At 42.8% G+C, this 1,153,433-nt stretch overlaps 4 protein-coding genes and 2 long non-coding RNA genes across 7 annotated transcripts in view; 2 read left to right on the top strand and 4 right to left on the bottom strand.

Moving 5' to 3' along the window:
- ZNF711 (zinc finger protein 711) overlaps positions 1-39,288 on the bottom strand; it is a gene marked incomplete in the record, with an annotated part of 150,928 nt that extends 111,640 nt beyond the window's left edge. The window contains 3 exon segments of the mRNA XM_030210925.1: positions 10,250-10,354; positions 38,131-38,202; positions 39,032-39,288. Of these exon segments, the coding sequence (XP_030066785.1) occupies positions 10,250-10,328 (79 nt within the window).
- A 918-nt stretch (positions 39,289-40,206) lies between these two features.
- LOC115475170 lies at positions 40,207-92,066 on the top strand. Its single transcript, XR_003942960.1, has 3 exons — positions 40,207-40,323; positions 42,654-42,851; positions 91,581-92,066. It is a non-coding gene; the product is annotated as an uncharacterized LOC115475170 (long non-coding RNA).
- On the bottom strand, positions 80,874-142,361 carry LOC115475169. The gene is made up of 7 exons (XM_030210926.1): positions 142,316-142,361; positions 97,908-98,013; positions 94,849-95,052; positions 93,134-93,254; positions 91,761-91,867; positions 85,993-86,119; positions 80,874-81,719 (listed from the first exon to the last, which is right to left on the bottom strand). The coding sequence occupies exons 1-7, from the start codon at positions 142,344-142,346 to the stop codon at positions 81,588-81,590; spliced, it is 828 nt and encodes a 275-aa protein (XP_030066786.1). The 5' UTR covers positions 142,347-142,361; the 3' UTR covers positions 80,874-81,587.
- Positions 142,362-164,611: 22,250 nt separating this feature from the next.
- Positions 164,612-165,193, top strand: LOC115474592. Its single transcript, XR_003942876.1, has 2 exons — positions 164,612-165,012; positions 165,045-165,193. It is a non-coding gene; the product is annotated as an uncharacterized LOC115474592 (long non-coding RNA).
- Positions 165,194-166,090: 897 nt separating this feature from the next.
- Positions 166,091-279,357, bottom strand: APOOL (apolipoprotein O like). 2 transcript variants are annotated; one of them, XM_030209126.1, is made up of 9 exons: positions 276,955-277,229; positions 232,646-232,753; positions 226,628-226,747; positions 221,125-221,179; positions 203,776-203,874; positions 198,146-198,237; positions 189,921-190,037; positions 177,939-178,134; positions 166,091-166,817 (listed from the first exon to the last, which is right to left on the bottom strand). In XM_030209126.1, the coding sequence occupies exons 1-9, from the start codon at positions 277,066-277,068 to the stop codon at positions 166,720-166,722; spliced, it is 999 nt and encodes a 332-aa protein (XP_030064986.1). In that variant the 5' UTR covers positions 277,069-277,229; the 3' UTR covers positions 166,091-166,719. The 2 variants fall into 2 exon arrangements, with proteins under 2 accessions (XP_030064986.1, XP_030064987.1); XM_030209127.1 differs by lacking the exon at positions 276,955-277,229 and adding an exon at positions 279,285-279,357 and having other exon boundaries at positions 166,092-166,817.
- A 38,867-nt stretch (positions 279,358-318,224) lies between these two features.
- On the bottom strand, positions 318,225-1,086,713 carry LOC115474248 (connector enhancer of kinase suppressor of ras 2-like). The gene is made up of 23 exons (XM_030209634.1): positions 1,086,650-1,086,713; positions 840,685-840,848; positions 761,347-761,549; positions 739,264-739,351; positions 709,885-709,926; positions 679,117-679,236; positions 649,325-649,384; positions 606,944-607,012; positions 575,157-575,303; positions 558,622-558,746; positions 556,457-556,465; positions 551,085-551,293; positions 527,202-527,286; positions 513,730-513,976; positions 398,905-398,962; positions 397,181-397,356; positions 390,007-390,080; positions 375,198-375,269; positions 356,217-356,287; positions 348,363-348,463; positions 341,748-342,252; positions 339,565-339,764; positions 318,225-318,548 (listed from the first exon to the last, which is right to left on the bottom strand). Exons 1-23 carry the CDS (start codon positions 1,086,711-1,086,713, stop codon positions 318,333-318,335), a joined length of 3,105 nt encoding a protein of 1,034 aa, XP_030065494.1. The 3' UTR covers positions 318,225-318,332.
- Between the last annotated feature and the right edge of the window lie 66,720 nt (positions 1,086,714-1,153,433).

Genomic DNA, 1,153,433 nt, shown 5'->3' with positions numbered 1-1,153,433 from the left:
AAGCACCCCTCTAAGAAACCGTGTCACATCCGGACAAGCAGCCAGAGAGAGGCCAGCGACCTTCTCTCGAAAACATACTAAGGCTGCCACTTGAACACGCAGGGAATTATAGGCCAAGCCTTTTTGTAAACCATTTATTTATTTATTTTATTTATTGCATTTGTATCCCACATTCCTCCACCCATTTGCAGGCTCAATGTGGCTTACATAGGTTTGTTGATATTGTCATAACAAGATAACAGATACAATTAGTAATGTGAAGCGATCAGGTAGGGAGGAGGAAAGAAGGAAGTGAATGATTAGGATAGTTGTATAAGGTGAGCTTTCATAATTGAGTGGGTTGGTGAGGTGACTTAGTGAGATTATAGGTGTTCATTGTAGGCCTTGTTGAAGAAGAATGTTTTCAGAGATTTTCGAAACATGTTTCGTTGATTGCTTTCAAGTCTGCGGGTAATGCATTCCATAACTGCGTGCTCGTGTACAAGAAGGTAGTGGCATGCATCAGTTTGTACTTCAGTCCTTTGCAGCTGAGGTAGTGCAGGTTGAGAAATTTACGAGATGATCTTGTGGCGTTTCTGGGAGGTAGGTCCACGAGGTTTAGCATGTAGACTGGGCATCTGCATGAATGATTTTATGTACAATCGTGCAGATCTTGAACGCAATGCGTTCCTTAATTGGGAGCCAGTGAAGTTTCTCTCTTAGTGGTTTTGCACTTTCATATTTAGTTTTTCCAAATATGAGTCTGGCGGCCGTATTCTGGGCAGTTTGGAGTTTTTTGATTGTCTATTCTTTGCACCCGGCGTACAGTGCATTGCAGTAGTCCAGATGGCTTATTACCATTGACTGTACCAGGGTACAGAAGATGTGTCTCGGGAAGTAAGGTTTTACTCTTTTAAGTTTCCACGTGGTGTAGAACATCTTTTTGGTCGTGTTTTTCACATGGGTGTCGAGAGTGAGGTTTCGATCAATGGTGACTCCAAGCAGTTTCAAGTTTTGTGAGATCGGAAGGGAACAATATGGTGTGGTTATGGTGTTGAAGTTTTTTGTGTTATGTTGTGAGTACCAGGCATTGTGTTTTTTCTGCGTTTAAGTTTTAATTGGAATGCATCTGCCCAGGTGTGCATTATTTGGCGGCTTTGGTTGATCTCGTTGGTGATTTCATTTAGATCATGTTTGAATGGAATGTAAATTGTGACGTCATCTGCATAAATGTAGGGGTTGAGGTTTTGATAGGCTAGTAGCTTGGCTAGAGGTATCATCATTAGGTTGAATAGTGTTGGTGAGAGAGGGGATCCCTGGGGGACTCCACACTCAGGTATACATGGTGGTGATCTGTCCTCGTTCGTTGTTACTTGGTATGATCTTGTGGTCAGGAATCCTTTGAACCATTTGAGAACATTGCCTCCTACTCCGAAGTACTCTAGTATATGTATTAGTATAACATGGTTAACCATGTCAAAGGCACTGGACATGTCGAATTGCAGGAGGAGGATGTTGTTACCAGTCGCAATTGCCTGTTTGAATGAGTTCATTACGGACACTAGTACAGTTTCGGTCCTGTGATTCGTCCGAAATCCTGATTGGGCTTCGTGCAGAATTGAGTGTTTATTTAGGTATTCAGTCAGTTGTTTCGTCACTATACCTTCTAAGAGTTTGGTCATGAGTGGAATAGATGCTACTGGTCGGTAGCTGGTTAGGTCCATTGTGCTTTTTTTCGTATCTTTCGGCAACGGAGTGAGTAAGATGTTTCCTTTATCAGTGGGAAAGAGTCCATTTTGAAGCCTGTAATTTATATGCTTCGTGAGGTCTGTTTTGAGTTGTTTGGGTGCGGATCTTATTAGACTGCTAGGGCAGATGTCTAATTTGCATTGTGATTTGGCGTATTTTCCTAGCCAATATGAGATTTCTTTTGGTGAGAGCGTGTCAAAGTCGGTCCATGATCGATCTGCTGGGCATTCTCCGGGTTTTGGGTCTAGACATTCGAGGATATTTGTGTAGTCCATTGTGGTAATGGGTATCATGAGTCGGAGCTTTATGATTTTTTCATTGAAATAGTTCACAAGGTTGGTTGCTGATGGGGTATCTGAGTTGTTGGAGGTGACCTTGGTAGTATTAGGAGATTGTTTACTAGTGTGAAGAGTTTGTGTGTATCCTTATAGTTTGGTCCTATTTTGGTTTGGTAGTAGGTTCTTTTAGTTTGTCTGATAGTGTATTTGTATTTTCTTTGTAGTTGTTTCCAGTCTTTGTGTGTGTTTTCATCTTTTTTTCTTGCACCATGCTCTTTCCAATCTTCTGACTTGTGTTTTTAGTTCTTTTAATTCTTCGTTAAACCATGGTATTGAGTTTTTTCTATGTGAGGTTCTGGTTTGAAGTGGTGCTATATTGTTTAGTATTATTCTGCGTCTGTTATCCCATTCTTGGAGAAATTGGGGTGAGTCTGTAGGTATAGTCCATTCGTCAGTGTAGAATTGTTGCCAGAATGTTAGTGGGTCTATTTTGCCTCTCGTAGTGTAGGTTTGTTGTATCTTTTTTGCTCTCCAGTGGAGGGAGAGGTTTGCACTGTAGTGGTCGGACCATGGTCTGGCTGTCCATTTTGTGTCTGTTAGTGTGATAATTGGTTCTGGTGAGAATTTGTGGGTGATGATGTCTAGTGTGTGTCCTTTGTTATGGGTAGGTTGTGTGTTTGGCCAGTGGAGTTCCCATAGTTGCAAGAAGTCTTTGCATTCGTGTACATTGCTTGAGTTATTGTCTTCAAGGTGAAGATTGATGTCTCCTGCTATTAGGAGGTTTTGGGTGGTAAAGGTGTTTGATATAAAGTCCAGAAAGTGTATTTGTCAACTGCCAGGGGTCTGTAGAATACGATTAGGTTTAGGTGATCTCTTAGGTTGGGGTGGTTGATTCTGACTGAAGCTATTTCGAGTTGGGGAAGAATAGACTCTGCTGTTGTTGTAACTGTGAATTGAGATTTGTAGATTATTGCTATTCCTCCTCCTCTTTTTCCTTCTCTTGTCCAGTGGGTAATTTTGTATCCTGGGGGGCAGAGCTCTAGTATTATTGGATCTTTGGGTTCATGGATCCAAGTTTCCCTGATAAGTAGGAAGTCGAGGTGATCAGTTGTAATCCAGTCGGTTAGTATCATGGTTTTATTGACTGCTGATCTGGCATTGATGTATCCCAATTGTATTTGTTGGTAGTGGTGTTCAGTTGAGCTTGAGGTAGTGTTAATTTTTATCAGCTGTCTGTCTTCTTGGTGTGTAAGTTTGTTGTGTCTTTTCGTTTCTTTCTGTTGATGGTGATCATGACTGGCAGGTTTTCCTTGCCATTATTTAGTTTTTTGAATATTCATATTGTGTATTGTTTGTGTAATTAGTTTGTGTGTTTTAGGAGTTGTGTTGTCTGTATTGGGGGTTGTGAATGAGTAGTACGTTAGGGCGAGCCAGTAGGTAATTAAGAATAATTTGCTGGGGTTCATATCAGTGTTAGTGTGTTGATATGTGTTTGAAGGGTTAGGGGATTCTGTTAGTAGACTGTGATATTGTTAAGAGTGTTAAACTTGATAGTTATGTAGATGGTGTTTAATGCATTTTAGAGCATTTAGAGCAATTAAGGCAGCCTTTAACATTCAGCATGCTACCACGTTGCTAGTCAAGCAAAGCACTAGAACACATGAGAGCATTTAAATGAAAGGAGCATTTAGATGAGAAAATTTAGTCTGCTACAACGTTGCTAGTTAAGGAAAGCGCTGCTAAACATTAGAGCATTTAAAAGAAATGAGCATTTAAATGAGAACATTGAACATGCTACAACATTGCTAGTTAAGCAAAGCGCTACTAAACATTAGCGCATTTAAATCATTCGAAGGGATCATTTAAATGAAAACATTCAGCATGCTACAATGTTGCTTATCATGCAACGCATTCGAATCTTTTAGAGAAAGAAGGCGTATGCCGGTAGTCTTTCAATATTTTCCTAAAGTGCTCAGAAGTTCAGTATTTATCATCTAAATTATTTAAATTTAGTATCGCTCACGATCAGTGTCTGGGTCTGCTGTTCCGCTGGGTCGCGTCTCCTGGGCTGGTCTAGACGGGTGCTCCGGTCCGAGCTACCGCCGGTTGGGTCCACGTGCGTCGGTTGGCCTCTGCCGCTTCGCTGGCCTGGGATTTCAAGTGTAAAAGTTTTTTCGAGCGTAAAAGTTTTTTTTTCTCTCAATCTCCCATGCTGCGCCGGCCACCAGGCAGCGGAACGATCAGGCTGATCAGCCACTACGTGCTGCCGCTGATTCCTCCGAGGCCGGTGTGGTGGTGCGGCCAGATCGGCCAGTCTCCCGCTGCTTTCCACTGCAGGCAGAGCACGCCAAGTAAGGGCGAGACAGAAGCTCGCATGGGTGTAATTTTTATTTTAGTTACATTTGTACCCCGCGCTTTCCCACTCATGGCAGGCTCAATGCGGCTTACATGGGGCAATGGAGGGTTAAGTGACTTGCCCAGAGTCACAAGGAGCTGCCTGTGCCTGAAGTGGGAATCGAACTCAGTTCCTCAGTTCCCCAGGACCAAAGTCCACCACCCTAACCACTAGGCCACTCCTCCACCGCCGCCGCCCGTTTGAAGCACACCAAGCCTCAAATTGGCGCCAAATCCTGGCAAAAGCCACGGAAGTGGAACACTTGTGGGCCTGTAGGAGAGTGGAAATGACTTTTACTGGAATATCCCTTGTCTCTCAATTGCGCCCTCTCAATAGCCATGCCGTAAGACCAAAGTGGCAGGCGTCCTCCATGGTCACCGGGCCCTGTGACAACAGGTTCAGTACCAGAGGTAACGGCAGGGGATACTCTACCAGCATCCGCTGGAGGTCCACATACCACGGCCTCCTGGGCCAATCCGGGGCAATGAGAACCACCTCTCCTTGGTGGAGCCGAATCCGCAGGAGTACTCGCCCTATCAAGGGACACGGGGGGAACACATACAGGAGGCCCTGAGGCCAGGGTTGAGCCAAGGCATCCAACCCTGCCGAGCGAGGATCTCTCCATCTGCTGTAGAAGCACGGGACTTTGGCATTTGTGCTTGACGCCATAAGATCCATTACGGGCTTTCCCCATTTGGCACATATCTGCAGGAATACTTCGTCTGCAAGTTCCCAGTCCGCTGGGTCGATTTGATTCCTGCTCAGATAATCAGCTTGCACATTGCTTTGACCTGCAATATGAGCTGCTGACAGAAACTGCAGATGAAGCTCGGCCCAGTGGCAAATCTGTGCTGCTAGTGCTAAGCACTGAGTGCCTCCTTGGCGATTTATGTAGGCCACTGCTGTCGCGTTGTCAGACAGAACTCTGACAGCCAATCCTTCCAGGGTCAATTGAAAGGCCAGAAGCGCCTGGAAAATCGCTTTCAACTCCAAGCGATTGATGGACCACTCCGACTCCTCGGGTGTCCAAAGACCCTGGGCATGCCTTCCCCGGCAATGTGCACCCCAGCCCTTCAGGCTGGCATCTGTTACCACCAGGCACCAATCGGGGAGCGCTAGCGGCATTCCTCGCCGCAGCATGCTGTCTGAGAGCCACCACTCCATACTGAGCCGGGCCGCAGGGAGCCACTTGAGTCTGCATTGATAATCCTGAGATATTGGAGACCATCGTTGAAGCAGGGAACACTGCAGAGGTCTCACGTGCGCTCTCGCCCATGGCACCCGTTCCAAAGTGGCCGTCATCGACCCCAACAGCTGGACAATGTCCCAAGCTTGCGGGCGAGGCATCCTCAGGAGCAGACGGACCTGGTTCTGAAGCTTGCACCGCCTTTGCTCGGGTAGGAAGACCATCCCCGAGGCTGTGTCGAACCGGACCCTCAAATATTCTAGAGATTGAGAGGGGGTCAGGTGACTTTTGGCTATGTTGACAACCCAACCCAGAGATTGCAGTACTGAAACCACTCTGGCTGTAACCTGATGACTCTCTTCTACAGAGTCTGCTCTGATGTGCCAGTTGTCTAGGTACAGGTGAACCCGGATACCCTCTCGCCTGAGAAAAGCAGCTACTACCACCATTACCTTGGAAAAGGTTCGGGGAGCTGTGGCGAGGCCAAAAGGCAAGGCCCGAAACTGGAAATGTTTTCCCATCACCGCAAAACGCAGAAACCTCTGGTGCGGGGGCCAAATTGGTATGTGCAAGTAAGCTTCTTTCAGGTCCAGAGACGTGAGAAACTCTCCTGGCTGTACCGCTGCTATGACGGAGCGCAGGGTTTCCATGTGAAAATGCCGAACGTTCAGAGACTTGTTGACTTATTTTAAGTCTAGGATAGGCCGAAAAGACCTTCCTTTTCTCCGCACCACGAAGTAAATGGAGTAACGGCCACAGCCGCATTTGGCGGGAGGCATGGGGGAAACCGCCCCAATGTGAATCAAGCATTGCAAGGTCTCCTCTACCGCCGCCCGTTTGGCGGCAGAACCGCATCGGGACTCCACAAACACATCTCTTATCAGGGCATTGAATTCTATTCTGTAGCCTTCTCTGATCAGGTCCAAGACCCACTGATCTGAGGTAATCTTGGCCCACTCCTCGAGAAAGAGGGAAAGTCGTCCTCCTATCACAGGAAACGAGGAGGGGGCCGGCGCACCATCATTGAGAGGGTCGCCCTTGAACTCCAGGACTTGAGCCTGCTGCTGCGGAACGTTTGTCCGAGCGAAAGGAGTTCCTCGGCTGAAAACAGGCATGCGAAATGAACCCAGCAGAATGCCCCTGGCGATACCTTCGAGCTTCACGGAAGCGAGATCTGTAAGAGGAGGGAACCGCCTGACCCTTGGAAGAAGGCCGCGGCCTATCCTCGGGTAAGCGCTGGGGTTTGGCATCCCCCAAGCCTTTCACAATTTTCTCCAACTCCTCACCAAACAGGAGAAGGCCTTGAAAGGGCAACTTCACCAACCTTTGCTTAGAGGCCATGTCAGCTGCCCAATGCCGTAGCCACAGAAGACGGCGAGCCGCCACCGCTACAGCCATGTGTTTAGCCGAAGCTCTGACCAGATCATAAAGGGATTCAGCCAAAAATGACAAGGCCGACTCCATCCGCGGTGCCACCTCCGTAAGGGGCTCCGCTCCATCTCCGGGCTGTTCCACTGCCTGTTGTAACCAAGCGAGGCAGGCTCGGGCAGCGTAGCAGCTGCATGCAGACGCCCGTAAGGATAGGCCTGAAATTTCAAAGGACCGTTTCATAGCTGCCTCCAGGCGACGGTCCTGCATGTCCTTCAGGGCAACTCCTCCTTCCACTGGGAGGGTAGTTTTCTTTGCCACAGCCGTGACTAGGGCATCCACTTTAGGCACTGCAAGGCGCGCCAAATGCTCCTCACTTAGAGGGTATAATCGCCCCATAGCCCTGGCAACTTTCAAAGGCCCCTCGGGGTCAGCCCATTGAGCCGTGATAAGCTCTTGGATGGAGTCACGCAAAGGAAAGGCTCGAGCAGGCTTCTTAGTACCTGTCATCCTCAGATTACCAGAGGAGGTCTCAGTACTCCCAGGGTCTTCTATACAGAAGACCTGCAAGGCATCAGTAATAAGCGCTGGCAGCTCATCGCGGTGGAAAATCCTCACTGCGGAAGGATCATCTGGATCCGGTGGCAATCCTGCACCATCTTCTGGCTCTCCAGACCACGAAGGCCTGCCAGACCCCTCAGAGTCCTCACATCCAGACCACGGGGAGGGGGGGGGGGTGCGCGCCACTCTCTGAAGGGGAATCCACCCTTCTGCGCTTGTCTTGTGGCCATCTGTCAGGGGTAAACGCGCCTGACAGTAATCCAAGGCCAGACTCCCCTGGAGGGGATACAGAAAGCAGGGCCACAGAGGACCCCTGCGGAAGAGCTCTTTTTAACATGTATACATTATGCAGCAATAAAACAAATTCAGGGGAAAATGGCTCAACCTGGCCTCCCGGTTCCATGAGGCACTCCTCCAGGCTTAAACCCCTCCGCCTCAGCGGGGGTCGCGCCATGCTGTTCCAAAATGGCGCCCGCTGCCAGCTCCATGGAGCAGGAAGGAACATCGCTCACCATGCTCGGGCCAGCTCTACCGTATGAAAAGCACGCCTTACAGAGCCCCGCTGCAGATTTGCACTTGCCACAAACGGAACAGCGCTTTACTTTCTCAGCAGCCATCGCCGAAAGCGGTGGAAATTCAAAATGGCAGATTTGCGCCAAAATCGTCCCAAACACGGGCCCTCCCCGGAGGAGCTACAAAATGCTTTTACATCACCAGACCGAGTCTCCAAGCTCCGGTCACGCTGCACAATCAGAAGAAAACCTCTTTTCTGGATTTTTTTTTTTTAACGCTGTGAGGAAAGTTTGAGGCAACAGCGAAAGAGGCAAATTTCCAACTCCGGAGGATCAGTAGCGTGGGAAAGACAAGGAAAGGGCGAACCTATGTGCCTGCATCCACAGCGTGGGCAAAGACAGGGACAGGGCTTGCATATTTGTCTACTTCTACATCGGGGGCTGGGTAAGGCAGGGAAAGGGTTAACCTATTTGCCTTTAAAGTGGGCACCATCAGCCACAATACCCCTGCTACAACTGGCAAAAGCACAGGAGCCACCCCAGGCAGATTTTCTGAAGGACCTTGAACAAGCTGCAACCACCCTGCTGGGGAGATAGAGAATACTGAAGAGGCAGATGGAGCTAGCTAGCCAAGAGGCACTATGGTTTTTCAGTGCTCTCTATCTCCCCCTGCTGGTTGATGGACACAACCCACTCGTAATGGATTCATCTGCTTGATGACAAGGAACCACTATTTCTGGGATAAGCAGTATAAAATGTTTTGTACTTTTTTGGGATCTTGCCAGGTATTTGTGATCTGAATTTGCCACTGTTGGAAACAGAATGCTGGGCTTGATGGACTTTTGGTCTTTCCCAGTATGGCAATACTTATGTATTTATATGTACTAATGGGTAAACGTGAATCGCTTGTTTATTCTTTCCAACTATACTAGGACTAGGGTGCAAGCAATGACGCTACAAAGTAGTAAATTTAAAATGAATCTGAGAAACATTTTCTTTATTCAACGTGTAATTATAGTAACATAGAAAATGACAACAGATAAAGACCTGAACGGTGTATCCAGTCTGCCCAACAAGATAAACTCATTTTACATGGTATGTGATACTTTATATGTATACCCAAGTTTGATTTGCCCCTGCCTTTCTCAGAGCACAGACCGTAAAAGTGTGCCCAGCACTGTTTCTGTACTAAAAGTTCTGAAGCTTATGTCGAAGCCCCTTAAAATTTACACTCCAGCCCATTCATATTTATTTAGCCACAATCAGGGCGCAGACCATAGAAGTACGCCCAGTACTGGTTTTACTCTATTTACCAGCGTTTCCACCCAGTCTCTGCTAAGTTTCTATAGAGCCATTCCTTCTAAACAGGATTCATTTGCGTCTATCCCACGCTTGTTTGAATTCCATTACCGTATTCATCTCCATCACCTCCCATGGGAGGGCATTCCACGTATCTACCAAAACCCCCCGATGCAGAAGCGAAACGCTGGCCACTGTCGGCTTGGGGCAAGAGGGTACAGATTGCTGTATGAGTGAGCAGAGGAGCCGCTGAACACAGACTCAACGCATGTGCATGAGCACAGCATAAATCGACTGGCTCTTGAATGAAGGTAAGTGCCTTTTGACTACTTAACGCTCACCCGATGGTAGCAGAGTCTGCATTGAGCCTGTAAATCAATTTAGTATAGAGAGACTGCAGAATTGATATAGTGTGGACTATATACCACATTTCTTGTAAAAAAAAATATATTGTGTAGGCAGTACTCTTTCATTGAACGTTTTTCACGGCCAGTGATGAAGAGAGGATCAGTTAGATCTGATTAAGCTCTATAGATACAAGACATCCTTGAGCTCTTTGAGGCCGTTTTCCTTCTGTAGAAATTCCAATAGGAGACAATTTACAGGTAGCAATACTCAGATTCTACCATCACGCAGTGGGATTCAGTGCTATACTTTGTAGACAAGGCATCACATGGGAAAAGTAGTATGATTATTATGGGAAATATTCATGGTGTTTAAAAAAATAGGTGTACACCAATTAAAAGACATCCTAACCAAAAATGTTCACAATTATTTCCAATTTAATAAAAACTGATCACGGAAATTAATGTTTATGATCATGTGCATACAGGTATTGATCCACTAGTGTACTGTATACACACAAAAATAGCTCTCCAAAATTTAGCCAGACTATCATGTATCACTACTGCAATTAAATTACCAAAATCTTGCATAATCATTGTGTGAGGCATTTTGGACTCTTGTGTCTGCAATTCAAGATCTCCACCAACAGGATCCATAATCAGCCAACTTCATTCACAAATAACTGTAAGAATAAAATCGGATTTTATTTAGAAAACAAACATTAGATATATTCAAGCATTCTCTTAATTCTCCTTCACAGCTATATTAAATAAAAAAAAATAAAGAGAGAAGAAGCAGGGAAAATACGTGTTAAAAAACAAACAGCAAAAATTGTTCATAGAATGGGTATAGAGAAATGTAATCATGCCTGCTAATTTTCTTTCCTGGAGTCCTACTAGACCAGCCCAGATTGTGTTATGTCCCTCCCCGACCAGCAGATGGCGGTAGACACACTGAACCCTTCCAGTGACATCACCGGTTTAAGAACCTGATGCAGGCTGTATGCGGATGCCAAAGCAAGATCGATAGTAGGTATTTTCTCCCTGTGACAATTTTTTTAAATTATTTATTTTTACCCCTTAAGACTAAGCAAAATGTTCCTTTGCCACCCCAGGGGAGCAGAATAAGGACCAGTATCTCCTATACTGCAGTCTTCCAGGGTAGGCCCTTGACTGGTCTACTAGGACTTAAGGAAAGGAAAAGTAACAAACATGAATACACTTCTCCTTCCTTACTGGCAGGGCCAGTGCTAGGGTTTCTGGTGCCCCCCCCCCCCCAGCATATCCTCTCTCTTCTCTCCTCCCAACCTCCCTTGTTTATCATTCCCTTCCCAATGGGGTAGAGCAGCACTTTTTGTTTGGGGGAACTCAAGCTCCACCCGAGCTCCATCTCCAGTTCGTACATCAATTTACATTTACTTAACTTATACCCCCTAATTCTATAACAGTGCTCCTAAAGTTGTGCACCATTTGTGCATATTTGATATCAAATACTAGAACTTGTCTTATGCATATATAATACACATATAAGTGCTAGAATGTTGTTCTATTACCTACTGTAAGTTACTCACTAAAGTGCCAAATTTAGGCATGAATGGCTATGCCTGCCATAGACCTGGCATAAGTGTCCATACCTACGTTTAGGCACATCAATGCCAACTTACTCTAGTATTCTACAATGGTGTTGTGGAATACAGATGCCACTGCAGAATTGGTGCCTCAGTGCATGGTACTGGAATACCTAAATTTTGGCACCTAGTTATAGAATTGTTCCCATATAATTATTCATTCACATGGGACATTCCCAAATCAACCAATAAAATGCCAGCAACAGATACAGAAGCAGAATTCTAAAAACATTCCATTCAAACTCTGATATCACATCAGTGAAAGCCAATAGAAACTCCATTTACAACCAGACACTGAGAAGAAATGCAAAACCTTGCAAATACACTCTCAAACTGCACTAACCCTACCTATGAAAAGTTAGCAGTGCAAAAATTCTAGACCACCACCACCAGTACACCTCAAGTTGGAAAAAGAGATCAAACACAGAATCTACATGTTACAAGAATCCTCCTCTGTGGTTCCAAAATGAAAACACAAACCGTCATCTAGTAAAAAGACTACAGATTAGAAAAATATCTAGACAAAAAATGAAACTGAACCCCCAAGAAACCAGACTGTGAGCAGCAGAACACTGAGAAAGAGAACTAGAAAGACATTTCCTCCTGAACAGAACAAAAGACAACAAATCCACATTTCCACAGCTTACATCTTATTCTCTGATTAACCAGTCAGACTGATGCTGACTGGTTAATAATTTATCCCTTTAGTGTCCAATGTTCCCGTAATAAACCATATGGGAACAAATTGATGGGAACATTGGACACTAAAGGGTTAAATAGCGCTGAACCGTATATCCACTGATATTCATCGGGCGATAACCGGCTCTCCTCTGCTGAATATCCGCGGTTAGAGGATAACCGGTTATATCATGCCATATAACCAGCTATCCACGGATTTTTAAACTGGGGTTGGTGGTCATATTTGGCTGCGTCAAACCCTGGTATATCTTTAGCCGGTTTAAAGATAACCAGCTATGTCTGAATATCGACTTAGCCGGTTATATTCAAACCAGCCAAAAAATACCCCCAATATTCAATGCCGGTCACCAAAAAACATCCGACACTGAATATCCAGGTTCAGCGCAGACCACGGGAGACAGTCATGCTAACTCCTGCAGTCTGAATTTCGGGGCCTAAATATTTAAAATCACATTTTTTTTTAATACCTTTGTGGTCTGACCGTTTTCCATGTGGATTGGTCCTTCCAGTCTCTTAATTAGCACCCAACTCCCATCTGTCCCTTGTCAGACCCCAGCCCCTTTTCTCAGGCCTAGCTGTAGATCCCTTCACCCATCCCATTGCCATCCCCAGTCTGATAGCTCTTATTCCCCCATCTCCCTGCCCTAGTATTATTCCCCTTCTGGCATCTGCCCCCTGCGTCAGTCCATTCCTATCCTCAGCCACCTTCTCCTAACCCCTAAATCAGGGCCATTTCCAAACCCTAGCCCCCTTCTCCCCAGAAGTGGGAGGGGGTGCTACCAGCACTAGCTCCCATTCTCCAACCTGCCCCCCTCCCCCCACATTGGCACCCAGGTCCAGTCTCAGTTCTCTCACCTGACCCCTACATCAGCCCTCAGTTCCAGCCTCGGTTCTCTCACCTTCCCTCAGTTCATCTCTCCCTTCTCTCACCTGCCCCTTCAGCCCCAGCTCCACCCCCCTTCTTTTACCTGCCTTCTGCATCAACCCCCCCCCCCAGCTCCCTTTCCCTTACAAGCCCTCCGCATTAGCCCCTTCTCTCAGCTGCTCCCTGCATCAATCCTCAGCTCCAGAGTCCAACTCCAGCCCCCTTTCTCTTACCTGACCCCTACATCAAGTTCCAGCTCTAGCCCTCCTTCTCACACCTTTCCCCTGCTTCTGTCCTTGCATCAGTGCATGTCTGAATCCAAGCCCCTCCTTCCCCCCATCCTCAGTATCATATTTGACAGTAACCCCTCTTCTCCCACCTGCCCTATAGTTAAGAATCATTTGCAGTGCCACAGCAGCGTCTCTCCATGCTGCCACCACTCTGCCTGTCCTCAAACTGGTCTAGCGAATGCACCACATGTTCCTTAGAGTCAGAGATTAACTATTTCCGCAATCTCAGATTCCGAGGGCGCTAGACCGGTTTGAAGATAGCAGAGCAACAGCATTAAGAAGAGACGCTGCTGTTGCTTTGCAAATGCTTCTTAACTGAAGGGCTGGTAGAAGAGGTAGCTGGAGAGGCTTAAAGCCAGTGATTGTGTGTTGCTGGGTCGGCACACCAAGTAAGCAGTGGCAGCTGTCAGCGCTCCCCTGCCATGCTTACTCCGCTTACCGGCTCACTAATCAAGTCTAGACTAATGAGATGTACATAGCGAGGAGACAGAGGACGAAGAGGCATCAGTAGTCCAAGTCACTCCAAAATGCACAAAGGTGTGTGGAGGAAACCGAGAAGGGAGATCCTGCAAAAAGATATGCCTGACCAAAGTGTATCATGAAGGACGGCCTGACAAAGCAGCCAAATGTACGTTATCATAATTGAGCAGAGCAACAGGTCCCTCGCAAGATCAGAGTTCTACGACCTGTTTGACATCCATCAAGGCTACTCCTCATATAGTATCAAAACTTGTGCAGGGGTTGTACAAGTGTCCGGGTGAATACCAAGCGGCTATGTGATAGAGAAAATGGGTGCCAGCACCATGTTATGGTTGCCCACACTAGTCGAATATGACCAGATTCATCCTAAGGATGAGATTCCCACACTAGAGGTTGACTGGAATCACCCCCACCTGAGGCCCATAGCTAAGCAACTCACTCCTTTGGATCCAGACGCTGAGATCGTGCTCTTCCTAGGCAGGAACGCACCTGAATTGCTGGACATTCACAAATCATGCAAGGGCCTGCACGGTGCTCCCTATGCATACCAACTCGACTTGGGTTGGGCAATAGTGGAAGATGTCTGTCTCAATTGAACAAGAAGGTCGTCAGTGTATTTTCCACCAATGTCCTAGAAAGCGGGTGCGCCTCCCTTTTCGAGCTATGTACCAACCACTTAACCACCAAGGAGGCTCCCGTTTACAAAGAACGGAGCACCGACCTGACCCCCTCCAACTGATTCAGAATGCTGCAGCAAGACTAATAGAAGGTTGTAAACGACGTGACTACATCAGACCATTTTTGCATAAACTTCACTGGCTACCAGTACAATACAGAGCCAAATTTAAAATATGTTTGACCTTCAAAGCCCTTAAAGGAAATGGCCTAGAGTACTTGAAGAAAAGGATCTCCCTCTACACACCTTCAAGGTCACTAAATTCCTCCCAAGGAGTTGCCCTAAGCATACCTTCTCCAAAGCAAATCACACGGTGTGATACTCGCAAGCGTAGCCCCCACGCTCTGGAATGCAGTCCCTGAAAGGCTTCGCTTAAACACAAGACTATCTCTACTTCAGGAAGCACGTGAAAGCTTGGCTCTTCAACCAGGCCTTTAACGGAAGAAGTAAATGACGCCGGCTGCACATACTATAGCAACTTGTTGTTGTTCAAGCGACTTTCTTTAAATTAGTCTCTTATTTTCTTATTCATGTTACTCTATTTTATCTATATGTTCCGCCCCTGACCGCTACATAGTAGACCTCAAATCCCACCTAAATTACATGCTACAGCAAGGTCTCTTCCCTAAGGAAAATGGCAATATCCTACTCACCCTGATACCAAAAGACACCAAGAAAAAAACAAACGAAATCACTAACTACCGTCCAGTAGCATCCATCCCGTTGTCAGTCAAACTGATGGAAAACATGGTAGCCAAACAACTTACAGATTATATAAACAAATTCTCAATATTACACGGATCACAGTCAGGTTTTCGCCCCCTCCACAGCACAGAAACAGTACTACTCACTCTCCTAGCCAAATTCAAGCAGGAAACAGCAATAGGCAAAAACATCCTCCTCCTCCAATTCGACATGTATAGTGCATTAGACACGGTAAACCATAATATATTAATAAGATTACTAGTAAGTTTGGGATCAGTGGAAACATACTAAGCTGGCTCAAGGGTTTCCTAACCACAAGAGCATATCAAGTAAAATCATGGAAAGCAGACTGCGGAGTACAACAAGGATCACCGCTATCACCTATCCTCTTCAACCTAATGATGGCCCCACTAGCCAAGTCCTTATCCAACCAAGGCCTTAACCCCTTCATCTATGCAGACGATGTCACAATACACATTCCGTACAAATCTAAACTGACAGAAATCACCAACGAAATCAAGATCAGCTTGAACATCATGGACTCTTGGGCAAATGCATTTCAACTAAAACTCAACAAAGAAAAAACTCACTGTCTTATCCTCTCATCCCAACACAGCACGAACAACCCCACAATTATCAACACCCCAGATTACACCCTCCCTATCTCAGACAGCCTGAAAATCCTTGGCATTACACTGGACCGCAACCTAACACTAGAGAGCCAAATGAACTCCACAACAAAGAAAAAGTTCCACTCAATGTGGAAACAAATGCATGAAACAATTCTTCCCGAAATATTTCGCAACCTGATACAATCAATGGTACTAAGCCAGGTAGACTACTGCAATGGAACTTATGCGGGATGCAAAGAACAAACATTAAAGAAACTTCAGACCACCCAAAACACGGCAGCTAGGCTTATCTTCGGAAAAACGCAATTTGAAAGCACAAAACCCCTCCGTGAAAAACTACACTGGCTCCCAATCAAAGAACGCAAAGCTTTCAAAATCTGCACTCTGGTTCACAGAGGCATATTTTCAAAGCACTTAGCCTTCCAAAGTTCCATAGAAACCTATGAAATTTTGGAAAGGTAAGTGCTTTGAAAATGAGCCCCAAAATTATCTACGGTGAAGCCCTGGGATACATGACAGAATTGATCGACCTACCAACTAGAAACACAACCAAATTAACACGAACGTACCTAAATCTGAAATACCCAAGCTGCAAAGGACTCAAATACAAATCAACCTATGCATCCAGTTTCTCCTACATAAGCACACAACTGTGGAACGCATTACCAAAAGCCGTGAAAACTACGTACAACCACCTAAACTTCCAGAAAAAACTAAGAAAATAACCTGTTTAAAAAGGCATACCCTACCAATTCAACATAAATGCCTGATCTCTGCAACACAGCAAATCTAAAGTACGTAATGGACATAACACAACTCTTCCATTGTACGATTCCATAATATGGCTGTGCCACATGAACTTTATCTAAACACAATGAGGGGCATAATCGAACGCAAACGCCCATTTGTAAAAACGTCCATCTCCGAGAACGGGTCCGTGAAGGGGCGGGCCGAACTGTATTTTCGAAAAAAATGGACGTCCATCTTTTTTTTCGAAAATACATTGGATTAGGGCGTTTTTTGAGCTGGGCATTTTTGTTTTTTAGCGATAATCGAAACCGAAGCGTCCCAGCTCAAAAACGACCAAATCCAAGGCATTTGGTCGTGGGAGGGGCCAGCATTCATAGTGCACTGGTCCCCCTGAGATGCCTCTATGCCAGCCTCAAATATCATACCTAGCTCCATGACAGTAGTATGCAGAGAGGAAAAATCGGAAGAAAAAAAAAAAGCAAGCAAGTGCAGTCAGGGACGTCCAAATCAAAAGATAGTAAAAGGGGGGAATTGAACCAGCAACCTTTTGATTACAAGCTCAGTGCTCTAGCCAGTGCACCACTGATTAGACATCCTTCCCTTTCCATTAAGTCCCTCCAAGTTTCTGTCAGCCAATCACAGTTCATTTAGCTGACATCTGTATCAGCTAAACAGCGGTGATTGGCTGACAGAAACTTGGAGGGACTTAATGGAAAGGGAAAGACATCTAAGCACCTGAATAATGTGGTTCACTGGCTAGAGCACTGAGCTTGTAATCAGAAGGTTGCTGGTTCGATTCCCCCTTTTACTATCCTGGTAATTTAGACGTCCCTGACTGCACTTGCTTGTTTTTTTTTTTCTTCCGATTTTTCCTCTCTGCATGGGTCCCGCACAGCACTAACTAAACTAAAATTACTTCGGGGACCTGCATACTGCTGTCATGGAGCTGGGGATGACATTTGAGGCTGGCTTACAAGTTGGGAAAAAAGTGTTTAACATTCATTTTTTTTTGGTGGGAGGGGGTTAGTGACCACTGGGGGAGTCAGGGGAGGTCATCCCCGGTTCCCTCCGGTGGTCATCTGGTCATTTAGGGCACTTTTTGGGACCTGTTCGTGAAAAAAACGGGTCCAACAAAAGTGACCTAAATTCTCTCTGAAAACGCCCTTCTTTTTTCCATTATCGGCCGAGCACGCACATCTCTGCTCAGTCGATAACCACGCCTCAGTCCCGCCTTCACCATGCCTCCGACACGCCCCCGTCAACTTTATGCGTTCCCGCGACGGAGTGCAGTTGGAAACTCCCAAAATCGGCTTTCGATTATACCGATTTGGGCACCCACAAGAGAAAGACGTCCATCTCCCGATTTAGGTCGGAATTTGGGCGTTTTTCTCTTTCGAAAATAAGCCTCAATATCACTTTGTGTTTACACCGGAGTCTGCAAACGCCTCTCCGGTATTATGTAAGCCACATTGAGCCTACAAATAGGTGGGAAAATGTGCGATACAAATGTAACAAATAAATAAATATTTGCTTACATCCTATGCTGTCTATTAAAATGTTTTATTGTATATTGTGTTGACATTCTAATGTAGCATACTGTGCCATACTCTGTATTGCTGTTTGAATATTTTACTGCTGTAATTGTCTATGGAAAAATTAGGTTCTTACCTTGGTAATTTTCTTTCCTTTAGTCATAGCAGATGAATCCATTACGAGTGGGTTGTGTCCATCAACCAGCAGGGGGAGATAGAGAGCACTGAAAAACCATAGTGCCTCATGGCCAGCTAGCTCCATCTGCCTCTTCAGTATATGAAGCTTCCAAAGCAGTGTTACATCGCAAAGCATAATAACATGAACTTTCCTCACAGCGGATGAACGCCCCAAAACTGGAGCTATAATTCAAAGGAGGGAATGAACTCATCCTCCTGTAACTGAACAGAAATCCTGAAGACTGTTTTCCAACTTTTCCCAATGAGGGAACATATCTACAGGAAAAACTGAACATAAAAGTAACATAAATCACATAATGAACCACTGCGGGAGGGCTCATGGATTCATCTGCTATGACTAAAGGAAAGAAAATTACCAAGGTAAGAACCTAATTTTCCCTTCCTTGTCATCAAGCAGATGAATCCATTACGAGTGGGATGTATCAAAGCAATCCCTAGATAGGGTGCTCCAAAATGCGCGTCTCTCCTGGCAGCCACATCCAGCCTGTAATGTCAGGCAAACGAGAGCTTAGAAGCCCAAGTAGCTGCACTACTTATCTCTTGAAGAGAGAGTGCTCCAGTTTCAGCCCAAGAACAGGAAATTGCTCTTGTGGAATGTGCCTTAAAGGCTTCAGGCGGAGGCTGGCCAGATAGCAGATATGCTGAAAAGATAGCTTCTTTGAGCCAACGGGCTATAGTGATCTTAAGACGCTGGAGACCCTCTGCGCGGACCTGACAAAAAAAACAAAAAGATGGTCAGAGGTCCTGAAGGCATTTGACACGCGCAGATATTGCAACAGAGCCCTTCACACATCCAGAAGGTGCAACTGCCCATAGGCTTCTGGAAACTCCTCTTTAGAAAAGGAGGGCAGGAAAATAGGAGAAACGCTGAAACCACCTTAGGCATGAAGGAAGGCACCGTACGTACCATTACTCCGGACTCTGAGAACTACAGAAATGGTTCTCGACAGGACAGCGCCTGGAGCTCAGATACCCGTCTCGCCGATGTCATGACCACCAAAAATATCGTCTTTAAGGTCACATCCTTCTCCGAAGCTCGCCTAAGCGGCTCGAAGGGCGAACACTGAAGAGCCTTTAAAACTAACCCCAGGTTCCAGGCCGGACACGGAGCCTGCACGGGAGGCGAATTTTGCTGATGTTAAAGAGGACGAAGCGATAGGTCTTGGCTATCTGCTGGATATGCGCAGAGAAGGAGAGGGAGGAGTCAAAGATGACTCCGAGGTTGCGGGCAGATGAGACGGGGAGGATCAGGGTGTTATCAACTGAGATAGAAAGTGGAGGAAGAGGAGAAGTGGGTTTTGGTGGAAAGACGATGAGCTCGGTCTTGAACATGTTCAGTTTCAGGTGGCGGTTGGACATCCAGGCAGCAATGTTGGATAAGCAGGCTGATACCTTAGCCTGGGTCTCAGCGGTGATGTCTGGTGTGGAGAGATACAACTGGGTGTCATCAGCATAGATACTGGAAACCGTGAGAAGAGATCAGGGAGCCCAGGGAAGAGATGTAGATTGAGAAGAGAAGAGGTCCAAGGACAGATCCCTGGGGAACACCAACAGATAGCGGGATGGGGGTGGAGGAGGATCCATGAGAGTGAACTCTGAAGGTGCGGTGGGAGAGATAGGAGGAGAACCAGGAGAGGACAGAGCCCTGGAACCCAAATGAGGACAGTGTGGCAAGAAGTAAATCATGATTGACAGTGTCAAAAGCGGCGGATAGATCGAGGAGGATGAGGATGGAGTAGTGGCCTCTGGATTTGGCAAGGAACAGGTCATTACAGACTTTAGAGAGTGCTGTTTCTGTCGAGTGTAGAGGGCGAAAACCGGATTGAAGTGGATCGAGGGTGGCATGAGAGGAGAGGAAATCGGGGCAGCGGCTGTGAATGCGCTCATGTATTTTGGAGAGGAAGGGTAGGAGGGAGATGGGGCGGTAGTTGGAGGGACAGGTGGGGTCAAGTGATGGTTTTTTTGAGGAGAGGTGTGACTACGGCGTGCTTGAAGGTGTCAGGGACAGTTGCAGTGGAGAGAGAGAGGTTGAGGATATGACAGATGGAGGGGGTGACAGTATGAGAGATGATGTTAAGTAAGTTGGTGGGGATGGGATCAGAAGAACAGGTGGTGCAGTTCGAGGAGGAAAGAAGGTGAGCAGTTTCCTCCTCGGTGATGTCAGGAAAGGAGGAGAAGGAGGCCTGGGTTGATTGGTTGAGGGAGAGGGTTGAAGGGTGAGGAGGAGGAGATGGCTTGGTAGTGAACTCAAGGTTGATCTTTTGCACCTTGTCGCGGAAGTAATCGGCCAGTGATTGAGGAGAGAGCGAGGGGGGTGGAAGCGGAGGGCACTTTAAGGAGGGAGTTAAGGGTGGCGAAGAGACGATGGGGGTTGGAGCTGAAAGAATTGGTCAATTGGGTGTAATAATCCTGTTTGGCAAGGAATAGGGAGGATTGGAAGGAGGATAGCATGAATTTGTAGTGAAGGAAATCTGAGTGGGTGCGGGATTTCCTCCAGAGGCGTTCAGCAGATCGGGCGCAGGAGCGAAGGTAACGGATGCAAGGGGTCAGCCATGGCTGGGGAATAGTACTCTTAGTGGGATGGGAGGTGGATGGTGCGAGGGTGTCCAGAGCAGAGGAGAGAGTGGCATTGTAGGCGGAGACAGCCTTGTCGAGACTCGGAGGACATGATGGAGGGGAGGAGATTAGAAATACTAGGGTGGGAGGGTCAATAGCCTGGAGATTCCTGGAGGTAGTGGTTAAAGTTGGACGGGGCTGGGGGGGGGGGGGTGAAGAAGTGTGAAGGTGATCAGGTGATGATCGGACAGAGGAAGAGCTGACGTGTGGAAATTGGAGGGAGAGCCAGAAGAGGAGAGGACGAGGTCAAGACAATTGCCGTCTCGGTGAGTAGGGGTGGTGGAGCATAGCTGGAGGTTGAAGGAGGATGTTAGAGTGAGGAACCGAGAAGCGTGAGGGTCGGATTGGTCATCAACGTGTATGTTAAAGTCTCCGAGAATGAGGGACGGAGATGAGAGTTCGAGAAAAACGGAAAGCCAGGCATCAAAGTCGGTAAGGAAGGAAGAGAGGGATTTATTAGGGGGGCGGTAAATGACTGCCACTCTGAGTGGCAATGGATAGAATAGCCGGATGGAGTGTGCTTCAAAGGATGAGAAGCAGTGAGACTGTGGTAGGAGGAGGGGTTGGAAACTACAGGAGGGCAAGAGTAGAAGCCCGACGCCTCCACCGCGACCAGCTGGGCGGGGAGTGTGGGAGAAGAGATAACCTCCATGGCAAAGGGCCGCGACTGAGGCAGAGTCATCAGGGGAGAGCCAGGTTTCAGTTAGGGCGAGCATTTGAAGGGAACGAGAGATGAAGAGATCGTGGGTGAAGGGCAGTTTGTTGCAGACCGAGTGGGCATTCCACAGGGCACATGAGAAGGGGAGGGGAAGAGGGGGGAAGGAGGGGAATAGGGACGAGATTGGAGACCTCACGGAATCGTTTGCATGGATAGGGGGAGGACAGGTGAGGGGGGCCTGGGTTAGGATTAATGTCTCCCGCGGATAGTAAGAGGAGGAGCAAGAGAGTGCGGAGGAGAGTGGGGAGGTTGCGCGACGAAGACAGGATGCACGTAGGAGGAATGGTGATGGGTTAATGGCAGGAAGGAGGTGTTGAAGGTTAAGAGCTAGGAAGGAGGAGGGGGACAAGAGAGATGGTGAGGTGGTGAGGGATGGGGGTGAATAGGGTATTGCCGTAGCGAGTAGGACGGGAGGGGGCATGGGGGGGGGCAATGATTTCCAGCGGTAGACAACGGTAGGGGGATGGGAAAAAGATTAGGAAGGGACAGGGCAAGGAAGAGAATGTGGACAGGGGCCATAAGTAGTGATTGAGGGGTGACAGGTGTATGTGTAGTGACAGGGGTGTGAAGCAGATAGGTAGAGAAGAAAAGCTGGATTGGAGGCTTGGAATTGGTGGAAATGATGGGCTGGAGAGCAGGTAAGTCAGTGGCTGACAAGTTAGTAGGCAAGTAAGTCAATGGCTGACAAGCTAGCAGGCGGGCTGGAACAAGCTGGTGCAGATGGACAGAAACGAGCAGGGGGAATTGATGGAATTGATGGACTGGAGAGCAGGTAAGTCAGTGGCTGACAAGTTAGCAGGCAAGTAAGTCAATGGCTGACAAGCTATTTGACAAGCAATTGATGGAATTGATGGACTGGAGAGCAGGTAAGTCAATGGCTGACAAGTTAGTAGGCAAGTAAGTCAATGGCTGACAAGCTAGCAGGCGGGCTGGAACAAGCTGGTGCAGATGGACAGGAACGAGCAGGGAGAAGCTGGATCAGACGGACTGCGGCAAGCTGGAGTAGGTAGCTGATCAAGCGGGCTGGAGCAAGCTGGTGCAGATGGACTGGAGCGAGCAGGGAGAAGCTGGGAGACGCTGAATCTGATGTACTGCAGCAGGCTGGAGCAGTTAGCTGATCAGGCGGGCTGGAACAAGCTGGTGCAGATGGACTGGAACGAGCAGGGAGGAGCTGGGAAAAGCTGGATCCAACGGACTGCGGCAAGCTGGGGCAGGTAGCTGATCAGGCGGGGTGGAGCATGCTGGTGCAGATGGACTGGAACGATCAGGGAGAAGGTGGGAGAGGCTGGATTCGATGGACTGCGGTGAGCTGGAGCAGGTAACAGGCAGGGAGAGGCTGAACGAGCTGGATCAGGCGGGCTGGAACAAGCTGGAGCAGATGATTGGGACAGGCAGGGATAAGCTGGATCCAACGGGCTGGGACAAGCCGGAGCAGATAGCTGGAACAAGCTGGATCCGACGGACTGGGACAAGCCAGAGCAGGTAGCTGGAACAAGCTGGAACCGACGGACTGGGACAAGCCAGAGCAGGTAGCTGGAACAAGCAGGGAGAGGCTGGATTAGGTGGACAGGAACAAGCTGGATCAGGCGGGCTGGCACTGCTGAAGCAGAAGGACTGGAGCAAACAGGGGGAAGCTGAGCAGGCGGGTTGGAATAAGCTGGATCTAGCGGGCTGGAAGAAGCTGGAGCGGATGGACTGGGACGAGCTGGATGAGCTGGGTCAGGCGGGCTGGAACAGTCTGGAGCAGATGGCTGGAACAAACAGGGAGAAGCTGGATCCGACGAACTGCGGCTGGAAGAAGCAGGGAGAAGCTGGATCCGACGGACTGCGGCAAGCTGGAGCAGGTAGCTGGAACAAGCAGGGAGAGGCAGGAGCAGGTAGCTGGAACAAACGAGAAGCTGGATCCGACGGACTGCGGCTGGGCGAGCTGGGCGGCAGGACTGGAGCGAGCTGGAGCTGGCTGGATCAGGTGGACTGGAACAAGATGGGCAGAGGACAGCTGGGCAGCAGGGCTGAAACACGCTGGAACAAGCTGGATCAGGTGGGCTGGAACAGAGGGGAGCTGAGTGGCAGGACCGGAACACGCAGGAAAAGACGGACTGGAGCGATCTGGAGCAGGGTTTGCTGATGAAGAGCATCCTTTAAGTCCAGAGAGCATAGCCAATCGTTTTCCTAAATCATGGGAAGAAGGGTGCCCAGGGAAAGCATCCTGAACTTTTCTCGGACCAGATATTTGTTCAGGGCCCTTAGGTCTAGGATGGGATGCATCCCCCTTGTTTTCTTTTGCACAAGAAGTACCTGGAATAGAATCCCAGCCCTTCCTGCCCCGGTGACACGGGCTCGACCGCATTGGCGCTGAGAAGGGTGGAGAGTTCCTCTGCAAGTACCTGCCTGTGCTGGGAGTTGAAAGACTGAGCTCCCGGAGGGCAATTTGGAAATTTTGGTATCAAATTGAGGGAGTATCCTAGCCGGACTATTTGAAGAACCCACCAGTTGGAGGTTACAAGAGGCCACCTCTGGTGAAAAAATTGTAACCTCCCCCCAACTGGTAGATCGTCCGGCACAGACATTTATGTTGACTATGCTCGCCTGGAGCCAGTCAAAAGCCCATCCGTTGCTTTTGCTGGGGAGCTGCAGGGGCCTGTTGAGGCGCATGCTATTGACGTGAACGAGCGTGCTGGGGCTTAGCCTGAGCAGGCTGGCGAGAAGGTGGATTGTACCTACGCCTATTAGAAGCATAGGGAACATTCCTCCTTCCCCCATAAAAACATCTACCTGATGAGGTAGATGCTGAAGGCGTTCGGTGGGAGAGTTTGTCGAATGCGGTGTCCTGCTGGTGGAGCTGCTCGACCACTTGTTCGACCTTCTCACCGAAAATGTTATCCCCCAGGCAAGGAGCATCCGCAATCCGCTGCTGGACTCGATTCTCCAGGTCAGAGGCACGCAGCCATGAGAGTCTGTGCATCACTATCCCTTGAGCAGTGGCCCTGGACACAACATCAAAAGTGTCGTAGGCACCCCTGGACAGGAATTTCCTACACGCCTTCAGCTGCCTGACCACCTCCTGAAAAGGCTTGGCCTGCTCTGACGGGAGCTTCTCAACCAAGTCCGCCAGCTGCCGCACATTGTTCCGCAAGTGGATGCTCGTGTAGAGCTGGTAGGACTGAATCTTGGACACGAGCATAGCAGAATGATAGGCCTTCCTCCCAAAAGAGTCTAGGTTTCTCGACTCGCGCCCCGGGGACGCCAAGGCATAATCCCGAGAACTCCTGGCTTTCTTGAGAGCAGAATCCACAACACCAATGTAATGAGGCAACAGGGTCTTCATCAACTCTGGGTCCCCATGGATCCTATACTGGGACTTTTTGGGAATGTGGGGATTAGTTAACAGTTTTGCCCAGTTCGTCAGCAATGTCTAAGGACATTATGCAGAGGAACAGTGGACGATTTCTTAGGTGGCGAAGGATAGTCCAGGACCTCGAACATCTCAGCCCTGGGCTCATCCTCAGTAACCACTGGGAAGGGAATGGCCGTAGACATTTCCCGGACAAAAGAGGAGAAGGACAAGCTCTCAGGAGGAGAAAGCGTCCTCTCTGGTGAAGGAGTGGGATCAGAGGGAAGACCACAAAACTCGTCAAAGAAATATCTGGGGTCTTCCTCTGCTTCCCACAAGTCCTCCCCCACGGTATCGGACACCAGCTCCCTGACTGCAGTCCGAATCTGAGCCCGTCTCAACACCAAGGCACTATGTCCTTGATAGCGAGGTCGAGAAGAAGACTCCAGCACCAGCGGCGATGAAGCTCCCTCCATTGACGATGCTGGGGAGTCAACTCGGGTGGTCGCCGAAGCAGACACCGCACGCGGCACCGATACAGGCGAAGCCGATACCGCACGTGGCACCGGCATCGGAGACCTCACCACGGGTGGGGAGCCAGCCAGCGCAAGCACCCCCAGTAACGAAGCTGACGATTGCAGCAGCCCTTCCATGATCCCAGGAAGGATGGCTCAGAGGCACTCGTCAAGAGCATCTGTCTATAGAAGCTGAGAGGCCGGTGCAGGAGAGGATGCCAGAACCTGCCTGGGGTGGGGAGGCGGTACCGGGCTGTCCAAGAAGCGCATCGACACCTCCTGGATAGAGGGGGAGTGGTCCTCTCGGCGTCGACGTTTAGCGGGTGCCAAATCCTTCGCTCGAAGCACATCACCGGAAGCCCCCGGTACCAACGAGGAGGACGTGGAATCCACAGGCCTCCTCGGGGACGGGTCCGAAAGAGGACAGTTCCGATGGCTCTGTACCACAGGAGCCCTCGAGGCAGGTGGAGACCCACTCGATGGCTCACTGCTACCAGCACTCTCCGACGCCGACATCGATACCGCCGTCGATGATCTCGGTACCGTACGGGCGGCCAAAAAGGCTGCGCACGAAAGCGAAAGGAAACTTAGAGGCCAAACACTAAGCAGTAAAGGAAATCTTTTTTTAAACTAAACAAACAAGAAAGAAACTTGACAGAAAAAATCCCAAAGAGCAAACGAAGGGACGAACAGCGAAAACAAGCTGTTAGGGCTCTTTTCGGGGGCGCAAACCTCGGAAAAAAAAGGCACGTTCGCGTTTCGGACAGGAAGACGGATGCGCACGCGCGAGGGTTCTGCAAACTTTGTTGCTAGGAAGATTCCGTTCCTGGGGCTGCCGTCGGACGTCATCCATATGTGAGAACAAGCAGTCTGCTTGTCCTCGGAGAAGAAAAAGTACGGATCCCTACAGAACAAGATGTGGAGCTCCAAAGCATGTCTCACTGAACAAATGGCTACCAGGTATTCTGTCTTGAGGACAGGATGCCTGCTTCAAGGATGCAAACCCCACAGCATGTTGAGAACTACATTAAGGTCCCACTGGAGCAGGACTGCCAGGAGCAGATGAATGTGCCTGACCCTCTCACAAGAACCTCACTGTACCAGTGTGCGCAGCCAGGGAGACCCCTCTGGAGGTGAACCTTTAGATAACTGAAGGCCAATCCCTGTTCCAAATCCCTGTGCAGGCCAAAATGGAATAGAACCTGGCCATTCAAGGGGAAAGCTGATGCTCCACACACCATGCTCAGAGGGCCCCAACACCCTGATATACTCCAGTGACATGGACTTCTGTTAAGCCTACAGTAAAGTAAGTAGAGATGACTTGAGGAGAATAAACTTCAGACTTCAGGCGATACCTCTCAAAAGGCAGAAGGTATCAAATAAACCAGAAGGGATCCAGGTCTTCTATTTGGACCATATCCTGAAAAGAGGAGCCCATTTTAAGTAGGTTGCGCAACTTGTGGCGTCTCTCTCACCTCTCACATCCAGTACCCCCAGATTCCTTGGTTCCTTAGGCAAATTCCTAGACTGGTTTGGCAGAACTCTAGGAATGCTAATATATCTCAGGGTTTTTTTCACTGGTACGCCGCGGGTGAGTCAGGCGATCCATCCATTAGAGAATATCATTAAGTGCAAGCATGGTTCCGGTTCGATAAGACTAGTTCTCCTGAAGACGCTATAAAAACGAAACATAAATTGTGTCGGGAACAGAACAGAAGTTGAAAAGGGGATATATATATTGAACTGTTGATCCAGTAAAGTATTTTACTGCACCTTTCACATGAGCACGGATTGTTACTGGAGGCTACTACTGAGAGTTCATTCAATCACCTGAACACCCAGCCCTGAAGCTAAGTGTTTGTTATTATCATCATTAACAGGTTCTTTGAACCTCTAAGTTTATTGCTTCTTGACATCTCAAATAACTAGCTTTGTGTAAGGAGGTAGGGAGAGCTGAGAGTGAGGTGATGTTGGTTATATGTTGCTTCTCAGTAGACCAGCCTTAGCAAGGTATGTTTTACTGAGCACTCACAAAAATATAGGTATATATTGTCACGTTGATCACTGGTGTCACAGCATATTAAAATAAATAAATAAAAATATGACAATAACGGTTTCTAAGTATAATGTAGAACTCTAGGAATGACAGTTATCAGTTAAGGCCTTATATTTGCACACAGGAAGTGAGGATTATGTAAACAGATAAAGCAAATACAGCTATAAATGCTCATGCTTTTAATTACTCAACTGTTTTTGTTTTCCTAAGTCAACAATGGTTATAGTTAGTTGGAAGAATTTTGACATACTCTGACATGAAGAACAGTATAAACAGTTACAAGTTTATAGAAATGCTAATATCACTGAACAAAGGGGGTGGAGATAAAGGTTTTCATTAATTAATTTTTATTTGGATTTTGCTCACACTTTTTCAGTAGTAGCGCAAGGTAAGCTACACTCAGGTACACTAAGGGGCTCATTTTCAAAGCACTTATACTTACAAAGTTCCATAGCTTCCTATGTAACTTTGTAAGTCTAAGTGCTTTGAAAATACTCCTCTAAGGGGCCCTTTTACTAAGATGCGCCGAAAAATGAGCTGCGCAAGTGTAGGCACGTATTTTGGGTGCACGCAGATCCATTTTTAAGTGTGCCTATAAAAAAGGCCTTTTTAAAATTTTTGCCAAAAATGGACATGCGGCAAAATAAAAATTGGCGCACTTCCATTTTGGGTCTGAGACCTTACCGCCAGCCATTGACTTAGCGGTAAGGTCTCAAATGTTAACAGTGCGGTAATCGTCTACCCGCACAGAATGATGATTACCGCCCGGTTTCTGCCACGCACTAGAAAATAAAAATTATTTTCCGGCTCACGTATATATAAGTACATAAGTAATGCCACACTGGGAAAAGAACAAGGGTCCATCGAGCCCAGCATCCTGTCCACGACAGCAGCCAATCCAGGCCAAGGGCACCTGGCAAGCTTCCCAAACGTACAAACATTCTATACATGTTATTCCAGGAATTGTGGATTTTTCCCAAGTCCATTTAGTAGTGGTTTACGGACTTATCCTTTAGGAAATCGTCTAATCCCTTTTTAAACTCTGCTAAGTTAACCGCCTTCACCACGTTCTCCAGTAACGAATTCCAGAGTTTAATTACGTGTTGGGTGAAGAAAAATTTTCTCCAATTTGTTTTAAATTTACTACACTGTAGTTTCATCGCATGCCCCCTAGTCCTAGTATTTTTGGAAAGCGTGAACAGACGCTTCACATCCACCTGTTCCACTCCACTCATTATTTTATATACCTCTATCACGTCTCTTCGCCAAGCTGAAAAGCCCTAGCCTCCTTAGTCTTTCTTCATAGTGAAGTCGTCCCATCCCCGCTATCATCTTAGTCGCCCTTCGCTGCACCTTTTCCAATTCTACTATATCTTTCTTGAGATGCGGCGACCAGAATTGAACACAATACTCAAGGTGCGGTCGCACCATGGAGCGTTACAACGGTATTATAACATCCTCACACCTGTTTTCCATACCTTTCCTAATAATACCCAACATTCTATTCGCTTTCCGAGCCGCAGCAGCACACTGAGCAGAAGGTTTCAGTGTTATTATCGAAGACGACACCCAGATCCCTTTCTTGGTCCGTAATTCCTAATGTGGAACCTTGCATGACATAGCTATAATTTGGGTTCTTTTTTCCCACATGCATCACCTTGCACGTGTTCACATTAAACGTCATCTGCCATTTAGCCGCCCAGTCTCCCAGTCTCATAAGGTCCTTCTGTAATTTTTCACAATCCTGTCGCGAGTTAACGACTTTGAAAAACTTTGTGTCATCAGCAAATTTAATTACCACGCTAGTTACTCCCATCTCTAAATCATTTATAAATATATTAAAAAGCAGCAGTCCTAGCACTGACCCCTGAGGAACCCGACCAACTACCCTTCTCCATTGTGAATACTGCCCATTTAACCCCACTCTCTGTTTCCTATCCTTTAACCAGTTTTTAATCCACAATAGGACATTTCCTCCTATCCCATGACCCTCCAATTTCCTCTGTAGCCTTTCATGAGGTACCTTGTCAAACGCCTTTTGAAAGTCCAGATACACAATATCAACCGGCTCCCCTTTGTCCACATGTTTGTTTACTCCTTCAAAGAATTGAAGTAAATTGGTAGGCAAGATTTCCCCACACAAAAGCCGTGCTGACTTGGTCTCAGTAATCCATGTCCTTGGATGTGCTCTGTAATTTTGTTTTTGATAATACCCTCTACCATTTTCCCCGGCACCGACGTCAGACTCACCGGTCTATAATTTCCCGGATCTCCCCTGGAACCTTTTTTAAAAATCGGCATTACATTGGTCACCCTCCAATCTTCCGGTACCACGCTCGATTTTAAGGATAAATTGCATATCACTAACAGTAGCTCCGCAAGCTCATTTTTCAGTTCTATCAGTACTCTAGGATGAATACCATCCAGTCCAGGAGATTTGCTACTCTTCAGTTTGCTGAACTGCCCCATTACGTCCTCCAGGTTTACAGTGAAGTCAGTAAGTTTCTCCGACTCGTCCGCTTGAAATACCATTTCCGACACAAGTATCCCACCCAAATTTTCCTCGGTGAAGACCAAAACAAAGAATTCATTCAATGTCTCCGCTACATCTTTATCTTTCTTGATCGCCTCTTTTACCCCTCGGTCATCCAGCGGCCCAACCGATTCTTTTGCCGGCTTCCTGCTTTTAATATACCGAAAAAAATGTTTGCTATATTTTTTTGCCTCTAATGCTATCTTTTTTTCGTAATCCCTCTTGGCTTTCTTTATCTGCACCTTGCATTTGCTTTGACACTCCTTATGCTGCTTCTTGTTATTTTCAGACGGTTCCTTCTTCCATTTTCTGATAACCAACTATAACACAACACCTATCCACCTTTACTCAGAATGTATCGCTCTATAACCGCTTGACCAAATCTTCTTGTTTTCCTTGTCTTCTTTGTAACACTAATTGTACTCTCTACCCTGGCATAGCTATGCCATAACAGGTCTTTGTAAGCCACATTGAGCCTGCAAATAGGTGGGAAAATGCGGGATACAAGTGCAATAAATAAATAAATAAATAATAGCTTCCTTCACCTCACTTATCAACCATGCCGGCTGTCTTTTGGACTTCCGTCTTTCTTTTCTAATTCGCGGAATATGTTTGGCCTGGGCCTCCAGAATGGTATTTTTGAACAGCGTCCATGCCTGTTGTACAGTTTTTACCCTCTCAGTTGCCCCCCTAAGTTTTTTTTTTTTAACCGTTCTTCTTATTTTATCATAGTCTCCCTTTTTAAAGTTAAACGCTAACGTATTTGACTTCCTGTGTATAGTTACTTCAAGGTTGATATCAAAACTGATCATATTATGATCACTGTTATCAAGCGGCCCCAGTACCATAACGTCCCTCACCAGATCATGACCAAGTCTAGAATTTTTTATCATATTGCCCATTTTGTTTGCGTCTCTGATTTATTTTATCATTTCTGCGTCTACCTGCTCATCCTGGCGAGGTGGACGGTAGCACACTCCTATCACCGTCCTTTTCCCTTTTATACATGGAATTTCAACCCACAATGATTCAAAGGTGTGATTTGTGTCCTGCTGAATTTGTAAACATAAAAATGTATATTTATACATTTTTTTTAATCACTTTTACAGTTTAAATCAAGTACAATCTTGAGATCAGTAAAGATGACTATTAGTCATAACAATATACAGGAAATACAGAAAACAATCTAAATTCAATCACATCATGATCTATTGCTCATCTTTAGTCCACAATGTGGAGGCAATACAAAACTATACCACAGGAAATTATCTTAATATTTGCTAAGAAAAAAGGTGGCAAAGCAGACGATCCAAGTGTAAAATTTTTACGGCGTAGAAGTTATCACAGGTCTTGGTAGCGAAACGGATGAGCCAGCTAACTTGGATTCCAAAAAGGAGGTCAGTTGTTTAGAATAAAAAAATATATATTTAACAGAATTTAATTTTATAACACATTTGCATGGAAAATTTAACCAAAACAACGCACCCAATTGCAATGCTTTTGGGCGAAGTTTAAGAAATTCTTGTCTTTTCTTCTGCGTTGCCTTCGAGACATCTGGATACATTCTTATTTTATAACCTAGGAAATCCTGTTCTCTATGTAGAAAATATTGCTTTAGTATCCAATCTCTGTCAGGCTGCAGAATAAATGTAACTTTGAGTGTTGCTGCTGTAAGGCCTGCCGTATCATCCTCTATCATTTGTGTCAGATTTATATCTCCAGTCTCTACTGGGGGTATTACTCTTTCTCCTTGCTCAGAGTCTCTCTTCAAGAAAGGTGTTATGTAAAATATCTTTGAGATAGGAGGATATGACTGTTCAGGTACTTTCAATACTTCTGTAAGATACTTTTTAAAGGTAATGAGAGGTGATATTAAAGGCTGCTTTGGAAAATTCAACAGTCTAAGCGTGTTTGAACGTTGATAATTTTCAAGCATTTCAACCTTATTTTGTAAATACAAATTTTCCTTGATCAAATTAATTTGTAGCTGTTGGCAGCTTTGTATAGCTTTAGAATTATTTTCACTATCTTTACTCAAAGTTTCCATCTTTTGGTCTAAAGAAGGTAGTTTTCCAGACAAGGATTCAATCTGCTGATTAACAAATGTGAATTTCAAGCCAAAAGAAGCTTCTAGACAAACTAGAGCTTCCCAGATTGATTCTAAAGTTATCTCCTTCGGTTTTTGGGGTAATAAAGACTTACTTGGTAAGCCAAATTCAGTTGGATTCTTCGGTAGTTGGCTCCCTCCTATCGCCAGATTTTCTCCAAAGGCACTCTCCCCCTGTTCTCCCGCCAATACAATCGCGGGGACCATCGGCGTCTGCAATCCTGTAGCAGCGCCCGTGCCAGGAGACCCCATTGACGATCAAGCGTCCCGAGTCTCGTGAGTTGCTTCCGGGATTTCCGCCGGCATCAGGGGAGGATTACGCTCCTTGGGACTCCATGATGTTTCAGCTTCAAGCCGCGGAAATGGGAGACCTCCCTCCATATTCAGCGGCAGCGAAGACAATGCTCCCAAAATCACACTCGGCACCATGAAGCGATCCAAAGTTCCAGCAGAGGGTATAGACTGCACCGCCGGGCAGGTGCGTTGTCTACCTCTTCTTTTAGGTATCAGGAACTCGATTACGAGGTAATTCAAAATACAGAACTGGAGCTGCTTCACTTGCGACTTACTCGGCCGCCATATTGCCTCCCCATATTTATACATTTTTATATCACTTAAGTCCATATGGGATATCACTTGTTGAGGACATCTAAATACTAATCATAAAATTGTCAGCCATAAGTAACTCCCACTCCTCCTCCCAAAATAATCCTATGCAGACAAAACACCTGTAAATAAGCCAAATGCAGCTAATATCTGTAAATAGATTGCTTGCCATATGTTTTCTAAAATATAACTAAACAAAATGCAATCAAAGTTTGAAGTTGTAAATGTTTATCTTGATGTGGGTACCTAAGTGGTACTCACTGTCAATTCCACCAGCACTCAAGCTACACCACATCTGACTGAAGAGATGAAACCCAATTCATGTTTGGCAGGCTATGGCACCTAAACTTAAAAACATTTGTTAACACTGATTTCTAGCAGGGTGGTTTCCTACTCTCTGTTTCTTATTTTAGACGTACCCATGCCTAAATGGCAACATTTAAATATCTGGAAAGGCCCAGACATCTTAAAGGCCATTTCAGAACAGGGGCTATTCGGGCATGGGGAACATAAGCACATCTAGATGGCAAGGGGGCATGGGAAGGACAGAAAGAGGGAGTGGTCTGAGTGGGACAATACAGATGTGTATTCCCTATTTTGCAGAGGGGATTTACAGCTGTATTGAGAAACTTGCAAGTTGGTATTTATACCTGCTCCAAGGCATGTCTAAGTACCAACATACCTGATCTCTGTAATGCCAGAAGTCTCAATGGTCATTTTTGAGACTCGATGGACAAGAGGCAGGAGCAAGTGGATTTTGCTCTCAATCCCTATATACTAGGCCATGGAGGGGTTTGAACACACAGCCCTGATCCTGTTTTAGAAGAGGTTTTACATTTGGCAGAGTCTCTTGTAATAGTATGGGAATTCAACACGTCCTGAATTAGATATCTGAATACCTCTCTAAGGGGGTCTTTTACTAAAGCTTAGTTCGAATGATCTGCAGCAGGGTCCATAGGAATAAAATTGGCCCTGCTGAAGATAACTGAGGCTAAACTTTAGTAAAAGAACCCTAAATGTCCTTCCTAAAATCTGCCTTTAAGTATTGTATGCCTTTCTGGACAAGAATCTAAGGGCTCCTTTTACAAAGCAGTACGCTGAACGTGAAGCCCATTCAATTCCCATGGGTTTCTTCATATTCAGCACATGCTAATCGGTAAAAAGAGCCCTAAGTGTGATTATGCCAATATTTAAAATTATAGTTATTAATGTCAATGTATCACATTTGTATTATCTTATACGTAAACTGTATATTTGTAAAATGTTATCTGCTTCAAGCTTATGCTTAAGTAGATTATAAATGAAAAATAAAAGGTATATTACCAATATTGCTAAATGTAACTTTTACAACTGTTGATATTTATACGTACAACTGTGGAAAAATATTACTGCTATATAACCTCAAGAATGACTGGCACAGCCTACTAGAGCTGTGCTGAAACATGCTTCAATTTCCATCTTTGTTGCTACCAATAAGTTTTTTGAGGAAGTGTTTGGACCTAGTTTTAAAGTAATAGTTAGGCTTGCTCAGCATCCTCAGAACTATTTTAAAGTTGTCTATGATAAGCTTTCTGGGCTTTGGGAACTGGAGGAAATATATTTATGCTCATGATATGCAGATTGTTTGGAGCTTGGAAATAGGAGGGAATAGTTTTATGCTGCTGATGTATGTATGTCATTTAAGTATTTAGTTTTAAACATTTTTAATGAACAACAATAAAATATTACAAACAGATTTTATAGCTCTTGTTCATTTTCTTTTGTCCCCCCCTCCACTAATACCCACCCCCAGCCCTCTTTTACAAAATCAGTATCCATTCTACATAGCCAGAAACATGCCTTGACAATTTTCACTTCAAGTCCAGATATTGAGTACATTAATGAGCGATTCCTGGTTTTATACTTTCCCCCAACCGTCCCTATCATTCTCCCTTAGCATTAAGTAGATTGAGTTTATGATTTATAACATACTATGTTTTACCGTGTGACTACCTCTTATCAACAAAGAATTTACATTTCTTCAGTGAATCATCTCCCCCCCCCCCCCCCCCCCGCCTCCCCTCCTCCTTCCCCAGTCTCACCCTTGCCGGTACCCTCCAGACCTTTACCTTAGCTACAGCACCTTACGTATTAAGTTCCTACTCCTAGGTGTCAAAGAATCCAGGTATCCGCCCCAGATCTTCAGAAATTTAATACGTTTTTTGGGGCCACTTCTGGCTTCTTTTGCCTCCCACATCACCAATTGGTGGACCAGATTCCGCCAGTGCCAAAATTCAGGTCCTGTTTCTGTCGTCCAGTATAGCAGAATGCATTTTTTCGCCAGCAGCGTCAGTTTACCAAATAGTATATTGCCCCTTGATATCATTCCTCTACCTGATCCTGGGAGGTTCAACAGCAACTGCTCTGGTGTGCATGCTACCCGTTGTCCCATAATTGTAGTCAAATACTGGGCTATTTTCCCCCAGAATGCTTTAAGTTTCCTGCAACTCCAAAATCCATGATAAAAGGTATTTTCTGCTCCCCCACACCTCCTACAAAGTGCTGACTGGGTCCCCCTGAGCCTCGCCAGCTGTGCTTGAGTCATGTAAGCTCTATGAATGAATCGGAATGCGCATTCCCTATATTGTGCTCCATTTAACCATTTAAGTATTTTAAAAAATTTTATGTTTTGCTGTACACTGCAGGGAACTGGACAGGATAGGCAGTTTATAAATACTTAAAACAAATAAGTCTCAGCAATATAATGAATACTTATAAGTTTTAGATGAGCATATGAGGTTTTTTTCTTTCAACTGTATTAAGTAAATCCTATATAAATTTCCTTATACATACTTCATTTTCTGTTTCAATCATGCTCCTGATAAGCAACATTGAAAATTTCCAAAGTAATAAAGGGTATTTTTTTTGAAAAATTACATAATGGACTCCTTTTACAAAGCTGCAATAGTGATTACTGCGCGCCAAATTTGATGCAGCCCATCCTATGGGCTTGATCGCATTTGGCATGCAACTAATCACTAGAGTGGCTTTGTAAAAGGAGCCCAAAAAGTTGAAGTATAACAAAATACTCGGTAACAAGTAGCACAAAAATGACAAGAATAGAAGTTTTAAAGATTTTTTAAATTTTCATATATTCAACTGTCAATTGTGTTTCTAATAGGAATGGAGGCGTAACCTAATAGAGTACCAGACTGACAATCAGGGAAGCCCATTCAAATCCCACTGCTCCTTGTGACCTTGGGCAAATCATTTAACCCTCCACTCTCTCAGGTACAAACTTAGGGGCCCTTTTTCTAAACTACCTTTTGTTCTAATGCACATTTTAATGCAGGAAAAAAAGGCTTACTGTAAATGTGTTAAAGTATTTTGCAGTAAATTGCCTATCAGTGCACGCTAACTGTGCATTTTCTTTTTTTTGGGAGGGGGGGTGTCATGGGTGGGGAAATGTTAGCATGCACTAATACGAATGTGCTAGCTGGGTAATTCGATATTTTGACATAACATGGCGGCAATAAGTGCTCCTGGGTTATTTCTTTTATAAGTCTGCATGCTAAAAGAAAAATTAGCACAGGATCTGCAAAAAAATGTATTTTTAAAATGGCCTCAATACTGCTGCATTAAAAATGAGCTTAGCAGATCCCACGTTAGCATGCGCTAAGCCTAGATTTTGCCACAGCATAGTAAAAGGGCCCCTTAGATTGTAAGCCCTCTCGGGACAGAGAAATACTTAGTGTACCCTTTAGATTGTAAACTCCTCTGAGCAGGGACCGTCCTTCTTTGTTAATTTGTATAGCGCTGCATAACCCTAGTAGCACTCTAGAAATGTTAAGTAGTAGTAGTTGTACCCGAATTTAACTTAAATTGAGCTAGTACTGAAAAAAAGGTGCCAGTAAGACCAAATAAATAAATATTTCAAACTAAGCTACCCTTATATTACAAGACACTTTGCATCTATATATGTAGTAAATGTTCAAAAAGAACTTAGCATTAGTTATACAAATATGAAAACATTCGTGGAAGAGCTTCATCAAGATGATGTTGTGTGGAGTTCAAGACACCGAGACTGTTTTATCTTTCGCTTTCAATAGTGAAATGAAGATCAAACCCCTGGGTCTATCCACAGGACCCAGGTAATGTTTCCAACTGCATCAGAGCCAATGAATTCCTTTGTGGTTCGTGGTGCCGGACCTGCTTCAGTGAGCATTTCGGCTGGGGGTAGCCCTTTGGAAGGGAGTCAGCTAAACCCCCACCCCCTTAAGATATTTTTCTGTCTCCCAAAGAGAGGAGTGCCTCAGAGCAGCTGCTACCACCAGCATCTCTGGAGTGCGACGTTGGATGGGGTGGCGTGCACTGGATGGGGTAGCGTGCAGGAGTCGACAAGAAACATAAACCGAGCAAAAGGGAGATCTTGATCGTGCTGGGAACTGTGCCCAAGGAAACTGGGGTGTTGGCATCTGAGATGCTGTCAAGGACTGCACAAGATTCAGAGGTCGGAATGGCTGCGAGAATTGCCATCAATGTTGGAGCTAAGGGGATTCCCTTGATGCAACCCCAGGTATTTACTTTAGAGTCTATTTGGGAAGCGATAACTGCTTTTCAAATGAATTTGGGCACCCAAATTCAAAACCTTTCCTCTAATATGGAATCTGTGATATCTGAGTCATTGACCTTGAAGACAAAAGCCTCTGATTTAGAGAAAAAAAAAATCAGAAACTTTCAAAGGAAAATTGCAAACTTTAGAACAGTGTTAATTTAAGAAGCACAGTGAAGATGTTGGAAAATATGGTCATGTGATCGAATTTACGATTAATCAACTTTAAGAGATACCTTCTTGAATCTTTAAAGGTTCCAGAAACTTCCATTCCTCCACCTTCCAAGTGCTAATAAGAAAACTCTCCTCTTCACCACGACTATCTGGAGTGACTATGGACAGTTTGGATTTAACAAATTTTCTTGAGATCAGATGTGGAGGTTATGACTCCTGCAATGCTACTGGTTCAATTAACACTGGATTCTAATGGGGACTGGCTCATAAAACTATTTTTCAAAAAATAGGTGTGATATTTATGAACTATAAGATTTGAATGTCTTCCAGGTAACCTAAAAAAAAGACAATTTCTATTGTTAAGAACTCAGGCGCTGCAATTGGGAGCTACTTTTATTCTCTCGTATCCGTGTAAATGTGTTCTTACTCTGCAAGAAGTTCAATATGTTTTCATTGACCCAGTACAGCTTCCGGCTTTTGTCTCAAGTGGGCCCAGAACAGAGCACAATTACTCTCCGATATAAGACCTCACCAACTCAACCTCATCTTTACTTATCCTTTGAACGAATTTCCTACTGGCTTTATCCTATGTACTTGTTTTTTTTCTTCTTTAGTTAAAGAATTTCTGGGGGGGGGGGTTTCTGATATGATGTGATTGTAATACTGTATAGTTTAAAGCGTATAATATATATATATATATATATATATGTCACACACACATATACACGAACTGTATTCACATACCCAAACTTACCCCTGTATTTGAACATTGGAAGGCTATATTGCTTCTGTAGGACAGGTATCCCTTTTACAACTGGTGAATACCCTATTTAAAGTAAAAACAAAGAAGGCCATTTAAAACCACATCAAATCAAATATATAATACATGTCACAGAACGACACAAATTTAATCTAGCTATTAACCCTGTGGGTCTTTTACAAAGGCGCACTATTGCTTACGGGCGAGTGCTAAATGCTAGAGATACCCATATATTCCTATGGGTGTCTCTAGCATTTAGTGCATGCTTATTTTTAGTGTGCGCTAAAAACACTAGCATGCCTTTGTAAAAGGACCCCTCTGTGTTTTAGTGGTTGATTTTAAACATAAACAACAAACAGTAACTTGTAAATATAGCATACACATTTTTGAATGAACATATAACCAGATTTACAACAAAGTTTTTTTTAACTATCAATCATTCATTTCATTTTATTGTCTAGTATCAAGAAGCAAGAGAGGACAAAGAGCAACTTTAAAATTTGTTTGCATAATTGTCATAATGGTCCACCAAGTAAGTGAAATCTATAGTCTTTCCCACTCATTGTAATGATGGTCATGGTGATAATTCAGATTGACTAAAAGGAAATTACCAATACAGAAAAAAATAAGGTAATACCTTTTAATTGGAATAAGGTAATATATTTTGACTATTTTTGTGGGCTAATGAAAACCCTTCCTCAGGTCTGGACGTAATGCATTAATATGAGAAATCCACAGGCATAGTAAGTATTTAGTACATGTAAATAAAATGCATCAAAATAGCCTATCCCATAATCTTCAACCATGTCAACTGCTTCAGCACAGGATAGCTTTTCTCATTTCCCAAGTATCATCTTCCATGTCAGATCACTGATACCAATAAAAAGCGAAACACCTCATATTTCCTCGGAATGTTATCATTGCACTAGAACCGGACACAACCTAGCTTTTAATTGACAAAAAGGGATAAAGGAATCCGGCTGTCGAGACAAAAGATCTCGAGCAGCAAAATCTTCATCGCTGGAAAGCCATAGTTCCAGAGAGAGCCGCAAGAAGCGTCTCTCTCCCCCACTCAGCAACATAATCCACGCGCGCATACCGCCCAAGTAAGGCGCGGAGCAGAGGACGCAGCTGTTCGCCATTGGGAGACCCCATCCAGCTCATCCTCGTCCTGTCAATCTCCCAGCCCCCCTCCCCCCCCAGCAGCAACAGCAGCAATACATACATACAGCGCCTCCACTCAATATGGCGACTGTGATGGCTGTGGGAGCAGCAGTAGCCGCCTCAGTTATCCCGTTTGCGATAAGTGTTTATCCGACGGCGCAAGATCTTTCTCCAGATTCCATGCACACTAGCTCCAGGACTGCTTCACTCCGTACCCACCATTTGCTGAAGAAATGCACAGAGATATAAGAGAGAAAGCCCCAGGCCCCCTTCCTCCTCTTCCCTTACAGCAACCCGACATTTTGTTTTCCGCCATTTTCTCCCTCTTCGGCTGTAAACGCCTAGAACGCTGAGCCTGTACTCCCCTCCTTCCGCTCGCCTCTCCAAGAAACTTCCTGAATTTCTCCCTTACACCGAAATAATGCCATCTTGCCTTCTCTTGCATGCACGGTTAGGTACCAGGACGTAAAGGCCACAAAGGCCTAAGCCTACCGGTGTAATAGGCCCAGCCAGCCGCGGCCTTCGCAGAGGCCTAGCGCCTCCTCCATTGTCTTCCTTTGTGTCTCGCTGCAGCCTGCAAGAGCTGGGCCCTGTTCATCGCTGCTTACGTTCCCCCACCTCGGCTGCCCTCCCCCATCCCCAAGCACAGGCTGCCTCACCTGGCTGTGCTCCGTCGGGGCCGTTAGTGCACGCGCCGCCGTTTCTCTTTGTGGCGGGCGCAGGATTCCAGTCGTGGAACGCTCCGAGGCCTGCAGCCGGGTTTCTCCAGGTTCCCGCGGCCTGGACCAATCAGGGCTGCGGGATCGGAGCGCGCGGCCTCCTCCTCCTCCTTTGCTGCCGAACCCCGGCTGCGTTACGTCACTTCGCTGAGAGCTACTCGCGCTGGCTACAGAAGCAGGGAAGCGGCGTTCTGCAAGGAGGCATTGTTGGCAACGGGGAGTCCAGTGCAGACAGGGCGCCAGGCGCGACTTGCCCCAGCATGTAGTCAGCGGTGCCAGCCGAGGAGAAAGGGGGAAGAGAACGGTGGGGGTTTAAAAAAAACAACCCAAAACTCCCCCCCCCCCCCGTCCTGTATTCCGCTGCAGAACTGCTTGGAAATTTCACTTAACGCGGCCCATAGATTTCCCCGCTGAAAGCAGCGGGCCGGCAATGAGCATAAAAGTTGTTTTTCGAAACTTTGTGTTTTAAAAATTGTATGTAAATATATGAAAACCGAAGCGTTTAAACGCTGGGCTCTTACAGTCGTAGATCTCTATGCGTACGTACTCTGATCGTATCTCTAGCAGACCGTACCACGAAAGTTTAGATAAAAGTGAAGGAGCATTGTTAAGAATTATGTGCTGTTTTTTTTTTTAACATCCTTTTGACTATAATCTGAACGTTGTTTTCTACCGTTTCGCTTTTTGAATTGTTTCGATGTTTCGAAGTATAAGGTTAAAGTTAGAAAAGTAAAATAATTATTCAATAACTGGTTAAAAAAAACTCATGTAATTACGTTATAGGTTCTCATTTTAAACAATATATTATTCTCATCTTTAACTTGTAGCGTAAAAATAATTGTATTGTGGAAACAGGACTTGCTAGATGACAGAACCAGGGGAAACTCCATCACTAGTACTGAGGAAGATCTGTTGATTGTGGACCAGGGCATATAGATAACTGGGAGAATTAAGTTTTTGGTAATTTACAGTTCAAACAATGCTTGAATGTGACTGGTACTTCTAAGTCTACGACCTATTGCCAATGCTAAAGTAAACTGACATGCAAACTGCAATCTGAATGTAAACTAACTTTCCGTTTGTTAAGTATATGTCATGTGATAGATTTTGAAGCGGCTTATCAGTGAGCAATCAGAAATTACATTTTTGCTGAGCAAATTAAAAATGTATATGTCCATAAATGTATCCGAAACAGAATTTATCACCAAAGAACCTAAGAAACATGCATACAGTCATTTTTGGATTGGATTATGTTGCAACACACAGTGGCTGACTAGACATCAGCTTTATCTGTCAGCAGCTAAATTTTGAATGTTATTTAAATGAGAATAGCTAAATGCATTGCAGGAGGGTTTTTTCATTCAAAATGAATTGAGAAACAAGAGTTGTGTTTTGCATGTCTGTGTTTAGAAAAATTAAAGGCATGCTTGGGTTTAAACATTTAGGGTTTCTTTTATCAAACCATGCTAGTGGTCTTTACGGGTGGATAATCAGAAGCTCCACACTGTTCCAAATAGCACTGGAACAGTACGACGCTTTAATCGCGCCTATGATCAAGATGCCAATTTAAGCACGCTATTATCGCAGAACATGGAATAGAAGTGTGAGAGAATTGTGTCTGAGTGCAACTGCAAGGCTCTGGTGGCCTAGTGCCCCCCACCCCACCCGGCTCTGGTGGCCTAGTGCCCCCCCCCCCCCCCCCCCAAAACAATAAGGCCCAGTGGGCCGCAAGCCCAAACTCCCCCACCTGGTGGTCTAGCTGACCCCTCTTTGCCCCCCCCCCCCCCCCCCCCGGCACCTTTGTGGTGGAGGAGGGAGTGGCACACTCCTTCCATTCCCAGTGCATCCTTATATGGTAGGGAAGTCCTGCCTAGCGCATCCCAGGATGCACTGGGCAGGGCTGCGCTCCACCATTTTGAAGGTGGTGCTAAAGAAGAGAGAGTGTGCTACTCCCTCCTCCACAGCAAAGGTACGGGGGATAGAGAGGGGCCACTAGACCACCATGTGAGGGGGTGGTATGGGCTTGGGGCTCCCTGGGCCCCCAGGGCATTGTTTTGTTTGGGTGTAAGCAGGAGTTAGTGGGGCTGGAGATCCACCGGATCTCCAGCCCCCCCCCCCCAAGCCCCTGTGTTGGGGTGGGAGGTCGGAGGTACTGGAGGGCCACTGGCTTGGGGTGGGGCGGGGGGGGGAGCTTGGGTTCTGGTCCTGTTGGGGGGATGGGGGAGCCTGCTAGCATGCAAATGCATGCTGGGCAGGGCTCTCCAGTGCTCTAAATCCAAGCTGAATATGTTGTAAATCAGATAGAATAGATATTTTCCTGCCTGAAGGATTTAAGATTGAAAAGGCTAATCTAGTGTTGTAGAATATTTCATAAAAGAGTTTCACACAATAAATTGTGCAAATAATACCCTGAAACTTGCAAGCATGCTGAAGTTTTGGTCTTCTGGACAGTTTTGCAAAAAAAAAAAAAAAAAACAGACTGGTAGTAAGTTTCCATTCACAGTCCACTGTGCACAAACGGTTATTAAAATTCAATGTTAAAGAGCTTCTATGATGCTGAATTTAGTAAGGCTGCATGTCAAGCGCTATTAAAAAAAATTAATTAATTTGATCGCTTTTGGTTCTCCTTATCAGCTTTATCCTTTGCCTGCGGCTGCCATTGCTTCTGCTTCCCGCAGCCCGTATTTCGTCATGATTGGCCAACCAAGCAGCCTCCTGATTGGCTGTTCCCCCAGGAAGCAAATGAGTGCTGCTGCTGGATATGAGCTGTGTTTCCACTGCCGCATATGTCAGCTGCTGCTGCCTGCCCACCTAAACGTGCTGCCTGAGCTGGTGAGTATTGCTCCTCTCCTCGAGGACCTGCACTCTATCCCCTGCCCCCCCCCCCCCCCCCCCCCCCCCGCGGTCTGTCATCTCCTTTAGCCTCCCCAAGGTTTGGCATCTCCTTCAACCTCCCCACCCCCCAGAGGTTTGCTATCTCCTCCAGCAGGCCCCCTCCCCCACTGTGCTTCCTGCCTGTCCTTTGAGTCACAGAGCATCCTCACATCCAGTCGTTTCTAGACTGGCTATAAGGAACACCAGCTACAGCTGTCTCTTGTGATTTTTGTTTTCCTGATCAGGACATATAGTCAATATTCACCAGACAATGTAGAAAAACTTGTGTGCCTCAGCAGGTGGGTGAAACACTAAAATAATGTATGGGGTGTTTAATGCATATGCTGAATGCTGTCGTTGTGTACTTATGCTGAATGCATTTTTCTACGAGGCTGCTTGTTCTCACATGTGGGTTGATGTCTGCGTCGGCCTGGGAATCGGGCGGCATTTTGCAAGCAAAATATAAAAAAAGTTTTGCCAGAGTCTTCTGGCGTGCGTGCAGCACAGAGCATGCCTCCCAGTTTTCTTTTCTCCGTGTTGAGGTACGGTAGAGTTTTTTCTGCGCTCCTCTCAGGCCCGGGAAGAGTCTTCGTCTGTTTAGTGGCTTTTTTGCCTTATTTTTCTTATTTTCTCTTAACAATTTACTGTTTAAAAAAAAAAAGGTACCCGTAGTTTCCTTTTATTTATTTATTTTTGTCCCCTTTTAAAGTTTCCTTTGTTTTTCAACACGACCAGCTTGTTCCCTTCTTTTGTGCCTTTTTTTTCTTTTAACAGGCAGAATCGCGTCTTTTGATTTCACCGAAGCTGTTTGTCCTTCCATGTCATCGAAGACACCCAGCGACTTCAAACGTTGTACTCAGTGCAACCGGACCATCTCAGGTACTGATAACCATGCTTGGTGTATCCAGTGCCTTGGGCCCGACCATAGGCCTGCTTCTTGTAGTCTGCGTTTGTGTATGAAGAAACGGACCCAAGCGTCTCGAGAAGCCCAACGAGAAAAGCTTTTTTGGGCTTGGTCCGGTCCTTCAACATCGACTTAGAGGGAAGCATCGACGTCGGGAGGAGAGGTAATGGCTGCTGAAAGACCTATTTGTGCTGGGAGCAGTGAGGCATTGAGTGGGTCTCCACCTGCTTCGAGGCCTCCTGTTATGCAAGCCCCCCGGGACCGACCTTCGTCGGACCCGGCCCCGAGGAGGCGTGAGGATTCCACGTCCTCATCAGTACCGAGGAGTCTCGACGGGCTTTGAGCGAAGGCGAAGAAGCACCGTCATCGTTCTCCTTCGACACACAGTGCTGGGAGCTCCGGGGCATCGAGGGAATCGGCACCTGAGAAGCGTCGGCGCCGAAAGGATCGCTCTTCCTCTATTCAGGAGGTGCTGATGCGTCGGTCTTCTGGCAGCCCGGTACCTGTTCCCGAGCCTCAACTGATTCTGCCACCAGCTCCTGTACTGACCCCACAGCCTTGTCCGATGGCGGCTCTCGACGAGCGCATCAGGGCCCTGCTTCAGAGCTTGTGGAAGGATTGCTGCGCCAGTCTGCTTCGGTGTCGGGGGTGCTTGCGCCTTCCTTACCATCTGCTGCAGCGGCATCTGGCCCTTTGCCTGTGGTGAGGTCCCCGACCTCAGTGCCGCCTGCGGAATCGGTGTCGGCTGCCACCCAGGTTGACTCCCCTTCGACGTTGGTGGAGGAAGCCTCACCGGAGTCCAGGCGGGCGTCAACTTCTCAGCACTGCCATAGAGGACATCGTTCCTCGGCGTTGAGGCAGGCTCAGTTTCAGACTACTCTGAGAGATTTCTTGTCCGATACTGAAGAGACTTTCTCCACCGGAGAGTCTATCCTTCACCTCCTTTGTCCGGGGAAATGGCTGCGGCTATTCCCTTCCCTATGGAGGTTGAGGATGAGCCCAGGGCTGAGATGCTCGACGTCCTGGATTATCCTTCTCCACCTAGAGAGGCTGCAACGGCTCCTTTGCATAATGTACTGAAGGAAGTCCTTATGCGAAGCTGGTCATTCCTTCTAATCCCGTGATCCCGAAAAAGACTGAATCCCAATATTGGATCCTCGGGGACCCTGGATTGATGAGGTCTCAGCTACCTCACAATTCCATGGTGGTGGACTCCGCTCTCAATAGAGCCAAGAGTACTAGGGACTATGCTTTGGTGCCCCCAAGCAGAGAATCTAGGACCTTGGGCTCTTTTGGGAGGAAGGCATATCAGGCCGCTATGCTCGCTTCCAAAATTCAGACATACCAGCTCTTCACGAACATCCACTTGCGGAACTCTGTGAGGCAACTGTCTAACTTGGTTGATGTACCCTCCGGAGCAGGCTGAGCCTTTTTGCATTGTGGTCAGGCAGTAGAAGGCGTGTCAAAAATTCCTGGCCATGGGTACGTTCGACACTTTTGATGTAGCATCCAGGATCGCTGCCCACGGTATAGTGATGCGCAGACTCTCATGGTTGCGTGTCTCTGACCTGGATCATTCGGTCCAGCAGTGAGAAAGTAGAGGATCTGGTTGACCAGCTCAAGAAACACAATGATGCTATGGATTCTCTCTCCTGCCGGGCGTCTTCAGCTACTACCTCCTCATCTAAGAGGTTTTTTGGAGGGAAGAGGAGTGCTCCCTATTCCTATGCTAGGCGTAGGTACACTCCTGCTTCTCGGCAGCCTGCCCAGGCTCAGTCCCAGCGCGCTCGTTCTCGTCAACAGCGTGCACCTAAGGCCACTGCGGCTCCCTAGCAAAAGCAAGGGATGGTGTTTTGACTGGCTCCAGTTCAGCATAGCCTCAGAAAACGTCTCCATACCGGACGACTTGCCAGTTGGGGGGAGATTAATGTTTTTTCACCAAAGGTGGCCTCTTATAACCTTCGACTGGTGGGTTCTTCAAATTGTCCGGTTAGGATACACCCTCAATCTGGAATCCAAGCCTCCAAATTGCCCTCCGGGAGCTCAGTCCTACAGCTCCCAGCACAAGCAGGTACTTGCAGAGGAACTCTCCGCCCTTCTACAAGCCCAAGCCGTCGAACCCGTTCCACCAGAGGAAGAAGGGCTGGGATTCTATTCCAGGTACTTCCTTATGCAAAAGAAAACGGGGGATGCGTCCCATCCTAGACCTAAGGGCCCTGAACAAATTTCTTGTCAGAGAAAAGTTCAGGATGGTATCCCTAGGCACCCTTCTTCCCATGATTCAGGAAAACGATTGGCTATGCTCTCTGGACTTAATGGATGCTTACACACACATCTCGATACTTCCAGCTCACAGGAAGTATCTTCGATTTTGGCTGGGAACACAGCACTTTCAGTACCTTCTACTGCCTTTTGGCTTGGCGTCTGCGCCCAGAGTATTTACCAAATACCTAGCTGTAGTCGCAGCATTGCTACGCAGACTGGGAGTGTATGTGTTTCCTTATCTCAACGGTTGGCTGGTGAAGAACACCTCGAAGGAGGGTGCTCTGGAGTCCATGCGAATGACTATTCAGGTGCTAGAGCTACTGGGGTTCGTCATAAATTATCCCAAGTCCCATCTCACCCCAGTCCAAAAATTGGAATTCATTGGAGCCCTGTTGAACACTCAGGCAACTCGAGCTTATCTTCCCGAGACAAGGGCAGACAATCTTCTGTCTCTGGTGTCCATGGTTCAAGCGTCTCTGCAGATTACAGCTCGGCAGATGTTGAGACTTCTGGGGCACATGGCCTCCACAGTTCATGTCACGCCCATTGCACGTCTACATATGAGATCAGCTCAATGGACCCTAGCTTCCAAGTGGTTTCAAACTGCGGGGGATCTAGAGGATGTAATCCAACTGTCCACCGACTTTCGGAGTTCTCTTCAGTGGTGGACAATTTGATTCAATTTGACCATGGGGCGACCATTCCAAGTTCCTCAGCCACGAAAAGTGCTTACAGATGCATCTCTCCTGGGGTGGGGAGATCATGTAGATGGGCTCCACACTCAGGGAGCCTGGTCCTTTTAGGAAAGAGGTCTGCAGATCAACCTCCTGGAATTAAGAGCGATCTGGAACGCTCTAAAGGCTTTCAGAGATCGGCTGTCCAACCAAGTGATCTTAATTCAGACGGACAATCAGGTTGCCATGTTTTACACCAACAAGCAGGGGGGGCACCGGATCTCACCCTCTGTGTCAGGAAGCCGTCCAGATGTGGCTTTGAGCTTGTCGTCATGGCATATTTCTCCAAGCCACTTATCTGGCAGGCCGAAACAACAGTCTGGCCAACAGGTTGAGCAGGATTATGCAACCTCACGAGTGGTCACTGAACATGGGCGTAGTCCACAAGATCTTCCGAGCGTGGGGCACCCCTTCGGTGATCCTTTTGCCACTCAGATCAATCACAAGGTCCCTCAGTTCTGTTCTAGGCTTCAGGCCCATGACAGACTAGCGTCAGATGCCTTTCTCCTACATTGGGGTACAGGCCCTTCTGTATGCGTATCCTCACATACCTCTAGTAGGGAAGACTTTGCTGAAACTCAAGCAAGACTGCGGGACCATGATCCTGATTGCACCCTTCTGGCCGCGTCACATCTCGTTCCCTCTTCTTCTGGAGTTGTCCTCCGAAGAACCGTGGAGATTGGACTGTTTTCCAACCCTCAGAACGAGGGGTCGCTTCTACAGCCCAACCTCCAGTCTCTGGCTCTCACAGCCTGGATGTTGAGAGCTTAGAATTCGCCTCCTTGGGTCTTTCAGAGGGTGTCTCCCGAGTCTTGCTTGCTTCCAGAAAAGATTCCACGAAGAAGTGTTACTTTTTCAAATGCAGGAGGTTTGCTGTCTGGTGTGACAGCAAGGCCCTAGATCCTCTTTCTTGTCCTACACGGACCCTGCTTGAATACCTTCTACACTTATCAGAGTCTGGTCTCAAAACCAACTCAGTAAGGGTTCATCTTAGTGCGATTAGTGCTTATCGCTGTGTAGAGGGTAAGCCTATATCTGGATAGCCGTTGTTCGTTTCATGAGATGTTTGTTTTTGTCAAAGCCCCCTGTCAAACCTCCACCAGTGTCATGGGATTTCAATGTCGTTCTCTCCCAGCTGATGAAAGCTCATTTTGAGCCACTGAATTCCTGCCATCTGAAGTACTTGACCTGGAAGGTCATTTTCTTGGTGGCTGTTACTTCAGCTCGTAGGGTCAGTAAGCTTCAGGCCTTGGTAGTGCATGCACCTTATAGCAAATTTCATCACAACAGAGTATTCCTCCGCACGGACCCTAAGTTCCTGCCAAAGGTGGTGTTGGAGTTCCATCTTAACCAGTCAGTTGTCTTGCCAACATTCTTTCCCCGTCCTCATACCCGCCTTGGCGAAAACACTTTCCACACCTTGGACTGCAAGAGAGCATTGGCCTTTTATGTGTAGCGGACAAAGCCCTTTAGCCTGTCTTCCCAGTTGTTTGTTTCTTTTGATCCCAACAGGAGGGAAGTTGCCATCGGAAAACGCACAATTTCAAATTGGCTAGCAGATTGCATTTCCTTCACTTACGCCCAAGCTGGGCTGACTCTGGAGGACCATGTCACGGCTCACAATGTTAGAGCCATGGCTGCATCAGTGGCTCACTTAAAGTCAGCCTCCATTGAAGAGATTTGCAAGGCTGCAACGTGGTCATCAGTTCACACATTCACATCTCACTACTGCCTCCCACAGGATACCCGATGTGACAGTCGGTTTGGGCAGTCAGTGCTGCAGAATCTGTTCGGGATTTAGAATCCAACTCCACCCCCCTAGACCCATTTTTGTTCTGTTCCAGGCTGCACTCTCAGTTAGTTGTTTGTTTTCAGGTCAATCTCTGTTATGTCCTCGCCGTTGCGAGGCCCAGTCGACCAATGTTCATTGTTTTGAGTGAGCCTGGTTGCTAGGGATACCCCACATGTGAGAACAAGCAGCCTGCTTGTCCTCGGAGAAAGTGAAGATACATACCTGTAGCAAGTATTCTCCTAGGACAGCAGGCTGATTGTTCTCACAAACCCGTCCACCTCCCCACTAGTTTGTTATGCTTTTTTGATTTAACTGAGAGGCAAGCTCACGCGATGGGTGGGAAATTAGTCTGCACATGCGCGCTGCACGCACGCCAGAAGACTCTGCCAAAACTTTTTTTTAAATATTTTACTTGCAAAATGCCATCCAATCCCCGGGCCGACGCGGACGTCGACCCACATACGAGAACAATCAGCCTGCTGTCCTCAGAGAATACCTGCTACCTGTATGTATCTTCGCTTTTTGACTGTTCTTGTTCTTATGGATATTTATTAATAAATATTGTTATCACTTTGGTAGTATTCATAAGGATGATGATGCCATAATGTTAATAAATTATTCTCCGAGGACAAGCAGGCTGCTTGTTCTCACTGATGGGTGACGTCCACGGCAGCCCCTCCAATCGGAAACTTCACTAGCAAAGGCCTTTGCTAGTCCTCGCGCGCCCATGCGTCGTGTTGTTTCAAAAAAAAAAAAAAAACCATTCTGTGTGGAAAAAGACCCTTTGGTCTTTTTTCCCCCCGCTATTTTCAGCTTTTTCGCCCCGGTAAGTTTTCTTTCGTCGTCGGGGTAGGCCGCTTTTAGGCCTCGGGTCGAAGTTTTCTTCCCCTTGTTTTTCAGATGCCTTTTCCGCCATTTCGACTTTTGATCTCGCCGGCGTGATTTTTCCGCCCATGACATCGAAGTCTCCCAGCGGCTTCAAGAAGTGCACCCAGTGCGCCCGGGTCATCTCGCTCACTGACAGGCACGCGTCGTGTCTTCAGTGCTTGGGGGCTGGGCACCGCCCGCAGGCCTGTAGTCTGTGTTCCCTTTTGCAAAAGCGGACTCAGGTAGCGAGATTGGCCCAGTGGAACGTTTTGTTCTCGGGCTCTTCGTCGGTATCGGCACCGGGGGTATCGAGTGCATCGACGTCTTCAGCGTCCAGAACTTCATCCTCGGCCGCCAGTGCATCGAGTGCATCGAGGCATCGGCCCTCTGCATCGGCGCTGAGACATCGGACAGCTGCATCGACGTCGGTGGTACCGGGACCTCGTCGGCTGATGTCGTCGGACGGTGGTGCTTCGTCTGGAGTGCAGGTGAGGGCTGTCCATTCCCCTGCTGGTGGCGGTGAGCCTTCGGGTGGGTCTCCCCCTACCCTGAGGGCTCCTGCGGTACAGCCCCCCCGAGACCGACCTCCTTCGGCCTCGGCCCCGAGGAAGCGACGGCTGGATTCTACGTCCTCCTCGTCGGTGCCGGGAAGCTCCGGTGACATGCTTCGTTCCAAGAAGTCGAAGAAGCATCGTCATCGGTCTCCTTCCCGTGTCGGCACCGAGAGCTCTGGGTCGCCGAGGGGGTCGGCACCCAGCAGGCATCGGCACCGAGAGGACCGCTCACCCTCTGTTCAGGAGGTGTCGATGCGCTCCACTCTGGACAGCCCGGAACAGCCTCCACGCCCGGAACAGGTTCTGACGTCGACGCCTGCATCGACCTCCATGCCTTTCTCTGCAGCCGCTCTGAATGAGAGCCTCCGGGTCGTTCTCCCAGAGATTCTGGGAGAGCTGTTGCGCCCTAATCCTCCGGTACCGGCGGTGCTTGCGCCACCGGTACCGTCGAGCGTGGCGCCGGCTGGCCCATCGCCCGAGGTGAGGTCTCCGGCGTCGGTGCTGCGTGCGGTACCGACTGCCGCCGCCTCCCAGGAGGGCTCCCCGACTACGTCGGCGGAGGGAGCTTCGCCGATGCGGGCGAGGGAGTCTACCTCTCGACGCCCCCATCGTGGACGTGGCTCCACGGAGTCGAGTCGGGCACGGTTGCAGACACAGGTCCGTGAACTTGTGTCTGACACCGAGGGTGAGGCCTCGTGGGAAGAGGAGGAAGACCCCAGATATTTCTCTGACGAGGAGTCTGAAGGTCTTCCCTCCGATCCCACTCCCTCTCCTGAGAGACAGCTTTCTCCCCCCCGAGAGTCTGTCTTTTGCTTCCTTTGTCCAGGAGATGTCTACGGCCATCCCCTTCCCGGTGGTTGTGGAGGACGAGCCCAGGGCTGAAATGTTTGAGCTCCTGGACTATCCTTCTCCACCTAAGGAAGCGTCCACTGTACCCATGCACCATGTCCTAAAAAAGACATTGCTGGCGAACTGGACCAAGCCTTTAACTAATCCCCACATCCCCAAGAAGATCGAGTCCCAGTACCGGATCCATGGGGACCCAGAACTGATGCGCACTCAGTTGCCTCATGATTCTGGAGTTGTGGATCTGGCCCTAAAGAAGGCTAAGAGTTCTAGGGAGCATGCTTCGGCGCCCCCGGGCAAGGACTCTAGAACCTCCTACCAGCTCTACACGAGCATACACATGCGGAACAATGTGCGGCAGTTGGCGGGCTTGGTTGATGCGCTCCCCCCTGAGCAAGCCAAGCCTTTTCAGGAGGTGGTCAGGCAGCTGAAGGCGTGCAGAAAATTCCTGGCCAGAGGGGTGTATGACACCTTTGATGTTGCGTCCAGGGCCGCTGCTCAAGGTGTGGTGATGCGCAGGCTCTCATGGCTGCGTGCCTCCGACCTGGAGAATAGAATCCAGCAGCGGATTGCGGACTCGCCTTGCCGTGCGGATAATATTTTTGGAGAGAAAGTCGAACAGGTGGTAGAGCAGCTCCACCAGCGGGACACCGCATTCGACAAGTTCTCCCGCCGGCAGCCTTCAGCCTCTACCTCTACAGGTAGAAGATTTTTTGGGGGAAGGAAGACTGTTCCCTACTCTTCTGGCAAGCGTAGGTACAATCCTCCTTCTCGACAGCCTGCGGCCCAGGCTAAGCCCCAGCGCGCGCGCTCTCGTCAGCAGCGTGCGCCTCAGCAAGGCCCCTCGGCTCCCCAGCAAAAGCAAGGGACGAGCTTTTGACTGGCTCCAGCAGAGCATAGCCGACATCCAAGTGTCAGTGCCGGGCGACCTGCCAGTCGGAGGGAGGTTGAAAGCTTTTCACCAAAGGTGGCCTCTCATAACCTCCGATCAGTGGGTTCTCCAAATAGTCCGGCAAGGATACACCCTCAATTTGGCCTCAAAACCTCCAAATTGTCCACCGGGAGCTCAGTCTTACAGCTTCCAGCATAAGCAGGTACTTGCAGAGGAACTCTCCGCCCTTCTCAGCGCCAATGCGGTCGAGCCCGTGCCATCCGGGCAAGAAGGGCTGGGATTCTATTCCAGGTACTTCCTTGTGGAAAAGAAAACAGGGGGGATGCGTCCCATCCTAGACCTAAGGGCCCTGAACAAATATCTGGTCAAAGAAAAGTTCAGGATGCTTTCCCTGGGCACCCTTCTTCCCATGATTCAGGAAAACGATTGGCTATGCTCTCTGGACTTGAAGGACGCCTACACACACATCCCGATACTGCCAGCTCACAGGCAGTATCTGCGATTTCAGCTGGGCACACGTCACTTCCAGTACTGTGTGCTACCCTTTGGGCTCGCCTCTGCGCCCAGGGTGTTCACAAAGTGCTTGGCTGTAGTAGCAGCGGCACTTCGCAGGCTGGGGGTGCACGTGTTCCCATATCTCGACGATTGGCTGGTGAAGAACACATCCGAGGCAGGAGCCCTGCAGTCCATGCAGATGACTATTCGCCTCCTGGAGCTACTGGGGTTTGTGATAAATTATCCAAAGCCCCATCTTCTCCCAGTGCAGAAACTCGAATTCATAGGAGCTCTGCTGGATTCTCGGACGGCTCGCGCCTATCTCCCAGAGGCGAGAGCCAACAACTTGTTGTCCCTCATCTCGCGGGTGCAAGCGTCACAGCAGATCACAGCTCGGCAGATGTTGAGATTGCTGGGCCACATGGCCTCCACAGTTCATGTGACTCCCATGGCCCGCCTTCACATGAGATCTGCCCAATGGACCCTAGCTTCCCAGTGGTTTCAGGCTGCTGGGGATCTAGAAGACGTGATCCACCTGTCTACAAGTTTTCTCAAATCCCTGTATTGGTGGACGATTTGGTCCAATTTGACTCTGGGACGTCCTTTCCAAATTCCTCAGCCACAAAAAGTGCTGACCACGGATGCGTCTCTCCTGGGATGGGGAGCTCATGTCGATGGGCTTCACACCCAAGGAAGCTGGTCCCTCCAGGAACGCGATCTGCAGATCAATCTTCTGGAGTTGCGAGCGATCTGGAACGCTCTGAAGGCTTTCAGAGATCGGCTGTCCCACCAAATTATCCAAATTCAGACAGACAACCAGGTTGCCATGTACTACATCAACAAGCAGGGGGGCACCGGATCTCGCCCCCTGTGTCAGGAAGCCGTCAGCATGTGGCTCTGGGCTCGCCGTCACGGCATGGTGCTCCAAGCCACATATCTGGCAGGCGTAAACAACAGTCTGGCCGACAGGTTGAGCAGGATTATGCAACCTCACGAGTGGTCGCTCAATTCCCGTGTAGTGCGACAGATCTTCCAGGTGTGGGGCACCCCCTTGGTAGACCTCTTCGCATCTCGAGCCAACCACAAAGTCCCTCAATTCTGTTCCAGGCTTCAGGCCCACGGCAGACTGGCATCGGATGCCTTCCTCCTGGATTGGGGGGAGGGTCTGCTGTATGCTTATCCTCCCATACCTCTGGTGGGGAAGACTTTGTTGAAACTCAAGCAAGACCGAGGCACCATGATTCTGATTGCTCCTTTTTGGCCGCGTCAGATCTGGTTCCCTCTTCTTCTGGAGTTGTCCTCCGAAGAACCGTGGAGATTGGAGTGTTTTCCGACCCTCATCACACAGGACGAAGGGGCGCTTCTGCATCCCAACCTCCGGTCCCTGGCTCTCACGGCCTGGATGTTGAGAGCGTAGACTTTGCCTCTTTGGGTCTGTCAGAGGGTGTCTCCCGTATCTTGCTTGCTTCCAGCAAAGATTCCACTAAGAGGAGTTACTTCTTTCTATGGAGGAGGTTTGCCGTCTGGTGTGACAGCAAGGCCCTAGATCCTCGCTCTTGTCCTACACAGACCCTGCTTGAATACCTTCTGCACTTGTCTGAGTCTGGTCTCGAGACCAACTCTGTAAGGGTTCACCTTAGTGCAATCAGTGCATACCATTACCGTGTGGAAGGTAAGCCGTTCTCAGGACAGCCTTTAGTTGTTCGCTTCATGAGAGGTTTGCTTTTGTCAAAGCCCCCTGTCAAGCCTCCTACAGTGTCATGGGATCTCAATGTCGTTCTCACCCAGCTGATGAAACCTCCTTTTGAGCCACTGAATTCCTGCCATCTGAAGTACTTGACCTGGAAGGTCATTTTCTTGGTGGCAGTTACTTCAGCTCGTAGAGTCAGTGAGCTTCAGGCCCTGGTAGCCCAGGCCCCTTACACCAAATTTCATCATAACAGAGTAGTCCTCCGCACTCACCCTAAGTTCTTGCCAAAGGTTGTGTCGGAGTTCCATCTGAACCAGTCAATTGTCTTGCCAACATTCTTTCCCCGTCCTCATTCCTGCCCTGCTGAACGTCAGCTGCACACATTGGACTGCAAGAGAGCATTGGCCTTCTACCTGGAGCGGACACAGCCCAACAGACAGTCCGCCCAATTGTTTGTTTCTTTTGATCCCAATAGGAGGGGAGTGGCTGTGGGGAAACGCACCATATCCAATTGGCTAGCAGATTGCATTTCCTTCACTTACGCCCAGGCTGGGCTGGCTCTTGAGGGTCATGTCACGGCTCATAATGTTAGAGCCATGGCAGCGTCGGTAGCCCACTTGAAGTCAGCCTCTATTGAAGAAATTTGCAAAGCTGCAACGTGGTCATCTGTCCACACATTCACATCTCATTACTGCCTGCAGCAGGATACCCGACACGACAGTCGGTTCGGGCAGTCAGTTCTTCAGAACCTGTTTGGGCTTTAGGATCCAACTCCACCCCCCGAGGGCCCTGTTTGTTCTGTTCCAGGCTGCACTCTCAGTTAGTTGGTAAATTTTTTAGGTCAATCTCAGTTATGTCCTCGCCGTTGCGAGGCCCAATTGACCATGGTTGTTTTGAGTGAGCCTGGGGGCTAGAGATACCCCATCAGTGAGAACAAGCAGCCTGCTTGTCCTCGGAGAAAGCGAATGCTACATACCTGTAGAAGGTATTCTCCGAGGACAGCAGGCTGATTGTTCTCACAAATCCGCCCGCCTCCCCTTTGGAGTTGTGTCTTCCCTTGTCTTTGTCTTGCTACATACGGGACTGACGAACACGAGCCGGTTCGGGCGGGAAGACGGCCGCGCATGCGCGGTGCGCATGGGCGCGCGAGGACTAGCAAAGGCCTTTGCTAGTGAAGTTTCCGATTGGAGGGGCTGCCGTGGACGTCACCTATCAGTGAGAACAATCAGCCTGCTGTCCTCGGAGAATACCTTCTACAGGTATGTAGCATTCGCTTTCACTTCAATGTGCTATAAAACAAATTCCTGCCTCAGTTTCCTCAGCCTATTTGTGATTCTTCAATTGTTAATTTAGAAATACAAATAAAAAAGCAAAATGCAGCCATAGAATTTAGTGTAAAAAAAAAATCACATGAAAAGGTGTATTTATATAAATACACAAGCCCTCAATGCTTAAGAAATGTGCCCTGTAGCTCAGTCCCCTCTGCATACAAAACGCAAATGCAACCATGCGGCTGTGTAGCCCCTCTCCCAGCTTCTTCCCCCAATGGTACAATTCTATGTAGGGAACAGAAGTTATCCTTGCTTGCTTCTCTGCTGGCATCATCTTGCAAAATGGTGCAAGATTCACAGTCTTGCAGCCTTTGTTGAGGAGCACTACTGTTGAGCAGTGAACTGTATTCAGGATTTCGGTGTCCTCTGTCCCCTGAAGAAGCCCTACGGTGAAACGGGTCCGTTGGGTCTGGATGCCTGCTTGGGATGTTGTATGCAGTTAAGCTCATTCATCTAAGTTGAATTTACAACACTGATTACAGCAATGTGGTGGGGAATGTTTATTTTGCAATCAAATGTTATTTTTGTACACTGAAGCAAATAAGAAAAACAAGATAAATTCAATTCGACATGTCCAGTGCATTCGATATGGTTGACCACGATATCCTATTACATCTTTTGGATTATTTCGGGATTGGTGGAAATGTACATAATTGGTTTAAAGGTTTTCTTTCACTCAGATCCTATCGAGTGAAATTGAATTCAACTTTATCTTCTTCATGGAAAGCAGTTTGCGGAGTCCCTCAAGGTTCGCCACTTTCCCCTACATTGTTTAACATAATGATGACCCCACTGGTCAAAGCCCTATCCAAATTAGGTTTAAACCCTTTTATATACGCAGATGATGTTACAATATATATACCTTTTAGACAGAGCTTGGAAGAAATTACCAATCATATTATTCTTGGATTGAACACAATGGACAAATGGGCTAATTCATTCCATCTGAAGCTGAATGCTGAAAAGACTCGCATCATTTTATCGTCATATAATCCTACCACTTTAATTACCCCCAACCTCTCCCTACCTATTTCGGACAGTCTGAAACTTTTAGGAATTACAATCGATAGACATTTAACACTGGAGACCCAAGTAACTCACACCACAAAGAAAATGTTTTATTCAATGTGGAGACAAGCGAATAAAACCTTTTTTTCCCCGTGATGTGATACAATCCATGGTTCTAAGTCAATTGGACTACTGCAACGTTATATATGCAGGCTGCAAAGAACATCTACTCAAGAAATTATAAACTGTGCGGAATACTGCGGCAAGACTGATCTTTTGAAAATCTAAATTCGAATCTGCCAAGCTCCTTCGTGAGATGCTGCACTGGCTTCCCATCAGAGAACGAGTTGCCTTTAAGGTCTGCACATTAATCCACAGAATAATCTACGGGGAAGTTCCAGAATATATGCTTAATCAGGTTGACTTACCGCCTAGAAATAGATCCAGTCACTCAAGATCCTACCTGAATCTACACTACCCAGATTATAGTGGTGTTAAGTACAAATGTATTTATGCCTCCAACTTCACTTTTATAGGCACACAACTCTGGAATGCTTTACCCAAATCAGTAAAATCTACCCAGATCTAGCTAAATTTCAGAAAATTACTGAAATCCGTACTATTTAAGAAAGCTTATTCTCCAGGTTCAACACAATTTTGATTAACTACTAGTTTTAACAAGATTTAAGGACATTAATTATCTTTATTATCTTTTTGCATATTGTTGTTTTAAATGATATTTACTACCTTATTGTATAATTGTACTTCATGCACTGTAGCCTTACTACAGTTTTCTGTAAGCCACATTGAGCCTGCAATTAATGGGAAAATGTGGGATATAAATGTATTAAATAAATAGAGTGTTACCAAAATACATGCAGGTTGGATCAGGGGTTTTTCTGACTGATGATTAAAGAAAAAGAATTGACCATTAAGATTTGAATTTTCCAGCTTTGTTGCTGGGGAACACAACTTTCTGAGGTCTTTTCCCCCGTTTTTCAAATTTTTACATGTTGAACCCATACAGATATCAGGCTCACTTTTCTTGACATTGTTTGTGAACACATATTCACTAACACTTGTGGTGGTAAATGTGAGCCCTCCAAAACCCACCAGAAACCCACTGTACCCACATCTAGGTGCCCCCCTTCACCCGTAAGGGCTATGGTAGTGGTGGGTAGTGGGTTTTGGGGGGCTCAGCACACAAGGTAAGGGAGCTACTATGTTCCTGGGAGCGATTTCTGAAGTCCACTGCAGTCGTAAGGGCTATGGTAGTAGTGTGTTTTGGGGGGCTCAGCACACAAGGTAAGGGAGCTATGTTCCTGGGAGCGATTTCTGAAGTTCACTGTAGTGCTCCCTAGGGTGCCCGGTTGGTGTCCTGGCATGTCAGGGGGACCAGTGCACTATGAATGCTGGCTCCTCCCACGACCAAAGGGCTTGCATTTGGTCGTTTCTGAGATGGGTGTTCTTAGTTTCCATTATCGCCGAAAATCAGAAACGACCAAGTCTAAGTACGACCTAAATTTCAAGATTTGGGCGTCCCCGACCATATTATCGAAACAAATGGACGTCCATCTTGTTTTGATAATACGTGTTTCCCCGCCCCTCCACCAGGACGTCCTCAGCAAAACTTGGGTGTCCCTTTCGATTGTGCCCCTCTATGCGTTAGCCAGCTCCACAAACCCAGAAATTTAGTGCTGGTGCTGAGCCATGGCCCAGTGGCCCAGCATTGAATTTCTGGGTTTAACAGCTGCAGCGGTCAGCAAACCTTTGATCACCGCTGGCTGAATATCCACCCATGGTTTCTAAGGAGAACATTTTAAAAAAGCACTACCCAACATCAGGAGTCAGGACCAGAAGAGAACAGTATTGAATTAACCTTTTTGTTGTATCTGCTGTCATATGAATAGAACTTTGGTAAGAAAAGAATAATCCTTTTCTTTGTGGATTTTGGAAGCAATTTTGGTTTTAACAATCATGATTATACAAAATAAAAGATGTGTACACTTGTAATTTCTTTTTTGTCTGGTTTTTATTGATTGGGAGTACTTTCTTGTATTGGGATACAATTCATGGGGACTAAGATCCCTAAGTAGTTTTGGAAAAGGCTAGTTTTGATACCCAGAAAGATGAGAGAACCATTATATTCTTCTCTGAAAGCACCCATTGGTCTGTAACTTTCCTTTTTTGGCATAGATGTTGAGCTGATATCAAAGAAGATTCCTAAAACTAGGAACAAAGTGCATATATCCAGTGTCTAGAGCAAAATGTTAGGCTTGTTTACCAGGAATGTTCTTTTATACACCATACATCTAGGGGGTCTTTTACAAAGGCACGCTGTAAACGCTAGAGATGCTCATAGGAATTTATGGGCATCTCTAACGTTTAGCACATGCTAAAAAATTACTATCATGCCTTTGTAAAAGGACCCCCCTAGTCCCCAAACTTGTATTTTTCTTTTAAACAAAATAAAGTTGTTGTTTTTTTTAATACAGATTTTACAAACCACTGTACAGAAAATTGAGGGAGATGCATGAAATTTATTTTGTAGCCTTGTGATATGATTTTCAAGATCTATTTGTCTATGATAATTTTGCACAGTGCTTTCTGAAAGAAGTGAGAGCATCCTCCAGCTGGATAATTGTTAAAAACTAGGAATGTGCTTAGTAGACATTGCAGAAGTGGATGTTTAAAACTTTTGCTGTCTTGGTCTTTGATGTTAAAGAGATTTGACAAGAATTGTGAAACTGGGAAGGTCAAGAGTAAGGCTGGTATCTCCTTTTGTAATTTTATTTATTTGTTACACTTGTATCCCATAATGTGGCTTACATAGTACCATAGAGGCAATCGCCAATATCGGTATGAACAAATACAGAATGAGGTTGTGGTAGAGTAAAGTTCATGTGTGACAGATTTAGGAATCATGAGGAGTAAGAGTTTATTTATGTCCAATGCGAGCTTTGGTTTTGTTGTGTTGCAGAGTTGAGGCATTTAAGTTGGATCGTTCGGGTATGCCTTTTTGAACAGGTGAGTTTTTAGTAGTTTCAAGGAAGTTTAAATGGTCATATGTTGTTTTCACGGCGTTTGGTAGTGCGTTCCATAGTTGTGTGCTTATATAGGAGAAGCTGGATGCGTAGGTTGATTTGTATTTGAGTCCTTTGCAGCTTCTGTAGTGGAGATTTAGGTATGTTCGTGTTGGTCTTGATGTGTTTCTGAATGGGAGGTCTATCAGGTCATAAGTACATAAGTATTGCCATACTGGGAAAGACCAAACGTCCATCAAGCCCAACATCCTGTTTCCAACAGTGGCCAATCCAGATCACAAATACCTGGCAAGATCCCAAAAAAGTACAAAACATTTTATACTGCTTATCCCAGAAATAGTGGATTTTCTCCAAGTCCATTTAATAACGGTCTATGGACTTTTACTTTAGGAAGCCGTCCAAACCTTTTTTAAACTCTGCTAAGCTAACTGCCTTTACCACATTCTCTGACAACGAATTCCAGAGTTTAATTACACGTTGTGAAGAAAAGTTTTCTCCGATTCGTTTTAATTTTTTTTTTTTTTTTTTTATTTGTACCCCGCGCTTTCCCACTCATGGCAGGCTCAATGCAGCTTAGGTACTTATTTGTACCTGGGGCAATGGAGGGTTAAGTGACTTGCCCAGAGTCACAAGGCGCTGCCTGTGCCTGCAGTGAGAATCGAACCCAGAACTAAAGTCCACCACTCTAACCACTGGGCCACTCCTCCATTTACTACATTGTAGCTTCATCGCATGCCCCCTAGTCCTAGTATTTTTGGAAAGCATGAACAGACGCTTCACATCTACCCGTTCCACTCCACTCATTATTTTATAGATCTCTATCATATCTCCCCTCAGCTGCCTTTTCTCCAAGCTGAAGAGCCCTAGCCGCTTTAGCCTTTCCCCATAGGGAGGTCTTCCCATCCCCTTTATCATTTTCGTCACCCTTCTCTGCACCTTTTCTAATTCCACTATATCTTTTTTGAGATATGGCGACCAGAATTGAACACAGTATTCAAGGTGCGGTTGCACCATGGAGCGATACAAAGGCATTATAACATCCTCCTTTTTGTTTTCCATTCCTTTCCTAATAATACCTAACATTCTATTTGCTTTCTTAGCCGCAGCAGCACATTGAGCAGAAGGTTTCAACGTATCATCAACGACGACACCTAGATCCCTTTCTTGTGTGACTCCTAACATGGAACCTGGCATGACGTAGCTATAATTTTGGTTCCTCTTTCCCACACGCATCACTTTGCACTTGCTCACATTAAATGTCATCAGCCATTTAGATGCCCAGTCTCCAAGTCTCGTAAGGTCCTCTTGTAATTTTTCACAATCCTCCCGCGATTTAACGACTTTGAATAACTTTGTATCATCAGCAAATTTAATTACCTCACTAGTTACTCCCATCTCTAGGTCATTTATAAATGTGTTAAAAAGCAGCGGTCCCAACACAGACCCCTGGAGAACGCCACTAACTACCCTTCTCCATTGAAAATAATGACCATTTAACCCTACTCTCTGTTTTCTATCTTTTAACCAGTTTTTAATCCACAATAGAACACTACCTCCTATCCCGTGACGCTCCAATTTCCTCTGGAGTCTTTCATGAGGTACTTTGTCAAACGCCTTCTGAAAATCCAGATACACAATATCAACCGGCTCACCTTTATCCACATGTTTGTTCACGCCTTCGAAGAAATGTAGTAGGTCTGTCATGTATCCAGGGGCTTCAGCGTTGATGATTTTGTGAACGCGGGTGCAGATTTTGAACGCAATACGTTCTTTGATTGGGAGCCAGTGTAGTTTTTCTCATAAGGGTTTTGCGCTTTCGAATCTCATTTTTCCATATATGAGTCTGGCTGCTGTGTTTTGGGCAGTTTGGAGTTTCTTTATGATTTGTTCTTTGCATCCCGCATAAATTCCATTGCAATAGTCTAGATGGCTTAGTACCATTGATTGTACCAAGTTGCGAAATATTTCCCTCAGGAGGAATGGTTTCACTCGTTTGAGTTTCCACATAGAGTGGAACATTTTCTTTGTTGTAGCTTTCGCATGGCTCTCGAGTGTGAGATTTCGGTCGATTGTAACTCCGAGAATTTTCAGGCTATCTGAGATAGGGAGGGTGTAGTCTTTGGTGGTTATGTTGGTAGGTTTGTTCGCGTTATATTGAGATGAGAGGATTAGACAGTGTGTTTTTTCTGTGTTTAGTTTTAGTTGAAATGCGTTCGCCCATGAGTTCATGATGTTCAAGCTGAGTACGATTTCTTTGGTGATTTCTGTTAGGTCATGTCTGTAAGGGATGTATAATGTGACATCGTGTGCGTATATGAAAGAGTTAAGGCCTTGATTGGCTAAGAACTTGGCTAGTGGGATCATCAGGTTGAAAAGGAGTGATGAAAGTGGTGATCCTTGAGGTACTCCACAGTCTGTTTTCCATGGTGATGATATGTTCGAGTTTGATTTCACTTGATATGTTCTAGTTGTTAGGAAACCCTTGATCCAGCTAAGTACACTTCTACCAATCCCGAAATATTCTAGTGTGTTTAGTAATATATTGTGGTTTACCATGTTGAACACACTAGACATGTCGAATTGTAGGAGAAGTATGCTTTTGCCTGTTGCTATTTGTTGTTTTAATTTGGCTAGGAGAATGATTAGTACTGTTTCGGTACTGTGGTTGGTGTGGAATCCTGATTGTGATTCGTGTAGTATTGTGAATTTATTGATGTAGTCCAGTAAGTTGTTTGGTTACCATGCTTTCCATCAGTTTTGATTACCAGTGGAATTGATGCTACTGGTTGGTAATTGGTGATATCGTCTGTTTTTTTTCTTGGTATCTTGTTGGGGTGAGTAGGATGTTGCCGTTTTCCTTTGGGAAGAGACCATGTTGAAGCCTGTAGTTAGGTGGGATATGAGGTCTACTATGAAGCGGTGTGGGGCGGATTTTAATAGGTAACTGGGACAGGCGTCCAGCTTTTCATACATGGGCACACAGATGTGGAATTCACTACCACGTAACTTAAAAACAGTCTACGAACTAACGAACTTCCGTAAATTTCTGAAGACGTATCTCTTCAACAAAGCATACGACAAAGTCTAATAACTGTAACCACAACACTTCCATTTTGATTGATTTCTTTCTATGCCTGTATGCTTAATCTTATCATGTCAACCTACTCTCTATGTAACAACTATTGTAACTTCTACTCTGGAATGACGAATGCCATAACGGAGCATTGTAAGCCACATTGAGCCTGCAAATAGGTGAGAAAATGTGGGATACGAATGCAACAAATAAAATAAAATTTACAGTGAGTCTTGGAGAACCTATTAGTTGCTTGGTTGACTGTTTCAGTGGTGAGGGGAGTGAAGGTTGTCCAGAGTCTGTCCACTGGGTATTCGCCGGGGATTGGGTCCATACACTCAAAGAAGTTATCGACGTCGGTGATGTTCTGAGGGTAGTGTGTTGCGTAGATTTACAATTTTTTCGTTGAAGTATTTGGCAAGTGCGTCCGCAGATGGAGTATTTGTGTTAGTTGTGGTGACCACGGTGGTGTCTAGTATAATTTGTTCACAAGTTGGTATAGTTTTTTCGTGTCATTGTAGTCAGGCCCTATTTTGGATTTGCAATATGATCTTTTAGCTTGTATTGTTGCATATTTGTATTTTCTTTGAGTTTGTTTCCATGCGTTGAGTGTTTGTGCATCTTTTAATTTTTTCCATGCTCGTTCGAGCTTCCTGGATTGTGTTTTTAGTTTTTTTAGTTCTTCGTTGTACCATGGTATTAAATTTTGCCTATGTGATGTTCTTGTTTGTAAGGGTGCTATTTCATCTAATATGTTTTTGCATCTTTTGTCCCAATCTGAGAGGTAGTATGTAGAGTCCATTTGTGCTGTCCATTCGTCGTTGTACATCTGGTGCCAGAATGTTTCCGGGTCTATTTGGCCTCTTGTGTTGTATGTTGTGTGTTCTTGTATATGGTGTGAACCCTTTTTCCGCCATAGTAGAGAGAGGTTTAATTTGTAATGGTCTGACCATGGTGTGTTTGTCCATTTGATATCTGATATTATTAGGTTCTGGATAGTTTGTGTGAGATAAGGTCGAGTGTGTGCCATTTGATATGGGTTGCCTGGATGTGTGGCAATTTAAGGTCCCATAAATGGAGGAATTCCTTGCATTTGCGTGCGTTGGTAGAGTTTGGGTCTTCTAGGTGAAGGTTGATGTCTCCCAGTACTAGTATATTGGGGTTGGTTACACAGGTGTTTGATATGAAGTCCATAAAGTGCGATTGGCATTCGTTCCAATTGCCTGGAGGTCTGTAAAACAGAACACAGTTTAGATGGTCAAGTAGTGTGGGTGTGGTGGATTCTAATTGAGGCTATTTCGAGTTGGGAATTTATGGACTCAGCAGTGGTTACGGCGATGAAGTGTGATTGATGGATTAGTGCTATACCTCCGCATCTCTTTTCCTTTCTGATCCATTGAGTGATTTTGTATCCTGAGGGGACAAAGGTCTAGGATTATCAGGTCTTTTTGATCATGGATCCAAGTTTCATTGATGAAAAGCAGGTCGAGGTTTTCTGATGTGATCCAGTCTGTTGTTATTGTTGCTTTATTTACTACGGATCTGGCATTAATGTAGTCTACTTGAATTTTTTGGTAGGGGTCTTCTGTGTTCGGTGTTATGTGGATTTTTGTCAGTTGTCGCTAAGGCTGAGGTTAGAATAGAGATAGATCAGGTTCTTCTTATCATCATAGACATTAACTTTTGTAAGGTGTAGTGGAATCAGAGATAGGAGCACTGAGTTCCTTGATTGTGAAGCTGTCCTCTTTAGCTTGACAAACAATATCTTTACTTTGACTCCAAATAAGTTATCACCTTGGTATGGGACATCAACAAGGTGATCATGTAACTCTTCATGGAGCCTAGAAGCATGCAGCCAGGCTGTTCTCCAAGTTGCTGTAAAGGCTGCTCTGATTCGTGAGGAAGTGTCATATATAAGTATTTTTGATGAGATGAAGTGTACATTTTTCAATATTGGAAAGATGTTCAGATATAAATCCTGAAGAATTACTAGCTAGTAAATCATGTGCTTTGTTTAATTGAGAGTATTGATACTGCAGGATCTGTAGGTGATGAGCAGCTATTTTGTCACTTAACACTGCCCCTGAATAAAATTTTACTGTATCCAAAATTATGGGGTTCTTCACCAGGGGAGTACTGAAAAAAAAATCTATTGGATGTATTCTGTCTCCAAGACTACTGAATAGTGTGGCAACTGAGGCTTCCTTGTCATCAGCAGCAGATGAATCCATTAACTGATGGGTTGTGTCCGCCTACCAGCAGGTGGAGATAGAGAACACTGAAAAACCATAGTGCTCTAAGGACGGCTAGTTCCATCTGCCTTCAGTATTTCTCTATCTCCTAGCAGGTGTGGACGTAGCTTGATCAGCTCCTGGAAAAATTCTGCCTGGGGTGGCTCCTGTGCTTTGCCAGTTGAAGCTGGGGTGATGTGGCTGGTGGTGCTCACTTTGAAGGCATATAGGTTCGCCCTTTCCCTGCCTTACCCATCCCCCCTGCCTACCGGAGTACCTCTGTTGCCTGCCTCCAACTTTCGTTACACAGCGTTAAAAAAAAAAAAAAGTACGCTTTGGTTCTGCGTAGCTATTCTGAGGTTATTTTCAACATGCAGCTTGACCGGAGCTCGTTTGACTCGGTCTTTTGAGGTGAAAGTGGTGCCCAGCTCCTCCGGGGAGATCCCACGGACACTTCTGAACGGGGTAGGTTTTGGTGCGAAGCCGCCATTTTACTTATATAATTCCGTCTGGTTGGACGATGGCTGCTGAAGCAGTTAAACGCTGCTCCCATTGTGGTAAACGCAGATCAGCAGCGGGGCTCTGTAAGAGGTGCTCTTTAGGCGCTAGAGCTAGTTCGAGCATGGCGAGCGATGATTCTTCCCGCTCAATGGAGCTGGCAGCGGGCGCCATTTTGGAAGCGCCGCAAATCTTGACCCTCGCTGTTGGGGAGGAGTCTGAGGGCAGGGGGACGCCTTGGTTAGAGGCTACCAGAGGAGCTCCTATTCCCGTTACTCCTAATTCGGAGATGGAGGGTCAGAGTGAGTTTTTCTCCCTGGAGTTTGTGCTTCTAATGCATAAAGCCTTCATGCTGGAAAGAGCTCTGCCGCAGGTGTCTGACACTGCGCTGCTACCTGGTTTCCCCCCGGGTGTTGATGGCCTGGGGTTGGCTACTTCCCCCGAGCATTGGAAGGATGCCAAACATAGACAAGTAAATTCCCCGTCGGAGAGTGGCGCACTCCCCCCCCCACCCTGTGGTCGGGCGGTGTGGACTCTGAGGGTTCTGGCAGGGCCTCATGGTCTGAGGAGCCAGAGGAAGGGGCCGGTTTGCCATCGGATCTGGATGATCCCAGTGCGGTGAGGATTTTCCACCACAATGAGCTGCCAGCGCTCATTGCTGACGCCTTGCAGGCCCTCTCAATTGATGATCCTGCCAAGGGCAAGGCCTCCTCTGGTAATCCGAGGATGGCGAGTACTAAGAAGCCTGTTCGAGCCTTTCTTGTGCATGACTCCATCCAAGAGCTTATTTCAGCTCAATGGTCTGAACCCGATGGGCCTTTGAAAGTGGCCAGGGCTATGGGTCAGCTTTACCTTCTAAGTGAGGAGCACTTGGCCCCTTTGGGGGATGCCTAAAGTGGACGCTTTGCTCACGGCGGTGACTAAGAGGACCACCCTCCCCATAGAGGGAGGGGTTGCCCTGAAAGATGCAGGACCAGCGGCTTGAATCCGCACTGAAACGGTCTTTTGAAATATTGGGCATCGCCTTAAGGGCATCTATTTGCAGTTCCTATACTGCCCGGGCCTGCCTTTTCTTGGGTACAACAGGCAGTGGAAAAGCCCACGGACGGTGCGGAGTCCCTCGCTGAGGTTGCACCGCGGATGGAGTCGGCCCTGTCATTTTGGGCTGACGCCCTCTATGATCTGGTCAGAGCTTCAGCTAAACAGATATCTGTGGTGGTTGCGGCCCGCCGCCTTCTATGGCTACGGCATTGGGCGGCTGACATGGCCTCTAAGCACAGGCTGGTGAAGCTTCCCTTTCGGGGTCACCTGTTATTTGGAGAGGAGCTGGAAAAAATTAAAGACCTGGGGGACCCTAAACCCCAGCGGTTACCCGAGGATAGGCCGAGGCCTTCTTCCAAGGGTTCTGTATGACCCTCCTCTTCCAGACCTCGCTTCCGTGAAGCTCGAAGGTATCGCTCGGGGGCACTCTGCTGGGTTTTCTCAACATGCCCGTTTTCAGCGAGGAATGTTCACTCAGACAAGCGTTCCGCAGCGGCCGTTCAAGGCCTGGAGTTCAAGGGTGGCCCCCTCAATAACGGGGCGCCGGTCCATTCCTCGATTCCTGCAGTAGGAGGACGCCTTTCCTTCTAGAGGAATGGACTAAGATTACCTCCGATCAGTGGGTATTGGACCTGATCAGAAAGGGTTACCGATTGGAATTCAGCGCCCCGGTGAGAGACGTGTTTGTGGAGTCCCGATGCGGTACTGCCGTCAAACGGGCGGCGGTAGAGGAGACCTTATAAGTCTTGTTGCACCTCAGAGCGGTTATCCCTGTGCCTCCCGCCGAACGAAGCTGCTGTCACTATTCCATTTACTTTGTGGTGCCTCGAAAAGGCGGGTCTTTCCGACCGCTCCTCGACTTAAGATCAGTCAACGAGGCACTAAAAGTGCGGCATTTTCGCATGGAAACCCTGCGCTCCGTCATTGCGGCGGTACCGCCAGGAGAGTTTCTCACGTCTCTGGACCTAAAAGAAGCTTACTTGCACATTCCTATTTGGCCCACGCATCAACGGTTTCTCCGGTTTGCGGGCCTTGCCTTTTGGCCTCGCCACAGCTCCCCACACCTTTTCCAAGGTAATGATGGTAGTAGCTGCCTTTCTCACGCGAGAGGGTATCCGGGTTCACCCATACCTCGACGACTGGCTCATCAGAGCAGATTCGGCAGACGAAAGTCATCTGGTCACAGCCAGAGTGGTCTCAGTACTGCAATCTCTAGGCTGGGTCATCAATATACCCAAAAGTCACCTGACCCTCTCTGTCTCTTGAATATTTGGGGGTCCGGTTCGACACGGCCTCGGGGTTTATCTTTCTACCTGACCAAAGGCGGTGCAAGCTTCAGAATCAGGTCCGTCTGCTCCTGCGGATGCCTCGCCCGCGAGCTTGGGACTTTGTCCAGCTGCTGGGGTCGATGACGGCCACTTTGGAGGTAGTGCCCTGGGCGAGAGCACACTTGAGACCACTGCAGATTGCCCTGCTTCAACGTTGGTCTCCAATGTCCCAGGATTATCAACGCAGACTAACGTGGCTCCCTGCAGCCCTGCTCAGTATGGAGGAATGCCGCTGGCGCTTCCCTCTTGGTGCCTGGTGATAACCGATGCCAGCCTGGTCGGCTGGGGAGCACATTGCCAGGGAAGCTGTGCCCAGGGTCTGTGGACACCCGCGGAATCGGGGTGGTCCATCAATCACTTGGAACTGAGAGCGATATTCCAGGCTCTTCTGGCCTTTCACAAGACTCTGGAGGGGCTGGCTGTCAGAGTTCTGTCGGACAACACGACAGCGGTGGCCTACATAAATCATCAGGGCAGCACTCAGTGCAGAGCACTGGCTGCGGAGGCCACTCAGATTTGCCACTGGGCTGAGCTACACCTGCAGCTTCTTTCTGCAGCGCATATAGCAGGTCAGAGCAACATGCAAGCCTATTTTCTAAGCAGGCATCAAATCGACCCAGCGGAGTGGGAACTGGCGGATGAAGTGTTTCTTCAGATCTGTGCCAAATGGGGATCTAATGGCGTCAAGCGCAAATACCAAAGTCCCTTGCTTTTTCAGCGGATGGAGAGATCCTCGCCCAGCGGGGTTGGATGCGTTGGCTCACCCTGGCCCCCCGGGCCTCCTGTATGTGTTCCCTCCTTGGCCCTTGATAGGGTGAGTCCTCCTGCGAATTCGGTTACATCAAGGAGTGGTGATTCTTATTGCCCCGGATTGGCCCAGGCATCCGTGGTATGTGGACCTCCAGCGGATGCTGATGGAGGCCCCTCTCCCTTTGCCTCTGGTTCTGAACCTACTGATGCAGGGCCCGGTGACCATGGAGGATCCCTGCCGCTCATGGCTCTTGAGAGGGCGCGAGAAACAAAGGCTATTCTAGCAAAGTTATCTCCACTCTCTTGCAGGCCCACAAGCGGTCCACTTCCGTCGCTTATGCTCGGATCTGGCGCCAGTTTGAGGCGTGGTGTGTTTCAAAGGCGATCACACCCACGCAGGCTTCAGTCTCGCCGATACTGGACTTTTTGCAGGATGGCTTACAAAAAGACTTGGCCTACAATTCCCTGCGAGTCCATGTGGCAGCATTGGCATGCTTTTGAGGGAAGGTCTCTGCCTTGTCCCTAGCCGCTCATCCGGACATTGCCCGATTTTCTAAGTGGGGCACTCCGGCTCCGCCCGCCGGTGCGGCTGCTGTGTCCGGCTTGGAACCTGGGGCTGGTGTTGAAGGCTCTCCAGTGTTTGCCCTTTGAGCCGCTGAGGCGAGCTTTGGAGAAGGATGTGACTCTAAAGACAGTCTTTTGGTGGCCATGACCTCGGCGAGACATGTGTCTGAGCTCCAGGCGCTGTCCTGTCGAGACCCCTTTCTGCAATTTTCAGAGTCCGGAGTAACGGTACGTACTGTGCCTTCCTTCCTGCCTAAAGTGGTTTCAGCGTTTCACCTAAACCAGCCCATTTATCTGCCCTCCTTTTCTAGGGAGGAGTTTCCGGAATCCTTTGGGCAGTTACGTTTTTTGGATGTTCGCAGGCTCTCTTGCAGTATCTGCAAATGTCAAATGACTTCAGGACCTCTGGTCACCTTTTTGTCTTGTTGTCAGGACCTCGAAGAGGGTCTCCAGCGTCTAAGGCCCCTATAGCCCGTTGGCTCAAATAAGTAATTTTTTCTGCGTATCTGCTGTCATGGCAGTCTCCGCCTGATGCGTTTAATGCGCATTCCACGAGAGCGATTTCCTCCTCGTGGGCCGAAACAGGAGCACTTTCTCTTCATGAGATCTGTAGTGCGGCCACTTGGGCTTCTCAGCTCTCCTTTGTCCGGCATTACAGGCTGGACGTTGCAGCGAAGCGGGACATGGAGTGGCATATTTCCGCCCTAACTAGGGAGTGCTTTTGTACATCCCATCAGTTAATGGATTCATCTGCTGCTGATGACAAGGAAGGGAAGATTAGGTTCTTACCTTGGTAATTTTCTTTCCTTTAGTCACAGCAGATGAATCCATGATCCCTCCCTGTCTGACTCTGTTTTGTGTTCAGTTTTTCCTGCAGATATGTTCCCTCATTGGGAGAAGTTGGAAAACAGTCTTCAGGATTTCTGTTTACTGTTCTGTTACAGGAGGCTGAGATTGGCCCTCCTTTGTATGGTTATTGCTTCTGTTCTGGGGCATTTGTTCGCTGTGAGGAAAGTTCATGTTATTCTACTTTGAGGATACACTCTGCTTTGTAAGTTTCAAATACTGAAGGCAGATGGAGCTAGCCGTCCTTAGAGCACTATGGTTTTTCAGTGTTCTCTATCTCCACCTACTGGTAGGCGGACACAACCCATCAGTTAATGGATTCATCTGCTATGACTAAAGGAAAGAAAATTACCAAGGTAAGAACCTAATTTTCCCTTGTCATGTTCTAATGCATACTAGACTTTATATTTAACGCTTAGATACTGTTCGGCTGGAGTAAGGGGTTTGCCATATTTTGGACTGCAAACCCTGAAGAACTGAATCAGTAGTTACTGCAATTATGGCCTTAGGGACATCAAAGGATTGCATAATTGTTTCAAAGTATTTCTTTTCAATGAAGCTATCCTAAGATGCTAAGGTAAGGTCTTTGAGAATATTTTTTATAAACATCATATAATTATCATCCACTAGAGATACATCTTTTTGATATGAAGTGGGTTCTTGCTGTGCTATCTGAGAAGGAGCTGAAGCACAGAGCAGGAAGGGTGACAACTTTGTCATGATGAGATGGACTCAGAATCCTGTGGAGAATCTTGTCACTGTGAAGGAGGCAACTGTGGTAAAAAGCAGTGGAGTGGATGATGAACTACACAGCTGAGGGTAAGACCTTGTCCTACAGGGTTGGACGAGCATACCTGGTGAGGTGATATTTGGAGGGAAGGTTGTAGTACCTTTTGAGTAAAAGGCACAGTGAGAGCAGACTGCAACATTAGAGAAGGAGATTGTTCTTTTGAAGTTTGAGTTTGAGGGGGCTGTAATGCAGGGGAGAGCTGAGGCAAAATTTTCTTATTCTTTAAAGGGGGGGAGACAACAGAGTGGGTGTCTGGACTGACAATGGATGGTGTAGAATAGTGGGACTCCAAACGTACTGATAGCACCACACTGGTTGAAGCAGTAGACGCTAATGATTGTGTTACAGCTGCAGCTTTAAGTAACTTAGCTTTCGGTTGAGGAAGTGCAGCCTCAACTGAATGCTTAAACTTTGAATGCTTTTCTGTATGAGTGCCCATTTCCTTTTGTGGTTTGACCCCCATAGGGGAATCGTTACGAGCCATTAAGTTGGTGTCTGTTCCCATTGGTGCTCTGAGAGAGCCCAAAAGGAGTGTGCTGAACACTCATAGATGGCGAGCCCTCCAGTGCTTGTGAAAGGTCCTTCAATTTGGAACATTCTGCTTTGTGAGACAAGAAAGTGCTGAAGAAACAGAATTGTTCCCAGAACTATGAGAGAGAGATTTACACTTCCAAACAGTGGAAGAAAAAAGATTGGCTGACTAAAGTTGTGATGTCATCAAGCCGGGAAGATGATGAAGCATTGCATTGATCAGACAAAGCTAATCAAACTAGAGAGGGCTGTTCTGCAATCAAGGCTAACAAAAGACGACTACCAAGTGTGGCTGCATTATCTTGTTTATGCATGGAGAAAAAGAAGTTACTTACCTGTAATGGTAGTTTTCCTTGGACAGTTGATCATCTAGCCACACAGCTGGGTGACGTTACTGACCCAGCCTTCCAATAGCACAGAAAACTATAAGCGCGCTCTGCCCTTCCTGCCACTGGTCTATGATATAAACACCATATATACTCCCTGTCAACTCAGTTAATACTAAAGCTGGCAGCAACTCAGGGTGGAAGGGTGGGTCAGTGTGGCTAGATGATCAACTGTCCAAGAAGAACTACTGTTACAAGTAAGCAACTTCTTTTTCTCTATGGACAGTGTGATCATCTAACCCAGGGGTAGGCAACTCCGGTCCTCGAGAGCCGCAGGCAGGTCAGGTTTTCAGGATATCCACAATGAATATGTAGGAGATAGATTTGCAAGCACTGCCTCCGTGGTATGCAAATCTATCTCCTGCATATTCATTGTGGATATCCTGAAAACCTGACCTGCCTGCGGCTCTTGAGGACCGGAGTTGCCTACCCCTGATCTAACCACACAGCTGAAGACTCCCAAGCTAAAGAAAGAAACAGAGTAATAGTTAAAATACAACCAAATATGTAAGGTATTAAACTGTTACCTGAGATGAAGAGAGAACCAATTTTCCAAAAAAAACAAGTCAGCCATTGGTTCATCATCTATGCAATAATGTTTTGTAAAAGTGTGCATGGATGACCATGTAGCAGCTTGACAGATAGTCAAAGGAATTACATGTTGAAAAAGTGCTGTGGATGCTGACACGGCCCTCAGGCGGTGTGCTGTGACAAGTGGAATGGTATCCATCATGATAATGTGGATTTAGTTACTGATCTTGGCTGGTGAAGGGATTGCAAGGAGAGGAAAAGCTGTGAAAGATGATTCTGAAATTTAGTCCTTTGCAAATATATGCTCAAAGCTCTAGCACAATGAAGTGTGTGAAATCTCTTGTCTTGGTCAGAACAGCGTGGGGGAGGATAAAAAACAGGTAGCACAATAGTTTGATTGAGGTGGAAAGGCGACACCACCTTTAGGAAAACTTAGGGTGAGACCATTGCAGGACTTTATCATGAAGTGCCTGCAAGTATGGAGAGTAATGCACTAGGGCTTGTATCTCCCCTATGTGCAGACATGATTGTGATCAAAAACAATGTCTTCCAAGAAAGATACTTAAAAGTAGCTGACTCCAGAGGCTCAAACAGTGGTTTCAAAAGAATTTGCAAAAACAAGGTTAATATCCCAAGCAGCTATTGGAAGTTGTATCGTCGGTCTACAAGCAATCCTTTCATAAATCTCTTTGATGTGGGATGTCTAATAAGTATAAAATCATCCACTGGATCATGTAGGACTGATAATGCTGCTAGATGAACTTTGATGGAATAATATGATAATCCTGTGTCTGAAAGATGTAGGAAGTGGTCGAGAATTCGAGATACTGAACATGTATGTGGTTGATAAGACTTCTTCATACACCAGAAGACAAAACAGTGCCATTTAGAAGCATATGACCGTCGAGTAGAGTCTTTGAGCCTCCATAAGTATTTGAAGAACAGCTGGAGAAAATATTATGTAAGCCACATTGAGCCTGCAAATATGTGGGAAAATGTGGGATACAAATGTAACAAATAATAATATATTTGAGCAGTCTACTTGTTCTGGATAAGATATGCAGTGAGATGCAAGGAATGCAGATTAGGATTATAAAGACTGCTGCTGTTTAGAGCAATGAGGTCTGGTACAAGTGGTAAAGTGATTGGGGGACCTTGGACCAGAGACAGAAGTATCAGGAACCATAATTGTCTCGGCCAGTGAGGAGCAATAAGAATCATTCAAGCAGAGTCAACTATCACTTTTTGCAAAGTTCTTGAAATGAGAGGAAGTGGAGGATAGTTGTAAAGGAGTTCCTGATCCCATCTGATGAGGAAAGCATCTGTCACCAGCCTGCTGGGACTGGGCCACTTTGAGCAATATCTTTGATACTTCTTGTTCTGAGGGGACGGAAATAAGTCTATCGCAGGGAAGCTCCATTTGTTGAACAGGTCTTGTGTAATTTTGATCTTTAAAGACCATTCGTGTGGCTGAGTGAATCCGCCAGCAAATTCAGATGGCCCAGCAGATAAGACACTTAGAGATGATCCCATGCTTAGAACCAGACATCAGAGGTAAATCACTGAAGTGCAATCCTGGCCTGCAGCATAGTGTTTTGATAAGATTACATAAAATACATAAAAAAGTAAAAAATGAAAAGGACGACACTTGTTCATGAAAAAATTAAAACACTTTATTAGCCAAAGGATAGCAGGGAGAAAGGGACTCGACACAGCTGTGTTTCGGCCATACAGGCCTGCGTCAGGAGTCTTCTCACCGTGTGTTGATTTTTAACTCTATCCAATTGTAAAGGGAATATCTGTGTCTCTTTTTGAACTTTAGCGTTAAATAATCCTTGAAAACAAAGTCAAGCATAAATTAATCAGAGCAGCGTCTCGTCTCTTCATAACAGATCCATACATTTGATATCTTTATTTGGAGGCTGGGATGTACTTTCTTTACCAGTCTTATGCTTCCTCATTGCTGACTTAATTACCACAGATTGGTGTGGAAGTTGTTGGTTGCCATGCCCTAAAATGCTCTGGACTCTGTACTTATTGTCCAACAAGCAATTACTGGGTGTATAGTATAAGGAGCAGACCAAATTTGTTTCTGTTGATCTTGCAAAATTCCCTCAATGGGAAGTACAATTTCTTTATTAATATTTAGGTATCTCAACACAAGACTGTTTTTCAGGCGCTGTAAATGAAGCTTGAGACACATTTGGTAACTGAAGTACTTTAGCCATCTTTAGCAGAAATCGAGGATATGCACAGTCTTCCTTATGTTGTTATGTAGAAGAATCCTCAGGAAGATCATTGTTTAAGTCAATAATACATGATCTTTTCCCTGGAGATTCGTGAGAAATAGGAGATGAATTCCTAGAGGGTGATCAGACATGGAATGTGGCTCCATCTGCTGAGAAGTTGATAGAGAGATCGACCATGTTCTCTTTCTAGATGCAGGAGTTGAAAGATATAATCTGAGAGAAGTCTGTTGAGGCATAGATCTCTGAGCAATTAAAGGTGACAATGAATTTTCTGAAGCAGTTGGAATATGCTGCTTAAATTGCCTATGTCTTCCGTGTGAGACAGATGTACTGCTTCTAGAGTAAGAAGAGCGGAACTGTTTGTATTTTTTATGAGAAGAAGGTGATCGGCTTTGAGAAGTAAATGAGGAGGTCGACAATGTTGACAAACTTCCACTTACTTGACTTCGGGCCGATGTCAAGGAGTGGGTGTTAAGCTGTCTCGATACCTCCATTGATTTGAGTCTGGCTGTGCCCAAATCAGCTGTCAGATCATCTGTTGGCTGACAGACATCCTGCAGGGTCCCGGCAGTACTGACAGCGACTCCGTGAGAAGCATCTGATGCCCACTGTTGTTCAGGGATACCTTGATCTTGTCTCCTGGGCATAGAAGCAAGGGGGAAAACAGAATTTGCAGGTGCAGCATGTTTTGGAATAGATGAAATCTCCATTTGTTTTATTTATTTGTAGCATTTGTATCCCACATTTTCCCACAAATTTGTAGGCTCAATGTGGCTTACATTCACTATGTTTAGTTTTTGCCTTTTTCTTTAACAAACTAGCGACTCCTGAAGAAGGCTGAGATCGGCATAAGTCTTTGAGCTTAAGCAGATGAATCTTTAAAGACTTTGCCGACATTTTTTTACAGTCAGCAGAGTCTTCTGCTGTATGTTGAATGACTTGGATAGGGGTTTCAGTGAGACATTAATAGAGAAAATTATTGACAATATTGGTATTAAGATGTGCAAAACAAACCCATTTGGAGATATTGCCCCTGAGATTGAACTCCTTATTTATAACATTTATATCATTACATTTTTCATATATCCTATTTTATACTGTTTTTCTAATAAAAAAAAAAAAACCTCAAGTTGGTATGCAATAAAACACCTCCATAGAACTCTGCAGGAAACATGACACAAACACAAAAGACATATCCTGCAGTAAACAGTGCTGTGCGCCAACTCCTTAAAAAGTAGTTTAATTTTAGTTACTTTACTAAAAAAAAATGTGAGAATGTTTACACCTTTGAACAGCCAAAGCATGAAAATGGCGTAGTTGTGTCTCCTTGTTTATGTAATGAATGGTCATTCCAAGAAAACTGCCGCTTGTGGCTGCCCCAAAGATCTGCTGTTATAGAAACATATTCCACATGTTATAATTCTGTATAAGCAAGTTCTTGTGAATGTCATACAGTTTGTTTAAGCTTTGTGTTAGATTGCATCTACTTGGAAGTTGGACAGCAGGCATACATCACTGCAGAACTTTCTGAAGCCACTTCAGTAAACTGTTGCAAGCAGCATCATATCTTTTGCAATCATCAACAAGACTTTGAGATCAAACTGTTTCTGTGAACTAGTTCCTTGTCTGGGCAGAGAGCTGGTGAATGGAATTTGGATATATTTTTTCGCAGGTGGCTCTGGTTGCTTGGATTGATCACCTCCTTCATTACTCCACTTCTTGCCGTTCTTTGTTGCCATTGTTGACTGCATGGATTTGAATCTTGTATGATGACTAGGATGTTGTTCCTGTTCTAATTCCATGTTTTGCACTTTGTTAATTTATAGAGGTTAAACTAAACATCCTTGATCTTACTGAAGAGAATATAATGCATAAATGAGGAATGCAATTGAGAGATTAAGTGATTTTAAATTTAATTTTTACATAACTGAATTGCAACAGGATTAGACTTAGATTTTAAAAAATCATTTGTCCGATAGTTATAAATCACAACAGTATTTTAACAAGTTGTAGTTGGTGAAATGTTTGTTGCTACATTTTAACCTGCCAAACCAGCACCATATAAATGAAAATTAACACTAACATGCAATCAGTGCAGCAGTAGCCTACAATAATCACCTTGAGATTCTTGATGGTGCTTGAAATGATATTGCCACTCATCTCATGTTGCACACAGAATTTACAGTTGACTACAAAATGTTTCTCATCTGGTTTACTACTTTTCAATCTCGGTTTCTTATAAAATTCCCTTACTACTATTAATTCTGGCTTATTAAAACAATAATTGATTCCTAAGTGAACAACAAACACCAGTTATGTCATAACACAAAAGAAAAGAAACGTTCACAATTCAGTTTCTCATTTTATCCAATTACAGACTAGTGCTTCATTTATCCAATCACAATGCTTCCTTCCTATCCATCCAGTCCCAGTGCAGTTTCTCATTTTATCCAATCACTTGTTCCAGAACAAAAGATATTATGACCCACATGCACAAAGGTCCCCATAAGAAATCGCTCTGTATTTCCACCTCGGTAAAACTTACCAATTTGGAAATAGAGTGATTCCCAAAGCAAATCTCATACAAATGAGATGCTTGCTGCTTTTGCGAACAGTTCATTTGCATACGATGAGGGGGGGGAGCCAGTCAGCCAGATGAGAATGTGAAGAACAGCCAATCGCTAAGTGTGGCTGCTCTGTTCATGCTCAGCGGTGCTTGTATATGGCTTTCATACAGGTTTTTTTTGCGTGTGTGTTTGGGGGGGTGCTTTCTTTCCTGCGGGCTGGAGCAATGGATGATGGGATGACCCGGGTTGGGGCTCTGGCGTCCTCCCTGCTGCCAGGAAAAAGTGGCACCCGCCTCCAGGGTTAAAGAAACAGATCGGGGATTCGCATAGCCCATGTGGAAAAGCTCTGGCACGTCTTGTTTCTTCCCTTCTCCTACTTAGAATAGTGAAAAACTGTCAGGACCGACAGCTCCAAACCTCCTGCTAAATTTTCCACGGTAAAAGCAGGGGCTGCTTGTGTGTATCACTTGGAAAATGGCTGTGCATCACTTTGCATTCACATTTGTATATTAGCTCATTATAATGATTTTGTATACAGTTTTTAACTGGTACTGTGACAGCAAAAGAGCTCGGAGAACCTTTTTGTGCATGTCACGCTGTACTCCTTGCTATCTAAACTGGCTAGAACCAGTGTAAAAAGGATGTTGCTGGCTAATTAGGTTTTGTGCATCTGGGCCTGTATCACAAAAGCATTGCACTAGCTGGGGTGTTAATAAGTCAAACAGTGCAGAAGAACTTAAAAACACAACAGATTTTTTGCTGTTAACTACTTAAAATATAGTTTAACTACTGGGCAATTGCCAACTATTTGTGAGTAGTTAAAGGTTTTGGATTAACTACTGAAAAGTAGTTAACTATGTAGTTAACTACTGCCCAGCATTGGCGTTACAGAAAGAGCCTGATATTGAGCAACATGTCTAATCTAGAAGTTTCAAATTATTCACATAGCAGCATATATATATATGTCTGAGACTTTTTGTGATGGTGCAATAGAGCTACTGCATGGGTAGCGCATGCCAAAATAGCACTACCGCCAGGTGTTTCCAGCTGCCTAGCAGTAGTTCTGCTTTTGGCCTGCACTGTTTCTCATGGTGGGAAATAATTTTCTATTTACTACCATGTGCGCATTCCCAGCAGTAAGCGGCAGCGCTGCCACATTGCCGTGGATTACTGCTGGATTAGCGCATGAGCCCTTACTGCCTGCTAAATAGGTGGCGGTAAGGGCTCAGGCAGTAAATATCCATGCAATAATTTTAATATTAGCATGTGACCATTTATTGCTCTATTGGGGAAAAAAAGCCCTTATTCTCACCACGGTAAAAAGTGGCCTAGCACATGGCATTTTCAGATGCCTAAACTAGCGCAGGCCACTTTTTACTGTGGCTTAGTAAAAGGATCCCATAATGAGCACTGCTGACCCGTTAATTTATACATGGAACTATATGTATACATTATACATAAGGTGCTGATTATGGGCACTTCCACATGTAAGCTACATCATTTGCATTATGGAACAATTTTATAAAGGTCACCAAAAATCAGGTGCCAAAATGCAGCACCCTAAGCACTAATTCTACAACAGCATCTGGGCACTCAGATTCCATTATAGAATAGTAGTGTAAGTTGGCATTTACATGCATATATTTAGGTGCACCCATTTATGCCATGTCAATAACAGGCATAAACTTGCATGCCTAAATGTGGCACTTTAGCATATAACCTACAGTATTTTGTAAGTTATGCACATAAATTTAGGGTTCGCTCATGCCTTGTCCATGTGCCTCCTGTGCATGCCCCCTTACTGCTGTGCACTATGGGACCCTTTTACAAAGTGGTGGTAAGTCCAACACGGGCTTACTGTACACTAATCTGGAGCTACCACCAGCCCAACTCAGGTGCTGGCGGTAGTTCCAGCACGTGCCATTTCCCATGCTGGGGAAAATAGGGTTGTAATTTTTAGCGCGCTGCTAGCCCAACAGTAATCAGGCAGCACTGCATGCTACCTGGTTAGTGCAGGAGCCCTTACCACCACCTCAAAGGGTGGCGGTAAGTGCTCCCCCTGGCGTGGGCCATGTGGTAAGAACAATCTTACCGCATGGCCATGGCTATTTTCAACCTTTTTTTTTAACCCGCTGTGGTAAAAAGGGCTGCAGCGTGCAGCAAAAACAGCCCCCACCGCTAGCACAGGGCCCTTTTTTTTACTGCAGCTTGGTAAAAGGATTCCTAAATGAGTTGCCCACTAAAGTTACAGAATACTGCTTAGCGCCCAACTAGCACATATGTGTGTAACTGTAACATTCTCCTGTGTAAGTACTAGTATTCTATAAGTAATGCGTGCTATTGGTACCTAACTCTAGGCGGCCTCTTATAGAATGAGTGGGTAAATGTACAGCTTACACATTTGGCTCAGGTGCCTAAGTTATCTGCTTTTTCTCTGAGACAAATGTGTAATCTATACTATAGAGGCCAAAATCTGTGCCTATATATCTACCATATACATATCCAAATTATTTCTTGTACATTCTAATATCCCCTTTCCAGGGTTCAGTGCGGTTTACTGCCCCTAAAATGTCTTAATCATACCCCCTCCACTCTTATGTATAGCACTTTGCATGTAGGAAACTACACATATAGTGTTATACATATAATACCATCCAATAAGTTTAACAAAAGCATGTACAAGTTCAGCACGTTCCTAAACATCTAAGTGCTCTTTGAATATCAGCTCAAAGTATATATGTGTGTATTTATAATTTAAGATACAATTAGTGTATCCTATATAATAATTCTCACCATCAACGTTCTAAAGTAGCTGCCTGTGTCCGTGGCTCCTGAGCTAGGCTCCGTAGCCAGGCTGACGTCACTCACAGCTGATTCCCAGGCAGGGGGAGGAGTACCCTCCCCCTGCCTGGGAATCAGCTGTGAATGCGCCGCTCCCTGCAACAAGACAAGCGTGGCACCGCAAACACCCCCCCTCGGCGCATCACCCAAGCCCCTCCCCCCCGGCGCATCACCACAAACACATCAACACCCCCCCCCCCCCGGGCACCAACCAAGCCCCTCCCCCCAAGCACTTCAACCCCCTCGCCACCCGCAGCTGCCAGTTCAAGACCCCAACTCCCTCCGATTTCTAGACCCCCCACCTCGGAGTTCCTGACCCCTGGACCCCCCCTGCCGCGACCCTCTTGAGCCCCCCTTTCCGCCGTCAACCCTCCTCCTCCACCGTCGCATACCTGTGCTGGTGGGGGACCCCAACCCCCGCCAGCCGAAGTCCTCTTCTCGGCTGCGCGGCGTGGACGAATGACGTGATCAAGTTGGAATCTGTGTGTGTGTGTCTGATGTCAGATGCACGAACACAAACTGATTCAAACACTCACATCATTCGTCCACGCCGCGTGGCCGAGAAGAGGACGTAGGCTGGTGGGGGTTGGGGTCCCCCGCCAGCACAGGTACGCGATGGCAGCGGGGTAAGGTTGGTGGCAGGAAGGGGGGCTCGAGAGGGTCACAGCAGGGGGGTCCAGGGGTCAGGAACTCCGAGGGGGTCTGTAAATCGGAGGGAGGAAGGCAGGGATGTGGGGTCTGGAACTCGGAGAGAGGCAGGGGGTCTGCAAATCGAAGGGAGGCAGGGAGGTGGGGTCTGGAACTCGGAGAGCGGGAGGGAGGGGTCTGGAACTCTGAGGGAGGGGGGTCGAACTGGGGGGGAGGGAGGGGTCTGAAATTCGGAGGAGGGGACGAGAGGGGAGGAATGCACCACCTATACAAAACGGGGGGACGACCCTAAAACTCGGAGGGAGGGAGGGACAACGACCCTGGAACACGGTGGAAGGGGGGACACTGGAACTGGGTGAGAGGGAGGGGTCCCAGGCACACACTCTCACAGACACACACTCGCACACAATCTCACTCACTCTGTCACGCACACACACTCACAAATTCACTCTCTCACAGTCACTCTCACACACACTCTCTTAAACATACACACCGAGGAAAATCTTGTTAGTGCCCGTTTCATTTGTGTCTGAAGCGGGCCTTTTCTACTAGTTAGTAAATAAAAGTGACACACACAGTGGAATAAAATATTATCATTAAACAGAGGCTGGAAGATCAGTGTAAAATTAAATTTTTCCAATACAACAGTCAGATACTAATTCATTATATATTAATAGTCTCTATTCCTGTACTTAACAAGAAGTTATATACAGAAGACAGCCCGCTTTCCAGAACAAACATCAGTACACATATCCTTTCCAAAAATATATGAGCAACGTATACACAAGGTAGATCACCAAATAGAAGACCTGATTGGTGAGACTAGGAGCACAACCTGCTGGCTATTTTTCCAATTTCCTTGATTAGAGGCAAGCAAGTGTGGTTTTATTCCCCTCTAGCTGCCCCTGATGCAGCCATATAGGCAAAATATGACCATGTCAGGCTGTGGTTGTATTTGTGCATTAAAGTTCTGAAATTGACTTCCACTATGCCTATGTCTTCTATTTGGTGATCTACCCTGTGTATACATTGCTTATTGCCTTGTAAATCCCTGCATCTCACTGTTCTTCCAAAATATAACCTCTCAGGATCCACGTGCACCCCCTGACGTCTGCAAAAAAATCTAGTCCCAATGGGACACTGTACAATGCTAACAATTGGTCTTGGAGTGCTATTAAAACAATAATCATTGCAGAGATTGCTGGAAGATGGGTTTACTATGGTTATTTCAGTCTACAACAATCAATGGAGGGGATTTAATTTTACAGTGTAAATACTATAGGAAATAAGAATCAAGTGCTATTTTCAGAAATATTCCTAAATTCATCAGAATGTTCCAGTTTTTATTAGTTTCCATAGTGTATTTTCTGACATTTTTGTCTACTGTGTCTGAAGCTTTTAATGGCCATATGGATATGGCTGCTGTGAACGTTCAATTCCATATGGTTTGGCTGACCACTGGGATTCTGTAGGTCCAGCTGATTGGTTAATGCTTTGTCTGTAGTCTACCCTTGGAAATAGTCCAAATTTCTGTAGAGAAAGGAAAGGCATGGAATTTATTTTGATCTACTACAAACTCCAAATTTTGCTATTTCTTTTGTAACCATGAATAATGATTAGGCAACCTTTTTTGTCAAGTTCAGTTTTTAATTTAGTACACATCAGCTTATGCACAAATTCCATAATCCTACACATGAAATGAATGCAACGTTCCTGAAATATATAGAAAAGTCCACAGACTCATCCAATTGACATTTTCTTTCTGTTGTAGTCGGAAGAGCAAAGGAACAGATTTTTATGTTGGAACCTATTCCCAAATACTAGGAAGCTATGGGGTGGAACTATTTTCAATTGTGATACCTAGATTTTTTGTGGATATTGTAACACAGAGATTTAACAAAAGAAAAGAAGATACCTTTTTATTGGACTAACTTAATACATTTTTTATTATCTTTTGAAGGCAATACCACTTTCTTCAGATCAGAAAACATTTCTGATCTAAAGAGGGTATTGCCTTCAAAAAATTGGGGGTCTTTTACTAAGGTGCATTAACGTTTTTAGCTCACGCTAAAAATCAGCTGGCACTAAGCGCAGAGATGCACATTATATTCCTATAGTCCAATAAAAAAAGGTATTGTCTTATTTTTTTCTTTTTGTTTTATCTTTATTTATTACTTTTACAAACGGGCTAACATGGCTACAAACCACTTTATCCATGTGGATATTGATAATTATTCACACCTGAGTAAAGGAAATATCACTTTTATGTACTTATTTCACTGAGTAATTATTTTAGTATCTATGCATTACTAAAATCACTATAAAAATAGGGAGACTTGACCATTTGATTGGTATGACATATAGAAAATACGTTTGGAAGGAAAGAAGGGACTGTTTGAACAGAGACCCCTGCCTATAAATTGTTTAAAAAAAGAAAAAGGCTCTCAACTAAAAGCACTCTGAACTCCAAAATTCTCCTGGCTGAACAAATGACCACAAGGAATGTCATTTTAGAGCCAGATCTCTCAACCAGATGTACCAGAGAACAAAGGTATGTGACTTCCTAAAAAAAAAAAAAATAACATTGTGTTGGGGTGTGAGGCCAACAGGGCACTATCTAGCTGCCCCTAATAACATGCTGGTGCCACCACCTGGGTCTTCAGAGCTGATAGCCAGGACCTTCTTGAGGCCTTCCTGTAGAGAGTCTACATGTGCCACTGACACTTGCAACAGACAGAAACCTCTCACCACATATCAGGCTTCAAAGACCCTCCAACTTTCATATATGCAACAGAGGTAGTCCCCATATTTGCCAGCAAAGTATCATAAAGACCTTCGCTAAGTACCCCTTTCAATGCATCTGGTCATCTCAAGAGCCAGGCTGTAAGACAGAATCATAATTTCTACCTCAGGGAGCCAGGCCTAAGGAGAAAGTGTAATCCTGCTGATCCCTGAGTCAGGAGACCTCTCCTTTGTGTGAACCTGAGACCTCCCCCTTTAGGCCTAAGTCCATATACCATAGGTGCCTTGGCTAATCTGGCGTTTACCAAAATTACAAAGTCAGATTGTATGGAAATCTACTAGAAGACTCAGCCTTGAAGAGGTCACAGGGAAACTCATAAGTCACTTCCATCAACAGCCCGTTAAAGTAGTTTACCCACCCCAGTCAAAGTCCACTCTTGCTGAGGGGACTTTGTACTCTGCCTTATTGAGGAGAAGGCATCATCAGAAAATGCCCATTCCCAGGATTCAGGGAGTGCATGCTCTATAAATGTGCCTGCACCATTTTTTGTGCCTGCAATGTACCCTATGACAATGCAAGAAGGGCTACTGCCTACCAGAACAAGATAGGCCTCCTGAACCTCCTCTGCGTTCTTTGTGATCTGATAGCTGAGATATGCCACTGCTGTGGCACTGTCAGGACTCTGATGGCTTTGCCTTGAATTTTTGTCTCATAAGCTTGTAACACCCTTCAGATGGCCCACATCTCCAACTGGTTTAATGACTAACTAGCCTTGGATGGCATCCATCAGCCCTGAGCTACCTGATCTTGACAGTAGGCTCCCTGATTGGACAAGCTGGCATCTGTTGCCACCACTGTACTACTGGGACTGTCTAGGTCCACTCCTTTCCTCAATTCCCTCAGCTTCACCCACACAGCTGACTAGCCTGTGACATCCACAGGAGATAAGATTCATTGCTCTGTATCTGCACTGACCAGTGCTCTAAACACAACTTCCACAAAAGTCACATATGCACCTGAGCCCACAGATCCAGCAAGTTCTTCGGTGCAGTGGCACCTACGAACTGCCTGCAATCCCATTCCTACAATCTGTCCAAGTTGGGAGCATCACAGCCTCAACTGAGCAAAGACTTGCAGACATCCCCGAGAGCTACCACAAGGCCACTAGGACTCAACCTTGAGGTGGCAGATCATAATTTCTACTTCAGGAAGCCAGGCCTAAGGAGAAAGTGTAATCCTGCTGCCATAGGCCAAGCTTCAACTATCAACTGGAGGTAAAGAATACTGACAAGTTCCAGGGCTGCACCATGCCTTATACAGATAATGTCTTCACTGGAAATTCCATGTTCTCTGCTGTCTGCTGGACTGGTCTAGCAGGATGATAAGGAAACCATAGTTTCATGAGCATAAATGACTTTTAAATGAGCAGTATGCAAAATATCTTTTAGTCACATGCATTATGAACACACTAGTAAAAGAGGCCTGTTTCTGTGTGAAATGAAACTGGTGCTAGCAAGGGCTCCCTCCCCCTCACCCCCCCAACCACCCCTCACCCGCCCCCAACCCCCCTCACCCTCCCCCCAACCCCCCTCAACCTCCCCCTGGGAGTTCCCTGCACCCCTGTCTTTCGAGTTCCACACCCCCGTTCGTCGGTCCCTCTCTGTCCTCCGAGTTTGAGCCCCCTTCCCCTCGGAGTTCCATGCCCCCTACCTGCATCCCTTCCTGTCCTCTTTTTTCTAGGTGCCCCTCCCTTCCCTTACAGTTGCAGGACCCCACCTCCTGTTGGAGTTACAGGCCCCCGCCTCTCCCCTTCCAGGTCCCGCCCCTCCCCCCTCTGTCGTCCCAAGACCCCCTCCCCCCTCTCTCATCCCAGGACCCCCTTCCCCCCCTCTCTCATCCCAGGATCCCCTTCCCCCCCCTCTCTCATCCCAGGACTCCCCTCTCTCGTCCCGTGCCGTCCAAGTTCCATGCCCCCCCCCCCTCCACCAATTTCCAGCGCCTCCCTCCCTCTCTCTCTCTGTGGCCTCCGAGTGCAAGCAGGACATGTGCTGCTGCCCCTGCTCTTCATAAGTGCCGGCTGTTCTTTAAAATTTTTACCTCCTGCTCGGCAGGCAACAGTGAAATCCAGCACGCACGGACACCGCTTCAGACTGCCTTCGTTCTTGCTTCTGTTTCAGTTGTGCCTCTGGTCCCGCCCTCATTTCCTGTTTGCAGAAGGGCGGGACCAGAGGCACAGCTGAAACAGAAGCAAAAGCGAAGGCAGTCTGAAGCGGCATCCATCCATGCTGGACTTCACTGTTGCCGGCTGAGCAGGAGGTAAAAAGTTTTAAAGAACAGCCAGCACTCACGAAGGGCAGGAGTGGTGGCAGCAGCAGCACACGTCCTGCTTAAACTCGGAGGCCACAGAGAGAGAGGGAGGGAGGCACTAGGCGGTGGAAATCGGAGGAGAGGGGGGGCGTGGAACTCGGAGGGGATTGGGGCCGTGGAACTCGGATGGACTGGAGTGGAAGGAGGGAGGGAGGTAGGGGGTCATGGAACTCGGGGGGGGGGGGATTCTTTACTCACCTCCGGTGGCTGGTGCTGGGTTCCTTTGCCTCTCACTTCCCATTGGTCCGCCCTGTGACGTCATCCCCAGGGCGGGCCAATGGGAACTGTGTTACGAACCCAGGCATCCAGACAGAGGTGCAAATTATTATATAGGATTTGTGTATGCTTTTTGCATACTTTAATAAATATATGTCTTGCTGTAGGATCAATTTATTTCATTATTGCTTGATATCAAGTCTGGACAGTGTCAGCCTTATATAAAGATTCTTTTTGTAATGAATGCAATTAACTAGACATTCATGCAAATATGGAGTGAGCTATATTTTTCACTAAAGAATTATAAACATGCAGAAATACCTGTACAGTTCTTGGTACATTTTGATCTGGGGCTGTACCAGCCTATATAAAGCTTTCTTCCAGTTAAAAGCAACATCCCAGCAGCAAACTTATATGATGACAGAATGAAGCATGTGGCACTATTTGTTAAAAATTAGAGAAGTGAATATTACATACAGGAATGGGGGTTTCTTCCTCGTAATCCTCATCGGGTGTAGCTGGGCTTCTGCTGTCCTGCACATAGGGACTGAAGGCAGCATTGGGTTTTCTTGGTGGAACTGTTTTCAACTGAGGTACCAGATGGCTATTAAAATAAAATACTTGTTACCTTCTTTAATTTGCAGAATTTAGTATAGAGAAACAATTATAAATGCAGTAAGGTTATTCTAATTTCTTGTTAAAGTCATTAAAATTCATATTCAGTAGGCCACTCTTCACTTAAAGATAATTGGATAATTTATCCAGTTACCTTGCAGCAGGTTTTCAGCTGACTTACTTGCATAGGTTAGACTGTTAAATATATATTCCAAAACATATATGAGCATATGATATAGTAAATGACAGCAGGTAAAGAAATGCTAGGACAGCTATTTATGTGATGATACTTACCCAGAAAAGTTAACCAAATAGCACTGAATATCAGTCACATCTGGTTATTTTATAGTATCACCACACCAATACCCCTGATCCCTCCCACACTTAACCATAACAGAAATTATCTGGTTAATATTCAAAAGCCTGGTGAGTGACAACATATCCAGATTTGAACAACCATACAAAAATGGGCTAGAAATGGGCCGCCCAACAGTGTACTATGTCAAAATAGCAAGGGTGTGTGTCTTGGAAGGGACTATGTACCGAACATCTACAAAGAAGGCTGTCCTAAGTCACACCTGATTCAGTCATGTCCAGGCTACAAAATGATGCTCTGACTGAGCAGCAGACCACTGTAGAGATTAAGGAGATGTCCTGCCTTTAAAGGCAGGACATCTCCTTAATCCCTCAGTGTTTGCTGTCCTCCCTCTCCTCTGAAAGTGAAACTGAAAGGGGATATCAGGCTCTATGACAGCTTCAGGTATTATGGACATTCTTAGCAAAGCAGAGAGCAAGTCTGAGAAGTAGCCTAGGGGTTAGCGCAATGGACTTTAAAACCAAAGGGCTCAGGTTTATATCCCACTTTTAAGTCTTTTTTTTATTGCAAGCCCTCCAGAAATAGAAAAATACCTACTGTACCTAAATATATAAGCCACCTGCAAGCCTGAAGCATGGGCGTAGCTTGTTTCATTTGGGGGGGCAAAGGATGGGGCAGGGCATATTAGCATATTCATTTGCATGAATATATATACACTAATATGGAGGAATGAAGGAAGGGAGAAAGAACTGGCTTTTTTGGGAATAACCATAATGAATATGTATGAGATATCTCATACATATATATTATGGTTATTCCCAAAAAATCCAGCTCTTTCTCCCTTCCTTCCTCCTTACCCAGCACTCCCTTTTCCTCTCTAGTAGTATTTCCCCACCCCCTTTTCCCATACCATGCTAGTGTAGACCTTAGAAATGCATAAGCTCTATATGTAGATCCTTCAAGAGGTAGTGTGTCATGATTTAGGCTCTATACCCTTTCTAATGTTTTGGTGCCATCTCAGTAAGGCCAACACACAATCTCTCCACTGCAAAACACTATACACAAACTTGTGCAAAAACCCACTCATAACCTTACCAAACCATAACAGAACTAATTCCAAGGACACGACGAGCTACAACCTGATGCGTGGAAAGGCAGCACTGTAATTACACCGGGCTCTAAAACACCAGTACACTACCTAATGAAAAAAAAAACAAACCAAAAAGGGCTGCAAATACTACACACTAGCAGAATACTGCACCTTGATCAATCATGAAAAAAACATGACAACAGATATGACAAGGAACAAGAAATAAAAAAATATGAAGGCAAAATACTGAACTGGAAAGTTACCTCAAGAAGTTAGACTCGGCATGCAGCAATACTAGAAAAATTGAAACTTACATGCAAAATATCACAGATGCAAATTTCCAAAAGCTGACATATTCCAATTAATACATTCTGAATAAAATACTTTTTTCTACCTTTGTTGTCTGAGCATTTGTTTTTTCTATTTGCTTTGGTCCCAGTGTCTTCTGTTTTATGCAGTGTCTTCTTTCCATTTGATATTTTTCACTCACCATGTCCACCATCCTCCTGTGTCCATATGCGTCCTGTCTACCACCTGTAGCCCTGTCCCTATCCTTCCTCGAGTTTCAGTATCTGCCCTCAAAATGTTCCAAGCCAGCCCTTAAATTCAGCAGTTTTCCTTCCATCCATATCTAGCATTTCTTCTCACTGCCCTCCCCTCCATCCATCCATCTATCTATGTGCATCTACTTCATCTCTCTTCCCTCCCCTCCATCCATGTCCAGCATTTATCCTCTCTTCCTTCCCCTCCATGTGCATCTCCTTCCTTTGTCTTTCCTTCCCTCCATCCATCCTTGTCCAACATTTCTCCTCTCTTAACTGCCCTCCACTCCATCCATGTCCAGCATTTCTCCTCTCTTCCCTCCCCTCCATCCATGTGCATCTCCTTCCTGACTTCCCTCCCCTCCATCCATCCATGTTCAGCAACTCTCCATTCTCCCCTGCCCTCTCCTCCATCCACCCATATCCAGTAAATTTCCTCTCCCCTGCCTCCTCCATTCATCCATCCATGTCCAGCAATTCTCCTCTCTCCCCAGCCCTCTCCTCCATCCACCCATATCCAACAAAATTCCTCACTCCCCTGCCCCAATTCATCCATCCATGTCCAGCAATTCTCCTCTCCCCTGCCCTCTCCTCCATCCATCCATGTCCAGCAACTCTCCATTCTCCCCTGCCCTCTCCTCCATCCATCCATGACCAGCAACTCTCCATTCTTCCCTGCCCTCTCCTCCATCCATCCATGTCCAGCAACTCTCCATTCTTCCCTGCCCTCTCCTCCATCCATCCATATCCAGCAAATTTCCTCTGTCACCTGCCCCCTCCATCCATCCATGTCCAGCAACTCTCCATTCTCCCCTGCCCTCTCCTCCATCCACCCATATCCAGCAAAATTGTTCTTTCCCCTGCCCCCATTCATCCATCCATGTCCAGCAACTTTCCATTCTCCCCTGCCCTCTCCTCCATCCACCCATATCCAACAAAATTCCTCACTCCCCTGCCCCAATTCATCCATCCATGTCCAGCAATTCTCCTCTCCCCTGCCCTCTCCTCCATCCATCCATGTCCAGCAACTCTCCATTCTCCCCTGCCCTCTCCTCCATCCATCCATGACCAGCAACTCTCCATTCTTCCCTGCCCTCTCCTCCATCCATCCATATCCAGCAAATTTCCTCTGTCACCTGCCCCCTCCATCCATCCATGTCCAGCAACTCTCCATTCTCCCCTGCCCTCTCCTCCATCCACCCATATCCAGCAAAATTGTTCTTTCCCCTGCCCCCATTCATCCATCCATGTCCAGCAACTTTCCATTCTCCCCTGCCCTCTCCTCCATCCACCCATATCCAGCAAAATTCCTCTCTCCCCTGCCCCCATTCATCCATCCATGTCCAGCAATTCTCCTCTCTCCCCTGCCCTCCTCTCCATATCCAGCAATCTCTTCTCTCCCCCTGCCCTCCCCTCCTCTCCTTGTCCAGCGATCTCTTCTCTCCCCCTGTCATCCTCTCCTCTCCATGTCCAGCGATCTCTTATCTCTCCCCCTGTCATCCTCCCATCCATGTCCAGCAATTTTCCCTGCCCTCCCTCAGCTCTCCGTCAGCCCTCCTCTTCGTCCCCCCCCCCCCCCCCCGGCGTGTTTATCCTTTTTATTTTCAGTGGCAGTGAAGAAGAAAGCACTGGGGGCTCACCTCCAGCTTCTCCCTTCCCTTACAGTGTCCCACCTTCTGCGATGATGCATTTCCTGTTTCCGCGAGGGCGGGACACTGTGTGAGGGAAGGGAGAAGCTGGAGGCGAGCCCGCAGTGCTTTCTTCTTTACTGCCGTCGCTACCACTGCAAATAAAAGGTTAAACGCGCCGGGGGGAAGGAACGGAGAGGAGGGCTGACAGTCGCGGAGCTGAGAGCTGAGGGCGGGATGGAGGGAGAGCTGCCTTCAGCGCTGCGCCGGCCTTGCATTTGGGGGGGCAATGCCCCCCTCGTCCCCCCCAAACTACGCCCATGGCCTGAAGGCTATTGAGGTGGTGTATATTCAGGTATAGTACATATTTTTCTGTTCCTAGAGGGCTCACAATTACAGAAGCAAAGAGTAGGAAGAGTTGGCTCTTCTCAAAAACCAGAGGAGACGTGATGATGGAAATCAAATCGTTATTGCAAGAAACGACTCAAAACAGCAGTCATGTTTCGGCATTCATGTGCCTTCCTCAGTGAAGAAATGTGATTTTGACAGTCCAGTGTTACTATCTTGCTTAACTTTGGATTATATTTATATTGTTCGTCAATATATATTAAAAAAAATAAAGACATTGTTTTACATAATCAGCTATACATCATAAGACTCCTGAGGAAGGTGCGTGGATGGTGCTATATGTATTCTGTAAACCACATCTAAAGGCACAGTTTATAGAATACGCGTAGACACTTTCTCCATCGGCACTAATTATTTTGGTGACAAATATAGAATCTGGCGCATAGTGTGTAACTGCAAGGGGGGCATTCAAGTGGGTAGGACATGGGCCGATCGTAGTCTGTCACCAAGTGACGTGCACAACTTATAGAATACTATCAATTTACATGGCGTACCAAAGCAGCTTTATGCTGGTATTCTATAATTTATTTATTTATTACATTTGTATCCCGCACTTTCCCACTAAAAGCAGGCTCAATGCGGCTTACATAGTAATAGGTAACACAGAATTTTGTTATGTAAAGTATGAAATTAAGTATAACATAGTAATAGGATGGATGGGTAGTAATAGGATGGATGGGTAGGTAGAGACAGGTGATAGGAAGGTAAGGTGGGAGATAGAGTTTGGGTCAATGTCATTTCTCTTCAGTATATGTAAGGTAGATGGGTTCATAAGATTAATCTGGGTCCTTTGGGTAGGCTTGCTTGAATAAATAATGGCTTAGGCATTGCACAAATGTTGTTATAGAACTGGTGCTCAGTGTAACCATTTTGGCAACTAAATCGAGACACCAAGTTATAGAATTGTCCCCTAATTGCTTAGTGCACATTAGTAAAAGAACCTCTCCCCCTGATTCTGTAAAGGTTGCCAAAACTTGCGCCCACAAATTTAGTCACTTTCCTGTCTTTGCACACACAATTTAATTGAATAACAAGCCAATTAGTGCCAACATTTGGCTTTTTAACAAGCAATTATTGGCACTAATTAGATTTAATTGGGGCAAATGCGCGTAAATTTAGGTGTGGGATCAACACCTAAAATTTCCATTTGTTCCAAAAATGAGGATGCAGAAATAGGAGGGCCATGGGCGTTTCAGGGTGGAATTGGGATGTGGCTTTGAGTTACACACATAATTATAGAATAATGGTGTTCCACGCATAAAATTTAGGTGCGGGCATTTGCACCACATTTTCGTTGGTGCAAATGACCATGCCTACATTTATGTGTGACTTTCCACTTGTGTGTATTCTATAAACCACCCCGAACTCTAAGTGTGGCTTATAGAATACCGCTTAAGCAGATTTTTTTCTGTGCTGATTTTTTAGGCACCGTTTATAGAATGTAACCTTCTATGTCTTTATTACAGGTTTCTAATGTTGCTTAGTCCTCTAACCAGGAGACCGAAAAGTAAAACCTCAAACATGTATTTCACCCTAGAAATAAAGCAGTCATCTTAATGATCCTACAGTTTCTGAATGGAACAGTGATAGGACTGTGGCTTTCAAGCCTCACAAGTTCAGAGGACCTTGAGGAAAACATAACTTACTTGAAGCCTTTCAAATGATCTGGGTAATGTGGTGACTGATGACGTTCAGTCTCTGGATTTTGTGGTAGAGGTCTCTGTAGTGGTAAAATCGGCCGAGACCAATCATCCTGTGTACATAAGGAAACAGAAAATGCTCTTTATGTATTTATACAGTAGAATTTAATAGAACTTTAGCAAAGATGCAAGAAAACCAGACACAGTGGTAAAGAAGAAAAACACAAGAATGACATTGCAAATACAAGAGTCAGTAACCAGCAACTATTATGTACAATGTATGAGAAAAATAAGTTCCTCAAGCACTTTAAAATATGTAATACTTTGTATTGTTTGAATATTTTTACTGCTGTAATTGTCTATTGCTTATGTTTGAGTTATTCTTGCTGTACACCGCCTTGAGTGAATTCCTTCAAAAAGGCAGTAAATAAATCCTAATAAATAAATAAAGAGCCCAAGAAAATGTGCATACAGATAAAAAAATATATATTCCCAACTGTAATTGGTGCAATTGACCTGATTAAAAAGAATTTCCAAGCATGCCTGGATATGTTGTCCGAACATATGAACTTTCAGAGTGGCTTTGAAAACATACTTCTTGTATATGGTGATGGGTAATTGTTTTGGTTACAGTATTACCAGAGGACATGACTCTCTCCTCTCTTCTTTCTTTTCTTTTCTTCTCTTTCCTATCCATTTATTGTAGTTTTTTTCTTTCTCACAATTGTAAACCATTTTGTTATGTCCTTACTTAAGGTTAAAAGGTAATATACTAAGACTTTCAACAAACTAACCTACTAAGATGTTTTAATCTGATGAGATGTTATTTTATTTTATTGATTATGTCCATTATATTTTGTATATGTTTATTGTATGTACATTTTGTTATCCTCATAGGATTTATAACAGTGGTTCCCAAACCTGATCCTGGAGGCACTCAGGTTTTCAGAATATCCACAATGAATATTCATGAGAGAGATTTGCATGCAGTGGAGGTAATGCATGCAAATCTCTCTCATGAATCTTTATTGTGGATATCCCGAAAACCTGACTGGCTGGGGTGCTTCCAGGTCCAGGTTTGGGAACCACTGATTTATGAGATTTGCGGGCTATGAGTTTTTACAAAAAAAAACAATAAACAATGACCACTCACGTTTGACAAATACTTGCAAGTTAAGGCAACATTTTTAGCAGAATGAGGGCATAAAATAAATATAAATGCTTTAATCCTGCGTGACAGGACTCTGACATAACCAATAAACAACATAAAGAAAAGATATTTGCCTTTTCATTTGAAGTAGAAAGGAATGATCTTTGATCGTCTGCAAAAAAATATGGAGGATGCACCGTGCAACACACAGAGCACATTCCCTTATTACCGTTCTCTGCTGAGGTCGAAGGACATTCTGCAAAACACCACTGTCCTCAGGTATATATGCCAAGTTATTATGCTGTGAATAGCCTAGTGCAGAGTTGTACGCATTTATGGTTCTTTGGTTCCTGGAAAAGAAGAAATAATAAAATGTTTCTAGAACTAAGTGCTTACAGGAAAACATTTTTGTTTCATTTTGAAATGTAGCCATGTGTAGGGCAATTTTTAAAACATTTGGATGTGCACAGAGGCCTGCAAGTACATTATACCCACGGGCCTGCTGGCATATTTTCAACAGTAAACCCTGCACAAGGTTTCTCTCTGAAAATCCAGCTGGCAGAGGCATAGTAGGTCCAATACAGCCATGGAAATTGTGTAAGGGACTCGCTAAATAAAAGCCCTGTATATGGTTGATATGTTATAAAATCTAACCCTGCTCCTCTCCTGCCTCATTTTGAATGTGGGTAAAATAAGGGGGCAATTTCCAGTGGGACTTTACCCAGGGGAACAACTTTGAAAACTGCCATCTCTATGGAAAGACATGAACAAATGGGTCACATGGGGATCTATGTGGTCTCCAAAAAGATCATGTATAAATCTGTCTTTTAATATTCCTTTTGTTGGCACCCTGCTAGGAATGTTACCTTGGCGTAATGCAGTATATACATAAAGGAAAAAGATGCCACATGTTAGTTTTTATTTGGTGTAATTTATTGTGACCTCAGTCACAAAGGATCTTGGAAGTTGCCGTGAGTCTCAGTATTAATTCCACTGCTGATAGCCTGCTATGTGTTGCAGTAATGCAGGGGTACCATATACCTTAGCATTTACATTGGTATATGAGGAAGTGATTTTTGTAGCTGGCTTTCCCCACTGGGAAAAGGCAAGGAAGGAACTAGTGATGTTACAGAAGTTATAAACTGAGAGGGATAATTGTCTTTGCCTCATTTCTACCATGTTGACAAGAGGGAGCACTATTCTCCTGAGTCAGTATGGCCCTAAGTTCTGAGTGTGAAACAAAGGCCTTGGACAAAGAAAAAGTGAGGGGCTATTGGATTTGCCTCTTTGTGCTTGAAGAAAGTCAAGGGGCTGGCTGAAAACCTGTGAGCACTGTAGCAGTACACTGGGAGAGAATCTTTGAGATTATTGGCCTGAAGCCCATGACCAGTGGTAGAGATACCCTGGGGAACAGACACTCAGACTTTGAGTGGGAAGCCTATGACCAGTAGGGAAGCTTCTTGGGAAAGAGGATGTACAGTAAGTGTTTCACCTGAGAAGAATAGTATACGTTTTTGAAAAATTACCAAAGCAGAGTACTCCTGGGTTCAGGAAACCCAAGGAGAAAGAGAGGTGTATTTGCAGAAGAACAGCCTGCAGTAGAGAAAGTGAACTATAAAAAAGGAATTGTGACAGAGGATCCACCAGAGCTAGAAGAAGAGATTAGAGAAGAAAAAGTTAGCAGAAGTAACCCACTATTATTTTTGTGTGTTTCTATAGGTTTTGATTATTTTTATGTCTGTGAAGTCTAACAAAATCACGTGAACAGATGTAGGGCTTTGAAGAGAAATCTTCCTTCTGCTCTTCAAAACCCACCAAAAGAAGGTAAGGAGAGGTTTCTACCTTCAGCACTCTAGTCTTAGAACTGCCAGATTACACAGTCCACCAAACCCACTACAATTGGAAGCCTAAGGCCATTCTTTAAAATATGAATAAATGACTCACCTGTTACTTTTGTCACGTTTAACTTTTTTGTTTGATTTCTTGCTCTTACAGTAGTGGATTGCCTGTGCTATCACTGCAACAACAAAAGCAAGTGCCACCCCAGGAAGCGTCACCATTACAATAAGGTCCAGTGTATTCCATAGTTGGTCGCATTTAGAGCCTATGTACCAGTAGGTTCCCCACTGGCCCCTATAGTATGGGCACCTGAATAGACAAAAATAACATTAAAAAATCCAATGCTTTTGAAAAGATTCAATTCTGTGGAACAACTTTTTAAAACATTAAACATGATTAAAAATAATGAGATATTTTGAGAAGATGTAAGTGTCCAACAAAGTTGGACAACAAATTACTATATATTTATTGATCAATATATAAAGAAGGCAGCAAGCATGTTTTTTTTTAACACAGCTGCATCATAAAAAAAATACATATATTCAGCACTGCTGTCTGGATAGGTGGTGGTACTGAATATACATGGAGGGTGATCGCCAACAGAAGCTATACATATGTCAGGAATAGACTTCCTGAGCCGGTACGTCAAGCTCCATCTCTAGCCGTCTTCAAATCTAGGCTAAAAGTCCACCTTTTTGATGCTGCTTTTAACTCTTAACCCTTACTCACTTGCTCAGTACTCTTATTTTATCATCCCCACCTTAGTAATTCCCTTATCTCTTATTTGTCCTGTTTGTCCTAATTAGATTGTAAGCTCTGTCGAGCAGGGACTGTCTCTTCATGTACAAGTGTACAGCGCTGCGTACATCTAGTAGCGCTATGGAAATGATAAGTAGTAGTATATATGTAATCAGTGGCGTAGCAAGGGCGGGGCGGTGGGGGCGGTCCGTCCCGGGTGCACGCTGCTGGAGGGGTGCAGAGAGCAGCCGCATGCCTGTCGGCTCCGCTGGTTCCCTGCTCCCTCTGCCCCGGAACAGGTTACTCCCAGCAGCTAGGAATGCACTCCGGGGGGGGGGGGGGCTGGGGGGGGGGGGTTGATGCGCCGGGGGGGGGTGTCATTGCACCGGTGGTGGTTGTCATGCTCTACTTGGGGGACGGACGCCGCTGCACCCGGGGAGGGGGTGCGCAGCGGCGATCCGCCCCGGGTGGCAGCCAACCTAGGCACGCCACTGCATGTAATGGGTAGTTCTATAAACTGGATGCTAACATTTACATGCCCACTGTGCATGTAAATGTTTAGAAAACTACATAGGTAGGTGTACACTTCAGCATTTTGCCTAAGCACTATTCTTTAAATACTTGACTATCTTGCATAGCGAGTATTTACAATGGGGGTGTACACATGGGTATAGCAAGGGCAAGACATAGACGGTGCTCCGTGTAACTTACAGAATACTGTAAGTTATGTGCATCTTTGCAGCATTTAGGCATCCTGTAAGTGCAGATTCCTAAATGTTAGGTGCACTGATACCACAGAGACAATAGTGCAAGGTCTCTGCTACACATTTTGTCTGTTCTTACTTGGCAATGTATCCTCTACCATCAATTTCATTAGGTCTTTTCAGCCAGTCTGGGGCCACCAACAGCATCAGACCTTGAAATTTTGCAGTAGAAGCCATGCAACTTGCTGCATTGGCCCCTAGGTTAGCTGAATTGTGGGTAGGCATACTGAACAGCACTATACAATACTAACACCTGATACCTCCTTTCAGTTATTTATTCACAGAACTATTAAGTGAAGGGGATTACTTTTTTCTTACCTTTGGGCTTTTGTGGAATAAGGGGAGAATTCTTCAGCTTCAGAGCCCACCCGCCCTATCTCCCTATCTATCTATCTACTCATACAAATAAATGAGAAATCCAATCCTGAATAAAAAGGAAAGGTTTTACTGTGTGATAACTGAATAGAAAACAAACTTTTCACTTCAGACAGCAGGACCATCTTAACCATTGGTCAAGGTGAGGCACTGGCTCAGTGAAAATGATGCCAAAATCCCCAGCATCTGATGTCACTGCCAGTGCCTCACTTGGTCCAATGGTTAAGCATTCCCTCCCCTGCCTTCCTGGTGGGTCTGGCATCTCTCGCCCCCTCTTTCCACCTCTCTTCTCACCACCCAAGTCTAGTTCTCTCTCCCATGGGTCTGGCATTGCTCCCTCTCCTCCCCACCCCTTATGGTTCTTCAAACTTGCTGTGGGTTGCCAGCAGTAGCAGAAGCATGAAAACAGGCTGCCTCTGGCCAGTTCTGGGTCTTCTCTCTGCTGCACCCTGCCCACAGGAAATTGTAAGACCCAGGGGCTGGCTGGAGGCTACCTGTTTTCATGTTTTTGGTGCTGGCAACCCATGACAAGTTTGCAGGACCTCAGGCAGAGGGAAGAGGAGAAGGAGAGGGTGCAATGCCAGACACAGGGAGGGGGAGAGTGGAGTAGAGAGGGAGAGAGAAGACTGGGGGTGGGGTTAGGAGAAATAGGGAGACACACTAGACCAACAGATGGAGGGCAAAGAGGAAGAGATGCTGGATCTATGGGAAGGGGAAGGGAAGGGGCATTGAGAGAGAGTGAAAAAATACTGAACTACAGGGAGGCACCTCCTCTCCTACACACACACACACACACACACACTCGACTCCTACTATAAAGAAAATCTTTCCTTGGTGTCTAGTTCACCCCTTCTCTAGGCCCTCCATACTCCCATGCCTTGAGACAGGAGCGATGCCCACTTGCTCCTGCCTCGGTGCTTGATCCCGCTCCGCCCACTCTATCAAATAAGGAAAATCCCAGGATTTACCGAGTGGAATCAAGTGCCGCCATTTTCAAAGATGGTGGCACTGAGGCAAGATCAAGGAATGCAAATGGCTCAAAAGTTTTGCAATGTCTAGATACAATATGTAATACTAATACAATGAGGAACCTGTCTCTTGATCTTACCTCATTTGTAAAATGTAGGATGCACTGAACTAATGCTCTTATCAAGACATCACCTTGCATGGATGAAATCAGAAAGCAAATTCTGTTATTAAGTCACCCTACAACATTCATCTTTTGGCATCATTGAGGGTCATATTTTAGCACAGATTTTGAACAAGGTTCTATATGCCAAGACTTACTTGCAAAATGGTTTTCCATCTTTACAACTACATTCTATACCTTTTGGACAGAAATAGGCTGTATCCCCCACACAACTTGCAAAATCTGTATCACTTGTGCAGTTGGCTGTAAATAAAAAATAAAAAAACATACATTTAGAAAGCAATTGTAAGCATTAACATTCCTCAGTACACACACTGTGGCAACCAACAAACTAAACTAAAATGCAGTATTAACATAATTTTAAAATAGTTGTCTTTCCATGTACTTTATTCAGACCAATGACTTCTAATTAAGAATTTAGTGGCCCTTTTATTAAAGTATGGTAAAATCTGGGCTTAACACATTAATAAAGTGCTACGCCTAGATTCAACGTGGCACTCTTTTAGGACTTTTTATTATTATTATTATTATTATTATATTCCAGATTCAAATTAAGAAAATAATGTGGTCTTATTCTACTAATAAACCCTCTAGGAAAGCCATTTATTGAGTGCTAGACCCTGACACTGGACCAGATGTGCTAAGCATTCTTGCCACTGATGCAAACAGCTAGATTGACTAAAGTGTGCATAAGTACATAAGTACATAAGTAGTGCCATACTGGGAAAGACCAAAGGTCCATCTAGCCCAGCATCCTGTCACCGACAGTGGCCAATCCAGGTCAAGGGCACCTGGCACGCTCCCCAAACGTAAAAACATTCCAGACAAGTTGTACCTAAAAATGAGGAATTTTTCCAGTCCATTTAATAGCGGTCTATGGACTTGTCCTTTAGGAATCTATCTAACCCCTTTTTAAACTCCGTCAAGCTAACCGCCCGTACCACGTTCTCCGGCAATGAATTCCAGAGTCTAATTACACGTTGGGTGAAGAAAAATTTTCTCCGATTCGTTTTAAATTTACCACACTGTAGCTTCAACTCATGCCCTCTAGTCCTAGTATTTTTGGATAGCGTGAACAGTCGCTTCACCTCCACCCGATCCATTCCACTCATTATTTTATACACTTCTATCATATCTCCCCTCAGCCGTCTCTTCTCCAAGCTGAAAAGCCCTAGCCTTCTCAGCCTCTCTTCATAGGAAAGTCGTCCCATCCCCACTATCATTTTCGTCGCCCTTCGCTGTACCTTTTCCAATTCTACTATATCTTTTTTGAGATACGGAGACCAGTACTGAACACAATACTCCAGGTGCGGTCGCACCATGGAGCGATACAACGGCATTATAACATCCGCACACCTGGACTCCATACCCTTCTTAATAACACCCAACATTCTATTCGCTTTCCTAGCCGCAGCAGCACACTGAGCAGAAGGTTTCAGCGTATCATCGACGACGACACCCAGATCCCTTTCTTGATCCGTAACTCCTAACGCGGAACCTTGCAAGACGTAGCTATAATTCGGGTTCCTCTTACCCACATGCATCACTTTGCACTTGTCAACATTGAACTTCATCTGCCACTTGCACGCCCATTCTCCCAGTCTCGCAAGGTCCTCCTGTAATCGTTCACATTCCTCCTGCGACTTGACGACCCTGAATAATTTTGTGTCATCGGCGAATTTAATTACCTCACTAGTTATTCCCATCTCTAGGTCATTTATAAATACATTAAAAAGCAACGGACCCAGCACAGACCCCTGCGGGACCCCACTAACTACCCTCCTCCACTGAGAATACTGGCCACGCAATCCTACTCTCTGCTTCCTATCTTTCAACCAGTTCTTAATCCATAATAATACCCTACCTCCGATTCCATGACTCTGCAATTTCTTCAGGAGTCTTTCGTGCGGCACTTTGTCAAACGCCTTCTGAAAATCCAGATATACAATATCAACCGGCTCCCCATTGTCCACATGTTTGCTTACCCCCTCAAAAAAATGCATTAGATTGGTGAGGCAAGACTTCCCTTCACTAAATCCGTGCTGACTTTGTCTCACACAATATTGCTACCACAATAACATACATTCCCCCACTCTTACAAAGCCACACTAGCGGCTGCCACGCAGAAATGCCGACATGCAATTAAGGCAGCGCATGCAAATCTATCTCATGCATATTAATTGTGGATATCATGAAAACCCGATGGGACTAGGTGTGCCCTGAGGACTGGATTGGGAACAGCTGGCCTATGAGTTGGCTCAAAATGAGGCAGAAGTGATCCCTGTTGCTCCCACCCTGCCACTATTTTTGCTGGCTGACCTGCGGCAGAGGCCATTTTGAAAAATAGAAGCAGTAGGGTAGGAACAACAGGGTTCATTCCTGCTCCATTTTGAACCAATGAATGAGGTAAAATACTAGAGACAGATGATTTTGTACCATGAGCTAAAAACGCTAGCACGGCTTTGTAAAAGCCCCTAAATTATCATACTGAGGGGGTCCTTTTACTAAGGTGCACTAATGGATTTAGCCAGTGCTTTTTTTTTGTAGGAAAAAAGGTACCAGTACTCATACAGGGCAACTTTAGGGATGGGGTCACTATGGCTTCACCCCTATAATAGCCACACCCCTTTTACCAGCCAAGGAGTATATAAAAAGGCATCACTGAAAAAATTACACCAGTATAATTAATCTCTGTAAGCTGTTACAGCTCCAGTACACCCAAATGACACAAACCAAATCAGCACATAGACCAGAAATTAGGAGAACAGTCTTGCCAATCTGAAACACAACAGGCTCCTTTTACTATGCTACACTAGCGATTCTTCTGCAGCAAATGCAACGAAGCCCATAGGAATTGAATGAACTTTGTCACATTTTCAATGCAGGAATCATTAGTGTAGCTTAGTAAAAGGAGCCCAATGTGTTATCAAAATCTTAGAACCTAAGAAAAGGATCCCTATTCAGACACTGGCCTTACAGTCATACATGCAGAACAGCGATAGCCCCTCTTCACATACAGGCAAAAATTAACCTGAGATCCCAAGAAGCCTGACTGCATGCAGCACAATGCTAGGAAAACAGAAAGAAACATGTTTCCTCCTATTCAGTGCAAAATAAGACAGCAGATGTAAATTCTCAGATTGGACATATTCCAAACACTAAAATGAAAATAAAATGATTTTTTTCTACCTTTGTTTTCCGGTGACTTTGTTTTTCTGAACATGTTGGTCCCAGTCTATGGTTCAGCTGCTCTCTATCTGTCCTCTTAACTCCATTTCCAGGTCCTCCTGTCCATTTATTTCTTTACGCTCCTCCTTTCTTCTCCACTTCCTGCCCTACATCCATAAGTAAAAGCTGGGTCCTCTGTGGACTTGACTGGAGGAGGTATAGAGTGGCTCCAGCTTTTGCCTATTTTCTCCATCCATGTGCAGTTTTTTCCTGTCTTCCCTTTACCTCCTCTCCATCTATGTACATCTCCTCTCTCTCTTTCCTTCCATTCCCCTCCAACCACATGCATCTCCTTCCTCTATCTTCCTTCCCCTCCATCCATGTCCATCATTTCTCCTCTCTCCCCTGCATCCATGACCAGCATTTCCCTTTGTTCCTCCCCCTTCCGTTTCCAGCATCATTTCTCCTCTCTTCCCTGCATCCATGACCAGCATTTCCTTTTTTCCTCCCCCTTCCATGTCCAGCATTTCTCCTCTCTCCCCTCCTCTCCATTCATGTCCAGCATTCTCCTCTATCCCCTCCCCTCCTTGTTCAGCATTTTTCCTCTCTTTCCTCTCCTCCCCTCCATCCATGTCCAGCATTTCCAGCATTTCTTTTTCCTCCCCTCCATGTCCAGCATTTCTCCTCTCTCTCCTCCCCTCCATCCATGTCCAGCATTTCTTCTTGCTCCCCTCCCCTCCATGTCTAGCATTTCTCCTCTCCCCTCCCCTCCATCCATGCCCAGCTTTTCTCCTTTTCTCCTCCTCTCCATCAATGTCCAGCATTTCTCTTCTCTCCCCTCCATCTATGTCTGGAATTTCTCCTCTCTCCCCTTCCCTCCATCCATGTCCAGCATTTCTCCTCTTCTCTCCTCTCTTCCCTTCCTCCCACCTACCCATCCATCCCTACCCACTTTCTCTATTTCCTTATCTCCCTCGGTCCAACACCATCTCCCTCCCCACCCAGTATTTCTCCTCGAACCTTCCTTTCTCTCCTGCTGCCTGCCTCTGATAGTCCAGGTCCCCAACAATAATCAGACAGTAGTAGGTCTGGCACCAGCGCCAACTTCAGCAGTAAGGAGCCTTCACATCCACGAGCTCAAGAAGGCCCTGTTGGTTCCACCCTCACTGACACAAAGGCATAGAGATTGCTTATGGAACTCTTCTGGTTCACTTTATGAAGGATTTTTGCTAATAGTATGCTGTTTTGATTTTCTAATATAAACATTATTCAATTTGTATTGAACTCATAAACATTATTCAATTTGTATTGAGCTCATTAAGATTGGAATTTTTTTTAGACCAATGATAGTGTATTTCTCACTCCATGTTGTTGTTTTGAAGCTTGAGTTGTGATTCTGAGATCTTTTTTTCTCTACTTTTATGTATACCATTAAAGAAAAAGCAACTATTAGTAGGTCCTTCATAATTTTGTATGAAACGGTTTCATTTTGATTCTTGGAACCTATAAAATCCTATGTAGCAGATCTCACGGGACATGTCTTAAGCAATAGATCAATCTTCAGTGTGAATAAGGCAGGAAAACTATATGTCTTCAAATAACTCAATAAGTTTTGTCTCTGGCCGTTACTGCTTTCTCTAATTATTTTGTTTTTCTTAATCTCCTTAATAGTGGCAGGTAGATCTTCATATGGTGTCAAGGTAACTGCCTTGCTTCTTAACTTTTAACTTTTGTCCAACTCCTTCTAATCTTCTTAATTCCTTTTTATTCTTTCCAACCCAATGGAAGCTGGAAAGAATTTAAAAAGAGGTCAAGAATTTCTATCTGTCTGAGGAGCAAAGTAAACTCTCTGAAAATTTAATTGAATATGATGAAATTTTGCTTGGGAGAAAAACTGAAGAAGACATATCAAGTCTGAAAATGGGCCAGATTGGACCAGTGATTCCAGAGTGTAATAGAGTGAATGAGGATTCAGCACTGAGCTTTCACAGAACAGCTGGACTAGGAATGAAATTTAAATGAGACTTCTTTATTTCTTAAACCAAAATATACTGAAGTCTTTGACTGCACAGGCAAGCAGTCTTGCACATAAAGTTGTTTATAATGTTAGTGAAAAGTCCTACCTAGGTTACTTTCTTGCCCAACCCCAAACACAAGATGCAGAGTTTAAAAACAGCTTTACTGTAAACCAGGCCTACCCCTAGTCTGGCCACACAGGTTCAAATTCTCCAGGAAAAAGATTTCCTAACCTTGGCAGTCTTGGAGGCATATGTGGAGCAGTGGCTTAGCCAGACCAATCATTTTGGGTGGGCCCACAGTTAAGATGGGTGGGCCTTCCTCTCCTCCACCCCCGGATCCAAAATATGCCCCCCTCCCCCGCTCCCAGGCGCAGCAGTGACACACCTTCACTGCCAGCCTCACAGGCTTCCCTCTGCCATGTCCTGCTAGAGAGAAAACAGAGGTACAGAGAAGGGTGACCAAAATTGTAATGGAGATGGAATGACTCTCTTATAAGGAAAGGCTAGGGAAGCTGGGGCTCTTCAGTTTGGAGAAGAGACAGCTGAGAGGAGAAGATACAATAGAGGTCTATAAAATCCTGAATGAAGTAGAACTTTTTCAAAAAGTGCAAAGACTAGAGATTGTGCCATGATGTAGTATATTTAAAACCAATTGGAGAAAATTTATCACTCAAAGCATAGTTAAGCTCTGGAACTTGATGCCAGAGGATGTGGTAAAAGCAGTTAGAATAGATGGATTTAAAAAAAGGTTTTGACAAATTCCTGAAAGAAAAGTCTATAAACCATTACTAAGATTGATCTGGGAAAAGCCACTGCTTATTTCTGGAGATAAATAGTATGGAATCTTGCTACTTTTGGGGATTGCTGTTATTGTGACCTGGATTGGCCATTGTTGGAAACAGGACGCATGGCTAAATGAACCTTTGATCTAACTCAGCATGGCTATTCTTAGGTTCTTATGCAACCCAAGAACTACTTTGCACAGCTAGCCCACCACCATCCAAACCACTTCAACTCTATAAATTACCCCATGCAACTGTCCCATTACCCCCCAAAAACTTTCCCTGCAGCTGCTGTACCATTTCATACATGGCCCCACCCCCAAACTGCCTGCACCCCAAAAGCAACCCTCAGCAACTGCCACCTAATCCCCAAAGTACCCCACCTCCTCAAAACTACTACCAAAAACTATCTCCCATCCCCCCTACTATCTTCACATAGCACATGCACATCACATACATACAGAAAACATATAACCCCCCCCCCCCCCACCCTGATATTCAACCAGAGGCGGGCAACTGATCGTTGCTGGCTAAATTATCCCCTGATATACAGTGCCATGCCATGTCCGAGCACCGGCACTGAATATTAGGGGCTAATTTCAGGCAGGCTGAGCATCGGAGCTTATGCCAGCCTGAGCAATAATCATCTGGGGCCCGCATAAGAGTTATGTGGCCCTGGCTGAATATCCAAATAAACAGTCTTCAAAGATGGAATATCAAGTGCATTAGAAGATGCTGACCTTAAGGACCGAGAAGGCTGATGTAAATGCAAACTTGCTGAAATCACTAGGGAAATTTTATTAGTTATCACTTTAAATACCAACAACAAAATCTTATATTGCACTCTGTACTCAATTGGCAGCCAATGTAAGAAAACAAAAAAGTACATGGGCTGCAGTGTTCTGTGCAATATGTAATGACCATAAAGCATATTTTGGTAAACTAAGAAACAAAGCAGAGAGAGAGGTTCTGGGGATCTTGGGGGCAGCACTGAGAGAGAAGAAATGGAGATATTACCAGGGGTATTCATTTTATTATGTTTTATTTATTACACTCAACAATTTGATTTTAATGCACATAAAATCACTTGACACACAAAAAGTTAACTTACAGGCATAACCAAACTAAATGCAAGAATGCATTTTTTTAAAGCAAAATGATCCAAACAAATTTGCCACTGCACACTCCTAATGTCCATCTCTATTGCTCCTCACATCCCTACCTCTGTCTCCCCAGGACTTGTCTCTACCCCTTCTTTCCCCATTTCTACCCCTTTCTCTTCTTTCCTCTTATCCTTTTCTGCCCCATCTCAGGTGACCATACACACATACACATATACTATCTGTTATCTAATCAACTTCCCTAGCTGCTTCATCACATTTTACCTCATTTACAACAGCCCTCATCTCCCAGCAACTCTTTCACATAACCCCTTCACTCCTCCAATCTCTATCCTCAATCTTATTCTCCCCCTCCCTCCAATTACATGGCAAGAGGAAGAGAAGCTGCCCATTGGACCATGTTGTTATACTCTGCCTCCTGGGACAAAATTGTTGATTTGAACCATATGGCTATATGATGCCCTGTACAATTCCAATCAGCAGTCAAGTTCAGGGAGGCAGAGGACAAGGATAAAGTCTGATGGGCTGCCTCTCTCCTCCTCTTCTTCTTGCAAAATTATCAGTGTGGAGGGAAAGTGAGATGAGGAAATGTATGGGGACAGGGAGTTGAAATGCACCATCACTGTGGTACAACTGGTCCTTCAATTGCCAGACTCAACTTTGCCCCATGGTGATTCAATAAGGACCAGCCAATTCCACAAAAAAGGCAAATTTTGCAACTGTCCTCATACAAGGATTAGTGCAAAAGTATAAGATGCCTTAGGTAATCTCTCCTCATGACCCCTCACCCCTCCCCACAACAGTTTGATAATTAAACAATCATGATCACCTCAACACTACCCCAACCAGAACAATCCTGTGAAAACATATAACCTATGCTCTGTGTTTAGAATCTCCTAATCGTCTAGATATTGTGCTAACCCTATAGGAGATCACGTCTAATATTGTTTATAGTTTGAAAACATATAACTGGACATCATTCTTTTGTGTAAATGGCTTTTGGTAATTGCCCTCTTTTTATATATATGTGTAAAACTGTCTACCACTTGTGGGTAATAGTATGCCCTAATGGTTCATTGCATTTGTATGGCTGTCAGGACCTATTGTTTTTTTTACTTTAGTTGCTCTTTACCAACATCCCCCATTCCCAGAAGCTGCTCCCCTAGGCAACTATCTAGTTTGCCTAATGGATAAGCCAGCCTTGCCCATGACTGTGGAACTGCAGGAGACCAGGGCCCTGGGTATAGTCCTTGTAAATTAAACCATATTGGCAAGTTAAGAAATAAAAGCATTTGTAAAATTGTCTTACGTTCTGCAGCCTGTGTAACCATCAAATAGGTGGTGATCAGGAAAACCAAAGGGAGCAGATTATCCAAGGAAGACATTTCCCAGCAGTTTGCAGTTCACAAAGCTCCAAAGAAATCCTTTAAGTTCAGCTGGTGTTGAATATTGTTTTATACTGGAACAGCTCAAAGATCATAGAATCTGAACATGTTTAATGACACCTTTCTGATAAAAGCTACTAATTAACTTCAAGTAAGCTTTATGGAACTTGTCCTCAATAGTTTTACAGTATCTTTTTATTGACAAGTGAAAAATGAGGGTGTAGTCTTAAACTCCTTGCATGAAAAACACCAATCAAAGAATTTCCAGGATGGACAAAGCCAAAGTGGCATATCTACAGCCCTGTAAAGAAAAATCTTGCTTGTAAGGAGGAAGAGTTGGCAATTGACAGCCTTATACTGGCACAAAGCAGAATACATTGATCTCAGTCTAAATTGGGTTTTCTTAACCCAGTCCTTGAGACACACCTGGCCAGTTTTCAGGATATTCACAATGAATATGCATGACTATCTCCATTGCATGCAAATCTATCTCATGCATATTACTTGTGGCAATTCTGAAAACCTGACTGTCTGGGTGTGTCCCGACAGGGTCCTGAACCCCTGCTCTAAAGGTATCTGTTGTATACTTAAATTGAGAGTTCACATGTTCAGGCAAACTAGACCATGCTATGAATCATTAGTAATGATTAAGAATGTGTATTTGTTAGCATGCTTTAAAATTAGTACATGATTTAATTTATTTTTATTTATTTGTTACATTTGTACCCCACATTTTCCCACCTGTCTGCAGGCTCAATGTGACTTACATTCTCCGAGGACAAGCAGGCTGCTTGTTCTCACTGATGGGTGACGTCCACGGCAGCCCCTCCAATCGGAATCTTCACTAGCAAAGTCCTTTGCTAGTCCTCGCGCGCCCGCGCGCACCGCGCATGCGCGGCCGTCTTCCCGCCCGAAACCGGCTCGAGCCGGCCAGTCTTCTTTTGTCCGCACTCGGTACGGTCGTGTTTTCGCCGTGTCGAGCCCCGGAAAGTCGACCTCGCGCGTCCTTTTTTCGTTGACGTGTGTTTTCTTCGGAAAATCTTTAAAAAATTGTTGGGAAGTGCTCCGGAAGCCCCCCGGGCTTCGTTTGTCCCTTCCCGTATTTTTCAGTCTTTGCCCCGGTAAGTTTTCTTTCGTCGTCGGGGTAGGCCTCTTTCGGCCTCGGTCGAGATTTTCTCCCTAAAACTTTTTGGTGCTCAAATTCGCCATTTCGGATTTTGATTTCGCCGGCGTGATTTTTCCGCCCATGACATCGAAGCCTTCCAGCGGCTTCAAGAAGTGCACCCAGTGCGCCCGGGTAATCTCGCTCACTGATAGGCACTCGTCGTGTCTTCAGTGTCTGGGGGCCGAGCACCGTCCTCAGAACTGTAGTCTGTGTTCCCTGTTACAAAGGCGGACTCAGGTAGCGAGATTGGCCCAGTGGAACGTTTTGTTCTCGGGCTCCTCGTCGGCATCGACACCAAGGTCATCGAGTGCATCGACGTCGTCAGCGTCCAGACCTTCATCCTCGGCCGCCAGTGCATCGAGTGCATCGAGGCATCGGCCCTCTGCATCGGCGCCGAGACATCGGATAGCTGCATCGACGTCGGTGGTACCGGGACCTCGTCTGCTGATGTCGTCGGACGGTGGTGCATCGTCAGGAGTGCAGGTGAGGGCTGTCCATTCCCCTGCTGGTGGCGGTGAGCCTTCGGGTGGGTCTCCCCCTACCCTGAGGGCTCCTGCGGTACAGCCCCCCCGAGATCGACCTCCTTCGACCTCGGCCCCGAGGAAGCGACGGCTGGATTCTACGTCCTCCTCGTCGGTGCCGGGGAGCTCCGGTGACATGCTTCGGAAGAAGTCGAAGAAGCATCGACACCGGTCTCCTCCCCGCGTCGGCACCGAGAGCTCTGGGTCGCCGAGGGAGTCGGCACCCAGCAGGCATCGGCACCGAGAGGACCGCTCACCCTCTGTTCAGGAGGTGTCGATGCGCTCCACTCTGGACAGCCCGGAACAGCCTCCACGCCCGGAACAGGTTCTGACGTCGACGCCTGCATCGACCTCCATGCCTTTCTCTGCAGCCGCTCTGAACGAGAGCCTCCGGGCCGTTCTCCCAGAGATTCTGGGAGAGCTGTTGCGCCCTACCCCTCCGGTACCGGCGGTGCTTGCGCCTCCGGTACCGTCGAGCGTGGCGCCGGCTGGCCCATCGCCCGGGGTTCTGGTCCCCGACGTCGGTACCGCGTGCGGTGCCGACTGCGGCCACCTCCCAGGAAGGCTCCCCGACTACGTCGGCGGAGGGAGCTTCGCCGATGCGGGCGAGGGAGTCTACCTCTTGACGCCCCCATCGTGGACGTGGCTCCACTGAGTCGAGCCGGGCGAGGTTGCAGACACAGGTTCGTGAACTTGTGTCTGACACCGAAGCTGAGGCCTCGTGGGAAGAAGAGGAAGACCCCAGATATTTCTCTGACGAGGAGTCTGAGGGTCTTCCTTCTGATCCCACTCCCTCCCCTGAAAGACAGCTTTCTCCTCCTGAGAGTCTGTCTTTCGCTTCCTTTGTCCGGGAGATGTCTACGGCCATCCCCTTCCCGGTGGTTGTGGAGGACGAGCCCAGGGCTGAAATGTTTGAGCTCCTGGACTATCCTTCTCCACCTAAGGAAGCGTCCACTGTTCCCTTGCACCATGTCCTGAAAAAGACATTGCTTGCGAACTGGACCAAGCCATTAAGTAATCCCCACATTCCCAAGAAGATCGAGTCCCAGTACCGGATCCATGGGGACCCAGAGCTGATGCGCACCCAGTTGCCTCACGACTCTGGAGTTGTGGATCTGGCCCTAAAGAAGGCTAAGAGTTCTAGGGAGCATGCTTCGGCGCCCCCGGGCAAAGACTCTAGAACCTTAGACTCCTTTGGGAGGAAGGCCTACCATTCCTCTATGCTCGTGGCCAAAATCCAGTCTTACCAGCTCTACACGAGCATACACATGCGGAACAATGTGCGGCAGTTGGCGGGCTTGGTTGATGCGCTCCCCCCTGAGCAAGCCAAGCCTTTTCAGGAGGTGGTCAGGCAGCTGAAGGCGTGCAGAAAATTCCTGGCCAGAGGGGTGTATGACACCTTTGATGTTGCGTCCAGGGCCGCTGCTCAAGGTGTGGTGATGCGCAGGCTCTCATGGCTGCGTGCCTCCGACCTGGAGAATAGACTCCAGCAGCGGATTGCGGACTCGCCTTGCCGTGCGGACAATATTTTTGGAGAGAAGGTCGAGCAGGTGGTAGAGCATCTCCACCAGCGGGACACCGCATTCGACAAGTTCTCCCGCCGGCAGCCTTCAGCCTCTACCTCTACAGGTAGAAGATTTTTTTGGGGAAGGAGGACTGTTCCCTACTCTTCTGGCAAGCGTACGTAGGTACAATCCCCCTTCTCGACAGCCTGCGGCCCAGGCTAAGCCCCAGCGCGCTCGCTCTCGTCAGCAGCGTACGCCTCAGCAAGGCCCCGCGGCTCCCCAGCAAAAGCAAGGGGCGAGCTTTTGACTGGCTCCAGCAGAGCATAGCCGACATCCAAGTGTCCGTGCCGGGCAACCTGCCGGTCGGGGGGAGGTTGAAAGCTTTTCACCAAAGGTGGCCTCTCATAACCTTCGATCAGTGGGTTCTGCAAATAGTCCGGCAAGGATACACCCTCAATTTGGCCTCAAAACCTCCAAATTGTCCACCGGGAGCTCAGTCTTACAGCTTCCAGCACAAGCAGGTACTTGCAGAGGAACTCTCCGCCCTTCTCAGCGCCAATGCGGTCGAGCCCGTGCCATCCGGGCAAGAAGGGCTGGGATTCTATTCCAGGTACTTCCTTGTAGAAAAGAAAACAGGGGGGATGCGTCCCATCCTAGACCTAAGGGCCCTGAACAAATATCTCGTAAAAGAAAAGTTCAGGATGCTTTCCCTGGGCACCCTCCTTCCCATGATTCAGGAAAACGATTGGCTATGCTCTCTGGACTTGAAGGATGCCTACACACACATCCCGATACTGCCAGCTCACAGACAGTATCTGCGATTTCAGCTGGGCACACGTCACTTCCAGTACTGTGTGCTACCCTTTGGGCTCGCCTCTGCGCCCAGGGTGTTCACAAAGTGCTTGGCTGTAGTAGCAGCAGCACTTCGCAGGCTGGGGGTGCACGTCTTCCCATATCTCGACGATTGGCTGGTGAAGAACACGTCCGAGGCAGGAGCCCTGCAGTCCATGCAGATGACTATTCGCCTCCTGGAGCTACTGGGGTTTGTGATAAATTACCCAAAGTCCCATCTTCTCCAAGCACAGAGACTCGAATTCATAGGAGCTCTGCTGGATTCTCGGACGGCTCGCGCCTATCTCCCAGAGACGAGAGCCAACAACTTGTTGTCCCTCGTCTCGCGGGTGCGAACGTCCCAGCAGATCACAGCTCGGCAGATGTTGAGATTGCTGGGCCACATGGCCTCCACAGTTCATGTGACTCCCATGGCCCGCCTTCACATGAGATCTGCTCAATGGACCCTAGCTTCTCAGTGGTTTCAGGCTGCTGGGGATCTAGAAGACGTGATCCACCTGTCCACGAGTTTTCTTGAATCCCTGTATTGGTGGATGATTTGGTCCAATTTGACTCTGGGACGTCCTTTCCAAATTCCTCAGCCACAAAAAGTGCTGACCACGGATGCGTCTCTCCTGGGATGGGGAGCTCATGTCGATGGGCTTCACACCCAAGGAAGCTGGTCCCTCCAGGAACGCGGTCTACAGATCAATCTCCTGGAGTTGCGAGCGATCTGGAACGCTCTGAAGGCTTTCAGAGATCGGCTGTCCCACCAAATTATCCAAATTCAGACAGACAACCAGGTTGCCATGTACTATGTCAACAAGCAGGGGGGCACCGGATCTCGCCCCCTGTGTCAGGAAGCCGTCAGCATGTGGCTCTGGGCTCGCCGTCACGGCATGGGGCTCCAAGCCACATAACTGGCAGGCGTAAACAACAGTCTGGCCGACAGACTGAGCAGGATTATGCAACCTCACGAGTGGTCGCTCAACTCCCGAGTGGTGCGCCAGATCTTCCAAGCGTGGGGCACCCCCTTGGTGGATCTCTTCGCATCTCGAGCGAACCACAAAGTCCCTCAGTTCTGTTCCAGGCTTCAGGCCCCCGGCAGACTGGCATCGGATGCCTTCCTCCTGGATTGGGGGGAGGGCCTGCTGTATGCTTATCCTCCCATTCCTCTGGTAGGGAAGACTTTGTTGAAACTCAAGCAAGACCGAGGCACCATGATTCTGATTGCTCCTTTTTGGCCGCGTCAGATCTGGTTCCCTCTTCTTCTGGAGTTATCCTCCGAAGAACCATGGAGATTGGAGTGTTTTCTGACCCTCATCACGCAGGACGAAGGGGCTCTTCTGCATCCCAGCCTCCGGTCCCTGGCTCTCACGGCCTGGATGTTGAGAGCGTAGACTTTGCCTCTTTGGGTCTGTCAGAGGGTGTCTCCCGCATCTTGCTTGCTTCCAGGAAAGAGTCCACTAAGAGGAGTTACTTCTTTTTATGGAGGAGGTTTGCCATCTGGTGTGACAGCAAGGCCCTAGATCCTCGCTCTTGTCCTACACAGACCCTGCTTGAATACCTTCTGCACTTGTCTGAGTCTGGTCTCAAGACCAACTCTGTAAGGGTTCACCTTAGTGCAATCAGTGCATACCATTACCGTGTGGAAGGTAAGCCGATCTCAAGACAGCCTTTAGTTGTTCGCTTCATGAGAGGTTTGCTTTTGTCAAAGCCCCCTGTCAAGCCTCCTACAGTGTCATGGGATCTCAATGTCGTTCTCACCCAGCTGATGAAACCTCCTTTTGAGCCACTGAATTCCTGCCATCTGAAGTACTTGACCTGGAAGGTCATTTTCTTGGTGGCAGTTACTTCAGCTCGTAGAGTCAGTGAGCTTCAGGCCCTGGTAGCCCAGGCCCCTTACACCAAATTTCATCATAACAGAGTAGTCCTCCGCACTCACCCTAAGTTCTTGCCAAAGGTCGTGTCGGAGTTCCATCTGAACCAGTCAATTGTCTTGCCAACATTCTTTCCCCGTCCTCATTCCTGCCCTGCTGAACGTCAGCTGCACACATTGGACTGCAAGAGAGCATTGGCCTTCTACCTGGAGCGGACACAGCCCAACAGACAGTCCGCCCAATTGTTTGTTTCTTTTGATCCCAATAGGAGGGGAGTGGCTGTGGGGAAACGCACTATATCCAATTGGCTAGCAGATTGCATTTCCTTCACTTACGCCCAGGCGGGGCTGGCTCTTGAGGGTCATGTCACGGCTCATAATGTTAGAGCCATGGCTGCGTCGGTAGCCCACTTGAAGTCAGCCTCTATTGAAGAAATTTGCAAAGCTGCGACGTGGTCATCTGTCCACACATTCACATCTCATTACTGCCTGCAGCAGGATACCCAACGCGACAGTTGGTTCGGGCAGTCAGTTCTTCAGAACCTGTTTGGGCTTTAGGATCCAACTCCACCCCCCGAGGGCCCTGTTTGTTCTGTTCCAGGCTGCACTCTCAGTTAGTTGGTAAATTTTTTAGGTCAATCTCAGTTATGTCCTCGCCGTTGCGAGGCCCAATTGACCATGGTTGTTGTTTTGAGTGAGCCTGGGGGCTAGGGATACCCCATCAGTGAGAACAAGCAGCCTGCTTGTCCTCGGAGAAAGCGAATGCTACATACCTGTAGAAGGTATTCTCCGAGGACAGCAGGCTGATTGTTCTCACAAACCCGCCCGCCTCCCCTTTGGAGTTGTGTCTTCCCTTGTATTGTCTTGCTACATACTGGACTGGCCGGCTCGAGCCGGTTTCGGGTGGGAAGACGGCCGCGCATGCGCGGTGCGCGCGGGCGCGCGAGGACTAGCAAAGGACTTTGCTAGTGAAGATTCCGATTGGAGGGGCTGCCGTGGACGTCACCCATCAGTGAGAACAATCAGCCTGCTGTCCTCAGAGAATACCTTCTACAGGTATGTAGCATTCGCTTAATACCGTAAAGGCGTTTGCCAGTCGGTTGATAACAAATACAAGGTTGTATTGTGGTCGAATGAGGTAGGTGTGTGTCAGGCACCATGAAGGTCGAAGGGAATGAAGATTGTATATGGGGACGCTCCAGCTTATATGTACAGCCTGGTTGACCTCTCTCCCAGAAATTCCGAGAAGTTGTCCCTTACCTATCTCAATCTTCACTTTCCTAACTGCAGGAACTTAAGATACAAACTACTCTTTGCCTCCTCTTTTAGCTTTATGTGTCCCCGTTACTGGAATGCTCTACCATGAACGTTAAGAGAGTCAGCCGATCACAGTCTGTTCAAGAAGTCCCTAAAGACCTACCTCTGTGATCGTTCATACTCCTCTGCTGCTTGATCTCCTGCAATTCCGCATTCCTTTCTCCCGCTGTTTCCCTCCCTCACCCTCATTTGCCTTATTCTCAGTTTTGTACTAGAGTTATTATGTAGTTCTGTTCATCAAATGTTGTAAGCCATATAAAGCCTGCCTTAGTGAGATTATGTGGGATATAAATGTTCACAATAAATAAATAAATAAATAAATATTGTCCAGTACGATCATTGGTTGTGCTGTGTTGCTGGGTGTGGGGATTTACGTTGGATCGGTGTGGTAAGCCTTTTTGAAGTGGTTGGTTTTAGGGATTTTCTGAAGTTTAGATGGTCATGGATTATTTTTACAGCTTTTGGGAGTCCATTCCATAGTTGTGCGCTTACGTAGGAGAAGCTGGATGCATAGGTTGTTTTCTATTTAAGTTCTTTGCAATTTGGGTAATGTAGGTTTAGGTATGATCGTGATAATCCGATTCTGTTTCCGGTTGGTAGATCTATGAGGTCTTTCATGTATCCTGGGACTACGCTGTAGATAATTTTGTGGACAAAGGTGCAGATTTTGAAGATGATCTGTTCTTTGATTGGGAGCCAGTGCAGCTTTTCTTGGAGGGGTTTAGCACTTTCAAAGCGTGATTTACCAAATATCAGCCTGGCAGCTGTGTTTTAGGCGGTCTGGAGTTTTTTTGCGAGTTGTTCTTTACATCCCGTATAGATGGCGTTGCAGTAATCTGCGTGGCTTAGGACCATTGATTGTATTAGGTTTCAAAAGATTTCCCTCAGGGAAGAAAGGTTTTATTCGTTTAAGTTTCCACATCGAATAGAACATTTTCTTTATTACGGAGTTTACTTGGCTCTCAAGGGTAAGGTTGCGGTCAATTGTGACGCCGAGTATTTTTAGGCTGTCTGAGGTAGGGAGGGTGTGTTCTAGGGTTTTTATGGTTGTGGGTTTGTACTTGTTATGTTGAGATGAGAGGATGAGGCAGTGTGTTTTTTCAGTGTTCAGTTTCAGTTGGAATGAATTTGCCCAGGAGTTCATGATGTTCAGGCCGTCATTGATTTCATTGGTTATTTCTGTCAGTTCATGACTGAAGGGAATGTAGATTGTGACGTCATCTGCATAGATGTGTACAAATGATTTGTATGCATTAAAAAGTTCCAGTGCACATGAAAAATGTTAGAAATAAAACAAAAAATGCCTGAAAACTGGGAAAAATGTGAAACATCCAAAAATGAACCAAACTTTTTTTTTTTAACCTGTGCAGATATGACAGTGCTTTTTACCTAGAAATAAACTTTGGGCCCTATGTTCAAAAAAGCTATTTTCAGCAAAATTAGGAGCCTAGGTTTTCAGCTGAAAATTCATCTTAATTTAGGAGTTTAACAGTTATAAATGGAAGCCGGTCATTCATTTGACTAGATTTATTAGCCTAATTTATAAGCCTAGTGCTGCAAATCAGTGCTAAGCTCCTAACTTTTTTCCCCGCCCTAAATCCATATTATTGTTATTTGTACTGTTTTCTGTTTATTTTTTAATGTTCCCTCCTGTTTACAAAGCCGCATTAACTGCTACCGCGTGGCAATACCAACACAGCCCAGTCGGCATTACTGCACAGGCAGCTGTTAGCATGGCTTTGTAAACAGGAGGGTTTATAAATAAAAAGTGAAAAAAAAAATCTGGTCTTAGAGAAGATGTACATGAGCAAATAGCAGTTGTCCCTTACATAGGTGAGACTCTCTTTGGTGAAAAAATGAAAGAGAGAATATCCTTGATTAAAGACAATTGTTCTCCTGTTCAGTCTGTGGAGAACATTGATCAATGGAGGCCTTCTTTTCCTTGACAATGGTATCCCAGCTATAGTAGACCCTACTATCCTTACAAACAATACCAACTATTCAATTATGGCAGAGGCCTTATCAACAGTATCAGCAGCCTGAGGCAAATTGACGATGCAGAAATCAGCAGAGCAGCTGTTTTTGTTTATGCACAGGCCTCAGGCATTCTAATATAAGCATATCTTTCCCTTTTTCTGGACAGTTGGAAATGTATCACCACAGACAAATGTTAACTATTATTAAAAAATATATACAGGTTATGTCTAAAATAAATCCCCCCTGATAGATCAAGTCATCGTCTACCTGCTCTGAGCCAGCACAATATTCATCAGCAAGAAATCAAGGCTCTACTGCTGGCCAATACTACAGGAAAAGTACTGTGCTTTAAAAGAATCAAGGCTTTTATTCCAAATTTATTTTCTGATTCTGAAGACGACGAGGGAGTGAATCCCAAATTGGATCTTCGAGGTCTGAACAAATACATTAAGAAAGAGAAATTCAACATGAATTTTCTAGCCACCATTCTGCCATTAATACAAAGGAATGATTGTTTAGTATCCTTGGACTTGAAAGCAAAGTTATTCACCTGTAGCAGATGTTCTGCAAGGAAAGCAGGATATGTGATCTCACATATGGATGATGCCATCCAACAGATCTCAGTGCGAATGCTACACAGCATTTTATTACTTTAAAAAGCTTTTGGCAGCATTGCACTATGCATGCATGAGGGGTCCTTTTACAAAGGCGCGCTAAGTAGCTTTGGGCAGGGGCGTAGCCAGACTTTGGTGGGAGGGGGGTTTAGAGCCTGAAGTAGGGGGCACATTTTAGCCCCCCCTGGCGCCGCCGAACCCCCCACGCCATTTTTAACCCCATCACCATTTTGACCCCCCCCCCACCGCTGCCATCGCCACCTTTGACCCCCCCCCGGCCCCAACCTTTTCGACCCCCTCTTCCCGCCACCGCCAACGACCCCCTCTTCCCGCCACCGCCAACCCTCCCCCACCGCCGCCTTCGGATACTTTTGCTGGCGGGGGTCCCCAACCCCCGCCAGCCGAAGTCCTCTTCAGTGCGGCCGCATTGCTGATCTGCAAGGGTAGGCTTCTGTTTCTGTGAGTCTGACGTCCTGCATGTACAAATTTGTGCTTTGTCCTGTCTGTCTCCCTTCCTCCCCCTCCCTTCCAAACAGGAGTTGCCTCTCCCTCTGCTCACCTGTAGATGCCTATCTTACAATCCCTTGAAGACTAGTGGTATAGTCAGGACAGGAGTGGTCCCCAGTTGCTCCTGCCCAAGGAGGTTTAATAAGACAGGAGCCGGCATGATGTCAAAAGGCTGAAGCTGGTTTCCCCTAGCAGCTGCCATCTTGGTACTTAAAAAAAAACCAAACTAAGAGTGCTGCATCCACATTGTCATTGTTCATTGTTATTTTATCTCAGTTATAGTTAGAAACATGCTGACTTGTGCAGCATACGGGTGTACACAGAAAAAGTATCACAATGGAATAACCTTTTACGGTTAGAGTAGTAGTTTGTTCTAAATCATAAACGTGTGCCATTTCGAGGGTCTGGTTATAGGGACACCCTAGCAGGTGCTGAGATTTTTCATCTAGTAAAGGGCCACCAAAGCAGACATCACATTATAGAATCATATTCAGTTTTTATTTTAACTACAAAGGTATTTTTAAACCTTAATTAGGTAGAAACCTGGGAGCATTTAAAATCTTTTTTTTTCCTGTGCCTAGATCAAATGAGAAAGATGGTATGTGGGAGCATGCTCCTTTTGTTTTGTGGAATGCATTGGTATATTATAAAAATGAACTTGATATTTTTATTACTATTTATAAGAGAGGTATTGAATAATGAGGGAAAAACTACCTTCATGCAGAAGTTCAGTCAGTCTAAATGTGTCAGTTCTGTTGTATATATTTATTTCTTCCTAAAGTCTGTTTGGATGTAAAAGCAAGCAGCACACTACTAGCCACAAAGTTCATACAAAGTTAATTATTTTCAGAGGAAAATAAATCTGTTGGCTTCCTGCTATATATTCAATCACTGTTTAATTATTGCTGCCAAGTATTATATATTTGGGGCATTTGCTAAAAACGTTGATGGTTTTATTTAATTTATCCAGACCTTACATGTATGTACATGGTATTGCTTTTTAAACCCAAAGGCAAAACCAAAGTGTGGTTGAACAATTAGGTATAAACTGTGTTTTTTCTGACTTTACTTGTTTTGGACTGCTGTGGATCCTACTGATCTGTAATGTATCAATCACCTCATGGAGAGATACAATCCTGTGTCGAAAAGAACAAGTCTAGTATAGAAAAAACGAAATATGCAGATAATAAACGATAGAAGAATCCAGCACTTAGTATTCAAACTTATAAATTTTATAAAACACAAGGAAATTACCTCAAAACACCCAAACACTTACTAATTATTCCACGCCTTTCACTGAGGTAGTGTTTTTCATCATTGGTCAAAAAACCTTGTGAAAATGTTTAAAAATTTGTAATGTTATTTTAATTTTATAATTTGTCATTAATTAATTCCATAAAACATCATATCTTTTAAACAGCAATCAATGTAACATTGCTAATACGCCTGAATTCTTTATAGAAGTTGAGTACTTAACTGACAGCTGATGGTGGCCAGACCCGTTTAACTAAGATATGAACAGCGATGTTATTTGTTTCATTAGAATGAATGGATCCTAAAGTTATGACCAGATTGTCGAGATACAACCACTGAAGAAGCTATTAGAGTGAAACGGGTCTGACCACTTAAACTTAATAGAGACAGAGGTAACAAATAGGAGAGAACAAAAAAGGAAAATAAGTTTGAAGAAAATTAAATATAGGGCTAATAAAGCAGACATAACATTACACCAAAGCAGACAAAGTCTGAACCAAACAGTTTGAGTCTATGATGGATTGTCAACAGAGGTAGTAGCAGGACATTTATCACTCAAAAACTAAACTATAGGGCCCTGTTTACTAAAGTTCGCTAGCGTTTTTAGTACGTGATAAATATTAGCGTGCGCTGTGTAGATGCCCATTGGAATATTATGGGCATCTACATAGCACACGCTAATGCTTAGCGCACGCTAAAATTGCTAACGCACCTCTAGTGTGGCTTAGTAAACAAGTCCCTAATTGTGATGGCTCAAAACATATACTTCACAGCATTATACCACACAGTACACTTGCAAGGAAATTTCAAAAGAAATTGAGCCCTGATTTGTTGGACTCTAGACTTTAAAAATAAAAATAGTTTCCTCTTTTTCTGTCTAGATGTAGCCATATCTGGAAACCATCCAAAATGCTGCTTTCTATTCTTAACTTTTTGCAATGGATTAGGGCTTATATACATCTCCTAAAGCTTGAGTTATGGTAAATGGATGGTACTCAGAAAATGTCTGCTTGTATTATGGGACGAAATAAGGGTGCATATTGTCACCTCTCTTCTTCACAATTGCCATTAACCATTAGCTGTTGCAGTAAGGCAGTGTATAAATATTCATGGAATACTGGCTAATAAAAATTAACATTCAGTTTCCTTATATGCAGATGATACTGTAATTTTTCTTACTCATTTTAGAGAGTCACTTATCTCTATAATGTGCTTGACTGAATACTTTGGTTCAATGTCAGGACATACAGCACGTTTCAAAATCTACATTGATGTTGTGTAATGGTGCTGCTAATCATCAGCTCCAATCTCCATATACATTGGGTTTTCAAGCTTGACTCAAGTATGTGGAGGGGATCAAATATCAAAATAAAATAAATAAAATACAACTCTGGAACGCACTGCCACGCGGCCTGAGAGCGGTCTATGAGTTGACAGACTTCCGCAAACAATTAAAGACCTATCTCTTTGAAAAAACATACCGCAAGGATTAAAACATATAAATCCCATATACATCATAATAATGCCTCAAGACATTACCTCACGTACTCTCTCCCACTCAACAATCTATCCACAGATAAAAACTGTCTACCCATCACTCTCTTGTTATTATTCGATCACCGTAGTAATTCCCCAACGTCATATCCTATAGTTTCTACGCCCCTAAGGTGACCGATATAACTCTGTCTTCCTTAACTATTCACAATGTAACCATAATCATAATGTAACAAACTGTATTTCCATTATTTACAATGTATTGTAAGCCACACTGAGCCCGCAAATAGGTGGGAAAATGTGGGATACAAATGCAACTAAATAAATAAATAAAATAAATAAAAAAAAACCTAGGGGCCCTTTTACTAAGCTGCAGTAAAAAGTGACTTGCAGTAGTGTGGGCATGTATTTTGTCACGCACCGGACCATTTTTTACCATGCCTGGGAAAAAGGGCATTTTTTTTTATGGGCCAGGGAATGGGCAAGTGCTAAAATTAAAACTGGCGTGAGCCTATTTACGGCCTGAGCCCTTACTGCCACCCATTGTTTTAGTGGTAAGGGCTCACGTGCTACATGTGCAGTAATCATTTGGTGCATGCCAACTGCCGATTACTGCCGGAAATTCCGTGTGCGGTAGAAAATAAAAAAAATGAATTTATACCGTCAGAATGAGCAAACGCCAAATCTGAAATTACCACCAGGGGGCGCACTAGCCTGGCGGTAGCCTCATTTTGGCGCACGCTGCACGTGCATAGGCCCTACCGCAGCTTAGTAAAAGGGCCCCTTAAAGAATTTATTTCATCTAAATTATGGATCCCTCCTTTCAAAAATGTATGCAGATAAAAATATTTCTTGGTTAGGAAGAATTAGTACTATCAAATGATTATCGGTTTTGTTTACTCAGCTTCCTATTAGGATTCCAGTCTATTTCTTTTTTGAATTAAAGAAGCATATGATTAAATTCATATAAAGAATTAAATATCTAAAATCAGTTATGAAACCTTGATTGTGCATTAAGCGGAAGGAAGTTTAGGTTTCCCAAATTTCAAATATTGTTATTAGTTTGCTGTATTGAGATCTTTACTTTTTTGGAGGAATACAAAGTCTGAAATCCACTGGGTTGGGTTAGCAGTGTATTGGGCTTTCTCAACTCTTCTGGATGCATTAATTTTCTCAAAAATACAAAAGAGGCAGGGTGTATTGAAACAGCATCCTTTTATTTCTAATGTCGTAACAATTTGGAATCAAGTTTGCAAAATAGCAAGGGTGTCTTTATACTTTATTCCTTATATACCACTTCTGGCACAAAAATTCATGAGAAATATGGGAAGAGCTCTCTTCCAATATTCAGAAAGCTGAAAATCCTGTCCGCTTTTTGCACAGTTATTAAATGGTCATAGAAATATAATTTGTCCCTTAGTCTGTACAGATATTTTAGTTACAACATTTTTCTTTACAACCTCTTCATTTGAATTACCTTTTGTAAAATTATTTTGGGGGGATTCAGTCTTAAGAGATTAATTTCAAAATTATATAACTTTTTGCATATATCGCTCCTATTAACCTCACACTCTTATCAGGATAAATGGCAGAGAGATCTAGGACCATTAGACGGAAACATTTTGGATCCCTTTTATGGAGTCTTTGTTTAAATGCTTAATCTCTAAATCTTTGTTAACTACACAGGATTAATATTTTAAACCTGATTCTGTCTGGGTGAGCGGAGGCGTAGCCTAGTGATTAGTGCAGTGGACTTTGATCCTGGGGAACTGAGTTCAATTCCCACTGCAGCTCCTTGTGACTCTGGGCAAGCCACTTAACCCTCCATTGCCCCTGGTACAAAATAAGTACCTGAACATACTATATAAACCACTTTGAATGTAGTTGCAAAAACCACAGAAAGGCAGTATATCAAGTCCCATTTCCCTTTCCCCCTAACACACAAAGTTAGTGTTCCTCTATGAATAATGCTGAGACATGATCCCATTTCTTGGCACCTTTTATAAGTATTATTGCAGTATTTTGTAAAAGTTATAGTTGTTGAAGTTCTGTACATTGAATCCCTGCCAATTGAGTTGCAGTAGTCTATGTTAATAATTACCATGGAAAGAACCATAAATCTCAATGCTTCAAAAGAGAATAATGAGGTTTCACTGAGCAAATCATGTGCATCTTATAGAAAGGTAATTGATTGTATAAGATTAGTCCTAATATTTTCAAGGATGTGACCCGATGTATTGGGGCATTCACCATTTATATAGTGGACAATAATGTATCAGGTTTCTTTTTATTAAAAAGAATACCTTTGGATTTCTCTGGGTTAAACTTTATTTCAAGATCAATTAACCAGTTTGTGATCTTCTCTAAGGGGCCTGTTTACTAAAGGGTTGCTATGTGGCAACCTGGAACTACTGCCAGACCCATGGGTACTGGCGGTAGTTCCATTCCCAGAGCCATCAATTCCGGTGCTAGTGGAAATATTGAAAAAATATTTCTGCAGGGGGTTACCTGGCAGTAATTGGGCAGTATCCAACACTGCCCGGTTACTGCCAGGTTAGCATGGGAGCCCTTACTGCCACCTCAATGGGTGGTGGTAAGTGTCCCCCCCCCCTGAAATGGCTGCATGGCAAGTGCAAACTTATCACGCGGCCATTTCATTTTTGGTTATTTTCACCCGCTGCAGTAAAAGGGGCCTGCCCACGGCAAAAACATCCATCACCGCTAGCGCATGGCCCCCTTTACCGCAGCTTAGTAAAAGGGCTCCTAATATTTTATTGAATAAATTGATGTATAAGTAGCAGTGTTGAAGAGAAATAGTGAACACTGGCTGTTTAGTTTAGGCCTGCTACTGAGATAACATCCTATATAATAATTCTCACCTCCAACAGGATGTGCTTGGGACCCTGCCTGCCGGAAGTGGTCTGCTAGGCAGGCATGCACTGACCTCAGTGACATCAGTGACAGACAATTTGGCAAAGCAAAACAATCTGAGTGCTGGCCATTAGGACACAGGGTTGATAGGAGAGTTTTAAAAGACTGAAGGAACCGAAAGTGTTAAATGGGGGGAAGGGGGGAGTTCTGAACGACTGAAAGACATGAACATTTGGGAAAGAAAAACAATCTGAATGCTGGCCATTAGGACACAGGGTAGATAGGAGAGTTTTAAAAGACTGAAGGAAACGAAAGTGTTAAACTGGAGAAGGGGGGGGGGGGGGGAGTTGTGAATGACTGAAAGACATGCAAATTTGGGACAGGAAAACAATCTCAATGCTGGCCATTAGCACACAGGGTACATAGGAGAGTTTTAAAAGACTGAAGGAACCAAAAGTGTTCGGGGGGGGGGGGGGGGCAAGTTCTGAATGAATGAAAGAAATGAAAATTTACGAGAGGAACACAATCTGAATGCCGGGCATTTGTACACAGGGTAGATAGGACACTTTTTTTAAAAAATGAAGGACGTGGAAGTATTACATCTTGGCGGAGGGGTGAGGAGGAATATCCGGATACTGGGCGTTAGGGCCACGGGGGTACATAGACTTTTGAAAGCCTTAAGGAACCCAAAGTGTGGGAAGGAGGAGGAAAAGGAGGGGAGGGAACGGGGTGAGGGGCATTAGGAACAGGGGATAAAGATAGGAGCACTGAATATCCTTAATTAACCTAAATACTACTAAATACCATAGCTACCATTTAAAACAAACGCTGACTGGTTTTTATTAAATACTGACCCATATGACTGTATGTTGGAAACTAGACTAAAAATAATAGTTCTAAGTAGCTATTAACTGGATTTGCATATAATACCACATTTACTACAAATCAGAATTTATAGAGTGAGTTTAGTTGCAGATACCTGGCATATGAAGTCACAGTAAGTATTAGAGGAAGATTTCAAAAATATACACCTTTCCTTTGGGAATTCTCTGAAGAGAAAAAGATAAGTGTAGATAAAGGTATTATTAAATCAATATCTTAGAATTGGACTATGTTCTCAGAAAGTATTCAAATGAGGGACTTCCACTCAGCTCAGTCAAACAGATAAAGTGAAAATGCTCACTTCCTTGAGGGTGTATGGCAAAATACAGTGTTATATATACTCAAAAGGAAAAACAGTAGTTCATAATTTTTTTCTCCAGAATTCAGAAGTTTTTTCACTAGCTACCAAGTACCCTGTTGACAGGCTTTATAGGTTTTGAAGAATCACTAAAGAGAGAACAAAGCCTGTCAAAAATAACCCATAATTTAATAATTATTTTCTCCTACTGAAGATTGTGCTTACTACTATTCCTCTGGATTCTATGTAATGTGACTTAAGTTCCATGCGCAAATCCAGTTGTATTCTGGATTTGCATGCGCAACTTAAACAATTATTGCCACTAATTGGCATTAATTATAATTTACATGCAGAACTAAGCGTATTTTATAATGTGATGCGCTAAATTCTATGTCGCATAGTTGAAAAGGGGGCATGGCCATGGGCATGCCAAGGGCATTTCTAAAATCTATGCACATTCTTATAGAATACACCCGGTCCATGCATTATTTAGGTATTGGCGTATACACCAAGTTTTACTTGGTGTAACTGCCCACAACTAAATCTAGTGGACAGGCACTTGGCGTATTCTATAAACCGCAAGGAAATTTAGGCTTATTCTATAAAGTACACCTACATTTAGGTGTACTTTATAGAATACGCTTAGGCATATTTCATTTTGGCACTGATTTTTTTAGGCATGATATATAGAATCTAGTCCTATATGAAATTGTGTGTAAACTCTATTTGAATGCTATAAAACTTTGAGAAATGTTTCAGCTTTATGAGCCAGTGAAGATAATATACTTCTTTAAAACAATATTGAAATCTTGGATGGCAAAACTAAACTAGTCATCACATTTTTAATAACTAATGGAGCCTTTTTAGGGACCTTTTAAGGGCAATTCTATAAATGGGCATCTGCATTTAGGTGACCCCTTGAGCATGAAGGGCAAGTTGAAATCTCCCAGCAACAGCGCCTCCCCTTTCATTCCAGGTTTATGGTATCTTCGATCAGATCCCTGTCCAGTGTCTCCATTTGTGCCGGAGGTCTGTATATAACACCCGGGTACATACAGGATCCATCTCCTCTTTCGAGAATGATCAATATTGCTACTTCCTTTCCCATGGTTCCCTGCATTTCAGCCGCTCTGATATTTTTCACAAACAGTGCCACTCCTCCACCTCTTTGGCCCTCCCTATCCTTCCTAAAAAGATTATAGTCCAGTATGGTCACATCATTGAACCATGTCTCTGTAATAATAACAATATCCAAGTCTTCCTCAAACATCAGAGCTTGCAAATCTTGAACCTTTTTACTTATATTACGAACATTTGTGCTCATTGTTTTCCATGTGTTAAGTGATTTTAATTGATTTATTTATTTGTTGCATTTGTACCCCACATTTTCCCACCTATTTGCAGGCTCAATGTGGCTTACATAGTACCGTCAAAGGCGTTTGCCCAGTCGGTTGATAACAAATACAAACATTACCTTCCCACTGCCGCCTTTTTCTTCGGAGTGACTTTCTGAATTCCCTTGCTTTCTTTTGTCACCTCCACCCTCTAGTTTAAATGTCTAGAAACATACTATCTGAATTTCTCCCCAAGAATCCTTTTTCCTGTCACACAAATATGTAGCCCGTCATTACAGTACAGCCTGTTATTTTTCCATGTACTGCCCCATCCTCCTACATAAGTACATACGTGTTGCCACACTGCGACAGACTGAAGGTTCATCAAGCCTAGTATCCTGTTTGCAACAGTGACCAATCCAGGTCACAAGTACCTGGCAAGATCCCAAAACAGTACATTTTATGCTGCTTATCCTAGAAATAAAAACTGTGCCAACACTCTGACGAGCGTGAAATATATAACAAAATATTTAAACACACATGAATACAAGTATGTTTTTAACTTCTTTTGGTTTTATCTTACTTTTTCAGTATATAAAGTGGAGTAGTCTCATATGTATCACACGAAAAAAAGTGGTTTTTTCACCCAATAACTGGGTGTATCACCCGTGTGTATGCTCTAATCATTGACTTAACCTCCACCAACCTTTACTATTCACTTGCTTTTGTATTAATTCATCTCTCTTTAACAAAACGTGATAAGCAAAATTTGTGCAACACTTAACTTGAGCAGGTTGGTGCACTCGAAACCCCGACAGGTCCCCGTTTCGTGCTAACTTTGTCAAGGGGGAGTCACTAATTCTAAAGTACAAGGAAGAGATGCACCTAGTGATTACTTCCAACAAAACTGTACAAAACATATTAATTATATTCTTACTTGCATTCATTTAAAATCGCTGATGGCTTACCGGGTAACTGCCTCAAGTGCATATAAAGTGTTGCTTTATCTGACTCAAGATGGCGTTGGCGTCTTTTTATTGATGAGCAGCCGCGCCATCTGGTTGAAACACGTCATAAGACAACACTTCAAGATAAAAGTCTTCAACGGCAACTTCTATCTACGCCAATAGCCAATGACAGATCTATAAATGTCATGAGCATATTGGGTGAAACACTATTTGTATCCGTAATGTATTCAAAAAACAAAACCGTGGGAAAATTGTAGAAAAAATTAGAAGAAAAAATTAAACTATTAAAACAAGTTATTTCTTTAGAAAACAAGTTATTTCATTGGGAAAAGGTTATTTCCTTAGAAAAAACAACTCCACTGGATGTAAGTATTTAAGCCCCTTGGTTCTATGGTGTCCAATGTAAAAATCCAGAAAGTTTCACGTTGTAAGATCTTCCTATTTAAATCACCACCTCTGGTAGAAGGGATCACTTGTTCAATTACCATACATTTCAGGTCTTCAATAGTGTGTTTTTCGGACATCCAATGTTGAACCATGGGTGCTCCCAAATTTTGGGCTAGAATCCGTGACCGATGTTCAATGAGTCTCTCATGTAAGGACCTGGTCGATTTGCCAATGTAGTATTTCTCACAGGGGCATTTGATGTAATAAATAATGCCCACAGAACGGCATGTAGTTCTGTGCTTTAATGTGTATGTCCTGCCGTTACAGACAAAATCTGCGCCCTCAATGGTCGTGGGGCATGTTTTGCAACGGGATTTCATGCACTTAAAATGGCCTGGATTTACAATGTTGTCAGTTGGAACAGTAGGTAAAGCCGCAGGACTTAGAATTTCTTTGAGATTTTTAGAGCGTGAAAACGCGGTCCTGATGTTAAAATTTGAAAACACTGGATGTGCTTTGATAATATCCCAATGGCGTCGGATGATGGCTGCAGTGGCCTCCCCACCAGGAGTATATCTTGTGACAAAGGTCATAATTTGTTCATCATGTTGTGTACGTGGTGAGGGTTGAAGCAGCCAATCTCTGTTGTTGTGCTTCGCCCTGGTGTATGCTCTCTTTATTATTTTAAGTGGATAATTTCTCTGTAATAATTTAGCACCAAAAGTCTCTGAATGTGCTTTGTAGTCAACGTCTGTGGTGCAAATCCGTTTGAATCGAAGAAACTGTGAAAAAGGAAGGCTTTGCCTTAGTGCCTTGGGATGGCAACTTCTATATTCCAAAAAAGTATTGCGGTCAGTGCTCTTAACAAATACTTTCGTAATGAATTGTTTCTCAAATAGAAGGATCTCTACGTCCAAAAAATGAATCTTGGATTCCGACCAGGTTAAAGTAAATTGAATCCTAGAATGACATTGGTTCAACCAGCGATGAAATGACTGTAATTGCTCAACACTACCATACCAGACAATGAATATATCGTCGATGAAACGTCTCCATGTCCCTAACTGATCTTTGTAAGGGGATCTGGTCAACCATTTCTCTTCGAACTGTGCCATAAATAAGTTGGCTAAAGTGGGGGTGAATGTCGCTCCCACAGCCACTCCAGATTTTTGTTTATATAGATCCTCTTGAAAGCAAAAAAAGTTGTTGCATAATGCTATTTCTGCCAGTTTACACAGAAAATCAGTGGGGACCTGATGTGGACTAGGACGATTTTTCAAGGTTTCCCCAATGACTTCCAACAGTTCGTTTTGAGGAATCATAGTATATAAAGATTTTATATCAAAGGTTGCCATTATAATAGGAGAATCTGGTAGCTGTATATTCTGTAAAATATTGAGAAAATGTGTAGTATCCTTAATGTATGTGGGAGTCTTTTTCACAAAATCTTGTAAGAACGTGTCTACATATTCGGATAATGGTTCGAGGAGAGATCCTCGGGAAGACATGATAGGTCTCCCCGGGGGATTACGTATGTCTTTGTGGACTTTCGGTAGTGTGTATAAAACCGGAACGATGGGAGACGTTGACTACAAAGCACATTCAGAGACTTTTGGTGCTAAATTATTACAGAGAAATTATCCACATAAAATAATAAAGAGAGCATACACCAGGGCGAAGCACAACAACAGAGATTGGCTGCTTCAACCCTCACCACGTACACAACATGATGAACAAATTATGACCTTTGTCACAAGATATACTCCTGGTGGGGAGGCCACTGCAGCCATCATCCGACGCCATTGGGATATTATCAAAGCACATCCAGTGTTTTCAAATTTTAACATCAGGACCGCGTTTTCACGCTCTAAAAATCTCAAAGAAATTCTAAGTCCTGCGGCTTTACCTACTGTTCCAACTGATAACATTGTAAATCCAGGCCATTTTAAGTGCATGAAATCCCGTTGCAAAACATGCCCCACGACCATTGAGGGCGCAGATTTTGTCTGTAACGGCAGGACATACACATTAAAGCACAGAACTACATGCCGTTCTGTGGGCATTATTTATTACATCAAATGCCCCTGTGAGAAATACTACATTGGCAAATCGACCAGGTCCTTACATTAGAGACTCATTGAACATCGGTCACGGATTCTAGCCCAAAATTTGGGAGCACCCATGGTTCAACATTGGATGTCCGAAAAACACACTACTGAAGACCTGAAATGTATGGTAATTGAACAAGTGATCCCTTCTACCAGAGGTGGTGATTTAAATAGGAAGATCTTACAACGTGAAACTTTCTGGATTTTTACATTGGACACCATAGAACCAAGGGGCTTAAATACTTACATCCAGTGGAGTTGTTTTTTCTAAGGAAATAACCTTTTCCCAATGAAATAACTTGTTTTCTAAAGAAATAACTTGTTTTAATAGTTTAATTTTTTCTTCTAATTTTTTCTACAATTTTCCCACGGTTTTGTTTTTTGAATACATTACGGATACAAATAGTGTTTCACCCAATATGCTCATGACATTTATAGATCTGTCATTGGCTATTGGCGTAGATAGAAGTTGCCATTGAAGACTTTTATCTTGAAGTGTTGTCTTATGACGTGTTTCAACCAGATGGCGTGGCTGCTCATCAATAAAAAGACGCCAACGCCATCTTGAGTCAGATAAAGCAACACTTTATATGCACTTGAGGCAGTTACCCGGTAAGCCATCAGCGATTTTAAATGAATGCAAGTAAGAATATAATTAATATGTTTTGTACAGTTTTGTTGGAAGTAATCACTAGGTGCATCTCTTCCTTGTACTTTAGAATTGGTGACTCCCCCTTGACAAAGTTAGCACGAAACGGGGACCTGTCGGGGTTTCGAGTGCACCAACCTGCTCAAGTTAAGTGTTGCACAAATTTTGCTTATCACGTTTTGTTAAAGAGAGATGAATTAATACAAAAGCAAGTGAATAGTAAAGGTTGGTGGAGGTTAAGTCAATGATTAGAGCATACACACGGGTGATACACCCAGTTATTGGGTGAAAAAACCACTTTTTTTTCTTGTGATACATATGAGACTACTCCACTTTATATACTGAAAAAGTAAGATAAAACCAAAAGAAGTTAAAAACATACTTGTATTCATGTGTGTTTAAATATTTTGTTATATTCTAGAAATAAGCAGTGGATTTTCCCAAGTCCATTTTAATAATGGCTTATGGACTTTTCTTTTAGGAAGCTATCCAAACCTTTTTTAAACCCCACTAAGCTAACTGCTTTTACCACATTCTCTGGCAACAAATTCCAGAGTTTAATTTTACATTGAGTGAAGGAATATTTTCTCTGATTCCTTTTAAATCTACTACTTTGTAGCTTCATTGCGTTCCATTAGTATTAGTATTTTTGGAAAGAGTAAACAGGCGATTCACGTCTATCCATTCCACTCCACTCATTATTTACATACCTCTATCATATCTCTCCTCAGCTATCTTTTCTCCAAGTTGAAGAGCCCTAGCCATTTCAGTCTTTCTTCATAGGGAAGTCGTCCCATACCCTTTATCATTTTCGTCGCCCTTCTCTGTACCTTTTCTAATTCCACTATATCTTTTTTGAGATGCGTGACCAGAATTGCACATAGTATTCAAGGTGTGGTCGCACCATGGAGCGATTCAAAGGCATTCCTCATTTTTATTTTCCATTCCTTTCCTAATAATACCTAACATTCTATTTGCTATCTTTGTAACATAGTAGATGACGGCAGAAAAAGACCTGCATGGTCCATCCAGTCTGCCCAAGAAACGTGCCACTTTTTGTGTATACCTTACCTTGATTTGTACCTGTCTTTTTCAGGACACAGACCGTACAAGTCTGCCCAGCACTATCCCCGCCTTCCAGCATCGGCTCTGGCACAGACCGTATAAGTCTGCCCAGCACTATCCCCGCCTCCTAACCACCAGCCCCGCCTCCCACTACCGGCTCTGTTAGCCAATCTCGGCTAAGCTCCTGAGGATCCATTTCTTCTGAACAGGATTCCTTTATGTTTATCCCACGCATGTTTGAATTCCGTTACCATTTTCATCTCCACCACCTCCCGCGGGAGGGCATTCCAAGCATCCACTACTCTCTCCGTGAAAAAATACTTCCTGACATTTTTCTTGAGTCTGCCCCCCTTCAATCTCATTTCATGTCCTCTCGTTCTACCGCCTTCGTATCTCTGGAAAAGGTTCGTTTGCGGATTAATACCTTTCAAATATTTGAACATCTGCATCATATCACCCCTGTTTCTCCTTTCCTCCAGGGTATACATGTTCAGGTCAGCAAGTCTCTTCTCATACGTCTTGTAACGCAAATCCCATAGCATTCTCGTAGCTTTTCTTTGCACCGCTTCGATTCTTTTTACATCCTTAACAAGATACGGCCTCCAAAACTGAACACAATACTCCGGATGGGGCCTCACCAACGACTTATACAGGGGCATCAACACTCTCTTTCTTCTGCTGGTCACACCTCTCTCTATACAGCCCAACAACCTTCTAGATACAGCCACCGCCTTGTCACACTGTTTCGTCGCCTTCAAATCCTCAGATACTATCACCCCAAGATCCCTCTCCCCGTCCGTACCTATCAGACTCTCGCCGCCTATCACATACGTGTCCCGTGGAGTTCTATTCCCTAAATGCATCACTTTGCATTTCTTGGCATTGAATTTTAATTCCCAATCCAAACGATAGGGGATAATAAATTAAAACCAGAGTAAATACTATACTAAAACTCTAAAAAAAACTCCAGTAGTGTAACAAAAACTTCTCTCATGACGTGTTGTCAGAAGGGCAGAAGGAGGTTCTGTCTAGGGGTCTTTCATTCGTACCCTCTAGAGGGTATGATGCATTTGAGGCTAGAAGAGGGTTATACAGGTTTTTTAGGGACCTTAGATTGCGGCTGCATTTTGGTAGTCCCACTGAGCAGGAGGACGAGCCTATATTAGTTCGGCCAGGACAGAGATCTAGATGGGTTCCCCCTGGGTTGGTGGATCCTTCTATTATGGCTTATCAAAGGTTAGTCCTGGCGGAAGTGAGTCGGTTGGAAACTCAATCTTTGGTGGCGGCAGTAACGTGACTCGGGCACAGAGACAAGGTATATTGGAGTTAGCCAATAATGACCATATTATGATTCAGAGGGCCGATAAAGGCAGGTCCACGGTGATCATGGATAGGAACAAATATATGCAGGAAGGCCTTTCTCAACTGTGCCAAATTCAATATTATAGACAAATCGATCATGAACCCATGACTCGGTTAAAAAACGAGATTCAGGAGTATGTTAACAGAGCAGTGGTGGATGGGATCTTGACTAAACAAGAATGTCGTTTTTTATGTCATCCGCACCCTAAGGTGCCTTACATTTATTTTGTTCCTAAAATCCATAAATCCCCGATGGACCAGCCCGGGCGGCCCATTGTCTCGACCCGTGATTCGGTTTTAGAACCTTTGTCCAAATATGTGGACATGCTGCTGAATCTGCTTGTAAAGAAGTCCTATATTCAGGTCACTATGCACTTCATACAAATATTAGATCAGATGGAGCCTCAGATAGGGCATGACTTCTACATGGTGGGACTCGATGTAGCTGCGCTCTACACAAACATTCCTCAGGATAAGGCCATAGACTTGGCATGTAAACACTTTGACGACATGTGTATACCCGGGTCTAAAATTGAGGTGTTAAAAAGTTTATGACATGGGTTCTTTGTCATAATTATTTTGAGTTTTGTGATCAATTTTATGTGCAGACGCAAGGGGTGGCCATGGGGGCGACGGTTGCGCCCTCATTGGCCTGCCTCTATATGTCGCAATTTGAAAGGGCGTATGTATATACATCCCTGGGGTATAAGCATGTCGTCATGTGGAAAAGATACATTGACGATGTTCTTTTATTTTGGAAGGGCCCGTTAAGCAGTCTGCGGTCTTTCTTGGATACCCTCAATAGGGCAGATCCCCACATTAAGTTCACTTCAAGAATACATCAGGTGGAGATGGATTTTTTGGATATAAAGATTATTAGATCAACGGAGGGGGAGTTTGCCACTACTATTTACCGAAAGCCTACCAACAGGAACACCCTATTGCATTATCAGAGTTTCCATCATAAGAGTTTAAAGAAGGGTGTTCCTGTTGGTCAGTTTCTGCGGTTAGGCGGTTATGTACCTGTATTACAGAATTTAAAACACAAGCAAAAACTATGACAGCGAGGTTTTTAGAACGAGGGTATCCCAGGGGAGTCCTTAGATTAGCTTATAAAAGAGCCCTTTATGCCCATCGTCCATGGTTATTTTCACCCCGTCAGAAACCTCCCAATAGCACTCTGGCATGTGTCATCCCATATTCTCATAGGGCTAATGGTATTAGTGCCATTATACACAAATATTGGCATGTGCTAACGGTTCACCCAGAGTTCAGCGAGCACCCTAAAGTGGCCTACAAACGACAAGCTAATATAGGGGAGCTTCTTAAGAGACCTAGTAGTAATGGTGGTAGGGGTAGACACTCCCCTTGTGGGGGCTGTGTATATTGTCAGTACTCTTGTGACACTAATGAGGTCATCATTCCCCACATAAATAATCAAAAGAAATTTGTTTTGAAAAGTATCACCACATGTACCAGTGAGCGAGTGGTTTATTGCATTATGTGTCCATGCAATTTGTATTATATAGGCCACACTAAACGGCAGTTGAAAAGCAGATTAGCTGAACATATCAGCAATCTGCGTCATGATAAGCAGGAAAATCCTATAGTGGTACATTGGCAACAATATAAGCATCAAATAGATCAGTTGTGCTGCGTGGTCTTAATGCAAATGTCCCCCCCCCCCCCGGTACATGGGGTGACATTAGTGCTCACTTACTGGTGCAGGAACAGCGATTTATTTTTATGTGGAGAACGGTGGCCCCCTCTGGCCTCAATCGTGAGGTGGAGTGGGTCTGATTTGGTGTGGAGCCCCTTTAATTTAATTCAATTGAATGCGGGGGGGGGGGGCCTGTCCTCCCGCTTTGGTCATTAAAAATGGGCGTGTTTGGCCCTAGCAGATCAGTGCTGTATCCTCTGACCCCGGCTGGGGCGAGTATCCTTCCAGCAAGCAGCCGTACACAAGCGAAATAGTAAGTGATGAGGTAGTTGATTTAGATTGTGTTAAGATGAATTGCACTGGATTCACATTCAGAATGATATTTTTATGATATTGTAGATGATATGTTGGTTCCTCCTGAGGAAGAGTTGAAATGCAGTCCTGCATCGGGGAACCGCTAATGGAATGAACAGCAGAAAGAGCTAGCTGTGAGGGTGGATGTTGTAGTCCCTCGCCATTGCCTAACAGTTATTGGATCTATTAACAGCCCACAGCGCGCTGGTGACTTTGGATGAAGCAGATGGACTTTGCTACTTACGGACGCAGTAGGGACTTAGTCCTAGTGTAAGTCTTTTTGAATTGGAACAGCTGCGTGAATATAAATGCAGCTCATTTAATTGAGTTGACTTTAAGAGCAAAGAGTCCGGGAATACACCGGTGGCGCTGTGAAGGCAATATTGATGTATAGTGTTATGCATATCATGTGACATATTGTATTACATCATGCTGAGATATATGTGAAGCTTATACTAGGCAGTAAAGGCGAGTGGTGGATGAATGTTGATGAATGTGAGTGTAGTTAGATGATGTATGTCATCTGTTTTTGAATAATGAAATTGTTGAAAATAAAAAGTTAAAGTTTTTGTTACACTACTGGAGTTTTTTTTAGTGTTTTAGTACTGAATTTTAATTGCCAAACCTTAGACCATTCTTCTAGCTTCTTCAGACCTTTTTTCATGATTCCACTCCCTCTGGGGTGTCCACTCTGTTACAGACCTTAGTATCATCCGCAAATAGGCAAACTTTACCTTCTAACCCTTTGGCAAGGTCACTCACAAATATATTGAACAGAATCGGCCCCAGCACCGATCCTTGAGGCACTCCACTACTCACCCAATCAAAGAACTCAATGAGATTCGTTTGGCACGATTTCCCTTTGGTAAAACCATGTTGTCTTATTGGCTTCCAGGAAATTCACTATCCTTTCCTTCAGCATCGCTTCCATTACTTTTCCAATAACCGAAGTGAGGCTTACCAGCCTGTAGTTTCCAGCTTCTTCCCTATCACCACTTTTGTGAAGAGGGACCACATCCGCCATTCTCCAATCCCTCGGAACCTCTCCCGTCTGCAAGGATATATTAAACAAATCTTTAAGAGGACCAGCCAGAACCTCTCTGAGCTCCCTCAATATCCTAGGGTGGATCCCTTCTGGTCCCATGGCTTTGTCCACCTTTAGCTTTTCAAGTTGTTCATACACACTCTCTTCCGCGAACGGTGCTCTTCTCTCTGCTATAAAAAAAAATGAAATTTCATTTTATTATACACTATTTCTTAAAAGCCTTTCTCAATTAATGGGGGATGGGGTGGGGCAGATTATGTGGTGTTCTGAATAAGCCATAAGTGATAAAAATGCAGATATTATTGAAGAAAATGTCTTTATTTCAACGAGCCTATTCGCGAGGCCTTGATTTTACAGTTGGTAATGTAATGTTATGTGGTATCTGTTTAATTTTTTAAATGATGTCTATGTTGTTATAAGCCACTCAGATTGTAAGATGGGCGGGTTAGAAATTTTTTTAAAATAAATAAATAGATATATTTTCATGGCATTTTGTGGCAGTATATAAGGGCTTCAATTTATATCTTTATTTCTTTTTGGAGTATGTGATCACTCTGACCAACCATAAAAAAAAGTTCAGTGAAAGGGATTCTAGGGTATATCCTGAACATTACCCTGAAATTTAGAGAGTCTTGAGACTGGAATTGATTCCAAGGCTTGTAATTGTTTGTGCATTTATAGCTGAAGAAGATTTTTTTTTAATGCTTTTATAACAATAAGAGAAAAAAAGTGGTTAAGATAATAATAATTGATTTTACGTAGAATGGTTAACATGGTGAGCAGTTTTGAATAGGATTCAAAGTGTTTAGTCCAGGCCCTTTAGCACAGCAAATGGAGGTGGTATGCTGAAAGATATAGTACGTGTTTCGGGGTAATGGGTTTGATATATAGCCGTTCTGTGGGTACAACAAAAGCAGTTTATATATATTATATAAAGGTATTTTTCTGACCCTAGTGGGCTCAAAATCTAAGGGGACCTTTTAGAAAGCAACGGTAGGGCTATTTGCACAGGTGGCACATGCAGAATCAGCGCTACTGTGGGGCATCCTGAGGCATCCCAGGGCATTTCTGAAATGAGTGTACACTGGTTCCCGTGCTAGAAAAAAATGATTTCCTAGCGTGGAGGGAGAGGAGTAGGCATTCCCAGCGGTAACTGGCCAATGTGGGCAGATTGCCGCACACTGCTCGATTACTACGTGAGTAGTGCGTGAGCCCGTACCGCATGCTAAATAGGAGGCGGTAAGGTCTCGGGCAGTAATGGCCAAGCACTAATTTGGAAATTAGCACGTGGCTATTCATGGCAGAAGTAAAAATTCAGCCATTTTAGAACCAAAATGTGGCCGGAGCATGCAGGAAACCCATGCACTATAACTACCGCCTGCCACTTTTTAGCGCGGCTTAGTATAATGACCTCTAAGTATTGTACCTGGAGCAATGGAGGGTTAAGTGACTTGCTCAGGGTCACAGGGAGCAGCAGTGGGAATTGAACCCAGTTCTCCACTCACTGAGCTATTAGGCTACCCCTCCACTTCAAATATGCTATTGGAAGAGCAACAACTGAGCACTTCTAAGAGACCATCAAAGTTTTTTTCTGACAGTTTTCTGGGAAATAAATTTAGACTGTCATTTGCTTGACTAGACAATATGGTATAAGCACTCTGTTGTTATAAAGTGAGGGTTGCAAATTGCTTTTTTTTAGCTGAATTTTAAATTTGATTTTGTCTCTTAAGTGGGTCACATCACTTTACGTTTGGAGTTTTTCCATCCTGTTAATTCCCCCGTGATAATTCATCTTGTAGATCAGAGTTTCAGAGCCTTTGCACAGCAAGGCTACAGAAAGTGTGTCAAATATTAGTGAAATGTAAAAAGGAGTGGACTGTGGCCTGTATAATGACACTATTACCTTTTAACCATTGTATGCATTCAACTTATATCTATTCTAATTACAAAAATATATATCCCATAGAAGACAAACAGCTTTCTTGTGATAATAGCAGGTAGGCAAAAGGGCATATACTGTAAGCAACAGACTATTCCAGAGACAAAGAACTTAGGGCTCCTTTTATAAAGCCATGCTAGCGATTCCTGCACAGCAAATGCCATGAAGCCCATAGGACTTGAATGGGCTTTGTCGCAATTGCTGTGCCAGAATCACTAGTGTGGCATTGTAAAAAGAGCCCCTAGTAATCATTTGCACAATATTTGTGGAATTACAGATACTGTATAAGTAAAATTGTGGTTTGCTTATTTTCTAGCCACTAGCTGCTTATGAAAACATGGCCCAGGCTGTAAAACTGACAGAAAAAGGTGAGAACAGAAATTTTAATGGTAGAGGAGGAGTAATAAAGCATGCACAGATCCACAAATTCATGAACATGCAGGATTTCACAAAGATGATTAGGTTTTATGTGTGTATTTTCACCTAGTAAACATTACAATTAATTTAACAGTTATTGACATATCTTATTCACAGTCAAATTGGAGACCTCTCGTAGGGATCCTTTTACTAAGGTGCGCCAAAAATGGGCTGTGCTAGTGTAGATGCATGTTTTGGGAGCGTGCAAATCCATTTTTCAGCACGCCTGTAAAAAGGCCTTTTTTAAATTTTTGCTGGAAATGGACGTGCGGCAAAATTAAAAAATTGGGGCACGTCCATTTTGGGTCTAAGACCTTACTGCCAGCCATTGACTTAGCGGTAAGGTCTCACGCAGTAACAGTGCGGTAATTGTCTACGCACGTAGAATGACGATTACCGCCCAGTTTCTGGTGCGCGCAGGAAAATAAAAATTATTTTCCGGCGTGCATAGTGGATGCATGTAAAAAATGAAATTACTGCCCGGGCCTTGTGGTAGCCGGGTGGTAACTTCAAATTGATGTGCATAGGACGCATGTACGCATCTACATAGCTTAGTAAAAGGGCCCTTAAATCTTTATAATATTTTAATTTTGTATAAATTTCATGCCTTGAATTCTTATGATTATCAAAAGCTTAAAGCAACATTTAGTCTGAAGAGATGTTCCATTCAGTTGCTTAATGCTGAACTATAGCACAATACCTTTTTGACTGGAAAAAATTAGTTTCAGGGTGTTAGCAATTGTTGTCTAGGTGTGGTCCCGGGTCCAGTTCACAGAGGCAGTGGGTTCCCAAAGAATACACAATCCACACAGGTTTGTATATATATAGAGAAAGTATATTGTATTTACATATATAGGCTCACAGCACTTAGTAAATATTATAATGCTGTATCAGTGTGTGGGTTTAGAGGGGAATGAATGAGAGAAAGGTAAGAATGGGGGGTGCAGAGGAAGAAAGAAAGAAAAAGTCTTAAGAAAGCAGAGCAATGTGCTCTAAGTAGGGCTGAAGGAGAAAGGGGGGCCAGAGCCAGGGAGGAGGGCTCTGGTGGCTGGAGATGTGTGTGTGTGTGTAAAGAAAGAAAGAGAAAAGCTGAGCAGAGCCATGTGCTCCTGCTTTATATACCTCAGGAACAGAAAGGGATCAAATAACCTCTTTCCTTCCCAGCCAAACTCCAGTTTAATTTCCTTTACAAAGACGGTGACCATTTTCACAGGTTTTCCTCTTTGAAGTCCCTAGTTCTGGAGCCTATCTGTCTTGGTTTGGTTGTTCTCAAGCCCTGCATTAATCAGGGGTAATTGAGAAACAAAAAGGCTATCAGGCTGCTGGGCAGCATTTGGTCCATTTGCCATCCTTAGTGATTCCTGAGGGAGCGGGGAGTTCTCAGAAGTCAGAAAAGCTGGTTTCATCAATCCTGACATGCAGCCAGACATCTCCACCGCTTTTTTTTCTTCTCATGGAGGCAAGATGGAAGCAAACCTGGATACCTGATCTGTCACTGTAGTGTTCCCTTACCTCCAGTTATATTGTTCCTGCTAGTTCTAGCAGGTCCCCTGTCCTGCTTATTCATATCCCAGAAAGCAACAAGGCAAACGATCTGCAAAATCCAACGTGGAAAACAAACCAGCAGATCGGTATAATATCCAAAAAGACTTTATTGAGGATACCGTGTATGAAACAAATGCCCGACACATGCCGTGTTTCGCCCAACAATAGAGTTGGAAAATAATGCATTTAGATTGCATTTTCAAATCTATGCATGTTTTTTTCCAATAAAAATTACATATGCAAGTGCAACAAGCAAGTGCCCATGGCATTTTTCAAAGGGAAAGCATATATGTTCTTACCAAGCATCTCTCATTTTGAGAGAAGCCAACTTACTGTCTAAGGCCATTTCATTCTTATCTATACTATTTGGTCTTACACAGGCATTGACTTCAATGCTTTTTATGCGTAAATAAGTTGTATGTAAGATGATTATTGTTTTGAAATACTCTTGATTTAAAGCTAGGATTCATAATTCAATACATATATTTTCACAGTTCATTGTGAGACTCGTTTTCAAAGCACATAGACTTAAAAAATTACATATATTACTATGGGGCTCATTTTTTAAAGACAAAAATGTGCAAAAAGTGTCATAACCACCATTTGTACGGATTTCTTCTCAAAACGTCCAAATTGGTATTTTCAAAACCTGTTTTGCAGATGTCCGTCTATGCATTTTGTCTGCAGTGCCTCCAAATCACAAGGAGGCGTGTTGGGGGCATTTCAAAGGCAGGATTAGGGCAGGCTTAAAGCAAGCCTAACACTTGGAAGTTTTACAGCCATAAGGGAACAAAACACAAACGTCTAGGGGGAAAACTTCAACATTTTGGTGTAGACCTGCTTTCAGAAAGAATAAGGCACAAAAAGTTACCCTAAATGACCAGATGACCACTGGAGGGAATCAGGGATGACCCCCCTTACTCTCCCAGTGGTCAGTGACCCCCCTCCCACCCCCCAAAAATGTGAATAAAAATAGTACCAGCTTCTACAACAGCCTCGGATGTTATAGCAAGGTCCATTAGAGCAGCATGCAGGTCTGCGGAGTAGTATAGTGGTGGGTGCAGTGCACTGTAGACAGGTGGATCCAGGTTCATACCGTCACCCCTACCTGTTACAATTGTGGTCGAAACTGTGAGCTGTCCAAAACTCACCAGAAACCCACTGTACCTATATATAGGTGCCCCCTTCACCCATAAGGTCTATTGTAGTGGTGTACAATTGGGGGTAGTGGATTTTTGTTTGGTTTTGGAGTGCACAGCAGACAAGATAAGGGAGCAACGGTGAGACGTATATCTGGGATCATTTATATGAAGTCCACTGCTCCATTGCTCTTCTAGGATGTCTGGGGTACCAATCTGCTAAAAATGCTGGCTCTTCCTACATCCCAGTGACTCGATTTTCTATGATTTTAACTTTACAGGGTTTTTTTTTTTCTGAAAATGGCCTGAAAAGATAGATGCACAGATCACAAAACATTATTACAAATGGTATTTTCGAAAATAAAAGATTATAAAGCCTTTATGGTTTTGAAAATAGTCACGTTTTGTATTCGGATTGTGGACATTTAGCGCAAAATGTCCAAAGTCCGACTTAGTAGTCATATTGAAAATGCCCCTCTACGTAACTTTGAAAGTCTTATGTGCTTTGAAAATGAGAATCTATATATACTAGTGAAGAATAAGATGTGAGGAGATATAATAAAGGATTTTAATAAATATGATTTGCTATTTTCTTATTTTAACAGGTTTAGGTATTGGTTCTGAAATTCTCAAGAAGCTAAGTCAGGTATGCAAGGTTTAATTTTATTAATATGTCACTGTCCTCACAGTGGTACCTTTGTTGTGTTTTGAAGTGGATTCAGGAAATATTGAAGGTGCAAAAATATCTATATAAATAATTCTCACCTCCAACGTTCAGTGAAGCACTGAATATATTGTTCCTAGGGTAGGCTGTCAGGACCACTCACCCTCCTAGGCTGTGACCACCACTCACCCTCACTCATAGACCCGCCCTCAGCCATGCCCCTTCCGGATATAATTCACAACCCCAACGTTCTAATGAAGCCACATCGCAAATCTCTAACTTCTGTCATGGTATAGATCGCAGTTGCACCATGACTGTCTGCCCCGCCCTCGCGTGAAGCATCATGATGTCGAGGGCGGAGCCACGGAGGACCAATCAAACAGCATGAACAATGCTGGCCAACCGGACAACACGGACCGATACGTAACACGCACGAACAACCAATCTTTGGCACATCTTCTCTCGCTGTCTCGCTCTCCCCTGGCACTTGCTAAGTCCTCCGGTATCGCAGGCAGCCGGCTGTCACGCTGCAGGTGGAGGGGTGAGTATGAGACGCGGCAAAGGTCCTGCTGGGTCCGGCATGCTGACCTCACTGCGCCCCCATCACTGCACCATTTCTGTGGTTTTCCCGCGGCTGCCCAATTTACCCAATGCACCACTTGCTTCTGACTTCTCAAGCCTTTCAGCTCTCACTACGTACATTTGGGAGGGGGGGAACCCCTAACGAAGTCCACTTTTATGAATGCCCATCTATACCCCCAACTAATTGTCACATATAGAGGTCATCGGTAGAGCCATAAAAGACAGACAGGCAATTTTGGAGAATGAGTGCTTCTCTAATTTCATTTCTGCACACACAACTTGTGTCTTGCGGGTCCTGAGACCTAGGAAGGGAAGGTCCTGAGACAAGAGAGGGGAGGAAGGAGGGGGGAAGGGGGGTCCCTAAGAACACAGAGAGGGGGGGAAGGGGGGGTCATCAGACCACAGGGGAGGGGGTCCTGAGACCTGAGAAGGGGGAGAGGGGAGGACACTCACTGTCTCACATACACACTCGCACACACTCATTCTCACATACACACACTCTCTCACAGACACACTTGCACCCACTTCCACTCTGTCACACACACACTTGCACATTCACTCTCTCTCTCTCTCACACAGTCACTCTCACAGACACTCTCTCAAACATACACACTCTGCGGAAAACCTTGCTAGCGCCCATTTCCTCAGCAATCCTCCAGACCGTTCAAGACGCTTGGGTTATGCACTCCTACCAGCAGAGGGAGACTGAGAACACTAAAACTTCTTATACAAGTAGCCTGTGCAGACCTTCTACGAATCAGTATTGTCTCAGCAAAGGGTAGAAGTGTGCAGCCTGTGAAGTGTACTCAGTCTGGTAGGCCCGTTTGGGGTTTCTAGGTTGGGTTGTAAATGTTACAGAACCCACACTTGGATGTCTATTACAGGGTGTAAATCCTAAGGGGCTTCTTATTCCCTGTGGGGTGTCACACCCGGGTGGCCGGGTCCCTCCCCCTGTGCTCTTCCTCTGGAGGACTGCTTGACCTCGGCTACAGACCTCATTCTGTACCCTTGAGGCGTTTAGGCATCAGCAACGAGGTTTTAAAAATAAATAAATAAATGTTTTTAAAAGGCTATTTTGGCCGTTCTTGTGGCAGTCCATAGATAAAACGTCTTCAAGGGCGTTCTTGCCTTAGGCGGTTTTGCCTATTAGTCTGTCAGAGCACAAAGCAACTGTTTGTTTTTATTGTGTTCGCGACCATTATGTCTAAGCCGGTGAGGTGTCGGTTTTGCACGAAGCGCGGCGTTGAAGTGAAAGGTGGCCAATGTAAATTTTGTGGGAAGCCTACATTGTCAGCGCTCTTGCTCCCCGTGCTTTCCCCTGAGTCGGCGGAGGTGTTGGGCGGCGATTTGACCGCACATTCCGGGCTGGCAATGGTGGGGCCGGTTTTGGCAGGAAACGCGGCCATTTGGGCTGTGCGTCCCGGGTCCGCGTTTCATTTGTGCCAGAAATGGGCCTTTTTTACTAGTTTGTAAATATTTTGTTCAAAGTGCTTCTGCCATGTCTCCTTCTTGCTTGCAAACCACTGGAAAGGGAGCTACCTGGGGACAAGAGTAAGCCTTTCTGGAACCATTTTCCACAACAACCCTCACTCTAATCCTATAAAAAAATTGTGCTTATATAATACTCTTTGATTCAATTTGCAGATAATGTTGTTTCATAAAATTAGTTGCTTTGTGAACTAAGCATACAAACAATCCAAATATTTGGAGGTTTGTCATTTTGATATATACTACTTACCAAGGTCATAAATTTCAGTGCACGATGACATACTGAAGAAGTTTGATGCCATATTCTCAAGTTTACTTCTGTGAAAACAATTGTTGAAAAGGTTTCTAATGTTGGATTGTTATTATCAGACTTAGGAATTCGTACAAGTTAAAAACGTAGAAAATCAAGCCACTGGGATAGGATATTTCTAGATTAGATTTTATGTTATTATTATACCTTATTTATTAGAGTGTGACACGGTAATGGGGAAAGCAGTAATAGTGTAGTAACCACGGTAATTCCAGCAGGGACCATCTGCAGGGTATTACCTTGGGAATGGGGATGATCTGCACTGTATTACCATCATAATAATAATGATCCCAATTTTACCATGAATATGGGGAGCGTTAAAGCACATTGATTTGGAAGAACAGCTACTTACCTAACTCAGAAACTTTGAGAATGCTTATCATTTTGGCAGAGCAAGGAAATGGTTTGGCCTAAGCTAAATCAATTTGCAAAGTATTTTTTAGCTGCTTGCTTGCTGGATTTACCATAGATAATCAAAGAACACAGCTGAAACGATTGATGGACTTTTATTTTTACATGGTCTTAGAAAATGCTGAGTTATATAGTCAGCATTTTTGTTGATGGTTTAATAGATTTTCTTGAGGAAGAGGGTGGTAGTGTAGAGCACAAGCAGCAGGTGTAGGCGGACCTGAGCTGTGCGGGGGATAGACCCGCTAAGTAGCCGCAGGGTTAGCCCCAGGCGGGCGGCTAGGTGTTCCATGACAGTAGTCATGACACAAATGCAAAGAAAACAGTTTTATAGGTGTAGTATAATTTGATTTACTTAGAAGTTTTCTCCACAGTCCACTTGACTGAACTCAAACAAAACATTTTTGACAATCATCATAAGGATCCAGAATCTCTCATACATAAAAATTTACATAATGATACTAAAACATAAACTTAAATAAACACTTTGAATCCAACCATCCATACAGAGGAAGAGTTAAAGAAATACCTTGGATTCAGAATACCAGCCTTCTGATCACCAGAGTGAAACACAGTTTCTGTATACACAAGCATCTCTACTCTGCTGCTTTTAAATGCCAACTTTTTCCTGTGGGTCTGGTGATTGACATCTGAACTGGGTTAAATTACAAAAATAGAATGCATTTGCCACTCTTTGTCTCACGTAGAACTTAGTTCAGTGTTGAACAGTCAGAATCTTGGAGATGGCAGGGCAGGCTGTAATCCAATGCATGAACACAGCTGACTATTTTGGCAGAGGCCCCAAAAATAAAAACAAAGCACTCTCCATCTATTTTGCTTCCATCAAGTTGGTAACTCTTCATGCGCATTAACATATCCAAATTATCAACCTGCATAGGATTCCATATTTCCATTTAAGTCATCCATAGAGTGGAGGAGTAGTCTACTAGTTAGAGCACCAGTCTTGACATCCAGAGATTGCCAGTTCAAATCCCACTGCTACTCCTTGTGATCTTGGGCAAGTCACTTAACCCTCCATTACTTCAGGTACAAAGTTAGATTGTGAGCCCTCCAGGGCCAGATCCTGGAACTTGTTCATTCTCAGGTACAAATGTTACCAAAACTGGCAAATAATTTATTTTTGATTTTTTTTTTCTCATACTTCAAACCTGAAGTCACTGTACTGGCTGAGAATAACTGTTTTTTTTGGCAAGAAACTCTTGGTAGTGCAATTATAGCAAGTTGACCTGTTCTGTTCCAAAGGTAAAGCCACACTGTGCAATTGCAGCACAGTCAGACACAGACGACTTCTCAACCTCGTTCTTTGGGAACCTCTCTTTTGAATGGACTCACAAAATATTTATGAATTTAATTACAGAAGTAGTATCCACTTCAATATTTTATTGAATTCTGACATCAAGAAGTGCCTAAACATTGGCACCCCACAAAAATGGATCACTCCAAAAGATCATTTAGAACTTCAAATGACACTCGATATTCCAGTGAGTTTAGCTTCTTGTAACGATATTTAGAAATTGGCCACTTTCTTTCTCTTGTCCAAAATAATTTGAGATGCTTATAGTTGTGAATGATTGTTTGAAGTGAAAAATGTCTAGACTACCAACTGACTGCGTAACCCTAGTAGCACTCTAAAAATGTTAAGTAGTAGTAGTAAGTTACAGATTCACAGTCTGAGGCACTTGCAGTCTCTTCAAATTTGTATTTCTTTACAGAAGAGCAACAGAAGACTGTTTATACAGTTCTAATTAAGTTTCAATATCTCTAATGAACTTGATGTCTTTCCATGCATCACATATCCCCAGATCTTCTTGACAATCAAAGCAGTATTGTTGGATGAGATGTGGAAAGTTGTGCTTAAACTGCACTGCAGCACCATTGAATCTAACATCACACAAGCAGCACTGGATGTAAACATTACCATTTTCATGAGGTCAATCTGGTGTTTTTTTTAATACAAATATTTGAGTGCGTAGACTATAGCATCAGTGTCATATCCTTGCAACTTTAAAATTCCACTAAGCAATATTTTATATTCCAAGTTCATGGATCTGAACTTGAAGGAAAATATAAGATATTTGGTAACTGGTAAAGTATGAAACATTGATGATGTGATTTCCTCTACTATATGATTTTAAACAATGCTGTAAATGATTTATAAGAACTTGTAAGCATAATTTTGCTTCTCCATTTATTGACATTTTTGCCATGTTTTCATTTATACCCTGAACTGATAACACAAGTCTTCATGTTAATGGCCAACAATACACTGCTAGTGATAACCTTGACTTCTTCTACATTTGAACACTGATGTTCAAGTCACAGTCTCCTTTTCTCCTTCTCATCAGCGTTTGAAGCAGCAAACCAAGCACTCCTCCACAAAGTGAGAGGTTTTTGTTTCTCAAATGCGTTACACCATCCAGATGCAACTTATTTAGAGACTAGTAAAAAAGGCCCGTTTCTGACACAAATGAAACGGGCGCTAGCAAGGTTTTCCTCGGAGTGTGTATGTTTGGGAGAGTGTATGTGAGAGTGACTGTGTGAGAGACAGAGTGAAAGTGTGTGTGTGTGAGAGCGAGAGTGAGTCTGGGTGTGAGTGTGTGTGTGAGAATGAGAGTGTGTGCAAGTGTGAATGTGAGACACAGTGTGAGAGAGTGTGTGTGTGTGTGCGAGAGAGAGAGTGTGTGTGAGACACAGATTCTCTGTGAGAGTGAGTGTGTGAGTGACTGTGTGGCACATAGAGAGTGAATGTGATGCAGTGTGAGACAGAGTGTGTGAGAGTGTGAGTCAGAAAGACATTGTATATGAGAGAGAGAGTGTGAGCCCTGCCCTCCCAATCCATGCCCATCTGTCCCCTGCCCCCTCCATTCATCCTTTTCCAGCAATTCCCCTCTCTCCCTGAGCCCTGCCCTCCCAATCCATGCCCATCCATGCTCCTCTGTCACCTGCCCCCTCCATTCATCCCTATCCAGCAATTCCCCTCTCTCCCTGGGCCCTGCCCTGCAATCCATATCCATCCATGCCCATCTGTCCCCTCCATTCATCCCTATCCAGCAATTCCCCTCTCTCCCTGAGCCCTGCCCTCCCAATCCATGCCCATCCATGCTCCTCTGTCACCTGCCCCCTCCATTCATCCCTATCCAGCAATTCCCTTCTCTCCCTGAGCCCTGTCCTGCAATCCATATCCATCCATGCCCATCTGTCCCCTCCATTCATCCCTATCCAGCAATTCCCCTCTCTCCCTGAGCCCTGCCCTCCCAATCCATGCCCATCCATGCTCCTCTGTCCCCTGCCCCCTCCATTCATCCCTTTCCAGCAATTCCCCTCTCTCCCTGAGCCCTGCCCTCCCAATCCATGCCCATCCATGCTCCTCTGTCCCCTGCCCCCTCCATTCATCCCTTTCCAGCAATTCCCCTCTCTCCCTGAGCCTTGCCCTCCCAATCCATGCCCATCCATGCTCTTCTGTCCCCTGCCCCCTCCATTCATCCTTTTCCAGCAATTCCCCTCTCTCCCTTCCATGACCCCCCTCGCATCCATGCTCCTCTCTCTCCCATGTCCCAGCCTGGCCCACCCTCTTCCCCCCCCCCTTCGCATCCATGCTGTCGTTTCTCCCCTGCCCTTCCGCTCCCATTGTTCAACTTTACTGCCCACCCTCTTCTCTCCCCCCAACATCCCTTTTTTTTTTTTTTTTTTAATTTACCTCCGTGGCGGTTCCGGCAGCGCAGCGTCAGGGAAGGAGGCGGCGCTCCCGACGTCTAGCCTTCCCTTCGCTGTGTTCCGCCTTCTTGACGTCAGAAGAAGGCGGAACACAGCGAAGGGAAGGCTAGAGACGTCGGGAGCGCCGCCTCCTTCCCTGACGCTGCGCTGCCAGAACCGCGTGCGTGGGTGCGATCCATTTTTTTCCCGCCCTCGACGTCATGACGTTTGACACGAGGGCGGGTCAGAGACGGCTGGCTGGCTTCACACCATGAATCCACGAACCCTACAGCCAGGGAGTGTTTGAGTGACTTCAGAACGTTGTCTTCAGAACGTTCACGGTGCGTTTTATTATATTAGATGTGACGTTTGAAGAAATTAAGCATCCATACATCCTCCAAGACCTTTGCTGTAGAAAAATAAACTTAATAGAAATGAATGGGCTAGCCTAACATACAGAGAGCAGATGCACACATTCAGTCACTAAACTGTAGCCTCATGTGACAAATTTTCCAAAATGGTGGCAATGCTGATACAGAGATCTTTGATATACGAGTGAAAACACAAAATATAATTGTGGCGTCATAAAGGCAACAATGCCATAACACATCTTGGATTGGATTGATTGACAGTGACTGTCTGTGGTGTGAAAGTGGAGTTTTATGTGTGCTCAAGAGTTTTGCCATGTGTTCTTGGTTGAAGAACTATGTGCACACACAAGTGCACAGCTTAGAGGGGTGGCGGTAAGTGCAGCTGCGCTATTGGCAGTTGTGACAGCGTGCAGTATTGCTCTGTGTGCTGTCACTGCTGGTCATAACCACGCTATCCGGTTAGTGTCAGGGCAGCTCGGTGGTGGAGGCTGGGCAGAGCTGTGATAGCCGATCACTGCGATTCTCAGCTCACTAACCAGGTAAGTGCCCAGATAAAGCTAGGATAGCAAAAAGGCTGGGTACCGTTCTTAATATTGGCTGGCACCTGGATAACTTTCTGCAGCCAGGCAAAACCTGGATATTTAGTGCTGGTAACCAGTGTAGGTCCCTGCCAGTTGGTTCCTTAAAAATCATTGACTGCCACAAGCTGAATATCAGGCCTAAAACGTCTTACAAGACATCAAAGCTAATAACTGTGACACTGGGCCTTACTTGCATTCCAGCTACTAGTCAATTTATCAGTGCTCAACTATCTAATATGATCTTTTATAATTAGTTGCAATTGCTTTACAGATTTTTAATTTACTACTAAGAATATAGATTATTTACTGGGTTTATCCGGTTTTGTTTAAAATGTAAAAGAAAAAGAAAATATAAGTACAATCTAAGTGGTATGTTTACTTTTCACCAGGTAGCAATTCAGACCAACTGCAGCTGTATGCATTTCCTTGTAGCTGTTTGGAACAAGCCATCTATAGAGTTCTACAAGCACCGAGGGGCAATAGACCTTTCTGCTGAGGAGGGCTGGCATCTCTTCAGGTTTACCAAAGACTGTCTCATCCGAATGGCAGCTGAAGAGTAAAGGAGAATCCAACAATCTTCCCAAAGATTTGTTCAAGATTGGAACATGAGTGTGGATCTACATGTTGTACAGCTTTCATTTGCTCAATACAATATTACTTGATTTACAAACTATTTCTAGTTTAAATGGAGAACATGTATTTACTGATTATAGAAGCAGTTTGCATAATCTTCTTAGTTCACATATTGTGTCTCCCTTTGACTTGGAAACTAGAAATGCTTTTACAATTACTCAGCAGCCACACAGAACAGGGTTGACCAATAGACAAAGGAAAGGAAGCCAAATGCACAAGGCCTCTTTTATTAGGGCATAGACAGTCAATCTCAGAACATCAAGTTGGTAAGGACTTGATACAGGCTAAGTTTTGGCACTACTGCCTGCATCAGCAGTCCGTTAATTCTAAGAAATTAGAATGAGACCATCAGTTACAAATAATGCAATTAAAGATTGAAAACATTAAAGTATATATACAAAATATTAAACATGAAGAGACTATCCTGCTTATAATCGAAAGAGAAAAATGCCTATATTTCGACCCAAATCGGGAGATGGGCGTTTTTCTCGCAAAGGCGCCCAAATCGGTATAATCGAAAGCCGATTTTGGGCGTTTCCAACTGCACTCCGTCGTGGAAACGAATAAAGTTGATGGGGCATGTCGGAGGCATGGTGGAGGTGGGACTGGGGCGTGGTTATCAGCTGAGGAGAGATGGGTGTCTTTAGCTGATAATCGGAAAAAAAAAGGCGTTTTGACCGCGATTTTGGGTCACTTTTTTTGGACCCTTTTTTCTCATGAACAAGTCCCAAAAAAGTGCCTCAACTGCCCAGATGACCACTGGAGGGAATCGGGGATGATCTCCCCGGACTCCCCCAGTGGTCACTAACTCCCTCCCACCAAAAAAAAACCCACTTTAAAAACTTTTTTCCAGCCTGTATGCCAGCCTCAAATGCCGTTCCCACCTCCATGACAACAGAATGTGTCCGATCCTGTCACAGCCTTTCCCTGGGTCAGATGTGGCTCTCGGGTGCAGTACAGGGTCACATCAGCATTGCATTGTGGTGGGTGTAGGGTATTGGGCTCCGTGATTTCATTAGCTTGTGTTACAGTCTCACGATGTTGGTAGGCTCTTCTCCCATGGTGCTTTTCCCCCTGCCTACTGGGTCAGAGTGTGCCCTGTTGTGTTTCCTGTTGTAGTCCATGTGGTAGTGGCCATTTTTGTAAGCCAGTTTTAGTTCCCTTTCCTGTGTTAGCCACATTAGAGAACTTAGTTCTTACCTTGAATGTGGCTGAAAGAGGGCATTGTACAGCATTCTGCCAGCTCTGACCTACTGCTAATCTCAGTACCAGGGACACTCGTTGCCAGTGGGGCACAACCTCTGATCTGCAGTTAACTGTGAGTAAACGCGGTTATTCCAATAAAGGACGTTTTTGGAGAGATTAGTCTTCAGGTGTCAACTGGTGTACCAATGTTATACAGCAGCAACAAGTCCTAGAGGCCTGCGTGTATGCAGGTCCCTGGAGCACTTTTAGTGGGTACCGCAGAGCACTTCAGCCAGGTGGCTCCAGGCCCATCCCCCCCCCCACCTGTAACACTTGTGCTGGTAAATGGGAGGCCTCCAAAACCCACTGTACCCACATGTAGGTGCCCCCTTCACCCCTAAGAGCTATGGTAGTGTTGTACATTTGTGGGTAGTGGGTTTTGGGGGAGGGGGTTGGGTGCTCAGTACCCGTGGTAAGGGAGCTATGCATGTGGGAGCATTGTCTGAAGTCCACCGTACTGACCTCTAGGGTGCCCAGTTGGTGTCCTGGCATATCAGGGGGGCCAGTGTACTACGAATCCTGGCCCCTCCCACGACCAAATGGCTCGGATTAGGACATTTTTGAGCTGGGCGTTTTTAGTTTCCATTGTCGCTAAAAAAAAAACAAACGCCCAGCTCAAAAACATCCATTTTTTTGAAAATACGGTTCTGCCCACCCCTTCATGGACCCGTTCTCAGAGATAAACGCCCATGGAGATAGGCGTTTGCGTTCGATTATGCCCCTCCACATATATATGCTTCTAAAAATAATAAACCATTAACAAATTATAATCCACCTCTTAAGAACCTCCCCCTGTTTACTGAGCCGCTGCCATGCGGCAATGCCAACACAGCTGTCAGCATTGCCGTGCAGCTTAGTAAAAGGGGGGGGGGGCAATGGATGTATGGATATAAAATCATAATATGAGTCATATGAAAAGTTTCTCTTGTCTTATGCTGTTCAATGCCTTCTCTTGTTATGTTACTTTTTCATTTTGATGCATTGTACTTGATCTGTTGCCAAATCTTAATTGTTCAGGAGATTGTTGTGTGGTTTTACTGATCCTGAATAAAATCCGTTTAAACAAAATACAGGATTACATTTTTATACTTTACAACCAATAAAGTATAGAAAAGTATTATACGAGAAGGGGTTCATATCTGCCTATCTGCTTAGCAGTCAGTGCGGAGGGGTAGGGAATGAGGTGAAAGGACTGACCATCACCAAATTTAGGGGCCCATTTACAAAGCAGCAGAAGAGCTACCGCTGTTTTGTGTGCCAATCCGGCACTACTGCTGGCTCACCGTGAGAGCCAATGGTAGTGCCGCTCCCACGACGTGACATTTCCGGCAGACCAGAAATTTTAATTTGTGCTGATGGGCTTATCTGGCGGTAATATGGCTGCGCCATGCGCTGCCCAGTTACTACCAGGTTAGCGCAAGAGCCCTTACTACCTCCTAAATAGGAGGCACTAAGGGCTCCCCCCCAGGAAATGGCCACGTGGCAAGTATATACTTACCGCATAGCCATTTCCTTTTTTTTTTTTTTTCACAAAAATCCCTCTGCAGTAAAAGGGGCCCTCAGCGCATAGCAAATCCATGTGCCGAGGACACCACAGGACCCCTTAGTACATTGGAAGGAACACTGAACTATTGGGACATCAGACTTTGGGAAAATAGAATCTCACAAAAAATTCACATTGTTTAATATGGGAATCAGTTAAAAGCTGCAGGATGTTGGTAAAAGCTCAGTTTCTAAAGCGACCTCTCCTACCATAAACACATAGGAGTACAAGCTTAAATTTCAGAAAACAGGCAAGGAAGAATGAGCCACACACAACACACACATGTACTTAAATTGCAACAAATGTAAAAAAAATTGCAGCATCGCACACGCTCAGTACATATGTACATAGGAGCCAACTTTTCAAAATTATTGGGAGTGCTAAGCCCAATGGAAATAACCCCTCCCTGGACACATACAACCAAATTTTCTCAATATTGGGGGTGATCAAGCACCCACAGAGTCGGCTCCTATGCATACGTATACTACTGCACATTTACGCAAATTTGTGTTATGAAGCATTCCCAAAGCAATGCCTCTGCACACTTTCCTCATGTTCAATATACTGTTGGTTTTGTGATTCTAAGTACTTTCTGTAGCATCTACTACATTTATTATGCACCAACATAAGGCACTTAACAGCTTAAAATGGTGTAACTTGGGGCGTGCTCGTGTGTCCTGCAGTAGCTGCCAACTGTGCATGCGCTAACTGCATGCTAATTTTTTTGGGGTGGGGGGTGGAGGGAGTGTGTCGGGGCTGAGAGTGGGGCATTCCTGTGCTAACCAGTTAGTGCAGCTACAATTAGATTGTAAGCTTTGTCAAGCAGGGCCTGTCTATGTTCAAATGTATAGCGCTGCGTATGTCTAGTAGTGCTTTAGAAATGATAAGTAGTAGTAGTAGTAGTGCACAGATAACGTGTGAGCTCTTACCACCTACAAAATAAATGGCGGTAAGTGCACAAGTGATAATATGACAAAATGGTCAAATTCTAATGAATATTATTACACAAAATAGGAAAAAGCCATTTTAATGGCTGTGGTAAAAATCCGCATAAGGGAGCACTACAGACACTTTTTACCTTAGCATAGAAAAATGGCACCTACAATTATAAGGGCCCAATATTAAAAAAAAAGCTCAGCTTCTAAAATTTAAAAAAAATTGTGCCCTAGTTTTAGCCAAATTGAAGAACCTAAGGGGCTCTATTACTACCAAGCGGTAGGGTTGCGCATGGGAAATCAGCCCTACTGCCAGGCTCGCTCAGGAGTCTGGTAGTAGTTATGGCTTCTGGCACACGTTTACTAGGAAAAATATTTCATTTTCTGGCACCGGGAGTGTGCCTGGTGATAAGCGGGCAGTGTGCACCGCTGGGTTAGCTCGGGAGCATCTCGCCGCCTCCTACATAGGAGGCGGTAAGGACTCCCCCAGCAATTGGCCGTGCACCAGTGTGTTTGATTAGCGCATGACCATAGACTGGCCCTTTAAAGAAAATTACCTTTTACCCACTGAATACCTAGATAATCAGTGCCAGAAGGTTTTTGAATGTTGCCACAGGCTAGTCTGCTAGCCAGATAATTTAGAACAGCCTGTTATCTGCTCTAAGTTATCCAGATGGCAGACTGAATACTGCCACTATCTGGATAAGTTCCTGAACCATTCCGTCTCCACCCACACTCTGCCCAATACAACTCTTTAAAGATATGCAGAAGCACTATTTGGATATTGCCTCTGCATATCCTGGTCAGCAGCACTTACTTGGATTAGAGAATGATGCGTGGATAATCTCCGTCCCCAGGCACTCTATCCCCATCCTCGTGAACTCTGTCTCCGTCCACAGAAGCCGCAAACAGTTGATTTTATATTTAAATCTTTTATTACAGTATAAAAATGAACAATATTCTAAATTGTCATTAATAAAGCAAAAATAGAACAAGGAAAGCCCTGTTCCATAGGGTCATTTTTGGGCATTCTAAAAAGGTATGCAAAAAAGTGCCAAGCTCTATCTGACATTTATGACACAAGTCTGAGTCCCACATCTTCATTTTTTTCCCTTTCTCACAGGTGATATAAGTTCTATGTAGCAGTTTATATTGGGTTTCTTGCAGTTCTGCAGACTTAACCATTTCATATAGAGTTGTGAACAGTGTGTAAAACTGGGGACGTGAGTAATGTGTTCCCATCTCCTCATTCCACCAGAAGAGAACGCCCTCTCTCCTTCCCTTCGGAATGGTCATTTTTACCACCTTATACCAGGTAGACAATCTATTCCCAGAGGGTGGTATGTTCTGAACCGCCCAGTCCAAGCTACCTTATGTCCAAGTCTCCCCATGTTTTGCCCTCATCTGCTGCCAATAATGCCGGGCCTACAGGTAGTGTAGCATGTGATTATTGGGGATCTGCCAACGCTCTTTTGCCTGGGAGAAAGACGTGAAGTTATCCTCACCTGGGAGGAGCATGTGTTCTATTGTACTGCAACCTTTCCCTGCCCACTGCTGAAAGACCGAAGGGCCCATACCTGCTGGAAAATCCACACGTCCCACAAAACGCAAAAAAGGAGATACATAGGAGCTGTGTGCCTGTCGACTCCGCCACCAATTCCAGGCAGCATGCAGTGGCCTAAGATAGCTAAACTGCCAGTTTAACTTTGTGCCTAAACCAGGAAGTGTATGCAATAAGTTCATAAATGCATTAGGTGAACACCATCTCTCCCACTAGTTCGCTGGATTAAACTTCGACTGGCCTATAACCCCTTCAAAAATAATTCTCATCAATGCTGCCACGTTATACATATGGAGATCCGGTAGATTAAGTCCTCCTCGCTCCCTACCAAGTACTAATGTTTGGTATCCTATTCGCGATCCCTTTTGCCTCCATATAAAAGAACGCAATAGGGAACGAAATAATCGTTCATCTTGTCTTTTGATCCAGATGGGCATGGTTTGCAAGGGATATAACAACTTAGGGAGTAAGATCATCTTGGCCAGTGCTACTCGGCCCAGCAGGGAGATCGGGAGGTCCCTCCATCTTAAACATAAGTGCTTGATCTTATCTATCTGATCCAATATGTTCCACACCACAGCCGGATTAGTGCTGAGATATATACCAACATAGCACATCGGGTGTTGTACCGGCAGGATGGACAGGCTCACAAAGTGGAGGTTTTGATGGCTGCCCGAGAGGGGAAGAAGTTCAGACTTGTTGCAATTAACTCTTAAATCTGATATAGCCCCAAACTCTTTAACCAAAGTTAATGCTTTTTCTAGATGCAGAGGGGCATCTGCAAGGTAGAGCAAGATGTCATCAGCAAAGAGATTGATACGGATCTCCTGCCCTCCCACCTGAAGACCTCAAATCTTATTTATTTATTTATTTATCACTTTGGCATATCTTAATCGCCAAAGTTTCTAAAGCTAATAAAAACAGCAGATACATCACCCCCATCTAGCGGACTGGTTATTTAAATTGTTCTTCAAGAATTATGATAAATTGCTTTTAAATCTTAAGATCTGTATGTTTCTAGGCATAGCAAGGGAAACCCAGGAAATACAAGAGTAGTTTCTTTCAATGAGTTTGGGAGTTCTTCAGCTAGGAGCAGCCTTTTCCTTAAGTTTCCAGTCTCTGAAATATATTTTTGAACTTTGCTGGCATTTTAAAAGATTGGTAGATGGATTCTGTCCCCCCTCCCCCCAATATTTTAAATTCAGGTGAAACTTGGGTATAAGCTCTATTTGAAAAATTATGGGTCCCTGCTTTAAGCAGTCTTACATAGAGGAAAACATTTTCTGCTTCCTTATCCTTCCCATTAACCCTGTCCCCTACCAAGAAGTAAACACATTACCTCATCGTCTAGCCAGGAGCGGCAGTGGAAGGAGAAGCGCCAAGCAGTCCATCGGGATCCCAGTTTGCAATCGCTGGGAAGTGAGAAGATGCCAGCTGCTGCTGCCTGCCTGCTGCACTCTTCCCTTTGACTGCACGTCTGGGCTGGCTAATCACGTTCTTCTGCTTCCAGCTCACTTTTGAGCTGCTCACAGCGCATACATCAAGCGTCTTGCCGCTCTAGGATTTTTTTAAATAATAGCTTCGGGCTGGGGTCGGGCCAAGCAGGGATACTCAGCGCCTACGGTCACTACTGCAGCCGACAGGAGGAGGTGGAGCGAGCAGCCGAGAGCCCTCAGCCAATCAACTTGACCGTAAAGGTAGGCTTCAGTTGTACAGCGGGTGCTGGGGTTATGACCGCTCCCATGAGGTGGGGAAATAGTCTCTGTTTGCACTTGCAGTAAAACTTTAAAATTTATTTCCATTCCTGCGGTTTTACTGTGGATTACCGCTCCCATGTCATTCTCTAATCTAGATAACAGGTGCTATTATCTGGATAAGTGCTTTTGAATATTGACCCAGAAGGTTTTTGGCCAAGTCAACAATCTTCCATTCAGCATTATTCATTTGGGAGGTATTCCACCGTAGCCAAAGCATGTGGTGTGTGATTTGTGTGTTTTTGGACTCCAAACTGATTATAGCAACACACATATCCTCTGTGATCCACGCAGCTTTCCTATACTTACATAAAGTTAGGCAGCTTTAGCTTTATTTATAATCAACTGATTTGCAGTTTGTTGTACAAGCATGTCTTTAAGGAGAGATTACTATTATGGCACATTTTTTAGACCTTCTAAAATATACATTACATCGAGTTCAGCTTTTGCACAATACAGGTGCTAAAATATTGGTGAAAACTAAGCTCAAGAATCCCAATACCTCAGTTCTTTTTATATTACTTTGGTTGCCCATTGGCTGGAAGGTCACATATAAGATCTTCATGTTGGCTTTTAAATGTCTCCATCAAATGGCCCCATTTTATTTATCTAATCTTTCCTCTTTTTATGTGCCTGGGCATATTTTGTGCTCTTTGCAGTAGAGTCTATTAGAAGTTTCTTCTGCTTGGCTGGCTACCAAGTTATTACCTGTGGCAGATGTTCTACACATGGACAGCTGGATACAAGTCCCCACAGTGTGGGTGAGATCGTTGATGGATCTGGCACAAGGAAACGTCTCCAGCTTAGTAATTACTAGAAGCTTTTGAGTTGCTTCACTGCACATGCATGCTGCTTCCCACCTGCCACTGTCATGTGGGATTACCTCAGTCTAAAAAGTTTATTCGTTTATTCACCTAGAGTAAAATAACTGGATAGTGGAAGTCACCACAAGTGGGTTCTAAAAAAGACCAATGTTGAATAGTCTAGATAACATAAGGTTTATTCTCAAAATCCAGCAAACAATATTCACCAAATGCACCATACAGGTAATACCCAACATGGCCGTGTTTCAGCACTAGGGCCTTTGTCAGGGGTCCTGTAGAGCATTAAACAGAGTCTTGCATAAGCTGTTAAAAACGCATGAATTAAAAGCACCGCTGTAATAAAACTTTGATCAAACTGCAACCGAAGTTGCTCATAAAGCGCAGCATCTAATCCCAACAGCCTGATGAAAGTAGCCACGTGAGACTGTTATTGTGACGTGGACACTACTGAATATGTATGGATGTCTCCGACAATAAGCAGGATGACAAGGATTTAGAGGAGACTCTAGATAAGGGAAAATGGGACGGCGAAAGTACATCAAAAGACAAATAGCATCTCGATCTCAGCTAATGTAGCAGAGAACAGGCTTTAAACCCGGTTATAGGTGGTATTGAACTCCCAGCAGACTGTACAAAGTCTCTGATATATTTTCAAACTTATGCTGGCAGCAATGTGGACAAGAGGGCACCTTGTTAAGCTTTCACTTTAGATGCACAAATGGATTATTCTGTTGTCTGAGCATGTTTCAGGGACAAGTGGTTTTATAAGTCAAAATAATAAAAATAAATATTTTCATACATCTCTCTCATTTGTTGAAACATAACTAAATGGATTTTGTTCTTGTGATGGCTTATACAATGAGACAGAATAATAGAATTCAGTAACATCCAAAACTTTTTTTTAAGTTGTAATCATCTTTATTAAAACAAAACATGTTGGTTGATAAGTTGCATACAGAACAAGAAAAAACTGAACCATCCAACATGGCACAATATACACTTTTACAGAGAACATACCCCCAAGAACCCTTCCCCTCCTGTACTTCCCTCCCTCCCTCCCTTATAAGCCCACCTGACTGGTTCCACCCACCAAAATAACACAACAGATGTACAGATCAATAGGACTCAAAGCAGTACAAAACAAGTAAAGCCAAAAACAACATTGTTTACACCAAATAGTTTAACCACCCTTAGGTTTTGCCTTTGGGTTTAACAAGTAATACCATATGCATGTGAGGTCTATATAAACAAATTTAAACAATCAATGTTTAAGGCATATGCTCTAAATATGTAATACTTGGTAGCAATAATGAAACAGTGATGGAATATTCACATAGCAGGCAACCAACATATTTGTTTTCCATTGAAAATAATTAACTTTGTATGAACTTGGTGGTTAATACTGTGCTGCTTGCTATTTTGTATTTTGGCGGTGTATTTGCCTGCATAATAAAACTGGACTTCCAAATATTTTTCTGCCACAGCTTTAATTATCAAAAACACATGATTTCCTACTGGGTCATATTTATACATGCCACCTGACAAAACTGGGAAGATTGTGTTGAAGCTTGTTAACACAGACTGCACTGTTTCAAAACAATCTCGAGAAAGGGAAACTGCTGGGTTAGCTGGATTGGAGACATAGCATCTAAAATAATTTTCACACTTCATACAAATTTCAGTTACATCTGTTGAGGGATAAATAAGGCCACCTTTACTATTCTGTGTTAACAACGAACACAGTTCACTGCCACTATCATCACTCAAAGCGTATGCAGGGCTCACAATTTAGAGATGTTTGCAACTTAAAACCAACAAATCCAGCAATGTATACAACAATGTTTTTTGAACACATGGCCAGAGATGGTCAAGTCTTGGGATATAGGTATAATCATGGTCTGGTATTACAATTTAAACAGGATCAATGAGACTGTGTCTACTGGTAGAATTGTTAAGGATTGATGCTGAGCTTGTTACTTTGACTATGTAATTGCTGGATACAGTTACAATGGGAACAGTTTCCAGAGGCAGGCAATTACCTTGGAGAATATCTTGCAGATAATTATGCACAAGCATTTTTCTATAAGCAGCAATGGGTTGTTGTTACTGCCCCCGAGACACCGAATTTTTCCAAAAAATAACTCCAAATGATCTTGGCTTACTTTAAAGGCAAAGTATACACAGAACAACAAATCTCCACAGTTGCTTAGTATAACTCTCAAAATATTCCCACTTATGATACAGTTGTATCTTGTCTTGCATCAAGGAACTTTGCACATGTTTCATCTGTTAAACTTGAGTGCCAAAGCCTTCCAACTTAATAAAATTAGAAGCCACTTCTGTCTCCACCTTTTACAGCTGAGCTGAAGTCAGTGCAAGCTTTATATAATACATCCAAAGCCTGCCAAACTGCATCCAGTGTGATTTCCGGTGGATTGACCAAGGGAGGCAGTGAACAAAGTGGACTCCTTGACCATCTTCTTTATCCTCCGTTGTTAAGGTTTGCCCCAGCAAGGTCAGAGCAGACCCCCTCCTGCACATCCAGCAGAGGACTGTCTTCTACCACTTTGGTTGGTGTTACTTGTGCCATCAAGGGTTGTCTCCCCCCACCCCGCCCACACTGGTATTGCAAAGAGGTAGTGGGGAGAGACAAGGAGGTTATATTGAGAACAGGAGATAGTATGAGCCTATTAAGCCCATTATGAGGGCTGAAGCCAGTAGGCGGATCTTGCTGCCATTTTAGTTCATCCAAAACAATAGCAAATGCTATTGAAAACAATAGCAAAAGATATTGAAAACAATAGCAAAAGATTATTAGAAATAACAGACTGACAATGTGTGGTCCATCTGTAAAAAGTCTAAAGCTGTTCCAGTGGGATAGGCTGTGCCTTAACAGTGGAGGATAATAGATATTTTTTTTTTTACTTGACATTTTATTTGAAAGCTTCCCATATCTAGATATATATCATGAAATAAAATTGAATATCACTAAAACAGCTTAAAACATTATTGTGTCTGTTAGAAACAGCAGTAATACACTATTTTGTGCTCATTTTTCTACACTGTTCTATAGAATACAGTAAATACATGGCCAAATTTCAGTGATGATATCCTGTTTCTTGATAGGCTCATCTTTACTGTCTGTGATCTGCCTTGGGAAGCCTGGTGTTATAAAGATGGAATATATTGTATTTAAATAGAAGTAAAATTAAACTCTTCTTTCACTGGGGCACATGGAATCACATCTTCACCTTACCTGTTTTGTAGAAGTTTACATTTTAAATTCACAAATGGGTTATTCTGTTTTCAGCGTGTTTCAAGGACAATTGGTTTTATAAGTCAAAATAATAAAAATAAATTTTGTTTCATGCAGATCTTTCATTTGTTTAAACATAACTAAATGGGCTATAAGCCGCTAATGTAGTCCATTGGTTTTCTTATATGTGTTCTTGTGTTGACTTATACTGTGCTAAAACTGAAAACTCTTATATCTCTTCTATCTGGTTGATAATAAAAGGAGCTCATTGTGAAAATCATCCACCCTAAAAGGTTGTTTTATGGCTGTACATAAGGAACTGTGACATTGAATAAATGTTTTTGTTCTTAGTCATGCATCCAAAGGTTATACAATCCTTTCAAGAAAGCCAGTTATCATTTAACTTATTAGTGGAACATAATCACACAGGCATAGTATGATCACATTTTCAATATGGTATTACTGTCTTCACTGGCCAAACTTGCTTTCCTTGTGCTATCACCATCCAGCTGGGTAGGCAGTGCCTTAAAAGGTGGAGGATAAAGGATTTTTCTTTCACATTTATATCCCACATTATCTCAAGCAAACTCAGATTCAATGTGGCTTACATTTGAAAATACAGTGAGACAGAATAATAAAATTCAGTAACTTCGTGGGAGCAAGTAGATGGATATATGTCTAAAACATTAACAAAGTTGAGACTAGCATATATATGCAACTGGGCATTTAAAAGTCTGTCTTTTATACTTGCTTTCTGAACATGGGGCATCATTAAACAGTTATTCAAACCTTTTCACATGCACACAGACATCCATACACACATTGCAAAAGTAAACAACTTCTACAGAGTACATCCAAAACTTAATTTTTATTTCATTTCCATCTTCCAAAATTTCCTCATTTCCATCTTCCAAAATTATTGACAGCAGATGTACAGATTAGTAAGATCCTAAGCAGTCCAAAACAAGTAAAGTCAGAAACAACATAGTTTATACCTAATTGTTTAACCACCCTTAGGATTTGCCTTTCGGTTTAAAAAGCAATACTATGTGCATGTAAGGTCTGGATAAATGAATTAAAACAATCAACGTTTACTGCAAATGCCCATATGTAATACTTGGTAGCAATAATAAAACAGTGATGGAATATTCACATAGCAGGCAGCCTGAGCCACCAGATTTTTTTTCCACTGAACACAATTAAGGGGCTCTTTTTACTAAAGCTTAGCATGCTCTAAATGCTAAGAAGCCCGGTTTAGAAAAGGGTCCCTAAAAGTCTATTTAGAAATTTCTGCATGTGGGTGTATGTTTTAAAGATCTGTGTGGTAATTTTACACTTGAATGCAAAATAATGAAACATGGCCATCTTGGATTTTTAATTTAATGCTTATTTTTGGTCTTTTGTGTATATGTTGGTTTCTGTATACAATTTACAGTTTTACTCAATTATGTTTATTATTGCTGCTTTGTTCTCAAACACAGTTTCTTTTGGTTCCATTTTTGTAAGCACAATGGATACGTGTCTAACTAGGGTTGGAAGGCTTACGTGCCCTTTTAATGAAGTGTACTAAGCATTTGACATGCAAACTAATGCATGTTAACTGCTTTCACACATGTATGTCATAGTAACATAGTAGATGACGGCAGAAAAAGACCTGCACGGTCCATCCAGTCTGCCCAACAAGATAAACTCATATGTGCTACTTTTTGTGTATACCTTACCTTGATTTGTATCTGTCATTTTCAGGGCACAGACCGTATAAGTCTGCCCAGCACTATCCCTGCCTCCCAACCACCGGCTCTGGCACAGACTGTATAAGTCTGCCCAGCACTATCCCCACCTCCCACCACCCAATCTCGGCTAAGCTTCTGAGGATCCATTCCCTCGGAACAGGTTTCCCTTTATGTTTATCCCATGCATGTTTGAATTCCGTTACTGTTTTCCTCGCCACCATCTCCTGCGGGAGAGCATTCCAAGCATCCACCACCCTCTCCATGAAAAAATACTTCCTGACATTTTTCTTGAGTCTGCCCCCTTCAATCTCATATCATGCCCTCTAGTTCTACCGCCTTCCCATCTCCTGAAAAGGTTCATTTGCAGATTAATACCTTTCAGATATTTGAACGTCTGTATCATATCACCCCTGTTTCTCCTTTCCTCCAGGGTATACATGTTCAGGTCTGCAAGTCTCTCCTCATACATATTGTAACGCAAACCCCATACCATTCTCATAGCTTTTCTTTGCACCGCTTCAAATTCTTTTTACATCCTTAGTGAGATACGGCCTCCAGAATTGAACACAATACTCCAGGTGGGGCCTCACCAATGACTTATACAGGGGCATTAAAACCTCTTTTCTTCTGCTGGTCACTCCCCTCTCTATACAGCCTAGCAACCTTCTACTTACGGCCACCGCCTTGCCACACTGTTTCGTCGCCTTCAGATCCTCAGATACTATCACCCCAAGATCCCTCTCTCTGTCAGTACCTATCAGACTCTCACCATCTAACATACGTCTCCTGTGGATTTCTACTCCCTAACTGCATCACTTTGCATTTCTTCACATTGAATTTTAATTGCCAAAGCTTAGACCATTCTTCTAGCTTCCGCAGATCCTTTTTCATGTTTTCCACTCCCTCCTGGGTGTCCACTCTGTTACAAATCTTAGTATCATCTGCAAAAAGGCAAACTTTACCTTCTAACCCTTCAGCAATGTCACTCACAAATATATTGAACAGAATCGGTCCAAGCACCGATCCCTGAGGCACTCCACTACTCACCTTTCCCTCCTCCGAGCGAATTCCATTTACCACCACCCTCTGGCGTCTGCCCGTCAACCAGTTCCTAATCCAGTTCACCTCTTTGGGTCCTATCTTCAGCCCGTCCAGTTTGTTCAAGAGCCTCCTGTGGGGAACCGTGTCAAAAGCTTTACTGAAATCTAGGTAGATTACGTCTATAGCACATCCCTGATTTAATTCTCCAGTCACCTAGTCAAAGAATTCAATGAGATTCGTTTGGCACGATTTACCTTTGGTAAAAACCATGTTGTCTCGGATCTTGCAACTTATTGTTTTCCAGTAAATTCACTATCCTTTCCTTCAGCATCGCTTCCATTACTTTTCCAATAATTGAAGTGAGGCTTACGAGCCTGTAGTTTCCAGCTTGTTCCCTATCACCACTTTTGTGAAGAGGGACCACATCCGCCGTTCTCCAATCCCATGGAACCTCTCCCGTTTTCAATGATTTATTAAACACATCTTTAAGAGGACCCGCCAGAACCTCTCTGAGCTCCCTCAATATCCTGGGGTGGATCCCATCTGGTCCCACGACTTTGTCCACCTTTAGTTTTTCAAGTTCATACACACTCTCTTCTGTGAACGGTGCTATATCTACTCCATTTTCATTTGTACTTTTGCCAGTCCCTAGCAGTCTTTCTCCAGGGAATCACTTCAAAACAAAAAATAGTAGACAGATCCTACTCCAATATACAACTAGTGTGTTTTAAGGGGAAAGTCTCATACTGTCACAGGGATATTCTGTAATTTACACCAACATTGTGGGTGAAACCCTTTTCGTGACTGTTATAATCACAGACAAAACTCCCTTCCTTCCAAATGTGTTGCTTCTATGAGCGTGTATTCATCTAGTGTCAATGTTTAAATATTTTTTTAATATATTTTTTCAAATTTTCACTGTTTTGTAAACATAATTTCTAGCTATACCTATGCTGGAAATCACAGGCTGAAAGTGGTACACTGTACTTACCATGCGCTAACCGTCACTTTTGTAGTTAGAGCAGGCTCACTTAGCGCCTACTCAATAGGAGGTGCTAAGTTCACCTGCACTAACTGCAACCAGGTTTATGTAAGCTAGGGCAGTTTTCAGTATGGTAATTGCTGAGGACAGGCTGGGCAAGCTACCAACAATTACCACACCTTTGCACTTAGTGCGCTTTAATTTTTGCTGTTAAGTGATGGAAAGTGCAAAAACATAGTGCAGTTTAGTAGAAGACCCCCTAAGATAACAACTGCCCAGAGCTAGCTTAAGAAAATGAACTTAATGTAACTAATTAGGGTGCAGAAATAAATATTTAATTATAGGTCCTGGACTGCAGAATTCTAATATCTATATTGGTCTAGGAGGAAATATTGAGCCCAATATGCAAAAAGCAATTAATGTTCAGTGAAGTGTTGAATATACAGCTGCTGTTTTAGATATAAATATTTGCTGGTTTTATACAAACATCAAAAGGAGCATGTTATGAGCATTTTAGGGGCAGCACTCACTACATGTATAAGCTATAGATTCTGCTGATTTTAAACCATCATACTTATCTATATATTTATTTTTTATTATAAAGTTTGCTTTACCATCTTTCCAACCCTAATCAATCAAAGTGGTTTACAAGACTATAAAAGAGAAATAAAACATAGTTAAGATTCTATGGCTCAGCCACAGAAAAGGTATAAACCAGACAGCCAAATATCTGTGCTTCTAGGCCTATAGTGGGATGTCAACATACACCTAATATTCAGCAGTGCTTACTATGCATATATTGCTGAAGTGTGTGTGTGGGGGGGGGGGAAATTCAAGTAGCGTTAGGGCTTTGTCACATTAATTGGACCTTAATGCAACTTAAACAGCCCTAACACTACTTTTCTAAAAAAAACCCACAGCAATATTTAAGTCATGTATGTTTTGCACCTCATTACTATGCAAACACTAACATGATTTACTGGGGTTGTTTTGCCATCTGGGAGCATCGGGCCACAAAACAGCAGCCCCATGCTCCCAGGCCACTAGTTGAGGGTCCCCCCAGACTTCGACCCCCCTCAAGCAACCCTCCATCTAAGCACTCCCAGACTTCCGGCTCCCTCCAAGCACCCCCCCCACCCCCAAGTGTTGAAGCCTCCCTCCTCCCCCACCTGAAATGTTTGTGGTCAAGGGTGGGGGGGTCTTCAGGGGTCCTCTTTGGACAGAAGCAATACCCAGTCGCTCCTGCCTTATCCAGCACCACCTTCAAAATGGCACCCTTAGTGGTAGTATTGTGCTACTACCGCTAGAGGGTCATATTCCATATAAGGAAATATTTTCTTATATGGAATATGACCCCTACCGGTAATAACATAGTAAGTGACATCAGATAAAGACCTGAACGATCCATCCAGTCTGCTCAACAGTCACACTCATTATCAAGTTATGATTAAACAAACAATGAATGTGATATAAAATACATGATCATTACTTGATCTCTTTGGCATTCGGGAACATAGATCGTAGAAGTCTGCCCAGCCTAGTTCTTAGGTTTCAACTACTGAAGTTGCCATCAAAGCTCACTCCAGCCTATCCAAATTCATCTTGTCATTCGCTGGACAAAGACCATAAAAGTCTGCCCAGCACTGTCCTCACGTTCCAAATTATTTTAGTTTTCGTCAAAGCCCTCTCCAGTACATCCTAAAATGGACTGCCATATAAGAAATTCAGACCATACAAGCTTGCCCAGCACCGGCCTTAGTTCTTCACTGCCAGAGTCACCATCTAAGCGCCACTCAACATTCAAACATACATGCAACCATTTAAGATTTTTTAAAACTACCATTTTCTATTTAGATTTCCTGTGTTCGTCCCACGCCTTTTTGAATTCCATCACCATTTTCTACGCCACCTCACGTGGGAGGGCATTCCAGGTATCAACCACCCTCTCCGTGAAAAAGAATTTCCTGACATTACTTCTATGTCTACCACACCACAATCACGAAACTACTGTTATTCCAAGACTCTGAAATGAGATGAGAAAACAAAGCTGCATAAAGTGGACATGCTAGCATGATGGTTATATGAAAGAGGAGCTCTGTTGAGCGAACCTGTGAGAACTCTCAATTCTAAGGTAAGTGTCCTAGCTGCTTCATACTTCTAGCTGGAAAAGTGGATGCACAATTGAATTATGAACATATTTTGAAACTGATATAAAAATATTAAATTCCTTAAACATTTTTAAAAAATAATGTAATATTAAAGAAGTGAATGGGATGTTTTTTGAGACTAATGAGGAAGTTCGCTCAGCAGAAAAGTTGTCTTTAACTAGAAACAGTAGCATGAGCCTCTGAAGTCTTTTTCCTCCCCTCTTTTTTAACAAAGGACTTGGTTATTCAGTAACTTTATGATAGTGTTTGGAATATTCTTATTAGCAAGTTCATTGCCTGCTTACATAGCCTACACATATTTTATAAATTGTGATACCTTTTATTGGACCAACATGAATATTATTCAAATATGGTGATATTATACATGAGTTTTCAAGAATACACAAGTCCATTTTTTCATGTGACCTATCAAACTACTGATAATCTCAAACTTATGTTTATAACTGTATTTGTACAGTTTTAATGATGCATCAACTCACAAAAAAATATGACCTTAGATTTTGGGGCCCTTTTGATAAAGTGCATTAAGCAGTTAACAGGCAAATTAGAGTGCATTAACTGCTACTGCACAAGTGTTCCTGCAGTGGTTTAATGTGCGCTAATTTATTAAAAAGTCTTTTGGTATACTGCCATTCACAATGGCATTAGTTTACAAAAATCCAGAAAGAATAGCAGAGACACTACACAATTTACACATTAAGAGGTGAATTCTATATATGGTGCCAAAAAAATTCTATAAGCTGCTCTTAAAATTAAGCATGGTTTATAGAATAGTGCCTATGCCCAGAAATTACGCCTAACTTTAGGCATGGCCATTTGTACCAACTGTATGTGCCTACATTAGGTGTGTATCCCCCCCCTCATTCTATACCATGCATGTTAGGAATGCCCCCGTTCTGCCCATGACCCTCCCATTTCTGTGCCCCCTTTTTGAACTTGTATGTAAAATTTAGGCGCGGATCCCATGCCTAAATTTACATGCGTATATCCCAATTTAATCTAATCATTGCCAATAATTGCTTGTTAAAAGCCAATTAGAGGTGCTAATTAGCTCATTATTCAATTACATTTGGCACTCAAATTGGGCATGCACACACAATTATTAGTAACTTTTATAAAATTAGGGGGTAAGTGCATATAGAGTTAGAGAGTAGACACTAGGCAGGGCATGGGTGGAGAATGTGTGTGGATGGAATACTACAGTTAGCATGGGGTATGTATTATGTACTGTCACTTGTTCAGTTAGCATGGGTTCACTTAGTGGCTCTGTACTAATGGCGACCAGTGTTTCTGCATGCTAATGAACATTTCTGCATGCCCTCAATAGTTGCCATGCTATCTCTGCTCTTACCACGTGCTAAGTGTTTGCTGTTAAGGTGCTGTAAGTGCAAAACAATGCATTTTAGTAAAAGGGTCCTTTTATAACCTAGTTATCAATCACATATGCAACAAAGTAAAAGTAATATTCATTTCTTTATTCATTTCCTAACAAGATGCTAGCAGAAACATTAACACATGTTGTAGAATCCTTCCAACCAGCTTAGTCATCTTCAATATTTTCCTACTTCAGTCCAAAAATTATTCATCACCAGTGTTCAACTTCTAGTGCTATACATATCTATATCCTCAGGGTGGGACTGTCCATGATCCATCATTTCAGGGTCATGCTTAAATTGCTTCTCTTTGGTATCATCTGTTAAAAAACAAAAATAATACATATCAATTTTGAAATGAATAGCTGAATACTTACTTTCAATAGTTACAGGCTTCTGAATATTTTTAAGTTGACACAAAACGCAATATAGGGATCCCAATCTCTCTTTTGTTACAATCTGGGAAACATATAAAGCATGGTTGAGAGGTGAGCTCTTTAGTTTTGCATCTTTTCAATGTAAAAGCTAGAGGAGTGTAGTAGCCGTGTTAGTCCACTCTTAAGGTTATCAATAGAAATCAAACAAAATAAAACATGGAAAAGAAAATAAGATGATACCTTTTTTATTGGACATAACTTAATACATTTCTTGATTAGCTTTCGAAGGTTGCTCTTCTTCGTCAGATCTGACGAAGGTTGCCCTTCCGATCTGACGAAGAAGGGCAACCTTCGAAAGCTAATCAAGAAATGTATTAAGTTATGTCCAATAAAAAAGGTATCATCTTATTTTCTTTTCCATATTTTATTTTGTTTGATTTCTATTGATAACCAATGTAAAAGCTTAACTCTCCAATTTTGCAATTAGAGAAAAATATATTCAAAAATTATGACTCCTTAAATTTCAACACAATTCTCTTTTGTCTACCTGCAATCTCCTTCAAACAGAGTTCTATTTATTACTCTGAAGCTAATAAGGTTGGCAAACATTTGGTCTCATATATTAAAGGCAGAAATCAAACAACTTATTGCCAGCAGCAAATCTGGTTCTGGAGAAACCTACACTACTAAGCCCCTTATACCTAAAGCCTTTAAAGACTTCTACACTGCTTTATATACCTCTGAAAGCACTGCTACTGATATATCTACATTTTTGTCTCTTATAAAGTTGTTGCACCTCTATCCTCAACATATTCACAAATTGAATCAACCTATTATGATCAGTGAGATACTGCAAGCCATCAAATCTTTAGCTTCTTCCAAAGCTCCAGGCCCTGATAAAATACCAACAGAATTTTATAAAACATTTTCTAAATTTCCTTACACCTAAGCTACAGCTATATTATCATGCTCTTTTGTCAAACTCAAGCTACATGAGTCGGTTTTTGTAAACTAATATTGTAATTTTGCCCAAGTCTAACAGAGATTCGCAATTAGTTCAAAACTATCGCCCTCTCTCTCTCTTGAACATTGATTACAAAATTTATACAAAAACACTACGTACTAGACTACAGCAAGTTATACATCCTCTTATTCATAAAGGCTGCCCAATTTCACCTTTACTATTTAACCTGGCTCTTGAGCTTCTTTTGGCTGTAATTCTCCAAAATTCCAATATAAATGGTATTCAGGAAACACTGAATTCAAATTTTTGGCTATGCCAATGATGATCCCATCCTCAATCATCACTATCTGAACTCATTACAATGATTTCTCATTTTTCTACTCTGTCTGCTTACAAAGTTAATTGGGACAAGACCAAATTAATGCCATTAAATGATCACTGTATTCCATTCTTCATTACTGGGTTTCCCTTAAAATGGGTATCATCTTCAATTAAAAATGTTTAGGAATTCAATTTGATAGAGACATAGCCTGTTTTTTTCTTTTTAATACTTAGATACAATCTCTTCTATGTTAATTTTTGAGGAAGACAGTAGTATCTCCCCTTGGTTGCCCCTACACCTGTCATGGTGGGGTAGGTTGGAATCTCTGAAAATGATGATTGTTCCAAAAATTATGTACGTTGTAAGCGTGTTTCCCATCTTATTTCCTGATTCTTTTTACAAATCTTTAGAGAAACTACTTGTCAACTTTCTCTAGGAAAACAAACCTCCTAGAATCTTTCTAGCTAAATTGAAAACTCCTAAAAATCAAAGAAGTGTAAACTTCCCAGATTTTTTACTATATCACAAAGCCTTCCTATTATGACAAGGTACAGAATGGCTTTCTGTATCAGCCCCTGTCTCCTCCTCGATGGATGCTGTTTGAGACCTCCATTCTTAGTCAAATTCCCTTATCTAGACTGAATGGAATGGCTCTCCCCACCTGAGGACGTGAAAACCCTATTATTCAAACCATCTATAATTCACTTGAAAATTAGATAATACTTTGTAAACACCTTGGTCCAAAATATTCTTTTATTCTATTTGGAACACACTTCACATTCTCATAAACAAAAATTAAGTCTCATGGTCCAAATGGAAGGAGCAGGGTGTTTGAGATACTGGAGCCTTTATTAATTCCAAGACCAATACCTGACATTTACAGAAATGCAATTCATATTTCACTTTCAATTTTTTAAATAGTTCCTACTAAGATCTGCAATCTTCCCCTTATAGGTTTTCAGGAGCTGCCATATTTATATAACCTCTGTGTTAAGTTTCACAGTGCTGGACATGGTGCATCTCAATCTAAATCCTTCTAAATGCACTAGGCTGCGAAAGAGTTGGGAAGAAGATATCGCTCAATTTTTTACAGATACCAATTGGGAGATATTCTGGAACTTCACCTTTAAGTCATCTAGATCATCCTCTATAGTTCAATCAATGTATTTCCTTGTCCATAGATCCTCTAAAATCCAACTATACTGACCCTTCTGTTTTAAATAATTGTTGGTCCCAGAAAACAGCAAGGCAAACGATCTGCAAAATTCAACGTGGAAAATGAGCCAGCAGATCAATATAATATCCAAAATATTTTATTAAAGATATCGTATGTTAGACAGTTGCCCGACACAGGCCTGTGTCGGGCAACTGTCTAACATACGGTATCTTTAATAAAATATTTTGGATATTATACTGATTAAATAATTGTTGGTCATGTAAACAATTTCTTGGTATGTATAAACACTTTTTTTTATTCAGACATTTTAGAATAATTACAAAATAATTACAAGATAAATGCAAAAGAATTACATCAAGAAAAACAATATATATCTCAAAGCACACTAGTCTACATCAAGGGGAATTGCAAGTGCCCAATGAAATTAAAATAAAAGCAACATAACCCATCTAAAAAACGACAAGGATATTGTAGCAGAGGCAATAGATTAATAAAACCCTTTATGTAAAACCTGCCATTAACTAGAAGGAACAATACTAAGATCTTCCTTTGAAATTATATAATTTTCCAAGTGTAGTGGGCCCAGAAATATATAAGAATTGACAGCATTGACAGGGAAACTTCAAGAAAAAAATCCCACCCAAAGCCATGACTGTAGGTCTCAGCTGTTGGAAGGTTTTACATTTCATTTGAGTAGGCCTGGCAACATCAGGAAGCAACAGCACAGTTTGTACACAAAAAGGTACCAATATATTTAGGAAAATATGCTTTAAGAATTTTAAAATTCTGTTCCAGAGAGCCCAAAACTACCAATAAAGTTGCTCCCTTAGTTATATTATCTTGAGCAGACTTGAGAAAAATTGTCAGACCTAGACTATTGGAGAGTTCAATGTATCAAATTCTCCTTCCTGGTTACACCCCCAGATATTCCAAGGCAAATAATATAGCAGCTTAATCTCAAAGGCATCCAGACTAAGCTGCAGAACATCCTTAAGAACATCTTAAACAGTTCTATAGCTGATAAGTAATGGTTTTTTTTATTGTATTTTTGTGCAGATATATTCGATAGTAGTATGGAACTCCATTACTACTATTCTTAACATTTCAGGCCCTATTTGTTATAAATATCTTTTCTTGAAAGCTGTCTACTTTAGATCTTCAATGAAAGAACATGACTGTTTATTGCTTAACACTTTCTATTGCACTAAAAATTGTATTATCTAATTGTATTATCTTTTTATGCCAAATGGTGGAACTTAACATACATCACTTTTAGATAAGAAATGTATATAGCTAACAAAAAAAAGGTTTCAAAAATTTTTACCCTAAAGTGGTATGTTTAAAAAAATAGAAGCCAGAGCAGGAGTAGAGGATGACACAATAACCAAATTCACCAGGGATATGTAATTCAACCACATCTCCATGGTAGAGTTGGTCATTGTGTCATCCTCTACTCCTGCTTTGGCTTCTGTGTTTGGATTTCCACAGAGGATGTCTTCCTGCTTCTGCTTTGGACTGCTTTAAAGAACTACATATCATCTATCTGACTTCATTCAACCATTTACATCTAAATCTTTTTGTAAAGCAAAGATACTTATCTGTAGCTGGGGTTCTCCGAGGACACCAGGATGCTTATTCTCATATGTGGGTGTCATCATCCGACAGATTCCCGGTGCGGACGTTGAATTGCTAGCACTAAAGGAAGTTCTAGCAGTGTCCCACTGAGCATGCCCTGGTGCCTTCATGCCCGATGCTTGAGCGTGGATCCCTCAAGTCAGCATAAAGCATAAAGAGTACAACCAAAAACAACTCCTAGGGGAGGAGGGAGGGTATGTGAGAATAAGCGGCCTGCTGTCCTCAGAGAACACCAGCTACAGGTAAGTATCTTTCTTTTCTCAAAGGACAAGCAGGCTGTGTTATTTTCACATGTGGAAGGTCCCTAGCTACCAGGCTCACCGAAAACAAGAAAGCTAGGATAATTGAGTCTTAAAACGTTGAGACTAAAACTCCAATCAATTTGAAACTATATACATACTAGCTGTGTAGGTGCAGCCTGGAACAGAATAAAACAGGGCCTAGGATGGTGGAGTTGGATTCTAGACATTGAACAAATTCTGCAGAACTGCCTGTCCAGACTGTCGCGTCGGGTGTCCTGATCCAAACAGTAGTGGGATGTGAATGTGTGGACTAAAGACCACTTTGCAGTCTTACAAATCTCCTTTATGGAGGCTGATCTCAAGTGGGCTACCGACTCGGCCATGGCTCTGACACTGTGAGCCGTGACATGTACCTCAAGAGTCAGCCCAGCCTGGGCATAAGCAAAGGAGATGCAGTCTGCTATCCAATTTGAAAGTGTGCGTTTGCCGATGGCCACCCCCAACCTGTTGGTGTCAAAAGAAACAAACACCTTGGTGGAACTGACTATGGGCTTTAGTCCACTCCAGATAAAAGGCTAAGGCTCACTTGCAGTCTAAAGTATGTAGTACACTTTTGCCAGGATGTGCATGAGGTTTGGGGAAAAATACTGGAAGAACAATTGAACGACACGACCTTAGGAAGGAACTTAGGGTGCTTGCAGAAGACTACTCTGTTGTAATGAAATTTAATATATGGTGGATGAGCCACCAGGGCTTGGAGTTCATTAACTCTGTGAGTTGAAGTGACTGGTACCAGAAATACAACTTTGCAGGTCAAAAATTGGCAGGTATCCAGAAGCTCAAAAGGAGCTTTCATCAGCTGGGTGAGGATTATGTTGAGATCCCATAACACAACTAGAGGTTTGGTAAGGGGCTTTTGTCAACAACAAACCTCTCATGAAGCGAATATCTAAACATTGTACAGAGAGACTCACCTCCTTCAAGTTGATGATAAGCACCAATTGCACTAAGATGAACCCTTACAGAGTTGGTTTTCAAACCAGACTCAGAGAAGTAAAGGAGGTACTCAAGTAGTTTTTGTGTAGGGCAACAGAAAGGATCTAAGGCCTTGCCCTCACACCAGAGGGCAAACCTTCTCCATTTAAAAGAGTAACACCTCTTAGTAGAGCCCTTCCTGAAAACCTGCAAGATACGGGAGACATCCTCAGGCAATCTGGAGGGATTTGAGTTCTACGCTCTCAACATCCAAGCTGTGGGGGCCAGAAATTGGAGGTTGGGATGCAGAAGGGACCCCTTGTTCTACATGATGAGGGTCAGAAAACAGCGTATTGTAAAACTTAGGGACCTTGTTGTTGAGATGAGTGTCGAAAAGATCCGCCGAGGGGGTGCCCCACTGTCGAAAGATATTTCGGGCTATGCTCTTGTTGAGACCACTCATGCAGTTGCAATATCCTGCTCAGTCTGTCCGCCAGGCAGTTGTTCTTGCTGGGAAGGTATGTGGCACACAGGCTCATCCCATGAAGAGAGCCCATTGCCACATACCTACCGCTTCCTGACAAAGGGGGTAGGATCCTGTACCCCCTTGCTTGTTCACATAAAACAACGCAACCTGGTTGTCTGTCTGAATTTGGATAATGTGATTTTGGAGTCGATCTCTGAAAGCCTTTAGAGTATTGGCCCATAGCTCAAAGAGATTGATTTGAAGATGAGCCTCTTGAGTGGACCACTGACCTTGAGTGTGAAGCACACCCACATGAGCTCTCCAACCTAGGCTGGATGCATCTGTTGTCAACACCTTTTGATGAAATGGAATTTGGAATGGAAGTCCCAGAGCCAAATTGGACTGGATAGTCCAACAGAGAAGGGCGTGAGCCAACTAGATGCAAATGACATTCATTAGGTTCCCTATTGCTTGAGACTACTGGGAGGCTAAGGTCCACTGGACCGCTCCCAAATGCAGCCATGCCATGGGAGTGACATACACTGTGGAGGCCACGTGGACCATCAGTCTCAACATTTGCCAAAATGAAACCAGTGGCTGTAAGGAAAGCGCTACCAAGGTATCCGCTCTTGTTAGAGGAAGGAAGGCCCGAGCTTGCGCTGTGTCTAGCAAGGCTCCTATGTACTCCAATTGTCACAATGGATGGAGTTGGGACTTGGGATAATTTATGACAAACCCCAGTAGCTCTAGCACCTGAACAGTCAACAACATTGCTCCCTCTGAGATGTGTTCTTGACCAGCCAATCGTACAGGTAAGGAAACACATACACTCCCAGTCTGTGTAGATATGTTGCGACTATCACCAGGCACTTGGTGAATACTCTGGGGTAGATGCTAGGCTAAATGGCAGAACATGATACTCGAAATCCGAGACACCTCCTGTGACTGGGAATTATCGAAATGTGGGTACAGGCATCCTTTAAGTCCAGAAAACATAGCCAATCATTTTCCTGAACTTTTCCTTCACCAGAAATTTGTTCAGGGCCCTTAGGTCTAGGATGGGCTGGAATCCCCCCATTTTCTTGATCACAAGACAGTACCTGGAATAGAATCACTGACCCTCCTCTCCTGGTGGTATGGGTTTGGCTGCTTGGGTCAGCAGACAGGCAGAGATTTCCTATACAAGTACTTGCTTGTGCTGAGCGTTGATGTAAGATGCTCTCTGTGGGCAATTTGGAGGTCACTGACACCAAGTTAGAGCGTACCTGTGACAGACTATTTGAAGCACCCACTGGTTGGAGGTTATAAGGGGCCATCTGTGAGCCTTCCTCCGACCAGTAAGTCATCCGGAATGGATACTCTTTGCATGGCTATGCTCAGCTGGAGCCAGTCAAAAGCCCATGTCCTGCTTTGGCTGGGATTTTTGGGGACAGGGCTAGCGAAGCATGGGATGGGGGCCCTGAGTCACCTGAGTAGACCAAGAAGAAGGCTGTTACCTCCACCTTTGAGAGTAGTAGGACCTGAACCTCTGCCCAGTTGAAAATCTTTTGATGAAGACGCAGATGGAGGCTGCTGAGAAATCCAGGCCAAAAGTATCAGTCTGCCTGACCTTGCTGCCTGGATGTCTCAGTGCCATCTGAAACTAAACATGACCAAGACTGAGCTTCTTATCTTTTCCCCTAAACCAACCTCTCCTCCTCCCCCATTCTCTATTTCTGTGGATAACACTCTCATCCTTCCTGTCTCATCAGCTCGTAACCTTGGGGTCATCTTCGACTCCTCCCTCGCCTTCTCTGCACATATTCAGCAGACTGCTAAAATCTGTCGTTTCTTTCTCTATAATATCACCAAAATTCACCCTTTCCTTTCTGAGCACACTACCAGAACCCTCATCCACACTCTTAATACCTCTCGCTTAGACTATTGCAACTTGCTTCTCACAGGTCTCCCACTTAGCCATCTCTCTTCTCTTCAATCTGTTCAAAATTCTGCTGCACGACTAACATTCCGCCAGTGTCGTTATGCTCATATTAGCCCTCTCCTCAAGTCACTTCACTGGTTTCCTATCCGTTTCTGCATACAGTTCAAACTCCTCTTATTGACCTATAAGTGCATTCACTCTGCAGCTCCTCAGTACCTCTCCACTCTCATCTCTTCCTACATTCCTCCCCAGGAACTCCGTTCACTGGGTAAATCTCTCTTATCTGCACCCTTCTCCTCCACCGCTAACTCCAGACTCCATTCCTTTTATCTTGCTGCACCATATGCCTGGAATAGACTTCCTGAGCCGGTACGTCAAGCTTCATCTCTGGCTATCTTCAAATCTAAGCTAAAAGCCCACCTTTTTGATGCTGCTTTTAACTCATAACCCTTATTCACTTGTTCAGAACCCTTATTTTATCATCCTCACTTTAATATTCCCTTATCTCTTGTTTGTCCTGTTTTTCTGTCCTAATTAGATTGTAAGCTCTGTCGAGCAGGAACTGTCTCTTCATGTTCAAATGTATAGCGCTGCGTACATCTAGTAGCGCTATAGAAATGATAAGTACTAGTAGTAATAGTATGAGTGTGCTTTTTAATAAGGTCAGCGACCTTTTCCACTCTCTCTCCAAAGAAGTTGTCACCTTGACAGGGCACGTCTGACAACCTCTCCTGAACAGCCTGTTCCAGGTCAGACACACGTAGCCATGAGAGTCTATGCATCCCCATACTCATTCCAGAGAGTCTGGATGCAATACCAAAAGTGTCATAAGCGCCCCTGGCCAAATAATGCTGACATTCCATTTGCTTTTTGGCCAGCTGGTGAAGCTCAGCAGTCTGCTCCATGGGAAGAGAATCCACAAGATTAAGTGTACTATTAACTAGAGACTCCAAGTAAAGCTCGTGTACAGCTGGTAGGACTGGAAATAGGCAATGCACATCAAGGCCTGAAAAGGTTTCCTCCCAAACGAGTCTAAGGTTCTGGCCTCTTGCACCAGGGGCACAGAGGCATGAGACCAAGAACTCTTAGCTCGTTTGAGAGCGGATTCGATTATCAAAGAATGGTGAAGCCAGTGAGCCCTCTCGAATCCGGGAGCCTTCTGGATATGATATTACGTATCCACCTTCTTGGGTGCTACCTGCACTGAGAAGGGATATTCCCAACTCCTCATCAGTACATCTTTAAGGATGGGGTGCAATGGCAAAGTGATCACTTCCTTGGGATGAGATTTATAGCCCAAGACAGATAACATGTGTCCTGGGCTCCTCCTCCTCCAACTTAAATGGGATGGCTGCAGCAATTTTCCTGACAAAACCCGTAAAAGAGAGTGCCTCTGGAGGAGATTTTCACCTCTCTTGAGGAGGTGAATGATCAGAAGGGATACCATATGACTCCTCCTCCAAGAAGTAATGTGGATCTTCATCTGATACACATGAGAAGTTCCAGTTGACTCCTCTTCCTTTTGAGAATCAGAAGACTGAGTCTGCACCGGCCTCAATCTAATGGAACAACATCCACGCTCTGAGGAGCGTCGAGGTGCAGCCTTTCTCTCAGACTGTGGGAAGCTTCCTCTCCCAATGTCAGAAGGGGTACTGCCTGAGAGGTGCCAGTGTCGATGTTCTGGGCACCGGCATCAGTGGAGCCTCAGAGAGGGCCTGGGGTGTTCCACTGAGGGTGTAAGCACCCTTGATGTCAAAGCAGAAGCTCCCTGCACCAACTACGCCAGCTCTTCTTTGAGCATGCTCCGGAACCTTTCATTGAGGGCGGGCATCAGCAAAGCATAGGAGCCGAGGTGGAGGCAGTCAGCCAAGTCATCAGTGCAAAACCGGTAACAGGGACCTGACCACTCGATGATGCTGGTGCTTCTCAGGTATTGGAGAATCCGATGTCCTGGTGGTCCTTGCACCGTGCATCACGGACCGATGCTTATGCTTCCTGGGCTTCTCCAGATGCATAGCTCGATCCCCTGGTGCCAATGATTTCGCCGAATCCGAGCATCTCCCCGGTGTCAGGTCAGATGTTGACCGGACCTGGGGCCTGCTAACAGTGCGCAGTATCAAACCACTCTATGCTGGTGCACTCTCAGTGGTTACCGGTGTCAGAGAAGCCTTTGTGGTTGATGCCACTGGTGCTGAAGACAATGGTCTGGCCTTTGAAGAGCCAAAAAGCTTCTTCTGTTGAGCCAATCACACTCTCTGTGTCTTGGCCTGCATATGAAGACAAAGATCACAAACAGACGGGTCATGATCTGTGCAGATCCGTGAGTGAAATAATGCAGCAACATTTGATGCAGCGCTAAGGCACTGGGCGCCTTTTGGGATATTAAAAAAAGAATTTTGGCTAAATTAAACTCCTCAATCTTGAACAATTAAAAAGGGGGAGTGTTCAAATTGAGGTCAGGGATGCGGTCTAAGCGTGCAGCCTCTCGCAAAAAATAAAGGAAACCAACAAAAGCCGAAAAAACTGGAGAAAAATACGAGGAAGGGAGAAAAACATTATAAAAAAAGATGATGATTACCTGCAAGAGAAGGCATTCATACTGAGGGACCAAAAAAAATAGAACTTTGCTTTCTGAGAATACCAATCAACTGCTCTGTCTAAAAGAATGGCTCAATGGATAATTAGTTTGTACTCTCTGTGTATGCTTTTTAAGGAAACTGGAATCAATAAGTTTTTTAAATACAATTTTTAGAAGCAATAAAATTAAACATTGCGTACACACTAAATTTATTTCAGCTCTGTACATCTCATTGGATGAAAGTCAGTTTATATGATTAATCTTGCAATTAAAAATTTTATTCATGATTGATCGAGTGATTACAATTTTTAATTGATATGCAGCCCTAATATATGTGCGTGTGTGTATATTGCACATACTTACATATATATATATATATATATAATTAAACACATATACACACACACACCCTCTATATATGCTTTACATAGTTTATGATATGGGATACTGGAATTACCAGACCAGAATTAATTTATTTACAGATTGACGTCCATCACAGTACTCTCGCCATGGTTGCACCATAGTAAAGTATATGATAGCTCACAGAAGTACTTTGCACACATTTCAAGCATTAGCTAGGACAATAATATGTTACATTAATCCATTCAGAGTGATGTTCTCAAATGTGACCAAGTCCGAATTTTTCCCTGTTACAAATTCCTAATTATATTAAACTTTTATAAAACAAAAGGCACAACATAAATGTGATTTAAGGTCAGTTAGATCAGTTTTATCAGTAAACATAACACCAAAATGGAAAGAAATGCAATGTTTCAGTACATACCTACAGTTACTGCTTGTTTGGCATTAGTGTCTGGCTCTCCTGTTTCTGCTGATGAAGACACAGGTTCGATCTGAGTCAATTCTGATGTTATTAGTGGCTCAGGTTTTACTTCAGAGTCAGGGGCAGATGTACAACTCTCATCACTGTGTTCTTGGTTTACTATAGATGTTAGCTTTCCCTGCTGGTCTGAGCTAAGCTAGAAGAGATAAATAGATAATGAGAGTTAGACATGTTTAACATAATATCCTTGTTTAACTGATACCAGTTTTATGCAATAAAACATGTATAAAGTAAGGTGTAAATTAAGCATTTCCATCTCCTGAGATACAACAGAGGACAATATTCTTAAGTATTTATGCAGCTGGTGGTGGTGGCAATCTCAGACATGCTTTAAAATAATATCTGGATGAATGATCTTAAGATTTCTATTTACTCTCAATAGACTGAACTGATGAGGGTGGAGGAGAGAACAGACATGCAGAGGGGCTAACAAATATATAATGTAGGTTTGCTTAGGGCCCAATGTAGTATTAAGCCAGCCCTGGCTTTCCCTAAAGATACTTCTGGTACCCGTCACAGCATCAGCTGCCCCCCAAATGGATGGTCTCTCATATACCCTAACCCATACTCATTGTATTTACCATTGTCAGCTCCCAACTGCCCCCTATGGAAACTCCCACCTATGTGTACATTTCCCTTCCCCCCCCGGGCACCCCCAAAGTATGACATGAGTCATGGGGTGATGTACAGCCACCACCATCAGTGAGGGCCCTAAAACAGCTAGCATCAGTACTCCACAGATAGATGCCCCCAAACCTAGGTTTCCCACCTTGACATCTGGAAAATGCCTTTCTCCTGGGGTTCCAGCAGAGGTGGTCAGAAGGATGAGCGACTCCAACAGGGTCCCCTGCAGCTGTAGGACACATAGGCATGGGAACGCTCGCATACACCCACATGCCTCACAAAAACAGTAACAATGGCCCCATCCATGGAACAGTCCAATGCCATACTACCTCTCAGCCAGTGCCTGCTCACCCAGGGGCCTCTAGCAGGGCCAGCACCCATCCTGTGTGCCATCATAGCCAGATCACCCTCTCAGGGGACATAAAGCTCTGAAATCATTGCATCTGCAGTTCTCTGCTATGTGATCTCTTTGGTGGTACACCTCAGACATATCCCCCAGGTAACAAAAACTGCCCCCAGTAGTCCCTGTCCCTGCCTCCCGAAAGCCAGCTGCACCACTATGCACTCCATGAGGATATGCTGATCTCAACTGCAAACCATTTACACACACAGGGCACAAACAATTCTGATGCCAGTGCAGATGCCGAGGCCAATGCGGACATCGATGATGTGGACCTGGCTCCAAACATCTTTTCTTTTTGAGCCTTTCTGGATTTCTGGGTTCTTTTCTGCATAAGCAAACAAAGAACAGTAGATGGATATGGTCTGGCCCCAAACACTGAATACACCAGGAACGTGTGTCAGCCCCATCAGCCCCAGAGACGGTCCAATTGTACTGGGAATCTTAGATGACATGGAAGGAAAATGGTCAAAGCAAAATCGAACAACTCAATAGTGAAGAAAACAAGGGGCACAGCTCATCTGAAAAACAAGGCAATACTACCTGGCCGACGCTCAGGCCTAAGAAGGCCTTGAGACCCAAAAAAATAAAGAAAACTTCAAAGTGGGCCAAAACACACTATGTAAAAAAAACTAGGAAGGTCACTCAAAAAAAAAAAAAAGAAAACACTAAAGAACACTGAAAACAACCCATGAGGGAAGGCACAAAAAAGGCAAAAACAATACTATTTTGAGGTTGGAAGAAGATACAGATTTTTATATTGAAAAATGGATGACCGTTATGATGTACTTGGCCTTGGTGGTGGTTTTCTTTGTTGTATTCCACTGTCATCTATAAAATGTTTAAACTAAAAAAAAAGGCAAGAATAAACTTGCTGAAGAGACTGCAAAGAAAACACATCATCTCCTCACCGCAGATGGAAAAAGACTGCTGGTGCCTTGCTCGCGAGTTGGGCGGGAAGGCACCTGTGCATTTGTGCGAGCGCTGTCTCAAGCTTTTAAAGAAATAGCACACTGGGCAGCATTTCAGCACCGGGATCCATGGATGATGTCACTCACATGTGTTAAGCAGATCTTTTAGATTTTAACTGAAACTCTGAGCACAACGGTTCATAAGGGATCAGGTGTGCATTTAACAAAAATATGGTTAATTCTGTTTAGACTTTGATCCAATTTTAGCAAAAAGACATTTCAGAAAATTGCAGTCAAGTAGTTGAAAACCTCTACTATAATGCATCTAGTATGTGTATGTGCTTTTACAGTTTATTCACTGATGTTTTCCAGGAATTTGCTTTTGCTTAGGCAAAGCTTGGTAATTTATGCTTGGGAAATGCAAGGAAGGCCAGCAGTCAAATAAAATAATGAAGTTCTATAGTGTATGACAAACTGTACAGAAGCAGAACTCCTCTTATTTTTCTAAAGGGAAAGCTCTAAACAGAAAGAGATCTATGACTGCAGTATCTAAAGAGTATCAAAGTCTATGTATGATAATAGAGACATACCATATAATCCACAATTATGTGCAAACGTATCTTTGCTTGTATATTGAAGTAGTACATAACATTTGAAAATGGAAATATATTTACACTCCTGTGGTGCCTGAAAAGTCTAAATAAGCAAGCCATTTAAATAAAATTTCCTCTGCTTTCTGTAATGCATGAAATTTCAGCTCATTAAATATAAATAGATTACTGTACTGCATGATAGAATAGCGCTTACAGGATAATATAACTGAAAAGTTTTGCTCACAAAGTAAAATGTTTGTCCATGTGAACTGAGTCCTTAGAACATTAGTCTCAAGGAAAAGATAATGGCCAATGCACCTCTTAACATCCTGGAGGAAACACATTACATCAGGGTGAGCAGCCAGCAGACATACTTGACTCTACCACAGAAGCAGGCTATGGCTGCAACTTGCACCTCTCAAGAATTCAGGGTCAGTGCTTTCTTTAGACTATACTACATGAAGACCAAAACTTGAGGAATTGTAGCCATACACAGGGAACACATTCTGCTCCAGGCACCACACCTTAAACAACCTTCACACTCTAATATAAGCTAAAGACATTTATTTATTTATTGGGATTTATTAACCGTCTTTATGAAGAGATTGAATTCTTCCTGGCCTACAACAGAGTGGCCACTACCTCCTGAGAGTGCTCCCTGGCCCTGAGCCTTGCCCTTTCAAGGGTCAGGCCATGAAGCAAGGATGGAACTGTGTCTTCGATCACTGTTGGTCCTGATTAAAAAAAAAAAAGAAGCCCTTTTCAAAACTGTGGCTCAATGTTCCAGCCTCGAATCATTTGCTTGCTACCACAGGTCACATATCACACATCTCCTTGAAAGCTCTCTTGTTGACATCAGGCCCTTATGACTTACTACTCCCACCTGCCTGATATGTCCTGGTGCTGCAGCTGCTGCGAAAACACCTCTTCTGTGTTTTCTCTTATTTTTGTCTCATTCTCCCCCATTTTTCAAAATAAATTTAATGTCCCCTGCAGACCAAGCCCTTAGGATGGGGCTTCAAACACCCCGAAGAAAGGGCCCATGGCTGGGGAGGGGAAAAGGGCCAGAGACAGTGAGCTGCCTGTTGCTCTAACAAATCCCTTAAATTAAATTAGGCAGATGTCTTGGAAGGGATTACAGCGTCTAGAAAGAGATCAGGAAGGGGATGAGAAAGCGTGCGAATTGCCTGTGACCCCAGACAAAAAAGGATCCCTAACTTAAATTAGGTGTCTACCTGCCAGAGAGAGAGGAACCTTGGAGGACTGCCACCATAGAGGCCTCTGAACAATCTTCTTTGGCCTAACCAGCTCTCACAGCTGCATGGGTCTGCCACAGTGGCGTTCCTAGGGGGGCGGACACCCGGGGTGGCGCCCCGCCCCCCCGGGTGCAGCGCCCCCTCCCGATGCAGCGCGGACCCCCCCCCCCCGGCGAAAGAGTCCCCCCCCCCGGGGGCATGCCGCTGGGGGGGGGGGGGGGGGGTGCCGCAGCGCCCGCCTGCTGCGAGTTTACTAATTTTGCTCGTTTGCTGCAGTTCCCTCTGCCCCAGAACAGGAAGTAACCTGTTCCGGGGCAGAGAGCGCTGCAGCGAACAAGAGAAGTTAGCGAACTCTCTCTCACAGCAGGTGCGCGCCGCGGCACCCCCCAGCGGCGTGCACCCGGGGCAGACCGCCCCCACCTTGGTACGCCATTGGTCTGCCATCTAATCATTTTCTGGTAACAAAGAATGCTAGATGCTGGTAGAGACAGAGTTCCCCTATATGGGGTGATGCCAGCACTTTGTGTTCTCTGCCTCCATCTGCTACTGGTGGAGAAGAGCCCATGCTTTTAGGCTTGTATGGTAGGGACGAAGAGGAAAGTGCACGTTTTGCTCATTCTTTCTTGCAGAACAGCTCAAACTCAGTTGGCTAGGGATCATCTGTAGACTGCAGCCTTAAAATCTTGCTACATATTTGCTACTGGATTCATGTATGACTGGATCACTCAATGACATTTGCTTTCTTCTGGCAGAGGCAATCCATTGTTGCTTTTACTTTGTGTTAAGGATTGTTGCTCTGCTGAAAGGTGAATCTTCTCTCCTGTACAAGCCTTTGGCAGACTGGAAAAGGATTAGCTTCAGAACTGTCTTCACCAGGCACCATCCTTCTTCCCTGCAGTCTTCATAAACCTTGTCTACCTGCTGCTGCTGCCACCCACCATGCTTTACTGTAAGGATAGTGTTAGCAAAGTAATGTGCTATGTATTTTTTATACCACATATTACTTAGCACTGTGATCAAAATGTTTCACAGAACCATTTTTCACAGATGTGCAGTGTCCCCTGTTTCTTTGCAAATACTGCATGGCACATCATCTGGCTTTTCTTCAGCAGTGGCTTCATTCTCTCCATCCTCTCAAACAGGCTGTGATCATGGAATAACCTTCCTCAGCAATTTTCTTAACTCACAGCTACTGACTTTGGAGGGATGACCTGATGGAGGCAGTGTCCTGCTGGTGCCAAACTGTTTCCAATTTACTTGATAGACCTGACAATGCTCCAAGGACATCCAAACATATTGAAAATTTAACAACAAGTAACATTTTACAAAGTAAGGCAATACCGGAGCTCACATGAAAGAATCATCAATCTACATTCAGAATCAAATTAAGTGAAAACAAGAGAGAGGGAGGAAAGAGGAAAAGAAGAGGGAAAAGGGAGGGGGGGGGGGCTGGAGAATGCAAATCAAAGTATAAAGCATGCACATGCCAAAAAACACATCAAATTTAGTACTTATCATTGTACCGTATCAAAATAAGCAACAAGTGGTAGCCATTTTTCCCTATATGAAGCAAAACGAGAAGATTTCTTTGCAAGGCGTGATTTGAATTTGTAAATTTGGAGCACTAAGTTCCACCATTCCTGGTAGGTAGCCTGATGTAAAGACTTTCAATGGGAGAAGATTACCTTCAATGCTAAAGAAACCAGGGTGCTAACAAGAGCCCCTTCACTAGGAGTCAGCAGACTCTTGTAATACTGATCCCTGAGAATCACAAATTGATAAGTGAGTGAGCCAGGAAGGTGAAAAATGTCTACCAGCTGCGACCAGACAAACAAACATATTGAAACTATGTGTGAGGTATGTTGTACAGATCAGCGTTACATGGATCCCCAGGGACAAAATGAGAGGAGTTTCAGAAATTCAATAAAACAGTATTTTTTGATGATTGAAGATACTTATTGATGGTTGGAGACTCAACACAGCACTGTGTTTTTGCCAAAGGCCTGCTTCAGGAGTCTAAAGTAACACATAAAACAAACTTATAATGTACCAAAAAATAGTAATAGAGGTCATCCTGTTTCAGGCGATTATAGACAAGATATATTGGGGGCGATTTTATAACTTGATACCTCAATACAGACCACAACAATGAGGATACTTAGTGCCAATTCTATAATGATTTCACAGCAAAGGTATTATATATAAAAAGGTAATCATGCACTTTTTATGCCAAGTAGAATATATATAGAAATATATCTATAAACACAAACAAACAGGACAGCTTGTTGCTGGTTCTCAAGAGAAAAATCATCCAATTGATCAATATTCCAATAGATCCAAAGGTATTGGAAAATGGTCTAAAGAAATGTACAAGTAATGCAATCAGCATGAACAGCAAAATGGACAAAGGTTAACAGGGGTTATAGACCTTATAGTACTACTCTACATGTGTGTATTTTTTGAAACATTTTGGACCCTATGGTGCTATAGAAACACATATATGGATCAGAATGAATCTAACCATTCAAAAACATTGAAAGTGCAGAGGAATAGTGAAAGCACATTATTGATAATATGCACACCAAAGTGTAGTGATCTTAATTACCACAGTAAAAACTGGAGCTACAAACACTGTAATAAACTGTGTAACGTACACATTGTAAAAACACGTTAATCTATATAAATAATTCCCACCTCCAACATTCTGAAGCTCACTCCGTGGCAGGGAAGCACTGAAGCCCTGTACTGTTCGTAGGCTAGGCTGTCAGCACCACTCACCCTCACTCATAGACCCGCCCTCAGCCACGCCCCATCCAGACATAATTCGCAACTCCAATGTTCTAATGAAGCCAACTTCCGTAGTTGTGTAGATCGCTGTTCCCCCATGAGTGTCTGCCCTGCCCTAGTGTCACAACGTTATGACGTCGAGGGCGGTGCACTGACACTCGTCCAATCGCATCGCTCACCCGACTGAGAGGAGGCAGACGAATGGAACGCCACGCCAGGAGCAGCCCCCTACGACTGACGTCACCATCTCTAGCAGGCACACCGGGACAAGTCACAGGCTCAGAGAACCGAGGTGTCGACGCCAGTGTGTGCTAACTGCGGAGTATGCCAGCTCCTCTGAAATCGGTGCACAGCGCAATTCCTGCGTGCCTCAACACACAGCCTCAACCTCTCCGCCAGCAACATCATACACATCAGGCCTCCAACACCCTCCCCGACAAAGATCAGACGCTGTTCTCCACCTCCCACAGCGGCAGCAATGCTTTACCAATTCTGCCAACATTAAAAAAACAAACAAACAAACACGGACGCTGCAATGGAGTAAGAAGGGAAACAACAAAAACAAAAACCCCGGAAGGAGCAAAGGCAAAGAGGCAGAAGCTGGAGCCGGCTCACTCTCCCACAAAGGTTAACACACACTGAGAAACTGGAAGTCCACCACAGCAAAGCCCAGTATTGGTTTATTTATTTATTTTTTTGTAATAACTCAAATTTCTGAGGAAGGTCAGGCAGCTGCAAAAGGTAGGGAGAACAGAACAGTTGGGGGAGGGGACTGGGGTGAATATCAAAAGTAAACAGGTATACCCCCTAAACTTGCCACCGCACTGCCACACACCCACGGCCAAACCACAACACACACACGCCCACCCAGTCTCACTCTCTGACACACACACACACGCACTCGCACATTCACTCTCTCTCACATACTCACTCTGACACACACTCTCTCAAACATACACACTCCGAGGAAATCCTAGCTAGCGCCCTGTCACGTCTGTGGCCGTGACCACCCTCAGACTTACCTTATTCCTGGGGGTCAGCTTCCTAGCTGGCTCCTGTTTCTTCTGTCTGTCCTTTCTGAGCTAGCTCTGGCTCACTGTGCTGTCTGCATCCAGCAGCATGACACTAATTGCTTCACTATACTGCACCTGTGGGTGTTGCCTGGGTTAGCTCTCTCTCTTTCTCTGTGTGCTGGCTGCTTCCAGCATGACTCTAATTGCTTCACTACACTACACCTGGGTGTGGGAAGCCTCTCTTTGTTTCACTGTGCTTTCTGCCTGCTCTGTGGTTTGTGCCTGAACAGCCTCCGTAGTTATTTAGAGATTGCTGCAGCTGCACCTCTGGTGTTGAAGGGCTTTATTAAGCACTTAGAGACTGCAGCCTTTGCCTTTGCATCGTCTAAGGTCCCTGGTATGTTAGAGTGCTCTGTGCACTGCTACATTGTCCAGTTCAGTGTGAGTTCCTAGTGTATGACTAGTTAGCTTGGGCACAGCTTAGCTTGATAGCCTGTGTACTGCTTTACTAGTTCTCCTGTGTTTGCTCAGTGTAAGTTCCTAGCGTATGACTAGTTAGCTTGGGCACAGCTTTGCTTGTTAGCCTGTGTACAGCTTTACTAGTTCTCCTGTGTTTGCTCAGTGTAAGTTCCTAGCGTATGACTAGTTAGCTTGGGCACAACTTTGCTTGTTAGCCTGTGTACAGCTTTACTAGTTCTCCTGTGTTTACTTTGTGTGTGTTCCTAGTGTATGACTGGTTAGCTTGGGCATAGCTTTCCTGTTAGCTTGTGTACAGCTTACTAGTCTTCTTGTGTTTAGCATTCTGGTTTTTCTGTGTGTGTTTTCTTTTGCTTCTGGAGCTTCAACTCTAGTTCTGTCTGTTGCCAGTACTCCTTGTTACTGGAGCTCCAGCCATAGTCTTGCTCCTTGACCTGACCATTGCCTGAATCTGACTACTCTCTGCCCGCTGTCTGATCTGCCTACTGCCTGAACCCGGACATTCCCTGCCTGTCTGCCTTGCTTTCGCCTAGGTGCCTGGGGGCACTTCTGTATCCTGACTCCTGTTGTTCCTGCCTGCTAGTTCCAGTTCCGGTTTTCCTGTAAGCCCTGCCGGCCGCCCGAACCTGAGGGCTCAACCCTCGGGGAACGGTGGCTAAGCGTAGGTGAAGCCTAGGTCCACTGTGTTCCTGTCCAGCAGGTTCCGGTCCCGTGGGTTCCAGTCCAGTGGGCTCCATTCCAGTGTGTTCCAGTCCAGCGGGCTCCACTCCAGTGTGTTCCAGTCCAGTGGGCCCCACTCCAGTGTGTTCCAATCCAGTGGGCTCCACTCCAGTGCGCACCCGTCCGGTGCGTTCCAGTCCTGTGTATTCCTGTGCAGAACTCCAGTCCGGCCAGTCCGGGGTTCCAGTTCAGTCTTGTCTCGTCTCTACCTTGAAGGTGACCTTGCCTGCCACTGCCGCTCCACGGTAGTGGCCCAAGGACTCACAAACCCAGTGCTCCCGGGGAAGAAGCCTGACAGAATGCCAAAGTCCTCGAGAACGCGACACGACCGTTTCATTTGTGTCAGAAATGGGCCTTTTTTACTAGTAATATAATACGCACCAACGTTTAGAGATCTTAAAGACCACAGTAAAAACCGAAGCCACAAAAGCTGTTATAAAATGTGTAATGTAGATATTCAATAAAGTCATGAAATACTGAACCAGCACATCTATAATATAGGATATGTGAATGAATTATGTAACTTAAAATAAAACTAACCACATTGTAAAATAAAGATGTGATGAATCTCTATGAGACTCTAAGGAGAACACAGATGTAATATCATAAAAAAGCCATAAAAAGGATCACTAGTGAATCATCTGCTGATGCTACATTTTTTCCACACAGTCTGCGTTTCACATTCCTCATGGTATTTAGTAGTTTTGAATATAAGGACCTGCTCGGTTTCTGTTCCTATGTAAGCCTATGTTTCTATAGTTTACAATCATTGTTTACATCTCATGATTTCCATGGTGTTCAGTATAGTGACACTTAGGTGGTGGCTCTTCCGCTTTCCTTTTCATTCCACTTTTTCAACTCTCAGTCTTTTTGCTGCATTTTTTACACACGACATCACGTTTTGAATACGGTAGTTTAGATCGCTAGACTATTGGTGTGTTTCCTATCAGAGACTGGTTTGCTTAATGATTATTCTGTACATTTACACTTTTATAGTTTGTTAATTCGGTTTGTATTTCATGCAACCCATGGCATTTAGTATCATTGTATTTCGGTGGTGTTTATTTTTACTTTTCCAATTTCATTTTCTCTGTTGCATTTTTTCCACATGGCATCTGTTCCTAATCAGAGATTTTAGCAGCATTAATGGATAATTCACCAACGATCCTGTTTATTGTATAATATCTGTGCTCTCCTTAGATACCTCTGCTAATCTATGGGCATGTAAAAGTCTTCCTTTACTACCCATGGACTATGGTATACATTAAGCTCTTTTACTCTTAAGGTCATACTCTATATGGATAGTTCTACATGTTTCACTTCTTAATATTAGTGTCCCATAGAGATTCATCACATCTTTATCTTACAATGTGGTTAGTTTTATTTTAAGTTAGATAAATCGTTCACATATTCTGTATTATAGATGTGCTGGTTCAGTATTTCATGACTTTACTGAATGTCTACATTACACAGTTTATAACAGAATTTGTGGCTCCGGTTTTTACTGTGGTCTTTAAGATCACTAAACTTTGGTGCACATTATATCATTAACATGTTTTTACGATGTCTACATTACACAATTTATTACAGTGTTTGTGGCTATGGTATTTACTGTGGTAATTGCATAACATAGTAAATGACGGCAAATAAAGACCTGTACGTTCCATCCAGTCTGCCCAACAAGATGGTCTGTGATATGTATACCCGAGTTTGATGTGTCCTTGCCTTTCTCAGGGCACAGACCGTAGAAGTCTACCCAGCATTGTTCTTGTACTAAGTTCTGGAGCCAACGTCGAAGCCCCTTAAAATTTACACTCCAGCCCATCCCTATCTATTCAGTCACAATCCGGGCATAGACCATAGAAATTTGCCCAGCTCCCATTTTGTTTCCTAATTACCGGCGTCGCCACCCAATCGCCACTAAGATTCCGCGGAACCATTCCTTCAAAACAGGATTCCTTTGTGTTTATCCCACGCATGTTTGAATTCCATTACCGTTTTCATCTCCACCACCTCCCGTGGGAGGGCATTCCACATATCCACCACCCTCTCCGTGAAAAAATACTTCCTGACATTAGTCCTGAGTCTGCCCCCCCTTCAACCTCAATTCATGTCCTCTAGTTCTACCGCCTTCCCGTCTCTGAAAAAGGTTCATTTGCGGATTAATATCTTTCAAATATTTGAACGTCTGTATCATGTCACCCCTGTTTCTCCTTTCCCCTAAGGTATACTTAAGATCACTACACTTTGGTGTGCATATCATCATCAATGTGCTCTCATGATCCCTCTGCACTTTCAATGTTTTTGCATGGTTAGGTTCATTCTGATCCTTATATGCGTTTCTATAGCACCATAGGGTCCAAAATCATTCAAAAAAATACACACATGTACAGTAGTACTATAGGGCCCATAACCTTTGTCCATTTTGCTGTTCATTCATGCTGATTACATTACTTGTTGTATGTTTCTTTAGACCATTCTAATACCTTCAGATCTACTGGTACATTGATCCACTGGATATTTCTTTCATGTTTGTTTATGTTTACAGATATATTTCTACACATATTCTTCTTGGCAAATGTTTATGTACTTATTTGTGGGCTTGTTTATTACTTTATTTGGATATCGTTTTTAACTTTTTGTTTTTAACATTTTAAATATTTTGCTCTTAAGTCATATTTCATAGCTTTAATTTTGATTTTAACATGTATGGATTTTAAATGTACAAGTTTACCTTTTTATATATAATACCTTTGCTGTTTAATTTTTTTTTTTTTTTGGTACATTGTATGTTTGTTTTATGTGTTACTTTAGACTCCTGAGGCAGGCCTCTGGCCAAAATACAGTGCTGTGTCGAGTCTCCAAACATCAATAAGTATTGTTTTATTGAATTTCTAAAATTTCTCTTGTTTGTCCCTGAGGAGCCAGAGTCCACTTCCCACTTCCTTTATCCTTGCATTCTCCGTGGGACTCCAGTATTTCTCCACTATGGTGGATTTTCCTTTGGCGTACAGATCAGTGTAACAAACTTCTACTCTAATGCTATCTGAATTGTAGTTTTTTAGACAGCAGATTGTGAAAAATATGTGTGTGAAAACGTTTGCAAGGCAACGTGTTTGTGTGTTAGTTTTAAGACATTACCTTGCCATCAATTTTCTGTGGCGGTTCTAATTCATTCTTGGAAGTATCGGTAGTCCAAAATGATTCAATTGTTTCATAGGTCCAGTGGCTTGCACCATATACTTTCCTCCCCGTTGCCTGATTTAAAAAAAAAAATTCACAGCTTCAATAAGAATACACCTCCTTCAAAAAGATTATACTGAAATTTTCAGACAGGTTAAGGGCATACTGATGATGGGTGCTACTGACACTCAATGTCGAGGCAGGGGGAGACCTCCTCGATGCCTACACATCTCCAGTGTCAGATGCAGATTCAGGAGCCATAGGGACCAATGCAGTAAAAAGAGCTTTGAACTGCTATCCTTAACTTTTAATACTTCTTGTTGAAAGCTGCAAACACAATGCACTTGGATTTTCAGAAAGCACTTGGTAGTCCCTCTTGAGTATCAACTAAGTGAATTAAAAAAATCCTGGGACAGGAAGTAACGTCTTACTGTGACTTTGTAACTGGGTAAAAGATAACAAACTAAGATTAAATGGTCAGTTTTTACCAATGGAAGGAAATAATTAATGGAATGACTTTGGGATCTATACTGGGATCATTGTTTTACTTTTTCATTAACAATAAGGAAAAAGAAGCAATAAGTAAGATTATCAAAATTTGCAAATGAGACAAAAACATTCAAAGCAGATAAAACACAAGCAAACTGCTGAAGGATTCTGCCAGAGAGGTCAAATGAGCACCTAGATGACAAGTGAAATTTAATGTGGAGAAGTGCAAAGTAATGCACATAAGAAAAAAAAATAATCCTAACAATGGGGGTAATTAAAGTGAAGTTACTCATGAACATATGTAATCTGGACAGATGGTTTGTGATTGGTCCATGATGGTCACCTGTGGACCCGGAGGGCAGTGCCAATGCTGGGCATGAGAGAGAGAGAGAGAGAAGGGAGAACAAGAGAGACAAGAAGAAGATCTCATGATGTGTGCATCTCTCTGAGAAGAGACTGATTTGTCCAAACACCTGTGAACTGTAATTCCTTGTGCTAAGTGTAGCCCAAGGCCAAATTCTTGGCAGCACTGTGGCTTTCTACACAAAGAGTAACCAGCTGCACACAGCAGGGATCTTAGATTAAATCCTGATCAGAAGGGGCTTGCAGGGGAATCCTGCTAAAGGAAGAGCCGATTAATCACCCCATCTGGACTCCGAAGCTACAGACCATGAGGGTGAGAGAAACAGGAATTTTCTTCTTATGCTCAGGTTTAGTTTTGGTTTTTGCAGTGGAAGACAGGTTTGCTCAGGTATATGGCCATTAGCCTACTTTTGCTGCTAAGTTGGTGTTCTCTTCTCAGGATATATTGTAGTTGTGTAGTTACATATATACATTCATATACCTATTGGTGTAATCCTTAGTATATTTTGTGCAAAGCATTTTATTTTTGTATATTGCTTTGCCATATTGCTATTTTTGTATCTATAATAAATAATATGTTTCCATTTTGGCATTATTCCTTTCATTGTGTACAGCCTAGCAAGAACCTAAGGCTAATTTAGGCACTGGTAATATCCTTAGCAATACGACTCCAGAGTAATTGCTGTCTAAATGATTTTCTGTATACAAACAGTGACTACAGGATTTAGGTTGGGGAAGCAGAGAAAGCTGAGTGCCATTGGGGTGGGGGGAAATTAAGTTTGTGGTTGTGCCATGGAAGGGTGGAAGAGACTGGGAAGAAGAGGAGAAATAATGACAGGTAGGATGTATGCCTGGGGGAGAGCAAATGAGACGTGGGTGTAACGTATAGGGAGAAGTCTCTGGGGATAGAATGATGGGGTCTTGCTGGGAGTTAGGAGGGAGAGAGAACTACAGTTGAGAGAAATAGAACAGGAGAAGCTGGAGCCTGAGGAGAGAAAAAGCAAGCGAGACATTCAAGCTTTATGATGGGGAAATTCCCCCAGGAGTAATATATGTTGCCATTATAAAACAACCATACTATTTTGAAGTATGCTATGAAACTGAATGGACTGCTTCCCTGAAGAAGCTTGCTAAACTTGGCCATGTCGGCAGTGAGCCCATCTGTTGAAACTAAGTACTACTATTAAAATTTAATTTGAAATGATTAAAACTGGGACTTCAGTTATGATCTGCAACTGGAGAAATGCCGGTCTCTGATGGTTCTCAAAAATATTAAAAAAAAAACTATTACATTTCAATTACTGGTTGCTATGATTATATGAGTGACAGTATTTAAGCTTACATGTTGCTGGGAACATTTTTTTTTTTAATGCTTGAATATTTTTATTAAGCATCATTACCATACAACAATGTAAACGTATTCATTTTTCCCCCTCCCTCCCCCCCACCCCAGCTCCATTTCAACTGTCCTTATTGGGTTAATCGCTGAAATCGAGACCACAGTTCAGAAGATGGGTTGTACCCATTCTTTTGTCCGTTAGTTGCTCCAATTCCCCGACCAGGGAAAGTTTCAGAGTCCAGTCCAGCTCTGAGGGAGCCATCTGTTTCTTCCAGTGCATTGCAATGACACTCTTAGCCGCTGTTAAACAAATCCTCTTAAGGCGTCTTTGCCATTTAGTTCCTCTTCTGTTACCGAGACCCAAAAGACACCAGTGCAGCGTGCATTGAAACGGCTTATTCGTGCTTTCTGAAATTTTTGTCGTTACTGTCTTCCAAAATGGTTGTAAAGTCCGGCACGACCACCAAACATGCAAGAAAGTCCCCTCCTCATCTCCACACCTCCAACACAGTGAGGATGCCGAGGAGAACATAGCATGTAATCGATGCGGGGTATAATACCACCGCGACAATATCTTAAAGGCATTTTCTTTTAACAACACACAATTCGAAGCTTTTTTGACTTCGACTACTATAGCCTTCCACTCATTTACTGTAAACTCCCGTTGCAGATCTTGTTCCCATTTTATCATATAAGCACATTTCTCAAAAGATCTACCTCTAATCAATTTGTACAACATAGATATAACTCTTCTCATTTTCCCCAATGATCCCCACAAATTTTCAAGTTCCTCATATTCTTCCGGGTCCCTCCTCAACCACCCTTGTTGGCTCATATAATGCTTGACTTGTATATAAAAATAAGTATCTTCCGCACCTCCCCCACACTGTTCCCGGATCTCCTCTAAGGGTCTTAACTCCTCATCATCCAGGAGATCCCTGAAACAAGTCAACCCCTCCTCTTCCCACCACCCTGCAACCTGGTGACCCATTCCCACTTGAAAAGCCGGTTCCCAACCTATACCTGCCATTGTGGAAGTTTTCCTCTTTAGCCAGAACCTGGTTCTGAAAGAGGCCCACAAGGTCAACAGATGGTTCACAAATGGGTTTGTTGTCATTTGACCGTATACCCTCGGTTCTATTGAAGCCCATATAACAGACTTCAACTTATAACCCCGCACCATCTCTTGGTCTAAACTAGCCACCACCGATGGAGCCTCCTGACTCCATGCCACTACAAACTTTACCTGTGCAGCCCAAAAGTACCATTCCAAATTGGGCACCCCCCTTCCCCCCAAGTCTACCGACTTCCACATCAATTTCCTATGTATTCTCGGAGCTTTACCCCCCCATATAAATTTCATAATCTCCCCCTGAAGCTTATTTATTTCCCTTTTAGGTACCTGCACAGGCAAAGTCTGGAACAGGAACAAAATCCGGGGTAAGATATTCATTCGTACTGTAGCTATTCTCCCCCACCAGGATAGCCATTTACCCTGCCATCCCGCCATATCTCTATGTACTTGTTGAAACAACGGTCCATAATTTAGTGACTATAGCTGATTCAACTCAGAGGGTATCTGGACCCCTAAGTATTTGATATTGCCCTTCTTTAGTCGAAATGAGAACCCCAGGAGCATTTCTACCAGTCGACCCTGTGGGATAGACACCCCCAGAACTTCAGACTTGTCATAGTTTATCTTAAAACCTGAAATTCTACCAAATTGATTGAGCTCTTTCACCAAGTTTGGCAAAGTCGTCAGGGGACTCGTGACAAAAAACAGAATATCGCCAGCTTGTGTTCCCTGCCCGCTACTACCATCTCTTTTATGTCACCCATCTCCCTTATCCTCTGTGCCAGCGGTTCAATCGATATCGCAAATAACAAGGGAGATAGTGGGCAGCCTTGCCTCGTACCTCTCCCTATCTTAAATGCATTAGAATACCCCCCGTTTACCTTGATCCTCGCCGAGGGTCCTTCATATAACCTTTGCAACCATCCTATCAACCCCTCTCCAAAACCTAGATGCCTCAATACCTCCCATAGTTAGGGCCACTCCACCCTGTCAAAGGCTTTTTCAGCATCTGTGCTTAGCAAAGCCATAGGTCGACCCTTCTGTTGAGCCTCCCAAATAATATGCAGTGTACGACGTATATTATTGGCTACTTGTCTCCCCGCCACAAACCCTGATTGATCTGGGTGGATTAATTTGGGCAATATCCCCCCTAATCTGTTCGCAAGGACCTTGGAGAGAATCTTAACATCCAAATTAATTAGTGAAATTGGTCTATAGGACCCACATGCGGAAGGGTCTTTGCCTGGTTTCAGTATGAGCGATATACCAGCTTCATGCATACTAGATGGGAGGGAGCTGCCCTGAAAACAAGCATTGCCCACCCTTACCAACAACGGCCCTACCTCCCCAGCAAAGATTTTATAAAACTTTGCAGAGTATCCATCTACTCCTGGGGCCTTCCCACCTTTAAGTCCTTTTATAACCTGCCTAATTTCCTCCAAATGAAAGGGGGCCTCTAGCTTTTCACAATCCTCACGAGATAACTTGGGCAACCTAAGAGAGCACAATTCCTTTCTAATTTCACCTCCCTCCACCCCAATAGTGCTAGTATATAATGTACTATAAAATCTCAAAAATTGATCCCTAATATCTCTATCCTTATAAAGGATCTGATCCCCCTGCCCTTTAATTTTGGTAATCAGCGAGTCCCGTTGACGGTGTCTCAAACAGTTAGCCAGCATCCTCCCTGACTTATTGCCAAATTCAAAAAACTTATGCTGGAGACGTTTCCTCAGGAACTCCACTCGTTCAACCTGTATTTGATCCAAGGCCGCCCTCCATTTACGTACCTCCCGCAACTCCTCTCCTAACCCCCCTTCCTGATGCTTACACTCCCAGTAGGCCAACCTCTCCCTGGCTTCCAGTTCTTTCGCCTCCCGTTTCCGTTTTTTCCTGGCGCCCCATTTAATTAGGTGACCCCGTACCACCGCCTTTAAAGCATCCCAGAGTGTGCCCTCCGACACCAACCCCATGTCATTCATACTACAGTAATCTTGAATTACCTTGCGTAAGTCCTCACATACCTGTTTATCGCCCAAAATTCCCTCATTAAGCCTCCAAAATCTCTGTTTATCCTCTTCTCCCAACCCCTTCAAGTCAAGTTCTACTGGGGCATGGTCAGAGACTGAGATAGACCCCACATCTGCATCCACAACGTGTTCCCATAAGACCCAGCTACACCAAATCATATCAATACGTGTATATGAGTTCTGAGAGTGAGAAAAAAATGTATATGCCTTCTGGGACGGATGTTTAAGTCTCCAAACCTCTAGGAGATCTAATCTTGAGGCCAGTGCCCTCAAACTCCGAGTATAAGGCTTGTGTACTGTAATGTGTCCCTTAGAGTGATCCATAGATGTATTCCATAAATTAAAATCTCCCCCCATAATCATCCCACCTCTTTGAAATTGAAGAAGCTCCTCCCTTATATGCTCAAAAAACTCTCCCTGACCTGAATTAGGTGCATAGATATTCACAATTGTCACAGATTTCCCATATAAGAGCCCTCTGACCGCTAAACAGCGCCCCAATTCATCTCTATAAATGTCATCAGTTACAAATGGAATCCCTTTCCGAATATAAATGACTAAACCGCCCACCTTTCCCCCTCTTTTATCAAAGTGTGCAATACATTCACTGTAAGCCCTCTGATGTAATAAATGTGCCTCTCGGCGTCTAATGTGTGTCTCCTGCAGCAAGACTATATCCCATCTACTCCTCTGTAACTCCCGATATACCAAATTTCTCTTCCTCTGCGAATTTAACCCATTCACATTCCAAGTTCCCACCCTCAACCCTTTCCCTCCCTGTACCCCTCTCCCGCCCCCGTTGCTGAGCGGTACCATTTGCCGCCAGCCTAATACTGTAAGGAAATAACCCCTCGCCAGAGCTGGCTCCCCCTTCTCCCCCTCTGTTTTCCCCCCCTCCCCCAAATTCGTATTTCCTCTCCCTCCGCTCCACCTTTCCCAAACTCATTACATTATAACAGTGTAATAGACATCCATTCTCTGAACTCATAACAGTAGAAAACTATTGCAAACCCTGTCTGGCAACCCTCCAGGGCTACTCAACAACCTATAACTGTGGTGAACTGAAACCAGTAGTCTCTCATACTTTCCATCAGGGTACTCTGTCCATTTCTGGCCTGTGGGAGCCCGGCCCTTTGCCACGACGATCCTCTCTTCTCGGTTGCTGCTTTTCCTGGTTTTCCTGTATCTCCTTCGGGAGGCAAATTTTTACAGCCTAGCTCCTTCAGCACTTTCCACGCTTCAACCAGCGAGGTCACCCGCCTCGTTTGGCCCTCTACTGTAAGCTGCAAGCCAAACGGGAAAACCCATCTGTACCTGTAATTAGCCTGTTGAAGAAACTTAGTCAAGTCCCGAAACTCTCGTCTTCGTTGCAGCGTGCCCAGGGCCAGGTCTTGAAATACTAGCACTGTTTGATTGTCCCAGGGAATTTCACCCATCAATCGTGCCTTACGCCAGACCAGATCTTTAGTCTAATAATCCTTAAAGCATGCCACTATATCTCTGGGCTGCTTATCTCTTCGGGGTCCCAGGCTTCTGTGTACCCTATCAAATTGTATCTCAGTCCCGTCTCCAAGCATGTGCTCGTCTCCTTCAGATGCCAGGATAAAGGCACAAATTGCTTTTACCACCTTAGTGCAGTCCATATTTTGATCCGTTTCTGGGACCCCCTTGAATCTTAAATTATTTCTTCTGGATCTATTTTCTAAGTCCTCAAGATCCAGCTGCATTTTATCTTTCTCTGCACGCAGAGAGCCAATCTCATTTTTCAACTCCAAGATGTCTCCCTCCACGTGCTCCAGTGCTTCCTCAGCTTGTTCCACCCTGCTGCCAATTTCCCTCACCTCTTTCTGGATGTCCACCACTGCATCCTTGATTGTTTTCCTCACTGCTGCCATTTCAGCTTTAAGCGCTTTAAACCAGCGCGTTACCTCCTGCTTTGTGAGTTCAGTATCGCTTTCTTGCTGCTCCATCAGCCTCTCCGTATCAGAGCCCGAGTCCGCCATTTTGTCTCGCGCCTTGCGCGGGGTGCGACTCGATGCTGCCGCTCCGTCCCGCTGATCAGCGCTATATTTAAATTTCTCCAGGCGCTTTCGGGTCGCCATCGATCTCCGGACTCTGACCGCCTAAATTCGCGATCGCGGTTTCGCTGGGGGAGAATCGCTGTTTTCACTGCTGCCCCGACGGAGCTCAAACATCAAGCAGCCATCTCTGACGGTGACGTCACTTCCTCAGTTGCTGGGAACATTTTTGCTATTCTGATTATTGTTGCTTCCCTGCACATTTATAAGATTTGAGCCTTTTTAAGTGATGAAAGGCCTTTATAAAACAAGTACAACATATATGCTTTTTATAACATAACATAGTCTACCTGAAAGCTCTTGCAGAGTTTAAACTTGTTCCAAAGGAGGTGTAAATTTGGAGAAAGCCACCACTTATAAGTGGGAGTGAGCAACAAAGATGCTTCTTCTCCTTGGGATCTGCCAGGCATGTTGGGCTCAATGAACCTCAAATCTGACTCAGCATAACATGTTTTACAGTTTTGCATTACCTGGTCCTTTGAAGACTGTGCTATTTTATTGAATTCCATGGTTGTTGTGTCATTTTTCTTCATTAACAATTCTATTTTACTGCATCTGAAATTCACAAACTCCCTTTCCCTTTAGAAAAACTAAATAAATGTATTCCTACTAGCCATCACATCCAGATTTGGTAATTAACAATTGATATTTCTTTAATAACAACATTACGGTATTATTTTCCTGTAACAGCTATCAACTATATTTTTTAATGTAAAGATGAAAACCTCCTGTGAAAAATATTCTTACATAATAAATACAATGTTAAATATTTTAATATTGATAAATAATGATCTACAGAGAAGACTTACCTTAGCTAATATTACTGTTTGAGCTGGGTAGCAAATGGATAGTCCTACGGTAGTAAATCCCAAAGGATAAGCAATTTTCTTAAACTGAGATCCTACAGAGATCAAACAAAATGAGATATGACGTACAAATTATATCATTGCAGAAAAAGCTGTTAGAAGATTTATGCCTGAGAATTCTGAATAGCCATTCTATGTCCTCCTCTGTTCATCTAGTGTTATGAAACTTCTGTAAGAGTCTCTTGTAGCTTACAGGTGATATAATTCATGTTGTAGATACCAAACAGACTTTCTCTTTTTATTTGACAATCTTTTTTCAACTCACCAAAATCAGTTTCATTCTCACATTCACATATTAAAATACTAACCCTCCTGTTTACTAAGCTGCGCTAGTGGTGCCGTGCGCGAATGCTGAAATAGTCCATTCACTTTGAATGGACTGTGTCGGCATTGCTATGTAACTCAGTACACCGGGGGGAGGGGGGGGGGGCAAGTATGAAACCATGCTTCTGTATATAGCGAAGTACAAAGAGTTCTATGAATTTATCACTGATCATGAAAGGCATCAGCCAGTCAAATATCATCACCATAGCATGTTATAGAAAACCAAGTTACGTACCTGTTCTCTGGGTAGAAATTCTCAAATGATATGCACCAGCAAAACTATGGTGAACCCTAATAAAACTGTTTTTTTTAATGGGACTGAGGGATACAAAACGTATTCAAGTTTTGCGTGGGACAGGAAAAGGGATCTAGACCCCTTCCCTCACACTAGATGTCAAACTTAATCTACTTAAAATCAAAAGACCATCTAATTGAGCCTTTCCAAGAAGCTAGAAGGATCTGCAATATGCTATCAGACTGGTTTAGGGCAGCCAAGGTTATCCTTTCAATATCTAAGTTATAAGAAAGAGTCCCAATGTTGGGATGCAACACTGTTCCCCCGGGACTGCGTGATCAGAGTTGGAGACTTCCCAGTATAATGGGTGCTCTTATGAAGAAATCCAGGAGAGAAAACCAGACCTGTCTTGGCCAATAGGGGCTGCAAGAATCAGTCCCCATAATCCTGTTCAATTTTAGAAGAGCATTTCTTTTGAGTAGAATGTGAGGATATGCATACAGAAGATCCTCCCCCCAATCCAGGAGGAAGGCATCCAAAACTAGCCAGCCATGAACCCTGTCCTGGTACTGAAGAGATAAATAGAGATCCATTCTGAGTGTACCCCACTCACAAAATATCATGCTCATTATACCTGAATCCAGACAATACAGCTTAGCTAGTCTGCCAGGCCTGGTTCTGAGAGTCATCCAGTGAGAGATGAACCACTTCTACAGAAGATAGACTAGAATTAATTTATTTGCCAACCAATCTCAAAGCCTTAAGAGTGTACCATATAGCCCTTAACTCTAGAAGATTTATCTGATGACTTTTCTCCCTGAATGAACCAAAGGTCTTGAGTGTAAAACCCATCTATATGGGTTCCCCTTCCCAGTCTGGATACATCTATGGCAAAAGACAGTTTTTAAAAAAGAAATCTGAAAACAGATTATTATTATTAGCATTTGTATAGCGCTACCAGATGCACGCAGTGCTGAACACCTGATACAAAGAGACAGTCCATCAATGAAGACCCCTTCAGAGGTCTGGTTATTCAGATGACATCTCAATTCTCTGCCCAAATCCACTGAGATCATAAAGTCCGTTGGGCCTGTTTAATTCTGAAACATGCCAAGTTAATTACATGCATAGTCAAAGTCATGCAGACCAACAACTTCAACATGCTCATGCTGTTGTCTGTTAATAACTCAATACAATCTCCCAAATCACAGACACCAAGGTGGTGATCCTTTCTGCAGGAGAAAGCCCTCTGCCTAAGCTGTGTCTACCAGAGCTCTTAAGAATTCTAATTCAGGTAACTGGCACAAATGTGACTTTGGATAGTAAACCCTATGACTCCAAATGTTGAATTTATATGCACACATGAATCTTTGGGCCCCTTCCTAAAATGGACTTCTGACCAGCCAGTCATCTAGAAGGGAAATACGCACACTCAGTCTACATAGGTGGCTAGTCATTTCATAAACACACAGAGCTGATGCAAGACCAAAGGGCAAAACAAAACTGAAAGTGGTATTTCCTTATTATAAATCTGAGACACTTCCAGTGGCTTTCTAATTGGCTGGAAGACTACACTTCCTTTACTTACGCCCAGAGAGATTTGATTCTTGACACATTGTCTTACGTTTTAGGAGAGTTCTTGCTATGGAAGATATGGAGATACACGTATAAAAGACCCTCTCCCAAATCTAAAAGGAAGGCATCTGAAGTAGTTTGCTGTGTGTCGCTATCCTGGAGCAGAATTGAGAGACTTTCCTGTTGTAAGGCATGGCAAAAAGATCTATTGAAGGGGGAACTCCACACCCAAAAATCCTCGAGAGCCCCCTCCTCATCCAGGACCACTCAAGTGATGGTAAAAAAAACAATTCAGTTTGTCTGCCTGACAGGTGTCCTTGCCTGCCAGGTATGTAGCCTTGAGAGTCATCCTATAAGAAACAGTCCACTTCTACATCCTGACAGTCTCCCAACACAGGAGATAGGATCCCATTCCTCTCTATCCAAAAAATGTATTTGTGCTGCTTCTTGTGCATGTATCCTCCTCTTGGACATTTGTGAACATAATTTACAATGTGAGGGATCATGATCAGGCTCCAGGCATTGCAAGCATCAATTATAAATATCTATGACAGATATGGTTCTTGAATATGCTGGGGGATTTCTTGTGGACATGTCATCATGAAAAATAGACACAGTAAAATCAAATAACTCGATGATGAACATACCTAACCAGAAGCTCAAGTACTGAATAAGATCTACCTAAAGCCGAACACAAAAAAGGAAACTTCAATATGGTTGAAAAACATAATGGCACTACTAGGAAAGTACTGCATGACAGTGATAGAACTCGAGTGAAAACTTGCAAAAGTTGTCAAAAAATGTAAGAAAAATGTATGTCTCTTGAACTGAGAGCTCCATGGAAAATGATATGGTCCTGCACGACAGCTCAAAAATTCCAAAAAAACTAGGCTGGAGTGGTTTTGCTGCACTGCCTATCAATGACATCATCCCATGTTGTGAGCTCAGCATCTTGCTTGTCCTTGGAAGGAGCACATGATACCTTTGCTGTTTAAGAGGAACACAATCCCCCCAATATTCAAAATCATTTAACTAGCCAGGAGCATGGCACTTAACTAGATATCTGGTGATATTATGCAGTGGATAGTGGGTTATCCCCCGCTGAACATTCCAGGTTAGTGGCTAGGAGATAACTGGCTATAGTGTGCGATTTAGCCAGCTATCCCCAATATTCACCGCATAGACGGCTATTGTAAGCGGTCACATTAGGCTGTTTAAATAGCTGGAATATCTTTGGCCAGTTTAAACTTAACTGGCTATCTTCAAATAGCAACTTCGCCAGTTAAATTTAAACTGGCCAAAAATAAAACAGATATTCAATGCTGGTTACCGTATATGGGCTCCCTCCCATGGTCTAAATTCACAATGTAAAGTTGTGATAGTAAGGTTTTTATATTAGAAGCTCTATTCATGATTTACAAGCATATATAGCATACACATGTATGCCTCAATATTTCAGCATCAAGATTTAGAGCTGCTTTTTTCCACAGCCAAGGTTTCAAAAGTGCTCAATTTGGCTAGTCCTTTACAGGAATGGTTAAGGGTAGTTACCCTCCCTAAACTTACACTGCCTATTATCTCACCTAATTAGGAAAAAAAGAAAGAAAGAAAGAAAGAAAGAAAGAAAGAGTGCAGCCTCCGTATTTAATTGGCAACGTTCACACATGTAGTTTTTCAAAATGCTGACACAGGTGCAAGTTCTGAAACAAATATAAATTAAGTTCAATAATAACAAAATAGTTACAGGTAAAGAGATTTCTTTAGTAGACTGAATTATGCTCTTAGAGAAATCAGTTCTTTAAGTCTGATCAAACAATACATTGCCAATTCACTAAATCTGGTTAGTACATAGATAATAGTTGGGATTTAAAAACCCAATTTAGACAGAACACAGAAATCAGAACTGAGACATCCAGGTAGGGACATTTACAATTCTGGCAGAAGTAGCCATGGGGGTGGGGGGCTAGGGGCTAGGGGCTAGGGGCTAGGGGCTAGGGTCTGCCCCCCCCCCCCCCCCCAGTCTCAGCGCCGGATGCCTGGTTGGAGGGGTTGCTCAAACCCCGCCAGCTGAACAGATTCTCTGCCGGAGCCCCTGACCATGCTGCCTGAGTAATAGGAAGTCGGCGGGGTGCTCCAACTGCCGATGCTGAAGCTTCTGCACATGCTCAGAACAATGTATGAACTGAGCATGCGTGGAAGTGCCAGTGAGAGGCTGGAGCATCCTGCCAGCTTTCTTGCTGCTCAGGCAGCAAGGGTGGGGGCTCCAACAGAGAATCTCTTCAACTTGCGACCTTGAACATCCCCTCCAGCAAACATGCAATCCCCCATTCCACCCTGACCCCCCCCCCCCCCAAAAAAAAAAAAAAAATCAAGTTCTGGCTGTGTCCATGAATTCTGGTATTATAGAAAGGGTCTGCCTTTCCTAAAATACATGCAGGACTGCAGATATATGTGGCAACACATGCAGTGGGGGCATTCATTTTATAATTATAAACATGGCAAAAATCAGAGGAAACTTGACAACCTACACATGTAACATGGTGTTCTCTGCCAGTAGTAGATAAAATGAATTGAACCTCCTGCACTGGGCCATAAATGGATTTCTTAATGCTACATTCTGGAAAATCTTAAGCTTTCTACAGGAAAGCTGTTCTGCAGTACTAGAAAGAGAAATATATTTGTTCTATGAAGTATGTTTGCAGCAGTCTCAAACCAGTATAGAGATGATGGATCCTCATTTTTTGTCTCTAAACCGCCTTCTATCCACAAGCATGTTTTTATGCTCTGTTACTATAACCTGTGGTAACGTTAATGCATGTTAGTTATTTCAAGCATGAGCTCCTCAGGATGAAACAATGGCCTACCAATATAACTCACAGATAAAGTGAGAGTTTAGCCAATATGAACATTAATCGTCTGGATTTTTCAGCTACTGTTCACATTATCTCAATGCCTCTATTCACCTGTGATTTAAGCTAAAATACCACTTAAAAAATAAATAGCATATTTTACAATTCGAAGCACATGAAAGAGCCTATTTAACACACATTTTTCTCACAGACATGAAACAGGAAAAAAGTCTTGGTAAAATAGACCCAAAATATTTTGAGTTTTTAAAAAGATAAAAAAATAAATAAAATGCAACCCAGCACAATTGTAAGCAAAATTATTGATAAAAAGCATTCCTACTATCTACAGTGGAAAACTCTTTTTTGTTGACAGTTGGATGTTGTTCATATCTTTCCTGAAGCATTCAGAATATATAAAATGGACTGTCCACTACTTCCACATGGCATAGAAAATGTCACAAAATGTTTCAAATTTATTTGTCAATAAATCAAAACAAAATTAGCCATAAACTGTGAACTGCTTCTTTTTAAGAAATGATATTCAACTTAATATCATTTACTACAAATAGAGAAAATAATACAATTCTCACCTTTTCTTGCTAAAAGCAGACCAGTTAACCCAGACATAGTAATCAAAGTTACTTTTGGGAGGAATTCTGGAGGAGGATGCTTTAGGTATACATATATATCTAAAGAAGATTGAGACAGTAATGGCAATTATTAACTGAACATTGTTTCAACCACTTACTTTTCTGTGAAAAAAAGAGGATATACTTATTCCAAATAGAAGCACTAAACAAGGCAGATATAAACAGTTCAGAAACAAATTACATGTACTAGCACCGACTACACTATATACAATATCATAATAATGGCAGAAAAGGAAGACACTTTCCCCAAAATTTTACATATGGTGCCTTAAGTTGTTAATTTGGTTGCATTGCCAAACTGCGTGCACAACTTAGATGAATGAGCTAATCAGCGCTTTTAATTGGTACTTAACAATTAGCAGCACTAATTGGCTTAAATTAGAATTTAAACACACAGCCTTCTAGGTGTATTCTACAACACAGTTTACATAAATTCTAATGCACACTGCCAAAAAGGGGGCATGGCAATGGGTGTGAAATGAGCAGATCGTGGGCATTTCAAAAAACTGTGTGTACTATTATAGAATACAGCTAATCTACACCTAACTTAGTCGCAGGTATTTAGGTTTGGTTTTCGGTGGTCTAAATGTATGCACCTACATTTTAGGTGCAAGCACGGTACGTGAGCATATTCTGTAAACTATACCTAAACCTTTAGGTATAGTTTATAGAATCACACTAATCGTGTGGTTTTTCGGCACGGATTGTAAGACACCATTTATAGAATTTACCCCTTAGTGTACACAAACCATTAGTAAACAACCCCCTTACTGTTAAACCTGCAAATAGAGATATGGGACTGAGCTATTCTAAACAATGAGTTTAGTAAGAATTCTGGTTTTACTTCAATTTTTAAACATTTTAGATGTTTATTTTCGCATGGATTTCAACTTAATTTCTTGTTAACATGTTTAAATTTGTGTTTTTATGATATTAAGCAGTGGTATAACTAGCTTTTAACACCCCCCCCCCCCCATTAGAACAACAAAAGATTTCCCTCTGCTTTCCCCCCCCCCCCCCCCCATATGTTAAAATGCCTTGGCTGGTGGGAATGCCCAAGCCTCACCAACAGAAGATATTTTTGTTGAGCACACCCTCCCCCCTCCACTGTGCCATCTTAGCAGAGGGGAAGTCAGCTACATGTTTTTAACCGCCAACACCAGCACTCCATGCACATGATCAGTGATTATAATATTATAATAGCTCAGGAGACATGATAGAAGTATATAAAGTAATGAGTGGAGTGGAACAGGTGGATGTGAAGCGTCTGTTCACGCTTTCCAAAAATACTAGGACTAGGGGGCATGCGATGAAACTAGTGTAGTAAATTTAAAACAAATCGGAGAAAATTTTTCTTCACCCAACACATAATTAAACTCTGGAATTCATTGCCGGAGAACGTGGTGAAGGCGGTTAGCTTAGCAGAGTTTTAAAAGGGGTTAGACGGTTTCCTAAAGAACAAGTCCATAAACCACTACTAAATGGACTTAGGAAAAATCCACAATTCCAGGAATAACATGTATAGAATGTTTGTACGTTTGGGAAGCTCGCCAGGTGCCTTGGCCTGGATTGGTCGCTGTCGTGACAGGATGCTGGGCTCGATGGACCCTTGGTCTTTTCCCAGTGTGGCATTATTTATGTACTTATGGCACACACTCCTTCCACTGTCAAACACTTTGTTTAAATCAGATGGATTTTTGTTTGTATGGTGACTCGACAGACTATGGAGACCACTAGTCCTGTACTTAAAGATGACTTATGACCACACACCAATGCATATTTATTTTGGATGTGAAGGGCCTGCTTTCAAATAGGGACATACACTTTACAAAATAACACAAAACCCTGCAAAAATACACTCAAAACATATATAGCAAGTTTACTAAACCATAACAGCCCTAGCCTACCTATGAAAAGGCAGTGCCTTAAATATTACACTGGGCCCTAGAGCACCAACATTACTGCTACGGTGAAACTGGAACAAGCTGGACTGTTACAGATTCCTACACTGACACTACATACTAGCAGAATCCTTTACCTCAGTTGCACATACAAAACATGGACAGACCCTCACCTGATACAAAATAAGGGACCACAAAAAACATGCAGACAAAAACTGAATACTGGTAAAAGAGAAAGAGCAATGCATTTTCTCATCAACCTCTCCAGAAATCTCATTGCCACCTCTTTCTTCTTTCCCAGTCTCCCATCCCCCCCTTCTATCCCTCATCCATTCTCTTAGTCCCCCCCATTCCCTTCTTCTGTACTCACTCTTTCCAGTCCTCATCTACCCTCCACTGCCTCTCATCTCCTCACCAGCCCCAGCTCTACCCTGCCTCTCCTTCCTTGTATCTAGACCATTCTATCTTTTCAAAGAGGGGGGGCTAAGTCCAAAGTGGAACGCAACCCCTTCTTGCCTGCACCCAGGACGAATCACTCCTATTGCCCCACTGATATAAACTGATCCATTTTTACTGGGTCAAGTTGCCTTGCTTCAGAGGTTCAGAGGCTGGATTAGCCCCTTTGAAAACTGAGCGGGGATAAGTTAAAACTTATCCCCCTGGTTTCACTAGGAAACTAAAGTTAGTGATTCACAAAATTGAAGGCCTAGCAAGCACTCCCATAATCAGGGCAGAAAGGACTAAGTTCAGCTGCTACATGAAGGCACACAAATTGCTGCCCTGAAATTTATCTGGATATGTGTGGAACCCACAGTTCCAATGTCTTTCCCTCTCTCATAACCTGTGAGCCAAAAACAACCCCACATTTGAACCATGATTTTTCATTTCTCCCCTCCCCAAGCCAGCACTACCCTCCCTCCTACCATAAACCATGAACACCAACTCACTGGACAACCAATTAGCATTTTTAAAAAAAGGTTCCAGAGGAGATCCGGAAAATTATAGACCGGTGAGTCTGACGTCGGTGCCGGGCAAAATGGTAGAGACTATTATTAAGAACAAAATTACAGAGCATATTCAAAAGCTTGGATTAATGAGACAAAGTCAACATGGCTTTAGTGAAGGGAAATCTTGCCTCACCAATCTACTACATTTCTTTGAAGGGGTGAACAAACATGTGGATAAAGGTGAGCCGGTTGATATTGTGTATCTGGATTTTCAGAAGGCGTTTGACAAAGTACCTCATGAAAGACCACAGAGGAAATTGCAGAGTCATGGGATAGGAGGTAGTGTCCTATTGTGGATTAAAAACTGGTTAAAAGATAGAAAACAGAGAGTAGGGCTAAATGGTCAGTATTCTCAATGGAGAAGGGTAGTTAGTGGGGTTCCCCAGGGCTCTGTGCTGGGACCGCTGCTTTTTAACATATTTATAAATGACCTAGAGATGGGAGGAACTAGTGAGGTAATTAAATTTGCTGATGACACAAAGTTATTCAAAGTCATTAAATCGCGGGAGGATTGTGAAAAATTACAAGAGGACCTTACGAGACTGGGAGACTGGGCGTCTAAATTGCAGATGACGTTTAATGTGAGCAAGTGCAAAGTGATGCATGTGGGAAAAAGGAACCCAAATTATAGTTACGCCATGCAAGGTTCCACGTTAGGAGTCACGGACCAAGAAAGGGATCTAGGTGTTGTCGTTGATGATACGTTGAAACCTTCTGCTCAGTGTGCTGCTGCGGCTAAGAAAGCAAGGAATGGAAAACAAAAATGAGGATGTTATAATGCCTTTGTATTGCTCCATGGTGTGACCGCACCTCGAATATTGTGTTCAATTCTGGTCGCCACATCTCAAAAAAGATATAGTGGAATTAGAAAAGGTGCAGAGAAGGACGATGAAAATGATAAAGGGGATGGGACGACTTCCCTATGAGGAAAGGCTAAAGCGGCTAGGGCTCTTCAGCTTGGAGAAAAGGCGGCTGAGGGGAAATATGATAGAGGTCTATAAAATAATGAGTGGAGTTGAACGGGTAGATGTGAAGCGTCTGTTCACACTTTCCAAAAATACTAGGACTAGGAGGCATGCGATGAAGCTACAATGTAGTAAATTTAAAACGAATCGGAGAAAATGTTTCTTCACTCAACGTGTAATTAAACTCTGGAATTTGTTGCCAGAGAATGTGGTAAAGGCAGTTAGCTTAACGGAGTTTAAAAAAGGTTTGGACGGCTTCCTAAAGGAAAAGTCCATAGACCGTTATTAAATGGACTTGGGGAAAATCCACTATTTCTGTGATAAGCAGTATAAAATGTTTTGTACTTTTTGGGATCTTGCCAGGTATTTGTGACCAGGATTGGCCACTGTTGGAAACAGGATGCTGGGCTTGATGGACCTTTGGTCTTTCTCAGTATGGCAATACTTATGTACTTATATAATTTTGAACTCAATACTGGGACTGCCTACTGGTGGGAGCATGTAGGTTGGTGGGGAAGTACGAGTCTGCGAAGGGTCTACTGAAATCACAGTTCAGGGAGAGGCAAGGAATGAGTCTGGGTTTGTTTTTGTTAGGTATTTTGAAAATGACGACCCAGAAACAAATAAAAACAAATCAGCCTAATTTAGGGGGTAAATCCTTGGGTAAATCTTCAATGAGCCACTCACAGCAGCCAACTGTTTTAATTAATCTGGACTAATTTTCAGCTATAATCTAGCTGTTTATTTGTGGCTGAAAATTACATCGAAGACAGTTGCCTAAAAATAGCTAATTTGTCTAGGATGATAAATGCATGACTGAATCCTTCCTAGAAGCAGGAGAATGGATGAGATCAGGGATTTTCAACAGATCTGGTTTTCAGGGTTTACAAACTATGGAAATTAGCCTTGATCTCAGACCAAAATGTTCATAAATACATCTGGTGAATATTATTTTTGGTTATTATATCTAGAACAGAGGCACAAAAGGAATCCTACACTGCAGGTATGGGCAGAACTAAAACAAGTGAGAGGGGAACTAGCACAACTACAGATGGCAGAGGTGGATTTTATGAGAATTAAGCTCAAGCACCAATATTTTGAATTTGCCAACAAATCTAGTGCAATGCTGGCCCATTATCTGCGTGCGAGAAGAGGATGCTCCCTTATTCAGAAGTTGAGGGATGAGAGTGGAGGATGGCATTATACTGATTTAGATATAGGAAATTGCTTTGTGGAATATTATCACAAACGTCTGGAGAACCACAGATGGCAGATATGACTCGGTTTTTGGATGAATCTGAAAGGGCTCAGCTGGGGGAGCCCATCACATTAGGGGAAGTTCAAGGGGTGATAAAAAGACTCCCTAATGGTAAGGCGCCTGGCCTAGATGGATATTCGGCAAGGTTTTATAAATGCTTTGTGGGGGAGATGGGTGAGCTCTTGGTGAGAGTGGGGAATGGGGCTTTGGAGGGTAAGGGGCTCCCGGTATTTATGTCTGAGGCTGGGATAACGGTGTTGCCTAAGCCTGGGAAAGATCCGGTAGTTTGTGGTGCCTATAGACCTATTTCACTCCTGAATATGGATGCAAAGATAGTGGCTAAGGTCCTGGCTAGGGTGTTGCCAAAATTGGTCCATATCGACCAATCAGGATTTATTCCGAAGAGACAAGTAGGGGATAATATTAGGCAAACTCTTCATTTGATATGGGAGGTACAAAGATCCCGGGCTAGACGGCATTGTTGGCTATAGACGCAGAGAAGGCTTTTGACCGGGTGAGTTGGGGGTTTTTGTGTGCAGTGATGGGTTGCATGGGCTTGGGAGATAATTTTGGGGTGAGGCTGACAGCTTTGTATGCAGCACCGAGGGCGCGTCTTAACATCAATGGGGGATATACTTCCTTCTTCCCAATAGGTAGAGGGACAAGGCAGGGATGTCCCTTGTCGCCAGTCCTTTTTGCCCTGTACATGGAGCCATTGGCAGTATTGATATGGCAGCATCCAGATTTTTAGGGTATTAAAGTTGGGGGGATAGAACATCGGATCGCGTTATTTGCGGATGATGTATTACTTTATGTGGTGGATCCTGCACGGACACTACCTGTGGTCTTGGAGGTTTTTAAGGAATTTGAACGGTACATGGGCTTAAGAGTTAATATGGACAAGAACTCTGCAACACAATAACACTAGAATTCAAAATGCGCAAAACACAACTCTCCCACTGTTCAACGAACTTATGTGGCTGTCCCACATGAACTTTATCTCATCTCAACATCACTCTGTATTTGTAAACACCGGAGACTGCAAACGCACCTCCGGTACGATGTAAGCCACACTGAGCCTGCAAATAGGTGGGAAAATATGGGATACAAATGCAACAAATAAATAAGAGTGAATTATTGGGGATTTCTTTGCAACAAGGGGAAACCAGTAGATTGAGAGAACTGTTTGCGTTTAAGTGGGCCAAGGATCATATTAGGTACCTGGGGATTCAGATTCCTAGGGACTTGGGTAGGGTGTATAGTCTTAATTATGGGAAGATAACAGATCAAATTCGGGGAGAGTTGTCTCGATGGAAGGGATTGTGGCTGTCGTGGTGGGGGCGTATGGCAGTGGTGAAAATGAATGTACTGCCTAGATTGTTATTTTTGTTTCAGGCGCTACCAGTAGTGGTTCCGAAACGGATATTCAAGCAATTGCAGGGTCTGGTGACACAGTTTATATGGGGGGGTAGGCATCCATGTTTGGCTGGGCGTGTGCTATGGGGTGCCCCTGAGACGGGGGGAAGAGCAGTACCCAATTTTGAGTGGTACTATATAGCAGTCCAATTGAGGATGATTATGGATTGGGAGAGGGGGATAACTAAACCTGCTAGTCAGTTGCAGCAATCATTTAGCCTGCACAGGCCGATGAGCTCTTATTTATGGACTACTGAAGGAGTGGGAGTGATCTTGGCTGGGATACAGAATCCATATGTGAGGCATCTGATCGAGGAGTGAGGAGGAAATGGGGGCAGTTTGATGGGGTGTTGACATTGGCGCCCTTGAGATGGGAGCCAAGGTTTGGGGCAGGGAGAGAAAATGCTAGTTTTGTGCGGTGGGAGCAAGTGGGCATTGTGAATTTCCGGGCGGTGTTGCAAGGAGGGAGGGTGATGAGTTTTGAAAAGTTGTGTTTCATGTATAGTTTATCAGGGGGAGACAATTTTCCCTATATACAGATTCAACACTTTGTGGGGAAATTGGGTTGGGGTGGGGGAGTCCACAGGAGAGGGAGAGTTTGGAAAATCTGTGGCTTTTGTTGAAGATGGTTCCCAGACCAATATCAGTGATATATAAATTTTTGAGGGGGCATGATCCTAGGACATTTGGGTTTCAGGGAGCTTGGGAGGAGGATTTAAGTTACCGCTTTTCTGATCAGGAGTGGGACGTTATTTGTGGGGAGGTGCGGAAAGCTTCGGTATGTGTGTTGGTGCAGGAAAATGCATGTAAAATTTTATTCCGATAGTATTACACACCAGAGAGATTGAAGAGGATATACCCCGGTGCTTCGGATTTGTGTTGGAGGTGTGGTTCACAAAGAGGTTCATTTATGCATATATGGTGGTCATGCCCCAGGGTGGTCCCTTTTTGGCAAGATGTTATGAAAGCATTAGTGAAGTTAATTGGATCATCCCTGGTGTGCAGTCCTTTGGCGTGTCTGTTGGGTTTATACAATGAGAGGGAAACTTGGGAGGAAAGGAAATTGTTGCGCTGGGGGCTGGCAGCAGCTAAGTGCCTCATAGCACAGTATTGGAAGAGGATAGATTCTCCGACATTGACTGACTGGAAATGTAAATTGGGTTAGTTAATACAAATGGAGAGACCAACGGCCTACCACAGGGAGGGGTTAGGGCGACATAAGGGAAAGCGAATGCTACATACCTGTAGAAGGTATTCTCCGAGGACAGCAGGCTGATTGTTCTCACTGATGGGTGACGTCCACGGCAGCCCCTCCAATCGGAAACTTCACTAGCAAAGTCCTTTGCTAGTCCTCGCGCGCACCGCGCATGCGCGGCCGTCTTCCCGCCCGAAACCGGCTCGAGCCGGCCAGTCCAGTATGTAGCAAGACAATACACTTCAAGGGAAGACACAACTCCAAAGGGGAGGCGGGCGGGTTTGTGAGAACAATCAGCCTGCTGTCCTCGGAGAATACCTTCTACAGGTATGTAGCATTCGCTTTCTCCGAGGACAAGCAGGCTGCTTGTTCTCACTGATGGGGTATCCCTAGCCCCCAGGCTCACTCAAAACAACAACCATGGTCAATTGGGCCTCGCAACGGCGAGGACATAACTGAGATTGACCTAAAAAATTTACCAACTAACTGAGAGTGTAGCCTGGAACAGAACAAACAGGGCCCTCGGGGGGTGGAGTTGGATCCTAAAGCCCAAACAGGTTCTGAAGAACTGACTGCCCGAACCGACTGTCGCGTCGGGTATCCTGCTGCAGGCAGTAATGAGATGTGAATGTGTGGACAGATGACCACGTCGCAGCTTTGCAAATTTCTTCAATGGAGGCTGACTTCAAGTGGGCTACCGACGCAGCCATGGCTCGAACATTATGAGCCGTGACATGACCCTCAAGAGCCAGCCCCGCCTGGGCGTAAGTGAAGGAAATGCAATCTGCTAGCCAATTGGATATGGTGCGTTTTCCTACAGCCACTCCCCTCCTATTGGGATCAAAAGAAACAAACAATTGGGCGGACTGTCTGTGGGGCTGTGTCCGCTCCAGATAGAAGGCCAATGCTCTCTTACAGTCCAATGTGTGCAGCTGACGCTCAGCAGGGCAGGAATGAGGACGGGGAAAGAATGTTGGCAAGACAATTGACTGGTTCAGATGGAACTCCGACACGACCTTTGGCAGAAACTTAGGGTGAGTGCGGAGGACTACTCTGTTGTGATGAAATTTGGTGTAAGGGGCCTGGGCTACCAGGGCCTGAAGCTCACTGACTCTACGAGCCGAAGTAACTGCCACCAAGAAAATGACCTTCCAGGTCAAGTACTTCGGATGGCAGGAATTCAGTGGCTCAAAAGGAGGTTTCATCAGCTGGGTGAGAACGACATTGAGATCCCATGACACTGTAGGAGGCTTGACAGGGGGCTTTGACAAAAGCAAACCTCTCATGAAGCGAACAACTAAAGGCTGTCCTGAGATCGGCTTACCTTCCACACGGTAATGGTATGCACTAATCGCACTAAGGTGAACCCTTACGGAGTTGGTCTTGAGACCAGACTCAGACAAGTGCAGAAGGTAATCAAGCAGGGTCTGTGTAGGACAAGAGCGAGGATCTAAGGCCTTGCTGTCACACCAGACGGCAAACCTCCTCCAATGGAAGAAGTAACTCCTCTTAGTGGAATCTTTCCTGGAAGCAAGCAAGATGCGGGAGACACCCTCTGACAGACCCAAAGAGGCAAAGTCTACGCCCTCAACATCCAGGCCGTAAGAGCCAGCGACTGGAGGTTGGGATGCAGAAGCGCCCCTTCGTCCTGTGTGATGAGGGTCGGAAAACACTCCAATCTCCACGGTTCTTCGGAGGACAACTCCAGAAGAAGAGGGAACCAGATCTGACGCGGCCAAAAGGGAGCAATCAGAATCATGGTGCCTCGGTCTTGCTTGAGTTTCAACAAAGTCTTCCCCACCAGAGGGATAGGAGGATAAGCATACAGCAGGCCCTCCCCCCAATCCAGGAGGAAGGCATCCGATGCCAGTCTGCCGTGGGCCTGAAGCCTGGAACAGAACTGAGGGACTTTGTGGTTCACTCGAGATGCGAAGAGATCTACCAAGGGGGTGCCCCACGCTTGGAAGACCTGACGCACCACTCGGGAGTTGAGCGACCACTCGTGAGGTTGCATAATCCTGCTCAACCTGTCGGCCAGACTGTTGTTTACGCCTGCCAGATATGTGGCTTGGAGCACCATGCCTTGACGGCGAGCCCAGAGCCACATGCTGACGGCTTCCTGACACAGGGGGCGAGATCCGGTGCCCCCCTGCTTGTTGACATAGTACATGGCAACCTGGTTGTCTGTCTGAATTTGGATAATTTGGTGGGACAGCCGATCTCTGAAAGCCTTCAGAGCGTTCCAGATCGCTCGTAACTCCAGAAGATTGATCTGCAGATCGCGTTCCTGGAGGGACCAGCTTCCTTGGGTGTGGAGCCCATCGACATGAGCTCCCCATCCCAGGAGGGACGCATCCGTGGTCAGCACTTTTTGTGGCTGAGGAATTTGGAAGGGACGTCCCAGAGTCAAATTGGAGCAAATCGTCCACCAATACAGGGAGTCGAGAAAACTTGTGGACAGGTGGATCACGTCCTCTAGACCTCCTGCGGCCTGATACCACTGAGAGGCCAGGGTCCATTGAGCAGATCTCATGTGAAGGCGGGCCATGGGAGTCACATGAACTGTGGAGGCCATGTGGCCCAGCAATCTCAACATCTGCCGAGCTGTGATCTGCTGGGACGCTCGCACCCGCGAGACGAGGGACAACAAGTTGTTGGCTCTCGTCTCTGGGAGATAGGCGCGAGCCGTCCGAGAATCCAGCAGAGCTCCTATGAATTCGAGTCTCTGCGCTGGGAGAAGGTGGGACTTTGGATAATTTATCACAAACCCCAGTAGTTCCAGTAGGCGAATAGTCATCCGCATGGACTGCAGGGCTCCTGCCTCTGATGTGTTCTTTACCAGCCAATCGTCGAGATATGGGAACACGTGCACTCCCAGCCTGCGGAGTGCCGCTGCTACCACAGCTAGGCACTTTGTGAACACCCTGGGCGCAGAGGCGAGCCCAAAGGGTAGCACACAGTACTGGAAGTGGCGTGTGCCCACCTGAAATCGCAGATACTGTCTGTGAGCTGGCAGTATCGGGATGTGTGTGTAGGCATCCTTCAAGTCCAGAGAGCATAGCCAATCGTTTTGCTGAATCATGGGGAGAAGGGTGCCCAGGGAAAGCATCCTGAACTTTTCTTTTTCGAGATATTTGTTCAGGGCCCTTAGGTCTAGGATGGGACGCATCCCCCCTGTTTTCTTTTCCACAAGGAAGTACCTGGAATAGAATCCCAGCCCTTCTTGCCCGGATGGCACGGGCTCGACCGCATTGGCGCCGAGAAGGGCGGAGAGTTCCTCTGCAAGTACCTGCTTGTGTTGGAAGCTGTAAGACTGAGCTCCCGGTGGACAATTTGGAGGTTTTGATGTCAAATTGAGGGTGTATCCCTGCCGGACTATTTGCTGAACCCACTGATCGGAGGTTATGAGAGGCCACCTTTGGTGAAAAGCTTTCAACCTCCCTCCGACTGGCAGGTCGCCCGGCACGGACACTTGGATGTCGGCTATGCTCTGCTGGAGCCAGTCAAAAGCTCGCCCCTTGCTTTTGCTGGGGAGCCGCGGGGCCTTGCTGAGTCGCACGCTGCTGACGAGAGCGAGCGCGCTGGGGCTTAGCCTGGGCCGCAGGCTGTCGGGAAGGAGGATTGTACCTACGCTTGCCAGAAGAGTAGGGAACAGTCTTCCTTCCCCCGAAAAATCGTCTACCTGTAGAGGTAGAGGCTGAAGGCTGCCGGCGGGCGAATTTGTCGAATGCGGTGTCCCGCTGGTGGACAGACTCTACCACCTGTTCGACTTTTTCGCCAAAAATATTGTCCGCACGGCAAGGCGAGTCCGCAATCCGCTGCTGGAGTCTATTCTCCAGGTCGGCGGCACGCAGCCATGAGAGCCTGCGCATCACCACACCTTGAGCAGCGGCCCTGGACGCAACATCAAAAGTGTCATAAACTCCTCTGGCCAGGAATTTTCTGCACGCCTTCAGCTGCCTGACCACCTCCTGAAAAGGCTTGGCTTGCTCGGGGGGAAGAGCATCAACCAAGCCCGCCAACTGCCGCACATTGTTCCGCATGTGTATGCTCGTGTAGAGCTGGTAAGACTGGATCTTGGACACGAGCATAGAGGAATGGTAGGCCTTCCTCCCAAAGGAGTCTAAGGTTCTAGCGTCCTTGCCCGGGGGCGCCGAAGCATGTTCCCTAGAACTCTTAGCCTTCTTTAGGGCCAAATCCACAACTCCAGAGTCATGAGGCAACTGAGTGCGCATCAGCTCTGGGTCCCCATGGATCCGGTACTGGGACTCGATCTTCTTGGGAATGTGGGGATTAGTTAAGGGTTTTGTCCAGTTCGCAAGCAATGTCTTTTTTAGGACATGGTGCAAGGGAACAGTGGACGCTTCCTTAGGTGGAGAAGGATAGTCCAGGAGCTCAAACATTTCAGCCCTGGGCTCGTCCTCCACAACCACCGGGAAGGGGATGGCCGTAGACATCTCCCGGACAAAGGAAGCGAAAGACAGGCTCTCAGGAGGAGAAAGCTGCCTTTCAGGAGAGGGAGTGGGATCAGACGGAAGACCCTCAGACTCCTCGTCAGAGAAATATCTGGGGTCTTCCTCTTCCTCCCACGAGGCCTCACCCTCGGTGTCAGACACAAGTTCCCGAACCTGTGTCTGCAACCTCGCCCTGCTCGACTCAGTGGAACCACGTCCACGACGGGGGCGTCGAGAGGAAGACTCCCTCGCCCGCATCGGCGAAGCTCCCTCCGCCGACGTAGTCGGGGAGCCCTCCTGGGAGGTGGCCGCGGTCGGCACCGCACGCGGTACCGACGTCGGGGACCTCAACCTGGGCGATGGGCCAGCCGGCACCACGCTCGACGGTACCGGAGGCGCAAGCACCGCCGGTACCGGAGGGGTAGGGCGCAACAGCTCTCCCAGAATCTCTGGGAGAACGGCCCGGAGGCTCTCGTTCAGAGTGGCTGCAGAAAAAGGCTGAGAGGTCGATGCAGGCGTCGACGTCAGAACCTGTTCCGGGCGAGGAGGCTGTTCCGGGCTGTCCAGAGTGGAGCGCATCGACACCTCTTGAACAGAGGGTGAGCGGTCCTCTCGGTGCCGATGCCTGCTGGGTGCCGAATCCCTCGGCGACCCAGAGCTCTCGGTGCCGACATGGGGAGGAGACCGGTGTCGATGCTTCTTCGATTTCTTCCGAAGCATGTCACCGGAGCTCCCCGGCACCGACGAGGAGGACGTAGAATCCATCCGTCGCTTCCTCGGGGCCGAGACCGAAGAGGGTCGATCTCGGGGGGGCTGTACCGCAGGAGCCCTCAGGGTAGGAGGAGACCCACCCGAGGGCTCACCGCCACCAGCAGGGGAATGGACAGCCCTCACCTGCACTCCACTCGATGCACCACCGTCCGACGACATCAGGAGACGAGGGCCCGGTACCACCGACGTCGATGCAGCTATCCGATGTCTCGGCGCCGATGCAGAGGCCCGATGCCTCGATGCAAGGGCGGCCGAGGAAGATGGTCTGGACGCTGACGACGTCGATGCACTCGAAGATCCCGGTGCCGATGCCGACGAAGAGCCCGAGAACAACACGTTCCACTGGGCTAGTCTCGCTACCTGAGTCCGCCTTTGAAGCAGGGAACACAGACTGCAGTTCTGAGGGCGGTGCTCAGCCCCCAGACACTGAAGACACGACGAGTGTCGATCAGTGAGCGAGATAACCCGGGCGCACTGGGTGCACTTCTTGAAGCCGCTGGAAGGCTTCGATGTCATGGGCGGAAAAATCACGCCGGCGAAATCAAAAGCCGAAATGGCGAAAATTGAAGCACCAAAATTTAGAGGGAGAAAAATCTCGACCGAGGCCGAAAGAGGCCTACCCCGACGACGAAAGAAAACTTATCGGGGCAAAAAGCTGGAAGTACGGGGAGGATTGACACGAAACCCGGGGAGGGTTTCCGGAGCACTTCCCGCACTAGAAGAAAGCTTTTCCGAAGAAAAAACACGCTCAAAAAAACTTTGGACGCGCGAGGTCGACTTTCCGGGGCTCGACACGGCGAAAAAACGACCGTACCGAGTGCGGACAAAAGAAGACTGGCCGGCTCGAGCCGGTTTCGGGCGGGAAGACGGCCGCGCATGCGCGGTGCGCGCGGTGCGCGCGAGGACTAGCAAAGGACTTTGCTAGTGAAGTTTCCGATTGGAGGGGCTGCCGTGGACGTCACCCATCAGTGAGAACAAGCAGCCTGCTTGTCCTCGGAGAAGATGGGTTCACTTACAACAGAACTGACAAGTATTTAGGTTAATGGGATCTTATAGGAGGGGGGAGGGTTAGGGGGGAGGGAGGGGGAGCGAGAGTGTCCCAAAGAACCATGGGGTGCTCTGAAGCCGAGTACGGGCTGGTGATGGTTAGAGTGAAGGGGGTTGATGTATTTTAGGAGTATAAGGTTTAAATGGGCAGTGGTTGTTGTTTTTGGGATGCACTTGTTATTTGCTGTAGTGGGTACAGTGATGAGATGGGTTTTTTCGATGTAGTAGCATAGTAGTTAAGTATTTATGAGCCCCTGTGTGGGCAAATGTGAGCGAGATGTGCTCTTGTTACGGAGTTATGCAAAATAAAAAATATTTTAAAGTGAAAAAAAAACAAAAAACAGTTTTGATCTGATGGAATCTTGGGTGCCCAGTTTCAAACTCAAATTAAACTGGGAAAAGACTAAATTCCTCATACTTACCAACCCCTAACCTATTTCCTTAAAAAAACTTCATTATTGACAACACATTATGGGGGAGATTCTATACATATGATGCCAAAAAAAAAGCAGCTCTGAGATCAGTGCCAATTAAGCATATTCTATAATCTGCGCCTAGATTTAGGCATCGATTATAGATTACATTTAGTTGATATCTTAGCGCCTAAAATTACACGCATCCATTTACACCAATGAAAATGTGGCGTAAATCCCGGCATGTAGATTTAGGTGCACTGGGCCATATTCACTAGGTGCGTAAATTTCAGAATGCTCACAAAATGCCCATTTCCCCACCCATAAACACACTCCTTTTGAACTGCATGTTAGAACTTTGGTGCATTTTGTTACAGAATATGCTTAGCGAGTTGTGCGCACAAATTCTAATCAGTTCCAATTAGTGCTCATTATTGCTTGTTAAGTGCTGTTATCAGTGCTCATTAGCATGTTAAGTTACACGCCTTGTTATAGAATCCACGCTGATTTTGGCGCAGCTCTCTAGGCTCGCTATGAGAATCCAGAAGGATATGCCTTAGATCAATCGATGAAAATCCTGGGCATCACCATCGACCAGCATTTATCATTCGAAGCTCAAGTTTCAAAGGTGGTCTCAAGTGTCTTCTTTACAGTATGGAAGTTAAAAAGGTTGTGTCCTTTCTTCCCAAGCACCACACTTCATACTATCACCCAATCTCTGGTACTATCCAAATTTGATTATTGTAATGCCATATATGCTGGTATTAAACTCTCACTCCTTAAAAAACTACAAACAGCACAAAATACTGCTGCCCGTCTTTTATGCAGTGCTTCTCACTTTGAGAAGGCTTCCCCTTTCTTGTTAAACTTAACTGGCTTCCCATAAACACCAGGATCACCTTTAAAATATGCATGACTACTTACCAAATCAACCTAATGATGATACCGTTAGCCAAATTACTAGCCAATTAAAACCTCAACCCTTATATATATGCAGATGATGTCAAGATTTATATCCCGTTTAAACACGACCTAAATGAAATCACCAACGAGATCAACCAAAGCCTCCAAATCATGCACTCCTGGGCGGATGCATTCCAACTAAAACTCAACGCAGAAAAAACAAAATGTCTTGTACTCGCATCACAACATAACACAAACAACTTCACCACCATAACCACACCATACTGCTGCCTTTCCATCTCATAAAATCTGAAAATTCTTGGAGTTACCATCGATCAAAACCTAACACTCGATGCCCACGTGAAGAACACAACGAAAAAGATGTTCCAATCCATGTGGAAACTCAAAAGAGTAAAACCTTTCTTCCCGAGATACGTCTTCCGTTCCCTAGTACAATCATTGGTACTGAGTCACCTGGACTACTGCAATGCACTGTACGCTGGATGCAAAGAACAGAACATCAAAAAACTTCAAACAGCCCAAAATACCGCTGCCAGACTCATATTTGGAAAAACTAAATATGAAAGTGCAAAACCCCTAAGAGAGAAACTTCATTGGCTCCCACATAAGGAACGCATCACGTTCAAGGTCTACACGATTGTCCACAAAATCATCCACGCAGACGTCCCAACCTATATGCTAAACCTTGTGGACTTACCGCCCAGAAATGCCAAAAGATCATCACGCAAATTTCTGAATCTACACTTCCCCAACTGCAAAGGACTAAAATACAAGCTGATGCATGCATGCACCTACCTTCTCTTACATGAGCACGCAGTTGTGGAATGCACTACCTACTACTTTGAAAACCATCAAAGAAATAACCAACTTTCGAAAATCTCTGAAGACACATCTCTTCAACAAGGCTTACAATGAAAACCCATAACCTTACTAAATCACTTCAACAAGGTTCACAAAGCAAACCCATAACTTACTAAATCACCTCGCCAACTCGCCCAGCAACGACAGTCTAATTTCTTTAACGTTTTTATTTATCCACCTAAACCTTTTCTTCTTTCCCTATTTAACACTTTTACATCACTAATCATATCTAATATCCTTGAATGGCAAAGCCATAACAAGACTATGTAAGCCTGCAAATGCAGAAGCGAGCTGAGTGCCGATTGAAATACAGTCGATTGACCCACGGACCCTGAGGAAGAAGGCGAAACTTGGGCCGAGTTGGGCCGTGGACGGGGTTTATATGACTGTATTCTGTTTGTGAGACTGCCCAGAATTTTTCTAGCAGCAAGCTAAGTACCCATGAAATTTAATTTGATTAAAATAAGAAAATAGAAGTGGGTTACTTAATAGAGGTTTTTGAGCCAGTGATGATCGGGCGGTGCTCCCTAACGTTGTTATACAACACAAGGAGTACACGCCAGGATTGAGGCTTTTCCTCTATAATTTAAATAGAATTCATATTTGACGCTATCAATATCTATTTAGGAGTCTAAAATTATATGTGTCTTGACTATAAGCCACATTGAACCTGAGTTTGTTCAGAATAATGTGAGATACAAATGTATCAAACAAATACATCAGATACAACACATCTATTTGTACAATGTTGTGTCCTTAAATTATTTTTCCTTTTTATGTATCAAATCCCCTCCTCTAATTCCACTGTATGAGTGCACATATGGAAGTCAAGTAGTATGTCAACCTAGCTAAATTTTTGAATTAGCCAAGGTGACATGTCTGCATAAACCTAAATCTAGTTTTCTATATTGTCATTAGATCTTCAGGGAAAATTAAATTTTTAATTAAACTATTTTAAACCCAGGCCAGTGAGGATGGTTGTGAAGACCTACAAAAGGTAAATTTTTAAATATTTATTTACAACGTATCCTACCATATTCTTCTTACCCAATCTGTCTCAGAGGACAAATATCCTACCTTTTCCAAACTGGACTGTATTCCTTACTCCATCTTTAACAGAGATACAAACATTCTAAATAAAAGAAGACATTAGTCAGAAATGACAATAATAGAAAACAGTGAATCATGAACTTGCTATTTGCCTTTTTAAATTACCACTACACTCAAATAAATATTCCCAGTTAAAAATCATACAGCACATGTACTATAGATCGGTTGCATTTATTCCTGTTTGCAAAGCTTATGGAAGGATTAGTTACTCTGCAATTGACAAGGTTTCTTGATTTCATAATATTTTATATTTATTTCAATCAGGTTTTCATTCAACCTTCAGCACAGAAACAGTGATTAGTTCTATATTAGATCACACTAAGTCAATTATTAGTAAATGTTATAAAGCACTTTTACTTCAATTCGATGTCCCTAGTGCTTTTGTGCTAGTGAAGCATATCTTATTGCAGGAATCTTTAGGAATAGTAGGTAATGTGCTGAAGTTGAAGTAACCTTGGGGTCATCTTCAACTCCTCTCTCTCGTTCTCTGAACATATTCAGCAGACTGCTAAAACCTGTCATTTCTTTCTCTATAATATCACCAAAATTCACCCTTTTCTTTCTGAGCAAATTACCAGAACCCTTATCCAAACTCTTATCACCTCTTGCTTAGACTATTGCAACTTGCTTCTCACAGGTCTCCCACTTAGCTATCTCTCTCCTCTTCAATCTGTTCATAATTCTGCTGCACGACTTATATTCCGCCAGTGTCGCTATGCTCATATTAGCCCTCTCCTCAAGTCACTTCACTGACTCCCTATCCGTTTCTGCATACAGTTCAAACTCCTCTTATTGACCTATAAGTGCATTCACTTTGCAACTCCTCAGTACTTCTCCACTCTCATCTCTCCCTACACTCCTCCCTGGGAACTCCGTTCACTGGGTAAATCTCTCTTATCTGCACTCTTCTCCTCCACTGCTAACTTCAGACTCCGTTCCTTTTATCTTGCTGCACCATATGCCTGGAATAGACTTCCTGAGCCGGTATGTCAAGCTCCATCTCTGGCCATCTTCAAATCTCGGCTAAAAGCCCACCTTTTTGATGCTGCTTTTAACTCCTAACCATTACTCACTTGTTCAATACCCTTATTTTATCCCCACCTTAGTAATTCTCTTATCTCTTATTTGTCCTGTTTGTCTGTCCTATTTAGATTGTAAGCTCTGTCAAGCAGGGACTGTCTCTTTATGTTCAAGTGTATGTCTAGTAGCACTATAGAAATGATAAGTAGTAGTAAGTGGTTTCAGGGTTTTTTGAAATTTAGATCTTACAGGGTTAAAATGAACAACAAACTATCTGATGCTTGTCGAAACCCATGTGGGGTCTATTGCTCACGTTGTTTAACATTTTTGTAAGCTCTTTGGGAGTCAAACTGGAAAAACATGGCTTTAGAGCCTATATATATGCTGATACTACAGTTTTTATCCCAATGGAACTACCTAATATACAGAAAAGCGTAATCACAAACTAAAATAAAACAGATAAAACAAAATGTTTATTGATTAGCAACAAATTAGATTTGCTGGTCTCAATTGGATCAATCGGATTGAATATAAACTTTCTCCAACCATTAAAATTTTGAGAGTTTCGATAGACTGTACTCTATCCCTACAGCCTCAAAATCAATGCCTTAATGAGGAAATCATTCCTATTGTTAAGAAAACTAAGGAGGATCCGAAAATTGTTTGCAGTAGAACATTTTCGACAGTGCAGGCTCTGTTGCTCTCCCAGTTGGACTACTGTATTAGTTATATAGGTTGTACTAAATTTTTGTTAAAAAAATTGCAAACAACACAGAACAAAGCAGTTCGACTGATCTTCTCCTCGGGTTCATTTGATAGGATCTCACATTGCTGTAAGAAATTACATTGGGTTTTATTTAAACTCTCATGTTATTTTACACAAAATTCTATATGGTGAGTTAACATTGTATATATATGAACACTTTATTTTTGTTGATTCGTCTAAATCAAGAAGAACGTGTACAGCTGGTGAAGCACACTGCTGTAAAAACCCCGCCAAGAGCTTGACCTGGATGCACTTATTGAGAGAGGTCATCGGGAAAAGCTGGGATGCCGGTTTAAAGATAGACTGCTGAACTACTGAGGTCAAGATGGGTGCCTGGTTTTGGGTGTGAGAGACCTGCGCACTGGAACTTTTTATGGAGGGGAAGCGGTCCTCCCGGCACCATGCATTGAGGGGAATCAATGCCAATGCTTCTTGGCCTTTGCTTGATGCCGAGGACAATGCCAAATCCCCATATTGCCTCGGTGTCGGGTCAGATTGTAACCGGTCCCAGGGGCCATGCACAGCAGCTGGAGTCAAGGCTTCTCAGCCATACGGGCCAATGCAACTCCCAACGTGGATGCTGATACCAACGCCAAGGTTTCAGACTGGGCTCCAAAAATCTTTTCCCTTTGAGCCTCTCTGGCCAGATGGGTTCTTTTCCTCATACAAAGGCAAAGAACACAGCTGGTAAGGGTATGTTCAACACTGAAGACACCTTCTTTTTCTAGTGTTTATGTGCATTATGGTACCTTCACGCTTTTTTTGAATGTTGGATTTATTTATAGATTTTTGCATGTGCTTGTACCTTATTCTGTTAAGTGTTGGGGAAGGAGTTTTTTGAGCCAGCAATTTTTCTCCCTTTGTAGGGGAGTTTTTTGTGCTCGTTCTTTTTTCTCCTCTTACCCCGTTTCTGACCAATGATAGTACTGGACTCCCATGTTTGACAGTGGCATATTTATCACTTTACTACTATAAAAGGCCCGTTTCGGTAGGCAATGAAACGGGCGCTAGCAAGGTAATCCCCCCCCCTGCAGCATCCCTCCTGTCTCCCCTGCCCTCCCCTGCAGCCACCCATCTGGTCTCAGGACCCCCTCCCCACCAACCCTCCTCTGCCCCTGCAGCTGCGCATGTGCAGCGGCCCTCCTCTCTCTCCTGCTCCCCCTGCAGCCACCCATGTCCAGCGACTCTCCTCTCTCCCTGCCCCCCTGCAGCCACCCATGTCCAGCAACCCTCCTCTCCCCCTGCAGCTACCAATGTCCAGCGACCCTCTTCTCCCCTGCCCCCCTGCAGCGACCCATGTCCAACAACCCTCCTCTCCTTTCCCCTTACCCCCCCTATAGCCACCCATGTCCAGCGACCACCTCTCTCCCCTGCCCCCCCTGCAGCCACCCATGTCCAGCGACCCTCCTCTCCCCCGCCCCCGTGCAGCGTCCCTTCTGTCTCCCCTGCCCTCTCCTACAGCCACCCATCTGGTCTCAGGACCTCCTCCATACCTCCCTCTTCCCTGCCCCCCCTGTAGCCATCCATGTCCAGCGACCCTCCTCTCCCCCTGCAGCCACCCATGTCCAGCGACCCTCCCCTCCCCCTTCGGCGCATCACCCAAGCCCCTACCCCCCCAGCGCATCACCCAAGCCCCTACCCCCCCTCGGGCACATCAACCCCCTCGCCACCCGCAGCCGCCAATACTAACGCTGTCCGGCCGCTGCTGCGTCTCCTGTTGAGCAGCAGCGGCCGGTACAAAAAGAAAAAAGCCAAAAAAAGATTTTAAACCTGAAACACGGCTCTGTAGACAGCCATCTGGCATTGGCTGTCATCCCTGCAGTCGCTCCTCCTCTGCCCTCTGACATCGCTACGCTGCTCCAGGGTCTTCCTGCAGGGGCATTGACGTGGAGGGGAGAGGAGGAGCGGCTGCAGTGACGACAGCCAATGCCAGATGGCTGTCTACAGAGCCGTGTTTCAGGTTTAAAATCTTTTTTTGGCTTTTTTCGTTTTGTACCGGCCGCTGCTGCTCCTTAGGAGAAGCAGCAGCGGCCGGACAGCATTAGTATTGGCAGCTGCGCGTGGCGAGGGAGTTGATGTGCCCGAGGGGGGGGGGGGGGTAGAGGCTTTGGTGATGCGCCGGGGGGAGGGTCTTGGGTGATGCGTCGAGGTGGGGGGTAGGGGCTTGGGTGCTGTGCCGGGGCGGAGGGGCTTGGGTGTTGCGCCGAGGGGGGGCACTGACAGCTGATTGGTAGGCAGGGGGAGGAGTAGGGAAACTGCTCCTCCCCATGCCTGGCTCGCGGTTTTGCAGGGCAGGGGCTTGGGTGTTGCGCCGAGGGGGGGGCACTGACAGCTGTTTCCCAGGCAGGGGGAGGAGTAGGGAAACACGCTCCGTGTGTTTCCCTACTCCTCCCCTTGCCTTGGAAACACCTGTCAGTGACATCACTGACGTCAGTGCATTCTAAGCTGCCTAGCAGACCACCTCCGAGGGAGCCACTGTCCCAGGCATATTAGAACGTTGGAGGTGAGAATTATTATATAGGATGTGTTGGTCTTATCGGGAGATTTGAGGTCATGTTTATTTAATAATTCATTTAAGGGTAGTTTTCTTGTGAATTAGGTGCTAGCACTGTAAAAATTATTTTCAAACTACAATTTTTTTGGATTTTCTTGGGTTTTTGTAGTTTGGTCCCTGTATTTTGTACAACTTGAAAATGTAACCATATGTCAAAGCAATTTTTGTTCTTTTCTATAAGCAATTTTACTTTGCAAATAGTTTAGAGTTTTTCACCACCAGAGGTCACTACTACACAATATTAAAGTTACTGTATTGGAAGTTATATGACTGAAAACAGCTTTGCCCAGAATAAAAATAGAAAAGCAGTTCTATCTTTTTCTAGTGACCATGATACAGGTCTAGCAGATTCAAGATTAAAAAAAAATACTTTTCAAACTTTCCTACTGATTACAAAGTTACTATCTCCGATCCTTTTAGAGGCCTCCTATTGTCTTTAATATCAGGTCACAATTTTTGCTATGTATTTGCGGTAGAAAAGGATCCAAATATGGCCAGCCAACACACAGACTTTTTTTAAAGACCAGTTTAACAATAGTGCTGGTTAGCCACAAGCCAAATACTTTGGGCTGAAGAGCACCTCAAATGACAGCCACTATCTTCTCCTTGGAGTCCAAACCTCCATCACCTGCTGTTGGCCGTTTTTTTTTACTGCAGGATTCATCACCCACAGTAGAGATTGGGAGAGCAGAAAGAGCCATTTGCACAGTGACCACCAGAAGGCTGAACACTGTACATGAGACAGAATGGGAGAAGTATAGGCCCATTTGCACACTGCAGGGAAATGTAAAGGACATGATATGTGATGGTAAAGTGAAGGTGTTGGAAAGAAGGTGGTTATAGAAGGGGAAGCTGTAGGCAAGGGTTTGGGACCTGATACAATGCTGTGAGCTCAGAAATCCTTTATACTAATCACTCAATACTGTTTGTTCAGAAGGGCAGAAAAATGTACTTGGACCAGGAAGCAATTTATATTGGTTGGTAAGCAGTCTGTGCAGGACTTGACAAAGCACAGACTTAGCAGTAAAATTTTGAAGACTAAAATTGATCACTATTTGTTTTGAATATGGAAATTCCACCCTTATGGCTGCACTAACAAACAAACAAAATAAAACAAAAAACCAACAGACCTTGCACCATTCCACATAAGGATGTACTGTATTTCGTATTGCTGACATCCCCAACTGCAGATGACTAGGCTGTTCTTCAACATATTTAGAATGTTGCACAGGTACAGAGTAAATAGACAACTGGAAGTTGAAAAACAGTTACATATTAGAGTCATAAGAGAGAAAGTTTCAGTGTTAAATCATCACATACTAAAAATTCTTTATGTAAGGGTAAATTAGGCCGTACCTGCTAATTTGCTTTCCTTAGTCCCTCCGGACCGGCCCAGAATGTGACTGATGGGTTGTGCACGCCTTCCAGCAGGTGGAGACTGAGAAAAAAAGCTGTGACTCTAGTGAGCCAATAAGAGCCCTTGCTAGCTAAAGATCAGTAATAAAGTACCAAAGCGGAAGCAAAGCCACAGAAGAAAGACATAACCAGTGCATCCCCAAAACCCAAGCAGCCACTGGCACATTGCCAGCATAGGATGAGTGCCTCCAAATATATAAATGCTCCTGCATAACAGGGCGTTCACTAAACCAGAAAAATTATTTTTTATTTTATAAACTACCAACTAGCAACACAGCTCCAAACAAAGAAATCTCAAAACACAGATATCTGAAGGGAGGGATCTGGGCCGGTCCGGAGGGACTAAAGGAAAGCAAATTAGTAGGTAAGCCCTAATTTACCCTTCCTTAGCGTCCCTCCGGACCGGCCCAGAATGTGACTGATGGGAAGTAACAAAGCAGTGAAATTATGGGAGGGACCCTAGTAGCCCCGCCGACAAAACGCGCGCTCCGAAAGCAACCTGCCGACGACTGAGGACATCCAAACGGTAGTGCTTAGAAAAAGAATGCAAAGACGACCAGGTCGCCGCCCTATAAATGTCTTCCGGAGGCACCAGATAATGCTCTGCCCAAGAGGCTGCCTGATCCCTTGTAGAGTGAGCCTTAACATGCTCTGGAACAGGTTTCCCAGAAAGAAGATAAGCTGAGGCAATCATTTCTTTAAGCCATCGAGAAATAGTGGGCTTAGAGGCCATGAACCCTTTTGCGTGAACCTCCAATCAGAACAAACAAACAATCAGATCGCCGAATGAAATCAGTAGACTTGATATAGTGTTTTAACACCCGTTTGACATCCAAACACTTCAAATGCCACTGCTCCTCGGAACCAGAGAACAAACCTAACACAGGCAATACCATTGGCTGAGAAACATGAAACCAAGTCACAACCTTGGGGAGAAAAGAAGGAACTGGCCGCAAAACTACGCGATCGGAAAAGAACTCCAAAATGGCGATCTACACGACAACGCCTGCAACTCCGAAACTCGCCTAGCCGAAGCAACGGCCACCAAAAATACTGTCTTCAGAGTCAAGTCCTTCAGAGTACAGGACGACAAAGGCTCAAAGGGAGGCTTAGCAAGAACCGAAAGCACCAAATTCAGATCCCAACGAGGAAAGGAACATTGAGACGGGGGATGAAAGAGATTAACCCTCCTCAAAAAACGCACCACATCTGGATGACTAGCTAGAGATCTCCCTTGAACATGACCACGAAACCATGTCAAAGCCGCAATCTGCACCTTAAGAGAAACCAAAGCAAGGCCTTTGTCAAAACCCCACTGCAAAAAATCTAAAATTTGCGGAACCGAAGCACAAAAAGAAGATAGACCAAACTCCTTACACCATCCCTCAAATATCCTCCAGGTGTGCACATAATTCAACGAGGTAGAACGGCGACGAGAGCAAAGCATAGTAGCAATGACCTGAGCGGAGTAACCTTTCTTAGTCAGTTTAGCCCTCTCAAGAGCCAGGCCGTAAGACAAAAATTGATCCGGATCCGGATGAACGACCGGACCCTGCAACAACAGATCTTGCGTGACTAGAAGCCTGAAGGGAACATCCATGAGAAGATGTCGAAGGTCTGCGTACCACGGCCTGCGAGGCTAATCCGGTGCCACTAATATCAGACGTCCCCTGTGAGTCTCTACCTTCTGAACCAGACGCCCTATCAGAGGCCATGGAGGAAAAGCATACATTAGACCGGTTGGCCAGGATTGAAAAGAGCGTCCATGCCCTGCGCTTTGGGATCCTTGCGACGACTGAAGAACAGAGGAAGTTTTGCATTGGCGGCAGAGGTGAACAAGATCCATCCTGGGAGACCCCCAACGATTGACCAGAAGACGAAACGCCACTTTGCTTAGCGACCATTCCCTGAGATTGAGCCAGTGACTGAGAAAATCTGCCTGAACATTTAGAGCCCCTGCCACGTGAACCGCTGACAGAGCTACCAGATGAACCTCCACCCACTGAAGCAGCAGCGACGCCTCTCGTTCCAACGGCAGGCTCCTCGTCCCTCCTTGCCGATTGACATGTGCTACCGCGGTGGCATTGTCCGACATCACGCGGACTGCCCGGCCTTTCAGAAGATGCAAAACCTCTGGAGCGCCAGACGAATCGCTCTGGGCTCTAACAGGTTGACTGAAAAACACGTCTCCTGATGAGACCAGAGGCCCTGAGCAAACTGCCCCTGACAGTGAGCTCCCCAACCGTGGAGACTGGCATCTGTCGTCCCCACCGTCCAGCTGGGCTGATCTAGAGGCACACCTTTGGACACAGTGGCTTCTTGAAGCCACCATCGCAGACTGGTCTTCACTTGGAGAGAAAGTGGCAATCTTTGAAGAGAATCCGACTGGGACGACCACCTCGACAGAAGTGACCTCTGAAGGAGCCTCATAGGAGCCCTGGCCCAGGGCACCGCTTCGATTGTTGCCGCCATGGATCCCAGAACCTGAAGATAGTCCCTTGCTGACAGACTGGACTTCTGCAAGAACTGACAAATCTGAGTCTGTAACTTGATGACACGGGCCGGCGGAAAAAACACGTGACCCTGTTTTGTGTCGAACAGGACCCCCAGATACTCCAACGACTGAGAAGGCTGAAGACGGCTCTTCTGTGTATAGACTACCCAACCTAGGGACTGCAAAACTTCCACCACTCGAACCGTCACTCGAACACTCTCGAGGTAAGACTTTGCCCAGATCAACCAATCGTCTAAGGATGGACTAGAATACCTTCCGTTCTGAGAGCCGCAGCTACAACTACCATGACCTTGGTAAACGTACGAGGAGCAGTCGCAAGACCGAAAGGAAGAGCCTGAAACTGAAAATGGTGACCCAACACTGCAAAACGAAGGAAACGTTGATGTGCAGGATGAATAGGAATGTGGAAACAGGCTTCTGTAAGATCAAGAAATATCAGAAACACCCTGGACCGGTTCGCAACAATGACGGACCTCAAAGTCTCCATACGAAACGAGGGCACCTTGAGAGCTCGATTGACCACCTTGAGATCTAAAATTGGTCGAAAGGACCCCTCCTTCTTGGGTACCAGAAAATAAATGGAGTAACGGCCTTGACACTGCTCCGCCAGAGGGACCGGACAAATTGCTCGAAGGTCCAGAAGTCTGCTGAGAGTATCTCTGATGGCATCGGCCTTGAGGCGAGAACGGCAAGGGGATTCCAGAAAAGCATCTGACAAAGGATGAGCAAACTCTAATGCATACCCGTCTTGAATAACCTCTAATACCCACTGGTCCGAAGTAATCTGGGTCCACCTCTCTTGAAATTGTGCCAACCGAGCACCCACTTGGACTAGAGGCTGGGCCCGCAAACCTTCATTGTTGCGTAGGGGAGGAGGAGGAAAGAGAACCCCCGGCCTCTCGACCCCCTCTACAACCTCCACGAAAGGACTGAGTCCTTTGGAAAAATCTAGAGCGTTGCCCTTGAAAAACTTTGCCAGACCGAAAACGACGAAAATCCCGGCCTCTACCATGATCTGAGAAACTGCCACAACCAGACCCTCTTGGACGATCCTTCGGCAACCTAGGAACTTTAGCCTCACCCAGGCTATGCACGAGCTTGTCTAATTCTTCTCCAAACAGAAAAGAACTCTTAAAGGGAAATTTAATAAGCTTGGACTTAGAAGCCGCATCCGCCAACCAACCACGCAGCCAAAGCGTATGACGGGTCATGACAGAGAGAGCCATGGACTTAGAAGAAGCCCGAAGCAAATCATAAAGAGCATCTGCTAAAAAGGCCAAACCCATTTCCAGCTTTGCCACTTCATTATCAATAACTGAAAGATCATCTGAAGAACGGTCCAACACTCTTTTGGACCAGCGGAATCAAGCTCTCGCTACCAAGAACCCACAGATAGCAGCCTGCACTGCCAGAGCAGAAACATCAAAGGAATTCTTTAACAAGGATTCAATACGGTGATCCTGACGATCTCTCAGAGCCGTACCACCATCTAAAGGGACAGTGTTTCGCTTGGTAACCGCGGACACTACCGCATCTATCACTGGGGAATGCAAAAGATCTTTATCCAAGTCAGGGACCGGATAAAGTCTGACCATACATCTCGCAAGCCTAAAAGCAGAATCAGGAACTTCCAACTGAGCCTGAATAATATCCCTAATATCTTGATGCACAGGAAAAGACTTACCTGCTCTGCGAATTCCCTTAACCAGCAAATCCACCTTTCTAGGCTTGGACACCTGGACATCCTAGTCATCAAAATGCAAACTAGAAGAAACCTGAGAAATAAGCTCCTGAAGGTCATCTTTATGAAAAATCCGTACCACCGAAGGATCTTCTCCCACAGGAAGAGATTCCTCACCATCTGATGTCTGTTCCAGCTCCTCAGCAAAGTGCTCTTCAAGAAACCATGCCTCCTCCTCCAAGGATGGCATTTCCTGATCAGGGGAAAATAGAAAATTCCTGCTCTGCCTCTTCAGGGAGTCTAACCCGCTTTTTAGGCCTAGAGGCCCCCTCCAGAGACCTTTTCCCTGGAGAATCCACAGGAGCAGCTTTGTGCAGCAGAAAAGCTTGGTACATCTGTACCACGAACTCAGGAGGAAAACCTCCTTCATCTGATGCCAAAATGGGCGCTTGAACAGCAGACATGGACACAGCAGCCAGGGGGGGCCTGAGGTGCCGCCGGAAACGAGATATCCAAAATGGCGGCGTTTCCCGCCGAAATTGGGACTGGGAGTGAGGGAGACGCGACCGCCACTAAACAGCCCGAATTGGACCCCCCCCCCCCCCCCACCAACGGCGCCGATGATTTCCCGGCTCCTGCACCCAGCTCCTCTGCAGCGGTGCAGTATTTACACACCCCACTTGCGCCCAGACCCCGCCGCTGACAGACAGAACAACGGTGGAGTTTCTCCGACATCGCTAAACAAAAAACAGCTGATTACAAAATGAAAGCAAAGGCGCGATTAACCAAGAAGCTGCACTGCTCGTTTAAAGGAACAGACCACAACCCAGCACTGATTAGCAACAGCAGACCGGTTGGCCCCTTTATTTAATCATTTATTTTTTCAAAGTGGCTGCCTCTCCCCACCTCAAAAAACTCTTCCCCTGAAGAGCTTGAGGAATCGTTCCTTTATTTATTTATTTAATTTTTTAAATAAGTAAAGCAGCCAACACCAACAATCATCAGGAAGGGAATGGGGGGGGAGGGACTCGGCCTCCCGAGTGTAACACCCCCGAGGCACCAAGAGACCCCACGGGCCTCAGCCTCAAACCAGGTTTGTTTGCCTTTTTTTTTTTTTTTTACAGATGCACAGGAATCAAACAAGAATCACAGAAAGAAAGGACAGAGACTGAAGAGCTCACCACCTTCCACTTGCTGGAGACTGAGATTACTGCATCTTTCTCTAGCTGGCAAGGGCTCTTATTGGCTGCCGGAAGGCATGTACAACCCATCAGTCACATTCTGGGCCGGTCCGGAGGGACGTTGAGGAAGTATAATTTATCTTGACAAAAGAAATCACATTACATGTTAGATCAGGATTTATTCTAGAAACTAAGGGTAAATCTAATACTCATCCTACTACATATGCAAATCTCAGTTTGAGAAAAACACATAGAAACAGCATTGAACTTGATCCAAAAAGGCATAAGAAGTTAATTTAGGAAAATGACGCTAGTAGCATATTTATTCATTTCAACCAATCGCAAGCTATCTTACCTGACTTGGTCTTAACAGCAGACTTCCTTCTGGTTCCCTTTGTCGTACAGCATACAAAGTGAAAGAAGTCAGAGCCAAGCCTGTAGGCACAGCCGCCAGTTTTAATAACTGTAATGAGGGAGTTGAAAAAAAGAAATCAGGTTTATTCAAATATTAAGGAATTTTAAAAGACAGAAACCTCTCCATCAGGACCATCAATTAAAGTTTCTAGGTAATTAAAATATGTAAATCAGTTTTTTGTTTTAACCAATTTGCCTGCACATAGTTCACAAATAATCAATGTAGATACTCTGAAAAAAAAAATCAAACCTGTCTCAAGGACCACGTCTGAAAAACAAAGAGCTACAGCGGTTTCAGTCTTCCTCCTTTGCCTTCTGAAACAGCATAAAATTAGTGGTCTGGAGACTAATGTTAAGAAAAGTCAAGAGGGAAGGGAGACAAAGCCTCCATCCCATTTTCTTGATTCCAAGTTAATTCCTTGAAAATGCCTTTTTTTTCCTGATTTTAGATTATAAAAGTTTCCTGGTTGTTCCTCTTCTTTACCTACATAAGGTCCCAATTTTTATTCAAGGAAAACGATAACATTTTCTCTGCTTTTAACAAGACTTGTTTATGGCCATGTTAAATTTGTTGTAGTAATCCCTTGGTAGCCAATATTTACTTGTACTATAAGCAAAAAGGTGAAATTATTCCTATTAATTTCTTTTCCTCGAGTCTTGCTAAACCAGTCCAAACAAGCAGGTTGTGTCCCTTCTCAACCAGCAGATGGAAGCATTCAAGTGACATCATCAGTATAAGGGCTGGTGCAAGATGGAATCCCTCAATATGCTATTGCCAGAAGTAGAAGCTTAGAAATACCAAACTAAATCCCATGGGAAACCTTTGCAATGGCCACTGACCAAACTATGTACACCGACTCATTCATCACATATTCCCCTAAAAGAAGGAGAAATGAACAGAGACAAATTACAGTGCCAAAGTCTTCCAGATTGGGTCCTGGACTGGTCTAGCAGGACTCAAAAGGAGAAATTAACAGGTTGGAATAATTTCAACTTCCTTATCATCTCTGCTAGACCAAATAAGAAGAATGTACAAAAGCAATACTATGTTGGGTGGGGCCAAGCCCCATGAAAGACAGCCCTGCAAAGGCAGCATCTCCTTGGGCTAGAATGTCTAACTTATACTGCTTTTTCCAGGTGGTTGATGGACCCTGCCGCTTCCCAAATCGACCACAGACCCTGCACCAGGCAGCCCTCACAATGCATGCTCCACCCAGGATGCTGCCACCTGTGGTGACCACCACTACCCAGTTGGGGAGGAGGTCCAACAGTACTCCCCTAAGGAATGTGCTGGGTTTGTTCCACCATGCCCCAGGAACTTGGGCAATAGAAGATGAGCCCTGAATTCCTGGAAGAAGGGAGTCCAACAAGTTCATAATGCACTCTGCAGTAGCCACAAGTGTGCCCTCGTCCATGGAACCACCTCCAATTGTCATCATTGACCCTAGGAATTGAAGACAGTACCACATTCACAGGGGCTTTCTGCACATGGAGCTCCCCCTTCTCAGCCTGCAGTTTGTGCATCCGGTCCACAGGAGAAATACCATCCTTGTTTGGTGTGAAAACACACCTCAGGTATTCTATGTTCTGAGACAGCACCAGCTGGTTCTTGGAATAATTCACAACTCTCCAGAAACACAATTAATATTGCCACAGCCCTCTTTGAGATGGCTTCGAAATCCACTCTGATGAGTCAATTGTCCATTTCGGGTTGACTCAAATGCCCTGCTTCCAAAAACAATACAGCTACCACCATGACATTCTAAATGGGCTAGGGAGTAATAGCTAGCCTGAAGGGTAGGATTCTGAATTGGAAATGCCTACTAAGACAAAGATGCAAAGAAACCACTTGTGGGTTCCTGGACAGCAATATGCAGATATGCCTCTGTGAGGTCCAATGAAGGAACTCACCTATCTAGACTGAGGCAATTACTGGACAGCAAAATCTCCATATGGAAGTGTGGGATTCAGAAGCAGGTGCTAACCCCCTTCAAGTCTAGGATGGGCTGAAAAAAGCCTCCTCTGCCAACTTCAGCCGGTGGTGGTCCGTTTCTTTGTATTGCTGCTTTAACCACTTATCTAGTGGATACTGCTCTTAATCCCTCTAAAGGCTTATTATGATCTTGGCAAGGTATGAAACAAATATGTGGCTAGAAAAAGATGGAAGACTCTAAAACAGATTCAGAGTTTCAGTTAACAAATACACTGAGTTTGAAACCTGCAAAACTAGTGACCAACAAAATACAAAAAAAACCTGCTTACAAGAAGTGAGTATGAGAGGAGATATGATAAAGATGTTTACCTCAGTGTGTTAATGCACAGGAGGTGAGTCTTTTTGCAAATGAAGGAAAACTCTGGAAAGGGAGGGCACAGGATGAAATTAATAGGAAATATATTTAGGAGGAATCTAAGAAAATACTTTTTCACGGAAAGGTGGTAGATGCATGGAATGGCTCCTGGTGGAGGTCGTGGAGACAAAGGTTTTGTCAGAATTTAAGAAAGCTTGGGAGAAGCGTGAGGGATCCCTTAGGAAAAGAAGGAGTTAGTGGTTACTGAGGAAGGGCAGACTGGATGGGCCATTTGGCCCTTATCTGCTATCATGTTTCCATGCAATACACTGGGCCCAAAATTCAGCCCATGGGTCAATGGTTTGAATTAAAAATTCAATGCCAGGCCATGTCCAAGCTCTGGCATTGAATATCTGGGTAAGCACGGACATGTGGAAGTTAACTGGGCACCTGCCAATAATCAGACCAGTGCCGTTAGCTCAGCGGATAAAATTAGGAAAGGCTTTTTCCTATCCTAACTTTATGCACTTACCTAACCTGTTAGCAGACGTGGAGGGGCATTTTCGAACGGGGCCGGCCATCTCTAAGGGCGCCCATCTCCGAGGACGGTGCCGTGAAGGGGCGGGGCCAACTGTATTTTCGAACGAGATGGCCAGCCATCTTTCGTTTCGAGAATACAGTTGGGGCCGGCCAAATGCCTTGGATTTGGCCAGGTTTGAGATGGCCGGCCTTGGTTTTTGCCGCTAATGGAAACCGAGGCCGGCCATCTCAAAGCCGGCCAAATCCAAGGCACTTGGTCGTGGGAGGGGCTAGCATTTGTAGTGCACTGGTCCCCCTGACATGCCAGGACACCAACCGGGCACCCTAGAGGGCACTTCTAAAAAATAAAAAAAAACAATAGCTCCCAGGTGCTGAGCCCCCCCAAATCCCATTACCCACAGCTATACACCACTACCATAGCCTTAAGGGGTGAAGGGGGGCACCTACATATGGGTACAGTGGGTTTCGGGTGTGTTTGAAAGGGCTCCCATTTTCCACCAAAAGTGTAACAGGTAGGGGGGGGGATGGGCCTGGGTCCGCCTGCCTTTAGTCCTCTGCACCCACTAAAACTGCTCCAGGGACCTGTATACTGCTGCAATGGACCTGAGTATAACATTTGAGGCTGGCAAAAAGTTTTTAAAGTTGTTTTTTTGAGGGTGGGAGGGGGTTAGTGACCATTGGGGGGAGTCAAGGGAGGTGATCCTCGATTCCCTCCGGTGGTCATCTGGTCAGTTCGGGCACTTTTTTGGGACTTGGGCCTGAAAAAAAAGGGACCAAGTTGGCCAAATGCTCGTCAGGGCTGGCTTTCTTTTTTCTATTATCGGGCGAAGCCAGCCATCTCTTAAGCACGCCCCGGCACACCCCTGTCCCGCCTTCGCTACCCTTCAGACACGCCCCCTTGAAGTTTGGCCGGCTCTGCGACGGACTGCAGTTGAGGCTGGCCAAAATCGGCTTTCGATTATGCTGATTTCACTGGCCTTGAGAGATGGCCGGCCATCTCCCGATTTGTGTTGGAAGATGGCCGGCCTTCTCTTTCGAAAATAAGCTGGTGAATATCACTGCTGACTGGTTAAGAGGTAGCTCTAACCAAGCTCCACCCTTGGATCGCCCCAGCACTAGCCAGACAGTGCTGAGTTGGTTACAGACAATAAGCAAGTAGTGCCACTGAATAAGGGCTTCTGAATATTGGTGAATTTCCAGCTCAGTGGAATTTAACTGGGCAGAAGCCTCTCCTGCCTGGTTAAACCCTATTGAATATTGGGCTCATTGTCTTCTTGAACTAATATAGGTGCTATGCAAAAAAAGTCTATGATACCCAGAATTGGCTCTATGTTTAACATAGTTAGACACATTGTTGATGCAGATGCTTATTTTAAAAGTTTCATTTGTTTACATAAATGCAAGACAATCTTTCAAAGATCATCACAAATAACGATTAACAGATTGCAAAACAATACTTTTGAAACAGGAAACAAGCCAATGATCAGTACTTCAGAAATCTAGACGAAGATACTTTTAGGGGGTCTTTTACTAAACTGCATTTAAGCAGCTAGCTTCAGTTTTACTGCAAGGTAAACATTAGCACAGACCTGCAATAACCTCTACAGTGTGTTGATCCACACTAGCTGCTAACACTGGAGGAAACTGGGTGTGACTTGGAGAGATCTGAAGAGTGGCTGGCTAGTGTGCTCATCGGTACTGATAGTATGAATGTACTTACCACCAACTCAAAACGTATTGGTGCATGTCCTCCCCCCATCCTTTGCTAGTAACACTAGGGGTCATGGCAGTCATTTTGATTCTTAAAGCAGGATGGGGTAGGAATGAGGGGGGCTGCTCCCATCCCAGCTCAAAAGTCCTGGTGGATGGTAAGGGGCAGGTTCACATGCCAACATATGGGAAGGCCTTGAGTTGGGGGAGGCACCGTTGGAAACATACAGGGAGTTGGGGGGGGGGGGGGAGAGATCAGAAAGGGTGAAGTGGGGGGGGGGGGGGGGGGGGGGGGAACGTTGCAGCAGCTCTATGCAACTCTATTTATTTGTGAGTGGAACCGTACACCAAACCTGCTGTATCAGCACCTGCGCTATCTAGCACTGCAGGTAACATGATGCCATGTGGAGCACACCCCCTGCATTTACCACAGGCTTTGCATTTACTGTGCACTAGTTTTTGCAACTAATGCATAGTAAGTGCAAAAAAAAAAAAAAAAAAAAAAAACAACTTACCACACTTTAGTAAAGACCCCCTCAGTTAGCTCAAAGATGTTTTGACAGCCCAGTTTCAAATGAGAATACAATACTAATGAAAAGATTTTCACACCGTCATTGAATACTACTGTGTGTTTCTATGGGAATAGAAAGCAATAACGCAATCATCCCACTGAGACCATTTCTAAAAAACCGACACCAAGCACCACAGGAGTCAGAAACCATGAGGGGAAATGGGGAAAGGGAAATGGGACTTGATACAACGCCTTTCTGAGGCTTTTGCAACTACATTCAAAGAGGTTTACATATATTCAGGTACTTATTTTGTACCAGGGGCAATGGAGGGTTAAGTGACTTGCCCAGAGGCACAAGGAGCTGCAGTGGGAATCGAACACAGGTAAACTTTAGAAAGACTCCTTGTATGCTAATATTCTTGCATATAATGTAAAGCGAATGCCGAGGACAGCAGGCTGATTGTTCTCACTGATGGGTGACGTCCACGGCAGCCCCTCCAATCGGAAACTTCACTAGCAAAGGCATTTGCTAGCTCTCACGCGCCCATGTGCACCACGCATGCGTGGCCGTCTTCCCGCCCGAACCGGCTCGTGTTCGTCAGTCTCATATGTAGCAAGACAAAGACAAGGGAAGACACAACTCCAAAGGGGAGGCGGGCGGGTTTGTGAGAACAATCAGCTTGCTGTCCTCGGAGAATACCTTATACAGGTATGTAGCATTCGCTTTCTCCGAGGACAAGCAGGCTGCTTGTTCTCACTGATGGGGTATCCCTAGCCCCCAGGCTCACTCAAAACAACAAACATGGTCAATTGGGCCTCGCAACGGCGAGGACATAACTGAGATTGACCTAAAAACTTATCCAACTAACAGAGAGTATAGCCTGGAACAGAATAAAACATGGGCCTAGGGGGGTGGAGTTGGATTCTAAACCCCGAACCGACTGTCGCGTTGGGTATCCTGCTGCAGGCAGTAATGAGATGTGAATGTGTGGACAGATGACCACGTCGCAGCTTTGCAGATCTCTTCAATAGTGGCTGACTTCAAGTGGGCCACTGACGCAGCCATGGCTGACATTGTGAGCCGTGACATGACCCTCAAGAGCCAGCCCAGCCTGGGCGTAAGTGAAGGAAATGCAATCTGCTAGCCAATTGGATATGGTGCGTTTCCCCACAGCCACTCCCCTCCTATTGGGATCAAAAGAAACAAACAATTGGGCGGACTGTCTGTTGGGCTGTGTCCGCTCCAGATAGAAGGCCAATGCTCTTTTGCAGTCCAATGTGTGCAGCTGACGTTCAGCAGGGCAGGAATGAGGATGGGGAAAAAATGTTGGCAAGACAATTGACTGGTTCAGATGGAACTCCGACACTACCTTCGGCAAGAACTTAGGGTGAGTGCGGAGGACTACTCTATTATGATGAAATTTGGTGTAAGGGGCTTGGGCTACCAGGGCCTGAAGCTCACTGACTCTACGAGCTGAAGTAACTGCCACCAAGAAAATTACCTTCCAGGTCAAGTACTTCAGATGGCAGGAGTTCAGTGGCTCAAAAGGAGGTTTCATCAGCTGGGTGAGAATGACATTGAGATCCCATGACACTGTAGGAGGTTTGACGGGGGGCTTTGACAAAAGCAAACCTCTCATGAAGCGAACAACTAAAGGCTGTCCTGAGATCGGCTTACCTTCCACACGGTAATGGTATGCACTGATTGCGCTAAGGTGAACCCTTACAGAGTTGGTCTTGAGACCAGACTCAGACAAGTGCAGAAGGTAGTCAAGCAGGGTCCGTGTAGGACAAGAGCGAGGATCTAAGGCCTTGCTGTCACACCAGACGGCAAACCTCCTCCATAAAAAGAAGTAACTCCTCTTAGTGGAATCTTTTCTGGAAGCAAGCAAGATGCGGGAGACACCCTCTGACAGACCCAAAGAGGCAAAGTCTACGCTCTCAACATCCAGGCCGTGAGAGCCAGAGACTGGAGGTTGGGATGCAGAAGCGCCCCTTCGTCCTGTGTGATGAGGGTCGGAAAACACTCCAATCTCCACGGTTCTTCGGAGGACAACTCCAGAAGAAGAGGGAACCAGATCTGAAGCGGCCAAAAGGGAGCAATCAGAATCATGGTACCCCGGTCTTGTTTGAGTTTCAACAAAGTCTTCCCCACCAGAGGTATGGGAGGATAAGCATACAGCAGACCTTCCCCCCAATCCAGGAGGAAGGCATCCGATGCCAGTCGACCGTGGGCCTGAAGTCTGGAACAGAACTGAGGGACCTTGTGGTTGGCTCGAGATGCGAAGAGATCTACCGAGGGGGTGCCCCACACTTGGAAGATCTGGCACACTACTCCGGAATTTAGTGACCACTCGTGAGGTTGCATAATCCTGCTCAACCTGTCGGCCAGACTGTTGTTTACGCCTGCCAGATATGTGGCTTGGAGCACCATGCCGTAACGGCGAGCCCAGAGCCACATGCTGACGGCTTCCTGACACAGGGGGCGAGATCCAGTGCCTCCCTGCTTGTTGATGTAATACATGGCAACCTGGTTGTCTGTCTGAATTTGGATAATTTTGTGGGACAGCCGATCTCTGAAAGCCTTCAGAGCATTCCAGACCGCTCGTAACTCCAGGAGATTGATCTGCAGATCGCGTTCCTGGAGGGACCAGCTTCCTTGGGTGTGAAGTCCATCGACATGAGCTCCCCACCCCAGGAGAGACGCATCCGTAGTCAGCACCTTTTGTGGCTGAGGAATTTGGAAGGGGCGTCCCAGAGTCAAATTGGCCCAAATCGTCCACCAGTACAGGGATTTGAGAAAACTTGTGGACAGGTGGATCACGTCCTCTAGATCCCCAGCAGCCTGAAACCACTGGGAAGCTAGGGTCCATTGAGCAGATCACATGTGAAGACGAGCCATGGGAGTCACATGGACTGTGGAGACCATGTGGCCAAGCAATCTCAACATCTGCTGAGCTGTGATCTGCTGGGACGCTCGTACCTGGGAGACGAGGGACAGCAGATTGCTGGCCCTCGTCTCCGGGAGATAGGCACGAGCCGTCCGAGAATCCAGCAGAGCTCCTATGAATTCGAGTCTCTGTACTGGGAGAAGGTGGGACTTTGGGTAATTTATCACAAACCCTAGTAGCTCCAGGAGTCGAATAGTCATCTGCATGGACTGTAGAGCTCCTGCCTCGGAAGTGTTCTTCACCAGCCAATCGTCGAGATAAGAAAACACGAGCACTCCGAGCCTGCGAAGCGCTGCTGCTACCACAGCTAGGCACTTCGTGAACACTCTGGGTGCAGAGGCGAACCCAAAGGGTAGCACACAGTACTGGAAGTGACGTGATCCCAGACGAAATCGAAGATACTGTGTATAAGCATCCTTTAAGTCCAGAGAGCATAGTCAATCATTTTGCTGAATCATGGGAAGAAGGGTGCCCAGGGAAAGCATCCTGAACTTTTCCTTGACCAGATATTTGTTCAGGGCCCTTAGGTCTAGGATGGAACGCAACCCCCCTGTTTTCTTTTCCACAAGGAAGTACCTGGAATAGAATCCCAGCCCTTCTTGCCCCGGTGGCACGGGCTCGACCGCATTGGCGCTGAGAAGGGCGGAGAGTTCCTCTGCAAGTACCTGCTTGTGCTGGAAGCTGAAGGACTGAGCTCCCGGTGGGGAATTTGGAGGCTTCGAGGCCAAATTGAGGGTGTATCCTTGTCGGACTATTTGGAGAACTCACTGGTCGGAGGTTATGAGAGGCCACCTTTGGTGAAAAACTTTCAACCTCCCCCCGACCGGCAGATCGCCCGGCACGGACACCTTGACATCGGCTATGCTCTTCTGGAGCCAGTCAAAAGCTCGCCCCCTGCTTTTGCTGGGGAGCTGTGGGGCCTTGCTGAGGCGCACGCTGCTGACGAGAGCGAGCGCGCTGGGGCTTAGCCTGGGCCGCAGGCTGTTGAGAGGGAGGATTGTACCTACGCTTACCAGAAGAGTAGGGAACAGTCCTCCTTCCCCCATAAAAACGTCTACCTGAAGAGGTAGATGCTGAAGGCTGCCGACGGGAGAATTTGTCGAAAGCGTTATCCCGCTGGTGGAACTGTTCCACCACCTGTTCGACTTTTTCTCCAAAAATGTTGTCCACTCGGCAAGGGGAGTCCGCAATCCGCTGCTCGATTCTATTCTCCAGGTCGGAGGCACGCAGCCATGAGAGTCTGCGCATCACCACACCTTGAGCAGCGGCCCTGGACGCAACATCAAAGGTATCATATACCCTCTGGCCAGGAATTTTCTGCACGCCTTCAGCTGCCTGACCACCTCCTGAAACGGCTTGGCTTGCTCAGAAGGGAGCTTGTCCACCAAGCCCGCCAACTGCCGCACATTGTTCCGCATGTGGATGCTCGTGTAGAGCTCGTAGGACTGAATCTTGGCCACGAGCATAGAAGAATGGTAGGCCTTCCTCCCAAAGGAGTCTAAGGTTCTAGAGTCCTTGCCCGGGGGCGCCGAAGCATGCTCCCTAGAACTCTTAGCCTTCTTTAGGGCCAGATCCACCACACCAAAGTCGTGAGGCAACTGAGTGCGCATCAGCTCTAGGTCCCCATGGATCCGGTACTGGGATTCGATCTTCTTAGGAATGTGGGGATTAGTTAGAGGCTTGGTCCAGTTCGCCAGCAATGTCTTTTTTAGGACATGATGCGTGGGTACTGTGGACGCTTCCTTAGGTGGAGAAGGATAGTCCAAGAGCTCAAACATCTCAGCCCTGGGCTCATCCTCCACGACCACCGGGAAGGGGATGGCCGTAGACATCTCCCGGACAAAGGCCGCGAAAGACAGACTCTCGGGAGGAGAAAGCTGCCTTTCAGGGGAGGGAGTGGGATCAGAAGGAAGGCCATCAGACTCCTCGTCAGAGAAATATCTGATGTCCTCCTCCCACGAGGCCTCACCATCGGTATCAGACACAAGTTCATGAACCTGCGTCTGAAGCCGTGCCCGACTCGACTCCGTGGAAACACGGCCACGGTGGGAGCGCCGAGTAGTAGACTCCCTCGCCAGCACCGGCGAAGCTCCCTCCACCGATGTTGTCGGGGAGTCTTCCTGGGAGGCGGCCGCAAGCGGTACCGATGCCGGAGACCTCACCCCGGGCAAAGGGCCAGCCGTCGCCTCGCTCGACGGTACCTGTGGCGCAAGCACCCCCGGTACCGGAGGAGAAGGGCGCAACAGCTCTCCCAGAATCTCTGGAAGAACGGCCCGGAGACTCTCGTGCAGAGCGGCTGTGGAGAAAGACTGGGAAGCCGATGCAGGCGTCGAGGTCAGAGTCTGTTCCGGGCGTGGAGGCGGTTCCGAGCTGTCCAAGGTGGAGCGCATCGACAGCTCCTGAACAGAGGGTGAGCGATCCTCCCGGTGCCGATGCCTATTGGGTGCCGACTCCCTCGGCGACCCAGAGCTCTCGGTACCGAGGCGGGAAGGAGACCGGTGTCGATGCTTCTTTGATTTTTTCAAACGAAGCATGTCACCGGAGCTTCCAGGTACCGACGAGGAGGACGTAGAATCCAACCGTCTCTTCCTCGGGGCCGAGGCCGAAGAAGGTCGGTCTCGGGGGGGCTGTACCGCAGGAGCCCTCAGGGCAGGAGGAGACCCACCCGAAGGCTGACCGCCACCAGCAGGGGAATGGATAGCTCTCACCTGCACTCCAGTCGAAGCACCACCGTCCGACGATATCAGCAACAGCGGAGGTCCCGATACCACCGACGACGACGCAGCCTTCCGATGTCTCGGTACCGACGATGCAGAGGGTCGAAGCCTCGATCGAAGACTTCGATGCTGTCAACGTCGATGCACTCGATGCGTCCTGTGCTGTTGTCGACGAAGAGCCCGAGAACAACACGTTCCACTGGGCCAATCTCGCTACCTGAGTCCTCTTTTGTAAAAGAGCACAAAGACTGCAGGCCTGCGGGCGGTGCCCAGCCCCCAGACACTGAAGACACGAAGTATGCCTATCAGTGAGCGAGATTACCCGGGCGCACTGGGTGCACTTTTTGAAGCCGCTGGGAGACTTCGATGACATGGGCGGAAAAATCACGCCGGCGAAATCAAAATTCGCGATGATGACGAAAGGCACCAAAAATAAGGGAGAGAAAACCCGTACCGAGGCCAAAAAGGCCTATCCCGAAAGCGAAAGGAAACTTACGCTGGGGGAAAAGCTGGACACACGGGAAGGAACAAAGACCGAAGGTCTCTCTCTCTCTTTTTTTTTTTTTTTGGCGAAATCGCGAAGACGCGCGAGGGTCAACTTGAGGGGCATGAAACGGTGGCAAAACACGACTGTCCCGAGCGCGGACAAAAGAAGACTGATGAACACAAGCCGGTTCGGGCGGGAAGACGGCCGCGCATGCGCGGTGCGCATGGGCGCGTGAGAGCTAGCAAAGGCCTTTGCTAGTGAAGTTTCCGATTGGAGGGGCTGCCGTGGACGTCACCCATCAGTGAGAACAAGCAGCCTGCTTGTCCTCGGAGAACCACTTTTATGCTGAGTTTGTATTGTCCCACAGCAACAGCTAACATTTTTTTTTGCAGATTTAAAGTCTTATTCAATTAAGATTTTTTTACAGTTGCAATAAAGAACTTTTTGAATAAGGCCCTTAAGATATCTAGTGGAGTTATGCTAGCTGCATGAATCCAGTCAATTCAATTTAAATATTTTTGCTGCTGCATCATGGAAGACAGCAAAGTTACCTGTAGCAGGTGTTCTCCAAGTACAGCAGGACATGTATTCTCATGACATCATCCAACGGAGCCTGGTGTGGACGCTGCCAAGCATAATATTTCTTTAAGAGGCCTTTGAGTGCCCCACCATGCATGCATGGGTGCTTTCTTACCCAACGGGTGAGCAGAGGACCAGCAGTACAATACTAAAGCTGAAGGAATACAACTCTAAGGGGAGGTGCGAGGGGATATGAGAACAGATGTCCTGCTGTCCTCAGAGAACACTGCTACAGGTAACTTTGCTTTGTCTGAGGACACGCAGGACATTGTTTCGCACATATGGGAGCCCTTAGCTACCAGGCTCACTGAAAACAACATTAGGCCAAGAGAGACTCACAATTGGACATAAGAAAGCAGGCCTAGAGGGCTGGAGTTGGATTCTAGACACAAAACAAATTCTGCAGAACCATCTGTCCAAATCAGGTGTTATGCCGGGAATTCTGCGCAAGGCAGTAGTGAGATGTGAATGCATGGACAGAAAAAGATCACCAGAAAAGCTCAGGAGAGACCTGGTGTTGGCTCAAACCTGCACTAAAACAATGAAGAAAATATCTAAGAGCAGCAGAGAGAATATGGGGAAAAATCCCCCCAAAATAATAACTTGGAGACATATAAGATTAAAATGGCTGAATATAAACAATCATGGGAAGAAGAAAGGAGTACATACTTCCAGGATAAGATTAAAGCTTCCCTAAATAAACTCAGAGAACTGTTCCACACAGTGAACTATCTAATCGAGGGAAGGAAAGAACAGTCGGCACAATATGTTGATCCTCAAGATTATGCAATGAGGCTACATCAGAAACTTAACACAAAATATTCAAACTCAGAATCTGTTGCTCTAGTTCTGCCCACATTAAGGGTAGAAGCAGCGGATAATGCTTGGAATTCATTCCAAACAGTAGATAGATGACAACATGATAGAGAAATTGGTGAACAGCCTATCGCCCATCAGAGCTCAAGTAGACCCCTGCTCTTTGACAATATTTAGATCAATGTTGGAGATAATTGTGCTGCTTTAAAAAAAAATCTTGTGAATAAATCGCTGCATTAAGGTGTATTGGTAGACTCGCTTAAAGAAGCAACTGTATGAAGCAACTGTTAAACCATTACTAAAAAATCATCACTTGATGGAAGGATAATGAATAACTATAGACCAATTTCAGTCATACCGTTCCTAGCAAAAATTGAGAAAACTGTGTTGCACCAACTAATGGAGTCTGTAGAAGAAAATCATCTAATAATGATTTCAATATGGTTTTAGACCAAACCATAGCGTGGAACTTCTGCTGCTATCAATACTAGATGAATTAAGGATTAGAAAAGACCAGAACACCAACTTCTGCGTTATCACACTTGATATCGTATCAGCATTTGACACTATTGACCACAAACTCCTGCTCAACAAGCTGTCAGACTTTGGCACTGGTGGGAAAATCCATTCCTGGTTTCTCTCATACTTACAGAGAAGAAAGTTCCATGTTAAAATACTAGACACAGTTTCCACTTTCTTCCTGTTTTAATTTCCCCCTCTTGGACCTCTTTCTGACTCCAGATCACACGGGGGACTAAAGATACCTATTTTACATAACAGGTTCTGCATGGTTTCTCCAACCTCCATTGTCACCCAATCACAAGGAGGTCTGCTCTGGGTTTGCATTAGGGGCTGTAATAGAATTCTAATTCCCATAACTACTGCTTTCTGTCTTCCTGGATCTAGGTATACTCTGTGCCATTTATGTTCCCAGATAATGCTCATTAAAATTCTGTCTAAGTTTCTCCAGAAACTGAGTGTATGTGATCTGCCTTGTAAACTAAATGTAAGGTAAAGAGAAGATAGAATAAAGACAGAGATAGGTTTAAATAGATAGATACATTTTATTTCTTACCCAAAGACAAGTCTTCAAGTTGGTACAAATACAGACATCAGACTTTAATCAGGTACATTCAGCAGACAGATTCTTGGTACAATCGGACAGAGCTTCGCCGTCTGAGATAAGCGTTGGGGCAGACACCAAAGCTATGGCAGATTGTCCCCTCTTTTATACACAACCTCTCCATAGAAGTCAATGGTGGGAAACCTAGCTCTCAATTTCTGAGATGATACGTTCCCACGCGGGCTTATCAGTATGTTTTGGGAACAAGTTCTTTTTTTCACATCTCATTTCTGAGACACCTGTTCCCTGTTGCAATAGTTTTCACATACTTTTCACACCATCTTAAGAACTCTGTATAACCCTGTATAACCTCTGTTGCCTTTTATACAAAACTCATAGACTCCATTTTGTTCATCTGATTTAAAGTGACAGCTGTACCAGTTTGTGTCAGAACTCATGGTTCAGACCTGCTTTTTACAGATATTTGGCCTAGTCAGTACTTTAGTTATCTTAGGCTTCATAGCCTTGGCCCTCACTATTCCAGTGGTAGATCCAAAGCTAGGCCATATATTAACATTCCCCTCTTCACCCTATCCCATAGGGTGACACCAGGGTTAACATACCGTGGTACCATCCATTCCAGAAGGTATTCTATGAGGCCATAAAATTATCTGAGTCTTAAGGTCAACTGGCACAATGTGGTTTGTTTGTGGTGTGAAATTATCATCTTGGCAGTACTTCTATTATGCTAATCCTACTAAAACTTATAGTTACTACAACAATATTTTTCTTCAACCTTTTAATATGCAGGTTCTATTTTATTGTTATCTATGTGATTGTAAATACATTGCTATAAATCAAAAATCTTTGGTTATATACTGATTATATCTTAATTAATCATTTGCATACATTTGCACAATTTATCACTTATAAAGCTTTATATAGTTATATTATTTCCCTATGCGCTATTATCTGATTATACAGTTGTAGACATCTCTCCAGTGTCTCTAACAATTGCATAGGGATTGGTCCTTCTCAGAGGGAGATAGTCCACTTTGTTAGCTCCTGTGGTGTTAGGAAGGAGATTCTCGTACAGGGCATATTGTCCTGCTGTTGTCTTTTTCATTATTGCGGTTTCAATTAAGTGTTCTACTAAACCTCTAGCACAAGGGATTATGCAACATCCTACTAAAACAAAAATTGCTACCACTATGAGTATAGTCGTGGCTGCTGAAATGATAAATGTCTTCCATGTACCAAAAGCTCTGTCCATCCAACCTGTCCAGGATGTATCGACACCAGAGTTTTCTGCCAACTCTTGTGACAGTGAGGTTAAGCCTTCCAAAGCTCTGGTAATTGATCCATCCGGAGCGGTATTGTTGGGGATAAAGGTGCAACACTGGGTACCTATCTTGTGGCACACCCCTCCATCGGCTGCTAGAAGTTGGTCAAGAACTAATCTATTTTCCAACGTCATCCGGCTAGTAGCATCTAATTGTGTTGCAATGCCTCGAACTGCATCCCTAGTATAGTTCACAAATCTCTGCTGGTTGTAATATATATAGTTGATCCAGTCAAGATTCTTATTGATAGTCGCCCACCAAAAGAAAACTGATTCAAATCCTGCAGCTATTTGGTTTCTGGCTTTAAACTCATCGGGAACCCCTCTTGGAACCCCAATAGCATCTATATAGACCCGATCATCAAAAGAGCCAGGCATTGCATTTCTCTTCACTCGTGAGGAAGAGCTGCTGTGAGGGGGAAGCAAGGATGCTATAATAATTGGAATGACCAATTTGACTAGGGCACATCTGCCTGTCCAATTGTTAGGAAGTGTATGGAGGATAGTACGAGTTCCACAGTACCACCATATGTCTGCTCTAGCTTGTGAGAACCGAGTTAGGTTCATGTTATGCAGAGTCCCCTTTCCTAAGGTTGTGTTACAATTGGTTAAGTTACCTAAAAACCGTGTCTTTTTAACCCCATGGCGCTCCAGACATGTATGATATTTGGTAGCAGGATTTGGAACCCTGAATGCAGGTGGAACCCTCATCCGTGGGGGTAAGTAGGGGTGGTGCTCGTCAAGATGTTGACAAGACTGATTTATGTCTTCTTTAACCTGCAATAACTGTAACATACACCAAAATCCATCTGGATCATTGTGGAGATCTAAAGGGAAGGGAACTACTGTTGGTTCTGCTCTGGCATGGGAACAAAAATAACAATTAGAGACGTTCAAACTCTTGGTAGTATAATGTGCCCATTCAAGCCATAAGTTTGTCTCTCCAAATCCTGTTTCCAGTGCCACCAAATCTTTAGCATTATTAATTGGTACAATCTGGTAAGGAATTTTTATTTCTGGGATCTTTGTTGGTACCAAGGGATTAGTCGCTGTGGGTTGGGCTGGGGGAACAATTTTGAATTTTCCAATAGGGTCTCTACCTGTGGCATCTATTCCTATGGAATAGGTTCTGTATGTAACAATCGTTACTCCTCTGAAAGTGATAGCCACTTGATTACATTTGGTCATATGGCAAAGGCCAGTGACTCGCAATTTCATGATGGAAATACTCTTTTTGAGATCTGGAATCTCACTACCGGAGTAGGGAACCCATGAACCTGTGTACCACCATACCTGAGCCCAACTTCCGCAATTGGGGAAGGGACACAGGTATACTTCATAAGCAGACAAATATTGCTGCACAGGTTGTTCCCCACACACTGTGTAAGCACACACATCAAGGATGATTGTGGTTGTGTCCTTAGTTGTGGGTAATGTTATTTCATAAGTGTTTGTAAATTGGGGTAGAGAATTTGCTAGGTACTGTGTTCCAGGTAGCATGGGTGTGGTGAGCACACATAACAGGAGGGCTAAGCACTTCATGTTGGTAGGTGACATCCCTAGTGTTTTAGCGAGAGATGTATGAGTATGGGGGGTAAATTCTAATAGCCCCTCTTTCAGTAGGATCTGGGATTTCGAAAAGACCATATATTTCCAAGGGTTCCAATCCAACCTCTCTGATGAACAGGATGGGAATCTCAGCAGTGCCCAATACGGTGTATGTAATTACCCAAAAATCTACGACGTCACCAGTCTGTGGTCTTATTAGGAGGTCGTCTGTTTGTTCAAGGTGTAAGCCTAAGGTGCCTCCAAACAGTACCTGAGTGTGTATTACCGTACGGCTAGGACCTAATGTCCAACTGTCAAACAAAGGCTCACACAGTATGTGGTATCGGGTGAAGGGGTCCCAATTGGGATCGTCTTCTGGAGCAGGGTCCCAATGAGGATGAAGTAATTCTCTTAGATATTCTGGGGGTTCAGGGATCAAGTGTGCACTTAAATTTAAAGGCGACGGTGGGGGAGAATCTGGGGGAGAAGGCGGGGTGTCTGGAAAAATCTGGGACATATATGGATGGTCAGTTAGGCGTGTTGAGCTGTGTATGAGGACGAGTGACTGGGACGATGATGTGTGGCGTAACTACAGTAGTATTCGTGGGAGGAGGAGTGTCAGTAGTATGAACCAAAGAATAAGGAGGAGGGGTGGGTCGTAAATCAAACAAGGTAATATTATCCTCAAAAGTACTTGTACGATTGGGGACAATATAGACCGAGCTACTAATAGGAGTGGGAACACTTGTAAAATACAAAACAGGAGGATCAGTGAGGCAAGGAGTAGTTGCAGTGGTTTCTGAAGGATAGCGTTTCCGGCAGGCAAGGTAACGTTGCCAGTGGGAAAGGCGGTAAATGTGATCCAAAGATCAAAAAGGTAACTGTCAGCAGTATAGATAAACAAGACAGTAAGAAACAAAACCAAACCCATACACAGTAGAATCATGCACAAGAGTCCATCAGCAAACAGTCTAAGCGATGGGAAGCAGAAGAAAAGGGTGTAGTGATGTAACACCTTAGCTGAAGAGTGTCAATTTTCACAGTTGTAGTACAGCGAAATTAGCTGGCTTGATTCGGAAAGTACAAATGTAGAATGTCGAGCAGCTCACAGGCGTTACTGTGCAAAATGGTTACTGTTGAAAACACAATGGACTCCTGGTGTACTGGATTTAACTGGCCTGCTAAGTTGCGGACTTGGAGGAGATCTTCTGCCAGATTACGGATTCTGATGAGACGGATGCGAAGATCCACGTAGGGAAGTGGAAGAGCAGGAACTGTGGGAGGTGGAGGTGAGGATGGCAACTCACGTACGGGTTCGGATATGGGTGGTTGTTCAGAGGGTGAGTCTGGAGAATCTGTGAAGGTTTGGAGGACTATATCAGCCAGATCAAGGAGTTGTGATGCAGGAGATTGGATAATGTGGTTAAGTCTTTGGTCAAGTTGATCCAAAAGTGTTGGGTGCGGGGTCGGTGGTCTCGGGCTCAGTGGCGGAGGTGACCGGGTTCGTGGTGAGACTGGTCTCTCCAGTGGCTGCTGTGCTGGAAACAGTGGCGGTGGAGATGGGGTTCGTGGGAACATCAATGGAAACATCCAGGAGACCTGATGGGATATTCGGATAAGCACGTATATCTTTCAGATGGACCCAGGATGTGTGGTCCTCCAGCTTTGCTGCTGTGGCTGACAAGGCTTCTATCTTGAAGGGCCCAACATAGATGGGATCTCGCCAGGTCTTGTGCGTATAATAACGCCGGTGCACTAGATCACCCACTTTGTAAGGGGGGGATCTAGTGTCATCACAATCCCCTCTTCTGTCCGAAATAGCCTGTGGAATTGAGGACAGAGAACTTACAATAGTCTGCAAGATATCCCAATATACAGAGTATTGATCGGGTACTTGAGTGTCTGGATTGCCGGGTAGCAGTCGCATCTGACGACCTGTACATAATTGGAACGGCGTCAGTTTAAGGGAAGAGGATGGAGTGGCACGGAGAGATAACAGTGCCAAAGGAAGGGCATCAAGCCAATTTTTTATCCCATTTGCCATAAGCTGACGCATTTTCGTTTTAAGCAATCCATTATACCGTTCAACCAAACCATTACTTGTGGGTTTGTAAACACAGACAGTTCTGTGAGTAATGCCAAGTGCAGGAAGAAAGTTTTGCAGAAGCTCATTTACAAAGTGAGTACCATTATCCGTGGTAATTTTGCCAGGAATACCAAATCGAGGAATAATTTCAGTGCACAGTAAGTGTGCCATAGTTTGGGCGGTTTCTCTAGGGCAAGGAAAAGCTTCCACCCACTTCGAGAAAGCGTCCACGCAGACAAGCAGATACCGTTTAGCACGAACGGGCGTCTGCATATCTGTGAAATCCATGTACCAATGTTGGCCAGGTCCCTGGACAACAGGCAAATGACCTGAAGGAATGACAGGTCCTCGTTTAGGTGTGTACAGAAAACATTTGTAACAGTTATGCACTACAGTGTGACACATGGGCATCATTTGGGGAGCCCACAATCTGGAAGACAATTGATCATACAGTGTAGTAGCACTTAGGTGTAGAGGGTAATGGAGGGCATGCAAAAGAAGAGATAAAACATGCTGTGATACACACAATTGCCCATTAGGATGGGTCCAAATGCCATTCGGATTTAGGAAACATCCAGCTTGTTTCCACAAAGTGAGTTCTGCTTGTGAAAGGGAGGACGTGAGGGCAGTGGAGAAGTCTGAGATTAAGGATTCTGAGGGAGGGGGTATTACAGGGGGCTCGGATGCAGGAGATAGTAAGGAGGGAATGACAGGAGGGGTATTGAAAATAGGTGGGATGTCAGGAGAGGGGGACGCAGAGGTTGGTGATTCTGAAGGGGTTGAAGGGGGCGTATCAAAGGGAGGTGGTTCGGACGCGAGCACAGGAAGTGTAACATCGGAAGTGGATACGGTCGGAAGACTGGAAAAAGAAGTGACTTCACGGGCTAGTTCATCTGCAGCATGGTTACCATTAATGGCGAAAGAGAAAAATGTCTCCTGATGTGCTTTAATCCAGGAGATACTGGTGCGAAGGCCTTTTTGATGGCGCTTCTCCAGTGCTTCAAAAAGAGCAGTCCACAAAGGTAAGTGACTGAGAGGTTGTCCAGTAGAGGAAATCATACCCCTCTGGTTCCATTTACGAATATGGGAATGTAAGGAAGCAAAAACATAGTCCGAATCGGTGACAATGCTTAAATCTGAGTGAAGTGCTTTAAACAGTAAAACATACAAAACCGCTGTAAGTTCTGCGGTTTGTGCTGTGAATGAATCAGGTAACCTGAATTGTACGGGATCCAGAATATCTTCTTCTGGTGTATAACGGAGGGCGGCAAAGCCGGCAATTCCGTTTTGCTGAGAACCATCTGTAAACCAGACCTCGCCACTCTGCAAGATTTCTGAATGCAGATGGAGAGATGCGGGTACAGACAATTGGGTAGTGCACTCATGGGGAAAAATAGCACTCTGTGCTGTTTCTGTTACAGTGAGTAGTGGATCTAAGCGCTGGAGGTCAGTTAAAGTTAATGGGTGGATAGAGTGCACCACGCTGAACAAAAGCACTTGATACTTTTGTAAGCGGCAGACAGTCATGTGACTAATCTGTTTATCTAACAGATATTTAACATCATGGGATGTGTGAAGAATCACCGGAAGGTGAGGAATGTAGCTGTATAATTTTGTCACAGCTGTGCTGGCGGCAACAAGGCCTTTCTCACAAGTAGCAAAAGCTCGTTCAACAGGTGAAAAAGTACCTGAAAGATAACCACAGGCAAGATCATCATGTTCTTGAGTGATCAGGCAAGACCAGGTATTCTCAGTATGCACAACCCAAAGGTGCACATCCTGAGAAACATCAATAGTCGCTAATGGTGTGGAGAGCATAACATCCTTCACAAGGGCCATTAAATCAGCTGTTTCTTGGGGTGTGAAGAGGACGGGTTCATGTTTTTCTTTTTGTTTGCCTTGTAGTTTCATATAAAAGGGCTGAGTCCGGGCAGAATAATTTGGTATCCACAGGCGACAAAAATTTAACATGCCAAGGACACCTCTGAGATCCGAAATGGTGGTGGGCATACGCAAGGAGGAGACATGTTGGAGAGTATCAGGACCTAGGCCCTTCTGACGGGGGCCAATGTGATGGCCAAGGAAGGTAACATGTGTCTGAGCAACTTTTAATTTTTTTCTGTTGACCTTGTAACCTTTCGTAGCAAGAAAGGCAAGAAAGTCACAGGTGACTTGCACACACATGTTGAAGTCAGGGCAGGTGATGAGCATGTCATCCACATATTGAACAATGGAAGTTTGGGGTGGGAGATCATATCTGTACTGTTTGAATTCCTGTATGTGTCCTGCTAAAGTCTGAGAAAAGACTGTAGGACTGTCAGTAAATCCCTGAGGGAGACGGGTCCACTGATATGTGGTATTATTGAATTGGAAAGCCGTTAGCGGGCGGCTTACGGGGTCAAGGGTGATGGAAAAGAAGGCGTTGGATAAATCAATGGTGGAATGATATGTCTGCAAGGAGATACTATTGAGGAGTGTAGTTGGGTTTTCCACATTCGGGAATACCGCGTAAGTAAGGTCATTTAGCGCGCGTAAATCCTGTACTATACGGAAGGCGCCAGGTTCCTTCTTTGGAACAGGGAATAATGGAGTATTGTATGGTGAATTACATTTTTCAATGATACCTTGCTGTAATAGGGAATCAATTTGTTTTTGAGCTCCAGCAATGACTTCAGGTTTCAAAGGGTACTGGGCAATTTTAGGACCTGTACAACTAGGTAACAGCTGGATACGATGGGGAGGGCCTGCAACTTCACCATAGGGTTTTTCTGGTGTGGCCCATAGAAAACCCGGTAAAGTATTCAAAGCTTCCTCTATTTGTTTTTCAACCATAGAGGTGACAGCCATCAAGAGTGAAGTGGTTTCAGTAGGGGAAGGATCAAAATGAATTTCAAAATGAAACAATGTCAATAGATCTCTTCCAAGTAAATTAACAGGGCACAGCGGAGCATACAAAAAGGGAGCAGATAGTTGTTGATCGGCATATTTAATTGGCAGGGGCTCAAGCAGTGGTGTGTCCGTAGGAACACCATCAAATCCTGTGGTGGTAACATTGTCTGGGGAAACTTTAAGAAGTTTCTGTAGTTTGTGTGGGACGTGGGCTAACACAGAGCGAGAAGCGCCTGTGTCAATCAAGAAGGGGACAGGAACCTCACAGATAAGCAGGGTGATCATTGGATCATCCAATCCTGCAGCAGTTCGGACTACGCCTAGTCACTGTGGGCGGCGTTGATCTGGGTTCCATAGAGGGAAAGACTGGCGTTTTGGAGGATTTTGCCGGAGCTGTCTTATAGCTCTATGGGATGGCGGTTGAGGACACTGAGCAGCATAATGACCAAATTGTTGGCAACGATAACATTGAACATCTATATAACGATCTGGACTAGGCCGGGAATAATCGTTTCGAAATCGTCTGTTATCACCGGGAGGGCCCCGTATGGGACCTCGCTGCGGTTGCCCTCGCCGACCTCTTTCTTCTGGGTAAAGAGGTCTACGGTCTGGGCGGTATGGCCGTGGGCCCTGATTGCGGGTGTCATTGTCATATCGTTGGTCTGCATACATGACAATAACAGGGGGAGAGGTTTCAGGGGCATTAGGATCTGTGTCAGAGCTTTTAGGAGCTCTTTTCTCTTTGAGATCTTCAGTCTGTAGCACTTCCAAGTTAGTGTGTACTGTCTTACGGTGTTGGGCTTCATTTTGCTTGCTTTTAATGAGCCGTCTGCAATGATGAAGGATGTGTTCACGAATTTTAGGCCATTTTTCCAGGTGGAGACCCACGGTGTTCTCCAACTTTAGTTTAATTTCTGAAGGTAAGGTTCCCTTCAGTAAATGATAGAATACTGGAAGAGCATTATCAGAGTCAAATTTTTCCTCAGTCTCTTCCTTATAAAGATCTTGGAGTCTGAGTAAATAAGCCTCAATAGCCTCTGAATCCATTTCCCATCTTTGGGAAGTGATAACTGAAAAATCTTTCAGGGTCGGATACATGGTCCGAATTTCCTGAAATATTTTGGTCTGAATCTCTGTTAAAGGATTGCCATCATATTGAGTATCTGTGACAAATTTTGCATAGCCTGATTGAGTGAATATGTCAGTGACACTAGCGTGTGGGGTTCTGCCAAGGAGCGCTTTCATGTCGCCGACTGACAGAGTGGTCCCCAGGGTTATGTCTTGTAATTTCTTCAACCATCGGTTACCTCCCTGTGCAATATCTGGGAGCTGTAGTATGAGGGTATTCAATTCTACAGCTGAAAGTGGAGTGTATTCCGTATGAGGGACACCTCCGGACATTTTATTTAACAGGGGAAGAAGGTTTACTTTCTCCAATGGCTTCGTGGCGGTTGGGGGAAATTGATTCTCATACTTTTTCCAAACCTGAAAGCCCTGGATTAGATAAAGTGTTGTTTTCTGATCCCAATGAGGGTCAGGGTGATCATAAATGAGATCTCTCACTAATGAGAGCTTGTCTGATCGTAGGGATCCTTCACGTGGGAAAAGAGCGGACTGGGGCTGGAGTGCCTCAGACCATCCTGCAAGGTTATCAACCCATGGTTGAACATAATGCCATGAATTCTCATGTAATGCCACATATTGAGCAGGTGTGCTAGGTGTGGTAGGGTGTGGGGAACTGTCAATAACTGCAAGGCAGCGGTTAGATCCTTCATCAGTAAGATAACTGTGAGGATGACGCTGTCTGGTATGATGAGAAATAACATCCTGTTGTTGGGGTTTTGTAGATTTTGATACAGCAGATGCAATAGTGTCAGGGAGTGCCGAAATGGACTTGCGTAGGGAACGAAGTCCTTCTGAAACAAATGCGAGATCATCTCCCATACTGGCCAGTGCGAGGCCAGGTGGCGGTATACAGCCTGCACCTGAAGGAATCGGGGTGTCCAGGGGAAGGGTCTTAGGCAGATCAAGGTGAGATGAATCTCCTTCCATAGAGGAGGAGAGACTTAATAGTGGGGGAGGTTCTTTTCGAATATCCATTTGAATTGGAAGTTGTTGTTTTAAAATTTCCCATTCTTTTTCTAATGGGGAAGATATTACTTTTGGTAGACCCCCAGTACCTGGTTTGGCTGGAGGTATGAGAGGACGGCGGAGAAGAGCCAGATCCTCTGCTAATTGGGGTATTTTACCCTTAGGGCGTGCACCCAATTGATCCCAGCCAGGAGGGGTAGAACACTCAGGTTCTAGAATAGGCATAGAAGAGCTCACTGGAATAGGGGGTGCTTTAAGGAAACCCCGATCATGGAGTTCCTGACAAATAGCCCGCGCTTGTGTGGCAGGACTACATGGAATGAAACCCATCTGTCGTAATTGGGACAGGATAGACTGTAGGGATTCAGTTGGCAAGGGACCAGTTTGGACATGGGAGTCTGAATGTGGTGGTGGAGGTAATGTTTGAGTTGTGTGCTCCATATGTGGGTAGGGAGTTGTTTGGGTGTTCATGTGTGAAGTGAATTCTGATCCTAGCTCAGGATAAGTAGAGGTCTGGGCAGCCGCATCAATTTGACTGATGGCAGGGTGCTGGACAGTGACCGGAACCAATGGGTGCGGGACACAAGGATATTGCTCAATAATGGGTGGGGGTATCTCAATTTCATAGCCTCCGATAGTACGATATACATGAGGCGGTAGTGGGGTTAGCGTCTGGGTAGTTGCTTGCATCATTGGAGCAGCAGTAATAGTAGGCAATTGGGCGGTGATTGAAGGGGTTAAGGGCGTCTGGGTTTGTACTGACCCTTGAGATATTGGAATTGGGTCTTTTTGTGATGAAGGAAGAGATAGATCAACTACGCCGGCAATGTGCACGGTAGTAGGTGGGTCAAATCTTATAGGAGTGGGAGATACCGTAGGCAGCGAAGGTATCGCTGTCTGTGATCCTTGAGATGAGGGGGTCTGCGTCTGAGATCCCTGAGAAATCTGTAGCTGAGGTTTATCACAATATCCCGGGGGTATTGGTGTATATCCCACTGCGCATGGTAGAAGCTTGGTAGTACCTGCAGCATTATAAGGTGGTGGGGCCGTAGGTATTACTGGATCTTGGTAAGGGGCTTGATCGGTATCGGATTTAGCTAGACTCCTATCGTGCTGATTTTGAGCAATAAGTATGAATTTATTAATAGCAGCTAAGTGCTTATCCCTAGATTTTCCTGTTTTGTTGGATTCATTGTAGCAGATCAAAGCTTGGAGCTTACCCTGATCAAATGAACCCTTTGTTGGCCATTCTAGTCCTGGGTCTTTAGCGGACCAAACGGTGTGCCAGGTCTGACATAAACGAGAAAGTTCTTTTTTATCAGCGGGGAAAAAGTTAAGAACTCTTTCCAGGGGGCTAGTAGAGGACTGAGCGGACATAATGGATTTAGGAGTAAGGGGAAAGCAATCCACATAGGTGAAGGTGTGCAGTGTAAAATGGCAAATTAAGTCTCAAGGTGGATCCTAGTTCAAAGAATTATAATAGGTACCTCTATAAATATATCTATAAAACGTGCAAGGGTAGATCATTCAAAGGAAAACATGCATCATGCGTATGGAAAACACCTTTATACTCACGTGTCTTCAAGAGCGTCCCAGTAACAGAACCTAGAATATAAATTACCAATTGGCGGAAAGCCCTATGCTTTTGCCGCACATTAGAATCATAGACGAACAATAGTAGCAAAGGTGAAGGGAATACGTAAGAAATTAGATAGGAACAAGTGGTGTTTATTATTATGTGTATAATGTAGTCCAATATATGCTTCAGAAAGGTATATAAATAAATAAATGTCTAGTATCTGCTTATTTATGTTTCTTATGTTAAAATCAAAAAAACTGTTTCCCCAGGGTAGGCTTCCTACAACTAGGATTCTGCTCTACCAGCCGCCAAGAGTCAGCTCCATTGGCCATGATTCGCTCCAATGGTGGAACCCTCAAAGGAGGGGAGACTACTACCCCTGAAAGTGCTCAGGAAACTGCGAAATTAGTTCCCTGAACTGGGAGAACAGATACCCTTTGGATTTTCGCTGGATAGGAAGATTCTGCTCTATTCAAATGAAGATTCCGCTCAATTCGACTAACCTCCATCGGATATTTTAAATATACAGGTAAAAATTTAGACTGAAGATTCTGCTCTATTCAACTGAAGATTCTACTCAATTCAAACAACCAAAATACCTTTAAGAATTTAGATACGCCCGAATCACCTTGTACACAATCGCAACGAAAGTCGTTAGACGTCTCTTTATTAACCCTGCGCTCATCTATACAAGTAACTCATAGGTGGGCAATAATGCCGAATCCGCAGGCCACTCCGACAATGGAATGGAAATCTGCTTAAAATCTAATAAATAAGATACCGTCATCCATTGAAGGAGCACCTTCGATGGATGTGAGTCCCAGACATCGGTATCGAAGTTAATGGCGTGACACTAGTAGAAGGAAATTAAATAAATAAAAAAAATTAAGAAATAAAGAGAAAAAGGAAAAAGCAAATAAGAACCTCAGAAATCTAATCCAGTGAAAAGAAAGACCGATTTCAACAAAAGGCAAGAAAGACACTCAGAAAAGGAACAAAGTAAACAAAATAAACAAAATAAACAAAATAAACCCCAATGCAATGGCAGAAAGCTTTTGTAGAAACTGATGGGCATAGCGCCTAGCTTATAACGGGAGCAAGATATAATCCATATAGCGTCTAAGCAAATTTCAAATAGGAGAATAAATAACAAACCTTAAGCATTAATTAAGAGTATAACATTATCCCAAAATAAATTGTAAATTAAAAGGGTGTGATAACAACTGCTAGGACAAGTACAAATTTAATAAAACAACTGAAAATAGTAGCCAAGAGACTATCAAAATTAAAAAGAAATATATTTGGATGAGTGGCAGAAAAGAGAACGTAACCTTACAGACAGACAGGTTGTATGTAAGAGCAGGAAACATAGTCAGGAGAAAAGAAGGGTGCCGTTGCCGTACAGGGCGAAAGGTTATTACCGGAGATTATTAGAAACAGGATAATACATTCCAAAGCTAGAGATTAACAGATACGAGAGACAAAGAGGGCAGAGAATGGAGGGAAAGTTATTTATAAAACAGCCATGGAAAAAGAGGAAAATAGACAGCTATGCACTTGTAAATGGGGAAAGCAAAAATACAGAGAAATGAGACTGCAGTTATAGGGCGAGAAGTCTCAGTCATAAAAAGCTGAGAACTTGAAAACAGCCGTAGAGAGGAAACAGACCTTTCCTTTATTAGAGAGAAGTAAAACAAAAGTGGCTAGAGAGCTGAACGCCGTAATCGGTGCATCCAGCTAACGGTGAAGGAAAGTTATAAATAAATAACAAGAGGAAACCAAGGTAGCTGTGCAGTTTTAAATAGAATGCAGAAAGTGTGGTTCACAGCTAGAAAGGTAGCAAGAAAGAATTTTGTTTTAAAGGGAGAAAAACATGTAAGCTTTTCGGGTAAGGAACCTTAGTTTACAGTGTATACAAAGGTTGCCACACAGCAAATTATGAAAGGAAAGCTTGAGGGTAATAGAGCAGAACAGAAAGGAAGCTAGGGCAAGCGGTACAAACTTAGTCATGCAAGGCGAACAAAGCTGAAAAAGACTGAGAAATACTAAACCTTGTAGGACAGTTTTGACATACGTAGCTTAGTGTTAAAGATTATAGATGGGCAGCGGACCAGCACTGCCATCATAGAAGTAAAAGTCATGAACATTTGAGCACAAATATTTTTACAAGAAAAAGTCTGTAGCTAGCATGCTCTGGAAATCACACTATATTCCTGTATTATAGAGCACAAGCACAATAGGATAGCATTTAAATGTAACAAAAACAGTTGCTTCTCAACAATATAACCAAAATATGCAACAGTCTTCCTAAAACACTACCGGTTGAACATCCAACAAGAAATACATGCGTATTAATCATACTAAGATAAATGTGACATGATAGTGGAACATTAAGACATATATCTATGCAGGGCAAAAGAAAGTAACATCTGTAGGAATAGAATAATACCATTTAAAGTGCAAAAACCAGGATCATGAAGCATAAATCATGGGGGGCCACGTAAATGGACAATCAGCATACTACCAAAAACATATTAAAGAAACACTGTAATGTAATCACCGGAAGCCACACTAGGACAGGGAAAAGAAGGAGAAAGCCGGTTATCAAAGGGGTAAGTTATGTATGTTTAAAAGAAAGATACCTTTTTAACACTTTGTAAGCATATAGTGTAGCACCATGAAATCTATCAGGCTGTCACTAGCAGTACAAAAATAAAGAAACCTGTCTCGGGTTTAAAATCATGACTCAGAGACAGAGTGAGAAAGCATTAGTTTAAGGGAGATGAAATGAAATAGAGGGCAACGGCCAAAAGTCAAAGCAGTATGAGCATAAATTTTAGATGCAGTGCCATAATCTTAAAAGTGAAAGAAAAAGAATACATCCGTACATTGTTACATCCTCAGAGGTGCCCTTATAACGGACTTGGCAGCATGAGGCATGAAAAGATAAGTCATTTAACAATTATGATATCTGCTAAGGAAATATACCAGAGAATCAGATATAGTTAGATAAATTTAGGAGCAATACAGTTGACGGAGGATAGACAGCAAAAGGTTCACAATATCCCTGTGTAAATGATTGGTTAACTTGTACCACTTCAGCATAGAACAGAAAAAAACGGACGGAGAAGGGGAAAAAAAATTACTTTCTGAGCTTTTAAAAGTGAACTGTAGCCTCTACCAAAGCAGTGCTGGACTGACTGATAAGGCAGCTAAAATGGGCAAGCTTCCCAGATTCTCATGTCCTTGAGATAGTGAACTACAGCGCTTGTTAGGGAAAACTCTTAAAAGTTACAGAAAGAAATGGCAGTTTCGGAAGCCTGGATAAGGATATGTGAGGGAAAAAGAAAAGGGTTTAGAACTTCAGCTCTTCGGGCAAGTTTAAATAGATTTACAAAAGCAGGATGTTCCGGAAAGAAATGCACAAGAGGCCAAAAAGGTGTATGTAAGGGGTTAAGTTACCCCAATTGGTATCGTCCATAGCCTTATAAATTTTACACAAACCAGGAGTCGGTAGAGCATCAGAGAGGAGGGCAGGGAAGATTGTTATGGCAAGGAAAAAGGTGGGGGTGAGAGCAATCAGTTGAACTACGCAGCAAATAAATCAGACGGAGTGCAGAAACATACAGAAAGAATGCAAAAGAAAAGGAGCGGACACTACGCAGTTATTTATAAAAGAGCAGGAAATGTGTGTAACATGTGAAACGATAGCACTAAATCAGAGGGTGTAATACAGCGCTAAGAAAAATATAAGAAGAAAGGGCCTGGGGCTGTTAAAGGTTAAAATGGGGGTATTCTGGGAAGTGTAGTGCACAAAGGTTTGGATACGGATGGCAAAGAACTGAAGGAATATACAATTCTTGCACTTATCAGCTGGACAAATAGAGTGACAAATCAAAGTCATGAGAAGCAGGGAAGTTTAAGACAACCGCAGATAAGAGACATACAAAAGGATGCAAAAGAAAAAAGGGACGGAATAAGAGATACTACGCAGTCATTCATAACAGCTGAAAAGATAGCACCGGAGCACCGGAGTATAAGATAGAAACTATATATCTGTAAGGAGAAACGGAAATCAGAGGTTATAATGCAGCGTAAGGAAGAATAGGCGAGAGAAATGTAGACAGGAGGGGGGCTCTGGGCTGAATAATCAGAGAAAAAGCATAGTTCAGAGGACTGAAGGAACTGATTTATACTTAGAGAGATAAGGAAAAAGCAGCAGTTAGACAGCGGTAAGCAGCTACAAAGCTGAGCATAAAGAAAGTTGTAGGAAGTCCAATAGGAAGATACCCTCCTAAAGGCATAGAGTAAAAGGAACAGTCCCGAGACATAAAAAAAAAACTCAAGGATAACTGTGTCAGCATAAGCAAAAGTATGTGCCGCACACACAGAGTGAAGGTAATAGCAGATGTGGAAAGGTGGGGGCTGTAAGTACTAGGAAGATTTTAGAAGGGAGCAATCTGAGAGCGTGCTGTTCTCCCAGAATAAAGACAATTCCCCCGATCCGGGAGTATACAGAGAAGAACAGAGCAGGATTAGAGCCAGGGGATTAATAGGAAGAGGTAGGCAGAGGAAGTTAGGATGCAGGAGAGCAGGGAAAGGGATTGGGGGGGACGACAGAAGAAGAAAAAACAGAATACATAGTAAGAACAGGGGGACAGGGATTTGAAAAGGGGGGATTAAGACAGAACACAAGATGGAATGGGAAACAGAAAATGCCCAATTTCTAAGGATTGTTAAGCGAGAATGCTAGCATAGAGACCAATCCAAAAATTTTGAACATTGAAATAAACTTACAGCAAACCCCAAATCGCAGTCGCCTGGATTCGGTGTTATGCCCCATTCACACAACAAGCACAGTCTTGCGTACATCACGCAAATCAAAGAAATGGACAGAATAGGAGAAAGAAAAGGGGGTGAGAAAGAACAGAACAGAATATAGAAAAACAGAAATGAGAGTCTGAACTCCCCACTGGGTTAACAATTAGGGAAAGAGATCAGCACAGAAAAGGGCAGAGAAGCAGGTGTGTTAGTTCAGCGCAGGGCATGGAGACATTCAGGGAAGAAAGTAAAAAGACAGAAGAATAGAAGAGTATTTAAAGTAGGGGTGAAAACGGACAGAACATTGGTGCCCAATACCCCTGAAGTGGGCAGTGTCCGTGATAGGGGAAAAATGAAGGAATAACAGCAGGGAGATAAGAGAAAAAGAGAAAAAGAGATGGACAGATGACATAGAACATTTGAACGCACAACGATATAAGTATCCCCTCTTGCGTTCAAAAAAACAAGAGAAAGAAGGATAGAGTGAACGGTCAGCATACGGCTGGTCACCACTGTTTTAATTTCCCCCTCTTGGACCTCTTTCTGACTCCAGATCACACGGGGGACTAAAGATACCTATTTTACATAACAGGTTCTGCATGGTTTCTCCAACCTCCATTGTCACCCAATCACAAGGAGGTCTGCTCTGGGTTTGCATTAGGGGCTGTAATAGAATTCTAATTCCCATAACTACTGCTTTCTGTCTTCCTGGATCTAGGTATACTCTGTGCCATTTATGTTCCCAGATAATGCTCATTAAAATTCTGTCTAAGTTTCTCCAGAAACTGAGTGTATGTGATCTGCCTTGTAAACTAAATGTAAGGTAAAGAGAAGATAGAATAAAGACAGAGATAGGTTTAAATAGATAGATACATTTTATTTCTTACCCAAAGACAAGTCTTCAAGTTGGTACAAATACAGACATCAGACTTTAATCAGGTACATTCAGCAGACAGATTCTTGGTACAATCGGACAGAGCTTCGCCGTCTGAGATAAGCGTTGGGGCAGACACCAAAGCTATGGCAGATTGTCCCCTCTTTTATACACAACCTCTCCATAGAAGTCAATGGTGGGAAACCTAGCTCTCAATTTCTGAGATGATACGTTCCCACGCGGGCTTATCAGTATGTTTTGGGAACAAGTTCTTTTTTTCACATCTCATTTCTGAGACACCTGTTCCCTGTTGCAATAGTTTTCACATACTTTTCACACCATCTTAAGAACTCTGTATAACCCTGTATAACCTCTGTTGCCTTTTATACAAAACTCATAGACTCCATTTTGTTCATCTGATTTAAAGTGACAGCTGTACCAGTTTGTGTCAGAACTCATGGTTCAGACCTGCTTTTTACAGATATTTGGCCTAGTCAGTACTTTAGTTATCTTAGGCTTCATAGCCTTGGCCCTCACTATTCCAGTGGTAGATCCAAAGCTAGGCCATATATTAACATTCCCAATCACACGCGGTGTACTGCAAGGTTCAGCCTTCTCAGAAGTACTATTTAACTTATTTATGGCATCCCTAGGAGATACTTTCCAACACTTACATATATTGTATAGAATATACACAGACGATGTAGAATTCATTATCCCCGTTAACAAAAATGACCAGGATCTATCTGTACAACTAAAGAATGTATTTGACAAAATTGTTGAATGGATGAGACAGGCCAAAATGTCATTAAATGTTGCAAAGACAGGAATAATGTATGTAAATAAGACTCTGGACTCATCCCTACCAGCAATGTTTGAATATCAGGGTGAAAAAAATGACTGTGAAACCCTGTATCTATAGTTTAAGTGTCTTCCTAGATACCAATCTAACAATGCAAAAAAGACCGCGTGATTTCTGCTTCCTTCTTTCAACTGCGTGTGTTGAGGAAGCTGAAAGATATGGTAACCCATATAATTTTCAGACAATTGTACAGAGCCTGATACTGACAAAGACTGATTATTGCAAACCCCTATTTCTGGGAATATCATCAGCCTGAATCCAAGCTCTGCAGGTCATCCAAAATGCAGCTGCATGACTAATCACTGGAATCTCAAGGTCGGAACACATTACTCCAACATTACAAAAATTATACTGGCTCCCTGTGACATACAGAGTTCAATTCAAGACCCTTGTTCTGACTCATCAACTTATATTTGGAAATATACAAACCAAAACGAGCACTAAGATCCGAGACATCCCATCAGCTCTGTTTACCTCCCACGAAATCATATAATTACGTAGAGACAAAACTGTAAGCCTTCTCAATCATTGTCCCATCTTTGTGGAATGCTCTACCTGGATACCTGAGATCATGTGAAGACATTCATAAATTCAAGCGGCTGCTAAAAACTTATTGGATTGACTACTACTACATGATTTTCTTTTCTTTCCCTTTCCTCTTGCACCACCTTTTGTTTGTTTGTTGTATGCTAAGACCAGGTTAATGGTCTCATTTTAACTTAATATACCTTGCGACTGTTAAACATTCAAGATTATGTACATGGATACTGCTAATATACTCGACTGTTATGTGTTCAAGACTATGCATGTGGATATTGTGAACGTAGTAAATAAATAAATGTTGCAGCTCTGTAAATGTGTTCAGTGAAGGCTGACCTCAAGTGGGTTACTGATGCAGCCATGGGTCTGATACTATGAGCCGTGACATGACCCTCCAGAGTCAGCCCAGTCTGGGCATAAGTAAAAGAGATGAAGTCCGCAAACCAATTGTATAGCTTGCGTTTACCGATTGCTGCCCCTGAGCTGTTCAGATGAAAAGAGACAAAATGCTGCGGGGACTGCCAATGACCCTTAGTCCTCACCAGATGGGCACAAAGTTTGAATTTTGGTAGGACAATTGAATGGTTAAGATGGAAATTCAACACTACCTTAGGAAGGAACTTGGAGTGAGTACAAAGAACTACTCTGTTGTGATGAAAGTTCATGTAAGGTGGATCTGCCACTAGGGTATGACGCTCACTGACCCTGTGAGTAGGTGACTGCTACCCAAAACAAGACCTTTCAGATCAGGTACTTCAGATGACAGGAACTTAGCGGCTTTTATCAGCTGTATCAGCTATATGAGTTCAACGTTGAGGTCCCAGGACATAGTAAGAGGTTTGACAGGGGGTCTTTGTCAACAGCAAACCTTGCATGAAGCCAACAAATAAAATGCAGTACACACATGGGCTTACCTCCAACATGGTGATAAGCACTGAGAGCACTAAGGTGAACCTTTACAGAATTGGTCTTCAAACCACACTCAGAAAAGTGCATGAGGTATTCAAACAGTTTTAGTGCAGGGCAAGTGAGAGAGCCTAGGGCCTTGTCCTTGCAGCAGACAGCAAACCTCTTCCATATGAAATTATAACACCTCTTGGCGGAATTCTTCCTTGAAGCCAGCAAGACCTTGGAGACACCCTCCAGCAACTGCAAGGAAGCAAAGTCTATGCTCTTAACATTCCAGCCTGAGGGCCCATGACTGAAAGCTGGGATGCAGAACAGATCCCTCGTTCTGAGGTTGGAAAAAGCTTAATCTCCATGGTACCTCAAAGGACAATTCCAGAAGTAGAGGGAACCAGATATGTTTTGGCCAGTATGGAGTGATAAAAATCATGGTTCCCTGGTCCTGTCTTGAGTGTCAGCAAGGTCTTCCCTATTAGAGGGATCACAGGAAATAAGTACTGAAGTCCCAATGCAGAAGAAAAGCATCCGACACTTGTCTGCCATGTGAGCTGAGCATGGAGCGCAACTGAGACACCCTGCTTATTTATTTATTGCATTTGTATCCCACATTTTCCCACCTCTTTGCTGGCTCAATGTGGCTTACAATACATCATGAATGATGGAAATGTATAGGAGAATATACATTTAGTATAACATAAGGATCTTGGGTACTATGATAGTGATGAAACATGATAGTAGAGTAACAAGCAAATGTTGTAAGATGTTGTAAAATGTTGAAGAGATGAGTGGCAAAAAGATCCGTTGAAGGGGTGCCCCGTTCTCAGAAGACTGATAAGCAATGCTCACATTGAGGTCACCCTGCTCAGTCTGTCCACCAGTCTGTCACCAGCTGCTCTCATTTCCTTTCAGGTACGTGGCTCAGAGCACCATTTTGTGGTTGGTGGCCTAGCTCCATATCCTGACAGCTTCCTGACACAAGGGGTGGGATCCCGTACCCCCGCTTGTTCACATAGTGCATGGCTACTTCTGTGTTAGACTAAGCACAATTAGATTGGCTAATCAAATCTCTAAGCCTTCAAAACGAGCTCCAGGAGATTGATTTGGTATTCTGTCTCCTGGGCGAACCAAGTCCCGTGGGTGTGGTTGCATGCATTCGTGGACAACTCCTTGTGGTGTGGAAGAATTTGGAATGGTAGTCCCAGGATCAAATTGGTCTGGCCACTGGGAAGCTATGAGTCCTTTATCACCTTAAGAAATTCAACCACATTACTTTGCACCTCAGATCTTCACACTGGCTTCCCATTTCTCATTGCATTACTTATAAAATCTTCCTGCTAGTTTACAAAACCCTTGCGGCCTCTGAACTTGTTTTTCTTTTGAAAAACCTTACTGTATATCTACAAACTTGTGCTCTAGGATCATCACAACTCAATCTCCTCTCCACTCCATCACACAGAGAAATTATTCCTGAATATAGTAGATACACAATGTTTGCCTTCCAAGGTCCTAAGCTATGGAATTCCTTGCCATCTCGCTTTCGCCAAATAACTTTGCTATCTCTCTTTAAAACCAAACAAGACTTTTTTTTTTATTTCATGATGCATATACCTAATTTTTACTTCAGATAAGGTCACTTTACCTGGTTAAGTTTTTTTCTCTCCATATTGTTTTTCTCCATCTTTCCTATTACTATTGTAGTTCTACACAGATTCCTTTTGTTTCAAGTCAGTCATGTATGTTAGTTTTTCTCTTCTCCTTTTTCCTGTTTTTAGACTGTACGCCACCTAGATAGGTTGCTCTGTTAGGCAGGATAGAAAGTTTTTAATAAACTTGAAACTTCATTGGGTGCCTCTCAAGTATTGCCATGTCATGGGCATAACATGTACTGTGGAGGCAACGTGGCCTAGCAACCTCAAAATCTGCTGAACTATGACCCGTTAGGACTTGAGTGGCAGTGGCAATGAGGGCATCTATCTGAGTTTGAGACAAGAAGGTCCGAGAATGCACCATGCGTAGTAGGTCTCCAATGTACTCCAACTGTTGAATCGGTAGTTGATGAAAAATCTCAAGAACTCCAGCACTCGAATAGTCCTTTGCATGGACACCTGTGCTCCTTCCCTTGATGTGTTCTTGACTAGCCTATCATCCAGGAAGGGAAACATGTACTCCCAGTCTGTGTAGCGATGCTGCAACTACTGCTAGACACTTTGTGAATACCCTGGGAGCTGACAAGAGGACAAACGGAAGAACAGGGCACTGGTAGTGATGTTTTCTCACTTCAAATCTGAGATACTTCCTCTGGCTTGGAAAAATCTGAATGTGGGTATTGGCATCCTTAAAGTCTAGGGAGCATAGCCAATTGTTCAACTGAATCATGGCAAGAAGGGTGTCCAGGGAAATCATTCTGAAGCTTTTTTGACTAGATGTGGATAGGACCCTGAGGTCCAGAATGGGATGAAATTCTCTTGTCTTCTTTGGAACAAAGAATCCCTTTCCTTCTTGCCCTGGAGGAACACGTTCAACTGCATTTGCCTGGAGAAGGGTAGAGAATTCCTCTGGAAGCACTTCTTTATGTAGAGAGCTTAGGTATGACACACTTGACGGGCAAGCTGGTGGTTTTGCCAATTCAGAGTGTAATCAAGCTGGACTATTTGAAGAACCCACCTGTCGGAGGTTACAATGGGTCACCTTTCCTGGGAAAAACTCAGCTTCCCCCCTACTGGCAGGCAGGTTGATCAGGACTGTTACTTCCATAGCAGCTATGCTCTCCCACAGCAAATCAAAAATTCACTCCTTGCTGCAATCAACTGGGCCTCCTGGGTACGCTGTCGACATGGGCGGAAGTGCTGGGACTAGGTCTGCTAAGGAGTACAGGATGGTAAATCTATGCCTGTGAGAGTAGCACTTCTTCTAGGCCCCCACAAAATCTCCTAGAAAAGGAAGATGCAACTGGAAGCAGCCAAAAGAGTCTCTATGGTGTCTATGTGCTTCTTAAGAAGGGCAATAACCTCTTCTATCTTGTCCCCAAAAAACTGTCTCCTCAGCAGGAAACATCCACCAAGCTCTCTTGTACAGCAGGTTCCATATCCGAGACGTGCAGCCAGGAAAGTTCACGCACATGTCCAAACCTAAAGCAGAGGGTTTGGATGTGATGTCAAAAGCATTAAATGTGCCTGTGACCAGTTATTGCCACAAACAACTGCTTCTTGTTCAGCTTGCGGAATCAGCAGCCTTATCCACAGGGAGATAATATGCAAACAAGAGTGCACTTTGCACAGAGGACCTCACATAGATAGTGGTTTAGCACCAGTAAGTCTGGATGTGGACGACAAGCATCGAGGCCTGATAAATCTGCCTCCCAAAGGCGGAATCTGAACTGGCAACCTTAGTGTTTCTGCTTTGGTTCAGAGGCAGCTGCTCTAACCATTAGGCTACAGCGTCAGGTAGACCAGGGTTCGGGCCTCCCTTCCTGGAAGAGCAGAGACATGAGACGTCAAACTCTGCACTCTTTCGAGGACAGACAATACCAAGGAGTGTTGTGGTTACTACACCTTGCCAAAACCTGGGGCTTTCTGGATCCTGTACAAAGTGTCTATTTTCTTAGGTGCCACTTGGACAGACAGAGGTGCCTAGGCGGAGATACATAGTCTAGTACAGTGAGCAACTTAGCTGTAGGCTTGTTCTCAGTCCCCAATTTAAAAGGAATGGCCTTCGCCATTTCCTGCACAAAGCTCATGAAAGATAACGTAAGAACATAAGAGTAGCCATACTGGGTCAGCCCAATGGTCCATCTAGCCCAGTATCCTGTTTTCCAAACAGTGGCCAAGCCAGGTCACAAGTACTTGGCAGAAATGCAAATCATGGCAATAGTCTATACTACAAATCCCAGGGCAAGCAGTTGCTTCCCCATGTCTGTCTCAATAGCAGATTATGGACTTTTCCTCCAGGAATTTGTCCCAACCTTTTCTAAACCCAGATACGCTAACTGTTGTTACCATATCCTCCAGCAACGAGTTCCAGAGCTTAACTATTTGTTCAGTGAAAAAATATTTCCTCTTGTTTTTCAAGTATTTCCATGTAACTTCTTCAAGTGTCCCCTAGTCTTTGTACTTTTGGAACAAGTAAAAAATCAATTCACTTCTATTCACTCTACATCACTCAGGATTTTGTAGACCTCAATCATACCTCCGCTCATTCATCTCTTTTCCAAGCTGAAGAGCCCTAACCTCTTTAGCCTTTCCTCATACAACAGGAGTTCCATCCCCTTTATCATTTTGGTCGTTCTTCTTTGAACCTTTTCTAATTCTGCTATATCTTTTTATATATATATATATATTTATATATTTATTGTATTTGTACCCCACATTTTCCCACCTTTTTGCAGGCTCAATGTGGCTTACAGAGTACAGATATGAGAACGTCATTACATGTTTTACAAAAATAGTTGATAATAAGCTGAAGTGAAAGAGGATTAAGATGGAAAGGTGTTAGGTAAGGTCGTGAGAGAGGTGTTCTTTGGTGTATTTGGGTGGTTTAGGAATGATTTGTTTCATTGAGGATGACTTTTGTAGGCTCTGTTGAAGAGATGTGTTTTCAGAGCTTTGGAAAGCTGGTTAGATTAGTCAAGGTTTTCAGGGCCATGGGTAATGCGTTCCAAGAGATTCAGCGACCAGAACTGAATGCAATACTCAAGATGCAGATGCACCACAGAGTGATACAAAGGCATTATAGTATTTTTGGTCTTATTCACCATCCCTTTCCTAGTAATTCTTAGCATCGGGCTTTTTTGGATGCCACCGCACACTGAGCAGATTTCAGCATATTATCTACACCACCACCTAGATCTTTTTCTTGAGCGCTGACCTCCTAGCATCAGGAAACTATGATTTGAATTATTCTTTCCAATGTGCAACACCTTGAATTTGTCCACATTAATTTTCATCTGCCATTTGGATGCCCAGTCTTCCAATTTCCTAAGGTCTTCCTGCAATATTTCACAGTCCGCACATGTTTTAACAACCTTGAATAGTTTTGTATCATCAGCAAATTTAATCACCTCACTCGTAAGTCTGATTTCCATATCATTTAAAAATATGTTAAACAGCACTAGTCCCAGTACAGATCCCTGCAGCACTCCACTGTTCACTCTCCTCCATTGAAAGAAATGACCATTTAACCCTATCCTGTTTTCGTTCCAATAACCAATTCCTAATCCACACCAGAACCTTGCCTCCTATCCCATGACTTTTTAATTTTCTCAGAGTCTCTCATGAGGAACTATCAAAAGCTTTCTAAAAATCTAGATACACTACATTAACCGGTTCACCTTTATCCACATGTTTATTCACGCCTTCAAAGAAATGAAACAAATTGGTAAGGAATGACTTCCCTTGGCTGAACTCAAGTTGACTCTGTCCCATTAAACCATGTTTGTCTATGTGTTCTGTAATTTTATTCTATGTAATAGTTTCCACTATTTTGCCTGGCGCTGACATCAGGCTTACCAGTCTGTAATTACCCGGATCACCCCTAGAACCCTTTTTAAAAATCGGTGTCACATTGGCCACCCTCCAATCTTCAGGTATTGCGGACGATTTTAACAACAGGTTACATATTACTAACAGCAGATCAGCAATTTCATGCTTGAGTTCTTTGAGTACCCTTGGATGTATGCCATCCGGTCCAGGTGATTTACTACTCTTAAATTTGTCAATTTGGCTCAGTACATCTTCCAGGTTCACCGAGATTTCTTTCAGTTCCTCTGCATTATCACCCTTGAAAACCATTTCCGGTACAGGCAGATCTCTTATATCTTCTTCCGTAAAGACAGAAGAAAAGAATTCATTCAGTTTCTCCGCTATGGCCTTGTCCTCCCTGAGCGCCTCTTTTGCTCCTTCGGGATCTAATAGTCCCACAGATTCCCTCGCAGGCTTTCTGCTTCTGATGTACCTGAAAAAGTTGTTAATGTGAGTTTTAGCCTCTGCAGCAAGTTTCTCTTCATATTCTCTTTTAGGCTTCTTTATTGAGGTTTTGCATCTGACTTGCCAGTGCTTGTGTTGCTTCTTATTTTCTTCATTTGGGTCCTTTTTCCATTCTTTGAAGGTCAATCTTTTGACTGTAATGGCCTCGTTTACTTCACCTTTTAGCCATGCTGGCTGTCATTTTCTCTTCTTTCCACCTTTGCAAATATGTGGAATGCATCTGGACTGGGCTTCCAAGACGGTAGGAGACTTATGTCTTTTTTTGGCAGGGTGGGTTCAGATGATATACCACAGGACTCCTCTGCCGAGAAGTACTGTGGATCTCCCTCTGACCCAGGAAAGGTCTGAATCAGACTCTGCACAATACTCATCACGGGAGGTACGAGTCTCCATTTTCCTGTCAGACCTACGGCCATTCGTCAAATAGCATCAAGGAGCAGGTCTGCCTTTAGACCCCGTAGAGATATCTTTCCACAACATCAAGGACTCCACTGGATGGGTGCATGCCAACCCAGACACTCAATGCGGGATCAGTGTCTGGGACCTCTCCTTAGACTGAGCCTCCTTGGGAACCTGGAGCTGGTGCACATGCCCTCAATGCCTAAACACTCTGCATCTGCAGAAGTCCTTTCAGCTCCTCTTTGAGCATGGCCCGGATTTTCTCATGAAGGGCAGGCAACAAGTAAAGGCTGGGAAGCTGGTGCAGAGATAGCCTGCAGATTGGTTGGTGCTGAAGAAGGGGCTGGGTTACGGTGGAGGACATCAGTTGGGCTGGCATCACCACCACGGAAGGATAGCGATCCTCTCAGCGCCAATGCTTTTCGGGGATAGGCAATGGGGATGCTTCAGATTTCCCAGTGCCATATATTGAGGGAAGTGATGCCTTTGCACAATTCTGGTCCCTTTGTACCGAGAAGGATAATGTGGAATCCATACGCCCTTTGGTCTCAGAGTGCCGGTTCAGCGGTCGATACCGGCACAGTCCCCATGTCTGGAAAAGACTTTACTGCCCTCGGGCCCCAATGTCACTGTCGCCAATGTTGAAGGGCCAGACTGAGCACCAAAAAGTTTTTCATGCTAAGCTTCCCAGGCTTTTTGAAACAGAACATAATTAAGATCTCTATAGTACTAGATACACCAGTTATGGGAGTCAGTGCCCAAAATAACTCTGTTGCACAACACAAAGCCGCTCGGTACCTTCTAGGACATATAGGGGAAAACAGCCCAAAACAAAAGGCTGAACGGTTGAGGGGAGTAAAGACCAAAACCCATTGAATCGACTCAGTCCAATCCAGGTCCAAGAGGGCTTTATGGCTGAAAATATTTAAAAGGGTCAGAAACGCACAAAATCTAATAGGGCACACACTGAAGTAGAGAAAATAAAAAAGATGTGAAGAAGGAGCACAAAAACCTGCAAGGGAAACCACCATAAAAAGAAACATTTGACAAGCTGAGGAGAAATCACAGATGTGACATCTCTGCTCCGTGGAAAACAAAAGACTGCTGATCCCATGCTCACATGTTGGGTAGAATGCTACCAAAGGCTTCTTAAAGAAACATTATGCTGGACAGCGTCCACATCGGGCTCCATCAGATGACGTCACCCATATGTGAAAAAAAACATCCTGCTTGTCCTCGGAGAAAAATGAAAACAAAAAGCTTGCTGCATCAGGTTTGAAATATAAATTATACATAATTGTCTCTGTATAGTCTGTAAGGCAGGAAGTTATTTTACAGCTTTTGATTTCCCGGTGATGCTTAGTTTGCTCTGGTACACTGGCAAAGATATGCAAACGAAGCAACAGAACTGGCCTACCTTGCAAGAGTATCTGCTGATTCAATTTGCATATCCTTGTCAATTATATACATTTTATTAATGGAGACTGCTATTATTTTAATCAGAAGGGCACCAATATTGGGCATTTTGCTGACGCAGAATATTCTAGTTTGGTTAATTTTCAAGGAAATCTGTTAAGTGCACAATTTTGTAACAGCACTGTAAGCATTAATAAGACTGTCAGAGAGAACACCTGGATATTCTGAGCTTGAATCTCTTTCAATGCTACTTAATGCTAAAACAGAAATTTCAAAGACTAAAAATAATGACTGAGATGAATAATAAAGTATAAAGGTGTAAGTGTACTACTACTACTACTATTAAGCATTTCTATAGCGCTACAAGACTTACGCAGCACTGTACAAATTACAACTGTGGGACCATAAAGCTTTCATCATCTTTCTAGTAACATAGTTAGGATTCTTTTTTCATTAAATATTTAACAATTTATTTCTTTTCATAGAGATACTTGTTCAACATAAGTGCCTTATTCAGCACTGAAACCAGTATTCTTTCTTCAAATTTGGTGGAAATGAATAGGTTCAAAATAAAACTATTCAAAGTGGACATATCGCATTCATAAATAAGAGTGGCTATAACTTGACATATTGAGAAACTGTATCAAATGTTAAATCATGGCTAGATAGCTCTTTTTGAGCTGGTAGTGCCATCCTACTCATTTGGACTTTCAACTCAGTCAAAACCAGGGCTGGGATCTGATGTCATGAGCCTTCATTTACAATTAGATAAACATGAAAATAGAATAGTTACCAAAACTGATTACACTGAAATATTATATTTTTATAATTTACTATACCACCTTTCAAGTTTGAAGACACATAACAGAATCTTATAAACTGGATCAAAGAATCTCTCTCTGTTGAAACTTCCCTTGCTCAAATACACTCCTCTCAATTGACTTCAAAAGAAAAAAGTGGTGTCCAGCAACATTCCTTAGGGGCCAATGCTCAAACGCTAATGCCGATGCTAGAGGCGATTAGCACCAACTTTAGGGTGCGTAGATGTTCAGAGGGCACCAATGCTGGAGATGTGTGAGCCAAAGATGGCTGCAAATATTGTGTAAAAATGTAGGTGAATGGATCTTAATGAGGTCATTAGCTATTCCCTCCAATGCTCAGAGAACAGTGCACAAAACAGACCCTGCCCTAATGCTAGAAACCTACGGTGAGCAGCGAGGTGATGCTGGGGGGGGGGGGGGGGGGGGGGGGGGGTGAAGAGAACTTCTAATACTTTTCGGTTTAAAATCTACCAGTCTGGGATGAGAGCTCATTGAGTGCTCAGAATGGCTTAGTGGGAAAACTTAGTCACAGTTACAGCCACACAGGTGGTCCCATGAGCAGGGAGTAGGACCAACCAAGCTCACTCTCTCCAGCTAGTTAGCTGACTGAATTGCGCATTGCTAGCACACCAATAGCGTTCACCTACAGTACTCCACAAAAGGCTCACTTGGAGTTACAAAATATGTGGTTGATTTCATCCCGCTTGTTGACAGAAGAAGCAGAGTTGCTTACCTCTAATAGGGGTTTCTCCACTGACAGCAGAGTAAATCAACCACACCATCCCACTTTTCTGGAGAGTTGAAATCAAGCTTTTGAAGTGGTGCCAGTATCTTGGGGGCAGCCACATGTATGTATACTCTGAAGACTGTTGTTCTTCTTGGTCTAAGCTCTGAGAGACCAGGGATTATATCTGCACTATTGGATGTTATCACCAACAAGTGTGGCTGATTTATCCTCCTGTCTATGGAGTACTTCCATTTTTGTTAAGCAACTCCATTTATACTAATGAATACTACTGTATAAAAAAGCTTGATCATGGTTAATAAAACATACTCTTGTCTGAAGTTTTGCATATCAGCGCCTGGTATCCTTGGACTATTGTACTACTAATACCTGAGGTAAACCTGAGGGAAACAGGAGGCTATCAAACACCTGAATCCAGAGATACGACTTGGCTCCTCACAAAATAATTTTTACTGCTCTATTTTGCAACAGTCGGAGCCCACACAAGGTTCTATTAGGCCAAGAAAAAGAATATTACTATGAAGTACTTCAGCAAGATTCTTTATTTAAAAAAAAAATTCACAGGGCTATTCCTGCTTTATTCACTTACACTGCTTTTCTTTGCAAGTCCGCATTAACTTTAAGCTAGGATATATGACCTACAAAATGTTTGAAGGGACTAGTCCACAATATTTAGTCAGCTTATTTTCATTTCCCAAGTGTTAGATCATCTAGAGCTGGCAGGTCTTGTTTCATTATTTCCCTTCAAGGTGGTTCTAGAGAACTGTCATCAGGCTACTCATGTCTGGTCCTCTTTACTAGAGAATGATATGGGGACGGGGACTCACAGTAACCATGAGGATGGAGACTGGGACAAATTTTGTCCCTGTGTCATTTTCTACTTTGAAGCTTGTTAATGAACTGGACCGTTATTTATGTTTGATTGATGAGATGTCAATATTTTGATTTTTTGGAAAAACAAGCAAACATGCAGGCCACAGCTATCAAAATTTGCATAGGGGATCCTGTACATCCTGCTATCAGCACATCTTCTAAGAAGACATCTTCTACTGCAGAAAGGACTGTGGAAGACAGGAGTGCTAGACTGAATCCTGAGATTGTTGATGACTTCTTATTCAACCACAGATTAAAAAAATTATAAAAGTGCTTCATAGGGCATATTTCTCCCCTCTAGGGCATACAGAACGGGTTGTATTCTGCACCCCTGGACATTTTAACAGGGTGGATTAGGATTCCTTGGGGTAGAAGTCAGCTATTGTTGGGGTTGAAAGGGTAGAATGTGGGGGGGGGGGGGGGGGAGTGTTATACCTGCTTGTTGTTATTGTTTTCTATTTGTAATTTACATACAACAGTTGCATAGCATTTTTTCCTTTTTATACTTTAATAAAAAGATTTAAATACAAAATCTTAAGTGTTCAAAGCTTAGGCAGATGAGAACAGTCCACGGGGATGGGGACAGAATCTGCGAGGATGGGGCGGGGACGGAGACAAACTCTGTCCCCATGTCATTCTCTACTCTTTTGTTTAAGAAATACTTGATGTAAAATTTTCTTCTTTTTATACTCCTATATTTTGTTATCCACTCCTATTTTTTGTTATCCACTTTGAACCGTTTAGGGAATTGGCAGAATATAAGTGACACATTACACTGTGCAAGCAACCTAAAATAATAGCCTGAACTATCTTACCAAGGGAAACCTAACTGGGGTAGAAGAGGACCCTTCAGTGTCCATATTAGATGTTGCCGAACCTCCTGAAGAAAGCATGGGTAAGACATGAGATGGCAGTAAAATGGCCCCCATTCCTTAATCATAACTGAACCGGGCCCCACTGACAAATGCTCCAACTGAGAGTTGCTTGTGGACTTGCCTGAAATCAGCACCCAACACTCTTCCACAGTCCTTCTCGCGACAGAAAATGTCCCCTCAGAAGATGTGCAGGTAGCTGGAATGCACAGGATACCCTTTAGCTTGTTTTCCCCCAAAATCAAAACATCGTCAACTGCATCACTCAAACATAAATAGCCGTCCAGTTCATGAACAAAAGCCTTCAAAGGAGACAATGTTCCACGAAAGTCGCTCAGAAAACTGCTAACATCCATTCTCATTTGTTTGGAAGGGGGGCTCTTCCACAGATGTGACACTTTCTTGGAATGTAGATTGTGAAGAATCCTGAGTTGCTGATGGGTTGAGCTTTCCATTTCGATCTTGTTTTGTTACAGCATTCTCAAACGTTCAGTTACCTGTGTTTTTACATCATCTGGGAAGATAATTGGATTGTCTCAGAAATGGGTGTAGAAGAGCACCAATACCATGTAGTGGATGAACAGAAAAATAAGTGTCAATTATGTGTTAGAAGTGCTCCTTGATGCCAGCAAGAATAGATGAATTTGTTGTAGTCACAGTAAGATGCTTGAACAACACATGATGGAAGGACATTGCAGATGGTAGGAGTCTGATCAGCAGACAAGACTCTTGTTGCCACATCAAAGGCAGACAAGATACAAATGTCATTTAACTGTGCTGCATTTTAATCCCAAAACAGATTCTGCAGTTTTTTTTAATCTTTGAATTCAATTGCCCGATGTCTAAGATGAATTAAGTATTAAGTATATATTGATACCAGCATTTTATAGACGCTGTTCCATCTAGTTGGAACAGCCTGTTTAGGGCTAGTCTCAAGCTTTTAGCGAATGCCATAGGGACAAACTTTGTCCCCATCCTTGTGGTTAAACTCATGTCCCCATTCCCGTGTCATTCACTAGTAACAACTCCCTTCAAACTGCCTCTTTCAGTTCCCTACACTCCCTTCCCTCATACTATCCCCACAACAGCCCTGCCTCCACCAAAATGTTCCACTCTCAAAAACTACTGCCCTGCAGGTGGGCCCACCACTCAAAAATTGCCCCATCCTTAAAAACTCTCCAGCAAACTACCCCCCCCCCCCCAAAACTATCCCTCTGTAAGAACCCCACCACCTCCAAAAACTACCCCAATTTCCCCATCCCTATACACGTCCCTACAAATGCCACCCACCCTGCAAACTGCCCCACCTCTTTATAAGCATAACACATTTTGGACCCATAGCTATTTATTTTAGATTATTGTGTTGTAGCTTTTACATGTCCTTAGATGATCTTGTGAAAACTCTAATAGTTTATTATACACCATGTATGATTTTACTTTATAAAATGCTTCAGTATATTGAGTTCCAAAAATTTTTTCCCACCACCCTGCACAACCATTTCAACACACATGCTGAGGGGCTAGAAATAAATCCATAAGCCATGCCTCGCATGCTTTCCCCGCTTGTCTTTAATTTTCATTTACTGAAAAAGAAAATTATCACCATCTCTTTAAAATAATTCCTAAACACCTTAATGGTACATAAAGTCCTTCCCTGTGAAATGCATACTCTCTCTGTGCTAAAGGATGCATGAGGAAAAGCAACAGAAATGATGAGCGAGAAGAACTCAAGAACGATGGCAAGTGGAATTTAGAAAGGAACTATCAACCGTTAAATTTAAGAAACGACCGTCTTGGAAAATAACTTCGCTTCACGCGGCGCGCTCCTGCTCTATAGAAGAGGGTGCCCCCCCCCCCCTTAGTCTAGATTTTAAAAGAAATTACGATATTCGCTTCTATCCCCTAAAAAATCAATCTTCAAAATAACTGCTCTTCGGTATAAGATTAAAGCACAACCTTATTCAATTATTCGTTTTCAGAGTTTTAGAGACATTGTTCTTTCCTGACGCTGTCCTTTCTATGTTTTTTTCACGACTCCATTTAACTTTTCCCCCCCTTCCCGCTCTGTCTGGTTCCTGCAGTCTCTTTCATTCTTTTTCTTTCTCCCTTATTACTCTCCTTCCTGACTTAGTACTTTGGCTCAGTGTTGTCGAGTCGTTTCTTTCCTGTTCATCTTTTTTGCCCTAGTGCTGGGCTGGCCCAACTACTACACTACCGCCATCACAGTCAACTAAGCAGCACCTTGTTCCACTACCCAACCGTCCGTCACCCACCTTAGCCGCCATGTCCCCGCCTCCTTAGCCACCAGACAATCGAACAGGAACTACGGCGCTTCGTAAGGGACAAACAGTTCGACGTTCGCACGCGTCAGGTGGTTCCTTTCCGGAACGTATAGTAAGGCCAGCGGGATCCAGTGGGTCTTGTCATGTAAAAGATGGTAATCTGGTAATTTTACACTGGCTGCGTCCAGCAGAACGAGAAGAAAAAAGTGATAATTCGGGAAAACGTCCCCCTCCCCCATGAAATTATAAATGGATCTGCCTGTTTTTACTGTTAAAGGAATGTCGTATGGGTGCTTTTTACAAATTTGTAAACAACATGGAAACGTCAAAAAGCACAACTATACTTTAAAGCCGGTTTGATGTTTTATCTGTTTAAAAAAGTTCAACAATGTACATTTATGTACTTGAGTGTTTTAAAGACTTTTGTATTTGAACAGTGCATTATTTAATAAGAGATATATAACCTCGTTTACTAAACTGCATTAACGATTCCTGGTGCTGCAAATGAGAGGAAACCCATAGGCATTGAGGGCCTCGTTTACAAAGCTGTGCTACTGAATCTTGGTGTGGCAAATGAGAGAAAGCCAATTCAATTCATATAGGATTCCTCATTCGCCATGCAGGAATTGCTAGCTGTGGCTTTGTAAAAGAAGCCTGCTTCTGCTCATTTGCTGTGTGGGAGTGGCTAGTGTGGCTTTGTAAAAGAAGCCCAAAATCCTTTGGGAGTAATAAAAGTCAGATCCAGAGTGCTCCTAGCACTGCCCCACTCCATTCCTCCCTCACCCACTCTACCTTTTAGTTCAACCTCTTGCCCCACTTCAATCCAGGGTCATTCCTGAAAATACCTTAATAGCATCAGTCAGGGGCAGCCCGACCATTAGGCCACCTGAGGTGGAGGCCTCAGGCAGCACTCTTTCAAGGGTGACATCTCCCCCTTCCTCCACCTCGTTCCCCTAGTTTAACGTCTTTCTTCATGTTACAAAAGCTGGCGGCAGCAGGCACAGTTCCTATATGCTATTTGCGTTCCGGGACATATGGGGAGAGACTTGCTGACCTGAACATGTGTGCCCTGGAGGAGGGGGGGAACAGGGGTGGTGTGATGCAGACGTTCATGTGTTTGGAGGGTGTTGGTCCGCAGGCGGATCTTTTCCGGAGATGGGAGGGCGGTAGAGCGAGAGGACATGAAATGAGGTTGAAGGGGGGCAGCCTCAGGAAAGATGTGAGGAAGTATTTTTTCACGGAGAGGGTGGTGGATGCTTGGAATGCCCTCACGCGGGAGGTGGTGGAGATGAAAATGGTAACGGAATTCAAACATGCGTGGGATATGCATAAAGGAATCCTGTGCAGAAGGAATGGATCCTCAGAAGCCTAGCCGAAATTGGGTGGCGGAGCAGGTGGGGGGGAAGAGGGGTTGGTGGTTGGGAAGCGAGGATAGTGGAGAGCAGACTTATACGGTCTGTGCCAAAGCCGGTGATGGGAGGTGGGACTGGTGGTTGGGAGGCGGGAAGTACTGCTGCACAGACTTGTACGGTCTGTGCCCTGAATAAGGCAGGTACAAATCAAGGTACAAATCAAGGTAAGGTTTACACATATGTTGTCTTGTTGGGCAGACTGGATGGACCATGCAGGTCTTTTTCTGCCGTCATCTACTATGTTACTATGCTACCCTGCTGCCAGCACCCACCTCTTCTCTTTACTGCGGCTGCTTCTCTGATGTAACTAGTTTACCTTGACAGCTGTCTGAGATAAGCTGGGCATTTTCAGACATGGTTTGATTGTAGACTGATAAACTGCTGACTTTACCTCCTATTCTATTAAAAAAAAATAGACCTGTCTTTTCACTTGCCTCTGGCCTCTAAAAGTTTCTAATCTTTCTTCATCCTATTGCCTATAACTTAAAATTGTTGTTGCATTGTGAGTTTATACTTTTATGCTGGTATTGTCTTAAAAGTGCGTTTATTGAACTGTGTTTTGAACTTCTGTGCCAGTGATTTCATATTTTTATGCTGGAATTGTCTTAAAGGTGCTCTCATTAGAACTGTGTTTTGAACCTGTGCCAAGTGACTTAATCTAATCAATTTGGTTACACAGAATCTGGTGAATCTGATGTCTGTCTTAAAGATGTGTTTATTAGAATTGTGTTTTGAATCTTCAGTGCCAGATATATTTTTTACTGTTGTGAATTTAATCTGAGATCTGGGGTGGAATAAAGTTGTTAATGTTAGTACAGGTTGCTGTGTGCCAGCATGATACCTGTGATTCTTCTTGCACACCTCCCTCTCCTAGGTGAGGTACAGTAGGTGAGCAGGAAATGACTTCTGCTCCCCAGACTAACAAAACTGTAGTTGTGAGCAGAACATCAACCCCCAATAAATGTAAAAACATGCAGCAGTTAAGTGGATCCTTCATCCCTGATTCCCAATAAAAAGGTTGTAGGGCAAATACCCAATCTTACCAGAACCCCCAAATATCCACACCCTTGAACCCCATGTGTGCCTAGCTGAAGGATCAGAAGCCCCTTGCCTTCTCTGAATGCTGAATATTAACCGTCGCTACAGCTAGCACTTAATATTCATTTATTACTTCATCTCAGCAGTGATTCATCTCTTCACTAACTGTATCCTTATTCTGTTTTGTACAGGGATTGGTCAACCAGTGGGTTGATGAAGGGATTGATCACTGGTGAGCTGCAGAGAATAAATTAAAGAGTTCTTTTACTAAGCTGCAGTAAAAATTAGCCTTAGAATGCCCTTAAGTGGGTCTTTCCCACACGCTAAGGCCATTTTTACCTTCGAAAGCTAATCAAGAAATGTATTAAGTTATGTCCAATAAAAAAGGTATCATCTTATTTTCTTTTCCATGTTTTATTTTGTTTGATTTCTATTGATTCCATGGCTATAAAAGTCCCAATTTTCTATTTATTTCATTAATGGCTGGGCGTTATTGTTTCTATTAGCACGTGGCCATTTTTAAAAATTACCACGAGAGCACTTACTGCCACTTATTTTATAGGCATTAAGGGCTCCCATGTTATCTGTGTGCTAAACAGTTAAGCGTGCAGTAATGTAGTTGCGCTGACTGGTTCGTGCAAGAACACCCACTTTCCACCCCTCCCAGACCCCATAAAAAATCCCAAAAAAATAATTAGCATGTGGTTAGCCCTCGTACATTCCAAAACTAATGTGGAACACATTAACACATCCCACATTAGGCTTTTTTTTTTGTTACACTAGGCACGCATTAGTGCGTAACACAGATTAGAAAAAGGACCCCTAAGATTTGTGTGCAGCTTGGGCCTCTATGCAGAAAACTGTGCACCTTTTCATGACTTTATATGTACATTTTAGTGTGTATACACATTAATTATGCCACAATAATTTCTATTGCATTAGTTTATTGCATCAGGAGTTAGAGGAATTTTTAAAAAAATGTTTGTATTAAAAAATCTGCTGGAATTCAGTGCACAGCTTATTACATTGGCCTCATTATGTGGAAACAGAACTAGGTCCTGTGCTAGAGCTTTTATCACCACTGGTGATAGCTCAAGTTTTATTCTAAAGCAGTTGTTCTCAAACCTGCCCTGGAGGACCCTCAGCCAGACTGTTTTCAGGTTATCCTTAATGAATATGTATGTTTTTTTATTTTTGTTGATAGACTTCAATATTCTATAAACATATCCCTATAAGTACTATAAAAAAACTAACACCTCTACTAAATATATGTGAATTGTGCTCACTACACCCCCATCATTCCAAACCTGGAACAAGATGGTAGTCGGTTGAAAATCATAGCACCTTCAGCAATTGCTATAAAGTTTTCAAATAAAATATAAAGTTTGTTACTTATCTTAATAATTAGTAGTAAAACGGATGATATGAAGATAATTTAATTGTTGTTAGTGCTCCCTTAAATGTTTTCAAATATTGTTCCAGGATGTATCCAGTTCAAATGCAAAACTCCTCACGGGCAGGTCCAGAAATTCCACATTTTCATGTTAAAATTTTTTTTAAAAACACCTCATGCCTCCATTCCCGAAGCAACAAAAAACCAAACATTGTTCATTCACAAAAAATTGTGTCAGTCTCCAAGTTGATTTTCCCACTACTTTGAATCTTCAACTGTCAGTTGCATAATCAAGAATCCAATCACATTTGGTGACGCCCCAGCCTACATGTCAGACCTAATAGAACTACCACCCAGGAACGCAAGAAAATCTTCTCGCACATTCCTCAATCTTCATCCTCCCAAGTGTAAAGGTCTGAAATACAAATTAATGCACGCATCTACCTTTTCCTATATGAGTATGCAGCTATGGAACGCGTTGCCACGTAACCTAAAAACGGTCCATGAATTGACCAATTTCCGTAAACTATTGAAAACCTATCTCTTCGACAAGATATATCACAAAGATCAACACGTGTAACTGTACAATCTTTAATATATTCAGAAATGTCTTATAATGTCTCTTGCTTTAACACAATCATGTATTTCACCACCATGTAACCCCAAACCCTCTGTCAAACTCAAATGTATATTCTCTTCTATTTCCAGTATCCATTTTTTTAAATTATTTGTTTATTGAATTTTACAACTTATACAGACATAAGAACTGCTAAGTGAAATACAGCTTTAGAAACAAAAAATAAACGAAACAGGAATTACTTTCCTCAAAATCATAACATTTAGCTTCATTAGACCACAATAAAAGAGGGAGGTAGGAATTTGTGAAGATTATACTATATTATTTCTAAATTATTAAAGAATTGATGGCCCCATCATTCTCGTGTGTTCCTACAAATTCTCTATTGTTGTTTAGAGTCTAGGAAAGATTTAAGCTGATCTGGGTTAAAGAACACATATTTTGTTTGATTTAACCTTACAAGACATTTACATGGGTATACGAGAAGGAAGGATCCTCCTAATTCTATTATTTTAGACCTCATAGAAAGAAACAATTTTCTTTTTTGTTGAGTGGTCTTAGTCACATCTGGATAAATCCAGATATTTTGTCCTCCAAATGTACGATTTGTAGATTTAAAGTAAAGTCTCATCACTGAATTCAAATCTTGCTGGAAGACGAAAGAAACAAGCAACGTTGCTCTTTCCGTAGCCTCTTCTAAGGTTTGTTCCAAAATGGCTGTAATATTATCTAAGTCCATTGATCTCTCTCCTTCTACTTTTTTAACTGTATTAGGTATAAAATATATTTTATTCAGTGGTGGAATTGCCTCATGTGGAAAATTTAAGTTTTCTCTCAAAAATCTTGTAAAAATTTCTAATGGAGGGATCCCTACTAGTTTAGGAAAATTAAGTAGACGGAGGTTTAGTCTTCTATTAAAATTCTCCATTTGCTCCACTTTTCTTCTTAACTCCATATTGTCTTTTATTACAGCCACTTTAAATTCTGTAGTTTGATTCATCTCTTTCTGTAAGGTCTCTATCTTAGAGGAAAAATCTTGTTTAACAATTTCTATAGAATCCTTCAATTCCTGTACAATAGTATTTAAAGTTTTTACCTCCATTGAGGACTGCTGCAAGGTTTTATCCATATCCACCAATTTCAGCCATATCTGACCTAGGCAGACCTCCGGTTCTCTCCCCGCTGCAGTTGTTAACTTCACAGGGTCGGTTACCCCACAGGGTCCTCCAGCTTCAGCCTTTCTGGCTTGCAATGGATTCCCCTCTCGACTCGCTGTGTGCGCGGGGCACGGAGGGATCATAGAGACCGTTGGAGGAGATAGAGATGTTTCCACTTCCCGCGAGGCAGCCGCTTCACCGGCTCTTCCCTCTATGGACTCCAATCCGCTAACTTCACGAGCGAGAGCAGGGAAGAAACGCTCCAGCCCCGACCTCATCGGCGTGGAGGTGCCGGTAGGTGTGGGTACTGTCCGGACTACCCCTTTACGTTTTGAATGAGGCATTTTAGTAGAAGGAAAAAGAAAAGTTGTCGAGGCAAAGCTGGAGCAAGTTACTGAACCTCCGCTCTCGGCGCCATCTTGTCACGCCCCCTATTTCCAGTATCCATGACGTATTGTAAGCCACATTGAGCCTGCAAAGAGGTGGGATAATGTGGGATATAAATGCAATAAATAAATAAATTTGGAAACTTTCTGTATCTCAATCTCTCTCAGTTCCAGCTCGTGCAGAGAAAACGTCTATAAAATCACACAGCTCCATTAACTTAATCCCATTTACTGATAATAATGAATATGTATGAGATAGGGTTGGATGTGATGGAGGCAGAGGATGCAGCTGTTGCTCATAAATATTCATTGTGAATACCAGAATACCTGACTGGCTGGGCGTACCCAAGGACAAGTTTAGCAGACTATTAAAGAGAATACTGTCTGTTCTGCTGCCCATCATGGAGGCAGGGAATTGAGCTGTGCCCTTGAACTGCAAATCCCTGTTAATCCTGTAGTTCCCTGTAATAAGCTCTTTTAGAGCCCATGTCCATTTCCCCATGTTTTATAGGACTCTTTCTGTTGGCTTGCCTGCCCTTGTTCTCTGTGCTTGCTGGGCAATTTGCCCCTCTTTCTCTCTCCATCATGTCTAGAGAGTTAGTCTGGCTGCAGCATGTCTCTGCAGCATGAACTGAAACTGCCTATGCTGTATTCGGTTGTATGATCTTTTCAAGCTATTGTGATTCTATTAAGATTTTCACCAGTATAAAAATAACAGCATTACTCTTAGTGTGTTGTTGAATTACTCCCAGCTTCTCCCTTGCATGGAGAGAGAGCTGGTGGAGAACAGAATCTCAGTTTGCAAAGCAAAAACCCTTGTACAGCACATCTGAACTGTAAGTTACTCTTCCTGTTTGATTGCTGCATTAAAGAAGATTTTGGGTCAAGAGTTCTGAGTCTTCTCATAGTGATGTTCTATACTCTGGTTTAAACTGCATGCCAATCACCCAGTGAGAGGGTAGAACACTTGTCTCACTTTGAGCAGTCACCCGAGATCTAGTTCAATTACTGAGTAGTCTTAAGCACTGCTTCTTAGCCCTTTCCTGGAGGCAAACGTAGCCAGGGCTGCCGAGAGACACAGCTGGGCCCGGGGCAGGACTGCTGCCCACCCTCCCCCCCACTAGGGCTGGCCCCTCCTCCCCCCGCCTGCCCCCTTACCTTCCTGTGTCTGACTGTTCCTCCCTCGGTCTGTTGTTTCCTGCTCCTGTGTGCCGGGACCGGATGATTGTATTAAAGCGATAACCTGGGTCTTCCTGGCACACAGGAGCAGGAGAGAGACAGACCCAGAAGCAGACAGGTAGGAAGAAGTTTGCCAGTGCTGGGTCCCCCCTTGGAGGCCGGGCCCAGGAATTTTGTCTCCCTGCCCCCCCCCCCCCCCCCCCAGCAGCCCTGCACCTAGCCAGTCCTGTTTTCAGGGTACCATAACAAATATTAATGACATAAATTTGCATATAGCTAAGATCCATTATATGCAAATTTATCTCATGCTTATTCACTGTGGTAATCCTGCAAATCTGACTGGCAAGTTATATATCCAGGAAAGGGTTGAGAAGCACTGGTCTAAAGGTTAGAGCCATGGGCTGATAACCAATGAAACCAGGTTCAAATTTCATTGCCACTCCTTGTGAATTTATTAGATTTAGTTCACACCTTTTTCAGTTGCCACTCAAGGTGAGTTACAGTGGGGGAAATAAGTATTTGATCCCTTGCTGATTTTGTAAGTTTGCCCACTGACAAAGACATGAGCAGCCCATAATTGAAGGGTAGGTTATTGGTAACAGTGAGAGATAGCACATCACAAATTAAATCCGGAAAATCACATTGTGGAAAGTATATGAATTTATTTGCATTCTGCAGAGGGAAATAAGTATTTGATCCCCCACCAACCAGTAAGAGATCTGGCCCCTACAGACCAGGTAGATGCTCCAAATCAACTCGTTACCTGCATGACAGACAGCTGTCGGCAATGGTCACCTGTATGAAAGACACCTGTCCACAGACTCAGTGAATCAGTCAGACTCTAACCTCTACAAAATGGCCAAGAGCAAGGAGCTGTCCCATTTTAAGGACTATATTATAACGTTATCTCTTGCATTGTGATTTTCGTCCTGGCTTATTTTAAACACTTGTAATAATGAGCTAGGTTATAATATTTCTTGATGAATATTTCCACGTTCTAAGAATGACAATCACTTTTAAATAATATGGTTCTATAATGTATTAAATTGTGTAAGTCTTTATAAAAAGTTTTCTGTTTTTACTCGACAGCATTGTAAACCGGGATCCAACACAGAAAGTCACATAAAATTACAGTGGTTTATTGTTACATTAAGAGCTAGATAATCCCTTGTATAACTTATATGATAGTAGAAGTATTATGTACTATATAGAAGCATTTCTTTACTTTTACTTTTACTTATACAATGATACAGAGGTAATACAGAGTTCATGAAATGGTATGAAAGGTATGAAAAGTATGAAAAGTATTGCAGCCGGAAGATGTGAAACTGTTATCTCAACGCTTCCCAAAACATGTTGATAATTAGCAGTAGCTGAGAACGGAAGGAGGTGGGCACATCAGATAGCAGATCGCGTGGGAAAGTATGATCTCAGAAAGTGAGAAAGATTAGGAGCAAGGTTTCTCACCATTCACTTCTATGGAGAGGATAGAGTATAAAAGATGGCAGATTTTGGCTTAGTTTGAGAGTCCTCTCCAAAGCTTCTGTCAGACGGCGAAGCCCTGTGCGGCTGAAACCAGAATCTGATGTCTGTATTTGTATCAACTTGAAGACCTGTGTTTGGGTAAGAAATAAAATGTATCTATCTATCTAAACCTATCTCTGTCTTTATTTTTATTGATTCTATCTTCTCTTTACCTTACATTTAGCCTACAAGGTAGATCATATACAAGTGACACTCAGTCTTTGCAGAAACTTAGACAGATGTTTAATAAGATTTATGTGGGAACATAAATGGCCCAGAGTATATCTAGATCCAGAAAACAAACAGAAAGCAGTAATTATGGGAATTAGTTTTCAATTACAGCTCCTAATGCCACCCCCTTATGTTTGGGTGACAATGGAGGTCAGAGAAACTATACAGAATCTGTTATATGAAATAAGTACCTTTAGTCCCCCGTATGACAGAGTCAGAAAGAGGTCTATAAGAAGATATAATTAAAAACAGTGGTGAGCCCCGAACGCTGACAGTACTCGCTATCCTTCTTTATCTTCTTTTGAACGCAAGAGGGGATACTTAATTTTGTGCGTTCAAAGGTTCTATGTTTTCTTTCTCTTATCTTTCCCTGCTGTTATTCCTTCATTTTGTTCCTCTTCCTTTTTCTCCTTCTCCCTATCACGGACACTGCCCACTTTAGGGGTATTGGGCACTATTGTTCTGTCCAATTTTCTTGTTCTTACCCCTGTCTTTCTATTTTTTCTGTCTTCTCCCTTTGTTCTTTGCAGGTTCCCTTCTTTAGCACTACACTTGCACACTTTTTCTGACCCCTATCTTACATATTCTTTTACTTTCTTGCTGTCTTCATGCCCTACGCTGACTCTAGTTTTACCTTTTTGGTTGAGAAGATGATGGCTGCGTGCCATGATAATACAGCGTTACTTCACTTCTTCAGTTATTTCCTGTTGGTTCTTTATAACCCTGCCTTATCTTTCCTTCTAATGCTGCAGCTGTTCTGTTTGTCATCATTTAGACATACCATTTCAGTCACTGACTAGTATGTATGTTTTATGCCGTATCATTGGAAGTTCTTGGTGTAAGAATCACATGTTTTAATTTATTTTTTTTTTCCCTTTTACCTGTTTATCCACAAAAGCTTCCTCCTTTTCTGAGTGTATGGGTATTAATTTGTCATATTTATGGGTATTAACTTGTCATATTTACACCACGATTCTAGTGTCCTGTTTCAAAATTTATTGAATTATATGCTTCTCTTATATTTTCCTGTTTAGATGCTACTTCCAACCTATCCGGTACCCGCCCCAAAAGCATTTAATATGTATTTAACTTTATTTCATTTATTCTAGGGCTATAGCTCCGGACTACACATGTTATAATGTCTTTGTTAATATACATTTTCTTGCCTTTTGTTGAAATCGGTGTTCCAGTTATATATATGGTTCTCCCCTGTTCCTCTTATTATAGTATGTAGTAGTTTCATGTCTTGTTTAAAGTCTATATTTAGATGCCATATACAGCTCCCAACCTACCCTTACAGCTTATTTTGGCCTTACATTACAAATTAGGTAGGCCCAGTTTTTTCCATATAATATGTACACTTTATTTTTATTTCGTGGCTGGATCCTTAAAGTCTTCTGGATCGGCCGCCGCCCATAAGGTGCCCAAAAGTTTTTTTCCTGTTACAGGCTAAACTCCTTTTAATGATCCACACCCACCCCTCTTTTCCTTTTCTGAAGTATATTTTAGGGACTCTTCCCTGATACATACTATACCCTTACTCTCATTCCTATTTGTGTTACGCTAGAACCATTGGCTTACGTACCGATGCCCGGCGAAAGGTAAGGGGAAGGGCTTACACCCCTCTACGGGGCAAAATTTTTGTCCCTTGGATGGATGACGGTACCTAAATTGTTAGGGATTGGGCCATTAATACCACCCAGTTTTCAGGGTGTGCCCGGCCCCCCAGTCTATAACACTTGCCTCTTTTCCAATTAGGCTAGAACCTGTAGCACCGGTACTCCTGAGGGACGCCTCTGTACCGTTTCCTACTAGCTAGTCTAATCAGAGGTCGTAAATTTATAGTTTGATTAATTGAAAACCCAGTGGGAGCTGGTTGAAGCGTTTAGGGTTCTTGTCACAGTTGATGCGTTTTTGATGCGTTTAAGGCTCCTAGCACGTGAAAACTCATTGGGTTACTGCCTTCCGGATTCACTGTACCTTTTTCACGGGTACTTGAATCCCTTGATGGGTGCACTCCCTGATTTAGGGCTCTACCAGTGAGCGTGTATTGTGGCTCCTGGCACCGGGGATGCGTGTATTTTGGCTCCTGGTGGTTGATGAAGCGTTTAGTGGGCTCTTGACTAGAGTGGTTGATGAGGCGCTTATTTGGCTCTTGACCAGAGGCTTACCCTGGAAGGCAGTATTTATACAGTGGGGGAAATAAGTATTTGATCCCTTGCTGATTTTGTAAGTTTGCCCACTGACAAAGACATGAGCAGCCCATAATTGAAGGGTAGGTTATTGGTAACAGTGAGAGATAGCACATCACAAATTAAATCCGGAAAATCACATTGTGGAAAGTATATGAATTTATTTGCATTCTGCAGAGGGAAATAAGTATTTGATCCCCCACCAACCAGTAAGAGATCTGGCCCCTACAGACCAGGTAGATGCTCTAAATCAACTCGTTACCTACATGACAGACAGCTGTCGGCAATGGTCACCTGTATGAAAGACACCTGTCCACAGACTCAGTGAATCAGTCAGACTCTAACCTCTACAAAATGGCCAAGAGCAAGGAGCTGTCTAAGGATGTCAGGGACAAGATCATACACCTGCACAAGGCTGGAATGGGCTACAAAACCATCAGTAAGACGCTGGGCGAGAAGGAGACAACTGTTGGTGCCATAGTAAGAAAATGGAAGAAGTACAAAATGACTGTCAATCGACAAAAATCTGGGGCTCCACGCAAAATCTCACCTCGTGGGGTATCCTTGATCATGAGGAAAGTTAGAAATCAGCCTACAACTACAAGGGGGGAACTTGTCAATGATCTCAAGGCAGCTGGGACCACTGTCACCACGAAAACCATTGGTAACACATTACGACATAACGGATTGCAATCCTGCAGTGCCCGCAAGGTCCCCCTGCTCTGGAAGGCACATGTGACGGCCCGTCTGAAGTTTGCCAGTGAACACCTGGATGATGCCGAGAGTGATTGGGAGACGGTGCTGTGGTCAGATGAGACAAAAATTGAGCTCTTTGGCATGAACTCAACTCGCCGTGTTTGGAGGAAGAGAAATGCTGCCTATGACCCAAAGAACACCGTCCCCACTGTCAAGCATGGAGGTGGAAATGTTATGTTTTGGGGGTGTTTCTCTGCTAAGGGCACAGGACTACTTCACCGCATCAATGGGAGAATGGATGGGGCCATGTACCGTACAATTCTGAGTGACAACCTCCTTCCCTCCGCCAGGGCCTTAAAAATGGGTCGTGGCTGGGTCTTCCAGCACGACAATGACCCAAAACATACAGCCAAGGCAACAAAGGAGTGGCTCAGGAAGAAGCACATTAGGGTCATGGAGTGGCCTAGCCAGTCACCAGACCTTAATCCCATTGAAAACTTATGGAGGGAGCTGAAGCTGCGAGTTGCCAAGCGACAGCCCAGAACTCTTAATGATTTAGAGATGATCTGCAAAGAGGAGTGGACCAAAATTCCTCCTGACATGTGTGCAAACCTCATCATCAACTACAGAAGACGTCTGACCGCTGTGCTTGCCAACAAGGGTTTTGCCACCAAGTATTAGGTCTTCTTTGCCAGAGGGATTAAATACTTATTTCCCTCTGCAGAATGCAAATAAATTCATATACTTTCCACAATGTGATTTTCCGGATTTAATTTGTGATGTGCTATCTCTCACTGTTACCAATAACCTACCCTTCAATTATGGGCTGCTCATGTCTTTGTCAGTGGGCAAACTTACAAAATCAGCAAGGGATCAAATACTTATTTCCCCCACTGTACATAGTTGCATACACACTAGCGTATATTCTTATCTTTACCTTTATCTTAATATGAATTATCTATACCTCTCCTCTGCATGTCGACTAGTATGTAGATCTTTATGCCGACTGATCATTTATATTTTAGACCTCCTACACAGAATTTGAGTATAATAGAAGACACGTGAGTATCGCATGCTCTTGTAAACTATTGGCGTACCGCCCCTAGCTCTTTTCATAATTCTACTGTATTCTCTGAAACCTTGGTCCTAGGACTGTGTTCAAAATCGGGTTCTATAGCGGCTCTGAAAAAAATTATTATATAATTTATTTTCACTATTATACAACTATACAACTATCACTGATACTTATTTTGTCCCGTCCTTAACTTATGGCTTCAAACCACTGGTTCTAGGCCTGGGTTTCATGTATATTTGCTCTAGCCCACAGTTATCTACCTACGTTCTAGATCATTGCTGAAATTCCACCATTGGATATTTTAATCAATATGATCACCCTCACACCACCCCCTCCTGGGGAGAGGGTGCTAAACTTTTCCCGAGCTGCAAATCTTTTCCCCCTGCTGAATAGAATGTCAGCTGGTCTTCCTCATACAGAGTATATTACTACTCCCCTGTCTGCAACTGAGCTGAATGACCTTGTTCTGCGACTCCCGAATATTACTAAAGGAGGGAACAAGTGGCTACTAAAACTACAACAGGCCACTCTAGGGACAGCTCTTTCAGTAGGAAATATGAAGGCCATATTGGGCAGGACCGCCCATGCTAGCATCACTGATTTGTTCACACAAGCAGGCTATGCTGAACTTGTGACTGAGAATCAGTATGATAGTGCCCCCTTGACAGTGATTAAAGAAAAATTGTTTCAAGAAATACGTACTTCCTTCCCTGCCCAGAAAGATTTCTCCGTCATCACTTCACAACGATGGGAGGTGGGGTCAGAACTGATTGAAGCTTACCTAATTAGGATGCAGCAGTTGTTTCATGATGAGATTGAGGAAAGATTTGACTCAGACAATGCTCTCCCTGTATTCTATTACTTACTTAAACAGACCTTACCCTCTAAGGTCAGGAAGAACCTAGATAAGACGATAGGTTTACAACACATGGAATGGCCACAGGTTCGGGAACATGTCCTTCACTATTGTAGGCAACAAATTGAGAATAGGCAAAGAGAGGTCCGCCGGGACCAGGTTTTGCACAGGAATCTCACAATGTTGCAGATTGCTGATTTGAAGGCTAAGATGTCCTCTAAGATCAGCCCCTCCACACCTTCTAGTTCTAGCACCCCGTCCACCCTATATTTGCTTTCCTCTCCTCATGGCACTAGGTACCCTGTTATCCTTAGTTCCAGTTCACCTACTACTTGCCCTCGTGTTTACCCTGATTTGCCAGATTATGAAAAACATAACCCCCAATTCAGGTATGCTGACAATCGCAGAGGCCTTAAAGCTGGAAACCAGGATTCCCAATCTAGTCCCTATCGCCGTGCTAGTGTGACATGTTTCCGTTGCCGTCAAATTGGACATTATGCATCTAAATGTCTTCTGCCAGTTCAACATTGGCCCAGAAATCAAAATCGCCCACCCCACCCGTCCATAATGACTAGGCGTATTCCGAACCCGATCTGATTTTGTAGTTCACAGTTACTCATAGTACTCAGCTCCTCATTTAGTATCCAGAAACCATTTCTCTGTATATGTGTTGGTGTGATGTTTCTGTTTCTATTGCAGGTAACATGTTTTTATTTTATATTTCTCCTGGTTTAATTTCAAGTGTATATTTATGGTACCATACAAATGACCTAACTGAGTCAGCAAGTTATTTAGTTGTTTCTATGCATACCTTCCCTGGGGAGTCCTTATCAACTGCAGGGGTGAGCGATCCCCAGAGGATATTCATTTTATGTCTATTTATATATATATACCTGAACTGACTTATTTATGCCATTTTACTTTATACGAGATCCCTTTTAAATAAAAGCTGTATATTGCTCATTGTTAAAATGTTTTCTGCTTTAACTATTAAGCTGTTTAAATTGATGTGACATTTACTTCTTTAGTTTTTTATGAATATAAAGCCTTCATTTTTGAAATCTCTCTATGATATGTGTGACATCTGAAAGCTTTTCATTATTTCCTTGTCTAAGAAAGAAGAAATATTTAATAACCATTATCTGTTATATGGAATGAATGCGAGAAATATTCCCTTGAACTGGCCATTTGGGGGAGCATTTTGCGCTGATCATACAATTTGTAGTATTCTTGAACAGAGAATTGGTGAAGCTTTCGGACATGAATAAGGAAAATTATGCACTCCACTTTTTAATTCCTTTCTATTTACAACAGGTAATCACAATAACCCCAACTATTGCTTTTTTTATCTGTCTGTCTTTCACTGCGAGTGATTGTGAGACAAACTGGTGTAGATTATTTGGGTGCAACGGTCCTGGAATTCATGCTTTGTGTATTTAACTAACACCTTGCTTCAACTAACTCTTGCCGCGTGGTGGATTTGTCTTGAAGCGATATGCTTCTTCCTACTTCTTTGTCTGATTGAAAAGGGTTACTTAAACTCTATGTGAAGGTCAATCACTGGTGTCTGCACTTTTGAATGTTTTTTTCATTTGTCTTTTTCAAGGAACCTTTTTCTGGCATTGCCTTCTGAATATGCCTTGCTGCAATTCAGATGTATCATATTTTGTTTTTTTATTATTAAGCCTATTTTTATCTTACACCCTTCAGGGTGCTTTTTTAATTTTTTTAATTTTTTTAATTTTTTTAATTTTTTTAATTTTTTTAATTTTTTCCATTCTCAATGCTTTGTTTTTTTCCATGCCTCCTTCCTGGACCCCATTTATACCCACGACCCGCCTCCTAGCATTCTGACTTCTTTCAATAACTTAACCACATAAATTGCACTACTGGTCTGTTTAAGTTTTGCCTTTCCCCAGATGGAGGAGACGACTGCTAGCAAAGAAGAGCTACCCGATAATGTATCTGATCTGAAGGCTATGTTGCAGCAAAGAATCGCTTAATTAAAAGACAGATGCACAGACCCCAACATTACCTGGTGTGAGAAACGAGACATTATTCAGCGTGAGTTTCGACAGATGCATCAATTGGTCCATGAGCAAAAGAGATAGGCTCTCCACTTGCTGGAGTTACACAAAGCTTTGGCCTCTACCCTTCTTTCTGAATCATCTAACTCGTAAGTCCTGCTGGCCTCCTGCAGCTGAGGGCTCAACCCTTGGTGAATGGTAGTCATCGTAGGTGAAGATTCCATATCTATTGGCGATAAATGGCGACGCATTGCCCTCCATACATCAATAATTGAACATTTACCATCATCTCTAAATTTTAATTGTTTTTCTCTTTTGTTCCATATACTTTACCATTGTTATTTGATCATGTCTTTCTAAAAATTACCAATCTGTCTCGCACATTATGCAAGCCAGAAGTGGGGATATATTATGCAAATCCCAATTCCAAATCCCAATTCCAAATCCCAATTCCAATTTTTTTTATTTAATTTTAAGTTGATGGTAGAATAAAGACATGGAAAGATCCCAATTTGTACACCATAAGTACGTCTTTAAGGTCCAAATGATGTTAGATCCCCCAAGGTTGTGGCAATAATCTTTACACCTTGCAAACTACTGGACCACATGTGAAAGATATACGTGTTTACTCAGCCGCAGAACCAGATGTTACCAGCCTAACCATCTCAAGACCGGCCACTTCCCAGCCCTGTTGGATCTTCCAGAACTCCGTCCAGATTCTTCAACGCTTCCACCGTCTCGACCATGTTCGATGAAAGAAACTTTTGAACTGATACTTAATTTGAGAACTACTGTTGCTGTTTATGGACATTATAGATTCATATTATGTTTTATTTTCAGTTTAGCAATAATCCTGTCTAGATATTGAAAAGGTTTTATTTTTATTTTCCTATTATTTCCTTTAATTGTTCTAATTGTTTTTCCACGAGTTTCTCCGTCATTTCTGTTTATGTAATTTAAATTGAAGTCGATATTGTTCAGATACAAGGGTAACATTATACTGGCTAAGATATCATAATGTAGATGTAAACTCTGTTAGTATCAACCTGTTATGCAATTGTTTAACTTTGGTGTAGGCTTACTTGAGCTGCATGTCTTTCTGTAGGTTTGACTAAGCTCCAAGAGGGGTAACGGATATATACAATGCTTCCCATACTTCCAGGTCATTATGCATATGTCAAGATCCATGCATGACCTTGGTTAATATAAATTTTCCTAGGATTGACCATTTTTGCTGTATGAGGCAACCTCATACTTGCTATCCACTTATTAGTGCTCATGATTGGATACCAATGATGAGTACTAGTAAGGTCCAGGAATCCCGACCTGTTTAAGGATTCTGAATACCTACAACCTTAAACAGCCTGCAATCAGAGTACTATTTGTTGAGCCCATAACAATGCTTAATCAAACCATTATTCCTTCCAAGGACCACTGAGACAGATACATTGGATTATCTCCCCATGCACTATGCTACAGATACAATAGAAGCCATAGAAAGACCTGAAAGTGTTTATTAGTATGATCCACCTGAAATTGCTATTACCCGCATACCTATATTTTATGGGATTTTGTAGATGAACTCATGGTTTTGTTCCAATCATAAAACCTCTCTCACTACAGGTTTGAGTACGCCTCAAGAGGGGTAACATCAAGATTAAGCCCAAGGGTTTGGGTAATATAAAGGAAATTCCATATGCCCAAAAATATACCACCTACGAATGAAGTTTTCTGTCTGGCATAATATCTGCTAGCAATGCATAAGAGCAAAACTCCCCCTCTCGTTTGATAGCTTGCCACCTTCTGGAATGGATGATGACGAGCTTGACGAGCTTTGTGTCACCCCTCTCCAGAGGGGGTGACAAGTGGGGAATGTATAATTATACTACAGCAAGAGGCCCTCACTGGATGCCCACCGGAAGGGTGGAAGGCCAGATTTTAGGACTCAGGCTGTAAAAATACCAGCTAGGTTTAAAAATCTATGACTGGCTGAGCAAGGACTTGCATTTCCTGTAAGTTAATATGTGTCCCCGCTTGGGATCCATCCACTGGAATAGTGGTGGGTCAATTTACATACCTTAAACAGCCTAAACTGCTAAAAAGTACTGAAATGATTTAATATTTGAGAATCTGCAAAAAGCAGGTCTGAACAATGAGTCCTGCCACAAATTGGTACAACTTTTAAATCAAATATAGCACCTGTAATGAAAGATCAGATGAATAAAATGGAGCTTATTAGTTTTGGTATACAATGATACAGAGGTAATACAGAGTTCATGAAATGGTATGAAAGGTATGAAAAGTATGAAAAGTATTGCAGCCGGAAGATGTGAAACTGTTATCTCAACGCTTCCCAAAACATGTTGATAATTAGCAGTAGCTGAGAACGGAAGGAGGTGGGCACATCAGATAGCAGATCGCGTGGGAAAGTATGATCTCAGAAAGTGAGAAAGATTAGGAGCAAGGTTTCTCACCATTCACTTCTATGGAGAGGATAGAGTATAAAAGATGGCAGATTTTGGCTTAGTTTGAGAGTCCTCTCCAAAGCTTCTGTCAGACGGCGAAGCCCTGTGCGGCTGAAACCAGAATCTGATGTCTGTATTTGTATCAACTTGAAGACCTGTGTTTGGGTAAGAAATAAAATGTATCTATCTATCTAAACCTATCTCTGTCTTTATTTTTATTGATTCTATCTTCTCTTTACCTTACATTTAGCCTACAAGGTAGATCATATACAAGTGACACTCAGTCTTTGCAGAAACTTAGACAGATGTTTAATAAGATTTCTGTGGGAACATAAATGGCCCAGAGTATATCTAGATCCAGAAAACAAACAGAAAGCAGTAATTATGGGAATTAGTTTTCAATTACAGCTCCTAATGCCACCCCCTTATGATTGGGTGACAATGGAGGTCAGAGAAACTATACAGAATCTGTTATATGAAATAAGTACCTTTAGTCCCCCGTATGACAGAGTCAGAAAGAGGTCTATAAGAAGATATAATTAAAAACAGATGTCAGGGACAAGATCATACACCTGCACAAGGCTGGAATGGGCTACAAAACCATCAGTAAGACGCTGGGCGAGAAGGAGACAACTGTTGGTGCCATAGTAAGAAAATGGAAGAAGTACAAAATGACTGTCAATCGACAAAGATCTGGGGCTCCACGCAAAATCTCACCTCGTGGGGTATCCTTGATCATGAGGAAGGTTAGAAATCAGCCTACAACTACAAGGGGGGAACTTGTCAATGATCTCAAGGCAGCTGGGACCACTGTCACCACGAAAACCATTGGTAACACATTACGACATAACGGATTGCAATCCTGCAGTGCCCGCAAGGTCCCCCTGCTCCGGAAGGCACAAGTGACGGCCCGTCTGAAGTTTGCCAGTGAACACCTGGATGATGCCGAGAGTGATTGGGAGAAGGTGCTGTGGTCAGATGAGACAAAATTGAGCTCTTTGGCATGAACTCAACTCGCCGTGTTTGGAGGAAGAGAAATGCTGCCTATGACCCAAAGAACACCGTCCCCACTGTCAAGCATGGAGGTGGAAATGTTATGTTTTGGGGGTGTTTCTCTGCTAAGGGCACAGGACTACTTCACCGCATCAATGGGAGAATGAATGGGGCCATGTACCGTACAATTCTGAGTGACAACCTCCTTCCCTCCGCCAGGGCCTTAAAAATGGGTCGTGGCTGGGTCTTCCAGCACGACAATGACCCAAAACATACAGCCAAGGCAATAAAGGAGTGGCTCAGGAAGAAGCACATTAGGGTCATGGAGTGGCCTAGCCAGTCACCAGACCTTAATCCCATTGAAAACTTATGGAGGGAGCTGAAGCTGCGAGTTGCCAAGCGACAGCCCAGAACTCTTAATGATTTAGAGATGATCTGCAAAGAGGAGTGGACCAAAATTCCTCCTGACGTGTGCAAACCTCATCATCAACTACAGAAGACGTCTGACCGCTGTGCTTGCCAACAAGGGTTTTGCCACCAAGTATTAGGTCTTGTTTGCCAGAGGGATTAAATACTTATTTCCCTCTGCAGAATGCAAATAAATTCATATACTTTCCACAATGTGATTTTCCGGATTTAATTTGTGATGTGCTATCTCTCACTGTTACCAATAACCTACCCTTCAATTATGGGCTGCTCATGTCTTTGTCAGTGGGCAAACTTACAAAATCAGCAAGGGATCAAATACTTATTTCCCCCACTGTACATTCAGATATACTAGATATTTCCCTGTTCCTGAAGTGCTCAGAATCTAATTTTTGTGCCTGAGGTAACAGAGGGTTCAGTGACTTCCCAAGATCACAAGAAGCAGCAGCAGTGGGATTAGAACCCTGGCTTTTCTGGTTATCAGCCCAGTGCTCTATCCACTAGGCTACTCCACCAAGAAAGGTATGAGATATACTCAAATCCTGAAAAATTGCAAACTCCAAGCAGTTCAGATCCCTCCTACACAACAGATTACAATTATTTCATGAGACAATGCTAATTTATATTAGGAATACTTTAAAAAGGTTTTCTGTTGCTTCAGTCATGCAAGATTTTACAGATGCACAAACCTAAACCCTAAAAAGAGTTACTAAGGAACAGAAAAATGAAAAATCCATTATTAATGTATACACAGAAAAATATAAATTAGGATCAGAAACGCAAAATTAAGTGCAGCGAATTCAGTTTATTGAAGTCCATGTTTTACAACTGAAGTTTGCAGCTTATTTTTTTCCTAAAACAAAAGCGGCTTTTGAATTTAGGAAGAATATACATCCTTTGCAGTAATGTACAGATTATACCTTTAAATAAGTTAATATCTTTGAAAAAAGAGCAATATGTTCCTTTTTTAAATGTTGCAGTGCAACTTACAACTTACATGTCTGCGCAATGTACCATGAGGTATATGCCCAGTGAGCAACACACAGTGAAGTTTTCCCATTCATAAGTTTTCTTGTTGTAGACACACATAATTTAAAAGGTTAATCCATGATAAAGAAAATGCAGTCAGTTACAATAAAATTATATAGAAATCATCCAAAGAAAGAAAATGTAACTTTCGCTGCCTGGAAAACAGTGAATCACATTCCAACGCTGGACAAGCATAGAAAGGAAACTGCTTTTGTGAAACTGAAGACATGTTATCCAGGGGTTGAAATGTGTTCTAACCCAGTGGTACTCAAGCTTTCTCTGTCTCTGAGCCCCTTGAGGAGCACATGGAAGTCTGAATAACCACACAAACTACCACAGTTTTATAGGTTTACAATTTAAGCATTGATTCCATGTGACATGCTGAGAATTCTGTGGTATGAAAGAACCACAGAGAGCACCCTAAAAAGGCCATAGATGACTCAGCTAACTAGGGGCCCTGTTTACTAAGGTGCGCAAGCATTTTTAGCATGCACAAAAATTTAGCATATGCTAATGCTAGAGACACTCATATTCCTTTGGGTGTCTCTAGCATTAGTGAATGCTAATTTTTAGCATGCACTAAAAACGCTAGCATGCCTATAGCACGGTTTAGTAAATAGGCCCTAGATGCTTTAAACTATCTGAGACAAGGTTTATCCACTCACCTATCTATATGGTCTGTACTTCAAAATTCAATTCATTATATAATTAAATTCTATTTTGCTAAGTAAGGAAATCTACATTTAGACAATGGACAAAACTTTTATTTGAATTTTGAGCTTCTTACTTGGTAAAATATGAATAAATTTAATGTGAGGCTTCCCAAACTTGTTCCAGGGACCACACAGCCAATCAGATTTTCAAGTTATGCTCAATGAATATGCATAAAATCAATTTGCATGTGGTTGATCTCCAAGGTATGTCAATTGATCTCATGCATATTCATTGTGGTTATCCTTAAAACTGGGGGATTCCCAGAACAAGTTTGAGAAGTTCTGATTTAAAGTCTATGAACTGACCTAAAGGGACCAAATTCAAACATAAATTTTCAGAACCACGGGGGTCTTATGTCTCTTATTTGTGGTGGTGAGCATGAGAAGCATTGCGTGCATGTGTGTGTGTGTGTGTGTGTGTGTGGGGGGGGGGGGGGGGGGGGGGCGTAAACCAACCTATACAGTTAAAAATCCCAATCTCACCAGACTGGCATTTGAATTTTGTTTTAACAGGTACACTAAAGTGTGAGGAATCCCTTTCTAAGTAGTGGCCTTAGGAATTTTTGCCATAAGCATTAAAGAATTGAAGCCCCTTAGTTATTTTGTCCCATGGACAAAGGTGGCTATCTGGCTTTTGGTCACATAGGATGGGTGAATCAGCCTGGTCTTTCAACTCATATATTAACGTATTCTGTATTGGTATAACTCTTAGAATACATTGAAACAGGAATTGAGAACTGTGGTGGTCACCTGCCATCTCAGATTTCTTTCACAATTCATACAAGTCACACGTAACTGGAGAGGAGATAGAATACAGAACATTCACCGCTTAGTGACAAAAAAATCTACTGTGATTTCTTTAAGAAATAATCATCCCACAGACTCACAACCACAGACAAAATAACAGTTCTGGCTCTAATATATATAGGAATGCAATGTACCCACAGTTGGTGGGAGTCTCCGTGACATACAGTACAAGGTACTAGCAAATATTTCTATTTTCTTGTTGAGAACAGTCCTAGTGAAAGTTTGGTTTATGCCTCCTATTGCTGCAGAAATAGTACGATTTGTTAATATATTTATTTAAAAAAACATGAAACAAAAACAGACCATGGGGACAACATAATATTACTTGCTAGTGGTCTTATGATTCATCATTCCTACAGAATGGGAGGAGCACTTTGAGTCTTCATGACTGATGTGAGACTAATTAGCAGTGCAGGTTGAATGCCAGCAGTGTAATACTGCAGTACTTTGGTATTTCAACCCCTGAATAAACTGAGAGAATGCTTCATAGTTTGTATGCAAGTAAAGTGCAAGCCATAGTACAAGGGTGTTCCATACAGTTTTGAACATATAACATCAGCTATAAAAGGCTTTCTCTGTGCGTACAAATCTCATTATGTCCATAAACTAGAGAGAAGTCACCCATGGTGTTTTAATACAGCATCAATATTGAATTAGCAAGATCTCTGTATGTCAGTGCCCTTGGAAACACCTCCTTGACCTGTGGGTATAATTGTATAAACACAGGTTATATTTGCTAAATTTATCTACAAATCTATTTAAAACATGTATAATCTGCTAATTGAATAATAATAGTTCATCTGTATAGATTTTAGAGCTGATAAAAAATAATTAGAATAAATATGAACAGAGAGCTACAGTTGAATAAACTCAGGGAGGAAGTTATCAACATGGGTACCATTAAGACGTCTTATTTTACCACAAGTTGTGCTATTTTAGCACAGGTTCCATTTTATGCAATGAGATCTAGTTACTAATAACTGGGATTAGCCAATAAAATAACCTTAACGGTAGCTCACATTGCTAACTTCCACCCTAAATAACAATAGGGCCACATGGGGGCCTTTTACTTAACCGCTTTAAGCACTTAGGAATCAATTTTATAAATGGCACCCAAATTTCGGCAGATAAAAATTTGTGCTAAGCACTATTCTATAAACATTGCTCAGAGTTGGGTGCAGTTTATACAATAGCATTTGGTGCTGGGATCCGTGTCCAATTTTGGGTGCGAGGATTTACACCAAGTAAAACCTGGTGTAAATTCTTGCACCTAAATTAGGCATGGATCACCCTTCTACTATAATAAAAAGCACCTCCAACGTTCTGAAGCTGACTCCGTGGCTTCAGTGAACGGTTTGTAACGGTGTCACATCTCTCTCTGCCCCGCCCTCGCGTCAAAACATGATGACATCGACGGCGGATAATCAGAAGGCAGGACTTAGGGAAAGAACTCACCTCCAACTTTCTGAAGCTGACTCTGTGGACGGCCAGGGCTTTCAATAACGCTGCCGCTTCGACGGAGCTAACCTGGGGACATAGTACAATCGCTGGGTGGCTGAAGGGGGGGGGGCAGGGGACAGAGGAGAATGGCAGGGTGGCTGGAGGGGGGGGCAGGGGACCCAGGACAATCGCTTGGTGGCTGGAGGGGGCAGGGGAGACAGCATAATCGCTGGGTGGCTGGGGGGGTGCAGGGGAGAGAGGAGAATCGCTGCATGGCTCGAGGGGGGGGCAGGGGATACAGGAGAATCGCAGGGTGGCTGGAGGGGGGGCAGGGGACACAGGACAATTGCTGGTGGCTCGGGGGGGCAGGGATACAGGAGAATAGCTGGGTGGCTGGAGGGGGGGCAGGGGAGATGAGAATTGCTGAGTGGCTGGAGGGGGGCAGGGGAGAGAGGACAATCACACACACTCTCTCTCTCACAGACACACTCGCACCCAGTCTCACTCTCTGTCACACACACACACACACACACTCGCACAGTGCTGCCAACCACGCAGAGGGGGGGGGGGGGGGAGGCGGGGGTCCTGAGACCACAGGGGGGGGGAGGGGAATGCAGAGGGGGGGGTAGGGGTCTTCAGACCTGAGAGGGAGGGAGGGGATCCTGAGACCAGAGGGGAGGGGATCCTGAGACCATGGAGGGGGAGGGGGTCCTCAGACCAGAGGGGGGAGGGGGTCCTGAGACCACAGAGGGAGGGGGAGGTATCTCTGTCACACACACACTCTCTCACACGCACTCTCTCATACGTTAGCGTTTAACTTTAAAAAAGGAGACTATGATAAAATGAGAAGAACGGTAAAAAAAAAACTTAGGGGGGCAACTGAGAGAGTAAAAACTGTACAACAGGCGTGGACGCTGTTCAAAAATACCATCCTGGAGGCCCAGGCCATACATATTCCGCGAATTAGAAAAGAAAGACGGAAGTCCAAAAGACACCCGGCCTGGTTGAAAAGTGAGGTGAAGGAAGCTATTAGGGCTAAAAGAAACGCCTTCAGAAAATGGAAGAAGGAACCATCTGAAAATAACAAGAAACAGCATAAGGAGTGTCAAAGCAAATGCAAGGCGCAGATTAAGAAGGCCAAGAGGGAGTATGAAAAAAAGATAGCATTAGAGGCAAAAAAACATAGTAAAAATTTTTTTCGGTATATTAAAAGCAGGAAGCCGGCAAAAGAATTGGTTGGGCCGCTGGATGACCGAGGGGTAAAAGGGGCGATCAAGGAAGACAAAGACGTAGCGGAGAGACTGAATGAATTCTTTGCTTCGGTCTTCACCGAGGAAGATTTGGGTGGGATACCGGTGTCGGAAATGGTATTTCAAGCAGACGAGTCGGAGAAACTTACTGACTTCACGGTAAACCTGGAGGACGTAATGGGGCAGTTCGGCAAACTGAAGAGTAGCAAATCTCCTGGACCGGATGGTATTCATCCTAGAGTACTGATAGAACTGAAAAACGAGCTTGCGGAGCTACTGCTAGTGATATGCAACTTATCCTTAAAATCGAGCGTGGTACCGGAAGATTGGAGGGTGGCCAATGTAACGCCCATTTTTAAAAAAGGCTCCAGGGGAGATCCGGGAAATTATAGACCGGTGAGTCTGACGTCGGTGCCTGGGAAAATGGTAGAGGCTATTATTAAAAACAAAATTACAGAGCACATCCGAGGACATGGATTACTGAGACCAAGTCAGCATGGCTTTTGTGTGGGGAAATCTTGCCTGACCAATTTACTTCAATTCTTTGAAGGAGTGAACAACATGTGGACAAAGGGGAGTCGGTTGATATTGTGTATCTGGATTTTCAAAAGGCGTTTGACAAGGTACCTCATGAAAAGGCTACAGAGGAAATTGGAGGGTCATGGGATAGGAGGAAATGTCCTATTGTGGATTAAAAACTGGTTGAAGGATAGGAAACAGAGAGTGGGGTTAAATGGGCAGTATTCACAATGGAGAAGGGTAGTTAGTGGGGTTCCTCAGGGGTCTGTGCTAGGACCGCTGCTTTTTAATATATTTATAAATGATCTAGAGATGGGAGTAACTAGCGAGGTAATTAAATTTGCTGATGACACAAAGTTATTCAAAGTCGTTAAATCGCGACAGGATTGTGAAAAATTACAAGAAGACCTTACGAGACTGGGAGACTGGGCGGCTAAATGGCAGATGATGTTTAATGTGAGCAAGTGCAAGGTGATGCATGTGGGAAAAAAGAACCCGAATTATAGCTACGTCATGCAAGGTTCCACGTTAGGAGTTACGGACCAAGAAAGGGATCTGGGTGTCGTCGTCGATAACACACTGAAACCTTCTGCTCAGTGTGCTTCTGCGGCTAAGAAGCAAATAGAATGTTGGGTATTATTAGGAAAGGTATGGAAAACAGGTGTGAGGATGTTATAATGCCGTTGTATCGCTCCATGGTGCGACCGCACCTTGAGTATTATGTTCAATTCTGGTCGCCGCATCTCAAGAAAGATATAGTAGAATTGGAAAAGGTGCAGCGAAGGGCGACTAAAATGATAGCGGGGATGGGACGACTTCCCTATGAAGAAAGACTAAGGAGGCTAGGGCTATACAGCTTGGAGAAGAGACGGCTGAGGGGAGACATGATAGAGGTATATAAAATAATGAGTGGAGTGGAACAGGTGGATGTGAAGCGTCTGTTCACGCTTTCCAAAAATACTAGGACTAGGGGGCATGCGATGAAACTACAGTGTAGTAAATTTAAAACAAATCGGAGAAAATTTTTCTTCACCCAACGTGTAATTAAACTCTGGAATTCATTGCCGGAGAAAGTGGTGAAGGCGGTTAGCTTAGCAGAGTTTAAAAAGGGTTGGACGGTTTTCCTAAAGGACAAGTCCATAAACCGCTACTAAACGGACTTGGAAAAATCCAAAATTCCAGGAATAACATGTATAGAATGTTTGTACGTTTGGGAAGCTTGCCAGGTGCCCATGGCCTGGATTGGCCGCTGTCGTGGACAGGATGCTGGGCTCGATGGACCCTTGGTCTTTTCCCAGTATGGCATTACTTATGTACTTATGTACTTATAGTGTCTTTCTCTCACTCTCACACAGTCTCTCACACTGTATCACTTTCACTCTCTATGTGTCAAACAGTCACTCTCACACAGTCTCAGTCTCACACACACACTCGGTCTCATACACTCTCTCGGTCTCACAGAGAGTCTGTGTATCGCACACATACTCTCTCACACTCTGTCTCACACACACCCTCTCGCACAAAGTGTATCTGTGTGAAACACACTCTCTCTCAGTCACTGTGTCTCACATACGCACTCGCACACACTCTCATTCAAACACACACACGCACACACACTCTCTCACAGACACACTCGCACCCAGACTCACTCTCTCTGTCACACACACATTTGCACATTCACTCTCTCTCACACAGTCACTCTCACACACACTCTATCAAACATACACACTCCAAGGAAAACCTTGCTAGCGCCCGTTTCATTTGTGTCAGAAACAGGCCTTATTTACTAGTATTCTATAAAACTGCATGCAAATTCTTGGAATGCCCCTGGTCCGCCCATGCCCCTCCCATGGCTACGCCCACTTTTTTGGATTTGTATATAAATTTTACACGTGGATCCTGGCGCCTAACGATGTATGCACAAATTTTAAGTAATGCCTATTTGCACCAATAATTATTGGTGCTAATTAGATCATTAATCAATTAAATTACATGCACAAATTGGGTACATGCCCATATTTGTGCAAGCAATTTTGAATGCCATATATAGAATTTGAGGCATATTTTCAAAGCACTTAGCCTCCCAAAGTTCTATAGAAACCTATGGAACTTAGCCTCCCAAAGTGCTTTGAAAATATGCCTCTTTGGGTGTTAGTGCATGGTTTACTGTACGGTAACCACTAACACAGATCTGCATTAAGAGGCTTTGCGGTATTTTTGCAGTTACCATGTGGTAAACCCATGTTAAGTACTTCTTGTGTTGGGGGCAGAGAATTGGTGTGGAAGGCATTTTGTGATTAGTGTGCTGCAAATAATGTGCACTAATTGGCACTTTTGCAGTTAGGGGTTCTTTTACGATGCTGCAGTAAAAAGAGCCCGTGGTAGCAGCGGTGTGGGGGGGGGGGGGGGGGGGGGCATTTTTGCCGCACTCCAGGGCCCTTTTTATCACAGTGGGAGAAAAGCCCCTAAAAAAGACATGGCCGTGTAGCCATGTGGGGAGTGGGGGAGCACTTACTGCCACCCATTGAGGTGGCGGTAAGGGATCCCACAGTAACCCACGGTAACTGGCCAGCATGCAACGCTGCCCGATTACCGCTGGGTTAGTGCCATGCTAGAAATTATAGAATTATGTTTCGCAGTGCTAGAAATGGTGCACGCTCGAGGCATAACTACCCCTTAGTGAGGTCCCACATACCATCTCCTAAATAGGAGGCACTATTCCCCAGGTTCTATATAGGTGATCCAAATTTGGATGCCCAGGACAGGTGCACATGCAAATTAATTAGATAATGAGGCATCAACAATCAATAATTGGAATTAATTAGCATCAATTTGTATTTGCATGCCCATCTGCCCTAGTCATTATTCTATAACATCTGCACCTAAATTTCATAGTGCACAACTCGAGAAGGGGCATAGCTATAGGAGGAGTATGGGTGGATGAGGGGGGTGTTCCCAGATGTTAGGTGCAATGTTATAGAATAATATCATATCCACTTTACACCAAGTTTCGCAGGCGTAAATCCAGCACCCAACATTAATTGTCAGAACCATGCCCCTTGCAGAATATTATCTTAGTATAGATCTTTTCGGCGCATAACTTTGGGCGCTATTTATTGAATCTGGCCCTATATGCTTCTGTACTAACTTAAAGCACAGTACCGTGTGGTATTTGCAAATTTAACACAGTACCTGGAATAGCAAATGCTGGGAACACAGTACCGTATCTTAGTGAAAGGGCCCCATAGGGAGTGTTATGGAAAAATGAGTAAATGGAAAACTGGGAGATGCAAATTTCACACCATAACCAGTTTTTGAAACTATAGTGCACAAAAGTAATCTTTTTAATCATTAAGGTTAGTTCAGGCCATACATTCCTCTGTGGTCAAACCCATTATTTAGGGATAATGTAACAGTGGACTGAAGTCAACAATCATCAGCAGTGGCGTTGCGCACATGAGAAGTAATGAAACCTAAAGATATTTAGATGTCTACCACATGAGGGCAACCCCATGTTTTCATTGCTGCCTGTTAAGGCTGGTTGGGGTCAGAAGTGCCATGGAAGTGACATGTACAGTACTGAGAAGGAAAGAAGATGTGTATCAGTATTGTGTCAGTCCTTCTCAGCTGTAAAGAGTGGCCCTGAGCAACTGTTTCGTTGTCGGAGATTTCCCTCCAGCCTTTGAGACCAATAAAAGTTCCTAGTGCCACCCAGGCATGCCGTCTGAAGCAGGGTATGGGAATGGAGTGGACTAAGAAATATTTTAACTGGTTTATCACCACATCTGTAGTGGACCCATGTTTAAATGCTTCTTAGGTGAACAAGTAATCAGAAAGTTAACACATGTTAAGGGTTCAATTTCGATATCCCTAGCACAGATCTAAGAATATGAACATTTAGCTTCATTTTTCGCATCTAGTAATGTCAAATTTGCATCACCGCTGCTTGGGACCTAGAAATATTCATGCCGAAAATGTGCTCTCCACTTTGGGCAAATAAATTCAACATTGAACAATGTTTGGAGGAGGCCTCGTGGATCTCACAAAAGCTAAATAAACTCTTCAGGAGTTTACGCTGATTGCAGCTCTCTGGCCAGTAATAGCTTATCAGCTTCACTACATTATGCTCAGAACTCGTTATCCTCTTCTAAACATCCCAAATTACTCTGCTGACAAGAGCAACATCTGGAATACCATACAGAAAGCATATGCAGCAGCATGAGCATTACGAGATGTCAGTGCAGTCTAAAGACAAGAAGCAAAAAATGCTTGGCAATGGTTCAGTCCCTCTCAGCTCATTTAAATATGCTCTTTAACACTTATAGAGACATGCTCCATTGGAAATAATGGAGGACATTCAGTATGATGAAGACCATAACAAAAAGCCATACCAGAGTCTAGCACCACCCATATCATCAAGAGGCTCTTTTACAAAGCTGCGGTAATCACCAACTCGTACTTACCGTAGCAAAAAAATGGCATACTGTGGGTTGCGCTGAGGAGTCCTGCGGTAATTTTGCCACATGAGCACGCTACCCACATGCTAAAAAAATAATGTATTTTTTGGTGCAGGGTGTGTGTCTGGGGTGGAGAGTAGGCATGTTTTGCGCTAATGTTAGTGCAGTTACATTGCCGCGCACTAACTGATTAATTCATTCTTAGCACATGAGCCCTTACTGCCTACATAATGGGTTGCAGTAAGGACACATGCACTACTCTGTTTTAATGGCCATGCTCTAATGGAAAAATTAGAGTATACTCTTTTTGTCAACACTACATGCAAGTCTGCTTACATGATTTATTGTATCATCTGTCCCTGTGGTAAGCTCTATGTGGGGCAAACATCCTGCCAGTTGTATACACATCTGGTGGAACATAAGAGTGCCATTAAGACCCATAAGGTTACTTCACCTTTGGCAACCCATTGTGTTGAACATCACCATACATTTGAAACATTACGTTGTCTGGTACTTCAACAGATTATATCATCTACTAGGGACGGTGATAGACCGCCTATTACTACAGAAAGAACAACAATTGATTTTCAGATTGAATTCCTTAACTCCGTATGGTTTAAATTCTAAACTAGAATGGTGTCATTTTTTTTTTAACTCTTTTTTGACTTTTTTTTTTTTTTTGGCCTTTTACAGAACAGTGCTTAGCATGGATTCCTGCACCTGAGGACTTACACCTGCTGAAACTTGAAATCTTGGCACGCAAGCTGGGTGTGCAACCCCAGTATTTTAGAACACTGCGCTTACCCTCCCCCCTGTTTACTAAGCTGTGCTAACGGCTGCTGTGTGGCAATACAGGCACAGCCCATTAGCGCATTGCAACCGCTAGGGTGGCTTAGTAAACAGGGGAGTTACATTTTTGGAATACTCGTGACTCACCTATGCCCCTTCCATGGCCATACCCCCTTTTGGATTGCGTGAGACACTTTGAGCCCACAGCATTATAGAATAGCATGTAGGCAGATGTGTGTGTAAGTCCAAATTAATGCCAATTAATGCCAATAATTGATTGTTAATGGCTCATTAACTAATTAATTTGCACACACACCTGCTCTGGATGCCTAAATTTGGGCGTCCTGAATAGAATCCGGAGGTAATTGCCCCATTGCTTATTCTGTTTTGCACTGCTAAGGATATATCCCAGCTGTTGGCCATAGAGAAGCTTGGTTGTTTGTTGGATAACAGTCTTTCTCCGAGACAGTTTTGTTGTCTTTCTCTTTGATTCTCTACTATACCGGGTAATGAGCATATAATTATTCCAACATGAATGCTGTATGTGAAACTGGTATTTTTCAGACAAAAAGACAAAAGAATGGATTGTATAGCTTCTTGATGTGGAGCTGTGGCATAAGACAGAAATTTTGCTGATGTGATGCTGTCTTGGCAGAAATTTATAAGAAAGACTCAGATGGTTTTCAGGACATTAATATAGGATGAAGAATGTCCCAAGAAATGTGTACAACTTGAAAGATCTTTGTTTCAAGTGCAGTATACATGATATTGACATTGAGGATTAATGGGACAATTTGCAGAAAATGAGAACAAAGATATTAAAGTGACAAAGTTTCCTGCAGAGAAAGCAATACTATCTCTGTTTCACAAAACAGCCTATGCCATAAAAAGTGCAGTTAGTGGTTTGTATTGACATAAAGATTTTTCTTTAAATAGATTCCTATCATAGAATGGTATAAACTACTTTTCCCATTTTTGGCGTGAGAGAAAAAGAAAATAATGGAGGGCACAATCATTCTTGTGGCCTGTAAAGCAGGGGTGCTCAGTGTTGGTCCTCGAGGTCCGCAACCCAGTTGGGTTTTCAGGAATTCTCCAATGAATATGCATGCACTGCCTCCACTGTATGCAAATAGATTTCATGCATGTTCATTGGGGAAATCCTGAAAATCTGACTTGGCTGTGGACCTCGAGGACTGACATTGAGCACCCCTGTCATAAAGGGAGCTACATAGCTGTAGCAAGGCACCTTCCAAAGAGGGTCCCAGGTAGCAGTAAATTTATTTGAGTCTGAGAGGTATAAATAAAAATCACATGGTGCTAATGGAATATCTGTGGCAGTTCTACCTTCTATGAACCCTAAATATCTTTTTTATCATCACAGTTATATCCCAGGTGTCCCCCTCTCCCACAGTTCCTCTTCAGCAGAAATAAAGTATACCCTATACAATGATTATTTGTAGCAATATGCTGCAGGCGTGATGGAAACAGCCCTTCCCAAACCTCAGTATCACACTCCAACTGTTAGCTAAGAGCTTGTTCCCATTTTGCATTGGTAGGAAACGTTTTGTTATACTACTCCTGAATTTTGGAATGAGAGTTCCTATTGTTATGGGGATAATTTTACAACTGTGTGCATGGGTAGAAAGTATACACAGAGGAAGGAAATTCTATAAATAGCGCCTAAAATATAAGTGTCAAAGAAAGGCACATAGTGGTATTCTATCAACCACGCCTAAAGTTAGGTGCAGTTTATGGACTAGCACTTAAGCCCAGGGATCGTGTCTACATTTAGGCGCCATTTGCACCAACGAAAATGTGGTGCAAATGCGCACACCTATGTTTAGACGCGGAGCCCTCTTATTCTATAATTACGCATGAAACTAAAAGTCATGCCCCCGATCCACCAATGGCCCTCCCAATTGTGCACCCCCTTTTTTGACCCATGTGTAAATGTAATTGAATCTAATTAGAGCCAATGCTTGTTAAAAAGCCATTATCGGTGCTAATGAACTCATTATTCAATTAAAACATATGCGCAAATTGCATCTGCACTTTTAGTGTTTTAAAAAAAAATAGAATTAGGGGGATGGGGTAAATTCTCAAAATATTGCTGAAATTTAGGGCCAAGGTGATGTGCACTAAGCACAAATTTGACAATGGCAGTTGTGTACACAACTACCGTTATGGAATACTAGCGTAAGTCTGCATTTATGTGCTTAATTTTGGGCGCGTGCTTACACCTGCTCAATGGCTGGCATAAATGCTCATGCATAACTGTAGACAGATGTGTAAATGCTAGTACAGTATGGTGCTGACTATCCGAATGCCGATCAACCGGATGTCCAATGATCCGGATCCGCGGTCTGTGTGTGTCTGTCAGTGTTGGAGATCTTGCCAGTGAGTCAGCTGGTGTGGTGAAGGCTTCAGTGCCCCTGCAGTGATTGTGTCCTTTCACGTCAGGAGGTGAATAGGTTGATCTGGTAGTATGGAGCATGGGAGTTTGTGGGAGAGAGTGCAGCAAAAAAAACAAAAAATAGTACAAAGGGCCTTTAAAAACAAAAGGGAACACAGTTCTTTCATTAAAATATCCTTTAATAATAGACTTTGATTGAAGAAAGACCCGACAAGGGCCGTGTTTCGGTGCTACCGCACCTGCGTCAGGGGTCAAACCAATGACAAAGGAGGCTTCAACAAACTAATTTCAAAAGGGTGAGTCTTTCCAAAGGTTGGTGATATGTTCCTGCAAATGGAACGCAGTTCAAAGCGCACACACACAAACAGTGTGAACCTCGCATTTTTTGAGAGGTTAATTAATTTATTAATTTTCAAGTTTTTGATGCATTGGGTATAGGTTTGTCCAATCATCCGGATTTATGATTATCTAGACCACTCCCTGCCAAGGATGGTCTGGATAACTGGAATCGTACTGTATTCCCAAGTCCATTCCTCCTATGAAGTTGTGCGCTCTGGAGTTTGAGCACGCAACTTACAGAATAGTGACTAAGGGCAGTTATGTGCGTAACTGCTAATTGGTGCTAATTACAGCCAATAATTGGCTGAGAACTCCAATTAACAGTCAATTATTTAATTAAGTGATATGTGCAACTGACCTTATTCTATAAATTGCACATGCAAAATTTATGCACTAGTTGGAAATTTCAGTGTGTAAGTTTATAGAATTAGGGGGATATTTTTCTCTATGGGAACTTTGCTGTATTTTCAAAGTGATAGCATGAGTGTTTTTCTGCATTGAAAATCATCCCAAGAAAACTATGCAGTTACACATACCTGCTATTTGGGATGCAAAAACTGCTGGGTTAAATTACATGCATACAGGCAAATTTGCAAATGTATGCGCATAAGTGCAAACCCTTTCCTAGCCCTGCCCTTGGGAACTGCTCCTTATATAGTGGGTAAAGTTACAGGTTGTGGGTGCTTTGGTTTACCTACATATTGAGAGAACAATTTTGTAAGATGAAACTGCTTTACCCATGGAAATGGTTTCAAAGCTGATCATATTGAGGAGCAAATGGTGCAGAGTCCTAGGAAAAATGACCATTGGGACAGGGAAATGGTGAACTGTGATGGAGCAGCATTATACTTCTATACCAGAGACTGATTGGAATGTAAAAATTGTGGACCCTGAGACTGGGTTAAGTTTCAAAGCCATCTTTGTGGATAAATAGTGATCTATATGCATGAATTGACAGCACAAAAATTGTCCCCCTTTTATTGAGGGGAGGTGTTCCCAAGGGGCGTATTGTAAAATTGTAAAATAAAGCAAGTAGATTAGATTTCCTGGAGAAAATCCAACAGCAGAAAAACAGATGCAAAATTCTCTGTGGGAATGTTATATCTGCATCAAGTTTCAAAGGCACAGTATATGTGTATGTTTTCTTTGAAAGTCAATGCAAACTCATGGAATCTTGAACTTACAGATTCTTGAACGTGGGGGTTGTCTACTTGAGGTACCTGCTATGACTGTTCCTGATGCAAGCATGACTAACGGGAAGCACACAGGTAGCTGATTTTGCTTGTTTTTTTTAAGAAGTTATGTTTTTCATGTGAGTGAAATTGTAATGTTTCTTATTCTTTGCAATAAAAAAATGTCAACAAAAAAAGTACCCATGAACTTTATCCTAGAGCAGACAATTTGAAAATTGCTCCCTAAAACCTTCTGTACTGATTGTGGTTGTAAGTACCATGTGGCTCTGAAGCTTCAAAACCTTAGGTGTCTTAGTGGTCCTTTTACTAAGCCGCAGTAGCGTTTTAAGCTCGCGGTAGAAATCAGCTGGCAGTGAATGCTGAGATGCCAATAGGAATATAATTGTAACCCTTTTCTAGAGAAGGGTTTATTGGTATTAAAAACTCCCAAATGTTTTTGTATTCAAATCAAAGCTTGCAGCAGAAATAAATTATAGGAACAGTGAACCCCCCCCCCCCCAAACCCCTGTGTTTTAGAAGGACACTATTTCTAGTAGGTGAAGAAATGTTGATTGCCAATACATCAATTTCAGTGCGATGAAGTTTACCAGCGAGCCAAACAGAGCAAGGACAATTTTAAATTACCCACCCTTAATGCAGCTAAAAGTATACACGCTGTTCTGCAATACCTATACCAGGACTCCTCAAAGCCAGTCCTCAAGGTCCACAATCCAGCCTGGTTTTCAGGATATCCGCAATGAATATATATATGAGATCTATTTGCATTCACTATTTCCATTGCATGCAAATAGATCTCATATATATTCATTGTGGAAATCCTGACATGGGACAGTGTTTCAGTGGGGAAAACCACCTGCCACATGCACTGTGACCCCTGAGGCAGACGGTTTTCCCCGCCGAAACATGATCCTGTGTCAGGTCCTTGATATGTGGTGCTTTATAAATAAAGTTTTATTTTCCACTTATTTGGCTGATGGAGGTCATGTGGTCCACCCCGCCTCTTGCATTTTGTTGTCTTGGTCTACACATATTGGGTTTGTCTCCTGACTTTTTTGGTGTGGACTGGAGCATGAGTGTATCATCAAGTGATTCACGCAACTTCTAGAATACCATCAGTTGCAGGTATTGCATGGGGGCACTTAGACACGCCCACTTATGCCAGCTATTGACTTGTTGTTAAGTAGGTGCACCTAACTTTTGGCACACCAATGTGGCTTTGTGCTAATATTGTATAATAGCTTAGGCACGCCCTTAAGCTGTTATAGAACTGGGATTAAGTGCACCCATTTGTGGTGCGTAAAATGAGGTGTCAATTTATAGAATTGCCACCATATTTTTCATTTAAAAAGTACCTTAACAAAAAGCAGATGTAATCTTGCTTTGTAGCTTGGAGGAAAGGCCATAGGTATAAAGTGCCTGGGGTCTTTGTCCCAGTGTGGACAGTTTCAAAATGCCCTCTTCATGGTCCGCATTCCATGATGTCAACCTAACACCTTTCATCTAAACTGGTGCCTGGTTCCTAATAGTTTGGAGATGTATGTGCAGCTACTTCTAGGGTGAATGACTACACTATGGACTTGCCCACTGCATGAAAGTTTCCCAAGGAGAAAGCCAAGAAGAGTTAACCTTATAATTATTTACTACCCAAAGAACAACTGGATGAGTCTTCCCTAAGGTTTTTTCTGCAGTAAGCAGGCAAAACTATGTCCTGGAACCTGATGTCAATTCTTGAGTCTTTCTATATATATAATTCTACATTTCAAGGTTTTTACCATTTCAATTTTTTAAAGTAATATATTTTCATATAGAAAAAGAGATGTGACTCTACTCTGGCGTCGCTGAGCTTCTTTTGCACTTTGAAGCAGAAATGAGTTTTATGAGTCACAGGCTTCTGGCACTAAATTCACAGTGGACATATTCTAAACACTGCATTAACTACCATCCTGTAAAATATTTTGTTGTTGTTCTTTTTCTTCTTGTTTATTTCAGCATTAAATTACTGACACTTATGTATAAAAAAAAGTTAATATTTCCATCTGGTGATAATAGGGATTGTATGAGAACTTCAGGCTGTGTATCTGCAACATCTATTTGGATTTCAATTTCCCATAAAATCCCTTTGTAACATCTACTGTTTATGGAGGATACATTACTAAGTGCAGGTCACTACAGCATCTGCTGTAACAGACACCATGGGGTAATTAGATGGCCTAGTGAGATCAGTAGTAGAGTAATTTAAGCTAATAGGCCTCTGGCAAACTATTCTCATCAAGCAGCAAATGGGTGCATACAATAGGGACCTGGCCTACTGAAACTGAGCAGATATGAGGTGGAAATTATAAAGCAAATAAGAGAGAAGCACTCCAGAAGTGCTATTTTTTTCTGTGGGGTCTAATGACTTTTATCATCAGCAAAATACTTAACATCACCTGGTAAACACAGCAGTTATGTCAGGAACTGTCTGTCAATTTTGTCTGTGTCCCATAGGCACATGTGCTGTCAGAGCCACTCCCTTTCTCCACAGGCCTCCAGATTGAACCCATGTTTAATCAGAATGATAAGATGTACAGTATAGGCCCTATAGGGCTGTATGTATTAAGGGTCCCTTTTACTAAAGGGTTGCTGCTTGGCAATCGGGAACTACAGCTGGCCTACCATGGCTGCTGGCAGTAGTTCCACCCTCAGCGTGTGGCATTTTCATCACTGCTGGAAGTTTTCAAAAATTATCACTGTAGGGGGTTACCCAATGGTAATTGCTGCACGGTTACCACTGGGGTAGTGCGGAAGACCTTACCGCCAACTCAGTGGGCGACGATAAGTGCTCCCCCCGAAATGGCTGCATGGCAAGTGTGAACTTACCGCATGGCCATTTTTTTGTTGCCTTTTTACCCACTGAAGTAAAAGGGGACTCTGCGCATGGGAAATCTCACGCTGCCGCTAGCGCAGGGCCCCTTTTTACCGCAACTTAGTAAAAGGGGCCCTAAATGTTGGTTTGCAGGAGACATATAAATGTTACTTCTTAAGGCACAACAGGGGTTAAGATTTCATTTTGTTTGGCTTATTCAGACTCTTTCTAAAGACGGTAGTCACTGCAACTTGGAAATACAAAAAAAGGCAGAGGTAAGTATGAAACCCTAATAACAGATAAAGTAAATGATTTGAATCCTGATTTAGGCAAGGAGACTAAACTGAAGATCAAATCTTGGTGTTCTTCTAAAGTAACTTTCAACTGCCATATTATATTTTAAATAAGTAGATACACTGGGCCCCATTTCCAGCCAGTGTTGTTGCATCCTTGTCTATGGTCAGATATATACTGTATACTTGTAGGGGTTATTCTATAACAGGACAGCTATGTTTAAAGTCAAAGTAGATGCCTACTTTATAAAGGAAAGGCAACATAGGTGCTTATGTGCCTTTATACAATAACCTCCCAGAACCAACCCCAACAGTACGCAAATGCTAATGCACACATTTACACCTGTCCTGAAGCACGTGCAAATGTATTTTATAAACTATATTACAACAACCATCCCAATCCACCCAAACTACGCCCCGGGATTGCCTACATGGAGACCATATAAAATAGCTGCAGTCTTTCTATGTTTTATGCCTGTACGTGGTTGTATGATTTTATAAAAACCCTTTGCTAAGTGTAAAACAAGTTTTGCATGTGGACAAAGTTTTATGGAATTACTCTCACACAGTGTGCACACAAAATTGTTCTTTTTCGAGAGCAAAACACTGCATTTTGGTGAATGTAGTAAAGTTTTTCTTTGCTGTCCTCCTCGGTACATGTTTATTTTGCTAAGGGCTGAAACTTGATTCTTAGTGATCTGTTTTCTTTTTCAGAATTCTTGCTAGTGAATGGGTATTTCACCTAGTCTTCCAACCTTATTCACTGAAATTATCCAAATACTAGCCAATGTTCTTTTTCCATCATTCCTGTCTCACAAAGCTCCTCATATTTTGATGCCTCTGTGGAAAAGCAAAGAAGGGCACATTGGTTCATCCTGTGCACTAGAATGGAAAGTGAATGTAACTGAATGAATCGCATACATCCATGTGAGAAAAGGGCCCTGTATATCTGCAGACACTGGTTCTAAATATGTAAAATGTTTTTGGGAGCTTTTTTTTTACTGTTAGTACAGTAGTTAATTGTACAGTAGTTTTAGTTACTCTTCTGCACAGCTTCTCTTTTCTGATGCAGATCATGATACACATGTTTGATAACCGCAAACAAAAATAATTTGGAACAGAATAATACTGTCTTGGTTTTTTTTGTTTTAAATCATGCAATGTAGTAGGCATCCTGTGGCACTATTCTCTTAACCAACCTATTTACAAAGCTGAGGGATACTATTTACAAAGTACAGCAGAATACTATTTACAAATGCTACAGTGCTTGTCACCTTGGATTTCTCCTGGCACCCAGCAAGCATTTGTGGTACTGGATCCAGCAGTCAGACGTGTGTTTCAATGAACGAGTGCGTGTGCGTCAGCAGTGGTGCCAGTGTTGCAAGTTCTGAGGCCCCATTCTGAGGCTTGGGGGCAGCACTGTACTCACAAATGTCCAGGAAAAACTCAAAGTTCTTTTGCTTCCATTCTTTGAACTTCTTTGACGTCAGGTTGGGGTAATCTAGAAGGTTGTTGATAATTATTAAGTCCCCTTCCTTGGCCTGCAATGTGAATAAAAAGAGAGAGAGATCACCAACCAATGTTATACAGAAAGCCTTTGTTCTGTCATTAATCTGGCCTTCTTTCTGGTTTAACACTTCCCTTGCTGAAATAGTGGCAGGATCATCATAATGTGCCTCTGGAGAAACAAGTGAAAACTCCCCAGGAGTTTTAGGGAGATGAAGGATTATTTTGCTGGAATAAAGTATTGAGGAAGTAAAGGAAAGGGTTATTACTGAAAATTGGAATAAACTGTCAGTACAGGAGAGCAGAAGACACAAACTAATACAATACATTAGTGGGTAACTGGGCAAATAGAGGGAAGAGAAGGGCAAAAATACAAACTGCTGACTTTCATTGATAGCAGGAAATCATACACCACTAATATTTACACACATAATTCCATATCATCAAGCTGATCAATCCATAGACTGGTGGGTTGTGTCCATCTACCAGCAGGTGGAGATAGAGAGCAAACTTTTGCCTCCCTATATGTGGTCATGTGCTGCCGGAAACTCCTCAGTATGTTCTCTATCTCAGCAGGTGGTGGTCACACACAGCAGCAGCTCTGGCTAGGCCTCCAAGCCTAATTTTTAGGTTTTGTTGAGTGCCTGGGGTTGAGGGCTCTTTTGAGCAAGTGCAAACCTGGTGGTGCCAGGTCCCTCCTTTTCTCCCCCCCCTCCCGCTGGCTCCGTTAAAAAAAAAAAAAAAAAAAAAAAAAAAAAATTTTGAACGTCTTTAAAGGCGTTTATTTCGACGTTTATTTAAACGTTTATTGCAGCTACTCACTGGGACACCAGGTCGTTACAGCTCGGAGCGGCAAGCAGGTAATTTTTACCTTTTTATAGCGGGCAGGGGGTTCCCCGATTCTTCTCCTCGTGGTATATGGCGTCGGAGGGCGAGGGCGCAGAGGGTCGCTCCCCGGATCGCTTGAACGCTTCTAGAGGGGATGCGGGGGTCTTAAAGCCTGATTCGCCCTTGTTGGGTGACAGTTTCGTGACCGATGAATGTCCCGGTCCTTCCTCCGGCGTGGCGGTTTTTCCCGCCATAAACGCCCATCCCCCGCTCCTCGCCTCCGCCATCTTGGCCGGCCACACGGCTCGGACGGCTTCTTCGTGGGCCGCCCTTGAGGTTGGAGACATTAATGCCATGAACGCCCTTAATTTGGGCGACGGCACAAAAGCGGCTAAAGTTAAGCGCCGTTCTTCCCGCGCGGCTCCTTCGCGGAGTGTTGCGCCGGACGCCATTTTGGATGTGCAGCATGTCTCTCCCCCGCTCTTGCGAGCGCCGGTTGAGGGTGCATCTAGGGCTGTTGCCCAGGCTGCGGAAGTGCACAGTCTGGGGGGTTTCTCCCCCGAGTTTGTTTTGCTGCTGCATCAGGCCTTCCTCATGCAAAACGCTGCCCCTGCTCCCTCGTCTGGTAAAGAGGTTGAGGTTCCCAGAGGTAAACGCCCTCGGGTTGATTCCCAGGCCTTGGAGGACTTTGTCTCCTCCGATGTAGATGAGGGCAGCGTGTCTGAGGTCTCCCAACGGTCCTTTGCGGATTCCTTGGAGGAGACGGATCCCCGCTCGGATGGAGCGGATGACCCCTCTGCAGCGCAGCTTTTTAGCCCAGAGGATTTGCCCAACCTGTTGTTACAGGCCATGGACACTTTGAAGATTTCCTCTCCGGAGGACGTCTCTCCCTCAGCCCCTGTTGGCTCTGCCATTATGCTGGGGACGAAGCGCCCGCCTAGAACCTTCCACGTGCATGATGCCATGCACACCTTAATTTCGGCTCAATGGGATGTCCCGGAAGCGAGCCTTAAAGTGGCTAGGGCTATGTCCCGCCTCTATCCTTTGGCTGTGAGTGAACGTGAGGCCTATCTGTGGCCTACCGTGGATTCTTTAATCACTGCGGTGACTAAGAAAACGGCGTTGCCGGTGGAAGGTGGCACGGCCCTAAAGGACGCCCAAGACAGAAGATTGGAGGCGGCCTTAAGGTCGTCCTTTGAGGCGGCTGCTTTAAGTTTGCAGGCCTCAGTTTGCGGCTCCTATGTGGCCAGGGCGTGCCTGACTATGGTGCAGCGGGCTTCCCCCTCGGATCATTCCTTGAGGGCTGATTGGCCGGCCCTGGAATCGGGCTTAGCCTATTTGGCAGACTTGCTGTATGATGTCTTGAGGGCCTCAGCGAAAGGCATGGCTCAGACAATCTCTGCGCGGCGGTGGCTTTGGCTGAAACATTGGTCTGCTGACCACGCCTCTAAATCCCGCCTGGCTAGGTTGCCTTTTAAAGGCAAGCTGCTCTTTGGGGTCGAGCTGGACAAAATCGTGACCGATCTCGGCACGTCTAAGGGCAAGAAATTACCAGAGGTCAGGGCTCGGGCTAGTACTCATCCCGGTACCTCCAGAGGACGGTTGCAGGAAGCCCGTCGGTACCGCCCGGGCAAGTCGGGTTCCTCTGCCCCCTCTTCCTTCAAGAGGAATTTCTCCCCCAAGCAGCATTCCTTTCGCAGAGACCGCCGTCCCGGAGGTGCTTCCTCCGGTCCTCCCCCAGGGTCGCGTACCCAATGACGGGGCCTTGGTCCACGCCCCAGTGCAGATTGGAGGACGGCTGTCCTCGTTTCTGGGCGAGTGGACCACAATAACTTCAGACGCGTGGGTGCTGGAAGTCATCAGAGACGGCTACAAGCTAGAGTTCTGCCGACCCTTAAAAGACGGGTTTGTACTCTCTCCCTGCAAGTCTCCGGTCAAAGCTGTGGCAGTGCAGCAGACCTTGGACAATCTGATCCGCCTGGGCGCGGTCGTTCCGGTGCCAGAAAGTCAGCTTGGCAAGGGACGTTACTCCATTTACTTTGTGGTACCAAAGAAAGGAGGTTCTGTCCGGCCTATCCTCGACCTCAAAGGGGTCAATCGGGCCTTGAAAGTGCGGCACTTTCGCATGGAGACTCTCCGCTCTGTTATAGCGGCAGTGAAGGCAGGAGAGTTCTTGGCTTCCTTGGACATCAAGGAAGCGTACCTGCATATTCCCATCTGGCCTCCTCATCAACGCTTTCTGCGTTTTGCAGTCCTGGGACGACACTTCCAGTTCAGAGCCCTCCCATTCGGGTTGGCTACTGCTCCGCGGACCTTTTCCAAAGTAATGGTGGTCATCGCGGCCTTCCTACGAAAGGAAGGGGTACAAGTCCATCCTTATCTGGACGACTGGTTGATCCGAGCCCCCTCTTATGCAGAGTGCGGCAAAGCTGTGGACCGGGTAGTTGCTCTTTTGAGCTCCCTGGGATGGATCATCAACTGGGAGAAGAGCCAGCTGCGCCCGACTCAGTCCCTGGAGTACCTGGGAGTTCGATTCGACACCCAAGTGGGCAGAGTGTTCCTGCCAGACAATCGGATTGTCAAACTTCAGGCTCAGGTGGACCAGTTCCTAGTAGCCTCTCCTCTTCGGGCTTGGGACTATGTGCAGCTGTTGGGCTCTATGACGGCCACGATGGAAGTAGTGCCCTGGGCCAGGGCTCATATGAGACCACTTCAACACTCTTTGCTGCAGCGCTGGACTCCGATGTCGGAGGATTATGCTGTGCGCCTTCCCTTGGACCCAGCAGTGCGCAAGGCGCTGAGCTGGTGGATGCAGACAGACAAGTTGTCTGCGGGAATGCCTCTGGTGACCCCAGAGTGGATTGTCGTCACGACGGACGCCTCTTTGTCGGGCTGGGGAGCCCACTGCTTGGGAAGGACAGCGCAGGGGCTCTGGTCTCCTGCAGAGGCAAAGTGGTCTATCAACCTCCTGGAACTCAGAGCCATTCGGTTGGCGCTTTTGGAGTTCATCCCGGTACTGGTGTTGAAGCCTGTACGGGTCCTGTTGGACAATGCCACGGCTGTGGCCTATGTCAACCGCCAGGGAGGTACCAAGAGCGCCCCTCTAGCCAAGGAGGCTATGAATCTTTGCCAGTGGGCGGAAGCGAACCTGGAGCAGCTTTCAGCGGCCCACATTGCCGGAGTCATGAATGTCAAGGCGGACTTTCTCAGTCGCCATACCTTGGAGCCCGGAGAGTTGCAGCTATCTGCTCAGGCGTTCTTGGACATCACGAAGCGCTGGGGCCAGCCGAGCCTAGATCTGATGGTGTCATCGGCCAATTGCCAAGTGCCCGCGCTTTTTCAGCAGAGGACGGGACCCTCGATCCCTGGGAGTAGATGCTCTTCTCCAACAGTGGCCGACACAAGAGCTTCTCTATGTGTTCCCGCCCTGGCCCATGTTGGGCAGGGTGCTAGACCGGGTGGCAAAGCATCCCGGCAGGGTAATCCTGGTGGGTCCGGATTGGCCCAGACGTCCCTGGTATGCGGACTTGATCAGGCTCTCAGTCGACGATCCTCTGCGGCTGCCAGTGGAGCAGGGCCTGTTACATCAGGGTCCCGTGGTGATGGAGGATCCCTCCCCCTTTGGTCTTACGGCCTGGCTATTGAGCGGCAGCGTCTGAGGAAGAAGGGCTTCTCAGACAAGGTCATTGCCACTATGCTGAGAGCGAGGAAGCGCTCTACTTCTACTGCTTACGCAAGGGTTTGGCGTATCTTTGCAGCGTGGTGTGAAGCAGGCTCACTTTCTCCCTTCACTGCTCCAATTTCTTCAGTGTTGGCGTTCCTGCAAGAAGGTCTGGAGAAAGGCCTGTCGCTCAGTTCCCTTAAAGTCCAGGTAGCGGCTCTGGCTTGCTTCAGGGGCCGCCTGAAGGGTGCTTCCCTGGCTTCGCAGCCAGATGTGGTGCGCTTTCTCTTTTTTTTTTTTTTTTTATTTAATTAAACTTTTTAACAAACATAAATTTACAATTATGAGTGATAATACACTATATGGAAATTATACATATTATAACACAAATATTTCTTAAATTCAAGTTTCATTAAACTATAGACCACAAATTAAAGAAATAATCCAAGATGCAAGATTATATATTAATCTAAAAGGAAATTTTTAAAGGTAATTCAAATAAATGATGCGCTATCCCGGGTGTTCCCTCCAAATCTGTTAAACAGTGAACATATGGGGCTATACCACTACATTTACTTCTTCCTTACTTAGTAAATATTCCTCCAGTTGTTTAGGGTCAAAGAATTGAAACTGTTTAGATTGAAATACAATTCTGCAGATACAAGGAAATTTCAATAGGAAGTTGGCTCCTATTGCCAAAGTTCTTGTGCGCAAAGCCAAAAAGGCTTTACGCCTTTTTTGAGTCTCTCTTGATAAATCAGGATAAATTCTTATTCTTGTCCCCAAAAAATTTGAATCCAAATGTCTTAGAGATAACCTTAATACTGCATCTCTATCCATTTCTAAAGCAAAAGTGGCCAATAAAGTTGCCCGCTTTGTTACAACCTCAAGAGATGACTCCAAAAAAGATGTCAGATTCAACTCCCTACCATCCTGGAAAAGTTCCCCTGATTCTTTACATGGACCAGATTGTAAGTAAAAAGCACGAGTTATTGGTGGTAGGGAGGTATCTGACATACCCAATATTTCTATAAGATATTTCTTAAGCATCTGAATGGGTGTAATCAAAGGTGAACTGGGAAAGTTTATCAGCCTTAGATTTAATCTTTTAGATTGATTCTCAAGATATTCTAGCCGTCTAGAGGTAAAGTTCTTATCTTTGATTAGTGTTTGACCCACAAGTTCCAATTTTACAGTTTTTTCCGTAAGAACTTTAACTTCCCTGGCTTGAGATTCAGTCTTTTCCATTTGAGAGAGTGCAGTTTCTGATAGAGTCTTTATAGTTGCCGCATTTTTAACCACCAAAGATTGTAGGGAGGCATGTGCTGTAAAGGTTAAGTCCCAAAGTGACTCTAAGGTCACTACGGCTGGCTTTTCCAATTTCCAAAAAGTCAACTCAGGGAGCGGTGCTTTAGCAGCTTGCTCCAGAATACTCACTGTTTGAGTCAACAACACAGGAGAAGATGTCATTTCTGTGGCTGCTAAACTAGCAGCACCATGTTCTTCACTTAGTTCCAACCGGCTCCCTCCCTGGACACTCCGATTTCCACTCTGGGCTGGAGCGCAAGGGCTCTGATGAAAACCTCCACTTCCTGGTTGTGGGGGAGCCGCACGTTCGACGGGGCTCAGGGAAGCCCCGTCTACACTGTCTGCCAACGCCGAAGCGCCCGGCTCTTCAGACGGAGTAGAAACTCTCCCGGGACCCAGCGCGACTCCAAAGTCCTCCAGTCGCGCTTGACGAAACTGGCTAGACCCGCCAGGGAGAGAGGGAATCTCCCTGACTTTACCTCTCCGTTTCCCCATAACGAGGATCAGGTAAGGAGCCAGCCGCTATAGCGTTGTATGAAGGAGAATGGGACGCGTCTGGTTGCGCGTCTCAGACCGTCGCCATCTTGGCCTGTGGTGCGCTTTCTCAAGGGAGTTAATCACCTGCGCCCTCCTCTGCACTCAGTGGTGCCTGCGTGGAATCTCAACCTGGTGCTAAGAGCATTGCAGAAGCCGCCTTTTGAACCCTTGTCGAGGGCATCTCTGAAAGACCTGACGTTGAAAGCAGTCTTTTTGGTGGCTATCACTTCAGCCAGAAGAGTTTCCGAGCTCCAGGCGCTCTCATGTCGAGAGCCTTTTCTGCAGTTCACTGAGGCAGGAGTGACTATTCGCACAGTGCCTTCCTTCCTGCCCAAGATTGTTTCTCGCTTCCATGTGAATCAGCAGCTCTGTCTCCCTTCCTTTCGTAGGGAGGACTACCCAGAGGAGTACTCTGCTCTTAAATATCTGGATGTGAGACGAGTCATCATCAGATACTTGGAAGTGACCAATGATTTCCGGAAATCGGATCATCTGTTTGTCCTGTTTGCAGGTCCTCGTAAGGGTCTGCAGGCTGCTAAGCCTACAGTGGCAAGATGGGTCAAGGAAGCCATTGCAGCGGCTTATGTGGCCGCGGGGAAGGTGCCGCCTATCCAGCTGAAGGCTCACTCCACGAGAGCTCAGGCGGCCTCGATGGCAGAGGCCGGATCCGTCTCCTTGGAAGAGATATGCAAGGCGGCAACTTGGGCTTCGGCTCATACATTCTCCAAGCATTACCGTTTGACTGTGGCTGCACGGGCGGAGGCCCGGTTTGGAGCTTCAGTGTTGAGGTCAGGGATTTCTATGTCCCGCCCTGGGTGAGTACTGCTTCGGTACATCCCACCAGTCTATGGATTGATCAGCTTGATGATATGGAAGGTAAAATTATGTATCATACCTGATAATTTTCTTTCCATTAATCATAGCTGATCAATCCATAGCCCCTCCCAGATATCTGTACTGTTTTTATTCTGGTTGCATTTCAGGTTCAAGTTTAGTCTTCAGTTACTTCAGTAAGACTTCGTGTTCAAGTTTTTTCACTTGGATTCTTCAAGAGTTGAGACGAGTTTGTGTTACAGTGAGCTGCTGCATTCCTCTCCCCTCCGTTTTACGGGGCTGGATTGAGACTTAAAATTCTGCCGGCGCTCCCTCCCGCTTCGTGCGGTTGTAGGGCAGCTTTGTACCCCTCCCGCTTCGGCGGTGTTAGGGTCAGTCAGCTCCTCCCGCGGTTGCGGTTGCAGGATAAGCCAGATCCCCCCGCATCGGCGGGTGTGGTGTCCCTCCCCCGCTCCGCGGGGATGAGCTGGACGGATTCCCCTCCCCCACTTGTGTGGGGATGAGCTGGGTTACTTCCCCTCCCCCGTTTCGGCGGTGGTGAGCTGGGCAGAGTGTCCCTTTGTGGGTGTAATTCTCTAAGTGCTGAGTCCTGCGGATGGAGCTTTGATATCGACATACTGAGGAGTTTCCGGCAGCACATGACCACATATAGGGAGGCAAAAGTTTGCTCTCTATCTCCACCTGCTGGTAGATGGACACAACCCACCAGTCTATGGATTGATCAGCTATGATTAATGGAAAGAAAATTATCAGGTATGATACATAATTTTACCTTAATATCATTCATAGCTGAAGGTTAAGAATATCTATATGGGAAAATGTGTATTATAAGAAGGTGGCAGGAATGTATTCACGAGGAAGGCAAACTTTGTTATGACCAGAAAGACTAGGATTTTGCCCCAGTACCTGGCTTCAGAGTTACTTAGGGAGTTTAATAGGAAAATCAGGCAGATGAAACATACTTGTGTCTTTCTGGTCTCTGCTTGTTTGTTGGCCTTTTGGCTGAGAGGGGAGAGGTAGGTTCTTCCAGGCTGGGCAAGGAAAACTGCAGTTTATGTACTCCATGAGCTAGAATCAAAAAGAACTTACATTCACAAAGAGCTAGAGCTGCTCATTCCAATGGAAACCCTTTCCAGTAGGAAGGCCCTGCCAGATCCTGAGGAACAGCAGACAGCCCGGGGGAGGGGATACAGTGGTAAAGAAGCGGGCCTGCAGTGGTAGAGAGGCTCCCAGAGGACACTATACAAGAGGAAAGGTTGCAGCAACTGAGAGGCAGACAGACAGACAGACAGACTTAGGCAGTTCAGGTGGAGCTATTGGGTCTTGTGGCAGAGGAGGCAGAAGACAGCACAAGAGGAAGGATTGCAGCAGCTGAGAGGTATATGACAGATGGCCCTAGGCAGCTCAGGTGGAGCTGAAGAATCCTGCAGCAGAAAGGCATCGGGGAGTCACCACCCTCCAGGTTGGAGGCCGGCAGAGCAGAGGTGGTAGAGCCACGCTCAATCAAGGCAGGAAGTAGGCTTGACAGCTGAGAGGCAGCGGAGCAGCTAACTCCTACAATAAGAGGGAGGACTGGCACAAGAGTGGAACCAGCCAGCAGAGTTACGGAGACAGGCCAGTCAAAGCAGATACTCTCGGGACTTTCGGCAGCCATTGATTCAGTTGTACTCCTGCCAATGGGTGAGACTTGGGGTATGGTGAGGAAGGAGAATGGAGAGGACAATTAGGAATGGGAAACGGGAGTGATACATGTGGGAAAAAAGAACCCGAATTATAGCTACGTCATGCAAGGTTCCACGTTAGGAGTTACGGACCAAGAAAGGGATCTGGGTGTCGTCGTCGATAACACACTGAAACCTTCTGCTCAGTGTGCTGCTGCGGCTAAGAAAGCGAATAGAATGTTGGGTATTATTAGGAAAGGTATGGAAAACAGGTGTGAGGATGTTATAATGCCGTTGTATCGCTCCATGGTGCGACCGCACCTTGAGTATTGTGTTCAATTCTGGTCGCCGCATCTCAAGAAAGATATAGTAGAATTGGAAAAGGTGCAGCGAAGGGCGACTAAAATGATAGCGGGGATGGGATGACTTCCCTATGAAGAAAGACTAAGGAGGCTAGGGCTATACAGCTTGGAGAAGAGACGGCTGAGGGGAGACATGATAGAGGTATATAAAATAATGAGTGGAGTGGAACAGGTGGATGTGAAGCTTCTGTTCACGCTTTCCAAAAATACTAGGACTAGGGGGCATGCGATGAAACTACAGTGTAGTAAATTTAAAACAAATCGGAGAAAATTTTTCTTCACCCAACGTGTAATTAAACTCTGGAATTCGTTGCCGGAGAAAGTGGTGAAGGCGGTTAGCTTAGCAGAGTTTAAAAAGGGGTTGGACGGTTTCCTAAAGGACAAGTCCATAAACCGCTACTAAACGGACTTGGAAAAATCCAAAATTCCAGGAATAACATGTATAGAATGTTTGTACGTTTGGGAAGCTTGCCAGGTGCCCTTGGCCTGGATTGGCCGCTGTCGTGGACAGGATGCTGGGCTCGATGGACCCTTGGTCTTTTCCCAGTATGGCATTACTTATGTACTTATGTACTTATGTACAAGTGTTCCTTATTTAGTTGCTAATGTTCTGTTGGGATAGGTACCACAAATTATCTGAATAGTTAACTAATATAGGAATGGATTGTATAAGAAATGTTGCTGTTCTTAATCTCACCACTGTTTAATAGTATTGTTGGCACTTACCATAAACCTACAGCTGTATAAGATGAATAAACTTTTAATACTGTCAGCCAACCTTGTTCACTGTCACACTATTTTGGGGTTTTCCTGGGGGGAAAGGAGAAAAATCCCAGCTGCTAACACCCTTTGTCATCAGCTGGAGGCACCAGGCACTAAGCATTTCAGGTGCTATGGAGCCTGCCCAAGGGGGACATCAGCCAAGTCAGCCGCAGACCCAGGGACACCCACAAGGGGGCAGTACAGGAGGATCTAAAGTAGTTTTCTCCTTTTGTGCTATTTTATTGTATATTTTATGCTTTTTAAATATAAACTGCTTAGATATATGTATTTTATTGTAAGCCATGGAGGTTGTGTCTGCCTGCCAGTCTACTTTGTGATAGCCTTGTAAACAGCATTATAATAGGGGAATAAGGACTTTATTCTTTTAAAGAAGCTCAATGAGGTTGGAGGGAAATAGGGATATACCTAACATACCTGAATGTAACTTACCTTGAGCTTTTACTGAAAAAGGTGTGAGATGAATCTAAATGTAAAAAAAACTAGGCACTGGCATTTATTCCATCCCTAGAGCTGGTGTAAGTGTGAGTGCCAAACTGCAGTAGGTACTGTAGCATACCAAGGGTGTTGCGGTGGGGGCGGTCCGCTCCGGGTGCAGGCAGCAAGTGGGTGCACAGAGTAATCCCACAGCTGTTGGCTCCGCTGGTTCCCTACCCCCTCTGACGTTACTTCCTGTTCTGGCAGGGGTCTAGCGGAGCCGACAGCCACACGACTGCTCCGTGCACCCCCAGGTGGTGAGGAGATAGCACTTTGCGGGGAGGGGGGCAAAGCAGTGACCCACGCCGGTTGGCAGCCAACCTAGGTACACCACTGGGTAGGTACACATGTAACTTGCAGTATTCTGTAAGTTATGCATATAAGTAGGAGCCTGCCCATGTGGACGCTCTCTTTCAAATAAGTGCAATGTATGTTAAGCAGATATTTGCAGAGTAGCAGTTAAGTGCCATGCTAGCACATACACATGTAAGTTCTAGTGTTCAAAACACTTATGTGCTTAGGACTACATTTAGTAAATGATGACCAGATTTGGGCACAGAAAAAAATGAGCGCTGAATGCTGTTCTATAAACAGTGCCCCAAGTTGGGTGCTGTTTAAAGAACAGTGCATAGTGCCAGGATCTATGCCCAACTGTGGGTGCAAGGATTGATACCACCTGAAACCTGGTATACATCCTTGCTCGTAATCCTTGCTCTTCTTCCCTTGGTACTGTGATCTCATCCCATGGTTTTCAGTATCATCTTTACGCTGATGACTCCCAGATCTATTTCTCCACACCAGAAATCTCAGCAGGAATCCAGGCCAAAGTATCAGCCTGCCTGTCTGACATTGCTGCCTGGATGTCTCAGCGCCATCTGAAACTAAACATGACCAAGACTGAGCTTCTTATCTTTCCACCTAAACCAACCTCTCCTCTTCCCCCATTCTCTATTTCTGTGGATAACACTCTCATCCTTCCTGTCTCATCAGCTCGTAACCTTGGGGTCATCTTCGACTCCTCCCTCTCCTTTTCTGCACATATTCAGCAGACTGCTAAAACCTGTCGTTTCTTTCTCTATAATATCAGCAAAATTCGCCCTTTCCTTTCTGAGCACACTACAAGAACCCTCATCCACACTCTTATCACCTCTCGCTTAGACTATTGCAACTTGTTTCTCACAGGTCTCCCACTTAGCCATCTCTCTCCTCTTCAATCTGTTCAAAATTCTGCTGCACGACTAATATTCCGCCAGTGCTGTTATGCTCATATTAACTCTCTCCTCAAGTCACTTCACTGGCTCCCTATCTGTTTTTGCATACAGTTCAAACTCCTCTTATTGACTTTAGATTGTAAGCTCCTCTGAGCAGGGACCGTCCTTCTTTGTTAAATTGTACAGCACTGCGTAACCCTAGTAGCGCTCTAGAAGTGTTAAGTAGTAGTAATAGTAGTAGTATTCACTCTACAGCTCCTAAGTACCTCTCTACTCTCATCTCTCCCTACACTCCTCCCCGGGAACTCCGTTCACTGGGTAAATCTCCCTTATTTTAATTTTATTTATTTATTGCATTTGTATCCCACATTTTCCCACCTTTTTGCAGGCTCAGTGTGGCTTACAATACGATATGAATGATGGAAATACAATTTGTTACAACTTGGTTATGGATTACATTGTGAAGAGTTATGCGAGACAATCAAAGTGTTGTTAAGGTATATAAACACTGGAACAAAACCTTGAAACATTGGAAGGAGAAAGCTGGAGGTTAAAAGGGCATTATGTATGGTATACATATTTCTGTGAGTAAAGGTATGAGTGAGGTGAGACTACGGGGGATGAGAGTTTAGAAGTGGATGTATTGATGCATTAGTGAACAGTGAATGTGGACTTTATGTGTTTTGGTTCTTTCCGTAAATTTTTTCAAAAAGATGGGTCTTCAATAATTTGCGGAAGGAGGTTTGCTCGTGGATCGTTCTCAGGTTGCGCGGCAGTGCGTTCCAGAACTGCGTGCCCACGTGAGAAAAGGTTGACGCGTGTAGCGTCTTGTATTTTACGCTCTTGCAATTAGGGAAGTGGAGGTTGAGGAAAGTTCGGGATGATCTTTTGGCGTTTCTGGGTGGTAAGTCTATTAACTCAGACATGTAGGCTGGAGCTTCGCCGTGAATGATTTTGTGGATTAATGTGCATACTTTAAAAGTAATGCGTTCCTTGAGTGGAAGCCAGTGTAGCTTCTCTCGTAAGGGTTTTGCATTTTCATATTTTGGTTTTCCGAAGATGAGTCTGGCTGCTGTATTCTGGGCTGTTTGAAGTTTCCTCAGTAGTGAGTTGCAGTAATCCAGATGGCTTAATATGAGGGATTGCACTAGGCAGCGAAAGACGGATCTTGGGAAGAATGGTCTTATTCTTTTCAGTTTCCACATGCAGTAGAACTTCTTTTTGGTTGTATTGTTTGCATGAGTTTCGAGTGTTAAGTGGCGGTTGATAGTGACTCCAAGGATTTTTAGCGTTTCTGAGATTGGAAGGTTTAATTTTGGTGTGTTTATAGCGGTAAATTCGTTTGTGTTGTATTGGGAGGTGAGTATCAGGCATTGAGTTTTTTCTGCATTTAATTTCAGACAAAATGCATCTGCCCATGTGTTCATGATGTGTAGACTTTGATTGATTTCGTTGTAGATTTCTTTGATGTCCTGTTTGAAAGGGATGTATATTGTTACATCATCGGCGTATATATATGGGTTGAGGTTATGGTTTGATAGGAGTTTTGCCAAAGGGATCATCATTAGGTTGAAAATGGTTGGTGAGAGGGGTGATCCTTGTGGTACTCCACATTCAGGTGTCCATGCATTAGATGTGGTTGAATTTGATGTAACTTGATATGAACGCTGGGTTAGGAACCCCTTGAACCAGTTCAGGACATTTCCTCCAATGCCAAAATATTCAAGTATGTGTAATAGGATTCCGTGGTCAACCATATCGAAGGCACTTGACATGTCAGATTGTAGGAGGAGTATATTGTTTCCAGTTGCTATTATTTGTTTAAATTTAGTCATAAGGGTGACTAATACCGTTTCTGTGCTATGATTTGATCGGAATCCTGATTGGGCATCGTGCAATATTGAGTGTTTGTTTAGATAGTTTGTGAGTTGTTTCGTTACCATTCCTTCAGTTATTTTGGTTATTAGTGATATGGATGCTACTGGTCTGTAATTGGTTATTTTGCTCGTGCTTTTCTTTGTGTCTTTAGGAATTGGGGTGAGTAAGATTTTTCCTTTTCTTTTGGGAAAAGTCCGTTTGTAGCATGAAGTTTACGTGGTTCGTTAGGTCTATTATGAATTGTTGAGGAGCAGATTTCATGAGGTTATTTGGGCAAATGTCTAGTTTGCAGTGGGATTTGGCAAATCTTTTAAGTGTTTCAGAGATGAGGTCTTCTGATAGTAGTTTGAATTCGGTCCAGGTTCTGTCTGCTGGGTATGTTCCTTCTTCTGGATCTAGACAGTCTAGAAGTGTGGCGTATTCAATAGGGCTAGCGGGTATTTTGAGTCGTAATTGTATAATTTTCTCCTTGAAGTATTTTGCAAGGTTGTCTACATCTGGTATGTCTTTGCCGTTGTTTGTGACTGGAGTGGTGTCTAACAGTTTGTTCACAAGGTTGAAGAGTTTATGTATATCTTTGTAGTTTGGTCCTATTATTGTTTTGTAATGTAGTCTTTTAGTCTGTTTTATGGTATATTTGTATTTTCTCCAAAGTAATTTCCAGGCGTTTAGTGTTTGTTCGTCTCTCTTTTTGTTCCATACGCGTTCTAGTTTTCTGACTTGTGTTTTAAGTTTTTTCAGCTCTTCGGTGAACCATGGATTTGATTTTTTCCTGTGCGATGTTCTGGTTTGGATTGGGGCGATTTTGTCTAGTGTTGTTGTACATAAATCGTCCCATTCTTGGAGGAATTGGATGGTGTCAGCCTTTGTTGACCATTCGTTCTGGTAGATCTGTTGCCAGAATGTTGTGGCAACAGATCATCTGCAACAGATTATCTGCAACAGATCATCTGCAACAGATTATCTGCAACCTTCTCCTCCACCGCTAACTCCAGACTCTGTGCCTTTTATCTTGCTGCATCATATGCCTGGAATAGACTTCCTGAGCTGGTACGTCAAGCTCCATCTCTGGCCGTCTTTAAATCTAAGCTAAAAGCCCACCTTTTTGATGCTGCTTTTAACTCCTAACCCTTATTCATGTGTACAGAACCCTTATTTTATCATCCTCACTTTAATATTCCCTTATCTCTTATTTGTCCTGTTTTTCTGTCCTAAGTAGATTGTAAGCTCTGTCGAGCAGGGACTGTCTCTTCATGTTCAAGTGTACAGCACTGCGTACGTCTAGTAGAGGTATAGAAATGAGAAGTAGTAGTAGTAAATTAGGTGCAGATCCCCCGAATTCTATAAATAGTGCATGCATCTTTAGTGAATGCCCCTGACCTTCCCATAGCTATGCCCCTTTCAGTTGTGCACTAAAAGATTGACGGGCACATCTTTATAGAATAGCACCTAGCAAGTTGTTCACATAAATCCAAATTTTTGCCAATAAGTGCCAATAATTGATTATTAGCACTCAATTAATGGTGCTAACTGGCTTATTACTCAATTAAATTGCATGCACAAATTAGGCATGCGCTTAAATTTGTGCATGCAACTTTGAGTGCCATATATAGAATTCTCCCGTTAACGCACATGTAAATGTGAGCAGCTAGGTTACAGAACTGCCCCATAAATGAGAAGCATATGACAACTCTTTAGTTACTCATGCTGGAAATTAAAGAAAAACATCAGCTTTCAGACATTATTTCCAAGGTCAACCGGGCAATGGTTAAGGAAAACTCTTATTCAAAGTTCAAAATTGATGGTACTGAGAATTTTCAAAGGAAGCATAATTTGTTTATTTGAACTTTCCCAATAATTCTATGATTTCTCCTTGTGATATGTATAGGAGTCTTCTAATGCCATTTTTTGATTGTTGTTCTAAGTGAAAGTCTAGTTCACTTAATGATAATGCCAGACTTGTACAATGCTTATTACTTTTGCATTTATAATGAATGAAGACTTTTTGTTAAATAGATTTTTTGTCATAGGGGAAAGCTTTTTTAGATTTGAAGTCCTCCATCATCTCTGAAGTATCTAGGAGAAGAGGGTTTTTTTGGTTTTGTGTTTCCAAGCTGTGTCCATTGAAAAACAATTTTTCTTAGATTTCTTATTGAAATATTATTAAAATATTTTTCATAAGAATAAGTTGTCCCTTGAGGGACCTATGTGAATCTTCTCTGTCCTGGCAGTGTCATCTTTAGAGCTGCTTATTATTTTGGATGTGGTGTTCTGATTGTACAGCAGTGTAATCTGTAATTTTCTTTGTGATATTTTCCTTTTGAATTTTCTAGTTTAGGGACTCCCTAAACTGTGGTCTAGGAATCCCATCTTCTTTTGTTTCTATTTTTTTCTTATTTAGTTGGGATGGTTAGCAGTATCGTTTATGTTTATGAAAAAAATTGATATACTGCCTTACGTCAAAAGATATCAAACGGTTTACAATATTAAAATATAAAACAATAAATAAAAGGAAACAGAGTTCCATTAAGATAGCATGGTTCGACAGTCAAACATACAAAGGAGAACAAATAGTAAAATACAGCATAGTTAGGGTAAACCAAGGGAAGAGGAATTGGGGAGGAGGTGGGAAAGATAAGATGAGTTAAAATAAACAAGCAGCAATTGAATCTGTATAAGCTAGCAGGATCGCTACTAAGTATTGGCAGGGATTCCAAAGGCTTTCTGAAAATAGTGAGTTTTTAATTTCAATTTGAATTTGGTTGAAGTGGGTTCTGATCTGATATCTGGGGGCAAACCATTCCAAAGACTGGGGGCCAGGATAAAAAAAGCAGAATTGCAGGGTGGATTCATAAAAGGCCTGATTTGGAGAGAGCAGGACAAGACAATTAGAGTCAAGGGAATGGAGGGAACGCAATAGGGTGTATGGGACAACCAAAGCTGACATGTATAAAGGGCTGCCCAAGTGAAGGGTTTTATGTGCAAGGAGAAGGACCTTCAACCAGATGTTAAACCTAACAGCCAGTGAAGTTTCATCAAAAAGGGGTAATAGGGTCAAAGCGTTTAGAATTGAGGAGGAGATGACAGGCAGAATTTTGTAGTGTTTGGAGTTGGCGTAGTTGGAATTGGGGTAAACTGGCATAAATAGTAATACAATAATCCAACCAGGACATAATGAATGCATGGATCAATGTATGCAGGAAAACAAAATCAAGCAAATGCTTTATTGAACGAAGTCAATGCGACCAAAGGAATCCATTTGTAACAACTTGTGATATTTGCTTATCAAAACATAGCGCAGAATGAGTAATGTCCCTTAGGTAGTGAAATGAATCAATGGGTGTGATAGTAGTTTTGAAGAGGGAAAGTGGTGCAGTTTGGTTTGTTTAGTGTCCCAGTAATCCAGCAAGTGGTGGTTTTAGCAGAGTTAAGGACAAGTTTATGAGATACAGACCAGTTAGAAAAGGATGAAAGTGCAGTTTGCAGGCAAGAGAGATCAGAAGAAAAAGGGGAAGTGGGAAAGATTAAGGGAATATCATCGGCATTAGTGAAGAAATGGATATTATGATCTTGTAGGAGGGTGGCTAGCAGACTGATGAAAATATTAAATAACTATGGAGAAAGTACTGAACCCTTGGGCACACCACAATGTAGGGGTACCTTGTATCCTTTGTTTTGTAACATATGCTATGTTACATTTGAAATGTATTTACAATCATAATAAAGGGGGTTTCATAGCATTTCTAGTCTGGAGCACAAAACACATTCTTTTGACAGGGTTTTCTTCAAAAGAGAATTGCTCACAAGGGTTTCACTATAATTATCTAATTGAGTTTCAATTTGATTCTTCATTTCTTTTGTATAACCCCTTTGTAGATGATACCAAAAACTGCAATAGGTTAGACACCCTGGAAGGTGTGGCTAACATGAAGAGGTCTCTAGAATGGTCTACATTTGGCAGCTAAGACTTCATGCTATAAAATACAGAATCATGCATACAGCTGTAAAAACCCAAGGGGGTGCTACAGTATAGGGGATGAAGTAGTTCTGTACACAACAGAATAGCAGGACCTGGTGGGGGGTGGGGTTATCATATCTGGTGATCTTAAGATGGCCAAACAAGTAGAACAGATCACAAAAAAAAGCCAGAGGGATGCCTGGGTGCACTGAGGAAGTGAAAATGCCTCTGCATAAGTCTCTGGTCAGATCTTATTTGGAGTACTATGTACAAGTCTGGAGACTGCACCTTCAAAAGATGTAAATGGAATAGTGTGGATCCAGAGGGTGGTTACTAAAATGGTCAGTACTCTTTGTTATAAAGCATAAAGGACTAGATTCTATATATCATGCCTCGATTTCCGTTTGGAAATCGAAGCATATTCTATAAAGTACACTTTAATTTAGGTGTATGTTACAGAATATGCCGAGTGTTGCTCTGCAAACTAAATTTAGTCATGGTCAATTATGCCAACTAGAACCTGGTGTAAATTCCGATGCCTAAATTAGACGTGGAGTGGGTGTATTGTATAGCAACATGCATAGATTTTAGAAACACCCATGACCTGCCTATTCCATTCCCATAACCGCACTCATTTTTCAACTATGCGACTTAGAATTTACGCACACCATGTTACAGAATACATTTATCAAGTAGTGCGCATAAATTCTAATTAATGCAAATTAGTGCTGATAATTGCTTAACATCCAATTATCAGCACTGATTAACTTGTTAACTAATTAAGTTATGTGCATTGCTATGGAATACGCTTTGATTTCCTCGCTGAAATCAAGGCGCAATATACTACTACTACTACTTAACATTTCTAGAGCGCTACTAGGGTTACGCAGCGCTGTACAAATTAACAAATAAGGACAGTCCCTTCTCAGAAGAGCTTACAATCTAAAGGACGAAATGTCAAGTTGGGGTAGTTTAGATTTCCTGAGAAAAGGTGTAGTGATTAGGTGCCGAAGGCGACATTGAAGAGGTGGGCTTTGAGCAATGATTTGAAGATGGGTAGGGAGGGGGCCCGGCGTATGGGCTCAGGGAGTTTGTTCCAAGCATGGGGTGAAGCGAGGCAGAAAGGGCGAAGCCTAGAATTGGCGGTGGTGGAGAAGGGTACTGAAAGGAGGGATTTGTCAAGAGAGCGGAGGTTACGGGTGGGGACATAAGGGGAGATGAGAGTAGAGAGATAAGGAGGGGCTGCAGATCGAGTGCATTTGTAGGTGAGTAGGAGAAGCTTGAACTGTATGCGGTATCTGATCGGAAGCCAGTGAAGTGACTTGAGGAGAGGGGTGATATAAGTATATCGGTTGAGGCGGAAGATAAGACGTGTGGCCGAGTTCTGGATGGACTGAAGGGGGGATAGATGGCTAAGTGGGAGGCCGGTGAGGAGTAGGTTGCAGTAGTCAAGGCGAGAGGTAATGAGAGAGTGGATGAGAGTTCGAGTGGTGTGCTCGGAGAGGAGGGGGCGAATTTTGCTAATGTTATAGAGGAAGAAGCGACAGGTCTTGGCTATCTGCTGGATATGCGCAGAGAAGGAGAGGGAGGAGTCGAAGATGACACCAAGGTTGCGGGCAGATGAGACAGGGACGATGAGGGTGTTATCAATTGAGATAGAGAATGAAGGGAGAGGAGAAGTGGGTTTGGGTGGGAACACAATAAGTTCCGTCTTGGCCATGTTTAGTTTCAGGTGACGGTTGGACATCCAGGCAGCAATGTCGGATAGGCAGGCCAGTACTTTGGCCTGGGTTTCCGCAGTGATTTCTGGTGTGGAGAGATAAAGCTGGGTGTCGTCAGCATAAAGATGATAGTGGAAACCATGAGAAGAGATTAGGGAGCCTAAGGAAGAGGTGTAGATTGAAAAAAGAAGGGGCCCAAGGACAGAACCCTGGGGAACTCCAACAGAGAGCGAGATAGGGGAGGAGGATGAGCCATGAGAGTGCACTCTGAAGGTACGATGGGAGAGATAAGAGGAGAACCAGGAGAGGACAGAGCCCTGGAACCCAAAGGAGGACAGTGTGTCGAGAAGTAGGTTGTGATTGACAGTGTCAAAAGCGGCGGATAGGTCAAGGAGGATGAGGATTGAATAGTGACCTTTAGATTTGGCGAGGAATAGGTCATTGCAGACTTTAGATAGTGCTGTTTCTGTCGAGTGTAGGGGGCGAAAGCCGGATTGAAGCGGATCGAGGATGGCATGAGAGGAGAGGAAATCAATGCAGCGGCTGTGAACGGCGCGTTCAAGTATCTTGGAGAGGAAGGGTAGGAGGGAAATGGGGCGGTAGTTGGAGGGACAGGTAGGGTCAAGTGATGGTTTTTTGAGGAGTGGTGTAACCACGGCATGCTTGAAGGTGTCTGGGACAGTTGCAGTGGAGAGAGAGAGGTTGAGGATATGACAGATGGTGGGGGTGATAGTAGGAGTGACGGTGTTAAGTAAGTTGGTGGGGGTGGGGTCTGAGGAACAGGTGGTGGATTTCGAGGAGGAGAGGAGATGGGCGGTTTCCTCTTCGGTGATAGCAGGAAAAGAGGAGAAGGAGGCCTGGGTAGGTTGGTTGAGAGAGTGGGTTACAGGAGGATATATAGAATCCTGGGGTAAGGGACAGAATTAAATATCTCAATATGCATACTTTGGAAGAAAGATAGGATAGGGGAGATATGATAGAGACATTTAAACACCTCTATGGCATAAATGCAAAGGAAATAGGCTTCTTTCAATTGAATGGAGGCTCTGGAATGAGGGGACATAGGATGAAGGTGAAAGAGCAGAGACTCAGGAGTAATCTAATTTATAGAAATGGTGGTGAATGCATCGAACAACCTCCTAGCAGAGGTGCTGGAGAGGAGGACTATATCTGAATTCAAGAAAGCATGGGTCAAACACAGAGGATATCTGAGGGACAGCAAAGAACTTTAGAGCTTTGTAGTTGTTATGAAAGGGCAGACTGGAGAGGCTCTATCATCTTTATCTGGCATCATCTTCTATGTTTCATGGACTGAGATAGTTCTGTCATGTTCATGTTTGGGGATCTGCTCAGTTTGGGGTCCTTTTACAAAGGCGTGCTAAAAAATGGTTTGTGGTAGTGTAGGCGCAGGTTTTGGGCACGCGCCGATCCATTTTTTAGCGCGCCTGTAAAAAGGGCCTTTTAAAAATTTTTGTCGAAAATGGATGTGCGGCAAAATGAAAATTGCCGCGTTTCCATTTTGGGTCTGAGACCTTACCACCAGCCATTGATCTAGCGGTAAAGACTCACACAGTAACCGGGCAGTAATGACCTACGTGTGCCAAATGCCACTTGGCACGCGTCCATTACGTGCACCCAAAAAGAAAAAATACTTTTCATATGCGCGTATTGGACGTGCACCAAAATGAAATTACCGCAACAGCCACGCTGTAGGCAGACAGTAACTCCATTTTGGTGCACGTTGGGCATGCATAGATGCTTACGCATCTTAGTAAAAGGACCCCTTCATGTTTTACCACTGCAGGAGACATGTAGAGAAGAAACAAAACACTTACTTTTAAAGTGCTTCTCAGAACTCTGATATGATGGAGCTTCTCATTGATGACTGGGTCATTGCACCTCTTAATAAATGATCTCCGAAACTCTTGCTTGGTGGAGGGGCGCTGCTGTCCAAAAGCTGATAAACTAGCTTCTTCCAAAGTCATATACAGCTTCTGCAGTCCATCTATGCTTTCTCTGTTTTCTCTCATGCTTCCTGCAGAGGCAATTGACACAATATAAGTATTGCTTCTGAACACACTATTCCAAGAGGATGGATTTATACAAATATTAGTGTAATAATAACAAAACTAATCATATTGGGGGTAATAGTCAGCAACAACAGTCAATGTTTTGATTTAAATGTCGGCTGCAACATTTAAATTAATACTCAGTGTTGCTATACATATAGGGGTGAATTCTATATATGACGCTGAAAAAAGAACTATTCTATAAGCCATGCTTAAAGTAGGCGCAGTTTATAGAATAGCACTTAGGCCCAAGGATCACACCTAACTTTAGGTACGGCCGTTTGCACCAATTTAGGTGCATACCAAATGTATGCACCTAAATTGGGTGCATATCCCCCCTTATTCTACAACAACATGTGTAAATGCTAGGAACACCCCCGTTCTGCCCATGACCCTCCTTTTTCTGTGCCCCTTTTTTACTCGCATGTAAAATTTAGGTGTGGATCCAGTACCTAAATTTACATGTATAAATTCCAATTAAATCTAATTAGTGCCAATAATTGCTTGTTAAGAGGCAATTATTGGTGCTAATTATAGTAGTTCGATATGTCATTAAATTGGGAGCGTGCCCAAATTTGCACACAGAATTTTTGGTGACTCTTATAGAATTAGGGGGATAGGGGGAATTCCATAAATGTGACTCAAAGTTCATCGCTCAAAAAAAATCATCACTAAGCATGATTCTATAAAGGGTGCAGGCACTCTATAGAATTGTGCTTAGCATTGATTCCTGGGATTAATGTTGGGCACCAGACTTATGCCTGCTGAAATCTGGTGTAAATGCTTATGCCCAAGTTATTTATTTATTTGTTGCATTTGTACCCCACATTTTCCCACCTCTTTGCAGGCTCAATGTGGCTTACATAGTACCGTGAGGTGTTAGCCATCTCCGGTGATGAAACAAATACAGAGTGATGTTGTTACAGAACATTAGAGAATCAAGAGAAGAAGAGTGATATATTGTTCATTGCAGGTTATGGCTTCGTTGTGCTGCTGAGTTCAGTTACTTAAGTTGGATCAATAGTGTATGCCTTTTCGAACAGATCAGTCTTTAGTGATTTCCAGAAATTGAGGTGATCCTGCGTTGTCTTCATGGCTTTCGGTAATGCGTTCCATAGTTACGTGCTTATATAGGAGAAGCTGGATCCGTAAATTGATTTGTACTTGAGTCCCTTTCAGCTAGGGTAGTGAAGATTTAGGTATGTTCGTGATGTTCTAATTGTGTTTCTGGTTGGTAGGTCTATGAGATCAGCCAGGCACGCTGAGGTAGTATTCTGTATGCAGGCAACTTTTCGGAACGCCCCTGACATGCCCATCACCATAGACTAGAGTTAGGCGCCATGCCTTATAGAAAAGCATGCAGACAGATGTGCACGCAAATTTTAATGGGCCTGGCATAGAATATTTGGGAATAACACCAGTGGTGGACAGCAAAATATTCACCACTGCCAGCTGAATATCGGGGGGAATATTAAAACCTAATAATTTGTGCCAAGTGCATCGAACTTAACAGTATGTTGAATGCTGCACACATCTTCAGATTTTGTACTCTATTGTTCACTATCCGTTCTGACATAAAAATTTAAGTAACTGCTTGTCATTTATCCTATATCCTATCATAGAGAATTGTACTTCATAGTAATATATTTCTCAATTTTGCAACAAAATGCTGCTGAAGTGCTATAACTGTAATTCTTGGTTACCCTCTAGGCTACAATAATCATCAGTAATTGGATAAAATGAAATTTTATGTTAAATCCTTTGTATTGAAAAAATTATAATGAAAACATTTTATACATTTCAAAATTCTTCTTATTTTTAAGTGTTATTTGTTGCGTTCAAGTTCTACAGAACCTGACAGGACCATCATATTGTATTCAGCAACCAATATTGCTGAAGAAGGAGCCAATTTATGTCTTTATTTTTACAAGATATTTTTATAAGGTTACCTTCTTTACTGGAATTGTTCTGCTTCCTTGAAAGAAGTTCATCTTCAGGCTTCTCATCTGCAAGTCCGCCTGTCTTTCCACAAACTTTGGCCCTCACCTCTCTGTTCCTTGGCAAGCTCTGACTACGTTGTTTCTGCGTTCTACTGTGTGAGTGTCCCCTTGGACACTCTGCCAGTGGAAAAGGCCCATCCCGTTCATGGTTGTGGCGTCTTTGGACAGGAAGAGTTGCTTGCTTTCGCCTTTCTGGAGACATTCCAGGTCGGCCACCTGCATACTCTGAGTCAGATGGACCAGTCTGAAGAAAATGAAGCCCTGAACTGGTTAAGGGGGTCTCTATAAGATCCTGCCATGATCGCCTTTCTCGATAGGAAGGTCGGCATCCTGATGAGTGAGTACTTCCTGTGTTATCTTGCCGGGAGTCCTCTACAGAGGAATGAGAATATGTTGACTCACTTGAGAAATGTCGACCATGTTTTGGTTCGGGGAAGGGACTTGAAGAATTTACCTGAAAAAAATGCAGATAAGATATTAGTTTAAATTTGTAGAAACCTGCAAGAAAGAATGAAGCATTTCTAGTTTTATTAACAACCGTCTAATGTTTAAATATTATAATAGTATGAGTGTCACCAATGAAACTTGCAAAGTATCAGCAGCTATATTTGATAGGAACTGTTTTAATAAGCACACCTTATTTGTAACAAAAGTTGTGGTATAACACCCTACCACACTACCTAGATAGGGCAACACTTGAACTATTTATTATTTGTTCATACAATGGTACTTTTTGCTCACATTATGTAAAAATATATGTATATTACAACCAACATACACAGGTAATATCAAAACTAAACAAAACAAATCATAAAAATCATAAGAACATACAGCTAATAATATTCATACAAAAACAAGAAACATAAATATGTAAAATCATCAATTATGCCTGATTTATAGCTTTGAAGATCAAGTAATAGATATTATCAAATTAGATTTCCACAAGCTTGTTTAAATAAGCTTTCAGCCTTTTCCTAAATGTCATAGTTTCCTCAATATGCCTCTGATCTACTGCTAAAGAGTTCCACAACATCAGCCCAACCACCAAGAAGATGTGTGAGCCTAGTTTCTGAGTACAATACTACTTGATTGGAATTACTAAAATAAAAGTGAAAAACAAAGTCAGGGCTTAATCTGCGTCTTTTGGATGGTAAACAGCAACACACAGAAGAAAAAACAGTCTGAGCTTCACCCATGTGTTGCTGTTGCCTCAATACTCTTCTTTGTTCTTGTTGTGTGAGGAGCACATTATTCTTGCTGGAGAAATATATGAAAGTAAAACAGAGAACAGTCCTATCTGCACTTAGGATGAAAGGAAAATGACTGGATCTCAGTCTGTGCAGACAAATAATATCATTACCAGGTCCTGCCTTTAACACTGTCTTATTTTTGTTAAGTCTTTTGAAATGAAAAGCAGATTAAATTGATAAGATTTTCATACAAGAACTATGTGTATTTTAAAATAGATACGACTTGCCCTTTACATTTTATATAAAGGGGGGGGGGGGCATCTTCAGTAATCTGGCTAGGTGCGAGACATGTGATTACTTTAGTAACCACATTATTTGGAGTGAATTTTCAAGGAGAATCTAACTGGGTTGCTTCATACTTGCGCAAGTACAAAAGTATTGTGGTGGTGCAGCTGGAGGGGAGCAAAACTATGTGCATATGTTTGAAAATACAATTTTATGTGCCTAGTTTACTCCCTCAACCCAAACATGCTCCCAAAAATAACTCTTTTTAATGTGGCTAAAAATTGTCACCAAGCAGGATTGAATCAGCTACCCAAGGGCCCTATTTACTAAGCATGCGCTAAACGCTAAGTCACCCATATGAACATATGGGCGACTCTAGCATTGAGCATGCGCTAATTTTAGCATGCACTAAAAATGCTAGCTCGGCTTAGTAAACAGGGCCTCAAGTGTGTTATGCCATCTGTTGAAGCTGGTATGGAACAGTTTTCCCAGAGTTTATAACTAGCGCAAAGTTCTGAGTGTGCATGGACATCTCCAACATGTCTAGCATAAGATGCTCTAGTCATAGAATGGATTTGGCCCTTCCCCTATGCTTATCCACCTCCTATGAGAGTAAGGACCCTGCACAAATTCCAAATAATGCCCAGTTTAATGATTCTTTAGCCCCATGCTAGCCTTCACAGAACTGGTTTCTTTTTCTAAAAAGACTCTCAGTTTTCCCTTCACGTAGGCTCTAAATCTTAACACAGAACAGGGTCTCCCCTTCTATAGGTGCAAGCTCTGTGGGTGCTTGAGAATCCCCAATATTGAGCAAACTCCATTACTCTGACCAGAAAGCATTCACTTGTGTTGAGTTTAGAAAAGTTGGCTCCTATACTCCCTTCTGCATTCCAACCTCAAGCCTTTGACTCTGAAGGCACCGAAATAGAACAGGCCCAGCTGGTCAACTGGTCTGCTGCTTCCAATTTGAGAAACCTTAATGATGTAAGAAAACATTCCAGCATAGCTGTTCAAATGGAAGAAGTTTTCAATTTGGGGGAAGGGCGGTGCAGTTCTATAACAGGGCACCTATAATTAGGCGTCTGGAGGGTGGGGTAGAAGCCTATTTTATAAAGGAACATAGGAACCTACTTTCCTTTATAGAATACAAGCACAACTGGGTATTAATATGCCTAATATTTAGACGTGAGCACTCACACCAGCCACAGTATTCTGTAAATTACAGGTGTAAGCGGGAGGCTGCCCCCCCCCTCCATGTCCTGTCCAAGCTCTCTGTGTATGGCCTCCTTGCAAATACGTGTTATGTTAGTTAAGTGGAATAGCACTTAGGTGATATGCTGGCATATACATGCACTTATGCTAGTATTCTAAATATTTATGCATATAATGGGCACATAAATGTTAACACATAGTTTACAGAATTGTTTTTCTGATGCTTTACTAATGGCTTGGACTCTTTTTGGTGTCCTCCAAATACCATACTTCAATACCTCTACAGGCTTGAATTCCAGACATTTTCTGTTAGGTTTCATCTTAGCACTCTCTCAGATTATCATGTCCTGATAGATCGCAAGTTTCTGCTCCCTAATGTCCCATTGTTTTAAAATTCATGAGTGGCCTTCTTCAGGTTAAACTATCAATTCAGAAGCCTCTTCCACAAGACCTGAGTGCCTTTTTTTAAAAACCTCTGAACAAACCACCATTTGAGCTATTGGAATCTTGATTATCTGTACTGTTGGTTTGTTTGAGCTGATTATGAGTTTAGTATGTTAAGCTGCTGATTATTGTATGGCAGGGGATGGTGGGACTAATGGGAATATTTTATTGTATTTTGCAGCAAGGTTTTGTTATGAAGCATGTATACCAATGATCAAATTGAATAAACTAAACTAAAAATGTAACCTGATTGGTGCTCTTTCTGGTAGTAGCCACATTTTGCTAGAAGAATCAGTACAGTTTAAGCCTTAATCACGTATGAGCTTTATATGTACTTTCACCATGCACTCACCCTAAATCTCTGCCACACTTTTTCCCCATAAAGAAGAGATACTGCTGCCTATCTTTTATTCTAAATCTCATAGGCACTAGCACAAGCAGATCCTCCTTACTCTGGGCTGTAAACAGGCTCTTGCTTACTATTTTAAAATAATAGAATCCATCAGAAAATCTACACAATCTCCTGTTTCTTATGACCATAACAGACTTGAAACTCCAGTGGCAAAGTGCAGACTAGCTAATTGGCTAGAATCTTGTATTCAATTTTGTTGTAAGTAGACTGGAATCCCTCACACCAGTATAGTCAAGTTCCATCAAATCAGAGTCACTGATGCTATTGCAGCTCTCTTGAAATCTGCAACGCTGGAAAGTATTTGAAAAGCAGCTACCTGGGCTTCACTTCATATCTTCACTTTGCGCTATTGCCTAGGCCAGTCCAGCAATCTGTATGTGTAATCTATTTAACTCTCACATCATCAATTCTCATTTCTCGGTGCTAAGAAAGTTATCTGGAGCAACCCTGAGCTTGAAAGTCATCCACTCATGTGCCTAATTCAATTCTACTTGTCAACAGAGAAAGCACAAACAGTACTTAGCAATCTGTATGTGTAATCTATTTAACTCTTGTATCATTAATTTTCACTTCTCAGTGCTAAGAAAGTTATCTGGAGCAACACTGAACTTGGAACTCACTCACTTATGTGCCTATTTCAATTCTATTTGTTGACATAGAAAGCAAAGTTGCTTATCTGTAACACATGTTCTTCATAGACAGCAGGATCAATGAGACATCCAATCTCTCCAGCCTCCCCAAGAGTTGTACTTCTTCTTAAGTTACAGAACTAACTGAGAGGACTAAGGAAATTACTTCACGTGGGAAGGCCTGTGGTGAATGCTCAGAACTTTAAACTAGTTGTGAAGTATGAACTCTGACAAAGCTGTGCCTTCCCTGTGACAGCAGATGATGTCACCCATTGTGTATTTGATTAATCCTCCTATCTATGGTGAACATCTGTTATAGATAAACAACTTTGCTGTACTCATGTTCTAAAAGCATGTGTATGCTTTCAGTCACTCTGAGCATTGCGATTTTCACCCATGGGTTTTGAGCTGACTAACTCAAGTCATCTGGTTAAATCCATTTAAGAACTGACTTGTAACATACAGTATTTTAACTATAGATAGCCTGGACAATGGCACCCTCATTTTAACTCACTGACTTCTTCACATCATATGCCTTCATCGACTTTAAAGGTATAAGCTAAGATCATTTTATTAAAGCATTAAGATTTGGGGACAGATTCAATGGTGTTGTGCGGGTACGTGAGCTTTGGGTGTCATCGTTTTGGTGCTACCATTTGGGTGCCCGTGACTTTTGAGTGCCACCATTTGGGTATTGGACTGTCTCCGCATTTACCTCTGGTATTGGTCAGAGAACAGCAGGGCCTGTGGTTGCTCGCTGCTTCAGCTGGATTCCAAGGAGCAGAAGGGAGATGTTGGCTGCCCCAGGTGATGCCTATGAGGAAGGATGGTTCTTCAGGAAGCCTGCTTTGTCCTCCCTCATGGGCACCATCTGGGGAAGCTCACATCCCCCTTCTACTCTAAGGACCCCTGGCCATAGCAGCGAGGAGCCTCTACCGACAAGTACAGGAGGTCAGTGCAAGGAAGAAGTAGAGAGAGGACTTTTAGACTCCGTCTTTTTGGCACCCAAAAGTCCAGCGGCCAAAAGTCCAGCACACATGTAGTGGTGGTCAAATTGGTAGTGCTAAAACAGCAGCGCTTAAAAGTCCTGCTTTGCTTTGTGGCAATGCTGTGTACTACCATGCATAGGAATTCTAGCTCAGAGTTTCTCCTTCATTGGCTAGAGTCCCTGTAGAGAAGGGAATCCCAATCATCATGCAGCTGGGATTCACAGTGGTGGATTAAGGGTCTATGACTAGTGCATGGCTCTCGGCTGAGGGCTTTCACGGCAATGATTGGGCTAAATGAGTTTGAAGCGGATACGAAATAACTACTACTACTACTACTTAGCATTTCTATAGCGCTGCCAGGGTTACGCAGCGCTGTACAAGTTTAAACATGGGGAAGGACGGTCCCTGCTCAAGAGAGCTTACAATCTAAAAGTGAGGAAATTCTCCAGGTAACTGCAAACAAAAGCTTGTGGTGCCAGTTCTCTGCCCTGGCTCTGACTGAGTTAGATAGAATGCAGATTTATTGTATTGTTTTTAGAAAGACAAAAAAAAACCACATCTATGTGGAAACATCTGTCATCGCTTCTTTAATCATGTTACTACAGAATCCTGTGAGATCTCTGGACCATACTTTGACAAGGAATGCTGGGTGTTAACGGAAAAGATATTGAAGCTCAGCAGTAATAAACTAGTAACTAAGCAATTAATTAAGGGATGGGCACGGTATATAGAATACGCTTAGTTGATATCCCAGCGCCTACAATGAGAAGAATTTGTAATTGGTTTGGAGCTGGGCGTTATTATTGTAGGAGCCCCCTCCATTGAGAGAAGACACGGATATTGTTAAATTTGGAGAATTGATATACGGAGTATTATAAATAGAAGCATACTTATGGAATACGGTGTGGCTAAATTATTTCTGCACATGTGTTCATATATGTATGTATATGAGTAGAATTACAGATACATATTAGATGCACTTTAATAACTTACGCATGTGTATGGGACCACTTACTTGTCGTGGATTTTGTAAACCCGCTCATCCGAGAGAAGCTAATTGGTCATACAGGTGCTGTTCCGCTGAATATTTACCTCTTTATTTGTACATTATGATATATCCTTTTTTTGTGTTTGTGCTATAAAATTCAACCAGCATCAAATGAATACAGGAATACTGTTGCACTATTTCACTTTCTGCAGGATTTAATGCAACTGATTAAATTTTAATTAGAGATTGCTTATAATTTCTCCAACTCTTGGTGTGTTCAAGATTACATCAAGACTCCTGCACTTTTCAAGGCTACTCAACTATCCCTAAAAATACAAAATACATTTTGAAATCTCTTCCCTTCTGATGCCCATGCCTACTGACATGGTACGAGCACATAATATACCTGACTTACTGAGGGGGTTCTATGGTAGGTATCACACAGTGTTGAAGGTCCTTCCTGTTTCAGCGTTAGAGAGCCATCAATATCATCCTGGTCACTTTCACTCCAATAATCTGCTAACAACAATAATATTCAGTTTTTGGTTGGTTCTCTTCAAAGCAAAATTAGAGCATTGCAGGAACAATATAGAAAGTCATATTCTCTGTGATTTTGGAACACTAAGGAACTGTAGTCATTAAGTTATGAGACTCAAGGGATAGAAGAACATGTTTTGTAATTTTAGAATAAATGCATGGGGTGAGGTGTGGTAATCTGCAAGGAATGGTAGTTACAACCCTAAGCATTTTACCGGGCAGACTTGATGGGCCATTTTGATCTTTATGTGCCACTATTTACTACGTTACTATGTAAAGCACTAAAACCTGGTTGATTCAGGTCATGAATTGCCAAAGGTTTTCAACCATTCCATGCCACTGTTTTTCCCCATGGGCCAATACAACTGATGGAATTGTATTTGCATCATTTTAAAATGTGCCTCAAACTTAATTTTTTTCCAGTTCTGATTTTGTAGTAAAATTACACAGAAAAAAAAATAATTCAACTGAAAGATTAAAAAATAAAAAAAACTATTTTAACTTCTAAGACTAAATTTAAAGACTGTGGCAAATGTCCACCAAGCAACAGAACTGGCTATCCACATTATAACAGCAATAAAGAGAGTCCAAATCTCCCGTAAAGAACACCAGAAAACAACAAGAACGGAAGTTGTACAGAAAGACCAAACTAAAATCACAGATGTAAAAAAGCCAAATTCATTTATTAAGACCCTACACGGTCCGTGTTTCGGCCAAAGAGGCCTTCTTCAGGGGTCTAAAACACAGTGCTTTTTTTGTGCCGGTACGCAACGGTACGGCGTACCGGCACCTTTTTTTTTTGCTCCCCCCGCCCCGTGAGTCCATGTCCCGCACGCAGTGCCAGCCCCCATTTCCGGCCGCTGCTGCTTCTCCTATTGAGCAGCAGCGGCCGCTACACAAAGAAAAAGATTTTTAAAAAACTTCAAACCTGGCTGAAACGCGGCACTCCGGCACTGTAGACAGCCATTAGGCATTGGCTGTTGCCCCGCAGCCGCTCCTCCTCTTGCCTCTACGTCACTGCGCTCCTCCGGGGTCTTCCTCCAGGGGCAGTGACGTAGAGGCAAGAGGAGGAGCGGCTGCAGGGCAACAGTCAATGCCTAATAGCTGTCTACAGTGCCGGGGTGCCGCGTTCAGCCAGGTTTCAATTTTTTTTTTTAAATCTTGTTTTTCTTTGTGTAGCGGCCGCTGCTGCTCAACAGGAGAAGCAGCAGCGGCCAGAAATAGGGGCTGGTGCCGCGTGCATCGCGACTTCGCGCCTTCGCGGGAAACTTGGCAGGGAGAGGGAAACCAACAGAGGGAATGATTGGGGAGAGAGAAAGAGGGAAAACAACAGAGGAAAGGATTGGGGAGAGAGAGAAAGAGGGAAAACAACAGAGGGAAGGATTGGGGAGAGAGAGAAAGAGGGAAAACAACAGAGGGAAGGATTGGGGAGAGAGAGAGAGAGGGAAAACAACAAAGGAAAGGATTGGGGAGAGAGAGAGAGAGGGAAAACAACAGAGGGAAGGATTGGGGAGAGAGAGAAAGAGGGAAAACAACAGAGGGAAGGATTGGGGAGAGAGAAAGCGGGAAAACAACAGAGGGAAGGATTGGGGAGAGAGAGAAAGAGGGAAAACAACAGAGGAAAGGATTGGGGAGAGAGAAAGAGGGAAAACAACAGAGGGAAGGATTGGGGAGAGAGAGAAAGAGGGAAAACAACAGAGGAAAGGATTGGGGAGAGAGAAAGAGGGAAAACAACAGAGGGACGGATTGGGGAGAGAGAGAAAGAGGGAAAACAACAGAGGGACGGATTGGGGAGAGAGAGAGAGAGGGAAAACAACAAAGGAAAGGATTGGGGAGAGAGAGGGAAAACAACAGAGGGAAGGATTGGGGAGAGAGAGAAAGAGGGAAAACAACAGAGGGAAGGATTGGGGAGAGAGAGAAAGAGGGAAAACAACAGAGGGAAGGATTGGGGAGAGAGAGAAAGAGGGAAAACAACAGAGGGAAGGATTGGGGAGAGAGAGGAAAAACAACAGAGGGAAGGGTTGGGGAGAGAGAGGGGAAAACAGATGGAAGGATGGGGAGAGAGGGGAAAACAGATGGAAGGATGGGGAGAGAGGGGAAAACAGATGGAAGGATGGGGAGAGAGAGGGAAAAACAGATGGAAGGATTGGGGAGCGAGTGGAAAAAACAGATGGAAGGATGGGGAGAGAGAGAGAAAGAGGGAAAACAACAGGGAAGGATTGGGGAGAGAGAGAAAGAGGGAAAACAACAGAGGGAAGGATTGGGGAGAGAGAGGGGAAAACAGATGGAAGGATTGGGGAGAGGGGAAAAACAGATGGAAGGATGGGGAGAGAGAGGGAAAAACACAGATGGAAGGATTGGGGAGAGGGAAAAACAGATGGAAGGATGGGGAAAGAGAGAGGGAAAACAGATGGAAGGATGGGGAGAGAGGGGGAAAAACAGATGGAAGGATGGGGAGAGAGAGGGAAAAACAGATGGAAGGATGGGGAGAGAGCGAGGGAAAACGGAAGGATAGGGAGAGAAAGAGGGAAGACGCTGGATGGAAGAATGCAGAAAGAAATAGGGGAGACACTGGAAGGATGGGGAGAGAAAGCAGAGCTGCTGGATGGAAAAGGGGAATAGAGAAAGACTGGAGAATAAGAGGAAGGGGCATGGGGAGAACAAGGGTGAGGAAAAGATGAAAAGCCACAGGTAGATGAAGGAAATTAAAGAATGGATAGTAAGAATGAATTAAATCTGGACAGAGAGAGAGCCTGAAAAATATTGAAGAAAGCAAAGAAAAAGGAGACAAAAATGACAAATGGCACAGAAGAGTTAAGCGAAAATAAAGGAAAGGAGAATCACAGACTGGGACCAATATGGAAAGAAAAACAGTCACCAGACAACAAAGGTAGAAAAAAATCATTTTATTTTCATTTTAATGTTTGTAATATGTCCAATTTGAGAATTTACATTGGCTGTCTTATTTTGCACTGGGTATACTGGAGCTGTAAGAGCTTACAGAGATTATTTATAATGAAAAAAAATCACGTTATTTTTTTCTCCTATAGTACTGTAATATTTTCAATGATGTCTGTTTATCTGCGCCATGGCTGGTATAGGGTGTGTGGTTAATGTGGGTGTGGCTATCATAGGGGTGGAGCCATATGTGGTGACCCCGCCCATAATGAGTACCGGCACCTTTTTTTCTACAAAAAAAGCACTGCTAAAACAAAACAAAAATACAACACATATATCATAAAAACATATATGATATGTTGTATTTTTGTTTTGTTTTAGACCCCTGAAGAAGGCCTCTTTGGCCGAAACATGGACCGTGTAGGGGCTTAATAAATGAATTTGGCTTTTTTACATCTGTGATTTTAGTTTGGTCTTTCTGTACATCTTCCGTTCTTGTTGTTTTCTGGTATCCACATTAAAAACCTGTTATTTAAGGATGTTTGGAAAGGGTAACTTGAAGATCAGCTAATCACATCTTCAATAGGATCTAGCCATCTAGTGATTTGGCCACTCAAAAAACAGGCAGGATTAGCTCAGGAAGAGGACATTCAATAGCTAGCGCTGATTTTCATTGTTAGTTGGCTAACCTAACTGGTAAAGGTGAAATGCAGTTCTTGCAGGCTTTAATCTAACAGGCTGAGACCCAGATGCATCAACCATACTTTAAAAAATCAAAAACGTAAAAGTCCTTACCGAAGTTGAAAAAACGAAGAATGCACTAAAAACAGAAGTCCCACATGTTCGGTTCGGTATTTGAAAGTCGAATGCATTACAGAAGTGTAATCTCTGTCGTTAATCTGCCCGTAAAGCATGTGCAGTCAGCCAAGCGTTATGCTGGTTGCTCTGCGCATGCCACAAACGTCAAAACCCAAAACAAACAAAAAAAAAGTTGAAAATAAAAGGTGCAAAGGCGCTCGTCAGGAGCGTCCTGTATGGACACCCTTGCCCCCCCCCCCCCCGAGGTCGCCGCTGCTCCCCACTTCCGCATGCATTAAATAAAAAATAAAAACAAAAAACCAAAGTTTAGCAGCCCCGGTCCCCCTCCCTTCCTCTCTCTGTTTTTCTCCTCCCACAGCTCCGCCTCCCACCATCCTCCGCCCCATGCCCTGCCCCCCTGAGCTTGTCGCCGCCGCTCCCCCCTCTACCGGACCCCCCCCCCTCCGCTTTACCGCCTGCACAGCACCTTTCACCTTTGTGTGAAGGCGCTGCACGGGCAAGAACAGCTGATCGGCAATCAGTGCTGCCTTCTCCGACGTCCCTCTGTTCTTCCTGGGTCCACCCTCCTCTGACGTAAGTTACCCACGTCAGAGGAGGGCGGGCCCAGGAAGAACAGAGGGACATCGGAGAAGGCAGCACTGATCGCCGATCAGCTGTTCTTGCCCGTGCAGCGCCTTCACACAGAGGTGAGAGGCGCTGCGCGGGCTGGTAAAGCAGAGGGGGGCTCTGGTAGAGGGGGGAGCGGCGGCGACGAGCTCAGGGGGACGGGGCACGGGGGCGGAGGATGGCGGGAGGTGGAGCTGTGGGAGAAGGAGAAAAACAGAGAGAGGAAGGGAGGGGGACCGGGGCTGCTAAACTTTGTTTTTTTGTTTTTATTTTTTATTTAATACACGCAGAAGAGGGGAGCAGCGGCGACCTCGGGGGGGGGGGGGGGGAGTGGCGGGGGCAAGGCCGTCCATACAGGACGCTCCTGACGAGCGCCCTTGCCCCCTCCCAGTCCTTTTTTTGATTTTGTTTTCGTTTCATTTCTATTGTATGCAGAGGGAAGCGGGGAGCCACATGTTTGTGTTGTTTATTTTGTTTTTCAACATGCCAGCTTGGAATTTTAAGGTGCAGGGGGAAGCGGGGAGATGACAGCTCAGGCCTTAACGACAGGTCTGACCTTACGTTAAATTTATCACGGTAAATGATTCGTTGCAATCGTCGGTATGGTTAGTGCATTCTGAATTGTCCACATTTCAATGGTAGTTACTCGTTTGCGTTCCGTTTTCGTTAGCTGCTAGCATCGTCGGAAAATGGCCTTTAATGCATGCTACGGTTGAAAATTTCTTCGTTAAAGGGTCGTTAAGGTTTAGTGCATCTAGCACTTAGTCTGGTCAGCTAGATTTGAGCCAGCTGTAACCTACCTGGCTATGTTGGAAGTAATAATTGGCTTTCTTAAGTGCTGTGCTCTTGGCAAAATAACAGCTTTACGAGGAAAGTTATCAAATTGTGTTAGTGCACTTAATACGACTTAAAGGGCTCTAACGCAGCTTGTCTTGCCCTACTGTGGTGATATTTAGGTCACAGCGGGTTACACAGTAATGAGATGCAAAGCATACATATGCATGTAAAGCAGCACATTACTATGTAAGAACATAGACTAGCCATACTGGGTCAGATCAATGGTCCATCTAGCCCTGTATCCTGCTTCCAGCAGTGGCCAATCCAGGTCACAAGTACCTGGGAGAAACCCAATTAGTAGCAACATTCCATGCTACCAATCCTGGGGCGACTTGCCCAAACCTTTTTTTGGGTGTGAGGGGCATTGAATGCCCCAAAAGCTGGGGTTATTTTACCATTTTACCAATGCTCCCCGGCTGGAGCCTAAAGGGGCTGGTGTTGTTCTCCTCATCCTCCAATGACATACCCCAAGCTCCCTGCTCAAGCCCCTCTACATAGGCGCCACTCCATGGGTGCTCATGCACCCCCAATATTTTACCCACCGGAAGTTCGTTCCCTCCCTCCTAGTTCCAGGTTCATTTCCCCCTCTAAGTTCCAGGGTTGTCGTCCCTCCCTATTTCCCTCCCTCCCTTCGAGTTCATCTTGACTTACCTTGTCAGGGTTACGGCAGCTGGCAGCAGCGGTAAAAAGCGTGCAGTCTCAGCGCTTACTTCAGTTTTTCCTTCTCTCACTTTCAGCTCTTAGGGCGGGACCATAGCTGAGAGAGAGAGAAGGGAAAACTGAAGTAAGCACCGAGCCTGCACGCTTTTTACCGCTGCTGCCGGCCGCTGTAACCCCGGCGAGGTAAGTCAAGATGACTTTTAAAATTCGGAGGGAGGGGGCCTGGAACTCGAAGGGAGGGAGGGAGAGACGACGACCCTGGAACTCGGAGGGAGGGACAATGACCCTGGAACTGGGAGGGGGAAACGAACCTGGAACTCAGAGGGAGGGAGGTAGGAGGGACCCTGTGGAACTCAGAAGGAGAGAGGGGGGACCCTGGAACTTGGAGGGAGGGAGGGAGGGAGGGGGACCTTAGAACTCAGAGGGAGGGGGGCCTGGAACTCGGAGGGAGGTGGAGGGGGAATGAGGGACGGGGGAGAGGGAGGGGGGACAAGGGGGGGAGGGAAGGGGGAGAGAGAGGGGGGATGAGGGAGAGAGGGAGGGAGAGAGGGGGGAATGCACCACCTGTAAAAAATGTCAGCACCCCCAATCATTTTGAAAAGTTGGCTCCTATGCCCCTCCATCCCCCCAGTGACATACCCCCACCATTTTCTAGGATCTACCAGCCCAATACCTATCCAGTGGTCTTTGGGCAGGAGCAATCCCCAGTTCTCCTGCCCTGCCAGCACCATCTCCAAAATGGTGCCTTCTAGTAGTAGTCTCATGCTACTACCACTAGGGGGTTACGCTTCCATAGAAGGTAAAAAACTTTGCCAAAAAAAAGCTTGCCTTTTCCCACACCTTGATAACTTCCTCCCTTGGCATTCCTAAATTGCAGTGCCCTTGAGCATTTTCCATTTGAATTTTTTGAAAATGGTTTTTATTTCTAGGGAATTAGCATGGTGGAATATAGGTGCAAGAATGCTCTGTAATCTGTTGGAATGGAGTAGCTGATAAAGTTTACGGTGAGACTGCCCTACCTGATAGTTGAACACTTTCACCTTGTATACATAAGTATGGAATGGCAATTGAAGAATTAGATTTTGAGGCAACTTTAAACTACTGCAGTGACTGGCATTTGTATATCTGATAATACAGATACATCAGCCATAGCAAAGGCATACTCATCAGGTCTCTTAGAGGCTGATATACTAATCTGCAGGATTCCTCACAGGTTAGTGGCTCATTTCTGCAAAGTTCACTATAGACATCTGTAAGAAAGCAGTCTATAAGTCAATTTATTCTGCTACTTTTTCTTACCAAGGTACTAAGTGGTGGAATTCCTTGCCAAAATAACTTAGATCCCAGCATGATTACTTAGGGGGTCTTTTACAAAGGCTCATTAGCACTTTTAGTGCACGCTAAACACTAGAGATGCCCATAGGAATATATGGGCATCTCTAGTGTTTAGCGCACGCTTATTTTTTAAAGCATGCTAAAAGTGCTAGCGTGCCTTTGTAAAAGACCCACTTAGTTTTTTGCAAGTTTTTGAAATCTTTCCTGTTTGAAAAATTTCTGTGAATTGATGCTGATGCCTAGATTATTCTCCTCTTTCCCCCATTTCATATGTATTTATGATTATTTCCTTTGTTGATATATGTGGGATTATGGTCTTATTTCATATTTTTTACTGTCTTCATTGAACTCGAATTTGTGTGGGAGAATGTGGGATATAAATGTAATAAATAAATAAATAAATAAATGATCTCTGCAGCAAATTTTCATGAGAAATGTCGTTCCAAACCCAGACTGAAACCACACTTCACCGAAGTATAATTATACTGTATAGATATACTCAGACACTGCTCTATGGACCTGATAATTTCTACTCCCCCTTCTTAGCACAAAAAATGAAAAAAATGAGGCTCTTTACCTTCATTAGGCCTTATATCCTTTTCATCTGGGGTGTAACCAATGGCTGCAAGACCCAGACGGTTCATCCACCTAAAACCAAATAAAAAAACATGAGGAAGGGAAATGATTACTATGGAAATGTCTACCAAAAAGAAAAAAAAACAACAAAAAAAATCTAGGACAGCATGACGCACCAATCATGAGTATTTAGGATCTGTCAATATATAAGTATGTGTGCTGTCCTCAGAGAAACAGAAGGAGTGTCAGGGCAAAGATGCAGGAATAGGGATATTCTGAGGTGCATACTTTACGAGTTCAATATTCAGAAGCATGGCTTTAATTTTAACTTTATATTATTACATTACAACTACCTGTACAGTTCGATATGGATCACAAAAGAAGAGAATTAGGCCAATTCCCAATGAGCTACAGATAAAATTAAAAAAAAACAACAACTAAAAACAAATTAAGGATGCACACTTTTTTGGAACAAATAGATTTCAAGGCTTTTCTAAAATGTAGGTAGTCTCTTATCTGCTTCATAGAAGTGGGTAATGCATTCCACATCAGAGGAGCTTGTTATGAAAAGGAAGAGACCAGTTGCATATGAGATTTGAGGCATCTAACAATTGGAAACTGAAGTGACAAAAAGAATGAAAATTTCGAGCAGAAGACAGATGAAGATGAGTTAGCGTGTACAATGGAGTACAGCCATATAAGATTTTAAAAAACAAATATGCAGATTTTAAATTGTACTCAGTCCTCAATCGGAAGCAAATGAAGTTTAAGAAAATATGGAAAAATTCTATCAAATTTGTCAATTGAAAAACATCAATCTAACAGCAATGTTCTGCACTGTCTGTAATATTTTATATGTAATTTTGAGCAGCTTGTACATTTAAAGTTATTGCATATTTTCAGTGGCACTATCCATATAAATTCAGGCATCAAAACTCCACATAATAACTTTAAATTGCTAAGCGATATTGTTGAAGGGCTGTCAGGTAAGGATTGCCTCTGCAGATGATACCAAAATCTGCAATATGGTAGACACCCTAGATGACGTGGATAACACAAGAAGGGATTTAATGAAACTTGAAGAATGATCTAGAATTTGGCAGCTAAATCTGCCCTGTTGCCACCCACTTTTATGCTCCTAAATTTAGGAGTTTAGTGAAATATATGGTAGACACCCTAGATGACGTGGATAACATAAGAAGGGATTTAATGAAACTTGAAGAATGATCTAGAATTTGGCAGCTAAATCTGCCCTGTTGCCACCCACTTTTATGCTCCTAAATTTAGGAGTTTAGTGAAATTTTTAGTATAGAATTATGCACTCAGCACTAGCCAGTTTTCAAAGAGGCCAATTTATGAGCATGAACGCAAAGAAAATAGGCAATGTGCTGCAGTCATAAAAAGGAAAAGGCCCACTTTTTTTTTTTTCAATTTATGAACATAACTCTCAAAGTTAGGAGCATAAATCCTTCGAATATTGGGATCAAAACTCTGCAAAAAGAAGCCACGGAGAGAACGGACCCTTGTCGGACCTCATATTGCATTTCCCATTCCCCAGAATACTTATGATTAAGTATATAATATCAAGTTCATTGTTCATTTAATCTTCAGTTGATAATGAGTGTGACTGTTGGGCAGACTGGATGGACCATTCAGGCCTTTATCTGCCGTCACTTACTATGTTACTTATCATAGAACACTACTTGTTGCTTCCTATTTAATTAAGGAGGCATCCTCTGAAACTCACACTATATCCCAAGGGAGGTGGTTTTGAATGTCAGAGAGCTGCACACCATCCCCCCCTCAAATACTCCTCTAAACCCTAGGTCCAATAGAGATGTCATCTGGGATGTATGCACGATTCAAAGCAGGTAAAAATGCCCAGTAAAACTTCCAAGGTATACAAATACTAGCATTCTGAATCACAGAATACATGTATACCTGGAAGTCCCACTCAAAATACACCTCCTTTAAACTGATGTGCTCATATATACGTATATGTAATGCTTTTTTCTAAAATGGCCACTTATATGTATATATAGAGATTTATAAGTATAAAACTGATTTTTATATGTGCAAACAATTCCTAAGATTTCTGCAATTTAGTCCTATACGTTTAAAGATATACATGCCATTTACCCATCAGCTTTTGCCATTGAACAAGTAAGCTTTTGTCTTACCCAAAGCCTACCCTATGTAAATGATTGCACAAAGTCCCCAGATTCTATATAGCATGCCTAGCATTCCATGCTGAAATCCAAGCGTATTCTGTAACAACGTGTGAAACTTAATTGGCTTAACAAGCCAATCAGCATTGTTAACAACACTTAACAAGCAATAATGAGCACTAATTGGCAAAATTAGAATTTATGCGCATAACTTGCTAAGCGCATTCTGTAATGCACTGCACCTAAATTCTAATGCACGCAGGCTAAGAGGGTCATAGTTATAGGCAGGAAAATGGGAGTTTTGTGGGGGTTCCAAAATTTATGTGTGTTGTCTTGACCATATTTATGCAATGCTCTGGTTCTGAGACGTGTTCCCTAATAGAAATGTCACCTTGGTTTGTTTCAGGGCATTGGGCCAAATTCTATAAATGATGCTTTAAAAATCAGTGCTAAAAAAACCATGCGGTTAGCATGATTCTATAAACTACACCTAAAATTAGGCGTAGTTTATAGAATATGCTCACGTACCGTTCTTGTGACTAAAATGTTGGTGCACCCATTTAGACCACCTAAAATCAGGCCTAAATACCTGTGCCTAAGTTAGGCGCAGATCGGGTGTATTCCATAATAGTGCGCATAGTTTTTTGAAATGCCCACAACCCGCCCATTCCACACCCATGGCCTTGCCCCCTTTTTGACTGCGCACATTAGAATTTACATGCACTGCGTTGTAGAATACACCTGGAAAGTTGTGCATGTACATTCTAATTAAAGCCAATTAGTGCTGTTAATTGCTTATTAAGTACCAATTATCGGTGCTGATTGGCTTGTTAATCAATTAAGTTGTGCGCATAATTTGGCCATGCAGCCAACTTAACATGCACAAGTTAAGGTGCCATATATAGAATTGGGGGAATGTCTCCAAATGGGTTAATTTTGCACATAACGTGACAGTAATGAACCTCACTCTCAAGCTAGGGTTATGTGGAGTATGTTACCTTTGTTTGTCTCAGGAGCAATTTCTTCAAATGGGTTAGTTTTGTGCATACCATGACAAGAATGAAACTCATTCCTAAGCCAGGGCATGCAGAGTATGATCTCAGTCTCTCATATTTACTGCTAACTCTTGCCATAAAACTTGCATCGTGCCAAAGAGAGGTTCTGTCTAGAGTTTGTGAAATGTAATATGTATAACTTATTCAGGTGTGTTTGGGAAGTTCTTTTTGATCAAGCCTGTAGCACCCAAAATGATGTGAAATCTTTTGGTATCTTTCTGTCATGTTTTCTTAGTCTCAGAATGCCTTGCTTGGCACTTGCGGATCTTCTCTCTCTCCATGTGATTCACAGAGTAATCGTTTGGGACTGACAGCCCTATGATTAATGCTATTCTGGTGTTTTTCTCTTTAACCACTATGTCCAATTTTCTTGCATCCAGCTTTTAATCAGTCAGGTTTTCATTCTCTACAATTCACTTAGGTGTCATGATCCCAATGCTTTTCTGGTACAGTGATTTTGTAATGTTTACAAAATTTCTAATGAATAAGACAAGTCATTTTCTGTATAGAAACTTTCTGCCATCAGCACTTTGCAGCCTCTTTTTTTTTTTTTTTTTTTACAGAATCTACAGATGTCTATTGTAACAGATTTTTCTGTGCTTGTTGTGAACCATCTCATCTTTTATCCACTGTCCTGGGCTGCAACTATCAATCTCTGATCCTTAGCTTTCAGTTCTTCTCTCAACCATTCATGTGTCTGGGCTTGATCCATGTACGGTTCCTACAGTAAGACTTTGTATTTCCGATTGCATTTGTGCATTTGCTATTGTTTTTCCTTGTTTGTTGATACATATCTTTCAAGAGCCCTTTCTACATCTTTGCATATTCTGTTGATTCCATTCCTGTATATACAGTTAGATTCTCACTCATTTCTTCTGCTCATTGGAATGCCTATCCAAGTTTTATGATGGAACTGGATTCACTGATGCTGTTATGTAGGTCTTGAAACCTATGATGCTAGTTCTATGTATAATCTATTTCTATGAGTCCCATTTTTCCTTCAGCTGTAGGAATGTACAATCTCATCATACACTGATTCTTATAGGCTGCCTCATGAGCATGGAGGAGTTTTCTTGTTTATACATCCAATTCTTCGAGAGGCCAGTTCACAACTCCAAAGCTATATGAGAGTACTGGAATTGCAAACTGGTTGATGGCTTGTATCTTATTCTTTAATATTAGGGCACTTTTCAGTTTCAGTTTTAATCTCCTGTAATATTCTTTGGTAGTCTCTTCTCTGAGTATATTATGCTAACTTGTTACTCTTTCCTCTACCCCTAGATATTTATATACCATTCCTGTTCAAGTTCCTCGATGGCACAATCATCAATCAGAGAGATGTTTTCAGTTTTGCTCAATTTTCTTTGAGGACAGTTATTTTAACATATTTGTATAGACCAAAAGTCATCCTGTTGTCATCTGAAAAGCTTTTTACTAAATGGAGTTGGTTCCCATCAAATGTTGATTGCTGGGACTCTAGAGCTTCAAGTTATCTACAAACAGCAGATGTGATGCAACCCCTGAGTCCTTGCCAGCCCTAGGATTAAGGCTAAATCCATAACTCAAAGAGTTAAGTAGTATACTCAAAGGATTAAGTGCTATACAAAACAAGAGCAGTGACAATGAGTCTCTCTGAAATATTTCTCGCTTGAATGTTTTTCCTATGTGTATAACTGTGGAGTCCTATGATATGAGCTTTAACAACCTGCAGCTTAGTATATGGCAGGAGCATGTCCATTTGATCCTTTTTGAGCTTCTGCTGGGAGCTTACATTTTTTTTTTACTAATTTGTGCTTCAGATTGGGTGCATATTGGAAGGTCAACACTGGTGGAGCATAGAATATCTCTTCCAGTAATTCACTCTCCTGGTTCAGCGACTTCCCAGGCCTTTTATGATTTCCACACAGAACTTTGGCAGCTGGGTGCAAAATTCATTCTCAGGCTGCAGATTTTCTCCTTCAAGCTGGCAGCATCTTTTCCTCTCTAAGTGGCACTGGCTTACTTCACACTGGGGCCCTTTCACTGAGCTGTATTATAAGCAGCTAGTATAGGTTTTACCATGCAGTAGCCATTAGCATAGACCCATGTAAATGGCTACCAGATGTTAAAACCAGCCAGTATGTTAAAAAAAACATACATGCTAGCTGCTCAACACAGGTAGTGGTGGTTTGTGGTTGTGATGAGGTGGAGTGTTGGCATGGCCAACTATGACAGCTAGTGTATGGGTTGGTGCTGTGTGCTAGCTGTCACAACTGCCAATAGCACTTAACAGCACATCAAGAGGCCCTTATATGGCAGATTGACCCCTAGCAGTAGTTTCATGAGACTACTGCTAACAGAAGCTCTTATCCAGAGACCCTTGGATCACCAATGATTATTTAGGTAGGTCCAGGGAGTCCCACAATGGGGAGGGCATGAGGCTTGACCCCTTCTAAATTGATGTATCTTTGGAGAGGGATAGGGGTGGGATCCCAGGACCTTTTGTCATACTTACTGCACCAGCTCCTTTAAGAGAGGCTCTGTAGGAACATCGGGTTGTGTATTAGTGGCTTGATGCTTCTGGGGAGCAGAATAATCCAACTTAAGACGTTGATTTCAAGTTGCATTATTCTTTATTGTCGGAGACACAACCCTGTGGTGACTCCCACACCATATTGTACCTCAGCTTAGTAACTGCCCCCTAACTAGAAATGCACAAATAGTCTTTCTAACATAAATGGATAACTTGTCCGTTTAAGTTTTGGACTGAACATTCAGTGGTCCTATTTAAACAGATACTGTGGCTAAAAATCCACATAAACATAAGTGTGTATCTTTCTGTGAAGCTCACCCTGCTGAATGTTGACAGCAGTATCTTTGTAAAATAGCTTTTGCATAAGAATAAAAACATTTTTTTGTACTCTGCATTAAATAGCTTTTAGACTGTACCTAATCCATATGTTGCAGATTCAGCATTCTATCATTTAGCTTCTCATCAGAAATATTATCAATAGCAAAACACATGCATATACAGATCATAATTACTTCTTAATGGAATCCAGCTATAAAATTAATAAAAACAGATGTGTAAAGAGCAAGGCTTCTGGTTTGGGTACTTAGCAGAATACACTTTACAGCTTATTAATTCCACATGAGGGTTCCAAGCCAATGACATATGTCTACATAATATTGCATTTTATGCATATTTCCCCAGTGTATCAGAGCAAAAAGAATATCTGATCACAAAATGGCTCTCAGCAGTAACCAACAACAGATGTATACAAGGAAAAGCAATATTAAATAAACAAAGGGACATTGATACAGTCAAAAAGTCTAGTCAAAATGACTGATTTAAAGTAGAATGACTCCATTTTCTACCTGCATTTATAAATGTTCTAAAATGTCAAACCACCACATCATGATATCAGAGTCGCATGAGGCATTTGTATGGAAACTAATTTCAGATGGACCAAAGTTCTGTAAATGATTTCATTGGGTTTCCAGCCTGATAGGAGGAAGACAATATCCTCATAGGTAAATGCCAAATATAAAGGAAAATTGAGAATGGAACAAGCCAAAAACCAAAGAGTCCAGAAGAAGTTTTAAAAATCCTTTAAATTTAATCATAAATTCACATGAAATGGAGGTCAGTCCACATCACTGTCAATCAATACATAAAACAACTAGAAAGACTCAACATGGCAGTGTTTCGGTGAAAATGCCTGCAACAGGTGTCAAATAGTCCAACTGTATACAGTTGTGAGTCTCTGCACACAAACATCAATGATACAACTGTGCTCTCTACTGTTGAATGTAAAACACTGTCTCCTCTTAAGTAGCGTCTGACAGGTAGGAGTGCAACAGTACTGAATATGTGCCAATAGATAAAACTTAAGGTGATCGGATAACTAATAAATCTCAATAGGTAAATAAACAAATGAAAAGCTGCATATCAGGTAGTTTCAAAGGTACAGAGAAGGGTGACGAAAATGATAAAGGGGATGGGATGACTGCCCTATGAGGAATGGCTAAAGCGGCTAGGGCTCTTCAGCTTGGAGAAAAGATGGCTAAGGGGAGATATGATAGAGGTCTATAAAATAATGAGTGGAGTGGAACAGGTAGAGAGGTAAATCGCTTGTTTACTCTTTCCAAAAATACTAGGACTAGGGGGCACACAATGAAGCTACGAAGTAGTAAATTTAAAATGAATCGGAGAAAATATGTCTTCACTCAACGTGTAATTAAACTCTGGAATTTGTTGCCAGAGAATGTAGTAAAAGCAGTTAGCTTAGTGGGGTTTAAAAAAAGGGTTGGATAGAGTCCTAAAAGAAAAATCCATAAGCCATTAGTAAAATGGACTTGGGGAAAATCCACTGCTTATTTCTAGGATAAGCAGCATAAAATGTATTGTATTGTTTTGGGATCTTGCCAGGTACTTGTAACCTGGATTGGCCACTGTTGGAAACAGGATGCTGGGCTTGATGGACCTTCGGTCTGTCCCAGTATGGCAGTACTTATGTTCTTACTGTGTGTCATAGATAGGAATGATTTGTTAAACTCTATATTTTACTTTATGGAAAACAATTCTAATTCATTTTGCACATAAAGGTGAGTCAACAGTCATGTTAATGAGCTGATCTGCCGAAGGATTTCAGCTGTCGGCTGCACTTCTGCTATTCCTGCCACAGTAGCTGGATCTTGATAAATAAATTCTCTCCAAGGGATAAACTATAAGCATTCCCTCCAATTTGATAATTTGATGTGATGTTGTTGCACTTGTTACAAATTAGTGTCTTCACTGATTTGTCAGCAACAGATGAATAAACTCTAGACAGCTAAAACAGATGACAAGTGAACCGTAGCAACTTATGCATTTCTATGTGTGCATCTTTTCCATATACTTAATGAGAACTTTGTTAACCATTCAGCCTTTCAGCAACATGCACAATTTTTCTTATCTGAGACATAATAAACCTGTTTGCATGCCAGCAATCCTTTTGAAGTCCAAATGAGACAAATTTATCCATCAAGAAACTTACTTTTATCTAACAACATTTATATGTTGCGTTTCAGTTTATATCACAGCAGGCTACCCACACAAAGAAAACAACTTCCGTTGCAAATTACAATTTACAACGAGGCAGAATTTGGATGTTCCCATAACTTGGGACATTTTTCTACCATAATGGAACAATAAAACATCCAGGGCTAAAAAAGTTAGATGTTTTGATCTAGACCCATTTCACTCATGACTAAGTTACAAAAACGTGCCCTAAATGACCTGATGGGATTAAGGCATGATCCCCCCTCCTTATTCCACCACTGTTTACTGACCCTTTACCACTCACCAAAAATGTGAATGAAATAGTAAATACCAGCCTCTATGACAGCTTCAGATGTTATGGCCAGTCCTATTAGAGCAGCAAGCAGGTCCCTGTAGTACCCCAGTGATTAGTGCAGTGCACTGTAGAGAAGGGGACCTGGGCCCATATTCTCACTCTAACTGTGTACTGCTCTGCTGGGATGTCTGTGTGGCCAGTCTACTATGAATGCTGGCACCCTACATGTCCCAATGACTTGTTTTTGTGTTTATTCTCTTGGACTTTCTTTTTTGAACATAGTCACAAAAGTAAAGTGCATCAAGCACAAAACGTCTATAAAACATGTAGGAAATGGCCATTTTCAAAACAAAAATATAGACATTTTTCTGGTTCGAAAATTGCTATGTTTGTCACTTGATTTTTGGACATTTTCAGCAAAATGTCCAAAATGGGATTTAGACATCGTATTGAAACTTCCCCCTTTAAGCAACATAAAAAGTGAACAAATGCCAAAAGCATGGGTCAACTGATTCTCCTTTTTAGTTTCCTCACTAGTTAACTAAAATAACCAATATCCATTTAAAAATCATGAATTTTCCTTCTTTTTCCAAATCTCACTTGACATAGCATTCCACCTGAAATAATTAGGGACAAAGTACAATTCACTTTAGTAATGCAATAAGCAATACTGGATCTTATCACATTGGGGTCAATATTCAAAGAGATTTAACTGGGCAGGATAGCCTACTGCCCTGTTGAATTGCTTGTGCTTGTCTATCCACTGGTATTCAGGGATAGTCCATGGGCAGAGCCAGTACTTAACTGGTTAGAGGGAACATTGAGTACACTCACTGATTAAGTAAGTGGCCATGCCCCTAAATAACCTGATGATTATTTCATTTCTACAGCATCTTTTTGAGAGCCCTGTTTACCTAAATAAGAATGCGTACAATGAGACAGATTTTTTTAAAGCTTCCTTTTATGAATATCAGCAAACTGGAGGCTAAAACATGGAGCAGAATTTAATTATGACCAGGTGCACCAACAGCCAGGATGAGCCCCGAGGCAGAGAAGTACACGGGCCCCTATATAGGGGGTCCAGAGTTGGCATAACCTGGTAATGGGTCGATGGGTCATGGGTCTCCATGGGTCAAAAACTTAAAACAAGTAAGTACTTAATGATAATTCAATTTAAATTCGTTCTCTTTCCTTACAGCCTTTTCTGTCAATTTTTGTGCCCCAGATTTGTGATGATACATTATCGATAAAGGGGCACAGCTCAGGATAGGGCACGCCAAGCCAGCAGTTGCTGGTGTGCAGAGCATCATGGATTGGCAATAACCAGTTGTAGAGACTGCGTCCATACATATACAGGATTCACGTAAGTGCTCGGCATGAAGAGGCCCCAGCAAGGCTTTGGTCTCAGTTCAGGTCTGTATTGCACGTTTTCAGATTTTAAAACATTATAGTCAGGTGTGGTGGGCCAGACCCCTGACACCTATACCCCGCTGCCCCTCCCCCTGTCATCAGGCCTGACTATGGCACCTTTATGAAGAATGGTGTTATAAAACATGGATGGGATGTAGAATAGCTAGGATGTTCTTATGTGTTGTCTGAAAGATGTCGATCCCAGTAGCCAAATGGGGCATTGGCTCTGGGTTGACTTTGAAGGAAGATTGAGCTTTAAGTATGTTGGGAATGACTACTAGTGGTTCAGTGGAAGGCAGTTTTGTAGGAGGATACATGATGGTGGCTGCATGCTAGACTTGTGCTGTGGTGCCTCTTACCTTTTGCTTCTATTTTCCTCGTTCTGGGGAAATGTAGGGGGAAGCAGGTGAGTTGACTTCCACAGTCCTTAGCAGGGCCCTTGATTGGCTCCACTGATTCTTTGTGACCTGCAGGGGAGAATTGTGGACTGGTTTGATGCAGATCCCATTGGGCTCAGCTTCTGTAGGAGAAGTAGACCGCTCCTTTGGGAGTGAGTTAACATTAAGCCTGAACCCGAGAACACTGCCTCTGCCAACATGTGTGACAAGTTCCCTGGTCTCTATAAGGGAGCCCAGACAGTCAGATAGGAAGATGACCTCTGAAACAAGTTGGCACTTTGTCAACAACAGCTGCAGTACAGCTTCTTTGTATAGGGGGAAGTTTATGGCTCTGACAGGAGAGTATACCCTGGAGTTTTCAAGGCGGCCTAGCTCTGTTCTACTTCTTTGGGAAGAGATGAGAAACAGATGGCAGACCTATTCTATTTCTTTGGGCAGGCAGGGAGCTAGAACTGATCCATGCATGGCCAGCTTTGCTCTACTTCCTCCAGTATTTGATAAAAAGTAGATGGAAGGTTGTTTTAAGCCATATTTCCTGAAATGAAGCCTTATAGGTAGCTCATCTGCCATGTCTCAATAAGGTGGACTACTCTGCAGACCAACAGGATTTTCAGACACCAGCATCAAGTCACAATTTGTTTAAGTAACTAGATTTCTGTGGATATTAGCACTATTATAACCTGGTTGCAGGAATGTATCCATTAACCCCTAATTCTGTAAACTTGTGCACACAATTTTACACTTAGTGCGCAAAATTGCATGCCCAAGTTATAGAATGTCAGTTGTGCATGTAACTTAATAGCATTATTAACTAATTGGCATTAATGACCAAGGGGCTATAATTGGTCTTAATGGGCACTAACTGGAACTAATCAATAGTTATACCAATAACTGCCATTAGATGGTATTCTATAAATTGTGTGCACAGAATCCAGAGTGTGCATCTGCATGGGCATATGGACTTGGGAGGGCATGGAGGGGGCCAGGGGTATGTCTATTATGTATGTATGTAGGTTATAGAATACTACAAAATCTAACCTACTCAGAGGGAGCAAGTCTAAAATCTGACTATACAACCAAGCTTGCTCAACACTACAGGTTACAATATGATTGTATAGACAAGAGAATGACACTGGAACAAAGTTTGTCCCCATCCCCCCATCTTCACAGGCTCTGTCCCTGTCCCCGCCCCATCCTCACAGGCTCTGTCCCTGTCCCAACCCTTTAAGCTCGGTCCCCGCCCCCACCTTGTCCCCATGGGCGCTGCCCTCATCTGCACAAGCCTCAAACACGTATGATTTTATATTTGAATCTTTTTATTAAAGTAGAAAAATAAACAATATTCTGTACAACTGTTTATAAATCACAAATAGATATCAATAATAACAACGAGCAACTATAATACCCCTCCTCTGCCATCCCTTTACCCTTCCGACCCCAACAATAGCTGACTTCTCCTACTCCAAGGAACCCTAATCCACCTTGTTAAAATGTCCAAAATACAACCTGCTCTGTATGACCTAGCAGGGGAGAAATATGCCCTATGAAGCACTATCATGATTTTTTAATCTGTGGAGAATAATAATAATAAGTCATCAACAATCTCAGGATTCAGTCTAGCTCTCCTGTGTTCCATAGTCCTCCCCACAATAGAAAATGTCTTCTCAGAAGACATGCTGGTAGCAGGAATGCATAGGAGTCCCCGTGCAAGTTTTGCCAGTTTTGGCCAGCACTTTTGCTTGCTTTTCCAAAAAATCAAAACACTGTCATCTGCATTAGAGAATGACACGGGGATGGGGACAAAGTTTGTCCCCATGCCCGCAGGCTCTGTCTCCATCCCTGCCCCATCCCCTTGGGCTCTCTCCCCATGGGCTTTATCCCTGTCCCCATCCCGTGGTAAACTGTGGGTCCCCATCCTTGTGTCATTCTCTACTATAGACATAAAGGACTAAATTCTATAAATGTGGGCACAAAAGAAAATATAAGCATTAAGTGCTATTCTATAAATACATAGTAACATAGTAGATGACGGCAGAAAAAGACCTGCCCAGTCTATCCAGTCTGCCCAAGAAATGTGCCACTTTTTTGTGTATACCTTACCTTGATTTGTACCTGTCTTTTTCAGGGCACAGACCGTACAAGTCTGCCCAGCACTATCCCCGCCTCCCACCACCGGCTCTGGCACAGACCATATAAGTCTGCCCAGCACTATCCCCGCCTCCCAACCACAAGCCCCACCTCCCACTACCGGCTCTGCTATCCAATCTCGGCTAAGCTCCTGAGGATCCATTCCTTCTGAACAGGATTCCTTTATGTTTATCCCACGCATGTTTGAATTCCGTTACCGTTTTCATCTCCACCACCTCCCGCGAGAGGGCATTCCAAGCATCCATCATTCTCTCCGTGGTGAAGAAATACTTCTTCACGGAGAGAGTGGTGGATGCTTGGAATGACACTCAAAGTTGGGCACTGCACCCAATTTTGGCCACAAGGATTTACACCAAATGAAACCTGGTGTAAATCCTCACACCTAAATTAGGCGTGGATCTGCCTTATTTTATAACACTGCACATCTTCATAGAATTACAACTATAATGATGCATACGTAAATTCAAATTGTTGCCAATTAGTGCTAATAATTGATTGTTAGTGCTCAATTATTGGCATTAATTGGCTCATTGTGCCATTAAATTGTGCACACAAATTGGGGCGCATGCCCAAATTTTAGCGTGCAGTTTTGAGCGCCATATATAGAATTAGGGGGAAAAGCCTGTAACAACCCCTGTTGCATCAAAGAGTTAAATCAGCCTCAGTGCTAAATGCCCCCACATGGAAATTCGATTCCAGTCGTAGAGCTACAGCGTTTATAATCCTAGACTATCACTCTGTAGCATTGGGGTGTAGAAAAAAAAGCATTACAGCACAGTCATAATGGCTTAACACTTATCTAAAGACATCTTCATTCTCATCTTCCGCTCAGCGTGCTCTGCCAAGCGCGACAAAAGGCTCCTCGTTTCACTATTGCTGTGCCACTTGCCCTTTGTCGGGTTATGGAATAATAACATTTACATGCTTAACTGCCGACATTGAGCTAGTGTAGGTGCTAATTCCTAATGTTAGGCACATATATGCGGATTTATGCTAGTATTTTATAAAAGCAACTGTGTACGTGATTGCCCTTATAGAATTTGCACTTAGCGTGCATCATCCCGCAGGGCCGGTCAAACCCAGTAAGCAGGCTATGCACTGCAGGAGGGCGTCTGCCTTCAAGGGCGCCTGCTGAGGCTTTTGTTTATCTAATCTCTCCTGCTCATCTCAGTCTGGCTCCAAAGCAGGAGCTGTCAGCTCTCTGTCCAGTCCCCTTCCCCCTCCCAAGCAGAGAAATATCCTCCTGTTGTGTTTGTCAGAGGACCTCACTGCTCCAAACACATTGAGATTGAGAGTGAAACCAGGAGCTGGAATCCAGCCCAGAGAGGGCTCAGAGACAGCACAGCACAGCCTGGACCCTTGTTTTGTCAGAGACTCCTGTTTAGTGCTGCACCTGACCCACCCTTTTCCACCCCCACCCCAACACAGCAACTCACAACTCACAAGACAGGAGGGCTAGATGGCTGCTTTCAATTCCTAACCATCACCAATCTCCTATCTCTCATTCCCACTTCAGTAACTCCTGTTAGTCTGTCCAACTCAGATTGTAGAATATGTTAGTTTATGCTGATTAAGTCTGCCCTAGCTAGATCCTAAGCTGTGCTGGATGGGAAGGCTATTGTGCTGCATGCAGAGTCTAACTTCTTAGGATTTCAGATTAATTTTTGAAGAATTTGAAGAGGGGCTATCTCTGTTCTACATATGTGACTGCAAGGCCAAGTGTCTGAATAGGGATCTGTTTGTTAGATTCTGAAATTTTGATAACACATTGTTTTTCAGAGTTGGCAAGACTGTCTGTTCTCCTAATTCCTGGTCTGTGTGCTAAGTTATTTTTCTTCTATACTGGTGTAATATTTTCAATGATGCCATGGCTGGTAAAAGGGGTGTGTCTACTGTGGGGGCAGAGCCATAGTGATCCCGCCCCTGGATGGGTAGGGGCACCAACTAATAGACTGCAGGAGGGCGCTAGAAACCCTAGGGCCGGCCCTGTCATCCCGGTGCCTAACTTTAGGTGATCTATAAAGAATTACTCCTTAAATGTGTTTATTACATGCTAATGAATCACAGGACAGCTGACATCACATCTTCTTGATCTGTAATTACATAGGCATTGGAATGGAGGAGCCAAAGGTGGCACGGCACCACCAAAAGTTTCCTTCATTTCCTCAACCATGAGGTGTTTAGTTTCTTTCCTTCTTTTCCCCAGGGCACCAGCTACAAACGGCATTACAGAAGATGCATCACAATCAAGACTTCATGCATCTGCACATGCTCAGAGCCTGATGGCTTCTGCCCCCTCTGAAAGAGAAAGCTCAGAGAGAGCAGAAGGTAGCACACTTAAGCATGCACAGGTGCTCAAGACCCAGCTCTTGCCAGTCGCGATGTGTCTTCTGTAATGATGACTGTAGCATCACTGCACTGGATTTATATTCTTCCAGTGTTGCTATGCTCATATTAGCCCTCTCCTCAAGTCACTTCATTGGCTCCCTATCCATTTCCAAATACAATTCAAACACCTCTTATTGACTTACAAGTGCATTCACTCGGCAGCTCCTCAGTACCTCTCCACTCTTATCTCTCTCTACACTTCTCCTCAGGAACTCTGTTCATTGGGTAAATCTCTCTTATCTGTACCCTTCTCCTCCACTGCCAACTCCAGACTCCGTTCCTTTTATCTTGCTGCACCATATGCCTGGAATAGACTTCCTGAACCAGTACTTTAAGCTCCAGCTCTGGCCCTCTTCAAATCTAGACTAAAAACCTACCTTTTTGAGGCTGCTTTTAACTCCTAACTCCTATTCACTTGTTCAGTAGCCATATCTGTTTTATCATTTCCACCTTAAGTAATTCCTTTATTTCTTATTTCTCCTGTTTGTCTGTCTTGATTAGATTGTAAGCTCTGTCAAATAGGGACTATCTCTTATGTGTTCAGTGTACAGTGCTTAGTAGTAGTAGTAGTAGTTAGATGCTGGATACATTGAGGGGAAAACGACAGGTGGAAGGAAGGAGAGAAATGCTGGACACAAAGGGGCAGGGGAGGAAAGGAGAGAAATGCTGATCATCATGGTGGGAGGGTGATGTTGGACTATGAAATAAAAGAAAAAAAAATAAAGGTGAGCCGGTTGATAGGCATTTGAAAAAGTCTTCTCCTTTTCCCCACTTGGCCATACACAACCATGAAAGTAAGAGAAAGTATTACTCTTGGATTTTCCTTCACTTAAGCAGCCCTACAGATTCAAAAGGAGATTCCAGAAAGGCCCTACTCAAAAAATACCTTTGGAGGACCATTTCTGTAAAAGTGGTACAAATTGCATTTGAATCTCCTAAAAGCTCTTAGAAATCATGTTAAGCTGAATTTTATCAGATCGGGAACTATTCAGGTGATATAAAAGTTCCAATACATTTGAAAACAATGGGTAGTGGCCTCATTGCAGTCTTTTATTTTGAGAGATTTGTCTGTAGCAATATAAAGATTAGAAAACAATACAGAATGTTCTCACTTGTGTACCCTAAATGTCAGAGCTACTGAGCTTTACTTCAAACAAGGTCAACAAAAAAAGATTTTGGGAGCCTTGTTTCTATTTTTATCTTTAATTCTCCACAATTGCTGAAGGAACTAGAGATGGTGGCCCTGGAGGATATCTGTTCATGCTGCAAAAATGAGATCTGGTGTGATCTGGAGGCTATTTGACTTTGTGCTATGAAGATTTATTTCCTATGCATAGTTTTTTGCAAACTTCCAGTTTTCACAGAATAGCAGCCTTTGGGATTTCTTTCTTATCAAATGTTAACTGGCAATAAAAGTAATCAATTGTTAAGAAATATGTTCCCTGATACCTATTACTGTATGTGTTTTAAATCAGTAGGATGTAGTTTAAATTATTAATACCCTGCTGTTTTCTCTAATTAAAATTAAAGGTGGGGGATCTTTTCAAATTATGCTGTGCATTTGTTTCTCGCAGAAAGTTCTGTTAATGAAAATAACACATCTGAATTGATAACTAAAAGTCTGATTAGTTGCAGGATTTTCCAAGATGTATTCAGCATCTATAATACAACATGCTTGTGTGCAATAATAATTTCTGAAACAATCGAAATGGAAGCTTTTAATAACTTACAAACCATAGACCTGCAGATTCTATAAAGATGTATGCCCAAATTTATGACTAGCATGTAAATCTAGGCACACAAGATATAGAATAGTGCCAGTTCAGTGCCTAACTTAATTGTTAAATTAGGTGCCAATTGACATTAAGTATCAATGATAGCTCTTAAGTGGCGTTAATTGTTTCTAATTATCACTAATTTGTAGTTATGCACAGAACTATACTTACGCACTATTCTTTAAAGAAAGAGGTAGATTTCAGTAAATGGCGTCTAAAAAATTCAGCACTGAAAAAAACCTGCTCAAGCATTATTCTATAAGCTGCGCTTAAAGTTCAACATGGTTTATAGAATAATGGTTAAGCATTATGATCACATATAGATTTAGGCACCACCATTTGCACCAATGAAAATGTGGTGCAAATGCCCGCATCTAAATTTATGTGCGGTTCACCCTTATTCTGTAATTACGCATCTAACTCAAAACCACACCTCTGTTCCACCCCAGAATGGCTATTTAGAAAATTTACGTCCAAAAAAACATAAATCCAGTAAATGACCTGCAGTATGAGAACAAGAACAAAGAATCTGTTTCCAGCCTAAACCAAAATGAGACTTAAAAAAACCAGAAATAACGAAATCAGTGGCAATTGAATCAAAATGAAAGCTGGTATTGTGTGAAGAAATGTCATTAGTAAGCAAAATATCAGAAATAATAGAGCCTTCAGCATATAGAACCTTGGGGTGGGGGTGGGGGCAATAACAGAGAAAAATATTTAATTCTGGAGAGGAGAGAAACAGAACCTCACACATGCTAGAATTTAAGATGGATTTCTGTGTGAAGGCTATTCCATGCTTTGTTAATATTAATAAACCACCTCCTTTTCGCCCAACATGATACTTAATAAAAATATTGTAACCCTCAGGATGAAGTTCATTAACTAATATGGCATCATATAACCAATTCTCCATTACACATAACAAATCAGGACAATAGGCCTGAAGCAAATCTCTCAGAACTTCAACTTTGTTCCTGACAGACCAGTCATTCACAAGTAATAAAAACAACTTTGAGGCCCGATGATTAGAAGAGACCTTTGACTCAGTTTTGACAGGGGGGGGGGGGGGAGGAGGAGGGAAAAGTGAATTGAAATGCTGAGCTTTTTATAAAATATATATAGCACTGTCAAGGATAAACATATTTGGTGCTACGAAAAAGAGAGAGGATGACTGTATAAAAGTACATGCCCAAATTACAGCAGTGTTACAGTGGGAACGTACTTATTTAATTGATACTACATACATATATGCCGCAACGTTATAAACAGCTGTGACCTAATGTACCTGAATATATCTTGACTTGAGGTATTACCAAAAAATGCATGAGCTAAAATCCCAAACCCCTGCCTGTCCTGCATATATGTGGCACATTTTATAAACCTGCACACACTGTAGCTGGTAATTAAGAAGCTTTCCATAGAAGGCACACTTTGGTAGAGGGGAGGTGAACTTGGCACTTCAAATCTGCACTATCATGCACTTCACCAAGTCACAGCTCCTAAAGACAAGGTAGTGGAGTGCAATGTATGACATAGAGCTAAAGGGTAAAAGTGCTCAGGTATACATCTATTACTGAAGTAAAATGTGGAATGCACTTAAACTATGAAGGATCAAGCTGAGCATGGCACCTTTCCGTGTACAGAAACTCCTGTATTCTACAATCTATATGTACTGTATAAGTTGCTCCTTTTCTAAAATCTCTACTTATGCACATATGCAAATTCATATGCATAACTCAACTTTTTGGAAATATGAGAAAATACTACACTAGCATTTGGCATGGATCCCACGCCTAACTTTTGCATGCTGTAGTTACGCCTGCTAAACTCAGTCTCAATGCCAGCACCCAACTTAGGTGTGCTTTGGGCAAAGTTTATCAAATCTGTAACTCTTTGGAACACTACGACCCTGGTCCTGCCCCCTTTTCAGATATGCATTCTTTATAGAATAGCATACAGCGAGATGCATATGCAAATGTTCAAGACTATTAACATCAAGAATTGATTGTTAGCACCCAATTATTGATGTTCCTGAGCTCATTACTCAATTTATTTGCGCACACATCTCCGATGTGTGAACAAAGTTGGGCACAATATATAGAATCCAAGGGTATAAAGATTACCTACTGCAAAATGTTTTAACACGTTTTGCGGTGTTTTCACATGCACTAAGCAAATGTTAGGGCTTAATGCCCTTTAGTAGACATACCCCATAGTGTTATGCAGAAGAATAATATTTTGGATGTTCAGCTGGAGCAAGGTACTTTTGTACCCGCATACTGGATGGATATCAGTGTTGGTGCTATGCAAAGCACATCTTACCTATTCATTTCTTCAAGACAGTCAGTTGCAAAGAAGAAGCTCTTAATTTTCGGATGACATGCTTTGAATGCACTATAAAAAAAGAAGAAAATGTAGTTTTGATGGGTAATATAACACCTTCTCAGCAGAGGCATTCAAATATCAATACGGCACAGTAACATGATTGCATGGGGGATGTAGACTGTCACTCCATATGCTTTATGCTGAGGCACTGTAGATACAGTTATGAATGCATGATGCATTTCATAAGCACTAGATTTCTAAATATGAAGTGATACAGAACTTAAGTAGAGTACAAATTCATAATCCTGTAGTCTAAGGTGCCTGTATACTAAGGGGTGCTAAGTTTTTGCATTTACTGCACTTCAGAAGTAAGGGAAAGGAAATGGGACTTGATACACCACCTTTTTGTGGTTTTGCAACTACATTCAAAGCAATGTACATAGTATATACAGGTTATGTGACTTGCCCAGAGTCACAGGGAGCTGCAGTGGGAATTGAACCCAGTTCTCCAGGATCAAAGTCTATTACACTAACCACTAGGCTACTCCTCTACTCAGTAAGTGCAAAACCTGTGTGGTAAATGTTGGGGACATGGTCAGCACCTGCCCAATATTTACTGCACAGAGCAAAGCTTTGGCATATAATGTGCACTGCAGTGCTGATAACCCCCCCCCCCCAAAAAAAAAAAAAAAAAAAAAGAAAACCTCCATGTGTGGCAATGCAATCTGCACCAGAGCTCATAAACCCCTATCAAACCTCCCCTTAAGCCCACTAGGATCAAGACCTCCCTCTTTAACTTAATCCTCCTAATTCAAGTCATCCCATTCATCCAAGCCCCCCTCCATCAAAGTACCATAAGCTAACTCTCTCCTACCCTTGACACCCCCTGGGACTTTCTGGTTCCTTTCTCTTTGTAACTTTGTGTAACGGATGAGGCAGAAGCACCATCTTTAACTCAGGCAGGCATGGGGCAGTTCCAGAGGGGATCACTGATGCCCCAACCAGTAGAGAAAGATACAAAGAGAGGGGACCAAACAGCATGGAAAAATCCAAGCACAACAAAGAAATGGAGTTGGCCACAGAAAAAGATGAGGATCTTCCATCACAGAGAAAAAAATATATATGCATCATGTCATTCTATATATTCAAGTATTTCAAGAGACAAAAAGAATTCAGATAATACTAAAAAGACATATGTAATGGGGTTGATATGGTTGCGTTCAGTGTTTTGCTGACCGCTGACAGCATTATGCCCAGAAATTCAATACTGGGCTAAGTCCAGGCTCTGGCATTGAATTTCCGAGTTTATAGAACTGGCTAAACCATAGCTGGTTTAGTCAGTCCTTTAACTAATCCACGGTAAAAAGTGGTCTGTGGTAGTGTGGGTGCAAGTGTTTGGTGTGCGCTGGGCCATTTTTTTACCACGGCTGGGAAAAAGGCATTTTTTAATGGGGCAGTAAATGGCCATGCACTAAAATTAAAAGTAGCACGTGGCTATTTACTGCCTGAACCTTTACCGACACCCACTGACCTAGCGGTAAGGGCTCACATGCTACTCATGTGGTAATCAGGCTGTGTGTGCCAATGTGGCCGCGCTGCAGATTACCGCTGGGAATGCCCCACACAGTAGAAAATAGAAAATTATTTGGTGTGCGCTGGGCCATTTTTTACCACGGCTGGGAAAAAGGCATTTTTTAATGGGGCAATAAATGGCCGTGCACTAAAATTAAAAGTAGCACGTGGCTATTTATTGCCTGAACCTTTACCGACACCCACTGACCTAACGGTAAGGGCTCACATGCTACTCATGTGGTAATCAGGCTGTGTGTGCCAATGTGGCTGCGCTGCAGATTACCGCTGGGAATGCCCCACATGGTAGAAAATAGAAAATTATTTTCTACCATGGGAAACAATGCATCAATGCAGGACACCCATGCTACACCTGCGGTATTGCCAATTTGGCACACGCTACCTGCGCGTTAGCCCTACTGCTGCTTAGTAAAAGGGCCCCTAAGTGTGATATTCAGCACTTAACTAACTATGGCAAACTGCATAAAGATAGGAGTGACTTTTATGTGGTCCTATTTACGTGGTGACCTTGTCCAGTTAAGTACTGAATATTGGCACTTATGGCCCTGGAATGCCCCCAAAATAGCTGGTTTTATTAATTGCCGCCAAAAATGAGTAGTTAGCCCCAAACGAGCAATTTAACCAGCCAGCAGCCATTTCTGAACACTTAAATCGCTTTGAATATCAACCCCCTATAAAATGATTGTTCCAGATTAATTTCTAGTTAGCAGAAAGAAAAACATTTACATGAACTGATGTATTAATCATGAACACTTGGAAATGAAACAGCTGCACTGAAGCCACCATGATACCTGAACTTTAAAGAAAATGTTAATGCTTAACATTCTGAGAAAACAACTTCAAAATAAAAAAAAATTAGAAATTTTAAAAATGAAAACATCAAGAGTTCACTTAACTGAGTTCGTGCTCCAGTTGTCACATATCTGTTTGATAGTTGTATTATGCTGAAAAAATACAATGCATATGGCATGCTAATGTGATCTGAAGGAATTCCTGCACTGATGCAAGGATAGATAGCTGTTTCCTGCTAAGCAAGGCTGATCTTTGCCACACAGGTAGTGAAAGGAAACTCTATCTGGCATCAGCAAATAAATAAATAAATAAATGGTTCTGATAAGTTAACAATGAATAACTTGGATGATGTTTGCTAAATAAAATAATTGAAACAAAAAATGAATGACTTCTGATAATAATTTTATGTGCATAATTCACCAAGGATACATTGCCCCTTTGTTAAAGTGAAGCGTGCCTTAAACCATTTCTGAAAAAGAGAGCCAATGTTATCCAGAAGTCTTTAGCTAATATTTAAGGGGAAAGTTATCAACATGGGCTACTGTCTTTCAATTATTACCAATTGGACGGGCTTCCCATTTTCTTAGATTAAGGGTCCTGTTTATGAAACCACACTGTAGGCGAGCAAATTTTATGGTGTGTGCTAAAAATTAGCACATGCTAACGTTAGTGACATCCAGGGTGTCTCTTTCGTTAGGACGTGCTAATTTTTAGCGCATGTTAAAATGTTAGTGTACATACAGTGTGGCTTAGTAAACAGGGCCCTTCATAGGGGAAAAAAATAAAGTTTTTACTACTAGGAGCAAGGCAGAATCAAAAAATAGATTCAAAACTCACTATTTTAAGAAAAATTCAAACTATTCGAAATGTGGCTGTTTGCCTAATCTTTTCTGTTAAGAAATCAGATAGAGTTAAATCTTGTTGAGTTGCATTGGCTTACTGCGGAGGCTAGGATATTATTTAAATTAGGATGTTTACTGTAAAAGATTGTATATGGTCGGTCCCGCAATATATGATTTCTCTTGTATGCTATTCTAATGTTGGTCAATATCATAGTTCTTTTTCAGCAAATAAATAAATAAATGGTTCTGATAAGTTAACAATGAATAACTTGGATGATGTTTGCTAAATAAAATAATTGAAACAAAAAATGAATGACTTCTGATAATAATTTTATGTGCATAATTCACCAAGGATACATTGCCCCTTCGTTAAATTGGGTGGCGGAGCAGGTGGGGGGAAGAGGGGGTGGTGGTTGGGAAGCAAGGATAGGGGAGGGCAGACTTATACGGTCTGTACCAGAGCCGGTGATGGGAGGCGGGACTGGTAGTTGGGAGGCAGGAAATACTGCTGGGCAGACTTATATGGTCTGTGCCCTGAAAAGGACAGGTACAAATTCAATTCAAGGTAAGGTATACACATATGAGTTTGTCTTGGGCAGACTGGATGGACCATGCAGGTCTTTTTCTGCCTTCATCTACTATGTTACTATGTCACTATGTATGTTCATTTTTTTCCTAGTCCCTGAGGTATCACCTCAACTAAGTTATTTATTGTTCTTTTGCATATCAGGCCATTAAGTTGTGGAATTTCTTGCCTTTTAAATTTAGATTTTTTCTGGGTTTCGACACTTTTAAGAATGTTACATCCTAGATTTATTGTAATTGAGTATCTTGGTTGTAATCCACTATGAACTATCTTGAATGGTATTAGCGGGCTATAAATTATCTAACTGTAACTATACTGTTTAGTCAGGATATTTACCACAAGTCGGTTTATTTTAGCACAAGGCCTCATGGCATAAAATGGGACCCTGTGCTAAAATAACCCAAGTTGTGGTAAAATATCCCTACTAAACAGCAGCCCACCTTGATAACTTCCAACTAACTTAAAAAGCACAGTGCTGGCTTTATTATACTGCAGATAGTGAAGAGCTCTTAAACAGAGGGAAATTATCGAAACAAGGTCATATCACCCATTTTAAAAACTGTGGTAATTAACTGAACAAAAATACAAAATAAACCCTTCAAAATTAAATAAATACTCCTACTCCTTTGAAACAAAAGTCAATCCAATCAAATTCATTATCTTCCATCAGTGCATCATCAGCATAATCTCAGGGCAGTCACAAAAGGCTTTAAACAGTGGAACCAATGTACTAACCTATGGACATTTCTGTAGAAATACAGTAGCTTGATACTATGAGATGTTTTATTTATAGTGTGGGGTCATTTGCATACTATGCAAATGGATCCTGCATCAAATTCCATGTAAAAAGATTAGGTACTTATTTACTAAAGGTTTTCTGCAAGCTTGTGTCTATGGGGAAAACTGAATGGAAATTAAGACCCTTAAGAAGAAATTGCAAGCTTTTTGCAATAACCTTAAGTAGATGCCCTTGAGGTGTAGTGAGGTCTGGCATAAACTGCACCTGTATGAAATTTAATGTGCTAATTAGCTTTCTTCTCTGATTTGTTTGCTGATTAGCAATGGGTTTGCAATCACAAAAACATGCATTGAAGTGCTAGATAGTGTGTAGTAAGTTTCACACACATGATAAAATGTGCTATGCTATCTTTTAAGGGGGAAGTTATCAATGTGGGCTACCATTGAGATAGGTTATTTTACCACAGGGTCACATTTTATGCAGTGAGATCCTGTGCTAAAACAGCACGACTTGTGGTAAAACAACCCATCTGAATGGTTGCCCACATTAATAATTTCTCCCCTTAGTGTGTGCTATCCTGTTTCTAAACCCATTCATACCTTAATACACTGGCTATGGACTTCATCATCTCATCTGGGATATTGTTGGTTGGCTTGCCACTTCAAAATCAAATCTTAACCCCCAAATGATTTACACCCTTTCCAAAAACTTTTACAGTCAGAATTCATAAAAGTAGGGCATCCTATATTTTTCTGTGTGTTTCCAGGAAAAGTTGGTTAAATAAAGTTTAATGATATGGTTATTAAAGCCCTGATTCACAAAACCTTGGTATCCTGACCTATCATTATTGCAGGTTGCCGCATATTTCTAAGTGAATCAGCCCCACTTGAAATAACGGGGCTCATTAGTAACTAATTTGTGAGGTAACCTGCAATAATGATAGTGTGAGTTATTTGCACTTTTGTGGGGAAGTTATCAACGTGGTGGGTTACAGTTAAGAACAGTTATTTTGCTGTTAATCTGGGTTATTGGTAACCAGGTCTCATTGCATAAATGAAACCTGTACTAAAATAGCACAAGATGAGGTAAAATAATCCATCTTAACGGTATCTCATATTGATAACTTCCCCACTTAGTTATCAAATGGGCGATGGTTAAGATGTCTTAATTTACTGTTAACCCGGGTTATTAGTGATTAGGTCTCATTGACTAAAATGAGACCTGTGTTAAAATATCATGATAGGGGGGAAGTTATCAACGTGGGCTACCACCACGATGGCTTATTTTACCACAACTCATGTTATTGTAGCACAGGTGCCATTTTACGCAATGAGACCTAATTAATAATAACCCAGGTTAACAGTAAACCTGTCTTAATGGTAGCCAACACTGATGAGTTACCCCCTTAGTGGTTAAATAACATGTCTTAACAGAAGCCTGGGTTGATAACTATGCCCCTTAGGGGAGAAGTTATCAATGTGGGCTACTGTTAAGATGGATTATTTTACTGTTAACCTGGGTTATTAGTAACTAGGTCTCATTGCATAAAATTGGAACTGTGCTAAAATAGTACAACTTTGTAAACTAATTTGTCCTCATGGTAGTCCCTGTGGTAAATTAACCTGTCCTCATAGTAGCCTAATTTGATAATTTCCCCCCTATATGAGAACTCAGGTGAACGAAGAGTCTGTATTACAGGTGAAAGCAGTGATCAAACAACCTGTGTATGTGTAGGATGTTCACATAACTGGACATCTAGGAAGAGCTAATTAAGGAGCCATACAACATGCAACCAAGCACAATTGCCCTCTCGATCAGTCATACAAACCCCAAGTTCAAAGAGGCACACACTTATGCCTATCTTGGTAGAGGTGAAAATGTCAACATCTCATTTTTTAAAAGTACGAGTGCACCGCTATTGCAAATCACTTGCTTGCTTCCTTCCCTCATTAATTCACCCTGCCACATCTTAAAATGTGAGTGACAGATTCATCTCCATTCACGGCTGGAGGGATGAAGCTGCTGCTCTCTACATTATCACCTCTTACCTGTTGGGTGTTTAACAGATCTGTTGATGCCAGTATTCTCTAGTGGAAATTTCTGAGCCTGAAAATAACTACCTCTTGCAACATTCATATTCATCTCACATATCAGGCAGCATGTTTCTTCAGATTTTAAATTCAGACACAGCAACATTTTGAAAACAGTATATTCTTTAAAAGGATTACATATCTGTTCCAATTTCTTCAGTTATAACTTATTATCATATACAAAGATGGTGAAACTCACTAAGTGCTGTCACTGCGAGGTAAACAATACTACACGAATTGGTAAGTAATTGCAAGACTAGCTTTGCTTTACTGGTTTAGGCCTTTGTGTAATGTGCTGGTAGAAACATCACATGAATGAAACCTGTGTCTTGCAGTTTAAGCAAGTGGTGATAAAGTAGTTTAGTAGTAGTTTGAAGAGGTGAATAAACATGTGGATAAAAGTTGTATTAGCTGCATTTGGATATGAGCTGGTTGATATTGTGTATCTGGATTTTCAGGAGTACTTTGATAGGAGGTGTCCTATTGTGGATTAAGAACTGGTTAAAAGAGAGAAAACAATGAGTATTCTTAATGGAGATGGGTAAATAGTGAGGTTTCCCAGGGGTCTGTGCTAGGACTGCTGCTTTTTAACATATTTAAGTCCAAGAAGAGTAGAGGCTGACACAAATAACCTCCAGCCATGGAGATGAATCTAAGTAAATTCTTTATTGAAAGCACCAGTCAAAAAACCCCAACATATGCCGTGTTTTGATGGACGCAGCCACCTGCTTCAGGGGGTCACAAATCAGGCTCTAAATTCAAAAGTATAAAATAAAATACAGACATGGAAAACAGCATCCAGGATCAGTAAATAAATGACGTTTACCGTATCCGTATCTTATATTGCACTGTGAACCAAGATTGCAGTGCTGGCAAGTTCTTCTTTGCTTTGTGCACCAGACATATTTTCTACTCATCTTGGACTTGACGTAGAGGCTTATTCCTGTTTTTGCTTTTAACATGTTTATACATTATCTGAAAATGGTAATAATGAGTAAGGTCATTAAGAGGCCTTTTTATTAGGTTGCAGTAAGTGCTAGCATGCGCTTACCACAGCTTAAAATGGCATATTGAGGGATGTGCTCAGGCATCCTGCGGTAAGTTCTAAACTGGTGTGAGCTAAATGCATGTGTGAAGATTTGTGTGTAGATGGTACTCTGGGTGCACTGTGGACATTCTGAATTAAGGAAGGAAGAGCTTCTGCATCTAGTCCTTACGTCACCAAGCTGAGAGCATTAACGTGTCTAGGTTGGGATAAGTTTAGGCATAAGTTTGCGCACCTAGGTGCACCAAGTGATGTGCATAATTTATAGTATTCTATAAACTATGCTTGTAACTGGGAGACATGCCTATGGCCACCCATGCTCCACCCACATGTACGCCCTCCTTGCAGTTAGGCATGATGGTACTTAGGCACTACTTTATAGAATAGTGCCTAATACATGTAGGCACCTGTCAATTAATAGTGTCTTTGACATACGTAAGTGGTGCGTACCTCTAGATGCCAGTTTATAGAATTGCCCCCATTGTGTTCATGGAATACACATGGCTTGAAGGAAGATACTGAACTGTAGGGCCAGAGTCCAAATGTGATGGGCCTCTCTGCAGAGATTCAGGAATTTCATTCCTTCTTGCTTGTTATTTAAAACATAGATTTTTGATTGTCCATATGGAGAAAAAATATTTTCCCTTTATTAAATGTTTGAAAGTGAGGATTACATAGTAAATGTCATGAAGTTCCAAGACATTGATGTGGAGTTTGGATTCTTTGACTGACCATATTTTGTGAGTATGCAGGTTTAGGAGATGGACTCCCATCCACTGTGGGAGGAATCTTTTGTTTTGACTAGGATGTCTGAAGGGAGTCCTGACTGCTAAATTGATAGGGTTTTGCAACTAACTCAATGCTTTCTTTATCTGTTGAGTAACGAAAACCTTGTGGGAAAAAGGCTTTCTCTGCTGGTCCCATTGAGATTTGAGACCTCATTGTATGGGTCTCACGTGAAATTTGCATGATTGAAGCTGGCATGTGCCCTAGAAGCTTGAGAATATTCTTGATGCACATTTGTGTGCTGAAGAAAGCTGAAGTGACAGTTTTTATCATGTTGATGCCATTTTGAGGAACATAAGCTCTTCTCTGAATTGTGTCTAGTTGAGCTCCAGTAAACTGCATAGTTTGAGTTAGGTTAAGAATGGACTTTTCCATGGACTTTTCCATGTTGATGATGACTCCTACAGTGTGAACAGTGGTGATTGGTGATTGTTATTTGCAGAAGTGAGCCAACTGTCGAAGTATGGAAATACACAAGATCCCAGATTTCTGAGGTGTGCTGCAACTACTGCAAGGCATTTTGTAAAAACACTGGGAACTAAAAGAGAGTCCAAAGAGGAGAAATTTGTATTGATAATGAATGTCCCCAAATGACAATGTTATTTCTGATGATCCTGGTGACTAGGGATACGAGCTAAGCGTCTTTGAAGTCTAGGGATACAAGTCAGTTGTTGAGCCCCAATAGAAGTACGATGGTCTTCAATGAATGCACGGAATTTGTTGTTTTTACAAACAGGTATAATTTCCTGTGATTGAGTTTTGGATGTAGACCATCTGATTTTTTTGTAATCAGAAAATAATGAGAATAGAAAACATGATGGTAATCTTGTGGTAGAATCTATTCTATGACTTGCGCTTGAAACAATGAGTGAATTTTCCTTTCATACTGAGAGGATGGATGGTTCACCTGCAAGGGAAGAGACAATGGAGAGAGCTGAATAAAATTCATTGTGTAACCATGGTTGATGATTCTGAGTACCCGCTAAAGTAATATTGTGCCATGCTTCCCAGAAGAAGCAATGCCATCCTCCAGCTAGATGTTTCAAAAACTTGGGCTACTTTTGACAGTTGTCATTGAAGATGATGGCTGTGATTTCTTCTCACAAAATCTCTGACACTAGAAAGGAGTCTAAGGAGATGGTTGAGATTGTGGTTGACTAGATACCTTTTCTGGTAGTAGGATTGAGAATAACATTGGGAATGGTATGATTTCTGAGGAGATATGGAATTAGATCTTCAGTAAAATGCTGACTTATCAGAGTTAGGAGTGGTAAGTTTTCACTAAGGTTAGAACAATTGCCCTTAACCTGAGAAACAGCATCCTTTACTTTGTCTTTGAATAAATTATCCCCTGGACATGGGGGTCTTCAAGGTGGTCATACAAATCTTTACATAACCCTGAAGCATGGAGCCAAGCTACTTCACAAACTGCAAGAGACTGCTCCAATTTGTGACGTGGCACAATATATATTGTATGTGTTTCTTATGAGATGAAGAGTACATTTTTCAGTGTTACTGAGGTAATTGTTGCGTGCCCGAGGACCTTGGCATACTGTCAGGCTTCTTCCCCGAGAGCACTGGGTTCGTGAGTCCTTGGGCCACTACTGTGGAGTGGCAGTGGCAGGCAAGATCACCTTCAAGGTAGAGACGAGACAAGACTGGACCGGAACCCCAGACTGGAGTTCTACACAGGAATACCTGGAACTGGAACGCACCGGACGGGTGCGCACTGGAGTGGAGCCCGCTGGACTGGAACACACTGGAGTGGACCCACTGGACTGGAACATACAGGAGTGAAGCCCGCTGGACTGGAACACACTGGAGCGGAACCCACTGGACTGGAACCTACGGAACCGGAACCCGCTGGACAGGTACACACTGGACCTAGGCTTCACCTACGCTTAGCCACCTTTCCCCGAGGGTTGAGCCCTCAGGTTCGGGCAGCCGGCAGGACTTACAGGAAAAACCGGAACTGGAACTTGCAAGCAGGAACAGCAGGAATCAGGATACAGAAGTGCCCCCCAGGCACCTAGGCGAAAGCAAGGCAGACAGGCAGGGAATGTCCGGGTTCCGGCAGAGGGCAGGTTCAAAGCCATGGTCAGGTCAAGAAGCAAGACTATGGCTGGAGCTTCAGTATCAAGGAGTACTGGCAACAGACTGAACAAGGGCTGAAGTTCCAGAAGCAAAAGAAAACAAACACGGGAAAAACCAGAAAGCTAAACACAAGAAGACTAGGAAACTGAACACAAGCTAACAAGAAAGCTATGCCCAAGCTAATCAGTCATACACTAGAAACATACACTAAGCAAACCCAGGAGATCTGGTAAAGCTGTACATAGGCTAACAAGCAAAGCTGTGCCCAAGCTAACAAGTCATACACTAGAAACATACACAGAGCAATCTCAGAAGAACTAGTAAAGCTGTACACAGGCTAACAAGCAAAGCTGTGCCCAAGCTAACAAGTCAAACATTAGAAACTCACACAGTGCAAACAATGTAGCAGTGTACAGAGCACTCTACATACCAGGGCCCTTAGACGAAATGCAAAGGCAAGGGCTGTAGTCTCTAAGTGATTAATAAAGCCCTTCAACATCAGAGGCACAGCTGCAGCAATCTCCTTGCCTCCAAACAGAGGCTTGACACACAGAGAAGTCAGCCCACAGGAAGGAACAGCGGGAGCCATCTTGGATACTGGCATAGAGGAGTCGGCAGCCATCTTGGAAGAGGCATAGCCCACACTGGTGAGGTCCAGTAAGGCAATCAGCACACAGAGCCAGAGAGAAACTAAGACAGACAGACACAGAGACAAGCAGAAGCCAGCACAGCCACTGACTCCCAGAAACAGGGTAAGAATGAGGGTGGTCATGGCCACAGATGTGACAGTAATTAGATGGGGTTCGGAAAGGGTTAGTAGCAAACATTTCTACTTGTTGATTAAGCTGTGATTGCTGGTAATGAAGGCCTTTAGTTGGTGAGCTGGTATTCTTGTTCCCAGTATGGCTCTGAGGTATTCTTTCCTGTCCACTGTGTCCAGATTTTAGGGTCTTTGCCTGGAGGATACTAAAAAGTGGACTTGTTAGATTTTGATGTTTTTATTGCTGCTTCAAGCACTACAGAGTGGTGTGGCAATTGAGGTCTGTCATGACTTGGGGCAGGATGGATTTTACATTTAGCATCCAATCTTTTGGAAATAGATTGAATAGCATGATGATTTTGCCATATCGTAGGCTGTAAACACTGAAGTACAGAAGAAATGGGTACATCAATAGGACTTTTGGGAGCATCAATGAATTTGAGAATTCTTTCAAAATCATTTTTCTCAGTAAAACTATTTTCAGCCTCTGGGGAAAGATCTTTGAGGATTTGTTTTTAATATGAACTTCATATTCATGTGCAGTAGAAATATCTTGCTGTACTGGGTTGGAAGAGGAAGCTAGCTAATGAAGGAACAGCTAAGTTATAAGAAAGAGGGTGAATTTCACTCCAGACTATAAAGAAGCACTGAAAAGGTCAAATAGCAGAGCCGCAAGAACTTCGAGAAGTTCCTTGAATACCCTTAGATGTATCCCATCAGGCCCCATCGCTTTGGGGCTCATTTTCAAAAGAGAAAAATATTTAAAAAGTAATGTATAAAGCAGCAGTTGGATGTTTTGCTTGCTAAAATGTTCAAATCTCTATTTTAAAAAACTGTTTTTCAGACGTTTATCTATGCATTTCATCAGTAGTGCATCCAAATCACAGGGAAGCATATCGGGGGGGGGGGGGGGGGGGGGGTGTTGGGGTGGGATTAGGGTGTTCCTAACACTTGGGCATTTTTCTTCCATAATAGAACAAAACAAAAGCATCTAGGACTAAAATTAAGACATTTTAATAATGACTTAAGTCACAAAATATTGCCCTACATGACCAGATGACCACTGCAGAAATAAATGAATGACCCCCTTTAATACCACAGTGGTCACTGACCTGCTCCCACCTCCCAAAATGTGAAAGAAACAGTACATACCAGGCTCTATGACAGCTTCAGATGTTATAGTCAGTCCTATTAGAGCAGCAAGCAAGTCACTGGAGTTGCCTAGTGGTTGGTGCAGTGCACTGCAGAGAAGGGGATCCAGGCCCATAATCCACACTAACTGTTACACTTGTGGTGGAAAGTGCGAGTCCTCCAGAACCCACCACATATAGGAGTCCTATAAAAACCTACTGTACCCACATATAGGTGATACCTGCAGACATAAGGGCTATTGTAGTGGTGTATAGTTGGTTACAGTAGGATTTTGGCGGGGTTTGAAGGGCTCCCTGTACAATACAAAGGGGTAAGGATAAGATGTGTACCTGGGAGCTTTTATGTGAAGTCCACAGCAGTGCCCCCTAGGGTGCCCCACTGCTCTGCTGGGATGCCTGTGTAGCCAGCCAGTCTACTAAGATTGCTGGCTCCTCCTACATTCCAATGGCCTGATTTTGTGCATTTTTCACTTGGACATATTTTTTTGTCTAAATTGGACCAAAAAGATATAAGAACATAAATATTGCCATACTGGGACAGACTGAAGGTCCATCAAGCCCAGCATCCTGTTTCTAACAGTGGCCAATCCAGGTTACAAGTACTTGACAAGATCCCAAAACAGTACAATACACTTTATGCTGCTTATCCTAGAAATATGCAGTGGATTTCCCCAAAGTCCATTTTAATAATGGCTTATGGACTTTTCTTTTAGGAAGCTATCCAAACCTTTTTTAAACTCTGTAACCTAATTGCTTTTACTACATTCTCTGGCAACAAATTCCAGAGTTTAATTACACATTGAGTGAAGAAATATTTTTTCCGATTTGTTTTAAATTTACAACTTTGTATCTTCATTGAGTGCCTCCTAGTCCTAGTATTTTTGGAAAAAGTAAACAAACAATTCACATCTACCCGTTCCGCTACACTCATTATTTTATAGACTGCTATCATATCGCCCCCTCAGCCATCTTTTCTCCAAGCTGAAGAGCCCTAGCCGCTTTAGCCATTCCTCATAGGGAAGTTGTCCCATCCCCTTTATCATTTTCATTGCCATTCTCTGTACCTTTTCTAATTCCGCTATATATATTTTTTTGATGCGGTGCCCAGAATTGCTCATAGTATTCAAGGTGCAGTCATAGTGATACAATGGCATTATAATGTCCTCATTTTTGTTTTCCATTCCTTTCCTAATAATACCTAACATTCTATTTCCTTTCTTAGCTGCCGCCGAACACTGAACAGAGGGTTTCAACATATCATCATCAACGATGACTCTTAGATCCCTTTCCTGGTCAGTGACTCCTAACATGGAACCTTGCATTACATAGCTATAGTTCAGGTTCCTCTTTCCCACATGCATCACTTTGCACTTGCTTACATTAAACGTCATATGCCATTTGGATGCCCAGTCTCACAAACGCACAGAGCCCAGAAACATCTAGCAAGTGGCCATTAAAAAAAAAAAAGCAACGTTTAGCTGTTTCAAAACCACTATATTTGAATTCTAGATGTTTTGAGCAAACGTCCAAAGTCAGACTTAGACGTCATATCAAAAATATCCCTCCACGTCTATTTTTAGTTTAGCTAGTTCCTCATGAACACAGTCTTCTGAGAATCAGTCTACGTTTACCACACAGCTATTCCCATTAGCATTTGTTTTATGCAGTCCAACCCCTGGCCCTTTGTCTGTAAATACAGAACAGAAATATTTGTTAACCAATTCAACGTTATCCTTATCTGCTTCAACATGTTGCTACTTTTCACCCTTGAGTCTCCCAATGCCACTTTGACACTTTCTCCTATCACTAACATATCTAAAAAATGTCTTGTCCCTGCATTTTACTGTATTGGCTTTTTTTTTTTGTTTTGCACTTGCATCTTTGCTTTCCTGACTACTTTTACAATGTCCTTTAGCTTCTCCAAGTATTGTTGCCTGTCTTCCTCTTTCTCTGATGTCTTGTAATTTATGAAGGCTAACCTCTATTCCCTTATCTTTCCAGCTACTACTTTTGAGAACCAAAGCAGCCTTCTTTTCCTCTTACTTTTTTTTTTTTTTTTTTTACTTTCCTAACATAAAGGTTTCACCCTTAAAATAGCTCCTTTCAGTTTGAAAAACAATCTAGCTAGAGAGGGTGGTTATGAACAAGCAGCCAACAGGAGAAAACCAAGTGCATCTGTTCATGGAGAAAGAGGAATTACTGTCCTTTCTCAAGATCATCCAGAAACAAGGGAACCCTATTGTTTCTTATACAGCAGAGGTAAAGTCATGGCTGCCTGTTGCTGATAAGGCTTGTAGTGCAAGTTTGTACAGGTTGCTGTCTCATACTCACTGTTTCCTTCGGCACTCAATGGCTCTATCTATCCTGAATTCAGGCAGGCTGATAAAACCTTCTGCTTTTTCATCCTGTTGCAAAAAAAAAAAGAAAAAAAAAGAAAAAAAAATGCTGATCGGAATAGAGATAACAGATTGTGGAAGAAATGAAAGCCAGAATCCACCAATGAAGTCTGATATCTTTAAGCCCCAGGTTAACGATAATTAACAAAGATAAAGAACACCATTTAGTGTATTTTGCTTGCCTCACAGTTTTCTAGGAGGTAAATGAATTGTCAGTTGATCAGTTGATTAAACCACTCATAATAACACCAGTTCTTTGTTAATGAAAACAGAACTGCTAACAAATGGGAAAAGTACTTTTAGTAGCATCTAAAGCATTTCAGCCAGCCATTGTGGACTAGATTCAGTAATGGACCTCAAAAAACAGCACTGAAAAAAACTCCACGCAGAGCTTTGTCCTATAAACGGTGCTCCGAGTTTGGCACCATTTATAGAACAGTGCTTAGAGCCGATTTCCATGCCAAACTTTGAGTGTGAGGATTTACACCAAATTAAATCTGGTGTAAATCTTGGCATAAGTCTTGGCATGTAATTTAGGCGCGGGTCCCTAGTATTCAGTAATACTGTGTGCATCTTTAGTGAATCTCCATGACCCTCTCATACCCTTCCCATGGCCATGCCTCCTTTTGAATTGTGCATTATAAAATTTGTGCAGGGACCTCTATAGAATAGTACTTAGCAAGATGTGCGTGCAAATCCAAATTGTTAGCACTCAATTATTGGCACTCATTGGCTCGTTAACCAATTTAAATTGCACATGCATCTCAGGAAAGCACACAATTTTGTGTGCAGAAATTTGTGCACTGTTTATACAATCTGAGGTAAATGTTAGCAGATCGACAAGTGGCACAAGCAAAGATATTGAGTCTCACACATTAGGAATGTGTCACCCTCACACACTTTAAGCCCTTTCTCTCACTCATTAAAGCCTCAGTACCAGTGCACAGGTAATGATCAGTACTTTCATGAGAGGCAAGCCTAAGAAAAGAAAAGCCAAGTGACCCAACCAATAGGAAGAAATCAGAGCACACTTTCGTGCGTACTGCCTTATTCCTGCACCTACAAATACATGTGCTCTGAAACCTAGGCACACACTTTTAACAACTGAGCAGAGGCATATTTTTACCCCAGAGAATTTAACCATATTGTCTCCACTCTGTCTGTATCCTTTTCAGAGGCACTAAAGAAAAGCAAATATTTTATGCTGCAACTTTTGTTTTCATTTGCAAAGCAATATGCTTAAACGTTCATAGATGCATTCCCTGGACACACCATCTGAAAAATCTCACCCTAAATGCTAATGTAATTCACTGCTTTGAAGCTCAAGGAACACCAATCTGCTCACGTTGCTACATACTGAACCTCCTTAGACACTTATAAAGTGCTAACATTATGCAATCCAAAATAGTGATCAGGTCACTAAGTAAAACATTGGAATAATGGGAATAAATTTTATAAAGAAAGAGTATATAGCATTACCGGTATATATTAGGCACTTTTCTCTCACTTACTAAGTTCTCCCAATAGTAACTTGAACAAGTATACCAACACACTTTGCTGGCATTGTTGTAGTATTAACCAAGTATATTGGTTAATACTACAATAATGCCAGCAAAGTGTGTTGGAGGTGGGGGGGGGGGGGGGGGGGGGGGGGGGTCATGAATTTGATATACAACCTTCTGTGCTACAGCCAAAGCAGTTTACATTTATTACACGCAAGTATTTTTTCTGTCCCTGGATGAATCACAATCTAAATTTTTTCTACCTGGGGCAATTAAGGGCTAAGGGCCTTTTTTACAAAGCCGCACTAGCGATTCTCGGTGTGGCAAATGAGAGGAAGCCCATTCAAATTCCAGCTACCTGGAGTATCTTATCCCGTGGGTCAATATTCAAATGCCCTGGCCAGTGTTTTTCTAAAATGTCATCTGTAGGATTAAATACTTGATAAATATTCAGTACCACTATCCACAGAAGTGATGGTGCTGACTATATGTATATTATAGCGAGCACCACCAAAGGGAGAGCCAGCTGACATCCATATATCTACACAGGTAAATTTACAAAAGCCTGAATATACACATAAAGATATCCATATCACTTATACAGATATCTTAATGCTGCTAATGGTCCTCTGGTCAGCAATGATCATCAAACCGTTTGGTTTGATATAACAGCTAAAGTGGAGGGCAGCCACACAAAACTCAAAGTCCTGGATTTCAAACATGCTGAATTTAGTAAAATGGGGGAATACCTGAAAAACAGCTGATGGGCTGGGAGGACAAATGAGAAGTGGAAAGACAGTGGTCCAGGCTGAAAGGAGCTATATAAATGGCTACTGACCTTTATATGAGGAAAGTAAATAAAACAAGAGAAAAAGGAAACAGATATGGTTAGGAGTAAGTGATGCCACCCACAGGAATGGCTACTTAAGCAGTTAGATCTGTGGGATCCCAGAGCATATCTTGCAGTATTGCCACCATCAATAAATTTATAGGCACAAGAGCGAACCATTAAGACCAGAGAATTGTAAACTAAACTAAGAGAGGAGATGAGTCTTCAATATTGTCAGTCGCCTCTGGTGGAGTTTGCCTACACTGGAAACCTGACGGCAGCTCGCATAGAGGATGCTAAGATAGTGGAGGCCCTTCATCCTTTGCAGGCCTTAGAAGCTCTCCAAAGAGAATCAATTACAGACAAAGAGTCTGTGGAAACAACATCAACTGCTCATATGGGGGAAATCCAACATTAGCTTCAAAAAACTGATCTGAAAGCTGTTTGCACGGAGCTGCATACACTGGGTGAGGATCTCTGGGGAGAAATCAGAGAGCTGGGCAATACAGTGGTTGATACGGAGAACAAGTGAACTGAAGTTGCGGTAACAGTAGCACACAAACCAGCATCTTAGACAAAATCAAAGATCTGGAGAATAGGAGCAGACAATGCAATCTCTGATTTTGTGGGCTATTGACCCCATGATGGTTCAAATTGTAGGAGCATACTGAGCCCTGGGAACTCCCAGGAATAATAAGCCTAAGGATATAATTGCATATTTTGGCTATTATAAATTGAAAGAATTTTTCATAAAGCAAGGACCACTGAGAAATCCATTTGGGATTCCTATCATGTGGAGATGTATCTGGATTTGTCCTCATCCACTCTTAAGTGCAGATCAGAGCTGAGTCCCTTTATATCAAAACTGACAAAGCAAGGCATAAAATACAAGTTGCAATATCCTTTTGTATTTGCTTTTTAGAAAGAGGGCAAATGCACCAAATCCACAACATCCAAGAAGCACAGGAGTGCTTCCCAGCAATGAATTATGATGGCTGTCAACAATTTCCATCAAAGACTGCCTCAGTGATACCAATGCAACCCAAGTGGCAATGAATCACTAAGGGAAACAATTGAAATGCCAACTGTTGAATACCAGGATCACTCGGGCAGATACAACGTGATATGATCTTTGAATCTACATGAACATTATGGGCTTGGTAAGCCATACCTCTCCATGGCTGTAAAAGTGGAGTACTGGAGTTAATACTCCTCAAATCAATGTTAGAAACTTTTCAAAAGATAACCAAATATGAGTATTAACTCCAGTACTCTACTTTTACAGCCATGGAGAGGTATGGCTTACCAAGCCCATAATGTTCATGTAGATTCAAAGTGATCTTCAACATTTTAGTGAGTTCATATGATTGACACCCTATTGACTAGTGATATGCCTATTCCTGGATGATGTTATCTCTACAGCACTGGGATTTGGGATGGGAGAAACACTTCTTTGAGATTGCGCCCCGCTGTTGGAGGATGTGGAGTGCATACACTGGGTTGAAGGGATTGGGGAAGGGAAGGTGGGGGGGGGGGGGGAACTCCAGGAGTACCTAATCAAAGGACAAGTTGGGTATTATTATGTTAAACCTGCTGTAACTATATCTTATATCTTATGTCAAATTGGAGAATATTTAGAGACTTGTAATATCTAAGATACATATTGGAAATTTATTCTTTGGTTTAAATACTGGATAATTTTACATTACTAACTCTTAATATAAGAGGTCTAAATACGCCCACCAAATGGGAGCTACTATTTAAGGAGCTGACAAGACTCAGGGTTGACATAGGACTCATCCAGGAGACACACCTACTGCCGAGACATGCATACATAAAAAATACCCTACTATATATTTCACCTCTAATCATCTTCACAAAAAATCTAAGGAATGATGATAATATTATCCTCCTCTTATGCACAGATGTACTCAGTCAAATCAACAATTTAAAAAGTAGTAAATCACCTGAAATGGATGGCATACATCCAAGGGTACTCAAAGAACTCAAGCATGAAATTGCTGATCTGCTGTTAGTAATATGTAGCCTGTCATTAAAATTATTCATAGTACCTGAAGATTGGAGGGTGGCCAATGTGACGTTGATTTTTAAAAAGGGTTCCAGAGGTGATCCGGGAGATTACAGACCAGTAAGCCTGATGTCAGTGCCGGGCAAAATAGTGGAAACTAATAAAAAGAATAAAATTACGGAACACATAGACAAACATGGTTTAATGAGACAGAGTTAGCATGGGTTCAGTCAGGGGAAGTCTTGCCTCACCAATTTGCTTCATTTCTTTGAAGGCATGAAGAAAACATGTGGATAAAGGCGAGCCAGTTGATGTAGTGTATTTAGATTTTTAGAAAGCTTTTGATAAAGTTCCTCGTGAGATTCCTGAGAAAATTAAAGAGTGATGGGATAGTAGGCAATGTTCTGGTGTGGATTAGGAATTGGTTATTGGACAGAAAACAGAGGGTAGGGTTAAATGGTCATTTCTATCAATGGAGGAGGGTGAACAGTAGAGTGCCACATGAACAAGCACTGGGACTGGTACTTTTTAACACATTTATCAATGATATGGAAATCAGAACGACGAGTGAGATCATTAAATTTGTAGATGACACAAAACTATTCAAGGTTGTGAAATATTGCAGGAAGACCTTAGGAAATTGGAAAATTGGGCATCCAAATGGCAGATGAAATTTAATGTGGACAAATGCAAGGTGATGCATATTGGAAAGAATAACCTGAATCATAGTTACCTGATACTAGGGTCCACCTTGGAGGTCAGCACCCAAGAGAAAGATCTAGGTGTCGTTGTAGATAATACGCTGAAATCTGCTCAATGTGCAGTGGCAGTCAAAAAAGCAAACAAGATGCTAGGAATTATTAGGAAAGGGATGGTGAATAAGACCAAAAATACTATAATGCCTCTGTATCGCTCCATGGTGTGACCTCACCTTGAGTAATGCGTTCCGTATCTCAAAAAAGATATAGTGGAATTAGAAAAGGTTCAAAGAAGAGTGACCAAAATGATAAAGGGGATGGAACTCCTCTCATATGAGGAAAGACTAAAGAGGTTAAGGCTCTTCAACTTGGAAAAGAGACGGATGAGGGGATATATGATTGAGGTCTACAAAATCCTGAGTGGTGTAGAACGAGTAGAAGTGAATCGATTTTTTACTCGTTCCAAAATCTAGAAAGGCTAGGAGACACTCAAGGAAGTTACATGGAAATATTTTTAAAACAAAAAGGAGGAAATATTTTTTTCACTCAATGAATAGTGTAAGCTCTGGAACTCTTTGCCAGAGGATGTAGTAACAGCAGTTAGTGTATCTGGAGTTCCTGGAGGAAAAGTCCATACTCTTGTTATTGAGATAGACATTGGAAAAGCCACTGCTTGTCCCTAGGATCAGTAGTATGAATCTTGACACTATTTGGCCAGTCTTGGAAGCAGGATACTGGACTAAATGGACCATTGGTTTGAGTCAATATGTTCATATGTTCTTAGCTAATTTAAATTACTATGAAATAATTATTATAGCAACCAAAACACCTATGTAGTGCCTTTCTGAGCACAGTTTGCATCAGAACGTTTTTAACATAGATGGGAGAAGGAATAATGCCATATGGCTATAATTATTAAAAATGAAAGAGAGGCTGGTAGCACCTTATAGAATAACAAATAAATTGGTCAGCCAATAAGGTACCACCAACCTCCTTGTTTTTGTTGCTACGAACTAATACAGCTAATCCTCTAGAAATTTCCACTGAAATAAGTAGAACATATAAGAATCCTAGGAGCTTTTAGAACTCATGGATCATGGCTCTAATTAATGGGTTACATTATCCCTGAATCATTCAGAACTCCCCATGGCATAGTTGCAATATACCAAAGTTGGGATCATCATTGAAAAGCATTTATGCCGCATAAATAGCAGTCCTAACTTTATATGGATACTCTACTGTACTATACTATCATAAGAACATAATAATTGCCATAGTGGGATAGACCGAAGGTCCATCAAGCCCAGCATCCTGTTTCCAACAGTGGCCAATCCAAGTTACAAGTACTTGACAAGATCCCAAAACAGTACAATACATTTTATGCTGCTTATCCTAGAAATAAGCAGTAGATTTTCCCCAAGTCCATTTTAATAACTGCTTATGGACTTTTCTTTAAGAAAGCTATCCAAACCTTTTTTAAACTAACTGCTTTTACTACATTTTCTTGCAATGAATTCCAGAGTTTAATTACATTTTCTCTGATTCATTTTAAATGTACTACATTGTAGGTTCATTGCATGTCATCTAGTCCTAGTATTTTTGGAAAGCGTAAACAAGCAATTCATGTCTACCCGTTCCACTCCACTCATTATTTTATAGACCTCTATCATTATCTCCCCTCAGCCGTCTTTTCTCCAAGCTATACCACTAGCTGTCTTTTCTCCAAGCTATACCACTATTCTCTAAAGGATTCAAAGTGGTTTACGTTATTATACAGAAACTCCAATAATAAGGAGAGCTATCCATATAAAGCTATCCATGTAAAGCTAGATCCACGTGTAGTCAACAGTCCAACATATATATATATATATATATATATATATATATATATATATATATATATATATATATATATGTATTTTGGATGAATATATGCATAAAGATATCCATATAACTTATACAGATATCTTTATGCATTCAGTATGCAGCTGAATATGGTCCTCTTTTACTATATAAACTACTGAATGCTCTCCATTATGATGTCTACTTACATTTTGGTTAGTGTACCAATACAGTGAAGAATCCTTCAGAATAAACCAATATTTTTTCCATTTCTGTGTAAAATAGCCTTTGGCATCTTTTTTCTTCCAAAGCCAACCTTCACAGTCACCATGGCCAAGGTCTTTACAAGAAATTCGCCTTCTGCTCCCACTGGTCAGTGAGCCCCCTGAGAATCAGAAGAAAATGTGAGGGTCCAGCATATATAATATATATATAAGGTTTTCACAAGTGTAAATTGTAACATGCTAATTCAATCCTTTTTTGACTTTTGCTAGAGTAATAAAATAGAGGAAGACAGATTATGACCAACTGGCCCATCTGACCTACCCAAGTTCAGATATTTTCTATTTGATTTTCTACCACTTTGGTTAATGAGCATATAGGTCTAGATTCTATTTATGTGCCCAAAACATTGGTGCCAAATAAAGCACTATTCTATAATCCGCACTTAAAGTTAGGCACAGTTTATAGAGTAGCACTTACACCCTGGAATCGCGCGGCCATTTGCACCAACTGAAACATGGTGCAAATGTGCATGTGTATCCCCACTATTCTTAACAACGCATGTTAATTTTAGGAACACCCCCATTACGCCCATGCCCCTCTCATTTCTGTGCCCTCCTTTTCCGATCATGCGTAAAATTTAGGTGCTGATCCTTCACCTAAATTTACACTCATAAATGACAATTAACTCTAATTAATGCCAACAATTGCTTGTTTCATTTCAATTGGAATAATCAATTTTTCTGGTTTTAAGCCTGTCCGTGGGTTGTATTAATGATGTTTATTATATTTTAATCATTTATGATTTATTGTACATTGTGGTTTATTGTTTTTTACACGTAAATATTCAGCCAGCAGCAGTCAGTTATTTTTCCACTACTGCTGGCTTTATGCCCAGATATTGCACCAGCACTGAATATCCGGCTATGTGTGGCTGGCCGACACTTAGGGACCCTTTTACCAAGTGACAATAAAAGGGGCCCTGCGGTGGCATCAGTGCATGGATTTGCCGTGCGCTGAGGCTCCTTTTACTGCAGTGCTTTTTTAAAAAAAGGAAAATGGCTGTGCGGTAAGTATAAACTTGCCATGCAGCCATTTCCTGTGGAGCCCTTACTGCCTCCAATTTAGGAAGCAGTAAGGGCTCCCGTGCTAACCTGGTGGTAAAAATAAAAAATATTTACAGTCGTGCTGGAAATGGCGTGTGGTGGGCCAGCGTTAGTGCCAGATTGGTGTGTGCCAACATCACAGTAGCTCTACCGTGGTGTTGTAAAAGTGCCTTAACTGATTAAGTTAAACTGGCCAAAGATAGGCCTGCTATTGTGGTCCTAGTTGATTGGCTAACTTAGGGGTCCTTACAAAGGCGCGCTAAAAATAAGGATGCACTAAACCCAAATTAGTGCCAAATAACACCATTGTTAATGGCTCATTTACAAATTAATTTGTGTGGGAGTCTAGGATCTGTGCCCAAACCTGGGTAAATTATATAGAATCCGAGGAATGGAGTACACACTTATTTCAAGAATGTTTAAAAGCTATGCCATAAAGTACTACAAAGAAACCAAGGGAATGAATACATCTGTTAAATTATGATTTAATAGAAATGTCACATGGCAATTTTGGGATTGCTTATGGATGAGTTCAGCATACACATGGCTAAACTGAAAAGAGTTTAAAATCTTAATCAGTTTATTTTAAAATATTCGTATATCACTGGTTTTACCTTTCGTTCTTTTCTTGCTTTTTACCCTCAGGGAAGCGTAGTGGAAAGACTAAACAGAAACAAGGGAGAAAAGAGAAAAGTCATTACAGTATATTTTGTTTAGCTAGCAGTGCTATTATTCTGCTCTGTGCAAATGATTCTTCTGCTGCTCCCTTCCCCATAAAAGCTTACCCTGAATTCTAACTGTCCTTCACAGACTTCTTTTTTCCCAGGCGCAAATTTTATAATTGCCTAAACACTGCTTACAGGTAGGTACAGCAGCAGTTAGAGTCACGATACCAAGGGGTTGTTTTACTAAGGCGAGCTGAAAATGGTTTGCGGTAGTATAAGTGTGGGTTTTGGGCGCACGCCGACCCATTTTTTAGCGCACCTGTAAAAAAGGCCTTTTTTTCCCAACATGGACGTGCGGCAAAATCAAAATTGCCACACGTCCATTTTGGGTCTGAGACCTTACCGCCAGCCATCGACCTAGCAGTAAAGAATCTGGGCGGTAATGACCTATGCACGTCAAATGCCACTTGGCACGGCTCCGTTACATGCAACCGAAAATAAAAAATATTTTTCAAACGTGCGTATTGGATGCGTGCCAAAAATGAAATTACTGCAAGAGCCACGAGGTACTTGGGCGGTAACTCCATTTTACTGCACGCTGGGCATGCATAGACGCTTATGCAGCTTAGTAAAAGGGCCCCCAAGTTTCTAGTGAATGGATGTTATTTTTCACCCTTGGAATTGCCACTCTGTGCAATTTGGTTTGTCACACCAGCCCTGTATCTACCAAAATACTGAGGTAAAAAATGATTATGCTTGCGGTGCATTTTCATTTCTGTAAAGCTTTATTTTATGTGCTCATGCATTACCAACTTTTATTGACTGAGAAGTCTGCCATATATGATTATTTTAATGCATCCACAAGTTAGTGTGACCCAAAGTATAATTTTTTTCTTATATATATAACATTTTATTATAGGGGAGAAATGGAGTACAGTTTACAGAAAGGTACATAAAGTATCACTTTAACAGAGTTGTGTTGCATACTAAATGGGAATTTAGGTAAGCTGCTACAAATAAAAGCAGGGCAGATTTTCAATCAGTATTGGACATTTAAAGCTCAGGGATACCAAGTCTCACTCATTAGGAGTGTATCACCCTCATTTGAAAGCTTTCTCACTCTCACTCATCAGAGCTTCAGAACCAGTGCACTGATCTTGATCACTGTTTTCAAGAAAGGGAAGCCTTAAAGAAGTAAACCAAGTGGTCCAACCAGTAAGAAGAAATCTGAGCACACCTTCTTGCCTGATGCTTCCCCTTGCCTGTCCTTTTTCCCATTGCTGCAAGTAAATGTGCTCTGAAACCGATGTACATTCTTTTAACTACTGGATAGAAGACAATTTTCAGTTAAAAAAAAATTTACCCAAATTGCTCTTCACTTTGTCTGTATTCTTCTAGAGACTCCAAAGAAAAGCCAATATTGTTTAATGCTGCCTTGATTCCTTTGTAAAGCAATACTACAATTATATCATTCTAGATTTATACCCTGGATGTACCGACTGAAAAATCTCACTTTTAGGTCTTCAATCTCATTCCTTGGCATGATGAATCTCACTCTTTGGTATGGTTCACCCTTGGCATCTCTGAAAATTCCACCTGGAAATTAGATTGGATGCCTAAGTGGGATGGACGGTTAGATGCCAAAGGCATCAATATAGTAAAGTATATTATGGCTCCTTACCAGCCGATATTTGAAAAAGCCTGGACCTGTCAAACAGCTTCTACAGGAGGATTGTGCCCTGGGTGCATGCCCAGGCACAATCCTCCCGCAGAAGTCTCCCGATGATTAAAACTAATAGTATGCATAAATTTGCATGCGATTAGTTTTGATCATGAGGGCTTTAAGCCCCCCGCACTGTTCTGGCACTAATTTTCCATTGCTGTTCAGAACAGTGCAGAGGATTTGATTATCAGGTCTCACCTTCACTTTCTCTCCACTTCCTTCCTCTAATCCCCTCACTCACCTTTCTCCTTCCCTCCACACAATCCACACAGCCCCTCCAAACTCCTCGCTTCTCCACCACATCCCCCCATTCTCTCCTTTATCTCCACATTCATTATCTTGCCTCCTTCCCCTGGGATCTGTATATGGCACCATAATTTGTGCACCTAAATTTGGGCACGTGATGAAGAGAACTTGTGTGGAGATGACCCTTGATACAGCCCCCGGCGAAACATGAATTCATGTCAGCAGGAAAAGTCTCCTTAATGATTTTGGACTACAACAGTGGAACACTTTGATTGAAAATGAAAATCATATGGAGTTAAGTACTTTTTTCGTATCTCTATTTAGGAAATTGAGCATAATATATAAAAATTTATACAAAAACGTATACTAAATTGCAAATTTGGATCGATGACGATTACATGCCCACCCAGACCAATGTTTTGGCTTAAGTATAATGCCAATGTGGTGGTAGCAAGCAGTTCTGACTGATCCTATAGCAACTTTCTACTACAGATTGTGAAAATAAGTGATATTGTAGGGAGCTGGGTGTTTTGATTTTGACTCTATAATGCATGGCAACTAAATCCCATGGTGTGTATCTGAAAAGGGGCGTGGCCAGGGGGCGTGTCAGGGTGAAATTACAGAATACTGCCTGAGTGTGCTTAACTTGTGTGCCAGCATTTACTCCTGGTTTCAGCAGGCATAAGTCTGGGGCCCAAAGGTAGGTGTGAGATTGGCATTTAAGCAAGGTATTATAAAGGGTGAGTGCTCTTCATAGACTTGTGCTTAGCACTGATCTGTTCAGTTTTGAATGCTATTTACTGAATCTAGCCCCTTCCACTTTTCCTTACTCTGCCTCTTGCTCTTCCATCCTCTTTCTCCTTCCTGATCTCCTTGCTGAGTTCCCTCCATGAACCTGTGTGTGTGTCTCCTTGCTGAGTTCCCCCCATGAACCTGTGTTTGTGTGTATGTGTTAGTGGGGAGGGGGGGAAATTAAATCCCTCCCTCTCCTGTGTTGATTGGCTGCAGGAGGAGAAGGAGAGTTGCTCTGTATTGAGCCAAATTTTCCTTTCTGCCACCTCAGGCCCAGCTGCTTTCACTCATGCGGTCTCTGACACAGTAGCTTAGCCAGGCACTTCTTAAGATTAAGCATCTAATGAATTCAGGTATATAAAAACTGGATTTTGAAGATTCCTTAGATTCTGGTGCCTAAGGATGGAAGTTGGGCACCTAAGGGGCCCTTTTACTAAGCTGCGGGAAAAAGTGGCCCTGGAAAAGGGGCCTTTTATAAAGGGGCTGGAACATGGACATGAAGCAAAATAAAAACCAGTGTGCGTCTATTTTCGGCCTTAGACCTTACCGCCACCCATTGACTTTGCAGTAAGGTCTCATGCGCTACACGGGCAGTAGGAATGCAGCACACGCCCACTGCTGTTTACCATTGGGTAAGCGCCACATGGTAGAAAATAGTTTCTACTGCGTGTTTTTGGCATGTGCCAAATTCAGAATTATCACTCGGGACACACAGTAGCCAGGTGGTAATACCAATTTGGCACATGCTGGTTGTGTATATTCCCTTTTGCGCCTTTGTAAACGGGCCCCATAGCTTCTGAAAAATAAGCCACAAATGTATTAGATTGTACTTTTCAAAACCACTTTGTACAATGAAACAAAAATGACACCTAGAAGTTTTTAGTGAGAACACTTATGTTCATTAGATTTTTGTTCGTTTGGTAAAATACAGCCAAAAAGATGTTCCACTCAACGTGGAAATTAAAAAGAGTAAGATCATTCTTCCCAAGGAACGTCTTCCATAATCTGGTACAATCATTGGTACTAAGTCATCTAGACTACTGTAACTCAATCTACGCTGGCTGCAAAGAGCAAATACTCAAAAAACTCCAAACAGCCCAGAACATGGCAGCCAGACTCATATTCGGAAAATCAAATTATGAAAGTGCAAAACCCCTACGAGAGAAGCTACATTGGCTCCCACTCAAAGAACACATTACATTCAAAGTATGTACCCTAATTCATAAAATCATCCATGGCGACGCCCCAGCCTACATGTCAGACCTGATCGACCTACCACCCAGGAATGCCAAAACATCATCACGCACATTACTTAATCTTCATTTCCCTAACTGTAAAGGTCTAAAATACAAATTGATGCACACATCAACCTTTCGTACATGAGCATGCAATTCTGGAACGCGCTGCCACGCAACCTAAGAGCGATCCATGAACTGACCAACTTCCGCAAACTGCTGAAGACCCAACTCTTTGACAAAATATACCACAAAGATCAACACAAATGAAATTCCCCATAGATATCCAGAAATGTCTAATAATGCCTTCTGTGTTGGTACTATCATGTATTCCACTACCATACAAACCAAAATCCTTCTGTAACACCAAATGTCTATTCTTTTATTATTTCCACTATCCACGATGTATTGTAAGCCACTTTGAGCCTGCAAAGAGGTGGGAAAATGTGGAATACAAATGCAACAAATAAATAAATATACTGCAGCATGCATGAAGCCTTATGTCTAACTATTGTAGAGATAAGCAGGCAACACATCTGTTCTGAAGAGCTTAATGAAGACTGCTTCACTGTGCACCCTGATGAATTAATGTCCTATTTAGTGATTTAAGGGCTCTGCTTATCAGGACTTTATGTCCTTGTTCTGCAGCCATTTTCCTAACACAGATAATAGGGAATTAGCCATGGTGTGCAGTCAAGACAAAGACAAACTTAGAACAATAGAACAAGCAATCTGCTAAACTTCCTTTGATCCAACTTCCATGTTAGACTGTCTTGGACAAAGATTACTTAATCATGTGAAGTATCATTGTGATGATAAACCTCATTTTACATTGGTTTTAAAAGCAAGCAGTTCAAGCCAGGGTCAGCTCCCCTACACAACATAGTCTTAGAAGAGATAGAGCAGGGATTCACGAAACTGTGATGATGGCACCCCAGCCAGTCTGATTTTCCCAATATTTACATTGAATACCTGTGAGATACACTGGCCTACATTGGAGACATAGAAACTAGTGTTCAGCGGGACAGGCAGTGCATAATTTGAAATGTCTAATTTAGAGGATTTCAGAGTATACACATATTCATCAGTGTTTTCTGTTAATACAGCACCACTGAAGATACAAGTTTAACTGGAACGGCCACAGTAGATGTTTCACCTATATCTGCTTTTTGTTCAGCCAAGATAGATATATAATGGAGACCAGGAATGGGCAACTTAATACCCAGAGGGCCGCATGAATGTTATTCAGTACTATCCCTAGAGGGCCGCACCCAGAAAATTAACAAATGAGCCATATAATTCACTGCAACAAAACACAATGTGATGACTGAATGAATATAAATTATGACCAGAATGGTCTGTTACCATATACTTCTGATAAACAAGTCTTGTCCCATTGTTGTATCCTTCAGTGACATCAACACTTGGTTAATGATGTTTGTGCAGCTGTTTTCTGTGTATACTTCCTATGGTTTTATGGGCCACATATAATTCAATGGTGGGACACAGGTTGCCCACCCCTGATATAGGCATTTAAAGGGAAAGTCTGTAACTAGGCAGTAAGTGGTAACTTAATTGATATTTAAGTATGCAAATGCATAAGTACTATAGCCAAGGCTTTTTTGGGGGGGGGGGTATTTGGGGGTACTGAGTACTGGCACCTTTTCCATTGTCTGCTAAAATTGACCCATGGACCCCAAATTTTAATGAAAGAGCTCAGGCTCTGCACACCAATTCTGGCTATTGTGGGGTGGGTCCCTCAGTGATTATCCCACTCCTGAAGGGTGGCCTAGCATTTGAGTACCAGCACCTTTTTTGCTAGAAACATGCACTGACTATAGCGCATAACTGCAAGAGGGGGGCATGTATGTGGGTGGAGCATGGGTGGAACGTGGGCTTGTCGCCTTAAAAAAAAAAAATTATATTTGTGCAATTTACAAACCAATTCTCACAAGAAAAAACATCATACATGAGAAAAACAATCCAAAAGGATATTTTAAGGAATAACAACAACAACAACAACAACAACACCTCCCCAGAAAACAAGGAAAACTGACATAAAAGTATCCTGAAGGCATAAGTCCACAAATGAAATAGAGGGGGGGGGGGGTTTACAAAGACAGTGAGGAATATATAATAAGGAAAAACAAACTATATAATCAAATTATCACTAAAAGCAGACATCTCGGTACCAAACTTATATCAGCTACAAATATTCTTAGAAGACTTATGGTGCTCATTTTCGAAGCAGATGGATGTCTCAAAATGGCCAAAAAAACATCCATTTGCCCAAAACATCCAAATCACAATTTTTGAAAGGCAGAATTTGAATGTTTTACATTGCAGTTCGTCCAAATAGCAAGGGGACATGTTGGATGTGTGTCTTGGGCATCTTTCTGCAATAATGGAACAGGAAGAAACATCCGAGGCAAAAAAGAAGGATGTTTTTATCTAGACCTATTTCAATCATGTCCAGGGTGCAAAAAGGTGCCCTGATTGAGCAGCTGACCACTGGAGGGATGAAGGCATGACCCCATCTTCATCCCCTAGTGGTTACTGACTCTCTCCCACCCCCTTAAGTGAGAGTGACAGTGGATACCAGGCTTGATGACAGCTTCAGGTACCAATAAAATAGCTGTTTCTACCACTATCCCAACAGATGTTAAAGAACCTGAAGAATCAAGGCTTCTACTAATGCAGGGGTCGGCAACCTTGGCCCTCGAGAGCCACAACCCAGTCGGGGTTTCAGGATTTCCTTAATGTATATGCAGGAGGTCTATTTGCAAACAATGCAGGAAGTACATCCAAATTGATCTCCTGCATATTCATTGGGGAAATCCTGAAAAACCCAAATGGGTTGCAGCCCTCAAGGATGAGGTTGCCCATCCCTGCACTAATGGAACAGTGGCAATTCTTTTCATCTTAGGCAACTAATATACTTTAGCTACAGCAGGAATAGCTTCCTTAAAAATTTCCAGAATCTCAATCAAATATCATTAAACACTTTTAATGAAGAAACTTTGTCCAATTTAGGAACGTTAAAAAATCTAAGATTCAAATGCTTCATGTAATTTTGAAAAGTTTCCAACCTCTAATGGATAACCTCTTTGGGGTCAATATTCAGCCGTCAGGCTCACCGCCAACAGTGTTATTCCTGGATATTCAAAGCTGGGACCTGTGCAGGCTTTGGCTTTGAATATCCAGTTATTTTAAACCGATCAAGACATAACCATTTAGGTCGATATTCATCACTTAAGAAGCCATGGGTTACCGCATAAAAATAGGACACACTTCTATGTGGTCCCATTTACGTGGTAAACCTGGCTACTTAAGGGCCAAATATCAGCACTTAAGTGACCAAGTGCTGACTGCCCCCTGAAATGCCCTCACCATTGCCAGCTTTGAGTTCAGCGCTAACTGCAATAACCAGGGGCAGTTAGCCGGTTAAGTGCCACTGAATATTAGCAGCTAGCCCTGACCAAGCGATTTATCCGGTCAGTGGCCTGCTAAATCGCTTTGAATATTGGGCCCTTCATCTTTAATCAATGCAGACTGAACCTCTTTAACAGGCTCTCCTTCCAAAGTAGATATCCAAATGCCAAAACCCCTTGCACTGAATTTTTTGATTTGAGTCAGGAGCTGGATAGATTGCACCAAAGTAGTTACTTCAAATGAATATGTTTGTAGATTTCTCCATATAAATCAAGGCCAATTCGCCTTCTTAGTTATAACACCGGTTTAACTAAAGGCATCACTTGCTTCTGTTATTCACTTGCAATGTTTTGGGCTTCAACAATCTGACTACCCAAAGCAGCCTAAGCCAAGGAGATGATGCCTTCTAGAGTACCCTCTACTCCTGATGGCACAAGCTTTCCCCTTGGAGCTCCACTGTGTACAGTGTTTTTCACTAACACCGGTTCCACCTAGGCCATATCACTTCCACCCCTCAGTGAGGGCAGAGTTGGTAGGGATGAGGATATTTCACCTGAAGGCCAGGACACTCTTGGGTATAGCTGGGCTCTGAACCGTCACTTCACCTGGGGTTCGACAGACAAAGGAGTCCATCATTTGCTGATGGGAGGGAGCTGAGGTAACTTCAGGGGGAAAGACCTTCACCTTCTCTTTTCTCTTAGACGGCATTGTCCAAGGAAATAAAACAAGGTAACAAAATAAAACACAAACACCTAGTAATACAGTTCTGACTAGGATACTGCAGAGTAAACTCAGCTGACCAAGATAAGACCATGTTCTCTTTGCAAACTTATAACTATTGTGTTGCACATTGAGAAAGGGTTGATCCATTGAACACGTTGGGGAACATTAAGAGTACCAGCAACTGAGCCATCCTACCCCCATCCCCCAAAAGCGAATTCTATAAACTGCACCTAATGTTTATAGAATAGCGCTGAGTGTGGTTTTTTCCACACCAATTTTTCAGCGACATATATTGAATCTAGTCTAAAATGTACAAATTCTTTTCAATATTGACCCAACAGTACTGAGGTAACTTTCTAAACCATTTTTGATGCAAGCATTGATTTATGTGTGTAAATGGGCTCTTATAGAATTGCCACACCTAAAAATATGTGCAGTGCAAGTCGGTGTGTTCACAATAGGCATACACAGGGACAGTGTCGAGCAGAGTATCAGTGGTGTTGTGATTTACACACATACGTTATAAAATACATGTGTACATGTACACCTGCTCTCCAGCAAGTATGATGTCCACAACTTAGGCGCGATTTCTGTGTGCTAGTATTTTATAAAGACACATAGGTGCTTTTCTGCTCTAGTAACCTAGGTACCCTGTTATAAAATTATGCTTCTCATACATATTTATCTCATGTTTATTCATTGTGGATATCTTGAGAACCCAACTGGTTCACATGAGGACATTCTTGTGAACCACTGTGGAATCAAACTAGAAAGGATAGGGAGGAACAGGGTGTGTGCAGCTCATGACTTGCCCTCTATACATGCAAGGTAGCAATGAGAATGTTTTCAGAGGCTACTTCAGATGCTTCAAAAACCCTATGAGTAAAATAGAAACAAATTCTGAGCAACACTTTAATGAAACAAAACTGTATATTTGCTACCTATTCTAACAAGTCAGCAAGTCTTTGGATCACACAAGCAATCTCACATACTGTATGTGGGTTTTCAAAAAACACTACTACACAGGATGGCTTCCAGACACTGAATCCAAGCATGCAAACAGCAGCATTTAATTATAAATCTTAAATGGGTAATTTTATAACTACCTGACAGATTTTCAAAACAAAAGTCCTCATGTGGTTTCACTTTGCAAATTACTCCAGGAAAACTAGATGCACACACTTAGAGCCACTATTTGATGCACAAAGGTTTTCTGAGACATAATATCCGCATACTGACTGCGAGACTACTGCTAGAATTTGCGGTAGCCATTTTCACTCAGGAGCCGTGAGGGGTATCAGCGAGTGGGGTTTGCTTCTGCCCCCTTCAGACCACTAGACTGCCAGGCCAGTTAAGGTAGGTTTGAGGGTGGTGGTGGTGGTGGTGGTGTGTGTGTGTGTGTGTGTGTGTGGGGGGGGGGGTTACAACTTTGGAGTGGGCAGGAGAGGAGAAATCAAAGCTGGGGGGGGGGCAGGAGGGGGATTGGAGCTGGGAGGAGGGACTGGGAGGGAACGGGAGGTCCTCTCTGGTCTGCAGGCAGGTACTCAGAAGCTATGCAGCTGCTATCTGGTATTCAGTGCTGGCATCTACAGTAACTGGGCAAAGTTAGGACTGCTGTTTCTGTGACTGCAGCCCATCATGCACATGCTCAATAAGGGAAGCATTATAGACTGATTATGAACTTTGATAAAACAAAATATTGGTATTAGGTGAAAAGATAACTACTAAGAACTTTTCAGAGGATGGAACTTAGTTGGAGAATGTAGATAAATTCATATATCTTGGATGTAACATGATATGTGTTCTAGACTGGAAACATGTATTTTCAGTTGCATGTTATATACCTATGAAACATGGGTGATCAAAGGAGTCTGAAAGAAGAGTGCTGGCTTTTGAGAGAAAATGTTACAGAAAGACTCTGCCAATAGGATGGTCACAGATGGTAAGAAAGGAAGAAATATACATGAGGATACGATCAAAAGAAAATCTAATGCAGAAAATAATTCAGAGGAAGCTGAGGATTTTTGGACACATATGTAAAATGAATAGTGAGAGGAAGATTAAAACTAAGGTATTTGGAACAATGGATGGCCCCCAACAGATGTGAACGACCTCACGGAGAATGGGTAGATGACATTGACGAATGGTGTAGAGCAATTGTTCAAGAATTAAGCCACGCTGCACTAGACAGAAATCAATGGAATGAAATAGTCAACAAGGTATAAGACACCTACAGGCGCTGAGCCCATGGTTGTTTATAATTATGCTGCTGATGAAATGTCTGGTCAGCTATGTGGGCACTGGCAATAAATATCGCTGGCACCCGTATAGCTGCCGGCTCCTCCTTGACTATGCCTCGTAATGCCCCTCTCCTGCCCAGACTTAGAATGGCTGGTTACTGCCAAAATTCAGTAGCATTGACCAGTTAAATGCTGCTGAATATTGGCAGCCGGACCCAAGTGCAATGTAAGTGGGCAGGACCGTTTCCTGTCTGTTGCAATTGCTTTGAATATCAGGCCCAAAATATACATGTAAGCGCAAACCTGCCCCCAACCAGTAAATGGAAATACTTCCTCGACCAGTGGGTAGAGTTATATGCTTACAGGTTGTCAGTGTGTAATTTTTCACATTGAAGGGGGGAGGGCACAATTTTATAAAACTTTATTTCCATGGGCAGAGCAATGTTTTAAAAATTAGTATCAATATATGCAAGTCAATAAAAAAAAACTGTGTGAATGACGAAAGCTTCTGGGGTCGATATTTAATAGGAATTTATCTGGATATCAACACCTGCTACCTGGATGTCCCCCTTAGTCAGATATTCAACGGCACTATCTGGATGGTGTCGGTTGGACTGGATACACAAACTGGGGCAGATACCAGAGTTATCTGGTAGTGGCGTTTTTCAAAAAAGATGCCCTAAGTGTATCCAGATCAGCTATCCTAATAGCGGCTGAACATCGTTGCTATCCGAATAGTACTGCGCACATACCACAGTAGCCAGATGTTCAGTGGCAGCCACTATATGGATACGGAAGTTGAGATGTAAAAACAAAATGCTGACTGCCATGGGCTCAGTTATCAGTGGGATGGTGTTTATTGTGTTCTATCTCTGTAGAATGACTGAGAGGCCCTTTTACTAAGTTGCGTAGGTGCCTATGCGTGCCCAACGCATGCCCAATGTGCACCAGTTCAGAACTACCCCCTGGCTACCACGTGGCCCGGGCAGTAATTTCATTTTTTACATGCGTCCACTACATGCGCCAGAAAATATATTTTATTCTCCGACGCGGGGCGCTAACCGGGAGGTAATCGGCATTGTATGTGCACTGATGATTACCGCTTGGTTAATGCATGAGACCTTACCGCTAAGTGAATGGGTGGTGGTAAGGTCTCAGGCCCAAAATGGACGCGCGCCAATTTTCATTTAGCCGCACGTCCATTTTTGACCAATAAAAAAGGCCTTTTTTGCAGGTGCGCTGAAAAATGGACCTGCGAACATCCAATATACACATCTACACCAGTGCAGGCCACTTTTCGGTGCACCTTAGCAAAAGGAACCCTGGGTTAGGGAACTGGAATATATTCTAGGGCAGAAGATCCCTTCTGTTCAAGCACATGAAAGTCATAGATCATTCTGAGAAACATACCAAGAATGGTGCAGATTATTATGGTAGGATATTCCAGTGGTACTTCTTGTATCTGAAACTTCTGTCAGCATCACTGGCATTAGGGACCACCATCTACAGAAAATCTCAACAGTGCAACAACTGTGTACCAATAGATTAGCTGTAATGAACATGGTTGAATTACCCTAGCAAACAATGATGATTAAACAGTAAATTCAGAAAGGATGACATTGTTATGCTCAAGGTATACTAAGGGAATAGGTTAGTAATTACGAAAACCACAGCAGCTCTAATAATGCAGGTATTATGAGATAATAATGCCAACCATAGGAATTTGCTGCTGCTATAAACTGATTTATATGTAATCACTAAAATTACAATAGTAATTAAACATTTATTTTGCTTGCTTTGACAATTTCTCATTTTAATAGCTCCAAGAATGTGAACTAAGAACATTGCCTTCTCATTTAATCTGAAACTGCTTTGAGGTGTACTGGATGGGCAGTTAATAAATATAAGGAAAACAAAATACTTTTTATCATATAATTTACAAAATATTAATCCACAGGACAGTAAAGACAGTTAAATACTATACATTAAAGAAAGTCTACCAAAATACAGAGAGAGTTGCTTGCCAGTAAGTGTCAAATAATGTGTGTTCCTGCATCAAGGGTTGAAGATGTGTTGTGGTAGACAGGGGTTCTCAACCCAGTTCTCAGGATATACCTCTTTTCAGAATCTCCACAATGAATAGGCATGAGATAGATTTGCATTCAGTGGAGGCTGTGCATGTAGATTTAAGTCATGCATATTAATTGTGGATATCCTGAAAACCTGGCTGGTGTGTTCTGAGGACTGGTAGAGAATCACTAGAGAATCACTGAGAATCAGCCTCTCAGTCTGTAGAGATACTCACAGGCTGATTAAGAAAAGGCAGACCCAGTTGAAATGAAATGGGAGGGAAAGTGTTAGAATAATATGTGACAACCTTGCTGCAGCAAGACTGATAGAAGGTTGTAAGCAATGTGACCACAACACACCATTTTTGCATAGAATTCACAGGCTACCAGTACAATACAGAGCCAAATGTAAAACTCTATGTTTGACCTTTAAGGCCCTTTATGAAAATGGCCCAGAGTACTCGAAGAACAGGATCTCCCTCTACACACCATCAAGGTCACTAAGGTCCACCCAAGGATTTTCCCTTACCACACCCTCTCCAAAGGACATCACACGATGTGATACCCACAAACGAGCCTTCTCAGGAGTAGCCCCCACGCTCTGAAATGCACTCTCTGAAAGGCTTTGCTTAACATAAGACTATCTCTGCTTCACGAAGCAGGTGAAAGCTTGGTTCTTCATTCAGGCCCTCATGATCAAAAGCAAACTCTGGCGCTAGAGGCTGTTAACGCCATACTAGCGCCAGAGTTTGCAGCCGACCCATGATCAGAGCCCTCGAGCGCCTGAAACAGCGCACTCGAGGGCTCTCAGCGCAAGTAGCATGCAAATGCATGCTAAACAGGGCTTCTAGCACAATTAGCTTGCAAATGCATGCTAATTGGTGCTTAACGCATTCATCCCCAATGATCAGCGACCAGCGCGCCAAAGATTGGGTCGCTGGCCGCAGCAAAATCAACGCCAGCTCCAAGCTGGCGTTAGATTTTGCGGATCATTGGGGAGGAATGGTGAGCCCTGTTCAGCATGCAGTTGCATGCTGGCAGGCCCCTGTTCCCCCCAAGGCAACAGCACACGGGACTGGAGGTCCGGTGGACCTCCGGTCCCCCCCCCCGACGATCCGACCCTCCCCTGAACCTCCCCGAAATCTTCGTGGCCGCCTCCGGCCAAGCGTTGTCCCATCCTCCCACCAGCGCTGGGGGGGGGGGGGGGGCTGGAGGTTCGGTGGGCCTCCAGCCCCCCAAACCCCAAGAAATCCTTGTGGCCACCTCCGGCCAAGGGCTGTAATCTACTGACCAGGGGGGTGGAGCTGGAGGTCCACCCCAACTCCTCCCCTCCTGCGTTCTCAACAAATCCCTGGTGGTCCGTGGTGACACGTAACCCCACCCTCCTCCCTCCCGGCCCCCCTACCTTTTGTTGGAGGAGGGACGCAGCCTGCATGCCTCCCTCCTCTTTCTTTTGACGCCGCTTCAAAATGGCGGCGCCCAGCCCTGCCCATTGCATCCTGGGATGCGCTGGGCAGGGCTACATACCATGTAAGGGAATCGCTCCCTTATATGGTATGTAGCCCCGCCCAGCGCATCCCAGGATGCAATGGGCAGGGCTGGGCACCGCCATTTTGAAGCGGCGTCGAAAGGAAGAGGAGGGAGGCATGCAGGCTGCGTCCCTCCTCCAACAAAGGTAGGGGGGCCGGGAGGGAGGGTGGAGGGTGGGGTTCCGTGTCACCACGGACCACCAGGGATTTGTGGAGAACGCCGGGGGGGAGGAGTTGGGGTGGGTTGGAGGTCCGGTGGACCTCTAGGCCCCACCCCCCCGTCGATGGATCACAATGATTTCTGGGGGTTTGGGGGGCTGGAGACCCACCGATCCTCCAGCCCCCTTCCCCCCATCGCAGATGGGAGGGTAGGGCAGCGTTTCTCTAAAGCCGGCAACCAAGTCCTCTGGGGGTTCGTGGGGGGGGGGGGGCTGGAGAACCACCGGATCTCCAGCCCTCCGTGAACATGGGGGGGGTCATCGGGGGGACTGGAGGTCCACCGGACCTCCAGCCCCCCCCCCATCGCTGGGTGGGAGGGTGGGAGTCGGTTTGGCCGGTGGCGGCGGCGGCCTCTTTGTTGGGGGATCAGCAGGCCACTTTGACAGTTTTGGGCTTTTGACAGCCCAGACCTGTCAAAGAAGTGCGGGAGGATTGTGCTGAGCGCATGCTCGGGTGCAATTCTCCCGCACTTCAACATGATAATCAAAGATAATAGCGCTGCTTAGATTTGCATGCATTATCTTTGATCATCGATGCAGAAAAGCCCTGCGCTGTCCCGGCGCTATTTTTAGGGCGCTGTTTGGAACAGCGCAGGGCTTTTGATCATCTGGGCCTCAGGCCTTTAATGGAAGAAGTAAATGACACTGGCTGCACATACTATAGCAGGACATGTTTATCCCCTCCAACCATAGTTAAGTTAATGTTCAAGTAACTTTCTTTAAACTAGTCCCTTATTTTCTTACTCCTGTTACTATATCTTATCTATCTATATGTGCTATCTTTGCTTACACCCCATGATGTCTGTTAAAATGTTTTATTGTGTATTTTGTTGACATTGTAATGTAGCATACTATGCCACATTTTGTATTGTTGTTTGAATAGCTTTACTGCTGTAGTCGTCTGTTGCTTATGTTTGACTTATTCTTGTTGTACACCGCCTTGAGTGAATTCTTTCAAAAAGGTGGTAAATAAATCCTAATAAATAAAAAAAAAACAAATAAAAAAACCTAGAACAGTCTATCTGGGTTGTTCAAAGTTACAAGAAAATAGAGTGATAACTAAGACTTGGATAAAATTCAACAGCTCCAATTTCAGAATTTCTCCAGTTATGTAGAAAAGTTTGCACATCTCCAGTAACATAAATGAGGAAACTATAGACCAGTCCAGAACAGAACTCACCCAAGGACAGTTGGAGGAGTTGATGATGAGTATATTTCTGATTTGCGACATTCTCAGACTGTAGTTTTCTTGAATTTTGAAGTTTCGGTACTTAAACTGTTGTGTTGTTCTGGTTTCTTACCCTTGGGACTTGAGAGGGTATTTCTGACCCTGCTTTTTTAGTGAAATACTGGCTGGATGCAGACTGCACGGAACCCTTTTTAGGAGAAGGGCTTTGAGCCAGTGGTTCTCAGTCTCCATTTGCTGACAAGAAAGCTAATACAATTGAACATGTTCTGTGGGGTTAAAAACTGATTTTTGCCCTTGGAATGCTATTTAAATATCTTTTCATGCATATTCACATTGGTTCCAGCATAAAAGATAGGCTGCCACAGCAAGTATGTTTTTATCCTTTCAAACGGACCCAAGTAAGTAAGCAAATTTAGGGCTCTGTTTACTAAGGTACGCTAGCATAATTAGCATGTGCTAAACGCTAGAGTCACCATGGGTGCGTTTAGCACATGCTAATCATTAGAGCATGCTAAAAATGTTAGTGCACCCTTAGTGCGGCTTAGTCAACAGGGCCCTTAACTTTTATGGTTTTAATCTCTCATTACTGCAACTGTCTGGCTTAATGATATTTTATTTTCTTTGGCAGAGATCAGCATTGGTAGAGATTTTAGGTTAGTACCAACCAGGGGCGTAGCCAGACCTCGGCGGGAGGGGGGACCAGAGCCCGAGGTGGGGGGGGGGGCACTGTTTAGCCACCTCCTCCCGCCGCCAACCCCTCTGCCACTTTGGAGCCCCCGGCACCACAACCGCAAACTCAACCCCCCCGCCGCCACTTTGGACCGCAACCGCAACCGCAACCGCAACCCCCCCCCCCCACCACCCCCTACCCCGCCACCGCATCAGGTACCTTGTTTGCTGGTGGGGGTCCCCAATCCCCACGTCGAAGAGTCTTCTTCTGCGCCGGTCGACTCTAGCGCCTTCGTTGTGGGATCATCTGTTTCTGACGTCTTACGTCCTGCAAGGGGCTACATGCACAGTGCAGGACGTAAGGCATCAGAAACAGATGATCCCACATCGAAGGCGCCGGAGTTGACCGTCGCCAAAGAAAACTTCGGCTGGCGGGGTTTAGGGACCCCCGCCAGCAAACAAGGTACCTGATGCGGTGGTGGGGAGGGGGGTGGGCGGCAATGGTGGGGGGGCAAATGTAGAGGGGGCCAGGGCGTAATCTGTGGGGGCCCAAGCCCCCGTGGCCCCACGTAGCTACGCCCCTGGTACCAACTGGGTAAGCCATTCTTTATGTATTTTTAGCTTTGTCTCTTTGTGTTAGTATGGTATTATTTTACTTGCTGATGCACACTCTTAATTATATTGTTCTAATTATGTATGGACCTTATTAAATATTTATTGATTTTTTTTTATCTAGTTGGCTTTTAAATAGATGTACATATGTTTTGCACTTTTATATATTTACATGTGATTCATTGGATTTTTTACTGATTTATTTTTATATTTATTGCCACAGTTCTTATTGCCCCTGATGCAGCCTGTACTTTTGGCGAAACATGGCCATGTCGAACACCTGCTTGTAAGTCCTGGGAGCTTCGAAAGAACTCATTAAAGACTGTGTTTTCTGCAATAAGGTCTGCTTCTTTCTTTTGTTCCACTTTGGATATTCTGGACATCATATTTCACCAATGTTTTGTTATTCTTGCTTATGAAACATCAATAATATGTATTGCAACAACAAAGGGACCTCACCATATGTGACCTTGCCTGCTTATGGTGCTTGCACATGAGTGGTGCTGTGATCCTGTGGGGGGGAGGGGGGCACTGCTTCACACTCTCCTTGCCAGGTTGCTTCTAATGGATCTTAATGCCCTCTTGAAGACGTTGGGGGGGGGGGGGGGGGGGGGGATGGGAGTGGTGTTTAAAAAATTTCCTCCTGCACCTGAAGCACAGGAGGACCAGGAGCTCTGTCTGCAACACTGAAATTAGGCTCTCTCTGAAAACAAATTACTGTCCATTGTTTTCAGTAAATTCTCTTTCTACATTTTTTTGTCTATTTGTGAATATTGGAACATGTTTATTTATTTGTTCCATTGTGGACTTGTGTTTTTAAACATAAACATTTATTTTGCCATTTGAACATCATATCAAAAATGCCCCTCCATGTGTGCAAAGGGACAGGAATTTGTGAATGGAAAAGGACAGACAATACCGGCGCAGTCTACTGGCCCTGATTTTGGTTCCAAGTTCCGCTCTATAGATGGTTTAAATAACTAAAGTAAGCAAGAAATCCTTTCAACTTTCAATAAAACTGGAGATTGTGCCACCCAGAATCTGTATCTGTGAGAAAACAAGACGGAATCAACTTCAAAATGAAAATGGGAAACCAAGAAGCTGCAGCTGACTGTTTAAGATGAATAGATTTAACAGGTTCTTGCACAAACAAGTTTTGTCAAGTACTGTTTTTGTAAGGTGCAATAAACATGGCATGGATATAAAGTTTTTAACATTTTTATGCAGCATGATGTAATATAATACGACAACACATGACAGACCTCATAGACCTACCAACCAGAAACACATCCGAATCAACACGAACATATCTAAATCTCCATACTCAACCAACTTCACATACATTTGCCCCAAGACATGGAATGCATTACCGAAAGCCCTCAAATGCTGGCACAACTACTTAACATTCCGAAAAAACACCTGAAATCACACTTCTTCAGAAAATTCTTCTCTGATGATCCCACATAATCAAACTAAGCACCAAACGCCACACTATGATAGCTGAGCACTAGCAGAACCTGAATTAAGGACAGATCTAACTACTAACGGCTATGTAACATGTCTAACTGAAGTAACTTTTAAGCCACATTGAACTGACTACCTGATTGGAAAATGTGGGGTACAGATCCGTGTATGCATGCATGCATGCATGCATAAATAAATAAATAAAGATAGGCTGCTTAAATAGCAGGCTTATCTTTAACCACTATTAACTAACGGGCTCTTTTACAATGCCTTGGTAGAGCTACACGCACATGCTAATCCGGCACTATTGCCAGTCCACAGCGGGAGCCGCAGGTAGTGCCACCCTGCCATGCACCACTTCTGGTGTGACTGGAAATATTTTAAATTTTTTACCACCGGGGGCTTATGAACAGTAATTGGGCAGTGCCGTTCGTTACCCAGTTACTGCTGGGTTAGTGTGAGAGCCCTTACCGCCTCCTATTAGGAGGCGGTAAGAGCTCTTCCAGGAAATGGCTGTGCAGCAAGTTTGTACTTCCTGCACAGCCCTTTCCTTTTTTAAAAAAAACCCTGCTGCAGTAAAAGGGGCCTTGGCACATGGGATTTGCCGCATGCCAAGGCCCCTTTTACTGCAACTAGCGCTGAATATTTGTTTAGTCAGTTAAATTGCCATGGCCAAAACTGAACCCGAATATTCAACGGCGATTACCAGATACAGCCCGGCATTGAATATCTGGTGGCAGCTACCGCACTGCCTGTTGTCAGCTGAATATCGGGAGGGACTGTCTTTATGCTCCTGTTGTATTTCTGACAATGTAAATCACCATGAAATTTGTTCAATGTCGATACAATAAATGTGCAAAAATTAAAATAAATAAACATAGCCAATTATTTGTTATCACTAATTGTTAGATAAAGATTTCTAAAAATATTGTGTCATTTAAACTGAGTGGTTGATATGTGATAGGATGAAACCTGAGCTGTTTTAACACAGCTAATGTGCAATTCAAACACACACAAACTTGTTTACCTATCCATTATTTCCTCCAGATCATAAACATTCTGTTGCTCACAATATGTACAGTAGAAAAGCTTCTCTTTATACCTGAGGAAATCCCAAAGTAGCATTTAAAATCAGGAAGGCAGAGACTCTAAGACATCAGATCAGGAGAGAATCGGTGAGGCCCTGGTTTGTATCTGAGAACTGCTTGGATAAGTCTGGGTTTTGCTGAACGGTTAGGCAGCTGTCAGATCCAAGGAACATCATGGCATGTTTCTCTCCTTCCATTGTTCCTCTGAAGTAAGACTTCTTCTTCTCTTTTTCTGAGTAATAACAGCAGTACACACCAAAAGCTATATTACAAGAAACCGTTATTTATGAGACGCTCAGGTAGGCATCTTGGGTAATATGGGATACAGAAAAGGCTGCAAGTGAGAATTTAATTATATAAGCTACCACCTTGCTGGCCTATAATAAATGCTGTCATTATATTCGCTGCAAAGATAAAGTATTTCTGGTGCACTGTCTCTCTCAGTATTCATCACGGGTTAGAGTTAAATGACTATAAAATCGGAGAACCACTGACATGTTTCTCTAAAGCACTGAGCTATTAATACCAAATGAACTTTGAAACAAGGAATGCGCAACAATCTGGTTTTACAGCTATACCCCCTAATTCTATAAAAGTTGCCAAAAATTGTGCTTGAAAATTTGGGCGTATGCCCAATTTGCGTGTGTAATTTAATTGAATAATGAGCCAATTAGCACCAATAATTGGCTTTTTAACAAGAAATTATTGGCACTAATTAGATTTAATTGGCATTTATGCACCTACAATTTACATGTGGTTAGAGAAATGAGAGGGGCATGGGTAGAAGGCAGTGTTCCTAAAATTAATGTACATTGTTATAGAATAATGGAGATATGTGCCTAATGAAGGTGCGTACATTTGTACCATGTTTCAGTTCACGCACATGGCCGTGCCTAAAGTTAGGCTCAATTCCTGGGCATTTAAGTGCTATTCTATAAACCACGCCTAACTTTAAGCGTGGCTTATAGTTCAGCGCCAGCTTTTTGAATCTAGCCCATCATTTCTATCTCTTTTCCTCCTGCTAATTACAAGAATTTGTATCCATAATTCTTAACCTCTTCTGCCTGTATCATATTTACTGTTCCTACTGGTATAAAATTATTTTGATCTCCAAACGTTTAATTTCAAAGGTTATTTTATTTTCTCCACAGTGAAAAAAAAAAAGACACAAGCAGATGGAAACAACTGCGAAACTAGACAGCTCTGAAAATATAACACACTTATTAAGAGAATGTTTACTATTAGTATCAAAGGCTCTGGACATTCTGGGGACCAGAACACATAGCAAATTTCAAAGCCACAACAGGGTGATTTGCTGCAGCTGCACATTAAACTCATGTACTGAAAGTCAAGATGTTCCCAGGAAGAACCAGATCTTCTGACTGCAAGCAACAGAAAACTTGTCAGGAATTATCAAATCAGATCATTGTGTCTCAGGCTGGCTCTGGAATACCCTCTGGCCAGTCTGAATTTGAGGATAACCACAATTAATATGCATGAGATAGATTTGCATGCCGTGGAGGGAGAAGAACAAAGAGGTATTATAACCAAAGGGAACAGAACAATACTAATCAAAGGAATAAGAAATTATAATATTTCATAATAAAAGAATCATTTTATTAACATATAAAGGGGATTATTTTACAAGCACCTCCATGTGTAATTAGCAGCCTTTACATCTGTAGATAAGCTAAACATCCAAATAATTTTATAAAGTTGCTTTTTAGATAAGGAGATCTGTAACATGGGATGTGGCGTAGATGTGGATAGGGTGTAGTTTGGGAAGTGTGATAATCTGAATGCATATTAATGCCCTTTTTCACAAGAGGAATACACCTGGAGATCTAAAAATCTCCACATAGGCTTACCCAAGGCATGCATAAGAGACAACTTGAACGGCAGTTGCACAGGCCAATGGAACCCCTCATCCCCACACCCTCTCAACAGCAACATTAGCCACCCCACCATCCCAGCATCCTCCAACATCACAACACCTGCCTGATCAAATCCCAAAAGGGGCGTATCACTAGGTACATCCACCATATATGTAGGTAAGAACCTTGCCCTCCACAAGATCTCCAGCATAGCACTCTATGACTATCATTCATATTATGAATTTGCTGAGGAGTCATATACCAGCACATTGTCATATACCAGCACATTAAAACTTTATAGTTGTGTTCCTTCACTTTGACTGCTGATGACATCTTATAATTGCAAAGAAATATGTCTTCCCATTGAGCCTTAGTCCATTCTACATTTAAATCTTTCTTCCAGGTACTCATATATCTGAACTTTTTAAAGGAGGTAATCTGCAGGGTGATCTAGAGTGCAGAAATCAAGCCTTTTGCACCTTGATAGTGAACCCTAAAGTGATTCAATAGGATGCCAGCCTCTGTTCATCACCAATTTCTACTCATTGTAAAGTAGACCATAATTCAGTTGTAAATATTGATAGAAGTTTGCTTTATCCAGTTGAAATTCATCTTTCAACAAGGCAAAGGACTTCAGAACTTCGTCCCGGTATAGTTGATAGACAACCCTCAGGCTCTTAGCTTTTCAAAGTTTTAGACATGTATGGTAAGCAGGAGGTGTAGTGTCTAATAGTACTGCCAAAGGTGTGACCCAAGATTTATAATGTTTTCCCCACAAACCTGTAACAAAAGAGTGCCATATTTGTAAAACATTTTTCATAAATAGACTGCGAATCCCCGCCTCCTGTTTCTTAGTGCTATAAACCCAAGGCAACCTTGTGACTCTGGGCAAGTCACTTAACCCTCCATAGCTCCATGTGAGCCTGCCATGAGTTGGAAAGCCCCAGTCCCACAAATATCTAACCTATATATGTGTATAAACTAGGGACCCACAGCCCTTTTTCTGTGCCAAATAAAATGCTGTTGAAGCCATTGCCTTTGATCCAAGAGGTGAATTGGTTCCAAGATATGTAAAGACTGAAAAAGGTATAGTCATCTTGATTAAGATATTCATCCGGATAATAGCTATGCGTCCAAACCAAGAGAACTCTCTTTTAGATCAATCCCTCGTGCCACAGGCTTTTAATGTCTGGATATTCAGCAACAGTCCATACTCAGATATCTGTACTGAATACCTGGGTATAATGTACACCTTATATGGATAGATACCCATTAGTAAATGGAATATTTCCAGTAATCATGTAACTCCTGGCTCCCCCTAGTCTGACTAGATTTTCAGTGACACTATCCATGTAAAGGTTGCTGAAAATATGGATATGACCCAGTAAGCGGGAGTTATCCAGGTAAAAGCAGCTCCTATCCTGATAAGTTCCACTGAATGTTAATCCAAAGGTGATAACAGTTTACATACAATTTATCTGACTTTATACAATTAGAAGTCTATCCTGCTTATTTTCGAAGGAGATGGCCGGCCATCTTCCGACACAAATCGGGAGATGGCCGGCCATCTCCTGAACCCGGCCAAATTGATATAATCGAAAGCCGATTTTGGCCGGCTCCAACTGCTTTCCGTCGCAGAGCCGGCCAAAGTTAAAGGGGGCGTTTCCGCAGGGTATGGAAGGCGGGATGGGGGCGTTGTTAAGACATGGCCAGCTTCAGCCGATAATGGAAAAAAGAAGGCCGACTCGGACGAGCATTTGGCTGGCTTCACTTGGTCCATTTATTTTTAGGACCAAGCCTCAAAAAAGTGCCCCAATTGACCAGATGACCACCGGAGGGAATCGGGGATGACCTCCCCTTACTCCCCCAGTGGTCATCAACCCCCTCCCACCCAAAATAAAACCCCCAAAACATTTTTGCCAGCCTCTATGCCAGCCTGAAATGTCATACCCAGCTCCCTGACAGCAGTATGCAGGTCCCTGGAGCAGTTTTTTGTGGATGCAGTGCACTTCAGGCAGGTGGACACAGGCCCAACCCCCTACCTGTTACACTTGTGGTGGTAAATGGGAGCCCTCCAACCCCCCCCCCCAAACCCACTGTACCCACATGTAGGTGCCCCCCTTCACCCATAAGGGCTATGGTAATGGTGTAGAGTTGTGGAGAGTGGGTTTTGGGGGGGATTTGGGGGGCTCAGCACACAAGGTAAGGGAGGTATGCACCTGGGAGCAATTTTTGAAGTCCACTGCAGTGCCCCCTAGGGTGCCCGGTTGGTGTCCTGGCATGTCAGGGGGACCAGTGCACTACAAATGTTGGCCTCTCCCATGACCAAATGCCTTGGATTTGGCCGGGTTTCAGATGGCCGGCATCGGTTTCCATTATCGGCGAAAACCGATGCCGGCCATCTCAAACCCGGTCATCTCTGACATTTGGCCGCCCACAACCGTATTATCGAAACGAAAGATGGCCGGCCATCTTTTTTGATAATACGGTTCGGGACTGCTCTTGCGGCACTGGACATATAGATGGCCGGCGTCATTCGATTATGCCCCTCCACATTTCTGCTCTAGCAAACAGAAATGTATTCAAATACATCTTGAAACTCTGGAAAAAACTCTTGAGACAAATATTTTATTCAAAGTAGGCATGATTCAATGTTAAAAAAAAGGTGTGGAACAGAAATACATCACTGTAATATATTTTCATGATAACTGGATCAAATATTTACCTTCCTCATGGATGTGTTTCCCTGACGGTCAGCAACAGAACTAGCATACCTGGAACAAAGATAAAGGACTCACTTTAACATTCTACAAATTAACGAGAATGTAACCTCCGTGTCTTAACTATCTAAACCATTACAATTTATATTGTGCAATACGTTCACTTCCATAGTGTGCTTACAGACCATAACCATAAGTTAGTTTGGCAGATTTGTGAGTGCCTGTGTGTGCATGTATTAGCATTGAATGACTTGGACTTGATGGCTGTATATCTATTATTATCATGGCGTTCCTGAAGTGTGATATAGGAAGGACCCCACTAAATTTCTACAGTGAAAGGTGCTTTTTGTCAAGAGCCACTGTAGAAGTAGAGCTTGTGACTCTTTGTTGCAATATCACTGAACGTATTTCACTCCTGTTTAAAAGAAGGAAAGGGCTGATCCACTTAAAGTATTTAAAAGAAACCAGAGCGTGATGTACCCTTGTTCTTTCATAAAAGAATAGGAAGAAGATTTCACATTTACTACAAACTGTATATTCTTCTTACAACTTTGTAATTCTTTATATTGTTACTATGTAAGCCGCATTGAGCCTGCCATGTGTGGGAAAGCGCGGGGTACAAATGTGATAAATAAATAAATAAATAAGATTTCTAGGAGCACTCTGTAGTAACTATGCACGTCTGATCTCAAAGTCTGTTTGAAAGCCTTTTGCACTAAAGAGTTTTCCCCATTTGTGTTTATGGGGAAAAGAGCTTGGGGTCAATTCTATAAGTGGGTGCATCCATTTAGATACCCAAATGCTGCACAGTGCCCAGGTTCTGGTTTAGAACATTGGTGTAATCCGGTAAAATATAGACACCCATAGTTACAGCAGCGGTACAGCTGGCTTAACTGCGGCTCCTAAATACAGCAAGGACGCACATAAATTACATTATTTTGTAAGTTAGCCACGTACATGGGAGCCTGACCTATGCCCTGCCCATGCTCTCTTGCATTTTGGTATGAGGAGTGCCATTACAGAATAAAGCTTAAGTGAAATATTGACATATATGCTCATATGTATGCATGAGTCAGTGTTTGTATTCAGTACATGTATGCTGAAATCATTTTTATTAAAGACAAATGAAAAATAAGCTTCTCTACATATATTCATTCTTCTTGACCAAAGCACAAAAGCACCAAGAGCCTTCAAAAACGGAACAAGTCTTTTTTTATTTCACAACGTGGATCAGTCTTGTACGTCAATGACCTGACATGCATCATGTTTCAGTGCCTGTGTCAGGGGTCGAATGATAACATTAATTTTATATCAAGGTCATTGATATTGGGAGTTCAATAGGCGAAGCTACACTGAAATTTCAGTGGAGTGCTTGGATCAGCCTCTTGCCTCTTTCCTTATGCTGAGACACTGGGCAAGTTCATATAAAATTAATGTTATCATACAACCCCTGACACAGGTGCATGTCAGGTCATTGATGTACAAGACTGCTGTTTGACAGGTCCAGGCTTTAATGAATATTTTATTGTTTGTATACTGTCTTGACTTGACTGGCAAATTAGGCGGAGTATTAAGCTCCAGAATAAGCACACAAAACATAAACAAAACGGCAGGAACAACCTCATAAAAAAGCATAGAGGAGAGGCAGGTTTAACCCAAACAAAGATACAAGTTCATAAGGTATAAAATATCAAGAGGGGCTTGGAAATTCTTTTTTTCATCAGGCCAATGGTTCCCAGCACAATTAGGATTTCTGTCTTTCCACCACATTTTCTTGGTCTCTACAATAGTTAGTATATGAGAACCTGTCAAACAACTTCTGTGGGAGGACTGTGCCTTGGGCGCATGCCCAGGCACAATCCTCCCCCAGAAGTACCCCTATGATCAGACCTAATAGCGTGCTTAAATTTGCATGCTAGTAGCTCTGATCATAGAGGTGTTAAAGTCCTGTGCTGTTCCAGCGCTAATTTTAGAGCGCTGTTAGGAACAGCGCGGGGCTTCTGATCATCGGCCCATGGGTTTGGCTAAGGCCTGACACAGCAATGCCCCTTGGATTTACTGTTTACTCTCTCTATTCGGCCTGTAATAGGGGAAGCACTATATGTGGAGATAGAAAAGATTCTCAAATACCAACTATTGCAGAGACCAAGAAAATGTGGTGGAAAGATACAGAAATCCTAACTGTGTTGGGAACCACTGGCCTGATAGAAAAAAGAATTTCCAAGTCCATCTTGATATGTTATACCTTACGAACTCCAGAAAGAAGCTCTCCTCGGAACAACACAGATGCCGGGGACAGCATTAGCAGTGAATCTGGGAGATTAAGTTCTACCAAGTTAACTGAAGGTATGGTAACTAAACAACTCACAAACTACCTAGATAAACACTCAATACTGCATGACGCCCAATCAGGATTCCGATCGAATCATAGCACAGCAACAGTATTAATCACCCTTATGACCAAATTCAAATAAATCATCGCAACTGGCAACAATATACTCCTCCTACAATTTGACATGTCAAGCGCCTTCGACATGGTAGACCATGGAATCCTGCTACACATACTCGAACATTTTGGCATAGGAGGAAATGTCCTGAACTGGTTCAAGGGGTTCCTAACCCTACGTTCGTATCAAGTCACATCTAATTCAACCACGTCCAAGGCATGGACACCTGTATGTGTAGTCCCACAAAGATCACCTCTTTCACCAACTATTTTCAACCTAATGATGATCCCTTTAGCAAAACTCTTATCAAACCATAACCTCAACCCGTATATATACGCCGATGATGTAACAATATACATCCCATTCAAACAAGACACCAAAGAAATCTCCAACGAAATCAATCAAAGTCTACACGTCATGAACACATGGGCAGACGCATTCCGCCTGAAACTAAATGCAGAAAAAACCCGATGCCTGATACTCACCTCCCAATACAACACAAATGAATTCAGCGCTATAAACACACCAACCCTAAACCTCCCAGTCTCAGAAACGCTAAAAATCCTTGGAGTCACCATCGACCGCCACCTAACACTCGAAACCCACGCAAACAATACAACCAAGAAGATGTTCTACGGCATGTGGAAATTGAAAAGGATAAGACCATTCTTCCCAAGATTCGTCTTCCGCAGCCTAGTGCAATCCCTCGTCCTCAGCCACCTGGATTACTGCAACTCACTATACGCGGGCTGCAAAGAGCAAATAATGAGGAAACTTCAAACAGCCCAGAACACAGCAGCCAGGCTCATCCTCGGAAAACCAAGATACGAAAGGGCGAAACCACTACGAGAGAAATTACATTGGCTTCCACTTAAGGAACGCGTTACTTTTAAAGTTTGCACACTAGTCCATAAGATCATCTACGGCGAAGCCCCAGCGTACATGTCTGATTTAATAGACCTACCACCCAGAAACGCTAAAAGGTCATCCCGAACATACCTCAACCTCCACTTCCCCACTTGCAAGGGCCTGAAATACAAGACGCTACAAGCGTCAACCTTTTCCCACATGAGCACGCAGGCCTGGAATACACTACCGCGCAACCTAAGAATGATTAACGAACAAGCTTCCTTCCGAAAACTACTGAAGACGTACCTGTTTGAACAAACTTACGGAAAGAACCAAAACACATAGAGTCCATACTCACTGCTCATCAATGCAACATACATCCACTTCAGATCCCTCATCCCGTAATCAATTGTCCCACTGTCTCCTCCCAATGCTTCTATGTTGATGTCCCTTTGTTATATTCCTAATGATAATCGAATGTCTCACACAACTCTGCACAATGTATTCCATATCCAAGTTGTTACAAATGTATTTCTAGTATTCATATCTTATTGTAAGCCACACTGAGCCCGCAAAGAGGTGGGAAAATGTGGGATACAAATGCAATAAATAAATAAATAAATAAATCTCCAACATACCCTGGTGCAGGGATGAGGTATGTGCAAGATTAACCCATTTGCAGACATTTCCCCGTGAAATATAAATCAGAGCAACAACAAAGAAAGGGATCTTAATCACTTAATTTGTTTAACTGTCCATGAGCTATCTGCTCTGCTCTGCTGCTTTTAAAGGGAGAGGAAGACAGCATAGGAGGACGATCTGGCATGGCTTGATGAGAGGTGACAAATAAGAGGTTTGTGCCCATGATCTTCAAAGTCGAAAAATGCAGTGCTGTTTTTCTGTTTCTTTATTCCCTCCATATTCTTTACCTGAAGCTTTCATACCTCATAATTATGGGTGTTGTTAACATGTCATGCTACCTCTGAGGTTGCTGCTTTACCAAAGCTGACTGCAGCGCCCTTGTGCACAAAGGAAGTGGTGCAGTTGCACGCTAATGCCTTCCTCTCCTCTTCTAAGTGGCGATTCATTATTTTAAGAACTGAGTCATTTCCCTTATATTATTTATCCTGATTCTTAGTGGTTGTGATAGTAAACTAATCATCACTATCAAGAAAACACTGGTTTTTCACAGAAGGCACAGAACAATCATAACTAAGCAATCATGTTATAATGGCGGAATCACCACGTAGGATTTTTCCCACGTAGTTTTGATGATTATAAATGATGTCCAGAGACACAATTAGCAATGTGCATGAGCAGACATACAGGACTAAATTCTATAAATGGCGCCTATACAATAGCACTTAGTACTATTTTATAATTGGTTCTTAAAGTTAGGTGCCGTTTATAGAATAGTGCTTAGCGCTGGGAGCCACAACTACATTTAGGTGTGACCATTTATGCCAATGAAATCTTACTGTAAATCCCTGTGACTAAATTAGGCAGAGATTCCCATTATTATATAACATTATGCATAAATTAAAGGAACGCCCCTGATCTACCCATGACCCTCCCTCAGCCAAGCCCAAATTTATGCATGTAAATTTTAATTAAATCCAATTAGCACCAATAGCTGTTTGTCAAAATCTCAGTTATCAGTGCTAAGTGATTCGCTATTCAATGAAATTATGTGTACAAATTGAGCACATACCCAAATTTGTGCTTGTAATTTTTAGCAACTTTGATAGAATTTGGGGGACAGTGTATTGCATATACTTCTCCACCAGCTTAAACCCCAGTTTTGTAAAGGTCACTTATGTTTAGAAAGGGACTTTGAAACTGCGCTGTTCAAAATTTGCACAGTATTTTACATAAGCTTCAATGAACAGACCTGAATGGACAGAAACAACAGTCAGGCCAACACCTCTATCAGCGCTTCTCCTGTCACTGGCAAGCAGTCCTAAAAGACAATAGAGCCAGTGTGTGTCCATGTTTTATAGCCTTTGTAAATGACAACGTGGAATCCTTCTGACTTGCAGATTGATGTGCTATATGTAGTTGCTCTTAGATGGGTTTTATTTTGTTGCTTTATTTTTTTTAATTGCAATTAAAATCCATTACAGAAGAAAAATATAAAAGAAAAATCAGCTTCTAGATATTTGTGCCACATCCCCAATTCACATTCTTCCTAAACGATGATATCTAGATGTGCCTGGTAGATCTATGTTGGAATCACAACTTTTCTAAAATAGTAATTCCAATATGGCCTTTTGAAAAAAATGTGCTTAACATCATGGAAAAAAATTAATTTATTTGGTGGCCTGTAAAGTGAGAACATCCATTTGACAAAAAAGTTCAAAACAAGGCTTCAGACGGGTGTAACCTGCAAACAGTGGCAGGTACAACCTCAAACAAGTGTAGATATAGGGGTGTAACCTTGTTCTTGGTGTGACTGTCTTTCTTGTATAATTCTGGAATTTCTTTTTCCAAATTATATTTTTGGCAAATTAGACGGTATATTAAGCTCCAAAATAAACATACAAAACATAAACAGAACAGCAGAACAACCTCATACATGGGCATAGAGGAGAGGCAGTTATAATTCAAACAAAGATACAAGTCTAGACACCTTATTGGGCAGACTAGATGGACCACCGTGGTCTTTATCTGTCATCATTTACTAAGTTACTAGGTAAAAAAGAGTGGCATCACTCAGGGCTCTGTCTCTCTAATTCTATAAACTTGTGTGCACAATTTTACGCTTACCCCTGATTTCTATAAAAAGCGCTAAACATTGCGCATGCAAATTTGGGATGTGCAATTAAATGGAATAAATAAATATGAAGGTAATCTCCTTCTAATTCTATTGACAAATAATGCATTCAAGTGTGGAGGCTGGTCCGTTGGAAATGTTTGATCCTTCAGCTGAGTTAGACGCAGACCATTTAACCCTGAAGCAGGCGACGAAACGCTGGCCATTGTTGGTCTTGGTCGCGTTCAGCATGTAACTAACTAAAGAAGGATTGGACCTTGCAAAAGCTAAGTAGCTGTTACGTTTAACTTTACGATTGCCCATCATATGTTAGAAAAAAAGAAAAATCTATACATAAGAAAAAAAGAAAAAAAGAGTATTAGAACATACGTTTGGGATAGGCTGCTCTATGAATGTGGGGGTGTTGCCAATGATGAAGCGGTCCAGCCCTCATGAGCTCTGAATATAATTGAGCCGGGGGCTTCTTGAGGCAACATCTCCTTAATTTAACTTAATGTATCATTTTTTGGTCAGAAAATTAAGCCGATGATGTTATCTTAATATCTCCTCCACAATTAAATGGAATAACATGACCCCTAAGGAAGCCAACAGAGTGAAATGGCTGGGCCACCGTTGGGTTTAAGTTAAGTGCTTCTTCTTATTTTTTGAAGAATTGATACACTGCAAGAATTTGGTTGCAGTTTTTAATGGTGATTGAGAAAAAATATTACAAAAAAATTAGAAATAATGAATGTTACATTTTTCATGGTGCAACAACAAAGTTTTTTTGACCGATGATATTCACAACCCCAGGAAAGACCCAGGGATTCCAGGTGTCTGAGTGCTTGAGGTCTTTTTCTTTGTGTACTGTTATGCCTGTGGGTGGGAATATTGTGGGATATAAATGCCATAAATAAATAAATACCATAACTTTATATCTATGTGATATACTTGACTCACTGTTAATATATGGTGATACCTTAAAAAGGAACATCAATAAATTAAAAGGAACCTTTACATCCACAAGGAACTAGTTCATGGTGATCAAGAAAAAGTGTTGCCCTTGTCTGTCTCTTACACCTTAAATAATCTTAGCTGCCAAGTTCAGTAATAATTGCAGGCAACCCAAGGTTTTTTAGGCAATAATAACATTACAGCAACAAATAAGACAGAGGACATCAGCATGAACCATCATTTTAAAATCCTGTTATATTATAAAAGAACACATTTGTCATGCAACACACAAGTATTGAAAGGCTTTCTTCAAGACAGCTGAAACCCTGATCCTCTAGCGAAAGAGTGGACTTTTCATATTAGAATGCAGTTGTATGTTTGTACCAGACTAACCTTCTCAGAAAGCAGATCATCAAGTCATTTCCCTTTCAAATAAAATCAAAGTTTTATTTGGATTAAACTTTAAGAAATTCAAAAGTATACACTTGTAGATTGCATTCATATAATTGACAGTTAAGATATGGCAGATTCTAATGCACTAGAATCAGGTATCATAAGTTGGAAATCATCAGCACAGAACTAATGCATAAAGCCTAATTTCTAAATAAAAAACCCTAGATCCCTTACAAAAATGGAACATATAACTAGAGACAAAGAGGATCCTTGATGGACTCCACGGAATAGAATTCATTCTTCTGACATTGCTCCCTTGTAGGTCAACCATGATGCCCTTTCTATAAAGAAAGCCTCAAATTCTTTTCAATCATTAATTTATTAATATTTATACCATGAAGTGCTTTGAGACATTTTGTTTGTTTCTTTCTGTCTGTCAATAGTCATTTCAGTTTGCCAAGGGGTTTTGGCTAAAAGTGATGTATCAGTGCTGTCAGGAGTTCATGCACATGTGTACATTCAGTTGTCTACAGATTCTGTCATATCATTTTGAAGTGTACTGTTAAATTACCACAGTCACTATCATGATTAGTCGCTGTACCATCAAAAATAACTGCTTCCATCAAAGCCATTTTCAAATACCACAGGGGTCCTTTTACAAAGGCGGGCTAGCGTTTTTAGCATGCGCTAAAATAAGCACGCGCTAAATGTTAGAGTCACCCCATTTATTTCTATGGGCGTCACTAGCGTTTAAGCACGCACTAGTGATTAGTGCGCCCTAAAATTGCTAGCGTTCCTTTGTAAAAGGACCTCACAATGAGAAATAAACTTGTTTGTGCACATTTGCTAACACCAGCAATACTGTCTGCTGAGTGCTGCAAGAGAAACATCATCTTGTCAGGACAGAAAAGTGTATCTTGGGATACATTCTGCTACTGGCTGAAAGAAGACAAAATAGCTAAAGGATGCTTAGGAACAAAGGAAACTGAAAAAATGCAGAGTGGATAAAGCCCTAAATAAATAAAAAATGCATCTCCAAATCCTTTATCACTAATAATTTTATTATTATTATTATTATTATTATCTTCATCATCAATATTTATTTATTCATTCATTCAGATTTATCTCACGCCTTTTCTTTGGTAGCTCAAGGGGCATTACATTCAGATACAGTCAATACTATAATCCCAAATATCATACATGCATCGTATGAATTAAGATAAACTTAGAAATTACTGGAATGATAGAAGGAATTTTAAAGATGGACAGTGGTTTTCAATCCAGTCCTTGGGACACATCTAGTCAGGATTTCACTGTATGCAAATTTATCTCATGAGTATTCACAGATACTTTTGTTTTGTGTTTAGCATGTGGACCCCTGAAGATGCTGGTATAGCGAAACACGATTCGCGTAGGGTCATGGCAGAATGGAAATGTTGAGCACAGAGGTGGAAGTTGGATTTAAATGGAACATTCCTATGCACCACCCTATTTGTGAAATAAAAAGGTGAAGTACAGTGAACAAGTTACAACGCGTCATTGAGCAGACATATGGAACATTGTGATGGTGAAATTGCAACTAAAGTGTGTGTAAGAAACTGAATTAGTAACTGGATTGCAATTACAACTGACATTGGTTTGTCATATAATAGCATTTTGGCATTCAAGGATATCCAAGGATTTCATGAGACAAATGATGTCATCAGTTCTGCTATCAAGATAAGCATTGAGTTTATAACTATTAATGATTTAACAGTGGACTGGTTGCAGCGGATTGCTAGGTGGTTTTGGATGTATGAAGGAATGAATGAATGGTATTTTATGAGGTGAACACAAGGTTGTGATTTGAATGATATGTTTTAATAAGAGTTTTGCAAATGCAAGTTCGTATAATAAAGTTTTGTATATGGCATAGTTGCTGAGTAATGGCAATGCAGTAGGCGATGCCCGATTACTGCCGGGTTACCACCACGCTAACCATTTCCAGTGGTTTTTTCCCTTAGAAATGGCACGCGCTCGACCCAGAACTACTGCCGACAGCCCGCGTTGGGCTTACCGCCACTCTGTAAAAGGGCCCCGGAGTAAGCATAGAGGATACTTAACTGTGAGAAAGTGTAGAGAGAATTGTATACTGGGCGGCCTCTGCTGTGCTTCAGTGAGATGGGTAAATGGACAGACTACATAGACCCTACAGTCTTCATCTGCTGTCATATACTCTGTCCCTTCTAGTGTTTGATAAGTGTTTCAGGGGCCCTTTTACACAGTGGCGGTAAACCCAACACGGGCTTACCACTCGCTCTTTCGGCCGCCGGCAGTAGTCCTGCCCTGAGTGCATGGCATTTCTGGGGGAAAAAGAAAACCCCCCGGAAATGGCTTGTGCGGTGATAACCCGGCAGTAATCGGGCATTGCTGCGCGCTGCCCAGTTACCGCTGGGTTAGCAGGGGAGCCCTTATCGCCACCTCAATGGGTGGCGGTAAGGGCTCCCTGTCGCATGGCCATGTGGTACAAGTTCTCCTACTGCATGGCCATGTGTGCCTGGGGTCTTTTTACCTGCTGTGGTAAAAAGGGCCCTGGTGCGCCGGAAAAACGGCCTCTGCTGCCAGCGCAGGGCCCTTTTACCGCAGCTTGGTAAAAGGACCCCTCAGATAGTTAAGTGAATTTTTGTTGCATTTCTATGCATTAGCACAGATTACACAAATTATAGGTACAGCAGCAGCTAACCATAGCAGAGCAAAGTACCTCCATCCATAGTACTTATTTAGAATTGCTAACAGTATTTCTGGTTCAGTTTAAAGATTTATGTGCCAGCTCAAGTCTGATGGAAATGGAGAATGCAAAAGTAATCTGCAGCCATAAAGCAGTGAGTATAGACAAAAAGTCCCCCATCTCATCAGGTCAGATTATCTAAAGGCCACCCCCACCCACCAGCACTGTTCTGGGACTTGCAGTTTTGCCTTTTACAAGTTAAAACCCCATAATTTGATGGATTGAGGTGAGGTGATTTTCTGTTATTACTATTTAACTTTCTAGCGATAAATGTCTGCTTGTGGTTCACATGGCAACACTGATGAACAGAGTCAAAAGATAGATATCTGATATCAAGAACTATTTAATCAAATATTAAACCGCTGCAGACACTAGACGTTTTAATGCCTTACTGTTTGCTAAGAATATTTGCCAGTGGTAAAAAATAGAAGGAGCTCCTCCTGAAGTGATCCTGCAATGCACAGGCAATAAAAGAGAAGCCTTGCATAGAATGGGCAAATTTTCATAGCTTATGCACCTTTTTCATGTATAAAAACAGTTAACCTGCTCAAATCAGTCAGATCTGACTGCGATGATTTTTTGTCTGCAGAAATATGCATGCACTGTTGGCTACATCATAAGCAGGCATTCCAGAGTATAAAAGAGTAATGTTATAACAGAGCTCCTGGTCTAAGAGGCAAGTAGGCACCTTCTTTTGCACTATTTTATAAAGACACATAGGCACTATTCTGTACAGACATGTGTAAGTGGTATAGCACATAACTGCAAGGGAGCATTCACATGGGAGAGGCTGCCACTTGCACATACAACTTACAGAATACAGGAAGTTACATGCATCCTTGCAGTCAGGACCCAAGGGCTATGCAGGTGGTGAGGTGGCTTAGGGTACAAGGGAGATAGGAGCACAAATATTGCTCCACATCCATTGTCTCACCTGTGCTGTTCTTGGCGCAGTAAGTGGGGTGGAGGCGCTAGGGGGGTGTGTTGCACAAGGTGTGATTTGGGTTTGGGACACTCCTGCTTGACTCATTTAGGGGTCATTTTACAAAGCTGTGGTAAAAAGTGGCCTGCGGTAGTGTGGGTGCGTCTTTTTAGTGTGCTCTGGGCCACATTTTGCCATGTAACTTCCTCGATTGTCCCCTAGTCTTTGTACTTTTGGAACGAGTAAAAAATTGATTTACTTCTACTCGTTCTTCACCACTCTGGATTTTGTAGACCTCAATCATACCTTCCCTCATCCGTCTCTTTTCCAAGCTGAAGAGCACTAACCACTTTAGCCTTTCCTCATACGAGAAGAGTTCCATCCCCTTTATCATTTTGGTCGCTCTTCTTTGAACTTTTTCTAATTCCGCTATATCTTTTTTGAGATGGGTTAATAGTTTAATCCAGTCCTGGAGACAGATTCAGGAAATGTCCATTCGAGACTCCAGAAATCCACAGAGACTAAGATAAGCTAAGGTTAGTAGACACTGTTCAGAATGGAGCTCCATTCATAGTTATAGGTCATTTGCTATGGGTGCAAAGGGAGGAAATATTTACTTTACACATATACTTTTTATGATCTCGGAGGTTAGCAATAGAAATCAAACAAAATAAAACATGGAAAAGAAAATAAGATGATACCTTTTTTATTGGACATAACTTAATACATTTCTTGATTAGCTTTTGAAGGTTGCCCTTCTTCCTCAGATCGGAAATAAGCAAATGTGGTAGCAGATAGTATATATGAGAGAAACATCAAAGCATTACTTTGACAGTCTGACAGAGTGGGAGGGTGGGGGTATGCATGGGGACATCAAAGCATTTCATTGATATTCTAACAGAATGGGTGTTGGTAGGTGAGAGGAGGGTAATAAACAGAGAAATAAACAGAGAAATACAGCTTTATGTTTTATAATGAGTTAGAAAACCCAGATCCTTATTAAGTCCTGTTTGTTGGGTGTCAAAATATTCAATCATTCTTATTTCAAAGGTCTTACGTTCCTGTATTGGTTTAAAATTACCTTTCAGTATTCTTACTGTGAAATCACTGGTGCAGTGTTCTGGTCTTGTGAAGTATTGGCCCACAGGGGTGGGGGCCTGACTGGCACCGGCTATTTTCATGTGATGTCTGTGCAGATTGAATCTTGTCTTAAGCATCTGGCCTGTTTCTCCAATATAGCATCCTTCGTTACATTTTTTACACTGAATGATATATACCACTTTGAAAGATGAGCATGTAAAATAGTCCTTTATGTTGAATATTTTTCCTTTGTGAATGACTGTGGGGTCTTGTGAAATGTTTTGGAATAGTTTGCAGCTGGCTGTGTTACACGGAAACGTGCCCTTTTCTTTTTCCGTCTGTGTTGGAAGTTTACTTCTGATCAGCTTGTGTTGTAAATTTGGTGGCTGTCGGAAGGCCAGCACTGGTGGGGATGGGAATATCTCTTTCAGTAATTCATCTTCCTGAAGTAGTGGCTGTAGGTCTCTTATGATTTTCCACAGCATGAAGTCTCTGTACTCTCCAAGGGACTTTCTTTTTGCCCATCTAGCAAACTTGATGAAATCCAACTATATTCAGACCTAGAAGAATTCTTCAGAAAAATGCGTCTTAGAGCACATTTCCACAATAGAGGGACACCAAACAGACTGGAATACAGTCTTAAAGAAAAGAACACTTATTTCACCCCACAGGACTACTACTACTACTTAACATTTCTAGAGCGCTACTAGGGTTACGCAGCGCTGTACAAAATAAAGAAGGACGGTCCCTGCTCAAAGGAGCTTACAATCTAAGGAGCGAAATGTCAAGTTGGGCAGTCTAGGTTTCCTGGGCAGAGGTGTAGAGGTTAGGTGCCGAAGGCAACATTGAAGAGGTGGGCTTTAAGCAGAGATTTGAAGATGGGCAGGGAGGGGGCCTGGCGTATGGGCTCGGGGAGTTTGTTCCACGCGTGGGGTGAGGCAAGGCAAAAAGGGCGGAGTATGGAGTTGGCGGTGGTGGAGAAGGGTACTGAAAGGAGGGATTTGTCTTGAGAGTGGAGGGTACGGGTAGGAACGTAAGGGGAGATGAAGGTTGAGAGGTAAGGAGGGGCTGCAGATCGAGTACATTTGTAGGTTAGTAGCAGAAGCTTGAATTGAATGCGGTACCTGATCGGAAGCCAATGAAGTGACTTGAGGAGAGGGGTGGTATGAGTGTATCGGTTCAGGCGGAAGATCAGACGTGCGGCAGAGTTTTGAACGGACTGAAGGGGGGATAGGTGGCTAAGTGGGAGACCAGTGAGGAGCAGGTTGCAGTAGTCAAGGCGAGAGGTAACGAGGGAGTGGATGAGAGTTCGGGTGGTGTGCTCAGAGAGGAAAGGGCGGATTTTGCTAATTTTATAGAGGAAGAAGCGACAGGTCTTGGCTATCTGCTGGATGTGCGCAGAGAAGGAGAGGGAGGAGTCGAAGATGACACCGAGGTTGCGGGCAGAAGAGACGGGGACAATGAGGGTGTTATCAACCGAAATAGAGAGTGGAGGTAGAGGAGAAGTGGGTTTGGGTGGGAAGACAAGAAGTTCGGTCTTGGCCATGTTCAGTTTCAGGTGGCGGTTGGACATCCAGGCAGCAATGTCGGATAAGCAGGCCGATACTTTGTCCTGGGTTTCCGCAGTGATGTCAGGTGTGGAGAGATAAAGCTGGGTGTCGTCAGCATAAAGGTGATACTGGAAGCCATGAGATGAGATCAGGGAGCCCAGGGAAGAGGTGTAGATAGAGAAAAAAAGGGGTCCAAGGACAGAACCCTGAGGGACTCCAACAGAGAGCGGGATAGGGGTGGAGGAAGAACCATGAGAGTGTACTCTGAAGGTACGATGGGAGAGATAAGAGGAGAACCAGGAGAGGACAGAGCCCTGGAACCCAAAAGAGGACAGTGTGTCCAGAAGTAAGTTGTGATTGATAGTGTCAAAGGCGCCGGATAGGTCAAGGAGAATGAGGAGGGACAAAACTACAAGCTGGATAATTACGTAGAAAGTTTCAGACATAGGGTTAAATCACAACTCTCCAACAAACAAAAAAGAATTCTGTACAATCTTACCCCACCAGAAAGAGCGGCCATAAGAACTCTACAAACTAACGAACGCATTATCATCAAACCCGCAGACAAAGGAGGCGCAGTGGTAATTATGGACACACAAAAATACATTGAAGAGGGACACAGACAGCTCTCAGACAACAAATACTACAGGAAACTAACTAAGGACCCTACACAGGATTATACAAAGCAGCTAAAAGATCTTATCAGAACATTTCCTACACAAGCACAGCCACATCTGAAGAAACTCATACCAAACCAGCCTTCTGTGGGCACATTCTACATGTTACCCAAAATCCACAAACCTGGAAACCCGGGCAGACCAATCATATCAGGTATTGGTACGCTCACGGAGGAAATATCTGGACTCATAGAGGGAAATCTGAAACCTCTCGTGCACACAACTAACAGCTTCATACAAGACACCACAGACTTTCTGAATAAATTGAAAAACATCAAACAATTACCACCAAACACCCTTCTGGTCACGATGGATGTAGAATCACTATACAGCAACATTCCACATGCGGATGGCATAGCTGCATGTGGAAGACTCCTAAAAAAATCCACACTGGACCATCAATACACCAGAAACTATTATAAAATGAATCAAATTCATTTTAACTCACAACTACTTCCACTTTAACAATGATATCTATCTACAAATAATGGGCACTGCAATGGGCACCAGGACAGCACCCCAATATGCCAACCTTTTTATGGCTGAGCTGGAAGAGACATTTCTGAATACATACCAGACCAAACCTCTAAAATACTACCGGTACATCGATCACATTTTTATGATTTGGACGGAGGGGGAAGAAACTCTGAAACAATTTTACTATTCCTTCAATACATACCATCCTACAATCAGATTCAAAATTGACTACTCCTCAGAAAAAGTCAATTTTTTGGACACCACAGTCTCAATCAGTGATGGCTGTATACAAACATCTATATACAAGAAACCCACAGACAGATGCAGCTACCTCCACAACTCCAGCTTCCACCCTTCACATACAAAAAGATCTATTATTTACAGCCAAGCCACAAGATACCACCGTATCTGCTCGGACCCAGAGGATAGAGACAGACACCATGAAACCCTGACTGCATCCTTCAAACAGAAAGGCTACAACCCCAAAATAATCTCCAAGAATATTGCCTCCTCCCTCAAAACACCCAGGGAAAATCTGCTACAGTACAAAGAAAAAAAAGCCACAGACAGAATTCCCCTTGTAGTGACATACAACCCAGAGCTGGAAAATCTGAGGAAAATCATAAGAGAACTACAGCCACTACTCCAGGAAGATGAACTACTGAAAGAGATATTCCCATCCCCACCAGTGCTGGTCTTCCGACAGCCACCAAATTTAAAACACAAGCTGATCAGAAGTAAACTTCCAACACAGACGGAAAAAGAAAAGGGCACGTTTCCGTGTAACACAGCCAGCTGCAAACTATTCCAAAACATTTCACAAGACCCCACAGTCATTCACAAAGGAAAAATATTCAACATAAAGGACTATTTTACATGCTCATCTTTCAAAGTGGTATATATCATTCAGTGTAAAAAATGTAACGAAGGATGCTATATTGGAGAAACAGGCCAGATGCTTAAGACAAGATTCAATCTGCACAGACATCACATGAAAATAGCCGGTGCCAGTCAGGCCCCCACCCCTGTGGGCCTACACTTCATAAGACCAGAACACTGCACCAGTGATTTCACAGTAAGAATACTGAAAGGTAATTTTAAACCAATACAGGAACGTAAGACCTTTGAAATAAGAATGATTGAATATTTTGACACCCAACAAACAGGACTTAATAAGCATCTGGGTTTTCTAACTCATTATAAAACATAAAGCTGTATTTCTCTGTTTATTTCTCTGTTTATTACCCTCTTCTCACCTACCAACACCCATTCTGTTAGAATATCAATGAAATGCTTTGATGTCCCCATGCATACCCCCACCCTCCCACTCTGTCAGACTGTCAAAGTAATGCTTTGATGTTTCTCTCATATATACTATCTGCTACCACATTTGCTTATTTCCGATCTGAGGAAGAAGGGCAACCTTCAAAAGCTAATCAAGAAATGTATTACTGTATGTCCAATAAAAAAGGTATCATCTTATTTTCTTTTCCATGTTTTATTTTGTTTGATTTCTATTGATAACCTTTAAGAGTGGACTAACATGGCTACCACACCTCTCTACTTATGATCTCAGAGAATCAGAAGAAATTCTCAATAAGAAACAGCTGGAACCATTTAAAACCCCCTATTTAAGCAAGAGTCTTATCAGATTAAAACCTATTACAAATGTGAGCGCATTGTCTCTGTCGAACCTCTGGGGGTCTGAGATGAAGAATCTTTGCCAAATCTCAGGGATAAAACACATCATTTAAATGCCAGACAATGAGCAGAATGTAAATTAATTTTATGCTCTTTACCAACAGTTTGCTATGTATGGCAAATTAATACATCGCTGCTGCTAGAGACGGGTTGCCAGCTCTGGAAGGCAGATCTGGCAGGTAAAGCCAATGAAGAATGTCAGGACCGACAGCTCCAGACCTCCTGCTAAATTTTCCACAGTAAAGGTAGGGGCTGCTTCTGTGCATCGCTGGGAAAACTGCTGTGCATCGCTTTGCATGCACATTTGGATAGTAATTAGCTCATTATAATAACTTTGCATACAATTTTCGTTAGCTGGTACCGTGACAGGAAAAGAGCTTGCAGATCCCTTTTATGCATGTCTCCCTGAACTTTGTGCTCACTAAATTGGCTAGAACCAGTGTAAAACCCTCATTGCTGGCTCATTAGGTTTTGTGCATTTGGACTTCAGTTAACAAAATAGTCCTTAATTCATTCAGGGGCCCTTTTACACAGCGGCAGTAAACCCAACGCAGGCTTACCGCTCACTCTTTCGGGACTATCACTGGCCCAACATGGCCGCTGGCGGTAGTCCTGCCCAGAGCACGCGCCATTTCCAGGGGGAAAAAAGAAAACCCCAGGAAATGGCTTGTGGGGCGGTAACCCAACGGTAATCGGGCATTGCCGCACGTTGCCCGGTTACTGTTGGGTTACCGTGGAAGCCCTTATTGCCACCTTACTGTATAGCCATGTGTACTGGAGGCTTTTTTACCTGTTGCGGTAAAAAGGACCCTGGCGCATGGGAAAAACAGCCCCTACCGCCAGCGCAGGGCCCTTTTTCCTGCAGCTTGGTAAAAGGGCCCCCCAAATCTGCTCTGCACATGTGAATTCCATATGTCTTTGATTCCCAATGTTGTGCTGAGTGAGATTTTGTACTGAAGTCAGAAGAAGGAGGGTTCACCACCTAGTACCAGCACTACTGCAGGCTGGACCTACGCTCAGTTCCTGATTAGACTCCCTAAGCCAATCAGACAACGGTTAACTGCCAGACGGATGTTTGGAGGAGGAAGGGCAAGAGAATATGAAAACATAAATCCCAGTGACTACAAATGATAGCTTACAGATCCTGGAAACTTGCTGAAGCTTGAAAGTCCTGTACTGAGGAGGCATAAAAACTGTCAGGCACTGGGAAGGGGAGGGGCAGGGAGGAAGACAAAGAAATGTTTTGTGATCAATTCATTTCTAAACTTGTTCAGCATGAATTTTAAAATGGGGAATTCTGCTTTGAGAAGAATTTAAACAATGGCACTCAAAATTTAAAACGAAAAAAGAAAGCTGATGTAATGGGCTCATCTATTAAAAGATGCAGTGAACCCTTAGGCAGACATTTTTCTATGATCACAGCTAACTTCTGCTACATGATAAAACCTTGCAAAGGAAGTGAAACTGTTGTGCAGTCAGGGGAAATGGTACTAATTTTAACTAGACTGTTCTTCTGATCAAACCATTTGCCTCTCACTAACAATGTTCCATATCAAGAGGTCTGGTTTTCAATGTCTACCTGCCATATTAACTAAGTTTTATTTTCCTCCAGAGAGAGAGAATGGGGGGAAAAAAACCCTTAGTGAGGGCCAGATGCACAAAGCTTACAGTGCTATTAACGTTTGCTTTAGACTGATTCTAGCCAGTATAAAGCAAGCAATTATTTTGCTAATAATGCACAAAGGAGTTTTTCGTGGTTCTAACGTGTGCCATTAGCAGCTACCAAGAACCCCATGCAAATGTATTAGAATGAGTTCATTAGTAATCTAATGACCTCAGTAATATTCTAATGAGTATTGCGGGGGATGCTCAGCTCCAGAACAGCCTTAATTTAACCAGCAAATTTTACAGCTGCTCTGGAGCTGTTGGAGAGGAGGGAAGCATAAGCAGGCAGCTGCAAAGATTGCCTACCTGAGCTTCCTACCTCTCACCACCCTGTGCCCCCCCCAACACAATCTCCCCTTCCCCGCAAATCTTTTTTTTTTATTTCCCTTGTGGTCTAGTGGACCCTGACACCCCCCTGTGGCCCTTCCTGAATCTTTTTTATTTTAAATTTTCCCTGGTGGTTTAGTGAACCAGACTTCTTCCACCCCGCGTGTGCGCACACCCTCCCCTTCCTGGTACCTCCCCCTCCCCCCTGCACCCCTCACTGTACCTTTACAAGGTGGAAGCAGGAGGGCAGGAGCAACATTTAGCCACACCCAGTGCAACCCAGAATGGGTGCCGCCATTTTGTTCCGGGTGGGCCCAAGGCACGAGGGAGGAGCTGTTGCTTCTGCCCTCCTGCCTCCACCTTGTAAAGGTACAGGGATGGGTGCATGGGGGGATCGGGGTCGGGACCAGGATGGGTGTTTGTGCATGTGTGGGGAAGGGGTCTCTGACACTAGACCACCAGAGAAAATTTTAAAAAGATTCGGGGGGAGGGGTCAGGGTCCATCACGGAAAATTAAAAGAATCAGGGAGGGTCGGGAGGTGAGTTGTGGGGGTTCTTTTTTCCAGTAAACAAGCTGTCAGGAGGAATGGGGGAGTGTGAGTGGGGTCAGGGTCCGGTGCATCAGAGCTGTCAAATGCATCTGACAGCTCGGACTCGTAAACAGAGAGCGATGCACAAAGGGGAATCTGTGCAGCTCATTTGCACACAATCCCCTTTATTCGCTCTCTGTTTGTGAGTTGCTAAATTTTATTTTTGTGCATTGGTTCCTGAATCAGGTCTTAAACACAAGTTTAGACTATAGCATGAAATAAATCATGAGGCAACACCCTTTGTCTTGTCAACTCTATTTTCAGACATGCTTAACAACAGATAATACCACTTGTTGTTGAGGGTCAGTCTGTCTGTCTGTCTCTTTTGCTCAAATTGCTGACATACATGTGACAACTACACAAAACCAAATAAAGTGTAAATAAACAGCACAAATGAGAGAAAAAGACAAAAAAGAAGAAAAAGGCAAGGAGTGATGCCTTAAAGCTAAACGTCCCCTCCAAGACAAAATCTCAACAACAGGGAGTACAGCAGAAACTACCACCAGCCCACTTCCTGTCACTAACACAAAATGTGGCACAGGTGGAGAAAAAAGTCAAAGGACGTGAAAAAACTCCACCCCAAAAATGTGAACAGTCACAGTATGTCAACAAACAGTCACTGAGAACTAGTGTGAGTACAAAAACCAAACACAATGGTACCGGAAAGAATGGTCTCAAACATAAGTAAACATGTAATATGCAGCAAATAAATATAACGTAATTGAAAAGTCCTCAATGCATGCAAGCAGTCCATCTGGCACCAGATGAAAAACTTAACAAGGGGCCCCTCGTTTCACCGAAGCTGCATCAGGGTAAAGAAAGCCCCGATTCTCAAAACCTACCACCAATGTTAAAAGGTGATTAGTGCCAGACTAGCCCTGCTGCCGAATGCTCTAATGGTTCCAGCACATGTGCTGAAACCATTAGTGCAGACTGCAATAAACGTATTTAAGTGCAGTTATTAAAAACCCCTGCACCAATTCTCAAAAAAAAAGGCTCTCAGGTATGTTTAGTGCCGGAAACCCAACGCCAGGGCTGGGGCTGCGTTGGAGGGTTGATTGAGAGAAGAGGTGCCTAGTGGTACCCCATCCGTCCCACCAATCTGACCACCCTGCCCCAGACAGGCTTCCCCCCTCCAAACAAATGATGGTCATGTGGCCCCCCCAACCCCAAAATCTAACAACATATCCTGGTGATCCGATGCCCCTTGACCCCTAACTTAAAGAAGCCCTGGTAGTCCAGTGGGACCCCTGGTCCAGCCTGGTTTCCCCTCCCCCCAGGTCATTTCCTGGTGGCCTAGATGTAAACCATCCCCCACACCCCCTGTACCTTGAAGGTAGAAACAGAAGGACTGGACTGGATTGAGAAACTCTGGCTTAGAGCATGCATTTTTCAGCTTGCTATATTCTGATCTCAGTTTACAAGGTCCTAAGATCACTTTATAACAGGGGGTCTCAATCCAGTCCTCGGGACACACCTAGCCAGTTAGGTTTTCAGGACACGCATAATGAATATGCATGAGATAGATTTGCATGCTCTACCTCCACTGTATGTTCCTCCCCAACGCTGCCCCCAGCGCCACCCCAGACCAGCCCATATTTTTGTTGGGACGTCTGTGTGTGGATATTCAGCTGCACTGTCCGGTTAAGTGCCACTGAAATGCCCACTTAGGAGGCTGTAAGTGATTTAAGGAGGCAGGAGAGGCTCCTGCTCACTTAAGTTGCTTTGAAAATGGGTTGGTTAGTGTACAATTCAATGAACCTGCCAACATTTTCAAAGCTTCAACGGTTTGTTTGTCAAGCCCTTTTTGTGGAAGGAAAATCTGAAAAGGAATTTGTCAGATTGTTGGATTCACTTTTGGTTTTTCCAAAACTCTAGAGTTTTGAGCTATGCTTCATAGATATATATCTATATCTATATTTGGATTGCCTTCAGATTTCACCCAGATCCTGCAAGTTGAATGTGACTTATTTCCCCTCATCTGAAGTTTGCATCAAATTCAAACCAATTCTGATTGACAGTAAATATTTTACTTCAAGTCAGCCAAATATGTATAGACATTAATCTGGCAGTTATCAAATTATTAAAAAAAACACCCAAAACAAATATAAACATATCTACATATGTATCTATATTTGAATATAAATACATTAAATATATATGGCTCAGAATTGCTCGTCAAAGGTAGGCATCAGCAACGGTGGGGGAGCCAGGAGAGAAGCAGCCTGAGAAGGCGTCAGTGCTGAACTGGTAGTGGGGACCTGGGAGACTTGCACAGAGGCACCTCTGCTAAAGAGGAGGAGAGCTCCTCCCAATGCTGGCACTTCTAGGATACTGGCGATGCCAATGCCCCGGTGCTCCCGGCACCACGAGTCAACGAAGACGATGCTTATGATTCATGGGCTTTCCCCTATGTTTAGCATTACAGTCCTTTGCTGCCAATGAGAATGAAATTGAACCCATATATGTCCTTGATGTCGAATTGGATGCCTACTCTCAGCATCCCAGGGCCTACTCTCAGCATCCAATGTCGAGAGAGGTGAAGACCTTCTTGACGCTGGTGCACTCCCAATGGATGTTGAAGTCTTGGCAGCTATCAAGGTCTATGCTTCTGGTGCTGTTGTCGATGCACTGGTCATTGAGGAGCCAAAAGTCTCTCCTGTTGGACCTGCCACACTCTCTGTGTCCTCAACTGCATTTTCAAACAGAGAGAACAAGAGTTAGGCTCAAGCACCCAATGCACCAAGATTGTGGGTCTGTCACAGAAATCACCTGATTACATCGGGTGCACATTTTGAAGCCACTGGGGGGTCTTCTGGGACATCGAGAAAAGAATTGCGTCCAGATTAAACTCCTCAATTGTGAACAGTAAACAAGTGGTAGCATTCAAATTGAGGTTGGTGCTAGCAACTTGCACAAAAGAAAGGAAACCTTTAGAGCCAAAGAAACCCTATGAAAATTAAAGGGAAGCAAAATAAAATAAAGAAAATAACTGGAAAATACTCAAAAGAAGAACAAAAATACCCTCATGGGAAGGCACAGTGAATGAGAAAGAAAATACATACTGAGAGGAGAACAGAATGACGTGTCCTCACTACTCTGTGGAAAAATGAAGACCGAGGAATTCACACCTGCGCATCAGGCAGGAGGGCATCAGTGCATGCGTGGTGGGACGCTGCCCTTAAAGTTCTAAGTTAATCTCGCTAGTCAGCATCTGCACCGAGCTCTGTTGGATTACAGTACCTAGCGAGAATAGAACGGCCTGCTTGTCCTTGGAGAACTCTGGTTTTCCCTCCCCCGTTCTTTTTTCTGACAGTAGCTGAATTGCACAGACAAAAATCTGCTTTGGGAGTCACTGAATAAGCAAATGTGAGAAGCCCTTTCCTAAATATTTGGGCTCTAGGTATATGCCTAGTTTGCCTATGTCTTAATCCTGCCTTGGTCCTGAATCTGGTCAGTAGGTATCAAAGAATGATCGTGACTCCATCTCCCCTGCTCTGGAGGCTGTGAACACTGCCTTCATAGCATTCCTAGGGCTAGATGACCTGGAGAGTAGAAGAGTTGACTTCTGGGTTAAACTGCATAGAAAATATCACCTAAACCACCAGGCCAGCCCAAGAAAACAGACTTCTAGAATGGGGATATTTATTTATTTAAAAACATTTCTATTCCACATATTTCAAAGTTTAAAGCGGATTACAATAATAAATGTATATAATCAATGAAATTAACAAAAGATACATTACATAACTTAAAACATAAAAAAAACAACCATAAAACACTGTTGAGAGACCTGATCTTTCAATTGTTTCATGAGTTCCAAATAGAAGCCTGCTTTACTTCGTTACATTTTAAATGCTTTCTGGAACAAATGTGCTTTTAGTTGTTTCCTAAATGGCAAATAAGAATCCATTTTCCTAAGCTCAAAAGGCAGTGCATTCCACAGAATAGGTCCCACTACTTGGAATGTAGAGTTCCTTATCCCAAGTAGATTAAAAGAACAAACTGGAGTGGGCTTCGACAGCAACTCCAGTAGTTGGAAAGTAAGGACAGGGCCAGGCGGACTTCTATGGTCTATGTCCCAGAAATGCCAAAGAAAGTCCATGATCAAGTATTTTACATCACATTCATAGCTGATTTAATTATGAATTGATAATGAATTTGACAGTTGGGTAAACTGGATGGACCATTCAGCTCTTTGTTTGCCGTCATTTACTATGTTACTATGAAAACTATGCCTGGAATAGACTTCCTGAGCCCCTACGTCTTGCCCCATCCTTGACCATCTTTAAATTTAGATTGAAAGCCCACCTCTTTTACATTGCTTTTGACTCGTAACCACTTGTATCCACTCGCCTCCACCTACCCTCCTCTCCTCTTTCCTCTACACATTAATTGATTTGTTTGCTTTATTTTTTGTCTACTAGATTGTAAGCTCTTTGAGCAGGGACTGTCTTTCTTCTATGTTTGTGCAGTGCTGCGTACGCTTTATAGCGCTATAGAAATGCTAAATAGTAGTAGTAGTAGTAGTAAAACTAGGTACCTCAAGTAAAAATTCATCTGAGGATCTCAGTGTCCTAATTGGTTGGTAAATCTTCAAAATAGATGTCAAAGCTGAAGGAGCTTCATTATTTAAAATTTAAAAAACTAATGTCAAGATTTTAAAATGAATCTGCATATTAATAGGTAACCAATGCAGGTCAAAATAGGGTTAACATGATGAAATCTCAGGGTGCTTGTTATTAAACGAGCTGCCGAATTCTGTGCTACCTGCAAGGCTTTCAAAGAAACTGCAGGAAGCCCAACAAAAAGAGCATTGAAATAATCAAAGTGTGGTAAAACAATACCCTGTACCACAGTATGAAAATTAGATATTGTAAGTAAATCTTTCAATCTGTGAAGGAGTCTTAGTTTAAAAAAATATTCTAATAATATATTTCAACGGGCTTCTTATGGTTAGAGAAGAATCCAGTAACATCCCTAAATAACAAATCACAGTCAAAGCTGGAATAGAGCATCCATCCAGTTCAAAACTAGGACAATTTACATTTCCTACCCTAGATAGAAATAAAACCTGTGTTTTAACTACATTTAGCTGAAATCTGTTTGCAAACATCCATTTTTTGAATCAGCTTAATGGAATGAGATAAATGCTTCAAAGCATCATTAATCGAGCCTTTAACTGGAAAAAATAACAGTAAATCATCCGCATAGATCTTATGATGCAAACCCAAACAATATGTATAAAAAACATTTGAACAAAACAGAAAGAAGTGAGAATAAAATAACAAGGGGAAACAGAGCTAAGAAACAATCAAGAAGCTAGTTTTTGAAATCTGACTAGTGCGAACTTGGGTAAGATGGATAGAGAAATAGTTTTATAATACCACTGATAGCTTCTTTCAATCAAGCTTAAATTAGGATACCAGTCACTCAAACATATTGTAGAATCTTCAGATCCCAGCTTTATCGATTTTGCTGGTATGTTCTATTTGTTGACAAACACATTCAGTCTTATTTTTGAAAGAGAAGGGCGCCCATCTTCTGACACAAATCAGGAGATGGGTGTCCTTCTCTCAGGGTCGTCCAAATTGGCATAATCAAAAGCCGATTTTGGGAATCCTCAACTGCTTCCCGTCGCAGGGACAACCAAAGTTCAAGGGGGCGTGTCGGCACCGTAGCGAAGGTGGGACTGGGGCGTGATTAAGAGATGGGCATCCTTGGCCGATAATGGAAAAAAGAAGGGCGTCCCTGACGAGCACTTGGCCGACTTGACTTGGTTCATTTTTTCTTGTGACCAAGCCTCAAAAAGGTGCCTGAACTGACCAGAGGACCACCGGAGGGAATCAGGGATGACCTCCCCTTATTCACCCAGTGGTCAACAACCCCCTCCCACCCTCAAAAATAAACTTAAAACATTTTTTTTGCCAGCCTCTATGCCAGCCTCAAATGTCATACCCAGCTCCATGACAGCAGTATGCAGGTCCCTGGAGCAGTTTTAGTGGGTGCAGTGCACTTCAGCCAGGCAGACCCAGGCCCATCCCCCCCTACCTGTTAAACGTATGGTGGTAAATGTGAGCCCTCCAAAACCCACCCGAAACCCACTGTACCCACATGTAGGTGCCCCCCTTCACCCCTTAGGGCTATGGTAGTGGTATACAGTTGTGGGGAGTGGGTTTTGGGTTTTTTTTTGGGGGGGGGGGCTCAGCACACAAGGTAAGGGAGCTATGCACCTGGGAGCTTTTTCTGAAGTCCACTGCTGTGCCCTTAGGGTTGGTACCCTGGCATGTCAGGGGGACCAGTGCACTACGAATTCTGGCTCCTCTCACGACCAAAGGGCTTGGATTTGGTCGTTTTTGAGATGGGCGTCCTCGGTTTCCATTATTGCCGAAAACCGGGGACTGCCATCTCTAAGGTCGACCATCTCAATATTTAGATCGACCATCTCTAAGGTCGACCTAAATGTTGAGATTTGGGCGTCCCTGACCGTATTATCGAAGCGAAAGATGGACGCCCATCTTGTTTCGATAATACGGGTTTCCCCACCCCTTTGTGGGGCCGCCTGCGAGGACGCCCTCAGGAAAACCTGGGCACCCCGTTCGATTATGCCCCTCATTGTGTCTCATTGCACAGCAGCCTCAAGAATGGGTCCTGCACTGTTACATAGGAAAGTAATGCTTCAACAGAGTGAAGAGTGTGTTACAGCTGCATTCTGCTTTTCAGGTCTTCAACATTTGACACTAAATTTAAGAAACCATATTTTGCCTGCAGTACTAGAAACCAAAGTCTTTTTCTGCTTCGATAGATCCAAGACTCAATGCACCAGTCAAGCAAAAGCTATGAAGCAAATCATAGTGCTGAACTAAAAATGCAGAGGATTTGTAATGGTTCTTTCTGAAGTTCTTTTGTTTATATTTTTCCTTTAGTTTAGAGGCATATAAAACCCTATAGGCACCCCACTCCCTTCTCCTCCACCAAGCAAGAATATAGAGTTACTGGAATCTTGTGATGCCACTGAACGTTAAGGGTTTCTAAGCCCATTCAATTCTTATGGGCTTCCTCTCATTTGCCTCATCAGGAATCGCTAGCGTGGTTTAGTAAAAGAGGCCCTAAGTCACTAGGAGATAAATGAAATTACTGTTTTGGTATGTTGTTTCCCAAAAAACTCAGCTGCCCACAAAACATACTGCAAATATATATGTACATTTTTTTACATTTTATGTTTCTTACAAAAATCTTTGTTAACATAATCTTATTCATGTTAGCTATTTTTTCCCCATAAAATAAAACTTAAGAAAGAGAAAATATCAAAGACATTTCTTGCGGGCTACTATTTCTTTATGTTGCAGTCTTCATCACTATAGTACTACTACTTATCATTTGTATAGTGTTACTAGACATACACATTATTGTACACTTGAACATGTAAGAGACAGTCCAAGCATACATCATCGTCATTAATGATAGGAAAAGATGAACTGTCGGTGACCTATGTCAGTGGTACAAATGTTTTTGCTTACTGTTCATAAGTGCACTGGAAACCAGTTTTAAATGCAGTCTTATTTTACTTTTTAGCTTTAACCTGGTTTCCACCTTATCTGGTAGAGAAATTTATGCATGTGTGTATTATATCAACCCCCTTTTAAACTAAGCAAACCCTAGCAAGTCCCAGGAAATGGACACATCTGCACAGAATTCATGAAATATTCCAACAGCACACACAAAATTAAATTACCTTTCAGAGTCTCCACTGATTGTGTCCCCTGCTCTCTGCAGAGAAGAAAACAAGTGACATTTAACATTTAGGCTGTACAAATGAGAGACAAACCACAACTTCCTTCTACATCTACCAACATATATTATGCAGATATAGTCAGGAAAAAGAAGGTCACAGCAATCTGGCCTAACAGAAAGCAAGTGAAAAAATGTAAGTACTTATGAGACAAGACAAAAAAAAAAAACAACCCACTGAGGCACTCTTCTGTTAAGCAACATGTCTAAAGTACAATATAAAACAAAGAATGCCAATGTTTATTTGGAAATCATGGCAGTAGAATTCTTTACAGTTCTTGGTTAAAGGGTGTGTTTAAGTTTTTGAAAGACCAAATTCAGGATTTTTTAAAAACTTGTTTTCTCTTTTGTAGCTTTAGATTCTAGATATTTGCAAGCATGTTGTTGTGTTATGTCTATTTTCTGTCATTTATCATTCCCTGCTATTTTCTCTCTGCTCTTTCAAATACTATGATTCCCACCTTCACCCACTTCAACATCTGCTTGTCATTCAGCCATACCCTTGCTGTCCAGTCTTGAATAAAACCCTTATCTGATCTCTCCTGCTTCTCTAGCTACAGGCAGGATTTCCTCTTCTGAAACCTTTTATTATATCTCATTATCTCTCATAGACTAGCCTTACTTTCCTTTTACAAAGTAATAGGTTCATTTTAAAGTCATCTTTTGGAATTTTAGGATTTCTTCCTAAACCTTCATGACCGAGATGAAGATTTAGGCCTACGAGAGATGAAGAAATTACAAACTTGGATCATTTGATAATCTTATTTCCTGTCATTTACTTCTATGAAAACACAAAACACACTTCCACTCATAGTGGTTCTCAACCTAGTCTTGGAGCACACCCAACCAAGTTAGGCTTACAGGATACCCGCAACGAATATGCATGAGATAGATTTACATACTAAGGAGGCAGTGTATGCAAATCTATCTCATGCATATTCATTGTGGACATCCCGAAAACCCAACTGGTTAGGTGTGTCTTGAGGACTGGATTGAGAACCCCTGGTGTACAACAATGCCAACCAAGATGGTGTTTACTGTTTCCTTAGTACAGAAAAACCTTGGTTAAGTCATTCATTTTTTTTTCTGTCAATTTAGGTTTCAGGTTTCTTATTGTACAGACATTAATTAATGTTGGGACCTATTCTAACTTGTAAGGTTTTGCAGTTACTGTGCAGTAATTGCCAAAATTAATGCACAATGTCTTAAAATTCTTTGTGTTAACTGTTGAGTATGTTCCCAGCCATTTCCCGTTCAGTTAATGCAGAGAAAAATATGTTAACGCACATTGGGGCCCTTTTATTAAAGCTGAGTGCATGCTTACGAACATAAGCATGCGCTAAGTGATGCATGGCCCATAGATATAAAATAGGACATGCAGCATTCAACACACTAAACCTTAGTAAAAGAGCCCCCTTAACTGTATTGCACATAATGTGGTGCGCTACTTTACCTGCCATGTTAAGAGTTAATGCACTGTAACCACCTCTGTGTTAATGGTAAAGTGCAGTTCATGCCCATTTCACACCCCCTTCCACGTTGGGTGGTTAACATAGAAATGAGCATGCAGTAACTGCCAAGGCACCATGTTTAACATATGCTTGCTGCCATGCTTAATGCTGAAGTGGCTTAGTAAATAGGCACCATACCCCCTGGTTCTATAAAAGTTGCTAAAATTACATGTGCAATTTAATAGAATGAGCCAATTAGTACCAAGCTTTTTAACAAGCAATTATTGGCACTAATTTGATTTAATTGGGACTTGTATGCGTGAATTAAGGTACAGGATTTGCATCTAAAATTTACATGCAGCCCGAAAAAGGGTGCTTGGAAATGGGAGGGTCATGGGTGTTTCGGGGTGGATTGGGGGCAAGGTTTTCAGTTATGCATGTAATTGTGCTAAACTTTAGTCGTGGCTTATAGAATACTGCTTAAGTGTTTTTTTGGAGCCTATTTTTTACACAGAATTTTCAATTAAAAAATTGTATATTGTCTGCATAGATCCTATAAAAAAGACCCAAGCCTTTCAACAAAGAACATAGCGGAAGAAGAAAAATGTTAAACAACATTACTGAAAGGGCAGAACCCTGGGGAACCCCAGTTGTCAACTTAATAATCTCAGATCTATCCGACGCTTGAACTACACAAAAACTGCGCATGTTCAAAAAAGATAAAAACCACTTTCCAATAATGCTAGTAATACCAACAGAACACAAGCGTTGTAACAACAAAGCATGCTGTTAGCATGGCAACACATGCTAATGAGCTTCATACTTCCAATGCTTCAAACTGCATTAAATATTAGCACAAGGTTTTTACTTCAATAGAAGTCAATGGAAAATTAAATTTGGATGGCAGCCCAATCTTGGGACTCCTAGAGATGGGATCTTTAAGTTGGATATGAAACAAAAAAGTGAGGAGAATGGATGAGGATACCAACTGTTTTATATTTATTCACTTAAAAAATTATGTGTACATAACTCTGAGTTAGGAGAACCGTGGCCTGTGATCCTAAAATTGGGAGGCTTCACACCAGAGAGCCTACCAAACACCTGCCCCCATCCACCTGATGGACCAGCAGGATAACATCATGTCCTCCTTTTATGCCAAGTATCGGGTCCATCATAGATACAGCTAAGCAATTTACAAATACAAATAGCAACACCAATAGAAAGAAAAAAAAAGTTACATTTCATTAATCAGAAAAGAAAAGAAAAGAAGGAGAGTGGTAGGTAATACCACAATGCAGAGTGTTGTGTAGGAACCAGGGGCATCAGGCTTATGTCAAGACCTGTATATCTTCTCATAGAAGTATGATTTCAGCTGCATTTTAATCCTTGGAAAAGATCTCTCCATGTACAAAGGGGCTCATAATGGATTGAGCAAAGAGGGACTATTAACTGGTCTTGGTGAGCAGAACGTAAGTTTCTACCTGGTGTGTAACAAAGCAGGTATTGTGATAAAAGTAATGGAAAACCAGATGAACGAACCTTATGTAACAGCGTAAGAATCATAAAGGGATTCTGTAAATCGTAGGCAACCTGTGCTCCTTATGAAGCAAGGGGGTAACATGATCCCTCCGCCTGGCGCAAAAAATAAGCTTAAATGCTATGTTCTGTAATAATTGAAGGTGGTCCAAGTCCTGGGCACGAATACCATGGAGGCCTGGCCACCAGCCATCTTGGAAAATGAAGGGTAAGCTGACATAATTGACATCATCATTGATCAATTGAGCCACTGCCATGGTTGCCTATGCCAAATGTTCAGATTGTCCAGACCAGGCACCCGGTGGGGTGTCCAAGTATGGGGGGGGGGGGGGGGGGGGGGGGGGAGGGAGCCCAGATCAGAGGGTCCTGGACCCTGAGAGTCTCCAAAGTTAAATTGGAAGTACAGTTAGCAGAATTTTCATCTCATTATAATGTATTACTTCCATTTTACTACTACTTTCATTCTATTTTAGCGCAATATTTTCTTTACTGATTTTTTGCATATTGTCTTATTATGTCAGAAGTAGACAAATGGCATGAAGATAAAAACAAAACATTAAAACTAACACTGATTTTTAATACAGTCTTATCACAACTCAAATTTGCACCTAACGTGACGGAAAATGAAATAAATTGCCCAAATTCTCAAAAAGACTATCTAGGATTTGTGCCTAAATTTTCATCCTATTACTCGACTATGTCATGGTTATCTTAACGATAAAATACCAAATCCTTTTCATTCCAGAAGAAAGTCATTCACCAATCCTAAAGAAGACTTTAGATATTTTTCTTAGCTGCCTCATGAATAATCTATATATAATTTCCCTTTTTGACTAGTACAGTGTAGATAGAATAACATGTTTCCTCTCAAAATTGATAAAGCAGCTTGAAATCATAAATTTATAACTTATGTAATTGCCATATCATTTGCCTAATGATTTCTGATCAGGAGTAAAATATGTGAAGCTTAGAAAGAAAACAAACCCACATGATAAGCAATAACAAGCTGAGCTTATGGGAGCAGCAGCTCTGCATACTAGCTGGTTCTTTCCAATAATATAAATCATATCAGCAGTGCTTTTTTTGTTAGAAAAAATGTACCAGTACTATACAGGGCCAACCTTAATGGTGGGGTCACTGTATATGGCTCCGCCCCTACAGTAGCCACACCCCTATAGTAGCCACATCTATTTTACCAGCCATGGCGCATATAAAAAGGCATCATTGAAAATAGTATACCAGTCCCTAGGTCTGGCAAAAGAACCCCTAAGAGTGACCATCCTATATAATAATTCTCATCACCAACGTTCTAATGAGTGACTGCCTGTGTACGTGGCTCCTGGAGTTGCTGAGCTAGGCTCTGTAGCCAGGCTGACGTCACTCACAGCTGATTCCCAGGCAGGGGGAGGAGTAGGGAACTTGCTCCGCGTGTTTCCCTACTCCTCCCCCTGCCTGGGAATCAGCTGTGAGTGCGCTGCTCCATGCCACTTGCTTCGAGCAAGTGGCAGGGAGTGGCACATCAAAAAACGACAAGCGCGGCACCGCAGACAGCCATCAGATAAAACCTCCCCCTCGGTGCATCAAACCCCCCCTCGGCACATCACCCAAGCCCTCCCCGGCATATCAAACACCCCCATCCCCCCCTCGGCACATCAACCCCCTCGCCACCCGCAGCTGCCACTGGTAACGCTGTCCGGCCGCTGCTGCTTCTCCTGTTGAGCAGCAGCGGCCGCTACAAAAAGAAAAAAGCCATAAATGATTTTAAACATCAAGCACGGCACCGCAGACAGCCATCAGGCATTGGCTGTTGGCTCTGCAGCCGCTCCTCCTCTCGCCTTCACGTCACTGCCCCTGGAGTAAGACCCCGGAGGAGCGCAGCGACGTGAGAGGCGAGAGGAGAAGCAGCTGCAGAGCTGACAGCCAATGCCTGAAGGCTGTCTGTGGTGCTGTGCTTGATGTTTAAAATCATTTATGGCTTTTTTTCTTTTTGTAGCAGCCGCTGCTGCTCAATAGGAGAAGCAGCAGCGACTGGACAGTGTTACCAGTGGCAGCTGAGGGTGGCGAGGGGGTTTGATGTGCAGAGGGGAGGGTCGCTGGACATGGGTGGCTGGAGGGGGGCAGGGGGAGGGGGGTTGCTGGACATGGGTGGTTGCAGGGGGGCAGGGGGAGAGGAGGGTCGCTGGACATGGATGGCTAGAGGGGGCAGGGGAGAGGTAGGTGGGGAGGGGGTCCTGAGACCAGAGAGGTGGGGGTGGGGAGGGGGGCCCTGCGAGAGGGGGGGTGGGAGACCTGCGAGAGGAGGGGCACACACTCACTCACTGTCTCTCACATACACTCTCTCTGACTCACTCTCTGTCTATCACACTCTATCTCTCTGTCACACACACACAGTCTCACATACACAGACACTGTCTCTCACACACTCTCTCACAAACACACACACACTCTGTCTCTCTTTCATTCTCTCTCTGACACACACACACACTCCATCTCTCACACACACCCTCTCTCAAACATACACACTCCAAGGAAAACCTTGCTAGCGCCCGTTTCATTTCTGTCAGAAACGGGCCTTTTTTACTAGTAAACTAATAAAATATGTCCACAAAAATTCAGCTGAAACCCCCCAAAACCATACTCTGGCATGCAGAACACCACTAGAAAAACAAAAATATTTTCCCCTTGTACTGCTATAAACATAGCAGACGTAAATTTGAAAAACTGACATATTCCATTCACTACAAATAAAACAAAAAAATTGACACAACTACCACACTACTTTATCTTAAGCTAAAAATAAAATTCTTTTTCTACCTTTGTTGTCTGGCCACATATTTTTTTTTCATTTGTGTTGTTCCCAGTTTCTGGTTTCTACATTTGTTGTCTTCTTTTAACTCTATTGCCAGGATTTCCTGTTCGTTTGTTATTTTTCCTCTCCTCCTTTTCCTTTCAACTTTGAATCTTCAATTTATTTTCTGTCTCTGTCCACGTTTCTTTCTTATTATCCATTCTTCAATTTCCCTCTTCTGACTGTGTCTACCTGCAGCTTGTCCCTCTCTCCTCCCCACTTCCATCATCTACCTTCTTGGGTACAGTGTCTTTTCCCCTCTTTCCCTTCTGGATCCAGTGTCTTCCCCCTCTTCCTCTTCTCCCTCCTCTCCAGTCTCTCTCACCTTCTCCCTCCCTCCCTCCCTTCTACTCCTCCCACTGGTCCAGCATCTATCCCTACTCCTCTACCTCTCCCTCTAACTTCTAGGTCCAGCACATCTTCCTGTCTGTCCCTCCTTCCCTCCTCCCGATCCAGTAGACCAGCACCTCCATCTCTCTATCCCTGGGTCTAGCACCTGTCTATCTCCCTCCATCTGGCAGGTCCAGCATCTTTCCCCTTTCCTTTCCTCCCCCCTTTACTGGTTCCAGTGTCCCTCCCCTTTATCCTACCAGGTTCTCCCAGTTCCAGCGTCTGTCCTCTTTCCTCCCCTCCCTTCCTGGTTTCAGTGTCCCTCTATTGTCAGGATTTACTGTTCATTTGTCATTTTTCTCTCCTCTTTTTCCTTTCTTACTATCCAATCTTCAATTTTCCATTTTTGACTGTATCTACCTACAACTTGCCCCTTCTGTCCTCCCCACTTCCATCATCTGCTCCACTCTCCTCCCCACTTCCATCCAGCTTTTTCCCTCTGTCTTCTCTGCATCCCTATCTTAACCTGCCCTGCATTTCCATCCTGAGTCCATATCCCTTTCCCCATGATCAGCATTGTCCTTGTGTGTCCCATTTTCCTCTCAGTCTAGCACTGTTCTTCTGTGTCCCTGTCCCCATACCCCCTCAATGCCCAATACCTCTTCTGTCTCCCTGTCCCTCCTCTCTCTTTTCTCTTCTTCATGCACCCCACATCTCCTATTGTAATATATGGTAACATATAGTAAATGTTTTTTTCCTGGGGCTCTGGTGGGGGGCTGTGCCAGGGTTTTGGTGGATGCTGCTGGTTGGAAAAGGTTTAAAGTTTAGTTTGGGAATTGTTAATAGAGTTAGCTGAAGAAAGTGTGAGATGTTTCTTAAATATGGTTTTATTTTACAAAAGAAATAAACCATGATTATTTCATGGTTTATTTCAGAGTTCACTCTCATGGATCTTCCTCCACCTCCATCCCGTTATCTGTTGGTGTTCCACAGGGATCTGTCCTTGGACCCCTTCTCTTCTCGATCTACACCTCTTCCCTGGGCTCCCTCATCTCATCTCATGGCTTCCAGTATCATCTCTATGCGGACGACACCCAGCTGTATCTCTCCACACCAGACATCACCGCGGAGACCCAGGCAAAGGTATTGGCCTGCTTAACCGACATTGCTACATGGATGTCCAACCGCCACCTGAAACTGAACATGTCCAAGACTGAGCTCATCGTCTTTCCACCAAAACCCACTTCTCCTCTTCCTCCACTTTCTATCTCAGTTGATAACACCCTCATCCTCCCTGTCTCATCTGCCCGCAACCTCGGAGTCATCTTCGACTGCTCCCTCTCCTTCTCGGCACACATCCAGCAGATAGCCAAGACCTGTCGCTTCTTCCTCTTCAACATCAGCAAAATTCGCCCTTTCCTCTCTGAACACACCACCCGAACTCTCGTCCACACTCTCATTACCTCTCGCCTTGACTACTGCAACTTACTGCTCACCGGACTCCCACTTAGCCATCTATCCCCCCTTCAATCTGTTCAGAACTCTGCTGCACGTCTTATATTCCGCCAGAACCGATATACTCATATCACCCCTCTTCTCAGGTCACTTCACTGGCTTCCAATCCGATACCACATTCAGTTCAAGCTTCTCCTTCTTACCTACAAATGTACTCAATCTGCTGCCCCTCACTACCTCTCTACCCTCATCTCCCCTTATGTTCCCACCCGAAACCTCGGTTCACAGGACAAATCCCTCCTCTCAGTACCCTTCTCCACCACTGCCAACTCCAGGCTCCGCCCATTCTGCCTCGCCTCACCCTATGCCTGGAACAACCTTCCTGAGCCCTTACATCAAGCCCCCTCCCTGCCCATCTTCAAGTCTCTGCTTAAAGCCCACCTCTTCAATGCTGCCTTCGGCACCTAACTCTTACCTTCAGGATATCCAGACTGCCCCAATTTGACTGCCCCTATTGAATTGACTACTCACTTGTCCTTTAGATTGTAAGCTCTTTGAGCAGGGCCTGTCCTTTTATGTTAAATTGTACAGCGCTGCATAACCCTAGTAGCGCTTTAGAAATGTTAAGTAGTAGTAGTAGTAGATTAGGTGGGGATTGTACTATAATATGTTTCTTGCTGTTTTGGGTACAAGTTCAGGTTAAAATTGACTTTGAAATTCTCTGTGTAGTAAGTTTTGCATTTACTTCTATGGGGGAGGGAGATTCTAAACAGATCAGAGAAAAAAAAACAGTCTTTCTCTGACAAGCTGATTGGTTGAGTGATGTCAGATCCTCTAGGGGGGGTGAGTTGCCAGGGAGACCGCAGTGAGCAGAGAGAGATGAGAGCAAGGGAAGATTGGGAAAAGTAAAAACGTATAGTGTGTGTCTGTGTAAAAGTAAGAATTAAGGCATGGATTTTATGAGTTTAAAGTGAAATGTGACTTGGAAAAGGGTACTTGGATAGTAAAAGTGAGTGAAAATGAGATGATTTGAGCTGAGAAGTGAGTACTTAAATGAACCAGACTGCTTTTTTCATGGTTGTGTTTCTGAATACATGTGAGGTAAACTGATGTTCTGGGTGAGAAAGCAGTACTAATAGAAAGCTGTGAGAAAGTTTAAACCATATTTAATTTGGTTTTGAGTGGAGGAAAGGTATGTTTCTGCATGCAGTAAATGGAATGGTTAAGTTCTAAGGGAATTTAAGGTCAAGGAAGGTGGAATGAGAGTCTGTATGCTCAGGTATTAAGTGGACACATGACTGCCTACTCTTTTTAGAATAGGGGAAAACAGTTGAGACTCAGGTTCTGAGATTCTGAGAGACTGTGATTTCTGCTGGTAGTTATACTAAGTGAAAGAAACTATAAGGGTGTCAGGAAAAAGTGTGTAAGGATTTTAACTCTGACACAGGGGAAGGACTGAGAGGTGAATCTGTGTGATTTGAAGAAAGAAGCCATTAAGCCGTGTCTGTGGGAAAGGTGTGTTGTTGGTGAGAGTTCTGAGTTCAGTACAGGGTTTGGAATCAGACTGCAGATTAAAGAAAATCCAGCACTGTTTTTGTATGAGTATGCTATATTCTCCAGATTGATCTGATAGCTGTGCAGGGAAATGTTATGTTTATATGTGAAGTCTGTGAGATCGAATTTGAATATGGGATGTGTTACTGTGTAAGATCCCTGAATGGAGTGTAAAAGCTTCCGGCCGCCTTATAGAATAGGGAATTTACAGTGAGAAATAGGCTGTGAAGTGAGTCCTCCTTTAACTTATTTTATTTCAATTAGAGAGTGTGGCCACAGTATTGAGAACTGATTAATTGTCACCAGAGAGGAGTCAGCGCCTGAAAAAGCCAGGGAGTTGTAAGGTTTTTCTTCCCTGATTATTTTCTTTATAAGTGAGGTTTAGGGAGAAGAGATCGGTGAATTATCCTCTGAAGGGTTCCGGCTGAGCTCCAACGCAAGAAAGACCTCACCTAAATAAATTCAACCACAGCTAAGTGACATTGCCAAGGGTGTTGAACAAAATATATTATTTTTTTTCCACAACATTTTAAGGGAAAACAAAGGAACAGACCATCAGATATTAAAAATCCATGAGATCCCTGCAAAAACACCAATAGTGCACACAAAGAGACCAATTTTTACATCAGGAAAGAGAATAACCACAAATATCTGATTTTGATAAAAGACAATTTAAATACTTATCTGAAAAGGTTCTTTTCTGCCTTTTTAGGTGAAACAGACAAAGTTAAGGGTATACATGTAGTTCTACATTTGAATGTTGAATATGTTATTGCAGTTCTATTAAGCCACACACTAATTGTGAATTTGAGTTTATTTGAATGAAAATTTGCTTGCATTTGTATTCAATAAAGAAAAAGATCATTTGCAAATCTGAAGGTGCGGCTCTTCCATTTCAGGAACAAATCCTAAACTTAGATTCTTTTCCTCCTTTATTCTTTGAGAGTAAAGGACGAGGTTAGTTTATTTGTTCCACTCCCTCGGCTGTGAGTGTGTGTTCCCTGGATATTCGCCACGACTACAACCATCAGGTATCTGGGAGCACATCACTACAGTCCAGCCAAGAGGGGTGGTAACACTATCCCTTACCTTGGGGCCAATATCTCTCTCCTTTTCTCTTCCTCCCCCCAGCCCACTACATCTCCCTTTTAGGTACAGTATCTTTTCCCATTTCTCCCTCCTGGGTCCAATGTCTCACCCCCTCTTCCTCTCCAATGTGAGAAGCTATATCAGGAAATGGCAAGCTTAATTAATTTGCCTCACCTCTGAGGTGGCATGCCATTGGTCCTTTATATATTTTTTTTTCTTTATGTATGCAACAGCTCTGCTCTTAACACTGGTATGAGATATAGGATGCCATACTTCAGTATGGCTACGTTTAATTTAAATATTTCAGAGAGTATACAAAGAGGTGGGGTACAAACAGGAGTCAGCAAGCAGTTTTGGCTTCTTATCCTTACATCACACTGATATCATGGCCTAAAAATACTTGTCTAATTTCCTGCCTTTTTCTTAAAGTGACAAGGGTCACTTGCATAACTTAGCATGTTTGAAAAAAAGATCAACTAACTAATTCCTTCAGTTCATAACATAAAACACATTGGGCTCCAAATGTCTCATTAAACACCCTGTTCTCTTCTTTTGAGCTCTCATACAGTCTCTGTTTCCAGTATTGGATGGTAAAAGCAGTTAGCTTAGAAAGGTTTAAAAAAGGTTTGGATAATTTCCTAAAAGAAAAGTCAATGGGGCTCATTTTCAAAAGAGAAAAACATCTAAAAATTAGCATAAAGCAGCATTTGGATGTTTTGCATGCCAAAACATTCAAATCACTATTTTTGAAACGTATTTTGCAGGCATTTCTCTATGCAATTCATTTGCAGTGCATCCAAATCACAAGACACTTGGAGGTTTTTCTGCCATAATGGAACAAAACCAAAATGTCCAGGACAGAAACTAAGACATTTTGAGTTAGACCTATTTCAGTAATGACCAAACCACAAAAGAGTGCCCTAAATGACTAGATGATTACTGGAGGAATAAAGGAATGGACCATCTTTACTCCCCCACTGGTCACTGACCCCCTCTTGCCCCCCCCCCCACAGACATGAAAGAAACAGTACATACCTGCCTCTATGATAGCTTCAGATGTTATGACCGGTTCTATTAGAGCAGCAAACAGGCCACTAGTATAGCCTAGTGGTCAGTGCAGTGCACTGTGGAGAAGGGGAATATAAGTTAAAGAAAAAAACCCCTGCCAAAAACCTATTGTACCCATGTATAGGTGACACCTGCAGCCATAAGGGCTATTGTAGTGGTGTATAGTTGGGTATAGTAAGTTTTTGGTGTGTTTTGGAGGGCTCTCCATACAATATAAGGGGGTTATGGTGAGATGTGTACCTGGGAGCTTTGATGTGAAGTCCACTACAGTGCCCTCTAGGGTGCCCCACTGCTCTGCTGGGATGTCTGTGTGGCCAGTCTGCTAAGAATGCTGCCCAATGGCTTGATTTTGTGCATTTTTCACTTGCACATTTTATTTTTAATGGACCAAAATGATGAACACACAGAACACAAAAACATGTAGCAAGTGGGCATTTTTGAGAAAAAAAAGATAGATGTTTTCCTGTTTTGAAAAGTGCTATATTCACTATTCGGGTTCTGGATGTTTTGAGCAAAATGTCCAAAGTTGGGCTAAGACGTCATATCAAAAATGCCCCTCAAAAAGCCATTATTAAGATAGACTTGGGAAAATCCATTGCTTATTTCTAGGATAAACAACATAAAATCTGTTTTACTGTTTTGGGATCTTGCCAGGTACTTGTGACCTGGATTGGCCACTGTTAAGAACAGGATACTGGGCTTGATGGACCTTCAGCCTGTCCAAGTATGGCAACACTTATGTCTATGTTCTTAAAGATTCTTATTCCATTGGCTGCAAAATGGGTGAGTCAACTGCTTTATGAGTAAGAAAAACAAAGGGTCCTCTTCCTGTTGGCCAACGTAGGATTAAAATACTCCAAACATATACTGTAGACAGCCAACTATTTGGAAAACTACAGTTTTACTATTTTACCTGATGTAATCCGTAAATATTTGGTACAGTACACTTTCTGATATTTGTGCAAAGTAGCTCATTAATCTTTCATAATAACTGTTTAGCTTTGTAAGATTTCTAGGACTGCAGCTGGGAGGTATTTGTTGAAAAAAATGTATTCTTTCTGTGAGGGTATGTGCTGCCTTTTTGCTTAATTTTTCCCATGGTTGTGCTCATTATACCATGGGATTTCGCATAAGAGGGAGGCCAACAGCCAGGCTCTTTAAAGAAAAAAAAAGGAAGTGTGAAGGGAATCAATGAATTGTCTGCAATGGATACTCCCCTTGTCTAACTAAACACAGCAGTGGAGAGAGGGCATATCTGTGCTAGTGAGTTTACAATTTATGATAGAACAAGCAGGGATTAATGAAAACTGGATGTACATTTTGGAGACACATTGTCGGGAATCCATATGGCATATGTGTTGGCAAACCCTACAAATTGAAAAAGTCACTGGAAAGAGCCTAATAAATGCTGAACTGCTAACGATTTCTGGTACTACTAAACCCATTATTGTTGGCAGATCATGTAATCTAATAAAAGAAAACAAAAAGATCTTTCAGCTGTATCCAGACAGCATATAGGCCTGCCATAGATCTATAATTTATTTATTAAAAAAGGACTAAATGATTCTTATCTGTTTCTTCATTTTGAAATTATTAGGCTTTGACACTGGAAGACCGGAAGCTCTTTAAAGCAATCAATACACTACTAAATACCCATCACTAACTTCTGGATCCAGTATGTGGTCTATAGTGAAACAGGGAAATTAATTTACTCCATTTGTCTACTGCATCCAGCTAAAACATCCTGAAAAATTCAATGTTCTTATTCTCTCTCTAAAAGAACAAATGTCAACTGGATTTAATTACTTGCCAGCACAAAAAAAAAATACACCTTCTTCAAGTGTAGTAGTTTCTTGCATTAATGGGTCTGTACTTAAATGTGCTGGTCATAATGGAGCCAATTGTAGGCAACCTAGTAAGGAGCATAGTGAGCTTATCCTATGTCCTTACAGCATTTTGCGTATCCCAACATCAGTGTGCCAAAATTAATGACAGATCTATGGCTCGTATAAATGATCATATCTTTCTGCACAATCTTACCAGGTTCTCTGGCAAGATGAACTTTCAGAACCTTTTGAACCACCATTTGGGGTACCCCAAGGTTCTTTCCTTGCACCAGTTTTATTTAATATCTACTTGGCCCCTTTGGCCTTCTTGATTCAAAAATTGGGATTTATACCATATCTCTATGCAGACGATGTTCAAATTCTTGTGCCTCTAGATACCCTAGATAATTCCTTTCTGGCAGAGGTTGTAAGTAAACTCAGACAGATAGAGCTTTGGCTACAACAGAATAAGCTAGATACACTGTGTACATCTAGTATTGCTACACATATGAATAGTAGTAGTAGTAATGTTTTAGTAGTATTAATTACCAAAAACATGTTTTCAAATTTTTAGTAAATCTTCTCCAGTACCTCCTTTGCTCACACTAGACTTTGGTAACATGATTCTACAGCTTAGTGATACAGTCAAAGTTTTGGGCGTACTGCTGGATTCCACACTCTCTTTCAAGACCCATATTTCAGCGGTTGTTAAAGCATGCTTCTTCGTACTTCATCAGATATACTCAGTTCAACATCAGTTCGATAAAAAAGCACTACGTACAGCAGAGCCGTAGCGAGGGGAGCTGACACCTGGGGCGGGTCGCCGCTGCGCACCCCCTCCCGGGTGCAGCAAGGCACACCCTCCTCCTGCTGGAGCGCACCCCCCCCACCGGAGTGCATACCTGCGGCAAGGGATGGGCGGGAGGGCCGATCCACCCCGACTGCACGTTGCTCGGGTGTGTCGGCGCCGCGCTGGTTCACTGCTCTCTCTGTCCCGGAACAGGAAGTAACCTGTTCCGGGGCAGAGAGGGCAGTGCACCAGCGCGGAGCCGACACCCCCCAGCAGCTTGCACCCGGGGTGGACCGCCCCCCACCCCCCCTTCCTACGCCACTGACGTACAGTTATGCAGCACATTGATTACTGCAATGTGCTTCTCAGGGGCATTGGCCAGAGGGAAATCACATGATTATACTTGATACAAAATACAGCTGTGAAACTACTTTTTCATGCTAAAAATATGATCAGGCTTATTTTCGAAAGAGGAGGGCGCCCATCTTTCGACACAAATTGGGAGATGGGTGTCCTTCTCTCAGGGTCACCCAAATCGGCATAATCGAAAGCCGATTTTGGGCATCCCCAACTGCTTTCCGTTGCAGGGATGACCAAAGTTCCCGGGGGCGTGTCGGAGGCGTAGCGAAGGTGGGACTGGGGCATGCCTAACAGATGGGTGTCCTCGACCGATAATGTAAAAAAGAAGGGCGTTTCTGATGAGCACTTGGACGATTTTACTTGGTCCATTTTTTGTTACGACCAAGCCTCAAAAAGGTGCCCGAACTGACCGGATGACCACTGGAGGGAATCGGGGATGACCTCCCCTTACTCCCACAGTGGTCAACAACCCCCTCCCACCCTAAAAAAAAAACTTTTTAAATATTTTTTTTGCCAGCCTCAAATGTCATACCCAGCTCCATGGTAAATGTGAGCCCTTCAAAACCCACCAGAAACCCACTGTACCCACATGTAGGTGCCCCCCTTCACCCTTTAGGGCTATGGCAGGGGTGTACAGTTGTGGGGAGTGGGATGGGGGGGGGTTGGGGGGCTCAGCATACAAAGTAAGGGAGCTATGCACCTGGGAGCCCCCTAGGGTGCCGGATGGGGTCCTGGCATGTCAGGGGGACCAGTGCACTACAAATGCTGGCTCCTCCCATGACCAAATGGCTTGCATTTGGTCGTTTCTGAGATGGGCGTCCTCGGTTTCCATTATCGCTGAAAATCGGGGACGACCATCTCTAAGGATGACCATCTCTAAGATCAACCTAAATTTCTCAGTTTTGGGCGTCCACGACTGTATTATTGAAACGAAAGATGGACGTCCCTCTTGTTTCGATAATACGGGTTTCCCCGCCCCTTTGCTGGGATGTCCTGTGAGGATGTCCTCAGGAAAACTTGGGCACCCCTTTCGATTATGCCCCTCCTAGTAAACCTGGTGTGGAGTTGGGCCTAGGACTGGGAAAGGCGACGCACAGCCAAGCGGCGGGGGAAGTGTTTACACCATATACTGCCTGAGCCCTTACTGTCACCTATTTAGAAGGCAGTAAGGGTTCACACGCTAACCCAGCAGTAATCGGGAAGCACGTGGCAATGTGGGTATACTGCCTGATTAACACTTGAAATGCCCCCACAATAGAAAATAGAAAATATATTTTCTGGCACGGGAAACGGCATGTGGTAAAATCAGAACTACTGCAGGGTGCCTGGGAGCACCGTGTGGTAGTACTGTTTTACTGTTTGCTACCTTATCACCCTTTAGTAAAAGGAACCATTAGAGCCCAATAAATAACAATAATAATAATTTTTACTAGAACTCTGAAATCAATAGATTTCATAAAGATCACCAAATGGTCATCAGAGTAAACCAACCAATGGCCTAGAGGTAAAACTTTCAGTGTCTCTCTACAATTCTGTTCCAAAATAGATTCCTATAATTCGTTTTATTCAGGGTCTGAAAAGAGAGATTTATAACATAAGAACATAAGTATTGCCATACTGGGATGGACTGAAGGTCTATCAAGCCCAGCATCCTGTTTCCAACAGTGGCCAAGTCAGGTTACAAGTACCTGGCAAGATCCCAGAACAGTACAATACATTTTGTGCTGCTTATTCTAGAAATATTCTACTTAATCAGTGGAAATAATCGTGTGTATTTGTACTTATTAAAGGGAGGGTCTCATACAGTCTGCACTGGAATAATTAAGCTAAGTCAAGCATTTATATGAATATGTGGAAGCACAGCCTTAAAAAAGTTTAAATGTTAAAGTCCGCTCTCAATAGAAGGGTGTATAGTACATTGTGAAAAAAACACACTCTTCCCTAAGATATGTAAAAGAGAACTTACTCTAAAATAAAAAAAAAGTATAAAAAAAAGTACAAAAAATCAAGAAAAATCAAAATAATGAAAAAGGGAGGAGGTAGGGAAGGTCTATGATTATATTTGTCATATAAGTGGGGCACGCCATAGTTGGCGGTGAGCAGAAAAACGAGGTGCTCTATGACTGTATGAGACCCTCCCTTTAATAAGTACAAATACACACGATTATTTCCACTGATTAAGTAGAATATATGTGATACAAGTGTAGTGGAATTTGCCAGCTTGTTGGATCAGTATTCTAGAAATAAGCAGTCCATTTTAATAATGACATATGGACCTTTCTTTTAGGAAGTTATCCAAGCCTTTTTAAACTGCTTTTACTACATTCTCTGGTAACGAATTCCAGACTTTAATTACATGTTTAGTGAAGAAATATTTTCTCCAGTTTGTTATACATTTACTACTTAGTAGCTTTATTGCATGGCCCTTAGTCCTAGTAATTTTGGAAAGAGTAAACAAGCAATTCAAGTCTACCCTTCCACTCCACTTAGTATTTTATAGTCCTCTAGCATATCTCCCCTCAGCTGTTTTTCTGCAAGCTGAAGAGCCCTAGCCACTTTAGCCTTTCCTCATAGGGAAGTTGTCCCATCCCCTTTATCATTTTCGTCGTCAGTCGCTGTACTTTTCCTGTTTCCACTATATATTTTTTGAGATGTGCAACCAGTATTGCACACAGTATTTCAGGTGTGGTTGCACCATGGAGCAATACAAAGGCATTATAATGTCCTCATTTTTGTTTTCCATTCCTTTCCTAATAATACCTAACATTCTGTTTGCTTTCTTAGCCACTGCACACTGAGCAGAGGGTTTCAACGTATAATCAACGATGACACCTAGATCCCTTTCCTGGCCAGTGACTCCTAATGTGGAACCTTGCATCACGTAACTATAGTTCAGGTTCCTCTTTCCCACATGCATCACTTTGCACTTGCTCACACTAAATGTCATCTCCCAGTCTTTTTTTATAGTAGTAGTGTAACTTTTGCTATTATATCTTCCTACCTTAAATTTCTTAGCACATAATTCTTATAGGCACAAAAACATATTCAACACTTTCTGACCTTGATTCCAGAAAAAAGTCACTAATCTTAATACATTATTCAGCAGTAGTATGTGCACTACGGGTTTATGCAGATCGGCACATGTCAGCACCTGCAGATATGACCTTTAATTAACCCAGTTCCTCTGTTGTACACAAACAATGTGCCAGTCAAATCCCAGTCTTACCCCACAGGATTTGGATCAAGTTCCTAACCACGAACAAGCAACACATTTAGAAAACCTTCACTCTTGAGTGCTATCAGTACTCTGGAACAAAATAAACTGAATACGGATCAGTGCTAATCTCATGAGCATGAAAAAGCTTTTCCACAAATTTCAATTTATTTTTAATGGGATACTTTTAAAAGGTTTCTCCATATCTAGAGACTATTTTATATGTAAAAAAAAAAGGTCTTTTATAAAATCACTGCATGGTATACTCACATATAAGTGTGCACAATCACAAAACAGTATGCACATATATGTATGCAGCATGTAGGTGTCCTGGGGGCATTGTTTGGGCACATCAGGTACATAGTTGCGATGTACCAACATATTTTATGAAATACACAAGTACATGTGTTGTGTATACTTACACATTTAACTTGGCTTTGAAGCAGGTGTAAATGTGTGTGTTGGCATTTACACACTATCCCCCAGATTCTATAAACAGCGATTAAAATTGCGTACGCAAATCAGCATGCATAGCCAATTTGCAAGCGCAACTTAACTGCTTAACAAGCTTATCAGTGACCTGTCTTGGCCACTGTTGGAAACCAGATACTGGGCTTGATGGACCTTCGGTCTGTATCAGTATAGCAACGCTTATGTTCTTATGGTCATAGACTACAGTATAAGCCCATTAGGGTCAGAGAAAGTACCTGCATATAATAAATTCAATACAATATCACTGCCGTAGACTTTAAAATAACACAGGAATGAATATTCATATAACTTCTCTTTGGCATGATGCATTAAAAGTAAATATAAGAAATTAAGATCACACTCCAAGTACCTTGGCTAAAGATTGAGGTTCATTACTGTCATGGTATGCACAAAATTAACCTATTTGGAAACGTCAGGAACATAAGGAGTGCCATACTGGATAAGACCAAAGGTCCATCAAAGCCAGGATCTTATTTTAAACAGTGGCCAATCTAGGTCACAAGAATCATTCCCTTTAAGCTGAGTGTGAGTCTTCCAACTGCACTGCTGCCATTGAGGAGTGGTGATTCAATATTGTGTTTTCGATCACTAGGGACAGGCAGGTTCCCTAGAGTCCTACAGAGCTTGCATGCCCCTCACTATTGAAAATGTGATATTAAAACAGCACCCCCCCCCCCCCCACTGGCAGGACTGTAGATGAAGGCTTCTGCTCACCGTAGAGGGAACAAGAGTCACAAGAACATGGCCGGATCCCCAAAAGTAGCAAGATTCCATGCTACTTTGTGCGGTTTGTATGGCATTTTCTATGTGTTTGGTTAGGCTGTTCTATCATTATATGGACTTCTTTTATTTTTGTTTTATTTATTTTATTGTAAACCGCCAAGATCCTTATTGGTTAGGCGGTATAGCAAATTTTAATAAACTACTTACCTTCATGGATAAGCAGTGGCGTTCTCACAGATCTACCTTCTGGGAGTCAGTTCCAGAATGTAGGAGCAGCTTCTGATAAGGCTCACTGACTTTCTTTGATGAGGGTACAGTAAGGGATGCTCTTTGGGAGGACCTAAAAGGTCTCATGGATGTATAGAAAGATAACCTGTTCTTTAAGTACACTGGCTCATTTCCTCTAAGGGCCTTGAAGATCAGAGATAGGGTTTTAATTTGGCCCTGTAGGGTACTAGAAGTTGATGACATTTTTGCAGGAAGAATGTGCTGTTATAGCTCTTGGAAATCTATGAATTGAGCTGTGGCATTCTGAATTAATTGAATATCTGGGGGAAATTCTTTTTAATCAGAATATAAAGAGCATTGCAATAGACCAGCTATGATGTTATCATGGCATGGGCCACTTGCCATAATTAAACTTGCCCACTTAATGTATGCAGAAATAGTCCATATTTGACGCAGGTGACAGATGTAGGTTTTATAAAGATGGCTCCTCTTCTTTGGTCCATCTGCTCCTTGGCTAGCAGTTCCTCTTGACTCTGAAAAATTCTTCCAGGTACCTCTCCAGTTTTCTTTCCACTAGTTGTTTCCTGAACCCAGGGAAATTACGATCTGGCAATATCCCAAACTATTAGTTCTCCAGATAATGCCAAAACTCCTGTGACATTGGCACACACTTTCTGGATATCTTCTTCTCCAGTACACACACACTCCCCCCGTACTCCCCAGTACACCCACCTTAATATTTCTACAGTGTTCTCCTCCATGGGTAGAAAGATTTAACAGTACAATATACTGTTTCCTTTAGATGAAAGGAGGCCAACATTTCTTCCTTTGTTTTCTTCTGTCCAAGGTCCTGCAGTTCCTGTCCCTCTTGCCAGACTGGTAGAAAGGAGTAAAGACAAGATTCTCTCAAAAACCACTTCTACCTATAACTTCAGTGACTTATCAACTCGTCTCCTGGACATTCCCTGTGGTGAGAAACAGCTGCAAAACACTCCCATATATTACACCAGAGACTAGGCAAAGGCAAGTTATACCCATGCTTAGAGAAATAACACTGAAGAGGCAATCAGCATTGTGTATCAAGGCGCATTCTGGCTTTACTGAAACACTTTGGGAATAATTCTATGAAGAAGGCAAATATGTTCAGAAGTGACTAGAGTACTGGCATATACAAACAGAAATGCCATAATGCCAGCTACAAGCTATTCTGTAAAAACAAGCATATCTTCCACAATGTGTTTTTTTACAGATGGTCAGATATATGGGCAGATTGTGAGAAGGTCTACACTTATAATCCCCCTCAAGACCTTTAAAAAATTCCCTGGTTGTCCAGTGGACCCCGACGCCAACATCTACATCAGGACATCACCTACTGTTCCATGAGTTTTTAATTTTTTTAAGGAGTCTCTCATGAGAAACTTTATGAAAAACCCTTTGAAAATCCAAATACACTATGGTGGGTCATCTTAAAAGGCCTATTCACATTTTAATAATAAAGGGTCATGGATTTGATATACCGCCTTTCTGTGGTACAACTAAAGCAGTTAGATGCGCATAAATTGGCTTTTAACATGCACATTGCATACAAGTTTAAATACTGATTTTAGAAAGCTGGAATATACACATCCAAAATGCATAGATGTGCATATGGATGTCTAGGTTATAGAAAGCTGCTTGTTTTGTGCAGCACTCTACTGGAGGGATTAAGGTTGGTTGCCCCTTTAATACCCTATGTTTTTTGGCCCCTAAAAATGTGATACTAGCAAATGTTACTGGGCGCTGTAACAAGTTGGTGAAACATAGACTAATATGTTCTAAGATATATGACATGCGGCACCCCGGCATTATAGCCCAGACAAAATAGCCCCGACAAAAAAGCCCTGACAAAACAGCCTTGTAACAAAATAGCCCTTGACAAATCATCCCCTAACAAAATAGCCCTTGACAAAATGGCCCCTCCCACAAAATAACCCTTCACAAAACAGCCACAAGACAAAATAGCCCCCTTAACAAAATAGCCCCCTAGAAACAAATACCACATCACAAAAAAGATGATAAACTACAAGTGAAATCTTCATTGATAAAAGCTCCGATCAGCATTGCATTGTATAAAGCATATATAAATAAACAAAATTCTATAGCTACCAACTGGTATTCATGATCTGTTCTTCTGTTTAAGGAAACTATACTTCCATCAACATGCTAATTTAAAAAAAAACCCAATATTGTCATCATTTTCATAGTCTTACTAACCTTATCCTGTTTGGCAAGGTAAGATTATTAGGAAAAAATGCAGTGTCATATTCTGGGCAGCCTCATTGGGCCCTTTTGTCGGGGGTGGGGTGGGGTGGGGGGGGGGGGGCTAAACTGTCAAGGTCTATATTGTGGGCAGGACGTTTTGACAGTGGTGTTATGTCAGGGGCTATTATGTCGGGTTCATTTTTGTTTGGAGCTTTTTTTGTCGAGGGCCATTTTGTTAGGGCTATTTTGACCGGGTACCCTGACATGCATATGTTTGTTCTAGCATATACACAAGTATTTTCTGCAATCAGGGTATGTTGCCCCAACACTGATGCTTGTAAAATGGATGCTCCTGCTACATAATGCTGGTCAGTAGTTTTTTTTGATTGACTGACTCTAACATTGAGGGACAGCGTCTCCATTCTAATATGTGTGCAGAGAAGCAAACCATGTCACTGCACATTCAAACTATATAACCTTTACGACCCTGACGCAGGCGCTGTGCGCAGAAACACGGCCCATGTCAGGTCACTTTTAGAAGATTGTTATCCAAGTTGTGTTATTAAAAGATCTCTGTCCCGATTTCGAAGGCTCTTGGTGCTTTTTTTTTTTTCGATATTTGGACTCTGTTCTGTACTTTGAATCCTCTCTGTGCTATGCTGGGTTTGTTGGTAACAGTTTTCAGTAGCTCTATCTGTTGGCACTTATCTGTATAGTGACCACGGATACATGGCAATTGCATTTGACTATTGGGAGATTTGTGTTTATTTTCTAACTGGGGGGTTCTTTAAAGATATTAAATAATGGTGTTTGTGTTTTTGTGCTACAGATACTGTTGTTCGGAACTTAGCTTTTCTTGTGCACCTAGGAATCATTAGCGTAGAAAAGGCAAAAAAACTGAGTGGAGAATATAAGGCATTCCAGGGGAGGTTTCATAGAGTATTAAGGGAAGTAGTCTTTTTTTTCCAGTGTTTATTAAAAGAAATAAAACCACAGTGGGTAAAGTGCAGTTGGTGGTGGTGATCATTTTTTTAAAATGCTGACCACCCTGTCAAAATTATGCCCAGATATTTAGTGCTTACCATGTTTGGGTACTGGTATTAAATATTTGGGTATGTGTGGCTGGCTGGCATCTAATAAGATAAGTGCTGATATTCAGCCCTTAACCAGGTAACTTACACCAAAGATAGGGTTGCTATTTATGTGGTCCTATGGGCTGGGGTTAACTTATCTGGTTAAGGGCTGAATACTTGCACCTAAATGGTTAAGGGGAAGTTATTAATATGGTCTATCTTTAAGATGAGCTATTTTACCATTAATTCATGCTATTTTAGCACAGGTACCATTTTATGCAATGAGACCTAGTTACTATTAATACAGGTTAACAGTAAAATTGGGGGATCATTTTACCAAGCTGCGGGAAAAAGGGCCCTGCACTAGCGGTGAGGGCCATTTTTCCCACGCACCAGGGCTCTTTTTACTGCAGCGGGTATAAAAAGCCCCCAGACACACATGGCCATGCGATGGGGAGCCCTTGCAGCCACCCACTGAGGTGGTGATATGAGCTCTCACGCTAACCCGGTGCACTGCCCGATTAGTGCTGGTCTACCTCCATGCAAGCCATTTCCGGTGGTTTGCTTTTCTCCCCAGAAATGGCATGCACTTGGGGGTGGGACTACTGCCAGCGGCCGTGTTGGGCCAGTGGTAGTCCCAGAAGAGTGAGCAGTAAGCCTACGTTTCGCTTACCATCGCTCTGTAAAAGGGCCCCTACCTGTTTTAATGGTAGCCCATGTTGATAACCTCCCCCCCTTAGTGCTGTCTCCAGCCCCCAGATCACCCACACAAAGCCCATCGGTGTGGTTTAGAGGTTATAATGGATATTCAGTGGTACTATCTAGGTAACTGCCGATGAATATTCCCTCAGGGCCCACTCAGTGCCAGTTAACTGAATAAGAACCTCTCTTAAGTGGTTAACTCACATGGAATATCAACTCCCCCCCCCCCCCCAAACACACACATGTTTATATATTTATTTATTTTTTGCATTGGAAGTATTTTATCTGTATGTTTATTGTTTAAAACCTAAAATTAAAAGTCATAATTTTATGCATAATTATTTGCCAGCTCTCTATACTGTGCAACCTTTTGCTGGGGACATTACGAGTCCTTGGATAGAAAGTGCAGATTGTGTAATAACTTTGCTCACAGTTGAATGCCAACAACTATAGATGATTTTTCATATTACCCAAATATAAAAACATAAAGTACTGTATTTGTAAACAAGACAACAAAAGCCTCTTTGGTTATATTCACACTGGATGGTACCTGAACCGAACAGTAGTCTCCTCAGAAAACAAAATTATTAAAACACGACACACTTTCCCCTGGATTCTATAAAGGGCACGGATCCCAGATCAGCATCCAAAATGATTAGTTAATGGGCTCCAATGATTTAATTATTGGAGTTACAAGCACTTAATTGGCACTAATTACGATTTGGGCGCCAATTTGGCTGGGTGCTATTCTGTAACAATGGGTGCCTAAATTGGATCGCATGCAACTCAAAAGGGGATGTGGCCATGGGAGGGGTATAGGTGGGTCAGGGGCATTCATAAACAATATGCACTGTATTACAGAACAGCGGGGATCCACGCCAAATTTGCACACCAGGATATTCAAGGTTTCAGCTGGTATAAGTCTTTGCACCCATAGTTAAGCATGGAATTTGGTGTTCAACGCTATTCTGTAAAGAATGTTCATCCTGGAACACCCCTTATAGAATAACATTGAGCACCAATTTTTATCAGCACCTTTTTGGCAACGCGTATAGAATTTCCTCCTTTTTGTCTGTCCAGAATAAGAGAGAGGCTACAGTATCAGCAATGACCACAAGGTGTCAGTATCACCTATTATAATAATAGGGGATACCGATACATGGCATTTTCCACGTATAAAAAAGTGCTCTTTTAAAGTGAGTGGCCAAATGCGCACGTATAAGTACATGTGCTGATAAGATGGTATGCGTTCATACTTGTGCTATCTATAGCCGGTCCTAGGGACATAGGGTCAGAGGAGCAGGAGGTGCAGTTATGATGTACATATATAAGTTTTATATTGCATGAGTAAAATACATTTACACTTCAGAAAACGTATATGTTTTTATGTGACAATCGGGCTCATTTTCGAAAGAGAAGGACGTCCATCTTTCGACACAAATTAGAAGATGGACGTCCATCTCACAGAAACGTCCAAATCGGTATAATTGAAACCCGATTTTGGACGTCTTCAACTGCAGTCCGTCGCAAGGACGTCCATATTTCAAGGGGGCATGTCGGAGGTGTAGTGAAGGCGGGACTTGGGCGTGCCTAACACTTGGATGTCTTCGACCCATAATCAAAAAAAGCAAGGACGTCCCTGACAAACACTTGGACGTTTTCACCTGGACGTGTTTTTTTAACGAATAAGGCACAAAAAGGTGCCCAAAATGACCAGATGACCACTGTAGGGAATCGTGGATGACCTCCCATTACTCCCCCAGTGGTCAATGACCCCCTCCCACCTTAAAAAAACATCTTTAAAAATATGTCATGCCAGCCTCTATGCCAGCCTCGGATGTCATACTCAGGTCCATGACAACACATGCAGGTCCCAGGAACAGTTTTAGTGGGTACTGCAGTGCACTTCAGACAGGCGGACCCAGGCCCATACCCCCCCTACTTGTTACATTTGTGGAGGAAACAGCGAGCTCTCCAAAACCCACCACAAACCCACTGTACCTATATATAGGTGCCCCCTTCATCCGTAAGGGCTATTGTAGTGGTGTACAGTTGTGGGTAGTGGGTTTTGCGTTTTTTTGGTGGGGGCTCAGCACACAAGGTAAGGGAGTTATGTTCCTGGGAGCATTTTATGAAGTCCACTGCAGTGTCCCCTAGGGTGCCCGGTTGGTGTCCTGGCATGTCAGGGGGACCAGTGCACTACAAATGCTGGCTCCTCCCACAACCAAATGGCTTGCAATTGGACGTTTTTGACATGTATGTCTTTGGTTTCGAAAATTGCCGAAGACGTCCATGTCTAGGGATGTCCAAATCTACGGATTTGGACGTCTCTGATGGTATTTTCAAAATGAAAGATGGGCGTCCATCTTTTTTTGAAAATATGGTTTTCCCCACCCCTGGATTTGGACATTTTTCAAAGACGTCCAAATCCCAACTTGGACATTTCTTTCGAAAATGCCCCTCAATGTGTGTGCTACTGGGAATAATTATGGATTCTGATTGCATTTATAAGATAAGCACAAAATAGGCACCTTTACAGGCAACCAGTTATAAATTTATTTATTTGTTTATTTATTAGGATTTATTTACCGCTTTTTTGAAGGAATTCACTCAAGGCGGTGTACAGTAAGAATAGATCAAACATGAGCAATAGGCAATTACAGCAGTAACAAATATTCAAATGACAATACAAAGTATGGCATAGTATGCTACTTAAATGTCTGCACAATACGTAATAGAACATTATAATTGATAGTGAAGGGTAAAGCAAAGATGTAACATATGGATGGATAGGTAAGAAAGAAGGAAGGAAGGAAGGAAGGAAGGAAGGAAGGAAGGAAGAGTTAGAAAGTAACGTGACTGATTAAAAAAAAAGTTGCACATGAGGTCAGAGAGATGGTTGAATATTATTTAGGTTTTGAACATACATGCACATATAGAGTAAAGCTGCATGAACACCCTTAGATTCAAGCTATGGGGCCATGATACCAGCCATGACTGCATCGGAGGCAGAAGTAGCAGTATCAAGCAGTGGGAAACTTAAGTGATGCTGAAACAAGCATGACAGCAGCAGCAATGACACCTGCAGACAGGCTGCCTCAGCTGTGTTGCCCTGGCATGGGGGAGGGGGGCAGGGGCTTGGTGTCATCTCAGTGAAGGCCATGATGCTGGCAACATTCTGCTTTGTGGGAAGCATGGAGCCATAGCTGGTATCCCATAGGGGTGGTGACCGATGCCCCAAGAATTGAATATAGGACTGGCTCGGGGGGGGGGGGGGGGGGGGGGTTCAGATAAATAAATAAAATGTGTGTATGTATATTGTAGCATGGTGCAGGGTGTGGCATGCACCATGTCACCATGTCTAATTGCTCTTGCATGCCACACTGAAGTAAAAAGAAAAAAAAACCCTCACAAGTCCGGTTCCTACTGTGGTCTAGGATTTTCAACTTTCCAGCTCCGGCATTCACCAGGTAACCAAGTTCCAAAACAGGAAGGTTGTTATTCAGCGAAAAAGTTCACATTCAATAATCAGGGTTTAGTCTACAAAGTCCTTGGGAAAATCATCAAGCCGTGTCTCTATGGTATAGTTTATCAGCACTCACACTTGAGTCTCAAAACACAGCACAAGCCCTTATAACATGTTGGCTCAGGACTAAAAAAAAAACAAACCCAAAAAGGTTCATAACAGCAAGTTCATTATTAAGCATATCACTCACTGCTTTTACTAGGTTTTGCCACCAAAAAGATTTATGCAAAACAACAAAGAGAGGGTTTAACATTTCTTCCAGCAACAAACTTTCAGTCTGATCTCATGACAGTTCATATTCTTCCCATAGGTTTGAACCTCACCGTTTCCAGGACGCAGCCTAGAGCTGTGTCTTTATTGTATCTCCCACTGACCAGGTATTCTCACTAACCAAATCCCAACCATGGGCTATGTCTGGCAGGAACAGTCTATGCAAATGCCACACAGCTGAACTGAAGCTCTGGGTTCTTCAGGAGAAATTCCCAAATTCTTTTCCACTGGCAACTGTCCCCCTTCCAGAAAAAACCTCCATTGGTTCAGGCAGTTGCCCCCCTGACACCCTCCCTTCAGGCAGGTCAGTTCCTTCCCTGGTGCATCTCTACTTGCTCCGAAGGCATTCGTCAGTAAAGACCACCATTCTTCTAAAAAGCCAATCAGACTGGATGCTTACATTTTTGAGAACAATGGTCCTGACTATAATTTAGGACCCAAGCGAGAAAAGGATGTCCACAAGAGGTAGGGCCTTGAATCTTCCACCCAATATCACCCCAAGAGTAAGGGATAGGAAAGCCTGCTCCTACTCCCATATAATTCTAGGGAACAGAAGCAGGCAACCCAGGGCTACATTAAATATAAACCATACTTTTACTGCATCCTTATCTTTTATTTTTGAGATTTATGGTGACATGTTTCATAGTAATGGTTCAGCCTTGGTGCTGGAGGTTTTAATTCTCTCTCTAGTTCAGTAAAAAAAAGAGTATACTTGCAACACTTGCAAATTTAGTATGCATGTCTAAAAATAGACATTGCCTTTGAGGTTTTTTTTTTCTATGCACTAGTGTAAGAAGGAGGGGGCAGACACAGCAAGATGCTCTCTTACAAGCTACTTACAACTACAGTCTTCAGACTGTTTTATTTTTATACTCAGTGAAAAAAGAATGAATATGCAAGTTGTCAAACGAAAAAAAAAAAGATGTTAAATCATAAGGGCACATACCAAACACACTGCATAATTATAACTTATGTAAAATTAAGCAGAAAGCAATGCTATCACAACAGAGGAGAGGGATGTAAAATTAATAATTAGGACAAAAACAAAGGTGGCTATAAGAATGCAAGGAGCTGTCATAATGATGGGTCTTCTAAAGCAAGGCTTGCCAAACCTCTTCTGGTGACTCCACAGCAAGTCAGGTTTTCAGGATACCCACCATGATTTGCAAATGCATCTCATGCATGTTAAGGGGGGGGGGGGGGAGGAATTCTCTACAGTTGCCTACAGTTAGGTGCGCTAACCCCCAAATTCTATAAATGATGCTCATAACTGTGCAGGCAAATTTGGGCATGTGCCTAATTTGTGCATGCAATTTAATCGAATAACAAGCCAATCAGTGCCAATAATTGGGTGCTAATAATTAATTATGGGCACTAATTGGCAACAATGTGAATTTATGCACACATCTTGCTAGGTGGTATTCTATAAAGATGTGTGTCTAAATTTTTTAGTGCGCAACTGAAAAGGGGGCATGGCCATAGGAGGGGCATGGGTGGATCAGGGGCACTCACTAAAGATGCACACAGTATTACAGAATCAGGGGGATCTGTGCCTAACTTAGGCACAAGGATTTATACCAGGTTTCAGTTGCTGTAAATCCTCACGCTGAAAATTAGACGCAGATCCCTGTGCTAAGTGATATTCTATAAAGAGCACCCAACTTACAGCACCATTTATACAAGCACAAATTAGAGGTCTTAGGACTCTATAGGAAACCACAGAACTAGTAGACATGTGATCTGACAAAGCAGGAGCTACGGTGGTCCAAGCACACTCGACTTATAAACAAGAAGCTATTCGACATCTGTCAGATGAAGCAACTTAGAAGAAACTGGATAAAGATCCAGTAGAGGAGTTAAAGCAATCTAAGAACATAGTTCAGCCAGCTTTGAAATCTGCGATGTTGACATCAAAGGAGCTTGCTTTTTGATGGAAATACAACCTAAATCGCTCAAACTATAATTTGTTACTAAAATACACAAAAGTCTGGATCATTCCCCTGGGAAACCTATTGTGTCGACCAGGGATTTAGTTTTGGAACCGCTGTCCATTTTTATAGATTGCTTTTTGAAATCAAAAGTTCCTAAAATTGATTCTTATCTAAAGGACACCATGAATTTTTTGAAAATTTTAGAATCTTTACTTGATTTATCAGAGGATGTATGGTTAGTTACATTGGACGTTAGAGCTTTATATATGGTTATTCCTCAAAAAAAGGAGCCCTGGATGTTATACATCACACTTTTGAAAATTGCATAAAACCAGCTACAATTTCTACTACATTTTTGATGGCTTTAGCTACTTTAGTTATTGAGGAAAATTATTTTTGGCATGAAGGCATTTATAAGCAAATAAAAGGAGTGGCTATGGGAGCCACTTTAGTCCCATCAGTATCAGCTCCATATATGGCCAGATTTGAGGGACAAGTCTCTATCAGGCTTATTTTCGAAAGAGATTGCCGGCGATCTTCCGACACAAATCGGGAGATCGTCGTCGATCTCCTGAAACCGGCCAAATCGGTATAATCGAAAGCCAATTTTGGCCGGCTTCAACTGCTTTCCATCGCAGAGCCAGCAAAATTTCAAGGCGGCATGTTGGTAGGGTAGTGAAGGCGGGACGGGGCGGGATGGGGGCGTGCTCACTAGATGGCCGGCTTCGCCAGGCTTCACGAGCATTTTGCCGGCTTTACTTGGTCCCCTTCTTTTCCACAACCAAGCTTCAAAAAGGAGCCCCAACTGACCACCAGAGGGAATCGGGGATGACCTCCCCTTATTCCCCCAGTGGTCACCAATCCCCTCCCACCCAAAAAAAAATCCAAGTGCTTGTCAGGGACGTCCTAAATCAAAAGTATTTTTGTTTGGCATTTTTAGTAGTACCATTGGGATTTGAATTGGCCACCTCTGGATTACAAGACCTGTGCTCTAACCACTTGGCCACAGCTCTACTTGCTTGGCTTTCCCTCCCTTTTGATTATGTCCCTTTAGGTCTCTCTCAGCCAATCACAGACAGCGGTCTCTCTCAGCCAATCACAGCGCATTTAGCTCTCTGTGAGTGGCTGAGAGAGACCCCTGTCTTTGATTGGCTGAGAGAGACCCGAAGGGGCATAATCAAAAGAGAGGGACATCCAAGTAAATGGAGCTGTGGCCAAGTGGTTAGAGCACTGTTCTTGTAATCCAGAAGTGGCCAGTTTAAATCCCACTAGTACTACTGTAAAAGCCATCCCTGACAAGCACTTCAATTTTTTTCCACTTTTTTTGAAGCCGGCCATCTGTAAACCCAGTGACCTCAACATTTGACCTAAATGTTGAGATTTAGCCGGCCCCAACCGGCTAAACCATCTTTTTAGATAATACGGTTGGCACCACCCCTTTGCGGAGCCGGCCCCGAAGATGGCGGCCATATAGATGGCCGGCGCCTTTCGATTATGCCCCTCTATGTCTCCACAATTTCAGTCCATTGTTTTATGGAAAAGAGTTTTGGATGATATCTTTTTTATTTAGAATGGGACTGAACAATCATTACAGTCATTTCAACAATGGATTAATACCTTAGATTCTAATTTGAAGTTCACCCTGAAATATCATTTCTCTAATATTGAGTTTCTAGATGATTGGTTAAACAACATAACAGGCTTTCCACCACGCTGTATATAAAACCAGTGGAGAGGAACAATCTTCTACAATTCTCCAGTTATCATCCATTCAAACTGAAATTTAATCTGTCTGTTAGCCAATATTTACTTTTAAGATGGATTTGTACTTCTTGGGTTGAATTTAAACACCAGGAACAGACACTGACAAAGTGAATTGACAAAACAGGATATCCTCCAAAATCTCTTAAGCAGGTGTATTTAAGAGCTTGATTCGGTCAATAACATCTACTCTTGCAAGATAAAAGATTGGTTAAACAGGATCGATTAACTTGTATATTACCATTTTCATCATTGGCTCATTTAATTCTACGTTCCTTGCAAGCACACTGGTATTTGTTGCAACTCTACCCAGGCTTTGAAGAATTTCCAGTTATAGCCTATATGAAGGGCAAACCAATAGAAGAATTGCTGACTCCCCAAAGATATTCTAAGTATAGAAATGGTGGTACTTCAGGGGCTCATCAAGTTTGTGGCAGATGACAGTGGTGCACTTTTTCAATGACAGGTTCAATATGGGAAGGTCCTAATACAGGATTCACGATCAAATCGAGATGTGACACTACATGCAATAGCAGTAATGTTTTGTATATTATTGAATGCCCGTGCAAATTAATTTACCCTATAAAAGTAAGGCTAAATGAACACAAATCCAGAATTATCATGGCAGTTCTACAAGCCCCTTTGGTAACACATTGACATCAGGCTCAACACCAATGGCAAGATTTGTGATAGCGCATTATAGCTTGTATCCAAGTAGGGTGGGAGGAAGGTTCAATAGATACATTATTAAATTACAGGAGGGGGAGACGACACTCGGGAAAACAAGATGGCGTACAAGGAGGATGTTGGTCTCTAAGCTCCTGACTCTCGCTAAGCTCTAGGTTGAGATATCCTTACCCGACGGACATCATGGGTAAGAGGAAGGGGAAGACGGTGATGCAAACCTCCTCAGCTCCCGTAGGCTCTACTCCCCGGCAGCTGACGCTTGAGAGCTGTGGAGTACAGAGAATTGAGCCGCAAACACACACGAAGGCCAGTTCCGACGTTGGATCGCCGGACTGCAGTATCGAGGGGGCCTCGTTAAGCCTGCCTCTATTCACTGCTCCTCCACGACCCGGAAGCAATTTGTTTGCAGCGGGACTCCAGCCTGCTGAGCTGCCCAAAGAGTCAAGCCGACAGGCTGTGAGAGGAGGGCCCTCTACAACGGCAACCCCAGTTATGACCACTACCTGGAAAGAAGGGGTAGGAAACCCTCTCTTCACCAGTGAATCGGGAGGTGCCTCCGGGGGTATTCGTGGACCTGTAAAACCTGCAGTCATCACTCTTGAGAGCCTATGGGACGCCATCCAAGGCATGAACAACAACCTACTCCAGGTAACTGACGTTATGAAAGAGGACATAATTTCTCTTAAAACTTCCCAGACTCTTACCGCTTCCCAAGCTCAGAAAAATGAAGAACAAATTGGGACAATGAACGGTGAAATCAAATCTCTCCATAATTTAACAAGTATAATGCTCAAGGATAAGGAGATACTGGTTAAAAAAGTGGAATACTTAGACAACCAAGCAAGAAGGAATAACCTTAGACTTCTTAATTTTCCTAAAATACCTTTAATTCCTCCAGTTGACATGTTTAAGATATATTTGGAAGAAGTCTTAAATATTCCTAAAGATGCTTTACCACCGGTTGCTAAGGCACAGTATATTTTTGGAGTTAAATCTGTTTTACCAGAATCTCCACCTGACTTAAATATATCCGCTTTTTTGGAGAACTCTTTAGAGATGGTGACACAAAGATTGACTCTTATAGTTTCCTTTGCTTTCGAAGTGGATAGAAATAATACTTTTCGTTTGTATTTTAAGCATATGCAAGCCAAATTTATGGGGGACAAAATTCAAATTTATCCAGACCTCAATAGGGACACTCAGAAAAGACGTCGTGAGTTTCTAATCTTAAAGCCAAGGGTTATTGCCCTAGGCGGATTGTATATGCTGAAGTATCCCTGTAGATGCTTGGTTACACTTGAAAGTGTTAGTTATGTTTTTCTAGACCCTCAAAAAATGGCTGTATTCATAAAAGCCAAGAACGAGGGGAAGGTTCAACCCTGAATGACTACATAGGAAATGATACTGTTAGTGCCTTCTAGTGTGTGGATAACGCTCTCCACCTTGATTGATTGAATTTATTTCCTATCTTTTTTTTTTTTTGCCGATATCTTGTTTTCCCAATTATGGTGGTCAATATGTATATGACTTAATTTCATTTTCTTATTATTTTTCCATGTTACATATTTTGTATAGGAAAAGAAAGATATGATATTTCTGTTTAATTTAATCTTAAACTTTGCATTTATGGTGATATGAATGTATCATTTTCAAAAGTTATAAATAAAAAATTAAAAAAAAAATTACAGGGAACAGTTTTGGATTTACACTTTTGGGAGCTGACATTTTCCGCCACAAGTGTAATAGTTAGAGTGGATAATAGGCCTGGGTCCCCCTTCACAGTGCACTGCACTGGCCACTAGGCTACTCCAGGGCCCTGCTTGCTGATTTAATAGGATTGGCCATAACATCTGAAGCTGTCATAGAGGCAGGCATGTACTGTTTCTTTCACATCTTTGGGGGGAGGGATCAGTGACCACTGGGGGAGTAAGGGGGGGATCATGCCTTTATCTTTCCCAATGGTCATCTGGTCATGTAGTGCATCTTTTTGTGACTTAGTCATGATTGAAACAAGTCTAGACCAAAACATCTAGCTTTTAGCCCAGGACCTCTTTAATTCGTTCCATTATGGCAGAAAAACATCCACATTTTGGGAATGCCCAAATCCTGCCCCCAAAACACCTCTTTGTGATTTGGATGCACTGCATACAAACTGCATAGAAAACCATCTTTAAAAAGGGTTTAAAAGCCCATTACTGCTTAGTGCTGCTTTTTGGACAGTTTTCTGTTTTGAAAATGAGCCTCTAAGTTACACACTTTGTACACTAAGCATAAAGGGGGGGGGGGGGGGTTCCATAAATGGTGCTCAAAATTCATTTGTGGAAAAAAATCAGTGCTAAGCGTGATTTCTATGAAGGGCACCGCCCTTTATAGAATCACATTTCGTGCCGATTCCCACACCTAATTTTAGGTGCTAGACTTACTTCTGCTGAAACCTGGTATGATGCTGGCACCTAAGTACTGAGGCTGTATTCTATAACTATGTGCACAACTTTTAAGAATGCTCCTGATATGCCCATGGCCATGCCCCCTTTTGAGTTACACACTAGTAGAGTTAGGCGCCATGCCTTATAGAATAGCGTATGTCTAGTAGCGCTATTGGAATGATAGGTAGTAGTAGTAGTAGTAGTAAATATTAATGAGTGTCAATTAACTTTAATAATTGGTTGTTAGAACTCAATTATTAATAGTTAAGTGATCATTACTCAATTTGTGCATGCAAATCTAGGTGCTATACATAGAATCCAGGGGCAATTGTGCATGCAAGTTTATAGAATTAGGGGGTTAGTGTGAGCATCCTGAAGACCCTATTGACTATGGCATTACCATCAAAGGATTTGGAAAACCTCTTAGCCAATTCTATGATAGGGTGACATGTATGACACAAGTCACTTGAATAAGCTAGCACTGAAGCAAAAATTACCAAAGGATTATGCACTGAAAATGTCTGACAACCCAGCGATTTTCAACCCAGGTCTTAGGACCCACCTCGCCAGTCTGGGTTTCAGGATATTCACATGAATGAGATTTGCATACAGTGCCTCAAATGTACGCAAATATACCTTATTCATTTGGAGCAACTTTGAAACCCTGTGGGGTGCTCACAGACTTGTGGAAACTTTGTCCCCATTGTTTTGCAAGCACATTTTCAAAGGGAAACTATCCAGAGACTCTCCCTTCAAAAAAAAAAAAAGGAGAAGCAGACTGTGGTATAGTGCAATTGTACCTGTGCATTTCTTGCTTGCTTTGCAGCAGCCATAAATTCTGCATCCTAAACCTTTAAAATGAAGTCATTGCACTTGGTTGGCTAGTTATCATTCCCACTCAGGATTTCTGCTTTTTGCTGCGGGCAAAGGTAACTGGCTATGAAGCAATCTGGTACTTTCAGCAGCAGAAGAGAACACAATTTACCCACAAACCACTGGATTCTGTATAGCATGACTTAAATTGAATGCGCAAATCCAGTCTTATTCTGGATCTGCACGCACAACCTAATTATTTAACAAGCCAATCAATGCTAATGATTTCCAGTTAACAATTATTCACACTAATTGGCATTAATTAGCATTTACGTGCAAAACTGTCTAAGCATATTCTATAACATGATGTGCATAAATTCTAAGTTGCATAATTGAAAAGGGGGTGTGGCCATAGGTGTGGAATGGGCAGGTCGTGGACATTTCTAACATTTATACGCATTGTTCTAGAATACATCTGGTCCACGTCTAATATAGACATCAGCATTTAACACCAAGTTTTACTTGGCGTAACTACCCGCAACTAAATTTAGACGCATTCTATAAACCACATGGAAATTTAGACTTATTCTATAAAGTACTCCTAAATTTAGGTGTACTTTATAGAATACACCTAGGCGTATTTAGTTTCAGCGCTGATGTTTTAGGTGTGATATATAGAATCTAATCCAAAAGCTTTAAAATTGCCTTCCACATGAATAGTTTGAAAACTAGCCTGGTTAGGTAGGTTTCAAAGAATAGGTCTTCTGCAGATTGGAAAAACTGAAGAAATGCTTTGTTCTTTGATGTGATCGGGGGGAGGGGGGGAGAGTTAGTCCATATTGCACTTTTGTCTTGTAATGTCTGACTTTATGTTATATGAAGCTTGTTCAGAGGGTTGTAATCCACCAAGAGATGGGGGATTCTCCTGGACTGGCAGAATATAAATTTCCACAATTAAATGTTTGGTAAATTTATTGATAGCAGATCATAGACATCTCTTAAACAATGTAGGGCCAGTCAGTATTTCTACCATAATGTAATCCCTCATTATAATGGGGATTACTAGAGTCATCTGAGAGAATGCTCCAGAGTTTCTGAGCGGAGGGTTCTGGAGTTGTGGGAAGTCATCTGAGATTGTGGGTGGTAAAGGGAAATGTTTCTAGTAAATGATTGACTGTAGAGGTGAAGTTTGAAGGTAATACAAGTTCTTGTTTGTCTGAGCACATGGTCTTTGGTTGCCTTCACCCCCACCAGGACCCTTGGAGGACAGGGGGTATCCTGGAAAGGCCAGATAACCTAAGGCTGAATTAGCCTAAAGCAGTAACTGTTGGAGATGAGTGCTCTGGGTGGGATAGAGGAACCCAGCTCAAGAGCAGGAACAGGGTTGAGCTTGTTCAAGGTCAGAGGGTGCAGCGCTGGCCTTGAACAAGAAAAGGCAGACAAGGGAGTCTGATCCTGGAGGAACCTGCTTATGACAATCAATGCTGCAAGCACAGCCTTGGATTATACAGTCCAAAAGGATGGGTAATGAACTGGAGGCGTTGTAGATATGTATAAATTTCTAGATCTGCTATAAGGACTTCTTTTACTAGTGGATAAGACTGTACCAAATAGTCTTGGATGGATAGAGAACTTCTTAAACCAAATGCTGACTGTACATAAGAAATTATGGAGTCTGGATTATCTGCCTGTTGCAGAATTCTGTAAAGTTTTGCATAAAAGATAATCCCATGGCGTGGCAAGTGTTCCTTGAGAGACACTGATAAAGGATACTCACGATAAAGCTCAGTTTAATATACTATGGCCTTCCGGATTTTTAATCCAGCCCCGGCTTGCATCCAAGCTCGAGTGAGAAAGACTGAATAGTGAGTGGAAAAAGTCAAGGACTTCTTCTTTTTGTGACTCGGGTCGGTCGGAGAACTGAACGGGTCACGAGACTCAGGTTACAATATGAAACTCAGAGGCACAAAAAGAACATTATTCCAAGCTGTTTGTGATAGCTTTTAATTTGCATCATCCATTTGTCTCTTCAACTGTGTCTCCCACTCCCTCAATTCTGCTATCACCCATTTCCTCCCCTCCTTCATTTCCCAACTCTGTTTTGCCAGCCTAATACTGGTCCGCTTTTTATCACCTATTCCCTTTCTGCAGCAAGACCTAAATTTTGTCCTCTTGATCTTGTTCCTCCAATATGGCTCCCTGTTCCATTTTTGGACCTTCATCCCTTCATTAAATGCATCCAAAATCTCAGTCTTCAGTCTGGGAAAGTTCATACATCATGGAAACATAGAATAGCTGTCCCATACTCAGGAATTCTTTCCTAGATCCATCTCTGTGTTCTAACAACAAGTCAGTCTCCAACTTCTCCTTTCATTCTAGGCTTCTAGAAAAGACAGTCTTTAACCAACTCCTGTAGCATGTTGAGAGTTCTATTATTCTTTCTCTGCACCAATCAGACTTCTGTCCTGTTTACGCTACCAAGTCACTTGGTTGCTGAGTGAATTTCACTCCATCTTGAAAAGTAGTAGAATAGCACTTGTAATATCTTTGGATTTGATTGCCACTTTTGATTTGGTTGACCATTCTTTACTACTAACAAAACTCACTGAAATTGGACTTTTCACTGGTTCTCTTTTTTTCTTTCAGATCATTTCCTTTCAGTTTCTTTACCTAATTCCAGCTCCTCACCTGTTCCTCTGTTATGTGGAATCTCTGTTATGTGAAGTTCCCAGGGCTCTGTGTTGCCCTGATGACATCCTCCTGGTATCCCCAATGCATCCGATGCTATGTATTGATTCTGTTGTCTCCGACTTTATAACAACTGGTTAGTCTTCCATACATTCATATCTCTTGCCTTCTGGATTACAGGCATTGTGCCAGTTCTTCTCTATTTGTTGCTTTCTTATTGACCAAGCTCAAGCTGTCCCTTTTGCATGTATTTGTTATTTAAAGACTTGACTACTGTAATTCCGCATATGCTGGAATTATATCTGCTCTGCTGAAGTGTCTCCAATGTCCAAAATACTGCAATTCGTTTTCTTTACTGTGCTTTGAAAACTCAACCACATTAATCTGCTACTGATAGATCATCACTTGTTTCTGTCCCTTATTGCATTAAAGACAAATCTTGACCCTTGTTGACTAGGCTATTTATGCTGGCAGCCCTACTTATGTTGCCCCACTTGCTATTCTTTCTTCCTCATCTTATCTCTTTTGCTCCACTAGTGGTCTCTGGTTGTATCTTCTTTTCCTAATGTCTATTCATCTCCAGCCTACCAGTGTGCTTTTTTTCTTCCAGGGACCTTTGTTTTGGAACTTACTTTTCATTTTTCTCAAGATTGATCACTTTTATGTAAAATTCAACCATATTTTGAAAACTTGGAGGCATGTGGGAGCTTCTAGCTACTCTTTTTTTTTTTTTTATCTATTTTATGTCCTCTGTCCTATTGATTTATGTAGTTCTTTTCCTGATTTCCATTTTATATTAATTGTACACTGCTTTGGTTTTCCCAAAAGAAAGGTGGTCTATTAAATTCAAATAAATATATACAAATAAATGAAATCATTTTTTCAGATTTTCAATATCGGCAACTAATTTACAAACATAATAAGAAAAGATGAGAGAGATTACCACCTGAAGGGCTTCAAACAGTCATGTCTCATCAAGCTGCCATGTGGCACTGCAGGGGCCTATTGCTAGAGTCTTGGATAAGTGTTAGAATCATCACTGTGCATTTTAGAGATCAAGCTAAGGCTGAGGGAAATGAAGGGAAAACAGTAGGCATTGCTTAGTTCTCTAGATGTCTTTCATTCCTGGATTATTCCTGTTTGCAGAGTAAGGCATAGCAGCTTACATTTTTTTCAGCCAGATAACATTTATGTGTCTATGGGGACCTCAAACGGAGAAAATGCCTGTGTGTGCTGAAGTCACAGGCCAAGGAAGATCATACGTACTATTTAAATATTTAGTAAAGATGTTTGTAGCTACAGATGAGTGAGGGGAATTTTCAATGCCCGTGTCAACACTGATTTAACCATGTGAACTAGCCCTCTGAAAATTGCCCTGTCCTTAATGGAGCTAAAACAATGTGTATGCTTAGTTGCATCGAAAGGAAATTTACCCAGAGGCACATTTAGCTCAAAGGATGAAAATAACATGTATAACTTTCATTTTCTACTCTATGAGTATTATTCTCCATGGGAAAGCTACCCACATAATATGCAGTGTAAACGTTCTGGGTACTCTCTTTTGAGTTGTTCACAGTGTATGTACTTTTAGCCAGGAGGAGAAGAGCCGAGTGATAATGGGGGAGAGAGAGTTCATGGAAGGATTCATTTTAAAATCCTTGCATGCACTTTCACGTATATAATTTGCAGCTGCTGTAAAGTAGGTACAAAGGGTCCAATATTTAAATGATTTATTCTCCTATTTTGGGGGCCCTTTTACTAAAGCTTGGCATGCACTAAATGTTGCATGCAGAGGCGTTCCTTTGTCGGCTGCCACCCGGGGCGGATCACTGCTGCGCGCTCCCCTGGGTGCAGCATGACACCCCCCCGGCGCAGCATCCCCTCACCGGTGCATTCTTCCTATCTGCTAGGAGCAGCTGTGTGGCTGTCGGCTCTGCTGGTTCCCTGCTCCCTCTCCCCTGGAACAGGAAGTAACAGCAGAGGAAGCAGGGAACCAGCGGAACCGACAGCCGCGTGGTTGCTCCCTGCATCCTTGCTGCTTCGTGCACCCGGGGCAGACCGCAACCACCGCCCCACACTCAGTACGCCGCTGGTTGCATGTCCTATTTTATACCTATGTGTCATGTGGCACTAAGCACATGCTAATGTCTATTAACAAGCCCTAAGCTTTAGTGAAAGAACCTTTTTGAGAGTTATGGTTTTAATCTGGCCTCTTTGAAAGTTTGCTAGTGCTGAGGGCCTAAATTTATATTCCAAGGGCCTGATATTCAGAAAAAGCTAAGCTCCTAAATTTATGTTTCTAAGTTAGGCTCCTAAATTCGTGCCCTATTTTCAGCCAAATTTTGGGGTCTTTTTATTAAGTTGCACTCCAAAATGGGCGTAGTGCAAACTTATGTGAGCCTTTCTGCATGCTAAGCCCATTTTTAGTGTGACTAGAAAAAGGTCATTTTTGTATTGTGTAACATTATGGATGAGCTAACCAGTTAGCGCAGTAGTAATGTGCATGAGCTAGCTGATTTACATATCCACGTCCACTCTCCACCCCAACATACCCGCAACAAAAATAAAAAAAATAATCAATTTAGTGCGTCCCGTGTTAGGCCAGTTTTGCTGCGTTAGACATGCGTTAGTGCCTAATGCAGCCTAGTAAAAGGGTCCCTTAGGAGCCTAAGTTGTTAGATAAAAATTCACTGTGCACCTCCTTTTAGATGTCCTGATGCTATGTGGTGAGAGATTATTCTATGATGTCATCTGGGAGGTCAGATTCCATTATAGAATACTAACATAACCCAGCATCAGTTGCCTAACATTTATATGCCTGCAGTTATAAAAACCATAGTCCTGGTGGAACTGTGGTTGCATAAATGCAGCTAGGGCATGTGTAATATACTATTCTGTAAGTCACACATATAAGTAAAAGCACTGCCCCTTGCCTACCCATACTGTACCCCCTGTATATACCCCCGTGCATTTATGTGCTATGCCAGTTATGTGTCTCCTTACACAGTGCTTAGGGGTCCTGCTAGCACTTACATGTTTTAAGTATACACTTCCCCATGTGAGTGCCAGTGTCTGTAAATTTATGCGTGCAAGGGGCACATAAATGCGTGCATCCAGTTACAGAATCAGGCAGTTAGTGAAATTTTGAGTAGAAATTTAGGCACTCAACCCTCATAAATTTTCAAAGAGGCCAATATAGGAGCATACCCCCGGATTCTATATATATTGCACCAGAGTTGCGCATACAAATCAGGTTATATTCTGATTTGTGCGCACAACTTAATTATCTTAACATGCCAATCAGTGCCGATAATTGCCACTTCACAGGCAATTATTGACAACTAGTAAAAAAGGGCCGTTTCTGAAGGCAAGGAAACGGGCCCTAGGCAGGCAATGTCTCCCCCCCCCCCCCGAGCTACGGCCCCCTCGACCCCCCCCCCGTGCCGGCGAAAACCGCCCCCCGCCGCGGTGCCGCCATTCTGGACTACCTGTGCTGACGGGGGACCCAAACCCCCGACAGCCGAAGTGCTATTGTGCCCTTCGCATTGTTCATCTTCTCTGGAAGTTCCTCTGCGTGCGTCTGACGGCAGGGGGGGCGGTTTTCGGCGGGCCGGGGGGGGGGGGTCGAGGGGGCCGTAGCGCGGGGGGGGGGGGGGGTGACAGATGATTCTTGCCTTGGAATCAGCTGTCCTGACATCAGTGATGTCAGTGCATGTCTGCCTAGCAGACCACCACCTCCAGGGAGCCACATTCCCAAGCACAGAATATTGGAGGTGAGAAATATAGGATAATTGGCATTAATTAGAATTTACACACATAACTTTCGAAGCGTATTCTGTAAATTCTGCATGTAAATTCTTAGACAAAGAACTGAAAAGGTGTGTGACCATGGGCATGGAATGGGTGGGTCATGGGTGTTTCTAAAATCTATGAGTGCTAATATAGAATATACCCGCATAAATACCTGTGACTAAATTTTAATCATGTGGACAGGTGCTAGGTGTATTCTATAAACCATGACTAACTTTAAGCATAGTTTATAGAATAAGCCTAGGTGTATTTTCTTTGGCCTTATATAGAATCTAGTCCATAATGTTCACATTTTAGAGCATAAATTCTTCAAATATCAGGCCTCAAATTTTGGAGCATAATAAATGGGTGGCAATAGGAGCAGATTTAGGGCAGAAAACAAGTTAGGGGCTTAGTATTGATTTTCAGCAGTTGGCTCAAAATCTAGGCAAACTAATGGTAGGCCTAAATTTAGAAGCATAAAGGGTAATTCTATAAATTGGACCCTTGGTCTAGGTGTCCCAGTGCTGTGCACTTAGTGCCCTCTTGCAGTTAAGTGCTATGGTACTTAGACACACCTTTATGGAATAGCGCTTAGTGCACAAAGGCACCTGACAATTTCATGGCACTTTTGACCTCCTTAAGTAGCACCTACCTTTATGTCCCATTTTATAGAATTGTCCCCATAACTTTTAAGTTTCTAAATTCTGATCAGCTTTCATCTGGAAACTTCAGGGGGCATTTTCAAAAGAACATCCAAGTCAGGATTGGGACTCCTATTCATAATATTTACAAAAAAAACCCCATCCACTCACAGCCATTTTCAAACCGGAGAAACATCAGGATTTCCTGTTTGAAAAAACATGAGAAGGATGTTCTTGTGTTGAAAACGTCCAAAATGAACAGCCATTTTCCAAAATGAAATGTCCAAAATATTGATGCCAAAAAAGCAGTTACAAAAACGTCTGTCTGGTATCATTTGTACAAAAATGGCCACACAGATGTCCCTGAAGGGCAGAGGGGCAGCCTAGTGCTCAGTGCAGTGAACTTTAAACAATGGTACCCAGGTACAAATCCAATTCTTTTATATGTTATTGTAAGCCCTCAAGGAATAGATGAAAACCTACTGTACCTAAAAAGTTCACCACTACAATAGCCACCACGCTTGTAGGCGTCTTATAAATTCAGGTTTCTATGTTCCTGGAGGGCTCACATATTTGCACAGAAATAAAAGAGTTAGTGGGGATTACACCTGGGTCCTGTTGTAAAGTCTACTTCACTGACCTCTAGGCTACTCCTTATGCTTGCTTGCTGCTCTATTAGGAATAGTCATAATAACTTAAGCTGTCATAGAGCCTGGTATCCACTGTCATTTTCACTTCTTAGTGAGATGGAAGGGGGTCAGTAACCACTGAGAGATGAAGGAGGGGTCATGCCTTCATCCCTCCAGCAGCCAGCTGCTCAATCAGGACACTTTTTTGTACCCAGGACAAGATTGAAACAGGTCTAAATAAAAATGTCATTTGTCCTTCTTTTTGCCTTGGACGTTTCCTCCCTTTCCATTATCACTGAAAGACGTCCTAATTTTGGGCCCTTAAAAACAAGAAAGAAAAATGGTGAAAAGCAAAAAAGAGACACTGGGACCAAAGTAAAAGGAAAAATAAAATTCTCAAAGTAGAAAAAAAAAGTATTTTATTAATTGGAATATGTCAGTTTGGGGAATTGTCCATTTCTGATATCTTGCATTTCAGTTTATATTTATCTAGTACTGCTGTACATGCAGTCTGATTTCTTGTGGCTTCTAGTTCAGTTCTTTGCCTTCATATCTCTACTTCTTATCTGTGGTCCCTTGTTTCATATTTGTTGAAAGTCTGTGTTTTGTGCATGTGACCACGGTGTGACATGCTGCTAGCATGCAGTTTCTGTGTACAGATTTTGTAGCAGTCATAGGAGTCAGCTCTGTGGGTGCTGTGGGTGTACTCCCAATATTGAGCAAACTCCATTACTGTGACCAGAGAATATTTACTTGTGTTGAGTTTAGCACCCCCAATCATTTTGAAAAGTTGACTCCTATGGTAGCAGTTCCATTTGTTCTGTTTTCTCACTACGTAGTGTATTGGTGTTATAGGGCCTGGTGCCTTCTCACTGATGTGGTTTTTGATCTTTGAGCCCTGAGAGTTAGTGTTGTTAAGGTATGGTAAGGTTCTGAGAGCATTTTTGCATAGACTGTGTGTTGGCCTTACTGAGGTGACATCAAATCTTTAGTTTGTCATAACATCAAGCATAGTTTTAGCTCATTTTGCAGATCTGATATGTGTCGAAGTAGGTCATCTTTATAGCAGACTTGTATCTGGTCATGTTTAAATTATGGGGCATTGCCATTTGAGCAGCGCATATCAATTCTGTTGTTGTGACCCCATTATCCTGGCCAAAGAAAGCATGTGACTCCCCAGATGAGTGGACTGATGAGATTTATATGGACTGCTCGCCCAGGTTTTGCAACCTTCTTTGGGGTCATGATCCACAGTTTGGGAAGTCCTGCTCTTGAGAGATATTTAAATACAGTGATTTTTTTTCCCCACAGCTGTATATGTGCTTGAAATAATTGAGTTTAAAATATGTATCATGTCACCCATGATACAGAAATCCATTTTTAGGTGCATATGACGGCATTAGTTGTGAATAATAGTATCCAGCAGCTCTTTCTCAGGTCTCAGTCCTTTGGCCTTCAATCTCACCCTTTGGAATGGATCACTCTTGGCATCTTTGATCCAGCATATTCCTTCCCTTTACGGTAACTGTTTTATTTATCACCCTTAGTGTTAGTGTATGAGCCAGTCACTGTTCATGCACTGACAGGGAAGGAGACATATTTCAATGAGCTGTAGCTTACAGCTGCGATTTTAACACAGCAGTAATTTGTATCTTCATTTCCTACTGCATTCAGGCAGTATTTGTTTTTAGAATGCGAAGCGCATGGCTTTCTGCATCAGCCCTTTAGATTGTAAGCCCTCCAGGGACAAGGAAATAAATACCTAGTGTACCTGAATGTAACACCTTGAGCTATTACTCAAAAAGGTGTGAGTTAAATCCAAATAAATGAAACCCTTCCTTACCTGGGTTCAATTGCTTGAAATTCTACTTCCATAGAGAACAGAAACCCCCTGGATATGGCATATGCTTTCAGTTTCCTGTCCTTCAGACTAGGCACAGATGCTTCACACTGGGCAAATGCATGCATGTGCTATTAATGCAACACCTCAGCAGTTAGCACTTGCTGATTGTCTGGTTAACAGCTCAGGCAGAATGGAACCCAGAATGAGAAGAGACTGATCAGAAAATAAGTAGGGACTGAACTTTATAGTTAACACAAAGTTCATTGTTGTGCATTAACTATTAGTGTGGTCCAGTTAACACTGTACTCCTGAGGGACTTCTGCCCTACTACGCAATGCAGAATTTTGCACAGAATTCCTAGTTTTGCAGACTACGCAGAACTCTGTGCAGTCTGCTCTTGTGGTGCAACTCAACAAAGGTGGTCTGTTTCCAGCTGCCTCCCTCCCTCCCTCTCTGCACAGATGCCACATCAGCCTGGCAAGAGGAGCTGCCCAGCGGCATATCAGGCTGCTTCCGCTTTCTTTGTCGCCTTGGTCCCTGGCGTTTCCTTTAAGCTGCATGGTTGTTTGGAGGCCCACGTGGCTCAAAGGAGTAGTCCTTCCAGGACAGTAGAGGAGGAGGAAACAGCTTAATGTGTGTCTGGGCAGTTCATCTTCTTGCTACATTGGAGTGGTGTGTATGCAGGAAGGGAGGCAGGGGGTGGGTGCCCGGAAAAAAGGTGGATGGTGTATGTGTGGGGAGGGACTATAAAAAAAGGTGGATGGAATGGAGGAGGCCTGATAAAAAGGTGAATGAGGTGTGTGTGTGTGTGATGGGAAGGGAGTGGAAGGCTGCAGGAAGGTACATGAAGTTGGGTACACCGGGGGGGGGGGGGGGGGGGGGGGACTGGAGCAAGGTGGATGGCATGGTGTGTGTCATGGGAGGGGGAGGCTAGAACCAGGTGGAAGGATTAGTCTGTGCCACTGGGGGAGGGGGTGGAGAAAAGTAGATGGGTCAGGGGGTCTGAAGAAGGTGAATAGTGTGTGTGTGTCAGTCATGAGAGCTGGAGAAAGGTGGATAATGTGTGTGTGTCATGGGGTGGAGGGCTAGAAAAAGGTGGATGGGGGGTATGTGTGCAGTGGATTTGGGGCAGAGAAATGTAAGGTGGGGATTTACCTGGGAGTGGGGACAATACCTTGAGGGTGGACAGAACAGGGGTCTTGTTAGGAGTTAGGGGAAAAGCACTGGGGAGGCTGAGGAACAGGGAGAGAGAACTCTAGAAGGCAGAGTGCTGGTAGAGGGTAGCGAACAGGTGAACAAAAAGGGGGGTGGAGGAGGGGGAGATAAATTTGAGGTATTCACCCTGGAGAAGGGGTAGAGAAAGCTGTGAATAAATTTAACAAGGAAGAGATATGAGTTAAGATAGAAATGGAGAAGATGGAACCTGAGGAAAGAATCTCCTATGGTGGTGGGAGATATTCCATACTTGGGGGAGAAGCCAGCCATTATAATGGGGGAATTCTGCATAAGAAAATTACAGATAAAGTGTGCAGAATTTTCAAAATATTGTGCACAGAATTTTCAATTTTTTGTGAACCAGTAACTTTGCCTATTGCAGCTACATGATAGTTTTGACAATTACTGTGCAGTAACAGCAAATCTTTAATATAACAGGCCCTTAAGAGTAATAAAATGATTAGGGGTTAGGCCAAGTGACTCAGATTCTTCTAGTCCCATGACCTTTGCTAATCTTTTTTTCAAAGATTGTAGCTATCAAGCGGAACAAAGGGTGTGGTGTAAGATTCGTGGTGGGGCACTGATCTGTAAGAGCTTCTCCAGTGTTTGGATGAATTTAATACTGTGAGTAAAAGGGACTTAATTATATAATCAGATGGTTTTATTTTGAGCTGGAATCTATATAAAGCGTATACCTTATCTTGGCTTTCAAATATGGTTTATTTTCTCTACAGGAGCCTGGAGAACTATTAGTTGATTTTGCACTTACAAGGATTACACCCCTCCACCCCACCCCCGTCACACTAGTTGCAAAAAGGCTAGGTATGGATAGTTTGAACCAGTCTTGTTTGTAACTATAGACTTGTACCTTCTATTTCTATTTTTTTCTTTTTGGTAGAAAATTGGAATATTAATTTCAGGGATCTAATGAGGAAACAATAAGCTTGTTTTAGCCTATCCCAGGGGTTCTCAACCGTCATCAGGACACATTACATTACATGACACTTATATCCCACACATACCTTTAAAGTTCAGCAAGGCTCACAAAAATGAAAGAGCTGAAACATCTCTAGGAATTACACAATTTCTTTAAAAAAGACCATGTATTTAGGCAGCCTATTTATTACATAAAAAAGGATATATATTTATGCAACCTAACCTCTTAACATTTTTCTAAATAAAATGTTTTCAACAGCCTTTGAAAAGTCATATGATTAGATTGTCTCCTAATATCATTTGGTAAATCATTCCAGTGTGTAGCTGCCAAATATGCGAATGTGCTAGAAAAAAAAAAACTTTTATAAACCATCTTTCTAGGATTCAGAAATTGTAATATTAAAAAAAAACCTAGACCCCAGAATAATGTTCCTAGCGGGCATTTCACAATGCAACATCAGAAATACCAAACAATAAAGTTTAAAAATAATTCACGCTTGCATTGGCAACCAATGCAGTTGTACCAGCAATGGAGTAACTCTATCAAATTTAGAAGACCTAAAAATCAATAGAGTGGTAGTATTTAACAGAGTTTGAAGTTTTTTAGTTACTACATCCTTACATCCACTGTAAACAATATTACAATAGTCAATATGTGACAATACCATGGCCTGTGTAATCGACCTAAACAGGATTAGAACTAGACCTTACATGACAATTTCCACAATACTTTGAATACCTTATTAGCTACAGCTTGAACTTGCTCTTCAAATGAAAGATATTTATCAAGAACCACTCCCAAGATTTTAAGGGAGGACTCCAATGCGAAGTTATCATTATCAATACAGAAGCTGACCTTGTTTTCCATATTAAATTTATTCCCAAATAATATTTTATCCCTATTCATTTTATGCCTAACGATAGTTACCCATCCTTCTATTGCATCAATCACCTGAGATGCAAGAGAAAACACATTCGGTGTGCAAGAGAAAACACATTCGATAATTGTCCTTCCAAAGGAAGAAAAACTAAAATATCATCAACATATGTTAGAACGTTAAAACTCAGACTAGCCAACATCCTACCCAGAGGTGCCATAATTAAGTTAAAAAGAATAGGGAATAAGGGTAAACCCTGAAGAACGCCTGAACCTGAACTCCATTCCACAGAAACAGACCCCATCATATTAGTCAAAAAACCCCTAAACCATTGAAAACAGAATCTCCTACCCAATAATACTCCAAAATAGAAAGCAAAACAGAATGATCTACTACATCAAAAGCACATGAAAGATCATATTGCATCATTCTTGCCCATACTGATGAATTGCCTAAACTCCGATGCCAATGTGGATAAAAAGTTTCTGTATTTTATCCCTTCCTAAAACCTGAAGAGCAAGATAATCTGCTAGTTGTTGTTACACCGGTCCCTCCATTATCTTCAACAAAAGTGGTATGGAGGCCACTGGTCTGTAATTTGAAACATTAGATTGCAAAGAAGAATTTTTTGGAATAGGAGTGATATCAATCCCTTTTCCGTTAGAAATTGACCTTTATCAAGCATCTCCATTAATCTTGATATAAAAGTATCAAGTACTGAGGAGGAGCCATAGACATCAAGTTTGCTGGGCAAACATCTTCCAAACAATGAGACTTTGAATATTTACTACTAGTAATCATTTCTATAGTGCTACTAGACATATGCAGTTCTGTACATCTCATACAGGTGCTTTCTCTGTTCTAAGAGGGCTCACAATCTAAGTATTTGTACCTGGGGCAATGGAGGGTTAAGTGACTTGCCTAAGTTTACAAGGAGCTGTAGTGGGAATTGAACCCAGGTTGCCAGGCTTAAAGCCCACTGCACTAACCATTAGGCTACTCCTCCACTACAATATTGATGTACAAACTGTTGAACTACAGTTCCATCTGGAACAGAAAAAATATTCCAGACTCTATCAGCATGAGCAAATTCACACCTAGCCAGTCACGTTTTCAGGAAACCCAGAATGAATGTGCATGAGATATGTCCTGCCTCTATGGTATGCAAATTTATCTTATGCATATTCATTGTAGGTATCCTGAAAACCTGACTGGCTAGGTGTGTCCCAAGGATTGGACTGAGAACACCTAATGTGGTAGGAAAAAATGTGGTGATAGTTGCAGCCAGAACAATGAAAAGTCATACTGCCTAATGTTCTAATTATTTCTTCAAGTTTCATACAACATTTAGTCATACACAATGCAATAAGGTATTTATTACTCTCTGTATCTCAGCACATTGAAGCTTAGCTGTTAAACTTAGAATCTGGGTTTAACCTGAGTAGTTGTGGCTATCAAATCAAAAGCAGCCTCTGGGCAGTGACTGGTATTGGTCTTAATATACTGCTACTTTCTTAGCTTACCTTCATTCCATACCATAGTCCATGAGTGAATGAGAACAGCAGTTTACTAAGGGACCTGCTGGGCAGCATTGAAAAGAGGAAAAAACTCAGCTGGAATGCAGTTTTCTTTGAGTGAAAATATATTTTCTAAGCCAGTGCTTCTCAATCTTTTTTCTGATGTGACCCCATTTTAGCAGCTCAAAATTCACATGACCCAGATGGTTATCAAAAATAAAATTATTACTCAAGTACATATAGATAGATAGATAGATAGATGTATATTGTTTGAGTGATAAACGTAACTACATAAATTTATATTTTTATATATACAGATGTGGTCAGGGCCTTCAAGGGATTCATTGTATCCCTTGTCCTAATAACTTTTTTTATTTTTATTTTTTTGCTTCAGCACGTGTCACTGCAGCCATGTCTCCATTTCTTTTTCCCACATGTTGGGGTCCTTCTACCAAGCTGCAGGAAAAAGAGCCCTGTGCTGATGTCGGGGGCTGTTTTTCCCGCACACCAGAGCCGTTTTTCCCACTGCCGATAAAAGCTGAAAAAAATGACCACGTGGTGAGATAACTCTTACCGCATGGCCATGTGGCAAGTAGCCCTTACTGCCACCCATTGAGGTACATAATGATGCCGGGTTAGCGCAGTGCAAGCCATTTTTGGGGGCTTTCTTTTCCTCCCGGAAATGGCGCACGCTCGGGGTGGGTCTGCTGCAGGTGACAGTATGTCACCAGCAGTAGTATGGGGGGGGGGGGGGGGGGGTGAAAAGGCTGAGTGACTATGGGGTGGGTGGTGGGTTCAAGGGTTGTGACTGGGGTCAGTAAGTCTGCTCTCTCAATGAAACCCTCCCTCAGACTCACCTCTCCTTATCCATACTCACATGAAATGAAGAAAATAAAATAAAATTCTGGTCAAGCTCATGCCTCACTCATGCCCCTCTCAATCACACCCCACCATCAGACTTACCGCCCTGCCCAGGCTCATGCTATGTTCCTACCCTCCCCCCAGTCACTTACCTCTGCTTCCACATTCTCCGTCCTGCCCAGATTCAAACCTTACTCATGCTTACCCTTACCCTAGTCTCACTTCCCTGCCCAGGCTCATTCTCCCTTCAATTATACCCTTCCTCTAGATTTACCTTTCCATATCCACACTTATACCATGCCCAAACTCATTTCTTGTTCATATCCTTCTCAGTCAGTCATTTTCCCCTCCAAAGATACCACCTTGCCCGGGTTATTACCTCAATCATGCCCCTTTCAATCATTCACTTTCCCCCCTGTACTTACCATCCCACCCCATCTCATGCCTCACTCGTTCCCTCCCTCTCCACATTCACCATGCTACCCAGGCTCCTATCTTCCTCAGTCACACCCAAACTCAGTTTAAGGCATGAGCCAGGTGAGGCACTGGCTTAGGGCGCCAAAGCCCAAGTGCACTACAAGTAAGCCTCACTGGCTCACCATTGCAGCATTATAACTGCCCTCTCCCCATATATAAACTCACACAATTCTTTTCCCTTCCCTCTCTCCTCCATCACAGCACTGATGCTCACACACACCCCTCCCACAACATTCCCCAGTTTACCTTCCTTCTTTTCTCTCTTCCCTCCCTCTCCTGAGCTTTTCAGTAGAAAATGGAAGAGAAATGTTCATCCTCCTCCTCCGCCATGCTGGCTTCAATTGCAGAATTTGAACTGTGGGGCTTTACGGTATCCTATGTGGTTAAAATTCCACAGTTGGAGTCAACATGGCAAATGTGGAGGATATTCCTACTGAAAAGCATGGGAGATGGAGGGAAAGAGGAAAGAAGGAGGGTAAGTTGGGGGACATACTGTGTGTGGAGAAGGGGGATGAGTGCTAAGTTCCTGTGTCTGTGTGTGGGCTGGGACCAACAAGGGGGGAGGGAAGGAAATGACAACCTTTGGGTAGGAGGAGGGTCTATATGGAATGGGGATGATACTTTGGGTGGGGGGCCTGGCTGGAAGAGGACTAATGTTTTGTGGGAGAGTAGGCTGAACTGCAGCTGATGCAGAGGGCTGGGGAGAAGGTGGCTGGAAGGGAGATGATGCAGACAGGTGGGTGGCTTGGGTCAGGTTGGCAGGGAGTTGATGTGGACAGGGGGCTGAGAGGAGAAGCTGGTTGGATAGGAATTGATGTAGGTGGGCAGGCCTGCAAGCAGGTAACCACTGATGCGAGCAAGGGGATGTTAATGGGAATGGGGGGGGGGGGGGTGCCAAAGCAAAGTTGGCTTAGCATGTCTCATCCCTTTGAGCTGGCCCTGATAATATCCCTATCCAGGGGCAGCAGAATGCCTTTTTGTTTGGGGGTGCACAAGCTTTGTTCCCAACCTCAGCTCCAACCCTAATCCAACACCTCCTCTACCCCTTCCCTATCATCTCATAGACCCCCACCACATGGTATCATATATCTCTCTTCTTCCCTCCCTTTCAACCTCCCTATGATCTCCAACATTTCTCTCCTCTCCCTCCTTCATCCCTTTTTCAGCATCTCTCTTCTTCTCTACCTTGCCTCAACCCCAGGGTCTTCAGGATTTCTCTCCTTCCCTACTTTCTGTACCCCCTCTTTAGCATCTCTCTCTATCCCTCCCGCCCCCCACTCCACATGGTCTCCAGCATTCCTCCTTCCTCCATGGTCTCCAGCATGCCTCTCCTTTCTTTCCTCCCCCACTCCACATGGTCTCCAACATTCCTCCTCTGCCCCATGGTCTCCAGCATCACTCTCTCCCTTCTCCCCCCCCCCAAGGTGTGCTGCATGTCTCTCCTTCCCTCCCTCCCTTCCCTATAGTCTCCAGCAAGTCTCCCCTCCCTCCTCCGCTTCAGCATTTCTCTCCGTTTCTACCACCCTGTCACAAGGTGTTTATTTGCTTACCTCACTCTCCTGGGCTAGCAACTAATCTGGATATAAAAAGGCATCTCCACTGAATTTTAGTGGTTTGCGCCAAAAAGATAACCAGCTATATTGCATGATAACCAGCAATATTCAGCGCTGATTGGCCAACTTTAGCAGCCAAATTGGACTGCCTAAATAGCAGTCATATATTTGGCTGCTATAAACTTTACCAGCTAGTGCTGAACATTGATATAGCTGGTTAAGTTTGAGCCAGCCAAAAAAATCCCCCAAAAACCCAGATATTCAATGCCAGTCGCCGGAAACAGCGCGGCACTGAATATATCTGGTCAGCACCGATCGCGGCACTTAGGTGCTGACCCCTTATATATGACCTCCTGCTGGCTGAATAAGCGGCCTCACGTTTCAGTTCTGGATAGCACATTTTCAAAAGTACATTGACAAATTAAAGGCAGTTCAAAGGACAGCCACCAAAATAGTGCATAACATGCACTATAAGCCATACACAGAAAGCAGGAAGGAGTGGCCTAATAGTTAGGGCACTGGGTTGCGGACCTTGATAGAACCGGGTTCAATTTCTGCTGCCGCCTTACCATTAGCAGTAAGTTGAGATCTTAGGGAACCAGGTTCAATTCCCTCTGTAGCTCCGTGTGACTCTGGGCAAGTCACTCAGCCCTCCATTGCCCTATATAGATTGTGAGTCCATTAGGGACAGTACTAGTACCTGTACAGACAATTGTATTTGTTAACCGCTGTATGTGCATGTGAAGGCCTCAGTGGTATATCAAATGTGCTAAACAAATAAATAAACTAAATAGATATAGGACCCTATATTCAAAAGGGTAAACCCCCTGACTTAAACCGGGTAGTGCTGCTGAATATTGGCTGAAACCAGTCAGTTGAGGGGCAGTCTGGGGGTGGTCCCAGAAGTTATGCGTGCACTGGTGATATTCAGCACTAGTGCCTGCATAGTTAGCCAGGAAAGTAGTTAACTTTGCCTGGTTAGCTATGTGGGTATGGCACTGAATACTGGCCATAGCCACATAAATTCTGGGTACTGCCGCAAACCTGGATATTCAATGCTGCTGTCTGGACATGGCCTGGCATTGAATATCTGGATCTAATTTAGCTGGCAATGGTCAGCGCTTTTAAAAATACTGACAACTGCCGACTGAATATTACCCCCGTACTTTCTAGAAGAAAGAAGTGAAACAGGAATATGATACAGACATTTGAATATCCTCCTCAGGTGTTCAACATCACCCTTCCATACCTCCCATCCCCAAGGTGTCCAATATCTCCCTAGACATTGTTTAATGGCTTCCTCTCCCTTCAGGATAGTACCAAAGCCCCTAAGCTTGCTTAAAAAAAGCCTCATCATGGCCAGTGCATGATTTGTATCTCATTACCACGTACCCCACAGTGACAACTAACTGCGTTAGGACAACACAACCTGCGTCAGTGCCTTTTAATTTGCGTTAAGGGGCAAATATTGCAGGTTATTGCCCTAATGCAGCTTGTTAATTTCCCCTTACTATTCATAATAGGTCATTTTGAAAACCAGACCTGGTTACAGCATTCAAGGACCAGAGTTTATTATTTGTGTCCTAGATTTTTCTAAGCCCCACTGGAATAAATATCCTCTTTCATATTACTATATAGCAAGGGAAAAATGAATTAGTCTTTCAAACTGTTAAAATAAAAATCTCTTTAAAGATCATATGAGCTAAAATCTGCATGCTGAGATCTGATTAAAAATATATGTCATACTGGTTTCTTGTGTTTCAGGAACTATAAAATGGCTTGCAGTATAAATTCAAGGAACAGAAAAATGGAAGATAAGTGAAAAGTGTAGTTGATTGATTTTTACAGATCTTTTTATTATTATTTTTGTGCACAAAAATATATCCTAGTTCTTTTTTTTTTCTGTTGCGGTGAACTTTAGAAGAAATTATATAAAGTCATTTTAGTGTGTATGTGGCAATAAATTGGCTTTTATAAAATTAGACCAAGCGTAAACATACAGTCATATAGGTGTTGTTGGAGATGCAGCCTGGGCAGAGCATAGGTAGAACTGTGAAGTACATGTGTAGATTATGGGATATACTAATGTACATGCATACTTGTGTACTCTGGGCTGGATTCTATATAAGGCTTCTTAAATGTAGGTGCGTCGGAATATCATGCTTAGCACTATTCTATAAAACGTGTCTACAGTAAGATGCGGTTTATAGAATAGTGCATAGTCTGGGGGAAAGTGTGTATATTTAGGCATGGCCATTTATGCCACTGAAAATCTGGTCTACACGCCCACGCCTAAATGTATACGCATTCCCTCAAATTCTCTAATGCCTGACACGCCTTCACTTCTCCCATGGCTGTGCCTCCTTTTCAGCCGCACACATTGGAATTTGCACCTCTTTTTAGAATATGCCTAAAAGGAAGCACTTATAAATTCAAATTATTGCCAATTAATGATGATAATTGGTTATTAGCCAATTATCATGACTAATTGGCTTGTTACTCAATTGAGTAGTGTGCGTAAATTGGCCATGTGCACAATTTAATGTGCACAACTCGCCGTGCCTTATACAGAATCCAACCCTCTATGTATGAAAATTTACATTTGCTCTTGGGCAGGCGTAATGATGCGCCTTCAATGTAGGTGCTATTGCTGCTGGATTTGTGCCTTCTAGCCCAATTAACCTAGGCACTCTGTTATGTTTATGTTTATTTCAAATTTGATATCCTACCAAATCTGGAACCAGGTCAAGGCAGCTCCCAATAAAAATTAAAATCAATCATATATTAGAAAACGGCAAAAATGAAAGGCCAGGGAAAAAGGGAACCCGACTTACCCAAACCCAAACCATAACTATTGCACTAATGCAGATCCACCGTACCCACTGGACCCACGTGACCATATTGTATATTTTTACAGTCCCATATTTTATATAAAAGATGGGCAAAATGGCCTTCAGCAAAAAAAGAGAGCATAAAATCTGAAACTGGCTTGATCTTATATAGTTGGAATTAAATTATTGTATAATTTCTTTAGCCTTACTCCCCCATTTTAAATCACTGCCTCCAATGTGGCACTTGTGGGCTCATTTTCGAAAGAGAAGGGTGCCCATCTTTAGGCACAAATCGGGAGATGAGCGTCCTTCTCCCAGGGTTGCCCAAATCGGCATAATCGAAAGCCAATTTTGGGCGCCCTCAACTGCTTTCCATTGCGGGGAAGACCAAAGTTCCTGGGGGCGTGTCGGAAGCATAGTGAAGGCGGGACTTGGGCGTGCTTAACACATGGGCGTCCTCGGCCGATAATGGAAAAAAGAAGGGTGTCCCTGACGAGCACTTGGCCGACTTTACTTGGTCCATTTTTTCTTGTGACCAAGCCCCAAAAGGTGCCCGAACTGACCAGATGACTACTGGAGGAAATCGGGGATGACCTCCCCTTACTCCCCCAGTGGTCACTAACCCCCTCCCACCCTAAAAAAAACTTTAAAATATTTTTTGCCAGCCTCTATGCCACCCTCAAATGTCATACCCAGCTCCCTGACAGCAGTATGCAGGTCCCTGGAGCAGTTTTAGTGGGTGCAGTGCACTTCAGGCAGGCGGACCCAGGCCCATCCCCCCTACCTGTTACACTTGTGGTGGTAAATGTGAGCCCTTCAAAACCCACCAGGAACCCACTGTACCCACATGTAAGTGCACCCTTCACCCCTTAGGGCTATGGTAGTGTTGTGGGGAGTGGGTTTTGGGGGGGGGGGGTTGGGGGGCTCAGCACCCAAGGTAAGGGAGCTATGCACCTGGGAGCATTTCTGAAATCCACTGTAGTGCCCCTAGGATGTCAGGTTGGTGTCCTGGCATGTGAGGGGGACCAGTGCACTACGAATGCTGGCTCCTCCCACGACCAAATGGCTTGGATTTGGTCGTTTCTGAGATGGGCGTCCTCGGTTTCCATTATTGCCGAAAACCGGGGATGACCATCTCTAAGGACGACCATCTCTAAGGTCGACCTAAATATTGAGATTTGGGTGTCCTTGACCGTATTATCGAAACGAAAGATGGACGCCCATCTTGTTTCGATAATATGGCTTTCCCTGCCCCCTTCTTGGGGACGTCCTGTGCGGACGCACTCAGGAAAATGTGTGCACCCCATTCGATTATGCCCCTCCACGTCTGACATGGCAGGAAAGAAATCTTGGTATCATTGTAGGCAATGCATTGAAAACCTTGGCTCAGTGCACCATAGCTATCAAAACCACAATAAATAAATAAAAATAAAATAAATCAAAACAAAACATTCTAGGTGTAATAAGAAAAGGCATGAAGTATAAAAGAGATTATCATAATGCCTCTGTATCGACTATTCTTAAATATAGTGAAATTAGAAAAGGTTTGGAGAAGGGTGTTGAAAATGATAAAGGGTATGGAACAACTCTCTTCAGCTTGTAGAAGAGATAGCTGAGGGTAGATATGACAGATCTATACAATCATAAGGGGGAGTGAAATGGGTAAATAGTGTATTAAAACTATGGGACAATTATACACACACACACACACACACTATATATATATATATATATATATATATATATATATATATATATATAATCCCTAGTATTTTATTTATTTATTTGGATTTATTTACTGCCTTTTTGAAGGAATTCACTCAAGACAGTGTACAGTAAAAATAGATCAAACATTAGCAATAGGCAATTACAGCAGTAAAAATATTCAGATAACAGTACAAAGTATGGCACACGTATACTACTTACAATGTCAACACAATACGTAATAGAACATTTTAATTGATAGTGAAGGGTAAAGCAAAGATGTAACATACAGATAGGAAAAAGAGTAAGAAGAGTTAGAAAGTAAGGTGACTAATTTAAAGAAAGGTGTAGGTCAGAGAGATGATTAAATGTTATCTCAGCTAGGGTAGGAGTGGATAAACATGTCCTGCTGCAGTATGTGCAGCCCCTGTCACTCCTTGTGTTTGAGTGAGACTAACAAGTTATTTACTTCTACCATTAAAGGCCTGATTGAAGACACAAGTTTTCACCTGCTTCCTGGAGATATTGGAGTATATTTTTGTGCAGTATATTTTTGCAACTTGCTTTGCCATTTGCCATAATTGCTTATTGTTTTTATATTTAATAATTGGGCATAATACATTCTTGTAGACAGCCTAGCTAGATCCTAAGGCCAAACCTTTAGGTACTCTCATATCCTTAGCCAAACGTGTCTAGTTTAATTGCTATCTGAGTGATTACCTGTCTCTTGTAGTGCCTACACAACAGAGTTGTGACTGGTAAAAAAGTTTCACATTTAAAAGGGAAAAAGTTTTGATTTAATGAAATGCATGAGGAATTGATTATGGGCTGAAGTCCCAAGATCTTTTTACCTATAGAAACAAATGGGGGTCTGGAGGAGAGAAGATGGCTTTCTGAGGAGAACGCTGCAAGGCGGCTCGCTACCCGATTACCTTCATTGTTGAAACTCTTTTCCTGTGCCTATGCCAAAAAGGAGGGGTAAACAACGTGTTGGCCCCGCAACACCTATGAGACCATCGGGGCCAATGGACTACTTTGCCATGCCTGGAAGTTTTTTGGGACCAGGAGCAGCACTGTTGGAGGGAGCGGTGGGAGGTGTCCCGCTCCCCCAACTTGAGGCAGAGATCTCGTTTAGTCCTGATGAGCGGAGGCCTCCGATAATGCCAGTGGTGGAGCTGCAGCAGGGGCGGGAAGCCCCTTGTGTTATCGACCAAGGAGCGCTTCCTCCAGCGGGACCGGATTGCAGCGTGGAGCCGCTGGATGCCAGCATCAGAGGAGGAATGCTGGAGAGAGCCAATGTTTTGGCAGACTCCAGAGCAGTAGAGGAGCAGCAGCCTTTGGGTGAAACTTTGGCTGAATTCACTGTGTTCAGTAAGTCCTTTTTGCCTGTAAAACCAACCACTATAACTTTAGACTCAATTTGGGAAGCTCTTGTGAGTTTAGAATCTTCCTTCTCACAAAAATTGCAACTGGTGACTCAAAATACAAAATTGCCTTTGGAAAAGATTCCAATCTTGGAAACAAGAATATTAACTATTGAGAAAATAATTGAAACGAATATTGAGAATATAAAATCTCTTCAACCAACTCAGTCCAACTTGATCAAGGAAAATATGTTTGTACATTATAAAAATGAAAACTTAGAAAATCAACTAAGGGCTATATTCTCTAAGGTTGATTAATTTTCATAAAGTCATATCTATTGCTCCTTTAATAACTTTTAAGAAATATTTAGCAGAGGTATTGAAGATCCCGGAACAGGCCTATCCGCCAGTCTCTAAGATATACTATATTCCACCATATAAAAAGGAAAAAAAGAAAATATTAATCAAGCTGAACAAGGAGCAGAAGTCTCATTTGATATGTTGAATCTTACACAAATAATTCAAGATGATGAGAAGGGTATTATACCAGCAACTCTAATAGTGACTTTTGTATTGGAACCAGATCGCGATTGGAGTTTGAGACAATTTTTTTGTCATAGGGATGAACTTTTTATGAACTATAAGATTAGAATATTTCCTGATATTGCAAGAGCAAATCAAAAGAGGCGTCAAATGTTCCTAAAACTTTGCCCTCGGGTCATTCAGTTGGGTGGTTTATTTTGGCTTTATTTCCCCTGTAAATGTGTACTGAAAGTCAATTCAGCTAAATATATTTTCTATGATCCTACTCATTTGAGTTCTTTTATAGATACAAGGGTTGCTTCTAACCTACAGCTGGCTGTAATGTTAACTTCTACTCCGTAATATTTATAGAAGGCACCTAAGTTCTTCTTATTATTTCCTTGCTGTATCAGTGGAGAACATATTTCTTGGAATTGTACCTTGTCTTTTCTTTCTCCAATGTTGTGGACTTGAGATTAGAGGGGGGAATAACACATATCCTATAATTTGAATATTGTATAATTTGTGTAATTTGAATTTATGTTTCCTAACCCCTCTATTTTTCCAAATCAAAAGTTTTTTTGAAAAGTTGTGAATATTTACAAAAAAAAAAAAAAGAAAAAGAAACAAATGGGAAACACCGTTTAGTACATGTGATCCTATAAGAAAATAAAGTCTGGACCATGAAATTTTTGCTGTATGACTTTAGAGCAGGAGCATAGCCATAGGTGGACCCAGGACAGCTTGGGCCTGTCCATTTTCAGCTCGGCACACCCTTGGTGTAGTTGGTAGGGATCCCCAAACCCCAACATCTGAAGACATCGAAAGCCCGCCATAACTCTCCTCATCCAACATTGGCAGTCAGCGGTGATGTTCCTGAGCCACTAACATCAGCACCTTGGCATGTTCAGTTCTTAAACATTCCCAATTCATGCATGAGAACTGGGCACATTCGGGGTGCCAATATTGGCAGCTGGGAGAGCTGCCGCTGACTGCTGACATTGGCTGAGGGAAGTTATAGTGGGCTTTGAGAGAGGGGGAGCAGGGATGGGTGGGGAGAAAATGTGAGAAACGAATCCAGGCACTTCAAACACAGAACAAGGAACACCCAAAATGAGACTGAAACTTTAATTGATGACTCTTAATGATGACTTGACACAGCAATGTGTTTCGGCAGCAACGTGCCTGCCTCAGGAGTCTCTTAAAAGTATTGTATTATAAGAAAAACGGTCACTAACGAATCTGTCTTCAAAGACTGCACCACTAAAGGAGGTCTTGAAAAATACCATTAATTAAGAAAGTAATGGTCTCAAAGGTTTGTGCTACCGGCAAATGCTGTGTTGCTTTCTTAACCGTCTTTTTCAAAACCTCCTTTAGCGGTGCAGTCTTTGAAGACAGACTCATTAGTATTTTAAGAGACTCCTGGTGCAGGCACAGTTGGTGCCGGGTCGAGTCATCATTAAGTGTCATGAATAAAAGTTTCAAATCTTATTTTGGGTGTTTCTTGCTCTGTGTTGGAAGTGTCTGGGTCCATTTCCCACTCCTGTTTTCCTGCTATGTGCTTCTCAGTGGGATTCTGGTGTTCTTTCCACATCTGTAGTTTGTCTGCATGGGGAAGAAATGCATCATGCTCACCCATTTTACCAACTGGCCCACCCAAAATTTGTCATCTGGCTATGCCACTGCTTGAGAGGCTGCTTTCCTAAGAATGCTAGGTATTGCTCATGTCCTCTTTTCTTTGCCTTGGCTGAATTTCTAAAAGGCAGTATATAAATATATTAAATAAATATTAATTGATAAATAGATGTTACATATCAGCGGCAGGCTTGAAAGTAGTCATATGATTATCAATCAAATTCTGTACCCTATTGGCTCCTTCAATTTACCTTTTTATGCTCTGAAGAACTGAAAATGCATTTTGCTACTTTTACATACTGTTATATTAAGAGTGCCAGAGTGTTTTGGTATGTGAGATTTACCCTAAAAAACTGTTGCTTAGAAACACTAATTATACAAGTTCATGGGGCCACCTACATATCATGTATCAGCAGGGTATTTTTGACATGGGCATGGGAGAATGCTGTTCCCAATAACCCTAAACGCTCACCACAGAACAAACATGAAGTAGGATTTTATCTTGGGAAAGGGATAGTATATAATCAACTCTATCATTCCTCGTCTATCTCCCCAAAACTAATTTTACATTTTGCATTCTATTAAAGGCTTAGTCAAGATTTATTTACATAATATAAGGTAATTCAAATACATTTTTTACAAAAATCAATTTGAATACATTTTTCTACCCATGCAGTGCATGTTGCAGCATTTAGCTTAAACTCAGACACTATTATATTTCCTTAGCAACTGTAAAATAGATTTTGATCATAGACTGTTTATATAACTAAACTAAGTTCTTGAAGCCTGACTCAGACTCTATTGTAGAAAAAGGCTATTATTAATTTTTCTAAAGATAGAATTTCAAGATGGAACATGCTTTGTGCATCTCTGGAGACCTGCTAGAGATAAACAGATAATGCAGCAATGGGCTACCTTGCTTCTTGCTAAGTACTAAGTGCTACAGGAAAGTCAATGATTGATTAGGCAAACCCCTCTGCCTTTTCTTTGGGTCAAAATGTCCTGGCAATGCATAAAAAGATTAGCAGCCATGCTTATTAGATCTACCTAGACCAGTAAGTAATAAAACATTTTTAAAATCTAATCTGATCTATCTATCTATCTATCTATCTATCTATCTATCTATCTATCTATCTATCTATCTATCTATCTATCTATCTATCTATCTATCTAGTGGTTAGTTCAGTGCATAGGAGCCAACTTTCAAAATTATTGGAGGTGCTAAACCCAATGAAAATAATCCCTCCCTGGACACATACAAGGAACTTTCTTAATATTGGGGGTGCTCAAGCACCCACAGAGTCAGCTCCAATGGTTCAGCGGACTTTGATCCTGGAGAACTGGGTTCGATTCCCACTGCAGCTCCTTGTGACTCTGGGCAAGCCACTTAACGCCTCCATTGCCCCAGGTACAAATAAGTACCTGTATATACTAAGTAAATTGCTTTGAATGTAGTTGCAAAAACCACAGGAAGGTGGTATATCAAATTCCACCCCCCCTTTTCCTAATTAATTTTATTTTTCATGAATTCTTTTGATTTTATTAGCAGATGAGAGACAGATAACATAATATACTGAGTATTTGCTTTAGAATGAAATCTAAGGCAGGGATTTATTCAGTTGCAGTAATATATAGAGAACATAATTCTTACCTGATAATTTCCTTTCTTGAAATCCTGCTAGACAATTCCAGATGAGTGGGTTGTGTCACCCTGTCAGCAGATGTTGGAGACAGAGAACACTAGAATCTTTTAAGTGACATCATCACTGGTATAAGAATTGTGCAGCCAAACTACCTGCCAGTATTACCAAGACCAGTACAAAAATGACCCATGGAAACTATAAAGATAAGAATCCTAGCCCTCCACTGGATCATAACCTCGGTAGGTCCAGGCATGCCCCCCAAATGGAAACCTTGATTGTTCCAGGAGGAGTTGATCAATTACTTAGAAGAGTTAGCAAATAAGACTCTTTCTACAGAGAAAGACAGCTAGTAGCAGCTATGGACTTTCTCAGGAGAGTTCTGTATTAGTCTGGCAATATTCAAGGAAAGGAAATTATCAGGTAAGAATTAATTTCTCCTTCCATATCATCCTGCTAGACTAAACTAGATGAGAATAAAGTACCCAAACTTTACTCTGATGCAGAATGGGCAGAGGCCACAGCTGCCTTCAGGACACCTGCCCAGGCCTAATCCACCCAAAGTTTGCATATCCAAGTGGTAATACCTCACAAATGAATCTGCTCAATATAATTCCCAACTATCCCTCTGGTAGATGTTACAATATTCAAATACGAACCAGAGCTCTAACTCAAAGAGAAATGTGACAAGAGTAACTTTGAAGACTTGTGGATCAAATGTCCACAATATAAATCCTAAAAAAAGGAAAAAAAGATTTTGAGTGAAGGATAGATTATCAGAGTGTTAACTCACCCAGACGGAGCAGCACCCAAAGGTAATATCTGCTCCTAAGGGTGGACAAGTTTCTCGATCAAGGGTGGACATTTTTTATATGTATATAATGTGAGCAAACTAACCAGTGCTCCCAAATCATATAGAAGAAACACCAAAATAATAAATAATCTAGACTTCAAAGTTGTCTACTCATATACTCAAAGGAACCTTATGTGTTCCAATGTTCACAATACTCAAGGGGATAAAATCCCTCTTTTATTCTCACTTAAATTACAAATACTAAGAATGTATCCGTGTGTATTTTTATCTCATCTCAATGTAAGCAATATATCTTATTTTCGCTTAAACAACTTCCCTTAAAGATATAACACAGAAGTTTGTCTTGTGGATGAATATTAATACAATCATACGGTGTACATTCTTAACCTGAGAGAAAACTCTCTAAATGTACTTGATACTCTCTATACACATTGAAAACACTACTCAAAGTAATAACGGTGCACTTATCTCAATGCCGCTGGGTGTATGTGTTTTTTAAAAATAGGATGGGAAAAGGGCCTGTGGTTATTTTACCACAAGTCATGATACTTTAGCAAAGAGTCTCAACGCATAAAATGGGATCTGTGGTAAAATAACACATTTTAATGGTTGACAACATTGATAAACTTTCTCCTGTCAGTTAAGTAAGCTTCTTTAGTCAGGGCAGCCTTCTTTAGTCAATGCATAGGTAAACAAGGTACATGCCTAGTGCCCAAATGTTTTGAAGGGGCCCTCTTGTAGGGTTACCATATGGCTCCAGAAAAAGGAGGACGGATTGAACCAGCCGGGTTTTACTTCCATTGCTTTCAATGGAAGTAATTGAGGCAGCCGGGTTTTACTTCCATTGCTTTCAATGGAAAGCAATGGAAGTAAAACCCGGCTGGCTGAATCCGTCCTACTTTTTCTGGAGCCATATGGTAACCCTACTTTGGATATGCTAATTCAATAGCTTCCAAGGCAGATGTGTGCCTTGGGAAGTCAGCTGCTGGCAGAAAGAAGATGGACTGAAGGAGAAGACTCCGAGTCACTGCTTCTCATAGAGATCTGTCTCTTGTCCCCACCTCCTACATACTGTCCCTTCAGTGGGCAGAAGAGTTGGCCAGTAGCACTTCTTATCTGCTGCTTATCCCTCTGACAGTTTTCCTCTTCAGTCAAAACCACATCCCATGTGTGAGATTTTAAAATGTATTTACCTTATAATGGGGGGCGGGGGGAAGGGGGCAATGTGCATTCTTGTCTAGGGCCCACAATGAATTAATCCTGCACTGCTTTTAGTAGTGAATTCTACAAACAAGGGCAATACATGAAGACTCACAACTGGGGTTTATGTCAAATAGTGGGCAGGGCTTTTCAGAGAATCACAGAGGTCCAAGCAATACAAATTAGGAGGCCCCAGAATCCTTTAATAATCTGAAAGCAAATTCACCCAAAGACATTGATGCAGGCAAATGGAAGCCCCTTTTCTGTGAAGCCTGGGCCAAGTGGCCCTGATGTTCCCCTCCTCACCCCTACCCCCCGATAGTGGGGGAATAGCAAGGAAAATTTAATTTGCCCATCTTGGTGCTTATTAAATCCTATACATGCTTTAAAAATTAACATTAGAATTCAACTGAGATTCAATGTAAAGCTTTCAGGATTGGGGTGACATTCTCAAAGTGCGTAGGCCTAGTTATGAAACGGACTGCTGCATCATGAACTAGTTGAAATTTTCATACATTTTATGTTTTAAATTTGAATACTATTTATTTATTTTAATTTAGCTCAGCAGGCTAATATAGAGTGTTGCTTCAATTCAGGTGGGATATACTTAAACATATATACTAGTAGCTAAGGCAGTCTGGTCAAAGCAAGATTTCAGGTAGTGAATCCAAACAGGCTGGCAGCAATTTGTGAATCCATTGATAAGGTGATCTAAAACACCCCAAGCTATGTACGTCAGAGCTGACAGGGAGAGAGGACCAAGCTAATAAAATAGTCAACAGACTCTGATGGTGGATGTTTCCCCATGCATTCAATAAAATTATTAATCAATAAACAATTCACAGGTAAATTTTCCATAGACTTACATGGTACAGTGGGACTGTGTTGTTCTCCGGTAGAGAAAAACTCAAGATTTCTTGCTGGCCAGGTTCAAGCCTCACAGTGGATGTCAGCATGGATGGGCTGATGGGATAGCTGGGGCTCCCCGGGTTTTTGCTCTTTTTCCTGGACCTTCTCCCTGTGTCCCTCTTGTTGTCCTTCTGAGTCACAGGTTCTTCCTGAATCACCAGGATCTTATCATCACTCATGTATCTCAGCAGGGAATTTTCAGAGTCAGTGGTTATAGAGGGAAGTGAAAAGAAGAAAACAGAGGTAAAACAAACAAACAAACAAACTAACAAACAAACAAACCAACCAACCAACCAACCAACCAACCAACCAAAAACAATCAGCTCCTAACTGAGCCTCATATTAAATATGCACATTCAGATACCTCAGTACAAACCACCAAAAAGCACTCTCTCCTTAAACTGCAGATAATGATTGCTACTGTACATGACATTTCAAACAGCCTACTGAATTACATACAAGTGGGAGTCACCTGCTAGGTAAGAATGATGAGAAAGACAACAAATATCATCCCAGCATTTTATAACCCTTCAAACTAAAGTACATACTCCACACAGAAGCAGCCATTATTAAATCAAAATTTTCTTGGATGGTGTAGCCCACTTGAACTTGTTGTTCTAAGCAATCACCACAAGTGCAGAGGCACGTTACTTGATTTTTTTGGCTTAGGAAAACACAGAGGCTGCAATCACTCATTCAGTTCATCTCTGCTCTGTGCAGAACAATCATGAATTGCTTTCAAATATTACTCCACTTAGGGGCCCTTTTACCAAACTGCGGTAAAAAGTGGCCTCAGCATGTCCTTAGCTAGGTCATTTATGCGTAAGGGTAAAATAGCTACATTTTCTATTTTTTGAATTAATGGCCATGTGCTAATTTTTCTATTAGTGCGTTAGCCCCTACCACCATTAATTCTGTAGGCAGTAAGGGCTCATGCACTAATCACATGCTAATCAACGAGCAGCAATGCAGCTGAGTAACTGATTAGCGCAGAACACACCTACTTTCCGTCCCTAGCACTAAAAAAAAAAAATCTATTTTTTTTAGCACATGGGAAGTGCGCGCAGATCACAAAATTACCGTGGGACACCTGAGCACACCCTGTGGTAAGCACATGTTAGTACTTACCACAGCTTAGTAAAATGATAGTATGCTAATTCCATTAACATGTGCTAAGCATTAGTAAAAGGATCCCTTAGGCACTTAAGTATAAAGGTCAACAAACAAGTTGTAGGCGATATAGCTTTCAAGAGTTATGCTCGCTTCAACAGGTCAGTAAAAGTGTGTAGTTTGGGGGTTTTCTTTGCTTGCTTTGTTGGTTTTGTTTCACTGGTGAGTTTTTTTAATGTTATATCTGTTTCATTGAAAAAACCCCCAAACAAACCTCAAAAACCTCAATACGAACAAACAAATTGTGACCCCCCATAACAATATTATAACCATGTTGCTCTATAAGAATGTGTGTAACCAAACAATAGAATAAGGCCTTGTTTACAAACCGTGCTACCAGCTATTGGTGCGGTATTGCCGACACAGCCCATTCACTTTGAATGGGCTGTGTTGGCAATGTCGTGCGGCTTTGTAAACATGGGGTGGGGGGGGGGGGGTAGTAATGAGGTACTTGGTGTAATAATTGTTTTTCCATTATTAACCTCCCAACCCACCCAGCCTTTTCCTTCCCAACTCTTACCACTTTGTGCATAGCAAGACTAGAAAAAATCCTAAGAAAAAGAAAAAAAAAAGAGGGGGGGGGGGGGGTGAGCCTCACCATCAAAGAAACATCTATTTCACTGGTGAGTGTTTAAAATTAGTTTTCACTGTATGGGTTTTTTTAAAATCATTATGCTTTTAGTGCATGCTGTTTTCCAATAGTGAGGACCTTTTACTGATGCATTAAGGAATTGGCTTAATGCGTTTTAACACAGGACTTTCCCTTGTGCTAAGCCCATTTCTAGTGCATCCTTAAAAATAAGACTTTTTAAATTTTATTTTTGCAGATGTCATGCTAATTTTTTCATTAATGCCTAAGACCTCCCAAAATGTTAATACAGGAGCACTTACTACCCCCCTATTTAGGAGGTGCTAAAGGCTCCCATGTTAAGTCAGCGTTATCCAGTTAGCATGTGCTAATGTGAATGTGCTATCTGGATAGCGCTTCCATGCCTGCTTCCTGTTCGGGATACGCCCTCTCCTGAAATATATTTTTTAAAAAATGGCATACAGTTAGTGCATACTAACAGGCAAATTACCACAAAATGCTTTAATGTGTTTTGCAGTAAGCCTTTTTCCTGTGTTAAGAGTGAGTTAGGGCTTAACACAGTTTAGTACAAGGCCTTCTGTGTGCACTAAAAGCAAATCTGCATCAAACTGTAAGAAAAAGCCCCTCCAAGCTTGTTCTCATCTCCTGCATCCCTTACACCTCTCTCAGCTTACTCACTGTCCCTGGAGGTGCAAAGGGGCAGGAGTGATCTCCAGTCGCTCCTCCCCTGCTAGTGCCATACTCCAACATGGCCTGAACCTGACACTATTTTAGAATATGGTCACACTATAAAATGGTGCCAGTCTTAGGCCAGGCAATGCCAATTTCTTGATGCACTAAATTATCAGCTTTATAAGCACCTGGTTTCACATACTATAGGCCATCAAATTGACTTAGTTGCTTTTTCATTGCCTTTTTGATTATTCTGAAATCTTGTTTGCTGATGGATCTTGGCTTAATATTCCTTGGCCTGAATATTTTTAATCCCAATTTAATATTTACTGGAAACAGAAAACCCCCTCAGAAAGTTACTTATGTCTCAAGAGGGAGTATTGACGCTGTTTCATTTTGGTCTAAATTCAATAGTTGCAGTGAGAATACACTGCCTAATAACTTTGTAGGTGAGTGGCACAATTTTAGTCATGAAATTCTGGATACTCTAGCGCTTTGTAAACTTAAAGCTAGATTACCCAGGAAAACAGACAAATGGTTTGATGCTGAATTATTAGAATTAAAGCATAAATACAGGAGACTGGATCGCTTGTGGCTTAAAAACTCCTCCTCTCTCAACAAGGAGAATTGGAGGATAGCCAACAAAAAGATATAAAACTATGCTTAAAAAGAAGAGAAAAACTTATTATTCAAAACTGATAAATGGCAAATGGCTGAATATTAAATCACTGTTTAAAATATTGTCAGATATGACCAATACTGGAACTTGTTTGTCCTCTGTTTATGCTATGGGCCCTTCAGCTCTTCAATTAGCTGATTACTTTTGTACTAAAGTATCTCTAATTAGGATTCAGTTTTCTAAAGATAGCTCTGATTGGCAACCCCTCTGTATTTCTGTTACACAGATTTCTGTTGATAAAACGGGGATGGAATTTTCCCTCATAACTTGGGTCTACCTGTTCTCCAAATATACTAAAGGCTACTTCTAGTCACTTTAAGGGTCTTTTATTGTGACGGATGCAATTTCAGTTGGCAGTGGGGCACTTTCCATCAGAGTTAGGTGAAATCATAATCACTCCAATTATGAAAAATAGCAAATAGCCCAGACATTTGTTCCCCTGTTTTCTAAGCTGTGCGGCAATGCCAAAGTGAATGGGCTGTGTCAACTTTACTGCATGGCTTAGTAAACAAGGGGGTTAGTTTCTAATTATAGACTGATAGCATCAATACCTTTCTTTGTTAAGGTTTTGGAGGGATTTATTGCTCAATTAATGAAATATTTGGAATTGCATAATATTTTACATTCTTCCCAGTCAGGTTTTAGGTCTTTCTTTTCAGAACTGAAACTGTTATCTGTTCTTTAATAGATAATGTACGTCGACTATTATGTGAAGGTAAAATGGCATTGATTTTACAATTCGATCTTTCCAGTGTGCCTTCGATCTAGTAGATCATAACATTTTATTACACGCTATGAAGAACATGGGCATTGTTGGCCAGGTTCATAACTGGTTCAGGATTTTCTCCCACAATGTTCATAGAGTTAAAATGGATATCAAATTGTCAACTAGATGGACTAATTCATGTGGAATCCCCTCAGGGATTCCTCTCTATCTCCCATACTTTTCAACGTCTTCAGCTGAGACTGGGAATGTTTATATTGGATCGATAATTTCATACTGACGCAGGCACTGTGCGCCAAAATACAGCCCATATTGGGTTATTGATGTACAAGTTTGATTTACATTGTGAATAAAAATCACCTGTTCTGTTTTTGAAGGCTCTTGATGCTTTTGTGCTTTGGATTGTTGAACCCTCTCTGTGTTGCTCTGTGTAGCCCCACATTTAGACTTCTATTAAACTAAGCTAAATTAAAAGAATACTTTTATACTGCAATAACCATGCCAGTTCTATGTAGTTTATAGATAAAAAGAGGCCAGGCATATAGTACCTGAGAAGTTGCAATTGAATCAATAAAAAACACAATTAAATGAAAAACAAGAAGAAAATAATCATACATTCAATTACTCAGTACAAAAACTCAACTAAGCATGTTTTTAATAATTTCCTTAATTGTGAGAGACTATCAAGGAATCTGAGAATTATAGGAAGATCATCCCAAAATTTGTCTCCTGTAAAAGAGAACAAAGACTGAAATATCCCTTTATATCTAACAGATCTAAAAGATGGTAAATGAAGAGACAAAATATTCTATAGTTCCATAATACTATTGTTGACAAGGAAAAATTAATAGTGACATCATGGGTTCTAGGGCAAGACCATGACATGTTTTAAAGATAATTGTACAAGTCTTAAAGTACACCCTGGTTTGGATAGGTAGCCATTGAACTTTTATCAGCAATGGGGTAACCCTATCAAACTTTTTGCAGATTAAACAAAAAGAATTGCTACATTCTGTAGAGTTTGTAACCTCTTCAGAATTAATTGTGTACAGCCCAAAAAAGCACATCATAATATACACATTTAAAGACCAATTTTAGACATCCGGGATATACAGTACATCTCAAACTCACAAAATATGAATTTGGCAGTAGTAGCTCAAGGTGAGTGACATTCAGGTACACTAGGAATTTCCCTGTCCCTGGAGGGTTCACAATCTAAGGGGTCAATATTCAATAGGATTTAACTGAGCAACAGAGGCTTCTGCCTAGTCCGGACCAGTTAACCGGCTGCTGATTATTCGGCATCACTTAACTAGGTAGTGCAATTGAATATCACCACTAACCTGCCTTCCTCTTACTTGGTTGTTGGGGGAGCCTGGTGGTGGAGTCCGGGTGAATCAGCAACTTAGCCAGTTAGCGACACTATTCAGTCCACTAACCGGCTAAGTGAGCACATAAAGTTAGTACAGCAAAAAGGCTGTCCTAACATTATACAACAAATTAACTGGGCACTGGTCTCAATATTGGCTGGTGCCCAGATAACTTCTGGATCAGCACTCATACCCAGATATTCAATGCCAGAAGCTGCACATGTCCCTGAACTGAATATCCAGGGTTAGGTCAGTGGGCTGAATATTACCCCCTAAACCCCAGATTCTATATAGCATGCCCAGAGATTCGTGTCAAATTCCAGGTGGATTCTATAACCATGTGCGTAACTTAATTGGCTTAACAAGCTAATTAGCATTGATAACAGCACTTAATAAGCAATGAGCATTAATTGGCAATACTTAGAATTTACATGCACAACTCACTAAGCATATTCTGTGATGCACTGCGCCTATCGTCTAATGTATGCAGAGAAAAGGGGACATGGTTATGGGCGGGGAAATGGGCATTTCATGGGCAATCTGAAATTTACAAACGTAGTTATAGAATATGGCCCTCTGTGCCTAAATCTACGTGCTGGGATTTACGCCATGTTTTCAATAGCGGTGGGTAGTTTAGGCACTGGGATATCAACTATGTGTGTTCTATATACCACGCCTGCATCTAGACACCGCTTAGGTGAAAATGTTTTCCGTGTGGATTTTTTAGGCACCATATATAGAATTCCCTTCCCCCCTCCCAAGTTTGTACCTGAGGCAATTGAGAGTTACAGGATCATATGGAGCAGTAGCAGGATTTGAACTGGGCTTCTCTGGCTGTCAGCCCAGTGCTGTACCCACTAGGATACGCCTCCTTTCCAGGTGCAAGGTCTAGGCGTGTTTTGGATGAGACTAGAGCAGGGAAGGGGAATGTACAACTATGCCCAAACAGATTGATGTTGGGATTTACACCTGGTCATTTTCTATTTGCAAATCTTGTATCAATTTTCAAAGGAAAACCATAAGGATATGTTACTTTTGAACATTGTCCATGAGAATAAAGTACTTATACAGTTTGCACCTGCTTTGTGTGGGCAAACATTTTCCAGTAAACACCTTTCTGTAATCAAGCCCGCATGTTTTTTCATCTGGGCAGGGGAGGGCAATTTTTAGCCATGATAATTTTCCTTGGTAAATGGCTTTGAAAATTGCCTCCTCCTACAATTGCAAACTTTCTTTACTACAATAACAACAACAACAAAAGGGAGCGAGAAAATACCAAGCAAAGCAATGTGTTCTAAACTGATTTTCAAGCAAAAAAGAATTTTTGTCATAGACATGAACTGGGAGAAAACCAGTGATCTGCATCTCTGTTAAACTCAAAAATGATTTTAGACCTTTTTATAGATTTTCAATTTTGTAAAATGATAAAAAGTCCCAGATCAATATTTCCCTAATAAACATTTTGAACTAAATTCAATAATTGATGCCTAATAATAATAATAGCGCTTAGAGCTATTTTATAAATGGTACTCAAAGCTAGGCACCGTTTATAAAATAATGCTTAGTGCTGGGAACCGCAATTATTTTTAGGTACAACCATTTATACCAACGAAACCCTGGTATAAATCCCATACCTAAATTAGCCACGGATCTCCTTTATTCTATAACAGCATGCATAAATTGTGGGAGTGCCTCTGATCTGCCCACATTTGCGCATGCAATTTTTAGCGCCATGTATAGAATTTGGGGGTTTATTTTCTCTTTTAATTTTCTAGGACAAAATAATATTCTAAGGGGCCCTTTTACTAAGCTGCGGTAAAAAGTGGCCTGCGCTAGTTTGGATGCGTGAAATTGGTGCGTGCTGAGCCACTTTTTACCATGGTGGGTAAAAAGGCCTTTTTTTAATGGGGCGGTAAATGGCTGTGCGCCAATATTAAAAGTAGTGTGTGGCTATTTACTGCCTAAGACCTTACTGCCACCTACTTACTTGGCAGTAAGGGCTCAAACACTACTAGTGCAGTAATCAGTCAGAACGCGGCAATGTGACTGCGCTGCCGATTACCGCCAGGAATGCCCCCACAGTAGAAAATAGAAAATAATTTTCTACTGCAGGAAACAGCATGCACCAACTTCGGAATTACTGCCGAGCACCCAAGCTATCCGGATGGTAGTGTTGATTTAGCGTGTGCTATCTGCGTGTTAGCCCTACCACGGCTTAGTAAAAGGGCCCCTAAATGTTTATAAATTTAAGACAGGACAAATACAGAGCAAATATGGGAAAATTAGGTTCTTACCTTGGTAATTTTCTTTCCTTTAGTCATAGCAGATGAAGCCATTATGAATGGGTTGTATCCATCAACCAGCAGGGGGAGATAGAGAGCACTCAACTTTTCACAGTGCCTCATGGCCAGCCAGCTCCACTGCCTCTTCAGTATTTGAAGCTTCCAAAGCAGTATGGCAAACCGCAATGGGAATAACATGAACTTTCCTCACAGCGAACGATGGCCACTTAACAAGGGCATGAACTCAAAAGGAGGGAATGAACACATCCTCCTGGAGGGAATAAACTCGTCCTCCTTATTGTATAACTGGAGGGGATACACGCAACCTCCTGGAGGGAATAAACTCATCCTCCAAAACATAAACTGGAGGGAATGGACTCATCCTCCTATAAGTGAACATGAATCCTGAAGACGGTTTTCCAATTTTCTCCCAAGGAAGGAACTTCAGGAAACAAGAACAGAACCTGAAACAGATTCACAGCATACAGACAATCATACAGGGAGGGCTCATGGCTTCATCTGCTATGACTAAAGGAAAGAAAATTACCAAGGTAAGAACCTAATTTTCCCTTCCTTGTCATCAAGCAGATGAAGCCATTATGTATGGGATGTAACAAAGCAATCCCTATATAGGGTAGGAACAGGTCACACCACGCGCTAGCACTTGTGCTCCAAAACGCGCATCCCTCCTAGCAGCCACATTCAGCCTGTAATGTCGGGCAAAAGAGAGCTTAGAAGCCCATGTTGCTGCACTGCATATCTCTTGACGAGAGAGTGCTCCAGTTTCAGCCCAAGAGGAAGAAATCGCTCTGGAAGAATGTGCCTTAAAGGCTACAGGCGGAGACCGGCCGGCAAGCAGATAAGCTGAAAAGATAGTTTCTTTCAGCCAGCGGGCAATAGTGGCTTTAGACGCTGGAGACCCTCTGCGAGGACCTGATAGCAAAACAAACAGATGATCATAGATCCTGAAAGAGATAGTAACTCGCAGATACTGCAGCAGAGTCCTGTGCACATCCAACAGGTGCAACTGCCCAAAAGATTCTGGAAACTCCTCCTTATCAAAGGAGGGCAAGAAAATAGGCTGGTTTAGGTGAAACGCTGAAACCACCTTAGGCATGAAGGAAGGCACTGTCCGAACTGTGACCCTGGACTCTGAGAATTGCAGAAATGGGTCTCTACAGGACAGCACCTGGAGCTCTGACACCCGTCTGGCCGAAGTAATGGCCACAAGAAAAACGGCCTTTAGTATCAAATCTTTCTCCGATGCTCGCCGAAGCGGCTCAAAAGGAGAAGCCTGCAGGGCCTTCAAAACTAGCCCCAGGTTCCAAGCTGGACAGGGTGCTTGCACGGAAGGCCGGAGCCGAAGCACCCCACTAAGAAATCGTGCCACATCTGGATGAGCAGCTAAAGACACGCCTTCAACCTTACCATGAAGGGAGGCCAACGCTGCCACTTGCACCCGCAGGGAATTATAGGCCAAGCCTATTTGTACACCATCCTGCAAAAAGTCCAGAATCGGCGAGACAGGAGCCCGCATGGGTGTGATCGCTTTTGAAGCACACCAAGACTCAAACTGGCGCCAAATCCTGGCATAAGCCATGGAAGTGGAACGCTTGCGGGCCTGCAGGAGAGTTGAAATGACTGTGTTTGAATAGCCTTTGTCCCTCAATTACGCCCTCTCAATTGCCATGCCATAAGACCAAAGCGGCAGGCGTCCTCCATGGCTACCGGGCCCTGTGACAACAGGTTCGGTACCAGAGGTAAAGAAAGGGGAGCCTCCACTAGCATCTGTCGGAGGTCCGCATACCAAGGCCTCCTGGGCCAATCCGGGGCGATGAGGACCACTTCTCCTGGGTGCAGCCAAATCCGCAAGAGCACGCGCTCTATCAAGGGCCACGGAGGGAACACATATAGTAGGCCCGGAGGCCAGGGCTGAGTCAAGGCATCCAACCCTGCCAAGCGAGGATCTCTCCATCTGCTGAAGAAGCACGGGACTTTGGCATTTGAACTTCGTCTGCTAGTTCCCATTCTGCTGGATCAATCTGATGCCTGCTTAGATAATCGGCTTGCACGTTGCTCTGACCTGCAATGTGAGCTGCCGACAGAAACTGAAGATGCAGCTCGGCCCAGTGGCAAATCTGTTCGGCCTGTGCGGCCAGTGCTCTGCACTGAGTGCCGCCTTGTCGATTTATGTAGGCCACTACTGTCGTGTTGTCTGACATCACTCTGACAGCCAATCCTTCCAGGGTCAATTGAAAGGCCAGAAGCGCCTGAAACACCGCTTTCAACTCCAGGCGGTTGATGGACCACTCCGACTTCTCGGGTGTCCATAGACCCTGGGCATGCTTCCCCTTGCAATGTGCGCCCCAGCCCTTCAAGCTGGCATCTGTCACTACTAAACACCAATCGGGGAGCGCCAGCGGCATTCCTCACCGCAGCATGCTGTCTGAGAGCCACCACTCCATGCTGAGTCGGGCCGCAGGGAGCCAAGAAAGTCTGCATTGATAATCCTGAGAAACTGGAGACCATCTTTGAAGTAGGGAATACTGTAGAGGTCTCAGGTGTGCTCTCGCCCAGGGCACCACTTCCAATGTGGCTGTCATCGATCCCAGCAACTGGACAATGTCCCAAGCTCGCGGGCGGGGCATTCTCAGGAGCAGACAGACCTGATTCTGAAGCTTGCACCACCTTAGCTCGGGTAGGTATTCATAGCCCGAGTCTGTGTTGAACCTGGCCCCCAAATATTCTAGAGATTGCGAGGGGGTCAGGTGACCTTTGGCCATATTGACGACCCAGCCTAGAGATTGAAGTACTGAGACCACTCTGGCTGTAGCTTGATAGCTCTCTGTTACAGAGTCTGCTCTGATGAGCCAGTCGTCTAGGTACAGGTGAACCCTGATACCTTCTCGCCTGAGCAAAGCAGCTACTACCACCATTACCTTCAAAAAGGTTCGGGGATCTGTGGCGAGGCCAAAAGGCAAGGCCCGGAACTGGAAATGTTTTCCCAACACCGCAAACCTCAGAAACTTCTGGTGCGGGGCCAAATTGGTATGTCCAAGTAAGCTTCTTTCAGGTCTAGAGACATGAGAAACTCTTCTGGCTGTACCGCATCAATGACGGAGTGCAGGATTTCCATGTGGAAATGCCGCACTCTCAGGGACTTGTTTAATTCTTTTAAGTCCAGAATAGGGCGAAAAGACCCACCTTTTCGCGGCACTACAAAGTAGATGGAGTATTGGCCGTAGCCGTGTTCAGCAGGAGGTACCGGGGACACGGCCCCTAACTGAATCAGTCTCCTCTACCGCCGCCTGTTTGGCGGCAGAACCACATCGGGACTCCACAAACACGTCTCTTACTGGGGCGTTGAATTCTATTCTGTAGCCATCTCTGATCAGGTCCAGAACCCACTGATCTGAGGAAATATTGGCCTACTCCTCGGCAAAGAGGGAAAGACGTCCTCCGATGACAGGAAGTGAGGAGGGGGCCGGCGCACCATCATTGAGAGGGTCGCCCCTGAACTCCAGGCCTAGAGCCGTTGGCTGCGGAACGCTTGTCCGAGCGAAAGGAGTTCCTCTGCTGAAAAACGGGCATGAGAAGTGAACCCAGCAGAACGCCCCAGGCGGTACCTTCTAGCTTCATGGAAGCGAGGTCTATAAGAGGAGTGGACCGCCTGGCCCTTGGAGGAAGGCCTCGGCCTATCTTCAGGCAAGCGCTGGGGTTTAGGATCTCCCAGGCCTTTAACAATTTTTTTTTCCAACTCCTCACCAAATAGGAGAAGGCCTTGAAAGGGCAACTTCACCAACCTTTGCTTAGAGGCCATGTCCGCTGCCCAATGTCGTAGCCAAATAAGACGGCGAGCCGCCACAGCTACTGCCATTTGTTTAGCCGAAGCTCTGACAATATCATAAAGGGCATCAGCCAAAAAGGACAAGGCCAACTCCAGCCGTGGAGCCACATCCGAGAAGTGCTCTGCTCCATCTCCGGGCTGTTCCACTGCCTGTTGCAACCACGCCAGGCAGGCTCTTGCAGCATAACTGCATTCAGACGCCCGAACAGTAAGACCTGCAATTTCAAAGGACCGTTTAAGTGCTGCTTCCAGCCTACGGTCTTGTATATCCTTCAGGGCAACTCCTCCTTCCACAGGGAGGGTAGTTCTCTTTGTCACCGTAGTGACTAGGGTATCTACTTTAGGCCTTGCAAAGCGAGCCAAATGCTCCTCACACAGAGGTATAATTGCCCCATAGCCCTGGAAACTTTCAAAGGTTCCTCGGGGGTCAGCCCACTGAGCGGAAATAAGCTCTTGGATGGAGTCATGCAAAGGAAAGGCTCGAGCAGGCTTTTGGTACTAGCCATCCTAGGATTCACAGAGGAGGCCGTGCCACTGTCAGGCTCTTCAATAGAAAGGACCTGTAGGGCATCTGAAATAAGCGCTGGCAGCTCTTCACGGTGGAAAATCCTCACCGCGGAGGGATCATCCAGATCCTGTGGTAATTCTGCACCTGACTCTGGCTCCTCAGACCACGAAGGCCTGCCAGAACTCTCTGAATCCTCACAGCCCGACCACGGGGGGGGGGGGGGGGGGGGGGGAGGAGGAGGTGCACCACAATCTGGAGGGGAATTAGCTCTTCTACGCTTTTCTTTATGCCAATTATCAGGGAAAATAGCCTCAGCGGGCAGTCCCAGGCCAGAATCCACCGGGGGGGGGGGGGGGGGGGGGGACAATAGAAGGGTCCTCAGATGACCCTTGAGGGAGAGCTCTTTTTAACATGTATGCTTTATGCAATAATAACACAAAATCAGGGGAGAAAAACTCGCCCTGGGCACCCAGATCCCGTCCGGGGCTAGCCGCTCCCTGAATAGCCTCAATTCGAGGTCCCCCCCCCCGGGCCCAGGGCTCTCCGTCTCTACGGAGGCCGCGCCATGCGGAGAATTCAAAATGGCGTCCGCTGCCAGCTCTGAGCTGGAAGAATCATCGCTCGCTATGCTCGGGCCGGCTCTTACACGATTTACAGAGCCCCGCTGCTGATTTGCGCTTGCCACACCGGGAACAGCAATTTACATTCTCTGCAGCCATCGCCGAAAACGGCGGGAAAATTCAAAATGGCGGTTTCACGCCAAAAACGCCCCGATCGCGGGCCCACCCCGGAGGAGTTAGAAAACACTCTTACCTCACCGGACCGAGTATCACAGCTCCGGTCCCATAGAAGAATCAAAGGAAAACCTCTGTTCCATTTTTTTTTTTAACGCTGTGAGGAAAGCAGAGGTAATAAGAACTCCGGAGGCTCAGATGAGTGGGAAAGGCAGGGAAAGGCGAACCAATGTGCCTGCATCCACTGAGTGGGAAAGGACAGGGAAAAGCAAGCTAATATGTCCACATCCACGGGGGCATGGGTAAGGCAGGGAAAGGGCTGACCTATGTGCCTTCAAAGTGAAGCTGTTATAGCCTCTAACACCCTGGCTAACAACTGGCAAGCCAGGAGCCACCCCCTGGCAGATTTTTGATGGAGCTCGAAGAAGCTGCAGCCACCCTGCTTGGGGAGATAGAGAATACTGAAGAGGCAGTGGAGCTGGCTGGCCATGAGGCACTGTGAAAAGTTGAGTGCTCTCTATCTCCCCTGCTGGTTGATGGACACAACCCATATGTAATGGCTTCATCTGCTTGATGACAAGGAAGAATTTGTTTTCCACTATAATAATTGGAGATGCACAGATGATAACAAAGCTAAAAATGTTTTTAATTCCCTCCAGAATATATGCACCCTCATATACTATGATCCTTGATCTACTAAAGGTGTTTCCTATAGGCAGAAAATGGGAAAATACCTTGACAAGTCAGACCCTATAAGTTAAATGGTCTGAGAACGTTAGTCACTTTAGCACTTACAAACTGGTCTTCTCTATGCATGCAAATGATTTCTAAGATCTTCTGAGAGGTACTCACCTCGGCTACCTCTCTTGAGCATGTTAGGCTCCTTGGAATCTCCCATCCAGCCGCAGTCTGTTGGCATGGAAACAGGCCTCAAATCACCTAGAAACAGTCCAAGGACCAATTAAATGTTTCTGTACACAAAGCTATCTATAGTTGCTGTATTGCAGATATCTGGGGGGGGGGGGGGGGGGGGGTCAAATAAAACTCAGTATAGTTGATAATATTTATTAAAGCTGTGTTAGAAGCTGAACTTTTACCTTTGTTCTATGCATTTCCATACTGTATATCTCCTCTACCCTCTAGACCACCTCAGCCTATTTTCTTGTACTATCCTTCCCCCTACCCAATATAACTTCTCAATCAATTCCTTTATATCTTTCTCCTTTTCCTTTCCCTTTCCACTCTAGCTTGCTTCTAAATATAGTACTCCTTTTTAGACCAAACTTTCCATTATCTTCCCTCTCTAACCTTTTACCATACTCCCTAACCCATGGCCTGTCTTCTTAATTTCTCTGCTTTAATTCCTTGGTTGACGAAGTCTATAATACAACACTGGAGAGCTCAGCCACATGCACAGAAACAAAGATATTTTCAGAGACGTTTTGTACCAGTTTGCTAAACTATCTTTAGGGAGTACACTGTTCTTCTACCAGATAGAGGTTAGAAGACATGGGAAGGCAGTGCAAATGCTCGAGGAAACTTCATAGTAAGGGAACAAGAATCAGCATTAATTTGATTTAGCATACATCATCACTTCAACGTCTCCAGTGATGATGTCATCTGAATGTGACATCTTGACTATTCTCTAGCCAATAAAATCCAATCATCTATCATTTATTTATTTATTTATTTGCTGCATTTGTATTCCACATTTTCCCACCTCTTTGCAGGCTCAATGTGGCTTACAGTATGCCGCAATGGCAATCACCATTTACGGAATGAGAGAACAGAATAATATACAATTAAGGTACATAAGATGCCAAGAAAATTGGAAGTAAAGAAATAATTAATACATATTAGGTATGTAAAGTGTAGGATAAAGAGTAGCATTCATTAATAAGGGTGAAATTAAAGTAGTCAGATTAAGGAGTTCAAGTTCTTATACAGTTTTGATGGTGAATCTTTTATGAGGGATTCTTTGTATAAGTCTCATTGAATAAGTTAGTTTTCAGCGACTTCCGGAAGGCTGTCAGATCATATGTTGATATCCAACAACATCCAATTCATGCTGTGGTTCTCACTCGTTTTCAGAGTTGGTTAGATTGTCTAATATTTACGAATCTTTCCAGGGTCAAAAGAACATAAGAATTTCTATCCTGGGTCAAGCTTAGTATCCTGTTTTCAAAGTGGTTAATCCAGGTCAAAAGTACCCAGCAAGATCTCAAAAGGTAGACACAATTCATGCTGCTTACTACCTTGTTAATATTCGTTTATGGACCTTTTTTTCTAGGCACTTGTCCACACCTTTTTTAACCCCACTGATGCTGACAGCTTTTGCCACATCTCCCAGCAATGAATTCCAGAGCTTAATTATGCATTGAGGGGCCGCAGAAAAAAGTGGCCCGTGGCAGTGTGAGCACGTCTTTTGGGTGTGTGCTGTGCCAGTTTTTACCATGTCCTGGAAAAAGTGCCTGTTTTTAAGGGGCAGGAAAATGGACATGCAGCAAAATAAAAGCCAGTGCGAGTCCATTTTCGGACTGAGACCTTACTGCCACCCACTGACTTAGCGGTAAGGTCTCATGCGCTACCCAGGCGGTAGACATGCAGCACACACACACTACCCCCAGTGGTCATTGATCCCCTCCCACTCCCCCCAAAGATGTAAAAGAAGTAGTACATATCAGCCATTATGACAGCCTCAGATGTTATAGTCAGTCCTATTAGAGCAGAAAGCAGGTTCCCTGGAGTAGCCTAGTGGTTGGTGCAATGCACTATGGAGAAGGGGATCCAGGCCCATAATCCACTCTAACTGTTACACTTGTGGTGAAAAGAATGAGCCCTCCAAAACCCACCAAATATCTACTGTACCCACATATAGGGGACACCTGCAGCCATAAGGGCTATTGTAGTGGCATACCGTTGGGTACAGTAGGGTTTTGGTAGGTGTTGGAGGGCTCACTATACAATAAAAAGGGGGATAATGGTGCGATGTGTGCCTGGGAGCTTTTAGGTGATGTCCACTGCAGTGCCCCATAGGATGCCCCTGCTCTGCTGGGATGTCTTGTGGTCACACTTTAGTTTGTCGATTTGCTCTATTACTTCTTCTAGATTTACAATGATTCACTGTAGTTGCTCTGAATCATCACCAGCACAGAATGTCTCCAGTGTGTGAATGACCCCAACAAACTCCTCAGTAAGTAATTCATTTAGTATTAGATATTTAAAAAAACGCTGAATTCCTAAATATGTCCCCTATTGTCAGTCAAACATAGGAGTCTAACTGATCCTATAACTAAAGTGTGGTACAGTTTTGCACTTACTTAGAGTAATTTTAAAACAGGAACTCTAGGTTAATAGAACAGGAAAGCAACTATTTTTAGCCTATTCGATACAGAAACAGAGCTGCCTATGCATCTTTATAAAATACCAGCACTAATTCTGCAAACATTGGAGAGAATTCTATGAATAGCACTCAAAAATGGGTGTAAAAAAAAAAACCCTGGCGTCAAAAGCTATTCTATAAAGGGTGCACACTCTTTGTAGAATAGTGTGTAGCGCCAATTTCCATGCTTAACTTTGGGCACCAGACCTACGCCTGCTGAAACCTGGTGTAAATGCTGGTGCCCAAGTTAGGTTCGCTTACCCAGTATTCTATAACAATGCGCATAACTTTTCAGAATGCCCCTGACATGCCCAAGCCCCTCCCATGGCCACACTCCTTTTTGAATACACACTATGGGAGTTAGGCACCCTGCCTTATAGAATAGAGTGCAACCAGATGCATGTGCAAATTTTAATGAGTTCAATTAAGACCAGTAATTGGATGTTGACACCCAAATAATGATGGTTAAGTGCTCATTAGCAAATTAATTTGCATGCACATCTTAGCAGTGCACCCAAATTTGGGTGCCATATATAGAATCCAGGGGATTGTGCCTAAATTGAAGGTGTGACCATTACACCTGCTTGATAGCATGTGTTTAATATTAACATGTAAGGCATACATGTATGTGAATGTTATAAAATGACAACTCCACCTTTTATATAATTATTTCTTGTCTTAAAATTAGATTTCCTTATCTTGGCCCCATTTGTTGTGGACAAATAATTAGGATTGTTTCTCTTATATAAATATGTGTAATTATATTTCAAATCTATACATTTCGATGTGTTAACATTGTCTTGTAATATACTGTAAACTTATAAAAAAAAATGACAACTCCACCTACACTCTTCCCTTATGCAAGCCTATTGAAAAATATACCATGCATGACCTAATTTTATAGGGTTTTATGTGCAAAAATAAACTTATGAATTGCCATACTGGATTAGACTAAAAGCCCATCTAACCCAGTATCCTGTTTCTAACAATGGCTAATACAGGTCACAGTACATGGCAGCTCCTGCATATGATGATACCAATCTCAAAATAGCTTTCGGGACCTCCTGTGGCAGTCTTGGCAGCCATCTTCATTTAGCGGTGGCAGCGGGCAGGAATGAGTGGACTCTGTTCCTGCCCCCAAAGAAGCCACTAGACCACCAGGGTTGGTTAAGGTCGGGCAGCCCAAGTGGCCAGATCTCTGCTGGAGGGGTGGCGGTGGCGCAACCAATGTCCTGTTTGATGGGGGTATGGCAGTGCATATTTTCTACAGATTCAAAATAGTGCCCACTATGTTATAGCATGTTATCAGTAATACGATATTCGTGAAAAATACACAACTCAATAGATGATTACTGTATATTATTTTTCTTTGGGCCGTCAGAGGTAGACCCAAAGTCACAGCTGGGGTTTTGAACAGTGGATACTCGTTTCGAGACATAAAGGGACATACCTTGAAAAAGCTTTGCTGGCGAAATACGTGTCGGTGTGTAGCCCTATATTTTCAGCTTCATAAGAACCTACATAAGCTATCGTGCAGCCCTATTTTTCAGCTGACATGAATCTATATAAGCTAAGTAAAATAAGTTTATATCATTTCCTTATGGATATTGATGTTTAGAGTTTTTGAAAATTATAAAAACTACAGCTTATTTATATATATACAAAAAACATATTTGTGACCTATGACGAGAAGGGTATGAACCCTATCACCATATATAAAATAGTGTTATGGTGATTAATAAGTGACTTTGGGTCTACCTCTGACGGTTTGAAGAAAAATAATATATCATCTATTGAGTAGTGCATATTTTCTGCCAGAAGGGGGTGGATAAGTCATTTTCAGTTTCAGTTACAGCCAAAACTCAGTGACGAATTTCAGCTGCGGATTTGGTTTCTGTTGGCCTCTAATAGAATATGGGTTTTCCTACATTAATTAATATACACGAAAGATGGTCCAATCACAAAAATATAAAACAAAAAGTGAGGAGAGTGGATGAGGATACCAACAATTATATATTTATTCACTTGAAAAATAAAAAGTTAAAAAATAACAATGTACATAAAAAGTGGGTCATTTTTATGTACATTGTTATTTTTTAACTTTTTATTTTTCAAGTGGGTCATTTTTATGTACATTGTTATTTTTTAACTTGTTATTTTTTAACTTTTTATTTTTCAAGTGAATAAATATATAATTGTTGGTATCCTCATCCACTCTCCTTACTTTTTGTTTTATATCCCACGGTTTCGTGAGGGTTTATACCTCCTTTTTTTGTTTTTGTTCCAATCACAAAAATAACAGAGAAAAAGACCTCAGAAAAATACTTTCGCCACCACAATATATTGCTTTTGATTATCTTTAATGGACATTAATTGCTGTAGGAAACCTCACATTCTATAAATGAACAGTGTTTTGGATTTTTGGTTTTGTTCTGTTCACTCTTTTTGGATTAAATTGGGTTACTGAAATCACTCATTATTATAGTGTTGCAAAATTTGATGGCTTTCCTAATTTCTGCTAATATTTCAACATCTGTCTGTTCATTCTGGTCAGGAGGACAGTAGTATACCTCTAATACTATTCTCTTTACACATAGAATTTCTATCTATAAAGATTCCGCATTACAAGCTGTTTCCTGCAGAATATTCCATCTGACTCAACTCCCTATTTAGCATATAGTGTCCCCCTCAATTTAATCCACTGTATCATTGCAATATAATTTGTACCTAGTGACAGTGTCCCATTTGTTCTCCTCCTTTTACTGGGTCTCTGAGATACCTATGATATCTTCCTTTTCATTTAGGGGCTCTTTTACTAAAGTAACAGGCTACCACACAAATGCCTTAGGGGGTTCTGCAATTTTATTTATTTGGATTTTGCTCACACCTTTTTCAGTAGTAGCTCAAGGTGACTTACATTCAGGCACACTGGGTATTTCCCTGTCCCTGGAGGACTCACAATCTAATTTTGTACCTGAGGCAATGGAGGGTTAATTGACTTGCCAGAGATCACAAGAAGCAGCAGCAGGATTTGAACTGGCCACTTCTGGATGCCATGACTGGTGCTCTAACCACTAGGCCACTCCTCCACAATAGTTTGCCTGTTATTGCCCATTACTGTAATTTTCAGAATTTGTTTCTGAGGGGGCATGGCATGGGCAGAGAGTAGGCATGGAAGTGTTAGTGAGCCAACATGTCATACATAGTGCAAGCTAACTGGCTAGTACAGAATTCATGTGGGCACACTTAGCGCCTCCTAAATAGGGCTGATTTGTTTTAATTGCAACTTCTCTATTTGGATGCACTGCCTGGTGGAGGGAAATTCTATAACAGGGCACCTGGTCAGAGCCTATTCTATAAGGGAATATAGGCACCTACTTTCCTTCATAGAATGCAAGCCTAACTGAGTATATACTCTGTCAAGAAATGCCTAGCCACCTACCTGGGGTTACCCCATGGCTACTGAGAGGGCCTATCCCCATCATAGTTCAGGTCCACCTGCACCTGCTGCTTGTGCTCCACACTAGCACCCTCCTCCCAATGACTGGGTCCTAACCGCCTCTGGGCGAGTCTCCCGCTCTCCAATTAACCCCTGTGATTTCTAGGTTATTGGGCCACACTCCCAGAGATTCCACAGTTCTCAGAAAGCACTCACAGACCCAACACACAAACCACCAGGATTCTTTATCAGTCCAGATAGGCAGAGTCAACAAACTAAACAAGCTTATTGTCAAATTGTAACAATGAACAAAAAAATGTGCAATCAGCAAACAATAACAGGTAACTGAAATATGGATCACTTATAACACTAACTAAACATTTGTATGTTGTCTAAACAGTACCAGGGGTGATCAGGACATATATCTGTTCACAGAGCCTTAGCAAAGAGATCTGTCTCTCTTTTCTCCAAGGCTAAGACTGACGCAACAGCCAGCAACAACTGCTGGGTAATTTCAAACTCCAGGCAAATTAGAGTCCAGTCAACAAGTTTTAAAAGAATACTACACACAGTACTGTAGATTTACTTCACTAAGTGAAACTAAAAGAGGACATGCACTTTTCTATAACAGCTTTAACATAAAACATGCACCCCCTTTGGCCAAACTAAAGAAATGCACTTTGAGTTAATAAAAGCAATTTTACAGGTTTAAAACACACTGTTCTATCACATACTCACTTAACATTTCAGTGTGAGCACAACTGCCAGCTACAGAGCTAGCCTAAGTGTTAGCACTTACGTGTTGCCCATATCGATGTTACTTACAGTATTCTATAGGCTACACCTATGAGCCCTGCTCATGCTTCACCCAAACTCTATCCATATGTATCACCTCCTTGCAATTAAGTACAATACAGTCTTGATTATCCGACGTATTCAGGACTGGCCCATTGTCGGATAAGTGAAAAGTCAGATAATACGGAAAACAGAGGTCCTGATTTTCAAAAATTCTTTATTAACAGCACTGTAGCGTATTCTGCAGCATGATTGGAGAGCTAAAACATACTGTAATAATTGTACTATACTGTAAAATAAGATCAATACAGAACTGTAAAAACATAATCAGAAAGCATAAGAACATAAGTGTTGCCATACTGGGACAGACTGAAGGTCCATCAAACCCATTACCCGGTTTCCAACAGAGGCCAAGGTAACAAGTACCTGGCAAGATTCCAGAACAGTAAAACAAATTTTATGTTGCTTACCCTAGGACTAAGCAGTGGATTTTCCTGAGTCCATCCTACTAGTGGCTTATGGACTTTTCTTTTAGAAAATGATCCAAATCTTTTTTAAACCCTACTAAGCTAACTGCTTTTATCATATTCTTTGGCAATGAATTCCAGAGTTCAATTACTCATTGAGTGAAGAAATATTTTCTCCGATTTGTTTTAAATTTACTACGTAGTAGCTTAATTATTGGAAACAGCACACAAGCAATTCACATCTACCCATTCCACTTCACTCAATATTTTATAGACCTTTATCATACCTCCCCTCATCAGTTTCTTCTCATAGCTGAAGAGCCCTAGTTGCTTTAGCCTTATATGGTAGGGATGCACAGGGCAGGGCGTCATCATTTAGGAGGCACTGCTGAAAGGAGGAGGGAGTGCTACTCTCTCCTCCATCATTGAAGGTATGGTGGGGTTCTGAGGGGTCATTAGACCACCAGGAAGGGGGGCGCTAGACTACCAGGGTAGGTCTGGAAGTCCATCCCTCTATTCTGTTGATGGGGCATGGGGGGTTCGGGCTTTTCTGGTGGGGGGGTCAGAGGGATTGAGTTGGGCTATTCTGTCAGGGGGGTGGGGGTCATGTCACTTTGCGTCCTTTTTACAGGGGAGTCTGGAGGTCAACTGGACCTCCAGCCCCTTGGAATGTTTGACAGGTCTGGGCTTTTTACAAATACTGCGGGAGGATTGTGCTTTGGGTGCATGCCCAGGCACAGTTCTCTCATAGAAATAACCTATGATCAGGGCTAATAGCATGCATGAATTTGCATGCTATTAACTTTGATCATAGGGGGCATTATTGCCCTGTGCCGTTCTGGCGCTGTTTGGAACAGCGCATGGCTTTTCATCATCTGCACCTTAGTAACACTTTATAATCTCAAAGCCACGTGGTCACCAAATTAATTGAAGCTGATAAAAACAAGAACAGACAACACTTGAAAATGAGAGACAATGAAGGGAATGGAGGCATCTTTTGTACAAGAAAGGCGAAACAGGTTAGGGCTGTTCAGTTTGGAAAAAAGATAGCAAAGAAGGAATATGATAGAAGTTCATAATATCACAAGCGGATCGCAAAAATGAGAGGACACTTAGAGGGGCATAATCAAAAGGGACGTCCAAGTTTTGTTGAGGACGTCCTCGCAAAACGTTCTGATGGAGGGGCGGGAAAACCCATATTATCGAAGCAAGATGGACTTCCATCTTTTGTTTCGATAATACGGTCAGGGACATCCAAATCTTGAAATTTAGGTCGTCCCTAGACTTAGTCATTTCTGATTTTCGGTGATAATGGAAACCAAGGACGTCCATCTCAGAAACGACCAAATGCAAGCCCTTTGGTCATGGGAGGAGCCAGCATCTGTAGTGCACTGCTCCCCCTGACATGCCAGGACACCAATCAGGCATCCTAGGGGGCACTGCAGTGGACTTCATAAAGTGCTCCCAAGTACATAGCTCCCTTACCTTGTGTGCTGAGCCCCCAAAACCCACTACCCCCAACTGTACACCACTACAATAGCCCTTACAGGTGAAGGGGGGCACCTAGATGTGGGTACAGTGGGTTTCTGGTGGGTTTTGGAGGGCTCGTTGTTTCCTCCACAAACGTAACAGGTAGGGGGATGGGCCTGGGTCCGCCTGTCTGAAGTGCACTGCACCCACTAAAACTGCTCCAGGGACTTGCATACTGCTGTCATGGACCTGAGTATGACTTCTGAGGCTGGCAAAAAATATTTTTAGATATTTTTTAGAGTGGGAGGGGTTAGAGACCACTGGGGGAGTAAGGGGAGGTCATCCCCGATTCTCTCCGGTGGTCATCTGGTCATTTTGGGCACCTTTTTGTGCCTTGGTCATAAGAAAAATACGACCAGATAAAGTTATCCAAGTGCTCGTCAGGGACGTCCTTTTTTCTCCATTATGGGTTGAGGATGTCCAAGTGTTAGGCACGCCCACGTCCCGCCTTTGCTACCCCTCCGATACGCCCTCTTGAACTTTGGCCATCCCTGCGACGGAAAGCAGTTGGGGACGTCCAAAATCGGGTTTCAATTATACCGATTTGGGCGACCCTATGAGAAGGACGTCCATCTTCCGGTTTGTGTCGAATGATGGGCATCCTTTTCTTTCGAAAATGAGCCTGTTAGTGAAATTAAAGACCAATAGATTGAAAATAAATCATAGACTGTTTTACACAGCGCATAATTAAACTGTGTGGTCTATTTCAGGAGGATAGGCCAAAGCGGCTAACATAGCAAGGTTCACAAAGAAGTGTGGACAAGTTCCTAGAGAAATGGTCCAAAATAAATTATTAACCAGGTAGATTTGATAAATCCATCATGTATCCTTTGGAATGAAATAAGAGAAATTGATGTAATTTTTGGGACCTGCCAGGTACTTGTGACCTAAACTTGTCACTGTTAGTAACAGGATGCTGGGCTTGATGAACCTTGGTCTAACTCAGCATGATTTTTCTTATTTTCTTATTCAGGTCTGCTACTACTTTCACCTGATCTGAAGCTGCATATGTAACAACTGGATGTCATCTGCAAAAATACAATAGCTGATTTTAAATATTTTAGTTAATATGGCCAAATAAAACGTGGAAAAGAAAATAAGATGATACCTTTTTTATTGGACATAACTTAATACATTTCTTGATTAGCTTTTGAAGGTTGCCCTTCTTCGTCAGATTGGAAATAAGCAAGTGTTGGTAGATGACAGTATAATATAAGTGAAACATCAAAGCATTTCAGTGACAGTCTAACAGGATGGGGGTGGATAGGTGAGAGACAGGGAGATATGCATGGAGACAGGAGGGTGTCAAAGCGGTACAATTTTATGGTTTATAATGGGCTAGAAAACCCAGATCTTTGTTAAGTCCTGTCTGGTGGGTGTCAAAATATTTAATCATTCTGACTTCAAAGGTCTTAGGTTCCTGTATTGTTTTAAAATTCCCTTTTAGGATTCTTACCATGAAATCACTGGTACAGTGTTCTAGTTTTGTAAAGTGCTACCCCACAGGCGTGACATCTTTATTGGTACTAGCATTTTTCATATGGTGTCTATGTAAATTAAATCTCTTCTTTAGCGTGTGACTTGTTTCTCCAATGTAGTAGCCTTCGTTGCATTTTTTATACTGAATGATATATACCACATTGGAAGATGAGCACGTGAAAGATTCCTTAATGTTGAAATTTTTCCTTTGTGAATGACCATGGGGTCCTGTGAAATATTTTGGCATAGTTTGTTTTATTTCTATTGATTACCTCTAAAGTGGACTAACACGGCTACCACACCTCTCTAGTTAATATAGCCAAAAGTGTAAACAAAATGAAGGATAAAGATGATTCTTGCAGAACCTAGGTTAGACTACTTGAAATTCCAAATATATTCCTTTTACAAAACATTGGTTTCTGTCTGACAGAAAAGAATCAAACCAGCTAAATAGTGACACCTGAATCCTAAGATTCTATAATCTTTTTCATAACAGATTATGGTGAACTGTGTCAAAATCTGCAGTAAGGTGTCTGACTGCATCAACAAAGCATCCTATTCCTGACCTGCTTACACCCTCACACTTTTTATGCTTTAACCAATATAAAATCCAGACTGGAGTAGGACCAAGCTATGGTATGGGAAAAGTAGTAAGTTGTGAATACACCAAGTCCTCAGCCTTAGTCAAGAAAAGAAGTTTGACATACAGTGTTAGTTACTCAATTCTCACACAACTTTCGTTCCACTTTTCAAGATAAGCTGCACTATTGCCATCTTGAGACTAGCTGAAATCTTCCTTTCCAATAATGATTTATTGACCAAATAAATAATAAAGGGAAGTATTTCTTCTTGATGAATTGACTTAAGCATCCACACTGGCAAGGGATCTAAGTGACTAGCTGAGGCTATTAAGACTACAATCACTTTATCTACCTCAAACTGTGATACAAGAAGGAAAAGATGACTACCCCATATTCAGACACTCATTTCTATTCTTTGTGATAAGGAATAGAGACTGCCACAGGACAGCCATGGAGTCCAACTACTACTACTTATCATTTCTATAGCGCTACTAGATGTACGCAGCGCTGTACACTTGAACATGAAGAGACAGCCAAAGGGGAGCCTTAGCTGGGGTTCACGGAAAAGAAGTGTCCATGTCCCTTTAAACGTTGGCAGAGGGGAAGAAGACACTACTTTGGTATTTAAGGCAAACAAGCTAGCTTGGCAAATGGAGCAAGGTGGTGTTAGGTTCCCATTCAGCCTAACCACATGACTCGTGAATTAGCCAGCTGAGTGGCCCAGAGGAGCGAAGTGTTAACTAATGGGGGTAGCCAGTAGAAGGAACTGACTGGTATTCTTTTTGTCTTTTGAGATGAATTAAAACACCTAGTACTGATTTTTGTTTAAGAGCTGGGGGGTAGAGGATAAGAACCAAGGTGGTTGAAAATGCTGAAGAGTCTGTGGTCCTATCCAGGGTGTGGAGGCTGTTGAAGGCTGGGCTCAAGTCAAGCAGCCAGCCTTGTTCTTGTTTTGGAAATTAAAGTAAAAACCCCCATGTTGCATATTTCTTAAGAAGAGATAAAGTTCCCTAGTCTCAGCCAAAGAGAGGTTGAGCTAATTTGCATAAAGAACTGCCTGCTGGGAAAGTTGTTCACTATTATAGGAAGCTGGAAAATAAAGTTAGTCCATGTAGAAATTACACAAGGAAGAAGCCATGACTATCTGTTAAGGTACTGTTTCAGCATGGGAATATGTATTGATTTATTTTTCTTCCTCACACTGACTGTACAAGATACTAGGAATAGGGTCCTGATAAACTCTGACAGTTCTATACTCTTCATGCCCATACCACTAAAAAGTAAGGTAAAAGTCACTCCTGATCTTCTTTGATCTAGCAGGAAGCCTCAGATTTGCCAGAGGAAATGTTGTCTACTTGCTCAAACCCTGGTGGGGGCCTTTGTAGTCTGACATCTTATCTGCAATACAATCACAGATTCAATTAAACCTTGTGAACTTCCTATTGCAACTCCATCTACACCTCATTTGGAGCCATTAGTGTAGTCACAGTCTCGTTCACCAGTGAAATACCTTCCCCCACTCATTTGGTCCATTTCTAAAACATACAAAGGATGAGAAACAATGCAAAACCCATTCATAGTCTGACAAATATTGTAGTCAGATTAGGATGACATAATTAATTCTTGATTTATATTAAATATAATTTTGTTCATTCCTCTTGAGTTTCATTTCTTAGTAGTAGCTTCAACACTGGTAGATTTCTGATCATTCTTGCTTTAAGCTACAAAATGAAATTGCCATGCATAAAATATTCACATCGTGTTCTGCTGCCATTATGTTCCTTAATAACTGAAATTGCTACTTTTTGGATTTACAGGCTCCTGAAAGTTTAGCAGAAAGATAATGATATTGACAATCTGAGAATGAGAAATTTTCTATTAACAAAACACTGTTCCTAACAGTAAGCTGTTACTGAAGTCAGATAGAATATAGTAAGAAGAATCTTTCCAGAATAAAGGAAAAATCAATTTGTTTTCGTCTTAGGGCCCCTTTTACTAAAGTGTGATGAAGGTTTGCATTTATTGCATGGTATGTGCCCAAATGACTGCACAGCAAGTAGAAAGCCTGTTTGATAACTGCTGGGGGCATATTCAGCTTGTTCCCATATAGTTACCACACAGAAAACTTTTACAGTGTGGTAAGTGTACTGATAGCATGGATGCGCTTAATGCACCCTGACACTGCTGTAGATAGTGCTAAATAGGAAGTAGTAAGTGCACCTCCACTATCTCATCTGTGACATTGCTTAGCCCACTTTAGTGAAAAGGTTTCTTAGTTCCATATTTCCCTAGTTATTAAGGCCCTCTTTTACCAAGCTGTGGCAAAAGGGGGCCTGTTTTGGCATCGGTGCGTGTTTTACACACGCACCGAGACCCCCTTTTTCCACAGCTGGTAAAAGGGCCACTCTCGCTTTCCTTCAGGAAATGTCTGGGTGGCAAGTAAAGCACTTGCCGCGCGGCCATTTCGAGGGGGAGCCCTTACCACCGCCCACTGAGATGGTGGTAAGGGCTCCCATGTCGAGTCTGATTCAATAAAGACCTTTTTGCTTGACATCGTCTCCTTGGTCTTTGGAAAAGTTGGCTACACTACGTTTTGTGACAAATAACATGTTTTTGGCAAGTTTTCTTGTTTTGAAAACACAAATGCACTTTAGTACGTCAGTCTCCAAGTCACGATAATATTCCTCTCACTAAGCATAGTGAGACAGTAACAAGGTAAATGAAGGCAGATAAAGATGCTTTGGACTGTCCAGATGAAAACTCTAGAATGTGCAGTCTCAGAGGACTATGGTTATCCTTTAAAAACCACTAAACCATGAAACAAGTGGGATGTGGAACAAAACTCACAAGAGTTCATAAAACACAAAAGATTTCCACAAACTGAAAATGTCTGGATCAGGTTATGTATATAACCGTGTTGCTCCCACTAAATACAGGTGCTAGACTTTGTAACTAAAAGGAAAAAAAGGCCTCAAAGAGCTCAAAGATAATCAAATGTTAACAGAGCTGAACAGATCCATAAGATCTTCTCATCATCATTAAGGTTTTAAATTATACGTGGGTAAGACCTCAAGGACACTCCTGATTCGACTGAGTGAACACAAGAGCTCCATACAGACTGGCAAAATTGGTTTGCCCATAGAGGGGCATAATCGAATGGGGTGCCCAAGTTTTCATGAGGGCGTCCTCGCAGGACGGCCCTGCAAAGGGGCGGGAAAACCCGTATTATCGAAACAAGATGGGCGTCCATCTTTTGTTTCGATAATACGGTCGGGGACACCCAAATCTCAACATTTAGGTCGACCTTAGAGATGGTCGACCTAAATGTTGAGATGATGGACCTTTACTTGGTCCATTTTTTCTTGCGACCAAGCCATGAAAAGGTGCCTGAACAGACCAGATGACCACCGGAGGAAATCGGGGATGACCTCCCCTTACTCCACCAGTGGTCACCAACCCCCTCCCACCCTAAAATATTTTTTAAAAATATTCTTTTCCAGCCTCAAATGTCATACCCAGCTCCATGACAGCAGTATGCAGGTCCCTGGAGCAGTTTTAGTGGATGCAGTGCACTTCAGCCAGGTGGACCCAGGCCCATCCCCCCTACCTGTTACACTTGTGGTGGTAAATGTGAGCCCTTCAAAACCCACCCACATGTAGGTGCCCCCTTCACCCCTTAGGGCTATGGTAGTGGTGTACAGTTTTGGGGAGTGGGGTTTTTTTTTTTGGGGGGGGGGGTTGGGGGGCTCAGCACCCAAGGTAAGGGAGGTATGCCCCTGGGAGCAATTTCTGAAGTCCACTGCAGTGCCCCCTAGGGTGCCAGGTTGGTGTCCTGGTATGTGAGGGGGACCAGTGCACTACGAATTCTGGCTCCTCCCATGACCAAAGGGCTTGGATTTGGTCGGTTTTGAGATGGGCGTCCTCGGTTTCCATTATGGCTGAAAACCTGGGTGACCATATCCCAGGTTTTCAGCCATAATGGAAACCGAGGACGCCCATCTCAAAACCGACCAAATCCAAGCCCTTTGGTCATGGGAGGAGCCAGAATTCGTAGTGCACTGGTCCCCCTCACATACCAGGACACCAACCTGGCACCCTAGGGGGCACTGCAGTGGACTTCAGAAATTGCTCCCAGGGGCATACCTCCCTTACCTTGGGTGCTGAGCCCCCCAACCCCCCCCCCCAAAAAAAAAACCCCCCTCCCCAAAACTGTACACCACTACCATAGCCCTAAGGGGTGAAGGGGGCACCTACATGTGGGTGGGTTTTGAAGGGCTCACATTTACCACCACAAGTGTAACAGGTAGGGGGATGGGCCTGGGTCCACCTGGCTGAAGTGCACTGCATCCACTAAAATTGCTCCAGGGACCTGCATACTGCTGTCATGGAGCTGGGTATGACATTTGAGGCTGGTAAAGAATATTTTTAAAAAATTTTTTAGGGTGGGAGGGGGTTGGTGACCACTGGTGGAGTAAGGGGAGGTCATCCCCGATTTCCTCCGGTGGTCATCTGGTCTGTTCAGGCACCTTTTCATGGCTTGGTCGCAAGAAAAAATGGACCAAGTAAAGTCGTCCAAGTGCCCCTCAGGGACGCCCTTCTTTTTTCCATTATCGGCCAAGAACGCCCATCTCTTAATCACGTCCCAGTCCCGCCTTTGCTACGGTACCGACATGCTCCCGTGAACTTTGGTCTTCCCCGCAACGGAAAGCAGTTGATGATGTCCAAAATCGGCTTTCAATTATGTCGATTTGGGTGACCCTGAGAGAAGGACGCCCATCTCCTGATTTGTATCAGAAGATGGGCGCCCTTCTCTTTCAAAAATAAGCCTGTTTGTGTCCCACTGTAAGGAGTATCGACACGCATTTGATGATTTAAAGTGTGTGGTCTTCCAAGCTGTCTTCTGCTCACCGCGGGTGGTGACCTTCGGCGGGTCCTATTACAGCAGGAGCAGAAGTGGATCTTCAGACTACGCTCCCTTCAGCCGATTGGTCTCAATTCTCACTTGGAATGGTGCCACTTTTTCTAGTCACTGATTGGTTGTTAGCTTGACAGCATTTGACGTCATGACAGCTTCAAGAGAGAGTTCCTGTCCGATAGTCAGATGTTGAACAGCACACTGAGATGAGAACCTGTGACCGTCCCAAGTACTGTGACTTTATGCACTCTCCACCAGGGTGCTTGGGGGTGGGTATTGGTAGTAACTGTTGTTTTTTAAATCTTTTTGTCTAGCCCTGTCACCAAGACCCTGAAGCAGCAGTGCGAAACACTGGCCACCGTCGGCTTGGGACAAGAGGGTGAAGATAGTAACGGCACAGCACATGACCTCATAGTGCTCACAACATAAAGTACCGACCGCAAAAGATAAGTGTCCGTACTATACTACCTTTCTGACATTTGGGTTATTTATATGCCAGCTGTCCCTCTAGTTGAATACATTCAAACAGGAGGTAATGTTGTTTTGAGTAATGCCTCAACATTGATTACAGCAATAACAAAAGAAGTAGAACTAAATTAAAGCTTAAGTAGAGTTGGAAGGGTTTTTTGGCCAATGATGATGAGAAGATCTTATGGATCTGTTCAGCTCTGTTAAGATTTGATTATCTTTGAGCTCTTTGAGGCCTTTTTTCCTTCTAGGTGCAAAGTCTAGCATCTGTATTTAGTGAGAGCAGCACGGTTATATACATAACCTGATCTAGACTTTTTTAGTTTGTGGAAATTTTTTGTATCCTTTAAAAAGCCAACATGCTTCAGTCATTTTAGGCCTATTTTTTGACCCCTTGAAAATTCATGTAATACCACTATAACTGGAGTCCTTTATGTTATGTAGGGTACCTTGAATAGGTTTTGTTCTCATGAGGACTCTGTGATGTTTTAGTCTTAAGTGAATGTCACATAACTAATAGCAGAGTAGGGCTACAGAGAGAGTATTACATGTGACAGGAACCTCCGTACACTATAAAAATAGAATATCCAAAGGACCAACATGATTTTATAAGCAGACAAATTTATTGGCATTAAAAAACAGACAGTCTTATAGGTATTAAATAAGAACATAAGAATAGCCATACTAGGCCAGACAAATGGTCCATCTAGCCCAGTATCCTGCTTCCCAGTAGTGGCCAATTCATGTCACAAGTACCTCACAGAATCCCAAATAGTGCCAAGATGCATGCTACTGATCTCAGGGACAAGCTGTGGCTTTCCCCATGTCTATCTCAATAGCAGTCTATTGACCTTTCCTCCAGGAACTTGTCCAAACATGTTTTTCAATCCAGATACACTAACTTCTGATACCACATCCTCTGGCAATGAGTTCCAGAGCTTAACTATTCATTGAGTGAAAAAATAACTTCCTGTTTGGTTTAAAAGTACACAAGTACATAAGCATAAGCATCGCCATGCTGGGACAGACCAAGGGTCCATCGAGCCCAGCACTCTGTCTCCGACAGCAGCCAAAAGAACAAACAATTTGTCCCGCCCATCCCAGAAATAGTGGATTTTTCCCACGTCCTTTCAATAACATTCTATGGCCTTTTCCTCCAGGAAGCCGTCCAACCCTTTTTAAAATTCTGCTAAGTCAACTGCCTTAACCACTTTTTCCAGCAATGAATTCCAGAGTCTAACTATGCGTTGAATGAAGAAAATTTCCTCCGATTCGTTCTAAATTTACTACACTGCAGCTTCATCGCATGTCCCCTTGTCCTAGTATTTTTGGAAAGCGTAAACAGACGCTCCACATCGACCCTTTCCCTTCCACTCATTATAGACCTCTATCATATCTTCCCTCAGCTGCCTTTTCTCCAAGCTGAAGAGCCCCAGCCTCTTCAGCCTTTCCTCATAGGGAAGCTGTCCCATCCTCTGTATCATCTTTGTTGCCCTTCTCTACACCTTTTCTAATTCCACTATATCTTTTTTGAGGTGCGGCGACCAGAATTGCACACAATACTCGAGGTGCGGTTGCAACATGGAGCGATACAATGGCAGAATAATATCCTCATTTTTGTTTTACATCCCTTTCCTAGTAATACCCATGTAACTTCCTTGAGTGTCCCCTAGTCTTTGTACTTTTTGAAAGAGTGAAAAATCGATTTATATTCGCTTTGAGCTTTATCTTTGCTGATCTTGTTAGAACAAAAAGATCAAGAAAGGGGTAAAATGAGAACAGGTAAACCAAAATATAGGCAGCTACAAACTAGAAATGAATGACTGTTCCTAAATACACATACAAACCTAATATAAGCAGAGATCAAAGCAAAATGTTACTGTAAGCTCATCTAAAGTGTGTGAAATGCCAGAGAAGTCAGTAAAACATAATGTGATTGTTCTGTGTGGCTGAACATGCATCAAGAGAAACTGCTGCACTGAAGCTGGAGAGACCTCATGCATCTTGACAGAAATAACCAGCCAATAAGCCAAACACAACTAGCGTATGCGGCACCAAATTGATGACCCAAAAATAACCTGCCTGCAAGATTTTCCTATATCATTTATGTAATGTAGAAAAGTCAGCAAGGCGACAGATTGACAGAACACCATAGGCAAACGAGGGGGCCATTAATATGCCATATACAGGGCTATAAGTAAAAATAGAAAACACAAGTGAAAGAGGTTTTCTCCTGTTTTTCACCCAAGTAGTTCTCAAAACTTTGAAACTCATGACATTTAAAACTTTGAAAGTTGAGACTGTCCAAGGCATTAACCCCTTGGCCCATTTCTCAAATTATATGCTGAAAAATATATATATTTCTTGGATGAAAAAAAACTCCCTATTTCATCCATGTAAGTTTTCAGGAGTTTCTTTAGTGGACACAATAATTGTCTTGCCTTGCTTCAAGATTTTATAAAAACCAAAATATATAAATATGCTTTAGGTCTGTTTCACATCTTCCACAATAGAATATTTAAATTATGCCATATAATTTGGAGTTATAGGAAATTCTTACGAAGATAAAGACCTGTAAAAGCACTGCTGCCATCTCCTTCTAGCTCGCATAGCTGGTTTTGCCTCCATGGCTGAGCATGTAAGCCCACCCCCATGAATGTACTGCTTCTGGCCCACACAGCTGTAGAAGCTCCCACCTACAGCCATAATTTTTCCAACCCACATGCCACCAAGGCTGTGTTCCTCCTGGCTATGCAGCCACCACCAGTAATTTTATAGCAAGCCATTTCAATGCATGAAACAGTAGTTTATGTGTAGAAATTAATCTAATTTTCCTTTTGCATATCCCTTGCAAGGGCTTCATGGACTAATGTTTTGGATATTAAAAAGTTATTAAAGTGTTTGACAAGACACCTCACTAATGTATCCAGTCTTATCTACAACTAATTCAAAACCTGCCCTATATTCTTTGTATATTCTACAGCATATAAAAAACAGAACTAAGAACATATAAACTTGCCTTTATATACCAGAAATATTAGGTTAAAATAGTTCTTTACTGTGCACATTCACAGTCTTAAGGGACATTCTACAACAATGACAAATTAGTAGAATGAAAAAAAGTTATACATATGCACAAAGTAAGTTTCAAGTTTATTTTTTCAAGTTTAGGTTTATTTAATATACCAGACCAATGTTACAAGCCGTCTAGGTGTTTCACAAATTGGTAAAGCAAGAAAGGGAACTACAATTGCAATTGGAAATTAAAAACAAGAAGAGAGAGAGGAGAAAGGGGATAAGATAGGACAAGGGAGGAGACAGGAAAGCAGAGTCGCTGCAAACCATATGTACATTGTCCGACTCAATCAGCACCAGAAAAAGCATCTTGAAAAAGAAATGTCTAGTTTGGATCTGAATTTGTTCAGGTAGAGTGCTAAAGATTTTTGAACGAATAGCATTGAAGTGAAACAGCCTAAATGAAGGAATGAACAGCTGATCTTCCATATGTATCAGTAACTGAGATGTATGGGGGTCAATACTCAAACTGAATAATTGGTTGTTTTAACCGGCTACAGTTAAACGAATTATTAGCTGCAAACCCTACCTCAGCCCTGCCCTGAAAACACCTTTGCTTGCTGTCAAAAGCTTGAGCTTACCCTTTCACATACCTGTCTGGTAGGCAGTTTTGCAGTGGCGTTCCTGGGGGGGCTGGCACCCGGGGCGGATTGCCGATGCGCCCCGCCCCCCTTGTGCAGCGCCCCCCGATGCAGCGCGGACCCCCCGGCAAAAGGACACCCCCGCGAAGGAACCCCCCCCCCCCCCGCCGGGTGCACGCCACTGGGGGGGTGCCGTGCGCGCCTGTCCTCCGTTGTTCCATGCTGCTTCTCTGCCCCGGAACAGAACCTGTTCCGGGGCAGAGAAGCAGCATGGAACAATGGAGGACAGGCACGCGCGGCACTCCCCCAGCGGCGTGCACCCGGGGCGGACCGCACCCACCGCCCCCCCCTAGGAACGCCACTGCAGTTTTGTAAAAGCCCATTTCTATGGTAAAGTTCCATTTTACCTGTGGACATGGCTTTGAAAATCACCCTTTCTTTATATTGCTGAGGTGGTTTACATATACCACAGAATCTCTGCTGCTAATGTTTCACAACTGTTAATGTCAGTTATGCACATGCATATAACAAAGTGTTCTGTTATTTTTTTTAAAGGTAGAAGTAAATATTTTTAGATTATATCACCACTGGAAAATAGGTAGATTTATTTGCTGATTTTGCTGGATAACTAAAAGTTTCAGATTTCTCTAAATATCTTTGTGTTTTTTGTGGATAACTTCATGCGCCCATGACATTACTTGTACTATAACATTTTATTGGTCTGTACTATGTGATTGTTTTTCACTTATAATTGCTAGTACTTTGCATTGCCATTTAGAAGTGATTGAGTTATTCAGAGATGAGCTAAGAACATGTTCTAATGTTAATTCCTTGAACTTTTCCTGCTCCTCTTTTAGCTCTCCATGCTGACTTGTGAAGAGAAGAAGTGTCAGTTTTTCTCAGGGCTTTTTTTGAGGGGGTACTTGGGGGTACTGAGTACTGGCACCTTTTCCATTGTCTGCTAAAATTGACCCATGGACCCCAAGTTTTATGTTTAAATCTTTTTTATTGAGCAGTCACAGCGACAAGAACCAGGAACATACATAATGTAAACAACGCTGCTATAACAGTGGCTCTGAACGATCAGCTGAATCAAAAAAAAAACAGTTTTTGCCATAAACAATTTTATAACCCCCCCCCCTTCCCCAACCCTCCCCCCCCTACTACCCCAACTCTTATTCCTCACTTGTACCCATCTCTACCCAAACAGTGATACCAACACAAGTGAAGTTGTACATCAATTCTGCATCCTACTCTACAACCCCCAATCCACCCTCTTCTAACCCACCTTCGTCCCCCCCCCCCCTTTAGAGTGTCAGGGAAAGCTGGTCCATCAAACAACAAGCGAATGTACATTTAATTTAAAAGTCTACTCCGTGCTGCTGGTTGCAATGTGTCCCAGAGGTTTGCCCAGATTTTTTCCAAACGTTTACCCTCTGTAGAGGAGAAGTCCTTGACCCCGCAGCGCTCCAACTTCAATAATTCAATCATGTGCGTCCGCCATGCACCAATGGACGGGACCTTGTGTTCTCGCCAGTTCAGTAATATGATCTTCTTCCCCACCATTATCGCTCTACGCAGAAAGGCGTTGAAGCCCGGCAGAGTAGGCCTCACCGCTTTGTAGACTCCAAAGAGCATCAATGGTTGTCTCTGTACTGTTCGACCCCAATAGCTCTTAACCGCCTCCAAAATTGTGGACCAAAAACGCATCACTCCGGGGCATTTCCAGAACATATGACTGAGCCCTGCAGGGGACTGTCTGCACTTAGGGCACTCCCCGGATCCACCAAACCCTGCCCGGTGGGCCCGCGCTGGATAGATGTACAGCCGCAGGGCAAACTTATATTGTATTTCCCAATAACGAGTGAAGACAGAGGTGCGTTGAATGGAGGACAAGAAGTTCGGACCCCAAGTTTTAATGAAAGAGCTCAGGCTCTACACAGCAATTCTGCCTTCTCATAGGTTCTGTGACTGGTTGCAGGGGGCCTGGCAATTGTGGGGTAGGCGCCTCAGTGATCACCTCAACCTTGAAGGGTGGCCTAGCACCTTTTTTGATAGAAAAAGTGCATTGGTTTTTCTGCAAACTGGGAAGCTTTCTAGCATTCATGATGTGCTGAGAAGTAATTTTGGAAGCAGAAAACTCCAAACCAAATAGGTATAATAAGTATACATAAAAACTAGGGATTAAAGTGGCATTTCAATAAGTGGGCATCTCTTTGTAGGTGTTGTGATGCTGCATGGGGAGAACCTATTCTATAATGGCATCTGGGTGCTCAGATTCTTTACAAAATACTAGCATAACCCGACATCGGTGCACCTTACAATGAGGTGCCTGCAGTTGCACCAGCCTTAGAGCTGGCAGTAATTGAGCATGCTTACACTTGGCAAGGGCACACATCTCTCTATATAAAACGCACCTCCAATGTTCTAATGAAGCCGGAAGTTGTAATTGTGTAGATCAATTTGCCCATGAGTTTTTGCCCCGCCCTTGCGTCACAACGTGATGACGTCGAGGACGGAGCACTCACACTCACCAACTCACCGTGGGAGGGAGGGTGGGGGATTACCTTGCTAGCGCCCGATCGTCATGACGTCGCCAATTGCATCGCTCAGATGCATAACGGACATATCCACCACCCGAACTACAGCAATCGCCGGCACAGAGAAGAAGAGAAATGTGGCTGTCGTCAGCACAGGTACGCGATGGCAAAGGGGGAGGGTTTTCTGAGGAAAGGGGGGTGATAGGGTTGCGGCATGGGGCTCAAGGGGTCAGGCACACGGAGGAGGGGGTGTTCAAATTGGAGGGAGGGGGAATCTGGAACTCGGTGGGAGGGCTGTGAGGGGGCCTTGAACTAGGAGGGAGGGAGGGGCGTGAGGGGGCCTTGAACTGGTAGGGAGGGAGGGAGGGGGTCTGGAACTTAGAAGGAAGGGAGGGAGGGGGTCTGAAACACGGAAGGGAGGGAGGGAAGCAGGGAGGGGGGTCTGGAACTCGGGAGTGAGGGAGGGAGGGGGTCTGGAACTCGGAAGGGAGGACGGGAGGGAGGGGGGTCTGGAAGAAGGGAGGGGGAACTGGAGAGAGAGAGGGAGGAGGGGGGGATTGCCTTGCTAGCGCCCGTTTCATTGCCTAACGAAACGGGCCTTTTATACTAGTAACTTATATTATTCTATAAGTTGTGTGCATAACTGGGAGACGTACAAGAACATAATAGCCATGTTGGGTCAGACCAATGGTCCATTTAGCACAATATCCTGAGGTTGTGCAATTAGTGAGGAGGATAGGCCCCAGAAAACATGTCAGACTTACTCTTTAATTCCACCACTGAGTATTGTTTCAAAAGAAATTTTATGTTCTGACAAGACACCTCATTAATATATCCAATCTTGCCTACAACTGATCCACAATCTTGTCTCACACTCTATATAGACTCTTGTAGCAGCTTGAAGAACTCAACACTAACGAGTGTTACCTGAATCCTCAATGCTCCTACTTTAGTCCACCAATACAATAAAATCCTTTGACTGACCTCATATGTAGGCAGGCAAACTGGTGCCTTTTGAGTGAACTTTCTAACTTTCTGACTTTCCAGAAAGGAATGGAAGTTGCAAGAAAGCCGTAGAACAATAGAAGTGACTAGTACAATCAGTGGGAGGCTCTGGTGGCAGCAGAATCCTCATCTGTTTATAAAAGGGATTCCTCCTTGAAGTTATATCTTAGGTTCATATCCCCCCCACCCCCGCCTCTGACCCCTCAGCTGCAAGGGAGAGCTTTCTAGCTAAGCCTGAGTAATGTAGGAATCAGAGATAACCATAAGCCTTGCTGAGTCACCCAGACCAGCGCATAAAAGACATAAAAGCATAACAGAGAGGAGCAGGAGTCCTGCATGTGTGCTTAATACTGAAGTATATTTTCAATCCCATAGTCCTGACATTTCCTGGCAGATAACAATCCAGATTTGGAAATGTTACACTGATAATCTAAACACTTAAACAAGAGAACTTTAAAAAGCTAAAGAAATTAAACATACCATGAGTAGGTGTTTTTTCTCTTCGCCGAACCCCTGCTCTCCCTCTTTCATAGTCTGAGCCCGCTGGATGGCCTTCTCCTTCAATTAATGTGTAGAACTTTCCACTTTCATGTTCCAGAAAGTAGCTGGGAGATTCCGAACCTTTTGATCCTGATTTCCCCACTCCATATTTGTTGATGTCATCAGAAGACATTATTCCAACATCATCCCTACAAATATTAAAATAGTGCAATGAACTGAAGAGATATAATTTGAGAAAATAGTGTCAATAAATAAACATAGCGAATAGGAAATTCCATATATTAGATCTTTTAAAAAGCTCAGTACTATTTATATCTATATATATCTATATCTATCTCTCAGTATATATATATTCAGTAATATATTTTTTTACCTTTCTTTAAATTAGTCACCTTACTTTCTAACTCCTCTTACTCTCTTACCTATCTACATGTTCCATCTTTGCTCATACCCTACACTGTCAATTAAAATGTTTTATTATGTATTGTGTTGACATTGTAAATAGTATACTATGCCATACTTTGTATTGTTATTTGAATATTTTTATTGCTGTAATTGTCTATTGCTCATGTTTGATTTAGTCTTACTGTACACTGCCTTGAGTGAATTCCTTCAAAAATGTGGTAAATAAATCCAAATAAATACATGGCAAGATCCCCAAAAAGTTCAAAACATTCTATACTTCTTATCCCAGAAATAGTGGATTTTCCCCAAGTCCATTTAATAATGGTCTATGGACTTTTTCTTCAGGAAGCTGTCCAAACCTTTTTAAAACTCTGCTAAGCTAACCGCCTTTACCACATTCTCCAGCAATGAATTTCAGAGTTTAATTACACGTTGAGTGAAGAAAATTTTCCTTCGATTCATTTTAAATTTACTACATTGTAGCTTCATTGCATGCCCCCTAGTCCTAGTATTTTTGGAAAGCGTGAACAGACGCTTCACATCTACCCATTCAACTCCACTCATTATTTTATAGACCTCTATCATATCTCCCCTCAGTCACCTTTTCTCCAAGCTGAAGAGCCCTAGCCGCTTTAGCCTTTCCTTATAGGGAAGTTGTCCCATCCCCTTTATCATTTTCGTCGCCCTTCTCTGCTCCTTTTCTAATTCCACTATATCTTTTTTGAGATACAACCAGAATTGAACACAATATTCGAGGTTACTGACATCAGATGAGGCCGGGCCCAGGAGGAGAGAGACGTGCGACCGAAGCTGGGCGAAGACAGGCATCAGCTTTTCTTCTTGCCCGTGCAGCGCCTTCGGACAGAGGAGAGAGGCGCTGCAGGGGCCCGGTAAGAGGGAGGGGGGCCCGGTGGAGGGGGGGAATGGCGGCAACAACCCCAAGAGGGGGCGGGGCACAGGGCGGAGGATGTCGGGAGGCGGAGCTGAGGGGAGACAGAGTAGTGAGGAATGGAGGAGGGCCGGGGCTGCTAACGGTATGTTTTGCTTTTTAATTTATAATGCAGGGGGAAGCCGGGGGGGGGGGGGGGGGGGGGGGGAAACCGCGACCTCGGGCGGGGGGGGGGGGGGGGTGCAAGGACGGCCATACAGGACGCTCCTCACGAGTGCCTTTGCCCCCTCCCGATTCTTTTTTTGATTTTTGTTGGGTAAGGCTCAAACATGCTCTGGATACGCAAACACTACATTGATGTGGTTTATGACACGTTTTCTTTAAGCTTAAACACAGCTCTTTTGGACATATGTAATGCTACGTCCTTTTGACCAATCACAGCGCTTTTAGCTCTGCTAATGCGCTGGGATTGGCTCACAGTTTGTTTGTTTTTTCACTTTACGATTTTTCCTGGCACAGAGCTGTCCTAACGAGAGGTACAGACCTCTCGTTAGATTTCCTGCCTTTTTCCTGCGTAAAGGCAATCGGAAAAGGTTAGTGCATCTCGTTTCAATGGTGTTTGTACACAAATTGCTCATCTGCATTCCGTTTTCGTTAGCTGCTAGCTTCCTCGGTAAAAGCCCTTTGATGCATGCAACGGATCAAAATTTCCTCGTTGGAGGGTCGTTAAAGGCTCATTAAGGTTTAGTGCATCTGCCTCTGAGAGAGCACTTGCTGCCATGCCCATTCTCTACCCATGACATACTCCCTCCAAAATATAAATACAAAAATATATATAATGTGCACTCAGCGCATGCAAAAAGGTTACTTAATACAAAACGCTTTAATGTACTTTGCTGTATGTATTTTCAACCGTGCTAAACACAGTTAAGGCTTAACATCCTTTTGTGGACATACCCCCTAGGTGTTTATTTTTCTGATAGTTAGGTGTTCTTGGAGGATGCTAAAAATAGATGCTTATTGGTGTTTTAATCAGTTTAAGTGGTCCAAAAGCATCAGCAAGGGCAACAAAATAGCAATGCAATAAACCCAGCTGTCCTCAATAATTACTTGCTCTTTGTTGTTCTTTGGATTTCAAAACTAGTTCCAATCCAGTAGCAACCAACATCACAATTTCATTAGAAAATTCAAAAATTCAATTGTTTATTATTGCAAAATCCAATATATATTCTCAATTTGTGCCACCATTCTTCAATACATAAAGACGTTTTAAAACGTTTCAATTGTAATCCTTTATCAACACTTTTATCACATTTTGCAGTGGACTAGTGGAACTAGTTTTGGAATCCAAAGAAACAAAGAGAAAGTAATTATTGAGGACAGCTGGGTTTATTGCATTTTTACTGGTGTTTTAATGGCATGAACTAGATTTCTAGTAACATTTTTTTGTTGATTCAGTTTAATAAAGCACTCATTCTCTTCCTTCCAGTACAAACTACCCCATTGTCCCAGCAGTCTCACCCTCCCCCCCCCCCCCCCACTATAAAATGTCATGCTCTTTCTGTATCTATGGAATCCCACTCAGTTCTGCTTTTCACTCACAGAATGCAGCCACATCTTCCTGTGGCCTGCCCAACATGGAAATCAACTCAGTAAGCATGCATGCCGAGCTTATCTCTGATACCTCTTCCAACCCCATCCCCCATGGTGCTGTCAGCAGGAGTCTGATGAGATCACCCCTGCTCAGAAACAGCAGCAGAGGCTGGATGATGTTTCTTTATTGGGAGTGTTTTATCACGTAAGAAATGTGTGAAAGATTTGTTTGTTTTTTTAATAATCAATTTGAACCTTATTTAAAGCACTATAGAAATGATTCAAAAAAACATTTATTTTTAGTTTATATCTAAGTCATTTCAGCATTGGAATAGCTTCTCTCTGTCTTGTGCAATGAGTAGACAGAGCATTTTAATGTAGCTCAGCTGGTAAAAAACATAAAACATTCCTGCCTTTTAATAGCTAACATCTTTAATAATGTGTAATATATATACACTAACATTGTTTCTTTGAAGTATAGGTAAGCTAAGGAAGGGTAATTTTACAACAGACAGCTAACATGTGCAGCTGGTACACACATAAATCACAACAATTTTCAATTTGAAAATTACTCCTCTGAAAAATCTTGCTAGTTAGAATGTACAAAATTAACAGCCTCATATAAATTGTGATGAGTAAGGGGTTCGTGACACTTCCCAGTGCTCTTACGGTTTGCACACGAGTGTAGGAAAGCTTTGAGAAAGAGATAGAAAACCTAGGGGTATGTTTACTAAGGTGCACTATAGTCATGTTAGTGTTTTTAACGCACATTGATGGTGGACGCACGTTAAATGCTAATGCACCCATAGGAATGTAAAGGCATGTTTAGCGTTTAACGTGCCTTAATTTTAAAGGTACGTTAAAAACGCTGACGCACCTTAGTGAACATAACCGCTAGACTGGTAACCGAGAAGGGATTAGAAAATCCCCATTGGCCTTAATGCTGGGAGAAGAAAAGGAACATGTGTGGCCCAAGAGGGGCATGGCTACCCAGACACCTCTCTGAAAACTTCCTTCTCAGCTTAAGAAATGCTTGGGCAGTGGAGGAAGGAGGGAGAGAGAGGGGCAAAGGAGAGAAAGGAGTTCTCTCACAGGTGGCCAGCAGGACTAAACGGGCTATCCAACCCGGGGCAGAAAGGATCCCAAAGTAACCCTGGGCGAAGAAGCTGTGGAAAGACCTAAGGCCCTGGAGGTATGTGAGGCCTGAGAGCAAAGGTCTGAAGGGTGCAGCCCTAATGCTAAAGAAGTGGACTGGAAATGAAGCTAAGTTTTAAATGTTTTATTTGGTAACCTTTTTGCTCCAAAAAAGAGGTCCGAGTGGTTTATTTCGGTGAGTTAGCCCTGGTGGTAAAAGGGTAGGAAAAGTCAGGGTTGAAGTTTTCCTATGAGTTTGATTATGAGCCTGCTTGGAAAGAAAGTTTGTGGACATAGCAATGGTGAAGAAAAGAAAACTGCTTAACGGAACTAAGAAAGGGGAAAGAATGATCCAGTTGTCCAGAAGAGACTGAAGGAGGAGTAGGTCATCTCTGTTTCCCCAACTGCTTAGGGGGTCTGTAGTATAAGTTGATGGTCACAGAAATGTTCCAGTATGTGGTAGAGTATGGAAGCCACAGGAGTACTGCAGAGTTACTTGAGATGCCTAAGCTAAAGCTGTATTTTGCTTTGTGGAACTCAAAATAAAGGACGCAATTTGAAAAGAAATTTTTGCGCCATCTGTTTTACGACATTCTACTTCCTTGGATAGCAATGCTATGGGTCATATAAAATGTGGACAGTGTGCAATGTGTTCCATTATGCTGGAAGCTACAGAATTCTGTGACCCCCAAACGACACGAAAATACATTTTACATCATAATACTTCCTGTGCATCTGATTGGGTGGTTTATTGCATCCAATGTAGTTGCAATAAACTATATGTTGGTCAGACTTCCCGTAAATTATCTATTAGATTGGGTAAACATAAAAGCAATATCATTACAAGAAAAACTACAGCTCCTCTTGCTGTTCATTGTAATAAAGAAGGTCATTCTTTTGAGAGTTTGAAATGTATTGTACTTCAACAATTGAAATGGCATCCAGGAGGTGGAGATAAGAAGCTCCTCCTACTGAGAATGGAACAACTTTGGATCTTCCGTTTGCACACTTTGCACCCATTTGGTCTGAACTCAAAAATTGAGTGGAACCAATTTTTTTGAAAACTTTTTTGTTTTTTTTTATTTTTGTTTTATCATTTCCATCCGGTGGTTTTGATCGAGAAAAGCTTTAGGGGTGGAGCTTGAATGAAGGCGTCTGACGTCAACGTATAAAAGAACGTTAGCCATCTTGTGATCAGTTTGACATGGGAGTCCTGGATAAGGATTTTGTCTTGTAAGAGTCTATGAAGCTTTTTGGGCTCCGTAAGTTTGAGAGGACTGCACTGATGTATGTTTTCTTTTTTCTTTACAGATTTTTTCCAGTCAAACACCGCGGTACCCTGAGGCAGTACTTCGAAACTTTGGCCGGAGTTGGGCAGTGGTTGGTGTCTATTGACTGTTTAAAGCTAAGTATCGATTAGTGAATTTTCACACAATATATAAAAGTTTTTTGAGCATAATAGCTACATTTAAAAGATTTTTGAGCATATTCAGCCATACTTAAAGAGGTTTTTGCCCATGATGATTTAGGGGACCTCCTATGTTGATATAATCAACGATAGAGTGCTCCTCTAGATTTTGAGGCTTTTCCTCTAATTTAGGAATACATACACCGGATATTTGATATAGCTGATTTTTTCTTAATAATTTTTTCATATCCTTGTTTGCTCTTTATTATGTTTTAGAGTTCTCTATCGTATCTCCCCTCAGTCGCCCTTTCTCCAAGCTGAAGAGCCCCAGCCACTTTAGCCTTTCCTCATAGGGAAGTCGTCCCATCCCCTTTATCATTTTCGTCACCCTTCTCTGCACCTTTTCTAATTCTACTATATCTTTTTTGAGATACGGCGACCAGGATTGAACACAATATTCGAGGTGCGGTCGCACCATGGTGCGATACAAAGGCATTATAACATCTTCATTTTTGTTTTCCATTCCTTTCCTAATAATACCTAACAGTGTGACATTTGCAGTTCCCAATTCTACTCATTGAAATCAGGGCTGCAGGTCCCATGATACATCAGAATTGAATTGTCAGATATTCAAGACTTGCCTAAAATCTCCCTTCTGGAAGCTTTGATGTTATAACATGGTATAGTAAGATTCAAACAGTGTAAATTTAAGAGGCAATTCTATAACTTAGAACCTTGTTTTAGACACCCTGATGGCAAGTGCTAAGCACCAATTCTATAATGTAATCTAAGCACCAAGATGCTATTATAGGATAAAATTCCATTAGTGCGCTTAAATGTAGGCACAACCAGTTACTCCTAGTCAATGGCAGGCGTAAGTGGGCATGCCTAAATGCGCCATGCGACACGTATAACTTATAGTAGTCTATAGCTTATGCACAGGGGTTAGCGACAGACCCATGGAGCCCCTTGCTCCTCCCACAGGTACGCCTCCCTTGCACTTATATGCTGTAACCCTTATGTGGTACTTTATACAATGGCATGTAGTGCACTTAGACATGTAAAGGGTGAGGCAAAATAAAGTAACGCCCTAAAGTTTTTTGCTGTTTTCTCAGCAACCCCTGGAATTTCAATGTTAAATTTTATAAGCTTTGTTTGTGTTACTATCTACATTTATTTGCTGAGTGGAATGAGATTATCTTTAACACAGCAAAGTTGTAGACATTTTAGTGTAACCACCCAGTGATTTTTGCACGTTCAAAAATGTTTGTACTGTACAACTACCATTATTTGAAAAAAAAAAAAAACAACAACAACGGGATACCAGCTTACTGTTAATAATGTCACAGTGATGTAGACTTTTGTAAACAATAATATGAATTTGAGTATTTGTATTTGATGATATGATAATGTACAGATAACTTCTTTAAAAGTATTTTGGATCAGAATCATAGGCAAGGTATTGGCAGATGATTTGGGACAGCCTGCCGCAGAGACAAGGCCGTTAAGAAATTCTCAAAGCGACTGAAGGCCTGTATTAAAGCATGGACACATTGTTAATTGTATCGTTTGAATGATGTTATTTCATTGTGTTTTAGCTTGAACATTTTTAATGCGCAAAAATCGCTTAAACATTATTTCTATTAATTGATCCTAATGACTAGTCTCCCCCCCTCCATTTTCTCCAGTATGCTTTATTATTGAATTTTATGGATTTATGATTTATTGATGTGTGAGTTTATGAATTTTATTTCATATTTGTAAGAGCTTCTTTTTAACTTGCCAGCCACATTGAACTCGAAATTGTGCAGGAAAATGCAAGGTATAAATGTCATAAATAAACATATCTTAAGATAATTAAATGTTTAATAATAATACAAAAGTTTGATGACTAAATAAGTACAAAAATGTCTTGTTGAAATTCGAAGTGGTTGCAGAGAAAACTGCAAAAAAAACTGTAGGGGGTTACTCTTTTTCTGCCTTACCCTGTAGGTGACGTGTTTCAATGTATTTGTATGCACTTGGCTATAGAATTGCCCTTTTTGTCTTTAGTTTGCTATAAGACTTTGGTTCCTTGACTTGTTTACCTTGGTCCAAACACAGGAGAAAGGATGAAGACATCATGGAGAGCAGAGCCATCCATTTTGGGTGTCATTCCCATTGTGCTAGTTGGTGTAGTAGAGCAACTTGTTGGGCTGGTTGGAATGACAGGCTGTAGAGAAACAACAAATACATAATTTAATAATCCCTAAACAGTAATCTTCAATCTACAGGAGGAGATTAACAAAATCAGTATGTGGTCATGTCCCAGTACTCTGCAATCTACATCAGTCTGCTACTCATCTGGACCATCCATGACTGTGACTTCACTTGTAGGTGACATTTTCAATTTCTCTTCCCTTCAAGAAGCCTTTTAAAAACAGGCTGTGTATAGGATGGTCTAACTGATTAAATCTGAGGGTCATATGAACTGTATGGGTGTCAGGAGGATGGAAGAAGCTAGACTAGTTGTGCTCATACTTCAACACTACATTCTCCAAATTTAGATCTGTTTCTTCCAGTTTGGATGCAAATAGTCACAAATTCAGTTTGAATCATTCAGAGATTTACATTATGGGTATACTTTTATAAAATAATTTTTGTTCATAAAGATCATTTTACATGTGTACAAGTATTTATAAAATTATCCTAGGGCCACATATATAAAAGTATCTGCAGCATCAAGAAGGCATATACCCTTGCGCTACCTGTGTATAGGTGTGTTCTGGGGCAGAATGAATTCATGATTTACGTATATACAGTTCCATTTTAGATATGTTGTAGAAACAGGACTTGAGATGTGCAGGTCAGTTTGTCTTGAGTTTCACCAGAATCTGCCTATGATGAGCCTGTTCTAAAATACAGGAAAAATGGACATTTATGCGCTGGGTTCGTGCAGCATAAACACAACTGAAGCATTCAGCATATGCTCTCATCACCCCAATAATCCCCAATAATACTCAGAAGCCACTTTTCGACTAAATTTGGAATTTATTAAGGCCGCAGCCAGGCACTTAAAAACTCTATTACACATAATGCAACTTAACATGTTACCGTAATACATAACTTCTTATAACTTGGCAAATTCAAGCCCTGGGGTACACAGCTTTACTTCATGATGCGCCCCAATCCGCTGCCGGTGGTGCCGTCTGAGCACACCCACCGCCGACCTGTGCTTTCTTATAGCACCCGATGACTATGGTGTATCCCGTTTAAGGATACGCCCCGGATAAGTTCTTGGCCTCCTGGCCGTCCAAGCCAGGAGACAAGCCATATCCCCACAGGATTAACTGTAAACCTGCCCCACCTTCAGGCATAACATTGTACTTCGTATTGCACTTAACATTTGGGCAATTATTCACCAATAACATAACAGTGTTCTGCGCTCACTTGCTGTGTACCACCAGAGTCCCCGGATAATCATCGCCACGCCCCGCGCCAGCTGCGACAACCTCCTCTAGTGGGAGGGTGGGCCGGGTCAGCTCCTTTCACCACCTCTCCTTCAAGCTGCTGATGAATCCCTACGTCAGCAACCCTAGTTTATATCCCCCTGCTTCCCCTCCCACCCTTCCTTACCTTAACCCTTTCCTTGCTCTCCAGCCTCAAAACCCCTTCCCTTCTAACTTAACCCTCGCTAGCCATCAGCTCAGTTGTGATCGGCCTCTCCCTAAAACGGGCCGGCCTCTTTCTTTCATTTTAGCAAATTAAACATATAAAGTATCAAAGCTGGCATGGCACATAAGCAATTACATTGGGCAACCCAACCCCTTAAATCCCTCCAGTGGTGTGCTGCTCGATAGCAGCTGTTTACCAAATCCTAAACATATTTGGTAGCATGTGTAACTCTCAAGGTCAATCTTTTAGAATATAGACATCTGAGAAAGTTAGAATGAGAATGACGGCTGGGAAGGGTGAAGTAAGGGAAATGAGACTTTATACAGCCTTGTTGTGGTATTTTGCAACTACATTCAAAGTGGTTTACATATTTACAGGTACATATTTTGTACCTGGGGCAATGGAGGGTTAAGTGACTTGCCCACAGTCACAAGGAGCGGCAGTGGGAATTGAACCCTGTTCCCCAGGATCAAAGTCTGCTGCACTAACCACTAGGCTACTCCTCCACTGCAAGGCTCCTCTGGTAAATTTTACTGGGTATCAACTAGTAATGTACTGTTTGTCTAGTGAAGAGGTTCTCAACATTTCTTCTTTTGTGACACACCTGACAGGTCGTGTTCATGTGAGTAAAACACTGAACACTATAATCTGTGGCTGAACAAAAGAAGTCCAAATATTTTTACACAAAAGGAAATTAAAAAAAATTCTACTAAAAAGAGTTTTTAATAAACTGTTATTGAAATCAAAGGGTTCGATATTCAGCCTGTGGCACTCGGCGTTTTGCTGACTGCCACCAGCGTTATACCCGGAAATTCAATGCTGGGCACTGGAATTGAATTTCTGTAATTACAGAGCTGGCGGAAACCATAGACGGTTAACTGCGTTATTCAGCACTTAACCAGCTATGGTGAACCAAATAAAGGGCCTCTTATCAAGCTGCGCTAGTGGTTCCCACATGGCAATGCCGGCAAAGGTCATTCAAAGTGAATGGGCTTTGTTGGTATTGCTGCACTGGGGACCACTAGTGCGGTTTGATAAAAGAGGCCCATAGAAAGGGTTGATTTTTATATAGTTGCCTTTCCAGCTCATTTTCGAAAGAGATCCCCGGCCATCTTCCGACACAAATCGGGAGATGGCCGGCGATCTCCTGAGACCAGCCAAATCGGTATAATCGAAAGCCGATTTTGGCCGGGTTCAACTGCTTTCCGTCGCGAAGCAAGCGAAACTTCAAGGGGGGCGTGTCGGTAGGGTAGTGAAGGCAGGACAGGGGCAGGACAGAGGCGTGCTCACGAGATGGCCGGCTTCACCCGATAATGGAAAAAAAAGCCATGCTTGACGAGCATTTTGCTGGCTTTACTTGGTCCCCTTTTTTTCACGACCAAACTTCAAAAAGGAGCCCCAACTGACCAAATGACCACTGGAGGGAATCGGGGATCACCTCCCCTTATGCCCCCAGTGGTCACCAACCCCCTCCCACCCCAACCCCCCCCCCCAAAAAAAAACCCTTTTTTGCTAGCCTGAAATGTCATACCCAGCTTCCTGACAGCAGTATGCAAGTCCCTGGAGCAGTTTTTAGTGGATGCTGTGTACATCAGGCAGGTGGACCCAGGCCCATCCCTCCCCTACCTGTTACACTTGTGGTGGTAAATGGGAGCCCTCCACCCCCCCCAAAACCCATTGTACCCACATGTAGGTGCCCCCTTCATCCCTAAGGGCTATGGTAGTGGTGTACAGTTGTGGGTAGTGGGTTTGGGGGGGAATTGGGGGGGCTCAGCACACAAGGTAAGGGAGCTATGTACCTGGGATCTATTTTTATTTTATTTTTTAATTTTTAGAAGTGCCCCCTAGGGTGCCCGGTTGGTGTCCTGGCATGTGAGGGGGGCCAGTGCACTACAAATGCTGGCTCCTCCCACCACCAAATGCCTTGGATTTGGCTGGGTTTGAGATTGCCGCATTAGTTTCCATTATCGCAGAAAATCGATGCCGGCCATCTCAAACCCGGCCATCTCTGACATTTGGCCGGGCCCAACCGTATTAGCGAAGAAAAAGATGGCCGGCCATCTTTTTCGAAAATATGGTTGGCTCCACCCATTTGTGGAACGCCAGCCCCAGAGATGGCTGGCAACGGAGATGGCCGGTGCCGTTCGATTATGCCCCTCTGTGCCAGCTATGTGCTGAATATTGGCACTTAAGCCAAATGCTGACTCCATCCCTGGAATGCCCCCCAAATTGCTGGTTTTGAGTTGGGTGCTAACTGGACATTTTCAGCTGCACTAACCAGTTAAGTGCCACTGAATATGACCAGTTAGCCCCGAACAAGCGATTTAATTGGCCAGGAGCCATTTCTGGTTGGTTAAATCACTTTGAATATTGACCGCAAAGTTATTCAATTTCACTTTTTCTCACAAAATTTCATCTTTGCTTACTTCATCATTGAAAAATCTGGGTCTGATGAGCTACATAAGGTTTCTTGATATAGAGTCTATACAGAGCACAGCTAGGATGTTTCCTCTTACAGCTTGCCATACATACAACAAATTATTCAAATTCTGGTATCACATCAATAAATAAAATCCCGCCTCTGCCAAATTCACTGTGAAGCAACATAGATCCCTGCAAATTAACTACTCAGAACCTATGTAGCAAACCTTCCATAACACCACCAACTTTTAGGACACCAATTGCATGAACTCTACCCTTGAAAAGGGAGCACTGCAGATATAGAACACCATTTACAATATTCCAAGCAGATAGCAAACATTCATAACAATAAAAACATTTATAATAATACCACAAAACCTTTCCATCCATTGCTTTCCAAACCTATCAATCACCCTTCGCAACCTATCACAATGTCCATCAAAAATATACAATATTCCTCCCACTCCTATTCTACAGAAAAATTCTGTCAAAATAAAAAGGCTTTCAATTTTTTCAGGAATGACAACAGATCCATATCGTTCTGGATCTTTACCAGCCAGGAGTTCCAAAGACCTACCACTCACAATACTTGCTTCCAAGCGTTAACTAGTCTAACCTTCTGCATTGAGAAGTTTCAAAAAAAAAAAAAAAAATTAAACCCATACGAATGTAAGATGGAACACAGCACATCAAAGAATAGACCCACAGACCATGCCAAATTTTGAAACCAAATCATATACCCCTAGATTCTCTATATGTAGCTCAAACTTAGGTGTCCAAATTTGGGTGCGGTGCTCCGATGCATGCAAAAACTAATTAGTCAATTGGATGCTAACAACCAATTATTGACATTAATTGGAGTTAATTGGCACTAATTTGGATTTATGTGTGCACTATTCTATAATGATGCACGCCCAAAGTGTATTGCACGCAACCCTTAAGAGGGCATGGCTATGGAGAAGCATGGGCAGATCAAGAGCGTTCCAAATATTTAGGCTCAATAATATAGAATACTGTGGTTACTCATCCAACTTGAGCACCAGGATTTAAACCAGTTTTCAGCTGGCGTAAGGCCTCGTGCCCAAAGTTGGGTGTGGGTCTCTGCTCTAAGCACTATTCTATATATATTCTATATATAGGGTGCTCAGCCTGGTGCACCCTTTAGAGAATAGCGCTTAGCGCAGATTTTTCCTGGCACCTAAATTTGAGCGCCATTTACTGAACCTGGCCCATCATTTTTAAAAAGTCACCTACCAATTTGATAGGATCAAATTGTATACAGCCCTCAAAAGTCAAGCAGCAGCATTCTGAATACTTTGCAAAGCCTTTAATGATGAAATTTGGTGCATCAATTTTGATTGCATGGGTGATTGCTGCCATTTCTAAGATCTTCAACTGTGGCTCCAAGTAATCTAAAAGCTTCACAAGCTGTAGCAGCACTGGTAACATCTGGGTAACTTTAACTACTACTTCCTCCAAGTTGGCCATGACCTTTGTTGTTAGGGTCTGTTTCAATTATTTAACAATTTCTCCATCATCAGCTGATGCCAGGATCTCTGGCCACCCTTCATCCTCAGAGAGCCTGGGCTTTTAATGCAAAGCCTTCTGCCTGACCCTCCTGGGCTTAACCATTTGATGCTGGTATGGATGATTTCAGACAGGCTGATATTTATTTATTTATTTATTAGGATTTATTTACCGTCTTTTTGAAGGAATTCACTTAAGGCGGTGTACAGTAAGAATAAATCAAACATGAGCAATAGACAATTACAGAAGTAAAAAATATTCAAATAACAATATAAAGTATGGCATAGTATACTACTTATAAGCAATGATGGAACGTATAGATAGATAAGAGAGTAAGAGGAGTTAGAAAATAAGGTGACTAATTTAAAAAATGGTGCAAATGAGGTCAGAGAGAAGATTAAATATTATCCCAGCTAGAGTAGGAGTCCTGACCCAACAACAATATAAACAAGATCGTTAATTGAAGTGGCCCAGAGCTCAGCGGGTGTTCTACTGTTTTCTAGCTCTCCATCACATCCATTCTGAATTTTTTTTAGTGTGTTTTAGGATTAATTTATTATTAGATCAGTCAAAAATAAGAATGCAGTGAATAATTAATCAATCAGGATGAAAATGATTATTCATTAAAGGTTAAGTATTATCACTTGATTACTTGATTAAAATGCACTAAACTGAGAAGAATCCTTGAAAAATGAGAACAAATGAACATAGCCTTAGCCTGCCTTTAAAAGAGGTACAACAATATTCAATTTAGGCCACGGGTCTAAAATGTGTGGAGCAGAGGAGACTGGTGGTTGCAGCAGGAGAGCAAGAACCAGTTGATCCAGCTTTCAAATTGTGCCGTTGCTCCTTGTGACTTTGGACAAAGTTGCTTTACTTTAATTTCCATTGACCTGAATACAAATTTGTAAGGACTACAATTACTAAAAGATGTTACTGTCCCGTTGGTGGCCGTGCCACCCTTCAGACTTACCCTGTTTCTGGGAGTCAGTGTCTGTGCTGGCTCCTGCTTGTCTCTGTGTCTGTGTCTGTCTTAGGTTCTCTCTGGCTCTGTGTGCTGATTGCCCTACTGAACCTCACCTGTGTGGGCTTTGCCTCTTCCAAGATGGCTGCCGCCTCTTCGTCTCTGCCAGTATCCAAGATGGCCCCCGCTGTTACTTTCTATGGGATGCCTGCTCTGAGTGTCAAGCCTCTGTTTGGTTGCAAGGTGATTGCTGCACCTGTGGCTCTGGTGTTGATGGGCTTTATTAGTCACCTGAAGACTACAGTGCTGGCCTTTGTATCTACTAACCTCTACTCACCTCATCTAATCTCATGCAAAGGTCCTGGAGTATAGAGTGCTGTACCCGGTGTCAGTGTTTGCTCTGTGTGAGTGTTCTATGTTTGTTTGACTAGCTAGCTTAGGCACCGTGTAGCTTATAGCCTGTGTATAGCTTTGCTAGTGTTCTATGTTTGTTTGACTAGCTAGCTTAGGCACCGTGTAGCTTATAGCCTGTGTATAGCTTTGCTAGTGTTTTATGTTTGTTTGACTAGATAGCTTAGGCACCATCTGGCTTGTTGCCTGTGCCTAGCTCTTCTAGTTCTCTGTGTTTGTTTCCAAGGTATGACTAGTTAGCTAAGGCACCGTCTGGCTTGTTGCCTGTGCTTAGCTCCACTAGTTCTCTATGTTTGTTTCCAAGGTTTGACTAGTTAGCTAAGGCACCGTCTGGCTTGTTGCCTGTGCTTAGCTCCACTAGTTCTCTATGTTTGTTTCCAAGGTTTGACTAGTTAGCTTAGGCACCGTCTGGCTTGTTGCCTGTGCATAGCTCTGCTAGTTCCCCGTGATTGTTCCCCATGCCAGCTAGCTGTCCGGTTAGCTATTTCCAAGACTATGTTTGTTCCTCGTGTCAGCTAGCCGTCCTGCTAAGCTATTTCCAAGACCATGTTTGTTCCTCGTGTCAGCTAGCCGTCCTGCTAGCCCTTTCCAAGTCTGTGTTTGTTTCTAGTGTTAGACTAGCCGCCTTGCTAGCCACGATTCCAAGACTGTGTTTGTTCTTAGTGTAGACTAGCCAGCTTAGGCCCCGCTGGCTTGTAGCCTGTGTCAAGCCTTGCTAGTCTTCTGCGTTTGGGTCCAGGGCATGACTTGTTAGCTGGGGCACAGCTTAGCTGTTAGCTGGTGTATAGCCTTCCAAGTCTCCTGAGTTTGCTCTGTGTATGTTCCTGTGTATGACTGGGTTGCCCGGGTACAGTGTCCCTATGAGCCTGGGTCCAGCTTACTAGTCATTGTGTTGAATCCTGCTGACTGCCAGAACCCGGATAGTTCCTGCTTGGCTGCCTTGCCTTCGCCTAGGTGCCAGGGGGCACTCCTGGATCTTCATTCCTGCGGTTCCTGTAAGTCCTACCGGCTGCCAGAACCTGAGGGCTCAACCCGAGGGAGAAGGCAGCCAAGTGTAGGTGAAGCCTAGGTCCAGGGTGTTCCAGTTCCGCGGGTCCCGCTCCAGTGTGTTCCAGTCCAGCGGGTTTCACTCCTGTACGTTTCAGTCCAGTGGGGCCACTCCAGTGTGTCCAGTCCAGTGGGCCCCACTCCAGTGCGCACCAGTCCGGTGCGTTCCAGTTCCGAGTGTTCCGGTTTAGTACTCCAGTCCGGAGTTCCGGTCCAGTCTTTTCTCTTTTCTACCTGGAAGGTGATTTTGCCTTAAGGACTCACAAACCCCGCGCTCCCGGGGAAGAAGCCTGAAGGTATGCCAAGGTCCTCGAGAGCGCGGCGAGCGCGTGAGGCGCGACAGAATACAAAGGCCATGAGTTCGGCGAGATCATCAGTCCAGGTGGGCTTCATGCCCATAAGTTCATGCCCCACGGACAACCCGGGGGGAACTTCTGAAAATTTTTTTGATTCCCAGAACAGTCTAGTTTCTAGTTTTGATCCCGATATAAGTCTGGAGGAATACCGAGACGAACTTCTGTGGAATCCAGCCTTTGCGGATACTCTTGAAGCAGCAGCGGAGAAGGAGCGTATCGAATGGAGGCTGTGCGACGATGACCCAGTTTTTGACATGGATCCGGACATCACGCTCCGTGAGTACCGCCGCAAACTTCGGGAAGACCCTGCTCTGTGGGATACTCTGGAGTCTGAACTCGAAAGAGGACGCTGGGAACGTTCTCCGCCCAGGTCTTTTCCCCCTCCTCAGCCGAGTAGCTGGCTGTACCATGGTGGGGTAACTTCTCGTCGGGATCATAGTCCACAGATGCTAAGTCCAGTTCGAAGAGGGGTTCCAGTGAAGCCTCTAGCCAAGCCACTGAGGTCGGGCCGAGGGACGCGTCAGACCAAGCCCCGGACCTCAGTTCAAGTAGCGCGGCCTCCTAGGCGCTTGAGTCCAGTCCAGGGGATGCTTCATACTAATACTCCGGAGTCGGAGATCGAGAGAAGCCGCCGGGAATGTTCTCCGCCCGGGTCTTTTCAACCACCGAGGCCGAGTAGCCGGTGGTACCCTGGTAGAGTAACTCCGGATTCTTACGATGACCTTGACAACCCAGTTTCTAGTTTGGATATGATGATGACTCTCCAGGAATACCGGGTAGAACTGTTGTCTGATCCAGCCCTGGAAGATACTCCTGAGGCAGCCCTGGAGAGAGAGCGTGTTTCAGAGCGACGGTCTGTTGAAGACCCAGTTTCTGCTATGGATCCCTCCACCAGGCTCTTCTTTTACCGCTCCCAACTTTGCGGGAGGCCAGATCTGCGGTATACTCCTGAGGCTAGGGCCGAAAGAAGGCGCCGTGGGATGCCTCCGCCCGAGGCTCTGCAGCAGCCTCACAGGTCAGGCCAAGTGAGGCATCGGACTAAGTCTCTGACTCCAGTTCCAGTAGTGACGCCACCTAGGAGCCTGAGTCCAGTTCAGGGGAAGCTTCATACTGAACCTCCTATTCCAGTCCAAGCAACGAGGGGGCTTAAGTCTCCGAGACCAGTTCGAGGAAGGCCTTCAATGGAGCCCCAGATTCTTATGCAAGTGGCGCTCCAGGTCGAGCCTCCAGTCCTCCTTCAGATGGCACGCCCTTTGAAGTCTCCGAGTCCAGTCCAAGGAAGGTTTTCGATGGAGCCTCAGGTCCCTGTACAAGTGGCGCTCCAGGTCGAGCCTCCAGTCCTTCTTCAAATGGCACGCCCTTTGAAGTTTCCGAGTCCAGTCCGAGGGAAGCTGTCGATGGAGCCTCAGATTCCTGTGCAAGTGGCACTTCGGGTCGAGCCTCCAGTCCTCATGCAAGTGGCACGCCCTTGGAAGCTTCCGAGTCCAGTCCGAGGGAAGCCTTCGATGGAGCCTCAGATTCCTGTGCAAGTGGCGCTTCGGGTCAAGTCTCCGGTTCTTGTTCAAGTGACCCGTCCAGTCAAGCCACTGAGTCCAGTTCGAGGGGGGCTTCTAACCAAGCCTCCGGTGCCAGTCCACAGGGTGGTTCAGGTGGCACCACCGCTTCCAGTCTTGAGGGCCCCTCCAAGCAAGCTCCGAACCCCAGTTCGAGCAGCGCTCCAGATCGAGCCGCCGATCCCTGCCGTAAGGGTGTGTTCGGCCAAGCCTCAGTTAAAGTTCCGGCCCTGCCAGGAGGCAGAGGGCGTCTCGAGTTGCAAGTCCAGTCAAGATGCTGAGTCTGGATCGAGTTGCAAGTCCAGTCAAGATGCTGAGCCTGGACCGAGTTGCAAGTCCAGTCAAGATGCTGAGTCTGGATCGAGTTGCAAGTCCAGTCAAGATGCTGAGCCTGGATCGAGTTGCAAGTCCAGTCAAGATGCTGAGTCTGGATCGAGTTGCAAGTCCAGTCAAGATGCTGAGCCTGGACCGAGTTGCAAGTCCAGTCAAGATGCTGAGCCTGGACCGAGTTGCAAGTCCAGTCAAGATGCTGAGCCTGGATCGAGTTGCAAGTCCAGTCAAGATGCTGAGCCTGGATCGAGTTGCAAGTCCAGTCAAGATGCTGAGTCTGGATCGAGTTGCAAGTCCAGTCAAGATGCTGAATCTGCACCGAGTGCAGAGGTCAGCCACGATATTGAGTCTGCTATTGAGGAAGAGATGATGTTCCCAGAGGACTGTGATAGACCTTGTGTTGATTCAGCCTGGGAGAAGATCTCCGAAGCTATAGCTGAGAGAGGGTGTGTTCAACGGCTTGGAGCCCGGAGAAACCCATTTTCTGCATTTCAGCCTGCTAGCATGCTCTGGGGATACCAGGGCCGTCTCCTCTTGAACCCTGCTCGGCAGAGGCCGCCCGAAGCTAAGGTTAGAGAGACGTCCCAGTCCGGCCAGAGAGGGGCGTCCAGCCCTGCAGCTGAATCTCTTCCAAGTTCCAGTTCTAACCATGATGCTAAGCCTGTTCCGAGTTCTAGTTCCAGCCAGGAGGCTGAGTCCATGTCTAGTTCCAAGTCCGACCAAGATGTTGAGGTCGTCCTAAGTTCCAGTGTCCGTCAGGAGGCTGACTTTCTGTTGAGTTTCCGTTCCAGTCAAGCCCCTGAATCCAGTTCCAGTCAAGGGGTTGAGGCCAACCCAGGTGCTAGGTTCAGATTCATTTCTGTTCAGACTTCTAGCTCCTGCCAAGATGGGAATGCCACCTTGAGCCTCAGCCCAGCTTCTGATGTCAGCTGGGGTAGTGACTCCAGTCCTGTTCCTGTCATTTCATGGATTTGCCAAGAGGGTCAGGACATTGTGGGTTCCCTCAGGGGAGGGTTACTTTTGAATTGTGTTCCTTTTGATGTATCCATGTTCCTGAGGTTGCCCCATGGTGACTCGAAGGAGCTTCCTGGTCCCAAGTTCTACTTTTGTCTGCCAGTTTTGATCTTCCTTGTGACTTCCAGCCCAGTGATCTATGTCTGGCTTTTGAGACCTATCAGGAAGTTTCATCATAGTTACCCCTGGATACCCGACCACCTCCGGGAGACCGAGAGGGGGGTCTTGAGGAAGGGATACTGTCCCGTTGGTGGCCGTGCCACCCTTCAGACTTACCCTGTTTCTGGGAGTCAGTGTCTGTGCTGGCTCCTGCTTGTCTCTGTGTCTGTGTCTGTCTTAGGTTCTCTCTGGCTCTGTGTGCTGATTGCCCTACTGAACCTCACCTGTGTGGGCTTTGCCTCTTCCAAGATGGCTGCCGCCTCTTCGTCTCTGCCAGTATCCAAGATGGCCCCCGCTGTTACTTTCTATGGGATGCCTGCTCTGAGTGTCAAGCCTCTGTTTGGTTGCAAGGTGATTGCTGCACCTGTGGCTCTGGTGTTGATGGGCTTTATTAGTCACCTGAAGACTACAGTGCTGGCCTTTGTATCTACTAACCTCTACTCACCTCATCTAATCTCATGCAAAGGTCCTGGAGTATAGAGTGCTGTACCCGGTGTCAGTGTTTGCTCTGTGTGAGTGTTCTATGTTTGTTTGACTAGCTAGCTTAGGCACCGTGTAGCTTATAGCCTGTGTATAGCTTTGCTAGTGTTCTATGTTTGTTTGACTAGCTAGCTTAGGCACCGTGTAGCTTATAGCCTGTGTATAGCTTTGCTAGTGTTTTATGTTTGTTTGACTAGATAGCTTAGGCACCGTCTGGCTTGTTGCCTGTGCCTAGCTCTTCTAGTTCTCTGTGTTTGTTTCCAAGGTATGACTAGTTAGCTAAGGCACCGTCTGGCTTGTTGCCTGTGCTTAGCTCCACTAGTTCTCTATGTTTGTTTCCAAGGTTTGACTAGTTAGCTTAGGCACCGTCTGGCTTGTTGCCTGTGCATAGCTCTGCTAGTTCCCCGTGATTGTTCCCCATGCCAGCTAGCTGTCCGGTTAGCTATTTCCAAGACTATGTTTGTTCCTCGTGTCAGCTAGCCGTCCTGCTAAGCTATTTCCAAGACCATGTTTGTTCCTCGTGTCAGCTAGCCGTCCTGCTAGCCCTTTCCAAGTCTGTGTTTGTTTCTAGTGTTAGACTAGCCGCCTTGCTAGCCACGATTCCAAGACTGTGTTTGTTCTTAGTGTAGACTAGCCAGCTTAGGCCCCGCTGGCTTGTAGCCTGTGTCAAGCCTTGCTAGTCTTCTGCGTTTGGGTCCAGGGCATGACTTGTTAGCTGGGGCACAGCTTAGCTGTTAGCTGGTGTATAGCCTTCCAAGTCTCCTGAGTTTGCTCTGTGTATGTTCCTGTGTATGACTGGGTTGCCCGGGTACAGTGTCCCTATGAGCCTGGGTCCAGCTTACTAGTCATTGTGTTGAATCCTGCTGACTGCCAGAACCCGGATAGTTCCTGCTTGGCTGCCTTGCCTTCGCCTAGGTGCCAGGGGGCACTCCTGGATCTTCATTCCTGCGGTTCCTGTAAGTCCTACCGGCTGCCAGAACCTGAGGGCTCAACCCGAGGGAGAAGGCAGCCAAGTGTAGGTGAAGCCTAGGTCCAGGGTGTTCCAGTTCCGCGGGTCCCGCTCCAGTGTGTTCCAGTCCAGCGGGTTTCACTCCTGTACGTTTCAGTCCAGTGGGGCCACTCCAGTGTGTCCAGTCCAGTGGGCCCCACTCCAGTGCGCACCAGTCCGGTGCGTTCCAGTTCCGAGTGTTCCGGTGTAGTACTCCAGTCCGGAGTTCCGGTCCAGTCTTTTCTCTTTTCTACCTGGAAGGTGATTTTGCCTTAAGGACTCACAAACCCCGCGCTCCCGGGGAAGAAGCCTGAAGGTATGCCAAGGTCCTCGAGAGCGCGGCGAGCGCGTGAGGCGCGACAGTTACCTCATACAAACATACACTAATGCACATTATTTACCATTGGTCTCATCTTATACTGTTGCAGCATAGTTCAAGGTTATATGTTGAGCAGCTCACCTTTGCTCTATCTCTCAACAGTTGTATTGCAAATACAGCACAATCTCCATCTAATAGTTATTTATGTTATACCACCTCACCCAAGCTACCCCAAATAGGCTGAGTCAATTTGGTTTAACCATCCCCCCCCCCCACCCCAGCATGCACCCTACTTTTCTCAGGGAATTCTAAATCATAGCTTTAGGCACATAAAGATGGAAAAACACAGACTGCCTCAATCTTTCTGGACTGATCATGGTGAAAGAGCTACCTATGCCACTGTCAGAGAATGGTCCTGATGGGGGCATGAATCAGGTTTGGTCCAAGAGTTTATAACAAGAGTTCTAACCATTATCAGAACCTGAAGCAGGTGGATGGGCTCACTGCTCTTATAATGGTTCAGACAATCTTTGGGTTTTCTAAAACCTGTCAGCAGAAATCTCTAATTATATAATTGCATTCTGTTCAGCTTACGATGGTCAAGTTTCTAGCATGGCTACTGTTACTTTAAATGCTATTGTTCTCTTTTGGGAATAGAATTCAACTGCAGCCATGTAGGCATGCATCCAGGCTGCTTTATTAACTCCAATCAACAATTCCCTTCCATGCCAGGTTTGTCACATAACATTACTAGCATTTCAGTTCACAATGCACAAGATATAAAAGGGGAAACTAAAGAAAGCAAACAGTTTACTTTCTTTAGTGTCCCCTGTTATATCTTGTGCATTTAAATTTAGTTCTTAGCAGCAAAAGAAATTGCTTTTCCAGCTCTGTGTGTGTATGTGTGTGTAGGGAGGGTGGGGGTGGGTGGAGGAGGACAGGAGGAAAGAGATGCAGTCACACTCACAGCCTGTGACTGCATCTCTCTTCTCCCCATCCTCCTCCCCTCCCCCCACACCACTACTACTTATCATTTCTATAGCGCTACTAGAATTATGGCACCCATGTGGCTTTCACATATAGGTGACCTCATCAAATTATCCTCTACCAGGGTAATTATATAATGTGGGTGCTTACAGTTAGGCGCCATATAGAGTACGTGTAATTCATTAGCGTACTGGCATATAGGCACGTGTGTGCACATAAATGCATATGTGCTGAATTTAATTTTAGGCACTCTTCTATAAATATGTGTGTATCTTGCATAACACACATTTGCAGGTGGGTGTACACATTGTCACCATGTGGACAGAGTGTGGATAGAACTTTCACGTGCGTATCACTGAAACAGATGTACGCATTTGCACCAGCTGTATGGTCAGCATTAGTATGTGTGCCTATGTGCATATGCATATATATACACTCAGGGGCTCAAGTTTCCCTGGGGACATCCTCGCAGGACGGCTCCAGCAAGGGGCGGGGAAACCCGTATTATCGAAACAAGATGGGTGTCCATCTTTCGTTTCGATAATATGGTCGGGGATGCCCAAATCTTGACATTTAGGTTGTCCTTAGAGATGGTCGTCCCTAGACTTGGTCATTTCTGATTTTCAGCGATAATGGAAACCAAGGACGCCCATCCCAGCCCTTTGTTCATGGGAGGAGCTAGCATTTATAGTGCCCTGGTCCCCCTGACATGCCAGGACACCAACCGGGCATCCTAGGGGGGCACTGCAGTGGACTTCAGAAATTGCTCCCAGGTACATAGCTCCCTTACCTTCAGTCAGATGCACTAACTGAACGGAAAAAGCCCTTCTCTTACCGATCCCTTAGCGATTCGGAAAGGAACGGGCATGCATGAAGGAAATCTCATGCAAATGAGCTGCTCGCTGTTCGCTCATTTGCACGCGATTTCCTTCCTAGGGAGGGGAAGCCAGTGCAGAGCGTGTGTGTTTGTGTGTGTGTGTGTGTGTGTGTTGTTCAGGACATCCAAAATGTTTGAAAGAAGGATGCCCACGCCTTTGCTATGCCTCCGCTGACACACACACCTCCCCTCCCAGGGACCTGCATACTGCTGCGATGGACCTGAGTATGACATTTCAGGCTGGCATAAAAAGTTTTTAAAGTTATTTTTTGAGGGTGGGAGGAGGTTAGTGACCACTGGGGGAGTTAGGGGAGGTCATCCCCAATTCCCTCCAGTGGTCACCTGGTCAGTTCGGGCACCTTTTTGAGGCTTGGTCATAAGAAAAAATGGACCAAGTAAAGTCAGCCAAGTGCTCGTCAGGGACGCCCTTTCGCCCTTCTTTTTTCCATTATTGCTCAATGACGTCCATCTGTTAGGCATGCCTCGGTCCCGCCTTCGCTACACCTCTGACACGCCCCCGGGAACTTTGGTCATCCCCTCGACAGGAAGCAATTGAGGACGCCCAAAATTGGCTTTTGATTATACCGATTTGGGCGACCCTGAGAGAAGGACGCCCTTCTCTTTCGAAAATAAGCCTGTCAGTCACACTAGTATCCTATAAAGGAAAGCAGGCACCCTCTAGATACTTAAATATAGGTGCATTTTTATAGAATTACCCCATAAATAGCCAGATGATATCCATAGAAAAAGGTTTGAGATAAAGGTAGGCAAAAATTTGGCAATATTCAGTCACTGCCCAGATAATTATGGGGTTAATATTTAGTTTGGTTTAATCAGACAGGAGAGACTCCTGACCATTTAAACCATGCTATTTGGCCTGGGGGCAGATATACAGTAACATTTAACAGGAGAGAGCAGCTGAATTTCTGCTCTAACCACTGCACATTCTCTGGTTACTGCTGTGGGGCGGTTCGAGGCCAGAGTCAAGGTGGACCCTGAAGTATTCAAGCACTGCCAATATTCAGTGACAGTGCCTGAATAACTATCCGGGCAAATAGGGCCACAAAAATAGCAGTAACCACACAAATAGCTAATAAATTATCAACGTTACTGTCAGATTACTTTTGGACTTCTTTGCAAATATTACATCTCAGCAGGATTACTGTGAATAGCTGAATACTTTAAAGATGGTGCTGTAGATTGCCAATGCCATGAAGGAGACAGTTTCTGCTCATTGAACTAGTAGAGGCTTGGAATGATACAGAGGAAGTGTTATTAGACCTGTATGCTTGGGGAGGGCGAGGCTAGATAACTGCATCATCTACAGATTGGGAAAACCCTTGCAGGCTTAAAAGGAGGCCCATAGTGCCCCTGCTTTGGACCTTCTCAAGTTACTGTCACAATGGCAGTGAGAGGGGCTGGGTCGGGTTCTGACTGGACTGGAACCTTAGGTGCTATGGAAAACAAGTCAGGCCAACAGCAACAGACTAATAGTAACAATATAACATCTGAGTTGTCCACTGAGCTCTTCTTACCTGGAGGGCAAGAGGCTTCCACCTCACGTTCTTTAGCAGTGCAGGGGCAGATGCCAGAGTATTCTGAGGACGTTTTTTCAAGGTTAAGATCACTCCATTTGGATCTTCCCGCAATGCATTTACTAGGTTCTTTAACTGCCAGCCAACCTACGAAGAAATCCCCCAGTGAAACTTTGAAAGACTTCAACTTATAAGTTACACATGAGTTTTACTTTGGCAGAAAAAAATAATGCTGTTGGTATCTTTGCTAATAGTCATGAAATGCTCCTAAAATGCACCTAAAATTATGCATGAACTAGACGTTTTGTTGGACAGTGGTACAAAGGCATCATTTCCTCTTCCCTCCAGACAAACTCAATTATTTTTTTAATCTATACCATTCCACAGAGTTATCATTATGCAGCACTGTAGGATTAAGACGTAGAGCTACGGAATAATAATTATAAAACGCATTCTCAGTACTATTGTGGAAGCTGTTAATTTCTGTTCTGGAAGTCTTGTAGGTTAATGGTACTGTAGTGTCTTGAAGGTCTTAATTAAAGGTGAACAATCATTTATTTCAGACATGATCATTAACACTGCTGTGGAGAGCCAGGCTTTTAGAAATTCAGAACAATTTTAATACCATCATTAAAAGAGAAGTACTAGTTTTCAAGATACAACTAAACATACGTGTCATTTATGCTGTTACAACCCAGAAATAGACTGAAAGTTCACAATTTGTTTAAATACTTTAATTTATCCATAATGATGAATGGGCTTCATCGCATTTGCTGCACCAGAATCGCTAGCACAGCTTTTTAAAAGGAGCCCTATATGACTAAAGGCCTAACATAGCTGTTTGCTGATGATATTCAATATTTATTGGTTGTAACAGCTTTTATTGGACCAACAGAACAATAATCTGTTGATACTGTTGCACACAGGCTCTCCTGTTTCTTTTTCAGATGGAAATTTTGTGGTTTGGAAACCAATACAAAAAAAAAGGCTGTGAACGTAAAACAAAAATGTTTATCTTTGCTTTACATGTATTTTTGTTGTTGTTTCACTCATTTTCAGTTTATTGTTTTTTCACGTGTGTTGTTTCAGATGGGAAATGACATACAAGGCGGAAAAAAGGTCATCATTTTTGGTTATTTAAACACGGCAGCACATATCTAATGTACAACTGCATCCTTTGACAACATAGCCTACAAGGAACGGAAGACATATGTGAGTACTAGACCTCTGCACCACAGAATCTAGTGCAGCGTTTTCCCGTAGTTGCATATAGATGGCTCTGCAAAATGTATGTAAAGATAAATAGGTCAATATTCAGCCACGGTGTTCCACATGTTTAGGTGCAATGTTGAAAACAAACATGTAACTTCAGCAATGCTATGGGGGGAACTGGGTGCCTCCATTTAGATGCCTTCAGGGTATGGAGTAGGAGCCTAGGCGCTTAGGTTATATTACAGAATATTAGTGTAACAAGGATCGATGCACCTAACACTTAAGCATCTGCATTTATGCTCAGCCATAGAGCTGGCAGGAGTGCCTAAATATGTAGGAGGTACCTATGGTAACATAGTAAATGATGGCAGATAAAGACCTGCATAGTCCATCCATTCTGCCCAACAAGGTGGCCAGAGTTCAATCTGGTACTCTGCACAGGTTCCACTTCTTCATGATTTAACACTAGTATATTTAATCTCTCTTTCCCCCTATCAGTTCTGGGGCACAGACCCTTGAAGGCTGCCCAGCACTAGTTCTACTTCTCAGTTACTGGAGTTGCCATTGAAACCCACTCCAGTCATGATCCTGATCTGTTTTTGCCATTTACGGGACCTAGCCCATAGAAGTCTGCCTAGCATTGGTCATACTTCCCAACCTCTGAAGCTGCAGTCAAAGCTCACTCTAGTTATAAGATCATTTAAGTTTTTCTTTAATTCAATTCCATCCTTTTTCTATATAATGTTCCCCTGTGTTTATCCCATGCATTCTTGAATTCTGTCACCATTTTTGTCTTCTCAACCTCCCGTGGGAGGGCATTCCAGGAATCCACCACACTTTCTGTGAAAAAGTATTTCCTGACATTGCTCCTAAGTCTCCCACCCTGCATCTCCAACTCATGATCTCTAGTTCTGCCGCTTCCCTGTCTCTGAAAAACATTAGTTTGTATATTAATACCTTTTAAATATTTAAACACCTTTATCATATCTTCCCATCACTCTTTTGCTCTAGGGGTATACATGTTGAAGTCTTCAAGTCTCTTCTCATACATCTTTTGGCACAAGCACCTTATTTTTGTTGCCTTCCTCTGAACTGCCTCAAGGCTTTGGATGTTCTTAATGAGATACAGCCTCCAATATTGAACACAGTATTCCAAAGGGAGCCTCAGCCACTGATACTATTATCTCAAAGTCCCTCTCCTGGTCTGTGCTTATCAGCCTTTCACTGCCTAGCAAATACATCTCTTTTGGGTTTCTACACCCCATGTGCATCACTCTACACTTCTTTGCATTAATTTTTAACTGCCAAACATTAGTCCAGTCTTCTAATCTTTTTAGATAAGAACATAGGAATAGCCATACTGGGGCAGACCGATGGTCCATCTCGCCCAGTATCCTGCTTCCAGCAGTGGCCAATCTAGATCACAAGTACCTGGCAGAATCCCAAATCATAGCAAGACTCCATGCTACCAATCCCAGGGACAGCAGTGGCTATCCCCATTTCTAACTCAATAGCAGACTAAGGACTTTTCCTTCAGGAACTTGTTGAAACCTTTTTTAATACCAGATACGCTAACCTCTGTAACCATATCTTCTGGTAATGAGTTCCAAAGCTTAACTATTCATTGAGTGAAAAAATATTTCCTTCTATTCATTTTAAAAGTATTATCATGTAACTTCATTGAGTTTCCCTTAATCTCAGTACTTTTTGAAAGAATAAACAATCGGTTCACATTTACTCATGCTACACCACTCAGGATTTTGTAGACCTCTATCATATCCCCCCTCAGCCATCTTTTTTCCATGCTGAAAAAGCCCTAACCTTCTCGTGCTGTCCACTCCCTCCAGGATGTCCACTCAGTTGCAAATCTTCATGTCATTTGCAAAAAGGCAAACTTTCCTTTCTAACCCTTCAGCAATGTCACTTACAAAGATGTTGAATAGAATTGACCCCAATACAGTGGTGTGCTGTAGCTGGCTCGCAGCGGTTCGCCAAAGCCGTTTATTATTTTTTAAAGAATTTTGGGAAACTTTAACAACCGGCTCCCAAAATGTGGGCTGGGGTGGCTCAGGTCCCTTCCTGGCAGTGTCAGCTCCAGCTGCTTTGTGGCTGGACGTCTCACTTAGACCCTCGTGGCAAAACAAAAAACAGCATGAAATCATGCGCGGGGCAGTAGCCCTGAGCAAGCCATTGCCAGCTCCCTTCCTCCTCCCTCTCCAAAACAGGAACATACTGAGGGGAGGGAGCAAGAAGGAAGCTGGCAGCTGCAAGCGCAGGGCTATGGCCCTGCACACGGTTTCATGCTGTTTTTTGTTTTGCCCGCCGCCAGCGTGAGGAACGCAGCTCGTGGTTCCTGCTTCAGACCACTGCAGTACCAGCCCGGGAGGAGAAAGGAAGCTGGCAGCAACTGCAGCCAAAGGAGGTTAGATTGAGAACAGGAGACACTTGAAGTCAAGATTCCACGGAGGTTGCAATTATGCACTAAACAATTTTAACATATAATTACAGAACAGTGATTAGGCACACCACTGCTATTTATGTATGTAAGTGTTCACTTATGTGTGTAAATTGTAGTATTCCATACAGCTAAATATGGAAATGGTGATTGCATTTAGGTGACCTGTCATAGAATGAGGGGTAGAGTGCCAATGAAAATCCACGGATAGGAAACTTACATGTTTAATGGTTGTTAAATGCATAAGTCCCTTTCACCAAAAGATATTCTGAAACATATATATGTTTAGCTATATTTAGTGGTCATGTTTTGGGCTAGATCAGAAAGTAATGTTTGTAGATTAGCTTTTCATGTCTACAAATGTAATTTTCCTGAAATTCTGAAGGTAATTTCTCTCTGAATTGTGGAGCAAAATCCACAGTTAAAAAATAGCCACAGACTTGCTTGATTCAAGTTTTACACAGTGATTGTCCTTTCCATAAAGAGGGATATGTGGACTGGATCAAACTGAACCACTAATCAGTCTGACCATAAATCCCCTCTCTTCAGGTTCATGTCATCAGTTAGAAAAACTGGCCACAGGCACGTGGTGAAACATTGGGCATCTCCAAAAAATGATTTGTCATTTATAAACAAGTGGAATGTGATGAGTATTTGCAGGTCAAGAAAGTTCTGTTTGTATAAGAAACATATAAAGTCCCTTTTAATGCAGGCATTTGTCTAAGGATACAGTATATATGAACAATATTTTACAGTCAGAACTAATCCAACCATCTTTCCAGGACATCTGTGCTTAAACATGACTTAAAAAAAACCCAGAACACTCCTTTCAGAATCTCCTTGTCCCCCTTGATATAGTCTAAAACTGTCAAGTTGGTAGGACACTAAACTGAAAAGTTTCTGGGGGGGGGGGGGGGGGGGGAGAGACTGGACACACTCAGATATGGCAATCTAATAAGCTTTCTTTGTCTTCAGAAATCAAAACATATATAGAATTGCTACATTCCACAGGGTAACTGATGTCAAAACCTTGTCACACAATGAGGTGCTAAACACACACACACACACACACACACACACACACACACACACACACACACACATAAAAGCATTGCACATAAATTGTGTTTATCTCTCTCCCTCTTGCTGTCATCAGATAAGAACCTGGTAAACAAAAGAGAAAAAAATTGCCTTGTCCCAGTCAAGGACATTGTCACATTTCACAAAGTATCATGTGGCTGAGGAGAAAGTGAGCTCACTGCTTAAAGATAAGCTGGAAGAAACTGCATGTCAAAGTCATGCCACTGGAACTGTGGACTGGCAGAAAATGTATTTTGCTCTGTAGCTCTTTGAAGAACGCCATCTTCATTTACTCTATTGGATTAGACTAAACGTTAGGGTTTTAGAAGATTCTAAAGCAAAGATTTTCTTTTTCACTGCTCGGAATCGTTTGTTACACCAAAATAAAGTGAACCACAGTTATCAAAGGTTTTCCTTATTTTGGGGAAAATACGTTATACTTAAGACCAGTTTTCTGCAGCATCTCTGCAGAAGATTCTGGGGAGAAGTTATTGATGTGGGCTAATGCTGCGACATGTTATTTTACTGTTAACCCCAGTTATTAGCAACTAGGTCTGACTGCTTAAAAATGGAACCTGTGCTAAATACACAAGTTAGTGGTAAAATAACACATTTTAACAGTAGCCAGATTGAAAAGTACGCTCCTCAATGGCAGTTGTGTGGTACCATTTACATAGAACTTGATTTTAATAAAGCTTAGCTTGATTGAATATATATCATTTTTATTGAATATATACCATTAAAAAAATAGCCCTGTAAAATAAAATAGTTTGTCAATTTGTAGTACGAAAAACATTTCAATTTTCTTTCAAATTATTGCTGTGTGTTCTTCAATTTTCTTGCTTCTCTTACTTCTCATTTACCCTCTAAGTCAAACCTGTTTCTTTCTCTAACGATATCATCTTTTCTGTTTAGCTGCTTCCTCCTTACTAGGGATGGATTGGGCAATCAGGCAGATGGGCATGCCTCAGTGGGCTGCTTAGGCAGGCTGCTAGTGATATAGAGGATGTAGTGCTAAAATATGACTAGTAATTTTAAATTTCTAACAAAGTAAAGCAGGAAGAGCTGCTCTGAGCTGTGTTAAGTATGTCCCTGCAACAGCAGCCAGAGCTAGAGGGAGCCCTAGAGACTGGCTCTGCCTCTGCTACTGTCAGTCACTATGACCTCTATTTGAAATGCACCTCTACAAGTAAATAGCAGAATTTAAAATTTGTCAATCACATACATGTGTATACAGCAGTTTTAGAAAGCTATTTACATGTGGAGATCCACATTGTCTACAGATTTCAAGGGGGAAGGTTTGGGTAGGACTAAAATCTAAGCATGTATTCCCCATTTCACACAGGGATGTGTGTGTGTGTGTGGGGGGGGGGGGGGGGGGAGGGAAAGTTCCATGTTGGCTTTTATACTTCCTCAATGAAATGGTATAGTTTTTAAAAAGTGGTAGTTTTGGCTAGGACGTTACACAAGGGATTATGGGAGTCATTCTCACTAATCCCCCATTGGTTATTTCTGTCTCCAAATTAAAAAATAAATCAAAATTGCAGCCACATTATTCATTTATTTATTTTAAAATGTCCGTAAACTACATATACAGAAAACAGTTGTTTCAAAGAGGTTTCCAAAAACAGATACATAAAAAAAATCACAATCACTATAAAATACATTACACAAATGACCAAACTTACCACCCACCCACCCACCATCCCCTGGATTCTATAAAGGTAGCTGAAATTTGTGTGTCAAATATTGGGCGTGATGGCTATGGTTGTCAGATTGAAATGCATATGTGACATAATTCCTTAGTGAGGCAATTAACACCAATTACTGGCATCAATTGACAATTAATTGGCTTTAAAGATCTTTCCAGCATTTAACGTTCAGTGCCATTCACTGAATCCAGCCCTATCTCCAAAAACTTTGCCTCCCCCCGCCAAAGTACTAAAAAGCATGGCTCTTTTCTACATTGTGACGCACATGGTTATGGATTTGACATGCTGCCTTTCTATGGTACAACCAAATCAGTTAATAAATCCCAGTAAATAAATAAATAAATTTAGAATGTGGAATCAGCATGGGCAAGAGCGACGGGATCACTCCAGTCTGGACTAGGCTACTAGACCACCAAAAATTGCTTTTAAAATTGTCTTTTTTGGGTAATTTTATAAGGACCTGCCTAATTCATAGGTGTTAAGAACATGTAAATATTGGTACTCTAGCTATTTACGTGTGTAGGTTACCACTTATGTGCATACATAAACTTTATAAAATACCAGCTAGCTTGAAAGTTCATTAATAATTTGTATTTTTACTATTGGCATGCACAGGGGCAGACTAGGGGCGGAGCATGGGGAAAGTCTGAATTTAAACATGCATAAATTATAAAATTCCTTAATGGATGCATGTGTTTGTAGATGGTATGTGCTTATACAGGCCCTCAAACTAGTTTAAGTGGTAGCACCTACATGTAGATGTGCTCTTTTGCACCTTATGCGAGTATTTTATAAAATCAAGTAGGGGCGTATTTGACTTTATAAAATAGGCACACAACCTCATTATTTTTAATAACTTAATAAAAGAAACATCGCTGTTGTGTCCAAACTGTTAAAATCTCCTTAATGGAAGATTTGAATGTCCTGTAAGATCTCATGAGGCGGGACTGTCACAGCATCTCTAGGAGGAGAGTTGTAGTCCAGGACATTGAATATCTTAGCCCTGGGTTCATCCTCCACTTCCAAAGGAATTGGGATGGCACCTATCATCTCCTTCACAAAAGAGAGGAAGGAAAGACTCTAGTGGAAGAGACTTCCTCCTTTCCTGTGGAGGGGAGGGATCAGATGTGATGCTATAGGACTCCTCCTCCGAGAAGTACCTTGAATCCTCTGAGTACTATGAGCGCTCCTCATTGGTGTCAGCCAAGATCTCCTCATGAGAGTGCTAAGACTGAGCCCGCCTTGACGAAAAGGTACCATGACCTCGAGGGGGACGTCGAGGTGTTGGTTCTGGCTTCAAGTCTGGCAAAGCTTCCTCCACCGACATCAAGGGTGTGCTAATATGGGTGGCAATCGGCGCCGAAACCGCAAACGTCATCAAGGTCAGAGACCGCATCGCAGGCTGGTGGCTATGCAGGGCTCAAGAGGCATGGCTGGTGCAAGCATCCCAGATGCCTATGCACTCTGAAAGAACCTCACGAAAAGACTCATGGAACAAGGCTTGGAGGTGCTCATCAAGGGCTGATATCGGGAGAGGCTGGGGTGCCAGTGTAGAAGCAGGCTGTTAAATCTGTGGGGTTGAAGTGGGTGCCTGGTGCTGGCTGTGAGGAGACCCATGCATTGGCACCTCCTGTATGGACAGGGAGCGGACCTCCTGTCGCCGATGCTTCTTGGGGTCTGGGGAAACTCTTGTTGCTCCTGGCACCATGCGTCAAGGGGGATCAATGCCGATGCTTCTTCCGATGCCTGGCATCGATGTTCCCTGGTGCTGAAAAGGATGACGTCAAGTACTCACATTGCCTTTGGGTCAGATCCGATGCCTATCAGTCCCGGGGGGCCTGTATAGAGGCCAGGGTCGACGCAGCTGGAGACCCACTGAATACACAGTCACTCCCATGGTCTTGCAGCCATATGGACTAATGTACCTTATGCTGATTCAATACCTGAGTACGATCTCGATGCTGAAGACACTGATGCTGACACCTGCATCAAGACTTCAGACCTGGCTCCAAAAATCTTTTCTCTCTGAGCTTCTATGGCCAACTGTGTTCTCTTCTTCATTCAAAGACAGAGAATACAGTTTGCAGGGGTATGATCAGGCCCCAAACACTACAGACACCAAGAATGGGTGTCTATCCTGCTTATTTTCGAAGGAGAAGGCCGGCCATCTTCCGACACAAATCGTGAGATGGCTGGCCTTCTCCTAAAGCCGGCCAAATTGGTATAATCGAAAGCTGATTTTGGCCGGCTTCAACTGCTTTCCGTCGCAGGGCTGGCCAAAGTTAAAGGGGGCGTTTCGGCAGGGTACGAAAGGCGGGACAGGGGGTGGTTACGAGATGGCCAGCTTTGGCTGATAATGGAAAAAAGAAGGCCGACTCTGATGAGCACTTGGCCGGCTTCACTTGGTCCATTTATTTTTAGGACCAAGCCTCCAAAACGTGCCCCAACTGACCAAATGACCACTGGAGGGAATCGGGGATGACCTCCCCTTACTCCCCCAGTAGTCACCACCCCCCTCCCACCCAAAAAAAAATTAAAAATCATTTTTTTGCCAGCCTCTATGCCAGCCTCAAATGTCATACCCAGCTCCATGACAGCAGTATGCAGGTCCCTGGAGCAGTTTTTAGTGGGTGCAGTACACTTCAGGCAGGTGGACCCAGGCCCATCCCCCCCTACCTGTTACACTTGTGGTGATAAATGGGAGCCCTCCAACCCCCCCCCCCCCCAAACCCACTGTACCCACATGTAGGTGCCCTCCTCCATCTCTAAGGGCTATGATAGTGGTGTACAGTTGTGGGGAGTGGGTTTTGGGGGGGATTTGGGGGGCTCAGCACACAAGGTAAGGGAAGTATGCACCTGGGATCAATTTTTGAAGTCCACTGCAGTGCCCCCTAGGGTGCCTGGTTGGTGTCCTGGCATGTGAGGGGGACCAGTGCACTACAAATGCTGGCTCCTCCCACGACCAAATGCCTTGGATTTGGCCGGGTTTGAGATGGCCGGCATTAGTTTCCATTATCGCTGAAAACCAATGCCGGCCATCTCTAAAGCTGGCCCAAATGTTGAGATTTGGCCGGCTCCGATCGTATTATCGAAACGAAAGATGGCCGGCTATCTTGTTTTGATAATACGGTCAGGACGCTGCTTTACGGGGCCGGCCTTGAAGATGGCCGCCCTTATAGATGGCTGGCCCCATTCGATTATGCCCTTCCATGTGAGACAGTGCTCTAATATTCAGACCAATAAAGTTGAATGCTGTCTTCTGCATCATGGCCACAACTGAACCAAATGCAAGTCTTGCAGCAGCTCTTGCATCTGGTCTGTGCACCAGGGCTCTGATTGGATCTTTGGATTGAGGAGTATCAGGAAAGAACATGATAAGGAGAGCTTCTCATGTTGGTGGAGGAGATGCTTGGCTGTGGATATAAAATAAGGAAAGTTTTATAAGTGCAATGTCCAGATAAAAACCAGCCTTGTAGATACCATCTGCAAATCCAAGAGATCAAGCATATGGCCTTTTTCCAGCTTTTACTGAAAGGATCCTGCAATAATATTGCTACCGCTTGTGTTATAAATTAATTATACAGGAAAGAAATACCTATTTCCTGATTTTTACAGGCAGATATAATTTTAGGTTACAAGAATATCTGAAGTTGCACTAAGTGCTTCTATATGAGAACAATGAATAATTAATTTGAAGTGATAAATTATTCTAGGAAAAAAAACATTAAAAAGGTTAGGAATTCATGTTATTAAGGTATCATAAAAATGCCCATAAAGGATCTCACTTGTGGAATGAAGAAAAGCTGTTGGCAACCTCAATGTTTTGCATGCAGCTTTAGCAAAAGAATATCTTCTGAACTGAAAGGACAGTAATTTTGAAGACTTGACAATCCCAGATGAGCACTTCTGCTCAAGAAAGGCTAACAGTCAAACAATTTTGAGGAGCTAGTGTCATTTCAAAGACAAGTGCTCCAGAAAAGATTTGACTCATCAGGGGGATGTTCAAAAGTAATATTTTTCAAACCTGCACTGCAAGAACCCACAAATGCACAGTTTTCTGACTATTTAAAACGGATCGTTTTTCCCAAAGACATATCCCCCCGTTTACTAAGTCACATTAGCGGCTGCCAGTGTGCTAATCGCTGTCTGGCTTTGTAAATGGGGGGGGGGGGGGGGATAGGAAAGGCAATTTTTAAACATAATTTCCCTGGGTAAAACAGTGCCTTATTTGTGGAAATGGGCCACACTACGCACATACAGCCACTTGTCCCTAGATTTTATATAAGGCGACTAAGTTTGCACGTACAAATCAGAGCACATAGCTGATTTGCACATGTTTGACTTAATAGATTAATGATCCAATCAACGCCAATAGGTGTCCTTTTACTAAGGTGCACCAAAAAGTGGCCTGTGCTGGTGTAGACACATGTATTGGATGCATGCAGGTCCATTTTTCGGGGCACCTGCAAAAAAGGCCTATGGTGTCTTAATCAGAGGTATGGGGATTTATACCAGGGTTCAGCTGGTGTAAATCCTCGTGTCCAAATTTGGGCTGTTTTTAGAATAGCACTTAGCATGCATTTTTTTTGGCTCCCATTTTACAGAATGGAGGGGTCCTTTTACTAAAGTGCACCAAACAAAATGGGCTGCAGTAGTGTAGGCACGTGTTTTGGGTGCACACAGCTCCATTTTCAGCATGCCTGTAAAAAAGGACTTTTTAAACGAAAATGGACATACGGCAAAATAAAAATTGGTGCACATCCATTTTGGGTCTGAGACCTTACCACCAGCCATTGACTTAGCGGTAAGGTCTCAAGCGTTAACTGTGCGGTAATCGTCTACGTGCGTAGAATGACGATTACTGCCCAGTTTCTACCGTGCGCCAGAAAATAAAAATGATTTTCCGGTGCACGTAACAGATGCACGTCAAAAATGAAATTACTGCAAGGGTCGCGCGGTAGCTGGGTGGTAACTTCAAATAGACGTATGTTGGGCACGTCTAGGCACCTAAGGGCTTAGTAAAAGGGCCCCTGAGTCCTAAATGCCTATTTTGAAGCTATTTTATAAAGTCACATAGATGCTTATGTGTCTTTAAGAATTACTAGGGGCAATATGGTAGAAATTGCACCTATGTATGAGCATAAGAATAGTCATACTGGGTCAGACCTATGGTCTATCTAGCCCAGTACCTTGTTTTAAACAGTGACCAATCCAGGTCACAAGTACCTAGCAGAAACCTAATTAGTAGCAGCATTCCATACTGCCAATCCTAGGGCAAGCAGTAGATTCCCCCATGTCTATTTCAATAACAGTCTATAGACTTCTTCCAGAAACTTGTCCAAATCTTTTTTTAAACCCAGATATGCTGCCAACGAGATCCAGAGCTTAACTATTCTTTGAGTGAAAAAATATTTCCTCCTACTTATTTTAGAAGTATTTCCAAGTAATTTCAATGAGTGTCCGTCCCCTGGTTGTTGTACTTTTTGAAAGAATGAAAATTCTATTCACTTTTACCTGTTCTACACCAATCAGGATTTTGTAGACCTCAATCATACCCTCCCTCAGTCGTCTCTTTTCCAAGCTGAAGAGACCTAACCTCTTTAGCCTTTCTTCACATGAGATGCTTTCCATCCCCTTTATCATTTTGGTTGCTCTTCTTTGAAGCTGTAGATGTTTATACCTGCTCTGGCGCAGGCACAAACGCTTATGCATAGAGTACATGTCGATAAAAGTATGCACTTTCTTGGCCATGTGCATACTTTTAAATGCACAATCCTTGGGCTAATTTTATAAAAGCCTTTTTACACATGTAGTATGATCTTTCTGAAAAATCTGTTCTAAAAATACCCTCATAATACTTTGTTAAAGCAAATTCATCTTCATCCTTGGCCACAGTAGAGGTGGAGATTTGGGGGAGGGGTGGGGCATTGGGACAGTAATCACTCAATAATGACCCACAATGTTAATATTTTAGAATCTTAAACGGGAGCTACAGCTCCCAACAGATGCAAAACATTACAACCGAATTTTAAGAACTTGCTAAAACCTATTTTTTGGAAAGATTCTTCCTTTTCTTCTGTAGTCCTTTCATTCTGCCTTATCATTCTTTTAACATTTGCTCAGAAATAAAGCAAACAGAAATAAGTAGCCTACAAAGAACAATTTTGGTCTCTAGACCCTTGGCATGTCAGCTTCCAACCTACATCCTATTAGTTCAAAAGCCCTTGAGTTACAAATTAAAGCTGTTGCTCATGATTTACCTCTGCCCACATTACTAGCGGTATTGATTACATAGGAGTTCACTGAGCTGTAACCAACAAATTATTCTGCTCCACTAATGGAAATGATGGCAATTATAACGATGATATTGATTCATGCCAACTTATGACATCTGAGACACAAATAAAGTATTCCATATGGCCCAAACAAAGAGATTTCCATCTCATCTAATTTCTAGTGACAATTTTTTTTTTGCCCTTTAGAGTAGTCAATGCTCAAAAAAAAATCCTTTGCTCTGTAGCAACTGCAGAGCTACTTTTGTGGAGATTCATAGATAAGCATCCTATAAAGTTATAGACAAGTATGGTAATATTAAAGAAACAGATAGCCTAGCTGCAAATACTGTCAGTAATTCTCTCCATGTCCCTCATCCTCTTTCTAACTCCTGACACGTACAGACCAGGATTTTTTATTTATTTTTTTCATTTTGTCATCATTTGGAAGTATCATCACTATAATATGATTTGTAGACATGATATCTTATAATTCTGGGTGCTTACAACTTCTGAATTCCTGAGGGAAAACTTGAGCTCACTGCTGACAACCACAGACATACAGGATAATGACTTGTGTGGTAAATTTTGTTGCAGTAAAATATCACATTTTACCACAGATTAGTAACTATTCTTTCAAACCAACAAATGAATTCCAGAAAGCACCACGTTATGGGATAGGTACGTCTCAACTTCTGCTGCATCTATACATGATGAATTCTTCTCAGGTATAAGGCTCTGTCCCATTATGACAGTACTTATGTACTTATACCCAGTAACAAGAACAGGATGAACTGCATGAGGAACAGAACAAAACCACACAAATCAATAAATATGGACATTGTAAATTTTATATGTCTCTTTAAGAAGACACTATAATAAAGTATAAAAATTCCGAATAGTCTAAAGATCTGTAACCCCCTTTTACCGTACTGCAACTGGGAACACTCCCCTGATCCTACTAGAGTGTGAGGTTGCTAAATAAGGGAGTGCAGTTTAAAAAAAAAAAAAAAGACCTCCCACCCTATACTTTTCTCAAACTCCCTCCACCCCCAATCCCCTTCTCCATTTTTTTCCAGCTTCACCCCCTAGCAGGAGGAATGAGGTAGCCATTTTGATGCTAGGAATCACCAGGGCAGAAGTGTTGAGGGCCTGCTCCTGCCTCCTACACTACTCACCAGGGTGACCCCGATAGGTGCTGGGGGATTGCAGATGGATGTAGTTTGAGAAAGGAATTGGGGATAGGGAATAGTTTGAAAAGGGAATTGGAGATGGAGGTGTGAGATCTGGGTGGGGAGGGAGTGTGTGTGTATATCCTATATAATAAAACTCACCCTCAACGTTCTGAGGACACTGACGTCAGTGTCACTTCCTGCGGGCACTTCCTTCGGGTTCGAAGGGTTCGTGGTGGTGAAGCCACCGAAATCACTGTGTCTGGGCCCCGCCCTCGCATCAAATGTGATGACGTTGAGGGCGGAGTAATGGCGTCAAAGATCGAGGACGGAGCAATGGCGTCAGTGGATGAAGGTGGCATGCGTTGACGAGGTGCGGAGCAATGGCGGTGAGTGGCTTCACAACGTCGAAGGGGTGGGTAGGGAGGGGGGGGGGGGGTCGGCAGGAAAACCTTGCTAGCGCCCGTTTCATTTGCTCCAGAAACGGGCATGTTTTACTAGTATATATATATTTCCTTTTTTTTAAACTCCACTGTTACTCTTAAGTTGCATTTGATGAATAATGCAGCTTGTAAAGTTTCATGAAAGATGTTATTAATTTTGCATAATAATTAGCAACTTTGCTTGCTCTGCCGATCATTATTTGTTAATGTGTGTTCCAGTGTAAAATTATTATTATTATTTGTTACATTTGTATCCCACATTTTCCCACCTTGTTGCAGGCTTAATGTGGCTTACATATAATTGTTAACGGCGTTAGCTGATTCCGGTCTGAACAAATACATGGTATGAATGAATACAAAGTGATATTGTGGTAGAATGAAGTACATATATGGTAGGTACAACTGGGGGGAACTTAGGGAGGGAAAGGGGGAAGAAGAGTCAGGTAATGTCTGTTATGTTCTTTGGTTACTTTGTGTCGCAAGTGTCCAGGTATTTTTATGTTGTGCATTAAGGGCAACTAACACATGTGTTTGCCAATTAATGAACATTATTTGGTCAAACATATGTTATTCCCTTAGTGCATTTTATTAACTTTCTCTCTTCATTGGCCAGTGGTCTTCACTACTTTGTCCTATCTATAGATCTAGGGGTGTGCATCCAGAAAATTTACATTTCCTGTCATTTCTCATATTGTTTCCAGGAATGGAGAAATTAGGTCTTACTTGATAATTTTCTTTCCATTAGTCCTTCCCACTATTCCAGAACCTGTGGGTTAGTTGTGTCCATCAACCAGCAGGTGAAGATAGAGAACTGAAAACTGAACACTGAAAACTTAGCTGAGACATCTTTCTCTTGGCATCTAGTCCAGCTCCTCAGTATTTATGTAGATAAACAGTAAGGATAAACTCAGAATAAACCCAACAACTTTATCTAACTCACCAGATGAGCAAACACGTGTGGACCTCTCTCATCTCTGGACAACTTGTATAGAACAGATATGCAAGAAGTATCATGCAAGATGACAATCATTATTTGACCCATTACTTCACACCAACTAAACATCTTAGAAACCTCGGGTAGATCTCTGGAATAGTAAGGTAAGGCCTAATTTCTCCTTCCATTACGTAGCTTCCCACTATTCCAAAATCTGTGGGATGTTTCAAATCAATTGCTAGAGTGGGTGGAATCCTGGCACCGCTGCCCTGAGGACCAAAGCCCCAAAACTGGCTTCCAAATGTGCCACAACATCCGCCCTGTAGTGCTTGCAAATATCCGCCAGAGACAGTAAGATAGTCTCCGCTCAGGATGTCACTGTATGCCTCATAGAATATGCCCACAAGGCCTGAGGAATCTGCTTCCTTGCAAGCAAATAAGCTGATGCAATAGTCTCCTTCGGCCATATAATTGTTTCAAATTTTAAGTTAGCCATATCCTTGTCACATATAGAAAAATCAACTTGAGGATTTTTTTTTCAGATTAATCTCCACATTTTTCAATTTATGGCAAAGTGCTATTATCTTTAACTTAAAACATTAATTTTAATAGTAGACATTTTAATCACTTTATCTACTGCATCTTAACACTGATCTATATGTTTCTCAAATGTCGTTAGTTGAAGATCCATGTTGAAGATCCATTTTGACTAGGGCTAAAGCTTCCAATCTAGGTCAACAGAATGCTCCTTGCTTCTTTCCAAAATCTAAGTTCAGTTTAGAATGTAGAATTTATTATTTCTAATTTGCCATTATCCAGGGCAGAATACAAGATATGCATATATAGAATCTAAACAACACACACAAAACAATAATAAAAACAGTATACTACAGACTCAGTGTGGTATTCAATCTGTCTACATCAGTCTTTCAAGAATCATTTTCATAAGCCTTAAATAGCAAAAGGTCTTTTATGCATTTCTTAAAAGGTAAGCAAGGAGACTATGATAAAATGAGAAGAACGGTTAAAAAAAACTTAAGGGGGCAACTGAGAGGGTAAAAACTGTACAACAGTCATGGACGCTGTTCAAAAATACCACCCTGGAGGCCCAGGCCAAACATATTCCGCGAATTAGAAAAGAAAGACGGAAGTCCAAAAGACAGCCGGCGTAGTTGAAAAGTGAGGTGAAGGAAGCTATTAGGGCTAAAAGAAACGCCTTCAGAAAATGGAAGAAGGAACCGTCTGAAAATAACAAGAAGCAGCACAAGGAGTGTCAAAGCAAATGCAAGGCACAGATAAAGAAGGCCAAAAGGGATTACGAAAAAAAGATAGCATTAGAGGCAAAAAAACATAGCAAAAATTTTTTTCAGTATATTAAAAGCAGGAAGCCAGCAAAAGAATCGGTTGGGCTGCTGGATGACCGAGGGGTAAAAGGGGTGATCAAGGAAGATAAAGATGTAGCAGAGAAATTGAATGAATTTTTTGCTTCGGTCTTCACTGAGAAAGATTTGGGTGGGATACCGGTGTCGGAAATGGTATTTCAAGTGGACGAGTCAGAGAAACTTACTGACTTCATGGTAAACCTGGAGGACGTAATGGGGCAGTTCAGCAAACTGAAGAGTAGCAAATCTCCTGGGCCGGATGGTATTCATCCTAGAGTACTGATAGAACTGAAAAATGAGCTTGCGGAGCTACTGTTAGTGATATGCAATTTATCCTTAAAATTGAGCATGGTACTGAAAGATTGGAGGGTGGCCAATGTAATGCCGATTTTTAAAAAAGGTTCCAGGGGAGATCTGGGAAATTATAGACCGGTGAGTCTGACGTTGGTGCCAGGGAAAATGGTAGAGGCTATTTTCAAAAACAAAATTACAGAGCACATCCAAGGACACAGATTACTGAGACCAAGTCAGCACGGCTTTTGTGTGGGGAAATCTTGCCTGACCAATTTACTTCAATTCTTTGAAGGAGTAAACAAACATGTGGACAAAGGGGAGCCGGTTGATATCGTGTATCTGGATTTTCAAAAGGCGTTTGACAAGGTACCTCATGAAAGGCTACAGAGGAAATTGGAGGTTGATGGGATAGGAGGAAATGTCCTATTGTGGATTAAAAACTGGTTGAAGGACAGGAAACAGAGAGTGGGGTTAAATGGGCAGTATTCACAATGGAGAAGGGTAGTTAGTGGGGTTCCTCAGGGGTCTGGGCTAGGACCGTTGCTCTTTAATATATTTATAAATTATTTAGAGATGGGAGTAACTAGCGAGGTAATTAAATTTGCTGATGACACAATTTAAAGTTATTCAAAGTCGTTAACTCACGACAGGATTGTGAAAAATTACAGAAGGACCTTACAAGACTGGGAGACTGGGAGACTGGGTGGCTAAATGGCAGATGACGTTTAATGTGAGCAAGTGCAAGGTGATGCATGTGGGAAAAAAAGAACCCGAATTATAGCTACGTCATGCAAGGTTCCACGTTAGGAGTTACGGACCAAGAAAGGGATCTGGGTGTTATCGTCGATAATACACTGAAACCTTCTGCTCAGTGTGCTGCTGCGGCTAGGAAAGCGAATAGAATGTTGGGAATTATTAGGAAAGGTATGGAAAACAGGCGTGAGGATGTTATAATGCCATTGTATCGCTCCATGGTGCGACCGCACCTTGAGTATTGTGTTCAATTCTGGTCACCGCATCTCAAAAAAGATATAGTAGAATTGGAAAAGGTGCAGCGAAGGACGACTAAAATGATAGCAGGGATGGGACAACTTCCCTATGAAGAAAGACTAAGGAGGCTAGGGCTTTTCAGCTTGGAGAAGAGACGGCTGAGGGGAGACATGATAGAGGTATATAAAATAATGAGTGGAGTGGAACAGGTGGATGTGAAGCGTCTGTTCACGCTGTCCAAAAATACTAGGACTAGGGGGCATGCGATGAAACTACAGTGTAGTAAATTTAAAACAAATCTGAGAAACGTTTTCTTCACCCAACGCATAATTAAACTCTGGAATTCGTTGCTGGAGAACGTGGTGAAGGCGGTTAGCTTAGCAGAGTTTAAAAAGGGGTTAGACGGTTTCCTAAAGAACAAGTCCATAAACCACTACTAAATGGACTTGGGAAATATCCACAATTCCAGGAATAACATGTATAGAATTTAACTGTATAGTGCTTCGCCCCATTTGTACAATCTAGAGATCTGACATGATTGGCATCCTTCATTGAGAAACAAAACAAAGAGCATTTTATAATCCTATTGAAGATCAGTTTGACTATCACTCACATGAGCAGCTATAACATGAATGCGTAGCAGAATATGTGACATGACAACCAATGATCAGTTACATATTTACAGTGATCAGCACTGTATATTCAATCTCATATCCAATCAAACCTCAAAATAACCAAAAATTTTCAGCTTATTAAAACGCAAGGAACATCAGTAGTTTAAGAACATCTTCAGCGGTACTGTTGTAATAGTAATATTACATCCTGTATTCACAATCTTAATTCTACTCTCTTAAATCCATTAGGCCATGAGAGAAGTTGTCTATCAAACAGTAAAATGATGAAGTTTCAAAACACTTCAAAACAAACATCATTTAATTTTGGAAAAGAGCCATGACTATATTTATGAAACATTTGGAAATGGCATGCTAAGATTTGGCAGAACCTCTACTTTCTAATTTCTCACATGTACCTGAGCGTCTGGAAAAATCTTTCTCACCTCAGACCCAGGATTAGCTTATGGTTTACATGAGCTGTTGACATATTCATTTATCAAATCAGAAAGCAGTTTCTCAAAAGGGCAGACATTTTCTCAAAGATTTGCTATGGATGTGGATTTCCAGCTTTTCAAATTTATTTATTTTCACACTACTTCATGTTACAACAGAAGTGTAAAGAAAAATTAGAGGTAGAATAAAGTTTCATTCTACTTTATTAAGAAAAATTAAAGCTTTCCATCAATCCTGTTGTTTGTTTGTTTGTTTATTTATTTATTTGGATTTTGCTCACACCTTTTTCAGTAGTAGCTCAAGGTGGGTTACATTCAGGTATACTGGATATTTCTCTGTCCCAGGAAGGCTCACAATCTAAGTTTGTACCTGAGGCAATGGAGGGTTAAGTGACTTGCTCAAGATCACAAGGAGCAGCACTGTTTGTATTTGCACTGTAACAGTAGACTCTTGTGTATGTAGCCTGCCTCTGCTTCTTGCTAAGGGGCTGAGGGTACACCTGCACAAAAGAAATGTTACTTAAAGTAGGGGGAAAATGTAATTAAACAGAGCAGAACAGGTCAAGGACAGAAATAAAAGGTGACTGGTGGATACGGGGATACAAAGCTCAGGGCCTAAACTACAGTAAATTGCAGACATGAAACTTGAAAAGGAGAAAAAGTAATATTTTAACATAAAAATCCACCTCTATTAGTGATCCCCCATAATAAAATATATACAATCCTTTCCTCAGGCAAAGAACAGACAAGATAAGAATTTACGCTGGGTGTTTGAAAGTTCTTAGACTCGGAGTCCTTCTTTATGATCCTCTCCTCCTTGTTCATCCTTCCCAAATGGTTCCCAGGAGGGTACTTTTCTCTCCATTCTCTCTCCCAACCTTTCTCCTCTGCCTTGGTGAATGCTCTCCTTGGAGATGCAAACCTCTCTTTGGAAAGTTACTGGTGCTTGAGGTGTGAATAGTACTCTGTATGCTTAAAATATCAGTCCTCTCCCTGATGGCCCTCTAATCAACAGGGGTTTACCTTCAGTACAGAGAAAGAAAGAACAAGTGAGTCTATGAATGCAATGGTAGAAACCTAGAAACCACAGTTACTAGGCTAGTGAAGTAATTAGCTCTGTTGACTGAGTGATTGTGCCTGGGTGCCAGGTCCCTTCTTCCACAGCTCTGACTTCTCAGAAGGCTCTCAGGAGGTACAGCAGGTATACACCTGAGAGTCAGATTACTCATGCATGTATGGAGAGGGACCTTTTACTTGTCCTCCTGCACCAACAAAGTTATGGATGATTACCTTTCTCTCGGTACACCATCTTCGCAGACTTATTTGGTCTGCTAATATCCTCTTACTGTACAGCTCTCTGCTTTCTCAGACCTGGCTGGCTTGGGGGGTGTTGCCCCATTGCAGTTAGTGTCTGAGTGCTGGGCCCCAGTTGTGGGTAACATCAGCCTCTCCTACTTCCCCAGACTCCTAAGAAGGAAGACCCTGAACACTGACTCAGCAGGCCTTATATACTCCTCTTGTCCTAGGACTGCCAGGGAAAGCTATTTCCCGTTACACCACACCTAGCAGTAGAGACTCTAGACCTCTCCTCACTAAGCTATAGAGGGCACATTTGAGGCCTCTGATACTTGTGATAAAGATCTGACCACTTAAGCTAGTGTTACATCTAATCAGTGTCCATATGGTAGCCACACCCACAGTAGCCACACCCTTTATACCAGCCATGGCACATATATTATTTATTTATTACATTTGTACCCCGTGCTTTCCTGCTCATCGCAGGCTCAATGTGGCTAACATAGTAACAAAAGAATATAATCTATAGTAACAGAATCAACAAAGGGGGTATGTGATAGGAGAAATGAACAAGGGGTAAATGGGATAGAAGAGGTATGAGAAAAAGGATAGGGATAGGTAAGGCGGTGGAGCGATTAAGGAGAAGATGGGAAGAGCATGGAGGGTAGGTAAGAAGGTTGGTAGGAGATATTTTCTGAGTCATTGTAGTTAAAGGTTATTTGAACAAGTAGATAGATGGTTTGCTTATGTTTGTTTATGATAGGCCAAGTCACTTGGGTAAACCTGTTTGAATAGATGGGTTTTCAATAGTTTCCTAAAGGGAAGATATTCATTAATTGACCGAATGTATCTAGGTAGAGCATTCCAAAGTTGGGATCCCAGGAAGGGGAAGTTAGATGCATGGTAGGTTTTGCAGTTGGGAAGCTATATAAACAGGTATCATTGAAAATACTATACCAGTATAGCAGAAAAAAATAACTTGTGATTTGTTTTCATTATAAATAATTTCTGTAAGCTGTTACAGTTCCAGTATACCCAGTGCAAAAAAAGACAGATGTAGATTTGGACATATTCTAAACACTAAAATGAAAATAAAATGATTTTTCTATCTTTGTTGTCTGGTGACTTTGTTTTTCTGATCATGTTGGTCCCAGTGTCTGATTCTGCTGCTCTCTATCTGTTCCCTTAACTCAGTTTCCAGGGCCTTTCCATTTATTTCTTTACTTTCCTCCTTTCTTCTTCATTTCTTGCTCTACATCCATAGGTAAAAGCTAGGTCCTCCGCAGACTTGACAAGAGGAGGTATATAGTGGATCCAGTTTTTGCCTATTTTCTCCATCCATGTGCAGTTTTTCTCCTATTTTCCCTTTCCCTCATCTCCATCAATATGCATCTCCTTCATATTCTTCCCTCCCCTCCAACCATATGCATCTCCTTCCTCTCTCTTCCCTCTCATCCATCCATGCCCAGCATTTCTCCTCTCTCCTCCCCTCCATCCAAGTTCATCTCACTTCCTCTCCTCTCTCTTCCATCCATGTTCATCTAACTTCCTCTCTCTTCTCTCCCCTCCATTCATGTCCAGAATTTCAATTCTCTCCCCTTCCTTCCATGCATGTCCAGAATTTCTTGTCTCTCCTAAATCCATGTGCATCTCCTCCTCTGTCTTCCCTTCCCTCCATCCATGTACAGCATTTCTCCTCTCCCCTCCATCCATGTTAATCTCACTTCCTCTCTCCTCCTCTCCATCCATGTCCAGCATTTCAATTCTCTCCTATCCCCTCCATCCATGTGCATCTCCTTCCTCTGTCTTTCCTCTCCTCCATCCATGTCCAGCATTTCTCCTCTCTCCCTTCCCCTCCATCCATGTGCATCTCCTTCCTCTGTCTTTCCTTCCCTCCAACATTTCTCTTTCCTGCCCTCCACTCTATCCATGTCCAGCATTTCTCCTCTCTCCCCTCCACTCCATTCATGTGCATCTCCTTCCTGTCTTCCCTTTCCTCCATCCATGTCCATCATTTCTCCTGCCCCCCCATCCATCCATGTCCAGCAACTCTCCTCTCTCTCCCCTGCCCTCCCCTCCCATCCATGTCCAGCAATTCTCCTATAGCCTCCCTTCCCATCCATGACTAGTGATTCTCCTTTGCCTCTATCCTTCCCTCCCATCCCTGTCCAGTGATTCTCCTCTATCCTCTTCCCTCCCCTCCCATCCATGTCCAGTGATTCTCCTTTGCCCCTATCCTTCCCTCCCATCCATGTCCAGTGATTCTCCTCTCTCCCCTGCCCTCCCCTCCCCTCCCATCCATGTCTAGTGATTTTCCTTTGCCCCATTCTTCCCTCCCATTTATGTCCAGTAAGTCTCCTCTCAACCCTGCCCTCCCATCCCATCCCTGTCCAGCAAATCTCCTTTGCTCTTATCGTTTCCTCCCATCCATATCCAGTGATTCTCCTATCTTCCCTGCCCTCCGCTCCCATCCATGTCCATGTCCAGCAATTCTCCTTTGCCCATATCCTTCCCTCCCATCCATGTCCACCGATTCTCCTCTGCCCTCCCCTCCATGTCCAGCAATTCTCCTTTGCCCCCTATCCTCTCCCTCCCTTCCAAGTCCAATGACTCTCCCCAGCCTCCACCTACCCCTGAGATCGTTCCAACCCCAGCCCCACCTGCCCGCCCTCAGCTCCACGACTTTCCGTTCGTGCCCCCTGCGTTGAAATCTTCTATTTACCTGAAGTTGCAGTGGCAAACCGGCAGTGAAAGCAGCAAACAGGCTTGCCTCTTCGTTGCTTCCCTTCCCTCTCAGCATCCCACTCTCGAGGAAAGGAAATTACATCAGAGGAAGGCGGGACACTGAGAGGGAAGGGAAGCAATGAGGAGGCAAGCCTGCCTGCTGCTTTCACTGCCAGTTCGCCGCTGCGACTTCGAGTAAATAGAAGATTTCAATGCAGGGGGCACAAATGGAAAGTCAGGGAGCTGAAGGCAGGCAGATGAGCTGGCCCTCAGAAAAAAGGTGCAGGTACGCTGTACTGGCATGTACAGGCACAAAAAAGCACTGCATCTAATCTACCAAAAGGATATTTCTGAAAAACTAGTTCTCTGTAACAACATATCTTGTCATGAGAAACAGACCCCCCCCCCCCCCCCCCCCCCAATATTTAAACTTTGTGGTAGGCTTAGCTTTAAAACACTGACCACAACTTTTAAAATTATACCCACATAATCAGTTTGTTTGCAGTCCTTACTTACCTGACTACATTTCATGGTACTGGTGCTGAAAATCTATGGTGCCCAGATAACTTCCAGCGCTCCTATATAGGTGAGTACAGCTCAACATCCAGCCCAGTATTTCTATTTTTTGAACCATCCTTCAAACAGAATATTTCTCTTGAAACCATAGTAGCAGGCTTTCATTTTCCTGGCACATAGCATTTAAATAAAAAAAAACACCTTACTGATTCATATTATGAAAGGATGAGAAAGGATAGCTTTTTTCTCTGAGAGCTGGCTCTGCCCCCCTTAAAATCATAATGTAATAGTTACACTTTGTACTATAGCAAAGCTCTAGATAATTACCTGAAATAGACATTATTTTCACACCAAGAAACTATTGTTTGGACAAGTAAAATATGTATTTTGACAACACAAAGGTAATTAAAATGTCTTAAAGCCTTTCCAAAAAGCATTTGCATGCTCATTTGTAAGTAACAAGAGGGCTACCTGAAAAAGCTGGTTATTTTAGTTTTCAGACAGCTGATAAAGAAAGTAGCCCTTATCTGAACATTCTTTAAAAGAGAACTTGAGGTAAAATGTACCAGTATCACATCCATAACTCAATTGCAATAGGCTGCAATATCATGCCATTTGCCAAATACAAATGTTTATGGCATGTCTGTCTCAGAAAACAGAACAGAAAGGACACTCCCCATAGGCAATGGGCAGCATAACAAGGAGTGGAGGTGACCCGAGGTTAGTAAGAAAACAGAAGCTTTATCCAACAATAACACAAAACAGCTGTGTTTCGGCAGACATGTCTGCTTCAAGATATCACAAATCGCATGCTGTAGGTTAAAAGTGTTCCACTGCTGTTATGTGATTGCATGGTTGAAACAAGTCAGTACTGCCTAGTTGGCTATCATCCTGGTATCCATGCTTTGCTTATGGTTCTTAGACCTGGTCTTGGAGGCACCCCAGGCAGTTAAGTTTTCAGGATATCCATAATGAATATTCATGACAGAGATATGCATGCACTGCCTCCATTGCATGCAAATCTATTCATGAATATTCATTGTGGATATCCTGACAACCTGACTGGCTGGGGTGCCTCCAGGTTTGATAGCCACTGTTTCTAAGATTAATACAAGTAGACAAATAATCCAGATGAAGAAAGTACCACAAGGTAAAAAATGGTACAAGTTTGCTTATGAGAACATAAGAACATAGGAGTAGCCATACTGGGTCAGACCAATGGTCCATCTAGCCCAGTTTCCTGTTTTCCAAACAGTGGACAAGCCAGGTCACAAGTACCTGGCAGAAACCCAATTAGCAGCAACATTCCATACTACCAATCACAGGGCAAGCTGTTGCTTTCCCATGTCTGTCTCAATAGCAGACTATGGACTTTTCCTCTAGGAATTTGTTCAAATCTTTTTTAAACCCAGATACGCTAACCGCTGTTACTGCATCCTCTGGCAAAGAGTTACAGAGCTTAACTATTCGTTGAGTGAGAACATATTTCCTCCTATTTGTTTTAAACGTATTTCCATGTAACTTCCTTAGGTGTCCCCTAGACTTTGTACTTTTGCAAAGAGTAAAAAAATTGATTTACTTCTACTCATTCTACACCACTCAGGATTTTGTAGATCTCAATCATATCTCACCTTATCCGTCTCTTTTCCAAACTAAGCAGCCCTACCCTCTGTAATGGAAGATGTAAAGGATTGCTTTTCAACCCTGCTTTGTCCGATAATACACTTTGAAATCTTCTGCCTTTGACTGAAAGTAACTTTCCTTGTAAATACAAAAATAAGTTTGAATGCAGAAGATAAGACACAGCTCTAATTAATTTGGTATGTGAAGAGGATGATGATGCTTGTTTTCGGAGTTCAGCCTGGTCACCTGGACTTGGAAAATATGTGACCATGTTCCTACAGTATGGCTTGTTTACCTAGACAGAGAAGCATTCTGTAATTTTCCTTAGCTCTGAACATGAGTTCTAAGCTTAATAAAAGTGGGGGCTTGTTGCAGCAGAGTTTGGAGGCTCATCTGTGAGTGGATGCACTGTGCAGAGGACTTGTTCCTGGTCATAAGGAAACTTTGGGCTTTTGCTGCTACTGGCCTCCTGGCTGATATGATAAGGGCATGAAATTCCTGGCCAGTGATGTTGTATGTATAGTGTATTATTGCTCCTTTTCCTGGTCTAAGAACTCTTAGTGGAGGAGTAGCCTAGTGGTTAGTGCAGTGGACTTTGATCCTGGGGAACTGAGTTTAATTCCCACTGCAGCTCCTTGTGACTCTGGGCAAATCACTTAACCCTCCATTGCCCCTGGTACAAAATAAGTACCTGAATATATGTGAACCACTTTGAATGTAGTTGCAAAAACCTCAGAAAGGCGGTATATCAAGTCCCATTTCCCTTTCCCCTTAGTATTGCTTAGATTTATTTATTTGTTGCATTTGTACCCAACATTTCCCCACCTATTTGCAGGCTTAATGTGGCTTACATAGTACCGTGAGGCGTTAGCCACCTCCAGTGATGAAACAAATACAGAGTGATGTAATAGAGAATGAGATATATGTGTTACAGACACATTAGAGAATCAAGAGAAGAATAGTTATATAATGTTCATTGCAAGTTTTAGTTTCGTTGTGTTGCTGAGTTTACGCACTTAAGTTGGATCAGTAGGGTATGCCTTCTTGAACAGATCGATCTTTAGTGATTTCTGGAAGTTGAGGTGGTCCTGGGTTGTCTTTATGGCTTTCGGTAATGCGTTCCATAGTTGTGTGCTTATATAGGAGAAGCTGGATCTGTAAATTGATTTGTACTTGAGTCCTGTAGAGACCAGTGATGTATTGATTGTTTATATAGCTAATCATTGTATATATCTTAATCATTGTAGATTTTAGCACCTCTAATAAAAGTCTCATTTATCTAATACAAATCTAAAAGAATACACAGTAATTATTGAGTAGTCTGTGTCAGTGAAGCAGGCTGTGAATCCATAGCAGTACACCCTCTTAAGCCTTTCCTCATAGGAGATGAGTTTCATTCCCTTTATCGTTTTGATTGCTCTTTTTTGAACCTTTTCTAATTCTGCTATATCTGTTTTTGAGATATGGCAACCAGAACTGAATGCAATACTCAAGGTGCAGTTGTACCATGGAGTTATACAAAGGCGTTATAGTATTTTTGGAATTACTCACCATCCCTTTCCTAATAATTCCTAGCATCTTGTTTGCTTTTTTAGCCACTGCACACTAAGCAGATTTCAGCATATTATCTACAACAACACTTAGATCTTTTTCTTGAGTGCTGACCTCCAAGGTGGACCCTAGCATCAGGTAACTATAATTCAGATTATTCTTTCCAATGTGCATCACCTTGAATTTATCCACATTAAATTTCATCTGCTATTTGGATGCCCAGTCTTCCAGTTTCCTAAGGCCTTCCTGCAATATTTCACAATAGTTTTGTATCATCTGCAAATGTAATCACTACACTTGTTCTGATTTCCATTTAATTTATAAATAAGTTAAATAGCACCAGTCCCAATACAGATCCCTGTGACACTCCACTGTTCACCCTCCTCCATTGAGAGAAATGACCATTTAATTTTACCCTCTGTTTTCTGTCCAATAACCAAGTCCTAATTCACAACGGAACTTTGCTTCTTATCCTATGACTCTAATTTTTTCAGGAGTCTCTCATGAGGAACTTTATCAAAAGTTTTCTGAAAATCTAGATATACTACATCAACTGACTCACCTTTATTCACATGTTTATTTACGCCTTTACAGAGATGAAGCAAATTGGTGAGGCAAGACTTCCCTTGGCTGAACCTATGCTGACTCTGTCTCATTAAACCATGTTTGTCTATGTGTTCTGTAATTTTATTTTTTATAATAGTTTCCACTATTTTGCCTGGCACTGATGTCAGGCTTACCGGTCTATAATTTCCCGGATCACTCCTAGAACCCTTTTTAAAAATCGGCATCACATTGCCAACCCTCCAGACTTCAGGTACTATGGACGATTTTAAAGACAGATTACATATTATTAACAGCAGATCAGCAATTTCAAGTTTGAGTTCTTCGAGTACCCTTGGATGTATGCCATCCGGTCCAGGTGATTCACTACTCTTTAACTTGTCAATTTGGCTCAGTACATCTCCCATGTTCACTGAGATTTTTTTCAGTTCCACCGCATCATCATTCTTGAAAACCATTTCTGGTACAGACAGAAGCAAAGAATTCATTCAGTTTTTCTGCTATTGCCTTGTCCTCCCTGACCACCCCTTTTGCTCCTTCGTGATCTAACGTCACACGGATTCTCTCGCAGGCTTTCTGCTTCTGATGTACCTGAAAAAGTTGTTACTGTATGTTTTAGCCTCTGTGGCAAGTTTCTCTTCATATTGTCTTTTAGCCTTCTTTATTAATCATTTGCCAGTGTTTATATTTCTTCTTATTTTCTTCATTTGGATCCTTTTTCCATTCTTTGAAGGACAATCTTTTGGCTGTATTAGCCTCTTTTACTTCACCTTTTAACCATGCTGGCTGTCATTTTCTCTTCTTTCCACCTTTGCAAATATGTGAAATGCATCTGGACTGGGCTTCCAAAATGGTATTTTTGAATAACGTCTATGATTAGAGGGGCATTTTCGAAAGGGACATCCACGTTTCGATTTGGATGTCCTTGCAAAATGTCCCGATCCAGGGGCGGGGAAACCCATATTATTGAAACAAGATAGACGTCCATGTTTCATTTCGAAAATAGAGTCAGGGATGTCCAAACCCTTAAATGTGGTTATTCCTGGAGTTGGTCATCCCTAGACTTGGTCGTTTCTGATTTTCGGCGATAATGGAAACCAAGGACGTCCATCTCAGAAACGACCAAATGCAAGCCCTTTGGTCATGGGAGGAGCCAGCATTTGTACTGCACTGGTCCCCCTGACATGCCAGTACACCAACTGGCCACCCTAGGGGGCACTGCAGTGGACTTCAGAAATTGCTCCCAGGTACATAGTTCCCTTACTTTGTGTGCAGTTGTCTAGGATTGCTCCTCGTTTTTGTATCCTTTTATGAACAAGGATTTATGCGATTGTCTGGATTACTGTATTTTGTTATACATTCAATTATTTATTATTTTTTTATCATTTTATTACAAGTAGAATGTGCATGTTTTAATGTGCATTGCTGTATATATATATTTTTTGGTTTTCTCCCGATGCAACCTGGTGATAAGGCCAAACATGATCATTTTGGGCTCTGTATGTTTTAAATTGACTGGAATAAAAGTTCTCCAATACCAAAAGACATATTCTGCTTTTTGAGGACTGCTTGTTTGGCATAATTTGCAGACTACAGTTTCCTCTTCTTTGATTCCCTGACAGTGAGGGGGATAACTTAAAAAGACAAGACACCAGCTTTCTTTACCAGCCCCTAATCTCTGGTAGTCTAGTGACCCCCCCCCCCCTTCCTACACTTTTTGAAAGATCCATGCATTACTGAATTATTTGATGATTATAATAAGCAAATGAAAGGATTTAAGAGAGTTAAAACACATGAAGTATGATAAGTTTAAGTAGGATGAGAACGATTATAAGGCTGGAGTTGTTTATCCATGGCATAAAAGAAAGGAGAAGTCAAAAGGTCAAAAGCAAGTAGGTTTTAGAATGAAGGAAATGGTCAATATATTAAGAGATTGACCTATTAAGAATACAATTAATAATAGCCCCTTACATGAAAGGAATAGTAAGAGAAGCAGAAATGACTCTGAGGAAGTTTTTGATCCCTCTGCCTCATTATACACTACATCACCAAGAACTAATGTGAACCATTGGGTTTTTCAAATAGAAAGACTGTGGAAAAGGGATTCAACCTCGGACAGTTCAGAAAGAACAAGAAAAACAGGTTCAATATGTTTGGAACAAGAGGGCGAGAGAGAGTATCAGAATGGGAGATACAGTTACAATTAGAACAGGAATCAAGGAAATTGGAACAGATATTTACAGCTAGTGGAAGAGAGGGGTGGGACTGAGTTGTAAGTGTTGGGGGGGGGGAGGAGACTGATTTCTGCATGGTGTTATGTGTAGAAAGCCTGTGAAAACAGCAAGTGATCAGGGAAGGGAGGGCTATTGAGAAGGGGTAGAAATGTAAAAAGGATGGGGGAAATGTGAGTGGCTGCTGCTGCAAGATGCAAAAACCAACTAGCAGAAAATTCAAGAAGTTTACATGATGGTGGGCAGAGCTGTTGTGGGGGGGGGGGGGGGGGGGGGGGGGGGGGGGGGGAGGACACTGACTGAATGGGCACATGAGCAGCAAAAGCAGCACAGTACCAGAAGAGAATGTGTGTCTCTATCTGAAAAGTGACAGAGTGCATCCATGGTGTATTTGCACATCTAAACAATGAAAGCATGCATGAGTGTTTCTGAAGAGCAAGCGTACATGCACGTGCGTGTGTATGTGTGACTGAAGAGTGAGAAAGTATATATATGTGTGTGTGTGTCACCTAAAGAGCAAAAGAATGCATATGTGCGCATATTTCTGTGACTCTGTTGGGGACAGTCTCATATAAATAGAGCGGCCTTTTGAAAATTTGAACTTGTGTAGAGAGTCCAGAGGAACAAATGTACCTGTGTGGATACTAAGTAAAGGGAAATTTTCAGCCCAGGAATTTACACAGCTAGCTATTAAGTTACCGTACTGTCTCCACTCCATTTCTATCCTTTCTGAAGCACCAGAGAAAGCTAATATCATTTTCTTTGGCTTGTAAACACTTGTGAAGTTTTTTTTTTTAATTGTAAAACTTTGTAAATTAATACCTCAGTCATATTGCCTGTAAATCTTACCCTTTGGGGCAGTTCATCCTTGGCATCTCTGGTTGTATCAGAGGCAGCGGAGAAGCAAATGATTTGCCCAGCTTGCCTGGTTATCAGCCCATTGCTCCAGATCTGCCCGATTACCCAGTTTCAAGAGGAGACTTTTTGCCCAGTCATCTTTTTCAATTTACATCACAATTCAGTGTCCTATTTGTAGTCCCTAATTCTATGAAATGAAATCAGCCCTACAAGTTCCATAATGCACCAGGACACAGTTGCCAAAACTCCCAGAGTGGCTAAACTCTCACTGCTGGGGCAGGGTAACTCAGGCTCTCCAGCTCTAATTCTTAAGGGGCCAAGGGAGAAAGCCATGCGGTAGAACTGGCTTCTACCACAAAATTAACTAAAAATATTCCGCGGCTATGCAGTAAGTGGTGAGCATGCATTACTGACACGTTTTAATCCGCAACTCATTGCCAAATGTCCCCCTTCCTGTCAGTGCATGAGCTCATGTACTGACAAAAACAAAACAAAACATAAACTACCAAATTTCTGTACCAGCCCCTAATCCCTGGTAGTCTAGTGACCCCCCCCCCTTCCTACCCCCACTCCGTTGCTAATTCCTAGGGAGTTGGTTATAGCCTTAATCATGGAATTTAATGTGTTTCCTGAAAACTGCTTAGGAAAGTCATAATGGTGAAAGCTTCCCATTCAGTTCTGCTTCCACCCCCATAGTCTGTTTTCCTTTCTGTGTCTGTAAATTATTTTACGATAGCACGGATTTTCTTTTTACATTTTAGTCAGCAGATTCTGAGGTCTAACAACATTTGCACACAGCATTTGTGCTGTCAACATAAAGCAAATCAAAGCACAATAGTACAGCAGAGTGTATCCACCCATCTAGGCTATTGGTAGCAGTGTGACATCTTACAGAAGCAAAAGTAGCCCCCTGCTGATAGATAGCTACTTAGCAAACAATAATCCGATTTCCCACAGAACTTTATTTTCACCTTGTCACTTATCTTGCTTTTACAAAATAAAGGTCCTGTTACTTATTATTGAAAATTGCTAGATTACACACCTGTACTTATCTCATGCAAATGAATAATTAGAGGCCTGGTGTTATTTGCCACAGGAAGAGAACAGTACATACAGCATGGAGAGCAGAAACTCCCGTGATTGTTATGTCAATAATCTCTTCTATGGTTGAGATTTTAAAGTTCTCTATAATTTGTGATTTTTTTTCTTTAGTTTCAAACATATTTTTAAAATACTTTCCCCACTTCCAGCGTCAGCAAACATTTCTCATCAGTCAGAAGAAGTAATAGTGTGGTAGATGTCACTACCCTTGCATACACAGAAATAAAAGCTAATTCTGATAAAAGGAATGGATGTCCACCATAGCACTGGTAGTGAAACTTCTTCTATTTCCTTTCACAAGCAGCACTCACCACAGTCTGATGGTTGACCTGGATTACTTCATCCCCTGCGTGAATCTTCTTACACTGGTCTGCAGGAGACTAAAGGCAAAAGATAACAGCTGGCTTAACAATTCTGATGTCAAAAGAGCCAATAGAAAGATAAGTGAAGCATCCTGATTAGAAAAAATATTATATGAAAAGAGGCACCTATTCCTTCTTTCTATAACAGGTCACCTTAATTTAAGTGCAATCCCCCTAATTCTGTAAAAGTCACCAAAAATTGAGCGCACAAGCTAATCAGTGCCAATAATTGGCTTTTTAACAAGCAATTATTGGCACTGATTAAATTTAATTGAAGTTTATGCACCTAAATTTTACATGCAATTTGAAAAAGGAGGTGTAGAAATGGGAGGGGCATGAGCGGAATGGAGCATTCCTAAAACTGAACGTGCGTTATAGAATAATGGGGATACACATACATTTACACCATGTTTCAATTGGTGCACATGGCTGTGCCTAAAGTTAGGCATGATTCCCGGGCTTAAGCACTATTCTATAAACCACGCTTATATTTAAGCGCAGGTTATAGAAAAGCACTTTTTTGCTCCCATATATAGAATCTATCCCCATCTGCACATTTAAGTTTATAGAATATGCCATTTGTGTGTGTAAGTGTACACTTGAATGTGCCAATGTCAGCACCACACCTAACTGCTATTTTGTATTTATGTACTCAAATGGCTTATTACAGAGCTTCCCCATGTTTGGGATTATGAACTTGGTGGGATCTCCATAGGTGCTTCATTATACTGCTCCTTTGGGGTGGGGGGTGGGGGCCACACAATTTTATTTGGCTGCGCTCATGGGGTCACAGCCAAGGTATTGGCTTAGTATGGGAGCATTCACAGGGGAGGGGCATGGGTATGTCATAGGTGTGGCTGACATTTACCTGGGCTACTTATTACTGTAAGTTACCTGTGAACATGCCAAACTTAGGTGTGGCTATTTCTGCCAGCTGCAGACCTGAAGTAAATATGCATGCCTACATTTACTGTAGAGACACCAATGCTGGTTTACACTAGTATTCTATATGAACACTTATGCATGTAAGTGTTGGGGGGGGGGGGGGGGGAGGAGAAGACTGATTTCTGCATGTACTGACATGGAAGGGGACAATTAAAAAAAACAAAAGCCACCAGCTTTCTGTTCCAAAGCCTAATCCCTGGTAGTCTAGTAGCCCCCCTTTCCTTATAGAACAGGTTTTCAGCCCATGAAAATTGAACCATTTTGGTAACCTGTTATAGAACTGCCTCTATATTGCACTAAGGGGTCCTTTTACCAAATGGCAGTAAAAGGGGCTCTGAGGTGCCGTCAGCGTATCAGTTTACTGCATGCCGAGGCCCCCTTTTACCACTGCCATTAAAGGGCATTTTTTTTCCCAGAAGGAAATGGCCGTGCACTAAGCCAAGGTATTGGCGTGCAGCCATTTCCTGGAGGAGCCCTTATTGCCTCCTATTTAGGAGGCAATAGGAGCTCCGGCAGTAACCAGGTGGTAACTGGGCAGCCCTGATTACCGTCGGGCACAACCCATGCACTAGAAAATACAAAAGTATTTTCTGGAGCAGTAATTGCCATGTGCCAGAAAACACAACTGCCCACCATGCTCCTGAGTAAGCCTGGCGGTAGGGTTGATTTGACTGCAGCGATGCAGCGGTACAGCTACCTCCGATTTGTAAAATGGCCCCTAAATGAATCTAATATATATATTTGCAATCACAATTACATTTTTTGTGAAATAAAATATATACATAGTAATTTGCTAAAAGAAAAATATTTAAGGCTAGAAAAGAGACCTTAAAGACACTTTGTGAGGTAACAATTTTCAAAGCTGTCTGGCCAGGTAAAAAATAATGATACATGCACATAAATTAGCTTTCTAAAACATGGTAGCTAGGTATTCCTTTAAGCCATGTAGATTAAACTGTTGTGTCTGTGTAGATTAATTTTGAGGTGCACAAAAAGCAGGTGCAAAAAATTTCTAAAGTCAAAATAGGTAATCACTTTCTATCTCAAAATTGTTACAAAGTCTGCAGGTAAGAAGAATGCATACACTTTGTTCAAAGCAGAAAGTATGAAATTGTTTCCTGCATATATTTAAAAGAGAAAACCTACAAATCTTCTGGAGGCGTATCTTCAAAGCACTTAGACTTACAAAGTTCCATAAGTGTTTTGAAAATGAGCCCCTTGGTCACTTATTTATTACATATTAATACAATTTTTATAGCATCTTAGTGAAGCAATTTAATATCAACCCCTACATTATTAAAGCCATTTAGGGGGTAATTCATTAAGTGGGCGCCTCCTTTAAAGTGCCCTGATGCCGCACTGTAAGAGCTGTTCTATATCAGCACCTGGCTGCCTAGATGAAGTTAAAGAATACTAGCATAACCTGATTTCGGGATGCCTAAATTCTAAGGCCTCGATATTCAGCTCGAGTTAACCAGCCAGTAATGGCCATTGACTGGTTAGCTCGAGTCTCGGTAGATAACCGGTCATTTTCAGTGGCATTTAACAGATTATTGCCGCTGAAAATGACCAGTTAGTGTTGAAAATAAAGCCGGCAATATTGAGGGTATTCCAGGGGCGTGACTGATTAACTACTGATATTCAGAACTTAACTGGCCAGGCTGCATAAAAAGTAGACCTATCTTTACCTGCTAAGCCATGACCTGTTAAGTCTGAATATTGACTTAACCGGTCATGTGCTAGCCGGCTTTGAAAAACCTAGATATTCAATACTGGTCGCTGGAAACCGCCCGGCACTGAATATCCGGGTTGAACGCCGGCAGCATGCAGTCAATGCAGTGCTGGCTGAATATTGGGGGGTAAATATCCACAGTTACACCAGCCATAGAGCTAAATGCAGCAAGAGCATGCAAAAATTACAGTATTCTGTTAGTGACATGTAAATGGACGCACCTCTTGTGCTCCATTCCCTTGTATTACACACTGTGGGCCAGATTCTATAAATGGAACCTAGAAAATCCATGTGGAAAACATTTTTGCCTAAGCGTATTCTAAGTGGAACCTACATTTAGGCACACTACATAGAATGTTTAGTAGATATCCCAGCACCTAAAACTATGCCTCCATTTACACCAATGAAAATGTGGCATAAATCCCAGCACACAGATTTAGGTGCAGAGGGCCATATTCTATAACAACGTGCATAAATTTTGAAATGAACATTTCCCTGCCCATAACCATGCCTCTTTTTGCCTGGGTGCATTAAAATGTAGGCGCAGTGTGATACACAATACGCTTAGGTACTGTGTGCGTAAATTCTAATTATTGCCAATTAGTGCTCATTATTGCTTGTTAAGTGCTGTTAATGCTGATTGGCTTAAGCCAATTAAGTTACGCACGTTGTTACAGAATATGCTTGGATTTTGGCGCATATCTCTAGGCACACTATATAGAATCTGGAGGGGGGGGGTATGCCAGTTAAATGCACTCTTACAGAACACTACTTAACTGTTTTGCTGCCACTTATGTGCATAAGTGTACACTTACCCACAAGTGTGCAGGTGTTGTGTACATTCACATATGCAAGTGGTGCTGAAATATAGGTGCCCAGTTATAAAATTACCTCCTTAATTTATAGTTTTATAACAACTGCAGTCTAATGGTTTTTTTCAGAGAACGAGGCAGAGGAAGGTAATTAGCTGCTAACTAGAAACTGGGCATGTGATGGGCCCAGCCCCATAGTTCTGGCATGTTATGGCATAGAGATCTAGCTTCATATCCCCCATTTGCTGGGGCCAGTTGAGTCAGGGAAGACTGCAGCAGTGGTGCATTTAGGCCTGGAGAGGAAAGAAAAAGAGACACTGAGTGTGCTTAGGAAGAGGTGACCCTCCATCCTCAAGCTGAAATGTGTTCCTCAGAGTCACCAAGATAAACCATACTGATGGGGGCAGATGAATAGTAGGGAGGGCCACAGAGGTGTATTTGGTTTGTGGTGTGAGCAGTGAGACACAATATGAAAGACTGAGACATGCCTTGAAGAATAAATCTTCCTCCTGCTCTTCAGGGCCCAAAGAAACTAAGTTCTTTCTATAGTCCTTGGAGGTATTTCAAAACAGTGTGCACCAAGAGGTCCACTATATATGGAAAACATATGCTAGGGAGAATTGAAAATACAGGTGATGGGGGAAAAAGACCAGATGATAAACTAAGAAAACATAGATAAGCATTTCAAACAGCAAACTGAGACCCTGTTGCTGACTGGGTAACTGAGAGCAGAGGTTGTGGTATGGGGTGTAGCAGTGGCACCTAGAAACTAGTAAAATAATATACATTTTGTTTATACTGTGATATCACTGGTTGCTAGATAGAAGTTTCCCCTGTAGACAGTATTATAATGTAGAAAAGAGACTTGTTTTGGTGGAAACGTCCCTGGGATATAAAATCCTATGTTCAGTTCAAATCTCTGTCTTTGGCTCTTTGCTTCCCCGGTCAAATGACCTGTATATGGGGGAAGAGCCATCCAGCCCAAAGGTCATGGCCATCTAAGCCCAAGCAAGTACAGGGGATAGAAATCCTTGGCTACCTTAGGACAATCTAGAAGAAGTCAAGTAGCATTTCAATGACAGTAGCCACAAATGCTCTGTGCTTGATTGGGATACCTGCTACACCCACTCTTAGGACAAAAGGAGTATGTGAGGGAGTCTAAAGTAAGCTACTGCTCCCACTGGCGTACCAAGGGGGGGGGGGCGGTGGGGGTGGTCCGCCCCGGGTGTCAGTGGGTGGGGGAGTGCTCCGTCGGCACTGCAGGCAGCCCGCGTCTCCTGCCTCCATCCTGCTGTGCCTTAAAGAGAAATCTGAAAAGTGGCATGGCAGGCATGCTTCATGTCTGCCCTGCCTGCTTGTAAAAGAAAGCGCCGGCAAACCTCCTCGTCGACGTCACAACGTCGCGTTGGGTCTTCCCTCACTGGGTCCCACTCTCGCGGAGGGTGGGACCCAGTGAGGGAAGACCTGACGCAACGTCGCAACGTCGATGAGGAGATTTGCCGCTTTCTTTTACGAAGCATGCCTGCCATGCCGCTTTTCAGATTTTTCTTTAAGGCACAGCAGGATGGAGGCAGGAGATGAGGGCTGTCGTCTCTCCACGAAGGTGGCAGGTGGGTCGAGTTGGGGGGGGGGGCTTAGATGGGAGAGGAGGACTGGGGAGGGGGTTTTCAAATGGGAGAAGGGGACTGGGGAGGGGGGCCTCAGATTGGAGAAGGGGACTGGGGTGGAGAGGGGGGTCTCAGATGGGAGAAGAGGGGAAAAGGGGACTGGGGTGGGGAGGGGATCTCAGATGGGAAAAGGGGTGGGGGTCTCAGATGGGAGAAGAGGGGAGAAGGGGGTGGGGAGAAGGGAGTTCTCAGATGGGAGAAGGGGATGTGGGGAGAGGAGTCTCAGATGGGAGAAGGGGACTGGGGTGGGGTGGGGAGGGGGTCTCAGATGGGAGAAGAGGAGAGAAGGGGACGGGTGGGGAGAAGGGGGTGGGGAAGGGGCCATGCGAGAAAATGGGAGCCATGCCTGGGGCTGGTGGGAAAATGGGTCTGGGGCTGAAAAGGAGGGTAGGTGGGATAAGGGGGCTAGTACTGGAACTGGGGGCTGAAAAGGGGCAGGGGCAGAAACTGGGGGGCCTGGGGGCTGAAAAGGGGACAGGGAGAAGTGGCTGGGGCTGAAGCTCAGGACTGGTGAGAGAAAAGGGCTGGGGCTGAAACTGCGGACTGGTGGGATAGTGGGGCTGAAAAGGAGGGGCAAGTGGGAGATGTGGGCTGGGGCTAGAACTAGGGGCAGGTGGGATAAGAGGGCTGGAACTGGGGGCTGAAAAAAGGGGCAGAGAGAGAGGGGACAGACGATGGATGGATGGATGGGGGGGGGAGAGGGAGGGCAGACCCTGGATGGATGGGGGGAGAGGGGAGGGCAGACCCTGGATGGATGGAAGGGGGTGAGGGAGGGCAGACCCTGGATGGATGGGGGAGAGGGAGGGCAGACAGTGAATGGAAGGGGGAGAGAGAGAGAGGGCAGACACTGGATGGCAGAGAAAGAACGAAGACGGATGCTGGATGGAAGGAAGACAGTGAAAAGAAGATGAGGAAAGCAGAAACCAGAGACAACAAACTGTAAATAAAATATATATATATATTTTTTTTTGCTTTAGGATAAAGTAGTATTGTAGCTGTGTTAATAAATGTTTATAATAGAACATGTAAATAAGGTAATCTTTTTATTGGACTAATTTTAATAAATTTTGACTAACTATCGGAGAACAAAACCCCCTTCCTCAGGTCAGGTTAGGACACTGTAACACACTATACTGTATTGACCTGAGGAAGAAGGTTTTGGCCTCTGACAGCTAAATGTATTAGTCCAATAAAATGGTATTTTATTTTCTATATTTGTTTATTTCTATTTGTTAATTTGTAAAGTGGTGATTGGTATTTGTTAGTTTTTTTTTCAAATTTACATCTGCTGTCTTTATATTGTGCACAGTACTAGGGGACATTTTCTGTTTCTGTGGCGTTGCATTGTATGCAGAGTCTGGCATCTTGGGGGTTCAGTTTAATTTTTGTCTAAATAGAAAGTTTATGATTACTTATTCTATAGTGGATTAGGGTGTATCTCTGTTTGTGACAAAGACATGGCTTTCAGTTGGCATTGACTGTGCAGGATCGACGATCTGTACTATTCTGTCTGGTTTCATTTTACAATAGGTGAATTGATGTTCTAGTGCTCACTGTAGTGTTTAAGATGCTTTCCTTTTCCTTGTGTGACTCATAGAAATGACTGCTTATGGTATGGTAGAATTGCTCTATAGGTCCTGAGTGTTTTGTATTCTCGGTATGCCTAGTACTGGATTTTGGAGGGGCGGGTGTTAAAAAATGACCGGCCCCGGGTGTCAACTACCCTAGGTACGCCACTGACTGCTCCTCCTTAATGACACTCCCTCACAGTGGCAGAACCAACTTAAACCTCACATTTCCACCCGGGGGGAAGTGACATAGGAGAGGCGGAGCCAGGAGGGTGTGGTCCAGGAAGTATAAAAGCTCAGGTTCCAGTAGGAAGAAACAAAGCCCAACCACATTCGCCTCCACAATGTATATATAATCTGCAACTACAGCATTCACATAGGCCAAGTTCAACTTGGAACCTTATAGAACTGTATACTTGAACTGAAGCTGGTGAATATTTATTGATTTAGTTATTTATTGCATTTGTATCCCACATTTTCCCACCTCTTTGCAGGCTCAATGTGGCTTACAATACATCATGGATAGTGGAAATATCATTTGCTTTGGGGCTCCCTTCAGGAACAGAAAAGGATATGTTATACCTAAAGATACAAGACATCTACAAGTCTGAAAGCTATTGAAATGGTGTACATTCAGGTACAGTAGGCATTTTTCTGCTCCTGAAAGGATCACATTTACAAAAAAAAGAGCTTCACAGGGATTTGAACCTGTGTCCCTTGGTTTACAGTCAACCATACTAACCACGAGGCTACTCCTCTGTTCTGCAAGGATGTCTGTGAGGCCATTTTCATAAGAATGCTGCCAGACAGACATCCCTGTACCTTGTTTTCCTTATTTATAATTTAAACATTTCAGTCTGTAAAATGGTTGTTCCAGATGGACATCTCCAGCGTAAGGACGTCCTTCTCACATATTTTCAAACAGGAAATCTTGACGTCTTTCCTGTTCGTCAATTGCTGTGAGATGGACCTTTTTTTTTTAACACTATGAGCAGTACGTCCCAATTCTGAGTTGGACATTCTTTTGAAAATGCTTCTCCACAACTGTAATTGACAACCTTATACTGGTTGCTATACTGTTATTAAGGACAGCTAAGGAGAAGATAATCACATATTCTCAAAAGAAGAAGTAAAGGACACAGGGGAGATACAGAGAGTTTGTAAATACTGTTTTCGTTACTGCCTGCGCCAAAGTGATTGCCTCTGCTATTGTTGTTGTTCCAGTTATTAAAAAAAAAAAAAAACAACAGGAAAGAAAGAAAGAAAAAGAGTGAAGTAAACCCATTGGTTCAGAATGCCTTTATTTGAGTGGCTTGAATTATTGACTGTGTGAAGAATGTGGCTGTGTGAATTAACTGTATACAGCCTTCCAGCGTTTGTTCCTATCAAAAATATGCTTTATGTGAGAGCTCCCATGTAATAGTATTTGGGCTTATACTAGGATTCCCCTTAAACTTGGAAAATGGTAGCTGGGGCCATGGGTCAAACAAGTGGGAAACATATGCAGAAGCAGTAAAAACAGAAATTAGATCTAATCAAGATCAGAATTCAGAGTGCAGTAGAACAAAGAAACCAGAAAAGCAGCAACAATTGGCGCCACATAAAGGGCTTGATTTACTAAGCTTATTTCCCCATAGATGCAAAATGAGAGAAAAGCATCAGTAAATCATGCCCAAAATGATAAGAGTCATTATAATCATCCATTTTATTTCTAAATTGTGCTTCATTTCTGAGCAGTAGTAGAATACATGTTTAACAAATGTTAGGAAATTCTTCTCCTTCACAAAATCTTACGCTATGTATCTAAGTAAATCAAGGAGCAGCTGTGCTGATCCACAGAAGACTCCTGCACAGGCCTCACATGGATACTAATGAGGATGGGCACAATATGAAACAAAAGAATTAACATAAGGAAGGAGAAGATTTTAAAAACAAGGATATGGCCATATTAACAGGTGCACACCATTTGTTCAAAAAACAAAATAAAAAAAAAACATTGGAAAATATATTCATACAAAGCAGACCTAGGAATAAAACCACAGGAGAATAGAGTGGAGTCAGTTTGATACGTCTGACAATCAGGATGACACAGCTGTTTTTAAGGAGAACTTTCACTGGTGCAGACTGAAATCAGGCTGCAACAGGAATATAACCATGCAATCAAACCAAACTGTTTCTAGTTTCAAGATTTCATGCAACACTACACTTGAGGAGCTCTTTTACTAAAGCTTAGTGCATGCTTACTGACATCACACACTAAATATTATGCATCCTATTTTATATCTGTGGGCCTTGAGGTACTTATGCCTCGATGATCAGAAAAAATTGTGGGCGCTAGAAGCTATTAGCACCATGCTAGCACCCACGTTTACTCCTGTCCCCATGATCACAGCTGGTGAGCATGTGAAACAAGCTTGCTGGCTCTGACAGCAAATAGCATGCAAATGTATGCAAAACAGGACATAACCTATTCCTCCACAATGCTCAGCAGACAGGAGCCAAACATTGGTGCTGCTCCCATAGCAAACCCTATGCCAGCTCAGAGCTGGCATTAGGGTTTGTAGAGCATTGGGGAGGAATGGGGAGCCTTGTCCAGCATGCATTTGCATGCTTACAGGCTCCCCCCTGGGCATAACAAGTTTCCCTGGTGGCCCAGTGGCTTTCTCCCCCCTCAGCCCCTGAACCCCCCCAACACAAGGGCACAAGAGGCTTGAGGTCCCTTATATGGTATTGAAGTCCCACAGAATGCATCCTAGGAGGGCACCACCATTTTGAAGGTGGTGCCCCAGGAGGAGGAAGTGCTACACTCCCTCCTCCCCTCTAAAGACATGGGGGTTGGGGGGTAGGGTTATCCACTGGGCCAATATGGACATTTTTTTGGTGTTGAGGGGTTAGGGAGGCTAGAGGTCCAGACCTCCAGCCCCCTGTGCCCTTGTATTGGGGGGGGGGGGGGTCAGGGGGAGAAGGCCACTGGGCCACCAGTGAAACTTGTCTGGGGAGGGATGTTAGGGGGCTGGAGGTTTACCAGACTTTCAGCCCCTTGCAAGCCGGGGGGGGGACCTCCTTTTTGAGAGGTCCAGGGTCCAGGCTTTTTGTTTGTTTGTTTTTTGACTGCCTGGACCTATCAAACAACCTCTGTGGGAGGATTGTACCTTGGACACATTCCCAAGCACAGTCCTCCCACAGAGGTCTCCCCCCCCACGATCAAAACTAATAGCGGGTATAAATTTGCATGCTATTAGTTTTGATTATTGGGGCTTTAATTCTCCATACTGTTCCGCTGCTAATTTTTCAGTGGTGTTCGGAACAGTGCGGGGAATTTGATCATCGGCCTATTAGTGCATGGTCATGTCCTTTAACATGTGCTAAGCTTTAGTAAAAGGGCCCCTTTATATGCCAGGCTAGCACTATAGAAATTAGTAGTAGTAGAAATAGTAGTGATGACATCAATGACACATATTTTGTCTCACTTCAATAAAAGCCTCTTCTGATACTCATATTTTGCTTCATTTTCTCTCAATGTTCATGCCACACACACGTTCACATTACAAGGGAAGTAGGGGGAGCTGGAATAAAGTGAAATATTGCTGTTTCAAGGGACCAGGGGAAGGAGGAACACAATGTACCTCATCAGTAGGCCAGATGCAATGATGTACTAATCCTTCTCTCTTCCCCTCATAGACACAAAATTAGAAAAACTCTTAAGCACATCTGGCCCAGTTACAATGGAAAAGGCTCTCCCCCCTCCCTGGATTTAATATATGGTGCCCAAAGACGTCATTCAAAAGACGTCATTCAACTTTGGGTGTGCTTCCAAGATGCGTGTGTTAATAAATTGAATAATGAGATCTGAACCATCAATAACTGGGTATTAACAACCAATTATTGATGTTAATTAGCACTCATTAAAATTTGCATGTGCTATGTTTCTCCTGTTTCCACCTGTGGATTAAGAATATTTGAAGTTTTCAGTAGACAGTGAAGATCGTGGCTAGACAATAATACGGCCATGGTATTTCATGTAGCACTGACTCAGAAGTAGGGCAATTGGAAAAAGAACACTTTATCATTAATTTGCCAGACTCCTGCTGACCTTCACATGTGGGCTAAGGTTTGATCATATTGGTTTTTTGACTTTCAGGAAAGTAAAATAAAAACTAAAATTTGGGGTCAATTATCTCTTCAAAAAAGGACAAAAAAGGAATTTGTAAAACTGAGAGAAATGAAGATCTTTGAAGAAGTTCTGTTCTTTCATCCCATTTACCAGGAACAGGCACTCTGTTATACCCTTTTATGTTAATGACACAGCAGTTTGAAGATGAACTAATAAAAGATTTATGTTTCTCCTTTTATGTTTTATTATTATTAAAAAATGCATGAGCTCTTTCAAGATGATACATTACTCCATGCCTCTAATAAAATATTTGTATTTTATTAGCCAAACATTTGCAATGGTATTTCATAACAAGTTATATTAAAATGTATTCTTGTATAGCCATAGGCAGTTGGTGACTTATCTGTTTGGGGAGGCTACAGTGGTGTGGGCTAGGTTGGGGTATGGGGAGGAACAAGTTAAAATCCTTGGGGTAGCAGGCAAAAACACCTATGTCAGCAATTAAGGGACAGTGGGGCACTTTGAATAGAGCAAGGAAGGAGTCCTTCCCTGTATGGCTCTGGTGCAGCTGCACCAGCTGTCTCCCCTCAGTACCCCTGTTACTGATGATAATAGGTACACTGAATACACTCTAGGAATTATGTACTACATTTTTTTTTAAATAATACACCAAAATAATACAACATAGTAAACAGAATAATAATTGCAGTATTCTGGAAATATATGCAGGTACATTAACACTTGGTTGCTAGTCAGTCCTAGATTCCAGTCCAGTATCTTCCTGCTGGCCAACTGAACAGTGCCAATTGAACAGTGATGTTCAGCAGCACTGTAACAGAAATACTGTTATTACTGGGAGCCAGAAAGTGATCTGCCTATCAGTTTTTTTGGGTAGGTTACCAAATGACTACTCAGTTTTTACCCTCTTTTACCTTCTCCTTCTTTTTACTTTTTACCTATGAACTTTCCATCTCCTTGGCTCATTTCCTAGTTCTTCCATATCTCAACATACTCCTTCCACAGCTTATTCTTTTCCATCTTTCATCTACTCCTAGTAACACATTTCTACTTTCTGTGTTCACTCTTTTCTCATTCATCTCATTGCCACCCCCTTGGCCTTTCCTACATGGTTCCATCCTTGTAACCCAGCATCTCCTCCCTCCCCTCAACCTCATGGCTTAACATCACTGCCCCTTTCACTCCAACCCCCAGCATTATCCTGTCCTCCCATTTCTCTCCCCTCCTACCCCACCATGGCCCAGCATTTTCCCCTCTTTCCTGCTATTCCTCTTCCCCCATGCATCTTTTTTCTTTCTCTCTTCCCTTCCTGCCCATTTGGTCCAACATCTCTCCCTCTCTCTTCCTTCCTTCCCTTTGCCCAGCAAACGAAGTCCAAAGTTCACTTTCTATATGCAATTGAGATGCAAATATCTCACCAGTTCACAGTTCACTAGCTGGGTGTTCTTGGCTCACGCTCAGTGTTCAAGAAATTGTACTAATGGGAATCCTGAAGGGTTAGTCCCCCCCCCCCCTCCATGCCACCTCCCAAGTAGCCTTCCATGACTGACTACAACCACCTACAACAGGGTCCCAGTTCAGTCGTCCTAAGTGTACATGGACAATGAGACCAACCTCAAACCCAGGTTTACAGTCTATAAGCCTGAGTCCTGGGGCTCTTCTCTCAGATCTCCCCATGATGGGACATACATGCTGTCACAAAGTCTTACTTATCAAACAGCTTCGGTCTAGAATGACCTTCCATATGACATCAGGTAGCAAACACCTCCTTTTTCACCTCCTTTTTCATAAAAAATTGAATATGTATTTATTTGGGGAAACTCCTTAAGATCTGAATGTTTAAATAGTTGTATTGCTGTTTTAGTGTGGTAATTTCCTATGATTGTATATTCTAGATATGTCTAGTTCTACTTTTTTGTAATCCACATTAGACCATTGGGTAACGCGGAATATACATCTGATGTGCTTTTGTATTGTCACCACTAGGGGTCACCCTAATACCTACTTCTGGTCTTGCTGGCCATCCTGACAGAGATGGTTTGCCTCAGGAGAGTTCAGCTGGGCTAGGGTGCCCCAATTGACAGAATTCTACCTGGTGTGCCTGGTGTATGCAGCCTAATGTAGTCTTAGTGATGCCTTCTCAAACAAACCCCCACTACACAGTGTTTAACATAAAGAGTTATCTGTTATTAAGGTTCTGATAAACTGATAAGAGAACTTAACTCTGCCCCTTTCATTCAAGAGAGCAAATACAATGAAGTCAGTAACATATTGTAATCCCTTTACTATTCTTGGGGCTTTTCTACCCTCACAGTTTCTACCCATCACTGCTGTATTCCAGCCTTTCACACAGTTACATCAGGCACTGTTGGTTTAAACCTTACCCCCACAGAGCTGACTCCCAGCACTGCTAGGTTTTAAACTTTCCACTACGCAACTAACATCAAATTCTGCTGGGTTCCAACCTTCCTCACATAGTTCCACAAATCTCTGCTGTGTTCAAACTTTCCCAGCAAGTTAAATAAACTGGTTTGCTTCACAAGAACCCCTGCCTTTCAAACCTAGGCAACCACTTAGCACAGGACAGCTATACTTAGCTTGGCAAGATGTTTTGGATCTTCAGCCTAGGGATTCTATAACCTGTACATTCCTGCCCTCCTCTCTGGGAGTCTGTTCCTCCCTTTCAAACAGCAAAGCCTTCTTTTGCATGTCTCTCCCTCAACCAGCTACAGAGCTCCTGAATTACAGCACCTGGGGTGTTCCTTCCACCTAGACCCAAGCCTCTTAACTGCCACAGCTGAGCTTTCCCCATGCCTGCTCCTGCCGACCTCATTCCCCATTGGTTTCGGGGAATTTTATTTTCCACAAAATAAAACTCTTGTATTCTGGTTCCCCTGGTATGAGTGTGGCCAGGGATACCATACAATCTGAACCAACCCTGGCTCCATGACAAGTGAACTTGCAGTTCTTTGTCACAGTATTTGTAAAACAGCACGCACTTCCAGAACACAAACAGTATCAACTCTGTGAAAAGACTACATTGTAAATATTACACTGGGCCTTAGAATACCAGTATTATTATTATTTATTTAGACATTTTATGTACCGTAACGTCAATAAATCTCAAACTAATCCACAGAGTAAATAATAAAATCAATCAACAGGCCATGCAAAAGGAACACAACTATCCAGAGACCCTAATACACAGGATCTCTTGAAACACCGCCTTCAAACCTCTAAGTTTTCCCAAAGGCTATTTTAAATAAATATGTCTCACATCCAAAAGCCAAGACTTTCCCAGTAACTGGCTCAATAGATTTGGTCCCACACCTGATAAGGCCAACTTTTGAGTCTCAGTTAGAAATATACCCCTCATCCATGGTTTATGTTCCTCAATGCAATTCTCTGCATCCCTCTAACCAATCCATCCAGAATTTTGAAGATCAGCATCAGTATTTTGAACTTAGATCTCAGTTCAATAGGTAACCAGTGAAGGTCAGGCAATACTGGTTGCTTATGATTTCTTAGTGTTTGTAAATACTTTCGCTGCCATATTTTGGAGTTTTTTTCAACTGATATGTAGGCAAACCCATATAAAAAATAACCAGATCTGATAATTCAAAACATAAGGACAAATAATGAACACTGCATAAGTGACAGTGACATTTTTTGACCGCTGTTCCAATATGTTTTTCAAAAGTGAGAGATGCATCCAAAAGTACCCTTAATATTTTAATCTTTTGGTGTCAAAAAATATGTCCCCATTTGGATTATGGGGAAACAAGTGATAACTTTAGGTCTATGCAGCCACAACAGATCTGTCTTTCCACGGTTGAGAATTAGATTATTTCCCCAAACCTATCATTCACTTTTGTTAACCCGTAATTTACTCTGTATCACCACCATCTTCTTTTTTGACCACAGAAATATAGCTGAATGTCATTAGTATATATATATATATAGTAAGGCAATCCTAAATCAGCAATTCACAGTACAAAAGGCTGCAGATAGATACAAAACAGGATTGGGGATAGGATAGAGCAAGGATTCTCAACCCAGTCCTCGGGATACACCTATTCAGTCAGGGTTTCAGGATACCTATAGTAACTATGCATGAAACAGATCAGCAAGCACTATCTCATGCCTATTCATTGTGAAGAACATGAAACCCAACTGGCTGGATGTGTCCCAAGGATTGTTACTTATTTAAATCATTTATTTATAATTTTTCATTTTACAAGGGTCACTTGCAAACAGTAATACAGAGATGATTGCACATTAATACAATATAAGAAGAAAACAATCCTAACTACATATATGGATTATATACAATCTTTCTCTTTCTTAGACCACAATGTGAAGAAAAATAGGGAGAGTAAAATAAGACTAGAAGATCAATTAAATAGTAAACAGAAAAAAGAAAACATGGTATTAACCTGATTATCCCCAGATATTACTCATCTAATACATTATTCCACATTGAACATCTGGTTGGCTTCCTCAAGACCAAATACGGCGTATAGTCAATTCATTTCATTGAGAACATACTTATTGTCCAGGTTTTAGTTAGAAATAATACATCTGATTACATTCTCTCTCTCTTTTAAAAACCAGAAATTATTTAACGACACATATACTCAAGTCTCTAATTCAAATCCCACTGATTAAAGCAATCTCAGTTTTCACAGGCTTCACTCCTTTCAAAGTAATAATTAAGGAAATATTTCTGAGGAAAACTTTTGGAGTCAAACCTGGAACTCTGGGAAAAACAATAATCTCGACATTAATCATCCACAAAAACATCCACCTTATTATTCAGTTTCTGGTCCATTATCATTTTCATGATCATAACCGCTTCTTGCTTGTACAGAACTTCATCTGTCACATCAATTTTTTCACTCTCAGAGGGTTCAGTCAAATTGTCCATGCAACTCTCCAATAAGATCATATCTGAAACAAAGTTATTTACTACCGCCGTTAGGTCCCAAAGCGCCTTCCAGATGGTATTCAATGTAACCTCCACGTAAGCCAAAAACTCCAAGATGGTTTCTCTTGAGGTATTTTGGAGTGGTTCCGCCGATTCGGGTTCTGCTGTAAACGTCCTCCGTTTCAGCATATGCCTCTAACTCACTCCTCCACTCCTTTGGACATGGTGGTTGAATAATTCGGGAGTGATGGAGTTGTTTTTCCAGGTCCAAGAGCGTTGACGCTCCTTCGCCGGCGCTAATCAAAGGACTCGTCAACCCTTTCATCTGTGGGCAAGTTCGATGCGCAGTGGTCCCGCACTTGCTGCTCAGGAGACAAAATGCTGGCCATCAGCAGCTGACCGCCGGTTGTTCCCTTCCTCTCAGTTAAGGAAAATGCAATTGCAGAGAGGAAATTTACATAAAGAAGACAGAACCTCAGAGGCCAACTGGGCCGTTGGGCATACGAACTCCAGGTCACCATCTCACCACTCTCCCAGTTTGGGACACTCTTTGTCTGGTTTCTCCTCAGAGGCCTGTCTGATATGGGTAGCCCTTCAGCATAGCCCTCTGAGTCATTGAAACACAGAAGCCCCTCCACCACTACAAGGTGGTGTCCCTTCGGAGGGGCCCAAGGATTGTTACTTTATGCTGATTATAGACTTGCTGATTTTACTTAGCATTCTTTTTAACACAGCCATTAGGTACCAGTTAGGTAGGCATCCCCTCTCCTGTGCCCCAGCATATCTATCAATTTCCATATGGGCCGGGAGCTCCATTACACCAACTCCTTGATCTCTCGCCTGACTGTTATCTGCTTTCTGCCTCTTGGCTTGCTCCTCACCCTTCACATCCTCCCTTGCATGGGTGGTCGTGGCCCAACTGTTTGGGGAGGCTAAAGGGGGTGGGGCCATGGGCGTGGCTTACATCCATAATTGTCTGACAATGCACAGAAAAAAATAAGTAAAAATAAAAGTCACAATTAATACCTTTTATTAAATTTAGATCTTAGATATGTATCATATGTCAAAGAATAAAGTGGTTGCTCAAAGCATATACTAACCACAATCACTCAACTGCAAAACACTATGCACAACTTTGTGCAAAAACACACTCAGAACCTTACTGTACCATAAATATTACACTGGGCAGACCCTAATACACCATTATACCACCCAAACGGACAACATCACAGACTGTCAACAATATGAAACAAGGGATCATATCACAGTTCTCATGTACAGCCACAAAACATCCTTTTAGGGTGATAGTATTCACAATGAGCTCCTTTTATTAACGACCAGATAGAGATAAGAGTTTTCAAATTTCAATTTTGGCACAGTATAAGTCATCACAAACAAAATATAAGAAAACCAATGGACTGCATTAGGGGCTTATAGCCCATTTAGTTATGTTTAAACAAAAGAGATCTGCATGAAACAAAATATTTATTTTTTTATTTTGACTTGTAATATAAAACCTGCCTCAGAGTCAGCACCTCTCCTGAAATCCAACGTGCAGCGTGCCACAATTTAGGTCTGGGAACACTAGTATCAGACAGCCACACTGGGAGGATAGTATTCACAACAATGAGCTCCTTTTATTAATGACCAGATAGAGATAGATTGATTGATAAGAGTTTTCACATTTCAATTTTGGCACAGTATACTGTAAGTCATCACAAACAAAATATAAGAAAACCAATGGACTGCATTAGGGGCTTATCTGCATGAAACAAAATATTTATTTTTTTATTTTGACTTAAAACCTGCCTCAGAGTCAGACCCTACCTCTCTTGAAATCCAATGTGTGCTGCATGCCACAATTTCCTTTTGAATTATATGGTCTACTCTGGGAAGGAAGTGGGAACACCTCAGACAGCCACTCTTAGCCAGCCTTGCGCCTTCCATACTCAGTGACGGCCCCGCCCGCGCGTTCCCGCCTTTGCGGAACAGGAAGTTGCATCATGACGGGAGCCCTCGTAGGGAAGGCTGACTGGCTGAGCCTGAGGTGAAGTAGATGAAGAGAATGCAGTGCTATTAAATCGACGATTGCTATTCACTACAGTAGCGCTACTGTAGCGATTAAGGCGGGAGCATTCAGCAGGACTCGATCATGCAGCAGCCCGGCCGCCCTGAAGGCTGAAGTGACTGTGAGAGTCACGCGGCGGCGTGGGGGAGGGAAAGAGGAGAAACCGTGGGGGCGCAGGCAGCACTGCAAAGAAGAGAGAGGAGTCAGGACTGGTCTGGAGGAGGAGAACAGAACAGAGAAGAATAAAGACGGAGAATGAGAAACTGCTGATCCATCCTGTTGCTGTTTGTTGAGAACTTGTGGCTGGGGAGGTTTAGCCTCCCCAAGCCTCTTATACCGGGCGCCTATGCTCCCTTGTATATTCCCTCCATCCACTGGCTCATCTCATACCTCTTCCTTACTCCCTACTCAACAACACATCTCTGTCTCCCTCACACTCCACACCCTCATCCATCACTGATACTTTTTCTACTGTGCCATCCAAGCACTACGGCAAGTCCTCTCCCACACTCCTTTCCAAATTCCCTTTTTCTCTATTTTTCTTTTTCTACAGCATTGCTGAGCTGTTTTAAAATGTCCTTACTCAGGTATTTTAATTTATAGAAAAATCTTATTTTTGCATTGGTTGCCTTTTGCAGCTTTTCCTCTTTCTTCCATTTGATGAGCTCATTTTATGTACACTCTGTAATCAAATACAGGGTTGGTAGCATAATAGTAGTAGGATATTATCTCCTTTTTTTTATCTTCAGGAGTCCATCTAACAGTTTTTGTCCTCTTAAATTTTTTCACCAGTTTCTGTGGTTATCTCCTGCTGCAGTGAGTCTGTAAACTGTTCATCATGGCTTATCACCATACCAGGAATGTTATCTTCTCCTAAAGTTTTTGCAGTATCATTACCACCATCTTTAGCCCTAGTACATAAGCTGTGGAGGGGCATCTTTTTACCCTGGATGACATACAGCCAAGTATGTATCTTCCTTTTTCCTTCCTCCTCTGATACTGTGAGTGAGGGTTGAGGGTAGGCCTCCAAATAACACAGCCAGCCAAGGTTGGAGAAATAAGGTAAATACTTTATTCGGTAAGCCTGAGGCCTCTTGCTTCATATAGTCAGGAACAAAAAAAGTAAAGTCTCTTCAGTTCAAAAGGAAAAAATATTGATGAGGGCTTGTGGCAGATAAGGCCCAAACACAGTTCATGGCCTGTGACTGCCACGCCCCAAACATAGTCTATAAAATTTCTCTCTCACTGCCTCTCTCTGAGCCAGCCAGACCTCAAAACCAGGTTCATAAGTGTTCAAATGAAAAAGGTTGGCGTACCTCAGCCAGATCATAGTAGTTAGATGTATGTAGTGAAGGTATATATTGGAGATCACTTCTTCCATCCCCGGGTCTCCTCAACCCCATTCTGGCCCTGCCTTTTTATAGTTCTTGGTTCCTGTCCTTTCAGCTCTACCCCTCCAGTCTCACTTCCTCTCTGGGCGGGACTAGGGTTTTTAAGGTGGTTTGAAATATCTAAGGGGCTATTCTTAAGGGTGAGGGGTAGTGTTCTCTATACCCCCTCACACCTCTCATACTTCAGTTGTAGTGTTGCCTTGCTGAGATATGGTATAGATCTTATTCAATGGGGCCACTACGTAAAAGTACTCAGCAAGACTTGGGAAGAAATATTTATTCTGTCCCCCTCAGAGATGCACAGCAGTTCACCAGCTTGCTGATGAATTCTACATTGCACCTTTCCCTGTGTAAACATGTTTTGTGTGTGCTATGAACTTTTTAATGGCATTAAAAGAAACCATCTCTGGAATTTACCATCACTTGATGTTTTGAGTGCTTATTCCCAATGGAATTATCTACAGTACATGATGACTGAGAGTTCTACTACACTAAAATCAACAAGGAATGATAGAATTTCCCTGAAGGCACCAAGCTGGTTGGCATAAGGTGTAGTTAAGGGAAGTGAGGCACTTGAAAATGCAGAGAAAGAGTTTCCTGCCAGTCAATGCAAAATGCCATGACTGGCACTTGCTGAGAACAAGTTATTTCAGGCCTCTTTATGCACTGTTTTCTCTCAGGAGCACTCAGTTAATGACTACAATCTGGAATGATTTTTCTACCGAGGTGAATATAGATGACATGTTATTACTCATAGCTGTGTAATGATAGATTTCAGTACAGCAGGCAATATTCACAAACAGAGAGTAAGCTCTATGAAAGAATCAAAATAAAAATGTTTCATAATGCTGGCAGTGAAAGGTACAGATCAGTGAAATAGAGTTAAAGGGTTTAATTCATGATTCTTGCATGCATTACTGAGAAAATGTAGACTGAGTTCTTTTTCAATTTTCTTTCTTTGCTCCTCCTTATGTTATTTGACTTTCTTCCCTGCGTAACCAAAGCTGATCTATTAATATAAAGAAGAAAAACAATTGAGTCAAATTAAACAATACGATCAAAAACAGCTGCAGAGTAACCAGAACACAGCAGAGAATTTGTTCCCAAAATACTTGCAACTTGGTGAAAGATGCTGAAAGAAATAGGAATATTTGAAGGCAGGTGCACATAAATCTAAATTCCAGGGTGGTGTTTATCAGCTCAGGAATGTGTTGCTGGCTGTGAGGGTTCAAACCCTCACATTAAACATTTTGAAAATTTAGACAAGTTCCTAAAGGCTAAGGTTTCATAGCGCGGTGATTCTCAACAAGGGCAACAATAAATCAAGGTTTTCAGGATATCCACAATGCATATTCATCAGATGTATTTGTGAACATGTGGAGAAACGTTTTAGAAAAGATGATTAAATTGAATTTGAGACATCCAGATTGGGACATATCCAGTTCTGCTATTATTGTAAGGAAAGGATTTGCCCTCATAGAGCTTGTTCCTAAATGCATAGAGAAATGGAAGTTTATGCAGCATGAACATCCATTTTAGAACAATAAACGTGTTTATGTTGCAGTGAATAAGCATTTATGTTGTGGAACATATATGTACCTGAACATAAATGTCTATCTTAAGCCTTTTTAGAAATATAAATGTTAGTCTTTCCATGAAGCATTTAGGGGAGGGGGCATTGAGCACTGGAGGATTAAAGGGGTGACCTTTTGAAACGAGGAATAAACTTTTGATTTTTAGGTCCGCTTAAAACACACTGAGACTATTTCTACTTTCTTCAGTTTTACATGTGAGTATATCCCAGCTTTGAAAAATTGGCACTTAGATGTTCTTGCAAGATAAATGTTTAAGTGCTGGTTTATGCATTTCTAAAATACAAATGGCATTTCTATAATAAGCACTGTAGTCTAGGAATGTAGCTACATTTTTGGACCTTGATTACCCTGAAAATCAAAATGTTTGCAATGCTGGATGGCCTGAGTTGTGAATCCACGGTACTTACTCACGCAGACTACTGTAATAGTATTTTCTTAGGCTGCAAGACCTATATCCTGAAAAAACTTCAGACTGCCCAGAATACGGCAGCAAGACTCATTTTTGGCAAATCATGATTTGAATGCGCATCACGAATAAACTTCAAAGTCCACACACTGATCCACAAGATCCTCCACGGAGAATCTCCAAGTTACATGACCAATTTAATCGACCTTCCAGCCAGGAACAGGTCCAAATCCTCTCGAACATATCTCAATTGTCACCTGCCTCATTGCAAAGGTCTCAAATACAAAACCTACTATGCATCCAACTTCTCAGTTATAGACAGCCAACTTTGGAACACCATACCAAGATTCATCCGAACAACAAACGAACATCTACGCTTCTGAAAGATGCTGAAAACATACCTCTTCAAACAAGCCTACCCAAACAACCCAGCTTAAGTTATGACTCCAACCCACACCAATAACATTAAACATGCCTCATCTCTTCCTTTTATCCTTCTCTATACAACTGTATTATCCTAATGACACTTTTAGCCATACATTGTAGTACCTCTGTGATACTTCATACCCTTAAATTGTGTTATCCCTGTGATACTATGTACCTAGACATTGTAAGCCGCACTGAGCCTGCTATCGAGCTATAAATAAATAAATAAATAAACACCTCTTCGCAAAAAACTTCACTGGCTCCCTATCAGAGAATGAATCAATTTCAAGATCCACACATTAATCCACAGGATTATCCACAGTGATTCTCCGGGCTATATGCTCAATCTGATTAACCTTCCCACCAGAAACATGTCTGAAACTTACCTCAACCTGCATTACCCCAATTGCAAAGGACTCAAGTACAAAACCTACCATGGATCCAGCTTCCCCTTCTTACGCAGCCAACTCTAGAATGCCCTCCCCAGACCTATCCGATCTATCAGCGAATATCTACCCTTCCGGAAATCACTAAAAACCCATCTGTTCAAGCAAGCCTACCCAAATGACCCAAACTAATCCTATGAACCCATCTACCCAACACATATCCACTTATATTTTCTCTATCAATACTCTGTAATCCATATTATTATGTAAGCTGCATTGAACCTGCTTTGAGTGGGAAAGCGCGGGGTACAAATGTAATAATAAATAAATAAATCTCAATTTGCTAAAATGTTATTTAATAGATTTTACACCAGACATATTTTCATTATCTCTTCTTTGTCAGAAAGAATTTTTTATGAGAAAAACCACTATTTGATGTACCAGAACACTTTTCTGCTCTATAAAAGCAAATTTTCCATTTGGGTACAATTTGAAGAGGTTTATTGTGGATGTATTAATGTGTTTTTCTTAAACTAAGCTATGTGATAGTTTTCTTTATATAACAGTAAGCTTTGCTTAAAAACAATTAAGTCCTAACCCCCAAATTCTCCATATGGCACCTTAAGTTGGTTGCACTAATTTGGCCGCATGGCCAAAATGCATATACAACTTAATTGATGAGCAAGTCAGTCAACACCAATAATTGGTATTTGACAACCAATTAGGGGCACTAATTGGCTTTAATTAGAATTTAGACGCACAACTGTCTAGGAATATTGGATAACGTAGTGTATGTAAATTCAAATGCGCACAGTCAAAAATGGGGTGTGGCCATGGGTGTGGAATGGGTAGGCTATGGGCATTTCAAAAAACTATATGCACTATTATAGAATACATTGATATGCGCCTAACTTAGGTACAGGTATTTAGGTCTGGTTTTAGGTAGCCTAAATGGGTGCGCCTAAATTTTAGTCACAAGAATGACGCATGAGTGTATTCTATAAACTATACCTATCTTTAGGCGTAGTTTATAGAATCATGCTAACCACATGGTTTTTTGGAGCTGATTATTAAGGCAACATACATAGAATTTTCCCCTAACTTTCAAAGTAATTTCTTCACAAATGGAAAAAAGTTTAAAATCAGGCCCTTAGTTTTATTTCAAATTCTGCTTTACCGAATATGACAAAATAGTTACAAAACATTCAACATAAACCCCCAGATTCTATATATGATGCCCAAAATCAGGCGCTGACATTTGGGTACCAATCCAAGGTGCGCACACAACTGAATTGGCTAACAAGCCAATTAGTGCCAATAATTGGGTGCTAACTGGCACCAATTTGAATTTGCGCACACATCTTGCTATGCACTATTCTATAATAATGTGCGCCCAAATCTCATAATGCGCAACCCAGAATGGGACGTGGCCATGGGAGGTGCATAGGCAGATCAGGGGTGTTCCTAAAATCTGCGAGCAGTGTTATAGAATGCCGGGAATGTTCGCTTAAATTGGATGACAGGAATTACACCTGGTTTCAACAGGCATTAGTCCTGGCATCCACATTTGGGTGCTAAAATCAGCACTCAATGCTATTCTATAATGGGTGCTCATCTTTGAGTGCCCATTATAGAATAGCATTGATCACCAATTTTTTTGGCACAGATTTTTGAGAGCCATTTAGAATCGAGCCCAAAATGGATTCAAAACAAAACATTCAATATAGAATCATAGAAGCTAGCTCTGTGGGTGCCAGTGAATGCTGAGTACCCCCAATACTGAGCAAGCTTCACTGTGTCCAGGGAGGGATGATTTGTATTGTCTTTGGCACCCTCAGTCATTTTGCAATTTTGGCATTTATGTATAGAATATAGAACTACAAGACAAAAATATGGGCAATGATTTGTTTGTTCTTCAGAAAGATATATTCTAGAAGCATAATCTAGATGCAACAATCACATTACAAATAAAAAAATGATCAACTATCATAAAATTAAAATATAGAATATATCTTTCTGAAACACAAACAAATCATCTCCTTTATTATCACAATGTAAATTAAAACCCCCCAGTCTGCACAGAGGAATAATATAAAACATATTAGAGTCAACTGCAATATAATAAATTCAGGACCTCACTTTCCAAAACTTAACAGAGAGAATCATTTTATTTGTTTTCTAAATTATAAATATGGGTCTGTTTACTAATATATGCTAAGCAATTACTATGCAAATTAGCTTACATTCGTAGTGCATGAGTGTAGTAACTTATCATACGGATGTAACAGCATGCCCTGTTATAGGGTATGAGCAGGGAATAAACATGGATAGCACATGGTACTTTACTATGTGCTAATACTCATAGCTGAAGAGAGCGGGAGAATTTTTATTAAGTTTTTTTCCCCAAGTTGTTGTTCAGTAAAGTGAGTTAAAAATTCACCCTGAAGACTCCTGGTTGTTTGTGTGAGAGGTGTGAAACTACTCTTCAGTCTACCAGAGTTAATCAGGCCCTGGCTTGCGCCCAGATTGACAGAGGTAGAATATCAGTTTTGTATGCCCCTGTTCCTGGTGCCCCTTGCTGCTGAGGAGTCTAGAGGGAGAGAATGGAGTGAGCAGTGGGACCGGGTTTACATATAGATTAGGGCTGTGCATTTCTTAGCATGCATTTGGTTTGTTAGGGAGCCTTAAAAATATTAGGGGTATGTTTACTAAGGCGCGCTATAGATGCATTAGCGTTTTTAACATGCGTTGATGGTAGATGCGTGTTAAACGCTAATGCACCCATAGGAATGTATAGGCGTGTTTAGCGTTTAACGCGCCTTAACTTTAAAACGCTAAACCTTAATAGCGCGTTAAAAACGCTAACGCGCCTTAGTAAACATACATCTGAGTGCATATAAAACCAATCATAGATACATAAACCTACAAATTAACATGTAATTGATTTGTACATATTAAAAAATTCTAATGATTGTATTAGAAAGTTATTAAAAATGAATCAAAAGATCTGAAAATAGTGAAAAATTCAGAAATATCCAAAATGAACACAATTTTTAGGGGGGGGGGGGCAGTTCACATGCCTTCTATAGATCTTAGTCATGTCACTGTAAAATACTAGAGTCTGAGTTTCCTTATGATGAGCTAGTCCCAGAAAACACTTTCAAAGTTCAAAATAGAATTTAATCTCTCTTCAGGAAGAGAAAGTCAACCAGTGCAGAGACTCTAATGCCCTTGAGATATGGTTCTATGGATGAAGATTTATCAGCAAAAGAACTGCAAAATTCTGAAATTTCTGCAGTGGTTTAATATTAGATAGTAGCAAGCTTATTAAGAAGAACTTGCAGTAGTCCCATGTGCTAGTCGCTGAAATACAGAGCAGAGAGGTTTGACCTTTTCCCTCAAGGAAAGGTCACAGCTGATGTATTTGATGCAGCAAAAAAAAAAAAAAAGTTAGTATGATGGTCTTTTTATCATATCATGTTTTATTAACTTACTATAAACACTTTACAAAGCAAAACATATTTGACATCTTTAATTTAAATTGCGTATCATTATTACAAAGTTGTTGCAATGATAGTGACCTGTACTTCAATAGCATGAATTTTGTGCCAGCTGCAAAGGAAGCATAATGTCTCTGGGTACTAAAGCTTCAGTAACTTGTCCTAAACCTTAATTTTCAAAGGTGGTGGATGTGTGGAATGGTCTCTCGGTGGAGGTCATGGAGACAAGGACTGTGTCAGAATTTAAGAAAGCATGGGACAGGCATGTGGGATCTCTTAGGAAAAAGAGGAATTAGGGTTACTGAGGATGGACAGACTGGATGGGTGATTTGGCCCTTATCTGCCGTCATGTTTATATGTTTTTAAATGTGGTGGGAGTGGGCTTCATTGTCCCCCCCCAAGGGGTAACTTGGTTGTGATATCCTCTAACCTTTTGTCCCATGATGGTCAAGTAGAAGCTAAGGATACTAGTGTAGCTGACCATGAGGATTTAGATCTAGAAACAGAGGGTGTTTTCATTACCTTCTTCTGTGGTATTCTTGGAGGGCAAGGTAATCAAAGCCTTAGAGCAGGGAAAACTCATTTTTGAGGCGGACTCCTCTTCTCCCCTTGAACACTACAAGATTCATTCTCAGGCTTTGGGGCTCATTTTCAAAGCACTTAGACTTACAAAGTTCCATAGGTTACTATCAGGCTCATTTTCGAAAGAGAAGGACGCCCATCTTTTGACACAAATCGGAAGATGGGCGTCCTTCTCATAGGGTCGCCCAAATCGGTATAATTGAAAGCCGATTTTGGACATCCCCAGCTGCTTTCCGTCGCAGGGACAGCCAAAGTTCCCGGGGGCGTGTTGGAGGGGTAGCAAAGGCGGGACTTGGGCATGCCTAACACATGGACGTCCTTGACCCATAATGGAAAAAAGGGCATCCCTGACGAGCACTTGGACGACTTTACCTGGTCCTGTTTTTCTTACGACCAAGCCACAAAAAGGTGCCCAAACTGACCAGATGACCACCGGAGAGAATCGGGGATGACCTCCCCTTACTCCCCCAGTGGTCACTAACCCCCTCCCCCCTCAAAAAACATCTTTCAAAATATGTCGTGCCAGCCTCCATGCCAGCCTCAAATGTCATACTCAGGTCCATCACAGCAGTATGCAGGTCCCTGGAGCAGTTTTAGTGGGTGCAGAGCACTTCAGGCAGGCAGACCCAGGCCCATCCCCCCTACCTGTTACACTTGTGGTGGTAAATGGGAGCCCTCCAAAACCCACCACAAATCCACTGTACCCACATCTAGGTGCCTCCTTCACCCGTAAGGGCTATGGTAGTGGTGTACAGTGGTGGGTAGTGGGTTTTGGGGGGGCTCAGCACACAAAGTAAGGGAGCTATGCACCTGGGAGCAATTTGTGAAGTCCACTGCAGTGCCCCCTAGGGTGCCTGGTTGGTGTCCTGGCATGTCAGGGGGACCAGTGCACTATGAATGCTGACTCCTCCCATGACCAAAAGGCTTGCATTTGGTCGTTTCTGAGATGGGCATCCTTGGTTTCTATTATCGCCGAAAATCAGACCAAGTCTAGGAAGGACCATCTCTAAGGATGACCTAAATTTCAGGATTTGGGTGTCCCCGACTGTATTATCGAAACGAAAGATGGACGTCCATCTTGTTTCGATAATACGGGTTTCCCCACCCCTCCATTGGGACGTTTTACGAGGACGTCCTCAGCAAAACATGGGTGTCCCTTTCAATTATGCCCCTCCATGTGGCTCATTTTCGAAAAAGAAAAATGTTTAAAAAGTGACACAAAGCAGCATGTGGACATTTTTCTCATCAAAATGTCCAAATCAGTATTTTCAAAAGCCATTTTCTAGATATTTTTCTATGCAGTTCTTCTGCACTGCATCCAGATCTCAAGGAGGCTGTCACAAAATGCCTATCACCCACCTGTGGCCACCAGGAGGGTCTGTTCCCAGCACTGCTCAGGCCCATCTGCACCTGAGCACGTGCTCTATACTAGCACCCTCCTCCCATCAATTGGGTTCCACTTGCCTCTGGGCTAGTCTCCCACTCTCAGGTTCTTCCCCAAAGGGCCCACTAAGAGGGGCATTTTCGATATGACGTCTTAGTCTGAATTTGGATGTTTTAAAAAATACGTCCAAAATCTGAACAGGAAAGAAGGTCATTTTCAACAAATAAAAGCGTCCATCTTTTTCTTTTGAAAATACTGTTTGGAAAAATGTTTTGTGATTTGGACATTTTATTTTTTGGTCCATTTTCAAACAATAAACATCCAAATGCAAAACGCACAAAATACAGAAGAAAATCCACAATACAGTGAAACCATTCACATGTTCTAAGTGTGGCAAAAGCTTTGGTTGTATTGTAAATCTCAAAGTGTATAGAGAGTCCACACAAGAGAGAAACCATTTGCATGTATAGAGTGTGGTAAAAGCTTTGGTCAGAAGGTAAATCTCACAATGCACCACAGAATACACACAGGAATAAAACCATTCACATGTTCTAAGTGTGGTAATAGCTTTGGTTGGAAAGAAAGCCTCACATTGCATCAGAGAATCCACACAGGGATGAAACCATTTACATGCACTGAGGAGGTAAAAGCTTCAGTTGCATTGGGGCAGTTGATTAGGGAATGTACACTCTTGCTATGAAGTATGGAAAAATAGCACTCAGGTATTTAGATATAGATAGATCTAAATTCAAAGCCCAAATCTACTGTTAAGCAATTGTTTCGATAATACTGGTTTCCCTGCCCCTTCACCGGGACGTCCTTAGAGATGGGCGCCCTTAGAGATGGTCGTCCCCGTTCGATTATGCCCCGCCACGTTACTATGTGACAACAAACAGGGAACTGCTTGAGAAATGTAGCAACAGGAATTAGTATATTGGCTTTCTTATTTTTTATTCTTTATCCTTTACTGTCTGAGATAAATCTACTTCATTTAATTAGAGCAGCTGGGTAAAAATTATGAAAGCAATAATTTCTATTATCCTTTACTATATTTATAAGTTAAATGTTTGTTTTATAAGAAATGTATATTTAAAAAACAACAAAAACAAAAAAAACCCTATAATGCTCATTCTATGCTATTATCTTTCCCCAAAGGATGGTTTATATTTTCCAGATGAAATGCTTATTTACAAATTGGGTAAATAATTGTTCGTAATATAAGCAGAATCCCTGTTTTGCTGGAGATCAGAAAAATGCATTAAATGTTTTGTGCTATGGGAAAAAACACAAAACTTCTGTGTTGCCACTGTCCCTAAAAAAAAATGCAAACAGGGATCCTTACCTAATTTTTGCTGCTCCTTTTTAGATACACCATTTCTGCCACAACATTAGAACAGCCAGATCATCAGCTTTCTGAATTTTTGGTACAGAAAAGAACTATTAAAATGATATAGGGGATGAATGACTCATCTCTGAGGAAAGGCTAGAGAGGTTAGAGATCTTCAGCTTGGAGAAGAGAGAGCTGAGGTGAAGTATGACAAGAGGTCTATAAAATCTTGAGTAGTGTGGATCGGGTAAATGCAAATCCATTGTTTGCTTTTTTGCAAAGTGCAAAGACTAGGGTATATGCCATGAAGTTACCAAGTAATCAAAATTATGTTCCCTTGAACACTGTCTCCAAAAGTATAATTTTAACTATTTAAAGGACCAATGATGTCACTCATAGTGGCTCAATATAGCAAAGTTACTCACCTGTAGCAGGTGTTCACTGAGGAGAACAGGCCTTAAGTGGGCTATTGACGTAGCCATGGCTCTGACATTATGACCCTGGGCATGACCCTCTAGTGTCAGCCCATCCTAGGCCCAGTTTTCTTTAGTTCCAGGCTGCTATTATTCTAGCATTGCTGTTTTCAGTGAGCTAGAATAATAGCAGCCTGGAGCTAAAGAAAACTGGGCCTAGGGGTGTGGAGTTGGATTCTAGACACCAAACAAATTCTTCAGGATTGCCTGACCGAACCAGCTGTCACAATGGGTATCCTGCTCAAGGCAGTAATGAGATGTGAATGTATGGGCAGATGACCACGTCATAGCTGTGCAAATCTCCTCTATGGAGGTTGACCTTAAGTGGGCTATTGACGTAGCCATGGCTCTGACATTATGACCCTGGGCATGACCCTCTAGTGTCAGCCCATCCTAAGCATAAGTAAAGGAGATGCAATCTGATAGCCAATTAAAAATGTCGCATTTACTGATGGCTATCCTCATCTGGTTTGGGTCAAAAGAAACTAAAAGCTGGGTGAACTGTCTATGGGCTATAGCCACTCCAGAAAGAAGGCTAAAGCTCACTTGCCATCTAAAGTACACTCTCACCAGGATGGGCATATGTTTTTAGGAAAAAAGGTTGGTAGAATGATTGATTAAGATAGAACTCCGACACTACCTTAAGAAGGAACTTAGGATGCGTGTGGAGAACTAGTCTATTGTGGTGGCAGTGTGAAGTAAATCTCATTTCCCTATGAAAATCAGGATTACATTTCTCAGCATGGAGTGGGGTGATACTAAGACTGGCCCAGGCTGGATCTATTCATCTAACTATAGGGTGACTCCAGCTAACTATGTAAATAGAGACAACTCAAATACATAAGTATTGCCATACTGGGACAGACAGACGATCCATCAAATCCAGCATCCTGTCCTGGAAGACTCACAACAACAGTCTTCCAGGACACCTTTACAATTGCAGTATGTCACTATTACACCTATGCTTTGCTTCCAGGGCAGTTAGGGGAGTTAATTACTAAGCTGTGGCAAAATATTTGTGTTTACCATGGAAGCCAGAAAACCTGTTCATTAGTGCAGGTTAGTAAGTCTTGCAGTATATGAATAACATAATGTGACCAACCTTGAGTACCATGAGACTACCACTAGGGTGAATCAGTACCTTTGGAGGGGGGGGGGGGGGGAGGAAGTATAGTCATGGGGGTGACTTGGGGGAGGAGGAGTCCATTCTGGGGGAGTAAGTGTCTTTGAGGAGATTGGTAGGGATGGGGGAGGATGGCACACCAATTCATACACAATGGTGAGCTTTATTTTGCTATTGCTCAGACGACACAAGAGTCAGAATTTTTTTTTTATGGTGCCTTACATGGAGAAATGTCCTACATCTGATCTGTGCCTGTTTTTTTTGGGGGGGGGGGGGGGGAGGTGGGAGGAGAGCTGGATTTCTGTGGATGCAGATCATGTTTATAGTTAACTCATAAGAACGGCTATATAATGTGTCAGATCAAAGGTCCGTGAGGGTCATGAATGTAATGTGTCACATATGTAAGCATTGTCTATTTGGTGTGTCCCAACTGAAAAAAAGTTGAGAACCACTGCGCTAGTACCTCAGCAGCATTTAGTGTACTCAGAACTTAAATAGTGTGAGCAGCTTTCAAAAACTGTATTTCTGTGCATAAAAACCTGTTTAATGTATGGTTTTAAAGCTTGCATGACGAGTGAGATCCTCATAACTTTAATAACATAGATGGCAACAAGTAAAAAAGCTATGAAGCCTAGTAAGTCTTGTGGTAAAACCAGGGTCCGAGTAGAAGGATATTATTAAAATAACACATACTTGACAGTTCCAAACTGTTCTTATTTAAAAATGATACAATCGAACTTGGCTAAGAGACCTAATTGCTTAGGTTTAATCTTAGCAAATGCCAAATGTCAAGTTAACAATCTCTTAATTCAAAATCCGTAAATCAAATCAAGCTGCTGTTTTGCTGTCTCTTAAATTTGCAAGGACTAAGGAGGGAAGATATCAACCTGACTTAACAATAGCCCATGATATTTTATCACAAGTCGTGCTATGTTAGTACAGGGTCACACTATGCTAAAATAGCATGACTTGTGGAAAAATAGTCCACACTAAACAAAGAAATAACACCAGAAACAATGGCTAATACTTAAGTACTTAAATACTTAAAAGAATATATCAGTGGATTAGCCATTGTTTCTGGTGTTATTTCTTTGTTTAGTATAGGTTTACCGTATGCTGCACCAGTTTTCCTGCACTATTTTCATTTGAATGTTGAGAAAAATAGTCCATCTTAATGATGGTAGCCTATGTTAATTACTTTTCACTTTAATGGCTCTGAAATATACCCTATCCAGCGGGCAAAAACTGGAGCTGTTCTCCTTTTAATCCTTATAGAAAGTACAAAAATATCTAGCTGAAAATATTGATAAACATGTTTTCTAGAAAATATTGTACTTTAAAAGCCTCAGTCTCAACATACATTTGGATTCCAACATGAGCATCCATTGGAGTATAAAACCTCCTTTTAGCAGTTTCATATTCTAACTCTTCTCTGGTCTGTTCTTTCTGGTATAAGAATTTCAGTTTGGTTTAGCTTCAGAAAAGTGTACCAAAACAATATGTTAATATATGATTAGTGGAACATAACTTTAATACAGGTAGGTACTAAGGTCAAAAGAAGGACAGTCATGTTGGGGGCTGTCAGTTGTACTTTTTCCCTCTGCCTCAGATTACTAAGGATTGCTGTTTTCTACCAGTTGTCTCAACTATTCAATGAAATCAGAAGGGCGATGAAGCTGAAGAAGCTGTGTGCCCAGTCTGAACATATACAGGATTTGAACACTGTACAAACCTACAGCAAATATATACTGACCAGGGCCCTAAACAATGGCAGCATGAGCAATATTTATCAGCATTTCAGCATACAATTACCTGTATTTTCTATAATTTCAAAACAGCTAGCAAAAATTCCATGAACATCAAGGTCTTTCTAAAGTCATGTGCAATAAAGAATACAAACTGTGTTCTGTTCAATCTGAAAGAATTTCACATTTCACAAAATGCTTTCAATAAAAGTTTCTAAACAAAAAAAAGAGCCGCCTGCAATTAGTTTTTTAAATAATACCCTCAAGTAGAGGAAAATAGAGCACTCACCAATTATCAATGCGAAAATTAACCAAACCTTCTATTAGTATAAATTCTATTAAAGAAGCACACAATTTAAACTGATAAGTTCATTGCCCTGAAAAACCCCTTAAATATTATTTTCCATATCATTTGTCTTATATCCCAGCACCTTTAAAGCACATTTCGTACTAATTATAGATGCATAAAACAAAAAATGGAAGCAATATTTTTTCTTGCAATTTAATTGTATTATTATGCTCAGCATAAGAGGTAGCCCAGACCCTAGCCTCTTCACTCAAATGCAAATAAGACTCAACAAGCTACTAAAAAAGATGGCGCCAACATCAGATGAGTGAAAAGTCAAATGTTCAAGCAAAAGCAATGAACATCCCCTCCCACCCTTCCTCCCCCAAATTCCAGTCAATGTATTAAGGATGAACATGAAGGCTAGCCCTGCGTTTTGGTGGCATTGCTGAATGCTGTTGTGCGGTAGATCCAGTTTAAGTTATTAGATCTGATTTCCCTTCTCTAGTTAACTGGGTCAAGGGAGTGTCAGAGCTCCTAGAATTCTTGGCTGTTTCACATGGTTATACCAACTGGTACCAAAGCAGATGGTTCTAGAAGGAGCTGGCTATCCAGCTTATAATCGAAAGAGAAAAACGCCTATATTTTGACCCAAATTGGGAGATGGGTGTTTTTCTCGCAAAGGCGCCCAAATCGGTATAATCGAAAGCCAATTTTGGGCGTTTCCAACTGCACTCCGTCGCAGAAACGAATAAAGTTGATGGGGGCGTGTCGGAGGCGGGGCTGGAGCGTGGTTATCAGCCAAGGAGAGATGGGCATCTGTAGCTGATAATTGAAAAAAAAAACGGCGTTTTTACCGCGATTTTGGGTCACTTTTCTTGGACCCTTTTTTTTCACGAACAAGTCCCAAAAAAGTGCCCCAACTGCCCAGATGACCACTGGAGGGAATCGGGGATGATGTCCCCGGACTCCCCCAGTGGTCACTAACCCCCTCCCACCAAAAAAACCCCCACTTTAAAAACTTTTTTGCCAGCCTCAAATGCTGTACCCACCTCCATGACAGCAGAATGTGTTCAATCCTCTCACAGCCTTTCCCTGGGTCAGATGTGGCTCTCGGGTGCACTACAGGGTCACATCAGCATTGCATTGTGGTGGGTGTAGGGTATTGGGCTCTGTGATTTCATTAGCTTTTGTGTTACAGTCTCACGATGTTGGTAGTTGGTAGGCTCTTCTCCCATGGTGCTTTTCCCCCTGTCTACTGGGTCAGAGTGTGCCCTGTTGTGTTTCCTGTTGTAGTCCATGCGGTAGTGGCCATTTTTGTAAGCCAGTTTTAGTTCCCTTTCCTGTGTTAGCCACATTAGACAACTTAGTTCTTACCTTGAATGTGGCTGAAAGAGGGCATTGTACAGCATTCTGCCAGTTCTTACCTACTGCTAATCTCAGTATCAGGGAGACTCGTTGCCAGTGGGGCACAACCTCTGCAGTTAACTGTGAGTAAACGTGCTTATTCCAATAAAGGACGTTTTCGGAGAGATTAGTCTTCAGGTGTCAACTGGTGTGCCAATGTTATACAGCAGCAACAAGTCCTAGAGGCCTGTGTGTATGCAGGTCCCTGGAGCACTTTTAGTGGGTACCGCAGTGCACTTCAGGCAGGTGGACCCAGGCCCATCCCCCCCCCCCCCACCTGCAACACTTGTGCTGGTAAATGGGAGGCCTCCAAAACCCACTGTACCCACATGTAGATGCCCCCTTCACCCCTAAGAGCTATGGTAGTGGTGTTTGGTGGTTTTGGGGGAGGGGGGTTGGGAGCTCAGCACCCGTGGTAAGGGAGCTATACATGTGGGAGCTTTTTCTGAAGTCCACCGCACTGACCTAGGGTGCCCAGTTGGTGTCCTGGCATATGGGGGGGCCAGTGTACTACCAATCCTGGCCCCTCCCATGACCAAATGGCTTGGATTAGGATGTTTTTGAGCTGGGCGTTTTTAGTTTCCATTATCGCTAAAAAAAACCAAATGCCCAGCTCAACAACGTCCATTTTTTCGAAAATACGGTTCGGCCCGCCCCTTCACGGACCCGTTCTCAGAGATAAACGCCCATGGAGATAGGCGTTTGCGTTCAATTATGCCCCTCTATGTATGTATGCTGGCCAAGAACTGTCTATGCCACTGCTTTGTTTGGTGAGCAGGCTGTGGATGGGACTGGCTGGTGGGCCCGAGGGCATTAAATCTGGGGCCGCTGCTGTGGATGGGCTGAAGAAGTACACCTATGCCTTTTAGAGTAATAGGTGCTTCTTTGAGGCCTGCCAGAAAACCTCCTAGTAGAGGAGGATGCCGGGAAAGAGATAGGAAATCAATGTGTTTTTTGATGAGGTCAGCAACCTCTTTCACTTTGTCCATGAAAATATTGCCTTCCCAGCAAGGTACATCTGCTAGCCACTCCTGAACCACAGGTTAAAGGTCAGAGACACGCAGCCATGACAGTCTGTGCATCCCCATACCTAAAGCAGAGAGCAGGGCGCAATGTCAAAAGTATTGTATGCACTCCTGCCAAATATTTTCAACACTCCTTCTGCTTTTTGGTCAGCTGGTGAAGCTCGGCAGCCTGCTCCTATGGGAGAGTGTCTGCAAAGTCTAATACACTGTGGAGCAAAGTAAATACTGCAAGTAAATACTATGTAGAGCTGGTAGTCCTGGATGCAGGAGACTAGAATCGAGGCCTGATAAACTTTCTTTCCAAAGGAATCTAAGGTCTGAGCCTCTCTGTCCTGGGGGCACCCAGGCATGAGACCTGGAATTCCTAGTTCTTTTGAGAGTAGATTCAACCACCAAGGAGTGGTGTGGCAACTGGGCCTTTTGAAATCCGGGAGCCTTCTGAATTTGATACATGGAATTCATCTTTTTTTGGTGCAACCTGCACAGAGAGAGGGGTTTCCTAGTTCTTCATATATTCATCCCAGAGAATCTTGTGCAGTGGAACTGTTATAGCATCTCTAGGGGGAGAATCAAACTCTAGGACCTGAAATAACTCAGCCTTAGATTCATGCACCATTTCCTACTTAAAAGGAATGGCCTCTGCCGCTTCCTTAATAAAACAGGTAAAAGATGGGCTCAGGTGGAGACTTCCTCCTCTCATCGGGTAGAAAGGAATCTGAGGGTATGCTACAAGACCCCTTCTCTGAGAGGTAGTCTTGCTCTTCCTCAAACTCCCATGACCGGTTCATGTCAGACTCAGCAAAAAAGTCTAGATGAGACTGCTGAGACTGCCTCTGTCTTGGCTGACTTGACATATGTCCAGGCCTCAGGGTCAGGCACTGAAGTTCCTGCTCATGTCTCAACCTTGAGGGAGTTTCGTCCTCTAATGTCGATCAGTGCCTTGCATGGAGAGACACCAACACCAATGCTTATTGAGGCATAGAGAGCGGAGAGCATTCCACAGGGGTGTCATGGACCTCAAGGTGAGAGAGACCGAGTGCTGTGGCTGGCACAAGAGCCCTCAATGCCTGAGCACTGGGGAGCTGTACCAATCCTGCCAGTCTCAGCAAGGCACAAAACTGGTCATCAAGGACAAGCCTCGGTAAGACTGGGGCCAGGGCTGGTGTGGAGACAACCTGCTGAGTTGTTGGTACCATATCGGAAGTGAGGTCCTGGCTGCAATGGCACCAGAATTACAGAGGAGGAGAAGTTCTCTCACAGCTAATACTTCTCGGGTTTTGGTGATGCTGATGCCCCAGAGCTCTTGGCATTGTGCACTGAAGGGGACAGATGTTGATGCTTCTTGGTCTTCACCCGATGCTTAGAATCAATGCCCCTTGGTGCCGAGGATGACATCAAATCCACTCATGTCCTTGGTGTTGGGTACGATGCATATAAGTCCCAGGGCTTGCCACCAGTGCCCGATGTTGAGGGAGTTGGAAACTACTTCAATGCTGGTGGTCCTCTAGTGTCAGAAGAAGTCTGGGCAGCTATCAGTGTTGATGCTTCCAATACTGACGTCAATGGACCGGACTTAAGGATCCAAAATGCTTCCTCTGGTAGACATGACTTCCCTTCTGTGTTCTTTTCTCAAACTGAGCTTAGTGCTCTAGCCTAAGAGGACCTCTGGAGCTGTGAAGAAACACAAAAAAAACCTTAAAAATTCCAAAAACTCTACTTAAAAACTCTAATAAAATAAAAGGGAGGGAAGTAACTGAACTTTTATGAAGAAAAATAAGCAAACTAGGCTAAAGAACCCCGCATGGGAAGGCATAATAAATGCAAGGAGAAACACTGAGGTGGAAGGATACAAAACACGATCTCCTAGCTCCAAAGAAAAAAAAGAAGACTGAGGTTCCTGTGGTTGCACATTGGGCGGAAAGACACTTGCGCAAGTTGGCTGTGCCCCACACTCTGGCTCACCTGCTGGCTTCAGCAGGCATCGGGATCGGCCTCTGCAGCTTCCTCTGGAGCTTCTTGGGTAGTGTCAGCAGCATAGTGGGCTGCCTGCGTCGCTGCCTCCAGCACTTTGTTACTCCCATGAGAACACTTCTGTCATGATCTCTGGCTTCTCGGACACTGGAACAAACGTGAGCCCTTGGGTTACTGCCATAGAGCGGTAGCAGCAGGCAAAACCCCCCAACCAGAACTGGACTAACAAACAAACAAGACAGAAGCTGCAGATGCAGACAAACAAGGCAAGAACACACAGGACTAGAGATAGGAGTGGAACTAAGCTATAGGCAAGCAAAGCTGGAAAGACAGGACTGGACCAACTGGACTTCACCTGCAGTGACTGCCATTCCCCAGAGGTTGAGCCCCTAGGTGTGGGCGGCCTGCAGGACTTCAGGATTCTCACACCGGACACACGGTACAGGAACAAGCTTGACAGAAACTGGGTAGGGTTCAGGATTCTCACACAGGACACACGGTACAGGAACAAGCTTGACTGAAGCAGAGTTAGGGTTCAGAGGGGAAAGGAATAAACATGGGAGGCAAGGCAGAATACTAAGCTAGAACTCACAGACAAACATTACAACACTAGGCAGAAAGCGGACAGGCTAAAGAGCAAGGACTGAAAGCTACCAAGCAGCCACTAAGAAGGGTAAACTACACACAGACTAATCAAGAACTGGGCAAGGCAAACAGACAAGAAACAAGACTAGGAAGCAATAAAGCCTAAGCTAAACTATACAAAGACTGAACAAGAACCAGGCAAGGAATTCAGACAAGAAACTAGACTAGGCAGAAGTGCAACAGGGCACACCAACTCACCCAGAGACCTTTGGCAATGCAACGGCAAAGTAGCAAAGCCCACAGGTGCTTAATAAAGACCATCACCTGCTGAGGCTCAGCTGCAGGAATCCCAAGACAAGTACGAGTGCTGCTTAGGTACAAACAAGGCAATTAAGTCTGGCAGACTGGAAGATCTGGACCGGACCGACTTCTGACACAGACTTGGGAAACAGCAACAGATAGTCTATAGCAGTCGCTGGTACTGGCCACCAGAGGGTGAAGGAAGCACAAACCAGGAAAACAGTCATAATCGTGACAACTTCCTCCTGACCTCCTGCATCCACCACCACCAGCTGCAGGATCCAACTTAAAGGGCCAATGGTGGGAAGGGCTCAGGATGCTAGTTGATGACATCAGAGCTGGGGGTCTATTTAAGGGACCTTGGGACCTACAGGAGTTGCCTTTGCAACAGGTCTCCTTGCCTTGCTTGATGTGAGTTGCAGCCCCTCTTCAGTTCCAGTTTATCTCTTCAGTTTTTGTATATCATTCCAGCCTACTTGCCCTTGCCTCAGTCCATATCTCCTGTCCTCCTGTCCTCTTACCTGCTCCCCAGCTTGGATTGTCTTCTTGGCTTCGACCCCAGCTAGTCTCCTCAACTTCTCTGACCGCCGCCTGCCCTGTTCTCCAGGATTGCTGGGCCTTTCTCAACCCTCATCAATACCACTGTTGGTATCTGGACCAGCTTGCCTGCTGAGGCTTTTGTTACCGTTCTGTTATATTATGATACTGCTGGACTGGGCTCGCCCTGGTCCTAGCCTCCTACCTAGCCTCCAGGTTAATTATGTAGCACCAACTCAGCTGCAGCCCAAGGGCTCACACTCCTTGGCCTGTGACAGATTGCAAAGGCCATGACCTCAGGTGAGTCACCCACTCTGCAGCTGCTTCAGCAATTAGCTCTCCAGCTCCAGCAACTTTCTGGTTCCATCCTGGACCTGATTGCCCGCACGGACCAACTTCAGATGGCAGCATCACCTCAGGCCTTGACCTCCCCACACCAGGCCCAGTTATCCCCTCGGCCAGCCCAGTCACTTTGTCTGCCTCTGCGTTATCAGGCATCCATCTAGCGGCTCCTCCTAGATATGATGTAAACCCCAAGACTTGTAGAGGATTCATCCATCAATATTTGATAATATTCGAGCTCCAAGCAAGGGACCTTGATTTGGATAGGGCTCGTGTGGCTTACATCATCTCCCTGCTATCTGGCCCAGCTCTTGCACAAGCCTCCCCACTTTGGGAGTGGAACGACCCAATGCTTAACAATCTCGACAACTTCCTTGGACACTTCAGCTGAGTCTTTGAGGAGCCTGAGAAGGCTACTTCCACAGCATCTGAACTCCTCAGTCTGAAACAGGGGTTACAAACCCTTGGGAACTAAGCTATCCAGTTCTGCACTCTAGCATCGGAACTGAACTGGAACAATGAGAGCCTAGTGGTGGTTTTATGGCAGTGGTTGGCACCTCAAATTAAGGATGAGTTGGTGGAATGAGACGTCTACACTGCACTGGATGATCTTATCTGCCTTTGTAACCAGACTGATATCTGGTTCCAAGAATGTGCTCAAGAGAGACAATCTTCCCACAGGATGGTCCATCTAGCGCCGAATTTCCAGTGGCCCATATGTACTCCAAACAAAGAGGCTTCATTTTCTGACACCAGGGAACCAATGCAGGTGGATTATTCCACTATTTCTGAGCAGGAAAAGCAGAGATGCCAGTCTCTGTACTTGTGTCTCTACTGTGGTGAGAAACGACACTATGCCCTTAAATGCCCAAACAAGTTAGGAAACGTTTGGGCCTAGCTCTGGCTGGGTAAACAGCACTAGGTCCATTTTGCAGGATTTCCTGCACTAAAAGTTTGGTCCCCACCTAATCACAGAGGCCTTCATTGATTCTGGAGCAGGAGGAAATTTTATTGATGAAGACTTCGTTCGACATTATAAAATTCCTATCAGGGACTTAATTAAAACAAACCCAGTCTCCTCTGTGTATGTCAATGTACAAGGGTACCTTAAGGCCCGTACAGTACCACTGTGCCTATGAATATGGGCTCTCCACAGAGAGGCTATATACTTTTATATTCTCTAGACATCAGTAAATCCAGTTATCCTGGGTTTGCCTGGGCTGGAGAAACATAATCCAATAATAGATTGGGATAGTGGTGACATTGCCATCTGGGGTAACCACGGCCATCAACATTGTTTGGATTTTGCAAGTCTAGTCAGTGCCCTAGCCACTGCAGATATAAGTATTCCTGAGGGTATGCCCTGTGTTTATGTGGCTTACTCAGATGTATTCTCCAGGAAACAAGCAGAGACATGACCTCCTCACCAGGAGTACAATTGTCCCACTGATTTCCTATCAGGAAAAATGTCATCCCGGGGAAGATTTTACCCACTTTCAGTACAATAAACCCAGACTATGTTAAGTTACATTGCAGAAAACCTGCAGAGAGGTTTCATCTGTCCTTCTGCTTCCATGCATGTGCTGGTTTCTTCTTCATGGGGAAGAAAGATGGCACTTTACCCCGTGTATTGATTATAGATGATTGAATGCCATCACAGTAAAACATAAATATCCACTTCCCTTGATATCTGAACTCTTTGATCATCTCCAAGGAGCCCACGTCTTTACCAATTGGACCTTAGAAGAGCCTACAACCTGAACCGCATCTCCAAAGGAGACAAGTGGAAAACTGTTTTTAATATAAGGGATGGACATTATGAGTACCTTGTTATTCCTTTTTGACTTTCCAATGGCCCAGCTATCTCCGTTGCTTTCTTGTACCCATTGGACCGCTCCCTTCTGACCTCCCGCATCCACAGCCACAGGCTCCCGTAGGTGTGTGCATGCATAGGAGGATCCAACTTAAAGGGGCAGTGGCGGGAAGGGCTCAGGATGCTAGCGGATGACATCAGAGCTGAGGGTCTACTTAAGGAATCTTAGGACTTCCAGGAGTTGCCTTTGCAACAGGTCTTCTTGCTTTGCTTGGTGTGAATTGCAGCCTCTCTTCAGTTTCAGTTCCAGTATGTCTCTTCAGTTCTAGTTCCAGTATGTCTCTTCAGTTCCTATATATCACTCCAGCTTACTTGCCCTTGCCTCAGTCTACATCTCCTGTTCTCATACCTGCTCCCTATCTCGGATTGTATTCTTAGCTTTGACCCTGGCTAGTCTCCTCAACTCCTCTGACTGCCACCTGCCCTGATCTCTAGGATTGCTGGGATTTCCTTGACCCTTATCAATACCACTGTTGGTATCTAGACCAGCTTGCCTGCTGAGACCTTGGTTACCATTCTGTTCTACTGCAGTACCTCTGAACTGCACTCGCCCTAATCCTAGCTTGGGAGTAACTCAGTTGGGGCCTACCAAGCCTCTGGGTTAGTTAGGCAGCGCCAACTTGGCTGCAGCCCAAGGGCTCACTCTTCTTGGCCTGTGATGGTGCATGAGCAGTGGGGCTGCTGCCAAAAAGCATCTTAAAGTTACACAGTGTTGGGTAGTGTCCCACAGCAGGCTCAGTTGGATGTCATCAACCACTTAGTCACCTCTCCCCTCTCCAGTCGGTTCAAAACTCTGCTGCCCATCTTGTCTTCCGCTTTACTCATACTACCCCTCTCCTCAGGTCACTTCACTGGCTCCCTATCCGTTTTCGCATCCTGTTTAAACTTCTTCTATAAACCTATAAATTTATTCACTCTGCTGCTCCCCAGTATCTCTCCACACTCGTCCTTCCCTACTCCCCTTCCCGTGCGCTCCGATCCATGGATAAATCCTTCTTATCTGTTCCCTTCTCCACTACTGCCAACTCCAGACTTCACTCCTTCTGTTTCGCTGCACCCTACGCCTGGAATAAACTTCCTGAGCCCCTACGTCTTGCCCCATCCTTGACCATCTTTAAATCTAGATTGAAAGCCCACCTCTTCAACATTGCTTTAGACTTGTAACCACTTATACCTCTCGCTTCTACCTACCCTCCTCTCCTCTTTCCTCTACACATTAATTGATTTGCTTGCTTTATTATTGTTGTCTATTAGATTGTAAGCTCTTTGAGCAGGGACTGTCTTTCTTCTATGTTTGTGCAGCGCTGCGTATGCTTTGTAGAGCTATATAAATGCTAAATAGTAGTAGTAGTAGTAGGTGTAAAGATACCACTGTCCTGCTTGTCCTCAGAGAAAGATAGGATAAATAACTTATGCAGTATTATTTATCTGCTAAACCTGGCCGGTTATGTCTGAATATATACCTCCGATATATCTGGCTTGAAGTGCAGCACTAACTGGTCATTTTCAGTGGTACTAATCGGTTAAGTGCAACTGAAAATGACCAGATAGCTATGAACAAGTGAGTTAATTGGTTGGTGGCCATTCCCAGCCAGTTAACTCTCTTTGACTATTTGCCAGATGGTTATTATTTCAAGCAATAGTTGCTTTAATTTGTTAAAATAGCTTTTTTTTTAATGTTAACTTTGTTAAATTTAAGGAAAATGAGTGCTAGTAACAACAATTTTTAAGCAATAAATGTTTTGTCCACAAACGTTACAACATGTAGGCTGCAGAATAAATGCTGGCATGTAGTACTGGATTAGCACAACTTACATTTTCAGTTGTTCCAGTAATAACATGTAGCCCATCATATGTGGATTTGATATACATCCCCTGAAGAAAGAAGAAAGAAATATAATCATTATCAGTGAGGAGTTAATTCTGCAAAATGAATCATTTTAAATAATCAGCAAACTGAAAAAGTGATTGTGTTAGAGCCTCAATGAGGTACAGAAAAAAATTTGTATAAAGTCATCTCTGGTGAGGAAGGGAGAATCTGGTCAAGTGAAAAATCACTCTTAAATTAACTACCCATCACTGAATGACTAGCTAGTCTTCAAGTTGCTACAAATTTAGTCACTAGTACTGACCTCTATTGCAAATGTGCAATAGCCTTCTCCAGATATAGATTCTGTAGGGATAAATCAAATTATCAGCACTGTCTGCACCCCCCCCCCCCCCACGATAGTCCCAGAAAAATCATGGGAAGAGACTTACGCCTGCTTTCTCTGCAAGTAATGTTTTTGTTGAAAACAATGCACATATTTTTGACTATACAAAACTATGAACATTCAGGGCAATTGGGCAACAGTGGCAAGGTATGAGGTTATTCGATAAAGGAACAAAGGTGCCTACTTTCTTTTACACAATACCAGCCTAACTGAATGTATACATTTTTCACATTTAGGCACAAGCACTTATGTCAACCAGAGAACGGGTGTAAATGTAGCACCTAAGTATTGCAGAGAACCATATAACTTAAAGCATTCTAGAAGCTATAGACCAAATTCTATATATGGCACCAAAATTAATAAACACTAAGGGGGAGATTCTATATATAGCACCTAAAAAAATTGGCACAGAAATCAGTACTGACTAGGCATATTCTATAAGTGGTGCCTTATAGAGTTATGCGCGATATATAGAATATACTTAGTTGGCATCCTAGAACCTAAAACTATGCATATCCATTTACACCAATGAAAATGTGGCATAAATCCTGGCACATAGATTTTATTTATGTATTTATTTATTTGTGACATTTATATCCCACATTATTCCAAACAAGTTTGAGTACTATTTGGCTTACAATAAACAGTATAGGATACATAACAAAGAATAATGCATAAGAAAGTAATTTGTTGTAAGCATCTAGTTTTACAATACAGTATCATAAACATACTGGGATAGATATGGATGTTTAACATTTAGAAAATCTATTATGAATGAGAAATTGTACATGAAGTAAAGAGAAAGTTAATGATAGAGTAATAATCAATTCAGGTAATAATTAATTGTTTGAGATATGGTCGGTCTTTGTGAGGGTTTGTTTGAGTAGGAACGATTTGAGGATTTTGCGGAATCTAGTATATTCCTGTATATTTCTAATTCTGGGTGGTAAGGAGTTCCACCGTTTGGTTCCTAGGTAAGTGAAGTCTGCAGAGTGGACAGTTTTGTAGATCACTTTTTTTTGCAGTTTAGGAGGTGTAGTCTGAGATAGTTTCTTGCCTCATATTTAGTGTTTCTTTGAGGTAAGTTTATTAATGGTACCATATAGTTTGCTATATAGCTGTGCTATTTAGTATTTGAAAGATAAAGGTACATAATTTGAAGGTGATTCTCGCTTTGATGGGAAGCCAGTGTAATTTGATTAATAAAGGGGAGGCACTATCAAAATAAGAGATTTTATATATGAACCTGACTGCAGTGTTTTGAGCTGTTCAGGACTAAAACCAAGATGTTTTGGTCAAGACCTGTTTTCAGAATGAATAAGGCACAAAAAGGTGCCCTAAATGACCAGATAACCACTAATGAGGATCACAGGTGACCCCCCCCAATACCTCCCCAAAGGTCACTGACCCTCTCCCACCCTCAAAAATGTGAATAAAAAATGACTTACCAGCCTCTATGACAGCTGCAAATGTTAGTCAGGTCTATTAGAGTAGCATGCAGGTCCCTGGAGTAGTGTAGTGGTCAGTGCAGTACACAGTAGGGGACCCAGGTCCCTATCTCCCTCCGCCTGTCACGCTTGTGGTGGAAACTGCGACCCCTCCCAAGGTTACCAAAACCCCACTATACCCACATATAGGTGCCCCCTTCACCCATAAGGGCTATTGTAGTGGGGGACAGTGGGTTTTGGGTGAGTTTTTGGAGGGCTCAGGGACAAGATAAGGGAGCAAAGGTGTGATGTGTACCTGGGAGCATTTTTATGAAGTGCAGAGAAGTGCCCTCTAGGGTCCCCCATTGCTCTCCTGGGATGTCTGGGGAACCATTATACTAAAAATGCTGGCTCTTCCTACATCCCAATGGCATGAATCTCTACATTTTGCAGCTATATAGTTGGTTTTTCTTGAAAATGAACCAAAAAAACAAAACGTTGTTCAAAACAGTATTTTTGAAAAAAAAAAAAGATAGATTTGGACTTTTTGGATTTTGGACGTTTTGTGCAAACTGTCCACAATTGGACTTAGACATCTTATTTATTTAGATTTTGCTCACACCTTTTTCAGTAGTAGCTCAAGGTGAGTTATATTCAAGTACCACTGGGTATTTCTGTGTTCCTGGAAGGCTCACAATCTAAGTTTGTACCTGAGGCAATGGAGAGTTAAGTGACTTGCCCAAGATCACAAGGAGCAGCAGTGGGATTTAAACTGGCCACCTCTGGATGGTAAGACCAGTGCTCTAACAACTAGGCTACTCCTCCACTTATTGAAAATGTCCCTCCATGTAAACAGAATGTAGAAAATTAAAAACCCATGGGATAGGAGGCAATGTTCTGTTGTGGATTAGAAAATTGGTTGATGGATATAAAACAGAGGGTAGTGTTCAATGGCCAATTCTCTCAGTAGAGGAGGGTGAATAGTGGAGTGCCCCAGTGACCTGTACAGGGACCAGTGCTATTTAACATATTTATTAATGATCTGGAAATGGGAATGACAAGTGAAGTGATTAAATTTGCAGACAACATAAAACTATTCAAAGTTGTTAAAACGCATGTGGATTGTGAAAAATTTCCAGGTAGACCTTAGGAAGTTGGAAGACTGGGCATCCCAGTGGCAGATGAGATTTCATGTGGACAAGTGCAAAGTGTTGCACATTGGGAAAAATAATCCAAATCATAGTTATTTGATGCTAGATTCCACCTTAGAAGTTAAGTAGAGGAGTGTGGTAGCCGTGCACCCTCCCCTCACCTATCCACACCCACCCTGTTAGAATATCAATGATATGCTTTGATGTCCCCATGCATACTTCCTACCCACCCCCCTCCTCCCTCCCTGTCAGACTGTCATAGTAATGCTTGAATGTTTTCACTTATATACACTGTCAGCTAGCACATTTGCTTATTTCCGATCTGAGGAAGAAGGGCAACCTTCGAAAGCTAATCAAGAAATGTATTAAGTTATGTCCAATAAAAAAGGTATCATCTTATTTTCTTTTCCATGTTTTATTTTGTTTGATTTCTATTGATCACCTTAGACGTTAGTAACCAAGAAATAGATCTAGGTGTCACTGTGGACAATATGCAGAAATCTTTTGCCCAGTGTGTGGCAGCAGCCAAAAAAGCAAACAGAATGCTAGGAATTATTAGGAAAGGGATAGAAAGTAAGACAAAGAATATTATAATGCCTCTGTATTATTCCATAGTGCGACCACACCTTGAGTCTTGCATTCAATTCTGGTCACTGTATCTTTAAAAAGGTATAGCAGAATTAGAAAAGGGATGGAACTCCTCTCATATGAGGAAAGGCCAGCTTGGAAAAGAGATGGCTGAGGGGGGATATAATGGTGTAGAACGGGTAAATGTAAATTGGTTTTACTCTTTTAAAAAGTAGAAAGACTAGGGGACACTCAAGGAAGTTACATAGTACTACTTTTAAAATGAACAGGAGGAAATATTTTTTTTCACTCAATGAATAGTTAAGCTCTGGAACTCGTTGCCAGAGGATGTGGTATCAGCGGTCAGAATATCTGAGTTTAAAAAAGGTTTCCAAATAATCCTTAGTATTAAATCTAAATCAAATGAGGAGGTAATAGTTAGTGTACATACCTGGTTCTGGGATTGGAACGCCTAATGTGCAATGATGGTTCCATCTATGACTCTGCCACATATTCCCTTGGGGATGTAATGGTACAAATTGGTTTGAACTGAGCACATTAATATCACTATAATTTAGGATTATTCTCATATGTTTATATTAGATTTAATACTGAGGATTATTTGGAAGCCATTTTGGAAGTGACTCAGTAGTATTATATTAAGTATTTTTCCAGAGTTAATTTGTTAATTTGTCAAGCTTAAAAAATGTTTGACAAATTCCTTGAGGGAAAGTCCAAAGTCTGCTATTGAGATATACATGGGGAAAGCCACTGATTGTCCCTGGGATCAGTAACATGAATCTTGCTATTTGTGATTCTCATCAAAACAAAAAAATGAGTACTTCAACCGAGCAACTAAGACTAGGTGTCTCATGCAGGTCAACAAACTAATGTGAAACTACAAATGCAATTATTTATTCATTTCTTTCACAAAAAAATTTTAATGATTGGTTTTTAAATTTATTTTTAAATTTTTAGTGATAGAAAATCAAGTCTAGATCAGAGGCATCATTAATCCATTGCATAGGCTATGAGATCTCTTATAGCCCACAGCTATTTCAGATCTTTTGTATAGAGTAACACTTGTTACTCTATACAAAAGAAATCTTTATAGTGTTTTAAAAATTACCATCAACAACCAGCGACCCCAATACTTAACTGACACAGAAAAGAAAACATCGCTGAAGTTTGCAAAGAATATTTATCACACTACGTACTTGTTCCATGAGAATTTTATAGCTCTATCATAGGCCTATTTGTGAGCCATGTTTTATTGAATGGTCAGCCATTTAATTGCTATTGACAAAAATAGAATGGGTCTCAGTTTTCTAAACACGGTGTAGATAAACATTTGTTCTGCAGTTTAATTACTGAATACTGTTACAGTTTGGCACAAAGAGTTTGTTTTGTAATGTTCATAGAATCTGTGTTAAGTTTGATCGCACATCCATGGTTTCATTCACTACAGTTTTTCATTTTGATAAAAATAAATTATTCAAATAATGAATGAATCTGTAGGACTAGAACACATTTTGCCCTCTTACTTTTATGGAAGTATTTTCATGAACCAAGTAAAAGTCTGTGAAAAATTCAGAAATCATTAAAAAAAAAAACCATACACCTTTATTAATACTTGTTGATATAAACAGATTGTATTTATTTTTTTTATTACATTTGTACCCTGTGCTTTCCCACTCATGGCAGGCTCAATGTGGCTTACATGGGGCAATGGAGGGTTAAGTGACTTGCCCAGAGTCACAAGGAGCTGCTTGTGCCTGAAGTGGGAGTTGAACTCAGTTCTTCAGGACCAAAGTCCACCACCCTAACCACTAGGCCACTCCTCCACCATTGTTGCTACTATTTGAGATTCTACATGGAATATTGCTGCTATTCCACTAGCAACATTCCATGTAGAAGTCGGCCCTTGCAGATCACCAATGTGGCCGCGCAGGCTTCTGCTTCTGTGAGTCTGACGTCCTGCACGTACGTGCAGGACGTCAGACTCACAGAAACAGAAGCCTGCGCAGCCTTCTACATGGAATGTTGCTAGTGGAATAGCAACATTCCAAGTAGAATCTCCAATAGTAGCAACATTCCATGTAGAATCTCCAATAGTATCTATTTTATTTTTGTTACATTTGTACCCTGCGCTTTCCCACTCATGGCAGGCTTACATGGGGCAATGGAGGGTTAAGTGACTTGCCCAGAGTCACAAGGAGCTGCCTGTGCCTGAAGTGGGAATTGAACTCAGTTCCTCAGGACCAAAGGCCACTACCCTAACCACTAGGCCACTCTTCCACTGAAATTATTGAAGTTACAGTTGGCAACTGAATCAAGATTTGCCTGACAATGGTGAACCAGTTCTGGGCTTATGCCAATGCATTCAGGGACTTGTAGTTCTAATTTCCCCATTGCATTCCCTATGAAAAGCAAGACTACATGTCTGTCAATGCAGTGGGGGAGACCCAGGACTAGATGAACCCTATTGGGCCAATCTGGATCCTGTTGGCAACTTAAATTGAAGTACACAGTTCTCTTGCCCTCTACATGGTAATCATCTGACTACTTCTATGATGCACTGGTGAATAGCTCATGGCACACTATTAGATGTTCTTATCCTGACAGCATGTGACTCAGTTAAATTACCTGGGCAATATTTCTGCTTCACAGAATACACTTCAAAATGCTCACTGAGAAATGAAGGCTCATTGGGCCAAATCGTTTTCTGCTGACATCTGTTGTGTTATTAAATGTCCAGTGCCAGTAGATGATCTGTGTATTTCCATTTCTAAGAGCAAGGGATACTTTGCAGATAAAACCACTTTCTAACTAGACTGGACTCATCATTAAACTGAAGATCAATTTGTGCCAACAAGGCATTGATAAAGATGCATATTTGAAAATACCTTTTGGTTAGGACAGATGCTAGTAAGAGAAAGTTTAGCTGCATCAAGTTATAGCAGTGATTCACAAACCTGTCCTGGGTGAACCTCAGCCAGCCAGGTTTTTAAGATATCCAAAATGAATATTCATGAGATCGATTTGCATACACTGCCTTCCGCTGGGAATACATTGGACTTGATATTTTTGTCATCTACTTCAGAACGAGAGCTTAGACAGTCCCTGGAGATTAACATTTTTGGGTTGGACCATGCAGCTATTTCTTTTTCTTTAAGTATCTCTGGAGGTTCGGTAGGGAAGGAGATATGTTCAAGAAAAGGCCTAGTGTGAAGTAATTTTGAACTTTGTGATTTGAGGAAGGTATGGATGCCTTTGTTGAACTTGGATCATCAGAATTCCTTGGCTGAACTGGTAGATGATTGGTACTCTTCTCTTGGATTGGGCGTGTATACCTAGTCTTGATTTGTCTTTGCCATTTTCAGGGCATAGACTGTAGAAGTCTGCTCAGCACTACCCTTGTTCTAAAATTTCTGAATTTAATGTCGAAGCCCCTGAAAAGTTTCACCTTTGCCCATACAAATCTATTCAGCCATGAAAAGGACACAGACCATAGATCTGCCCAGTACTGGTCTTTGTCTCCAACTTCTGAAACTGAATCTGTCCAGCCAGGATCAAAGTACAGACTATAAAAGTTTGTCCAGTACTGGCTTTGCTTCCCTGATCTATCTCATTTTATCTTTGATTTTGTTTTTAAGTTTAGTTTTTTTTTTCCGTGATCAAACAGTGCCCAAGAAGATAGTTGAGACACCCTGGGGCTCAATTACAGTCCCCATGGGTTGTCTGCCCTGAAACTTATGTGCCTGCTTGTATCAGCACTGTTTCAAGAGGCTTTTGTAAACAGTTATGTCCACATAAAGAAGATGTTTGTCACCCTGGGGGCTCAGTGTCAGTCCCCAGGGGTTGTCTGCCCTAAAACTTAAGTGCCCGTCTGTAACAGCAGTTTTCAGAAGCTTTTGGAAGCAGATGTTTGACACCCTAGAGGATCAGTGTCAGTCATCATAGGTTGCCCAGCCTTCAAACTTCAGTGCTTGCCAGGTACCTGCAGCACTCCTTCATGAGGCTTCCTACTTTTCACTGAAGTATAGTTGCAGTAATTACCTCATATAAAGGCAGCACCTGATAAACTCTGGTGTATTTACACAATTTCAGCAGTTACTGTGGGCTGTCCTAGAGCTCAGTTTCACTAGCCCTGGGTCCTAATCCTGTGTGTAGTGTTTCTCTGCATTGCAGCTCTGTTTCACAGGAAACCTTCCAGCAGGTCTCATCAGGCTCCATACACACACCTGCCAAGTTACCCATTCCAGGAGGGAAGCTTTTTGGCTGGTCCTAGATTTCTGACAACTTCATCCCGGTGTATTAAAGGACCTGCAACATTGTTTTCCATGGATAGAATCATAGACTACAAATATTACACTGCTTTGGGATGTAAATTTAAAACCAGGGTCAGCCAAAAGGTCTCCCTCCTGGAATGGGTAACCGCAGCTCTGCACACAGAACCCACAAGAATTACTCTGCTGGAACTCACAGTGCTGATAAGGAAGCAGTAAGTAAGCTCTCTACTATACAATAACAATGTGGATAATGGGGATACCAGCAGCATCTCCAATCGAATGGAACAAAATACCAGTACGTATCACAAGAAGAAGAAAACCACTCCAACAAATGGAAGAGCACAATCACCATCTAAACAACAATGCAGAGGCCAAACAAACAACCAGCAACATGAAACCAAACATGAACATTACCCAACATAACAACAAGAGCAAACAGGCAGAACAGACAGACAACTATAAACTGTTAAAAAAAACCAGTGTTAAACACGACACATATGTCCCGATACAAGTAGGTTAAATGTGAGATCGGCAAGAAATAAAACAGCACTACTAAGAGACTTGATAGAAACTGAGCAACTCGGACTACTGCTTATAACTGAAACATGTCTGCACCTCGAAGATGACCCTGCACTACTAGACCTATGCTCACTAGGATACAAAATAATACATATCAACAAAACAAAAGGAGGGGAGGAGGCATTGCAATAATATACAAATCCTCCTTCACAGTAGAACCTGTCACTAAACACACATCCTCAACAATCAAAATCCTGGTGTGCAAAATCACTGACAAAACACTAATGGGCTCATTTTCGACATAAAATGGAAGATGGACGTTCTTCTCCCAGAGACATCCAAATCAGTATAATCGAAACCCAATTTTGGACGTCTCCAACTGCAGTCCATTGCAAGGATGTCCAAATTTCAAGAGGGCGTGTCGGAGGTGTAGCAAAGGCGGGACTTGGGCGTGCCTAACACTTGGACGTGTTTGACCCATAATTGAAAAAACAAGGACATCCTTGATGAACACTTGGACGTTTTCACCCGGACGTGTTTTTTTAACGAATAAGGCACAAAAAGGTATGGAAATGACCAGATGACCACTGGAGAGAATTGGGGATGACCTCCCGTTACTCCCCCGGTGGTCACTAACCCCCTCCCACCCTTAAAAAACATGTTTAAAAATATGTCGTGCCAGCCTCTATGCCAGCCTCAGATGTCATACTCAGGTCCATGACAGCGCATGCAGGTCCCAGGAGCAGTGGGTACTGCAGTGCACTTCAGAAAGGCGGACCCAGGCCCATACTCCCCCTACCTGTTACATTTGTGGAGGAAACAGCGAGGTCTCAAAAACCCACTACAAACCCACTGTACCCATATATAGGTGTCTCCTTCACCCGTAAGGGCTATGGTAGTGGTGTACAGTTGGGGGTAGTGGGTTTTGGGGGGCTCAGCACACAAGGTAAGAGAGCTATGTACCTGGGAGAATTTTCTGAAGTCCACTGCAGTGCCCCCTAGGGTGCCCGGTTGGTGTCCTGGCATGTCAGGACAAATGCTGGCTCCTCCCATGCCCAAATGGCTTGCATTTGGACATTTTTGACATGGACGTCTTTGGTTTCAAAAATCGCCGAAGGTCAAAGACATTCATGTCTAGGGATGTCCAAATCTAGGGATGTCCAAATTTAAGGATTTGGACATCTGATGGTATTTTTGAAATGAAAGATGAACGTACATCTTCTTTCAAAAATACAGGTTTCCCTGCCCCTGGATTTTGCCGTTTTGCAAGGACGTCAAAATCGCAACTTGGATGTTTCTTTCAAAAATGTGCCTCTAACTGACCAACTATGCATCACATTATTTTTCCACCCTCCAGGAATCTGTACAAATGTCCAATATGATTTCATAGACTTTGAATCAAACATCTGCACCAATCACCCAAATGTCCTATTAATGGGTGATATAAACCTGCACCTAGAAAAAACCCCCCACAAACAGAACACTAATGAACTTCATAAACCAATGGCACTCACAACAGCACAAGGAGTCTCATCACACACAAAAGGACACTAATTAGACATACTAGCCCATAGATTCTCAACGAATAACGAGCACGTATTAACAAACCACACATGGGATGAGATACCATGGTCAGACCACAGCAAGCTCACTTTCATACTACAATGGAAAGAAAGCGGCAAGAAAAGAGAGCCAAGAACCTAAAACACATTCACAACTAGAGGAAAAGTAGACAACCACATATTCTGGACAACAACAAAAAATGAAATCAATGATATACCACCCGAGGATATCACAAAATATAGACCAGTATCCTCAATACCAATATTGACCAAAACAATGGAAGGTCTAGTAAAACAGCAACTAATGGAATACTTGACAAAATTCTCAATTCTTCATAAATTCCAATCAGGTTTCAGACCACAACACAGCACTGAGACGGTTATAACTACCCTGATAATGACATTTAGAAGCATTATATGCCAAGAACAAAACATATTACTACTACAATTTGACATGTCAAGTGCATTTGACCTAGTAGACCACACCACACTAAGGCCACTGCTTGACAACACAGGAATCAGTAGTGCAGTGGCAACATGGTTCAATGGCTTCCTAAAGACCAGACCCTACATTGTAAAGATGTCCAACCAAACATCAGCGTCATAGATCTCTGAGTGCAGGGTACCACAGGGATCACTAATATCACCAATACAGTTCAATATAATGATGGTGCCACTTGGAAAAAAAAGAAATTAATGGGTTTCAACTCATTTATAAATGCAGACAACGTCACCATCTTCATACCTTTCCAAAACAATATCACAAACATACCGGATAAAATGAAAAAAGGATTGGACCTCATGGAAGAATGACCAACAACTTTCAAAATCAAACTGAACAGAGACAAAACCACATTCCTAGCACTATCCAGCCCACACAACTCCACATGCTACCAAAAATTCACAATCCACCAACAAATATAGCACATCGAAACACAACTTAAAATACTAGGAATCATTCTCGACAAACACTGGACAATCAAATATCAGCAATAACATCAAAACGCTTCAGAACACTATGGAAACTGAGAAGAATAAGAGACTATTTTCCTAGACAATCTTTTCGGATACTCGTCCAATCAACGGTACTATCACAACTAGACTACTGCAATGCAGCATACATAAAGTGCAAGGAAAACACACTAAAATCACTGAAAATTGTCCAAAACACAGCAGCAAGACTGATTTTCAAGAAATTGAAATATGAAAGTGCAACCTTTCTTTCCTTGCCACAATTAATCTTTCTGTGCACTGCCAACACCCTCAGCAATAGCAGACTGCTTCAACCAATCTGGAGGCCTTTCTTTAGCTACATCCTACCCTTGAGGAAACAGGAAGTTGCTTCAGAATGGGCAAGATGCAGCTGAAGGAAGGAATATTGTTGATAAAATCACCTACACACCTTTTCTCACACTCATCTTACAGAGAATTGGGCCAATGAGGTGTAGCTGAAATTCTGGTATGATTCTCTTCATAACAATTAAGATGCATCACCATGATTGATTTTCTGGAACATGATGGTAAACAAATCCTAATAACATACATAGATACTTATATTGAATGGTGAGTGATTATATCTATATATCTTCTGTCTAGAACTCTGTGTCCTTTTTTGTCTTGTTCTTTGGGCTCCATCTGGTGTTTACCTGAATCCCTATAACACTACAGGCTTCAAATCACAGGAACCTTTCCATACTTATCCTCAAATCTCAAGCCTCCAAATACTACCCTTCCACATTCCACATGAATCATATTGTGAGATTTAAATTACATTCCTATTTGCTGCTGAATTACATCTTGAATCAAAACAAAGGGTAATTGTTTCAATTCTAGTAAGTATATCTCAATATCTCTGGAATTTATACTTTATAAAATCATATATGGGAAGGTGTTTTATTATATTGCCTTTGGCACAATAAGTATCTTGAAGAAAACTTAATTCTCACCAACCCTACCCTTTCACTCATTTTAGGGTTGACTCCAAGGACACCTTTTAACAACCATCTGATAGTCCTTTTCCATTCAACAACCCTATATTTTACCTCTTGTTATCATAATAATGGGTCACATCTTTTTTTTTCCTGTTGTGTTACTCCTAACTATCACACTGTAATGCCATGCCACATGCCCAATCTCCTAGTAACTAGGTTGCTAGCATATACATTTTGCAATTTAGTTGAGGTTTCTTTCACAGTACAATCTCCTCACTCATGCTTCCCTAATTTAATCTAGTTAAACTCATAGGCGAGTTACAACATCCTTAACATTGTTTTATTTTGGGTATACTTTCATAATACAATAACATTATAGAAATATCAGGTAGACATTTCCTAAGTTGTGAGGAGTATGAAATATATGCAAGTTTATTTCCATATATTCATTGTTGAAATCCTTTGCACAGTTGCCTATCACTGCTCTTATATTTCCATCTCCACAATTATATCAACACTCATTCTCTTTTCCTTTGTATTTTGAAATGTCAGAATACTCTAACTCTGCTCATTTTAGCTTCCTTATCACTTTTCACTTTTCTTTGGTTCACCCATAACCTCTCCAGTATCATGTCTTCTTCACATGGCAGTTCATGCTCTATGGCCACTCATATTTACATTGGCCTTACCTTCAATCTACCACAGTGTTACACCTGGGTTCACTGAATATAGTAGACTCTCATGTACCCTTGCACCATCAGCTCGGGATTCACCCATATGTGACTAATTATACATTTAAATCAGCCACACAACCCTCCCACCTGTGAAAGCTCAGACCTGGGTGTCCTAACTAGAGCCAGGCCTGGAATTATACGTGAGTGACTTGAACTCTGCTGTGGAAGTCTGACAAGATAGGACTGCTGAAGAGAGGAGAAACCATTGCTAATGTGATTGTTGCCATGTTAAGCCCTGAGTCTGTGACAGAAACAGACTGCTATTTTGTTTGCCTGTTCAGCAGTACAATTTCCTTTTGATTTACACTGCACCCTAACTGTGTTTGTGAGGTTTCCAGTCTGTCTGCCAGCCATGCTGCCACAATTATCAATTCCCTTTTGAAAATTCTTTCTACTGAAAATGCTTTTTTTCTTTCCTATCTCATCTACCTTCTTGAGCCCTATGAAAAGTAGGTCCTTTCTACATATTTTTGAATAAAGACACCTTTATTGAATTTATTCAGCATACTATAGAGGCTGTATTTAACAGGGTGGAAGCACATCATGAAATAGTCAGTCATCATAGGTACAATACTATTATTTAACACAATTCAAACAAACTTAGCATTCCCTTAATCACTATTGCTCTTCAATAATTATTATCTAAATACCATCTAATCAGATGAAAAGGCCTCTTCAGAATCATATTACCCATAATTGTGTTTTACTTATAATTTGTAAGAATATTGTTGATCTAGCTGAAAATGTGGTAATTTAAAGGTAAGTAGATTGATGGCAAGAATAACAAAATGAATGCAGTAAAATTCCTTAGTAAATTATACTGTCTAACTTAGGATATCACAAGCCTCTTTGTTACCATTGCTTTATTGCTTTTGTTTTAAGGCAGCATTTGACATCCTTATATTTTATCCACTTTGCAACAGATGATATATTTGCCATATCCACATCTTATCAAGGGATACCCTATATAGTAACAAAGCAATGCAGTAAATGATGTCAGATAAAGATCTGTACGTTTCATCTAGTCTACCCAATAAGGTGGTTATAGTAGTAACTGCCACTCCATGCAGGTTACACCCATCTATGCCTTGTTTAAAGCAAGAAAGTTTTAAATGTTTGCTTTGATTTCATTTTTTCTATACAGAAATCCTGTTTATCTCACATGTTTTCAAATTCCATCTCTATTTTTGACCCCACCACTTCCACCAGAAAAGTTTTCCAGACATCCACCACCCTCTCTGTGAAAAGGTATTTCCTGATATTACTACGTCCCTGCAATTCAAATCATATCCTCTAGTTCTACCACTTTCCCCATCTCTGAAAATGATTTGTTTGTACATTAATACTTTTCAAGTATTTCAATCTCTATTAAATTTCTATCATCCCTCTTTTCCTCTAGGGTATACATATTCAGGTCTTCAAGTTTCATACATCTTTTGGTGCAAGTCTATACTTTTTTGTCACCTTACTCTGAACAGCGTCAAGTATTTTTATGTTTTTACTGAGATATGATCTCCAAAATGAACAAAATGCTTCAAGTGAGGCCTCACCAATGACTTGTACAGTGGGATTAATAATTCCTTTCTTCTGCTGGCTATGCCTCTCTCTATGCAGTCCAGCATCCTTCTAGCTTTGGCCACTGCCTTGTCACTTTTTTACCACCCTGACATCCTCAGAAACTATCAAGAGGGCTTGATAAACCTCCTCCAATTAAAAATTCAGTCAAAACAAATGTATCCTTTTATGTACACCAGCTTGTGTAGGAAGTAACTAAAGAACTGGATATGTTCAGGTTGTCTATAGCTTAGTTATCACAAGGCCCCTGAATGTGCAGGGAAACTCAAATACCATGGATTCCAAACTCTATCTTCCTTCTCTTTCTCCCTAGCCTCCTGCCCTGATGTGACTGACCTGTGGCGGGATAATTCTCACCACAAATTTTGGATGGGAGGGAAGGGTTCGTTACTCTGATTTTCAGGACCATGGAGAGTGGCTGGCTGCCTCTTTGAGCTTATCTGGCAATAGAAGCAGTATCTGCTGAGAACTACTGAGCCAAATGCTTCTTTATCTCTTAGCAATTCACTGCAGTGATGCATGCAATGCCTTTTTAATGAGCAAGTCTCTTCACCAGTTCCAGCTTATGCTGAAATTAACTCTTACCTGATAATTTCCTTCCCTTGACTCCTATTTGACCAGTCCAGATTAGTGGGTTATGTGGAGGCAGAGAAGAAATTTGAAGATTCTAATAGATGGTGCAGCCAGGATCCTATCAGTATACTAATGCCAAGACTATAAGTAATAGTAGAACAGATAAAATACTTGTAAAATACCCTTCCAAAATATGAAACTATTTACAAAGCAGTGGCAGGCAAGGAATCCAAATATATCCCAAAACCCTCAATCCTATAGGGTGGGTACTGGAGTGGTCTAGCAAGATTAAAGAAAAACAAATTATCAAAGTAAATTTCACCTTCATTATCTTCCTAGACCAGTCTAGACTAAAGGGATGTACAAAAGCTTATCCCTCAGTGTGGGAGGAACTCAAAACTATCTCCAAAATGATCCCCTGTGGCCCAGACATCAAGCTTATAATGCCCGATGAATTAATTCAACAACCACCAAGTTACCACCTTACAAATATCCTTTGGAGACATTGCTCTGTCTTCTGCCCAAGACACCACTTGAGCTCTCATTGAATCAGCATGGAGACCTTGTAGGACTACTTTATGGTTAAGAAAGTATGTTGCCTCAAATTCTGCTTAGATACATAGTAACATAGTAACATAGTAGATGACGGCAGAAAAAGACCTGCACGGTCCATCTAGTCTGCCCACGATAAACTCATATGTGTATACCTTACATTGATTTGTACCTGTCTTTTTCAGGGCACAGACCATATAAGTCTGTCCAGCAGTATTTCCCGCCTCCCCACCACCAGTCCCGCCTCCCATCACCGGCTCCAGCACAGACCCCGTAAAAGTCTGCCCTCCCCTATCCTAGCCTCTCAACCACCAACCCCTCTTCCCCCCGCCACCCAATTTCAGCTAAGCTTCTGTGGATCCATTCCTTCTGCACAGGATTCCTTTATGCCTATCCCACGCATGTTTGAATTCCATTACCATTTTCATCTCCACCACCTCCCGCGGGAGGGCATTCCAAGCGTTCACCACCCTCACTGTGAAGAAATACTTCCTGACATCTTTCCTGAGTCTGCCCCCCTTCAATCTCATTTCATGTCCTCTTGTTCTACCGCCTTCCCATCTCCGGAAAAGATTCGTTTGCGGATTAATACCTTTCAAATATTTGAACATCTGCATCATATCACCCCTGTTCCTCCTTTCCTCCAGAGTATATATGTTCAGGTCAGCAAGTCTCTCTTCATACGTCTTGGAATGCAACTCCCATACCATCCTCGTAGCTTTTCTTTGCACCGCTTCCATTTTTTTAACATCCTTCGCAAGGTACGGCCTCCAAAACTGAACACAATACTCCAGGTGGGGCCTCACCAACGTCTTATACAGGGGCATTAAAACCTCCTTTCTTCTGCTGGACAATGTTCCAGAGATGATTTAGAGGCCACTGTCTCCTTACTTGGACCACTCTGACCACTAAAAAGTACAAACAAATGATCTATTGTAGGAAAGGATGGTCCAAGAGATAATGGATTAGTGAGTGCCTTGTGAATAGCTAGTTCATTCAGAGTGATACTAATTCTCCTTTGGAAGATTTCTAGAAAGAAGGAAGAGAAACTATCTGATTTACATGAAACAAAGACACCACGTTTGGCAGTAAAGAGGGTACTGCATGAATGGTAACCAAGTCCCCTGACAAAGACAGGTAGGGAGCCCTATAGGAAAGGGCCTGCAACTCCAAAATCCTCATAGCTGAACATATGGCAAATATCTTAATAGGCAAATATTTTAAGGAAGTCCAACAGAGGGGCTCAAATGGAGGCTTTCAGCATAGTAGCCATGACAGAAGCTGAAAATCTCAGGTGATGCCATTCAAGGGCCAAGCTGTTTCTGGATCTTCCATAAGCACAAGTCCATAATGAAGAAGGCTGTATCCACTTGGTAACAGTGCTAAAGGACCTGGAACTCCCAGGGGCCCTTCCTGAAGAAGGTAACCCAATGCCCACTCAGAGCAGACAAAACTACTGGAACAGCCAAAAAACCTCTGGGGGCCCCAACCGGACCCCCTTTCAGGCAGACCAAAAGGGGTAGGGAAGAGAGAACCCCCCACCCTCACCACAGCAGGCCCCAATGGGGGCTGAAAAGCCATGCTGCTGAAGCAAAACAAAACAAAAAAATCCAGCCAGAGGGGAAAAAGACTGTCTTCCCACCGAAAACATTGCGACAGCGGGTCCCAATGCCTAATGGGAATGAAGCAGCAGCAGCAGCACTGGTGACCTGTCGGATAATTTCCAAACGCAGAAACTGCCTGGGAAGTAAGAACTTCCCCCCCCCCCCAAACACACACACACTCCGAGTCAGAAGCTAAAATGCAGCTGCCAGCTCCCGTGCACACTGCTGCATCAGCCGTGGACATACCCGCCCATGCAGCAGGCACACATGAGCCTGCCTTAGCTTCCAAGAGCCCTGCCCATTTCTGTCTCTCAGAGGGTGTTTAAAAGAGGGAAATCTCCTGCCCGCTTAGTGCTAGGGATTTCCCTGTGCTCTGCTCAAAGCTTTTTTTTTTTTTAAAGTATACAGCCTTATCCTCTCAAACAGGGAAAAAGGCTGAATAAGATTTTTGTTTTGTCTGGGAGTTGCAGGGAAGCCCATGGGGATCACACCTATACAGGATGTACAAACAAGATGGGTAAGGGTATGGGGACCCACATCTCTCAGGCAAAACCCTGTAGCACCAAGCTGATGCCTCATCCACCAGCACTAAAGAGTATGACTGAGGCCACTCTCAACCAGGTATGGTTTAAAGCTATGAATTTGGGAATGGCCATTAGGCTTGACCACACTATACATCCACAGCCAGCAGATCAAGGAGCTAGGCCAGGGACCATGAGAGCAGCCTCAGCATGACCTACCACTTGCTGAAGGTAAAGAAAAATACTGGATTGTTCCAGACAGCATTGCAGCTTATGCTGGTGATTTCACTTGCAGAAAGGGGTTGTCTGCTTCTGTAATTGCTATGCTGAAGGCCCAGAGATTGTCTACTTCCTCAGCTTATATGGAAAGTTGGAGAGTATTTGAGAACTGATGATCAGCTTGCAATATATCCTCTTGGAAAGTGAATATCCTTTTTTTCTTAGCATCATCTCCGGTGTCCTGAACCAGTGGGTGTTATCTCTTCCTACCAGCAGGTGAAAACCGACCAATGCCCCTGACTTCCCTAGGTAGTGGGTTCTCCAATCCTGCAGACTAACATCAGTCCTTATAACTGTCCAGTACAGGTGTTCCAGAAGGATGCCCCTCAATAGATATTGTGGAATATCCCAACAAGTTAGATGTCTTCAGAGAGAAGCAGAAAGTGGAAGAGAAACTTTGAATTGCTGAGATTGAAGGAACCACCTTAATAGTAATGCATATTGGAGCCGCCTCATGCATCCTTGACCATGGTACTATCTCCACTGTCACTGCAGTAGAACTAAAAAGTTGAAGATAATCCTATGGTGCTTTGCACAGCACAAAAGCCTCTTAATTGATCCAGAATCTTGGGTACTGTCCTTCTAGGGTGAGAACTGCCACTCCTGCTTAATTGTTGAAGTGGTCCCCAAGATACATGAGTACTTGGGAGGGAACTAGACAGTGAAGTTCACAATCCAATCAAAGTATTGCAAGATGGAGACTACTCTGGCCATTTTCTCTTATGAATACTGCTTGGAATAGGTGCAGATAACCCAATTGCCTAAGCAAGAGTAAACATGAATCTCTTTCTTGTGAAGGAATATTGTGGCCAGCACCATCACTATGGAGAATGTCCTAGAAGTTATTGTCAAACCAAAATGCAGAGCTCTGAACTAATAATTCTAGCCTAGCACACAAAACTCTAATATTGCATGTGAGATTCCCTGATCAGAATGTGAAAATACATTTTGAATAAATCAGGAGAAGTCAGAAATGTTCCCAGTTTGAATAATTGTATTACCAAATACAAAGTTTCCATCTACAAACGGGAACCTAAAGTGCAGTGTTGACTGCCTTGAAATCCAGAATGGACCATAAGGTTCCTCTTTTCTTTGGGACTACAAAGTAGATGGAATGCAGGCCTCGACCCTGCTCTTACAGCGGAATATACCTGACAGTACCATAAAGGCATTTGAGGTGGGAGAAGCAAACTCAAGAGCATAGCCGTTCTAAATCACTTCCAAGACCCACTGACCTGAGGTGATAAGGGTCCTCTCTCAAAGATACAGATGAAGTCTGTCCCTCACCTGCATCTCCACAGAGAGGACCCACTGACCTTCACTGAGGACCCTTTGGGGTGGCAGATAGAGAGGAGGCACCACTTCCTGATCGCCTGCAAAAGAAACGCCTCTTTGTGCACCTGCAGAGAAATGAGAACCATTCTTTGAGAACATCCCAAATCTTTGGCACGAGATCTACCAGCTGATGCCTTTCTGGAATGAGACCTGCCTTCTGAAAGGCATTGGGGTCTAGGGTTGTTCAAATCCTTAACCAACTTGAGATCTTCTACAAAAAGCAGACAACTCCAAAAGGAAGTTTACTTAAATAAGTCTGAGCCAGAATCAGCTGACCAATTCTGCAATCATAACTAGCGATGGGCCACTACCACTAAGACAACTGACCTCAAATTAGAGAGCACAGCAGCCAAAAAAGCACCACCCCTGACTCCAAAAGAACTCTGATGAAATGGAAGCTCCATAACCTCCACACATCACTGCTTGGACTCCAAGGACCAAAGAATTACAAGCCTATTTAAGAAACAGGCTTCCTGTCCTGAGCATCCCTAAGGGTAGAACCTCCTTCAGCTGGAATTGTGGTTCTTCTGTTCACTGCAATCACTAAGGCATTCATGCTTAGGGCATAAAAAAGCCTGGGGAAGGGGGTACAACTTATTCATCAATATGTAACTCCTGAGGACCAAGTCTGAAACTGTCCATTTGTCATTTCTCCGCTTTCTTTCTATTTTTTCACTCCCTCACTACATCCATTTCTGACATATTTCCTCTCCCTCTCTCTTTTCTGTATGCCCACTCAAATTTAACCCTTTCACTTTTCAGTCCTCTACCTATATTTCACTTACCTATTAACTTTCCATCTTCTACTCTCAACCCCTTGCTCTCCTGTTTCACTACTTCCCTGGTCTTCTATTTCATTCTCTTTCACCCACTCCCCATAACTACATTTCTAGCCTCTGTACTCACCATCCTCCTCTCACTCTTCTTTTTGAGAACCATCATGGTCTCTCCTATATGATTCCACCATCCAAAGCATCTCCCCTCTCTCTCCCTTGTAGCCCAGCACCTCTTCTTTTTTTCTCCACCCACACTTGTAGCCCAACATTGCCCTGTCCCCACCCTTCTTTCTTCTCCACCCCTATGGTCAGCACCTATCTGTTCTCGCCCTCTTTTTTTACCCTTATGGCCCAGAAATTCCCTGTCCTCTCTCCCTTCCCCTCAACCCCTATGTTCCAGAAATTCACTGTACCCTTTCTCTTTCTCTCTACTCCTATGGTCCAGCAATTCACTGCCCTTTTTCCTTTCCCCTCCCCACTTCTACGGTGCAGCAACTCCAAGTCTCTCCTCTCTTCCCTTCCCCATATGATCCAGTAGCTCCTTACCCCCTCTCTCTCCCCTCTCTCCCTCCAAAAACATGCAGTTTAAGTGTGCAGAAGAACAGTGGTTTAGAGGGAGAGTGGTCACAAGAAACCCATCCTAGCAGCAGGAGATATGGCTAAATAAATCCCAATGCCCTGCTCCTTCCCACGTTGTGTAGAAGTGAAAGGCTGTTAAGTGTGGTTAACCACCTATAGAACCTGGGAAGGAGCATAGCATCGAGGTTTGTGTAGTCACATCTTTCCCCTCTATTCCCTTCATCTCCTGCAGTCCAGCACCTCTCTATCTCCCTCTTCTCATGCTCTGTCTATCCTTCTCCCCAGTCTCCCATAGTCCAGCATCCCCCCCTCTCTCCCCATTTCCCTCATCCTTAGTCTGGCATCTCTCCTGTCCCCCTCCCCTACCACAGGTCCAGCACCTATCCCTCTCTCTCCATGGGTCCTGCACCTCTCCCTTCCCCCCTCCATGGATACAGCACTTTACCCTCATGCACCCTCAGCCCTCTCCCATGAGTGCAGCACTTCTCCCTCTTCTTTCCTCAGGCCCCTCCTAGTCCATAAAACCTGACCTTTTCTGGCAATGGCAGTGACAACACACTACCTGAGAAGACCCAGAGCCTTTTCTCTGCCATGTCCCACCTATGCATAAACAGTAGTAAGTTGTGTTAGAGGGGTGGGACATGGAGACGAATGGCTATGGGTAAGCCCAGGCAGCCAGGTTTGATGAACTGGGGAGAGGGGGGGCAAGGGAAAAAGAGGGAGAGGTGCTAGATTCGTGGCAGGAGGGGAGGGAAGGGAAGAGAAAAGAGAAATATACTGCAAACTTTACAACAACCCCCCCCCCCCGGTTGCTTTGTGTGTGTGCCAGTCCCGTGACACATCTCCCAGGTGATCGCAACACACAACACACCAGTTATGAGCTGCTGCTCTAAAGCAATGTGCTAGGGATCTTGTATCAGATATATATATAATGAACCCCAATTCAGCAGTGGACAGACTACATCATCAGTGATGTCCTGGATCAACAAACTGAAGCATGTCTCCAGAGAATATGAACTTCATCAGCATGACTGAATGCTTTAAATTTAGTATTTGTCTTTTAAGAATCATAAAGAATGATGGCAATGCCTGAAATAAGTGATTAGTGGGGTTGATCAGCATTTTGACAGATTTTGGGCATGCCTGTGGGCAGAGTTAAAAAAGTTATTGGAAGTTTAAGTAAAAGACATGGAATGTTTGGAAGCTAGTGTTGGGTTGATGTCACCGGCTGAGAGTAAGAGAAGGAGTAAAATAGAGTGGAGGAGAGTAGGAGAGATATGGCCACGAAGGTGTCGAAGGCGAGAGGTATTTAGGTGGAATGGGGAAGGCAAAATGGACGGAAGAAAGAGGCGGAGATTAAAAGCCAAGAGGGAGGAAGAGGGTAGGAGAGAAGGTGAGGTGATGAAGTTGATGGATGGGCAGTGAGATCCTGTAGCAGAGAGAGGTAGGGGGAGAGGGAAAAGATTAGGAAGGGACAGGGCTAGGAAGAGAATGTGAATAGGGGCCATAAATGACTGAGGTACTTTAGCAACTGGGAAGAAGATTAGATGTAAAGAGAAAAATGCCCCGGCGCGCAGCACCTAGAGCGGAGGCCCTGAGTGGATCGGAGTGGACCTGGGTGTCACCCCGGAGAAGGCTGTAAGGATATGCAGATGAGCTGCAAGTCCTCCACAGCACCTGAAAGGCAGCCGGTGGTAGAGCTGGGCACCTCTCAGCTGAGGAAAAGCTTACCAGGGGTTAGGCCGAAGTCAGCATTCCTCCCCCTGAGGGTCGCCATCATATTCCAATGAGCAATGTGATGCTTTTAATAAAAATGCTTAAGCATTAAAAAAATAACTCGAGGCCTACTGAGGGACTCATTTAGCCTTTCTGAATAATACTTTTTCTTACTCTCTTCTACCAATGCCCAATAAGAAAGAAACTGTTTCTTATGTTCATTAGATTCTTGATAGATTACCTTTCTGTGGTACAACCAAAGCAGTTTACATACAGGTACTTTCTCTGTCCCTTAATGGGCTCACCATGTATTTGTTGAAGCATTACTTAATATACTACTGTTAAGTGACATGTAGGAGAAAAGGAAATGGGACTTGATATACTGCCCTTCTGAGGTTTTTGCAACTACGTTCAAAGTGGTTTACATATATTCAGGTACTTATTTTGTACCAGGGGCAATGGAGGGTTAAGTGACTTGCCTGGAGTCATGAGGAGCTGTAGTGGGAATTGAACTCAGTTCCCCAGGATCAAAGTCCACTGCACTAACCACTAGGCTACTCCTTCACTCTCTGAGTGTAGGGCACAGTGGTTTATAGGCTAATACACAAAAAAAGAAAGGCGCTATAATTGTACAATTTAAAAGAAACATTCATTCCAAACAAAACCATAGTCAAAAACAATAAAGAAACAATAACCAGACAGAGCTGCCAAAATAAAATCTAAGTTTTGTACCTCAAAAAGATTTTTATCATCTGCCAAACGCTGCCATCTACTCTCTATTCACCTAAACACTCTGAAATATATCAAGGAGCATAATGCTGCCTTTTAATTCCCTGGTCTTACCAGGAGCCATTTGTTCCAAAATAGTGATGTCAGGAGTCAACTGCAGCTTCTATTTCACCAATATAAAATTCATTATATTTTTCCCCACAATACAACTTCCTCACATGGCCCCATGCTTAATCTAACAACATGATGGTATTCTTCACAGAAACGATAAAGTGAAGTTACACACCTGTAGGAGGTGTTCTTCAAGGACAGCAGGCCTAGCAGTGTTCCACTCTGCATACACGGATGCCTTCCTACCCAATACGTTAGCACACGTTCCTCAGTAGAACAATATAGCTGAAGGAATACAACTCCTAGGGGAGGTGGGAGGATATGTGGGAATACTTGGCCTGCTGTCCTGAGTGCACCCCATGGTGCTGTATTTTAACCTGCAATAAACAAGTGTTAGTGCTTACCACAGGTTAGTAAAAGGGCCTCAGTGTCTTTTCTGGCAGTGAAAAATCACCCAAAAGCATATTAAAATCCCCTAGTACAATAAACTTTGAGGCATTGACATTCCAAATATGAAGAGCTTCCAGTAGTAAATATTCAAGCCTAGTAGAATTTACAGGACAAACAGGGCCAGCAGAATGCGGTCAGCAGGGTATGCATGGCAAGGGGCACCAACATTTGCGGAGCACCAGAAACGGCTATGCTTACCCATGCGCTATACCCCACTGACCACTGCCGTGTCACACAACAGCCCTCCCAAGACCTACCTTGATCTTTGAAGGCCGCCCTGGTGGTATGGTGGCCTCTGCAGCTGTGGGGGCAGGAAAGAATCCCACTCTTTCCTGCCCTCTGCCGCTACTCCGTCTCTGCTTTGCTCTTCTGTGCCACAGGAGGTGCTGCCATATTTTAAAAATGGCTGCCATGGCTTCCGGCGGCAGTCTCAGCAGCCATTTTGAAAACAAAGTGGCGTCGCCCTCAGAACAGAACAGCAAAGCAGAGATGGAGTAGCAGCAGCAGGCAGGAAAGAGTGGGATTCTTTCCTGCCACTGCAACTGCAGAGGCCTCTACATCACCAGGGCAGGCGGGCCCTTCAAGGTAGGACTGTAGTGTGTGTGTGTGTGTGTGGGGGGGGGGTTGTAGTATGCGGAAGGGGATGTGGCATTACCGCGGCAGTGGCGGGTCAGGTTTTGGCACAGTATAATTCATTGCAAGTACAAAATATAAGAAGACCAATGGACTACATTAGGGGCTTATAGCCCATTTAGTTATGTTTAAGCAAATGAGAGATCTGCATGAAAGAAAATACTTATTTTTATTATTTTGACTTCTGAAAACCACTTGTCCCTGAAACATGCTCAAAACAGAATAATCCATTTGTACAAAAGAGATGAGATGAAGATGTAATTCCATGGGCCCCAATGAAAGGTTTAATTTTATTTCCAATCTTTATAACGCCAGTCTTCCCAAGGCAGATCACAGCAACAGTTAAGATGAACCCATCAGTAAACAGGATATCCTCTCTGAAATTTGGCCATGTATTACTGTGTTGTATAGAACAGTGTAGAAAAAGGAGCACAAAATATAGCCACCAGCTACAATAATTTTTTAAGCAGTTTTCGTGATTTTCAATTTTATTTCATGATATTTATATATCTACATATGGGAAGCTTTCAAATAAATTAAAAAGTTGTCAATTAAAAAAAAACAACTTTTATTCTTCACCTTTTAAGACACTGGGCTGAAAAAGGGGGCGAGGTGGGAGAAGGGGGAGGGAGAAGAGAGAAAGGGGATCCTGGACCAGGGGGGGGCACCAACTGATAGTTTGCAGGGGGGCACCAGAGACCCTAGCACCGGCCCTGAGGACAAAAACAGACATGCTCCATTTGTGTTCAGCTATAGCAAGCACCTCAGAGCAATCCAGACATATATTTATGCAATCATTTATACTGCAGTTTACTTCATTATTAACATGACCCCCCCCCCCCCCACACACACCCCTTTTATCTATTCTGGGGAAACGATCATAAACAAAATCAGTACAATAGAAATAATTAAGCAACACCATATCACCAGGTCTCTGTTAAGGCAAACAAGTCAGACTTTAAATCAAGTAAAAAATCATTTATCAAATCAAGTTTTGGATTTAAAGATCTAACGATTAAATAAACTACTAGGGGCACTCCACTTTAAGTTCCTTTGGCAGCACGCTTGCAGTTGCTGCACCAGTACTAGAGAAAGGTGATGGGACTTGATATACCACTTTCTATGGTTATAATCAATGCGGTTTTCATATTATATACAGGTACTTAGTTTGTACCTGGGACAATGGAGGGTTAAGTGACTTGCCCAGAGTCAGAAGGAACTGCAGTGGAAATTCAACCCAGTTCACCAGGATCAAAGCCCGCTGAACTAATCACTAGGCAGTACTAGAGGCAGCTTGATGGTACAAAGGCTGTTGGGTATGATGAATCTGCAGCTCAGGGTGGAGCTTATCAGCTCTGATGGCTAAAGGAGATGTCAAGGCAGCTTTCCAAATTAGATCAAAAATAGATGTCCTTACACGTAAAGCAGGTTTATGCTGCAATCCAACTTCCTGTTTAGAGGAGAAGAGAAGAGGGAGGAGGGGACTGCACATAGATGGAGGAGAAGGGAAGAGAAGAGAGAAGGGAGATGGACTTGAGAAGGAGGCAGACAAATGGAAGAAAGTTGAACGTGAAAGATCAGTGCCAAAGAAATGGATGTAGGACAGAAAGCGAAGAAGATAGGAGAAAAGAAAGAAATAGCATTGTTTCTATTCCTCTGCTGTTGCACTGCACACATCTTGGGGTTTAATTTTTGTCTGCATTAGTGCTTTTAGACTGTGCTCACATAGCCTGTAGTTGAAGAGGTGATGTCTGTGTTCTGAATGTGTGATTGAGGCCAGGTGTTTTGGTGGGGATTGATGTTGGCATGTATTGGCCAGTGATGTGGCCCCACATGGGAAGGTATTAGTTGGCCTCCTTCAGCCCTTTTGTACCCAAAGTGGCCCTAAGTTAAAGATTAGCGAATATCAATGCTATAGGAGAAAGAGAAAAGTCCTGATATTTTGGTTTTATAGTAATATTGATTCTAAAGATGAACAAAAACTCCAGCGCAAACCTGGAAGGAGGGATGTATCAGTGTTGAGCATAGAAGAGAGCCTTGAGTTCCAGGAATCCAAATGCTATGGCCAAGCTAGACCTGAAGCCCAAACATGGAGTGAAGAATAGAATTCAGAGCTTGAGAAACTGGTCACCCTAGGTAAGGGTACATGGGGGGCGGGGGGAGAGCGGGAATGGATTTGAAAGGTATTAATCCGCAAACGAATCTTTTCCGGAGATGCGAACGAGAGGACATGAAATGAGATTGAAGGGGGGCAGACTCAGGAAAAATGTCAGGAAGTACTTTTTCACGGAGAGAGTGGTGGATGCATGGAATGCCCTCCCGCGGGAGGTGGTGGAGAGGAAAACGGTAACAGAATTCAAACATGTGTGGGATAAACATAAAGGAATCCTGTTCAGAAGGAATGTATCCTTGGGAGCTTAGCCAAGTTTAGGTGGCAGAGCCGGTGGTGGGAGGCGGGGCTAGTGGCTGGGAGGCGGGGATACTGCTGGGCAGACTTATACGGTCTGTGCCAGAGCCGGTGGTGGGAGGCGGGGCTGGTTGGGAGGCGGGGTTAGTGCTGGGCAGACTTATACGGTCTGTGCCAGAGCTGGTGGTGAGAGGTGGGACTGGTAGTTGGGAGGCAGGGATAGTGCTGGACAGACTTATACGGTCTGTGACAGAGCTGGTGGTGGGAGGCGGGGCTGGTGGTTGGGAGGCGGGGATAGTGCTGGCCAGACTTATACGGTCTGTGCCAGAGCTGGTGGTGGGAGGCGGGACTGGTAGTTGGGAGGTGGGGATACTGCTGGGCAGACTTATACGGTCTGTGCCAGAGCTGGTGATGGGAGGCGGGGCTGGTGGTTGGGAGGCGGGGATAGTGCTGGCCAGACTTATATGGTCTGTGCCCTGAAGAGGACAGGTACAAATAAAAAGTAGCACATATGAATTTATCTTGTTGGGCAGACTGGATGGACCGTGCAGGTCTTTTTCTGCCATCATCTACTATGTTACTGTAACCCCTCCCCCACTCCTGGGTTCAAATAGGATATAGTCTGAACCGAGTGTTCCACCCAGGGCAGAAGAAGGGCACAAAAAAAACTTTGAAATAACAATTGATTAGTAAAAGTTCACTTTATTCTAATATGCACTTAAATGAACACAATAGATTCCACCCCTCAGTAGCCTTAACCTTACATTTCTTTATTTCCCATAGGTTCCTCTATTCTCTATAAGGCTCAACTTCAGAGTGACTTCACATCTGATAAGTAGCAGTTTAATTTCCTAAACTAAAGTTTAAACATGCATGCAGAAGATTATATTCTAATATGAGTCCCTTATATAGAATTGATTCTTTGTTTCTTTTCTTCTTTTTCAGGTTTTGGTTTTTCCTCCGGAGACTTCAAGGTAAGTATACTATTTTTCTCTTTATTCCATTAAAGTTCAAAAGGATACTTTTATTTACGTCCCCTCAGCTGGCTTTGTATCTTCTCTATTCTGCCAATCGTTGGGTACCATAAGCTTGCTGCGGTGGAACCCTGGCCAGGGTACAGGAACCAGGAACGAAGACACCTACTACTCTAATCTATAACAAAGCAATAACCCTAAAATCTAACTGATCCCCACAATACAGGTGCCTACTGCACACATTTCCTATCTAGCTTTAAAAGAAAACATATAATTATTAATCCCTACTCTATTTACCTCCCCCCATCAGAATTTTAATAACATAAGCGTGTGCTAATTAGTTCTTTAAAATTACAGGGTTGAAATTTAAAAAAAACCCCTTTTTCTTTATAATCAATTAGAAACTTTAACTTTCAGGTAAGCTTTTCACTTTTTAACTCTTTCTAAACCATTTATGTTCTATAGAGTTCTAAAGTGCTATCAAGCTACCACTAGCTCAGGACCCCTTCTTCAGAGAGCACAGAACACATTAATCTGAGGTCAAGATTGAGGAATTTAATTCACCTACCATCCCAACTCACAGGCAGTCATCAATTTTTTCCCCTAAAGCCCTTTGAAACGCGGCGGGCTTTCAAATTAAATGTACCACTTTTAATCTCTCACAGCACACTCAGATCAAACACATCTTTAAACACTTTTACTTAAATTTTAACCCACAGTTCTCTCCCAGCTGAGCACAGCTCTTAAACACAGCTCTGCCCTGCTCAGCACTCACCTCCCAACTGACAAACCGTCAAACTTAGAACCCTTACCCTAGCTCACGCTGCTAGCACGAGCTCTGCATTCTAACCTTCCCACCACATAAACAAAACATTTCCAAATTAAAATGAACACCTTTTAAACATATACAAACAACCAGCAATTTAAAACAATATAAATGTCAGTACCTGCATGTCCCTTGAAGTCTAAAAATCCCCTTCTTCATTCTTCACGCGCCTCCCACTGCTCCGTCACCAGCTAGCACCTAGCTCGTGCTGCTGTCATCTGTTCCAGCCCTCACGTGCCTCCTCTCCAGCGCGAGCCTCTCTGCCCTCGCTCCCCGGCCTAAATAAAAATTAAAAAACGCCGGAGAAGTGCACCGGAGCACTTCCCCCTTCCTTCTTTGTCCCACGCTGGCCTCTCTCCCGATCCGGAACCGGCTTTGCACCTTAATTTGAGCCGGTTCCTTTAAATGCAAGGGATTCCCTGGCCCCTGCGTCGGCAACGTGCGTCTAACGTCATGACGTCAACGTCAAACGCCGACGCAGGGCCAATCAGAGACCAGATTCCTCAGGCTCCTTTCCTAAATTCCCCAGATCTTCCCTGCCGTCCGTGCTCTGCCCCAACATCCCCGAAAACAGTCCCAGCTCTCCCTAACAGCCCAAACACCCAAATCTTCGGCATAAAATTGCCGCCTCCTTGCTGCCGCCCGATCCCGCCAAAAGCCCCAAACCCAAAAATAACTCGGGTTCCGGCGCGATCGCTCTCCTCCCTCCACCCCAAGGCCGCCGCCCACCAAAACCGCCGATCAACTCAACAGCTGATCGCCACTCCAGACGCCCCCGCCCGAACCCCAGCAGAAGCCCAAACCCAGAAACAACCCGAACTCCAGCGCGATCCGTCCAGCGCTCCCGCAACCAGCGATCCCAAGTAAGTTTTGTTAACCCTTTGGGTTACATTACTATGATTTCATATTATAAGGGACCAGGTCCAAGAATCTCACAGTAAGCTCTTGGAGAAGGAGTGATTGCAGTAGAACTAGCTTGCCTGGCAGAGGTGCTAGGTCACAGTCGACACAACAAGTTCAAGAATAGTAACACCATTGCCAGTAGGTCTCTCCCTGGTGAACAGGATGCCACAGACCGCTCAGTTCCTGATACTCTAGCTGATATTCTTTATCTAAGAACCAACAGAGCTCAGGATTTACAGTCAAATCTTAGGGATTCACATTTTTGAGAGGAAACCAAGATGAATAATGTATGAAAGTTACTCTGAAATACATGGCTCAGAATCAATAGAGAAAAGCAACATGATTCAGCTGGTTATGAGATAAATAATACATGACAAAGACTATTTAGATCACAAAATGTTATCTGCTGATAACATCTAACAGAAAGCCTCAACTAACATTTCTTTATTGCCAGTTAGCTGTACTTTGGTTTCTTTTCACTATGCATTTCTTGAGCATTTATAGAGATCAGCTGAGGCATGCAAAAGCAAAGTGAGAGCAAAAAAGAACCCGGCTTTTAACAAATACAAAAGAAAGCACACAGCAAAATTGCAAGCTGAAATCCACACACTCTAATGCATTGTCTCTGGGGTCCAATATTCCTTTCTTTAAGAGGAAATGTTACTTACCAGACCTTCACTGGGCATGATGTTGGTGAGGTGAACAACTTCTAGATGTGCTGACTGAGACACCAGGGAATCAGATGAAAGGGAAATGATGTGGTCACAGATTCCCGATAATGTTTTACACTAGCAGAGCACAAAAGAAATGCTTTAGCATTCTAAATCATGTAATAAAACAAAATGCAAGGTTTTAAATTTTTTATGCATCAGAAAAGCAGGGTGTTAATCCTAAGATCCAATATATATAGGAAAGGGATAATTACTCTTATTGCACCTAAATTCCTGAAATGTTGTCAGCTACCTGAGCATTATTATAAGAGGCTAGATTGTAAGCTCCAAGGAGCAGGGACTGTCCATACCATTTGTCTATACAGCACCATGAAGCTCTAAACCATGTGATATATGATATTCAATAAGATATAATTAACTGGTAGTAAATTTTCCCATACGCAGCTATCATTTATTTATTTATTTCCCAACCCTTTGGCAGACGCTCAAGGTGTAGAACAAAGAAAACATTAAATACAGTCCCATTCGACAAATAACATAGCATACGCATGTTTGGTGCTGGAACATATCCATATGATTTTAAGCTGCCATGATATTTTGTTCCATGGTACAACTAACATATTTTGCTGCTATATTATGATAACCATTTACAATCCGGGGGAGGGAGTGTCACTCGGGCAGTTAGCGTGGGTACATTTAACACCTCCTCAAGAGGCACTAAGGGCCAGATTCTATATATGGTGCCTAAAAAAATCCACATGGGAAAGATTTCCACCTAAGTATATTCTATAAGCGGCACCTATATAGAATACGCTTAGGTGGAAATCCTAGCGCCTAAAACAACGCACATCCATTTAGGCCAACAAAAACATGGCCTAAATCCTTGCATATAGATTTATGCGCACTGGGCCATATTCTATAACTGTGCATGTACATTTTGGAGTGCTCACGAAATGCCCATTTCCCCGCCTATAACCATACCCTTTTTTGGCTGTGTGCATTAGAATTTAGGCGCTGTGCATTACAGAATACACTTAGCGAGTTATGCATGTAAATTCTAATTATTGTCAATTAGTGCTCATTAGTGCTTGTTGTTAAGTGCTGTTATCAACGCAGATTAACTTGTTAAGACAATTAAGTTATGCACGTCTAGATTTCAGCGCAGATCTCTAGGCATGCTACATAGAATCTGGAAATAAAGGGGTAATTCTACTGCTGGGTGTCTTTTTTTAGGCATTCCAAAGCTGCATGGTAAGAGCGTATTCTATAATAGCATCTGGGCACCCAGATTCCGTTATAGAATACTAATGTGGCCCAGCACAGACTCCGGAATCAAGCTAAGTAGCAACATTTAGTAGATTATTAATTATTAACAACAAAGAGATAGGAAGGAAGGAGGTGTGCAATGATGTTTATTAGGGGGCTTAAGCAGTAAATACTGCACATGAGTCTTGTGGACGATACCCCCTCCACTGAGCACAGCATATTTAAAAATAAATTTAAAAAAAATCAGTTTTGCACAAGAACACTGGGAATAGATGGTTTTAAATAGAAAGGTAGAAGGTTTCCTAACATAGGATTTAACACTCTTTTTTTTTTTGGTACTTGTCCTTATTAAGTATTACTACCATATATACAATGAGACCAGTTAAAAATTTGCCCGAGCATAAACCACAGCTAAGTACATGATTTGAAAAATATTTGTATATTCAATAAATAGTGAAGGAATTAGAGGTTTTTATGACTGATGAAGATTCTCGCCAGCGTGTGCTGAAAGTCAGGCACGTAGAGCAGAGCGGTCAGCCAGCTTAATATTGTATGTTAATAGCTGTGACCGGGAGTCTGAAGTCTTTTCCTCTATCACCATTTACAGTTGTTATATGGAAATAAATACTTGGTCTCATTGTATATATGGTAGTAACATAGGATTTAGTAATAAATGGCTGGAAACCGGACGGTACTCAGCTACCCAGAAAAGAGTGTATTACGTATATGCTTTATATTTACGCCAGCCATAGACTTGGTGTGGTAACAGTGGGTATGTAAATGCGGCAAGGGCATATGTAACTTACAGTATTCTGTAAGTTGTGCATGTAAGTGGCATCACTGCCCCTGCCCCTCCCATGTTTCACCCATATGAATGCCCTCTTCCGTTTACAAGCAATGCCACTTTCGCACACCCATACAGAATAACACTTAGTCGCAGTGCTGCCGTGGACAGTACACGTACCGGTGAAAGTGCCAATATTCTGTACATTTATGTGAGCAAGTGGTCATAAATGCAGGTGCTCAGATACAGAATTGCCCTAACTGTGCGGAAATTGTGTGGTCAACCAGACAATGGAACAAATTGTCAAGAAATGTCCACTCACATACAGTATCTACCTGGTGGTCTTGAAGCTTTGCACACCGCATCTGTCTCAACTATCGATTGGCTTAGTCAAATGATAAGCATGTGCTTAGACAAAGATGGCAGGGTCATGCTGGGTACGTCCGCAATAGGTAATGAACAGCCTTCGCACTTACTGCACACTTACTTCTACAGTTAAAATGGCCTTTCTAGTAAAGGGAGTTAAACCCTTAGCGCACTGTTAGTGCACGAAAGCAGGCTAGAACACAAATGTGTTAAAGTGTTTTACAGTGTTTGTCTTGTTTCCTTGCACTAAACTGCTTATTAGTGAATTTTCAAAAATATTTTTGGGAGGGGACATTGTATGGGCAGAAAGTGGGTGTGCACGTTAGCCAACTAGCTCGTTATATTTAAAAATATACAAATGTTAGAAAGTGCCACTTTAGATTTAATCCACATTAACTGCAAATCTTAACACACTTTAGAAAGCTGAGGAGAGGTGTGGGGGTCAGGCTTATCAGTTCTCTGCTTTCACTGCACTACACTATCCATCAAATAACCTTTTCTTCTACAAAGTTAGCAGATCAAACAATTCATCTCTCTCTACAAACCCTACCGACCAGAGGTTTCCAGGACAATCTGCTGGCCTTATATGAGAATCAGTCTTTTCAAAAATTGCCTGAAGCAGTTTCAGGACAAGGCCTTCAGTTAAACCCACTCACGTGACAACCAGAAATTGCTTCATTTCTGGATGCCTTTGAAAGGGGAACCAATGACAGAAGAAAGGTTCCAAGAGAGTGGGAGCATTTTAGGTCTTTCCTAAACTTCAAGGGCAAAACAATGCTAAACTAATTCATGTTGACTGATCATTTTCAAATGTTTGTCCAGGAGTTCATCTTCAATAATCTGTATAAGACTTGTGTTCACATTTCTTTGACTATATGCCAATGGCATCTAAAGTTTAAAGAACATGCAAAAAAGTCAAGTATTCTTTCTGTCTGCTAGCATCTGGAGGTTTAGTGGTCTTGAACAGCCTGATAAAAGGAGTTCAGTGACTGACATCTACATGAAATATTGTTGACACAATTATTTCAGACATTTTTTGAAATTATACTGCTATCAATTCAAACATGATCAAATCGGATGTAAGAGCTGTTTTCTGAAATTCAGAAAGGCCATCAAAACTTGGCTCTTCACTCTGGCTTTTGGTGAGAAGTTGGGATAAGGCTGATAATGGCTGCAATCTACTCTACTGTCCTCTTTTTTCCCTCAAGGAGTGCAACTTTATCCCAGAATGTGTCTGCATGTCAAACTCTTTTACACTAACAGTTCATGCTATCAGTATGAATGCTGAATATGATTTCTCATTTTTTTATTGTAAACCACCTTCATGTCTATGATGCAAAGAGCAGTATGCAAAATGCATCAAATAAATAAATAAACAATTCAGACATGGTCTAGAATAAAAGCACTTACATGTATATTTGCCTCCTAAATTCAAGCTGTTCCTTACAGAATTAACCCCAATAAGATTAGACAGATCATGACACTCACTTTAGTCTTTCTTCCGCTCCAATGGAATGTTGCAAAGAAATTATATACAGGTGCTTAAAATTCTGTTAGACAACATTCTCACTAAGCAGCTTCGAGCTGCACGGACGTGCTCTTGACCTACCCATCACTCACAATTGAAAGCACAATATTGTATCATCTCCCTCCAGCAGCAGCAATGCCAGCAGAGGACTTCCATGTGACTGAAAGCTGCTTAGTGAGAACATTGCTGCCAGGTATAGACAAAGAAGAAAGATGGAGATCCTAACCCCCACTTACTACACACAGGCAACAGAGATACAAAACACACACACACTCTTTCACACACACACAAAGAGTCAACACAAATATACATGGAAAAAGGACAGATTCCAGATGAAAATTCCCCAAAATACGTTTTTTGAGCAATCTGGCTGACTTGCAGCGTGAAGTCATTGGAACACAGATGCTTTCCAAACACGGAGGTTTAACATTTTCAGTGTTTTTAACACATTAGTATGATATTTTTTTGCCATTTCAGAAGTATTTTGAGTGCTTTTAACAGCTTATTCCCTTTCTATTAGAGCTTTGTCTTTTGCTATTGGACAATCACGTTTGAATGTTAACCTGAAAGTTCCTTATAAATAATCCTCCCTGCACAAAGTGTTCTTGATGCTACTGGCAACGAGGTGGCTGTGTCATTGCTGCTAAACTCGGCAAGTCTCATATTGGAATGTTGTTTCTCATTTTTATTTTTTAAAGCTTTTAAGTGTTGGTCATCTGCTTAAAAAAAAAAAGTTTATAGGCTGCCTGAATGTGGCTGTATTTTCCACAGGGTGGTTGAACATTGCTGCTGTGTAACAGTTTTAATGGAACCTAGGAGGATATTTTTACACCTTTAAACCCTTGTCTGTGTTTTTAGAGCTTTACTGAGCATTTTCATAGTGACCTTGAAGTATAGGTCTGGTATATTTCCAAGTGTGGTATGTAATGTCATTAAGATTTTGTTTGCTTGAATCACAGAAAGGTATGCCATTTACATAAGAACATAAGCCTTGCCATTCTGGGACAGACCAAAGGTCCATCAAGCCCAGTATCCTGTTTCAAACAGTGGCCAATCCAGGTCACAAGAACCTGGCAAGATCCCAGATCAGTACAATATATTTTATGCAGCTTATCCTAGAAATAAGCATTGGATTTTCCCAAGTCCATCTTAATAATAGCTCATAAACTTTTCTTTTAGGAAGATATCCTAAAGCTAACTGCTTTTAATTCACTGGCAACGAATTTGAAAGCTTAATTTCACTAAAACACTGATTTTAGATTAGATATGAATTGCTAGAGATGGACCCATGGGGGAGGGGGGAAAGAGATGGGAGAGAAAGATGCTGGGGGTGGAGGGAAAGGGACAGGGAGATGTCAGGCAATGAGATTGGGGCAGGCTACAAGAGTGGAGAGAAGGAAAAGAGATTCTGGAAATGGTGGAATCATATGGGAGAAGTCAAAAGAGGGTGGCAAAAAAATGAGTGAGAGGAGAATAGTGAGTACAGAGGTAGAAATGTGATAATGGGGAGTGAATGGAAGGAAATAGAAGGCTGGGAAAGGAGTGAGATAGAAAACTGATAGGTAGCTGAAAGTTAAAAAGAAGGGTGTGAGATAGAATGAAATTTGAATGGACAGAGGCAGAAAAGGAAAAAAAATAGCTGAAAGATTAAAATCAGTATGTTAGAGACCAATGCAGTGAGGGTATGGAATGAAAGAGAAGAGAGGAGAAAATAAAAATGGACAGCAGACACTGGAAAGAGAATTTGCAGAAGACAGACAAGAAAGCAGAAAAAGAGAAATTGGGACCAAGATGATGGAAAAACAAAATGTCCAGACAACAAAGGTAGAAAAAGTGTTTTATTTTGAATTTATTAACTGGAACATGTTAGCTTTGTGATATGTGCATTGCCAAATAAACCTCCTCCTCCAGTCTGGCAGCCAGAATATCCAAGCTCTGAAGTTGGTGGCAGTATCCCCAAATTACCACTGCCCCCCTACCACGCATGTTCAGATTTCATGAATGTGTGAAAGACAAGCAGGTGTTGGGGGGGGGGGGGGGGGCAGCAGCAGCAACATCTCTGAAATACTGCTGCTAGCTACAGAGCTTGGAGAGTTCTCATTGCTGGACCTGAGGAGGGGAAGGAGGTGGTCATCAGCTGGTGAGGCTTGAGGAGCCCCACCAGCCACAGCAAGGGAGATGTTAATTTGGGGGGTATAAGTCCTTGCCCTCTTAGTGGTTATGCCACTGATTGTTCAGTAGAAAATGAAGTGTATTTCTATTTTTATTTCTCCAGTGTGGCAGTACTTGCCGAGTTTAGCTTCTTGCGGTTCCCAGTTCTGTTTTGGTGTTCATATTTCTAATCTGTGATCCCTTGTTCTGTATTTGGTGAAGGCCTGTCTATGTTTTGTGTGTGAAGAAGTCATTTAAGGTTGTTTTATGTGTGATCGTAATGATGGGTAGCAAAATCCAGTTGCACTCGATATAACAAAGGTCAGTGCAAAAGCAGGCCTAACATGCATGTTATTCAGCAGTGCTATTTTATTTTATTGGCCAGGGCCAATACAATACATATGCAAATACAGTTCTGTTGCCTCCTACTAGTCACACGTTTTCAACACACAGCTACAATTTTCATTGTTAAATGCTGTAAAGAAGTGCTGTCAATATCTACTTAAATGTTAGATATAGAAAGAATTGGACAAAAAAATTGATTTAAACACTAAGTGAGGCAAAAGAAAGCTTTCTAGACATGACAAGCAAGTGTAAAGAACTGCATTAGTTCAGTCTGTCACTTGGCAATGGAAGTCAAGTAATCTTAATCTACTACTACTACTACTACTATTTAGCATTTCTATAGCGCTACAAGGCATACGCAGCGCTGTACAAACATAGGATGAAAGACAGGCTGCAGCACCAACAAAAATATTAGAATCCTAGGAAAACAGGACTGGAAGGGATCTTGCGAGGTCTTGACCAAGGTTTGCCTAACTTGCTCTTAAAATCCTCTACTGGCAGAGATATCATAGCTACAGGGATATTTTCTTACAAGGATTTAGACTTAGCTCCTCCTGGGCATGCTGGGCACTAGTGCTCTCCACCTGCAGGTTGGAAATGGTGTATAGTTATGTACAATAGGTTTTATTCTGTTCCTGGAGGGCTCATAATACAAAATAAAGGAGAAACTGTACCTGGGTACCATTGTTTAAAGTCCACTGCACAGACCACTAGGCAGTCCCTTTGATCTGCAAGAGCATCTGTGTGGCCACTTCTCTCAACATGATGCCAAACAGACATTCTTGTGCCTGTTTTTCTGGCCTTCATAAGTTGGATGTTTAATTTTAGAAAATGGCTCTTCTTTTTAGACATCTGTGCACAAACATCCATCTTTGAGCCAGTGGCATAGCCAGACTGCCAATTTTGGATGGGCCTGAACTTAAAGTGGGTGGGCCCAAAATTTTCTCTCTACCCCACTTCCCCAGCAAAATTTAGTCACACTAATCAGATGCATTTGTCACATAGTGGTAAAGTGCTGCTTTTCAGTGCATCAGGTTTCAGAAAATTTATTTAATAGCCTAACACCCTTTTCAATGAGCTTTCAGAGGCCAAAACCTCCTGCCTCAGGTCAGCATAACGCTGTTATGGTATCCTCTCCTGACCTAAGGAAGGAAGTATTGGTCTCTGAAACTTTATTAACACAGGTACCATATTACTTTATCCTAAATTAAAATAAAATTATTTTCTTTACCTTTGTTGTATGGCCATTTACTTTTTCTCATTGTGTTGCTCCCAGTCTCTAGATTCTGCTTTCCTTTGTCTTTCTCTTGCCAGGGTTTCCTGTCCATTCACCACCTATGGCTTTTCATCTTTTCCTCACCCTTGTTCTCCACATGCCCCTTCCTCTTATTCTCCAGTCTTTCCCTACTCTGTCCTCTCCCTCTTTCCATCCAGCAGCTCCCCTCTTTCTTTTGCATCCAGCGTCTCCTTTTTCTCCCTACCCTTCCATCCAGTGTCTTCCCTCTTTCTCTCCTCATCCTTCCACCCATCTACCCTCTCTCCTGATCCTTCCATCTAGTGTCTCTATCTCTCTACCCTTTTCTGTTCAGTCTCCCCTCTCTCTCTCTCTCCACATCCTTCCAGTCTCTCCCCTTTCTCTCTGCTTCCTTCCATCCATCTCCTCTCTTTCTCTCCCTATCCTCCCATGTCCAGCGGCTCTCTCCCTTCCCTCCAGTCCCGTCTTCCTCTCCCTCCCATGTCCCAGCGGCTCTCTCCCTTCCCTCCAGTTCCTTCTTCCTCTCCCTCCCATGTCCCAGCGGCTCTCTCCCTTCCCTCCAGTCCCTTCTTCCTCTCCATCACATGTCCCAGCGGCTCTCTCCCTTCCCTCCAGTCCCTTCTTCCTCTCCCTCCCATGTCCCAGTAGCTCTCTCCCTTCCTTCCAGTTCCTTCTTCCTCTCCCTCCCATGTCCCAGCAACTCTCTCCCTTCCCTCCAGCCCCTTCCTCCTCTCCCTCCCATGTCCCAGCAGCTCAGCCATTTTCCCTCCAGGCCCGTCCATCCGCATTGCTGTCTCTATCCCTTTTGTCCCACGGAGGCAGCGCTTCCTTCCTGCCCTGTCTTCTCCCGAAGCTCCGCTGCATCGGACCCTCCCTGCAAGTAGAATCCTCCTTCGCCGGTCGCGCTGCGCTGCCATGCAATTGCACGCGCAGATTCGCTCCTCCCCCTGCCGTGTTCATCCGGCCCTAAACAGGAAGTGCATCACAGAGGGCCAGATAGATGCGGCAGGGGGAGGAGCGTAGCTGCGTGTGCAATTGCATGGCAGCGCAGTGCGACCGGCGAAGGAGGATTCTACTTGCAGAGAGTGACCGATGTAGCGGAGCTTCGGGAGAAGACAGGGCAGGAAGGAAGCGCTGCCTCCGTGGGACAAAAGGGATAGAGACAGCAATGCGGATGGGCGGACCTGAAGGGAAAATGGGTGGGCCTGGGCCCGTCCAGGCCCACCCGTGGCTACGCCCCTGCTTTGAGCCATTTTCAAAAGGGAAACCAGGCGTTTTTAGAAATGGCTCGAAGATGGATATTTCATTTGGACATAATGAGAAAAATGGCCCAATTCAGACTTGGATGACTTATCAAAAATGCCCTCCACATGTGCGTAAAATACAGTTAATACATTTATCCCATGTTTAGAAAGCATATGCAAACATAATTGTTCAGGGGCAGGTATTTGGGTGAAACAGGAATAGAGTGTCACACCTCTCACCTGTTCTCAGCATTCTGTGTCAAGAAGAATCTATTTACTTCCTGTAAACCTAGAACTTCCTTTATAGCCCTGCAAAAGGATGCTGGCTGACGTCATCACTTCTTGTCAGGTAGTATATAAGGAATTTCCTGACTCTCAGTTAGTGCCTTTGCAACAGGTCTCCTAAAGTTGTCAAGTGTGGGTTGCAGCCTTGTTCCAGCCCTGTTCTTGCCTGTGTTTCAGTCCTGTTCCAGCCAGTGTCTCATTGCCCCTGGCCTCCAGGTCCTCTGAGTCTACCATTCCTTGGTCTTGACCTCGTTGGGCCAGGTCCCTAAGGACCCTCTTAAGGGCCATTCCCTGGCCTTGACTCCATCGGGTCAGCCCCCCAAAGGCTATTCTAAGAGTCATTCTTTGGTCACATCCTCACTGGGGTGTGACTCACTTGCCACAAGTTGGTCCTTGCCTAGCCTTTGGGCTAGGTGGGTAGCATAAACCCAACTGTGTCCCAAGGGCTCACCTTCCAAACCATGACAGATTGCAAAGGGCATGAGCTCGGGTGAGTCACCTGCAGTGCAGCTACTCCAGCAACTGGCCTTACAGCTCCAGCAATTTTCTGGTTCTGTTCAGGACCTGACCAGCTCCAGCATCTCCAGGACTTTGCCCAGGAGATCCAGCAACCACAACAACAGACTCAACTTCAGCAGATTATGGAAACTCTTCAGGGACTCTATGCTCAGCTTGTGGTGATGCAAACCGCAGGCCTTCTGGTTCCAAACCTGCCTCCAGGATCGACTACAGCAGCATCATCTCCGGCTTACTCAGTGTTTCAGCCTCAATTTTCAGCATTGCCATGAAACTTTCAGCACCGCCGTGCTTTGCTGAGAAACCCAAGGCGTGCTGAGGATTTATTAACCAGTGCTTGAACTGCAGTCTCTAGCTTTCCTCCTTTGTGCAGATTGGAGATTTAAACAGTGCACTTTATTCAAAACCTACTGCTGCTTGCACAACTCTATCCAAAGCTCATTTATAAATCACTCTTACAGCTGCTCCAATTATAGCGACAGCTATTGCTGTTCCTGGCTTGTCATCCTCTGCCTATCACAGACATTAGTCTTTACATTAATTTAATCAGGAGATTGTTTTTTTCTGGGCCCATGGTCAGTATTATTTATGGTCCACTTACTGTCCTCTGGCACAACCTTGAATGGGTATATCTATAGTGGCACTGTAAGCTATTTCTACCACCATTATTCCACTCCTAAGTTATGAATTTTCAGTTGAAATCTTATGCCCCAAGTTTGGCTGAAAATAAAAGCCCAGCGCTTTTTGATATTCAGCCCATGGCGGACAGTATTTTGTTTGTTTATTTGTTTGTTTTTAATAAATACCATCCACTAGATGTAAAAATATCTGGATATTCAGCTCCAGTGTCTGGATAGTGGCTAGCATTGAACATCCAGATCCTGTGGTGAGACCCTGGCATTATCTGGATAGTGGCAATATTCAACCACTATCCAGATACACTTAGGGCAGCTTTTTTGCTGTCCTAGGTCATTCTGATATTTATCTTCATAGTTGCGCTGAAAATCACTGTTTCTTGGATAACTCTGGTCTTGGCACTGGCACTATCCAGATAGTACTGTTGAACATCTGTGGCAGAAGGATTTATCTGGGTAGCATCTGTTACTATTAAATATTCAAGATATATGTACACTTACAAACATATTCTCTCTCTCTCTCTCTATTGGTTCTGCATATTCCTGTCACCAGGACCATACCAAGTTGTATGCAACATTTTGTGCTGTATGATTAGCAAATATTGAAGAATCAATATATTAAGCATTTCTCTATTTTTATATGAACCTTTTTTGGAAAACAGAGGGCATTCCTAAAAGTACCCAGAATGGGAAATTTTAAAAAGTGTATCTTCAGATGTCCATGCCAGCTCCATTTCTGCTGGAAGATTCCTTACCAAGACATAATGCACAGAGTAGCTGATGGGCATCCTGGGGCAGTTTGCCCTTATATCTGCCAGCGCCTAGAGAGACTATGAATGTGGATCCTGTTCCACACTTCCAGCGATATCTAAACAAATCACTGTGGTGCTAGGACTGCTACTGATATTCAGAAAAAGAAAGTTAATTAACAACATTTTCCATGCTGAGAATGTTGTACCTCTGGCATCATTTTTTCCCCAGGCAACGGTTTCCCCACATAGAAATTTTAAAAGAGTTTTAGTGTTTTTGCACAAAGCAGGTAAACTTTCACCATTGCTAATAATATTTGTATGTTAAGATGAATAGAATTGCACATAACTTTAAATCTCTGGTGAGAAAGGAAGAACAGCGTTTCCAGATATATGCTGTGCTTTTCATTAGAATTATATTATTTTTTTATAGGGGGAGTATTATCACAATGAAGCCCTTAGGAAAAAGAGACTGCTGTTATTATGTCTGAAAATGATGTTTTGGTACATCTTTCATGAGGGATGTATTATTATAATGTCACATTAATGAGGCTACCAATCTAGCAAAATACAAAGCCGCTATAGCTCAGAAGATACATTCCTATTTCTTTTGGCATCGTTAAAACACACACCTATAGCAAAGGCAGCAGATGAAATGGTTTCATATACCACAGCATTTTCCAAAATGTCAAATCACATCAGGAAGAAGTACTGAGCCCCATTGCTTCATAAAGCACAACATTTAATCAGACATGCCCGGAGAAACTAGTCCACGTAGACTCACCAGACTGCTACTTTCCTACATTACTGCTTCCTTGCAAAATAAGGATCAGGGTAAAAATTCTAGAGCAAATGCTTCACTATGAATTATTGGATCTTGCAGTTACATTTAGCATGTGCCAATATTTTGGACTGCACTAAAATGTATCATTCAAACATGCTGTGGCTGATATGGTTAACCTGGATATATATTCCCAGTAATCCTTTCCTAGTCTCATGATAGAATCCATATGCATTATAGGAAGTACAGTCCTTACGTGAATTATTCTGTCAATCACTACATGAAAATACAAGAGATCTAGAAGATATATAGATTCAAACCTTACAATATGCTTCCCCTCGACTTCAAATCAGTAGGAATGGAAGGATATTTGATTATTACTTCCCTTTCACTTTTAAAAAGAAGGTTTTTCATACATCTGTTGAATTCTTTCAGATTCTGTTCTTGTTCCAGGGATAATCCCCCCAGTTCAGTTGGTAGTACAAATTGCAAGTAATTTTGTGAAACTCATTACATTTCTAGGAGGAAAGTTGAAATGATGGCGTTTACCTATAGGCAACTGATCAAAGTTCATGACCCTCTATCCTCAGATTTTATTAACGGTGACAATATTTTTTAAAGATGAAGGGAAAAAAACATAAATTTCTATCTTTGCAAACATAAAACAGGTCAGAAGAATTCCTCTCCCCTCCCAACCCTTTTCTATGAGTAGATTTGATCATCAAAACTGGCCACAATGTAATGGTTTTGAACCAGCTAGTACTTGATCCATCCTCTGCAAGTTATATCTAGTGTCACAAAAAATCCCTCTGGATTTTTGCTAGAATTAGTTTTTGAATCTTCAGTGTACATTAAACAGTACAGTAAGTAGAAACTGGCACCTGAGTGGACAGGCTGCAATGTTTATATGGTTGGCAGTACATGGATTCTTTGAGATACCCAGGACTGCCAAACTCTATCACCTGCTAGCTAAAAGTAGAAAGAGTATTAGTCAGGTGACAGCATTTTCGGGTGTACAAGTACTCTGTGTTAAGCTCTAAGTGGTATAATATTTTGCAAAGCACTGAGAGAGCATGTAGAGATCTGGACTGAAAAGAAATGTTCAACCTGCTGTGAACTATAGATGTGTGAAAGCAAGATGAAATCTGTTTTCAAGGCACTGATTTATCTCGCTGTGTGTTCATTTTATGGCAAAAATCATTCTACCAGTTACTGTAGTGAGCAACTTCATCCTTAGTCAAATTACAAAGCATTCCCTGCTATAATGATAACCAAGGGAATGTAAAAGTAATTCAACAGATCTAAAAATTAATGGCCACCTTTCCTACAGGCCAGAGCCATTTTAACTACTTATGGACCCTGAACAAACTTTTGAGGATGCTCCCCCCCTTTTATTAATTTTTTTTTAATTTTCACTGATTTGTTGCCTCCATGTAAGTAACAATGAAACTTCACGCTATTATAAAATTTATTTTAAGGCAATGTCTTACATTGTTGAATAGTTACATATAAAGATATTCGTCAATCAATACATAAATTATTTCAGGATTTAGAAAAGCTCCTGGAGGAAAGATCCCTAAAATATTATTAGCCAGGTAGACTTGGAGAAACCACTGCTTTTCCCTGGGTGTAAGTAAAAAGAAAGTAATCTATTGTTTGGAATCTTGCCAGTTGGCTACTGTTAGAAACAGGATGCTGGTCTTGATGGACCTTTGATCTGACCCAGTATGACATTTCTGATGTTCTATTATCTTTTATCATCTGCTTGAAAAACCCTTAACTTGCTGTAAATGAGGACAAACAGTAGAGTGATGTGCTGAATTATTGATTATTCTGGATTCTGAAATAAATATGACAAATTGCCTGCTGAAACTTGCAAAGCTCGGAGAAGCAGATATAACACCTCTCCACTTAAAAAATCAAGCCAGTTTGAACAAAAGAAATGTTAAAACAGTCAACCACCTCAGAGTGTAAGGCAGTTCTACATAAGGTGGTCATTGAGAACAACTAGGGGCTGAAACTGAGATAACAGAAAAAAACAACTTGAGTTGCATACAGTAATTCCAAGCATTCCCCAGGTACAAGACATGCCTGTCTCTAGATAATACTTCTCAATAAAGGGACTGGATTTTCAGCTTTCTGTAAGTTGACAATAAACAACGGCCTGGGTGTTCTACTTTGAGGTTCTCAGACAGTATTATCTATCTATCTATCTATCTATCTATCTATCTATCTATCTATCTATCTATCTATCTATCTATCTAATTTCTTGTCCACCTAAATCCTAGGCAGATTACAATAAAAACATATACAATCTACAAACAACATAAAAATAAAGAACAACCCACTCTATATTCCAATAACACCACAGTATCTTCAATTCGTCCTGAATTTAATACTTACTTACTCACTAAGAGAAAAAGCTTGAAAACAGAAAATATATATGTTTTTTCTGTTTCTTAAAACTAGGAATGTCACTGACCAAACACAAATATGCTGGCAGCTTATTCCACAGTAGAGTGCCTGCACTAGAAAAGCAGCTTTCCTTGTACTGACAAAGTGTAACCTCACCAAAGGCAGCAATAAAGACTGTTATGCCCCATCCAGTCTCCATGCTCAAGAGGGCTCATGATATCTGGTTCATATATAGTGAAGAAGTAGCATTCAAAACTCTGTGAATAAGAATTAAGATCTTAAACTGAATCCTATAGTGAACAGGGAGCCGATGTAGGTAGACTAAAAATGGCACTATATGCTCATATCTGGTTAACCTGGTCACTAGTCTAGTTGCTGCAGACAGAGCATTATAATAATCCAGCTTTCACAGGACCAAACTTTGGATAACCATCTTGAAATTACCAGCATGAAATATAGATTTTCTTAATACACAAAGTTGATAAAATGATAATTGGATTACATGATTCACCTTGCATCTTGGTTCTTCAAAGAAGATGAAACATCATGAAAAGTAACCACAATTTGCAAGGCAGGATCTGGATGTTGCTCTATAAATCATTACTTCTGTCTTTGCTAAACTTAAATTAAGCCTATTCACAAACATCCATGAATTTGCATTAATTGCTGGATTCAATGTTTCTTTCTTCAATAAAGGCTGAACTGTCACAATCTTAAGTGAGACAGGTAGAAGCTTAAGAAACAGCTTTGTGGGTGGTATGGGTGCTTGAGCACCCCCAATATTGAGCAAACCCATTGACAGTATACAGGAAAGAGTAATTTCTGTTGGGTTTCACACCCCCAATCATTTTGAAAAGTTGGCTCTTATGGGTAGAAGCCCTGCATTAAGTGACATATTTACAAGTGCAGCAAGGGATGGTACAATCTTGTCACCCAAATATCTTAAAATAAGTGGAGAACAAAAAGATGTCATTGAAATAAATGATTTCAAAATAGAAGTTACGTTAGATGTAACAACTACCACCAAAGAGGCCCATTTTACTACCTGATTCTATATCTACAATGTCTTGGTCTGCCTGAGGCAAAATAGTAAATAGCCCTCAAGTAAAGGGCAGAATTGCATAACAACATAAAAGTTGCCATACTGAGTCTAACTAAGGGTCCATTTAGCTGGGTATCCTGTTTCTGATAGTGACAGATCCAGGTCACAAGTGCATAGCAGAATCACACGAAGTAACAATATTCTATTCTAAATAACGTCAGGGATAAGCAATGGCTTTCCCCAGATCTACCTTAATAAATATTTTTTCCTCCAAGAATTTGTCCAAACCTTTTTCAATCCATGCTACAATAAATGCTTTTACCACTTGCTATGGCAATGTGTTCCAGAGCTTTTAAGTTGAGAGAAAAAATACTTTGTCCTATTTGTTTTAAATGAACTACTATGTAACTTCATGGAGTGTCCCCTAATCTTTGTACATTTTGAAAGAGTAAACAATCGATTTGCGTTTACCCACTCCATTCCATTTAGGATTTTATAGACATGTATCATGTCCTCTCTTAATGTTTCTTCTCCAAGCTGAAGAGCCATAACATCTTTAGCCTTAAGAACATAGGAATAGCTATACTGGGTCAGACCAATGGTCCATCTAGCCCAGTATCCTGTTTCCAACAGTGCCCAAGCCAGGTCACAAGTACCTGGCAGAAACCCAAATAGTGGCAACATTGCATGCTACCACTCCCAGGGCAAGCAGTAGCTTCCCCATGTCTGTCCCAATAGCAGGCTATGGATTTTTCCTCAAGGAATTTGGTTTTTAAAACCCAGATACACTAACCGCTGTTACTACATCCTCCGGCAAAGAGTTCCAAAGTTTAACTATTCATTGAATGAAAAAATATTTCCTTCTATTTGTTTTAAAAAGTATTTCCATGTAACTTCCTTGAGTGTCCCCTAGTCTTCGCACTTTTGGAACGAGTAAAAAATCGATTCACTTCTACTCGTTCTACACCGCTCAGGATTTTGTAGACCTGTATCATATCTCCCCTCATCTGTCTCTTTTCCAAGCTGAAGAGCCCTAACCTCTTTAGCCTTTCCTCATATGAGAGGAGTTCCATCTCCTTTATCATTTTGGTTGCTCTTCTTTGAACTTTTTCTAATTTCGCTATATCTTTTTTGAGATATGGCAACCAGAACTGAACGCAATACTCAAGGTGAGGTCGCATCATGAAGCGATACAGAGGCATTATTTATTTATTTTATTTATTTGCATTTGTATCCCACATTTTCCCACCTATTTGCGGGCTCAGTGTGGCTTACAATACATTGTAAAAGATGGAAGTGCAGTTGGTTGCAGTACAATTATGGGTTACATTGTGAAGAATTATCTAAGACAGAGTAAGTTCAGGATATTCATTAGGGGATCGAACAGTGGAATATAACAGGGGTGAGTTGAGAGGGGGCAAAACATAATCGAGGGATCAGGGAGGTCTGACAATTTTGTCAGTGGGTAGGGTTTAAGAGTGGTGAGAGCGCGGGAGTAGAGGTTCAGAGAGTGTATTGGTGCGTGTCTATGAGATTGTATGGGCTTTATGTGTTTTGATCCTTGCCATTGATTTTCTCAAAGAGATGAGTCTTTAGTAGTTTGCAGAAGTTGGTCAGTTTGTAGGTCATTTTCAGGCTGCGGGGTAGTGTATTCCAGTATTGTGTGCTCATGTATGTGAAAGTTGATCCGTGCAGTGCTTTGTATTTTATGCCTTTGCACTTAGGGAAATTGAGATTGAGGAAGGTTCGGGACGATCTTTTAGCATTTCTGGGTGGCAGGTCAATCAGGTCGGACATGTATGCAGGGGCTTCACCGTGAATGATTTTGTGGACTAAGGTGCATACTTTAAAAGTGATAAGTTCCTTGAGTGGTAGCCAGTGTAGTTTCTCCCGTAAGGGTTTTGCACTTTCGTATTTTGGTTTTCCGAGGATGAGTCTGGCTGCTGTATTCTGGGCTGTTTGAAGTTTCTTCAGTATTTGTTCCTTGCATCCTGCGTATAATGAGTTGCAATAGTCCAGGTGACTGAGTACCAGTGATTGCACTAGACTACGGAAGACAGATCTTGGAAAAAATGGTCTAATTCTTTTCAGTTTCCACATGGAGTAGAACATTTTTTTTGTTGTGTTGTTCGCATGAGTCTCGAGAGTTAGGTGGCAGTCGATAGTGACTCCAAGGATTTTTAAGGTTTCTGAGATTGGCAGATTTAGTTTAGGTGTGTTGATGGCATTAAATTTGTTCGTGTTGTATTGGAAGGTAAGTATGAGGCATTTAGTTTTTTCTGTGTTCAGTTTCAGTCGGAATGCATCTGCCCAGGTATTCATGATGTGTAGACTTTGGCTGATTTCGTTAGAGATTTCATTGATGTCTTTTTTGAATGGTATATATATCGTTACATCATCGGCATATATATGTGGATTGAGGTTATGGTTAGATAAAAGTTTTGCCAGGGGGGTCATCATTAGATTGAAAATAGTTGGTGAGAGGGGGGATCCTTGCGGTACTCCACAATCAGGTGTCCATGCAGCTGACGTAGTTGAGTTTGATGTGACTTGATATGAATGTGAGGTTAAGAACCCCTTGAACCAGTTTAGAACATTGCCTCCAATGCCAAAGTATTCGAGAATGTTTAGTAGGATTTCGTGGTCTACCATATCAAAGGCACTTGGCATGTCAAATTGTAGTAGGAGTATATTGGTGCCGGTTGCAATCATTTGTTTGAATTTGGTCATTAGGGTAATTAGCACTGTTTCTGTGCTATGATTTGACCGGAATCCTGATTGGGAGTTGTGTAGTATGGAGAACTTGTTGAGGTAGTTTGTGAGTTGTTTGGTAACCATCCCTTCGGTTATTTTAGTTATTAGTGGTATAGATGCTACTGGTCTGAAGTTTGTTATTTCGCTTGTCTTTTTCTTTGTGTCCTTGGGTATTGGGGTGAGTAGAATGTTTCCTTTTTCTTTTGGGAAAAGTCCGTTTTGTAGCATGAAGTTCATGTGGTTGGTTAGGTCTATTATGAATTGTTGAGTCTTATTCACCATCCCTTTCCAAATAATTCCTAGCATCCTGCTTGCTTTTTTGGTCGTTGTCACACACTGAGCAGAAGATTTCAGCATATTATCTACAATGACACCTAGATCTTTTTCTTGGGTGCTGACCCCCAAGGTGGACTCTAGGATCAGGTAACTATGATTCGGATTATTCTTTCCAATGTGCATCACTTTGCATTTGTTCACATTAAATTTCATCTGCCATTTGGATGCCCAGTCTTCCAATTTTCTAAGATCTTCTTGCAATTTTTCACTGTCTGCATGTGTTTTAACAACCTTGAATAGTTTTGTCATCTGCAAATTTAATCACCTCACTTGTTGTTCCGATTTCCATTCATTTAAAAATATGTTAAATAGCACTGGTCCCAGTACTGATCCCTGTAGCACTCCACTATTTATCTTCCTCCATTGAGAGAAATGACCATTTAACCCTACACTCTGTTTTCTGTCCAATAACCAGTTTCTAATCCACAACAGAACTTTGCCTCCTATCCCATGACTCTTTAATTTTCTCAGGAGTCTCTCATGAAGAACTTTGTGAAAAGCTTTCTGAAAAGCTAGATCCAGTATATCATTTGAGAGTTGTTCCATCCCCTTAGTCATCTTGATTACCTTTCTTTGTACCTTTTCCAGTTCCACTACATCTTTTTGATTTGTCACAACATGAATTACGCACAATAGTCGAGATGCAATCTTACCATGGAGTGATACAGAGGCATTATAATATTTTTTTAATTCTCTATTTCTTTCTGAATAATTCCTAACATACTTTTTGCATTTTGGCTGCTAACGCACACTGAGCAGAAGATTTCAATGTATTGTTCATGATAACACCTAAATCCTTTTCCTCAGTGGTGACTCCTAATGTGGAACCTAGCATCATGCAGCTATAATTTGACTTATTGTTCCCAATGTGTATCACTTTGCACGTCTCCACATGAAATTTCATCTGCCATTTGGATGGCCAGTTTTCCAGCCTCCCAAGGTTCTCCTGCAATTTCAAGCAGTCCACATGCAATTTAACAACTTTGAATAATTTCATGTCATCTGCAAATTTGATCACCTCGGTTGACTTTCCCATTTACAGATCATTATAAATATGTTAAAAAGCACCAGTCCCAGAACAGATCCTTGCAGCACTACACTATTCACTTTCTTACATTGAAAGAGTTGGCCTTTGTGAGGGAGTCTATAGAACGATGCCCCTTCCCCTCAAGGATGCTCCCTCACAGTGTCAGAGCCACCTTAAAACCCATAGTCCCACCCAAAGGAGAAGTGACATGGAAGGGTAGAGCTAGGAGAGCATAGTCCACAAAGTACAAAAACTTAGGGCACAGCTAGGTTAAAGAGGCCCAGCAGGAAGCAGCAATGCCCAAATGCATTTGCCTCCACTACCTACTGTACATGTGAACTGCACCTGCTACAGTCAGGTAGGCCAAGTTCAACCTTGAACCTTTCAACTTTGGATTTGGACTCAAGTAACTGCTAGATACTATATCGGTAATTCTGGGGAACCAGGCCAAAGACAAGTAAACTATACTGCCATGCTGAGAAACAGTAATGTACTCCGAGGCCCTGCAGGAGCAGAGCACTGGAGAACCTTGCTACATCTAAAGAACATTTTTATGTTTATTTTCTCTCCCTTGCCTGTGAATGGAATAGGACCCCTACCTGATACTTATAATAAATAGTATTTTATTTTATTTCACTTTCACGTGTTGTGTGGTTCCTTTTTGTCCTGGCTCCAGGCCCGCCCTTGCTCATGTATCACAGCCTTTTAACTCTACTCTCTGTTTTCAATCTTTTAAACAGTTCTCAGTCCAGAACAGAACACTGCCTCCTATCCCTTGGCTTTTTAATTTTCTCTTGAGGGACTTTGTTAAAAGCTTTCTGAAAATCTAGATACACTACATCAACTGGCTCACCTTTATCCACATATTTATTCACACCTTCAAAAAATGTAGCAGACTGGTGAAGCAAGACTTCCCTTGGCTGAATCCATGTTGACTCTGTCCATTAAACTATGCTTGTCTATGTGTTCAGTAATTTTGTTCTTTATAATAGTTTCTACCATTTTGCCTAGCACTGACATCAGGTTTACCAGTCTGTAGTTTCTCAGATCAATCCTGGAACCTTTTTAAAAAATTTGGCATTTCATTGACCACCTTCCAATCTTCGGGTACCATGGACGATTTTAATGACAGGTTATCTGTAATTATAACTAACAAGCATCTCTAATTTTTGATATGATGTGTTATCTCAGCACCTGGCCTGCAAAGAAACATGTGACTAGCTGGACTAGTTCAAGTGAACTTTTCTTCCACCTCGAGAACCGGAGAAAACTAGTCTCAACTTATCCTACATTGTGATTGGATTCCTACCCAACATGTGATCTCAGTTCCTGCAGGCTAAGAAGACAATTATAAGGATTCATTAACAGCACTTAAAAGATACTTCACTTTCTCATCTCTCTCTTAACCTGCAAAGAGAATAAGACTCTCTCCATTTTATCCCCATCCATTCTGCAAGTACAAAAACCTTCACTAACTGCATCAAGAATCACCATCAACTTCCCCTCTGCAAGGAAGAACACCAACGCCGATCCATCTCAGATATTCCAGAGAAATACAGCACATTGAACATCAAAAGACAGAAGAAAGAAGACATCTGGACCGAGAGTCTGCCCACATTTACCAATCACAATACATTTACACTGATCTAAAATAATTAATAATTCAGGGTTTCATTCAACATTTAATGTAATTTAGTTTCAGCATTTATATCCCACTTAACTCTCAGGTTCAAAGCAGGTTACAATAGGACAACAATTACAATACAGTACAAAAATAACAGTACAATATGGCTGAATTATTACATCATCAATAAATAATCCATCTACTACAAATATTGGTGGAACAGCCATGTTTTAACAGCTTTCCTAAAACACATCTAGGGGCCCTTTTACAATGCCATGCTAGGGCTACTGTGGCGATATGGTTTTACCGTGCACCATTTCCTGCCCACACAATTTTTTTAGCGCATGCGGCGGGGTCATGCCTGGCGGTAATCAAAGCTTCCTGAATACCACTGGATTACCACAGAAGGCGGTAAGGGCTCCACCAGGAAATGGCTGCATAGCAAGTGTTTCACTTACCACATGGCCATTTCCGTCCCCTGCCCAGAATTTCTGTTTTACCGGGTGGCGGTAAACGGGGACCTCAGCGCGTGGCAAATCCACATGCCAACACCACAGCAGGGACCCTTTTACTGTCGCCTGATAAAAGGGGCCCATAGTACAAAATATTCTTTAAGTCAAATGTTAGACTGTTCCAAAGTTCAGCAGCTCTTCCATATAATGTACTACTTTTTGTACTAACCTGCCAGCAGCACATATGCGATGGAAAGGCTAATAATAGTTCTTGGGAAGATCGCAAACAGCTGAATGGTCTCTATATGGGAATCATACCAGCTAAATATCCAGGGCCCAATCCATATAAAATTTTAAAAATGAAAGTTAATAGTTTAAATTTAATCTTTGCCCATATAGGCAGCCAATGTAATTCATACAGAAAAGGAGTTGCATGCTCAAACTTTAGAGATAGGCTGCCATTTGCAATGACGCAGGAAATAAATAAATATCCTCTCTCGTTGCACGTCATTACTTAACAAAAATGAGCAGAAAACACACATTTCATGTTTTTCTCGTTTGCCAATATTAGTGCTCACTGTGTAGAAGAAGCGAGCGTTATATGGAAATAGTGTCCACTACTTCTCAATAGTGGAACCGCCACATACACACAAACCGTTGTGCGCATGTGCAAATTCAGGAAAAGAGTACTCCCTCTTTCTGAAATAGTGTACTCTCTTTGAACATAGTATGCGCTAATATCAGAAACTTACAAAACAACAAAATGGCCAGAAAAACTTGACTAAAATGAAAATTCACCATATACAAAATGGAAAACAACAGAAATGAAAATTTTTCTGGCTGCTCAGCCATATCATTATTTAACTTGCTCTACATTCTCCTTGCATAAGATTCCAAAGATGAGTGCTGCAATGAATTCCTAGTCTTTTTCTGTATATAAAACTACTCTGCAAGTAAGGAATACGAATTTAGTCCTTTCTTAACTTTCTGAGTGGATATTGCACATAAACATTTTACAGTACAGGCATTCAGTGAAGATTAATGCTTTCTTCCTCAAACACATACACGATCTCTCGTGCATGAGAGCAATCTCCTGCACAGGATTCTCTGCAGAATCTATCAAGTTAGTCATGCCTATACAGTAGAACATAGGCCAGTGGCATAGCAAGGGCGGGGCGGTGGGGGCGGTCCGCCCCGGGTGTCAACGGGTGGTGGGGTGGTCCGCTCCGTCCATCCACACCCCCCCTTGGCATGGAACTGCCTTCCCCCCTGACGCAGTCCCCACCTGCCAACCAGGTTCCAGCTCTGTCCACCCCAGCGTGGCACCTCGCATCTGCAGCGCTGCTGTAAAAACAAGAAAATCGCCTCATCGTCGGCCCTTCCCTTACTGTATCCCGCCCTCGAGGAAATAGGAAGGAGTTTATGTCAGAGAGCGGAACACAGTGAGGGAAGGGCCAACGACGAGGCGATTTTCTTCTTTTTACAGCAGCGCTGCATATGCGAGGCGCCATGCTGGGGTGGACGGAGCTGGAACTTGGAAGACAGGTGGGGACTGTGTCGTGTGTGTGTGTGTGTGTGGGGGTGCCGTGTTGCCCTGCACCCGGGGGGGGGGGGGGGTGAGCAGTGGCGATCCGCCCTGGGTGTCAGGCAACCACGGAATGCCACTGACATAGGCAGACCCTCATTAAATGTAGAATAAGTGACCACAAAATTGAAACTGAAATGGAGATCCCAAGAAGTCAGATTCTGCATGGAGTGAAATAGTAGAGAAACAAAATATATCCTCTTTTACAGTGTAAAATGGAACAACAACATATAGGAGTGGATTCAGTAAACAGTGTCCAAATTTGGGCACCGAAAATTGACTGCCAAGCACTATTCTAAAAATGGCACTCTGAATTGGGCAGACCGAACAGAGAGGATAAACAGCATACATAGAAAGTATACAGACAAAAAAAGCAACACTGGGCGTTCAAGACTGAGACAACAGGAGTGATTTATTGATAAGTGACCCGACACGGGCCGTGTTTCGGCGTGAAACAATGCCTGCCTCAGGGGTCAGGGTTAGGTTGTAAGTGGTTTGTAATGTGTACCTGTCCAATATCTCCAAAGAAAGACAGGTAAAATCTTTAAGACCAAGCTCGCCTTTCTCAAAGGGCAGCCATGATGCAGAGTTTAAAAACTCCTGTAGTAATCTTGTCTTTTTGTAAAAGCAAAATATAAAATCCATATTTTGCTTTCACAAAAAGACAAGATTACTACAGTCTTGAAGGCCCAGTGTTGCTTTTTTTGTCTGTGTACTCTGAATTGGGTGCCATTTATAGAATAGCGCTGGGATCCACACCATATTTTGGGTGCGAGGATTTATACCAACTGAAGCCTGGTGTAAATTCTTGTGCCTAAATTAGGTGCAGATCTCCTATATTCTATAATACTGTGCACATTTTAATTGAACGCGCTGATCTGCTCATGCCCTTCCCATGGCAATGCCCCTTTCCAGTTGCACACTAAAAAATTTATATGCGCATCTTTACAGAATAGTGTCTAGCGAGATGCACGCGTAAATTCAAATTATTGCTAATTAATACCAATAATTGATTATTAGCACCCAATTATTGGTACTAATTGTCTCGTTAATAATTTCCACATGTAAATTGGACATACGCGCAAACCTGTGCAGATAATTTTGAGCACCATTTATAGAATTTGGGAGATAATGCAGATGCACTTACCACCCCTATAGGAGCCTCAATTAAAGTGTGCAGTAAGTGACTGCATGTTAAGTGCAATGGCAGTCCACACTTATTCCCTGCCCATAATCTCCCCATAACAGGAATTAGCACATGCTGTCATGCCTTTGTAATACAGTTAGTACAGATGTGCACTAAGGCCCTGATGCTGAAAACTCCAGCGCTGTTCCGAATAACGCCATATAAATACATCCTAATGCTCAACGCTAATGAGATGCAAATATAGGCATCCTCATAGGACTGAGCATTATGGAGTTCAGCAGGAAGATTGTGCTCGACGCACGCACAGAAGAGTTCCACAGTAAGCTCACCCATGAAGCACACATTGGTGCCTGTTGTCTGTGGCCTAATTATAAGTGTTTTAATTTTTTTTTATATAGTTTGGGCGCTTATATTTAGATGCAGGGCAGGAAACAGACACCAACATGTGCTTTTGCATGGGGTTGCTGTTTCTCACGACCAGTGCTTAAAGGCTTCCTTCTGCTTCCAAAGGCAATCAAAACCATCAGATTTTGCAGAAAGAAGAATGAGAATCATGGGAAATCCTTTCTTCCAACATCCTAATGCCTGCTCTGACCTGGCATTATTTTTTGCAGTGGTAAGGCAGTTTTGTTTCGGGTGCTTTTCATGCTATCTGCGCTAGTGCCTGGTGGGCTCACTGTTTCCTGTGCTAGACCCCTCTGAACATTCTGCGTTGGTAAATGCAGGCGCTAGTATGGCGCTAATGGCCTCTAGTGCCTGTGTTTACTTTTGAGCACCAGGACCTTAGTTACTGTGCACTAATTCTGTAAAGAAGGTGCTGACCTAGAACTTGCATATATATATATATATATATATATATATATATATATACATATATGTGTATATACACACATAAATGCTAAATATCTGGCTATGTGCTAATCTGCCATAGGATGTGTTTACTAGTACTTATCATTTGCATAGTGCCGCTCACACACTTTTATGTAATGGGTCACGGATTTGATATACTGTCTTTGTGTGGTACAAAGTGATTTACATTTTTATTATATGCAGGTGTGTCCCTAGTGGGCTCACAATGTTACGTTTTTGTATCTGGGCCAATGGAGGGTTGAGTGACTTGCCCTGAGTCACAAGGAGCTGCAAGGGGACTTGAACCCAGTTCCCCAGGTTCTCAGTCCACTGCACTAACCATTAGGTTACTCCTCTATGTCACTTATGTGTATAACTTAAAGAACACTATAAGCTATTCGTGTAGCTCTGATATTTAGGCACAAGTATTCACACCAGCTCTGTTGCTGGAATAAGTTCTCATGCATATATACCTGGTTATGCCAGTATACTACAAAGGAAAGTAGGTACTGTGAGACCCCGGGTGAGGGTTATAGGGTGGCCCTGGGAATAACTCAGGCAAACAAGGCATGTAAAGGTGAAAATAAATGTTTTATTCACCTGGGCCCTGGGACCTGTTACCTCAAAGGCCAAGAACCTCAGATGCAATAGTTTCTCTTATTTAGTAACAGTCTCAAGTAGGTCTCTGGCTAGCAGACCAAGCAGTCTGTGGCTGATGGGGTTGCTCCGCCCCAAACACGACCTGTAGGTTCTCAGGTCTTCTGAAACCCAGGTCTGGCTTGCAAGTCTTAATAAGAAATACAGTTGGCTTACCTCAGCCAGGTCACAGCAGCTCAGGGCTGCCGAGAGGGGGGGGACAGGGGGGACAAAATTCCCCGTGCCTGGGCCTCCGGGAGGGGGGGGGGGCTGGCGCCACCGCCGCAGTCCAGCCCGCCCGCCCTCCATCGCTCCCTGGCATTGAACTTAAGTGCCTCGCCTTCGAAAGAGCAGTAAGCAGCGGCAGACCACTCCTTCCTTCCATGTCCCGCCCTTGCCTGACATAACTTCCACGAGAGTGGAACATGGAAGGAAGGAGTGGTCTGCTGCTGCTTGCTGCGCTTTCGAAGGTGAGGCGCTTAAGGTCAGTGCAGAGGGCCCGGGGTGGAGAGAGGGCCTGGTGGCGGGTGGAGGGGGGGGCCTGGTGACCTCAGGTTGGGGGGGGGGCCCAGGGGGCGGCCTTGTCCTGGGCCTGGCCCAGTCTCTTGGCAGTCCTGCAGCAGCTAAACACATTCAGTAAAGGTATAGACTTGTGCTTCAGTTCTTCCTTCCCTGGGTCTCCTTAACCTTAGCCTGGCCTTATCTTTTAAATTCTCATTTACTGACTCCGCCCCTCCTAGCTCACTTCCTCCCGGAGCGGGATCAGTGCTCTTAAGGTGGCCCAGGCTAGTTAGAGAGGTTATTTTCTTAAGGGTAAGGGGCAGTGTTCTATAAACCCCCTTACAGTGCTTACTTTCCTTTATTGAATAGGTTCAATTTGGCGCCCTCTAGGCACCCCTTTACAGAATTGCCCCCTACCTGCTTAGCATACCTTAATAAACGGGCCCCAGCAAACCAAGCTCAAGATAAGATCCAACTACTTGGTAATATGAAAAAAAATCACTGGTGGCCTGGTTGGTGCTGCTTAATAGGGATAGTATCAGATTTCATTGCTCTGTTTCTAGTTGTGAGATTCCAACATATCATGGCTGCAACAAGAATGTCACTAAAAATAAGAAACAGTGATATTAAATAAACAGTATGTTTCCTACATCTGTCACCCTTCTCTCCAGGAAATGGAGTAGCATTTGCCTGGACACAGCCTTTGAATTAAATAAGAGAAAATATTGTACAAATGCTCTCTGTTTGGAGACATCTTGTTAATTGTGGGTAATCACCTCTGAGCAGTGGCAGGATCAGGTAGCTGCTTTTCCTAGTTGTTAGTGGAGCAGATTAACCCACAGCATTTGCCAGCTGCACAGTATTTATATAATGAACTTTGCCCCCAGTATGAAAGGCACTAGATGCTTCTGTTACTGTTATTATCTTTTAGTGGATAAGTACTTTCTTTTAATAGTGCAGTAGATGGATGTGTAACAGATAATTCCCTGTGCAAAGCTATTTAGACAGATGGGTCTGACTTCATATTTTGATATTATGACATATTCTTGTTTGCAGAGTCACTTGATAAACATAGGGAAAAAAATCTTGAGCAATTTAGACTTCACAGTTTAATTCTGTGCGGTAAGGAGACATTTTCAAAAGGCCTAACTGGTGAATTTAGAATGTTAGCAGGTTAAAAACTTCAGAATTAAAAAAAAAAATAAAATTCTCCACTGACTACTTAAATATAACCTTCCTAAATTCACAAGGTGGGAAAATTTAGCAGTCCAAAAGGGGGCAGCCCCAGGAACGTTCCTGAAATATAACCTGGCCAGTCAGGGAGTAATTTTATGAATTGTAATTGAGGACATATATATAAATAGCACAAGAATGGTGTTCGTAACTGGATACTAGCAAATTTTCATAATGTTTATACTTGTATTTTGAAAGTTATCCTATGCAATTTTTGTGCTTTTATTTTACAACTTTCCAGGGTTAATTTATATGCATTTGTATGCATTTTCAATGGCCACAGTGCTTAAAAAAGTGTAGGTGGCAGCGCTGAATATAAAGAATATGGTTATCGCTGCTATACATATAGCAGTGATATGCGGCCATATATGGGGCAATTCTATAAAAGGTGTCTATTTTGAGGCCTCCTGAACATGCTTATTTAATACCTATTCTATTTGAGAATAAAGTAGGTGTTTCCGTTATAGAAAACTAACACTACCGGGTAAATACATGTGCGAGCCCTTATGCCAACCATGAAGCTGGTGTTAATGACTGTGATAATATAGATTAATTGTGAGGTAATAGCATCAATTCCATTATGCTGTATATTGTACAACAAGCAGAAGTAGAAGCAGCTACCCCTAAGCAAACTTTAAGCCTTGAGCTTCCTCCCTCACTCCTTTCCAGTTAAGACCCTGTATATTTCTCTCATTCCCTCCCTACTGGAGGTTCTCCAATTCTTGGATATGTTACTAGCAGTGTCATCCATTCCTGGGGCTCCTCAAGTCTTCTGTCTACCATGTCCCGCCTGCTTGGGAACAGAAAATTGCATCATGGGAGGTGGGACACGGCAGAGAGAAGACTTCAGGAACCAGACGGCAGTGAGTGCCTCATCACTGGCAATGCGGCAACTTAACAGATGATTGGAGGACTATCGGGGGGGGGGGGGGGGGGGGGGACTAGAGAGGAGGTGCCAGTCTGCTGGGAGGAGAGGAAGAGGGATACATGCCAGTCTTTGGGGAGAAGGTGGGTGGATTATGCTGAACCCAAAGTGGGTGGGCCTGTGATTATGCTATATTGGGAACAGTGGATTTTTAAACCTAGAGAAATGGTCACAATCCCCCACCCCCCGATTTAGAAAAACTACCTGGACACCATAACAGCAGAGGAGTAGCTAAGTGGGCTGCAAGAGGAGCAAATGCTTCCCCAAACAGATTTTGAATAAAATGTAGTCTATGCGGATCAGCCCTTCAGCTTCACATTGGTGCCTATTTTTCAAAAGGTCTGCTCCTCCTGACATCAAAACCTGGCTACGCTTCTGCCTGACAGGCACCCAAAAAAAGGACATGTCTGGGGAAACCCGGACATATGGTAACCCTAGCTACAGGAAATAGAGTAGGTCCTTGAAAGAGTCAGGAATTATTCAGAATCGACTACGGAAAATAGTTCCTGCCCTTCTGACAACAGAGCCCTAATGGACTGATGCTCAAATCCTAATGCCAGCACTACTAGCACCAGTGTTAATGTGCACAGAATGCTCAGAAGGCTCTAGCACAGGAATGTACGTGCCAAAGATGAGGGCAAATTGCATTTAAACGTAGGCAAATGGATGTAAATGAGGTCATTAGCTATTCCCTCCAAACGCTCAGAGAAAAAAATGCACAAAAAAATCCTGCTCCAACACTGAAAACCTACTGCCAGAGGGTTGCTCATGATTTTTCTTTTATTCTATACATTTGCACATGCAAGTTTAAATGCAGGCACCTAGTTTATAGAATTGCTCTTCACATGTATAGGTAGGGGATTTAATTTAGTCCTGGAAAAACAAATCAGTCCCAGACTAAACTACTTAGCTGTACAGAGATTGTCACCACTATCAATCTGACTAGTTGTTCAACCCTATCCAGATAGTGCCACGGTGGTTAGAAGGATTTTCAGCAGCACTATCTGGACTGTGTTGCTGAGAATCCATGGATGGGGGCTCCTGCATTTAACGGTGTCTTCTAAAGTCATAAGTCCTTTTGAATATTGACCTGTATGTACATAAATACAATCCCTCCTTAGCCCTATCCCTGAGAATGCCTTTGCTCAGTACAGGTAAAGTTACACAGGTACAGGCTGCGTATGTGCAACTTTATGCATATATCAAATAAGCACATGTATAAGCACCTATCTCTGTATACATGCAGAAGTGCCTTTTAAAAATGCCCTCCACTCGCTGAGTTTCAGCACTAACTAGTTAGGTTAAAGTGGAGCAAAATTGTCAGGATCCAGGGGTGTCCAACCTATCGGGTTTTCAGGATTTCCCCAATGACTATGCATGAGATCTGTTTGCTTACAATGGAGACAGGGCAGGCACCTAGTTCTCATGTATATTCATTGGGGAAATCCTGAAAACCCAACTGGATTGCGGCCCTCGAGGACCGAGGTTGGACAACCCTGTGATTGGATCATAAAAATCTATTGCAGAGGGTAGTCTAATCTGATCTTCTCTTTTAACAATAACAATAAACAATGGCACTGTTCTGTGTTTCCTCTATATGCTTTAGTAGTCTGGATCCATCTTTGATTTTGGCTGCTAGATAATTATATTTTAGAGTTTAGCATTCACTTTTTCATTCATTCAATATTTATTTCAAAAGTTTATTAATTTGCTAATCTAAAAATATATTTGCCCAGAGTGGATTAAAATCAACATACAAAATTGAACACAGGGCATCTTAAATTTTTTAGTGCATATAAAAATAGATTTAATGGAAGTAACCTATATACTAATGTTTGTATTGGCTGCTGTACACTGAAGAGTTGTGATGCAGGAAGCCAGTGGTGTTCCTAGCCTGGATGGCACCCGGGGCGGATCGCCGATGTGCCCCCCCCCCACCCCGGGTGCAGTGCGCCCTCCCGCCTGCAAAATGACACCTCCCCCCTGTGAAATGACACCCCCCCGGGTGCACGCCGCTGGGGGGGTGCTGTGGCACGCACCTGCGGGCTCCGACTTCGTTAATTTTGCTCGTTCGCTGCAGCTCCCTCTGACCCAGAACAGGAAATAACCTGTTCCGGGGCAGAGGGAGCTGCAGCGAATGAGCGAAGTTAGCGAAGTCGGATCCCACAGGTGCGCAGTGCAGCATCCCCCAGCGGCGTGCACCCGGGGCAGACCACCCCCACCACCCACCCCCTTGGTACGCCACTGCAGGAAACAAAAGCCACATTTTCTGAAAATAAACCAGATACCAGATTTTTGTAAAACAAAAAGTAGAAAAGTTCAGAGATCACTTACCACATGAAGAATTTTATTTTCTGTTTCATACACCGTGCAATCCTATAGCAAAATAATAAATAAATAAATAGATAGATAAATAAATAAATATAAAGACATGACATCAGTATACACTGTTTTTGCACATCTCCATTGAGCTAATGGACACATATATAATGCTGAATCTGGAATATATGGTATGACAATTAGGGGAACATTTACTAAAGTGTGGTATGTTTTTGCACTTACGACCACTTAAATGCAAAACTTAAGATGAGGTAAGTACAAAGGCCATATGGTAAATTCAGGGGGTGTGATAAGCATTTGCTCTACACAAGCTTACATTAAATGTATTACCAGATTGTGTGAGTGCATCAAAGTTACTGACCAATAATCCCCCCCCCCCCAACAGAGAACGGGTCCTGCCGGGCTGTTGCCACAACTACCCTCCCTTCCTCCCCTCCCCCAACTCACAGAGATCAGGTCCTGACAAGTCTTATGAGGCTGCCGCGGGAACAAATAACCTTAGATTGTGAGTTCATTAGGAACAGGAGAGTACGTGCAAAAATAGTATATGTAAAGCGCTTTGACTGTATCTACAGAAAGGCAGTAGAATAAGTATAAACATGTAATGCGAGCCATAGTGATGCCCCAGTGCCATGAGAGAAAGAACATACCACATGGTTTCTTCTCAATCTGCCTCCCCAGACAGTAAACACATATATACAAGTATCTTTTTAGTTTTTATATATAATTGCATATTAAGAGGTCCTTTTCCTAACATTCATTAAAAATTTGCAGTTACTGTGCATTAGTTGCAAAAATTAAGTTTAAATCTTTTTTATTAAAAGCTTGCAAATCACAAAGAAAGATGCAATGACAATCCTTAAGCTAACAACCATACCTGTGTTACAACAAATCATTATATCCTCAACAATCCGCTCCCTACCCTCCCCAATTCAAGAAACAATTGCATCATTAAGAACTGATCTATAATTGTATTGTGTCACTCTGTTAATTCACAGAGGGCTTCTTTTACAAAGCCCCACTAGCGATTCCTGAGTGGCAAATGAGAGGAAGCCCATTCAATTCCTATGGGCTTCCTCTCATTTGCCGCATAGGAATTGCTAGCGTGGCTTTGTAAAAGAAGCCCAGAATGTTGAAATTAATAAACTTATAAGCAAAACTCACTATTTATCACTCTGTTGTTAAAAATCATAACATATCCCTCCTCCCAACCTGAAACTATTTGAGCTGTGTGAATCAACAAAATAATGAGAATAAACTCCTTGAGAGTGGTTATATATTTAATATGGATAAAAACTTAAAATACCTAGCAAAAAACCCAAGATAATTATTATGACTAATGTCATAAGAAAAGAAAGAAAAACACAGGGAAATTGAGTTCTGATACCTCAACCATGGGATAGCGAACTGATATCAACCAGGTATTACTGTTTAACAATATCCTAAACATCATGACTAAAAATATAAAAAATAATAATGATTAAAAAAACAGAAAAAACAAGACAAAGTCTAACCAAAATCAAGATCCCTTCCTCTAAAACCATTAAAGAGAATTAAGTATCAAACTTTAGGCTCTAGGTGATAAAGATTGTATATAGACCTCCATATTAACAAAAAAAAAGTTTTTTGTGCTTGTAGGAGGATCTAGCCCCATTTTGTTCCACCACCATCAGATTTTTAAGGTATTACGCCCACTCCAAAATGAGGGTGAATCTGCTGTCATACATACACTTAGAATGATTTTTTTAAATCAAGTAACCCAGCCTTTCTAACAAGTTGATGACCTCCTGTGCCCTGCAATACAAAAACTTTGAAACAATCCAAAAGGAAGTGCACTGGAGAAAGTGGTATTGGAGAACCCAACAGATGTTCCAGATATATATCGTCACATACAGAAGGCAAAAATGCTCAACTGGAAGGGAGGTACCAAGCGGGAAAAAGTAGATCTCCAGAAATGCTTAACTCACGAGTAGTTGCAAAAATTAATTTACACATATTAGTTGCAAAATCTGTGCAGTAATTATTCAGGTGTTCTAGCATCTTCCCATACAGTTAATGCAGAAAAAAACATTTGGTATTAGGGCAATTCTATAAACTGGGTACTAACATTTACGGGCCCACTCTGTGTGTAAATATTTAGAGTATTAGCATAAATCTGTGTGTATGCCAGCAGGATGCCTAAACATTGTTCTGAAAAAAACCCACTTAACTTCCATAGCACATATTTTCAAGGAAGGGTATACACAGGGAGGAGTATGGACAGGATATGGACAAGGCTTCCACTTATGTGCGTACCTTATAGAAAACTCTTACGTTACATGCGACCCTGCCACATTTAAGCACTCACACTTAGAGAAGCTCTATGGCTGGCAAAAGTGCAGGCACCTACAGTAGGTGCACCAATACCAGGTTATGCTAGTATTCTATAGTAGAACTTAGGCACCTAGATTCCATTATAGAATATGCTTCTTTGAGGCCCACTAAGGGCATCTAAATGGAGGCAAACTGTTACAGAATTGCTTCCGTAAGTGATCTGTGTTATCTGGTGCAGTAACACTTAACGCTTTGTAAGTAATTGTACATTAGCCCCTTGATTCTATAACAGGTCACCAATCGCCCATGTAAGCTATAGAATACTAGCACTTATGCATAAGACTGTTGAAACACAGTTAAGTGCTAGTTGGGTGCTAAGTGATATTCTCTAGCTTTAGCATGCATAGGCAGGGCATAGGTGAGTTCCATATTTGTGTGTGTAATTTACAGAATACTGTAAGTTACACATTAGTGTCACATTTAGGCACATGTATTTATATCTGCTATTCATATAGCATAAGCGGTGTGGCTAAATGTTGGCACATAAAGCTCATATTCTACAATGCAGTGCTCAACTCACTCCTCAGGGCACACCCAACCAATCAGATTTTCAGAGTCTACTGATAGTTCATCTAACGGAGAATTGGCCTAATGGCAATTGGTCTACCATAAACAATGGCTAATAGGTTAATTAGTCTAATAGTAAAATTGTTCTAATGGCTCACTTGGGTTAAACAAGAGAAGATGCAGGATACTGATGCAAAAATCAGTTCACTTTTGTAAGAAACAACTACAGCAAGATACAGAAATGATAGATTAGCAAACAAACTTTATGAAACAAGTTAATTTTATAAACTTTTATATATCAGTGAAAAAAGTTAATATGAGAAAATTAAAAAGCAAGAAAAAATGTCAATGTGGCAATGCCACTTAAAAATCCAGAATGTTATAGGAGGCTCACTGTGCAAAAATGGATATATTACGATCTTCACGGCTTTCTTTTGTTGCACACCTCGTATTATGCATTTCATCTAACCTTCAACATCTTTCTGCTCTTTCTGCAATTTTGCGATCAATTTGTGGTCATATATATCTATTTTGATTATTTAATTTTTAGACCAATTGTCCATTAGATGAATGAACTTTTTAACAAATTGTCTCTTTGGATGAATTGTATTTTAGACAAATATTATATTTAGATCAACTGGTATTAGACCAATTGGTTTTCAGGATATCCACAATGCATATACATGAGCTACATCTGTATGCCTCCTAGGCAGTTGCTTATGTTTCCTGTACCTCCAGTGCATCTGGATGTGTGAATATTTCTGTTCTTTTGAAGTGCACTCACCTGCAAATAAATTGAGAGGAAGCCAAGGAGATGCTGCTAGCTTTATGAACAAATGGGTCTCTAAATCATATCAAAAGCTAAGCAGAAACCTTCATTCAATGAGTATGGTGGGACTGAGGCCATATCCATTAACATGGAATAAAGGTAGTTTGGAGAGACGGAAGAACTCTTGCTTTATAGCTAAACTGACAAACGTAAAATAAGAAATGAGTGGGATAATGAGTTATCTGATTTTAGGTTAAAATTTTTCTATTTACTCATGTCACTAACATATGCATTGTATATTTTACTGTATCTGTGAAGAAATTACCTAGACCACATCTAGTAATTTTTTTTTAGAAAACAATAAATCCTAATATTAAAATCTTGAATGGTACCTGCTGTTAAGTTCATTGAAGCAAAACAAGCTGGTGAATTTCATATAATCAGGGCTCCAGTGATGCAGAATTTAGAGGTGTTTTACTTCAAAAATGTATATAAATTTCTTCTAAAATGACAAATTGTATATTATTTTAACTTGGAATGTTTACAAAGCAGAAAACAATAGCATTTTCTAGCATGCAAAACTTAAAGTGCAACTGAGTCCGAGTGCAAGGTTATCACGATGAATTTCTACTCTGCTTGTTTCTTAGATGGAATTGTTTATATTCTATCAACTAAATGGCCACAGACTTCATGACTTTCACTAGATATTAATATTTATTTCCCACTTAGTGTTATTATAAATGCTGCTAAATTTTTATGAGTATTGCAATTACAACTGTGCAGATGCTTTACAATTCAGAAAAATGAGACTGTACCATTACTGTGAAGGCAAACTCCAGTCATGCCTGTCACGGGACTCTAGTTTTCTTTTTTGTAGGCTCTTTCCTCATGCTGCTTAGGTTTTCTAGTTCAACTGTAACCAACTGCAGTCAAAGCCAATTCAAGATTACTGGATGCCTCTTGAGAACTTTCAGCCTTGCATCTTCCTCAATTATCATTCATGGCCCTAGGCCTCCACTTTGATTTTGTTAATTCAACTCAACAATCATGAACATTTCAATACCCCCCACCCCACCACCACCACCACCTCCAAGAATGATCCTGTAAAAACACAGAGTAGGACATTATAGACTAATTTGAGCAGGATGTTCCATGGAATTTTTGAAATGTCTAACCTAAACATTTCAAGTTATACCTATATTCAGCAGTGCTATACCTTTAGTTGACCCTCACTGAATACAGAAGTCTATGCGGATGTTCCATTTACATGAAAATGCTATACATATATGCTCTGAATATTGGAAGCTGTTCATATATTTTAAACATTTCACCATGATGGCCAAGTTATACCAGGATCCCTCCCCCTGAAATGCAGCCTGTAGAGGTCAGCATTTTTAAATCTGCTGACTGCTGCGGGATGAATCTAACCTGGATATTCAATGCTGGAGTTACGTCCAGACACCACCATTGAATATCTGGGTCAACCATGGACCCAGGAGTTTTGCAGGTGCCAGACAATATTCAGTGCCAGCACCTGCATAGCTAGCCAGCTAGCCCTTTGCACATAATTTTGTGTGTGCCCTATGTGAAAACACATTTTTTGTCAGCATTCAGCCAGGTCTGTGTGGTTTAAGCAGGTAGCTTAATCCATGCTGAATATCTACCCCATAGATTGTGTATGCATATATACATATAGATATCAATAATGTATATAAAATCTATGTGAATATACTTTTCTTCAGAATGTCGTGGACACCCCTTCTTTATTCCATGTATGTATGTAGCAGGATCTCTCAATATCCCTTCTATAGTATTAAAAATAACATTCTGGAGCCTTCTATAGTTTTATGAAGAACATTCTGGAGTTCTAGCCCTTAACTAAACCCTAGAAATATGATGAAATTGAGGATGTACTTCCTTGTCACTCTCAGAATAGGAGAAGACACTTCAAAGATTTGAAGAGAACTATAAAATGACCTGGAAAGCCAGTGCCCCGGGTTTGCCTTCCACGAGAAATCCAGGGAGTAAGGATAGACTGACTGAGTCCACAGCTGGGGCACAGCACAACCTATGTGGGTGCTACTCTCATGTTATCAACTAGGACAGATAAAAGAAGAGAGTGGCCACCCGCATGCCAGCTAGGCTTGAATGAGCAGTTCGATGAAAAACAAGATGAAAGGTGTCCACAGAAAAGGGAAATCTGTGAAGGGAAGGAAAAATCCAATAGAGGAGCTAGTGTATCAAGGGAGAGGCAGTCGCATTTTTGTTAAGAGAGGAGAAAAAGAACAGTCAAGGTTGTAGATAGTGTATCCCAGCCTTGCCAGTTGAGGACTCAGCACTGAGGGGCCAATGCAGTAAAGTGCGCTAGGCTTTACATACAGGTTAGCACAGCTTTTGTGCACAATTTTTGTGTACTCTATGTTTTATGCATGAGCTAACTGTACACAAAGACTTGAGAAGATGTTAGCACTCGGTTCACTTAAATCCCATAGTAATGAAGATATTATCTATTCAGTGCAGATGAAGAAAAGTGCACAGACCAGATAGCTTAGCACAGGATGTTCTAATGCTGGAATTTTAATACAAAGTCCAAAGAGTAAAATGGTCAGTACTAATGAGAATTTCCCCCCAGATTCTATATAGCACACCTAGAGATCCAAGCCAAAATCCAAGCAGATTCTATAACAATGCGCATAACTTAACAAGCTAATGAGTGTTGATAAGAGCATTTAACAAGCAATAATGAGCACTAATTAGAATTTACATGCACAACTCGCTAAGCGTATTCTAACATAGTAACATAGTAGATGGCGGCAGATAAAAACCAATATGGTCCATCCAGTCTGCCCAACAAGATAAACTCATTACATTTATGTACAGGAAGAGAGCCTTTTTCAAATGAAGGAGAGTTCTGGTATGAGGGGGCATATGACAAAGTTGAGAGGGAATAGGCTTAGGAGTAACCTAAGGAAGTATTATTTCACAGAAAGGGTGGTGGAGATGTGGAATGGCCTCCCGGTGGAGGTGGTGGAGTCAAGGACTGTTCCAGAATTTTAAAAGGCATGGGATAAGCATGTGGGATCGCTTAGGAGTAGGAAGAATTAGGGGTTACAGAGGATGGCAGACTGGATGGGTCATATGGCCTTTATCTGCAGTCATGTTTCTATGTTTCTATATGGTATGAGGTGTATACCTGATCTTGATTTATCCTTGCCTTTTTAGGGCACAGACCGTAGAAGTCTGCCCAGCACTGGCTTTCCTACCTAATCTCCCCTAGCTTCTTTCAATCCGATCCTTCTAAACAGGATTCCTTTGTGTTTGTCCAATACATTTTTAAATTCCATTACAGTTTTCTTCTCTATCACCTCCTGTGGGGGGGCATTCCAGGTATCTACCACCTTCCCAGTGAAAAAATACTTCCTGACTTTATTCTTGAGTTGGTCCCTCACAAGAAATAAATGACCATAAATTTAACTGGTGAACAGTATTTTCTCTTTTGCAAAGTCCAATGTCAGCCAGCATTTTGCCAATCTGCTTTAGGGACCTCGATATACAGTGGAAAGAGGTGATCACTGCCAGCTCTACAGACAGCGGCAATATTTAACTTCTATCCACGTAGCTATACAGTTTAAGTTAGGACAGCCTTTTTACTGGCCTAAATTAATCCGCAGAGCTATACAGATAGTGGTTAAATATCACTGGTTATCTATAGAGTTGGGTGGAACTCCCACACTATATGAATGAGTACTTCTGAATATTGACCGGATAGATATTTAACCCTTCCCCCTCCCCACCCATTATGTTCTCCTGATGCCTGGAGGAGCACCTCCATGGAAGCACATCCATAGAAACATAGAAAATGACAACAGATAAAGACCACACGGTCCATTCAGATAGTCCTCTTTTCCGCCATCTCCACTGGGAGGCCATTCCACTACCCTATCTGTAAAGAAGAGATACACTAGGGATAGGCATAAGCATTTTGTTTTTGGAAAATGTGGCCCTTCCCTCCAATTTTTGTTGAATGTCAGTTAATTTCACAACATTTTTTAATGTGCTTTAGAAATTTCTAATTTGCACAGATTGTTTGTACACATTAATTAACGGGTTAATATATGTCAAATTGATTTTGCATGCGCTAATATTTTTGAAATGCTCTAATGAACTGAATGCCCGCTGAAGAATGCACATCTTATGATAGGCATATAGGTGTTCCTGGGGACACAGTTAGCTAGAACAGGAGCGGAGCTGTGCTGTACAAGTGGACTTTGTAAAATACCTGCATTCATACATAGTGAAAACTCACATTTATTTTTGTTACATTTGTACCCCGCACTTTCCCACTCATGGCAGGCTCAATGCAGCTTACATGGAGCAATGGAGGGTTAAGTGACTTGCCCAGAGTCACAAGGCGCTGCCTGTGCCAGGAATCGAACTCACTTCCTCAGTTCCCCAGGACCAAAGTCCACCACCCTAACCACTAGGCCACTCCTCCACTTTGCACCTTGTCTTGGAGAACATGTAAATGTGTGAAGAGCATTTCTGGACCATTGGGAATGGTTCAGGATACCTGTTTTGTAAAAGCACCTAGACACCTTTGTTGTTATCCATTATAGCATTTCAAATAATTTATGTAATTACTGTGAAGAGTATCTTGATAGTCAGGTTCTTGAAAACCCTATAACTGATCCCTATTTCTGCTTCTCCACTACCCCCAATAATAACTGCTGTCTCCAGCCCTAACTGAAAATGTTGTAGGTCTGCTGTCCATAGATTCTGTTTTGCTATATAGTTTGAGTAGCATACTTGCAAGTTTTTGTGTTGCTGTTACTGAGGTGACACTAGAATTTGAAAATATATTTGATTGTATGACAAGTGAGAAATCTTGGACTGATGTGTTGCATACAGCTTTTTCATATAGGATAGGCAAATTCATACTAAACCTACAGTTTAAAAATGAAATATTTAGACATGCTTTGTTCAGCTGTGAATTTTAGTGTTCAGTGTGTCACATATATGACCATTGTCTGTCAGGTGTGTCACAAAAGAAGAAAGGTTTTGTCTTTATAAAATAAGCCTTTATTGGAAACTTTTGTTTGCTCTATGTTATAAAATTAGCCTCTGCATGTATTGAGGGTCTGTGGGAATAAGAATATTAGGGCCTCATTGCATAGTAAACCCTAAGGTCCTTATATTAAAGCTTAGGTGCCCAATTACTAAAGGGTTGCTGGGTGACAACTCAGAACAACCACCAGCCCAACACGGGTGCCAGTAGTAGTTCCGCCCCAGCGTGCACCATTTCAGGCACTAGCAGAAATATTGAAAAAATATTTCTGCAGGGGGTTACCTGGCGGTAATCGGGCAGCATTTGCATGCTGTCCGATTACAGTTGAATTAGTGTAGAAGCCCTTACCGCCACTTCAATAGGTGGTGGTAACTGCTCTCCTCTCTAAAAATGGCTGCATGGCAAGTGCAAACTTAACGCACGGTCATTTCATTTTTGGCTATTTTCACCCACTGCGGTAAAAGGAGCCCTGGTGTGTTGCAAAAATAGCTGCCACTGATAGCACAGGGCCCCTTTTACTGCAGCTTAGTAAAACGGTCCCTTAGTGCACTAAAACAATAAGCACATGCTAAATGCTAAGAAACCCATAGGTTAAAATGGGTTTCTTGGCATTTAGCACATGCTAATTCCATTAGCACACATCTCTGAGACCTGGTGGAAGGAGGATAACTAGTGGGACACTATCATACTGGGGTACAAATTATATCGTAGTGATAGGGTGGATCGAATTGGAGGAGGGGTAGCACTGTATGTTAAGGAGAGCCTTGAATCAAATAAACTGAAAATTCTGCAGGAAACAAAACACATCTTGGAATCCCTATGGATTGAAATTTCATGTGTAAAGGGGAAAAGGATAGTGCTAGGAGTGTACTACCATCCACCTGGCCAGAAAGAACAGACGGATTTTCAAAAGGCGTTTGACAAGGTACCTCATGAAAGGCTACAGAGGAAATTGGAGGGTCATGGGATAGGAGGAAATGTCCTATTGTGGATTAAAAACTGGTTGAAGGATAGGAAACAGAGAGTGGGGTTAAATGGGCAGTATTCACAATGGAGAAGGGTAGTTAGTGGGGTTCCTCAGGGGTCCGTGCTAGGACCGCTGCTTTTTAATATATTTATAAATGATTTAGAGATGGGAGTAACTAGCGAGGTAATTAAATTTGCTGATGACACAAAGTTATTCAAAGTCGTTAAATCACAACAGGATTGTGAAAAATTACAAGAGGACCTTACGAGACTGGGAGACTGGGCGGCTAAATGGCAGATGATGTTTAATGTGAGCAAGTGCAAGGTGATGCATGTGGGAAAAAAGAACCCGAATTATAGCTACGTCATGCAAGGTTCCACGTTAGGAGTTACGGACCAAGAAAGGGATCTGGGTGTCGTCGTCGATAACACACTGAAACCTTCTGCTCAGTGTGCTGCTGCGGCTAAGAAAGCGAATAGAATGCTGGGTATTATTAGGAAAGGTATGGAAAACAGGTGTGAGGATGTTATAATGCCGTTGTATCGCTCCATGGTGCGACCGCACCTTGAGTATTGTGTTCAATTCTGGTCGCCGCATCTCAAGAAAGATATAGTAGAATTGGAAAAGGTGCAGCGAAGGGCGACTAAAATGATAGCGGGGATGGGACGACTTCCCTATGAAGAAAGACTAAGGAGGCTAGGGCTATACAGCTTGGAGAAGAGACGGCTGAGGGGAGACATGATAGAGGTATATAAAATAATGAGTGGAGTGGAACAGGTGGATGTGAAGCTTCTGTTCACGCTTTCCAAAAATACTAGGACTAGGGGGCATGCGATGAAACTACAGTGTAGTAAATTTAAAACAAATCGGAGAAAATTTTTCTTCACCCAACTTGTAATTAAACTCTGGAATTCGTTGCCGGAGAAAGTGGTGAAGGCGGTTAGCTTAGCAGAGTTTAAAAAGGGGTTGGACGGTTTCCTAAAGGACAAGTCCATAAACCGCTACTAAACGGACTTGGAAAAATCCAAAATTCCAGGAATAACATGTATAGAATGTTTGTACGTTTGGGAAGCTTGCCAGGTGCCCTTGGCCTGGATTGGCCGCTGTCGTGGACAGGATGCTGGGCTCGATGGACCCTTGGTCTTTTTCCAGTATGGCATTACTTATGTACTTACTTATGTACTTATGGATGTAGAAACATTAAAGGAAATTAGGGATGCTAAGAAACTGGGCAACACAATAATAATGGTTGATTTCAATTACCCCAATATTGACTGGGTAAATGTATCATCGGGGCATGCTAGGGAGGTAAAATTCCTTGACAAAGTCAAGGACTGCTTTATGGAGCAGCTGGTACAGGAGCCGACGAAAGAAGGAAAAATGCTAGACCTAGTCCTTAGTGGAGCGCATGATCTGGTGTGGGAGGTAATGGTGCTGGGGACGCGTGATAACAGTGATCATAATATGATCAGATTTGATATTAGCTTTGGAGTAAGTATACATAGGAAATCCAGTACGTTAGTGTTTAACTTTCAAAAAGGAGACTATGATAAAATGAGAAGAACGGTGAAAAAAAAACTTAGAGGAGCGGCTGCAAGGATCAAAAATTTACATCAGGTGTGAATGCTGTTCAAAAATACCATCCTGGAAGCCCAGGCCAAATATATTCTGCATATTAAAAAGGGAGGTAGGAATATCAAATGACAGCCAGCATGGTTAAAACGTTAGGTGAAGGAAGCTATTAGAGCTAAAAGAAAATACTTCAGAAAATGGAAGAAGGAACCAACTGAAAATAATAAGAAACAGCATAAGGAATGTCAAGTCAAATGCAAAGCGCTGATAAGGAAGGCAAAGAGGGACTCTGAAAAAAGATTGCGTTGGAGGAAAGAACACGTTGCAAAATTTTAGGTATATTAAAAACAGGAAGCCGGCAAAAGAATCAGTTGGACCGCTAGATGACCGAGGGGTAAAAGGGGTGATCAGGGAAGACAAAGCCATAGTGGAGACATTAAATGAATTCTTTGCTTCAGTCTTCACCGAGGAAGATTTAGGAGAGATACCGGTGCTAGAAATGGTATTTGAAGCTGACGAGTCGGAAAAACTGAATGAAATCTCTATAAACCAGGAGGATGTAATGGGTCAATTTGACAAATTGAAGAGTAGCAAATCTCCTGGACCTGCGGAACTATTGTTAGTAATATGTAATTTATCTTTAAAATCGAGCATGGTACCGGAAGATTGGAGGGTGGCAATTGTAACTCCGATTTTTAAAAAAGGTTCCAGAGGAGATTCAGGAAATTATAGACGTCGGTGCCGGGCAAAATGGTAAAGAATAAAATTACAGAGCATATTCAAAAGCATGGATTAATGAGACACAGCCAACATGGATTTAGTGAAGGGAGTAGGGTTAAATGGTCAGTATTCTCAATGGAGAAGGGTAGTTAGTGGGGTTCCCCAGGGTCTGTCCTGGGACCGCTACTTTTTAACATATTTATAAATGACCTAGAGATGGGAGTAACTAGTGAGGTAATTAAATTTGCTGCTGACAAAAAGTTATTCAAAGTTGTTAAATCGTGAGAGGATTGTGAAGAATTACAAGAGGACCTTACGAGACTTGGAGACTGGGCGTCTAAATGGCAGATGATGTTTAATGTAAGCAAGTGCAAAGTGATGCATGTGGGAAAGAGGAACCCAAATTATAGCTACGTCATGCAAGGTTCCACGTTAGGAATCATGGACCAAGAAAGGGATCTAGGTGTTGTCGTTGATGAGACGTTGAAACCTTCTGCTCAGTGTGCTGCTGCGGCTAAGAAAGCAAATAGAATGTTAGGTATTATTAGGAAAGGAATGGAAAACAAAAATGAGGATGTTATAATGCCTTTGTATCGCTCCATGGTGCGACCGCACCTCGAATATTGTGTTTAATTCTGGTCATTGCAGCTCATAAAAGATATAGTGGAATTAGAAAAGGTGCAGAGAAGGGCGACGAAAATGATAAAGGGGATGGGACGACTTCCCTATGAGGAAAGGCTAAAGCGGCCTGGGCTCCTCAGCTTGGAGAAAAGACAGCTGAGGAGAGATACGATAGAGGTCTATAAAATAATGAGTGGAGTGGAAAGGGTAGACATGAAGCGTCAGTTTACTCTTTCCAAAAATACTAGGACTAGGGAGCATGCGATGAAGCTACAAAGTTGTAAATTTAAAACAAATCAGAGAAAATTTTTCTTCACTCAACGTGTAATTAAACTCTGGAATTTGTTGCCAGAGAATGTGGTAAAGGTGATTAGCTTAATGGGGTTTAAAAAAAGGTTTGGACGGCTTCCTAAAGGAAAAGTCCATAGACCATTATTAAAATGGACTTGGGGAAATTCCACTGCTTATTTCTGGGATAAGCAGCATAAAATGTTTTGTACTTTTTTGGCTCCTGCCAGGTATTTGTGACATGGATTGGACACTGTTGGAAACAGGATGCTGGGCTTGATGGACTTTTGGTCTGTCCCAGTATGGAACTACTTATCTACTTATGTAAGCTTTAGTAAAAGGGCTCCTACATTTGACATGCACAAGAGGCCATAATATTCATCTTAAAAATTTTAATGTATAGGGCTCCCCCCCCCCCCCCCCCCCCCCGTATAGTAAGTGGAAAACAGAAGAGGCAATTAGCATATGCAATTTTACAGTATTTTATGGACTGTATTATTCTGGAAAGATTCTAGGAACAGATGAAAAGCTCAGAAGTGTGAAGCTAAATGCTAAGTAAAAATGAAGACAAAGAACAGCACAGAGGTAATTATTAGTGTTTTACACCAGGTGATTCTGAAGAGCCCCCTTACATCTCTGTCCCCCCTCCCTACACACTTGATAGTAATTTAGAAACATAGTAAATGACAGCAGATAAAGACCTGAATGGTCCATCCAGCAGTCAGATTCATTCTCAATCCAAGAATAAATTAACAATGAATGTGATATATGTACCTGATCATGGCCTTTGTTGTTTCTGGGACATAGACTGTAAAAGTCCACCTGCCTCTGTCCTTATGTTTCAACTACTGGAGTTGCCATCAAAGCCCACTCCAGCCTATCCAAATCCATCTTGTCATTTGCTGGACACAGACTGTAATGTTCCAAATTACTGGAGTTTCCATCGAAGCTCTCTACAGCTCATCCTAAACAGGGTTGCTATATGCAGGACTCAGACCATACAAGCCGGCCCAGTACCAGCCTTAGTTGATACAATCAGCGTTGCCAACTAAGCACCACTTGACATGCAAACACATATACAACCCTTTATGTTTTGTTTTTTATACCATTCATTTTCTAATTAGAGATTCTCTGTGTTCATCCCATGTCTTTTTGAATTCCGATACAGTTTTTTTCTCCATCACCTCCCTCGGGAGAGCATTCCAGGCATCACCCACCTTCTTCATTAAAACAAATTTTCTAACATAACTCCTAAGTCTACCACCTTGCAACCTCAATTCATGTCCTTTAGTTTTAGCATTTTTCCTTCTCTGTTTCTATATTAATAACTCAAGTATTTTCACATCTCCTCTGTCCCTTCTTTCCTCTTGGTTATACATATTCAGGTCTTCTAGTCTCTTCTCATATGTCTTTTGGCACAAGCCCCATATCATTTTTGTTTCCTTCCTCTGGACCGCTTCAAGCCTTCTTACATCTTTAACAAGATACAGCCTTGTAGCTATATATGCACTTGTATATACATAAGTTCTTTTTAACATTTCTATAGAAGAAATGACATAGAAAGTAATTATAAAGATAAGGTTGTAAATCACAGGATCTGACATAATGATCAATAGGGTGTATAACATAATAAATACAGTGTGTAGTACAAATAACAAATCATTATAAATAAGGCAATATTTGACCAGATGCCAAATGTATTAAAAAAATTATGTGTATAATTGGCCAGCTTATTCATATACATCAGACCACTGAATACAAATAAAATTAGGCCTCTGCTTTCTTTCCCAATCCAGGTACCTCATTGTCCCTGCTACCCTCTATTGACAACCATCCTCTTTTCTTCTCTGACTCAAAATACTGAACGTTGTATTTGATTCTAAACTGACCTTCTCTATCCAGATTAATTCAGTTGTCCAATCTGTATTCTTTGCCCTCCACTGCGTTTGCCCTCTCTGCTTTTATTTTGACCGGTCCTTTATTTGCACTCTTTTTTTTCCGGTAGTTATCTCTCACTTGGACTATTGTAACTCTCTATATGCCAGTCTCCCCCTATACTCCATCAAGCGCCTTCAATTGATTCAGTCTACCGCAGTCAAGTTTCTTCACCGCTCTCACTGATTCGATCATGTAATTCCTCTTCTACAATAGCACTGGCTTCCCATCTCTGCTAGAATTAAGTTTAAGATTCTTTGTCTTGTCTTCAAATCCTGCTTATCTTCATTCAGTATTGTTTCCGTATACCCACCCCTTTCCCTTCATTTGTCTAACGTTAATCTACTAGTCGTACCCTCCCTCCCTTCTTTCTGCTTAACTATCTTCCATCAGGCGTCCTTTAGCTTTTTGGGTCCTTGTAATAAAAAGGATTTTAGAGATTGCTTTTCAACTCTATCTGCCTTGACCAAGTGCACTCGGGGTCTGTATTTGTGTTTAGAAGTAATTCTGTTTAAAAATGATTGTTTAACTTTGTGTGGAAATAAGTTGGAATGTAGAAAATAAGACACAGCTCAAATTAATTTGTTATGTGAAGGGAAAGATGGAACTTGTTTTCGAGTTCAGATTGGCCACCTGGACTGGGAAACATGTGACCACATTGCCACAGTATGGCTTGTTTACCTATTCTCAAGCATTCTGTAATTTTCCTTGACTCTGAAAATAAGCTTTAGCTTAATTATTATTATTATTTATTGCATTTGTATCCCACATTTTCCCACCTATTTGCAGGCTCAATGTGGCTTACAGAGTTTTGTTATGACATAGAGGGGCATAATCGAACGCGAACGCCTATCTCCATGGGCATCTATGTCCAAAAACGGGTACGTGAAGAGGCGGGACAGACCGTATTTTCAAAAAAATGGACGTTTTTCAGCTGGGCGTTTGTTTTTTTTAGCGATAATGGAAACTAAAAACGCCCAGCTCAAAAACGTCCTAATCCGAGCCATTTGGTCGTGGGAGGGGCCACGATTCGTAGTACACTCGCCCACATGACATGCCAGGACACCAACTGGGCACCCTACAGGTCAGTGCGGTGGACTTCAGACAACGCTCCCACATGCATAGCTCCCTTACCACGGGTGCTGAGCACCCAACCCCCTCCCCCAAAACCCACTACCCACAAATGTACAACACTACCATAGCTCTTAGGGGTGAAGGGGGCACCTACATGTGGGTACAATGCAGGGCCGTGCCTAGGGTCTCTGGCGCCCCCCTGCAGACTATCAGTTGGCGCCCCCCCCCCCCCCGTGAAAATGATCACGCCCCCCCCCCCATGAAAATGATCGCTCACCACTTGCCACACTGAAAGGAATTGTCAGCAATATTCTTAGAAACAAATTGCTATACATTGCAAAATAAGATAGCAGATGTAAATTCTCAAAGTGGACATATTCCAAATGCTAAAATGAAAATAAAATAATTTTTTTCTACCTTTGTTGTCTGGTGACTTTCTTTTTCCGATCATGCTGGCCCAGTATCTGAGTCTGCTGCTATCTGTCCTCTTAACTCCATTTCCAGGGCTTCCTTTCCATTTATTTCTTTACTTTTCTCCTTTCTTCTTCATTTCTTGCTCTATATCCATTTCCAGCAATTTCTCCTCTCTCCCTGGGTCCTGCCCTCCCATCCATGTCCATTCTTGTCCCTCTCTGCCCTTCCCTCCTCCATCCATAGCCAGCAAGCCTCCTCTCTCCCCTCCCCTCCATTTCCAGCAATTTGTCCTCTCCCTGGGCCCCCAATGTCCATCCTTGGCCCTCTCTGCCCTTCCCTCCTCCATCCATAGCCAGCAAGCCTCCTCTCTCCCCTCCCCTCCATTTCCAGCAATTTGTCCTCTCCCTGGGCCCCCATGTCCATCCTTGTCCCTCTCTGCCCTTCCCTCCTCCATCCATAGCCAGCAATCCTTGCCTCCTCTATCCCCTCCCCTCCATTTCCAGCAATTTGTCCTCTCCCTGGGCCCCCATGTCCATCCTTGTCCCTCTCTGCCCTTCCCTCCTCCATCCATAGCCAGCAATCCTCTCTCCCCTCCCCTTCCCTTCCAGCAATTTGTCCTCTGCCTGGGCCCTGCCCTCCCATCCATGCCTCTCTGCCCTTCCCTCCGCACCCTGGGGCCTTTAAATCTTTTACTTCCGGTCGCAGCAGCGTCAGTGAAAGCGGAGCGCTGCCGACGTCTCCCTTCCCTTTGCGCTCTTGGTTCCCTCAGTGTCCGCCTTCTTCTGACGTCGGCAGCAGTGGCGTAGCTAGGGTAGTTGACACCCGGGGCCGGTCATTGTTTAACACCCCCCACCCCAAATCCAGTACTAGGCATACCGAGAATACAAAACACTCACGACCTATAGAGCAATTTTACCATACCATAAGCAGTCGTTTCTACGAGTCACACAAGGAAAAGGAAAGCATCTTAAACACTACAGTGAGCACTAGAACATCAATTCACCTATTGTAAAACGAAACCAGACAGAATAGTACAGATCGTAGATCCTGCACAGTCAATGCCAACTGAAAGCCATGTCTTTTTCAAACACAGATACACCCTAATCCACTATAGGATAAGTAATCATAAACTTTCTATTTAGACAAAAATTAAACTGAACCCCCGATGCCAGACTCTGCATACAATGCAACACCACAGAAACAGAAAATGTCCCCTAGTACTGTGCAAAATATAAAGACAGCAGATGTAAATTTGAAAAAACTAACAAATACCAATCACCACTTTACAAATTAACAAATAGAAATAAAACATATACAGAAAATAAAATAATACCATTTTATTGGACTAATACATTTAGCTTCCAGAGGCCAAAATCTCCTTCCTCAGGTCAATACAGTATAGTGCTGTTACAGTATCCTATCCTGATCTGAGGAAGGGGGTTTTGTTCTCTGAAAGTTAAGTCAAAATGTATTAAAATTAGTCCAATAAAAAGATTACCTTATTTACATGTTCTATTTATAAACATTTATTAACACAGCTAAAATACTATATCCTAAAGCAAAATAATAAAAATATATATTTACAGTTTGTTGTCTTTGGTTTCTGCTTTCCTTATCTTCTTTTCACCGTCTTCCTTCCATCCAGCATCTGTCTTCGCTCTCTCTCTGCTCTCCAGTGTCTGCCCTCTCTAATGTTCCTTCCATCCACATCTGCCCTCTATTTCTGCTCCTTCCATCCACCATCTGTCCCAGTCTGCCATCTCTCTCTCCCCCTTCCATCCACCATCTGCCCTCTCTCTCTCCTTTCCCTCTAGCATTTGCCCTCTATCTCTGCCCCCTTCCATCCACTGTCTGCTCTTTCACTCCCTTCTATCCACTGTCTGCCCTTTCTCTCTGCTCCTTCGATTCACCATTTGCCCTCTCTCTTTCCCCCTCCCATCCATTCAGGGTCTGCCCTCCCTCTCACTCCCCATTCCATCCAGGATCTATCCCCCCTCTTCTCGGCTCCCAGTTCCCACCTGCGGCTGCCCCTAGTTCCAGATCCATTGATTCTCCCATCCACCCCTGCCCCAGGCATGACCCCATTCTCCCTCCTGCTCACTTTTCAGACCCCAGTTCCAGCTCCATGCCCCTTCTCCCATCTGTCTCCCACCCAGTCCCTTCTGCTCATCTGAGTCCCCCTCACCCCATCTGTCTCCCTCCCAGTCCCTTCTGCTATCCAAGTGCCCCCCACCCTCACCCCATCTGTCTCCCACCCAGTCCCTTCTGCCCATCCGAGTCCCCCTCACCCCATCTGGCTCCCACCCAGTCCCTTCTGCTATCCAAGTGCCCCCCACCCTCACCCCATCTGTCTCCCACCCAGTCCCTTCTTCCCATCTGAGTCCCCCTCACCCCATCTGTCTCCCACCCAGTCCCTTCTGCCCATCCGAGTCCCCCTCACCCCATCTGTCTCCCACCCAGTCCCTTCTGCCCATCCGAGTCCCACTCACCCCATCTGCCTCCCACCCAGTCCCTTCTGCTATCCAAGTGCCCCCCACCCTCACCCCATCTGTCTCCCACCCAGTCCCTTCTGCCCATCCGAGTCCCCCTCACCCCATCTGCCTCCCACCCAGTCCCTTCTGCTATCCAAGTGCCCCCCACCCTCACCCCATCTGTCTCCCACCCAGTCCCTTCTGCCCATCCGAGTCCCCCTCACCCCATCTGTCTCCCACCCAGTCCCTTCTGCCCATCCAAGTCCCCCTCACCCCATCTGCCTCCCACCCAGTCCCTTCTGCTATCCAAGTGCCCCCCACCCTCACCCCATCTGTCTCCCACCCAGTCCCTTCTGCCCATCCAAGTCCCCCTCACCCCATCTGCCTCCCACCCAGTCCCTTCTGCTATCCAAGTGCCCCCCACCCTCACCCCATCTGTCTCCCACCCAGTCCCTTCTGCCCATCCGAGTCCCCCTCACCCCATCTGTCTCCCACCCAGTCCCTTCTGCTATCCGAGTCCTCCCCCACCTTCACGGTCACCCCATCTGTCCCCCACCCTCACCCTGCCTCGTCTTCTCCCTGCCACCCGTCTTTAAAAAGAAATTGTTTGCCGACGCGATAGCGAGCGCAGCACCTCGTGTGGAAGTAAAAGAAGCGAATCCGATCATCTCATTGGGCCTTCCTGCACTGTCCCGCCCTAGAGGAAATAGGAAGTTGCGTCAGAGGAGGGCGGGACAGTGAGGGAAGGGCCAATGAGATGATCGGATCCGCTTCCTTTACTTCCACACGAGGTGCTGCGCTCACTATCGCGTCGGCAAATAAATTTAAAGGGCTGGTGCGGGGGGGGGGGGGGTGCCAGGATGAAGAGCAGCGGGAGGAGCGGCGGCGGCACCCCCCTTTCTGGTGACACCCGGGGCGACCAAAAGATTTAAAGGCCTCGGCGGGGCGAGGGTAAGCACCGCGGCGGCGCCCTCCAGAGGTGGGCGCCCCCCTGCGGCGCTTACCTCGCTTACCGCATCGGCACGGCCCTGGTACAATGGGTTTTGGAGGCCTCCCATTTACCAGCACAAGTGTTACAGGTGGGGGGGGGGGGGGATGGGCCTGGGTCCGCCTGCCTGAAGTGCACTGCAGTACCCACTAAAAGTGCTCCAGGGACCTGCATACATGCAGGCCTCTAGGACTTGTTGCTGCTATATAACATTGGCACACCAGTTGACACCTGAAGACTAATCTCTCCGAAAACGTCCTTTATTGGAATAAGCACGCTTACTCACAGTTAACTGCAGATCAGAGGTTGTGCCCCACTGGCAACGAGTTTCCCTGGCACTGAGATTAGCAGTAGGTCAGAGCTGGCAGAATGGTGTACAATGCCCTCTTTCAGCCACATTCAAGGTAAGAACTAAGTTCTGTAACGTGGCTAACACGTGAAAGGGATCTAAAACTGGCTTACAAAAATGGCCACTACCTCATGGACTACTGGAAACAAAACAGGGCACACTCTGACCCAGCAGAGGGAAAAGCACCATGGGAGTAGAGCCTACCAACTACCAACATCGTTAGCATTTGCCACAAGCTAGTGGAATCACGGAGCCCAATACCCTACCCCCACCACAATGCATTGCTGATGTGACTCTGCAGTGTGCATAACAGAAAAGGTGTCACACTCACCCGAGAGCCACATCAGAACCAGGGAAAGGCTGTCACAGGATAGAACACATTCTGCTGTCATGGAGGTGGGTACGGCATTTGAGGCTGGCATAGAGGCTGGAAAAAAAGTTTTTAAAGTGGGATTTCTTTGGTGGGAGGGAGTTAGTGACCCCTGGGGGAGTTCAGGGAGGTCATCCCCCATTCCCTCCAGTGGTCATCTGGTCAGTTGGGGCACTTTTTTGGGACCTGTTCGTGGGAAAAGGGTCCAAATAAAGTGACCCAAAATCGCGGTTTTTCGATTATCAGCTAAAGATGCCCGACTCTGCTCGGCCAATAACCACGCCCCAGTTCTGCCTTCACTACGCCTTCGACACGCCCCCTTCAACTTTACCCGTTTCCGCGACGGACTGCAATTGGAAACGCCAAAAATCGGTGTTCGATTATACCGATTTGGGCACCCACGGGAGAAAGACGCCCATCTCCCGATTTGGGTCGCAATATAGGCATTTTTCTCTTTTGATTATAAGCAGGATAGTCATTCTAGGATATCAGATACAATTAGTAATGTACAAAGATTAAGTAAGGGAGGCGAGAAGGAAGGTGTTAGGCAGGATAGTTTAGAAGGTGGTCTTTAATAACTGGGTAGATTGGTGCAGCAGTTTTGTAGGTTATAGGTTCTCTTTGTAGGCCTTGTTGAAGAGATGTGTCTTCAGAGAAAGTTAGTTGTTTCGTCAATGGTTTTCAGGGCTGTAGGTAGTGCATTCCACAACTGCGTGCTCATGTAAGAGAAGGTGGTGGCGTGTATCAGCTTGTATTTTAGTCCTTTACAGCTGGGGAAATGTAGATTGCGAAATTTGCGGGCTGATCTTATGGCGTTTCTGGGAAGCAGGTCCACGAGGTTTAGCATGTAGATTGGAGCGTCTGCGTGAATGATTTTGTATACAATCGTGCATATCTTGAATGCAATGCGTTCCTTGAGTGGGAGCCAGTGAAGTTTCTCTCTTAGGGGTTTTACACTTTCATATTTAGTTTTTCCAAATATGAGTCTGGCTGCGGTATTCTGGGCTGTTTGGAGTTTTTTGATAGTCTGTTCTTTGCAGCCAGCGTACAGTGCGTTGCAGTAGTCCAGATGACTTATTATCATTGACTGTACCAGGGTACGGAAGATGCATCTCGGGAAGAAAGTTTTACTCTTTTGAGTTTCCACATGGAGTGGAACAACTTTTTCGTCGTATTCTTCACGTGGGCATCGAGTGTGAGGTTTCGATCAATGGTAAATCCAAGAATTTTCAGATTTTGTGAGATGGGAAGAGAACAGTATGGTGTGGTTATGGTGGAGTAATTGTTTGTGTTGTGTTGGGAAGTGAGTACAAGGCATTGTGTTTTTTCTGCGTTGAGTTTTAGCTGGAATGCATCCGCCCAGGAGTTCATGATTTGAAGGCTTTGGTTGATTTCGTTGGTGATTTCGTTCAGATCATGTTTGAACGGGATGTAAATCGTGACATCGTCTGTGTAAATACTTCTAAATATTGACCACAACATAGATATATCAACATTCAATCATGTATGACTGACAAAGTATCAGTTCAGCTAATCAAAAAGTAGTTGAGTATTCTTCGACTTTGTTTTGGGGTACTTCTACAGCACCACTGGATTGTATTTATAATGTAAAAGCTTCTATCCTTTAATGAAAAGCAAAAGAAATAAACTCTGAAAATAACATTTCAATCTATAATGGAAACATAGCACAAGAACAGCTCAGTTTCTACTTGGCAGCCATCACCAACCATTATCCTCTGCCCTGATTAATGTGCACAGCTGTCCAAATTACAGATTAGAGAGGTCTACTTCAGTGCTTACAATAACTACACAATCTGGTGTAGACAGCAACAATATAGATATGATTAAAAATCCCAGATACCTCCAGATTCTATATATCGCGCTGAGATTTCCATGCAGAAATTGAAGCATATTCCATAATAATATGCATAACCTAATTGGTTAACAAGCTAATCAGCGCTGATAATTGGATGTTAAGCAATTATCAGCACTAATTGGCATTAATTAGAATTTATGCACACTATGCACAAAGTGCATTAAGTAACGTGGTACACATAAATTCTAAGTCAAATAATTGAAAAGGAGGTGTGGCCATGGGCATAGAATGGGTGGGTTGTGGGCTTTTCTAAATTCCATGGGCGTTGTTATAGAATACACCCAATCCGCGCCTAATTTAGGTGTCAGCATTTATTCCAGGTTTTACTTGATGCAACTGCCTATGACTAAATTTAGTCAGGTGGACCAGTGCTTGGCGTATTCTATAAACCAAGCAGAAATTTAGGCTTATTCTATAAAGTACACCTAATTAAGGGGTACTTCATAGAATGCTCTTAGGCAAATTTCATTTTGGTGCCAAATTTTTAGGTGTGATATATAGAACCTAGTCTATAATCTCATGTATAACCATAAATTCAGACACATGAAAATGATATTCTATGCTGGTCTTCCTCCTCCTCTGCGGTATCTGGCTACTGTTTCCTATCTTGCCTTGCAGTCACTGTTGCATTTAGATTACCTGCCACTAGAGGGCAATCAGGATTGGATAGGTCTGCTTCCTCCTTTGCTGTGTCCCTTCTCTGGCAATCATCTGTCTTCTGTCACTTGCAGGTTTTAAAACAGTAAGAGATACCTATCAGCTGAACTCTGTAATGTTCATACACTGTTGCTTGGAAGTGCACAAGTGACCACTAAGTGGGATGCCTGGACTTCAGCTAAGTAGTGGGCCCTAGAGACTGTTAATTGCAGATACATGTCCCTGCAAGATGTATGGGCTGTGCTCAAGGTTATTCCCACCAATCCCTCTCAGCTGGCAAGAAAATGAACCCCCCCCCCCCCCTTCTCCCACACAGAAAAAGAATTCTTTGCTTATGCCTTTTTTTTTTTAAATTTGTAGCTGAAGGCAAGTTACATTCAGGTACAGTAAGTAGTTTTCTGTCCCCAGAGGACTACACAGTGTAAGTTTGTACTTGAAGCACTTGCCCAAGATCACAAGGAGCCACAGTGGGATTTGAACCGGGCTCCTTGTAGCCCAGCCTGCTCTCTAACCATTAGGTTACTCCTCTAATCCAAGAAAATAAACCAAAACATGCAGGAAACCTCTAGCATGCCTAACAAGGTCCAAGGCCCCAGTGAACAATTAATAAACCATCACCCCCAATTCCTAAAGGTTGTCCAAATTTGAGCAAGGATCTGAGATCCACACACAAACTAATTAGCATGGCATTAGTAATCGATTATGGATGTTAACTTGTACTAATTTAGACTTAGGTACGGATCTTCCTATGTGCTATTCTACAACGCTGCATGCCTAAAGTGTCTGGCATGCAACCCAAAAGGGGCATGTGCATGGGAGGGGCATGTGCATGGGAGGGGCATGTGCAGGTCAGGGACATTCCAAAGATATTGGTGCAGTGTTATAGAATACCAAGGTTACGTGCTGAACTTGTACACCAGGATTTCCACCAGTTTTCTGCAGGTGTAAGTCCTTGCACTCCATGTTTGCTGCAGGAATCCACGCTGAAGGCTATTCTATAAAGGGTGCAGATTTTCCACAGCATCTAACTTTCAACACTATTTACTGAATCTGGTCCTCAGTACATAAAACTTTAATAAAACAGTAGACAAAATGAATTATAAAACACATACAAACAACAAGCAAAACTTTGACATTTAAAGCCATGTTTTGGATTTACACCTGTGTCAGAGGTATGTATAAAGCAAGAATTGACTTGATCTTATCAAAAATAGCAATGTCACATAATTCCAACCCGGAGCTAGAGAACAAAACTGGAGAAGGAAAAGGGGTTTAATGAACCTGAAAGAATACTGAGTTTCCTAATTATACAATTTATGAAACACCTTAGAGACTTCCGCTTGTTTGTTTTGGCCCTCCACCTATGACACTGTGAGATGGCATGACTCCAGGTGCTGAAAAAAAGCAACACTGGGCCTTCAGGATAGAGATAATGGTTGTCCTTTAATCTGAAAATGACCTGACAAGGGCCGTGTTTCGGCATACAAACACCTGCCTCAGGGGTCAGAATAGTTCTTATGAGTTTAATATGGAATAATGGAAATGAACCACAAAGTTAGGGCATATTGCCACTACATTGTGATTGGTCCTATTAATCAAACAGAACGCCGTCTGTGAAAAAAACCGCCACAGATATCCTTGTGGGAGGGCTGAGACTGAGTCCACCTTGACATAGAGGTACCATGACCCTGAGAGGGGCGTCAAGGTGTCGGCTCCGGCCTCGACTCTGGCGAAGTTTCCTCTACCAGTGTTGAGAGTATGCCAACACGGGTGGCAGTCGATGCCGAGACTGCAAGTGGCATTGGTGTTGGACACCTCACAGCATGCTGATGGTTATGGAGGACTGTAGCAAGAGGCATGGCTGGCGCAAGCACCCTAGATACTGATATACTGTGCAAGAACCCTGCCAAAAGTTCAGGGAGCAAGGCCCGGAGGTGCACATCAAGGGCCAATATCAGGAAAGACTGGAGTGCCGATGTAGAAACAGGCTTCTGAATCTGCAGGGTCGAAGCAGGTGTCTGGTCATAGGTGTGTGGAGACCCACGCATTAGCACCTCCTGTATGGAGGTGGAGTGGTCCTCCCAGTGCTGACACTTCTCAGGGATCAGTGAAATCCTCATTGCCCCAGAGCTCCTGGTACCATGCATTGAGGGGGATCAATGCTGATGCTTCTTCCGATGCCTGGCATCAATGCTCCCCGGTGCTGAAGAGGATAACATTGAGTCCTCTCGCTTTGGGGTCGGGTACAATGTCAATCAGTTCCAGGGGGGCCTGCATAGTGGCTGGTGTCGAGGCAGGTGGAGACCCACTCGATGCATGATCACTCCCAGTGTGTAAGGTTCTTGAAGCCATATTGACCAACGCACCCGATTCCGATGCAACACCCGATACCAATGTTGATGGCGAAGACACTGATGTCAAGGCTTCGGACCTGGCTCCAAAGGTCTTTTCTCTTTGAGCCTCTCTGACCAACTGTGTTCTCTTCTTCATACAAAGACAGAGAATACAGTTTGCAGGGGTATGATCAGACCCCAAACACTGTAGAAACTAAGAAAGGGTGCCCTTGCCAGAGATGGTCCTGTTGCACCGAGTGCAGGACTTAAAGTCACTGGGACCCTTCAATGACATGAAAAGAAAAACAGCTGTGGCCAAATCAAATGACTCAATGCTGCTAATCAAAGAGAAGAGCACCAAAAAACAGAAAAGGGAAAAACTCGACCGGAGCTCAGGCCTAAACGCGGCCTAGCACGTGCAGTAAAAACAAAGAAAACTTAGAAAAAAGGCAAAAATAATCTAAAAAAATATATAGGGGGAATGATAAAATAATGTAAATCCCAAAAGAGGTGTTAACAAAAAAAGAAAAAAGGAATACACAAAACGACCAACCGAACCAGCTGTGAGGAATGGATAACAGACATGTCCTTTCCTCACCATGGAAAAATAACTGCTGGTTCCTCGCTCTCGTGGCAGGCAGGAAGGCACTTGCACATACGTGATTAAGTGTGCCTCATGCTCATAGACCTATTTTTAAGCTTGTTACAAATCACCGGACTGACAACTTGGACCTCACATTACCCAGCTGTGAGAATTATAGGCTTGTTTATCCTCGGAGAAACAAGAATATTCTGGTTTGGTTATGTTGGTAAAATCCCGAGTACAATAGTCACATTGGTGTTTCCATCTATGGACAGAAGCTTAGCTTACTTTGAAACTAGCTTTTTTCTCTTTAAGAAATATTTAATTTAAATCTCTGTTTCAGTTTTCTTTTCCTTTTTGCGGGGCTAGAGTGTGGAATACATTACCTCTTAACATTTTCTTTCAGGAAAATGCTAAAAACATATTTGTTTGAGCAACAATTCTGACTTTATTTTTAAGAATTTGTTTTTAAATGTAAATCCTGGTTTTATTGTATATTTTTATAAGTATTGTTATGTTTCTTGTGGGTTATAAGTTCATCTTAATTATTAGAGCTTCTTTAATGTACTGTAAGCCACTGTGAATCCCTCTGGAAAATTAGCAAAATACAAAACTCTGATAGCATAATATCTGATGCCCTCGGCAAATCTTTAGCCATGTGCTATCCACCCTTCCCCCACCCGAGGCACAAAAACACTGTCCAGTACCAGGAAAACCCTACAAAAGTCCAGAACTCATTCAACAAGGAGTCTATCAAGAAAACAGCAGCACCGTAAACACTGCAATGGGCCCATGAATACCAATACACCTAGTGGTAAAACTGGATTACTACAGATCTCTGCACAGAACCTCCATGCTAATAGAAAACCTTGGACCCTTACTAAGAGGGTCTTATGCTAAGGGGCACTAGCATTTTTAGCTCACACTAAAAATCAGCTGGCGCTAAACACTGAGATGCCAATAGGAATATAATGGGCATCTCAGTGTTTAGTGCCAGCTGATTTTTGACTTAAGCTAAAAATGCTAGCACACATTAATTAAAAAAAACCCTTAAGTACAGAATAAATTACTACAAGCTAAAAATACAAATATGTAGACAGAAATTAAACTGACACCAAAAAAGCAGGTGTTGCACCTGCAATGTAGGCTCAGTTTCTGTTGCTTACGCTAGTATTTTATAAAGACACATAACTGCCTATTTTGTCTATAGGGCTCATTTTCAAAGTGCTTAGACTTATACAGTTCCATAGGTTGCTATGGGGCCCTTTTACTACAGGCCTAATTTGCGCCCAATGTGCGCCAAAATGGAGTTATCGCCCGGCTACCACGTGGCTGTTGCGGTAATTTAATTTTTAGCATGCATCTGATATGCACGGCTGAAAAATTTGGATGTGCGTACCGGACACGCACCAAATGGCATTTGGCGCGCGTAGGTCATCACCGCCCGGTTACCACGTGAGACTTTACTGCTAGGTCAATGGCTGGTGGTAAGGTTGCAGACCCAAAATTTTGATTGTGCCGCACGTCCATTTTTGGCAAAAATATAAAAGGGCTTTTTAACAGGTGCACTGAAAAATGTATCGGCGAGCACCCAAAACCTGCGCATACACTACCGCAAGCCATTTTCAGCGCATCTTAGTAAAAGGACTCCTATGTAACTTTGCAAGTCTAAGTGCTTTGAAAATATGCCTCTATATAAAATAGTGCCTAAGTTGGTATCCCCTTATAAAATTACTCTCTTACTGTCTAGATGAGATATATCTTCAGGAGTGTGGAAAAAATAACTAGGCAGACTAAACTGCATCTTATGTTAATATAATGCTTGTCAGAGACCCTGTGTATCTATTTGCTTGAGCGTGTTCATATATTGTTATTGAATTCAGCAGAATAATTTCCAGTTAGTGATCATAAGATTAACTTGTCTTGGAGAATATCATATTGAACTACAAATCTACCTTATGATATGACTTCAAGGGTTGCAATTATAGTATTAGGTATAAATAATGATCTACTGCTTTCCAGATTTCATGAAAATTTCTAGGTCTACTATAATTTTTGGATTCAACAGCTTCACATTTGTGTGTCAAACATACATTCAAATATTAGGTCAAAGGGAGGAGAGGGAGAGTGAACCTAAGTTGCATATGTTTTCTCTTTCTTTACATCACCTACATGAGATCTCAGACTCACACAGTCTCTTGCTTTCTTCTTTTTGTTTTCCCACACATTACTCACTTTCCTCTTACTTCCCCTGACGCACAACACTCTCTTGTACTGTCCTCTTACTGTTTCCCTACCCTTGTTACTGCTGCAGAGCTGCAAAGGGGCCCCAATCTTTGAGAAGATGTTAAGCCATGCCCTCAGCTCTACCTCACTCCACCCAGCTATGCCTCAACTGTGTCCTAATCTGACCTACATCTTGGTTCCGCCTTTGATAGACCTCAGCTGCGGCACCACCAAGTTGCCTCCCCCTTGACAACAGGAAATACCTTAATAAAATGTTGTCTCCTGCTGCTGCATGGAACTAGTTTCATGATGAGGTCTATGAGATTTTGCAGTTTGTATTCTAAGACTGGTGCTGCACCAGAAGGAGATGACAGCAGGGGCTGGATTAGGGACTAAAGCAAGTGTTCTTTGCTCTGCTCCAGGATCAGTTCTCTCCTCCTCTTTATTTATTTATTTATTGCATTTGTATCCCACATTTTTCCACCTATTTGCAGGCTCAATGTGGTTTACAATACATCATGAATCATGGAAATAAGAAGAGAATAAACATTTGGTATTATAGAAGGTTTTTGGGTTACATGATAATGTTATAACATGATAGTAATATAACAAGAAAACATTATGAGACAATTCTGGGTGCCTATCTTGAACAGAACACTACTACTACTTAACATTTCTAAAGCGCTGCCAGGGTTACGCAGCGCTGTACAATTTTAACACCAAAATTTTCTATCATCTTTGGTGTGTAGCCCTTTGGGGTGCCTCTTGGGCTTATAGAAGTGACTGAACTGTGTTCCAGGCCATAACCCAGTCATTAAGTCCTAGATAATTGTTTAGAAGGGCCAGCAATTTTACTTACAGGGTACACCAGTTTATGACTTCCCTTCACAGAGTAGATTTCACACAGGTATCTGGTAGCAAGCTCTACAGCAGTAGTTCTCAAACCTGTCCTGGGAAACTACCAGCCAGTTGGATTTTGAGGAAATGCTTAATGAGATAAATTTGTATGCCTGTCACTTCTATTATAGACAAATCTCTCTCATGCATATTCAAGACTGGCTGATGGTCCCTCAGGACAGATTTGAGAATCACTGCTCTAAAGCACCACTTCCTCATTTTTCTCTGAATCGAGCTATAACATATCAATTCCATTACATGGTCCCCGCCCCTGATAGTGAGGTAACACAGTTCGTCAACTAATATAGAGCTTCTTACCTGTTGCACAATGGTTGTTAATTCCAGGCACAGTTGAACAATGTTGTTTTTCAGCAGTGAATATTCTGTCACACTGACAAATGGAGACCTGCCAAAGAGGGACAACAGGTTTTTAGGAGCTCCTATTCATCCATGATGCTATATGATGTTCCTATTGCAATTTATCCTCAGTGTCAATATAATGCTAATTAAACTCCTGAGAAAAGTTGGGAACATTTAACAGCCCATAACGATAGTAACTTGCAGCACCTGATCAAAATCTCTGGGAGCTTGCCAGGTTTCAGGTTCTCTAGTGCTATATCAGAAAGGTGCATTTTCCTACTGAATGCACTGTAATTTACAGATAGAATAGGTTTAGGATTGAACTGAAGACATAATGAAAACCAAATTTCAGTGATGGGTACCTGTATGCATGGGAACCAGAGAGGTAGGTGAGTGGATTTCCTCACTAAACCACCAGAGGGGGTTGCCCCTTCCAGATCCTTCTTTCTCCTAGTGTTCCCCTTTAATTTGCTGCCGCGCTGAAAATCACCCTGCTACAGAAACTATTATTCTGTAAAACTTTCAGCAGGAGGCTGTCCAAGGAGGTTTCATAGTAGCTCCTCTGCTGCATAAGGTGGAATGATTCTAACTATAACTGAGATAAAATAACAATGAACAACAACAATGTGGATGCAGCAGCTGATTGTTTTGGAAGTACCAAGATGGTAGCTGTTGGGGGAAACTAGCTTCAACTTTTTGATGTCATGCCGTCTCCTGTCTTATTAAACCTTCTTGGTGCTGTCCTGTACTCAAGCACTGATGGACTTTTTTTGCCCTCTCCCTTCTCTGGCATACACTTCCTATCACCATGGAAATACAATATGAAGGGTGGAGCAAAGCCAGTGAAATTACTTATCAGAAAAATAATTGTTGCAGGGCAATCTATGCACACATGCGAAGAGCCCTGATGAAAACATAATTGCAGCAATTCTGTGGCACTTACCAAATTTGGTGTCAAAAGCAGTTATCTATGTGGCCTATCTCTAAACGTGGGGCTGGACACAGCAGAATGTAGTAGTTCCTGGCTGCTCAAACAGAGCTTACTTTTATGCTTTATTCAGTTCAAACAAATTATATCCCCAGGAATTTAAATGTGTAATACCCAGTTTCAATTCACTTCCTTGTGGCAGACAGAAAGAGTTAAGAACAAGACTTTAGAAGAAATGAAACTAAATATGACATCAGCAACTGAAGATTTTCTAAGGCGCCATTCACTTCATGTACCGAATGTTGATTGTAGTCACAGTGGCTGAGATTAGATGGCATTTTGGCAAATAACATAAAACATAAGACTATAATAAATGCATCTTGCCTCTAAACAATCATCTTCAGCGCATACCTAAATTAAGGTGAAGAATGAAACATAAAAGATAATGATGTATATAATTCCAATCTGCCGTGAGAGGTCAGAAAAGGCTGAATTGGGTAATATAGAGGTGAACAAAAATGCACTATTGAAAGTTGCGAGCTAAAACTTCACCTATTATTTGAGTATGAGAAGCCAAAGTACGTTTTCATTCTCCAGATCATGAATTTAAAATATATGATCAAGGAATATTGCTGACCTAGGATTCTGTTAAAGTTCCAGTGACTACCTCCTGAAGTCCTCACTTGTTAATTTCTGGGGTTTCCTTTTCATCATTTTACGTTATGAATTGATAAACAAAATTTGTTAGTTCAGTCCACATTGCCAAATTATTTTTGCAATAATCATGAATACTATGTTATGCCAGTTCAATAACAAGTCTGGAATGTAGTTCATGTATTTTATCTTACAGAAAAAATTTAAGAGAAAAAATAATAATTATAGTGTTCCCACTCTCAAGATGGCTCCTCCTTCTCCATTCAGCTTTTTCATTTCCCAATCCTGTTCAATTGCAGCTCTTCTTTTTTACTCATACTCCAAAAAGATAAGAAGAAAAAAAGACTGGCAGAGCTTGACCAGGGGAGAAGTGCAGCATACATACCCAGTCACTCTGCAGAGTCAATAAGTTTGATCACATTACACCTCTGTTCATTCAACTCCATTGGTTTCCTATCAGGTTCCGCATTTTATTTAAAATTTGGTCTTTGACACATTTGACTTACTATTTGGGAATGACAATTTATCTATACCCTATGACAATTCCCTATAGATTTCCTTCCATCAATTGGTTTACCTAATCCAAAGAAGAAGCATAACATAGGCACTCAGACCACACACTCACACACACAAAAACAATAAAATATCTTTAGTGACAAATAATAGCCGCAGCTTTATTATAATTCATAATCCAACAATTAGCAATATTAAAATTCTCCCAACACTCCAACATGAGAATAACATGGACATTCAGGCTGCAGGTACACCACACACACAAAAACAAAAAAAACAAAAGCATAAAAAGTCAATAAAATATCTTTAGTGGCAAAGAATGGCTGCCGCTCATAATCCAACATGTGAAGAAAGAGAACACAGTTAGCAGGGCTTTGGTTGGGCCCGAGACACTGTAGACACCAATAATGGGAGTCCTTCCCAGAGGTTGTCCGATTGCACCGTGTACAGTGCTTGAAGCGACTGGGAATATTTGTGGACATGGACGGAAAATCTTTTGTTGGCTAAATTAAACAACACGATGATGAGAGATGCTGCTTTTAACTCCTAACCCTTCTTCACTTGTTCAGAACACTTATTTTATCATCCACACTTTAATATTCCCTTATCTCTTGTTTGTCTGTCCTAATTAGATTGTAAGCTCTGTCAAGCAGGGACTCTCTCTTCATGTTCAAGTGTACAGCGCTGCGTACGTCTAGTAGCACTTTAGAAATGATAAGTAATAGTAGTAGTAGATGAGAGAAAAAAGGGCAAGGCACAGATAACGGAAAGGGAAAGTCCTGGCCAAAGTCAGGGCCAAAAGTGACCTCATGACGACGGGAAAAATGAAGAAAACTTAAAACTGGGCAAAAAATCTCTAATGAAATTAAAGGAAAGGAAAGTGGAGGTTCCAAAAATAGGAATACAATTAAGAAATGAAAAAATAGCCGGAAGGCACAAAAAATAGTTCTCTAAGACCGAGCGAATGAGGAGATGTTAAGAAAAAGCACCTTCTCCTCACACAGAAAAGGAACTGAGGCGACCACGTTCGTGCGATGGGTGTGAAGGCACTCGCGCATGCACGGTGGAGCGTGGCTCGTGCTCCACAAACTTCTCATTTAGCTTTGGTAAATGTCAGACCGGGTGATGCGGATTGGCGTCACCCACTTGTGAGAATTTAGAAACCTGCTTTTCCTCAGAGAAAAAAGGCCTTTTTTTTAAAAAATGTGGGAGTAAATGGCTAATATTAAAATTACCATGTGGCTATTACTGCCTGGGTCTTACCGCCACCTATTTAGTAGTCAGTAAGGGCTCACACGCTAACACTCTGGTAATCAGGCAGCATATGGCAATGTGGCCATGCTGCCAATTACCGCAGCGAATGCCCCCACAGTAGAAAACAGAACATTATTTTCTACCATAGGAAATTGTGCATGCCACCTTTGGAACTACCGCCGGGCTCCTGTGCTACCATGGCTGATTTGGCATGTGCTACCCACACGGTAGCCCTACCACACCTTTCTAAAAGGGCAGCTAAAGGTGCTTTTACAGAAATGCAGTAAACACTTACAGTTGCCATGCATTAGCTGCATTAATGGAGGAGTAGCCTAGTAGTCAGAGAAGTAGCCTGAAACCAGGGAACAGAGTTCATACTCTGCTGTTTCTCCACTGCCTCAAGCATATCTTAGGGCCTGATTGGTAAATTATTTTTGCTCCTAACTTTGAGAGTTAGGCTCTTAAATTGGCCTCCCTGAAAATTTACTAAGGCTGGGTGCTTAAATTTATGCTCAGAATTTCACTAAACTCCTGAATTCTGTACAGATAAGGTTTGAAAAACTGCCAGAGATAGCAATCTTATGGCTGCAATAATCAAGCATTTAGGCTGAGGCAACAAACACTTCCAAAGTAACACTAGCAAGCAAATCTTATCTGTACAGAATTCAAGGACCCCTGAAGCAGGTTTTAGCCAAAACACAGTTGTATCAGGGTCAATGACTTCTAATAACTGTTCATCTATATTGTACTGATCCTGTAACATTTCTTCTCTATTTCTTGGCCTTCTCCATTTTCCTAGTTGTTTGTGAGTCTGTTTTTTCTTCCTTTTGTCTAAATTTTCAGCTGAAAACAGGCTGAAAATAGGGCACAAATTTAGGAGCCTAATCCCTTATTTGTCCTGTGTGTCTGTCTTGAATAGATTGTAAGTTCTGTTGAGCAGAGGCTGTCTTTTACGTGTTTTGTGTACAGTGCTGCGTAAATAGTAGTAGTAGTAGTAGTAGTAGTAGTATGTTCTCCTTGGCTTCCGTGGCTGGTGTCACGATTGTTGCAGTTGTCCGGGTCTTGCCGCATCTGATTAAGTGGAACCACTTACTCAGACACGGCAAGCCCCAGACAACCACAACAATCGGTAGTAGTAGTAGTCAATTTAGGAGCACAGGTTTTTTTTTAAATCAGGCCCTTAGATTTTAAGGCCAGTTGGACAGAGAAATAACTTGAATGCATGAACTTATAATTTGCTTTGAACTCAGGTTTGATAATAAATGGAAATGAAACAAAACATAGAAAAGAAAATAAGATGATACTTTTTTTTAGGACTAAATTAATAGATTTTTTGATTAGCTTTCAAAGGTAGCCCTTCGACTTCAGATCAGAAATGAGCAAATGTTCACAAATATCAGCATATATAAGTGAAACACAAAAGCATTCTCATGACGGTCTCACAAGAAGAGGGTGGGGTGGGTTAGGTGAGAGAGAGAGAGAGAGACATTCCTGGATTGTCTTAAAATTTCCTTTTAATATCCTAACCATAAAATCATTGATGCAGTGTTCTATTTTTGTAAAGTGCTGTCCCACAGAGGTGACATCCTGGTTGGCATTGTGATGTTTAATATAATGTCTATGTAAATGGATTCTTGTTTTATGAGCATGTGAAGGATCCCCTTATGCTGAATGTTTTTTTCAGTATGAGTGACTGTCAAATCCTGTGAAATGTGTTGGCACAGTTTGCAGCTTGGTATATTGCAGGGATGTGTGCCATTCTCTTCTTTTTCAGCCTGTATTTGGAGCTTGCATCTCCCTAATTTGTGTTTCAAATCAGGTGGCTGTCCGAAGGCTAGCACTGATGGAGCTGGGAATATCTCTTTCAATAATTCATCCTCCTGGAGTAGTGGCTGTAGATCTTTTATGATTCTTCTCAGTTTTTCCAGCTCTGGATTGTATGTCACTACAAGAGAAATTCTCTCTGTGGTTGTCTTTTCTTTATTCTGCAGTTGGTTTTCTCTGGGTATTTAAAGGGAAAAGACAATATCCTTGGAGATTATTATGGGGTCATATCCTTTTTGTTTGAAGGATTCAGTCAGGAGTCTGAGGTGTTTATCTCTGTCTCTTGGGTCAGAGCAGATATGAAGGTATCATGTGGCTTGGCTGTGTATAGCGTGTCACAGTGAGGACCTGGGTCCAAGTTTCATTTTCATTCTTTGTACTACAGTGCATACCTCTGAAAGTCTGCGGGCAGTCCATGGGTAGCTCTGGGCAATTGATGCAGAGAGCCATATAGAGACATAGGGCTCTTTTACAAAGCTGACATACCGTGGGGCACGCCGAGGCATACTGTGGTAATTTTGCCATATGTGTGCGCTACCCATGTGCAAAACATTTTTTAAAAACCTTTTTTGGTGCAAGGAGCATGTCTGAGGGGGTGGACAGTGAGCACGTTCTGCGCTAATTGGTTACAGCAGCTACATTGCTGTACACTAACTGATTAGCACAGGTTTAGCGTGTGAGTCCTTACAACTTACAAAATAGGTGGCGGTCGGGGCTCACACACTACTGACCACATGCTAATGTGAATATTAGTGCATTGCCATTATAGAAAATTTCAGAAAATCGGTTCTTTTATCCAGCGGTTAAAAATGGCCTTAGCTCGTTGGAATGACCCTCGTAAGGGCACGCTAAGGCCATTTTTTACTGCTGTTAGATAAAAGGGCCCCAGGGTTTCCTTTGGGCACCTGTAGGTGCAGGTAGAAAACCCATTGATTAAAGGACTAAAATACAGATTAATACATGCGTCCAGCTTTTCCTACATGAGCACGCAGTTGTAGAATGCATTGCCACTTGACCTGAAAACAATCTACGACCTAACCAACTTTTGCAAGTCCCATTGATTAAAATAATATACCAAACAATCTACACTGTATAATAAGGGCATTCAGTGCATCTTGGATATCTAACCCATTTCGGTATTGACTTTGAGTGAGCTAAAAGTGTGGTTATCCTCTCTTATGACCCAGAAATGAAACTAGCAATTTATCTGAGTTTCTGAAACCATAGAGTTTTTGACAGGTAATCTCAAATGCTCTTCTAAGATTCATGGAATGACGCTATTCTTCCAAATGTAGTGGGTGGGCCCTTTGCCGGACTGTTGTGTTTGTGGCTGCAGAGGCTAAAGATGACATTTAATTTGTTTTGGGTGCTGAAGGGTGGAAGAAAGAATTATCTTCAAGGCTCTGGTGTATAGATGATTTCTTTCTGTCTCAGTACCTTCACTTTCTACTTGGATGCTCAAATAGAAAAACTGCTGTTCACTTAAAAATCAGTGTTTTTCAAAGTACTAGGCCAAAATAATTACATAAAAGTAAAAATAAATGTATATTTTAATACTTAACTATAAGTAAAAGTACAGTGAAAAACATATTTTAAAAAATTACTTAAGTGAAAGTAAAAAAGTTATTCCCTAATTAGAGCCTCTTTTATCAAGCCTCACTAGCGGTTCCTGGTGTGATAATACCGTCAAAGCCTATTCACTTTGAATGGGCTCCGCCGTCATTGCTGCGCAGGAACTACTACCGCGGATTGATAAAAGAGGCCCATAATACTTTTTGAGTAAAGAGTAAAAAAGTACCACAACTACAATGAATGCAACAATTAACAATTTTACCCCAACAACTTTATTGCTCAATAATTCAATCCACTTCGCTTTTAGTAAAATTAAATTTTAAAAATGACTGTCACTCATGCTAGTGTGCTTCTGAGTTATTATTAAAAGTAGCGCAGCTAAAAAGGTGTTCAACATCTGCACTAGCAGAAAGAAGATTGTTCAGTGTGATAAAAGTGTGTTGCGTTCAAGGTCTGCACTCTGGTTTATAAAATCATTCACGGAGATGCCCCGGCCTACATGTCAGACCTTATTGACTTGCCACCCAGGAACGCTAAAAGATCAGCATGCACATTCCTGAATCTTCACTTCCCCAACTGTAAAGGACTAAAATACAGATTAATACATGCGTCCAGCTTTTCCTACATGAGCACGCAGTTGTAGAATGCATTGCCACTTGACCTGAAAACAATCTACGACCTAACCAACTTTTGCAAGTCACTGAAGACTCATCTGTTCAGCAAGGCATACCACAACGATCCGTAATAGGAACTGCAGCACATCACCATTTACCTGATATTCTGAATGTTATCTCTCTATAGCTGATTGCTTAATTCTATTATGTCATCCATGTTCTTTATGTAATACCAATTGTATCTTTCACTCTGGTATGGCGAATGCCATGACGGAATATTGTAAGCCACATTGAGCCTGCAAATAGGTGGGAAAATGTGGGATACAAATGCAACAAATAAATAAATAAAAAGTTCCTTCAAATCAGGCCAGGCTGCAATATTATCGATATCTTAACAAATGTTTTCCTGTACTTCTTTACAAGTAAAAGTGACGAAACATTTACTTAAGTATAGTAACTAGTTTCATTTAGGGGTGTGCTAATGAATTTAGCACACACTAATGATTTGGTTGTGCTAAATGATAAGATGCTCATTATATTTCTACGGGCATCTTATCATCTAGCATGCACAAATCTTTAGCACACGCTAAATCCATTAGCACAACTTAGTAAAAGGAACCTTTTTCTTCTGTTTGTTTGTAAAAGGCTTTTTGTTTGTTTGTTTTTTTTGGAATATTTGTCTCTCGGCTGTGTTTGTATACATAGATGAGTGTGATTTTATTAGGCAGACAAACAGTACTCCACCAAAATATAGTAGCAAGCGGCACACTATTAGCCACCAAGTTCATAGAAAGGGCCTCTTTTACAAAGTCGCACTAGAGATTCCTGTGTGGAAAATGAGAGGAAGCCTATAGGAACTGAATGGGCTTCCTCTCATTTGCTGCACAAGAATCACTAGCATGGCTTTGTAAAAGAAGCCCTAAATTAATTATGACCAGTGGAAAATAAATCTGTTGGCTGCCTGCTTTGTAAATATTCCATCACTGTTTCATTATTGCTACCAAGTATTACAAATTATGGGCATTTGTTTTAAACTTTGATTGTTTTAATTTGTTTATCCAGATCTTACATGCACATAGTATTGCTTGTTAGACCCAAAGGCAAAACCTAAGGGTGGTTAAACAATTTGGTATAAACTGTGATGTGCTGTACAAGTTGTTGTTTACTTTTGCAACATGTGTTTGGATGCCTGTTCTGGTGTGTACATGTGAATGTTTGAATAACTGTCTATACCTATGGCTATGATTTCTGAGCACACTACATCATTAAAGGACAGAGTTTTAAATGCCAAATTGGGTATATATGCTAATCTCAACTTCGCTAAATGTTTCAGACATATCCTTCTACTTGCTTCCATGATGATACTGAATTCTATTATTCTGTCGCACTGTATTTCCAATTATAAGCCACAATGAACCCGAGTTTGTTTGGGATATAAATGTCAAATTTTAAAAAAATCCTTTATCCTCCACCTGTTAAAGGCACTGCCTATCCAACTGGATGGTGATGGCACAAGGGAAGCAAGTTTGGTCCAGTGAAAACTAACTCAAAAATACCTGTTCCTTAGCTGGGCTCTAGTATTACCATATTGAAAATGCAACCATACCATGTCTTTGTGGTTATGTTCCACTAATAAGTTAAGGATATAACAAAAGAGAGGGAACGAAGTACAAACTAAAGTCCAAACAAAAAAAAAAAACAGCACCACAGGCCTTTAAAAATTTAACCAAGTCTCATATAGTAAAAGCTACAAAGCACCAAGGCACTTTCACTTTCTGTATATGAGACATGGGGTAAGGAATAATATATTGTAGAGGAATATATTCGAGTTATTCCCCAAGTTTTCCACGTCATCACTGTGATCCCTGACGCAGGTGCTAGTCACCGAAACACGGCCCGTGTCGGGTCTTTTTGTCAAGGCTCATTCATTAAAGAACTGTGTTCCATTTTTAAAGGCCCGTGGTGCTGTTTTTTTTGTTTCTACTAATAAGTTAAACAATTAACTGGCTTTCTTGAAAGGATTATATAACCTTTGGATGCATGACTAGCAACAAAAACACAGATTTATGCAATATCACAATTCTCCATGCACAGCCACAAAACAACCTTTTAGGGTGGACAGTGTTCACAATGAGCTCCTTTTATTATCAACCAGATAGAAGAAATAGTTTTCAGTTTTGGCACAGTTTAAGTCAGCACAAGAAAACAAATATAAGAAAACTATTGTACTACTTTAGGGGCATTTAGTTATTTTTAAACAAATGAGAGATCTGCATGAAACAAATATTTATTTTTATTAATTTGACTTATAAAACCACTTGTCCCTGAAACATGCTCAAAAAAGAATAATCCATTTGTGTATCTAAAATGTAAACTTATAGAAAAGAGAAGAAGTGAAGATGTGATTCCATGTGCCCCGATGAAAGGAGAGTTTTAATTTTACTTCCATTTAATTTCAATATATTCCATCTTTATAACACCAGGTGCCCTGTTTGTTAAGCTGCGCTGTAGGCGCGCTAACATTTTAACGTGCACTAACAATAGAGGCACCCACGGATTTCTCTAGCATTAGTGCATGCTAAAAATTAGCACAATGCTAAAATGTTTGTGCGTTTACAGCGTGGCTTAGTAAACAGGGCTCCAGGTTTCCCAAGGCAGATGACAACAACAATTAAGATGAACCCATCAGGAAACAGGATATCCTCACTTAAATTTGGCCACATATTACTATATTCTATAGAACAGTGTAGAAAACGTAGCACAAAATACAGAGTTTATTACTGCTGTTTCTACCAGCTACATTAATTTTTAATCCGTTTTAGTACTATTCAATTTTATTTCATGATATATATCTAGATATGGGAAGCTTTCAAATAAATAAAAAAAGCTGTCAAATAAGTTAAAAAAAATCCTTTATCCTCCACCTTTTATGGCACCGCCTATCTAACTGGAATAGCTTTAGACTTTTTACAGATGGACCACATATAGGCAGTCCGTTATTTCTAGTAATCTTTTGCTATTGTTTTCAATAGCATTTGCTATTGTTTTGAGTGAAATAAAGATTACTTGTTTATTATGTTACTGAATTTGTATTTGTTGTGTTTTGTTATATTTTATTATGTGTGTTTGAGCTGTACACCACCCTGGACAAGGGCGGTATATAAATGGTAATACATAAAATTTTTAAAAAATGAAATAAAATGCTGGCAAGATCTGCCTACTGGTTTCTGCCCACATAATAAGACAGATTGGCTCATGTTGTCTCCTGTCTCAGTCTAACCTCCTTGACATAACTCCTCCATTGACATTCCTTTTTTAGGGACGGACATGAACAGGGAGTAAGATAGGTATCATGAGGGTCCTAACAATATATATGAGGATATGATAGATAGTGTCTTTCTATCCCCTGGCCTGGTAAGAGGAAAAAGAAAAAAAGGGAGGTGGGGAATACCTTAATACACTTGAATATAGTATTAGGATGTCAGTAATGCAATAATCTGCAGGTTATTGAGCATATGTATTGTTATCATGCCACAATGATAGCAAAGATAGAAGACTGGGGAGTAGGAATACAGGCCACTTAATACTGTGGCAAACTCAGCCTCTGCAAGCCACAGCATTTGGGGAGAAACAGTTTAGGTCCTCTCACTGGAAGAGGCTGGGGTGGAATAAATATCTAGTGCGGTATGAGTTTCTGGCATGCTGAAGACAAGAAACAAGGTTGTAGAACAGTGAAAGAAAACATAAGAATTTTAACAAATAATTTTGCAGCTCCCTAGGATGCATACACGAGGTGTCTGATCTACTGGAAGAGAACAGAGGTGACAAATGACTTTCCATTTGCACAAAATAGAATTCTTTTGTGATAGAAGAAAACCAGTGATTTGTAAGGTAATATTTAATAATGCCAAGTCCTCTTTGTGGAACTACATTGCATTCATTGTCTGCCTTTATTTATTGATTTAGCCATTGAAATAACCTCTTATTAAAGCTTGTATATGCAAAATTTGAAAATTATGTGTGTATAATCACAATGTTACATAACATAAGAACATAAGCGTTGCCATACTGGGACAGACTGAAGGTCCATCAAGCCCAGTATCCTGTTTCCCAGAACAGTAAAACAGATTTTATGCTTCTTATCCTAGAAATAAGCAATGCATTTTCCCAAGTCTATCTTAATAATGGCTTATGGATTTTTCTTGTAGGAAGGTATCCAAACCTTTTTCAAACCCTGCTAAGCTAACTGCTTTTACCACATTATCTGGCAAAAAATTTCAGAGTTTAATTACATTTTGAGTGAAGAAATATTTTCTATGGTTTATATTAAATTTACTACTTAGTAGCTTCACAGCGTGCCCCCTAGTTCTAGTATTTTTAGAAAGAGTAAACAAGCAATTTACTTCTACCCATTCCACTCCCCTTATTATTTTGTAGACCTCTATCATATCTCCCCTCAGCCGTCTCTTCTCCAGGCTGAGGAGCCCTAGCCACTTTAGCCTTTCCTCATAGAGAAGTTGTCCCATTCCCTTTATCATGTTCATCGCCCTTCTCTGTACCTTTTCTAATTCCGTTATATCTTTTTTTTTAGATGCAATGACCAGAAATGCACACATTCAAGGTACAGTTGCACCATGGAGTGATACAAAGACATTATAACATACTAATTTTTGTTTTCCATTCCTTTCCTAATAATTCCTAACATTCTATTTGCCTTTTTAGCCACCGATGCACACTGAGCAGAGGGTTTCAATGTATCATCAACGATGATACCTAGATCCTTTTCCTGGGCAGTGACTCTTAATGTGGAACCTTGCATCACATAGCTATAGTTTGGGTTCCTCTTTCCCACATGCATTCCTTTTGCACTTGATCACGTTAAATGTCATCTGCCATTTGGATGCCCAGTCTCCCAGGACCATCTCTACATCATTTATAAATATGTTAAAAAGCAGCAGTCCCAGCACAGACCCCTGAGGAACCCCACTATCTACCCTTGTCCATTGAGAATACTGACCATTTAACCCTACTCTCTGTTTTGTATCTTCTAACCAGTTCTTAATCCACAATAGTACATTACTTCCTATCCCATGATTCTGTGATTTCCTCAGAAGTCCTTCATTATGCTAGGGGTGGAGGGTAAGAGAAAGGGAGTTGTAAGGCAACGAGAACTGGGGTGGACTACAAGAGGAGAGAGGGAGAGGAGATTCTGGAAATGGTGGAACCATGTAGGATAGGTCAAAAGAGGAGTGGCAAGAAGATGAATGAGAAGAGAATAGTGAGTACAGAAGTAGAAATGTGGCAATAGGGAGTAGATGAAAAGAAATAGTAGGCTGCGGAAGGAGTGGATGGAAAATGGGCCAGCTAGGGACTGAGAGGAGATGGATAGCAGCAGAAAATTAAAAATAAGAAGTGTGTGAGAGAGGGTGAAATTTGAGTGGACAGAGGCAGAAAAGAAAAAAGAGGGAAAGAATCTAAATGTTAGAGGCAGGTGCAGTGAAGGAATGGAACAAGAGAGATGAGAGGAGAGAGAAGAAAAGAAAAAATAGCAGACACTAGAAAGAGAATTAGCAGAAGATAAACGAGAAAACAGAAAAGAGAAACTGGGACCAAGATCGTGGAAAAACAAAATATCCAGGCGTCAAAGGGAGAAAAAAAGTATTTTATTTTGAATTTATTAACTGGAATAAGTTAGCTTTGGGATATGTGCATCACAAATGGTTTTTGCATTGTATTCATTGGCATAGCCAGATGGCTGATTTGGGGGGAAGGGGCTTGAGCCCAAAATAGGTGAGCACCAAATTTTCTCCCCACCTGAATGCAAAATATAAATACTTGAGCTAGCAGGGATTCTCAAACCACACCAAATGAAGACCTCCTCCTCCAGTCCAGCAGCCAAAAATTTCCAAGCTCTGCAGCTGGTGGCAGTATCCCTGAGTTGCCACTGCATGTTTGGTTTTCATGCATGTGTGAAACCTGAGCAGGTTCAGGGAGGGAGGGTGGCAGCAGTTTTGAAATACTGCTGCTGGCTGCAAAGCTTGGAAAGTTCTGGTCCCTGGACTTGAGGAGGGGGAGGAGGTGGTCATCAGCTGGTGAGGTTTGAGGATCCCCATCAGCCATAGCAAGGCATGTTAATTTGGGGGGGGGGGGGGGGGTTATGCCACTGATTGTGTTCAGAACAAAATGAAGTGCATTTCTGTTTTTATTTCTCCAGTATTATAGTTTAACTTCTTGGGTTTCCCCAGTTCAGTTTGGTGTTCATATTTCTAGGTGTGATCCATTGTTCTGTATTTAGTGAAGGCTTTTCTGGGGTTTTTTTTGTATGTGTGTGAAGAAGTCACATAAAGATATTTTATGTGTGGTAGTAATAGTGGGTGGGGAAATAGGGGAGGGCCAGGGAGGATAGGGGATTGGAGGCCCCCTCCTTAATTTCTACCCTGGGCTCCAGCATATCTAACACCTTTCTTGAGAGCCCTTTGTGCTTCTTTTTGGCCTGCTTGTGCCTTTGCATGTTGCATTCATTTCTATGGACCCAATAATATATTCTAATTTTAGATTTTAACTGATAAACACTGATTAAGTATTGCTAATGCACAAAAAAATGCATTGAAACATGAATGAATGAATGAAAGAAAGAGGTGTTTGTTGGATAAACTCCAGCAAAACATCATTTTCTGTAGTATTTTCACCCCTCCCCTAACCTCTCCTAACTTGACTTGTAACCTCCACTTCGCTTTTGTGTCTTTTCAACACTGATGACGCCTAAATGATACAAATGTACATATTTGAATCCACAGGTAAAAGTCCCCAGTCACAATACCTGTAGTGCAAAAATACTGATAAACACCAATTATTTTATACTCTCAAAAAAACTCTAATTAGCTAGAAAATGAACACCTAAGAATAGAAATCTTACATATCTCCCACATATTTTCATGGCAAGCTGACTCTTTTGTGGCCTGCACTGCAAAACGGAAAGCAATAATTTTTCTAATCACATAGTTACTGCTGTGAAAATGAAGGCACGGACCAACAGACCTGCTATCAAGGCTAAATAGGAAACTCAGAAATCCTCTTACACCTGTGCTTTAAACCACTAAGCCATATATCACAACTCTGGTAAGAATATTGATTATCAAATTATGGCACTGACACTACATTCATTCCTAATGGCCTTCTTCTCTTACTGATTTTTGTAATAGCAAAGTGTGAAATGACAGCAATTATGCTACCAAAAAATGTATGGTCCATCTACTCTAACCCAAGCTCAATTTTTATACAAGTAGTAGAAACTAGAATCTATTAAAGGTCCTAAAACGGTTATTAGTACAGTGATCAATGTAAAGAGTTATTACAGTTCCCTGGGAAGTAAGAACATTGGCTCTTTGTTCTGACTTTGACCATAAGCTATGAACTACCTTGTACAATCCAGTAAGTTTAGTCACTGAATTTGGTTTACAAAAAGCAAGGATGTAGCTTTAATGTTAGCACAGGTAAGGGTGGTATGCAGGCATGATGGGCAGATTGGAGGAGTGACCTGCTGTACAAAGAGGTAAAAAAAAAAAAAGGAGGCAAGAGCTACAGGACCAACAAGGAACACTGGAAAGTAAAACCAGACCACAAAAGTCCATAATAGAAATGCAAAGTTTATTGACACGAGACCACCCTTAACACAGGAAGAGCCCGATGTGGCCATGTTTTGCCAAAGTAGGCTGCATCAGGGGGTCAATACCATATGCTAGCTGTCACATCTGCCAACAGCACAGCTGCACTTAAAACCACCTTAAGAGGTGTTATTAACTACAGCCATGCTATCAGCAGTCCAGTAGAATGGCTGATCATACAAAACAGCAGCAGCCTTTCGTCACTTCTGCTCCCCTTCGCCGAAAGTACTCCTGCATTGTTTCCCTCTCTAATCAGACCCCCTGAAAAAGCACCCCCTCTCTTTGCAAAGCTCCTCATTCTCAAACTAATGTGATCTCCCCCCACCCCCAACTCTCCTGACCTCCCCATACAATTGGAGGTAATTCTGTTGGTCTGCTTCCATCCCATCTGGAAGGAAGTGAGGAGGGAAGAGCATTTGGGAAAGAGGAGGGAATATGTTTTTAGAGGGAGATGGGGTAGGAAGGGCAGACTATCCCCAATAGAGAGGTGGGGTGATAAGGTGCAAGATGGCCCATATAGGGATGGGAAGTTGCCCTTATATGGAAGGCTGATTCCTAACAGTAGTACTAAAAGATTACCACTAGGGGTCAGTGATTGCCATTTTGAACTTGGCGCCAGATGGGGTGAGAGTAGAGGGGGACTGCTCCAACCTCCTTCCACTAGACCACCAAAGACGGTCCTTGGGTAAGTCCTAGGGTGATGCGAGTCTGGGAGTCAGGGGTAGAGTTAGTGTTGGGTTGAGTTTCGAGTCTGTGGGCTGGGCTTGAATGCAGGTGCTGGCCTTATTGGGGGAATATCATTTTTTGCTGGGTGGTGGGATCAGGGGAATTGGATCGAGGGTGGGGATCAGGAGGGTGAATATGCCGCTGTAGGGGCCTCTTTGCAGTTCCGCTACAAGACTGCAGGTGGTGTGGCTGTACTTATTGCCTCCTCTTGAGGTGGCGGTATGTGCAGACATGTTGTTGGCAACCATGAGAGCTAGTGCATGGTATCGACCTGCATGCTAGTGTCAGAGCCAGCCATGCCTCCGAACCACCCAAGTCATGCCCGTTTTCCCACCCCTACTCACATTAAGCTGCAATACAGGTTTTGTCCTATATTGTTAGTTCTAATGTGCTGTAGATTCAACTTAGTATAAGAGCCCCTATGTGTGATCCTCAAGCTCCTTCAAGGAAATGGGCCAGAGTGCTTGAAAAAAAAAAAAGGATCTTCACGTCAAAGGTCGCTAAGCTCCTCCCAAAGAATATTCCTAATCATACCCTCTCCAAAGAAAATCATGTGATGTGACCCTCAGCAATGCACCTTCTCTGGAGTAGTCTCCACACTCTGGTCTACAATGCATTCCCAGAAATGTTTTCCTCAACACAAGACTATCTCTACTCCAGGAAGCAGGTGAAAGCTTGTTCTTCCAAACCTATAATGGAAGAAGCAACTAACTAGCAAGTCACACAAAGCATGGGCTAATCTCAGCTGCATATACTGTAGAAGGACTAGCTTATCCTCTCCGACTAGCTGAAATCATTTTCCTGCATCTTTTCTAACTTCATTTGTAATTTTTTCTTACATTAATCAGCCTTTTTTCTATCTCCTTTACTCTATCTTGTTTATATGTTCCACCTCTACTTGTACCCTATGCTGTTTCTTGAAGTGTTTTAATTTGTATTGTGTTAACATTTTAATTAGCATACTATTGGACTCATTTTTGAAAGAGAAAAACATCCAAAAAGTGTCATAAAGCACCATTTGGACGTTTTTCTCCTCAAAACGTCCAAATCAGCATTTTTGAAACCTATTTTGCAGATGCTTATCTATGCAATTCATCTGCAGTGTGTCCAAATCACAAGGGGCATGTTTGGGGCATTTTGAAGATGGGATTAGGGCATGCCTAACACTTGGACATTTTGTAGCTATGATGGAACAAAACAAAAACGCCCAGGACTAAAACCAAGACGTTTTGGTCTAGACCTGTTTTCAGAACAAATAAGGCTCAAAAAGGTGCCCTAGATGACCACTGGAAGGAATCAGGGGTGACTCTCCAATACCCTCCCAGTGGTCACTAACCCCCTCCCACCCCCCAAAATGTAAATAAAAATATGACTTACTAGCCTCTATGACAGCCTCAGATGTTAAAGACAGATTTATTAGAGCTGCATGCAGGTCCCTGGAGTAGTGTAGTGGTCGGTACAGTACACAGTGGGGGACCCAGGTTCCTATCTCCCTCTACCTGTCACACTTATGGTGGAAACTGTAACCCCTCCCAAACTCACCAAAACCCTACTGTACCCACATATAGGTGTCTCCTTCACCCATAAGGGCTTTTATAGTGGTGTACAGTTTTGTGCAAAACGTCTAAAATCGGACTTAGACGTCATATCGAAAATGCCCCTCCACGTCATCCTGTGTACTTTCATTTGAATATGTTTACTGCTGTAATTGTCTATTACATATGTTCAGCTTATGATTGCTGAACACCTCCTTGGGTGAATTTCTTCAAAAAGGTGGTAAATAAATCCCATTAAATAAACAAATATTTTCTTTTTCTAGTATTAATGTCTTGGGTTGTTCATTCTATTCTTTCTTGTGCCCTGGCCTATTTTTAGTGACTTAAAATATTCAAGACCCTAAAGCTGCTGCTACCATGTGTTATCAAGTGCCTTGCCTCTTGTTTCCAGTGAGCTGTTTTGTTCACTATGAGAAAGGTGCAGATTATTATGATTGTTCAGTTTAATTTTCAAACTGTTGATTGGGGGGGGGGGGGGGGGGGGAGGAGCCTGGAAGTTTACTGAAATGGTCACAGCTGAAGGTCCACCTAGGACTACTAATGTCTTTGTACTGGCTCTATTCTAAAATAGCTAATGGAAAGCTGGATTAATCTAAGATAGGGTGAGAAGGAGAAAGCTTCTGGAAGGAAGTGAGAAGGAGAAAAGAGCATTTGGGAGAGAGGAGGAAATATCTGAGATGGGCAGGAAGGGAAGACTACTTACTAGGGAGATGGGGTGATAAGGAGGTAAAGAGTATTTATTTATTTATTTGTGACATTTATATCCCACATCATCCCAAACAAGTTTGAGTTCAATGTGGCTTACAATAAACAGTAGAGGATGAAGGGTGGGAAAGCGTCTACAGGAAGAAAGAAGAAGGGAGGCAGTAAAAGAGGGAATGAAAAGGGGAAAAGAGTATCTGAATGAAGAAAGAAATGGGGAAGATTTGAAGAAGGAAGAGAATGGGTTTGAAGGTGGGGAAAGAGTGATAGGAGCATGAGAGTGCAAAGTGGAAAAGAGTATAAAATATGGAGTGTGCAAGTGTGTAAGGGGAAAGAATCTCTAGAGATGGAGGGTGGGGGTCAGAAATAGGAGTGTTAGAGGGAGGGGGACATTGACAACCTAGGGAGAGGTTAAAAGACCATGCAGAGAACATGGGTGAGATACCATGGAAATAGGGGATAAGATGAAAATGTGGGTAGAGGATAAGAGAAAGGAACTGAATGGCATTAGGCATTGACTGACAGGAAAGGAGTTAGGACAGGTTTGAGAATGAGAGTCAGAGGAAGGTAGTTAAGGACTTGAGAAGGGTGATTACAAAGGTTAGAAATGGAGGCCTAGAAGTGGGTGAAAGACAAATGAGGAAGAAGAGATTAGGAAAGAAGGGATAGACAAGAAAATAAATGGGAAGATGTGAAATTTGGAACTAAGAAGCTAGTGGGTAGGTGAGAGGTGAAAAGAGGGTGACTGAAGACTCAAGATGAGAGAAAGGGGAAATGAAGGTTATAATCTACAGTAGCTACAAATGCAGAGGAAGAGAAGAGAGATATGGAGAATAAAGGGGAAAGGGGAAAGAGAAAAGCTGGTGTTAGGTGGAGAAATGGAAGGCAAGGGAAGAGAAGAAACAGAAAATGGAAAGAAGAACTTAGAAAGCATTATAGGAGAAGATGAACACATGGAAAGTGGTCAAGAGGGACAGGTGTTGCTATTTTTTAAACACACTTCAGTGATAATCCTCTTCTTTTTTTCTTGGTTCCCTCTGATCTTTTTCGGTACTCATTACTCAACAGGTTTGAATCTATCACTTATCTTCCTTTTTTACTTTGCACTTTTTCACTCTCCACAAAGAGAGGTACCTATGGATAGGCACCTGAAACATATAAAAATATAGAAACATAAAGGCAGATAAAGACCATATGGCCTATCCATGTCTTCTACTATCCCTTCCTCTCCCTTAGAGATTATATATTCTTGAACCAAGCTTGCTTGAATTCAGATACAGTCTTCATCTCTACCACCTCCACTGGGAGACAGTTCCATAAATTCACCAGTCTTTCTGTGTGGAAGTATTTGCTTGGGTTGCTCCTTTCCCCTTTAACCTTCATCTTATGCTTCCTCATTGCAGAACTTTCTTTCAACTGAAAGAGACTCACCTCTTTGTGGATTTATACCATGGAGGTATTTACATTTCTGTATCACATCTCCCCTCTTCTGCCTTTCTTCTAAAGCGTATATATTGAGATCTTTATGTCTGTCCCCATACACATTATGATGAAGACCACTGATTATTTTAGTAGCTACTCTCTGGACCAACTCTATTCTATTTATATCTTTTTGAAGGTGTGATCTCCAGAATTGTATACAGTACTCTAAATGAGGTCTCACCCCAGTCTTATACAGAGAAATTATCATCTCCTTTTTTCCTGCTGGCCATTCTGCACCCAAGCATCTTTCTAGCTTTTGCTATCACCTTTTCTACCTGTTTGACTACCTTAAGATAATCACATGATCATACCCAAATCCCACTCCTCTTTCATGCACAAAAGTGCTTCACCCCATAATTGTACTACTCCCTTAGGCTTTTGCAGCCCAAATGCATGACCCTGCATTATAGCATTAAATCTTAACAGCCAAATTCTGGATTATTATTCAAGCTTCACTAGGTCCTTCCTCATGTTATCCACAGATAAGACCATAAGAATAGCCATACTGGGTCAGAGCAATGGTCCATCTAGCCCAGTATCCTGTTTCCAGCAGTGGCCAATCCAGGTCACAAGTTCCTGGTAGAAACCCAATTAGTAGCACTATTCCATGCTACCAATCCCAGGGCAAGCAGTGGCTTCCCCCATGTCCATCTCAATAATAGACTATGGACTTTTCCTCCAGGAACTTGTCCAAACATTTTTTAAACCCAGATACGCAAACCATTATTACAAAATCCTCCGGCAATGAGTTCCAGAGTTTAACTATTTGTTGAGGGAAAAAATATTTCCTCCTATTTGTTTTAAAAGTATTTCCGTGCAATTTCATTGAGTGTCCCCTGGTCTTTGTACTTTTTGAATTAGTGAAAAATCAATTTGCCTCCACCCACTCCAAAACCACTCAGGATTTTGTAGACCCCAATCATATCCCCCATCAGCCGTCTCTTTTCCAAGCCAAAGAGCCATAACCTCTTTAGTTTTGCCTCAAATGGGAGGAGTTCCATCCCCTCTATCATTTTGGTCACTCTTTGAAACTTTAATTCTGCTGTATCTTTTTTGAGATATGGCGACCAGAATTGAACACAATACTCAAGGTGAGATTGCACAATGGAACAATTCAGAGTCATTATAATACTTCTGGTCTTATTTTGCATCCCTCTCCTAAAAATTCCTAGCAATCTGTTTGCTTTTTTGGCCACCGCCATACACTGGGCAGAAGATTTCAGCGTATTGTCTACAATGACACCTAGGTCTTTTTCTTGAGTGCTGACTCCTAAAGTGGACCCTAGCATCAAATAACTATGATTCAGATTATTCTTCCCAATGCACATCACTTTACATTTGTCTACATTAAATTTCATCTGCCTTTTGGATGCCCAGTCTTCCAGTTTCCTAAGGTCTTCCTGAAATGTTTCACAATTCGCATGTGTTTTGACAACTTTGAATAGTTTCATGTCATCTGCTTATTAATCACCTCGCTCATCATTCTGATTTCCAGATCATTTATAAATATGTTAAATAGCACCAGTCCCAGTAAATATCCCTGTGGCACTCCACTATTCACCCTTCTCCATTGAGAAAAATGGCCATTTAACCCTACCCTCTGTTTTCTGTCTAATAAACAATTCTTAATCCATGGATGGACATTGCCTCCTATCCCATGACTCCTTCATTTTTTATGGAGTCTCTCATGAGGTATTTTGTCAAAAGCTCTGAAAATCTAGATACACTACATCAACCAGCACACCTTTATCGACATGTTTATTCACTTCTTCAAAGGAATGAAGCACATTGATGAGGCAAGACCTCCCTTGGCTAACTTTGTCCCATTAAACCATGTTTGTCTACGTGTTCTGTAATTTTATTCTTTATAATAGTTTCCACTGTTTTGCCTGGCACTGAAGTCAGGCTTACCGGTCTATAATTTCCTAGATCATCCCTGGAACACTTTTTAAAAATCAGCGTCACATTGGCCACCCTCCAGTCTTCAGGCAATAGGAATGATTTTAACGACAGGTTACAGATCATTAGAAGCAGATTAGCAATTTCGTGTTTGAGTTCTTTCAATACCTTGGGGTGTATACCATCCAGTCCAGGTGTCTACTGTGGGGTGCACTTAGGCAGTTTGGCATCTGTGTGTGCTTCCCACATGCTAAAAAAGTACTGTGGGCAGAGAGCAGGCATGTCCAGTGCTAATTAGTTAGTGTAGCTACATTGTTGCACACTAACTGATTAGCATGTAATTAGCGCGTGAGTCCTTACCGCCTAGAAAATAGGTGTAGTTAAGGGCTCACCCGCTATTGGCCATGTGATAATGGAAAATTAGCACATGGCTATTATTGCAAAAATGCAGTCATTTGACAGCCACACTAGAAGTGGCCTCAGTGGGCAGGAAACCACTGTGCTAGTCATAGTGCAGGCTGCTTTTTAATTCAGCATAGTAAAAGGGCCCCTTAATGATTTTTTTTTTTGTATAATTGAATCACCTCTATGAATAAACAGAGAAGGAAAATTAGATTTACCTGCTGCTACAAAGGTAACATTTTCCAGCTTACCTGTCCAGCCAGGCTAGTAAGTTCTTGGCAGCACCAATCAGGTCAACGACAGAGGTAAGAAAATCATTTGGCAGTCGTCGGGAGGCTCTGCCATCATAATGGCCGCTCCTCCGTCTACCCGTTATAAAATTCTGAAGATTTTTGGCCGAAGCATTCAGCTTGTGAGAAAGCGTTCTCAAGTTTTCTGTCTCCAAACCATAATTCTGAAATACAATCAAAGGAAACACATTTATGAGGACTCACAATTACATCACTGGTTCTTTCATCACTGTGATTTAAGATTAAGATTAAGAAAATAAGCTCAGATACATCCTTTAGTTATTCATAAACAAAATGCAAATAACTATAAGATCAAAATTCAAATGAGAAATTCACATTTTATCATTTCAGCTTTATACAATCACAGGCAAATGGCACCAGAGTACTAGTAATGTTCGTATGTGTACTTTGGCATCACAGTCCTTCAACTGTATTTTCATTTCTGTAAGTCATCCTGAATTTTCAGAGTCAAAAGTAACCTTCAGATCAAATTTGCTTGCACTCTTAATTTTAGAAGGTTGTTTTTTTTGAAGATCAAAAGCCTCTATATTAGTGCTTCCCAATCTTCTTTGGGGTCTGTGACCACATGATTGCGGCCAAATAATATTGTGTGACTTCCTGAAGGGAGAGCCCACCTAAATTGTGACCCCAAATGCAAGCTTTGTGACACCATTTTTGGTCTTGACCCACAGGTTGGAAAGCTCTGCTCTATACTGAGGTCAGTTGAAGCACCTCACTCCATGAGTGGTTTATCTTAGACCAGTAGTTCTCACAATAAATATACATGAGATAAATTTGCATGGACCACCTCCACTGGAAGCAAATCTATTTTATGCTGTGGGTATCCAGAAAATTCAATTGGCTGGATGTGTCCCAAAGGCTTGCTTTGAGAATCCCTGTCCTAGACACTAATCCTATCCCTTCTGGCAAGCTTGATAAATAAATAGATGCTAAATTCAACTCCTATGCTGATGGTATCTTACTTCTATTTCCTGTTAAAGATAATCTGAATCTAACTTACTTCTGGTAACTATGTCCCTTAATCTAATGTTCATTTTTTTTCCACACACTGGAAGAGAGGATTAAATTTTGCAGTAAAACCAATGTTTAGTCAATGCTATATATGCATGCTTTGCTAAACAGCATTCAACATTACTATATGCTGTGAAATGATAGAACTAATGTTGCCCCTGATTGGAGGAATCAAGGTCATTGATTAAGGGTGATACCTAGTGGCCAGATTCAGAGTCCTTGATTGAAGTGTTCCAGATCAAAACCTGCTGTGTGGATCCTTACCAGATTGTCCCTAAAATTACCAGACTAGGCATGTAGGGAGTATAAAATAGGGTGAAAATCTTCATGAAATTGCAAATGGGGCCTCATGGTATCAGGATTCCAGCCCTGGTTCTGAATGAGCTGGAAATCCAAAGGAACAGGTGGAAAGAACAGAGGCAGAACTGAACTTAGACATACTGTAAAAATGGAGTAATACATAGACAAAGAAACAATCCAGCATTCAGAAGGAGCAGTACAGCAGCGTTGGGAAGGGTTCTACAATCTACCACATATTTCAGACTACCTACAACTGAAAATTTTCTTCAGCAAATCTCCCCCCCCCCCCCCCCAAAAAAAAAAGCTTAATCTCAGCTTCCATCCCCAATTCAGCTCGGTCTTATTTTCCATACTCACATGGAAGCATTAATTGAATTTGTGGTTAAGAATTGCAATTTATAGTATACAGATTCTTCTCCACTTCACTGTGCCTGTGGTAAGAAGGCCCAGAAACACAATTAGGCCAACTCGAACTGCACAGTCTTAGAGGGGGAGTTATGGACATGGGCTACCATTAAGATGTTATTTTACTGTTAACCCCACTTATTAGTAACTAGGTCTCACTGCAGAAATTGGGACCTGTGCTAGAATAGCATGAGTTAGTGATAATATAACACCCCTTAATGGAAGCCCATGCTGATCACTTCCCCCTTAGTCTGTCTTGTTGTACATTCTGTACCATACCTATGTGTTTGTAATTCCCTATTAGTTTGAGATTATTAGCAGAGTAAGTCCCTGTACAGAATCATTGGGGGCAGTGACTGGTTGGTCCCCAGGTGGGAGGAAGCCCAGTCCAAGGGGATTTTCTTTGAAATAAAATGCAGAAAGTGCACTGAAGGGAAGAGTGACAAGGGAGGTGGAGTCAGCTGTTAATAAAAAAGTTAGTTGCCCTTTGAGGGGGGGGGGGGGGGGGGAGAAAGACTCCTTTGGTTTTCATTTTGGGTTTTCTGTTTGAAGCTGTGGGTCTTTGGTTGCCTGCAAGCCCTTGCCAAGTGACCCAAAGAAGATCAGAAGAGCACAACAATAGATGCAAACACACTATTATTTTTTATTTTTGTCTTCTTACTCCAGGTATTCTCCTATTGTTACTGAGAGATGCCAGTGGGCACTGTCCTGTATTCATGTCTTAATTCTGTCCTTCAAAGTTTCTGCATTAGCAGTCAAATCTTGTAGAAGAAAACTAAAAACATGTAACTTCTGCCAGCACAGAAATCCTCTCTATCTGCCAAACTCCTCTCAAGAGTGGACATTATCAAGCAAGAAAAGGAAATACTCCTTGTTTTATAGTGAGGAAGATCAGCAAAGCCATATTTCACTCAATAAATCCCTAAGTGCTGACAAGCTTACATCTGCCATGCAACTAATATTTTATCTTCATTCAGAGATACTGTGCCTAATAGGCCAACAGATGTGATCGACAAAAAGAGGGAGGGCTTCGTTTATACAGATCATGTGTTATCACTACAGATGGACAAAGCAAATTACATACATGCACATTGTTTGATGTCAGAAACAAAAACATACAAAGATCATTTTATTAAAAATTGCAATGATTGGGGGTCACGTGATGCGGTGGAAGCAGTAACAGCGTTTTTGTGCTGCTCCGAGTGCCCCGCTCGCCCCCGACCGAAACCGCCGAAAGAAAACCCCCAAAAAACCGATCGGACTTTGTAAACGAACGGAGGAAGGTGCATGGAACAATATCTCGTTCCTATGCCGCCCGGAAGCACAAGGAAAAGCTCAAAAAGCGAAAAAGAAAAGCTGCTCGCGGCAAACAGCGATTCCAAGATGGCGACCGCATCCCCGCGAGGCGAGGCTGAATTTACCGCCCGACAGCTGGCACAGTTGGTAACAGCGGTAGGAACCGCACTGGAACCCCGTTTTACAGCATTAGAGAGCCGATTGGGGAAAATAGATGGCGCTTTGGCGGAAATAACAAGCAAAACGGCGGAGGTTGAAAAACGAGTATCAGACTTAGAGGACACATGGCAGCAACATGAGCCGGATATAGCTAACTTAAAGCAACAACTAACAATCCAAGCAGAGAAGCTAGACGAACTAGAGAACAGAACTAGGCGATGCAACCTCAGACTGGTGGGCCTACCTGAAACCATACCAGACAAAAATTTAAGCACAGTGCTGGAAACATGGCTCTCTAAAGAATTTGCCATATCAGACAGCAGAGGCCATCTTTGCATTGAACGGGCCCACAGACTGGGGAGACCGGGTCAACCGGGGTCTAGACCCAGAGTGGTCATAATAAAAGTTCTCAATTATCTCCATAAAGAAGAGATTCTACAGGGATACCGGCAGAAAAGAGACAATTTAAGATATGCGGACAGCCAAATAAGAATATTCCAGGACTACTCAGCTAGTGTACAGGAGAGGAGACAAAAATTCCACCCAATTTGCTCCTCACTCATTAATAAAAATACTCGGTTTATGCTCCTGTACCCAGCGACGTTGAAAATCATGAAAGATGGAAAATGGATATCCTTCACCTCAGAACAATCAGCGACACAATTTATTAACCAGGAGCTGCAAACACCTACAACACCAACATGAACTTGCTCCAAAACTGTGGTGAGCAGATTCTGTACTTGATAAGATTACTATGCCAGATTTGAGGACACTTTCTCAGAACTCAAATTGCCTAAGGTTAAAGGTAAAATGATATGTCTGGGGGGGAGCGGGGCACTCAGCACATTGTGACTAGGCCTTGATGGGAAAAGTCCTTTCAGGGCACCTCTTGGGAGAAGGGGAATGGGAAGAATGGGTAGATATGAGGATAAGGGGAGGGATAGGGGTGGGGGATGATATAATAAAGGGAACAAATGGAAAGATAATTAGTGGGGTAAAGGGAAAGGATATTACTGGTACCTATGATTACATGAGAGCTAATTTGAATCTTGGTCTCCAAATACAGCAGGTATGCTCCTGGGGAGAGGCTGGGCCCCCGGGGGTAAGTCAGGAAATACTACTGATAGTATCCCCAAAGCTAGAAAATCATTAATCAATCTGGAGTAAAGATCTTGTCATGGAATGTTTCAGGCATCACATCGCCAGTGAAGAGATATAAGATCCTATCTCAGATAAAGCGACATAATATAGACTTTGCATGTCTGCAAGAAACAAAATTATCAGATAATGAACATGGAAAACTTTGTCAACAGTGGGTGGGTGAGAGCCATTTCTCCTCCTCGGGCAACAGGAAGAGTGGGGTTGCAATACTAGTACGTAAAAGGTTACCTTGCACCAATACCCTAATATACAAAGACACAGAGGGACGTATAGTGCTACTTCGAGTTAATTATCAAGGTCAGAGCTTTTATTTGTGTGCGATATATGCTCCAAATTCCTATGACCCAAGATTCTTCCAGTCCTTAATAGCACTAGGGCTGCAATACACTGATGCTCCCTGGGTGTGGGCGGGAGATTTCAATCAGGTGCAGGACCCGTCCCTGGATAGGTCATCACCCGCAGCTGTACCAGGGGTGGGGAAGGGGATATCAGCACTCTGCAAACATTTGCATTTAACTGACCCGTGGCGCTCCCTCCACCCTACTACAAAAGACTATACCCATCAGTCAAAAGCCCACCAATCCTGGTCTAGAATCGACTATATTCTCATATCACAATCTTGGTTCTTTAAAGTTCAACAGGCAGTTATTGGCCCTATGGAAATTTCAGACCATAGTATGATATGGGTAGAACTCGACCTAAGGGAGAGGGGGAAAACAATCAACCACTGGAGATTCCCCGCTTACCTTTACAGTGACAAACAATTTCTAGATCACCTAATGGGGAAATGGAAACTGTATGAGGACACGAATCACCCTACATGCGACTCGCCTATATTATTCTGGGAAGCGTCCAAAGCGGTTATGAGAGGGGAAGTAATAGCGTTTCAGAGTGCTAGGAAAAAACGATTAGCTGCGGGCATTTTGCGATTAGAAGCAGACTATAGGAAAGCAAAGAGGAAATACATAACTCACCCCACTCCAGACAACAGGGATTCCATGTCAGCAACCCTGGTAGCACTCAACTCAATTATTCACGAACAAGCCATGAAGCAATTAATGTTTCGACGGCTGAACTTCCAACGCTTTGGGAATAAGTCAGGAAAACTATTAGCTAGAGTGGCTAAAACACAAACCTCCCAAAGGTTTATCTCAATGATAACGAACTCCAAGGGGGATAAGCTAACTAAATTACAAGATATAGTTAATACATTCCAGGAACACTTTAAGGAAACATATAGTGCCAAAGATAGGGTGCGGGGTCCCCTGACCCGAGACTACCTAGAAGATGCAAAAATGCCCCAACTAACAGAAATAGCCCGCCAAGCACTGCTAGCCCCTCTTGAAGCACAAGAGGTTTTTAAAGTATTGAAATCCCTAAATCTGGGCTCCGCCCCAGGTCTCGATGGCTTTCTAATGAGTACTATAGGATGCTAGCCCCTCAATTGTGTGGAGCCTTGGTAGATTATTTTGAGGGAGTGGTGACTAGGGGATCCTTTTCATCAAGGGAGAACGAAGCCTTAATAACATTAATCCCCAAACCGGGTAAACCAAAAGATCTAGTAGACTCCTATAGACCCATTTCCCTCATCAATGTAGATGTTAAGATCTTATCTAGAGTGCTCACAAACCGACTGACAGCTCATATTCCATATCTAATAGGAGAGCACCAAGTGGGATTTGTTAAAGGCCGACAAGCGGTAAGGCAAGTTCGGAAAGCACTACTTACAGTGGCTTATGGACAGGTTACGGGTGACCCCCTCTTGTTAGTTAGCCTAGACGCGGCTAAAGCTTTTGATAAAGTTAATGGAGAATACCTGTTTCAAGTACTCGAGTATATTGGGCTGAGTGGTTGGTTTCTGAAAGCAATCCAGACACTCTATAATAACACCACAGCACAAATATTGATTAATGGCACTAGATCTATGCCCTTCCGAATAGAACGGGGCACAAGGCAGGGATGTCCATTATCCCCCATACTGTTCCTTCTCTACCTGGAACCACTTCTAAGCACGATTTTACTAGACCAGGATATACGGGGAGTAACACTGCATGGGCAACTGATAAAAGTGCTAGCCTTTGCAGACGACATGTTTCTTACACTCACACAACCAAGAACCTCAGTCCCACGGTTGCTTGAAGTTATAGAGGAATTTGGGTTCTATTCAGGATTACAATTAAACCTACATAAATCATTAGCCCTCCCGATTCAGGAGGAGGTGAAGGAGGGGTGGGTTGACCCATTCCCCTTCCAGTGGGCTGAAGACAACCTTAAGTATTTGGGGGTCATCATTCCAAAAGATTTAGCGAACTTATATAAGGAAAACATAGGCCCATTGAAAAATAGAACAAAGGAAACACTACATGGTTGGCAAGGTCTACCCTTATCCCTGAAAGGGAGAATCGCAATGTATAATATGTTCATCTTTCCGAGGTGGACGTACATCTTCCAGATGATCCCAGTCTCGCTGGGATACAGAGAGGAGAGATGGCTCAATAAAACCCTCACTATATTCCTGTGGCAGGGTAAACGGGCACGCACAGGTTTGAAAAATCTTATGAAGCCCTGCTCGGGAGGGGGACTGGGACTGCTTGATTTAAAACTCATAACGATAGCATGTGGCCTGAGGCATCTATCAGATTGGTTTCGAGCAAAAGAGTTTTTTTCGTGCACAAGTGTAGAAACCACATTGATAGCCCCAATGGATTTTGCTTACTGGCTCCACGCCCCAGCAAAGGAACTCCTACCGTTGGGTCAGTATGGGTACATCTTAAATCCCCTGCGTAAAACATGGAAATGGCTGGGTAAGATGTACAAATGGAATAAAGCAGCAACTCCACTGATTCCTCTTAAAGGCAATTTAGCATTCCCGGAGGGGGGAGGCTCCGCCTTGTTTAAAAAATGGGAGAACTGTGGCATCAAATATTTGTTTCAAGTGGTATCGGAAGATGGGAATATTAAATCCTTTAGAGCCCTGTGTGAAGAATTCGGACTGGGACAGAAAGACCACTTTCAGTACTTACAACTTAAACACTATGTTAGGTCACTACCTGCAACAGACCTTACACAGCAAATATGGGACTCTATGAATGATATACTAGGCCTAGAGGCCCAATTAAAAGTACCCCTCCGTTACTTCCATCGCCACCTTCGAGACTCGCAGGGGACTTCAGATTACACAAGCGTCTCACAGCAGTGGCACCAAGAACTGAGATGGAAACCCAATTCCGAGCAAATAAAACTGTGCCTGACAGGTGTATACCAGACGACAGAGAACGCGGCATGGCAGGAAATGCAATACAAATTTATTTTACGGCTTTATATCTCACCACATAGAGCCTTTAAAGCGACCATTAGAACTACAGATGATTGCCCAAAGTGTGGACAGGTGGGAGCCTCCTTGGGACATATGTTTTGGTTCTGCACAATGGTGTTTCAATTCTGGAAAACGCTGGGACATCATGTGTCTCAGATGTGGAAAATACAATGGCACCCATCACCAGGCCAACTCTTTGAAGTTTATAATATCCGAGGAAAGTCACCCGAGGGACTGAAAGCCTTTTTGAAAAGGGCGACCTTGATGGGCAAGCGGACAATTACACAATTATGGTTACAGCCAGAGCCCCCAGGAGTCCCGCAATGGAGAGGAGCTATGATGCAATGTTGCATGCTGGAAAAGAAAAGAGTGGGAGACTTGGCTTCAAAAAGGGGAGACCAATTTTGTAAAACATGGTCCCCGTTTTGGGACACCCTCACATCAGTTGGAAGAAGCAGGATTCTAAACTGTTAATAGGTCCAGTAGGGGAGGGTGGAGGGAGGGAGGATAGGGGGGGGGAGGGGAATATAAAGGAAACGCATATGTTCACTGTATGATATTAATATAAAAGTTTATTTTGTATAGTTACAAGTTGACCACTGTAAAGGGGGTCTTGTTCTTCTGTGTTACATAATTGTTGTAATGGGAGCAGGAAAGACTAGACACTATGAAGCAAGCAAATAGATGAAGGTGAAGATGCTAATCAGGGGGGAAGGGGAGAAAAAGGGTGTATAAAATATTGATGATGCAGTTACAATGTATACATGCAACTGTGACCTGTTCATATGTTTACGAGATGTTTGATTATGTTCACAATGGTGATTATCATCAATAAAAACTGTTTATATAAAAAAAAAAAAATTGCAATGATTTCTCCTCTTGTGTATATGTTTCATGACATGAGAATAAAAAGTGGAAAGCAAATTTACTTAGAAATCATTTTTTGCTCTTCTACAACCATAAATCAGGGTTATTTCTAAAGGGAGAAAACCCACAAGCAAATACGAAACACCATATCAATCCAGAAGACAGGAAAGCAAAAGGATATGGGGGCTCTGGATGGAATAAGCATTCTAGAAACAGTTGTTTTTAGTTACATTACTTGGTTTCTTGTCAACAAAAAGAATCACAGAATAGTAGAGCACGCAGGAAAGGAGAGCATTTCATCTTCTGAGCTACAGAAGAAGGAATTGATGGGAGAAAGCAACGTTGCTGACCTGTAGCAGTCGATGTCCATATACAGTAGGATTAATCAGGTGCACTTCTAGAACTGAATCAGGCATCTGAGTGGGTGACATCTGACAGTGCCTGGATTAGACAGTTCTGACAAAGCTCAGAACTAGTGTGAAGTTACATAGTCCTTCCTGTGTACAGCAGTCCCCTCAGTCTCCTCAGTTTACACAGGATCATCTCTTGGGGGTGGGGGGGGGGGGGGTGGGACTGTATGCCTGATTAATCTTGCTGTCAAGAACATCTGTTACAGGTAAGCAACTTTACCTTCTCCACCAACAAGATAAATTGGATGGAGGGACACAAATTAGATGAGTTCCACACTGTTCAGCTTCAGATAAACTCAAAGGTCAGCTTGAATCTGAGCAGGAAGATTAAATGAAATTCCTTGAAGCTTTTGAATAAAGGTATGCATATGTAATTGATAAAAAGTGATCCTCATCAACAGCACGGCTCCTTCCCTAGTAGTACAATATACTGGAAATGTCCCCGGATTATTTTTCCTTTCTTCATAACAGATTCAACTATCAAAGAGTTGCAGCAGTCAATTTAAAAGGGCTATTCACATTTGAGACATGCATAAACAGGTACTTAAACATTTATCCAAAATACTGGTGAAACGTAAGCTATCCTGATCTGGAAGTCTCAATTTAAACTGATATGACCTTTCTAAAATGGGACTCTACATGAAAGCTGTGTCTTATAAAATGCAAGAGTTGGTTGCACCTTATGTTTAACATCTAATTTCTTGGAAATTAGCTAAACAAACACCAAGGCCTGCCTTATATGAAACTACGTTTTATGTAGTAAACCATGGGGCTAGAATTGCATGGGATGAGAATTTACATCTGTAAATTTGAAAGAGCCAAATACATCAATTCTAGGTTATGCCTTCTGCTGGAGTGGGAAATGAACTTCCTTTGGCATCTGCTGTAGAAATCTGGAATAGAGATGAGTTCACAAAGCAATAAGTTTCTTATAGGAAGCTATTTGTGTGAATTGTTCCTGTCTCTCAGGGAAGGAGTCACCCGGGATGCGTCATAAATCTCTGCAGTCTAAAAATGTTGTGACTGAGGAGCCAAAGAAGACTCATCCATCTAAGTAATCAGAATTGGAGTTGAGATTAATAGTTTTTTTTTTCACTACTATTACACCAAGATAAAACCATTGATGGGTCCTTTTACTAAAGAGTTGTCCTGCAGCAACCTGGAACTACCGCTGACCCAACGTGGCTGACAGTGTTAGTTCCGCCTTGAGCGTGTGCCATTTCCAATGCTATTAAAAATACTTCTATAATTTATAGCATGGTACTAATCCAGTGATAATCAGGCAGTGAGCAGTACTGCCAGGTTACCGCCGGGTTTCCACGGGATCCCTTACTGCTACCTCAATGGGTGGCGGTAAGTGCTCCCCCCCACATGGCCACACGGTAAGAGTAATCTCATCGCATGGTCAGGTATTTTTAGGGGCTTTTTACCTGCTACAGTAAAAAGGGCTCTGGCACATGGCAAAAATAGCCCCCACTGCCACCAGAGGGCCCTTTTTACCACAGCTTGGTAAAAGGACCCTTGAATCTTGTGTGTGTGTATATATATATATATATATATATATATATATATATATAGGAAAGGAAGATATCTGTGCAGGACCTATGCTTGAAGAATCTCTGTACAGTTTGGTCTATGGTACAGCTGGATCTGCTATTATGAGCTGAGAAAAGCCTGAGCAGGTCAGCCCTGGTGTTTGGTCCATGCCAGAACTGTGAGGAAGCTTCTTATGCACAAGTGAAGACTTTGCAGTATTTTCAAGCGTCTTGCACTTTGGCATGGCGCTGTGATTATGGTCTTCTATGCTGAAGTAATAGCACTTTACAACTGCTTTTGAGCCATGTAATTTGGAAGGTTGTTCCTACTCAGGATATCTGCACTTTTGATCAAGAAGTTTCAGCTGAGTCTAGCACCCTATTTGAAGAGATATGGCATTCTCTCCTTTCCCAATGGAAATTTTGAAGCTATTGTATGAGGGGATGTAGGCAACAGAGAGAGGAGGACCTGCTGAACTTCTGTACAGAAGTCCCCCCCCCCCCCCTTCATTTTCATAACAGTCCTTCTGGTGATATAATAGACCCAAGCAAATGATACAGATTAGGCAGAGCCAAACGTTTGGCTTTGCCTATGTCATAGTCCTGTGGCACCAAAACAGAAAATATTTTTAAAAAATTAATAGGTAAAAAATAAACAAAATCTAATGAAAGTAGTGCCAGAAAACAAGAAGAGAAATTCAGAACCTTCAAAATCTTTTCAGCAACTTGATAAGTATGTATACAGTAAATGCTCATTAACCTATAAGGGACTATGATTTTTAAGGCAGCAAACAGGAGTGGCCTAGTGGTTAGGGTGGTGGACTCTGGTCCTGGGGAACTGAGGAACTGAGTTCAATTCCCACTTCAGGCACAGGCAGCTCCTTGTGACTCTGGGCAAGTCACTTAACCCTCCATTGCCCCAGGAACAAATATAAGTACCTGTATATAATATGTAAGCCGCATTGAGCCTGCCATGAGTGGGAAAGCATGGGGTACAAATGTAAAATGAATAAATTAAAAATATTACAAGCCTACATTGGAAGACTAGGATGACGGGTCATTCATTTTACCATAGACTACTAAACCTGTTACAGATATAAACTGAAATTCCCCTTCCAATGGTGCTTTTGGTGTGAACCAGTTGGGGTGAATTCTTGAGTCAGTAAGCATGCACAAAATTTAACCCCTGTGAGATCAAGGCAGGAGTTAAATTTACAGCAAATCTAGGAAAATAAAATCAGGCGATTTAGATACACTTCTACAACCCCTAATATTCACCTGGTTGACTTTTATGCCAAATTTATCACACATCTCTAGTTAGCAATGTCCAGTCTGATTGTGTATGATCCAAAACTCTGCCTTACACTTCAGGACTTTTTTTAAAATTTCAAATAGGAGGCTACTGTAAAACCTTTTCAGGTAATTTTTTTTTTTTTTTATGATCCTTATAAATTAAAAATTGCAGTCTTTTTTTTTTTCTCAGTATTCTAAACAAGTTGTCACCTGGTAATCATAACCTGGAGGGTATTTCCCTCTCTCCAAACTCAGTATTTTCATTTCAATCCCTCCTCCCAAGGCCTAACCCAGACTGGCCCAGTCCAACCAACCTCAGCTATCCCACAAGCTCCACCTGCCCACCTCTGTTCACCTTTTCTTCCTCATACTTGTGAGGAATCGCTGTCCATGGTCCTCCGGACTCTCTCTTCTTAATCCACTCTCATGGCTTTCTAAAGAGTGCACTAGTTGAATGCACTTTTTTTTAAACTTCAAATATTTTATTGAATTTTTAAACAAACGTGTATAAGTAAGTGCATTTCATTGCACAGAGCACCCCTTAGCAGCCAATCCTAGACAGGCACCATGTGTAGCAACTAAGAATATTTTATAAACGTTACTAAAATACTGATGGAAAAAGTAATTCATTTGTGGTTCACTTGTTGAACATTAAAATGTATTAGATTAAGAATTCTATTGATATTATCCATGGAACTGGGCCATACACTGTCAATATTTCATCCTAATTACAATATTGATGGCATGGTCCCCAAAGAAATATTAAACAAGTACAGAATAAAGTAATTTAGACTTTGAAGCTTCCTTTTTAAATTATGCTCCAGGCTGAAACCAACTGATTTCATTAGTGAATCTTTATTTTTCAAGGGCAAATATGAACTTCCCTCTATAAAATGTAATTACATTAAAGGAATGACTTTTAGGGCAGTACAGTGGATTTTTTTTAATTTTATTTTTTTTTTCATTTCTTTTCTATAAATTGTGTTTTCATTTGCTTTATTTGAAATAAAAACAAAATGAAAAAGCAAAGTAAACAGAGAAACAGAGAAAATGATGGCATACAAAATGCATAATGGATCTTGGGCCCCCTGCCCCCCAGCAATTAAAAAATAATAATTATCTTAGACTATCCATTTTGAGACATCCTACCTACCTACCTCCTCAGGATTCTCCATAGAATCTTTCCCCATTCAGGGGGCCCTGAGGAGCAAGCATAGTCCCCATTCATTCCTGAATTGCCCATGCTTTATTCCAAAATGGCATCAGCTGACCATACAAGCAGTGAAAGCATTAAGTAGCATGGCTTCAGGAATGCTTTCTAACTTAGGGGGTCTTTTACAAAGGATCGGTAGCATTCTTAGCGCACGCTAAATGCTAGAGACACCCATAGGAATACACAGGCATCTCTAATGTTTAGCGCATGCACTAAAAATGCTAGTGCGCCCTTATAAAAGGACCACTTAGGGGCTAATGTGTTAAAGAGAACATTTTTTTTCTGAAAAGGGGCATTATATGCTAAAATACTTAAAAACACCCCACAGCTGGCAAAAATTGCTAACATTTTTTTTTAGTTTTGTTCACTTTAGAGCACAAAGATCCTGTTGTGAAAACTTTTGCACAAATAAATGTTCATACATAGAGGGGCATAATCGAACGCAAACGCCTATCTCCATGGGCATCTATGTCCGAAAACGGGTACGTAAAGAGGCGGGACAGACCGTATTTTTGAAAAAATGGACATTTTTCAGCTGAGCATTTGTTTTTTTTAGCGATAATGGAAACTAAAAATGGCCAGCTCAAAAACGTCCTAATCCGAGCCATTTGGTCATGGGAGGGGCCACGATTGGTAGTACATTGGCCCCCCTGATATGCCAGGACACCAACTGGGCACCCTAGAGGTCAGTGCGGTAGACTTCAGAAACAGCACCCACATGCATAGCTCCCTTACCACGGGTGCTGAGCACCCAACCCCCTCCCCCAAAACCCACTGCCCACAAATGTACAACATTACCATAGCTCTTAGGGGTGAAGGGGGCACCTACATGTGGGTACAGTGGGTTTTGGAGACCTCCCATTTACCAGCACAAGTGTTACAGGTAGGGGGGATGGGCCTAGGTCCCCCTGGCTGAAGTGCACTGCGGTACCCACTAAAAGTGCTCCAGGGACCTGCATGCATGCAGGCCTCTAGGACTTGTTGCTGCTATATAACATTGGCACACCAGTTGACACCTGAAGACGAATCTCTATGAAAACGTCTTTTATTGGAATAAGCACGCTTACTCACAGTTAACTACAGATCAGAGGTTGTGCTCCACTGGCAACGAGTCTCCCTGGTACTGAGATTAGCATTAGGTCAGAGATAGCAGAATGCTGTACAATGCCCTCTTTCAGCCACATTCAAGGTAAGAACTAAGTTCTGTAACGTGGCTAACACGTGAAAGGGATCTAAAACTGGCTTACAAAAATGGCCACTACCTCATGGACTACCGGAAACAAAACAGGGCACACTCTGACCCAGTAAGCAGGGGGAAAAGCACCATGGGAGTAGAGCCTACCAACTACCAACATCGTTAGCATTTGCCACAAGCTAGTGGAATCACGGAGCCCAATACCCTACACCCACCACAATGCATTGCTGATGTGACTCTGCAGTGCGCATAACAGAAAAGGTGTCACACTCACCCGAGAGCCACATCAGAACCAGGGAAAGGCTGTCACAGGATAGAACACATTCTGCTGTCATAGAGGTGGATACGGCATTTGAGGCTGGCACACAGGCTGGAAAAAAAGTATTTAAAGTGGGGGGGGGGGGGGGTTGGTGGGAGGGGGTTAGTGACCACTGGGGGAGTCCTGGGAGGTCATCTCCGATTCCCTCCAGTGGTCATCGGGGCAGTTGGGGCACTTTTTTGGGACATGTTCGTGAAAAAAAAGGGTCCAAAAAAAGTGACCCAAAATCGCGGTAAAAATGCCTTTTTTTTCGATTATCAGCTAAAGACGCCCAACTCTTCTCGCCGATAACCACACCCCAGTTCCGCCTTCACCACGCCCCCGTCAACTTTACCCGTTTCCGTGATGGATTGCAGTTGGAAACGCCCAAAATTGGCTTTTGATTATACTGATTTGGGCGCCCACAGGAGAAAGACGCCCATCTCCCGATTTCGGTCGCAATATAGGCATTTTTCTCTTTCGATTATAAGCAGGATAGTCTACTATATGAGAAAATACATTTAAATTCAATATTATCTACTGTGATGCAAAATCATGGAAAGCAGCTCAATATGAGCACGCAATTCTGGAACAAATTACCACGAAACCTAAGAACGACCTATGAACTAACCAACTTCCGCAAACTACTAAAGACTCATCTTTTTGATAAAATCTACCAAAAGGATCAAAGCACATGAAGACCACACACACTGTTGGCAACGCATTAACACATTCTCCTATTACACCTATCCCCATAATTCTAACACACCCAGCCTTTCTCTCTTCAACTTTATTCTTTCCCCTATCGATACCTGGACATTGTTTCAACTCAACTCCTCATAATGTAATCATAATCAAGTAACAACTTATTGTACTTCCATCGTTACAATGTATTGTAAGCCACATAATCATGTAATAACTCATTGTACTTCCATCGTTACAATGTATTGTAAGCCACACTGAGCCCGTAAATAGGTGGGAAAATGTGGGATACAAAAGCAATAAAATAAATAAATAAATAAATAAAAATGCTGAATTTTGCAAAAATAAACCAACCAAAAAGGCTTTGTGGGCTTGTTTTTAATTTTTTTTCCAAAAATAGATAAATGCATCTCAATTTTTGGTCTGCCTGGGAAATTCCATTGGTGTGCTGACATGTTTTATAGGGATAAAAAAGCTCTAGTAAACTAGTGGGCCCCATTAAGCACTCCCCCTCCCCCATACACCCCAGCCTTGCAGTGTCTTGAAATAGTAAATTTATCCTGGTACCAAGACCCACCACCTCTGAAACCCCTCCCTTTAAAAATGCTTCTTAAACCCCATAGGACCTCTCAACTACCCCTGCCCCCTAAATCTTATTCTAAAATATGAGTCATCAGTAGGGAGCAGGCATCATACTATATAGCACAAATCTATGGACAATTTATTCCAGGAAACAGTCACTACTATAGAAAATGCCTGAGAACTAGCAAACTGTAGACACATTTCATTTAGTGATGGCACTCTCAAAAGATTTTGTCATGCCAAATGAATATTGGACCCTGGAACATATGATATTGAAAATAAGTTAGGGCTGAATTTATTTCACACTTATTAAACACCAGCATCAAGAGTAAAATACATTGCTATTCAATCAGAAGCCAGTGCGACCTCATAACTTTGGAATCACATGACTCCAAGACTTCAATTCACCAAGCAACATTACTGCAGTAGTCCATGGTAACTGAATACTTTCTTCTTCAATATTACATAGACTAAACTTACATTCCATAATCTAACTCTTGACAGTACTGATTCCAGACCCATCAAACCCTCAATTGCCAGATCAACTTTTTGTCAGATCAGGACAAGGGTTTTAGGTCCTGAAAGATATGAAAAGGTGCATAGCCTCAGTCCCTTTTGTTTGCCTTGTGACAAGTATTGTCTACCAAGAACGGGGCTCCAAGTCACCTTCAGATATGTAAGCCAGTAATTTTTTCTCTGCTTCGAAATCAGGGTTCATGGACTAGTTATCTCAGGCAAAGTGTAATTCAATACCAGAACTTTATGTAGGTATACTTTCCTTTAATCAGAAAAAAGAGGAATACGACCTTTGCAGAACAAGTAGAAAACACAAAGACAGCAAAGGTGATCCAGGAAGGAGGAACAACTAATGATCCAAATTGAATATGTTTATTGAAGAGGGACCTGACCTGGCCAAATTTCGACAATAAAGCTTTCATCAGGGGTCATCAGATTTTTTCACAGTAAATACAATGGACACATGATGGGACCCAATCATCTGCGAATACAATGATGCTGGTTACACAGAGGAGAGGGCCTTGGCCAAGTTGGGTCCTTTTTCAATATTCAACTTGTATCATTGGTTGCTCCTCTTCATGGACCACCCTTGCACACTTTCCTTTAAAACAGAACTTACGAATGGTGGTCACGTGACGCTATGAGCGGGAGTGGGCGCTAGTTGGATCGCTCCTGCCTTCTCCTCAAACATCTAGGCAAAAAATCGCTGCAAACAAAGATTAACATCCTGCTAACTGAGAGCGAACAATAGCCGAACTCACAGTGAACGGATTGAGTGCAGAAGGTTACGGCAATGGCGACAAAAAACACAAGAAAAGAAAAAGAAAAAACTCGCCTAGTTGGAGACAAAATGGCGGCGCCGGTGAGCCCGGGAACGTCGGAGGTGGGGTCCGCCTGGGCCGCGGAAATTGTGGGAGAAGTTACACAAGCGCTAGAGGTAATATTAGATAAAAAACTGAGTTCCCTGGACAACAAGTTGGAATCCCTTAATAACAGTATAGCCCAAATACAAACGGATATGGCGCAATATCAACAGCGGGCCAGTGAAACGGAAGACCGAGTCACTGTACTAGAAGCAGAGATAAATCAACTGAAGAAAACAATTACCTCATACGACGACAAACTCGAAGACCTAGAAAATAGGTCGAGGAGGAACAACCTCCGAATTGTGGGACTAACTGAAGGGCAAGGAGATCGTGAACTCAGCAAATTTCTTGAAACGTGGTTCACAGCAGAACTGGAGTTACCTGAGATGTTGGGGCCGCTAAGAATCGAGCGTGCACATCGACTAGGGCCGAAGAACGTGGCGGAGGGAAGACCACGTGTAGTCATCTGCAAAATTCTCAATTTCAGTCACAAAAACGCCATACTGCAAGCCCTGCGCAACGGCAAAGAACTATACAGCGGGAACCGCAAAGTTCTTTGCTTTCAAGATTATTCATCGGCGGTGGCGGCGCAAAGAAAAAAGTTTTCATCGATATGCTCAGCGTTGGTGAATAAAAAGATTAAGTTTGCGCTATTATACCCTGCAAAGTTGAGAATCATTCATTCTTCGGGCACAAAGTTGTTTACCACTATGGAAGAAGCAAAACTATTTGTGCAACAGATGGAAGAGAGGCCGGAAACTTGAGAGCTAAGGATTGCACTGCTGAAAAAAAGACATTTTCTAACTGACATCGCTAAATGCTTGAGAAAAAAGTATAAAGAAGAGACCTATAATTGAAATGAGAATTATAAACAGAGGATGTTGGGGCAGATGATACATAAAAGAGACTATCAATGGACACACTGAACAGCGACACAAATTGGATTTAAGGTGGACATAATGCACACTGAAACCATTAGAGGGCCAATTGAAACACAAACAGGATAACAGGAAAGGACGATTTAAGCATGAAAAGTGGCCAAGAATCTTGGATATTAGGAAAGTATGTTATAATAGATATAGTATAAGGATATTAAGATATTACTTTTGTTGTTAGATATTTGATACTGCAGATAATGTAAGCTGCAAGGCCTGAAATCAGTTAAATTAGATTTGAAAGTATTACAATCTAGGTTTGAAAGAATCTGACAACACTAAGATCTCATAAGACTAATACTACTCTTGATTAACAATTGTAGAGACTGGCAAATTTAAAAGTCAAATGAGATGGGGGACTGAATGATAAAGAGGTAATACATACTCACACAATCATAAAAATATGTTATAATAGATATAGTATAATAAGGTTAAGATACTACTGTTGTTGATAACAAGTTGACACTGCAGGTCATATAAGTCGTAGAGCCTGAAATCAGTTACATTAGATTTAAAAGTATAACAAGCTTAGTTTGAAAGAATCTGATAATCATAAGATTATTTATGACTAATAATACTGCTTTTGCTTAATAATTGTAGAGAATGGCAAATCTAAATGTCAAATGTGTTGGGGGACTGAATGTTAAAGAGGTAATACTTACTCACACATACATGTATCATTAATGGAAGAACGAGCAGAAAAGGGACGGATACAAATAATGGGAGGAGGAGCGTTGAAAGTGACCTGCTTCCTACGGGAAGGAGAGGGCTAATGGGGGGGAATGGGGAGAGGGGGGAGGTTAGGGAACAGATAACTACAAGACAATGTAAGGGGGGGAAGGGGAAGAGAGTAACTCAATGTAACCTACAGACGCAAATAAATATGAAAATGAGAACATGGGGTATGAACAGGAGTGGTTGGAGGCTGGGCTGGCTACTCTTGATAGTAAAAGGTAATCAGATGATGGAAAATCGCTATATGAATGATAACTACTTAAGGTAGCATCCTGGAATGTGGGGGGAATACATTCCCCCATCAAGAGATCAAAAATATTGCGCCATCTTAAACATATAAGAGCAGATATTGCAATGCTCCAAGAAACACATTTGTCAGCAGAGGAGCATGCCAAATTAGCCAAATGGTGGGTGGCAGATTGTGTGGCAGCTGCGGCAATGGGTCGAAAAGGGGGAGTAGCCATACTTTTTCGGAAAGGGCTAGCAATCAAGATACATAAAACTATTTCAGACCCAGAGGGTAGATTTGTGCTAAGCATAGTAACCATTAATAAAAAAACTATAATTTTGGGAAATGTCTATGCTCCTAATGTGTTAGATTTAAAATTCTATAAGAAATTGCTTTCCCAAATCACTCAACTGGAAAACTTGCCCCTAGTGATGGGAGGAGATTTCAATATGACTTGGGACCCGAATATGGATAGATCGCATCCGCCTAAGGAGATAAGAAAAATAGATACTAGGGGTCTACCGGATTTATGTGAAATATTAGATTTAATAGATGTCTGGCGCACCTTGCATCCTATGGAGAAAGAATACACACACCAATCTAGAGCACATGGGTCAGCATCAAGAATTGATTACTTGCTGGTATCACGAACTATAATAACAGACATTACTGAGGTACACATAGATCCCTGTGTCATATCGGATCATTCAGTGGTCGGAATGACATGGAAGGGAGGAGAGGATGAAGACTTGCTAAAAAGCTGGACGTTTCCAACATACTTAATTAAAGATGCAAGATTTGGGGAGCTTTTACATGCTAAATGGGCAGAATTTAAGCATTTTAATGAAGGCTCAGTGGATGAGATCAGCACTTACTGGGAAGCAGCGAAAGCGGTGTTGCGGGGGGAAATAATTAGCTATGTCACGCACTATAAACGAATGAGAGACAGAGAAATAATGAGACTAGAACAACTTTTAGGTAAATTACACCGCCAATACGGTATGAACCCTAGTAATGATATCAGACAAGAGATTCTGACCATACAAGCAACTTTAAATGCCAAACTACATGAGAGAGAAGTGAAATCTCAGGCCTACTATCGCTTTCAACTTTACAAGCACGGGAATAAAGGGGGCAAATATTTAGCTCGACTTATAGCATCTAAGGTTAATTCCCGAAATATAACAACTATTAAACAAAAAAATGGGAAACTCATACACTCTAATAAAGAAATTCGACAAGCTTTTCAAAATTTTTATCAAGAACTTTATAAGAGGGCAGATCAAGACGAGCTACAGGGGGAGTCTTACTTAGAGGGTGTTCACATTCCGAGGCTGCAAAGTAGAGACAGAAAGCGGCTAAATGCTAGGATTAGTGAAGACGAGGTAGGATGGGCAATCAAACAAAGTAAATCAGGCAAGGCATCAGGTCCAGACGGTTTTAAAGCAGAATTTTATAAGATGATGGGGGACTCGATTCTCCCTACCTTGACTGAAATGTTCAATGACTGGATAGAGAAGGGGGCCTTGTCTGATAATATGAATTTAGCTAGGATAGTAGTATTTCCTAAACCAAAACGAGATGAACAGTTGGTTACATCATATAGACCCATTTCCCTAATTAATCAAGAGGCAAAATTATTTGCAAAAATATTGGCCAAAAGATTAGGAGGGATATTGCCTCATCTAATTCATCCAGCACAGGTGGGTTTTGTCCAAGGGCGAACAAGTACAAAAAACTTGCGGAATATTTTGGCGTCATTGGAAGGACTAGGTCACTCCAAAGAACAAGCTGTGATGATCAGCTTCGACGCAGAAAAAGCATTCGACAGAGTGGAATGGCCCTTTCTATACTCGGTGCTACAGAAATATGGATTTAATGGCACCTTTGTGCAGGCAATTAGAGCACTATATCATAATCCAAGGGCACAAGTGCTGGTAAATGGAAATATATCGGGGGAAATTCAGATCACTAGGGGAACTAGACAAGGTTGTCCTTTGTCGCCTCTGTTATTTGCACTTCAATTAGACCCATTAATTAGAGACATACATGATTGTGCAGCGATAACAGGGGTACATATTAAAAATCAGGAATTTAAGATAGCTGCATTTGCGGATGACTTGTTAATGATTATTACGAAGCCAAAAGATACTCTAGAGAATCTTTTACAAATTTTCAGAGAATATGGAGATTATTCGGGTTTCAAACTGAATATAGACAAGTCAGAAGCGCTTCAAATTAATGTGGACATACACGAGTTATGGGGGGGAGATTTCCCTTTGAAGCAGGCACATAAATCTTTTGTATATTTGGGTATACAGTTGCCGGCCAGACCAAAAGAGCTATATCATTTAAATGTTGAAAAATTACTGGAACAGACAGCACAGCAGTTGGCATCATGGGGCACGCTAACACTCTCGCTCATAGGGAGGATCAACCTTCTTAAAATGGTGATCTTACCGAGATGGTTATATATGTTGCAGATCTTACCAATAGCCCTGTTGCAGAAAGATATAAAGCGCTTATACCGAATGCTGCTCAGATTCTGTTGGGCTAAGAAAAAAGCTAAAATACAACAAAAATACATGTTGGGAGGATGGAGACAGGGGGGTTTGGGAATTCCCAATCTTAAATATTATAATATGGCATGTTTATTGCGACTGGTGAGAGATAGATTATTTCATGCTTCCGACTATACACCTATAGAGATGGAAGATGCATTATTTAACCCATATCACTTTACTACCCTAATGCATTTGCGGAGCGGGGAAACTCCTCCTAGAATTAGGCACAATATTTTACTTAAACCCATGAGAGAGGTATGGAAATTTATAGGCAAACTATTAGGCGGAGACTCGAGAATAACGGAGTTAATAAGTATTAGAGGGAATCCGGCCTTCCAACCAGGAATGGAGAACAAAATCTTTGATGACTGGGGAAAGATAAGTGTGGAAACCCTGGCAGACGTACTAGGAGAGAATGGGGATATTAAGCCACTGCCGCAGCTGCTTCATCAAGAGGAACCTGGATGGCAAGATACTTATGCGCACTATCAGCTTAAACATTACATACAAAATTTAAATAAAGAAGCACTTATAATTAGGTTAGGTAATAAAATTATTACCTTCTTTGAGGAAATTACAGAAAATGCCCCTTCTATATCGCAATTATATCAGAGACTATGGAGCCTAACTCCTGCGAAGGAGATGACTTTATTGAAACAGAAATGGGAAAAAGATATGGGAAGGAACTTGCAATCCTGGGATATAATGGCACAAATCAAAAGTATTCCATGCCTGATAGGGGGAAATGATTATAGGGAATGTGCATTTAGAATGATACACAGGGCATACTTTACACAGGTTCAATTGTATAAAGCAGGGGGTATAGAAACAGCTCTTTGTGTAAAATGTCATAATGCCGAGAACTCCATTTATCATGCGATGTGGAAGTGTGTATTAATACAACGATATTGGAGACAAATAACTAACTATCTTACAGGTATGTTATGTAGTAGAGTAGATATGAATCCATTACATCTCATATTGGATATGAAGGAGGTACAATCGAGTTTAAATGCAGATAAAGTATTGCTAAAGCGCAAATTATGTTTGATAGCAAGGAAATGTATTATGCAGCACTGGACTACACACAACCCGCCAAATTTCTGGCATTGGCGTAATCAGGTACATCAATTGTTGGTTTGGGAAGCAAAAGAGGCTAAAGGAAATGATAAAAGAAAAACGAGATTTCTTAAAATCTGGGGATGCTACTTGGAAAAAATGACGCAGAAAGGGCGAAGTCTGATTATTAATACCTTATGAGTGGACTTTATGCGATACTGGAAAGTATGGGGAATTTTATAGGTTACAGGGGGAACCATGAAGAATAAGAGGGCAGGGAGGGTGGGAAGGGGGAAAGGGAAATAGTAGGTATAAGGATGGAAGAATGCAACATTATACTATGGTGGGAACTAATAATGGATTTGTTGTACTAATATCGGATAATGAAGGTGGCACAATATTTGGTTATGTTAGATGTTGACAATAATGCAATGTTCTGTTGAATTCATGGATAATACAAATTAATGAAACACACAGAGAAAGAAAAAGAAACACACTATCCTTGTGTAAGATAATTATTGTTTTATTATGCTGTTACAAGATAATGGAGGAACAAAAAAAATACTTGTATTAGTTCTATAATGTCTATAAGATGTGGATATGTTGATTTCTTTCATAATAAAAAACAGTTGAAACATAAAACAGAACTTACATACAGCTGAAATTATTTGAATCAAAAGACATATGTGTATCTAACATTGAATGAATTTAGAAATGCTCCTGATGTTATTAACATGGGCAGCTCAAAGGTCAAATGGATAGCTCACACCTTAAATTATTACTAAAGTTTTCCCTAGGTTTTTTTTTTTTTAAATAACAAGTTTAACTGTGTTGTAATGGCTCCAAAGGTAGTATTGTTGATAATTGTGCTAAACAGTCTTGGAGTGTGGCATAACAAAATTATAAGAAACGAGAAGTTTAAAAGTATCTTTGTGCCTCATAGGGGTTTGTGTAGAACAAAATTGGAGTGAAGTAGCTCTTTGTTACCTTGTGTATATTTTCTGTCTGTGCTCTGGAGATAGAAAACTTTGCTGTTGATATGTAGGTTCACTGCAGGCTACAGACCAGAATCTTGTAGTTGAGAGTTCAAGGGAATTCAGTCTATATAGAATTCACCCCAGGGGTTCAGGAATAGCAACAATTCCCCAGCAGAGTGCTCTGTTCCCTTTTTTCCAGCCAGTTTCTCAGTTTTCTGGGATTCAATCTTCTGGAGCCCCAGTAGCCAACAATTCTTCCTTTAACTGACCCAGCATTCAATAACTGGCGGTGGTCAGCGTTTGAAAAAACACTGACCGCCACCAGCTGAATATTGCACTCATAAATTTCTTTGAAAATTGATCCCATAATATTTACTCAGCCGTATTTGCTTGTAATTTGTATTCATATAAAAGTTTGCCTTTGAAGAAGGCTGTGCACTCAGTCATTACCAAGAAGTATTTTAATAATACATATGTTAGCTAGTAAGACTCCCATAATTCTCTTGAACTCCTAAGAGCAGTCATGATGGCAAGAGGCTCGCACATTCTATTATATAGAACTAGATCCAATGGTTTCATATTGGATATAACATCATAATACCTGGCAGAATCCCAAAGAGTAGCAACTTGCCATGCTACCAACCCCAGGGCAAGTAGTGGCTTCCCCATGTGTATGTCAATAGCAGACTATGGACTTTTCCTCCAGGAAACCCAGATACTCTAACTGCTAAAACCACATCCTCCAGCAATGAGTTCCAGAGTTTAACTATTCATAAGATCATAAGTGTTGCCAGGTCCATCAAGCCCAGCATCCTGTTTCCAACAGTGGCCAGTTCAGGTTATAAGTACCTGGCAAGATCCCAAAACAGTACAATACATTTTATGCTGATTATCCTAGAAATAAGCAGTGAATGTTCCTCAAGTCCATCTTAATAATGGCTTGTGGTCTTTTCTTTTCAGAAATTATCTGAACCTTTTTAAACCCTGCTAAGCTAACTGCTTTTACCACAACAAATTCCAGAGTCCAGTTACACGGTGAGTGAAAAAATATTTCCTCCTATTCATTTTAAATGTATTACCATGTAACTTCCCCTAGTCTTTGTACTTTTTGAAAGAGTAAAAAAAATCGATTCACGTTGTATTGACTGCACTACAGATAACATGTTGCAGCTAGCTACAGCTACTCAGATGGCAGTCATTGCAATGCATTATCTCCCTCCTTATTTCTGCCCATTGTCTGCCCACCTAAATGCCAGAGATACTTGTGTAACTATAAGTCAAAGTGTAAGTGGGACTTCCACCCATACCCAGACTCTGCCCTTATGAACACCCACCTGTAAAATATGCACTATGAAAGACAGGGGTGTAGCCAAAACTCAGTTCTTGGGGGAGCTAGAGGTGACTTGGAAGAGCTAAGTATTTCCTGTCAGTTCTTCTTCCCTTTCCCCGCCTCTGAATCATACTTTGCTGGTGGGGATGCTCAGTGGAACATATCCTCTGCCGGAGCCATGCCTCTACTGCTGAAGCAGCGAGGAAGCCAGCAAGGTGCTCCAGCTTCCGACGTTGGCACTTCTGCACATGCTCAGTTGAATGCATAAAGTGAGCATGTGCAGAAGTGCCGGCACCGGTAGCTGGAGCACCGTGCCGGCTTCCTCATTGCTTCAGCAGTACAGACGCAACTCCAGCAGAGAATCTATTTGGCTGGCAAGGCTTGGGCATCCCCACCAGCCATGTATCTGGTGCCATAACCTTCAAGGGGGGGCCTGATCCCAAGCCCCCAAGGCCCCCCTGTGGCTATGCCACAGATGTAAGATATGCATGTATTTACAGAATAGTGCAAAGACAGATTTTTGGCATTTAATAGTATTTTAATCATTTACTTGAGCACTTACCGTGTAAATGTTAGTACCTTCTTTATAAAATTACCCCTTTGCCACGTTTACTTAATAAATAGGCCCCATATGAAAGTCATCCAGTCCTCTTTATAGCAGTATATAAATTCCTTTATAAGACTCTAGTATAGCTTTAGAATATGCTTCTAATGTGCTTTCCAACTGAACAGATATTATTTACAAAGGGGAATGTATGTGCAGGCTGTATTCCACCTCCTTTTTTTTTCGTTTATTTGTATTCCACTGGAAACAGTCAGTAAATACAGTTCTGGAAATTCATGTGAAAAAGAAACTGATGGTTTCCAGCTTCAATAGAGCAAACATTAGAAGAGATTATATCAAGTTTTTTGTCTTTTCCATGGAAATATTTGAGAAATGTCCCATGGTGGGCCAAGTCAGGAGCCAGATATAATCCAGTAATCTCCTGGGAAAACTCACCCAGATCTCACTCCATTACTGGGGGGGGGGGGGGGGGGGGGGGGGGGGTTACATGTGAAAATGACTGGCTATAAAGTGTGAAATTTTGGGATTAAGGGGAGAAAGGAGCAAGTCATGCTAATACACTGGTTTTCTCTTCTTTAACACTGAAAATTTTTAGCAATACTCTCTGTGAGATGGAAAATGTTTTGAGGAACAGAAAGTCTATACAGAGACCTCTTATTTGCTGAAATCCTTTTCAATCTTGTCATCTCATAACACAGAGGGCCTCGGGAGTTTTAAGTGAATGATGACAATAATCACATGCTCATATCATACAGAAACATGATACTGCATTTGAATAAGAGATCATTTTACCTAAAGTGATCTAATTTCTGGATTAATTTCTGCTGCCACCCAGGAACTCTCTAGTAGGAACTGCATTATAATTACAGCAGTGTTATCATTAGAGCATGAACCAATGTGCTCTATTGTAAGCACATAACATTTATTCTGATTTTATTCTCCATCATTGTACCTTGGCAGAGAGTCAGTACTGTATAAAAAAGGCCTATTCAATGGAGAGATTGCTATATTTTTAAGAGAAGGGTTAGAATTCGACTTTCTAAACTATAGGTTTGTTTAAAAAGAAAATAATTGCTTGCCACTGCCTGAAAATGATAGCTTATCATCTTCCTGAGTAGCTGTGTTAGTCGTCTTGAGAAATAGGATGACAGTTAAATATGAGATACAGAAACTAGCCACTGAACAAAAAGTTAATTCGGCCCCAACACTATAGCCTCAAAGCAGAGGAACACAAGAGCACAAAATAAAATCTTCTGATTTGTATCTATTATTTATCTATTAATTTGCATATACTGCCTTTTTTGACGAAATTCACCCAAGGCAGTCTACAGCAAGTCTAGCTGGATGTAAGCAATTTACAATTATGCTGACAGCACGACCCTAATAAAAAATGTTCAGATATCAACACAGGACACTACTAGAGTAGCAATGTAAACTTGGAAATAGGAAGATGAAATCATTGTAATAATAAGATACTGTGTCAGCACAGTAGGTATTTAAACATCGTAAATCATTCATATAACAGAGACACGATACCCCCATTGTTCATATGCTGTAACACACCTGAAAACATCTTAATAGGTCACAAAGGGAAAAGGCAGAGATGGACCATGCAGACAGACAACATATTTATTTATTTAACACATTTGTACCTCACATTTTCCCACCAATTTGCAGGCTCAATGTGGCTAACATCAAACCGTAAAGGCAGTCGCCAATCTGGTAACTATACAAATAACATAGTGTAGAGGACAGGGGGATTAAAAAAAACAGGGTATAAAAGGGCAAAAGGTGAAAGGGTAAAAGTGGTCAATACGGTCCATTAATTTGCTGTGTTGCAGAATATAGGGACTTATGTTGGATCCTTGGGGTAGGCCTTTCCGAATAAACTGGTCTTGAGTGATTTCCTGAAATTAAGATGATTGTGGATTGTTTTCACAGCTTTTGACAGTGCATTTCATAGTTGTGTACTTATAAAGGAGAAGATGGATGCATAAGTGAATTTATATTTGAGACCGCTGCAGTTAGGGTAATGGAGGTATAAGTATGAACGGGATGATCTGGATATATTCCTGGAAGGTAGATTGATTAGGTTTGTCATGTATCCAGGGGCTTCTCCGTAAAGAATTTTGTGGACTAGGGTGCAGATTTTGAAGGTGATATGTTCCTTAATTGGAAGCCAATGCAGTTTCTCTCGAAGGGGTTTAGCACTATCGAATTTGGATTTTCATAGTAAGGAGTTGGGATAAGTAAAAATGTAAAATAAAATTTAATGTGTGGCGATAGATTTTTAGTAAGGACATACAAATTGGAATTTTATTTATTTAATGATATTTATATCCCTCATTATCCCAAGCAGGTTTGGGTTCAAACTCCACTAGTATTTTATAAAAGGATCTGCAGATGTAGACCCTGCCCTAAAATACCTGGTGCAATAGACATTTACGTGCCTGATATGTGCAGCAGAGTTTAAATGTCTTTATTTATCGTTTATTGTATTTAATATACCACTCTATCTGTGCAGGTCAGAGCAAAGGACAATTTAAAAAATATATAAAAGGAAAGGAACTCTAATTTAAAAAGAAAGGACAAAAACACTCAAACGCAACTACAATCTCAGAAGCAGGTCATGCATTCAGCCCGATAGCTGAGACCCAAAGGCTTGCTGATAAAAATATGTTTTTAATAACCTCTTAAATTTATGAAAAGATTCTTCTGCACGTAGCAGCGGGGACAGACCATTCCAAAGTTTTGGTGCCAAAAAATAAACAGGAGATTGTGTTGTAGACTCCTAGAGGGCTTGTTTTAGGCCTCGCAGTACAAAGTGGTGGGAATCTAGGGATCTCAAGCTCCTAGATGCAAGATAGGGGATTGTGAGAGTGGAGAGAAAAGAAGGTGCACCTAAATAGTAGGCCTTATGTGTCAAGCATAAGACCTTAAACTGAATAGGGTAGGGAGTCAATGCACACGGATAAATAGGGGGAAAACATGGTCAATTTTTTTGACCCACAGAGGATTCTAGCTGTCATATTATACACATTATGGAGGCACCTGAGTAAAAAGCCCTTTTACTTAGCCGCATAAGTGTCTACATGCACCCAATACATGCCAAAATGGAGTTACCACCCGGTTACCGTATGGCTTTTGCAGTAATTTCATTTATGACGTGTGTCCGATACGCACGTCCAAAAAATAATTTTTATTTTCAGACACGCATATTACGCATGCGTCATGTGGCATTTGACATGTGTAGGTCATTACTGCCCGGTTACCACATGAGCCTTTACCATTAGGCCAATGGCTTGTGGTAAGGTTTCAGACCCAAAATGGATGTGCGGCAATTTTCATTTTGCCGCACGTCCATTTTCGGCAAATTTTAAAAAGGCATTTTTTTACAGGTGCGCTGAAAAATGATTCTGCACGCATACAAAACATATGTCTACACTACCGCAGGCCATTTTTCAGCGCGCCTTTGTAAAAGGGCCCCTTAGTGTCCAGTATGCCTGCATAAGCCACATTACAGTAATTGAGTCATGATATCAGGAGATCATGAGTTAAGTGTCTGTAATTTTGTGAAATCAAGATAACTTCAGAAGAAGCATAGTTTACGGAGAACAGCAACCCCAGTTCTGACAATAGACTAAAACTTGCTGTTGGAAAGAGAGGGATGAGTCCAGAACAATTCCTAGATAATGAAGGGAAATGACAGTGTTAATCAAAATATTCTCCTCAGTGTGCCTTTCATTCTTGCCAACTGCACTTACTTACTATTCCCTCTTTTTTCCACATATGGTTAGACTCCTGCATAGCACTTGTTTTAGTGTTGTAACACCTGCTATATGGAGCTCTCTCCCTCTCCCAGACAGAATCTTCCTTTAAAACATTTAAATGCAGTCTTAAAGTGCACTTATTTTCTCAGTCCTTTCTGCAACTCTGACCCTCCCTTCTATAGAACATGGCATTTGTTTTTCTTTTTTTTTTTTATTTGCAACCCTGACTCTTTCTTCTGGAATTCAGCCTCCTTTACTATGCTTTTTCCTCTCATTTTATCTATCTCCTTTCTTTCCTAGTCTCCTTAAGAGACTGTAATATTCTCCTCCCTCTTATGTTTTCCTCTCATGTATTCCCCATTTTCTTTTCTCTCTCCTTTTGTTTTGGTTTTAGATTGTTTTTATTGTGTTCCCCCTTTACCTATTATTCTGATTCTGTAAACCACTTCAATGTCTTTGTACGTATTAGCGGTATATCAAATAAACTTGAACTTGAATATGAACACATGCTTTTTTTCTCGTAAGGAAAATTTGGTCTATGCACTAGATCCTTGAATTTTCGTTTCTCAGGCTACTTCTGCTTGCTGTTGTGATACCACAGATTTACTATTGCAACTCTATCATGGCCTGCCACTTTCTCAAATTAGGAGTCTACAACTGGTTCAAAACAACCTAATGATGATACCCCTGGCCAAGCTACTGGCCAATCATAACTTCAACCCCTACATATATGCGGACGATGTCACAATTTACATCCCGTTCAAACATGATTTAAAGGAAATCACCAACGAGATTAATCAAAACCTCCAAATCATGCACTCCTGGGCTGATGCATTCCAGCTAAAACTTAACGCAGAAAAAATACAATGACTTATACTCACCTCACAACATAACACAAGTAACTTCACCAACATATCCACATCAAACCTATCTCTTCCAATCTCAAACAATCTGAAAATCCTGGGAGTGACCATAGACTGAAATCTCACACTCGACACCCACGTGAATAACACAACAAAAAAGATGTTCCACTCCATGTGGAAACTCAAAAGAGTTAAACCTTTCTTTCCAAGATTTATCTTCCGTACCCTGGTACAGTCAATGGTGCTAAGTTACCTGGACTACTGCAACGCACTATACGCTGGTTGCAAAGAACAGACTATCAAGAAACTTCAAGCAGCCCAGAATACCGCAGCCAGACTCATATTTGGCAAAACAAAATATGAAAGTGCGAAACCTCTACGAGAGAGACTCCACTGGCTCCCACTCAAAGAGCGTATCGCATTCAAAATCTGCACGATAGTTCATAAAATCATCCATGGAGATGCCTCGAGCTACATGTTAGACCTCGTTGACCTGCCTCCAAGAAATGCCAAAAGATCAGCCCGCAAATTCCTTAATCTGCACTTCCCCAACTGCAAAAGACTAAAATACAAGCTATCACATGCAACCAGCTTCTCTTACAGGAGTACGCAGCTATGGAATGCACTACCAACCGACTTGAAAATGATCAACGACATAACGAACTTCCGTAAACCTATTTCTTCAACAAGGCCTACAATGGAAATCCATAGCTAATCACAACACTTCACCACTCCACCCTACTCCGATATCCATCTTTCTGTAACCTGGCTTAGGTCTTTTTTTCTCCATCTAGAATCTTTTTGTAACACCAATTGTATCTATTTCCTGGAATGGTGATGCCATAACAGGTGCTTGTAAGCCACATTGAGCCTGCAAATAGGTGGGAAAATGTGGGGTACACATGCAATAAATAAAATAAATAAATAAAATATGATCATATTACCCCTCTATGATACTCTGAACACTGGCTCCCAGTCTCATTTTGGATTTCTTACAAGTATTTAACCATCATTCATCAGGTCCTACAGTGACGGGCACCATCTTTCCCTTTTGATCTTATTCTATATGCACCACAGTGTACCCTTCGCTGTTCTACTCAACATCTCCTTAAAATACCATCACACCGCCACATCTGGCTTTGATATAATACACGACTGCTGCTTCAGTGTTGTTGCCCTCACCCTCTGGAATGACCTTCCGCTTTCACTAAGAACTGAAACCTCATTCCAGAAATTTAAGTGCCTTAAAAACCTCTCTTGTCACCCAAGCATTCCCACAGCCCTGATACCCTCTGATTGGCTCTTTACTGCTTTCCTATGTATACCAATGCATTATCTCTTGTCCCCCCCCCCCCCTCCCTCTGTCTCTTTTTTGTAATTACAATATATTGTACTAGATGCTAATCCTTTTGCATGTGACTTTTGTGGTATACTCTGTGTTTTGTGTCCCACCTCTTTCCTATTGCTGTTGAATTATTTAAACTGCTTAGATATTAATTATGACTTAGCGGTATATCAAAAATAAATTGACTATGTTTATGATTAGAATCAAAAGTATCTAAAATATCGACAGGTGAAAATGGGTGTTTATGTTGTATGACATAGCAATACAAACATTTATGTCAGCCATTTTAGAAACAGAAATGTTCACTTCACCACCTAGTGGTAGAAGAGAGATGTGTATAAATAACTGTTATACACTCTAGAATAATGATAAAACCACACCTCCTTACTTAGCAGTTCCAAGATCAAATTAAAGGAATGCCTCTGATCCACCCATGACCCTTTCCATGGCCACGCCCTCTTTTTGGAGCTGCATGTAAAATTTAGGTGCAAATCCGAGTGTGTAAAAATATGCACATAAATTTTAATTAATTGCAATTAGCACCAATAATTTATTTTTGGGACCCAATTATCAGTGCTAATTGGCTTGTTATTCAATAAATCTGTACACATATCTTAGCAACATTTACAGAATTCAGGGGATAGCACATGGGTGGGTCAGGGGTGTGTTTTGCAATTGTGTATATAAGTTATAGACATCAATCATTGACATGGTGTAAGTGCTCACACCTAAAGTTGGGTGTGCAAATGCCGACTTACACAGTATTTATCATGACAATTATGTGTGTAATGCAGTTATAGAATTGTTGCTTAACACCAAAAATTTTGGGCTCCTAAATTTAGTCAACCTTTTGAGAATTTGCTCCTTGGTGTCTGTTGCTTTGGCTGTCTTCTTCTCACTGAATCTTATTCATCATTGAATGCTTCTTGATCTTGTACCAGTCCCTGGTAAACCTCAGGCTTATTCTTGCCTGGCTCCTAATTGGTGAGTGCTTTACACTTGTGTCTTTGTGGGGGTTCCTTTGCGTTATAATTCTCTTTTGGGGTTCCGGGTTTTACCAGTGGAGACCTGGTGACAACCAGCATTGGAGGCTGCTGTAGGTGAAAGACCCTACTCTATCTACTCCTGGACCTGAGGGAGCCAAACCCTGTGGGGCATCTGTCCTCTCCTGGCTCATCACTCCTGGGTCATATCTACTGATGAAAACTGTCACACTTATAAGAGACATCCCCAGCCCTCTTGAAAGGATAAGAACTTGGTGTACATTAAGGGAAACAAGCCTCTAAGTTTGTCATCAATTTATTCTGCAATTAATTAATTTAGTATTTTGTAAATATATTACAGTTTTGCTTTCCTGCCATTAGGATCTCATAAACACAGACCAAATCAAAAGTAATAGTAACATAGTAACATAGTAGATGACGGCAGAAAAAGACCTGCACGGTCCATCCAGTCTGCCCAACAAGATAACTCATATGTGCTACTTTTTGTGTATACCCTACTTCAGGGCACAGACCGTATAAGTCTGCCCAGCACTATCCCCGCCTCCCAACCACTGGCTCTGGCACAGACCGTATAAGTCTGCCCAGCTCTATCCTCGCCTCCCAACCACCAGCCCCGTCTCCCAACCACCGGCTCTGGCACAGACCGTACAAGTCTGCCCAGCACTATCCTCACCTCCCTACCACCAGCCCCGCCTCCCGATCTTGACTAAGCTCCTGAGGATCCATTCCTTCGGCACAGGATTCCTTTATGCTTATCCCACGCATGTTTGAATTCCGTTACCATTTTCATTTCCACCACCTCCCGCGGGAGGGCATTCCAAGCATCCACTACTCTCTCCGTGAAAAAATACTTCCTGACATTTTTCTTGAGTCTGCCCCCCTTCAATCTCATTTCATGTCCTCTCATTCTACCATCTTCCCATCTCCGGAAAAGGTTCGTTTGCAGACTAATACCTTTCAAATATTTGAACATCTGTATCATATCACCCCTGTTTCTCCTTTCCTCCAGAGTATACATGTTTAGTTCAGCAGGTCTCTCCTCATATGTCTTGTAACGCTAATCCCATACCATTCTCGTAGCTTTTCTTTGCACCGCTTCAATTCTTTTTACATCCTTAACAAGATACGGCCTCCAAAACTGAACACAATACTCCAGGTGGGGCCTCACCAATGACTTATACAGGGGCATCAACACCCCCTTTCTTCTGCTGGTCACACCTCTCTCTATACAGCCTAACAACCTTCTAGCTACGGCCACCGCCTTGTCACACTGTTTCGTCGCCTTCAAATCCTCAGATACTATCACCCCAAGATCCCTCTCTCCGCCCGTACCTATCAGACTCTCCCCGCCTAAGACATACGTCTCCCGTGGATTTCTATTCCCTAAGTGCATCACTTTGCATTTCTTCGCATTGAATTTTAATTGCCAAACCTTAGACCATTCTTCTAGCTTCCTCAAATCCTTTTTCATGTTTTCCACTCCCTCCCGGGTGTCAGACATAAGCATATGGACTGTTGATCCTCACATATATAGCCACTGTGCGTAGCAGAAAAAAAAATAGAAGCAGTGCACCTTAGATTGTGAGCCTACTAGGGCCAGGGAAAGTACATATTTGTAAAATGTAAACTACTTTGTACCACAAAAAGGCAATATATCAAGAATCTAATAAACATAAGCAAATATAAACGGTATATGGAGGCCAGAGAACACACAGCACAGGGCCAAACTATCACTTCAGAAAACAATAAGGCAAATATCCAAGATGGAAGAAAAAAAGAGAATCAGACCTTTCGGCAAAGAGTCTCTTTAAAACTCTCAGTTGTCAAACTACATTGCCCGACATGGCCATGTTTCACCAAACAACTGCATCAGGGGCAAAAGGTACTAAAAACCATATAAAACCATAATCATATGTTCCTTCTGTTAGATGAAGGTGCTAAGATGTATATATTAGGTTCATTCATTCATTTATTTATTGATATTCTTGATGTACATTTTGTTTTTATATACATGCGGTCTTATAGAATTGTTGTTGCATTGTTAGAACTTGGATTGTATTGTTACTTAATATTTATGGGTTTTATGTTTTTGCCCCTGATGCAGCCATTTGGCGAAACATGGCCATGTCAGGCAATGTGGTTTGACACCTGGGAGTTTTAAAGAGTTAATAAAGACTGTTTTTTGGAAAGTCTGCTTCTCTTTTTTTCTTTTAAACGATCCCTTGAAAACTGATTTTTAAATAAAAATTCATGTAGAAAGAAGTTAATGACTGCCGAGACAGTGATGCATTAACTAGTATTAGCTCAATATCAAAATATTTGGGAAGTATATAGCTAATGAATTAAGAAATAACAATATCTATTATAATCTATGCTAGAGACAAAGAATGCCGGATGAATAAATTGAAAAAAATGTTGCCTTCATCTAAACTTAAGAGTGCATTCCAAAATAATCTATTGTGGATGCTTCTTAATTATGCATTCATAAGAGAGAAATTCAGGTGCTTTTTCTAAACTTCTACAGCAGTGAGAAGTACTAATTATAAACATGTCATAATATTTTGTGACCGGTTTGCAAAAGTACACTGTGAGTTAACATGAACAGGATTAGCATCACTGGCTTCCATTTACCAGATTTCAAGATGCTCGGTATCTTACATGGTGAGAACATATGTAAAACATGAAAAATGCACTGTTTTTCCTAAAGAACTATCAAACTGCACAATCCTTTGCAAAGGGCAAAAAGCAGGAGAAAATCCAGGCTGTTCAGCTATTTGCATAAGTCTTGAATCTTATTTAATTACTAGTTTCGGTGAAACGGTGCCAGATAAACCTTCTGCTTTATACAGCACATAAGTAGATCCTTCTTAAACTTAATAGGGCCAATATTCAGTGAGAGATCTTTCCTCACTGGTTGGTGGAGATGATGTATCAGGCCATCTAGGGGAGTAGTTATTAAGGTTCGCTATGGCCATAATGCATGTTATTTGCCTCTTAACACATGTGAAATGGCAATACCTGAATGTAACTCACCTTGAGCTACTACTGAAAAAGGTGTGAGCAAAAATCCAAATAAATACATGTGCTATATTACAGTAACACACATTAATATTAGGTATTGCAGGATATATATTAATGAGATGCAAAGAATGCAAAACACCTCATTACTTTGTAAATTGAATAATGCAGCTTGCAGTGAACACTATAATCTGTTCCTGACCGGGTTGCTTCTTAAAGGATAGGCAATCTAAAGTACTTCACCCTCTTCCTAATTCCCTCCCTGATCATCACCCCCACCCCAAAGAGCTCCCCATTCCAGTAAAGACCCCCCACTCTCCTGTACCTTTCCCCCTCCTCCCCCACATATGGGCCTTTAGAAATCCCAGGGATCTAGGAAGCATGGGGCAGGAGTAATCCTCAATTGCTCCTGCCCCTGCTGGTATTGGTTTAAAATGATGTTGGTGACCTCTAGTGGTAGTCTTATGGTACTACTGATAAGGATCAAGCTGCTGTATAAGAGCCTTTTGCCCTTATACAACAACTTGACCTCTAGTGGTAGTACCCTTATTCAGTAACTTAGCTTCAGCTACTCCTGACACACACCTCATAGACCCCAGGGATTTCTAAAGGTAGGCCCGGGGTGGGGATGGTGCTATAGGAGGATGGGGAGGTCTTTGGGTGCTAATGTGGGTAGCATTGGGAGAGGGTGATGATGAGTGGGGCTTGAGGAGGGGATAATGAGGGGGAATCTGGGGGGGGGAGGGTGATTTACATTAAATTGCCTAGCCTTTATAAGATGCATCTTAGTGGTTCGATGTTTCTTGGCAGTGAGAATAGCGCAGCATACTAGGTAAACTAAGGTGCAGTTAAAGCCCGACTTTAACCTCATTTTAATAACTACCCCCTTTAATCTGCTAAACAACCAGCAGGTACAGTTTAACATGGAACTTACAATTTTGTTAACAGCATAACCATAGGCGCCCGGTATAAGAGGCTTGGAGAGGCTAAGCCTCCCCCCTGCTGCAGCAGAATGGATCAGCTGTGGAGTCCAGCTGCTCTGAGAGGATTAAATTGTTGATTTACCTCCATCCTCACAGCAGGAGCTGCAGTGAAAGCCCTCTAGCAGTTGTAGAAATTGGTTTATGGTTTGTTTACCTTACTGCTGGGAAAGCAGGGGGGGGGGGGGGGGGTTGGCTGGAGGTGTCCTGGGTTGCCAGGGAGATATTTAAGGAGGATGACTTCCTGACCTGCAGTGAGGACAGATAGCAGCAGAACGGATACTGGGCCAGCATGATCAGAAAAAGTCACCAGACAACAAAGGTAGAAAAGATCATTTATTTTCATTATAGTGTTTGGAATATGTCCACTTTGAGAATCAGGTGCTCAACATTAAAAGTTTATATTTATTTACTTATTTATGGCATTTTATCCCACATTAAACATGAATTAGGGTGTTTTGTGGCTATACATGAGAATTGTGATGACATGATCCCTTGTTTCATATTGTTGACAGTCTGCATTTTCCGTATGGGTGGTATATTGGTGTATTAGGTCTGCCCAGTGTAATATTTATGTTACAGTAAGGTTCTGAGTGTGTTTTTGGACAAAGTTGTGCATAGTGTTTTGCAGTTGAGCAATTGTGGTTAGAATATGCTTTGACATATGATACATATCTAATATCTAAATGTAATAAAAGGTATTAATTGTGACTTTTATTTTTATTTATTTATTTTTTCTGCGTGTTATCAGACAATTATGGATTTAAGCTCCACCCCTGGTCACACCCCTAACCCCGCCCCCCTTTAGCCTCCCCAAACAGTTGGGCCACCGACCGCCTATGAGCATAACAATAGTAAAATAACCAAGAATAGACATAAATATATAAAATGAGGTAAACTTGAAAACAGTAAATTGAAACCTAATAATAGAACTACCGTGAAACAGTATAAAAATATACACATTTTACAGCACTGGAATTCAAATACCAGAGATATAATACAGATAGCTCCCTGTAAAGGTTTTCATGCACAACCAGTGACTGTATAGCAGTAAAGCTTAACAAAATAATGTGGGCTACTATTGTCCTGAAAATGCATTTTTGAAGGTTTTTTTTCCAAACTTTAATTTTACATGATTTTCTTTCCTAACGTTTGAATAATTGTTCCTAAAGATGGCATCAAGAAATATTTTTTCTATAAACCATGCTTAAGTGGTACCCTAGTTTACAGTCTTACCAGTAAAGTCAATAACTGAATAATGATAAGGAAAAGGGAGGGTCCCTACCAGTCATACTGCTTCTGTGCTCCCTGCTGGCTCAGCTTTTTTTTTCTTCAGGGAAAGGAACAAAAACGTAGTGCTCTTTTATCCACCTGGTGGCTTTATTTTCTCCTCATTGGCAGAGTCCAGTGGATAATTTATTTATTTGTTACACTTATACCCCGCGCTTTCCCACTCATAGCAGGTTCAGTGTGGCTTACATAGTGGTAAGGTTACAAAGTGTTGTAGAGAGAACTTATATTATTGTACATGTGAGATGAGCAGGGGGAAGGGGTAGTATTGGTGGGTGATATAGTGGAATTAGTAGGGGATGGGGTATGAGGTAGATGTGGGATAGGTAGGGTGAGAAGGTCTAAGATGATATGGATTGTTGTCTGTTCTGTTGTTGTTGTGTGGAGGGCCCCAGGTTAAGTCGGGTCATTTGGGTAAGCTTGCTTGAAGAGGTGGGTTTTCAGCAGTTTCCGGAAGGGTAGGTAGTTATTGGTGGCTCGGATAGATCTTGGTAGGGCATTCCAGAGTTGACTGCCTTTGAAGGAGAAGTTGGTTTCATGGGTGGTTTTGTATTTTATTCCTCTGCAGTTGGGAAGTTGTAGGTTTAAATAGGTTCGAGAGGATTCTTGCCTGTTTCTATTTGGAAGGTCAATCAGGCTAGTCATGTATCCTGGATATTCTCCATAGATGATCCTGTGATCATCACAGAGTACTGTTGTCTGACAAAAGGATGGATATCAGGCACTGGGAAGCTCTTTTTGCTAGAAGTATAGCCATATTTAGTAGCATAAGGAATACCATTGTACATGACTGCAGATAAGGACCATGCGGTACATGCAATCAGCCAAGTTATTCTGGCTACTCTTATAAGCCTAGCAGCTGTACTTCTTATTCAAATCTGCTTTTGCATCTTCCTCTTTGGCTTTCTACTGGTCTATGTAGAAAAGCACACAGGGTACCATGAATAATTAGTGCTTCTGTTTATAGATTTTAACACCAATAAAACATGGATGATAAATGCTGGAGAACCCCCACTGTCCTTAGCAATTTTTTTTTTAGGTAGAATATATAGTTACATAGCGCTCAATTCTGAGTTGACCTGGTGTTCATATTAATTTAAGCACCAGCAGCGGGGATTATATTTACACATATGTTCAGTACCACTATAGGGGCAATTGAATATGAGACATGAAAAACTGGCTATCGCAAAACGCGTTAAAGCATTTTGTGGTATTTTGTTTGTTTGCGTGTGCTAAACATGTGTTAACTATTTTTCAAAATTAATTTTTTTTTAGAGGGGCGTGCCATGACCAGATAATGGGCATGGAAATGTTAACCAGCTAGCGTGTTCACATTGCTGAGTTAACATGGGAGCATTTAGTGTCTCCTAAATCAGATGTGATGAGTGATCCTGTGTTATTTTATTTAGAAGCCCCACAAGCTAATGGACATATTAGTGTGGGACCTGCAAAAATAAAAATGAAAAAGACCTGTTTTAGGGATGCACTAGGAATGGGTTTAGCGTACAGGGAAGTCCCTCATTAAAATGCTCTAAGCCCATTTGTTAGTAAAAGGGTCCCTAAAATAGTGGTAACATTATACATATATTATGGGCAAGATTCTATATATGACACCTAAAAAATCCATAAAGTAAACATTTCCACCTAAGCATAGTCTACAAGCGATGCCTAGATTTAGGCATGGTATATAGAATACACTAAGTTGATATCCCACCGCTTAACACTATGCACATCCATTTACACCAGTGAAAAGGTGGCATAAATCCTGGTGCGTAGATTTATACGCACTGGGTCATATTCTACAACAATGTGTGTGAATTTTGGAACGCCCACAAAATGCCAATTTCCTCACCTATAGTCACGTCCCTTTTGAACTGCACGCTTTAGAATTTAGTTGCAGTTTGTTACAGAATCTGCTTAGCGAGTTATGCGTATAAATCTGAATTATTGCCAATTAGTGCTCATTATTGCTTCTTAAGTGCTGTTAAATACACTGGTTGGCTTGTTAAGACAATTAAGTTACGCGCGTTGTTATAGAATACACTTGGGTTTCGGTGCAGACCTCTAGGCGCACTCTAAAGCATTTGGCACTATGTGCATAAGTGTTTAGAATACTAGAATATATACTTGTATATGCCAGCAATCCACCTAAATAGATGTTTAATTTACATAGTACATATTTGCATGGGGGGGGGGGGGGGGGGAGGGACGATGTACACAGGGAAAGAGCATGGGTGAGGCTCCCATTTACATACCACTTCCAGAATACTGTAAATTACATGTATCCCTACCACACTTATGCACAAGCACTTACACTAGGTCTGTGTCTGGCATAGTGCCCGCACCTACACTGTACTCAGTTACACTAGTATTATATAAAGGAAAGCAGGTGCCCTATTACAGCACAACCTCCATTCCTCCCCTAACACATCTCTTTTTTAAAAAATTGTACACATAGAGGATATTTGTGTTAGCCATCCAGCAGCCAATGTGCTTTGAATACTGACAGAGATTTTAATAATAGAACAGAACAGAAGGGCAATCAGAGAGGAGCATATGGAACCAAAGACCAGTTGATGCTGAATAAACTAATATGACTAGCTGTAATGAAAACAGAAACCTCAGTACAGCGTGGGTCGATCTATGAAAGCATTTCATAGCATCTCCACACCAGAGAACCAATTGCCCTGAAACAAGCAGCGTGAACCCTGGATTAATTGCCACATTTTCATGGTATGCTTGATGTGTTCAACTGATGCCATCTGAAATATGAAGAAGAACAGCTTGCCATTCCTAACCTCAAGACCCATGCCCCAATGCTTAGAAGCAAACGCAGGCACTAGAGGCCATTAGCGCCAGACCAGCGCCCACATTAGTGAGTGCAGAAAACTCAGAGGCTCTAGCGCAGGAAACAACAAGTGCACCAAAGATCAATGACAAATATCATGCTAATGTATTTGTAAGTAGTGTACTCAGTGGCGTACCAAGGGGGGGGGGCAGTGGGGGCGGTCTGCCCCTGGTGCACGCCACTGGGGGGGGGGGGTGCCGTGGCACGTGCCTGTCACCCTGTCTCCGAGTTCGCATGTGTTCACTGCTCCTTATGCCCCGGAACAGGTTACTTCCTGTTCCGGGGCAGAGGGAGCAGTAAACACATGCGAACTCGGAGGCGACAGGCGCGTGCCGCGGCACCCCCCCAGCGGCGTGCACACAGGGGGGGGTGTCATTTCACCAGGGGGGTCGCGCTGCACCCGGGGGGGGGGGCACATCGGCGATCCGCCCCGGGTGTCAGCCAGCGTCGGAACGCCACTGAGTGGTACTATACAAGTACCAAGAAAAGCGAGCTTAATCGCAGTATAGGTTCAGCAAATAAAAAATGGAAAAATGGGGGAAAAGACCTCAGAAAGTAATAATCCCCAGCTCCCTTACCATGGGTGCCGAGCCCCCCCAATCCCCCCCCCAACCCCACTCCCCACAACTGTACACCACTACCATAGCCCTTAGGGATGAAGAGGGGCATCTATGTGTGAGTACAGTGGGTTTCTGGTGGGTTTTGGAGGGTTCGCTGTTTCCTCCACAAGTGTAACAGGTAGGGGGGGAGGTGGGCCTGGGTCCGCCTGCATGAAGTGCACTGCAATACCCACTAAAACTGCTCCAGGGACCTGCATACTGCTGTCATGGAGCTGGGTATGATATTTGAGGCTGGCATAGAGGCTGGAAAAAATATTTTTAAAGTTTTTTTTTAGGGTGGGATGAGGTTAGTGACCACTGGGGGAGTAAGGGGAGGTGATCCCCGATTCCCTCCGGTGGTCATCTGGTCACTTCGGGCACCTTTTTGAGGCTTGGTCATAAGAAAAAATGGACTAAGTAAAGTCGGCCAAGTGCTCGTTAGGGACGCCCTTCTTTTTTCTATTATTGGTCTAGGATGCCCATGTGTTAGGCAAGCCCCAGTCCCGCCTTTGCTACACTTCCGACACGCCCCCATGAACTTTGGTCATCCCCATGATGGAAAGCAGTTGAGGACGCCCAAAATCAGCCTTCGATTATGCCAATTTGGGTGACCCTGTGAGAAGGACGCCCATCTTCCAATTTGTGTCGAAAGATGGACGCCCTTCTCTTTCAAAAATAAGCCTGATAGGCTCCTAAGTGAGCTTCCACTTTATCTTTGTTACTTAAGTAGTGTACTATGCCATACTTTGTATTGTTATTTGAATATTTTTACTGTTATAATTGTCTATTACTTATGTTCTACAACTGGGGCATTCGGCACTGCTCATTCGTCCACCCTCCTTTTACCACCAACAGAAGACACAGGACCAGCTGCTTCTTTGACAAATTTGGAATTTATTATGGCCACAGCCAAGCAGTTTGCATTGCATCTCATAAATCGCATTTACTTCTGTTGCCAATTTCACAACTCATAGGAAACCCCTGGGTACACAGCTTGTCATTCATTCTTGCTCCTCGCGCTGCCGGTTGTGCCGTAAAAGCACCCCCCCCGGTGATTAGGGTGCCTCTCGTTTAAGGACGCCAGCTCAGAGAAGGCGTTAAGATGTTTGAAGAGAGGATTTCTCATGATTCTCTCTTCTTTAATTTGGAAGCAGAAGGAAGCCCGTGCAAACCCCTATGTGCCAGTAGTGAGAAACAAATATGTGCAACTCCGAGCAAACCTAAAAGTGAAAGCATACATTGCACATTGGTGCCCGTTTCTTGTGTTCAAATATAAGCCTTCTGAGTAAAAAAATATTGAAAAGTTTACATTTAAAGGTGAAGAAAACAGACACTTATGTGCGTTTCATGTTCAGGTTTGCTTGGCACATTCACACAGGAGCTGGATTTACCAAAAAACTATTCTGTGCCAAGCATGTCTCCCCCCCCACCCCCCGCTTTCATTTTAACAGCACACATCTAATTTGCATAACATTTCCTTTGAGCATTGGTGAGCTAATTTTCTACGCTGTTCCAGTGGTATAGTTTCTGCATTGTTGGCTTACCGTTGGAGTTCTGAGCATCAGGGCTCTAGTGGGAGGAATATTTCAGGGAATTACTTGTCACCAGTTTTGTTCATGTTGGCATTAAACTCTTTATGAACTCATTGTACTTATGGATTTAGCCCTAATCCCCGAGGCACTGACCCTCAGTAAACATCAGATCTACTATCTGTGTACAAATAGGGGTCCTTGTACTAAAGTGCGCTTAGGGTAGGCACAAGTTTTGGGTGCACGCAGATCCATTTTTCAGCGTGCCAGTAAAAAAAGCCTTTTTAACATTTTTTGCCGAAAATGGATGTGTGGCAAAATAAAAATTGGCGCATGTCCATTTTGGGTCTCAGACCTTACCGCCACCCATTGACTTAGTAGTAAGGTCTCATGCAGTAACTGTGCGGTAATCGTCTACGCATGTAGAATGACGATTACCACACGGTTTCCACTGTGCGCCAGAAAATAAAAATTATTTTCCAGCACACGTAGTGGATGCTGTAGAAAAGAACCTGCTGGTCTTCAGCTCAGAGCCTTTTTCCTCCGTTGTCCCACTTCCTTAGGGATCTTTCAACTCAAAACCCGGCTCCCTGGGGAGACAGGCTGTTTCCAGCACCTTTCAATTTACAGCAAGGCTTTTAAACCTAGTTCCAATTGCATCAGGGCCTTTCCAAACACAGCCCCAAATGTAGCCCGGCTTTTCAAACACAGTCTCAAAAAGTAGCAAGGCCTTTAAACACAGTTCCACTTGCAGCAGGGCTTTTCCAAACACAGCCCTAAATGTAGCCTGGCTTTCCAAACACAGTATCACAAAGTAGCAAGGCTTTTAAACACAGTTCCACTTGCAGCAGGGCTTTTCCAAACACAGCCCTAAATGTAGCCGGGCTTTCCAAACACAGTCTCAAAAAGTAGCAAGGCCTTTAAACACAGTTCCACTTGCAGCAGGGCTTTTCCAAACACAGCCCTAAATGTAGCCGGGCTTTCCAAACACAGTCTCAAAAAGTAGCAAGGCCTTTAAACACAGTTCCACTTGCAGCAGGGCTTTTCCAAACACAGCCCTAAATGTAGCCTGGCTTTCCACACAAAATCTCAAAAAGTAGCAAGGCCTTTAAACACAGTTCCACTTGCAGCAGGGCTTTTCCAAACACAGCCCTAAATGTAGCCTGGCTTTCCACACAAAATCTCAAAAAGTAGCAAGGCCTTTAAACACAGTTCCACTTGCAGCAGGGCTTTTCCAAACACAGCCCTAAATGCAGCCTGGCTTTCCAAACACAGTCTTAAAAAGTAGCAAGGCCTTTAAACACAGTTCCACTTGCAGCAGGGCTTTTCCAAACACAGCCCTAAATGCAGCCTGGCTTTCCAAACACAGTCTTAAAAAGTAGCAAGGCCTTTAAACACAGTTCCACTTGCAGCAGGGCTTTTCCAAACACAGCCCTAAATGCAGCCTGGCTTTCCAAACACAGTCTTAAAAAGTAGCAAGGCCTTTAAACACAGTTCCACTTGCAGCAGGGCTTTTCCAAACACAGCCCTAAATGTAGCCTGGCTTTCCAAACACAGTATCACAAAGTAGCAAGGCTTTTAAACACAGTTCCACTTGCAGCAGGGCTTTTCCAAACACAGCCCTAAATGTAGCCTGGCTTTCCAAACACAGTATCACAAAGTAGCAAGGCTTTTAAACACAGTTCCACTTGCAGCAGGGCTTTTCCAAACACAGCCCTAAATGTAGCCTGGCTTTCCACACAAAATCTCAAAAAGTAGCAAGGCCTTTAAACACAGTTCCACTTGCAGCAGGGCTTTTCCAAACACAGCCCTAAATGTAGCCTGGCTTTCCACACAAAATCTCAAAAAGTAGCAAGGCCTTTAAACACAGTTCCACTTGCAGCAGGGCTTTTCCAAACACAGCCCTAAATGTAGCCTGGCTTTCCAAACACAGTATCACAAAGTAGCAAGGCTTTTAAACACAGTTCCACTTGCAGCAGGGCCTTTCCAAACACAGCCCTACATGTAGCTTGGCTTTTCAAACACAGTATCACAAAGTAGTAAGGCTTTGCGCGGGCTCAAAGCCTCCGGGTCCCACCCTCTTGGTCAGCCTTTTCTCCTGACCTCCTCCCGCTTGACCCGGACAGCCCCTTATACCTCCTGCTCTGACTGAGTCAGAGCCAACAGCTCCATCGGTTCCTCAGGGACCTCCTCTGGCTCTCCTTGTTCCATTGCCTCTGGCTCCTCTCCTCCTCTCTCCTCTGGAGCCCAGTCCATTTTCTCCTCTCCCCACCCCTTTTCCAGCTGATCTCTCTTTTCCTCATTAACCGGGCTAGGCTGCTTTTCCTTCCCCCACCCTCGGTTCAGCCACCTCCTCCACCAGGGTGGTGACTCAGCTTTTCCCCTTTTCGGGCAGCCCTCTTCTGGAGCTTCTTGGTTTTGCACCCTATTTCTCCTTACCCGGGGTTCTCCTGGGGCTTTCTGGGACTTGTAGTGTTCTACTCTTATGTCCCTTTTGGGCAGGATCGGAACCCCCACCGGGTCTTCTTTCCCTTTTTGGTAGCTGGGGTTCCTCCCCATCCCCTTTCTTTCTCCAGACTCCTTACCATACTCCTTACATACCCCCCCCTTAAGATTTCACTCCCCCCCGTTTTCCCTTCTCCTCTGTATCCTCCTCTACCCGGGATAGGGCGTCCACATTCGCCAGACACTTCCCCGGACGATGCTCCACTGTGTACTGGAAGGGTTGCAAGGCTAAATACCAGCGCATCAGCCTTCCATTGTTGTTTTTCATTAAATTAAGCCACTTCAGTGGAGCATGGTCCGTCACCAATTTGAAGGGGCGCCCTTCCAGATAGACTGTACATTCTTGCACCGCCCATCTTATGGCTAGACACTCCTTCTCTATGGTGGAATAATGGGTCTCATGCGGTAGGAGTTTTCGGCTTAGATACAGAACAGGGTGCTCTGCCTCTTCGTGTTCTTGAGACAGCACCGCCCCTAGCCCCCTACCCGAAGCATCGGTTTGCAGGATAAAAGGTTTTCTGAAATCCACTGCCTTCAACACCGGTTCCTGGCACAGGGCATTCTGCATCTGCTCTAGGGCCCGTAACTCCTCCTCCCCCCATTTCAGCTGATCGGGGTTCTTACCCTTTAACATATCGGTTAAGGGGGTAGCTATTTCGGAAAAGTGAGGGATGAATCGCCTGTAATAGCCCACCATACCTAGGAATCGCCGCAACTGTTTTTTTCGGCTGGGTCTGGGAAATTCTTGGATGCTTTGAACTTTGTTCAATAAAGGCCGCACCTCACCTCGGCCTACATTATAGCCTAAGTACTTGACCCTATATTGGGCAAAGCAACACTTTTTAGGGTTAAGGGTAAGACCCGCCTCCCGAAAAGCTTGCAGCACTGCCCCGACCTGCTTTAAATGGGTGTCCCAGTCCTCACTGTGGATTACCACATCATCCATATACGCTGCCGCATAGGTCTGATGTGGTCTGAGGACTTGGTCAAGCAAGCGTTGGCAGCTGGCCGCAGCTGAATTGAGGCCAAAAGGCAGCCTTTTAAATTGGTATAAGCCCATGGGGGTACTAAAAGCGGTCTTCGCTTGGGCCTCGTGAGACAGGGGGATTTGCCAGTACCCTTTTGTTAAATCGAGAGTAGTCAAATACTGGGCAGATCCCAACCGGTCCACTAGCTCTTCTATATACGGCATAGGATAAGCATCCGTTTGGGAGATCGTATTAAGCTGCCTGAAATCAATACAAAATCTCCATTCGCCTTCCGGCTTAGGCACTAACACTACCGGGCTAGACCAAGGACTATGGGACTCCTCAATTACCCCAAAGTCTAACATTTCTTGAACTTGGGTGATGACTTCCCTCCTCTTCATCGGGGAGAGTCTATAGGGCCTTTGCCTTACGATCTTCCCCGGCTCGGTGATTATCTCGTGCTCTACTAAGTGGGTACTCCCCGGACAGGCCATCAACACATCCTTAAAGCGCTCTAAGAGCCTTCCTATTTCCTTCCTTTTCTCATGGGGTAATTGAGGATTAACTCCGGGCTCGCCGTGCTTAAAAATCTCCCTTATTTGGGGCCCTAACTCCTCGTCCCCCCTTTCTTCCTCACAGGTTTGATACCCTACCCTAGCTACCCAGGGTTTCATTAGATTAACATGAAATGTTTGTACTCTACCCCTCTCACTCGCCACCTCATAGGTGAGGGGGCCGAGTCTCCTCCTTACCACCCAAGGTCCTTTCCACCGGGAGGAGAACCTATGTGGATCCTCCGAAATCAATATCAGGACCCTGTCCCCTGGGGAAAACTCCTTTTTCCGGGTCCCTTTGTCATAATACCCCTTTTGTTGTTCTTGGCTATGTTCTAGTTGGTCTTGGGCATATTCTTGTATCCTGTCTAACCGGCCCCTTAGATCCTGTAAATACTCCACCACGGTTTTATCTGTGGTTTCGGGGGAACCCAATGCTCCTGCACTATATCTAACATACCCCTGGGGCGCCTCCCAAACATTAATTCAAAAGGAGAAACCCCTAAGGAGGCTTGCACCTTTTCCCGGTAGGCGTACAACACGAATGGTAAAAGCTGGTCCCACCCGGTCCTGTCCGCCCCCAAGGCTTTTTTTAGCATACCCTTTAAGGTCCGGTTAAAGCGTTCCACCATCCCATTTGTTTGGGGATGGTAAGCCGCCGTGCGTATATGTTTTATTCCAAAGGCCTCCCATACCTGCCTCAATGTCTGCGACATAAAATTGGACCCCCGGTCGGTCAATATTTCTTGGGGAAACCCTACCTCGCAAAAAATTTTTATAAGTTCCCTAGCGATATTCCTCGCCGAAATATTCCTTAAGGGCAGGGCCCATGGATATCGGGTGGCCATGTCCATCACCACTAACACGTAGAGGAACCCACTCTGGGACCTTGTCACCGGTCCCACGATATCCATGGCCATTCTCCTCCCAGGTTGGTCTACCCTAGGCAGCGGCATTAAAGGGGCTTTTGGAGGGAATCTGTCTGATACCTTTTGACAGTTGGGACAGGATTTACCGTATCTTTCCACCTCCTTATAAATCCCGGGCCAATAAAACCGGGCCAATATTTGGTTTAGTGTAGCTTGGGAGCCCTTATGCCCCCCCCAGGGGATGATCATGGGCCAGCCTTACCACCAGAGAACGGAACGCCCGGGGTACCACTAGCTGTTTCCCTCCCCCCGAGTTCTCCCAGCTAGGCACCTTCCTATACAATATATTCCCGTCCACCATGAACCCGGAGGCTGCCTGGTCTTCCCCCTGGTGGGCCCTCTCCCACGCATACTCCAGAGTAGGGTCTGTGGCCTGCTCTCGGTGAAATTGGGGAAACTGTTCCCTCAATTCCTCCGGGGCCACCGGCAGGTAACTTTCCCTCTGTACCCTCTGAAGAGCCTCCCTTCTATCCTTCTGTTCCTTTCTTTTCACAGATTTTCCTTTCCTTTCTCGGCCTGGATCCCCTAGGACCTCGCCTTGAAAGGGGAAAACACCCCCAAGGTCCTCCCCGCCCCCATCTGCCTCACGGCTAGACTGAGCCCTGGTGGTAACCAACACTTTTTTTTCTCCCATACATTCCATAAACTGGGGCCAATCCCTTCCTAAGATCATATCTTGGGGTAATCTGGGCAGAATAGCAACCGCCAGCTTTATGTCCCCTAGGGGTCCCTGTAAGTTGACCCTGTGGAGGGCATAAGGCGTCTTAGCCCCATGAATACATTGTATGGCCACTTTTCCTTCATAGATCTCCCTCCCCGTGGGGTCTCCTCCTCCGTATCTGTTCCCAGAGCCCTCTAGAGATCATGGATTGATCTGCGCCTGAGTCTAGCATTGCCGTAATGGGTATCCCCTCTACCTTAACCTGAGTCAGGTACCGGGGCATACCCCCTTTTTCCACCCGAGAGATCCATCCCTCCCTCCACTGGCAATCCTTTTTTAAATGTCCCGGCTTCCCACATTTGAAGCATACCCGATTCCCAAAAGGGCCAGCCTTTTTACTGGGCCCGGCAACTACTTCGGTCCTCTTACTCCCCGCCGGGGGCTCTGGCTTGCTGAGGGAAACTTTGGGAGGAACCTCTTTCTCCACCACCCGAGTTTTCCCTCCCTCCAGCCCTGGGGTTCCCCACTGCTGGGCCTCTAGGTAGCACTCCAACCCCGCAGTCACCCCCTCCACCGTTTTACACCCCCTCTTTATTAATTCAGCCCTAATTCCGTCGGGCAGACCCTGAAGGAATTGCTCCACCACCAGCTCCTGCAATACCTCTTGCAGGCTGTGTTGCTCGGGTTCTAGCCATTTTTTCACTAAATCCATTAGTTTATTTGCTACGGCTTTAGGGGGGGTCCCCTTTTCCCACTTTGTGGCTCTAAACTTACGTCTGTAAGCTTGGGTACTGAGGCCATATCTATCCTTAATAGCTTCTTTCAGTCTGTCATAATTGGCAGCATCTACTGGGGATAAATCCCTAAAGGCTGCCAAAGCCTCCCCGGACAAAGAGGGCACTAACCTCACAGCCCATTGCTCTCTGGGCCACCCCGCCGCCCCAGCCACCCTCTCAAAGGCCGTCAGAAAATCGTCCACATTGTCTTGTTCTGACAACTTCCCCCAGTTAAGTGTATGTAGTGATACTGGTCCTACCGCTCCTCCTCCACCGATCCTCTGTCCATTAGTTCCGGCTCCCTCCTCACGGGGAGCGGCAGCCCCGCTCTGAAAAAACTCCTGTAGCATGTGCAGTACGGGTTGCTGTTGATCCCGGGCGGCGGTTAGGGAGTCCTCGACTATTTTGGCTGTCAGCTCCTGTTGTTTTTGAAACTGCAGAGTCATCCATCCGAAGATCTCCTTGGGATCCATCTCCACCCACCGGCAACCGCACCTGGGGAAGAAACAACAGAAAACCACCTCCAAGTGCGATTACCCCTTTTTGGATGTTGAAAGTCTTATTTTTTTCTTTTAAATCCCCCCAAGTTAGGCCCGCTTACCGGAACCCAAGATGGGTCTGCGCCTTTCTCAGCGTTGGCCCTCACGAGGGCTTCCCCTTCCGTCCGGTCACCGTCTCACCTCCAGCGACAGGTCCTGCAGAAAGATCCCACCACTGCCACCATTTGTAGAAAAGAACCTGCTGGTCTTCAGCTCAGAGCCTTTTTCCTCCGTTGTCCCACTTCCTTAGGGATCTTTCAACTCAAAACCCGGCTCCCTGGGGAGACAGGCTGTTTCCAGCACCTTTCAATTTACAGCAAGGCTTTTAAACCTAGTTCCAATTGCATCAGGGCCTTTCCAAACACAGCCCCAAATGTAGCCCGGCTTTTCAAACACAGTCTCAAAAAGTAGCAAGGCCTTTAAACACAGTTCCACTTGCAGCAGGGCTTTTCCAAACACAGCCCTAAATGTAGCCGGGCTTTCCAAACACAGTCTCAAAAAGTAGCAAGGCCTTTAAACACAGTTCCACTTGCAGCAGGGCTTTTCCAAACACAGCCCTAAATGTAGCCTGGCTTTCCACACAAAATCTCAAAAAGTAGCAAGGCCTTTAAACACAGTTCCACTTGCAGCAGGGCTTTTCCAAACACAGCCCTAAATGCAGCCTGGCTTTCCAAACACAGTCTTAAAAAGTAGCAAGGCCTTTAAACACAGTTCCACTTGCAGCAGGGCTTTTCCAAACACAGCCCTAAATGTAGCCTGGCTTTCCAAACACAGTATCACAAAGTAGCAAGGCTTTTAAACACAGTTCCACTTGCAGCAGGGCCTTTCCAAACACAGCCCTAAATGTAGCCTGGCTTTTCAAACACAGTATCACCAAGTAGCAAGGCTTTTATACACAGTTCCACTTGCAGCAGGGCCTTTCCAAACACAGCCCTACATGTAGCCTGGCTTTTCAAACACAGTATCACAAAGTAGTAAGGCTTTGCACGGGCTCAAAGCCTCCGGGTCCCACCCTCTTGGTCAGCCTTTTCTCCTGACCTCCTCCCGCTTGACCCGGACAGCCCCTTATACCTCCTGCTCTGACTGAGTCAGAGCCAACAGCTCCATCGGTTCCTCAGGGACCTCCTCTGGCTCTCCTTGTTCCATTGCCTCTGGCTCCTCTCCTCCTCTCTCCTCTGGAGCCCAGTCCATTTTCTCCTCTCCCCACCCCTTTTCCAGCTGATCTCTCTTTTCCTCATTAACCGGGCTAGGCTGCTTTTCCTTCCCCCACCCTCGGTTCAGCCACCTCCTCCACCAGGGTGGTGACTCAGCTTGTCCCCTTTTCGGGCAGCCCTCTTCTGGAGCTTCTTGGTTTTGCACCCTATTTCTCCTTACCCGGGGTTCTCCTGGGGCTTTCTGGGACTTGTAGTGTTCTACTCTTATGTCCCTTTTGGGCAGGATCGGAACCCCCACCGGGTCTTCTTTCCCTTTTTGGTAGCTGGGGTTCCTCCCCATCCCCTTTCTTTCTCCAGACTCCTTACCATACTCCTTACAATGCGCATAACAAATGAAAATACTACCTGGGCCACGCGGTAGCCGGGTGGTAACTCCAAATTGATGCAGGTTGGGCACACGTAGGCGCCTATGAGGCTTAGTAAAAGGGCCTCATAGTGAAGTGTTTTTAGATGAGAGAACTGTGGCATCTACATTGTGGTGCCAAGCAATAGAATTGCCCCGATAGACATTTTGTTCAGAAACCACAAGTAAATCACATTCTGACCCAGAAATAGTTAAAGAAAAGTGAGTTTATATCCAAAGATGAGAGACTGCTAATTGCAGGACAGATAGCAGACTATGGGCAAGATATTTCACAGCCAGCTCACAAAAATAGTAAAACAGGAAACTGTGGAATCTGTAGTACTCATATCTCATTATCAGGTGTGTCAGGCTGAGGTCAGAAAACCTGTAAAAGGCGCAACAAGGTAGCATGTCTCATCCACTCAAAATTAAACAAAATTTGTGACACTGCAGTGCCAGAAAAACACTGGGATTCTTGTCATGACAGAATTGTAGAGAATGAAGAAGTAGTGATCACCTGGAGCATTCCTATCCCTACAAACAAAGTTCTCAATATGAGAAAAATTGACAGAGAAACATAAAAACAAATGAAAATGAAAGCAGATAAAGACCATATGGCCTATCAAGTCAGATACTGTCTCCACCCCTCCACTGGATGGCTGTTCCAAAAATTCACCACCCTCTTCGTGAAGAAACATTTCCTCACGTTACTCCTGAGCCTATCCCCTTTTCACCTTTATTCTATGCTCCCTCATTCCAGAGAAATGTTTTTCCCTAGTGCAGCGCTAACCTGGCGGTAATTGGGCATCACCGCATGCTGCCCAGTTACTACTGGGTTACCGCTGGAGCCATTACCGCCACTTCCATGGGTGGCGATATGGCCACACGGGACCACAGCTTAGTAAAAGGACCCCAATATTACTGATAGAAATGTCAGTACCAAGTGATTATTCTGTACTATGCATGGAGAAAGAAAAAGGTCCTCAGGTACCAGCAAATGCAACCAAAGACTAAGAAAATGCTATGGAAAGATGCTGAAAAGGTCTCAACTGTACTGGGCACCATTGTTGCCTCTGTATGTTTCATCTCACATGGATAGCAGAAGTACATGAAAAGGAGGCCTGCAGAACCACAGGAAAACCATCAGGTTGGTACATGAGCTCCTGCAGGTTGGTACATCAGCTTAACAAACAAACAAACAAGTACATCTCACTGATTTTTGCTGCTTCAAAATAGCTAATGAACTACTTTTTAAGATGCTTCAACTCAGAGATTTTCCACAATTTTTGTGAACAGCTTTGCAAATGCTACATTACATGTGGAAAAACAACAGTGTGTAAATACATTTGCAAATACAATTATGCATGCAATTTGCCTCGTTTCTAAGCATAATCTCATTCGTAAAGCCATTTTCACTCTAGTACACTGGCCTCCAAATGAGCTGAAATGTTTTATTAATATCTCTTTATTAATTTTTAAATAGATGGATTTTCCGTTGTATTTTGTTCATTGTAGTACAATAGTTCATTTTTGGGAGGATCATTCTTTATTAATTGCTCAAGAGGGGGGGGGGGGGGGGTTGAGGCTATTGAATTTGGGTTGGTTCAGTGTGCAAATCCAAAAGGGTATTATCGTATACAGCATGTATATTTATTTATGGCATTTATATCCTGCATTAGCCTGTGGCTTACACGAGAATTAGAAAAAGATAGTAAACATGTACATGTTGATTAACAAGCAAGTAAAATAAATCATAAGAAACATCATTAAATATATCATTAAATACACTATCAAGTGTTATAACAATAAACTTGATAAGAGCAAGTATAAGTGGAAAAAGGTAATACTTAGGGCCCTGTTTACTAAGCCTCTCTATAGGCGCTAGCATTTTTAGCACACGCCAATAGGAATATATGGGTATCTCTAGTGTTAGCATATGCTAATTTTAACACACACTAAAAATGTTAGCATGCCTTAATAAACAAGGTTCTAAGTGATTTAAATTGGGTATTCAAGTTATAACCTGAAGAATTGTGCAAGGACGTAATTAACTGAGGCCAGATGGAATTTGTGAAGACAGGGTAAGGTAATGAGATTGGGTTTCATTATATAGAAATTCTGGTATCTTTATAGGCTAAACTGAAGAAATGAGTTTTCAATAGATTTCGGAATGACAGCCGTGCATTAAATACATTTTGGTAGAGAGTTCCAAATTTTGGAGCCTTGATATGAGAGATTAGCAATATGAATTGTTTTGTATGTCACATTCTTACAATCAGGGAAATGTAGGGTAAGATATTCTCTGGATGATGTAGAGGCATTGCGTGGCGATAATTCAATGAGGTTATTCATATAAGATGGATCCAAACCAAAGAATATTTGGTGAATGAAAATGCATAGCTTAAACAATATTCTATCTTTTATTGGTAGCCAATGCAAGTCATACAAAAGGGGAGTTGCCTTGGCAAAGCACGGTGATCTATATATGAGATGTGCAGCAGTATTTTGAGCGGTTTGTAATTTTTTGAGAAGACTGCCTTTAAGTCCTGTATAGACAAAGTTACTGGGCTCATTTTACAAAGCTGTGCTATCGATTAGCGGTGCGCTGAATGCAAAGAAGCCTATTCTATTCTCATGGGCTTCTTCGCATTCAGTGCGCCCTAATCGGTATCGCAGCTTTAATAAAGAAGTCTAATATATAATATAATCACAGTAGATATTTACAATTCTGACCGCACGTCGCTTATCACTTTGTAAAGAAAACAAAATATATTATTAGTTGAACATAAAAATTTTAAAAAGTTTTTTATATTGTTCTTGACTGTATTTATTGATGAAAATTGATTTAAAGTCAGTGCATTGCTGCTTCTTTTTTCGTTTTTAAAGGTTCCTATAGAAATAGAAGGGCCCTTTTACTAAAGGGTGTTAACACATAAACTAATATGACTAGCTGAAGGAAAACAGAAACCTCAGTACAGCATAGGTTGATATATAAAACTACATTGACTACCCATTTCACAAAGAATTCAATTGAAGGTGTTGACAATCGTACATCAGACTTTATTTGCTGATGCTCCATTCTATTTAAAGCAAGCCTTGAATGTATATCAACCAAGATGGGCAGTGCAGTCAGAGACTGCCATGCGGTTTTCCACCGATGTAGTAGTACATACATGCAATGCGTTTATATTTATTGGGATTTATTAACCGCCTTTATGAAGAGATTCACCCAAGGTGGTGAGGGCTTCAGCTTTTACTTTAGCTGGAATTTCCTTAAGGAATGCATTGTCTGGTCAGCTTCACCATTGTAGTAACATCTCACAGTTTAAAAAACTCCTGAAGATGCAACTTTTTGTGACTGTATTGGTCTGATTGCACATAGATTTATTTTCCACCAGTGATGCCACAGTAATATGGGATTAATATTAACAGAATGTATATATTTTTTTGATAAATGATATGTTGTTTCAGTTATGTATGTTATTATAGAAACTACCTAGTGTATAGGTGGTATACAAATTTTTACATAAATAAATAATGCGCATTTAGCATGCGAGAAAAGCCAGCAAAACTCATTAAAACGTTTTGCAGTATTTTGTCTGTTAGCACACACTAAACAGCGTGCTAGCTATTTTTAAAAAGGTTTTTGGGAGAGGTTGTTTCATGGGTAGAAAATGGGAAGTATTATCCAGCCTGCACATTCCGATTAGCGTGGGCTAACTAGATACAGCAGGGTTAACATGAGAGCCCTTAGCACCTCCTAAATAGGAGGCGGTAAGGGCCAGATTCTGTAAACGGCATTTAAAAAATAGGCGTGTCCCAAAATAGCACTTAACTTTAGGTGTGGTTTATAGAATAACATTAAGTGTGGTTTTATAGAATAGGGCATAAGGCCAAGGAATGCACCTACATTTAGGCGTGGCCATGTAAGCCACTGAAAACCTGGAGTAAATATCCATGCCTAAATTAGGTGTGGTTCCCCTGAATTATATAATCACACATGTAAATTTGAGGAATGCCCCCAACATGCTCACACTCCTCCCATGGCGACGCCTCCCTTTCAGTTATGCTCAGTAGAATTAATGTGCGCCTCTTTTTAGAATACACCTAATAAGAAGAGCACGCAAATTCTAATTATTGTGAATTAGTGCTGATAATTGGTTGTTATCAGCCTATTATCATCACTGATTGGCTTGTTAATTATGGTGCATGTGTAAATTGGGCATGCACCCAATTTAATACACACAACTCGTGGCACCTTATATAGAATCCATGGGTAAGTGTTCCCATGTTAAATTTTTACAGGTACCGTGCGCTAATGCAAACAGTAGCAAATAACCTAAAAAAAAAAAAGGAAAAGTCTACAAAATATGCCATGCTAGGCCCAGATTTCAGCACTCCTTAGTAAAAGGACCCCCACAGTGAGCCAAATCACCTAGCTCATATTTATCTCAACTACATCATTTTAAACATCTATCACTCTGGTCTAAATGATTCCACTTGTGAGGAAGGACTATGTATCCCCCTTTGTTAAAAGCCTCTCCATGCTTGCCTGGTTCATATTAGGGATGTGCTTTCAATTTAAAACTAATGGTAAAACATTGCAAATAAGTCATTTTGTATTTAGTTGCTTCATATGAACAAACATGCATTTTTGCATTTTCAAAAGCAAGAATGCTTTAGTTGCTAAAAATATTCACATAAAGTGATGCCAATTATGTGCAGGTACTTTTTTCTTAGCTAGTCTGCAAAGTAATTGCTTTTTACAAAGTACACAATTACATCACAAAACGGCCTCAGTTCTGTACAAGGTCCAGGACACTGTGCAATTTTATGAGCCCTTTCTTGTAGGTAGAACACATTTTACACATAGAAAATGCTTTATAAAATGAGAGCCCATTTGGCGGTGTTAAGTTTTGTCTAGTCGGTATCACTCATAGTTATCCTCTGGATAGTTGTCCTGAATTGTGTTCAGTCTTCAATTAGGCAGTTAATTATTGATAGAGTGGCATCTATAGCTACTGTTATTGTATCAGTCCATTGTATAACTGGTCTTCCTCTTTTCCATTGACTTTCAACCTTGAAAAGCATAATGCCTTTCTCTAATGATCTTTCTCTTTGCATGATGTGGCCAAAGCATGAAAGTTAGTCATGTCAATTGAGCTTCCCAGGAAAGCTTGGGTTTGATCTCCTCCAACACTGATTGATTTGTTATTCACAGGAACATCACAAGCCACCAATGCACTCTATGTGACACACCCTCAAGTACCCCCATCATGAACCCACCTCACTCCCAGCCCACCCACTTTCATGACTTCAGCAAGGGAAGCCAATGGACTGGGAGCAATTTTGGCACTCTGGATTCCCTTGCACCCTGTTTATAGATAGCTATAGCCCTGGTTCTTTGGGCAGTCCATGCTATACACAGTATTCTTCTCTAGCACCAAAATTCAAAGGCATTGATTTTCTTTCTGTGTTGTTTCTTCATCATCCAACTTTCACATCCATATTGCATTATTGAAAAAAACATTCCTTGGACAACAACGTTGAATCTTCAAATACAGATCTCTGTCTTGAAGATCTTGTCTAGGTCCTTCATAGTCATTTTGCCAAGAGAAATGCATCGTTGGGTTTTTTGATTGTTTATTGTGTTATTATTGACTATTGATCCGATCAGGATGACCTTGTATTTCTTTACTTCTCTGTGAAGAATGAAATGATTGATTTTACCAGTTGTCAGAATCTTTGTCTTCTACACATTAAAGTGCACGACCTTTTGACGCTACCTTCCTTGACCTGAAACATCTGATTTTCAAGATCAAGGAACAGTCTCAAAATGGGCTTGCATATTAACGTGAAGAAGACACCCCATACATACAGGTACACAAAATCTGAGGTAGTGGATACAGAACAGAATAGTAAATGTGGTACTTCCATTCCAGTGGTGTAGCCAGCAGGGGCCTTGGGCTCAGGCCCACTTTGGGCTCAGGCCCCCTCCAAATTGTGGCAGTCAATACATGGCTGGTGGGCTTGAGCATTCCCACCAGCAAAGGTACTGTATGATCGGGGGGGGGGGGGGGGGCACGGCAATGGCAGCAGGGGGGGAAAGAGAGGAAATGCTTGATTGCACCAGTTCACCCCCAGCCCCCTCTCCCCAAAATTGACTTCTGGCGATATCCTTGTTCCATGCAATTCCTCTTTCTACATCCCTATAGTGACCATGAGCAACTTACTAAACATTTCCGTGGCAGGAATATTGACTTGTTAAGCATCTTGTAGATCACTACACACACCATTGATCCAATGAAAATAAGCAGCATTATTACTTCAGTAGTTTAGTCTAACAAACAGATTCATGGTTGGCCTTTAAGTCTATGAATATTTATTTTGAAATTAACATGCTATTTCTTTCAGTTTTTTTTTTAATTATAATTATTTTCGGGTCATGAATAAAGATGATTCAGAAGATGTGAATATAAAATTAGATGATCTACCTTCCTCATTGAGAATATTCTTTCTTCAAAGCAGCTGTACAGAATTCAGAGGCATCACTAGGTACTTTGAAGATTTTTTCTCCATGGCAGCACAAAGGCTACCACACTGATGGTGGGACTTCACTACTAAGTCCCTAAAGCTCTTCTCTATACACCTCTGTCTGTCTCAACTCCTCCAAGTCGGCTATTCTCGCCTACAGGGTTTGGATTTGTTCCCTGAGTGCTAGCAGCTCTTTGTACTAGTTGCATACACATGACATCTCACCAACTAGAAATAATCATACATGTGACACTCAATACAAAAGACCGGATGGCCCCTATCTTGCTACTGGAATGCTAACTGCATCTTCATAGTGACAGGCCGTTAATTAAGTTTCCTAAGAGGGGGACGTCTAAGTCTGACTTTGGACATTTTGCAAGAAATGTCCAAAATCTGACTGGGAAAAAAGGTCATTTTCAAAAAAGAAAAACGTCTATTTTGTTTTCGAAAATACAAGGTTTCGTGATTTGGATGTTTTGGTTTTTGGTCCATTTTCAAACAAAAAAACATCCAAGTGCAAAAAGCACAAAATCAAGCCATTGGGATGTAGGAGGAGCCAGCATTTTTAGTAGACTGGTTCCCCTGACATCTCAGGAAAGCAATAGGGCACCCTAGGGGGCACTGCAGTGGACTTCATAAAATGCACTCAGGTACACATCTCACCATTGCTCCCTTATTTTGTCTGCTGAGCCCCCCCCAAACACATCCAAAACCCACTACCCCCAACTGTACACCACTACCATAGCCCTTATGGTGAAGGGGGCATCTATATGTCGGTACAGTGGGTTTCTGGTGAATTTTGGAGGTCTCACAGTTTCCTCCACAAGTGTAACAGGTAGGGGGAGGTATGGGCCTGGGTCCACCTGTCTGCAGTGCACTGCACCCACCACTAGATTATTCCAGGGACCTGCATGCTGTTCTAATGGACCTGAGTATAACATCTGAGGTTGGCATAGAGGCTGGCAAGTAATGTTTTTAATCACATTTTTGGGCGGTGGGAGGGAGATATTGACCACTGGGGGAGTAAGAGAAAGTCACCCCTGATTCTCTCCAGTGGTCATCTGGTCATTTAGGGCACTTTTTTGTGCCTTGCTCGTTGTAAAAACAGGTCTAGCTCAAAACATCTTAGTGTTAGTCTTGGACAGTTTTGTTCTGTTCCATTATGGCTGAAAAATGTCTGTTAGGAACACCCAAATCCCATCCTTAACACGCCCCTGACATGCCCCCTTATGATTAGAATGCACTTCTGATGGACTTACATAAGTACATAAGTATTGCCATACTGGGAAAGACCAAAGGTCCATCAAGCCCAGCATTCTGTTTCCAACAGTGGCCATGTCCTGAAACTCTCCTCTCTCCCCTGCCCCCCTCTACCAGGTCACAAATACCTGGCAAGATCCCAAAAAAGTACAAAACATTCTATAATGCTTATCCCAGAAATAGTGGATTTTCCCCAAGTCCATTTAATAATGGCCTATGGACTTTTTCTTCAGGAAGCCGTCCAAACTTTTTTAAAACTCCGCTAAGCTAACCGCCTTTACCACATTCTCCGGCAACGAATTCCAGAGTTTAATTACACGTTGAGTGAAGAAACATTTTCTCCGATTCGTTTTAAATTTACTACTTTGTAGCTTCATCGCATGCCCCCTACTCCTGGTATTTTTGGAAAGTGTAAACAGATGCTTTACATCTACCCGTTCAACTCCACTCATTATTTTATAGACCTCTATCATATCTCTCCTCAGCTGCCTTTTCTCCAAACTGAAGAGCCCCAGCTGCTTTAGCATTTCCTCATAGGGAAGTCGTCCCATTCCCTTCATAGAAAAACATCTAAAAATTGGTTTTGAAAATACCAATTTGGATGTTTTTGTGAGAAAAATGTCTAAATACAGATTTATGCCACTTTTTGGACGTTTTTCTCTTTTGAAAATGAGTCCATAAGAGAGCAAGGGTTTGCAAACTAAAATAAAGCCACTAAAGCTTGTTTGTTTATTTATTTATTTGTATCCCACATTTTCCCACCTATTTGGAGGCTCAATGCGGCTTACAATTTCCGTCATGACTTATGCCATGTCAAAGTACAGATACAATTGGTAATATATATAGAAACATGGATGATATAATGAACAATCAGGTAAAAAAGGGGAGAATATGCAATTGGTATCACATATAGAACATGAATTACATGATAAATTAGGCAGTACTAAATAGGGAGAAAATAATCCGATTGTTAAGTAGATGATGAAGAATTACGGTTCCAATTATGAGTCATTATGGTATGTCATGTTATTAGTTTTAGGTTTACCTCAAGGACCAAAAACATTTTCTGATTGATATTCAGCCTGTGGCGATCAGTAGAGGAGTGGGCATGGACCTGGGGGACTGGGAGGGGGGATTTTGCCATGTTACGGGGAGTGGGAAGGGGTCGAGGCTTGCCTGGGAAGGTGAGAGATGGATCTTGCATTTCAGGGAATGGAAGCAGGAAGGGGATATGGATCTCACTGGGAGGTATTGGAAGGGGGACTGTATGCTTCTGATGGGGGAAGGGGCTTGCAGCACATTTGGGCAAACCTCGGAAGTCAACCAGGCACAGGCCAATATTCAAACTGATGCTCAGTTAACTCCCCACATAAAGTTAGGACAGCTTTTTTTCTGCTAACCGGTTGCTCAGCCGATTAGCAGACTGAAAATTCTTCCACTCTGCCCTAACTTCATTCCTAGACCACCCACAAACTAGCCTGTTTCAGCATGGACAGTTACAGGGGATATTCAGCTGCACTGTCTGGTCAAGTGCCACTGAATATTCCTGGATAGTCCTTCTCCTGTCTGTTTAAATAATTTTGAATATTTACCCCATTATTTCTAAGAGCTAATTACTGGTTGATGTAGATGCCCCAATTAAAACTTCTATACGCCTAATTAGGTGAAAAACCTATAAAACAAAGATTAAGGCTGAGGTAGGTGGGACTCAGGCACTAAACAGTGACTTTAACAACTGCTCTGCTAGGCTCTAACTACTCTTTAAAAAAAAAACCTCAAACTCTAAACAGTTACAAAAAAAAAGTACAGAGCCTAGCAGAGCAATTATTAAAGTCAAACACTAAGCAGTGACTTTAACTGTTTTTATATATATAAAAAAAGAAAACAACTCAAACACAGTGGCTACTGTTCTGCTAGACTCTACCTGCTATTCAGCACTATTTAACCTGCCAGAAATGGCAGCTGACCAGTTAAATAGCATTTTGGCACTTAACCACTAATATTCAGCACAAGATAACCACTGAATATCGCCGGTTAGCACGATAACTGGCAATATTCAGTGCTGGACGTCTAAGTTTAGCCGGCCAGCACTATTTTTGGCCTATTTGTGGCCGCTATAAACTTAATAGCCAGTGCTGAATATTGACGTGGTCAGTTATGTTTAAGCCCGCATTGAATACCCGGAGTTAGCGTTGATTGTGGCACTTACGTGGGCTGTTGCCTCCTGCAGGCTGAATTTCAGCCTTAGTGACTTTAACTGCTAAACTATAAACTGCTTTTGTTAGATGAGCAGAGTAATATTTAAAAAAATACACTGAAATTACCCATGTAACCCCAATTCCACCTTATTTCAAAGTTTGAACACAATCTTCCATGGGAGAGATTGGTCTGCCCACTATCTCCATTGTATGAACATCTTCCTCATGCTTATTTCATTAAGGATATCTTGAAAAATGTGGCCTGTTTGCTGCCCTTGAGAACTGAACTTGTACAAGCCTAGCCTAGAGCTTTGTGGCCAAGATTTAATGTTTGAAAATGCAAGATCATGCATTTGTGTTTCCAAAACCAAAGAGCTTGATGTTGGAATCCCTGCCCCTGGTGATCTTGAGATCTCACTGAGCTAGAGCTGAGATTGTTTTTCTTCATCCACTCCCCACCCCAACCCGAATTGTTGGTGCATTGGGAACTGTAACTTTTCAAAGTTGCACTGATCAAAGGCTAGTGTGGAGAACACTCAGCAGTATCGTCACCACCTGCTGTTGAGGCCCTTGTTAATAAGGAAAAGCTGGTGAGCCATCTGCCAAATAGAGGAACCCAGTGTAGGCTGTAAGACCTAGGAGAAGTAGAAACTATAAGGAGATGGTTAAGAATCCAGGTCTGCATCATGTAAGTTTAGTTAAACCAGTGGTGATGACCATGGACTCAGTGAAGTGCTACAGTCATTATGGAGCACTTTTTAAGCCAAACTGATTGAGTTTTAGAGAGATCTACTATGATGCAGACTCAGATTAATACCTAGTGGACATTGCAGGAGGCTTGTGGAGAGAATCAATGATAATTGGAACATCGGTTGAAATACAAGCCATCACTTGACCCTACCTGTCCCTCCAACTACCGCCCCATCTCCCTCCTACCCTTCCTCTCCAAAATACTTGAGCGCCGTTCATAGCCGCTGCCTTGATTTCTTCTCCTCTCAGGCCATCCTCGATCCACTTCAATCCGGTTTTTGCCCTCTACACTCGACAGAAACAGCACTCTCTAAAGTCTGTAATGACCTGTTTCTTGCCAAATCCAGAGGCCACTACTCCATCCTTATCCTCCTCGATCTATCCGCCACTTTTGACACTGTCAATCATGATTTACTTCTTGCCACACTGTCCTCATTTGGATTCCAGGGCTCTGTCCTCTCCTGGTTCTCCTCCTATCTCTCCCACCGCACCTTCAGAGTACACTCTCATGGATCTTCCTCCACCCCCATCCCGCTCTCTGTTGGAGTTCCCCAGGGATCTGTCCTTGGACCCCTTCTTTTTTCAATCTACACCTCTTCCCTGGGCTCAATGATCTCATCTCATGGTTTCCAGTATCATCTTTATGCTGATGACACCCAGCTGTATCTCTCCACACCAGACATCACCGTGGAGACCCAGGCCAAGGTATCGGCCTGCTTATCCGACATTGCTGCATGGATGTCCAACCGCCACCTGAAACTGAACATGGCCAAGACCGAGCTTATCGTCTTTCCACCAAAACCCACTTCTCCTCTTCCTCCACTCTGGATCTCAGTTGATAACACCCTCATCCTCCCCATCTCATCTGCCCGCAACCTCGGAGTCATCTTCGACTCCTCCCTCTCCTTCGCTGTGCATATCCAGCAGACAGCCAAGACCTGTCGCTTCTTCCTCTTTAACATCAGCAAAATTCACCCTTTCCTCTCTGAGCACACCACCCGAACTCTCACCCACGCTTTCAGCACCTCTTGCCTTGACTACTGCAAACTACTCCTCACTGGCCTCCCACTTAACCATCTATCCCCCCTTCAATCCGTTCAGAACTCTGTTGCATGTCTTATATTCCGCCTGAAATGATACACTCATATCACCCCTCTCCTCAGGTCACTTCACTGGCTTCCGATCAGATACTGCATACAGTTCAAGCTTCTCCTTCTTACCTACAAATGCACTCAGTCTGCAGCCCCTCATTACCTCTCTATTCCCATCTCCCCTTACGTTCCCACCCGAAACCTCCGCTCACAGGACAAATCCCTCCTCTCAGTACCCTTCTCCACCACTGCCAACTCCAGGCTCCGCCCATTCTGCCTCGCCTCACCCTATGCATGGAACAAACTTCCTGAGCCCCTACGCCAAGCCTCCTCCCTACCCATCTTCAAATACTTGCTCAAAGCCCACCTCTTCAATGTTGCTTTCGGCACCTAACCTTTATACCTTTCAGGAAATCTAGACTGCCCCAATTTGACTGCCCCTACTTGACTGACTGTACATTTGTCCATTAGATTGTAAACTCTTTGAGCAGGGACTGTCCTTCTATGTTAAATTGTACAGCGCTGCGTAACCCTAGTAGCGCTTTAGAAATGTTAAGTAGTAGTAGTAGTAATTTAACCCTAATTAGGAATAAGGAAACAGTTCATCATAAAATGGAAGATCTGGTAAATTCTAACAGGCATTGTAATCTACACTATGTGAATTTTTCCAAACCCCCTTGGTCTTTCCAAGTGATATGCTTAAACAATAGATTGAGGAAGTTTTTTCCAAGTACCAAGGAAGCCACAGTATCTCTCTCCTGAGTATACTATATTCCCTCTGGTTCTAGAGTGAATTAACAAGCTTTTTTATTTGCCGTCATTTACTATGTTACATATGTTATATGTTTGAAAGACAGTCTGCATCTGAGTTGTTGAACAGCACACAAGTGGTGGTGATATATGAAATAACTAGATGTTTATTTATACAAGTTTTTATATACCACCTACATGTTAATGAACACTAATGAAATCACCAACCTTCCTTTTCCCACCCTCCTCACCATTTCTTGGTTATAAACATTTTCCCTAATTCCTGACCTATCTCAAGCTAAACACTTATAAGTATCAAATTAAAATTAAAATTATAAATGTATGTTTCTGAACCTTAAAGTTCTTGAATGTTCTGTTTATTATTCTGCAGTTCTCTGGATGACAGCCAAAAAAAATGAAAGCATTTCTCCCTATTTTATCTTAACTGCATAATTAACATGAAAAGCCGACCATCATGAGGTAGATTGTTAGCACAGATCAGGGGTCAAAGTGCTTATCCATGTGGATTTTATATACCACTATGTATAATGTATTTATCCAGTACCTATGAATATGTTTGGTGGAAAACTATATAAAAATAGGAACAGATGGTATGATATGAGGAATAGCTAAATTAGGATACCTGAAGTGAGACTTATTTGGATAATGAGAAAAATAAGAGGCTTATGTTGCATAAACATGAAAATCTTATCTCCACAGTAAAATATGCCACATGCGGTGGACTGCTATTGATCGATAACTTTTGCAAGGTGCCAGCTTCAAATTCATTCTCTTTTTCACTGTGATTTTTTTTAAATAAGCCTGACAGTCTACTTTTAACTAGCATAGATTTGCTAAAACTCGAGGGAGGCATTGGTGTCTGGGAAGATGTGTATGTCTGCTTTCTCCATCCTGTATGTCCCCCCCCCCCCACACACACACACATTCTCTCTTCCTTACTATTTCATGACCCTTGCTTTCATAACCTTTACCTTTCCTTCCCTTGCAATCTCCCCTTCCCTCCTTTCCCCTCTCTGTCCCTTTCTCATTCACCCTTTCCCTCTCCATCCCTTCCTTTACTTTCCTCCCCCTTTCCTAATTCATTCCCCCCTTCCACTCTCTCCCTACCCAAGTTTGCTATTATCTTTATTATGGCTCTTCTGCCATGGGAGCCTGCTCTTCTTCTGTTGGCTCACTGCATCTGTGTGTTTTATGTTGGTTGAAGGGTTATGTATGTGTCTGCTGGTGGGAGGAGGGGTTGAAAAATGTCTAAGTCATGCTTGGTATCTGTGGGATGGGAGTATGTACTGTGTGTATCTGAGTGTGTGTTTGTTAAAAGGTGCTATGTGGGCTGAAAGTTGTATGCGGGGTTGTGTATAGTGTGTACTGAACAGCTGGTGTCTGGTGGTAGCCAGGTAGAACTGAATTCTATATGGTTCAACATGTCTGTTAGCTGTCCAGGCACTGGTATTCAATATATGCACTGGTAATGAATAACTTCTGGGTCTGCCCTGGGTCTACCCCCAGACCACTTCTGTGCCACTGAATATTAGTAGTTGGGCCAATCAGTCTGTTTTAACAGGGTTGGAGCTTCTCCTGGTCAGTTAAATCATTCTGAATATAGGGAACAATGATAACAGGTTACATCTATGAGTATTATTATTATTATTATTTTAGATGACAAAATACATTTTGAGTACAGTTACCCCTAGATTCTATAAATGGTGACTAAAGTTCCACTCGCAAATCAGCACGCATAGCCAATTTCTGCGCAGAACTTAATTGGTTAACAAGCCAATCAGCACTGATAGTTGGATGCTAACAAGCAACTAATGGCACTAATTGGGACTAATTAGGGTTCACGTGCATAACTCGCTAAGCGTATTCTATAAAGTGATGTTCTTAATCGGACCATGTGGATCTCAAAAGGAGGTGTGGCCATGGGAGGGGCATGGGAACATTGTGGGCATTCCTAAAATTTATGCGCAGTGTTATAGAACAATGTTTTCAAGTCTGGTCCTGGAGTACCCCTTGGCAGTCAGGTTTTCAGGATATCCACAAGACCGAGGATAGCCAAGACCGAGCTTATTGTCTTTCCACCCAAACCCACTTCTCCTCTCCCTCCACTCTCTGTCTCAGTCGATGGCACCCTCATCCTTCCCGTCTCATCTGCCCGTAACCTCGGAGTCATCTTCGACTCCTCCCTCTCCTTCTCTGCGCATATCCAGCAGATAGCCAAGACCTGTCGCTTCTTTCTCTATAACATCAGCAAAATTCGCCCTTTCCTCTCTGAGCACACTACCCGAACTCTCGTCCACTCTCTCATTACCTCTCGTCTTGACTACTGCAACCTACTCCTCACTGGCCTCCCAATTAGCCATCTATCCCCCCTTCAATCCATTCAGAACTCTGCTGCATGTCTTATCTTCCGCCCGGACTGATATGCTCATATCACCCCTCTCCTCAAGTCACTTCACTGGCTTCTGATCAGGCACTGCATACAGTTCAAGCTTCTCCTACTAACCTACAAATGCACTCAATTTGCAGCCTCTCATTACCTCTCTACCCTTATCTCTCGTTGGAAATAACCCCTCCCTGGACACATACAAGGAATTTTCTCAATATTGGGAGTGCTCAAGCACCCACAGCACCCACAAAGCCGGCTCCTATGATTCCATGTAGAAGCCTGCCCTTGCAGATCAGCAATGCGGCCGTGCAAGCTTCTGTTTCTGTGAGTCTGACGTCCTGCACGTCAGACTCACAGAAACAGAGGCCTGCGTGGCCGCGTTGCTGACCTGCAAGGGCAGGCTTCTACATGGAATGTTGCTAGTGGAATAGCAACATTAACAAAAATCTCCACTCCGCCCCCGGCAGCCTCCTAACAACATCCCCCCCCCCCCTGTCAGCAGCCGTATCCCATCCCCACCTCCTGGTCAGGATAGGACCATCCGCAGGGCCTATTTGACCTCTCTGGTGGTCCAGCAGAGTGTCAGGAACAGGAGCAAATCCCCCTATCTCCTGCCTCTAGTGGCAGCTTCTTGAAATGGCTGCTGTGAACTCTCCCAGTACTTGCAGTACCGCAAGCATTTTCAAGAAGCTACCACTAGAGGCAGGAGCGAGGGGGATTAGCTCCTGTCCTCGATGCACCACTGGAACACCAGGGAAATCAGGTAGGCCCCAGGGAGGGTCCTATCCTGACCAGGGAGGTGGGGGTGGGATGGGGTTGCTGCTGGGGGGCTGTTGTTGGGTGGCTGCTGGGGGGCTGTTGTTGGGAGGCTGCATAGGCGTAGACTGGGGGGGGCAAGGGGGGGCAATGCCCCCCCAAACGATGCGAGGCGCCGCCGCGCCATTAGTTAAAAAAAAAAAAACCACATGCAGGCACGCGCTCCTCTCCATCCGCTTGGCTTCCCTGCCCTCTCTATCTGCGTCCCGCCTTCCTCTGACGTCATTTCCTTTCGGGCGGGACGCAGACAGAGAGGGCAGGGAAGCCAAGCGGACGGAGAGGGGCGTGTCCGTCTACCCCTCTCTCTTCCTCCCTCCCTCCGGCACAGGCAGCAGTCTTTTCCAGCGTTCCTGGCAGCGGTAGCGTTGTACATGCTGCCTTTGGCTCTGCCCCGAAGCCTTCTCTTCAAGTTCCTGTTCCCGCATAGGTGGGAACAGGAACTTGAAGAGAAGGCTTCCAGGGCAGCCCGAAGGCAGCGTGTACATCGCTACCGCTGCCAGGAACGCTGGAAAAAAACTGCTGCCTGCGCCGGAGGGAGGGAGGAAGAGAGAGGGGTAGACGGAGTCACCATCTTGGACCTCGCGGGGGGGGGTGGGGAGCAGAGGGAAGATGGATGGGACGGAGGGATGGTGAGCAGAGGGAAGGAACAGAAGATGGATGGGACTGGGAGCGTTGGGAGCAGAGGGAAGGACCAGGAGATGGATTGGACTGGGAGGGGTGGGGAGCAGAGGGAAGGACCAGGAGATGGATGGGGTTGGGAGAGTTGGGAGCAGAGGGAAGGACCAGGAGATGGATGGGACTGGGAGCGTTGGGAGCAGAGGGAAGGACCAGGAGATGGATTGGACTGGGAGGGGTGGGGAGCAGAGGGAAGGACCAGGAGATGGATGGGGTTGGGAGAGTTGGGAGCAGAGGGAAGGACCAGGAGATGGATTGGACTGGGAGGGGTGGGGAGCAGAGGGAAGGAGCAACAGATGGATGGGACTGGGATGGGTGGGGAGCAGAGGGAAGGAGCAGGAGATGGATGGGGTTGGGAGAGTTGGGAGCAGAGGGAAGGACCAGGAGATGGATTGGACTGGGAGCGTTGGGAGCAGAGGGAAGGACCAGGAGATGGATGGGGTTGGGAGAGTTGGGAGCAGAGGGAAGGACCAGGAGATGGATGGGACTGGGAGCGTTGGGAGCAGAGGGAAGGACCAGGAGATGGATTGGACTGGGAGGGGTGGGGAGCAGAGGGAAGGAGCAACAGATGAATGGGACTGGGAGCGTTGGGAGCAGAGGGAAGGAGCAAGAGATGGATTGGACTGGGAGGGGTGGGGAGCAGAGGGAAGGAGCAGGAGATGGATGGGGTTGGGAGAGTTGGGAGCAGAGGGAAGGACCAGGAGATGGATGGGACTGGGAGCGTTGGGAGCAGAGGGAAGGAGCAAGAGATGGATTGGACTGGGAGGGGTGGGGAGCAGAGGGAAGGAGCAGGAGATGGATGGGGTTGGGAGAGTTGGGAGCAGAGGGAAGGACCAGGAGATGGATGGGACTGGGAGCGTTGGGAGCAGAGGGAAGGAGCAAGAGATGGATTGGACTGGGAGGGGTGGGGAGCAGAGGGAAGGAGCAGGAGATGGATGGGGTTGGGAGAGTTGGGAGCAGAGGGAAGGACCAGGAGATGGTTGGGACTGGGAGGGGTGGGGAGCAGAGGGAAGGAGCAACAGATGGATGGGACTGGGAGGGTGGGGAGCAGAGGGAAGCCTACTGGAAAGAAGACACTGCATAAAACAGAAGACACTGGGATCAAAGCGAATAGAAAAACTAAATGATCAGACAACAAAGGTAAATAAAAGTATTTTATTCATAATTTATTAATTGAAATGTGTCAGCTTTTTGAAATGTGCATCTGTGATATTTTGCCTGTAAATTTCATTTCCTTCCTCCATATTAGCATATTCATTTGCATATGTATATATGCAAATGATATGCTAATATGCTCCGCCCATTCTTTGCCCCCCCAAATGAAACAGTCAAACTACGCCTATGGGAGGCTGCTAGGGGGGTGGGGGTGGAGTGGAGATGTTGTTGGGGAGGAATATCCCGGGGGGCTGTTGTCAGGGGCTGCAGACCTCGGGAGGGGGAAAAGAAAACTTTTTTTTTAATGTGAGTCCCAGCACGATATTAGGCTGGGGCCCACATAACTTTCTTATGCGGGCTCAGCTGAATATTGGCCAGGCCTGCATAAGCTCCAGCAGCCTGCCCACCCAAAATTATTAGTGTCATTGCCCAGACATGGCCCGGTACTGAATATTGGGGATAATTTAGCCGGCAACAATCAGCGTTTAAAAAAATACTGACTACTGCCGGCTGAATACTTGGGGGGACTGCTTTTAGGTGAATTGTATTTTCACATGGCTTTATTAACTAAAATGAGTATACTGGTACTTTCTGTCTCTCAATGCCTCTTGTCATGACCCTAGTGACATTCTATCTCAGCGAGTAGAGCTGGGCTACCCTTCTCTATGCTTTAGTTGCCTCAAAGCCTGACTACTGCAGTATCATCTTTGTAGGTTTTCTTGACATTTCTCTTTGTAAACTTTAGACAGTACAAAATACCAGATTCTTTGTAATTCCAGACATTTTGATCATGTCACTCCACTCCTGAAAAACATCATTGGCTCCCCATCAAGTTCCATATCATTCATGAACTTTTGACCATTATATATAAGGCTTTGCATTCAGCCTCTCCCCTTTATCTTGCAAACCTGATTACTCCCTATTGTCCCTCTCATGCTCTTTGGTTGGCTTCTGCCTCTGGTTTCACTGTGCAAGGCTTGACTCCACCCATCTCTCAGCCTTCTTCTTGCTGGCTCCCTTCTTCTGGAACTCTTTGCCCATTACTTTAAGGTCTGAACTTTCTTACTCCCACTTACACTGTCTCAAGGCCCCTCTATTCACTTCTGCATTCCCTTAAATTCTTTGCCCCTAGTCCATGTTTATTTGATCAATAACCCAGGTCTCGGAATCTATAGCTTGTTAGCACTCTCCCTGCTTCTGTCTTCCTTCCCTCTTTCCCTCGATTTCCTCCTTTTTGCTTTTCTCTTTCCTATCTAGCAATGGAGTTCCTTTCTATGAACCTTTTGGTATTGTATACCGCTTTGTATTGTGAAAGGTGGTATATCAAGTCCCTAAATAAACATAAACATTCTTCATCTCAGTTTCCTCCAATGATCACTCTTTCCTCCTCTTTGGATTTAGCTCATGCCTTTTCAGCAGTAGCTTAAGGTAAGTTACATTCAAGTACTGTAGGTATTCCCTGTCTCCAGAGGGCTTACAGGCTAAAGGGCCCTTTTACTAAGCTGTTTTAAGCCCTAACATGCACATAACGCAACAAAAATGGCTTAACCCAGGACATGCTAAAGCTTTCAGTGTTAGTTTTGCCATCTTCACATGCTTAGTACACGCTCTCTATTTTTCTTACGTAAGTATTGCCACACTGGGACAGACCAAAGTATCCTGTTTCCAACAGTGGCCAATCCAGCTCACAAATACCTGGCAAGATCTCAGAAAAGCTCAATACATTTTATGATGCTTATCCTAGAAATAAGCAGTGGATATTCCTATGTCAGTTTAATAATGATCTATGGACTTTTCCTTTAGAAAGCCGTCCAGACCCTTTTTAAACCCCGCTAAGCTAACCACCTTTACCACATTCTCTGGCAACGAATTCCAGAGTTTAATTACACGTTGAGTGAAGAAACATTTTCTTCAATTCATATTAAATTTACTACTTTGTAGCTTCATCGCATGCCCCCTTGTCCTAGTATTTTTGGAAGGGTAAACAAACGATTCACGTCTATCCGTTCCACTCCACTCATTATTTTATAGACTTAATGTTTTTGAAGGGGTGTGTCCAGGCAGAGAATGGGTGTGGATGTGCTAATCAGCTAGCTTGTTAGTGCATTCATAATGTGGTAGCCCTTATCACTTTCTAAATAGGATATGGTAAGTGCTCCAGTGATGCTAACATCAGCACATGGCCATAAATGAAACAAATAGAAAAAAAAAACACCTTTTTCATGGTCATGCTAAATATGGGCTTAGCATGTGGGAAAGGCCTGCATCTTGTCAGGATACACAAAGCCCATTTCTTAGCGCAGCTTAGTAAAAGGGCCTCAAGGTTTGTACCTTAGGTGCGGATTGTACAATATGCTTGGTTAATATTTCAGTGCCTAAATTTACGTGCATCCATTTACACCAACGAAAGCATGGTGTAAGTCCCAGCATGTAGATTTATATGCACTGGGCCATATTCTATAACTAGGCATATAAATTTCAGAACACCCATGAAATACCCATTTCCCCATGGGTTAGAAGTTCAGCGCACATCATTACAGAATACGCTTAGTGAGTTGTGTGCCTAAATTCGAATCAATGCCAATTAGTGCTCATTATTGCTTGTTGGGTGCTGTTATCAGCACTCATTAGCTTGTTAAGTTACACACATTGTTATAGAATCCGTGCCAATTTCAGCGAGGATCTCTAGGCACACTATATAGAATCGGGGGGGGGGGGGGGGGGGAGTAAGCATATTTTGCAATGCAGTGCGCCTAACTTCTAACATGTGTAGGCAAAAGGGGCATGGTTATGGGCACGGAAATGGGTGTTTCGTGAAGCGTTCTGAAATTTATGTGCATAGTTATAGAATATGGCCCAGTGTGCCTAAGTCTACGCACCGGGATTTACACCATGTTATTGTTGGTTTAAATGAGTGTGTGTAGTTTTAGGCGCTAGGATACCAACGAAAAGTATTCTATATACTGTACCTAACTCTAGGCACCGCTTATAGAATACACTTACTCGGCACTGGTTTCTGTGGTGATTATTTAGGCACCATATATAGAATCTCTCCCTAAGTGACTTGAGTATCGATGTGATTTGATTCCTCTTTTCCCTGGTTCTCATCCTATTTCTCTAATCATTAGGCTACTCTTTTACTATCCTCCTCTAAAATACAGTACTGCCGAACACAGCACCATGACTCATGCGACTGAAGACAATGCCACCTCCTCCCTGGGCCTACGTGGTCAAACTAGCAACTTTTCAGCTTTCCTGCAGTAGAAAAACATATAGCAGCAAGGGCTGGATGGTAGCAACATTGATAATATCCATTTAGCTGCAGCAATTTAAGGTTGCCGGAAGGGAGTGGGAAAGAGGCAGATCCTGGTTCCATGATATCATCCAAGCATGATGGCGGCATTGGAAGATGTTATCACATTGCCGTGAGGAAGGATGATATTCAGTGGTTTTGGTTATAACTGGAAAACTGGCGGTGTTATCAGGATCTTCCTGTTATAACCAAAAATCAGATGTAATTAATTATAGCACAAGGAAGTATTGTTCTGTATACTTGTGTACTGTACTTATTTTTACACACTAGAAAAAAAATAATGTTCTTTTAGTATAAGGATGGGAAACTCAAATGTTTTGAGATATGGTGAAAATGTCAAATGTTTTGAAAAATATAATTTTTGCACCCACCTTTCACACTGTTGTTGAGCAAGGCACTATGATTAATCCTCTGATGCTGTGTTCAATAAAAAGCATTATGGAGCAAACCCTTAGCAAGCACAAACTTAGAGGTTTATTTACTTATCTGCAAGACACAGTACCCCAAATTAGTTACCACAGCCCCGACCACTGACAATGGAACCTATTCACTGATAATATATATTGTAAACTGTCTTGATGTGTGTACGGAAGGCAGTATATCAAGATTAATAAACCATAAACCATTATGCATAGTCCAGGTTAGGAAATGGACTCCTTAGACTATGAACTATTTCAAGCAGGGGCTTTGGTGGATCAAAAAAACAAAACAAAAACCTGCCATAATTTGTGACATTTTACAATGTCATGTGTTCTGCTATATAACACTGCTCATGGGATCAAATTCAAAACCCTAGGAATAAAATATAAATGTGAATGATATCTGATAAAATCTATGCTGAATAGCATTAATGCTACATAAGAAAAGTGGGGAAGAGGTACCAGAGATTCACTTCAGTTTAGATATTGTTTTGAATGCATCAGTGAAAACATAAGAACATTTCAGTGGAAAGATCATTGTACAAAACCGGAGCAATCTGGCACTGAAGCAGAACTTGATAAATTTCTTCTTTGCATTCTTATTAAGGGTTTTCATAGTTCTTGCACTTTCCAAATCTTAGCACACCAAACGGCATATTTTCAAAGCACTTTGGGAGGCTAAGTTCCATAGGTTTCTATGGAACTTTGGGAGGCTAAGTGCTTTGAAAATGAGCTTGATATGAGTATTAAAAAATGACGAGGCTGAAATGCACAATATATATTCTTTGTCCCGGAACAATTGTGTTCTTTTCTTGAGAAAGTGAACAGAATCTGCTGTGCCTAATGGCTCACTATTAGTGAGAAAAAATTAAAGGGACGTTTAATACTGTTAAGTCTTACCTCTGATGATTGTTTTCCTATAATTAATATCTCCATTACTTAGTGTACTCCATCCTTTCACTATATATTGCGGTCTAATGAGAAAACTTTAAGGTTAACATTTGTTTTCTTTGTACATTTTTCTTATTATTATAGAATTTAAAACCTCTGTGTTCTCTGTGTTACTGTTAAGTTGATACTTGTGATCTTTATTTGTACATTTATTATTATGAGGGTGACATTCAAGGGATTTATGCTCCTAGTTTTGAGAGTTAGACTCATAGATTGCCTCTTTGAAAATTTACTAGGCCTGAATGCCTACATTTATGCTCAACATTTCACTAAAAGGTGATTCTACATCCATTTTATTACAGAAACAGTTTTGGCAGCCCTTCTTAGTGAGATTTATTCCCATCTAGATAAACATCTAGTCATTCTTGCAGTCTCCCTAGATCTCTCTGCCACGTTCAATTTAGTTAACCACTCACTTCTTGTCTCAGACCTTTCATCCCTTGGCTTTTCTGGAACTGTGTTAGCTTGGTTCACTTCTTTTCTCTCTGACTGTTCTTTTACAGTTGTAACTGCCACTTCTACCTCTTCCTCATGTTCCTTATCCTGTGGGGTTCCCCAGGGATCCTGTCTCACCCCTTCTGTTCAACCTCTTCCTCAGTCCTCATGCTTCCGTTATCTAATTATTTGTTATCTGTCATCACATCTATGCAAATAATATTCTTCTACTCTTCCCAACCAACCCATTTGCTCCTGATATCAGTCCTCTCCAGATTTGTCTAGATTCTGTCTCAGACTGGTTGATTCATCATAAACTCATTCTGAATAAGGACAAGATGGTTGCTTGTTGGTTTAAGGGAGGCATAACACATCCAATTTTTGGTTTAAATCTGTTTGGGACAACTATTCAACCTGTGGTGTTCTCCGCTATTTGAGTGTGACTCTGGACTCCCATCTTATCTTCATTCTTCACATTTATAATGTATGTATAGCCATTTTATTTTCATTCTTTGACAACTTCACTCTGTTAGACATTGTTTTCATCACAACACTCTTCAATCTCTTATTCTTTTGCTTAGACTAGATTAGACTATTGTAATATCATCTACTTGGACTGCCCTCATTCCCAATTGAAAAATTACAGTCATCAAAACACAGCCGTTAGACTCCTCTGCCATGCTTATCACCATGACCATGTTTCTCCATTACTAAAAGATTATCATTGGCTTCCGGTTGAACAGCGTATCCTTTTTAAGACTCATGCTTTAACTTTCAAATCATATAGAATAGATCTTCCAGTATCTGTCTTCACTCACAATCCCTTATTTACCTGTCCGTGTGTTGAAATCTTTAAATGACCACCACCTGGCTGTTCCTGGGCCAAGGATGGCCCAGCTAGAATCCACCAAATATCGGGTCTTTTTCTTCATGACTCCTTCCCTCTGCAACTCCTTCCCCCTTCATATTAGAACTGAATTATCTTTTAAGAAATTTAAGATTGAGCATTGGTTGTTTTATATTGCCTACGCTTCCCCCTAAGCTGGTTGTGATCCTGCACTGGGAGTACCGTCTCAATGTTTGTCAGTCAGCCCTTCCCCTCCTTAGACCTTCCTATTGCTCTTCACTTTTTCCTATTGTGTGGTTTGTTGATTTTTGTGGTGTGCTTTACAATTTTTTGACATCTTTCCTATCCAAATTGTAGTTCTTTTCTTGATATATGTTTATTTTTATATTTTTAATGTAAACTGCTTTGGACTGTGAGTTAGCAAATAAACTATAAGAGCACCCGATGGTAGTTGCTTGATGCTTTTTTATTTGTTCAGAAAGTCTGTGGTGTATTACAGAGGAAATATCTGGACTTCTAGAGGGGATTCATACAGGATGAGAATCCAGCTCTCCCTGTTTCTCACTTAAACCATGCCACCCTCTTCCTGTGAGACTGTCATTAGAATGGTTTTGTGTTTCAGCTATATTTTCTGATATTTGTCAACATTTGTTCATTTCTGATCTGAAGAAGGATTACCTTTGAAAGCTAATGAAAAAAATGTATTTCTGTTTTGTTTCATTTCTATTTATTACCTTTAAAAGTGGACTAACATGGCTACCTTACCACTTTACTGCAAATTGATGATTTTACTGCTGCGGTAAAAATGGCCTTAGCATGCAGGAAAATCATGTAAGGGTGCACTAAGGCCATCTTCTACTGCAGCTTAGTAAAAGGACCCCTATATTAGTACAGTATTTATTTTTTTTATTAGGCTTTATTTACCGCCTTTTTGAAAGAATTCACTCAAGGCGGTGTACAGTAATGATCTTTCTTTTTTTTTTTTTACTTTTCTTACTTTATGGCTGTTACTACCCTTTCTCTCTTTGAAAGATGCTAACACAATAACTCCTATGTTTACGAAGGTGTGTTATGCATGTGTTAGCATTTTTAACACGTGTAAATGGTTTAAGTGCACTAAATACTAAGTCGCCTTAAATTTAAGGGTGCGGTAGAAATACTAACACACCTTAGTAAACATACCCCTAAATGTATCTTGGGGCCATGAGAAATTGTGGAGATAGGTGATCCGGGCTTTAGCTGCTATTTATTTTGTATGCATTGATTGTAAAGCTAGTTCAGTTAATCACTTTCCAAGTTCAGATTGCCTGCTCAAAATATACTTTATATTTATGCAAAGTCATTAGGCTACTCAGAATACCTTTTGAATATTTAGTACTTTAGGGATGTTTATTTGGTGCCAAGATAATCTTGCAGTACAAGGATAAATAATTGTCATCTTTTTCTTTTTGTCTTGAAGTCTAATTTTCTTGGCCATCTGGCATACGTGCATTAAATAAAGATTTTGCATTGTATTTAGAGAGGAAAAAGGTACTGCAGTGGTATACAATAAATTGAACTCATTATGAACCCTATTTTAAAAAATACTAGATATTTGAAAAAAAAGCCAGGCTAAACCATTTTGCAGAAAGAGTACAATATCCCCCAAATTCTATAATTGGTGCTTAAAATTACGTCTGCAAATTTGGGTGCATGGCAATTTGCATATACAATTTAATTGATTTATGAGCAAATTAGCACTGATAATTGGGTGCTGATAATCAATTATTGGCACTAATTAGCATTAATTGAAATGTATATGCATATTTTTAGTCACATCTCTAAAAAGAGGGTGCAACCATGGGAGAGTCCTGGGTGGATTAGGGTGTTCTTATACATTATGCATGCTATTATAGAATAAGGGACATCTGAAAGAACGTATTGCCTTCAAGGTTTGCACCCTGGTCCACAGGATTATTTACGGCGAAGTTCCTGGATACATGTTGAACCTTATAAATCTACAACCCAGAAACAGCTCCAGTCTATCCCGAACTTACTTAAATTTGCATTATCCAGACTGCAAGAGACTTAGATACAAATCAATGTATGCATCCAGTTTTTCTTACATAAGTACATAACTGTGGAATGCTTTGCCCAAAACCATGAAATCTATCCACAACCATCTTAACTTCAGGAGGTCACTGAAAACCAACTTGTTTAAGAAGGCCTACCCCCCTGACCCAAATTAACTTTCTACTTCCTGTGACACAGCAAAACTATGGACCGTATTGGACTTTTATCACCACCCCCTTTTTATTTCTTTGTTGCTTTTATTTATGTTTCTTATATGCCTACTACTATATTGTGTATTTGTATTTTACCGAACCGGAGCCTGTCTCTACGGTATTGTGTAAGCCACATTGAGCCTGCAACTAAGTGGGAAAATGTGGGGTACAAATGTGTTAAATAAATAAATAATTTAGACGCAAGGATTTACACCAAGATTTACTTGTTGTAAATCTTTGCATCTAAAGTTAGGCGCCAATCACAACACTAAGCATATTCTATAAATGGCGCCTAACTTTAAGCGCTGTTTATAGAATAGTGCATCGTGGGTTTTTTCAGCACCAATTTTTAGGCAATATTTATAGAGGGGTCCTTTTATTAAGGTGCACTGAAAAATGGCCTGTGGTAGTGTAGATGCGTGTTTTGGGCGCACAGAATTATTTTTCTGCACACCTACAAAAAGTGACTTTTTAAACATTTTTGCCGAAAATGGACATGCGGCAAAATCAAAATTACCGCAGGTCCATTTTGGGTCTGAGACCTTACCGCCAGCCATTGATCTAGCAGTAAGACTCACATGGTAACTGGATGGTAATGACCTATGCGTGCCAAATGCCACTTGGCGCACATCTGATACGTGCGGCAGAAAATAAAAATTATTTTTCAGCCGCGCATATTGGACTTGCGCCAAAAATGAAATTACTGCAAGAGCCACATGGTAGCCATGCGGCAACTTCATTTTGGTGTGCGTTGGGCATGCGTAAACACTTACACAGCTTAGTAAAAGGTTCCCCAGAATTTGGTTCTATATGTGTAGGTTTCCAAATGTGAAATACGTTTAATCTTTGGAAAATTCAGATTAGCTAGACTAAAATAGAGCCATTTGGGATACAATGCAGGAAGATGTTGTAATCTATGGACGTGGGCTGGTTAAGAACTATGCTTGCTCACACCAATAGTCCATAAAGTACAACATTCTTTCTCCAACAATGGCAATTCTGGCACCATGGAGGAAATATACTGCCCACAGTACAACAGCAGTGGTGTAGGTAGAACTGATGTTGTGGGTGAGTCTAAGGTTAATTAGGGGGGGGGGGGGCAGGGGGCATTAAGTATACAGGTTTGAACCATGCTAATACTCTTACTACTACTACTACTATTTAGCATTTCTATAGCGCTACAAGGCATACACAGCGCTGCACAAACATAGAAGAAAGACAGTCCCTGCTCAAAGAGCTTACAATCTAATAGACAAAAAATAAATAAAGTAAGCAAATCAAATCAATTAATGTGAACGAGAAGGAAGAGAGGAGGGTAGGTGGAGGCGAGTGGTTACAAGTGGTTACGAGTCAAAAGCAATGTTAAAGAGGTGGGCTTTCAGTCTAGATTTAAAGGTGGCCAAGGATGGGGCAAGACGTAGGGGCTCAGGAAGTTTATTCCAGGTGTAGGGTGCAGCGAGACAGAAGGCACGAAGTCTGGAGTTGGCAGTAGTGAAGAAGGGAACAGATAAGAAGGATTTATCCATGGAGCGGAGTGCACGGGAAGGGGTGTAGGGAAGGATGAGTGTGGAGAGATACTGGGGAGCAGCAGAGTGAGTACATTTATAGGTTAGTAGAAGAAATTTGAACAGGATGCGAAAACAGATAGGGAGCCAGTGAAGGGTCTTGAGGAGAGGGGTAGTATGAGTAAAGCAACCCTGGCGGAAGATGAGACGGGCAGCAGAGTTTTGAACCGACTGGAGAGGGGAGAGGTGACTAAGTGGGAGGCCAGCAAGAAGCAAGAAGAGGGTTTTGGTAGAGTGCTGGGAAAGAAAGGGGCGGATTTTACGTATGTTGTAAAGAAAGAAACGACAGGTCTTGGCAATCTGCTGACTATGAGCAGAGAAGGAGAGAGAAGAGCTGCTGTTCCTCTTTCTAACACCAGGTTCTCCTTCCCTGCTGCCTCTCCTTAGGAGTCATGGTCCTGTGCAAGCTCACAGCTTGCAGTGCCTTGCACAGTGAGTTTGGAATGGCCCTGGGAATTGGAGGGGCCTGTGCCCTTCCAATCTTCCCTCAACCCATGGCTATGTCCCTCTCCTAATTATCTTACCCCTAACTGGAGGCTGCCTGAATCAAAATATGCTTATCAAATGGAGAGTCAAATGAATTAATGTACTTACCAATGCACAGAGCAGATCAACTGCTTCTAGTATAAGCTCTTGGTGCCCAATGCGAGTGATCCCCAGCTCCTCAAGTTCCTGATGTGTGATGTGCAACAGCTGTTCTCCAGTGATCTTTTCCCTCTCAAAATTTTTTATGTATTGCTGGAGACAGTCATCAAGACCTAATAAAACAAATGTGAGAACTCAGATGAGACTTCTTATTTTTTGAATTTACAAGAATGGTTCTAGACGTTAATCCTTTAATGAGTTTAAAGCACATGGTTAGTGAACTACTGCACTTATTGTAAATCTGAGATTGTGCAATTTAGTAACAGAAAGAGGGTATTGAATTCAAACAATGTTGGTGAGGTCAAATGCTTTCCCATTTACGTGTCTCACTTGACATGGAAATGTAAACTTTCATTTAATAAGTAAATGCTTTTTTTATTAAGATCTCAACATACCTGTATGTAATTATAAATCCATAACAGTTTACCTATTAAGAGAGTGCAAGATGGTATTAGAAAGGTAACAAAACTTAAGTTTTCAATGGTATTCATAGGCACTATTATGTATAACTTGGTTTCTGCTTTACAACATTTGGAGGTATGTAGAGAATGATTTACCTATGTAAATCTTTTAGAACAGCTCTCAAAGAGGCCCTTTTACTAAGCCATGGTAGGCACTAGTGCATACCTACTGCGGGCCAAAAAGCAGTGCCGTGGGATGCACTGAGGCATCTTGCGGTAGTGTGCCAATAAGCATACGCTACTAACATGCAAAAAATAGTTTTTATTTTTTGGCACAGGAGGCATGTCTATGGGTGGAGAGCATGTGTGCCCTTCATTTATTGGGTAGCATGGGTACACTGCTTCCAGCTGCCCGATTAGCATGAGAGTAACGTGGGAGCCTTTATTGCCTAGTAAATAGGTGGCGGTAAGGGCTCCCATGGTAATAGCCATGTGCTAATTGGGAAATTAGCACATGGCCATTACAGGAAAATATACAAATGTGGCCATTTTACCTCCCTGCTAAAAGTGGCCACAGCATGCAGGAAAGCCACGCGCCACAAACAGCACCAGCCACATTTGAGAGCAGGTTTAGTATAAGGGTCCCAAAGTTCCTTGAACCATTCCCTAATATCCTTCTGTCAGCAGAAGAGAGGGTCCAAAACTACACAAGTCCAGTAGGCAACACAAAAAAGCACAAAAGGGCCTCCAAGGTTGGAATAACGCACAAACTTTAATAGAGGGAGACCCGACACAGGCCGTGTTTCGGTGCTCAAAGCGCCTGCCTCGGGGTCAAGAAAATGACATCTTGAATATCAATGAGCGTACAGACCGCATTATGGTAAACTCGCTGTGCCGACTGTCACAAAAATTTTATCACGTAGCAGCTGATTCTGTGAATCGCCAGAAAGCTTTCTGGCAATTCACAAAGTAGAGGAGTATGGTAGCCGTGTTAGTCCACTTTCATTTCATGATTGAATATTTTAACACCCAACAGAAAGGACTTAACAAGGATCTGGGGTTCCTAGCCCATTATAAACCATAAAGCTGTATGTCTCTGTTGATCACCCCACCCCTCACCTATCCACACCCATCCTGTTAGAATATCAATGATATGCTTTGATGTCTCCATGTATACCTCCTACCCACCCCCATCCTCCCACCCTGTCAGACTGTCATAGTAATGCTTGAATGTTTTCACTTATATACACTGTCAGCCAGCACATTTGCTTATGTCCGATCTGACGAAGAAGGGCAACCTTCGAAAGCTAATCAGGAAATGTATTAAGTTATGTCCAATAAAAAAGGTAGCATCTTATTTTTCTTTTCCATGTTTTATTTTGTTTGATTTCTATTGATGGCAATTCACAGAATCAGCTGCAACGTGCTAAAGTTTTTGTGACAGTCGGGTCTCCCTCTATTAAAGTTTGTATGTTGTTCCAACCTTGGAGGCCCTTTTATGCTTTTTTGTGTTGCCTAATATCCTTTTGTAACATGAAAAGCATCCCACAGATATTTGAAAATTTACAGATCAGGCATGTTGGTGGTGTGTTTAAGAAGTCATGGGATGAGCACAGATGATGTTTAATTGCAAAGCAGTGTACAGAAAACAAGACATGAGCATCACAGAAAGAGGCAAATTGAGCAGACTGGGCCTTAAATCCTCACCTGCCATCATATTCAGCAATGCTTCGAAGAAGAATGCCAATTCTTAGGTCACTAAAATGCCAACAAAAAAAGTGTGAATACGCCAAATTGAAAATTTTCTTGCGATGCACACTAATTTTCAACTTGCCGCATTTGCGGGGTTTTTTTGTTCGCATTTTAGTGACCTATATTTGGCATTCTCCTTAGAAGAGTTACTATAATTGAACCTGTTTACATTCGTAAGACTCCTGATGCAGGTGGTTTGGCCGAAACACAGACCATGTTGGGTCTTATTAATAAACCTTCTGAGTTGACGCCCTAATCTTGAAGGCCCTTTGTACTTTTGTGTCTGGTGCTCTTTTGTTGTGCTTTGGATTCCCTGTATCATAGTTCCTTTCAACACATTCAGCAATAACACCTGGTGTCCAGTGGTGGTCCGCATCCATGTGGAAAAAAGTGGGATATAAATGAGCAAATAAATAAATAAAACAGAGCAGCCTGATGTCTTTTACTACTACTACTACTACTACTATTTAGCATTTCTATAGCGCTACAAGGCGTACGCAGCGCTGCACAAACATAGAAGAAAGACAGTCCTTGCTCAAAGAGCTTACAATCTAATAGACAAAAAATAAATAAAGTAAGCAAATCAAATCAATTAATGTGAACGGGAAGGAAGAGAGGAGGGTAGGTGGAGGCGAGTGCTTACAAGTGGTTACGAGTCAAAAGCAATGTTAAAGAGGTGGGCTTTCAGTCTAGATTTAAAGGTGGCCAAGGATGGGGCAAGACGTAGGGGCTCAGGAAGTTTATTCCAGGCGTAGGGTACAGCGAGACAGAAGGCACGAAGTCTGGAGTTGGCAGTAGTGGAGAAGGGAACAGATAAGAAGGATTTATCCATGGAGCGGAGTGCACGGGAAGGGGTGTAGGGAAGGACGAGTGTAGAGAGATACTGGGGAGCAGCAGAGTGAGTACATTTATAGGTTAGTAGAAGAAGTTTGAACAGGATGCGAAAACAGATAGGGAGCCAGTGAAGGATCTTGAGGAGAGGGGTAGTATGAGTAAAGCGACACTGGTGGAAGACGAGATGGGCAGCAAAGTTTTGAACCGACTGGAGAGGGGAGAGGTGACTAAGTGGGAGGCCAGCAAGAAGCAGATTGCAGTAGTCTCAACGAGAGGTGACAAGGGTGTGGATGAGGGTTTTGGTAGAGTGCTCAGAAAGAAAGGGGCGGATTTTACGGATGTTGTAAAGAAAGAAACGACAGGTCTTGGCAATCTGTTGGATATGAGCAGAGAAGGAGAGAGAAGAGTCAAAGATGACCCCAAGGTTTCGAGCTGAGGAGACAGGGAGAATGAGAGAGCCATCAACAGAAATAGAAAACAGGGGGAGCGGGGAGGTGGGTTTGGGGGGGAAAATGAGAAGCTTGGTTTTGGTCATATTTAATTTCAGGTGGCATTGAGACATCCAGACAGCAATGTCAGACAAGCACGCTGAAACTTTGGTTTGGATGCAAGGTGAGATATCAGGGGTAGAAAGGTAGATTTGGGAGTCATCAGCATAGAGATGGTAGGAAAAGCCATGGGATGAGATTAATGAACCAAGGGAAGAAGTGTAGATAGAAAAGAGGAGGGGACCAAGAACAGAACCCTGAGGTATGCCGACAGGCAGAGGGATAGAAGTAGAAGAGGATCCACCAGAATGAACACTAAAGGTGCGGAGGGAGAGGTAGGAAGAGAACCAGGAAAGGCCAGAGCCCTGGAATCCAAGTGAGGACAGGGTATCGAGAAGTATGCTGTGATCGACAGTGTCAAAAGCAGCAGAAAGATCAAGAAGAATGAGGATGGAATATTGACCTCTGGATTTAGCCAGTAATAGGTCATTGGAGACTTTAGTAAGCGCAGTTTCGGTTGAGTGGAGAGGGCGAAAACCAGATTGTAGTGGGTCAAGAATAGCATGTGAGGAGAGAAAATCAAGGCAGCGGCGGTGAACAGCACGCTCAAGTAATTTGGAGAGAAAAGGAAGGAGGGAGATGGGTCGGTAATTAGATGGAGAAGTAGGGTCGAGTGAGGGCTTCTTAAGGAGAGGTGTGACCACAGCATGTTTAAAGGCAGCAGGGACAGTCGCAGTGGAAAGTGAGAGGTTGAGAATGTGACAGATAAAAGGAATAAGAGCAGGAGAGATGGCATTAAGAAGGTGGGTGGGAATGGGATCAGAGGAACAGGTGGTACATTTTGAGGAAGAAAGGAGAAGTGTAGTTTCCTCAATAGTAACTTCAGGAAAGGAGGAAAGGGAATGAGGGGAAGGAGAGAGAGGGGAACAGACTAGTGGAGGGAGAGGTGGTGAGGTAGAGAAAGCAAGGTTTATCTTTTGAACCTTGTTGTGAAAGAATTCAGCAAGGGTCTGAGGAGATAATGAAGGGGGAGTTGGGGGAGGGGGCACCTTGAGGAGAGAGTTCAATGTGGTGAAGAGAAGTCGAGGATTAGAGCCAAGAGAGGTGGTCAGTTGGATATAATAATCCTGTTTGGCACGTAAAAGAGCAGATTGGAAGGAGGTCAGCATGAACTTAAAGTGTAAGAAATCAGCAAGGGCCCGAGATTTCCGCCAGAGGCATTCGGCGGAGTGGGTACAGGAACGTAGGTAGCGGATATTAGAAGTCATCCAAGGTTGGGGTGTTGTACGCCTTACAGGGCGGGTCATCAAAGGTGCAAGAGTGTCTAAGGCAGAGGATAGAGTATTGTAAGAAGGAACAGCCTCGTTGACAGATGTGGATGGTGCCACAGTAGAGAGGAGGTTTGAAACATGGGAGGATAGAGATGAAAGGTCAATATCATGAAGATTCCTAGATAAATTAGATAAGATAGAATGGGACTGGGAGGGAGGAGATTTAAGTGTGAAAGTTATAAGATGGTGATCAGAGGAGGGAAGATCAGAGGCAAGGAAACTAGAGGGTGAACAGTTGGAGGAGAAGATGAGATCAAGACAGTGACCATTTTGATGAGTGGGGGAGGTGGAGCATAGTTGGAGATTAAAGGAGGACGTTAAAGTGAGTAACTTGGAAATATAAGAGTTGGAAGGATCATTAGCAGGAATATTAAAGTCACCAAGGATGAGAGAGGGGGAGGAAGGATCATGGAAGAAGACAAGCCAGGCGTCAAAGTCACTGAGAAAGGATGAAAGGGACTTATCAGGGGGACGATAAATGACCGCTATTTGAAGAGGCAGAGGAGAGAAAAGGTGGATAGAGTGGACTTCAAAGGAGGAAAAACAGTGAGATTGAGGTGGAAGAAGGGGTTGAAATCTGGAGGAGGGAGATAGAAGTAGTCCAACACCGCCCCCACGGCCAGCAGGGCAAGGAGTATGTGAAAATAGATAACTGCCATGGCACAGGGCTGCGACTGAAGCAGAGTCATCAGGGCAGAGCCAGGTTTCTGTTATGGTGAGCAGATGGAGGTGACGCGAGATAAAGAGGTCCTGGATATAGGCGAGTTTGTTACAGATAGAGTGGGCATTCCATAGGGCGCAAGAGAAGGGCAGAGAAGAGGAGGGGAGTAGAGAAATAGAGATGAGGTTAGAGAGGTCGCGGTGAGATCTGTAGAGTTGGGCTAATAGTTGGTGAGGGGGGCCAGGATTGGGATTGATGTCACTGTCTGAGAGTAAGAGAAGGAGTAAAAGAGAGCGGAGGAGAGTAGGAGAGGTGTGGCCACGAAGGCGTCGAAGGCGAGAGGTATTTAGGTGGAATGGGGAAGGCAAAATGGACGGAAGAAAGAGGCGGAGATTAAAAGCCAAGAGGGAGGAAGAGGGTAGGAGAGGTGAGGTGATGAAGTCGATGGATGGGCAGTGAGTTCCTCTAGCGGAGAGAGGTAGGGGGTGAGGGAAAAGATTAGGAAGGGACAGGGCTAGGAAGAGAATGTGAATAGGGGCCATAAATGACTGAGGTACTTTAGCAACTGGGAAGAAGATTAGATGTAAAGAGAAAAATGCCCCACGTGCCGTTAGGCGCGCGGCACCTAGAGCGGAGGCCCTGAGTGGATCGGAGTGGACCTGGGTGTCACCCCGGAGAAGGCTGTAAGGATATGCAGATGAGCTGCAAGTCCTCCACAGCACCTGAAAGGCAGCCGGTGGTAGAGCTGGGCACCTCTCAGCTGAGGAAAGGCTTACCAGGGGTTAGGCCGAAGCCAGCATTCCTCCCCCTGAGGGTCACCTGAGGCTCCCTTCTTGGAAAAAATTGAGCTTCATTTTATATCAGAATACTTATGTGATAAATCTAAAAAGGTGCTGTCATGGAACGCCTAGCACCCATCTGGGGTTAGCCCTGTGGCCAACTGGAGAGTCTATCCCCAGCACAACTCAGGTCCACCTACACTTGCTGCTTGTGCTCTACAGTGGCACCCTCCTCCAACTGACTGGGTCCCAACCGCCTCTGGGCTCTCAAATTATTCCCCAGTGATTTCTAGGACACTGGAACCACACTCCCAGGGGTTCCACAGTTCCCAAAAAGCGCCCACAGACCCAAACCAACCATCAGGATTCTTAGTCAGTCCAAGACACCAGAGCCAATAAACAATTATGTTTATTTTCATAAAAATATTGAACAATGAACTATTTTTTAAAAAGATGGAAAATAACAGGCAAATAACAGGTAACTGAATCAGGATCAATTGTAAAGCTATCTAAACCTTTTATCACTACCTGGGTAGTGCCTAGGAAGTACTGGAAATATATCTGCTCACAGATTACAGAAAATTACTGCGCACAGGGCCTCGGCAAAAAGGTCTTTCTCTCTCTACTTCTAAACTGAGACAGGGAAATAATCCAGTATATATTGACTGAATTTGAGCTCCTGGGCCAATCAGAGCCCAGAACAACATTTTTAAAAAGTAGCTGGCCACATCACTGCAGGTTACTTCCTCTCTGTGTTAAACTAAAGAAGAAACAGTCATTTTTTTTCTATGGCAATTCTAAACATAAACATGCACCACTTGCTGGCCAAACTAGAGAAATACACTTAGTGAAATATTATAATTCATATGCTGAAAAATTCATCATTTTGCCACAGGTGCCTGTTTTAAGTCATTGAGGTTTGAATCAGGATTTAAATAATGGAGTGCTGTAGGAGTATTTGCTGTGATCTCACCCACCCGGGGTGCACATGAGAGCACCTTTACAGCCAAAATGGACGCTGCAACCTTTCACCTATATGTCTGACTACCAACTGTGCAGAAGTCAGCATTTCAGCTTGTAATAGACTTACTGAAGCCTGCACCACCTCCAAGGTCACTCTGTATCGGGGGAGAATGCATGTCCCTGAGGGAGAGAGAGTGAGAGAGAGAGCTTACGAGATAAGACGGACAAAGGAAGCTTCATACAGATGCTGGGAGTACATGGTGGGATTATTTCTGATTGGCTCCCAGAAAACTGATTGGTCTGAGAAGCGGGAACAGAAGAAGTTAGTTGCTGAAGAACCGAGGAGAAGAACAGAAGAAAAGAAGAGGAGAACACTTGCATTTCTGCAAGCACCTGATTTACCTGAGAGACTTACTGATAATACCTGGCAAAGCTTTTCCCCAGATTACAGCTGTCTACAGGATCTATACTGAGTCTGTATCATCTGTGGCTGATCAAGACAAGTGCATCACCTGAGCTTGTGGGACCTCGCTGAGACATTCGGCTGAGGTATCGGAAGGAATCTGATCTGGTGACCGGGACGGTGAGATCATAGTTTACTTCCTTCAGGCTGGGTTAGATAATTAGTCTGTGCTCGGACCCATCAGATGTGTGACGTCAGGATTTATGATCTCTAGTTGCTGTTAGCCTAGTATAAGATTTGTGTGGTAATCATTAGGATCTCGGTATTGTGTTTATCTGTCATTACAGATTTTAGCCCATAGGATAATCATAGTTATTCTCTATATTTTTGGTATCATTGTGCATGCAATCAGGAATTGCTGATGCTATAAGCTGATAAGAGTTTTCTATATTTTTGTATATAACGCTGTATAAATAAACTAATATATTCCATTGGTCTGTCCGTTATTTTCCATGCAGCTAAGGTTGGGCAGAGGCCACGCCCCCTAGACATAAGCGAGTACATAGGTAGGAATTGGCCTCTTACAAAATATATATATAACCACCTACAAATTGGGGCTCTCGTCCGGGACGGTTGGTGCAGGAATAGCAGAAGTTAAAACTTTTCTGGGTCTTTTCAGAAAGCTGGTTTAACCCTCTGTTTCTTTTTGCACGAACTGCAGATTTACCCTAGCTGACGGCAGACCCTTGTTTATACAGCTGTGTTTTATTGCTGTAATTGGTTGACAGATTTATTACTCTGAGCTCCAAAAGAGAAAGAAACGGTTTCTCTAACTCTCTGGAAGGAAAACAGGGTGTGTTTAGTCTTTAACATGGCGACCGGCACGGTTGGCACATTGCCTGAAATTCTCCTGAGTGAACAGGAGAAGGGCGTGCTGAAAATATTACTGCCACTCTCTCATAGTAAGACGAAACCAGCACCTCCTACAGTAGAGTCTGTACGTGCTTTATTTAGTAGCAGTTCACCGAATAGCTCAGAAGCATATGCTACGGTTTTAAATACAATTATAAAAGAGAAACAGCATTTGTCACAATGGATGCTTTGTGAACTGGGCGTGTCTCTTTTGGCAGTTAAAGACTCTTTGATGAATGAGATAAGAGAGGGATCTGTACCTCTAACAGATCGCATAGCGGATTTGCAGTTAGATTTGTCCCAGACTAGGGAAACTGTCCAGGAGCGAGACAGCGAGTTAGCTGCATTACGAGTTGATTTAGAGACTGCCAAATCTGCTTTAGCAGGGACCAATGTAAGCCCCGCCCCACCTAATTCTTCTGAAGAGATTTGTACGGAGTGCCAGACACTGTATGATAAGTGTAAAACTTTGCAGGGTGACCTAACTGATTGTGAAGCACTTAATTACACATTAAAGCAAGAAATTGCCCAGTACCTCGTGTCTTTTGATTCGTTGCAAGAGAAATTTTCTCGTTTGACTGATGCATTACACAACCAGATTAGGGAAACAGATAAGTTGCAGACATTAAATCGGGAGCTAAAACAGGTCTCAGAAGGTGTTCAGAGTGAGTTGCGCAGGGAGCTAGTGACCACTCAAGAAGAATCTGTGTCTGTGTTTCAAGATTGGCACGCGGCCAAGCTAGAGTTGGCTGAGTTAAAAGAGAAGCAGGAGACAGTCTCACTGCAATTACAATGTACAGTGAAGGACAGAGATTCATTGTCTAAAGCATTAGATGAGTGCACTGTAAAGATTTCCACAATGCAGCAAGAGCTTACGCACAGTTTTGCTGCGGGTCACCCAAGCCCAGCTCCCGAAATGAACCGTTACGTGAGCCGGGAGGGACCCGAGTTAAACACACCCATTGGGGGCATGGCTTCGGCTCTTTCCCGCCCCTCTGTACAATCCAGCCCCATAGTGGCTGGTGACCTAAGCAGCAGACCCGAGACAGTGACACACCCACTGGGGGCACGGGTCCAGGGACTGCCTGCTGAAATCATCAGCTCACTTGGTCAGGTGCCTAGCACAGGGTTTCAGCCTTCGGCAGATCCACACAGTTTTAGCAATACACCTGCCCCGAGGTTCTCTACACCTGGTAGTGATCAGCGGCATGTCAGGCCGGAACCCAAGAAAGGAATGTCTATGGAGAGGCAAGCATATATTATAAAGATGCTACGCACCGTAATAGCGCCTTTTAAAGCGTCTGCCTCGGTATCCATAGAAACCCATCTTAAGGCAGTGCATGAACTCCTGCAGACCATGCACGTCTCTTCTGAGGATGACATCAGAGCCCTCCTCAAATGGACCTTTAGTACCGAGTGCCATGAAGTTCTAGATTTGATCATGTCCGATAACCCCGATTTACGGTCAGTGGAGCAAGCCTTAGCGAAGCGCTACGGTCTCTTTGCCAACTCTCTTGAAGCTAAGCGTGCAGCGTATACTATTAGTTGTAATCCGGAGGAGAGTCCGCGGGAGTGGGCCCATTGCTTGAAGCGTGCATTTTACCAGGGGGGGGTGCCGCCTGATTCTAAAGATCTTGAATTTGGTGATTTCAGGGAACTTTTCATACAGGGTCTGCCTGATCCGATAAAGATTCCCTTGGCAGGAAAAAATGCAGAACCCTATTCCAGCCTTCTCAAGCAGGCTGAAGGAATTTTTGAAATCTGCCGCGCCAAGCCAATCGCAGAGACTCCGAAACCGGCATCCAAGAGTTGCAACAGGGTGATACCACCCGCTGTTTGTGCGGTCACTTCCACGCTTTCTCTGGAAAACAAAGCGCCGAGACCAACTACGCCGCCGGGCTCTCAGGCCCTGCCGCGGGATGCAGCGCCCCCTATTGCACAGGAGGGACAGCAACAACCTAAAAAGAAGCGGTTTAATCAGAAGAAGTGGAATGCAGAGAAGATTCGTGCTATGCAAGCTCAGCTGGACCAATTGATGGCAAGATGTTCAATCGCGGAGTCTAGCAGTGTACCTAAGTCACCTTCATCTCATAAAAAGGTCAAATTCCAGAAGCAGAAGGACCAGTCTTCTAGACCGCCGACCCCTCCGGGGCTGAGTGTTAAATCTGTTGAGGTGGAACAGCCATCCTCTTCGGAGGAAGAACAAGCATGACTAGACGTGGCCACGACACCTGTTACCGCAAGCGTCCCCACGGTCCACGTGGATGCGTTGTCGTCCTTCAGTGAGGAGTCCCCAGGGAACCATGCCGCGTCGCAGCCCTCGAACCAGGAAGGGCCTCTTTCAAAAGACTCATCCCAGGAAGTCAGGTATTTTCTAGGTAAGCTTATATCTAAAGGTTACAGATATACCGTGGAGTTGTTAATTCAACAAGTACTTTCCTGTGAAGGTCTCCTGGATACGGCATCAGAGGTGACTTTGGTCACCCAGGGCCTGTTTCAGAAACTAGAGGCATCTCTAGGGGGGGGTCAGGATGTGCTGCATGTCACACCGAGCGACTTGTCACTGGTGGCCTATGGCAATCAAAGTATTGGAACTGTGGGACAGGTTTGGCTATCTTTACAGCTTGGACAGATGACCGTCAGGCACCCAGCCATCATCACTACCAGCGAGGGTGAAGAATTTCTGATTGGAAATGACCTTTTGAAGAGATTTCGGCCTGTTTTGGATTATGACGAGGAAACGATCTGGTCTAAAGTCACTCGACCCCTTAAATATGTGCGAGGGAGATACTGGCGTACAGTCGGTGATGCCAACTCTGTGGAGCTACAGGACACTCCCCTGCGGACTGATCCCCGGTGTTCCGCGGATCCGCCCATGCGGGAGCCTCCGTTGACAGAGGCACCAAAAGGGGGTCAGAAGCATGAAGAGCTGGTGCAACAAGCGGACCAACTAGAGATTGTTTCACAGGACTCAGCATCACTTGAAATCTCATCTCCTATCTCTGGTCCTGATTTTGCTCATCCTTGCAAGGTGACTGTCATCACCCAGAAAGGTGATGAATTCACCATACCAGTTCAAGTGGCTAACACCCCATTGCTTCAAGCTACTTTACTGTTCACTAGTGATCTCTCCTACATCAGTGACTCGTTGTACAGCCAAATTCGCAAGTCTGTACAACTTCCCTTCAGCAGATGTTCCTCTACTTCGGTACAGGTACCGGGACAAGGCTCCAAGCCGCTTGACGGAATATGTGGCCTTCCCTTGACTGTGGGAAAGAAGACATTCACTCACCACTTCTCTATTGTCCGGGGCGTGAGGGAACCCTTATGTTTGGGGTCAGATTGCCTTGTACGACTGGGAGTTTATGTGGACCTGGTGAATCTAGTCCTGTGGAGTAGAATGCAGAACAACCCAGTGGAACTTGAACCTACGGCTGTTTGTTTGAAGTCTGGACAGACCATTCCCCAGGTCTGTGAGGTAGTCTGTGACAAGGATGTAACCATTCCAGGTAGGGTACGGGATTTTTCCCTCAAGCTTCGCCTCGCTCAAGGACAACGTCTGCTGGATGATGTAGTGTTCTTTAACCCACATGCCCACTTTCGAGACCTTGGATTGGCAATTGGTGTTCTGCCATGTTTGGAGGTCACCGGTACCACCTTATACCTGTTGGTCACCAATCCACAGTCTGCTGAAGTGGAGCTATCTGCTGGAGATTCTGTTGGCTTTCTGGTTGGCCAGTCTTTCCATGATGTCGAGGTAAGTTTGCCTATCCTTGGCAGGCTGCCTTCTTCTTGGGACACCTGCCAGGGGGGGGAGACGACTGACAGTTGGTTTACCTCTCCCAGGGGCCTCATATCTCTCGAGTTTGTTTGGCCCTATGATGCGACGTGTGCTCAGGTACAGGTGGAAGATGACTTCTTGTTTCTGTCCAGGGAAATGTCTGTACCTCAGAAGCCTCGAAGGGTGAATTCTGTGGAAACCTCAACCTTGCAGGAGGACATTGAAGAACAGGTGGAAATTTCATCCAACCAACCTTTCTCAGAGTTTGATGCTATGGTGAAAGAGCAAGTGGAACAGGCTGATGCTTGTACTACTCACACAGAGAAGAGGAGGTTGACTCAGTTGTTGTACAATTACAAGGACCTTTTTGCTGTAGATTCGTATGACTGTGGACTTACGAACCTACATGTCACCAGAGTGCCTACGGAACCTGGTAGCAAGCCTGTCTTTGTGCGTCAGTATAAGATTCCATTGGCTTCCTATGAGTCTGTACAAGAGATTCTCAACACTTTGGAGACCAGGGGTATCATCAGACAATGCAACAGCACGTACAACTCCCCTCTGTGGCCCATCTTGAAAAAGAATAACAGCTGGAGAATCGCTCTGGATTACCGTCAGTTGAATAAGCGAGTACCCTTGTCCCGGTGGCCTATGGCTCCACTGGATCAGAACCTTGCAACCATCAGGGGGGCTAAGTATTTCACCAGCCTGGATTTGGCATCAGGGTTTTGGACAGTACCAGTCCATCCCCACGATCAGCATAAACTGGCTTTTACGTTTGGGAAGAAGCAATATACGTGGAACAGGACACCCTTTGGGTTTCTCAATTCACCTGCTGAATTCAACATTTTCCTACACAAAGCCCTACCAGATGCTGAAGCTCGAGGAACAGTGGTCTATGTGGATGACATTCTGATCAAGAGTCCTACCTTTCAGGAACACCTGGAGGAGATGGAGCATGTCTTCACACAGTTGGCAGATGCTGGAGCTAAACTGACTCTTGCCAAAGGACAATGGTGCAGGAAATCACTGAATTACTTAGGGTATGAAATTTCTGCTGAGGGTCTGCGACCCCAGAAGAAGCGAGTGCAGTCTTTACAACAGTTGAAACAGCCCACCAATATCACTGAACTTCGTTCCTTTCTAGGAATTTGCAACTACTCCAGACAGTTCATAGATGAGTATGCGGAGATCACCCGACCGTTGGTCAAGTTGTTGAAGAAAGATACACCTTGGGTCTGGGGGCCAGAACAGAAATCTGCTATGCAGGAGCTGAAAGACAAGCTTAGCTGCTTCCCATGCCTCGCATACCCCGAGGGAGGTCGTGAGTTCTACGTGGACTTGGGATATTCCCAACACTCTATGAGTGCTGTCCTATATCAGAAGTATGACACGGATAAGAGGGTAGTGGCGTATGCCAGTAAAGGACTAACGGATGTGGAGAGGAAGTATTCCGACTGTGAGAAAGCACTCCTGTCTACCGTTTGGGCTTTGCAACACTTCAGAAGTTACATCCAAGGTGAGAAGCTAATTGTGGAGACTTGCCACCAGCCCATCAGTTTCTTGGGTAGTGACCGAATTAAGACCGGTCGAGTGTCAAACAGCAAAATAGTCTCCTGGACATTGGCTCTTCAAGGCTGGCCTTTGGAGGTAAGGTATGCTCAGAAACATCGTAACGCAGTAGCCCAAGGTATGGCTGACCTACATGATTGTGCAGAACAGGATTCCATTGCAGGTATTCCCGAAGCAGATGTTCCCCCGCTAGAGAAAGAACCTCATCGACACCATCTGTATGATGAACAGACTTGTGCTACCATGCCTAAGGTCTATGTAGATGGTTGTGCTTACCGTCGTGATACAGTCAAGGAATTGGTTGCAGGAGTAGGAGTGGTATGGGATCCAACCAATCTTGAAGAGACCCTGAAACACAGCTTGGGCTCGCGAACTAATCAGTACGCTGAGATTGTGGCAGCTCTGGTGGCGGTACAGTCTGCAATTCAGAAAGGAGTCCGACAGTTGGTCATCTGTACGGATTCGGACTATGTGAGACAGAATTTTGTGTCCCATTTGCCCATCTGGAAGCAGAAAAATATGTTAAATTCCAAAGGAAAACCAGTACATCATGGAAACTTGATCCAGATTTTAGATCAACTGGTAAAGGACCATGACATGACCATCTATTGGAAGAAGGTCAAGGGTCATGCAAAAGTTGACAGTCCCGACAAGCTGGGAAACGACTTGGCCGATCACCTGGCCAAGGAGGGTGCGCTTACAGGAGAATTATGGCGACCCCCAGATGTGGAGACTGTGGCTGTCCATGCGGTCACCCGACGACAGGCGAAGCAGTCCAACGACACGCCGGTGGTCCAGTGGTGCAGGGAAGTCCCATCCTTTGATCTTGTCATGGCACAGAAATCCGACCCGGTGATCGGGAGATTTTATGAGTACATATGGAATCCGCAAGACTGTTCCCTGACGGAAGAACACAAGCAAGATGAGGAAATGAGGATACTCTACGCCTCCCGAGAGAAGTTCAAACTTCACAAGGACCTGCTTATTCGGACGAGTAAGCATGGCATTGAGCAATGGGTGGTGCCTAAAGAATATCGAGGCATTATGTTGCAGCATGCCCATGACGAACCATGTGCTGGACATCGAGGGGAGAATATCACCTATGAGACCCTAAAGCAAGTAGCTTATTGGCCTCACATGCGACAGGATGTACAGTTGTACACGCGAGGGTGTTTGACCTGTTGTCGTTTCCAGCCATCTTCACCATCTCACCGAGCACCACTTAGGAAGAAGGGTATCGCCATGCCCTGGTCGGATATCCAGATTGATTGGGTTGGTCCTGTAGTTCGATCCACTCGTGGTAACAAGTACTTGCTCACAGTCACCTGCTTGTTCACCAAGTGGTTGGAGTGTCTGCCTGCACCCAACTGCACGGCAGAAACCACGGCTACCTTACTACTGAATCATGTGTTCAGCCGGTGGGGTTTGCCTATGCGAGTGGATTCAGACCAAGGTTCTCAGTTCACGGCAGAGGTGATTCAACATATGTGGAAGATGCTTGGAGTAAAGAGTAAGTTGCACATAGCTTACCGACCTCAATCTTCGGGACAGGTGGAAAGAGCTAATCGCACCATCGTGACCATTCTGAAGAAGTATGTGTCATCCTCAGGTAAGAATTGGGACCTTGTCTTACCATTGGTCCTTATGGCGATTCGTTCCACACCCCACCGTTCCACCGGAGTGTCTCCTTTTGAGATGATGACAGGTAGGGAAATGACATTACCAATTCATTTGTTGTACAGGACTAATGATGTGAACTTGTCCAGTGCTACCTCCACTCATGAATATGTCACCCATTTGCGTAAGCATTTGCAAAGTGCCTTTGCCTTTGCTCAGAAAAATTTGGAAAGTAGCGCTAGAGGTAGAAAAGCCTATTATGATCAAGGGACTACCTCTAAAGAATACCAAATTGGCGACAAGGTATTCTACTTCAATTTTGCCAGAAACAAGGTTAAAGAAAGGAAGTTTCTGCCTAGTTGGCGTGGTCCATTCCCAATAGTGGAAAAAGCTTCACCTGTGGCTTACCAAATTTGCCTCAAGAAAAATACTAAGGGTGAAGACACCCTTAAATGGGTCCACATCAATCAGTTGAGACCACGTCATCCCAGTCATTTGATTCCAGACGTATGTGTTGATGACACGAACTGTACTAACACCCCAACAGCATAGTCTGTTTTCTTTGTACCTTGCAGATGCAGAAAAGAACCCTGATGATCGTGTTCTGGATCTCCGTGCTGCTGGGATCGTGGTCCAAGATGATCGAACCTGGTCCCATGTCTGGAGTTGTTCTGCAAGATACCCCTGGCTTCCTGATTACCCAGTCCCAGATTGTTCCCCAGAAAGTAGTTGTGTCCCTTGATCCAATGCATGTACTACTGAAACATTTCAATATGAGTAACTTATCTCTGTCTGCTGTTACCCATTCCTGGTTTCTCAATTATATGCAAAATGCCCGTGCACAAGTGAAGAACATTTTGCATCAACTGGACAAAGTCATGGTACAACCTATGCAACCTTATAATTCCAGGTCCAGATCTAAGCGTTTTCTTGGTCTGGCCGGTGGTTTGATTTTTTCGGCCATTGGTTCACTTTTTGGTATTTCCACGTCTGTTGCCAACGTAGTTTCTGTCCAAAAGCTGCAGGCCAATATACAAGCCATCCAAGCAGACTTGAAAGCCATCGAGACCAAATTGGTAGTCCAACAGAGCCAACTTGTGGCCCAGGGTAAAACTATTGCTGATACGGTCACTCTTGTGAATTTACATACACATAAAATTAGTGCTAACACAGCTGATTTGTTGACAATTAAAGGTACCATGAATGAAGACCGTGTGTTTATACAACCTGTTAAGGACCTTATCCAGGATTTATTTAGGGAAGTAGATACTAGTATTAGTAAGCTAATGCAGGGACAGATACCAACGTACCTGATACCATCTGATGTTGTTAAAGATGCCTTTGTCAAAGTTACCCGTTTGTCTATTGAACCTTTTCAAATTCAAATCGCATTTCATTTAGGTACTGCCTTTCCCCTTTATTTGGATATGGAGCGTATGGAAATTGCCTTCATCCTTAATTTGCCATTTATTATGCCTGAGAATGTATACCAGCTCAAACAAGTTGTAAATGTAGGTACGTGGCATGAGAATTTGTACCTTAATGTTGATACACCTAAGTATGTTGCTTACCAACAGGATGCTCCGCAACATTATTTGGTCCCTAACTTAGACCTTTGCCACAAAACTAAAGATGTTAATTGGCTATGCCCTGGTAAACCTTTCCTGAAAGACACAACAGAAGCTCTTTGTGGCTTGTCCACAGAGAATGTCCAAGAGAAGTGTAAGGTTACCGTGTCAAAATATGACGATTTTTCTGATACCACTGTAGCTGTACTGGATACGGTATGGTTAGTTAGCACACCTAGTACGGAACTTACGGTCACCTTTCAGAAGCATGATGTAATCAACCGTTACACTCTTCCTTGCAATGTTTGTGTGATCGCTGTACCCAAGTATGCTGTTGCCCATGTAGGAGGAGTTTCCCTGTTTTATCTTGACACAGACCCGGTTGTTTCTGAGTTGGAAGTGCTTGATGTATTTCGTGGACATCCTATTGACTTTGCTATGGACCTTATACCATTTTTACAGTCCAAAGACTCTCACACTGTTGAATTATCTGTCGACCATGAGACTCTCGAGGTTGCAGATTACAAACGTCGTTCATCTGATGTCACCCAGTTCCACATGTCCACTCACGTTGTCATCCCACTTTTGACCATCTCGTGGGTCATCATGCTCCTGTGTGCTGTAGTGTTTTGGAGAGACCTTCGTCATTTACGCTATCGCGTAAACACTTTGTCACCTACGGCGATGAGATTGCAAGACTTTATGTAGTTACATCTGACCAGCGTTTTGCCAACAATTTATTCTGTTTTCACTTTTCTGTACTAATATGCTTTGCTTTGCATGATGTGATTTTCATGATCTATGTGATTATGGTTCATGATTTGTTTGATTAATTTTCATGTGTTAAGACTTTTAACTAACTGCACCTGCGGGTTATATTATTCAGTATTTTGCTGTATTAGCATTTTTGATTTCCTTGTGAACATTATTTTGCTTAATAGAACTGTTGGAAGTGTGTTAGTTTGCATTAGTTGAGATTTACTTTGAAACTTTTTGTAGTTGACCATGAAGTTGTACCTGAATCCTGACTGAACTGTCTGGCTTATTTTTGTAGTTAGGTTGGAGAAGGCCTTTACTCCCTTGTAGTAATTTCCATCTCCAAGGGGGGGAATCTGTAGGAGTATTTGCTGTGATCTCACCCACCCGGGGTGCACATGAGAGCACCTTTACAGCCAAAATGGACGCTGCAACCTTTCACCTATATGTCTGACTACCAACTGTGCAGAAGTCAGCATTTCAGCTTGTAATAGACTTACTGAAGCCTGCACCACCTCCAAGGTCACTCTGTATCGGGGGAGAATGCATGTCCCTGAGGGAGAGAGAGTGAGAGAGAGAGCTTACGAGATAAGACGGACAAAGGAAGCTTCATACAGATGCTGGGAGTACATGGTGGGATTATTTCTGATTGGCTCCCAGAAAACTGATTGGTCTGAGAAGCGGGAACAGAAGAAGTTAGTTGCTGAAGAACCGAGGAGAAGAACAGAAGAAAAGAAGAGGAGAACACTTGCATTTCTGCAAGCACCTGATTTACCTGAGAGACTTACTGATAATACCTGGCAAAGCTTTTCCCCAGATTACAGCTGTCTACAGGATCTATACTGAGTCTGTATCATCTGTGGCTGATCAAGACAAGTGCATCACCTGAGCTTGTGGGACCTTGCTGAGACATTCGGCTGAGGTATCGGAAGGAATCTGATCTGGTGACCGGGACGGTGAGATCATAGTTTACTTCCTTCAGGCTGGGTTAGATAATTAGTCTGTGCTCGGACCCATCAGATGTGTGACATCAGGATTTATGATCTCTAGTTGCTGTTAGCCTAGTATAAGATTTGTGTGGTAATCATTAGGATCTCGGTATTGTGTTTATCTGTCATTACAGATTTTAGCCCATAGGATAATCATAGTTATTCTCTATATTTTTGGTATCATTGTGCATGCAATCAGGAATTGCTGATGCTATAAGCTGATAAGAGTTTTCTATAAGTACATAAGTACATAAGTAGTGCCATACTGGGAAAGACCAAAGGTCCATCTAGCCCAGCATCCTGTCACCGACAGTGGCCAATCCAGGTCAAGGGCACCTGGCACGCTCCCTAAACGTAAAAACATTCCAGACAAGATTATACCTAAAAATGAGGAATTTTTCCAGTCCATTTAATAGCGGTCTATGGACTTGTCCTTTAGGAATCTATCTAACCCCTTTTTAAACTCCGTCAAGCTAACCGCCCGTACCACGTTCTCCGGCAATGAATTCCAGAGTCTAATTACACGTTGGGTGAAGAAAAATTTTCTCCGATTCGTTTTAAATTTACCACACTGTAGCTTCAACTCATGCCCTCTAGTCCTAGTATTTTTGGATAGCGTGAACAGTCGCTTCACATCCACCTGATCCATTCCACTCATTATTTTATACACTTCTATCATATCTCCCCTCAGCCGTCTCTTCTCCAAGCTGAAAAGCCCTAGCCTTCTCAGCCTCTCTTCATAGGAAAGTCGTCCCATCCCCACTATCATTTTCGTCGCCCTTCGCTGTACCTTTTCCAATTCTACTATATCTTTTTTGAGATACGGAGACCAGTACTGAACACAATACTCCAGGTGCGGTCGCACCATGGAGCGATACAACGGCATTATAACATCCGCACACCTGGACTCCATACCCTTCTTAATAACACCCAACATTCTATTCGCTTTCCTAGCCGCAGCAGCACACTGAGCAGAAAGTTTCAGCGTATCATCGACGACGACACCCAGATCCCTTTCTTGATCCGTAACTCCTAACGCGGAACCTTGCAAGACGTAGCTATAATTCGGGTTCCTCTTACCCACATGCATCACTTTGCACTTGTCAACATTGAACTTCATCTGCCACTTGCACGCCCATTCTCCCAGTCTCTCAAGGTCCTCCTGTAATCGTTCACATTCCTCCTGCGACTTGACGACCCTGAATAATTTTGTGTCATCGGCAAATTTAATTACCTCACTAGTTATTCCCATCTCTAGGTCATTTATAAATACATTAAAAAGCAACGGACCCAGCACAGACCCCTGCGGGACCCCACTAACTACCCTCCTCCACTGAGAATACTGGCCACGCAATCCTACTCTCTGCTTCCTATCTTTCAACCAGTTCTTAATCCATAATAATACCCTACCTCCGATTCCATGACTCTGCAATTTCTTCAGGAGTCTTTCGTGCGGCACTTTGTCAAACGCCTTCTGAAAATCCAGATATACAATATCAACCGGCTCCCCATTGTCCACATGTTTGCTTACCCCCTCAAAAAAATGCATTAGATTGGTGAGGCAAGACTTCCCTTCACTAAATCCGTGCTGACTTTGTCTCATCAGTCCATGTTTTTGTATATGCTCTGCAATTTTATTCTTAATAATAGCCTCCACCATCTTGCCCGGCACCGACGTCAGACTCACCGGTCTATAATTTCCCGGATCTCCTCTGGAACCTTTCTTAAAAATCGGAGTAACATTGGCTACCCTCCAGTCTTCCGGTATTACACTCGATTTTAGGGACAGATTGCATATTTCTAACAGTAGCTCCGCAAGTTCATTTTTTAGTTCTATTAATACTCTGGGATGAATACCATCAGGTCCCGGTGATTTACTACTCTTCAGCTTGCTGAACTGACCCATTACATCCTCCAAGGTTACAGAGAATTTGTTTAGTTTCTCCGACTCCCCCGCTTCAAATATTCTTTCCGGCACCGGTGTCCCCCCCAAATCCTCCTCGGTGAAGACCGAAGCAAAGAATTCATTTAATTTCTCCGCTACGGCTTTGTCCTCCTTGATCGCCCCTTTAACACCATTTTCGTCCAGCGGCCCAACCGACTCTTTGGCCGGTTTCCTGCTTTTAATGTATCTAAAAAAGTTTTTACTATGTATTTTTGCTTCCAACGCTAATTTCTTCTCAAAGTCCTTTTTTGCCCTCCTTATCTCCGCTTTGCATTTGGCTTGGCATTCCTTATGATCTATCCTGTTACTTTCAGTTGGTTCTCTTCTCCACTTTCTGAAGGATTGTTTTTTGGCTCTAATGATTTCCTTTATCTTACTGTTTAGCCACGCCGGCTGACGTTTAGTCTTTTTTCCCTTTTTTCTAATACGTGGAATATATTTGTCCTGAACCTCCAGGATGGTGTTTTTAAACAGCATCCACGCCTGATGCAAGTTTTTTACTCTGCGAGCTGCTCCTTTCAGTCTTTTTTTCACCATTTTTCTCATTTTGTCGTAATCACCCTTTCTATAGTTAAACGCTAGCGTACTTGATTTCCTAGTTTCACTTCCTTCAATGCCAATATTTTTGTATATAACGCTGTATAAATAAACTAATATATTCCATTGGTCTGTCCGTTATTTTCCATGCAGCTAAGGTTGGGCAGAGGCCACGCCCCCTAGACATAAGCGAGTACATAGGTAGGAATTGGCCTCTTACAAAATATATATATAACCACCTACAGTGCTAACCTGATGCAGAGCCTGTTTTTGGTTCAAAACATGATCACAATCACATTGGTTGGTTATTTATGGCAAATATAGCTCCAGCTGGTATGTACATTCTGTGATTATTTCACAAACCCTGTCTGAAGTTATGGAAAGCTAAAATTATACTAAAGTTTTGATGTCCCCTCAATAAGGTCAACACATAGAGGGGCATAATCGAACGAAAATGTCTATCTCCATGGGCGTTTATCTCCGAGAACGGGTCCGTGAAGGGGCGGACCGAACCGTATTTTCAAAAAAAATAGACGTCCATGTTTTATTCGACAATTTGTGAGCTGGGTGTTTTTGTTTTTCAGTGAAAATGGAAAATGAAAGCGCCCAGCTCAAAAACGAATAAATCCAAGGCATTTGTTCGTGGGAGGGGCCAGGAGTCGTAGTGCACTGGTCCCCCTCACATGCCAGGACACCAACCGGGCACCCTAGGGGGCACTTTTACCAAAAAAAAAAAAAAGGTAAAAGAGCTCCCAGGTGCATAGCACCCTTCCCTTGTGTGTTGAGCCCCCCAAATCCCCCTCAAAACCCACTGCCCACAAGTCTACACCATTACTATAGCCCTAAGGGGTGAAGGGGGGGCACCTACATGTGGGTACAGTGGGTTTGGGGGGGTTGGATGACTAAGCATTAAGCAGCACAATTGTAACAGGTAGGGGGGGGATGGGCCTGGGTCCACCTGCCTGAAGTCCACTGCACCCCCTAACAACTGCTCCAGGGACCTGCATACTGCTGCCAGGGAGGTGGGTATGACATTTGAGGGTGAAAATAAAAAGTTGTGAAACATCATGTTTTGTGGTGGGAGGGGGTTAGTGACCACTGGGGGAGTCAGGGGAGGTCATCCCCGATTCCCTCCGATGGTCATCTGGTCATTTAGAGCACTTTTTTGGGACCTGTTCGTGTGAAAAAAGGGTCCAACAAAAGTGTCCTAAATGTTCGCTAAAAACGCCTTTATTTTTTCGATTATCGCCCTAACGCGTACATCTCTCCTCGGCTGATAACCACGCCCCAGTTCCACCTTCGCCACACCTCTGACACACCCCCATCAACTTTGTCCGCATCTGCGATGGAGTGCAGTTGAAAACGTCCAAAATCGTCTTTCGATTATACTGATTTATTCGTTTTTGTGAGATAAACGTCTATCTCCCAATTTGGGTCGAAATCTAGGCGTTTTTCTCTTTCGATTATAAGGTGGATAGTCTCTCTGCTGGAAAACACTATACTCAGAACCTTACCATACCATAATAGTACTAACTCCCAGGTTTCAGAGAGCAACAACCTTATCCATGAGAAATATTACACCATGCCCTAAAACACCAATTCCCCATCTAGTGAGAAAACAGAACAAACAGGACTGCTACAGATCTCTACATAGAGACTACATGCTAGCAGAATACTGCATCTTGGACTTGGGCATAAAACTCTCAGCAAATATGAAACAAGGAACCATGATCAGGAAAAACATTGTAAATCTCAAGAAATCAGACTAATAAATACAGCAATGTTAGAGAAACAGAAAGTAAAATGCATGATATGAGGGATGCACATTTCCCAAAGATGACATGTTCCAATTAATACATTCAAAATAAAATACTTTTTTCTAACTTTATAGTGTGAGCATTTTATTTTTCCATTCTATTTCACCTGTCTCTTTTGCTTTTCTCTGCTTTTCCTGTCTTTCCAGGATCACCTGTACATTTGACATTTCTTCTCTCTTCATGTCTATTATCCATCTTCTCTCTGCATCCCTGTCTGTCCTGTCCAGCATCTCTCCTCTGTATCATTCCAGTTCTTCCCCTATGCTCAGCATCTGCCCTCTTGGTGTCCCTATCCTCCCCTTATATTCAGTACCACCCCTCCATTGGTGTCCCTATCCCACCATTGCCCCTCTGTGTCCCTGTCCCTATGCTTACTCCATGCCCAACATCTCTTCTCTGTGCCCTGTCCCTCCTTTCTCTCTTCCCTTAATCCTGCATCCCCACCCTGGGTCCAGCATCTCTCTCTCTCTCTCTGTGGCATATATCCCTCTCTTCCTTTGTGGGATCAGTATCTCTTCTCTTCTGTTCTACCCCTGCCCCCCAATCCAGTCTCTGTCTTTTCCTTCCTTTCTCCCTTCCCCGGGTGAACCCATCCCCTCCTCCAGTCCAGTCTCTCTCTCTCTCTCTCTCTTGTCCCCTCTTCTGGGCAGGTCCAGCGCATCTCCATCTCCCTCTCCTTCTTCCCCCCCCCCCCCCAATCCAGTACATCTCCATCTTCCTTTTCCCCTTCCCTAATCCAGCACATATCCATCTCCCTCTCCACCTACCAATCCAGCACATCTCCATCTTCTTCTCTTCCCCGATCCAGCTCTCCCTCTTCCCCAATCCAACAAATCTCCATTCCCCCCAATCTAGCACATCTCTCCACACCACCCTCAATGATTCCAGCATCTCTCCCTCTCTTTGCCCTCTCCCAAATGGGTCCAGCATCTCTTTCTCCCATATCACAGGTCCAACAGCGCTCTTTCCTCCACCGTCTGTGAGTCCTGCATGCTGAGGCCACCTTTTAACGCAGGGGGTAACATGGCCAATTTTTGTATATCGGCAATAATGGCCAAGCAATAATTTTTCCATTAGCGCATGAACCCTTAACAATACCTATTTTCTAGGTAGAGCTCTCATGCTAATCATGCGGTAATGAGTTAGCATGCAGCAATGCCTATGCATTCACGTATTAGTGCTGAACACACCCACTCTCTGCCCCAAACACGCCCCCAGTGCTAAAAATAAAAATTATTTTTTAGCATGTGGGAAGTGCATGTATGTGCTGAAACTAGGCGTTTTTAACTTGTGGTAAGCATGCATCAGTGCTTACCACAGCTTTGTAAAAGGACCCCTTGAAGACCTGATTTGCTAAAGCTTTTCTCCCATTCTCTATGGATAAAGGTCTTGATGAAAAGTAAGCTAGTAGCGTACTGCAAGGAAAAAGGAGATTTGGGGGAAAAACAGACATATAAAGGAAGCTGACATGAAGTATTTAACTAATAGATGTTCAATCAGATGATGACTGAAAATGGTTGGTTGCTTTGGGCTACTTCCTCTCTCTCAGTGTTCAGGTCTTCCTTTGTTAATGTAGTATTTAAGGTGTCCTTATTTATGTTAGTTTATAATTTCATTTTTTTGTGCTCTCCTTATTTCTACTATTATATATTTGTACCATGTGTGTGATTCTCTGCATATAGGATGGTTAATGTTAAAAATCCTATTTGCATGCATAAAGTGCTGCTTTACCCACAGAAACAACATTGAAAATTGTCCACCCTAGGAGTAATTGTCTTATGCTATTTTAAAAATGTCTTCATTGCTGTGGTAGACACTAAATAAAGAAAAATAACTTACCAATATCTGTATTCAATTATTTCTAGAGTTATATTTATGAAGTCTCGTCGTAAAGAATGTTGTAAATCTCTGTATTGAATCTGTGAAAAGGGCTAAAGGCAGTATATTAAATGACCTAACGAACTAGATTAATTTTGGGAACTGATTTGGATAAAAGGCAATTATTATTGCCATAAACATCATGTATATTACTATTAGCTTTTTTTTTTTTACAGACCCAATAAACTAGAGAGTTTGTAGATAGAGAATGCTGAGCCCCAGGGTAGCAATGACTGAACATTGCGCTGTCTTTGCCATCTTTTATTGATCATAAGAACACAATAACTTTGTGAGAACCACAACAACAACAAAAAAAAGAAACTGGAAATGATGCTCACGGGCCATTTTAACCTATGCTTGCTCAAGAAGGATTTTATTGTGATACTGTGGCTGATAACTGATGTGTATATAATGCGCATGCCTTTCTGCTCCTGACTTCCCTGCCTTCAGCAAAAGCAGAGCTAAAAAGGAATACAAGCATTATTGTAACACAATTAACTTTCATATGCATTATTATCAAAACTTTCAGGGCTGTTCCTGGATTTCCAAGTTCTAAATTTGATAGTCAATATATATGGTGTATAACTTATTTGGCCTCTTTTCCATTCCTTCCCTTTTGGTCCATTATAGTCATCAGTTGAATCTTTTTTTTTTTTAGGAATATCTAAAATTTAACAATTCCTCTTCAAAAGAAGACATCTTTAAATGTCCACAAGGATAAAGACTATCTAAATTTGCCAATGGTATCAATATGAACAATATACATTTCTTGCACAATTGCAGAAACCAAGTCTGATTTCTGAGGAGCTATTTCTCAAAAATATGATTCATTAAAAATAGGGAGAAAAAGACCTCATAACGACTCAAACCCACACACCTTGCTGATTCAAATTCCAGCACTCAATAAATGTGGTTGGTCCATCTGTAATCATGCAATTTCCTGTTTCCTCCTGGGCGGATTGTGGCACAGAGAGATGCTTTGAGACAGCCAGAGGAAGCTTGTGAGGATGGCTGCCATGCCGGGACTCCTCGGAGAAGGGAAATAAAGAAAACCGCAAGGAGAGGGAAAGGGAGGGTGACAGACTGTGGTGGGGAGAAGGGGAAGAGATGCCCGGACCACATACCATGCAGGTATGGAGATCAGGGAGAGGGGAGATCAGGATCCCCCTCCATAATTTTTGCCCAGGGCGCTACCATGTCTAAAACGGTCCCTGAAATGATAGAAGTAATTCTGTATAGATTATCTAAAGTTAGGCCCTGAGATGATGCACACTAAGCATGAATTCTATAACAGCATTTGTGTATGGAACTGCCGTTATAAAACACTAATATAAATCCACATTTATGCACTTAAATTTAGGTGTGAGCACTTATGTCAGCTCAATGGCTGGCATCAGGCATAGCTAGGTGGGCCGTCAGGGGAGCGGGAGCTCCCCCAAATGGACTTCCGACAGCGCCGGTGCCTACTTTTGATGCGATCTATCATGTTTAAAATAAGCACTGACGCCTTAAGCCGTCTACTCTCTGCTCCCCTCTTGCCTTCAATCTGGCTATACTTCTGGCTGGCGTGAATGCTCGTACCTAACTGTAGGCAGTTAGGCTCATAATTGCTGGAATTGTATAACCCATATACATAACTATCTGACACGCCCATAACCCGCCTATGCCCCACCCAGGTCCACACCCCTTGAAGTTGTGCACTCTAGAATTTGAACATGCAACTTATAGAATGATGACTAAAGGCAGTTATAAGATTAACTGCTAATTGATGTCAATTAGCACCCATTAAGGCCAATTATAGTCTATTATTGGTCATTAATATCAATTATTGGCTCATTATTAAATTAAGTTATGCACACAACTAACCTTATTCTATATGTTGCCTGTGCAAACTTCCATGCTAGTAACAAATTTGGGGGTGCAACTTTGTAGAATTAGAGGGGATTTGTCCAAGTGGCAATGGGTAAATAGCGAGTCCAAATGGATAAGTATTCATTTAAAGTTACAAGAAAAATGTCAGGAAGTATTTTTTCATGGAGAGAGTGGTGGATGCTTGGAATGTCCTCCCATGGGAGGTGGTGGAGATGAAAATGGTAACAGAATTCAAACATGCATAGGATAAACATAAAGGAATCCTGTTCAGAAGGAATGGATCCTCAGAAGCTTAGCTGAGATTGTGTGGTGGAACCGGTGGTGGGAGGCGGGGCTGGTGGTCGGGAGGTGGGGCTAGTGCTGGGCAGACTTCTACAGTCTGTGCCATGAAAATGACAGATACAAATCAAGGTAAGGTATACACAAAAAGTAGCACATATGAGTTTATCTTGTTGGGCAGACTGGATGGACTGTGAAGGTCTTGTTCTGCCATCATCTACTATGTATGTTACTATATTACATGTGAATTTTCAGCAGTGGCACTATAACCAATAGTTCCACTGAAAATAGGTATAACTTTAAACTGATTTCTTATCTATTTAAGGTTATATTGCAGCCCCACCTCTGAATGCTGGCCTCAATATATTTCATTTCAGAGTTGAGAGCCCTGCGCAAGCCGGCTAAATAGAAACTCTATCTAAAATTTCAGGGCCAAACATCTTGTACATTCCAAAGCATGAAACAGCAGAATATATTGTTTTTAAATTAAAGTATATCAAGTATACACTATGGAACATAGTGTGAATATTTGTACATCACAGATAGAGACACTACAGAACATGTCTAACATTGTATATAGGTGAAACCACAAAAAACACGGAATAACACAGATATATTTGTTTAGAGCAAAAATCAAAGAATTGACATGAAACAAGCCCCCATACAATTAATTATAAGCCAATTAAATGTAAAATAACAAAACATTTTTGTGTGCTCAATGTTGAGATGAAAACAGCACCAACAGGTGTCATAAAAAAATTGTATCCTTTATAATCATTGCACAAAATTATTTGATAAAGAGTCCATAAATTAATATTTAAACCTGAAAAGTTCAAAAAGCAAATGCATAGATGTGCTCTAAATATACAAAGTAAACAGAAACATGACACATCTCAAGTTGTTGATGTGAGCGTGTTCTTAATTTGCTTCAGTGAAAAAGCAATGAGATGTTTATTGGTGACACCTGCTGGTGCTGTTTTCATCTCTCAAGTTTATGAGCACACACTAAAAGTTTTTATCTCGGATTTGTAAAATGTTACAAACCCCCACACAGGTAATCATAAACCATTGGCTTATGATTACCTGTGTGGGGGGTTGTAACATAAATGTTAGCACATTCGTTAAGGGATTACACTGAATGCACCAACATATTTATAAAGGATCCTGCAAAGAAAACATTAAATACCATAGAAAACAATTTATGATGTCATTTGTGATGTGGAGCCTCATTTTACATGGAATGCAGAGATTTTGAATGAGGCGTCCATATCAGGATGTGCTCATTTTGAGTAGTATTTTAGGAAAAGATCTGCTGGCACGCCTTTACTAAAATACCTGCTGGAGAGCATATGTGTTTGCCAACATGTGCAGTGGAAACAGTCATTTTACAAATATAGATGTTGAAAAAATAAATGGCATGCACCCAGTAGCTTCCACATATAGCTGCCCAGTTTTACAAATCTACGCAATGTAAGTGCCACCAATTAAGCAGTGAGGTGACGATTTTAACTTGGTTTCATGGGACAACAACCCCATTAATCCCTCATGTAAAGTCCTGGCTGAAATGAGCACTTTTTAAAACTTGTGCATTCCTTTGAACTGATGTAAAACCTGAAATGCGAAAGGTAGTTCTGTAGCTGTGTATATGCTGTTACGCACACCCCTTCAAATTTTTGGCCATGCAGCCATATTGCACGCACAACATAATTGATTAACAAGCCAATCAGGGCCAATAATTGATACTTAACAACCGATTAGTGGCACTAATTGGCTTTAATTAGAATTTACATGCATAAATTTCTAGGCGTATTCTATAGCACGGTGTGCATAATTTCTAATGCAAACAACTGAAAAGGGGGTGTGGAATGGGCGGGTTGTGAGTGTTTCAACAAACTAGGCACACTATTATAGAATAAACCCGATCTACGCCTAACTTAGACACAGGTATTTAGGCCTGGATTTAGGCAGCCTAAATGGGGGCGCCTAAATATTAGTCACATGAACAGCATGTGAGCATATTCTATAAACTATGCCTAACTTTAGGTGTAGCTTATAGACTCATGTTAAGCACATGGTTTATTTGCGCCAATTTGTAAGGCGCCATTTATAGAATTTGGCCCACCTTGTGCATGTAAGTGCAGAGAAAAGTAGCACATACATGTGTAGGTGCATGGGGATGTACACATGAGTGGGACATAGTCTAGGGTTGCCAACTGGATCTAGATTTGCCTGGTAGGGCTAATACAGACCTGACTTTACCCCATTGCATGCAGGGACTTGTAGTTCTGATTTCTCCATTACATTCTCTAAGAAAAGCAAGTCTACAAGTCCCTGCATGTAATGGGGCTAACCCAGGATTGGATCAACCCTTTTAGGTGAATCTGGATCCAGTTGGCAACTTTAACATAGGCATGTCTAACACTTAAGTGCATAACTTACAGAATAATGTAAGGTATGTGCATTGCATACATCAATATATCTTGCCCTAAATTGGGATTTCAAGGGGATTAATTTATTCTATTAAATAAGAAGCTACAGATGTTGCTGATGCCAAGATGGTGAAACAAATTGAAAAATCCTGGTAAGAGCTCTCAACCCAAGAGAAAAGTCTCCACAAGCATCAGAAACTAGCTAAAGGGTCCTTTTTATTTAGCTGCGGTATAAAATGACCTTAGCACACCCATATGTGGGTTTTCCTAATGTGCTAAGGCCAATTTTCCCTTTTTTTCATTAATGGCCATGTGATAATATCTTATTTATTTATTTATTTATTTTGTACATTTATAATCCATCTACCCCCAGGTAGAATACAAAGAAACCCTAAAAAAAAATCTATATAACACACACACAAGAATATAAAGCACAATACAGTATGGTAATCCTTAAACCTGCACTGCTCAGTCTATCTCAGTCTGAAGGAAAGGCAAGAAGGAATAAGGGGCCCTTTAACTAAGTGCATAAGCGACGACGTATGCCCAATGTGCACCAAAATGGAGTTACCACCCGACTATCGCATGGCTCTAGCGGTAATTTCATTTTTGGCGCGTGTCCGATACACGTGTCCAAAATAAAATTTTTACTTTTGGACACGCATAGCAGATGCGTGCCAAGTGGCATTTGATGTGCGTAGGTCATTACTGTCTGAGTTTTTACTGCTAGGTCAATGGCTGGTGGTAAGGTCTCAGACCCAAAATGGACGCGCAGCAATTTTCACTTTGTCGCACGTCCATTTTCGTCAAAAATGTTAAAAAGGCATTTGTTACAGGCCCGCTGAAAAATGGATAAGCCATTTTCAGCGTGCCTTTGTAAAAGGACCCCTAAGTGCGTGCATATATTAAAAAATATTAGCATGTGACCACTTACCAACACCAATTTTGTAGCTCATACACTAATCCTGTGTTAATCAGTTAGCATACAATATTATAGTTGCACTAAGGGGTCTTTTTATAAGCTGCGGTAAAAGGGGGCCTGCGCTAGCATCATCACATGTTTTTGATGCACACTGAGGTCCTCTTTTACTGCAGCGGGTAAAAGGCTGTTCATTTTTGAGAAAAAGAAATGGCCATGCAGTAATGGCCCTCTGCACGGCCATTTCAGAGGGGAGCCTCGTACTAAGTCGGCAGTGCATGTTGCTGCTTGATTACTGCCGGTTAAGTTCTGGTGCTACAAAGATAGGACATATTTTTGTAGTGCTGGAAATGAGGCACACTAGGGGTGGGAACTACTACTACTATTTAGCATGTCTATAGCGCTACAAGGCGTACGCAGCGCTGCACAAACATAGAGCGGAGTGCACGGGGAAGGGTGTAGGGAAGGACGAGTGTGGAGAGATACTGGGGAGCAGCAGAGTGAGTACATTTATAGGTTAGTAGAAGAAGTTTGAACAGGATGCAAAAACGGATAGGGAGCCAGTGAAGCGATTTGAGGAGAGGGGTAGTATGAGTAAAGCGACCCTGGAGGAAGACGAGATGGGCAGCAGAGTTTTGAACCGATTGGAGAGGGGAGAGGTGACTAAGTGGGAGGCCAGCAAGAAGCAGATTGCAGTAGTCTAAACGACAGGTGACAAGGGTGTGGATGAGGGTTTTGGTAGAGTGCTCGGAAAGAAAGGGGCGGATTTTACGGATGTTGTAAAGAAAGAAATGACAGGTCTTGGCAATCTGCTGGATATAAGCAGAGTAGGAGAGAGAAGAGTCAAAGATGACCCCAAGGTTTCGAGCTGAGGAGACAGGGAGAATGAGAGAGCCATCAACAGAAATAGAAAACGGGGGGAGTGGGGAGGTGGGTTTGGGGGGAAAAATGAGAAGCTCGGTTTTGGTCATGTTTAATTTCAGGTGGCGTTGAGACATCCAGGTAGCAATGTCAGACAAGCACGCTGAGACTTTGTTTTGGATGCAAGGTGAGATATCAGGGGTAGAAAGGTAGATTTGGGAGTCATCAGCATAGAGATGGTAGGAAAAGCCATGGGATGAGATTAATGAACCAAGGGAAGAAGTGTTGATAGAAAAGAGGAGGGGACAGGGAACAGAACCCTGAGGTACGCCGACAGGCAGAGGGATAGAAGTAGAAGAGGATCCACCAGAGTGAACACTGAAGGTGCGGAGGGAGAGGTAGGAAGAGAACCAGGAAAGGACAGAGCCCTGGAATCCAAGTGAGGACAGGGTATCGAGGAGTATGCTGTGATTGACAGTGTCAAAAGCAGCGGAAAGATCAAGAAGAATGAGGATGGAATAGAGACCTCTGGATTTAGCCAGTAATAGGTCATTGGAGACTTTAGTAAGCGCAGTTTCGGTTGAGTGGAGAGGGCGAAAACCAAATTGTAGTGGGTCAAGAATAGCATGTGAGGAGAGAAAATCAAAGCAGCGGTGGTGAACAGCACGCTCAAGTAATTTGGAGAGAAAAGGGAGGAGAGAGATGGGTCGGTAATTAGAGGGACAAGTAGGGTCGAGTGAAGGCTTGTTAAGGAGAGGTTTGACCACAGCATGTTTAAAGGCAGTAGGGACAGTTGCAGTGGAAAGTGAGAGTTTGATAATGTGACAGATAAAAGGAATAAGAGCAGGTGAGATGGCATTAAGAAGGTGGGTGGGAATGGGATCAGAGGAACAGGTGGTACATTTTGAGGAAGAATGGAGAAGTGTAGTTTCCTCTATAGTAACTTCAGGAAAGGAGGAAAAAGAATGAGGGGAAGGAGAGAGAGGGGAACGGACTAGTGGAGGGAGAGGTGGCGAGGTAGAGAATTCAAAGTTTATCTTTTGAACCTTGTCGTGAAAGAATTCAGCAAGGGTCTGAGGAGATAATGAAGGAGTTGGGGGAGGGGGCACCTTGAGGAGAGAGTTCAATGTGGTGAAGAGAAGTCGAGAGTTAGAGCCAAGAGAGTTGGATATAATAATCCTGTTTGGCGCGTAAAACAGCAGATTGGAAGGAGGTCAGCATGAACTTAAAGTGTAAGAAATCAGCAAGGGCCCAAGATTTCCGCCAGAGGCGTTCGACGGAGCAGGTACAGGAACTTAGGCACCTGCAGTAGCCCGACAGTAGTTCCGGACTGGCGTTCGGTGGGCGTACTGCTGCCTAGTAAAAGGGCCCTAACTGATTAGCACAGAAACGTCCAACCTCTGCCCAAGATACGCTCCCTCCATGCAAAAATAAAAAATATTTTTAGTGCATGGTTTGAGTGCACAGATCAGGAAATTATCACAGGATACCTGTGTGCATCCTGCAGCAAGCCATTGTATGATGCGGTAATCGTAAGCTAATGCAGTGTTTCTCAAGTCAGTCTTGGAGTACCCCTTGCTAGTCAGGTTTTAAGGATATGCATGAAGGAGATTTGCACACAATGCAGTGTATGCAAATAAACCTCATTATATTCATTATAGATATCCTGAAAAACTGACTGGAAAGGGGATACTCCAGGACTGTTGTGGGAAACACAGCTAATGCTTACTGCAGCTTAATAAAAGGAAATAGTGAGGCAACAAAGAAGACAGGATTCGACGGATGCACAAAAGGTCTTTAATACACTCTTAAAATCCAAATAAAGTGTAGAGGTGACTCTGCCTGCCTGCATCATGAGTCCTTTTACTAAGCAAAATAACAGAAGGAGGTCCGAGCCTCATGTATATGCAACAGCAATAGGGGAAGTAGTGAGGCAACAAAGAAGACAGGATTTGATGGATGCACAAAGGGTTGTTAATACACTCTTAAAATCAAAATAAAGCGTAGAGGTGACTCAACACAGCTGTGTTTCGGCGTTTCTGCCTGCGTCAGGAGTCCTTCTATCATTACAAATAGCAAAACAATGTTTTAGATATCTGTGCAGATAAAACAAACAATTATCAGCCGCTGACATGGTAAAAAACATGAAGCAGTCAAAAGACGTCATTATAAAAGACTAGATGCTATCTAGGAAGCTGTTTACTAAAGCTGTGCCTACCACATGTTAACAGGCAAAATTAACATGCAGTACATGCAAAGGTTGTGCGGCATCTGTTGGAGGCATGGTTAGCATTCCCCCTGCAGTTTCCACACAGACACATTTCCCACTATGCACTGCTGTCAAGCCCGATTAGTGTCCTTAGGACACACCCAGTCAGTCAGGTTTTCGGGTACACATAATGAATAAGCATAAAATAGATTTGCATACCAAGGAGGCAATGTATACAAATCTATCTTAAGCATATTCACAGTGGGTATCCTGACTGCCTGGGTGTACCCCAAAGACAGAGCTGAGAAGCACTGCACCGGAGATTGGTCTGTTATACTGCATTTTTGTCCCCAAGTTGATTTTAACAAATAATAAAGATTTTTTTTAATTGGGCTGTTGTCTTATCTGCTTTTGTTTTGAGACTGTAAAAGTATTTTACCCACAAAATCTGGTAGTCTGAAATGTCTTTCAGTGAACATTGTACCAGAGCACATGTACTTTCTGCTGTATTGAAAGATGTTTTCAGGAAAAAATTTGGTTTGGAGGAGAAAAACTCTGCATTTCATTGGTGGTTGTCCAGCTGAGCCAGATGGTAAAATAGACAGTGAAGTGCTAACAGAGTTAAATCAGGCTAATAAAATTGGTAAGATAATGGGTGATTTAAATTACTCCATTATCAATTGGGGTACATTTCTTTATAGGGCAAACTAAGGGGACCTTTTACCAAGCTGCATTAAGCAGCTAGCATGAGTTTTACTAGACAGTAAACATTAGAGCGCCGAGCTGTGCTAACATTTACCATGCCGTAAGACATACAGCAGTATAAAAATGTTGCAGTAACTGCTTAACGCAGCAATGGGCGTGACCAGAGTGGTCCATCCTGATAGCTAGCATATGGGATACTGCCACAGGCTAGCTGTTCTGACTGCTGACAGCATGGCTGCAATTACCACCACCATCTCAAGAGGAGGCAGTAAGTGCAGCGGTGCTATGGACAGTCCGGTAGCACCCACAGATGAGGGAGGAGGTCAAGGAGTAGGAAATAAATAAGTAATATTAAATGCCAATCCCACTGTGGTGCACCTCTCTGACATCCCCTACGCTTTAACTCTACTACTACTTATCATTTCTAAAGCACTACTAGATGTACGCAGCGCTGTACACTTGAATATGAAGAGACAGTCCCGCTCGACAGAGCTTACAATCTAATTAGGACAGACAAACAGGACAAACAAGAGATAAGGGAATATTAAAGTGAGGATGATAAAATAACGGTTCTGAAAAAGTGAATAAGGGTTAGGAATTAAAAGCAGCATGAAAAAGCATAAAACTCATTCCTTGTAAAGTCCTTCCCACCCCCCCCACCCCCACTCCATGTCTGATTCCCCAAGCATATTTAATCCACCAAAATATGTCTGATCCCCCTCCCCACATCACGCTGAATCTGCCCCCCAATCAAACCCCACCTTTGACATCCATGCCCCGCTCCTACCAGAAAATCCAGCTTCATGGCCGCGGAGAGGAGGGGGGGGGCAAAATTCCCCGTGTCCAGCTTCCAAGGGGGGGGGGGGGACTCGGTCCTGGTGCCAGGAAGCTTCTTCCTGCCTGCTTCCAGGTCTGTCCTCTCTTTCTCCTGCATGCTACCCAGGACCTGGATGATTGCATTAAAGCGATATCATGTTAATGCAATCATCAGGGTCCCGACTCCTGGCACAGACAGGAGCAGTGCAGGAGAAGACAGAGTGAGGGAGCAGACAGAAAAGTGTGGGGTTAGCAGCTCAAGTGTGGAGGAGCGGGGTCGTGGCAATGGCGGCAGCCCAGGGGGGGGGGGCACAGAGCCACGCACATGTGTGGGGGTCCAGTCCTGCCCCGGGCCCAGCTGTGTCTCTTGGCGGCCCTGCCCAGCCTCCCTGCTCTTTACCCTCCCCCCCCCCATGATCTCCCCTCAGGCACTCAACTGGGGGTCATTTAAATGTTCTCATATGAAGCTCATGGCAGCAGTATCTCTCTGATGCTGACTGAGTAAGAGCTGGCCCCTGGTGTCAGCCACTTCAGATCCTGTGAGGTGGCTGCATTAGAGGCAGGGAAGATGCTGGGCACACGCCCTGCATTTACCACAGTGGCTATACACTTACCACTCTATAGTTTGGCCTACTATTGCAAGGGAAATGAAAAACCTTAATGCACTTTAGTAAAAGAGCACGTAATAAAGTAAAACTTCTAGATGCAATGAATGTTTGCTTCTTGAAACAGTGCCTGTTTCTGGACGTGATGAGAGGAAAAGGTACTTTGGATCTAGGTCTCAGTAGAATTCAGCATCAATTCTGTATTGATTGATCTGTTAGATAAATGGATGTATGCTCATAAATTAAAACTTAACACCTACAATACAACATTTTTATATTTCAGTAGCATACCAGAACAAATTTCTAAGTCAATTACTATTAATCAAGTTGAATACAAATTTTCCCCAGTTGTTAAGATCCTGGGAATTCAAGTTGATAGCTCCATACTATGAGTACACAAGTCAACACAAAAGTCAAAAAATACTTTTTCTTAATGAGAAAGTTACATACCATTCATAAATATTTTGAAATTGACCAATTTGAGCGTCTAGTACATGCTTTGCTGTTTCGTATCTTGACTACTGTAACTCTGTGTACATAGGATGTACAAAGGGGTCATTGAGGAGACTCTAGACCATGCAAAACACAGCTATAAGGTTGATTTTTGGCCTTTGCAAGTATGATAGCGTCTCTCTTTTTTTTATGTCAGACTTAATTGGTTACCAATTGAAGCCAGAATTCTTTTTACACTAGCTTGTGTCTTTCCAAAACTCTTTAAGGTTTGGTTCCAAGTTATCTTCTCTACCATTTTTGTTTTGCAGCATCTTCAATATCTAGGTGTTGTGATAGTGCCAACTTTTTCCACTTCCCTTCTGTTAAGGGTAAAAGGAGAATGTTACTTTTTGAGAAATCCTTGGCTGTTCAGGCTGCTAGACTACAGAGGGATATTGCTGGAATATTTTTACTTTCTTATCTCTTTTTTTTTTTTAGAAAGAAAGTCAAAACTCTTCTTTTCAAGAAATATGTGCTTTAGTTTTGAGGTTATTCTTGGACTTACTAATGTAATTCCCAGATGATTGTTCTGACGTCTTGTTGGCTGTAACTCGCTTAGAACTGAAAGGTGGTAGGGGGATATAAACCATGCTGTTAATGTTAATGATGTTAATGATTGTACAGGCACTTGGGAACAGCGATCATAGCACAGTTAATTTTTGTATAAATCACTGGAAAGAGAATACTAAATAAAACTACTGGAGCAGTATTTGATTTAAAAAAAAATGAAAAGGATAAATTGAGCAAATTAGTTAACAAGAAATACAGGGAGTAATTGTGAGTGTTAATAATCACAGGATAGATAAAAATTGTTTAAAAAATAAACTTGGAAACTGATATTTAATTTATTCCACAAGCTAAAGGTTAAAAGAAAATTAAATGACTGCCAAGATTGATAAAATGGTGTTGTAAAACAGGCTGTCAAAGTCAAAAAAGCATCCTTTAAAATATAGCAGGACCTAACTAAGAAATTAGAAATAAACATGAGTATTGGCAAAATAGTTATAAAACATAAGGCAGGCTAAAACAAAATTTAATGAGAAATGCAAAACCTGTAAATTTTTGTAAGTATGAGGGAGTGGGTGGTACAAGGTAAGAGTTTCCTTAGGAACACTCCCTCACTGAAGCGGAGCCACCTTAAGAATAGGTATGGTAACCTGTCTGGCCAGAAGGGCAGGGCTGAAGGGGAGAGCAGGATGGGGACAGAGATGCAAACTTACCCAGTTCCAGTCCTGGTTTTGACTTACATTACTACTACTACTACTACTTAACATTTCCAGAGCGCTACTAGGGTTACGCAGCGCTGTACAAATTAACAAATAAGGACGGTCCCTGCTCAGAAGAGCTTACAATCTAAAAGGACGAAATGTCAAGTTGGGGTAGTTGAGATTTCCTGAGAAGAGGTGTAGTGATTAGGTGCCGAAGGCGACATTGAAGAGGTGGGCTTTGAGCAATGATTTGAAGGAGAGATAAGAGGAGAACCAGGAGAGGACAGAGCCCTGGAACCCAAAGGAGAACAGTGTGTCAAGAAGTAGGTTGTGATTGACAGTGTCAAAAGCGGCGGATAGGTCGAGGAGGATGAGGATGGAGTAGTGACCTTTGGATTTGGTAACACATTCCAAAGCAGTGTGGGATTTGTAGTGTCTGATCTTGCCTATTGAAATAAGTGCTGCAAGTTCCATAATGCAACAGGATGGGGTGGTTAGAAATCCAGGACTGGCCCAAAATCACCAGCCTAGAACTGGGTAATTTGGCTTTGCTGGATAGGGAGGCCCTGAGTGAAGGAATCCTCCCAGGGTGCTCTTGTTGGCTGCAGTACTTGAAGGGAGCCCAGGAAAGAGGAGCGGCACCACAACAGATGTTGCTACTCTATTTGCCAGAAGCAGAAACGTATTTAAGACAGGCCAAGTTTATCTTGGTCCAAAAGGTATTTTGAAGTCAGGTATTTGTCCACTTGTGTTAGGTACCCAAACAATCTTTATTTTGCTTGGGTTCTGGCAGAGTTTGTTATTGTTTGCCCATTCTTGAGTTGTGGTTAGTCAGGCAGTTTACGCAAGGCTGTGAGTAGATCTGGTTCAGTGGGTATGAGTAGGGTTACCATATGGCTCCAGAAAAAGGAGGACGGATTGAGCCAGCCGGGTTTTACTTCCATTGCTTTCAATGGAAGTAATTGAGCCAGCCGGGTTTTGCTTCCATTGCTTGAAAGCAATGGAAGTAAAACCCGGCTGGCTCAATCCGTCCTCCTTTTTCTGGAGCCATATGGTAACCCTAGGTTTGAGCAGTGGTGCATCATCAGCATAGATGTAGAATTTTTTGTCCATCAACCAAAGCAGCTCAGCCAGAGGCTTGAGGTAGATATTAATTAAAATGGGAGACAGTATGGATCCCTGTGGCACCCCACAGTTCGGTGCCCAAGGTTGCTGAACAGAACTGGTTGTTGTCTATCTGACAAATAGGTTTTGAACTATGTAAATGCTCTGCCTCTGATACCTGTTTCTGCCAGTCTTGTAAGCATGATGTTATGATCCACAGTGTCAAAGGCTGCTGAGAAATCCAGCAACACTAGTATCAAGGCAGATCCCCTGTCACAGTCTCTGTGCAGATCATGAAGAAGGTACACAAGAACAGTCTTTGTTAAATTGCATGTGTAAATTGGGTGCACATCCAAATTTGTGTGTGCAATTTTTGTTGACTTCTATAGAATTAGGGGGTAAGTGTGACTTTTTTGTTGCACCCAATTTATGGCACCAATTTTTGGATTGCCACCATAGATTGTAAGACCTCTGGAGACAAGAAAATACCTCCTGTACCTGAATGTAACTCACTTTGAGCTACCACTAAAAAAGTGTGAGCCCTCTCTGTCTCTTTTCAAGCGTTGCTATTTCTTTTATGAGATGACATGAACAGAACTCCGCACAGCATTCATGGGTCCATACAGAAACATTATGATGTTCTCAGTTTTATTCTCTTATTTTAAAAAAAAGGCAAAACTCAGCAGTCTATTTGCTTTGTTGTCTATCACTGCCTATAGAGCTGAGAATTTCAATATTATTTATTTATTTGGATTTTGCTCACACCTTTTTCAGTAGTAGCTCAAGGTGAGTTACTACTGCCCCAACTTGATTGACTACACATTTTGTCCTTTACATTATAAGCTCTATGAGCAGGGACTGTCCTTTTTTAAATTATACAGCGCTGCGTAACCCTAGTAGCGCTTTAGAAATGTTTAGTAGTAGTAGTAGTTACATTCAGGTACACTGAATATGTCATCCACAATGACTCTGAGATCTTTTCTTCTTAGCAGTAACCCTAATTTAGACACTATCATAATGAACAAATAGCTGGGATTCCTTTTCCTATGTGCATTGCTTTGAGGTTGTCAACATTAAATTTATTGTATCATTTGTATAGCCGGTTTCCTAGTCTTGCAAAGTCTTCCTGCAATAAAGTCTCCTTGTTCATTTGTGTTGTAACTTATGTTAAACAATATTCAGAGACTGAATCCACGCACAACAAACAGTTCAAAACTAAAGGAGAGGGGCATCTCAATGCAAACTTTTAGTAAGAGATCATCAATAAAGAAAAGAAGCCAAACTACAAAATGCAAGCTAGAGCATCCTCAGATAACAAAATGCATCCTCCTCCTATTCAAAAGACAATTGTGTGGGAGAGGTGACACAGGTGAAGAAGTACTTGAAGCTTTCAAGACTGTTTTGATGCTCAGAAAAGTGGCAAGCTGGGAGGATTCATAAAAAAAATATATCTTATACATTGTAATGTAGTCTTGAGTTATAAACATAGGGCAGCGTCAAGAGAAATTGTTTTCATTTCCTTTGTGTGTCATTTAGTTTTCCTTTAGTCTTGTCCCTCAGATTTGGTATCTTCTGTTGTTGCTTTCTGTATGAGATGTAATTTTCTTGGTTAGTTGCTGAATGTGATCAACATGAAATTTTGAAAGAATGATTTTTAGTCATGTGAAAAGGAAGCAATTGTTTAATTTTTTCATCTATCTGCAAATGTCTTTCATTAGTTTTGTTTCATTTACAATTTATTTTCTTTTTGTTTCTGTTACAGTCGCCCTTGGTTTCTAAAAAGGTTGCCCAAAACTTGGACGTGGATCCCAGATATGCGCGCAAAATAATTAGTTACCGAGCTCTAATGATTTAATTATTGAAGTTAACAAGCACTTAATTGACACTAATTATGATTTGCGTGTGGATCTGGCCGCACACTATTCTATAACACCTGGGGGGTTCTTTGACTAAGCCGCAGTAAAAAGTGGCCTGCGGTAGTATAGGCGCGTGTTTTTGGCACATGCTGGGACAGTTTTTACTGCATATTTTTGATCCTGTTTCATGGTAGTTCTATTATTAGGTTTCAATTTGCTGTTTTCAAATTTACCTCATTTATTTTATTTATGTTTATACTTGGTCATTTTACTATTGTTATACTGTTAACAAAATTGTAAGTTTTATGTTAAACTGTATCTGCTATACACCACCGTGGGTGAATCTCTTCATAAAGGAGGTTAGTAAATCCCAATAAATAAATAAATGTTTTTAAAAAATTGAATAATGAGCTAATCAGCACCAATAATTGGCATTTTAACGAGCATGTAAATTTAGGCATGGGATCTGCACCTAAAATTTACATGTGATCTGAAAATGGGGCTTTGAAATGAGAGGGTCAGGGGCATAACGGGGTGTTCCTAAAATTAATGTGCATTGTTATGGAATGATAGGGATATATACCTAATGTGGGTGTGTACATTTGCACTACGTTTCAGTTGGTGCAAATGGCTGCTCCTAAAGCTAGGAGTAATTCTCGGGCATAAGTGCTATTTAATAAACCATGGCTAACTTTAAGTGTGGCTTATAGAATAGCACTTTTTTGGCACCATATATAGAATCTAGCCCTTAGCGCCAATTCTATAATAGCACTTAGGTATACCTAAACTGTTATAGTATACAAGCCTAAGGTGCACCAAAATATAGGCATGGAAACTAATGTCAACTCAATAGCAGGCATAAATGGGTGTGCTTAAGTGCATCATTGACATTAACATTAACAGTGTAACTTACACCTCACGGTTCTAAGCAGATCACAAATTCACAAGAAGCTGGTTATATCCAGGAAGTTACAATAGTAATTAACAAAAATGTACATTCTCATTTGAAATCTACTAATCTGTGCTAATTATTTAGGGCCTTGTTTACTAAGGTGCGCTAGCACTTTTAATGCATGTTAAAAATTTTATGTATACTTCATCCTGACAGGAGCCTGTTTCGCATTAACAGCTTTGTCAAGGGAATAATAGTGGTGTACAATCTTGTTCTGTTAACCGCAGATACAGCTTGACAAAGCTGTTAATGCAAAACAGGCTCCTGTCGGGATGAAGTGTACACCTGGAATTATACGCAGATAAGTGACACAGTTTTGTTCTTGATTCTGTTGAAATTGCTACAGGCAGTTTTTTTTCGGGCATAGCACTGAGAAAGTTGCGCCTGACACTGTGAAGACTGTGGCGGTTGAATGTTTGAGGATATTTGATCGTTTCCTGCAATCCATAGAAGCTCAAACAAGAGTGCTGCAGCATACGAACTGTTAGTGCATATTATTATAATAATAACAAAAAACAAAAAAAAGATATGAATAAATACATTTGAACCTAAGGGCACAGCACTGGATAGATTATTTAGTGGTTACGATTTTTTGCACTACGGGAGGCTGGGGGCAATCAATGATTACAAATTGTCACGTGATATAGGCTTTCCATTGATGAGACAGTAATAGCCTAAGTGACTGTATGAGACGTCCCCCTTATAAGATACTAGCACTGAGAATTATTTGCTCCACCAATAGTTGGTTGTGTATTTCTAGGATAAGCAGCATAAAATGTATTGTACTCTTTGGGGATCTTGCCAGGTACTTGCGACCTGGATTGGCCACTGTTGGAAACAGGATGCTGGGCTTGATGGACCTTAGAACTGTCCCAGTATGGCTACATTTATCTACTATAATAAAACTCACCCTCAACGTCCTGAAGACAACGTTCTGAAGTCACTCAGTCACTCCCTGAAGGGTTCATGGATTCATGGTGGTGAAGCCACAACACTGACCATGTCTCTCTGCCCCGCCCTCGCATGACGGACCAATCAGAAAAAACACCCTCAACATTCTGAAACACAAAGGACCATCACAACACCGTTCCCAGGCAACACTAGGCAACATAAGATGGACCAATCAGAGGAAACTACATGACAATAAGGGAGGAGCATTCCCCAGCAGAATGGCTCATTATCTGTGCAGCACGGAGAGCACAGAACCACCGCTGGAAAAAACAAAACAAAACAAAAAAAGACACACATCAACAACCTGCACACACACACCACACCCTCACACCCTCACACACACACACACACACACACACACACAAAATAACTCTGTGACACGTACACACACAAAAAAAAAAGCCACATGCTAGCGCCCGTTTCATTGGTTTCAGAAACGGGCCTTTTTTACTAGTATACTTATAAGTTCTAAATGCAACCCATGTGCAGAGAAAAGGAAGCATCTTGAGTAAGTGCTGCTACCACCATAGATTAGTATGTTCAGCTGCACTGGCTGCCATTAGAGCTACACATTAAATTTAAAATAGCATCGCTAATTTGTAAAACTTTCCATGGGTTGAGTTGCAGTGGGATGATGCAGCTTTTAACCTTTTCCTAGTATTATTCTAACTTTCACTTTCAGTCCATATTAAGTTTGGGTTATCCTTTAACAAAAAATGTTTGATTAAAATCTCAGTTGGAACATTCTGTCTTCTATCAAGGTGTTATAATTTGGAATGATATTCCTATTCAGATTAGACATATACCTTCTTACTTTCTTTTTTTGGAAAGTTTTGAAAACTCATTTATTTTCTGTATGGTTAAAAAAATTCATTGGAGGCTGTTATTTTTTATTATTTTCTCTCTTCATTAGAATGAAGATCTCTTGATATAATCTGCCTTGAACCTGATATGGAAACTGGCAGAATAAAAACGAATGCTCAGATCGAGAGCCAATGGCGAACAGAGAGATGTGCTGATACTACTGCTGCTGTCCAGCTCAGCCTCATCTCCTGTGGTGAGAACCCAGCTGTGGAGTGTGGAATGAATTCTGTGGCCTTTCTTAAGGCTGCAATTGCCAGAAACCCAGGGCATTGTTAATTGCTATGCTTATGCTGCCCTGCTTAAAGTTTCTTAGGGCTACCTCATTCCAGTGCCTATGTATTAATAATTATTAACCATGTAAATATAAGTATCACACTTCTTACCTTTTACTTTTGGGAATGAATAACATAGAATATTTTAGCATCTGCCCAGCACTTCCAACAGACCTAGACTGGTCATGCTCCTGTGTGCCAGGAGGGCTTGGATGATTATATTAATATGTTAATGCAATCATTCAGGTCCCGGCACACAGGAGCAGGATAGGACAGACCAAGGGAGGAGCAGTCAGACACATAAAGGTAAGGGGGCGGGTGGAGGAGGGCAGAGAAGGCAGTCTAAAAGTGTGGGAGGTTCAGCCACCTGAATGTGGGGAGGGGTGGCCCAATTGGGGGGGGGGGCGTGCCTCTTTTGCAGCATATATGTGTGTAGGTTTGCAAAATGGCAGGCATATACATGTAACTTACACAAGCAAGTTGTGAAATAACTCTTGCATGTGTCAGTTGCCGAGTTTCTCCAGTCATGTTTGTACTGAGTTATCTTTGTAAAATGGCTGCTCTCACTGCATGTGCAGGGAAAATACATGCATTACAAGCAGCTCTTTTCTAAAGTGCTACCAGAGTTATGCATGTCCCAACCTGGACATATCAATTCCAATTTTTACATTCTATCTAAAATGGGGCTTCACATCTTTCAGTGAACAATACAACTAGAATAAAGTATTGTGGAAAATATGTTGGTTAACTAGAAAACATTTGGCAAGGTACCAACAAAACCAACTAATGCAAAAGAACATCACATTATTTGTTGTCTATTTTCAAATGCTGATTTGCCCATGCTAATGAGCTAATTCTTTCAGCAAGCTGGGTTTCATTTGAGTTTCAGACTAGAGGCAGCCTGGCAGTGATAATCAGGGACACCGCATCACTCCACTTTGAGGTAACAGACAGATGCTGAGCAGGTAACCAGAATGATGAATCAAGTTAATTCCAAAGTTCTCATGAGACACTTGGCAGGACAAAGAATGATTACAATCCATTAGTCGATTAATCAGCACATCCTGCCCAAATTATACTACTAATTAAACGAAGGAAGTTTATTTCTGAATTTGGCAGGAATGCAGTTTGTTCACAAGTGCTTGCGACTTTACAACAGAAGTATTTGAAAACTTCAGGCCTGATTTATCAACAGGTTTCTGTACCTATAAGGATAATAAAAATCGTCTTTGTACTAAAGTAACCCTTCAATGCATGAATACTGTGTCATTGAACAGTCAGTTAAACTACCACTAATAACATTTACACATTAACAGTAGCGTTCCAAGCAACATCCTTCCCAAGTATTTCACTTTCACATTTTACTCCACTCTTACAGAATTGCCAAGCTACCCAACTAACGGAGGGAGATTTCTTCGGCAGCCTTGGTTTAGAACTTATATCCCAAAGCAGTTTGGTATTTGTTGTTCCTGATTCTACCCATTGAAATCAGAGCAGCAGGTCCCATAATGTCCCATGGTAGCACTGTTAGAAATTCAGGAATGGCCTGAAATCTCCGTTCAAGAACTGGATAAGTTTCCCCTTTCCCTCTGCAAAGCATTCTAAAGTTCAAAGTGTTTTGCTGTAATACGTAGAAATAAGGACTGACAAACATTGTGATACTTTCTTATAGAATGAACTCAATATTTGTGTGAGAAGATTGAGAACTATGGCCTCTTCATCAGGTCAGTGAAAAAACTGTGCAATTATTGTAATCAAGGTTAAGGGACTCGAATATTAAAAACAAGATAAAAAAAAGTTTGGGCTGTGGCATGAACGGACTTGTCTGTGCAGTGTCTCTTTAAATGAAGGCTGAAAACAGTATTGTGCACTTGTTTTGAGTGTTAGAAATAAAGACACACTAGATGCAGCTGATCTGCTAAAACAATGTGGTATTACAACTAAAGGTTAAAGGTGACAACAAACAGGAAGTAGGAAGTGAGATATAAGAATGAGCCTATAGGTGGCATCAGCATAAATTAACATCTGTAACATCCTCTCCTCTCCCTTAAATGTGCTACAGATCAAGTTGTTGGGGTGGCTTTGAGTGCAGGCTTTTGTGAGTGTAGACAAGGCTTTTCTGCACAGGCATTAGCTGGTCCCTGTCTGGCACCAGTGAGCTATTTTCCAACTTGGTACTGTACTTCTGACAGGTGTGCCCACTGGTTTGAGAGTCTCATTGCCTCTGTTTCTGTAGCTCCTGTGTTCTCCATACTTGAGAATGTACTAGAGCAAGAGGGAATGCTTGGCCCTAGTTGTGTACTGTATGCTGCTCAGCCACTCACAGGTCCATGCAATTGCAGCTATAGAGAGTTCCTTCAAAGTCAATCAGATATGTGAGATGCAACCTTTTACACATAGGTACTTAGGAGCATCCAAATCTGTAAACATTCTCACCCCCATGCCCAGCATCATCTCCTCTACCCCCTCCCCCCCCCCCACCATGTCTGGCAGCATCTCCTCCATTTACCACCCCCTACCTCCATGTGCAGCCTGCCAGCATTTCCAAAGGTCTCCTAATCCTCCCCTCTTACACACACACACACACACACACACACTGTCTGTGCCTTTGGTGCTCACCTTTGCAGCAACAGCGATCCAATCTGTTAGACGGAGCAAGCTAGGTTGGCTGTGCCATGGGCTCAGGCTGCCTACAGTCCCTGAAGGCTGCAGTGTGAGCCACACACTGTTCTTTAGTGCAAGTAGCTGCAGCAGCACAAAGGAGCTGTCTGGTCACATGCATTCACCAGTGACCTGACACTGTGTTCGTGTTTGCGAGGATGGCCCGCTTCCCTGGCTGGAAATCCATGTTAGTGAAGCTGGAGATTTGGAAGGTCAGTGCATGGGGGTGGGGGGTGGAAGATGCTGCAGCGTGATTAAATGTACTGTCTGCGATTAATATTTTCAATCATGACTAGTAAATATCATGCTAAGTGCAGTGTTAACTGTGATTAATGTGCAATCCTACTCTTCATGGGTCTTCCCCATCCCTTTTTTGCTTCCTTGCATAGGTTTTTCATTATTTTCACAGTAGATTCAGCTTTGCCATTAGCCTGTGGACTAGCCTAATGGTTAGAGCAGCAGCCATAGGCCCCAGTTCTGTTGGTGCTGTGGAAGTCTGAGCACCCCAATATTTATCTCTGTAAGTCTGTTGATCTGGAGCAGCAAGCGCCATGCTGCAAAGGAACAGGACGACACAGGAAGGGGAGGTAGGAGCAGTAACAAAGATACATACAGAATGCACTTAATGCTTGGTTTTACCACATGCTAACTGCAAAAATACTGTAAAGTCCTTAATACAGTCTGTGCTAGCAATTATTGCATGGTAAACTGGGCATTAAGTTCTTAACATGGTTTAGTAAAAGGGGCCCTAAGTCTCACTTTTACACTACATTCTTCGTTGCTCACTTAAATATAGACATTTCTTTATGCCTATAAGTTATTATTATATACACAAAACTGATTCATATAATTTCCAGCCATTCAGGCTAATCTTGATCCAAGCACTGTCCGGATTTTTTATTCCCAATGATTAGACAGAGACACAGTATTTTTTTTTCACACTGCACACTGTATTTCTGTGTTACTGTGGAGTGCTTCACATAACACGTTTGAACATTTTGAGGTCAGAGGTCTATTTCTTACAGATTCCTGTTGGCTGGTCTGTTTCATAAAATGTACTCTGAAACATTCTCCTTCCCGGAGCTGCCAGGTACAGTTTTAGAACGATTTCTCTCTGTAATTTTCTCTCTCTAAACATAAATGTCGCACAATTTCCTCAAGCTAGGCTATTTCAATTTTATACTTTCCCTTTCCAAAGATTTTTCCTCTAATTTATCTTTAAAGTCTTTTGTCTGTTTGACTTAGAAAGTGCACTTCCCAGCTACTTGTGTCTTTTAGCTCACAGACTTTCAAAGCATTTCTTAAAATTCACCAGCTTCTTTGAACTAAGCAAGTCTAATGAGGGTGGATAATTTTATAAAGGGTTATCCCCTTTATTGACCAAATTTGGGCGTGGATCCCAGATCTGTGTATAAACTAATTAGTAAATTAGGAGCTAACAGTCAGTTGTTGGCATGGATCTACCCCCACACTCTATTTTATAACATGTGCACTTAAATTTCATATTGTGTGAATACAAAGTTGACGTGGCCATGGTGAGGACATGGGTGGGTCAGGGTTGTTCCCAAAAATTTAGGTGTGATGTTTTAGAATATTTGCATTTACATACCTAACTGCCATCAATTGGGTGTGATTATTTACACCAGTCTTTGACAGGCATATATACTCGCACACACAGTTAGGTGAAAAATGCGAGCTAAGCTAGTGTTTTGTAAGGACCATGCCACACAGATCACTCCTTATAGAATATTAGCTTAGCATGCATCGTTTTGGCACCGATCTTTGGATGCCATTTACAGAATTTATCCCTGACTAATGAGCAGTTAACCAAGAACCACTTACCATTTTCTATATAGAAGGTGCTAAGTGCTTCTGTGCTAACTTTAAACAGGGTACCTTGCACTAATGGAACTTTTATTGTAGGACTTCTAAAGGCGCCCAATGGTTGCTGTGTTATATTTGCTGGATGAATGATTTTTCCTTCCTATCTGTGTAATATAACATTCTTTTCCAAACTTTATTATTCTGTAAACCACTTTGCTCTACCAGTTTAGTAATGGTGGTACAGCACCAACTCAATAAACAAAAGAATAAAAAAGCAGGGCTGTGTTCAAGTTTGATACAATGATCAGCTGCCAGCTAAATTGCTTTGAATATCGGGCCCTATGTGCATAAATTTTGGTCCTGCCTATACTTCTCCTCTGTGAATGCCTTCTTGCAGTTATGTGCTAAGTAACCTGTGCACATAATTTATACATTAAAGCTGAGTGTACATCCCTGGATAAGTGCTAGCATTCCATAATATAAACACACATGTGGCACTTAAATTTAGGCACCAAGTTATAGAATGAGGAGGTATGGAATGAGGGGGTATAGAATGAGTGGGATTAGAATGAGGGAGTACAGAATGAAGGGGTATGGAATGAGAGAGTATAGAATGAAGGGGTATGGAATGAAGGTATAGAATGAAGGGGTATGGAATGAGGGGGTATATAATGAGTGGGTTTAGAGTGAGGGAGTATGGAATGAAGGGGTATGGAACGAGTGGGCATAGAATGAATGGGTTTAGAATCTGGGAGTATAGAATCAGGTAGTATAGAATAAGGGAGTATAGAATGAAGGGGTATGGAATTGGGTATAGAATGAATGGGTTTAGAATGAGGGAGTATGGAATGAGGGGGTATAGAATGAGGGAGTACAGAATAAAGGGGTATAAAATGAAAGGGTATGGAATTAGAGGGTATAGAATGAGGGGTATGGAATGAGGAGACATGGAATGAGGGAGCATAGAATTAATGGAGTATGGAATGAGGTATGAATGAGGGGGTATGGAATGAGGGAATATGGAATAAGGAGGTATAGAATGAGGGAGTACAGAATGGAGTATGGAATGAGGGGATATAGAATGAGGGAGGATATCCGACTTACAGTTGACCACTGCCTTGCTCAGAAAAGAGATTTATTCCCTGGAGTGTTTATAACACCAGATATTGTACAATACACAAGCAAGAATAATGAGAAGACCTGATGAATCATGCAGAATTTTCCTTGGAAATGATGGGCATTTGTTCACGTCAGAGACAAAACAGAAATTCAGCAATGTTTTCACATCAACACTGATATGGGGTGAGGTGACAAATTACTGTAATTAGTGCTGTTTATGCCATTTTTTAAATTCTAAACATATTTTGTAGTAAGTAGTCTTACATGGTGATACTGCCTTCACCAAAATTCATTTAGTCATGCTTAGAAACCTTAGATTTCCACATTTTTTTCCCTGCAAGTTATTTGTATGATATCTATGTAAGTCACAGTAATAAATTATCAACAATCACAGATATACTAACAAATGGGTAATAGGGTGGGTGTGGAGTAGGAGGATAACAGATACTGCCAACAAATCAAATTTATGCACAAAGACTAGGAAAATTTTATGTCTATACTACAAGTAGTGGCATGGTCACTATTCTACAGATAAATGTGGTACAGAAAAATACTGTACACCCTTTACTCAAAAACTAAATCCATACTTTAAAGGGGGCTATTTTCAAAACCTGCAGGAAGCAGGCAAAGCACCCAAAGAATTGAAAGCTAATATTCAGAGGAAAATGTCCCACAGGATTTCCCTTTCAAAATCTGGGCAAGCGGGGACCACTGGTAGAAAAGAAGCCATGGACTTTGTAGCATGTACTTTACCTCCACTGAACTAAAAATTCCCCACAGTGTGCACACTTCAGAGCTATTCTCTGCCCAAGGATATTACTTAACCACAAAACTGAATTAAAGACAATAGTTTCCTAGGAAATCCCTTTGAAAATTGCTTTCCCTTTGAACACCTTCCACTGGATTCTATAGATGGTGGTCAAAATTTCATGCATGCCCAATTTTTGCATGCAATTTAACTGAATAATGAACCAATTCGCACCGATAATTGGGTGCTAATAATCGTCAATGCTAATTGGCAGCAATTAGAATATATGTGTGCATCTTGCTAGGTGTATTCTATAAAGTTGTGTGCGTAAATTTTAGTGCATGGATCTGAAAGGGGGGCATGTCCATGGGAGGAGCATAGGTAGGATATGGGCATTCCAAGAATTTACGTGCACTGTTATAGAAAATGCCTGATCCGTGCCTAATTTAGGCGCAGGAAGTTGCACCAGGTTTCAATTGGTGTAAATGATTACGCCTAAAAGTTAGGCATGGCTCCTGGCAATAGGCACCATTCTATAAACAGCGCCCAACTCAGAGTGCTGTTTATAGAATAACACTTAGCGCTTATTTTTTCAGCGCCATATATAGAATCCTAATTTACACTCATTTGGCATTAAATAAGCTTCAAAACAGTGGAGTGAAAAATACTACAATTGCCAAATAACAGGAAAAAAATTCAAGCAAAGCTTGTTCAAAGAATAGAGTTGAGTGACTTTTGTCCCCAAATGCCGTACGCTAGTATTGGGCAAAATGTCCACATTGATTTTTGCAGAACATTTTGCTTGTCATAGCTTTTCTTCTATTTTATGCCTCTGGAAATCACAGAAGATGAAATCCTTGGCATGGCAGGCTAACTGAACCCTATGTTATGTTATGTTATATTTTATGGGATTTGTAACCCGCCAAATCTTCAATTACAGAATTTGATGTGAGATAAGATAAAGAGATGCTGATACATTTCACCAGAATGTAACAATAAACTTTAAAAAATAAAACTACTACTAGCTCAGCTAGTTAATTGGAAAACAGATAGGTAAACCCTTTCTAAAAGTAAATAAATGTGATAATGAATTCAAATCTGCAGGTAAATCATTCCACAAATGAACTGCAGAAAATATAAAAAATCGAGAGAATGAAGACTTAAAATGGATTCCTTTAACATGATCTGACGAAGAAGGGCTACTTTGGAAAGCTAATCAAACATTGTATTGTTAGTCCAATAAAAAAAGGTATCTTATTTTCTTTTCTACATTTTATTTTATTTCTATTGATTACCTTTAACTGATAGAAAAGCCACCCTTAAACAGTTACATGACCTTGAGAATACTGTGCTTGTCAACAGCTTAAAGCAGCTCACAAGATCAGTAGAACAAAAGCCATGAAGACATTTAAATATAAAGCATAACGTCTTGAATTTAACTCTAATCAGGACTGCCAACCACTGTAGCCTAGCCAATAATGGAGAAACTCTATCATATTTTGAACATCTAAATATCAGCCTGGCCTCTGAGTTCTGTATCATCTGTAGCCTAGAAATTTGTTTGGCCGTGGGTCCTATATACAAAGAATTGCCATAATCCAATAGGGGAAGAATCGATATAATCCAAAAGTGTTCACATGAAAAATAAGAACGTATTAAGTGAAGTTGCTTGAATTTATAATAAGCTTTACATATAATATTCTTTACTTGAGATTCCATAGATAACGAATGGTCTACCCTACAGTAGACAATGCTATTAATACATATGCATCTAGCAAATGGCCACAAGGAGAAGCTAAACTCCCAGTTATGCCGAGGGAGGCCAGCCCACGTACAATAATAAGCCCTGCATCTGGGAACAGGGAAGATTCAGGATTCCAACTTTACAGGTTTGAGAGGTTGAGGTTGAGGCATGTAGTTCAGAAGGGAATTGTTAAAACTGCTCACTTCCATACGTTCCACTCAGCAGACTTTGCTGGATTTTCAAAGTGAAAAACTGCATTTATTTTCACTTTGAAAACTATCCCACCAAAACCACCACACATTTATACCTGCTAAAGTATATGCTCATATTTCACTGGAAAGGACACATACGTGCATATGAAAATCCCAAATTCTGAATGGAGTACTGCTGATATTGATGTGGCAATTTGTTGTTATTGTTAGTTCTAGAGGGATGTGCAGTTCAAATATTCCTTCTAGATACTGTGACGCCTGAGGCAGGCACTCGTGCCAGAACATGGACCCCGCAGCTTTGTTGCATTCCTTTCTGGTGGACTTTATACAGCAGTTGGAGAATTATTGGTTTGACTATCTTGCATGTTGATGATTAAAAATAATTTCCAGTTGATGCTTTACCTCTACTGTTTCTTCTCCTGTTGGAAAACCGTGGTCCATACCTACTCTATCTGACCTTCTTTTTGGCTTCATGTAAGGTGGCTCATCTCCTATGGTTTGTTTTTGTTGGGCTGATATATGCAAAAGGTTAGCCAAGTAAGTCAATATACAGCCAAACTTTATCTGTATATTTTGAGAAGGGCCCAAAGTAATACAGGGCAGGGCCTAAATTTATCTATATACCGATGATATTCAACTATTTTCTCCATATATACCATCCACAGAAACAGAAGAGATAAAGGTATATGGATAAGGTATCTGTGTACCTTTTTCAGGTATTTTCAATGGTGGGAAGCTATATAGACAGCTCATTCAATATCCACATAAAGATATATGGAGGGGCATAATTGAACGAAAACGTCTATCTCCATGGGCGTTTATCTCCGAGAACGGGTCCGTGAAGGGACGGACCGAACCGTATTTTCGAAAAAAATAGACGCCCATGTTTTATTCGACAATTTGTGAGCTGGGAGTTTTTGTTTTTCAGAGATAATGGAAAATGAAAGCGCCCAGCTCAAAAACGAATAAATCCAAGGCATTTGTTCATGGGAGGGGCCAAGATTCATAGTGCACTGGTCCCCCTCACATGCCAGGACACCAACCGGGCACCCTAGGGGGCACTTTTGCAAAAACAAAAAAAAGGTAAAAGAGCTCCCAGGTGCATAGCACCCTTCCCTTGTGTGTTGAGCCCCCCAAATCCCCCTCAAAACCCACTGCCCACAAGTCTACACCATTACTATAGCCCTAAGGGGTGAAGGGGGGCACCTACATGTGGGTACAGTGGGTTTGGGGGGGTTGGACGACTAAGCATTAAGCAGCACAATTGTAACAGGTAGGGGGGGATGGGCCTGGGTCCACCTGCCTGAAGTCCACTGCACCCCCTAACAACTGCTCCAGTGACCTGCATACTGCTGCCAGGGAGCTGGGTATGACATTTGAGGGTGAAAATAAAAAGTTGGGAAACTTCAGTTTTTGTGGTGGGAGAGGGTTAGTGACCACTGGGGGAGTCAGGGGAGGTCATCCCCGATTCCCTTCGGTGGTCATCTGGTCATTTAGGGCACTTTTTGGGGCCTTATTCGTGAAAAAACAGGGTCCAGGAAAAGTGTCCTAAATTCTAGCTAAAAACGCATACTTTTTTCTATTATTGGTGAAATGCGCCCATCTCTGTTCAGCCGATAACCACGCCCCAGTTCCACCTTCGACACACCTCTGACACGCCCCTATCAACTTTGTCCGCATCTGCGACGGAGTGCAGTTGAAAACGTCCAAAATCGGCTTTCGATTATACCGATTTATTCGTTTTTGGGAGATAAACGTCTATCTCCCGATTTGGGTCGCAATATAGGCGTTTTTCTCTTTCGATTATAAGCAGGATAGACAACTTATGTATTTAATATCATGAGGATGCATGGTTGCTGGAAATTCCCTTATGTGTTTAGTTTTACCTGCTTACTGAATGGACTATTTTGTAATAGCACACAAATGATATCCTTTAATAATCCTGATGAATTTTTTATATAGGAGGAAAAAACCTCAAATTATAAGGGAACACTCCTTCGTTGGTATCACCAGCATTAGGGAGGTCCTTTAAATCATCATGGGTAAAAAAAACTTCTTTAAATCTACTGTTGTGCCCATTGCATCTAAAGCTGTAGACTAATTGTTCTCAAATGAAACAAAAGACCCGTTTATAAATCTACTACGGATCAATAGCACTTATCTTTTCAATCCACAGTCAGCTAGACACCTCCCACGGCCCGACTTTGGCCTCAGTTTCGAATCCTTCCTCAGGGTCCGTGGTGTCAGACTGCTTAAATAGAGTGCTTTCTAGTCCATAAGCCAACGCTTATGGACGCTTACCCATGATGATTTAAGGGACCTCCTTAACGCCGGTGATACCAACGAAGGAGTGTTCCCTTATAATTTGAGGTTTTTTCCTCCTATATAAAAAATTCATCAGGATTATTAAAGGATATCATTTGTGTGCAATTTGTATTATTGGTTTACCCAGATATCCTAGTAGAGCTCTACTTTCAAATTTAGATTGGCTATTTTGTAATAGGCCATTGCTGTGAATAAAGCACCATCTTAATTATAGAAATAGCTTAAACTTAGGGGCTGATATTCAGACCGTGGGAAATCAACCTGGCTAACTCCCACAGTTGATAGAGAGGCTGGATATTTAATACCTGGCCATTTCCGGTGACCAGCATTGAATATCCAGTTTATTTTTGGCCGGTTTAAACTTAACCGACCAAGCCAATATTCAGTGCTGGCTGGTTAAGTTTAAACCAGCCACAGAAAGGCCTGCTATATCGGTGGTCCAATTTGGCCACCAAACTTAGCCAGTGATGCACTGAATATTAGTGGATAGCCAGTTATATCCACCCCACTTATCCCTTTCCATTTATTGTACTCGCCTATTTGTTATTTAAATGTTGTAAGCCACATTGAGCCTGCCAGCGGTGAGAAATTGTGGGGTATAAGTGCTGTAAAATAAATAAATATAAGTTGTTAGCTGCTAAGCGCTGACTGGGAGTATTCAAAGGGAGATAACTGGCTATCTCCTGCTGAATATCCACGGATAGCCGGTTAAGTGCTATTTAACCACCAGGAGCCGACCTTGGCCAGTTGAATAGCACTGAATATTAGTCTTTAAGGAGATTATTCTATAAATTGGTGCCTAGACTTACATGTTACTTATATCTGTCATAGGTGTCAATACTTGGTAGTTATACATGAATGTGCACTAGGTGCTATTCTGTAAGGTAAAGCCTTGGTGCTAAAGCATATACATGTCTCTAAATGATATGCAGAGCTTACAGAATACTGCACGTCACTTGGCGCTTGTAGGTGCACTCATTTATACCTGCCATTGACATGGTGCAAGTGGTCATGCCTAAAATGAAGCACACTCATGCCGACTTACACTAGTATTCTGTAATGGCATCTGTGAGCCAAGATGCCATTATAGAATTGGTGCCTAGCACACAGCATTGGCCCGCATAAATAGAAACACCAATTTAAACAATTGTCTCCGAGAAGGCTATAAAAAGCAGTCTGCTAGAGGATATGTTTCACCTGTCACTCCAAGCAACATAACAATATAAAACCAAACATACATAACGACAAATACAATATAAAGTATAAAATAAAAGAATATTACCTTATAAATCAACATAAAACCCTAACCAGGACTTAAAAGTCTTCTCTCTAACCCTATATAACCAAAATCAATCCCTTCTGTCACAAAATGCCTAGCCACTCACTTGGGGATACCACACGGCCACTTAGAGGTTCTATCCCCAGCACAGCTCAGGTCCACCTGCACCTGCCGCTTGTGCTCTATATTAGCACCCTCCTCCCACCAACAGGGTCACAACCGCCTCTGGGTCAGGTCATGGTCTCCTGATTCTACAAAAGTCTTTAGCATATGTTTTAACGTCTCATTAAATCTCTCCACAAACCCATTAGTTTCATGGTGATATGGTGTGGTACGTACAGATTTCATTCCACAGTGTATCCACAAATTCTGGATCAACTCAGACATAAACCGTGTCCCTTGGTCTGAAAGTATTTCTTGTGGATATCCTACCCGGGAAAATATTTCTAGCAGGGCAGGGGCAATTTTCTCTGATTCTATAAGGCTACTGCTTCGGGATATCTGTTAGCAAAGTCCACCACTGTCAGTATGTATCTTTTCCCAGTCCAGCTAGGGACAGCTAGAGGCCCCACTATATCCACAGCTATTCTCCCAAAGGGCTCGCTGATAGAGTAAAGGTTTAAGGGGAGCTCAGGTGTGCTCTTGGGTCTTACCCACTCTTTGTAAAGCATCACAGGTTCAACAATAGTCAGCTACAGCTCGAGATACTTCTGGCCAATAGAAGTTCTGTGTCAATCTAGTGCATTTGCGAGTCACCTCCTGATGCCCTACTAGTGGAATGTCATGTGCAATCTGTAGAAGTTGTTCTCTGTATGCCCTGGGCACTATAAGCTACTTGTCTGCTCTCCAGGACCTATTAGGATCAGCAGGATCAGTCTCTCTGTACAACAAACCCCCTTTCCATAGGATATGATCTTTGCAAGTCTCACTGGTTGGTTGACCAGCCCTCTGCCACAGGGCATCCAGGTCAGGGTCAGAACACTGTGCTTCCTGAAAAGCATGTCTCTGCCCTACATCAGTATGCATAACAGGAAGGAGCTCTGCTGGTGACTCTGACAAATCAGGGTCAACAGTCTGATCAATAGGTGTGACAGTTAAGTCAGGCTGTTCCACTCACAGCCCCAGTCACCTCAGTAACTGCTGCTGCTGCTGGAAGCACTGGAGCGCCTTCTCCTGTCGCTTGGTCAGCTGGCCTCACCTGGACTGGCTCAGGATCTGGAACTGGAGAGGTGATCTCTGCTGCTCCTGCTTGTTGGGCTATCCGGGTCACCATAGCGAAAATGCTGACTCCGCTATCAAGGGTAATGCTTATTGGACCCATGTCTGTCCCACATAGCATTGGTACTGGCATGCTTTTCATTATGCCTACTTCTCTTTATCCAGGCTTGGTACCCCAATCCAGGAATACTTGAGCAGTGGGTACAGTCTCTCCGGATCCATTGGCTAACACTACATCTGCAGTGCACCCTGGTAGAATAGCATCTTCTGGCACTAGCTCTGGTCATAACAAAGTCATGCTAGAGCCAGTGTCCTCAAGCCCAGCCACCTGGGTCTGATTCACAGTTACTGGGGTGCTGTAGTGTTGTGGAAACCCATCTGCTACCTTGCATGATGAATGACCAGTAACGTTTTGTGATGCGGCAACTGCGTGGGTCTCCTTTGTGGTACTGGAGCCACCCACAAAAGCTGCCAGCCTTGGTGCAGGAAATAGAATGGTCTTTAGTGCAAGCTTGGGGTAATCTGGGCAATCCGCTTTGAAAAGTCCTGTATGCCTACACTGATGACAAGGATGATCATGCCTAAAGTCTTTAGGCTTTGGAGGAACACTGGAGGGTTTGCTGACAGTCTCTGAGGTTGCAGGGATATTTGGCTTAGGGCCCTGGCTGCTCTTAGATCCTGGCTGTTGCGGATAAGGATGTCTTCTCTTTGCCAACCAGGGACAGTTCACCATAAAGATGTCAGGAAACTCAGCCACTTTTTCTGGAGTATGGGGCTGGTGATCTTGAACATGTTCCCTCACTTCTGGATGACAATGCTGAAGAAACTGCTCCATGACCATCAGGTTTTGGCAGGCCTCCAGGGTTTTAATCTCAGCTCCACTGAGCCACCGCTGATGCTAGTATCTTAACTGGATCACAAACTCGCTGTGATTATCATCTGCCCCCTTTTGCAATGTCCAGAACTTTAGTCTGTAGGCCTCTAGGAAATTGGCATAACAGTTCAACAAAGCATTACACACCTCCTTAAACTGGGAGAATGTCTCCATGGACAGTCCTTGGAATGCCTCAAGTGCTCTACCAGTGAGATTTCCTCCCAATTAAAACACCCAGTCTTTCTGAGGAATCTCATTGAGGTGGCAAATTTTTTCAAAGGCAGTTAGATATCCATCTATGTCACCTCGGGTATCATCAAACTGTGCAAACAAGTTGGGTCCAATCTGGGCTGTGGATCCTGCCTTTGACCTTAGTGTAGGGGTTGGGCTGGAGCTTTGGATACAAGTCATTTCCATTTCTAACTTCATTTTCTGCAGCTGGAATTCCCAGTCATGTTCCTCACGCTGCTGCTGGAATTCACGGTCTTCATGCTACTGTTGGTCTTCCTCTCGTCACAGCTGCTGTTCCCATTCCTCTTGCCACAGCTGGTCTAGTTGCTGTTGAGTCTCCTGCTCTAAAATGATCTCCACTGATTTCTATGTCCTGTGCATTGGGGAGGATGGGACATGAAATACTATGAAATCAGTCAAAGTGGTTTACATACTATGTATAAGTATTTATTTTTTTTACCTGGGGCATTGAAGGGTTAAGTGACTTATCCAGAGTCACAAAGAGCTGCAGTGGGAATTTATCCCAGTTTGCCAGGATCAAAGTCCACTACACTAACCACTAGGCTACCTCTATAAGCTGGTATCTCACTAGGCCCCCAATGCTGTGTGCTTAACATTAATTATATAAAGGCATCTTGGCTCCAAGATTATGTTTTGGAATACTAGTGTGTGTTGTGAATTAATGTGGGCTGTTATATGCCCTAAATTTACAGGGAAGGCTGTTACCAATTTCATCTGACTCCAATCTTTGAACCCTTTGAGTTCCATTGGAAACTGATTAACTATGCACCATAAATGTTACCCACATTCATACGTTTCAGCCCCTGTACGTAGATATACTTTATGCCCAGGAGGCATTTCTAGCACACAAATGTTTTCTATGCCAAACATATCTTTTTAATCCATATCTATGTATGGGAACAAGGTATAAAGTGCCATTTCCCCCCCAGGCTTTTTGTGTGTCACTGGTTTCCCAATTCATAGCCTGAATTACTGCAGAAATTCTTGATATGACTTGTAACTATTCTCACTAGAAACCTTTTCTCAAGCAACAATGTAACTTTCTGCTTGCTGGTGACAACACAAAATATTAAACCTTAAAATTTCAGTTTGTGTGCATATTCCGTCTCAGAATTCTGGTTTGTTTCCGAAGCTCAGTAAGGTTCGTGAATGCTTGAATTTGTAGGGATGAACAAAGACTTTTTTTTTTGTTTATTTGTATTTCTTTCACATCACAAACAAAAGAAAAATATACAGAAAAGACCCCCAAAACAGAGCAAAAAGACACATTCAAGAGTGAAAAAAGTCTGATTGGTTTGCTAAAAGTGCCTTTATATCAGGTAGAATCTGTGAAAGGAGAGTGAAGTCTGCTGCTGTGAGTCATGCCGCTCTGTAAGAGCTCCCTTGGGCACTGTTTAGAAGATATTTACTTAATGGCACAAATAGAACAGCAGCTGACAATGGGAAAATATCAAAATCCACTGTAAAAAGTTCCAGAATGTCTCCAAACATGACAGCATCATAAACATGAGAAGAAAAGGAAGCTCAACTGGTATGATAGGTAGTTATAAAAATAGGCATGAGGCAGAGGTATTTGCATTGCTAAATTGATATATATTGCTGGACTTGACTAAGCTTTGTGCCCTGTCATAAAAGCAGATTTGTAGCCTGCTACAGGAACTAAGTTAAAGAATAAAAAACACAAAGAAAAGAAATTTGTTCTGCACTGTCATGTCGATCTCTCATCTTTCTCTGGCAATACCTAGAGATGTGTTTTCTCTAGGTATTGCCAGGGAAAGATGAGAGATCGTCATGACAGTGCAAAACAAATTTCTTTTCTTTACGTTTTCTTTTTGTTTCATTTTTAAATTTATTCCCATTTCATTTGCATAGTTTGGATTACTTAACCAAAAAAAAAAAAATGAAGCTCCCTCTCCCCCCAACAAAACATTACTTATTTCTGTAGAGCTCCTAGATGTATTGTTTAGTTTGTAATTTTTCAGTTTGCATTTTGTATTTCTTATCTTTCCATTACTTTTTATTCTTTAATTTTTGTAGGACTGCATTTCAATTAAAATTTGCAATTGTGATTAATCGTGCAATTAAAGGTATGTTATTTATTTATTTTTTCCCCATTGCAGCTCCTTGAGCATTGAGTTGTTCCATTCCAAAATTGGAGATGCCCATGCCAGGGCTTGGGCAGACAAGGAGATAATGTAGGCCACCCGGGCCTTATCAGAGGAGAAGTCTATGTCTTGCAGTCCAAAAATTATCCAGCACTGGTTAATGAATCCTCTGCAGCTTTTGGAGTTCCTATCATACCATGGGGGAGCCACGAGATGAATACTAGGAGTAGTGGATGTGGGCACCTGTGCAGAATCTGGAGTTCAAAAGGCCAGGACCTGGGATGCTGCAGACATTAGATGATCAATCAGAGCTTGAACAACCACTGCAAGTTCCTGAAACTGATCCATATGTGAGGCCAGGTCTTGAACTGACCCGGACAGGTGCTGAAGCTGTAGAGCCAGTTGGTGGAGCAGTCACAAGGTGGATGACTCATCTGAGCTCATGGCCTTCATAATCTATCACAAACTCAGGGAAGGTGAACCACTGGGCCACCACTGAGGACCAGCTAGCGGCAGGCGAGTCATTTTGGCAGGCACAGCACTAGGTAAAGGATTAGGCAGGCAGGCAGGCTCAGACTGTAAACCGGTGAGGCAGGCAAGGCTTGGCTGAAGATGAGGCGAGGCAGGGCAGGAGCAGGAAATGAGGCAGGGCAGGAGCTGGAGATGCAAATAGGCAAGACTGAGGCTGGAGCTGGAGACAGGCGAGGCAGGAGCAGGAGATGAGGCAGGAGCAGGAGATGAGGCAGGGCTGGAGCTGGAGACTGGCGGAACAAGAACTGAAGATAGGCAGCATTTGCTGAAGATGAGGCAGATCTGGACAGGAAGCAAGGCAATGCAAACAAGCTTGAGACTAGACTAAGCAGGCTCAAGGGACCTGTTGCAAAGGCACCGGAGGGAAGCTTGGGCCTTCCTTAAGTACACCTAGGCCCCACCCAGGCCTGACATCATTCTCCCCCATTTTTCCTCTGCAAGCCCTTTAAACATTGGGTCACAGTGCGCACGTGCATGCCTAGAACGCATGGCAGTGGCAGGAATGGCAGGACTGAGGGCCGCAAGGCCCAAACACGGCACCCTCTCCCCAGGAGAGGTGAGTCAGTTTGAGTCACAGCAGTGGCCATGACAGACTCTATCCAGAGTATTGCTAAACCACAGGATCTTTGTTTTGTTGGCATTCAGTTTTAACATATTTGCAGTTGTCCATGATCTTATACAAGAAATACATGTAGCAGCGGCCTGGTGAGTATATTCAGCAGTGCTTAGTGCTGGAAGCCAGACATATGTCATGATTATGACTGTTTTCCTGGTTTGTGCTCCCCTCGCCCTCTGGTGGCCAGTACCAGTGACTGCTATAGACTAGCTGTTGCTGTTTCCCAAGCCTGTGTCAGAGGCTGGTCCGGGCCGGATCTTCCTGTCTGCCAGAATTGCTTGCCTTGTTTGTCCATAAGCAGCACCCGTACTTGTCTTGGGATTCCTGCAGCTGAGCCTCAGCAGGTGATGGTCTTTATTAAGCACCTGTGGGCTCTGCTGCTTTGCCTTTGCATTGCCAAAGGTCTCTGGGTGAGTTGGTGTGCTCTGTTGCACTTCTGCCTAGTTTAGCTTCTTGTCTGAATTCATTGTCTGGTTCTTGTTCAGTCTGTGTTGGTTAACTTAGTTTTATTACTTCCTAGTCTTGTTTCTTGTCTGTTTGTCTTGCCTGGTTCCTGTTCAGTCTGTATGTAGTTTAGCTTTTAGCATATTGATTGTATCTCTCCTAGTGGCTGCTTGACAGCTTTCAGTCCCTGTTCCTTGGTCTGCCTGTTTTCTGCCTAGTGTTGTGAGTCCTAGCCTAGTATTCTGCCTTGCCTCTCATGTTTATTCCTTTCCCCTCTGAACCCTAACTCTGCTTCAGTCTAGCTTGTTCCTGTACCGTGTGTCTTGTGTGGAATCCTGAAGTCCTGCAGGCCGCCCACCCACCCGCCCGCCCACACCTAGGGGCTCAACCTCTGGGGAACGGCGTCCACCGCAGGTGAAGTCCAGTTGGTCCAGTCCTGTCTTTCCAGCTTTGCGTGCCTATAGCTTAGTTCCACTCCAGTCTCTAGCCCTGTGTGTTCTTGCCTTGTTTGTCTGCATCTGCAGCTCCTGCCTTTGTTTGTTTGGTAATCCAGTTCTGGTTGGGGGGTTTTGCCTGCTGCTGCCGCTTTATGGCAGTAGCCCAAGGGCTCACGTTTATCCCAGTGTCAGAGAAGCCAGAGATCGTGGCAACAAAGATGTCATCTGCATATGAAAATAAGTAGGCCTCTGGAACCAAGGGTAGCTACTCAGTGTACTCATAATAATATGGGTTTAGAATATGGTGTAATCATGTTTTAAGTATAAACTATGCTAAAGTACAGACAATCCTAGGTAATTCACAAACTTTCAGCAGTGAATTATTGTCCACAAATCTATCTATTCTGATTAATGCTATGGGAAACAATTTCTGGTATTCTATAACTTATTAGTTCAGCTATGTATTAGTGGGTTACCTTGAAATATTACATTCCACTTTTAAGTTTGCCATCAACTCAATAAAAGCTGTTAGATTTTGTGCCATCTATTATGTTATATGATTATCTAATTGGAAAGACAACAGCCTTCTTGAAATTTATGCTTGCTGGAACGTAGTTCATATGATGTATTGACATAAATATTTTTTCTACAGAAAAAAAACACAATGGGATGGATTCTCTGATGAAAATGTGGAAAGCTGTGAAGAATAAGTTTTATTTATATTTCTACCAAGGTGACTTAAATGTTTGAAAATTAAATGTTGAGGAAGGCAGTATATCCTGCAGAATCTCAAGGGAACATTGTTATTGTACTTATTCCAGCTGGTCATAGTATTTCAAAATGTAATACATTTAGACTGCAAAAGGATGTTGCAGATCAGAGATCAGCAGAATTTGTGCTTATCACTGACATGTCTACAAACAACAAAATCCATTGAGTAGTATAAAAATAGTGGGATGTTGAACCTAACGGCGTAATTCTATAACGATAGTCACATTTACTTACCCATTATCAGGACATTTCTGTAACTTCGTACCTACTCTTATGTAATATTAAAGCAAGTTAAAGGTATTAAAATTGTCAGTAATGCGTATACGAGCACAAAAAACATAAATGCCAAAGTACTATTTTGCAAATGTCCTCTTAAATTACATAGCATGCATTTTAAAGAGGTCTATACATAGTTGGAGATTGGGTGGAAATCCAAAGAGAATCCACTTGCATGGAGAATTCAAAAGATCCAAGATCCTAGACTGGAGGTTGGGTGGGGCTCAAAGTTATGCATGTATCTCTGGAATGAAGGTATGAGAATTTACATGATTTCATTGCCACATAGCGTAATTGTATAGCAAGGTTTGATTCTTGTTGTTCCATGTTCCAGAATTTTCTTCCTGCTCTTTTGGAATTCCAGCACAATCAGAGCCAGGACCAGGACCCAGAATCAAGGGGCCCTTTTACTAAGTCACGCCAAAAAAAATGGACTGTGCTGGTGTAGGCACGTGTATTGGATGTGCGCAGGTCCATTTTTCAGAGCACCTACAAAAAAGGCCTTTTTTGCCGAAAACGGATGTGCGACAAAATAAACATCAGCGCACATCCATTTGGGGCCTGTGACCTTACTGCCACCCATTGCCTAAGCAGTAAGGTATCACACATTAACTGGGCGGTAATCGTCAGTGCACATACACTGCCAATTACCGCCCGGTTAGCGCCACGTGGTAGAAAATAGAAATTATTTTCTGCACATTATGGACGCGCATCAAAATTAGAATTACCTCCCCGGGTATGCGGTAGCCAGGCGGTAGTTCTAATTTGACACACTTTGTAGATGCGTAGGCGCCTACGCGTCTTAGTAAAATGGCCCCCAAGAGCCTTTACTTCCTTATTTTATACCTTCTCAACTCAGCCCAGTCACCTTCTGGAACACTGCAATGAAGATACCTAAATATGACCATTAGTTATCACTATTACATGATGACTATGACTCCCTTCTCCTAAGGACATCAAATGCTACTTTCACAGCATCCTCAACCCCAGCTAACCTGGGGCATGGACAATCTGACGTGGGATAAAATTCAGATAATCTGTATGATGGTCTACAGCACTGCTACTGATGCACCAGACCACACAATAGCAGCTTGTTTAATATTCGTAAATATTTACAACTTTTCATATGATTCCTTTGATCTCTTGAAAACAAGGATTAGAGATTATAGGGAACACTGGTAGTTTCTTGTAGCACATCAACTGTGACATCTTTATTCCAAAAAAGAATACAAAGATGTCAGCATCCTTCAGTTAACTGTCAAGAGGAGAAACACAACAAAAATATTGGCAATTATAGTTCCACGTCCTCAGATTTATATGCCTGTAAGTTTAAAATAGTATTGCTCAATGATAAGGATGTGCATGGGAAAAAATTTGATTCATTTTCTGATCAGAGTTCTTGTCAATTTTTAAATTTTGTTTCACAAATTGGTGTGCATACAATTTGATAAATTGATGCAAAGAAATCAATTTTATAAGAATTTGGAAGTTTTATGAATGTAAAATTGATTTAGGGGCTCTGCTTCTAAAATGCAAAAATTACCATGCAGAACTTGCTAGGCCTGTGTGGTAAATTGTGATCAAAATAATTTAACTTTTTTTTTTAGCTCTATAAGCACAAAGTAGAAAACTGGACTTCAAATTACCTACTTAAATTGAATGTTGATAAAACTAAACTTTTTCAACTTCATCCTCCAAATATTGATTGCTTTGTAAAAAATTCGACACTGAAAAACAAAATACTTCTAGGAATAACTTTAGATCCATCCTTATCTTTTGGAACATCGTATCAATTTACTTATTAAAAAGTTTTTTTGGAAATTTCATGCCCTAAGAAGAAACTTCTTTCACAGAGATCATTTTAGAATTGTTGCACAAGCAATGATCCTTCTGCAACTTGGTTTGTTTGTGCTACTCTTACCCTTAAAAGATGACAAACTTTACAAAACACCACTGCCAGACTGATTTATTCCGCTATGATCATGTCTCTCATCTCTTTTGAAATCTACACTGGTTACCAGTAAAATTGTGCATCAAATTTAATTGCTGTTTATTTGTACACAGAATATTACATGGAATGGCCCATCATATATGAATCAACTCATAATTCGTCCTGCTAATATCAAATTTACCAAGTCAGTTCAACAAATCTATTTGAATTATCTGGCAGTGAAAAAATGTAAAATATAGGCACTTCTTAACCTCTGCTTTTCCTTACTTAGCTGTAAATTTGTGGAACTCTATACCACAATTTATTAGATTTGAGAGTAATTATATATTATTTCGTCTTATTTTATTTATTTATTTATTTATTTATTTATTTATTTATTTATTTATTGCATTTGTATCCCACATTATCCCACCTCTTTGCAGGCTCAATGTGGCTTACAATTCATCATGGATACTGGAAATAGAAGTGAATATACATTTATGGTAAAAACTATTCTTTTTAAAGAAATTTAGTTTTGGCATCTTATATTTTAATTGATAAAGATTGAAAATTATCAAATGTAGTCAATTCCCAGAAATGGCTGGCAGAATTCTTTTGTAAACCACATAGAACTGAAATCATTTTGATGTTTGCGGTATAGAAACATGTATATTCTATTGTAATTGCAAGTTTCATGTCCTGCATTTATTGTACAGGGAAGTCAGATAATGCAGCATTGGCATCAAATTAACTGCAGTGCCAGATAGTGCGGGTACTTCCACGCTATCTAGCCCTGAATGTAACATGGTGGAGACCCAATGAAGAAATAATTAAAACAGACCTGATGTAGTGGCAACCTCTTCCTCCATGCAATCAGATCCCTCCACAATCACAGACCCAATCCTCCCAACTAATGTCTGACCCCCCCCCCCCAAATCGTCCTGTCCACCCCAATGTAAGTTCAGACCCCCTAATGCAAGTATGGACCCTCACCAACACAAACTCTGGCCCTCCTCATCATAGGAACCAGCTTTGTGGCTGTGGGCGCTTGAGCACCACCAATATTGAAGAAACTTCTTGACTGTGTCCAGGGAAAGGTAATTTTCATTGGGTTTAGCACCTCCAATTATGAAAAGTTGGTTCTTGTGCTCCTCATCACCAACTCCTCATCTCGAGATTAGCCCTGACATCCAAGGCCAGTCCCAAATCCCCTGACGACATTTAGGGCCACCAACATAAAAAACCCTGCCCTTTCCATAAAAAACTTCATCCCTATAACATAAACATCCCATCCATAATCTTCACCCTCCCCCTACTTCAGGACTTGCCCAAGGGTCTGAACTGATGGGGGGGCAGTGAAGCCCAGGTGGCAGCAATCCCCTTTCACCACCGCCCGGGTCATGCCTGTATCCAAAAGGGTGCCGATGAACCCTAGTGGTAATCTTGTGGTACTACCGCTAGGGGTTATCTTTCCATTTATGGAGGTTTTCTGTTCAGGGGAATGGTTTATAGGGTTGGGGTGGGCCCTTGAGTTGGAGGGGGTCGGGATTTGTATTGGGAAGGATCGGTGACAGCGGCGTTTATTTATTTATTTATTGCATTTGTATCCCACGTTTTCCCACCTTTTTGCGGGCTCAGTGTGGCTTAGAATACGATATGAATGATGGAAATACAATTTGTTACAACTTGGTTATGGATTACATTGTGAAGAGTTATACGAGACAATCAAAGTGTTGTTAAGGAATATAAACACTGGAACAAAACCTTGAAACATTGGAAGGAGACAGCGGGAGGTGAAAAGGGCATTATGTATGATATACATATTTCTGTGAGTAAAGGTATGAGTGAGGTGAGACTACGGGGGATGAGAGTTCAGAAGTGGATGTATTGATGCATTAGTGAACAGTGAGTGTGGACTTTATGTGCTTTGGTTCTTTCCGTAAATGTTTTCAAAAAGATGGGTCTTCAATAATTTGTGGAAGGAGGTTTGCTCGTTGCACCTACTGTGCCAGAATGCTGCACTACCAGACTGCCAGTAGCACAGCTGTATTTACCGCCTCCTCCTGAGGCGGCAGTAAGTTTGACTGCATTATCAGCATTTGTGACATCTAGCTTATAGTACAGACCCATGTGCTAGCTGTCACAACCAGCTGTACCTCCCGCCAAGTCTCATGTTAGGCAACTAAGTGGGATTTTTTTTTACCATAACAGCTACTGTTTTAGCACTGAAGACAGCGGCATTGGTCCATGCTACAGTTTACCGCTGCTTAACACATAGAAGGACCCCTTAGTGTATACATGCATAAAATGTTCCAAACCGAAACCGTAAACCATCCGTACGAAATAAGGATGATCACAAGGAACAACTCATAGACTCCAAATTAAAGTGCATGTGCTACTTTTCAGATACTTCTGTATACTAAGTCCCACATTTTAAGATTGCATTTAAATGAGTAGTATGATAACCAAAATTTCCATCTAATTATTTAGCGCTGACGATTTAACAAGTCCATGCTAAGAGGGATTCACAGGATTTATTGAAACTTACACCTTCAGTTAACCAGGAATGTGCACTGTCAACACACATTACCTGGATATGAAGACTTGTGAAGTAGCTATGGTTACTGCTGGCTGTGTAATTGTTTATTTCATAACACATTGCTCTACCTTGCTTAGAACTTACAAAGTGCTGTAACATTGAGCTTCTTGAGTGTGAAAAACATTTCAGAACTTCCATGTCAGAAAGGTAGGAAAGGGAAAGGGGATGGGATTTGATATACTGCCTTTCTGTGGTGTCAGTCAAACGGAATATATTACATATTATATACAGGTACTTATTTTGTACCTGGGAGGTAGAATTGTTAAAAGCAAAATGACTGTACAGTACTGTACCGTCTTAGTAAATGTACTGGTGGTCCTTAAGAAAATACATTTCCTGGAAAGTTATGATACACGATTTGATTGTATCTGAAGTATGCGCATGTGGTCTCAAAAGATCATTGCATGTGCAATATATCAATACCAGAGTGCCTCCTGGCCTGGCACTTATAATGTTGCTCAATTGTAAAATCCTTAGTCATGCATAAAACACTGATCCATTGTTTTCCATAGAAAATTCATATACATCACTCATCCATAGCCTTTTTGCTATGATACTTGGAGAAGGATGATGTATTAAACTTTGATCTGCTCCACTGGAATGGCCAGTTACTGCGTGTAGGTTTTCTTGTGATAATGGGTTGTTTATGTATCATGCAAATGAATTTGCAAGGATTATTTTTATGATCTTCATGTGAATTTGTTGCAAAAAAAAAAAAAAAAAATTTACTGCAGGGGTCTTATACTAACGGCTAGCACATGCTGTCTGCAGCAGGGCCCATAGGAATAAAATGGGCTCTGTGGCAGATAACATGTACCAATTGTTAGAAAACAAATCCTACATCTCCTTAAAGTAGTTCTTTCATAGAAATATTGACATTTTGCATGACTTTTCATATGAAAATATTGCTATGGCAAAATTGCTAATGAGTTGATTTGCATGATGCTTCTTCAGTTCATTAGTGGTTTTACGTAATTTTTGAAGAGATTTGCAGATACAAAATTCTGCACAGAAAAATTGCATATACTGCTTGCTTCCTAAAATTTGTAAAAGCAATTACAAACAAGATCTAGGGTGTTCTTTTTTTTTCTTTCTGTTGTTGAGATAGACATAAGGGAAGCCACTGCTTGGCCCAGGATTGGTAGCATGGAATGTTGCTACTATTTGGCTTTCTGCCAGGTACTTGTGACCTGGATTAGCCACTGTTGGAAGCAGGATACCGGGCTAAATGGACCACTGGTCTGACCCAGTATGGCTGTTCTTATGTTCTAAGTTATTGCATTTGTAGAGTTGTTTGGCTTTTAGTACATTGGCCTCATGTTGGTGAGAAAGGAGAAGAAAATAAGGAGAACCCATTAAGTTTTCCTTTGCCAATTTGGGCCAGTGCAGCATTTGACAGAGCTGGAATTCCAGCACTCAGAGTTGACTAGCTGATAAAGATAATATCAATGTGAAACTGCACATTTCTGCTTCAGTCTGCTTCCTCTCTACCTTCTGTGTCTTGCTTGCTTATGAGTCCTTTTACTAAACTGTATTAAGTGCTAACATGCACTTAACATGGGAAAAAAGGCCTACTGCAAGATGCATTAGAGCACACTAATTGCACACTATTTTTAAAAACTTCTTTTGGGGTAGGAGGCACGGCATTGGGTGGGGAATGGGCATGGATGTGCTAAGCAGTTAGTGCATTCACATTAGTGCGTGCTAATTGGTTAACATGGGGTTAATGTGGAAGCACATATCATCTCCTAAATAGGAGTCGGTAAGTGCTCCCGGTTTTTTTTGTAGGTACCATACATTAATGTGAATGTTAGCGTATGACTTTCAACATAAAAAAGTTTAAAAAGCTTTAAAAATAGGCCACATGAAATCTGGACTTAGTAAAAGGGCCCCATAGCCAAATCATATAAGAGGATGACTAGCCTATGCTTCATCCCATATCTACAGTAGCCAGAAAGAATACATGTAAGGATCAGGATTTTTGATTCCTGATGTATAAAACTATCAGTTTAATGAAAGAATGTTACATTTGGATATTTATGAAACACAGAAAGCTAGATACAAATGTTAATCCCAAGAAAAGAAATGCAATGTGAGTTTCATTTTCAAAAGAGTTTTCTCCATTCCGTATATGACAGTAATTCCTAAATTCGAACCAGTCCTTCAGAAAGCCAGGGGTTCTTTTTTTTTTAAGCTGTGCTAAAAAGTGGCCTGCAGAGGCCACTTTTAGAGTGGGTATAAAATGGTTGCATTTCCCATTTTCTGTATTAATGGCCACGTGTTTATTTTCTCATTGGTCCAGGAGTCCTTCCCACCATTTAACTCTGACTGCTGTGGGCATAATTAACCCCAGATATTCGATGCTGGACTATGTCAGAGCTGTAGGATTGAATATCCAGGGCTAATTTGGTATGTGCTGGCTGCTGAAGCTTATGTAGGTCCCAGCCGATACTCAGCTGGGATCTGCAGTAGACACTAATGCAGGCCCTGGCTGAATATCGACTTGGACCTGCATAAGAGGAAGAAGATCCCCCCCCCCCCTCCCGATTCTGATGCCTTGTCCCTCTTACCCCCAAATCTACTTTCTTCATTCATCTGTCCCCCTCAAATGGATTGTGATTTCCCAGCCAGTCCCCCCATAGTCCCCCTGTACTAAAATAGCACAAGTTAATGGTAAAACAGTACATCTTAACCATAGCCTACCTTGTTATCTATGCTCCTTAGTGTTCACAGGTTTGTTTTGGATTTCAGCTTAATTTTTTTTTTTTTTAATGGATTACTCCTGAGTTTTCCATGTTCCTCTTGTGGATATATTTGGGGAAGAACAGGAGGAATTTTCAGCTCAGTTCTACTAGACTGTTTGCCTTGGTTTATTTCTTTACGCTTCATGGTATTTTTTTTTTCTGTAATGTCTCAAAGACAAAACACAAGGAGAAGCAATATAGCTGCTTGTCCTTTGCATTCAAGTTAAGTCCTAAACAAACAGAGTCCAGAGGAAGGCTATCAATAAATCAAGCAATCGTTCATAGCAGGGTGAAAAGGGAAATGAAAAAAGGCACATTCATCAGCTACATAGCACACAACTTTGATTGAGCACAGGGCTATTTCATCAAGATATGCCAAAAAAAAAAAAACCCTACCCCATGTCAAACTGAATTAAGCCAAATTTTCTGAGCAGCTGAGTGCTTGAAGCATACATACAGTATGCTCTTGATATTTTGAGCTAAATTTAAGTATCTCTGACGAGCATTTCACTAGAAGCTGCTAGATACAACCTGGTTTGGGGTTCACCAATTCTGGATTTTCATTCGCACTGGCAGTCTAACACGCTACTTTTGAGATAAATGTGGAACATTTTGACTCATTTTAAGCTGTTTTTTTTTCTCAATTCAGTTTGAAGTGGAGATTTTTAGCATATGATGAAACAGTCCTGCTCTCCACGTGGAGCAGATAGATGTGCCTTTTTTGCACTACTTTTCCACCTACTATGAATGACTACAGAATTGCTAATAGCCTTCCTCTACATTTGGTTTATTTGGAACTGTTTCTCTAATGCAGTGCTTTTTTTGTGCCGGTACGCAACGGTACGGCGTACCGGCACCTTTTTTTTTTTTTGCTCCCCCCGCCCCGTGACGGACGCAGTGCCAGCCCCCATTTCCGGCCGCTGCTGCTTCTCCTGTTGAGCAGCAGCGGCCGCTACACAAAGAAAAAGATTTAAAAAAAACTTCAAACCTGGCTGAAACGCGGCACCCCGGCACTGTAGACAGTCATTAGGCATTGGCTGTTGTCCCGCAGCTGCTCCTCCTCTTGCCTCTACGTCACTGCGCTCCTCTGGGGTCTTCCTCCAGGGGCAGTGACGTAGAGGCAAGAGGAGGAGCGGCTGTGGGGCAACAGCCAATGCCTAATGGCTGTCTACAGTGCCGGGGTGCCGCGTTTCAGCCAGGTTTCAAATTTTTTTTTTTAATCTTCTTTTTCTTTGTGTAGCGGCCGCTGCTGCTGCTCAACAGGAGAAGCAGCAGCGGCCGGAAATAGGGGCTGGTGCCGCGTGCGTCGCGACTTCGCGCCGTTCGCGGGAAACTTGGCAGGGAGAGGGAAACCAACAGAGGGAAGGATTGGGGGGGAGAGAGAGAAAGAGGGAAACCAACAGAGGGAAGGATTGGGGAGAGAGAGAAAGAGGGAAACCAACAGAGGGAAGGATTGGGGAGAGAGAGAAAGAGGGAAACCAACAGAGGGAAGGATTGGGGAGAGAGGGAGAGGGAAAACAACAGAGGGAAGGATTGGGGAGAGACAGAAAGAGGGAAACCAACAGAGGGAAGGATTGGGGAGAGAGGGAAAGAGGGACACCAACAGAGGGAAGGATTGGGGAGAAAGGGAAAGAGGGAAACCAACAGAGGGAAGGATTGGGGAGAGAGGGAAAGAGGGTAAACCAACAGAAGGAAGGATTGGGGAGAGAGAGAAAGAGGGAAAACAACAGGGAAGGATTGGGGAGAGAGAGAAAGAGGGAAAACAACAGAGGGAAGGATTGGGGAGAGAGAGAGAGGGAAAACAACAGAGGGAAGGATTGGGGAGAGAGAAAGAGGGAAAACAACAGAGGGAAGGATTGGGGAGAGAGAGAAAGAGGGAAAACAACAGAGGGAAGGATTGGGGAGAGAGAGAGAGGGAAAACAACAGAAGGAAGGATTGGGGAGAGAGAGGGAAAAACAGATGGAAGGATGGGGAGAGAGAGGGAAAAACAGATGGAAGGATTGGGGAGAGAGGGGAAAACAGATGGAAGGATTGGGGAGAGAGAGAAAGAGGGAAAACAACAGAGGGAAGGATTGGGGAGAGAGAGAAAGAGGGAAAACAACAGAGGGAAGGATTGGGGAGAGAGAGAAAGAGGGAAAAAACAGAGGGAAGGATTGGGGAGAGAGAGGGGAAAACAGATGGAAGGATGGGGAGAGAGAGGGAAAAAGAGATGGAAGTATTGGGGAGAGGGGAAAACAGATGGAAGGATGGGGAGAGAGAGGGAAAAAGAGATGGAAGTATTGGGGAGAGGGGAAAAACAGATGGAAGGATGGGGAGAGAGAGGGAAAAACACAGATGGAAGGATTGGGGAGAGAGAGAAAAACAGATGGAAGGATGGGGAAAGAGAGAGGGAAAACAGATGGAAGGATGGGGAGAGAGAGAGAGGGAAAAACGGAAGGATGGGGAGAGAGAGAGGGAAAACGGAAGGATAGGGAGAGAAAGAGGGAAGACGCTGGATGGAAGAATGCAGAAAGAAATAGGGGAGACACTGGAAGGATGGGGAGAGAAAGCAGAGCTGCTGGATGGAAAAGGGGAATAGAGAAAGATTGGAGAATAAGAGGAAGGGGCATGGGGAGAACAAGGGTGAGGAAAAGATGAAAAGCCACGGGTAGATGAAGGAAATTAAAGAATGGATAGTAAGAATGAATTAAATCTGGACGGAGAGAGAGCCTGAAAAATATTGAAGAAAGCAAAGAAAAAGGAGACAAAAAATGACAAATGGCACAGAAGAGTTAAGCGAAAACAAAGGAAAGGAGAATCACAGACTGGGACCAATATGGAAAGAAAAACAGTCACCAGACAACAAAGGTAGAAAAAAATCATTTTATTTTCATTTTAGTGTTTGTAATATGTCCAATTTGAGAATTTACATTGGCTGTCTTATTCACTGCTACTACTTAGCAAATCACGTTATTTTTTTCTCCTATAGTACTGTAATATTTTCAATGATGTCTGTTTATATGCGCCATGGCTGGTATAGGGGGTGTGGTTAATGTGGGTGTGGCTATCATAGGGGTGGAGCCATATGTGGTGACCCCGCCCATAATGAGTACCGGCACCTTTTTTTCTACAAAAAAAGCACTGCTCTAATGTGACATATGTATTGCATGCTGTTTATCCAACCATATAGCAATTCACTCTTCCAAGGTGCTACTTGTGAATTTATAGGTTTATTGACTACAGAGGATAGGCCTGGGTACAGTGAGGACAGAGTACCTTTGGTTATAAATTGTTGCTCCCTATGAATCATTAGTCCTGGGTTCCTTGCATTGGGTTCCTAGAAATTTGCATTTTCTCCCCGCTTTAAGACCTCCATGGATATCCAATATTTTAAGGAGTGTTTTCTTCCTCTTCTAATTTTTTTTCCTACTCACCACCAACCTTTGTTCATGCCCCTAAGACAGTGTTACAATATATTGGAGGGGGCAAGTACAAGTTTCAGTGGCCTTTTACTTTAATGACAGTTGGGGGAAGAAGCTTAGAGGCCATTTTTTCATGAACAGGCCTCTGGTTTTCTTCCCCCAACTGCCATTAAACAGGGATAAGGGTTCCCTGCATTAATTGGCTCTTTTATTTTTCATTGGTGTAAATAGTTTTGCGCAGCTCTAGGCACTGGGATATCAACTAAGAGTATTCTATATACTGCATCTAAGTGTAGGCACCACTTATAGAATACAGGTGGAAATTATTTGTTCCGTGTGGATTTTCAGGCACCATATATAGAATCTGGTCCTAAGTGTGTATGTGTGAGTCTTGACCAGACTCCACCCATGTATACACACCCTCTTTTCAAATACACACTATTTACAGAATAGTGCTTAAGCGAATTTTCAATATTTACATACAGTATGTAGGTACACACATGGGATGAGAGAAATGTTTTTAACTTGTGTTTATTGTGTATATTTTAGACTGGTATATTAACTGCTGAAACATGACCATTTTTAAAATATGGGGCCTCAATATTTAGCCCACAGTGGTAAGCGGTTTGCAAGTCACTTCCAGCGGCACAGCTCCTGGCATTGAAAATCCGGGCATGTGTGCGACTCAGAAGTTAACTGGGCACCAGACGATATTCAGACTGATGCCCATTTAACTCAGTGCATAAAGTTAAGGCAACTGTTTTGTTGTCCTAACTTGGTGCCCTTACATGGGGCCCTTTTACTGAGATGCAATGAATAGAGGCCTGCACTAGTTTTGGGCGTAAAATTGGCATACGCTGGGCCACTTTCTACTGCAACGGGAAAAAGGCCTTTTTTTAAAATGGAGCAGTAAATGGCCGTGCACTAGTATTAAAATTACCTGCGCCCTTACCATCACCTATTTAGCAGGTGGTAAGGGCTCATATGCTACTCGTGCCTTAATCAGGCAGCGTGCAACAATGCGGCTGCACTCTCGATTACCGCCAAGAATGTCCCTGTGGTAGAAAATGGAAAATTATTTTCTACCACAGGAAACTGCATGCACCAACTTCAGAATTATCTCAGGGCTCCCATGCTACCCCTATAAAGTTGGTCGACTCTTTGAAATATTTAGGGATTGTCATTGATTCTCACTCATTCTTTTTTTCCCCAGGTTTCTGCTGTAGTACATTCCTGCTTCTGCTCTTTCTGATCTATCTGCTGCCTTCACTCGTTCCTCAGTGATGATGCTTGCACCATCCTTATTTACGCTCTTTTAATCTGTAAGCTTGTCATCTACGACAATGTTGTTTACGCAGGTCTTCCATCTATACTTATTAAAAAGTTGTAAACTATTCAAGAAACTGCTATATATATTCTTTCTGGTGTGCGACATTTTGATTACATCACTCCTGTGTTTAAACAATATCATTGGTTACATATTCCTCACCGTATACAGTACAAGGTTCTGATGTTAACACATAAAGCTCTTCATTCAGATGCCTCTGCTTATCTCACATCATTAATAATTCCTTATAGGCTCATCCATATCTGTCATTCTGCCACTGCCCACCAGCTTTCTACTCCTGCTCTTTCTCATACCAGGCTGTAGTCTACTTATCATGCTGCCTTTTTTGCCCTAAATCCCTTTTTGTATAACTTGTACCCTTCATAGGGAGCAATCATACTCCTAGTTTAAAGTTATTTAAAAAAAAAAAACAACATCTTTTTACTAAACCTTTTTAGACATGTTCCTGTTCATTGTTGGCTTGGGCAGACTAATCAGCTCTGTTTTGCTCCACTTTTCTTATTTGCTATTCTCAAGCTCTACCTTATCCTTTCTTTTTCTTACATTAGTTGGAGTTCTTTTCAATTTTAAATGAGTTTTTATTTTATTGTTAACCGCTCTGACTTTACGAAGGGCAGAATATCAAATCACCAATAAACTAAACTAAACTACCTACGCGGTAGCCCTACTGCGGCTTAGTAAAAGGGCCCCTTAGCCAGTTAGCAGAGTGAATATTGCCACTAACCAACTAAGGTGGCGCTCGGCCCTAACTCCACCAGTTACAGCAGGGGTGGGCAACCTGGGACATGCAGGCTGAATGTGCCCCACCATTGAATTTTATGTGGCCCATGAGACCGTGGGAAGTATTCATAGAAAACATCATCAACCAGAGTTTAAACACTGTATTTCACAAATATTTTCTGAATAGACACTCTAGCAGTTTGTTTCAATTGTTCTTAGTTAAATTTTGACTTATTTATTTCTCACATAAGGTCTATGGTAGTGGTTCCCAAACCTAATCCTGGGGACACCTCAGGCAGTCAGGTTTTCAGGGTATCTACAACGAATATTGATGAGATAGATTTACATGCTGTGGAGGCAGTGCATGCAAATCTCTCTCATAAATTTTCATTGCAGATATCCTGAAAACCTGACTGTCTGAGGTGTCCCCAGGATCAGATTTGGGAACCACTACCATAGACCTTAGACCTTATGTAGCGGTTTTAAAGAACGCTATCGCCATTTTGTAGAGTGAGAGAGAAAGCACACAAAGACACTGGAGCTAGTAAGCCGGTAAGCCAGGAGTATTTTTAGATATATTTAATGAGTAAGTGTAGTAGTGGTATGAAGGTTGACTCCTTTCTTTTCCTTTTCATTGCAATAGATTTGGTGATACCCCCCCCCCCCCCCCCCCCCCCCCTTGATAAAGCATTGCGAAACAGGCACCTGTCGGGGTGTATGAGCTCACCAAAAGTACAGATAAGTGCTGTGTGCTTAGTTAAAAGACACTAAGGAGTCATGATATGTTCATCAATTAATTAAAAGAGTTCAAGATAAGATATTAGTGAGAGGCAGGGGCATAGCCAGACAACAGATTTTGGGTGGGCCTAGGCAAGAAATGGGTGGGCACTAAGTGTTCTTCCCAACCCCCACCATAAAAATATCTGAGCTGGCGGGAAAACGCTTCTTTCCACCTTGGCAGTCTGCAGTAGGCATGCGCAGAAAACTGAGCATGCACAGGTGCCAGTGTCATGGAGAGCAGCGTTTTAATTACTATCAGGGGGTTGTCTTCAGCTGGCGGAGCTTGGGATCCCCACCAGCTACCGCTAAACGTGTGCTACTGTTGGGTGGGCCCACCTGTGGCTATGCCACTGGTGAGAGGTAGGTGGGGGACAAGTCTATGATTATAAATACTCACACGAGCAAAGATTCACCGGAGAGTGAAATAAAAACAGCCATGTCAGTTGTATGAGACTCCATCCCAAGATATTAAGCTGACTCGTGTATAATTCTCTGCTATCATATGATTGTTTGGACGATTGTCAAGAGAGCAGAGTGTAGCCAATAACTTTTGACAGTATATCCTAGAAATAAGCAGTGGATTTTCCCAAGCCCATGTTAATAATGGCTTCTGTTTTTTTCTTTTAGAAAATTATCCAAATCTTTTAAACCCTGTTAAATGTCAGAGTAAATTGTCTCCTAGCTGTTGAAATTAATATTTATTTATTTATGGTTAATTTCTACATGATAAGTGCATATTTGATTTACTGTAATTTATTACATAGAGATACTGTCCAAGGAGTAGGGAAGGGACGTGGGGCAACTAATCCAGGTGAGACACCAAAAGCTGAGTAGATAAAATCTTTATTTCCAATGACCAGATATAAAAGACTTGACATGGTTCCGTGTTTTGGCAAATGGTATACTTGCCTCAGCAGTCAACGTATTTGTGTCAACTGTGCTGATGTTTTGCACTAGGTTCATAACTTAAGTTCATAAATCTATGGCAGGTCTAAATTTATGAGCATAACTTTATAAGCTCTTAAATTAAGATGACTTTTTAGCTAAAAATAGAGCACAAATTTGGGAGGCCAACAGAAGCATAAATTTAGGAGCTCTGGGGGACTTCCGGTGACGTCACTGACCTCGATGGAAGCCTGATCTCGGTGCTCCCGATAAATCCAGCTAACAAAGCTAACATTAGCGTTAAATAAGACGCAATTTATACCTCTCTGTTTGAATAAGAGACGTTTGAAGAGCGGGAAGGTGAGATGTCGCAAAAAATGAAGAGCTTAGAGACAAAAAGTGGGGCGCGTAGCAGCCAACGCACATCAAAAGTGTCTTCGCGCCATGTTTCCCCGCAACCCGAAGAGGCCTCTGATTATGAATCGGGGAGATAGGATGACGAGAGTGGCGGGGCTCGAAAATCACACTCCGTGCGTCTGCTCTTGGATTTATGAAAGGATCTTGCTCATATGAAAGCAGACAGAGTGGAGCGGATTGATAATTTACGGGGCGAGTTAAACGAAGTGGGTACTCGCATTGAAGACCTGGAAACACGGATGGATGACCACGTGGAAGTTGTACAACAATTGCGCCAACGTGATGAAGAATATGAAACACAAATAAGTGAGCTACAATATAAGCTTGATGATATTGAAAATCGAAGTAGACGCAAGAATTTGCGTTTTCGTGGCGTGCCAGAAGGGGAGACCCAGGAGGAGGTCTTGAAAATTGTGCAAGAGATCTGTGGATATATGCTAGAGGCACAGCCTGACACTCCTATACCAGAAATTGAAAGAGCGCATAGAGCACTGGGTAATCCCCAGAATAATAAACCGAGGGATATAATTGTGCGATTCTGGAAATTTTCTAAAAAAGAAAACCTAATTGCTCTGGCACGCCAACGGAAAGAGCTGAAATACCATGATACTTTGATAACTGTATATCAAGATTTGTCTACCCGTACGCTGCAGTGGCGTAGAGAGATGAAACCAGTACTAGCAGCCTTGAATAAGCATAACATCAAATACAGATGGGCCTTTCCATTTGCATTGTGCTTTGCTATCTCGGGCAAATCACATCGGATGCGGACCGAAGCGGAGGCAAAGCAGCTGCTACAACTGGCGGGTCTGATGGAAACAGAAGCAGACGAGACTGCAGCGGCGAATAAAGTGCGGGATAAAGTCCACCAATGGAAGCAAGTCTTCAATAAGGCCAGAAGCTCACGTGCGGCAAAGACAAGAACAGTAACTTGAACTGGGACAATTTTTTTTTTTTATTTAATCTTGGAAAGATTATCTTAACCAGAGACTTGAATGCAGAGAGGTATCTGTATGAATCTGGAGGGAAGTTACTTGGGGCTGGAAGGGAGAATGGGAAGATAGGCTATAGGAGAGGCGGTTGATCTTGTTGGGAGTTTAATGTGGGTGGATGGAAGAGGAGTTCTCTTTCTCCTCCACATGGAAAATAGGGTTGGGGTTGAGGGGGGGGATGGGGGGGAATAACATTTCTCTTCTGTGTTTTAATTGGAGGAAATTTCAATTGAAAATAAGGTGGTATATCTTGATCAATGCCTTCTTTATACCTATAGATGATGGATAATGGCTGATCTAAAGATACTTACATGGAATGTGAAGGGCTTAAATGTTCCAAGAAAATGACATCTTATATACCAAGAATTAGCTAGATTAAGACCACAGGTGGTCATGTTGCAAGAGACACATTTAAAACGTGCACATGAACATCTGTTTCATCCGACTGGTTACTCAAAAATCTATTTTGCCTCTGACATTGCGAATAGTAAGAAGCGGGGAGTGGCACTATTTTTTCATGATAATGTACCAATACAAATCCAGCAAATCAAGAGAGACTCAGCTGGAAGATTCCTTTTGATTCGGGGAGTGTTGGAAAATAAGGAGTATACATGGGGTTCTATTTATGGGCCCAATACGGGCCAAGCCTCCTTTTTTAAAACACTGAAGAAGAGCGTTAGAACCTTGATTGGGGGTCAGCTTATTTTAGGGGGAGATTTTAACGCCACCATGAACCCAGACTTGGACCGTTCAGGACTGGCCGCTCGAGCAGATAGAGTATTAGCTGAGCAACTGGCATCTTGTGTGGCGGAACTGGGACTTTTTGATGCCTGGCGAGACGGTCATCCCCTTGATCGTGATTACTCCTTTTATTCCCCAGTGAATGCTTCTTACTCTCGCATTGACTTTCTTTTTGTGGATAAACTACTGGGAAGCCAAGTGAGAAGTACACAAATAGGAAGCATTACTGTGTCCGACCATGCTCCCTGTGTAGCACAGATATCGCTGATTAGTGATGATGTTCTACACAAAAGGTGGACCTTTAATAATACTTTACTTAGAGACGAAAACATTTGTACAAATTATGTGAAGGTACTCAAAGAATATTTAAGCTTTAATTTGCGCTCGGGCCCCTCTATTGCCGTGGTATGGGAAGCTCTGAAAGCTGTATCACGAGGCCACTTTATGACAGTAGCAGGTCGCCTTAAGCGAAAGAATGATGCCCTGAAACGGTACTGGAGGGGTCGGATTGCGGATTTAGAGGTCCAACATAAATGGACGGGGTCCTTGAGGATCTATAGATCTCTTCAAGAGGCAAGGCTGCAATTAGATATGCTGCTGACCAAAGATCTTGATTTTATTAACGAGAAACTCCAGCTGCAGGCCTATAGAGAGAAAAATAAAATTAATCGCCAATTGGCGCTTAAGTTGCGTAAACTTAGGAGGGATAGAAATGTATTTCGTATCAAAGACAAGGAGGGTAAAACTCTTTCTAAGTCTCAAGATATTGGGAATAGATTTAGGGAATTTTATGCTGATTTATACTCTAGAGACCCATCCATATCACCTACTAGTATACAGACTTATCTGGAGGGTCTGGATCTCTCACCTTTGAGAGCGGACCATCGAAATAAGCTGGAAGCACCGATTGAAGCTGAGGAAGTACTCAAGGCTATTAAGACCTTGAAGACAGGAAAATCTCCAGGTTTAGATGGATACACAGGAGAATTTTACAAGGCATTTGCCCCTTACCTTGCACCTGTCCTGACTGAGGTACTTAATTCGGTAAGGGAGGGGGGAAATTTGCCCTCTACTATGAAAGATGCATGGTTGGCAGTTATTCCCAAACCTAATAAAGAGGTAACTGAATGTGCTTCTTACCGCCCAATCTCCATATTAAATGTTGATGTTCGTATTTTGGCTAAGGTAATGGCTACTAGGTTGGTGGCAGTGTTACCAACCTTGATACACTCTGACCAAGTAGGTTTCATAATGGGCAGACAGGCCTCTGATAATATAAGAAGGACGCTAGATGTCCTACATCTGACCAATAAGCAACGAACCTCATGCTGCTTGCTCAGTATCGATGCTGAGAAAGCTTTTGATAGAGTGCATTGGTCATTTCTACATGAAGTTCTACAAAGGTTTGGATTTGGGTCTATGTTCCAAGGCTTGATTCGAGAATTGTATACCATGCCTAGGGCATGTGTCAAGATTAATGGCAGCTTTTCCTCCTTTTTTGAGCTATCTAGAGGTACTCGTCAGGGCTGTCCTCTTTCCCCCCTGTTATTTGCCCTGGTTATGGAGCCTTTAGCTCACAATATTAGATCTGATCCGGGTATACAGGGGGTGAAGGCTGGTAAATGGGAATCAAAAATTGCCCTTTTTGCAGATGTTGTTTTACTAACGTTAACCTCCCCCTTAACATCTATGCAGGCGGTATTTGCTGAGATAGAGAGTTATAGCCAAGTTTCAGGGTTTAAAATAAACCTCACAAAGACTGAGGCAATGGCGGTAGGGATGGAGGAGGTAGAATACCAGGCCTGTCAACAGCTTTATCCATTTAACTGGGTTACTAAGGGGATACGTTATCTAGGAGTGATAATTACTCGTAAATTAGAAGATATGAGTGCAGCTAATTATTTGCCACTAATAAAAGAACTTCGGGCAGATTTAGAAAGATGGGATCCAATGCATTTATCATGGTTTGGGAGAATAGCAACGGTTAAGATGAATATTCTCCCCCGATTACTGTATTTGTTTCAATCTATACCCCTGCCAATTGATGAATGTATGTTACAGTCACTTCAAGTTAAACTCCAACAATTTATTTGGCAAGGTCGTAGGCCCCGGTTTTCCAGATCAGTATTATATATGGCTAGGAAGGGAAGGGGAGGTTTAGGGGTACCACATTTGGGCTTGTATCATAGAGCTGCCCAAGTGAAAGCTGCAATTGAATGGTTTCATGAGTCAGATCATAAACTCTGGATTGGGATGGAGCAATTTATGATTCATAGCCCACTGAAGCTGGGACAGTTGCTGTGGTTAGCCCCTAGAAATAGACACCTCCCTAAGCCTCTTAACCCCATCATTCAATACACCTTTACATGTTGGGATAAATTAGAGAGAGTAAAGGGATTTCATGACTCGAGACTGACACCTATAGCATATAATGCTACGTTCCCTCCTGGCTGCTCTCTTTCCCCCTTTATCAAATGGCAGAAAAATAGACTGATATGGTGGGGGCAGCTAATGAAGGAGGATCGTTTCATCACATTTGAAGAATTAGCAAAGGAATATGATCTACCCCAACAAGACTGTTACGCATATAATCAGATTATTCATTTTCTCCAGACATCTGGTCGGAGAGATAAATTAAGGGGAGAAGTTACCTTGTTGGAGCAATTATGTGTAGAAACTGAAAAGACAAAGGGGCTGATTTCTAAACTGTATGGCTATTTGAGGGGCTCACTAGTGCCAAGTAGTAAACATCGAAGTAGATGGGAAAAAGAATTAGAAGTGACTTATACCCCTGAAACATGGCAACAAATGGAAAGGGCCTCGGTCTCTTGCTCTCGGGCGGTCAATATTCAAGAGAATTGTACAAAGGTTTTGTATCGCTGGTATTTGACCCCGGAGAGGCTGCACCATATGTTCCCGAATACCTCCAATTTATGCTGGAGGGGATGTGGGCAGAGGGGCACAATGGGACACATCTGGTGGTCTTGCAGAAAAATAACAGCTTTTTGGAAATCGGTGCGGGGGAGAATACAGGTCTGGGTGGAAAGACAAATCCCCTGGGATCCAGCAATTTATTTGTTTAATAAACCTCTCACAGGACTAAGGGCCCCGGGTGCACAGTTGGCAAAACAATGCATTAATGCAGCCAGGTTGCTGATAGCAAGGATGTGGAAACAGACGAGGTGTCCCTCCATGCAACAATGGTATCATTTAATATGGTATATAAGCAATATGGAAAAGTTAATGGCTATGGAACAAAAAACCCTAGCAAAGTGGGAGCAAATTTGGGCTCCAGTGATCAGATTCTTGGCATAGATATGGAGGCTAGATATTCCTCGGGGATGAAACACAGGGAGAAGAGGGGGGGGTTGGTTTTGGGAAAGGGGGATACACATAAAAAGTTTAAATATTACAAGAAATAATATGTATGCATATGTTAATGTTATTGCTAGACCTGAAGCACTTATGATGTTATATGGTAAGGGATTTGTATGATTTCTGTTTGTACTGACTTGAGTTGTAACAAGCACAATACCTCAATAAAGAATTCTTGTTAAAAATTAAAAAAAAAAAAAAAAATTTAGGAGCTCTGTATTTTCTGAACATTGGACCCCGTATTTTTTTTGTGGGACCTTTCAGGTAAAAGGCTAGAATAGAATCATGTTACCAGAACTTTCACCACTTGAAAGACATTGCATGCACTCTTGCTTAATTTGATGTGAATGTCCTTAGACACAAGGTAGTTAACAGCCTTGGGTCTTAGTTGCCATACAAATGCGTGCAAAGTAATTTATTTGCTATATTATACTCTGCAAACATTCAATTCTGTCAAATTATTGCCTAATCTAACAGAGTTGTGACTTTCTCCTTGCCAAGTTTGTTTAATGAAACTGGACAAGGAAGCCTATCCACAAAAGAACGATAAAAGTTCTGCTTATAGCAAGTGTTAAAAGGCATTATTACTGTGCCAGTGAAACATATATTCACTATAAAAGACATTCCAGCTGATATTCAATCAGGGTGGTCAGTCAGCATTTGACAATGCTGACACTCATGGGCAGAATAGGGCCCAGTAGGTTCAGTACTGGCACCTATCCAGGTACCAGCATTGAATATCTGGGTGTTAACCATGCCCATAAATTATCCAGGTACATTTGTGCTAACCGAGTTGGGCAGTCAGTGGCCAGGCAGGGAAGGGAAGTGAAGCTGGTGGTTCCTTTTTGTTGTTGCTGCTGCAGACTCAGGCAGGCAGTGGCTCAGAGATGTCGAATGAATGAAGCTGTGGTGGTGGTGGGGGAGGGAGTGAACGAGATTGTCGATCATGGGTAAGTGGATTAAAGGTGGGTCAATGCTGCATGGTGGAGGATGGGAGGAAAGAGAGACAGGACTATTCAGGGGGATAGACAGGCAATGCTGGATGGAGGGGTGGCAAGAGAGAGATGGGGAAATGGTGGATGCTTGGGGATGAGAGATATAAGGGTGATGTTATAAGGGGAAAAACGAGAGAGAAGTGATGGAGGCCAAGAGAGACAAAGGGGCAATTTTGAATGGTAGGGGACGAGAAACAGAGGGGCAATATTCAGTGGGGGGGAAAAAGAGAGAGAGACAGAGGAGATCCTGGATGGCTGGGAAGGGGAGGGGGAGAGACAGGGAGAAAGGAGATGCTGCATGGTGGCAGACAAACAGGAAATTCTGGATAGAGAAGGAGAGAGCAGATGATGCATTCCAGGGGAGGAGAAGAGATGATGCATGGCTGGGGAGGAGAAGAGATGCTGCATGGCAGTGGTGGGAAAGGAGATGCTGCATACCTCGGGGGGTGGGGGGAGAGGAGATGATGCATGACTAGGGAAAGGGAAAAGAGAAAGAGAGGAGATGCTGCATGGATGGTAGGAAAGAGAGACCAACAGACAGGAGATCCTGTATGGCTGGAGGGAGAAAGGAAAGAGTTGGTGAAAGACGGAGAGGCAGAATAGGAGGGTCTGGGTGAGAGAAAGAGATGAAAAGCTGTAGGTAGTTGCAGTTTAAAAAAGGGGGGGGGGATTGAAGATTGGATACGAAGAGTGAATAAAATCTGAGTGGATACAGCGACAGTAAAACAGAAGAAAGCTGAATGGAAAATATCAATGACAGAGATGGATGTAGTGAAAGAGGTGAAGAAGACACAAGGAGAGAGAAAAATTACAAATAAATAAGAGTCCCTGGAAAGAATTACAATAAGATAGGAAAAGAGTAACCAGACAACAAAGCTAGAAAAAAAGAATTTTATTTTTAAATTTAGGGTGAAATATTGCAGAAGCCATGTGAGCTTACATTAAAGTTAATAAATAAAATTAAAACAGTAAAATATAATGGTACTGTTTTATTGGACTAAATACATTTTTGACTAGTTTTCGGAGGCCAAAATCTAAATTCCGCAGGTAACTAAACTATTCTGACTCAAGGAAGGAGATTTTGACCTTTGAAAGCTAATCAAAACATTTATTAAATTAGTCCAATAAAAAGGTATAACGTTATTTTCTCTTTCAGTTTTCTTTTTCTGTATTAATTGTTAATTTAGGGGCCCTTTTACCAAGTCACATTAAAAAGTGGCGTGTGCTGTTGTCAGTATGTGGGTTTTCTGTGTGTTGTGGCCACTTTTAGCATGGGAGCCCTTACCAACACCTATTTTGTTGGCACTAAGGGCTCCCACGCTAATCTCCTTCACCGGACTGATTGTTCAATGTTGGATTGTCCCCCCTGATGTAGTAATGAAACAGGGGATCCCGCTGTTGGGGATTGGTCAAGGTTCTTGGATCCGGGATATGATGGAAATGATAGAAATGAATGGCTTTTCAGTGGCCAACGTTGGTGGGACTGTACATTACTTTATTCAACAGAAGAAAAGATTTTTTTCACATAAGTTTTTTGCCATTTCGTTGGATAATTATGTTTTTCTGAACACTATTAAATGATTTGATTGAAATATAAAAAATAACATAATCCTGCTTATAATCGAACAAGGAAAATGCTCAAGTTCCAACCTAAATCGGGAGATGGACATTTATCTCACAAAAACGAATAACGCGGTATAATCGAAAGCCGAACTTGGACGTTTTCAACTGAACTCCATCGCGGAAGCGTACAAAGTTGACAGGGGCGTGTCGGAGGCGTGGTGAAGGCGGGACTGAGGCATGGTTATCACCCAAACAGAGATGGGCGCCTTTCGCCGATAATGGAAAAAAGTATGCGTTTGTAGCTAGAATTTAGGGCACTTTTCCTGGACCCTGTTTTTTCACGAATAAGGCCCCAAAAAGTGCCCTAAATGACCAGATTACCCCCAGAGGGAATCGGGGATGACCTCCCCTAACTCCCCCAGTGGTCACTAACCCCCTCCCACTACAAAAAATGATGTTTCACAACTTTTTATTTTCACCCTCAAATGTCATACCCACCTCCCTGGCAGCAGTATGCAGGTCCCTGGAGCAGTTGTTAGGGGGTGCAGTGGACTTCAGGCAGGTGGACCCAGGCCCATCCCCCCCCCCTACCTGTTACAATTGTGCTGCTTAATGCTTAGTCATCCAACCCCCCCCCCAAACCCACTGTACCCACATGTAGGTGCCCCCCTTCACCCCTTAGGGCTATAGTAATTGTGTAGACTTGTGGGCAGTGGGTTTTGAGGGGGATTTGGGGGGCTCAACACACAAGGGAAGGGTGCTATGCACCTGGGAGCTCTTTTACCTTTTTTTTGTTTTTGTAAAAGTGCCCCCTAGGGTGCCCGGTTGGTGTCCTGGCATGTGAGGGGGACCAGTGCACTACGAAACCTGGCCCCTCCCATGAACAAATGCCTTGGATTTATTCGTTTTTGAGCTGGGCACTTTCATTTTCCATTATCGCTGAAAAACAAAAACGCCCAGCTCACAAATTGTCGAATAAAACATGGACGTCTATTTTTTTTGAAAATACGGTTCGGTCCGCCCCTTCACGGACCCGTTTTCGGAGATTATCACCCATGGAGATAGACGTTTTCGTTCGATTATGCCCCTCCACATCTGCTTAGGAGGTTTTTATGCATATGAGGTAGCTCATGAAGGTTTGTGCAGACGTGTGTGTCCCAAACTGAGCTCTGAAGCATTGCCTCCTATGTGTCTTTTTTTTTTTTTAGTATTAAAGCAGTACCAATTTAATTACTGACTAGTTTTGTAGATAATTTTTTTGCTTTGTTATAGGAGTATCCATGATTTCTTTGGGTTTTGAGTTCCGGTCCTGTTACAGTTGCTGCCCCCTCCCACAACCTACATGCACCCTGCACATCCTGTCTAATAGGCATTGCAAAGCAGGGGAGACAGTAAATCAGTACCATCAATGAACATAATTTGTGCATAGTATTTAGTATACTTACATCCCTGGGGAAGGTTGCTTGGGCATTGAAGGTCATGGTGAGTCTCTCCCAGGCCCTCCTATAACTGAGATAGGACCTTCCGTGGCTTGGGAGGACAAAATACCACTTTTCTTTCCATAGAAACAGCCTTGTTAGAAGTTTGCTGTCTGCAAATTAAATATTTGGCTGTTTTCTTTTTAGAGGCATTTTTGCAGATGTCCCCATGCACATCACATGACATCATGATGTTTTTACACAGTTGATGTCAAATCAGCACCGATTAGTTTCTATACAGTGTGTGGAAATTTAGACATAGTCTATATATGGTGCGGAAATTCAGCATATTCTTTATACTGTTTGGAACAAGGCATGCGAAGAATTTTAAGCGCATAGCTGAGACGTGCCTAGATTTAGTCGCAGGAATGACTGCTAGGCTAACATAAGTCTAAATGTGTTGCCATCACAAGGATTTTAACTTGGTCCACCATGTCCTATCTCGCTCCAGCTTAGCCCCACCCAACACCTGAGTCACCAACTGCCTATGGTTGTTAACTATCTAAGCACAGGAGGTCCACCCTGATTTGCCCTGACACCAACAGATAGCACCACAGTAGACAGTGTTTATATTCAGTGGCACTATCTGGTTAGTGTCATTGACAGTGAAATATTAGTTGTTGAGCCAGCCAGAATGATTTAAACAAGGAGGTGCCTCTCTTGCCTGATTAAATCAGTTTTAATATTCCGTCCTGCAGCAAGTTAATATTATATGCCTTGGTGTAACACAATTTATATTTTACTGCATGTACAGTAGGCTTCCTTCTGCTCTTTGTCAATACACACATCACACTACCATCCCATGTCTGCACTATAAGGCAGCAGGTGAGCCCTTGATTCTGGTGGGAGCTACAAGAGGAGAACACAGGGAGTTAGTAGGTTGTATGACTTTTTCCTGAACCGTTCTCCTTGTCGTTTTGTGTCGTCTTTCTGCAATTAATGTTTCTGTCATTTTTGTTTTTGAGTATGCAAGAGAGAAGGTTTGGGATCAAATAATTAGTATTTATCTTGATGTTTCCTTTGAAATAAACAATCTCATTATCAAAAATGTAGACCCCAGGTTCTCACTATAAGTGTTGCCTTTTCCTTGAATTATCCTTTTAAATGTGAGATTCACATATTGTTCAAAGTTTTGTTTTCTTTGATCCAGACGAGCTTAAATCTTTTTTGTTTTCTTTGATCCAGACGAGCTTAATCTTTTTCGTAAAATCTTGTTAAGGATCTCTCCTTTGGATTCTGATTTAGAGGTTTAATTCTCTGCTGCTTTTATATTCTCTTTTGAGATGGTATAGCACTTTCTGCTTTGTATTATTTTTTTGAGTTAATACTCCTTGCTTGGATCCCTCCTGGAGACTTATATATTATTGATGCTATGATAGAAATGTTATTGTTTCAAAGGATACCAAAATATATGAGCATAGAATTGCATCTACCATTTAGCCTAGAACTTTAGGCTTACTTGTTCATAGTTGCTTTGACCATCCCAGAGTTCTTTAAAAACTGGCATGACATAGGTCGCCTTCTATTTATAGGATACTTTGACTTTGACTGTACATGCTAGATTACATATTACCAGTTACAGATAAGAAGTTACTAATAACAGATAATCAATTTCATTTGGGTGAAATTCACTGGGGTGAGTAACATCTTGTCCTGGTGATATGTTACTTCAGGGACTCTTTAACTAAAGTGCATTAAGCCCTTAGGACTTTATTCTATAAAGGTTATGCTCCTAAATTTACACTCCTAAAATGTATGCTCCTAATTTATGAGCATAATTTATGCTCCTAAATTTATAGGAGCGTAAATTTAGGAGCATACCATTTATAGAATGTGGTCAGCATCCGGGAACGTTAGTGTGTGGTTAACGTGTAGGAACAAGCTACCATAGAAACTTGTTAAAGCGTTTTTTGTTATTTTGCGTGTTTGCGCACCCTAACCAGTGGGTTATCAATTTCTGAAAAATATTTTTCACAGGGAGTGTATCATGGGTGAAGAGCAGGAAAACCTGCATTAGGTATCGCACACTAATGACAACAGTAGCATTTGACTACAGCTGCGTTAAGGGTCCCTTTTACCAAGTAGTAGTAAAAGGTGGCCTGCGGTGCTGTTGGTGTGTGGAATTGCTGCATGCCTAAGCCACCTTTTACCTCAGCAGATGAAAGGTCATTTTCCCAGCAGAGGCAGTAAATGGCCGTGTGCTATTTAAAAATTTGGCACACAGCCATTTACTTCTGAAGCCCTTACAGGCTCCTATTTAGGAGGCAGTGAGAGCTCCAGTGGTAATCTGGTGATAATTGGGCAGACATACCTACTCCCTGCCCATCCCTGCTAGAAAACAAAAGCTATTTTCTAGCCCCAGAAATGGCAGGTGATGGAACTGAAACTATGGCCGGGCTCCCAGGAGAGCTTGGCAGTAGGGCCAATTCACCGTGTGCTATCCCAGTGGTAGCCCTACCACTGGTTGGTAAAAGGGACCCTAAATCTGGGCTTAGTGTGCAGGAAAATCTCATGTGAACATGCATTAAACTCATAGTTTACCACACTTTAGTAAAAGCCTCCCCCCTTCGTTTGTTACTTTGCTCTTGCATCTTCTAGATTTGCAGTTACTTGCTTGCTCCAAATCAAAGAATGTTTTTGGTATTCATATCTTCCTCAGTGAAGACTGAGGCAAAGAATTCATTTTGTTTTTTGCTATTGTCTTTTTCTCTTTTAGCACTCCGTAGACCCTTGGTCATTAAGATGTTTGGCTGATCCCCTTCCAGGATTTTTTTTTTTATCAACTGCATTTGAAAAGGTATTTTTACATTAGGTTTTGCCTCCACAGCAAGCTTCTTTTCAAATACTTTTGACTTGCTTTATTACTATTTTATATCTAACTAGCCAGTGGTAATGCTTATCACTATTTTCCTCATTTGGTTTGCTCTCCAATTTCTGATATATGTTCATTAGGCTTTAACTGTCTCATTCACCTCACCTTTAAATCATGCTGGCAGGCATTTGGTCTTTTGATCTTTTTTAATGCATGGAATATTTTTTATCTAAATTCCATGCCTTATGCAAATTTTTGACTATAAAAGCTACTCCTTTTAGTTTTGTTCTAATGTCCTCATTTTTTTTCTAGTCTTTCTTTTTAAAATTAAAATACTGCAGCAGTAGTTTTCTTCAGTGGCCCTCCAGTTTTTAGGACAAATTTGATTACAGTGTGATCACTACTGACGAGCAACCCCACCACTGTTACCCCTCACACTAAGGGGTCCTTTCACTAAAATGTGTTAGAAAATGGTTTTGGCATATTTTAACATGGGGCTATCTGACACACTAAGAGATATATTCTATAAGTAGCGCCTAACAATTGTTGCCGCAAACTTAATGCACTAAGTGGTCCTTTTACAAAGGTGCACTAGTGTTTTTAGCATGCACTAAAAATAACCATGCACTAAACGCTAGAGATGCCCATATATTCCTATGGGCATTTCTAGCATTTAGTGTTCACTAATCAGCGTGCACTAAAAACACTAACGTACCTTTGTAAAAGACCCCCTTAGTGCAATTCTATAAAGAGTATGTGTCTTTTCAAGTTTTATTAGAAGTTTACTATCTCACCTATCAAGGCAAATGTTTAGGCAGCGTAGAAGCTAAAAGTTACACAGAATAGTTTAATATATATGTATTGACAAAACAGGACACAAGAAGAAAAAAGGTCAGAACTACAGTATTCAAATAGGAGAGGGGGAGGGGAATAAAGAAAGGAAGGACATTAAACCCTGCAGTCAGTCAGTCTCACCCTCCATGGTAGCTGAATGGAGGGATGTGTGCAGGATGCAAAATTAGGAGAAGGCATCTAGGAACATGAAGATCTTATGGTTCTTTTAAAACTTTGAAGGGACGTGTGGTGATGAAGTGGTTGTGGGAGTCTGTTTCAATGTTCTGGGCCCTGTACAGAAAAGATGGCTTTTCTAATGTGTTCATGTACAATCTCATGAAAAGACGGTATTACCAGCAGATTTTGAGTGGATGACTGAAGAAGTCTCTGGTTAGCATATGGAATCAATGGCCAGGAAAGATATGGTGGTTCTCCAGTTTGATAGATAAAACAGTGGGGCAGTGGGAGCCAGTGGACAGTTTTAAGGAGAGGGGTCACATGGTCAAATTTCTTTTTGCCAATCATCAATTTTATAGCTGTATTTTGGATTATCTGTAAGCGTCTAATATCAGTGGCTTTAAGACCTAGGTATAATGAGTTACAGTAGTTTAGTCTCTGATCATGAAGGAGTATATAAGGATATTGATTGCTGGTGGATCAAAAAATGGACGAATGGATCCAATCTGTTTGAGCCTATAAAAACAGTTCTATTCGAGATCTGTTGGGAGAATATAAGAGATTCCTCTAAATAAACGAGGATTTTAGTAGAGTGTACTTGTAGTACAGTCATAGAGTTGAGAAGAATTGGATGTGTGAATGTGCCATATAGAGAATTGGAGAAGAGGAGACATTTTGATTTCCCAGGATTGATTGTTTTGAAATAACCACTCGGTTATTTGCACTAAATTATGGTTCAAAGATTGAATCATATGGACATTTTTGGGTCAGTATAAAGTAGAAGTTGTATATCATCTGTGTATACAAATGCTGTGAATTCCAGAGACTGAGCAAGTGTAAGAAGTGGAGCCAGAAAAATATTAAACAAAGTCAGAGACAGGATAGATCCTTGTGGAATGCCTGAATCAAGAGTACATGACATGGATTTCTGTTCCTGATTTAAAACTGTTTATGAACAATTGGAAAGAAATGATTTGAAACAGTCAAGTGCTTAGTTTTGAATTCCTGTTTGGTAAAGCCTGTCTAGTAAAAGATCGTGGTCTACTAGAACCATGCTTAGTCATAAACCGTGCTTAACTGTCAGCGCCTGCAATTAGGCCTGTTATGAGCAGGCTTAAATGCAGATGCCTACAGTTAAGCACAGTTTGGTCATATTCTATATCAATGTGTATAACATTTGGGAACGCCCCCAGAAAAGCTCCTATCCACGCCCCCAAATATATATGCACATTAGGAATTATGCGTGCATTGTTATAGAATATATGTGCATAAATCCTAATTATTGCCAATTAGTGTTGATAATTGGTTATCACCCAATTATCAGCGGTAATTGGCTCATTACTCAATTAAGTTACATGTGTTAAATTAGGCATACGTCAGTTTTATGCATCTAACTCTTAGCGCCATATATAGAATCTGGCCCTAAGCGAATTTCTAATGCTCCCCTAAATTAGGGCTTTTTGATTTTTGAAGGTCTCGCGCTAATTTTTCCATTAGCATGTAAGACCTATAAAAAATTTAATGTTGGAGTACCTACTGCCTTCCCACCCATGGCATGTCCACTTCCAAAAATTTATTTTTTTAAGTCTTTAATGAACGTTTATTGCAAACTTACTGCAAAATGCTTTCAACATGTTTTGATGTAAGCATTTCCCCATGCACTAAGCACACGTTAGGCATCCCTGCAAATAGGTGGGAAAATGTGGGATACAAATGCAATAAATAAATAAATAAATGCCCTTTAGTAAAAGGGCCCCTAAGTCCTGTATTTCATTAAAACTAGATCTTACGTAGTTCCCCACTTTTTTTCCAAGACCAGCTGCTCCTGGAAGCAGTTATTTATGGCATGTAGAAACTTTAGCTCCCAAAATGTCCTGATGTGACATTTGCCTAATTGGTATAGGGGTAGAGAAGGAGCAGAAGGTAAGGAGTAAACAGGTCCACAGGTGGAAGAAGGAGAGACACTGCGAGAATGGCAGGTTGGCACCCAGAGATAGGCTAGGTTAAAAAACAGAAATAAAAGAAAACAAAAATGAAAAATAAGAGGATGCCTTTTATTGGACTAAAAATATACTTTTGATTAGCTTTTGAAGGTCAAAACCTTCTTCCTCAGGTCAGAACAGTAAAAGCAAAGATGATAATGTCGCTCATTTTTGAAACTGAAAAACATCCAAAAAGGCACAAAGTGGCAGATGGCCATTTTTATTTCGTAAAAATGTCCAAATTGCTATTTTTGAAACTTATTTTTAAGACTTTTTCTATGCAGTATTGTACTGTTTTGGGATCTTGCCAGGTACTTGTAACCTAGATTGGCCACTGTTAGAAACAGGATGCTGAGCTTGATGGACCTTCGGTCTGTCCCAGTATGGCAACATTTATATTCTTATGTTATGACCTTACGAATGACATCCACCCCTCTGCAGATAAGTCCCAAATCTGTGTGGTAAGGAAACAATATGATGATCATTTAACTGCAGTACTTCCATATTCTACTTATCTTCTCAGATTGTAAAATTGACTGTTTTGCTAAACCCCGTATTGCTTTACATAGCTTTATAACGGGGAAAAATATAAGTGAATATCTGATTATAAGCATTTGGATGATGAAGAAGTCCATTTATTAATTTATTTGTTACACTTGTACCCCACATTTTCCCACCTATTTGCATGACATACCTGGTCACTATAAATGTGGAATATGTCAGTGGAGCCATACTGGGAAAAGACCAAAGGTCCATCGAGACCAGCATCCTGTCCCCGACAGCAGCCAATCCAGGTCAAGGGCACCTGGCAAGCTACCCAAACGTACAAACTTGTTATACATGTTATTCCCGGAATTATGGATTTTTCCCAAGTTCATTTAGTAGCGGTTTATGGACTTGTCCTTTAGGAAACCGTCCAACCCCTTTTTAAACTCTACCAAGCCAACCGCCTTCACCACGTTCCCCGGCAACGAATTCCAGAGTTTAATTATGCGTTGGGTGAAGAAAACTTTTCTCCTATTTGTTTTAAATTTACTACACTGTAGTTTCATCGCATGCCCCCTAGTCCTAGTATTTTTGGAAAGCGTGAACAGACGCTTCACATCCACCTGTTCCACTCCACTCATTATTTTATATACCTCTATCATGTCTCCCCTCAGCCGTCTCTTCTCCAAGCTGAAAAGCCCTAGCCTTCTTAGTCTTTCTTCATAGGGAAGTCGTCCCATCCCCGCTATCATTTTTGTCACCATTCACTGCACCTTTTCCAATTCTACTATATCTTTCTTGAGATGCGGCGACCAGAATAGAACACAATACTCAAGGTGCGGTCACACCATGGAGTGATACAATGGCATTATAACATCCTTCTCACCTGTTCTCCATACCTTTCCTAATAATACCCAACATTCTATTTGCTTTCCTAGCCGCAGCAGCACACTGAGCAGAAGGTTTCAGTGTATTATCAACGATGACACCCAGATCCCTTTCTTGGTCCGTAACTCCTAACGTGGAACCTTGCATGATGTAGATATAATTTGGGTTCTTTTTTCCCACATGCATCACCTTGCACTTGTTCACATTAAACGTCATCTGCCATTTAGCCGCCCAGTCTCCCAGTCTCGTAAGGTCCTTCTGTAATTTTTCACAATCCTCTCGCGAGTTAATGGCTTTGAATAACTTTATGTCATCAGCAAATTTAATTACCTTGCTGGTTACTCCCATCTCTAAATCATTTATAAATATATTAAAAAGAAGTGGTCCTAGCACTGACCCCTGAGGAACCCCACTAGTGGTAGTGGTGTATAGTTGTGGGTAGTGAGTCTTGGAGGAGGGGGTTGGGGTGCTCAGCACACAGGGTAAGGGAGCTATGTACCTGGTAGCAATTTATGAAGTCCACTGCAGTGTCCCCTAGGGTGCCCGGTTGGTGTCCTGGTATGTCAGGGGGACCAGCGCACTACAAATGCTGGCTCCTCCCATGACCAAATGGCTTGCATTGGTCGTTTCTGAGATGGACATCCTTGGTTTCAATTATCGCAGAAAATCAGAAACATCCATGTCTAGGGATGTCCAAATCTAGGGATGACCAAATTTAAGGATTTGGACGTCCCTGATGGTATTTTCAAAACGAAAGATGGACGTCCATCTTGTTTCAAAATTGCGGGTTTCCCCGCCCCTGGATCGGGACATTATGCGAGGATGTCCAAATCAAAACTTGGACGTCCCTTTCGAAAATGCCCTTCTAAGCGTATTCTGTAATGATGTGCGCCAAACTTCTAACGCGGGCAGGCAAAAAGGGGCATGGTTATGGGCAGGAAAATAGGCATTTCATGGGTGTTCTGAATTTATGCTCCTAGTTAAAGAATATAGCCTAGTGCACCTAAGTCTATACGCTGGGATTTATGCTACATTTTCATTGGTGTAAATGGATGCACATAGATTTAGGCACTGAAATATCAACTAAGTGTATTCTATAATTGGCGGCTAAATCTAGGCACCGATTATAGAATACGCTTGGTCGACACCGATTTTTTAGGTGCTATATATATATATAGAGAGAGAGAGAGTCTCCCCCTATATGGCCTATCCAGTCTTCTTATCCATGCCATCTACTCTCCCTTTCACTTCCTTAGAGATCCTATGTATTTATCTCAAGCTCTCTTGAATTCAGGGGTAACTGATTAGTATGCTTTAAATCCATCCTGTATCTTGTGACTTTCAATGAGTATCCTTCTTTGAGGTAGCTTCAGCTGAATTACATTTGTAATTGAGAAAAAAAATCGAGCTGAATGGTGTCCTCAAGCAGAAGCAGAGGTTAATGCTTTATACTAACCAGGGTGGAAAAGCGCAACAGATTTCAAATTACAGTGTCAGATTAAGCATATCTTCCAGTAACTGCATGCTCTGTCCATGTCACATTGTTTTATTCCTTAGCATATGAGAGACAGAAGGGCAAAGCAACCCAACTACTGCAACCTATAGTGTTTGTTCCAGTTTCCTTTAGCAAAGAATCTCATTGTATTGGAGCTACCTACTGATCTTATTCAGTATAATGCTCATAACAGAATAGCTCTATGGGTGAAAATATTGAGAGCAGTTATAAACCCCACTTTATTATATAAGAATATATTAATGGATAAGTAGAAGTCACAGGGAGCTGCAGTGGCCACCGGAAGGCAGTCATCTTTCCCTTTCTTGCACAATCGCACGGAGGATTTCCCCTTATTGGAGTTGTTTTTTATGGTGAGGGTTCCTGAGGAAAGAAGTTATCTCCAAATTGGAGCTCCATAGAACTTTCCCGCTACATCCATAGACTTCTGTACAAACTATGGGCCTTTTTTTATCAAGTCGCGCAAATGGTTCCCACGCGGCAATACCGATGGAACCTGTTCAAAGTGAATGGGCTTTGTAGGCATTACTGCACCGGGAGCCACTAGTGCAGCTTGATAAAATAATCCCTATATATGTGAGGAAAGGTTACACCTTCCAGCATTTTTATTCATTGAATTTCATGCTGCTACAGAATACTGAAGCAGCAAAGTGTAAAAATAACTCATATGCTACACCATAAACAAATTAAGCCAGACTAAAATGCTCTTAGCCCATAAGTCAGTCAGCACTATTACAGCTTTCACATTATTAAATCTTATGGAAACTGTGCATTTTGATTGCAATGACCTTCTTAAAAATGACAACAAATGGGAATTCCCTACCTGTTGCACTAACCAATGGCTCATTTTTTTGGTTTGACTTGGCCAGTGACTAATTGCCATAAAATGACTCATCAAACATAAAAATGTAAGGAAAAGGTATGAAACTCAGTGTCAAAACACAACAAAAAAAATTGTATAAAGTCTTTCAAAAATGGAGTTGACAGCATTATCAAATAAAACGTGTTACTTTTTAATGAGTTCTTACTGGTAGGAATGATGGCCTTTTGCACACAACAAAGAATGGACACATGGCATTGCAGGGCTTATATGTGGAGGTTCTCTGACCTAGAAAGATTTTTTTTGTGTGTCTGAAATTAAATCAACAGGACGCCACTGTCAAAATGCCACTTAGCACAATTATGTGTTGCCTTCAGCCTTCTTATACTCTGCGTCATTCAATCAACATTACTCATGCTCCCATTTCTCCTAGCAAATAATGATTTTGGTAATCATGTTTGAAAGCACTTTCATTTTCTGCCTTCCGAGCTACAATTCCAATGTCAATTTGGGGCTCCCAACCAGCTGTTCTCAGTTTTAGCAACTGAGAAACTTAACACAGATAAACTATATGATTGGCACAGTTTGGTGCTTTTATTCATAGCGTTGTTGTTGACTATGAAACTCATCAAGTCAAAACAACCTTTTACCTCATTATAGCTATAGACATCATCCTACTAGACAAAAAGGTTGTTTTTAAGAAAACTTTATTCAAAGAAAAAAAGATGTGGTAACACCTGAGAAGAGCTCACTGTTAGCTCATTCACCATCTGTTCTATTTTGAATACTGCATTCTTGTTGACATTCATTAGTCATAGGTGTATTGTGTTTAATGTGTTTAATGTTTGTGTTTTTGCTGTTTTTTATGCAAAGGTGTGTTCAGCAGACAGACACCTAAAATAGGAATACAAATGTGTAAAGGGACCAGACAGGTGTCTACTAAAACTGAAAGAACACAAAGGAACCTAAGATGTGTCATGCTAGATCAGACTACAGGTCCATCAAGCCCAGCATCTTGTCTCTAACAGTGGTCAGGCCAGGTCATTGGCAAGTCCTTGGCAGATCCCTTCCTTGCAAACAAAAGAGGTGGAAGAACAGAACATTACGATCTCAAAGAGAATGTCCCTGTATATGTTCTATCTGGTTTCTCAGCAAGCACAGTAAAAAAAAAAAAAAAAGAGAGAGTTCCAGTACAGGCTTTTGTTAAGTGCAGTTCCATGCAGGAACCTAACTCTGTATTTCCCAAAGGAATAATTATTCACTTTTGTGGAAACATTGGTTTAGCTGGAACCTAACCCTTATTTTTCCATGTGGATGTTGTTTCAGTATTTGCAAATTCACGGTTTGCGATGTTTTTTTATGAACCATACCATCGCAAATAGCGAGAATGAGCTGTATTTAATTTGTATGTACAACCACTATGTCAGCTGTTATATGCTTCTGAAGTTGAGTATCGTGTGTATGCAGATGACATTCAATTTCTTTTTCCACTGGATGTTCCTGTTTTTGCCTCAATTGGGTGTCTGCAGGTATTATTTGATCATATTTCTGGCTGGATGTAGAACAGGTTTACCCTAAATTTTTTAAAGACTGAGGGGCCCTTTTACTAAGCTGCAGTAGGGCCTACGTGCATGCAAGATGCGCCAAAATGAGACTACTGCCCCCTGGCAGAAATTTCAGATTTGACGTGTGCTCATTCTGGCAGTATAAATTATTTCTTTATTTTCTACCGCTGCATGCTGAACAGTTACCGTGCGTGTAGCGTATGAGCCTTTACTGCTAGGTGGCAGTAAGGACTCAGGCCGTAAATAGGCGTGTGCTAGTTTTAATGTAGCACACGCCCATTTCCCGGTCCATTAAAAAATGCCTTTTTTCTCCAGACATGGTAAAAAAATGGCCCAGCGCATGCCAAAAACACATGCCCACTCTACTGCAGGCCACTTTTTACTGTAGTTTACTAAAAGGACCCCTGAGATACTCTTAGTGAATCATGATGTAAATTTGGATGTTCCATCACAGATTGGGCTTTCGGGAAATGTGTGGTCATTTCTCCTCAGGTGCACAGCTTAGAGGTCATTTTGACTACTTGATGTTTAACTATGTGTAATAGTTAGAAATCCTATTTTAAGCTTCACATGTTGAGTAAATTGATGTCCATTTTTTCTGCAGATGATTTTAGGACAGTCCTGCAAGCTATATAAGTACATAAGTACATAAGTAATGCCATACTGGGAAAAGACCAAGGGTCCATCGAGCCCAGCATCTTGTCCATGACAGCGGCCAATCCAGGCCAAGGGCACCTGGCGAGCTTCCCAAACGTACAAACATTCTATACATGTTATTCCTGGAATTTGGGATTTTTCCAAGTCCGTTTAGTAGCGGTTTATGGACTACTAGACTACTATAATAAGGTGTATGTTGGCCTGTCTGAGGCCTGAATTCACTCTTTACAGATTGTTTAGAATTCTGCGGCCCATCTTCTGTTGAACATTCCCCAGTTTGAACATAAAGCTCCTCATCTTACGAGGTTGCATTTGGCTTCTAGTCGCTTACAGAGTTAAGTATAAAATCTTACTGTTAGTTCATCAAGCACTGTGTCATTTTTGTTCACATTATCTGAAGTCACTAGTACAGGTTTATCACCCACCATGTTCTCTACGATCTGAGAGTGCCTGTCTGCTTATTGTCCCTGTTTTGTGATCTTTTTCTTTTTTTTTTATGGACAGCAGGTGTAGAATCTTTTTGATCAAGTGGAATCTGTTGCCATTAACCATAGGGCTGTTGAAAGACACTTGTGCCTTTAAGAAAGCATTAAAAAGCTATTTTTTTAGAGTGGCATATGGAACTATATTTGAATAGGACCTAGTCTTGGTTAATTAGCCCAAATGGACTGTTTTGTTTTTTTTTCTTTGGAAGCCTGTTTTTATGTTGTATGTGTGTGTTTTTTTCAATGTACTTTGTAAATTGCTTTTATGTATTTTGAGACTATGCGGGTTCATTTTCAAAGCACTTACACTTACAAAGTTCTATGGGTCACTACGTAACTTTGTAAGCCTAAGGGGGTCTTTTACTAAGGAACACTAGCATTTTTAGCACATACTAATGTTCCTATGGACATTGTTAACATTTAGCATGCCCTAAATATTAGCATACACTAAAAACACTAGTGCGCCTTAGTAAAAGAGTCCCTAAGTGCTTTGAAAATACACCTCTACATATGTTATATTATACTCCACCTTGGGTAAAGGTGTAATATAGTAATAAACCTAGATATCATTAGCAGGGTGGATAGAAATAACTGGCCTGACTGGATGCACCAGCTAGCCTTTTCCTGTCATCATTTACCAAGCAACTGCTTTCTTTCAATTCTATTGGTGTTGCTTGGAAACTGTTTTTATTCTGAAAACCAGAAAAAAAGCAGTAACTTGTTTTAAGATGCAGTTAAAAGGAAGTATTATGGTCATGTTAGTTAAAATTTTGAAAGAATAAATTACATAGGCACAGTTTTCCTTATTGTTGTGTAGATGTCCAAATGTAGAACTGATTCATCAGCAAATAAATTAAACTTGTTAGTGAAGTACAACTCTTCTTGTCATCAAGTGAAAAATGGGTGACTCAAGCAATTGCCAGCAGGGAAATCTAATAATAACTCATCCAGATGACCTGCCTTCTTTCCATGAACCTATTTAAACAAGACCTTGGCTCTTCAATTCATTTTTCAATTGAATTTTCATCTTTGAAGACTTTCCCAAGCTCCCTTCTGTATCATTCCTAAAGGGCAACATTTAGATTGGTGACAACATCACTTCTTAGGAAAATTTAGTCACACAATGAAAACGATACACACTTAAGACTCTTATTGGGATATGGATATAGTAGATATTTAAATCAGTTGATAGCACAATATTTTACCATAAGTCTGTTTCGAATGAAGATGGTGTCTATTTTAATAGAATAACAGAACATTATTTTGCATTGGTTGTGAGACATGCTTAATTGTTCTCAGTTAAATGTATATACTTTCATTTTGTTTTTTAAGTTGAGGGTTACTGTACCTCTGTTTGAAGCCTCCACTTCATTTGGTAGTTTAAACCTCTAAATACAATTGCTAATTTAACTGGGATGATCTTTCCTGTACAGTACTTACAATTTAGCTGCAGTTCTAAAGCAGAACTGAAATCTAACCAAAACTAAGGGGTCCTTTTACTAAGGTGCGCTGAAAATGGCTTGTGGTAGTGTAAGCGTGGGTTTTGGGCGTGCGCCGATCCATTTTTTAGCGTGCCTGTAAAAAGGGACTTTTTTGCCAAAAAAGGACGTGCAGCAAAATCGACTGAAAATAATAAGAAACAGCATAAGGAATGTCAAGTCAAATGCAAAGCGCTGATAAGGAAGGCTAAGAGGGACTTCGAAAAAAAATATTGCATTGGAGGCAAAAACACATAGTAAAAGATTTTTTAGGTATATTAAAAGCAGGAAGCTGGCAAAAGAATCGGTTGGACCGCTAGATGACCGAGGAGTAAAAGGAGCGATCAGGGAAGACAAAGCCATAGCAGAGAGATTAAATGAATTCTTTGCTTCGGTCTTCACTGAGGAAGATTTGGGTGGGATACCGGTGCCGGAAATGGTATTCGAAGCTGACAAGTCGGAGAAACTTAATGAATTCTCTGTAAACCTGGAGGATGTAATGGGGCATTTCTACAAACTGAAGAGTAGCAAATCTCCTGGACCGGATGGCATTCATCCCAGATTACTAATAGAACTGAAAAATGAGCTTGCGGAGCTATTGCTAGTAATATGTAATTTATCCTTAAAATTGAGCGTGGTACCGGAAGATTGGAGGGTGGCCAATGTAACATCAATTTTTTAAAAAGGTTCCAGAGGTGAATCGGGAAATTATAGACCGGTGAGTGTGACGTCAGTGCCGGGCAAAATGGTAGAGACTATTATTAAGAACAAAATTACAGAGTATATTCAAAAGCATGGATTAATGAGAAAGTCAACATGGATTTAATGAAGGGAAATCTTGCCTCACCAATCTACTACATTTCTTTGAAGGGGTGAACAAACATGGGGATAAAGGTGAGCCGGTTGATATTGTGTATCTGGATTTTCAAAAGGCGTTTGACAAAGTACCTCATGAAAGACTCCAGAGGAAATTGGAGAGTCATGTGATAGGAGGTAGTGTTCTATTGTGGATTAAAAAAACTGGTTAAATGATAGAAAACAGAGAGTAGGGTTAAATGGTCAGTATTCTCAATGGAGAAGGGTAGTTAGTGCGGTTCCCCAGTGGTCTGTGCTGGGACCACTGCTTTTGAACATATTTATAAATGACTAGAGATGGGAGTAACTAGTGAGGTAATTAAATTTGCTGATTACACAAAGTTATTCAAAGTCGTTAAATGGCGGGAGGATTGTGAAAAATTACAAGAAGACCTTACAAGACTGGGAGACTGGGCGTATAAATGGCAGATGACGTTTAATGGGAGCAAGTGCAAAGTGATGCATGTGGGAAAGAGGAACCCGAATTATAGCTACTTTATGCAAGGTTTCACGTTAGGATTCATGGACCTAGAAAGGGATTTAGGTGTCGTCGTTGATGATACGTTCAAACCTTCTGCTCAGTGTGCTGCTGTGGCTAAGAAAGCAAATAGAATGTTAGGTATTATTAAGAAAGGAATGGAAAACAAAAATGAGGATGTTATAATGCCTTTGTGTCATTCCATTGTGCGACTGCACCTTGAATATTGTGTTCAATTCTGATCGCCGCATCTCAAAAAAGATATAGTGGAATTAGAAAAGGTGCAGAGAAGGGCTACGAAAATGATAAAGGGGATGGGACGACTTCCCTATGAGGAAAGGCTAAAGCGGCTAGGGCTGTTCAGCTTGGAGAAAAGGAGGCTGAGGGGAGATATGATAGAGGTCTATAAAATAATGAGTGGAGTTGAACAGGTAGATGTGAAGCATCTGTTTACGCTTTCCAAAAACATGGACTAGGGGGCATGAAATGAAGCTACAATGTAGTAAATTTAAAACGAATCAGAGAAAAATTTTCTTCACTCAACATGTAATTAAACTCTGGAATTCGTTGCCAGAGAATGTGGTAAAGGCAGTTAGCTTAGCGGAATTTGGAAAAGGTTTGGACGGCTTCCTAAAGGAAAAGTCCATAGACCATTATTAGAAGTACTTGGGGAAAATCCACTCTTTCTGGGATAAGCAGTATAAAATGTTTTGTTCTTTTTTGGGATCTTGCTAGGTATTTGTGACCTGGATTAGCCACTGTTGGAAACAGGATGCTGGGCTTGATGTACCTTTGGTCTTTCCCAGTACAGCAATACTTATGTACTTATGTAGGTGAGAGCATGTGGGCAGAGCTGGGTGTGGGGGAAAGATGCGTGACTGTGCAGGGAGGGAGGGCAGGAGGGAAGGAAGAAGGTAAGTGTAGTCATGGGGAAGGGCCTCGGAGATCAAATAGGCAGGGCCAGGAAAGAGAGAGAGATGCCAAGCCGTGTTTCACAGGGAGGTGGGAGGGAGTCTGGATTCCCGGGCAATCTGGAACTCAAAATTTCAAGAGGTCTAGATTCTTGGGTGGTCCAGATTTGTAGAATCTGGATGTTTTGACCTTTACTGTATCATCTTTAGAGTTAAGATCATATGAATAGCCTCCAGGCACCCCCACCAAATGAAGAAAAGTGGTGACCACACAGAGATAGTGTCATTTACTATAATGAGTATATAATCTGTATTTTGCTGTAATGTATGCTATAGATTAGAAGCAAATCATAACCCCAAATATTTAAATCCCTGGTGAGCTACCCAAAAGGGATACACTGCAAATCTGATGGCTGAAAATATACATTCAATGGAAGAACTTCTGACTTTATCCAATTAATTTTATAACCAAAGTTCCAAAATCCTCCATCAATTTCAAAATAAATGAGGAATACCTTGTAATTGTAAAAACCAAATTAAATTGACTGCACAAGCTTTGATATTAAAGTGGGAAATACATTTGATAAATAAATAAATAATAGGCTGCTATCTTATGACAAACCCCACTATAACTAATACCCTTTAAATCAATCATATTGTTCACTTTCAATATCAACGGTACTAATGCCAAATCAAAAAGCTAGAGTGAAAGAGGGCATCCCTGTCTGGTGCCTTTATACAAATTGAAAAAGAAAAAAAAAGAGGAAAAGTGTCCATTAACTATGAGTCAGGCCTGCAGTCTATAATAAACCATCTTAATATGATTTAAAAAAAAAAAAAGAAAGAAAAGAAAAACAGGCCCAAATCCAAACCATTGCAAAACTAAAACAAAAAAGTCCCATCGAATATTATCAAACACCTTTTCGGCATCCACTGCAAGTGCCAAAATAGACAGCTCAAAACACAGCAGCCAGACTCATATTTGGTAAAACGAAATACAAAAGCGCTACACCCCTAAGAGAAAAACTACACTGGCTTCCTTTAAAAGAACGAATTGCGTTCAAAGTTTGCACCCTGGTCCACAAAATCATTCACGGGGAAGCTCCGACCTATATGTCAGACCTCATAGACTTGCCTACTGGGAACGCAAAAAGATCATCATGAACATTCCTCAATCTCCATTACCCCAGTTGTAAAGGATTAAAATATAAATCCACATATGCATCCAGCTTCTCCTACATATGCACGCAACTATGGAATGCATTACCGAAGGCCATAAAATAAATATATATGACCTAACAATCTTCCGCAAACTACTGAAAACGAACCTATTCAAGAAGGCTTACCATAACGTTCCATCCTAAATACAAAATAAACAGACTTTACATGAACTAGACAAAACCGAACTCTTACCGCTTGACTGTCTAACCTCATTGCTATTAAAGAAAGCTACACAATATGCACTACCAACCTTTTTCCTAAATTGATAACTACATCTCTATAGTCGATGACCTAACTTATGCCACAACTCACTTTATCACTTAGAAACCTCTATGCAATGTCATAATGCATTACTCTGTACCATGTATGTACGCACTTTAATGCAAAATCATTTGTATGCATTACTAAAATGTACTCTCCCGTACCATGAATGTATGCACCTAAATGTATTACCATCTGAAATTCTGTACCTGGAATGGCGAGCGCCATCACGGCATAATGTAAGCCACATTGAGCCTGCAAATAGGTGGGAAAATGTGGGATACAAATGCTATAAATAAATAAATAAATAAATATTTCTAAATCCCAAGCCACCTACATTAGATGACAAAAATATCTAGTCTTATCCAAGGAAAGACGTTCTTTTACAAGCCCTGCTTGTGAATCATTTATCAAAAAAGGTAATACCCTTTGTAAACACTGAGCCAATATCTTAGTATAAACTTTGAACTCCACATTTAGGGCCCTGTTTACTAAACAGCGTTATAGGCGCGTTAATGTTTTTAACGCGCGTAAACCATATACGCAAGTTAACCATGTACGTACCTACAATATCCCTATAAGCGCCTACATGGTTAGCGCGCACACTAAATGTAGGCGCGCTAAAAACACTAACGCACCTTAGTAAACAGAACCCTTAATAAGGAAATGGGATGATAATTAGCCACATACCTATGACCTCCACTATGCACTACTATAGTGGCCTCAGGCAGGGAGCCCTTCATCACTTCACAATTAGACAGAGTTAAACAGGATCCGCAAATGAGGAACTCTCTCTAAACTAAAAGCACAATACAATTCTACTGGGATCCCACCTGGGCCTGGAGTCTTTTTTTTTTTTACATAAGTGTTTAATAGCATCCACTATCTCCTTCTCAGTAATAGACATATCTAGTCCTTCTTTCTGAGAATTAGTAAGACTAGAGTACGTAATATGAGATACATAGAGGGGCATAATCGAACGCGAACGCCTATCTCCATGGGCGCCTATGTCCGAAAACGGGTACGTGAAGAGGCGGGACAGATCGTATTTTCGAAAAAATGGACATTTTTCAGCTGGGCGTTTGTTTTTTTTAGCGATAATGGAAACTAAAAACGCCCAGCTCAAAAACGTCCTAATCCAAGCCATTTGGTCGTGGGAGGGGCCACGATTTGTAGTACACTCGCCCCCTGACATGCCAGGACACCAACTGGGCACCCTAGAGGTCAGTGCGGTAGACTTCAGACAACGCTCCCACATGCATAGCTCCCTTACCACGGGTGCTGAGCCCCCAACCCCCCTCCCCTAAAACCCACTACCCACAAATGTACAACACTACCATAGCTCTTAGGGGTGAAGGGGGCACCTACATGTGGGTACAGTGGGTTTTGCAGACCTCCCATTTACCAGCACAAGTGTTACAGGTAAGGGGGGATGGGCCTGGGTCCGCCTGGCTGAAGTGCACTGTGGTACCCACTAAAAGTGCTCCAGGGACCTGCATACACGCAGGACTCTAGGACTTGTTACTGCTATATAACATTGGCACACCAGTTGACACCTGAAAACTAATCTCTCCGAAAATGTCCTTTATTGGAATAAGCAAGCTTACTCACAGTTAACTGCAGATCAGAGGTTGTGCCCCACTGGCAACGAGTCTCCCTGGTACTGAGATGAGCAGTAGGTCAGAGCTGGCAGAATGCTGTACAATGCCCTCTTTCAGCCACATTCAAGGTAAGAACTAAGTTCTGTAGCGTGGCTAACACGTGAAAGGGATCAAAAAATGGCTTACAAAAATGGCCACTACCTCATGGACTACCGGAAACAAAACAGGGCACACTCTGACCCAGTAAGCAGGGGGAAAAGCACCATGGGAGTAGAGCCTACCAACTACCAACATCGTGAGCATTTGCCACAAGCTAGTGGAATCACGGAGCCCAATACCCTACACCCACCACAATGCATTGCTGATGTGACTCTGCAGTGCCCTTAACAGAAAAGGTGTCACACTCACCCGAGAGCCACATCAGAACCAGGGAAAAGCTGTCACAGGATCGAACACATTCTGCTGTCATGGAGGTGGGTACGGCATTTGAGGCTGGCATAGAGGCTGGAAAAAAAGTTTGTAAAGTGGGTTTTTTTTGGTGGGAGGGGGTTAGTGACCACTGAGGGAGTCCGGGGAGGTCATTTCCTCCATTGGTCATCTGGTCAGTTGGGGCACTTTTTTGAGACCTGTTTGTGAAAAAAAAAGGGTCCAAAAAAGTGACCCAAAATCGTGGTTAAAACGCCTTTTTTTCGATTATCAGCTAAAGACGCCCATCTCTTCTCGGCCGATAACCACGCCCCAGTTCCACCTTAAACACACCTCCAACACGCCCCCGTCAACTTTACCCGTTTCCGCGACGGATTGCAGTTGGAAACGCCCAAAATCGGCTTTCAATTATACCAATGTGGGCACCCACGGGAGAAAGACGCCCATCTCCCGATTTGGGTCACAATATAGGCGTTTTTCTCTTTCGATTATAAGCTGGATAGTTATTTATCTACTCCTTCTCTATAGCTGAGGGAGAGCCATACAATTTTTTTTCAAAATATCAACATCCTCAGTATAGACCTGATTGCCATCTCTTACTAGGAATGAGATTTTGATAATCCTTTTTAGTTTTCAAGTATTGCACCAAAAGCTGGCCCATCCTATTCACTTCCTCATAATGTGAAGCAGTTTGCTGAAAAATCTCCTACTGTGCTGGCTGAGCAAACGTTTGATTATGTGGATAACACAATTGACAAAACCATTGTTGGACTGTCAAATTAACACCTTTATAATTCTCCAATGATTTAATTTCTGTCTCCATATTTTGAAGAGTAGCCTCCCATTGTCTCTTCCTAATAGCATATGAAATGATGACTCCCCTGATGGTAGCCTTAAAGGCATCCCAGCACCCGTATAGGGAAGTATCCTTAATCTGATTATCTTGATAATAGTGAGTTATGGATTCTCTAATCAATGCAGTAAATTCATCATCTGCCAGATAGCCAGTGTTAAAACGCCACTGCTTACTGAGGGTGATGGATTCCCAATACACAAAACCAGTTTAACCGAAGTGTGATTGAAGATAGTGGTACCCTCAATAGTTGTGTGTAAAACTTTTGGCATAAGGCATTTGAAAACTAAAAAATAATCTGTATGAGAATAAGTATTATGCAGGACAGAATTAAAAGTAAACTCACAATCATATGGGTGCTGTTTCCTCCAGGGATCTATTAAAGCAGCTTGACCCATTATGGGCTAGTCTCTATATAGTGCCTGAAAATTCCATGTGGAAAAAAATACACCTAGGAGTATTCTCTAAAGCATGCCTTTATTTTATAGAATAGGATTACATTTCTGCATAGTATATAGAATATGCTGAGTGTCTCTCAGCGACCATTTATGCCATGTTTTACTTGGCGTAAATCCCAATACCTAAATTAGGCACAGAGCAGGTGTTTTCTATAACAAAGCATATAGATTTTAGAAACACCCACCCCCTTTTCAACTATGCTTTTAGAATTTATTCGCACCACGTTACAGAATACTCACAGTGAGTTGTTTGTGTAAATCTTATTTAATGCCAATTAGTGCTGATAATTGCTTGTTAACTTCCAATTGACAACGCTGATTAGCTAGTTAACCAATTAAGTTATGTGCACTGTTACATAGTAACATAGTAACATAGTAGATGATGGCAGAAAAAGACCTGCACGGTCCATCCACTCTGCCCAACAAGACAACTCATGTGTGCTACTTTTGCGTATACATTGCCGCATGGAAATTAAGGCATGATATATAAAAGCCCATGGTATATCCTGAAGCACTATTCTAGACCTATCATCTTGAATCCTAGCTAAAGATCTACTCTCTATACCTGTCTCCTCCAAAAGTTAAAGGTTGAAATTTAGCTATCCCCAATTGTATGGAAATTGAAACCCATTGACCTTCAGCATCTCGATGAGATGCTAACACAGTATGCAATAAATTATGATAGAAGAGAATTACTACCCCTCCTTTCTCGTGTACAGCTGGTGAGTAATCTGGTGCTTTGTAATACTTATCAGACAGCGTCAAAGACTCTTTAGCTGTCAAATGCATCTCCTGCAAAAAATAAAATAGCATCAGCATTCACAGATTGCTGATAAATTTGGATCTTTTTTAACTTTATGGGGTTATTTATCCCCTTAACATTTATTAATGAGCAGACACTAAGCATAAAAAATAAGACCTTAGGATTAACCCACACTAATTAACCTTTCTTCAAGGAACTAAAATTAAATAGAAAAGATTTTCACAAAATATATGATCTTTTGGTCAAATATTAACAACTACTTCACAGGAATTAAAGGAAAAAAATAAAATGTTATGATTATACAAATAAACCTTCCAGACACACACATACACTTACATACCCAAATTCCTCTAGTACTAATAAACTCCAACAAAAGAGATTAAACACTGCTGGCTTATCATAAATGATCCCACTGAACAACACAAACACATTCATTTTTGTTCATGAATTGATAATTAGTGTGACTGTTGGGCAGGCTAGATGGACTGTTTAGGTCTTTATCTGCTGTCACTTACTATGCTACTATGGGGCCCTTTTACTAAGCCATGTAGACATCTATGGGTACCCAACGCGCGTCAATTTTGACTTACCGCCCAGGTACTATGTGGTCCTTGTGGTAATTTCATTTTTGATGCGCGTCCACTAGGCGCCGGAAAATAATTTTTATTTTTTGGCGTGTGGCAGAAATCGGGCAGTAATTGTCCATCTGTGCACATAGATGATTACCACACGGTTAACGCATGAAACCTTACCACTAAGTCAATGGCTGGAGGTAAGGTCTCAGACCCAAAATGGACGCGCACCAATTTTTATTTTGCCACACGTCCATTTTCAGCAAAAATAAAAAAAGGCCTTTTTTACAGGTGAACTGAAAAATGGATCTGTGCAGGCCCAAAACATGAGCCTACACTAGCGCAGCCTATTTTTCAGCACACCTTAGTAAAAGGGCCCCTATGTTGCCAACCCAACTATATCAACCAACCATATCATTCACTTTTCAAGCAGGATAAAGAGCAGAATCCAAGGGGGACCTGCCCATCCTGGGCACTGACATAAAACATTATTAGAAAACAAAGTAAAACTAGGTTTACCCATTAACAGAATGGCAAGGTAAAATAAAAAGAACCCATCAGGGGTATCCTAAAGTAAAAGAATCATCATCCAGCTGGAATAAAACAACCCATTTTTTTTTTGTTTCAGGATCCCTTAAAGAAAATATATAGTCACTTCACTTCCATTCTGCAACCTATTTGCTCCTCCAGAAATGCTAGCAGCTTACCATGATGCTCTAAATTCTTAGTAACATTATTCAAAGTGACTTGCAAATGCACTGGATAGTACATTCCCTATTTGGATCCAACGTTTTAAAGATCATCTCTTCATGAAAGCAAAAGCTTACATCTCTTCAACATAAACCAATTAAGATTGGGCAAGATTAAGATTTTATGATCCTGATACAATAATGAGGCCTTCGATTTAGCAACCTATAAAACTGCAAGCGCATGAGGATATCACAATATCTTCACCACAATCTGGCGAGGGTAACGACTATTTCCTGCAGAGCATGAGGGAATGCGATGGGCCCACTCAACCTCAAATGCACAATCCAACTTTAAATCCAGTATTCGTGGTAAAAATTGGTCCATGAAGGCCTCCATATTATTAGATTCTTGTCCCCCTGGAAGACCTAAGATTCTATCATTACTATGATGTATCCTGTTACTCATATACTCAAAGTCTTTCTCCAGTGCCATAACACACTTTGTGTTGCATCTAACTTCTAACAGGGCATCGGCCTGCATAGCCATTTTGGCCTCCAGCATATCAAGATGCTGTAACTTTTTCTCTACATTACTTCTTCAAACCTGTACCGTCTTCTTGTAGTGCATAAAAAGCATCTTTATTTTTCCCCAAAAGATCTTTAATCTCCAAAGGTTCAGCCATAAATGCTTGCAAAGAAATTTCTGGACTGATCTCTGGGTTTCCCTTCTTTTGCAGTGAAGGTGGTTCAGTCTTGGAGTGCTTAACTCCCTGTGATGATGTCGAAGGATAATCCAACTTCATGGGCTTCATTTCTGTATATTCCAGCACAAATATCCACACTTTAGGATAAGTTTAAGATATGAAAAGAAATTATATTGGATCCGATTCTGCCTGAGAGCATAGGAGCACCAGGCTTAAGCAGCCATCTTAGATGAATAGTGCCCCCCCCCCCCCCCCCAGTTTGTAAATTTTTCTGCTGATAATCCATCAGCCTCAGTTTTCAACAATGCCATTCCCATATAAATGCTGTATAAAACATCTGGAGATCTATAATTCAGATGAATTGGATTATGGTTATAAAGTAGCTAGTTCTAGTCATGATACTGTAAGGGGTTTGATTTCTCCTCCTCCTCCTTTCCCCTTTGGTGTATTGGCTAAGATTTCTGTGTGACTGCTGGTAGCCTGTGAGGCATATTTTCAAAGCACTTTGGGAGGCTAAGTTCCATAGGTTTCTATGGAACTTTGGGAGGCTAAGTGCTTTGAAAATGAGCCTATGTGTCTCCAATGGGATGGCCGTACTTGGAAACCTCTAATCTCTCTATTGAGCCCAATTTCCTTTTTTCAATAGTCTCATACTCACTTTATGAATAAAGCTTTATAGCTCTTAGACTTAATTTATGTAGCACCAAGATTAAGCTCACAACAGTTACAACTCCATGTGAACCTCTTTCTTCTTAGTTCTGCTTCCTGAATCAAGAAAGATGTGCTACCACAAACAATAAACTTTGTTCACCAGAATGCTTGCTTATTCTTCATTTATCTTCTTTATACTTCTATTAACAACCTCATGTCAATATCTATGTCCACCTTGTACCCTGTCAAATATAGCACTATGTTTTGAACCTGTGTTCATTTTGATTTCAAATTTCTTTATTAAAATTTCACAACAAACCAAAAAGAACAATACAAAAGCAGAAGGAAGGCACTGGAGTATAAGACATACATAAATATCACCTGGAAAAAAACATAATTGTCTAGTAAGGAACTTATCCATTAGAACTTCTTCATACTTGCAGTAAAAACAAATAGTATTCCATCAGTGCTGCACAATACAGACGGAAGTGTCCTGCCAGTGACTGATAACAGCAATACTAAATAACATATTAAGTAATTACTGTGCCACATTTTGAACCCGTTTCTGTCTCAGGGACTTGGTTTACTTATCTAAACTAATCCCGGTCTCTGGGAAGCTTCTTCACAGCATTGTATTACTTCAAAATTTTGCCTGACAACAAAAGGTGAGGGGTCAATAGGTTAGGGTGAACATGAGACACGAGAAGGAAATCGTGTAAAGAGTCCTCACCCTGCTGATGGGCAGCCGAAGCCAAAGGAGGATGCCTGCATCCCTCTGTAAGGTATCTTAGGGCTAGAAGTTGCCTGGGACAGAAGACAGGAGCATTACAGAGGATCTGTGTCCTGCAGAGCCTAAGAGGAAACCAAGTAAAAAAAATATTGTGTCTTATGGATACAACAGAAGAACCATAAGAAGAAGGAGATAACGAGTTGCCTACAACCCACATTCTGTGAAGACCCACTTTTTGTACTCAAGCCTTTTAGGCTTATGGATGGAGAGAAAGAGGGACAGAAGCAGTAGACATCCTCTACATTTTCTCTTTACTGACTTTTCTGTGATTCTCTTGCTTGCCGCAGCTTCTGCTGCTTAACTATCTGGCATTCCTTTCTATTTCAAAGTGTTGTACTGGGCTGCCTTGATTGACCCCAAGAAGGACGGTATTTAAATTAACAGAGACAGAAAAAGATTCAGACTACCCTGCTGTGCTTTCATAGAAGATTTTGTTGTAACTGTAAGCCCTACGTGTGGTTCTTTTTGCTTTGAAGAAAACAGCAGTAAATTCTGTTTTTGATTATAGACTGGCCTGGATAATGAATGCTATAGTGTACCTGAACAATAAATTAATTGGTGCGTCCAGAAGAAAGTATCCCACAGAAGGCCTTGAGAATTAGATTGTAAGCTCTTTGAGCAGGGACTGTCTTTCTTCTATGTTTGTGCAGCGCTGCGTATGCCTTGTAGCGCTATAGAAATGCTAAATAGTAGTAGTAGTAGAATTAGCTCTTTTCCTATCCAAACGATTACAATTTACTATCACCCTGTTTCTGAACAGAAGACTCAGGGGTCTTTTTGGGTTTGGGGCGCGTGCAGAATCATTTTTCAGCGCACCTATAAAAAGGGCCTTAAAAAAATTTTTCCCGAAAATGAAAATTGCCGCTTGTCCATTTTGGGTCTGAGACCTTACTCACACGGTAACCAGGCGGTAATGTCCTACATGCGTCAGATGCCACTTGGCGTGTGTAGCTGATGCATGCCAGAAAACTACAAACTGCCCAGAACACAGCGGCCAGGCTCATCTTTGGTAAATCAAGATTCGATAGTTCAAAGCCACTGTGTGAGAAGCTGCACTGGCTTCTTGTGAAGGACCGAATCGCTTTTAAAATTTGCACTCTGGTGCACAAAATCATCTACGGTGAAGCCCCTGCTTATATGGAAACCCTAATTAACCTGCCGCCTAGGAACTCTCACAAATCAGCTCGTTCGTACTTAAATCTCCATTACCCAGTTTTCTGTGGCCTCAAGTATAAGACCACCTATGCATCCACCTTCTCCTATCTTAGCATTCAATTGTGGAATGGGCTGCCTCAATTGGTCAAACTTACTCCTGATCACCCGACCTTCAAGAAGCGCCTCAAGACCTTCCTTTTTGGTAGAGCATGAGGCATATTTTCAAAGCACTTTGGGAGGCTAAGTTCCATAGGTTTCTATGGAACTTTGGGAGGCTAAGTGCTTTGAAAATAAGCCTCCATATGCTCCAAACCCGCCTGGTGTCTCTTCCTTCTGAATTACAACTGTCGTAGCGACATACTGATCAACGCTACTCTTTCCCCTTGTCTCACCTTGCTCTTGCCCTTTCTCTCTTACGATATTGATTGTTTGTTTGCAGAATTGTTGTATGTTTTTGTAGACTGTTGTACGCCACTTTGAGCCTACCCATGGGTGGGAATATTGTGGGATATAAATGCTATAAATAAATAAATAAAATAAAAAATATTTTTCAGACACACGTAGCGGACACATGCCAAAAATGAAATTAATGAAAGGGCCACACGGTAGCTTGGCAGTAACCTAGAATTGGCACACATTGGGCCTGCTTAGGCCCTTACGTGGCTTAGTAAAAGGGCCCCTCAGTTGGCAAAGAGTTTGAAAAGCTCTTTGCACAGTAGTTTGGGAGATCCCAAGAAACATTCAGGACTGAGTCTTCATTTTTAATGCTACCAATAATGCACAGACACGATAGTACTAAGATCTGCAGTTTACTAGTTTACTAGCATTTTTTATGAGTTTTTATATACAATCTTCTTTCATAAACTTAAATTTGAAAAAGAAAACAGCACAGGTTCTTTTTAGCATTAGTAAAACGCCCACCTTCACTCTTACTATTTCAATTCCACAGTATAAATGAGTGTAAATTTCATGTTACTCCATTGGGTTGAAATAAAGGTCAGATGCACTGTATGTGCTAAAGAAAGGTATGACTTATTTTTAACCTTTATTTCTACATATCCAACCACAAATGTATTAATCTAATTCATTTGGCAGAATAGAACAGAGAACACGTTGCAGATCGTTCCTACGTAACCAGCAGGTTTATTTCAAAGGGGTCTCGCTCGCCATTCTAGATACAGGCATCCAATAAACAAGCACCAACATGGGTGTCTTTGGTCTGTAAAAGCTCCGTTATCACTTCAGAAGCTAAATGGTTCTGAGTCACTCACCAGCTTTAAAAGTAGGCGGCAGGAAGCAAACTACTGACCATTTCTGTGACTCATGCAATGTGGAATCAGAGGGATGAAAGAATGCTAGGGTTGAATTACAAAACTGCTGTTTCTGTAGCTACTACGAAAAGTTAAATGTTGCAAAGCTGAATCAAATAAACAACAAAGAAGTAAAGTTACCATTATATGCGTCACTGCTTAATGTCTCCTGAGTTTGATAAAATGTAGAATTTCACAGGGTCAGATCTTCCAGAAAAATCTCTTGGCTCTACAGGGGACCTCTAAGTTTATTTCTATTGGGAATAATTTCAAAACTAAGGAAGGAGAAGTTGTTTTTATTCCTTTGGAATCATGCCAGTCCTCACCCCCTACTACCAGCAAATTGCCCTACCAAAACTTCTAAAATGCCTCTTGAATTTGTTATCATACATCCATCCCCCAGCCCTTGAGCTCCTCCCCCCCCCCCTCAGGCACCATCCTTTACCACAACTTACCTCATCCATAGTCTACAAAAGGTACTAGAGCTACCTCTGGTGCCATATAAAAAATGGTATCAGTTGACTCAAGATCTGTGTCGTCTTGGTGGACTATCAAAATGCCACTAGTCACAGATCAAATCAGTACCGTTGTGTAGTATGGCACTGACAGTACAGGGAAAACTGGGGATTGTCCCTGTCCTTTTAGACCATAGATGGGCTAAAATGTGTGTGTGGGGGGGGGGGGGGAGGAAGGGTGACCAGGATGCTAGGACAGATGGCAGAAAGCCCACAGGTGTTAAAGAAATATTTTGGTGAAACATCTTTGTTTTCAGTGCAACTAAATACAAAATAAAATGAAACAAAAAAAAAGATGATGACATCAAAAATCTTAATCAAAGGGACAAAACATAAAGGAAATGAAAATAAAAGCTTGGCAGTACTCTATAGAACAACTTACGAAGGATTGAAGAGCCCACCTTTGGAAGCCAGGACCCTGAATTTATCCCTTTGAAAATTAATGAAAGCTGTCCGCCGGATTCTATATATCACGCCTAGCGTTCCACGCCAAAATCCAAGCATATTCTATAACAATACATGCAACTTAATTGGCTTAACAGCACTTAACAAAATATACAAAGGAAACTCACTCAATAAATGTCTGAACTCAATTCAAAATAAAGAGTGAGGAGCCAACTCACTGTAAATCAAACACCATAAAGGAATGGTGGGGGAAAAGACCTCAGATGACTGTGGTATCCTTAGAATGCTAATGTAAACCAATATCACAAAATTTCAAACTACAGTTCACAGTTTCTATCACTGGTCAGCAAAACCCCCCAACCAAAACCACTAATTAATTTTTGTAGAAAAATCTTTTTGGTGAAAATCATTCTTATCTACAAAATTATTGTGACATATTCAATTTGCTTTCATAGAGTTGAAGATTGAATTTAGCTTTAGAGAGAGCAAAGTCAGTTAGATGATCTCAAATGAACCCAACGGGGACCCGTTTCACTGTTCGGCTTTCTCAGGGGACTTGATACTGCCATGACTTCCTTTGAAGTATTGCCCAATCAACAACTCAATACCAGTTGCGATTCAGTCTGACAGTGAAGGAACAAAATGGCGGCCATCCAATGATAGAAGCTATGACCTGTGGTTTTCAAATAATGAAGCAAATTGTTGAGGCAAGACTTTCCCTTGGCTGAAACCATGCTGACTCTGTTTCATTAAACTATGTTTGTCTAGGTGTTCCATAATTTTATTCTTTATAATAGTTTCCACTATTTTACCCGGGACTGATGTCAGGCTTACTGGTCTGTAATTTTCCAGATCACCCCTATAACCCTTTTAAAAAATTGGTGTTATATTGGCTACCCTCCAATCTTCAGGTACTATGGATGATTTTAATGACAGGTTACAGATTACAAACATTAGATCAGCAATTTCATGTTTGAGTTCTTTCAGTACCCTTGGATGCATGCCATCCGGCCCGTGTGATTTCCTCCAAGCACTAACAGTGTGCTTGCTATATTCATTGAGAACCCGTTTTATTGTGTATGTATTTGACTAAACTAGGGATCTCTTCCCCATAGTTACTTTTAAATGTCTAAAGTTAGGCGTGACTCCCAGATGTAAATGCTATTCTATAAACTGTGCTTAACTTTAAGCACAGTTTATAAAACAGTGCTTTTTCTGAGCCAATTTTTTAGGCACCATATATAGAATCTAGCTCTAGATGCTATTCTATAAGGTAGTGCCTATGTCTCCTACCTGCAAGGGGGGGGCATACATGTGGGTGGAGCATGGGCGTGTCTCCCAGTTATATGCGTTTATAGAATACTATAAATTACACGCATTACTTGGCGCATTTAGGTGTGCTAACATCTGCCATTGACATGGCATAAGAGGGTGCACCTAAACATGGGCATTACAGTAATCTACAATCTATAACAGAGTCTTGGCAACAAGATGCCATTATAGAAGTGGTTCTGAGTGCATGGCATTGGGGCACCTAAACTGAGGCACCAATTTATAGAATTGCCCCCTTAGTACAGTTTACCACTTGGTAATTGCAAAAATAACACAGAGCCCCTTAACGCAGTTGTGTGCCAGCACAGTAGTTCCCAAACCTGATCCTGGAGGCACCCCAGCCAGTCAGGTTTTCAGGATACGCACCATGAATATTTATGAGACAGCTTTGTATGCAGTGAAAGTAGTCATATTTTTTCTTTTGGGCACCATCACATTTTGAACATTTCAAATTGAGTTTGCTTTGGGTTTTGGTGGCAGACCGATGATGTTATTTGCTGCTTGAAATGCCTGTGGAAGCATATGTTAGCGACCCTATGGCATATTGGCATGTGAAGGTGGCAATTAACAGTTTTTGATGCTGCCTAGAGTTAACTGAAGGTCTCCCAACTTTTTACACCTTTAGAATCAGATTCTTTTAAAAATTATATTACGTTACATTTTTTTCAGCAATCTAAAGTTGTTAATATTGTATAAAGAACTTTTGTCTTGCAAATTTGGCATTGCATTATGAAGAGAGTTGTATTCTTTGCACAATAATGAATGAAAAAAAGAGAAACCAGGCAACCTCAAAATAAAAAATGCTGAATTATGGTTGTGTCTAGGGTTCCATATAATTTTTGCACTTATAAGGTCCATGGTTCAAAGCACTAACTCCTGGTTTCTATACATGACGCTTTTGAGTTGCATGTTTAAATTCGGCACATGCCTAATTTGTGTGTGTAAATTAACTGAATAACCAGCTAATGAGTGCTGATAATTGGGTGATAACAAGCAATTATTGGCACTAATTGGCAATAATCAGAATTTATGAGCATCTTTTTAGGCATGTTTTATAATGAGGTACACATAAATTCTAGTACATAGATCTGACAAGGGGGTGTGGCCATGGGAAGAGCATGGGTGGGTCAGGTTTGTTCCTGCAATTTGTGCACGTTGGTATAGAATTAGAGGGATTTTCACCTATTTTATCCTTGGGGATTTACACCAGGTTTTCATTGGTGTAAATGGTCACGCCTAAATGTATTCGTGGTTCCCAGCGCTAAGCACTATTCTATAAACCGTGCCTAACTTTAAGCATAGCTTATAGAATAGTGCTAAGCGCTATTTTTTGGCGCTGATTTTTTGGCACCATTTATATAATCTAGTCCTAATTATATCTGAACTCTGATAAGTTGACATCCAGCTATTAACCTAAATATCTTCAAACTATCACATTCCAGCTATGAGCCACTTTGATCTAACTTCAGGGACGTGCAACAGAAACTTTAAAATAAGATTTCATATAATGATCACTTTAATGTGATTATTCGTGTGCTCTATGAAAAATCTACTCAAGCACAGGCATTTAAGTGATTATCTGTCAAAATTCAGAAGCTTTACCAATATAATAGCCTGAAGGTAATCTTTTTTCCTGCAAAACATTGTGTTAATACTGTTTTGTACAAATCACTTAGTAAATTTAATATTCACATTCTGATGTATCAAATAGTCATTATTATGGGTTCAATTCACTCTAATTCATTTTGCCTTCTGGACTGCAAATAGCAGAAATCCCCCAAAGAGTATATTCAAGAAATATCTGGCATAAAATGAAGCATTGTATTTGCCGTATTAATCTACATAACTATGAACACATTGAGGGGCATTTTCAAAACGTCAAGTCAGAGTTGGGATGTCCTGCTCATAACATCCACAAAATAGAACATCTCACAGCCATGTTTGAACAGAAAAAACATTGGAGTTTCCCGTTCGAAAATATCCAATTAAAATGTCCAAAAAATGAGGGACACGGACATCTTTCTGATTGTATTTGTACAAAAATGGCCACGTAGATGTCCCTGCAGAGCAGAAGGGCAACCTAGTGATCATTGCACCTAGGCTCATATTCCATTGCAATTCTTGTTATTTAAATGGAGAGCTCTCCAGAGACAGTGAAATTCCTACTGTACCTAAATGTGCACCACCTCAATAGCCCTCAGGCTTGCAGGTGTCTTTAATATTTAGCTACAGTCAGTATATCTCTGTTTCTGGAAGGCTCACACTTTAAAGGTAAAAAAAATTGAGAGTCGATGGACCTCCTGGTATACAGTCCACTACACTGACCACTAGGCTTCTCTTTAGACCTGCATTCTGAAGTTATCAGAATGCCCATAATACCTGAGGTTGTCAAGGAGCCTATTTTTCCTTTCCGATGTCACTTTCACAGATGAGGGGAGGGATTAAGGAGGGGTCATTCCTTAATCTCTCCAGTGGTAAGCTATTCAATCAGGACACCTTTTTATACCTTGGACATGATTAAAACATGTCTAACTAAGGACACCTTTCTTTTCAGACTTGAATGTTTCTTCCCATTTGATTATCGTTATTGGACATCCTAAATTTGGACCTTCCCAAGTCCTGCCCACAACATGCCCCTTTACCGTTTGTATGAACTGCAGTGTACGACGCCCAAATTCTGCCTTTCGAAAATTGCAATTTGGACATTTTTGGTAGATGGATGTTTTTTGACCATTTTGAGAAGTCTTTCTGCTTTGAACGTAGTATCACAAATGGTGCTCATATCTCATACAGGAAATACATTCAAGATAAAAGGCTCACGTCATACTTTTCTATGGATGTAGCATACGTGGATGAAGAGGGATGCCATGTTGGTGAACTGGATATTGGAGGATAAGAACAAATTTTCACAGGTATAAAGTAACAGAGAAGTACAAAATACTGGGGGAAAACACAATTGTTTTAACCTTTTGGAAAACATTAAAAACATTAAAAACAAAGACCTCTTTAGATGAATTTTCAGATGAATCAAATGGGCTAAGGGGTCCTTTTACTAAGGTGTGCTGAAAATGGCCTGCGGTAGTGTAGGTGCATGTTTTGGGCACATGCAGAATCATTTTTCAGCACACCTGCAAAAAATGTCTTTTTTAAATGCCTTTTTAAAATTTTTGCTGAAAATGGACATGTGGCAAAATGAAAATTGCCATGCATCCATTTTGGGTTTGAGACCTTACCACCAGCCATTGACCTAGCGGTAAAGTCTCACGGGCAGTAATGACCTACACATGCCAAATGCCACTTGGTGAGCGTCCGAATATAAAAATTATTTTTCAGCCACGCGTATTGGACACACGCCAAAAATGAAATTACCTCAAGAGCCACACGGTAGACAGGCGGTAACTCCATTTTCGCACACATTGGGCGCGTGTAAAGGCTTACGCGGCTTAGTAAAAGGGCCCCTAAGTTATCAACTGAAAACTTGCCTACGTCTAGCTGATCAACCAGATTTGGCGATGCTGATGCTCCTCTGTTACACTTAGCCAGTCAGTGCTGAAAATCAGGCAGTAACTGGCTAAGTCCTCTTTGAAGAAAGAAAAAGCCTATTCTATTTTGTTCTGTTGATGCACCAAGGGAAAAGGGATTTGATAAACTGCCTTTCTGTGGTTACAATCAAAGTAGCTTATATTTATCTAGGTACAGTACAACTGCGATTATCCAAATGCCAATTAACCAGATGCCCAATTATCCAGACCAGCATCCTACAGAGTACATACGGATGGACCAGAGTGGGAACACTAGCAGCGTGTCACCTCTCTGTCTCTAATTATGTTCAATATGCAATGTTCTATTGTGTGCTCTATGTATGTCCAGTCATCCAGATTTGCTATTATCTGGACCACCGCCTGCCAAGGGGCCTCTGAGGATGGCGACACTGTCTCCAACCATGCAGCCCCAGTAGAGAAAATGGTCACTGTAGCAACAGCAGTTCACCTTAAAAAGCCATAGTACCCTGGGAGCAGGTGAACTGCAGGAACAGAATAGGGAAGGGGAGGGGAAGGAAAGGAGAGACCGTGCAAGAGAGAGGAAGGGCAAAGAAAGAGAGAGAGAAGAGAGTGTGTGTCTTGTGGGGGTTGGGGGAAATGAAAGAAGAAAAATTGAGATTGTCTTTGTGGGTTGAAGGGAAGGGAAAAGAAGGAGGAGGAAAGGGAAAAGGCTATAAATACCCTTTTCAGAGAAAATATGTAGATAAATGTGAAAATAAATAAAGAGAAACCATGTGTGTCGAAAAAGAATGTTAGTCAGTAATTAAGTGGCCTTTTACTAAGTGTGTTAGGTTGTAACACACATTTAACACAGTAAAAATGGCTTAATGCAGGACACACTAAAGCATTCTACGCTAACTTTTCCATCTGCGCATTATGCAATATTTATTTTCTTGGGTGGAGAATGGGTATGGAAGCGTTAATCAACTAGCGCACTGACATTACAATACAGGAGTCCTTTGCGCCTCCTAAACAGGAGGCAGTATTTACTCCCACAGTAATTTTTTTTATGGCCACGGGCTAATGCTAACATTAACACATAGCCATAAATGAAACAAATAGAAAAAAGCCCTTTTTAATGACTATGCTAGAAATGGGCTCAGCACATGAGAACCATGTAAGGACTTGCTTAACCAATTTCTTAGTGCAGCTTAGTTAAAGGACCCCTATTTAATTTACATATTTTTAATGCGGAACAACAAGTGTCATATATTAAAATGGGGGAGGGGGGAAAGGGTTGTTGAGAAAGAGAAAAAGTAGGTATGTGACTGCTGTGGGTGCTGAGAAAGCTTGAGTTAATATGCTGGGAATGATGAAGAAGACAGAAGGAGCATTTCTCCGATTTGCATGTGAAACTTAATTGATTAACAAACCAATCAGCACCAATAATTGGCTGCTAACAACCAATTATTGACATTAATTGACCTTCTATGACAATCTGTGCATAAATCTTAACATGAATAAATTTAGGGCAGTGGTATAGCTACATGGGGCCAGGGGGACCTGGGCCCCCCAAATTTCCTCTGGGCCCCTGGTTTTGATGGCAGGGTCTCTAACCCCCACCAGCTGAAGCCTTGTCCAGCGCTCCTAAGAAGTGTGCAGGACATGAGGGGGAAGAGAAAGCAGGGCAAGCAACACAGCAATGCTGGAGACCAGCGCTGGACAAGGCTTCAGCTGGCAGGGGTTGGGGACCCCCGCCAGCCAAAGTATTTGCTGCAGCAGTGGGTGGGGAGGGGAAGGGCGGTGGGAAGGAGCGGCAGGGTGGCGGGGGGTCTGCGAGGTGGTGGGGGTTCAGCGGCAGACTAAAATGTGCCCCCCACCTCTGGCTTTGGCCCCCTCCCACCATGAAGTCTAGCTACTCCCCTGATTTGGGGAGGCATGGCTAGGGGCATTGCAAAATTTTATGTGTATTAATATAGAAATTGGCCAAACCACAACTAATTTATCCCCCTGTTTACAAAGCCGCACTAGAAGCTGTCGGTGCATTAATGCCGACATAGGTCATTCACTTTGAATGGGCTGTGTTGGCATTGCCGCATGGCAACTGCTAGCGTGGCTTTGTAAACAGAGGGGTTAGCATTTAGCAGGTGTAATTGCTGGTGCCTAAAGTTAGACATGGTTTATTTCCTAAGCACTATCCTATAAAGGACCCACACCCTTTATAGACTAATGCGTTGATTTTTAGACGTCACTTATAGAATTTACTCCTTTGTGTCCTTTAATGAAATACACATAATATAACATAAAAAATGTGTTTTGTAAGACAAATGCACTAGTAAATTCCTATTTTTCTTAGCTGGCCTTAGCGCCATAGTTCTACTACAGAGAGTCATTTCTCAGCAGTGGTGTGCTGGTGCGGGCTCTTGCAAGCTCGCAAAGCCATTTGTTAAGTTTTTAAGAATTTTGGAAGCCATTTGTTAAAGTAGCGCCCTCCCTTCCCCCCTCCATGGCTACATTAACAACTGGCTCCCAAAATGTGGGCTTGGGCCCCCTCCTGAATTCTCTTTTACTTTGCTGGTGGGGATGCTGAGCCCTGCCAGTCTAGTAAATAGACTGCTGTTGTTCCTCGCTCCTTGTTTGCAGCTCTGAGCAGCAGGCTGGGACTTCTCGTGCATGCGAGAGAAGTCCCAGGATTCTGTTCAGAGCCAGAAACAAGCAACAGTAACTGGTGGCAGTCCATTTATTGACTGGAGGGGATTTGCATCCCTTCCAGCAAAGGTATGCCTAATATGCACACACGAATGGGGGAGAGAGAGAGGCATTCAGTGCTCCTACCAGTCCACCCCTGGCCCCTCCAAATTTCAGGGCTGGCTATGCCCGGAGAGAGAGCCCATTGTTAAAAATTTACCAGCATACCCCTGTTTCTCAGTCACACAAGCTGGTATATATAGAAGTCATGTCACTTATTCACATCATGTATGTAACAGCAGGTGATGGGTGTTATGGCTAAATTATCTGCTTATGCTATAATGCTCATATATTTGGGCAGAATATTATTATTCCTCCCACTTTAATGAATATGTATGGTTATGATTGTTGGGGTAGCATTCTGTCTGGTGGGTGTAGAATATCACATTTCTATTACCATTTTATAGTGTTTTCAGTAGTAGCACTTCAGGATATGTCTAATAAAAGGCGTTCAGCCGTAATGCACATTAGCTTGCTATCTGGTTTATATCAGCTTAACATGTGAGCCCTTAGTGCCTTCTAAATAGGAGGTAGTAAGTGCATTTGCTTTCATTTGATTTTCAGGTAATGCAAATTAATACAAACACTAGCGCATGACCTGACCAAAAAAAAAAATTTGAAAATGCCTTATCTCCTGGGCACACTAGAAATGGGTTTAGGGATAGATTCTATATATGGCACCAGAAAAATCCACACGGTAAAAAAATACACCTAGGCATAGTCTCTAAAATATGCCTAAAGTTTATAGAATAGGCATAAATTTCCACATGGCGCATAGAATACACTGAGTGTCTCTCTACATGACCAAATTTGGTCGCATCTATTTAGGCCATGTTTTACTTGGCGTAAATATTGACAGCTAAATTAGACGCAGGTTGTGTGTATTCTATAACAAAGCACATAGATTTTAGAAACTCCCATGCCCTGCCCATGGCCACACCCCCTTTTGAACTATGCGACTTAAAATGTAAGCGCACCATGCTACACAATACACTTAGTGAGTTGTGCTTGTAATGCTGAAAATTGCTTGTTAACATCCAATTAACAATGCTGATTATCCACATGGTTATAGAATGTGCTTTGATTTCTGCACAGAAATTAAGGTGCAATATATAGATCTTATGGGTTAGTGCGTAAGAAAGTCCCATGTTAGTATGTGCTAAGCCAATTTCCTAGCACCCTTTAGTAGACATATCGCAAAGTGGTTTACAGTGATCAATAGATCCTTGGGCTAGATTTTGTAAATAACACCCAAAGTTTGACACCGAGATGATACGCACTAATCTAGTATACTCTAAAGAGCATTCTGCACTGACCACCCTTAACAGAATACTAGCTTAGCTCACATTTCACACCAAACTTTGGCTGCGAGCACTTATGCCTGCCAAAGGCTGCTGTAAATGCTGGTGCCCAACTGACAACAGTTAGGCATGCAAATCCAGGTACTGGCACCCCGACATAACAGCCCTGACAAAACAGCCTTGTAACAAAATAGCCCTTGACAAATTAGCCTCTAACAAAATAGCCCTTGACAAAATGGCCCCTCCCACAAAATAACCCTTGACAAAATAGCCCCTAGACAAACTAGCCCCCTAGGAAAAAATGAAGTGCCATATTCTGGGCAGCTTGATCAGGCCCTTTTTTCAAGGGGCTAATTTGTCAAGGGCCATATTGTAGGCAGGATGTTTTGACAGTGGCTGTTATGTCAGGGGCTATTATGTCAGGAGATTTTTTTTCTTTGGGGCTTTTTTGTCAGGGCCATTTTGACTGGGTACCCCAGGGGCTCTATAATATTGCATCTAAATTTTGGAAATGCCCCTGACCTGTCCAAACCCCTCCCATGAACACAAAAAAGAGGCAAGAAAATCTGCAGCAAACAGAATGCGCAGGATCAAAGCAGACACAGAGTTCAGAAGAATCTAATTCAAAAGAACCTAAATGGTCTTTATTCAAAAGGAGTCAACGTGGCCACATTTCGGCAAAATTGGATGCATCAGGGGCATAATCAAACACAAGCCAGGGATACAACGCTTCTCTTGGTCATAAAGCATCCTAGCCAGCAGTTGATAGATACAGATAGCAGTAAAATCCTTTTTGAAGAAGCTGCTGTTTTACTACTATCTTGGTGTAAATGCCGATGCCTCAATTAGTCACGGACCGGGTGCATTCTAGAACAACGCGCGTAGAGTTTAGAAATGCCCACAATCCACCCATTCCATGCCATGGCCATGCCCCCTTTCCAACTATGCGACTTAGAATTTATGTGAATCACGTTACAGAATACGCTTCGACAGTTGTGTGAGTAAATTCTAATTAATGCAAATTAGCATCAATAATTGCTTGTTTATTGGCAATTATCAGTGTTTATTGGTTTAAGCTGCGCAGGCAAATTCAGAATAAGACCGGACTTGCACACGCAACTTAAGTTGTGCTATGTAGAATCTGGGGATAACCCCTAATTAGTGCCAATTTAGTGCTTGTTAACGCCAATAATTGTTATAGCCTGATTGACTAATTAGTTTATGCACACATCTGGGATCCACACCCAAATTTGGATGACCTATACAGAATCTAGGGGCTTGTATGTAGTATGGTACCATAAGAGAAGTCTGAAGTGAGTATTTTATTTATTTTATTATATTTGTACCCCGCACTTTCCCACACATAGCAGGTTCAATGTGGCTTACATAGTAAATAGTAAGTAGAATTACAAAGATTTGTAAGGAGAAAATTACAAATTGTAGTGAACATAGTAATGGAAAGGCCTTAAGAATATGTGGATTGAAACATGGAAAGGTGCAACAAAGGTAGGATAAGCAAAAAAAAAAGAGAGATTGGGAGGGGTGTGGTGTAGGAAGGAAGGTAAAGAAAAGATTGGGGGATGAGCATGAAGGAGCTTGGGAGACATGGTCTAAGATATAATCGTCAAAGCAGGAGTTGTGTGGGTGGGTAGTAAGTTTAGGTCAGGACGTTTGGGTACGCTTGCTTGAAGAGATGGGCTTTCAACATTTTTCTAAAGGGTAGATATTTGTTGATTGTTCGGATGGATTTTGGTAGAGCGTTCCAAAGCTGGCTGCCTAAAAAGGAGAAGCTAGATGCATAGTAGGTTTTGTATTTAATTCCTTTGCAGTTGGGAAGGTGTAAATTAAGGTAAGTACGTGAAGACATTGATCTGTTTCTGATTGGGAGGTCAACCAAGTTATTCATGTAGCTAGGGGATTCTCCGTATATGATCTTATGAATCAGTGTATGGACTTTGAAATTTATTCTTTCTCTGATGGGGAGCCAATGAAGCTTTTGTCGAAGAGGTGTAGCGCTCTCAAATCTTGACTTGCCAAAAATAAGTCTGGCTGATATACTTATCCTGTGTTTGTAGGTAATAACTGTATCTCCTCTTGTCCTGGCTATTACCTCTGTTCCTGCACCTATATTTTGGCTTTAAAATGTTTCTTCAAACCTTTATTATGATGATGATGATGATTATTATTATATATTTTTGCTGTATGAATCACTTTGTAGTTTTTCTGTAACAAACTCCTGAGAGAGTATGCAATATGCATGAGACTCTCTTTTCTTGTGGTTTATTATTTTAAAATGAGACTTGTTTAATTCCCATGTAGCAGTCTTTCTGATTTTTTCCTTGTCAAGTATAAATGTTTGTGGCACAGTAAAGAAAAGATTTCTATTTTCAGTTTATTTTTATTTCCCTGTTGATTCTTACAGATTCAGGGTGCATAAGAGCTTTTTGACATACAGTGGAGGCATTATTATGACTGAAATGTGTATTTTTAGCTTCCTGCCCTTAGCTTGACTGTTAGACATCATAATTGGAGCATGCTTAGAGCACTTCTACTCATTTGCAGATGTTAGTGTCATTCAGGAAAACAACTTATGTCAGAAAAGGGATAATGAAGTTCATACAATTGGCTAATGTATTATGAAACTCCAAATTAGGCTCAATCCATTAATAATAGCAAAATGAGGTTATTCACATTTTCTTAGATTAAGTGGACTTATGAATGGCATTTTGTCGACTCAGGATTTGAATATTTCTACTCACCGACATCTCTGAATATTTATGCTATAAACTTCAACATAAATAAAGGACTGGGAAACAGTATTATCAACAACTGTATAATCAGCATATAAAATATTTACCCTGGGCAGTTTCCAATAAACTTTAGAAATAAAACTAAATAAAACATTGAAAAGAAAATAAGATGATACCTTTTTTATTGGACATAACTTAATACATTTTTTGATTAGCTTTCAAAGGTAGCCCTTCGTCAGATCGTAAATAAGCAAATGTTGGTAGATGACAGTATATATAAGTGAAACATCAAAGCATTTCAGTAACAGTCTAACAGGATGAGGGCGGGTTAGGTGAGAGACAGGGAGAGTCGGGTGGATGAGGGACAGGGAGATATGCATGGAGATAGGAGGGTGACAAAGCAATACAATTTTATGGCTTATAATGGACTAGAAAACTCACATCTTTGTTAAGTCCTGTCTGGTAGGTGTCAAAATATTTAATCATTCTGACTTCAAAGGTCTTACGTTCCTATATTGTTTTAAAGTTCCATTTTAGGATTCTTACCATAAAATCACTGGTACAGTGTTCTGGTTTTTGTAAAGTGTTGCCCCACAGAGGTGACATCCTTCGATGGCTACCTTTGAAAGCTAATCAAAAAATGTATTGTTATGTCCATTAAAAAAGGTATCATCTTATTTTCTTTTCCATGTTTTATTTCTATTGATTACCTTTAAAAGTGGACTAACACGGCTACCATATCTCTCTATTCAATAAACTTTAGAAATAAATGAAGGGGATTTTTTTTTCTCTTGTGATAATTCAGAAGAGAGAGAATGAGAATGTGTGTCAGAGGGGACGAAGCCAGGCTACCAGGGCTGCCAAGAGGGGGGGGGGCAAAATTACCCAGGCCCGGGCTACCAAGGAAGGCCCGGCGCCGGAGTCTCGCCCTCTCCTGCTCCCAGGCCGCTAGCGCCACAGTCCCGTCTCCACCTGCCTACCCTCATTCCCTTTTGTCTGTTGTCCGACCCCCTGCATTAAAAAAAATCTCTAAAGCAGCAGTGCAGCGCCTTCTCTCCGAAAGCGGCAGATCGCCTCAGGCGGGCCTTCCCTCACTGTGTCCTGCCCTCCTCTGATGTAACTTCCTATTTCCGCGAGGGCGGGACACAGTGAGGAAAGGCCCACCCGAGGTGATCTGCCACTTTCACACAGAAGGCGCTGTGCCTGCTGCTTTAGCAATTTTTTTATTTAATTTAAATATAGGGGGTCGGATGGCAGGCAGAAGGGAGCAGAGGGTAGGTAGGTGGAGAATGGGAACTGCGGGTCTGGCTGCATGGGAGCAGGAGAGGGAGGCAACAGCAGTAGTGATTGAGGGGTGGGGTAATCTTTGGGGGGGGGGGGGGGGGGGGGGCGGCCTTGCCCCGGGCCCGGCTCAGTCTCTTGGCAGCCCTGCAGGCTACTGGTTGAGCGGTAGAGCACAAGGCTATGTGACAGCAACTAGAAAAAGCTGCAGGAGGAAAACAAGCTTGGGGGGGGGGGGGGGGAGGAGGGCAGCAAGAAGCAGTGATGCTCCAGGGGGGGTAGGGATGGAACAGAGACACATGCTAAATAACATGGGGAACTGGAGGAAGAGAAAGGCACTGTGTCAGTGGCAGCATCCAGGAAAGACTTGGGCTGGTTTAATCTATGGGGACGGTGATGTTACAGGCTTGGGCGTTTGGCTCCCTTTATGGCTGGCATCCTGAGCCAGTGTCTCACCTGATCTATATGTTAAGTCATCCCTAGGAACCTTATGTGTGGATGTATAAATATGCCTTACACAAATGTTATTCTTTATGATATGATCAAAGAAAAAAATAAAACATATTTAAAGTCCTATGTACTAAAGTGCAATGTGACTCGCACTTCATATGAAAAATAGCGCATGGAGGGTAATGCTATAAAATATATGGTAATATTTCCATGACAATTATGCATGCAATTCATTTAAATAATGACAAATATACATGTATGTGCACACAAACACACATACATGCCAAAATACTTACCCAGCATGCATTTTAGAGATACACACTGGCTGCCACTGAAAGAACGAATTGCGTTCAAAATCTGTACCTTGGTTCATAAAATCATTCATGGTGAAGCTTCGACATATACTTGTATGTCGGACCTCATAGACTTACCAACCAGGAACACAAAAAGATCAGCACGCACATTCTTGAACCTCCACTACCCCAGTTGCAAAGGACTTAAATTTAAATCAATATATGCATTTAGCTTCTCTTACGTCAGCTCGCAACTGTGGAATGTACTACCAAAGGCCTTAAATACAATGCACGACTTAACAGCCTTCCGGAAGTTACTAAAGACCAACCTGTTCGAGAAGACATATCATATTGAGCCATCACAAATGACCTAACATCAAAACTCTATTAGAACCAGATGATACCGTAATCTCTAAACCTGATTGCATCAATCAATGAACATTAACGCATTACCTCCTTATCTCTTATGCCTGTAATGAACTGTTTATCCAATCTACTTTATCATTTACTTTAACATTTATGAACTTTAATGCAACACTACTTTGTATTTCTCATTCTGGAAATGGCGATTGCCATTACGGCATAATGTAAGCCACATTGAGCCTGCAAAAAGGTGGGATAATGTGGGATACAAATGCAACAAATAAGTAAATAAATAATAAACTTAGGCAAGTAGACCCCTAAGTTCCTTTTTAGAATAGGCCAGTAGTTCCCAAACCTGGTCCTGGAGGCACCCCAGCTAGTCAGGGTTTCAGGATATTCACAATGAATATTCAGGAGAAAGATTTGCATGCACTGCCTCCGCTGCATGCAAATCTATTATGAAGATTCATTAGAGATATCTTGAAAACCTGACTGACTGGGATGGCTCCAGGACGAGGTTTGGGATCTACTGGAATAGGCTCCTACCAGGTGCCCAGTTCTAGAATTCCTCCAAAATGCATGGAAATGTCAAAATGCAAAGGGTTTCTACTACTTTTTGAGCAAAACTTACTTTTGCAAAGTCACTTCACAAAAATACACTTTGTGGTGATAAGCTTTCATATGAACCATACTTTGCATGAAAATTTATGTAAAGTTTGCATTAATGAACTACTGTGATGCAAAAACTACAAAAATTAGGCTTTGTTCGCTTCTGGCTAATTAAGGGGCTCTTTTATTAAGCCGGGGGCTCTTTTATTAAGCCGTGTATGCACCTACACGCACCCTACACGCATCAGAACTACAGCCCGGCTAAAACGTGGCCCAGGCGGTAATTTCATTTTTTTATGCACATCCACTATGAGTGCTGGAAAATATATTTTATTTTCTGGTGCACGGCACTAACCAGGTAGCAATCGGCATTGTACATAAGTAGATGATTACCACCCAGTTAACGTGTGAGACCTTGCCACTAAATGAATGGGTGGTGGTAAGGTCTCAGACCCAAAATGGACGTGCGCCAATTTTTATCTTGCCACATGTCCATTTTCGGCCCCCAAAAAAGGCATTTTTACAGACACGTTGAAAAATGGATCTGCACGCATCCAAAACACATCCCTACACTAGTAACATAACATAACATAACATAGTAAATGATGACAGATAAAGACCTGTACGGTCCATCAAGTCTGCCCTAGGTGGATCCCAGTTATAATATTTTCCTGAAGCAGCCAGTCGTTGGCGAAACAAGGCGCACTTGTCGGAAGAGAGACTTAAAGAGAGACACGGAGGGTGTTTCTTATGACTGGAAAAGCTATTGTAAGCTATTGTAAGAGAGACACGGAAGGTGTTTTATTTGACTGAACAGTTGAGCACCAGTTCCACTTTTTGACTACCATCAGCTTGGATTTAATGTTCCTACGGAGTCCTGCATTAACAGCAATCAGATAAGTGACTGTTGAACTGTTTGAATTATTAAAAGCTCGAGAGAATAAGAAAAACTGTTCTAGGTTAGAAATATATTAGCAGGCAGGAATTTAAATATCCAGGTGGTTGGGAAGGAGAATAAGTGGGGGTGTACATAGTAGGGAGGTGCACCCATTTCAACTTTTTTTGATAGTGGAGGGGTGAGGAGTTTTTAGACCATCCGGTTTTCTCAAATAAGTTTGAGTTTTTTCGGTTGGCTTTTTTTCTCCACTTCTCCCCACTTGAACCAGTGATAGTAATTTATTCCTCATTTGAATGGCAAACCAAGCTTAATTAGCAGTGGGTGTCCATGAGGTTGTTTGAGGTTCTTTTGTTATTTATAATTGTAGATCCTGATTGTGGATTTATAAGTTGAGAGGGGTGACTCACCTATTGAGTTTTCCAAACCATTTTTTGTTAATAGGACTTTATAGTGCAGGCCATTTTTCAGTGCACCTTAGTAAATGGAGCCCTAAATCACTTGTTCAGAGTTAATTGGTCATATTCAGCAGCTGAAAATGTCTGGTTAGTGCCCAACGCAAAACTGGCTATTTTGGGGGTGTTGTGTGGAGGAGTCAGCACTTGGCTGGTTAAGGGCCCCTTTTACAAAGGCACGCTAGCACTTTTACCATGAGCTAAAAATGCTAGCATGCCTTGGTAAAAGACCCCCTAAAAGTGCTGATATTCAGGGGAAGATTTAAGGCAGGGAAAATAAGGGGCCCTTTGTAGGCAGCCAACTCTGGAACGCTCTTCCTCGGTCTATTCGCTCCATCAATGACCTACTTCCATTCAGGAAGTCACTGAAAACACACCTTTTCAAACAGGCCTAGGCCCCAATGCTCCATCCTAATCACCTAAATGTAAGGTAAAGCCATGGTCAAAGACTTTGCTCTTCCCGTTCGCCCTATAAGCATCCCTCACCCCTTCCCCAGCACCCCTACCCACCCCTAACCCACCTTCCCACCTACTGTACTTCCACTGTTGTTCTGTCTCTATAACATGTCTTATTTATAAAATGCTATGTAAGCCGCATTGAACCTGCCGAGGAGTGGGAAAGTGCGGGGTATAAATGTAACAAATAAATAAATAAAGGGTTGCCACACAGCAATGGGTTTGCCGCACAGCAACCTGGAACTACCGCCGGCCCAATGCAGTGGTAGCTTGCGCCATTTCTGGCACTGCTGGATTTAAAAGAAATATATACCACCAGGGTAGTGCAGGAGCCCTGACCTCAACCTCAATGGGTGATGTAAGTGCTTCCCCCCCCCCCCCCCCCCACATGGCCACACTGTAAGTGCAAGCCATGTGTTTTGGGGAGGTGTTTTTACCCACTGCGGTAAAAAGGGCCCTGGCACACAGCAAAAATGGCCACCTCCACTACCACAGGGTCCTTTTTTAGCACAGCTTGGTAAAAGGACCTCTAATGAAGGAAAGCTTTAAGCTGAAAGATAAGTTGTATGGGATAAACAAAGCCTCTGGTAGATCTACTGACCTTAGTATCTTTCTTGTGATTGTACTGAAATCTGCTGATTCAGACAGCTCAGGCTCCACCAGTCTACTAAGGCCTCCAGTCTCACTCTACCATTAGTGTCAATGAATAAATAATTGACCTTTCCAGAATGGATTAATGCAGATCAATATCATGGCAGAATCAGTAATATAAAACATGTTTTTTATCTTCTAACTCCATATTTATAAATGTAATAGTATATTATTTTGTTCCCTTCATGCAATAAAGCTGATTTTTCGTTATCTCTGCAATTCACACATTTTTCTCCTAATGACACAAACACCAGTTCTTGTGTTCTGCCACACAAAACCTTAGCTCTGTTTTTTAAAGCACTATTTAAAAAAATAACCTCATCTGGGTGTATTACTAGGTGTGATCTGTATCCATGACCATAATATAAATGAAACTTGAAAAATGGTCTAAAGTTTGGCAGCTAAGATTTAATACTGAAAATAGAGTGTCATGAATTTGTACTGAGAAAATCCAAGGGAGTAATACAATAGAAGGGATGAAATTCTTTTGTGCACAAGGTAAGAACAAGATCTGAGAATGAGTGGAGAAGTAGCCTAATGGTTAATGCAGTAGACTGATAATCTGGGGAATTGTTTTCAGTTCTTGCTGTGGCTACTTGTGATCCTGGAGAAGTCACTTAATCCTCCATTGCCCAGGTTCCAAACTTCCCCCTCTGTTTACTAAGCCACGTTAGTAGATGCTGCACAGCGTTGCTGACACAGCCCATTCAAAGTGAATGGGCTGTGGGGGCTGTGTTGGCAGCACCGCACAGCCAGCTGCTAGTGCGGCTTAGTAAACATGGGGGGGGGGGGGGGAGGTAGACTGTGAGCCCACTAGAGACAGAGAAAGTACCTGCATATAATAAATGTAAACCACTTTGGTTGTATCACAGAAAGGCAGTATATTAAATCCATGACCCTTTAACCCTAAAATCCTTAATTTGGGGGGAGGGGAGAGGGAAGACTAGGAACACCACATCTTACTGATCATAGTATTTTATTGTGTGATCTTTTACAACCAGTAGTTGGTAGTGTATAAATGAATTTAAATAGACCACAGATCACTGGTTTATATCAGTGGCTAAATTCAGTCCTCAAAAGTCACAACCTTCAGGTTTTCATTTCAGATTGTCCAAATGAGTGCCTCTATTGTATGCAAATCTCTCTCATACATAACCATTGTGGACAGCCAGAAAACTAGACCTAATTATTATTCTTGAGGTCCAGAGTCAGCCATCCCTGGATTATTCCCCGGATTCTATGTAGTGCGACCGAAACTGTGCACGCAAATCCGGTCATATTCTTGATTTGCAAGTGCAATTTAATTACTTAGCAAGCCAATCAGCGTTGATATCAGTGCTTAACAAGCCATTATCAACACTAATTGGTATTCATTCGAATTTACACGCACAACTCGCTAAGCGTATTTTGACAAGCAGTGCACATAAATTCTAATGCACGCTGCTGAAAAGGGGGCGTGTAATGGGCGGGTCATAGACGTTCCAAAAAACTATGCGCAGGGTTATAAAATATGCCTGTTCCATGACTAACTTAGTCACCGATATTTACACCAAGCTTTACTTAGTGTAAATGCATGCACCTAGAGTTCGGCACCGTCATGGCCACTAGGCGTATTCTATAAACCACACCTAGATTAGGCGCGGTCTATAGAATACTCTTAGGTGGAAATTTTTTCAATGCCGATTTTTCAGGCGCCATATATAGAATTGGGTCTTATATGGTTATATAGGCATTGAACTGAATGAACACACTATCATATACATTCAGTCTTCTTCTAGTGCCTCACAAGTTTTATTCTTTATGTGTCTTTGTAATTGTTTTCCTGTAATGAATATCCTAATAAAACAAATCAATTTACAGTAACATACACAAATGTTACCTAGTCCAACAGCGTGGGCCAATCAATATATTGTGTATTAATGGGTAGTCTTTCATTTCATTATGCATCTGTGAGGAGACCAAGGAACCGAAGATCTCAAGACAATATAGCAGATACTGTTGGAATAGAGGCCGTGTTTATTGCAAAAACAAAATTGAGGTTAGTCTGGCTTCCCAGCCTTAAAGCAAAACAAAAATGCTTTCTGGCTTTCATTTGATGAAATTCTCAGCCTCTAAGCTTTTAATCAGTCCCTGCAGCCTCAGAGGATATTATCCAGGGACGTGTGCAGAGTTTAACAAAGCGAGGACTTTCTCTTTCTACAATTTTTCCAGGCATTAAAGGGCTATCTAAATCCAGTACAGTCCTTTCATTAAAATTGCACTGCTGAGCTGTTTCAGAATATTCCTGAAACCCAACATTTACTGCTTCAGTATTCAAATAGCAGGGATCCACCACAAGAGCTTCACAATATCCCAAACAGAACACAGCCAGGTTTTATGAAAGACAGACCCAGAAAAGAATAAAGAATTTCAAAACCAGGGGAAAATCCCTCCATTTTATAAATCATATTCTGTCTTAGCCGGCTTTAGCAGCTCTGTAGGCTTCCTCCCAACTCACCCATTGCCTGCCGCATTGAGCCTGCCATGAGTGGGAAAGCGCGGGGTACAAATGTAACAAAAATAAAATAAAAAATAAAAAAATATATATTTACACATCTCCTGAACTACAATTCATGCATATGATGAAAAGGATGCTTGCCTTTGAAAGCGCCTGCCTCTATAAATTAGTTAGTCTGTAACAGGGGAGGGCAACCTTTATACACAGAGGGCCTCATAAATGTCAGTACTACCCTTAGCAGACTGCAACATTATGCAATGTTGGAACTGAAAATATACAGAGCTCCATAAACTTTCTGTGATATATAAATAAATAAGTAAAAATTTTAACTAAAAACAATGGAAACAAATTGCTAGAGTGGCTATTCTGAAAATATTTGCAAAATGCAGTATTTAAAACTTGCAAAACTCTGGATAATAACGTTTCCCCCAGAATTCTATAAATGGAGCTTAAAATTGCATATGGGTATGCACCTAATTTGTGCATACAATTTATTTGAATAACAAGCCAATTAGCACTGATAATCGTGTGCTAATAATCATTGGCACTAATTAGCCTTAATTGAAATTTACGGCTGCATTTTTAGTCATATTGTTTATGCATGGCTCCAAACCTGGGCGTGACCATAGGATGTTGCTAGATAAATTAGCACAATTAACCTGCTTGGTTAATTTCTTGATGTTTGGATATGGAATACCCTTCTGATTTATTGCTTGGGAGGTAGTACGCACTACTACTACTACTACTACTATTTAGCATTTCTATAGCGCTACAAGGCGTACGCAGCGCTGCACAAACATAGAAGAAAGACAGTCCCTGCTCAGAGAGCTTACAATCTAATAGACAAAAAAAAAAAGTACGCACTCTTATTTTCTTTCCTCTTTTCTGTTTTCCTCAACAAGGAAATAAAGATAGAACATCCTGGTAAGCATGTTAGAATGAATGACAACTGTACTCCTTCAATACACTTCCAAGTATTTGTAATCAGAAGCCTTGCTGGTTCAAGACTCACCTCAGGGCTTTCACCTGTTTGTTGATCCTTAATAGAGCATGATATTCCTCACAAGGAAATTAGTTTAATGAAAACCTTCCATGAAAGCAGTATATCATTTGCTACAAAGAACAAACAGAGCTAAATTTTCAGCAAGACATTTAGGAAATAGTTTAATTGTCTAAACTAGATGTTTCAAATTATACCTACATTCAGTGATGCTATATGTTTAATCAGCACTGCTGAATATAGAAATCTATAAAGATGTCTCACTCACGTGAGTTATCAAGACATATAGGTACCAAATTTTGACATCTACACATATAGATTATACATTTTCCCATGCCACACAAGTTACAAATGATTTTCAAGAGGCCCAGCAACATGAATACTCTATCCCCCAGATTCTATAAACAGCGACTAAAGTTGTACGTGCAAGTCAGCACATGTAGACAATTTGCACGCACAATTTCATTGCTTAACAAGCCAATCAGAGCTAATTGGTTGCTAACCCACAATTATTGGCATTAATTGGCCTTAATTAGTATTTAAGCACTGATCATAGTATATAACTGTCCATACATAAATTGTAACATGTGTAAATATTAGGAGGCATGGCTAGGGGCATTTCAAGGGTGTTCCTGGAATTTATGCACACTGTTATAAAATAGGTCTATTCTGTGCATAATTTAGGCATTGGCATTTGCCAAAATTTGGCATTGGCCAAAATTTTCATTGGCATAAATGGCCACGACTAAATATAAGTCACAGAAAATGGGTGTTGGGTGTATTGTATAAACTATGCCTAAATTTAGGAATAGTTTATAGAATAGACCTAAATCTAGGCCAAGGATGGGGCGTGATAGGTAAGATGCCGGAGGGTATGTGTGTGTGTGTATGTGTGTGTGTGTGTGTGTGTGTCAATATAGGATCTGATGTGTTGCAGGGAGGGAGCAGGGGGAATCAGAGTCCAGCAGGGGTAAATGGGAAGGAAAGAGGGGTAGAGGGTAAGCAAACCTTAGCACTGACACTTTCCCCTACAAAAGGTGCTTATTCGTTCCTCAGGGCTTATGTAAAAGCAGATGTCTAGAATTGTTTTGTCAACTTGGATTCCACTTGTAAGATGGAGAATTCACGCTGCCTGTCAAAGTAACTATGGAAGCCATCACCATGTGTAACCACTTTTCTAAAATGGCTTTTACAAGTGTAAACCAATCTATACATGTAAACATTGCTATTTACACATGGGGATGCATCCAAGAACCCAAATGTATAAGTAGTGGCTCCCTCGCAATGCCTCAGATATGCCTCCTTTGATGCATAATTCTGAAAGTATAATAGATTATACAATCTGCATTGTACATATAGCAAGAAATGTCATGAACTATTTTACATGTAAATGCTGTTTTATGCATGTATGATGGCTTTTCTAGAATTGCCTCAGGGGTTATGCACTTAACTACGTGTGATGACATGAAGGTACGTATTTTTATGTGACCTGCTTGTAAGCATGTTCAGGATCAGAGTTTAGGTGGAGCAAGGGTGAAGTCATGATTTACAGGCATATTTTATAAAATACATATGTACTTTACATACTAATATCTATTGTAAGCATTAATCTAGCTGCTATTTTTACCAATTTACCCCTAGTATTCAAAAAACTCACATAGAAGCAGGTTTACTAAACTGTAGTAGGTTTTCACACTTACTGCAGGTTAACAGCCAACATTAACACATAGAGAATGACCCAGTTGTGTGGTAACTATTTGAGGAATCTAGTATTCCCCCTGCCATTTCCACACAGACAAGTCCCTACCCCCATAAGCCTGATTAGTGTAGATGCACCTAACACCCCTGTTCAATATTGAATTCTTATTATTGTCAAAAGTTTCATCTTCCTATCCAGATCTCTCCCGCCTACAAGAGCGTTTGGTTAAGATCTTGGAATGGATGGCAGAAAATGGATTGATCTAGCTTGCTGGCAAGATATTGGCACGTTGGCTGTCTGGCCATGTTGATTGTCCTTCATTTTCACCAGTGTTGCAATTGCAGTTGTAAATTCTTATAAATACTCAGGCATTCTTATCGATCAGCATTTGTTGTTTAAAGAACAACTTTCTAGCATGGTCAGAAAAGATTTTTATATGGGACATCGGTTGTAGTCTTTAAGATATGTGTTGGATGTGGCAACATTGCATTTATTGATCAATGAACTTGTCTTGTCCCATCTCGATTATGTCAATGTAGTGTATACTGGTCTCCCTGGTACAAATTTTAAAAGACTGCAGATGCTATAGAATGTGGATCTGAGACTATTGGTAAATGCTCAGAAGTTTTAACAGTATTACTCCCTTTTTAAATTTATTACCACTGGTTACCTATTAAATACTGAATTACTTTTAGTTTTGGCTCATAGAGCATATCATCAAGGAGTGTCACCATACTTAGCGACTTTAGTAATACCTTAGATGTGCAAAAGGGTTTTACATTTCACGTATGGGCACCAGTTGATTGTTCCACCAGTAGATAAAGTACGGTGGACAACAGATCATGAGAGTGCTTTTTTCTGGTGAGTGCCCAGTCTTTGGAGTCATCTCTCATTCACGTTGCCAATAGAACCAATCTTAATTTAATTGAATGGATTATTAAAAATCCATTTTTCCCCAGGTGTTTGGGATGCCAGAGGTGTAGGCCTCTTGGGGAAGTCCTCTCTGCAAGGTTTTGCATGTTTTATGTGAATGAAATAGTAAGATTATACCTTTTATGTTTATTATGAGTGATGTAACCTTTCCTACCTGATTATGGAGTTCTTCAATTGTATGTTTTATGGTATTTGCTTTTATATATTGTGAAGTGCTGAGATTTTCTAAGTTAAGCAGTATATCAAGTTCTAATAAACTAAACAATAACGTGTGCCTAAATTTCATAATGCACAACCCCAAAGATGGCACGGTCATGGGAGGGGCATGGACAGGTCAGGAGTATTCTCAAAAATTAGATACAATGTTATAGAATACCTATATTTGCGTGCCTAACTGCCATTAGTTGGGTGCAAGAATGTACACCAGCCTTTGGCAAGCATAAATGCTTGTGCTCAAAGTTAGAAAGCTAGCATTCTGTAAAGGTTGTTCCATGCATTGCACTCTTTACAGAATACTAGCATAACATGCATCATTTCAATGCCTATCTTTGTGCACCATTTACAGAATCTAGCCCAGAGATTTTCAACCTTTTCCATCTCACGGCACACTTACATGGCACCAGAATTGTCAAGGCATACCCCTATACATGGTCCAGCATTTTACCTCTCCCATCCACACCCACATCTCCACATATAGTCCAGCATTTGACCTTCTTCCCCTCCCACTCATAGTCCAGCATTTTACCTTCTCACCCCCCTCCCCCCACAAATAGTCCAGCATTTACCTTCTCTTCCCTGTATCCTCACAAGTAGTCCAGCATTTACCTGCGACCGCACCTTGAGTATTGTGTTCAATTCTGGTCGCCGCATCTCAAGAAAGATATAGTAGAATTGGAAAAGGTGCAGCGAAGGGCAACTAAAATGATGGCGGGGATGGGACGACTTCCCTATGAAGAAAGACTAAGGAGGCTAGGGCTTTTCAGCTTGGAGAAGAGACGGCTGAGGGGAGACATGATAAAGGTATATAAAATAATGAGTGGAGTGGAATAGGTGGATGTGAAGCGTCTGTTCACACTTTCCAAAAATAGTAGGACTAGGGGGCATGCGATGAAACTACAGTGTAGTAAATTTAAAACAAATCATAGAAAATGTTTCTTCACCCAACGCATAATTAAACTCTGGAATTCGTTGCCGGAGAACTTAGTGAAGGCGGTTAGCTTGGCAGAGTTTATAAAGGGGTTAGACTGTTTCCTAAAGGACAAGTCCATAAACCGCTACTAAAAGGACTTGGGAAAAATCCACAATTCGGGGAATAACATGTATAGAATGTTTGTACGTTTGGGAAGCTTGCCAGGTGCTCTTGGCCTGGATTGGCCGCTGTCGTGGACAGGATGCTGGGCTCGATGGACCCTTGGTCTTTTCACAGTGTAGTATTACTTATGTACTTATATACCTTCTCTTCCCCTCACAACCACAAAAATAGTCCATCATCTCTTTCTCCTGTCCCCTCTGCAGCTGGTGACCAGGAATATCCTCATGTCTCTCTTGATTCCCCCCCCCCCCCCCAATGTACCTTTTAAAAGTTTTCTTGTCTCTAGCAATTGATGGCAGCACACAGCGATTAGCGATTTCATTCAGCCTGTTCATGCCAACCCCAGAGCCTTCTCTCTGACACTTCCCACTTTTGTGGAAACAGGAAGTTATGTCAGAGAGAAGGCTCCAGGGTTGGTGCGAGCAGGCTGTATGAATCGCTGCTCCCTGCCACCAACTGCTAGAGACAAGAAACTTTACTCCATTCTGGCACAAATTAAGCTGGCCCAACTGCTGCGGCACACTAATGTGGCACAGCACACTAGTTGAAAAACTCTGATCTAGCCCATCTAACTACTCTATGTATGAAGAAAAACAGAAGCAATGTGACTGCTTAGATTCTTAAAGAGTAGACTTAGAAGTGTGATTTCCTTATGTTGTCTCTAAGCATGTTTATCAAAAGACTTTCTCTAAAGGCACAGAAATGAAGAAACAGTAACAAAATAAAGGACCTCAAAGAGCTACTAAGAAACACCTCAGCAATGGAATGAACAAAATGTGGTTCAAAAATGTGACACGCAGCAGAAGCGTAGCCAGGTGAGGCGCAGGGGGAGCAGTCGCTCCCCTAAACAGCTGTTTAAAAGAATGGCGCCTATGCACCTCAACCCAATAAATATTTTTTTTCTGCTCCCTCCCGAGTGTAATTCTTTCCTATCTCTTCTGCCTGTCTCTCCCGTCTGCATGAGTCACTTTTAGTTCTGGAAGCATTCTCTCTCACTCGGGCACCGGCGATTCACAGAGTCAGCCTGAGCCTCAGCGTCGGACCTTCTTCTCCTCAGGCGCGTCCATCCCGCCTACTCTAAGCAACTTCCTGTTTTCCACAGAGGCGGGGCGGAACTAAAAGTGACTCATGCAGATGGGAGAGACAGGCAGAAGAGGGGGTGAAGCCAATTTGAGTAACCCCGCACACCGTTCGGTTAAAAAAAAAACAAGCAAGGAGGAGGAGATAAGGACACAGGGGCACAACTGGAAAGGGGGGCGTAGATAGGGACAGAGGGGCACTACTGGAAAGGGGGAGGAGGAGATAGGGACACAGAGAGGGCACTACTGGAAAGAGGGAGTAGATAGGGACACAGAGTGGGCACTACTGGAAAGGGGGAAGTAGATAGGGACACAGAGGGGCACTACTGGAAAGGGGAGGAGATGGGGTACAGAGGGCACTACTGGAAAGGGGGAGGAGATGGGGGTACAGAGGGCACTACTGGAAAGGGGGAGGAGGAGATAGGGACACAGAGAAGGCACTACTGGGAAGGGGGAGGAGGAGATAGGGACACAGAGGGGCACTACTGGAAGTGGGATATGGGGTCAATGGTGAAAAAGGGTTGAGATGGGGACAAAGAGGTAATGCTGGAAAAGGTGGAAGATGGTAACAGGGGTAATGCTGGGAAAATGGGGACACAGGACAATGTTAGAAAAAGGGAGAGGTGGGACACCAGGACGGCAGATGCTAGAAAGGGGGAGATGAGGAGACCATGTAGGCTTGTGCTGAAAAGGGGGGGGAGATGGGGACACAGAAAGGGCAGATGCTAAACTTGGGGGCAGGATAGGGACAAGGGACACAGAAGGGAGATGCTGGACATGACAAATAGTGGAGCAGAGGAAAAAATGATGGTGCATTTGGAGACAGATGTAGAGAAGGAAAGGAAGAAGACAAGAGGCGAGAGAAGAAATGGAAAGGCAACTTGGAAAAGAATTTGTAAGGCTGACTCATGGAACATGGAAAAAAAGACTGGGACCAGCCAAATTCCCAGACAACAAAGGTAGAAAAAAATTATTTTTATTTAATACTTTGTAAGGACTGAGATGTACCTGCTTTGTAAAATGTACAGGAGAAAATGCATTTCTGTCTCTTTCTTTACCACTATTGCACTGTTTAGTCTGGCTTCCTTGGGGGGGGGGGGGGGTCTCTATTTCAATTTTTGTTGTAGTTGGGTTTTTTTGTGGCTCCCTATTCTGCATTAGATTGGCATCATGGAATGTTGTCACAATTTGGGTTTCTGCCAGGTGCTTGTGACCTGGGTTGGCCACATTGGAAACAGGATACTGGGCTAGATGGACCATTGGTGTGACCCAGTATGGCTACTCTTATGTTATATAGATAAGGGTCTGTCCATGTTCTGCATGTGTGACTGAGGTGAATGATTCTGCTAGCATGAGGTATCTGTGTAGGAATGTGTAACAGTGCAGCGTGTAATATATATATATATCACTGTCTTGTGATAGGTGGGTTAGGACTGTTATGGTGTGGTAAGTTTTGTGTTCTAGGGCAGTTCTGGAGTACCCCTTTGCCAGTCAGGTTTTCAGGATATCCACAATAAATATGCATGACATTGATTTGCATATACTGCATCCATTACATGCAAATCTTTTTCATGTAGATTCATTGTGGATAGCCTGAAAACCTGAATGGCAAGGGGGTACTCCAGGACCACCTAGGGAAACACTTCTCAAGGTGCCACTGTAATATTTCTAGCACTGTCTTTTCATAGATGGGTTAGGGCTGTTATGGTGTGGTAAGTTTTCAGTATAAGTTTTGGGTGTCTTTTTGCAGGGGTTTGTGTTATTTCACAAAGTGTCTAACCCTATTTGAAAATAGGCTCTGGGGCAAGGGCCATTGTCACCCAAAATAAAAATGCTCAAGACTAGTGTTCTTCACATCCTGTAGAGTCACCACACAAACAAAAGTCCATCTTGATTTAAACAAGGTGTCTAGCAGTGGAAAGACTGGGTGTGCTATTCCTGAAGTGATGGTCACAATTTGAATATTTTTATTTGAAGTTAAGAAGACAGGTTGCCTGCTCTGTCCAGCCCAGGGACCTCTTCTGTGTCCTGCCTCCTGATGTAACTTACTGTTTCCTTGTAGGCAGGACGTAACCGAGACAGTCTGTATTAATCGTTGCCCGCCACAGCCCCTGAGCAACAACACAGACACTGCTGTCTAGCTGACAGCAACCAGTGCCTATTTTATAAAATTCTGCTCCCCTTGAGATCAAAACCTGGCTACACCTCTGACGCAGATAAACCTCCACTGGTCCATGGTCTTACCCAAGATTATAACCAAGCAGCCATAATATATGATGCCATTAGCTGTCAACTAAAGAGGAAAAAGAGCAGAGCATGTCAGATCCCTCAGTTCAGCTTTTTCATTACTCTAGCTCTGCTGTACTCCCCCATTAAATCCAAGCTGCTTTAGCAGTTTTGCACGCATGACTGGTTTTCATTATTATGGTCAGCATGTTAATTTAGCTCTCTTTCCACTTAACGGAGACAAGTGCTTCTGCACGGCATTTTCCTTTCCTGCAATAATATCAGAAGAAGAAAAATCCCTACTTAAGCTGAAAAGAAAATCACTGGAAGTACAATCCACAGGTATTAGTGCATCTGCACAACCTGCTCATTTGCTGATTCTCTTACAGAGCTGGTATCTGCCTCCCTTCCAAACAATTACTGATGACTCCGCAAGGGTATTCTCTACTTCTGCACTTCTGGGAAAAAATGTGATGAATCAATCCCTGATTGTTAAGAATTTGAATTAAAAGAGCTAATTGTGCTGACTGCTAAAAATAATCCTACTAAATCGCAGCTATTCTTCATATGAGAAAATCTACCATAATGAAACATGATCTTTTATGGTCTGTTATATTACAGACTCACTTGAATGGACCTGAAATACTCATCAGGAATAAGATGAGCTTAATGGTCCTTATCTGTCATTAAATCCTGCATCTCTCACTTAGATAGGAAGCAATTCACAAGTATCTGTAAGAGGTTGGAACAGAAATCTATATCCAATGACAGTATCTGGATTATGACCATAAAAAGGACATGGCTTCCCTGCAGGGTAGACTCTAGGAAGTGGAACCTGGGGTAGGAGTTAAGGGCTAGGGAAAATGCTGATGACCAGAGGCGTCAGCAAAAGTTGAGGGTTGGAGATGGCAGTAGCTTCAATGAAACGTGCAACCCTAGAAATGTTTCCTGTGCTTTTGCAGAGAAGTAATATAAAGTCATTTGTGCTTTACAGCCATATTTCAATGAAAACGCTCTTTGGACAGTGATACATGCTTTGTTTATGTGCTCTCTGGATTGTTGTAATGTATTACCCCCCCCCCCCCAAATTCTATATATGGCGCTAAAACTTGTGCATGCAAACTTGGACATGTGCCCAATTTGGGTGTGCAATGGAATTGAATAACAAGCTAATTAGTGCAGATAATTAGTTGCTAATAATCAATTATTGGTGCTAATTGGCATTAATTAAAACATACATGCATAATTTCAGGTGCCAGGATCAGCGTGTAAATTTTACGTACAACTCCAAAAATGGGATGTGGCCATGGGAGGGTCATGGCAATTTATCTGCACTGTTATAGAACATTAGACACGGGGATTGATCCCAGGGTTTAGTTAGTGTAAATCCTCATGCCTAAGCACGAATTCTAGCACTAAGCGCTATTCTATAACGGCACCTAACTTTTAATGCCGTTTATAGAATAGTGCTTAGAGCAGTTTTTTGGCGCTGATTTTTCAGACCCATTTATAGAATTGGGTTCTATATGTGGGGCTGGCAGTCATGTTGATGAAAAATTGTAGGTTCTACAAAACATGGCTGCTGAGCTAGTGCTGAGGAAAATGTGATGGGAAAGTGCTTGCCTTCTGTTATATCACTTGCATTGGTTGCCAATAAAGGAAAGATGCTATTTTAAATAAATGGGTTTAATATTTCAGGGTTTTTTGTAAGAATAAACCACAATACCTGACTGATCTGAATAGAAATTTAAAATCCTAGTCTAGAAATTTGTTAAGAATTCCAGATAGAGAGGAACCAGATGGTGGAACTCCTTACCAAATAAGAAATATACAGGAACATACAGAAATATACTAGATTCCGCAAAATCCTCAAATCGCTCCTATTCAAACAAACCCTCACAAAGAACAACCATATCTCAAACAATTAATTATTACCTATTTACCATTAACTTTCTCTTTTTTTCATGTACAATTTCTCATTCATAATAGATTTTCTAAATGTTAACCATCCATAGCTATCCCAGTATGTTTATGATACTGTATTGTAAAACTGGATTCTTACAACAAATTAGTTTTGTATGTACTGTATTATTCTTTGTTATGTATCGATACTGTTTATTGTAAGCCATACTGAACTCAAGTGATAATATGGGATAGAAATGTCATAAATAAATGAGGCAGCTGAGGTGCAGAAAGCATGCCTTTCTGGTGGTAGGGTCAGAGGGTTGGGTTTATGTTAACATTTAGGAAGAATCTGAAAACAGTCCTACTTGCCCAGACTTATACTTGACGATTCTTTCTATACTTGTAGTTGTTTTATTTGTTGTGTAAACCTTTTTTAATTGAATTGTTGTACTAAAATGCTATGATTTTAAAAAATAATAATTACAATATTTCTACCATCTGTGCTGTGGTGATTAGGGTACTTTCTCTTCCACACAGAAAGACTTCGACTGGGATATTTCCCCAGCTCTCTTATGAGATTTTATTTTCTCAATTTCAATCTAGTGGAATCGAAGGGAAAGAAAAGATGGTGGCATGACCCATCTATTGTAGCCCTTCCAAATATGTTTTTGCCTGGTCCAACACATACCAAATTGTGGACAAACTTCTTGACATGATAATAGATATTTGAGGAAAGTCTGATAATCAGATGGTATTCAAGCACTGGAGGCCCAAATCTCCAGGGTAAATCAAACCCATAGTAAATATACTGTGCTGATACAATAAGTTGAGATGACAACTATTACATGCTACAGTACATAAACAAATAAATAAATAAATGATAGAATAGAGCATAAGCTGGAATTGTTAAATATGATAATATGTGAGTATGGTTATATGGATATTTGATTGCAAAATGTCCTTTATCTGTTGCGATTATTTTATGATTCTTTGATAAACCACCTTAATTAAATTGCTATAAGGTAGAATATAAATGAATAAAGAGATTTGTTATTAAGGTGAGATAAATGTCAGATTTATACTGCACCTTTGTTTACCATGGGAGTCACTAGCCTGCAGTATCTCAGCACCGTAGATTAGTGACTCCCACAGTACATGAATAAAGCAGTTTGCAATCAGCCTTGCAAGATGAATTATTTATACTGCCCAACATCTTATAGGGGCTAAGAATCAAAATAATCCTCTCCCTCCTTTCCAAAGTCTCACAAACACAAAATTGCCCCTACTGAAGACTCTCCCTAAACACATCTCTCTTCTGAAGACCTCCCATCACAACCCCCCCAAAGACTACTACTACTACTACTTAACATTTCTAAAGCGCTACTAGGGTTATGCAGCGCTGTACAATTTAACATGGAAGGACAGTCCCTACTCAAGGAGCTTACAATCTAAAAGACAGGTGTACAAAGAGCCACCTTTTGTCCCCCGACACCGCCTACCCTCCTATATGACCCCCACCTGTGGGATAACCTGTTCAAATCCCTGTTTCACTAGGGTCAAGTTTTTGTATCCCTTGATATGTTAAATTAACATGCATTATAATTGCTATTTAATGTGCATTAAGAGGCAAATAAGCGCATTATTCCTGTAACACACCATAATTACTACCCTTCAATTAAATACATTTTATATAATCAGACGTCTAATATGAAATACTATCCTGAACTCAAATACAGATAACACAAGTACCTATCATGATGTATTTGTTGAAAGGTGCATTGCACCAGGGCCAATGTTCCTGGGGCAATGTGGAAAGAGGTGGGACTTAAAAATAAATATTCTTTAAAAAAAACACTTCATTTAAAACAATGAAGAATTTGCAAAGGAAAATATCTCCGCAATGTGTGCAAAACCCACGAACATTCAAAGCAGGTGTCAAGAATATAGCGAACTGTGCTTTGAAAGGAGAATCCCAGCATTTATTCAAATAGCTTTGCAGAATTTAACATGCTTGACATAGCTCTAGTTATAGGATATTATCATAAATTTATAAAATGAATCCATTGTTAGCTCATTAAACCTACAAGCTTTTTAGTGCTACAAAGTGACATCTAATGAAGTCTCTCCAGAAGTTAATTAGTTATTAAAATACTATTGAATGTTTAATACATATTTTGATACATATGAAACTAGTTCACGATTTTGTTTCAGGTCAGTGTCTTCTTTAAATATTCCATGCAATGTTCACCTAATAGATGCAATTCCACATAACCATTGCTTTTACAGTTTTAATCTAATTTATTTGCCATTTAGTGTAAGCTGCATTCCACAGTTGTTAAAACTTGAAACACATGTTTGTATTGCTAAGCATCTATTTAATATATTGTTACTATAACCGCAAGTATTCCATTATGTGATAGAAGCAAACTTTTCAGTGCACTTACACCCTGCGCAAGACAAACAAAAAAAGTAGTCAAGAAGTGGATAAGCCTGTGAAGGGTAATTCTATAAGAGCACACTTATATTTGCATGCCCTTCACATGCACAAAATTACAGAATACTTGCACTTATACATGTAACTGTACACTTACTCATGAAACTGCTAGCAATTACTTAGGTACTATTCTGCAAGGGCATGCATAAGTAGCATAGTACATAAATGCAAGGGGGTACACATTGGAAGGCAATGGGCAGGGCTTCCACTTACATGAGTAAATAACAGAATGTTATGCACAAAAGAACATAAGAACATAAGCGCTGCCATACTGGGACAGGCCGAAGGTCCATCAAGCCTATCATCCTGTTTCCAACAGTGGCCAATCCAGGATATAAGTACCTGGCAAGATCCCAAAATAGTACAATATATTTTATGCTTCTTATCCTAGAAATAAGCAGTGGATTTTCCCCAAGTCCATCTTAATAATGGCTTATGGACTTTTCTTTTAGGAAGTTAGCCAAACCTTTTTAAATCCCGCTAAGCTAACTGCTTTTACCACATTCTCTGGCAACAAATTTCAGAGTTTAATTACACGCTAAGTGCATTTGTGCAACTGAAATTCTATAACCCGGTGCCTAGTAGGAAACTATTCTATAAAGGGATGCAGGAATCTACTTTCCTTCATAGAACACTAGCATAACCTGGGGGGTAATATTCACAACATGGGACGGAGCCCAGCTAACTCCCACAGTCAGCAGTCAGCCCAGATATTCAATGCCAGACTATTTCCGGTGAATGGCATTGAATATCTGGTTTATTTTTAGCCAGTTTAAGGTTAACCACATGAACTATAGATGCCCTCTCCACATAATTGTAAGCCACTTTGAACTAAAATTTGTTTTTGAATAGTAGTGAGATACAAGAATGCGTAAATAAAATAAATAAATAAACTGATAGCCGGTTAACTTTAAACTAACTAAAGATATACCAGCTATTTAAGCGGCCCAATGTGGCCACTTACAATAACTGGATAGGAATTAAATATTTGAATATCCCCAGTTATTTCCTAGGCACTAACCGGGGATATTGGCCAGGTGCCATTCCTGGCTGGTTAAATGGTTTTGAATATCAAGGGGCTGGTTTATAAGCACCAGCAATAGAACTGATGTAAATGTTATCACTTTATGATCACAGATACACGTGTAAGTTTGAGCCCCGCCCATGTGTGCACCCCCTCTAACTAATACACACTAGATATGTTAAGTGGATATTTACAGAATAGTGCTTAAGCAGAATATTGGCAATTATGCATGTATGATCAGACAGATCAGAAGATATGTTAACAGAAATTAGAAAAGCAGGCAAATTTAGAAATGGTATAATAATGAGTGATTTCAGTTACCCCAATATTGACTGGTTAAGAGGGGCATAATCGAATGGGGCGCCCAAGTTTTCCTGAGGGCGTCCTCGCAGGATGTCCCCACAAAGGGGCGGGGAAACCCATATTATCGAAACAAGATGGGCGGCCATCTTTCGTTTCGATAATACAGTCGGGAACGCCCAAATCTCAACATTTAGGTCGATCTTAGAGATGGTCGACCTAAATGTTGAGGTGGTCGACCTTAGAGATGGTCGTCCCTGGTTTTCGGCGATAATGGAAACCGAGGATGCCCATCTCAAAAACAACCAAATCCAACTCATTTGGTCGTGGGAGGAGCCAGCATTTGTAGTGCACTGGTCCCCCTGACATGCCAGGACACCAACCGGGCACCCTAGGGGGCACTGCTGTGGACTAACTGATGCACTAACTGAACGGAAAAAGCCCTTCCCTTACCGATCCCTTAGCGATTCGGAAAGGAACGGGCATGCCTGAAGGAAATCGCAAGCAAATGAGCTGCTCACTGTTAGCTCATTTGCACACAATTTCCTTCCTAAGGAGGAGAAGCCAGTGCAGAGCAGCCCAGCCAACCCCCCCCCCCCCAAAACCCACTGTACCCACATGTAGGTGCCCCCCTTCACCCCTTAGGGTTATGGTAGTGGTGTAGACTTGTGCAGAGTGGGTTTTGGGGGGATTTGGGGGGCTCAGCACCCAAGGTAAGAGAGCTATGCACCTGGGAACAATTTCTGAAGTCCACTGCAATGCCCCCTAGGGTGCCCGGTTGGTGTCTTGGCATGTCAGGGGGACCAGTGCACTACAAATGCTGGTTCCTCCCATGACTAAATGCCTTGCATTTGGTCGGGTTTGAGATGGCTGGCTTCAGTTTCCATTATCAGCGAAAACCGATGCCAGCCATCTCAAACCCGGCCATCTCTGACATTTGGCCAGCCCCAACCGGGGCCGGCCATCTTTTTTGATAATACGGTCGGGGACATCTATTTGGCCGGCGCCGTTCGATTATGCCCCTCCACATTACTTGCAAAATTTTGTTACTTGTATTCAAAACTCTATCTTCCAATGAACCATCAGATCTTTCCCGGCTCTTAATTCCTTACTGTCCACCCAGTACATAAGATCCACTCACCAGAATCAATTAATTATTCCCAGTTACCATATACTAGTCCATAAACAAATTAGGGTTTCTATCTTTTCAGTACAAGGACCCCATCTTTGGAACACTCTCCCTCGTTCATTGAGACTTCAATCTACCCTATCAAACTTTAAAACTGAACTTAAAACTTACCTATTTGAAGATGCCTATTAATAATAACATTTTTAAATGATGGAACGGAGTCAGCTGACTGTAGCAGAGCTATCCTACTATTTACCTCACCCCCTTTACTATCATGATTGTAGTTCTACCCCTATTACCCTTATTGTGTCATGTCTATTGTTTATATCTTTTTGGCTTTTGTATCTTCTCCTTTTTTTCTCTCACTATATTAGATTGTAAACCGCTCTGATGGCTCCTATAGAACAAATTTGGAAACTTGGGTAACTATCTAGATAAAGTTAGGACAGCACTTTATTTATGTAGTCATCCGGGTACTGGTCTCAATGGGGTAAATATTCAATAGGTGTTAGTGAGCAATTTTTTTTAGCCATCACCAACTTTATGCCCAGATAAGTGAAACTGGACAAAGGTATGACTGTGTTTAATGCAGTCTGATTTATCCAGTTACCTTATCTGATTACGTGTTGAATATCGGCATAAGTGCCGAATCTGCCCAGACTCCATCCTGGACCATCAACATAGTCTGTTTCAGTTTAGGCAGTTAGAGGGGATATTCAGCAGTACTATCTGGTTACATGCAACTGAATATCCACAGGTGATTTCACAGAGGCTTCTGCGCGGTTAAGGGGCCCTTTTACTAAGCCGCGTAAGCATCTACGAATGCCCAACATGAGCCAAAATGAAGTTACCACCCGGCTACCATGTGGCTCTTGCGGTAATTTCATTTTTGGCGCACATCCAATACGGACGGCCAAAAAATAATTTTTATTTTCTGACACGCATATTGGGTGCGCGCCAAGTGGCATTTGACGTGCGTAAGTCATTAACACCCACTTACTGCATGAGACTTTACCACTAAGTCAATGGCTGGCGGTAAGGTCTCAGACCCAAAATGGACGCAGGGAAATTTTCATTTTGCGACACGTCCATTTTCGGCAAAAATTTTAAAAAGGCATTTTTTACAGGTGCACTGAAAAATGATTCTGCGCATGTTCAAAACATGTCTATATATTTTTTTTATTTGTTACATTTGTACCCCACACTTTCCCACTCATGGCAGGCTCAATGTGGTGGGCAATGGAGGGTTAAGTGACTTGCCCAGAGTCACAAGGAGCTGCCTGTGCTGGGAATTGAACTCATGTTCTCAGCTCCCCAGGACCAAAGTTCACCACCCTAACCACAAGGCCACTCCTCCTACACTACAGCAGGCCATTCTTCAGTGCACCTTTGTAAAAGGGCCCCTAAATTTCTTTGAATATCGACCCTAGATAAATGCTCACAGCTGCATTATACCCATATATTCAGTAGTGATATTGGGGTATGGCCTAGTGCTGAATATCAGAGTATAAAAAGCCCATGGTGGCCAGCATTTTAAAACAAAACAATGACTACCGCAGACTGAATACTGACCTGCTGATTATTATAGGTACATGGCTGACCATGAACTAAAAAGAGAATAACCTGAGGTGATGGAGGTGTGCAGATTATACTGATTCACTTGTGGTGGCATATTTTGTTAAAAATCATCAATGTATAGAAGCAAACAAAATGGCAAAGCTTTTGAAGTATATTTGTATTGCAAATATACAACGGTCCACTGAAAATCAGAGAAAAATATTTTTCTTTAAAAAAAAACAAAAACAATGATATGCAGATATAAATCCCCTGATGGTTTTGTTTTGGTAAGGAGAAGAAAGTAAGAGTTGTTAGATACAAAATTGAAATGACCAATACATTTTGATTGCGTCTTTTTTCAGCCTGTGGACTTTAGTCATCATTCCACAATGAAACTAGTTGAGTGAAGCTACAGCGTAAAACTGAAAATGATACCCCTGACCATCTTTGGCAAACCAATTAGCACTCTTTTTAGGGACGTTTGCCCTTTAATCCCCAAACAAGGCTCTGTGGTGTGTCCTTCAGAGGTTACCATCAATAATACCAATCATGATGCCACGCAAAGAGGCCTTTAAGTAAAAAAAAAATAATAATGGCATCAGTCAGATAGTATAAATGGTGCACTGCATGCAAGTATGTTTCATTTAGAAGTGCACGCAACAGAAATCAATTACCAAATCAATTTTAACCAGAAACAACCCTTAACCTTTCAGGATGAATGCACACTATTGATTTAGTTCTCTTCCTCATGCTGTTTCTTTTCTTTTCTTTCTTTTTTTTTTCAGTGCACTCTTGCTTGCTTAAGTTCATTAGGTTTTAGTAGTTTCTGAAGTTTGTAATATCTGAAAGTGTTCTAAGACAGGGCTGCCACTTGGACTCTGCTGATGTGCTGTGTTTTTCCTTCCTGCCAGACTCAGCTAGTCACCTGTTACAAATTTCAAGACTTGTGATATAGTAACAGCTGCTGGTACCTTCAGATGTGTATTTATTTACTGATATGCACGTGGCTTTTAAGTTTCAACTTATAAAATATATCCTCACCTTGGTGAAAAAAAGGGAAGCCTATATTTATTGGATAAATACTAGGAAAAGACTGCCATCCCTAGTTCCATCTCAACCCACTCTACCATCCAGGGCAGGATTAACTAAATTAGGCATATGCCTAGTGCCCAAAGATTTGATGATAGTGCTGATGGAAGGGTGGTATTAAATGTACCTTACTATGGGCCTGCTTGGACCTTGTGCAGGAATCATATTGGTGTAATCAATTGTGGCAGTAGCACTGACCCATATATTGTAAAGTAACTCGAATAACTCAAGATTACCTTTATTTCAGGAAGCAGGTGAAAGCCTGGCTCTTATCCCAAGCCTTTAATTCATAGGGTGACTGACTATACACTCATTCTGCACCTGGACTAGCTTGCAACACCCACTGTAACTTAGACCAGTTCTTTGAATACCATGGATTCATGGGCAAACTCCTTTCAATTGAAACTAAATACTGAAAAAACACATTGCCTCATCCTCTCATCTCAACACAATACATACAAACCAACAACCTTAATCACCCCAGAACACACCTTTCCTATTTCAAACAGCCTGAAAATACTCGGTGTGACAATCGACCACAACCTCACTCTCAAGGGCCAAGTGAACTCTACAACAAAGAAAATGTTCCACTCGATGTGGAAACTTAAACGCTTAAAAGCTTTCTTCCCAAGGGAAATATTTTGTAACCTAATACAATCAGTGGTGCTAAGTCATGCAGACTATTGCAACGGAATTTACGCTGGATGAAAGAACAACTTACCAAGAAACTCCAGCCTGCTCAGAATACAGCAGCCAGACTAATATTTGGTAAATCACAACTCGACAGTGCCAAGCCCCTCCGTGAAAAACTGCATTGGCTGCCAATCAAAGAACGTATTACTTTCAAAATCTGCACCCTGGTCCACAAAATTATCTATGGCCAAGTCCCAGGATATATGACAGAACTTCTAGACCTACCACTCAGAAGCATAACCAGATCATCTAGAACATACCTAAACCTCCACTATCCAAACTGCAAAAAAATTAAATACAAAACAACCTATGCGTCCAGCTTCTCCTATACAAGCACACAATTATGGAACGCACTGCCAAAAGTTGTGAAGACAACCTACGACCACCTAAACTTCAGGAAATCATAAAGACCTACCTGTTCAAAAAGGCATACCCCGCCGACCCAACATAAATGCCTGCACTCTGCAACATAACATAACCAAAGCTTGTACTGGACACTAACTAATCTTTCCTTTCCTTGATTCCCATTGTAACTGAAATATATGTTCCTTACTCAACCATAATACTACCTGTGTCTTTACTGGACTGGCGAATGCCTCTACAGTACTATGTAAGCCACATTGAGCCTGCAAATAGGTGGGAAAATGTGGGATACAAATGTAACAAATAAATAAAATAAATAAATAAATATATCTTAACTGTACAAAAAACTTGCCTTGAGTTTAGCTAGCCATCAAATTATCTCAACTGACTCTGTACTACGCATCTTGTTCCTATCATATATCTGCTCTTGGTCCCTCATCTATATTGGTAAGCCGTATTGTAGAAAATCTTTAGAATCATATCTATGTTAGTTGAATGTTCTAATGCATGCTTATTAGGTGTATCATTATATTATACTAACATTGTATTATATCTCTGGTAATTGAATTCCAGTGCTGTTAAATGTGTATATTTTTGATACTGTTTCATGGTAGTTCTATTATTAGGTTTCAATTTATTGTTTTCAAGTTTACCTCATTTAGGGCCCTGTTTACTAAGGTGTGTTAGTGTTTTTAGCGTGGCCTACACTTAGTGCGGAGCAACCATGTAGGCACTATAGGGATATTGTAGGCACATACCGGTTACCGAGCGTTTAAAAATGTAACACTGCTTAATAAACATAGCCCCTTATTGTTTATGATTATTCTTGGTTATTTTACTACTGTTATGCTAACTGTACCTACTCGATTACCATCTTGGGTGAATCTCTTCCTACAATAAGTTAATAAATTCCAATAAATAAATAAATATATGGTGTTATCAGATTGTGCTATTTATTAGCACTCCCATCCTCCACTCAAAGTCTAGGCCAAGATTCATAAAGAGATGGCATCATTAGAGGCACCACACAATGACTCCTCCCTCCCCCCCCCCCCTCCCCCGTGTCTTCAGGCTTTTGTCAGCTCACAAGAGTCTTCGGATCCTGAAGCAATTTACAATACTTAAAGCTACAGGAAATAGTGTGCAGCCCTGCAGTTGAGAGACCGTGGAGAACGCTTGCTGCTGCCTGGGGGAGAATCCATTCAGGGGTCTAGAAGTACCTAACTATATTATATTGGTGTTAACCCAAGGAGTAATACTATCCTGCCTACCCTCTTATACCCGCTGTTCTGTCTTTGAACCTTTCCTGTCCTGATGGCTCCTCAGCTGTGCAAGTTCATAATACTAAAGGGAGTAGTTCTACACCACTCGTGCAAGTACAGAAAAGGCAGGTGATCTCCGGATAATCTGAAGGTTTGAGAAGTAGTCTAGTGGTTAGTGCAGTGGATTGTAAACTAAGGGATACGAGTTCAAAATCCCTAGTTCAGATAGGACATCTAGCAGTCTACTGTGGTTAGATCTTAATGACCTGGATGGGAAAATACCAAGCCAGTCTCTCTCTAAGATATATAGGCTTATCTGTGCTCAGCACCTTAAAGAGCAAAACCAATAGCTTAAAATGAGATGTTTATCTAATTGGAAGCCAATGCAATTTAGTCAATACTGAGAGGGCACTTTCTCTTCATCCCAAGTTAAAGATCATTCAAGCTACTACATTCTGAACTTGCAGTTGCCGAAGGAACTTATCCAGTATGGGCTACTGTTAAGATGGGTTATTTTATTGTTAATCCTGGTGGTTGTTGTTGTTGTTGTTATTATTGTCTAGATCACATTGCATAAAGTGGGAGCTGTGCTAAAATAGAACAAGTTAGTGGTAAAATAACCCATCTTAACAGTAACCCACATTGGTAACTTCTCCATAACCCCCCCCCCCCCTTTTACAATGCTGTGCTAGCAGCTGCCACACAGCAATGCCAACACAGCCCATTCAAAGTGAATGGACTGTGTCAGCACTATCACACAGGCAGCCGTTAGCACAGTTTTAGGGGGCCTAAGTAACTACTGAAAGAGCTTGATACTGCAGAGCTGAATGTGAATTACTCAAGGAAAGTTAAAGTACCGAGCTTCAACTTATAATACGCTCTCTACAATACTGAGAAATCTATGACTGAAATGAGACAGAGTCCAAAAGAACTCACAGGTCCCTTAATGATTCCTTTTCTGGGGCCACTACACTATCAATTATCATTTAACTGGCAGCCAAGTCCAAGCTAGTTCCAAAGATCAACATTTCAGTGTCCTATGCATTGGGGAGAATGTGACATGATATACTATAAAATCAGTCAAAGTGGTTTACATACTATGTATTGGTACTTATTTTGTACCTGGGGCAATGGAGGGTTAAGTGACTTATCAGAGTCACAAAGAGCTGCAGTGGGAATTTAACCTAGTTTGCCAGGATCAAAGTCCACTACACTAACCACTAGGCTACTCCTATAAAGCTAGTGTCTCAATTTAGGCCCCCAATGCTGTGTGCCTTAACATTAATTATATAAAGGCATCTTTGCTCCAAGATTCTGTTTTGAATACTAGTGTGTATTGCTATTGCCGTGCCCATGTTTAGGTGCACTCTCTTATGCCATGTCAATGGCAGCCATAAGCCCAGCACACCTTGCTACCCGCCTGGGGTTACCCCATGGTCACTTAGAGGGTCTTTCTCCAGCACAGCTCAGGTCCGTCTGCACCTGCCACTTGTGCTCTACACTAGCACCCTCCTCCCACTGACTCAGTCACAACCACGAGTCTCCTGCTCTCCAATTATCCCCAGTGATTTCTAGGTTACTAGATCCACACTCCCAGTGGTCCCAAAGTTCCCAGAAAGCACTCACAGACCCAACACACAAACCACCAGGATTCTTATCATTCCAGATAAACAGGGCAAACAAACAATTATGTTATTCTCTTTACAAAATATTGAAAAGTAGAACAAAAATAGTGCAATTAAACATAACAGGTAACTGAAATAGATGTAGGGCAAGAAATGAAAGAAGAAAGCAGGAAAATTAAGAAATAAGTGGAAAGGAAGCCCTGGAAACAGAGTAAGGAACAGATAAGAGAGCAGCAGAATCAGAGACTGGGCCAACATGATCAGAAAACAAAGTCACCAGACAACAACGTAGAAAAAAATCATTTTATTTTCATTTTAGTGTTTGGAAGATGTCCAATTTGAGAATTTATATCTGCTGTCTTATTTTCCACTGGGTATACTGGAGCTGCAACAGCTTACAGAAATGATTTATAATGAAAAAAAATCATGTTATTTTTTTCTCCTGTACTAGTATAGTATTTTCAATGATACTGCTTATATGCGCCACAGCTGTATAAGGGGTGTGGTTACTATGAGTGTGGCTAACATAGGGGAGGAGCCATAGATGGTGATCCCACCCATAATGAGTACCAGTACCTTTTTTCCTACAAAAAAGCACTGACTAAAAGAAGAGACGTCAGTCCTCTGTAACAGCTTTAAGCATTAACATGCACCATCATGCTGGCCAAACAGGAGAATACACTTCAGACATATTTAAGAGAGGAAAATATCCAATATTTTACAGGCTTAAAATACACTGTTTCTTCACAACACCTAAGTGCACTAAGTGATGTGCATAATTTAGATCTTCTATAAATTATGCACATAAGTGGGAGACACTCCCATGGCCCACTCATGCTCCACCCTGTATACACCCACCTTGCAGTTAGGCGCTATGGCACTTAGGTGCTACCTTACAAATAGCACCTAATGCACATAGGCACCTCTTTTTGATGCACATTAAGTGGTGCATACCTCTAGGCACCAGCTTATAGAATTACCCTGGTTATCTGTCTTACAGTCTGATTTACTAAGATTTTTTGCTAAAGACATAGAGGGCCAGATTCTGTATAAGGCACCTAAAAAAAATCCATGGGGTAACATTTCCACCTAAGCGTATTCTAAAAGCAGCACCTAGATTTGGGCGCGGTATATAGAATATGCTTAGTTGATATCCCAGCGCCTAAACTACACATCTCCATTGACAGCAATGAAATGTGGCATAAATCCATGCATGTAGAGTTATGCACACTGGATCATATTCTATAACTACACATGTAAATTTGGGAACACCCACAAAATGCCCATTTTCCCACCCATAGCCATGCCCCTTAGTTCATTACAGAATATGCTCCGTGAGTTGTACGTGTAAATTCTAATTATTGCCAATTAGTGCTCATTATTGCTTGTCAAGGGCTGTTATCAATGCTGATTAGCTTGTTAAGCCAACTGAATTACGCACATTGTTATAGAGTAAGCCTGGATTTCAGCACGGATCTCTAGGCATGCTCTACAGAATCCAGCAGAGAATGGGAGAAAGCTGAGCCAGAATCTAATCCACTGTGTTCTAATATCACTTTTAAACCCTACTAGCATTTCAATAAAATCACACAGAGAGTGGCAGAAATTGGGTAAGAAATTGATTCATTTATCTGAACTTGTAAAAGTATCCTGTGGGACCATTTCACAAGCATTAGTGCATGTTAACAGCACAGTTAATGCATGCAATTTAGTTTCTACATGTTAACAATACAGTGCAAATTAGGCATCCTGTCAGAGTTTTAATGCTAAAAACCTTCCAACAATGAGGTAATTAGATGTAAACCCATGTAAAGCAGCACATTACCTGTTAGCTCACAGAAAATTAATGAACGTTACAATGTATAAATGTAAACTCAGACCCAATGACACAGAAAACAACCATACCTGAGGGACATGTAGCCAAGGTTTTTGCAATACCACGAGCTTTAATGGGCTAGTTTCAATGCTAGTATATTAATACAAACTAATTATATATCATTAACTTGGGTCATTAATGAATACTGATGAATGCACTTTCACAGCTAATGCAAATGTAGGTTAGTACATTGGCCTCACACTCTGCAGTATAATTCATTATAAAATAGGTGGTAAAAATCATTTTTAAAAATGCTACTGGTTGAGCAGAATCTGTGGTGTACCATTATTTTTATTCCCAAGGCTGCTGTTGCAACTAGTTGCACAGATCTGCCCCCATCATAGTCTTCTCTTGAATCACCATGCTCATAAAACTTATCTGAAAGCAGGGGGAAGGGAAATAAATCATACATTTCAATAGTAAAAAATACACAGCTCATCCTAGAGCCTTACAGCAGGCTAATGCCAGCAATATTGCTTTCATCTGTTTGCTATTCTCCTGTGGCTTCTTCCTTTCTATTGTCTCTGGGTAATTCTCCTTTCTCTCATTGCTTTATCTCTTCTGACCAGCTCTCTCACAGGGACTGCCTGCACAAAACTTTACAAAAATGCTTTAGGATGAAAGTCCTGCCATAGAGGGTAAGCAAAATCCTCAGCACAGCAATTTATTGCCCAAACGTATTCATAAAACTCAAAGCTGGAGGAAATGTACAGGAAGCAATGGATTAGTCTCTGCTGCAGGAAGCTCAAGGAACTTTGATTTAAAAAGGAGATTGGTGACGCACACAAAATGGAGAAAAAACATTTTTAGAAGAAAATTGTATTATTTGTACAAACATTTAAGCAAAGAACCAAAGAGAATGGAATTTCTAGATGAGAAAATGTTCATTTGCTGCAATTGCACACAGTTAATGAGAAGAAGTCTATCAAAGGTTAATCGGATATAATTCTTGTGCCTCAGAATTGGCACCATACCAAGAGAAAAGGTGATTTTTTCATAGACCACTGTGTTCCATGATAGGAATGAGATTTTTACTGGGATATTTTTTAAGTTCAACATTTTATTTGAATTTCTAAAAAACACATAATCCAGTATGAAATACATCCTTAGAAAATGTCAAGAGTAATATTCATGTTAGGAGAGATACAGATGGCCCTCCCATGCCCGCCCCCTTTTGGACCCACGTATAAAATTTATGAGCAGATCCCATGCTTAAATTTACATGCATAATTTTTATAAATCCAATTATCACCAATAATTGCTTGCTAAAATCTCAATTATTGGCACTAAGTGGCTCTTCCAAATAATGTATGCACAAATTAGGCACGTGCCCAAATTTGCATGTAAAAGTTTCAGCAATTGTTTATAGAATTTGGGGGGATTGTGTCCTCTCATGGTGGACTTAAAAGCATCCCATAAGGTAATAAGAGACTCATCAGATACCTCATTTAGTTCAAATAAATTTTTGATATTATTATTCATGTCAGATATAAATTTTTTCATCATTCAATAAATATTATTGAAACACCATAGTGGGGGTAGGGATGGCGCTACTATTAGATAATAATTCAAGTGATACATCAGCATGGTCAGATATTAATATACTTTCAATAGAAGAATATAAGATGTTCGATACAAGATTTTCAAGACCAAGAATGTCAATCCTTGGAAAGGGTTTATAGACTTGTGAGCAGAATGAAAATTCTACTTCTTTTGGATATCGAAGTCTACTTATACTTAATAAACCATCTTCTGTTATTAGATGTTAAGACATTATTATAAATTCAACTTTTCTATTGGGATTTCTATCTAAAAAAAGGGTCAATTATATGATTAAAGTCTCCTCAAAACCTCAGTATGTAGCTGTTGAAAAAATTCTAACCTCCATTCGATGGATCATCTATGTAATTAAGGAACATTTAATATTGCCAATGGAAAAAAGAAATAGAACCCTCTAACCATCAATATCATACTGGTAGTTCTTCTGGAAGAATTTTTCATGATTATTAATATGCCACTCTTTTTAAAATATTATTTGTAGGTGCAAACCACAATCTATAACCCATCCTCCAACTAATTTAGCAGATGTTTATGTACAGTTCTTGTAAAAGATATAAATCTGAATTCGTTTTTTTTAAGGTATCCTAAAATATGTTTCCTCTTGATAGGGTGCTTCAGACCATTAGAATTTAGAGAAAATATTTTAATATTGACAATTATACATAATTCACATTAATTCTCAATTGGAAACACTTTGTATGAAATAAATGATCAAATAGCAGCCTAAAGGTAATATTAATGCAATATAGAACTGTCACTTCTAAAATATTTGCGTTCAAGAAAAAATATTACAAAGTTCCATCATATATTTAGAGTATAAAACATACAAAAAGTAATTCCCTCAGCATCCACTCTCACTTAGGGGCACTTTTACAAAGATGTGGTAGGCTGCACATGCATGCAGCACGTGCCAAAATGAGACTACAACCAAGTTAGTGTGCATCCCTGGCGGTAATTTCAGATTTGGCATTCACCCATAGAGTCATGTTAAATTATTATTTTTTAATTTTCTACCATGCTCAGCGTTAATTGGCAGTTGGCACGCACCGACTGGTCACTACATGTGTAGCATGTGAGCCCTTACTGCTAGATCAATGGGTGGCATTAAGGGCTCAGGCCGTAAATAGGCGCACGCTGGTTTCAATTTTACTGCAGGCCCTTTTCCCGGCCCAATGAAAAAAAACACCCCTTTTTCCAAATGTGGTAAAAACTAGCCGGGAGCATGCCAAATACACATGCCCACAGTACCGCAGGCCACTTTTTGCTATGTCTTAGTAAAAAGACCCCTTAAACTACAGCTTGCGGTAAGCAACAATAACAGAGTGTATGGGACCTAAACCCCTCCCTCCTCCTGAACATTTTAACCTGCATAATATCATAAACCAGCACTACCAATTACCATATTCTAAAACACTGAATACTGATAACATTACAATGAATGATGTCACACAAAAATGAAACATTAATAAATTGAGATGCAACATACAGTATGCATAATCAGGAAAATTTCATATCATATCACATGAATATCAATTTTCCTTCAAGTAAGCTCACTTATGTATGAATATTCATGTAATTCTGCCTTGGCACAATTTTATATATTCTTTCAGCTAACTGGGATTATCAAAATATTACATTTTGTTTAGACGAATAGCTCTGAGAATTGTTGGATAAAATAGTCCGCACTGCATACCAATCTGTTTTAATCGAGGTCACAATGAGAGAAATTGTTTGTGAGTTTGAGCCATGTTTCTTGCAAAATCATGGGTGATCATGATTCTCTAACCATTCCAACTGAGATCGAGAGTGTGTCTTGCTTTTGATAGTATTTCAATTCTTTGTGGAAATCTAAGAACTTTAAATATGAGAGGATGAGGGTTTCTCATACTGTCAGCATGGTGTGATGGGGCGCAGCGTGCTCTCTCTCCACTTCAGATGGTCAATTGAAATTTAAATGCAGATTCATCCCCTCAATTCCTTCAGGAAGGCCTAAAAGTCAAAGGTTATTCCTTCGATTTCTATTATTTGCTTCTTCTATATCCTTTTTTAGAATTGTTAGCGTATCTTGATTAATACACCACTTGAAGGCCTCGCCTTCCAGTTTTGAAATGCAATTCTCTGCCTGAATGGTTCACTCCAAGCAAGTGTTTACCTATAGGAATAAATAAGCCATATCCAATTGAAGTGCAGGATATGTTTTAAGCACTGGTTTGTATAATCGATTTAATGGAGCTCAATTCAGATAGAAATGTTTCCGGAGTGTCCTGAAATTCTCTTGGTGTCACGATTTTCATCGGTGTGGGCAAGTCCTGTTGCATTCTCGTGCCTCTGAGACTGCAAGGGCTGTACCTGATATTCATATTCGATTTGGCCCTGAATAGTGCAACAAGTACCTTATTCATATTCAGCCGAATAGTGATTTAAATTCGAATACAAATAATCCGGGGCTCTACTGTGCTAAATCCTACTGAAATAAACACTTGATCTCTGATTTCACATTGCTTCTTTTATTGCTTGTCAAGTTAATTCTCAATGCCCATTATTTGTATTCAGACAAATAATATTTTTCATTATTCATATTCCCCCCGAATAGTAAAATATGTTATAGTTACCGCAATTGTTTTGTTGCTCATTTCTGTTTTGCTTGTTTGCAGACATCTTGAATATTAGTTGTATTATTTTCAGTATGTAGTAGAAAAATCTATGCTGGTTTTAATGGTTATCATGGCATCGGGGCTGAGGAGAGAAGAGATCAAGCTACCATTTCCCCGAGGTATTCCACCCTCCAACAGCTGCACTTTCTATTCCTGATCTCACATTTTTACTTCAGTTTCATAGTGTTATCTCGGTTCAAACATTGGAACAGTCCAATCATTTCTGGGAGTTGAATATTTCTAATTTATCTTTAAAAATAGTTATTAGTATAGTTCAGATGTGCATGCACTGAACGTGTACTTAACTGCTAGAACCTTCTAGTCAGGATTATATTGTTCAGCTAATTACTTGAGACTTTAGTATCACTAAAGCTATGCCAGAATGTTACTTTAAAAGACAGGAGGCATTTGATCCAAGCTTTTTCCTCATGGAAACAAAATGGGAAAAGCACTTTAGAACATCAGGCCTTTTGTGGGGGTTTTGAGGGTGTGGGGGAGAAGCAGAGTGCCTCTGGACTTAACTAATCCCTCAGTCAGTCTTGACCAAAAAAAAGATGTTTTTGCATTGTAAATACAGGGCTGTCCATTTTTGTGGAAAGACAACGTGCAGATCTGAAACTGTTGACACTTCAGTAGTCTGATGCAAACTCCTACAGAGGTACATGTATATGGCACAGTGTTTCTCAAACCAGTCCTGGAGTACCCCCTAACCAGCTAGGTTTTCAGAATATCCATAAAGAATGTGCATGGGATAGATTAACATGCAACAAAAGCAGTGCATGCAAATCTATCTCATGCATATTTACTTACTACTAGTGACCATTTGTATTGCACTACAATATATACTCAGTGATGCACTCAAACAAATAAGGGGAAATTCAATAAATGGTGCTCAAAGTTAAGCTAAGCTAGTATTCTGTAAAGGGTGGTCTGTGCGGAATGACCTTTATAGAATACTAGCTTAATGCACATTTTGGGATAGATTCTACATATCAAGCCTAAAAAATTTGCGCTGAAAAGAAAAATATGCCTAGGCGTATTCTATAAATATACCTAAATGTAGACATGGTTTATAGAATATTTGTAGCTCCTGTCCCTATGACTAATTTAGTCATGGGCAGTTATGCACATAACACTTTGTGTAAATGCCTATGCCTAAATTAGACGCGGACCGGATGTATTCTATAACAATGCGCATAGTTTTTAGAAACGCCATGACCTGCTCATTCCTTTCTGATGGCCATGCCCCTTTTCAACTATGTCCCTTAGAAATTACATGCGTTACTTTGCAGTATACACTAAAACAGTAATATTCTGGATATCCATATTGAAAAACTGGATGGTAAGATTTCTACTGCTTTGCACTGGAAAATTACTGATCGTAATAATTATTTGCAATTTAATAGCTATCATCCATACAGCCTAAGGAGTAATTTACCTACTGGACAATTTCTGTGTCTGAGGAGGCTATGCTCTTCTTTAAATTAGTTTAAATATCAAGCAGATCATTGAACAGCTAGATTTATAGAGCGGGGGTACCCTCCAGCTATTGTACTTCAGGCCTATTTAAAAGCACAATTCTCTCAGCGATAATTACTATTGGATTATAAAGATCGGGAAGAGGAAGAAAAACTTGTATGTGTGCTCCCTTATTCCTCTCTATCTAAATAAGTGGTGCACTCCATTATGTCTCACTGGCATGTTTTACAAATGGAGCATATCTTTCATAATAAACATACTATAGCATTTTTAAGGGCTAAAAATATTGGAGAATTACTATCAAAGAAAAAAAGACATTAATCTGGGATGGTGAATTCTCCTTCATATGGTATTTGTGGACATTGCCAATGGTACTCTTCATCCATGGTAGGACCTTTAAGGGTGGATCCTCAGACCCAACACACCATCAAATCTCATATTGTCTCAGATTGTTCTACTTCGATGGTGGTATACATAATTCAATGCCCATGTGATAAAATCTATGTGGGAAGAAGTAAACAAGTTATTAAGTTGCGCCTTACAGAACATAAATCCCAGATTCTGAATGGTAAGATCGAGGTGCCTCTGTTTCAGCACTGGATACAATATAATCATCAATCACAGGTATCCGATGGTAGATTATTGATCATATTACAGAAGGGTGGGAGGGTGGAAACATTGAAACATTACTTAATTATAGAGAGCAATACTGGATATTTACTTTGAATGCTGTCATACCTGGGGGACTTAATCGTAGATCGAATGGATGACGGCGATTTAAATCTGGTCTCTGAATGGATGAAATTGATCTATCCCCAGCCTCTGATTGGTGCTCTATTTGACCATATGATTTGATTCAGTTAAGTATAAATGACAGAAAATGCCGTGGCCATTTTGCAAACTGCATCAAATGAGAACCTATATGGTTGGTATCTATATTGTTGGATATATTCATATTTTATGGAAGATTATAATGGAATACTTTTTCTAATGTTGCAGGAGACTGACCTTGAAACAGCCATCTGCAAAATGTGAATTCATGTTTGGTTTTGATGTGTCTCCTATTATTATTTTATCTATAGCACAAAATGAAAAATTTAAGAAGAAATCATCCTCTGAGAAGAGATTTTAAAAATGTGTAGTTGATGGATCAATAAAGATTACATGCTCACCCTATATATATGCTTGGCTCAAAAAATATAACCTAATGGTTGAAGCATGTGTACCTGATAGATCCAACAATACTGCTATAACTGGTTTATAAAGTGAATTTCTGGAATATATATATAGGAGTTAGGCTTGACACTAACTTTGGGCATAAGCTTTTACATATGCCAAAAGTTGGTGTAAATGCTGGTGCCCAACTGATGGCAGTTAGGCATGCAAATACAGATATTCTATAACATCACGCCTAATTATTGGAATGCCCCTGATCTGCCTATGCCCCTGTCATGGCCATGGCTCCTTTGGAGTTGTGCACCATGAAATTTAGACAAACATATTATAGAATAGGGGTAGGGCAGATTTATGCGTAAGTCCTAATTACTGCCTATTAATTGCTTGTTAATGACACTAATTGATTGTTATCACCTAATTGGCTCATTAGTTTACATGTGTATCTGTGATCCGCACCCAAAATTGCATGCCCTGCTTTGGGTGACCTATACAGAATCCAGCAGATAATGTAAGAGACAGTCCTTGCTTGACAGAGCTTACAATCTATTCAAGACAAACAGGACAAAAATGAAATTAGGGGGATATTATTGTGCATATCCTGAAAATCAGACTGGCTATGGGGTACTCTAGGACTGGCTTTGAAAAACACTGATTTTGCACACATATTGCATGCTTAAAAGGCATGAAATATTATGATTATGATTTCACACAGCCTTCCAGGTGATCTTGGCTAGATTTGGCACTCTAAATATTGCTTCTTGCCCAAGAACCTAGGCTATTCCGAGGTATCAATGCAGGATGTGAGCAGTTCCAAGCAGCACGGCCTTGTGTAGTTGAGATATGGTGATTTTGTCAATGCGCAGTGTGTTCAGATGTTGTTCCATGTCCTTCGCTATTGCTCCACGGAGAGCAAATACTACAGGAACCTCAACTGCAGATTTTCACCAGAGTCACTCATCTTCAAGTCTTGCTATTATGTGATTTTCTCCAACTGTTTGTTTTCAGTCTGGCTATCGCCTGGCATAACTACATCTATGATCCACACCTGCTTCTTTTCAACCAACATGATATTGGGGATATTGTACTGTTAATATTTATTAGTCAGTATCCTGAAGTTGTAAAACACTGTGTCTTGTTCATTTTCTACCATGGTTTTGATTTTGTGGTCCTACCAATTTGCGCTGACAGGCAAGTGATACTTTTGGCAGAGATTCTAGTTTATCATGGCCGCTATTTTGTTGTGTCTTTCCTTGTAGTCAGTCCGGGTGATCTTTTTGCAGCCAGTGACTATGTGGTCCACAGTCTCTTCTGCTTGTTCACACAGGCAGCACTTGCTATCAGTAGATGTTTTACCAATTTTTGCCTTTATTACATTTGTCCGACGCGCTTGTTTCTGTGCTGCCATGATAAGTCCTTTGGTTTCTTTCTTCAGAGGTTCTTTCTTCAGTCACTGCCACATTTTGGATTTGTTGACTTTTCATTCAGTGTCTTTTATATACTGCTAATGAAGTGGTTTATTGTGCCACTTTTCTCTTTGATTTATTATCTGATATACCTCCATTAATGTCCAAGGATATAACACAGCTGAATGCAGGCAGCATGCCTGCAAAAGCAATGTATGCCAATATATATGACTCTAAGGAGGCTTTGCACAATGTACTACTGCTAGTAATAATTTCTATAGCACTACTAGATGTACACAACATTGTATACCTTGTATGCAGTTACTTTCTTTGTCCCTACAGGTCTCACAATCTAAGGGGCCCGTTTTCTAAGGTGTGCTGAAAAATGGACTGCAGTAGTGTAGACGCGTGTTTTGGGTGTGCGCAGAATTGTTTTTTAGTGCACCTACAAAAAATGCCTTTTTTATTTTTGCCAAAAATAGAAGTGCGGCAAAATGAAAATTGCCGCGCGTCCATTTTGGGTCTGAGACCTTACCGCAAGCCATTGACCTAACGGTAAGGTCTAACATGGTAACTGAGTGGTAATGGTCTACGCGCGTGAAATACCACCTGACGCGCATAGCTGCCACGCGCCAGGAAATAAAAAAATACTTTTCAGCCGCTCGCCAAAATTGAAATTACCGCAAGGGCGATGCAGTAGCTGGGCGGTAACTTCAATTTGCCTCACATTGGGCGTGCGTAAGCATCTACATGGCTTAGTAAAAGGGCCCCTTAGTTTTTTCGTACCTGAGACTTTCACTAACTACACCCTCTCCAAAAGACATTACACGATATGATACCTGCAAGCGAGCCTTCTCCGGAGTAGCCCCCACACTCTGGAATGCATTGCCTGAAAGGCTCTGCTTAACACAAGACTACCTCTACTTCAGGAAGCAGGTGAAAGCTTGGCTCTTCAACCAAGCCTTTAATGGAAGAAGTAACTAACTTGTTAGTCTCACTCACACACACAAGGATTGACTCGGGCTGTACATACTGCAGCAGGACATGTTTATCCACTCCTACCCTAGCTGAGATAATATTTAACCATCTCTCTGACCTCACGTGCAACTTTCTTCAAATCAATCACCTTACTTTCTAATTCTTCCTACTTTCTTACTCATCTATATGTTACAACTTTGCCTTACCCCTCACTATCAATTATAATGTTCTAGTACATACAGTAGTTGTTGTCACTGCAAGTAGTATACCATGCCATACTTTGTATTGTTGTTCGAATATTTTTACTGCTCTAATTGCCTACTGCTCATGATTGATCTATTCTTACTGTACACCGCCTTGAGTGAATTCCTTCATAAAGGTAGTAAATAAATCCTAATAAATAAATAAATATAGGGTTAAGAGACTTGTCTATGATCACAAGGAGCTTTAGTGGGAATCAAACCCAGGTTGCCAGGATCAAAGCCCACTGCATTAACCATTAGGAGGTACTTCTATAAAGAGCTTTCTAAAATTAGTCAGCAATGTACATTTGTAAATACCCATATACTAATCACTTATAGTTGTAAGTGAATGCATAAGCACGTAATAATCCAACCAAACACTATTCAGTAAGTACATGCATATCTTCGATAGTGTGTACTTTACAGGTGGGTGTTCACATGGGCAGAGTCTGGGCAAATCGTGGGCAGGGTGCACATTTATGCACATGTAAACCCCCTGGTGGTGCAGCATGGTATTACGCTTCAGGAAAAATTATGTTAAGTCATGATGATTTCCCCAATTAATCTGTCTACCAAGCCAGGTGATTTAATATTAAAAATAGGAAATGGGTATCAAATAAATCAGTTGTTTTCAATTTATTACAATATTTGGAGAAAAAGTATTATAAATCGTGTAAGATGTTAAGATTTTCTTGTTTTATTATTATACTCAGGTATTTAAAGATATTATGTTAAAATAATTTAAAACATTAAAATAGTTAAAATACAATTTAAAATCACAGCTGTGTAAACTAACAGTACTGTTAATTGCTTTCTGTCAATAATACAAAGTATCTCATTAATGTAGGAATCCTGGTATTGCTTCAGAATTCTTTCATGACATTTCACTATGACAACATAAGTCAAGAAGAGCTTCAGAAAAGTATAACAACATTCTCAAACTTTAATGCAACTCTTTATCTCAATTCTAGGTAATCAACTTAAATGTCTATGTGAACACTGGATGATAATGATGAAATTACTTAGCTCTCCACCAGCTTGCCATATTCTTGCATAGGCTAGCTTCTTGAGAGTCTGATCTAAAGTCTTGTCTGGTACACGCTGCCAGCTCATAAGTGCAGGAACCTACTACTCCAACTTTAAGAAACACAAAAAGAGAAACCCTTTCTCCCTGTCTAGTTCTATGTGTTTCCCTATCTGACTGTCAGTTTCTTCTTAGGCATAAGCCACGCTCATTAGCTCCTGAAACCAAAAGATGATTGTTTTAGCCCTGACTACAGTATTCCCTCACCACTTAGCAAGCTGTTGTCCGCTTTTTGTTGTCTGAGCTCACACCACATAAAACCACTTCTACAATCTGAACTGTACAAATTAAAGCTGTAAAAAGTCTTAGCAGCACAGGATTATCAAACAGGGCCTTCACTGCTCTCTCTTGTATCCACTCAGAAATGCTAGTCAAGTTAATTCACTTCTCAGCTCCCCAACATTCCAGCTGCAGTTTCTCCCTGCCAGATTTTAACATTCTGTAAAACCTTCACAGCTTATATAACAAAAACCTCTTTTCATTCATAGGCTTGACCATGCTAGAGAACTGAATCATTAAGGTGCCCTCTTACCATACAGTGGAAAGAGGTAGCCTGCAATAGTGTCGACACATGGGATTACTGCGATGGGTAAAAGTGTTTTGCTTTTTTAAGGAGGAAGTAAATGGTCGTGTGGTAATTTAAAAATTGCCGCACAGCCATTTACTGATGGAGGCGGTGAAAGCTCCGATGGTAATCGGGTAGCGTGTGGCATGCCCGATTACCGCTGGGCATGCCCACACCACACCCACCCGTGCTGGAAATGGCATGTGGCAGACCTGGATCTACCAGGCCCAGTTTGCTTTTTTGTTTCTGTTGTATGCTTGTATGCTGTTTTACCCTCTCTTTTGTGACTCAGCCCAGCAGTAGGGCCAATCTGCTGTGCACAAAACTGGTGGTAGCCATACCACCAGATAATAAAAGGGCCCCAAAAGTTACAATCCAGCTTTCTACTCTCATGCTGCAGAACAAGGAAACTCAGTAGAACCAGATTAACTATGTATAATTTCTGATTTTGGATAAATCAGGCTAGAGACTCTAATTTAATGTGAAGAAACTTCTGAACGCCATCAACTTCCACAAGTCAGAAATAAGACTGAATCTTTTCCTGAGACAAAATGGATCTTTTTCCTCTTAATTTCTCTTTGAATGAGTCTTCAAAGTCTGTAACCTGTTTTTGTTTTAGGCTAAATTAAAATAAGTTTAACAAACCCAGAACTGTAAACTCTCTCAGAGGCAAAGTCACTGTTCACTACTTTTAAAATAGTCTTTCTCCCATAGAATTCTTAAGCACAATAACACTTTCACTCTGTCTAAACTCTTCCCAAAGACTGTTTTCTAAGAACTCCACAAATCCAGCTTAAAACTGCCTCTCACACACAGCAGCCTCTTCTGCTGCATTACCTCTAAAGCAATAGCAATAACTGAACTTTTTTATACAGTAGTTTCTGGTTACCTCAGAGCTGTGCTGCCTAAGATTCCACAGATGACATGTGCAGAACAGAATTCCAAAAGCTGCAGAGCCAGGCACATACAGTAGCTTTTGCACGTCAAAATATTAATTCTCCCTCAAAATGATCTTTTCCCAGAATTTCACGTAATAAAATACACTTCTCAATCACTCCTGCATACTAACATTACCAGCCACAGCCTTCTAAGCTCCTTGAAACATCAGGCTGCCAGCCCAGGTGAACAATCTTTTAGCTTTCTCTAACTCTAGTTACACATGCAACTTATGCAATACTGTAAGTTATGTGCATATCTCTTGAATCTAGCTATGAGCATTTATACCAGCTGTATGGCTGGCATAAGTGCTCAAATACATATCTGCATGTATATCCAGTTATGTTAGTATTCGATACAGCAGTGTAAGCACCTACTTTCTTTTATAGCAAGGTTTCTAAACCCTGTCATAAGGATACTCCTAGCCAGTCAGGTTTTAGGATACCTACAATGAATATGCATGAGACAGATCTGCATACAGTGGAGGCACTGCATACAAATTTATCTCATACATATTCATTGTAGATATTCTGAAAACCTGACTGGCTAGGAGTATCTCTAGGACTTCGTTGAGAACCCTGCTTTATAGAATAGTCTCCAGACAGGTGTCCTCTAGGAACCTAAATTTAGGTGCCAATTTAAAGACTTGCCATCTATGCATGTAAATTAATGCATAGCAATTGTTAGTGCATGGCCACAACAACTGTTATTACACTGACATGGCAGTATATGCTAATTCATGTGCTAACTATGGGGCAGGAAATGCAGGGCCACTGAGAAGGAGGGCAGGAGGGTAAGAGGCCCGACCTCCACGATCACCCGGGTCCCGACAGGAGCAGGAGAGAGACAGACTCTGGCGCTGGGCCCCCCTTAGAGGCTGGGGAGGAGCAGACAGGATTTCAATTTTTTTTTGTTACATTTGTACCCCGCGCTTTCCCACTCATTGCATTTAGGGCCTCTGGTTTGGCTGGCAGAAGTCCCTAAGCTCCACCAGCAGAAGTCTTCTTCCAGTACTGTTCTCTACCACATTGCCTGCCCTGCTTCCCCTCACATTGCACATGATCAGTTTTGATGAAATTGAGAATGTGCGACATGAGGGGAAGCAGCCACAGGGCAGGTAATGTGGTGGAGAACAGTGTAGGAGGAAGGTTTCTGCTGGCGGGGCTTGGGGACCCCCATCAGCCAAGGTATGTGGAGTTGTGGCAGGGGGCAGGGAGTTGGGGCAAAATATGCCCCCCTCCCCCCACATACACACACTTTGGGCTCTGCCTCCCCAATTTTTGAAGTCTGGCTAAGTGGCGTCCTGGGGGGGTGTAGCAGCAGTCCTACCCGGGGGGGGGGGGAGAGTGGCATCAGCAGTCCTGCCCAGGCCTGGCCCAGGATCTTGGTGACCCTGAGGAAATGGGAGGTTACTGGCAGCATATGAGTGTAAAGTATGCATTGCAGTTAGTGCTTAGTTCTTTACCCTGCCCTGTCATTGGTACTAATAGCACAGATGTACTTACCACCTCCAAGGTAGGGCGATAAGTGCATCTATACTACCTGTAAGTATGCTTACTGTAAAGCAAAGGTTTTTTTTTGTACAATGACTGTCTAGAAAGATGCTGGGAACATCACCAGCAAAAGTGCAAACCTTTATTCCAGTTTAGTGAACAATCCCTTAAGTGTATAGCAGGACCAGACTGAGTTATACTTGTGTACCACACAGGAATCGCTAGCACAGCTCAATAAAAGAGGCCCACTGTTAGCATCATTGCTTCCATCTTTCCTCCAGTACCAATGATAGATTTGGTTTGACACATTGGTGTCCCTAGTGGCAGTCACTGGCAGTGCAACAAAGAACACAGGGACCATTGATGTAACCTATCATTCTGCAATGCAAAGTCAACACATGTTTTCATCAGTTTAATTATCCTTTCACCAGGCACACTAAGATATTGAAGCCCAGGGCCTGGGCTCCTACAAGAATAGCTATCTTTTTCTTTATGTTCTTTTTTTCCCCATGAAAAACAAGTTTGGCTGGTCTAGGAGTGGCCTAGTGGTTAGGGTGGTGGACTTTGGTTCTGGGGAACTGAGGAATTGAGTTCAATTCCCACTTCAGGCACAGACAGCTCCTTGTGACGCTGGGCAAGTCACTTAACCCTCCATTGCCCCAGGTACAAATAAGTACCTGTATACAATATGTAAGCCACATTGAGCCTGCCATGAGTGGGAAAGTGCGGGGTACAAATGTAACAAAAAAAAAAATTTAACAAACCTTATGAGCCAACAATGATTATATATGGACCGATAATAATTCAACATATTTCTTAAAGTAGAATACTTCATCATGATTCTATTTTTTTTTTTTTTACTAACTCACAATTATTCTGATTTTGACACTAATATTTGACTCAACTTTTACATATACTATATATTCTAAACATGTACCTCTTACCCTGAAAAAATGTTCAGCACTGTCTTTACTTAAAGTAGATGAGGGGATTCTGTGTAAGAATTCCCTTTGGAGCTAAGATTTAGGGACAGATATACTTGTAGCAAAAATACTTAATTTAATAAACCACTCTTCAAAACCAGTAATTAAAGTGTGATATGAATTCTAATCATGAGATGTAAGCTACAGAGAGACATTCTTATAGAAAATGGATCAGTTTTCCAGTATTTTTGTGATTCAGTGCCTACCTTACCACTAAATTTAATAATTCGTTGTCATTTTGATTTCACAAGGACCAAGGGATTTCTTAGAAAAAAGATTTGTGATAACCTAGGAAGCCTGCCAAGAAATAAAAAGACTTGCCAGATCGAAGACAAGCATGTGCTCAGAAAAGGTAGAGGAGGAAGTCTGAAAGAGTGTGCAGACAAAGAAACAGAAATAATGGACTGGATTTCTAAAATGTGAGTTAGCTGGTTAAACCTAACCAGTTAAAATGTTCTCTTCTGGCTAAACTGCACCAGCAACCACTAGCACTGCTTGTAAAAGGGTGGGTGGATAAGGAGATTCCTTTAGAAGCATCTGCATATATAGTGACATTTACATATGTAGATTGCATACATATGTAAATGTGATTTCAAAACCTCACTCTTTACATGTGGTGATCCACACCACACAGAGAATCCAAGGGGGTGTGGTTTGGGTATGGCTTAGGCAGGCCAAAAATTTACAGGATAAAACAGTGAGACAAGTCAAGCAATGAAGATGAGCCAATTGTAGAACCAAGGAAACTTTAATACTCAATAGTGTCAACCAGCATTCATGGAACAGAAAACTGACTCGACAAGGCAGTGTTTCGGCAAACGATGCCTGCATCAGGAGTAATGCAATTCTAAGATTGTTTCCACTCGGTTTTGTCAGTGACACTATGATCAAAAAGCAAATCTTGGTTAACTCACACTAAGCAAGATGTCACATTCCCCTTCTAGAATGTCCTCACCGAAAGAGCGCTGCTCGCATTTTTCAGTTTTGATTCTCGCTATCTCCTCTTATTATAAAACTTCTCTTACTTCTGTTCAACTTGTAGTATTGCCCTTTTTAAAAGCAGTCCTGGTCCCAATTCCAACCTAGGAAGCTTTATTGTTCATTTAAACTAATTCCAAGCTGTCTGCTTGCTCCCCTGTCATGTACATAGAGCTGAATAACAACAAAAAGAATATGCCACAGATAGGTAGGTGCAAAGTGCACTGTCAATCCTTGACAGAATGGCAGAAGAAAAAAACGGTCCAATTGCATTACTGCAGTCGGTAAACAAAATAAACATCATATACCTTCCTTCTAGGGGAAATGCCAGTTCTCTAAGCTGTCATTTGGCCATGAACCTGTCACAGATTAATGCTTAATATGAGATATATGATTCATTCCTATCATACTAGTTGTGACAGAAATCAGTAACATGCATACTTCTCCCAAGATACAGTTCTTATCTTTCAAAACTGGAGAAAAGGGATTAATGTTAATGTAAGGTACATTTTGAGGTCTATTTACTAAGTTGCATTAGCTGTTTAACACAGTAATTAGTGCATGTAGTGTTAGCTCCTGCTAACAGTCAATTCAGGTGTAACAGTTATTGTGATACTCCAGAAGATGGTGTGGAATGGCCAGGAACTGTACTTAGAATTAATGCAGAAGTCATTACCACATGTTAACTGTGGTGCAGATAATGTCACCTCAAGTAATTTTACAAACTAGATTGCATTAGAATGGCAGTTCTATACATCTACATATAGGCAACTAAGAACATAAGAGTAGCCCTATTGGGTCAGACCAATGGTCCATCTAGGCCAGTATCCTGTTGCCAACAGTGGCCAATCCAGGTCACAAGTACCAAGCAGAAACCCAGTTTGTAGAAACATTCCATGCTACCAATCCTGGGGCAAGCAGTGGCCTCCCCCATGTCTATGGAAGTTCAATCATTAGGCATGTAGATAGCTGGATGGCTGGTGGACATTAGGATTGCTTGGTCACTTGCCTGCCTGATATAAAGGTGGAAGACCTTATGTGTCACCTAGATAAGATTTTAGACAGTGCTGCGGAGGAGCCCGCTGTCTTAGTATATATTTATTTATTTTTTGATTTTTGCTCACACCTTTTCATTAGTAGCTCAGAGTTACATTCAGGTACACTGGATATTTCTCTGTCACAGGAGGGCTCACAATCTAATTTTATACCTGAGGCAATGGAGAGTTAAGTGACTTGCCCAAGATCACAAGGAACAGCAGCAGGATTTGAACCGGCCACCTCTGCAAGACCGGTGCTCTAACCACTAGGCCACTCCTCCACTCCATTGGGTGCCAATGACACAGGAAGGCCATAAGTTTGTACAATTCTTCCTGTGGAAGCATATATAACATTCCCATAACTGTAGATCCTATAATCACACAAAGTCAGGCATTTCCCATTCTGAAAGGACCATGTAGGAAAGAGATTTATGAAGACGAAAAGCTTTTATGGGTCTGTGAATACCCTCCAGAATGGGATCTCCCTCAGAAAACTCTACAGAGGCCACTGCAGGAATTCAAAGGGTTCCAACAATCTGATCAATTAATGTTGGCATCTCTTCCTTGCAAAATAACCTTATGACTGGATAATCTTCTCCTTCCTCCTCAGGAGACAATTCCCTAGACTCAGTTCAATAGTCCCCTGAAGATACAGAGTCCTGCTTATACAGCATTCTCCAAGAATCTTCCCATGAGGAACCTGGCAACACCTGGCCCTGGGGAACCCTCAAAACTATACTTGTTCCACTTGTGGTCCTTGGACTGTAGCCTGGATAATAAAGGGCACTTGTCAGGCTGATGAGAAAAATGCAAGCCTTTTTGGAGTCCCCAGGAAATCTGAAGCCCTTCCATCGCCACTCTAATGCCCAGAGTGGCTCTGGGCATTAGAGTTGTCAGTGTTGTCAAATTAAGGGGATGACAACACTGCCCCAATAGAAGTGGCTAACCCCTGAGAAGCGGGAAGACTATGGAGTGCAAGGCACTTCTGTCTCAGTCAAAAGAGGATATGCAGATCTATTCCCAGGAGCACCGGTTTTAAGACTCAACCTGAAGCTGAGACCCATAGGAGGCAGCCAGGGAGAAAGGCTTAAAGAAATCTGCTGCAGTAGCTGCACCTTCTGCTGGAGGCAGAAAAAATACTAACCTGTTCCAGCCTGCACCATTCCTTATAACATCAGAATGTTCATGTTTTTTTCTCTGCCTCCCATCTGTAGGTTCAGGGACACAATCCATTTGTCTGGACTGGTCTGGCAGGATGATAAGGGTGTGATATTCAGAAGAATATTATACTAAATTCATGCACATGCAGAAACCTCTTTTTGACTGAACCTACTATACTGCACATCTTAAGAAAATACATTGATGTTGGAGTACACTGCAATGCAACATCCTGATGCACGGATATGACCCATTTTAAAAGCAGAAAACATTGTGAAATGCTGAGTCTGTTCAATTAGAACTGCCCAGCATAAAATCAATATGCAGTACTATGACAAAAGCTGATATTCTTCCAGAAATAGGTTAGTCAATATTTACCCCTCCTGTTATTCTCAAAAAAAAAAAAAAAGGAAGATCGCTTGAAATAATACACCCTCCAGCTTCTTCCATGGAGAGTTCTCTTAGGAACAACAATGTGCACCGTCATCTTAATACTACCATTTGAAAGAAAACGAGATCCCATATTCTGTTAACAATATGGTATAAGAAAATGAGACTGAAGCTTCGTCTGTCATCAGAACTTATCCGTGAGGAGCTTTCAATTGAACTAGATTGAATTGTTTGCCATACAATGAACCAAATAAGACAGCTTCCTCTAAGTTTGATTTCAAAAGTACCTCAGCTGTGCTGTTGTCAGGATGTTCTACTGGATAGAGCATAGAGTTAAAACCTTACAGAAAAATGTTCAGTTCTCTTGTCTTCTGCTCTTTGTAAGGGTGATGTACTAAAATGCCAATTGATTTTGTAAAAAGGAGCTTCTTGTGAAACAAAATTCATAAAAAGACCCCGACATGCACAAAAATGCTTGAAATTTCAGCTTTTCTTTGTGTGACGCCCCCTTTTGCAAAATCATTTCCCAAATAGTTTTATTTTGCATGTAGTGACCCCAGACCAACTTCTTAGTGAGACTGAGTTCTAATGCATCTTGGCATAGAGGAAGAAATTCAAACCCAGTTGATTTAACTTGTAGATCTTATGTACAAAGGCAGAGGTCTCTGAATGAACACATTTCTATTTTCCATTCTAACAGTCCTTTTCAGTTTGAGAATCTTTCCTGACACAAAGCATATTTCCGAGGTTATTGAAAGAGACATAAAGTTTTGATGAATAAATGTATTTATTTATTTTAAAAACTTATAAGCTGCCTAAACCTAGGCAGTTTCCAAAATACACAAATATTTAAAAGCACATAAAACACACAATTACAGAAATAACATCACCAATATAGACAGCAAAAATGCATACAGCTGCATATCACAAATCCATATGTATTACTGCATTGCATAAAAACTACTTTATCCACTTAACAGAAAAACTTTCATTAATAAGTTTTTTTTAAAGAATTTCTTAAACTGTGGCAATCCATTGTTCATCTGCAAGCATCCAGGTAATTTGTTCCAAAGGACAGGGCCTGCTCCAGAAATAGCTGTAGCCAGTGGTGTGCTGGTAAATGTTTAACAACAGGCTCTCTCCCAAGTCCACCTCTGTGCGCCCCCCTCCCCAAATTGCAGAGCTGGCTATAGCCGGGGAGAGAGCCTGGGGGGGGGGGGGGCAATGCATTACTCCGGGAAAAAAAATTAAATGATCCCAGGTTCCAATCTAATTTAATGTGGGATAAAATGCCATAAATAAGTAAATAAATATAAACTTTTAATATTGAGCACCTGATTCTCAAAGTGGACATATTCCAAACACTATAATGAAAATAAAATGATTTTTTTCTACCTTTGTTGTCTGGTGACTTTGTTTTTCTGATCATGCTGGCCCAGTATCCGATTCTGCTGCTATCTGTCCTCTTAACTCCGTTTTCAGAGCTTCCTTTCCATTTATTTCTTTACTTTCTGCCTTTCTTCTTCATTTCTTGCCCTACATCTGTAAATAAAAGCTGGGTCCTCCGCAAACTTGACTGTCCAGTGGATCCAGCTTCTGCCTATTTTCTTCACACATGTGTTTTTCTCCTCTCTTCCTTTTCCCTCATCTCATCTCCTTCTTCACTCCCCTCCATCCATGTCCAGCATTTCTTCTCTCTCCCTTCCCTTTCCTCCACCCATGTCCAGCAACTCTCCTCTCCTCTCCCCTGCCCTCCCTCCATCCACCCATGTCCAGCAACTCTCCTCTTCCCCTCCCTCCCTCCATCCATTCATATCAGCAATTCTCTTCTCTTCCCCTGCCCCCCTCCAGCCACCCATACCCATCGATTCTCTTCTCTCCCCTGCCCCTCTCCAGCCACCCATATCCAGCGATTCTCTTCTCTCCCCTGCACCCCCCAGCAGCACCTCTCTGCTCTCTCCCCTCGCACTTATTATTATTAGCATTTGTATAGCGCTACCAGACACACGCAGTGCTGAACACCTGATACAAAGAGACAGTCCCTGCTCAAAAGAGCTTACAATCTAAATAATACAGACAGACAAGATAGTTACGGGTGAGGGAGTAATGGGAGCTAAAAAGCACAATCAAACACACTGAACTGGGCTGGTTCATGCGGTATGTGATATAATTTGTGACTTTACTGCCTCTGGTGTGCAGAAAACATACCACTGAATCATCAGGGAACTGCTTACAGAAACTCTTAAAAGGCACCCACCCATCCTCTTCTTAAAAAAACCTAAAAACATACATTGAAACAACAGGATATAATACGGGTGGGGGGATGGGGTAAGAAAGCAAAGAGACCAAGCAAGACTGCAGAAAATAAGAGCTGCCATTCTGAGGGAAATATCTGGTACTATCTTTTCAAAGGCCAAGATCTGGATAAAACTGTCCCAAGAGCATATATAAGGAATAACGTTGAGCATGATTACTTTTCTCTCCTGTAACTCTGCAACTTGTGTGATATCTAAACATTGTACCATATTAAACACAGAAACTTGAATGCCATAATCCAGCTCCTGAGGCCGACCTATTCTCAGTACTTTGACTGTCATCAAACTGTGCATTAGACCTGCATACTGAACTGTCGTAGAATTGTCCATAGTGCTTTTGATGGGAATACCTTCGGCATTGACAATGATGATTCCTTGCACTCCTTTCTGGCTCTGGATCTGCTTTAGTGTTTCTTCTACCTCCGCCATGATCCCGACACTGCGGCAACCAGTACAGACAACAATCGGGCACCAGACTTCTGCTTCTCTCCACTTCCTTGCTTCTTGCTCTTGCCCGTCGCCGACTCGCCGTTTTCTCCGTTTAATTTTTTTTTACCAGTGTTAACACGTCAGCAGGAACAGGCTGCTTCAGCCAATCCCAGGGGCCTTCCTTCAGCCCTCGGGGGCGGAACACGCTGAAGGAAGGCCCCTGGGATTGGCTGAAGCAGCCTGTTCCTGCTGACGTGTTAATTTTTAAAGCAGTGTTAAGCACCGGTTCGCTAAAGAAGAAAGGTTGGGGGTTTGGGGGGAGGAGAAACACAAACAAGCGCTGCGTGTGCCGAAGATGCCCGAAGCCACAGGGGACACCGTCGACACTGCAGGTGAGGATCAGAGCCCAAATTTGGGAGCCGGTTGTTAAAGTAGCTACTTTAATAACCGGCTCCCAAAATTCTGAAAAAAATAACAACCGGCTCTCGCGAGCCGGTGCGAGCCGGCTCCAGCACACCACTGGCTGTAGCCCTAGTATCTGCATATTATATCTGTGGCAGTTCATCAACAGAAAGCTGCACACCTGTCTCAGATCTCAAGAAGCAGCAAGGATGGTATAAAATCAAAACTTGAGACAAACACCAGGGTGTGCCCGAATAAATGGGCTGATAAATCAATACCAGTATGTTAAACAAAATAAATACAAATTAAGAGGGCAGCAGGGACAGGGAGACTGTCAGGAACCTGTTATTGTTTTAGTATGTCTTTATTGTATTTTTATAAGCTTATTTGTGTTTTTTCTTGTAGACCGCTATGATGCATTTGTGAAGGGTGGTATATCAAATTATTAAACTGAACTATGCAAAGATAGGACAGTGCTGGGAAACAAGGAGCATGGCCTGTAGATAAGACCTAAGGAGATAAAGTAAGTTTAAAAAATGATCGAATAACAGACAACAGAAGGTGGATTTAAGTGCAGCTCACTCTAAGGAAAGAAAGGTGATACAGTCAGAAAGGAAGAACCAACCACAAACCAGCCTTTAACGAGAAGGAAGCACAAAGCTCAGAAAGCAAACTTTTTGTGGCCACTTTATGCTGCTTGGGAGTATTGCTCAGAGTGTCTTGAGTAGATCTCAGGTGGGCATCACTGTCTTCAACCAGGTCAGTAAATCTGCTCTCTTTGTCTTACTAGAGACCCCAAGCTGATACCGTTGTCATGTTCAAACATGCGTGGGATATGCATAGAGGAATCCTGTGCAGAAGGAATGGATCCTCAGAAGCTTAGCTGAAATTGGGTGGCGGGGAAGAGGGGGTGGTGGTTGGGAGGCGAGGATAGGGGAGGGCAGACTTATACGGTCTGTACCAGAGCCGGTGATGGGAGGTGGGACTGGTGGTTGGGAGGCGGGAAATACTGCTGGGCAGACTTATATGGTCTGTGCCCTGAAAAGGACAGGTACAAATTCAAGGTAAGGTATACACATATGAGTTTGTCTTGGGCAGACTGGATGGACCATGCAGGTCTTTTTCTGCCGTCATCTACTATGTTACTATGTTACTATGTTAGCCACACTGGAAGAGGGATAGTGCAAGCCACAGGAATGTGTCTGTTGAAGGTATCTGGGAGGTAATAGTAAGGATGGAAAAGACTGTTTGTGATTCAGTTACCCACATGTTGGCTTTCTCTGAAGGAACTGTTGCCAAACTGGAGGAACACAATGAGAGGCTAACTAACTTATTTTCGAAAGGGAAGGGCACCCATCTTCTGACACAAATCGGGAGATGGGTGTCCTTCTCTCAGGGTCGCCCAAGCATCCCCAACTGCTTCCCATCGCGGGGACGACCAAAGTTCCCAGGGGCGTATCGGAGGCGTAGCGAAGGCGGAACTGGGGCATGCCTAAAAGAGGGGCATCCTCAAGCGATAATGGAAAAAAAAGGGCGTCCCTGACGAACACTTGGCCGACTTTACTTGGTCCTTTTTTATTTTACGACCAAGCCACAAAAATGTGCCCTAAATGACCAGATGACCACCGGAGGGAATCGGGTAATGACCTCCCCTGACTCCCCCAGTGGTCACTAACCACCTCCCACCCTGAAAAAAAACAACTTTAAAAACTTTTGTCTTTTTTTTTTTTTAGAGTATGGGTGAAGGACCTCCTTTGCTATGCCTCCATGTGACAGTAGTTGAGGACGTCCTTTACTATTTATTTATTTAGATTTTGCTCACACATTATTCAGTAGTAGCTCAAGGTGAGTTACATTCAAGTACACTGGATATGTCTATGCCTCCGTCCCTGCAACTGCAGGTGAGGACGTCCTTTGATATGCTTCCGTCTGTGTGACTGCAGTTGAAGATGTCCAAAACATGGATGTTTGTGAGAACGATCTCCATGCCTGCTATGCCTCTGACACCCCCTTTATTTATTTGGATTTTGGATCACAGGTAGCAACAGTGGGATTTGAAGTAGCTACCTCTGGATTGCAAGACCAGTGCTCTAACCACTAGGCCACTCCTCCACTCTGTTGCACTCTCTTGAAATGTGGCCATTTCAGTGTGTGGGGGGTCAGTATGCAGGTCCGTGGGGGGGGGAGGTATGTGTGTGTCAGTGGAGGCATAACGAGGGCATGGACGTCCTTCTTTCAAACATTTTGGATGTCCTCAACTTCAGCAGAAGTCTCGCGAGTCCGCCATTGGAAGTCTCAGTGACCATTTTGAACAGTGATCTGGCAGCGGGGGAGGGTCAGTGCCAGCACCAGCAGCGGGCAGGCAGGACCAGAGATCTTTCCTGCCTGCCCCGAAGAATTCACTACACAACCTGGGTGGCTGGAGGGGGGCATGTGAGAGAGCAGGGTCGTTGGACATGGGTGGCTGGAGGGGGGGCAGGGGGAAAGGAGGGTCACTGCACATATATCTAGTTGGGATTGTTTTCTTCTTATCTTGTATTAATGTGCAATCATCTCTGTATTACTGTTTGCAAGTGACCCTTGTAAAATGAAAAATTATAAATAAATGATTTTAAAAAAAATTAAGGTTTTACATTATCTCTAAAATAAATATTTTAATTCTGATCTAATTTGGTGGGTTAACCATGTTTAGCATTGCATTTGTAGATGACCTGGTTAGAAAGATACTTATGATATTCAAATCATGCACAAGTTGCCAATAAGAGTAATGATTGCTAGCCTATACTTCTGAGACTATGTTACTAGTGAGCTATTAGAATGTGTCAGGGCTGCCGGAATCTGTTTTTCACTATCTATTGGCTTGAATTCTAATAACCTACGAGAACTACTTAAACATCAGCAATATACAGTGTTTGATTAACAGATGCAAATGAGATTCAGTAATGGCATTTGACAGAGATCATTACATAGAGTATGTGCTGGGCTTTCAAAATGAAAACCTTGTATGATGTATTCTGCCTCCTTCAATTTCTCTCTTCTCTGTCTTTGCTTCTTTCTTCGGGAACGTAAATGTTTCTATACTTTGAACAGCACCTGTATTTTTAACTGTTGGAGGGGTGTAATGTTTAAACATGATTTTCAACGGGTACCGTAAGCTTCCACTTACAGTAGAAATCATTTTGAAAATGTTCTTCCCAGGGGCAGGTACATAAGCAATGCGGTGGCAGCATAGACAGTGAGATGTGGATATACCATGTGAGCTGAAAAATATAGACTTATCATTTGAGCCTTGTGGCAAAGAAGAAGTGACACACAAACAGGAGGTAAGACTAAGAGCAGCTTGAAGGAGATAGTTTTTTTTTTTTTATAACAAATAACCTGTCATCCACTCAAGAAAATGCAAGACATAAGTGATAGTCATAGAGACACAGAGAAGTTAGGCATGTCAAAACGTGCATCACTCATAATATCAAATGAGAGAGTGATGACAAGGCAGCCAGTGATTTCAAACTGGAAGAGATGATAGCAGTTAAAATAATATATTAGGATGTTTGAAAACCCCAAGAAAAGAGAAGGGGAGAACTGAAGTGAAATCCACAAAGGTATTCCCATCAATATCTCAAGTAAGGATGTTTCTGCCTTATTCTGTAATTGTGACTGGAAAAAAGAAAAGAAAAAAAAGCATGCACTGGACTTCACTGCTATGCTTTCAGTAGATATATTTGCACTGGCTGACCGCATTTTGAGAAGGGACCCCTTACAAAGAGTTTTCTTTGAAAATTAACTTTTTTTTTTAGAGAGAGTGTTTTTGTTATCCCATGTGTGGGGACAATGAAATGATATGGCTTTTTTGCAACAAAACAGGAACTAGACCAGTGGTTCCACTCAGATTTTCAGGATATCCACAATGAATATTCATGAGAGATTTGCACGCACTGCCTCCACTGCAAGCAAATCTCTCTCATGAATATTCATTGTGGATATCCTGAAAACCTGACAGGCTAGGGTGCTTTTAGGATCAGGTTTGGGAACCACTGAACTAGACAACACAATTGATAAATAATAAGGAAGCCATCTGGCAAACAGTGTATGGGGGAGGGGACAGCATAACACAACATTAATATCTAATTTCATGCTGCTAGAAACAGCAAGGAAATAGTCAAAATTCAAGCATCATCTGTCAACTCTCAGTCTAAGCCAAAGTAGCTTTAAAGATCTACTAATATGGTGGAGGAGTGGCCTAGTGGTTAGAGTGGTGGACTTTGGTCCTGGGGAACTGGGTTCGATTCCCACTGCAGGCAAGAAAAATAAAATAAATATTGGAGATTCTAGATGGAATGTTGCTACTATTGAGATTTAAAAAAAAAAAAGTAGCCCTTAACCGCGCTGACGGGAGAGGAGAGCTACTACAGGGCCCCCACTTCGACGCTGCAGCTGAGGCCTTTTCAATAGAAAAGGCTGAGAGTCAGATGGCACAGAGACCAAGAAAATCTTCAGTCTCCTCGCCGGCGGTGACTCTTGAGGCGATATGGGAGACACTACAGACGGTGATGGAATCAACTAGCAAGATTGAACCGTTACTGGGTAATGTAAAAGAATTAACTATTGCATTTACTTCTATGAAAGAAGAGGTAACTGAAAAGATCCAAAATTTGTCAGCTGAAACATCTAAATTGAAAGAAACCTCAGTTAAATTAATACAAGATAACATGCTGATACATAAAAAGTTGGAACATTTTGAAAATTATAACAGGAGGCTAAATCTACGACTTTTGAACTTTCCACGGACTTCTATATACTCTCCACTAGAAATTTTTAAAAGATATTTGGTGGAAAATTTAAAATTTACCTTAGAAAATGTGCCTCCAGTGAATAAAATTTATTATCTTCCTACAAGGAAATCAATACAACTGTTGGAACAACCGGATTTAAATGTATCAGAATTATTGGAAACATCCCTGATTGATATAACTGAACGGCAAACTTTGTTGGTCTCATTTATATTTCCCCAAGATTTAGAATTTGTTAGGAAAATGGCTTTGAAGAACTTGCAAACCCCATTTTATGGGGGGAAAATCTGGGTATTCCCAGATGTCACCAAACAAACTCAAAGTAGAAGGAAAGACTTCTTAGCACTTCGTGCTGAAACTTTGTCTTTAGGAGCCTCATTTCATTTGAACTATCCTTGCAAATGCAATATAAAATACTTAGGGGTAAAATATGTTTTCTTTGAACCCGAACATTTAAAACAATTTATTTCTCAGAAAAAATTATTATAATGCTTCTTGACCTTAAACCGTTATGTTTTGCCTTAAAGACAAGGATGTTGGGAATGTAATTAAAAATTTTTTTCTGGGGGTTTGTAATTAAAATTATAACCTGCTATTGCTTTATTTCAATCTTGAGTTATATTAACTAAATATCTTTCTCCTAAGTTAACGGCTTTTAGCCCCTCTAATTTGGTGGTCTAATACAAGTTATGTAATATTTTCCTGATTTATTTTGCTTTAATTTGTTTCCTAACTGTGTTACCTATTCAAGTAGTAAATGCTTGTAAAATTGTAAAAATGATAAATAAAGATTTAAAAAAAAAAAAAAAAAAAAAAAAGATCTACTAATATGTCAGTATAGTTCCGGAAAAACCTGGTGAAAAAAACAGGTTTTAAGTGCAATCATCTTCAGCATGGAGTTGATTCCATTTTTTTTTATGAGCAGAATTGTCCTTTAAAAATTCAAACCAGTGATAAAGGCCTGGCTGTTTTGCCAAGCATATAATCTCCCATAGGGTTGTTTGCAGCTAGTACCACTGTTTTCCCATGTATTCCTTACCTCCCCTCCTTCTTTCTTGTTCCCGCTTTTACTTTTCTTTGTTCTCGCCCCAGTCCCATTCCTCCCCTACCCTTAACTCTGTCCCATTTGTTTAGTTTTTTTCTTTTGTTGGAATAAATGTTTTTACTTTCCTTTCAAATATTATAATTCTTTTTCTTTTTTTTCCTGATAGTATATGTTTAATTTATATTGTAAACTGCCAAGGGCTATTAGTTAGTTGAGGCAGTATAACACATTATTTTAAAATAAATAAATATATATATATTTTTCTCTTACTAAAGTAAATCATTAACCTTTTTCTGCATGAGATGATGGTCTATATCTATACAGAAGAAATTGGTTTATCTGTATGCTTGTTTGCTCTTCAATCACTCGGACACACTATAGGCAAATCCAATAACGTTTTGTAGAGACCATCTTCTCATCCAGGAGGAGGTCAGCGATTACTTTTTGTTGAAATAACTGCAGAACCCCACCTGCAACAGCCCACCTATCTATCTGGCCAATGAGATTGCAGCATTTAATAGTATTGCAGAAGTATAAGCAAATGCAATGAAGCTTTGCAGGGCCACATGCACCCCACTTAGCTATCTGACCAATAAAATTGAAGCATTTGATAGTATCATAGAAGTGCAAGAAAATGCAAAGAACTTTTGCAGGCAAAGGCTACTTTTTGTTAAAATAAACATCTGCCCCCCATCTGCAACTATCCACCTGTCTATCTGATCAATGAGCTCGAAGCATTTGATAGTATCAAAAAAGTGTGAGCAAATGCAATGAAGTTTTACAGGGACCATCCTCTTAGTCTGGAGAAGGTCAATAATTAAGAACATAAGAACAGCCTTACTGGATCAGACGACCAATGGTCCATCTAGCCTAGTATCCTGTTTCCAAAAGTGGCCAAACCAGGTCACAAGTAAGTGGCAGAAACCCAAATAGTAGCAACATTCCATGCTACCAATCCCAGGGCAAGCAGTGGCTTCCCCATGTCTGTCTCAATAACTTGTCCAAACCTTTTTAAAACCCAGATACGCTAATCGCTGTTGCTACATCCTCCAGTAAAGAGTTCCAAAGCTTGACTATTTATTGAGTGAAAAAATATTTCTTTCTATTTGTTTTAAAATGTTTTAAAATGTTTCCATGTAACTCCACTGAGTGTCCCCATGTCTTTGAACCTTTTGAAAGAGTAAGAAATCGATTCACTTCTACACCACTCAGGATTTTGTAGACCTCAACCATATCTCCCCTCAGCTGTCTCTTTTCCAAGCTAAAGAGCCCTAGCCTCTTAGGTTTTCCTAATATGAGAGGAATCGCAACCCCTTTATCATTTTGGCTGCTCTTCTTTGAACCTTTTCTAATTCCACTATATATTTTTTTGAGATACAGCAATTAGAACTGAATGTAATACTCAAGGTGAGGTCACACCATGGAGTGTATACAGAGGTATTATAGTATTCTTGGTCTTATTTACCATCCCTTTCTTAATAATTCCTAGCATTGTGCTTGCTTTTTTTAACCGCCACCACACACTGGGTAGAAGATTTCAATGTATTGTCTACAATTACACGTAGATCTTTCTCTTGTGTGCTGACCCCCAAGGTGGACCCTAACATCAGGATTATTCTGCTCAATGTGCATCACTTTTCATTTCTCCTCTTGAAATTTCATCTGCCATTTGGATGCCATGTCTTCCAATTTCCTAAGGTCTTCCTGCAATTTTTCACAGTCCACGTGTGTTTTAAGGACCTTGAATAATTTTGTGTTATCTGCACATTTAATCACCTCACTCATCATTCCAATTTCTAGATAATTTATAAATATGTTAAATAGCACCAGTCCCAGTACAGATCCCTGTGGCACTCCACTATTCACCCTCTTCCATTGAGAGAAATGGCCATTTAATCCTACCCTCTGTTTTCTATCCAATAACCAGTTCCTAATAAACAGATCATTGCTTCCTATTCCATGACTCTTTAATTTTCTCAAGAGTCTCTCAGAAGGATCTTTGTCAAAAGCTTTCTGAAAATCTAGATACACTACATCAACTGGCTCACCTTTATCCATACATTTATTCATGTTTTCAAAGTAATGAAGCAATTTGGTGAGACAAGACTTCCTTTGACTGAGAACATAAGAGTAGCCATACTGTTTTCCAAACAGTGGCCAAGCCAGGTCACAATAACCTGGCAGAAACCCAAATTGTAGCAACACTCCATACTACAAATCTCAGAGCAAGCAGTTGCTTCCCATGTCTGTCTCAATAGCAGACTATGGACTTTTCCTCTAGGAATTTGTCCAAACCTTTTTTAAACCCAGATATGCTAACCACTGTTACCGTAGCAAAGAGATCTAGAGCTTAACTATTCGTCGAGTGAAAAAATATTTCCTCCTATTTGTTTTAAAAGGATTTCCATGTAACTTCCTCAATTGTCCCCTAGACTTTGTACTTTTGGAACAAGTAAAAAATCAATTTACTTCTATTCGTTCTACACCACTCAGGATTTTGTAGACCTCAATTATATCTTCCCTCATCCATCTCTTTTCCAAGCTGAAGAGCCCTAACCTCTTTAGCCTTTCCTCATACAAGAGACGTTCCATCCCCTTTATCATTTTGGTCACTCTTCTTAGAACCTTTTCTAATTCCGCTACATCTTTTTTGAGATATGGCGACCAGAACTGAACGCAATACTCAAGGTGCAGACACACCATGGAGCGATAGAAAGGCATTATAGTATTTTTGGTCTTATTCACCATCCCTTTCCTAATAATTCCTAGCATCCTGTTTGCTTTTTTGGCCACCGCCACACACTAAGCAGAAGATTTCAGCGTAGTATCTACAGTGACACCCAGATCTTTTTCTTGAGTGCTGACCCCCAAGGTTGACCCTAGCATCAGGTAACTATGATTTGGATTATTCTTTCCAATGTGCATCACCATGCTGACTCTATACCATTAAACCATGTTTATTTATGTTCTCAGTAATTTTATTCTTTATAATAGTTTCCACTATTTTACCCACCACTGATGTCAGGCTTACAGGCTGTAATATCTGGATCACCCCTAGAACCCTTTTTAAAAATCAGCGTCACATTGGCCACCCTCCAATCTTCAGTACTACAGACGACTTTAATGGCAGATTACAGATTACTAACAGCAGATCAGCAATTTTATAAGTACATAAGTAATGCCATACTGGGAAAAGACCAAGGGTCCATCGAGCCCAGCATCCTGTCCACGACAGCGGCCAATCCAGGCCAAGGGCACCTGGCAAGCTTCCCAAACGTACAAACATTCTATACATGTTATTCCTGGAATTTTGGAGTTTTCCAAGTCCGTTTAGTAGCGGTTTATGGACTTGTCCTTTAGGAAACCGTCCAACCCCTTTTTAAACTCTGCTAAGCTAACCGCCTTCACCACTTTCTCCGGCAACGAATTCCAGAGTTTAATTACACGTTGGGTGAAGAAAAATTTCTCCGATTTGTTTTAAATTTACTACACTGTAGTTTCATCGCATGCCCCCTAGTCCTAGTATTTTTGGAAAGCTATGTTTGAGTTCTTTCAGTACCCTTGGATACATGCCATCCAGTCCAGGTGATGTACTACTCCTTAATTTGTTGATTTGGCTCAGTACATCTTCCAGGTTCACCGAGATTTCTTTCAGTTCCTCCACATCATCACCCTTGAAAACAATTTCTGGTACAGGTAGATCTCTTACATCTTCTTCCAAAAAGACCGAAGCAAAGAAGTCATTCAGTTTGTCCACTATGGCCTTGTCCTTCCTGAGTGCCCCTTTTGCTCCTTCATGATCTAACGGTCCCATGGATTCCCTCGCAGGCTTTCTGCTTCTGATGTACCTGAAAATATTGAAAGACTTTTAAATAAAAAAGAACAATGATAATTATATGATTTTTAAAACATGGCTCCAATGGGATTAAATGAGGCACTGGATTGATTTTTATTGGTGTGATTTGATTGGGTCACATCACCGAGTAGTATTCATAGAACTGAAAAACGCTGCTGCCATCTTTATTGGAAGGAGCTATGTTGAGATAAGAATGTTATGCCTGAAGAAGTGCTAAATAAAATGTTATTATTAGAAATTATGGATTTTGGATCATGGGGTGGTTGTTATCTTTATTTTTTGGCAGACCCTGAATCCCTGATGCAGCTGGACTAGCAAAACATAGCAGTATGTCAGATGGGGTCATTATGATTAGTTAAAGCTAGGTTTTCATGTTGACAGCTAGAAAGATCAAGCTTGAAGAAAATTTTCTAAAGATAAGTGCAATGAAATGAAACAATATTACTTGAGAAAATATACATACTAGAAGATTATGAAAAAAAATTGATAAGATTCTACATATATATAAATAAAATGGACTGATGAAGATAATAGGTGTGAATATTAGAGTCCAAATACAAATGGGAGTTGGACTTAATCCACCTTCTGATGGTCCTTTTGAATCTAGCTTGACAGTGCTTATGTTGCTTCTTATTTTCTTCATTTGGGTCCTTATTCCATTCTTTGAAGGACATTCTTTTGGCTCTAATAGCCTCTTTCACGTCACCTTTTAACCATACTGGCTGCTGTTTTCTCTTCTTTCCACCTTTGTAAATATGTGAAATACATCTGGTCTGGGCTTCCAAGATGGTATTTTTAACCAACGTTCATGCCTGATTTAATGTCCTAATCTTTGTAGCCGATCCTTTTAGCTTATCCTTTTTAAAAGTTAGTGCCAGAAGCCTGAAGATTGAGTTAGGCCCTGTTGTGCCTTCTAGAGGCATCTGTTAATGTTGTAAGTTGTGGTAGAAAGTTCAAGTTTTAAAACGGTAGGGAAAAGGGTTTTATACTACGGGGGGGGGGGGGGGGGGGGGGAAGCTGTGCTGCAAACTAAAGTTAAAACTCTAAACTGGAATTTCCTGTGACTATTAGCTCTGCTGTATACTGATGGTATGGTAAACTCTAGAATAGTCCCTTACTGCTAGCCTATGGAACTGTAATAGAGACTTTAAATGATAAACCAAGAATACCCTATTCCCTAAACTGCCTTTGCTAAATAAGTATAGTAACTTAAAAATAAAGACACTGAGATAACCTATTTAGCTCTAAATCTACCTTTCCCAAGTTTAAAAGCAATTTCCCAGCAAATAACTTACCAATGAAGATTTGCCCTGCTCTGGAAGTCCTCACAGCAGCTCTGCTGGTCAGAGAAGAACTGAAAGTGTATCTTCTTATGTGCCTGTGTTGTTTTGATGACTCACACTGCAAACAGTGTGACAATGGGGGCCCTTTTCAGCTTCCCTCTTTAATCAGTTACTGTGACTTGATTGACAGATAACTGGCATTACATGGTAAATGTGATATTTCATCCAATCAGATTTCGAGGCAAATGGAGTGCTGAACAACCTTCAGAACCTCTAGGTACATGTTTTGTGTTTGCGATATTGAATGACGCAATCTCATTGGTCAGATAGGCAGGCTGTTGCAGTTGGACAGAAAAGCAAAGCAAGTTAGAGTCATACTTGTGTGTTAGGAAGTAAGAAACATTGTGATAGTGTTAGTTACCTCCCCAAGGGGTCCTTTTACAAAGGCGCATTGAAAAATGGCCTGCGGTAGTGAAGGCACGGGTTTTGGGTGTGCGCAGAATAATATTTCAGCGCACCTTTTTATTTTTTTCCTGAAAATGGACTTGCGGCAAAATCAAAATTGCCACATATCCATTTTGGGTCTGAGACCTTACCGCCAGCCATAGACCTAGTGGTAAAGAATTTGGGCAGTAATGACCTACGCACTTCAGAAGCCACTTGGCATGCGTCCGCTACGCACGCCAGAAAATAAAATAAATTTTTCAGACACATGTAGTGGATGCACGCCAAAAATGAAATTACCGCAAGAGTCATGTGGTAGTCGGGCGCGCGTTGGCACCTACGCAGCTTGGTAAAAGGGGCCCCTAGTTTTGTGCTATTGCTACAAAGCTATATACCTTGTAAATCTTTGCATTCCTGACAGCAATTTCTTTTGACAGCTCTTAATAGCCTTAATTTGGTTAATGCCAAATGTCAAGCTTTTTTCACATATAGGCCCTGTACCTTGGAATTTGTTGCCATTAGAAATTAAACTATTAAATATTCTTTTAAAATTATTTCTCTATTTTCTCTTCTTGAATTAGGCTAATGGATAAATTGCAGGTTGTATTTTTTCTTGTTTATTGATTTTTATATTTATTTATTTATTTATTTATATTTTGGGGGGATTGTAAAAGTTTTCTAAAATAAAAAAAAAAAAGAATTACTGTTTCTGGAAGGGATACAAATGTTGGCTGTTTTCCTCTTCTTGTGCCACTCTGGAATAATGTGTATTGGCAGCATGTTTTTATTGTTTTGTCTTACCTTGCATTAGTTATGCTGTTTTATTGTATTTTACTGATTGCATTTAATTTCTGTTGTGAACCAACCTTAATAGGGAGAGAGGGTCTAGAAATTGGACACCAATGGATGGATAGATAGATAAATTATTAATTCTATCTGACAAAAAAAACGGATGAATTTGAGTATCTGGATATCATTTTTTCTACAGATATATTTTCTATATCAACTCTACACTGTATGTTCAACAGAACTGTGCCACTGAAAGAGAAAGGAAGAGACACGTTTGACACTAAAAGCCATTGTAAATGCAAGCTGAGAAGAAGGCAAAAAGAAGCATAAGATTGAATAATTGGACTCCTTGCTATAATTTGTTTGAAAATGTATGCGTATTTCTGAGAGAGAGAGAGAGACTCAAATTTCTTCACTATTTTTGAAGCAGGGTTCACCCTGGCAAAAAGACTTCAACATGAGAGCCAAGATTAGTGCTTGCTAATGCAGATGGTACCCAGAGCCCTGGGCAATAAAGGGGAGGGGGGAGTCCCTCTCTAATGATGTAGTCAGTCCAGCTGCTCAGACCCACTCAGAGCAATATTTGTAAATAAAATTGTAACCCTTACTTGTCCAAGTGAACATCATGGCAGGTTTATTTTAGTAAATAGAGAGGTTACTCATTTATATTGGAAGGCTGACTGGCACAGTAATCCTTTTACTTTGTGTTATGCTTGTCTCCAGTAAATCAGTTCATGCCAGATTTACAGGGTTTACTTAACTTGCATTACTTCAGGTAAAAGGGATCAACAAAAGCATTAGCAACGTAAATACAGCAGTAGTAGAAAACAAAACCCAGTTTCAATCACTCACAAACTCCAGACTGCAGAAGACTCCTTGTGAAAGTCCTTTACAGAGCAGCTGTCCTCTGGATGAGGTGTTGAGAGAGAGAAAAGTTGTAATCTCTTAGGGGCCAATATTCAGTATGGTTTAATTGGGCAGCAGGTTGGCTGTTAATATTTAGCAGCACTTAACTAGGCAGTGCCACCGAATACCAGCTCAGACCAAATCCAAATCCAGGCATTGCCTGTGCAATCCGGAAGTGAAGTCAGTGCAGTCCCCACAAAACTAAGTGGCCAGCTAGGACCACACAAAAGGCTGTCCTACCTTTCTCTACTTAGCAATGCGAGTGCCACCACTGAATACCATCCAGCAGGCCATAAGGTTTTGGTCTCCTTTTTGATTCCTTCCCCCCCCCCCCCCCAATTCTGATCACCTGCTCCAATCCTCCCATTGCCCCATCTGATCCCTCAAATCCCTTTATCATAATCCCTCTCCAATCCTCAACCCACTCAGATCCAAATCTCTCCAATAATTTCCCTCCCCCAAATCCAAGCGCTGCCCACAGATGCATACTCAACCCTCTCCACACCCCTGGACCCTCCCCTAGATCCCCTTTCACCCCCACGACTTGCCCAAAGGTGATCCCTGGTGTCTAATGAGCTGGGGTTTGAGCGTTGCCACCACACTCCCACCCGATCTAGCTCAGGGTTCCAAAATAGCAGTGACAACTCCTAGAGGTAGTCCTGTGGTACTACCACAATGGGTCAGCTTTCCACATGTTTTGTGTTTGGAAGTGACAATATTTTCATGAAAATGTTTCTCAAAATAGAACAGTAATTTCATGGGTCAGTTAATATGTTTTTTCTGATGTGTATCAGGGGCGTAGCTGCTATGGGGCCACGGGGGCCTGAGCCCCCATAGATTTGGCCCTGGACCCCCCTACTGGCGACCCTCTCACCCCCCTCCCACCGCCAGCTGAAGTCTTCTTCCTTCGTTTGGTTTCTGACTCTGACATCCTGCACGTACAACATGCAGAACGTCAGACTCACAGAAACAGAACGAAGCCCAGCAGATCGCAAGGCTTCGTTCTGTTTCTGTGAGTCTGACGTCCTGCACGTTGTACGTGCAACATGTCAGACTCAGTCAGAAACCAAACGATTAAAATTTTTCTTTGCCATATTTTCTATATAAGTATTGTAAACTTGTGATATTGTGAAATGATATATAAAAATTATACCAGCACACATTGCATTATTTTAGCTAGTTTCTCTTAATCTCAACAAAATACAATTTAAAAAAATCAAAGGCGATTTTAATTTTTCTCTTTCTCTATGCAATGACTTTGTAAAATGGAAAAATCTTTCACAGTGCATCAGCTGGCAGAAACCGGAATGAGATAGGGGAACACGATGGAAGTTCCCCTAGACTCTGTTTGGCTATTAGCATTATCATAAAGGCAGGAAGAAGCGGACAGAGAGATTTGCCTTGAGGTCCCCTGTGACTCATTGAGGCTGTCAGGAGCCAGTGCCAGCCTGCTGTATGTAATCTCTGTGAAAAGTCAGTGTGTCCTCCAACAAGCTTATCACAAACTGCCTGAAAATAGATTTATCCATGATATTAGTTTGGTCACAAAAATGACAGATCATAATCGGGACACTGAGAATGAACGAATCAGGAAGAGCTTCTGCATTCTGCTAGAGACGTCGGGGGGACTCAGGAGGGGAGGAGCGCTTTCAGTGACGCTGCTGTGCTGTCCAGTCGGATTCCGGCGATGGAGGGTAAATTTAAAAGAAAAATGATCCTTGGTTGGGGGGAGAAGAAGAGGGCGCCAGGGCAGGCAGATAAGTGGCGGTAAGCATGGCGCGGCGGCACCCTCCAGGTTGGCGGCCCCCTGTCATGCTTACCTTGCTTGTTGGTTACCATCCGTGTCGGACTGGCCCTGGGAAGAGGCTGACTGAGTCACGCAGGGCCCCCTTAAGCGTGGGGCCCTATGCGGCCGCCTCGGTTGCCTCGGCCTAAGACCGGCCCTGACTGCAGGTGTCCTTAGTCATAGGAGTCTAACCCTTACTCGCTTGTTCAGTACCCTTATTTTATCATCCCTACCTTAGTAATTCCCTTATCTCTTATTTGGCCTGTTTGTCTTTCCTAATTAGATTGTAAGGTCTGTTGAGCAGGGCTGTCTCTTCATGTTCAAGTGTACAGCGCTGTGTACATCAACTAGCACTATAGAAATGATAAATAGTAGTAGTCTCTGGTTCTTTGGTTGCTGACTAGCAACCTATCACAAGTTAGCATAGGCCAAAATGTCAAACCACAAATTTCTACTGCCATAGATGGGTAGTTACCAGAAAAAAAAATACATTTCTAGCTGTCTTGCAATTTCATGTCTGCTCCAAGCTCAGAAATACAATATAGCTATACTAAAATAAAAAGTTAGAAATATGAAGGGTTTGCACCTTTCCATGGCCTCTGTCATATACAATGCGGAAACGGATAGGGAGCCAATGGAGGAGAGGGCTAATATGAACATAGCGACACTAGTGGAATACAATTTGTGCAGCAGAATTTTGAACAGATTGAAGAGGAGAGAGATGGCTTAGTGGGAGACCTGTCAGAAGCAAGTTGCAATAGTCTAAGCGAGAGGTGATAAGAGTGTGGATAAGGGTTCTGGTAGTGTGCCCAGAAAGGAAAGGATGAATTTTGGTGATAATATAGAGAAAGAAATGACAGGTTTTAGCAGTCTGTTTAATATGTGCAGAGAAGGAGAGAGGAGTCAAAGATGATCCCAAGGTTACGAGCTGATGAGCCAGAGAAGATGAGAGTGTTATCCACAGAGATAGAGAACGGGGGAAGAGGAGAGGTTGGTTTAGGGGAAAGATAAGAAGCTCAATCTTGGTCATGTTTAATGTCAGATGGCGGTGAGACATCCAGGCAGCAATGTCAGACAGGCAGGCTGATACTTTGGCCTGGATTCCTGCTGAAATTTCTGGTGTAGAGAGGTAGATCTGAGAGTCATCGGCATAAGGGTGATACTGAAAACCATGGGATGAGATCAGAGTACCAAGGGAAGAAGTATAAATGGAGAAAAGAAGAGGACCCAGGACAGATCCCTGAGGTACACCAACTGATAATGGGATAGAAGTGGAGGAGGATCCACTAGAGTATACACTAAAAGTACAATGGGAGAGATAAGAAGAAAACCAGGAAAGAACAGAGCCCTGAAATCCAAGTGAGGACAGCTTATCAAGGAGTAAGCGGTGATCAACAGTGTCAAAAGCAGCAGATAGATCAAGAAGGATGAGGACAGAATAGAGACCTTTGGATCTGGCCAAAGGATCATTTACCTTGTAAATCAGAATAGAAAGCATTATTATTGAATTTTGCTCAAACCTTTTTTAGTTGTAGCTCAAGGTGAGTTACATTCAGGTATACTGGGTATTTTCACTGTCCCTATAGGGCTCACAATCTCATTTTGTTCTTGAGGCAATAGAAGGTAAAATGACTTGCCCAGGATCACAAGGTGCAGCACTGGGATTTGAACAGGGCACCTGTGGATATCAACCACTAGGCTCTAACCACTAGGCCACTCCTCCATGCTACTTAATGCATTTCAAGCACTTTGTGGAACAATTCAGCCATCATTAATATTCTTAGGGGCCCTTTTACTCAAGATTTTGCACTCACCAACCCCCAAACTCTTCCCAGATGTGCACATCTGAACCATTTCCCCACTCCCAGCCCCCCTCCCCCAGGCACCCCATCACCCCTGGAACTTACCAGGAGGTGATCATTGATGGTGCAGTGGGCTGGGACAGGAGTAGCCCCCTCCCACTCCTCCTGTCCACCTCTGTGTGTCAAAATGGCCACCATGACTCTTAGTGGTAGTCTCAGAGTACTACCGCTAGGGGTCAGCCTTCCTGTAAGGAGATTGTATTGAGAAGAAGAAGATAAATGGCAAAGTGGAAGGTTTTTACAGGGGGTAGGGTGGGGGAGGGGGAGAGGGGGACCTTCTGGTAGACAGAAGGATTTTGCTCCAAAGGCAGGGTATGCTTAGGAGTTCATCTATTAGTGAGATAATTATCTGTTGTGGGGAAAAGTACCTGCTGGGGGTAGAAATCCTTAGAGAGGAGAACACTTTGGGATATATGCCCCATTTTGGCTTCCTGGGGTGGAGGATAGGTGAAGTATTGCAGGTGCATTAGCTTTGGCTGAGAACATTGGCTGACTAAGAGAGGCATTTTTGATATGATGTCAAAGTCTAACTTTGTACGTTTTGCTAAAAACATCCAAAATTTAAGTGGGGAACATAGCCATTTTCAAAACAGAAAAACATCTACCTTTTTCTCGAAAATGGCTATTTGCTAGATGTTTTGATGCTCTGTGTATTTATGTTTTTTGGTTCATTCAAAAAAAAAAAGTCCAAGTGAAAAATGCTCAAAATCAAGCCATTGGGATGTAGGAGGAGCCAGCATTCTTAGTAGACACAGACATCCCCCAGAAGAGCAATGGGGCACTCTAGGAGGCATTGAACTGGACTTCAAATAAATGCTCCCAGGTACATATCTCACCGTTGCTCCCTTATCTTGTCTGCTGAGCCCCCCTAAAACCCACTACCACCAACTGTACACCACTACAATAGCCCTTATGGGTGACGGGGGCACCTATATGTGAGTACAGAAAATATCTGTTAAGTTTTGGATGGCTCACAGTTTCCACTACAAGCGTAACAGGTAGGGGATGGTATGAGCCTGGGTCCACCTGTCTGTAGGGCACTACATCCACCATTAGCTTACTCCAGGGATCTGCATGCTGCTCTAATGGACCTGAGTATAACATCTGAGGCTGGCATAGAGGTTGGTAAGTAATGTTTTTATCATATTTTTGGAGCATGGGAAGGGGGTCAGTGACCACTGGAGGAGTAAGGGGAGGTCATCCCTGATTCTTTCCAGTGGTCATCTGGTCATTTAGTGCACCTTTTTGTGCCTTATTTGTTATAAAAACAGGTCTAGCTCAAAATGTCTTAGTTTTAGTCCTGGATGGTTTTGTTTTGTAAGAAAAGAACACAGCAAACGTGACAAGATGGATGACGCCAAACAAACTTTTTAAAGAATAAACTCTTGCTGTGAACTTTTTTCTGAGTCCAGTAGAAGTTTGTTTGGCGTCATCCATCTTGTCACCTTCGCTGTGTTCTTTTCTTGGTTTTTCCATTGCGGAGGTCTGCTTTCTTCTGTGTTTGCCGTGGTTTTGTTTTGTCCCATTATAGCTGAAAAACATCCAAGTGTTAGAAAAGCCCAGATCCTACCCCTGACACTCCCCCTTGTGATTTGAACACACTTTTGACAGACTTCATGGAAAAATGTCTAAAAATTGGTTTTGAAAATACCAATTTGGATGTTTTTATGAGAAAAATGTTCAAATTCAGATTTATACCACTTTTTAGATGTTTTTCTCTTTTGAAAATGAGCCCCTAGGTTTACCTTTAGATGAGTAGCATAATACAAATCACCTGGTTTATGCAATTTGTGTTAAGCTATTTTAATTTTACATATTTCATACAAAGCAATTCATTAATTCTTTACATGCATTAAACTTAATAATGCATATATAGACATCACAAATAGATTAGTATAACTTATTTAAGGCTCCTTAGACCATTGCAGAGGTTCAAGGTAAGATGGCTGGAGAGGACAGCATGTCACATTAAATTATGAAATCCTTATCTAGCTAGAATAGTAGAAAACCACAGAGTAAAACAGAAATTGATTTGGATAAGAAATAATTCCATACAAGCTGTCAAGCTTCAACAGCTGGCCACTGGTATATATATTTACAGTATGGACATAAATACGCAAGCTGACTGGGCCACTTAGTTCTTTACTGTCATCATATACTATGTTACTGCCAACAGCTTTCACACAAGTCATTTTAAGTCCCTACTGATCTGAGGTGGATTTCAACAAATGACCCAGAGGTGAAAGGCTCAATAGCACTATCTAGGATAATCCTTTAAGCCAGATGATTCGTATTAAACACATTAATTCTATGAGCATGCCCATGGTAATAACACTCACAATTCTATATATTCCATAATTGGATCGGGTCGATATTCAGCCCATGGAGGTGAGCAGCTTACCAGCCACGGGCTGACAACCCCAGATATTCAGTGTCAGGGCATGCACGGCTCTCAGCATTGAATATCCAGATACGATTGCTGACCCAGAAGCATGGGCGTAGTTTGGTGGGGCCCCCACCCAAACGAGCTGCCACCCCATCCTAAAATCCCCTGAGCCACCGGTAGCCTCAGCCAGAAAGTAGTACCCATGCTGCTTTAGACCTGCCCCTGGAAGCTTTTCTCCTTCAACTTCCTGTTCCCACGTAGGCGGGAAGCTGTAGGAGAGAGAAGGCTTCCGGGGTAGGTCTAAAGCAGCATGCATGCTGTTTTCTCGCTGATGCTGCCAGAGGCTTGGAAGACTGGGGGGGGGGGCAATACCGGGTGCCACTGGAAGACTCCAGTGCTGTGGTGATGGTGGTGGTAGCTCCATGAAGGAGATCGAGAGAGACAGGGGCGGGCCTGGGCGGGGAAGGGTAAAAAAAATGAGACCGGGGGGGAGGGGATGAGGGGGAGTAAGAGAGAGAGATGGACAAGAAGCAGAAGATGGATGGGTCTAGGAGGTGTGGGGGAGAGAGAGGGAGCAGAAGATGGATGGGACTAGGAGGATGGGTGGGAAGAAGAAGGAGCAGAAGATGGATACGACTAGGGGTGTGGGGGAAGGGGAACAGAGCAGAAGATGAGTGGGACTTGGTGATTGAATGGGAAAGGAAGACAAGAGGAGAGAGAACAAATGGAAAAGCCAACTTGGAAAAGAATTTAGAAGACTGACACATGGAAAGTGGAAGAGAGCTGGACCAGCCCAATCAGAAAAATAAAGTGCTAATCAGTGTTCAAGGCTTGTGTGTATGTTTGTGTGCTTTGAATAACTATAATGAATATGTATAAGATGAATGTATGCAAATGAATGTGCTAATGTGCCATGCCCCACTCTTTGCCCGCCCAAATGAAACTGTCAAACTACGCCCATGCCCAGAAGTTAATAGGATACCATCCGATATTCAGACCGGTGCCTTGTTAACTTGCCAGAAAATTTGGACAACTATTTTGCTGTCCTAACTTTATGTGGTTATTTAGCTGGTTAACATACTGAAAATTGCCGCTAATCATCTATGTTTCTGTTCTGTCCTCTCTGCCTCAGACCGCCCACAAACTAGCCAATTTCAGCCTAGGCAGTTAGAGGGGATATTCAATGGCAGTATCTGGTTAAGTGCTGCTGAATATCCCAAGACAGCCCGGAACAAGTGATTTAAACAGCCAGGATCCTCTCCTGGCCATTTAAATCGCATTACATAACAACCCTGTTATTTTTAGCTGCATATTGAAGATCAAATTTGTCGATTTTACTTAGTTACCTTGGCTTATTTCTAAGCCGTTTATTTGCTGACCATTTAAAAGTAAGTGTACTAAGGTAACACCTACAGGTGCTCATTTTCAAAGCACGTAGATTTACAAAGTTACTCAGAGGGGCATTTTCAATATGATGTCTAAGTCTGACTTTGGACATTTTGCTCAAAATATCCAGAATCCGAATAGCAAAATATAGCCATGTTTGAAACAGCAAAAAGTCTTCTTTTTTTTTAATGGCCACATGCAAGATGTTTTTATACTCTGTACGTTTATCTTTTTGGTCCATTTTTGAAAAAAAAACTTCTAAGTGAAAAACGCACAAAAGCAAGCTATTGGGATGTAGGAGGAGCCAGAATTCTTAGTAGACTAGCCACACAGACATCTCAGCAGAGCAGTGGAACTCACTAGAGGGCACTGCAGTGGACTTCATCTAAAAGCTCCCTGGTACACATTACTACTACTACTACTACTATTTAGCATTTCTATAGCGCTACAAAGCATATGCAGCGCTGCACAAACATAGAAGAAAGACAGACCCTGCTCAAAGAGCTTACAATCTAATAGACAAAAAATAAAGCAAAGCAAATCAATTAATGTGTAGAGCAAAGAGGAGAGGAGGGTAGGTGGGGCGAGTGGTTACAAGTCAAAAGCAATGTTGCTCCCTTATATTGTAAAGGGAGCATCACCAAAAAATACCAAAAACGCAACTGTACACTACAATATCTCTTATGGCTGCAGGTGTCACCTATATGTGGGCACAGTAGGTTTTTGGTGGGTTTTGGAGGGCTCACACTTTCCACCACAAGTTGAACAGTTAGAATGGATTATTGGTCTGGGTCCGCTTCTCCTTAGTGCACTGCACTGATCACTAGGCTACTCCGGGGACCTGCATGCTGCTCTAATAGAACTGGCTATAACATCTGAGGCTATCATAGAGGCTAGTACGTACAGTTTCTTTTACATCTTTGTGGGGTGGGAGGGGATCAGTGACCACTGGGGGAGCAAGGGGGTCATTCCTTTATTCTTTCAGTGGGCATCTGATCATTTAGGGTACTTTTTTGTAGCTTACTCATTATTAAAACAGGTCTAGCTCAAAACATCTTAGTTTTTGTCCTGGACGCGTTCGTTTTGTTCCATTATGACTGAAAAACACCAAGGTCTTAGGAACACCCAAATCCTGCTCTTGACATGACCCCTTGAGATTTGAATGCACAGCATATGAACTGGAAAATGGATTTTGAAAATGGACGTTTTGGTGAGAAAAACATCCAAATGCAGCTTTATGCCACATTTTATATTCTATGTGCTTTGAAAATGAGCCTCACAATCTCCTAAAAAAATATGACTCAGTTCATGTGCTGAGACTATCTGTACACAATTTCTTATTCATTCTTCCCCACAGAATTTCTCGGCAGATGTGAGCAAAGCTACATAGCCAATGATAAGCTGGCAATGTTTAACACAGTGCCAGATTTAATGTATTATGTAAATGTTAGTGATTCATTGTTTTTTGTGCACTTTGCTAGACTATAAAGCAAAAAAGGATCTGTATACTAAAATGTTGGCATGATTGGACCAAGAAGGACTTTTGATATCATTTCATCATTGGCCTGTGTTTCTAATTTATCAACCCCCAGATTCTCATGCTTTTGACCAGTTATGTGTTGCTGATGTAATGGGCTCTTTATCTTTAGAACTGAAGTCCCTAGTCATCTTTGGACATTTTAATTTGCACATTGACAACAGGTCAGATCGTAAGGCTTGCCAGTTATTAGCTGCCACACATGCAGAGGGTTTTCAGCAGTTTATTCAATCTCTATCACACTATGCTAACTACACATTGGATTTTTTTGTTTTCCCAATACTTCTGTTATGCCCTATAACAGTCAGGAGGTGTCAATGAATGTCAGTAGTAGTAGTATTCATGTCTCCAGAAGAATGACTGCAATATCCTAGCTTGATAATGATTCTGTCTACAAATTCCTAACGTCCAAAGATAGGCATGCAGTTGAGTGTGTGATTATAGAATAGGGTCACTTGCGAGCGTAAACTAATTAGCTCAATTGTTGCTTAATTGGCAATAACTATCAATAATCGGCACCTATTAGGAGTTAGGCGTGTAACTGATCTATGCCCCTGTTCTATAAACAGCACACAAATTTCTATAGCATGCATCTCCTAAGACAGCGTGCCATGGGAGGGCCATGGGGTGGTCAGGGGCAGTTTTATAGAATCAAGAAAAAGCATGTGATGAGAAAGGCTCATGCTTTTTTTCCCACCATAAGCAACTTTTAAAAATTGCTACTCCTGCAGGACCTAAATGCCAGTAGGAGGGCACAAGCATTTATGCCAGACCAATTTGCTTCATTTCTTTGAAGGCATGAATAAACATGTGGATAAAGGTGAGCCAGTTGATGTAGTGTATCTAGATTTTCAGAAAGCTTTTGACTAAGTTCCTCATGAGAGACTCCTGAGAAAATTTAAAAGTCATGGGATAGGAGGCGATGCCCTTTTGTGGATTAAGAATTGCTTATTAGACAGAAAACAGAGGATAGGGTTAATTAGCCATTTTCTCAGTGGAGAAGAGTGAATAGTGGAGTGCCCCAGGTATCTGTACTGGGACCGGTGCTATTTAACATATTTATAAATGATCTGGAAATCGGAACTACAAGTGAGGTGATTAAATTTGCAGATGACACAAAACTATTTAAAATTGTCAAAACACATGCAGACTGTGAAAAATGGCAGGAAGACCTTAGGAAACTTGAAGACTGGGAATCCAAATGACAGATGAAATTTAATGTGGACAAATGCAAAGTGATGCACATTGGGAAGAATAATCTGAATCATGGTTACCTGATGCTGGGGTCCACCTTAGGAGTCAGCACTCAAGAAAAAGATCTAGGTGTCATTGTAAACAATACGTTGAACTCTTCTGTCCAGTATGTGGCAGTGGCCAAAAAAAGCAAACAGGATGGTAGGAATTATTAGGAAAAGGATGAAAAATAAGACTAAGAATATTATAATGTATCTGTATCGCTCTGTGGTGCATCAACACCTTGAGTATTGTGTTCAATTCTAGTCACCATATCTGAAGAAAGATATATTGAAAGTAGAAAAGGTTCAAAGAAGAGCAACCAAAATGATAAAGGGGATGAAACTGTTCTCATATGAAGAAAGGCTAAGGAGGTTAGAGCTATTCAGCTTGGAAAAGAGACAGCTGAGGGGGGTTATGATTGAAGTCTACAAAATACTGAATGGTATAGAACAGGTAAAAGTGAATCAATTTTTCACCCTTTCAGAAAGTACAATGACCAGGGGAACTCAATGAAATTATAAAGAAATACTTTTAAAACAAGTAGGAGGAAATATTTTTTTTCCTCTCAAAGAATAAACTCTGGAACTCATTGCCAGAGGATGTGGTAATAGCGGTTAGCATGGGTTTAAAAAAGGTTTTGGACAAGTTCCTGTGACGTAAAATCCATAGTCTACTATTGAAATAGATATAGGGGAAGTCACTGCTTTACCTGGGATTGGTAGCATAGAATGTTGCTACTATTTGGGTTTCTACCAGGTACTTGTGACCTGAATTAGCCGCTGTTGGAAGCAGGATATTGGGTTAGATGGACCATTGGTCTGACCCAGTATGGCTATTCTTTTGTTCTTCTATTCTTATGTTAACAACTAACGTATCTTAGTAAATAGGTTCTTTATGTGTGTATGGTGAAAATTGTTAGTACACCCACCCATTAATCTTTGGAATCTGTCATTATTTCTACTGTATTTTGATCATAAAAATCCTGGCTACAGGCACCAAAGATTTAACTATGACTTAGCACATGTGTCACAGCACAATTAGGCAGAGGGCCTTGTCGTTTGCCATATGCAATAAACCCAAAGGTAAATTCTGATGCATATGCAATTCCACAGTGACTCATTCGTATCTCTTGAGCACTGCTGTGGGATTTCTTCTATTTAAATGAAGAACTACAGCACTTCACATGAAGTGTCTACAAGTACCCTATAGTTAAATTTGCCTGAAGTGTCCTGTTTATTGCTTTTGATATATGGGTCATCTGATTTTACATGAGACTGCTAAGTCAATTTCAACAATAAGCTAAAATATATTTTATTTTCACCACGTGTACTTTACCATGGACTAATTTTATAAAGGCCATAAAGCAGCCTTTACACAGGGAATAGTGTATTTATAAAAGTATTCTCCAAGGACAACCAGGACACGACATACCACTTTTGGGTGACATCATCCAACAGAGTCTGGCATAGATGTTACTCAGCGTTCTGGAACCTTCAGAAGCATTTGGAAGTGCTGAACTGCACAGCTGCTTTCCTGCCTGATGTGAGTGCGTAGGACAGCAATCTTTATTCTTCTGTTCAGCAATGCAGTCACATTTGTAAACTCTCCTCAGCAAATCTTTTATCAAAGTTTTTGGTGCTTTTCCTAGTGGTATACGGGACCCTTTTCATTCATTTACTTCTTTTTTTCTCCCCTTTTTATTTCTTTTAGTATTTTTTGACTTGTTTAAGTTTCCTTTTATTTTAGCAGAACTCTCTCAGTCCTCTTAGACCTGACCTCCTGGTCAGGGTTCTTTTTTGTTGAAAAAAAAATTGAGCCAAGTTATTTTACTTTGGCTATTCCCTCTCCCCCCCCCCCCCCCCCCCCCATGTCACTTTAAATTCCCAGTGGTTTTAAAAGTGTACTAGGTGTGGCAACACCACCGTTATGACTGACATGCACAATTGGTGCTTGCCATGCCTAGCACCTGACCATACAGCCTCTAATTGTCATTCATTCTAAATGCAAAAGCGGACACAAAAAAGTCGAGAGGCTCAGCACAAGAAACTTTTTGGCTCTTAAATCTGGTACATCAACTTCATCGGAGGCATCAGTCCCTATGGTTGACTGAGCTGCATTGGACACTGGGAGAGCACAGGCATCAAGTAGGTCTGCCCCTGTCTCGTCATTGGGCACTGGTAGGACTCCATCAGACCAACCTGCATGAGACCCAACACCAAGGAAGCATCAGGATTTGACAATATCCTTGTTGGCACTGAGGGATCCGATGTTGTGCATCAAGCGAAGGCAAAGGAGCATCAACATTGGTCCCACTCAAAGTACAGTGTGAGGAACTCTAAGTCATCAGTGTGATCGATACTTAAGAAGCATCAGCACTAAGAGGACCACTCCCCCTCCGTGGAGTCAATGGTCACCTTGACGCAGAGCCAGCCTTCCACTTCAGTTCTGGCATCTTTGCAGGCTGCACGAATCTGACACCGGCCCTGCCTTTACTGACACCTGCCCCCAAGGAACATCTCTGGGCTATTGGTTCGGCACAATGTCAAAGCCATGAAGGCTGACCATGTCTCCACTCCAAATGATCCTCAAGTCCCATGCTTGTCTGTATTCATGTGCCAATACCAGTGCCTCGAATGGGGCTGGCATCAGTCACAGAAGAGGTGGTGTTCCACTCCAGCTCATCAGGGGAGGAAGCTCCCCTAGTGTCCAGGACAGGACCTGTCCTTCAGCATTCTTGCCTGAGTCTAGACATTAGTCTAGTAGACCAAGGCAGACACAGACTCAGCCTACTCAGAAGGAGTATTTTGCTGAGTTTGACTCAGACCGTTCCTGGGCATCTGAAGTTGGACCAGAGGTGGTCTTGCAGGAGGGCTCCCTTGGTCTACCATCACAACCCTCCCCACCTCAGGAAAGGAGAAAGTCCCCACCAGGGGAACTCTCCTTTGTCAGTTTTTTGAGGGAGATAGATAAGTCCCATTTGATTTGGAGGTTGAGGACAAGACCAGGGCTAAAATGTTGGATGTTATTGACCAAGAGGATCCTCCTAAGGAGGCAGTGACAGTGACTTGCATAGCATCCTTCGTCAAGTGCAGATGAAGAATTGGGAAATCCCTCTCTCTCTGTCCCTAGGAAGGTGGCCTCTATGTATAGAGTCCAAAAGGTTCCTGGATTCGAGAAGCAACAGCTGCCTCACCATTCTATGGTGATTGAATTCACTCTCAAGAGAGCCAAATTCTAGGACCTATGCCTCAGCGCCCCTGAGGTGAGATTCTAAGACTTTAGAGTCTTTTGGGAGAAAGGTTTACCAGGCCTCTATGCTCATATCTCACATACAGCTCTACATGAGCATCTATTTGCAGAAATTGGTGCGCAGTGTGGTGGAGTTTGTAGAATCTCTACCATCAGACAAAACTATAGAACTCCATGTATTTGTAACCAAGTGAAAGGCATGCCAAAAGCTCTGGGCTTGGGCAACCTATGATACTTTAGATGTAGTGTCCAGGATTTCTGTATTAGGTATTGACATGCACAGACTTGCTTGGCTGGGTGTTGGAGACCTAGAATCAGTGGTTCAGGAAAACTGGTGGATGTTCCTTGCTGAGGTGACAAAGTGGACGGCATCACAGACCTCATCAAGAAAAGGATACCATGAAGTCTCTCTCAGGTCATTCCTTCTGTGGCCTCCACTTCTTTGAGATTTTCTGGTGGAAGCCAAAGAAGATACTACTACTCTCAAAGGTGTAGGTATATTGCTCCAGCCCACCCTTCCCAACAGGCCCAGGAGGCCTGCTCCAGACTTAAGTAGCAGAGGCCGCAAAAAGCCCAGCCAGCTCCCCAGTCAAAGCAAGAGACAAGCTTTTGGTTAGCTCCAAAAAAGCATAGCCACAATAAAAATGACCATCTTGGATGGCCTTCCAGTAGGGATGAGGCTTAATTTTTTCCACACAAGATGGCCCCTTATAACCTCCGACCAGTGGGTTCTTCAAATAGACTGGTGGGCTAACACCCTAAATAGGCATCAAGTACCAACAAATTGCCCACCATCAAAGTTCAGCTCTCAGTACCAGGCTGTGCTTGAAGAGGAACTCTCATCCCTTCTACTTGCCCATGCGGTAAGCCTGTACCACCAGGGGGAGGAAGGAGGAGATTTTGTTCCAAATACTCTGTTGTGCCCAAAATAGACTTGAGGATTTCATCCCATCCTAGACCCTGAACAAATATTTGGTCAAAGAAAAGTTCAGGATGGTTTCCCTGGGCACCCTGTTCCCCATGATTTTGGCAAATGATTGGCCATGTTCTCTGGACCTAAAAGATGCCTACACCTATATACAGTTGCATCCATATCACAGGATGTCTCTCAGATTTCAAGTGGAGAGCTGACACAGCATCATGCACTGCCCTTTGACCTTGCATCTGTTCCTCGAGTCATTACAAAATTCCTCTATGCAGACTGGGAGTAGATGTGTTCCCCTACTTAGACAATTAGCTGGTCAAGAGCAATTCCAAAGATGGAACTCAGGAATCAATGCAAAGAACCAATCGGGTGTTGGAGTTTTTAGGGTTTGTTGTAAACTACTCAAAGTCCCACCTCCTGCCAGTTCAGCAATTGGAGTTCATTGGAGTGCTACTAGACACAGATCAAGCATGGGCCTTCCTTCATGATGTCAGGACAGAGGCATTGATAGCCATCACCCTGCAGCTACATTTCAGCCAGCAGATCACAGCTCAGCAGATGTTGAGCTTGTTGGGCCACATGGTCTTCATGGTGCATGGCACACCTATAACACGTCTCCATTTGAGAGAGGCTCAATGAACCCTAGCTTCCCAGTGGTCTCAAGCCTCAGGAAACCTAGTAAATGTCATCTCTGTCACTCCCATTCTAAAAGAGTCACTCTTGAGGGAACAATTCAGTCCAATGTGATCATGGGAATTCCATTCCAAATTTCCCCTCCTCACAAGATCTTGATGACAGATGTATCCAACCTGGGCTGGAGAGCTCACGTGGATGGACGTCACACCCAGGATCATTGGTTCACTGAGACCAAGCTTCACATCAATCTCCTAGAATTCAGAGTTATTTGGAACGTACTAAAGGCTTCAGAGATCGACTATGCTTTCCCAATACTCAGAAAACAGCGCATAAACAAACCCTGCACTTTCCACTGGAAAAATAACACCAGCTCGGAGTTGGCAGTGGAAAGTTAGAAGAAATTATTTCTTTTGATTTCCAGTTTAAAAATCTGCTGGTTTTGATTTCTTTTGGAAGCAGAAGAAAGACCATGCAAGCCTGTAAGCGCTGGTGCTGAGAAACAAGTGTGCGCAAGTCTGAGCAAACGCAAAAGTGAAAGCACACATTGGCACCTATTTTCTTGCTTAAACATAAGTCTTCCAAATATATATATTTAAAGGCACAGAAGAGTGGCACCGATGTATGCTTCATGGTCAGGTTTGCCAGGTACGTACATGTGCACAAGAGCTGCGCTTACTTGGAAACTTTTCTGCGCATGCGCCAAACATGTTCCTCCCCTTTGCTTTTGCTTTTACAATTGTGAGGAACCCCTGAGGGTCAGGGAAGAAGGGATCTGGGAGAGGAGCAAGATGGGTAGGTTTCATACTTGGGATTCCAACTACAAGTCCCAGGATCCTAGGGGCTGGGAAGCCACGCCCCCACAGAGGCATAAGTTTCCCAAGAGCCGGAGGAAGACTACAGTTCCCAAGAACCCCTGCAAAGCCCTGGAGGCAAGGAAAGGGAGCAGCAAGGGAAATATAAGTCCCAGGATCCCGAGGGAGAGGAGGGGGATTGGCTGAGGAGTAATAATCAGGAGGGAGAGGACCAGCTGGGGACCATAAAGGGAGAGGAGCCCATGGAATGGGAGGGGGAGAAAGAGGTCAGAGAGGAGATCCAAGCCCATGGAGATTGCTGCTCTAGCTCAGGTACAAGGGAAGAAGTTGAAAGGCTTCATAACAAACCTTCTTCAAGGCTGGGGAAAGCTTGGAGGAAAAGTTAAGCAGCTGTTCCACTCAAGGGGGAGAGAGGTGCCGTGTTGTAAAGCAGTGAATGATTTCAGCTGTGGCCAGAAGTCAGACCCGACTGGAGAAACAGGTAGTGACTTGAACTGTGTCCAGGAACCTGGCCATGCTGGGGAAACAGTGAGTGATTTAAACTGTGTCCAGAAGTCGTGCCATGCTGGGGAAGCAGTGAGTGATTTAAACTGTGTCCAGAAGTGGTGCCATGCTGGGGAAACAGTGAGTGACAAGGAGGAGTGGCCTAGTGGTTAGGGTGGTGGACTTTGGTCCTGGGGAACTGAGGAACTGAGTTTGATTCACACTTCAGGCACAGGCAGCTCCTTGTGACTCTGGGCAAGTCACTTAACCCTCCATTGCCCCAGGTACAAATAAGTACCTGTATATAATATGTAAGCTGCATTGAGCCTGCCATGAGTGGGAAAGCACGGGGTACAAATGTAACAAAAATAAAAAATAAATAAATAACTGTGTTCATAACACTGCCATGCTGGTGAAACAGTGAGTGATTTAAAACTGTGTCCAGAAGCTGTGGCCGGCGGGGGGGGGGGGGGGGGGGGGGGGGGGGGGGGGGGGGAAGGAACAAGGGGTGATATGTGCTGTAACCAAGGACTTTGACTGGAAGAGGAAATGTCTTGGCCTTGCTGATGGAATAAAGCGGTTTTAAGCATATTATTGGAGTCTGCTTCTGGGAGTGCTGTGTCTAGGGAAGGGTCTTTCCAGGGTCAGCCAAGTTCATACCAGCAGGAAGGCCTGAAGGTGGTGGCCTGCTGACACAGTGTACATACAATTTGAATATCTTTTCCTTTGAGCATAGGAGAGCTATTTTTCTGTGCTATTCCAGCAGTATGGGTTCTGCGCTGTTGGCTTTACCACAGGATTTCTGAGAGTCAGCCTGTAGGCTAGTGAATAAATTACATAAGCAGAGGTGGAAACCTCACTGAAGCAAATTGCAAAATATCTGTTTGGAATGATCCCTTCTCTCTCGCTAGCGTGCTTTTCCACTTACTAATAAGTTCCAAACAAAAGCCACCGTTAAACGATTCATACTAAAATCAGAAAAGAGGAAGAAAAAGCAAATCTCTCAGAGAGCAGCTGGGATGAAAAGGCTAGAGGGATTATGCAGTGTAGTGCAAAACTGAGATGAGGCTTTGTCCGTCCAAGGTTTGTCATGCCCAGATTTGGCTGCAGCACTTATTCTTCATCCTCAACCTGCTGCAAAATGTTAAAGCATCAAACAAAATATACTGATTAATTTGTCATGTGGATCAACATGCCAGGTTTGTTCTCAATCAACCCTGGGATCTTCCATTATAAGGAAAATTATTATGCCATGTATTAATGACAGGTTGTCTGGGCTCTTTGCAAGGTTATTATAAATACAGCTTTGGGTATAATTAGGGACCTCACCAGTAGACACTAGTATCTGTCAAAGATGGATAGTTTAGGATAATGGATACTCACGGTCCATATACTTCAGCATGTATTCAAAAGGCACACAGACAAAATGCATATGACTCTTTAGACTTCCAGAACATAATGGCTGCATCTACTTTGCAAAACAGAGGAGTTGTACCTGAATACAACGCGTCATAAAATATCCAGTGAAAATAAAATTGCATTTGGCTATTCAGAAAGAAAAATAATGTCATCTCTAATCTGCTTTCTGTTTTTAGTATGCAGTTTGTAAAGCTTGTTAATGTTGTGGCTGTTTGTATGTACAGACATAATACTAATTTTTCCCCTCTGCCCTGCTGTAGCTTACAACAGGAAACTGTCAATTGTACTATTTATGTCATAAAGAAGTGTGGAACACTTAAATTCCAGTCAAAACAAACCAAATGAAACAGAAAAAAAAAGCCACCTAAAGCGAATCTAAAATTTCATTCACAGCTACAATCCCTTACAGGAAGAAATAACCTTCATAACTTTTATTGAATTTTCAAGGACTTTTCCAATACCTAAGTGTATAGGTAGTAAAGTGATAGCAGTCATGGGGAAAATATGAGCTGCTTGAATCCTTTGCAAGTGATTGCTCCATGACTTTCTAGTTACATTTGCTCAATTTACTAAAATTACAAATGAAAAAGCAGTAAAAATGACTTGGTATCAGCCATATGGCTTTTCCCAATTCAACATAATTATTTCATCACCATCCTGTATCTAATGATGTCAAAGTCTGATGTAATTATCCTCAGTTTCACGTGATGAATTTCTTTGGATGGCCAGAGAACTAGATTTCAGCAAAGCCTTTGATACTGTTCCTCACAGGAGCCTAGTGAATATATTGAGCAGCCTGGGGATGGCTCCCAAGGTTGTGAACTGGATCAGAAACTAATTGACTGACAGAAGACAAGAGGGTGGTTGCAAAATGAATTCCCCCCCCCCCCCCCAAGGAAAGAAAGGATGAGTAGGAGAGTGCCTCATTGCTCAATCCTGGGGCCAATTCTGTTCAATATCTTTGAGAGAAATATTGTTGAAGAGTTAGAAAGTTTGCCATTTTGTGGATAACAGAAAAATTTGCAACAGAGTGGACACCCCAGAGAGAGTAGACAACATAAGAAGTGTTCTACAAAAATAAGAATGCAATGCTTGCCAATTAGGCTGATGAAGTTGTATGCAATATAGAGTAATAGACTGATGCACATGGACTAGGAAAAGACTTCAGGATGATAATGTCTGATGAACTCAAGGTTGCAAAATGATCCAACAAGGCAATGTCCAAAGATATAAGGATGCTAGGCTATACAGAGAGAAGCATAACCAGCAGAAGAAAGGAGATGTTAAGTTAATGCCTCTATTTATTTTTAGTTTTTTTTATTTATTTATTAGGATTTATTTATTGCCTTTTTGAAAGAATTCATTCAAGGCGGTGTACAGCAAGAAGAAATCAAACATAAGCAATAGACAATTACAGCAATAAAAATATTCAAACAACAGTACAAAGTATGGTATAGTATACTACTTACAATGTCATTGGTGAGGTCTTAAATGGTAAAGAGGGGCATAATCGAACGACGCCGGCGAAATAGGTCGCCGGCAATCTATTTTGGCAGCGGCACAACAGCTGGTCAGAACCGTATTTTTGAAAAAGATGGCCGGCCATCTTTTTTTTTTATAATACGGTTTAGCCCGGCCAAATGCCAGAGTTCGCCGGGTTTGAGATCGTCAGTTTTGTTTTTCAGCGATAATGGGAAAAAATGCCGGCCATCTCAAACCCGGCGAAATCCAAGGCATTTGGTCATGGGAGGAGCCAGCATTTGTAGTACACTGGTCCCCCTGACATGGTAGGACACCAACTGGGCACCCTAGGGGGCACTTCTAAAATGTTTTTAAAAATATACAAATACCTCCCAGGTGCATAGCTCCCTTACCTTGGATGCTGAGCCCCCCAGATCCCCCCCAAAACCCACTCCCCAGAACTCTACACCATTACCATAGCCCTTATAGGTGAAGGGGGGCACCTACATGTGGGTACAGTGGGTTTTGGGGGTGTGTGGAGGGCTCAACACTTAGCACCACATGTGTAACAGGTAGGGGGGATGGACCTGGGTCTGCCTGCCTGAAGTGCACTGCACCCATTAAAAACTCCTCCAGGGACTTGCATACTGCTGTCAGGGAGCTGGGTATGACATTTGAGGCAGGCATAGAGGCTGGCAAAAAAGTGTTTTATTTTAATTTTTTTAGAGTGGGAGGGGGTTGGTGATCACTGGGGGAGTATGGGGAGGTCATCCCCCATTCCCTCCGGTGGTCATCTAGTCAATTGGGGCACCTTTTTGAGGCTTGGTCGTGAAAATTAAAGGACAAAGTAAACCCGGTGAAATACTGATGAACGCTGCTTTTTTTTTCCATTGTCCGCAAAAGCCGGCCATCTGGTAGCCACGCCCATGCCCGCCCATGTCCCGCCTTCGCTTCGCCACTGACATGCCCCCTTGAACTTTTGCCGGCACGGCGATGGGAAAGCGGCGATGCTGTCAAAAACGCCGCTTTCGATTATACCAATTTCGCCACTTTTGCGAGATCGCCGGCCATCTCCTGATTTATGTCGGAAGATGGCCGGTGATCACTTTCGAAAATAAGCAAGTACTTTATATACAGAAGTGGTTCAGAGGACAACAACCAAAATGGTTCATGCTAGAAGACATATGAGAAGAGACATGAAGAGCTAAATGGACTAGATTCAGTAAATGGTGCCCAAATTTGGGGGCTGAAAATAAAAAGTGCTGAGCGCTATTCTATAAATGGTGCTCCAAGTTGGGCACTTTTTATAAAATAGCATGTAGCGCCAGGATCCATGCCCAAAAAATGAATGCCAGCTGAAACCTGGTATATCCTCATGCATAAATTAGACACAGATCCTTCAAATTCTATAACACTGCTTGCATCTTTAGTGAATGCCCCTGATCTGCCCATGCCCCTCCCATGACCACACCCTCTTTTCAGTTATATGCTGATAATTGATTGTTCGTGCCCAATTATTGGTGCTAATTGGCTCATTATTCAATTAAATTGTGTGCGCAAATTGGGCATGCATCCAAATTTGTGCACGCAATTTTGTGCGCCATTTATAGAATCCAGGGGAATATGTCTAATCTATAAGAGAGGAGGCACAGGGGAGGTATGATACAGATGCATATATACCTGAAAGATATTAATGAGCAAACAAACTTCTCCCAAAGATGGAGAAGCTATAGAACTGATGTGAAACTGCAAGTAAACTCAAAATCAACATTTGGAAATATTTTTCTAAATAGAAAGGTGGATGCCTGGTGGAGGTGATAAGAAACAAAAACAAACAGTGATGAAGTTTCAAATGTGTGGGATAAGCACACTGATCCCTTTATGCCAAGTGGATCTCTGTTCAAAGGACTTCTCTGTTCAAAGGACAAGTTAAATATCTTTCTTACCTCAAAAACAGACATGGTGATAACCTACACCAAGTAAGCAGTTATAGCCTTAAACAAAGGCATGAGAAGAGGGCAACCTGCACAGAGTAAGAGTAGTCTAGCCAGCTGACTGGGCAGTCTAGATGGCCCACACTGCTCTTTGTATTTATCTGCTGTCATTTACTGTGTTACATTGTTTACTGAAATTATTGCAGGATCACTTTGTCTCATTCAACCTGTGTATTTACTACTACTGCTACTAGACATATGCTGCACTGTACACTTTATTATACAGGTACTTTCTCTGTCCCTAGAGGGCTCACATTCTAAGTTTTTGTACCTGGGGCAATGGAGGGTTAAGTGACTTGCCCAAGGTCACAAGGAGATGCAGTGGGAATTGAACCCAGGTTGCCAGGATCAAAACCCACTGCACTAATAATTAGGCTACTTCTCCACTCTATTTACCATACTGCATCATGCCAATACACAATCAAACATATGTATGTATATATGTTGTTGTGCATGAGTGTGTGTGTGTGTGTGTATGACTTTAAACATCCTGGATGCTGGTGACACTGCTTCTGGATGATGATGGGGTAGGAGAAGGAGAGATGGTTCTGAACCTGTGGGACCCTGGAGATGAAGAGAAAGTATATTGATACTTTGTCATTGTAACTATAGACCCTCACACAAAGATACAATACGCTGTAACCTTATTCTGACCCCGGACACAGGCATTAACTGAAACACAGGCCATGTCGGGTCTTTAAATAAATTTGCTTCCTTAGTCTAGTTATTCCATCTGAGGCCCTCTACGCTATTACTGCTTCTCAATCATTTGTGTTGCTGTTTCCCTCTGATCTGCTCGCTCATTAAATTTTACTGAGTCAGAATTCAAGATGGCCACAGACACCTGACTTTCATGAATTCTGTGATCAAATTCTTTCTCCACTTTCCTGAACCATGGATCTCAGTCCTATATGAAATAGAGACAGTTGAAGATTTTTCCTTCTAAGTCCTCTTGATCCCTCCAAACTAGACCAATAGACCAATTTGTTTCTCACACTGCTGTTACCTGAGTTGAAGTCTTGACCCCCCCCCCCCCCACACACACACACACAACTCACACACACACCTTACCTCTGCTAGAAATGTCATTTAGCCCTCAGATGTGGTTACCTGCATCTGCCAATTAGCACTGAAAAGTGCTAGCTCCTTTGCATAGGTCCACTCAGATAATACACAGAAGCTGGCTGAAATATGAAGGGAGGGTCAATTGGCTCTACTGTAAGACAGAAAGTATGCTGGCATCCAGCAATAATACTGAAGACAATGATTTGGTCTCCAGCTTATTTTCCCCTGGCACCTACTCTGTAGAATTCCCTGCCCCTTGCAGTTCATTCAGAACTTTCTTATTTCCATCTTCAGGAACTTATGAAGGCCAATTTATTTGTTCAAGCATTTCCCAATTAGGTACTTTTGACCACGGAGGTTCCTGTTCCTGGCTTCCTCAAGTAGCAGTAGTATGTTGGGTTTTGTTTGTTTGTTTTTGCTCTTCTTCCACTGTACTATTAATTTTGTAGGTCCTTTCTGTATCCTACTTGTATTGTAAACCGCTTTGACTTTTTTTTTAAAGAAGTATTGTAATTAACATAAATACAAACATAGAGCTCTCATGGACCTGGCATTATTACAAGCCAATCTGTCTCAGGAGTGATGTCAGCTATGAGAACTGAGAATGACAAGTTCTTTAAAATGTGACATATTTTATCAATTTTATTTCTATTTATAAGATAGATGGTGTCAGACATGGGATTTGAAAAAAGTTTTGGAAGTGGTAAGGGATTTTAGGAATGCGTTCTACAAAGGGGAAGGAAGATTGGAGATAATTGTTTCTATAAACTGCCTTGATCAGCATCATACCTGAAGGGTGGTTGAGCAAAAAAAATGTTTTCAATAATCAGAGTACATTTAAATAAATATTGGAGCTCCTTCACTAAGGTATGGAAGGATTTGAAGTAACCACATGTTAATAGCAAAAATTGATATGTGGTAAATGCAAAGCCTATACGGTAAATGAAACCACCCTGTTACATGCCTGAGCTTATAGCGCAGGCCTGTGTGTTAACTTTTAGCAGTGCAGATACCTGTGGAACCACCTGTTCGCAGCTTTCCCTCCAGACTCCCCCTCCACCACCACCACCACCATATCCACTGATCACAAGTTCAAACATAAATAAAAACATAGAAAAATGAAGGCAGATAAAAATCACGTGGCCAGTATGCTCATTCATGCCATCTACTATCCCTTTCTCTCCTTTAGAGATCCTATGTACTTATCCCAAGCTTTCATGAATTCAGATACACTAGGAGACCATTCCATGAATTCACCATCCTTTCCATGTAGAAGTATTTCTATTCTGCTCTCTTATCAGGGTGATTAGTATGCAGTCTAACCCAGAGTATAGAACATTTCTAGGATAAAAGTCAGAACTCTTGAACCAAAATCTTCTTTAATGCAGTAATCAAACACAGAAAAATAACTTACAGTTCAGATATGAGTTTTGCCTTGCAAACTGGAGTCTGTTTTCTACCAGCTATCTCTCCATGCATGAGTGAAGCTGGGAATAATTCAACAACAAGATGAGAGTGATGCAATATATATTTTTACACTGGTGAAAATCTTGGAGTTATAAGTGCTTGTAGGTCTCATGCAGCAGACACAGATTAAAAGTAAGATCATAAAAGAGGCATACTGCAGACAGCTTCACAGATCTGATAGAGAGAGAATGGAGGAGCTACCAGCCCAACATGCCCAGAGAACCAGGCAAGCCAATAGAAAGAGTCCCACAAGACACAGAGATCTGGGACATGTGCTCTGAAAGAGCCTATTACAGGGGACTACAGGATTACATGGATTTGTATTTGAAGGGCAACTGTCAGTCTTTCTTAAAGATACTGGCACTGAATCGGTACAAACAATGCTTGACTTTTACAAAACAGCAAATAGCCTGCTTCAATGTAAATGGGGATAGATCACTCCATGCCTGGTATCAGTAGATACCACTATTTCATTTACCAAAATATAAATCATTATGAACATGCAAAGTCTGTTAATAATGCTGGATCTTGAAGGTTGATAACTCCTTTCCTCCAAGGTATACATGTTCAGGTCGGCAAGTCTCTCTTCGTACGGTTTGTCCTCTAGTCCTACCACCTTCCCATTTCTGCAAATGAACCTTTTCCGGAGACGGGAAGGTGGTAGAACTAGAGGACATGAATTGAGGTTGAATGGGGAGCAGACTCAGGAGTAATGTCAGGAAGTGTTTTTTCACGGAAAGGGTGGTAGATATGTGGAATGCACTCCTGCAGGAGGTGGTGGAGATGAAAACAGTAATGAAATTCAAATATGTGTTGGATAAACACAAAGGAATCCTATTTAGAAAGAATGGATCTACGGAAACTTAGTGGAGATTACGTGGTGACGCCGGTAATTGGAGAGTAAAACCAATGCTGGACGGACTTCTATGGTTTGCACACTGATCGTGGCTGAATAGATATGGATGGGCTGGAGTGTAAATTTTAAGGGGCTGTGACGTTAGCTTCAGAACTTTTAGTACAGGAACAGTGCTGGTCAGACTTTTATGGTCTGTGCCACGAGAAAGGCAGCAACAAATCAAACTTGGGTATACATAGAAAGCATCACATACCATGTAAAATGAGTTTATCTTGTTGGGCAAACTGGATGGACCATTTAGGTCTTTATCTGCCATCATTTACTATGTTACCACATTACTATGTTAACTCCTTGCTTATCTCAAGTTCTCTGGTGTTCGGGTGAGTTCTCTCACAGTTTCACAGAAGCCAAAGAGAGAGAGAGAGAGAGAGAGAACACAAACATCATAAAAGAGAAAAGGCTCAGAGTCTCTGGAGTAGAGAACAGTCCATGGAGTTCACATCTCCTCATGAGGTAAGAGAAGTGCCACTTTGGTGACTGGCCAGATGAAGGTCTTCGCCGTCCCTTGATTCACAATCTTGATTTCCAGCTTGCAGATTTTCCCATCCTCACTTGGAAAAGTTTTAGTGATGAGCCCCAAAGGCCAATTGTTGTGTTGTGCTTGGCTGTCTTTCAGCAATATGAGGTCGCCTTCTTGTAGGTTAGGCTGGTTATTGTGCCACTTATTTCGATACTGCAGAGTAGGAAGGTATTCTCTCTTCCAACTTTACAAAAGATGTCTGTGAGGTGTTAAACCTGTGTTGATACTTGCAGATGTTGCTACCTTTGAAATCTCCTGATGGAGTAGAAATGGCATTAGTCTTTTGCATTAAAAGCATAGCTGGAGTTAAAATCAATGGCAACTCTAGGTCTGTAGATACTGATACTAAGGATTTGACGTTTATTATAGCAGTGACCTCTGCAAGAAAGGACGTCAGAGCTTTGTGTGTTAGTCGAAGGTGATCAGTTTTCAAGAACATGGCATCAAGGATATGACTAGCTATTCCAATCATTTGAAGAGTGAGGAGGATTGAAGATCCAGGTACATTTTTCATCGCATAAGTACCTTTCAATGGCAGAATGGTCCAATTTAGTAGATGTAATGTTCAATTCTCTGCAAGCACCCACAAATTTGGTTCTGCAATCAAAATGGATTTGCTTAGCTGGACCTCCAATGGAGAGGAATCATTGTAAGGCATTAATAAAACTTGAAATGTCCATTGACTCAATAACTTCAATATGAACTGCTCAGATGCTCATGTATATAAAAAATCACAGCCCAGCATTTACAGTTGGACCCTCCACCTCTTGTGCATTATATCACAACTGACCAGGGTCCAAAGACCATATAGGTGAATGGCAGTTTGTTACTGAGGACAGAAGGAGGGGGGGGGGGTGATGGCAGATTTGAAGTTTTTCATGATGGAATGGTATCAGCTTATTTGTGGGAGTGATTTGGATTTTTAAAAAATACTACAATACGAACAACAGTTTATTATTACATGGAAAACATTAGCTCCCCTATGGGTTTCAATTTTGCAATGTAATAGCAAGTGTTCCTTTAAGTCCAACTTTAATGGGGAGCATATAGCTAGTTAGAATAAATGCATACATCAGTGTTTCCTGAAGTTAGTAAGGCGTGCCGCATACGCTGGATTTGTGAAAGAATTTGTTTCCTGGCTGTAATGAATATATTATCAAAATATTTTAAAGTATATATTAAAGTTTATAATGGTGAATTTGTCATAATTATTTACTGAATATGAGTTAGCCATGGCTAAAAGCTCTCACCAATGAAGATATATAAAAATTGGTTATCAATGATTTTAAATTTTATAGAAAAGCAAGCTCAGTGCCAACCTGAGAAAAAGCCCTGGAATCTCAAACTCTGAACATGTCATCTTGCATGTGGAGCTTGTCATAACATTCGTTAGAGCGTACAGCATGCTTGCAGCTCTCCTGCGTTATCGTAGTGGGGAGATTCACTGCTGGTGATACACTGCTAGGAAGCAGGGACTGATTTAATGAAAAGTGGAAAGGCTGAAAGGGGGTTGCCAGAGCCTGCGGCATGCTGTGAATGTTAACAAGCTTGCTAGCGTCATCAGCATCCTCGCTCCACTTCTCCTTCTCCTCCTCCTCCTCGTTCTCCTTCTCTCTCTGCCATGAGCCAGCTTGAAATCAGAGAATTATATGCTAAGGAAAACCCTTTAGCTAAACATATAATTATTCTTAACAGCATCAATGCAATACAGCTAATAAGTGTACCAACTGAATTAATTTTTTATTTTTTATTTTTTTTCACATTTGCATCCATTCTTGGGACCAAAGAGTTGCTCGTATTTTGGACAACAGCTCATACTTCTATGTGAGCACCCATTCCTGGAACAGATATCAGTGCAGACAGCACTATCTTTGAATAACTGGCATCCTGTGGAATTATTGCTATGCTTCACTAATATTATCAAATAAAAAATTGGCATTTTAAAGTTCATTCTTGTACTCTCATATTGCACACCTCAACATAGACAGCAGTTTCATAAAACAAGAATGTGGATTGCCAAAGATCTCCTGACCTGGTCTATCTCTAATACCTCATTAACATACACAGGAATGCTTTTAAAACTGATTAATGAAAGCTTAACACATTGCTATAAAACACATGTTGCTATGGAAATTCTAGGTGAGGTTCATTTGGTTTCTCTTTTTATATAAATGTATTAAATGCAAGTTATAAAATAAACAGAACAGCTAAAATTTATGGGTTGTCAATGCTGCTGTTGCAGATGTGGAAATGGTGTTCTGGGAGAAATGGTTATAGCAATTCTTTTTATTATGCTCTGAGCTGCCATGGTTGATCAGGTCAGCTTCCTTTCCCTGCAGCTAAATATCGCCTGTTCTAGCTAAAACAAAATGATCTGAAAGGTTGCACTGGTCTGAAAGATATTAAGGCCCATCTATCAGTCATTCTCATATAGATTATTAATGAGACCCCTTAATAGTATTGTTGTTGTTGTTATTATTTATAACAGTATCATAGCTACTAGATGTCACAAACATTAAGAATGTATTCTTATTTTGGAAGGCATAATTAGGGAAAAAGTAAATGACATATAGTACCGGACGTAGGTTTCTTTCAGTGATGATTGTCAATGGATTATTATTGTCCATCTGTTTTGGATTTGCCCACTTACACAATATCCCACCCCCTACTGGAGCCTAGGAGTAATTTTCCTTTGAAGAAAGGGACACCAGTGTCCACCAATAAATGAGGAGCAGAGCCAGCAAATCCTTGAGACTCCACAACTTCAATGAAAACTGGAAAAAATAGTTTTAAAATTGGGAGCAAATAATTTTCTTGCCCTAGGTACATTTATTCTCTTCTGACGATTTGTGATTTGGAATCAGTACATAATGGTTTGCTCAGCTACATTTGTTTTGCAGACGGCATGTATCCAGCAGACTGTAGGACTCCCATGGTATAGCAGTGAGATATGCCCCCTGTTTCTGTAACAGCTTTCATTGTGTCTTACTGAACAAGTAAGGAGGTAAAAATAAGTCAGAAATAGCTACTGAAGCTCAAAATAAAATGTGGAATGGGGCACTTCATGATGGATCCAGAGTCCTAAAATATCCCTTGTCTGTAGATAATACTTTGTAACAGACAAAGGATATTTTAGGACCATGGTCTATCTCTGCAATTCATTGGCATAAATTCATTGAAGTTGTGGAGTACTGCCTTGGTACTCACTGCTTAGTTTTCTACAAGCTGCTGAGAATAGCTTCTTGCCATGGTCCTCTCCCATGCTAAGTGGGATCCTTCAGGAATGATTGCAGATCTTTAAGAAAGTCTTGTATCTGTCAGATCCTTTCATTATATACTGTACCAGCTTATCATCTAACCCTCACTCATGAGTCACAGATCTCATAAGGCCCAATATGAGCTGCCAGGGCTTTTTGTAACTTAGACGGAGAAAGATTTATCTGGAAAACCCACTGGATGTGTTTTGTTATAGCACACAAAAAATTGATCTTTCATAACCACAAGGAGGGACTCTCTGAATGCAGAGCAGTTGGTGTCCTTATGAGTGATTTTAGGCAAATGTTTTGCAGGATATTATGAAAAAATATGTCCTCCAGATTGCAGAACACTTTTTATTTTGCAATCATTTTTCTAGAATATTTGCAGGAACTTCTCCAACATTGACTTGTTACAGATCATTTGCTCATAACTCTTACTAATGTGCTAGTCCCATACCTTGAAACATTGTTTTTATTTGTAATACAGATATGCAGTGACAGTATCTCTCCAAGTGATGTATGCATATTTGAAAGTTAATTTCCTTATGGATGTGTTCATCGCTTCCAAATTCGCTGCAACATTCTAGATTTGTATTTTCAAGTGCTAAGTATGCTAGAAATGTTATCAGATTACACTCTAGAGCATCTAAAATAGCTGTGTACATGGACATTTTCTATTCAGTGGCTGCAGCAGACACAGAGAAAAAATAGTGGGAGACAGCAGAAACAGCTGGGAATGGGATGAAAAGAGATAACAGGGGCAAGGCAATAAAGATGAGAAGAAGGGTGGTAATCAGGCAAAAAGAACCAACCCCAAAACAAAAAAAAAACGAACCCTTTATCCTGCCTGAGTCTTGGCATCAGGGAAGGGCTGATGCCAAGACCAGTGGCAGGGTATGGGGTAGGCAATTCTACTTTGCTTATATTTCTGGGAAAGCTCAAGTAGGTCCTGTACAGATGTCTGCAGCACTTAAGTTCTGCATTTGAAATTCCTTCCCTGCTGTCCTGAATGTTGTAACCATGCCACTCCTAGTTTTCAAAATATTTTAGGTCCTACAAATGTTCCAGTAAATGTACTCTATAGACATTGGCGTCACTCTGCTCCTAGCCCCACTTTCAGCCACAGTCTCTTATAAACACATATATTAGAGACACTATCATTAAACTCAGACTTATCCACATGATAACATATAATAATAGAAACTTTATAGTAAAACTAGACATTTCTCAATTTCATTTCTTGGAGGAGTTATTTCCTTGCATTTGAACTATTTCTGTACTGTTGCCACCTTCTTTTACCTGAGAAACAACACTAATTCTGGCATCAATTTTCCAAAATTCCTATGCTGAAATAGAAGTATTTGGGCAGGGACATGGGCATTTCACGGGCATTCCAAAATTTACATGCATAGTTATAGAATATCGCCCAGTGTGTGTAAATCTACGTGCAGAGATTTGTGCCATTTTTCATTGGTGTAAATGGAGGCGCACAGTTGTAGGCGCTGGGGTATCAACTAAACATATTCTATATACCATGCCTATATCTTGGTGCTGCTTATAGAATACACTTAGCCAGAAATGTTTGCCATTTGGATTTTTTAGGTGCCTTATATAGAATATGGCCCTATGCAAGCAATTGCCAATTTTAGGAGTGACATTTACCCTAGCCTTTGACAAGGCGTAAGTCCTCATGTCTAAAGTTAGGTGCATACATGCCGATTTATGCTCTGTTCTATCACAGCAACTTCATGTGCAATTGCCATGATAGAATTGACACACCCCCCAAATTCCATTAAAGTCGCTAAAAATTGTGTGTGCAAATTTGGGCACATGCTTGCTTTGCGCATGCAATTTAATTAAATAACAAGCTAATTAGAGCCAGTAATTGGCTTGTTAACAAGCAATTTTTGGCACTAGATTTAATTAAAATACACATGCGTAAATTTAGGTGCTGGATCCGCACCTATATTTTACACACAAGTTCAAAAAGGGGGAATGGAAATGTGAGGGTCATGGGCAGAACAGAACGTTCCTAAAATTTATGCAGGTAGTTATAGAATAATGAGGGCAGCTAATTTAGACACAAAGTTTTGCACCATAATTTCAGCTTATAGAATAGCACTTTTTTCAACACCCAATTTTTTGGGCATCGTATATAGTATTCACTCCTTAGCGCCCATATTTTTGGTACACTTTCTTGAATCTAACCCATAAAGGGCAATTCTATAACAGAGCACCCACATTTTTTTTTTTGGTTAGTGCAGCAGGTTGCAGGACCTGGGGAACTGGATTCAATTCCCATTGCTGTCTAACAGTCGGCAGTAGGTTGAGATCCTGGGGAGCTGGGTTCAAATCCCACTTCACCTCTATGTGACCCTGGACCTCCATTGCCCCAGGTACAATATTCTACTTAGATTATGAGTCTGTTAGGGACAGTGCAAGTACCTGTACAATTCTATGTAAACTGCCTTGACTCATGCTCGAAAGAGGCAGTATATCAAATTAATAAATGAATACATGTCACTTATACATGTACAATTACAGAATACTAGCACATAATTGTTAGCAGGACACCGAAGCGCTTTTCTATAAGGTGTGCGCAAGTGGCAATTGTGTGTAAATATAAGGGGTGTTCATACCAAGAAAGCATGGGCAAGCATGTGGAGGAGTAGCTTAGTGGTTAGTGCAGTGGACTTTGATCCTGGGGAACTGAGTTCAATTTCCAACTGCAGATCCTTGTGACTCTGGGCAAGTCACTTAACCCTCCATTGCCCCCAGTACAAAATAAGTACCTGAATATATGTAAACCGCTTTGAATGCAGTTGCAAAAAACCTCAGAAAGGCAGTATATCAAGTCCCATTTCCCTCACAAAGGCGGTTAGCTTGGCAGAGTTTAAAAAGGGGTTAGATGGTTTCCTAAAGGACAAGTCCATAAACCACTACTAAATGGACTTGGGAAAAATCCACAATTCCAGGAATAACATGTATAGAATGTTTGTACGTTTGGGAAGCTTGCCAGGTGCCCTTGGCCTGGATTGGCCGCTGTCGTGGACAGGATCCTGGCTCGATGGACCCTTGGTCTTTCCCAGTGTGGCATTACTTATGCACATACACACCTTAGGGGTCCTTTTACAAAGCCGTGGTAAAAAGTGGCCTGCAATAGTGTGGGTGTGTCTTTCTGGCGCATGCTGGTACACTTTTTACCATGGCTGGGGAAAATGCCATTTTTTAGTGGGCTGGGGAAATGGGCCTGCGTAAAAATTAAAATTAGCGTGTGCCTATTTATGGCCATTGACCTAGCAGTAAGGGCTCGCATTCTACTCACACGGTAACAATGCACTGCACACCAACATGCCCGCATTGCAATTACCACCAGGAACGCTTCCCAATGGTAGAAAATAGAAAAATATTTTCTACCATGGAATTCGGCACACACCAAACTCTGAGTGCTGATTTGGCACATGCAACCCATGCATTAGCCCTCCCTTGGCTTTGTAAAAGGGCCTCTTACAGAACACTTACATGTGCCCTTGCTGCATTTAAGTGGCTGCACTTATGATAGGTCTGTGGCTAGTGTAACTGTAGATCTCCTGTTTTCTATACAAGTATGTGCATTTTTAGTGAATGCCTCTGACCCACCCATGTCCCTCCCATGGTCATGCCCCCTTTTTAGTTGCACGCATCTTATAGAATAGCACTTAGCAAGATGTATGTGCAAATCCAAAGTGTTGCCAATTAACATCAATAATTAATTTTAGCACTCAAAGGCATTCCCAAAATTTAGGTGGAGTGTTATAGAATTCCAGTGTTACACGCCCAATTTGTGCATCAGGATTTACCTTCGTTTTCAGCAGGCATAAATCCTCACGCTGAGTGCTATTCTCTAAAGAGTGCTCATTCCGCAGCGCCTTTTATGGAAAAGCACTTAGCATGGATTTTTCCCAGTGCCTAAATTTGAGTTCATTTACTGAATCTGGCCCTATATTTTCATATCATGGATTCTGGTGTGTGTGCCTAATGATAAATAGTGTGCGTTACTGAACAGTAGTACACACTACTGAACAATGGCACTATTAACAACACGGGGAAAAATGACATTTGAAGACTTTTCCTGTCATTTTGGGAAAACATGAAATTATATGAGAAATGTTGTTAACAGCATCTTTGGGTGAAGAGTAAGATGATATTTGATGTTTGTTAGCTATGACAGTCAATGTCTTTCTATGATTTTATTTTATCATATGTTTTATACTTTATACTGGTTTTTATTGTTTAGTTTAATTTTAATTTTACTTATTTCAATGTTTTATTTATGAGATTATGCATCTAACCTACCTAGATCACTGCATAAAGAGGAAAATAAAGTGAGTTTTCAAATAAATAACTCTAATACCCCTGCTCGCCCCCCCCCCCCCACCCATTATCTAATTTTGTTCTCCATTTCCCATGACTATCCAATGAATGCAGCAGCCTCTACCAGTGGCGTTCCTAGGGGGCTGACACCCGGGGCGGATCGCCGATGCGCCCCGTCCCCCCGGGTGCAGCGCCCCCCCCCCCCCCCCGGAACAGCGGCGATGCCCCCCCCCCGGCGAAAGAACCCTCGATTCCCCGGCGAAAGAACCCCCCCGGGTGCATGCCACTGGGGGGTTGCCGCACGCCTGCCGGCTCTTTGTTTTCATGCTCCCTCTGCCCCCCGGCAACGGGAGCATGAAAATGAAGAGCCGACAGGCACACGGCACCCCCCACCGCGGCGTGCACCCGGGGCGGACAGCCCCCACCGCCCCCCCCCCCCCTTGGTACGCCACTGGCCTCTCTCCAAAGATGCCAGTGTCTTTCAGCCTGGGCATGTCTCCCTTGCAAGGAGGCATGCATGCATTCCCAGCAGTCTGTTGAGGAGCTCCAGTTGTGTACATGCCTTATTTACAGCTCAGCACCTGCTGATTTCTGATTTGTCAGTTGTCCTCTTCTTCCCAGCTATTGCATGAGTCCGTTTGGCTGGACTCTATGGAGACATTCCCAGAGACATGCTTAGGTTGGCAGAGGGAAATAACATATGTATTCATTTTCAATGCATCACATGATGCTCCTGGCTGGCAAAATACACAAGTAGTTTCAATGCAGGCACTTTTGTACTAGTTTTCAAAGAGAAATGTAACTGCATTCTTTTGGAAATTAGCATAAAATGTGTGACAAAAGCACATGTGTATTTTAGATCATATGCAAGTTATGTGAAAATTGAGCCCAGTGTCCTCATATTTGTCAGCATGAGGAAGTAGAGAAAGCCTCAGAGATGAAGGATGCCCCCCCCCCCCAACCCTGAGTTTCCAGATCTGTATGATCATTCCTTCTCGTCCCCAGAGAAGTATAAACACATTTTAATGGAAAAGATTTTATTTGCAATAAAAAAAAATAGCCTTTTTATGTATGACATTTACTGACCTTTGAAGTTTTATCTAGGCTTAGTTATTTGTGTGGCTGAATGATACATCTGAGTGTATGTATACCAGACAGTTGTCCATAGTGCATAGTAGTGAGAAAAAGATATGAATGAGGGGGTAGGACATGGGGAGAGAGATATGAAAAGTGTATTGAGTTGCTTGTGCAGTAACCATGGACCGTGCTGTGGACATCAGGGTATTGTATCATTAATAGTAATTAGAAATGTCTTCAAACTGATATTTTTGCACCTTTTTCCAGAGGCATTCTTTATTCCACTCTCATAGAACTGGGTAGAGAAAATTAAAAAGTGGTGTACATGGTCTGGCCACCAAATTTTCTATGAGAGGTCTGACCTGATGTAGGTTCTGCCTTTGAAAGATTATCAAAAATATATTAAGCTAGTCCAATTATTAAAGGTATTACCTTACATAAGTACATAAGTATAAGTATTGCCATACTGGGAAAGACCAAAGGTCCATCAAGCCCAGCATCCTGTTTCCAACAGTGGCCAATCCAGGTCACAAATACCTGGCAAGATCCCAAAAAAGTACAAAACATTCTATACTGCTAATCCCAGAAATAGTGGATTCTCTTCAAGTCCATTTAATAATGGTCTATGGACTTTTTCTTTAGGAAGCCGTCCAAACCTTTTTTAAACTCCGCTAAGCTAACCGCATTTACCACATTCTCTGGCAATGAATTCCAGAGTTTAATTACACGTTGAATGAAGAAATATTTTCTCCGATTCGTTTTAAATTTACTATATTGTAGCTTCATCACATGCCCCCTAGTCCTAGCATTTTGGAAAGCATAAACAGACGCTTCACATCTACCCATTCCACTCCCACTCATTATTTTATAGACCTCTACCATATCTCCCCTCAGCCGCCTTTTCTCCAAGCTGAGAGCCCTAGCCGTTTTAGCCTTCCTCATAGGAAAGTCGTCCCATCCCCTTTATCATTTTCGTTGCCCTTCTCTCTTTTGTTTTGTTTTATTTCTATTTATTACCATGATAGACGAACTAGACAACAACTTTTTTTCCTCCCATAGGTAATAATAGGAGCTATTCAGTCAAATGTGAAAATGGATACAATAAAGACCATCTGTGAATGAGAGAAGTGGTTGAAACGAGTTATTAATGGAAATTAAGATGGGAATCTGCCTCCTGTATGTTCCAAATATCCTCTTTCTACCCTTCTAAATAACGTTTTATGAATTTAACAACACACCAAATAGTGACCAAACATTCCTTTACCTACAGCAGGTACTGTGGGAAGGAAGGTGTTATCCTCCAAGTAGGGATGTGCAGTTGTTTCCTCTGTTGGCAAACTATACCAGGCAGGGTTTCATTTGCCAATGACAGCCCCTGCGCCTTGGCCTATCTCAATCCTTGGTGATTCAGTGATAGGGAGCAATGCTCCATCCTGCCATGCCCAATATGTAGCTGTGACCTTTCACTCTGGTCTTGTGTACCGCTGCAAGACTAGGGTGAAAGTTTGTGACCACCACATTGGATACAGCTGCAAGTGGACATTGCTCCTTCCCTAATATATTCCTGCTGGGCCAACAGGGAAGAGAGGGGAACTGCAGGAAGAGGGCCAGAAAATTTTCAATGTGTATCATCTCCTGTAATAACAAAAGGGGGAGGGACCCCTAATCAAAATGGAAAATTTCCCTAGTTGACATGGGAAATGACACAAATTGAAAATTTTCTAGCTGCACATCACTACCTCTGAGGTTAAAGTCTCATATTATTCTTCTATGGAAAACCAATTATTTATATCTCAAGAAATTGTCAAGTACACTATTGAGTCCTTTAGTGTTTAATGGTCTATGGTTGGCTCCTGTTGGCTTAAAGAAAGTTGGATGCATCTAAGACAGGGGTGGGCAACCACAGTCCTCAAGGGCCACAGCCCATTTGGACTTTCAAGATTTCCATCATGAATATGCATGATATCTATTTGCATACAGTGGAAGCAGTATATTCAAATCAATTTCATGCATATTCATTTTGGAAATCTTGAAAACCTAGCTAGGTTGTGGCCCTCGAGGTCCATGATTGCCCACCCCTGATCTAAGAGGGTTTTTTTAATGGGAAAGAGTTCAGTGTAGCTTTTAGGAATCTACATAATGGTGATCCTTCTTACACACTGCAGATTGCAGTAAATAAATGCAAGTGTTCTTGATAATGTAAGCAAGCAAAATGCATACCTTTAAGTGGATTTTAAAAACACTGCGAACTGGAGCATCCTGGAATTTCATATCTGCTGGATAGAAATCTGATCAGTATCTCTAACACCACTTACAAAACCAAAGCCCTGAGCTGGCTTAGAAGATTCTTAATCAGGTTATGATAGGCAACATGAGAATGCAAGAAGGAATGCAAATCTCTCTCATAAATATTCATTGTGGATATCCCAAGAATCTGACTGACTGGGGTGCCTCCAGGATGAGGTTTGGGAACCACTGCTATAACCTCATGCACTTAAATGAACACAACTCAAAAGGGGTGTGACCAAAGGAGTGGCAGGGGAATTCCTAAATGTTGCACATGGGGTTATAGAATAGCACAATTTTTGCACCAAAATGCCTGGAGTTGGCATCAACATTTACATCAGGTTTCAGCTGGCATAATACTGGATCCCAAATTTTGGTGTGGAAATGGGCTCTAATGCTATTCTATATGCACAGTCCTGAGTACGGTTTACAGAAGAGTGATCCATGCCAATTTGTCCAGTGCCAAAATCTTGGTACCATTTATTGAATGTCCCCCTGAATGTCCAAAAGCATAAACACCTAATACCATGACTGCTGAATTTCCATTTGTCATTTGTAAAAAGTTTTTACATGAAGTTTGAGACTCTTTTATAGGGATGCAATGATGACTTCTGTATTAGTGAAATGTCCACAATGAGAGTTCAAATCTCTTACCCCCAGAAAGTGTCAATCTGCTACCACATGCTTAGCCAATGACGCCACAAGTTTTGCATGAGAATGTGAGAAGTAAGAAGTACTTTCATGCTAATAGGATAAAGGAAACACATTACAGGCCACTATACTAAGTTATGAAAGGGGATGGGACTTGATATACTGCCTTTCTATGGTTTTTGCAACTATATTCAAAGTTGTTTACATAATATATACAGGTACTTATTTGTACCTAGGGCAATGGAGGGTTAAGTGAATCGGGGCAAGAGTCAGGAGTTACAGTGGGAATTAAACCCAGTCCCCCAGGATCAAGTCTGCTGCCTAACCACTAGGCTACTTCTCCTTTACAAATGAGCTAATGTGTGTAACTGTGAACTTTAAAGCACTTACTTGCCATTTTTCCACACATGATTTTCCATTTGCAAAGACATTCACAAAAATATTGTAAATTACTAACAAGCGGAAGAATCATGACAATCAACTCAATAGCAATTTTGACATAGCAAAACTTTGGGGAAATTGCACAACGTGACCATTTCTTGTGAGTTATAGGGGATATGTTGTTAGGCACTCACACCACCACTTCAGCCACTAGACAGTAAACCGCTTTGATTGTAACCACAGAAAGGCAATATATCAAGTCTCATTCCCAGTTCCCATCTAACAGTCACAGAGCATCTGACAATGAACATTAATATATAACCCCAAAGCATACCTCAGATCGCTTCTCTAACCCTTAACCCCCTTTTTTTGCCACTCCGTGAGGCCATCCTGCCCCCCCCCCCCCCAAACTGGCAATCCTCCACACTGTACTCAGCCACTCTGCTAGTCATAGTGAGTTCAGTAAGAAACTCTGTGAATACTCACACTGTGTTCCCGTGTGGCCCATGCTGATGCGGGGCCATGCCTCCACTTATGACAGTAACACTTGCCACCTTCAGAACACCCCAAAATTCTCTTAGACCTTAATGCTTCCCCTTCGGCACATTCGGATACAGGTATCCTAGCCCTACCAGCTGCAACCACCACACATTGCACCCCTGACCCCATCCTCTGAGGAAGAACCTTCCTCTCATCCCCATGATACTAAACCCACCAAGACTAGCTGACCAAGGGAGGGGAGTGTAGGAAGACTCCTCACTCACCTCCCACCCATGCCCTCACTCTAGCCCTACTGCAAAAAACTTCTACTGCTTGACAAATCTCTGAAAACTACTCACAACTTGCCCCTCCCCAAACCAGCAACACTCACCCAATTTGCAAATTCCTACCTCCCCCCCCAGCCCCACTAGTACCCAGTCCCTTCCCTTGCCTCCCTTGCCCTGTTAAATGTGCCTTCATTCCAAGGTGAGGGCTTCTTCCATTTGCAATAAATTATTTGCATAATTTTGTGCAGACCTCAGTTTAGGACATTTGCCTATTGCAAGTTAGAATACTTGCCTCCTAGTGTGTAATGCTTTGCAAGGTAAGCCATCTAAAATTTTATTTTTCTGCAACACCAAATTTCACAAATTACCCAATCAGCCAGACCAAGAGCACAGACCTTCAGGAAGCAGAAGCCATTGACAGATCCCAGTCCCACCATTATAAAGTGTACCTTCGGATAACTCCCCGTCTTTCTCCCAGAAATTTTTTTGCCTATCACAAACCTTGTAATGCAAGCATTTTAATTGCTATTAAGAGTTATCAAATAAAGGTAATTAAAATGGCATTTCATTAAGAGACCAGGTGCATTTGGCTGACTACAGTTGCAGTCTTGTTATGGATTATTAACCATTTGAATTTTTAATTTAGCTAAACACACACAACTTTCAATTGAACAAATCTATATATTTAGACAGGACATGTAGTATACACCACAATATAATTAGCATTGTTAGGTTGAAATTGTTAGGCTTTTCTCATATGAACAGACTTGAATTTTTTGGGTGATTCCACAATGATTCATTCATATCATGGGCCTGATACTCAAGGGATCTAGGCTCCTAACTTTGAGAGTTATGCTCATAGATTGACCTCTTTGAAAATTTACTAGGACTGAGCTCATAAATGGATACTCAAAGTTTCACTAACTCCTAAATTCAAGAGCTTAAGAAGTGGATGGCAAGAAAGGTGGATTTAAGGCTAGGAAAAAAGTTAGGAGCTTAGCACTGATTTTCATGAGTTAGGCAAATGAATGGCAGACAAATTAGTAATATAGTTGAGTGATGGCAGTTAAAGACCTGAATAGTCCATCCAGTCTGTCCAACTGTCACACTCATTATCAATTCATGATTAAATCAGTAATGAATGTAATGTAAAATACTTGATCATGGTCTCTCTTTGTCATTTCTAGGACATAGATCATAGAAGTCTGCCCAGCCCTGTCCTTATGTTCCAACTATTGGAGTCATTTGCGGGACACAGACCGTAAAAGTCTGCCAGCACTGTCCTCAGGTTCCAGCCACTGAAGTTGCTGTTGAAGCCCTTTCCAGTCCATCCTACTACTACTACTACTACTACTACTATTTAGCATTTCTATAGCGCTACAAGGCATACGCAGCGCTGCACAAACATAGAAGAAAGACAGTCCCTGCTCAAAGAGCTTACAATCTAATAGACAAAAAATAAATAAAGTAAGCAAATCAAATCAATTAATGTGAACGGGAAGGAAGAGAGGAGGGTAGGTGGAGGCGAGTGGTTACAAGTGGTTACGAGTCAAAAGCAATGCCAAAGAGGTGGGCTTTCAGTCTAGATTTAAAGGTGGCCAAGGATGGGGCAAGACGTAGGGGCTCGGGAATTTTATTTCAGGCGTAGGGTGCAGCGAGACAGAAGGCGCGAAGTCTGGAGTTGGCAGTAGTGGAGAAGGGAACAGATAAGAAGGATTTATCCATGGAGCGGAGTGCACGGGAAGGGGTGTAGGGATGGACGAGTGTGGAGAGGTACTGGGGAGCAGCAGAGTGAGTACATTTATAGGTTAGTAGAAGAAGTTTGAACAGGATGCGAAAACGGATAGGCAGCCAGTGAAGAGTCTTGAGGAGAGGGGTAGTATGAGTAAAGCGACCCTGGCGGAAGACGAGACGGGCAGCAGAGTTTTGAACCGACTGGAGAGGGGAGAGGTGACTAAGTGGGAGGCCAGCAAGAAGCAGATTGCAGTAGTCTAAACGAGAGGTGACAAGGGTGTGGATGAGGGTTTTGGTAGAGTGCTCGGAAAGAAAGGGGCGGATTGTTACGGATGTTGTAAAGAAAGAAAACGACAGGTCTTGGCAATCTGCTGGATATGAGCAGAGAAGGAGAGAGAAGAGTCAAAGATGACCCCAAGGTTCGAGCTGAGGAGACAGGGAGAATGAGAGAGCCATCAACAGAAATAGAAAACGGGGGGAGTGGGGAGGTGGTTTTGGGGGGGAAACATGAGAAGCTCGGTTTTGGTCATATTTAATTTCAGGTGGCATTGAGACATCCAGACAGCAATGTCAGACAAGCACGCTGAAACTTTGGTTTGGATGCAAGGTGAGATATCAGGGGTAGAAAGGTAGATTTGGGAGTCATCAGCATAGAGATGGTAGGAAAAGCCATGGGATGAGATTAATGAGCCAAGGAAGAAGTGTAGATAGAAAAGAGGAGGGGACCAAGAACAGAACCCTGAGGTACGCCGACAGGCAGAGGGATAGAAGTGGAAGAGGAGCCACCAGAGTGAACACTAAAGGTGCGGAGGGAGAGGTAGGAAGAGAACCAGGAAAGGACAGAGCCCTGGAATCCAAGTGAGGACAGGGTATCGAGAAGTATGCTGTGATCGACAGTGTCAAAAGCAGCGGAAAGATCAAGAAGAATGAGGATGGAATATTGACCTCTGGATTTAGCCAGTAATAGGTCATTGGAGACTTTAGTAAGCGCAGTTTCGGTTGAGTGGAGAGGGCGAAACCAGATTGTAGTGGGTCAAGAATAGCATGTGAGGAAAGAAAATCAAGGCAGCGGTGGTGAACAGCACGCTCAAGTAATTTGGAGAGAAAAGGAAGGAGGGTGATGGGTCGGTAATTAGAGGGACAAGTAGGGTCGAGTGAAGGCTTCTTAAGGAGAGGTGTGACCACAGCATGTTTAAAGGCAGCAGGGACAGTCGCAGTGGAAAGTGAGAGGTTGAGAATGTGACAGATAAAAGGAATAAGAGCAGGAGAGATGGCATTAAGAAGGTGGGTAGGAATGGGATCAGAGGAACAGGTGGTACATTTTGAGGAAGAAAGGAGAAGTGTAGTTTCCTCAATAGTAACTTCAGGAAAGGAGGAAAGGGAATGAGGGGAAGGAGATGAGGGGAACGGACTAGTGGAGGGAGAGGTGGTGAGGTAGAGAAAGCAAGGTTTATCTTTTGAACCTTGTTGTGAAAGAATTCAGCAAGGGTCTGAGGAGATAATGAAGGGGGAGTTGGGGATGGGGCACCTTGAGGAGAGAGGTTCAATGTGGTGAAGATAAGTCGAGGATTAGAGCCGAGAGAGTTGGTCAGTTGGATATAATAATCCTGTTTGGCACGTAAAGAGAGCAGATTGGAAGGAGGTTCAGCATGAACTATAAAGTGTAAGAAATCAGCAAGGGCCCTGTAACAAATCTGCCCGGCACCGCCCTAGTTCATCACGGCTGGAGTCGCCATCTAGGCGTCACTCGACACACCCACACACATGCAGTCATTTAAGTTTAGGGGTTTTTTTTATACCATTCATTTTCTAATTAGAGATCCTCTGGGTTTATCCCATGTCATTTTGAATTCCGTCACCATTTTTGTTTCTACCACCTCCCCCAGGAGGGCATTCCAGGCTTCAACCACCCTCTCTATGGAAAAGCATTCCTGACATTACTCCTAAGTCTAACCACCCTGCAATCTCAATTCATGTCCTCTAGTTTTACCATTTTCCCTTCTCTGGAAAAGAATTGTTTCTATATTAATACCTTTCAAGTATTTACAGTCTGTATCATATCTCCCCTGTCCCTTCTTTCCTCTAGGGTATACATATTCAGGTCTTCCAGTCTCTTCTCATACGTCTTTTGGCACAAACTCCATATCATTTTGTTGCCTTTCTTTGGACTACTTCTAGTCTTTTTACATCCTTAGCAAGATATGGCCTCTTAAACTGAACACTGTACTCCAGGTTTGGCCTCACCAATGACTTGTACAGGGGCATCAACTCCTTTCTATACAAGTCATTGGTGTCATTGATAAGCACAACTTTTAAGCTCCTAAATCACAATGAATTTTCGGGTGAAAATTTATACTCCTAAGGTTAGCACAAAATAGGGTATTGAGAACATAAATTTAGGAGCTCAGCTTTTTTATATAATCAGGGCCCGTATTTTTAAAAGCATTTGCAAGCACTGTGGGAATTTGTACTGTTTACTGTATTCAAATGCACTGAAATTATTTTTTTTTGTTAAATTTGTACCCCGCGCTTTCCCACTCATAGCAGGCTCAATGCGGCTATGAATAAACACAATTAATGAAACTGCAGTATGCCAAATAAATAAAGAACTCAAATGGTTACAGCAAAAGTGTAGAATGTGTTTTACTATTGATCACCTAAGTAGTAAAGTTAAACATTTCCTACTGTTTATGAATTGCCTGTTAAATTGTTTGCTAAAGTAGAGATACAGACATTATTTCTTTGAATGGTGTATACATACAGCCTAATCCAGCCTGAACAGTCTTACAAATCTCTGAGCGCTTTATAGTTTTTCCTTGATTATTCATGATGGATTAAGGACTACTTGTGTTTATTGATACTTGCATAATGCTGAAGGCATTGATCCACTACTGTATATCAGGCTACAGTTCAATTTTTTTGTTTATGTGTTATTTATATTGGTGCATATAGGTAATGAGAAGTACATGGGAATATCAGCTACATCTTAAGATTTGACTGATAATGTACAAAGCATATATATGAGTGTTTGTGTATTTATGTATTTACATAGAAGAGAGAGATTTCACTCAATATTCTCTCTATCCATCTCAAAAACTAGTAGTAAATACATTCTATGAGACCTGAAGATAATTTAATTTGTGGTTTACAACCATTTTGAAATGGTTTTTCAAATGCATTTGGTAACAAATAAATGCTGAATGCAGATTTAATCATTGAGTAGTTGAATAAATCTCTTTAAATAACTTACCAAAGAAGCATTGCAGAAATAGTTTTCTTTTTAGAGCTTTGTGTATAACCTGGCACTTTCCTTACACTCCTTCCACTTCTAATTAAATTGGAAATAGTTTCCAATGGGTTCTTGATGCCATGAGCTTCCATTTATGACCACTCCACCCCATTTTTAGTTTCCTCCTGTTTAGTACAGGTATTCTAGCAATAATCATTACCGAGGGACCTAAGACTGCAGCTCCTTTCAAAGATAATAAATGTCACTTGTCACTAATGGCTGAGAATCCCTGGGAGTGGGGTGGATAGTGGTTCTCAGACCTCTCTTACTGAGCTCACAGTCACTCACATTTTCAAAAATGCACAACAGATATGCATGCGAATATTACTCATGCTTATTAATGTGGATATCCTGAGAACCTGACTGGTTGTGAGGTCAATATGACAAAGTGAGAAACCACCACTGAAGAACCAGCAGCATTTTTCAAAATGTCAGCACTACTCTGAAAATGGAGAGCATTCTGGGCTGGTACAAGGTATTAAATGCCCTATTCAAACTGTCAACTTTAATCCCCAATTAACCATCAAGTCCCTAGTCCTTCTGCCTCCCCTTCCTTCCCCCCCCCCCCCCTGAGATTTTGATAATTAAACTCAACAATTATAATTAGTCCAACATCATCATTCCCAGAATAGTGGGCCCGCAAGCTGGTCTCGACAGGCCCATTTAAACGCGGGTTGGGCCAATCAAGAGGGCGTTGAGGCCGGAAGTAGGCGCAGGGGGGGACAGGGGGTCCACGAGGACAGGGCAGGAGCGTCCCATCGCGTGATTGGAGGCTTTGAAAGAGGCAGCTGGCATGGTAGGATTGAAGGATGCCTATTGGGGAAAGGAGGTGGAAGGGGCGCGGCAAGGAGAGAGTTTAAGGCAGAGGATGATGACGTTTGCAGCATGGCCGGAGCACGGGAGATGTCGGAAGAGGCCTCGGGGGTAGAAGTATCGTTTTGTGTGAGTGGTACGCTGGTAGAGAGCCCGGAGCCAGTGAATGTGGGTGTAGGGGGGGTAGCAGCTGCGGGCCCTCGGAAGTCAAAGGAGCTCACCCAGTCTGCCATTGCAGCTGAGGCTGCATTGGAGGCAGGAAAAAAGAGGGAAAAAAAAAGACATGCCACATTAGCGCAGGCAACCAGGGAAATGAGCACCTGCAAGGGAGGGCAGGAGGTGTTGAGGCGAGGGGGAGTGCAGGGGCTGTACAGAGCAGGGTGGTGGGTCATGGGAGTGCTCGAGGCTCGGGTGCAAGAGTCCTTTATGAGGGGAGTAGGGGAAATGGGGGTAGGAAGCGAGGGCGTCGGTCCCGCTATAGCGGCTGGGTTGGTGGCAGGAGGCTTAGGGGAAGACGGAGGCACAGGCGGAGCCATGGCGGGGTGGGGCCCTTACCACTGGGGTCCGTGGCACCCGTTTGGATTGCCCCCATGGGCGGCACAGGCTGCGTTCCAGTGGGCGGCCCCATGGGCTGGGGTGCCTGCAGCGGGGTGTCTGGAGGGGGCACAGGCGTTGGGGAAGTCAGGTGGGGGTCACGGTGGGCTGGTCCTGCTGCTTCTTCCCCTTTGTTTTTGCAGGTGAGAAGGGAAGCAAACAGTGTAGGATCACGAGCAGCTGGCTGGCCAGAGGAGGAGTATGAGCGGCCCGGGACGTCGACAGCAGGTGGCGCCGGGAGCAGAGTGACGGCGGGTCCGGAACAGGCCTTGCTGAACGTCAAGAGTGTGGCGCAGCCAGATGGACTGGAGGTAGGCGGCCCTGCTGCAGTGGCGTGGACGTCAGCAGCAGGGGCTGGAGAGGTAATAGCGGGTATTCCCAAAAAGGGCGGGGAACTGGGGGGAGGCACAAGCGGAAAAGGAAGGGAAGGAGAGGCAGGGACTCTTCCTCTTCTTCTGTATCCTCTTCTGACTATTCATCGTCCACATCGTCTGCTCTGGGTGAGAGTGGGGGGAGGGGGATGCAGCAGGGGCCTCGGGTGAGGGGGCCAGAGGGCCGCCCGCATTAGTATCCTTGTCAGATAGGTACCACGCTCGTTGCGGAGGCAGATCAGGCACCGGAAGTGCATAGATATATTCCGGCTGCTGGAGGGCAAGGGGCACAGGAAGGGTGAGCGGAGAGATAAGAAGCAGGTGGAAGGGGCGAAGGAACGCAAGGTGGCCAAGACAGTGGTCAATTGGATATGGTCTTTCTTGCGACTGGCTAGCGTATGGGGGCAGCGAGACCATGGGCAGTATGGCCTGTTGCTGGCATATGCGGACTCCGTGTTAGACGCGTTTCAGCATTTCGGGGGTTGGGCTTGGTTGAATTACTGTCTTGTCTTGGAAAGAAAGTGAGCCCTTAGGTCCTGTAAGGCCCCGAAGGACCTCAGAGGACAGCCGTGCAACCCCAAGTCTTCACCCGCGGCGACCGCCGTTCACCGAGGGTTGAGCCCCCAGCTGCAGGCGGCCAACGGGACTTCCGGAACCGCGGGGTTGACGGGCTGACCCAGCACTGGAACCGGGAGCAGAGGGAGCAGGTGGAAAGTCAGAGAAGTCCAGGAACAGGCAGCAGGTCGAGGTAGGCGGCTAACAGAGTCGTCCAAAAACAGGCAACAAATCAGGGCAGGCAGCTATCAGGGTAGTCCAGTAACAGTCCAAAGGTCAAACCAGGAAAACAAGGAAATGCACAGAGAACAGGAGCACAAGAAGACTGGCCTCGGGAAACAGAACCTGAAGCAATGTTCTGATTCAGCCCCGCTCCTTAAATACTGTCAGCATTCAGCCACCCAGCCCCAGCCGACATGGCCGGCCAATCGGAACCCAGCTACCGAAGAGATCCCTCTGATTGGTTCCGTCCGGCCTCTCAGGCGGAGCTACAGCACCGGCATCCCAATCTGGTCCCTTTGAGGCGGAGCTTTGGGTTCCCGTGCCCGAAAATGGAGAAGACACCGGCCATCGCGTCTCAGCGCCATCTTCCCTGCAAGTGCAAGCGCGGACTCCATAGCCGGCGAGTGAGAGCCTGGAAGTCGCGATCGCTGGCCTACGGGCCCGGACGCAGACAGGGCGGCTATCGCCGGGACGGGTCCTGGCTTTTGGCCGCGGTTCTAAAATGGCCGGCCATCGCCGCAAGGAATACCGGCTCGGCCCCGACTGTACTCGAGATAGCCGGCCATCCGGGGAACCGTCGGGTAAGTCCTCCCTGGCTGCAGAACTTTCCTCCCGGCCCTTGCTTCCTGCAGAGGAGCAGCCTGAGGGAGCGAAGGATGTGACAATTACGACAAAGACTTTCAGGACAAGATGGAAGATAACTTGCACATGACATGGGGGACGCAGGATGTCAATCTGTGGTTGGTTCACATGGCCCCTCGACCTGCGGGGGCAGGGGGGCAGGGAAGGGGGGTCCTATAGACGCCAGCGAGTAGGTCCTTTCAAGGAGCAGGCAGAGGGGAGGGCGGAGCTGCAGGGGCCGGGCTTGGTGCGTCAGCTGAGGTCTGTTGGCGATTTAACCGAGCAGCCTGCCTTTTCCCAGACTGCAAATTTTGTCACGCCTGCTCCGCAAGCGGGCAAGGGCATGCGGCGGTTAAATGCCCCCAAGAAGGGAGCGGGGGTGCACCCCTCGCTAAGCAGTAGATGGTTGGAATGAGCCCCCACGCCAGTGAGGGTTGATGCGATGCTGCCATGGCTCCATCGATACCCAGTGCGTAGGGTGGCGGAAACGATTGAGCACGGTTTTAGGGACAGGTTTATTATTCCTTACCGGGGGCGGGTGGTTACCAAGTGGGTTCGGAACTCTGTGTTAGTCATGAGGGAGAGAGAGGTGGTGCGGAGCAAATTGGATGAAGAGTTACGGTTGTACAGGATAGCCGGTCCGTTTGTAGATCCCCCCTTCTGTCCTTTCAAGCTCTCCCCGTTGGCAGTGATCCCTAAGAAAGCGCTGGGGAAGTTCCACCTAATACACAATCTATCTTACCCAGAGGGCAGTTCGGTGAATGCGGGCATCCCAAAAGACAGCTGTTCGGTGCAGTATACCTCGTTTGCGCGGTATGGCTGGTGCGACAGTGTGGTGTGGGAGCGCAGTTGGCAAAGGTGGATATTGAGGCGGCCTTCCGGCTGCTTCCGGTACATCCGTCCGCTTTTCCATTGTTAGGTTTCCATTTTGACGGGGCCTTTTATTTTGACCGATGCTTGCCAATGGGGTGTTCGGTCTCCTGCTCAAATTTCGAGAGTTTTAGTTCGTTTGTGCACTGGGTGACTGCTCTGAGGGCAGGAGTAGATACAATAGTGCATTATTTGGATGATTTCTTATTTATCGAAGCACGGCGAACAGGGGTATGTGGTTGGTTGTTGGATGTATTTATGAAAGCGGCAGCGGAGATCGGCATACTGTTGGCCTCGGACAAAACGGAGGGCCCAGTTTCAGTTCTGACGTTCTTAGGCACCGAGATCGATACAGAGCAGATGGTGACTAGATTGCCGCAAGAGAAGGTACTGCAGTTGGAGGGGCAGATTGTGGGGGTGTTGCAGGCTCGAAAGTCCACGTTGGTGGACATTCAGGCATTAGTTGGAAGCTTAAATTTTGCTTGCAGGGTGTTACCGATGGGGCAGGTGTTTTTGAGGCGCCTGGCGGCGGCGACATCTAAGTTGTCGCAGCCGCATCACCATGTCCGCTTATCGGTGGGTGTGCGCAGGGATTTATGGATGTGGCTGGAATTCTTGTCGGCATTCAATGGCACGTTAGTGATCCAGAGCGAGGTAGTGTCTAACGTTGACCTCAAACTCTTTATGGATGTGGCGGGGGCTCTGGTTTTGGGGTGTACTGTGCGGGCGCATGGTGTGTAGCTCCGTGGCCGGACAGCTGGGTGATGGCAGGGCTCTCAAAAAATATCACCTGTGAGTTATGGCCCGGTAGGCTGCGGAATAAAAATATTTTGGTATGGTGTGACACCAAGGGGTGGTGGAGGTGATGAACAGAAAGCGCGTTGTTTGTCAGTGAACTCTCTGCTACAGGAATTGGTGTTGCGTTGTTTACACTTCAATGTGCATTTATGCGCGCAACACGTGCCGGGGCTGGAGAATCGAGTAGCTGATGCGCTTTCTCGCTTTCAATTTCAGACTTTCCGGGCCTTCGCACTGGAGGCGGATCGGGAGGGGCAGCAGATGCCGGAGCAGCTTTGACAACTCGAAGACCAGAGGTGTGGAAGATGCTGAAGGCCTCAGTAGCGCCAGCCACTTGGACAGCCTATGTGGGTGGCTACGCTAGAGTGGCGGGTTTTCTGCGAAGCGAGGGCTGGTCTGAGGGCCGGGTTCAGATGAGCTCCTAGTCGCATACATCGCGAATGTCACGATGCTAGGGAGCTTGCGCAGTGCGGTTTGGCAGCACTTGGCAGGTTTCATATTCTTCAGCAAGGCATTCGGGTGAAAGCCATCCTGGTTCCCGTTTTTTGGTTGGGAGCGCGTTGAAAGGTTGAGGTCGGGCTACCCCATCGGTAGGGGATGCGCACCAGCCTATCACTCACGGCCTGCTAGGGTGCTTGTTGGAGGTGGTGGGGTGAGTGACTAGGTCGGGTTTTGAAGCAAAGCTCTTTAAAGCGGCTTTTGCATTGGCATTCTATGGGGCTTTCCGGGTGGGGGAGCTGGTGGAGCGAAGCAGATCAACAGCGGAGTGTTCTGGCTTGCTGCGCGCGAATGTGGGCATACAGAGACGGGTGCTACGCATTAAGCTGCTGCGTTCTAAAATGGATCAAAGGGGGGTGGGCAGCACTATTCTGTTGAGAGAGGTGCCAGGCATGGACTACTGTCCAGTCGCCTTGTTGGAGGCCTACTTGGTGGTCAGGCCCACGGGTCCGTTATCCCTTCTGGTGCATGCGGACGGTGCGGTATTGATGAGATATCAATTTGCGGCAGTGTTACATGTCTCGTCGATGCTGGGGAAAATCCTGGGCAATTTGGCACGCATTCTTTCCGAATCGAGGCAGCGACCGGCGCCAATCAAGCGGGGCTGGGAGCAGATGCCATTGGAAATATTGGCCGATGGGCATCTGGGGCTATATCAGGCCCTCGTGAGGAGGGGGGGCGCACTGGACAGGCGTAGGTCAATTGGGGAATTTATGATGTTGGGTTGCGGGGGCTAGCAACCATTTTGGGGGGGGGGGGGTTAAAGATGTCTGTATGCCAATCTTGCCTGTTTGTATGTTGTCGGTGGCCCTTCCCTCTGTCAATGCAGGTGGCGCCGCCTGTTTGGTGTGGATAATCGGGCACGCCTTTGTACACTGGGCTGGTGTCCGGGCGGCGCAGAGTCCCGGCGGGATACACATGGGATTGGCGCAACATGGGATTCAAATATCTTGGTGGGGCCAACGAGGAATGCAGTGGAGTCAGCTCACGCCTCTGCTATATCGGCTGCAGGGTAGACATCGCCACCCTCAGTTGTTGCTGCTTCACCTGGGGGGCAACGATGTAGATGAATGGACAGGGAAGAGGCTGATTGACACCGTGAAAGATATCTTACGCTTGGTTATGGCCTGTATCTATATACAAGGGTGGTGTGGTCTGATATTATCCCCAGGCCTGCCTGCCTACCGGCCCGCAAGTGGCAGCGGGGATTGAGTAAGGTAAACCGGCAGGTGGGTTTATGGGTTATGGCCAGAGGGGGATTCCAAATTAAGCATGAATGGGTGGACACTTTGTGTGCGGGACTCTTTGCAAGGGACCAGGTGCACTTGTCCGCGGTGGGATTGGATTTGTTTTTGTTAGATATTCAAGAATGTTTGGAGTTAAATTGTGGGGCTAGGCTGGGGTAGGCCGCAGCTTTCTTTGGGGGGGGGGTGGAGGGCCTAGCAGGTACAAGGCCTTCCCCCTGTGGCAAAAAGAACACAACAAACCTGAGCTACAGGAGGTATGGCTCATGGGGCTGAGCCAGGGCTTGAAAGGTGGGGCGGCGACCCGGGAGACATGTGTGGAGGTCCACACGGAGCAGGGTTCTTGCTGTGAAGGTGGAGCCTAGAAGATTGCCGTTTTGCTGACATGGCAAACGGTGGAAGGGGGGCCATGGTTGGCGTTAAGCCTGGACATATTTAGCTCGGGCCAAAGGGGGCTGTTGGTTGTTCAAGTTAATGAAGTTGAATTGTTAATAAAGCAAGCTGCGGTCTATGTTACCCAATACTGGTTATCAAGTGAGTTATTGCAAGGGGGTTTGGGTAAGTGGTGGGGGTCGTTGGGGTCGAACGGGTCCCGGCTCCAAGATTTATAGTGGGCCCGAGAGCTGGTCTCGACAGGCCCGTTTAAACGCGGTTTGGGCCCGTTCAAGAGGGCGTTGAGGCCGGAAGTAGGTGCAGGGTGGGGGATAGGGGGTCCACGGGGACAGGGCAGGAGTGTCCCATCGCGTGATTGGAGGCTTTGAAAGAGGCAGCTGGCATGGTAGGATCAAAGGATGCTTATTGGGGGAAAGGAGGTGGAGGGGCAGGGCAAGGAGAGAGTTTAAGGCAGAGGGTGGTGACATAGTGAGGGCAGTCTGGCGATCCGCGGAGGTGTTTGCCCACCCTCACGCGGGGGTCAGGGGTGAGGGAACGGATTCCCTTCTTGTGTTTTTCAGGTGAAAGGCAAGGGCTGTCACAGTGGCAAAAAGAACACAACAAACCCAAGCTACAGGAGGTATGGCTCATTGGGGGATTCTGTTCTTGTGTTTTTCAGGTGAAAGGCAAGGGCTGTCGCAGTGGCAAAAAGAACACAATAAACCCGAGCTACAGGAGGCATGGCTCATGGGGGCTGAGCCAGGGCTTGAAAGGCGGGTCGGCAACCCAGGAGACATGTGTGGAGGTCCACGTGGAGCAGGGTTCTTGCTGTGAAGGCGGAACCTGAAAGATTGCTGTTTTGTTGACAAGGCGAACGGTGGAAGGGGGGCCATGGTTGGCGTTAAGCCTGGACATATGTAGCTGCTGGTTGTTCAAGTTAATGAAGTTGAATTGTTAATAAAGCAAGCTGCAGCCTATGTTACCCAATACTGGTTATCAAGTGAGTTATTGCAAGGGGGTTCGGGTAAGTGGTGGGGGACAGGGGGTGGGGGTCATTGGGGTCGAACAGGTCCCAGCTCCAAGGTTTATAATCCTACACAAAATGGACATCATTCTTTGTTTTATATATATTTACATAATGAGGACATTTTCCAAAAACCATGTTTCCAGCTTTCAAAACTGCCCAATCCTCCTTGTTCATGTGTAAAAGTCGATGCTGGTGGTTCTTTGTGTTTCTATGGCTGTCAGGACCTGTTGTTTTGCTTTGAATGTAGCTGCTCCTTGACACCTCCAAAAGATGCTGCATTAGGCAATCACCTAATTCACCTGATGGTTAAAGCCAGCCCTGAGTGCAGTGATGCATCAGGGCACTTTGACCTTCCAGATGAGAGTGGTTCCACCTACTCAACAGCTTTCAAAGTAGTTGATATCAAGGAGGAATTGCTAGTTATCAAGAGCCAAAACAAACACCTGAAAGTCATAGTAGCACTTTCTTTACAGCGCTTCTCAACACATGGCTTCATATGTGGAACAAACATCACACATGATTCTCAATTAGATAAAAACCTACAGAAATTCACATGTGTTATGCTACATGTATGTGGCAGACATGCCTTTCTGTAGTCCTAAAGTAGGCTTTATTATCATTGTTCAATCCTGACACATTTATAACTAATTAAAATATCTCCTGTGCAAAAAAAAACAAAAAAAAACAAAGCATTGCTAACATCTTTAATTGCAAACAATCATGTAATATGTATTACATAGCTAGATAAATACAGACATATTTTGCCCTACCAAATCCTAAGTGAACATAACATTTTTCTCTATACATGAGGCATTTGAGGAATAACACTAAGAAATTGCCAATAACACAAAAATAATAAAATTTAGTGTACTATAAAAGTAATAACCACTCATGGTGGGATTTCTAGCAGTAGTGCAGGTTGTTCACAGTGGTTCCTAAGAATGCTTTGAAATCAACCAAGTACAGTACTTTTTAAATTAGCATTTTCTCATCAGTTGTAGTATGCATTACTTCTGCCTGTACATTTGTATAAAAATACCATCTCATGCAAATTCAGAATGAAATCATTGTCTATTTCTGTGTCACTGAACCTTTCCTGTAAGGGGCTATTCAGTGTTTTATTTCAATCAGTGCTGTTGGATGTAGATATCTATCATATCTAGCAATTTTAAAAATTTCTCTCGGAGGATCTGTTTGGACTAATGACAACCATTCCCTTCTCACAACTGACAGAAAGCTCATCTCAAACATTTGCCCAGTAGCTGATCTCATTAAAGCAATCAAACCTATATACTGTTTTTAAGTGTTATTACATTAGCTAATTCCCAGTTATTAAGTTCCACAAATATTTTAAACACTAATGAAATCCAAACTTATCTTCTAGTCATGACGACATCTGAAGGGATTGTACAGGAGAAAATGTGCACACTTTTTAGCCCCATACTTTATGGAAAGTAAATTATTTTATGCAACGTTCTACTATGGCACCAGTCTCTCTCTAGTAATATGCAAGTAATGCACGCATTCATAAACCATCTCTATTTTCCTCAATATACTGTTGCAGAAATGCTTAAATTGCAAAAATAATTGTTCATTTGGAGATGCTGGAAATCATCTGCTAAGGAAAAACATGTTGGGAGTATTTTATCAAAGATACTGTAACAAAACGTAAGCCTTCTTTCATCCGGAGCTTATTTAACACAGCACAGGATGAGAGAGGAAAGCCTTTCAACATTTATCTGTGCAGGAACACTCATTCCTATTGAGTTGTATCTCCAAGAGTTGCCCCCGTGATGCCTGTGCTCGGCGCAGCCCTTTTCAGCTCCTATAGCGTGCTCCATATATGGCAAAAATGGTACTGTCCAAGGTGCTAGAGCTTGTTAGACAATGTGTGCACATACAAAAAAAGAGGCACCTACCTTCCAAGCTAATGCAGGGAGACTCACCGCAACATCAACCTGCCATTGCCTTAATTCAATCCCATAATTCAAACACCTGCTGTAACACTCATTCCCCACGCATTGTTCTAAAACTATGTCCAAGTATTGCATGCATGCCTAACCACTGCATCACATCACTTGATTTCAGGAAACAGATGCAATCAGGGCACGATAAAGCAAACCTAGGGTCCCCATAAAAAAAAAGGCAGAAGGAGTCTTACTGAACTACTCAATAGTTCTGCCTGTATATGTCCACAACTGCATTATACCAGTACTACTTCCTCAGCACCAGTTCCAACCTGATGTTGCTCAGTTTCCACCGTGTGCGTTCATATTTTAGAGAAGTACTATATGATACAACAAACACTGTAGACCTTTAGAACCTATATAATAACACATTTCAAGTGCAAACAGCCAAATCGCAATGAAAGATATTATTATATTGATCATACCTTTCATCCAGTCTACCACTTGCTTGGGCATCCATTTGCTAATAGGTTCCATAACAAGAGCCATCATTAGATCACTTTATCATTCACACTGAGATCAGAGAAGAAGGGAAAATAAATTTCTCAGAGCATGGCTGGGATGCGAGAGCTGTAAGGATCTTACAGTGCAGTCCAAAGACGAGATGATGCTTTGTCCCCTCAGGTTCCTCCTGCACTGATTCAGTAATGTATAAAATTACACAGCTAGCTCAGCTCTAGCACCTCCCCCACTGCACTCAGCCTGCAACACACTGAAGCTCACTGAATCAGGAAATGGTGCAGTATGTATATACACTCACTTACAACAAGGCTGTAGCCAATGATGTTCTGATTACACTAACAGCAGTATAAAATTCTAGCCAACAGAGCACAATCCCAGCTCGTGCCAAGAAAAGCACAGCCCTGTCTACTCTTAATCAGATGGGGGAATCTCCCGTCAGAAAAAATATGACTGTTGTAATGAATAAATTGCTATGGTTTTATATTAGGTCACTGGAAACATACTATCATGTAAAAAATGGGAAAACAATGCCATCCTGTCCTCTGACATTAGAAAAAAAAATAGCACATTTATCCCAGTACTAAAACTGGGAGGGGAGGGGGAATCCAAAACAAATTAAAAGGTGGGTAAAATTTCGGATGAGAGTCCTAATTTATTCTATATAACTTCTACATTTCATCTGGGAGAAGTAAAAATTGCAATGTTCATGTCCCGTTCCTCTCCCAGCTCCCTTGAAATACAGGACACTTGACAATAAAAGCGGAGAAGCTGAGCTTGCACAAGTGAAATGAAACTGGAGCGTGCCTTTTAAAAGAAAGAACATCTACAATCTCCGTTGTAAGTACGTCTGTCATCCAGAGGGCGCCACCACAGAAAACAGTAAAAAGGGAGAGTTTGGGAAAGGAATGCAAACAAGAATTTCTTTTTCCAGCTTGCTGCTTTCATGGGGAAATAAAACTCTTCGGATCTGCATTTATAGAAATATTACAAGTTGGAAGTAAAATCTGTTTCCCTTGCAGACTTGTGAAAATGCATCGTGTTGAAAACAGAGGCTCTAGTTTCCACTGCTTCTTAAACTGAAGGAAGCTGAAGGAATGCTGAAGTAGGTAACAGAGCTTAAAGTATTTGTTGAGAGGGGAGTCAGGGAGGCTTTTGAGCCGTGGAGGATCGCAACTGCTCCCACACACTGCACTCGCTTCATCCAACGTCTCTCCCACCAGTCCAGAAAATTCAGCGGCTCCTGAGGAGGAATCGTGTATAGGTTTCCCAGCACTACTCCTGTTGGTATTTTGGCAAAGGTCCAAAACTCAAGAATAGTTGCTTATCTTTTAAATAATTTTTTTGCCAGTTGTGTATGTGTATTATCCCTGATGCAGCCAGTTTGGGCGAATCGTGGCCACATTGGGCACAATTATATTTACAGACTTGGGTTTGGACTTTTTGGTGCTATTTTTATGCTTTCATCAGACTACACACATTCTACTGATTTCCACAGCATATGTACTTTTAACTAGATTAATATGAAATATTCTCAGGAATAAGGAAGTGCAGGTTAGTGAAATGTCTAGGGGGTCCAAGAGCTTGTCTCTAAGGGCCCAATTAAACGAGGGCTAGGCCCGTTCTGGAAAGCTCTAGGGACTGGGCAGCAGGAGGGGGAGGGGTTAGCGGGGGCACCGTCCACACGGCGTGGGGTAGGCGTTTCCCGAGGTGATTGATTGATTTGAAGGAAGGGGCGGCTCAGGGTGGCTAGGGGACTGAGCATTGGAGGAGAGGGTGGTCAGGGGGTGGGGCGAGGCGAGGATAAGGATGAAGAGGGGGTTGAATGTTCAGGGCGGTCCTGCTGATCCTCGGAGGTGGTTGCAGCATGACGACAGGAGAGAGAGAAGCGAGAGAGGAGGTCGGGGGCAGAGTTGTCCTTTTATGCCAGCGATTCATTAGAAGGGAGCCCTGAGCAAGTGAGTATGGCAGGGGAGGAGGCGCCTGTGGGCCCTAGGCGATCTAGGGAAATTGCACGGACTGCTATAGCAGCAGAAGCTGCAGGGGCTATGGGTAAAAAATGGAACAAGAAAACGTGGTATCTCACTCGGGCAGGCGTGGAGTGGGGAGGTCTGGAGAGGGGGAGTCGCGGGAGGGTACGGATTCAGTGCAGGCTGTGACAGGGGCGCAGCGAGCAAGTTTGGTAGGTGTGGAGGGTCAGTTGGAGGGGGGCTTGTACAGGCTCAAAGGGTGGGTAGACAGAGAGAGGGCGGTGTTGCGTAGGGCGGTGCTGGGATTGAAGCAACGTCAGGGCTGCAGGTGGGTGCGCACATGGCGGGGGGAGGCAGCCTGGTAAGCGGGGCCGCGAGTGTGGGACTCCCCGTGTCTGCGGTCCCGGGGCCAGGAGTTTTCAGTGAGGGCTTCCCCTCCGGTGTGGCGGGGGCCAGTATGGGGTGGGGTCCCTATCAGTGGGGAGCTTGGCCTTCGTTCGGGTTCCCCCGTGGGCCACGCAGGCCGCATTTCTGTGGGTGGCCCCGTGGTCGGGACCCCCTGCTGCGGCTGATACAAGGTGGGTGTCCCCAGGGGGAGGGGGTATGGTGGCACGTGAGACAGGGTGGGGCACCAGATGGGCCGGTTCTGCTGCTTCCCCCCTTTGTCGTTGCAGGTGCGCAGTGCAGTGGATGGCAATGGATCCCAGAGGACAGACCGGGTGGAGCAGAATTGGGAGCACCCCTCGACGTCAGCAGCGGGAGACGATGCGAGCAGCAGAATGACGGATGCGGCACAGTCGGGCAGAGTAGCGGGACATGGCCCAGCAGCAGTAACGACGTCGGTGCCCGGTGCCGGTGAAACGGGAGCTGGTAATAGAGTGCGCTCTCCTGAGGGGCGGGGCAGGGGCAAGCAGTGCAATCGGAGGGGAAGGGGCAAGCAGGGTAGGGATTCTTCCTCGTCTTCTGTCTCCTCCTCTTCTGCATCTCCTTCCTCCTCCTCTTCTTCCTGTAGGGGGGCGGTGGAGTCGAGGGCGGACCTGGCAATGTTGGCAGGGGAGGGCTCGAGGGGGCCACCGGCTCTGGTGGCATTGTCTGAGCTATGGGAGCAGGTCCCGCGCTCGTTGAGGAGGATTAGGCAGCGGAGGTGCATAGACATATTTCATTTATTGGAGAGTAGGAAGCGGCGAAAGAGTAAGAAAGGCGACAAGAAACGGTTTGAAAGTACGAAGGAGCGCAAGGTCGCCAAGACAGTAGTCAATTGGATGCGTTCCCTTTTGCGCCTGGCTAGTGTCTGGGGCCGGGGGGGACCCAGGTCAGTATGGCCTGTTGCTAGCATATGCGGATTGCGTTTTGGATGCATTTCTGCGCTTTGGCAGTTGGGCTTGGTTGAACTACGATGAAGCCTTTCAAGTTAAGATGGAGGAGAACCTACATATGATTTGGGGGACACAGGATATTAACCTGTGGCTGGTTCATATGGCTCCTCGCCCTGCAGCGGCCGGGGGGATGGGACATGGGGGGATCCTTCCGGCGGTGAGGGCGCGGCCCTTTTGAGCCGCGGGTAGGGGAGAGAGTGGGGCAGCGGGGAGCAGGCCCAATGCACCTTCGGATGTCTGTTGGCGTTTCAACAGAGCGGCATGCCTGTTCCCGGACTGTAAGTTTTGGCACGCCTGTTCCGCATGCGGGCAGGGGCATGCCGCAGTCAAATGTCCAAAAAGAGGAGTGGGGGGTTCCGCGGGGGCCAAGCAGTAATTTGTCGGAGCATGCTCCCATGCCGGTGCGGATCGATGCGATGCTACCATGGCTCCATCGATACCCGGCGCGTAGGGCGGCAGAGATGCTGAGGAGGGGCTTTACCGAGGGGTTTCTGATTCTGTACCAGGGACCGGTGAGATCTAATTGGGTTCGGAACTCAATGGTGGTCTCATGGTTCGGAGAGGTGGTATTCAGGAAATTGGGGGAGGAGCTACGCCTGGGTCAAATCGTGGGTCCTTTTGTTGACCCCCCCCCCCTTTTGTCCTTTTATGATCTCCCCGTTGGCGGTGATTCCAAAAAAAACGTCGGGACAATTCTGCCTCATCCATAACCTTTCCTACCCAGTGAGCAATTCAGTGAATGCAGGCATCCCAAAAGACTGCTGTTCGGTGCAGTATACTTCGTTTGACTGTGCAGTGCGGCTAGTGTGGCGGTGCGGTGTCGGGGCACGGTTGGCAAAGGTGGATATTGAGGTGGCCTTTCGGCTCCTGCCAGTCCACCCATCCACGTTTCCGTTGCTGGGGTTTCATTTTGACGGAGCCTTTTATTATGATTGATGCTTACCGATAGGCTGTTCAGTGTCATGTGCCTATTTCGAGCGTTTCAGCTCCTGCGTGCATTGGGTGACCGCGCAGAGAGCGGGGTTGCATACTCTAGTGCATTACCTGGACGATTTCCTGTTCATTGGGACGGCAGCGGGGGGGGGGGGGGGGAATGCGGTCGGTTGCTGGCAGTCTTTCAGGAGGTGGTGGCGGAATTTGGTATCCCGCTGGCCTCGGACAAAACAGAAGGCCCTGTTTCGGTCCTGACGTTCTTGGATATTGAGATTGATACAGAGCAGATGGTGACTCGCTTGCCGCAGGAGAAGGTGGGGCAGTTGGTGGGGCAGATTTCGGGGGTATTACAGGCCAGAAAGCCCACCTTGGGCGCCATCCAGTCTTTATTGGGAAGTTTAAATTTTGCGTGTAGAGTGATCCCGATGGGGCGGGCGTTCTCGCAGCATTTGGCAGTGGCGACTTCGGGTGTTTTACAGCCGTATCATCACATCCGTTTATCTGTGGAGGTCTGCAGTGATTTGCGGATGTGGCTGGAGTTCCTGTCAGTGTTCAACGGTACATTAGCGCTTCGGAGCGCGGAGGTGTCAAATGTGGATCTTGAATTGTTTACAGATGCGGCGGGGGGTTTGGGCTTTGGAGTATACTGTGCGGGCACCTGGTGCGCTGCACTGTGGCCGGACAGTTGGGTGGTGTCGGAGATTACCAGGAACACCTTTTTGGAGCTCTTTCCATTGGTGGTAGCGTGTGAGTTGTGGCCTGATCAGCTGCGGAACAAGAGTATATTGGTGTGGTGTGATAATCAAAGAGTGGTGGCGGTCGTGAATAAACAGACAGCGCAACATATCTACCGTATGATAATATTTCCTCGATGGCTGTACATCATGCAGGCCCTCCCGATAAGACTGTTGAGGAAAGACTTAGTAGCGTTGAGGAGGTTAGTGGTAACTTTTTGTTGGGCAGGCAAGAAGCCAAAGATGAGATGGCGACACCTGGTGGGGGCTCAGAGAGAGGGGGGGCTGGGGCTTCCTGACATGCGGGAATACAACCAAGCCTGTTTGCTGCGCCATTTACGGGACTGGATCCTGGGTACCAATACTTATACGGATGTGGTAATGGAGAGGGCGTACTTTTACCCAGGGCACCTGAACTATTTGTTACATGCAAACAAGAAACAACTCCCGGGGGGGGGTCCGAAGTAGCCTGCTCCTAGAGCCTTTGAGGTCGGGGTGGAGGGACTTGTTGAGGAAGTGGGGACAAGATCCGACTACGAGTATATTTTTGCCATTGCAGGGAAATGATGACTTTCCGCCCGGCAGGGACAATGTAATATTCAAGCAGCTAAAAGATAAGGGCATAACGCTGTTAGAGAACTTTATACAAGCAGATGGAACATTAATGGCAGCAACTGAATTCCTGCAATTCACACAGGGGGGGCCGATGGCGATTCTGGCATATTACCAAGTGGCTCATTATGTGAAAAGCCTTAGACGGGAGAGCCTTTCTTTGAACTTTGGGGGGGAACTGAGGAAATTTTTAGAGGGTGATGCAGCTGGGCAAATCTCGGTGTCCTGGTTCCGCAAGGAATTGGGGAAGGGGCAACCTGAGAGATGGGTACAGGAGGTGGCAATGCGATGGAGTCAAGAGGCGCTGAAACCAATATCGGAATCCCTCATAAGAAAGGCACTAGTAGGGGTCTCACAGATCATACACAGCGCAGAGCTCCAGGAGTGTCACTTTAGAACAGTACACAGAGCATACTTCTCCCAGGGGCAAGCATACCATGCTGGAGTCGTAGAAACTGATAAATGTCTAAAATGTACACAGACAGGTGCAACATTTATGCACTGCTTATGGCAGTGTAGAGCTATCCAAGCCTTCTGGAAAACCATAGCCCGATTTCTGAGTAGGATTTTGGGATTCACGGTTACCCTTACTTTTGAAAGAATGATGTTCACTATCATTAGCCGTTGGGGATCAGGTACACAAGGGGAAAGAATGTTTCTTAGCAAGTCCTGCGTAGTGGGGAAAAAATGCATCCTTAACCATTGGACAACGGAGGATGCCCCCTCCTATTGATATTGGAGGAATAAGATACATCAATTAATGTTATTTGAAGCAAGAGGGGCGAGCCTCACACCCAAGAGACAGAGAAAATTCTTGGCAATCTGGATACAATACTTAAATATTTTATCACCCAGGGCACGCAGTCAAGTAATGAATCGGCTCCCTTGGGGGCGCACAGGGTGAAGAGCATCTCGGGAATGGGTTACATTAACAGGATGTGGGGGGGGGGGGGTATTGGGGCGGGGGGTATTGGGGCGGGGGGGGGGGGGGAAGATAGGGAGTAGTTTGTTATAAAACAAAAAAAAAGTTTTTGATGATGGAAATTAGAATTGTTGTTCCTTAATGGAAAGTTCTGATAATAGCATGAATGTTTTTGTTGAACACAGAATGTATTTTTCAGTTGAATATCATCAATAAAAAAATATTGAAAAAAAAAAAAACAGACAGCGCATTGTTTGCTGGTCCACTCCTTGATTCGGGAGTTGGTGCTGCATTGTTTGCGTTTGAATGTGCATTTGCGGGCTCAGCATGTACCAGGAATGGAAAATCGAGTTGCTGATGCGCTCTCTCGCTTTCAATTTCAGACCTTCTGTGCACTAGTGCCAGAGGCAGATCAGGACGGGCAGCAGATGCTGGAGCAGCTTTGGCGACTCGGAGACCGGAGGTGTGGAAGATGCTGAGCAGTAGCGTAGCCAGAGTTCAATTTTTAGATGGGCCTGGAGGTAGACTGGGTGGGCAAGGGCCTCGCATTTCCTCTCCACCTGCTTCCCTCCTCCGCCCCCAACTGAACTGTTTCAAATTTTTACTGCCCTGAAGCTCCGTTCTCCCTCCGGCACCGGCGATTCTCATCATAGTCAGCCTTCTGCCAACGTGCGTCGTCGGGGCCTCTCCTCAGGCGCGCGCCCCAGCTTTGCGGAAAACAGGAAGTTGCAGAGTAGGCGGGACGTGCCTGAGGAGAAGGCCCGACGATGCATGCTGGTAGAAGACTGACTATGGAATCGCCGGTGCTGGAGGGAGAACGGTGCTTCAGGGCAGTAAAAGTGAGCAGACCACGCGGACGGGGAGAGCAGGCAGAAGAGGCAGGAAAAGATTGGAGCCTCACTTGGGAGAGCTACGCCAGTGGTTGGGTTGGGGCTAGTTAGGGTGGGCGGGCCTGGAGCAAAAGTGGATGGGTCTGGGCCTGTCCAGGCCCGCCCGTGGCTACGCTCCTGATGCTAGGGCCTTTGTAGCGCCGGCTACGTGGTCAGCCTATGTCTGTGGCTGTGAAAGGGTGACTGGCTTTCTGAAGGGCAAGGGATGGGCGGAGGGGCGGGCTTCTGACGAGCTGCTAGCGGTGTATATCACGGCAGCAAAAGGGCAAGGGTGTTCACGCAGTGCAGTTCATAGGCATTTGGCGGGATTTGCATTTTTCAGTAAGGCATTTGGTTGGGGTCAACCGAGTTCCCATTTCTTGGTTGGGAGTGCCTTAAAAGGGATGGGGCAGGGTGGTCCCGGCAGTGGGGGACGGGCGCTGGCTGATCACTCACAGCTTGCTAGTGAACCTGCTGGAGGTTCTGGAGCGGGTGACTCGGTCAGGCTTCAAAGCGCGGTTATTCCAAGCAGCCTTTGCTTTGGCCTTCTATGGAGCTTTTCGGGTAGGGGAGTTGGTGGAACGGTGTTGGGCAGTGGTGGCCTTTACTGGCCTCTTGCGTGAGCATGTCTGCATACTGCGCGGAGTGTTGCTTATCAAGCTGTTACGGTAAAAAACGGTCAGAGAGGGGTAGGGCGCACGATAGTCTTGTCCGGGGTTCCAGGCATGGCCTCCTGTCCGGTGGCGTTGTTGGAAGACTATCTCACGGTTCGGTCGGTAGACCCCTTACCCTTATTTGTGCATGCTAATGGTGGGGTGTTAATGAGATATCAGTTTGCAGCAGTGCTTCACCGGTGTCTCGTTGGTGTGGGTGAAAATCCGAGTCAGTTCGGTGCTCACTCGTTCAGAATTGGGGCGGCGACTAGTGCAAGTCATGGGGGCCTGGGGGCAGTGGCCATCAGAAATATCGGCAGGTGGGCTTCTGGGGCTTATCGGAGTTAAATCAGGCCTTCTTGAAGGGGGGGATTGGAGGGGCAATGCCTTCACTTGTGCATGCTTATATGTGTGCAGCGGTGGTTTACCGGACGGTCACTAGGGGGGGAGGGGGCTCTGGTGTGGTGGGAGGTCATGCTTGTCAATTCTTGGTCGGCCTTTCCCCTGTTGAAGATGCTGTTGGACCGACATATTCAGTATGGATTGTCGGCCATTCCTTTGTCCACTGGGCCGGCGCTAGAGCGGCGAGGCATCCAGGAGGGATCCACTTGGGCTTGGCACAGCAAGGGATCCAAATTTCATGGCTGGGCGAGCGCGGAATGCGATGGACCCATCTCATGCCGCTGAGGTATCGGCTGCGGGACAGACGTCGGCACCCTCAGCTGTTGTTGCTGCACTTGGGGGGCAACAAAGTTGATGGGTAGATGGGCAAGCAGCTCATCAACATGGTGAAAGAGGACTTGCACGCAGTAATGGATTGGTTCCCTTATACCCAAGTGGTGTGGTCCGATATTATCCCTCGGCCGGCCTGCCTCCTGGCCCGTAAGTGGCGCCGGGGATTGAGTAAGGTGAACCGTCAGGTTGGTGTATGGGTCATGGCTGGGGGGGGGGGGTCCAAATTAAGCATGATTGGGTGGACACAAGTTGTGCGGGTCTATTCGCCCGGGATCGGGTACATTTGTCTGAAGTGGGCTTGGACTTGTTTTTACTGGATATTAAGGACTGTTTAGAGCAATGTTGGGGGACTGGGTATGGATAGGCCGCAGCATGCTTGGGGGGGGAGGGGGGTCTGTGCAGATACATAGGCCTCCCCTCTGTGGCAAAAAAAAAGAGAAAACAACCAAACCCCGAACTATAGGAGCCCTGGCTCATGGGGGCTGAGCCAGGGCATAAAAGGCGGGTCGGGTGACCCGGAAAAGGTGTGGAGGTCCACACGGAGCAGGGCCCTTGCTCTGAAGGTGGAGCCCGGGAAGATGGAGGCCAGAAGCGGAAGTGGCCGCTTTGCTGACATGGCGAGCGGCCGGGGGGGGGGGGGGCAACTGTTGATGTTAATTTGGACACGTGTAGTTCGGGGGGGGGGGGGGGGAAAGTCATCTTGTCTTAAGTTAATAAAAGTTAAATTGTTAATAAAGCAAGCTGTGGCCTATGGTTACCCAATTTTGGTTTCAAGAAAGTTATTCTGGCAGGGCTTGGGGGGGAGGGGCAAGGTGAGATGAATGGGTCCCAGCTCCAAGGTTATAGGGGGTCAGAGAGCTTGTCTCGAAGGGCCCAATTAAACAAGGGCTGGGCCCGTTCTGGAAAGCTCTAGGGGCAGCATCCACGCGGTGTGGGGTAGGCGTTTCCCAAGGTGATTGATTGATTTGAAGGAAGGGGCGGCTCAGAGTGGCTAGGGGACAGGGCATTGGAGGAGAGGGTGGTTAGGGGGCAGGGCGAGGCGAGGATAAGGATGAAGGAGGTTTGAATGTTCAGGGCATTCCTGATGATCCTCGGAGGCGGTTCCCCGCCCTCCCTCCCTCATATTGGATAGAGTGCTGGTGTTCCTTTTCTTTGATTTGTTTCAGGTGATGGGTTTGGAGTTGTCACAGCAAAAAAAAGAGAAAACAACCAAACCCCGAGCTACGGCCTATGGTTACCCAATTTTGGTTTCAAGAAAGCTATTTTGGCGGGGCTTGGGGAGGAGGGCAAGGTGAGAGGAATGGGTCCAAGCTCCAAGGTTTAATCTGTGGATTTGCAAAATTTGTGGGCATTCTTAACCAGTAGAGATATGCATTCAATACTGCGCATTTGGTTCATTAAGAAGTCTTTGAAAAAATGCGTGCAAAATTGATGTAAGGTGCATCAGCCTATGATCAACATGTATGCTGCTGATTTCTGCGTACTAAACAGTTCTATTGGGTGTCACAATATATTTGTTCACACAAAAATATGCAATTAAGCAAAAGAAAATCAACAAAACTCGGGGATGAAAGTCCAAAATTTTCTTGAAACAAAAACTTTCACTTAGCACATCCCTGCTAGCCAGTTAACCTTGTAGGCAATTTTGAACAGGAAACTAGGGTGCATATTTTCATTTGAAAACTAATCAGTTTCATTTTACTGCGTACATGACTTTTTAACCCATGCATTTCAACTGTATGCACATTAATTTATAGACTAATGCAAATTACATTGATTTAGGCATGCTAACACACTATGCTAACAAATGCACATCTTTACTAGAGACACACCTCCCCACCCCCACCCCCCACCCCCATGTTTTTGAACCCCTCTCCAGGAGGCATACCTAGGCAGTCAGGTTTTCAGGATTACCACAATCAATATGCATGAGATATTTTTGCATATACTGAAGACCTGTTGCATACAAAGTTATTTCATGCATATTGATTATGGTAATCTTGAAAACCTGGCTGGCTAGCTATGACTCCAAGAGAGGACTAAGAAGCACTGCACTAAGTATAAGAATCATAGTAGAATAGAAAATGATGACAGAGAAAGATCATCAGGCATATCCAGACTGCCCAGTCATACCAATTTCTATGCAACCTCTTCTTCTCCCTCAGAGATCCTTGTTGCTTGTGCCATGATTTACTGAATTTAGATACAGTCCTGGTCTCCACCACATCTGCTGGGAGGCCATTCCACAGGTCTAACACCCTTTCTTTAAAGAAATATTTTTTTGTTACATTTGTACCCTGCACTTTCCTACTCATGGTAGGCTCAATGCGACTTACATGGGGCAATAGAGGGTTACGTGACTTGCCCAGAATCACAAGGAGCTACCTGTGTCTGAAGTGGGAACCGAACTCAGTTCCTCAGGACCAAAGTCCACCACCCTAACCACTAGGCCACTCCTCTACATTTCCTTAAATTACTCCTTAATCCTTCTTCACCTTCATCATATGCCTCCTCTTTACACAGCTTCCTTTCAATTGAAAGAGGCCTGTCTCCTGTGCATTTATGCCAAAGAGATATTTAACTATCTCTGTCATATATCCCCTCTCCCTTCTTTCTTGCAAAGTATAGGTCTGTCCCTATGTGCTTTATGATGAAGACCAGTAACCATTTTAGTAGCCACCCCTCTGGACCAGGACTCACCCAATCAGGTTTTCAGGATATTCACAATGAATATACATGAGATAAAGTTTCATGCAGTACCTCTGTTAAATGCAACTCTAACTTGTGCATACTCACTGTGGGTACCCAGTAAACCTCCATGGTGTGTATATTTTTTTTTTAAAGGTGTGGTCTCCATAATTGTACACATTACTCCAAATGAGGTCTCATCACCTCCTTATCCCTGCTGGTTACTCCTCTCCCCATGCACCCAACCATCCTTGGGCTTTTCTACCTATTTGGCCATCCCCAGATATGGTCATCCCCAGGTCTTGATTTTCTTCTTTGGTGCACAGACATGCTTTACCCCTTATAGTGTACTGCTCCCTTGAGTCTGAGTTCTCACAACCCAAATTAATGACCCTGCATTTTTTAGCATTAGATCTTAGCTGTAAATTCTAGACCATTCTTCAGGTTTCACTACATCCCTCCTCCTTTCGAGAGTATCTACTGTATTGCAGAGTTTGGTATCATTATATGACAACCCTTCTACAATATCACTTACAAAAATGTTAAAAATAGATGGATCAAAGACCAATCTCTGCAGCACACAATTGGTAATGCATGGAGGCCAGCATACCATGGTATATCCTGAGTACCCACTAAAGCCTAAATTGCATTTCACATTCCTTTACATACATGCACATTCATGTTAATTTTTCTCTGTACACAGTCACATCTTCAGGGACTAGTTTAGTATGCATGCTAGGGCCTTCATGTATAACTATTCTACATACATGTTAAACTGGTCTTAGTTTACATACTAAACTTCAGTGAATAGATCCTACAACTTTGTTCCTTTGCATGGATTTATTCTTTTTTAGAAAAAAAATTTGCATAATTGTATTTTGACCAGAGAGTGTCTCTTCAAAATATCAAACCACCAGGCTTCCCTCTTCTGCTCATTAGAGGCTTATAAGAAGTACATAGAACTGGAACAGATTGTTACAGGGTAGTAGGATTCAATATTTAAATGTGTTCGTTATTGCGTTACCATGACAGCATAACCAAACCTCATTTTTTTTAAGGTAGAAAAATTATTCCAGAACTGTACAACTGCATACTGAGGATTGTTTGAAATTATTTGGGTTTAAAGAATCCAAACTCTGCTCTCTGAGATGAATTTAAAAATAGTGGCTTCTGCTCAAATGAATGTGCTGGCATAGAAGCAAGATCTATACGTACCAATAGGTGCAAAGCACTCCTATTATTGAGCAAGCGCCTTCATTTTATCCAAGGAAAGGTCATTGGTATTGTGTTTGACACCCCAATTATTTTGAAATGTTGGCATCTATTTGTCCTGGAGGCCTTAGCAAAATGTTTGTGTAAGACATAAAGATGTTCATTATTGTGATGTATTTACAGGAGTGTCTCATGTATGACCATGGAAGCAATTTTTTAATGCTTAGGATCTTTTCTCTAATATTTTTATTTATTTTTCTTACATTTGTACCCTGTACTTTCCCACTCATAGCAGGTTCAATGCGGCTTACATATTATATACAGGTACTTATTTGTACCTGGGGCAATGGAGGGTTAAGCGACTTGCCCAGAGTCACAAGGAGCTGCCTATGCCTGCAGTGGGAATTGAACCCAGTTCCCCAAGACCAAAGTCCACCACTCTAACCACTAGGCCACTCCTCCACTACACATTAATAGCTCAGTCCTGGTCTCCACATTTCAAGAACAATGTGTAGATTTTGAAGAAAGTCCTGAGAAGATCAGCTAAACTTGTAAGAGAAAATTTGTGAGCCGCTGGATCTATGGCAAGACGAATATTTTCCCCAACCCAGCATTAGCTACTACAGGATGGGGCTGGAGATTGGTTTCTTTGGCCTCTCCAACCAAAACTGTTCCACTGCCTCTGGATCTAGGTAATATCATTTAATAGAAACGGATGAAGGAAATGGATTATTTTAGTTCAGACAACTGAGAGCTGACAGAAAACTTCAAATATGTAAAGGTGTGTGATGATTTTTACATTACACTCATAGCTTCTATACTGCAAGTAGCCACTAATGGATCCATGTGGTTCACACAACAAGAAATAGGGAAAGATGCCTAGAATTGCGATTAAAATGTAAAGTTAAAAAAAAAAACAGAGAACCATTCAGTTATACTAAATTGGGAAATTAGTTAGCTTCATCATTAACATTTACTTTTGACTAATCATCAACAATTTCTGAAATAACCAGGTTTTCAAAGCTTTTCAGAAAAATGCATAAAGTAATAACTAATATACCCCCTGTTTACAACGTTGCCCAAGTGGCTGCCGGTGCACTAATGCCAATACAGCCCATTCACTTTGAATGCGCTTTGTTGGCATCACTGCATGACATTGCCATGTGGCAGCCACTAGCACGGTTTTGTAAACAGGAGGAATAATTTAGTAGTTTGTTCCACCATTTGGCCACTGGATAAGTAAATGATGCCTCTAATACAGATTTGTATTTTACTTCTTAAGACAATGCAAAATGTAAACACAAGTGTGTTTTAAGTTAGGTATATAATTTTTTTCCTAATAAAAGAATCAATGGTAGCATGTATGATGGAGCTAATCCATGCAAAATAAGAAAAAACAGCCAACATAGTTTGACAATAGAGCAGGACTCAATAGGTAGTCAGTGAAGTTTTGACAGGCGTGGTCTAGCACTTTCTAGCCTAGATGTTTTGAAAATCAGACATGCTGCTGTATTCTGCAGTACTTAAAGTCGCCTACGAATAGCTGAAAAGCATCTCACATAAATGATATTACAATAATCTAAATGACTGTGATGTGTATTTTCAAAGCACTTAGACTTACAAAATCATCCCCTAGAATGGGTGGCAGAGCTGGTGGTTGGGAGGCGGGGCTAGTGCTGGGCAGACTTATACGGTCTGTGCTGGGGCTGGTGGTTGGGAGGCAGGACTAGTGCTGGGCAGACTTATGCGGTCTGTGCCGGGGCTGGTGGTTGGGCGGCAGGGATAGTGCTGGGCAGACTTATACGGTCTGTGCCAGAGCCGGTGGTGGGAGGCAGGGATACTGCTGGGCAGACTTATACGGTCTGTGCCAGAGCTGGTGGTGAGAGGCGGGACTGGTAGTTGGGAGGCGGGGATAGTGCTGGGCAGACTTATAGGGTCTGTGCCAGAGCTGGTGGTTGGGAAGCGGGGTTGGTGGTTGGGAGGCGGGGGTAGGGCTGGCCAGACTTATACGGTCTGTGCACTGAAGAGGACAGTACAAATAAAAAAGTAGCACATATGAATTTATCTTCTTGGGCAGACTGGATGAACCGTGCAGGTCTTTTTCTGCCGTCATCTACTATGTTTACTATACAGCTTATTTTCGAAAGAGAAAAACGCCTATAGTGCGACCTAAATCGGGAGATAGACGTTTGTCTCGCAAAGGCGCCCAAATCGGTATAATCGAAAGCCGATTTAGGACGTTTCCAATTGCACTCCACCGTGGAAATGAATAAAGTTGACAGGGGCGTGTCGGAGGCGTGGTGGAGGCATGGTGGAGGCGGAACTGGGGCGTGGTTATCAGCCGAGGAGAGATGGGCGTCTTTAGCTGATAATCGGAAAAAAAAAGGTGTTTTTACCGTGATTTTGGGTCACTTTTTTTGGACCCTTTTTTTTCACGAACAAGTCCCAAAAAAGTGCCCCAACTGCCCAGATGACCACTGGAGGGAATCGGGGATGACCTCCCCGGACTCTCCCAGTGGTCACTAACCCCCCTCCCACCAAAAAAACCCCACTTTAAAAACTTTTTTCCCAGCCTGTATGCCAGCTTCAAATGCCGTACCCACCTCCATGACAGCAGAATGTGTTCGATCCTGTCACAGCCTTTCCCTGGGTCAGATGTAGCTCTCGGGTGCAGTACAGGGTCACATCAGCATTGCATTGTGGTGGGTGTAGGGTATTGGGCTCCGTGATTTCATTAGCTTGTGTTACAGTCTCACAATGTTGGTAGTTGGTAGGCTCTTCTCCCATGGTGCTTTTCCCCCTGCCTACTAGGTCAGAGTGTGCCCTGTTGTGTTTCCTGTTATAGTCCATGCGGTAGTGGCCATTTTTGTAAGCCAGTTTTAGTTCCCTTTCCTGTGTTACCCACGTTAGACAACTTAGTTCTTCCCTTGAATGTGGCTGAATGAGGGCATTGTACAGCATTCTGCCAATTCTGACCTACTGCTCATCTCAGTACCAGGGAGACTCATTGCCAGTGGGGCACAACCTCTGATCTGCAGTTAACTGTGAGTAAAGGTGGTTATTCCAATAAAGGACGTTTTCATAGAGATTAGTCTTCAGGTGTCAACTGGTGTGCCAAGGTTATATAGCAGCAACCAGTCCTAGAGGCCTGCGTGTATGCAGGTCCCTGGAGCACTTTTATTGGGTACCGCAGTGCACTTCAGCCAGGTGGCCCCAGGCCCATCCCCCCCCCCACCTGTAACACTTGTGCTGGTAAATGGGAGGCCTCCAAAACCCACTGTACCCACATGTAGGTGCCCCCTTCACCCCTAAGAGCTATAGTAGTGTTGTACATTTGTGGGTTTTGGGGAAGGGAGGTTGGGTGTTCAGCACCCTTGGTAAGGGAGCTATGCATGTGGGAGCTTTTCTGAAGTCCACCGCACTGACCTAGGGTGCCCAGTTGGTGTCCTGGCATATCAGGGGGGGCGAGTGTACTACGAATCGTGGCCCCTCCCACGACCAAATGGCTCGGATTAGGACGTTTTTGAGCTGGGCGTTTTTAGTTTCCATTATCGCTAAAAAAAACAAACGCCCAGCTCAAAAACGTCCATTTTTTTCGAAAATACAGTTTGGCCCGCCCCTTCACGGACCCATTCTCGGAGATAAACGCCCATGGAGATTATGCCCCTCTATGTTTACTAACAGATGAAGTACTTCAATTTTTAAAAAATGACAGTATACATCTTAGCTTTTAGGTTGTCCCATCAATTACAAAGTTATCTACTGGATTTAAGTTCCAAGGATGAGTACTAAGCAAAAGTTTGTTTTGTTTCAGTATTCATTTTCAGTTTAGTGGACCTTGCCTAGGATTGCAAGCAGTCCAATATCTCTTTAATCTTAGTTTTTATTTGTGATAATTCTCCAACTAGAGGTATTAAAGTTCTTTTATCATCCATGTAGATAAATGAATGCAACCCCAAAGCTTCCATCCTATGTCCCAAAGGGGCCATAAGAATGTTAAATAAGGTTGGAGACAATAGGGAGCCTTGTAGAACATCATACAATGGTGACCATTCCCATGAGAGTTCACCTTTTATTTTTACCTGATATTCCCTTTTAATAAGGAACCCTCTAAACCGGTCCAACATTGCTCCAGTTATGCAGAGCCCACTCAATAAACTTAATAAAATATGGTGGTCCACCAAATCAAGAGCGTTTGACATGTTGAAGATGGCGATAAGTTGTCAGGTCGTCAAATGAAAATATTTACTATTCAAAGTTGTGGCAGAGATGGTGCAGTTAGTGTGAAAATAGAGGAATTGCAGGACCGCCATTCTCCAAGTTATAAAGGACTAGAATCGATATATGGTACCTGAAAAATCACCACCAAAAATATTTCCTCCTAAGTGTATTCTGTAAACTGTGCCTAGATTTAGGCGTGATTTATACAATGCTAGTAAAAAAGGCCCGTTTCTCACACAAATGAATGGGCGGTAGCAAGGTTTTCCTCAGAGTGTGTATGTTTGAGAGAGAGTGTGTGAGAGTGACTGTGTGTGTGAGAGAGAGAGAGAGAGAGAGAGAGAGAGTGAATGTGCGAGTGTGTGTGTGTGTGACAGAGAGAGTTGAGACTGGGTGCGAGTCTGTCTATGAGAGAGAGAGTGCGTGTGATTCTCCTCTCTCCCCTGCCCCCCCAGCCACCCAGCGATTCTCCTCTCTCCCCTGCCCCCCTCCAGCCACCCAGCGATTCTCCTCTCTCTCCTGCCCCCCTGCAGCCACCCAGCGATTCTCCTGTCTCCCCTGCCCCCCCTCCAGCCCCCCAGTGATTCTTCTCTCTCCCCTGCCCCCCCTCCAGCCATCCAGCGATTCTCCTCTGTCCCCTGCTCCCCCTCCAGCCACCAAGCGATTCTCCTCTCTCCTCTGCCCCCCCTCCAGCCACCCAGCGATTCTCCTCTCTCCCCTGCCCCCCCCTTCAGCCACCCAGCGATTCTCCTCGCTCCCCTGATTACCTCCGTCGAAGCAGCCGCGTTATTGAAAGCCCTGCCCGTCTGTCCTGCATCAGTGTGTGTGTGTGTGAGAGATTGACAGGGAAGGGGGTGGATCTGGGATCCTGCATCAGTATGTGTGTGTGACACAGAGAGTGTGACAGGGTTGATGCTTCTTTACTTGGAGGGGGATCTGGGATTCTGCATCAGTCGGAGGTGGGGGGTGTGCGGGGGCGTCTACCTCATTGGGGGGAGAGAGTGAGTGTCCATGTATCCAGGGGGAGGGGTCAGTGATCGAGTGTGTGATACACAGAGAGAGAGTGAGTGTCCCTGTATCCATGTCCTGCATCAGTGTGTGTGTGTGTGTGAGATTGACAGGGGGGGCATCTGGGTTCCTGTATCAGTGTGTGTATGACTCTTCTGTGCCTAATGGCTCCCAAAATGCAGCAGAGGTCCCAATACTTAAGATGTGTGTGTGAGAGAGACAGTCGGGGTTGGGGGGGTGCAGAGGTGTCGACCTCGTGGGGGGGTGGCGGTGCTTAACGGCTCCTAAAATGCAGCAGAGGTCCCATTACTGTGGAAGGTGTGTGCGAGTCAGTCGGGGGTGGGGGTGTGTGGGGGTTTCTACCTCGTTGGGGGGGGCGGCAGAGCTGAGGTAGGAGGGCAGCGTTGCTGGGGATGTGTGTGTGTGTGACTGTCCTGTGCCTAATGGCTCCCAAAATGCAGCAGAGGTCCCAATACTGTTGAAGATGTGTGTGTGTGAGAGAGACAGTCGGGGATGGGGGGGTTGCAGGGGCGTGTACCTCGTGGGGGACGGTGCAGGTGAGGTAGGAGGCGTTGTAGGAGGTGTTGTAGTGGCGTTGGCTGTGGTCCTGGGGGGGGCGGCGTGGCGTGTGGCTCGGAGGGGGGTGACAGCGGCGGTACAGGCAGTGTTGAGTCCGGCTGCCCCTTGCATCTGCCTTCGGTCGAAGTGCGGAAGAGGCACTGAGTCCTTCTGTACCTTTGTTAGCGGGTGCGGGTTGAGTCCGTTGGTGCCTCATGCTTGAGACGCGTCACGCTATGCAGAGTTCCCTTGAGGGCGGGGCAGTGATCTTGAGTGCGATTACGAACCCTACGAACACTACACGACTTCACTGCCACGGAGTCAGCTTCAGAACGTTGGAGGTGCGAATTATTATATTAGATACCTAGCCGGTTTCTAGAATATGCATAGCAGCCATGCCTGCGCCCAACTCTAGGCACATCCATTTACACCAAGTAACGCTTGGTGTAAATAACTGCACTTAAGTTAGACATGGAGCAGCCTCAATCTTCTTCTCTCTTGTCTAGTTATACCTGCACCAATGCAATACAATAAAATATTTTCAGACTTTGGACTTCTTTGTGTTTCCTTTTTTATTCTGTAATTTAGAACCTTAGGCTTTTTTTTCCACATTTCCTCTACCCTCTGATTTTTAAGTCTTCTTCTTCTGTTGTTCCTTTTATTTTCTCAGCATTTCCTCTAGCTTTTTCCACCATTACCATCTTGTTTTTGCTTTTGTTATAGGATCTATTTCCTTTGTTTTCACATTCCTCTATGCTTCCGTTCTCTTCTCCCTTCCTGCTCTCACATCCCTCACTCACTCCGCCCCCCATACATTTTTCCTCTCCACCTCTATAATTCTCTCATCCTTCACCTCTTCCTCCATCCTCTCCCTCCTTCCTTCTCTCCACTTCTGCTCCTTCTCACTTGTTTCCTCCCCACCTTTCTCAATAATTCTCCCCTTGCTTTTTTTCCCACCTCTCCCTCCACCTTTTCTCCCCTTATCTCTTTCCTTTCTCCTTCTCACACCCTCCCCTTCTCATCTTTCTTCCATTGTTCACCTTTCCTCCTCTACCCAGTACCCTCTCTCTACTTCTGTCTTTTTCTCTCTTGCTCTCTTTCTTTTTCTCTCCTTTCCCTTCCTCCTCCTCCTGGCACACACACTGACTTTCTCATCCTCCAACTCCCTCTGGCACAACCTTCCCCTTTTTCTCCCTTCCCTTGCCCCACATATGCATAGTCTTTTTCTCTCCACTGCCACACACAGTGTGAAGTAAACAAAAGCCTGCAAATAGACTCTCAGGAGCTTACCATACCATACCAGCACCAACCCCAATAATTCAAACTACACTAGCCCTATGAAAAGTCAGCACGTTGGGGTTTGGGGAAGTTGCTGGAGGAAAAGTCTATAAACCTTTAATGGGATAGACCTGGGGAAAGCCACTGCTTGTTCCCAGTAGTAAGTAACATGGAATCTACTTTTGGAGATTCTGCTAGGTATTTGCAACCTAGATTGGCCATTGTTCTACACAGGATACTGGGCTAAATGGAACTTTGGTGTGACACAGTATAGCAATTCTTATGTTCTTAAATATTCTAGAACATCAATATGCTTCTGACTGGGAAAAAGCGAACAAGTCGGACTGCTAGAGATTCCTACACAGAAAGAACCTACATGTTATACAGGCAAAACATAGGCAGGCTACCACCTAATAAAGATTAAGAAAATATAAACATAGAGACAAAAATGAAATGGAAAACCCAAGAAACCAGACTCAGTAAGCCATGGAATACTGAAGAAAGAGAAACAGAAATTTGTTTCCTCCTAATACAAGTAATGCACATTTTCCATTCTCTAAAAACTAGAAATAAATATTTTGCACCTTTATCTGATCATTTTATTTTTTTTCAGTTGGTTAGTCCTATTTTCTCTCTACCTCTTCCTCTTGTTTTCACTTGTCTTCCATTCTATTTAATTTCCATTTTGTTTCTCTACTCAACCCCCTTCCCATCTTCTTCCCTTCCTCTCCATCTGTCTATGACATTGATCCTTCTGTTTCCCCTGATACAGGGAAAAATCTAATTGTAGCTAGATTTTATTCCTCCTTCTTTCTTTCCAATCCTGTTTCCTTCCACTTCCTATGCTTACTGTAATTCCCCCTACCTCAACGCAAGCGGCGTCCTCGGGCTGCACGGGGCCAGTCGACACGCACACTTGACTGGCACAGCCCTGAGCCATGTGTGGGTAGTTCTTCTCTGGGTTTGTTCAGAGAGACGGTGGTTGCAGGCTCCTTGATTGCTTTGCTTCCATGCACCTGTGTCTGCTCTCTCCCTCTGCCTGGCTTCCCTTGCTTCTCTCCTATTGATCTTCCAGTTCCTCCTCCCCCTGCTCTTGTCCTATGGCTGTGCTCCTTCTCCCTGCTGGTTCCTGCTGATGTCAGATGCCAGCACTTTATCAGCTGAGCTGTTCCTGGACTCCATGCTTCGGCTTCTACTTTGGTAGGCATTACTTGCTCAGTAGTTTGCTTCTCCACTTTGTCCCTCATTGCTGACTTTGCCTGTACCTGGATTACTGTCTTGCCTGCTGCCTGCCTATTGACTTTACTTGTGCCTGGATTACTCTCTTACCTGTTGTTTGCCTATTAACATTGCCTGTACCTGGATTACTCCCCTGCCTGATGCCTGCCTGTTGACATTGCCTGTTCCTGGATTACTCCCCTGCTTGCTGCCTGCCTATTGACTTTGCCTGTACCTGAATCACTCTCTTGCCTGCTGCCTGCCTGACTGATACGTTCACCACTCCACTTCCAGCTCCATCTCGTAAGTCCTGCAGGCCGCCCGCACCTAGGGGCTCAGCCTCTGGGGAATGGCGGTCAGCGCAGGTGAAACTCAGGGTTGTCCGGCCAACAAGCAGAACTAGTCCGAGTACCGGGCTCAGCAGCGCTCTACTTGGTACAAGAACTCACAAGTATGACAGCTTACCTTTCAGTAGCATACCCAGAAGTCCACTTCTGGATGGGCCCATGCATTTCCTCCCTGCCCTCCCTCCACCTCCCACATCTGCTGCATTAAAATAAATACCTTGGCTGGCTGGGATACCCAAGCCCTACCAGCTGAACATTTCCCCTGCCCGAGCCCCTCAATCCCCACCCCGTGCCATCTGAGCATGCATGGGGAATGCCAGCATCGGTGGCTGGAAGAGCACTGCTGATTTCCCCTCTGCTCAGATGGCGTGGGAGGTTTGGGCAGAGGACATCTTCTGCTGGTGGGGCTTGGGCATCCCTACCAGCAACATCAACCATGTGCACTGCTGCTGAGTGGGCCTAGACCTAAAGTGGGTGGGATCCTGTCCATCTGGTCTCATCTGTGGCTGTGTCACTATTACCTCTATAGTCCTCTCATTTCCTTCTGTCTCTCTTATTCCCTTTCACTCTTATTGTCATCTTTCAGCCACTTTCTAGTCCCCCGTTTCTACCCTCCTTACTCATTCCCTACCCAGCTTCATCTACTGCTACCTCTCATCCTTTCACCAACCCCAGTTCCTTCCCTGTCACTCACCCCCTCTCTACCTCCCGTGTCTTTCTTATGTCGTACCACCCTTAAACAGGTTTTCATTCCCCCTTTTACATCATTTCCATTCTTTCTCACCTCATTCAAAGTCCTGACCCTCCCTTACTTTGTCTTTCACCCTCTTCCTTCCCTTTCCTCAGCCTTATTGCCTCGCCTCTCCCTATACCTCCTTTCCCACCTACTCCTCCAACAGTGTTCCCTCTAAGGAGCAACCTGCTGCATGCAAAATTTCTTTTGAGTGAGTGCTGAAAATAGAACCTTAAAAGGTGGAGGGCAAAAGGTATTTTTTTTTTTTACTTATTCGACAGCTTTTTAATTTATTTGAAAGCTTCCCATATGTACAAATGGATTATGCTGTTTTGAGCATGTTTCAGGGACAAGCGGTTTTCATAAGTCAAAATAAAAAAATATATTTTTTCTTTCATGCAGATATCTCACTTGTTTAAACATAACTAAATGGGCTATAATGCAGTCCAAAACTGGAAATACGGTGATATAGAATAAACAACATTAAGTACATTTTTATAATATTTTACTTCCTCCGTGTACATCCGTATGCTACACAAGCCGGCATGTTTAAAAATATAAGTGAGAGTAAATAAAAATGCTACCAGCAATAAAGAATGACAACATGGATGCAACAGCCCGTCTCCTTTTTTTATCCAACCTCCTTGTCTCTGTGGCCTTCCTTCTGCCATGTCCTGCCCTCTCTACTGCAACTTCCTATTTTGACGCCAAACAGGAAGTTGCAATAGAGGGCGGGACATGGCAGGAGGAAGGCCACAGAGACCGTCTCTTATTGTGAAATGCTGCCGGCTGCAAGATCCTGTGCAATCCGATTCTAAAGACATGACTTCACTTAACTCTCAACTTAAGTTTGTAACTACATGGCTCTCTGACAGTAAACTGGTTCTTAATCCTGAGAAATCCAAAATGCTCCTATTCACTCCTACTGGTCTAGCATCTCTATCAGTGGCATAGCCAGATAGCCAGTTTTGGGTGGGCCTGAACCCAAAGTGGGTGGGCACAAACTTTTCTCTGCTCCGCCCTACCTCCACTTCAAAATATAAATACTTTAGCTAATGAGGATCCTCAAGCTCAGTCAGCTGAAGACTTTCTCTGAAGGTGGCCAGAACTCTCTTTTACCAAGCAGCAATGACCCTAAGTCACTGATGCCAGCACCCAACACATGCTTAGTTGTCGATGGCTCAAGGATGCTGTTGCCAGAACTTGGTAGAAGGGAGTTCTGGCTGCCTTTGGAGGAGGTTCTTAGCTGGGGATGCCTGGGAATCCTCACCAACTATACAGCAAGGGTTAGGACTGATGTTAGACCTGCTTGGGCCCAGGTCAGAAAATAAAGGAGGGCTCCTCTCCCCGATTCCCTCTCCTCTTTGCCTCCCCTCCAGTTTCCCACCTACCATTACTATCACACCAACAGACCCTCACCAAATACAGAACAAGGGATCACAAATTAGAAATAAAAATATTTAGACAAAAATTGAAAGGGAACCCCAAGAGGTTAAACATAGCATTACTGCAACACTGGAAACATAAAACAGAGATGCATTTCCTTTTCTACAGAACACAATACAAAGACATTTGCTATGCACATTTCCAAAAGCTAACATATTCCATTTAAAACATTCAAAATAAAATGCTTTGTTTCTACCTTTGTTGTCTGGACATTTTATTTTTCCATCTTGCTGGTTCCAATTACTCTTTTCTGCTTTCCTCTCTGTCGTCTGCTAATTCTTCTTCAAGCAGCTGCAGTCCATTTGTCTTTTTTCCTCTCTCCTGTCTGTTCCCTCACTATTCCTGCCTCTGACATATTGATCATTCCTTTTTAGCTCTTTTCTGCCTCTCTCTCTCACCCTTCTTCGTCTCCTTTTTACTTTTCAACTACCTATCAAATTTCCATCTTCTTCTTTCACCCACTAGCTCTCCCATTCCCAATCTTATTCCTCCCCATCCCTACTTTCTCTTTTATCTTTAATCTACTCCCCATTACCATATTTCTACCCTCTGTAATCACTATCTCTCATTCATTTCCTTGCCACCCCCTCCTCCCCCTCTTGGCCTCTCCCAGAGGGTTCCACCATTCCCATCATCTTCCTCCCTCCACCCTTCTAACCAGCACCTGATCCCCTCCCGACCCCACTCTGGTAGCCTTATATTTTCCTGCCCCTTCTCTCTTCATTCCTGTCCTCTCCCCCATGGCCCAGCATTTTCCCCCCTCACCACCTACTATGTACCTCTCTCTCCCTCTCATCCACCCCCATGTCTATCTCCCCCTCTCATTCCCACTGTCCACCATCTCTCTCTCCCTCTCCTTTGGGTTCTGGGTCCAACATCTCTCTCCCCTTCCCATACAGCATCTCTACTATCCTCCCCTCTACCATCATGTCCAACATTTCTTTCTCCCTCTCCCTTGTGTTCTGGTCCAACATCTCTCTCCCCTTCCCATGCAGCATCTCTCCCTTCCTCCCCTCTACCATTAAGTCTAACATTTCTCCCTTCCCTCCACCCCTATGCCCACCATTTCTCCCTCCTCTCCATCCCTATGTTCAACATTTCTCCCCCTCTCACCACCTCATATGCAGCCAAGACTTCTCCCTTCCTCACCCCTCCACCCCTTTGCTACATCTCTCCCTTCTTCCCCTTGCAGCATCTCCCCCACCCACCATGCCTCATCTTTCCATCTTCCCTCCTCCCTGTGCAGCATCTTTCCTTCCATCTTCCTTCCCCCCTGTGCAGCTGCTGTCCCCTGTCTTCCCTCCCCCGTGCAACATCTTTTCCCTATCATCCCTTCCTCCATGCAGCAACTTTCACCCCATCTTCCCTCACCCTCCTTGCAGGCCCACCCAGCAGCAGTGTTCCAGTAGCTCACAGCGATTCCGGTCGCAGGCTCGGCTCACAGCGATTCCCACACGCTGCCTGCCGGCTGCCGCTCAACAATCTCCTTGCAGCTACTAAGCCAGTGAGGTAGCCAAGGGTGGGCTGGGGTGGGCCCAGGCCCACCCACTTTAGGTTCAGGCCCACCAAGTAGCAGCACACCTATAATGTGGCTGGCAGGGACCCCAAGCCCCACCAGCCAAAACCTCCCAACAACTATTTGCTGCTGGTGAAAATCTGCATTTAAAAGGTATATGGGGGAGAGGGGATGTTTGAAAGACCATATGGCATGCAGGCGAGAGAGGGAGAAACCAAATCACTTTTAGGACAAGGCGGAGTTCTGCCCACCCACCTTGGGTCCAGGCCCACCCAAACTTGGGTGTCTGGCTACGCCCCTGTACTAAGCACTAACGCGGAAGCCTCTCCTCTGCCACAACTTCTGGTTTCTGCCCAGTCAAGATGCAGCAGAGGAAAGGCTTCTGGGTTAGTGCTTAGTAGCTGCAAGGAGATTGTTGAGCGGAAGGCAGCATGTGGGAATCGCTGCAAGCTGAGCCTGCAACCAGAATCGCTGTGCAGGAACACTGCTGCTGGGCCCCTGATCTCTATCCTTTCTCATTTTCCTAAATGGTTTTCCTGTTACGTTAACTCAATCCACATGCATTTTAGAGTATACATTAGACTCTTCCTTCTCTTTCCACGAAAAAATTTCTAAAGTAATCCAATGATCCATCTTTAAATTACGTCTTATCCAATCTATTCAGCCTTTATTAACCATTCTGGCAATGGACATCCTGATTCATTTAGTCATCTCTCAATTAGATTATTGCAATTCCCTCTATTTAGGTCTCCAGATCAAAGATTGACAACACTTACAATTAGTCCAAAATACTGCCATCAGAGTTCTTCATCACCTAAAGAAATGTGACCATGTTACTCCCTACCTTAAATCCACTCAGTGGCTCCCAATTTCCCACTGCATCACTTATAAAATTCTTCTAATTTTCAAAACTCTTGCTGCTTCTGAACCACTCTATCTTCTGAGATATCTCACTCCTTATTCTCAAACAAGAACTTTAATGTCATCACAATTCAATCTTTTATCTATTCCATTGTATCGAGAACTTTATCATGAACATAGTAGGCACACTATGTTTTCATTTCAAGGCCCAAAATTATGGAATTCCTTGCCACCTCATCTTAGACAATTTACTTTACTACCTCTTTTCAAAGCAGAGCTAAAGACTTTTAACTTTCAGGATGCTTACACCTAGTTTTCCACTGATGAAATAGCTGATACCTGGCCAACACAACTCCCTACCTTACTGGTTTTTCCCCCATTTCCCCTCCTTCCTATTCATATTGTAGTTCTACCCTAATTCCTCTTGTCTCATGTTAGTGTTTTATGTCACTTCCTTCTTTATTCTTTTTATTATTAGATTGTGCACCACCACCTACTACTACTACTTATTTCTATAGCGCTACTAGACGTACGCAGCGCTGTACACTTGAACATGAAGAGACACTCCCTGCTCGACAGAGCTTACAATCTAATTAGGACAGACAAACAGGACAAACAAGAGATAAGGGAATATTAAAGTAAGGTTGATAAAATAAGGGTTCTGAACAAGTGAGCAAGGGTTAGGAGTTAAAAGCAGCATCAAAAAGGTGGGCTTTTCTGTTGGGTGGGATAGTAAGTCTTTAAAAAACTTGAAACTTATTGTTAACCTCCTTAGACCCTTTTGGGAACTTGGCAGTATAGAAGTCTTAGATGATTAGATTAGATTAGATTAGAATATCTGGTCATTTTTAAAACAGCAAACATATAGCCATGAAAGTAGATATTCATCACTTAAGCGGCCATGGCTTACCACATAAAATTAGAACAGATTTTCATGCGGTCCCATTTATGCAGTAAATGAATATCAGCCCTTAAGTGGCCAGGTGCTGACTCCACCCCCAGAATACCCCCAACATAGCCAGCTTTGTGTTCAGTGCTAACCACAATACTTAGTGGCACTTAGCCGATTAAGTGCCACTGCATATTAGTGGCTAGTCCCGACCAAACGATTTAACCGTTCAGCAGCCAGCTAAGTCGCTTTGAATATCGGGCCCATAGTGACTATTACTTAGTACAAAAGAATTGTAATTTAAGTAATTATTCTTAATGCTTTTACTAAATAGTTCCAGGGACTATATGTACATCAAAAGCAAGTTTTTACAGTTGTTGTGTCTTTTCACCAGCACTCTTGTCTCTGGTTATTTTGGAAAGCCATGGTCTTGCAACTTTATACAGACTAGCAGCTCTGATAAGAACTGTTGACATTACTCTGTCCTTGAGGAGTCATCTAAACCAGCAATTACTACCAGCTTCCATCTTTGTTAGCAGAAGTTAGCATATGTGTGGCCTGTATATGTTGAGAGCCTAACTGCTTCTAAGAAATATATGCAGTGCAATACAGAGAACCAGGGCCGGTCTTAGCAAGTGTGGGGCCCTAAGCAGACCAATTTGGTAGGCCCCCACCCTAGCCCCGCCCCATCCTAGCTCCGCCCCACCCTAGCTCCACCCCATTGATAAGATTATTCCATTTTTAGAAAATTTTTTTATTTATGAAATTTCAAATAAAGACAAATGAAGCTAAACTTGTACAAAAAACTGATTGAAATAATAAGCACAATGCTATCATGAAACCTCCTCTCCCCAGAAATTATTCAGTTCAAGTCCACTACAATTAGTAGTTCCAATTCTCACAACAGTAATCTTTTCTTCCTGTGATTGCAGTCTAGCTTCCAAATTATTAATTTGAGGTGTCATATCATTAATTACTAGAAGCAGTGTTTTAGCTAAATCTGCTATTGCCATCGAAATTTTTATCAGGAGAAATATCTGCAGATCTATGTGAAAATAATCCAGATATGTTAGATTTCTTGCTCAGCTTCTCCAGCAACTAATGTTGTTGGGCCAAATTCCTCTCAGGGAGGCAGACATTTCCAACCCTTGCACCGTCCGCAAGCGTCGTTAGATGAGAGAGACACTTCTCCTGATCTCCTGCCTGCATGGAATCTGATTTCGATTTGGCATAAGTGCACAACTGTTGGCGTCAGTAACGATGGCTCACCTCACGTCCTCACCACCTCCGACCAAGCTCCAGCTTTTCCCGCTCAGTGACTCCCGCCCTCGCGTCCGAAAAACAGGAAATATATCAGAAGGCAGGACATTGAGTGGAAAGCTGGAGCCTGGAGGTGAGCCATCACGCTGCAACTGTCTGTCGTCGGGGGCGGGGCCATCGCTGCCTGGGCTGGCTCACTGGCATCGCTCAGTTAGTCGCCGGGGTCTGGGGACTCGTGAGCTGATGGCGGGCTCAGCGGGCCCAAGCCGGGGGTGGGCGCCACGCTGGTGGTGGCGGGAGCGGAGCGGCTGAGCCGCGGGAATGGTGATCATCTCAGGCGACTAAGGCGAGCAGCGGCAGAGGTCGGAGAGGAGGCATGAGCGAGGCAGAGTTGAGGCGCACCGCGCGGGGCCCCCTTAGGTGCGGGGCCCTATGCGGCTGCTTTGGTCGCCTCTGCCTAAGACCGGCCCTGCAGAGAACTAAACTGGTCTCTACACTATGGGGACCTTTTTCAATGCCATGGTAGAGCTACCACAGTATTGGCATGCGCCAATATGGCACTACTGGCAGCCCACCACAGGAGCCATTGGAAATGCCACCCCGGCTCATGCCATTTCCAGCGTGACTGGAAATGTTTTTTTTTACTGCCAGGTTAGTGCAGGAGCCCTTCCTGCCTCCTAAATAGGAGGCAGTAAGGGCTCCTCCAGGAAATGGTCGCAGGGCAAGTTTGTACTTACTGCACAGCCATTTCCTTTAAAAAAAGAAAACACTGTGGTAAAAGGGGTCTCAGTGAGCGGGAAATCCACATGCCGACACTAAGACAAGGCCCTTTTTACAGCAACGTTGTACAAGGGGTCCTAAGTTAAGAAGCTCTGCACACCTTTTACTCTCACTGTTCTGAACAGTGATTCATGTCAGTATTCATGGAGGAAACTATACCACCTGCAAACAACAAATGGACAGATCTGGAACCCAAAAGGTAGCTATTGCTACTCCCTTACCTTACCCCCTTCACTTGAGCCTAATGTTTGAACTCACCGGAGTGCACAGGATACCTATCAAATGTTCTTAGTCAACACAGACAGATGTAGGTCTATTATGTAATGGCGTCATGTTGCTCTATTAGTAGTGGCTCAATTCAGTTAGCTTGGCAGAGTTTAAAAAGGGGTTAGACTGTTTCCTAAAGGACAAGTCCATAAACCACTACTAAATGGACTTGGGAAAATCCACAATTCCAAGAATAACATGTATAGAATGTTTGTACGTTTAGGAAGCTTTCCAGGTGCCCTTGGCCTCGATTGGCCGCTGTTGTGAAGAGGATGCTGGGCTCGATGGACCCTTGGTCTTTTCCCAGTGTGGCATTACTTATGTACTAATGTAAAAATAATATTCTTCCTTTTGACATTTGGTGGCTTTTCTTAACTCATAAATCATATTATCTAGGGGAACCTTCCTATTTGGCTTCTTTAACCATTCCCTATACCCAGTGGTGTGCTGGTAAATTTTTAACAACAGGCTCTCTCCCCGGTCCACCTCGGCGCCCCCCTCCCCCCGTCCACCACTGCGCCCCCCCCCCCCCCCGTCCACCCGTCCACCTCTGCGCCCCCAAAATTGCAGAGCTGGCTATAGCCGAGGGGGGGGGGGGGGGGGGGCAATGCATTACTCTCTCCAGGAAAAAAAATTAAATGATCCCAGGTTCCAATCTAATTCATGTTTAATGTGGGATAAAATGCCATAAATAAGTAAAAAAATATAAACTTTTAATGTTGAACACCTGATTCTCAAAGTGAACATATTCCAAACACTATAATAAAAATAAAATGATTCTTTTCTACCTTTGTTGTCTGGTGACTGTTTTTCTGATCATGCTGGCCCAGTATTCGATTCTGCTGCTATCTGTCCTCTTAACTCCGTTTCCAGGGCTTCCTTTCCATTTATTTCTTTCCTTTCCTCCTTTCTTCTTCATTTCTGGTCCTCAGCTTCTGCCTATTTTCTTCATCCATGTGCAGTTTTTCTCCTCTCTTCCTTTTCCCTTATCTCCTTCCCCACTGTTCCCTCCCCTCCATCCATGTCCAGCATTTATTCTCTCTCCCCTTCTCTCCCCCTGCCCTCCATCCACCCATGTCCAGCGACCCTTCTCTCCCCCTGCCCTGCATGCACCCATATCCAGCGACCCTCCTCTCCCCTGCATGCACCCATACCCAGTGACCCTCCTTTCCCCTGCCCTCCATCCACCCATGTCCAGCAGTGACTCTCCTCTCCCCTGCCCAGCATGCACCCATACCCAGCGACCCTTCTCTCCCCTGCCCTCTACCCACCCATGTCCAGCAGTGACCCTTCACTCCCCTGCCCTCCATCCACCCATGGCCAGCGACCCTTCTCTCCCCTGCCCTCCATCCACCCATGGCCAGCGACCCTCCTCTCCCCTGCCTTCCATCCACCCATGTCCAGCAGTGACCCTCCTCTCCTCTCCCCTGCCCTGTGTGCACCAGCAGCTCCCTTCTCTCCCCTGCCACCCCCTCCTGACTTGTTCCACAAATTCTCCTGCTTCCTCCCTCCCGATCCGGTCCCTCACCGACCCTACCTTGGCCATCAAATTCTTCGGGGCAGGCAGTGTTGCCTGCCCGCTGCCATCACTGCTTTTCCTCCACCGCCCGAACGCGCTTCTAAATGGCCGCTGAGACTTACAGAAGTCTCACGAGGCCGCCTCTGGAAGTCTCGGCGGCCATTTTTAAAGCGCAAACAGGCAGCGGGGGAGAGTCAGTGATAACAGCAGGCAGGCAACACTGCCTGCCCCGAAGAATTCGATGGTCAAGGTAGGATCGGTGAGGGACCGGATCCGGAGGGCGGAGGGAGGGAGAGCCGGCTCGCCCTTTCCAACAACCGGCTCGCAAGTCTGGGCAAAATTTAACAATTGGATCTTGCGAGTCAGAGCGAGCCGGCTCCAGCACAGCACTGCCTATACCCCTATGTGGTCTTTATGCTTGTTAGATTCTAATCGGTTGGTTCTTCCAAGCCCTGCAATGGCACACTATGAAATCACTCTTCATTTGGAGTTTCATTTTCTGTCACCCAAATTGTGGAAGGATCTTCCCCTCTCACTTCATAATGAAGCGCCTTTTCCTCAATTTAAAAGTTTGTTAAAAACACACTTTTTCACACTGGCCTTCTCCTCCAGAGAATGACTCATATTTACGGATATTTGGTCACTGGCTTTGGGGGAGGGGGGTCTGATTGTATGGGTATAGGACTAGATTCTATACATGGTGCCTGAAAAATCAGTGATGAAAATATTTCCACCTAAGTGTATTCTTTAAACTGCTCCTAGATTTAGGTGCAGTTTATAGAATATGTTTAGTGGCCTTGCCTGCACCTAATTCTAGGTGAATCCATCTACCGCCAAGTAAAACTTGGTGTAAATACCGGCGCCTAAGTTGAGTGTGGAGCAGGTGTATTCTATAATCCTGCACATAGATTTTCAGAATGCCCAGGTCCGCCCATTCCACACCCATGGCCACGCCCCCTTTTTGGCAGTATGCATTAGAATTTATGTGCACCACTTTACAGAATATGCCTAGTAAAATGTGCGTGTAAATTATAATTAATGCTAATTAGTATCAATAGATGCTTAACTGGTAACTATTGGCACTGATTGGCTTGTTAAGGAATTAAATTGTGTGCAAAAATCAAGAATATGACCAGATTTGCACACGCAGTTTCCTTCATGCTATATAGAATCTGGGGGATAGTGCATAGAATTTAAGAGTGATTGTTATTTGTATGGTCTTGTTTTCATTGAGGGCTAGAGTGAAGGAAATCCGCATACTCTTTTTCTAAATATCTGTATTTGTGATGTTGTGAATAACTTGTTTAGAGTTTAAAAATACACAAAAAGCCACTGAATATTCAGGAAAACATGATATTTGGCTGCTATTCACCTTCTGAAGGCATAAACAGTGAGTGATAAATTGAACCCTACATTTCTTTAGCGAAGGGATGAGTAACCATGGTCCTCAAAAGCCACAACCCAATCAGGTTTTCTTGATTTCCACAATGAATATGCATGAGATTGATTTGCATGTACTGCTTCCATTGGTATCCTCATCTGTTTTCCTCACTTTTTTGTTTCATCTCTCACGACATCATGAGGGTTTTTACCTCCTTTTGTTTGTGGCTGTGGCCCTCGGGGACCATGGCTGTCCACCTCTGCTTTAGAGTATTTACACAATATGGTGTCACTATTTAAGGATATTGTTTTTGACAGAATCATTCTTCACCTCCTAATATTTAGGCTATATATGTAATAAATTGTTCTTTCTTTCTTTCTTTCTTTCTTTCTTTCTTTCTTTCTTTCTTTCTTTCTTTCTTTCTTTCTTTCTTTCTTTCTTTCTTTCTTTCTTTCTTTCTTTCTTTCTTTCTTTCTTTCTTTCTTTCTTTCTTTCTTTCTTTCTTTCTTTCTTTCTTTCTTTCTTTCTTTCTTTCTTTCTTTCTTTCTTTCTTTCTTTCTTTCTTTCTTTCTTTCTTTCTTTCTTTCCCACCTCCATCCCGGACAGCATGTCAAGATAGTTCTAGGAACCTTCACCAATCTGAGGGCTAGAAGGACCCCCTTCTCTAAGGCTCCTGTTCTTCACTACCTTTTTGGCCACCAAAATTACAGAGACCTTCTTCTCTCTCTCTCTGTGAGCCTAGGTGAATCACCAAAGAAGAGGTGAACCAAGCCCGGACACCCCAAACTGCAGTGCAGAGTGAAGCAGTTCGATTCATGTGCCCAATATAAGGTGCCATTGTGACCTGAAATTGATAGATTGGCTACATGAAAGCAGCCCTGAACCTCTTGTAAACAAAATGACATTGGTTATTGATGCCTTGATATTTCTAGTACCTTCCAGAAAGCTGTCAGGAGTTTCACAGTGTCAACTCAAATGATATCCAGTCCAATAAAGCTAGAGTCACAAACATCATTAGTTTATAATTAACAAGACCATCAGACAAATGAGCTTGCATAGCTTCACACTGATATTGCTGTAGTTGATGCTGTTTATTCATAATTATCAGTCCTCCTCATAATGTTTATTTTTAACAATTTTTGTAAATGCTTGAAATAGCGGCAAATGCTTTTAAGAGCACACTAAACTTGCAGTTCCCCTGACACAGAAGTGGATCACACTTAGACTGAGTCAAGATTTTGAGTGTTTCTCCTGGCTAGGTAGCAATTTTTAAATGTATTTTTTTAATTGTTAAAAATGAACATTATGGGGACTGATGATTATGAATGAACATCAAGCAAGAGCAATATCAATATGAAGCTGTGCAAGTTAATTTGTCTTATGGTCTCATTAATTATAAGTTACATGAATGGTGCTTTTGAGCCTTGCCTGCAGTAGTTTGGCCATCAGTATGTGCTACTCCTGCATTAAAAAATATTTTTTATTGTTTGGCGCAAAAGGCATGTCTGGGGCAGAGAGTAGGCATGTCCAGCACTAATCAGGTAGCGCGGGAATACTTACCACCTACTAAATAGGTGGTAGTAAGGGCTCCCGTAGTAATGGCCATGCACGGATTGGGAAATTAGCGCTTGGCCATTACAAAAAAATATGGAAATGCAGCCATTTTACTCCCACTCTAAACGTGGCTGCAGCGCATGGAAAACCCACACACTGACAACAGCGCCAGCCACTTTTTAGAATGGCTTGGTAAAAAGATCATTAAGGGGTCCTTTTACTAAGGTGTGCTGAAAAATGGCTTGTGGTAGTGTAGGCGTGGGTTTTGGGTGTGCTCCAATCCATTTTTCAGGGCACCTGTAAAAAAGCCCTTTTTTAATTTTTGCTGAAAATGAACGTGCATCAAAATGAAAATTGCCACGCATCCATTTTGGGTCTGAGACCTTACAGCCAGCCATTGACCTAGCGGTAAAGCCTCACATGGAAACCAGGCAGTAATGACCTATGCGCACCAAATGCCATTTGGTGCGCGTCTGATATGTGCAGCCAAAAATAAAAATCATTTTTTGGCCACATGTATCAGACGCACACCAAAAATGAAATCACCACAAGAGCCATACAGTAGCCATGCGGTAACTGCATTTTGGCACATGTTAGGCCCGCATAGATGCTTACACGGCTTAGTAAAAGGGCCCCTAAGTTTGTAACTATTACAATAGAGGGCTATCTCCCAAATTCTAAAAATTAGTGTGTTCAAATTTATGTTTAGTGTGCAAATTTGCATATGCAAGTTATACAGAATAAGGTCAGTTGTGTGTAATTTAATAATGAGGAGCTAATTGGCGTTAATGAGCAATAATAGACTATAACCCTTAATTAGTGGTAATTGGTACCAATGAGCTGTTATGCGCCCAACTGCCCTTAGTTGTTATTCTAGAAGTCACATTTGCAAAATCTGTTACATGTAACTTCTAGGGGGTGTGGACATGTGAGGGGCATGAGCAGGTCAGAGGAATGCAGGTTATAGAATACTATCACTTCTGCATGTAACTGACATTAGTTAGGTGTATGCACTTGACACCAGCCAATAAGCTAGTGTACATAGGAGTGGAAGAGTGGCCTAGTGTACCTGAATGTAACTCACCTTGAGCTACCACTGAAAAAAGTGTGAACAAAATCTAAATAAAATAAGTGTTCACACCTAAAGTTACACACATAAAAGGCAATTACACACATAATTTCTGTTATAGAATTTGCACTTGGAGTGTTCTATCAAGGTGCCTAACTTTAGATGCCCTTTCTTGAATCTACTCCTATGTGGCTTGATCAAAGTCACAAGGAGCAGCTGCAGTATTTGAACTCTGTTTCTCCTGATTTTCAGCCTGCTACTCTAACCATTAAGCTATTCCTCCACTAACTTAACTTAAAATATACTGGTAGTTTAAAATAAATCAAACCTCTTTTTGAGTTCTTAGCTGTATGCATAGGAGCCAACTGTTCAAAATGATTGGAGGTGTAAATGCAACACAGAGAGGGGCATAATCAAACGGGGCGCCCAAGTTTTCCTGGGGCCATCCTCACAGGACGGCCCCGCGAAGGGGCGGGGAAACCCGTATTATCGAAACAAGATAGGCGTCCATCTTTCGTTTCGATAATACAGTCAGGGACGCCCAAATCTCCACATTTAGGTCGACCTTAGAGATGGTCATCCCTAGAGATGGTCGTCCCCGATTTTCGGTGATAATGGAAACCGAGGACGCCTATCTCAGAAACGACCAAATCAAAGCCATTTGGTCGTGGGAGGAGCCAGCATTCGTAGTGCACTGGTACCCCTCATATGCCAGGACACCAACTGAGCACCCTAGGGGGCACTGCAGTGGACTTCACAAATTGCTCCCAGGTGCATAGCTCCCTTACCTTGGGTGCTGAGCCCCCCAACCAACCAAAAAAAAACTCACTCCCCACAACTGTACACCACTACCATAGCCCTAAGAGGTGAAGGGGGGCACCTACATGTGGGTACAGTGGGTTTCTGGTCAGTTTTGACGGGCTCACATTTACCACCACAAGTGTAACAGGTAAGGGGGGGATGGGCCTGGGTCTACCTGCCTGAAGTGCACTGCACTCACTAAAACTGCTCCAGGAACCTGCATACTGCTGTCTTGGAGCTGGGTACAACATTTGAGGCTGGCATACAGGCTGGCAAAAAAAAAATTAAGTTTTTTTTTAGGGTGGGAGGGGGTTAGTGACCAGAGGGGGAGTAAGGGGAGGTCATCCCCGATTCCCTCCGGTAGTCATCTGGTCAGTTCAGGCAGCTTTTTGAGGCTTGGTCGCAACAAAAAATGGACCAAGTAAAGTCGGCCAAGTGCTCATCAGGGACGCCCTTCTTTTTTCCATTATCCGCCGAGGATGCCCATGTGTTAGGCACACCCCAGTCCCGCCTTTGCCATGATGGAAAGCAGTTGAGGGCGCCCAAAATCGGCTTTCGATTATGCCAATTTGGGCTCCTCTGAGAGAAGGACATCCATCTCCCGATGTGTCGGAAGATGGTCGCTCTTCTCTTTCGAAAATAAGCCTGAGAATGCCACTTCCTGGGCACAGAGAATGGAGGGGGGAGGGGGATGTTCAGCACCCACTGCAATCACAGAACTGGATCCTATAGCTTTATGTATCAAACACAATTGTTTCATATCTTGTTTTTACAGCATATATTTTTTAATGAAAGGATGTATTATGTATAGGGGCTACCTGTTTTTGAAACGCTCAAATTCAGAGATCATGTCATCTATTCTTGTCATATACAAGTTTCTAATGGTGAACAGTACAGCTATGCCTTCCTTTACCTTGCTTTAGAATCGTGAGTTTAGCCAAATTAGCAGCGCTTTCATACTTCACACACTTTTGTATCTGGAAGGAGCATATATCAGAATGAAAATGGGGCGTGTTGCTGTTTTTCATTTAATCTAGCTGCCAACTAAATTGCTTTCTTTAAAAAAAAAAAGCTTGAAAGTAAAACAGCATTTCACGTGAGTGGAATGAAAGTGCTGTTCTAATTTAGCTTCGTCACAACAAAAGTGCCTTAGTGCTTTATGCAAGTACTGTACTCCGAGGAAAGGACATCACACTAACGCTTTTGTCATATGCAGCATGACAGCAAATTTGAATACAGAATTGCCACAATAATTCAAGATGTGCCAGAGTCACCCTTTTATTTCACATTCTTTACTGTGGTAAAGAGACAGGAAAATAGTTTAAAGGCTGTCCACTTTCTGTAAGATTTTGTCATCTTCTGAAAATTACAGCGGCCCTTCATGTGAAGGGCAACGTACTACATAAATTATATCTGATTTATATTTCCCCATGTTTATGATTCTTCTGTTTCAATTTGTATAATGTACCCTATCCCCAGCTTAGCTTCCATAGCATTTATTGTAAATCAAAGCATTAAGCTTGGCTTTTCTTAGACCAGGAAGACTAAGAAGTTTGTACCTTTCTTCTTGGCAATACTGGAGCACTGTGGTGGGGAGCAGATTCTCATTCATATATAAACGTTGAAGTATCATCCATCTTCTGCCCGACAGGAGCTGCAGCCAGCCACAATCTCTCTGCAGAAGCTTTAGCTTGCTGTAGCAGCAGTGACTTCTGTTTTGTTATTTAGATGAGATCCATAAATCGATCCAGCAATGTACTGAATCTTGGACAACCTGTTTTTGGAGGCTGTGATCAGCATATGTCAGAAGATGTGCAAGCAGTGTGGTACTTCCCATTGCCTTAAGTGCGTGCTGTTACTGGCCCTTGACGTCTTAAGCGTATCAATTAAAAGATCTTGAATGAAGGAGACCATCTTCTGCTCCCCTGTTGTTCTCTACATACATGAAATACTCTGCTTCTTTTATGCTTTTTGGGGCCTTTTTACCAAACTGCGGTAAAAGGGGCCCTTCGGTGGCATCAGCACATGGATTTGCCATGCACTGAGGCCCTCTTTTGTCGCAGCAGGTAAAAGGCTTTAAGAAAAGTGAAATGGCCATGTGGTAAGTTAAACAAATGCAGAGTGGAAGAAAATCCAATCCAAGAAACCACGGAATGAGAACTCCAAATAGACTTTATTAGGACCTTACACAGTCCGTGTTTTGGCTTTAAAGCCTTCATCAGGGGTCGATATGCTGATGTTCTGTTGAGCATATGATACTACTGGAGTACTGAAATAATACAAAGTCAAAATCAGAGATATAGTAGTAACTGGCGCTGAGTTCTGACTGGTTTCTTGGATTGGATTTTCTTCCACTCTGCATTTATTTTCCTTGCTGGATTTGTGGAAGGTGTGAACCCCTTCTTTTTTCTTCATGCGGTAAGTTAAACACTTGTTGCACAGCCATTTCCTGGGGGAGCCCTTACCGCCACCTATTTAAGAGGCAGTAAGGGCTCCTGTGCTAACCTGGTGGTAACTGGGCAGTGCACCACATCAGCTGGCTCACCGTTATCCAGATATTTATTCACACCTTCAAAGAAATGAAGCAAGTTGGTGAAGCAAGGTTTCCCTTGGTTGAATCCATGTTGAATCTGTTCCAGTAAACCATGTTTATCTTGGTGTTTGGTAATATTATTTATTATAATTGTTTCCACTATTTTGCCCACCACTGATGTTTATGTTTATTAAAAATACTCGATATACTGTGAATTCCAACAAGAGGATCATAGCAGTTCACAAACAATCATTCAAAATTAACAAATAAAACAAGAAAAGGAATGCCATTAATTAAAAGAAAAGAATAAGAGACAAGCACATTAATATTATAATTGATATGTAATGAGCTTAGTCAGTCCACTATTGGCAAGCTTCTAATGGCAAACCAAAAGCACAGTGAAAAAAATGGGTCTTTAACATAGTTCTGAGCTTAACAAAAGATAACTCAGAATGAAGCTCTAAAGGAAGGACATCCCAGAGTTCAGGGGCTATGAAAAAAAAGGCTGATCTCCAAGTTGTCTCATAATGAGCATGTTTTGCAGGGGGCAGTATGAGATGATTTAACTCAAGTGACCGGAGGGTCTGAGTGGTAGTATACGGGATGACTACTGAAGACAGATACGAAGGGGCACCAGAGTGTAAGGCTTTATGAGCTAATGAAAGAACCTTGAAATGAGTTCAATACTGAACAGGCAACTAGTGGAGATGCATAAAGAGGGGTGAGAGATAAGACTTTTTTGCCCTATAAAGAAAATGTGCACAGGTGTTTTGTAGCATTTATAAAGGTGTAATTAAGAGTGCGGGATACTCACATACGCAGAGTTCCTGCAGTTGATTTGTGAGATAACCAGAGCATTAACCAGAGTATGAAGAAACTGGAAATCTAGGCAATTGTGAATAGCCCTTAAACGCCATAAAGAAAGAGTCTCTAATTTAAGAACCTGTTGTCAGACTTACTAGTCTGCAGTTTACCAGATTGCCCCTGGAACCTTTTTGAAAACTTGGTATTACATTGGCCACCCTCCAATGTTCAGGAACTATGGACAGGTACTGAAATTATGGCAAATGTAAGCCACAATGAGCCTGCAAATTGGTGGGAAAATGTGGGATACAAATGCTACAAATAATAATAATAATAATATCCAGGCTTACGTAAATGCTGACTAAAATAGGCTGACTATTGTCTCCTATGGTTTGCCCCCATTCAATTCTGCATTGATCCAATGTTGTTGCTTAGAATTATGTGCCTTTGGTGCATCTGATATACTGGGAAACTGATCTGAACCCTAGTTGGCACTTATCAGACAATTCAAAATAGAGTTTTGCAGCATTGTGAGTGTTGTAGGGATAGATGTACTAAAATGTGACAAGGCATTCATAGCATGATAAATGCTTGAACATTTTTGTTTTTCATTTTGATTGAGTGGATTCATTTTTAATGCCATTTAGAGGGGAGGTTATCAATGTGGGCTACCATTAAAATGGGTTATTTTGCCACAAGTCATGCTATTTTGGCACAGGGTCCCATTTTATGTATTGAAACCCAGTGCTAAAATAGCATGACTCAGGATAAAATAACCTGTCTTAACAGTTCCCCATGTTAATATCTTCCCCCATTAGGGGTACAGTTATGAACTTGGACTACCATTAAGATATGATATTATTTATTTATTATGCCACCAGCTCATACTATTTTAGCACAGGCCCCATTTAATGCTATGAACCCTATTTACTAATAACTAGGGATAACAAAGTAACACTTCTTAACAGTACCTACATTGATAATTTCACACCCCCCCAATTAGCATTTTATTTTACTTAAATTCAATTTGTTTCATATTTCATTTTTAGTCTTTGATATTTACACCCACTAAAAACAGATAATGAAATGGAATAGAATTTCTTTAGCATTAGTTTTTTTTTCTTTTTAATTTGAAATGACACAAAATGTAACAGCTTATTTTTCTGATGTTTTCATTCAAAATGAAACCATATCACTAATAAGTACTAATAAATCACTTTGAATATGAACCGGTTACTATTTTGGCTTGGCTTTTGGTTAAGATTTTAGTCAGTAGATTGGAATTGTGGTTGCTTGTGGTGATCTGTAGACCTAAATCAACATGTTGTTATTTTATAGTTTATGTTTATTATGTGAATTTTAAAGTTTGGCATTTGGTTTTATGTATTTAGATTGTACACTGCTTTGATGTAATTTGAAAGGCGGTATAGTAAGAGTTTTAATAAACATACATATAACTGTTAACATGGCACCATGTGGTTAGGATACTTTTAAAGCTGCACTAAATAACAGCTTAGTAAACAGACCCCTAGATTTATTATCAGAGTTGCTTATAGTGGTTTTATTTAATTTTTCAATTTTATTCATGGCAGCACATTTTGCAACATTGCCCAACAGAGTTTAATGCACTCATCTACACGTACAAAATTGTAATTTCATCTGTCACTTTCATGCTAAAGCACTGTGTCTTCAATAGTTGGATTGCTTCAAAACAGAAAGAGGTACAACTGGGTATTGTATATGAACACTAGATATCCATGGTCAAAGAGTTTCACAAAGGGTCACTAAGATCCCTCACAGTATGATAAAAGCTAGTTCAGCACTCCTTATCTTGTTAAGCCGTTTAAGTTATGTGCGCCGATTTTGGCGCCTAAATCTAAGCGCACTATATAGAATCCAGTGGTTAGTGTATAATTGATTTATTTATGAAAAAGTTCTAATGTGCATGAAAAATGTTACTGAAAATATGCAAAAACTTCCATAAATCAGGAAAAATAAGCTGAAAACAAAAACAATATTTTGTATCTGTATATATCCCTATTATCCAGGTAGCTTTAACAAATCTTTGCTTATTAAAATCCCTCTTCTCATGCTTACTACTTCAGTTCTAAATAAGTAAAAAGTTAGAGCAGGAGGCATCCTGGGAGTGCACTGACTTTAGCTGGGCATCATTAATATTCTCTTAACTTGACAACTCTGGCATGTGCCTATTCTACATGGTAGTGTGCTCAGTTGTATCTAAATGTAGGTATCCTTCATAGAACTGCCCTTGTGTCAGTTTTGCAGGTATTTACAGAATAGCGCTTAAGTGGAATTTTGACAGTTACAGATATACGTGCACACATAAGTACATAATCTAGTCCACAGCTGTCAAACATTCACTATGCCCATCGTTTCGATCATGTTACCCCCTCCTCCTTCTTGAACACTGGCTCCCGGTTAGATCATGTATTCAATACAAGGTACTTCTGATGGACTTCAAATACTGCTTTCCTTCTTCTCCTGCTGTCTAAACAGGCTCCTGATTCCTTAATCCCCCACCTGTACCTTCTGCTCTTCCCCCAATAACCTTCTTTGCATCCCGTCTCTTTCAGTTCTTCGCCTGTCTCTCACACGGGATACTGCCTTCAGCCATCTTGGCCTCAAGCTCTGGAACTCCCTCCCTTCTTCTCTCAAAACTCCCACCTCCCTTCAAGCCTTCAAAGTCATGCTTAAAATTTTTCTTCTCATTTTTTAGTCTTTTGGCCACATAGGGCCCCCCCCCCCCCCATTTTCCTGTTGATCCCCGCCCCTTTTTCCCTTGTCCATTGTCCTCCTCCCTCTATCCGATATCTTTTGTGTCCGCTCCCAGTCCCCACCATCAGCTGTTGATTAATTTTTAGTATTGTAAACTGCTTAGCCGCCTGTTCTGGCTCTATTTGCAGTACATCAAATCCATGACTTAAATAAATAAATGTCATTATTCTAAACATTTATGCATGTAATTAGCGTGTACATGTTAGCACCTATGTTATAGAATTATATTTATTCTGGATTTAGTATACCCCTTCTTCCAATGAGTGGGTCAAGGCAGTTAACAATACTAAAAACATATAAGAAAAGAATGCCAGTGTATCAGATAGGAAAGCAACAATCATACATACTAGAGAGCAACATCATATAACTGAGTGTAGATGCAGGTGTTTTAGGCCCTCCCAGATCATTCCCTCTTCCTCCCTACCCACAACCTCTTGCTATCTAAATATACTTGGTTTCCCCACATGTGAATGGCCCCTGTTCTGAAATTTAAATATCTAGGCTTCTCCAGGTGTTTAAACACTACCAGATAGATGTGGGGATGCCTCTAAAATAATGGCCTTAATAGTTATAAATGTAATAGACCTCCTTTCATCAAGGACAACAAAGCAGTTTAGAATGAGATCAAAATACATTGTGTGACTAGGGGAAACACTACATAGAGACTGCCAGTGGACTCACTGGACAACACGATTTTTTTGATTTGGGATGCTGATCACAGAAATTATATCAACATTTTTCTATAATGTATGGTTTTCTAGATATTTACAGATATTTGTTACAACATATGTGCATCGTGAATATGTATATTATGATAAATCTAAAGATATGTATAGAGGTTATCTCCTTATTAAACAAACTGAATATATAGAGATTAAGGAGATATCAAACCTTGAGCATCAATGCATCTGATTATGAGAAACCTCAATGTTGTTTATTGAGGAAAAGGCCTTGAGAAGCCCCCAGCCTAAATATAGTGCTATTTATTATTAGATTTATTTCTGTAATTCACATTCACTGCATAGGTTACATTTACATTTTGTAAATTCTTTTTATTCATTGTATTAATTTTTTATTTTTATTTTTCAGTTGCTATTAGAGTGCCTTTTATATTCTTTATGAGTTTTATGATGGAAGCTTTTATCTCTGTAATGTCCATATCTCTATGGCTTTTTAACTGTATTTCTATCTTTCTAATTTTATGATATTGTATTTGTTTATCTGATTTGAGGATTTGAGTTTTCCCTAAAGACTAACCAAATAACATAAAATGTGTATCTCTAGGTGCATTAACCTACAAATTAACATGCATCCCATCTTCTAATCAAGAACTAAGAGGAGCAAACAACTGGCTGAGGAAGCACAAGACAGGGGAACAAAGAAGTGCTCATAGAGGTCAGTCTGACATCTAATGGCTTAATTAAGTGATAAGAGGGAAGTTAAGGTAGGGAGGGGAAATTATGGAAAAATAGCTACGTTTTTATTGCTACTTTGAATTTACTATAACTGAATTCACCCCCGAGGTCAGGAGAGAGCTTATTCTACCAGAACAGGGCTAGGAACACAAAAGTGGAATGACAAGTATCCTCAGATCTGATGGCAAAATGGGACGGAATCATGACCGGTAAAGATTAGAGGATCTAATGAGATGACAGACCCGGAGGTCCATTTTTGATTTGACATCATCATAATCCAATTTTGAATGTTTTCCTGAAAACGTCCAAACATCAAGTGGCGAACATAGCAATTTTCAAACCAGAAAATGTTTTATCTTTTTGTTTTAAAAATGGCCACTTGCTAGACGTTTTTGTGCTCTGTGCATCTTATCTTTTTGGACCATAAAAACATCCAAGGGAAAAATGCACAAAATCAAGCCATTAGGATGTATGGTGGACCAGCATTCTTAGTAGACTGGCCACACAGGTGTCCTAACAGAGCAGTGGGTCACCCTAGGGGCACAGAAGTGGAATTCACATAAAAGATCCCAGATACACATCTCATTATTACCCCCTTATATTGTATGGTGAGCCCTCTAAAACCCACCAAAAACATTCTATACTCAACGTTACACCACCACAATAGCCCTTATCACTGAAAATGTCACCTATATATGGGTTCAGTAGGTTTTGGTGGGTTTGCAGGGCTCACAATTTCCACAAGTATAACAGAGTGGGATATGGGCCTAGGGCCCCTTCGTTACAGTGCACTGCACCAACCACTAGGCTACTCCAGGGACTTGCTTGCTGTTCTAATGGCCATAACATCTAAAACTGTCATAGAGGCTAGTATGTACTTTCACATGTATGGGGGTGGGGGTGGGGAGAGGGAGAGGGTCAGTGACCACTGGGGGAGTAAAGGGGGTCATGCCTTAATCTCTCTGGTGGCTGTCTGGTCATTTAGTGCACATTTTGATCACTTAGTCATGACTAAAGCAGGTCTAGACCAAAACATCTAACTTTAAGACCTGGACGTTTTTGATTTGGTCCATCATGACAGAAAAATTTCCAAGTTCTGGGAACGCCCAGATCCTACCCTCAACATGCAGAAAAACATCTTAAAAATGGGTTTCAAATAGGATGTTTTTCTGTTTTGAAAATGAGCCCCTTAGTGACACAACTTCAATTGCTGCATTTATCTAGGTGTTTTCTAATAGAGTACTACATCTTTGGCATTGTAAATGTGAATAAGAAAAGGTTACAAATCTGATTACAACACTCAGATTATTCCAAAAGTCAGGAAAATACAGTGAGACACTACCACAGGCTTTTGATAGGAGCTTCAATCCTGAGAAGTATATATTCATGCCTTTTTGTAGACATGTATTCAGTCACCTCTGGGATGTACTATGGCAGCCTTTTCAGTGCAAGGACACTGCATGACAGCTTCTAGAAAGAAGAAGAAAGGCAGAACAATGTTTCATAAATATTACATGGGTTAAGAATGAACTACTGAACTGAATAATTTTAAAAGAGTCAGATGGTTTGTGCTACTGGATTTGCTGGCGCTACTATTAAAAATGTGAGGGTCAATCGTTAAACCCAGGGGCAAGCATGCTTTTTGAAATGCTAGCTATAGCATTTTTAAAAACATGTTCAATGCTGCTATACTGATTGCTGGTGCACTCAAAATATGTGGAGTGTGTTCATTACCAACAATTATACAAATACTCCATTTCTGTAATAAATTGCTTAAATTTTCGAGCTTATTGCACATGCAAATACATAGAATACTGCCACCCACGTAGGCAAGTGTACATTTACCCACATAAATGGCACCATTGTGCATATTCGCTATTCTATAATTATGCACTGAAATGGTAGAACACATTTATTTATTTATTTTCATTAAAATTGATATACTGCTGTTGCATAAACAGGCATAAAGCAGTTTACAAAAATGGAAATCTAAAAAGATAAACAATATAAATAAAATACATACATTAAAAACAGGGTATGAAAAAACAAGGAAATGAATTGCATCACGAGGTTGAAAGGAAGGTCAGAGAGACTAGATGAGTCTTCAGGGCTCGTTGAAAGGTCTGGAGAGAGGGTTGATTACGGATATTTGAGGGAAGATTATTCCAAAGTTTAGGACCAAGGTAACTGAAAGTGGTGCCACGTGTAGTTGTTAAGTGGAGTTGTGTAGGGGAGGGAAGGGTAAGAAGGTTGTGGTTAGCTGATCGAAGAAAGTGTAGTGGTGTGTAGGGGATAAGAAGATTAAAGAGGTAAGAAGGTGCAGAGAAAAGCTTTGCCTTGAAAACAAGAGTACGGAGTTTGAATTGTATAAAAGCAAGCCACTGTTCAGCAGCATGAAGAGAAGTGACGTGGTCAAATCCGCATGCATTGTAAAGAAGTTTGACAGCTGTTGATTGGATTAACTGTAAATGCTTAAGAGAATGTAGAGGAAGAACAGTATAAAAAGTTACAGTAGTCCAAATGAGAAATGACTAGTGCAAAAATCAGAGGACAAAGGGAAGTGACTGGAATAAATGGATGAACTGCATGAATCCGACGAAGGGCGAAGAACGAAGACTGAAGGCATAACTGTTAGAGTGGTGTTCAGAAGGAATGAACATGGGTGGTGCATAGGCAGGGCTTCTTTATGCATAAAATGATAATTTTTCTTCTTCTTCTTTGTTTTTCTCTGTCCTGTCATTCAATATTGTAGTTCCTTTCCCTCTTTACTTCATGCGAGTACTGTACAGCGCTTTGGTTTTCTTTTAAGAAAGATGGTATATCAAGCATCTTTTTAAACATTAAACAGCTTATGGAATATTGTAAGTTGTGCGTGTTCCTGTCACATTTAGGTGAAAACATTTACACAAGCCATAGACTTCTTGTAAATGTTCAGGCCTACATTTTGGCACGCTGAAGCTGATCTTATACTAGTATTCTATAAATGTATTTGCACGCTCAAGTATCCTTACACAATAGGCTCACTACTCGCATTATTAGGCTATCTATATGGAAGTGTCCTGTTATAGAATTGCCTCCTTAGTGGTGATAATAAGCCACTATGGGGTAAATATTTAGCCGGTGGTACTGAGCATTTTGCTGACAACCACCAGCGTTCTTCCTGGATATTCAATGCCGGGCCATGCCCAGGTTTCGGCATTGAATATCCGGTTTATGCGGCACCAGTTAACACTTAGCTAGTGAAGTCGATATTCAGAACTTAACCAGCCATGGGTTTCCACGTAAAGATAGGACTATGTTTTACACAGTCCCATTTATGCAATTACCCTGGCCGGTTAAGAGCTAACTTAACTGGCCAAGTGCTGACTCTTTCCCTGGAACGCCCCCAAACTAGCCAATTTTCACTTAGGCACTAACCGCTAATTTTAAGCAGTGTTAACTGGGTTAAGTGCCACTGAAAATTAGTGGATAGCCCCAAACAAGTGACTTAACCAGTAGCAGTTGGTTCTGGCCAGTTAAATAATTTTGAATATCGACTAGTATATGTAAAATTGAGTAGTTTAATTTAGAAAAGCTTTATTCAGGCCTAAATTAAATTGTTTAGCTATATGGATAGTAGCTAAATATCACCGCAACATATATATTTGCCAGTGGTATGCCGCAAAGTTTGATTCTTGGGCTGGTTCTTTTTAACATTTTTGTAAGTGATATTGCTGAAGGGCTGTCTGGTAAGGTTTGCCTCTTTGTGGATGTTGCAAAAATCTGCAATAGAGTAGACACCTCTGATAGTGTGGATAACATGAGGAAGGACTTAGCAAAGCTTGAAGAATGGTCTGGAATTTGGCAACTAAGATTTAATGCTAAAAATATGTTAGGTCATGCATTTGGGCTGCAAAAATCAAAGGGAGTGGTATAGTTTATGGGGTGAAGAACTTTTGTGCATGAAAGAGGAACAGGACTTGGGTGTGATCATATGTGATAATCTTAAAGTGGCTAAATAGATAGCATTATTGTCTCATGCTGCTAAGAATGTATTGCTCCATGGTGTGACTGCACTTTGAATGTTGTGTGCATTACTGGTCACTGCATCTCAAAAAATATATTGGAATTAGAAAAGGTACAGAGAAGGGTGACCAAATGATAAAGAGGATGGAACAACCTCCCTAAGAGGAAAGACTAGAGTCTAGGACTCTTTGCCTTAGAGAAGAGAGGGCGGAGGGGAGATATGATAGAGGTGTGGTGTGTAAAATGATGACTGGAGTGGAATAGGTAGATGTAAATCACTTGTTTCCTCTTTCCAAAGTATAATGACTAAGGAACACACCATATAGTTACTAAGTAGTAAAACTAGAACAAATTGGATAAAATATTTCTTCACTCAACCTGTAATTGTATCTGCGCTTGGTCCCTCAGAAAATAGTAAGCTGTATTGTAGAAAATCTTTAGCATCATATCCATGTTAGTTGAATGTTCTACTTCATGCTTATTAGGTGTATCATTTGTATTATGCTAACATTGTATTATATCTCTGGTATTTGAATTCCAGTGCTTTTAAATGTGTACATTTTTGATACCGTTTCATGGTAGTTCTATTATTAGGTTTCAATTTACTGTTTTCAAGTTTACTTCATTTATTGTATTTATGTTTATGCTTGGTTATTTTACTATTGTTATGCTGTTAACAAAATTATAAGTTTTATGTTAAACTGTAACTACTGCATGCCACCTTGGATAAATCTCTTCATAAAGGCAGCTAATAAATCCCAATAAATAAATAAAAAGAAAAATTAAATTTAATTAATTAATCTCTGGAATCTATTGCCGGATAATGTGGTTAAAAGTGTACAGTATAGCAGGGTTTTAAATAAAAAAAGTTTGTTCAAGTTTTCAAGTAATAAATGTTATTAAGGTGGATGTGGGAAAATCCACTGCTTATTCATGGGATAAATAATATGGAATCTGTTTATCTTTTTGGGATCACAAGGTACTTGTGACCTCGATTAGCCACCGTTACAGGATACTGGGCTCAAAGGATGTTTGGTCTGTCCCAGTACAGGCAATGTTTATGTACTTAAGAATACTACATGCTGGCATTAATGTAGTCTTAATTATGATTCAAGCTCTGGAGCTGGCAGTTCCTGCATAGGCAGTCTTGGTTCCAAAAATTTAGAAAACATCTTATTCTGGCATATAGAGTTATGTATGGAAAATAATGCATAAGGCACTCAGAGAAGTATCCTTTTTGGTCAAAAATGTGAGGGTGTCAGACTGCACATTTTTCACAGATTTGTGGAAATGTGTCAGGTACAGAGCAAAGGGGAAACTGCTTTAGTAAATAAAAGAAGAACATATGATAACAATAGACACATATAATTTCTATTTGTACGTTAGAATAGGCCTGGAAAAAAATCAAAAGTAGAGGGTGGACTCCACAGAGCCCAAACCCTCTTGATAAGTTTCCGTATGATCCTAAAATCTAAGGCAAGACTATACCTGTGATTTACAGATACATTTCATATCCAGATTCCAGACAAGGCAGAATTCAAAAACTAACATATGAATGGAATAATGAGCTGCAAATAACTCTGGGTGAGTTTGACTAGAATTAAAATTTGTGGGTACCCCAATTAATCTCCGTGTGGGTGAGGTTCTCTGGGACATAAACCTCTGACTCTTCTGTATGAGGGTGGAGCCACAGAGGCCACTTATTTCAAGGAAATATGAGCTCCAGTGGTAGAAGGCTAGGTCCATCCCTTGGAAGATTCTATTGTAGAGAGTTGCACAGGGACAGAAATCTAACCCATCCTCGCCTGACCCCACTGGAATCTAACCCACTTTCAACCATCTCTGCTGGAATCTTACCAGTCCCCATAAGAATTTAATCCATCCACACCCATCTCTGCAAGAATGTAATGGTACCTAAAAAAAAAAACATTCCAGTTGGCTCTGTCAGTCTCTCTCTGGGTTAAAGCTGCAGCACTGCAGGCAAGTAAGGAATAGAAGTTGGAATTTGGAACACTCTGGTGCGCATATGTAAGACTCGTCTCTGATTCGCTGGCACTGTGTGCTGAGAGATCACCATATGTATGTACTAGTAGTAGATCAGGTGACCTCTGATGCTCGTGCCTGTGTTAGAGCTGAGGCCTGCACATTAGCCCAGGAGCAGAGAGGTCAATGGAAGACTTTATGCATTTGTGCTGTTAAAGCAAGGAGGAGGAGGAGGCCTTTAAAGAACTTAGTACTTGGTAGGTGAGCAGTTGTTGCAGGTGCAGCTTACACTTTCACGCGAAACATGCAGGAACTGCTTCCATCCCCACGGGAATCCCACAGAACTGATTCCGTCTCTATGGACCCATGTAGGTCTCTATTCTATTAGACCAACAAACAGTGTGTGTAATTAATGATCATAGTTCCTCTTTACCCTATTGCTCTTTGTGCCTAGTTCCTGTTTCACACCTGGTTTCTGCTCCACACCTCCACTGCTCCACCGCCACAGGGGAGGTCCTAAGAAAGTGCTGCAGACAGATTGAACTGATGGTAAGGTTGTTGCATCATACCTACAAATAATGGTAGCCTCACCTCTATATGGATGGGATTATGGATATCCACAAAAGTCTTGTGATTCTGGAAGGGAAGCTAACTCTGCTGCCCGTCTCGTCTTCCTCCAGGGTCGCTTTACTCATACTACCCCTCTCCTCAAGACCCTTCACTGGCTCCCTATCCGTTTTCGCATCCTGTTCAAACTTCTTCTACTAACCTATAAATGTACTCACTCTGCTGCTCCCCAGTATCTCTCCACACTCGTCCTTCCCTACACCCCTTCCCGTGCACTCCGCTCCATGGATAAATCCTTCTTATCTGTTCCCTTCTCCACTACTGCCAACTCCAGACTTCGCGCCTTCTGTCTCGCTACACCCTACGCCTGGAATAAATTTCCTGAGCCCCTACGTCTTGCCCCATCCTTGGCCACCTTTAAATCTAGACTGAAAGCCCACCTCTTTAACATTGCTTTTGACTCGTAACCACTTGTAACCACTCACCTCCACCTCCCCTCCTCTCTTCCTTCCCGTTCACATTAATTGATTTGATTTGCTTACTTTATTTATTTTTTTGTCTATTAGATTGTAAGCTCTTTGAGCAGGGACTGTTTTTCTTCTATGTTTGTGCAGCGCTGCATACGCCTTGTAGCGCTATATAAATGCTAAATAGTAGTAGTAGTAGTAAATCAGAGATGCAAACTACTTTCAAATGTAGCAATTCCTTAAACCGAACCCTCTGCTAATCTGAAATGCTAATCCATAGGGTCTGACACAGCAACATGTAATTAAATTCTGGAATTCATTGCCAGAGAATATGGTAAAAGCACTTAGCTTAACAGGGTTTAAAACAGTTTTGGATAATTTCCTAAAAGAAAAGTTCATAAGCCATTATTAAGATTGACTAGGAAAAATCCACTACATTTTTCTAGGTAAGTGGCCTAAAATCTGGTTTACTCATTTGGTATATTGTCAAGTACTTATAACCTGGATTGGCCACTGTTGGAAACGGAATACTGGGCTTGATGGACCTTTCATCTGTCCCAGTATGACAACACTATGTTCTTGCGTTATGTTCTAAAAATAAAATGAAAGATATATTAACTGTGCATAAATAAAATTGAAAATATATATACATCAAAATCAAGACACAATGGCAACAAGCAGAAAGCAGGTAAGCAAGCATAGATTAGTAAGTGGCCAATTTTCATGTATCACCAATCTTAAAAAAAGAAAAATCTCAAATGTTACCAATCTTTAAAATAAGTCAAAGAAACCAAATGGAAAGATTAAAAAAATATATAGTAAAATATTATCATAAAGGCTGTTCAGGTATAAAGAACCACTCAAATAAAACCCATAACAGGATCAAATCATCCAAGGAAATAGCACTACATTGATACAAACATGTACTAACTGCTTAAGAATATGAAAACAACCTTTCAGTGGAGGATAATACATTTGAACTGCTCAACTCTAGAATTGTTAATCTTCACATGCAAATTCAAAATATGTGTTATAAATATATAGCAAAGCTTCTTTCTTCAAGCAATACAATAGAATTATAAACTGAAGTGATTGAGAATGTTAATAATTGACAGTTTATATTTTTATTATATCATTTGAACCAGCCTGGGGCTGTACAATGCACATGTGACAGACCATTATGTAGGGCATTACAGAAATCAATTTTAGTGATAACCAAACCAGACTAATAGCTTGTAGGTCCTTCTGTGGCAGAAGTGCTTTCAAAGTCTGTACTCTATGCAAGACAAAAAGAAAAAAAAACATATTATCACAGAAATTTGAGGCTTAAAGGAGAGCAATGAATCTAAAACTATCCTCGGGATCCTATTTATGTTTTTTTTAAGAAAACGGTGCTCCTTGAGTAATTGGGGTAATCAAAGGAAGAAGAGTAGTCTGTGAAAACCAAATTGCTTCCAATTTAGAAACACTCAGCGCAAGTTTCTGATTGGTCAGCCAGGCAGCTACTGCATTAAGGCATGTATTTAATGGTGAAATATCAACTGCTTGAATGTTTGAAGAATAAAGAATTTGGATGTTATCCACATAATGTACCTGGCTGGCAGGCACAGTGTTTATAAAGAGCATACAGTAAATGTGATCATTAGAAGAAAAAAAGATATAGCATGCTGTGCTAGTCTGGCCCTATTTGATACTGAGGTTAGCAAGGAGGGGTGCCAAATTCATGAAGGTTGTAGATGAAAGCAGAACAATAAATAAACATAAACCTAAAGAAATGTGCAAGTTTTTAAAACACTGGGAGGACACAAAGAAAGAAATAATGTACAGGACTATTGAGGCAGATGGAGAGAGAATATGAAATGAATGGAGAGAGTTCATGAGGGGGTGAGTGGGAACAAGGGAGGTGGTAGAGAGCATGTGGGGTGAGTGAGTGGCAGTAAGGTTTCTGAATGTAGGTGTTTGTAGTTTGGAATTTTTAGGGATTATTTTTGAGGCATTTTAAGTGCCCATTTAGTGTCACGGTTGTGACCATGCCCTTGTGTTCAGACCTACAGTTTCTCTGTATCTAGCTCTGTGACCTCTCCAGTCTGCTTCATTTCTTATTGTTGTTCTTCCTGTAAACTGTTCTGTTTCCTGTGTGTGTGGTTCTTGTCTGTTTATTCTGAGTCTGTAGAAGCCAGCATCATACCTGATTACTTCACTGTCCCTTCCAGCTGTGGATGCTGGTAAGCACATTACTTCTTTGTTTGTTTGTCTTCCCTTAGTCTGCTTAATCCTTTGCCTGCTATGTTTGCTTCCTGGCTCTTGAGCTCTGTTTCTGCTAAGTTCTGTTCCTGTTGTGTGTCTGAGCCAGGTTCTGCCCCTGCTATGTGTTTGAGCTAGTTTCTGTCCCTGCTCCATAGGCGCCCCGTATAAGAGGCTTGGGAAGGCTAAGGCTCCCCAGCCCAACTGTGACCTGTTTTCCCTGCCCTGCCTTCTCCTCAAATTCAGCAGGGCAGGAACAACAAAATTGTACTTGCCTCTCCCTGCTGGCGAGCCGGCTCTCCTTCCTCCCTCCCCTGTCCAGCGAATTCTTCAGGGCAGGCAGCCTTGCCTGCCCACTGCCGGCACTGACCCTCCCCCCGCTGCCGGATCGCTCTTTAAAAATGGCCACCGAGACTTCCAGCGGCTGCCTCGCGAGACTTCTACTGAAGTCTTGGAGTCCGCCCTTGTAAGTCTCAGCGGCCATTTTGAATAGCGATCCGGCAGCGGGGGAGAGTCAGCGCTGGCAGCGGGCAGGAAAGACTGGAGATCTTTCCTGCTTGCCCAGAAGAATACACTGGACAACCTGGGTGGCTGGAGGGGGACTGGGGAGAGAAGGGAGTCACTGGACATGGGTGGCTGGAGGGTGGGCAGGGGAGAGAAGGGAGTCGCTGGACATGGGTGGCTGAAGGTGGAGGGGCAGGGGAGAGGAGAGTCGCTGGGCATGGGTGGCTGGAGGGGGGCAGGGGAGAGAAGGGAGTTGCTAGGCATGGGTGGCTGGAAGGGGGGCAGGGGAGAGAAGGGAGTCACTGGGCATGGGTGGCTGGAGGGGGCAGGGGAGAGAAGGGAGTCGCTGGGCATGGGTGGATGGAGAGGGGCAGAGGGAGAGGAGGGTTGCTGGGTAAGGGTAGCTGGAGGGGGGCAGGGGAGAGAAGGAAGTCGCTGGGCATGGGTGCGTGGATGGAGGGAGGCAGGGGGAGAGGAGGGTCACTGGACATGGGTGGATGGAGAGGGGTCGCTGGACATGGGTGGATGGAGGGGAGGGCAGGGGAGCGAGGAGGGTCGCTGGACATGGGTGGAGGAGAGGGAAGGGAGAGAGAAGAAATGCTAGGCGCTATTCTATAAACCATGCCTAACTATATAAGAGCATAAGAGTAGCCATACAATCTATTTCCTAAATTGAAGATGACATCTTTATAGTCTATGACCTAACTTATGCTACAACTCATTTTATCACTTAGAAACCTCGATGCAATGCCATATTGCATTCCTCTGCACCATGTATGTCTGCACCTTGATGCAAAATCATTTGTATGCAATACCACAATGTATTCCTCTTTACCATGTATGTATACAACTAAATGTATTACCATTTAAAATTCTGTACCCGGAAATGGCGATCGCCATCATGGCATAATGTAAGCCACATTGAGCCTGCAAATAGGTGGGAAAATGTGGGATACAAATGCTACAAATAAATAAATAAATACACTGGATCAGACCAATGGTCCATCTAGCACCGTATCTTGTTTCAAACAGTGGCCAAACCAGGTCACAAGTACCTGGCAGAAACCCACTGAAAGTGTGGTTTATAGAATAGCGCTAAAAGCTTTTTTCAGCACCAATTTTTTACGCGCCATTTATACAATCTAGTCCTTACTGTATAAGGTGGATTGTAAGGGTACATAGTCTAGCACAATTGTTGAGGAATGTGTAGTGTTTGTTAGAGAACATTGTACAGTGGTGGTACAATGTTTACATTGAAATTCTGCTTCATCTTGTGTAGACTCCAGACTTCACTCCCATATAGAAAACTTGGTTGAATGATGCTATCAAATACATTTTATGATAGTTTTATTAGGTGTTTAAAATTGACTGGGAGTTTTTGTTTACAGAAGGCACTTGGGTCTTTTTCTTGTAGTGTCTTAGTGGCCTGATGCTCCCGGGCAGTGTGAATTACACTGCTTGCAAGGTTGATCGCAAGTCTGCAATTTAGACAGATGTATTCCACCAGTAATGATAGTTCATAAAAGCAAAGCTTTTCTAGTTCTTCAAAATGGCTTTTAAGTCCAGATAATGCAAAATATCAAAAAGAAAATGCTCCAATTTGGTCAGCCATTGATGCAGTACAACAGACTTGAGAATTATTGTTCAATACAGCTGTTTTAAAATTATTTTATATCATGTCCCCAAACTGAAGCCAAAATGGATGGCAATACAAAACAGGCACATAATGCAACATAAAAATCATAGAAAGGCATAGAGTTGGATATCAATCACATAGAGCACCAGTACAGTGGAAATCTTTTTCCTTAATATGGAAACAATCACTAGATGCAAAATTTGCCCCACACAGTCACATTTTGGTTTATGCCTGAATCGAGGACATGAACTAATCTGTAAAACAATTACTAACACTGTCGGTGACAGGATGCTGGGCTAGATGGACCTTTGGTCTTTCCCAGTATGGCACTACTTATGTACTTATAACATAAATACACTAGTAGGACATAATGATTTAACATAAATAAAGTGTTATGTGCAGTATGTTGAGGTTTTATTATTTTTAAAATTAGAACAGATTTTACTGTACTGAAAATGTTGAATGTCCATCCTGGTATGCAGAAAGAATTTATTTAATGTTTTTAATGGTCTATTCATAACTTACATTTATTATTAGTAACTAGTACCAAACAGCGGTAAAAAATGACCTTAGCATACCCTTACGTGATCATTCCCACGTGCTGCTATTTTCCTGCTAGGGTAAAATTGCCAAATTTCCCACTTTTGGTATAAATGGCCATGTGCTAATATTAGAAAAACAAAAGGAGTGGGAAATAGACCGGGCTAACCAGAAACGGACAAGGAGACTTCAATTGATGGTAAAACACTTGGAACAACGATAGCTCACTTAATTCAGGATCCATGGATTGTTTGACAAAGGTCTTTTTAAAGACCATATCTCTTCATCTTTTTACACCAACAGTTATGGACTGTTTGATGGTTTTACATAATTTATATAAAGACTCCTGAAGCAGGCTCACTGCCGAAACATGGTACTGTGTATATATATATGACTAAATGAGCCAATTTCCTTACCACAGGGCCAACATAAATTGGAGGCCTTTTTACTAACTTTCAGAATTTTCTCAAGGGTTCAGAATGAGTGGTGGGCCATGAAACACAAAGGTGCACTAATGATTAGTGTGTGCTAAATGCAATGAAGCCCATAAAAATAAGTAAAAGGAGTTCAAAGACTTTGTTGATATAAAGGGAAAATGATGTGTTTATTGTATTGTTTATACAGTTTTTATACCATTTTTATGATCAATGTATATTCAAAATGGTTTACAAAAAAATAAAAACAATGCTTTCAGAATAAAAATTGACACAGATTAATCTACTTATATAACCAACAGAAATAAATCCACAGACAAAAGCTCTGTTAAACATTTATGTCTTCAATCCTTTTTTAAATGAAAGCAATGATTGCTGTACCGTTAACTGTTTGATTCCTATATTTCAGTTTTTCTGTTGAAGTTGTATTCTTGGTTGTAAATTCTGAAACTTGTAAAGGTAATCAATAGAAATAAAATAAAACAGAGAAAAGAAAATAAGATACCTTTTTTTATTGGACTAAGTACATTTTTAATTAGCTTTCGAAAGTAACCCTTCTTCATCAGATCTGAAATAAGCAAATGTTGATAAATAACAATATATATATATAAGTGAAACATCAAAGCATTTCAGTGACAGTCTCACGGGGTGAGGGTGGGGTGGGTTAGGTGAGAAACAGAGAGAGCCAGGTGGATGAGGGACAGGGTGATATGCATGGTGATAATATCACCATATCTGCTCTGACCCAGGAAACACCCCATGCGTGGAATAAACTCCCTGAGCCAATACGCCAGGCCCCCTCCCTGCCCATCTTCAAATCCTTGCTCAAAGCCCACCTCTTCAAGGTCGCCTTCGGCACCTAACCACTATACCTCTATTCAGGAAATCTAGACTACCCCAACTTGACATTTCATCCTTTAGATTGTAAGCTCCTTTGAGCAGGGACTGTCCTTCTTTGTTGCTCTGTACAGTGCTGCGTAACCCGAGTAGCACTCTAGAAATGTTAAGTAGTAGTAGTAGTAGGGTGACAAAGCAGTAGAATTTTATGGTTTATAATGGGCTAGAAAGCCCAGGTCTTTTGTTAAGTCCTGTCTGGTGGGTGTCAAAATATTTAATCATTCTGACTTCAAAGGTCTTACTTTCCTGGATTGTCTTAATGTTTCCTTTTAGTATTCTCACCATAAAATCATTGGTCCAGGTTCTGGTTTTGTAAAGTGCTGCCCCATAGAGGAGACTTCCTGGTTGGTACTGGCATTTTTCATATGATGTCTATGTAAATTAAATCTCTTCTTTAGCATCTGGCTTGTTTCTCCAATATAGCACACTTCATCACACTTTGTACATTGAATAATTTGTACCACATTGGAAGATGAGCATGTGAAGGATTCCTTTATATTAAATATATTTTTCCTTTGTGAATGACTGTAGGATCCTGTGAAATGTTTTGGCCTAGTTTGCAGCTGGATATATTGCAAGAATGTGTGCAACTCTCTTCTTTTTTAGTTTCTATCTGGAGCTTGCTTCTCTCTAGTTTGTGTTTTAAGTTGGGTGGGCTGTCAGAAGGCCAGCAATGGTGGGGATGGGAATATCTCTTTCAGTAGTTCATCCTCCTAGAGTAGTGGCTGTAGATCTTTTATGATTTTTCTCAATTTTTCTAGCTCTGGATTGTATGTCACTACAAGGGGGATTCTGTCTGTGGCTTTCTTTTTCTTGTACCGTAGCATATTCTCCCTGGGTGTTTTAAGGGAGGAGGAAACATTCTTGGAGATTATTTGGGGGTTGTAGTAGCCTTTTTGTTTGAAGAATTCAGTCAGGATTTTGAAGTGTTTATCTCTGTCCCCTGGGTCAGAGCAGATATGGTGATATCTTGTGGCTTGGCTGTGAATAATGGATTTTTTTTATATGTGAAGGGTGGAAACTAGAGTTGTGGAGGTAACTGCATTTGTCTATAGGTTTCTTGTATATGGATGTTTGTATATAGCCATTGCTGATTGAAACTGTGGTGTCCAAAAATTTGACATTTTCTGGGGAGCAGTCAATTTTGAATCTGACTGTAGGATGGTATGTATTGAAAGAACTGTAAAATTGTTTTAGAGTTTCTTCCCCCTCAGTCCAAATTATATAAATGCCATTGATATAGTGGTAGTATTTTAGGAGTTTAGTCTGATATGTATTCAAAAATGTCTCTTCCAGTTCAGCCATAAAAAGGTTAGCAGTGCCCATGATTTGTAGATAGATATCATTGTTAAAGCGGAAATAGTTGTGAGTTAGAATAAATTTGATTAATTTTGTAACAGTTTCTGGTGAGTATTGATAGTCCAGGGTGGATGTTTTTAGGAGTTTCTCACATGTAGCTATGCTATCTGCATGGGGAATGTTGCTGTAGAGTGATTCTACATCCATTGTGACCAGAAGGGTACCCGGTGGTAACTGCTTGATATTTTTATTTTTTAATTTATTCAGAAAGTCTGTGGTATCTTGTATGAAGCAGTTTGTCTTGTGCACAAAGGGTTTCAGAATCCCCTCTATAAGTCAAGATATTTCCTCCGTGAGTGTGCCAATACCAGATATGATTGGTCTGCCAGGGTTTCCAGGTTTGTGGATTTGGGGTAGCATGTAGAATGTGCCCACAGAAGGGTGGTTGGTAGTGTAATACAGAAAGACTGTATTACACTACCAGATCTAGACATTTGACATAGACATACCTAAAAGTGGGGCCAGTTATCTGCACACTATAAATCTTGCTACCTGACTTTTGGAGACCAGTTGTAGACCTTTTATAAGCTCCTTAACGTTTAGAGAAATCTAGAAGCATTATACCCCAGATCCAGTATCTGAATGCATATTGAGGGGAGGTCAAGAGAGAGATATAAGCTATTGATATCAATGGAGATTACGCAAACTATAGGGCTCTTTTACTAAAGTGTGATAAAATTTTGCACTTACTCTGTGTTAAATGCAAACATTAACACGTGGTAACTGCAAGTCTGTGAAATGTTCACTGTGTTCCCTGCATGTTCCCATAGTTAATACACAGAAAATATTATAACATGCAATACATATCAACAGATAGCATAATAGGTACATCCACAATACCTGCATTAGTGACAGTATACAGTAAAGTACTCTGTGCTAACTTCAATATGTGGCCCATACCCATTTCTACCTATACTCAATCACTCACTGCCCTGAAGTAGGCTACATACTTAGCACATGAATTAGCACATCGTGTTATGCCAACAAGCAGAGGCCTACGTAGCTAGGTGGGTCACCACACTCCTAGAACACAGTGCTTTTTTGATACTTTTTGTTAGTTAATTGTTGACTTACTTATTTCTTCCCCCTCCCCCCCCCAAAAAAAACAGTGTACCTGCTAAAAATCTAGGGGCTCTTTTACTAAGCCACGTAGGCGCCTACGTGTGCCCAACACGTGCCAAATTGGAGTTACCGCGTGGCCCTTGTGGTAATTTCAATTTTGGCACATGTCCGCTATGCACATCTAAATATTTTTTATTTTCTGGCACGTGGCAGCTATGCGCATCAAGTGCCATTTGATACTCATAGACCATTGCCACCCAGTTACCGCATGAGACCTTATCGCTAGGTCAATGGCTTGCGGTAAGGTCTCAGACCCAAAATGGACGTGTGGCAATTTTCATTTTGCCGCACGTCCATTTTCGGCAAAAAAAGGCATTTTTTGTAGGTGCACTAAAAAATAATTCTGCATGCACCTACAACACTACCATAGGCTATTTTTCAGCGCACCTTAGTAAAAGGGCCCCCATATTTTTGCTCAAGCAGCAATATTCATAAGCTGCCTGTGGCCTGCACCAGACTGTTCCCTAGGACCCGTCCCACCCTTGCAAAAATAGGAAGTTGTGTCAAAAGGAGAAGGATGGGTCAGAAGGAAAGGTCCGGTGCAGCCCACAGGCAACCTGTATTACTGCTGGGGGAAGGGGGGGAGAGAATTAAGAGAGTTTTACGGAACTGCAGGTGGGACAGAGAGGGGAGAGATGCCAAACTGAGGGAGGGAAGTGGAGAGTGAAGAGAGAGAGAGAGAAGAGAGATGTTGGATTTAGAGGGAGGAAAGAAAAAGAGATAATAGACAATGGGAGGGGGATTTTCTTGGGCACATGGCCCCCCCCCCCCCCCCCCCCCCACTTAGGCCTCCTCCAAAGCTGCAGTACCTGTTCGATGGATACTGGGGTAGCTGGCAATCCCTGAGTATGTCTTCATGCAAAGTGGGGGGCCCAGATCCCCAAGTAACTCCCCTCCCATTGTCAAAACATCACTCGCTCCCTCCCTCCCCCATCCATTCTCTCTCTCTCTCCCATCCCCCTCCCCGTCTTAATTGTGCGATTAAAAATTTTAATCAAAACACAGTCCTAATAAATATAATATAAAACATTATCCACTGCTTACTGCATTGGCATCTGTGGCAGGTATTCATGCCTGCTCATCACTTCCACACTGTTGAGCTTTTCACCACGTTTGTCCCCAACCTTTTCCCAGAAAGTTTGCCACTGTTGCTCATCGGCCAAGTACACCATATTAACCTTGAGTGTGTTCCTTTGGAGGAGGAGGGCATCATCCCAGAAGGACCAACACAATTTTTTAAAATTTTTTAGGTATATTTATCCTAGTGCATCAATTCCAGTGTACTGCAGAGCATTCTAGAAAAGAGGGGAAAATGTATTTCTCTGTCTGAATTTAATATTCAAAAGAAATAAGCCCTAGTATAAACACTGCTGAAATTTCTAGTTAACTATACAAATGACTATTAAATGCCAAATTCAGCTTGCTTTGATTTTTGTTTGTAACTAAAGAGATTAAATATAAACACATCACCCACTAATCTGGGTCAGCTATTAATATGTCCATAGAGTTGCTCTCTTTTCGACAGGAACATTAGGAAACTTTATTGGCCTAACACGTGAGGTAAAAGTAATACATATGGAAAGTAATTTTACAACAGAGTACTAATTAAAACCAAAAAAGAAAAAAAAGTCAATCCAGCTAATTAAAAAAAACCCAATAATAAACCCCAAAAAGAAAATCAATCTACACTATTTTATAAAGACAAATTATGTGTTTAGCTGTCGTTAAACAAGAGACTCCTATTATAATCCCCAGCAGCTCACAAATGCTTACACAAAGTTGTACCTGATTCAAGGAACTATGCACATGTACTCTAATTCAGACATATGCCTATTTTATAAAAATACAATTGTATACAACAGCTCCACCAAATGCAGACTTTGGGAACATCTACATTCACGCCTCTTAAAAGTACACATGCTCCTGTTGACACAAGTATTTACACAACTCCTTCAATCCTGCTTACTTTCGGCTTATCTCAAACCTCCCTTTCTCGTTGAGAAAATTGTTCACCATCAACTCTCTGACCGCCTGGAAAAAAGTCCCTCATTCTTCATCCATACCAAGCAAGTTTTAGGAAAAATCATAGTACCGAAACCCTTTTAGTCTCATTTCACAACACCATTAGGACCTCCTTAAATCAGCACTCCTCTGTGGTGGTCATCTCCTTTCACCTTTCATCAACGTTTGACATTGTTGATCATAATCTTCTACTCACCTGCATGACAGTTGTATCTCTGGTACTGTCCTCAATTGGTATAACAGTTACTTATCTAACAGATCCTTTCAATTGGTCAATCAACAGTCCTACTCTCCCACATTCCCCCTTCACTCAGGGGTTCCCCAAGGATCAATTCTATCTCCTACCCTTTTCAACATCTTCCTTGCACCACTTCTAACCCTGAACCTGTCTAACAACTGCCTGCCTTTCTACTATGCTGATGACATCTAGATCCTTTATTGTCTCACTTCCAATTCTTCAGACCTTTCTGCTCAACCTCTGCCTTAATAAAGTCTCTACCTGGCGTTGTTACTATTGTGTATCTCAACACAACTGAGTGTGAGGCTATCCATTTCCCCAATTCCTTCGTGACTGCTCCTTTGCCTCCACTCATCGACAACCACCCTTTCTTTTTTAAAGATAGTCAAAATCTGTCGTCACCACAGGACAGTTGGACCACAGCCAAAGCTGCAGCAGACAGGTCCCCTGGGCTGGCACAAGGCAGGAATAAAGGGAAGGGGAACCAAGGCAGGAACAAGTACAGACAGGACTAGGCAGTGCAAGGCAAGACTAGACAGGACTAAACTGGGCAAGGCAGGACTAGACAAGGTTAGGATAAGGTAAGGTATCTAGGCACAGCTAGACAAGGCAAGACAGAAACCAGACCCAAATGAAGGTAAGGTAAGCAAGGCAAAAAGGGCTAGAACTGAAACCCAGACAGGACAAGGCAAGACAAGGAACAAGGCTAGAACCTGGGTCAGACAAGGCAAAGCAAGGCAGGGCAAGAACTGAATCCAGACACAACATGGAGCAACACAATATAGGACAAGGCAGCGGGGCAAGAACTGGAACCCTGACAGGACAAGGGAAGACAAGGAACTAGATTAGAACTGGGTCCAGACAGGAAAGACAAGGGCAAGGCAAGATTGGATCCAGACAGGACTGGACAAGGCAATAAGCAGGACAGACTGACTGAGACAAGGCACTAAAGACAACGCAAAGCCAGCAGGAAGCAAGGACTAGGCAAGGCAGAGCTGGAGCTTGGCAGGAACTTGAAAGCAAGGCAGGGCTGGAGCTTGGCAGGATCCCAGACAAACGGGGAACTGGAACACACAAGGCAGACAAGATAGGACAAAGGACCTCGCTGTGAAGGCGTCTGTAGGAAGCAAGGAACTGCCCTCAAATACCCTAGAGGGTGGAAGTGGATCTTCAGCCGCCTCCCAGAACTGCAGCACACCACTGCTATAATGGTCAGATCTTCGGCACGCGAGTGCCCTAGGAAACTCCAGGTCTACTGACCCGGAAGCAAGAAGGCATGTTGGCGGTGCAGTGCCACTGGAACGCCGCAGGACCCAAGGAGCAGGGCAGGAGCAATGGAGGAGCCAGCCCAACATCCCCAAAGCGTCGTCAGCTGGGGCATGAGTCACAGCAGGAGCAATAACAAATCCTTGGCATTACCTTTGATACTCACCTCATCTTCAAACTGCAGCTACATTTTGTCCTTTGCACCTCTTTCTTAGCCCTCAACAGTATCGTGTAGTCAGATTCTTCCTGCAATTCCCTGTACATTGGTCTTCCACTTTACTCCCTTAAATGGCTCCAACTATTTCAGTCTACTGCTATTCGCTTATTTCACGAACTAAGCACTTCAACCACATCACCCTGCTTCTTTAATTTGAACACTGACTTCCCCTGTCCTCACATATACTATTTAAAGTCCTAACCATAGTCTTCAAGTGCGAAAGGGAAGAGCCCCTTGACTACCTGTCCTGTTTACTCATTCTCCATACTCCACCCCCCACCCATATCCTCTATTTTGCTAATACTGGTTATACTCCCACCAATCATAAGTGGTGTCTAACCACTTATGCCTCAGCTATCAGCTACACTGGTCCCAAACACTCAAATTCACTCCCAACTCAACTCCTTCTAGAACCCTCCTACTCAAAACAGGCTACGCTGAAAACACATCTCTACCAAGCCCTTTCCTAAAGCTTAAACCCATGCTCCTGTGACTATACATAGACACCTTCTTGTCACCACTTTTTTTTTTTTTTTACATTTGTACCCCGCGCTTTCCCACTCATGGCAGGCTCAATGCGGCTTACATGGGGCAATGGAGGGTTTGCCACTCTTTTTCTCTTCTCGTCCTTATCTTTTATTTTATTTTAAACTGCATAGAAACCAGCAATAGCCCATGTGGTATATCACACATATGTAAATAAAATAAATAACTAGACATGCACATCCACACATATTTATTAAAGCCATGTCCACTTGTAGAACATGCTTCAAAGCAAATACTTTATGAAATTATATTCAAAGTGATTAAAAATGATTTTTTAAAATCACAACAGCTATAAAATAAAGCTACAGGGCACGGAAAGGTCTTGGATTTACAAATTCAAAAGGAGTAAGCATGGGAAGGTATAAAGCATGTGTGATTCCAAGCATCGTGCGTAAACTTGATGTTAACTACAGGAGTCTAGGATAAGGAGGTTGGATGAAAACAGGAGACAGGATGACATCAAAAAGTTGAAGCCGTCTCTGTTTCCTCTCCCCTGCGCAGTCGACTTCTAAGAACACTCAAAACAAAAGCAAACAAACCTATGAGCTGCTGCATCCACGTTGTTGTTCTTTATTGTTGGTAGCATTTTTATTTCATCTTACTTATATTTTTAAACATGTTGGCTTGTGCAGCATACGGATGTACACAGAGGAAGTATAATAATGGAATAACTTTTCATAGGTAGAGTAGTAATCAAACATATAAACGGCGAGTGACCGTACTCACTCGCAAATGCGCAGTAGAGACCTTCTCTGCCCCGCCCCCGCGTCAATACGTGATGACGGGGGGGGGGGGGGCGGAACACAGAGGGTCTGTACTGCGCATTTCTGAGGGAGGGGACACCGCCGTCTAACGCTCACCCCACCCGAGTCGCCGCCGCCACCCACCTTCTACCCGGTCGGGCCCTCGCTCCACTATTGAAACAGCGAGGGTCCGGAACGCAGCACTGAGCTCTGCTGAGCTGCCGACATCACCCTTCCTTCTTCTCTGCCTCGCCCTCGACGACGTTACGTCACACGAGGGCGGGACAGGCAGAGAAGAAGAAGGAAGGGCGATGTCAGCAGCTCAGCAGAGCTCAGTGCTGCGTTCCCGACCCTCGCTGTTTCAATAGCGGAGCGAGGGCCCGGCCGGGTGGGAAGGTGGGTGGTGACGGCTCGGGGGGGGGGGGGGGGGGAGCGGCAAACTCGGCGGCAGGGGCGGGCCCTTCAACCCCCCTTCCTATAATAGTCCGTTTTTACGGGCTCAAAGGCTAGTTTGTTATAAATCGTAATCAGTGTGTCATTTGAAGGGGCTGGTTATAGGATCACCCTAGCACTGTTATATTTGTGCAGAGATTTTTTTCTGCTGGTAAAGGGCCACTAAAACAGACATCATGTTATGAGAATCAGGTGCTCAACATTCAGAGTTTCTATTTATTTACTTATTTATGACATTTATATCTCACATTAAACATGAATTAGGTTGAAACCTGGGAGCATTTAAAATATTTTTTTCTCCTGTGCCTAGATCAAAAGAAAGAAAATGGCAAAATGGAACTTGCTCCTTTTGTTTTGTGGATTGCAGTGGTATATTATAAAAATGCACTTGATATTTTTTATTACAGCTATTTAAAAGAAAGATATTGAATAATGAGGGCAGAGCTACCTTCATGCATTAGTCCAGAGTCAGTCTAAATGTGCCAACATTGTCCAGCTCGGCACACTATTTGCTGGCAAATTCATAAAAATTATGTTCAATGGAAAATAAATGTTGGCTCAGGCTTCTTGCTATGTGAATATTCCATCACTGATTCATTATTGCTACTAAGAGGGACATAATCGAACGGGGCGCCCACGTTTTCATGAGAGCGTCCTTGCAGGATGGCCCTGCGAAGGGGTGGGGAAACCCGTATTATCGAAACAAGATGGGCATCCATCTTTCGTTTCGATAATACGGCCGGGGAAGCCCAAATCTCAACATTTAGGTCGACCTTAGAGATGGTCATCCCCGGTTTTCAGCCATAATGTAAACCGAGGACGCCCATCTCAAAAACGACCAAATCCAAGCCCTTTGGTTGTGGGAGAAGCCAGAATTCGTAGTGCACTGGTCCCCCTGACATGCCAGGACACCAACCGGGCACCTTAGGGGGCACTGCAGTGGGCTTCATAAATTGCTCCCAGGTGCATAGCTCCCTTACTTTGGGTGCTGCACCCTCCAAAATCCACTACCCACAACTATACACTACCATAGCCCTTGCAGGTGAAAGGGGGCACCTATATGTGGGTACAGTGGGTTTCGGAGGGCTCACATTTACCACCACATGTGTAACAGGTAGGGGGTGGATGGGCCTGGGTCCACATGGCTGAACTGCACTGCACCCACTAAAACTGCTCCAGGGACCTGCATACTGCTGTCATTGAGCTGGGTATGACATTTGAGGCTGGCAAAAAATATTTTTATAGGGTGGGAGGGGGTTGGTGACCACTGGGGGAGTAAGGGGAGGTCATCCCCGATTCCCTCCGGTGGTCATCTGGTCAGTTAGGGCATCTTTTCATGGCTTGGTCGCAAGAAAAAATGGACTAAGTAAAGTCGGCCAAGTGCTCGTCAGGGGACGCCCTTCTTTTTTCCATTATCGGCCGAGGATGCCTATCTCTTAATCACACCCCAGTCCTACCTTTGCTATGGTGCTGACACGTCCCCGTGAACTTGGTTGTCCCACGCCGGAAAGCAGTTGAGGACGCCCAAAATCGGCTTTCGATTATGCCGATTTGGGCGACCCTGAGAGGACACCCATCTCCCAATTTGTGTCGTGAGATGGGCGCCCTTGTTTTGAAAATAAGCCTGCAAGTATTACATAGATAAGGGCATTTCCTTTAAACTTTGTTTTAATTAGTTATCCAGTGTTTACATGCACATGATTATGCTTTTTAAACCCAAAGGTGAATCTTAATGGTGGTTGAACAGTTAGATATAAACTGTGTTGTTTCTGACTTTGTTTTTGGACTGCTTTGGGTCCTACTGATCTGTACATCTGCTATCTGGAATTTTGGAAGATGGAAATGATAAAATAAAAATTAAGGGCCCTGTTTACTAAGCCACGTGGTAGGCATGCAAACTTTTTAGCATGCGCTAATTTGGGTGTCTCTATCATCAGATCATGGTAATTTTTAGCACACACACTAAAAGGTTAGTGCAGCTTAGTAAACAGGGCCCTAAGTTTTGGATGTACTTTGTATAAGTTGTTGTTTACTTTTGCAATCTGTGTATGGATGCCTGTTCTGGTGTATACATGTGATAGTATCTGAATAATGTCTATACTTACAGATATGATTTCTGAACATGCAGCATCATTTAAGGACAGGCTTTTAAATGCCCAGTTGGGTATATATGCTAATCTCAACTTTGTTAAATATGACATATTCATCTATTTGCTCCCATGATATAACTGAATTCTATTATTTTGTCTCACTGTATTTTCAAAAGTAAGACACATTGAACCTGACTTTACTTGGGATAATAATATGTAACTTTAATTAACAAATGGGACGATACCACTATCTTTGAAACAAATATAATTTTACCATCCAAAGTGGCTCAATCAACAAACAGTTGCTCATTCAACTTATTGTTTCAACTATTTAACTTTTTATAAACTTTTTTTGTTTCAACTATTGTGTATATATGCAACCATATGTATAAAGAAGGAAAAAAGACTCTGTATTCCCGTTTTCAGTACATATTAGTGCCTGTTACTTGGGATAAAATCTTC

The sequence above is a fragment of the Microcaecilia unicolor genome, chromosome 7 (genome assembly GCF_901765095.1).
Source record: "Microcaecilia unicolor chromosome 7, aMicUni1.1, whole genome shotgun sequence".
NCBI lineage: Eukaryota > Metazoa > Chordata > Amphibia > Gymnophiona > Siphonopidae > Microcaecilia > Microcaecilia unicolor.
The sequence above is the reverse complement of the archived record's forward strand: the minus strand, read 5'-3'. Positions and strand labels throughout refer to the sequence as shown.

Excerpts from the sequence above, each read along its gene's own strand:
- LOC115475169 (XM_030210926.1), bottom strand. The coding sequence starts at position 142,346 with ATGTCATCGTGCACTGAAATTTATGACCTTG. Across the intron at positions 95,053-97,907 it reads GATGGAAAACCATTTTGCAA|GTGCCCATACTATAGGGGCC; the intron begins GTAAGTCTTGGC and ends TTGTCTATTCAG. Across the intron at positions 93,255-94,848 it reads AAACGTGACAAAAGTAACAG|GAACCAAAGAACCATAAATG; the intron begins GTGAGTCATTTA and ends CTTCTTTTCCAG.
- APOOL (XM_030209126.1), bottom strand. The coding sequence starts at position 277,068 with ATGGGGGCCATTTTACTGCCATCTCATGTCTTACCCATGCTTTCTTCA. Across the intron at positions 232,754-276,954 it reads CCCCAGTTAGGTTTCCCTTG|TTATTAAAACTGGCGGCTGT; the intron begins GTAAGATAGTTC and ends CCCTCATTACAG. Across the intron at positions 178,135-189,920 it reads CACAGAAAATTGATGGCAAG|CTTAGCTCAGACCAGCAGGG; the intron begins GTAATGTCTTAA and ends TATCTCTTCTAG.
- LOC115474248 (XM_030209634.1), bottom strand. The coding sequence starts at position 1,086,713 with ATGGCTCTTGTTATGGAACCTATTAGCAAATGGATGCCCAAGCAAGTG. Across the intron at positions 679,237-709,884 it reads AAAATAAAATTCTTCATGTG|TGTAAAACATTATCGGGAAT; the intron begins GTAAGTGATCTC and ends GTGCTCTGCTAG. Across the intron at positions 342,253-348,362 it reads CCTACCATAGAACCCCCTCA|GTAAATTCTTCAAGTCCCTT; the intron begins GTAAGTCAGGTA and ends CATTTTTTTCAG.